The sequence below is a fragment of the Macaca mulatta genome, chromosome 12, assembly GCF_049350105.2.
Source record: "Macaca mulatta isolate MMU2019108-1 chromosome 12, T2T-MMU8v2.0, whole genome shotgun sequence".
In the NCBI taxonomy this organism is placed as follows: Eukaryota; Metazoa; Chordata; class Mammalia; order Primates; family Cercopithecidae; genus Macaca; species Macaca mulatta.
In genome coordinates this window covers 58,669,246-59,822,678 of record NC_133417.1, presented here as the reverse complement: position 1 = coordinate 59,822,678, position 1,153,433 = coordinate 58,669,246, and the positions used below count along the sequence as shown (strand labels likewise).

Below are 1,153,433 nucleotides of genomic sequence, written 5' to 3'. Positions count from 1 at the left end.
GCAATGTATATCAGTAATCTCAGACAAAATGTTGAATGAAAGAAATCAGACAAAATTATTTATTTTTGTGTTTCTGTTTATATGAAATTCAAGAATAACCAAAACAAACCTGCGGGATCAGAAGTCCAAATAACAGTTACCTTGGTGTGTATAGGGATAGTAGTGGCTGTGAGAGGAATAAGTAAGTTTTCTGGGGAGCTGAAATATTTTATACCTTGATCTGTGTGATATTTAAAAGAGTGTATCCAGATCTAAAAATTAATCAAAACATACACCTGTGATTGGTATATTGATATACATCATTGATGTGACTCATTCTTCAATAAAAAATAAAAAGTAATGTTAGAAATAAAAATCAACATAATAAGAGACAGTAGTCACATGAAATTACTATGCACTACCTTTCAAAAATACATTTGGAAAAAAGAATTGCTTCCTAGGAAGATACACCTTTTCAAAATTATATAAAGAGAATATTCTTATTAATGCAATCAATTAGTGAAAGAAATGAGGTTTAAGGATTGAAAGCTAAAAAAACAGAACAGTGATTATTCATTCTTATAACAGAAAATTCAAAAGATTCAACAAAAAAATAATGGAGATTCATGAAACATTTCAGCAGTATCTTTAGCTATAGAATCTATGTACAAAATGTGATAAAATTTCATATATTAGGAACAACAAATTAGATAATAGAATTTTTTAAATCCTATTCTATAGATCTGAGTTGGTATAACATATCTAGCAATAATCCTATCAAATGTTGCCTATTTGGAGATAATAATTTTCCCTAAATTAAGTGATATATTTAATGTAGTTCAAAAAAAAAATCTCAGCAGGGTTTTAACAATTCTTACGAAGCTATCTAAAGTAATAAGCAACCAAAATTTGTCCATCAGAGTTCAAAATGTATTTACTAATTAAAACAATGTAGTTTCAAAATAGTGTTAGTCAAATATATATATATATAGAGAGAGAGAGAGAGAGACTAGCAAAAGATGAAAAAATACTGCGAATGTGATACAAACAGACCCCTGAATATATTGAAAGGTGGTCTTGGCAGAAGAAGTGTTATGCATCAGCAAAGAAAAGATGCCTCTTCCTATAAATGATGCTAGGACAACTGGCTCTCCATATGGAGAATGATAAATTAGATGCCTACCTCTTACCATGCCTGAAATAAATTCCAGATGGATTAAATACCTATATGTGAAAATGAAAATATTGAAACATTTATAAGAAAATATATGAAAGCAACGTTACGACATCAATGCAGAGAATCTTTTTTAAAGGAGACAAATAAAATTACCCCATAGAGTTAAAAGTAAATACATAGTCTGAGAATATTTACAATGCTTATAACTAATACAATTCTGGCAGCCATTCTCCTTCTAGAAATACTTGCAACATCTACACAACAAGAACTGTAACAGACGTTGGGTGTAGAATTGTTTGAAATAGTAAAAAAAGTGAAATTTAGAAAAAACACTCATGCATATGTACACATATGCATATACATGCACATTTATATATATGTATACATAGATATTCTTCAAGTATATAGGAGATATATACACATTTATACATTCATATAGATAGATATACATAACATATATAACTAGGTATATGTGTATATATGTGTGTGTGCATATATCTCATTTCGTTTCAGATCATGAGTATTATAAAAGTAATATATAACATATAATATATAATATACATCAAATATTACATATGAATTATTATGCGTGTATATATTATATTGTTATATGAATAGATATATGTGTGTGGATAGCTATATAGACAATAAATACATAGATATATTACCACAAATTTATCTATCTTGCTAGCTAGCTAGCTAACTATATTTGTTGTAAAACCATAAAATCAATGTTATATGAATTAAGTAATCTGATTTTTACAATACTCATGATCTGAAGTAATAGTGAATACATAATAAAAGGATGAAGGAACTGTGGAGAGAAAAAAAGTAGATTTCAAATGTGTGTATAGCATTCTACTTACACGAAAGTGAAAAATTTGCTTCAAATTTTTCATGAAAAACTTGAAGCAAAATTATGTATTAATATTTTATAAGACTTAGGCCAGGCACGGTGGCTCATGCCTGTAATCACAACACTTTAGGAGGCCGAGGCGGGTGGATCACAAGGTCAGGAGTTTGATACCAGTCTGATCAACATGGTGAAACCCCGTCTCTACTAAAAAAATACAAACATTAGCTGGGCGTGGTGGCGTGCACCTTTAGTCCCAGCTACTCGGGAGGCTGAGGCAGGAGAATCGCTTGAATCCAGGAGGCAGAGGTTGCAGTGAGCTGAGATCATGCCACTGCACTCCAGCCTGGGCAATTGAATGAGACTGTCTCACAAAAAATATTGGTAAGACTTGGTGGAACATACATAGATTCAGTTATATTTTATCTGTATTTTATGATCATCATGATGATTAATTTCCAAAGTATCAATATGAAAACACTTTGAGATGCATGTTGCATATTATAATTAAGGACTCTTACCTATTAAATTTGACAGTTTTCCCAGCAACTTTATTTGGAAGGACTAAAAATTACATATAAAATATTATTTCTATTCTCAATCTACACTGCATTATTATAAATAATAAATAGTATGGCATGAAGTATAGATACTATAAGAGAGAAGCAACAGACATATTTAAAAGCAATTTATTTGTAACAGAATTAGAGATATCCAATGGACCTCAAAAATCAGAGAATCTGAATAGAACAAGCAAGTGCACTCCAAGAAAAAAAATAAAATTAAAAAAACGAGGTAAGTCATCAAAGTGGATATTGCTAGGATCTATTGTAGGGCAAATTAGGAGCTTGATCTAAATGGAGAAGATTCCATATTCGGGGACAAAGTGAGCGGTAACAAGGAATTTCAAAGACAGTATTAGATTATTATATACCTTGAAAGCTTGTCAGAGACATTAGTAGTTGAGAGATATACATGTTTCCTACATGAAGCAAATTTAACCTTTATAATTAGATTTAATTTCATTGGTCCCACAGTGTAGGTATGCTGTGCTATCTCCTAGGGAGGGTGAATTCTGGTATTAACTCATTCTCCAGCTGTTTCATCTCTAGATGTTGGCTGGTCCAGAATATGGGTGATGACTCTACCCTTTAATGGTATAAATCCTGCCTAACTTTTCACTTCCCAAACCTCTCCAAAATAAATTTAGTCTGTATCTCAATGGAAGTGTAATAAATTTCCTGAGTAAAGGAGCTGGAGATTATTCCCAAACAATAGAACGTGAATTAGTTGGGGAAGTGAGATTACAGAGTACACTTTATTCTCTTGGTCTTTCCTTTATTCCTGGGCTTTTGTGAGCTTCTATCTGATATAAACACTCTCAAGGCCTTCACTAATCCCCTCACTCTTTTCCCTTTTTTCTGTATTGCATTAGAAATGAATATGTTCCTTTTTATATATAACTTTTACCTATACTTTCTGAAAAAAAAATCTAGATATTTTGTCTCTGAAGCCAGATCACCTGGGCTGGAATACAAGTTCTGTTGCTTACTAGCCGTACAACCTCAGGCAACTTATTATATTCTTCAATTGTCAGTTTGCTCGTTGTAATAAAATAGGGTTTTTTCTGAACATTAAGTAAACTAAGACCACCTGTAACCCAATTATAAACTGGCCTAGCACATAGTAAGTGCCCAGAATAGTTAACTGCTGTTTCACATCATTTCTTGTAACTTCTGACTGATATCCTCTGGGGAATACCCTGTAGGGCAGGGTTTTCTAACGCCTGGGCCACGGACCAGTACTGGAATGAGGCTGCACAGCAGAAGGTGAGCAGCAGGCCCGTGAGAGAGCAAAGCTTCATCTGTATTTACAGCTGCTCCCTATCGCCGGCATTACTACCTGAGCATCGCCTCCTGTCGGATCAGGAGCAGCATTAGATTCTCAAAGGAGGGTGAACCCTATTGGCAACTGCTGATGCCCCGTCTGGGACCATCTAGTTACAGGAAAACAAGCTCAGGGATCCCACTGATTCTACATTATAGTGAGTTGTATAATTATTTTATTATATATTGCAATGTAATAATAATAGAAATAAAGTGCACAATAAATATAATGCACTTGAATCATCCCAAAACCATCTCCCCAAAACCTACCCCAGTATGTGGTAAAATTGTCTTCCATCAAACTGGTCCCTGGTGCCAAAAAGTTTGGGGACTGCTGTTCTAGGGAATATATTCAGTTTATGTGCTGCTCCAGTGGTAGATTCCACTCTTCTCTAGAAGTGAATATTGCAATTAACCAAGTTCTCTGGCCTTATAATTGGTTTAAGGATGGGCATATGGTACAATTAGGGGCAATGAAACAAAGGATTTTGGGGCAGGTGGGCGGGGGGGGGGTGGTGCTAGAAGCGACGCAGGTGATTATTTTTTACTATTATGAGTTTGTAACAACATAAATTGAAAGCTATTGGTATTTTATGATAACAAGGTTAAAACTAAGGCCACATTTGATTACATGTTACATATTTTTGTAGCTGTATTTTTTGTCACTTGCAACATGTATTGTAAATTATATACCTGGCTTAATAAGCTAAGAAGATAGCTGCAGTCCTATACTTAGATAATAAAATCTTTTCTCCTTTACATTTAAAGGAACTGTTTGGGGAAGAAATTGAGTAGATGTCTCCATCTTAACCCTTCATATATCTTATTCATCAAAAGTAGTACTAATGAAAATAAATGTTCATGGAAATTTACATGCTCTTGCTCAATCCTTGTTAGTGATAACAAGTAGGGCTTTTTGCTAAAGAGTATTCTAGGTCCATCAAAGAATAAATCTAACTCTAAACAAGAAATGCATCATTTTGCACCAGTGATTGATATATTACACATCATTCTTTTTTTTATATTTATTTATTATTATTATACTTTAAGTTGTAGGGTACATGTGCATAACGTGCAGGTTTGTTACATATGTATACTTGTGCCATGTTGCTGTGCTGCACCCATCAACTCGTCATTTACATCAGGTATAACTCCCAATGCAATCCCTCCCCCCTCCCCCCTCCCCATGATAGGCCCCGGTGTGTGATGTTCCCCTTCCTGAGTCCAAGTGATCTCATTGTTCAGTTCCCACCTATGAGTGAGAACATGCGGTGTTTGGTTTTCTGTTCTTGTGATAGTTTGCTAAGAATGATGGTTTCCAGCTGCATCCATGTCCCTACAAAGGACACAAACTCATCCTTTTTGATGGCTGCATAATATTCCATGGTGTATATGTGCTACATTTTCTTAATCCAATCTGTCACTGATGGACATTTGGGTTGATTCCAAGTCTTTGCTATTGTGAATAGTGCTGCAATAAACATACGTGTGCATGTGTCTTTATAGCAGCATAATTTATAATCCTTTGGGTATATACCCAGTAATGGGATGGCTGGGTCATATGGTACATCTAGTTCTAGATCCTTGAGGAATCGCCATACTGTTTTCCATAATGGTTGAACTAGTTTACAATCCCACCAACAGTGTAAAAGTGTTCCTATTTCTCCACATCCTCTCCAGCACCTGTTGTTTCCTGACTTTTTAATGATCGCCATTCTAACTGGTGTGAGATGGCATCTCATTGTGGTTTTGATTTGCATTTCTCTGATGGCCAGTGATGATGAGCATTTTTTCATGTGTCTGTTGGCTGTATGAATGTCTTCTTTTGAGAAATGTCTGTTCATATCCTTTGCCCACTTTTTGATGGGGTTGTTTGTTTTTTTCTTGTAAATTTGTTTGAGTTCTTTGTAGGTTCTGGATATTAGCCCTTTGTCAGATGAGTAGATTGCAAAAATTTTCTCCCATTCTGTAGGTTGCCTGTTCACTCTGATGGTAGTTTCTTTTGCTGTGCAGAAGCTCTTTAGTTTAATGAGATCCCATTTGTCAATTTTGGCTTTTGCTGCCGTTGCTTTTGGTGTTTTAGACATGAAGTCTTTGCCCATGCCTATGTTCTGAATGGTACTACCTAGGTTTTCCTCTAGGATTTTTATGGTATTAGGTCTAACATTTAAGTCTCTAATCCATCTTGAATTAATTTTCGTATAAGCAGTAAGGAAAGGATCCAGTTTCAGCTTTCTACTTATGGCTAGCCAATTTTCCCAGCACCATTTATTAAATAGGGACTCCTTTCCCCATTTCTTGTTTCTCTCAGGTTTGTCAAAGATCAGATGGCTGTAGATGTGTGGTATTATTTCTGAGGACTCTGTTCTGTTCCATTGGTCTATATCTCTGTTTTGGTACCAGTACCATGCTGTTTTGGTTACTGTAGCCTTGTAGTATAGTTTGAAGTCAGGTAGCGTGATGCCTCCAGCTTTGTTCTTTTGACTTAGGATTGTCTTGGAGATGCGGGCTCTTTTTTGGTTCCATATGAACTTTAAAGCAGTTTTTTCCAATTCTGTGAAGAAACTCATTGGTAGCTTGATGGGGATGGCATTGAATCTATAAATTACCTTGGGCAGTATGGCCATTTTCACGATATTGATTCTTCCTATCCATGAGCATGGTATGTTCTTCCATTTGTTTGTGTCCTCTTTTATTTCACTGAGCAGTGGTTTGTAGTTCTCCTTGAAGAGGTCCTTTACATCCCTTGTAAGTTGGATTCCTAGGTATTTTATTCTCTTTGAAGCAATTGTGAATGGAAGTTCATTCCTGATTTGGCTCTCTGTTTGTCTGTTACTGGTGTATAAGAATGCTTGTGATTTTTACACATTAATTTTGTATCCTGAGACTTTGCTGAAGTTGCTTATCAGCTTAAGGAGATTTTGGGCTGAGACAATGGGGTTTTCTAAATATACAATCATGTCATCTGCAAACAGGAACAGTTTGACTTCTTCTTTTCCTAACTGAATACCCTTGATTTCTTTCTCTTGCCTAATTGCCCTAGCCAGAACTTCCAACACTATGTTGAATAGGAGTGGTGAGAGAGGGCATCCCTGTCTTGTGCCAGTTTTCAAAGGGAATTTTTCCAGTTTTTGCCCATTCAGTATGATATTGGCTGTGGGTTTGTCATAAATAGCTCTTATTATTTTGAGGTACGTTCCATCAATACCGAATTTATTGAGCGTTTTTAGCATGAAGGGCTGTTGAATTTTGTCAACAGCCTTTTCTGCATCTATTGAGATAATCATGTGGTTCTTGTCTTTGGTTCTGTTTATATGCTGGATTATGTTTATTGATTTGCGAATGTTGAACCAGCCTTGCATCCCAGGGATGAAGCCCACTTGATCATGGTGGATAAGCTTTTTGATGTGTTGCTGAATCCGGTTTGCCAGTATTTTATTGAGGATTTTTGCATCGATGTTCATCAGGGATATTGGTCTAAAATTCTCTTTTTTTGTTGTGTCTCTGCCAGGCTTTGGTGTCAGGATGATGTTGGCCTCATAAAATGAGTTAGGGAGGATTCCCTCTTTTTCTATTGATTGGAATAGTTTCAGAAGGAATGGTACCAATTCCTCCTTGTATCTCTGGTAGAATTCAGCTGTGAATCCATCTGGTCCTGGACTTTTTTTGGTTGGTAGGCTATTAATTGTTGCCTCAATTTCAGAGCCTGCTATTGGTCTATTCAGGGATTCAACTTCTTCCTGGTTTAGTCATGGAAGAGTGTAAGTGTCCAGGAAATTATCCATTTCTTCTAGATTTTCCAGTTTATTTGCGTAGAGGTGTTTATAGTATTCTCTGATGGTAGTTTGTATTTCTGTGGGGTCGGTGGTGATATCCCCTTTATCATTTTTAATTGCGTCGATTTGATTCTTCTCTCTTTTCTTCTTTATTAGTCTTGCTAGTGGTCTGTCAATTTTGTTGATCTTTTCAAAAAACCAACTCCTGGATTCATTGATTTTTTGGAGAGTTTTTTGTGTCTCTATCTCCTTCAGTTCTGCTCTGATCTTAGTTATTTCTAGCCTTCTGCTAACTTCTGAATGTGTTTGCTCTTACTTCTCTAGTTCTTTTAATTGCGATGTTAGAGTGTCAATTTTAGATCTTTCCAGCTTTCTCTTGTGGGCATTTAGTGCTATAAATTTCCCTCTACACACTGCTTTAAATGTGTCCCAGAGATTCTGTTATGTTGTATCTTTGTTCTCATTGGTTTCAAAGAACATCTTTATTTCTGCCTTCATTTCGTTATGTACCCAGTAGTCATTCAGGAGCAGGTTGTTCAGTTTCCATGTAGTTGAGCGGTTTTGATTGAGTTTCTTAGTCCTGAAGTTCTAGTTCTAGTTTGATTGCACTGTGGTCTGAGAGACAGTTTGTTATAATTTCTGTTCTTGTACATTTGCTGAGGAGTGCTTAACTTCCAATTACGTGGTCGATTTTGGAGTAAGTACGATGTGGTGCTGAGAAGAATGTATATTCTGTTGATTTGGGGTGGAGAGTTCTATAGATGTCTATTAGGTCTGCTTGCTGCAGAGATGAGTTCAATTCCTGGATATCCTTGTTAACTTTCTGTCTCGTTGATCTGTCTAATGTTGACAGTGGAGTGTTGAAGTCTCCCATTATTATTGTATGGGAGTCTAAGTCTCTTTGTAAGTCTCTAAGGACTTGCTTGATGAATCTGGGTGCTCCTGTATTGGGTGCATATATATTTAGGATAGTTAGCTCTTCCTGTTGAATTGATCCCTTAACCATTATGTAATGGCCTTCTTTGTCTCTTTTGATCTTTGATGGTTTAAAGTCTGTTTTATCAGAGACTAGTATTGCAACCTCCCCTTTTTTTTGTTCTCCATTTGCTTGGTAAATCTTCCTCCATCCCTTTATTTTGAGCCTATGTATGTCTCTGCGTGTGAGATGGGTCTCCTGAATACAGCAGACTGATGGGTCTTGACTCTTTATCCAGTTTGCCAGTCTGTGTCTTTTAATTGGAGCATTTAGTCCATTTACATTTAAGGTTAAGATTGTTATGTGTGAACTTGATCCTGCCATTATGATATTAACTGGTTATTTTGCTCGTTAGTTGATGCAGTTTCTTCCTAGCCTTGATGGTCTTTACATTTTGGCATGTTTTTGTAATGGCTGGTACCGGTTGTTCCTTTCCATGTTGAGTGCTTCCTTCAGGGTCTCTTGTAAGGCAGGTCTAGTGGTGACAAAATCTCTAAGCATTTGCTTATCTGTAAAGGATTTTATTTCTCCTTCACTTATGAAACTTAGTTTGGCTGGATATGAAATTCTGGGTTTAAAATTCTTTTCTTTAAGAATGTTGAATATTGGCCCCCACTCTCTTCTGGCTTGTAGAGTTTCTGCCGAGAGATCTGCTGTTAGTCTGATGGGCTTCCCTTTGTGGGTAACCCAACCTTTCTCTCTGGCTGCCCTTAAGATTTTTTCCTTCATTTCAACTTTGGTGAATCTGGCAATTATGTGTCTTGGAGTTGCTCTTCTCGAGGAGTATCTTTGTGGCGTTCTCTGTATTTCCTGGAAAAATATGGAATGCTTCACGAATTTGCGTGTCATCGACGCGCAGGGGCCATGCTAATCTTCTCTGTATCGTTCCAATTTTAGTATATGTGCTGCCGAAGCGAGCACGTATTACACAGCATTCTTATTTAAGACTGTAAACAAGATTTTATATCCCATTGTAGTTAATGAGAGAAACAATGATACTTTTATATGAGGTATTTTTTTACCATAGCCATGAATAACAAAGCACTGAGATATTATTTAATCTTTAAGTTTCATTTTAGAAAATAACGGAAACGGAACTATTTTTAGTACCAGGAACCAGGAGGCAAAGAAATGTCTGTGGTAAATCCATCCAAATGATGAGAATCAATACATTCTGCAATATCTGATTGAACAAATCAATACTTGCAGAAAAGAGATTCAAAAGGGAGGTGATCTTAAATATGCATCTGGCTACTCCTTGATGAACAGATTGCCTTCCTTAATGCTTAAAGTTTAGAAACATTAAAAAAAAAACCACTTCTAATAGCACTTAAAAGATTAATTTTCATGCAACTCACTTCAGATTTTCAAAAAAAATTAAAAATCATTACTTTTTTGCTTTATCATCTCCTCAGCATGTTTCAGATGTCCTTTCAAAGAGAAATATTGTGATTTTGTTTTTAATTTTGGCATATGTAGTAGAGAAAGTATGAAGAGTTGAAGAGTCCCATTCATCTTCCTTTTTTAATTACAACAGTTCATTCTTATTTACTTATGCAACCGAATCTGAATTTCAATATAATTTTTAGGTACAGTGAACCTCAATCTTGCAGATAAATATAAAATGATGAAATAATTTTAAGTTAAATTTGATTTTAGAATGAATACCTACCAATTTCTGAAATAATCATTTTGTTCTTTATTTAAATTTTGTGGTAGGAGACATTAGAATGCCTTTTGCTTCTTGTGTTGCACAAACTGAAAAGGCAGTCTAAATTTAGAAAGCATTACACAATTAATTTCAGGAGTCCTAATAATGAAATGTAAATAATGATTTTATTTTATTTTATTTTATTTTTTACTTTAAGTTCTGGGATACATGTGCAGGACATGCAGGTTTGTTACATAGGTATACATGAGCCATGGTGGTTTGCTGCACCCATCAACCCGTCATCCAGGTTTTAAGACCCACATTCATTAGGTATTTGTCCTAATGCTCTTCTTCCCCTTGCCCCCAAAATAATGATTTTAATTAACAAAAATATGTAGTGTCACCATCCCCAAAGCATTCATTACACTGTTGATAGTCCATGAAATAACATGAATCCTTGACGATAATTAAATGTATAATTATAATGACATCTTTTATATTGTGAGTTCCCAAATGAGAGGAAATATAATATCTACTTTTATAGTTATTCTGCAGTCTGAAGTAAAAATGGCAATTGGCCATAATCATAAATAAACAAAGAAGGCTATACAAAATATATATCACAGGTGATCAGAAACACCTTTCCTAATTTAAAAGAACTATGGTTATTTTAATTTAATGTACTATTTTAAAAGTGTACTGTTCATTGACTATTGCCAAATGAATGTGATAGTGAGGCCATATCACAAGCAAACTGTATTTCCAACTCTCCGAAAGTTATATCTTGCACTTTGTAGTCAATCTCTTCCCAACCCTCTGGAAATCACTAATCTGATTTCTGCCTCTATAGTTTTGTCTTTTACAGAATGTCACATAAATGCTGTAATAAAACACATAGCCTTATAAATCTGGTCTCTGCCTCTTAGCAAAAGGCTTTAGTGGTTCATGCATATTGTTATATCAGTAGTTCATTTCCTTTGAAACTGAGAATTATTTCATTGTTTAGAGGTACTACAGTTTATTTTGCCATTTACATGTTGATGGACATTTGAGTTGTTTCTAGTTTGGGAAGATTACGAATAAAATAGTCATATTATTTGTGTACAGGTCTTTATGTAGACATATCTTTTCATTTTTCTTCAGTAAATACCTACAGGTGAAATTGTTGGTTCCTATGCTCGGTGTATAATTATCTTCCTTAAAAAAGTTGAACTGTTTTTCAAAGTGCTGTACCATACAGCATTCCCAAAACAAGGTAAGAGAGATGCATTGCTCTGCACCATCACCAGGATTTGGAATTGCCAGTATTTCTAAATTTAAGCATCGTAGCAGGTGTATAGAGGTATCTCATTCTGTTTAATTTGCATTTCCTTTCTAATGATGCTTAGCATCTTTTCATGAGTTTATTTGCTATCTACACATGCTCTTTTGTTCACATCTTTAGCCCTATAATTTAATGGGGTGTTTTTCTTCTTATTGAGTTGTAAGGGTCTTCCTGTAGTCTGGTTTACATGTCCTTTATCAGACACATGTTTTGCAAGTATTTTCTCTCAATATATGGCTTATGTTTTTTTATAGTGCCTTTCAAAGAGTAGATGTTTAGTTTTGATGAAGTTTAATTTATTAGTTTCTCTCTTTATGTTTTTGGGCTTTTTGTTGTTCTAATAAACATTTGCCTAACTCAAGGTGCAATAATTTTTCTTTTATGTCTTTACTAAAATTGTTTCACTTTTGTTTCATTGTAGGTCTATTTCATTCAAATAAATTTTGTATATAGTGTGAATTAAGAGTAAAGATTCATTTTTATATGAATTTCAATTATTGCAGACATTTTTGTTCAAAAGAAAATCCTTTCCATTTTGAATTACTTTGGCATAGTTTCAAAAATTCATAAATTGATATGTGGGTTTACTTCTGGACTCTGTATCCTTTTATTGATGTTTTTGTCCTTTTTCCTCCAAAACAATACTGCCTTGAATTTTCTCAGCTTTTATTTTCCTGAAAATGTCTTCATGTATAGGAAATCTTAAAATCCAATAGTCCATGTCCTACAGTTTCTTTCTTTTTTTCCAGAAGATTTTTGATTTTTCTCCATATAAATTGTATAATTAAGTGGTCAATTTCTACCAAAAAAAAAAAAACTGGGATTTTGGTTGGGATTATGTTGATTCCATAGATTACTGTGAAGAGAACTTGATATCTTAACATATTTTTTTCTTCTAATCCCCAAATATGGTATAGGTCTGCATTTACTTAGGTTTTTAAACAATATCTCTTCATAATGTTTGTAGTTTTTAATCTAGAAATTCCTAAATCTTTCATATTTTATGCTATTATAAGAGATACAATTTAATTTCAATTTTTAATTTCTCATTCTATACTTCCAATAGTCTAATTTCTTCCTTTCCAAGTATGATGTCCCCAAGTAGATGGTGGGTGAGAGATGGAACTCCATGCACAAAAGGAGGGGCTTTAGCTAAGGAAGGTCATAGAAAATTTATTTATTAAAAACAGAATTAAAAAGAATACATGAAGCCCGTAATCATGGGCAATAATCTCTTAAAAATTCACTTTAACAATAAACTCAAGATGGAAAGTATTAGTTTACATGTTGGTCTTAGTTGACAAAAATGGTTCAGCAGTGGATAGTGGATAAAGGGCATTATTCACCTATGGTTCCTACACATAATTACATATTATGCATTTCTAAAAAAGAATAAGAAATATCTCAATATATTGCTGCGAAAGAATAAGAAATATCTCAATATATTGCTGCGAAATGATCTTGTGTATATGTTATCAAATAAACAATCAAGAAGGGAAAAAGTTTGCATATTGTGCTATGATTTTCTCCTTAAAAGTAGAGAGTAAACATAAGCCTTCATATTTGCTTATATTTTTTAGAAAATGAAAACAAAAACCAAATCTCTATTCAATAATCCTCTGTTGGGAAACAAAAGGATTAAGATTAAGGGGACAGTGACAGAAGCTAAATTTCCCTAAATATAGTTTGTCTTGAAGATTTACTTTTTAATTATGTAATAATATTTTACATAATAACAAAATACCTAAAAGCAACCTCTAAAGAGTCTCAAGTAAAAAAAAAAAATCTACATACTCTGTTAGATGCATAATTAGCAACACACAGAAACTATTTGAAGTGAATTTAAAATGCAATAATGTATCTTTCCTGTATGTCTCTAGTAGGATATATCTCAAGGAAAAACAATATTGAAAAAATTTAAAATTGTTTCAGTAATTACATTGTTGGTAGACTATTTTTGACATAGAAGAAAAGATGAACTGAATAAGATACGTGATATTAAGTAAAAGTCCTATATCCTTAACATGAATTCAAATAGTGTAAATTATTAATAATTTTTTCCTAAAATACATATGTATGCATATGCATTTGTACATGTACATGCAAACATATACACAGATCTCTAGCTCTGGGTACATGCAAAAATACACAGATTTCCAGCTCTATCCAACTGAGATGACTTAGAACCAAAGACCAATCTCATGGAATGAAGATCTCTAGGTCTAAACTTACAGATTCAAACTATATATGGAAACGAACAGAAAACATGCATGTTTTCCATTAAAACAAACCACAATCAATGAGTCCATGTCGGGGGAAAGAAACAAAGAATGTGATCCTGAAAAATCTTGGTATACCAGGTTGTAAGGAAGCTTCAAAGATTACTGAAAACACATGTGGTAGCCTACATCCAAAATCGCCACCATTGACCCTCATCTTCTGGTATTTATCAGGGTGTGTAGTCACCTCTAGGATAAAGTGTGGAGACCTATGTAACCAATAAAATATTTGGAATTAACTGTGTGTGTGTCCTATGACCAAGTCATTAGAGTCATTGCTACTTGTGCTTTGCTCTACTGAAATGGCTTACTCTGGGGAAAGCCATCTGCGATGTCATCAGAACATTAAAACAGCCTCTGGAGAGGCCCGTGTGTGGGGAAGAGAGGCCTCCTGGTAACGTGAAGCACAAGCTTGCCAACCGTGTGAGTGAAACAACTCGGAAGAGCATCCTCAATTTCTTTCAAGCCTTGAGATGACTGTTTCTCAGACAGACATCTTTAAAACTTCATTAGAGACCTTGACACAAGCTAATGAGCAATACTTAGTCATGAAGGGAAATGATATTTTCTTTAACTCACCGCTTCTGTCTGAAACCTGTTTATATAACTTCATAAAACTTCAGTTTCCAGGAAGATGGACTGGAAGTACTTCTCCCTACTTTTTCTACTGAGTAAAAACCATGGACATGATATATTAAACAGAAGAAGGCTGTGAAGGATAAAGAGAAGAAGGTATATATTAAAGATAACTTGGGATCTAAAGAATAACACAGTGGTGACCTTACTTGGATTACTTGTTTGTTCGTTTGTTTGTTTTTTGGAGACACAATTTTGCTCTTGTTTCCCAGGCTGGAGTGCAGTGCCTCCTGGGTTCCAGCAATTCTCCTGCCTCAGCCTCCCTAGTAGCTGGGATTATAGATGCCACACCCGGCTAATTTTTGTATTTTTAATAGAGATGTTGTTTCACCATGTCGGCCAGGCCAGGCTCGAGCTCCTGACCTTAAGTGATTCACCTGCTGGGATTACAGATGTGTACCACCACACCTAGCCAATTTTTGTGTTTTTAATAGAGACGAGGTTTCACCACGTCAGCCAGGCCAGGCTCGAACTCCTGACGTTAAGTGATTCACCTGCCTCAGCCTCCCAAAGTGCTAAAATTACAGGTGTGAACTACCACTCCTGGCCCTTACTTGGTTTTGATATTGTTTCTTATGTATCAGACATGGAAATGACAAAGTTGGCAACATGGAGATGTCAATGAGTAAAGGAAAAACAAACAAAAAGCCCACAAAACCCTTCTCTCTCCAGACAAAATAACAGAAAAAGAGTGGCCTCACAAGACAGAAAACTTTTAGGCAATAACTGCATAACTGCTCCACTCTTCATAGCTTCAAAAAACAACGACAAAAAATCAAGTTAAAGCCTTTGATTTCTCAGATGTAGCAAATAATTTTTTGACAAATAATCTATAATTTATATTATTCTTTATTTTGGATTAATATAGATACCTTAGTGAATTGATTCTATAGAATTCATTTAGATAATCCTAGAAAACAAATTAACATGTAAGTTGTCTCTATTTCATTATGTTTTAAAAAATAATTTCAGGGACTAGAGAACGTCATGTGGCACATGAAGTCGTAAGTAAGGTCATCCAGCATAGAAATTAAATACTGACTCCACCCACCCTTTCCCAGCATATGACATTAACAAGCTATTACCTGTCTGATCTTCCTTTTCCATATCTCTCACACACACACACACACACACACACACACACACACGCCTGCATTTGCACATACACATATACAGAATAAACTAGCCTGATGATATACTGTGGCTTGCTTTTCTCATTCAATAATACATAAGGAAAATAACTATAATCTCATGGAGCTATAATTAATTCATTTTAAAGTCTATTTTTGACTTATTAAAATTTATAAATAAATGGAAAAAAGTCTATCAAATGCTCTTTCTCTCAAAACAGTGAGTTCATCCCCAAGTAATCAGCAAAAGCAATCAATAAATCAATAAAATCATAACTTTTATAAACCTAAAATTATTTTATAAAAGTAAACATTTAAATCCCTAAAATGACTGCAGATTTGTGTCTTAAGAGATCTCACCATACTTTTTGGTTTAGCAACCAAAAGTTAAAGTTGTTCATTGTTTTGTATTCTTTCATGAGTTTGTTCAGTTAGCTGTAGCCACAAGAGCAGGCATAGGAGAGGCTCAGGAAAACAAAACTTTTTAATATTCACAGGTCCTAGAGGCACCAAATGCCACCTGAGTTCACATGGGAAAGACACCGTGGTGGTCAGGAGGCAGAAGACAGGAGCAGGGAAGAGTTAGGCCACTGCCTTTATTGAGGTTCCCAAAGGAAAGGTAAGGCAGATGGATTGAACCATTGATGATTGTCTAGTTTGCATAATTACAAAAGGAGTTGGGCTACCAGAGTAATCTGTAGTTCCCTGGTACCTGGCCCTGGGATAATTAAGGCAGAGGCATATTGCCTTCTGGGTTTATGAACCAGACGGAGAAGATAAAGCTCCTGATCGGTTGGTTTCCATATCAAAGACATGAGCCCTTTATTATCTTTAAGAATTAACTAGCCCAAAGAGGAGCAGTCACGACCCAGCTAGAAAAGATTTTTAAGATGTCAAAACATCGTAACGTAAAGAAAATATTGAAGTATTTTAATACATTGGTTATTATTTAGTTTACTTGTAGAAGGTAATTATGATTTATCTTGCACAGATGCATTGATTTAGAGATCAAATTACCTGCAACTATATTGTGAGGACTGACATTTGGAAGACTCATTTTGCTTTTCTATTTTTGATTAATTGACATAATGAGGTGAGGCAATAATTTTTTCTCTTGCTAAACAAAGATGGTAAATATTCTTTCTGCAATTACAATTTTACTACAACATCATCACAGACCAGAGGCACTGTCAGGCAATGCATAGGGTGTCATGGAGAGATTCCTCTCCACTCTATCTATTATTAATAGCTCAGTAGGCAAAACATAAATTAACTTCTGTGACCTAAATGGAAAAGGATTACAGATTACATTAAACAGCTAGAATAATACAGAAGGCCATGCTAAAATACCAAGCATTAGAATGATGCCAGGAAAAAACAAAGAAGATATAGAAAAAAAGAAAAAAACACATCATATTGTCAGAGTCAAATCATAATTAACACATGGGTTTGTACAAGATTGTTTAAAATATGGTCTTCTTATGAGTAGAGAATAAATATTTCTGATCCCTCTCTCATAGCAGTAACATATTATTAAGAGGGCAATACAGATATTCACACTAGTAACAAAAGACCATTAGGTTTCTATATCTGCATGTATATCTCTTAAAACTCCTGATATCGAACTGCTGGATTTTTGCACAGGGCACGTCAGAATGTGTCATGTGTGGGGATACTGGAGAGTAAACTGCGTTACTGCAGATGTTTTTTATCTGGAATCACTTGTTCCAGATCCCAGCTTGGCCTTTTGTCTTTCCCCTCAAAGGAGGAAAAAATGCTAACAGTATTATCTTTGCCTCTGAGAACAGATAAGATATGTCATTCATTTTATTCATTTGTTATTTATCCCTTGAGTTTCTTGCCAATATATGTAGTGCTGAGACCCTAATTGTGGTAACATCTTATCCTTTAAAAACAACTAGACTCAAAACAATTATAGGCTTGAGATAATAAGAGAGACAAGAGAAGGAGAAATGTAGAAGAATACATGCGGTGGAAGTGAGGTGAGGTTAATTGAAATGTAAGAAATGGAGTGACATAAAATGCAAGAAATGGAAAGATTGAAAAAATAAAACCATTAAAACCCCCCAAAATGTAAGGTTTACTCTTGAGGAAATATTTTCCAGAACTTTGTGGCTATTGATTTGTCTTCTTGACTCAATAAAACTGAGCTATCACTTGAAATCTATTCTGACTCAAAACTCTTGTTCCATAAATGTTAAGATCTATAGGTTTATTACACAATAATTACACAATAAGATTAGGATGTATCTTAATCGTTTTCTTTGCTCACACATTACACAGATACACGTACACACAGAAGAAAAGAAAAGGATAATTTTTAATAAAATTATGTTACCATTTTAAAATATATATTTGTGTGATAATTGTTAATTTAGATGATTTCCTAGAAAAAAATACATCTAATAAAAGACAAATTTGCAAAACAAAAGAATGTGAGGCTAATAATGCTGTTTAATCACACAAAATTTACATGTCATCTTTGTCATTTATCACAAGCAATATAGTAAAATGCTCTAATAGTTTTTCTGTTTTATTCTCAGTTTTGCGTATGCAACTTAACATGCTTTTTTTAAGGCTGTATTTTCATTTCTGACTGAGTGTGCATTTATTTCCTTTTATTGAAATTGTGGGCCGGGCACGGTGGCTCAAGCCTGTAATCCCAGCACTTTGGGAGGCCGAGGCGGGTGGATCACGAGGTCAGGAGATCGAGACTATCCTGGCTAACACGGTGAAACCCCGTCTCTACTAAAAATACAAAAAAAAAAAAAAAACTAGCCGGGCGTGGTGGCGGGCGCCTGTAGTCTCAGCTACTCGGGAGGCTGAGGCGGGAGAATGGCATGAACCCGGGAGGCGGAGCTTGCAGTGAGCCGAGATCACGCCACTGCACTCCAGCCTGGGAGACACAGCGAGACTCCGTCTCAAAAAAAAAAAAAAAAAAAAAAAAAAGAAATTGTGGTACACCATATGATTTTTCCTCATTTTGTTGGTTAATTGAGAGAAACTTTTCATTCACACAATACACTGCATAGTGTTCACTGCTAAAAATAAATGCTTTTTTTTTTCCAGGGTATAGTCTCAAACATGAAATTGCAAAACCTACGTGTATACTTGATTTTATCTTATTATTAATTCATTATTCTTTTTTAATAATAATTTACTTGATTCTTAGCGTTCTTTTAATTTGCATTTCTTCCAATACTAGTAAGATTGTGTAACTTCAATGTGATGAACACATACACTATACTTATACATATACATATACATTATGTATACATATACATGTGATGCTATTACCTGTATGCTTCGTGTAAAATCATTTGCTCACTTTGACGTCAATCTAATGTTAAATCTATAATTATCCAGACAGTCTGATAGTGGCATAAGAATATACGTGTAGATCAACAGAATAGATTTAATGATCTAAAATAAACTTTTATGTTTGTGGTACATTGATTTTTCAGAAATGTGCCAGGGCAATTCAATGGGAGGAAAATTGACTTATCAACAAATGGTACTGGGGCAATGAAATGTTGATATTTAGAGCTTTCTCTTTGACTCACACAATATACAAAAAATTAGCTTAACTGAATGATAGCTCTCACTGTAAGAGCTAAACCTGTAAAATTTCTATAAGAAAATATACAAGAAAATGTTCATGATTTTAAGTTCTGGATTTCTAAGATATGACACTAAAACTGTGATCCATAGACAAAATCAATGATAAATTTCACTTTATCAAAATTTAAAAATTTTGTTTCAAAAGACACCATTAAAAAAGTGAAAAGCAAGAGTCACATACTAAGGGAAAATATTGCCATTCAGATATGAAAATAATATGTTTTAAACGTATATTTTTAAAATATCCTTAGCCCATTATAAATGAGAAAAGGTAGTTCTGGTTCAAGATGGCTGACTAGATGTAGCTAGTGGGCACCTTTTCCATGGAGAGAAACAGAAATAACAAGTAAATATTCACACTTCAGACAGATTATCTAAGAAAGAACAAAGGATTTCATCAGAAAAGTGACAGGAATTATGGAAAGAAGATGAGAGTGAAGCCAGGCAGCCTGCTGGGCTGTTATCAACATGGAGCTGGGAGAGGCGCCCTCACTTGTGGAAGGGATGAGTAGGGAACTACTGAGACTCCACACTTTCTCTGAAGTCTTTTACAGTCCTAACTACCGGAGAGCCTCTCAACCACCCAACCCGAGAACTGCAGAGTAACACAGAGAGTTGCCTACAAATTGCACAGAGACATTGCTCAAAATCACATAGAATCATACATGCATTTGAGTCCTGAGCAGCTGATGACCAGTGCCACTCTGAAAGCCCAGACCCTAGAGACCTGAGCTTTGCTCTGGGACTGCCAACACCACTTGTGCCATGGCTTCCACCAAGTAAGGGATGGATCGTGGAGACTGGGCAGCTATGTTTGCCCCAGCAATGGATACAGCCACAGCTGCTACAAGATTGAGGAGAGTGTGAACTATGCACCCCATGGTTGCCTGCCTCCACTGGCTCCCTCTGTGTGGGCCTGCCATATTCAGTGGTGGGCCCTCAGTGCAGCCACCCTGCCGCCTCCTGAGCATTTCAACTGCAGCTCAGCATGATTCTGAGAGCCCAAACGCTAGAAGCTTGTGTTCTGCCCTGTGGTTGGCACTACTGCCTCAGCAGCTGCCACGGCAGCCAAGCCATGGAGGGAGTATGGAGACTGGGAACCTTCATGTGCCCCAACAATGAATACCATTGCTGCCACTGCAGGATGGAAGCATGAGTGGGCCACATGCCTGACAGGTGCTAGCCTCCACTGCTCCTGCTGAGAGGGGCCTGCCTTCCCTCCCAACATCTCCATGGCATAGCTACTCCGCTCTTGCCTGAACCTTTCAGCAGCAGCCTGATACCATTCTGACAGCCCAGTCCCCAGTGGCCTGCATTCCACGATGGGGCTGTCACTGCCACTGGTAGCAGGCCAGGGAGAGTACATGGAGACTGAGGGCCTTCAGGCATACCAGGGACAGTTGTTGTTGCTTCTGCTCCTTCAGGACAAAAGCATGAGCAGTCTGTGCATCCCTCCACTACCTGCCTCCACTGCTCCCTCTGAGAGGGGCCTGCCTACCCTGTTGGCAGGCCCACAGTGCAGCCACCCTGCCACTGCCTGAGTGTTCTGCCTGCATGCCCTAAAAACCTGACCACCTCTCCCTATCACTACCAGCACGTGAACTTGGAGACCTAAGGGCAAATCTCCTGGTCAAGTCCCAGCCCAGTTCTTCCAAGACCTGTGCATGCAGAGGGCTGTCTAGGGGCTTGAGGACTACAGATTTGCCTCGCCTGGTCCACCATGTCTAGCACCTGATCATTCTTCCCAGGGTCTGAGGTCAAGCTGACCCAACCAGCTGAAACCACCACAGCTGACACCTACCAGCATGCACTAAAAGGCATAGCCCTTTCCCCTTTCTACAAAAAACGGCATCACAGCATTGTTCCTGTATCAGGGAACAGGTGAGCCCCAAAGCTGTCTGTATTTGCTGAGGGAAGATGTTTCACCTTAAAGTCAGTTCCATGGAGAACTGTGGGACAGGTGTTTTCCATGGCTCTTGTCTACATTGTGACCTTGAAATAGAGGACAGTCACTGAACTGAGAGTCACAAGCCCTGGGACATGTGATAGAGAACTGGATCATGTTCCTGCCTGCCAAGGATATGAAGCTGGTGCTGTCCCCTTCCCTACTGTGGAGACTTCAGTACAGTGGAGACCTCAGTACACAGAATACAGTGAGCACTGCTTATATGCCTAGTACATTACTACTATAACCATCACATAAGAAACCCCCAACACAAAGTCTGTCTATAACCAAGGAACTCATACAGAGCTTTAATCCCATGAATGCACATAGAATTAAATCCAAACACAACAAACATTACAGTCACATCCTCAAGGCAGGAAAAAAAAGATTCCATCTAAATAATCTAAATGAAAGTAAATTCAAAAATGAAAGTAACAGCTTCTTCAGAGGAGAAGGAACCAGCATAAGAACTCTGGCAATATGATTAAATAGAGCATTAGGAAATCCTCAAAGAATAAAACCAACTCTTTAGAAATGAAAATTCTGAAGCAATATGTAAAGAATTCAAAATATGGGCTTTAAAGAAGGCCAATGAGATTGAAATGAAAACTGAAACCTCACACAAAGAAATCAGAAAATCAATTCAGGATTGAAAGAGAAGATAATTACTTTTTAAAAAGAAAACTTTTGGATATAAAAAAAAATTGCAGGATTGTAAAATACAATTGAAATCTTTAATGATAGGTTAGACCAAGCAGAAGAAAAACAATGTCAGAATTGGAAGACAGATTTTTTTGAATTAGCTCAGTCAGACAAAAATAAAGAAAAATGATTTTTTTAAATAAATAAAGCTTTTGAGAAATATGGGATTATATGATGTGCTCAAACCTACAAACTGTAGCTACTCTGGAGGGAAAAGAATAAAAAGTAAAAAGCACGGAAAGCCTATTTGAGAGAATAATTCAGGATAAGTTCTCTGGTCTTGTTAGAAATCTGGAAATCCAAATGCAAGAAGCTCAGAAAACTCCTGGGAGATACAGGGCAAAAAGAGCTTCACCAAAGCATATAGTCGTCAGGCTCTCCGAAGTTAGCATGAGGGAAACATTTCTGAAAGTGGCAAGAGAAAGACATCTAATCATTTAAAAAAAAAAAAAAAAATCACATCAGACTAACAGTGGACCTCTCAGCAGAAATTGTAAAATCCAGAAGATATTGAGATCCTATCTTCAGTCTTATTAAAGAAAAAAAAAAATGCAATCCAAGAATTTTGCATCCTACTAAATAAAGTTTCATAAACAAAGGAAAAATAATGTCTTTCCCAGATAAGCAAACACTGCAGGAATTGTTCACCATTGGACTGGCCCTAAAAAAGTGCTCAAAAGAGTTCCAAATATGGAAATGGAAAACAATACTCATCATCATAAAAACACATGGAAGCATAAAACTTTCACTTATAAAGCAATTACACAATTGAGATAGCAAAGCAACTAGGTAATAATTAACAATATGACTGGAACAAAATCTCTTACATCATTTATTAACATTGAATGTAAATGGACTAAATGCTCCACTGAAAATATGTAGGCTGTTGGAATGAGATAAAAAATCATGATCCAATCATATGCTGCATGGAAGAAATCCAACTAACTGGCAACGACATTTATATACTGAAAGGAAAAGGAGTGCAAAGAGATATGCCATGAAAATTGGAAACAGAAATGATCAGGAGTGGCTACATTTACATGAAAGAAAACAGATTTTATAGCAAATATAGTTAAAAAATGAAGAATGTCATTATATAAGGATAAAGGAATCAATTCAACAAGAAAATATAATAATTATAAATATATATGCACTCTATAGTGGAGCACCCAAATTTATACAACAATAGTACTTGATATGGTTTGAATGTGTTACCACCCAAATCTCATCTTGAATTGTAGTTGCCGTAATCCCCATGTGTTGTGGGTGGCTAGTTACCCCCATGCTGCTGTTCTTGTGATACTGAGAGACTTTTCAAGATATCTACTGGTTTGATACAGGGCTTTTCCCCTTTTGCTAGGCACTTCTCCTTCCTGCCACCATGTGAATAAGGACATGCTTGTTTCCCTTCCTACCATGATTGAAAGATTCCCACAGCCTCCCCAGCCATGCTGAAAAGTGAGTCAATTTTATTTATAAATTACCCAGTCTCAGGTATATCCTTATAGTAGCATGAGAATGGACTAATAGAGTAAATTGGTACCAGGAGTGGGTGCTGGTATAAGGATACCCAAAAATGTTGAAGCGACTTTGGAACTGGGTAACAGGCAGAGACTGGAACAGTTTGTAGGGCTCAGAAGAAGACAGAAAATGTGGGAAAGTTTGAAACTTCCTAGAGACTTGTTGAATGGCTTTCACCAAAATGTTGATAGTGATAAAGACAATGAACTCCAGGCTGAGGTGGTCTCAGATGAAGATGAGAAACTTAATGGGAACTGAAGTAATGGTCACTCTTGCTGGGCAAAGATTCTGAAAGCATTTTGCCTCTGCCCTAGAGATCTGTGAAATTTTACTTGAGAGAGATGATTTAGGGTATCTGGTGGAAGAAATTTGTAAGCAACAAAGTGTTCAACAGGAAGCACAGCATTAAGACTTGGAAAATTTGCATCCAGATGATGTGATAGAAAAGAAAACCCCATTTTGTGGGTAGAAATGCAAGTCTGCTGCAGAAATTTGCGTCAGTAATGAGTAGCCAAATGTTAATCACCAAAACAATGGAAAAAATGTATCCATGGCATGTTAGAGACCTTCATAGCCCCTCCCATCACAGGCCTGGAGGCCTAGGAGGAAAAAAATGGTTTCATGGGCTGAGCCCAGGGCTCCCCTGCTCTATGCAGCCTAAGGACATGATGCCCTGCATCCCAGCTGCTTCAACTCCAGCCACGGCTAAAAGGAGCCAACTTATAGCTCAGGCCATTGCTTCAGAAGATGCAATCCCCAAGGCTTGGTGGTTTATACATGGTTTTGGACCTGGGGGTACAGAGAAGTCAAGAACTGAGGTTTGGGAACCTCTGCCCAGATTACAGAGGATGGATGGAAACACCTGGATGTTCAGTTTGCTGCATGTGCAGAGACATTATAGAGAACCTCTGCTAGGGCAGTAAGGAAGGGAAATGTAGGGTTGAGCCCCCACACAGAGTCCCTACTGGGGCGTTGTCTGGTCAAGTTGTGAGAAGACGGCCAGCATCATCCAGAACCCAGAATGGTAGATCCACCGATGGCTTGCACTGTGCACCTGGAAAAGTGGCAGACAGTCAACATCAGTCCATGAAAGCAGCCAGGAAGGGTGCTATACCCTGCAAAGCCATAGAGATGGAGTTGCCCAAGGTCATGGGAGCCTACCTCTTGTATCAGCAGCCCTGGATGTGAGACATGGAATCAAAGGAGATCATTTTGGAACTTTAAAGTTTAATGACTGCCCTATGGGATTTTGGCCTTACATGGGGCCTGTAGCCCTTTTGTTTTGGCCAATTTCTCCCACTTGGAATGAATGTATTTGCCCAGTGGTTGTACCTCCATTGTATCTAGGAAGTCACCAACTTACTGTTGATTTTACAGGCTTATAGGTGGAATGGACTTGCCTTGTCTCAGATGAGACTTTGGACTGTGGACTATTGAGTTAATGCTGGAATGAGTTAAGACTTTGGAGGACTGTTGGAAGAACATGATTGTTGCATTAGTTCTCACTCTGCTAATAAAGACATACACAAGACTGGGTAATTTATAAAGGAAAGAGGTTTAATGAACTCATATTCTACATGGCAGTGAAGGCTTCACAATCATGGTGGAAGACAAAGAAAAAGCAAAGCGATATCTTACATGGTGGCAGGCAAGAGAGAAGTGAGAACCAAGCGAAAGGGGAAACCCCTTATAAAATCATCAGATCTCATGAGACTTATTCACTACCACAAGAACAGTAGGGGGAAACCACCCCCATGATTCAATTACCTCCCACTGGGTCCCACAACACATAGGAATTATGGGAACTACTATTCAAGATGAAATTTGGGTGGGGACACAGCCAAATCATATCAATTATGTTTTGAAATGTGAGTACTTGAGATTTGGGAGGGACCAGGGGTAGAATAGTACGGTTTGTCTCTGTCTCCACCCAAATATCTTCTTGAATCATAGATTCCATAATCCCCACATATTGTAGAAGGGAATTGAATAACAATGAGTTTTCCTCATGCTATTCTTATGATAGTAAGTTCTCACAAGATCTGATGGCTTTATAAGGAGCTTCCACCTCCGCTTGGCCCTCATTCTTCTCCTTCCTGTCACCTTGTGAAGTAGGATGTATTTGCTTCCCCTTCTGCCATGATTGTAATTTCCTCACAGCCATGCTGAACTATGAGCCAATTAAACCTCTTTCCTTTATAAATTACCCAGTCTTGGGTATGTCCCTATAGCAGCATGGGAATGAACTAATACAGTACTAGACCTAAGAAATGAGATAGATAGCAATAAAATTATAATGGGGAGGGGGTCTTCAGCACCCCACTGACAACATGGGACAGATCATCAAGGCAGAATTTTAGCAAAGAATGTCTAGACTTAAATTGAACTGAAGACCAAATGAATGTAACAAACATTTACAAAACATTCTATTCAACAACTGCAGAATATACACTCTTCTCTTCTGTGCATGGAGCATTCTCAAAATTAGATAATATACTAGGCCACAAAGCAAGTCTCAATAAATTTTTTAAAATCAAAATTATATTAAGTATTTTTTAAACCACAGCAAAATGACGGTAGAAATCAATACCTAAAGGAGCTCATGGAAATTAAACAACCCATTCCTAAATATTTGTTGGGTAAAAATGAAATAAAGGTGGAAATTATAACAATTTTTAAACAAATGGAAATAGAGACAAATCATACAAAAACCTCTTGGATACAGCAAAAGCAAGGTGAAGAAGAAAGTTCATAATGTTAAATGCCTGCATCAAAAAGATAGAATGAGCTCAAATTAACAATCTAACACTGCACCTCAAGGAACTAGAAAAAAACAGCAAACCACACTCAAAGATAGTAGAAGAAAGGAAATAACAAAGATCAGAGCAGAACTAAATTAAATAGAGATCAAAATAATATAAAGCATTAATAAAAGAAAAAGTTATTTGAAAAGATAATAAAGTTGATAGACTGGTAGCTAGATTAACCAAGAAAAAAAGAAGATTCAAATTAGCACAATCAGAAATGATAAAGGTCACAGTACACCTGATACCACAGAAATATGAAGATCATTGGAGACTGTCATAAGCATCTCTATGTGCACACACTAGAAAACCTAGAGGGAATAGATGCATTCCTGAAAATGTACTATCTCTTAAGATTAAACCAGGATAAAATAGAAATTCTGAACAGACTAATAATGAGTAGTGAAATTGAATCAGTAATTTAAAAAATATTCTAAGAAGAAGAAGCCCACCACCAGATAAATTTATAGCTGAATTCCACCAGACATACAAGGAAGAACTGATACAAATCCTACTGAAACTCTTCCAAAATATCAAGGAAGAGGGAATCCTTTTTAATTCATTCTGTGAAGCCAGCATAAGCCTAATACCAAAATCAGGCAAGGACACCACACACACAAAAATAGAATGCTAGAAGCCGAGAACCCTAATGGATATAGATACAAAAATCCTCAACAAAATACTAACAAACCAAATCCAACAGCATGTCAAAAAATAATACACAATGATCAAGTGGATTTTATTCCAGGGATTCAAGTATAGCTCAACATATGCAATCAGTAATGTGCAAATCACATATGCACATTAACAGAATTAAGAACCTGAACCATATGATAGTCTCAATAGAACAGAAAATGCATTCAATAAAATCAAGCATACCTTTATGATAAAAACCCTGGACAAACTAGGCATGGAAGAAACATGCCTCAAAATAATAAAAGGCATATATGACAAATCCACACCCAACATCATGTGAAACTAAAATAAGTTGAAAGCATTCCCCCTAATAACTTTAGCTGGACAAGGATGTCCACCATCACCTCTCCTATTCAACATAGTACTAGAGGCTTTAGCCACGGCAACCAGGCAAAAGAAAGAGTAAAATGCATTCAAATTGGAAAACAGAAAGTCAAATTACATCTGTTCACAGATGATATGATCTTATATCTAGAAACCCCTATAGCCTCCTCCAAAGATTCCTGGATTTCATAAATGTCTTTAGTAATGTTTCAGTATACAAAATTAATGCACAAAAATCAGTAGCATTTCTATACACCAACAATGATCAAGCCGAGAACCAAATCAAGAACTCATTGCCATTTACAAAAAAAAGGACAATATGTAGAAACATATTTAATCAAGGAGATGAAAGATGTCTAGGAGCAAAACTACTGAACACTGAAAAAAAAATAATGGATGACACAAACATATGGAAAATCATCCCTTGTTCACAGATTGGAAGAATCAACACTGTAAAAATGGCCATACTGCCCAAAGTAAGCTACAGTGTCAACACAATTCCTATCAAATTTCCAATGTCATTTTTCACAGAATTAGAAAAAAAATTCTAAAACTCATATGAAGCCAAAAAAACAAAACAAAACACAACAAAACAAAAACCACTCGAATAGTCAAAGAAATCCCACTGGAAAATAATAATAATAATAATAAAGCTGGAGGCATCTCATTATCTGACTTCAAATTATACTTCAAGGCTATAGTAACCAAAACAACATGGTATAGAAATAGACACATAGATTAATGAAATAGACACATAGATTAATGAAATAGAATAGAGAACCCAGAAATAAAGTCACTGATCTTTGACAAAGTTAACAAACAGTATACCAGGACACCCTATTGAATAAGTGGTGCTGGGAATATTGGAAATTAATATGCACAAGAATGAAACTGCACCCCTATCTCTCATCATATACAAAAATTAACTCAAGATGGATTAAGGACTTGAATATAATAAGGGACCTGAAACTGTAAGAATCTTAAAAGAAAACCTAGGAAAAACTTATTAGGACATGAGCCTAGGTAAATAATTTATGACTAAGCATGCAAAAGGACATACAGCAAAAACAAAAATAGAAAAATGGGCCTTAACTAGACCAAAAAGCTGGTGCATGGCAAAAGAAATAACAGAATAGACAACTTACAAAATGGGAGAAAATATTTGCAAACAATTTATCCAACAAAGGGCTAGTATTCAGCATCTAAAAGGAACTCAAACAACTCAACAAGAAAAATCAAATAAACCCACTGAAAAGTGGACAAAGGATATGGACAGACATTTTTTCAATAGAAGACATACAAGTCACCAACAAATATGTGAAAAGATACTCAACATTGCTAATCATCAGAGAAATGCCAGTGAAAACCAAAATGAGATAGGATTTTATACCAGTCAGAATGGCCATTATTTAAACATGAACAAACAACAGATGTTGGCAAGGATGTGGAGAAAAGGGAACACTTAGACACTGTTCGTAGAAATGTAAATTAGTACAATCTCTCTGGTAAACAGTACGAATATCTCCTAAAGAACTAAAAATAGAACTACCATTTAATCCAGCAGTCCCACTTCTGGGTATCTACCAAAAGAAAATAAATCATTATATCAAAGAGACACCTGCACTCACATGTTTATTGCAGCACTATTCAAAATAACAAAGTCATGGAATCATCCTATGTGTCCATCAATAGATGATTGGATTAAACATGTAGCCTATAGGGTTTCTTGCAGCAACGTGGTGATACTAGAGGTCATTACCTAAGTGACATGATTCAAAAACAGAAAGCTAAAAACCACATGTTCTCACTTATAAGTGGGAACCAAACAATGAGTACCCATAGACAGTGGAGACTTCAAAGTACAGGAGGATGGGTGGGGTGTGAGGGATGAAATGGTACCTATTGAGGACAATGTACACAATTCAGCTGGTGGGTACACTAAAAGCTGAGACTGCCACTATGTAATATATCCATGTAAGAAAACTGCATTTGTACCCCCCAAATCTATAAAAATAAAATTAAAATAAATAAATAAAATTTTAATGTGAAAAGATACTAGAATTGACATTTCTTCAAATAAAACATATGATTGGTCACTAAATATATGAAAAGATGTTCCAAATCATTATTTACAGGGGAAATGCACATTAAACAACAATAAGATACCATTTTACATCTTCTACAATGGCAATAATCAAACAAACAATAATAAAAGTGATGAGGATGTGGAGCAATCGGAACCCTCATACCTTTCTGGTGTGAATGTCAAATGGTGAAACCAGTTTGAAAAGCTGTTTGATAATTCTCAAAATTTTAAGCATAAATTTACAATGAAACCAGTCAACCCACTTCTAATCCTTTGTCCAAAAGAGGGGAAAACACAGAACCACAAAATGATTTGTATGAGAATGTTTAAAAATGCATTATTCACAATAGCCAAAAATTGGATACAACCAAAATGCCCATCAACAGATTAATGAATAGACACAATGTGATATATCTGTAAGAATATACAATCATTAATATACTATTAATCAATAAAAAGGAAGAAACTACCGATGCATCATGCTACACTGTGGATCATCTTTAAAATGTTATACTAAGTGAAATAAACCAGATATGGAATACCATATATTTTATGCTTACACCAATATAAAATGTCCAAAAAAGGCAAATCTATAGAGACAAAAAGATTTCTAGTGGACTGCAGCCGGGGACAGGAAAAAGTAGTGACTATGAAAGGACATCAATAATCTTCTGGGGGTAATGGAAATGTTCTAAAATTGGATTAGCTGATTGTTGCACCACTTTGCATATTTATTAAAAGTCATTGAACTGAAAATTTTAATTGGGTAAATATTATGTTTATAAATTATACCTCAACAAGACTTTTAAAAATGCATTTTATGTGTAACACAGAAACACAAAATGTGTTGTGTGATGTCATGACCTTGGGATTGTTTCATAATTATGGTTATGCATGACTTAAATAAATTATGCATGACTTATCTGTACTTTCAAGGTTTATACATGAATATTACTTTACTCTCCAACAAATCCATACCTACTAATCCTTTGTTTTCTATCTACATTTGCTGTTTTTTGCTTAAGACTTTGTTTCCATTCAAAAAAGTCTATTTTGGTTGCCTGCTAAGTTGGATGAGGAGGTGAGAAGAGAGGTTGAGAATCGCAAGATAGTCACTAGTTATTTCACTGAGGACTGTGCTTCTCCAGGAAGGAATTTAAATGAATATATTAATTTGTCTATAAAGAATTTTAATTGACAGAGTTACTCTACTATTGGACATTAGTTTTATTTGTCCTTTAATACTTTATGTATCTGATAATATATCATTACAGTAATTAGTTAAAATGACAGAGAAAGGGAAATTATGATTCCTGGAAATTATTTCAAAAGGTCCGCTTATATACCTGGAAAACACCACATAAAATATATTCATGTTTCTGTAAGGCATTTGACAGAGCTTCTTATAATACCCTTTGGTTCATTTAGAGAGATGTATCCTCTCAATAGATTTATTATTATATATTTGGTGACACAGATTTTTGCCTAGAAAAATCAGACAAAGTTCTAATGAAATGTGCTAGGAAAAAGGAAGTAGATAGAAAAATCGATTTAGATCTATGCATATACTAAATAGTTATCAGAAGTACAGATGATTCTCCATTGTTGGCAGTATTAGCTATAGTTCCCTTTTTTCTGCTTTTTTTGTGGGGAGGCAGGGTCTGGTTATCTTACTTATCCTGTAAGTATCCTATAACATACACATGTTAGTTATCTGTAAACTCCTTGGCGATAGAAATAATATTTACTAATTTCCTAAACACAAAGATCTAAAATATTTGAATCTTGGTGAAGTTGTTTCTTGTGATAGGAGGTTTTTGCTCTCTAGTGTGTACTCTGGCAATAGTGTAAACACATCCCTTAGCTCATTTAGCCACTAGTAAAATCTTCCCTTTAGGAGGGTGAGAAAGAATTTGAGCTCTTGCACATGGTGCTTTTAGGCACAGATATTTGGACATTATATCAGATTTTTAAAAGAATTATTTTAGGTTTGTCAAATATTAACACACACACATGCACATACACAGGTAAATATAATGTTTTTAGAAATACCAAGAGGTCTACCCATGTGTTTCCTTTATTGTCATTACTTTAAGTGAAGACCTTGTAGTTGCCAAATTCTACCATTACAAATGAAATGTGTTAAGTAAAGTACATATTTATTTGGTATTTTGGCAACCACTCTCTTTATTACTAGGTAGTATATTTATTCAACAGGGGTCATAGTTTCAAAGTTATCAAAATAAACAACCAAGTTAGAGAGACATTAGCTTAAAGCATGAATTCAAAGTGACATTACTTTTATTGTGTCTGCAACTGAAATATGCTCATAAACACAGTCTGTTTCTAAGTTACGACAAAGATTGTGAAGATTTTATCTTGAGCCAAGATAAGGGACAGTTAAAACTAAACTCAAGACTTTTTCCTGCTGCCACCCCCAATCATAAAGGCATCAATTTCTGAGGAAAGCAGGGAAAGTTTATTTTATTAAGTTGAAATATCGTTATTAGCCCTAAAACAATTAAAATGTGGACTATGAGGGATAATTTTAAAACAATAAACAGAGAACAGCAAATATTTTTCCCAATATATAATCTTGTTCTAACTTTTGAATTGGTTCAAAAAGATATACTATATTTCTGGAATAAGAAGTATGATATTAAAGCTGACCATGTCTCAAACCACATAGATTTTAAACATATAATTAATTAAATCATATGTGTGTGTGCGTGTGTGCATATATTCAAACATATATATACACACACATATCTCACTAATATTGGAAGCGTTAGTCTTATTCATCTATTCCTTATTACATCCTCCAATCTTTCAACCATATACATCTGCTTTAGACAACTGAAAAAAATACATTTGTACTATTTACTTACATAACTGAGATACCTGTGTCATGTTTCATCTAAAATGTATTGCACAATTTGTTATTATTCTCATTGTCTATTGCATGAACTTCCCACACTTGATAGTCCAGTTACATTAGACAACTTTGTTTCCTTTTCACATATCTTGCCCTTTACCTTGCCCATATGTCTTTTTACACTATTCATGTAACCAAGAGTGATTTTATCCCTACATACCACTGTGCAAATCTCACTCAACATTTTCATCAATTCTGTTGATGCCCTCTATTCAAACATCACCAGGGATATATCTGTAGTTGAAGAAGTTTGGTTTATTATTCATTGCAGAAAGGGAGAATGTAAATCATGGAAAATGGTGAGATAGCTCAGAGAGTATTGAAAGAACTGATATCAAGATTTAGCTTTAATGAGATCCCATTTGTCAATTTTGGCTTTTGCTGCCGTTGCTTTTGATGTTTTAGACATGAAGTCTTTGCCCATGCCTATGTCCTGAATGGTACTACCTAGGTTTTCCTCTAGGATTTTTATGGTATTAGGTCTAACATTTAAGTCTCTAATCCATCTTGAATTAATTTTCGTATAAGGGATTGTAAACTAGTTCAACCATTATGGAAAACAGTATGGCGATTCCTCAAGGATCTAGAACTAGATGTACCATATGACCCAGCCATCCCATTACTGGGTATATACCCAAAGGATTATAAATTATGCTGCTATAAAGACACATGCACACGTATGTTTATTGCAGCACTATTCACAATAGCAAAGACTTGGAATCAACCCAAAGGTCCATCAGTGACAGATTGGATTAAGAAAATGTGGCACATATACACCATGGAATACTATGCAGCCATCAAAAAGGATGAGTTTGCGTCCTTTGTAGGGACATGGATGCAGCTGGAAACCATCATTCTTAGCAAACTATCACAAGAACAGAAAACCAAATACCGCATGTTCTCACTCGTAGGTGGGAACTGAACAATGAGATCACTTGGACTCAGGAAGGGGAACATCACACACCGGGGCCTATCATGGGGAGGGGGGAGGGGGGAGGGATTGCATTGGGAGATATACCTGATGTAAATGATGAGTTGATGGGTGCAGCACAGCAACATGGCACAAGTATACATATGTAACAAACCTGCACGTTATGCACATGTACCCTACAACTTAAAGTATAATAATAATAAATTAATTAATTAATTAAAAAAAAAAGATTTAGCTTTGTGTTAGCTAATCTGAGAGAGGGTTCAAAGAATAAAGGTTTTCCAATTTTTACACCTTGCATTCATTTCTTCCAACTTAAACTGTACTCACTAGTCCCTGGAGAATTCTGTTGACTAGAAGTGATCATATGAGGTAATCTTCTTTTGTTCCCTAACTCAGAGGAAATGTTTTCATCATTTCATGAACTATAATAGATTTTGAAGTTTTGGTAGTTACTCTTTACTGGGTTATTGATGTCCTTTTTCATACTGCTTGGCATGGGTTTTCATCAGTAATGAATGTGAATCTTAACAAATGCATTTTAAATTAATTGGATCATAAAATTGGTAAATGATTTGGTTTGCAATAATTTCAAAAAGTATTATTATAATTAGCTCATAATTTTGCATGTTCTATCTCACCTTTATCCAGCATTTTTCTTTAAAAACTGTGTTAAATTTATCCAGCAAGTTAAGGTGTTTCCTTCCTTTTCTGCATTGTTAAATAATATGGTAGTATTGGAATTTTTATTCACAAATACCTGGTGAATCTTCTGAGTGACAAGAATTTTTTTGAATACTCATTGATTGTTAAGGATAGAATCAGGAATTTAAAATCAGAGATGAGACAATAATACTGGATATCAGTACTTGTATTCATAATCTCATTCAAGGTCCTAGTTTAAGAAAAGTATTAAAATAAATAAGATATATAAGGAATGGAAAGTAAATAAGGAATGGAAATTAAAACTTTTATCAAATAAGTTGATTTTGTAGTTAGAAAATATACATTTCATAAGGATTGGAAATAAAAAAATCACTATCCAAAAATATATGGCTATCTACATACAAAATCCAAGAAACTCAGAATTTTAGATACACATCAGAGCGTTCCTATTCATGAATAATAATTTTGAAGAAAGTGCTTTTTTTTAAATATCACTCACAAAAGCAGTGACATCTAAAAGTATCAATATATTTACTTAATAAATTATGTGTAAACATGAAAGGGAAATCATGAATATTTATTAAAAGACATCAAATAAGACTTGGATAAATGGAAAGTTAAATACTACTCTCTGTTAATGTAGAGAGTCGGTATTGTAAATTCTTCTCAGTTATACCAAAATATAATGCAATTTCAATCAAAATTCCATGAGAGCTTTTCATGGAATTTAAAAATCTGATTATAGAAGGTGAAAATTAAAGGGCTTAAATACAAATAAAATTTTGAAAAACAAATCAGGTAGAGTCTTCCCTTATCAGGCATTTTGGTTTTATAAATTTAAAATTCCATTTTTCTCTCATGTTTTCCTTAAATCCTATTCCCATAAATGTGCATGCCTGTTTCTGTGATTTCTGTTTTGTTTCATTGTTACCTCATACTGTTTTGTTTGTGATAGTCTTATAATAAACCTTAATTTTGCTAAAGTTTCAGCTTTAAAAGTAAATTTGTCACTATTAAGACTGTCTCAGCTATTACTGGCACTGTGTATTGCCTAAGAAATGTTAGCAAGAGTTTTTCAACTTAAAAATAAATGATGGGATTCTGAGTGGTCTGTATTGGTTACATAAATTTGAGAGAGTTGACATCTCTACAATGTTGAGTCTTCAAATACAAAAATATAGCATATAGCTCCATTTATTTGAGTCTTCTGGAATGTTAATAATGTTTTGTAGTTTTCCCTATGCAAGTCTTGCCCTGGTTTTGTTAGTTTACTTTTCCCATGTACTTTATTTTCTTGATGGTGTTATAAATGACACTTCTTTTGCAGAGTATTTCTTGGTGATGCAGACCTTTTCGTTTGATTATTGTGTGTAGTTCCTGAATCCAGTAATTTTGCAAAGTAATCATTAAATCTTAAAGTAGATGTGTGAAATTGTATTTTCTATATATACAAGCATTTTGTCTTTGAATAATCACAAATTTAGATGTTTTCCCAAATTTTCTTTTTTGTTTATTCACCAGGGCATACTGTAAATAGGAGTGGGAATAGGAAGGGATAGCTGTCGGTGTTTCATTCTTTTTTTTTTTTTTTTTTCTTTTCTTTTGAGATGGAGTCTCGCTCTGTTGCCAGGTTGGAGTGCAGTGGCACAGTCTCGGCTCACTGTAACCTCCACCTCCTGGGTTCAAGCACTCTCCTGCCTCAGCCTCCCGAGTAGCTGGGATTACAGGCGTGAGCCACCGCACCCAGCCCAGTGTTTCATTCTTAAGTTTTGTATTCTGCTGTAAAATTTTTGTGGTAATATTAAATCACTTAAAGGATTTTTATTTAATCCCTGTGATAGTAAAAGTTCATAGTTTTTGTTTTTGTTTTTTTTTTAAATAAACTGCTGGTGATTTTATCCAAAATTATTTTCTACACCTATCACTTTTCTAATTTAATCCTGTTGATGTGGTGAATTATACGAGTAACTTTTATATTCCTAAACTAACCATGCATGTGTGTGATAAATCCAACTTGCAAGTGATGTATTATTATTCTTTTTAAATGTTTTTGAATAAGGTTTAATAATAACCATTTTCAAGGACTTCTCTCTTTTCATGAGTAAAATTGGACTATAGTGTTTGATCCACGGAAAGTACTATTCAGGTTTTGATGTGAAGATTATGCTGGTCTCATAAATTAATTTGGAGAAAATGCCTCTTTCTCTATTCTCTGAAAGTGTTTAACATTTGAATAATTTATTTTATGACTGCTGATTGAATTTACTAAAGAAACTCTCCATGTAGTTTTCTTTGCCATAGGATTTTATTTACTGATTCAATTTCTATAATGATTGTAGAACTCTTCACAATTTCTTTGTATTTCTACATCCATTTCATCTAAATTCTCAAAGGCATCATTGTAATATCCAATTCTTATATTTTTATTAACTGCAGCATCTGTAATGATAATTACTTTTTTATTCCTGAAGTTTTTCTTCTTGATCAGTCTTGACAGAGGTTTATCAAACTTTTACGTATGTTATCTCTGTTTTTTAATTTGTTTTCTAATTCATGAATTCTTGTTATTATCTCTATTATTCTATTACTCATCTTTCCTCTGGTTTTATTTTGCTATCCTTTAACTTCTTAAGAGAGATTCTTAGCCCATTAATTTTAATTTTTTCTAATATTTTCATGCATTTAAAGCATAAAATTCTCTTTGCTTTAACTGGATTCTACAAATTTTGATCACTAGTTTTATGTTAAAATTGATTTAAGTATTAACGAATTCCCATTATCATTTATTCTTTGAACCATGTACTACTTAGAGTACTTTGTTAATTTTTAAATATGTGGATTTTGTTTTCTAGTTAGCTTTGTCCTGTTGATTAACAGCTAAATTGTGCTATGGCTAGATAGCAGATTCTATGACTTTAAATCTGTAATTAATGGACACATGCTTCATGGTCCATGTATCATCAATGTTTATGAATGTTCCAGGTGTACTTAAAGTCATGAATGTCATGCTTTTATGGGTAGCATAATGCTCTATTTAAATATCCATAAATTTGTAATGAATCTTATTTTTCTAATATCCTTAATAATTTTTATTCAATTTTTTAATTACTAAAAGAGAATTATTAAAATATTTTGTCATCATTGTGAATTTATCAATATCTTATTTTAGTTTATTCTTTTATATCTCTTATGTTTATGGTTTTAGGTCATTTCACTTGAAAATTGTTGTATCTTCTTGTGATGAATGTCTTTCATAGACTTTGGTAAAGTTTTCGACTTAAAGTCTGTTTTGCCTGTTTTTAATGTATCTATCTCAGGTTTATTTGAAGTTGCATTCTTATTGTATATCTATCAGCATCCTTTACTTGTGTCTCTTAAAAAATAGAGGCAAATTCTTCCTACCGTCCAATCATTCAATAGAATTGGTGGGCAAATTCTATCACTTTTTTACAGTGTGCAATCTTACCCACAATGGAATCTGGATACCTGCCAAGCCATTTCTGAGTTATGGAAGTATATGAGTTATTTATATGGAAGTATAAAAAGTATAAAATGTTTAAATTGCCCTTTGTAGCATGGTGACTCATGCCTGTAATCCCAGAACTTTGGGAGACTGAGGCAGGCGGATCACAAAGTCAGCAGATCAAGACCATCCTGGCTAACACGGTGAAACCCCGTCTCTACTAAAAATAGAAAAAAAAAAAAATTAACCAGGCGTGGTGGTGGTCGCCTGTAGTCCCAGCTACTCGGGAGGCTGAGGCAGGAGAATGACGTGAACCCAGAAGTCAGAGCTTGCAGTGAGCCCAGATTACGCCACTGCACTCCAGCCTGGGCGACAGAGTGAGACACCATGTCGAAAAAAAAAAAAATGCCCTTTGTAATAAAATGTAATACATTGTTCATCAAAGCTATTTCTAATGCCTATTTATAGGATCTAATTCATCAGTTTTACAATTCTTGTTCTCTCTTTGCCATGAAATTCCATAACACTTTTATTTGCATTGTATGAAATGTTTATTTGCAAGAAAAATATACTTAGTTAACCTAAGAAAGAAAAATGACAGTCAAAAAATAATGTATGTTGAAATACTTTTAAATCCAAGTTTCTTTTGTTTTAACTTCTTTTAAATTTTTCTTTCTTTATTTATTTTACTTTAAGTTCTGGGATACATGTGCAGAACGTGCAGGTTTGTTACATAGGTATACATGTCCCATGGTGGTTTGCTGCACCCGTTAACCAGTGGTCTAGGTTTTAAGTCCGGCATGCGTTAGGTATTGTCCTGATGCTCTCCCAACCTTTGTCCCCAACCTCCCAATAGGCCCCGGTTTGTGATATTCCCCTCCCTGTGTCCATGTGTTCCCATTGTTCAACTCCCACTTATGAGTAAGAACATGTGGTGTTTGGTTTCTGCTCTTGTGTTAGTTTGCTGAGAATGATGGTTTCCAGCTTCATCCATGTCCTTGCGAAGGACATGAACTCATTCGTTTTTATGGCTGCATAGTATTTCATGGTGTATATGTGGCCACATTTTCTTTATCCAGTCTATCTTTGATGGGCATTTGGGTTGGCTCCAAGTCTTTTATATTGTAAATAGTGTTTTACCTTCTACAAATCACATCTCTTTCAAAAATTTATCATATTCTAGTTCTGTAATTTAATCAATACCCCTTGCACTGACTGCCAACTGTGCTAATTCTGTAAGTTATGTTGTCTTTCCTCTCATTTAGTTGGTTTGTAACCTCATCCAATTTATAGGCAATTTTGATTTGGTTTCTAAATCACATTCTGATATATATAAAACTAAAATTATTTTAAAAACCAAAATTACAAATTAGTGTAAACATTAATACAAGATAAAAAGTCTTTATTTTGATTACTTCATAATTTAAAATAATGTAAACAAAATTATTATTGGTCTATAACAGCATATTTTCATTAGTTTCATAGTCATAGCTGTTTCTAATACTATGTCACTGGTTTTCTTCTGAAGTGTTTCCAATTTGGCCTTATTTTTTGAAACCTTTGTGTACTCTTATTCAAAGTTGTGAAATAATTTTAATAGTTGACCCATTAAAATATTGATAAAATACTCTCCTCTCCAAGGGTATGACTCCAAGTGTATAACTAATAAAAAATGATCAAAATATTCTAAATGAAGTTATCTTGAATGCAATTTACAATTTCATTATGTCCAAACTAAACATAACAACTTCCTAATCTCATGGTAATTATGCAGAATTCTGACTTCTTAACAATATTGCTATTATAATATATTTAGAAAAAAGCCTGAAGAACTCCCTTTGAGAATCAAATTAAAGCCAGTGAAATGGCTAAAAACTGTCCATGTGATTCAAATTTAAATAATGCCAACTACCAATATAAGCACTTTAAAAGAGAATTAATGACAGAGGGAATCACATTTTTAGGTTTTCATCAGATCTCTTTCCCTATCTGTTGTACACACTGTGATGTGTGCACATGCAATATTTTCTCAGTGATGGACTTGTTGTCTTGTCTGTTGGAAGTGCTGTGGACAGATGCCTTCAGCTGTCAGCCTATTCAAGGGCTGCCTCAGTTCCAGAGTATCTCAAGCTTCTTTCTCTTTGCAGAGAGCTGCATCCAATGATTGATCAATGAGGGCACAATGAGGCCTGGCATCTCAGGGGCATTTTAGTTCCAGAGCTTCCTGTACAGTCAGCAGAGCTGTTGTGGGACCTGCATTACATCTTGAATTCTGTTCAGTGTTGCTTCCTCCCACTCCCCTCCATAGACTTGGATGCCCATGTCACTTTGTAATAAACATCTCACATTGAACGCTTTCCCAAAAATCCAACCTGTGATACTATTGATGTTTACATTAGCCATGGTAAAAAAAAGTGGAAGTGTGTTTTGTGCAAAACAGGGTAAGCTCAAGTTTAAATTATACAGAAAAACTGTATGAAAAGTAGGAGAATCTACCATCTACACACTCAGACATATTTACACAAGAAGATGTAAATATGCGGATGCAAGAAAAAGTCAACAGAGTAATGGGTAAAGATTATAAACTAAATATTCACAGAAAAGGATAAAGGGAACTTAAATATTAAAATGTGCCTAATCCATGTTCTAATGAAATAAATTCAATGTAAAATACACTGCATGTATACGTCATCTGCAAGTCTGACAAATGTAACATAAAATTGATAAACAACTTTGTAAAGAAGGGTTTGGCACAATAGGCTGGTTGATAACGTTGAAGGTAAGAATGCAAACGAGTACCAATTCTAGGTGGTGAAATAAGCATTTTCTATCAAAACTGAAAATTTGTGGATTGTTCTTGATCCAGCAATTCCACTGGATCAAGCAATTCCACTGGATTAAAAAAAATTTAATATTTAAGGCCTCTTTATCCTTTTCTGTGAATATTTAGTTTATAATCTTTACCCATTATTCTATTGACCTTTTCTTGCATGTGCAAATTTACATCTTCTTGTGTAAATATGTCTGAGTGTGTAGATGGTAGATTCTCCTACTTTTCTTAGAGTTTTTCTGTATAATTTAAACTTGAGTTTACCCTGTTTTGCACAAAACACATTTCTACTTTTTTTTATATTGTAGACATATTCCAAGACACATTAAGTGAATAAAAGAAAAGGTGAGACCATTGAACATATATTTGTAGTATGCTACAATGTGTGAGAGGAAACAAATGTTTTAAAACTATATATATACACACATATAGTTATATACAACTACGCAAACACCCAATATGAGTGTGTGTGTGCCTATAATTTTCTATGAATTCTATGTCTAGAACTGTACAAGATGTCTCTGAAATATTCTGTGATATATATTTATAACTACATAGAATATTTCTAGGTATATACATAAGGTGCAGGCAATAGTGAAGTGGCTCAGTGGGAAAAGTATAGGATATACACTTTTCACCATACAGACTATTGCAAATTCTGAAATTTATACTGCAAGCATATATTTGAAAAGTAACATTAAGAGCTAAACCTATTAAGACTCGAAGTTCTTGTCCAATATGTCATAGCAATTACATTTATGTTGTCAGCTGGAGATGGACAAATGATGTGCCTTTAAATCCAATATGAAATTGTAAGTGCGTATATTTTCTGGAATTTCTTTTAACAATTTTAGGTACTATGACAACCATTATAAATTAACATTAATGATCTCTGCCAACAGCTAAGAATTCTTTTTCATTTTATTTATATTATCCATCACTCTTCCACCATCTCAGTTATTAAAATGGGCATTTCTATTTCTGAAAAATAACATTTCTTTTCTACAGTAGAAGAAAACTTTAGCTGTCATTTTCTAAAATTTCTTCCCCAACTATAGATTTCAATCTACCTGTGATTGACTAATAGTATTATTTCAAGAAGTACACATGAGATGTTATTGATGTGATTACTTGAGTTGCCACCAGGCAGTCTCTGATTATTCACTACTTACTCTTGTTTTTGATTAAACTCATTACCTGTATATTACTGTGTTAATATTAACTATGCACTAGAAAGGAAAATATTTCTGATTCATTTAATTAGTTTCTTAGGGTGCCATGGGTATACGATATTTTTTTTCTTTCATTAACTGTTGAAGCGAATTTCAAGGCAAGGATAAGATTCTGTTACTTAGGATCAGTCATAATGAAGTATGTAATACCACCTTCAAAAACCTGGGCTCAGAATACAGCACATTGGTGAAAATCAGAAAAAGGAGCTCCCTCTGGAAAGAAAGTGGAGAGAGAAATCCCCTCTCTGAGTGAGCAATTAGACAAAATGGGCCCCATCTGGTAAGTATCATACTTTTTAGTTTTGCCAGTGTGCAGAGGTTGGATATCAGCCCTTCAGGCAAAGCACAAACCACCCAACAATGTACGGAAAGGCTGCTTTCGCCAGCCTAAGGAGGAGACAAATTCCAGGTACAGTTTAGAACCAACAGTCCACTTAATATCAGCTAAAGTAAGTTACCTTAAAGGAAACTAACTCCTTGCTCTACCTCCACTGGAAGTGACCAGTTTATCAGAAACCATTTAAGAGAAGAGGAAAAGAAGAAATGTTTGTTCCATTAGATTAGGAACAAATTTTAATTATTTAATTTTAAATTTTAATTTAATATAATTAAGGAAGTAACCTTTTCATCTGGGTTACATCAGCTTATTTTAGTTTTAATCCCCCAAATAAATGAAACCTTGAGCTTTTCCTGACCTCTCCTTCAAGAATAACATTTTTTTTTTTTTATCTAGGCTTTGGAGTTTTGATTTTTGAAAAATCTATAAGCGGCCTGGAAAATATGAAAATCACATAGAGAAATTGTAGTTTTCCATCAATGACAGGTTTCCACCAATAACCTTGCTATTCTTGTGGGTGTTTGTTTTGTTTTTGTTTTTGTTTTTGTTTTTGTTTTTGTTTTGTTGTTGTTGTCATTTTTGTTTTGTTTTGTTTTTTTGCTTTAAATACCTGAGCTTCTTTTTTTTTTTCTTTTTTTTTTCTTTTTTGTTAAGCCAGTACTCCTGGTTTCCCTTGTAAGATTTTTTTTTGCCAGTAGACTTTGCTTCTTTTCTAAATGCTTTTACATCAGAATCCTATTTGACAGTTTTCATTTAAAATATGCTTTTGGTGGGTGTGCTAGGTTTACAAAATGAACATGGAAACTTTGATTTGTCATGCGTTATGTTAAACTTACAAAGGCAATTTCATTTTATTTTGGCAGGAATTCCCATGAGCTATCTCCAAAAATATTCAGAATACAACTACTTGTTACTAAATGAATAGCCATCTTCCTAGTTCCTTTCTCAGCATCTCTTCTGTGGCTTATTGCCAAAAGCCACGTAAAGGGTCTCCCTGAGTTGTTCGTGCTCCTTATCATTTGCTTGCAATACAGCAGCTAGTGTATTGTGCTAAACACAAGCCAGTGTGATTCTATTAAATATATATCAAATCAACAAAACTCCTTTGCTCAAAAATTCTCTTAACAGCTTCTCACTCCATGGCAGTGATTAAAATGGTTCATACAACTTCATACACCTTCCATTTACCAAGTCCTCCAATTACCTCACTTACTTAATCTGACCTTTCTCAATTATCCCAAGAGAAATTGTCATTGCTGCTTTGAAATCAAATAACTAAGCACATTTCTGCCTTGAGAGAGTTCCCACTTTTGGGAATTTTCCCTTCCAAGAGAGCTCTGGAACCTTCTATTGATCTTCATTCAAATGCCATTATCTCAGTAAAAACTTCCGATTTCCCTACTCTAGCATCACTTGTCTCTCTTCCTACATTTTTCAGCATAGTGTTTATCACTTTCTACATATGATATATCTTACCTATTTGTTTTGTATGTTGCTTATCTTCCAACACTATAACATTTTCTCTAAGAGAAAATGTTTATGTTTATTTTGGGTGTTTTTATCTTCTCTTATATATTTATACATTCATTCCAGTCATTAAGCATGTACTTCCCTGCATTTGAAGATCATTAGTCTAGCTACAGAACATGCCTGTGTCAATATATTCATTCTCAACATAAGGGTAATAATTGTATGTATCCCATTAAATGCCTATGAAGATAAAAAAAAATGCACATAAAAGAATTGGCATTAGACTTCCAATTTCAAAATGGCAGCATAGAAGCAAGCTGGCTTTGCTCTCCTCCTCAAAAAAACCCCACACAAATATATAGAACAGATTATTACCAGGAGTATTCCAGAACTGAAGTATGAGGAAGAGCCAGTTTCTAAGACCACAGAGAAGTGAAAAAACTCCAAGCAGATAGAAAACAAATCTGACTTCTATATGAGTGATGCCCCTCCTCCAATCTGTGTATCCCTAAGCATGTGGAAATTTCCCCTAACTCATAGTTTCTACACTGGAAAATGTAAGATTGAGATGGACAACAAGCTTCCCCGCTATTTTGGAATCTCTGGCCAGAGACCAGTATTTGCCTCAATCCACAGGAAATGTTGGGAGTTCCTGAAGGAAGAAATATTCCTGAGGACAGTCGGTGATAAAGAGCAGGAAGCAGGACTAACATAACTAGCCCGAGAAACTCTGTTCTGTAACTTGGCAAAAAGGTCTATAACTTTAGTCACTCTAAATTAGAGTGGCTGTTAGGCAGCGCCACTGTAAGAGATTTGTTTCACAGATTCCCTGGGCATGAACCCCCTAGCCAGCCTTCCCACACTACTGAGATTATCTTTGGGACCTTTCTCATTTGGAAAAAGCAACGCTATGATTGTTTACTAGAAACAAGGCAAATCTGGACTTAAGACATCATCTAGTACTGAAAAGTAGTGATGTAGCAGATTAAAAAGAGAAAAAAAAGAATATCAACAGGTAAATTACAGAGAATCTCTAAGTAAACATACCCAATATAAATAAACACAAGCCATACAAAGAAGACTGAAATAAATCTAAGTATACTTAAATAAAATGGACAACAGATCAAAGGCTATAAAAAGAAATAAAGATAGTCACTATATAATGATAAAGAGGTCAATTCAATAAGAGGATATAACAATAATAAATCTCCATGCACCAAACACCAAAGCCCCCAAGTTTATAAAGCAAACATTAATAGGTCTAAAGGGAAAGTTAGACTTAAATACCACAGTAGTAAGGATCATTAATTCTCAATAATGGACACCTACTCTCAACAACTGATAGATCATCTAGACAGAAAATCAACAAAGAAAGATCAGAGTTAAACTACGCAATTGACAGAATGAACCTAACTGATATTAACAGAGTGTTTCACCCAACTGCTACAGAATCCATATGATTTTCATCAGTACTTATAACTTGCTGTAGTAGAGACCATATCTTAGACCACAAAACAAGTCTCAACAAATTAAAAATGGTAGAAATCGTATCAAATATCTTTTCTGACCACAATGGAATAAAACTAAAAATCAACCGCAAGAGGAATCTCAGAAATGACAAAAATACATGGAAATTAAACAACATGACTCTGAATGATCAATGGATAAATAAAAAATTTAAGAAAAAAATGTAAACAGTTTTGTGAAACAAATGAAAATGGAAACAGAACATAGCAAAATCTATGGTACAGAGCAAAAGCTTTATTAAGAGGAGGTATATAGCAGTACACATCTACATTAAAAAGTTGAAAGACTTCAAGTAAACAACTAGGCAATACCCCTCAAAAGACTAGAGAAGCAAAAACAAACCAAGCCTGAATTAGTAGAAAGAAGAAATTATAAAGTTTAGAGCAATAATAAATGAAATTAAGATTAAAATAACACAGGTTAGTAAAACAAAAACTTACTTTTATAAAAAGATAAAGATAAAATCAACAAACTTTTATCTAGATTAAGAAAAAAGAGAGAAGACTCAAATTAAAATTAGAAATGAAAAGGGAAATGTAAAAACTGAGATGACAGAAATATAATGAATTATTAAAAACTATTATGAACAACTATACTCTAAAAAATTGGAAAAATTAGAAGAAGTTGATAAATTCCTGGACACATACAATCTACCAAAATTGAAACATGAGGAAATAGAAAACTTTGGTAAACCGATAACAGATAAGAAGTTTGAAGCTATATTAAAAAGTCTCCTATCAAATAAAAGCCCAGGACCTGAGAGCTTCACTGCTGAATTCTACTAAACATTTAAAAAAAATAATTAATGTCCATTCTACTAAAACTCCTCAAAACAAATGCAAAGGATAAAATACTTCCAAACTCATTTTACAACCCAGCATTACACTGCTATCAAAACCAGACTAGAACACAACAAAAAAGAAAACTATAGGACAGTATCACTGATGAACTTAGATGCAAATATGTTCAACAAAATACTAGCAAATCATTCAACAACACGTTAAAATGATTATTCATCATGATCAAATAGGATTTATCCCCAGAATGCAAGGATAGTTCAACATATGCAAAATAATAAACACAATATATCATATTATCATAACCAATACCAAGAATCATATGATCATTTCAATAGATACTCTGAAAAGCATGTGATAAAATTCAACAATACTTTATGATAATAACTCTCAAAACAATGGGTATAAAAGGAGCATAACTCAAAATAATCACAGCCAATACCATAGGGCATACGGAAAAATGGATAGCTTTTCCTCTAAGATCTGGAACTAGACAAGGATGACCGCTTTCAACACTTTTATTCAACATAATACTGAATGTCCTGGCCAGAGCAATTAAGCAAGAAAAATAAATAAATGACATCCAGATCAGAAAGGGAGTATTCAAATTAGCATTGTTTGCATATGACATGATCTTATACTTAGGAAAACCTAAAGACTCTATGTAAAATCTGTTAAAACAGATAGATTCTGTAAAATCACAAGATACAAAATCAACATACAAAAATAAGTAGTGACACTCCTCAGCTCTGAAAGCTGGGAGAGAACTCAGAAATCAAGAAAACAATCGCAAACAAAGGTTAGAGGGAGAAACCAAGATGGGCAACTAGATGCAGCCAGAAGGAACATCTCCCACCAAAAGACTGAACATTTGGAAGACTGGCATACTCCAAGCAGATCTTCAGAGTAAAGGCATTTACAGTATATGGAGGGAGGATGCTGGTACTGGGCTGATGGGGGACAAAGCTGGGATTGCTGAACAGCACTACCAAGCATGGGGACATGTTCCTGGACCTAGCAACTCCTAGGGAAAGGGTAAATTGAAAAGCTGAGGAATGGCCCACTGTTGCCATGGACCTCCAGAATCCAGACAGCAGGACACCCCAACGCATCCAAGGACACTTGAGTTAGGATGGAGAGCTGCTTAGAAAGGTAGTAGGGATAGACCTCTGGCCTGTGCAGAGCCCTTATGGTTTTGTGTGGGTATGTCTGTAGTGAAAGCACAACCAGGGAATAGCTATCCCTCAAGGCTGTCCATACTCCTCTAGGAGACTTTAACCTTTAGGTGACTGTCAGACCTGGATGAAGCAGCATAGTTTTACCCTTTAGCCAGGGTCACACGGTTCTGAGGGCCATCTGTCTGCTTGCCTCTCCTTGGGCTGCAACCTGACCATGTCTGCTTGCAATACAGCCTTAGATGCCCAAACAGGGTGTCTCCTCAGGGTCCTCATCAGAGCTCCTTCACTGGTAGACCATGCCAGACTACAAAAGAACTCCAGCAGATTGGCTCCCACTGACAGGCAACAGCCAACCCACAACCCCTCACCTCAGAGCCTTCCCACAATGCTTTCTCAGCACAACTCGTCAATGACCAACCTCCTACCACTTTGTTGACACGTGTGTACAGGTGGAACTCACCTCCCACCACTTACCCACTGGACCACATGTGAACACATAGCACCTGTGCAACTTCTGCCAGTGTGAGTGCACCCCACCATGCCACCTCATTGCTGACACACAGGCACCTGGTTTTTTGCCTTTGCCAGTGTGAATACATGCATGGATGCCAAAAAACCCAGTCCTCCTACACTGCCACCACAGCTGCTGCAAACCAATGTACAGAAGTGGGCAACCCCATGCCACCACTGCTGCTGTTGTGTGAATGCAAGCATGGACACAGTGGCCACACCCTCACCAGTGCCCTGTCTCCACTGCTGCTGATGTAAACACATACAGATATGCAGCAGCCTGACTCCTGCTAGTACTGCATCCCAGCCAGCACATGTACACCCCACTGTGCTACTGCAGCTGCTGGTATGAGTGAATAAGCACGGTTCCCACTGCCACCATCCCAATGAAGTGCTTTGGACAGCACTATTCATCCTGATATTGTGGATGGCAGACCAAGAACACTTAGGCCCCTCCAGCATAGCAGGTTTCTAAGTTCTAGGGGCCAGAGAACAAAGCTGGGGGCCCTGTACAGACACCCAGAGTAAGAGTACCTAGGTCAGGAGGTTGAGCTGAGTGTTGGCCCCTAAAAACTTCCAGAAATGAAGCCAGGTGTCTGAACTCACCTTATGTCACAATCAAACATGCAGCATATCAGGGCATAAAATAAGATAACAGAAAAAAAAAACTCATCTAAAGGACAGCAACTTCAAAGACTTAAGGAACATCAGCCCACACAGATGAGAAAGAATGAATGCAAGAACTCTGGCAACTCAGAAAGCCAGAGCGTTGACTTTCCTCCTATGATCCCACTACTTCCCCAGCAATGGTTCTTAAAAAGGCTGACATGTCACAAATGACAGAAATAGATCTCAGAATATGGACAGGAATGAAGATCATAGAGATTAAGGAGAAATTCAAAATCCAATTCAAGGAATCAAAGGAATACAATAATACAATACAAGAGCTGAAAGATGAAATGACCATTTTAAGAAAGAAGCCAGTTGATCTGATAAGAGCTAGATAAATAAAAAAAACCTCACTTCAATAATTTCATTATATAATTGCAAGTGTTAATGGAAGAATTGACCAAACTGAGGAAAAAATTTCAGATCTCAAAGACCAGTTCTCTAAAATAACTTAGGCAGATGAAAATTAAAAGAATACAGAAGAATGAACAAAATCATGAAAACATATTTGAGGATATTGTCCATGAAAATTTCCCAACCTTGCTAGAGAGGTCAATATTCAAATGCAAGAAATGCAGAGAATCCCTGTGATATACTATAAAGATAACCATCCCCAAGACATATAGTCATCAGATTCTCCAAGGTCAAAATGAAAGGAAAAAATGTTAAAGGTCCCTAGAGGAAAGGGGTCAGTCACCTACAAAGGGCACACCATCAGGCTGTGGACCTCTCAGCAGAAATGCTACACATGCCAGAAGAGATTGGGGACCTATATTCAGTATTCTTAAAGAAATTACAACCAAGAATTTCGTATTTAGCCAAACTAAGCTTCATAAGTGAAGGAGAAATAAGATCCATTTCAATCAAACAAATGCTAAGAAAATTCATTACCACCAGACCTGCCTTACAAAAGGTCCTTAAGGTAGTGCTAAATATGGAATTGAAAGACTGTTTCCAGCCATCACAAGAGCATAGTTGAATACATAGACCATTAACACTATAAAGCAACTATAAAATCAAGTCTGCATAATAATCAGCTAACAACATGATGGTAGGATAAAATATGCACATATCAATATTAAACATGAATGTACATGAGCTAAATGACCCAATTAAAAGCCACAGAGCAGCACGGTGGCTCAAGCCTGCAATCCCAGCACTTTGGGAGGCCGAGACGGGCGGATCACGAGGTCAGGAGATCGAGACCATCCTGGCTAATATGGTGAAACCCCGTCTCTACTAAAAATACAAAAAACTAGCCGGGCGAGGTGGTGGGCGCCTGTAGTCCCAGCTACTCGGGAGGCTGAGGCAGGAGAATGGCGTAAACCCGGGAGGCGGAGCTTGCAGTGAGCTGAGATCCGGCCACTGCACTCCAGCCTGGGCGACAAAGCGAGACTCCGTCTCAAAAAAAAAAAAAAAAAAAAAAAAAAGAAGCAAGAACCAACTGTATGCTGTCTACAAGAGACCCATCTCACTTGCAATGACACCCACAGGCTCAAAGTAAAGGAATGGAGAAAAATCTACCAAGCAACTGAAAAACAGAGAAAAGCAGGGGTTGCTGTTCTCATTTCAGACAAAACAGACTTTAAACCAACAATGATAAAAAAAAAAAAAGACAAATAAGGGATTACATAATGATAAAAAGTTCAATGTAATAAGAAGTCTTAATTATCCTAAATATATATGCACTCAACACTGGAGCACCCAGATTCATAAAACAAGTTCTTAGATAACCACACAATAATAGTGAGAGACTTCAATATCCCACTGAAAGTATAAGACAGATCATTGAGGCAGAATACTAACAAATATATTTGAGCCCTGAACCTGACACTTAACTAAATAGACTTAATAGACAACTACAGAACTCTCCAACCAAAATTCAGAAATAACAGAATATCCATTCCTCTCATCTGCATATGGCATATATTCTATAATTGACCACACAATTGACCACAAAGCAATTCTCAGCAAATTAAAAAAAAAAAAATTGAAATTGTGGCAACCTCACCCTTAGACCACATTTTGATAAAAACAGAAATCAATACTAAAAAGATCCCTCAAAACCATGCAATTACATAGAAATTAAAACTTCTTCCTAAATGACTTTTCAGTAATCATTGAAATTAAGGCAAAATCAAGAAATTATTTGAAACATACATAATGATAAGAAACATACAACATACTAGAATCTCTGAGACATGGCTAAAGCAGTGTTAAGAGGAAAGTTTACAGTGCCAAATGCACATAACAAAAAGTTATAAAGACCCCAAAGTAATAGCCTAACATCAAACTGAAAGGAATTAGAAAAGAAAAATAAGGCAACCCCAAAGCTAGCACATGATGAGAAATAAATAAGTCAAAAGCAGAATTGAACTGAAGGAAATTGAGACATGAAAAACCATACAAAAGATCAATGGATCCAGAAATTAATTTCTGAAAGAATAAATAAGATTGATAGACCACTAGCTAGACTAATAATGGAAAAAAAAGAGAAGATCCAACTCTAGACAGATTAAAAACTTAGATGTATATCCTACAATTACAAAGCCCAGAAGGTAAGCTAGGAAATACCATTCTGGACATAGGCCCTGGCAATGATTTTATGTTGAAGACTCTGAAAGCCATTGCAACAAATATAAATATTGATAAATGGCACCTAATTAAAGTAAAGAGCATCTGCACAGCAAAATAAACTCTCAATGGAGTAAAAAGACAACTTACAGAATGGGAGAAAATACTTCCAAATTATGCACCTGACAAAGGTCTAATATCTAGAATGTATAAGAAACTTTAACCTACAAGCAAAAAACAAACAACCCCATTAAAAAGTGGGCAAAGAACATGAACAGACAGTGTCTAAAGAAGACATAGATGTGGCCAACAAGCATATGAAAAGATGTTCACCAGCAATAATCATTAGAGAAATGCAAATCAAAACTACAATGAGATAACGTCTCACACCAGTCAGATGGCTATTGTAAAAATGTCAAAAAATAACAGATGTTGGTGAGGTTATGGAGAAAAAGAAATGCTTATACACTGTTGGTGGATGTGTAAATTAGTTCAGTCATTGTGGAAAGCAGTTTGGTGATTTCTCAAATAACTTAAAACAGAACTACCAATTGAGCAAGCAATCCCATTATTGGGTATATACCGAACAGAATATAAATCATTCTACCATGAAGATGCATGCACATGTATGTTCATCACAGCCCTATTCAGATTAGCAAAGACATGGACTCAATGTCGTGCCCATCAATGGCGGACTTGATAAAGAAAATGAGATACATATATACCATAGTATACTACACAGCCATAATAAAGAAAAGTTCATGTCCTTTGCAGCTACATTGATGCAGTTGGAGGCCATGGTCCTAATGAAACTGACACAGGAACAGGAAAACCAAATGCCACATATTCTTTCTTGTAAGTGAGAGTTAAACATTGAGTATGCGTGGGCATAAAGAAAGAACAACAGACACCAGAGCCTACTTGAAGGTGGAGGGTGAAAAGAGGGTGAGGATTGAAAAACTACCTATCAGGTACTACGCTTTTTACCTGGGTAATGAAATAATCCGTACACCAAACTTCTATGACAGACAATTTACCTATATAACTGCACATGTCACCCTGAACCTGAAATAAGTTTTTTTCAAAAGGGAGAAGAAAGAGTATAAAGAGAAGGAAAGGGAAAAGAAAACAGAGAGAGAGAAAGAGAAACTGGAAAAAGAATCCAGTTAAGAATTTGGAGGAAAAGAAATGTAGTTGTGGCATAAAGAATGCAGAATGCTGAAAATCTCAGGAGGAGGACTTGGTGATAGCCTTTTCTGACTAAAGTAAGAGAAAGGTGTGACATGGAATACTACACAGCCATAACGAAGAATGAGATCATGTCCTTAGCTGCGTCTTGGATGAAGCTGGAGGTCATCATTCTAAGCAAAGTAATGCAGTAACAGAAAATCAAATACTGCATGTTCTCACTTATAAGAGGGAGCTAAACAGGAAGTATACATGAATATAATGAAGGGAAAAACAGACACTGTGGCTTACTTCAGAGTGGTGGGTGGGATGAAGGTAAGTAACTACTGATAGGGCACTATGTTTATTACCTGGATGACAAAATCATATGTACACCACTCCTTCATGACACACAATTTGCCTATAGAAAAAAACCTGCACATGTACCCTTGAACCTAAGATAAAACTTTTTAAAAAATCAGTAACATTTCTACATGTCAACAGAGAACAACCTAAAAAACAATTTTAAAAAGATAATCCCATTTACAATCATTACAAAAAATAAAAATTATGTAAGAATCAATCTATCAAATAAGTGAAAGATCTATACAAGAAAAACTATAAAACACTGAGAAAGAAATTAAAGAGGACACAAGAAAATGGAATGATACTTCATTCTTATAAATTGGAGAAATAAAATAGTTAAAATGACAATACTCCCCAAAGCAACTTGCAGATTCAATGCAATCTCTATCAAAATGCCAATGACATTCTTCACAAAAATAGAAAAACAAAATCCTACAATTTATATGGAACTACAAAAGATCTCAAATAACCAAAGCAAGTCTGAACAAAGGTAGAGTTTTTACTCTGTTTGACTTCAAAATATACTACAAAGCTATAGTAACCAAGTCAGCATGGTATTGGCATAAAAATCAGACACATAGACCAATGGAATAGAAATGAGAATCCAGATACAAGTCCTTGCATTCACAGCCAAGTAGTTTTCCACAAAGGCACCAAGAACACTCTTAAGGAAATGAACAATCTCTTCAATAGGCTGTGCTGGGAAATCTGGATAAGCGTATGCAGAGGAATGAAACTAGACCGTATCTGTCACCATATACAAAAATCAATTCAAAATTTATTAAAAACTTACATCCAATACTTCAAACATTGAAACTACCAGAAGGAAACCCTGGGGCAAAGCTCTAGGACATTGGTCTGAGCAGGAATATTTCTTATATAAAACCTCAAAAGTACAGGCAATCAAAGCAAAAATTGAGAAATGGGATTACATCAATCTAAGAAGGATCTGCACAGCAAAGGAAACAATTGACAAAGTGCAGAGTCAACACACAGAATGGGATAATACATTTGCAAAACTCTTCATCTGACAAGGGATTAATAACTGGAATATATAAGGAGCTCAAACAACTCAATAGCAGAAAAATAAATAATCTGCTTTAAAATTGGCAGTAGTTCTGAATAGACATTTCACAAAAGAAAATATACAAATGGCCAATAAGCATATTAAAAATGCTGAACATTGCTAATGATGAGAGTAATGCAAATCAAATGCACAATGAGATATCATCTCATGAGAGTCAAAATGGCTTTTATCAAAAAGATATTCATGGATGCTAGTGAGGATGTAGAGAAAGGAAAACCCTAGTAAGCTATTGATGGGAATGTAAATAAGTACAACCACTATGGAGTATAGTATAGAGGATTCTCAAAAAATTAAAATAGAACCACCTTATGATTCAGTAATTTCACTACTGAATATATATTCAAAAGAAAGGAAATCAACATATCAAAGAGATATCGACACTCCTATATTTATTGCAGCACTAATGACAATAGCCAAAATGTGGAATCAACCTAAGTGCCCCTCAGTGGATAAACGGATATAGATAAAGTGATGTATATACCCAAAAGAATATTATGCAGCCATATAAAGAAGGAAATTCTGTCATTTGCAGCAGTATGGATAAAACTGGAAGCCATTAAGTGATATAAGCCAAGCACAGGAAGACAAATATCACATATGCTTGCTCATATGTGGGCTTCTTAGAAACACAAAAACAAAAACAAAACAAAAACCTTCTGCTTATTCAAATCTGAAAGAGTTTGGGCAACTAAAAGCTGATTAACTAAAGAAGACTCATACTTCCAGAAGTTTATTAGTATTTGCCTTCCAATCTACAACTACCATGGCAGTACATTTCAATTCTAGAATTTCATCTCCTCTATCTTGCTACTTCACTTTATCATAAATCTCCTCTTTGTATACTGTCAAATCAAAACATCATCTTTTGAAGCAAAGAATTCATCTTTCATCTGTTTCGTGACTCAAGCTGTGAAGTCCAAAACATGCAGGTAAACATTTGATCTTCCCAAGGCTTTAATTCTCAAAAGCAATTGCAGCCTCTAACCTCTATTACTAAATCATTTCACTCTTAATATAACTTCTGTTTAAATGTTTTCCATTTCAGTTGAGTAACAAACCACTTTCCCTTCCGTATTATTGGAATTTTACTTATATATCTCCACTCATTCTTGTTGTCATCTTCAATATTATGCTTTTACTCTTCTTGCTGCATTGCCTAAAACATAATTCCCTAGAGAAATGGATACAATTGTACCAGCAAATTAGTAACACTATTTTTGCTTCATCAAAAAGCTTTAAGAATGCCAATGTCAAAATGTCTAAGTAGTTTATTGTGCAATCAGCTTTATCTAAAGATCTTACTGATTTTGAGATGCACTATGAAAAACATTATCTTCTGTAAGAATTTTTGAATTGAACATTGCTAATTTAAAATTTAAACATCCAATTTTAAAACTGATCTCAGAAGGTGAAATATTTTTAAACAATTACTGTATACCCAACATGTATTATGCATACACACAAAAAATGTTATCTTTTTTTTACCCTCCCAAAATGAAGGCCACCATCAAAGACTGTTCTGCTTTTTTAATTAAACCTAGTGAAATAAACATTTCTCTTATTTGTACTTTTAAGTGTACTTTGACTTTACCACAAGGACATATATTTATAGAATAATTCAGTTTCAAACATGCTTACTGATTGAAAACAATTTTTGAATCCAGTAATTGAATGAATTTGTATGCATAGGCTTAAATTCACACTGGATTTACTTCTGTAAAAAAAAGATTTTAAGGAAAAATACAAAGCCTAAATTACTAAAGGGAAAAATTGTTGATAAATCATTTCCCTTTAAAAAGACATTATATGATCTAAATCCATAGAAAACACCAAAAACAATCAAAACATTGGATGGAAATCACATTGTGCTTTTGGAAACAGGTTAATATTTAGTCCATGAACATGTTCAGAAATTGCCATCTTGTTATTGGTTATGTTCATGGGAAATGCAATATCATAACATTTCTTGATGAATTTTATAAGTTGTTACCTAAATAAGTATGTTGAAATTTTCAAAATATAGTTTGTGAGGTTTTATTGTGGTAATAGCCAGGGTGGGTGATTGTTAGGTTTTATGTACCATAAGGACACTAGAGGATGATGCTACATAAGCCTGGTTATTTCAGTAACCAGTTTCTGACAGAATCTGAGGACATCTATGGTTTCCGTCAAGGTGTCCTTAGTGAAAACTGCATGTGAAAAATAAATTTGAAAAAAAAATTCTCTTTTACCCATTATGCATGCAAGATAAATCCACATCATTATCTACAAGCTAGATCCTTTATTTTCATTTATTACATTTAATTTTATGAATTTATCATGATTTATTTTTCCTTTCTACCGCTAAAAAACATATGGATCTTTACATTATGTGCAATGCTATTGTGAATACTCTTTCATGTGTATCCTGGTATAAATGTGACTGAGCTTCTCTAGTGTATAATCTCAATATCCATGGGGTATTAGTTTCAGGGCCCCTGCAGACCCCCAAATCTGCAGATGCTCAGGTCCCTTAGATAAGATGAAATGGTATTTGCATATAAACGATGCAAATCCCTCCATATACTTTAAATTATCTCTAGATTACTTATACTACCTAATACAATGTGAATAGTCGATATATTGTAGTGGTTTTATTATTTTAAAAACATTTTTATTGTTTTCCTGTTTTTTCATATTTAAAAAAAATAATGTTCCTTATTTCACTTTATTTGTAAAGTGAGCCCAAATTTCTCAGCCAAATTAAAACAAAATATAAGGCCTTATATGTCACAAATTTCTGTTTAGTTTAGATTTGGGCATACTCTTATTAAGAGCATTTTAAAATTATATTTAAAATAACTTTGCTTAAATTTGACAGTTTTTTTTTTTTTTTTTTTTTTTTTTTTTTTTTTTTTTTTTGAGACAGAGTCTCGCTCTGCCGCTGGGGCTGGAGTGCAGTGGCCGGATCTCAGCTCACTGCAAGCTCTGCCTCCCGGGTTTACGCCATTCTCCTGCCTCAGCCTCCCGAGTAGCTGGGACTACAGGGGCCTGCCACCTCGCCCGGCTAGTTTTTTGTATTTTTAGTAGAGACGGGGTTTCACTGTGTTAGCCAGGATTGTCTCGATCTCCTGACCTCGTGATCCGCCCGTCTCAGCCTCCCAAAGTGCTGGGATTACAGGCTTGAGCCACCGCGCCCGGCAATTTGACAGTTTTATTGTAATTTAAAAGCTATCTCAGAATCCTTTGTGGATGAGGATCTAAAAAGCAGAGAAAGAAGTAAAATAAATAATGAATAAATATACAAGTAAATAGAGTAGGTACATATTTGTAATTGATATTGGAAAAGGAAAATAGGATAAATAGAAAATTCTCTCACCTGCTTACCGCTACGCAGATTTTTCATAAAAGTTCTCACTTCACATCATGGGTAAGATCTGACTCATAGGTTTGTATCTTTCCTTTGAGTAATTTTAGAAAGTTTGAAACTTATATAGGACTAAATAAAAACGTAATTGATAAGTTACAGGAGGTTTGTGTGGAGTCCTCCATATTTGATATTTTGTAAGATGGAGAAAGTAGCAGAAGACATATTCTGGCAATTGCCTGTTCACCTAGAATCTTGGGAATTTATCTATATATTCAGATTGTTAAATTCAATTTAAAAGTATCAGTCTCCAGACCAGAGAGAAAAAATCTCTCATATGATTCCCACTTCCTGGGATTAATGCCCTTATATAATCCTCTCCTCTTGAGTGTGAGCAAGACCTATGGCTTGCTTAAATGAAATGAATGTGCCAAAGGCAATGGGATTTAGATTACTTGTATGTGATACATAAAACTATAGCAACAGTCCTACTGGGGTCCCTCTCTCTCTCCCTTGCTAACTTTGAAGAAGCACATTGCCATGAATCCTACAGCTATAAGAAAAGAAATTGTTCTTACTTACTCTGATTATATTACTTCTGAGCAATAGGATTATAATAGTGCATCACTTAATTATTATTCAGGAATAAGTAGATTCATATATTTTTCATACAAAGTTGGGAGATCAAAGGAGTGACTTTAATTAGACTTTATCAGGAAAATAGCACTCGGCAACTATGTTGCATATTTTATATTAAGAGCTACCATTGTGTTGGATGTGAAAGGAATGCAGATTAAGAGTTCACTGGATTCCTATCTAAAATTTTCTGGGGGATGGTTGTAACAGTAATTACACACCCATTTTCAGCTGAGAAATTTGTTTCCTTGTGCCGTAATTAAAGAGAAGATCCTGATGTAATTCAGTAGGAAATATTAATATATTCTTACCAGCATGGGACTTCTCACTGGAAAATGGCTAAGAAAAACAAAAAGCTTTCTATGGTTTGGTGATTACGGTGTCATCTGCTTATGGAAAATAGTCATTGACAAACTATCAAGCTACAGCATGAAGGAAACTGTTTGAAACATCCCGATTGTTCTACATGGAGGCCTGGTGCTGACTAATGGCATTGAGTTTTCTCCATTATAATTAGTTCTCTCCTCAAGACCCAGCTGAAATTTTCCATGACCTAAGTGGCTCATTCATTAATAAATACAGAAGTAGTTCTCTTGATGTGCTAAAAATTATCTGAGTATTTTGTCTGTTTTCCATATTATACTAATTACACATCTATTTTGAAATCATTTACACATGTGCATGTAAGCATCTAAAATAATAAATGTAGTCTCTCTCCTAACAAAGATAGCATAATTTTCCCATTTCAAATTCTCTGAGAATGTGTACAATTATATGTACACCAAAATATATTAGGTCATTTGTTACTATAAAACTATAATCTAGTTATTTTTATGCATTGAATAGGCATGGATTCTAACACTAATTAAAGCAAGTTACTTGGTTTAGTGATCTGGCAATTTACATATTTTTTCACAAAACTGATTTGAGGTGGAGTTTGGCTGACTTGTTTTTCCTCTTGCCAGACTTCTCAGTGTTGCATCCCTTTTGATTTTTGCCCAGTCAGCTGCTAGTAATCATTCTGGGTACTCAGATAAATCCAGGAATGAATTTCTTCCAAGTGAGCACTCTCTTGAGAAGTTGTTCTGAGAGATATTTGAAAATAAACCTGTGTTAGAAAGCTCAAAAACATCTGCCATATTTGTGTAATTTTCCATTTGTTACATTGTAAGACTAAGTGGAAGCTGGGATATGTTTAACTCAACCAACCTCTTCAGAGGATGTATTGCATTTTTGTCCTTCAAGCCAGATATTGATTAGGGTAGTCAATTTCTGTTGATATTTCAAAATGATCTTTGATTTTAGGGACACCAACATAAATGCCAATGATTGGCTGTGCTTTCATTTCTCTTTTTCTAGATTTGGGAATTAGCTGTAAATTAAAAGTGTAAAGCAGCAGCTCTGATTTGTAGTTCATCAGAGTTCATACAAGTTCCGGGAAGGTAAATGCAGAATGCTTATGTATGAATATCAGTTCACATGTTGTCTATATTGATCAGTCACTTTCCTGAACTCCTCTGTTGAAGGGGAGGTTTAATGTATGAACATTTATTATATCCTAATAATCAATTATTTATTTTAATGCAAATAATTATTGAAAAAATGCCCTATGTTGGATATATTTTAAATTCTAGTGATTTAACAGATGACTGTTACTAAATTTCAAATAATGGAATATCTGTAATATTACCTGAGATGGCTCTAGACTATGTACCACCACTGGGCATTTATTTTCTTTTTAAAAATTTCATCTAGGAATTATTCATCTGAAAAACATACCTAATACAAAATCACCTCTTGGTTAGCAAGCATCTCCATATCAATGTTGTTGTATTTCTCATACTTGCTTTTTCACAGTCTGGATTTTACTGCCTTTATTTAAACAAACTTCATACTCTTAAATGCAACAAGAGGAAAAAAAGAGAGAAAATAAGCTTTTTTTTTTTTTTTTTTTTTTTTTTTGACAGAGTTTTGCTCTTGTTGCCCAGGCTGGAGTGCAATGGTATGATGTTGGTTCACTGCAACTTCCACCCCCAGGTTCAAGAGATTCTCTTGCCTCAGCCTCCCGAGTAGCTGGGATTACAGGCACGCGCCAACACGTCTAGCTAATTTTTGTATATTTAGTAGAGGTGGGGTTTTACCACATTGGCCAGGCTGGTCTCAAACTCTTGACCTCAGGTGATCCATCCACTCCGGCCTCCCAAAGTGTTAGCATTACAGGAGTGAGCCAACGTGCCCACGTCAAGAAAATAAACTTTCAAAACAGCTTCCTTTTGGGAATGGTTCAGATGGAGGGCTTGATTGCAAGGCTTGAGGAAAGAGACATTGTTGTGAGTGTCTAATGAGAACTAAAAAGTACTAAAATGTTTGGTTGACCTTTGGGCAATTGTTGGCTTTCTCCTTTTCAGATAAGGGGAACCACACATGTGATCCCCACGCTTTTCTAAATCTCATCTGACAAGAGTGAAATATTACATTCAGTAACAGCATCTGTATTATCTTCCGCATTTAAAATCATTTTTGCTTTTTCCCTTATCTTCATTGTGTATTTTATATTATTCATCTTTTCATGTAACATTTTTAAGCTTCATAAATTATTTTTCTGAAAAATGTGAACGATAAAGTTTAATGAAAAATACATTGGTTACAATAAAATAAAAAATTATAGAGTTAATTTATCTTTAATACATGTTGGAGGAGTAAATTTTCTAAAATGCATATCTGGTCCTACCATCCCTTTAACATCTTAAGTTGCTTTCAGCATAAAAATCTAACTATTTTCTGTAGGTTATAGTTCACATTATCAATGTGCCTGCTTGTTTCTCTATGTATGTCCCATATTGATCCTCTTCTCACACCCCATATTCTAGTCTTCTTAAACTTGTATTTGCAAAACATAATATTCTTTCCAAATTCTATACAGGCTTCTTTCTTTACTTTTCCTCCTTTTCATTGTCTATGTAATTTATTCAAATCTTCTAAAACACAATTCCAATATTCTTTACTATAAAATACTCTTCAAGATCTTCCCACCTTTTTTAGCCTCACCCAATTCCACATCATGCATGAGTTAAATCACCTTCTTCAGTTTTCCCATAACATGCTGTGTAGTTATGTTTCAAAACATTTGCTGTATTTTAATTGTCAGTCATTTTGAATAAGTTTATAACGTTTTCCCTTTATTATTTTCTATAACCCTGGTGCATACAATAACACCTACAACATGACACGAAATTGGTCAAACAAGTGATTGTTGACTTAATACTTTTAAGTTCATGGGTCTCTGTGAAACTTTGAAACTCCTGTACGTGAATACTAACAAAGTTCATGTAAATCGGCAAGAGATGGGGCAGATTCTATACATGGCACAAACTGCTTCCATAATTCTCAAGTAAGAGCTTCCCCCATAAAAATCCATGCTTAACAATTTCAAAAATTATCATAAAGTATTGGGGAAAAAAATTACAAATAAATACATAAAAAGTGACTAATCTCTTTTTGGCTCAGGATAATAGAATATTGGTTTGAATAGTGCTCATTCACAGCTTTTCTTCTATTCCAACATTTTAATTCTCATCTGAAGAGGAAATGACCCTCTTCAAGGCTAAGTATGATGCATACTTAGCATACAAAAGTAAAAAATTTCCAAAGCAATTTTTTCCTATGACTTAGCCATCAATAAGAATTTTATCAATTAACAAGCCTCAGTTTTCTGATTAGTGTTTATTTTTTAATCACTACATATTTCTAACATAGTGTAGGTATCACTTTTCTAAATATCTTCCACTTAATATCTTCTTTAAGAGTTGAACATCAACTCTGTAATGGCTGGCATTCTATACAAGATTCTTATATTTAATTAAAAAATCTATAGTTAGATGAGAGATTTTATTCACATGTCCAAATCTAGATATTTTTAAAAAGTTGTAGGTAACATGAAATATGAATCTCAGTATGAAAAGTATTGGAATATAATTTCACACTACAAATGTTATATATACGGAAAGCAAGAGCCAGTGAAGTGAAACTTGCAGAGTATTACAAAAATATGGGACTATAATATAATTGTTTTATTCTTTGCCCACTTTTCCCCTCAATATAGCTTGCTTTATGAAACTAAGAAATCACTTAAGCTGTGAGGTGGATGGGAGATAAAAGTTGGTAACAAAAAGAATAATTATTTAGGAATTTTTACTAAGAAAGAAAGCCATAAATCTCATCAGACTTCGCAGCCCTCTGTATGACAATGGGATACTAGTAGAGGATATGTTTTCGTCTTTCATTTACAAAATTAAACCTGCATCTAAATGGTATTTTCTGACTTGTTCTTCTCACTGAGTCAGTCACTGAAACTTAAAAATTTATCAAAGTGTCCACTATCATGGGCTCATCCAAAGTCGCTTTATACACTTCATTGATCACCTGGTTAAAATACATCGGAATTCATTTCTAAAATTAATTTCTAGGCCCCAAGTTTTTATACATTTTACGTGTCTGTGTGGCACAGTAATATTTTTCTCCCAATAAACACTGATACCAGCTCTCAAGTTGATCTACTGAAACTTAAATCTAACCTTGACATTGTTTTAAGACTATAGGGTAGGGTAGCGAACCAAAAGAAAGTGGACTTGAGATACATTCTTAGATTCAGAATACTGAAGTTATAGATGTTAATTTTAATCCATTTTGTTTTGTTTTGTTTTATCTTCCACAAAGAAGTATAAAATAAAATAAAACCTGGCCAGACATTTGTTCACAGACTGTGACAGAAATAGATTTTTAAGAGAATAATTAAGCAATGTATGGGTAAATATATTTCTTCACAAGGAAAGATGTCATTAATAGCAATAAGTGCCTTCTCTTGTTTTAAAATGTTCATAAATATACTTAGATTTGGGAAAGAACATACTTTAAAAAATTATTCTTATATTCTCTTTTTATAAATGGGAAGAAGAAAGAAATGTTAGTGAGGTAGGCAGAATAATGACCCCCAAAGAAGTTTATATCTTGGTATCTGGAACCTGTGAATATATGACTTTACTTTGCAAAGGGCACTGGAAGATGTGATTAGGCCAAGGAACTTCAGATTATGAGATGGTGAGATTATCCTGGATTACATACCCCAGTGTAATTGCAATGTTTCCCACGGTTGTTAGAATAATGTAGAACAGAGTCACAGCTAGATGTGTCTATAGAAAAAAGGCAAAGAGGGAGGTCATTTTGCTGGCTTTGAGGATGGGGGAAAGGGCAAACCAAATAATGTGGATGGGCTCTAGAAATTGGAAAAGACATGGAAATGACTTCTCTTCTAGAGCTTCCAGAAGAAACTCAGCCCTGGTAAGACATTGACTTTCGCCCAGTGACAGCAATGTCAGACTTCTAGCTTCAGAACTGTGAGACAGGACATTTGTGTTATTTAAGCTGCTAAATTTGTGATAATTTATCACAACAGTGATACTATAGTCTAATTAAATACATTAAGTTTGTTCATTAAGACTCAAAATAACTTAAATATAAGCATTTATTTATTTATTTATTTCTGAAATTACTAAAACAATAGTTGGGGGATATTAAAGTATAGTAGAGCAAAGAGGTGAGAAAGGAAATGATAGCAAGAAACTCACTGAAAGCCCATTTAAGGAGCAGATTCCCTTCTAATCAACTCAACTTGTTGATTGCTTCTCTCATATCCTGGCAGAAAACTGAAGGTTTATTTCTGGATGGGGGCATAATTGTATATAGAATCAGAAGCCTAAACAGTCTTGAGAATGAGGATACTGTTCTGAAAGTAGGATAGTCATACTTGAACTCACTCTTCCCTGTAAACACTGGTGGCCAGATACAGACCCTTCAGAGACTGCAAGAGGAGATTGAAAGTCTTACCTGGGCACAGTTACTGACCTTAAATAACAAGCTGAAGGATATACTAAGCTCAGGTAAATAGCTCAACCACATCACACATCAGTGAAGATCAGTTTGATTTATTCCATACATTTGAACAGAACTTCATTGATCATTGCAATTGCTCCATTTTTAAGTATGAGAAAAGACCTAATAATCATCAGATATATGAGAAAACAATCTAATATGAAATATAGACCCCCAAATCATACATATAAAAAGAAATCAGAAATAGGTACAACGCAGAGAGAAAGAAAACATTTAAAACATGCTATCTTTAATAATTTGAGACAGCTAAAATTAGCATTCATGAAACAACAAACAGACTCAAAAAAGGAAACATTTATAGAACAGGAAAAAGTACTTGAAAATTAAAACTAGTATAGCAGAAATGAAAATCTGGAAGATAAATGACCTAAAGTGAAATAAATGGACAGAAATAAAAATCATGAAGGATAAAGTCAAGAAAGTCCCCAATAAAGTACAGAAAAAAATGCAAAAAGACAAAAGAGGAAATATGAAGGTATTAGAGAATCATTCCAGGAGCTCCAACAGTCAAACAATAAAAATTTCAGAAAGAAAGAATAGAGGAAAATGGAGAGGACCATGAGGATACAGATTGCAAAGGCCCAGCAAAAGGGATTAAGTGGGCCCATACGTAGGTAGATCATTTGAAAATTTTAGAACACTGAGGAAGAGTAGAATATCTTAACAGCTTTAAGGAGAAAAATTAGTTTCATACAAAAGATTAAAATTCAAAACAGTATTAGACATCTCAATAGCAACACTGGAAACTAGAAAAAAGAGAACAATGTCACTGAAATTCAGAAGAAAAAATAATTTCTACAGGAGGCCAAACAATTAATTACAAGGTAAAGATTTATTTAAATATATTCAAGCCTTCTAAAAGCTAATCACTATTTGTTTCTCAGAAACCCCTGGAAAATGTGTTTTATCAAAATAAATTTTATCAAAACAAAACAAAGGGTAAAGACAGAAAGAAAAAAACATGTTCCATGAAACAAGGTTTCTACACCAAGACAAAGGGAATGGACTCTCCAGGATGATGACAAAGGAAGATCCCAAGAAAACACCTGTACAGCAGTCAAAAGAATTTTCCTTCGTAGAGCAGGTCAGGATGTCTTGGTGGAGGCTTCTTCAAGAAGATGAAACTGGTAGGTTATCTAATGAGTCTGACAAATTAACAGGAAATCATTTACATAATTGGGAAAGATTCTATGGCTGTATTAATGATATATACATAAATGAACACAGAACAAAGAAGTCAGTTATCAACTCTAGGAGGAAGAAGCTGCAAAGGGTGAGAAAAATCAAAATACATGGGGCTCGATTGTGACAGCACTTAATGAGGACATTGATAATTAAACCATTAAAATATAACTGTTGGAAATCTAACCATACTAGAGTGGATGCTGAAGACATATAGTGGGTAGCAAGGGTTAAAATAGAACTAAATCATTTACCACAGTGGAAGGCAAACAAATAATACCCCTAAATGGAAAACCAAAATAAACAATAAAAGAATGATTAGAATCTGCATGTAAATAACAATGGAGTCATTTAAAAGGGTTGAAAGTCTTTGTCTCTGGAGAGAGAGTGAGGAGAGAGTAGGTAGAGAGTGGGGGCTGTTTTTATTGTAACAAACCTTGTAAAAATTTCATGACTTTTTATATGTATGTGTGACTTTCATCTATCTATCTATCTGTCTATCCACACATATGAAACAACGTCTTTAAAATTCAGCAGTTTCTTCCATGTATGTATGTGAGAGAGAGAGAGAGAGAGAGAGTAAATTCAAGAGAATTAGACATGGAGATAGGTTCTAATTTGGGTACTAAGATTTTAACACCTATAATGGGAAAGGTGCAACTTCGACACCTGTTAAACAGGAAACTAGAACTGAAGACCCTGAATAAGTCTAGGGCTCTGTAAAACCTTATCAGGAACCAAACTTTCCACCTAAGGCCCAGTGACAAGGAAGCTTGTCTGTGCACGGGGCTATGGAGACAGCAGAAGGCATTCTGGGAGAAGCTGAAACCTCAAACCTAAGCATCATGCAATTATGGATATTTTATCCATGATATCCCATGTGAAGAAATTTTTGTTACCTGGCTCCTGATAAATGAAATCCTAGTGAAACTGAAGAATATGAAAATATCTTGCTTCCTGAAAACACATCAATTAGACATATAATATATTTTTAATCAACAAGAATGTCCAGAAATAAAAAATGTAAAAAAAAAGAAAAAAGACATTTAAGATGATCAAGAACTGCGGCTTTCTTATCACAGATGCTTGCCTAAATAACTGTTAAAATATATACTTAATTAAGAAAAAAGGAAGAATGAAGGGGTAGGATGCAAGAAGCTATGGTGAATGATCAGTAAATATATAGGCAATTATAAAGATGCATTGACTTAAAAATAACAGTTTTTTGTTACAACATTAAAAACAAGTGTAATACTATGCAAAAATAGCAGAGAAAACAGGAGACGATGTGGCTGAATTTAATATGCTGTAAGATCCTTGCGTTGTTTGAAAGGAAGGTGGAGATGTTAATTAGCTTTGGTTTCATTAGTTGCTGTACGCAAGCTTAAATTTTGAACGTTACTAAAATAATAGACATGGAACTTTTTTTAAAAAAGGCAATGAAAAAAATACAAAATCCAAGAGAAGAAAAAATAAAAACAAATTTATCAGTAGCTATGTGTCTATGAATATTTATATTAAATATATATTTATATAGCGTGTTATATATAACATATTTTATAGAAACATATTTATATAACAAATATATTTTATGTATTTATATAAAACATTTGTATAGAAATATATTCAAGTAAAATATCAGATTGTTATAGTATGTATTACATATAAATTTATGTATATGCAGTATACATATACACACCAGCACAGGAAATATACAGTCATTTCTAAGTAGTGATGGCTTCCGACGAGGAAGAGAAATGGAGTAGCGTAGAGTTTGGAAGAGACAAAGTGACTGTTTTAGGTTTCCTTCTTTTTCTTTTTATTCTTTCTTTTCTTTTGAGACAAGGTCTCACTGTGTCACCCAGGCTGGAGTGCAGTGTCGTAGTTCATAACTCAATACAACCCCGAAATCCTGGGCTCAAGAGATCCTCCCACCTCAGTCTCCCTATTAGCTAAGATTATAGGCACATGCCACTATGCCCAGCTAATTTTTTTTAAACTTATTTTTAGTAGAGATGAGGTCTCACTGTTGCCCAGGCTGGTCTTGAACCCCTGGGCTCAAACAATCCTCCTGCCTTGGCCTCCCAAAGTGCTGATACGATAGGTGGGACACTATGTCCGGCCTGTTTTAGATTTCTATGACACTTTATTTATTTAATAAGTAGGAGGTAAATACAGCAAAATGTTACTGTATCATTTTTTAAAAAAACCTCTGGGTCTGAAGTACCTGGGTTTGAAGAAACTTTCTGCTTATTTGAGGTATTTTTTCAAGTATCCAGTGAACTCTTGATTTTTTAGCTTGTCTTTTTCATTTTACCTCTTTGCAACTTAGGTATGTCTTTGTGCAACACTTCAAGTGTCTACTTTCCTCCACATTTTCTTCATTCTTATTTGTCCTTGCTTTCTACCTACTTTTTTCCCCCCTCTAACCAACACACAATTCTGACCACAACTACTCCTTACACTGCTATCATTTTCCATCCACCACTTCTCCAAATGACAGCTAGGAAAAAAGCAAACTCCACTGTAAAAGGCATTCTGTTAGGTTAGAAGCCATTGCACACAGTCATTGAATATTTATGTTCATGCATCCAAATTTTCTGGAATATGCAGTTGTTTAAAAAAGGGATTCTCTCTATTCTTTATCTTCCCAGGGAGCAGAGACTATACCTCATGTTTGTGTATTTAATTAAAAAGCCCGCTAAACAGCCTCTCTGAGAATAAGTTTCTTCAAGTGTAAAATAGGGATGATTTTTACCATGCAGAGTTGTTTCTTAATATTTAAATAATGTGTACAAGTCACCATGTATGTGATTGATACATTCAGAACTGGGAAAGGTTAAATAGAAGTATGGATTTGATTCTTAGTAAACAAGGAGGATATAGTAGGTCCTACTGTATTTGTTCTCTATAGCATCCATTGGTCAGAAAAAGCCCAGATAGTCTGAAAGAGCTATAATTTCAAAAAATCTTTACAAGTGGATTAAAAAATCCCAGAGAAATCACAGTGAAACTGAAGAATATCTAAGTCAAAGAGAATGTGCAAACATCCTCCTCTCTGAAAACACAGCATTCAGACATATAATAGACTTTTAAGCAACAAGAAAGTCCAGAAGAAAATTGTAAACCCAACAACAAAATGTATTGTGAGGAACAACTCTAACAATTCTACTAAATGATAAAAGACCATCTGCATGGAACGCTACCAGGTCAGAAGCTGCAGCAACTTAGCTTTTCTAAATTAATTCTCTGAGGTGCCTGGGAGTTGGGTACATAACACATCACAAAACTCATCTAATCCAAGATTAAGAACACATTTTTCTATGAAACACAGGTGAAGCAACTGAATGCTTTATTAAAAGATGATTAGATATTTAAACAAAATTGAAAAACTATGCATTTTACTTACTGCTTTACTTACTGTAGCTTTTAAAACACTGGTTCAGCAAGGGGTAGGATAACCATGAAGCTTCCTCCAAGAAACATAGGTCCTGAGTATCTGCATTATTAAGCTGACGTTTGGTACTGCTGAAGCATCTTACCAATAAGCAGCCAAAATAAAAGGAATTATCAAGGAATGACTTGTGATGGATTTAATGATTGTCTTTCAGGAATTAAGAGTTTTATGATAAACAAATGGAGTCAAGAAATGTGAATAATTAAGTGGTCAAGAGTGCAAAAAGGATGAGTACACTAAAAATTAAACCCAATCATGTTTCAAAAGTTTAATACCATTTTTTATAAAATTGAACTTGCAGTATTGAATACATGAGTTTATATTTTTGAACCTAAATGACCTTTTACACTTAAATAATTATAGATTGCATGCCAGAAAATGGAATTAGGTTGATGCTAATTTAAATATGTACAATGTAATTCAAACATAAATTCTGAAGAATGTAAGAACTAATAGCATGTACGCCAGCTTTCCCATGACCCAGCCTTCCTCCAGTAGAAATACTGTACTATGAGCCATTTTGTCCAGACAAAAAGGCTCTTCTCATAATATTTTTAGCCATATATAGATAAATTTAAAATAGCATAAGAAGAATCTTTCAGAAATAATTGATGGTAAAATATCCTTATTTTTCATTTTGTATATATTTACAAAAGTGTATTTACCTATTTCTGAAAAGAAGAAACATTTAAAATGAAGATAAGCATTATCAAAATAATTGTTTCTTTTATTTACACCATTTTGATAAATAGAATGAAATATCTTACTATAACAGGACCTATATCATGAAAATGCTACAAAAAAGGTCTAGTTTCCACTTGTTATGTAGAGTTATTCAGTTCAATGATCACATTAGGTTTTCCTTTCCAATAGTCATGACATTGGTGGTTTGAAAACGATCTTGGCTTAAATTGACTTTTACTTTCTTTAATGTGAGCTCTTACAACTTCCAGAAATGGAAATAGCAGAGGTTAGGTTTTTATTCATTCAACAAAATGCATAACTTTTCATTACTGAAAGGCATGTCACGAACATATTGAACAAGTGTTACATGAAATAACTTTGGTAAGAACTACTTCAGGCTGAAATATATGAAGCTGAGATGATTTTGCTTAGAATGATGTATCAAAAAATCAGCAAAAGGAGAAGAAAAGCAATTCTTTATTTTTATCCAAATATATCAGACTTCATAATTTAGTTTCAACAAAAACTTCACCATATATCATCCAAACCAAGACATTGTAAGAGTGAAAGGGAGTGCTACCAATAATTACACAGGTACAACAGGTATAAACTGGAATCTTCCTGGGTAAACTGGGACCTACGATCAACCTAGAAATAAGGGTTAAACTGCAATTACATGCAGAAATCATACCTTTCCCACGCATGTGTGGAAAAGATAAAAAAAAAACACCATTCACTCAGATAAGGTAATTTCAACAACAGTAGCTCTTTCTCATCAGATAGATTTCTGTTCACATATTATCCCTGTCCTAAGCCAGTGACATTTTTCTAAAATAATCAATTTTTACCCCACACAGTTACTTTGCATTATGTTACCCTGTTTTTATTCTTTTTTTTTTTAGATGTTGAGATGGAGTCTTGCTCTGTCACCCAGGCTGGAGTACAGTGGCAGAATCTCGGCTCACTGCAACCTCTGCCTCCCAGGTTCAAGCGATTCTCTTGCCTCAGCTTCCCCAGTAACTGGGATTACAGGTGCCTGCCACCATGCCCAGTTAATTTTTGCATTTTTAGTACAGACGGGATTTCACCATGTTGTCCAGGCTGGTCTTGAACTCCTGACCTCAGGTGATGCCCCAACCTCGGCCTCCCAAAGTACTGGGATTACAGGCGTGAACCACTGCGTCAGGCCTGTTTTCTTCTCTTAACTGATACTTTGTCTGAAGTGGTCTTATTTGTTGTTTGTCTCCTCCCCACTCTCCTTCTGGTATACAGTGTTCATGGTGAGCAACAGCCTCCTCTGACTTAGCTATGTCCAAATCCCCAGGAACTAAAAATGCCTACGACATAGAAGGCATGCAAAAATTTTGTTGAAAGTGTGAATACACTTGGAGAGTTTGTTTTTGGCTCTGTCTTCTCGTTGGTACCAAAGACAAATTAAAATGACTCTCCAAAGTAAATTATGGCTCTATTTAGTTTTAAGTTCTTGGACTAAATGATCTATGCACTTTTTTCCCACTGCTGATCAATATACCATGCCCTGTGTACCCCTTTCTCTCTCTCTCACTATTTTGTTTCCTACATCCACAAAATAAGAAAGCTTGGTTATCAATGGGTATAGGGCAGTTCGCTCCATTCACAGTGGATGCACACTCAAGATAGATCATTTTGCCAGTAAGAATTCCCTGGTATATGTTTGCACCTACAGAATTTGGTTGATACAGAGGTAGCCAGAAGGTATTATTATAGTCAGTGATTTAAGTGATGTATTAATTTGCCAATAATAAAATTATCACAAAATTGTTAAAAAATAGGAAATAATGAGAGCCCAAACTAGCAATTAATGACTTACATATTAATGAGAACTTTTTAAAATTTGGGGCAGACTTAAATTATAAATACTTAAGTTTTATAGGAAAACCCATGATATTCTGTTAAGGAACACTTTTACATTTTCATAAAAGTCTCTGCATTCCAAATTTTTATTTTGAAAATGTTCTATTGATCACTAGTTTTGATTCCTGCTTATAAGTCATAAATATCAGACTTCAGGATTAGAAAAAACAGTACTGTTAAAATTATTTGGGTAGACCAGGGATCCAAGACACCAATAAAATCAGTGTTCACCAAAAAACTGTGTGTAAGATATCTTCAATTTATCTAATTTTAATTTCTCTCTGGTCTGTGCAAAAACTTCCTCCTGAACTATAAGTGACAAGCATGGGATAGGTTCCCCAGGTGAGGAAAAAGTCTATCCTGTTACAACAAATGCCATAAACAAGAAAACAGAGTTAAAAAGAGACTCAAATAGACATACATATTTTAAGCATAAATATTTATCATCTGTTTCATTGCATTGTCATGTCTTCTTAAAATGATTGGTCTTTAAAATGGACAAAATTTCCAGAAAAGGAATGAAAATGTTTCCAATTTACTCAGTTTGAAAACAGGGACCATTAATTGTATAACTTCACACAGATTCTGATATATTCAATATAACCTGGCTACTGTCTAAAACATGATTCAGTGTTTGTTCAGAGCTCATCTTTGTATTAGATCATATACAAAATAGATTTCCAGATTTTAATTAGTCTAGGAAAGGAATGATTCTCAAATTAATCAATAATTATTTCTCCCCAGTACTAGCAACTTTTAAAAATCATAAGAAATGTTCGGTGCTATACTGAGTACTGGTATGCTCTAAAGTTTACAATTTAAACATGTAATGGTTATATTTTTGCAGGGCCATAGATAGCACAAACTTGTGTGATTCTCTCATATAAAATACAATTGAAAGCCTCCCAGGACCTTAAACAGCAGAAAACATTAAATCAGATTTTAAAATGACAAAAATTTAAGGCTAAAATATTTGGTATTAATAATTAATGCCAGTAGCCTTCCTACTCTAATAAAGTAAACATGCACAAGAACTACAACTTTGAACAAAACATCACAATTTTATCAGATATATATGTATGTATGTATGTATGTGTATGTATGTGTATATATATATATGTATATGTGTGTATACATACACACACACACAGACATATATTTAGTTTTATCGCCCTGAAAACTATTCACTCATGTTTGGCTTAATATATATGTTAGAAATGTCGGGGAGAGTATTTCCCCTTTAAATATATATATATATATTTTTTTTCCAGAATATACAATATAAATATGCCATATATAAATCATGCCATAAAACTAAATGCAAAATTTGCACATTATTGCATGCTTGATGTGATAATACATGCCCGTTAATAACTTCCTTATGATGTCCTCCCTCCGTAACTGTTGCTTTCTGCACATTAGCAATACTTGGGAAAGGAAGGGTTCTCAAATATGCTTGTAGAACTGGGAGGAAAATATACTTTCAGATTCCTTAGGGAGAATTACCTCATCGCCAAATATTGGACTATTACTAAATCAAACATTAAATAATGCCTAAGGGAGTGCTTTGTTATGTGAAGCGATCAGAGTTCATTTTTCTTAATTTGGCTGGAAGGTTCCCTTCCATCCTAGCTGCTCCTCCAGCCATCTTTTGAAGCTTTGGTGGCAAATCAGCCACAGACTGGCTCATGGGATCAGATAACATCTTGGTGGTTTTAGATACCAGTTTTTCTTCTGAGTTGCCCGGAACTGAACTTATTCGTTGAAGTTTCATGGGCAAGTCTCCCAAGCTGTAGGCTTTTTCTGAAGTTGTAGAACTCATCCTCAAGAGTTTTTTGGGAAAGTCTTCTCTTCCAGTAATTTTCTGTAGCTTAGATGGTAGTTTTGTAGTAATATCATCTAGTCCATCTAAGCATTCCACAGAATTATGTCTTTCTTTGCTGTTAGTTATGGCTGGTGCTATTAAAGGGGATGACATGAGAAGCATTTCCTCCTGCTCTTTCACACTGTAAGGTGGGGTGGGGACTTCAAATGTTGCATGGAACTGGGAGTAATCAACTTTAAAGAATCCCTCTTCTAAGGAAATTACAGGAAAAAAACGGTGACCCCAAAGAACTTCATCTTCAGTATATGATGTTCGAGCTTGACAAGTCATCCCTACAAGAAAAGAGAAAATTCTTGATAAATTATACATAGTGGAAGCACATGTAAAGCTGGTTTGGCCTAAATAATTCATTTCACTTTCTTATCTAGGTTTTGGACTGTTTATCTGAAGCCTGAATAATAGAATAGATTAAAAGTTGTATTCTACGTTAATAGCTTTGATACACAGAAGGACGATGCGTCATTACATAAATATTAACCACAAACCAAAAGCAGAAGTAGCATAGAATAATTTCAGAACATACGTGTCCCTATAAGGAGATAAGTGGAAAAATTATGTAACAATTTTTCATCATTTAAGAAACAGTGTCATAAATAAAGCAAATCTAACATTGAATCTAAACTTTAATACTGTGTAAACTTAGAAAATATATTTAACTGAGTATCACTTTATTCTTCTGCAGAGTAAAGCACTGTCAACAACACCTGTCTCACAATGTTGATGTGACCATGAAATAACACATACAGAAATGTAAAATTTGTCATATAATATCTACAATAGGTGACTCCATTAATGAGAGCTTACCTTTTTCTCTTTACCTAGCAAAGGCTTGCTATGGGGCGGGGGGGAGGGGCGGGGGGCAGGAGGACAAAAGGTAACTCTCCCAAGTATTTGCTAAACCAATAAAAGGTAGTAATATTTACATGCTAGAAAAAGAAAAGCCATTATGGTGGTTCCATTCTTTTGCATCTGTAAGGCCAGAATAAACTTTTGCTCAAGTTTCAGAAATCCATATGCTAAAATCAGTGATCTGGGCCATGTGATGTATCAAGTTGCACTCTTGCTCTAGGAATACTGGACCCGGATGCTGGCTATCAGATGTAAATTTTTTCAGTTTATCAATTATGTTCCTTGAATATCATTTGCCTCATGGTATTCTAATTTACTCAATTTTGTTCTCTTCATAAATCATTTATTTCGATTGTGTTACAATCAAATCAGTCAACTTGTGAATATTCATTTTGTGAAGACTGGAAGTACAGGAATATATTAAAAACATGTATCAAATTTCTGTCTCATGTTAGTCAAAAGACATGATTTTCTGTAAGTAGTAAAATTCACCAATTTCTCTACTTTAATAGAAGTCTATCAGACTTCTATTAAATGCTATTAAAATGTAAGATAATGATGAATTTTAAAAATCATCCCTTCAATAATTAAGTGTAATTTAAATAAATGATGATAGTTTTTCTTCATTCATTTCAATTCTCCCCCATCCATTATAAGTAATTTCTATTGTTTTTGAGCCTGGCATAGTTTGGAGGAAGGGATGTCTGTCTTTTTTCTAACTGACTAGCAATCACACATACAATACATAAAGATAATTAGGATATAATGCGTAATTAAGAAGCCACATTTGAATCCTTCCAAAATCTTGCCTTATGAAAATTGTTGGATATTACCAAAGAATTAGTTACCACTATATACTATTTTTTTATGACAGTTTTAAAATAAACTCATGTAGAAAATTAGTATCTATCATGTGACTAGCACTGTGTTAGGTGCTCTCTCTCTTCTTCCCTCTTTTTTTTTTTTTTTTCCATTCTAATCCTTAGTATGGTCCTGTTAAGAAGATATTCTTGTATGTATTTTAAAAACAAGGAATTTAGTGCTCAGAGAGGTTAAGTCTCTTGACCTTTCTTGAGCACAGATCTAATAAGCTATAGAGAAAAAATGTATCATCCTATTTATGTGTGTGTGTGTGTGTGTGTTTAATTGTCATTGTTATTTTACTTTGCTGCAATGTCTCTAATATTTTAGTTAGGAATGCAGTTATCACTTAAACTCTGTAATGGTGCAAATCTGACCATGATCAAATATCCGTGTTTATAATCAATTTTATGTGAGGAATAGCCCCAGAAACATTTATATATAAGACAATAAAATGAGTTTTAAAATATTAAGTGTAAACACACACATAGCAGCATTCCGTATTTTCTAATAACTTTCTGGCCTCTAAGTATTTCATAAGAAAAATCATAGATTATCACTTAATCAGGAAAAATAAACGTATTTCCTGATATATCTACTTGGTTTTATTTTGAGAAATTTAAAGATAAAGAAAAGTATCTAGAATAAAGAATAAATATCTGATGTTATTGTTAAGAAATAATAAAACAAATAATGTGGAAGTGCCTTATATTTTCTCCCTAAAAGCAACCACTGTCATTTTAAGTCTTTCCCATCCACGACATTAATTTAAATTTGAGAAAAAAGACTATATTTTTACTAAGTGATAATCCTGCCGTACAATCTTTTTTATTTTTATGTTTTCAAGATGAGGTCTCTGTCGCCCAGGCTGCAGTGCAATGGCACGATCTCAGTTCATTGCAGCCTCGACCTCCCTGGGATCAGGTGATCCTCCCACCTCGGCCTCCCAAGTAGCTGTATTTTTTTGTAGAGACAGGGTTTTGCCATGTTACTCAGGCTCATTTTGAACCCAGCCATTTTTTTAATTTTAAAAACTTCTTTCATTGAAAATTGATGTCAGGCAGAATTATCCTAAGTGAGGTCACATACTTAATATCATTCAGTGTCTTAAAATGTAAGGAAAGTTTGTAAGTTTGTCCTTTGATTAATATAAATACATATTAACATCAAGTTAAAGTAAATTCAGGTTATGAAGTCTGTTCAATTATTTCTAACAATCACAAAGTAAATTTTGAAATAAATTTGATGATATCGCCATCTTAGCCCATTTCATTTTGGTGGTCTTTTTTTTTTTTTACATTGGGAAAATAATATTAAATAAGAAATCAAAATTTTGCCCCTGCTTTTACCATGACAATTGGGAAAATAAAGTCTTATAAAATGTTAACACTGGGAAAACAGGCCATCAATTATTAAGTTACTTAAAGTGCTACGACATCTACAGTGGAAACGTGTGTTCAAATGTTTGTTGGCATTAAAATACTTGTAATCATTGTTACTGAAATGCCAATGCATGATTTCGACTGAAAAGGAAGGTGGAGAATCTATTTTACTATATAAAATTAACTTTACTTATTTTCCCAGCAAACTCACATACATGAGGCAACATCTGAAACATAATTAAAAAGTTTATGAATTTGGCTGTCAATGTCACTATTAAATAGCTTGTGAAAATTACCTAAAGCTCTCTCGCCCTGTTTTCTCGTTTATAAATTAGGCATAACAACATATCTTCTCTTAGAAACCTACTGAGAGTTTGAAAGTAAAAGACATAGAACCTTGCTTGCTGTGTAGGCAATGCCCATTAATGACTAGTGTTTTTATTGTTCTATACTAGTCACTTGCATTTCCTGTTCTTCCTGAAAATTAGTAAGGTGACTTAATATGTGTGAGAAATTTTTACATTTTTGTAATTTATCCCATATGAGTAATATAGAAAATTAAGAATTAAGTTTAAAAGTCACTGGCTATGATATAACATTCTTTTTTTTTTTTTTCAGATGGGATCTTGTCCTGCCACCCAGGCTGGAGTGCAGTGGTGGGATCACAGCTCACTGTAGCCTCAAACTCCTGGGCTCAAGCAATCTTCTTGCCTGTTGCTCCCAAGTAGCTGGTATTACAGGCATGAGCCACCAAGTCTGGCTAATTTTAAATTTTTTGTAGTGATGGGGTCTCACAAAAGGCTGCTCTCAAATTCCTGGCATCAAGTGATCCTCTCAGTTCAGCCTCCCAAATCCTAGGCTGCTCTCAAATTCCTGGCCTCAAGTGATCCTCCCACCTGAGCCTCCCAAAGTGCTGGAATTACAGGTATAAGCCATTATGCCCGGCCAGTAATTTGCTTTTAAAATTGTCAGACAATTAAACATTCAAAAATATTTAAAAATATAGAAAAAAGTTATATTACTCATATTTCCAGCTTTTAGGGTTTCTCAACATTTTCCACCTAACTATCCCTAATAGCAGAGGAGACTAAGTATGGACATATGGGGTGTATTAAAAGGCTTGCAGCAAGCAGAATGGCTAAAATCAATGTTAATACTATGTTAAACATGCCAAGAACATTTGCCAGCACCTTAACCTTTGTTTGTTTTTCTACTGTTCCTGTCCTACTTTCATTAGATGTAGGTACCCAAATAGCAGACATTTCCAATTCACAATCATAGTTTTAAAACCTGGTTTCATCTCAGGTTTTATGAATTTGCAATCAATACATGGATAAGGATATGGAAGATTTATAAATTGGATAACAGAAAAATGTCTATGTTTGCCAATCTGCATCTCAGACAATGAACTAAGATAAATATAATTGAGAGAGTACTTCTTTTTGCAAAAGTTATCCCAAAATGGTGATGAAAAAATAAAATGCAAATTTCAACTGAGAAGATTTAAAGTAGATATCATTATGGTTTCTAAGAACATGCATGTATCATTTCATTCTTCCTTCTAGAATTAGAATGCTTTATATTTCTTATTCTAATTAAAGTTATTTTAAAATAATCCATGCTTAGATTCATAACTGGAAATGCCATTTGAATTAAAATAAATGCAAGTGACTACTATTATTCAAAGGGTACTATGCGATTGCACCTCTTAGCCAGCAACACAACTGTTTGCATGTTTTAACCAGATTCCAGACTTGAACAAATGTGGTGAAAATCAACACGAGCTCATCTCTGTGGAAACTGGCAAAGCAACAGATGCTGCTACTGGAAATAGCTGGAACTTTTGAATCCTTAGATAAAAAAAAATTTGTATAAAGAAAAAAAAGATTTATTCTGTGCATTGCATTGCAATATTCACAGATTTAAAAGGGTATATATTACTGTTTAGTGTAATTTATTCCAGTATCAGCATGTCCATTTAAAATGGTAGAAGCAACATAGTCTAACCTCTTTATTTTTGACATTTTCCTTTCCTGACTCTGCCTTTAAACTGAACTAAGTTCATCCTTTTAACTGAATTAAACATTCATTCAAAGAACAGATCTGTGGAAGGTTTTAAAGTGAAAATGACAAACTGAGTTGTTATTTGACAAGTCCTTAATTAAACTTTCAGGATATCTCTAACTCAGTTATTTTCCATTGTTTCTCCTAGCTGGAGATGGTGGATGTGTCACTCACACAAAAGGGGCACAATATGGTTAAAAACAATATAACTACAGGCCAATAGGGAATGTCTGAATGCTGTGACACAGAAAGTATCACACAATCAATAACTTCTGCACATGGAGGCTTTATCTAAACCTTACCCAATATAGATGTGTTTGGGGGAGGTTGGGGGAGAGAAGAAAGGGAAAGAGGAAAGACGGATAGAAGGATAGAGAGAATCAGAGCCAGAGAGAGAAAGAGAGAGGAGAGAGAGCAAAAGAGCATTCTCCTGTAATGGTGGCTGTGGCTGTGTTTTGTCACACATACGTTAAACAAAAGCAGAAAAAAAAAGAGCAAATCCCCTTCAGTTAAGCCATGTGGTAATACTGCCTCTATAGGATTATATGTCAAGTATCTCTCTAAACACTATTTACAAGTTGTCTTTAATCCTCACAACTCCTCGAGGAAGAGACTGTTATCCCCCTTCCTGTTTTCTAGAGGTGGAAACTGAGTCACAGAGGGATACAAGATAGTAGGATCCCATAAAGTTGAAGCAGCTGGAAATTGAACATAAGAAATCAGGCTTGAGGATTCATGCTCTTAATCCTGTCTCTCTATCAAGTAGTACTGTGTAGGCAAAAGAAGAAACAAAAGAGAGTTTAGCACTAGTAATATAATTAATGAATATTCAAATTAAAGTGTCAACTTTTGGGTACAAGAGCATCAAGTCTGTGATTTTGTGGTCAAGGGGACCAGATTTGACACAATAAAAATAAAAGCAAGTGATGAAAGAAATGAACCTTTCTTCAGGGATGAACACCAGAGGCACTCTGCACAACTCCCTGGAGTAAGTACTGTGGTGTCAGACAACCATGGGGCCGCGTCCCACCTCTAGCACCTATGCTGTTTAACTTGGGACAGTGCTTTGCCTCTCTGAACCCCTGTTTTCCTAATCTTGATAATAATAATAATAATAGTACTTGTATTCTAGGATAATTGGAATAATTTTATGAGATATTGTATGCAATGTGTTTAGCAAATGTCTTAATAAATATTAGTGATATTTATTGTAGCTGCCATTACATGTGGAAAAAGTATGGGAAACCAATTGATGAGTGAATTTTTAAGAATTAAAATAATGAATGAATCATCTTCCTACTGGATGGGAAAAATAAATATTTGCTCATGTGACTGTTGGTTAAAATTGCTAATTATAAACATAAAAATCATAGTGGTGATAATAATTACATGTTGAGTAACAATGTACCAAGTAGTGTGCTATATATAGGTTTTATATATTTCATCTCACTATCTCATAAAGGCAAAACTATAAACAAGATTTTATTATTTTCATATTTCCAGGAGAAGGATAGAGCTTGAAATTTCAAGTAACAGAGAGTAAACAGCAGAGCTAAGTCCAGAACTCATACTGATTCCCAAACCTAAGCTCTTAACAAATAACTTTACTATCTAATGACTTCCTTAGTGAAAGCATATTAAACCGAAACATAGAATTAAACATTAATATTATTTGTACAAATATATACAGGTGGTATATGTGTATGTGTATATACATATATTTGAGTTATTAGTTATTAAGTAAATTGTACACTGTTCGTTTCTAGTGTGGGATCCAGATTTCTTAATTACTTTCCTGAATAAACAAAACCTTTTGGTATCACTATAAGGATCTGAAGCAAAGAGATTCTATAGGACAATGCTAGCTGATATTCTGGTATCCACAGTAAGCAGGTCATATCAGCCCTAGAGGCCAGTTGCAGAGAGGGTAAAGCATCGGTTTTAATGCCAGATGCACCTAACATCAAACACTGAATCCCAGCTCCACCAGTAATTAATACGTGACCTTAAAAAAACTAATACATCTCTTTAAGCTTTAGTTTCATTATCTGTAAATTAAGGCCCACCCTAATTTCACATGAAGATTGTGAGAATTAAATGAAATTAAGTGACATATGTGAACTACATGCACAATAAATATTGATAATTTTTTCCCAGAAGAATCCTTAAATACAGGCTATATGACTACAGCTTTAATTTACACAGGCACATACACAGAAGAAAAAAACCTGAAAATTTAACCAAATAACATATTAGTTTTTTTCCCTGAATCTATTCTATTATTTTCTTCAAATTGGCAGTTGTTTCAATAAATGAATCAGCTAATAGCTTAGCATGCAGAGCATGTTGTATATCACCAAGTAACTTCTTAGTCCACTCTACATATTGCCCTGAGGATTACTAAATGAGGACTATAGCTGTTTCTTCTCTAAGGTACTTCCAAAATTTCACCCATCTCCCAAGATACATTAACTATAACACTAACTTGGCATTCTCTGCATGTTCTCTATTGCGTTGTACTGAGCTGAACCCAAATGCAAAGTATAAACTTTCTGAAGAAGCTTATGATGTTTTTATTTTTAAATCTTGTTTATAAAACACAAAGACACTGCATACAATACAGTTCAACAATATAAGGTTACTGGCAACAGGCTCTTTTGAGATATAGGTTGCAAAGTCATTAAGAATACATAAATTGCTTCTAGAAACTGCAGTTTTCAAAAAGATGGAATCTCTTTATCTCCACATATTCTGCTCAAAATAGACTTTTAGTGAGGAGTAGAAGGTTCTGGCATGCATTCAACTCAATATCATCCTCTATTATTTACAAGCACTTGGTCTTACAACGTGTTCTCAGACATCAGTTTGCCACTACTGTTCAAGCTAGGTCAAAGAATTTTAAAAAACTAAAAATACAAAAGAAGAAAAGCCCAGTTATATTTGTCAGAAAATAAAGCTTCAGTAAGAATTTTATAAACAAATATTTCAAATACAATACTTAAGGTTTCTAAATTCTCAGAACAAGAGAAAAAACAGATTTTTAGCAATGATTAACAGAACACAACGTTAGATGTTCTAAAAGGAAGATAAGTGCAGATGCTAAAGGTTCACGGTCAGGTAGAAAACATGACAGAAACTTCACAATCGTATTGCTGAAAATAGATTTAGGAGAGACAGGGAAATATTAAGCAAAAAAACATGGGCTTTGAATATAAACTTGAGATTGTTCCTGTTTGGATATCTCACTGTTAGTAAGACCTTGGGCATGTTATAATTATCCGAACCTTGTATAAAATATGGGTAGTAGTACCATATAAAATATATAATGTATATGGTTATTGTGACTACAAATGATATAACCTAATTATGGGCCTACTATATTAGCTGGTAAATAATAAAGGTTCAATCATTGATCACTATTATCAGTCATGATTATTAAGTTTCCAATTAATTAAAAGATTAGTTCAGATATATTTTAAATAATTCTTTAGTGATCATCTAATTTCTCAGAAACAGATCAATGCATAGAATAATTTTCACTAAGTTAATTTCTGGCAATTTGATACAGACTATGTTGTCTATATTTCTGGAATACGAGGAAGTGTATATAATGAACTGAGTAAAACAAACATGAGGAACTGAGCCCAATTTACTATCACTGTCAACCTGGTCTTCTCTGAACAAATTTGACTTAACTTTGTAGTAACTAACTTTGTAGTAACTACTTTCTTCAAAATATAATTGATTTATCTGCTGTGTTGACAAAGCACTACCTTTAACTCTCTACTCTTACTTCAATTAGAAGCATTGCAGAATTTGCCAAATTCACTTTCTTTCTTTTTTTTTTTTTTTCTGAGACAGAGTCTCACTGTGACGCCCAGGCTGGAGTGCAGTGGCACCATATTGGCTCACTGCAACCTCCACCTCCCAGGTTCAAGTGATTCTCCTGCCTCAGCCTCCTGAGTAGCTAGGACTACAGGCACATGCCACCATGCCCAGCTAATTTTTGTGTTTTCAGTAGAGAAGGGGTTTCACCATACTGACCAGGCTGGTCTTGAACTTCTGCTCTCAAGTGATCCACCCGCCTCAGCCTCCCAAAGTGTTGAGATTACAGGCGTGAGCCACCGCACACAGCCCAAATTCACTTTCAACTGATTATTATTACTTAATAATAATCGAACCGTGGAACAGTGGAAATGTCCCAGTCTCCTCACACCTTTTTCTGCTTTCTCCTTATGATATTTATTAAAGCATGTTTCTTTGCATTGTTAATTATAGAATAAAAGCAATAGCTACCTAAATAAATTCATGCTATTGTTTTCCCCAGTAAGATACAATTTTTAGCTTTCAAAATATCTTTGCTATCTAACTACAATATAATATAACTATTGTTGAAAGATACTCCATAAGACTGACATCAGAAAAGATATTTTTCAGGCCCAGTGTGGTGGCTCACACCTGTAATCCCAGCACTTTGGGAGGCCAAAGTGGGTGGATCACTTGAGTTCAGGAGTTCGAGACCAGCCTAAACAACATGTTAAAACCCCATTTCTACTAAAAATATAAAAATCAGCCAAGCGTGGTGGCATGTGTCTCTAATCCCAGCTACTTGGGAGGCTGAGGCATCAGAATCGCTTGAACCCAAGAGACAGAGGTTGCAGTGAGCTGAGATTAAGCCACTGCACTCCAACCTGGCAGACCTAGCAGACTCTGTCTCAAAAAATACATTTTTTTTCCAAAAGAAAAATAGAATAAATTTCTGGCTTAAGGCATTCCAAAATGGCCGAATAGGAACAGCTCTGGTCTACAGCTCCCAATGTGATCGACGCAGAAGATGGGTGATTTCTTCATTTCCAACTGAGGTACCTGGTTCATGTCATTGGGACTGCGTGGATAGTGGGTCCAGCCCACGGAGGGTGAGTTGAAGCAGGACAGGATGTCGCCTCACCCAGGAAACGCAAGGAGTTGGGGGATTTCACTTTCCTAGCTGTGGGAAGCTGTGACAGACTACCTGGAAGTGCCCAAATACTGCACTTTTCCAAAGCTCTTAGCAACCAGCAGACAAGGTGATTCTCTCCTGTGCCTGGCTTGGTGGGTCCCACGCCCACAGAGCCTTGCTCACTGCTAGCACAGCGGTCTGAGATCAATCTGCGAGGCGGCAGCCTGGCTCGGGGAAGGGCATCTGCCATTGCTGAGACTTGAGTAGATAAACAAAGGGGCTGGGAAGCTTGAACTGGGCAGAGCCCACCACAGCTCAACAAGGCCTACTGCCTCTAGACTCCACCTCTGTGGGCAGGGCATAGCTGAACAAAAGCCAGCAGACAACTTCTGCAGACTTAAACATCCCTGTTTGACAGCTCTGAAGACAGCAGTGGTTCTCTCAGCACGGCGTTTGAGCTATGAGAATGGACAGACTGCCTCCTCAAGTGGCTCCCTGAACCCTGTGTAGCCTGACTGGGAGACACCTCCCAGTAGGGGCTGAGAGCCACCTCACAGAGGCGGCTACCCCTCTGGGACAAAGCTTCCAGAGGAAGAATCAGGCAGCAATATTTACTGTTCTGCAATATTTGCTTTTCTGCAGCCTCTGCTGGTGATACCCACGCAAACAGGGTCTGGAGTGGAACTCCAGCAATCTCCAACAGACCTGCAGCTGAGGGGCCTGACTGACAGAAGGAAAACTAACAAACAGAAAGGAATAGCATCATCATCAACAAAAAGGTCATCTACACCAAAACCCCATCTGTAGCTCACCAACATCAAAGACCAAAGGTAGATAAAACCACAAACATGGGGAGAAACCATAGCAGAAAAGCTGAAACTTCTAAAAATCAGAGGGCCTCTTCTCCTCCAAAGGATTGCAGCTCCTCACCAGCAATGGAACAAAGCTGGAGGGAAAATGACTTTGACAAGTTGACAGAAGTAGGCTTCAGAAGGTCGGTAATAACAAACTTCTCTGAGCTAAACGGGGATGTTCGAACCCAATGCAAAGAAGCTAAAAACCTTGAAAAAAGATTAGACAAATGGGTAACTAGAAAAAAAACAGTGTAGAGGAGACCTTAAAAGACCTGATGGAGCTGAAAACCATGGCATGAGAACTTCATGACACATGCACAAGCTTCAGTAGCTGATTTGATCAAGTGGAAGAAAGGGTATCAGTGATTGAAGATCAAAATAATGAAATAAAATGTGAAGATAAGGTTAGAGAAAAAAGAATAAAAAGAAACTAACAAAGCCTCCAACAAATATGGGACTATGTGAAAAGACCAAATCTACATTTGATTGGTGTACCTGAAAGTGATGGGGAGCATGGAACCAAGTTGGAAAACACTCTTCAGGATATTACCCAGGAGAACTTCCCCAACCTAGCAAGGCAGGCCAACATTCAAATTCAGGAAATACAGAGATCACCACAAAGATACTCCTTGAGAAGAACAACACCAAGACACATAATTGTCAGATTCACCAAGGTTGAAACAAAGGAAAAAATGTTAAAGGCAGCCAGAGAAAAAGGTCGAGTTACCCACAAAGGGAAGCCCATCAGACTAATGGTGGATCTCTCAGCAGAAACTCTACAAGTCAGAAAAGTGTGGGGGCCAATATTCAACATTCTTAAAGAAAAGAATTTTAAACCCAGAATTTCATATCCAGCCAAACTAAGCTTCATAAGTGAAGGAGAAATAAAATCCTTTACAGACAAGCAAATGCTGAGAGATTTTGTCACCACCAGGCCTGCCCTACAAGAGTTCCTGAAGGAAGCACTAACATGGAAAGAAATAACCAGTACAAATCACTGCAAAAACTGGCCAAATTGTAAAGATCGTTGATGCTATGAAGAAACTGCATCAATTAATGGGCAAAATAACCAGTGAACATCATAATGACAGGATCATACTCACACATAACAATATTAACCTTAAATGTAAATGGACTACCTGCCCCAGCTAAAAGACACAGACTGGCAAATTGGAGAGAGTCAAGACCCATCAGTGTGCTGTATTCAGGAGACCCATCTCATGTGTAAAGACGCACATAGGCTCAAAATAAAGGGATGGAGGAAGATCCACCAAGCAAATGGAAAGAAAAAAAAAAAAAAAGCAAGGGTTGCAATCCTAGTCTCTGATAAAATAGACTTCAAACCAACAAAGATCAAAAGAAACAAAGAAGGTCATTATATAATGGTAAAGGGATCAATTCAAGAAGAAGAGCTAACTATCCAAAATATATATGCATCCAATACAGGAGCACCCAGATTCATAAAGCAAGTCCTTAGAGACCTACAAAGAGACTTAGATTCCCACACAATAATAATGGGAGACTTTAACACTCCACTGTCAATATTAGACATATCAACGAGACAGAAGGCTAACAAGGATATCCAGGACCTGAACTCAGCTCTGCAACAAGCAGACCTAAAGACATCTACAGAACTCTCCACCCCAAATCAACAGAATATACATTCTTCTCAGCACCACCTCACATTTATTCTAAAATTGACCACATAATTGGAAGTAAAGCACTCCTCAGCAAATGTGAAAGAATAGAAATCACAACAAATTGTCTCTCAGACCACAGTGCAATCAAATTAGAACTCAGGATTAATAAACTCCCTCAAAACTGCACAACTACATGGAAACTGAACAACCTGCTCCTGAATGACTACTGGGTAAATAACGAAATGAAGGCAGAAATAAAGATGTTCTTTGAAACCAATGAGAACAAAGACAAAATGTACCAGAATCTCTGGGACACATTTAATGCAATGTGTACCCAGGGCCTCTCGTGGGGTGAGGGGAGGGGGGAGGGATAGCATTAGGAGATATACCTAATGTAAATGACGATTTAATGGGTGCAGCACACCAACATGGCACATGTATACATATGTAACAAAACTGCACGTTGTGCACATGTACCCTAGAACTTAAAGTATAATTAAAAATAAATAAATAAATATAAATAAAGCAATGTGTAGAGGGAAATTTATACCACTAAATGCCCACAAGAGAAAGCTGGAAAGATCTAAGATCGACACCCTAACATCAGAATTAAAAGAACTAGAGAAGCAAGAGCAAACACATTCAAAAGCTAGCAGAAGGCAAGAAATAACTAAGATAAGAGCAGAACTGAAAGAGATAGAGACACAAAAAACCCTTCAAAAAATCAATGAATCCAGGAGCCGCTTTTTTGAAAGATCAACAGAATTGATAGACAGCTAGCAAGACTAATAAAGAAGAAAAGAGAGAAGAATCAAATAGACGCAATAAAAAATGATAAAGGGGATATAACCATCGATCCCATAGAAATAAAACTACCACCAGAGAATACTATAAACACCTCTACGCAAATAAACTAGAAAATCTAGAAGAAACAGATAAATTCCTGGACACATACACCCTCCCAAGAGTAAACCAGGAAGAAGTTGAATCTCTCAATAGACCAATAACAGGCTCTGAAATTGAGGCAATAGCTAATAGCGTACCAACTAAAAAAAGTCCTGGACCAGATGGATTCACAGCCGAATTCTACCAAAGGTACAAAGAGGAGCTGATACCATTCCTTCTGTAACTATTCCAATCAACAGAAAAAGAGGGAATCCTCCCTAACTCATTTTATAAGGCCAACATCATATTGATATGAAAGCCTGGCAGAGACACAACAAAAAAAGAGAATTTTAGACTAATATCCCTGGTGAACATCGATGCTAAAATCCTCAAGAAAATACGGTAAACCAAATCCAGCAGCACATCAAAAAGCTTATCCACCTCAATCAAGTCAGTTTCATCCCTGGGATGCAAGGCTAGTTCAACATTATGCAAATCAATCAGTATAATCCATTACACAAACAGAACCAATGACAAAAACCAAATGATTATCGCAATAGATGCAGAAAAGGCCTTTGACAAATTCAACAGCCTTCATGCTAAAAACTCCAATAAACTAGGTATTGATGGAACGTATCTCGAAATAATAAGAGCTATTTATGAAAAACCCACAGCCAATATCATACTGTACAAGCAAAAAATGGAAGCATTTCCTTTGAAAACTGGCACAAGACAAGGATACCCTCTCTCACCACTCCTATTCAACATAATGTTGGAAGTTCTGGCCAGGGTAATCAGGCAAGAGAAAGAAATAAAGGGTGTTCAATTAGTAAATGAAGAAATCAAATTGTCCCTGTTTGCAGATGACATGATTGCATATTTAGAAAACCCCATCGTGTCAGCCAAAAATCTCCTTAAGCTGATAAGCAACTTCAGCAAAGTCTCAGGATACAAAATCAATGTGCAAAAATCACAAACTCACAGCCAATATCATACTAAGTGGGCAAAAGCTGGAAGCATTCCCTTTGAAAACCAGCACCAGACAAGGATGTCCTTTCTCACCACTCCTATTCAGTATAGTGTTGGAAGTTCTGGCCAGGGCAATCAGGCAAGAGAAAAAAATAAAGGGTATTCAATTAGGAAAAGAGGAAGTCAAATTGTCCCTCTTTGCACATGACATGATTGTATATTTAGAAATCCCATCGTCTCAGCCCAAAATCTCCTTAAGCTGATAAGCAACTTCAGCAAAGTCTCAGGATACAAAATCAATGTGCAAAAATCACAAGCATTCCTATACACCAGTAACAGACAAACAGCCAAAACATGAGTGTACTCCCATTCACAATTGCTTCAAAGAGAATAAAATACCTAGGAATCCAACTTACAAGGGATGTGAAGGACCTCTTCAAGGAGAACTACAAACCACTGCTCAACGAAATAAAAGAGGACACAAACAAATGAAAGAATATTCCATGCTCATGGATTGGAGAATCAATATCATGAAAATGGCCACACTACCCAAAGTAATTTATAGCTTCAATACCATCCCCATCAAACTACCAATGACTTTCTTAACAGAATTGGAAAACAAAACAAAACAAACAAAGAAACAAAAAACTAATTTAAGTTCATATGGAACCAAAAAAGAGCCCGCATTGCCAAGACAATCCTAAGCCAAAAGAACAAAGCTGGATGCATCATGCTAGCTGACTTCAAACTCTACTACAAGGCTACAGTAACCAAAACAGCATGGTACTGGTAGTGAAACAGAGATATAGACCAATGGAATAGAACACAGCCCTCAGAAATAACACATCTACAACCATCTGATCTTTGACAAACCTGACAAAAACAAGAAATGGGGAAAGGATTCCCTGTTTAATAAATGGTGCTGGGAAAACTGGCTAGCCATATGTAGAAAGCTGAAACTGGATCCCTTCCTTACACCCTATACAAAAATTAATTCAAGATGGATTAAAGACTTAAATGTTAGACCTAAAACCATAAAAACTCTGGAAGAAAACCTAAGCAATACCATTCAGGACACAGGTATGGGCAAGGACTTAATGACTAAAACACCAAAAGCAATGGCAACAAAAGCAAAAATAGACAAATGGGATCTAATTAAACTAAAGAGATTCTGCCTGGCAAAAGAAACTAGCATCAGAGTGAACAGGGAACCTACAGAATGGGAGGAAATTTTTGCAATCTATCCATCTGGCAAAGGGCTAATATCCAGAATCTACAAAGAACTCAAAGAAATTTACAAGAAAAAAAGCAAACAACTCCATCAAAAAGTGGGCAAAGGATATGAACAGACAATTCTCAAAAGAAGACATTTGTATGGCCAACAAACATATGAAAAAATGCTCATCATCACTGGTCATTAGACAAATGCAAATCAAAACCACAATGAGATACCATCTCATGCCAGTTAGAATGGTGATCATTAAAAAGTCAGGAAACAACAGATGCTGGAGAGGATGTGGAGAAATAAGAACGCTTTTACACTGTTGGTGGGAGTCTAAATTAGTTCAACCATTGTGGAAGACAGTGTGGCAATTCCTCAAGGATCTAGAACTAGAATTACTATTTGACCCAGCAATCCCATTACTGGGTATCTACCTAAAGGATTACAAATCATGCTACTATAAAGACACATGCACACATATGTTTATTACAGCACTATTCACAATAGCAAAGACTTGGAATCAACCCAAATGTCCATCAATGACAGACTGGATTAAGAAAATGTGGCATATATACTATGCAGCCATAAAAAGGATGAGTTCATATCCTTTGCAGGGCCATAGATGAAGTCGGAAACCATCATTCCCAGCAAACTATCTCATGGACAGAAAACCAAACACTGCATGTTCTCACTCATAGGTGGAAATTGAACAATGAGACCACTTGGACATAGGGCGGGGAACATCACCCACTGAGGTCTAACAGGGTATGGGGGGCTGGGGGAGAGTTAGCATTCGCAGAAATACCTAATGTAAATGATGAGTTGATGGGTGCAGCAAACCAACATGGCACTTGTATACCAATATATCAAACCTGCACGTTGTGCATATGTACCCTAGAACTTAAATTATAATAATTAATTAATTAATTAATTAAAAATTTCTAGCTTAAAAAAATGGAACATTCAGGCAATGCTGGAATTTAATTATTTTGGAAAACATTATCCCTAGCATAGGGAAGAAAATCTTTTGAAATATTGTATAAAGCAATGACATATGTGTCAACTTTTTCTAAATCTTACATGCAAAGTACAATAATCAAGTGCTTAGATTAATCTCTGTTTTCAACGATTACTAAAGCTTTCTTTACAGTGAAAAGAAAGAAAAGAAAGAAAGCTTTCTTTACAGCTATGCTTTACAATGTTACATTTACATAAAATAAACAATAAAATTTAAGTAGGAAATAAAAAAAAATAAAAATAAACCCCAAATGTTCTAGCATGTCTTTCTAGTTCCTTCAAAATCTAGTTCTAACTTACCACTACAGTTTTCACTCTCAAAAATCTTTAAAAACAATAACCACACACCTAGTAAAAAAAAAGAAAAAAAAAAAAAAAAAAAACGTGCCGGATCCTAAGTGTCTCTTTGCGTATTATCATATAATTCTCCTCACTACCCTAGGAAGTAGGTACGGTTCTTTGTCTCACATGACTGATAAAGATACTGACGTATAGGGAGGTAAAGCCACTTGTCCAGAATCACAGGACAAGAGATGGTTGTAGTGAAAATACACACTCAGTCTCTCAATTCTAGAGCCAGCCTTTCTCACCTCCACGCTATTCTGTTATTTTGTTTTCATAAATTATTGACTTTTCCGCTAGATAGAAACACTATTTCCTATTCATATTACTTGGTTGATGCTGTTTCAACTGCCTGGCATGTCCTTTTTTTTTTTTTTTTTTTTTTTAAGAATTCTAAACATCACAAAGATTTTATTTCTTCCTAAATTAATCCATAAACTTAACCCAATAAAAGTATTATTTATTTATACATTCGCATGTCCTCTTCCATCTGTCCATCTGTTGACATAACTCCTCACATTCAAGGCTGACCAAATGCTCTTAATTTTATGAAGTCATTCCTGATTTCTCCATTTTAATTTGTCTTTTGAATGTGTCATATTGTCACACACACAAACATACATTCATATACACACACTCATCTCACACCTGCTACGTACTGTAAACGTCTCAATGACATACATACTTGAGTTCAATCAGTAATAATATTTAACATTTATTTATTTATTAAAATTTCCTTTCTGCCAGGCTTTCTAGATGCTAAATTACAAGATGCTATGGCAATAAAGTGAAGAATAAACTCTCTCAAATTCCATTTTTAAACCTATTCTTGAAAGACAAGTAGCAGTTTACCATATAGTCTATATCCACAATGTGAGAAAACTACGTTCTGGAGTGGATGAGAAAAGAGCACATGCAAAGGCATCACCAGTCAACATATAATTCCTATTTATAATCCACTGCAGTACAGATACATTTCAGATTACACTAAGCTTCTTAAACGAGCTCTTATATACATTATTCATCCCCTTACCCAGCATTGTGCCAGGTATGAGATGATTAATTCATTCCACAGGAGAGACAGCAGAAGGAATGGAGAAAGAGGAAGAATGGGAAGGTTGAAAATGTTAGCAGAGGTGAAGTCAACTTTCTGAATAATACAGATCTTCCATTCCCATTACTATACCAATCCACTTCACCACCACTCCAGAGGGTCACAAATACAAATAAAAGGAATATAATTATTATTGAAATAGATATATGCAACATTTCAATCTGGATTATTTCCTGTGCTTTTACGACAATGATATGTTAATCAATTCAACTCATGAACTCAAAAATAGACTTTGAAACATCCATACAAAGAGCTTCTTATATTGATTAGTGAGGGGGAAAGAATGTCAACATAAATTATATATAATCGTTGTTTAAATCATGAATGACTTTTACACAAAAAAGTAAGATACACTTGCTGACAAATCAAATTCAGTAATAACCAGATGTGTTTTTTTCTTTCACCTTTATGAAATTATACACAGATAGATCCATATCTAGTTACATTTACTAAAGAAGTTGGCTTTATCGTCATTCAATCATTAAACCATAGAATAATTACAGGAATTGGACATTTTGATACACTTAAATACTTGACCTCTATGGAATCTAAAGTTTTGGTGAAATTTCTATCCCTAGTGCAATTATAATTGATCACCTTTAAAATACACTGTATCTATTTTTACCTGACAATTTTAAAATTGTTTTACCCCAATTCATGAGTCTTACCCTTTACATAGGCTGCCACATCTTTTTAAATCACAAACTATGGCTATTTTTTAACATCTCCTTTGGCAGAAATTCAAATACATTTTGTTTGCTTGCAGGCTTAAAACAGGGCCTGAATAAATAATTGCAATTCAGCAGTTGTTCTGGTTCTATGCTTTGCAGTAAAAGGTCAGAGAATTTTGCTTCTAATTTTGTTTTTGTGCTATTTATAGAACCTAAGTGAAAAATAAATTCCCTATAATTTTATGAAAACATTTTGGAATGCTTTTTATTTTGGTTGCGAAAATGCATCACACTGATAATCACAAATATATATTTTAGTCACATGTATTTTAAAAGAAAAAATAAATGATTGCTTTGACCATGTATATACAAGTCTGATAAAGGAATTTAATTTTCTGCCATCATATAAATAGGCATTTAAAGTCAAATTATTAAAAGTTTCCTAAACTACATGGTTTCTCATTTCCTTAGATGTAATTTATTTCAATTAAGAAAAAAAAAAAGAAAATCACTTTTAAAAAGTCAAAGATATAAAAATGCTGAGACAAATAACATATGAGATGCAAACAGTGACTTCCTTAAAATTGACATTTTCAGAAAAGAAATGATAATTTAGCTCTGTAAGTTTAATGCTGAAATGTAGCTCAACTCCAAGGCAGGCTAGATTTTCTCCTATATATATATATATATATATATATTTGAGATGCAATCTTGCTCTGTCACCTAGGCTGGGGTGCAGTGGCGTGATCTTGGCTCACTGCAACCTCCGCCTCCTGGGTTCAAGCTATTCTCCTTCCTCAGCCTCCTGAGTAGCTGGGACTACAGGCGCATGCCACCACGCCAGGTTAACTTTTGTATTTTTAGTAAAGACAGGGTTTCGCCATGTTGGCCAGGCTGGTCTCAAACTCCTGACCTCAGGTGACCCACCTGCCTCAGCCTCCCAAAATGCTGGGCTGGATTTTAAACTAAAAGATAATCTGTCTATAAGCATTCTGTCAAAATAAAGAGACAAGGTCTAGATGTAAAATTCTCTAATAGTCTGGTGACCTTTCAGAAAATTTTTTTCATATGTGAAGAATGTTTTGACATTTACGAACATAATTATCCATATTATATGAATGATGTTAAGACATAAAATATATTAAACTGCCTAATATTCAAAAGCTTGTTAATATTACAAAATGACATAGCTAACGTCTAAACAAGGAGGGGAAAGAGAAAGGAGGAAGGCTGGGTAAATTAATCCACCTGGGATTTTGGAAATCGAGCTCTTTGGCCATATACTCACTTAGGAATCATTAGGTAGTAATAATAATTGGTGAAGAAAAAGTTTACGTTGTGACCAAACTTATCCATAGGTATGAATTATTATGTCATTCAGAAAATGCCTACCTTCATATGTAATCTGCAAATTTTTAACATCCTTTTAGCTAGTGATATTTACCCTTAAATATATTACTTTTTGAACAGTAAACAAAAAAAACAAAAAGTAGAAAATAATTTATTGTCATGAAGTTATTTTAAGTAACATTTTAAGCTGCCTATAAGCATTTCAAAAATTAACAAGGTAATAATCCAATTAACCTGAAAAATATATAAACTGTATATGATTAAATCCTTTCTTACATATATTGACAAAAGCATCCAAAATTTTTCTGAGCCTACTTAATGAAGTAATGACTGATTCATGTCTTATTTAACAAAAGTTTCAGAGAAATAAAATGACAGAAATTTTCCTGTACTTAGTTTATGAATCAAGAATAACAGAAATACTTTAAGCCAAATCAAAAGGAAGAATATCAGAGGTATTGATGTTAAAAAAGAAAAAAGAAGAAGAGAAGCTGGTTGGTGGGGTGAGGAGGAGTGAGCAACATTTGGTTCTAATTATTATAATTGATTAAAATAATTCATAAAGCTATAATTAAAGGTATTTTAAACTTTTAAAATTTACTATTAAGGATGGAATGAGAAGTTGTTATTAAGTATGTTATTATGATGTAGATAACTCATAAAAATGGCATCATTTAAAATTTACTGCATATATATTATATGCTAGGTTCTATGGTAAAAGATTTAAATGATTTATTTTCAAATCCTTGTAATATAATTAATATTTTATTTGTCAGATGAAAAATCTATACCTGAATAAATATGGGCAAAAGACCTTAACAGAGACTTCATCAAAGAAGATATACAGATGGCAAGTAAGTGTATGAAAAGATATTCAACATCATATGTCATCAGAAATTGCAAATTAAATTGCAATGAGATACCATTACATGGCTATCAAAATGGCTAAAATCCAAACCACTGACAATACCGAATGCTGGTAAGGTTATGGAATCACAAGAACTCTCATTCATTGCTCATGGGAATGCAAAATGGCACAGTCACTCCGGAAGACAGTTTGCCAGTTTATTACAAAACTAAACATATTTTTTACCATATGACCCAACAGTTGTACTCCCTGATATTTACCCAGTTGAACTGGACAGTTATGTCCATGCAAAAATCTTCACAATTGCCCAAACTTGGAAGCCATCGAGATGCCTTCAGTAGGAGATAGACTGTGGTACATCCATACAGCAGAATATTATTTAGTAATAAAAAGAAATGCACTATTAAGCCACAAAAAGACATGAAGAAACCTTAAATGTATATTATGATTTGAAAGAAGTCATCTGAAAAGGCTACATCCTGTATTATTTCAACTATATAACATTCTAGAAAATGTAACTATGGAGAGAGTAAAAAGATCAGTGATTGCTAGGGGTTTAGGGAGAGGGAGGGATGAATAGATAGAACACCAGAGATTTTTAGGGCAGTGGAATTATTGTTTGATACACAGTGGTGGTTATACATCATTATACCTTTGTTAAAACTCAGAATATACAACACAAAGCATGAACCTTGATGTAAACTATGAACTTGGCTGAATAATGATGTGTCAGTATGGTTCATTGATTGTAACAGATGTACCACAATGTGCTGCAAACTGATGGTGTGAGAAGCTGGAGTAGAGACTGGGCTGGGGGGAACATGCATGGAAACTCCCTGTACTACTTGCTTAATTTTGCTGAGAGTCTGAAGATGCTCTAAAAATAAAGTCTATTAATTGGAAAATTTTTAAGTTTAAAAAATTTAAATAACAAAAACAGAAAAACCTTGTACTTAAGAGAAGTTACATAACTTGCTTAAGGCCTCACAGCTGGTAAGTGGTGAAGCCACATTATTTCTATACTTTAAGTTAACTATTCCACAAAGGTTGTATGATTATATGCTACATTTCAACCATTTCACTATGCCATAAAGGACCTATGTACCATGATGCATATAATGAAATGAAATAAAAATTATTGACATAAAGATTTACCACCAAATCTGCTTACTTGTTTAACAATTCCTAAATTTTCATTATAATAATTCCTAGAACCATACTTAAAGGAATTTTAAAAATTTAAAAACAATACCTTTAAGGGTGGAATGAGAAGTCACATAGTCAAACCCTATTTTTGTTGTGCTGAAATTTGTGTATTCTAAATACCCTGCTCACCACATTTGGCAACATTTTCCCTAGTGACCTAACTAAATAGGCAAATCTGTTTTGTCATACCTATTGCATATCTCCACACAACTCCCCAAAACAAATGAAAGCAAGAAACATGTTGATTTTCTGTGCCTTATAAGCCAATTTAAGAAGCCTCAGTCTAATGTTAAAGTTTTCGTGAACAAAGATAAAATTATTTAATCATTCTTCAAAATGTAAAGCATCTCCATTTAAAGCCATCACTATTGCTTATACACTCTATAAGCTCCATTTCCTCTGATGTTAATAACTCCAAGTTATGTATCGGCTGCTATCATACTCATTCATATCTGCTTCTTCCCTCAAGCAATACATATTATTTTCTTAATTTTCCTTTAGACATCAATTAGTTAAGTACATAAAATATCTAATAAATGGTGGAAGAAGCAGAGCTTACTATAAAGTATTATCACATAGGATCCAAGTTTAGGACTATAATGAGAATATGCTATAATCTTAAAAGAGAAATGTTCCCATCACCATCAAACAAAGAGAAAAATGCATAGACTATGTTTCAAGATAACTAAACATTCAAAACTTCAATTGGCCAGAGGTGGATTTAACATACTTGTGAAGATTAAGCTTCAGGGACTCACTAGCACAAGTCCTTTCCATTTTCATACATTTGATTTCATACTTTTTTTTTTTTTTATTAAATTGAAACCCACTCCTACGGTTTGGATACTTGAACTCTTCAAATATCTTCCTGAAATTTGACCCATAATGTTGGAGATGGGGCCTGGTGGGAGGTGTCTGAGGTATGGGGGCAGATCGCTCATGAATGTCTTGGTGCTATTCTCCAGGTGGTAAGTTCTCACTCTATTAATTCCAAAGATAGCTGGTAAAAAGAGCCTGGCACCTCCTTCTCTCTCTCTCTCTCTCTCTCTCTCTCTCTCTCTCTTGCTTCCTTTGTCACCACATGATCTCTGTGGTTTCTGCACACACTGGTTCCCCTTCACCTTCTGCCATGACTGGAAGCAGCCTGAGTCCTCACCAGAAGCAAATGCTTCTTGTACAACCTGCAGAACTATGAGCCAAATAAACTTCTTTTCTTTACAACGTACCCAGCCTTGGGTATTCTTTTACAGTAACACAAATGGACTAAGATACATCCCCACCTAGATGTGCTCCTGCAAAGTGCTACAACATGTAATCAAAGCAATGTTCCCTGACCTAGACTGCATGTACAGTTAAAAATATTTGCCAGTACCTTGGTGGTATTGTTGCATAAATTTTCTGTTCTTAATATTTATGAATACTGAGAGCAGAATACCCATTCTGCACACCTTTTATAGACATTGCCTATTTTCCCTCAATTACACATCTTATCCGTACCTATAGCCCATTGGACACTGTCCTTACACCTGGTATCATCTCCCCGACCTCATGCTAAAGCTAGTCCTGACAATAGTCTTTGACAGACCTGGCAATTATCCTGACTTTAAAACTGTTCCTCACAATTGCCCTTCTTCTCGTTCAAGGGCTACTCAATAAATATTGACTATTATTAGCACCATAATTATTAATATTTCAAGATTTTATCTTATGAAATGGGGTCTTATACAAAACTATTTTTAGAGTAAAATAGATTTTTCCATTTCTTTTGAATGATGACAAACCTCCATCAGATAGGGAGTATTTGGTGTTGTATATTGAAGGGAAATTGCACTTATCACCTGAAAAAAATGTTATTCCATTCAGTGAGGGGTAACTGTTGTGCTTTATCAAAGGCTGTGACACAGTCTTATGAGACTGTGTTTTGCAGAGATCACTTTGACTGCCCATTAGAGAAAATATCTGATGAGGTCAAGACTGAAGCAAGTAAACCAACTGGGATGGTTTTACTGAAGCTGCAGTAAAAGACAATGGCCAAACAAGTGACCACAGAGATAGATCAAAAAGATATTTAGGAGGCAAATTTAGCAGGACTTGACAACTAATTGGATTTAGCAAGTGAGGAAGGCTGGCTACGAACAATTTCTTATTGCTGCAGTGATGAAGATGGACATACTCTGAAATTTTACTTGTACTTCTTGTAAGAAAGAAAAGATAAAAATAGTAAATTAAATCACGCCCTTTCATTTTCTGAACTTTTTGATCAAATTTGTCTGACAGTTTTGTAGAGTCATGCCTGCCAACAGTCTTAGCAGCCAGTAGAATGAGAAAAATAATCATTCTCATCTAATCATGTGCCATTAAACTAAGAACAATTACTTCCAACTAAGCGGTCTCTCCATTCTGCCAAGTTCAAAGGAAATGTTATGACCAAAGTGTCACCTCAAGTCTCAAGTTTCTATATCTGGCATTGATTTCATTAATTATAGCCTCTTTATTTTACTCCTGATCTGCTGACAGAGCACTGGCTGGGTCTCAGCCAACTAATCAGATTAAATACATTAAGTTTGAAACACAAGATGTGCATCTTAATGCAACTGTTTTTTCCAAGGCTCTTTTCTGGACAAACAGGTATAATAATCTTATAGTGTTTTGGTGACGTTAAAATACAGTTTTAATAAAAGCCATTAACTTTCTTATAATCAACAGGAATCTGCTGGAATATAGCCATAATTCAATGCTACATTTTCAGGAATATGAGAACAAAACAGGCAAAGAAAATGTACTTTATTCAGATCTGATGAAATAAAAATTACGTCTTTTGTAAGTGAATAACCTTATCGCCTGAATAGTGCAATTTAAAAATCCAGACTAATTTGAGTTGAAGAAGCCTGCGGAAACATAATTTAAAACACTAGCTTATATCAAAGAGGGAAACTGAGGTACAGAGGAGGAATTACCTGTACATATCCTAGCCTTATCTATTTTCACTTTTTATAACATAATTCAAGGTTTTCTAGATGAACTTCTGTACAGGTTTACTTACATTCTGAGTTACCTCTTATTTTAACTACAGGTTGCTACTAGTATATGTGAAGGAAACAGCCATCTGTGTCCTTCTCTACTATCGTTTATAAATAATATTTAGGACTTTTCAAAAGAAGACATATCTGTCACCAACAAGTATATAAAAAATGCTCAAGATACTAATCATTAGAAAAATATAAATAAAAACCACAATAAGATATCATCTCACATCAATCAGAATGGCTATTATTAATTGATAATAACAATGTTATTATTAATATTTCCTATTGATTAATAAATGTCAAAAATAGAGGCTAGTGAGGTTGCAGAGCAAAGGGAACACTTATACACTGAAAAGCAGCGTGGCAATTCCTCGAAAAACTTAAAATAATTACCATATGACCTAGCCATCCCTTTACTGGGTATATACCCAAAAGACTATAAATCACTCAACCATAATGACATATGCACACATATGATCATTGCAGCATTATTCACAACAGCAAAGAAATGGAATCAACCTAAATGCTAATCACTGGTTGACTGGATTTTAAAAGTGTGATACATATACATCATGGAATACTATAGAGCCATAAAAAAGAACAAGATCATGTTCTTTGCAGCAATATGGATGGAGCTGGAGGGCATTAACCTAAGCAAACTAATGCAGGAACAGAAAACTAAATATTGCATGGTTTCACTTATATATGGGAGTGAAACACTGAGTACACATGAAAAATAAAGAAGGAAACAATAGTCATCAGGGCCTACTTGAGTGAGGGTAGCGGCTTGGAGGAGGGTGAGAATTGAAAAACCACCTATCGGGTACTACGCTCATTATCTGGGTGACAAAATAATCTGTACACCAAACCCCTGTGACAAGCTAATTGCCTATATAACAAACCTGGGCATGCACCCCTAAACCTACAATGTCGGTTATAAATAAATAAATAATATTTGAGTTTCAGTCCCTTAGTATACCCATTCTGAAGTCCCTTCAGATATTTCAACCTCTACCAGGGCACAGAAGAAAGTAACACAATCAAGATGGTACAGCAGATATAGTCATTATTAAGTGTTTATTAAGTTTTTTAACTTCAGACATAAACATTATCTAAAATCAGATATATATCATAAGAGCACATACCTGGCATAATATATTTTTTATTTAGTTAATTGGTTAAATAAGTTTTATTTTTTCCACTGTATTTTGTTCGAAAAACAAAATTAATCAAACTAAATATTTTACCCCTAAATCTCCCTATTTAGCAATATAGAGCAAATGTTATTTATTTTGAAAAGATACAAGACTTTACATACCCAAAGGCATGGAGAGAAGAGATAATTAGTTTATAAGCAATTTCTCACCTCTGCCAAAGGGAATAGCATTCAAGGGGCAGTTTGGGAACTGAGGAGATGCCCAAACTTGTGCTTCACATTGGACTAGAATAGCCCTGTTTGGTCTGAGCTAAGAGTCTAGTTATTGTTCTTATTGCCGGGTAATGTTGACATCTCTCAAACTCAAAGTCATGAAATACACTGATTATTTCAAATCTCGACCAGTCTTGACAAAGCACCACCCAAAAATTCCAACACTTATGCCCCATTCAGTAAACTGATGATCCTGATCATACTGATGCTTCTAACTCAACTTTCCCCACTCCCAGAACATGGGAACTTCCACGCTTCCCTTCCCTGATGGCCTTTGCATGTGGGAGGTGGGGAGGACTGCGATCACTGGGAGCCCCAGTAGGATATCTAAAGCTTTTAATATCTGTTTAAAATACTTGGATAGCTTTTACAAAGTTCAGGTTCATGTGGTTTTCATATGATGGCTCTCACCAGTGAAATCTACCCATGTAGTAACGTAAAAACCGTGCCTTATAATTTTTAAATGTTGACAATAATAGGTAAGTAGTAGTAATTCTTCAGAACTGAGTCATTACAGTATAAATGTTTGTCTTCTAAGACTTAGTTTTAGCGTAACTACAATGAGGATATCAACTTTGCCAGCCATTTAATGTGAAAAGAATTCATACGAAGATAATGAAGTATAGAAATCAAAAATTATGTTCTTTTGCCTAACACAAGAATAAATATCTGACAGTATCTGTTTATATTTTCTAAAATCTAAGTTAGTTACAGAAAATATATTGTTCTTTCCAGAATTTGATCATTAGAATTGTTAAGCTATATTGAAGAACAAAATTGCTTATAATGCTTATAAGGTATTCTATGACTAGGATGTGTTTATATTTATTAATGTCTATTAAGATGCACTTGATTACAGTATATTACACTGGATATGGCTAATATAGTAAAAGCCTGGTTAAGAATAAAACCTTAAATGCACATGCCAAAAAACTAATAATTTCTTGAACATTTATAGAAAGCACCTATATAAGACTATATTCAATTTGTTTACACCTTCCTCTCCTCCTGAGTCTTCCAAATGTCACTAGACTGAGAGGCTTCCAGAGGCTTAGAGCCTGTTGTAAATTGTGTTTCAAGCAGGAGTCATTACTGGAAAGGGTCCCTGTCTCTTCATACTTGCCAAGCAGAAACAGTCTCATTAACATAAAGCAGGATATTAAGCAGAACATCTGTTATATTGATTTAGGAAAAATATCACCTTTGAAAGGCCTTAGGGGAAATTTCTGGGTTAGAGCACTAAATCACAGGGCAATGATAGATTTTATCAACATACAAGTGAAAAAGAATGAGAGGTTCTTTTGAAAATCTTTTTGAATAAAATAGAAAAATACCCCAAAGATTAATGAAGCCAAGAAATTAAAAAGCTAAAGAAAAGCCTATGCCTAGAATATTTTGCCTTTAGGAGTCAGATTTTCTCAGCAAATCAAAAAAGATATAAGCCAATTAAAAGATACGCTTATTTTGAACTATCAGAATGGAAAAAATTCAAGCAAAATAAAAACAGACTTATTAAGCTGGGAGAAGGATACGATTCGGCAAAAGGTTGTTCATCCCCGAGAACAGGATATACCACTCAGAAAAGGAAACAAGGATCTTGGAGGCTCAGCTAAACAGAGACACACACACTCTGACCTGCTCTGAAAAAGGAAACTGTCCAAGATGCCCAGAGGTCCCCAAATCACACATGCTGTTTTGAACAAGAAATACAAAATATACAAACTTATTAAGTCCAAAATTCTGATAAATGAAGTGTACCTGCTTTAAATTAAAATGAAATTGCAGAAAATATCTCCCCACTCCTGACATGCACACACATTCACACATGTGCACCAACAGGTTCATTAATAAAAATAAAATGTCTGATCTAAACATGCATAACAAAATTGGTGCTCTCTGAATTCACTGTGGAGCATTTTGTAACAGGGAGTCTTGCTAACACTCATCATATATCATGGTGGGACAACCCCAATCCTCGAGGTGCTCCTGTCAAAGAGAAACAACAGTCCAAAAGTATCAGCATGTATTTATTTCTAGCTCCATATAAAACGAGGTTTAACTTTATGTCTGCAAAGCTTATGTTATTGACAATTTTTAGTAAATTATGTATGTGAAAATAGTAATGGCTTTTCCAACATTAAGTTAAATTTTCAAAACTTCATTAACCAACACCGCAAATGACTAGCGTCTTCAAGAAATTCCATTTTATACAAGAGGAAAATATAAGGATCTGAAATTCTTTCAACAGTTTGTAAGTATTTGAAAATTTCTAGATGCCAAAGTTAACATTTCAGAATGAAAAGCTGTTGTTAGCCAAACTGCTATGTATTCTGAACCACTCTTTATAAATATTTTCACATATCCCATTGGGCAGACTATTTCTTATTCATCTGTGCCCCTTCTAATGATTAGTCTAGTACATAGCTGGTCCTCAATAAACAACTCATGAATCTTGAAACCAAATGACAAAGGATGCCATAGGTAAGTTAGTCAGAGCCTCAATCAATTTCTATTATTCTTCCCTCTAAGTTAAATATGGGAAATATTTACGCTATAAGACCAATAAATGGGAGGGAAGTATTAGCAAAGATTTGTTTCAATAGAACAAATTGTGAGTTTATGTTAGGTAATTCTACCACTGACTATTAACATTTCTATCACAGCCCTGTATGGGTGGAATGTGATTGCATAATTAAGCTTGTTTGTAACAGGTTATTAATTTAAAAAAAAAAACAACAGGTGCAGTGGCTCATGACTGTAATTCTAGCACTTTGGGAAGCCGGGGTGAGAGGATCACTGAAGCCCCATAGTTTGAGACCAGCGTGGGGAACACAGCGAGACCTCATTCTCTACAAAAAATCAAAAAAATTAGCTGGGTGTGGTGGCGTATGCCTGTGGTCCCAGATATTTGGAAGACTGAGGCGGGAATATCACTTTAAGTCGGGGTGGTCAAGGTTGCAATAAGCTGTAATCATGCCGTTGCACTCCAGTCTGGGCAACAGAGCAAGACCCTGTCTCAAAAAATAATAAATAAATAAATAAATAGATAGATTCATGAGTTCTTGGGGCCCCTGAACCTTCATTACTATGACTAGATCTTTGAAATTGCTACTTGCTACTCAACATTTCTCCTAATATTTCAGTTACATCATTAACATTCACTCATACATTAGTTATTGAACATTGTACTAGGCACTGAAGATAAATTGGTAAGCAAAAGAGGTTAGATTCCCACTCTTATGGACCTAAGAAACAAACAATGAATAGATTTTTAAATACAACATTTTGGCAAAGTTTGAGAATTCCATCCCAGGCACTTTTGGAACACAAAGCTGGGCATTCACCCTTAGCATGAGGTCAAGAAGAGTGAGAAGACTTCCCAAGGTAGGAAAAACACAGAAGGATGACAGGGAAGGGTAAGTTGAGAGGAAGACTATTCCAGGCCAAGAGATCTGCCTACCAGCATGCTCAAAAGGGAAGTCAGAAAGTACCTTCAATGTATTAAAGAAAACAAGTTATAAACAAGGCATAGACTATTCAAAAGGAAGGGGAGAGACATCAAGTAAACAAGCAGTGACCGGGTCACAGAGAACCATGAAACCATAGTAAGCAGATTGAACTTTATCTTAAGAGAAATACTCAAAACAGATGGCACAGAACTGCAACACCAAATCATCCACATACTATTTTCCCATAGAGGATTCGCACATGCTTCACTGCATTACTTTTGAGAAGACCCCACTGCAGTCATTAGTGCACGGCAGTTGTTTTGGTCTGCACCCCTGCAAGGTAAGTTATTAATGTGGTTTTTATATAAGCCATCTTCCAGTTACACAACTATTCATCCGGTTTCTGAAACGTTCTTTTCTTGTGGCTGGATTCAGCTTCCTGATTTCCATACATGACAATGGTTTGTATTACATAATTTAAAAATAAACACTGTTTTCCTATTTTTAAAATACATTTATATTTTTTCTCAACACAAGAAATACCATTGCAAATAAGAGGTATATCTTAAGCTTCTTATAGATTATTCACTAGTTTTATTTCAGTGTTAGAACCTCGAAAAATTCTTGACTTTAAAATCACTTTTAAAACACAAATTTGGTGCAGTGAAATTTACATAGTCTGTCATATTTTAGGCACTCAAACCATTGTTAAAATGAAAAGTTGATATTTAATATTTAAGGAGACTGGTGTGAATATATCAAGAATAAATATTAATAAAAATAATATGACAGTAATATATTCTTAAGTATAGGGCAATTTTTTATTTTTATTTTTCTTGAGATGAGATCTCACTCTGTCATTCAGACTGGAGTGCAGTGGCACCATCGCAGCTCACTGCACCTAGGACCTTCCAGGCTCAAGTGATCTTTCCCGCCTCAGCAAACCAAGTAGCTGGGACTACAGGTGTTTGCCACCACGCCCAGCTGATTTTTGTATTTTTTGTAGAGATGTGGTTTCACCATGTTGCTTAGGCTGGTCTCCAACTCCTGAGCTCAAGCGATTCATCCACCTTGGCCTTCCAAAGTGCTAGGATTACAGGTGTGAGCCATACTACAACAGGCCTAAGAATAGGGTAATTTAAAGCCAAATATAATTTTCTCAATTTCTCATTCCAAAGGGAACAAACAAAACTCTATACACCAATAAGTTTTAATTCAAGGAAGTTGTAGCTCTTCATTCATTAATTTATTTATTCAACAATTATATGATGAGTACTTCCTTTATGCTAAACACTAAAATGTCATAAGATCAAAGATGAATAAATTACACAAAACCCCTGACTCCATGGACATCACAGTCTTCTATAGGGAGGCCGAGGCAGGCAGATCACGAGGTCAGGAGATCGAGATCATCCTGGGAAACATGGTGAAACCCCATTTCTACTGAAAATACAAAAAAATTAGCCGGGTGTGGTGGCGGGCGCCTGTAGTCCCAGCTTCTCGGCAGGCTGAGGCAGGAGAATGGCGTGAACCCAGGAGGTGGCGGAGCTTGTAGTGAGTGGAGATCACGCCACTGCACTCCAGCCTGGGCGACAGAGTGAGACTCCGTCTCAAAAAAAAAAAAAAAAAGAAGACAAAAATATAAATATAAACACCTTACAAAAAAGAAATATAAATAAACTAAGATGTATGTGTATAAATATTGTGATAACAGGAAACAAACTAATTTATATTGGGCTACGATTGGGGGACACCACTTAGGAGGCAATATATGAAGTGAGTTTGTAATGCAGATATACATTATATTGAAAAGGGCAATAAAAAACAAGGAATTGATATATTCAAGAGTCAATGAAGGCAGTAAGATCAGAGAAGGAGTTTACATTTGAGAGATGTAGGCATTAGGATCTATGTTCTTACCATGTGGTAGATGTTCTAAATATCTGCTGGTTGAAGAGATAAAAGACTGAATAAATAAAACCATTATTATTGCTGGACTTTAGTCATTGACTTGATGTAAAAAAAAAAATAATGTCGTAAGTTTCTATGGTACTGCAAATCTCTTTACTTTATCCTGGCCTCTTTCTCTCTCTCTCTCTCTCTCTCTCTGTTTTCCATCTCCTTCTGCCCTTTTAATTCTCTATCAAAACATTAGCTGTTCTTTATTTTATCACTGCTTTTTGTCCTTTTGATTATTATTTATATAATTCCATTAATTGTGCAGTAATAAAGGATTAAAAGTCAACTCAATATTGCATATGCATGATTGTATGTACCATACTTTTTATTAGTACCATATCAATATTATTTTGCAATGTAAATTATTAGAAACATCTGTTCAGGTTCCCAGTAGTCAAGCAATGTACTTCAAACATGTACTTCATAAAAATAATATCTTTCATGTTATAAAAATATCAGATTTGAATATATTAATATGCATAAGAAACATATTAATGTTAAATATTAATTACATATGATTAATACATAGTAATTATATACTTGTATTATTGGTTTCATATAATATCCAGTGCCAAATTTAACAAATATTACACTATTACTTAGTCAAGCTAAAAGCATTTAGAATTATGGTACCACAAACTGTGTCTACTATATCAGATTATTTTATTCAACTATTTTTGATATACTGTGAATTCAACTGCTGGTACTTTTAGAAAATATATTTTATTTTAATAATTTGAGCAATTTGAAGATATATATTTAAAAGTATATTAGCATATTAATTAATGTTTCATTTACTTGGAGGAACGAAAACTTTACTCCTGTAATCAAATAGGTATGTTTACTCCCATTCAAACATAGTATTCATTAGCACAGCAAAATGTTCAGAAACTGCTACATAAAGTGTCAACTACATTAACTAAACTGGTTAGTTCATCTTGTCAATCTTGTTCATCTTGTCAATGAAGAAATGACAAGAGGAAAGAAAACTATTTTATTTGTAAAAATGAATGGATAGATTTTCATGGATCCAATTCTAGCATTTGCCACAGTACTATTCCATTTGGTCAATTAGAGAAACTGAACAGACCATTTGTAAATGTCATCCTAGGTCAGTTAGAGCTGCAGAAATGCCTTAGTGGTTCAAGATAATTATGAGGCATACAGATCAAAAATATAAAATATAATGAATTTTAGTACTGTAGATTTAGTACTGTAGTTTCAATCTCACATATTAAGAAAATTTACATGATCACATACATTTGACTTATTCCACTTCAGATATTTGCAAACCTGCTCATGTTCATTTGTAAACATCTGCAAATATATTACAAAACTATTTACTGGAGTCAGAAAAATGTTACACTGCTGCCTTGTTTCTGACGGTTTTGTGGAGAACATCATCATTAAGTTTGGCAAGTGTAATACTGTATAGGTAGTGAACAGTAACATTGTCATATGTTAAGTCCAGAAATAAGAGAGTAGAATGATTGCACTCTTTGGTGTAGTTCTGTTGTCAATAGATGCACATTTTTTAAAAAAAATCACGTATTTAGGCTGGGTGCGGTGGTTCACCCCTGTAATCCCAGCATTTTGGGAGTCCGAGGTGAATGGATCACCTGAGGTCAGGAGTTCGAGACCAGACAGGCTCACATAGTGAAACCTGGTCTCTACTAAAAATACAAAAAATAGCCGGGTGTGGTGGCACACGCCTGTAGACCCAGCTACGTGGGAGGCTGACACAGGAAAATGCTTGAACCAGGGAGGCAAAGTTGCAGCGAGCTCAGATCATACCACTAAACTCTAGCCTGGATAACAGAGCGACACTCCATCTCAAAAAAAAAAAAAAAAAAAAAAAATCACATATTCTCTTGTTCTTTTTTGGAAAAGTCACTGCTAGCATATCTGCTCAGTCACTGTAAGCTTTTGAGGTAGGCTGTTCTTTAAATTAGAAAGCCATCCCAAGGAAGGTACAAAATACACTAATGAAATCTTGTTGCAATTACTGTGCAGAAACTGATTTGTAGATAGCTTGGCTTTGAAGGGATACAGGGAAAATATTTTCAAAACAAAATTTCCTTCCTTAAACTTTGTAGTAGATTGTTTTCTAACAGTCAGTTGCCTAGTAATCTGCTCATGAAAATAATGCACTTTCAAGAAATAGTGTCTATGTCTTGACTCTCACATCCAGGCTATGATCTCCTAATACCATTTTCACTTTCTTTCACAAAGAGAGAAATTTGGGCTTTTGGAAGGATCGGCTCATTCCAGATCTGGGGCAAAAAAAAGCACAAGATGAGACTGACAACTTGTGCTGACAAACAAGAAAACTGCCAATGTCTAATGAAATTGTGTGCAAAGGGCATGAGGGCCAGCTTGACTGGGCTAGTACTGATAAGAGACAAGGAATTTGAGCACGGAAAAGAATAACAAGCATAATTAAGAGAAACATTGAATGTATAATATCCAGGAGCTCATAATGATACCTAAAAACATAGATGTGATAGAGACAAATTACTCAAACAAAATGAAAGAGAAAATCAAATCTCTTGTCGGCTGAAGGTAGTTACAGCACCAACCCTTTACTCTAAAAGTTGGTAATTAAAGGGAGAAATTAAAATTCAGGGTAACTAAATCACTTGAGTTAAGGGCAAATTTTCTTTTACAGAGAATTCTAGACAAGAAATCTTAAGAGAAACAATAAAATTAGAAAATTACCATCATTTTGCAACCTCAAATGAAATAAGTGATTCATGCAATGATTATCAATGGATACTATGAATAAACGTTCTCTGAAAAGGAATTTAGACACTGAAAGCTCTATCTGCCGGGTTGCAAACTGTTCACTAGAATAAAGTTTCTGTCTTCCAAATCCCTTTTCAGAGAACTTTTGTTCATAATACTAAAACCATCAGGAGAAAAGTTGATGGGAAAATTTACAATAGAACAACCTGGCTGCAAGCATCTGCACCCTTCAACCTCCAAACACCACTAAAATGGGACAAGCAAATGTTGTGTCTCCTGATGTGATACAATATTAAGTATACAGCATCACCTTTGAAATATTTTAGTCAAAAATGATGACACTGAATCAAATCAAATCATTTGGTCTATCTTCTAATTTTCAGGGAATACAATGGATAAAGATACATAGTGACTAACATTCTGAGAAAACAGAAAAATTCAGAATGTAGAAATCCTATCAAGTGTTTCGGTTTCTTCAATAATTTGATAACGTTGGGAGAGAAAGTGGGCTGTCTATGCAACAAGGGATCCTGGGTTGGATCCTGGAAGAAGAAGGAAAAAATAATTAATGAAAACAACTGGTGGAATTCGAATTTACCAGTAGGTTAATTAATAATATTGTGACCAATGTTAATTTCTTGGTTTTGATTATTGCACTATGGCTATGTAAGATGTTAATACTAGTAGAAGCTGAGGGAAGAGTATTATCCAATTCTGTGCTATTCTGCAATGTTTCCATAATTCTAAAATTATTTCAAATTTAAAAATCTTAATAGACAAAAACACAACAAATGCAAAGCACACAGCTTGTTTTGTTCTGAAGTTGAACATACCCACTATAAATGGATTTTTTTGCCAATCTGGAAAACTTAAATATAAATTCAGTATTATATGTTAAACTTAAGTTTGTTAGGTATAATAATGGTATTGTGGCTGGGAGTGGTGGCTCATGCCTGCAATCCTAGCACTTTGGGAGGGCAAGGTGGGTGGATTACGAGGTCAAGAGATTGAATCCATCCTGGTCAACAGGGTGAAACCCCATCTCTACTAAAAATACAAAAATTAGCTGGGCGTGGTGGTGCACACCTGTAGTCCCAGCTACTCAGGAGGCTGAGGCAGGAGAATAACTTGAACCCGGGAGGCAGAGGTTGCAGTGAGTTGAGATCACGCCACTGCACTCCATCCTGGTGACAAAACAAGACTCCATCTCTAAATAAATAAATAAATAAATAAATACAAATAAAATGTTACTGTGTTTAGAGAAGAAGATATCATTAATTTGAAAAACACAGAAGTATTTAGTGATAAAATGTCATGATTCTAAGTGTTCAACTGAAAAAGTCAACAGAAAAAGAAAATTAAGCATTGATTATTTGTCACTGATACTGAGTGAATCTGAGGATGGGTACATGGAAGTTTACTATATCATCTCCACATTTGTGTTTGTTTGCAAACCCTAACAATAAAAAGTTATTTACAAGTTTCCATTTTTAACTTTTGCTTGGCCATGAAACTAGAACAAAGTTCTGGGCCCATTTCAGCCTCTGCCCATACCTTTCATTCACTATATGCTGAGTTGCAATAGTTACCTCATGATCTTTTGTTTTTTTCTTTTCTTTTTCAAAGACATGGTCTCACTATGTCGCTCAGGCTGGTCTCGAACTCTTAGGCTCAAGCAATCCTCCCTCTGCCTTCAGAGTAGCTGGGATTATAGACACATTCTGGCCTTGCCTCATGATCTTGGCTATTGCAGGGACTGCCTGGCAGTCCCCGATGGCCTGCAGTAGAATTTCACAAGATGATTAAAAAAAAAAAAAAAACCAAAACGGCTTTTGCAGCTGCAGCTCAAGCTCTATTGGATTTCTATTATGTTTAGCTGGCTGCTGAATTCTAACAAAATGGACAAAATGTCAAAAGAATCACTTGTGTTTTGTCCACACTTAAGCTTTTCAGAAGTTTTGAAACTTCTATGCATGTAATCACAGACCAATTAAAGAAAACAGTAGTTTCTTAAATGTCTGCATACTCTTGTCATTACACATTTTTTTAAAGTTTCAAAATAAGTATAGAATGGCAGCATAGAAGTAAGGTTAAAACCAGGATTTAGAATCAGACATTTTTATTAGGTGTATGGCTTTTCTAGTCTCTCTCTAAGCTTCAGTTTCTTCATCTGACAAAAGAGAATAATACCTGTAGTTGGAATTCTGAGAAATAACTGAAATATCACATGTAAAACATTCAGGAAAATGTTTGATGCAAATAACTGCTAAGTAAAATGAAGTAATAATGATGCTATCTCTATTCTTCTGTTCTCCAGATGGAGAAGTAGATGTTTCTTTTGAACAAGAATGGTCTATGACAGGATGCAAACAACTAGTTTATGTCAAATTTAAAAATTTGTATCTAGTTTCCCTCCCTAGCCATTTCAGTGGGAAAATATTTTCTTTTTTTTTTTTTTTTTTTTTTTTTTGAGACGGAGTCTGGCTCTGTCACCCAGGCTGGAGTGCAGTGGCGCGATCTCGGCTCACTGCAAGCTCCGCCTCCCGGGTTCAGGCCATTCTCCTGCCTCAGCCTCCCGAGTAGCTGGGACTACAGGCGCCCGCCACCTCGCCCGGCTAGTTTTTTGTATTTTTTAGTAGAGACGGGGTTTCACCGTGTTAGCCAGGATGGTCTCCATCTCCTGACCTCGTGATCCGCCCGTCTCGGCCTCCCAAAGTGCTGGGATTACAGGCTTGAGCCACCGCGCCCAGCCAATATTTTCAATGTTAACTCCAATCCAAGACCCATACTTCAAATAATTTCAGAAATTGAGAAAGACTATGTTGTTCTCCATAACCTAGTGGAGTCCAAGGTTATATATGGTATGATAAAAGTATCAGGAAATAAAGTATACTTTTATCATACCATATAACCCATATATCATATATAATTTAACATATGATAAAGGGAATATTTATTCTAACTTTTCTTCCACTGAAAAGGGGGTGTAAATAGCTTTGCATGATCAAGTGTGGCTCATTATTTCATATAAGAACATGGAGAGAGAGATAAAAGCACTATTCACAATAGCAAAGACTTGGAATCAACCCAAATGTCCATCAGTGACAGATTGGATTAAGAAAATGTGGCACATATACACCATGGAATACTATGCAGCCATCAAAAAGGATGAGTTTGTGTCCTTTGTAGGGACATGGATGCAGCTGGAAACCATCATTCTTAGCAAACTATCACAAGAACAGAAAACCAAACACCGCATGTTCTCACTCATAGGTGGGAACCGAACAATGAGATCACTTGGACTCAGGAAGGGGAACATCACACACAGGGGCCTATCATGGGGAGGGGGGAGGGGGGAGGGATTGCATTGGGAGTTATACCTGATGTAAATGACGAGTTGATGGGTGCAGCACACCAACATGGCACAAGTATACATATGTAACAAACCTGCACGTTATGCACATGTACCCTACAACTTAAAGTATAATAATAATAAATAAATTTTAAAAATGATTATATCAGTTTCTACAAGACATGAAATAAGAAATTTTCTATTTGATTAATAAATATGACTTTGTTGGACATGTTTTTATTGACCATATTTTGAATCTCAATTTGGATGCGGGTTTTATACAAGGTACAGGAACTAATGGACAGTAAAACAAAGGTTAAAATACAAGAATGGAATGAATTAAAGGGGGTGAATGGGAAGGCTTAGTAATTAGGAAGCACTTCCTAACAATGAAATCTATTAGAGCAGGGAAAGTTATCCTGAGGGAATTATAGAAGTCTTATGGACCAAATCATTTCAGTTGACTAGACAAAATAATCAAAAATGGCATTAAAAGAACAGTCCCTCAAGAGAAAGAACTGGGAGATAGGTTGATTAGATAATCTAATAGAGCTGTCTCATCTTTAAATTTCCATAATCCTAAAATTCTATGAGTTTTTTAGACAGTTTGATCACTCACTAGAGAGACTTTAATTTCATTTTTCATGACACATCTAATAGGTGAACAGCAGTGATTGTGCAAACTTGGCCCAGCTTGCTCTCTGAGGCTTGGATTTCTGGCAAAAAAGCTAACTCCGGCTCTAACATAAACCTCAATGAAACCAATAATTACTAAGTAATCCCTGTGCAGAATTTCCATCAGACATGGAAGGTTCCTATCGGCACTGCTAATGTAGAATTATTGAAATTTAAATCAGAAGTGTTTATCCAACACTGTGATGAGATAAAGTGATTTGAGACTGCTTATCATGATTAAGGCTGCAGACTACAGGTTATTATTGGAATGCAAAAGAAGTATGAAATTAATGGGAAGAAAACCAAACATAGGTTCTTATTATCAGGGGGAAGAAAAAGATTGTATCTTGAATGCAATTAATGCACTCAAATGATTGTGGTATTCTTGTTTCCTCACATTAATTATTTTTATACTGAGGACTGCCATAGATGTGATATGCCTCAGGGCCAAATGACTTGCCAGGAGAAGAAAAATAAAGTCATAAACTGTTTAAAATCACTCACAGGGCTTTATCTTTAAGATATGAAACTAATATCCTGATTAATGTAAAGGCCAATAAGAAATTGCAATAAGGATAGAAGGGCTACATTTTACATCCATATTTTAGAATGTGTGTACAGAATTAATTCTTGCATGCAAGAATTAATACTTGCATGCAAACATCACCTCGGGAAAATCTGTTTTTCCTAAGGCTTACATAAACTGAAAGTTTAATGGTGAAAGTTATTTGCTATGACATCTGCTGATGTATTCAAAATTTTTCTATCCATTATTTTATGGTCCAAATTTATAAAGATAGAGCCTACCAATATATAATTATTTGCATTTATGAAACACCATATGTATAACTTTTATTACAGTCATTTGTCAGTACTTTTCTGTCTTCACCAGTTCACATGCCTTTAAAAATATTTGTGAATGTGCGTTTATTTCCAAATAGAAATGAGCTCCTTCAGCTTTGGGATTTCATTTATTCATATACTACACTGTGTGATACAGCAGGCATTCTAAAATGTATGCTGCATAAAAGGAAAAGTTAAAAACAGGTCAAAAACAAAAACCAAATGATGATGCTTTTTTTTCCTTTTTAATCAGTGACATCCAAACTGTAGTGTAGAAGCTATTTTTAAATGAGCAACTTTTTAAAGACTTTGATCAAGTCCCAACAGCAATATTCTTTTTGCATAATATTGTGTAAGGCATTTTTTACTCACATACTGCAGCTACTTTTATAAATTTTTTTAACTGATCGTGTTAAGTAATTTACTCCTTTGTATTTAAGAATATTCTGAATTTCAAATACAGTTTTCTTCATTATATCATTCACAGTTTTGTGAATCTACTACATGCGGGACAAAACAACACCCTCATGAAGTTTGCATTCTAATGAAAAGAGAGGAAAAAAGTAAGCAAGCAAACAAATAATTGGCTTGCAGGCAGTGATCAATTCTCTGAAAAATGGCGGGACACACATTTATACACTGGCTGCCAAGCAACACTTCCCTGATGAGTAGGTATGTAAATAAAGTGAGCAAAGAAAACCACGGAAATAAGTGGAAGAACTGGGTTTCAGCAAAAGGACAGTAAATGCAAAGACCCTGAGATGGATACAGGCTTGGTAAGTAAGAACAGCAGTATTCTGTCTAGTATGGCTGAAGGGCCTGCAGTGAGGCAATGAATATTAATAATTGAATCAGGGAACAAGTAAGGAATCTGCTTATGCAGGCCTCATAGATTGACAGAAAAAATATAACATACAAGGAAGACAGGAAGGGCATTTCTCTCTCAAGTCAAAATGCATGAGCACTTCATATATGCCTATGCATAAGTACACCCAAGTTCAATACTGGGTTAATTAATACATTTTCCATCTATTTAGTCATTGATTCTTTCTGGTGAACATGGGCATGTGTGATAGTCCTATAAATAAATTACAAAGGACAACACTGAAAGCTGACTACACAATCAATACTAATGTCTAATGCAGATTCAAAAGGAAGAAAGAGGAGATAAAAAAGAACTGAACAAAAGACGCAGTTCCTGCTTGCTATTACCAATTATTGATATAGATCTTTGGAATAGAATTAGCCATTGAGATTTTTTTAATTTCTGGGTATTGTCTACATCTGAATTAATAACCATGTATGTTTACCTTTTTAGGATTTAGTTAAAATTGAAACATATATTGAAGAAGCTGCGAAGACCCTCTTCCTTAAGGAGAAAAGAAAAGATACAGAAAAAAATAATTTATATACAGATATGGCTTTAAAGGAAATGTTTATATTGAAAAGAAGTCAAGCGAATTAGGCAACTCATTTGCCTGACTCCTAGGGACAGTAGCAGCTATTCCTGCACATTCAGCACACCGTATACACACAAGCCTTGCTTTTGTGCAAGTCATGATGCCTGCTTTAACCGTCTTACTTACTTACGGTTATAATCTTGTCCAGAATTGCTTTCTGGCTCTAAAAGTATTAGCTGTTAAATTTCCTATCTTATAGTAAATGCTGTTTCTACCACTTTATTCTTAGAACTTAGAACTTAATAAAGATTACAAAATGTTCCTGAGTGTCATCTTTCATGATAATGCATATAAAGTCATTGACTACAAATTTTTACCTGAAGGCCTGTGAAGGCATTTCTATGGAGATAGTTATAAAATAAAAAGACTGAAAAGTGAGTAAAAATGATTTTTGTACATTTTATGTATTGAGAGATTTCCTCCCTCAACATACTTCATTTATTTTATTGTTTCGTTTATTTATTTATTTATTTATTTATTTATTTTTTGAGACAGAGTCTCGCTCTTGTTGCCCAGGCTGGAGTGCAGAGGCGCGATCTTGGCTCACTGCAAACTCCGCCTCCCAGGTTCAAATGATTCTCCTGCCTCAGCCTCCTGAGTAGGTGGGATTACAGGATCCTGCCACCAGGCCTGGGTAATTTTGTATTTTTAGTAGAGACAAGGTTTCACCATGTTGGCCAGTCTGGTCTCGAACTCCTGACTTCAGGTGATCAGCCCACCTCAGTCTCCCAAAGTGTTAGGATTACAAGCGTGAGTCACCGCACCCAGTCAATATACTTCATTTTATACCTGATACATACGTTGAGGATTATAATATTTTTATACTTATACATTATATTAGACACTATATATGTGAAAGATTTGCTAGTAATTTATCATATTGCATGTGCCCTGGGAATAGAGCTGTCACCTTATGTCAAAAGTCACACAATTAGGTGAACAACAAAATAAATTACTCAATTTAGTTTTAAAAAGAAAATTAAACTCTTCAAAAATATGTCTTAGGCAATAATATTAACAGAACTGTTGAGGAAGCAATGACAGGGTAGGAGAGAATGTGATGAGACTAGAATTTAAGACATTGTAGGAGAAATGTAGCAGTTGACCAGTCAGTGGCAAATATGTGGACCACACAACAGGTTGATTAATACACACATTTTTAAAGGCAACAAATTGTGACTATCTGGGCACGTAAACCCAATAACATTAAAGGAATAATGCATTTATCTCTGGTTCAGTAGGAGTGTAAAGCATTGTCCTATATGAGGAAGATGCCGGTTGACATCATCAGGGCCTATAACTAAAGGTCCCTCTCACACAGTGTTAACATTGTATCCTTAGGGCAAAAAGGCTGCATTTATAAGGTCAATAACAGGAGTTATACATTTCCATCTCTAGATATGAAATTTGATTCAACTGACTGGATAGTATCAAGATAATTTATATTACATATTTTACATAGTACATATTTTGCTAAACCAGTGATAAAACATCCCAAATGACAACAAATTTGTCTTGAGAAGTGGCAAATTAGCGTATCTATCTAAACCTATGTTCTACCAGAATTCACTGAAGCAGTCAACAACATAAGAAAAAGAAAAAAAAATCTTTGGATTCTAGTAAGAGTAATTTCTGCTAAATAGAGTATAGAAAGAACCAGAGGATGGAAAGGCCACTTTGATCCAGGGCTCCATGCATGATGAAAAAGTTTGTTCGGGAAACAAGTGGAGCAGAACTCAGGGGACCATTAACAATATGATCTCGGAGAGATTACGGATGGGGGTTCTTATCAGCAGTGCTTCAAACAGAAGCTTCACAGAGCTTTCCATGATTTGCACGTGGAAAAGACCACAGTGCCGGGCAGGAAATGAAGCACAACTGCAAGCTAGTTACTAAAGAGGGCAAGTAGATTAGAAAAAAATATGTGATTGGTCCTGCTAACTACTAAGTTATGAATGAAACTCTTCAGCAATCCAACATAGTGATTAGGAGTGAGTTCCAGCTATTTACTAGCTGTGTAACCTGGGTTAATGAGTTAGCCTTACTAATATCAGTTTCTGCATTTGAAAAACAGGAATGATAGCAATACTGCCTGGATTAGTGAACACACTAAATGTAAAACATTAACATATATAAGATATATATAAGATAGTATATCATATATAAGATATAAGATATACTATATAAGATACACAGGAAGTGCTCAATAAATGTTACTTAAGATTATTTTATACAATACCCAGAATGAAGTTTTACTGCCCTTTTTCCAGCTTGATTCACAGTCAATCTGACATATGACCTAGCAAAGAAAATTATAAACTGTTTATATATTTTAACCTGGTTATAGGAGAGCCAAAATAAATCAAAGCAAACAGTTGAATAGCCTATATCAACTCTCAATATTATACTGCACCTGTATGAATGAAAAAACAGAAAGTTCCCCAGATTTAAAACAAAAAATTATTTAGTACAAAAGAAGGGGTTACTCTGGAGATCAGAACCACTGCTTTACGATGAAATCAATGTCCTACAAGAAATTCCAAGCAACTTGAGGTTTCTAATTTGTCTTCTCAACAGAATTCCGAAGATTCTACAGCTTTCACAATAGAAGAGTCATGAATTAGTAATGGTAGATGAGGAAAGCTTAAAGATTTTTTAAAGACCCTTTTAAAATTAAAAGTGTATATATATATTATAATTTTTGTCCTAACTCTTCTTTTTCACCTAAAAGTTGGATATATTCTGTGTCCCACACACCATGACAAGGCAGTTTGTCAAAATTTTCTTGATTATGTAAGCATCTGCTTGGTTCTACTGGGCTTTGGATTAAAATTGTATTAATTTTAGAGATAAATTTGAGCCAAGTTTTACCTTTATAATATTGACTCTTCTCATCCAGGACAATGGTATTCAAAGTTTTTTGTACAATAATCTCTCAGTAAGCATTTATCAAAGGAATACATAAATGTCACCCAATTATTTTTTGCAATGCTCTTAAAATGTGTCCTAAGCATTTCTTTTCAAGGTTATTCCAAGTTATTTTGTACTTCTGGTAAATGAGATCATTTTCCTCTTAAAGAATTTTGTTTAGTTGTCACTAATAGAAAAGGAGTCTGAACAGGACTTTTTTCTTTGCCCAACAATTGAAAACTGGTGAAAGACCTAGAAACACAGGAGGCTTCAAGTATTTTTTATTCTAAAGATAATCTGAAAGAACAGGAAGCAGACCCTTCATTCCAGGCTAGTATATTAAATGTGGCAGAATTAAGTAAAATACCACCCATCTCTGCTACAAACCTACAATTCTTCTTCCTCCATCCCATTTCCCTAAGATGGCTGAAAAACACAATGAAATTTGCTTCTTAGCTAGATGTTTCTGGATACCAAAGGCTTGCTAGAGCTCATGGGAGCAGCGCAAGAAGTGACAATGGTATAGCGGAGTGAGGGCTCATGAACTGATAGGGGACAAAAGGCAACAAAGCTTCCCCCTATCTAAGAAAGTGATAGAGTGGGCCGGGCAAGGTGGCTCACGCCTGTAATCCCAGCACTTTGGGAGGCCAAGGTGGGCGGATCACAAGGTCAGGAGTTCGAGACCAGCCTGGCCAATATGGTGAAACCGCATCTCTACTAAAAATACAAAAAAAAAAAAAAAAAAAAAAAAAAAAAAATTAGCCAGGCATGGTGGTGCGCATCTGTGGTCCCAGCTACTTGAGAGGCTGAGGGAGAAAATTCGCTGAAAACTGCCCCCAGAACACTTATCTTTCCTGAGGAAGTATTTCATTGGCAGAGACTCCAAGAGCATATGGAACCAGTTTTGAGCCACCACCCTCCCATCACATTTTAATATAACCTGTCATTTGACATATACCAAGTCTCCTAGCTGTCTCTGGCCATGCCTTCCAGAAGATTTAGAAGGTGTGGGGGAGGAGACAACCCCAAGCCACACCCCTACTGCCTAAGCTTCTGAAGGTGTACATCCTGATTTTCCCAGAGTTGTGCTTGGTACATATTAAGCATATACTAAACGTAATAAGCATATGAAGGTGAAGAAAGTTGTTCAGGCTTTATCCCACACACGAACAAACCTAGTCATCCTATTTTCATTCGGACAAGAGAATGCAAGATAACGTGCTTTAAAATAACGTTTAACTTGGGATAGTAAAAGGATCGTCCATGAGCACTGGCAAATAAAATATCTTTATTCTGACAAAGTTTTATATGAATCTGAGATCATTTGCCAGGAAAGAAAGTTATATGTTAGATATCAGTCTTTAGCCATTATAGTTTCTTAAATTTTAGTAGCCTGAGAAATAGCTTAGCCGCACTGAGCTCAAATAAATACTTCAATTATATTTCTAGCTAGTTAATTTTGGTTTAAATTTTGTTTTTTTAATTCATCTGTAGTTTGATTTGATTTTTTTTTTACTAGTTTTTTCAAATAGTAAGCCAACTGTTATGCCACTTAATGATTTTTTTTAAATAAAAATAGATTTGAAATGCCAGTTAAATGCCAAATTTATTTTTGGTTCTTCTACTTTGATTAACTGATCTGGCTAGTCTTATAATAGTATTATTTTAAATATTGGATCTCTTAGTTTTCAATAATTGATTCAATAATTGGCCCTTATGATACCTTATCTGGTAGGAAATGTTTTCTAAATGTGTTCTTGTTTTGCCTGTTTTTCTTATTCCTTGAATGTATCATAGAGAACCATATTGACTGGGCCACAGTCAATTGTAATTGCAATTGTAACCACAGTTACAATTACGTGGCTCATGCCTGTAATCCCAGCACTTTGGGAGGCCGAGGCAGGCAAATTCCTTGAGTCCAAGAGTTCAAGACCAGCCTGAGCAACAGGGTGAAACCCCATCTCCACAAAAAATACAAAAAATTAGTCAGGTGTGGTGGCACACAGCTGTAGTCCCAGCTACTGTAAAGGCTGAGGTGGGAGGATCACTTGAGCCCAGGAGGTCAAGGCTGCAGTAAGCTGAGATTGTGCCACTACACTCCAGCCTGGGAAACAGAGAGAGACCCTTCTAAAAAGGGAGGCAGAGAGAGAGAGAGAGAACAATATTAATCATTGTTTAAACCGTATTTAGTGCCTTGCACATATAAATGTTCCATATATGTGATACTGAACTGAACTTTGGAAAAACATGAATAAAATAAATCTGTGCATGCATGTATGTGCGTATATCCAGATAGTATATACGTGTGTGTGTGTATACATATATATATAATATTTTCTATGATGTACAATTTCATATGTAATATGTAAAATAGACAATGTTATTTCTTTATAATATTCACACACAGGTATAAAAACTTGCATAAACTAGCTATGCAACGTTGGCTTTTTGAGTATTAGGCAAAAAAAATTATTGTGGATAAGATATCACTTTGCAAAGTATGTTACTGCTCTGTATGAGTACACGACCAAGACTGCTTTAAGTTTTGGTTTCAAGTTCACAAATAAGACAATGGACCTTTCTGCCTATAATAGAAAACCGGTGAACAAAGGAAAACCTCAAGCCAAGGCTCTCTATGGTAGAAGGTCCTAAAATGGAAAAACTGACCACTCTTTGTCAATCCAATGTTACTTATTCTCTGCCTTGTCTGAGTGTTTCTGATAATTGCTTTTATAGACAATTCACTTTACTTCTCAATTTGGTAATTAACCTGATTATCTCATTTAATTAGCCAACTATCCAGCCTACTCATTTTCACAGCCTTATTGTAGGTAAGATCATTCACTCCTCTTCTCAGTCTTCTCTGTAATGAAATAAAATTCTAATCTCTCAGCATTAATGGAAAACCTCCTCTCATTGGGTTTTTACTTATCTGACTGGTAAGATCTAGAGAAAAAACCTGGTTGATTTACCAAGAGTTGCAGGTTTCTTCTCTTGCCTTTCCTCTGCTATGCAGTAAGATGCTCATTGCTGGACCGGGCTACCCAAAGCTGTCCAGGGCTGATTATATCTGAGGGAATAAGCTTGTAGGGTGGGGAGGGGTCACGAAAACTGTTACTATTCCAAGCTGATTAGCCAACTCCAGCTACCTCATTGTGGCCCACGAAACTAAACTGTGTCATGCTTTTAGCTTTCCAGACCATTTTCCATCTGACAATGATACAACTTTTGTCAGAAAGGTCACCTAGCAGTGGGCCAATAATCAAGGTATCCAATGGACATTTCATACCCCTTTTCATTCTTAAATGCTGATGTCATTAAGAGTGGGAATATAAAAATATACTGTATAAAAATATACAGAAAAAGATTCATGACCCCACCTCCTTCACCTTCTCCTGATCCATACACTTTAGTAAAGGCAATTTGGTCACAGAATATGGCAGTTTCCCCAAATGGTTAATTTTTTTTCTTGATTATCTCATGGGTAATAATCAAAATAAAATGGTTGAGGAGTTACATGAGTCTATTTTTTAAATTTGGAATGCCACCATGCATTTTTTGGTCATGATGCTACTTTTTTGCCCTTAGAAACAACCTCAAGCCAGCCTGGTAGGTACTCAGACTAGGTGGCAACCTGGACCAAAGGTGGTCTAAGGAATTAACACTTAATTCTTGTTTGGCCACCTGAATTGTCTTGTTGGGTTGTTATTGTTCTTAGGTCATAAGGATAATGATCACTAACTGAGTGCACTGATCCTGAGTCCGTGATAGAGGCCCACAGGAGGCAAAGTAGGGAGTGTAATCCACCTCAACACATTTTATTTAAATGCCCTTATCCTGTCGAGTGTGGTCGCTCACCCCTGTAATCCCAGCACTTTGAGAGGCCGAGGCAGGTGGATCACCTGAGGTCAGGAGTTCAAGACCAGCCTAGCCAACATGATTAAATGCCATCTCTACTAAAACACAAAAATTAACCAGGCATGGTGGCATGTGCCTGTAGTCTCAGCTACTTGGGAGGCTGAGGCAGGGAGAATTGCCTGAACCTGGGAGGCAGAGGTTGAAATAAACCGAGATCATTCCACTGCACTCCAGCCTGTGTGACAGAGTGAGACTGTCTCGAAAAAAAAATTGTTTTAAATGCCCTTATCCCTCTTCCATTTGACACTCCAGATGCAAGATTTGGGTGCAGGTAGATTATGATTGAGGAAAAGTTGAGTTTATGGGTACTAGAATGAGACACACGGATGTTGGGGGAGTACAGAGAGAGCACCAACTCCAACACCTGGGGAGGAAATGCCTTAGAATCCAAGAGGGATAGAGCAGGGAGAGACACTAATGATATTTTTGTCTTTCAGAGTCACCCTGGTGCCTTCCTCACAAAGAAACACATCCCAGTGTCCCACTGCATCTCTCCTAAAGGATAGCAAGCTGTTTAAATTTAAAGAACTCCTAGATTTGCCACTCTTCACCAGATGGTGGTGGCCATGACTTGATCACCAGTCTCTTAAGTTTACCAAGGAGTCAATCAGAAACATTAAGAGGCAACCCTAGCTCCTGTAGCTCCAAGGCAAAACACCTGTCACTACCTTTAGATGTCTTCTCATCTCCATCCCCATTTGTATCAGTAGATCGTCCCATGGGATAGATGAATGCCACCTGGTAGTTGGTATAGACAAATATTATAGATCAGACTGCTGTTCTCAGGTTATCCCTCCAAAGACAAAGGCCTAACTGAATTGGAGACCTTAAGGTTTACAACCTAGCCAGGAAGCCACATCAGAGGTATTGTCAACCTGTGTCCTTGACTGATGTAGGTCACACATTGGGTGAATGACTATCATAATTAACTTTTCACTCCAAGGGTACTATGTGTGTCACCAAGATTGTACTATTTTTGTGAATGCTATGCATTAATTGTCTTTCCCCCAAGCCTGCTGTAACCTGTACCCAAGGAATGGTCATAAGAGCCCTCCAAATGTTTGATGAAACACCACTAATCAATCACGTAGTCCCCCGATGAATGTGGAAATCTCTCTGGAAAAGGCCACTATTCAAGGAGCTTCCGGGGGGAAGAAATGACCGAATGTTTCTGTGCACTCTGTGGGTGGTTATTTTTATGACTGATATGATTCAATTAGAAATAGTGATAATAAATATGTCCCTGATTTTAGCTGAAATTATCAATGACACCATTATGGAAACAGAGGCATTTATGTCACCTCAACTATCTGGCAAGACTCTTATGGAGAACAGTATTGTCCTATGCATCCCTCTTTGAGACCAGAAATCTGTGCAATCTAATATACCCTAGTGTACCTGGATTTGTTCCCTTGGACAAAAGGAAAGGTCAGTGCAGAGACTTAAAGAGAAAGCTACATGTCTTTTTAAGCTATATTTTAAATTTTATAGGATTTGCTTAGCTAGCTGAATCTGGAAACCTGAGGAAGGCAGACATGGTTGAGGTGAATAGTGTAGGTCGGTGCCATCCTGCTGACTGGAGTCTGATTGATAATAGCCTTACACATGATGTGAAAATCTGAGTGCAGCTAAGAATATGTAGGGCCACAGAGTGTTTTTTTGGGGGGGAGAGGTAGTCTTCCAGTTCTCTGAGCATCCAGTATGTTATTGCTGAGCACGCCAGACTTCAAGGCTTATTTGTCTCTTGATACTTAGCAGTTTTTCTAGCTAATCGCATAAGCAACTAAATAGGTCAAGTCTACCAGCGTATGACAACCATGTAACTGCTTGCTCCCTGGTGGACAGGGAATCTGCTCGTTTGCCATTTCCCACAATGTTTGATCCTTGATCAAAAAGTTCTGGGCCCTTAGTCCTGGATTCCCCAGCTGTGAAGCAAACCCACTGCTTGTGTAACATCTACCTGGTTCCACTGCATTGCTCCATTGGTACCTGAGAGGCAAAGGAGACAGATATAACTATGCTGATGCTCATACTGCTCACTGTGTCATGAGTAATAACATCCTTTACGTCTGACCCAAGAGTCTTGTGTCTTCTGTCAGCATTCATGTAATGGAGGAAGGCTGCCTTTTCACTTGCAAGTAGAGTAAAATTAAATCTCAGAACCTTCACAATCTTGAGAGGAAATAACATACACTTTGAATGAGATAACTGTACTCTATTTAAGCATCTCACTCATTTTCAAAAAACAGATGGAATATATCTTTATAATTTGACAAAAGGCACACTACTTAGAAAGTAGCCAGACTCGGACTTGAACTAGTATATGAATGTAGAACATATTTTTGGCTATTGTCTATGCTTCCCTATATGTTCATGTAGAATATTGAAACATTAGAATATTTTACATTTTGTTTATAAAATTTCCATATCTATCTTATGTAATTCTGCTTATAACTCACTAAGTATGATTTTTTTAAATCCTATTTTCTAAATTGGAAATCACTTCATGTAAATTTGATGAGTCTCATCATTATTCTTTTTAATTTTGTGTGATATATGCACATTCTTAAACTAGAGCTTTAATTGTAATATGCCCATGCTACACATCATAATCTATCATTTGCATATAACAGTTAAAGAGAGTTGATTCAATATTTAAAATAATTTAAATATACTTCTATCATAGCCCTTTAACTAAAAAGTTCCACAAATTTAGATGCCAGGAATTTGCTAAGTAAAAATACAATCTTTTAGCTCCTTTGCTCCCAAGTGTAATTCATATGATGTGCTGACTTTAAAATTATCCCTGCACTACCATTCAATAATTAACCAGAAGGAGAGAAAGGCAAATTTAAAATCATTTCAAAATGTTATTGAAATGTTTTCTGAAGCAGAGAAAAAAATACTTCACAAGATTTCTCCTTCATTTTAGCCTGGCGTTCTTCTACTCCCTCTGAAGCTTTTGTTCCTATCAAGGCACTTACACAATTTCAGCAATCTGCCCACCCCAGGCTGAAGGCAATACTTCGTCAGCACAAGAAGAAATTATCTTGCCTCAAATTAGCCCTCCCTTTAGTCTGTTAGGTCACAATTTGTACCCCCCAAAATTTTTTTTTCTGTGATATTTCACAAGTTATTAAATTCACCTCTCTTGAACACAAACTTACAGATTGTGACTTTTCAATTCCATACCATAGTCCAATTTCTAAGTTTACTTCTTAGGAAAATTGTTCATTCTTCTTCGGATTTCATTTGTCAGTCCTTCATTGTGTTTCTTATCCTTACATTCTAAGATCTGATAATGGAAATAAATTTCTGAAACGTAATCCATTTCTAATGTGGGGGTTCTCTATAATTTTATATTGAAATATATTTCAATATAAACAACTCAAATGATGTAACAATAAAAAACTGATAATGTGTAATTCTTACTGTAGACTATTTTTGTTTAATGTTTACAAAGTTTAGGAGCATGTCAGAGGAACGATACTTCCTCCAGTTGGGAACTCAGCTTCGGGTCATACTGACTCAGATTTCAAAATCGGCACCATTACTTTTTAGTGTATGAATATGGATAAGCTCCTTAACTCTCTCTGTCTTGGAGTATCTGTCAATATAATGTAGATAATACCTACTTCACAGGATTGGATGCTATATAAACAGCACCTTGCCTAATACTTGACACTTACTTGTTACAGAATAAGTCAGAGCTCTTATTACCTGATGAGAAATTTAGCAGAAAATTCAATAGGAGTACAGTAGATGGCTTCTGCTTCATTCTTACTCACTTGACTATTTCTTCCCATTACAACAATGTGAGATATCTTCTAAAACAATAGGAAAATAAAGAAATTTTGCAAATGCAGACAGTGGAGGAAAACAGAAAAATTTGAGACCGACAAGAAAATCAAGTGACCCAGTATCAGAAACAGCTCAATCATAAATATGTTTAACTAGTTTTTCAGTAAAACTAGCACTTTTCACTGAAGTTGAAACTTTTATCATTATTTCCTTAGGGACATTTTGTACACCTGCACGCTTGGATTCAACATTTACCAACATTCATTGGGATGCCCCATGTATCATAGGTTGTGCAATTTTACATGTATTATATTTCTCCTGCCTGAAGACTACCCTTTGAAACAGATATTATTTGTATCTATTAAAGCATTGGGGGTTTTTTTTTAATCATTTTATTAGCTATGTCTTTATAATAGCCAATAACATTTAAGGACTCCAAATTTTGAAATGGCCTTCAAAATACTGAAATCATTCTTAGAAATACAAAATCTTTTTAAAAAATAAGCTTGAAAAACTTGTTAGAATGCATTAAAATACTCTAACGCAACAATTAAATTTTGTAACTTTCCTTTGCTTTTTAAAATTTTTTCCTTCAGTTCAAAAATGATACTTAAAATGTCATAATTTTCTGAATCCAGAATTTTTATTCACATACAGCCCAACCACTTACTTCACAAGTAAGTGTAATGTAACTTCACAATCATTACTTACTCTTTTTATATTAAGCTTCAATTCAAATTCAGCATTAATCTTGACTGCATTTCATTTCCATACCACAATATATTTTTATTTCTGTATGCATATTGTCAGTGAGATGTTCTAATTAACTATTTTTATTCTTATTTCAACTTCATCAGAGAAAAAAATAAATATCAACCTACCATCATGTAAATTAGAACTCAGAATTTAAATCTTAGGTTTTTGAAGTAATAATTAAAGGGAGACAATAATTTGGTTTAAGTTTAATTATACTAGATTCTTAACTCTGTGTAGGAAAGAGTGTGATTTATCATTCTTTATTCTTTTGCCATCATACTTGAAACTGCCACTAAATATTTTATAAATTAATATATTGAATCCTTATCAATTATTTTCTGTGTGTTTGTGTGTGTGAATTATTTTAATTTAAAAATAACTTTATAAAAGACAAAGGTTTGAGAATGATTTTTAAATTATTCTAATTCTTATTTTTTAAAACAGATGCTCATTTAATTCAATTCTGATTTCATGATATACCAAATTTACGTTTCATAGATTTATGAGAAAATATAGGAAATGAATACTATTTGCTAAAAAGTAGCTTTTCGGCTTCTTGAATAATACATTCTCTGAATATGAAAAATGCATTTAAAATAAATTTTAAAACACTTAATATTGATATAATCTGTAAAATTTAAGAAATCTCCAAATTTATTCCCACTGTGTCATGGAGATCATCTAAATAACCTTAAGCAACAGTAAGTTACAACTTAACATTGTTCTCAGCTATTTCCTTAATCTCTGTTCTTTTCATCATTAGTTCCAATAGTGGAATTACATTGCATCATTGGTTTCAGAGACTTTAAGATATTATTTAATTTACTGTTAGAAATTGGGTAGGTTAATTGCAAAATCTAGAATCTGTAAACTATTTTACTCAATCCATACAGGCAATTCCTCCATCTCCTCAAAAAAAAAATGTGTAGTTCATTTTAAAAGCCAACTAAAAGTCACTAAATTATCCGTATCACCTTCAGTTAGTTACCTTATAAAATGGCTGTGCTGCTATGTATCTTACTACAAAACTGATAATCAATGTATTATATGTTTCACATATCTATGAAACTATGAGATTGAATAAGATAGAATTAATTTCTTAAAGCCATGAATTACTGTGTATATGAAAGAGAACTGGGAATATAAATTATTTTATTATAGGAAAATGTAGTCATTCATATGTATCATGCAAGTGTACAGTTGATCTTTTAGTCAAAATGTCAATATACTTAAAAGATAAAATCATGATTAAAAGCATGCAACCCAGGTTTCCTTTAGTCCTTTTCTGCGGCTCACTATTTATTCAGAAACACTATGAAAATATACAGCTGTAAAAACTGGCAATGTGAAATGAACTACATGTGAGATAATACAATCAAGTCATGGCAGGGACCATAATATCAGGCAACCATAATCCTGATTAAGATCCCTAATCCAAGCCACGGGGAACCATGCTTCCTTACATGACCACACCTATGTTCCCATCTATGGAACATTACAGCACATTCTATGTCACTGTAAACAACTGGAGTGACAAGCAAGCTATAGGTAGTGCATAAGAGGAAAGTTGTTGCCTTCAAAAAAAAAAACTCCCCAAATCCTTAAAAACCTAAAAAAAATTACATAATGGGCAGCAGGTTCTTTTATCAAAGATATATAAACATATAGACATTACTCCTGACACAATTGCAGTTAGAACCAAAGAGCCAGAGCAGGAGAAAAATCCCAAAGCAGTAGTTCTACAGATGCAAACAACATTAATGGCAAGAAAATGAGATGGGGGTTAGGCTAATCACTTTTGTTGTTGTTCTGTTTTGTTTTAATTCTAGGTGTAATAAGAAAGTAGGAAGACCAGTTGCAGTGGCTCACACCTGTAATCCCAACACTTTGGGAGGCCAAGGCAGGTGAATCGCTTTAGCCCAAGAGTTCGAGAACAGCCTGGGCAACATGTCAAAACCCCGTCTCTACTAAAAATACAAAAATTAGCCAGGCGTGGTGGCAGATGCCTGTAGTCCCAACTAGTTGGGAGACTCATGTGGGAGGATAGCTTGAATCTGGAGTGTAGAGACTGCAGTGAGCCAATGTTACACCACTGAAATCCAGCCTGGGTGACAGAATGAGACCCTGTATCAGCCTGTCTCAAAAACAAAAACAAACAAACAAAAAAACAGAAGGAAGAAGGAAGGAAAGAAGGAAGGAAGAAAGGAATGAAGGAAAGAAGGAAGGAAGGAAGGAAGGAAGGAAGGAAGGAAGGAAGGAAGGAAGGAAGGAAGGAAGGAAGGAAGGAAGGAGGGGGGAAGGGGAAAGGGGAGGAAGGAAGGAAGGAAGGAAGGAAGGAAGGAAGGAAGGAAGGAAGGAAGGAAGGAAAGGAAGGAAGGGAAGGAAGGGAAGGAAAGGAAGGAAAAGAAGGAAAGGAAAGGAAGGAGGGAGGGAGGCAGGGAGGGAGGGAAGGAAGGGAAGGAAGGAAGGAAGGGAAGGAGGGAAGGAAGGGAAGGAAGGAAAGGAAAGGAAGGAAAGGAAGGAAAAGAAGGAAAGGAAGGAAAGGAAGGAGGGAGGGAGGCAGGGAGGGAGGGAAGAAAGGGAAGGAAGGAAGGGGGCCTTCCAAGCCCCTGGAAAAAATTGAGGTAGGTAGACAAAATTCCTTCCTGGTACCAGAAGCTAACAATTGATACGTGTTCTCCTTCAAAGATTGGGAAACAGAAACAATTCACTAAAACTGTGGAATTTATAAGTAATAGTAAATAAAATTAAGAATAAATATGCTAACATTCATAGAGTGCTTGCATTCACTCATTTAATCCTCCTGAAATCAGTGGTTATTTCTATTTTACAGATCAGGAAAAGGAAGACCAGAGAAATTAAGGTAAGTAGCTTTCCCTGAGTCATGGAGCTGACACAGGTCAGTCAAAGTGGGTTTTAAACTCAGGCATCTGGCTCCAGAGTACACAGGGTTAATACTACACTGTACTTGCTATATCCAAGGCTTTAAAACAGTGAGACTGTCTAATATAGATGCGAAAACAACTAAGAGATGCCTCCCCCAGGTCACGTGGGAGCCAGAGGGGCAGGAGGCTCATAGGGATAGGAAGGCCAAGGAGCTTGTTCTTTTGATGGTGATGGTACCGCCAAGAATTCTGCATTGTGTAGCCATCTTCCAGTTATACTTTTATACACTGTACTTCAAATATAATCTACACAAAAAGCAGAATCTTTCTCTAGAGGCACTATAGAACAGCACAGCAGTGACAAATATTGTTAAATGGGATTTAAAATGCATTTCTGAAAATAATTGCTTGGTGTCATCCAAAAGTGTCAAGATCAATGAAACAGGAAAATGAGCCATAAGGAAAAGACAAGCAAGGATGAACAAGATAGTATAAAGAGGTCGGCAGAAATAAGAAAAGATGCAAAATATTCTAAATACTAAGGCTCAATTAAAAGTCATCTTGAAGGCAATAAAAAGTAGAATTTAAAACACAAAATTGATGAGAGCACTGTGAAAATGAAGAAAGTCACTGGAAGAAAAACTACAAGAAATGTGATAGGTGTGGGAGAAAGAGAATGGAGTACAAATCTTTACATTCCTTCCTCCATTTCACAAATACTTAACAAGTATTTACCTAGGACTGACCAAAACCGAAACCTCTTGCCTTTAAAATCATGTCCATATTTTTACAGAATTTATAAACTGAAAGAAGCAGAACACTTGATTTCATTTTGCTTGACTTTTAATGCCTGCAGAGGAAACCAGAGCAGCCTAAACTATATTCAAAGTTATTAATAGTAAGCTTTCTAGAGCTGGAGACAAAGAGGTCACAAACCTATAAATCAAAATAAAACAATGAAGACCAGGCAAGCATCATGCAAATGGACCAATATATACATCTTGTTTTGAGCATCAAGGGTAATGAAAACATGCTATTTAGTGTAGAGTCCAGGTATTTCCACTGATAAATCCCCCAATCTTTACAAATGTTATCTTGTCTTTGGCTCTGTCCTGACCATCCTGTTTGAAATTTCAACCCACTCTCCAGCTAGATCCCACTCTGTTCGACTTTTATTTATCCTTTGCACTTAAAATCTGCTAACACACTACACAATTTCTTGTGAATTATGACTAGAATGTAAGCTTCTTGAGGGATGGGACATTTTTAATGCTGTTCAGGTATGAATTCCAAGAACAGAGGACCCTGATGCATATTAGGATATCAACAAGTGTTCGATTTATTAAGGAGTGAAGTACCTAGGAAGTTGGTGGAGAGCAGCCTGCACACACAGTAGGAAATAGCAGGCCTCAAGCACTTACACTTAAAGAACCTGAAATGTGGTTGGAATGGTAGATTGGAAGAGGGAACTGTATGCTAAGTCTGGAGACAGTTCTAGTGGCTATAGATTGAGCCTTTGCACTGTCCAAGGTAAAAGAAAAAAGGGTAGTTGCGTCCAGCATGCAGAGCCTTGGAAACATCTTGGGGTTGATTAGATCATTGTCTTCTCCATCCTCCTCCCTCCAGACCCAGTCACCCCTCCTCCTTCCTCAGAATTTTATCAGGAACTGCTTTAAAATTTTACTCTTTTGACTGGACATGGTGGCTCATGCCTGTAATCCCAGCACTTTGGGAGGCTGAGGTCATCAGGAGTTCGAGGCCAGTCTGGCCAACATGGTGAAACACCATTTCTAATAAAAATGTAAAAATTAGCCAGGCGTGGTGGCACACACCTATAATCCCAGCTACTGGGAGGCTGAGGCAGGGGAATCATTTGAACCTGGGAGGAGGAGGTTGCAGTGAGCTGAGATCGTGCCACTGCACTCCAGCCTGGACCACAAAGCAAGACTCTGTCAAAAAACAAAAAACAAAAAACAAAAACAAAAACAAAACAAAAACAAAAAACCTTACGATTTCTTTTCTTTTGACTGTGGAGTTGCTAAATTCATAGAATTACATACATAATTCTCACAGATCTACCATCTAATGTATTCATCCCTATTTCTCTCCCACTTCACACACTATATACACACACCTGACACACCACACACACTACACACCACATACACATACCACATGGCATACACACACGCACGGCATGCACATACACATCACTATATACACACCATCAGTACTATTCATAACAGCCAAGATGTGGAAACAATGTTAATTTTCTATCGATGGATAAATGGCTGAAAATAATGTGCTATAAACATACAACGAAATAGTCTGCCTTTTAAAATAAGGTAATTTTGCAATATGCAACAACATGGATGAACCTTGAGGACATTATGCTAAGGTAATATTCCCATTACAGAAGGGCAGACTACCTTTTTAAAAATATTAAATGAAGTTGCAGGGACTAACCTGGTTCACTTATCTTAATGCTCAGGTTCCAATATTCACAGACTCTATTTTTTTGTCACTGATATATCCCAATATATCCCAGGACACCAAACCATTCTATGTTAATCACTGCGACCTTCTGTATGTTTTGATAGCAAGAAATATCCCTTAATATTCTACTTTGTTTTAAGAAATATCTTGGCTATTCTTGCACAATTTGTCTTCCAGATGGACTTTAGAATAAACTTGACACGCTCTCAGAAAAAAAGCAACCTGCTGAGATTTTGATTAAGATTGCACTGAATTTCATATGTATTTGGGAAGAGTTGACGTATTTGAAGCATAGGACCTTTAGTCCAGTAATCTTTTAAGTTTAACCATATGTCTTTCGTTCGGTGTTGTAGTGGGCAGGAGTGCTGTGGCTAGAGAACAGATTGTGTGTGTGTGTGTGTGTGTGTGTGTGTGTGTGTGTGGTGTTCAAATGATGGGTGTTTGTGGTGTATGTACACTTAGAGTGTGTGTAGTGTGTATATGTGCATGGTATGTGTGGAGTGTATGTGAATGCTCTATGTGTAGTGTGTGTAAACATGTAACACTGTTTCCACATCTTGGCTCTTATGAATAGTGCTGATGGTGGTTGCCAGAGGCTGGGAGGACCAGGAAATGAAGAATTGTTCAATAAGTATAAAATTTCAATTATGCAAAATGAATATGCTTTAGAGATCTGCTGTTCAACATTGTGCCCACAGATAACAATACTGTATTCTACCCTTAAGAATTTGTTGAGAGTATATCTCATGTTAAGTACTTTTATGATAATAATACAATATAATAACAATAAGTAGAAACAATCTGAATGTTCAATCTAAAGGGAATGGTTTTATAAATCATCATATAGTCTGTAAAACATTTTATATAGGAAGAGTGTGCCCAATGTAAATTTAACTTCTAAGGAGAAGGCAAGTTACAGTAGGACATATGTACATATGTGATTTTATATGAATACATATATATAATGATTATATTTATATGTATATATAATTACACCAATATACATACATACATCTTTTAATTTTTATAAAATAATAACACTGAAAACAGCAACAATATCAAAGTTAAATGTGTTTGCTTCTATACATAACCATGGCTAAAATCATCAGATACCACACTAAACTATAGACAGCAGGGTTTGCCCTGGAAGAATTTCACTTTTTATTTTATGGAGTTCTGGTTTATTGAATATTTTAAAAAGAAGACATATTTCATATTTTACTTTTTTAATTAAATATATATTTGTGTATGTATCATAGTATCAAATAAAAGGCTTTTTCCAAAAATATATTATCTAATTTAAAGTTCATATTAACTTTTGTGAAACACAACCACACATTAATACCTCAGTTTTACAAATGAGAAAACAAGTCAAAAGATGCTCCACAACTAAAATGCTTCGGCACCAGACAAGTGACAGCTGCCCACATTTGCCAAACACCTCCCACATTAGGTGGAGCATTGTGTCTCTCAGTAAAAGCTCAATGGCATGAATAAAAGATAGACTGTTTCTAGAGACCAGCAATCTCAACATCTAATTTGAGGCTCTTTCTCCTCTCACGCCTTGTACAGGTGAGCATTTTGCTAGACATCGCTCAACAGGTATGTGCTAAAGTCTCTTGGCCAGCAGTCCTAGAATAGAATGGGCTACAATGAGTCTAGAATAAAATGGGCTGGCTCAGCCAGCTATAGCCACTGATTTTGATGCAAGTATTTTGAAAACTATTTTTTATCCTTAAGAGAATATTTTATAAAATTGAATAATATAGCTTCTTCCAATAAGCATATTCTGTGACTCTTAAGCACCCTTCCCAATTTAAATTAATAAATTGCAATAATGCTAACAAGGTACAACTAGTATTCTAGGTAACCTACTTTAAATGTTGTCAACATCAGGTCACTCAACTCTGTTATATAGCATGCTTTTTCATAATTATCACAAAAAACTTTAAAACATGATTTGAGTTCAGTGATTCAAACATTAATAAGCGACACAGACTTCTACACTGCCTTCTCAAATGCTAAATTCTTTGCCTGCATTTGGTACAAAACATGACCCAGGATCCTTAACTGAGTAATGCCCAAAAGGTATCACTTCATTGAGCAAGGTGGTCAGGTGTTTAAAAGATACAAAGCAAATAACTATGTCAATATAACAGTGAAATCATTGAGATATAATAATAAAGGAAATTGGAATACTTCACTACTGTCTGGACAACATAATTGGCAAACTGCATTTTTAATTTTGGTATGAAGAGGTATTATACGTCCACAGAAATCCACAGAAGCTTTTGAATGTCCACCCAGCTTGGCATTTCTTCTTTTCTGACTGCATCTTCTCAGTGCCACTCTTAGAATGAATCCTTCTATTGTACAAATAGACACTGCACCTCAGCAGTAGACCTCAATTCCTTTAATTCCTCAGATAACCTCACACGATTACAGAATTTAGCACTGCATCCCAACCTTTGTTAAGACAATCTTCACAGTTTGCGTTTCAGTCCATCACTCAGATTATATGCATGATAGTTAAAGAAAGGCACATGAGGAAATTTACAATCTAGTAGGGGAAAAGAAAAGAACACTAAAATTATGGCCCAGGATTCTGTGAACTATTCTACAAGGATATTCCAAAGATGCCCTTTTCTTAGAGTTTGAGTTACTGTCATTCATACTCCACTGGGGAAATCCAACTCGTCAAAATCCAATTTCCCAAGTAGAAATTCAATTCTTTCCTTATGCTGTAACGATGCTTTGGGCTCCACACTGATTTAGCAAAGGGGATAAAAGGGAAAGCACTTCACAAATAAATGCAAAAATAAAGCAGCAGGTATTCTTATATGACTCAAAAAGAGGCTTGTTTTTCCAGTGTGCATAATAAAAAAAACTCATAAATTATTTCATCTAGAAAGCTACCAAATCAACATGAAACATTAAAGACTTTAAGCCTATTAGATTGACTCTGGAACATTAAATAAAAATGCCCTTCATAAGCTAAAGACATAAAAATTCCATTAAATGTGGAAACAATGCTAACTGCAACAGATTACTGATTTAAAATCTCCAATTTTATAGAACACAGATTTTCTTCTAAAATTGTGGAAAATACGTCATAATTATGCACCAAGCCCAATTAAGGAGTAACAAGAGGGTCAGTAAACATCATAGATTTCCTTAAAGTATAAATGTAAGAAGAAAAAAATTAAAATTGAGACATTCTTGATAGAGAAATCAACATGTTTAATATTAAAAATCTAAATGTAATCTAGTAAAGAGTCATTCTTTCAATCAAAATTGTTTACTGAGGAGCACTGATTTGTGCCAAGGGATATGTGTATTGCTGTTAAACAATGTATACGTGTTTGCTAAATTAAAACATAGCATTCATATAGAAAATAAAAAGAAACTATGGCTGTTTAAAAAGCAGATTATTCAAAAAGGTGGAATTTCAATCCAGTTATTCCAAGATACTTGTAAATCTCACTAAGAGGACAGTCTTCCTTGATGAAGGTTCCTTAATGTCCTTAGTAATATTTCCCCCTTAGTATTATAGGTCTGTATCCCTCACTTCACTGTGAGCTTCCTGCTGGCTAGAATGTTGTCTTATCCTCATTTTTATGTCTAATTAAACAGTGCTTGGCATTTAGTGTTGGGTATTAGAAAAGAAAATTATTCTTTGTTAGGACGAGTAGTAGGCTTTCTTTTAAGGATGTTCAGTACCTCATCATTCACTAGTATTTACTGAATACCTACTATGTGCTCAGCATTGTGCACAAACATCTCAATATGACTAATCACTAAACTATTTTGATTGAAAATGAGAAATCAGATAATTCATTTATTCTTCAGCAATATTTTGTGCTTCACATAAATGGAAATATTCATCAAAAGTAACTATCACACTTGTTCATCAATGAGATTCATTATGACTTTGAGGGCAAGATGCCATTTGGCAAGTTAATCTTCTTTGCTGGGGAAATGAAAAGACAGAATTTTTCTGTGAGCACTCTTCTAGATATATTTATTCCTGGATCTCTTTCTCTCCTCCACTCAGTCATACTGCAACATATTGCATGCTGCTCTAACTTGGAACAAGCACCAACCTCAAAATTCAATTTGGAGAATCTTAAAAATAGACTGAACATATCATGACAAATCAAACGTTTTGAAATAACACTGTTGGCAAGGTGGTTTCTACTTAAAATTGAAAATGTTAACATTTTGCAAGAAGGTGAATTAGTTTCATTGGCAGATATTTTTAAAGAACGTTGAAAGGAAATACTGAATAAGAATAAAAGTTTTAATGTAAAATCATTTCTCTTAAAGGAAATAGAAACATCAAAGAAAAATGACAAGAAAATACATGTCACTTTTTATCTGGCAAAAACAACCTTATCTGACCAGCTTCCTAAAAATAAAGCAATTGAAATTCTTACCCAATAGCCCAAGACATAAAATTATAGAATATATTAATCTGGTTCTTTAGTTAGATTTGAAATGTCATCTCCCAATTCAGCAAAACCAAACTTTTCTCATAGATTAGCTTTGAGGAGATTCCAGACACCTCCACATTACATTGCTGAAAGTGAACACATAACAGTCCCTGAAAATAGCAAGGCATTTGCTTCAGGAAAAAAAAAAAAAAAATACCATAATGTTTGGGCTCAGAATCTACAGTACAAGTGCCTAGAGGCATTAAATCCAATTACATGTATTTAATCCATAGCCATTCCCTCTGATACAACTCACTCATTTATTCATTCAACCAGCAAATATTTAAATGCCAGGCTCCCTGTACTACTTGAAGAGCTTACAGATAAACATATTAACAGTTAGTCATTGGATCTCAGGAAAACTTAAACCTCAGTTCAGTTTATGTGTGTATCTGTGTTTATCAGAAACTTCTAGTGGCTAATACTTCGCAGAACTAAAATTTTAGAAGTGTATGTGTTTTAAACAACAGATACAGCTTTAGACAACACTTTAGAAAATTTAATTTGATAAGAAATATTTTTTAAAGAATTCAGGGCCATGTAGTCATGGTAAGCCCAAGCAATCACACTTTTCTGATACACTATTGTCCTAGAAATCATGTTTTTTAAAAAAGATGTTAAAAGGAAGATCACTCATACAGTGTGGGTTTCTTGTTTTTATCTGTTTGTATATAGGCCTGCAGTTGCTAGTTTTCACCATAAATTGATAAGCATGTTCCTAGAAGGCACAAACCTGATAGGGTTTATGCAGTAACCTTTGATTATTCAAAATGATTCACTGTCATCAGTGAATATTGTCCAGTGAGCAAAGAGAAGTCGTGAAAAGAAGATTGCAAGTATTGGATTGCCTCAAAGAGATGGAAAAAAATACAGTTAAAAACTCGCCAATATAATATAATCCTTATGACCTATGCTTCCATTTTTCATGAACTCACTTATTTCCACAAACTCTGGAAGTCTTTCACTTTCGAATGTCATGATACGAATACTTAGAAACTATACTATATTCGGAGGGAAAAAAAAATCTTAAATCAGACTGTGTCCTAAATTTATTCTGTTCCCATAAAACAAACCATGTAAAGAAGCACTTTCCAACATGCTAATTAGTACAACTCTGGCCTTTCATTTCAAATAAAACTGTTGTAGACATCTTTTTAAAGATTCATCCTAGGGATTTGTGGTAAACATTTATCTTTCTCCTACCTCCATGGTCTCCATTTATAATTACAAGACAACTTTGTTCAGAAAACAGTTTGCCAAGTGGGTTGAAGTATGGTTGACAGCATGATAAACTAAGCAAATATTTTTAGGTCGAATAGTCATTTCTTTAAAAACACCCAAATAACGAAAAGAGAAAACAATAAACAAGGACAACCATTCTGTGAGGCCACAGATATCTCTGCCTTTGGGCTTGGCGATGAAAAAGTAGAGAATGATTCTGCTGGCAAACACAATCTCATACTAGTGACTGATTGATAATCTGCATGGCTCCTAAGAGGAGTCTGTTGAAATTTTACCCTACTTCAATATGTGTGATATTGGGAGGGGACCTTGTAGCAGGACGATTCACACTGCAACAACTGTATAAGCTAACTGATTAGCTTGTGGAGCTCCATGGACTTTGACAGCAGACACAGGACTCCTGGGTAACAAAAGCAGAAATATCAGCACAGTTGTTGATCAGTTAGTGCTGATTCCCCAAGCCCTAAATTCCACAGGGCAACCCAAAGGGCTAGGTAGAGACTGTATATTCAGTAGGGTGCATCATCAGAGAGGAGCCCTGAGTTTAAGGAGCACACTACTTTTACAATACACATTAAGCAAGCCTCTGTTCTACTCATGGGGAGACCAAGCATACCTCAGGTAAACATGATGCATTCCTGGGATGCATGGCCTCAGTTTCCAGAAATGGCTGCTGCATAAACAATCCTGAGAAAAGGCACAGGTGAAGGAATAGTCAGGGCCTTGTCATTTTGGCACACCCAGGAAGACAAGTGGGAGCACAAGATGACGGCGGTGGACTGCCTTCCAGCAGATCTGAACACTGTTTTGTGTTTGGGAAGCCACGTGTACAGGACTAGAAACATAAAAGCAGCTAAAAGACAAAACACCCACTTTTACTTTGCCTCCTAAAGAAGCCACATGAGGACAGAAGCCCTGATTTGCTTTGCTGACTAATGCAATCTCTGGGCCTTATACAAGATCTCGCCTGTACTAGAGTTTTTAATATATTTTTCTTGAATGAGTAAATGAATTCTGTTTGCCAGTGTACTTGTCACATTCTATTAAGCATTCTGCTGATTAACCACACAGATCTTGTGTATTTTCTGCTTGAAGCACTAACCCTGGCTGTATTAAAATTTGTCTTGACCCTGTAGACTAACACTAAAGGCTTTCTAGTCTCTGATTTTATCCTCTGGTTCCCAAACCCTGGCTTTAAATCTCCTATCCTTTATCTATTTCAGAGCTTTTATACCGCTGCTGTCCACAGTCATGGGCTCTTACCTCCCATTTTACCCAGTTCTCATACCTATCCATCCTGGATAAGGGTTAGTGTCTAGTTTCAAAATCTGGCCTTACCATCCACTAACTGTGTGAACTCAGACAAGTTTTATAACCTCTCTTGAATGCACATTCTTCAAATAATAACAATAATAGAATCCATCTCATAAGGATTCAATGAAGTAAAGCACATGTAACCAGCTTACAGAACAGGCTGGACTCAGAAGGCTTAAGGAAAGAATAACAAACTTTACTTGTTTCTATCACTTAGTTTTAACACCTCCAAAATCAGCTTTGGCGCCATTATCTTCCTCTTTCCTGGACCAAATTTTGGGCATACGCTTTAGCACTTTAACGGCTTTCAGAAATTAATTAATAAGCAATTCTTAGGTGACGTATTTTAAGCTACTAAGACTCTAATCTTAACCAAATAAAATTTCAACACTTCCCTAGATCAGGAAAGACCAGCAAAACTCACCGGCCAACAGTGGAGTGAGGCTTCTGTCTTTCTCCAGTACTCTTTCCTGTGTTCTTCCTCACCTCCTGCAAGCCCCACCCTGTACTCACTGTACAGCTTCTGGGGCCCCATACTGGAGATAAAGGGGACAAATGTGATGATAAGAGGAAAGCCTTACTTTACTAAGATTGTTGAAATACAAATATTGGTAATCTCTTATTATTTTCTGACTTACTCAAAGATCACTCTCTCCCCTTTCTGGGGGTCTCTCCACTACCCCATTCCTTGTCAAAACAGGCAGATTCTCCCTGGCAGACCTCTCAGGACTCCCACGCAATTCCTGCTGTATATTGCATACATCTTTCTGCTAGGATCATCACATGCATTAAAAGTACATGGACTTGAAAATGCAGGCACTCTAGTAAGTGGCCTACGTTTTCTACATCCCCCTAAAATGCAAAATTTTAAACATGAAGAAGTAAACACTCTTATATCTTGTGATAACTGACACTTTATAACCTGTTTGATTTTTTGTGGGGGCGATAACTTTCTTCAAAGCATTTAACTTCACCATGGAAGTACAGTGAGAAATGAGAGACATGCAACATAGCTAAGCATTAGTGTATCTATCATTCTATCATCATATCCTCCTAGTCATTCTTTTGGGAAGCCTCAGATGAGTTCAAGGGTGTCAGGTTCAGAAAAACTATGTAAGAGAAATAACAAAAGCAAATGGAAGAGATGATTGAAGTTCATGCAACACCATTAGGAAAACATCAGAAGTGTCAGAGAGGGTACAAATTATCTTTGATGTCTGCTGCTCTGTTTCCCTAGTCATTTAGTTTCTAGAGTTGGATTACTAAAGTTATAGTTTGTTCTATAAATCACTGCATCACCTGTGATGGAAAAACAACTATTCCTTGGCTATCTTTCTAGTTCTCTGCTTTACGTTGGATCATCTGGTCAATCTGTCTTGAACACCATGCTATTTTTGGACATTTTCTGTTAAAAAGTGTTCTCTCTGTCTGTTTATCTGTCATCAGAGAGAGGTAAGATCATGCCTCCCAATGACACTGGCATTTATGAAACATGTCAGATCATTTACTTTCCTTTTTTCCTACAGGGAGTGAAACTGCCTCTTATTAAGACCTGATGGAACTTGATTTCTGTGAAATCCTCAAACATTATAAATTATTACACATCATATTCCTATTAAAGAATTCTGATAAAATTAGTGTTCATTTTATATTCCTTTATTTTGCCTCAAATTCTCTTTGTTGCAAATCCTTATTTTCCCCATTGCACCATCTTTGAACTCTCGATTATCTCTAGACCTATTTATGTTTGAATAGCTAAAGCCTTTCCTAGGCAAGTATTTCAATAACAAAGTCACATATTTTACACTGAATATCAACAAAGATTTTTAAAATTATATGACAATTTGGATTACTTGAGTGCAAATACATACGTGTGTATATAATGTGAGGACAGAGGATAAAGGGAATAAGTTTAATTACGCATATGTATTTTCTGGCTACTTTTTTACCTTGCCCAGAAGCTTATGTTTTAATAAACTAACAATATCTAACATTTGAATGGTGTTTCGCATGGCACTTTTGAATGCATTATCCCAGTAATCAGGTTTGACTTCTACACCAATCTGTTAATTATATCAAGGGCGCAATATGTTTTCTAAAGAAGGTAACTCTAGGTCCCTAGCTTCGTTTGCTCTTCTAATTCCTAATAAAGCCTTGCATAAAGCAAATTTACACAATTTAGATTATTAAATAAAACAAATATGTTTTCCTCACATAAAAGCCCCATGATATTCCAACAAACAAGGAGACAGTCAGTTTAATTTCCCCTGTGGCGACTGTCTTCTTTACTTTACTGATTACTATTAGGCCCTAGGTACATGGTAACTTCTGGTTTTGTTGGTTAAAAATCTAATATTCAAAGATCCTTGTGATTTTTCTTTTTGCAATAGTATGCAACTTGGAAAATAGCCACCGAATGTCCATATCTTCAACAAATTTAAGGTTTTGGAGTCAACATAACACAGGACAATCTATAATAGCAAAAAATAACATTCACACCAACAAATTCTCAACCACGTGGTAAAGGTTTCTCAAACTTGAAAACAAAACTTCAGAATGAGAGTCATAAACCACTCTGAATCAAGAACAGATAACACAGCTTTTTAAAAGAACTGCCATAGACACGCTGAGGCCAATTTTGAGTAACCTTTTTCTCCAGCATATCCTCATTTTTTTTTCATGCAGCATGATGCCTCACTTCTTGAAAATTATCCTTTCAAATATATTTGCTAGTAATTCTTACACCTGAGTTTTTCTTTTTAAAAAAAATAAAAAATACCTCATACTCACATACTGATACTTTCCCAACCATATTAAAATCTATGGAAATTTTAACAGCAGGAAGCATAAACATATTTTAAATCACTATGTTAAAAAGAGGAAAAATTCATGACCATGCAAAACATATGTCAATAATAAGTGTTACTGGCCCTCTCAAATTTTCCCATCAATATTTACTTAAAAGACAACTTTTGCTAGCAGACAAACAGTAATAAGTATCAAAGGAATATGAGAAAAATGATAAAACATCTGTTTAGACACAGGAAAGTTCTAACCAGTAAATTGCTTTTTCTGCAAAATACAAAAAGACCACCATTTTTTCACAATTGTAGCAATATAGCACCTTGATTAAAGTCTAGAATATCACCAGTCTATTATTCACTGGGGCCGCTGACTCTCCTCCTGAACTTAAACTCAAGCAATTCCTATCTACCAGAAAGCAGCTGAATATAATAATTTGCAATATTTTTTTCTAGTTTCTTTATTATAGCTTCTCAATATCTCCATTTTGCCAGCTGCATATTTTGGCTAGACTATACTTATGTTGATTTTATTTACCTTGTATAGCAAAAAAGAATTTAGATGTAGGATGTGTCTGCTTCTTCTCACTCTCTCTGATGGCCTTCTTTTCCGTATCTTAAATATTGCTTACCTTCTATACTCTGTCCAAGCACATCTTCCCAGCTCAGTTTTCATGCATTTTATAGAAATATCAGCTGTTCCATCTCTTAATTTTCTAGACTGAAAAAATGGGTGTGGACAGATGTCTATGTGTCTTTCTGAACACTCTTCTCTCCAAAAACCAATTGGCTTTTGACCAATTAACTAACACAAGTATATGCTGAATCATATTATAAGCAAGGGGTTAAATAATTGTCATAAAAAGTACTAGATCTCATTTAGTTTGACAGCACCAGTAAATTATATTTGGAATACTACAAATGACTGCCAAATGATATACAGGTTTTCAAATGGAAGAGATAAAAAAAAAAAAAAAAAAAAAAAAAAAAAGTTGTGTTCCAGTTAGAGGGAAAGTCATGAAAAAAATGTTTGAGTGCAAAATGACACAGGCTAGTTTCAAGGAACCTGAGCAGTACAGCATGAAGAGTGGGTAAGAGACGCCAAATTATCTACATCTAAATCCACCAATATATGGCTTTGCCATATATTAATTGCTACTTGTTGTGAGAATTGGACTCAGAAAAGTTTGAGAAAACAGAAAGAATAAGAAGAGGTAAATACATGAATCTGCATTGCTGGGAATAGCCACATTCACCCTTTGCTCCTGATGTCCTGAGGTTTCAAAGAGGCTCTTGATGATTGTTGCAGTTGTGGAGGAAGAGGGAAAAAGAGGGTTCAGTCCCTGCACAAGGCTGAGTCAATTCCTGATTGAGAGCAGCTCCATGATATGTTGAAATTCTACTAAAGGTTTTTTTCAAAAAGAGTATTAAGAAAGCACAAAAAAGAAAAAAAAGACTGAAAATTAATTTTTTCACAACAATGCTAAAAGCAAAAGCCACTAGCGAATGGTAGAGCTCAAGAAGCAATTCAAGTAAGACAAAGTTATGTCAATAATACTAAGTGTTATTGAAAATGTGAGGAGGATGAAAGAGAGTCGTAATTCCACAACAGAATATTAAATGTTGTTTTCTTTCCTTTTTCAATTTTAAAATTATCTTTTCAATATACTTTATAACTATTTTTAAATTTACACACATTTTTTCTAGTGGTCATAAAAACACTTATTGGAAGATTCCAACAAGTAAGCCAACCATTATAATTATTAACAGCCTATTCCCACTTCATACCTCAAGTTATATAGACAGCTACATTTTAGAATAACAAATTAGTATTCTCTGGCTCATATTGTAAACCTACCCACTAAATCTGCTTTCCCTGTACCAGTGGACATTATCCCCTGAGAGTCCATGTCTATTTTTGTTTGCTCTTCAATGAAAAACAATACATTTTATAATTCAATTTTGGCAACTACTATTCTAAACAAAGGGAAATGTATTTTTTCTTGATTTTTTTTTCAGTTAACTAAAAATTCATTTTGTGACAGCTTTATTTATGGTGTACAGCAATTCATGATGTAGGCAGAAAATATTTTCATTTGGCGTGTTTGGGCCGGGGGCAATAAATAATAGAGGAGTCTTAAATACATATATACATATATATCTGCATATCACTGGTACAAAATAGAAGACCGTCAAGTACTCAGAAGCAATTCGACTGACTGAAAATAATGTGGCAAGTGACATTTCATTCCTCACATAAATGGTGTCCAATAACAAATTGTTAATTTATACAGCTTTGGTGGATAGCATCATTGATACTGAAAACATTTTGTATGTCTATTGTCTAATCCTTCAGAAATGAATGAAATATTTATAAATTTGAGTACTTATTTTTCCAGAAAATGTTTGGCTTTCTATGTCCCCTTGGTTCCAAAGGGTCTACAGAAAGAAATGTTTATAATTTTCCTCCCACAGTTATCAAAGTAACGGAATAAAATGTTCGTTAGAAATACACTGAGGTAAAAAGACTAAATTCTTCTAACTGGTGGCTATTTTATCTCTAAATAAATGTAGTCAAAACCCTAATCTAAAAGCACCAGATCTGAAACTTTACAATGGCCTCAGTCTGAGTGAGCTGTGCTTCTACTACAAGCAATCCATTTCCCCAAGAGATGAAGCTCCATATTACTACAGTAGTCCTAAAAGATAGATAACCATCAATTTCATGATTAAAACATTGACACCTTAACATTAGCCAAGACATTTAGTCACAGGTCTTAAAATTCATTTACCTCAAAAGTGACAGCTTTGGGCTGAACTGTGTTTTCTCTCCAAATTCTTACGTTGAAGCCCTAACCCCTAGTATGTCAGAATGTCACTCTGTTTGGAGAAAAGGCCATTAAATAGGTAATTAAGTTTAAATGAGGCCATTAAGATGGGCTCTAATCCAATCTGACTGGTGTCCTTATGAGAAGGAGAAATTTGAATGCACAGAGACACACCAGGGATATGTGCTAAGTCCATATTTGTTGCTATAATTGAATATCACTGACTGGGTAACTTATAAAGAAAAGGAATTTATTTCTCAAATTTCTGAAGGTGGAGAAGTACAGAGCACTGTACTGGCAACTGGGGAGGGTAAGCCCATTAGCAAAAGGCATCACATGGTATGGGAGCCAATGAACCTTTTACAAGGAGCCCACTCCCCTAGTAACTAACACACTCTCTCCATAACAGCATTAATTCACCCATGAGAGTGGATCCCTTATGACCTAGTCATCTCTTAAAGGCCCCACCTCTTCATACTGTTACAATGACAAGTAAGTTTCAGCACGAGTTTTGGAAGGGACAAACACGCAAACCATAGCACATGTGCACAGAGAAAAGATCATGTGAGGACAAGGCAAGAAGATGGCCATCTGTAAGGCAGGAAGAGGGTCCTCAGAAGAAACCGAAACTACCAACGCCTTGATCTTGGACTAGGATCCTCCTAAACTGTGAGGAATCAGTTTCTGTTAAGATATCCAATCTGTGGAATTTCGTTACTGCAGCCCTAGCAAACTAACCCAATGACTTTACCACACATCTTGCTATTTACATGAAATTACACATTTTATTTAGCCATCATATATTCTCTATGAGAGAAGAGTTTATAGCATCAGCATTTGGAGTAATATTTCACTCATGTAATGCTACTATGTCTTATCTGCTCTTTGGCACATTTAGACCATAATTCAGTAAAGCCTTCTTCTCCTCACATTGCTATCGCCATCACAATATAATCTAACTTTTATTGAGCACATAGTATGTTGTAGGCTCTACTTTAAATGCTTTGCACACTAAATCATTTAATTATCACAATGATTCTGTAAGGTAGGTACCATTGCTGTGCTCACTTCAAAAATTTGGAAACAGACACAAAGAAATTAAGTAACTTGACCAAAGTTGCAGAGCCAGCTTACAAATGCAATGTAGATAGCACAACATTACTTGCGTTATTTAACCAATATGTTAAAGGGTTACCAAAACACCACTTTGACTTTTAAAAAATTAGACTGCCCAGGCTGGGCGCGGTGGCTCGCGCCTATAATCCCAGCACTTTGGGAGGCTGAGGCAGGCGGATCACAAAGTCAGGAGTTTGAGACCAGCCTGGCCAACATGGTGAAACCCTGTCTCTACTAAAAGTACAAAAATTAGCTGGGCATGGTGGTGCGTGCCTGTAATCCCAGCTACTTGGGAGGCTGAGGTAGGAGAATTGCTTGAACCAGGACCCAAGGGGCAGAGGTTGCAGTGAGCCGAGATTGTGCCACTGCACTCCTGCCTGGGGTGCAGAGCAAGACTCTATCTCAAAAAACAAACAAACAAACAAACAGACTGTTTTTCATTCTATCTCAATCGCTCTGTTAAAATAACCTGTCTTCATTACAAAAGTCATGTCCACTTTTCACTCAAGCACTTTTCTCTTTTACAAAATGCAAAGATCTTTTTAGCTCAGATAAGCTAAATCTAAATTTTGTCCAACTTTGCCATTATAACAAATAATATTTCTGTGATAAATTAGAAATTTTAAATACTAAACATGGTTTGAAAATCCTTGAGTTAACATTATCAATTCACAAAATGTACTTATGCTTGTTACAATTGTTGACATATCATTAAAGCAATACCTTCACATCTAAGTAAGTCATTTTATAAACCTCAAATTTTATCACCCAGCAAGAAATTTTAACTACTGGATTTTTATGTAAGGTTGGTAAAATAAAAGAGCACTACACTCTTCTATCATTCCTCTATGAATCAATGCTGTATTATGCCATCATTATATATGTTCAGGAAATTATTTTTGCATCTAATTCAATCAATAATAGTGGTAATCCGAATTCATTCTAAGATTGCAGCATACATAGAATTTAAACTGAGCAAATTTAAAAAAAAAATAGAATAATGGAAACAGTTGCCATTGAGTTTCTTGTAAAGAGAAGAAACACTATCTCTTGTAGTTAAGGAGGTAGGGTATAAGATCACCTGGGTTTAAATCTGACTCTAGTACTTAGCAGCTGTGCCAACTTGGAAAAATTATTTCACCTCTTTGTGCCTTAGTTTCTCTTCCATAAAATGGGAATGCTTATAATACCTACCTCATGAAGTTTTTATGAAAATTTAATAAGTTAATATTTATAAGGCACTTAAAATGTGATTTGAACATACTATCTTCTGTGTTTTTTCAAAAGTCATGTAAGTATTATAATTTTGAGACAGATCCAGGGTGTTACTAGCGGCAGGAAAATATAATAAAGAGCCTTTCCTTGCTGCATCATGTGAAAGCATAATACGATGTCTCCTTGCTTCTGTCTTGTTCCAAGCAAAACAAAGAATCCAACAAACAAAGAACAGATCTGTTAACATCACTAAAGCTCATTTTAAAAAATCTGAGTTATGTAAAATGCACTGAAGAAGCACATACAAATTTTTTAACAGCTTTGATTATTCCAATTCTATTAAAATCCTACTTGTTGTTTCAGTGTCTCCTCTGCATATTTCTTAACCCAAACATACTAAAAGTACTGTTTTTTGTTTGTTTGTTTTTTTGTTTGTTTTGTTTTGTTTTTGAGGCAGTTTCACTTTTGTCACCCAGGCTGGAGTGCAGTGACGCAATTTCGGCTCACTGCAACCTCTGCCTCCCGAATTCAAGCTATTCTCCTGCCTCAGCCTCCTGAGCAGCTGGGATTACAGGTGCCCGCCACCAAGCCTGGCTAATTTTTTTGAATTTTTAGTAAAGACAGTGTTTCCCCATGTTGGTCAGGCTGGTCTCGAACTCTTGCCCTCAGGTGGTCTGCCTGCCTTGGCCTCCCAAAGTGCTGGGACTACAGGCTTGAGGCACCACGCCTAGACTAAAAGTACTCTTTTGGGATTTAAATTCAGAGCTTTTAGCTCAAAAGGAAATATGAAGTTTTAATTTAATTTTAACCCGAGTCTTCTTTTGTACTTGTATACACCTTGGCCAACTGAAAAATTAAACCAAGTAGGGACTGGCTTCTCTGTGCTTTGATCTGAGTTGTAGAACACTGTGAGACAACCATATCTCTCTTCCAAATCTTTTCACAGAGAGAACACTTTATTATTGTCATGCATGGCACTAGACAGGCAATTGGGGACACAGATTTATTAGTAGATATTTTATCATGTCATTTTGCCTTCAATTTCTGACCTATAAAATGCATGTTGGATGTGAAAGTCTGCGTGTGAGTATGTGTGTGTGTGTGCCTGTATGTTGTAGGAATATGACTATGTAGGGTATTATTATGCTACATATCATGACAATTTTAAATGCAAGCCTGGCTTATTTTCAATAGAATATGTTGCTTACGTAAATAATTAAAGCTAACATTTAGTTAGCAACTATCATGGGTCAATCACTGTTCAAACCACCTTAAATGTATTAACTCATTTAATCCTTACAACGTCCCTGTGAAATAGGCATTATTATTATCCCCATTTATACACAGTAAAAATCCTGATGCATGGACAGATGAGAAACTTTCCCAGAATTACTTGGTTAGCAAGTAGCAGAACCAAGTTTAACCAGGTATTCTGGCTCCCTGGATCTTCCTCTGAAGCATTACAATGTTTCTTTAAACTATCTCACTCATGAAGACTTCCTAATAATCACTGAATGCACAAACATGAACATGATGAAGCTCCTACAAGTACCCCAAAACTAAACAATAATTGTATACACTTCAATATCATGGAAAAAATCATTACAAAAACAGATTTAAAAGTGCAAAGAATTATTTATCCGGTTAAATAAGAATGTTCTAAGCACTCGAAACCACTGAACTTAGAGACCAGTTCACCATTTGTTAAACCAGACTAATTAAAACACGGAACAAATGTAATTATACGCCTTAGGGCTCTATTGAGCCCCTCCTAAGAGTAAAGTAAGCATTGTTGGAGAAATTAAAAGTCACAGATATACTCCACATTTACATCATAATCTCTACATTCATTAGACATAGCTATTGCAAACAAATTATTAAATGGTTCAGGCAAATAACAATTATCTAAATATTGACTTTTTTTTCAATTTAAGATCTATTTTTAACCTGCAATATCAGTGGCCAAGAAACAAACCAATCAAAAGCCAAGATCTTGCACGCTATTAAACTCTGCTATCATTTCAGCAATTAAAATACACTTTAAGTGGTACAGATTTCAAAACATTCCTCATAGCTAATTCTTGCATCTGTACTTTGTTTCGTTGTGTGCTGCTTCTTTTTTCTTTCTGAGACTATATTTTTTTCCTCTCAGCAAAATACTAAAATTCAAAGGTAAGGCTTCCTTGGAAAAGTTATGGATAATTTCGTATTCATCTATCAGTTGCAAACTTCATGTAAATAACTGAGCACAAGATGGCAGAAAAAAACATACAGTCATAAGGCTCATTCATGGTCCAGGGTGAATTAATTTCTTGTTGTGGCTATACCACAAACTTATTTGTTATAAAAATAAGATCATTTTACATTTCTATAAATCGAAAACCTGAAACAGGTCTCACTGGGCTAAAATGAAGGTGCTGGCGGGCCTGCAATCTTTCCTGGGGATTCTAGGCTAGAATCCATTTCCTTGCCTCTCCACCTTCTAAAGGCTGCCTTTAGTCCGGCCTGCTTCCATCTTCAAAGGGCCAGTTGTCCTCACATCTCATCACTGAAGCTGACTCTCTTGCCTTTCTCATCCTCATTTATGGACCAAGTGCGATTACAGTGAAAGCGCTTTCCAAGATAATTCAGAATAATCTTCCCATTTTATAGTCAGCGAATTAGCAACTGTAATTCCTGCTGCTGCCTTAATTTCCTTTTGTCATGTAACGCAGCATATTTAGCTGTTTGGGGATAGCAAGTGAACACTTCTGGGCAGCCATTATTGTTCCCACCACAAAAGGACCATTGTTTCTTTGCTATTCAGAAATTATTTATGTCAACTTCTTTGTTCAAAAAAGAGGAAAGCTGGAGGGACATATATTTCTAAATACATGTGTATGATATACATGTATAACATTTATGTATGACATATATGTATGAAACAAAAAAATCATAAGCATAAATATCCTGTAGCCTATATCTGAGAGACCGTGTAAGCTGGAACTCAGGAGCCCCTCCCTGGCCCCCAACCCCCAACATTCCTGCTAACCCACTGCACTAATAACTAGCTTCCTCTTCTCTGTCTCCACTGCCTTGCTCTGAATCCCATTCACTTTTTGCCTGAATTCTTCCTATTGACTGTTACCAGTGGTTTCCTTTCCTAACATCCTTCATACTGATGACACAGTCATTATACATCATGTAAATCCTATCATGTCCTCTTTGCTTAAAATTGTTGCATCGTTCTCCATCACCTACAGGATAAACTTAAGTCATTTAAGAAAGCAACTGTTTCTATCCAGCAGTCATATCACCTAAAACACAAGCCTCTCTCACAATATAGGCACATAAACCTGTGCGAATGTGCATGTACACACATGCACACCTTAATCCATGTTGAAACACTTATTATAACCAGAACGTACCAGGTTGCCTCCTGCATTTGTGCCTTTTTTTCTTTACTGCAGTCCCTCCTTCATGTGTCTCAAAAACTCCTCTTCATAATCCACTTCAAATATTTCTTTATGAGTAAATTATTTCCTGACCTTTCCAAGGTATTACATTTCATTCTCTGTATTCCCATGGTACATGATATACTGTTCTATTAGAGTGTTTATTACATTACTCTTGAATGTAAGCCCTTGCTTCTCTCTCATGCACACACACACCTGTTTTTCCTCTCTTCCTTTCCTCTTCCTTTTAACAAGACAATAGTACAAACAGAGGCATGTTGTGAAGCCATAGAAAATAAAATATAATACCTTATCATAATCCTAAACTAGTAAGGCACATAAAAGATTCAAACTTGGCTGGGCACGGTGGCTCACACCTGAAATCCCAGTGCTTTGGGAGGCCAAGGCAGGCGGATCACGAGGTCAAGAGATTGAGACCATCCTGGCCAACATGGTGAAACCCTGTCTTTACTAAAAATACAAAAATTAGCCAGGCATGGTGGCGTGTGCCTCTAGTCCCAGCTACTTGGAAGGCTGAGGCAGGAGAATCCCTTGAACCCAGGAAGTGGAGGTTGCAGTGAGCCGAGATCATGCCAGTGCACCCAGCCTAGGGTATAGAGCAAGACTCTGTCTCCAAAATTATATATATAAATATATATGTTATATATACATATATATGTATATCAAGTCTAATAAACTGACCTCGTAAGTCTCCGAGGATTTGAGTCCACTAGGATGCAGGAGGAGCTCTCCTGTTAGAGAAGCCAGTATTTTGAGCAACTTTTAGGTTCCTAAGCACCATCTCATGTGGTCTCTTTTTACCAATAATTTGTTTGCACAAGGTCAACAGAAATCACTTTTGGGCTAGAGGTAAGTGACTCAAAACCAATACCATTAAACTTCTCAAATGATTCTGCATGAAATCTTGCTCTAAGCTATACAACAAGTGGTCAGTGTATTGTGTGGTTTTCCCTGTACCACACAAGAATAGAATAAATCATTTAAAAATTAGCAATAATTTTTATTTCATTTCAGAATAAGTACTGCTAAGGTTTTATTAGGTACCGACCATTTGCCAAGCACTCTCCTATGAAATTTACACATATTTAATCCTATGGCACCTCAGACGTATATTATTATCTCTATTTCACATAGGAGAATACTAAAATTTAGGGCATTGCATCAACCCTTTGGTGCTAAGGTAAAAAGTTTTAGACCCCTTCAATAACTAAGCTGATGCCCTAAACTCTTAAGTTTTTCTACATCCCCATAGACCTAAGGGAAAAAAATATTTCAGTAATTAACCACTCTTCTAACCACAGGAAAGGAGGAGAAAAAAGAACTATTCCCGATCTCAACTATAATTTTATAAGAATATTATTGTTTTCCAAAAAGAGCATATGCATATGTATAATGATTAAATACATCAATAATAATTAAATAAAAATTATCTCAGCTCCTAAACCTATTCCATCATTTACATGGTGCTCAATTGTCTTAAGGGAAATCTATCCCTATCTAATTCTGTGACAAATCTCATTATAATGTAATAGGCTAAGAGTTTGAAAGGAGCTTAATGTTTTCAGTCACTATAAACAACACTTCCTGACTGATATTGCAGAACATACTTCCCGTCCTAGGGATTTTGGTTACTAGACAGAAATTATCACATGGAAATCTGTCATTTATTCTTGAAAGAGTTTCAAGGGACAATTTGATCCGTTGTTTTGCACTAGCCTTTAAATATCTCAACTCACTACAGTAATCTTGGTAACCACATACTAATTAGAAGCTATGATTGCTAAGTCTTTGTTTTAATAAAAGAACAAAATGAGTTATTACATAACACTTTTTTCAGAATTTTTTTTTTTTTCAAAATACGAGTTTCAGTAGTGAAACTACAAATAAGCATTTGGTCATAAAAACGGAAGAAACCTTTATCATTTCAATAATCAAATTGTGTAGCTAGACCTAAGGACTCTTCAGTAAAGATTTAGAAGGCAACACAATGCTATAAAGTATTACACCTAGTATCTTTTCTTTACGATTTCTAATTATTCCTCTCCTTCGTGAAGAAGAATTAGGAGAGAAAAAATTAATAAACTAGCTAGGGAATACCCACTACTTTGGCATAGCAGGAAACACAAACTATTGATGAAGTGGTTTATTGAGCTCGTTTTTGCCATGAAAGCTCCATATTAAAGATCCATATATATGTTCATGTTTTATTTTATAATGGCTACCATAAAGCCAATCTCCCTTTTTCTCCTCAGTATGTTTTGCCAACCGAGTCTAAATTAAATTAGGACAACTGACTCAGAGAAGCTAGAGTTGAAAAATTCAGTAGGTTTATGCGAAAAATATTTTAAGCCTTTGCAAAAGCATTACTGAAGAAATACATTTCAAAAGAAAAAAAAATTAAAACACTCCCAAAGTCCTATGTATCTAAACAGGATATACCACACGGTGGGGGTGGGAGAAAAACCAGTTACTGATTCAACTAATAATAATACCCCTTCCAATATCCTATATCATGCAGACCTATAAAAAAGTATCAGTTTGCAGGCAGGAAATGAAGAAGGGGAAAAAGCGAAGTAGAAACAAAAGATAAATAAAATTTGTGACAGAAAAGGAAGATAAGTTATAAATTTCACAGGACTGTTTGTTTTTGGTTTGCTCTGGGTCAGTAATTTTCGATAGCAGACAATGCCAACCTGGCTAACCCAATAAATGTACATGGTTTTCACTGAGGATGGGAAATTTAAAAGAATATTTGCTTACGTTTGAGACACACACAAACACACCAACCACCACACACACATATATTCAAGAATAAGTCACAGAAACACTGTAGTCACAGGAAAATAATGAGGCCTATTGCAATGCAATTCAAACATTCTCAATGAAAACTGTTTGAAAAGACCCTAGTTACACAAAATGTTTTCATATATGTGCATTATGTATGGAGATATTTGCAGGCTGGATTTGCTATTTTGATCCTTTGGACAAATTTAGCTCATGTCCCAACTGCATCTTTCCAATTTAATGAGTGTGTGTGTGTGTGTGTGTGTGTGTGTGTGTGTATACGTGTGAAAACTGGTTGGAAAGACTTCTGGATAAACTAGCACAAGATTTCCTTGGAACATTAAGAAATGGAGTGTGCCTGGTATGTGTGATGTCATTTTAAAATAGAACACTAGTACATAACTCCACTCTTCTTAAGTTCCTTTTTGTTAATGTAGAGGAATTTTTTTCTATTTATTGCCAATGGATTGCTAAGAAATGTAAAAATAAAGACCAAAGATAATAACATTTCAATCATCTTGGGAACACTGCTAAATGTCTAGTACTGTCATAATCATTTAACTATGGTATTTTTTTCAACTGAGATTGTAGTTATATATCTTTTCGTCAGAGGGACTAGCATATTAATTCAATATAATCATATGAATATTTTCAAAGTACTTATGTCTCCTTACTGAATTATATTCTAGAGGTACAGTCATATAATTGAAAGAATGTTTCCTAAATTAGATATGTGACAATTTCAGGAATGATAAGAACCTGTTTTACTAAATAATGAGGTTTGAAAGTTACCATGAAATAATTGAAATCTTCAGCTTCAAATCCACTTAATTAATTAATATATGTGTCAATATATTATGTGTACATGATTTTGTGATGGCCAATAACGAACAAATGCTTTTGTTCAAGTTCCCTCCCCAGCTATTTTCTAAACCTCTTAGCAGATGGGGGTTGGGGGTAGGAAACGGAACTGTGACGCAGGAAGAGCACAAGTACTAAGAATCCCTGGCCGGGAGTGGTGGCTCACGCCTGTAATCGAAGCACTTTGGGAGGCCAAGGAGGGCAGATCACCTGAGGGCAGGAGTTCGAGACCAGCCTGCCCAACATGGGGAAACCCCGTCTCTACTAAAAATGCAAAAATTAGCCTGGCGTGGTGGCATGTGCCTGTAGTCCCAGCTACTCGGGAGGCTGAAGCAGGAGAATCACTTGAATTCAGCAGGCGGAGGTTGCAGTGAGCCGAGATCGCACCACTACACTCCAGCCTGGGCAACAAGAGTGAAATTCCATCTCAAAAAAAAAAAAAAAAAAAAAAAAATCCCCTTCTCCTGAATTCATTTTTTTAAAAAGCTTATCTGTCTGAAATATAGAAATGCTACTATGCACTGCAGAATATAATATGAAGAAAACGAGCTCAGTATTTTGGAAGGAATTTTTGTCTGCCTCATAGGTAAGTTTACTTAAACTTTTGTTACATCATCCCCTTCTCCTGGTACTTTTTATATTTTCCCAAAGTTGTCCTGGTCTAAGGTTTTGTCTTTTCATGTTTTACGCAATTACTTGTACCCAAATGCTTTTAGTGGAGAACCTCTGTAAACTCCCAAAGGACATATATTGAATTTCCTTAATCCTAAAATGAATACTGAGGTACATAGTGACATTTATAACAATAAAAATCTGTTCTAAATTCAATTAGTATATTTAAGTAAATGGTATTATTTGATCTTTTTTTTGTTTACTTATCTCATAAAATGCTTTGTAAGCTCAATCTTTTATTTTTTAGCAGTCTGTGATATTTACGAAAGTAAAATACATTAAGGAATGTACATATTAAGGAAACACCTAAAAAAATCATGCCCAATTCTGGGAAGCAAATAGCACTATGATACAGGAATCAGATACGAATAATATAGATGAGTGGTTTAGCAAAATGTCTGCTGCAAAATACTGATTCCAGAATAGTGTAATAAATTAACCAAGCATCTTTGAAATGATTTTTTTTAATTCTACCCAACTGAAAACATGTCATTTACAATTTTTTGTGATATTCACTAAATATTATGAAGAAGGCAATTCTTTCGTCTTACAACAAAGAAAACTTAGCAAAAATAGGCCAGGTGCAGTGGTTCATGCCTGTAATCCCAGCACTTTGAGAGTCTGAGGTGGACTGATCACTTGAGCCTAGGAGTTCGAGACCAGCCTGGGCAACATGGTGAAATGCCATCTCTACAAAAAATACAAAAATTAGTCAGGCATGGTGGCTTATGCCTGTGGTCCCAACTATTCTGGACACTAAAACAGGAGAATCGCTTGAGCCAAGGAGGTAGAGAAACTGCAGTGAGCCATGATTGTGCCACTGAACTCCAGTCTGGGCAACAGAGTGAGATCCTATCTCTAAAACCAAACCAAACAAAAACAACAAAAAAAGAAAAAAGTTAGCAAAAATAAAATTCATTGGGAGATGTTAACAAAAATAGGATAACTTCAACATTTGTTTATCTAAATTTTAAACATAAAAGTTCCCAGTGATTGTCACTATAAAAGCTTAAAAAATGTGACATCCTAAAGGGCTTATCATGATTTCATAAAAGTAACTTTGCAATTGCCTTTTCCCCGTTTCTAATATCTTCATAATTTTAAGAATTTTTTCCATGTATTACAGAATAGTGTTCCCACTTGATTTAACCATTTCATGAAAATATTTGTGTTTTTGTATTGCAACAGGTCTTTAAACCAATGAAAATCATTACCCCTCTAAAGGCTATAGTTTTCTTCATAAATATTAATTTAAATAATTAAATTTTAAAATAAGCCAAAAATGTTGTCAAAAATTACATCATTTTTTCTAAATGAAGATGTTAATATTTATAAATATTTTATATAGTATGTTACAGTTACCCTTCTGACCATAAATTGCTACATTAAAACACTGAAGCAATGCAAATGATGAAAAGGTAAATGAGCATAGCCTTATTTATCCAAGTGTTGTAAAACTAGTCTTGGAGATGAGATGAAATGAAGTAGAGTTTACAGGCATGGAAATTGGTTTTTATTTGAATAAACTAGTTCTATTCTATAAAATCTCCTTTAAAGAATTTGTCCTGGACCAGTGAGTTGTTTCATTTTGAGAATATATGTCATTTCTAAAATAATGTGCTAGAAGCGAATTATGATTGCCAAATGAGAGTCAGTCTACTTGGAAGTGATATTAAAGTATTACTGAATGAAATTTTAAACGTAATAAAATAGGAGAGCAATATGCATCTTTGGTAACTTAACATGTCAAAATTACATTTGTAAACCCTCTTTGCAGCTCATTGGGATGATATATATGGAAATACGAATCCCAGGGAAAGGACAGAATTGAAGAACAACATCAGGCAGTTATGAATTGGCGGTACTAAAGCTGGATAGTAAGTATAAAAATAGCTAAAGACTAATACATTTGCAACGAAAAAGTCATTCTCTGACAAAGTATTGAAGAAAGTTAACATCTCATAATGACTACACAATGTTTTTAGTAGATAAAATTTACATATTAAGACATGCTTCAAGTGTGAATATCACACATTCAATCAATTTAATAACCCTTCAAAACTTCTGAAAATGCATAAATGAAAAATGTGCAACGTAAAAAAGATAGGTCTGAATTATTAAAAGAGCCATTAAAATACAGAATACTAGTGATATCAAAGTCAGAATAAAAAGACATTAATTGAAACATGACTTCACATGACTCTGGCTTAATCGTCCTTGGCATGTGGAAGAGCAAGTGAATTTGACAGCACCATGGATCTAAATATCACCGGAAATTATTTCAAAAACAAAGTTAATCTCTGGGTCATTAAATCTCCCCCCCATACCCAATATCTTAATGTTGCCTTTAATCTACCCCAAAATTCCTATTTCAGAATCACACTTAAGCCAACCAGCTGGCAAAACAGCCCATGCTCCAAAGATACATATCATCCTTAACTACCACACACACATGCACATGCTCTTAAAATTTATATTTTGGTGCTAATCTCAACAGGTAATCAAAAAGAAAGCAATCCTATGATATGATGTGTAGGCAAATATAGTAAGTCATGCAAAAAGATGCTTACATATTAAAAGCAAAGACTAAATGCATTAAAATAATGGATATTAACAGTTAATTTCAATAGTGAAAATGTGCTATTTTTCCCCAATTACATGTGATAACTTTTCACCAAAGGTTTCTTTTTTATCCCTTGCTTAATTTAGTTCACTACTTTATATTAATGTATTCAGGGCAATTTGCAATCCCACTTTTTAGGGATTCATGGATTATAGATCTTATAGCACTAAATATTCCAATGATTTTTTTCTAGAATAAGGTATACTTAAACTTAGAAATACTATTTTAAAACAAAATTGAGTTAATAAAATTACTTTGGGGAAAAAAAATCATCACACTTGGTTAACTGCAGTTTGTATGATTGAAGCTTTCTGTGACTTTCAGACACGAGATGAGTAAAGACACTGAGGCTTGAAGTTTGCTGCAGTCATCTCTACTTAGGTTTACAGGAAATGGTCTCTGAAAACAGAAGTTTAGGGATAATATTGCAGCATGACTCCCAGACTTCAGATGACTCTTATTTTCTCAGTTAATGTTTAAACTAGATTAAATATTGTAAACATTCATTCATTATACAGTACATATTTGTTTTTAACAATTTGAGGGAAAGTAAAATGGAAAGTTAAAGGTTAAAATGACCATGTAGCATTGTACTTTCAAAAATCCTATTTCAAGAATAAAACCAACATTTAAAGTAGATTTTATAGTACTTGTGTTTCTACCATTACAAATTCCATGAAGTATTTTTAATACCCATGAAAACACATTAGGCTTTTCATATATTCCAATGTATGTAGCAAATTAAGAAATGAACTGAGATTAAAAAACAAACCCTTCGCCATAGTGAGTCTCAGCCTTTATCTCTTGTTCTCTCTCTTTTTTATAATGTACTATCCCATATGTAAGGAGTGGGAACAGGAATATGAGACCGATCCACTCAGGACAATATTCACTATATAAAATACAAAAATATCCTATCTTTTTGCAAAACAGTTAGTAAAACATTCATCACTATTTAGATTTCCGCTTAAATTCAAATTGTCATTACAAATGATTAGTTAGTGTCAATGTTGTTTTACGGCTTCACTCAAGGCCAATCAGTCATCTTTCAGTTTATGTATTTTTAGCTTCTTGACAACAGATCTTTCATTTCTGTTCCTGCATCTGTTTCTAGCACACATGAAGTTAAATGTCCTCAACCTTGGGTGGTTTCTCCAATTACAGTATTTGCAAACATAAGCAATAGGAATTCAAGCTAGCATATTACTCTAATACTTAGTAACAAGTGACCGTGGGTGTGAAGCCACCACTATTGTACTCCAGGGTATCTATTTAGTAATTTGCATAGTGCTTCAACCTTGCTGATACCAATTCCTCCCTTAAGACTAGAGAAGTACAACCCATGACCCCAATCTAAGGTATGGTCCTGCCATCTCTCAACAATGTTGTCTAGTTCCCAGAGTGTATTTGCCTCTTAAACCGTATTGAACTGTCCCTTTTCTACTGGATTCTTAAAACATTCTAGCCAAGTTGGACACAGTTGATACCAACTGTAATGGAGAACAATTGCTTGATAACTGGTCCAAAGTATACGGGGCTCTACCTTTTGGAACAGACAACCTCTCTAGTCCCATGGTTGAGTATGCCCTATTCTGCACACTCATTTTTATCCCTTTAGCTGCCCTACTTCAGTAGTTCCAAACTTTCTTCTAGATTCCTGCTCACTGAAATCAAATTAGCTTTTCACAGGATCACTCCATGCTTATAAAGCAATTCTCCAGTATTTTCATCTACTACTTTCATGCTATCAGGTTATATATTTAAATATTTGATATATTTGCAATTTAGCTTATGCAAGTGATGCATCTGAATTTATTTTCTCTTCCAGATGATTGTTCACTTGTCCCAACATCACTGATTAAAAAGCCATGTTTTACATAGTGGACGGAATCAATAGCTTTTCCCCTTCCTCTTCCAGATAAATTTCCTTTAATAAATAACCATTAAAAATTATCTTCTTGGGAGGGCACGGTGGCTCACACCTGTAAGTCCAGCACTCTAGGGGGCTGAGGCGGGTGGATCACTTGAGGTCAGGAGTTTGAGACCAGCCTGACCAACACAGTGAAACTTCCTCTCTACAAAAAATAACAAAAATTAGCCAGGCGTGGTGGTGTGTGCCTGTAATCCCGCTACTTGGGAGGCTGAGGCAGGAGAGTCACTTGAACCTGGGAGGCTGAGGTTGCAGTGAGCTGAGATTGTGCCACTGCACTCCAGCCTGGGCAACAGAGAAAGACTCCATCTCAAAAAAACAAAAGAAAAAAAATCGTCTTGAGACTTACTATGAAAATAAATTTAATATTTTTACAATCACAAATTTATCCCATAAATCAAATTCTTTTCACACCTTCAAAATGATGTCTTGAGTATTTTGTTGTAGAAAAGCTGTCATCCAGAGACTACAATAGGGAGTAACAAAACTACTTTTCTAGTGAATGAAAATTAGAGGATCTTTATGGATCTTTATGATTCCTAACCTACACTTAAGTACTTTTCAAAATCCAAAACAACAATAAAACTATGATTTAAAAAGAATCAGCAGTGGAATAAATGAAATAGACTGAGGACAACTCATTTGAATTACAAAATCATCTATCAACAGTGGAAGGAAATGATCAAGATACTACACAATAATATAACCTTAAAACACTACAGACAAGAAAGAAAGAGAAAAAGAAAAAATTGCAGCAAAAAAAAAATCCCATTTCTCAAATTTCTTCAAGCTGCCAAAAATGCTCCTCCCAGTTTCCAAGAGCTGTGATGGAACAGAATTAAGAACTAGGAAGATTTCCACCAACATGAAATCCACTCTTCTTTCTAAGAAGTCTCAGTGATACAAATTCTTCACAAATTACTTTAGTGTACAATATCTGGGATTTCAAAGAAGATTGTTCAGAGGGCAGTTAAATGCAAAGCTATGTACTAAGGAGAGGGTGTAAGGAAGCAAAGTAAAGCTCGTGATTATAAACTTTGTGGTAAATATATTTGATACTGAGAATTGCAGATTGTTGAATTGCCTCCCGATGACATACTTGTCTCCTCAGTTAAGGTGGGCAACTCATTCTGAAACTTAATCTTTCACTAGAAATACTTTTTCAGAACCAGTAATAATATAGTGCTGAAGACATAATCATCTTATTTAAAATGTCTTTTTAAAAGCTTGAATTTATTACTGAAAATTTCTTCATTAAAACTATCAATGGAGGAAAAATACCAATAAGCAAAATTTATTATTAGTTTTGTGATTCATAAAGCTTTCCTTCCACCCATTTCTGCAGTAATTCATATAACCACAGAATGTTGGGATAGTATATAAAGTCCATTAAAAAAAAGGTAAAGAATGTACTAGCAGTTAAACAGGATTTGCATTCTGTGGCACGAATGAATGAAAATTACTGAAAAAACAAAAAGTAAAGAAATTTATAGTTTAATGAAAAGTGACAGTTAAGACTTATTCCAAACAAATTCTTCTAAGAGCCTTATCTAGTACAGTCAAGATATTAATAGCCTATGAGTAGCTTAGTAACCCTCTGGCAGATACAGTGATAAAGTCTACTCAGCATAACAGTTTAGTTTCGGCATTACCAGATAGATGGTCCCTATAAAAATAAAAATTAGGCCGGGCACAGTGACTCACGCTTGTAACCCCAGCACTTTGGGTGGCCGAGGTAGGCGGCTCGCAAAGTCAGGAGTTTGAGACCAGCCTGTCCGATATGGTGAATCCCCGACTCTACTAAAAATACAAAAATCAGGCAGGCATGGTGGCACACACCTGTAATCCCACGTACTCGAGAGGCCGACGCAGAAGAATCGCTTGAACCCAGTGGTGGAGTTTTCAGTGAGCCAAGATCACACCACTGTACTCCAGCCTGGGTGACAGAATGAGATTCCGTCTTAAAAATATATAAAATAAAAATAAGTAAATAAATAAATAATATATAAATAACAATGGATCATTTTTATTAAAATTTCTTTCTACTTTGGGTAACCTGGAAAAGTCTCTAAAATCAACACCAGTTTCTTTGAATACTGAGCTTTAGCATCACAGCAGAAGAAAACCTGAACCTATATCTTTCCTAAGTTTCTTGCCATATATTCTACAGATCACAATGATATATAATGGCATAAATATATTACACTCAGACCTGTTAAAATATATTATTGCTTAATAAGGAAATGCAAAATAGTGTCTATAAAAAGAAAGTGGTTAGAATGAAAATGGTTAAACTGGTTAATGCAGAGATTCCAAATTTTCTCACTTCATCACCCCCTTATCATTTTTGCTAATTATGCCCCTTTGCAAAAAGGAATATCTATTGTTCTGCTTCTTAAGCAGTTAAATTCAAACAACCTACTAATTATTTATGTCCTTAGCAACTTGATGATCATTTCAAAAACTAGTACACATCAATAGAAAAATAGCATTTCATTTCATTCTTTAGTAACGACAGTTACTTACTAATGGCATGTGTGCACCTGTTTGGTGCCACACCATTTCTGGAATCTTAGAATCAGACTAAACATCACCACCCTCATTTTCTGTTCCACATTGATTTTTCTTCTAGTATTTGCTTTTTCATCACAGCAACTGTCAAAAATACAGCTTTGCAAAGATATGACATCGTAAGAAGTAATGTAATGTGCTATAGTGTTGAAGCTGTGAACTAACTAGAGCTACTAGTTTCCAGGATGTATGTAAATGTTATTGCATTTTCCTTGAAGATTAAAATATTCCACAGTCTCCCAAGAGTTCACTGCAGTGCTGTGCTCCCCAGTTAAAGAACCACTAGGCTAAATATTAATATAATCACAATAACAAAATTCACTGTTAGGATTCTGATCACTGCAAATATTCGCTAGTTTCAAAAATACTAGTTTTACATAGTAGGAATAAAGAGAACCAAAATCAAAGATCATTAAGTTCACAAATGCATATTGAGTGCCAACTATGTGCAAGGCAGTATGCTAGGCACTAGAAATACAGTAGGGAACCAGGCAGAACAAGTCACTTCCTTTTGGGATTTACATTCTAGCAAGAGAAATTAAAGCAAAATATGTATATAAATATTCATTCTGTAGTTGATACTGGTAATAAGTGTCACAAAGGAGACTTTGATAGACGAATAGGATAGAATGACTTGAGAATAAATAAAGGTTGAAAAGACCCAAGTTATTTCAGGGAATAAAAGAAGGCTTCCTTAATAAGCAAATAAGATTTGCAGTAAGCTCTAAAGCAGTAGTTCTCAGTCAAAGGCGAGTTTGCTCCCCCCGGGACATGTGGCAAATTTCTTTTGGTTGCTACAACTGGGGCGGTGGAGAATGCTACAGGTACTATGGTGGGTAGAGGCTAGGGATGCTGCTAAGCACCTAAAATGCATAGCACTGCCCTCATGCCCCTTTCCCCCGACATACTACCTGACCCTAAATGTCAATCGCGTCCACCTTGAGAAATAATCTTCTTAAGTGTAAAAGTTTTTAAATAGCCAAAAGAGTGTATGTGGGTGTATGTTTGGGGGGTGGAGAGCATCAATGGGCATTTCCGCTAGAGCAAACAACATGTGCAAAGACTCTGAAATGCAAAAAGCATGGTGCATTCAAGGATCCAAGAGAGGGCTGGTGTTAATGAAGGATAACAAGCTTGTCCAACCCATGGCCCTGTATGCAGCCCGTGACGGCTTTGGATGAGGCCCAACACAAATTTATAAACTTTCTTAAAACATGATGAGATTTATGCCCAGACCTTTTTTTAAATTAGATTATCAGCTATCGTTAGTGCTAGTGCATTTTACATGTGGCCCAAAACAATTATTCTTCCAATGTGGCCCAGGGAAGCCAAAAGATTGGACACCACCGGCTGTAGAAAGTTGCAGTAATTCTCAACATTCACTCAAGAAAGTTAGAAGAACATGTAATCAAAAAAGTGAGTCTGCCTGAATATTCCTTAGAGCAGAAGGAAGATTAATGGCTATTATTTTAATTATTCATGCCAGTGCCAGGCTGTATATAGTATTCGACATTTTCTTCTACGAAATGTGATACAGGATGGAAGGCAAGTTGTCTATACAAAAACCCACACAGTCATTAAGTGGCCATACCATGGATGTGCTGGCAACTAAGCAGCCAGGAGATTCTGAAGGCTGATCAAGCCTAACCTGATCAAACCAAAGCAACCAAAGGGTAAAAGAGAGGAGAGCATTCTAAAAATATAATCAGAGCTATTTTCACCCCTTAGCTTTCCTTTTCAATAAATACTTTCATTACTCTTAACAATATTCATGTTAGCCTAGAATATAACTGAGATAGTGCTAGCACTTTTCATGCTTAAACAATTCAATGATGTAGTAAGCTGACAACTAACATTGATATCACACTTGAGAACAGAGAGACTATCTCGGTTTGAATAATTCTGGATATTTCAAGGGTGATACACATAATCAGCAACATCCTAATTTATAGACCATCAGACAATATCTATGATAAGCAACAACGACTCTTTAAAAATCGTTCCCCATATTAGCACTTGAACAGAGAGAAAGAGAAGGGATGTAGTATTTGTTAAAGACCTAGTTTGTATATGCCACATTTAAAGCCAAATCTTTTCACTTGTTTGTATTTAACCTCTCAAATATCTCCATTTTACGAAAAAGAAAACTAAGTCTATACAAGGAAAAGTCACTTGCCCAGCTCTGGCAGCTAGAAGCTAGAAGCTGGAAGCTAGAAGGTAGAGCTGCGGTTTGATTATCAGCATCTCTCGCTATGCAAGTTCGTACCATATCATACTTCCCTTCTGTAAAGGGGAAAACCTAACTTTCCTCTACTCTGCAAGTGATTCTTCTTCTGCATTCTAGCTCCTTGGTGTTCTAACAGCTGCTGGGAAGACCCTGAAGTGAGCACCTACATCCAAATCTTTCTCTCATGAAGAAAGCCTATCACATCTTGTGCCCTGGGGTCAATGGTGAATAGAGGGACGGTGACATGGATCAGCACTATCTCACATCCTCCAGGTCACCAAAAGTAATGCAGATAAAAGAAGCAGCTGAAAAGAACAAGCAGTCATGTCAGTAAGAAATGCTAGTATTCCAAGCAGCGTAGGCCTGTGCAGAAACACCTTAAAAGGATGAAAACCATAGCCCCACCTAGAGAAAATCCAATGGGGAAGAAAAAGATTCCGTTTATGTCTTCTAGACAGCACATTAGCTTCTAAGCCTTATTAGGTAGACACAGACAAGTGACTAGATTCATTCTGTTAGCAGCATATAAAACAAACTTAAAAGGTGCACTCTAAGATATTTATGCTTTTAATAAAGTTCTCACAAAATTGTCAGAAATGTGAATCCCAAAGTTACAGATATAATGGAATGGGTATTGTCATTATATTATTTCCCTTTATCATCACAACAGTTCTGCAATTGTCATGTTACAGATGAAGAAACTTAGGCTTGGAGAAATTAAATTTCGAATCTGAGAAGATAATTCATGGTAAAATGAAATTTTCTCTGCACTGTCCATGACACCACTTACAAGGCATTGTATCCACCCCTCCCGGCCCCCTTTTTATTTCTCTAGGCCATGTAGTTTAAAGTTTCCCAGCCCTCTAACCATTGAGGCTATTTACATTTTTAAGTCAATAGCCAGTGTAATGTAATGGCAACAGTTAAAAGAGTCTCACATCCATTGTCATTACCAATTTGCCTTCCTCTTTCCAATACTGCTTCCTTTATGTGGGTCCCAGGGAGTGGAGTTCCTCTTATCATATTATGTTGTATATAATTTGAGAATTAGTTAAAAGATTTTATTTACTTCTCCCAACAACCCCTTGAGATAGAATATACTGGCTGGGCGCGATGGCTCACGCTCGTAATCCCAGCACTTTGGGAGGCCGAGGAGGGCGGATCACGAGGTCAGGAGATCGAGATCATCCTGGCTAACACGGTGAAACCCCGTCTCTATTAAAAAACAGAAACAACTATTAAAAAACAGAAAAAATTAGCCGGGCGTTGTGGCGGGCGCCTGTAGTCCCAGCTACTCAGGTGGCTGAGGCAGGAGAATGGCTTGAACCCGGGAGGCGGAGCTTGCAGTGAGCCAAGATCGCGCCACTGCACTCCAGCCTGGGCGACATAGTGAAACTCCGTCTCAAAAAAAAAAAAAAAAAAGGAAAAAAAAAAGTTATTATAACCCTATTTTACAAAAAGAAACCAAGTTCCCAAGAGGGGATTTGGCTTTGCTGGGAACACTTTTGTAAAGAAATGACTATCAGATCTTAAAAAATCTAGTCTAGAACTTCCTTATTACAACTGGCTACCTCCCTTATATTCAGCCAGCCTTAAATCCTAGCCCACTCTCCAGGGGCCTGTGCATAAATCATGAAAGTCTAACTGCTAAGACTGAACCTTCTCTGAATGCCTCTCTACTTCTAGATTAATGTCACTAAACGAACATTTGTTATTTGACACATAATATTAAAGGCGCTTTATTATTATTATTACATTGAATCCGATCAGAGTCTTGCAAAACAATTTCATGACAAAGTATATTTGTTTCCTATTATTGCTGTGAAAAAATTGCCACAAACTTAATGGCTTAAATCAACACACATTAATTACCTTACTATCTGGAGATCAGAAGTATAACACAAAGGCATTGAGAGGGCTGTGTTCCTGCTGGAGGCTCCAAGGGAGAGTTCATTCCTTGTCTATTCCAGGCTCTAGAGGTTACCCACATTCCTTGACTACTGGCTGCATCAATCTATTCTCCACTTGCATCATTATATCCTCTTCTCAGACTTTTTTTTATAAGGACTCTGTGACGTCACTGGGTACACCTGGATAATCTAGGTATGATACTTAACATAACCTCATGATATTTAACATAACCACATCTGCAAAGTCTCTTTTGCCATGTAAGGTAAAATATTCACAAGTTCTGAGGATTACGACCTGGATATCTTTAAGGAGTCATTTTTCTGCCTACTACAAAAGGTAAATTTTAAAAAGCAAACACCCTAACTAATTACATTTTACATAATTCTCATAGGCTCTGATATAGCCATTTCCAGAAGTTAAAAAAGGGATTCACATTTAATGGCAAAAATTAAATTATTCCCTTTAAAGTACAAAATGGAATAAAGTCAAAAAATCCTATCTATTTCATTTGATATGTATGTGTGTCCTAGAAAGCATAATAAAATCAGATGTAATTAAAAGACATATTAGGATGTAGAGACCCAATATTATCAAGTTCATAGTTCTCCTAAATAAATCTAAAAGTGCAATTAAATTCTAATCAGCATCACAGTAAGCCTTTTTCTAGAGCTTGATAGAGCTGATCCTAAAATTATAAAAGAGATCAAATGACAAAAAATAATGATGGGGGCATATGCCCACAAGATATCATGTCTTATTTTACAATTGCAATAATTAAATTAGTAGGAATTGATATAGGGATAGATATACATATCTCTGAGGAAGTTAATACCTAAAAACAGATGGCAATATAATCAGAAACTTGTGAAGGTAGAAGTGGCACTACAGTTTGATGGAGAAAATACGCTGTTTCTTCTGTTAAAGTCAACTATCCATATAAAAAAAAAAAAAAAAAAAAAAGGTTGAAGTTAAATCATTACCTCATATAATACTGATAAATGAATTCTGAAAGGATTACAGACCAAAAGTAAAAAGCTAGCCTGGGCAACATAGTGAGATCCTGTCTCTACAAAAAAAAAATTTTTAAATAGCCAGGATGTTGGCATGAGCCTGTAAGCCTAGCTACTTGGGAGGCTGAAGTGAGAGGATTAGTTCAGACCAGAAGGTTGAGGCTACACCAGACCACGATTATAATACTACAATCCAGGCTGGGTGGCAGAATGAGATTCTGCCAATAAAGAGAGAGAGAGAGAAAGATTCTGTCGAGAGAGAGAGAGAGAAGTGAAAAGCAAAACTTCACAACATTTGGAAAAATTGAATTCACTCAAAGTAATTAAGATCCCTTAAAATAAAAGAACTAATTTTTAAAGGAAGAGACAATAAATTTAATAATATGCTGAAGGCTGCTATGCAACAAAAACTCCTACATAAATATTTAAAGCCCAAAACTTAGAGAAAACAGTCATAACACACATATCTCATAAAAGGTTATGTTAGAAAAATAATGACTATCTCATGTAAGTCAGTAAATAATAGATAATTCAGAAGGTAATCAAATGAGTAATAATTATATGAAAAAAAGGTTAAACTCTACTAGGATCAGGAAAATGTAAATTAAAACAATGACAGTGTAACATTTCACAGTAACCCAGCTGGCCCAAAATTTTAAAGATTTAATAACATCAAGTGCTGGTTAGTATGTCTTAGTTATAGAGTTCATGAATAGCTGGTAAGAGCGTAACTGGAGTAATCACTTTGCAGAGCAATTTGGCACTGTGTTACAGTATTTAGAAAATCTGTTGATGTATATTCCCTACCAATCAGTACTTCTTTAAATAGTTCTGTAGGCTTGTAAAACCCTGTCTTATCTAAAGAAACATCTAAAATGATATGGATTTCAGTGGCGCTGGTTAATATGTAAAATTAGAAACAAATGATCCATCAATGAAATACTGATTATTGAACACTCTTTCATAGCATGCAAGACTATCCAGCGGTTCAAATACATGAACAAAATTTTATTTTTTGAAAAGTACAATGAAGTTAAAGAAACAAACTGCAAATGATACAATTTACCTACATTTTAAAAGTAGAACAATATTTGTTTTCATGAGCTTATATAAATATGATTAAAATAAAAATCAATACATGGATTTGAATTTCCTTGGGAGAAGTAAGAAGCAGAGAGAAAAAGGTGCTTTGGCCTTAGTGATTATGTATACAGATATGTGTCTATATATAATATATCTATAGACAGATTTTTTTTAAAAGAAAAAAATATTTCAAGAAATACAAAACAAATATTTCAAAATATAAACAATTATTATATCTGGAGGCTATATACACAAGGATTTATTCTTACCTATATGTTTGAAATATATTGTACAAATAAAATTAAGTTGAATTTAACACCAATATGAAGGTCCTTTAGGTATATTGCAAAAAACAAACAAAAAAACCTAGCTCAAATGGTAAAAAAGAAGACTTCTAAAACCATTATCAATATAAAAAAAAATCCTTCTGGTGCATTAGAGACTCATTCTCAGTCCAAACACAAGATCAAAGTATTATATTAGTTCCACTATACAAAAAAAATAAGAACAAAATTCAGTGTCCCAGCACTAGGAGCTGTGGCAGTGTTCAATTCTACACAATCCTGTGCTTTCATAGCCATGAGACTTGCTCTGTGTTGGCTACAGATATGAACATTCTAAATGGGCATTTAATAGAAGGATTATAAGTACCATCTGTTTCTGAGTCAGCATAAACAGAGAATTTCCACCAACCATTTTATTTTTTTGCTTATGAAACTTGTTTTTCTGTTTTTAAAGGCCTCTAGGGCAAATCCAAGACTCCAATCAACAGCATGAGAAGCAAACTTGAAATAACTAAACATAATGCCCTGAAGAAAAAGCTTAAAAAAGAGCTGTCAAGACAAATACTTTAGAACGCCCTTTTCCTTAAAGCTGGGTTCTCAACTGGTTCAACTGTCCTCTTTCATATTCAGTTTAATGTTTAATCCAACATGGAGATCAGCATTTGATTCAAGTCACAATTTTTTCAAGTCAACAAAAGAAGCTTTCTCCCTTAACACATGTCATCTGATTTGCAAGACTACAGTTTCTCCAGAGACATCTAGTATTAGAACACAACTGTATTTTACTGGGTATTCATGGGGTTTCCCATCTGTGGATTCAACCAGCTAGAGACTGAAAACACTCAGAAACAAAATGGATAGTCATGTCTGTACTGAACATGTAAGGACATTTTTTCTAGTCATTGTTTTCTAAACAATATAATATAACAGCTATTTATATAGCATTTACATTGTGTTATGTATTATAAGTGGTCTAGAGATGAATTTAAAGTATACAGGAGGATGTGCACAGGTTATATGCAAATACTATGTAATTTTATATCAGAAACTTCAGCACCCACATATTTGGTACCTGAGGTAGGTCCTCATACCAATCCCTTACAGATACCAAGGAACAACTGTACTATGTTGCATGTTTGTCTTTAATTTTTATTCAATTTCATTTAATGTACCACTTCTCTAGAAGTCAACACCAAGTATAAATTCTAAACAATGCTACTGATCAAGTGCCATAGTAGCCATAAGAAAAACAATCCTTACTCTGAAATTCTGAGATTCCCCACCAAAAGCCCTGCAAATGCACTCAGCTTAAACGTAGGAAACAAGTGTCAAGACGTTCTCTATTGTTAAGAAATTTTAAAAGGCCTGAAATAAAGGAACCTTATCTATCTAGCAGAAATAATGTTCAATAAATTTGAAATGCTGAGTACTTCTCAAATACTAAGCATATAATTTTTTAAATGCCATCTGCTATGATGTGAATATTCATGTCCTCCCAAAATTCTATATTAAAACATAATACTCAATTTGATAGTATTAAGAGGTAGGGTCTTTGAGAAGTGATTAAGCCATGAGGGCTCCACTCTCATGAATGGGATTAGTGCCCTTATAAAAGAGGTTCCAGGGAGCTCCCTTGCTTCTTTCCACCATGTGAGGACATAGCAACAATGCAACATTGCTGAAGTAGAGAGAGAGTCCTCGTCAGATATCAAATCTGTTGGTGTTTTGATCTTGGATTTCCCAGCCTCTAGAACTGTGAGAAATAAATTTCTATTATTTATAAATCACAAAGCCTGAAGCATTTTGTTATAGCAGCCTGAACAGTTTAAGATACCATAAAAATCAGAGACTGAAAACAAATTTACAAAATAAAGTGAAGTATTACATCTACATCCTTTTTTTCTAATTTTTACTACATAATAAGATCCCATGTGGAGAAAAAACAACAAAATATGCACATATATAGAATGGGGAGATATGGAGAGAAATTTTCAGCGAGGGGAAAAGGGCACAGAATTAATTTAGTTGAGTAAAAATTGTATTTTATGCTCCTGTTCCTCCTTTTGATACTCTAGAAACACTATTTCTGATAAGGGAACAGCTTGAGCCAGCGTTTGCAATACTAAACTTTCTTCCCAAAAATATTTACCTCACTTATTTTACTGCTCTGCTGCTCACAAATAGAAAACCAGCAGCTTTCCTTAGTTGCTCATCTTGAAAAAAGCCACCCCACCTGCCCAAAACACAAAACAAGGACGGAAACGGCATTCTGTTGAATTCAAATGTCTTGACTTATACTCTTGATTTATAATATTTTATCTACTCATATATGTCCTGTTCCACTTTGAAAAATCCATATTGCTGTGAAAAAAATATATATATAATACTTCGACATTTAAAAATACTTTTTAAATTCATTTTTAATTTATTTCTAATGAATTGTGAAATTATCCTATTTTATACATTTGTCCTGGAAGAATATAGGAGTTTACAGACGAGTTCAATTTTTCCAAGATTATATAGTTTCCAGGAGTATATTTCAGTCAAAATCCTCTCACACATCTTATACTCTTTCTACAGTACAAATGTCTTAGGTGTCAAATTTGTAAATTTGCTTTTGTCCTAAATATTAAATTAAACTGAAAACAAAGGACTTTGCTCTATTATATGATGCAACACTTTTATTTTATTTTATTTTATTTTATTTTAATTTATTTTATTATTATTATTATTATTTATTATACTTTAAGTTCTGGGGTACATGTGCAGGACGTGCAGGTTTGTTACATAGGTATACATGTGCCATGGTGGTTTGCTGCACCCATCAACCCGTCATCTACATTAGGTATTTCTCCTAATGCTATCCAGAAAACCAAACACCCCAAGTACTCACTAATAAGTGGGAGTTGAACAATGAGAACACATGGACACAGGGAGGGAAGCATCACACATCAGGGCCTGTCAGGGGGTGGGGGTCTAGGGGAGGGATAGCATTAGGGATAACATTAGGACACAACACTTTTAATGAAAATGGCATTATGAAAATATTACTCACAGCACCAGTTATATAAAATCTAATATTATATATCTATTTGATATTCACTAAATTACCAAACATGAGTCACAATTAGGCTGGAGGATATCAGAGCATAAGTATATAATACAGTGCTGTTTTGAAAAATAAAATACCAACTGTAAAGTATTTTAGCTAGAACCTTCCTATAAGAAATAATGTATATGACAATTGCTACTATCGTTATCATTATTATTTATCTAGATAGGTAATGGTTAACTCTAGTTGATACTGGTATCAAGTTCTGTAGTTTATTCAAAATGAAGACTGTAAGAAAGATCGATCAAATATCAATAATAAAAAGTACGTAATAAGTATGCTGCTTACATAAAGATATAAACCCGTCTGGATATCTAGGAGGCACAATATAAAGATGCTGAAGACTGAAATAAAAAAGGTCTGCCCCAGAGTGACATCTTTAGGGGTAGATGATGTGCAGGAAAAATGGCATATTTAAAATGTAACAGAAATTGTTTTAACATCTTCGAGACAGTTGTATCTCTATTAACTATCCCTATTTCACATATGAAAAAGCTCAAGGAAACTTTTATTAATTAACTTAATATCACAAAGCTAGTACAAGACAGAACCAAATCTAAATTGCCCACCCTATCACACTAGCCTTTAGATGGAATTATTTGTTACATTTTCTACATTCCTTTTGTATAACTTCATTTCTAAGCAAACTTAAAAAGCAATAAAGAACATATTAGTTTGCATTCAATTTCAAGCAAAGAAGAAAAACAGATTTGTAATAACAATGTGAATAAGAACCTTAGTACAAAATATTTATGCCTTCATAGATTTTATGAACATAAAATGCTGACCATGGTCAGAAATAATCTAGTATGCTGGAATAAAAAGCAAAATTACTTGAATTTGAGTACCTCCTATGGCTACATTTATTTACAGGTATAAATTAACCTTTTTTGTGGCATAGATTCCTTAGACAGAATAATGTTTGTAAATGCCTAATATCAGATTTTATAAAACATTAAAATATTTGAAAATTTAGCAACAAAACTCTAAAGACACATGACAAAACTTATGCAAATGAAAACCAGAGAATACTCATATTTTGAATTTAATTTAAAAACTCATTAATGTAAGCTTACATCTCAAAACAAACATGGTAAATCAATCTCAAGAAGTAGAATAAAGAACAAAAGAATGGTAATTAGAATAAATTAGTGGCAAATATGCCAGACATACAATGGAGAAATTCAAAATTTTATGCTCTGAAAAACTTTAAAAATGTGGAAAAATCTCTAGCAATACTGATGGGAAGAAAAAGGTAAAAAATACACATTTCCAATTATAGGATAGTAATAAAAAGAGACGTATCACTACAGATCTTGAAAATATTATAAAAATAATACAAAGGTATCACAAACAACTTTACATCAATAAATTTGACAACTTAGAATAAATAGACAAATTCCTTAAAAATATAACTGACCAAAACCAACACAAGAAAAAGTAGAAAATCTTAATAGTGTTATATCTGATTTAAAAATTAAATTTGCAATTAAAACTTGCTACATTAAAAATTCCAACCACAGATAACTTCACAAGCAAATTTTATCAAATATTTAAAGCAGAAATAATATCAATCTTATGCATTCTTAAAAATAGAGAAAAGTTTTACCAACTAGTTTTATAAGGCCTGTATAACCTCATGACAAACTTCACAAGGACATTATATATAACTTTCACTGAAAAAATCCTGTAAGCTTGTATCTCAAAAATAGACATGTAAGCCCTAAGTAAAATAGTTCCAACTCAAATTCACCAAGATATAAAAAGGATATTATACCATGTATTGAAGTATCATTAAAGAAATGTTTACACCCAGGTGCGGTGGCTCACGGCTGTAACCTCAGCACTTTGGGAGGCCAAGGCAGGTGGATTGCCTGAGGTCAGGAGTTTGAGACCAGCCTGGCCAACATAGTGAAACCCCATCTCTACTAAAAATACAAAAAATTAGCTGGGGGTGGTGGCACGTGCCTGGAATCCCAGCTACTCGGGAGGCTGAGGCAGGAGAATCGCTTGAACCCAGGAGGCAGAGGTTGGTTGCAGTGAGCTGAGATCGTGCCATTTCACTCCAGCCTGGGCACCAAGAGAGAAACTCCGTTTCAAAAAAAAAAAAAAGAAAGAAAGAAAGAAATGTTCACACAAGGTTTATTGAAAGAGTGCTAAGTTAATATTCAAACATCAATGTTGTTTATCACATTAATGTCATAAAAAGACCATTCAGTAGATTGAGAAATAGTATTTGATAATGGTTAGTATTTATTCATGATACAAAATGGGAATAGAAGAGAACTTTGTAAATCTTGGCAACTGTCCTATAAAATCCAAAACTATTCTAAAGTAAAAAGGTTATTAAAAACAGTGGTGGGAAAATTGACAAAAATCAAGTAAGATTCGTAGTAAAAAATTATGGAGTCAATGCTAGTTTTCTGTTTTTGATAATTGTACTATGGTTCTAAAAGACTAAAATTAAAAGTGAGGTTAAGTGTAAGTGGGAACTCTGCTAATTACGTAACTTTTCTGTAGAATTATTTCAAAATAATATGTTTTCTAAAAAAAGGATAAGACAAATTTCATGAATAAATGAACAAATCTATGTATTATACAACAGAAGTAAATGTATAATTTTTAAATGTCTTCTGAATGACGTTTAAAATCTATCACTTATAAATGCCACAGAGTCAGCCCTTCCCAACACCTGCAGTACCTTCTAGAAGTCTTTTCCATCTCCATTCTTTCAGAGTTGTCAAATACATAATATTTTTAAATGTAATTTTAAAACCATGATTAAAAACAATTCATGTAGTTATAAGAAATCAAAATATTCAGGATCCGAAATCATAACATAAAACACAGTAAGTGTGAGAAAAGGTAGTTCCACTGAAAATTAAAACTTGAGTGAAGGACTGGGATTTATACTTCAGTGCTAAAATCTGGGGAAAAAAAACTCCACAATTAATATGATTTCTTACAATCTTGAATGTGCATAAAGGCAACAATAAATAAAGAAATAACAAAAGAAATACAGACATTTTTCCTAACGTTAGTAGCAACAAAATTTTAATAAGCCAACATGCCATGCAATTTCTAAATGGCTTTTAGTCAATCAGAATGTTTCTATTAATAAACATTACTATCATCCATTTCTGTGGGAGTATAATTGGTATAACCTGTATTGAAAGCAACAGGGGATTGTCATATCACTGGTCTTTTACTTTATAATTATAGTTTTAGCAATCCATTACAATGAAATATTTTAATCACTGAAAAAGTCTTGCTACAAAAACAATGGTCATTGCATTAAACATCATTAGAGAAAAATTCTTATCCAATAAGAGAGAATTAGAGTCTTCATCTGAGGTCAATAATGCTAACCAAATAGAATTGCTGTCTTAGAACAATAACTGATACCTAAAGATTGATCAACATATTTTTATTAACAGTGTTACATACTGATTGGTTATATATTTTTAATGTTTTAGACATAATTGTTTTGTTATTGTTTCTCTTCATGATTTTTTTTATGAAACAGAAATTTTAATCTGCATCAAGTCACATCATGAATAGCTTCCTTTACTTACAGTGTTCTATATGTTTATATAGTTTAACAGAGTTTCAAGCTAACTAACACTTTGTCATACTGGCACAATTATTGTCCCCAATTTACAGTTGGGGATATCAAGGATAAAGAAGTATGAAGACTCACATAGAATCTTACAAATAGTAAATATTTGAGAAATTTTTGGACCTGACAAATAATATGCACTTGAAAATTTACAAATAGTAAACAGTCAGGAAAACTTAGTGATTAGCTATTACTGGGATCATCATAGAAAGTTTCATAATATTTCCAATTTTTATACTTAATAATGTACCATATAAATAATTTTTAGTAAATTAATAGCTTATAAGTTTTGTTTTAACCAAAAACATATATCTCACAATTTCATCGTTTTTTAAATCCTTCTTTAAAGTTCCATACTTTTCATTTTGTCTATCTTTCACATTCTTTCTTCGATATATTCATCTGTATTTTGTAGTTTATGTGGTAGTTTATGTTGTTATTATGAATGGATTTGTTTTTTTCCATCACATTTCCTGGTTGACTATTGCTATTGCAAAGGAAAACTACTATATTTTTGTTGTATTACTTTTATTATGACAATAGCACTTTCTAAAGAAAAACAATCTCAATTTGAATACACCAAAATGTTTACATGTTCAAGAATATATTTTTCAGCACTTAAGAAAACATCAAGCTATTTTATTTGTATGGAAATGTATAAGATGAAATTACTTTATAATGAAAATAAACAAAGTTACATTGCCTTTAATGAGTAAAAAGTAATTTTAATTGGTGTTACGGTGTGAATTGTGTCCTTCCAAAATTCATGTGTTATACCCTAACCCCCAATTCCTCAGAATGTGACTGTATTGGCAAAGGAGTATTTAAAGAGGTGGTACATCAGTTAAAATGAAGTAATTAAGGTGCCCTAATCCAATATGACTGTTGTCTTTATAAAAAGAGAAGATTAGGTCACACACAAACACATAAGGAAAAGTATGTGAAGACACTTGGAGAAGATTCCATTGATAAGCCAAGTAGAGGGCTCAGAAGAAACCAGCCCTACTGATACCTTGATCTTGGGCTTCAAGCCTCCAGAACTGTGAAAAAACAAATTTCTATTGCTTAAGCCACCTTGTTCGGTACTTTATTAAGACAGCCCTAAGAAACTACTATAATAGAAATAAACAAAACCTTTTTTTTAAAGGATATAATTATTTAATTGTATTACATATTATGAGAGACTGCTTTAACCTTTCAACCTTTTAGGTGAAATGTAATAAATACACAGAAAGGCACACATAATAAAAATGGATAGGTGAATGGATGCAGATCGTGTAGGACATATTCTTTGTCTATAAAGCAACTAAACTAGATATTAATAATAAAGCTTAATTTTAAATGTCACATATTTGGAAAATTATGAAATAAAGTACTAAATATCCTGGTTCAAAAATGAAAAAAAAATTAGAAATTATTTTGATATGTAATGAAATACTATACTATTCAAATTTATGAGATATAGCTAAAGCTTTCCTTAGAGAGAAATTTGCATCTTAGAAGAAAGTGTACAGCATATATTAAAAACATAGGCCAAAAGTCAATAAGCTAAACTTCCATTTCAAAAAATAGAAAAATATCAGTAAAATAATTTATGATTTTAAATGTTTTTATTTCCATAGGTTTTTGGGGGAATAGGTGGTATTTGGTTACATGAGTAAGTTCTTTAGTGGTAATCTGTGAGATTTTGGTGCACCCATCACTCGAGAAGTGTACACTGAACCTGATTTGTAGTCTTTTATCCCTCACCCCCAAGTTATTATTATAAAGCAATATAGACAACGAAGGGTTTTGCTATTACAATGATAATATGCAAAACTCAGTTTTTCCAAATCGCAAATATAAATTTTCAGTTTTTCTGGAGAAAAATAATTATCTACCACCATGGAAAAAAGTGAAATATACTTATTTTTGACTAGAAAATATAAATAATGAGAATTTTCACTGTTATTTGAGGCTCCAAACCTACCCCTTTGTTCATTTTGATCTATAGAAGGAAGAGTTGCAATGAAAACAAAATAGCAAAAGCTGCTGGTCAATCACAAATCCACAAGGACATATCCAAGCCATAGATTAAATTAGTTCCGCATGGTGAAAAAATTGTAGGAAAGGCACAAGCAGCTATGATAATAAATCAATAATGTAAGGTTTTTATTGTTGTTGCTTATGTATTTTTCTATTTGTTTATGCTAGCCGGATAGCAATAAAATTATGCTGTTCAGAAGCTATCTCATAAATAACATAATTTCAAGATAAGAATTTATAAAAGTTACAGAAATAGAATTCTTATCAGTTTTGGAATAAGTTACCATTGCATTAGGGAGCAACGTAACTTTATAAATGTTTAAAAGTTCCATAATTTACATATATAAGTTGCATCTAAAATTTCTTCAGTACAGATATTTTAATTTTATTAGCAACAATTAGTAGCATAATACTATTAAAATTAGCGAAGTTTATGACTTAACACTATAGATACTGAAACTAAAATGAAGTCTTTGTCAATTAATCACTTAATTAATTATAGCAGTGTAATATAATTGTGTACAAATAAAACATAAGGAAGCTCTTATTTCATTTATATGTTGCATATAATATTCATATAATCTATTCTTTAATGCTGTTCAATAGGAGAAATATGAGAAAAAATATAACTTCTGGAAATGCAACACCTTAATAAGAAGATATACTTGCTTTATTCCTATTCGCTAGGCTTTCTTCCACAAGACATTTACAATAAACTACTATTTTAGGCATGATTTTCAGTTTTGAGTCCATATAAAGGTAAATAAATAAGCATTTATTTCAGTGGTTATGGTCACTAATCAGCTAGTTTGGAGACAGGGAGATTGTTATGGATTATTTAGGTGGATCCACTCTAATTACATGAGTCCCTATACATAGCGGAAGAGACAGAAAGGATGTCAGAGAGCCAAGACATGAGGAAAGCTTGACTTCCATTGCTGTCTTCAAAGATGGAGGAAAGGGGCCAAGAAAAAAGAGAAAAAAAAAGAAAAGAAATTACATATATGCACTCACTACCACTCCCTCAGTAATAATCTGTTCCCACTTTACAGATAAGGGAAAATGAGTGTGAGGAAATTTATGTTACTTTGGCAAGGTCATAAAACTATGTGACCAAACCAGCAGCCAAACACATCTTAAAACAAAGGAAAGCACAAAACACATGATCTTGCAGTACAACCCTCTGACATGGGCTACATATTCACAGAGTTCAAAATTTCAAGTTATATCTATGGAAAATTATCACAATTAGATGCAAGAAAAAAAAATTTTGCTTATTTTCCCACAACATGCTTGACAGAGAACTAGATTACCATCCTAAGGACTGGCAAACTGATTACTTGCATGAACCATAACGAAGCAGATCTGTTAAAACTGTTGAGCATATCCTACTTTTCCATGGACATGTAGATGAGCCTGCTATAAAGGCACATATCCCAGAAAGTTTAATTAATTTTGAGGGGGGTCTCTTGGTATCATCGAAATTCATTTGAAAGGTCTCTTACTTGTTAGTGAATCTATTATTTAGTGTTCAGTGGCTAATTTCTAAATGATAATTTATAACTAATGGCTTCTACAAGAACAGCTTGACTTCTGCATGGGCTCAGTTCACTCCACCACTGCCCATTCCAAACAAAAACAAAAGTAATGATTCTCGGTACACAGCACATCTGGTAACTTTTAAAAATTAAATGGGAATAATATCTGTTGATGTTGGAGAATAAAAATATTGGTAGTTCTCCATTGTGATAAGTCAGGTCAGCTGAAACTTGCAAAGTGCCTTGCAAGCCACTTCATTTTTCACTGTAAAGCGAGGAAAAGTCACGTAGCTGACAGATAACTGTTAATATGTCCATTTCCATGGTACATTTACCAAATGTCTAATCTCCAAAGATTCGACAGGTGAAACGATTTGTGTTTTCTAGTATGTTGATCTGTCTTCTCACTGACAGCTGTACTTAAAAGAAACATTTGAATTTTATCACTGTTTCTTGAGGGTGTAAGTAATTACTTATTCTATTTTCCTAATACAACTCAATGAAGACAAGCATAGGTTTCTATGCTATTGACAGTAATCTGTCAATTGATGTACGACTGATAGTGTTCAATTCACTCATATTTATTTTAAACTATATATCTTACAACTGGATGAGTTTGGTTCCAAGGCACAGGACAAAGGGCACTGGGCATCCCAGAAATGTCATGTAGAATTGCTTCCTCACTTGCTCTCACTAGACGACATCACACTCCATAACAATTTGAAAGGAAAACCTAGTTTTTAACAGAAACTCCACACATAATTTTCTACTTTTCGTTTCTTAAAGGGAACAAGGAAGGAGCACTATCAAATCTTCAAAATGCCAATGTATTTTTATTTTTTTGCAAGTTTTACTTGAAAGGCCACTATATCCCTAGCACATGAAAGAGAAAAGGAAATAAATCAAGTGATTTTAAGTTAATTTTAATATGAAAGTCACAGTATATTTTTTATTAAAAAAAGTATTATTTAATAAGTGTATTTAGGTATGAATTTGATCCATGAATGTCATTCAAGTGAAAGAAAAGTCATTTCATAACTTTTCAAAAAATCAAAAATAATCTAATACGGTTTATTTCTTCTTGTCACATAGGGTTGACAGAAAATTTTAAATCAGTCATGTATTGTATTTTGGGATGGGAGATGGAGGCAGGGACCCTCAACAATCTCTAGGGTTCTAGGATTTTATTAGATTCCCAAAGAGGCATTCTCCATCCAGAAAACTCGAAGAAGAACATTGGGTTTGGTAAGAACTGGTCAGGATGCTTCCTGACCAAGACCATGTACTTGACCAACAATTGACTCTTTTTCTGCCTTGGCCACTGGAATCTTCCACCTTATTTCCCCAAACCAAGGTCCCTGGTATTCAGCTCCCAGGAGCCATACATCAGACATCAAACATCAGGCCTTTATCTGGGGTTCTGTAAGTTTTAGGCTAAAAGTTTTTCCACTTCCAAGACCCACAACTCTAATTTCATTTCTCTTGGGAAATTAACTCCACGCAGGGCTATTTGTCTTTTTCAAATTAAAGCAATAACCTCTCCTTTCTCTATTCTGGAATAGGAATGAAATCACAAAGCTGTTTACTTATAATGGAGACAGGCGTAAGATAAGGAGAGGTCAGACTTGTGAAAACATTAAGGCTATTCCCCAACCCTGCCTACCTGGAAATGGGGAGAATACAAATTGGTACCACTCTTCCCTAATGGTTCCATAGCAACAAAAAATCCTGGGCACTGGTTTTTTTTCTTAAAAATATACCTTGTTATATAAGTTTTATAAATATATACATAAGCAAAAAGATTAAAAATGAAGTAGAATGTTAATTAAACCTTTTCAAATTCCCCCTCAAAAACCCTTTAATCTTATCTCTTACAACTCTTCTACTTTACAAATAATTCTATAAGAACTAGGGACCACAGCCCTAATCATACTGACATATGAGTAAAAGGACTAATTGTTAATAGCTCAAAGGGTGTATGTTTTATGACAAGTACAACACTGATTTCCTTAGAGAGGCAAATTATAAACTATTACCTATAGTCACTAAGTAAAAAATGGAAATAATTCACTTCTTACTCAGTAACCATAAAATACAACTCTCAAGTGCTTTATACAATAAAAATATACTGTAAGTTTGAGATGTGCTACCTGTTGTACAAAAGTAATGGGACTTCTCTGTTCTTTCAACAGCAACAGTAGAAAGCAGTTTTCCTGTTTGAAGTTCTTACTGTCATTTTACAAGAGGCAGACTAGATGTTACCGGTAAGATTCAAGCAACTTGCTATTATTGCTAATTTAGATAATAACATTGTCCATATTATTATGATGTAATGACTTAGGGAATATATTTCACAAATCATTTTCCAGGAAGTTATAGAAAGAAAACCTCCAAGTGGAAGAGTTTGGTGCCTGTTAATTTCCTATGTAGTTTTTAAACGACTTTATGAATTGTCTTGTGCTCTCTGTGTTTCCTTTTCCAAATAAATTTCAAAATTGAAATATCTTGAAATATTTGAAAACATACATATATATATATATATATCTGTGTGTACACACACACACATACAGTTGGCCCTCCATATACAGAGGTTCTGCACACATGGATTCAACCAACCGCAGATACAAAATATTAGTAAAAATAATAGTACGGTAATAAAAAGAATATAAATAAAAATCAATATAGCATAACATCTATTTACATAGCATTTATTTTATACTAGGTATTATAAGTAATCTAGAGATTATTTAAAGCATATAGGAGGATGTACATAGGTTATACAGTTCACCCTTAAACAATGTGGGGGCTAGGGCTGCCAACTTACCATGCAGGCACAAGTTTACACACAACTTTTGACTTTCCAAAACATAACCACTCTACTATTTACTGGAAACCTTATCAATAACTTCAACAATCAATTAACAAATATTTTAATGTTATATGTTTACATATTGAATTCTTATAGTAAAGTAATCTGGAGAAAGGAAAACATTATTAAAAACCCATCACGAGGAAGAGAAAATCTATTTACTATTCATTAAGTAGAAGTGAGTCATCATAAAGGTGTTCATTCTTGTCATGTACAAGTTGAATAAGCTGAGAAAGAAGAGGAAGAGGAGGAGTTGGTCTTGATGTCTTAGGGGTAGCTACCTGGGGAACAGTAGTGTGGCATTTCTACACCTCCCAGACAGGGAATGGAGACCTAGCAGGAGGCCAGTACCCACCTCTGCCTAGCAGTAAGAAAGCTATGACATCAATGACGGCTGAGTGGGAATCTGAACTTCTACCTACAACTGGCAGTTATGATGTGGTACTTCACCTTCCTCTGCTCAAGTAGTATGAAAGGAAGCCAGCTGAACCAGAAAATTTAGATAAGGTTAAGTTTCAATTAATGTCCTGGTTTCAACTGAAAATCTCTAGTTATTCCAAGAACCATGAAGATAAATGTTAAAGACAACCAATAGATGGCCAAATGAAGATGGCAAAGGTGTGAGACTTCTCTAGAAAAAAGTTTTAAAGCAGACATTCTAAAAATGCTTTAATGAGCAATTGTAATCACACTTGAAAACAATGACAAAATACTGCCAGCAAAGAAATGCAAAATATAAAAATGAACCAAATGAAAATTTTAGAACTGAAAAACACAATAACTGAAATTTAAATTACCAAGACAAAGAAGTATATTAAATAATGAGTCAATCCATCAAGAAGATATAGCAGTCCTAAATGTATACACACTAACGTCAGAGATTTTTAAAAGTGTGAAATAAAATATAATAAAAATGAAAGAAGAAATATACTGATTGGCAGCAAGAGTTAAAAACTTTGCACCTGTCTTTCCACAATTGATAGAACAATTACACAAAAACCTAGTAAGGATATAGAAGAACTCTAGACACCATAAACCAATAGGATCTAATTGATAAAAAACATTCCACCAATTAACATCAAATACATATTTCTTTTAAGTACCAACAGAGCATGTATCAAGATAGAGTCTATACTGCACCATAGAACAAGCCTTAGCAAATGTAAGAGTTAAATGAGGCAGAGTGTGTTCCCTGAACACAATGGAATCAAACTAGAAACCAGTGACAGAAAGATTACAAAAAAAATTTCCAAACAGAAACCAAGCAACATATTTCTAAATAGTCTGTGGGTCAAGGAAGAAATCTCAAGGAAAATAAAACATAGATTAAACTGCATTAAAATGAAAACACAACATATCTAAATTAGAGCAACACAGTTAAAGCAGTGCTGAGACAGAAACTTATAGCACTATATAAATCCAAAGCAAGCAGATGGAAAGAAATAATAAAGACAAGAGCAAAATCAATAAAATTAAAAACAGAATAACAACTCAAAAATCAATGTGACATGTACCTGGTTGTTGGAAATGATCCATAAAATTGATAAACCTTTAGCAAAGAAAGAGAGAAGATGCAAATTACCAATATCAGCAATGAAACAGAGAATATCACTATAGACAATGCAGACATCTAAAGGTTAACAGAGAATATAATATACAACTCTACATATGTAAGTTTGACAACCTAGAAGAACTAATTCTCTAAAAAAATGAACTACCAAAATATGATATGAAATAGAACATTTGAATAGTCACATAGCCATAAAGAAATTGAATTCCTAATTAAAAATGCCCAAATAAAAACTTCAGGCTAATTTCACTGTAGAATTTTATAAAAGATTTAAAGAAGAATTAACACTAGTTATAAACAATACCTTCCAAAAAACAAGTCTATTCAGTTCATTTTTTGAAGCTAGTATTACCCTGATACCAAAAGCAGACACAATCAGCATAAAAAAGAAAACTACACATCAATATCACTCACGAATTTAAGCTATAAAAATTTCTAACAAATTTAGGCAAATAGCATTCAGCAACATATAAAAAGAATTATACATCATAACCAAGTAGGGTTTATTATTCGAGGTTTGCAAAGCTGATTCAATATTCAAAATCAGTCCATTTAATCTGCAATATTAACTAACTGAAGAGAAATATCACAAAATCATATCAGCTGATAGAGCTAGTACAATAGCACTAACACTTAACAAAATTCAATACTCATTCATAATAAAAACACATAGAAAATAGGAGTAGTCAGGCACTTTCTCAACTTTGTAAAGAATGTCTACAGAAATCAGATATCTTTTATTTAATATTAAAAGATTGAAAGCTACTTTTTAAGATAGAGAATAAGGCAAGAATGTCCACACCTATCACTCTTACTCAACATAGTTCTGGAAGTTCAAGACTCTACATTATGGGAGGAAAAAACAAAACAACAACAAAAAAACAGAAAATGTGTTCACATTGAAATGAGAAAAATAAAACTGCTTTTTCGGAGATGACATGATTTTCTTTGTGAAAAAAAATTAGCAACCTTTAAATACAAAACCTCTTGGAACAATACGTAAGATCAGCAAGTTTACAAATATAAGATAAACAGAAAAAAATCAGTTTTATTTCTATACACTTGCAATGAATGAGCATATAGACACTAAAACAAAAAAATACATCGTGTATAACTACTCAAAAGAATACACTTAAGAGTAAATCTGACAAAATGTATATAATTACAAAACATGACTGAAATAATAAAGAAAATATAAATAAACAGAAATACATCCCATCTTCATAGACTGGAACACAATATTGTTAGGATGTCAATACTACTCAAAACTATTGATAGATTCTATGCAATCCCTATCAAGACCTCAATGACATTTTTTGAAGAAACAGAAAAACCCACCTTAAAATTCATTTGGAATTTCAAGAGACCCCAAATAGCCAAAACAATTGATGGAAGATTCATACTTCCTGATTTTAAAATTCACTATAAAGCTACAGTAATAAAAAATAAAAACAGTGTGGTATGGGTATATACAGATATATAGACCAATGGAATACAATAAAGAGCCCAGAAGTAAACTCTCATGTACATGGTCAAATAATTTTTGACAAAGATATCAAGACCATTTAATGAGGGAAAGGACAGAATTTGCTACAAATGGTGCTAAGAAAACCTAATATCCACACGCAAAAGAATGAAGTTGGAATTTTACATATCATCACACACAAAAATTAATCAAAATGAATCAAAGACCTAAATGTAAGAGTTAAAACCATAAAACTCCTAGAAGAAAACACAAGGCAAAAGCTTACAACATTGACCATTGATTTTTTTTGGCTATGATACAAAAGGTAAAGATAACAAAACAAAATAAAAAACAAATTGGACTTAATGAAAACTTAATTTTTTTTGCTTCAAAAGACACTATCAATAAAGTAAAAAGGCCACCCACGACATTTGCAAATCATATATCTGATAAAGAATTGACATCTGATGTATAGAGAGAATTCCTAAAACTCAACTACTATAAAACAAACAACCCAATTCAAAAATGAGCAAAGAACTTGAATAGACATTTTTCCAAAGAAAATAAACAAATGGCCAATAAGCATGAAACAATGTTCAATATCAGTCATCATTAGTGAACTCCAAATCAAAACAATAATCACATACCACCACAGATCAATTAGGATGACTAGTATCAAAACAGAAAATAACAAGTGTTGGTGAACATGTAGAGGAATTTTAACCCTTGTGCACTGTTGGTGGGAATATAAAAGGGCATAGCTGCTGTAAAGGACTATGGTGGTTCCTCCAAAAATTTAAAATAAAATTACCATATGACCTGGCAATTTTACTTCTGAGTATATACCCAAAAAACCTGAAAGCAGGGTCTTAAAAGAGATATTTGTACACCCATGTTCACTACAGCAGATTCACATTAGCTAAAATATGCAAGCAATGCAAGTACCTATCAACAGATAAGCAAAATGTGGTATATACATACAATGGAATATTACTCAGCCTTAAAATGAAAGACAATTCTGACCATGCTACAACATGATTAAATCTTAAGGACATTATGGTAAGCAAAATAAATCAATTATAAAAAGACAAATATTATATGATTCCATTTAGATGAGGTACTTAGAGAAGTTAAAATAATAGGGACAGAAAGTCAAATGGTGGTTTCCAGGGACTGAGCATGTCTGGGAGAATGAGGAGTTATTGTTTAACAGGTACAGAGCTTCAGTTTTAAGAGGAAAAGAATTATGGAGAGGGATGATAGTGACGATTGCATGACATTATGAATGTGTTTAATACTACAGAATTGTATATTTTAAATAGTTAAGATGTAAACTTTATGTGTATTTTACTACAAAAAAAATACAGAATTTGTATGCTGAAAACTACAAAATTCATCAAAATGTCTTAAGCTACATCAATAATTGTATGTATTCTTTTCTGTTTCCCAGGATTGTTACAGACTCATTTCTTTGCACATATATTTCTCTGTCATTTCAAATAAATTTGGATAATGAGGGGAACTAAACTCACATGTTTAATCTGCCATCATAAACCTCAAGTCAGTCCTCTAAATTCTGTTTTCAGCTATGATTTTCCATATAATTATTGTAAATTCATTTTACTTAGATTTTCATCTGATTTTACCTACTTCCATAAGCAGATGATTTGACTGAAGAAATGACCACATCCCAATAACAATAAAACACTTTGATGCTGATAATTTTTAACACAATTGATTCTCTGTCAATCATTTTAAGGAAGACCAAAACAAAAAGCCTAAATGGAAAAAAAATTCGTTAACATGCAACTCTATAAAATGACGTATCAAAGTTAACGAAAACATATTTTTGTTTATAAGGTAGTTAGAATTAAACTCATCAGGGAAATGTGGGTCAAAAGAGGGCTTATAGTTTATCCTGGAGATAAGCAGTTATCAGAATGTGGTCTGTGGTCAGAATGCAAGGGTTCATATCTCAGATGCACCATTAACTAGCCGTGTGGCTTTGAAGAAGTTACTTAATCTTTCCTACAATCAGATTCATCCAATGTAAAATGTAATAATAGTTTATACCTCATAAAGTAATGTGAGGCTTAATAATCTATAAAAACACTTAAGATAAAGACCAGCATCTGACAATTTCTCAATAAATATTTCCTAAGATTATTAAAACCTGTGTTTCTCAGAAACCATACATGGAGTGGTTCCCAGAAACTCAGACTGAATATTCTCTCAACATTAATTACAGTTACAAGATTCTATAGAAACCTATATTGTGCTGGATGAAATATTCAGCTATTTGGTGCCCAGTACAAACACTCAAGGAAGGTGACTAAAGTGCTTTGTACTGGTCTTATTTGCAATTTGCATTATTTTCTATCTGACAAGTCAGATGCAGATCTAGAACTGGTAGATTCTGACAATCCAAAACTTGTGGTTTTGATTTCATCTCATGTACCACATTAAAATGATTTTGTACTGATTTTCTATGCAAGAATTGTCATTTTTTGATTATATAAAACTTTCACCAAAAAATATAGAAAGGAGATTAAAAAGAGAGTCAGTGCTAAAACAGACTCTTTAAAAGCAAAAGCCTACCATCTGTAGCAGGAGGACTTTATAAAACCCAGGGGTGTCTTCTTACCCAACTGTCAACACCAGGAAACATGCCAAGGGGACAGATGCTAAAACTGGAAAGTCTCATCTAGGGCGTGACATCAGAGTCCTATAATTTCTCTCGAAAAAGGCAACAGTCACCACAATGGCAACGAGGTATTATTGAAAAAACAAAACGCCCTCCTTAATGAAGAATGGCTTCCATTAAATAGTTACACTACTAAAATTCTAGTAACAAAAATGAATATACTGGTCTGTGGGATTGGAAGTAAAATCTGTACTCTATTGAACAAGTTTCTAAGAGACCAACAGGTACTTTTTTTAATCACTGGCAACAACAGGAAACATAAAATCAATCAGGGAAATAATAACAGAAGCCATTACTAAAAATAGTTTCCAATCCCAATGCAGAGTTAAAAACAATAAGGAAATATATCCGTCTTTTTTAACAATACACTGACAACTATGTGATAATAAAAATTGGTAACTCAAAGGTAACATCCAGCATTAAAAATGAAAAATAATCTATAATTACTACTATTATCTGGGGAGTTTATGTTTGCTTTATCTCATTTTACTCTAAGGCTAATAGATTAAGAGATTTTCTTCTCATCAGTCAGTCCTTTCCATTTCTGTACCCCACTGCTTCTCATTTCTATTTACAGAGAGGAAAACTCATATATGTCCCTATAGGATACAATGCCATATTCGTTGCTGAACACATATGAAAATGCTGAGTTACTTGCCAAATAGTGAAATAAAGGCAGAAAAGACACATTTGTCAAAACACATTTGGTGGGCTGTATCTTGAAGTATTAACCCGAGTACTCTTCTGTATACATTTTGTGCACACTTCTCATTCCGTAATCTGAAGGGAACTCCAGTTTGTGAGCTAATTTTCTTTTCCCCTACCCATATTAAAGCAATGACTCAAAGAAGCCTCAAGCCTCTGGGCATAGAAGAAGTATTTGAAAGACAGATGTATGCTTGAGTCGTTTTGTTCCAAAAGCCAAGATAGGATTAAGGTTGGGAGTCTCTGGGGAGTAGGAAATTATAGCTACATGAAAACGAAGGTGAAGAAGGATGGATGGTCCTTCCCCAAGTGGTAATAAGGAAGCCAAATGACAGAAGAAAGATAGAGAAAAAGAGAGTAATCAACTATTGTGTGAGAGCACCAACTCATCAGTCATGGAAAATTCAAGTGGACGCTTATTCTAAGAATCTTAAATAGAGACTGGGAAGTTGAACTCTTTATGTGGGAATGAGGACATGAAAGAAAAAATATCTTGCGCTCTGTCCAACGTGAAATTTTGGACACAGTTGAAAATTTTCTCAGAAGCTGGTACAGTGGTTATCGTATAAAAATAACATTTAGTTCTCTGTAGTAATTTAAGATCTCTTTTTGCATAGGAAATAGTATAATAGGTTAATACTCCCGCATGCTATAGATTTTATAAACTCCCTTATACTAAAAAGTATAAAAACAGCACCTGAGGTTCTACCTACTCCCACAAAAGTAACTTTAGAAGATAATAAGTCTGAAAGTTATTTTTTCTTAATTATACAATTTATGATTTCTGCTTTCTAGTTTTTTAAATAAGTACTACACTAACAACAATAAAGTAATTTAAAGTAAGAACTTTGGGTGGGTTTCTAAGATATTTACTAATGTAGTCCCCATTTCCATGTTCTTCACTTCATCTGGTACTATTTTTCTCCGCCTCCTGAAGGACTTCTTTTAACAATTTTTCATGATGTGGAGCTTTCGGTGATTATTTCCATTTAGTATGTATGAAAAAAAATTGCTTAATTGCACCTTCGTTTTTTGAAAGATAGTCCTTGCTGTTTACAGCAGTCTAGCTTGGTTTCTTTTCCCCTTTTCAGTATTTTACAGATATTTTTCACTGTCTTCTGGCTTGCATTCATTTTGAGGATTATCTGCTGTCATCCTCTATTCTATACATACGTGTCTTTTTGTTTCTCCAGTTACATTTAAGATTGTCTACACTAATTTAATTTTTAATTCTTTTTTTGTAGTACATAGTTTTTAATTTTTGTGGCTACATAGTAGGTGTACATATTTATGGGGTACATGAGATGTTTTGATATAGGATTCGATGTGAAATAAGCACATCATAGAGAATGGGTTATCTATCCCCTTAAGCATTTATTCTTTGAGTTACAAACAATTCAGTTACAGGCATTGCATTATTTTAAAATGTGCAATTAAGTTATTATTGACTACAGACATCCTATTGTGCTACCAAATAATAAGTGTTATTCAGTCTTTAATTACTTTTTTGTACTCATTAATAATCCTCATCTCCCCACCCCCACACCCCCACCTCCCTTCCCAGCCTCTGGTAACCCTCCTTCTGCTCTCTATCTCCATGAGTTCAATCGTTTTGATTATTAGATCCCACAAGTAAGTGAGAACATGCAATGTTTGTCTTTCTGTGCCTGGCTTGTTTTACTTAACACAATGATCTCCATTTCCATCCATGTTGTTGCAAATGACTGGATCTCCTTCTATGTTTGTTGCAGCACTGTTTATACTAGCAAAGATTTGGAAGAAACCTAAGTGTCCATCAACAGATGAATGGACAAAGAAAACGTGGTACATATACAATGGAGTACTATCATTAATTTTAATGAATTTAATTATGGTATGTCTTAGTGTAGTTTTCTTTGTTTTAACTCCTTGAGATTTATTGAGCTTCTTGAATACATATGTACATAGAGTTTTAGTTTTCATTAAATTTGGAAAATTTGTGGCTACTGTTTCTTCAACTATTTCGTCTCCCTACTCTTCACCTTTAAGAGAACCCCCACCTGACTGATGCTCTTTAAAAAAAAAAATTCTGTGTTTCATTTTGAATAGTCTTCATTACCATGTCTTCAAAATCACCAGTCTTTTCTTCTGCAATGTTTAATTTACCATTAATTCCATACAGTTTGTTTTTCATCTCCAACATTATAGTTTTCATGTCTAGAAGCTTGGTTGGAGTATTTTTAATATTTCTATGTATCTCTACTGGTTCAGTCCTTCCTCGAGCTTTATGTACATAAGGAATACAGTTTTAATAACTGTCTTAATGTCCTTGATTGATTTTTCTCCTCTTTGTGGATCATATTTTCCTGCTTCTTTGAATGCCTGGTTACTTTTAATTGGATGCCAGAAATTGTGAAATTTACTTTATTGGATGACAGAAACTGTGAACTTTACATTGTTAGGTACTAAATATTTTTGTATTTCCATAAATATTTTTGAGGTTTTTTCTGAGCAAATTTATTTGTAAATAGTTTCACCTTTTCAAATCTTGCTTTTAAACCTTTTTAAGCAGATCCAGAACAAACTTCAATCTAGAGACAATTTTGCCCCAATATTGAAACAAAACCTGCCTGCATATTCTACACAATGTCACAAAATTATGAGGTTTTCTTCTCTGTCTGGGTGAACAAGAACTTTCCCTGGCCTTGCCTGATTTCCAGCACATGACCTCTACTCACTTTGAGTGGTTCCTTCTCAGCCTCAGGTAGTGTCCTCTTTCATGGACATGAGCTCATCAGTCCCCAGGTGAAGACTACAGATCTTTGCAGATGTCCAAAGTTATTTCTCTGTTGTAGCTCTCCCCTCTCTGATGTTTTGTCTATAAACTCTAGCCACTACGATGACCTCTCCGGATTCCAACTTCTCCTCAATTCAAGGACACCTCTATGCTTCACATGGGTTCCCCTCTCTGCACCCACAATCTGGAAAAAGGATAAGCAGTAAGCTGGGGCAGTTTTAGGTCTTACCTCATTTGTTTCTTGTCTCTCAGGAATCACGGACTTCCTTGTCTGACATCCAATTGTCCTGAAAATTGGTGTTTAATATATTTTGCTCAGTTGTTTCAGGTAGAAGAGTATACCTTGTCCCTGTTACTCCATCTTTGAAAGTATGGAATTTTGGATTTGCTTTTCTTTCATATATATCCTTTTAAAGATAAGAGTCTGTTCTTTTGTTCTTTTCTCCCCACACTTGTTGCTCTTTACAAGTTCTGTTGCTTCATTGCATATACACATTGTAAAACCCTCTGAGTTGGTAAGAGTAAGTTAACTCAGGGTCTCCACAGGCAGAATCCAATGTCAGGTTTGTTTTTGTTTTTGTTGTTGTTTTAGAGTAAGTCAAATCAGGGGGCCACAAGCAGAATCCAGTGTCAGGTTTGTTTTTATTTTTTATTTTTTTATTATTATTATTATTTTATGAACTAGTTACTCCTGTCACTCTCTTCCACTATAAAAGGGCAAGATCCAATGGCAAACAGGTACACACTTTTGTCGCCTTGAGTGTCTCTTAGTTTTAAAATAGGCTGAGGTTCTAAGTATTAAAATGACCCACAATAAGAGCTGCAATAATTAAGATTATGACTTGTTATACCAACCGACATATGACAAACTTAGAAAAACTATATATCATTTACAATGACAAGAGAGGAAAGAGGAGCACAGGAAACAGAAACTCCAAGAATAATTCAGGAGACATTGCAAGGTTCCAAAAAGTAAAGCCACAAAAAATTTTACGCACTGTCCTCGGACTTAAATAGAGACACAGTAGTCTCTCCCTAGTAGTAGAAATTATAACTTAAAACTCAAAATGGGACTTATTACAGATTTTAATGTATCAATTAAGAAAGATAGAGATAATTTTTTAAATCCAAGCCATAACAATTTGCTATGAAACAGTGAAAGGCATGTCACTCCAAGATTACTCAGTTTTCTTTTGCTTTGAAAACTATAGGGCAGGCGAAGTGAAAGATTTCCAAACAATGTATTTCTTCAAAAATGTGGAATATTCTGCAGAAAATAAATATTAAAATAGTAATTAAATGAAGTCATCTAAGATAACTTATAAAGGACAAACTACATTTCAGAACAATTGTTAATGCCTGTATGTATGTCTAGTTCCATTTTTAAATTGAACATCTGGAATTCTTAATAACCAAAAACGTTTTGTACTAACATCAAAAAGTCAAGAAAATTAAATTAACTACTTCCCAGAAGAAAACAAAATAATACAGACTTTTATTAAGTGTATTTCTAACGTTTCTCTTCATGTTTGGAGAAAAGCTGCCACATAATTAAAACAATTCTTACCCTATAAAACTGTCTTCCAATCTCAGGTGGTTTAAGTGAACAGGAATACAGAATAAGAAACAGGCCCGTGGCTGGGCGAGGTGGCTCACGGCCTGTAATCCCAGCACTTCGGGAGGCCGAGGTGGGCGGATCACGAGGTCAGCAGATGGAGACGGTCCTGGCTAACAGTACGGTGAAACTCCGTCTCCACTAAAAATACAAAAAATTAGCCGTGCGTGGCGGCGGGCGCCTGTGGTCCCAGCTACTCAGGAGGCTGAGACAAGAGAATGGCGCGAACCCAGGAGGCGGAGCTTGCAGTGAGCCGAGATCGCGCCACTGCGCTCCAGCCTGGGTGACAGAGCTAGATTCCGTCAAAAAAAAAAAAAAAAAAAAAAAAAAAAAAAAAACCAGAAAGAAAGAAAGAGAGAGAGAAAGAAAGAGGCCCACAAGGGGAGTGAAAAGTTAGCTAGCTAAAGCCATGACTATTACTTGACTAAACATAAGTGGAACTTGTTTACTGAACAGCCTGAAGTTAATGTGGGGCTGGGGGGGAAGTCTCCCTTTTTCTCTATTTTCTGCCGTTCATTTCATTCTGTTGAGTCCTCATTCTTAAATACTCTGACAACATCTCAGCCTTTCAGGTAACTTCCTGGTATAAAAGAGTACCTTTACCGATAACTACAACTCACTGTTATTACTAAGTAGTTCAAAACTCTCTAAAATCAAACCTCACTCTCAATTTTTTTCACTCGCTATCAATAGGGATGTATAGTCTGACCTTTCACTCTCTCCATCTCCTCCCTCACCCTCTTTCCTTCTTCTCTTTCTTACAAAATTGGACAGGACAGTAGGCATGGTAATTAATAGTACAGGGGTGACACACAAGCACCTCTCGATTCTATCTTGTGGAGCACACGCTGGTGGTCTTGCTCTCCATTCTAGCAATCAACAGATGCTGGGTTTTTTTATAGGACACATATAGGGTTGTTGTTGTTTGTTTTGATTTGTTCTGAGGTGCCTCACACTTAATTATGGTTGATACTTTACTAATTCACTATTTGTAGAGGATGAAGGAGAGGGTGGGCTGTAATTCTAATGACTTCTTTCTCAGATTCTAACCACGGAAAATCATCCTAGATTTTCTTAAGGTTAGGAGGTGCTCCCCTCCAGCAAGTAGCCCTTTTTGGCAAATTCTTCTTAGGACAGGTATTTCCAGCTATTTCCTCCAGAATGCAGTTCGCTTATAGCAAACTAAGGCATCCTTGCCATTTAAAATGCTAGACGCATTATCTGCTTTCAGTCTTGCAGAATTCTGTCTTCTAGGGTATCTTCAGCACATTTTCATGCAAGTGGGGTGCAAATATTTGTTTCTGTTAGAAGTATATTCATTTTGAAATTAAGGATATTTAAACTTCAGCATCCCTTCCATAAGACTCTTCCAAATCCCTGATGAAGGACTTAGAAATATGTTGATATTGTGAAAGTTTGTAAAATTTGCAAACGTAATATAGAGTTCTTTATATTGTATAAGTTTCAGGACTCACAAATCTTGGATGCTTCTGACAGTCTCTATTCACTTAGGCACACGAAACCCCAACAGCATCAAACACGTGTCAGGTCTCCTAGGAACTCTCACTAGGATTTGTCCTCTTCAATCTTCTATGGGATAAGAATGATGAAATGCCCCAGGACGACAAACTCCCCAATAGGCTGACACATTCTGCATTAATAATTCTTGTCAACATACTTCCACAAATCAAGGCTGGCAATGGGGGTGAATAGTCACTGAAGCAGTTTTTCAATCATTTTTGACAGTCCTACATGAATGTAGCTAGGCACTTTTTACCCAGTAATTTCAGCTTTGGGGCTTCAACCTTTCAATTTAAGACAGCAAGGAATTTTTCATAGAAATGTCTATTATATAAGCATTCATTCACCTGAGACAATGCAAGGGGATATCACTGACTCAGGCTTCCTCCTTCATCCAAAGAGGGCCTCAACTTAAAACTAATGAAAATATGCAGGAAGATAAATTTATTTTATATTTTATTTTATTTTCCTAGGAAAACTTGTTTTTGTTTTTCAAGGCAAAATAGAAACAAAGCACAACATTCACTGTTTATTATAAATGTTCATTGTATCTCAATGAAAAGGAAAACACTGCAAGTTAATTTTGCAGGAGGTAGGACTCTAAGATTTTTAAATTTAAATGTATAATTAATATAGAGCAAGTTAATTTAAAAAAGCATTCACTTGAGAATTAGGTTTAAGGGTAGATAGTTCAAATACAGACACTAAAAAATTAATTTTGTAATAATAGAAGTAAAACAGAATCTGCCAGTGATAGAATCTGTTTCAACACCCAATATGGGTTCTTACCATAAGTAAAATGACCGGTTTATCTCTAAGTTTGTAAAAAGGAAAGTAGATTTTATAAAACAAAATATGTACATACAAATAGGTTAACCAAAAATCAACACTAACTTTTTATTAGTTTGCTTTTTCCAGTGTTGTTCTGGGCAGACTTGGCTTCTGTTTCCTAGAAATGCACTAAACATGTGATTTATTTTCCACTTTTAAAATAAATCACTGATAAATGCTAAATGTGCTTTTGTACTTTCCATCCTTGATTAATCCCTGGTACTTCCAAGTGATCTGTAAATAATGCATGATTTTGAATGATCTCTTGCCAGACTGTTTACAGCAGGCCAAAAGCTACACATTGGATTTTGATAGGCAGTTAACAAAACAGTGCAAAGAAAACAGAAATGAGCAGCTAATGAGCTACTTGGAATGGCAGCTCATGGAGAGGATGTGAGTAAACAAAAGGTATATTTTAACATGTGTTAGTCTCTTCCCTGGCACAATGTAATGAATACACTATTGCTATACTAGCACTACTTATCAGTAGAACATGATGATAATTTTTTATCACACAAAACTTCAAACCGAGTGGTAATACAATGAAAAAAACTGATTGAAGTCACAAGTCTTTTGAATCTTGTTCCAAAACATGAGCCTGTAACATGTTTTTGTTTGTCTGTTTCTCAAGAATCCATTAAAGTCTGCAATTGTCTTTCATTTATCCAAACACCAATGGGTAGGAAAAGTATTCACTGTCATGAAGTAAAGGAAGGAATGAAAAACAGAACCCATAAATGCTATTCTAATTAGGAAACAGTGACAAATTCCCGTAGCAACCAATTTGTCCTGGGATAAATAAGACATTTAGAAATAAAAAATGCACACGTATGCAAGGGGCAAAACTCACTTCTTACAAAACTCTAAAAATTGCATTTCATAAGGAGATCAAAATTAATAAAATGTATTTCTAGTACTTTTTAACTTAATAGGCAGTACCTTGACTTTTTATCACGCCGATCAAAGTTTAAATTGAGACTTTGACTTATAAGAGGCAAGTTAATCTCTGACATTTCCTCATTTACAAACATGGGGAAATAATGCCTAACTCATGGAGATAGTGTGAGTTAAAAAAAAAAGGTGTATTTTAACATGTTTACTGTCTTCCCTGGCACATTGTAATGAATACACTACTGCTGTACTAGCATTACATATCAGTAGAACATGATGATAATTTTTTACCAAAGACCCACTGAAATGAATTATTTTCATTTGATAGGAAAATGTTTTATCTAAGAATGCATGGGCTTACCCTGGAATCCCCTCCACTTAAAAGAAAAAAAAAAGTGAATCAGATTGTTTTATTTGAAAAAGTACTGAATACGGCCGGGCGCGGTGGCTCAAGCCTGTAATTCCAGCACTTTGGGAGGCCAAGACAGGCGGATCACAAGGTCAGGAGATCGAGACCATCCTGGCTAACACGGTGAAACCCCGTCTCTACTAAAAAATACAAAAACCTAGCTGGGCGAGGTGGCGGGCGTCTGTAGTCCCAGCTACTCGGGAGGCTGAGGCAAGAGAATGGCGTGAACCCGGGAGGCGGAGCTTGCAGTGAGCTGAGATCCGGCCACTGCACTCCAGTCTGGGCGACAAAGCGAGACTCTGTCTCAACAAAAAAAAAAAAAAAAAAAGAAAAAGTACTGAATACAAAAACTGTCTCTCTGTTTTTTCCAGAGCAAGACCTGTTCACCTATCACTATTTGAAAAGGCAATTTCATATGACAACAAATATATAAGACAGCAATGCATAGATACCATCCTTACATTTATAAACAAAAAGCACTAGTTTATATATATTATATATATATATATTTAAAAGATACCAAAAGAAGTCATTTGCCTTACTCAGAGCAACTCAAATATGTATATGACACATACATTTCAGAAAAAGTATTTTCCTTTAATTAACTAGATAAATTATCTTATTCACAAAACAGATAAATTCACAAAACAGATAAATTTTACACTTTGTACTTAGGTACAAAGTGTAAAAATGATATGAAATTAAAGCTACTAATTCTAACATAAAATTTTCATCATATAAATTTGAGTTTTCAAAATTGTTCGGGATTTTGCTAATCCAAAAGAATCTATTTGAATAGCTTCATGATATGGCAAATCCACCTCTTATTTTTGATAGGCAGAATTTCAGAGTTCTCACACCCTGTCTCACATAGAAGGGCAGGTAATGTTACTCAAATCATACCATACTGTGTCACTCCTTCAAGCCTTTGCTCTTAGTGCTGGCTAAAATTCTATTCATCGTTTTAAAATTCTAGTGAGATGACATTTCATCTGAATAGGCTACCTTGACCTCAAACTCTCAGAGGCATTTAATCATATTCTTATCTAAATGATCCTTCTGTACTCCACATCCTTCTATTATAAGAATCATAACACAGAGTCTAAATGAATTATATTCTTACCTCTTTTTAGAAAAAAATATGCTAAATTACTTTTTAAATGTGATTTCAATTTTTGGTAGGTTTATTTCACCATACTTCAAATAGGGAATAATTATAGGTTAGTGCAGAGTGTGATTTGACAATGTATCGTAGATGAAGAACCATCTAGTAGAAGGGCATTTTTAATCTATGATGAGATTCAAACTAGAATGTGTTGAAAAGAATGGAAGAAAAGAGCTTCTCATCTGAGCACAGTTAAGGTTACAATAAAATTTGTTGTTTCTGTAATATTTTATGAGGTTTAATGTTTATATCTGCAAAATTAATTGGTAGTTTAAAAAAAAGTTGATGCAGCTTTTCTTTATTTACACCTTAGCCTTATTTCATATTTAAAAAGCAATACAGGTTAACACCAAATCACTAAAACTAATAATTTTAATACTCTTTACCACTATTTTTCCTACTTAAGTTAGCTTTTATGGGAAAAATATTAAATATCTTCATTGTCTTACTTGGACTTTTAAATTATTAAGCTTGAGAAATTTTATATAAAATAATACCTTTTCATTTTATTGCTTTATTAACATAACTTTTAAAACTTGGCTGAGCAAGGATTTCCTTTTTTTCTCGGATTATCCATTCTTTCATCTCATTATTTCTTACTAAGAGAATCTTTTAATTTAATCAAAAAATATGTACAACTAAAACTACTCCATTTTTTAACTCTTCCGGTTGGGGTCAATGGGTAGGAGGAGGTTGTTCTGATCAATGCAATGGAGAGATAATTTCCTAGGCAATGTCCTTTTCTGAATAAAATGGCAGAGTCTCTCCCGGAGAAAGCCCTGTTGGTCCTTAGTTACATCATTTCAGAGTTATAAGCAGAAAGCAGGGGCAACTGTTTTCTGCTTATAATTCTGAAATGATGCCTAGAGATGCAGCAGCCATCTCAATGAACCCAACTAGGAAAAGTAAGCGTTAAAGACGGTAAAGGAGGGTAAGAGAAGCCTGGGCCTTTATATGAAGTCTTCGAGCAGATGGACCAGCCTGACTGCCTGCTGCTGAACATCTCCTTACAGATGAAAAATAAGCACTCAGCTATTTAAGTCATGGTTGGTTGGGTTTTCTACTATTTGCAATCAAATGAATTTCTAACTCATGCAATATTATTTAGAAGAAAATCTACTGCAAGTATAAACCCAGATTTCTGATATAAAGTTATTCTGATTTAAAATTATTTCATTGCAGTTTGCTTTCTAATAAAACATTATTCTTATTCACTCTGTTTTTAAAAATTGATTTATGTAGTCTGTATTGCTTTATATATAGCATCTTAGTCCCCAGTCTCTGCTTCTCATTGATGACGAGAAGTCATGGTAATTAACTTTTGTTATCAAACATTATAAGCCAATATTCTGCTTCATTGCAGATGGTTCATATAATGATTAAGCTACTGAAAAACACTTTCAAAAATGCTATGTAACAAGAACAACAACAACAAAAAGGCCTAAATCAACTAGGAGTTAAACTTACAGTTGTTGATAAAATAAAATCTACAAGGGGTATTGAGAACACTGACTACTATATTTAGGTTCATAGTCTAAGTCAAAGGAACTTAATTAAATGACTGTGGCTCAATCAGTTAAAAGTTTCTCCTCTTATCACTTTATGACATTTTATTGCATTTAAAAATTAAAGGATTAGTTAAACTCTTCTATGATGATCTGGCTGGCAAAGCTAATTGTACAACATATAAATTTTGGAAGTGATCCTCCCAAAATGGCATACAGAAACCCGATTTGCAGTTTGTTCAAGTCACCCTAAATGTGCACTTGTCAACTAAAAAAATTCTGAAACTGAAGAAGACTTCATTTCTGGCACTCACTAAAAAGGTTTTCTTGTAAATATGTTGTAATTTCAAACAATTTCCATTCTTGATTAATGATTTTAGAGAATTTATTTAAGAAATTGGTATATATTACAGATGTTAAAACATTATTAGTCTTCAAAACTGAGTTTAACTTAGAACCCTATGATATTAATGATTTTGATGGCAAAAATGATCATTGCTAATATTTACTGGATGGCCTGGAGTACTAGATAATGTGCTAAGCCCACTAACATGTTTTAATATTGTTAACACCTTAATATTGTTAATTTAATCCTTCCCTTTCCCACTAAAAAAATAAGACTGGTATAATTTCTACCTTCATTTTACGTATGAAGATACCAAGGCCAGGGGAAGTTATTCAACTGACCCAGAATCCCACAAATACTACATGGCATATAGAAACTAAAACTAGGCAATCTGACTCCAGTCTAGACCAAAATTCACCACAGGTGCTAAATCTTCAAACTACTATAGCCCAATCACCTGACATATTTTTAAATTGGCAAGTTTTAAATATCACGTGCTACTTTTTTTTTTTTTTTTTTGAGGCAGAGTCTCACTCCCTCAGGCTGGAGTGCAGTGGCGCGATCTCGGCTCACTACGAGCTCCATCTCCGGATTCATTCCATTCTCCTGCCTCAGCCTCCCGAGTAGCTGGAACTACAGGTGCCCACCACCACGCCAGGCTAATTTTTTTGTATTTTTAGTAAAGACGGGGTTTCACCGTGTTAGCCAGGATGGTCTCAATCTCCTGACCTCGTGATCCGCCCCTCTCGGTCTCCCAAAGTGCTGGGATTACAGGGGTGAGCCACCGCGCCCGGCCTACATTCTTCTACAGGAAATTCAGACAACTCTGTGGATATTGAATTTTTTAACTAAAGGTGGCAAATTTGTTCCAGTGTTTCCAGGAAACAACCACGTAAATTCCCAAAAAGTGAGACCAAGCCTGTGGTATATTTATAGGGAAAAGGTTTATTGTAACTTCACAAAACTTTGAGAAGATATGCTATTTTAGATATCCCCTTTCCAAACTGACATCAATAAAAAGTAGTGCTGACATTTGTATGGCTGCCCAGCATCAGAGCACTAGAGCAAAGTATTGGAAAAATACATAAAGACAAGCATCCAACAAGCAAGTAGATAAAATTAAGACACAAGTTCATTTCTGTAAATAATAAACAATGCCAAGAGTATCAGCAATTTTACTGGCTATAACCACACTATCATTAAGAGTAATGAGATCTAAATGAATAACCAAGAATGTATCTATACTAATACGTATGCAATATGACATAGGATACTAAGGAAATTTTGATATAATCAAAAAAAGAGCTAATGAAATGGAATTGAGTGAAATACTAATAAGAATAATGGGAAAATAATATTTAAGTTATTTTCATTAATCAAAATCATTGTTTTTCACATTATGGAACTTGATAATTTTATAAAATATTTCACTTTATTTAGCAAATTCCAGGATAATATATTATCCATATACTCTAAATAAAAAAAATATTATATATTATAAATTATATGTTATAAACAAAAATAATTATAGTCAAGATGATTATGTGACTTTGGCAACAATAACATGACCAGTAAAGGACAGAACTGGATTCTAACCCAGCATTTTTTCTACTACGACAGCTGACCTCGTAGGTATTAGACTATCCTAAACGCCTTAAAAAGTTAACATCATGTACAACCGCCACACCCTAGAAATTTTCAATCTAAGCAAATTTTTAACGTGAGAAATCATATTGAACATATGATATTCTGTAAACACTAAAAGAAACAGTTTTAAAATAAATTGAATTCATGCCCTCCCTTCTTTCCTTCCTTCCCTCTTTCCTCTCTTTTCTTTCTTTCTCTCTCTCTTTCTTTTTGGACGGAGTTTTGCTATCCTTGCCCAGGTTGGAGTGCAATGGCGCAATCTCGGCTCACCAGAAACCTCGGCCTCCTGGGTTCATGCAATTCCCCTGCCTCAGCCTCCTGAGTAGCTGGGATTACAGGCATGCACCACCACGCCCAGTTAATTTTGTATTTTCTTTTTCTTTTTTTTTTTTTGTAGAGACGGGGTTTCTCCATATTGGTCAGGTTGGCCTCAAACTCCTGACCTCAGGTGATCCTCCCGCCTTGGCTTTCCAAAGTGCTGGGATTACAGGCGTGAGCCGCGGTGCCCAGCCATTTATGCTCTTTTCATAAATTAATATAATTTTCAGGTCACTGTAAGATCTGTCTAGATTACAACAAGTTGATAAAAATGGGAAATTAAGAGTATTGTTAAGATCTAGTAAAATAGAGGTTTTAAATTTTTTTTTTATTTCTATACGTTTTTGAACAGTGCTGCTTGGTTACATGGATAAGTTCTTTAGTGATGATTTCTGGGATTTTGGAACACCCATCACCTTAGCAGTGTACATTGTAACCAATGTGTAGTCTTTTATCCCTCAGTCCCCTCCCACCCTTTCCCTGAGTCCCCAAAGTCCACTGATCATTCTTATGCCATTGCGTCCTCATAACTTAGCTCCCACTGAGTAAAAACATAGGATATTTGGTTTTCTACTCCTGAGTTTGAATCACTTAGAATAATGGTTTCCAATTCCATCCTGGTTGCTGCAAATGCCATTATTTTATTCCTTTTTTTCACTGAGTAGTATTCCATGGTGTGTATATATACATTTTCTTTATCCACTCTTTGATTGATGGTCATTTGGGCTGGTTCTATATTTTTGTGACTGTGAATTGTGCTGCTATAAACATGCATGTGCAAATATCTTTTTCATATAATGACTTCATTTCCTCTGAGTAGATATCCAGTAATGAGATTGCTGGATCAAATAGTAGATCTACTTTTAGTTCTTTAAGGAATCTCCATACTGTTTTCCATAGTGGTTGTACTAGTTTACATTCCCACCAGCAGTGTAAAAGTGTTCCTTTTTCACCACATCCACACCAACATCTATTTTTTTTGATTTTTTGATTATGGCCATTCTTTCAGGAGTAAGGTAGTACTGCTTTGTGGTTTTGATTTGCATTTCCTTAATCATTAGTTATGTTGAGCATTTTTTAATGTGTTTGTTGACCACTTGCATGTCTTCTTTTGAGAATTGTTTATTCATGTCCTCAGACCACTTTTTGATGGGATGGTTTCTTTTTTTCTTCCTAAAACAAGAAACTTGTTTAAGTTTCTTGTAAATTCTGGATATTAGTCCTTTGCCATATGCATAGTTTGCAAAAATTTTCTCCCACTCTGTGACTTGTCTGTTTACTCCACTGATTATTTCTTTTGCTGTGCAGAAGTTTTTTAGTTTAAGTCCCATCTATTTATCTTTGTTTTTGTTGCATTTGCTTTTGGGATAGTGGTCATGAAATCTTTTCCTAAGCCAATGTCTAGAAGGTTTTTTCTAATGTTATCTTCTAGAATTTTTATGGTTTTAGGTCTTAAAGTCCTTGATCCATCCTGAGTTGATTTTTATATAAGGTGAAAGATGAGGATCAAGTTTCATTCTTCTACATGTGGCTTGCCAATTATCCCAGCACCATTTGTTGAATAGAATGTCCTTTCCCCAATTTATGTTTTTGTTTGCTTTGTCAAAGATCAATTGGCTGTATTTGGCTTTATTTCTGGGTTCTCTATTCTGTTCCATTGGTCTATGTGCCTGTTTTTATACCAGTACCAGGTTGTTTTGGCGACTATAACCTGATAGTAAGTATAGTTTGAAGTTGGGTAATGTGACACCTCCAGATTTGTTCTTTTTGCTTAGTCTTGCTTTGGTTATGTGGGCTCTTTTCTGGTTTCATATGAATTTTAGAATTTTTTTTTTCTAGAAGAACTAATAAAATAAAGTCTGATACAGGAAAATTACCAAGTATTTCTAAGAAAGAAACACTGGGAGTAGAACAATGAAAGTTTATGGTTTTAAATAATTAAAGGGGATGGGGAAATGAAAAATGGAAGACAAAATGACACACTGAGCTAGAAAACGTTTCTCAGGATAAATCTGACAGTTATGTGGAGAAGCTATTATTACTACTATATTATTACTACTATTTTCCGGGAACAAAAAAAAAAAAAAGCAAACTTACAAAGAAAAGATATCTTCCCAAAACATCTGGGTAGTTGATGAAGAATGGTGAGATATAAAACATAGAAAGTAGTAGAGGGCATGTCTATAGAAGAGAAGTTTGAAGAAAAAAAAAACAGAACATAACCATCTATTGTTTGACTAGAGAATGACAAGGTTGGAATGTGATCAAAACCAGTAACAATTAGAAAGATATTATTTTCAAACAAACAATAGACTATAGATGATATGATACCAATAAAGTTATATTTCTTGAAGGAGATATTTGAATGTCTAAGAAAATTATTTTTGAAACATGTACCATTAAGGAGCAGAAGAATCTCCCAAGGGAAACACTAAAAGCCCAGGTGAGTCATTAAAATCTCTTCAGAGTAAAGTATTTCTTCATGTCTCAGGTCTGCCTCAAAGGTGTGCGTATATATATATATATATGTATATTTATGTGTGTATATATATATCTTGTATATATACACACATATATAATAAAACATAACATTTTTCTATTTATAAATAATTAAAATAAACATTACATGTATGATAGTAGTATAGAGTTTACTTACACCCATTCCAGTAAGTTTTATTCTCTCAGGCAGTTAAAAAATCTTCATTTTCCCATTGGACATGAGATTACATTGGAGAATGGCAAAGCTAAAGCTAAAAGGCAATAAACCATTCCTATAGTACATAATTGCTGGCACAGTTCCAGGACTTGAAATGTGTAGGGAAGGCATTCTTCAACAGGTTATGCTCTACTCTCACTTTTGCTCGCTCACTGCATGGGCAGGAAATGTTTAATAACTTAGGCTGACCTTGGCGACACATCAAAAGAAAATTCTCGAGCTGTAGGAGAAGTGCACTTATCTATACCTTTCTCTCCCTGAATCAGTTTAAATGCATTTTGTTAAAAAAAAAAAAATAGGGCAGAATTTATCTATAGTCAGCACTTACTGAACTAAGCTATTCTAATAATAGCATAAATAAAATAATAATAACCATGATTATATTTTAATGGTCCTTGATTAACCTTAAGTGTGTGCATCAGAAGCCAGAAGGCATACACAGACACACACCCACAACAACACTGTGTAATCTCAGATCTTCTTGGTGTTTATTAATGGGACATTGTCACCATAAGACTAATTTCTGTAACTATAACATTCATCATTTTATCTTCACACAAAGCATAAATCTAATTTAACACATATCAAGTTTCTGATATTTTATTTTTTCTTCACAGTCATTCTTTTCTTTGTCAAAGAATTCTGAAAGACAAACGGTGCATGATTCAACAGTGCTCTCTAGAATTTAATTTTAAATTATGAAATACAAATGTATAATTGGGTGATTCAAATGCTTTCACAGATTTCCTGTTAAAAAGCTTTTTAGAAATCTAATTATAATTTGGAATTATAATTTAAGCTATAAATTGTAATTTATTTTTCATATCACTCTGAAGGATTTTTAAAAGACTATGTTTTGAACACAAACTAATTCTAGGTAGCTAAATACTCTCCTAAAAATAAACTTTTGTAATTTTTTTACTTGTAAAAATAATAATTTGGACAATTTATTTTTACTGAAATACTGAGCATATTTAATCTAGTTTTTAAATGTACTTATCCCATTAATGTAAAGCATTTTTTACAAAGCTAAATGAATTCAAACTAGATTCACTTATCCTCTCACAAAAGGGACAAAATGAACACAGAACATAATAAAATGAGAAAGACAATCTTATGTATACTATTGTTACTTATTTTACATATTATTACCCAAAGGCCTTCAATACAAATGTGATCCCAGCGATCTCCTGCTCAAAAATCTGTGATAGCTTCTTTTTTTGTTTGTTTGTTTTTTGCCTCATAAAGTGAAGGTCTGGCTCTCTCAGCTATCCACAACCTACTCCCAATACATTTCTAGTTTACACCTTACTGTTTAATCTTATTCCTCTTCATATATCTCACCCTGCAGTCCAAACCTGAATTTAGAAACTCTTCCATTATATATTTCCTGCTTTTATTTTATCTTTTTATTTTTGAGACAGTATCTCATTCTGTTGCCCAGGATGGAGTGCAGTGGCACCATCACAGCTCACTGCAGCCTTGACTTCCCAGACTCATGCAATGCTCTCATCTCAGTCGCCTCTGTAGCTGGGATCACAGGCACATGCCACCACACCCAGCTATTATTTTTGTAATTTTTGCAGATAAAGGGTCTTCTTCTATTGCCCAGGTTGGTCTTGAATTCCTGGGCTCAAGTAATCGAACTGCCTCAGCCTCCCACAGTGCTGCGAGGAAAGGCATGAGTCACCACGCTCAGCCCATGTCCTGCATTTTCATACCCTAAAACCTGCACTGTTTTACCATCTTAAATGTCTTCCTCTCCATCTTCAAGCATGAAACTTTATCAAGGGAAAAGTTAAATGTTACATACTTTGAGTTTTCAAGTCTTCCCCTATACCCCAGCCAAAAATGGATGCTTCTTGAAACTTCCTCTAGCAATAAATGAATAAATGATCATCTCTCAACTCAATTTCTGCCGTAGTACCCCAATTGTTCTACCCACCTCCAGTTTTGTCCTATTTTACACTGTCTCCAAGGTCAGCCAGTGTGGTTTTTTTCTAAAGCGCAATTGTGATTATGTCATTTTCCTGCTTAAAAACCATCTGTGGCTCCCCCATTGCTGTTTACAATTAAGTGCCCATACGTGACTTAGAAGTGCTATGTTTTCCAGCCTTTACTCTTCCACTAACATCTCCTGAAACACACTTAGCTCACACACACTCTACCTCTAACCATATGAATATCATTCAGTAATTTGAACAGCAAGTTTTTCTCTTCTCTTACACTTGAGGTCTCCGAACTTTCTTCACTCTTCTGATAATCTTCTTTTTCCCCTTCTTTGCCAAATCTCACTCATTCTTCCTCAGCCTAAGTTGTGATCTCATCCATCCCCTAGTAGCATGGTACATTTCCCAATTTACACTACTCATCACTGCCTGTGTACATGTTTTTGTCTCTCACTGGCTTATGAATTACACTGGCTGAGACCCCCGGACTTTCTTATTCAACATTGTGTACTCAGTGTCTGGCACAGTGCTTGATACGTAGTTTGTTTATGCACAGTTACAGACAATATGGCTGTCATAATAGCTACAACTTTTAGTGTATTTGCTGCAAAAAAAAAAAATTCTTTGCAATTTTGTTCAAGAGAAGGCCTACCTATAAACAAAAATCTATTGACTTGCCGTCCTCTCTAGTTAGCTAGGTAACTATCGGATCTGATCTGAAACTTAGACCCTAGAAATAGAAAAGATTATTGACAAATATTAACAAAATATAGTCTTTATGTCATTATAAATTATTTTAAAGTGGGCACGCAAGACATGCATTTAAATAACTGAAACATTATTGGTAATGGGAAGAACGCTGGAATAAGAATCAAAGCACGAAAACATATTCCAGATCATTCCACCAATGGACTCTGAGAAGACAGACAAGTTGTTTCATCTCAATAATCATAGTTTCCATTTCTGTAAAATGGAGAGTTTTAACTAGATTATCATTAAGATGCATTTTATCTTTATAAAAATTTTATCATTCCAATTCTACTATTTAACTTGATGACAGCTAAGATTTAAAAAATCATAAATGTGCCTTTTTTCCAACTCTCATCGTTTTCTGGTTCCAATAATATTTTGGCTTCCACTATAAAAAAATAAAGAAATATACTTTCCAAAGCTGAACATGTCATGTTAGATTTTACGAAGCATATCCAAGCCAGAGAAGACATATCAAGCAGGTATGATTAAATGATCAATTCAAATAAGAAACAATATTTTAAATGTACTACTGGTCTAGTAGGACTTGGAACCTAGGAGAGCTCTCTGTTACATCTCTTCATTTAGTAACATTTTAGATATATTTAGCAGACAAGACAAATTCAGCTTGTTAGACTGAATTCCAACAATATGCAATTAATTAAAACTGAATTAAAACCAATAGATCAGTGTGCCTCACAGCATGGGACATAGAAAGTTCAAGACCAAAGCCTACCCTCAAGTTTAGAAAACTTGCTTTAAACATTTAAAAGACCTGACCTTTTGCATAAATGATTATTGTAAAGCACTACTGTTCTACAATCTACAGGCTATAAGACATTAAAAATCTTAACTGAATGAATAGAATAAATCACATGAGTTTAACAAAGCTTTGCACAGAATGCAGAAAAATTAAAATGGAGGGTAATGAAGCATATTTTTTAAAAGGCCACTGGGAAAAATGTATAGCAAAGCAAAAATAGAAAAAAAAATCTAGATAACACATGCTAAAACATTTTTAGAGCCGATAATGCTAATCTGAATAAATACACACACACACAAAGAGGCTACATCATTTTCCCTCTACATTCTCTAAGTAGTGCTGCCAAATACAGAAGGATTGAAGCCATTTCTGGGGAACTGCTGAATCAGGAGCATGAGTCAGAAAGTAAACCCTTAGTGAAGAAAAAGTACTAAAATAGTGCTGAAAGCTCATACACATACACGTACGTTCAGTTCATAAGGTCCAAACCTTCTCTAGTCATTAAAGCACTATGCACTCATCCCTTCCTACACTTATCCTCTCATATTCATGTGTGTTTGGGAGAAAATTTTGTTTCCAAGGAACCAGATTTTACCTGTATCTAAATGGTAAGGTATAGCACAGAGTTGGTACTACATGTGAATAAGATGGCTCTGAAATATGAACAGGACATTTTCCAACTTAAATGACAAGGAATCTGAAATGGAAATAGAGTAAAATAAAATTAAGGGCTTAAATTATATTAAAAATTAATTTAGAGTCATATGGAAAATTTGCTTGACAGTAATTTAAGGGAGACTAAGATGTTCTTTCTTCAAAAGGCTTTAAGATCTAATCATCCCTCTAAAATGGTCTAGACATAGCTATTCTCTGAGGTGGGCAGCAGGAATGGATCGGAACTAGAGCTACTCTTAGGCTTATGAGTATATTTTTGACATAAAAGGCTAAACAAATACACCCCATATGTAATCACCACAGTTAATAATATGCTCCAAGGGTAAGTCACCCCTGGACAACAAAGGATTGATGGTCTTCCTTCCTTCCCTCCCTAGCCTGTCCCAAGAGGATATTTTCTCAATATTCTGATGGTACTCTGCTTCCACCATTAATAAATATTAGGATGTTCCAGTTTATAAAATAACGTCATATTATTTTATCTAATTGAACATGTATTTTCAACAATAATAATAACAAGAGCAGCTATGGTTTTCCACTGGAATTTGAGTGCTAAGGTCACTGCTATGAATCGAGTAGGTCAAATAATCTCAGCTCTTTCTCAGACAGAGCCTGGGGCATAGAAATAACAAAGTTAAAACGAATCAAATTGAGGCAATGTCACAGTAGGCCTAGAATGTTTATTTGTCAAGAGAGACTCACTCTATCTGGACCTCAGACCTTATCAACTCATTATCATTACCTCTTAAAAGCCTATTTATATTTAATCATTGTTAATTCTGGAAATTTTTCCCCAGAAAAGGAAGCCCTCAAATAGTTTAGTTTTAATGACTAACAGCCAGGGTTAGCCTCCGTGTAAAACTATGAAAATTGTCATTTTGAACTTTGCTGTAAGCATAATGATATTCTCTCCCATGAAACAGTAAATAATCGCACATGGTGTTCTGGTTTCATGAATGTGTAGCAGTTTCAAGGATCAGAATTCTCTCCATCAGTGAGTGGCACTAACATCCTTGTATGGCATTTATATTACATCTTCACACCATGTTCCACAATAAATATCACATCTTGTTCTTGGTTATGATAATGAATAGTCATGCATTTTAATTCATACTCTTGATTTTCACTGTTTTCTACCCACATTAATTTTCATTTGGCTACATTGATCGGCACAGTCAGAATTAACAACAAAGATTCACCTCCGAAGACTTCAGAAATTTAAAGGGCTATGTTCTCTTCGAGTTTTACCACATGTCAATGGTTTAGGTTAAGTCAAGCTATTGCAGTTGAGTAGTTAATTCAATAAATCCTAGTGGCTTTCCTAGTTGCTAGATGGAGGAGTCCTACACTTTAGTGCTCTTACTAAGAATCATCTGTGTGTTTTTTTAAAAATGCACATTTCCTGGACCACAAACCTCAGACATTTTAACACTGTAAAATCTAGGTGAGGGCCCGCAAGTCAGCATTTTAATAAGAATCCCATGAGATTACGATACAGGGAGTCCCAAGACCTCATCTTGAAAAACTCTGGAAATGAATTACTGTAAATTGTGCAGTTCCTTGTCACTGCACGATGACACATCTTAACCAAAACTGCTTGTCCCCCAACTACAATTTTCCTGTGCTTACATTTAAAAATTAACTAGGTTATCCATAAGGCGTGCTGACTTCCTTTATCCATATAAGTCCTGATCATGACAAATGTAGTGTCAGCCCTATTTCAACCCACTTCACATTAGTATGGTAATTCACACATACCAATCTCCCACATAGCAAATGAAAAATGTCCACCCTAAGATGTTAAAGGCTGTATTAATGAAATTTTCTATAAAACACTGCAATGAAAACCATACAGAAAATAACATATGTGCAAATATCCTTTCCATGTATTTTTGTGATTTCAGCCTTGACAAAAGTAAAGTCAGGAAATGGTGGAATATACCAATCCTAAGTGCAAAAAGACATTTCACTATCAATAGAGTAAACTGCCCAATTAAATTGAGGCAGGCAGTTAGGAAGGCTGAATTAACATTCTCAGACTGCTGAGTAAGGTGGCCATCACAGTTTGCACCGGACTTTCTTGGTTTTAGCACTGAGTTTCACATGTTCTGGAAAACCTTTCAGCCTCAGGCAAACTAAGACAGTTGTCACCTTACTTTATGCTTCAATATTTAAGTATTTTTTTTTAAGTCTGCAGAAAATTTCTACAATTACCTATCAAAATAAAATAATAAAGTAGGATTTTATTTAGGAACTCCTCATAAAAAGTTGCTTTAGATTGAAAAGGAATCTGTGGTCCCAAAAAGTTTGAGTTTTGACCTATGAATTACTTATAAGATATGTCTTAAAGAGAAATAAATTCACAATTAAGAAGCAATGAATAACAAATTAATAACAATGGAAATTACCAGGAGGAGCCTAATTCGAGATGTCCAATCTATACAAATACATGTGTCATTTGTTTTTCCTGATAAGGTAGCAAGTCTTCTAAAACACCAGGAATTAATTTAAAAGGAATCAGCAATCTGGGCAGAAACAGGGAAACTAGAGAGGTAAACACGACACCCCTGACTTAGATTATGGCTATAACAGGAGTGCGGCGCTCTCAGGTTAATGACCCAGAAACTGCAATTAGGAAGGATAAAGAACATTTCCAATGGTCAGTAGAGTCCTACATCACTTACCATAACACTAGGTAGTTTGCTGATCACTGTCTTTTGACAGATCACTAAAAAGTAATGATTAATTACAATTAATAAAGCTAAATATTGTCCAATCATTCAGAGAGGAAAATTACAGGTACACCTCAATTATTCACAAATGGAGCTTCTACTTTATGATATATTCATTAGAAAATTCCTAGCTGTTTTTCACTAATAAGGAAAAGAGTCAATGGCTTGATAGTGCTGTTTTATTTATCATTCTCAATTTATCATTTTTATTTATCTAGGTGTCTTGGCTTTTTAAGTAGCCTACAGAACTTCGGGAGGAAGAATCCTGGGGCCATTTTTCCCTAATCACAAGTAACATCTTGGAAACCAAGGGCTTTTTTTTTTTGTTATTTTAAACAGTCCCAGGTTGTCTGAGCCAGAAAATTTCATGAAGGACCCAATTACCTCTGGTCAAGCCTATTGTAACAGCTTAATAACTGGGCTATCTCCAGTCTCAGCCACACTCAATCCATCCTCCACCTGGAGCCAGAGGCATCTTTCTAGCACACCAATATGATCATAGCATTCTCTTGCTTAAACTCCTTCAAGAGCTTTATGGCCTGTAGAATTAGGTCCAAACTGTTATCCAGGGCTAATTCTAGGCCCATCTCCAGTCAGTTCCCCTAGACTTGTTCTACACTCTCATTATACCAAATTATTTATGACGCCCCTAATAAAATGAATCGTAAGTGCCTGCACTTGTCTCTGGCCAGAAGGCTTAGCTCCCTGTACTCGCCTGTTGAGCTTCTGCTTCACTTTCAGGTTTCAGTTCACACCATGTTCTCAGGAGAGACTTCTCAGACCTCCGTTGGAAGAAATCCATTAGGGACCACTCCTCTAAGTCCCTGCTGTAGCCTAATTTATTCATTTCAGTACACAGTGCTACTACTTGATTTCATTCAGTTCCTTTCTCCCTCTGGACTTCGGACTTTCTCCTTAATCAATCTTATACTATCTTGAACCTAAAATAACATGGGTCACCAACAAACACTTATTGATTAATTTCCTGTAAGAAAAAATTCCACAAGAGTAAGCTTATAAGAGGAAGGCAACTCTATTAAAATCAGTTAAAAATAAAAACAAACAGATCAAGTGTGTTTACTAGGTTCTACCACTTTCCAGGATCTATGGCATATAAAATAGCCATAAACAAGGTCCATAACCAATATCAGAAGTTTATAGTTTATTCAGAGATGTAGCAAAACACTTGAGATAAATATAATATAATTATACACATATACATTAGGAAAACATTTTGATAAAAGTATTCAGACTATTAGAAATATGATTTTGTCTAGTAATGTGCTAATTATACGAGCAATGTATGCATAAGAAGAGTTGCAAGCAAATGACCGATATTAACTGACAATTTGCAAAATAAAATTCATAGCCAATAGAGAGACACAACAATTTCAATCTCACTATTATTAATAATCAAAGAGAAAAAATATTGAAAAAATAAAATAATTATGTCCATTATTAGCAAGGGTATGAGGAAATGGGCACTTGGTAGCAACCCTGAAATATGTATTATGAACCAGCAGATATATGTGGGCCTTTACCCAGAAATTCTACCTGCAGAGAATTTATCTAAAATGGTAAAGTTGGTGACAAGTACATTTAAACTAGGGCCTATAAATATATTTAACCTTATTAAAAATGAAATGCCTCAAGATCCAAAACTAGGAGATAAATAATAAAAAATTGAGATAGATATATAAACTAGCATACAGTAAAGTCATTAAAACTAATGGTGTAGATCAGTAACTTGACATGAAACAGATTAATAATAGATTAAACAATAAAGCCAGTTATAACATGGCACATGTAGCAGAAGTATATCTGAATATAAACCCTGGAAGGTTACTCACAAATGTGTTGACAGTGCAATAGATAAAATTAAGAGTAAAGTCTTTATATTTTGCATATTTGTACATTTTTTCTATAATAAGAATGCATTTAATAGCACTTGCATAGCAAAAGTTGTGTTTTAATAAGGTATTAAATAAAAACTATGGATTAAAGTTGCCCAGGGAAGATTCAACAAATATGTCACTCTTGTGCTATATGAGAAAAGATAGAAATCCTATCCTAGGCAGTGAAAAATGACATGATCACAAATATGGGAGGCAAGAATGAGCATCAGTGTATGAGCAGTACCATAGGAAGGGCAGCCTAATTTTCTCAATAAGAAATGTGTGTGTTTTGATGGAGCAGTCATTAGGGGCTTTGAGCACAAGTATATCAGGAGAGTAGTGCTGTACACAAATTTACCAGGCAGTAGTGTGCTATCTGTATGCAAACAGAGATCCTCCAGGTACTAAATCCATTTCTGAGACAACTACTGCGATTTAGAAGTACCATGATGTGGGCTTAAAAAGGAACAGTTGAATTGAGAGTTATTACTAACAGGGAGTAGCAGCCAGGTACCCTCCCCGCTTGGAGCATTTGTAATTGCTGATACTTCTACCTGGAAAGTTCTACTCTGAGTTATTAGTGTTTGCTTTGCTCAAAATACTGAGTTTCAGCTCAACTATCACCTGTTTACTCAGCCTTCTCTGACCTCCCTACATTCCCAATCCCTCTTGCCTCGCTGCATTTTTTTCCCAAAGCACTTATCATTTTCTAACATTCTAGATGATGCACTTCATTCTGTTTATTGTCTGTATCCCACATAACGTAAGTATCCATACAGGACAGGGATTTTGTTTTGCAAACTGTGTCTCCTGAAGTCTAGAATTGTTTAGCCTACAATACCTGCTCAATAAGCATTTGCTGGATAAACAAATTAATTAAATATAATAAAAAACAGGAGGCTGGGATAAAATAGCTACCATTAATAGATGCAGATTTTCTGAATGAGGATATAATTTGAGGGTATGTCGATGACTTGGTATTTGAACAAGGTGACTTTGAATTAAAATACTGACATTCAAGTGGGAAAAAATGGCCTAGAAATTAAATAACAAATAGAAGATCACAGCTGGGGGGAAGTTTCATAGTTGGAGATAAAAGAAATGATGGGCTTATGGGCACTTTGTGAATTCACTAAAACGAAGGAAATATCTAGACTAGAAAGGAAAAACTAAAAAATATTTACAGGAGAGAGGAGGAGTAAGAAGAGGCAGGGATGTAGGATACATGGAACAAATGAAAAATATAAAGAGAAAGAAAAAAGAGAGAAAGCAGGGAAAATGTAGTGTGTCTGAATTTCAGAAAGAACCTTAAATGTATAAAGGGACAAATAAATAACAGGGTTTTATTTTTTCCAGTATGAAAGAACTGAAAATATTTCAGAGCAAACAGAAAGGAGTCAATGGGATTTTAGATGTCAGGGATGCTAAGAACTGGAGCTGGAGTCATAGGTGGTGGAAAGCAATGCATAAGAAACATTTGTAGCTATAAAAGACATAGTTTTGGAAAAGAATAGACACTTTTCTCCAGACACCAGGAAAGAGAAAGAGAAGCTAACTATGGGAAAAGAATAGAGATAAAGAAATGTATAAAAATTGAAGTGTCACATTCTTTTTAATAGACTAGGTGGAGAGATGACATGCCAAGGCAGGGATGGGACAGCTGGGACTGGGAATGTAGAAAGAGAGAAAAGGTCTAAAATAGATCCCATGGGGAGCAGGCCTGAGAGTACAGAAAAGACAATTAAAAAGACTGCCAAATAGCAGCAGAAACCAGATTGAAGTTTGAAAGCATGGAGTTCTAATGAGCCAAATCTGCAATGCTTTGTTTGCCGCTAGCAGTGCTCTCTCTCCTGGGAGAAGTTGCAAAGAGAGCAAGAGCGAGAGGTAACCTGTTTTGAAATTTGCTAGATGAGCAAAGATGTAAAGCTTAGTAATGAAGAGGCAAAGCTTAAGAGTGAAAATCCAACTCATCTGAAGCAAGGAGGGCAACAAACCTGTGTCTGATCAATGAGGAGCACTTCGAAAAAAGTGGGGAAAGTAACATTTGAGTCCTAGGCTGAAACCTGAAACTTTCAAGGAAATTAGAAAGCTAATTTCTCACTCCCCTCCCCCTACCACTCCTGCTGAGACCACAACAATGGGAATGAGCGAAAACTAAATGAAATGAGAAGATTATTACCACCAGCGCAGTGCTGTGAATGGAGAAATTGGGTAGGGGTGCTAGGGTAGGAGGGTAAAAGAGGGAATACAATTAATACAAAAGTGGTAGCTGTCTAAAATTTTGTGCATTTTTGAGACATCAGAGTGTCTCAGAATGCATTTCCAAGACATTCAGAATGACTAATTTTTAAATTAACTACATGCAACCCACTATGGGTAAAAAGTGGATTTTTTGTTGTTATATACACTTTGAGATTAGTAAATTATTACTCTTTCATATAAATACAGGCTCTGCTTTTTAATGAAATCCTAACACTTCCTATTGGTGCAATAAAACCATCTAGAATGCAGATATGGCCCTTCCTCCTCTCTGACTTCTCACCCCACTCTCCACATGGCTCACTCTGCTACAACCACCTCCACCTTTTTTTTAGTTCCCAGAATAAATCAAGCTCATTCCCAGCTCAGGGCCCTTGCACCAGCTGTTCCACAGCGTCTGCCACGCTCTTCCCCCAGACTGGCCCAGAAGGGCCTTCTGGATAGTCAGGTCTCAGCTTAAGTGTCCCCTCTTCAGACCTTCCCTGACTATTAGCTTAAAGCAGCCTACAGGAACCCTTTATCCCTATCCCATCACCTTGGTTTTGTTGTTTGTTTATTTTTAGACACAGGGTCTCTCTGTGTCGCCCAGGCTCAAGCGATCCTTCCACTTCACCTCCTGAGTATGGTTCCCCACTCCCCAGCAGCACAATGTTATCTGATATTTCCCTTATTTATCTGGGTGTGTACTGTGCCACCTCCTTAGAATATAACCCCCCTGAGGAAAGAAATTCTGTCTGTCCAGGTCACCGCTACATCTCTAGCATCTCACACACTTTCAAGCGCACAACACACATTCAATACATACTTATCTAATACATGAGTGACTGAATGATGAAAAGCTGTTTTTTAATGCTAAATATGATAGAAAGTTACATCAACTAACTTCATTCACAAAGTAGTGAAAAGTTTATTCACAAGATAGTAAGAAGTAAAAACAGTATCCTTGTTCCCTGAAACAATCCCATAAGATCATATTTCTCTTGTTCTAGGCAATACATATTATGAGAAGGTAAAGTTGATTATGAATGAAAGGATAAAGGAAGAAACATCCTTAAAGATGAACCTAAATAAATCTCAGTAAAATTTTAAATGATCAAATGGACATAAAAATGTCTTTGTTATTTTTACCAGGCTCAGGGAGGTCTGGAAATATAGAGAGATTTTATAGAGTTTGAACAGTGTGGGATTTAATTAGTTAGGGCATGCACACAAACAAAATGTCAGATAAATTTTCCACAAAATAAATTCTATAAATTATGAGTAACGTTTTTCTTATTTGTCTTGCTATATTAGATCTAGAAAACAGGCATAATGAAGAGGTTAAGAGGAAGTGGACTTTAAGCTCTTCTCCATAAAAGGCAATCTCTAAATAAGAAATTCAGTCTCCAGCCAAGTTTTCACATTTTCTGTGGAAAGTATTATCTTCCAGCTTATTATTTTTTTAAGGCAGGAGGGAGGAAGTGGTAAAATAACATTTATAATTCTGATAAACAATTTATGTTATAAAACTCTTTATAATCTCATATAGGATATTATGTACTAACCATGATCCTCTGAAAAATAGGTAAAATTTACAAACAACCTGCTTCAGTATTCCCTTAAGATGCCATGTAAGAGCCAAATATCAAAAGAATGAATAAGGATACCACAGACATATCCAAATTGAGAGACATTCCACAAAATGCTTGGCCCAATTTTTCAAGTATATTAAGGTTAAGAAACACAAAATAATGTTGAAGAACGATTTCATCTTTAGACTGTGATTTCATAGAAAAATGCATTCACGCCTAACAAATATATACAGTATTTAGGGAAAAACATAAATGAATGAATGGGTAGCTAGATAGATAAGTAGATAGATCTAATAAAACATGTTTAAGGCTATCAAGTGAAACAAAAATGCATTAATGTCAGTGATGAGAATAGTAATAAGCAATTGGTAAACTATAAGCAGATGTATGAAAGAAAGAACCATATGCCATAAGAAATAAACCAATAAAAATGGCAACATCTGTTTTTAAGCCCTAATACATTACTACTTTAATAAATGAGATGAATCAAAATGGAAATGTAAAGATTTCTTGGACTAAGAGCCTTTATAAATTGGTTATACTTTTTACCAATATATGGTATTTTAAAAAATATTATGATATTCAATTATAAGTTGAAAAAACGGGTGGGAGCTTTAAATCATAAAATAGTATGCAGAAATAAAATTTCATATATAGATTAATACATTAAATCTTTTTTCACTGCCCTTAAAATCGTAATAATAGTGCTTCAGTAACTAATAATAGTGCTTCAGTTTAAAATACTACAAGCAGCTTTGAGGTGGTTATTATATCATCCTCACTTTGAAGAGGAGGAAAAGAAGCTTTAAGAGAGTAGATATGTTGCGCAAATTTCAGATAGGTGTTATGTGACAGACATGCTAAAATTACAATGACTTGCCTCCCTCTGTTCCTTGGACAATACTGACTGTTACGTAATCAAGGATCTTCCACCTTGGTATAAAGCTTGAATTTATCTATAGTATTGCCAGTGCTAATTTCAATATTGCTATAGCTTATACATAATCATTAGCATTACATAATTCAGATGGTACTAGTAGAAAACAATTAAAAGCTAAAATATTTCTTGTCTTCTCAGTACTTGTAGAAAGTGTAGAACTCAAAATACACACACACACACACACATATACATATACATACAATCATATGGATACTACATTATTAATCGCAAACATCCAGTAGGTTCCAGACTAACTAAGAAATGTTTAGGCCCCAAATAATATGCTCATAACTATTGTTTATTTCCTTTGTCAACTTAACTGTCCTCAGACAATAGCAAATGGTATTGGTATTTGGGGCAGACCAATGTAATATTGCATGCTAAGGAAAAACATATAGCACATAGCTATACAGGAGCAGAAAAAGAATACAAATCTCTTTTTGAAATGAAATTTTGGTCAAGGTTCAGCTGGGGAAATCCGCTGACCCACTTCGAAATAAAATGCTGCTTTAGCACACACAGCATACACAGATACACACACAGGGAATTTTCCACTGAGGTTGCACATAGCGGATATCAAAGCTCTATCAATGACACCCCAAATCACCATCCCCAAGGCCAGAATATGCATGCTGATTTCAGGCTGCTCACTAATTACCCTACATTTTTTGAGCCTTAAATCTTTAAAGAAAAATCATGATGATAAGAAAGCCAAGTTTGTAATTATAATAGAACATCATAATCATTTACAAGAAGTCAACTCACTTTTTTTTTTACAGTGAGTGTTCCTGAGTTAATATTATGTATGTAACCATCAACACAGTACATTTTAATTTTCAAAACGGTATCAATTTAATGTTACAAATAAATAAAAGGCAAATCATTACTTTCACTATTGTAAACTCTGAGTCATTTCGCCCAATTCATGACAAGTATTGTGCATATCATATAATGTCATTATGGTATAAAGAAACTTTATGGCATATCTGTTTTTACTCACCAGTTGTTTCCACAATGCCTTCTAGGATGACGACAATCTCGAACTGTTCAGTTTGCATGCTTCGCTGGGATAGGTCATAAAAGGGGCTTTTGGCATCGATCACGTGGCAAATTGTGAGGGGGGACACAAGAAAAAGTTGATCTGCCCCTGTACTAAAACCTACATCCAGTTCAAGTTGGTCAAGGGGAAGGAACTCACCCTCAGGTGTCTGCCGAGACTAGACAAGCACACAGAAAAAGAGAAGAAATCACCACTTGTACTGAAAATTTCAAGGCAGCCCAACAGTAATTTACATCATTGCCAACATTCTGCACTATCAATCATCTGCAACAAAATCCAAACAAATCATTATGCAACTATGTTCTAGCAAATGGGCCGAAATCCCACATAGCTCATGGGGAACATACATGCATTATTTATAATACACAACTTGCTATAATTACCATTCCCTAACTCATGAGCTTTGGAGAAATGCCTGGTCCAACAATGGTTGTTAGCACAAACTGTGGAACTGAGTGTGCATGTGCTGCTGCTTGACAGCAATCACTGCAGGATAACTCATTGCATGCCAGATATTTTTTTTTCTCGACAAAGCAAATAAGTAAGTAGGCAATTTTATGGAGTGTGTTAAAGCTGACAAAGATTGACCATCATTTAGAGAGAGATTTATTGATTACTGAAAATCAAAACACAACAATTTATTTTTCAGACTTTCGAAAAGTAACAAACATATAAAATGGAACAGAAGAGTGAAGATGTTCTCATATTAAGCTCTGTTATGTACACAAGAGCTTACATAATAAAAATAAATGGCAGATGTTGTTAGCTAATGGTTTTCAAACTCCTAATAATAAACTACATTATAAATATTTGCTTCTCTGTCATTCCATGAGTTTTAAAACACAGTGAAAAAACTGCACTAAATTGAACTTTCTTTAATCAAAATGCAATTTCGAAAAGCTATACCAGAGAAACATAATTTAATAAAATGTTTCTAAGGTAGTGACATTCAGTTTCAGTATAAATCACTCTGATTAAGTAAATTGGGTTCATGCTAGGACTCTATGAGAAAATTTAATATGACTATTAAAAATTAGCAAACTATGAGAGTAAAATTACTCATCTTCATTTTCTCTTTGTTTTCCATATCTGTCACATAAAATAATCATGCACAAGCAAACATATGCATTTAATTTATGTAATTATGGGGTGAAATAAAGGCTAGGTAGTTAGGAATTAAATACAGAAAAAATGGGGGGAAGGTGGAGCATGCTGCTGGTCAAATGGGACTTGGATGAATCCAATATATTTTAACAGATTCCATGTAAAACAAATTTAATAACAAAACAATCTATAAGACTGGTCTGCCCAATGAAATTATAGTTTGAAGACAAAATTCTTACTCTCAGAGTTCCAAAAAAAAAAATGCATTGACTTTTTATGTGGAGTAAGTGAGTCTGAAAACACTGAGAAATGTGGCTTAGCAACATGTCCTTTGTGGCAAAACAGAACGAAGGGTTCCAAATTGGTGGTGCTTTATTATGGCAGCAATGGTTACAAAGAGTTTCAACAGGAGAATTAGTCAACTGGAGAGGCTACTTTGTAGTTAGAAATATTCAGGGATACTATTTGTGTAGACAAAATCCTAATGAAAGGAAGACTATTTTTCTTCTGTAACTTGTGTGTAGCTGAAAAAAGAAGACTATGAAAAAAACGATTACTGACAAACAAATAAAAGAGCCCATTGAAAAATCTGACGCTGCAAAAATTAAGACAGCAGCTCTAGCAACCAATGTTGGAGAAAACTAGGCGTGTCCAAGACATCCTGAAAATGCTCCCAAAAGAGCTTTTTTGAGTCACCTGTTTTTCTAAATCTATTCTCAAATTAGTAAAATATAAATGAGACCAACATCTTTCCAACTACATGGCTGTATAACAAGTATTGATTAATATAACAAAATAAATGCCAAACACAAAACAAAATTAAAGCAGCAAAAACAAAAACCTTGTGTCATTTTTCTCTCACCTACTAAGAAACAGGTGCTATATAAACACAAGGTGGTATTCTGATGTGTATAATTAATTTGGGTCTTTTTGCTGATCATTCTAAGTTCTGCTTTTCCTGAACTACATGGCATTGTTGACAATAATAATTCTTTTAGAAACTAAATCTCCCATTTATTCTAAAGTTAATTTTCCCCAAAGAAGATATATTTTCCCAAGTATTATATATGTACACAAATACTAAAATCTGTCTTCCTTTTTCATACATTTGTTATTTATACCTGTGCCTCATTCTAAAAGGCTTTAGAGTAAGCTATTAAATTTTGTATTCCCTAATCACTTAACAACCCATGGATATAAGTGGCCTAGAAACAGGCAGGCTATCAGGAGGATGACAACTTGGAATAAGAAATACTTTATTTTTACCAAAGTAAAAATGTTCACTCGGACATAAGTAATTTTGGCTTAAATATGCATAGATCTGTTCCATTCAGACTTAATATACCTTCTGATTTTAAATATTTGCTCTATACACTCAAAATTACACCTGTACTCAAAATTACCCTATCCCCACCCTCCCACCGCAAATACTTTATATCCTATCCAGGTCTTCCTATTATATGACACTTTGGGAAACATGCTTTCAATGTTTATATATTTTTCAGATAAGTGAAATTCTTTACATATGTATTGAATTATTTACATATGTATCCAGTGGATACTATATGACTTAACCTTTCTTAAAATGACAAAGATGCTACACATATTCACAATTTTATTGCCCAGTTCCTTCTTCCTTTATATTAGGTCACCAAATATTTCAACTATTAATACGTTCACTTCCCTGATTTTCTTTCTTCCTTGACTTTGTAGTACACTGAGGAGCTTCTTAATCCCTGAAATTCCATAGACTTTGGCTCAGGTCAAAAGTGAAGGGTGTGGTTATAATGTGGCAGGTGCCTGGAATACTATAGTTGTTTGAAGTCTGAGCTTCTGACTACAGCCAAGTTATCTTAGCAGGATTTAGTCACATGCTTTTGATGCTCTCAAAACCTACACATGCTTACCAAATACATTTTCAGAAGCACATACATTCTGCTTTAGGCTTCTAAATAATTCTAAGATTATTTAGGCTTCTAAATAATCTAGGCTGCCCTAATTCTGGTGCAATTCTGGGGATTTGCAGGAGGAGAAAAAAAAAAAAAAAGCCTGTGTCTTAGTTTTATTTTATTTATTTATTTATTTATTTATTTATTTATTTATTTATTTTTTGAGATGGAGTCTCACTCTGTCGCCCAGGTTTGAGTGCAGTGGCCGGATCTCAGCTCACTGCAAGCTGCGCCTCCCGGGTTTACGCCATTCTCCTGCCTCAGCCTCCCGAGTAGCTGGGACTACAGGCGCCCGCCACCTCGCCCGGCTAGTTTTTTGTATTTTTAAGTAGAGACGGGGTTTCACCGTGTTAGCCAGGATGGTCTCCATCTCCTGACCTTGTGATCTGCCCGTCTCGGCCTCCCAAAGTGCTGGGATTACAGGCTTGAGCCACCACGCCCGGCCTGTGTCTTAGTTTTAAATCTCAACTTGTATAAGAGGAGTGAGAGAGTGTTTGAATGTTTGTTCAAGGAACTGTGATAAACACATGTATATGAAAGTGAAAGAAAAAATAAAGGTGAGTTATGTATGTGTCTTTATAAAATCAATTTTCTTCTGTAACTTGAGTATATAATAAATTGGCACCACTGATATTCCATCAGTTTCATATTATTTAGCGATTAACTACCATATTTCACTCAAAAATATTTGATAATAAGCAGAATATTTTGAGATAAAAACCAATTTAACCTTTCTTCATTGTGTCATATTAAGCATTACAAGAAACCTTCCATTGATAGAGCAATTTGTTGATGATGCAGTTATCTCCTTTAGCTCAATAAACTTTCTAACTCCCAAGGAAACATAGAACCGGGATCATTTTCTAGATACAAATGTATAAATTGATATGGTCTAGATCAACAATAATTTAAATTATTTTCAAATTCAAAGTGATTGCTAAAATTTAAGATTTATGCAGTAAATTATTTAAATTTCTAAAAAGGTTGATTACTAAGTTTAACTTTTAGTTTATAAGAAAATTATTTAGAATCCCAAGAACTGTGGAATAAATAAGGAAGAAAGAAGTTTAAAGAAAGTGAATAAAAATTATTAATTCTTAAAAATTTAGAAGATAATTTGAAAAAACTATGGCTTGAGAATGACTTCCATACAACTTCTCCTTTCAATTTTATAGAATCTTGGGAAGGAAATAAAGGTCCTTCCACCATTTTAGTATATCTTGTTGACTGCATTACAAAAAATTCTGGGAGTTATAAAAGTTGAAGAAATCTAGAGCTTAAAATTTATTTAAATAAATTAATTGTTTAAATTAACTGTCCAAAAAGTTATGTGAACATTAAGCATTTTTCAATAATTCTGTAAAATTTTGGTTGTGGCAATAATTTTGAAGTTACTTGTAATATATATATCATTTAATAATAATATTTCAATTCTTCACATTTTTATTATATGTAAATACCTTATGTGTAGAATTTAAGTGTTGTGCCACATTTTATAGTCATTTATACTAATTTCAAAGAAGCAATTCAAGTCAAAGGCCTTTGAACTTCCTTAGAGCCCCAAAAGAGGCCTACAAGATAATCAACTACAATTCTCACTATAGGTGGAAAAAGAACCAAAAGTCACAGGTGCCTAGAAGGGATCATCATTGTCATGTACTTTGCAGATAAACAGTCTTCATATTACAGAGGGCAACTGTTAAGTGCTTATTCAAAGACAGACAGACACTCACATACATATACATACATGATTCTAGAATACACATTTAGCACTGCCCTGGCACAAGCAGATCCACATTTGGCCCCTCCCTTCTGGTGGATATGTGGCCAAGTGTCCACATTCATTTGACAAGGCCACATTTCACCAATGCCATTCGTATCTTTGCTCCCTTTCTCTCTCCCATCTCTCTAATGTGTAACTATGTTCTTTCCTACCTTGGAGTGAGGCTTAAGGAATTCTGAATAGCACATTAAATCACTACTGCCCTACACTATAGATTTATCTCTATCATATTCTAAAGTTTGATCCATGCCTCACCACATTTCACAAGTCCTTGCTGGAAAAGGGCCCACAGGGCCAGTGGTCTGGGAAGGCAAGCAAAGGAGGCTAAGACAGAGAAAGCAGGCCATTCTTGCCTACCACCTCCCCACAATTTTATCTGTAATTTCACTTATCCTCTTTATACCTGTAATATGTATTTATGTGTGTGTGTGCGTGTATGTGTGCATGCTGAATATATGCTGCAGTCATAAAAAAAAATTACATGGAATGAGGTCAGAGTAATATCTGGAAACTAACGTTGGGAAATGGCCCAAATGCAGGTACCAGGATCAGGGACAAAAGCACCTTGTGACACAAAGCAGTTAGGGCAATGGCTTTGGTGCCCAGACCAAAATTTAAGTAGTCAGGTGGAGGGGAATGCAGACCTAGAATTTTATTGGCATTGTCTACAATTACATTGTACATTTATTTGGACTCCTTAAGCTTGAAATTACATGAATAGTAGGTGGAAAACTATGACCCAATGTCAAGTCCAAAATAAGGATTTTTAATGCTGAGTCAGTTAACCCACAAAAATGTGTTCAATTTTATGAAAAGAACATTTCTTATATAATGCAATGTAATTTATCTTATAATAGATTATGTGAGACTTTCATACCATTCAAATGAAAGAGCAGCTTTCTAATTCTTTGAGGGCCTTTGTGGCATTTATTATAACTGAGGACAGGCTTTGTAACCCTACCGCACATTTCCTCCTACTCGCCAAACACCTTCCAATCTATCAAGTGCTTTTTCCTGCTTCTCTTTATCATTTGTCTTACCTACTGCTGTTTATTTGTGGGTCTTTATGCCCCTAATTTCTGTTCACTTTTTATTCCCTGAGCACAAGCCACCCTTTACTTTTCAGGAATCATATTAAAAATAAAAAACCAAACCAAACAAAATGTATTACTACTATTTCAAAAAGAATAATAATTATATTTTTAGAAGCCAAGTTCTACACTTATTAAAAGAATTAGTATACTTGTGTCAGAGAAAGAAAAACTGGACTAAATAGGAACTGTGCTAATTTTAAGGATAAAATGAATCTACCTGAACAACTCACCAACCAATATGGGACCTAGCTCCTGAGCATTCTGAGGTACTCAGCTTTAGACCTCTTGAGTATTTTTACTAATGGCTTAGATGATATTCAGAAGAACAGGGCTTTTACAAATATAGCTATTCATTTGTGGATTTTATTTTTGGAAAGGGAGGTAAATAATTGTCTCATGATTAAAAATAAAGTTCAAATTGGCCATGGTCAATTGAAGAGTCAGTTATAAAATTAAGATCATACTGAGTCAAAAACATAATCACATTTCATTGCAAGATATAAAATGAAAGCAAACCTATAAATATATGAGAAAACTGCAGGAATCCTGTGATTCAGGAATCGTGGTTAGATTAGCAAAATGTTAGGACATATGAGGAGGATAAAGAGCTTAATGGTTTTTCAGACCACCATATTTTATTTGCATCTGCACTTGATAATAGTCATATGGAGAAACAAGACAATATCCAATTTGGAATATATATATAAATATATACATATATATATGTGGAGGATAAAAGAAGGTGAGCACAAAAATAACGTATGTGATGTTAGAAGAGGAAAGGAATGTACTCTATTACCTTTTGACAAGTGAAAGTTAAGGACTGCATAGCTGACCTCTTAGGAAAGAAAGAGGATGCCTATTGGCAATAAATAGAACTACAAGGAAGTAACATTATGCTTGCAGAAAATTAATCCTTATCTTTTTGTTTCAAAATATGAATGCAATCATAGTTTATTTTATGTTTATATAAAAAATGTGTGCTGACTGGATGAATATAACCATATACATGATGGCACTGAGATAATAAATTTGTAATTTATTGAACAGTGTATCAAAGAATAGTAATTAATTCTTGCCCTAACAAGTTGTATGCCTAGGTCTATTAACCATTATTGTTAGATTGGTAGAAAGGAGTAAGTAAGACTTCCAAATCCTTTAAACCCAGCACTAAACTATAGGGTTCAACATTACAACTACTGGTCTCAACTCCTTAATCCAGGCATTTTAATAAAAACTTTCAATTGGATGACATAGTAACTTACCACAGCCATGATACTAGCTAGTCCCTATTTTCTGGGTAAAGCCAAAAAAGAAAAGACAGCTAAAATAAATGGAAAATTCAAGTAAAAATTCAGTATGGGGAGGAGAGGAAGAAAGAATATTCATCTTAAAAGAGCTGTCTATAGCTATATTTATAGTTCAATCACAGATTTTAATGAGGAACTTCACACTATAGCCTTTGATTTTTATTTAATCTACTTTCTTTTTTTATGAGTAGAAAAAGGACTGACCCCTCCAGGCATAAAGTTGAAAGATCTATATTTGACTACTGAAAGAAATTTTAGTGTTTGTAAGGCTGGACGACAGGAATAGAGGTGAGATAAAATGTGCTTTCAAATAAGTGAAATGCATAATTAAAAATTAGGCAAAGAAGTTTTACAAAAAAACTTCCATCAAAAGTTAGGCATTTGAAAACTATTATGCATGAGAAATTTCATAACAGAAAGCATTAGAAAGCCATGCCCATGTTCTTATTGTCTCCCCAAGAATCAAAAAGTGCTTTCTAATTATTAAATAGAACTGCTGCATTTATCTAAAGAAGCTTTTATTTAGCAAATAAGAAAACAGCAATAGAAAAATTAGTAAATTAAATTAGGTAATAGGAAAAGCATACATGCACTATCGTTACTAGCATTAAATATTATACTGGATTTTGTTGCCTTAAAAATTCTACACATTCTGCATTAAAGACACATAAATTTTGCATTTAAATTGTTAAATAGAAGTTTAAAGGGGGAACTGTGTGTACATTTAATAATAATAATGCATAAAACTGATAGGGACATATTATTACTTCAAGATTTTGGTATAGTTTCTCTTTAAAAATAGAGTTGACTGTTTTAGGTCACTTAATCTCAGTCCCTAAGAGAAAATGAGAACAACTTGTTAAAGGCAAATCTCCCCTCTAATTTTGCTGAATGTTATTATTTCCCCAATAAAACATGACTCCTTTTTAATGAAGTCTGAGGAATAACAAGAGCTACAATAATTCATTTAAATTACCATGGCTACAGGAAATATTAACTTTGAACAAATTACACTAACTGGCTAGTTGAAAAGTTACCCACGGATCAACTCTTTCTCTTTACAAAAAACAGGGGAGAATTTCACCATCATTGTGTTTAGATATAAATTGATGCCACAGGTAAATCGTGTTTACATCTAGCACTGACATCTTCCTAACGAATCGAAAGTAAAAGACTTTATAAGAATAATATATGTATTATTTTAATTAGATGTTTTTATCACCTTGTGTTAATATAGCACCTTGCTCCAAATTTGTCGACAGTATAAATCTTTCATCTTTTTAATTAGCATACTCTTTATGGTATATGTGGTACATTCCTTAGGCAGAAAAATTATAATCCGTACTCTGCACCAGTGTAGAGACTGGGTGCCTCAGAATCATCGTACCTTTGTATCAAGAAAAGAAACAAAAACTAACATATGGGTTAACTCTAATTATGACTGGCTTTGCTGAAATAAAATGTCATAAAATCTATAAACATCAATAATATTTTGTCTAGAGAAGACATCTGTAATAAATAACCTTATATGTTTAAAAAACTAGAGAATGACTATAAATAACCTTTAATGTCTAATTTTCAATTTCCATTACATCAATTAATATGGTAAACTACTCTTCAGCAAGTTTCAAAGTGATTCATAAACATGGATTGCTTGAACAGAAACCTTGCCACTATAGTAACAAAGTATTTCTATCTGTCTAGTAGGCCTAACCTAAAGAAACAGGTGCTATATTGTGGTCTATGCAAAGATACAGACATATACAGTTACCATTGTAATAACATATCTACAACACAACTGCTCAGCTTGATCTGACAAACTGCTTGGTTCAAACAGTGGTCAATAACAATACACTAAGTTAAATTTTGTATGCAGTTCATTGAAATTAATTATATATGAATATGATCTACCCAAATTATTTATTCATAGTTACCTTAACGAACACTTACATCAGAACCAGGTTGATAATTTTCCATCATGGTATACAAAATTTAGTTTATTTACTGTATGTAGCACAGTAAATATGTATATGATATGAAGTGACAGGACAAGTGAACTGCTTTAATTTAAACACTTTACTGAGCAACTTGGTCAAGGATAATTATGTTAACATCTTGTAAATGAATAATGAAAATGACACAAGAGCAAAACTTTTTAAAAGCACATTGGATCCCTTTTAACTACAACATTAAGTTGGGGCTGTGTAAAACAGTATGTACTTGTAGAGTGGAAATTGAAATCTCAAAGGCAAAATCTCAAATATTGATCAGATTTTCATTTTATTAATACTAAATTCAGAATCTGGCTTCAGTTCTCTACACAACCTCAGATAAATATTTTTCATTGTATGAACTATTTATTTAAGGCCATCTTTTTCAATTTATGAACATTTGAAAACTACTAAGACAAATCCCCCTAGGGAAAAAAATGAATTGTAAATTACACAGAGACAAACAACTGGGCTTTAAGTCTCCCTTCCCATACTCTAATTGGATGAGTGTTTAAGAAGGACTTCTCTGGTTTGTGGTGGTGCCCTCTAACGACTAGACGGACCTTGCTTTAATAATCACTCCATGTGCAATTTGTTTTAGCATTTACACCGTTGATGGTAGGAAGCAATCTTCTTTAATGGATACTGAAAGCTTCAAGTGAAATCTGTAATTGACAAAGGCTTCATAGAAACAGGCAATTAAGAACAAAATTAACAAGAGGCCCTACAGGAAAAGCACTCAAGCTTTCAAATAATACTTCTCTAAGAAAATATTTGGTAAAAATAAAAATTTAAAAGAACCAAGTGTAGTTTCTTCCACTTTATTATCTGCTTCCTGTATCTGTTAAAAAGATGGCCATAGAGTTAAAGTCATTGGGTCTAGAGGAGTAATCCGCCTCCAATATTATTAGGTGGAAAATAAATAAATAAATAAATAAATAAATAAATAAATAAAAAAAGCCCATCGTGAAAGTTGAGGCAAGTTCAGCACCTAATTCTTCAAAATAACAGCTGTTAGTTGAGTTCTAGTACCTCACATTGAATGAGGTAGTGTGTCGACAACAAATAAAATCGCTCTGGAGAGCGAAACAACAGAGACAGGAAGGGGAACAGGGCACTAATTGCCCTCATGGCTCCAGGAGCCAACACCAGTCCTCAAGTGTTACTAGTCCAGTAAGTGATACAAGCACATCCGAAATGACGAATATAAACAAGAGCACGAGAGTGAGTGGAAAAGGAACAGAACCGTCAACCGCATTCTTTGCCCAGTCCTCCAACCCCCAACCTCACAAAAGGAAGTTTACCTGTGGCGATAGGTAGAACCAGGGGAGGGGGCCCGGGCTGGTTCTCAGACGAGTTACTCCCCGGGTTTGGGGGACGCAGGTCTCCCGGTGGGGAAGGGGCGGGGAGCACTTACTTTGAGCAGCTTGCAGCGGATCTGCGCGGAGACCATGTGGCTGTTGCGCAGGTTGCCCACCCGGAACATAAGCGTGAGTTTTCCGTCCCTCATGGAGATCACCGCGTGCTCGCTGAACATGAGGGTCTCGGCGCGCTTCTTAGGCTGGGACATCTTGATGAACATGCAGCCGATGAGGAAGGCGTCCACGATGGAGCCCAGGATGGACTGGAAGAGGAAGAGGATGATGCCCTCGGGGCACTTGTCTGTGATGTATCGGTAGCCATAGCCGATGGTGGCCTCGGTCTCAATGAAGAAGAGGAAGGCAGAAGGGAAGTTATAGACATTGGCCACGCAAGGCGTGTAGTTACCGACGTGGGCTTTGTTCAGGTCGCCCCGAGTGTAGGCGATCACCCACCACATGGATGCCATGAAGAGCCAGGCCACGGTGTAGGTGAGAATGAAGATGAAGAGGTTCCAGCGCCACTTGAGGTCCACCAGCGTGGTGAAGAGGTCCGAGAGGTAGCGGCTCGTCTCGCTGCCCAGGTTGCCGTGCTGTACATTGCACCGGCCGTTCTTGTCCACGAACCGCTGCCGCTTCTTCTTGGGCACAAGCTGCTGCTGAGGGTCCTGGCCTGGACCCTGGGGCTGCAAGCCCGAGCCGCTGGACGATGTGGTCACTACCTGGTAATCGTCCCCAAATTTCCTTCGGAGTGCAGACATAATACGAAGGGGCGAGCCAGATTCAAACGCAAAGCGAAGGCGCAGGAGCTGGGCGCTGCAAACTAGCACCAATAAAGAGGTGGGGGCGGGGGAGGAAAGGGGGCGAAGCGAGCGCTCCTGGGTGGGGGGCGCACCCGGCAGGTAGCTGCGGTCTCTGCCCCCTGCAGAAGACGCCTCTCCTTCTCCCCTAGGACGGAGGTTTTCTTGCCAAGGTGAGTCTTAAAAAAGTGTTCTCCCGCACTCAAGGCAGGAGGGATGCAAGGACCAGGAACCCAAGCGCAATTGTGCCTCCAAGCTTCCCGAGGCTCCTCTTTTCTTTCTCCACCACCGGCATCCCGGGTCACCTCTTGACTCCCCACGGCCCTCCTGATTATCCTGCAGTACCCCCAAACTGGCTGCTTAAAATAAATGAGTTGACCAGCGAGCCCCAACCCACCTGCCAACTCGCTGGCTGACTAAGAAGCTGCCTTTACCTGCCTGGACCAGACCCTCCCCCCCCTCCCCGCCGCTCCCCAATCTCCCGCCCCCTGGGACCGCTCCCCGCACCCCCGGCGCACCTGTCTCCTATCTTTTAGCCAAAATCCCGCCCAAAGGCATGTCTGCCGGGTACTGGTGCAACGCCCCCTACCCGCGCCCTCCGGGCTCAGATTCCCGGGTTCCGGACTCCAGAGACCTGTCCGCCTGGCGTCCCCCGACCGCCGAGTTTCCGCGGGCGCCACCGGGGCCCTCCGGCGGACCCTCAAGGGCCCGCAGGCCGCCCCCGCGCTCAGCTGAGACACGGCAGTGCGCGAAGCCTGGGCACTCACCCAGCGGGAGAGGGCAGGAGGCGGCGCAGCGGGCGGTAGCGGCAGCCTGGCCTCGCACTCTGCGCTCACGGCTGTTTTCCTCGTTCCCACTTTTCCTGGTGTACCACGATGGGCGCCAATGCAGGTCCCCCAAGCTCCGCACCTCCCTGAGGGCACCGCGCTGTCCCTGCCAGAAAGATCCTTGGCGCACACACCACAGAATGACTCGAGCGGGGGCTCGTGGGTTCCTTGGCGCTGTGCCCTCCTTCCAGGCGACAGCGGTGCTGCTGGACGGGGTTCGAGCCTTGGACTGCCGGTCAGACTTTCAGGTTAAACAGTAGCGCCGCTCTAGCTTTTCCTCTGCCTCTTCCTTCTTCTGTCCCCCACTCCTTTTCAGCGCCTCGGTGGCCCCGGGTGGAAGATGCGAGGCGCAAGCTGGGGCAGCAGGAATGTGGTGTGTGTGGTGGTGCGTGTGATCAGCTGCAGAGCCGCGCTAGCCCCGCCTGTCCCTGCCTTCCCCCGCTGCTCCACCAGCCTGAATTGCACCTCCGAGCCTCAGTTGAGCCTGCAGTGTCTGGCAGCTCAGGAAAAGCGAGCCCCTCCAATGAGAAGCGGCTCTAAATCTGCTCCCAAACGCCCGCCAACTCTCCTTTCTCGCCCCCTGCATCAGTCAGAAAGCCCCCAGCAAAAAGCAAATGCTGCTCTCTGAAAGAAGAGAAGTACAATATGTCTCTATAACTGGGCACTCGTTTAAACGGATGCCTGGATTTGGGGTTGCATCATAAACAGAGATCCCAACTGGCTCTGAGGTAGGCATATTCAGAACTCAAAGTTGCAGGAAGCAGGAGGGGCCTTAGGATGAGAACAGAAAGGAGAGAGACACTAATAGAAATCCTTTCTGGAAATGACTCTATTAGAAAGGCTCAGAATATCTAGAGTTAATGTGTGCCTGTAATTGAAGGAAGAAGGCTGGATTTTAATGGCCTCAGCCTGGCAGTTAACTTAATGGAGGGGCAAAGTGCAGAAATAGCTAATAGAGTGCCCATGAGTAAATACCAGCTTGTTTACCACATTTCACGTTTGCTTTAAAATGCCATGGTATCTTATGGCATATTTCAGTCAGCCCAGATACATGAAGTTGATTTTGTTGGAAATTCATCAAATCATGGCATTATAAAAGCAAAAGGCTGCTACAAGTTTCCCATGGAAAGGAAAATAAGTACATAATTTACTCTATGCATTCTCTGCCAATAGGTACTCCTCTCTACCTCTCTACTTATAAACCAACTGCAGGAAAGTGCGTGTCAGGTTGTCAGCCATAAGCAGGGGACTCTTTCACTGTTATTTGGTTAAAACATCTATCCTCAGTTACAGATGCTTCTCCTGCCAGTTCGCTGATAAAAGGTCAGTAACTCTCTGTTTGTTCTCTTAAGATTACATAAGAAGGGAAAGTGACACTGTGGGAAGTGGAAACTTCTCTGGTCCTAGAATCATAAGACCTGATTTGAGTCGCATCTGTGCCATTTACAAGCTGTGTGACCTTGAGCAAGTAGCTGAACAACTTTGAGACCTAATTTTCTCCCCTGGAAAATTGGGAGTTTGAACATTTTCCTAGTGTTGGTATGAAAAAAGAGAGTAAATGTGTTTTTTTATTTCTGCTATGAAGAATGTTGTATAGTGGACTATAAAGTTGCAACGAGGCCAAGAAGAGATTACAAATGAGCTTTATGCTGTGAACTAACACCTATATTCTCATCTCATCTCTGACTACTCTCTCCCAAGCTCATTATGCCCTTGGCAGCCTGGCTTCTTTCAATTCCTGATACACACCAGAGCATAGCTCCAGCCCTGGACCTTTGCACTAGATCTGTTCCCTCTACCTGGAAAGTTCTTGCTCTGCCGCTCCATGTTGCTCACTCCTTCACTCATTCAACTCTCAATCTAAATGCATCCTTCTCAGGGAAGCCTTCCCTAGCATCTCAGGTATTCCCATCACATCAACCTTATCTATCTTCCTCATCACGCTCTTTTTTACAGCTACTGTTTTCTTCATTTGTTTGTTGTCTTTCTCTTCCACCATTATCAGTTGTAGAATGTAAGCTATACAAGAGGAAGGACCTTGTCTGTCTTGTTCTCTGCTATGTCTCCAACACCTAGAAGCATATCACATACTAGGTCCACAATAAATATGTATTAGATCAATAACGTGCCAATCTATATCACTGGGAACTACATGCATTGAAACTCTCTGAGTAATATGGAACTAAATAAAAGTAATCATTAAATCAGATCACTTATATGACAATATAAAAAACATGTAAGTTTTTGTTTAAAAAGAGTAATACTTCCTATGCTCATTAGCTTTAGAAATGATAATCAGTTTCCAAGTCTTTTTTATTGTTATTGCTGCAATATCTCTCATAATTTCCCCTCTCTTTAAAAAAATGTCATTACCCTTCTTCAAATTCTCATTTCAAGTTAGGCCCAACTTGAATAACTTTCTTGCCTTTATTCAGTTTTCCTCTCCTTCAAACTGCCCGGGATAGTAGTACTAGATCTCTCGCCTTAAACCATATGTTTAGCATTGCCATAGAAAATAAAAGTTCTCCAGTTATTTCATCTGGAAGATTTTAAAACATTCCCACTTTTTGAAAAACACTTTTTCATGAAAAACCTTTGCCATTTTCTAGCAACCAAATTTGTAAACAAATAAGTTTATACTTCAGGAGACATGGTCTGGTCTAATCCTCTCATTTTACAAGTGAGGAAATTGGGGATAGAAAGGCAAAATAACTTGTTCAATGTCACAGAGTTGATTAAGTGGAAACTGAGATTTGACCACAGAACAATATGACTGTAGAACCTGGATGCGCTGCCATCCCTTACCAGGTAGTGGCAGAGTAAGAAAGGGACTTAGGATTCCTGATTCATAGCGAAGGTCTTCTTCCTTTATAGGCCTAGCTTCTCATGCAGGTGAAATCTAAGATCCTCCAACATATGGCATAATCTAGCTTTCCAAATTATCTCCTGTCTTCCTTTTAATGGGCACTTTGCCCTAGCCAACTTTCACTGTTAGGTATTTCTCAAACGTGCCGTATATTATCTTCATTTGCTCGCTTTTTTTCTCATCACTTAGAATATCTTTTTTCTACACCTGCAAAGTCCAAATAATAGGCACTAGTATGTAAGGAAAGGGAAGGATTTCTTCATGTTTTATTTCAATTGCTATTGCTGTCATAAAGTTTTTCCTTATACTCTCACTAAGAGTAATGCATCCCTCCTCTGAACTCTCATTTCCCTAGATTTGCAATGTGGCATTTTTCACATTCTAACTTGTATTTCAGCTTAGAATTTACCAAGATTCCCTCTGAGCACCCTGAGCATCGACTTCTTAATAATTTGGTACCATCCATTATTCCATGATCCAAACTGACCTTGTGCATGATAAACACTTGATAGAGTTTTAGAGAGAACCAAAATTTATTAAGAGCCTTCTTTAATGTGCCAGGTAATGTGCTTAGAACTTTACAGGTTAGTGTTTATATTATATAGATAGAAAGGCAGTGAAGCAGGAATTCCAAAACACATCTGCTTATTGTCAAGATTTCTATTCTTTTAATGACACAGTCCTGCCAGGGAAATTAAATATTTTTAAGGATGCCGTTGTGTCACACTTTAAATGTGACTGAGGCTTTGACCTATTTGTGACATTGAGTCCAACTCCTTGAAAATGTTCACAGATGAACCAAACTCATCCTTTCCTGTGAGGGCAGCTGCTTCCAGGATGAGGTTCTGGAGGGCAGCCAGCCCCGTGGTGCAGAGGCCAGGCGGATGTGTGGGGAATGGATGATAGAAGGCCTCCTAATCAGGTGCTGTCTGATGAACTGAAGTGAAACACTGCAAGCAGAATGGGTCAAAGGAGAGAGAGGCATACAACTTCAGGCCAAGTCACAAAGCTAGGAATGATCTGGAAAATGTAACTGCAGAATACAAAATCATCTGGAGTCTAACATTTAAAGATAGGGTGGTAGATTACGAGAAAACTACCATACAGTTCATGAGGGTGGGGGGGATCAAAGCTATATTTAACAACCTCGGCTAGGAGCAAGCTACATATTTATTCTGCCTGGAAAGTACTTCTGGCAATGTCTTATTTGCTGTGTCCAAAATTAGTAATATCATGAATAACTATAACTTCAAAAATGAATATGATTCTGTGTTTTATACTAAAAAGGCATGACTTTGTACATGCACTTATCCTATTATGTAACTGAATGGTGTGGGGAAAAGAGTGTATCTAATATGAAAGAAAAAACCTCTGCCCCTGAGAAGTCCAAATTCTAAAAATGACTTAATCGGCCAACTGTGACAAAAGCAAGGCTTTGAACATCTCAGTATCCCTGGAGTCTGTCTTCTCGTCATTCACTTATTGCCACTGTGACATACCACGTGACAGTCTGCATGGCCAGAAATATTAATTACTCTCTGGGAAGATGATATTATACTTAATACTCCTTTACTCCTAATCCTACCATTCTCCAAAAGTACAATGAAGAGATGGGCAGGCCTGGGGATCTAATGCTTTCATACTTCAAAAGGTGACACATTCCCATTGCCACCATAAGTTTTGCTATATCTGGGAAGAGGTCACTCTTTGAAATTCTATATGCAATTTTGGGAAATAGAATGGTGTTCCTTTTTTTTACCCTCCTAAAAAAGAATGCTGAAGTTATTTTCTCTCTTGCCAAAAAGAGAAGAAAAAAACGAGAAGGAGAAATCAGTTTGAGATTTGATTGCGCAGACGTGAGAACAGAGGCATTGCCATACCATGGCAGATGACTCATCCAGCCTTTAATCTTGGCTCCAAACCCTGGCCTCTGCCTGAGGATTCAGAGAAAGGCAATATGCCATTCTAACTTGTAGACCATTTATTTAGCAAGGTTTTCCTGACTTAAACCCTCTCTTTACTGCAAAGCTGTACGTTGGAGTATTCTGATTTATGAAAGAATAAGGACTTTTAAAGTCTTCAAGAGCTCGACATCTGTTTAAAAAGAAATAACTTTTATCAGACCTAAAGTTTTTCTGGCAGGGCTTCACAGAAAAATAACAATTTCCTATTCTCATCTATGTACATGGAAGTTATACCGAGGACGTCTCCCCTGAGAACACCAATGAAGTTGCAAATGTCAAAACGTGTAAGAATTTTGCCTAATTCAGTACAATAAACACTTAATGTGCACAAACTATGTATCTAGCACTATGCCAAGGTTTGTGCAGATCAGAAAGGAAGAAATTATGCCACAAAATATATTATGACAACATGTATTTTTTCAAAATAATAATGAAAATAATAATCAATACAATGTGGTAAGTACCTAAAGGAAGAGGACTGCTTTATTTGCAGTCAGAGGAACTAGTAAGTCCCTTCAGGAAATATGGCTCTGTCTAATGGGAGTTTTCCAAACCTATCAAACTGGGATCACTTACATTTGGTTCAGCATTAAATTCTCTCTGCTCAGACTACTTAATTTTAGAACTCTGAAAATGGATTTTTAATGACAACATTTTTAAGAGGTAAGATTTTTACACAATTAGAATAAAATAAGAAATAATTTGTAACCACATTATAGAACCTTTCAAATATGTATTAAAATTCTAGGAGAAAAATACAAACAGTAGATTTTAGAGGTGGTAAAATTTTCACTCTAATTTTCTGTGTATATATATACAGAAAAGATTGAAATTATTTTTTAATAATTGGAAAACAGTAATACAACTTTTAAACAATGTTTAAAAATATTAAGGCAGATAATAATGTCAACACAGCTTATCTGGGAAGCAGATGCTGAGAGAAAGCTAAGAGGGGAAATTTCTCAGGGTTCAATGCCTAAGAAAGATAAAAGGGGAAAAAAGAAAATGAAGCAGAGACAGCCTTCAACTCTGATGCAGACACCCGTGAAGGGAAAGATGGAGAGGTGTAGGAAGAATTGAGTAGAGAGGGACTCAGACTATGATGTAAATCAGATGTAAGTCAGATAAAGTCTTGGCTAACTCAATCGGGGGCTCCCGAGCCCAGCTTGCCCGTTAGAAGAGTACCACATTGGGAAAAGATGGCCTGGTCCTAATGGCCCACCGAGTTGTCAGTGTCTGGGAGCTGCCCTTGTCAGTCCTTGTCTTCAGCTGAATGCTGCTTCAGATCTGGAAGGGTGCTGTAGCTGGAGGCCGTGAGCTAACTGCATGGCCTCCAGCTGAAGGGCAAGCTCTTCTTGAAGGAAGATCCAGTGGCATATCTCCATGGCTGCCAGACAGAGTAGAGAAATGGAACTTACGGGTATCTCTTCAGAAGTTTTGTTACGAATATCCAGAAATGTTTCTATAATCTAATCAGCTGATTATGAATGTATGCATTAGATTTTAGTTTCGGTGCAATCACATGAATTCCATTTTGTGGAGTGAAGGGTGACAGAGGTATAGGGCATAACCCATAGCCATCCATGCTCATCTTTGTTTTGATTATAATTGGCTAGAAGATATACATGTATCTATGTAACTTCCTCTAGCATCCTCCAGTACGGAGGCGGAGAAGGGAGAAACAGAATAGTTGGACAATAGGATGTACGGGGAATAAGGGAGAAGCCAGAAAGGCAGGAAAGACCCTCAGTGACAAAGGGGTAGGGAACAGAACTCAAACATTTAATGGCAGGTAATACAGGTTAGAGTGGTAAACAGAATGGTGAATATAAAGGGAGAATGGTGAAATGAATTTTCTGAAATTAAATTGCTGTGTTTATAATTTTTAGCCATGCATTAGAATCACCTCAGGACTCCACTCCCAATCAATTATACATCTGGGGGAGGACCAAGGTATCAGTATTTTTCAGAAGCTCCATTGGTGATTCTGACAACACAGCTAGGATTAAGAAACTGATCAATGGGAACGGCATGCCTGTTAGCAGAGGAGCTTCCCTGGGAAATGTCACACACAGAAACACCATCAATCTTCCTTCCTCACTCCTGAGAGCCCTCATTCTTTGGCAGCAGGAACAGCTGAAATTAGTAAACCCTGGTTCCCTGCTCTCTCACAGATCACAAGAGTCCAATGTGTGGATATAAACTTGCATTCATGGGAGGATCTTCCCCTCAGTGGAAAAACAACTGGGAAAAGCAGGACACACTGTACAGTGACTGCAGTTTCATCCAGTGCCACCACCCATGCAGGCATAAATAACGAACATGGATGGGGGAGTCTGGAGCCACTGAATTGTAAAGACCATAAATGTTTAAACTTTTTCTGTTAGTAATATTTCTGCTTTCTGTGTATGTGTGTGTAGAAGTTCTGTCTTTATAATTCCCACCACTACGCATCATACTTCCCAGGAGGAAGGAAGAACACAAAAATTAAAATTCTCACAAAGGCTACCATTAAGCTGGAGGAAGACCACATCACTGTGTGTCCACAAAGATACAGAGCCAAGCCGGGTTCAGCCATGCTGGTCATCTGCTCTATATAATATGATTATTTAGATCTCTAGATAGTGGGTAAAAAACAACTACAGAAAAAAAAAATGCTAGAAACTAGAATGTCATTTTTTACACACTCATTTGTAGAATTCCTCCCAGTTTTTACTCAAGGGAACTTTAAAATATTTTCATTTGAGGAAAGAACTGTTTTGAGTTTACCCTATAAAATGGCCACTAAAACTCATCCACTTTCATGATTACCCAGCCATTCTCAAATCATCTTCATGATTTTCCTGGAAATAACAGAAGAGGCCCTGGGGATGATTTTATTGGTAGAGTGGGAATGTATTAAAATTCTCTACTTCCTTGTTACATGGTCTTTCCTCCACCCTACAAGATGCGTGCTTGTAACTCAAATTTCCATTTGAGTAATTAACAATTATTATTTAAAACTAACCTGAAAATAAAAATTGTATTCAATTCATTCATAGGGAGCATCTACCTATTTATTATTACCACATGTGATGTGTGTCACATCACATAGGTGATGTGACTCTAGAAATATCTTGGCATTCAAATAGCCAATTAAAATATAAAATGTAATGATTTTCAAAAGCTACTCTTTTTCCTTCTCTCATCTCTATCTACTAATTGGAAAATCTATTTGCCAAAGATGATTGACAGAATTTTGAAAATACACAAATTTCTCTATTAAAGAGGGTGAATGGATGTTAGCACTGTATCAGACACATAATATTAAGGAGATACCTATTGTTTAACATTAACATTCTGTGTAGTTAATGTTACAAACAGACATCAAAAAGTGAATAAAACATATCATGAAATTACCAAATAATGAATTAACTTCCTGGATACAAGGAAGGTTCTGTTAGCAAGTTCTTTTTAATAAAAGCAAAGAATGGGGATGTAACAATTAGAGAAATGTGGAAGAAAACATAAGGAAGTTGGGAGAGGGAGGTCAAATCTCACTTTCAGTTATCAGTAAAGTGCACATTCTTTTTTGCATTCTGTGAGGCTGGAGGTGCTGCTGATAAAATGTCCTCACATATTCTGTCAATGTCAGGATGCAAACATCACTAAATAAACCCTCGTGTCAAAATGTCACCTAGTGATTATTTATGCTTCTTGACAACACCAATAAATGACAAGGCTGCCTCTATGTCTGTGAAAGGTTGCATACCAATTGTTATAGGTAACATAGATGAAGTACAAAGTAGTTATCAGAATTCATTTAAACTGTGCTATTAAATTAGATATGTCTGCAATAGCCATCACAGTAAATACTACTGTGATTCTCCTGAAGGAATATTGCCTAAACAATTTAATGCAGGACATTTCCTAATTACCATGCATTTCTGAATCTCTGCTACCATGTAGATACTCACACTGAAAGAGAAGTGTCATTTCTTTTTCTTCTTTAATTTGTCATTGTTTCCCAGTGTTCTTGCTTCTGGGATTGAATTTGGAGTCTACATTTTTTAAGGGTACTGCAATTATTAACGTAGTCTGGGATGATAATGTCTCAGCAAAATGTACAGAACGTGAATAAGATAGTTAACACCTTAGTTGTTCTAATTCTATATTTCTTCCTGTTCCAAATCTACTAATGAGTAATAAGAGATGTAGCACTAATCAATGGAACAAAAGCATGCATTTTGAAAATACTCTATCAACTCCATCAGTAAAATTTGTAAGGTAATTATAAATTTGTTATCAGACATTTTAAATTGTTAAGGTATAATTAATTAAAAGGTATTATTTTATTTGGGATAACCTTCCACTCTGTTAATCATACTAAAACACTTGATGCTCAAAACACAATTCAAAGTCATCTTAATCAGTGTGAACTTCAAGATCTTCTTAAAAATGACCTCTGATACTACCCTGAGATTATTGGAGTGTAAATCCTTGCTTTGTACTTTCTGGCTGTGTGTACTTGGGCAAATGACTAACTTTGCTGTTCTTATATTTTCTCACTGTTAAAATGAAATAGAAATAGCACCTGCCTCTGTGAGGTAGTTTGATAAAAGGATTAAATGAGAAAATCTACATAAAGCATAGTGCCTAAGATCTGTCACACAGTATTTTCAAGATACGTGAAAACACATTCTAAAATTATCATTTCTTGAAAATAAAATCCACATGGAGAACTTCTAATTTGCTAATAAGCCTACAGATGATTTTGTAGCTATAGAAATAAAGTGAAATTAAAGCAATAACTAAGTTCAAAAGAGTTCTGTGTCCTCCCTTCTTTATAACATTCCAGATTTATAAACTGCAAACTATGTTTTCTCAGCTCAACTCAACAGAAATAAGAATGTGCTTGCTTTTTCTCTTTACGTTTTCCTATTTTCCTGTTACTTTTTAAATGTTAGCTGTATCTGAAATTCCACTACTCTGATTTACTATCTCTGGTTTAATAGATACATCAATTCATTCTTATTCATGATATTTTTGCATATTAATGAAAGGGAAAATCCATTTATGACCATATTCCACAACTTAGGAAATCCTTTCCTTTATATAAAGAAGTGGCTTAGCAACCCAACAAAACTGTCACCCCCTCCAACTCTCAACAACTACAAAACTACTACAAGAAGCAAAATAAAACAAAACTTTCCTTAAGTTTTTCCTGTAATGAAATGGTGAAAGACTTGTTCACCAGAACACTTAAGAAGTGAGCCTGGCCAGGCGTGGTGACTCACGCCTGTAATCCCAGCACTTTGGGAGGGCAAGGTGGGCAGATCACCTGAGGGCAGGAGATTGAGACCAGCTGGCCAACATGATGAAACCCCGTCTCTACTATAAAGTACAAAAGTTAGTTGTGGTGGTGGCCACCTGTAATCCCAGCTACTCAGGAGGCTGAGGCAGGAGAATCGCTTGAACCGGGAGGCAGAGGTTGCAGTGAGCTGAGATCACGCCATTGCACTCCAGCCTGGGCAACAGAGTAAAACTCTGTCTCAAAAAAAAAAAAAAAAATGAAGTGAACCTGTCAGACTCTGGGACATTTGACAGCGGATAGAACTGTCTCAGGGGGAGACCTGAAGAACTGCCTTTTACTTCTGAGAGAAAGAAGGATAAGAGGAAGAGAGGAAGAGTTGGAAGAGGTGTCAGCACTAGGAGTGGAGGCCTGTCGCTCTGGTAGGTGACTCTCTCTCATGATAGTTTTCAATATTCACAAAGCTAAACTGTCTCATGATTTTTCTGAAGCCAATGAATTACCTAGACTTCACATTCACCCTGATATGAGGCAAAGCTAAGGCAGTATTTATAGGTACAACAGCTTAAAGATAAGGAGTCACAGGAGGAAATAAACCCTAAAAACTCAAATACCTCTCTTTGAGGGTTTTAGATTGGGTTAGGCCGTAGGTTCAAGTCGAGTTGCAATAGTTCTCTAAGAGACAAGGGGATTCCCAGATGACTCTTGCTTTATAAATTGATTTCAGGGTTTTGTTTGTTGGTTGCTGGTTGTTTGGTTGATTCATTTAGAAATATTTTCCTCACCAAGCCAGAGACCAGACACTGTACCACATCAACTTTTTCACCGTTAACCTTTCACTGTGCTCTATGTAGGTTACAAAATAACACAATAGGAAAAACATTTTGAAATTAAGAGATAAAGGTGACCAGGCTATTAAAATAACTATGCAGATAACAATCTAGCAACACACAGTATTTCAAATAATGACTTTAGAAACTAAGACCACCAAAGATAATAATGCACATTCAAATTGGCGCTATTTAGAGGCAAAATAGCTGTACTATAAAAAGTGTCACGTTACTTCAATTCTACATGCCTTTCAAACAGTATGAAAAACTGTAACTATAGTGTATGCCTCAGCAAAGCAAAGACTGTAGCAGTGATAAATATATTCAATCTCCTGAGAAAAATCTTTACACACATATTTTAGGGCGAGAGAATTTAATTTTCAAAAGTGTATTAGTCCGTTTCACACTGCTATAAGGAACTACCAGAGACTGAGGAATTTATTTAAAAAGTGAGGTTTAACTGACTCATAGTTCTATATGGCTGGGGAAGCCTCAGGAAACTTAACAATTCTGGTGAAAGCAGAAGCAAGCACTTTCTTCACAAGGGGGCAGGAGAGAAAGAGAAACTGCAGGGGAAACTGCCACATGTAAATTATCAGATACCATGAGAACTCCCTCACTATCATGAGATCAGCATGGGGGAAACTGCCCCTATGATCCAATCAACTCCCACCAGTTCCATCCCTCTACATGTGAGGATTACAATTTGAGATGAGATTTGGGTGGAGACACAGAGCCAAACCGTATCAAAAGGCAAGGACACTTAAAAGTAATGTTAGTTTTATGCAACTGTTAACAATGAAAGTTTAGGGAGAAGACAAATTTTACCCTGAAAGTATGTTCTTCTGAATTGCCTGATATTCACCATCTATTTGCAAAAAGTTAGGATTGACTACACTAATACCAGTTACAGCTAATAGCTATCAATGTTGAATAACTTATCACTCTGACCACTTTTTAGCACTGATTCGAGATTGGGAAATAATAAAATTCTTGGAACTTTTCCTTATAAAGGAAGCTCATGAGGGAGAAAAAATAAAACAGATAGAAGCAGAGCTACTGTTGTTGAAGCTGGGGCACAAAACACCACCAACTTGGACCCTTTCTCCTTTCTCATGGTGGCCCCAAGGGAAAGCTAAAGAAACTAAAGGGTTCTGAGGGACAGAGTTCATCCTTTGTCATTTTCTGGAATTCGGTAGATGGAATGGAAGTGGGATTGGGTTGAGGGAGAGATGCCAACTTCATCCCAAACTCTGCTCACTTACGGGATTCTCTTAAATTTGGATGAATGATGAGGCAGACTGCAAAAGTGAATTCCTTGAGGGACTTGAAAATCTCATGAAAGACCTAACTTATCCCCTTGAAGGGAAGAGAGAATAAAGCAGAGAAGCTAGTACCAAAGTCTAATCACACAGGGAAGCGCCTCGTGTTACTTATTTTTTGTTACTTGTAGTTTGAAATATCTGTCATCTAGGCAGTAATGGTCTAATATGATACATGAGTCTTGCAAATGTGCAGATGTTGGAAGGATTGGTGGGATTCTAAATAAAAAGGGAAATGTTTCATTAAGATTTCTGTAAAAAAAAAAAAAAAAAAAAAAAGACAAAGGTTGAGCATAAGCAGCATGTGTTGGTTCCCCTGTGGAAAAGTATAGCAGTGCAGAGGAAAGGGTTGTTTACAAAAAAAAAAAAAAAAAAAACCTGGGTGTCTGAGCATTTGGAATACCCAAAATATGCCTAGCCCAGCTGCTATGTGATGGAATGCACTTGATTTCAGTTTCAAAATGGTAAGAGTGGGAGCGGGGATATTATCACATCTGGAGCATGTGATGCCCAGTAAAGGTAGCTCCACACTTAATTCCTCAGGCAGGACCCAAGAGAAGCCAGAGAACTGGAAGCATACAGAGGTTTCTTCTCTGTGTGGTATATTCCCTTCCCTTAGTGGGCAGAACAGGAAAAAAGTGAAAAAAAGGTTATGTTACTGGACCAGACATCAACTTATATATTAACAATAATGTGTGACCACCAGAAGATTAAAAAAAAAAGTGATGGGCAGTGGAAGTTACATTAACTAAAAAATAAAATGTTGGGATCAAGTGGCAATGAAAAGGAGCTTAGTAATATAGAACGGAATTGCATAACTTTTACTATCTTAAATTTCGAGAAAAGAAATGTTTACATTCCTCCTCTACTCATTGTCACATCCTATCATTGCCCCTTTTGAAATTTTTCAGTCACTTCACATTTTGCTAAGTAGAGAGCCATGATCCACTGCAGTTCACACGTAGCGGGTGCCCTTCCCTCCCAGTTGCCTAACAAGAGAGTGAATGTGTAGATTTCCCCTTCTCTTTGGTAGGGAAAAAAAACCTGGCACAATGTTACAGGCAAATAAAGATGAGAAATTACTGTAGAATCACTGAGGGCAGCTCTGGTTAGATGGATAATACATCTTTAAATCACTGGGAGTTGCTCTCCTTAGTAATGGCTAAGAGGCCATAGCCTTGGTTTGTTAAAGGTTGCGGCCCCACGTGGATGACAGATGGGACACTAGGAGCTTGGTGTTCTGGGTTCATAAGGTGGCAGAGAGCTGGCTTCTGCCCTGACCTTGTGTTCATGGGACTAGATTTGTCTTCGTCGAGAGGGAGCCACATATATAATAAGACAATCTTACTCATCAGAGCTGGAACTTTGGGCAGAGAAAACTGTGTCCCAGATGTGTACCAGATGCAACCGTCAGGTGCTGGTTCAAGCAGTGCTTCCCTTTGAGCCACCTAATTCTCCCTGAGTGGCTGCAATGTGCCCTTCTGCTAGTATGCACCAGAGCCTGCATCTAGGTCCCTCATATTCATAAAGTGGCAGAGAATTAAAAGGACTTGAACCTTACAGGCATTAGCCTCTTTGTTGGAAGATTTTCCATTTTGAAAATATTTTGAGTAGGTGGTTTTTTTGTTTGTTTGTTTGTTTGTTTGTTTGAGTACTGTAGAGTTCCCTAATGTTACCTTCCAATTGCAGGTGGGACATGCTAGCTGCCTGTGACTCCTCCCTTGGCTTCTTGCCTTTGCCAGTACAACTCCTGCTCTCCATTCAAGAGAATCCTTGGGGTCCTTTATGAAAAGTCTCAGAGCCAGCTGCATCCCCCAAAATGCTTTGCCCAAACAAGCATAGCTTGTTCCACATGAAAGCCCGTTTCCCAGGCTTCCTCAGTACTCCACTCAGGCATAGCCCTTCCTCTTTACACTTTGCAAGTGTGATGCAAGTCCTTGTTTCAGTGGTCTTCAAGCTCCAGTGGACCCATATTAACAGCTCCAGAGTATTATCTTGAATTTTTTTCCATTTGGCTTTCTCTTCTTCTTCCTCCCATGGGCAGTTGAGAGGAGGTCATATCATATTCTGTCAACTCTTTACAAAGCAATTCTCCCTACAGAATTTTTAATCTCAGATAATTCTTTGTTTTCTTATATTCAGCTGGAAATGGCTAATGGAACAATGTTGACTGAGCCAATTTCACAATCTCTGAATATGTCTTAAAGACTTCTAGCACCTAATTTTAGAAGTGTAGGGACTTTGTCACATTGTTCATGACTTTTGAGGTCCATGTTGAATGAAACGCAGATATAATGATAATATTACCCATTAATCACTTTATATATTTATCACATTATATTCATATAATCATTATATTGGTCACATATTGTCTTAGCCCACTTTGTGTTGCTATAATAGAATAGCACAGATTTGTCAATTTATAAACAATAGAAGTTTATTTGGCTAAGAAATCCAAGACCATGGCATCAGCACTTGGTGAGGGCCTACATGCTTCATCTCCCATAGCAGATGGTGGATGGGTAAGAGAGGTCAACAAACCCACTCTTCTGATAACTAACCCACTCCTGAGATAACATTAATCCATTAGTGAGGGCAGAGCATATTAACAGATTAATGACTCAATCACCTCCTGTTGGATCTACCTCCCAACACTGTCGCATCAGGGATTAAGTTTCCAACACATAAACTTTGGATGACACATTGAAACCATGGCACATATATTGATCACGTTAATAAATGATCAGCATGATAACACAATATGATGGGATGATAACACAATATGATGGGATGAAGTAAGAACATTTGGAAAATAGTGATAGCTCAGAACACCATACCCTAAATTATGGCATTTTAGAATACTGTTTTAAACTGAAAAAAATAAGCAAACCACAGAAGCAGGAAGGTGTCTCTCCAGGCCCTCTGAAGTGGGTCACAGAAACTAGAATTCTTCTACCCTGACCAAGCCATAAAACCTAAAAAGGTCACTGTCTGACTTCTTCCATCTCTTATCCCCTGAAGACCCTCATATGACAGATGTCCTACTCCATACCCAAGGGGAAGGAATGGCACACAGAGATGCAGAAAAAGCCTGAAGAAGCCAGGCGCGGTGGCTCACACCTGTAATCCCAGCACGTTGGAAGGCCGAGACAAGTAGATCACGAGGTCAGGAGATCGAGACCATCCTGGCTAACACAGTGAAACCCTGTCTCTATTAAATATACAAAAAATTATCCAGGCATGTTGGCAGCTGCCTGTAGTCCCAGCTACTCAGGAATCTGAGGGAGGAGAATGGTGTGAACCAGAGAGCAGAGCTTGCAGTGAGCAGAGATCGTGCCACTGCACTCCAGCCTGGGTGACAGAGTGAGACTCCATCTCAAAAAAAAAAAAAAAAAAAAGTCTGAACAAACAGATCCTGCTGAGTACTCCCAGTTTATTATCATTAAACCATACCCCTTTTTGTGTAATCCTATTTCTTCATAACTATCCATGTCCCATGACTTTCATCAAACTTAACATACAAATACATGTATTTCCCTGAGTCTTTGAGTCTTTATTTCCAAATGTTCTTGTGTCACATAAAACTTTTAATAAATCAATGTATATGCGTTTCTCTTTACTATGACTTTTTCAGTTTTACTTTCAGGCATACCCAGAGACACTAAGTGGATTGAGGAAACCTTTCTCCCCCTTTCTATTCTGTAGACAGAAATGATCTGTATGATATTAAAATGTGTTATGTAACAAAAATAAGCTAACTAAGGAAATGTCAGCTGAACAGATTACACACCCAGAAACCCACCTAATAACCTATTATGGTATAAACAAATTACAAACTAGTGAGAAAAGAACAGGTTCATAATAAATACTGATGCTGTTGCTATTGATGAGTAATGTTAGGTTTGGATCCATGGAATGCAGGTCCTAAGGCAAAGACTTATACAATACCCCTTTATTAAAGAGCATAATCCAAGACAGTAAGAGTGAAGGGAAGGGGAATGAGGCAAAGAAAGAGAAAAACCAATAGAGGGAGCAAGAATGAATGACTGAGTTCACTGACTGCTCCACCTTGGAAGACCACTTTCTAAGAGGCTATAAAAGCAACTGCTTCTCACCACACTCCACCTGGGGTCAGAAAGCAGAAGAATTAATCTTTAGGCCCACTGTCTGTCATGGATTAGTCAACAGTGTGCCCCAAGGAGATTAATCAATCCAAACCCCTACCTCTGCCAAACACATTGTTACACAAAGAGAAATGGTGACCTCTCACTTCTCTACATCAATAGGGAAGCCTTAGAGTAGGAGGCAGGAGTCCTGTATTGGGAAGTTGGCCATAGGCTACCCCCAGTGGGTCCTGACAGTAGTCACTGGGACCAAAACAAGTAAAACACGTGCAACAGAACAGTTGAGGCAGAACCATTGTAAAGTGATGCCTGTCTGAGACAGATAAATTGAATTTGGATTGGAGTAGGGCATTAACTTAAAAGTATATGTGACATTATATTCAGAATAAATGCCAATAGTTAAATATTTACATTTAGAAAAATGAAACTATTAAAAAGGGTGCATTGTTTAATTGCACCTTTGCAATTTGCAATTGGTAAATTGATGCATGTTTAATATCTCCAAAGAAGAGCTTCTAAGGACACCAGCAACAGAAGAGACTCCAAAAGAAAATGAGAAGGGAAATACAATCTCTGTGCTTCACTAAGTGATGCTTAGATGTACTTCTTGAAAGTTTTTTTTTTTTTTTCACTATCATCCAGAATACTATTTCTCTCCTTGTTCCTCTTGTATGTTTTTGAATTGCTTTATCTTGGTCTCCTTCAAGGACTCCCCCTCAGTAGTTTGTACTATACATGTTAGTCCTAACCAGATCCCTGTCTTGTTTCTGTTTCTCCCTCACTCTGTATGCTCTCTTAATGTTCTTGATGCCACACTCCAGAATTAATTATCTATAGGCTAAAGAGCTCCAAATCAATTTTGCCAATTTTGATCTTTTTTGAGTTCCATATCAATATTTCTATCTCTAACTGGATATGCCCATCTTTTTTCATTACAGGAATATCAAACTCTGTGAATTCGAAACTGAAATCAATACTTCCTTTTCTAGGATATATCATTGTCCCTTCCTTCCTGTCTTGCAAAGTATTGGAATTAACATCCATGTAGAAATATAAGGTAGAAATTTTAGAGTAATATCTTTGACACCCCTTTCTTCCTACCTTCCTTCCCCATATTCAACAAGTCAATTTCTCTTGTCAGTTCTTTCTCGGAATGTCTCTAAAATCTGGCCTGTCTTCAATTCCACTGCAAATGCCTTAGTTCAGAAACTCAGGATCACTTATCTGAAATATTGCAATAGCTTTCCATCTGTTCTTTCTCACACCAGGCCCTCCCAACTACAGTCTCTCCACCAGATTCCTGCCAAATTATCTTCCCGAAAGCATTTTTAATTGATCTTGCCCCTTTCCTGCTTTGAAACCTCTTCTTGATTCCATTCCTCATCGCAAGACTTTAGTTTTTGAAACAACACTTTTCTTTAACCTCATGTTTACCTAAAAGACAAATACATAACCTCAAACCCTTATACCACACTGTTTGGGCTTCTCTTAAACATCTAGGTCATAGTTTCACAATTTATCCATGTATGTGTCCAAAAATTCCAAACTGTGGGTTCTCTCACAGTAGAAACTCTATGTTATTCACAGTTTTATGTCTCAGAGTGTAATACATTGTCTAGAGCTGTGTGGGAGTTCAAAAAAGGCTATTGTTGAATGAATTAATCATTAAAGACAGGATCTGTTAAATCAGCATTTTCCAAAATATATGCAACAAGTATGTTAAATAATGTAGTATAAAATTGTGGCTTTATAGACAAACAACTCTCAGGCATTTTTGAAAAATAAATAAAACATATTTTAAACTGGAGTACTTCCCAAAATCATTAATATTCTTTAATGCATATTATGACTCTTTAAAAAAGCAATGTAGCATAAAATATGAAATAAACTTTTTGACTACTGAATGAGTTTTTGAAATGAGTAGTGCTCTAACAAAATGACTTTGGAAATGCTTTTATAAACAAATACACAAATTCACTGTATGAAGGTAATGAAGACAGCTTCCTCTCATGTATATCTTTATTCTTCAGGATAATATATCATATGACCCAAGTATACAATTTTATTCTAATTAAGTTTCGGATATTATGCAAGGGAAGTGAAAGCAGCTTAGGCAAGGTTATTTTTCCAATAGCATTCCAAGCAAACATTATGGATGATGCCCTATTCCACACAACAACAACAATAATAAATTAAATAAATAGTCATGTAATATTGCTTTTGGATTATATTCTCACTTTTGATGAAAATGTACATTTAAGTCCTTGAGAACCCAGGGCAATGCTGACAACAGAAAGCAGATAAATGGATTGTGACTCTGTACATAGTAAAGCAAACATTCCAAGGAAATAATTATATCTATGATTTTTTTTCTTTCAGAACAAATACAAACTATTCTCAACTTTTCCTAGGTGGAAAATGATTTGTTGTCCTCATTAAAAGAGGGAAGTCCTGATTCCATCAATCTGTGTTGGTTGTACAAATGCCTTGATATGCATTCACAGATAACAGTCTATTTAAAGGCTACATGGAGGAAAGAGGACAAACTGGCTATGATTGTTAATTTTATGTGTCACCTTGCCTGGGCCACAGTGTTCAGATATTTGGTCAGATATTTTTTGGATGTTTCTATGAGGATGTTTTGAACTAAATTTACACTTAAATTTCTGAACTTTGAGCAAAGAACATTGACCTTCATAACGTGAATGGGCTTCATCCAATCAGCTGAAGTCCCGAATAGAACAAAAGGCTGACCTCTCATGAGCAAGAGGAGATTCTTTAGCAGGCTGCCTTTAGACTTTATCTGCAACATTGGCTCTTCTTGGCTTGCCAGTGGACTGACTTTGGAACTAAATTGCAACTCTTTCCCGAGGCTCCTCCATCAGATTTTGGACTCACCAAGCCTCCACAATCATGTGAGTCCATTTCTTCAAGTAAATCTCAGTCTATCTATCCAAGCCCCCTCCTTCGCATCCCCAGCTCCTGCCCTTCTGATCTGTCTCTGTCTACATACACACACACACACACACACACACACACACACACACACACACACGGGAAACCATGGCAGTAATTGCATAATCACTCTAGTCCAAACATTTCCCAAGCTGGCTTATGGAATTTCTATCGATTCATTTGCAAGCACTATATAATATTCTGGGAACTCCTATCCCATTTATTCCTCCGCCTGTCCACTCTAACCTGGATGTCTGGTTAAGCCAATCAGATTCTTTCTCCAGAACACTACAAATAAAGCTGAGGAAGTGATGTCAGTCTTCCTTGGGGCATGTGGAATACCCTAAAAGAATTCCAGATGTTTATAATATGAAGCCAGGGTTGAGAACCCAAGATACAGGACCTTATGTGCTGAGGACCCATGATACAGGACCATCGATTTTAACCTTATTTCAAGATCAGTGGTTTTTTTGTTTGTTTTGTTTTGTTTTTAATCCTAAGAGCTATAGGAAATCACTAAAAGCTACTAAATTTTAAGTGTTCTTACCAGGGTTGAGTTTTTTAAAATGCATATCATGGCGGCTGGGAGAGAATGAATTGAGTGAAGGGGACAGGTGTGGATATAAGAAGATTTAGTGACTTAGATCAGAAAAGTAGCAGTAAGAAATGAAAAGCTGGTAGATTTGAGGTACATTAGGAGCTGGAACTGACAGGAAATTATCAATTGATTGTCCGGGTGTAGGCATTAGAAAGAATGAAAGGTCAGACTTCACTCCTAGGTGTCGAAAGCAACAGATGATGGCAACAAGATGCTGGCACTTACTAAACAGGAAACAGTGAAGAGGATCAAGTTTTGACTCCATTTTTGGCATTTGAGCTTGATGTGCAAGAAATTTTATATGTATGTCTAGAATACAAATATAAATTTGGCAGTAAGCATTAAAGTGATAAACTCAGTAATCTCTTCTTTGATAACACTTATGCTGGTTGCAAGGACTGTGAATTATTACAGAGATGAGATAAGGGCTGAATGCAGAAGTAAATATAAGATGTTGCAGTGGGAAAAGATTTGTGTGTGTGTTTACTTACTCAAAGTACAGGTAAGATGTGCCTCTTTTAACTACACTTAAAATGATAATCCTACTCTCTTTTCTGTCTCCATAACAGAATATCACAAACTGGGTAATTTGTAAAGAAAATAAGTTTATTTAGCTCACAGATCTGGATGCTAGGAAGTCCAAGACCATGATGCCAGCATCTGGTGAGGGCCTTCTTGCTGTGTCATAACATGGCAGAGGGCATCACATGGTGAGAGGGCAAGTACATGCCAGCTTTCTCTCTTTTTGAAAAGCTGCCAGTCCCATCATGGGGGCACCACCCTGATGACCTTATCTAATTCTAATTGCGTTCCAAAGGTCTCACTTCCAAATACCATCAACATGTGAACTGAGGGGTTAAGTTTCTAACACATGAAATTTGCAGGACACATTCAAAGCATAGCGGTAGTGAATTGCCTGGTCTGAAAAGGAGAAACGAAAAAGAGATGACTAACATTTAGAAACAATCTTTCAAACAGTTTTTTTTTTTAATGTTCTTTTTTTTTTTTTTTTGCCAGAATTTAAGGGAGGCCACAATTAATAAGCACTTGCTAGTAATACTTAAAGTCAATAATAATCTGGCTCTAATCATTTTGATAAAAGTTTATTTGATTAAGCTATTAATAGATCACCATAGGCTGTTATGATTTATTCTTGATGCACCACAGAAATATGTCTAAATGTTGTGTGACCTATCAAAAGGACTGATTTTCCTGACTCGAGGGTTTTAACTTCTGTGGTAAATCTGAAAACAGTGAGTATGCCATCAGGAAATTTTGGGTGTCTGGAAAGCAGTGGTCACCAATCGTTTTCCAGAAATTATCAACAGTGCCTCTCCGAGAATTGTTGAGTTTCCCAACAAAATCAACATTCTCTTATGGCTAGGCGGATCTCAGGTATGGACCCTGTAATCACTCATCTATGAGTTTGATAGGGCTGCGAATACAGATAAACAATTGGTGGATGGCAACCAAAGACATGGTGACTTTCTTTCAGCAAATGCATTCTCCCAAAAGGTAAAATAAAGTTATTGATATAGGAGCAACAGATGAGAAACAAAACAAAAAATTGTTATGACTGTAAAAGGAATAATTTATAATGGAAAAGTTTATCTGTTCTTACAGGTCAAAAAGCTAATATGTTTGAGAACCATCTATTTAAAGAACAGCAAGTTTGGACCAACAATAAAGACCAACGGTGAAAGCAGGCAGCCCCAGAATAACTAGAAAACGCCAAAAGGAGGACCTCCTACTCACAAATATCAAACCATTTGACAGCAACTTTCAACACTAGGTTTGCATTTTTAAAATAACTTTTCTTTAGGCTCATCCATAACAACTCAAGGATTTCCTACAGAAGGACCTAACCAGGGCTGTCATTCAGCCACGACTCACAGGTTAGTGACATCAGCTGGCAATCCAACTTTCAGCTTTGCTGGGGACATTTTAATCGCCAGAAGTTCACAAAATATCTGTTGTTAAATATTTTGAATATCTCTCCTAAGCCTACCTAAATCCTGGAGAAATAGGTATACCTTATCAAAAAGATATTGTTAATCCAAAGTGATACATGGTATAAAAAGTATTCACATTTGGCTTTGAAGTGTATTTTTGTGCTAACATTTGAATGTGTGTCTGATGTTCTGAGAAATTACTTCAAAGAGATTAATGAAGCCATACAGTGAAGACCTGACTCAGGAAAGCTGGGAAATTGTCCAGCTTTTTCTTCATTCTGTTTCCCTGCCGAACTCCTCTTTGACACCCACTCTCTGACACCAACAAGGTATAGCTAAAATATCTTTTAGAATAATATCAATCCTTCCTTATAGAATGGAAGATGGCAGTTTGAACACTGCAGACTTTTTTTTTTGTTACAGCAGACAATGCAGAATTTAAAAATGCATCTATAATCTATCTTTGTTGATTGTATCTTTATTACGCACTTTCCTTTCATCCTTTTGAAAGAGGCTCTGGTTTTATTTAGAGATCCTAGTGCTTTCAGGAAAACTGGGTTCCATCTCAGCTTCAGGTGTGGAAAATGTGACCTGGGCATCCTCCAAGCTTCAAGTGTGGGAAATGTGACCTTGACACAGTACATCCCATTTCCTTCATCATAGTCATTGGGTTCAGACCTGAATATTCATCCTAAGCTTGTATAATAACAGTAAATCCCAGAATTATTGAAGGATTGCAGCTAAGCTCTCTTTCTTTGGATGATGTCATATATAGATATGAAGCTTAGGCCTGCTGTAGACATTTTAATATAGTTATTGTGAAGATAAACCAATGTAAAAGATGCACAGGCTGAGAAATACAGAGCTGGATCTCTCATGATACTGTAAACCTCTCCATGAAATCATGCCTGAGCCCTTCCCCATCCATTAACACATGCACTTAACCAAATATTTTTTTCATTTTTTAAGTCAATTAAAGTTGAGTTTTCTGTTATTTGCAATTTATGGCCTCCTAATTGAAACAGTAAGTCAACAAACAGGTAATTAAACTGATTAGGAACTGTCAATTATGTGAAAATATAAATGCTTCCAATTAATATGAAAGAAAATTTCACCATAGATAATGACAAGTTGATAGACACATTTGCCTCTCTCTGTGTTGTGTCTTTCTCTGTCTCTCTCTCAGCATTTACATGCAGGCACACACACATATCACCAATCTATGTTGCCTGCTATATTTTAATTCAGCTGAGCTGTATATTTTCAAAAATTAAATGATAAAAAAAATAATCTCTATGTTATGAGCTAAAGTCCACTTGATCCTGGAAGAGTAGCTTGTGAGAAGGTCAATGTATATCAAATATCAGAATGTTCGGCTCCAAAAGTTCCAGTAGCTTAAGCTTCTGTGCTTTAATCAGATGTAGATTGTATCTTTTTGTACAAAGAAGTAAATAAATTTTGACTAGAAGAAGAATAACCAGAAATGGTACTGGCAATAAATGAAAATAAGAAATCAAATACTATGAATTAGACTTTTTATCCAATCCTCGTATTGACAAGACATCATTGTCAATATTTTGAAGTATTCAGAAGAGTCTAATGTACTTTATTATTACACAATAATAATTTTCTTATGTATGGTAGAACTGAAGCAAAAAAAAGAAGTCAATAGTCAGCAAAATTAACGTAAAAATAATGCTTTATCACCTTTTAGAATATGGTGATGAATATAAATATATAATAAGCGTCTTGTATAAAATTTTGCTACAGCAGTTTTTTTAACCTATGATTCAGGGGTTGCACAAAAACAAATTTACTAGATAAAATCTTGTCAATATTATTGGGTATCTGTATAGAAGTAATTAAAAATTAATAAAGAGAATTTCACAATCAAAGGTCATGTTGCTGTTGTTCAAGCCCTTATAGCTAGGTAATTGCTTTCTCTAAGAAAAAATCTTGGCAATGCATCATTAGCCTTTCCCTGTAGTCAGAACAACTGCAGCGAGGCTGTTCTTGAAAGTGCTCAGTGACACATCCTGCCAGGGCAATGGCTTGTGTCGGCACTCTGCTTTCTGCTGCAGAGATGTATAGGACCAACCGACAGGCACATCATTAGCAATAACTGGGAAACAGGAATTACGACACAATGGAAAGATAAATGCATTCCACCCAAAGCAACCTGAGAGAAAGGTAGAAAGAAGAAGCTTAGTGATGGAATAGGTGGTTTGGGTGGCTTCAGTTACAAACATATAAGGTTGAGTTAGCAACTGAAATTGTCTTCAACAGAATCTGAGAGATATCAAGGGAAGTCCCTCACTAGCAAATCAACAGTTGATACTCGTACAAAAGAGTTCTGAAGAGAGAAGCTATATTTACTCTACAATGAGGCAAAAGAAAAAATGCTCTCACTTGTAGAGTCTTAATTTTTTTAATTCAAAAGAAAAGGCATTTATGATACCATAGGATATTATGTAATATCAATGTTATACTGATAATCAAAGAAATTGTTTAATATGATGGACTTTTTTAAAGTACCTGGAAACAATGTGATGCACCTGCCTTCGATTACTGCCTTCTCACTGTGTCCTCACATGACCTGTTCTCTGTGCATGTGCACATGTCCCTGGTATCTCTTCATCTTCTTAAAAGGATGCCAGTCATATTGGATTGGGATGTAGCCTCGCATTCACCTCATTTAATCTTAATTACCTCTCTGAAGGTACAAATACAGTCACATTCTAAGGTACTGAGGGTTAGGGCTTCACCATATGAATTTTTAGGAGACACAATTCAGTTTATAATAATAGCTATTCTAATGCAGTACATAAACTACAACTTTGAAGAGAAGTTATTTATTTTAGTTTGATGAAATCAAAGCAAATAACTTATAAAGCAGCACCACATGGCCAGGATAATATGTGTACTACAGAAACTAAGCACGATACTTTTGAATTTCAAGACCAAAATGTTAGATGAAGGCTGTTAAAATATTTTTATCAGGTAAAAACTACTTAAAATAACATCCAAATAAATTTATCAGAGTTAGGACTAGGGGAAAAAATCTGTTGTAAACTACCAAATGACGACCATATCTAGTGGAGGAAACAAAATTATCTATTTCTAAATAAAACTAAACATTTTTACTTCTTAGCAACTAGTTGGTAATTAGAAATAGGTGAATATTACATACAAATTTAAATTTATAATAAACTAAAAACCTAAAGTATGGAATTGGGAGCTTTTACTAGCTCATGAAGGAAAAGGCATGTCTCGTCTTCTGCATCGTCACTACTCCAAAATAAATGATGCAATGAGAACTGTCTACATGAGGAGAAGCATAAACATTGACCACTATGTTAGTTTGAAAGGATTTTTCTTTATCATATTTGTATATCTACAGTAACAGGTATTGAAGTTTTGAATTCTCTACAATATACAGAATTTATTTTTGCTGTTGTTCATATTCCTAAGAAAAATACGAACATAAGACCAGACAAGGCTAGTCTACTTATATAAGGCCGCATTTTTAATCCTTTTCAAGAATCATCTTCTTGTAAATATAAGACTATGGAAAGAAGTGACTTTAGAACCCAAATGTTGTTGGTCACAAATTTTGAAGTGTCCAGGTCAAGTTTCTCTATTTATTAAATTGGATAGAAATAGTATTTACTATTTTTATGAAGATTAAACAAGTTACTGTAAAGATTAAGTAAGATAATGCCTGTTAAGTACTTAACACCCACAACAGGATTGTTAAAAAGGGCTTCTACTCCTTCAGTTCCTTCTCGTTTTCATTTTTATCTAAAAACTAGAGAGAGGTAATATTTCAAGTTTTGAAAACAAAAAATGTAGAAATCATATCTAAGTGCAAAATTACTATTATTGCCATTTTCATGATTATTTTCATTGTGTGCTTTTCTTTTTTATTATAATATATACATTTACATTGTACAACATGATGTTTTCATATGCATATTCATAATAAAACTACTACAAGTAAACAACTTAACGTATTAATTACCTTGCATTGCTACCACTGTGTGTGGTCGGGTGGAGGGATAGGGAAGTACACCTCAAATCTACTCACTTAGTAAATTTTAAATATAAAATACAACATTTTAACTATAATCTTCCCACTCTACATTAGGTCTCTAGACTTACCTATTCTACATAATTGCAAGTTTGTACCATTAGACTGACATCTCCCCATTTCTTGCCCCTCTTTCTCCCTTGCAACCATTAGTCTACTCTCTGTTTATATGTACTCAACTTCTTTTTTAAGATTCACACATAAGTGAGATCAAGCAATATTTTTCTTTCTGTGACTTATTTCACATAGCATAATATCCTCCAAGTTCATCCATATTGTTCCAAATGGCAATATATACTTTTTTAAAGCTGAATAATAGTCCATTACACACACACACACAATATTTTCTGCATTCATTGATAGACATTTGTTTCTATATCTTGGCTATTGTAAATAATGCTGCAATGAACATGGCAGCTCAGATATCTCAGATATTTCTTTTGGGTACATACTCAGAAGAGGAATTGCTAGATCATATAGTAGTTTGATCTATTGTACTTTTTTGAAAAACCAACATATTGCCTTTTCTTTCTGTAAGAGCTGTCTCAATGTTTCCTGCAGGTTACAAAGTTTGTCTCTGGTGCAAAATCCATCAGAGAACCAGAAATACCATGTTTTTAAAAACTTCATCTACTTTTCAGGTGTACTATATTATTTTCCTGAACTTTCACATTCTATAATTCATCAGTTGATTTCAAAAATTGATCTGTCTTCTTTAAAATAAAAATATACTTGAAAGAGTAGGTTTTTACAACCTAAATGTTGATCAATGATAGACTGGATTAAGAAAATGTGGCACATATACACCATGGAAAACTATGCAGCCATGAAGAAAGGATGAATTCATGTCCTTTGAAGGGACATGGATGAAGCTGGAAACATCATTCTCAGCAAACTATCGCAAGGACAGAAAACCGAACAACACATGTTCTCACTCATAGGTGGGAACTGAACAATGAGAACACTTGGACACAGGACGGGAACATCACACACCGGGGCCTGTCAGTGGGTGGGGAGCTGGGGGAGGGATAGCACTAGGAGAAATATCTAATGTAAATGACGAGTCGATGGGTGCAGCAAAACAACATGGCACATGTATACCTATGTATCAAACCTGCATGTTCTGCACATGTACCCTAGAACTTAAAGTATCATTTAAAAAAAATAAAATAAATTTTTAAAAAAAGAAAGAGTAGGTTTTAAACCCTTTTCAGTGGTAGCACAATGCCTTCTCAAAAACAAGCACTAATAACATTTGAAAATACAAAACAAGTAAAAACTGAGCTACTGTGGTTGAAGCAGAGTCTGGAAACCAAGAGTTTAGAGCACAAAAGTAAAATGGCAATTTAGAAAATCATTAGCTTAGAGACTGTCAAGATTTCCAGTGAATAAGTTTAGTAATTCATTTTACACAGATGCCATAATAATGTTGAGTGCAACCAAATTAGAAAGGCAACAGAAAATGAGGTGTCTTTGAAATTGAGGCTACTCCTGACTGGCCTGAGTCTTTTCTTCTGAGGATGCTCCTGTCTGTGCCCAGCTACAGTTATAGGATGTAGGCAAACAGAACTTATTTACTTTCCCACTGACTGCTCTGTTTTTCCTAGAAACATTTCATTGGTGTTTCCAGTCACTCACCAAACCATGTAGTTGTCCATCTTCAAAGAGTTCACTGTCACACAGACTTATTTAGGATTATAGAATATTATAATTTACACAAATAAGTGTTTCAAATAGGCCTAGTGGTTTTAAATGCTTAGGTGGTACTGTGGCACTTACACTAAGAAATTAACAGCCAACACTTCATTGATTGATCTGGAAATTATCTACTCAATTATAAGTCATGTAGCCATTTCCAGATGTTTGTTCATTAGTTATTGCTTATTCAGAAGATTGGCTATATTGGTCCTCATATATTTTTAGGTTTATTAGAGTGTGAACGAACATATACTGTAATTACAAGATGCAGATGAGCAACCATCTGCAGACAGTTCTCCTCTCAAGGACTTTTAGATCAAACTGAGTCATATTCCACTGATGAGTTTCCCCTGGATTAAAGCTTTACAGCACTGTAAATGACAATAATTATGGTGCTGAAAATATAATGTTTTTTTGGACTGGAAACTTCCTTTTCTGTCCTTTCATGCTTTTAAAATAACTTCTAAAATAAACAACTTCTTGTATGATATGTTAATAAGTCCTTTAGGTCAACATTTTTGTGAGGTTGTAAATGGACTATTATTGATAAAGGAACAATTTATTTTTAGGTCACAGTTTGGGCTCCAGAAACTGTAACTTAAATATTTGACAATAATTTTCAAAGATATATCTTCATCCATTAGTCATCTCACCATATTTCTTCCTTTTTAGTGCAAAGATTCATCCTATCTCAACTATGGTGTGTTTTTGTTTGATTTGTATTTTAGGAAAATATTTATTGGAAATGTCTACAGTGGAGAAGTTCTCTGGAGTTTCTCCAGGTATTTCTGCCATAAACTAACATTGCAAACAGAATATTCAAATTGTATTAGCAAATTTTTCTCATGCAAAGTTGATTTGCAGAGATTGTTGGAAATAGGGATATTTTTCTCACTGTGGTTTTTCCTTTGTCTTATGGATTGCACAGTGAGCGAACTATTATTTTAATATTATGAAGCAAAATAATACAGCTTTGTATGGTCTCTCTGAGAACAACAGATTTAGTTTTGGATTATAAAAATATTAATAGGCTTTGGCAAGTAAATTCAGAGACTTTTAAAACTAGTATATCCAGTTTGAAAGATTTTCTCCCATTTTTAATGTTACATTACTCAACACATATTTCCTAAATGTCTAAAATAGGCAGAGCTCTATTGTATATTTGCTAGTTCCTGAATAAAGTAATAGAACATTTTTAATGTTGTACTTACTAACTAGTAGGAGTTGATAGACATAAAACTAGCCAACTGTAGTTGTAAGCAGAATTAAATTGGTGCTAAAACATAGACTCGAGCAACATCCTGGAAGGAGAAAAATGAATGGAGAAAATGAACTCGAGCTGGTATTTTTCAGCCTCTGTTCTGTGAAGAGACTTCTTCTCATTTCCTGGCTTAGGTCTTTATGCATTTATATGTTCTTTTCTATCATGTTTATGGATTTAATATAGGGAGTAGAAGGCTGCAATGTAGACTCTATCTTAAAATCAGAAAGCCAAACAAATGAAAAGCTCCTCACCATGCCCATGGAAATTCAGATTAAAACAAGAATGTTACAGCAAACAAAGAAAAAAAAAAGGTTGACAAGTTTGATGAAGGTGTAAAGAAACTGGTACTCTAAATACTGCTGGTGAGAGTATAAATTTGGGGTGGTAAAATTGGCGATATGTATCGTAATTGAAATAATCATATCCTATTTTACAGCAATTCACCTTCTGCATATTTACCTTGGCTAAACAGACATAATGTGCACAGAAAACAATGTATAAGGGTGTTTAGTTCAGGCTTTTCTGAAAGAGCAAATAATAGAATCACCTTTCCCCACTGAGTGTCGATCAGCATGTGAAAAACTAACTTCTCCAAGAATGAGGTAGATCTCATGTAAACACAAAATAAATTATTATGTGAAACAGTTTACCCTGATAAAGGAAGACATCATTAGAGACAGTGGTAAAATTGGATTTTAGCTAATATCTGACATTTAACATATTATAAAAGTATAATACACACATACAAAATGGCATGCCATAGTGTCCTGCTTGATGGCCTTTTTTAAACTGAATACATCTATGAAATACTGATACCCTATGAAACACTGATACCAGAGAAGTCTGTCTCATGTCCCATTCCAGTCATTAAATGTCCCTCAACAGTAACTTCTACGTGGTTTTCTAACAGCATAAATAAATGTGTCTGATTTGTATTTCAGTTAAATAGAATCATACAAAAAGTTCTTTTTTGTGTCTGCTTTCTTTTGCTCAACATTATGTTTCTAACATTTATCTGCAAGGACATATGTAGTTGCATTTTATTCATCTCTTTGCTGAATAGACATTTATTCCATGTGTGAATCTGCCACATGTATTTATTCATACAATTAACACTTGCATAGGTCTCAGTTTGAGATGATCGCATACAGCATTGGTATGAACACTTTAGGATTCATCTTCTGTTAACATAATGCATGCATTTAAGGAGAGAGCATATACCAAGGTGTGCAATGGCTGGGTCACAGTGTGTACATGTTTAGCTTTAGCACACCTTCTCAAATATTTGTCCAACCAATTAGTATTTCAATCAATTGTGTATAAAAGTTCTGGTTGCTCTACATCCTCACCAACATGTTTTCAGACTTTTCATTCTATTCATTCAGGTGGGTGTGCAGTTGTATCCTATTACCATTTCAATTTCCATTTCCTTGATAAGCGATAGTTGAATAGCTATTAAAAAGCATTTTTAATAGGCTTATTTGTATTGGAAAATACTCTTTTATGAACTCTCTGTTAGGATCTTCTGTTCATTTTTCTCTTGTGTGTCCCTTATTTTTGTTATTGGTTTTAAAGAGCTGTCTATATATTCTGGTTTTGTGCCCTTTATCAGAAATGGCAAATATGTGCTACTCTGAGGGTTACAAATTCACTCTTGTGATTTTTGATGACAGAAGTCCTTAATTTTAATATAGTACAATTTATCGATTTTTTTTCTTTTATAGTTAGTGATTTGTAGCCTCTATTTAATAAGTTTGCCTATTCTAAGGTCACAAAGATGATTTACTATGTTTTCCTTTGTATCATCTTTATTGTTTCATATTTTATGTTTAGATCTGTAATCCATCTAGAATTAAATTGTGTATGTGGTGCGAGGAAGCAGTCAAGACTCATTTTTTTCCAGATAAATATCCAATTGATTAAGCACATCAAGAACACTGCATTGTTATAAATCAAACAATTGCACGTGAAGGTATTTTCTTAGTCCATTCAAGTTGCTATAACAAAAATATTATAAGTGGATGGCTTATAAATAAAACAAAGTTATTGCTAACAATTCTGGAGGCTAGGAAATCGAAGATCAAGTCCACAGCAGATTTGGTGTCTGGTGAGGGCCCTCTTTCCCATAGTCTGACATCCTTTTACTATAGTCTCACATGAAAGGAGCAAACAAGCTCCTTAAGGTCTTTTTCATGAGGGCACCAATATCATTCATGAGGGTTCTGCCCTCACTTTCTGAAGGCCCCACCTCTTAATAATGTTGCATTGGAGATTAGGTTTTTTCACATAAATTCGAAGGGACACAAACATCCAGACAATAGCAAGTATCTCTAGATTCTATTTTGTTCTGTTGGCTATTTGCCCCCTCCCAAACTTGTACCAAAACCAAATTGTCTTAATTACTATAGCTGTGTTTATGTTGAATTCCATCGAAACCTATTTTCTGTGACTATCAAGATGATCATATGGTTTTTCTGGTTTTTTTCTTAATAACGTGAAATTCATTGATTGATTCTTGAATGTTAAACCAACCTTGAATTCCCAGAATATAAGATACCTAGTCATGACACAGTTTCCTTTTATAAGTATTCCTTGATTGGATTAGATAAAATGTTTAAATTAAATCTATTAATTTAAATTTATTTCCTAGTTAGGAAATTAATCTATAATTTTCATTTTTTTAACATTTTTGCCAAATTTTGAATAAAAGTTATGCTGGACTAATTAAAAAAGATAGTGTCCCAAATTTTCCTTTTCTCTGGAATATTAAAATTTTTGTTATTTCTTCCCTGAAAGTTTGGAATATATCATTGGTGAAGCCAGACTTTTGGTTTCTTTCATTAAAATTTTCTTAAATAATTGATTCAATTTCCTTAATAAATACAAAATTCTTCAGACTTGTTTATCTACTTCGGATGTTTGTATTGTTTTTAGAAACCTGTCTTTTTTATACATATTTTCAAATTCATCAATATAAAGATGTTATTAATGCTTTCTTATTTACTTTTTGAAGTCTCTAAAATTTGTAGTAAATCTTTTTCAATTCTAGATATTGGTGATTTGTGTATTTTTATCTTTTTTTAAAAAATTCAGACTTGCTAGGGTCTATTTATTTTTTTCAAATAATTGACTGTTAATTTTTTCAATAAGAAATTTATTTTCTGTTTTATTGAATTCTGAACTTATTTGCATTATTTCTTTTCTACTGCTTTGCCTAAATTGGATGTATAATTGTTTTACAACCTTCATAAAAGAAGTGTCATTTTTTCCTTTCTAAGAGATGCATTCAAGCCTATACACTTCTGTGTAATGCTTCTTTAGCTGGACCTCACATGATTGATGTCTTGTGTCTTCATTAACTTTCAGTTCAAAATATTTTATAATTTTTGTTTTGATTTTGTATTCAATCAGCAGATTATTTAACAGTATACTGTTTAATATCCTGGTAGTTTTGATTTTCTAACTTCTCTTTTTGTTATTTATTTCTAGATTAAGTTCACTGTGGTAAAGAGAACATACTTAGTACATTAGGAGTGTGATTTAGTTATTTTGGATTGGACCCTTTATGATTATGCATTATCTCTGTGTATACCTAGTAATGCCTCTTGACTGAAAGGCTATTTTATCTGATATTAGAGTACAAATTCCAATTTTCTTTTGGTTAATGTCTAGGTTATATATTTATTTCAACCATTTGTTTTCAAATATTTTTGTCCTATTTTTAAAGTGTGGCTTTTGTAAACAACATATATTTGAGTTTTATTTTCTTACCCAGTTTGACAATCTTAATCTTTGACTTAGAGTACTTAGTCTACTTACATTTAATATACTATCTAATATATTTTAGATTTTACCTACCATCTTAGCATCTAATTTTAATTTGGTCCACGTAGGTTATGTCCTTTTCCTCTCCTTAATTGTTTTATGTGGATAAATCATTTTTTATTATTCCATTTTTAGTTTCTATTAATTTTTTAGTTATAGATTGTTATATACTAGGTTTTATGTATATATTATTTATATATTATACACTTTGATTTGAATATATATTTGATTTAATTTCAAATTTCAAATGTTAATATTAATCACAATTGCCTGGAGAGCTTCTTATATAACAGAGCTTTACTAAGCCTCATCCTCAGAATTTTTTATTCAGTAGTTCTGGGATGAGGTCAAGAATATGCATTTCTATTATATTTTCAGTTTATGCTGATGCTGCTGGTCTGGGGACTATGAGTACCACTACCCTAGACATTACAGAATGCAACCTTATTGTGCTACAGTGTATTAGTCAGAGTTCTCCAGAGAAACAGGACCCATAGTGGATATAGATATAGATATAAATACATAAAAGGGAATTTGTTATGAAACTGCTCACACAATAATGGAAACTGAGAAGTCTCACAATATGCCATCCGTAAACTGGAGAAACTGGGAAGCCAGTAGCATCACTCGGCTCTCAAGTCTGAAGGCCTGAGAACTAGGTGAAACTCTCAGTCCAAGGCAAAAGGGCTGAGAAACTGGAATTCTGATATCCAAAGGTGGGAAAGGATATGTGTCCTAGCTCCAGAAAAGAAAGTGCAAATTTACCTTCCCTCTTTTTTTTTTTTTTTCTACCTAAGCCCAATCTGTTGGATGATGTACATCCACACTAGGTGAGGGCAGATCTTCCTTACTCAGTTCATTGATTCAAATAGCAATCTCTTCTGGAAACATCCTCATAGACATGCCAACAAATAATGCCTTACCAGCTATCTGGATACCTCTTAGCCCTATCAAGTCACCTTGTAAAGTTAATCATTACTTACTGTCTCATACAAAACACTGCTTTAGTATTTATCATTAGAAACTTAGACTCTTTTAACTTTACATTATTCTACTATCTGTATTATTATTACTATGCAGTTTCTTTCTGGATATATTTTAAATTTTAGAAAATATTAAAAATAATTCATTTATATTTATCTACACATTTACCCTTTCTGTTGTTCTTAATTTCATTTGAAATTTCTGAACAGGATTTTTTTTCTTTAAAGAATTCCTCTTAGAATTCCTTTTTATTCAGGAATCTGGCATTTTTCTCGGTTTTTCTCTTTTTTTAAAAAAAAGCTTTATTTTATATTTATTTTTGAAGCGTATTTTTTTTACCAAGTATTGAAATCTAAGTTGATTTTTAAGCCTTTTAAAGATACCATTTCATTTTCTTCAGGATTCCAGTGTTTTCCTTGAGTGCCAGCTGTCTGTTTTATTATTGCTCTTTAAGATCATGTGTCTTCTCTGGCTGGTTCTGAGATTTTCTCTTTGTCTTTGATTTTTAGCAATTTTACTATGATGTAACGGGGTGTGGTTTTCTTTGTGTTTATTCTACTTGGGGTTCATTAAGATTATTCAATCTGTGGGTATACATAATTTAACATTTGAGGAAAATTCTTAGTCATTTACATTTCCAATATTGCTTCTGCCTCATTTCCTCTCTGCTCTCCTTCCAAGAATCCAGTTTTACATATAAAGTCTTTGAACAGATCCCAAATGTCTTATACTGTGATATTTCTTTTCGTTTTTTTCCCTCTTTGCTTCAGTTGGACAATAGTTACTTAATTGTCTTCCAGTCTATTAATTCTGTCTATTGCTGTATCCAATCTGCACTTAAACATGTATATCAAGTTACTAACTTTACTAACATTATTTTTCTAGAATGCATATTTGGTTATTTTTATAAATTTAACATATCTAGTAAAATTGTCCATTCTTTTATTCATTTTGTGTAACTTTTCCCCCTTTACTTTTATATAATAAACACAGTGATTTTAATATTCATTTCCATTTTCACCAGTATCAGGGTCATCCATGATTTTACTTCATTTATCTTTATTTTTATGTTGATGATTTTTGTATTTTTATACATGTATATGAGATATATACATATGATATATTTATATATATGATATAATTCCAGAAAACAAGATATTTCTTTGCTCAGTTGAGCAGATAAGATTGATCAGCTCAATCATATTAGCAGTTGAGATGAGAAGGGGCTGTGCCATGTTATTCTTGTGATATCATTCCGGAAAGGAAGGTATTTATTTGCTCTGTTAAGTAGATAAGATTGATCAGCTCAATATTAGTAGTTGAGCTGAGGAGGGGCTGTGCTACATTATAGTAAGGTTCTGTCTACCCTAATTTCCTTCAGTTCCTAGGGTGCAGCTCTTCTGAGCTTTCTCCAGTCCTGAAAGACCATGGGAAATCTATGCACTTCAGATGCCCTTCCCAGGTATGTGAACTTCTGAGTCCAGCCCTTCTACCTCCAGCCCCATGGAAGTTATCTGACAAACATTTTGAGTGAGTCTCATCATGGACTTAGACCAACTTATTTTCCCCAGAAGAATTTTTCCTAAATACCATGGAACTACAAGATAATTGCCTTTGTCATTCAGAAGCATTCAGGCTAACTTCCCAACTTCTCTTGAAGCCTCGTGACAAAGCAAGCATTCAGTGCTTAAAATCAACCATGCATTTCGGGCATTTGTGGCCCATCAAGATCAAATTGTTCACTTCAGTCTTATCCAACACTACACACTTTTCTGTTTTCTCTTGTTCTCAGTAAAGGCCCTTGACCTAAGTATGTAATCTCTAGTATTCTCAAAGGCAAAGTACCAGGCAATCATCAGTTCACCTCAGAAAAGTTCTCTCACTATCTAGCATTTTTGTTGATATAGTCTGCATTGATTTCACAGCTCTCTGATTTTTTTTTAAATATGGGATTTTTTGTATAATTTTTTTTAACAGGATGTAGAGTGAACATTTCTTTGATACAACACACTACATCCTACTAGAAAACAGAGATCCTGTGTGTAATATTTTAAGCTTACAAAGGATATTATTCTATGATTATTATCTTGCAATTAGAAGTAAATACAAAATTCTGTCTTAGGATATATCACAAAGAGTGTGCAAGAAGAAATGACATCTGAGCTATCCTTTAAAACGTATGTAGGTTTTACAAACCCTGGAAAAAGTTAAAGCGTTATTGGAAGCTACATTTAATCGTGTGAACCAAGTCACTGAAGTATGAAAGTTGATGTGATAAGAGATAACCGATGTGATGAGAGAATACTGTAATAAGAGATAATTTAGGTTTATATTTATCTCAAATTATGTTAATTTTGAGGAAGATGTTTTCATTCACCTACATAATTCTTTAAAGGTACAAGGTTTGTTAACATATTGCCAAACACTTTGGAAATCAAGTAAATACTTAGAAATATATTGAGTTCTTATAATCATTTTTGGATCTATTTTTTTAGGTAGCATGAGATCCATTTTTTCAAAAGAGTTCTTTTTACAAACGTGTAGTATGTATTGTTGCAATATGAGGACTTATTTAACACTTTTAAATCAATAAGATTTATTTATACATAACAATTAGACTTTTGAAATAGATGATATTCTGAAATGAATATTTTACTTTCATTTTATATACTGAGTCTAAAATACATTTTTATAATGTATTTTAAATCGTTTATGTACAAATTTTCACCTTCACATTTTTATTTAAGTTTTACATGACATTCTATTGGTGGTTATTCTTAGTTGGAAGGTCATCTGAGAGAGCCACGAATCCTATCTGTTACAAAATAAGAACTTTCCCACAAATGCCCTGAAAAATGTTACCCAACCAGCAAATAATTCATTGTTTCACCTACAATATTTTGGATCTTACCAAAATATAATACGAAGACCTATTTGTTCTATATTAGCAACTTTTATTGCATACGAGATCCTGACAACTTTGCTACTTCCTTTCACTCCTCTATAAAAGTAAAATCATTTATTCATAGTTACAAGGATAATTGAGGGAGGGAAAGAAATTCAAAAAGCATAAAATGTGATAAGTATAAATAAAATAATTCACCACTCAGAAATGTATATTTCTCCATGCAATATCCTTTCTAAATCAATTGGGTAAAATCAAAATTGATCTCAATGGTCAACACAAAAGTTATTTGATTGTGAACTTCGAGCAATTGAAACTACGATTGCAATGAAAATAAAGCCCCATGTGTCAAATGTGGAAGAGGTTGATAATCAAAATCTACCTAGTATATATTTTGCAAAAATGCTCTGGGATTATATGTAAATGACTCTTCTGCCAGGTAAGTAATCCATGCTTCAATAGTAAATACAGAAAATAAATAGGTAGCTAGAATAAAACACAAAAACTCTTTCAGAGTTCAAATCATTTAGTCTAATTCGTTATCACTTCAAACATCATCTAATGTAATGGCCTGGGCTCCTGTGTGAACGTAGTCCTCCCAAATTTTCTTTCAATTCTATGAATACACACTTCACTCTATGGAACTTTTGCAGCCATCTCTCAAATCAAATCCAATTCTGCCTAGTATTTTGAAACCCCATCATTTTACAGCTACCTACCCTGAATTGTTGGTCTGTCACCACGTTCCAGTTTATCCTCTTTCGGGAAGCTAGAATTAAGAGATATTGCTGGGTTGTGCATATGATCATTTTTAGGTGATGTGTGTGAAATGGAAGAGAAAGGTGGTGAGTTGCTGAGGTTGCGGAAGGCAAAAAAATTGCTGTGAATGTCAGACAGTGAGATGTGAGGAAAATATTGAGTTTTCATTCCCCAGTGGTGGTTACATAGAGTTGCCAGAAGCAAATGCAGTGGCATCAGAAACACTATCATAGATAAGAGTTTAAGAGATCAAAAGTAGAAAGCTGTTCCTAGGGTAAAGAATGAGACACAGAGTCTTAGGTTCAGCATTCAGTTAGACACAGGAATAGAGAAAAGGATGATAAGAAATAGAAGTAAAGCAATGAGACTACAGTAATAAAAAGATCTGCAATCCCCAGAGCTAGTTTTTAGTGGGAGTGGCACCATGTTGTATAATTGTGATTTCCATGTGTGGGATTAGAGTGCATTGTCAATGTAGTGAAGATGAGTGTACAGCAGTAAAACTCTCCCTCTCCTGGTTCCTCCTCATTACAAAAGCACTTAAAGACAATAAGGCTAAATGCACATGAGTATCTGATTAACAAGATCAGATATCTAAACCCCATCCCCACAATTGCTAATGACAGATCCCTAATGTTTGCTTGACATACCTTTCCTTCTATTCACAACAGCCAAAATATGAAATCATCAACAAATGATCAACAGATGATTGGATAAAGAAAATATGTTATATATACACAATTGAATACTATTCAGACATGAAAAAGAAACAAAATCTTATGTGTAACAGCATGGATGAATCTGGAAGACATTATGTTAAGTGAAACAAGCCAGGCCCAGGAAGACAAATATCACATAATTTCACTTTTATGTGGAATCTGAAAAAAAATTGGTCTCATAGAAGTAGAGATCAGGATGGTGGTTATCAGAGTCTGACAATTACAGGGAAGGCAGGGTGAGGAAATAGTAGTCAAAGGATATATAATTACTGTTAGATGAAAGGAATAAATTAAAGAGATTTATTGTACAGCATGGTGGCTATAGTAATGATGATATATTGTATTCTTTAGGAATGCAAAGAGAGTAGATGTTAAACTTTCTCATCACAAGAATAACTGTGAGAGTTAATACATTTATTAATTAGCTAGATTTAACCATTCCACTATGTATATAGACTTCAACATAATGCTGCACATGATAAATACATACAATTTTATCTGTCAACTTAAAACATAAAATAAAGAAAAGAATGGTGGTGGGCACCTGTAATCCCAGCTACTTGGGAGGCTGAGGCAGGAGAATCACTTGAACCTGGGAGGTGGAGGTTGCAGTGGGCCGAGATCGCGTCACTGTACTCCAGCCTGTGAGAGTACAGGGTGAGAGAAGGAGAATCCATCTCATAAGAAAGAAAGAAAGAAAAGAAAGAAAGAAAGAAGGAAGGAAGGAAGGAAGGAAGGAAGGAAGGAAGGAAGGAAGGAAGGAAGGAAGGAAGGAAGGAAGGAAGGAAAGAAAGAAAGAAAGAAAGAAAGAAAGAAAGAAAGAAAGAAAGAAAGAAAGAAAGAAAGAAAGAAAGAAAGAAAGAAAACAGAAAAACTTTTTTTCCGCCAGTTAGAGCTTTGAGACTCAAGGCACCAGTAAAATTTCTGATGCATCATTACACTGTAAAGAGAATTTTAAACCATCTCGTATCCTCTTTCATTGGTTGGTGAGCTCCTTGAAAGGTTACCCCACAAATCAGAATCTGACTTCTGCTCTTTGACTTGTTTCACTCTATTGGTAAATCTGAGATTTATTCAAGCCAGTAACTTCTTTTCTTTCCTTTTTTTCTACTGTTGCCCATTTTGGAAATTTTTTAGTGATATTCACATTAATATTCATGAGAAGGTGCACAAAATTTGAAATTCAGATCAAATATATGTGTAGCATTATAGCAGAGCTAGTAAGCATTTATGTGAAAAGGAGGATTTTTACAACTAAAATGAAGACATTGAATATTTCAGAAGTTATATTCTCATTTTTTATAGTTTTTGTCCCATCTTACCAAAGATATCCAAAAGATCACTCATTTGTAAAACTCATGACATTGATATTTATTTTTCTCTTAAATTCATTAGTAGTCATATTTGCATTCTCATGATGGACACAATCTATTGAATATAGTAGGAGCCCATTAAATATTTTTTAATCTAATGAGCAACAAATGAATGCATATACAAATTGGATCCACTCAAAACAAGAATATACATTTACTAACATTCTAAATTAACTGGTTAATTCATCCAGGATGACTCTAACTGCAATGACATATAATTGCATCTGCTTTAATATCTGTGTTTTATCCTCTAATAAATGTTATAGCTATATTTTTGACCAAGGCCACCTTGTTAATCTCATTTTAAATTTAATACTAAGCATTTCTAATGAGGGATTCTATACAGTCCTATAAATAATTTTATTTGGAAAACTAGCGGTCTGGTAAAACCTTAATTCTGGGAAGGCCGAGAAGCAAAGCCTTAGGACCTACAAAATCTCAGAATAAAGTACAAAAGTGCCAAACACTTGGAGTCTTCTCGAATGACCCAGAAATAAGGTGGACTAATGAACAGTTGTTCTCATTTTTCCCTTCTCATCTTTTTTCTATCCTGGGAACTGGAACAAAATGGTGTCAGCTAGAGTAGAGGGCAGATAAAACACTATTTACCCAAGTTTACATTTGAATGGTTAAGTGCATAGGCTCGGGAATGGGAGAGAAATTTGGAGATGTAAATCTGCAAGTACTAAAAAATCTGGAGCAATACGGTTAATCTTTCTAAGTTTTCATTGTCTTCGCTGAAAATCAGAACAACAGTAGTACCTATCTTATGATTCTTCTATTAAATAAGACGATACATGTAAGGTATGTATCATCTCAATGTATTTTGGCCTAAAGCATGTGTTAGCTATTAAAATTATGTGGCAAGCATTTACCAGGTTGTCTTTTTCCTTTTGTGATACCACTGTTCAGCTAGTACCCTTTTAATGTTAACTTTAGGTATAGTAAATGGTTTTATTTCACTTGTCTGTAAAATAGGAAAATGGCTCTCTCTACCTATGGTGGTTCAATTCTCTATAGATAAATGATAGATAGGATTTCTTTATTAAAAGTTTAATATTTAAAATGTGATTTAAGGCCGGGTGTGGTGGCTCATGCTTGTAATCCTACCACTTTGGGAGGCCGAGGCAGGCGGATTACCTGAGCTCAGGAGTTTGAGACCAGCCTGGGCAACATGGCGAAACCCCATCTCTACTAAAATACAAAATATCAGCCAGGCATGGTGGCGTGTGCCTGTAGTCCCAGCTACTCAGCAGGCTGAGGCATGAGAATTACTTGAACCCCAGAGGCAGAGGTTGCGGTGAGCCGAGATCGTGCCACTGCACTCCGGCCTGGGAGACAAAGCAAGACTCTGTCTCAAAAAATAAAATTACACAAAATGTGATTTGAAATCCACAAGTAAAATGTGATTATTTTATTTTTACTCCCGTAGACAAAGAGGATCAGGTACCAAGAAAAAATGTATGTGTGTCACTGCTGTTTAAGCATTGTCTTCGACCACTCTTTTTAGCTGCAGTTCTTGACATTCAAGAAAATAGGGTTCACTCCACTCTTAAATCTCAAAATAATGTTCTCTTCCCTGAATATTAAGAAAGGGTGAGGGAACAATAGTGGGCTGCTAGAGTATAATTTTACAAGTCCGAAGCAATATGAAATTCTTTATGTCTATTAGAACTGTAATATTGTGTGCTCTATCAGAATATACTAAATTCCATTCATTGATGGATGAGATCCTGAGGCTCAATACCTCTGAAATAAGCTATACTAAAACTTACATTTGGATTATAGAGGCATTTTAGGATATTACCCAACCAAGTAAAAAACTGAATTGCTTATCCATGTCTACAAGAACAGGATATTTGCTGAGAATGCATATTCAGAAAAAATAGTTCTTAAAGGAAGAAAGATAAACATTAAAATTATCCCTAAGGCACACTTGTTGTTTTGCATTTCACAGTTTGCTAATGAAGGTAAAAGAAAGAATCCTTTTTAAGTGTTATCCAGTTTTATTTCAGGGCTCTTGGATCTGTTGACCTATATGTCCTTCATTGTCAAACATTACGCCCATGTCATATTATGGCAGAGGCAACAAAATTCAGAACTATATAAAAAAAGAGAACAATTGAACAAAATTATTACCAATCAATCCACAATATCTCCAAGCACTTATCTTTTTGCATGTACAGAAGTGTGTATGGTCATACAAATTGAAAGTTAAAATGTCAGCCATAATAAACACAAATTTGCTTATAATACTTCCTGTAAATACTTTAAACAACTTCTGAAGAAGTTTTACATATTCTCTACAGATCCTTACCAAAACTAACAGAGTTTAGTACCATCTGGTACCTTATCCAAATCCAAGTTATGAGGTCAAGAAAACTCTGTATTTCTGTGTGTGTGTGTGTGTGTGTGTGTGTGTGTGTGTGTGTGAGAGAGAGAGAGAGAGAGAGAGAGAGAGAGAGAGAGAGAGAGAGAGAGAGGAGAGAGAGAGGGGCCTATATTTGTAAGGGTAAGTAGTGGTAATGCAGAAATATCTAGATTCTTCAAACAGGGATGGAGGACAGGGGATGTTCCGAGAATCTCTTAATGTTCTTACCCTTTTGTTCTATACTAATAACCCTAAGCCTTCTTTGCATTCATTTTCTCATCTATTAATTATGTGGTCAGTATATAACCATCCCATTCAATTAACGGTATTATTGCAATAATGAGTGTTTATTCTATGTACAAAGAAATTTTGCATCCATATAACACATTAAATATTATGTCATATTATAATTGTTTAGAAGAGTGTCAGACAGATTCAGGATGTACAGTTTCCAAAGGCTTTACATCAGGAATGTCTTAATAGGAACCCTGGTTTTGGACATACTGATTTGATTATCTGGTATCTTATTGTAGCAGGAGCATAGCTGAGAGGGAAATGTCACAACTCTAGAGCTAGGACTTACGTGTATTAACACTGAAGCTCCAAATTCATTATACAATTTTACACAAATTGTATAGTACTTTAGCTTAAGTTTCTTTGTTTGATAATGGATATGATAATTTTCATTCATATCATTAAATGTGTTTATAAAAAATACCTAGCTTACCAGAAAGCAGATGCTTAAAAAATATTGGTTATATCCAGTGGTCTATTGAATAGAACATTACTTGCTTTATAAAAACACATAAAAATCTCTTTCTTGGTTAATTTAATAACTCTCATTTCAACCTATACATAAGAGAGTAAATTAGGAGGAAAAAAATGCTTAGAAAAAAAACAAAAACTTCCCACCTGATGATTCTTGCATGAGACTGACGGTGCTGACCTTTCATTTTGTCACATCAAGGGTGAAATAAATTAACTGTTACAGAATGTAGTTTTAGAATTGCATCTTTTCTCTACTCTGTTTTGTCTTTATATGTTCAAGGAAGGAAAAAAAAAATCCTCAATCTCTAAATATGACTTAAGGATCATAGAATCTTGGCAAGAAGTAAAATTACCATGCTGCAGGAGTACCATTTTTACTCCATTTATTTAACTGTAAATTTTAAAAACTGTAAAAATGGGTAACTAAATAAAATGTCCTCTTTCTAAAATAACAAATACACTAACCTCCAGCTAAACACTGTATTTGTAAAATAGGCATGTTCAGTTCAGGTAGTGTTATACTTTTAGTACATTCCAAAATAAAAATCAGGTTAAAGATAAACTGCCAAATATTTAGGAGAACTACTTCAGATTCCATTTCTGACCATTTTTGGCAGTTTAGTAATCTTTGGAACCACTGTGTATAACAGTGTTTGCAAAAGCAAACCTACCAGGAAGATAACTATGATTAGTAAGCTGTATTTTCTATTATTCAGAGCTCTCCAAAAATTCTCCTGCTGGGCTGACATTTGCAAGGTTAGTGAAACAAAAAGCATTTCTCCTTTCAGAAGTTCAAAAAATTAAACATAAATTTTACAGATCCAAAAGAGAAGATAAAAACCTCATTTTCTATAAATTGGAAGCTTGTAACACTCCCTAATATGCACATCATATGTAGTTAATGACAGAAAGTGCTTTCAAGATATTTCAACTGCAAACTTGTTTAGTTTTGAATTTACATTTAAATTTTAAAACAAAAATGTATTTATTAATAACATTCATTGAAATAATTTATTTACATAATATGATGAAGCACATTAAAATTAGAATCCTAAGATGTATAAAAGGTAGTCATAACATTGTGTGTAAATACTAGATTATTTCCTCATGGTTGAAGTTACGAATAAAACAGACATGCACATCCATAGACACATTGTTTGATTAGGCTTGTTTCAAATCCCCTATGGTAAGAGTGAAGGGATATTTTTCTCAGAACACGTTAGAATTACTGGTACAGCTTCAGAAGGCAGAACTGGAATCAATCGATGCCCATAACTGGGAGAGAGATTTAAGTTCGGCAGGAGACATTTTCTAACCATTAGAACTCTCTGACCTAGGATGAGTAACTTGGAAGCATTCACCAGGAGATTGAAATATCTTCCAAGGATGGTCGACAGAGGATTAGTGCAGTAACACTAATCTAGAGTTCTCCTAAGGGGAATTTCACTGCACATTTTCACTGAACAAACTGAAAATGAAGTTGGGCTTAATTTATTGGTAGGTGAAGAAGATTTGTTTAAAAGCAAGGAGAGACTATGACTTTTTACAATTAAGACAATAATGTATAAAATATTATAATTAGGAAAACTCCACGGTAATAAAACTGTGCTGATGATTGCAAATAGCCATATGGTTTTTTACCTGCTAACATGTTTTATATAGTTGCATTAAGTATACTACATTGTAATTTTTCCCAGTTATTATAACAATTTTGTGAATTTTTATCTGTTCTATACAAAAGTGTGTGATAATATAATGATTATAAAAAATTACAAACATGAAGATGGTGATGAGGATCAATTATATCAGTTGAGTGCTCCTTATATGCCAGGCACTGTTGGAAACATTTTGCAGTGTTTGTCTTATTTAATCCTTACAACCCATTTGAAGATGGGCTTATCTAGGCGGAAACATAAAATATTTGTTCCAGTATAGTCCTATTATGTGACGTAACCAGGCCTTTATACCAGGTAGATTCTCCATGCTGTTATCTGAGAATTTCCTAAATAATGAAAGCTTGCTATAGAGACCTAGCAGAAGCGACTAACCACTAGAATATGAGGGGTGGAGAGGGAGATTTCTGATGTCAAATGTTATTTAAATAGTACTTTTCCGTATCTTCATAGAAATAAGAATGTAGGCATTTTTGTATAACCCTACTTTCTAATAAACAGAATTAAAAGATGATAATCTAGATTTTATTTTGTTTTAAGAATCTTCACCTTGATGTGCAAGAATTATTAATCTAGTATTCCACCCTAGGAATACCCCTGGAGCCAAGGTGTCAGAGAGCCCAGATAGACCTAGAACATTTTCCAGGGTGGAAGGAATAGCACTGTGTGTCATAACATTTCAAACTTTCACAAGAATAAGGCAAGATTCTTCACTGCGAACTACAAGAGTTGATACCCATGATGGCACAAGGTGAAATGAAGGGCTCTTTATTTGCCTCCAGACAGTGACAATTATAGGTTGGTATTTTTTATTATTATGGCAGTGGAAAGGGACTAAACTAGGACAAAGGTTTTCAAATGTTACTGTGAAAGAATTGTTTAGAACTTAAAGAAAACTCTGCACCTAATCCAATGTAGCTAGGTGACTTTGTGGAGGTAATATCTGCAGTTTTTCTTTGTCCTCAATATGATAACTGGTAATCCCAAGGACTGAAATTACAAAAGAGGATTGTTTCTAATTAGTTGGTTTGTTTACAGAGTACGGGGGAAAAAAGGGAAATTTGTTTGCAGGCCTTCAGAAGTATTTTTATTTTACTTAAGTGTATTTATTATTTTCCCGATGCATTTACACTATTCATACCCTAGAATAATGCCCCAAGATTTCATTAATTTGCTCCCACAGAAACAAAAATTTGTCTAGAAAGCTTTCTATCTGAGGCAAGATTTCCTCCAGTTTCAAGACTTCGCTTTTCTTTGCTGTCTTTGTTTCTGAGCATTTTTTGACCTAGACTTAAATCCACAACTCTAAATTTAATTCCAAGTTCCTGGCTTCTGGACAAGTCTCTTGACTTGCTCTGAACACACCCTCCTTTGGATTCCTGCCTTTCTTTGAGGGGAAACGGTGAGACTAGAAATGGTCATGAAGGTAGTGAGTGTACATAAAAACCAGGTCACTGAGTTCTGAGACCATAGAGTACTTACAGATTTGGGAAATAAGAAAGAACTAGCAAAACAGACCATTAAAGGTCAAGAAAGGATTCCAGAAGTAATAAACTAGAAGGAGAAGGGATATTGGTCTGAGGTTGAAATGCAATTCTTAGTAATGACAATATCTAGGTAAGATACAATCATAAAAGTGATCAGTGGATTCACGGTGGAGGACACGATCACTGGCAAAAACAAGGGCAAGTGTCTGAGCGGCCAGTATATTGGAAAAATAATATATATTAATTTTGCAGTACAAGAATTATTGACAGTGAGCCAAGAAATCTTCAAGGACTGAGAGATCCTGACCACAGATGACTACAGGGGAGTAGAGGGGTTCCAATTTCAATAATGAAAGATGGGGGAATATGGAGTAACTCTCTCACTGAGAAGAGTTATAACTGCTCAAAATATTTAAAAACAACAACAACAAAACTTCTTAAAAAGCGTTAGAGAGCTACAAAGACAGTGAAGAATTATGAGCCAAGACCACCAGAGGTAGGAAGAAAACCAAGAGGTAACCCGGAACTTGGGATTGCTTTCCTCAAAGAGATACCATCAATAATTGAAAAAAAGAAAAAAAAATCCTAAGAGGATGAGTAAGGACTTATAATACTCCCAAGAGTATTTGGAAGTATAAGTATTTGTAACCTTAGTCGTAGGTTATAAATTTAAAATTAAATTCTACTAAGGATTGGAGGAGGTACTGAAAAACTTCCCAGGCTTTGGATAGGAGATTTCCAAGTCTCCTATCAGAACTATATTGGCTCTCACAGAGACAGATGCTTAGCTTTAAATTATCTCAATTCCTGATCTGATTAAAATTATCTTGGATTGCAAGTTCCTGTAGACCAGATGTCAGGACACTACAGATTTGTCTACAGGTAGATTCTGGCCTTCTACCTATCTTTAAAAATTATGTATGCAGTGGCTTACGCCTGTAATCCCAGCACTTTGGGAGGCTGAGGCGAGTGGATTAGCCAAGGTCAGTTCAGGATGAGCCCAACCAACATGGTGAAACCCCATCTCTACTAAAAAATACAAAAGTTAGCCAGGCGTAGTGGCAGGCACCTGTAATTCCAGCTACTTGGGAGGTTGAGACAGGAGAATTGCTTGAACCCAGGAGGCAGAGGTTACAGTGAGCTGAGATCAGGCCATTGCACTCTAGCCTGGGCAACAAGAGCAAAACTCTGTCTCAAAAAAAAAAATAAATAATAAAATAAATAAATAATGTTTCACTGGATAACAGCCATATTCATTTTTTTTTTTTTTTTTTTTTTTTTTTTGCATTGTCTATGGCTGTGTTCTTGGTACAGTTGTAGAATTGACCACACGGCCTTCAAAGACTAAAATACTTACAACCTGGGCCTACACTGGAAAAGGTTTGGCAGTATCTGCTTTAGACAAGTTTCCTTGCCAGCAAATAACTTAGATCATCTTTAAAGGAAGGTAACATCATTCACAACCTCAGTTTTTTTTTCTTATATTTTTAAATATATAATGTCTAACTCTCAATCAAAATTAACAAAGTACAAAGGAAGAGGAAGCAAAGTTATATAGGTTTCTCTCAGAACCAGATCCTGAGAAAGTGCATCAAGCACAAATATTTTTGAGAGCACCTACCTGTTCCTAGAAAACTTTTTTAGAGTACTGAAAAGGTAAGAAAGAGGGAAAAAAGAAAACTCATGGCAGATGCATTACTGAAACAATTCCCTTTAAGGATAACTGGAGTTCAATCTCTCTGGGAAACTTAAGGAGATATTTTAAAACATGTCACAGAGTCATCCCAACCAAGGGATGAGAAAGCTGTTGTATTTGTCCATCAACTTCCCAACAATCATTGGATGAGAGCTACTTCTACAGGCATTCCCTCTTCAACATTTGCAGCTTGCACTGTGTATAAGCCAAGCATACTCCAACTGGCAAAACAAAGGTGAAAAGCCTGGAGGAAGAGATGTTTGAAGAGTGCTTAGATATTTAGAGATAAATACCTAGGGGATATGGGCAGAGTATTGATAGCACCTGCCACACAAGAAAGACATATAATGGAGTTACCATAACTTTACTTAATATGCTCAAGGAAATAAAATATAAGATTTAGATGTCTGGAAGAAGCTGGGTCATAAAACATAACCAAATGCGAAGTGCATAACCAAAAAAACCACATTAACTGAAATTAAGATCTCAAAAACACTGATTTAACAGTGAACTCCAATGGCTGTAAAGAGATTTATTGAACTAAAATATAGAGCAGAAGAAAATACTCATAATGATGCACAAAGTGACAAAAGGATGAAGAATACCAAAATAATAATAATAAAGTATGAGAGTAAGTGAAAATGTCTAACATAAGTGCAACTGAGGTCCCAGAAAGGAGATAAAACACAATGCTGGAGAAATAGATGAAGTGATAATGCCGAATAATTTTCTCAAACTGGTGAAAAACATGAAACCACAGACTTAAGAAGCAATATAACCACAAGCACAATAAATAAAAATAAAATCACATTAACAGCATAGCAAAATAACTGAACATAAACGCCAAGGGGAAAATCTTAAAAAGAATTGTATGTAAAAAGAGACACTAACTTCAAAGGGGCAACCACAAAAGTGACAGCTGAGTTGTCAGCAGATAAAATGGAAGCTAGAATAGTATAGACTTATCTTCAAAGCACTGAAAGGAAAGAACTTGCAACCTAGAAACTGGTACTCAGAGAATGTAGTTTTCAAAAATGAAAATAAGTTCTGCTCATTGATATGATGGGATAACAGAGCTAGACATAAACAAAAAACTGGGAAAAATACATAAACAACTATTTTAAAACACCAAGCAACACACAGCACAGAACTGTGATCCTTGCAGGAAGAGACACAAATGTAATGAACCTTCTATTTGTTTCAGTTTTCGACCTGGTGGCAATTTCTGCAATGCAGAATAGTCTAGGGGAACCAAAACAGAACTAGGCAATCTTGACGTTTTGCAGAGACAGAGGTTGGAGCACTAGAGGTGGTTAAAATTTGCAGGGTAGTGTACTAGAAAGGAGGTAGCTAGTCAGACACAGAGCTCCAGAAATCTACATTTGGATTTATATTTGTTTTCTATTCTACATAATGAATTACCACAAATATAGTGGCTTACAACTATGCACATTTATTACCTCACAGGCTTTTAAAGTAGGAAATGCAGGCCCTGCTTCATGGTGTCACCAGGCTGCGATCAGGGACTACTGGGGCTGTGGCCTCATCCAAAGCTCAACTGGGGAAAGATATGCTTCAAGTGGGTCTCAGGGTGTTGGCAGAATTTATTTCCTTGTGGCCATAGAACTGAGGACCCTGGCCTCTTACAGGATGTTGGCTAGAAGTTACTCTCAGGCCCTAGAAGCCACCCATAGTTCCCTTCCTGATGGCTCTCTGGATAAGGAGTTCTCCAAAACAGTTGTTGCCTTCTTTAAGAGCAGTAGGAGAATGAGTCTCTTCTCTAGCCTGCTAAGAAAAAGTCTTATGTAGCATAAATATTTGTGGATTTGACATCTCATCACCTTTGCCATATTTTATTGGCTAGAATCCAGTCATAAGTCCTGCCCAAGCTCAAGGACAGGGGATAATAAGGGCTTAACACCAAGAAACAGAGATCATCAGGACCACAGAGTATTCTGTAGTTCATGGATGAATATTAATCTTCTCACATATAGAGTGAAAGCCTACAAGCCTGAGTAGAAAAGAACTTCAAGAGAAAGAAAAATAATGTAAGTCAAATAATTTCAAGCTCTCACATAAGGTTAAGAGTCATTCGAGTTTCCACCAATCAGAGTGAAGAGATCTTGTTGGACACATGGGACATCCAGTAAAGATTTGATTAGGGTCATTCCTTGGGACTTAAACAAGTCTTAGAGTAAAGGCTACTCTAGAGTCCACTAAAACTCTTAAAAACAAGGGTTGAAAGCATGACATCCATAACAAAGAATCTGACCATAAAGGCCAGGTATGTGTGACTGGACTCAGATCTTTCCAGGGCCTCTGCCTGCCCAGCTTTTTAAAGTTTACTTGAGCAATAATGGTGACATATTGATTTTTGCCTCAATGCATTTACTTCATTTTATATAATTAACAAACATTAATTACTGTGAGCTCCTGGAAATTGGTACTTAGTATGAAAAGCACACTATTGGGATGAGTGTGCCATCTTAGGAGTAATATGAGCAACAAGGCTCAAGAAACCACTTAATAAATGTAAGTGATTCTGCCAAGCATGAAGAAAATGAATTGTTTCTGAGCTCCATCTCAAAGATGTGAATTAAAAAAGCAGTTACTGTTATAAAATTATCTTTCCTCTACTACAGCCAATTTTCCATGTTCTTTTACCTTCCTTTTCTATTCCTTGTTCCCCATCTCAAACACAAAATTTTATCAGATATTTCTTTAAAGTAAAAGCTTAAAATGAAAGTTGAACAAGTAGAAAAAAGAAACTGGGAAAAATACGTAATGAGACATCATCAGTTGGCAGTGCAATATTAAAGCCATAGTGAAATTCTCTACATGTAAAAATTCAATAATCATTATAACAGGAAATGTTCAGAACTGAAATATGTACATGACATGATTCCTTGAGTAGATTACCTCTGACATAACTAAATGTATATCTTTATGTATTTCAAAACAAAGAACAAACTTTAGAGTTTGTTCATTAAACACCTTTGATGCATATTCCCTTTGACACAGCAATGCCATATCTAGAAAATTACAAACATCTTTATATTCACATGTGTGAAATGACATAATGCAATAACACTGATGAATTGTTTATGATAATAAAATATTGGAAATAATCTCAACTGGGTGAATAACTTACGTGCATTTATTAGTAGAACACAAAGCAGCAGTGAAACAAAGTAAATTAGGAAACAATATAGTAATTTTAGGAGACTTCCACACAACAACCCAGTGTGTTATTATTATTTCCATTACACTGGGGAAATAAACACTGAGGCGTATAGAGACTATGCAACATTTCCAGACAGGTTATACCACTGGTAACAGTTGGAATGGAACTTTAGCCTAGGCAGTCTTTGAAAATACCTTTGCCACCTAGGATGAACATACATGCCAGTTTGTCTGTAGTAACTGTTAATAGTACTTCAATTCATGATCAGATGTGTCCTGGTATACATGATAATTTTGGGTAACCTTATATACAGCATATACTTGGAATCTCTTCCTAGGAGAGGAGAAATGACAGAAAAAGAAATTCTGCAAGTATGAAGTATTGGCTTTTATTTCAGTAGTTGTAATTGTTCTCATTACTATCTTTCTACCATACTAAAATGATATTTTCATTTTCCACCATAGCACTTCAATAACCATTCATTTATTCTAATCTTCCAGATAACATTTTAGATTTTCCAAGTTCTCCAAGGTTGGTGGCTTTGGTTTATAATAATTACCTCACGTGTGTTTAAAATCAATCTCTAAATATTAATGTGTCTCCTCCCTTCTGTTCTCTAATAGTTATAGTGAATTTCATATCTTGGAAAAGAAACCTTTAAAATTTTGCATCTTGCACAGAGCATGAAGCAAAGCTAAACGCATTCATTTGGCTTTTAGAGACTATTCTGACTTTATAGTTGTTTTCTTTTAACATAAGAATTATGATTTTTTTTTCTTTTTTTTTTTTTTGAGAAGGAGTCTTGCTCTGTCGCCCAGGCCGGAGTGCAGTGGCGCAATCTCAGCTCACTGCAAGCTCCGCCTCCCGGATCATGCCATTCTCCTGCCTCAGCCTCCCGAGTAGCTGAAACTACAGGCGCCTGCCACCACGCCTGGCTAATTTTTGTATTTTTAGTAGAGACGGGGTTTCATCGTGTTAGCCAGGATGGTCTCCATCTCCTGACCTCGTGATCCGCCCACCTCGGCCTCCCAAAGTGCTGGGATTACAGGCGTGAGCCACTGCACCCAGCCGCATTATGACCTTTTTAAAGTATCTTATGTTTCTGTATTATAATATTGAACAGAAATCAATAATATAACTACATGCTTATTATCACATGAATGGAAACATTTGCTAAATAATTTTAAGACTTCCAAACGTGAGATATTGGAGTTCAAAGACTAAATCTGGTTGGTTTAAGGAAAACATCAAATAAAAAGTAAAGCATATATAAAAATTAGAGATTACATTGTAAAGTTGAAGCTGAGTCAAAGGCATCTTCTCTTATGGTTTTGATACAACAATCTGTGTGTTTATCTACTCTATCAAAACTCCGATGTAAAAATATAGTACATCATTTAGTTCCATGAAATTAGGAATTCTGAGGGGTCGCCATTATTCAAGTCTTCCTTATAAATTATGATAAAGTGTACATACTTTTTTTGTATTTTAATAACAAATTTGATTCTCCTAGTCATCTTTGTATTGCTAACTTCTAACTATTTTTCATCGACATTATGTCTGTGGGTGACAAACTAATGATCTGTTACATAAAATGATGCACTGTTTTTCTTGCTACTCTTACAATTCACTTTTGCAATGCATTTTTGGATTAGGACTGCTTACTGAGAAAGGTCATTTTCAAGACTTCCTAGGTACATCAACATATGACAAAAAGTGCTAATTTCTCATAGCATCTCAAAAATTATCACTTTTTACCGTTTCACAATTTCCTTTATTCTTGCTATATGTAACATATTTACAATTAGAATAAACTAATTTATTTTATTACCTACCTTCAATATTCAAGAAATTACTCACTTTGTCTGCCAAATCAGAAAGATAAACATTTGTTCAATATCTTCTCACAGTGGTCAAGAAATATAACAATTTTCACTTTTATTCTACTGTAATAAGACATAATCACCTCTAATTATGATGAGTAATACAACTGAAAATAAAAATGTGTATGTACAATCGCATGCAGTAAGTACTTACAGAGTTGCCACTTGGATCCTGAGATAGCAAACCACAAGACTTTATGAGAGGGATAAATTAATAACACTAATGTTCTTCCACGTCTTTCTCAAAGCTTTAAAGAAGGTAAAAAACACACAGAGTGGATTCTATTATAGTATAAAAGGCAATGTGTAATAAAAGGGATATGGGAAGAATTAGGCCACAAAAATTGATGTGTGCCTGTGAAATGAAGAACAAATACTGAACATGTATAACAATACCTGTGTTAGTTCTTTTCAAATTGTTTGTTGCTACATGCTCACATATGACCAACGTACTGAGTAATACATGTTTTGAAGTGTTTGATTCTTTTTGAACCATCCTGTATATAAGGTGGACTAGGGAGAAGAAAATTATTAAAAAGAGTAGTTTCAGACATTTACCTGGCTTAAAAGACAAAACATAAATCAAGGACAATCAATAGTATGAACAATGTCCCTATTAGATATGAACATAATTTCTCTAAAATGTTTCACAAATATTGGCTTCCTAACAGCCTCAGAATCACAGAAGAGCTGAAGTTATTGCAATCAGAGTTCCTGTCAAGCCAGAGGCAACACAGATTCATCTGTAACCAAGTTAGTGACATAAATTCAGATTTGCAGATTGGAAATACTAAAGTGGTTTGGAAAATGTATCTTTTTCTTTATAGATGGCATCTAGAGTTTTTAACTTGCTTTTTTTTTTTTAACATTTGCTAGCTGCTAGATATGAATAGTCATGATTCTTCAATAGTATTAGGTAGGGTGAATTTTGTGTTAGCTCTAAAAATTGCATAATTACTCCGTTTTCAACTACATAAAGTAAAATTAACTAATAGATTGAGTTCAAGTAATATATGAATTTCTTCTCAGTTATTTTTATATATTTCCTGCCTTTGATTTAAAAATCAATTCAATTCTGTACAAAACAAATAAAATATTAAGCCACTAGTATATGCCAAATAATATGTATTCTGTAAAATCAGTGATATAGACACATTTTTGAATCATAGAACTCTGTGAAAATCTGTTTATGGTTACAGAGGCAGTGGGGTTGACAATGACATGTGCTTTCTCTTAGCATTCATCTATGATGCAGAGTAGTTTATTTGTTGTCAGATATCTCAGGTACAGAGAAGAGCCTAGGCTTAGCCTTAGAATTGCCCACTGAGATAATAGGGGTACTTAGAAGGGGCCTGAGGGGTAATGAATATTCAATATAGCAGGTGAGCTGTTTGGTAGCCTCCATTCGCTATTCAGACCGGGGGCAAATTGAAATACACTTATGCACCCATAACTATCTTTCTGTTAATGATGGATCACATATGCAGTGGTACTATATGATTATAATATTGTATTTTTACTGTACATTTTCTGTGTTTAGATACATAAATACTTCCCATTATGTTACAATTGCCTACATAGTACAGTAACGTACTGTACAGATCTGTGGCTTAGGAGCAAGATACTTTACCTAGGTATGTAGTAGGCTACACCATCTTTGTTTGTGTAAGTACACTTTATGGTGTTCACACAACAACGAAATCACCTAAAGACACATTTCTCAGAATGTATCTCTGTTGCTAAGCAACACATGACTGTGGTAGGAATCAGGATTCAAGTTCCTAGGGAGAGGGCCAGAAGAAGTCTAGTTCTTAAAGGAGTTTGAGGAACAATAGAAGTTTTTGAAACAGAATCTCAAAATAAAGTCTGAACCATGGACTAGAGGATATAGAAAAATTCAGGCTGGGAACATGAAGGAGGGGCAAGGATGCCAGAGGAGCCTATCTTGGCCCCTCCTTCATGTTCCCAGCCTAAATTTGCAACTCAGGTAACAGTGGAGGACTCAGTGGATAGCATTAGCATATTAAGTTACAAGTCAGAATTACACCAAAAAAAAAAAAAAAAAAAAAAATCCTTACTATGGAATTGAGAAAGGGCTCATCTTACTTGAAGTAAGGGAGTTAAGAGGCTGAGAAAAAGTTAGTGTGTTAAAAGGTTTGATTTGGGAACTGGCATGGTTTTGAACCTGTTGGTGAGGTTATCAGTAAACTGTATAGGGGAGGATAGAGGCTGGTGACTGGCAATTATTCAGTGTTGGTGCAACTGGTGACTGACTGCATTATCAAAACTCATCTTCCCTACATCTTTGCAATCATACATACATATTTATGTTCTTTACACCTAAGTTCTCTCCAAGTCCTTGAGTCAATCCAAACTCAGACTGGAACTTCCATCCCTCAGCAGGCGGGTTTGACATTACTGTTATCAACTACTGACCTCAAATATGGGATTAAACCCTGGAAATCTCTCTGCAGGTCACACAGTGTCCTTCTCTTAACCTCAGTCATGTTGGCTGCTACTCCTTTTGTCAGCTGGGGTTCTGTCAAAACCATCTTAAACTTCAACCCATTTGTTGGGGTACCCAATAACTCACAGTTTTTAAACCCGTTTCATTGGTGGTGAATGGTGGTGGAACACGATGACAGGAGTGTCAGAGATAAGAACAGACCCTAATTCTTTGATCTGGACTGAGTTCGAATCTTGATTTTATCATATGCTGGCAATACGGTCCTATGCAAAGTTGAGTATCTGTTGCATCGTAGTGTTAAAAGGATTAACTATGATAACCCATGTAAAGAACTTTGCAAAATATCTAGGATTGAGACAGCACTTAATAAATGTGAAATATTATCTACAAATAGTGCTTGAAGTCTTGCGCTCAGAAAACCAATGTGGTGTCATGATGGTATTGTCCCACATACAGTCCTATTTCCTTTCTGCCCTAAACATTTTTTAATCCCTTAAAAAATTCCTAATGTTTTATATGAGTGCACACCAACACGACTGCATTTTAGTAACTGTTGGTAAGCATAAAGTGCACATTCTACTCTTTACAATACCAGTATGGTAGAGACTGTTGTTTGCTTATCTAAAAACCATTGCTTTTATTACTCCTTTCTAATATAATCAACATTTTATACAGGAATCTACCCCTCCCAGTTCGTCCTATGTGACTCAAGAAAAGTTTACATCATTTTCACCTCTACTGTACATTATTTTCAGTAGATCCTAATTATTCCCAGTTATGTTAATCCTATACCACCTGTCAGTGAGCTGAAATGGCCTTTCCCTAGTGATTGTTATTTGACCAAGGATGACTGGATTGTTTAATTGTTCTTATCCATCTGAAGGGAAGATTTTATTTTTACGGCTATGGGAGTGTTTCTGTATCTCTCTCTTCTCATGCATACAATCCCAATTGCTTCTAGCAGCCATTTTTTACTGATAAGGGAAGCCAGGCTGGGAAAGAGTTTAAAGTTGAAAAATCATTGTGACAAAAATTGGGAAGTTTAGATAGGGACTCTCTCCCATTATAGATAATTCCTCTCATGATTAAGCCAGGTTAAATTAGGATTTTTGTTCATTGGATACAAAAGCACCTCAATTAAGAAAACCATTCTCTGCATTTCTTCCTAATCATATGATTAGATCAGATCATTCTGTTCACAGTCATTATTTTGTTCTTGACCTAAGTACCTCCTTGGTTGATGTGATATAGTCTCCCCGACTCTAATGACCCTCTTTGTGTTGACATATCCATGTCAGACGTCACTACTGAGCACCGAATTCTTATTTGTCTTTTCTACTTCCGAAAATATTTGTCTTTTCTACTTCCGAAAATATTTCTGAATTTCCTCTCTGCCTTGTATTACATAACTCTATATGCCAAGATCTTTGTCATCAATCACATGGAGTGTGGCAATCACCTGTTATTTGAACACGCAACCGTGATTTTTTTCCCTTCTATCTTTCAGTCACAATCGCCACAGTGATCTTTCTAAATCAAAATGTTATTCACTCTTTTTGCCTACAGGATAATCATACTGCTCAGTATGTCTTCCACAGCTCTTCATAACCAGAACCTGTTCCACCTGTCTAAGCTGATTTTCTTCTACTACTATTCTTTCGCACGTTTCTAGATTCTGACCACTTTGAATATCTCACTGTTGTCACAAGCATGCCATGTTTCCTCTTGACTCCATGCAGTTATATATGTTTCTTCCTCTGCTTTAGTTGTCCTGGAAAACAGTTCCATTCTTTTGCCTAGAAAACAATTATTTATTTTCAATACCTAGCTCAGTAGCTTCTCTGAAAACCTCTCCACAGCAACAACTTCACCTCCCAGGCAGAATTCATCTCTCCTTGTATTGCATTCGAATCACGTCGTTCCGTATCATACTATTATTTAGGTTTGTGATTCTAGATCTGTTCTTATCATGAATGCTCTGAAAAAGACAGAATGTATTATTCACCCATGAATCTCTCACACCAGTTAACACAATAGTGTTTTAATAAAAGTTTGTGAAAGAAAGGAGTTACAGAATCTCTCAAGGCACTATCCAGAGGGAGACCCACACTTTCTCAGGAAAGACTCAGATTTTGTATTGATTTTAGTTTGTGGACTACACTGGTACTTTATCATCACTCTATAACACCTGGCAATCCTACTTCACCCTCCAGGTTATCCTCAAGGACAAATAACTTGGAAACTTCTCTTCCAGCCAAAACCTCAAAAAGTACATAGCTATCTCCTAGATCTAAAGGAAAAAATAAAGATAATCACGAACTCATTTCTAAAAAACAAACTATCACATCCTAAGGCTGTTAGAGGTGAAAATAAGTCAGCATATCTATGAAATGCAATGAGGGTTGAAATAAAATCAATAAAAATATAAATGGATAAAATGCCTTTTCTGTCTCTCTGCTACAGCTGTATTGGGATATCTTTTTCCCAGAATCAAATTATTTTACAATAATGGGGACTGTTTGCCAGAGCAGAGTAGAGAAGGCAGAGCCAAACTTATCTTGACCCAAACACAGATAACCTCTCAGGAGTCTTCATAAAGAACAGTTACCATATGTGCTATAACACTTTGTGGGACACAGTGATATTCTGCTTCCAAGCTTCCTAACAGAGATGATGGTTTGCAGCCAAATATTACTTGCTGTACTTCTAAGTAGCTCTGCAATGGTGCTAAATTCTTTTGAAGTGTTGCTTTGCCCTTTCTTGCATGAAGGTCTTGGCACAAGGATCAGGAGCCTTTTTATGGTTTATGAGAATATCATTTGTGAGTTCCATGTAGGCCTGGCACATTTATGAAAATGATGAAATTAGCCTGATGGAAATGAAACCCAAATTGTTATCACGAGACAGTTCTGAATAAAACACACGTTCCCTCATGAATTTATGTTAGAATACAGCTGTAAAACTCCATAGCCTATATGAGGCATATTTATATATCGTAGCTAAATTCTAAACACTTTTAGTAAGAAAAATAATTCGGAAAATCTAGACTAGATTCTTTCTGCAATCATAATAATAGTAATGGTAATAATAACTTATTAAATGCTTCCTATGTGTCCAGTAATGTATTATTTTAAGCACTTTGAATGTTTAATGTTTGAATGTTAAATTTCATAAGAATCTTCAGAAATAAAACACTGCTACTATAGATATTTTAGAGAAAGGGAATTATGGAATATGTAAACAACTCATCCAAGGACACGCAGATATTGTGTGACAGAACTAGTAATAGAATCAAATCCGGCTTCACAGCCTACAGATTTGACCACTATGCAAATTGCCTCTTCTTTACTATTATCCAAGGAGAACTGTTGACATTCTGAAAAAGGTGAAAAAATTCATTGTCCATTGCTGAAGTCAACACATGGTCTCCAATTATGAAATGTATTTTAGCCTTTACTCATACCATTTGCACTTGCGCATAACCATCTTAAATATTCAGAAACTATCTACATGTAAATTATATTTACCTAATTTCTATTAATTTAACATGATCTGATCATTGAATTGTATATTTGAAATGAATTTTAAAAATACACAAGAGCAAAGACCTGAATGTCTAAAACAGTGAAACTTTGCACTTCCTAAAAAAGATACATGAGTAAGTTATCAAAGGTTATTTTGAAGTCCAACATAAATCCAACTTAATCAGTAAGTCATGGTCAGGTCGACAATATTTCATGATACAAATGAAACTGCAAGGAGTAGTTCCCAGAGAAGGCAGAAGTAGGTTATACAGTCACCACACAAGGGAGCCTGGAAGAGATTTATATGTGATTGAATGATCTAATTAAAAGTATAATTAATGTTTTTTAATGATCAGTTTGCCCCGATTTATATGAGCAATGAAGAGGTTACTCTGAGGAGTAAGCAGAATATTTCATCGTAGGGGGTATGAATTAAAACACTATGCTTTCACTGCTAGAATATCTCCGTATCAAGTGAAGGAATCCTTGCCAACTCACCATGAGAGGGAATGCTATCCAGTTTTCAACTTCCTACAGGAGCTGAGAAGTAAAATATGTTCAGAAGGCAGAATGAAATCAACCTCTTAGCAACAAAATTAATCTTTCGTTGGCAAATAAAAATCACATATCCTCATCCAATCTCAAAAGCTAAATAGTAAAAATCCCAGGAACTTAAGATAGAAAACATTCCATTAAAGTTTGAAAATCCCATTTATCAGTAAAAACAAGTTCAGAAATCCAACGCTTAATGCTTTCATAATTTATCAAGTCCAACTTCCACCTTCAGTTAACATATTAGGTACGGAAAACCTCTTTATGTGAGTCATGCTACAGAAGAGACTGAAACATTCATACAATAGAAAGCTTGATACAAAAGAAGAGAGGCTAGAAATGGAATCTCCTCACCAACACTGCAAGCAAGAGGAGAAAGCACTGTACTACAGAAACTTAAGTAGGTCCAAAAATTATGGGAAATACAGACACATTTTAGAACTGTTTAATATGCTATAATCTCTCCCCTTTGATTTGGCTAAACCACCAAAGGAGGCAATCTGGACTTTTTCAGAAGAAAAGAAAAGGAAAAGAAACACACACACACACACACACACACACACAGAGAAACTATGTGTGTGTGTGTGTAAATATATATGCATATATATATGTAATATGCCTATATATTAATATATGCTATTAGGCATACATAAGTATATATATTTATATAATACATGCAGGTAATCTGGACATTTTCAGAAGAAAAGGAAAAGAAATACGTACATTTTATATATATATATATTTGTGGCATATATAATAGGCATATATATATTATGTGTGTATTTCTTTACCTTTTTATACATAAGACATATAGTAATATGTATAAAATATAGTATATAGTACTATATACTTATATATACTACATAAGTCATATGTATATACTTATATGTATATGCCATATATATTATGTGTATTTCTTTTCCTTTTTATACATATTACTTAAATTGTAATCTGTATTACTTATATTGTAATATGTATAAAAGATAGTATATAGTACTATATACTTAAATATACTATACAAGTAATATGTATACATTTTACATATGGGCGCACAGTCCACACAGTTTTAACTGCTATTTTAAAAGTCATATAAAGAATGCCAAATTGTTCACTAAGGCTTTCAGGTTTTGTAGTACCCATCACCATAAATATGAGATTCAAGGTGAAATTGGCTTTGTATGCTGTGATAGCTCATGAGGCAGGAGCCAAATGTGATGTGGCAAATCTGTGCCTCAATATTTTACAGATTGGCATATTTTGTTACCTATTTTTTCAAGAGTATTGTTCACCTACGGTCTTTATATGAACGTTGTAACACACTACCTACTCTGTGGTTGAGAGAGCCTTGGAATCAGAAATTATGGACATAAGCTCTGCTTTGCCACGTTCTATCATTTACCAACAGGGTATTTTTACTTTTAAATGGGGAAAATAGAACAAAAACAGCATGTTTGTGATGATAGTTAAGTGAGATTGCATGTGTGAAATCAACTTGTAAACTACAAAACGCTATGCAAAGAAATAAGAATAAAACTACTTTTTGGTTACCATTTGTCAGTTGTAACTTATAAGACATCACTACTTGGGTCTAAAACATGGCTTTTTAACAATGAATTTATAATCAGAAAAGACGAATTACCTGTATATATGGTGTATTTTTGTACAGAAATGTTGGACTCCCTAGTTAATATGGTAGCAAGATTTTCCAGTTTTGATACTTGTCCTCTACACTTCCTTTAAAATGCCTGTGAATATATCCAAAAAGCCAAAACCAAATAGTAGCACTGGAATGAAAGATAAAATTAAAACCTTGTAACAACAGGCAGAAGGAAGTTCACTAACTTTATTGTTGATAATGTATTGAGAAGCAGAGGCTTGAGTTATGTATCAAGTATCCCATCTTTGGGAAACAAAAAAACAACAATAACAAAAAAATCACACCCCAGAGGTTCTCAGAGTGTGCACCTAGAATCACAGGACCACCAGCAGCACCATCTCCTGGGAACTTGTTAGAAATGCAAATTCACCAGCCCACTTCAAAACCTCTGAATTAGAAACTATTGGTGGGGCCCAGCCACCTGGGGTGGGTAGTGGTCTAACAAGTGCTCCAGGTGGTCCTTATGCCTGCAAACATTTGAGAATCACTATCACAGACAAACTAACAGAAGATGGGAAAAATATTTTGATTGCTGCCCACCTTACGAAAAAACTTCAAAAGCAAACTTTTCAGTGGTCCCAAGCAGATAAGTATTATTATTCACACTTTCAGGTGAGAAAATTAAGAAATTTGACCCAACCCAGCACAATTAGGAAGAGTCAGAGGTCATGTTTTAGTTATTTGACCTTGAAGACCATCTCTTTCTTAACCATGTTTTTATAATGTTTCCTTAGTGTTGTAGCTAGTAGTTTCAAAAGTACTTACATGAAGTAAATAGGAAAAAAAAAAAGGGAGATTTCTGCATGATGCTCTCAAAACCATTGTAAAGCACATAGTCTAGGTAATGGTAAGATGAAAACAAAATTAAATGGGATCAGGGAGACCAAAAGAAAGGGTGATAAAGTAAGGGTATAGGAAATCCCAAAAGACAGTGACAGAATTAAATTTACCTTAATAAGGGTAGAATAAAAGTACACAAACTGTTCCGGAGAGAAAACAGAAAAGAATAGAAAAGTAAAGGACATGTTAAAACTATGACAGAGAAGATAGAAGATACAGAATTCTGAGATTTAAGACCTAAACAAGAACGACACTTGCTTGCAAGTAAGAAATCTAAAAACAGAAAGAGAAGCAACAATATGTGACATGCTATGGAAAAAAATGTATACAAATCAAGAGGAATCACAGAATTCCACACAAAACTAATGATAAAAGACCAATCTACAGCTGGACATACAATGATAATTTTATATGGTTCTAATTTCAAAACTCCACAAAGTATTCAGGTTCAAGACACATGTTACAATGAAAGGAAATGAAGATCACAAAATGGGAAGAGAACCTATTTATTCAGAGCGTCCTATATCAAAAGAGCCAGCCTTTGCCAGAGACTCAAAACAAAGGCAGTCAGGGAAGTGAGAATACAAAAAGGTTTTTGTTTTTATATTTGGATATCTTTTCAGTTTTTCATTTTATTATTTTAAGTTTTACATTTCACTCAATCTCACTATAAATTTCCAATTGATAGAATATTATGCTGCCTCTTTTCATTGTTTCAAACAATGTAAAAAACCATAAGAAATTATTAATGTTACACTATTAGATGAAAATAAGTAAAACACAAAGATATTATGTAGCTTTAATCTGTGTAAAGTTTTGTAAAGATAGATATATGTATACATATAATCTTTGATGATTAAAATTAATGTATTTTCATAAAGTATATATTCACATATTATTTATAATATATACACATTAAAATGCATACATAAATTTGATCCATTAAAACATATATATCTTGTTATATTAAAGTATATATATCAATCAGTATAACACTATGAGGATCAAAAATATAAAAATTCAATTTATGGAATTCATATTCATAAATATACAAAATAAACAGCTTAAATGATAACTAAAATAAAATGAGGTATAGTTTTTAGTTTGCAATTGATAATATGAACACATTGTGAGATAAGCATTCTCTCAAATGTTGGTATAATCATAAACCAGAATATTTCTGGAAAGCAATTTGCCAAATAACACAGACTTTTAAAAAATGATCATATACCTTATTCTACAAATATACCTAGAAAATAATCAGAAATTTGTGCATAAATATGTTTATGAAAATATGCATTGAAGTTTTGTTTGTAAAAGCAAAGTTGGAAGCAATCTAAATAGAATTTCCAGTTGATGGAATATTATGCTACCACTTATTCAATTGTAAACAACTATGAGATCATGAGGAATTGCTGACCTTATTACTCAGTTAGGTGAAAATAAATAGGATATTAAGTCATAAATATAGTACAGTGTAGACTGGAAAAAGAGGGAGAGAGAGCAAGAAACACATATACACAAAGAATTGTAACTGCTCTGTTGTATGCTTTTCCAAATTTCCCAATTTCATTTGATAAAATCAGTTTCAAAATAGAAAAAAAAATGCCAATAGCAGTTTAAATACATATTTATATGGAAATAATATCACATATGGAGAAAATAGAATAGAAATGCAAAAAATGATAACATATTCTTTGAAGCTATAGAATTATGTTTTTTCCTAAGAGGGAAAGTGTTTTTAATTTGAATTTGAATGTTTTTCAATCCAATGAGAGACATTCCTACTTTTGAAAACAAATTCTGGAAACAGCTTTCAAAATTAATATGATTAATACCCTTAATCACTATTCTCTCACAAACCAAAATAGCTAATGCATTTGATTTTTTGAAGCTGAATATTTCATGTTTAACTTACCCTTTTTTATTTGATGATGGTTTATTTATACCTGACTTTTATTATTAGTAATTTAATCAAGAGATTCATCTCTAGATAGAGTTATATGAAACTCAGATTTAAATGTTGATGGGAGGAGATGTAGACAACATTTCAGGATTAATCTCCAGACATTTCAGAAATAATTTTAAACCATACTTGCTCCAAGAAAAGCAATGACACATATTTTTATCCTTACCCAAGCTTTTACTTTTGCCAGAAATTTCCCTTCTGAAACTCTGTCTTCTTTTGTGCAGTGTACTATGAAATCCCTCCAGAAATTGTCATCTGTTCAACTACTTAATAAGAATGAAAGTGTAGAATAAGGCTAATTATAAACTGAAATAAAAAGAAATGCCGCTTAAATGAATGAAGACATCTTGAGTATAAAATGTAACATTAGAGATACTCACAAAGTGAAAATAAGTGACATTAGATCTGTCCACATTGAGAAAACCTGAAGAACTATTTGTCAAGACTTTCAGTAAAATATCTGATATTAAATGTTTAAAAAAATTATGGACATTTAAATATGTGGTTTTGCTTTTCTGATATTGTTACTGGTAATTTTAGAATGTCTCCTTGGATATTTTCCCTCAAAATAGAATTCCTTGACCTGGAAGAGAAAAGTGAAATATTATAAATTACCTTTATTATTTTTCAGGACTACGTAGGTCATTCTATTTAGGAAAAAAAAAAAACTACTAAAATTTATTTTTCATATATTCCAAATTTTGAAAAGTCATAATAAAAGAATCAGAGAAAATATACATAGGTTTTCAAAATTTGCTCTTTTCTTCATTGTATACCCAAGATACTCAAGTTTTTAAATCAATATAACATTTTTCAGGACATCTGCCCTTCCATCCATATACAAACCCCTTCATTTATCCATCCACATATTCTAATATTAAGTGTGTGCTTTCTGCCATATATTATGCTAGCTTTTGGGTGTACTGGTGGAGCTGAGATGAGATGTGGTATAATCTCACTAGGCCATCCTGAGCACGTGGCACTTCCTGATTGTCTTTGTGTAGAAGGAATAACTCCTTTGTCTTTCCAGAATAAATTTGTGTGCTGACAACAAGACTCTGCTGCTGATTTGAACAGTCTTTTGACGATTTGACCATGACAGGTGGGTGGGAATTGTTGAAAAGGTCTAGAGGATTACAAATGTACATTTTGTCCACTTAATTATCATACCTAAGTTAAAGACCCTTACTATGGTATTCGCGTTGTCAATTGCAACATTGTTTCTGTTTTTATCCTTAGCTTTCCCTTCATAATAAGAGATTTTTTCACATAAAATAATTAAGCAGAAGAACCCACTGATGCTGTTACAAGAAGGAAAACAAACACATATTGATTAGTGGTGAAAGTATAAAATTGCACTACCTTTCAAATGGGCAGTTTCAGAAAACAAATAAAATGCTTACTTAGAAGTATCCTTTGACCCAGTGATGAAAACCACTTCTAAAAATGTATCCTAAGATTGTCTTCTCAAACTTGACTTTCCTGTGTATCTACAAGACAGTGAGATGGCATACTAAAATATATTCAAATTATCAGCATCTTGATTTGATATAGGAGAATTCATTTCTTTTCTTGACATCAAAAAAGTAGCATTCCTATAAGCATAGATTGACAAATGTGGAACTTTCATATTAGTGAACCTGCAAAATGCAGTCAATATGAATTGGGCTAATGGCTAGTCTCCACTTCTTTGTGCAATTACTCTAGACTGTGTGATTTCTTGGTGAGTACTAAGAATTTACTAAAATTCATATTTTTATATGTCCTTGTCATTTATAATCTTTCTCTGTGTCCTGATTCACCTCCCCCTGGCCCCGCCACCAAAGAATCATATATTCAAGTAAACCAATTCAACCCCTTGTGAATGTTGCAAATTTTTACAGTTTTTACTTTTTGATTTTATTTTCTTAGAGACAGGGTCTAGCTCTGTTGTCTGTGCTGGAGTGCAGTGGCGTTGATAGGTCATGGCAGCCTAGAACTCCTAGACTCAAGTAATCCTCAGACCTCAGCTCCTGAGTAGCTGAGACTTCAGATGTGCACCACCACACCTGACCTTTTTTTGTTGTTGTTAGATATGGTCTTGCCATGTTGCCCTTGGCTGTTCTTTATCTCCTCACTGCATCCCACCTTGGCCTTCCAAAGTGCTGGTATTACAGGCCTGAGCCACTGCACCCAGCCTAGTTACACTTTATCTTTGAGTACTTATTAACGGCAAATATTAAAACATGTGAGGTTAGCAATTTTAATATCGATATTTATATCCATTTTAAAAGTATGATTTAATCGAGAAAGTAGATTTGTGGTTAAAAATAAAAATTGGATATATAACTGAAAACTCTGATGGAAAAGATCGGTAGGAAAATGCAGTACATAAAATCATAAATCTTGCTCATCATTGTCTTGACCCGAGGCTTCTGGATAATGAACTTGACACTAAAGAACTGTGGAGTGATAGTTTTTATCCAAACCTTTATGTATCAGAATCCACCTCCTAATTTTTCATCAAATATATGTTGCATCAAAGTTTTGTTTTTTAATTGTGCTCAATAGAAATAAACACAATGAAAAAATATGCTTTTTCTTTGGTGTAAAAAGTCTTGAATTTTTTTTAAAGTAATATTTAATTAAATGGAGAAAACTTTTAAGAATAATTTATACTAGGAAGCTATATGCTGATGTAATGTGAAAGAATGTTCTGATAAAAATGTTAAATTATCTGTTGTATAGATTTTTATGAAAGAAAGAAAAGAACATTTAAAAAAAAGAGAGAAAACATCTACTTAAGATCAATAAGCATTTCTCCAACCTTAATAATAAATTGTAGTATTGAATTAACTTATTTCATAAATTTAAAAGTTTTTTTGTTGAAATTGTGTATGTTAAAAGTGGCAAATGGGTGGCTGTTTTTACTACACATGACAAAACACAATGAAAGCAAATTTGATTTATAAGTGATAAATCTTGCTGATGGATATCATGAATTATTAGTGAATTTTGGTTTATTTGCATAGGAAAAAAAAAGAGAGAAGACTTTGGATTTTGAAATAGACTGAGAAGTAGATCAGATATTCTTTTAATCCACCACAATACCCAAGTGTCTTCACATCCAACCAAGATGAGACCTATCAATGTTCTCAAAGAGTAAACCGAAAAGACCGTACTTTGTCCTTCAGCAGCAACCTGCCATTTCCCTTCATGAATTATTATAAAAGAATAAAGTAATGAAAATATTATTGTTATTTGTACATACACATACATATGAGTTTAGTTTCTTGAAATATCATGACACAAAGAAGAATACAAAAGTTAGCAGGATGTTGGATTTTATAGGACATGTAATTTGGTTCTGTTTTCAAAAATTTATAGACTCAATGCAATAATATCTTACTAATTACACGGTGAAGCCACAGGCAATCATTAGTATTTTTTGTAAACAGTTTCAAATGTATTGTTAGAACACACAGATTATAAATTGTATTTCAAATTTATCTGCTTTTATTTAAAGAAAATATTACATATGTATGCACATATAACATGCATATAATGTAAATATAATATAGGTATATTATGTATGTGTGTATAAAATCCTCCATTATTATAAGAGCCACTTTAGGTGTGGCTGGCATTCTTCTATTCTCTTCTGCTTTAGGGATACACCAAGTAAACGACTTGTAGAACACTCTCCTTGGAAATGATCAAGGTAGTACACAAATACATAGTTTTCTGAATGGTTATGTAATTGTTTTAATAAAAAAATCAAAACACAAAGCAAACAAAACAGGTAAAAAATAGTAAGAGTATTCAATTCCTATGATTAACTTCTATACAGTTTACAAAAATCAATGCAGATTTTTGTGAGAACATGTACATATTGACAATTTATTGAATTTGCAGGTGAATACAACAGGTTATAAATGGTATGTACTGTATAATTCAATTTTATAAAGCTCTCTTTTACAGGGATGGATGAGTGTATCCTATGTTGAGACGTGTCATCTATAATGCAGTACACATTACCAGCTTACCAATAGGTGGTTCTTCTCTACTTCTACAGTGGACTTAATAGTTAATGCCTGACGGTGAATGAAATGGACACAATTCCCTCTTCGGAGAGCTTCTCATCTAATGGAAGTAATATGTTTATGAATTATAAAATATTTAGTACTTTGACGAGTTCTGGCAGATTAAGATATTATATGAAACAAGCAGAGTGTATAACAGCATCTTGCTCTAATACAGAGTCTCAATAGTCTCTCCTAGCTAAGTGTTTCTGGGGTGGACAGCAGAAAATAAGCAGAAGTTGAGTAGTAAAAGTAGAATGGGATGAGCTAATGTGATGCTGACAGAGAAGAGAATACCAAAAGACTCGAGACATATGAAAATATTGCATGTTTGAAGAACTGAAAGACATCCAATATGGAAAAATGAAGAAAAAAAGATGACTAAATGTACCAAGATAGAAGTGGAGAAACAGACAGGAGTAGGAATACATTAATTAGGGTCTAGCACGACCAGTTAACATAGCTGTTTTTTTATTCCCAATGCAGTGTTTCAAGCAGAAAATGACATGAGCGATTGGAATTGTAAAGGATATCTCTGAGTACCATTTAAGAGGAGATTGGAAGAGAGTAACAGATTCAAGGAGACCCCCTTAGGAGGCTACTGCAATTTTCCAAGCAATATATGATTATGGATTGGAACATTATGGAGAAATGGATATAGACCATAGGTAAGACATTGAGGAATAAACTCAAACAAGAGTCAATAACATATTAAAGATGAGAAAGAGAGGACAGTTTCAAGAAATACTCTTTTCCTGACTGATGAGACACTGTGAATGGTGGGGATAATCAGTGAAAGAACGAGTAATGGAAGAGCATCGAGAGTCATACTGAAAGGTAATCACAAGTTTAAGATGAATTTATACTCAGAATATGGCAATTAAAGCCCAGAAGCTGTTGTGCAAAAACAATTCAATTGAACCCCTCACTTTGCAGGTAAGGAGGTGAGGGCCAGAGATGATACAAGTATGGCTTTTTAAGCATTATATAAAATGTGAATACATATGTACATATATTGCAAAAACCTAGTATATTACCAAATTGTCCACTTTAGAATGAATATGTACCTATAATCTGTTATTCTGAAATATTTGAAAATTCATGATCAAAGAAACAATTTATGATGTTTATATAATTTCCTAGAAAAAAATGTGTAATGGGAAAACAAACATCACAACCCCAAATTTAATAATTATTGAAAAATGGATGAAGGAGAAAAAAATATATAAATTACAGAATTATAAAGCTCATTTTCCCACTAGCTATCTATTGCCAGCACATAGGACAATACTGCTTAGATGGCCAACACATCAAGAATATTCCAATGGAAGATATTTTTGAACAGCAAGCACTAAATTTATATTCTCTGAAATCAAAATTGAAGCCAGGCATGGTGGCTCAGGCCTACAATTCCAGCATTTTGACAGACGAAGGTTAGAGGACTATTTGAGGCCAGGAGCTCGAGACCAGCCTGCGCAACATAGTGAGGCCCCATCTCTACAAAAATTTTAAAATATTAGCCAGGTATGGTAGTGCCTGCCTGTAGTCCCAGTTACCTGGGGGACTGAGGTGGGAGGATCACCTGAACCTGGGAGCTGGGATCGCACCACAGCACTCCCAGCTGGGTGATAGACCAAGACTCTGTCTCAAAAAGATAAATTTAAAATTAAAACTGAACAATTAAGATAGCAATTGTATAATTCTGATATTGATAAAGTTTGAAGGGAAATGGCTTACTCTATAATTTAAATGGTTAGTTGAAATTAGAACATCAACACAAAGTTTATTTTTTAATATATATTGAGATATTTTAAAGCTTTTTGTTATATTAAACTGAAAAGAATTGAAAAACTAAAGTTTCTAATATAAATATATACTAAAGCAAAACCTTAGTTTTCACAATAAGCTTGATACTTTGGAGGTTAAATCTTCTGTACCAAATATGTCAGGTAGGGGAATGGCCTTACTCCTTAGAATTCATGAAGTATTCCTTGAAGTGCCAGACCACCTCAACACATTTCAGTACTGGCAGGGATCTATTATACAAGTGTCAGTAAAGACAAATTATTTAGGATAGTCATTCAATCAGTCCAAAAATGTAGAACAAATATTAAGATGAACTGAATTAACTTCCATATTTATATGAATTTTCTCTCATATATATATGAATGTTCTGTCTACATATTTATATATAATATATAAATATATATTATACATGTAAATATTTATTAAAAATATGTATATTATATATTATATTCACATATATGAATTTTCTCATATATATGAATTTTCTGTCTACATATTTATATATAATATATAAATATATTATAAATATATATATGTAAATAAATATGTATTATAAATAGGTATATATTATATATTATATTCATTTATATGAATTTTATATATATATATATTAGAAAAAAAGTCTCATTCTGCTCACTCTGTCACCGAGGCTGGAGTGCAGTGGTATAATCACAGCTCATTTCGGCCTAAATCTCTCCAGGCTCAGGTGATCTTCCTACCTCAGCCTCTCAAGTAGCAGGGACTACAGGCATGTGTCACCACACCCAGCTAATTTTGTATTTTGGGGGGTTTTGCCAAGAGACGGGGTTTTGCCATGTTTCCCATGCTGGTCTCAAACTCTTGGGCTCAAGCTTCCCTTCTGCCTTTGCCTCCCAAAGTGCTGGGATTATGCTTTACAAGCATAAGTCACCATGCCTGTGTCCCCTATGTAGCAGTGTATTTGATGCCACTGCTACATGGGGGACACACTGTATTGCACATTGTTAATTCCAGTGGACATAATACAATGGTTATGATTCTTTAAAATTATGTATATGGCCGAGGGGGGCGGAGCAAGATGGCCGAATAGGAACAGCTCCAGTCTCCAACTCCCAGCGCGAGCGACACAGAAGACCGGTGATTTCTGCATTTTCAACTGAGGTACTGGGTTCATCTCACTGGGGAGTGCCGGACGATCAGTGCTGGTCAGCTGCTGCAGCCCGACCAGCGAGAGGTGAAGCAGGGCGAGGCATTGCCTCACCTGGGAAGTGCAAGGGGGAAGGGAATCCCTTTTCCTAGCCAGGGGAACTGAGACACACAACACCTGGAAAATCGGGTAAACCCACCCCAATACTGCGCTTTAAGCAAACAGGCACACCAGGAGATCATATCCCACACCTGGCCGGGAGGGTCCCACACCCACGGAGCCTCCCTCACTGCTAGCACAGCAGTCTGTGATCTACCGGCAAGGCAGCAGCCAGGCTGGGGGAGAGGCGCCCGCCATTGCTGAGGCTTAAGTAGGTAAACAAAGCTGCTGGGAAGCTCAAATTGGGTGGAGCTCACAGCAGCTCAAGGAAACCTGCCTGTCTCTGTAGACTCCACCTCTGGGGACAGGGCACAGTAAACAATAACAAACGTAGCAGAAACCTCTGCAAATGCAAACGACTCTGTCTGACAGCTTTGAAGAGAGCAGTGGATCTCCCAACACGGAGGTTGAGATCTGAGAAGGGACAGACTCCCTGCTCAAGTGGGTCCCTGACCCCTGAGTAGCCTAACTGGGAGACATCCCACACTAGGGGCAGTCTGACACCCCACACCTCACAGGGTGGAGTACACCCCTGAGAGGAAGCTTCCAAAGCAAGAATCAGACAGGTACACTCGCTGTTCAGAAATATTCTGTCTTCTGCAGCCTCTGCTGCTGATACCCAGGCAAACAGGGTCTGGAGTGGACCTCAAGCAATCTCCAACAGACCTACAGCTGAGGGTCCTGACTGTTAGAAGGAAAACTATCAAACAGGAAGGACACCTACACCAAAACCCCATTAGTACATCACTATCATCAAAGACCAGAGGCAGATAAAACCACAAAGATGGGGAAAAAGCAGGGCAGAAAAGCTGGAAATTCAAAAAATAAGAGCGCATCTCCCCCGGCAAAGGAGCGCAGCTCATCGCCAGCAACGGATCAAAGCTGGACGGAGAATGACTTTGACGAGATGAGAGAAGGCTTCAGTCCATCAAATTTCTCAGAGCTAAAGGAGGAATTACGTACCCAGCGCAAAGAAACTAAAAATCTTGAAAAAAAAGTGGAAGAATTGATGGCTAGAGTAATTAATGCAGAGAAGGTCATAAACGAAATGAAAGAGATGAAAACCATGACACAAGAAATACGTGACAAATGCACAAGCTTCAGTAACCGACTTGATCAACTGGAAGAAAGAGTATCAGCGATTGAGGATCAAATGAATGAAATGAAGCAAGAAGAGAAACCAAAAGAAAAAAGAAGAAAAAGAAATGAACAAAGCCTGCAAGAAGTATGGGATTATGTAAAAAGACCAAATCTACGTCTGATTGGGGTGCCTGAAAGTGAGGGGGAAAATGGAACCAAGTTGGAAAACACTCTGCAGGATATCATCCAGGAGAACTTCCCCAACCTAGTAGGGCAGGCCAACATTCAAATCCAGGAAATACAGAGAACGCCACCAAGATACTCCTCGAGAAGAGCAACTCCAAGACACATAATTGCCAGATTCACCAAAGTTGAAATGAAGGAAAAAATCTTAAGGGCAGCCAGAGAGAAAGGTCGGGTTACCCACAAAGGGAAGCCCATCAGACTAACAGCAGATCTCTCGGCAGAAACTCTCCAAGCCAGAAGAGAGTGGGGGCCAATATTCAACATTCTTAAAGAAAAGAATTTTAAACCCAGAATTTCATATCCAGCCAAACTAAGTTTCATAAGTGAAGGAGAAATACAATCCTTTACAGATAAGCAAATGCTTAGAGATTTTGTCACCACTAGGCCTGCCTTACAAGAGACCCTGAAGGAAGCACTAAACATGGAAAGGAACAACCGGTACCAGCCATTGCAAAAACATGCCAAAATGTAAAGACCATCGAGGCTAGGAAGAAACTGCATCAACTAACGAGCAAAATAACCAGTTAATATCATAATGGCAGGATCAAGTTCACACATAACAATCTTAACCTTAAATGTAAATGGACTAAATGCTCCAATTAAAAGACACAGACTGGCAAACTGGATAAAGAGTCAAGACCCATCAGTCTGCTGTATTCAGGAGACCCATCTCACACGCAGAGACATACATAGGCTCAAAATAAAGGGACGGAGGAAGATTTACCAAGCAAATGGAGAACAAAAAAAAGGGGAGGTTGCAATACTAGTCTCTGATAAAACAGACTTTAAACCATCAAAGATCAAAAGAGACAAAGAAGGCCATTACATAATGGTTAAGGGATCAATTCAACAGGAAGAGCTAACTATCCTAAATATATATGCACCCAATACAGGAGCACCCAGATTCATCAAGCAAGTCCTTAGAGACTTACAAAGAGACTTAGACTCCCATACAATAATAATGGGAGACTTCAACACTCCACTGTCAACATTAGACAGATCAACGAGACAGAAAGTTAACAAGGATATCCAGGAATTGAACTCATCTCTGCAGCAAGCAGACCTAATAGACATCTATAGAACTCTCCACCCCAAATCAACAGAATATACATTCTTCTCACCACCACATCGTACTTACTCCAAAATTGACCATGTAATTGGAAGGAAAGCACTCCTCAGCAAATGTACAAGAACAGAAATTATAACAAACTGTCTCTCAAACCACAGTGCAATCAAACTAGAACTCAGGACTAAGAAACTCAATCAAAACCGCTCAACTACATGGAAACTGAACAACCACTCCTGAATGACTACTGGGTACATAACGAAATGAAGGCAGAAATAAAGATGTTCTTTGAAACCAATGAGAACAAAGATACAACATACCAGAATCTCTGGGACACATTTAAAGCAGTGTGTAGAGGGAAATTTATACCACTAAATGCCCAAAAGAGAAAGCAGGAAAGATCTAAAATTGACACTCTAACATCGCAATTAAAAGAACTAGAGAAACAAGAGCAAACACATTCGAAAGCTAGCAGAAGGCAAGAAATAACTAAGATCAGAGCAGAACTGAAGGACATAGAGACACAAAAAACCCTCCAAAAAATCCATGAATCCAGGAGTTGGTTTTTTGAAAAGATCAACAAAATTGACAGACCGTTAGCAAGACTAATAAAGAAGAAAAGAGAGAAGAATCAAATCGACGCAATTAAAAATGATAAAGGGGTTATCACCACTGACCCCACAGAAATACAAACTACCATCAGAGAATACTATAAACACCTCTACGCAAATAAACTGGAAAATCTAGAAGAAATGGATAATTTCCTGGACACTTACACTCTTCCAAGACTAAACCAGGAAGAAGTTGAATCCCTGAATAGACCAATAGCAGGCTCGGAAATTGAGGCAATAATTAATAGCCTACCAACCAAAAAAAGTCCAGGACCAGATGGATTCACAGCTGAATTCTACCAGAGGTACAAGGAGGAGTTGGTACCATTCCTTCTGAAACTATTCCAATCAATAGAAAAAGAGGGAATCCTTCCTAACTCATTTTATGAGGCCAACATCATCCTGATACCAAAGCCTGGCAGAGACACAACAAAAAAAGAGAATTTTAGACCAATATCCCTGATGAACATCGATGCAAAAATCCTCAATAAAATACTGGCAAACCGGATTCAGCAACACATCAAAAAGCTTATCCACCATGATCAAGTGGGCTTCATCCCTGGGATGCAAGGCTGGTTCAACATTCGCAAATCAATAAACATAATCCAGCATATAAACAGAACCAAAGACAAGAACCACATGATTCTCTCAATAGATGCAGAAAAGGCTTTTGACAAAATTCAACAGCCCTTCATGCTAAAAACACTCAATAAATTCGGTATTGATGGAACGTATCTCAAAATAATAAGAGCTATCTATGACAAACCCACAGCCAATATCATACTGAATGGGCAAAAACTGGAAACATTCCCTTTGAAAACTGGCACAAGACAGGGATGCCCTCTCTCACCACTCCTATTCAACATAGTGTTGGAAGTTCTGGCTAGGGCAATTAGGCAAGAGAAAGAAATCAAGGGTATTCAGTTAGGAAAAGAAGAAGTCAAATTGTCCCTGTTTGCAGATGACATGATTGTATATTTAGAAAACCCCATTGTCTCAGCCCAAAATCTCCTTAAGCTGATAAGCAACTTCAGCAAAGTCTCAGGATACAAAATTAATGTGCAAAAATCACAAGCATTCTTATACACCAGTAACAGACAAACAGAGAGCCAAATCAGGAATGAACTTCCATTCACAATTGCTTCAAAGAGAATAAAATACCTAGGAATCCAACTTACAAGGGATGTAAAGGACCTCTTCAAGGAGAACTACAAACCACTGCTCAGTGAAATCAAAGAGGACACAAACAAATGGAAGAACATACTATGCTCATGGATAGGAAGAATCAATATCGTGAAAATGGCCATACTGCCCAAGGTAATTTATAGATTCAATGCCATCCCCATCAAGCTACCAATGAGTTTCTTCACAGAATTGGAAAAAACTGCTTTAAAGTTCATATGGAACCAAAAAAGAGCCCACATCTCCAAGAAAATCCTAAGTCAAAAGAACAAAGCTGGAGGCATCACGCTACCTGACTTCAAGCTATACTACAAGGCTACAGTAACCAAAACAGCATGGTACTGGTACCAAAACAGAGATATAGACCAATGGAACAGAACAGAGTCCTCAGAAATAATACCACACATCTACAGCCATCTGATCTTTGACAAACCTGAGAGAAACAAGAAATGGGGAAAGGATTCCCTATTTAATAAATGGTGCTGGGAAAATTGGCTAGCCGTAAGTAGGAAGCTGAAACTGGATCCTTTCCTTACTCCTTATACGAAAATTAATTCAAGATGGATTAGAGACTTAAATGTTAGACCTAATACCATAAAAATCCTAGAGGAAAACCTAGGTAGTACCATTCAGGACATAGGCATGGGCAAAGACTTCATGTCTAAAACACCAAAAGCAACGGCAGCAAAAGCCAAAATTGACAAATGGGATCTCATTAAACTAAAGAGCTTCTGCACAGCAAAAGAAACTACCATCAGAGTGAACAGGCAACCTACACAATGGGAGAAAATTTTTGCAATCTACTCATCTGACAAAGGGCTAATATCCAGAACCTACAAAGAACTCAAACAAATTTACAAGAAAAAAACAAACAACCCCATCAAAAAGTGGGCAAAGGATATGAACAGACATTTCTCAAAAGAAGACATTCATACAGCCAACAGACACATGAAAAAATGCTCATCATCACTGGCCATCAGAGAAATGCAAATCAAAACCACAATGAGATACCATCTCACATCAGTTAGAATGGCGATCATTAAAAAGTCAGGAAACAACAGGTGCTGGAGAGGATGTGGAGAAATAGGAACACTTTTACACTGTTGGTGGGATTGTAAACTAGTTCAACCATTATGGAAAACAGTATGGCGATTCCTCAAGGATCTAGAACTAGATGTACCATATGACCCAGCCATCCCATTACTGGGTATATACCCAAAGGATTATAAATTATGCTGCTATAAAGACACATGCACATGTATGTTTATTGCGGCACTATTCACAATAGCAAAGACTTGGAATCAACCCAAATGTCCATCAGTGACAGATTGGATTAAGAAAATGTGGCACATATACACCATGGAATACTATGCAGCCATAAAAAAGGATGAGTTTGTGTCTTTGTAGGGACATGGATGCAGCTGGAAACCATCATTCTCAGCAAACTATCACAAGAACAGAAAACCAAACACTGCATGTTCTCACTCATAGGTGGGAACTGATCAATGAGATCACTTGGACTCAGGAAGGGGAACATCACACACAGGGGCCTATCATGGGGAGGGGGGAGGGGGGAGGGATTGCATTGGGAGTTATACCTGATGTAAATGACGAGTTGATGGGTGCAGCACACCAACATGGCACAAGTATACATATGTAACAAACCTGCACATTATGCACATGTACCCTACAACTTAAAGTATAATAATAATAAATAAATTTAAAAATATATATATATATATATAAAGGTAGAAAAACTACTGTGCTAATAAATATAAATATGCATATACATGCAAAAATAATGTTTCTTGGGCTATATATTAAATACTTGGGTACTAGAAAAAAAAAATTATGTATATAGCGGGGCGTGGTGGCTCACACCTGTAATCCCAGCACTTTGGGAGGCCGAGGCAGGCGGATCACGAGGTCAGGAGATGGAGACCATCCTGGCTAACACGGTGAAACCCCGTCTCCAAGAAAAATACAAAAAATTAGCCAGGCGTGGTGATGGATGCCTGTAGTCCCAGCTACTCGGGAGGCTGAGGCAGGAGAATGGCGTGAACCTGGGAGGTAAAGCTTGCAATGAGCCTAGGTGCTGCCACTGCTCTCCAGCCTGGGCGACAGAGCAAGACTCTGTCTCAAAAAAAAATAAAATTATGTATATATAGTATCTGTATTACCTTCATTAAGGCACACAACAAATCATTTACCAGGTGCCTTTAATGTGCCAGATCCTGTGCTAGGGTATGTTAAAAATGAGAAAGCTATAACTTCTCTTCTCAGGAATTCTCAGTCTAGTGCACCTAAAAGTTATGAGACTCTAAAGACACAGGCTTGAAAAATGTAGACTATGAGGGTAAAACAGAGCCATGAAGAAGAAACCATAAGAAAGATGCACTTTAAAACTTTCCCACCAAAAGCAATATGTAAATTCCTTAGTAAGCTCTACAATTCTCTGAATGAGGAGTGTGTGTTTGTATGTTTGCATGTGCCATAAACACCACTGGTGGAAGAACAAGAGAATTCCAGTTCATAAGTAGAAGCTGTGGAAATGAAGGAAAAGGAAAAACTACAGAAACTACAGAAGGCTAGACTTCACTTTCCATATTCCTATTTCTTGATACCCACCTGAGAGTCACGGTCAGAAATCACAGCTGTTCCATAACACTCTGAGGGCATGATGGTCTGTTACATGACAGATTCATCTAAGAGAGGATCCAGTACACATTCTATACATGGAAGTTTTGCTTCACAAAGAGTAATTCAGAAGAGGAAAAGAAAAATTATGAGCAAATATTTATTGAAAACTAAAGAAAATAGAGAGACATTTATTATATAGCACATATTGAGAAATACACTTGAGGATAATTGTACCAGATGCCGACTTGCAGTATGCTCTAGGGTAAAAAGGAAAAAAAAAATGAAAATCGTTCTCCAAATCCAAGGTAAAAGTGAACACAAAGAGTAATAACACTAATAATATTTGTAAATAATGAACTCAATTACAGAATATTTTTACACTCAGAGTCCTGGTGCTCTAACATTTTTAGATATAAATTTGGTTAAATTTCTTTCTATTTTAAAAATGATGCCTTCTATAATCTACCTTAATATATAGTAATAGAACAGCTCAAAAGCTTCCTCACAGAAGGTTGCCACAGCAACAACCCTTGGATATACATGCACAAAAATTTTGAGGGGAAAAATACAGGTAAAATTCAATGGACTATGAAATAAAACAGTTGATTTTCAAGGGAGGAATAAGGAGTCAGAAGGAGATGGAGAAAGAGGAAAGGATCAGATTGCAGCATGGATAAACTATTTTAGCATTGGTCATTTCTGGTTCCATACAGCTGTGGATACACCTCCAAAAAATCTAACACAGAGGAATGATACTCCTGAAAGATAGGCAGGGATAATGGACACAATGATGATTTTTGAGGTAAGAGCAGGGGAAAAATTGCATCCCAAGGGTTGGCCCATATCCAAACAGAGCTAAAATAAGATGGATACACACAAAAAAAGGAAGCTCAATCTACATTTATTCCTAGTTGCCCTTGATGCCAAGTATTCATATGTCTTTGCCAACATTTTAATGTTTTGTACACTCCAGAAAATTTGACTTGAAGAAAGCTCTGCATTGAGTTTAGTTATTTCACCCTCTTTTTGAACCCTTTGGTCCTAGTGAAAGAAGATTTTTGTGGCACAATCAAGCCATATTAAATGTGTAAACGAGGCAGTACTTGACTTAAATACTATTACTTCCTGCTGCTTCTGGTGACCTCTCCTGCCCTCATATTTCTACTCTCTGGTGCCTAGTATCAGTGGATGCACACTGGGCAGCCTCCAAAATTCAAGACCTATCATTTTATCTCCTCCCTAGAATTTTCTACCTGTGTAATTTTCCGTGTTTCATTATCTGCCCTGGATTTCACATTAGCCTGTTTCTTTTCCTGAGGGTCATGATAAATAACTTTAATCAATCGAACAAGAAGGGCTAACATTTACTGAGATACTATTGATGATTCATGCTAAGCCCTTTTATGGTATTTAATACTTATAACTGTACTGTGATGGTGATGTTATTATCCCCACTTTTAAGGTAAAGAGTGGAGTGTGAGTGTTCAAGGTATTATATCACTTGAATAAAGTCACACAGTTAATACGCGAAAGTCAGGAATCGAGTCCACAGCATGACCAAAGTTTAATTTGCTAGTCTTCATACTCACTGCTTCCTACTGACTAACCCATTTGAAGATTTTCATCAGTTGTAATTCCCAAGGGTGACTTTCCCTTCTTCTGAACAATATTTTCTTTTTTTCAGAGGAATCTTCAGTGCATCAGTAGAACTGATTATAAAGCAGATGTTGATTGAGATGTGTTTGACTCAGTCTCTCAAATTTCACTGTGTATGTGACTGTCCTTTCATTTTCACTAGCATTTTTGAGTCTCTGCTCTCAGCTTATGTCAAGGATACCTGTCACTGAAATCCAAGCATCTGTCTGTCTCATAGAATCCAGTGCTCAGGTCTGTGTGTGGCTGAAGCTTTTCTGGGTGACACACTGCTCCCTCTGCTGGACTGTGGAGGACAAAGACAAAAAGCATCTTCAAATCCCAAAGTTTTACATGGTGCCTAATTTACTTTATAATTACGGAAAAATTAAGAGAGGCAGTGATCAAAAAAAATATTCAAGGGTATTTTGGCCCCAGATAGCTGAGAAGTAATAAGGGCTTCCAATGAGGTCTCTGCCTAGCACAAATATGTCTTCTGTGACTAGGTTTTATTTTTATGTAGCAGGCACAGCGAATGTATGTTTTCAACATCAACAGCAGAAGCTTGCAATTGTCATTGTGATCTGTTTTGCAGATAAAGCTGGCATTACTAGCCTAAACTTCTGCTATTTGTGAACCATTCCTGGCATGTAGACTGCACGTGCTTTAATCTCCTGGGAATGTTTTTACAATCTAGAAAAATATTAACATGAAAGAATATGTACTGACATGATAAAGCAATTTATAGCAAAGATAATCTAAGTTTACTACAATATAGACAAGATACTGAATAACATGTAGTGCAAAAATATGGCAAGAGTAGTAGCTGAGTTATTTAAAACCTTAAAACACAGTTTAGCTCACATGAATTCAAGTAACATGGCAAGATTCATGATTTGTTAATTTTATTCATTTATTCATTCAACAAACACTTATAATGCTCTATGTGATAGTCTCAGAGCTGGGTGTAGAAAACATTTTTGTTTTTTTTACATATCCCTGAAAGCAAACCCTGACACTGAGATTTGTTTGCAAGTTATTTCCTTGGGAAGTGATCCAGGGAAGCACCTGGGTAGGGGAAGTGGAAAGCAAAGAGAAACAGGGAAAAGATAACAACTGATGAAAGGTACATTATTAAGCATTACTGTGGGTCAACTAGAATTGAATCAGACTGATGAATTCTGGTAGCCAATATAGAGCACGTTCATCCTAGTTATCCTGCCTGAGGAGCAAGACGGCTGGAATATTTATATACCAACTTTTAGAAGTCATCATTTGAGAGCGGAACCTGGGTTGGGGAAGGGAAGGATTAATTATCTAGGATCTCCACATGCAGTGCGTGTCAGTAGAGTGAGGTACTTGGGGTGCTAGAGCAAGCCCAAGCAAAGAACGTCCAGTTTAGTCATTCAAATGGAAGGCCCAGCGGATATAAGGAGGCCATCTGCACACCTGCTAGAGAAGACCAAAGTGGTTAGGACATAATAACTGACCTTGAAGAGCTCACAGTCTCTTAAGAGATAGAAGTCAGGAACATAGGAGATTGACCTGAGTTGACCTAGTTTGACCTGAAGAAAGAGAAGTACCCTACACCATTTGTGATTAAAGGCAAGGAAAGAGAGATAGTTGAGAATCAGATAAGTTTATAGTTAGAAGTGTAAGCAATTGATGAACTAAAGAACACAGGCCTGATCTACTAAGGAAGTAGGACCTAGGTAATCACTGAGGGTCATGGAGAGAGTATAGTGAGAGATGCTCCAAGAATGGGAAAGGGAGAAAATCAAAGACAATTAAAAACAAATCAAATGTAATGACAGATAAAGGAATGTAGAAAAGCTATTTGTAAAACTTTTATTAAACACAATTTTGGGATTCTCTTGAATCATTACCATTACAAATTTTATATGACTAAAAGTTACTTTAAAAAAAAAGTATAAATGAATTATAAAGTGAAAATTATTTTTGAAGCAATGTAATTTTTTTAAGGAATGACAAAATATAAATATCCAAAGGGATACCCATCTCCTCTTGCCCATGGCTATATATAGAATAAAACCACTTATCCTACTTATACTAGCTCCATGGCATCACAATCACTGTACTGCTATGTCCTTGTCACCAAACACCTTCATCATAGCAATGTGATTTACAGTCCTCAGGGAATCTACAACATAAATGTATCTGCATTAGAGCATCATGAAGCAGTTTATTTCCCAAAACTACACACCTAAGAGTGGGACCCAGATTCGGTAAGACCCTGTTTGCCACTTTAAGCTTATCAATTGATCATATCCTCAGAATAATCCCAAAAGGTAAAACCCATTTCATGGACGCTAAGTAAACTTGCTAGTAAGAGAATGGGTCAGGATTCAAACATAGGTCTGTCTGAATTAGACTATACTACTATCAAAATACTTTATTATGACTTTTACTTTCTGCCTGAACAGATAATGGTATGAAAGAAAGGGAAGGGAAGGAAAGGGAAGGGAGGGGAAGGGAGGGGAGGGGAGGGGAAGGGAGGGGAGGGGAGGGGAGGGGAGGAGAGGAGAGGGAAGGGAGGAAAAGAAAGGAAAGGAAAGGAAAGAAAAGAAAAGAAGGAAGGAAGGGAGGAAGGAAGGAAGGGAGGAAGGGAGGAAGGGAGGAAGGGAGAAAGGGAGAAAGGGAGAAAGTGAAAGGACACAAAGATACAAAAATGCGTACCGTCCCTTCCCCCCCCCGCCGATGTTGCCAAACTCTTTGTTCTGCTTTCTAATCTCTGCACGTACCAGAGGTTTCGTAAGTTCTGTAAGTACATGTTTTTCTTTCTGAGGCCAGGTCACAAGGAATGTTTAAGTAAGATAGCCAGGTCACAAGGTGTGTTTAAGCAAGATAGCCATAAACTGGTCGTGCAACCTGATGCAATATAATTAACTGCCTTTGTGTAAAACTGCTCTTCCGCCTCAAGGGTTGTACTGAAATATCAGAAATGGCGGGAACCAATCATAGTTTGCCAAATCGCTTTGTTCAAACTCCAGCCAATCATACCTCTAATTTGTATAATGATTCTATGCCTACTTTCCTTAGACTATATAACATTGTTCGGAGCTCAGTGGGGGAGCTCTCCTGCCCGTCTCGTTTCACGAGCAAGTGAGAGCTCCAGGTTCGAACCTGTAGTAAAGATCCTTGCTGCTTAGCTTTGACTCTGGACTCTGGTGGTCTTCTTCGGGGAATAAACGGTCTGGGCATAACAAAAGGAAGAGAGAGAGATGTGGTGTTGTGAGAGTTAAGCTTTTGTGTCAGTTTGGATGAGCTAAGAGATGCCCACATAACTGGTAAAACATTATTTCTGGGTGTGTCTAAGAGGGTGTTCTGGAAGAGATTAGCATTTGAATCAGTGGACTGAGTGAAGAAGATCTGCCCTCACCAATGGGCACCATTCAACCTACTGAGGGCCTGAAAAGAATAAAAAGGCAGAGAAAGGGCAAAGTTGCTCTCTCTGCTTAAACTGAGACATTCATCTTCTCCTGCCCTCAGACATCAGTGCTCTTGGTTCTTGGGCCTTCAGACTCCAGCTCCCTGCTTCTCAGGATTTTGGCCTTTAAAACTGGGAGTACATCATCAGCTCCACTGCTTCTCAGGCCTCAGGTTTTAACTAGAACTACATCACCAGCTTTCCTGAGCCTCCAGCTTGCAGAAAATTGTGGGACTTCTCAGCCTCCGTAATCTTTCATGAGCCAGTTCCTCCTAATACGTCTCTTTCTTTATATCTTTTTGTATATATATGTTACGGGTTCTGTTTCTCTGGAGAACTCTAATACACACATGTATTAATACATATTCAATGGATGACTGATGACTAAAAATATGAAAAGCCTCACTATGGCAGTTCTAGCACAGACCATTAATTGTGTCACATCACTATTCTTATCATGCAATGTGATATTTCACTCTTAGGTGCCTGTAAAGAATAGTTTATAAGTCTCTACAGGGCTTTTTTTTTTTTTTTTTTTTTGCCATGTCATAGGGAATTATTAAACTCGTACATGTCTATTTTCTACGGAAATAGAGACTAAGTCAGCCAGGTAGATGACTCCAATAGCAAGGCTGAGGCACATGAGGAGGGGGGTAACAACAACTAAAAGCAAAAAGATGAATGCAAACAAAAGCACATATTAGCATTAAATGGTCTCAGCAAAGTAATCATATAACTAATAGAGTGAAAGCATCTCTCCTCTGCAGTTTGGGTGAAAAGGAATGTTAGCTAGTAGACGTCTCCAATTTGCGCATCTGCAAATCAGTGTATGAATGAAACAGTACATAGTCATGTACCCTGAGATAACAAGTATAAGTATAGCCACTGACAGAACATCTCATCACAAGAAAGTGTTGGTGACTAAAGGTAAATGGTTACTATTTTCCAAGGTCAGAGGATTTCTTTCATCCTTTCACTGATGGTAATAACAGTTTCACAGGTCATGGATCATACAAAGAAGCATAACTTAAAACACGTGCTGTCCTTGTTTGTAAATTATTTTTTTTAAAGTAAAATGGTCATAACAACAGTATTGTGCGTAATGAATGTTTCTTTTTCATTGAAAACAGTTAAAATTCTAAAACTCAAGAACCCCGAATCTCACACCATAAGCTAATTCTCTTATTTTAGAAAATATAATGAAAACATTCTAGAAAACATAATGAGTAAACCTCTGTATCTTTCCAGCAAAATTTATCATTTTCACAAATTATCCTTGCCTCCCTTTATACCAACGAGGACTTTGGTAATTTTTGTTACTGGTTTATCAGAGGACTGAGCAAAATTTCTGCCAGTCTGATTAACATGGTTATGATTAAAACATATTCTTTAATTGTGGATTCCTGGATGTCTAATCTTGTCACTTGCTATTTGTCAAGCTAACATAAAGGGAAATCAAACATGTACTATACAATCTAATTTTCTTCTGGAATTCTGAGTAAATGTATATGGCCAAAACTGACTAAGATGCCTATAGGTAGAGTAGGTGATAATTAGAAAGATTGGAAAAAAAAAAAAAAAAAACCACTAAGAGAACTAAGAGGAAAAAAAAAGTAAAACAAAGAACTAGTAAAAATACTGAAGTCTTTCTGGTAACCATCTTAATGGTGTGATAATTTTATTATAAGATTGTTTTAACGTCTATATCTCCTAAATAAAATTTTAATCAATAGAACTATGTGAAGATTTCAATATTGTTTTATTACCTGAGAGTTACAAATTATAGATTCATTTTCAGAAAGGACAAGACAAAATTAAATGAACAGATCATGATAGAATTTCTAATCATTCACTAGCTAATGTCCAATTTAAGTTCTTCATGTTCTTATCAAATAGCCGTTTTTAGAGTATTAGTACTAAATGTCAAACAATATCAGTATAACACCAGCTTCAAAAATTGTATATTTACCACATACCATCATTACTATTCTATGTAATTATAATGTAATTATAATTATAATGGAAATGCAACACTCATTCTTCTACTGCTTCTCTGAGCCATGTATAAATCCTTCTAATAAATCAAGTTGTACTTATCAGCCAGAGTTTGTTTCTTGGACCTACAACTGTGAATCCTAACGTACATATCTGGCCAATTCCTTTGTTTCAGGTCACCCAGATAGCAAGTAGAAGAAAAAGAAATTGAGTGAGTCTATCTTTCCTTATATGAACTCTTGTACCCTTTTCACTAAGGCATTCTGCTTCCCCAAGAAAATATTACCCAACCCCTCCTTCACATTCAAACTCTTGCTCTTTGAACTCTTACTATCCCAAACCCCAGAACTGAATAGTTTTAGTTATATCCATTTCTATTCAAATTGTTTATCTAAATATTCATTATTCACACTAAAGACAACATCGATTTGGATAGACAGGGATATATGATGGAGAACAGACCTGTTCTACAACATTACCCAGATTAGGTAGCAAATGGATAGTTACCCAATAGATTTTCCACATAGGGAGCAAATTTTGATATTAAGACTTAGACAGCAACTGTAGAATAAAAGACATGTAAAAAATTGAGTGAGAGAACAGGGCAATATCCTCCCAAATAGCTTTTATTCCATCAAAATGTATACTATATTCTCTAATAAAATAAACATTATAAGTAACTGACCCCATCATAAGTTTCCCTAATATAATTTCTAAATCATTATGGAAAACTGCCTAAAAATCTGCAACCTATGATAAGATTCCTCTGCACCATAATTACAAGTTTGTGCTTTAGGAGTTGTTTCCACATAAGAAGAGGAAGCATTCCATGTTAATGCTTTTATTAAAAAGTCCATTTCCAGTTGATTAAGATAAAAATAAAATAATCAACTTTTATTATCAATAATATTATCAATATAATATTATTATATTGATAATCAAGATCATTTGACCTGGAAGGGGTCACAGTGATCATTTAGTTCAAGATTCATATATTTCCATATATTTATAAATGTGGAAGCAGATGACGAGGCTGAGAAAAGCCTTGTATAAGTTCATAGAGCTTGTTAGGGGCATCTTCTGACTCTATGGTAAAGATTTCTTCTATTACACTATACATATGGTTAATTAAAAAATATACAACTCTATTCTGTTTTTGGTAATTGTAATGGTTACTTCTCAGGTTTCATTTATTTAATTTTATAAAACTTTATAATTCATAATCATGTTTTGACTCTCTGTGCCAGCGGTCCCCAACCTTTTTGGCATCAGGAACTGGTTTTGTGGAAGACAATTTCTCCACAATGGTCAGAGTGGGCAGGGGAGATGGTTTTGGGATGAAACTGTTCCATCCCATGTCATCAGGCATTAGGTAGATTCTCATAAGGTGCATGCAACTTAGATTCTTCACATGCGCAGTTCACAGTGGAGTTTGTGATCCTCCTAGAATCGAATGCCACCGCTGGTCTGACAGGAGGTGGAGTTCAGGCAGTAACATTATCTTGCCTGCTCACCTCACCTCCTGCTGTGCAGCCCAGTTGCTAACAGGCCACACACCAGTACCAGTAGGCCCAGGGTTTGGGGATCCTTACTGTGTACTATACCATCCTATTATAAATAGTCATGGTTTCGGACAGTTAGTGCTTTTGAGAGACCTATTTCCCTGAACAAGGTCAGGTTACAAAAAGATAGCATGGGCACCTAGAGTGATGGAGCAAATGACCCTGATGTAAGAAGCAAGGCAGAAACCAAGTAAAATAGAAAAATACTCCAAGCAAAAAGAAAATACATTAAGGTTTAACTGTAAAAGAGAATAAAGTGGATTTCTATTTGACAGGGAGAGGAAATGCTCCATGGGAAACATTAAAAAAGAAATGATTCATGGCACTTCACTTTAGTCTTTATACATAAAAGATGTCGTTCGTGTTCAGATAAGTGGAGAAGGCTACACCGTGGGTAGGAGGGCAGGACGTCATTCTGAAATAGTGAAGAATAAAATGGCATAGATACATTCTTTATACCTGCAGGAATTACATTTTAATAATTTAAATTATTTGTGAGACCCTATCAAGTTAACATCAATTACTTTTGGTATTCAGAGAAGAAAGACAGATGTGAAATGCAGAAAAACTAAGGTAGATAAAAGGATGAAAGAAATGAAAACTTTAACTTTTCTCTTCTGCCATCAAAACCCTTTTAAATAAAGTTTTCTTCTTGTTTTAAATGCTCAGGACACTGAAGACATGCTTTCTGTTGAATTTCAGGAAATATATAGATTGCAAAACTAAAACATTTATTACACTAGCGTGGGATTTCATTAGAATTTCTTTGTGGCCCCACACATATACAGAGCTGGTAAGTCCCAATTGTTTTAATGCTATATTCCTGCATGAAGAGATGACATTTGCAATAATCACTAGAATATTCTTTTTTTTTACTGTTATCACTATACCACAACTTTTCACTCATAGAAAGTAATCAGATCATTCTTGGGTAACTGGAGATCAAAAATTAATTGTTTGTAAAATATTTACTCCATGGCTTCTGGGAGATGTGAAGAGGATGATCACTCCATAATTTAAAATTTTCACCTCTCTGACTACTTGGAATTTCAACACTTTGGTTCCTCCAAAAATGGAAGCTAGCTAGTGTCTGAAACAATACTCATCATTTTCATGGTCTTCTAATCCGTAGCTTCTGCCCCAGGTCCTAAGAACTTCTTGGAGCAGCGCCTCACAATGTCAGTGCCCTCTAATGTGTATTATTTCAATGGGATAGTACAGAAATGGAGGTGGGAAAGTGCTGCTTTTGAGATGTGATATAATCAGTGCATGGCCAAATGTCAAATAGGCAGCAAACTAGAAAATGCTGCTTCAAACAGTGTCCTCTTTTGAATAATCTTTAGAACCTTCAGATCTTTGTAAAAATACATTTCTATTGCTTGAGAAATGAATTTTTTTTAACCCATTACTTCCAGTGAATACAAAGATAGAGCTTAGCTTCTTATATGAATCAGAAATGCTTCTGAGTCTAGAAGACAGTTACACTTTGGTCAAAATAGATGACTTTGAAACAGAAAGCTACTAATCGGAAGAAAATACTTAAAGTTCTCCTAGGGAGTTTCTGAGCAGCCACAGACAGCACGTATGGACCAGATTCCTAATAGCATGATGGATGGCACTGGAAGGGCAGTTGAACAAGGACCAATATTGAAATTTGCCAATGCCCGGTTCAAATTCCTGAGACTGTGTCGCAATAGGTAAGAACTCTGATGACTTTTTTTTTTCCTCTGTCTTCTCCAAATGAGTGACCAATTAATGCTGAAAGCTCCAAGGTTGGGACAGGTATTCAGGGAGCACTATCTACCCAGAGATCAAGGTATGTAATTGACAAATCATAAAATATTCCAAAAGAAACATCCTTCAGGAATACTGTAGTGATGAATACTATTAGTTGCCTATTTAGAAAATCATATTCCATGCTCCTCCATCTTTTCACATAAAACCCTGATTTTGCTCAGGTATTAAATGGTCATGCATTTCAGAGAAGGATGAGTCTAAGGCAATCATAGTGGTTTCATTATTCTTGCCATCACATTTGATTGGCTTAGATAGAGCAAGTGTTGTATAAATGGCCAATGAGATGTGAGAGGAAGTCTAGACAACACCATCTAGTAAAGTTTTCAAACCCTTGTAAAGGGACACAACATAAGAATTATTCATTTTTCTGTGATATCTTAAAAAGTGATATCACAGAAAAGGTGATATCTTTTTATCAGAACAGGTGATATCTTTTTAAGGTACCTGTGATACCATGAAAACATAACCTAGTGTGACAAACATAGCAGTGCAAGATGACGGAAGGAAACTATTTCTTTGCTTTATATTTAGTTTTTCAATTAACCAACCTGGTAGTTGCACTATTCTTTTTATATATAACATAAAAATCTCTCATTAAAAATTAGTTGTATTGACTCTTTTGTTATTTGTAACTGAATATATCTTAACTTTATGTAATAGGCAATTTATATCACTGATATGATATTACAACTCTATATCATCTTTAGTTAGATAATTAATGTGGATGGAAGAAAATTAAATTCATGAGAAGATGTGAATCAGCCATAAGTGAAAAATATGGCTGCTTTATAAAGGAGGACTGAAAACAATATGTGACTTTATTACCTGTTAGGAGCAATGGCTCAACCAAAATCAATTCATCTATGAAAAATACAACAAACATTAAACACACTGGCAAAACTAGTAGGCAGGAGATATTTGCAACTTAAAACACAAAGCATATTGCACCTTACTTGAAGAGAGCCACATTCATTATTCAAATACCAAACACCAACGATGGGGGAAGAAAAAAAAGAAACTGGAAGTTAGGATGATTACGAGGAGATTTAGGTGAAGTTCTAGCCTAACAAGTGACTATAATCCTTGGAATACCTGAGCCACGTCATAGATTAGTAGGTTGCCAGCATCCGCATCCAGTAAGTAGTCTATGCCTGAAGCTTGATAAATTTCATTAACGTCACTTATTCTTGCAGATAAACCTGATTCACATATGAACCCTATCATTTCTACACCAACATCATTCTTTAATTCATCTCTCTTCCCTATTTGATTCTGAAAGGACACAAAGATAGATGTGTACCCGCCCCCCACCCGCTACACCCTTGTTCTGCTCTCTAATCTTTGCACGTACCAGAGGCTTCGTAAGTTCTGTAAGTACATGTTTCTCTTTCTGAGGCCAGGTCACAAGGAATGTTTAAGTAAGATAGCCAGGTCACAAGGTGTGTTTAAGCAAGATAGCCATAAACTGGTCGTGCAACCTGATGCAATATAATTAACTGCCTTTGTGTAAAACTGCTCTTCCGCCTCAAGGGTTGTACTGAAATATCAGAAATGGCGGGAACCAATCATAGTTTGCCAAATCGCTTTGTTCAAACTCCAGCCAATCATACCTCCAATTTGTATAATGATTCTATGCCTACTTTCCTTAGACTATATAACATTGTTCGGAGCTCAGTAGGGGAGCTCTCCTGCCCGTCTCGTTTCACGAGCAAGTGAGAGCTCCAGGTTCGAACCTGTAATAAAGATCCTTGCTGCTTAGCTTTGACTCTGGACTCTGGTGGTCTTCTTCGGGGAATAAACGGTCTGGGCATAACAAATGGGGGCTCGTCCGGGATTTCCCCCAAGCCCACCAGACCCCCAAGTCAACGGATCTTAATCTGTAGGTAAGCCGGCTTTGTCACTGTCTCTGTCTTTGTCTCTGTCTGTCTCCCTGAAATTTCGCGAAATCCGTAATCTGTAATCTGTATTGGTCTGTTCTGTAAGTGGCACGGTCTTGGCGGACGCGCTAGAAGACAGCCACTCGGGACTGGTGGGAGACGTTCCCCAGTGCCCATCTGGGGGCCTCCATCCTTGGTTGCCCCGTCTGACTCAGGTCGGAAGTCCGACACGCGCTCGCGAATGCTCATCGTTATTACTGTCTGTCCATTATTGTTAAGTGTTAAGTGTAAGCCCAAAACGAAACATAAAACCTTTTCTTCCCCCTCCAGGACCGGACCTGTCGGATACTCCCCTCTGCTTCACACTCATTTTCGTCCCCCCTTCTCTTTGTAGGAGCAGTCCAAAGATGGGCAACAACCAGAGCACGCCGCTCTCACTCCTTGTTACCAATTTTAAGGATGTGAAGGCTCGGGGGCGTAACTTAAGCGTAGAACTAAAGAAGGGAAAGCTAGTTACTTTCTGCCGTTCGGAGTGGCCCTCTTTCGGCGTAGGGTGGCCCTCTGAAGGAACTTTCTGTCTCTCTATTATTACTAAGGTAAAAACTAAGATTTTCCTGCCAGGGCAGTCAGGACATCCTGATCAAATTCCTTATATTCTAGTGTGGCAGGATCTTGTGGAAAACCCACCACCCTGGATAACTCCATTCATCCTTGAGCCCTGCAAAGTCCTAGTAACGCGACCTACAAGACAAAAGACTCCCTCTGCTCCCTCGGCCCCTGTGCTGCCGGACAGCCAGGACCCCCTAACGTTAGAACCCACATTTCCCCCACCATATCAGCACCTTATCCCGCAGGACCTAGTCCCCCAGGGTGGTGCTTCCGTAGAGGGAAACCGAGAAGCGGAAGCAGCCGAGAGTGAAAGTAACCTGGGGGGGCCGGCCGGCCGAACACGAGGCCGCGTACAGCGGGACCAAGCTTCCCGACTCCCTGACTCCACTGTAGCCCTGCCTCTCAGAGAAATAGGATCGCTCGATGATACCGGGCTCTCCCGTCTCATGTATTGGCCTTTTTCCACCAGTGATTTATACAATTGGAAGTCCCAAAATGCTCGGTTCTCAGATAATCCCAAAGATCTAACCTCGTTGTTAGACAGTGTCATGTTTACTCACCAGCCGACCTGGGATGACTGTCAACAGCTCCTCCGAATCCTGTTCACAACGGAGGAGCGGGAAAGAATCCAAGTTGAGGCCAGAAAACTGGTTCCAGGAGATGACGGCCAGCCAACTGCAAATCCTGACCTCATTAATGCGGCTTTCCCTTTGACCCGGCCCAGATGGGACTACAACACGGCAGAAGGTAGGGGACGACTGCTCATTTATCGCCAGACTCTAATGGCGGGTCTCCGGGCTGCAGCTCGCAAGCCCACCAATTTGGCTAAAGTATATTCTGTGTTACAAGGTAAGACAGAAAGCCCCGCTGTGTATTTAGAGAGATTAATGGAAGCCTTCAGACAGTTTACCCCTATGGACCCGGAAGCACCGGAAAATCAGGCAGCGGTAGTAATGTCCTTTGTAAACCAGGCAACACCAGATATTAAAAGAAAACTCCAGAAATTAGAAGGTTTAGAGGGAAAGCAGATTCAGGACCTCCTTCAGATGGCCCAGCGAGTTTATAATAATAGGGATACTCCAGAAGAAAAACAGTTCAAGGCAACCAAAGAAATGACCAAAGTCTTAGTAGCAGCTTTCCCCCAGGCAGGAAATGGCCAAAACAGAAAGCAGAAAAAGCAAGGCCCTAGGCAAGGATTAGAAAAAGATCAGTGTGCTTATTGCAAGGAACGTGGCCACTGGATTAAAGACTGCCCAAAGAAACGGAGACCAGCTAACCCTACCTCCGTACTCGTTACCCAGGACTCTGACTAGGGAGGACGGGGTTCGGACCCCCTCCCCGAACCCAGGGTAACTTTGCAAGTGGAGGGGTCCCCAGTTCGCTTCTTGGTCGATACTGGGGCGGAACGCTCAGTCCTAACCAAACCAATTGGAAAAATGTCTAAGAAAACATCCTGGGTGCACGGGGCCACAGGCATCAAAAAATACCCCTGGACAACCCAGAGGACTGTAGACTTAGGAACGGGAAAAGTCTCCCATTCCTTCCTAGTCATCCCAGAGAGCCCCTGCCCTCTACTAGGGAGGGACTTGCTGACAAAGATGGGGGCCCAAATCCACTTTGAGCCAGAAGGGCCCAAGATAACTGATTCCCAAAACAGGCCAATATCTATCCTGACTGTCACCTTAGAAGATGAGTACCGACTCCATCAAGAGCAAAAGCCCCCCGATCAGGGAATTGACTCTTGGCTCCAGCGTTTCCCTGAAGCGTGGGCAGAAACTGGGGGCTTGGGGCTAGCTAAACATCGACCTGCCATATTTGTGGAAGTTAAGCCAGGGACGGACCCCGTTCGGGTTCGGCAATATCCTATGCCCCTGGAGGCAAGAGAAGGAATTACGCCCCATATCCGCCGACTCCTAGACCAGGGAGTCCTACGGGCTTGCCACTCATCCTGGAATACTCCACTGTTACCTGTTCGTAAACCCAACAGTACGGACTACAGGCCAGTACAGGATTTAAGAGAAGTTAATAAAAGGGTCATGGACATACATCCCACTGTGCCCAATCCATACACCCTTCTGAGTGCCTTACATCCCAAAAAACAGTGGTATACCGTTCTTGATCTAAAAGACGCTTTCTTCAGCCTTCCTCTGGCTCCCAAAAGTCAAGAACTCTTTGCATTTCAATGGACGGATCCTGAGAGGGGCATCAACGGTCAGCTAACATGGACCAGACTGCCACAAGGGTTCAAGAACTCGCCAACTCTGTTCGATGAAGCCCTTCATGAAGATCTGGGTGAGTACCGGCGGCAACACCCTGAAATAACTCTTTTGCAATATGTTGATGATCTCTTAATAGCGGCCAGGTCCCCGGAAACTTGTGTTCGAGGGACTGAGGACCTCCTGAAGACTCTGGGGGAGCTAGGCTACCGAGCCTCAGCAACAAAGGCTCAGATCTGCAAGTCGGAGGTAACTTATCTGGGGTACCTATTAAAAGGGGGGCAACGCTGGCTAACCAAAGCCCGAAAGGAAACAGTCCTACGCATCCCTAGACCCCAGTCAACACGGCAAGTGAGAGAATTCCTGGGGTCGGCAGGGTTCTGTAGGTTATGGATACCCGGATTTGCTGAGTTAGCCAAGCCCCTATACCAGGCAACAAAGGAACGGCAGCCCTTCAATTGGACGGAAGAGGCTGAGCTGGCCTTTCAGCAAATCAAAACTGCCTTGTTATCAGCCCCCGCGCTGGGGCTCCCTGATGTCTCCAAACCCTTCCACTTATACGTGGATGAAAGTAAGGGTGTTGCAAAAGCCGTGTTAACACAGTACCTAGGCCCCTGGCAGAGGCCAGTTGCCTATTTGTCAAAAAAATTAGATTCAGTGGCTGCTGGCTGGCCACCCTGCCTCCGGATAATCGCGGCGACCGCCCTAATGGTCCGAGACGCTGATAAACTTATCATGGGGCAAGAGTTGCGCGTTATAACCCCGCATGCCATTGAAGGCGTCCTCCGGCAGCCGCCGGACCGATGGATGAGTAACGCCCGGCTCACCCACTATCAAGGACTGCTGTTAAACCCCCTCAGAATAACTTTTCTGCCCCCAACCTCTTTAAACCCTGCTTCACTGCTGCCAAATCCAGACTTGGACGCCCCGTCCCATGAGTGCACTGAGATACTGGCTCAGGTGCATGGGGTGCGGGAGGACCTGCAAGATCGTCCGCTCCCCGACACAGAACTCACCTGGTTCACTGATGGCAGCAGCTATGTCCACCAAGGCCAGCGGTATGCAGGAGCGGCTGTAACGTCAGAGACTGAGGTAATCTGGGCGGAACCCTTGCCTCCAGGGACATCGGCCCAAAGAGCCGAACTGATAGCCCTTACACAGGCCCTCACCCTAGGGGCAGAGAAAAAACTAACAGTATACACGGATAGCCGCTATGCTTTCGCTACTGCGCACATACATGGGGCCATCTACAGAGAAAGGGGACTATTAACAGCCGAAGGCAAAGAAATAAAAAACAAGCAAGAGATCCTAGCTCTATTAACTGCTTTGTGGAAACCAAAGAAATTGGCTATTGTACATTGCCCTGGGCATCAGAAACCAACTACGCCAATTGCTCGAGGCAACTTCTTAGCCGACCAAACCGCAAGGAGCATAGCAAAAGCTCCCAGTCAGCTCCTCGCGCTCCAGCTCCCCGATCCTGGCCCGCGAAATTTGCCATGTTTTCCCGACTATACCGAACAGGATCGCGAATGGATGAACACGCTTCCACTAAAACAGGTTAAAAATGGGTGGTGGACTGATATAAATGACCAAACCATCCTACCAGAAAAATTAGGACGGCAGGTGTTGGAACACATCCACCGGACAACCCACCTGGGTGCCCGGCGAATGATGGACTTAATCAGGCACGCCAAGTTTAGAATCAGGCGCATAGCTGAACTGGCCAGCGATGTCACAACAAATTGCAAAGCCTGCCAACTAAACAACGCTTGCCCCCAAACCCAGACCACCACAGGAATTAGGTGTAGAGGAACTAGGCCTGGTATCTATTGGGAAATAGACTTTACTGAGATAAAGCCTGGAAAATATGGGTATCAGTACTTACTTGTCTTTGTAGATACTTTTTCAGGATGGACAGAAGCGTTCCCAACTAAGAGAGAAACTGCTCAGGTTGTAGCAAAGAAAATTTTGGAAGAAATCCTCCCCAGGTATGGCTTTCCCGTCCAAATAGGGTCAGACAATGGACCAGCCTTCGTTGGTAAGGTAAGTCAGGATTTGGCTTCCATTCTGGGGGCAAATTGGAAATTACATTGTGCTTATAGGCCCCAAAGCTCAGGACAGGTAGAAAGGATGAATCGGACTCTGAAGGAGACCTTAACTAAATTGACCATGGAGACTGGCGCTAATTGGGTAGTACTTCTCCCCTACGCTCTGTTCCGGGCCCGAAATACCCCTTACAGACTAGGCCTCACACCATATGAAATCATGTATGGCAGACCCCCACCCCTGGTCCCCAGTCTAAAAGATGACTTACTCAAACCTGAAACTGAAAATGTCTCTGAGCTCCTGTTCTCCTTACAAGCCTTACAGAAAATTCACCAGGAAATTTGGCCCAGACTACGAGAACTGTACGAGGCAGGACCTCCGCCGACGCCTCATCCGTTCCAGCCGGGAGACTGGGTCCTAGTCAAGCGCCACCGGCAAGAAACTCTTCAACCCAGGTGGAAAGGACCACTGCAAGTACTCCTGACTACTCCCACCGCTCTCAAAGTAGAAGGCATCGCTTCGTGGATCCACTACACACACGTCAAACCAGTGGACCCAACATCCGACCTTCTCGAGCCGTCTGGAGCACCGGTTACATGGACTGTAGACAAAGCTAAGAACAATCCCTTAAAGCTAACCCTGCGCCGTCATCCCCATAGCCGTAACCATGTCTAGCTTACCTATGCTTTTATGCCTTATGCATCTGACTCTCCTCACTGCTGCGCCGTCTAATCCCTATGTCTGGAGGTTCTGGCTCTATGAAAACAAAACTCACCCCGGGGAAACCCCCCAAGCGGGTAAACTGCTAGCTAGCACAGACTGCCCCCCCTCAGGGTGTAATACTATAGTTTACCTCAATTTCACTAGGTTCCAGATTGCCCAACCAGCAACACCCATGATCTGTTTTGAATATGATCAAACTGAATATAATTGTAAAAATTATTGGTGGCACCAGAGTGCAGGTTGCCCATATAGCTACTGTAAGACGCACTCTGTCCGATACTGGAGAGAACGACAAGGGTGGTATTTTTACAAAACTGAGTCTCCCGTCACTTACACTTGGATAATTAGAGACCCATGGGACTCTCGGTGGACAACCCCACAACATGGGGGAGTATATTACTCATCAACTAGTACCTGGCCCAGTAGCCATTTATATCTGTGGAGAAGTCTAGTCCAGATTCAACCCTTAATCCACACACAAATCCACAGGCAAGAAACCAAGTTATCACAAGACTTGCAGCCCTTCTCCTGGCTAACTCTATTACGGGAAGGGCTAGCATTCGCCAACCTCACTGGTTTAGGCGACCTGTCCTCTTGCTTTATGTGTGCAACCCTAGGAAGACCACCATTAACAGCTGTTCCTCTATCCTCCCCTCCCACAAACTATACAGGTTTTAACTCATCGATAGTCACGATACCCGATGTAGCCCTGTACCGTGACCCATACCAAGAGAAATACCCCTATTGTTATTCGGCATTTAGCAACAGCCTCTGCAACCAATCGGCTACATACCCTAATAGTCCCATATATGCTCCCCCTGGTGTGTTCTTCTGGTGTAATATGACTCTGTTAAAAACTCTGTCCAAAAGCATCTCTGACGGACAGTTGTGTATCCCTGTTACCCTAGTTCCCCGACTGACACTGCTAACCCCGGCAGAGTTCATAGGCTGGGCAGGGACCGCCCCAACTAAAACTGCGCGACATAGACGAGCAGTTTTTCTACCACTAATTGCCGGAATATCCTTAACCACCTCTGTCGTCGCAGCGGGGTTAGCAGGAGGGGCCCTACAACACTCCATGATAGAAAACGACAAGCTGTTACAACAATTCTCTGTTGCTATGGAAGACTCCGCCTATTCCCTAGCCTCCCTTCAGCGGCAGCTCACCTCCCTAGCACAGGTCACCCTTCAAAACCGCAGAGCCTTAGACTTACTCACGGCTGAGAAAGGAGGTACCTGTATGTTCCTCAAAGAAGAATGCTGTTTCTATATAAATGAGTCAGGGTTAGTTGAGGAAAGAGTCCAACGCCTACACGAACTAAGCTTAGAAATGAAAAAGCAACAATTCACTACAGCCGCTAACAATTGGTGGAGCTCTTCAATGTTTTCCCTTCTGGCACCCCTTTTAGGCCCCCTAATGTCTTTACTACTTCTATTCACTATAGGCCCCTGTGTGGTAAATAAAATTTTACAATTTGTCAGAGAAAGGTTTGATACCATCCAACTAATGGTCCTCCGTAGCCATCACCAGCCTCTCCTGCACCCAGAAAGTGAGGCTATATTATAAGACTCTGGAAATCCAAGATTGGACATCCAGTTACTTATGAGAAGGGAGAAATGAAAGGACACAAAGATAGATGTGTACCCGCCCCCCACCCGCTACACCCTTGTTCTGCTCTCTAATCTTTGCACGTACCAGAGGCTTCGTAAGTTCTGTAAGTACATGTTTCTCTTTCTGAGGCCAGGTCACAAGGAATGTTTAAGTAAGATAGCCAGGTCACAAGGTGTGTTTAAGCAAGATAGCCATAAACTGGTCGTGCAACCTGATGCAATATAATTAACTGCCTTTGTGTAAAACTGCTCTTCCGCCTCAAGGGTTGTACTGAAATATCAGAAATGGCGGGAACCAATCATAGTTTGCCAAATCGCTTTGTTCAAACTCCAGCCAATCATACCTCCAATTTGTATAATGATTCTATGCCTACTTTCCTTAGACTATATAACATTGTTCGGAGCTCAGTAGGGGAGCTCTCCTGCCCGTCTCGTTTCACGAGCAAGTGAGAGCTCCAGGTTCGAACCTGTAATAAAGATCCTTGCTGCTTAGCTTTGACTCTGGACTCTGGTGGTCTTCTTCGGGGAATAAACGGTCTGGGCATAACAATTCCATCTCTCGTTGTCCAGCCCCTTAGCTGATCTAACCTAGATCACTTCAAAGACTTCTAACAGGTTTTCCTGCTGCTAGTTTCTTGCCCTTTTGCTCCTTCAATCCATTCTTTACACTCTTCCTTAGCAATTTGGTGGTCACCCTGATGCTCAAAAATTATTTGCTGACTCTCCATTAAAGGCCTGAAAAATTAATGCTCATATGCCTTACCATGGGTACAAACAATAAATTGTTTCATTTTATTTGCTACCACTGCCAGTGACATAAAAATCTTCACTTTTTCTGATGAAGTCATATGCTTTTCCATTTATTTAAAAATCATATATGATCATACTTACATGCTCTAATTCATGCTACTTTTCCTTGTAATTTAGAGAAAATTTTATATTCATATTTTCTCTTCCTAAAACCACTTTAGATGTCTTTAGGTCTCACTCAAACACAACTCTATACAATCTTCCCTAACTTCCCCAAGACAGAAGTGTTCTCTCTCTTCTGTCTGTCTTATTTTGCAATGTGTTCACACTATGGTATAGCTCTTACTGCAGAGTACACTCTGCAATATTTTTGGTTGTGAATGAGGCTGTGAGCTCTTTGAAACAAATACCCATAGATTCCCAATTTGTTGGCTGGAATTGGTGGTGGAATAAGAGGAAAGTTTGCTAGAGACAATGAATCAACTAACTGGTCCCTATGCCACTGGGTGAAAGCTTCTCTCTGTTCTGGCATGAAAGGCTAGAGAGAAATGAAAAGGGTATCTTAGTAAAGCCCAGAGATAAGGAACACTCTTGGAGGTTTCTGACTGAAACTTCTTTTTCTTACCTCTAGTATGAAAGATTGTACAAAGAATCATACTAACACAGCACATTGTCTTTTAAACTGAAACAGTGCTAGGATAGATTAACATAGTTAAATCTACACCTTACCAGAGTTAGTCCACTTTCCATTTAGTTTAATTAGAGCTCGCTTTCCATTTGGTCTTTTAAAGTATAAATCAGATCCCATATTTCCTATGATAAAAATCCTTATTATAATATTATTAGAAAAGAAAATAAACAAAAATTCCCTTCCTTCCTTCTAAGGCCTATAAGGTCTTTTTCCATCTGGCCACTACTGTCTACGTCTATCTCTTACCTTGTACCAGTCTCAGAAGTTCAGTTCTTGTAGTTTCCTCTATCTGAAGACATCTTACATCAGACATTTGCTTGGCTGGCTTATTTTCCTATTCATGACGCAGCTGAAATGCATTCTTCTTAAAATGGCCTTGCCAGGTTATCCTGGCTAATGTCATCCAGGATTTTTTTAAATATCTAAAGTTATTTTAATTATTAATTTGTATACATGATTATAACATATATAAGCACATAAAGATATAAACATACTTGTTTATATGAGCATATAAACAAGTGTGGATTTCCCTGATTAGAGTATAAATCCCTTGAGAGCAAATTGATTTTGCTTTCTTGTTTACCGTGACATCCCAAACACAGAACATAGGATGTAGCTGGAGCTCAAAAAATCTTTGTCAGATCAATTGAAAGGATGAATGAATAAATGATATACTCCAAAATGTTTTTGGAAAATGTTTAGAAGGAATGGACCTCGGCATTCTAATGCAAGTGGAAATTAGAGCACTTCATACATCAGCCTTTCCAAGCAACCTCCTGAATTAGAAACCTGATTCAGGGAAACTTAGATATGAAGGGTATATATGTTGAATAGTTTTTCCTTGATAGAATTAAGTATACTGCTTTAGGATCTTTAAAAATATTGTGTATTTGATTCCAGCATGTAATCACAAGATATTTGAGTGTAAGATAATTAAAATTTTTCAAGAAATATCTTTTTTTTTGTTTCTTAGCTGCAATAGTTATCTTTAAAGTAAATGATATGCATACTTTGTCTTAAAAGACTTATTTGAGGTTTTTAACTTGGAAATAATATAAGTAGAATATAAAAACATTAAACTTTTCAATGTTTTCACAGATAACAGGAACCACATTTAATTTGGAATGAGTCCTTTTTTCTTAAAAATAAAGCTGAAATCATATAATTATTATTCTACTTACCTTCTAAACTACTATCTTTTTGCCTTTTTTTCATTCTTTCAGTTGTTATCACAAATCTCCTTTAGGCCAGATGCGGGTGGCTCACACCTATAATCCCAGCACTTTGGGAGGTCAAGGGGGGCAGATCACAAGATGAAGAGATCCAGACCATCCTGGCTAACATGGTGAAAGCCCGCCTCTACTAAAAATACAAAAAATTAGCCGAGCGTGGTGGCCTGTGCCAGTAGTCCCAACTACTCGGGAGGCTGAGGCAGGAGAATAGTGTGAACCCAGGAGGCGGAGCTTGCAGTGAGCCTAGATCACGCTACTGCACTCCAGCCTGGGCGGCAGAGCAAGACTAGATCTCAAAAAAAAAAAAAAAAAATCTCCTTTATCTAGTGAGCTCCCAGGTACACTTGATTTGAGCAGTAACCAGCTTTTCAAATTATATTTTTACTGGAAGGAAAAATTTCTGCCAGGGAGTTATGTAAGCAAAGAGTCAAAGGCATTACTTCCCAAGCCCTTCAATTCCTACAACAGTTTTATGTGGCTTATTACGACATGCAGAATTGTAACAGGTAGAATAGATCCCAGATATTACTGAAAAACATAATTGCCTCATATCAGAGCTAAAAGGTTGCTTTTTTGTTTAAAAAAGAACATGGTTTCCATATAGGTAGATTTAAAATTACTATGCTCTCACTATTGAAACATGTTGACTTAGAGGACAGAAGGATATAATTGGACTGCTAAATTATTGAATATGTAAAGGCTCTCATTACCGTGTTTTGTTTAAAACATATACCTAAGTACTCAAAGTTTGATTTTCTTAAAAAAGGAAAATAGTCATGATTTTAGGTAATTGAGATAACACAATATACAGCTGTAATTTGTGGCAGGAGTCAAGAGGCTACTTGAAGACACAGTGTCAAGACCTGGTCATAAATATGAACCCAAGAATACAAAAGCGAGATGCTAAAGAATTAAATATTTATGGGCAGGCACGGTAGCTCATCCCTGTAATCCCAGCACTTTAAGAGGTCAAGGCAGGTGGATCACACACAAATATTCTGTGTCTAAAGTGTGAAAGCCCAAAGTTACTTCTTTATTATTTCACTTTCTTAAGGTCAGGAGTTCAAAACCAGCCTGGCTAACATGGCAAAACTCCATCTTTACTAAAAATACAAAAATTAGCTGGGTGTGGTGATAGACGCCTGTAATCTCAGTTACTTAGGAGGCTGAGGCAGGAGAATGGCTTGAACCCGGTGGGCAGAGGTTGCAGTGAGCCAAGATTGCAACATTGCACTCCAGCCTGGGTGACAAGAGTGAAACTCCATCCAAGAAAAAAAGAATATTTAATAGCCTGGCCACTGAAGCCAAGAAATTTTTCGATTTATTTTTCAATGAGTTATTTGAATATATCAAGTGCATATTTTGACATCATGTTGCTGAAGGACCTGATAATTAATACCTATGGTAACACAAGCATTTCTGGGTTAGGGGCAGCGGTGTTAAAATGGCCTCACAGAGCAGGAATTGGCTGCCCCTTCAATGATACTTGACCATGTCTACTCAAAAAAGTAGTATAAGATGCAAATCTCTTGGAAAAGATAGAGAAATGTATTACTCATAAATTTAAAATTTTTTTAAAAATGTAAAGGAAGCTAATATTCCTGAAGTAGCTAAAGAAGGGGGAAAGAATAAAAAACACAAGTTATCAAACTTTTATTTCATTAACTCTGAAAAACAATATAATGAAATAATTTGATTAATTTTATTTTCAAACAGTATGTATTGGAAAGAATAAAAAATTGTTAAAAATAACTACTGAAGTTTTTCAATGCAGTAAAAATCAAATATGAAGTTGAAATTCAACATAGTTTTGTAGCCTAGAAAATAAAGAAAGAAAGACATATATTGTAAAGTCACTTCCCTTTTTACATTTATATCAGCTACTGCTTTCTAGTTTCCCTAGAGCTGTCAGTGGAAACATTTTTGGGAACAGAGTTGCTCCTGTTTTTAATGATTTATACGAACAAGTGGTAGCGCAGTGAAGCTCTTAATGATAGCTCCTTATTTATGTATCCTGGGCATATAGAAGAATTGGGCAGCATGGATCTTATACCTATTCATCGGAATGTGGAGTGAGTTGATCATATGGGGAAATCTGACAGGACTTCAAGACTGTGCAGCAGAAAAGAAGAAATATATTAGTTGAAAAATACCAAAATGCTCTAAAAGTATTATTGTGGTAAAAAAAAAAAAATGGCATACACTATCAAAAGATTTTGAAAAGGCACACATTTACTGTCTTCTGAAAATAGCAACATTCAATTTCAAAGAGTCTTAGGATGTTCACAACATGAGAAAAATAAAAACAAGCCCAATATATTTTACAGCTTAGTGTTTCAAACCCCACTTCTGGGGGCCTAAACACTGGTGATGGCATTTGTTGCTTAAAGCATTCTGAGCATATATTAGAAACAATTTCTGGCTAAATTAAATGTAAAATTGTAATACTTGGTACAACTTGTCAAGCACTGCCATGTATCTATTTATATTGATATGAATGTTATGGTTACAAACATATATTTAATAAAAACAATTCATTAAACTGTTTTGTAAATTTAAAATACAAGTTATTTTTTATTATTTGATTATTTTATGATTCCCACCATTTTAGGTACTAGCAACCTGATATAACTAATTGCCAGTAGTTTTCTTTTACCTTTTATATCGGGTTTCAGGAATTAATGCTTAATACATGTTTATTAATGAATAAAGAGTCTATAGGCAAATAACTGAATACCCAAATCTTCATCGTTTTGCCATAGAAATAATAGCCTCAGGTATTCTCTAAGAATTTTCTAGCAAAGTCTAATAGGTTTTTTAAGATAGATCTTAATATACTTTTTCACAAGTCAAGGGTTCACTTTTTTAATTGCTTTTGTTATTTTGTTATTTTTGAAACAAATATTATGTTTCTACAGTTTGAAAGCCCAAGGTTATTTCTTCATTATTTCACTTGCTTAGGAGGCAATCGGTTACAGAAAATCAGTCTTCTCCCTTAGCGTGGTCTTATCTGATATACCTCAGCCTACTGAATTTTAAAACTTCAATCTGCTCTCAAAGGAAATTATACAATTGAAATGTACTTCAATTTAAGCTAGCTTAGTTAAATATTAGATTGCCAGTCAATAGGGAAATAGTGTAGACATCCATGGATAAGTTATCATTTGCTGCTTTAGGAAAGATTCCAAATCACCATTTCATACATACTAACAAGTGTTATATTGACATCTACACAATAAAATAAATATATAGATTTCTGTCAGGCTTTTGCATTTGGAAGACTTACTTTGCTATACTTGATATTGGTATAGCATTTGCATTTTACTAAATTCTTGATATATTCTGGTGCTGTCTCTTTTTGCTAATAACTATATAACTTATTTAATCTTCTGGGGCTTAATTTAAAATCTCTGCAAGCAGATGTTGGATTGAAGGAGACAATTAGTCTGCTGAAAAAATGGAAATGTACTTTCAAGTAGGTTGACACCAGTTTTACTAGAAATATCATGGTTAGTTATGATAAGGCAGGATGCAAGTCTGAGGGCAACTTAAGGCCCTATGTTAGAGAGAAGAATAAATGGGGGAAAAGAAAAGTGAATGCATTACCTGAATTTGCTTGAAAACCTGCACCAACTCTGACAGCTGTAATATGAATTGATGCAGAGTGCAGAAAAAATAACTTAATAGGCATATGCAGACTATTTTCTACTCTCATCAATAGTCTGATACTACCAAAACAAGAGCTCTCCCTTTTGCTCCTTGGTCAGTTTTTTTTTTTTTTTCTTAATTAAAAACACTGTGACACTTATCCTTGTATAATTGAAGTAGCTCTTTCTCTTCTCCCATCTTTTTTAATGCTCACATAACTCAGAAGGTACACTCTGCAGAAATATAAATCCCACCTTTCTGCTGATAGGTTTATTTTTTACTACATAGAATGTCATGACTACTTTTTAGGTATTTTATTTGCTTTGAAATATTTCCATTTAAAATGTGAAGTGCTAAGCTGAGAAATGGTAAAGCAAATAGCATAAAGGAAATATTTCTGTCTTTTTTACACAGGTAGAGTTCAATATTGAGTTTTGCCTCCTAAATTCTGCCAATATCATTTCTGCCCCAAGCCATGCCTACAGTTATACAAAAAAACAGGATGGGGAAAATATTTTCCATTTAGCTATTTTTGAATTGAGAATTAAGCTAAGCAGCACAAATAATCCACAGGAAATTCTCAAACAGACATCCTCAGGCACAGGGCTGGTGAATGACAGGGTTCCCCAGGCTCTAGCACAACATGAAGAGACATACGTGGCTCAACCACAGCTGGACTCACTAGAGGGGGATCTCATGCCCTGCTGCCTCTTATGTTTAGAAACACATGTTTACAAAGAGTTGGATTTGGCAGCGCGGACCCAATCAAGTTGGAAAACCTTGAGCTTTATGATCAATAGTTGGGCCTTACTAATATGAGAAACCTGCTATTCTAGAACCCTACTCATCCGGGAAATTTGGGTGTCAGAAGTGTTCCTCCTGGCTTGGCCACCTGACAGGAACTACTTGGGTCATGCAGCCCACAGATAGGTTTGTTTCTCTGTGGTTACACAATTGTGAGAATTCCTCGGGTGGTAAATAACTTCACAAAGAAACAAGTAGGCCTTAGTCAGTGTTCCCATAAATATTTGCTCTTCTCTCACTGCAAGAAAATTTCAGGGAAGAAGAGCCTAAGAATGATCAAGAGAGAAGTTCTTTCCCTCCAGGAAATATTGCTGGGTAGAAGACATTAAGTAAGGAGGCTGGCATGGTCCCAAGTAAAAGAGCCCATTGTAATTTATATCTCTGAATTTCTCTTACAGGTAACTCTAGAAGATCATCTATTGTATAATAGGAAAACTAGTGTTTAATTCACATGGCTATTATGGAGATTTCATAAATGTGGTATATAAAGTACCTGCTTCAAATCTTGGTAAATACTATCAGTTAAATATGTATAAGTTTTTCTCTCCCCTGTACATATTCAAAGCACTCTCTGCATCTTGACTTACATCTCCAAATCTAAATTTTATCTAAATAAGGCTATGGGTTTAGGAGAGCAAATGAATCTCTATGGCCCTCCTTCAAATTATCCATTTATCCAGAATTAAATCTTTGGGTTAGTATCTAAACCATACCATATCTCATAGCCACCTTTGAAAGAATGCCTTGCATTCGCCGGGTGCGGTGGCTCATGCCTATAATCCCAGCACTTTGGGAGGCTGAGGCAGGCAGATCACGGGGTCAGGAAATCAAGACCATCCTAGTTAACACAGTGAAACCCTGCCTCTACTAAAAATACAAAAAATTAGCCAGGCGTGGTGGTGGGCACCTGTAGTCCCAGCTACTCAGGAGGCTGAGGCAGGAGAATGGCGTGAACCCAGATGGCAGAGGTTGCAGTGAGCCAAGATCTTGCCACTGCACTCCAGCCTGGGCGACAGAGTGAGACTTCGTCTCAGAAAAAAAAAAAAAAAAAAGAAAGAATATTTTACATTTAATATCCAGTAGATATTGGATAAATATCCTGTATATTATCAGAAAAGGTGTTATTTTACTTAAGAGAGCAGACACTACTTAGACCTAAGTGACAATCTAGGATCTTTTATTCTCAGCTTAGCAATTTGCTAAGCAATTTTTATGACCTTAAGGATTTCAAAAAGCTTAAATTATTAAAACTATACTCTGTGACCCTTTCACCAATGAAATAAAAATAATTATAAGTGGGCTTTCCTTTTATTTTATACAATCTCAATGATGCTAAAGAGAGACATGACAACTGCTGTCTGATTGTTTCTAGGTCTCAGAAAACATGTAGAGATTCCTTCCACATAATTCACTTAAAAGGGCAGCAAAGCCAATTACTACTCAAAACACAACAACAAAAATCACCATAATTTAGATCTTTAGAAGTATTCCATTGAAGAAAGATTTATTATAGTGGCCTTTGAAGAAATAATGCAAATCACCACATTCATATTTAAATATAGGAAATGAAATTAAACACATTTATAATTCTAGAATGTTCTTATTCTTTGTCATGAATTAAATGGGGTATTTAATAAGTACTTAGTGTTGGAAACAATGTTTTGACCTTTCAAAATAAAGCATACATTTAATTTCCTGAACATCATACATAATTTCTAAGTACAATTATGAACAAAATTATGTTTCTGGGGACCGTATCCTGGAAAGGAAGAACTGTATTACTCCTCAAATAATGTTCTTTTTGAAGTCACCATGACCCAGGTACTAGCAACACACCTTTTATCATATTAAGTAGATTTTTACTGAAAAAATGTTTTGATTTCCAAGCATGGCCACACGGATAAAAATGCCTTAGAGATAATGTAATGCCAAACCCAACCAAGTTCTGTATTTCTTTTGAAAAAAGATCGGTCCTAGCTGTAATTCTATAGCAGCAAGTTGTGGTGGTGTCCTGTCCTCCACAGTCCTTGGACTCATTCTTTTCCACAATTAGGACACAAGCAGCACAAATTATTCCTAAGATATCAAGGGGAAAAAAACTGAACACAGACCTTCACTTTTATGTTCCCTTTCTCAAAACCTCTCTAAATCTCATCTCATACCCTATTCATTGATGATAATTTATCTGGTAAACCAAGCTACTGTGTCAATGAATATTATTTAGTTACCAGCTAATCATCCCATTTTCATATGATATTTCCAGAAATTCTACCTCATATTATTTGCTATCCCTCAAATTATTTTAACTAGTGGTATATCAATAATATAAGATATTGTGTCTGAGCTGACTGACTTCCCATTAAACATGGTCACCTAAAGTGCCTGGTGAGTTCACTGTAGTCAAATTTGTAGCTGAAATAATGGATATTTCTCTGATTTTCCTTAGGGAGCTGGTTTGCTGCTTAGCTATATAAGCTGAGAGTAGAAAAACAAATGATCCAATGCCTACTGTGGCTCAGGGTTCCATACCAGAAAAAAAAAAAAAAAAAAAAAAAAAAAAAAAATCAAGCATAGACAAATTCAAACAAAACAAAACTTCATGGGAAATTTTACAGTCATTCTTAAAATGCTCTTCATTTGACCTCTAAAACTACTGCTATTCTTGTTCTTCAACAATTATTTTAAGCATTAGGTAGAATATATAAGTCTAAGGGAGATTCTGGCTTCAAGATATTAAGCAATAGTATTTACAGTGGAAAGAATTCTAAAATACATTTCCAATAAGGAAGACATAATAGAAAAGGATTTTAATGTTAAGATTTTACTATTTACCCTTATATACTAATGATATACATACACAAGTGTGTTTAACAATTTTTAGGATCTATACTCTCCTGAAAGTATGTTTGTGCATATATTCTGTTATATATGTTAAATAAGACAATACTAGTAATTGCATTAGCTACACACCTTCAAATTTCCACAGCTTAGTATTATTAAAGTTTATTACTTGCTCATTTTAGAGTCCACTTAGAGACAAGGTATGTGACATGCTCTGTTGGTAAATCAGGAACTCAGATGGCTGGAGGCTTTGCCGTCTTTTTTTTATTTTTATTTTTATTTTTTTTTCTTTGGAGACGGAGTCTCGCTCTGTCGCCCAGGCTGGAGTGCAGTGGGCCGGATCTCAGCTCACTGCAAGCTCCGCCTCCCGGGTTGACGCCATTCTCCTGCCTCAGCCTCCCGAGTAGCTGGGACTACAGGCGCCCGCCACCTCGCCCGGCTAAGCTTTGCCGTCTTAAACACATCTTAAACACATCTCCCCATCCGCCAATGTCAACCTGGGCATTGACATCCAAGCAGCCCACGGAGAAAGAGCAAGCCTGAGGATTGTATGGGAGATCAGGCTTGGCAGTCACATACATAATATCCATGAACATTTTATTGGCATAACCTCGTAACAACCCTCTCAATAGAGGTAGGCTGGGAAATACAGTCTAAGAAGAAAAGAAAGAACAGGAAAATAGTTCTGGTAAATAGCTAGCCAGTGTCATTTGTAGCCTCTTAATTCCATTAATACCCTATTAATTTACATTATAATTTCAATGTATGTTTCTTTAAAAATGTTTGCACCCAAGGCATAATTTTTAAACCCATGTAAGAAACCAAAGAATATCCTTCTAAAATTATGTATACCTTCAGATTAATAAATTTCTTATAAATCAATTCATACAATTAAAAAATGTTAAATACTGTGAGAAATCATGGTTAACAATAAGATCAGTATTTGCTATAAGCAGTGTTCATGTAAAAGAGAGCTCACAAGGGAATAAAAGATGTAACATATGATGTTGGCTCCAGGATAAATCAACTGGGAACCTTTGTACTTGCTGAGTGTCCATCCCCACAGTGGTCACAAGGCTCACACCTGTAACTACCCAGCAACTTCAGAGGTTCACCCTTGGGCATTTGGTGCCACTTCTCTGGGAGTTGTCTTAGGGTTACACAGCCAAGGGTATATTCAATGACAGAGTAGTCAGAATTACAAAAGTCCTTGCCTACAGGAGGCATAACCTGCATTGCAATGTGAGCATCAAAGTTTCTGGATGAATCAGATGGAAGCTAGACGTCCCCTGACACCTTGCTCTTGTACTGCTATTTCCCAATCCTCTCTAGTTCCCCTCACTTCCTTGCCGATTTTGCCTAAGATCACCCTTAATAGATACCTTTCATGCACACAAATTCTCACTTCAGTCTGTTTCTAAGGGAACCTGACTCAACAAATAACATAAATCATTTAAAAAATATTTTTTAAGTCTCTGGCATCTGTAGACATATTTAGTACAGGTAGTGAAGCTGCAGAGATTCTGCACTTATGTTCTAGAAAATATGTCTGCATCATATCTTTACAAATCAGTCTTTTCTTGTTTTGCAACTTTGCTGAGAGCCTTTGGTTTCCTTTATACTCATCAGGAGCACATACAAAAAAGCTAGGAATAAATATAAATGAAAAGAATAAAGTTAGACAACCAAGATCCAAGGAAGAAAGTTGACCTCAGCAAGTTGGTGAATAGAAAAGACGATGATGCAAGTTTACCAGCAGGAACTATTTCAAGTTAACATTGAATCAGTAAGTGCATGTGTAACTGGAGTCAGATATATTTAATGTTCTAAAACAAATTGTGCATGTTCTGAACAAGTCTGACCTCCCCAAGGCTAGCCTGCTTTAAGAGAATTTTGTTTTCAAAACAGATGTAATTATTGAGAAATTTAAATGTACCTTCTAAATCCATGCAATTATTAGAGACAAAAATGTGTAGGTGCTAAAGCTTGTGAAATTAATATATGAATGTTATGCATTCAAAACAAATATCTCAGTAGGTAGAGCAAAAAAAAACACAATCTTGAATAAGAATAGTTTTATCACGCTTGAATATTGAGATCTATTATAAAGCTCTAGTAAATAAGACACTATGATGGAGAAATCGATCAATAAGATAAAATGGGGTTCATATACTAGATTATGCCCCCCAACCATTCTGTCCACATTTTAATTCCTGAGATTAATACCATATATGTCAAAAGTGACTCTGGAGATGTGATTATGGCACAAACCTTCAAAGAGATTAATAATGGAAAGATATTCTCAAAATAAGAGTAGAAGGTTTAAAAATCTAGAGAAACAAGAATAGAATAGGCATTGAAAATGTACCATTTAGAGCCGAGCATGGTGGCTCACGCCTGTAATCCCAGCAGTTTGGGAGGCCGAAGGGGGTGAATAACCTGAGTTCAGGAGTTCAAGACCAGCCTGACCAACATGGCAAAACCCTGTCTCTATTAAAAATACAAAAATTAGCTCGTTGTGGTGGTGCATGCCTGTAGTCCCACCTACTCGGGAGGCTGAGGCAGGAGAATGGCTTGAATCTGGGAGGCGGAGGTTGCAACGAGTCGAGATTGCACCACTGCACTCTAGCCTGGGTGACAGAGTGAGACTCCATCTCAAAAAGATAAAAATAAAAGCAATAAAAGAAAATGTACCATTTAGATGTTAGAAATGTTATACATTTCTACCTTAAATTAGCAAAAGACAAAACAATCTCCATGAATATTTTGAAATGAAGAAATTTCAAACTTCTGTCATGAGTTTTAGATTGAAAGAAAGAGTATAGCACAAAGAGAATACTTGAAAAGGTAATGAGTGATCATTTTACAGATCTGAGAATATTAATGTACAAATTGAAATGATTCAACAAAAGCCGCCTAGCGGAAACATATTTATATTTAGGGCATAATTATAAAAGTAAATAAAATAATGTACAATAGGAAATAAAATATGAAAACTATTGATCAGAAAAGCCAGATTACTTAGAAGGGAAAAACCTCGTAGTTAATAGCCTACATCCCAGAAAAAAAAACCTCAAATGCCGAGGAAAAATAAATCTGAACTGAAATTTTATGTCAAGCTAAACTAACATCAAGAATAAGGCTACCATAAAGATATTTTCAGACAATTAAGAGCTGCAAGCACTTAGTAACCCAGACATTTGTTGAGAAAATATTAAACAATATACTTTAGCAGATCAATATTGGTGAAACAGAGTGGTGAACTTGAGCTTTGATGCTGATGAGCTCCAGGGCCAATGCATGACAGAAGCCAAAGTCCAAGGCCTGCCTAAGAAAGGGTCCGATTGAGCCCCCCAGTCATCCAGGTAGCAACCTTAAAAAACACCTCCTATATTCTTTTGCATAGGCAACACAAAAGTATAATCAGTTACATAAGGATACAGAAAACCATGAATAAGTGGGGATTAATCCACTTCATTCAGGTTGTTGGCAGAATTCCGTTCCTGGCAGGTTTATGATTGAGGTTTTTTGCTAGCTAACAGCACAAGCTGCTCTCAGCTTATTGAGGTCATTTTCATTTCTTGCCACATGGGGCCTCTCCATCTTAAAGCTAGCAATAGCATATTAAATCATTTTGGTATTAGGAATCTACCTTCCCTTTCTACCACTAGCCAGCAAAAATTCTCAGTTTTAAAGCGTTTACCTCGTTGGGTCAGGTTCACCCAGATCATCTCATCACCTGAAAGTCAATTGACTTGGGATTTGCATTATATCTGCAAAATCTCTTCACAGTAATGCCTAGATTAGTGTTTGATTGAATAACCAATGGTAGAGAATGTTGAGAGCTCTGGGAATGATGTTAAAATATTCAAAGATATTTGTAACATCTGAGAAGAGTAATATATATTAACTACTGTGAGAAAATATTAAGTTAAACATATATGTTTTAACTTCTACAATAAAAACAAAAATAAAAGGAGATACTATTTGTACAAGCAGCAGAAGAAAAAACATAAAACTCAATATAAAAGAAACATTTTGAATGAAGACAAGCACAGCTACAGGGACAAATAGGGAACATACAATAAGATGGGTAACTCAAATGGAAATAGGTCATTAATGCCACCCATCTCAAAGACAAGAATGAATGGACTAGCTAAAAAAGCACAGAATGATATATTTAATTTAAAAACAAAATTACATGTCCTTTGTGAGAAATATATATGAAACATTTTCATGCAGAGAAGTTTAATGTGAAGAAATAGAAAATAACATTCGAAGACTGCTCAAATTAAAGCTCTTTTAGTTATATTAGTAAAAAAGAGAAATAGGTTTGAACCCAAAAAGCATAATTAGAGTTTAGAATGATACTACTAATTAAAAAAACTTTCAGCTCACCAAAGAGATATAACATTGCTAAATGTATATAAATGTAATAAAATAGTTTCAAAATCAGTGGAGCAGTTTACAGTAATATAAGTCTAAAGAAATGTTACCCATAAATTTATGTTATATACAAAGCTATATAAATTATACAAAGTCTATAAGGCTACAGTCATATAAAGCTTAAAAACAAATCCACAAAACTACTGAATAAACACATAACACACAACCACAAATCTGTGAATACCCAAATGCTACCCATAGAAAGAGTAAACAGATTTGTATATTGATGTGGTAGAATATGTACCACATGGTTTGGTTTTTTTTTTTTTTTTTTTTTTGAGACAGACTATCACTCTGTCACCCAGGCTGAAGTGCAGTGCGGCAATTTCAGCTCACTGCAAACTCCACCTTCTAGGTTCAAGCTATTTTCCTGCCCCAGCTTCCCTAGTAGCTGGGATTATAGGCATGCACCACCATGCCTGGCTAATTTTTGTATTTTCAGTAGAGACAGCATTTCACCATGTTGGCCAGGCTATTCTCAAACTCCTAACCTCAAGTGATCAGTCCCCATCGGCCTCCCAAAGTGCTGGGATTATAGGAGTGAACCACATGTTCTTTATTCAATCCACCATTGATGGGCACCTAGGTTGATTCCATGTCTTTGTTGTCATAAATATTGTGGCAATGAACCTATGCCTGCAAGTGTCATTTTGGTATAATAGTCTATTTTCCCTTGGTATATATCCAGTGATGGCATTGCTGGGTCTCATGGTAGCTCTGTTTTAAGTTCTTTGAAAAATCTCCAAAATGCTTTCCAAGTGGCTAAGCTATTTTACATTTCTACCAACAGTGTATAAGCATTCCCTTTTCTCTGCAGCCTTGCCAGCATCTGTTTTTTTTTTTTTTGACTTTTTATGACAGGCAAATATATATATATATATATATTAATAAAGCATTCCTCTCAAGAGTTAAAGGAGAAGAAAAATCCCAGCACACAAATCCTAAAAGAAACTAGAAGGAAGGACATAATAAAAATGAAAGTAGAAAATAATGAAATGGAAACAAACATATAATGAAGAATCCACAAAGCTAAAAGTTGATTTTTTTGACTTTATAAATAAGATTCACACCCCTGTGGTGAAACAAGGGGCCAGTTGCAGTGCTTCACTCCTGTAATCCAAGTACCTTGAGAGGCCAAGGCAGGCAGATCACTTGAGATCAGGAGTTTGAGACCGACCATCCTGTCCAAGACAGTGAAACCCCATTTCTAGTAAAAATACAAAAATTAGCCAGGCGTGGTGGCATGAGCCTATAATCCCAGCTACTCCAGAGGTTAATGCAGGAGAATCACTTGAGCCCAAGAGGTGGAGGGTGCAGTGAGCTGAGATCACACTGTTGCATTCCGGCCTGGGCCACAGAGTGAGACTCCATCTCAACAAAAAAAAAAAGAGAGAGAGGAAAGGACAGCAAGGGGAAAAAAAGGGAAACATTATAAAACTATTTCAGAAAGAAAATGGGTACATTACTATGGATTACATATATAGAGTATGTTTATACATATTTATATATACATATGTACATATTATATAGTACAGATTATATATGGATTACAAACATATCAAAATATGATTTAAATGAACATTATACCAAGAAATTTGAAAATGTATATGAGTGAAATGGACAAATTTCCAGAAATCTCCAACTTATAAAAACTGACTTAAAGACAAATAGAAATCTTGAAGAAATCAAGGATTTACAGAACAATAGCTAGTCACTATTCTAGTCATTGCCCACAAGTATTCTGCGTAGTAACAGTGAGAGGTTTGTTTTTTGTTTTTTGTTTATTTTTGGTTAAATGTGATTCATATCAGTCTGTTTTGACAATTCAATCTTTTGTGTAAACATGGTTTTATTTCTTCTAGAATAAAATACTAGATTTAAATGTCACCGAGGTGGATGGATCAAAAGGTCAGGAGATTGAGGCCATCCTGGCCAACATGCTGAAACCCCGTCTCTACTAAAAATACAAAAATTAGCCGGCATGGTGGCGTACGCCTGTAGTCCCAGCTACTCAGGAGGCTGAGGCAGGAGAATCGCTTGAACCTGGGAGCTGGAGGTTGCAGTGTGTCAAAAGCACACCACTGCACACCAACCTGGAGGACAGAGCAAGACTCCATCTCAAAAAAAAAAAAAAAAAAAAAAGTCACCAAATATTAACAATAGCTTTTGAAGGGGATGGGTGCTTTACTTATAATATTTAGTGCTGTAATTTCTACAATAACATTTTAAAATAATATCTTATGAGACATTAAGTAATCTCATTAACACACTCAAAACACTCCATTTTTATTTTAAACACATTGAAAATTTATTTAGAAGAACTAATACTGCATAAAATTATTTAGCAACTTGTGTAATGTTTAGCGACTTGCAATTGCAAGAACTTTCAGTACAGCAAATTGTGATGAATAAATCTCAAAACCTGAAAGTAAAAGTGTATTACAGAAACATTTATTCAGAGCTGGTGTTTCCAAAATGTAAAGTGGTTTTCAAGGAAAAATCAGGGACACATTTAGAAAGCCACTGTCACATGTAATCATTATGCAGTGTCAACTGGTCTTTAGTGTTATAACATTAGTCAAGCACCAAGGCTAGAGAATCATTTGTTTTATAAATGTCTCAATTTATAAGGCCAGGAGCTATTCTGGGGATTAAAAAAAAAAAATCATTTAATGTACTGAAAGCCAGCCTTCTTCTCACTCTTCTTATATAAATGTTGTTTCATCATTTATACCCAGGAATTTGGTAAGGAAGTCTTTTTTTAAAATTTTTAAAAATTTTAAGGGAGGTTTATTGAGATATGATATATACAGTAAAATTCCCCCTTTTAAAGTATACAGTTAGATTGGTTTTGACACACAGACAGTTAGGTAACCACACCAGAATCAAGACAAAGAACTTCTCCATTACCTCAAAATTTCCCTTAGGCCACTGTGCAGTCAATCTCCTTCCCCCATCCCAGCCTCTGGCAACTACTGATTTAATTTGTCTCATTATTTTGCCTTTTCTAGAATACCACATAAATGGAATCACACAGTATCTACCCTTTTGTGTTATTCCTCTTGTTTCAAAGAAAATCTCTCTTTATGCAAAAATACATGTACATACAAAGATTTAAGTATAAAAATAAGGTCAATTTTGAATTTGCCATTTTAATTAATAACACCTTTATTTTTTTGTGTCTAATAAATGTAAGCACTATATTTTGTTCAACCAACATAGATTTTTATTTCTCTGTTTCTTGAGCAACAAGTTAAATTGCAATATTATACAATGCTTCAAACACAATCCTAGACATCCTTCATATATACACATCATAATGACAATCGCACAACTTAAATTATCTTTTATTTAACAAAGTTAGTATATCACAATTGAATTTTTTTCCGAAAACCACAAACTTGGATTTTTGGAGAATTCCAATGCTATTCTCATCCCCCTTCAGAAATTGCCTATCTAGAAAGAAACTTATCTAGAAAGAAAATTCTTCATTATAGAAATATACAATGTTAAGCATAAAACTGTCAAGTAAAATTATGACTTCACAGCTTTAAAAGAAATAGGCTACATATGAAAAAAAGTTCTTAAAGAGGATTGAAAATATTGGGAAGGTAAGTCGCCCTTGTTCAATTGTTTGTTTGTATAAACTGTCATAAGCTTTTTGGAGGGAAAGTTAGCAATATCTGTGAAATTCTGTATATACATTTCTTTGTCCCAGAAAGATTAGGAATATATTCTATACAAATAGTCAATTGTGCACAATAATACAAGTGTGCTCCTTGTCACATTGTTTCCAGTAGTAAAAATACAGAGATAGCTTAAAAGTTTATTAATAGGGAAATGGCATTAAATCATGTGAAATACCTAAGGTCATTCAATTTTTTAAAAAAGGTAAATAACTTTGCACAGGAAGAAAAAGATAGCTTAAATACACAGTTATACTTTCAAAAACCCTCTTTACCTTTTATTACCATATGTCTTTGGGAAACAGATTACTCACACACTGGAAGGACAAGGAGAATACAACACCACAGGAAGAAAGTGCAAACAAAAGAGCAGAGAAAGGCATCAAGTTTTCAGTTTATATGTTGTCTCTGCTCTTAAAGAAACTAATTCTTACAAAGTATCTTTTATTTTTAAACTATTTTCTAAGAGAGAAATGAGTCATTTAGGAAAGTTACTGTGTCCTGGTGAGTTGCCTGATTTTACCATTCCCTATGAAGTATACTAGAGATTAATCTCACTGCATTCTACAATCTGCTACCCCTTACATTCACAATTGCTCTCATCATAGTTGTCTTATCAATGTCCTAATGGTTTCACTACAGCTAAACACAATAATAATTGACTTGTTAATGCAAACTGAAGAGTTGAGGTGAAATCTACTTTATGTGAGCTTATCAAAATGCCATTTTAAAAAATGAAATAATATATATTATGGATCATTTTTATAGTATCTGAATAAAAGGATTTATATTAATCTCAATTTGAAATTCATTCCTATAATACATTTTTATTCAAACAATAAATGTATTTTGGTTCAAATAATGTCCAAAGTCATTTTTCCCCATGAGCTGGTTATGACACATGAGAGTGTACTTCCCCAAGTTTCTTTCTTACTGCAAAGAAGTAGCTGTACAACAGTTGCAATGAACACAAAATCAACAAGACTAGAATGAGAAATTTAGTTTAAAATATCTGTTTCTGGCTGGGCACTGTGGCTCACGACTGTACTCCCAGGACTTTGGGAGGCCAAGGTGGGTGGACTACCTGAGGTCGGGGAAGACCAGCCTGATCAACATGGAGAAACCCCATCTCTACTAAAAACACAACATTAGCTAGGTGTGCTGGCGCATGCGTGTAACCCAGCTTCTCAAGAGGCTGAGGCAGGAGAGTTGCTTGAACCCGGTAGGCAGAGGTTGTGGTGAGCCAAGATTGTGCCATTGCACTCCCGCCTGGGCAACAAGAGGGAAACTCTGTCTAAAAAAAAAAAAAAAAATGTCTGTATCTTAGGCTCCACAATTTAAATATAAACAATGCCGTCTCTCCTATTCACAAGTACCTCTTTTGACAATTTCAACTCTGTTGAATATCTAAACCCTCAATCAGGTTAAATAATTCAATGTTCCTTAAATCACTCATACAATCCATCTTAAATGATGCATGATTAGTCATTGTTACAATGAAAAGGGGGAGTTGTAAATATTTATAAATTATAGTCAAGGTGTGATCACTCTGATGAAATTCATTTTTCCACAAAAAGTGATGAAATAGTCATCTCCATGCTGACAGCCTCTTTCGGATATAACACAATAACAAATAAATATTAAACTATCAAGATCCTAATGTATTCATCTGTGAGCTTAAATTGTTGCCCATAGTACAAGACACTTGTATGTGAAAACCTGCATTTTAAGGTGTTTTTTGGTTTTCTAAAAAAACCTTTTCTTTTTATGATATTACTGAATTCTCATAAAACTCTCTTAAATACATTATATAATCTTTAGAGATGAGGAACCTAAACTTTGGATAGAACAAGGAGCTTATATGTACAAGACACTATAGTACAGATTAATAAATTACGGACATAGTAATGTAAGACATTAGACAACAGATTAAAATATGAACAGAAATTAATAACAGAATAATGAAAATTCACAGATTTGTTTAGTGTTGTAACAAATATGAGTCACTTCAGGCTTCCCAGAATTCAAACACACCTTTCCCACGTTGGAGAAATATGAGAAGTTAAGTAGATAAGGTGTAACTGCACAGTGGGTTTATTTTGCCCACTGCCCATATAGAGGCATTTATCAAGACAAGAAAATTGCAACAGAGAAAGAGTTTAATTCACGCACAGTAGGCTGAATGAGAGACCTTATTATTACTCAAATCAGACTCCCACAAAAATCAGACGCTAGAGGATTCAAGAATAATTTGGCGGGCAAGGGAATATCTGTGTCTGATTGGTTGGCAGTGCAATCATAGGGTTGTGGAAAACGGTCTGCATGTGCACTGAATCAGCCTCTGGGTGGGGTGACAGGATTTGCCGGTGGTCTGGGTGGAGCCATTGGTCATCAGAAATGCAAAATCCTGAAAAGACATCTCAAAAGGCCAATCTTAAGTTCTACAATAGTGGTATTATCTGCAGGAGTAATTAGGGAAGTTGCAAGTCTGACAACTTCTGGAATAATGGCTGGTAATCCTTTATGTCTACACCTTAGCAGACAGAATTCAGGATCCTCTCATCCTCCTAACTTGGGAGACCTTTCATTAGCTTTTCAGAGGTGGTTTAGTTTTGGGGAAGGGCTATTATTTAACCTATAAACTAAATTTCTCCCAAAGCTAGCTTGGCCCAAGCCTAGTAATGACTAAGGGCAGTTTGGAGGCTATAGGTAAGATAGGGGCTGGGTTAGATCAGGTATATTCCACTGTCATCCTTTTCTCATGCCTATAATTTGTGCAAAGGTGGTTTCAAAGGTTTTCTTATTTCTAAATAGAATTGCTTCCTCACTAACTTACTGGATGCTAGGCAATTTTCTTTTTCATATCGGTGTGCTCAACATCTAGCAGAAGACTTGGCTCATAGTGAGACAGGAATAATACAGGGTGATCGCCAGAGAATAGAAAATTCTAGGCAGCAGTTTCACATGACTAGCAAAAGGAAACTGTTGAAATAGATTCATAAGCTAGGGGCCTATAAGATCCTGAAAAACAAGATATGGGCCAAGCTGGCTAACACCCACTGGACCCAACATGGTGTTGCATTTGACCTAGGTTTCATCTAGGACCTCATTACACAGTCATTTTTATGCTAAATTACCACACTCACCAGCATCATAACAGTTCTGGAAACATCTATAGTTGATGTAAAAATGGGTGGCATCACAATTCCAAAAAATCTTTACCTTTTTCTAAGAATCTTCATCAATATTCCACCCCTGGGTTGAAGAAACCCATAAAGGTAGGAAGTCCCGAACCCCCTTGTATGAGACTCTCTCTGAGTATACCCTGACTCCCTTTTCTTGAGAGTGTACTTTTCACTTTGCAATAAATCTTCATAGTTTCACTATTTTTTGACTCAGCCTGGAATTTGTTCACATAATTGTGTCAAGACCCTGAACACTAACTGGGGTTGAGGTCCCACTGGCATTTGGGGACCTCTCTAAGCCCACCAATATCAACAGTAAGCACTCAAGCATGATTGTTTAATTTAAATTTGATTAATTGCTTCTCAATGTGATCCATCAAGACATTACTTATAATCTCAGAATAGGAGCTTACCAAACATCATTTTAACAGTCTATATAGTGGCTATTTGTTAGTGAGGAAGTTGTTTAAAGGCAAGTATATTTAATGTGTAAGACTTAGCTTTTTTATGTAACTGTCTATTTCTTAATTAATATGTTATTATTAAGGTACTATTTTTCCTCTATTGGGAACACATTATTTGAGGAATCCAGAGTGACTGTCAGAATATGTTACTTAGAGATGTAACAGAAATCCATTTAATTTGTAAATGAAACTAGAAAAAATTCAGAGTCACACATGTGAATTTTTTTTTCCATTTTATAAGCATATATGGCCCTTTCCCTGTCACAACCTTCCTATGTTCAAATGCCAGTGAAACATCGAAGCACCGTACGATGACTTCCTGAATTGAAAATCAAAATGGTTTTGCAAAGCCAGAAAGACTTAGCTTTATTTTTCTTTTGTAAACTTGCAGTAAGTATTCCATGGCACACTCAGGGAGATCAATATATCTTCAGCTTTGTTTTATACAGCTGTGCAGGCGCAATGGTGAGTGAAATCTCATCTGGGTTCTTAATTGAATATTCTCCTAGAGATGCACCAAAACAGATCAAAATGACTTGCTTTTAATTTCCTGAGGGGACAGCTTGCTGGCATGGCCAATGCTGAATTTCTATCTTGCCTCTTTCTCTTCTTTTTGAGTTTCTCCCTTTGAGCAACACTGTAATAGCTGCTGGCTATGCAATTAGGCATCTCTGCTTCCCCTTCAATCTTTTTCTCCTTGTTAAGCTAGTAGGAAAATGTTAAGCCCTTAGGCACCTGCATCTATTAATAGGAAAAGAAGATTAACTGTCGCTGTCGCATAGATTCATGATTAGTACACTGTTGACAGAGTTCTCTTTTATTTCCTCCTTTTTGGCAACAAGAAAGCCATGGGCATCATTGCAACATCATAAAGTAACTCTGCAGTAGGGTCTCTAATCTCCTTCTGATGGGAGATTGTTGGCCCTCAATCCTGAATTGTTCATTTATGGAATTAAGACAAAGGGAACAAGTAAACTTAGTCCAAGATTCTCACGTAACAGATAAAGAAATAGAGGTCACGTGATCTTGCATGGGGCATGAAGATAATTCATGACAAAACAGAAACAAGTAGAGTGTCAAGGTCGCCTGCTACTTCTAACTCATCATACTGAAATCGTTAAATTCCCTAGTATTTCAGAACCAGAAATTAAACTTTGTATATATCAAATACTCAAATTATTCTTTCTGGGATAAAAGAAAAAAATTCAGAACAGAATTGCCTGAATAGAATTACCAAAAAAAGGGTTAGCTGTAAAGAAAAGGCAATGAATTGTTCGTGGTACAAGCCACTCCAAAAGATTTGCTTAGTTAGAAAATGTTAGGCCGGGCGCGGTGCCTCAGGCCTGTAATCCCAGCACTTTGGGAGGCTGAGGCGGGTGGATCACGAGGTTGGGAGATCAAGACCATCCTAGCTAACACGGTGAAACCCCGTCTCTACTAAAAATACAAAAAATTAGCCAGGCGAGGTGGCGGGCACCCGTAGTCCCAGCTGCTGGGGAGGCTGAGGCAGGAGAATGGCGTGAACCCGGGAGGCAGAGCTTGCAGTGAGCTGAGATCGCGCAACTGCACTCCAGCCTGGGTGATCTTAGAGCGAGACTCTGTCTCAAAAAAACAAACAAACAAACAAAAAAAAAAACAAAAAAAAAGAAAATGTTTTCTTCAAAGCATCTGGGAATTCTCAGTGCATATCATTCATTTGGGTCTAGTTTTTATTTTTCTACAAAAAGGCTATTTTAAAACATAATTAGGTAAGCTGAAATTTATCAAACACAGAGAGGTCATATGTAGCATAATTAAGTGATCCTCAAAGCATGATGCCTGGACCAGCAGCCACAGGTTCACCTTGAAAATTTATGGAAATGCAAATTATCCAGCCCTACTGAATTTGAAATTCTTGGGAAGGCAGATACCTGTGTTTTAACAAGTTCTCCTGGTGATTTTGATGTATGCTACAGTTTCAGAACAATTGGCAGAGTCATTAAGAAAACTGTCTCTTAAGTCACTGAGTTTGAATCCAAGCCTGCTACTTAGGTGTGTGACTATAAGCACATCACTTAATTTTTCTATTCTTCAGTTTCTTCTTTTGTAAAACGTAGGCTACATTTTCATAGTGTTTTCTCCCATCCAAGTACTAACCAGCCCCAATTATGGTTAGCTTCCAAAGTCAGAGGAGATCAAGCACATTCAGGGTAGTATGGCTGTATACGTACTTCATAATGTTGTTATGAAGATTTAGCGAGTTGATATACATAAAGTGCTTAAGGGAGGAGACCACCCCTAATATTGCCTTACGCCCAATTTCTGCCTCCAAAGAAAGAAGCAGCAAAAACTAAAAGGCAGAAATGAAATCCACAGGCAGACAGCCCGGTGCTCACCCTGGGCCTGGTAGTTTGATCGACCCCTGACCTAACTGGTTCTGTTATCTATAGATTACAGACATTGTATGGAAATGCACTGTGAAAATCCCTACCTTGTTTTGTTCGGATCTAATTACCAGTGCATGCAGCCCCCAGTCATGTACCCCCTGCTTGCTAAATCAGTCACGACCCTCTCACATGCACCCCCTTAGAGTTGTGAGCCCTTAAAAGGGACAGGAATTGCTCACTGGGGGAGCTCGGCTCTTGAGACAGGAGACTTGCCGACGCCCCCGGCCGAATAAACCCCTTCCTTCTTTAACTTGGTGTCTGAGGAGTTTTGTCTGCCACTCATCCTGCTACACTCAGAATGGGGCTTGGCATATCATAAGATTTATGTGTATGATCACTCTTACTATTACTATTAACATTGTCACATGACAACTAATCTACCAGTTTAGCTAATTGGAATTTAGCTTCAAAAATGGCCTTGAGCAACAAGACTGCTAGAAATAATGGGTTAAAAAAATTATTTGAAAAAGGTTCCCATGAGGCAGATAAACTTGAGTTGAAGGACACACTGTAATACCTGAGAATTAAGGCTACTCGTGGACTTAGGGATCTCTGCACATAACAGTTGATATATTTGCCACAAAAATGCAGTAGAAAACAAGTTTCATTGCAGCACATTTTTCCGTGAGCTGTTTAAGGATATGCATCCATTCTGTGGATAAGGGGCTTTGTTTTCCACACATGCACCAATAATCTAATTATTTCCATTTTTCTTTGCAAGAACCAATGGTTCACCTGTCCCTGGCCTACAGTCACTTCACAGGAATCAGTAAAGGAATCTGTAAAAGAAGGAAATATTGAGAAAGCCTTTGATTAAAAAACAAAGGATTGAAGCTTGTCATCTTTTACTCTTTCTTCTTCTTTGACCAAGGATTCTCAAACTTGAATATATATACAACTCACTTGGGGATCTTATTCAAATGCAAATTTTGATTTACTGGGTTTCCAGTAAGGCTAGTAATTCTACACGTCTAACAAGCTTCCAAGAGATGCTGATACTGGTAGCTCAACCACCACATGCTGTAGCAAGGATTTATATCACAGCTGATTATTAACAAATCCTGTTGAGTCTTTCTTCATGAACTTTTCGACATTTCTTCCGTAGCCATCCTGGTTCAGACACTTAACCATGCTTCCGTTCTTCAATCGTCCTCACTTTAATTCGCCTGTCCTACCACTGCCAAAGTCATTTTTTCCAAGCAGTGTTTTGATCACATTTCTCCTGTGTTCAAAAACTTTCAGTAGATCCACTGCCTAAGATTCATGTACTGAGCATCAACCACATGTTGGGAGCTCTGTTATATCCTGGGAATATAAAAATAAATAAAATATTGGCTCTTTGAAAACCTCAAAGAACTAAATAATTTTAAAACAATAAAAAAGGCAATAATACATACATACCATGAAATACTGCAAAAGCATCAAGAAAGGAGTTTAGGAATTGCTTACATAGGCAACATATTACTTTTACAGGATGAGTGAGGACCTTTGAAAACTAAACCCAGTGAAAATGGCAAGGAAGATCATGGAAGAAAAGTGATCAGCATGAGCAAAGGAATAAAGTCAGTGGTGGGCTGCTAAATGTCTAACAATGGGCTCTGGGGAAGGAATGTGCACAGTTGACTCTTGCAAGCAGGTAAGAGCAGACTGCAGCATATCACTGAGTAGAGATATGTAATAATGTGGAAAGGTGAGCAGGTAGTAGTTTGGTGCAATAGAATATGGAGTATAAATTCAGTTGTCATTATTTAAGATTTTTAAATAATATAAACATTCTAGACCATTCAAAAAGCCTTGTGATTTTTCTTTCCCGCAGTCACCTTAGAAAAGTAGGGATACTAGGTCCTCAGCCATGCTAACTGGACAAAATATATAAACAATAGTGTGATTGAAGTTCACTTTTATTGGAACAACCATTGCTACCAAAGCTGGGATTGTTGTCCTTTCAGCTGGCTCAGTTGGACTCAAAAAAGCAAGCATACTAGGGTCAGTTAGTCCATAATAGTTGAATCAGCTCTGGGGCTAGACAGATGTTCCTCTACTTAGAAGTGTGATCTTTGGAAAAGATTTAAGTCAGTTTGCACTGCTATAAAAAAGAATACCATAGACTAGGTAGCTTAAATATTTATTCCTTAAAGATCTGGAAGCTGGAAATGCAAGATCCAGCGTCTGGTAATGGCCTTCTTCCTGCTTTGCAGATGGCTGTCTTCTTTTATCCTCACATGGACCAAAAAACAAACAAACAAACAAACAAAAAAATCATCTCTCTCATGTCTCCTCTTAAGAGAGTGCTAATCCCATTCACAAGATCCTAACACATTATAGGTTAGGATTTCAGCATATAAATTTTAGGTGGGGGTTTGGGGGAACATTCAGTCCATAACAATATTTAACAACATTGTACTTACTATTTGTCATTGAAAAAGTGGGGACAGTAATTGTACCTTATCTTTCAGAGTTTCTGAAAAGATTAAATCAAATATAATAGGACTAAAGTCCAGCTTAAGTGACAGGGATATATAGGGTTCTCAGTAAATATTAGTGTGATAGTTGATTGTTTTGGCTACTTGACTAGGCCACAAGGTGCCTGGATATTTGATTAAATATTATTCTGGGTATGTCTATGAGGGTGTGTCTGGGTGAGATTAACATTTGAATCAGTAGGCTAAGTAAAGCAAATTGGCTCCCTCAATGTGGATGTGCCTCACCCAATCTGTTGAAGGCCTGAAAAGGCCAAAAGACTAAGGGAGAATTTGCAGTCTTTGAGCTGAGAAATCAGTTTTCTCTGACCTTCAGACTCAGACTCAGAGTCAGACTAGAACTTACAACATCAGCTCTCTTGTTTACTAGGCCTTTGGACTGTGACTGGAACTATACCATTGGTTTTTCCAGGTTTTCAGCTTATTGGAGCTGGAATCACATGAATCAATTTCTTATTGTAAATCTCTTTCTATAATATATGTATATACACCGACACCACACGCCGCTTCTCCTACAACACGTTTCTTATTGATTCTGTTTCTTATTGTTCTGTTTCCCTGGAAAACCCTGATTTATATAATTAGCTATTATTGTTATCAGAAAGACAGCTCAGAGGAACCAAGATTCCAAATCATCTGTTCACAAAGTTGGTGGTCAGAGTGAATGCTGTAGAAAGTCAGGCTAGAACCCTAAGAGTCTTCAGTGATTATGATTAAGAATTCTCATTTTCCACAACCTTTTATGCCAGCTTGGCCCCACATTTGGGATGGATGCCCATGAAGCTTAAAGGATTCATGCTTTGTTACCTTAGACCACAATGGATATTCAGAACTCTTTGGTGTCCATGTTGGTTATTTAACCCATGTTTCTATGGTACTAATAGTGTGGCATTTGATTGCTAATAGGTGGACAAGATGAGTTTCCCTGAATGCCCCGAATGTTCTGCAAAGTGTAATATGGTCACTGAACAGGTGGAGAACTTCTGTGTACAGAATCAACATTCTATTTCTCAAGCTTCTCATAGTTGAAGCCACTTATATTATATACATGAACCCTGATGACTTGAGCATAAGTTTTCTGCTACAGAAAATAGCTTTCATTACCCCCCCAAAATTTTACATGTCCTTCAATGTCCAGCTTTAAACCAATTTCTCCATAAAGCCTTCTCTATTTATATAAGGTTTTGAAGTGACCACTGGTTCTTCTTAATTCCCAGAGGATTATATGGCTAGACATTCAATGGGAGTTTATCACGTCTCATTATTTTAAAATGGTTTTATGAAGTTTTTAGAATATAAAAAGCAAAGATATTTTTGACATTTTTAAGTAATCTGCAAGCCCGCCATATGCTAGTTAGTATTTTACAAGCATTGCAATCATGTTAGCCAATTAATAAGCACTTACTTATTGATGAAGATGATGATTATGGGGGTCAGCAATGGGATGAGGTCTTGCCTTTAGAGACCATAGGCAAATAGGAGATTGTCAGGCTTCTGAGCTCAAGCTAAGCCATCATATCCCCTGTGACCTGCATGTACACATCCAGATGGCCAGTTCCTGCCTTAACTGATGACATTCCACCACAAAATAAGTGAAAATGGCTTGTTCCTGCCTTAACTGATGATATTACCTTGTGAAATTCCTTCTCCTGGCTCCTCCTGGCTCAAAAGCTTCCCCGCTGAGCACCTTGTGACCCCCACTCCTGCCCAACAGAGAACAACCCCTTTTGACTGTAATTTTCCTTTACCTACCCAAATCCTGTAAAACAGCCCCACTCCTATCTCCCTTTGCTGACTCTCTTTTCGGATTCAGCCCACCTGCACCCAGGTGAAATAAACAGCCTTGTTACTCACACAAAGCCTGTTTGGTGGTCTCTTCACACGGACATGAGTGAACTTTTGGTGTCGTGACTCAGATCAGGGGACCTCTCTTGGGAGATCAATCCCCTGTCCTCCCGCTCTTTGCTCTGTGAGAAAGATCCACCTACGACCTCTGGTCCTCAGACTAACCAGCCCAAGGAACATCTCACCAATTTTAAATCGGGTAAATGGCCTCTCTTTACTCTCTTCTCCACAACCTCTCTCACTATCCTTCAACCTCTTTCTCCTTTCAATCTTGGTGCCACGCTTCAATCTCTCCCTTCTCTTAATTTCAGTTCCTTTCCTTTTCTGGTAGAGACAAAGGAGACGTGTTTCATCCCTGGACCCAAAACTCCAGCGCCGGTCACGGACTCAGGAAGACAGTCTTCCCTTGGTGTTTAATCATGTGGGGATGCCTGCCTGATTATTCACCCACACTTCAATTGGTGATCAGCACCGGGACGCCTGCCTTGGTCATTCACCCACATTCCCCTATCGGCAAGTCAATTGCAGGGATGCCTGCTTTGGCTGCTCAACCACACTGCAGCCCAGGGCTGCTCACCCAACCCCTTCTCTCTGTGTCTCTACCCTCTCTTCTCTCCACTTTCCTGAGGGGCAAGCACCCCCCACCCTTCCCTACTTTCCTGGAGGGCAAAGAACCCCCACCCCTTCTCTCCATGTCTCTACCCTTCTCTTTAAACTTGCCTCCTTCACTGTGGGCAACCTTCCACCCTCCATTCCTCCTTCTTCTCCCTTAGCTTGTGTTCTCAAGAACTTAAAACCTCTTCAACTCTCGCCTGACCTAAAATCTAAGCATCTTATTTTCTTCTGCTACACCACTTGACCCCAATACAAACTTGACAGTGGTTCCAAATAGCCAGAAAATGGCACTTTCGATTTTTCCATCCTACAAGATCTAGATAATTCTTGTCGTAAAATGGGCAAACGGTCTGAGGTGTCTGACGTCCAGGCATTCTTTTATACATCAGTCCCTCCCTAGTCTCTGTTCCCAATGCAACTCGTCCCAAATCTTCCTTCTTTCCCTCCTGCCTGTCCCCCTCAGTCCCAACCCCAAGCCTCGCTGAGTCTTTCTAATCTTCCTTTTCTGCAGACCCATCTGACTTCTCACCTCCCCAGGCTACTCCTTGCCAGGCTGAGCTAGGTCTCAATTCTTCCTCAGCCTCCGCTCCCCCGCCCTATAATCCTTTTATCACCTCCCCTCCTCACACCTGGTCCAGCTTACAGTTTCATTCCGTGACTAGCCCTCCCCCACCTGCCCAGTAACTTCCCTTAAAAAGGTGGCTGGAGCTAAAGGCATTGTCAAAGTTAATGTTCCTTTTCCTTTATCCCAAATCAGATAGCATTTAGGCTCTTTTTCATCAAATATAAAAACCCAGCCCATGGCTCGTTTGGCAGCAACCCTGAGACACTTTACAGCCCTAGACCCTAAAAAGTCAAAAAGGCTATCTTATTCTCAATATACATTTTATTACCCAATCCATTCCTGACATTAAATAAAGCTCCAAAAATTAAATTCCGGCCCTCAAACCCCACAACAGGACTTAATTAACCTTGCCTTCAAGGTGTACAATAATAGAGTAGAGGCAGCCAAGTAGCAATGTGTTTCTGAGTTGCAATTCCTTGCCTCCACTGTGAGACAAACCCCAGCCACATCTCCAGCACACAAGAACTTCAAACGCCTGAACCGCAGCTGCCAGGAGTTCCTCCAGGACCCCCTCCCCCAGGAGATTGCTACAAGTGCTGGAAATCTGGCCACTGGGCCAAGGAATGCCCACAGCCTGGGATTCCACCTAAGCCATGTCCCATCTGTGCGGGACCCCACTGAAAATCGGACTGTTCAACTCACCTGGCAGCCACTCCCAGAGCCCCTGGAACTCTGGGCCAAGGCTCTCTGATTGCCTTCTTCCCAGATCTTCTCGGCTTAGCGGCTGAAGACTGACACTGCCTGATCACCTTGGAACCCTCCTGGACCATCACGGATGCTCTGGATAACTCTCACAGTGGAAGGTAAGTTCGTCCCTTTCTTAATCGATATGGAGGCTACCAACTCCACATTACCTTCTTTTCAAGGGCCTGTTTCCCTTGCCTCCATAACTATTGTGGGTATTGATGGCCAGGCTTCTAAACCTCTTAAAACTCCCCAACTCTGGTGCCAACTTGGACAATATTCTTTTATATACTCCTTTTTAGTTATCCCCACCTGCCCAATTCCCTTATTAGACTGAGACATTTTAATGAAATTATCTGCTTCCCTGATTATTCCTGGACTACAGCCACATCTCACTGCCCCCCTTCTTCCCAACCCAAAGCCTCCTTCATGTCTTCCTCTAGTATCCCCTCACCTTAACCCACAAGTATGGAACACCTCTACTACCTCCTTGGTAACCAATAATGCACCCCTTACTATCCCATTAAAACTTAATCATCCTTACTCTGCTCAATGCCAGTATCCCATTCCACAGCATGCTTTAAAAGGATTAAAGCCTATTATCACTCGCCTGTTACAGCATGGCCTTTTAAAGCCTATAAACTCCCCTGACAATTCCCCCATTTTACCTGTCCTAAAACCAGACAAGCCTTACTGGATAGTTCAGGATCTGCACCTTATCAACCAAATTGTTTTGCCTATCCACCCCATGATGTCAAACCCATATACTCTCCTATCCTCAATACCTCCCTCCACAACCCATTATTCTGTTCTGGATCTCAAATATGCTTTCCTTAGTATTCCTTTGCACCCTTCATCCTGGCTTCTCTTCGCTTTTACTTGGACTGACCCTGACACCCATTAGGCTCAGCAAATTACCTGGGCTGTACTGCCACAAGGCTTCACAGACAGTCCCCATTACTTCCGTCAAGCCAAAATTTCTTCCTCATCTGTTACCTATCTCGGCATAATTCGTGTTCTCCCTGCTGATTGTGTCTGGCTAATCTCCCAAATCCCAATCCTTCTACAAAACAACAACTCCTTTCCTTCCTAGGCATGGTTAGTGTGGTCAGAATTCTTACACAAGAGCCAGGACTGCACCCTGTAGCCTTTCTGTCCAAACAACTTGACCTTACTGTTTTAGCCTAGGCCTCATGTCTGTGTGCAGCGGCTGCTGCTGCTTTAATAGTTTTAGAGGCCCTCAAAATCACAAACTATGCTCAACTCACTCTCTACAGTTCTCATAACTTCCAAAATCTATTTTCTTCCTCACACCTGATGCTTATGCTTTCTGTCCCCCCTCCACTACCTCTTGGCAAGCCTTAACTCGAGCCCTTACTCTTACAAAAGGACTAAGCATCAATATTTACACTGACTCTAACTATGCCTTCCATATCCTGCATCACCATGCTGTTATATGGGCAGAAAGAGGTTTCCTCACTACACAAGTGTCCTCCATCATTAATGCCTCTTTATTAAAAACACTTCTCAAAGTCACTTTACTTCCAAAGGAAGCTGGAGTCATTCACTGCAAGGGCCATCAAAAGGCATCAGATCCCATCACTCAGGGCAACACTTATGCTGATAAGGTAGCTAAAAAAGCAGTCATCAAAAGGCATCAGATCCCATCACTCAGGGCAACACTTACGCTGATAAGGTAGCTAAAAAAGCAGTCATCAAAAGGCATCAGATCCCATCACTCAGGACAATGCTTATGCTGATAAGTTAGCTAAAAAAGCAGCTAGCATTCCAACTTCTATCCCTCATGGCAGTTTTTCTCCTTCTCATTTGGCCACTCCTACCTACTCCCCCACTAAAACTTCCATCTATCAATTTCTTCCCACACAAGGCAAATGGTTCTTGGGCCAAGGAAAATATCTCCTTCCAGCCTCACAGGCCCATTCTATTCTGTCATCATTTCATAACCTCTTCCATGTAGGTTACAAGGCGATAGCCCATCTCTTAGAACCTCTCATTTCCTTTCCATCATGGCAATCTATCCTCAAGGAAATCATTTCTCAGTGTTCTATCTGCTATTCTACTATTCCTCAGGAATTGTTCAGGCCCCCTCCCTTCCCTACACATTAAGCTTGGGGATTTGCCCCTGCCCAGGTCTGGCAAATCGACTTTACTACATGCCTTGAGTCAGGAAACTAAAATACCTCTTGGTCTGGGTAGATACTTTGACTGGATGGGCAGAGGCCTTTCCCACAGGGTCTGAGAAGGCCACCACGGTCATTTCTTGCCTTCTGTCAGACATAATTCCTCCGTTTAGCCTTCCCACCTCTATACAGTCTAGTAACGGACCGGCCTTTACTAGTCAAATCACCCAAGCAGTTTCTCAGGCTCTTGGTATTCAGTGAAACCTTCATACCCCTTACAGTCGGTCCTCAATCTTCAGGAAAGGTAGAACAGACTAATGGTCTTTTAAAAACACACCTCACGAAACTCAGCCACCAACTTTAAAAGGACTCGACAATACTTTTACCACTTGCCCTTCTCAGAATTCAGGTCTGTTCTTGGAATGCTACAGGGTACAGTCCATTTAAGCTCCTGTATAGACACTCCTTTTTATTAGACCCCAGTCTGATTCCAGACACCAGACCAACTTGGACTGTGCCCCAAAATCTTGTCATCCCTACTATCTTCTGTCTAGTCATACTCCTATCCACCATTCGCAACTACTCATAAATGCCCTGCCTTTGTTTACACTGCTGGTTTACACTGTTTCTCCAAGCCATCACAGCTGATATCTCCTGGTGCTATCCCCAAACTGCTACTCTTAACTCTTTTTTTTTTTTTCTGTTTTGAGATGGGGTCTCGCTCTGTCATCCAGGCTGGAGTGCAGTGGTGCAATCTCTGCTCACTTCAAGCTCTGCCTCCCGGGTTCATGCCATTCTCCCTCCTCAGCCTCCTGAACAGCTGGGACTACAGGCACCCACCACCACTCCCGGCCAATTTTTTTGTATTTTTAGTAGAGATGGGATTTCACCGTGTCAGCCAGGATGGTCTCGATCTCCTGACCTCGTGATTCGCCTGCCTTGGCCTCCCAAAGTGCTGGGATTACAGGCGTGAGACACTGCGCCTGGCCCCGCCACTCTCAACTCTTAAAGTAAATAAATAATCTTTGCTGGCAGGGCTATGTTGAACCTCCTCAGGCACTCTCTAATTAGATGTCCTGGGTCCTCCCAATTCTTAGTCCTTTAATACCTGTTTTTCTCCTGCTCTTATTCTGTTTAGTTTTTCAATTCATATCATACAAAACCGTATCCAGACTATCACCAATAATTCTATACAACAAATGTTTCTTCTAACAATGCTATAATATCACCCCTTACCACAAAATCTTCCTTCAGCTTAATCTCTCCCACTCTAGGTTACCACACTGCCCCTAATCCTGCTCAAAGCAGCCCTGAGAAACATCGCCCATTATCTCTCCATACCATCCGCACCAAAATTTTCACCCCCCCAACACTTTACCACTATTTTATTTTTCTTATTAATATAAGAAAGGAATGTCAGGTCTCTGAACCCAAGGCTAAGTCATCATATCCCCCGTGACCTGCATGTACACATCCAGATGGCCAGTTCCTGCCTTAACTGATGACATTACCTTGTGAAATTCCTTCTCCTGGCTCATCCTGGCTCAAAAGCTTCCCCGCTGAGCACCTTGTGACCCCCACCCCTACCCGCCAGAGAACAACCCCCTTTGACTGTAATTTTCCTTTACCTACCCAAATCCTATAAAACGGCCCTACTCCTATCTCCCTTCGCAGACTTTCTTTTCGGACTCAGCCCACCTGCACCCAGGTGAAATAAACAGCCGTGTTGCTCACACAAAGCCTGTTTGGTAGTCTCTTCACACGGACACAAGTGAAAGAGATGTCCTTTATGGAAGTAACAATCAAGGCTGTGGAAGTCCAGAAATGCACATAATTAATCTAGAGGAAAGCCATTTCTGGATAATGACTTGATAAATATTTTCAAATACTGAACAACCCTCGTGGGAAACTGGGATTAGATTATTATCTGTGACAAAATATTTTGCTCTCTATTTTTGTCATTACTTCCACTAAGCCTGAAAGCATTATGGTATTTTGGTTATATGGGCAATTTTGGAAAGAGAAAGAAGACAGTACATGTGGGAATCAAGTCTATGGGAACTGACTCGCTATCTAACCATGCCCAAGGCTCCATAACTTGCACTTTACCTTGCTGATATCAGAAGACTAACAAATTAGGACTGACTTAGAAACGAGGCAGTGCTGAATCTAGCGCTCGGCCTCAGTGCCTGTGACTGAACACAGCTAGAAAAGGCAAGGCCTAATATGAAAGAAATGGATATAAAGAAACATTCTGGTCTATTATTTTTTTAAAAGTGGTTTTTCCCTTTTAAGAAAGGTTTCTTGCTTTTTGAAAACGGGTGTGAAATTTTATAACAGATTTTCTAATAAAACAAGATAAGCTTTCAGTAGAAAACAAATACCAACAGGGTTTCCTAAAGTGTTCACCTCCTCTCTACCCAAAAGTGATAAACAAAGAAGCATAGCACCTTGAAGGTAGAGAACCTCTGAGCATGGACCAAAGTTGATAGACAATTTACTAGCAAGCAAAGGCATAATCTGCGATAAAGACTTACAAGTGAGGAAAGAGAGAGACCCTCTCATATTGTTTAATATTGTTTTATACTCAGTACCTGTTTTATGAAAAAAAAAAAATTCACTGAAGTAAAACCAAAGACAGGCAGCCTGGCGCCAAGCCCGGAACCAGGCCTGGGTCTGTCTGGCCTAAACCCAGTAGTTAAAAATCAACCCATGACTTAGACACCGATGTTCCTGACATTGTATAGAAGGACATTGTGCAACTCCCTGCCCTGTTCTGTTTCTCTCTACCAGTGCATGAGACCCTCACGTATTCCCTAGATTGCTTACTCAATCACAACCCTTTCATGTGAAATCTTTAGTGTTGTGAGCCCTTAAAAGGGACAGAAATTATGCACTCGGGGAGCTCAGATTTTAAGGCAGTAGCTTGCCGATCCTCCCAGCTGAAAAAAGCCCTTCCTTCTACAACTCGGTGTCTGACAGGTTTTGTCTGTGGCTCGTACTGCTACACAAGCACAACACTGAAAAATATTGAGGTTAATATCTGATACCTTTGATATATTTTCTAAAATAAACTTTCCTTTTAGAAAAGTTTTAGATTTACAGAAAAATTACTATAATTCAGAATTCCAATTTCCAGTTTCCCTATTATTAACATCTAGAACTTTAGTATATATGTGTATTACAATTAAAGAACAAATATTGATATTTTATTACTAACTAAAGCCCTTATGTTATTCGGATTTTCCCAATTTTTCCCTGCTCTCCTTTGTCAGCTCCAGGATTCCATCCAAGATGCCGCAAGACATTAGTCATCATGTCTCTTTAGACTCCTTTAGGCTGTGATGGTTTCTCAGACTTCCCATGTTTTTTATGATCTTGAAACATTTGAAGAATACTAACCGGCTACTTTGATATATTGCTAGATAAATGTTCTGATATTTTATCGAGGATTTTTACATCCATATTTATCAGATGTAAATATTGTCTTTCCTTTTCTCAGAATATCTCTATTAGGTTTTAGTATTAGGATAATGTTGGCCTTATAGAATGAATATGGATATGTTCCCCCTACTTCTAACTTCTGGAAGAGATTTGGAGAATTGGTGTTATTTAATCCTTAAGTGTATGGTAGAAACCACCAGTGAAACCATATGGGCCTGTTGCTTCCAGTTTTGAAAAGTTATTAATTTTTGACTCAATTTAACAGATATGGGTCTATTCAGATTATTTATTTCTTGATTCATATATGTTATACTTTTAGTAAATGTTCCATAGTGCTTGAATATACTGTTCTGTTATTTTCATTCTTCCCTTTGCATTTCAGTTGGGAGAGTTTCTATTGGCATATCTTCAAGTTCACTGACTTTTTTTCCTTGTTCATGTCCAGGCTATTGATAAACCTGTCAAATACATTCTTCATTTCTATTACAGTATTTTTTAAATTTCTAGCATTTCCTTTTGATTCTTAGTTTCCATCATCTCTCTTCTCACATGACCCATGTGTTCTTGCATGTTGTTCACTCTTTCCATTAAAGCCCTTACCATATACATCATAATTTAAATTCACTGTTTGATAATTCCACATTTGTTTCCTATTCAAGTCTGTTTCTGATGTTTGCTTTTCTCTCCAGACTATTTTCCTTACCTTTAAGAATGGCTTGTAATTATTGGTTGAAAGCTGGATATAATAAACTGGGTAATTGGACTGAGATAAATAAGTATTCAGCATGAGGTTCTCATGTTAATCTGACAAAGAGACAGCCTATGGTTAATGTTTTCTGTAGCTGTCGGTGCCAATAACAAGAGATTTCAAATACCTGTAATGTCCTTGTTCTTATCTTCCCTATTGTTTCTGGGCTTTCCTTGGAAGTCTTGCTCAAATAGAGTATGTGGGTAAAGTACTTTCAATTGTAATCCACTGTTTTTATACTGAAGGCCTCTTGGTATAGCAGTAAGGTATGGGAGTGGGGAAGCATGCTATAATCTTAAATTTGACTCTTTCAATGGGCTTATCCCCCTTGGTTATGACCTTTACAAGTGTTTTTCAGCTTTGTCTTCTCCCCTTCCCCTTCTCTCTCCCATTTTGGGGAGACAAGAAGGCTAAAGGGCACTGGAGTTGGAGAAATTCCCTTCTGCAGCAATGGATAAGGCTCTGGGGTAAGGTCTTTTTCCCTGGCAAGTAGAACTGTTACTGAGAATGCTTTGGTCTGTTTCAAATGGTTACTTTTCCACTCCACCTGCCAGGGCCACTGTGGGATTCTCTGTTCCTCTCCAGGAGAAGCCAATGTGGCTGCTTCGTCAGGTGCCCCCAGCAGTTTGTCCCCGTCAGTCTAGTCCACTCTCAGCCTCTAGGAGTCTAGTATCCTGTTTAAGTGTGTTACCAGTTCATGGCTTGTTTTAAAATATACAGTATTAATTTTTTAAATGAGGTACAGTAACATATCAGGAGATGATTGCCACTGACAAGACAGTTACAGTTCCCAAGAAGAGAGGGTGTGTCATGCCATAGGGGCCACATGAAGAAGAATCAGGGTCAGTCAAGGGGTAGCGGGAGAGGGGAAAACTATTGGCAAAAGACTTATTGTGATTTTTCTGTGGAAAGGAACAGGAAACACAGAGCAAGCAGTTTTAAGATTGGCTAGTTTGAATAATTTCAGCAAACTCTGAACATAAAGGCTGTTCTTTGCTGTCTGGTATCCAGGCCTGTGGCAAAGAGGGCAGGAGGATAGTCATTCTGTGTAAGAGACTTCAATTAAAGGGAGTGGTTGGGGCGTGGGCTCTGGATTGGTTGTTTTGTGTTTAAAAAGTGCAGTCACACGTGAGTTGTTAACTGTCTCTAGGAATTGATGAACCCTGAGAGTGGCAGTCCCTCCGTGGCCAGCAAGGCCCCAGATGTCAAAGAATCAGAATACAGACAATAAAAACACATGGGTCCAGAGCAAGCCAACCTCAGCTGTGACTCTTCACCTGTCTTTCCAGATTTCAGGGCGGCGATTTTCCCTGTGACCACAGTCCCCTGACAGGTCCAGTAAAAGATATTATTTTCAGTTTGTTCAGGTTTTTCTTATTATTAGGAAGGGCGTGATGACTTCTAAGCTTGTTACATGTCAGAGGTAAATCCAGAAGGCTCCAATCAATTTTTAATTGTTCTGTTGATTTTAGTTCTATGCCAAACCTAAAATATTTGCAGTAGCTTCCAGATTCTAAGGAATTACCCTGAGAAAATTATTCTAATGAACATTTTTGCTGAGCCTAAGACTGGGATGGCAGGTGGTTTATTCCTCTGGTACCATGTGCTTTTATTTTAAGATTTAAGATAAATCTTATGTTTACTTTTTTAAGGAAACTGCCAGGAAATTATTTTCCCTAATAAATTAGTTATTTAAACATTATTTAGGGCAGCTAAGAAAGAAATGACCCCATACTACAGTAACTTCTTCTGTTGTTGTATGTGACCAAAAGCACTAGACTAGGTATTTGAGATGCAGATTTGCATACTGATCATTAATTACCAGCTGGATCTCTTTAAAAGTAGTTCACACCCAAATTTCTCAGCATGTGATTTTGAATAATCATAGTTGCCTATCTAATTTTCCGGGTAGTTAGGACTGTGAAAGGGCATGGAAACTTAATTTTGCCAAACACTACAGAAATGTAGAAAGCAAACATTAATAACTCCCATGTACATCCACCCAAGTGTGGTCAATTAAAAGAAGCAGAGAGCTTCTACTACTGGCTGAAAGAAACCTCATTCGCAGACCACATTCATGTTAAGAATGAGTAAATTGAGAGGCCAAACAGAACAGAACACAGAGAGAAAGGGGACACTGGTTTTATATTCTTGACTCTCTTGCCTTCAGCTGGACAACAAAGCCTAGATGACCCTGGTGAGAAAAATAAGTGGTGCATAAGCAAGTGTAAGATGACCAATAAGGCTCATCAAAATAAGCAACCGAGTGCCCAGTTTCTCAGAAAAGTTAACTAAATAAGGAGATTTAATTGTCTCTATGACAGCATACTCTTGTTGGTGGCTAATAAAGTCAAGTGGGGAATCCTAGCACATATTACCATGTCTGTTGGCCAGACCAATAGACAACTTATGTTCCTGGCTTGACAATATGTCTTTTCCTTCAGCAGTAAATCCAACCAAAAAGACAAACTATAGGCAGAAAATGCTCATAGACTACATTTTGGTAATAACACTGGGTAGATAACTTGATTGACCAATAAACATTTAGCGTTGGAAAGGAATGAGGAAGGCACCCGGCATTTCTTGAGCACCTGCAATGTACCTAGCTCAGTAGAAGTGGATGCATGTTAGAGGGAAGTAGATGGCAAGGAAAGCTAACTTGGATTTGGATCCTTGATCACACATGCTGTGTGAATTCAGGCTATGAGTTTACTCTCTCAGTACGTTGTTTTTCCTCCTCATGTGTAGACTGGGGATAATAAATGCAGTTTGCCTTAAAGGATTTTGGAAAGTTGGTAAATCTAAAACACATGTCACTATCCCAGTGCAGAGATGCCAGCTATTTTTTATTTGCATATATTATTTCAGACCATCCTTTTTGGAGCTCTATCAATTAGATATATTCCACTCCAATTTTATTAAAAAAAAAAGAAAGAAAGAAAGAAAGAAAAGTTAAGAAATGTGTTCAAATGAGAAATATGGCAGAATTTGGTGAGGGTTTTTCTGGCTCCTGTATCTGGGCTTTTTTGCTCTATTCTGGAATTTTGGAATGGCATTACTAATATAAAATATTATTTATATATTTTATGTTCTATAACATGTATTAACATAATGTAAATGACATATATGTTCCTGTACTTTTAATTTTCTCTTTAATTTAAAATATTAGCTTTACTTATGTCTTCCTTAAAGCCAAAAGTTTTGACCTTTAAGTGAAGTAGTAACCTCTCTCAATTACATTTCTTTCTTTGTGAAAAAAAATTCAGGCTACAGTGAGAAAGGGTAAAAAGTTCAACAATTACCAATTTGGTTTATGTGTTCCGACCTTATATGGATCATTGTATTGTATGAATCAAACGGTGAATCGTTGAAACAAATTGCAAACAGATAGCAAATTAATAAAATACCCATCTGCATTGCAAATAATATTTGGATTAGTTTGTGAAAAATTGATATTGTTTCAATAAATTATAATTATTAATATTCATTTTTTGATCACTTTGTATTATTTTTTGCATCGCAAAATTATAACTAGATCTGAATATCAATCAATTTTCAAATACAAGGAAAATGTAGATCAGGAAATTAAATTCACTAAAGAAATAGCCTATATACTAAATTTTAGGGAAAAACAGTATTCAAAAAATATCATTATACCTGGGGCTATAAGCTTAACTTTTAGAAAGAAACTGATTTAAAAAAAAAAGAAAGAAAGAAAGAAAGAAAGAAACTGATTTTTTAAAAGGATGTAATTTCAAAAAATTGAAAAAAAATTGTTTGCTTTCATTTTGAAATTTGACTGCAAATTGAGTATAATCATATGAATTTTATTTAATTCCAATAACATGCTCAAAAAAAAGTAAATGAATAGTACATGGAATGTTGTCATATTTTGAATATATAAATTAAAATTTTTTATGTAGAGTTATTAAGCAATTTTCTCAGATGCTTAATGTTTAACAGAGCAATACTAATTTTCTTTTTCTTGCCTTGATTAATTAATACTACTTTTATAGAATGTTTAAAAGATTCTTGTTTAAACTTTAATGAAGCCAGTTAGTTCCCAAATGAGAGTAATATGATATCAGTTGTTGAAAGATAGGTAGAATGACTATTTCAGTAAAGCAAGCTATTTCTCATACATGGGCACTAACAATAGTAGAAAAACTACTACTACCTCTAAGGGTGGGATGAAAGACAGCTTAATGTGTGAGAAGATTTTGAAGACAATGACTAAGATGAAAAGAATAATATACATTGTAAATTTACCTGCTTTGTATGATATGTGATAAATAAGATAAAATAAGAGCAATAATAAATGAGCTTATTTTGGTTTGCTTTCTAGAAAACAATTTCTAGTAATTTTCAATGTTTCAAATTAAAAAAAGCAAAGAACTGAACAGTTCATATAGTACATATTCCATATTAAAAAAGAAATTATATAAAGAATATAATAATTATAAGTATACAAAATATAGGCATACTTGTCCATTTTTGCACACACACACACACACACACACACACACACACACACACACACTGGAAGTATACACCAGAAGCTAAAATAGACAACTACAGAGGGCAGGAGGAAGTGTGTGGTAAAGATAAGAAAGGAAAAGAGACTTTCCTAAATACAAGATTTTATATAATTTTGACACACATGTATGTCTTATGTACTCAAAAATATAAAGTTATATGAGAAACCAAATGCTAAAACTAAGAATAATGAATGGAAATAAACAATCCTAGCTACTTATCAACTTGGACACATTAATACAGAGGTGTAATCTCAGAAACATTATTTCTTTTTTTTTTTTTTTTTTTGAGACGGAGCACCCACCACCTCGGCTGGCTAGTTTTTTGTATTTTTTAGTAGAGACGGGGTTTCACCGTGTTAGCCAGGATGATCTCGATCTCCTGACCTCGTGATCCGCCCATCTCAGCCTCCCAAAGTGCTGGGATTACAGGCTTGAGCCACCGCGCCCGGCCTCAGAAACATTATTTCAAGAGACTTTTAAATACTGTAGTCTGTATATTCTTGGTGACACATATGTTAAGGACTTAAAAAACAGAAAAAAAAAGAAAGAAAAGAAAATCCAGCAAAGAAGTCTTTAATCTAACTCAATAGGTATAATCCTAATAATATTATTACCATGGTAACTTTGAAACTATTCCAAATATACTACCTGTGTAAGATAAAGAAAACAAATAATTATGTTAATATATTAATTATATTAGTAACCAAGGTTTTCAGTGCAATAAAAAATAATGCAGGCTGGGCATGGTGGCTCATGCCTGTAATCAGAGCATTTTGGGAGGCTGAGGTGGGCGGATCACTTGAGGTCAGGAGTTCGAAACCAGCCTGGCCAACATGGTGAAACCCCGCCTCAACTAAAAATACAAAAATTAGTTGGGTATGGTGGCACATGCCTGTAATCCCACCTACTCAGGAGGCTGAAGCACAAGAATCACTTAAACCTAGGAGGCGGAGGTTGCAGTGAGCCAAGATTGCACCACTGTACTCCAGCCTGGGTGTCAGAGCAAGACTCCATCTCAAAAAAAAAAAAAAAAGATACAAATATAAAATCAACAAAATTAAGTAAAAAATATCAATATGATCACAAGGTGTTGATTTAAATTTTTTTCTAGCTCTGGTCTCTGAATGTAAAAATTGAAGTTATCTCAATAGCAATGAGCACTCCTTGTACATAAATCTTGGGTTTTTGTTTGTTTGTTTTTTGTTTTTTGACGGAGTCTCGCTCTGCTGCCCAGGCTGGAGTGCAGTGGCGTGATTTCGACTCACTGCAAGCTCTGTGTCCCAGGTTCACACCAGTCTCCTGCCTCAGCCTCCCAAGTAGCTGGGAATATAGGCGCCCGCCACCATGCCCAGCTAATTTTTTTGTATTTTTAGTAGAGACAGGATTTCACCGTGTTAGCTAGGATAAAATCTTGGTTTTAAATATTATTCTTAACTAAAACAAATCAGAGCTTCCTGGAGAAATTAGTAGTATTCCATGTAAGTGGGGAAAAAAATACCTTAATTGTAGGACATCTTGTTATAGCCAGAAAACAAGGAAGAGTTCAAAGACTGCTGATACTATATCAAATGGACCCAGGATCCAGATGGAATTATTACTGGAATTGTCACTGGCCAATGTAGGTACAATATAAATATCAAATAAATAGCATCTACAATTGATATTTATACACTCGATCCTTAAAAACTCATAATGAAAGTCAGAAAGAAAGAGGAAAAAATTCATATGCCATTAATGAAATTGATTATTACAGGACCTCCTTACACTGAAATTGAAAATTAAAGATACAAAATCAACTATTTAGTCTGCATTTTCATAAGACTTTGCAGTTCACCACAGCAGCTGACGATCAAACTCTATCAGGTAACAATGTCAGCTAAAATGAAGGGGGAAAATGACAGAATTAGAAAAATCACAATTTTGTAACACCCAGTGAAATAACTGATTCATACAAAGATCATTAATGAACGCTAAAACCATTAGGTGAAAGGTTGAGTGAAAGTGGATATTTGCAGAATATTATCCAGCAGATTATGTTCTAAATGCAAAAAAAAAAATAATAATAATAATCTGGCTATCACTATCATAGCCAAGTGATCAAATCTGTTACCACTAATAGTGGGGTGACCTAACATTGTCTGCTATCTGATATGATATAATATGAAATATACAGTATGAGCTATGAAATATTCTTGCAAAAAATATATTTAAAAAATCAAGCTTTCAATTCTAACTTACGATGCCTGTGTAATATAATTATGAGATATAAGCTAAATGAAACCATGTACAAACAATCACATGATTCCAATAATATTATCACTGCAAGATAATTTACCTGTTCTCTTAAAAAATTATGGTCATGAAAAAAAAAAGTGAGAGCCATTCTAGAATGATAGAAATGGAAGCAAAATCATGACCAAATTAAATGCATGAAACTTAAAAGATTTATTGAAAAAAATTAATAAAATTTTTTTGTGCAATGGGGAAAATTTGAATATAAACTGTGATTTAAATTATATTATAATCAATTAAGATTATCTTATGTGACATAATGATATATGATTGTATAAGAGCAAGTTCTTATTTTAGGAGTGGCAAAATGTAATTTTAGAAATTAAGTGTGAAGTTTGCAACTTGCTTTGAAATGTTTCAGAAAAAAATATAGATATAAATAAAGCAAACGTGGCAAACTTAAAAATTGGATGTATGGGTGTTCATTACACTATTGTTTTAGTGTAAATAAATGTTTTTGAATATTAATATTAAAATATTTAGAACAAACTGAAAAAATAAATTATGAATAAAGCTTTCATTTTGAGTAATGGATAATTTTAAAAAACTTTTTATGTGTTACCTATCACTGTTCCTTTTAGTGCTTGAAATGCCCTGATTTGAGCTAATGAGAATCCCTTTGCATAGCATGAGTTAAACTCAGCTGATTTGGATTAATCATGGGCTTTGCTCCAGAAAAGCCTAGAATATAATAATCCCTTGGCCAATCTGTGAATTACATTAACTACAGATAAGTGATGCCTTTTAACTACAGGTCTGCAGGACATACCTGTCTGTCAGCATAATTCGGCAATGATAATTGGACTCATGTTTTGCACATGGTTTTAGTAGAGACCCAGGGGTTTTGATGGTTAAGGGTGATTATAGAATTGGAATGTACGTATAAGACTTACTTAATATAAGAGATTATTCTCACAAGCAGAACTGGGTTTCCTGCTACCAAGCTGCTTCTCAAGCATGCCACTCATGATCCAAAGTTGAAGATTTGTCTTGATTTGTCAGTGCTTCCTCCGCGATCCAGTGGTGGAAAAACAAAGAAGCCTAACCCTGAGATCTCCATATCCCTTTTCAATCCACATCCTTCCCCTGCAGTCGTTGTACTGCCTCCTTTGCCTATAAAAGCTAGTCCATGAGTGAAACCACTGGAGTCCTGGGAGTCTTTTCAGGATCCAACACTTAAAGCAATTAACGTGTAGTTAAACTTACTTCTATATCCTTTTGATTTACTCCTTTATTCTTTGAGCATTTCCTTGCTTTTTGGCATAAGTTATCCACGTATCTCTGTACCTTTCCTTCCCTAGATCTGGAATCAACTGTTTCTTGAAGGAGTTCTAATTGCTTTCAATGGAATATTACGTTTAAAAAACAAGATTGGGGCCCTAGGGATGCTTTACTGTTTCTAGGCCCTGTCAGTGACAAAACTAGAATATATGTTTTTAAAAATAGAATAATGAGTTTACATCAGTATTTCCAATTCCCTTTCAAACATCAAAATGATTTTTCTGAATTTTGTTGATTTTATATTAGCATATAAGTATAAACATACGTTAGCACAATGATATATTAGTGTACTAGTATATTAATATGCATTTTCTCTTTCTCTGAAAACATTGTTTCCAAAATATCACAACATAATTTCTGCAATTTGCCTACAATATATGAATTAAATGGTTTAACTCTATGATATCAGTCATATTAAAAATAAGATGCTATCTGAGGTTTAAGATTTCTTTCTTGTTTATGTCTTCAGGATATATTCCTCTAAGAATGTACAGAGTGCAGTCTTGAAATTTTTTCTCTGTGTGGTTATGTTACAAATGTGGTGTATTAGGCCATTCTTGCACTGCTATAAAGAAATACCTGAGACTGAGGTTTAATTGACTTATGGTTCTGCAGGCTATATTGGAAGCATAGCAGCATCTGCTTCTGGGAAGTGCTCAGGAAGCTTACAATCACCGCAGAAGGCAAGCTGGGAGCAAGCACATCACATAGAGAAAGCAGGAGCAAGAGAGAGAGTGCTGGGGGAGGTGCCACATACTTATAAATGATCAGATCTCACAAGAACTCACTATCACAAAGACAGCAAGCACCAAGCCATGAGGGTCCCCTCCATGATCCAAACACTTCCTGCAAGGCCCCCGGCCTCCAGCATAGGGAATTACCATTTAACACTAGATTTGGCAGGGACAAATATCCTAACTATATCACATGGTAAATAGGCTATTCACTTATTCACAATTCTGAAACCTCAAAAGCTCTACATCCAAAAGTTTGCTATTTTGTTATTTATAAATTTGAGATCAAAACTAGTGATTTGCTTCCTCTTATATTCAATAGTATGGGGTTTGATTTGTTTTCTTTTTAAACCAAGTTTATTATTTAACTGAAAAAACATTTAAGTGGTTGTAGTCAAAGCTATATTTAATAGTCTATAAAAAGAAGTATTGCATCCATTGCTATTCCACTTTGCCTACCTCCTCCCATGCCATAGACAGGTGTTCCTTTTTGAAACTAAGTGAATTATGTGGGTCTATAGATTTCATTGTTTCCTTTTCTTCTGTTATCCAAAAGGAAGTAGGGTGCATATATTATTCTACACTTTTCTTTCTCTCCCAGCAATATGTCTCAAAGATCTCACACATTCAATATATAAGATCTTTCTTCATAATTCTCATGGCTGCATTTAATCACAGTTAGAAAGCTTTTATCCACTCTCAGTCTATAAAATAATGCATTTTTGAAGTAATTGTTTGGCTTGATTATTACAAGTGGAATTTCTGACTTATTTGGGTTTTATTCTAGTGTGTGGTATGAGGTATGTGTGTAGTCTGAAGTAAGGATCCAATTTTCCAATTTTTTTTCCAATGGCCATCAAATTCCTCACTCCATTTATGTAAAAGTATGACTTTTCCCTAGTGATTTGAAATTCACATCATATCATACATGATATATTATATAATAAGCTTCCATCTCTACTTGTTTGTATTGCTTTAGATTGTTTTAAAATAATTTTCCTTTTCTATTTACCACAGTCTGATTTCTCATTGTTTTTCTTTTCGGAACTAAGTACCCCTTTGAAATTTGTGTATATTATTTCAATTTGTATTTTTATATTTTAATGCACTTATATGTATAAATTATTTTGTCTGATTTTAAGATTATATATAAATGTTAAACTGTGATAAGTATCTTTATCTTTATGTGACTTGCTTTCTTTCATCTAAACTATGGTTTTAGGCTCTATCAAAGTGGGTATATATGATCAACTTCATTTATTTTTAACTCATGTTTAGAAGGTCCAAAATCACTTATTCACAATTCTGAAACCTCAAAAGTTCTAAATCCAAAAGTTTGCTATTTTGTTGTATGTTTGTAAATTTGATATCAAAACTAATTTTTTAACAAAACTCCTGAATTACATTGATGTAATTTATTACCTTTATCAATAGTTATATATTTTACTATATATTAATGAGCTTGATTATAGAGAGCTATTCCAGATTCTGCTTGAGGTCTCAGGGAATATTTAATACATGCATTTAATCACTTTTCTACAATGAAAAATTTCTGAATTTGAAGACACTTCTAACCCCAAGGGTAGATTGAAAAAAATAGCCGCAATAATTTGCAACTTCTCATATGAGAAGGTAGTGTGTATTTATCTACAACTTGAGTCTGGATTGGCTATTTGATTGCTTTGGCCAGTAGCATGTTAGTGATGGATCACAAGCAGAAGCTTGAAAGGTGTCCCCATATTGGATCTTGATTAGTAGCTGTTCATAGAAATCCTGTGACTACCACCATGACAAAAAGCCTGGGCTTGCCTGATTGCTGATCAGAGACACATGGACTCTGCTATTCCCTCTCCAGAGCCAGCAGCCTGCCAACTTCCAGACTTGTGAATAAGGCCACATACCGGCAGCTGCCTGCAGATGCATGGTTGAGCCCAGTCACAACCAAAAAGAACTTTTCAGGTGAACCCAGTTTAAATTGCCTACCCACAGAAACATGAATTAAATAAATAGGCATTGTTTTCAATGATTAAATTTTAATCATTGCTGTATTATTATGTAGCAAAAGCTAATACAGATAAGAATCAGATCCATATATGACTATGTAGGTATTTATTTCCTTATTGATGGATATTAAGCCGTGTCCAATTTGCCACCTCTAAACAATGCAATGAGCATTACTCCTTTGAGTACATGAATAAGAACTTCTCTGAAGTATATTCTTAGAAAGAAAACTGAGAAGTTCTAAAAAAATTTCAATTTCACTATATATACTTATATTGGTTCCCATAATTTCATTACATTAGCACCAATAATGTATAAAATTTCTATTTCTTCAAACTTTCCAATTTTAACCTGTTTTTTTTCCTACTTATGAGTCCTTGAAAATGAATATTTCAACAGTGTTTTAATTTTCATTTCTCTGATTACTGGTAAATTGGAATATATTTTTATACACTTTCACTTTATGAACTTACACATTTTCTTTTCTCTGAAATGTTAGCATGAAGAGTCCATGTTTCTATTTGTAGAAGGTGTTTTACATATATGTTACATATTTACTTAAATATATTAAAAATAACTTTTGTTAGTCTCATGGTTCTCAACCTTGGTAATATTAAAACAATAGATTAATTTAAGAAACATTAAAAGCTATCAATGCTCAACGCTGTTGATCTCACATAATAATCACAATCTTTTCATATTTCTTGCACAGGCCATTACTGCCCTGTTTTCTGTAAATTTCCTCTTGGGTTTGGACACTGCCACCAAAATGTTGCTTTTGAGCTCCCTTTTACCACCCACCTCCATCTTCTTTTAAGCTTGGAGTAAGTCTAAAACATTGGCCAAGATTACTGATATATGTTTTTTTCTACTTTTGGTTTATGTAAGTGTTTAACTTGTTGTATTATGGATTTTTGTTTAGACCACTAATCCTTTTTATTATTTATATGCTTTACATTTCACTGTTTTTTTTTTTTTTTTTTTTTTTCTGATGTTTTATGGAGAGAGACTAAAATAACTGCAGGATGCTATGTTGACTGGGTCCTCTTCATTGTTAAACACAACAACTACCTAGATAATTAAAATCAGTAATGATTTTCAACCCTTATTTATTATTCAGTCATTGAAGTAATAAATACCTTTTTTCCTATTTATTGTGTACTCTACTAGCCACTAGTTGTAGGATGATAAAATCACCATCTTGCCTGCCAACTCCCACCAAAAAAAGAAAAGAAAAGAAAACCAAAGAACAAAATGCCTGCGGTGTAGCTCACAATCTGGTGGGAGAGACAGCTATCAAATAATTTCATAAAATGTAAAATTACAACTTCAGTAAATATTAAGAAGTGATCATCATTGAAGCTATAATAATATAACATTTAGATAGTTGAACTGGCATCTTATGTTAGGTAAATGTTTTCTGAGTTATTGGTAGTTGACCTGAGATAAAAAATTGCATAGTGCAAGGAGTTAGTCAGCAAGATTTCAATTTAAAAGATACCCCAGGATCACTCCCTCCTACAAAAATACAATTAGAAACTATTCAAATATAAGACTACCATGGGAATTCACTGGAATTTGGAGAGAAGTGAAGAAACCCCTGGGCCCACAGAATCAAGAGAAGCCATGAGGAGTAAGAGAAATGGTTATTTTAGACTGTGTCACCCTTCCTCAAAACTGGCATAATTCCACTCAGATTTTCCTAGACTGATAGTTTCTAAGCAAGAGGAGAGAATTAGAGGTGAATTTTTAATCTCCCCTCTGTTCTCGGAATATTCACAGGAAGCCTACTTCAGTCCTATTCCATTTGAACCATTGAAAGTGTCAGGAGGGCTGAACCAAGTGGGGTGAATTGGGGACAAAGAGTAGGGTGCTGAGCTAAGTGACTGGCACAAAGATGTTGATGGCTACTTGCACTCTAATCAATGGAGATACAACTCTTTGAAGAGATTGGCCAGTGCTATAGCACTCCAGGGTCACAATCCATCCCCCCCCCCAAAAAAAAGAATTTAAAAAAGTGAAGGGCTACGAGAATTATGGGACATTGTCAAGAAAATTAACCTCTGCATAATAGTAATTTTCACAGAAGATTAGAGCAAAAATGGCCTAGAAACATACTTAAGGAAATAGTGCAGAACATTTCCCAAATGTAGAGAAATACAGCAGCATACAAGTACAGAAAGCTCCTAGGTCATCTATCAAATTCAACTCAAAGAATAATTCTCCAAGACACATCATAATCAAAGTAGCAAAATTTGAAGACAAAGAATAAATACTCAAAAGGGCAAGAGAAAAGAAACATGGTATTCAACAGAGCACCAATATGGCTTTCAGTAGATTTCTTACCAGACAATTTGCTGACCAGGAGAGAGTGGATTGCTATATTTAAAGGGCTGAAGGAAAATAACTGCCAACAAAGAATAGTCTGCCCAAAAAAACCAATCCTTCAAATATGAAGGAGAGCTAAAAACTTTCGCAGAAAAACAAAAGCTGAGGGAACTCATCAGCACCAACACTGTCTTACAAGCAATGCTAATGTGAGTTCGTCATTCTGAAAGAAATGAACACTGAAGTGTAACAAGAAAATAGCTGAAGGTATTAAACCCACTGGTAAAAGAAAGAAAACAGATAACTTTGTAAAACTCTAATATTGTAATTGGGGTAAGTAAATAACTTGTATCTTAAATATAAAGGCTAAAATACAAAATTATTAAAAGCAATAATAACTACATTGGTTAAAAAAAAGAGGCAATATAAAAATGTAAATAAAAACATCACAAAGGCAAAAGGTGGGGATAAACTAGTGTGAAAGCATAGAATTTGTGTTACTTTTCTTTGCAATCAAAGTTAAGTCATTTTCAGTTTAAAATAACTTGTTCTAACCATGTACTTTTTTGTAACCATATAACCATGAGGCAAAAACCTATAATAGATACAAAAATAATGGCATGTAATCAAAACATACTACTACAGAAAATTACTTAACTGCAAAGGAATATAGTAAAAGGAAAAAAGAAGAAAGGATCCCCAAAGCAACCAGAAAACAAGTAACACAATGGCAGTAGTAAATCCTTACCTATCAAAAATAACTTTGGATATAAATGAAATAAATAATTCAATTAAAAGATATATGAAGGCTGAAAGGATTTCTTTAAAAAGCAAGGCCCAAGTATATGCTTTCTTCAAGAAACTCGCGTCACCTATAAAGACCCATACAGATTGAAAGTGAAGAGATGGAAAAAGATAGCCATGTAAATGAAAAACAAAATGACAGAAGTAGTTATACTTATAACAGATAAAATAGACTTTAATTCAAGAATAAAAAAGGAAAAATAAGGCCATTATATAATAACAGATCAATACAGCAAAAGAATGTAACAATTGCAAATACACACACACAAACACACACACACACACCCGTAACATCAATACACCCAAATACATAAAACAAATATCAATAGACCTAAAGGGATAAATTGACTGCAGTATAATAGAAGGGAACTTCAAAACCCCATTTTCAGCATTTTCAGCAATGGACAGATCATTTACAAAGAAAATCAACAACAAAACATTGGACTCTATACAACTATACTCTATAACAAATGGACCTAACAGACGTTTATAGAACATTCCATCCAATAGCTGCAGAACAAACATTTTTCTCCATGTTACAATGAAACCTTTCCAGGAATAGACCATATGTTTGTCTTCAAAACATGTCTTAACGAATTTTGAAAAAACAAAATAATATCATGTATTTTTCTGACAACAATGAAATAAAACTGGAAATCAATAAAAAAAATGTTGGAAATTTTATGAATTCATAGGTATTAAATAACTTGTTCCTGAACAACAAATGAGTTAATAAAGACATTTAAAATATTTTTAAAAATTTCTTGAGACAAGAGAACATGCACACAAAAGCTACTGAAACCGATACAGAAAACAAAACAAAACAAAACAAAACAAAAAAACAGTTATAAAAGGGAAGTTTACAGCAATAAATGCCTATATTAAAAATTAGAAAGACTTCTAACAAAAAGCCTAACAATGCACCTCAAGAAACTAGAAAAGCAAGAACAAACCAAACCCAATATTAGTAGAAGGAAACAATAAAGATCAGAGCAGAAATGAATAAAAATAAGGCAAAAAAATACAAAAGATCAACAAAACAAAAAGTTGTTTTCTTAAAAAGAGATAAAATCAACAAAATATTAGATAGACTCAGAGAAAAGAGAGAAGACCCAAATAAATAAAATTAGAAATATAAAAAGATATATTACAATGAAACAACAGATATATAAAGATCATTAGATATTATTATAAACAACTATACACCCACAAATTAGAAAAACCTAGAAGAAATGAATAAATTCCTGAATACATAGAACCTATCAAATTTGAACCACAAATAGAAAACCTGAACAGACCAATAATTATAAGTTTGAAGAAGTTATAAAAAGTCTCCCATCAAAGAAAAGCCTAGGAAAGGCCCAGATAATTTTACTAATTAATTCTACTTAACATTTAAAGAATAACTAATACCAAATCTACTCTAACTATTTCAAAGTTTGAAGAGAAGGGACTACTTTGAAATTCTTTCTATGATGCCAGCATTACTCTGAAACAAAAACTAGACAAGGATGAATTTAAAAAAAAAAGAAAACTACAAATATCCCTGAAGAACATAAAAGCAAACTTTCTCAGCAATATATTAGCAAACAAAATTCAACACAACATTAAAAATATCATTCATCATGATCAAGTGGGATCATCCCAGGAATACAAGGATGGTACAACATATGCCATCAATAAGCATGAAATATCACATTATCAGAATCAGATGAAAAATCATATAATTTTATTTCAACATATGCTAAGAAAGCATTCAATACAGTTTAACATCCCTTCATGATAAAAACTCTCAACAAACTTGGCATAGAAAGAACGTACCTCAAAATAATAAGGCCATATGTGATGAACTCACAGTAATGCACTAAATGAGAAGAAATTAAAATTATTTCCTTTAAATTCTTGAACAAGAGAAGTTTGCACACTTTCACCATTTTTATTCAACACAGTACTGGAAGGCCTACCCAGAGAAAATAGGCAAGCAATGGAAATAAAGGGCATCCAAATCGCAAAGGAAGTCAGATTATTCTTATTCATAGATGTCATGAGCCTATATTTAGAAAAATCTAAAGATGGCAACAAAAACCTGTTAAAACTGATAAATGAATTCAGTACATTTGCGGGATACAAAGTCAACATAAAAAAGCCAGTAGCATATCTATACACCAACAACAAACAATCTGCAAAATGAATCAAGAAAGCAATCTCATTTACAATAGGTACGAAAAATGCCTAGGAATATATTCAACTAAAAATGTAAAGATCTCTACAATGAAAACTATAGAACACTGATGAAGAATTGAAAAAGACATGAAACAATTGAAAGATATCCTATGCTCATGGATTGGAAGAATTAATATTTTTTAAATGTTCACACTATCCAAAGCAATCTGCAAACTCAATGCAATCTCTGTCAAAAGACCAATAACATTATTCATAGATATAGAAAAAAACAAACAGAAAATTCATATAGAAACACAAAAGACCCAGAATAGCCAAAGCAATCCTGAGAAAAATGAACAAAGCTGGAGGTATCACATTTTAGCTTCAAAATACACTACAAAGCTATAGTAACCAGAACAGTATGATACTGTTATAAAAGCAGATGTATAAACCAATGGAACAGAATAGAGTCTCCAGAACTAAATCCATGTATTTATTGCCAATTCATTTTCAACAAAGATGCAAACAGCATACACTGGAAAAAATGGCAGTCTAATCCATAAATGGTGCTGGGAAACCTGACTATCCATATGCAGAAGAATGAAACTAGACCCATATTTCTCAAAATATACCAAAAAAAATCACATCAAAATGAATTAAAGACTTAAATGTAAGACTTGAAGCTATGAAACTACTAGATGAAAACTTTGGAGAAATGCTTAAGGACACGGTTCTGGTCAAAGATTTTTTTCAGTAAGACCTTGAAAGCACAGACAATAAAAGTAAATATATACAAATAACACTGCATCAAGATAAAATGCTTTTGCACAGGAGGGAGGAAGGGAGGCAGGCAGGCAGGCAGGTAAGAATGAGGAACAACCTAGAGCATGTAGGGAATGGGAGAAAATATTTGCAAACTATCCATTGCAAGGCATTAGTAACCAGAATATACAAGAAACTCAACTCAATTCCAAACAAAACAAAACAAAAAAACCCAAATAATCTGATTTTAAAATGGGCAAATGATCTGAATTGACATTTCTCAAAAGAAGACATACAGATGACCAAGAGGAACATTTGACAATGCTCAACATCACTAATCATCACGGAAATGCAAATCAAAATCTGTGACATATCTTCTCACCCCAGTTAAAATGGTATCACAAAGAAAGAAAATAACAGTTGGTGATGGGGATGCAGACAAGGTGAACACTCACACCATTGGTGGGAATGTAAATTCATACTGTCACTATATAGAACAATATGGAGTTACTCAAAGAACTAGAAATGTACCTACCATATGATCTAGCAATCACATTGCTGGGTATGTATTCCAAAGAAAGACAATGAGTATTTGAAAAGATGTCTGCATTGTTATGTTTCTTGCAGTACTATTCACAATAACCAAAATATGAAATCAACCTAAGTGTCCACCAGTGAATAAATGGACAAAGAAAATATGGTACATATACATAACGGAATGTTATTCCACCATAAGAAAAGAAATGAAATTCTGCCATTTGCAGCAACATGGATGGAACTAGAGCACATTGTGTTAAGTGAAATAAACCGAGCACAGAAAGACAAATTTTGCATGCTCTCACTCATATGTGAGAGCTAAAAAGGCTGACCTCATGCAGGTGGAAAGTAGAATGAAGGTTAACAGAGGCTGAGAAAAGTAAGGGGGGACAGGGAGATAAATAGAGGTTGGTTAATTGACCCAAAAATACAGTTAGATAGAAGAAATACACTCTAGGGTTCAATAGCACAGTAGGGTGACTATACTTAACATTAATTTACTGTATATTTCAAGATAGCTAGGAGAAGATTTGGAATGCTCCTAACACAAAGAAATGATAAACGTTTGAGGTGATAGATAATCCAATTACCCTGATTCATTACACATTGTATGTATATATCTATATCAAATTGCACAAAACAGCTAAGTTTCCCTTTTTTTTTTGCTATCTTTAAAAGATGGTGTGGTACTGTGAAAAGGAACATACTATTGAAATAATCAAAGAATTATCCAATATTAAATAATTGACTTCCTATTACATCACCAATGATGTAGATAATCAGTTATCTTTGATTTAATAACTTTAGCAGAATCTAAACATCTCATAATATATTCTTTCCTGATCACAAAGCAATTATATAACAGACATGAATCTTAATTTTCAAGAGAATCCCAGGTATAATGCTCCAATAGGTATATCATTCCATCTGAAAGTACTTGTGACCTATGCTTTTGAAGAAGTGCTAGCTACCTCTGACCTTGACCTACCTTTTTCATCTAAAACTATCTCCTGCATTTTTATCGAATACGAATAATAGTTTTTTGTATTATTATACTTTAAGTTCTGGGATACCTGTGCAGAACTTGCAGGTTTGTTACATAGGTATACACGTGCCATGGTGATTTGCTGCATCCACCAACCTCTCATCTACATTAGGTATTTCTCCTAATGCTATCCCTCCCATAGACCCCAATGCCCTGACAGGCCCCAGGTTTTCCCCTCCCTGTGTCCAGAAGCAAGATCAAACAAATTCAGAAGCTAGCCAAAAATGAGAAATAACTAAGATCAGAGCAGAACTGAAGGAGACAAAGACATGAAAAATCCCTTCAAAAAAATCAATGAATCCAGGAGCTAGTTTTTGAAAAGATTAACAAAATAGATGGACCACTAGCCAGACTAATAAAGAAGAAAACAGAGAAGAATCAAATAAACACAATAAAAAATGGTAAAGGGGATATCACCACTGATCCCACAGAAATACAAACTACCATCAGAGAGTACTATAAACACCTGTATGCAAATAAACTAGAAAATCTAGAAGAAATGGACAAATTCCTGAACACATACACCCTCACAAGACTAAACCAGGAAGAAGTTGAATCCCTGAATAGACAAATAACAAGTTCTGAAATTGAGGCAGTAATTAATAGCCTTTCAACCAAAAAGAGCCCAGGACCAGACGGATTTACAGACGAACTCTACCAGAGGTACAAAGAGGAGCAGGTACCAGACTTATCTTATCTTATCTTATCTTATCTTATCTTATCTTATCCTATTTTATTTTATTTATTTTACTTGAGATGGAGTTTCATTCTTGTTGCCCAGACTGGAGTGCAATGGCGTGATCTCAGCTAACTGCAACTTCTGCCTCCCAGGTTCAAGCGATTCTCCTGCCTCAGCCTCCCAAGTAGCTGGGATTACAGGCATGCATCACCACACCTGGCTAATTTTGTATTTTTAGTAGAGATGGGGTTTCTCCATGTTGGTCAGGCAGGTCTCCAACTCCTGACCTCAGGTGATCCATCTGCCTTGGCCTCCCAGAATGCTGGGATTACAGGCATGAGCCACTGTGCCTGGCGGTATGATAGATTTTTTGATAAGGCCTTTCAAATGCTCTTAGTACCAAATAAGCACTTTGTTATTGAGACTCAATAATTGGGAAAAATTGTTTGAATGTTTAAAATTTTCTAGTACAACTCCTTAATGAAGATTCTCTTATAAATACATAATTAGAGATGCAGCCCATTTGAAAAAAATGTATTAAATTATATAAAAGTTAAAATAAGAAAAAATAATGATAATTTAATAGCAGACAGTAGAGATGATATCACTTTTCTACAATAATATGTGGAATACAAAACAAGTGGTAATTATCATTGGGCTACTTTTTTGTTGCAGTTACTTAGTTCATCTATCAATAAGCGCAAAACTAAATAAGCACTTTGTATTGAGACTCAATAATTGGGAAAATATTGTTTGAATGTTTAAAATTTCCTAGTACAACTCCTTAATGAAGATTCTCTTATAAATAATTAGAGATGCAGCCTATTTGAAAAAGTATATTAAATTATATCAAAGTTACAATAAGAAAAAATAATGATAATTTAATATCTGACAGTAGAGATGATATCACTTTTCTACAATAATATTTGGAATCCAAAACAAGTGGTAATTATCATTGGGTTACTTTTTTGTTGCAGTTACTTAGTTCATCTATCAATAAGAGCAAAACACAAGGTTTTTCAAATCTCACACACAGAAAATTCTGTGACTATTATTCTGGCAGAAGAGGAATATTCATTCCCCCAAATTATGCAAAATGTAGACTACTCAATCATATGAATACATCTGTCTTTTATAGTTAAAACAAATCATTTGTAAGAAATGTTAGGAGAGTATAACATTCACATTTATCATGCAGATGCTGGCAACTTGCCAATATCCTATAAACATAACTACAAATAAACTAATTTGGGGGCAAGTTTCCTTATTTGCACCAGAAGCTGGAAGAATTGGAGAGTTAACTTGATGCTGTATTGAAAAGAAAAACTAAGAAAATAAATACACTGGAAAGCAATAGAGAACATATGAGAAAATTAGAATTATAAAGGCAATTCAGTAGTCAAAAATTATAGACTTTGGTCTTTAAAGTGCAAGAGTGCAAGTGCACTTAGTGCTTGATTATACCCAGAAAATTCCAATCAGTCATTGTTTTCTCTTGTATACCCAGTCAACAGTGAGTATAACTTCAACTACATCCACACTTTTAGACAATAACAATTTCTTTTCACCTATATATGCATAATTATGTAACTTTCATAAAAACTTTAATGTCAATAAACTTCATGATTTCTTAATATAATAATCTTTTAATTTTCCTTCTTATTCCTCCATTGCACAAATGAGGAATTTTGATTCATTCAGCATTTTGAGATGTTCCAAAGCAGTAGGACAATTAATATTCAGATGAGCAATATAAAAAGTCCTCTATTCCATGGAAAATATTCTGTCTTTGCAGTCATTCAGATCACATTCTCAAGCAAGAATGTCTTTATTTGTAATGGATTATTTCTTTCGTTTGGTCTTTGTTTTGCTCTTTTATAGGTTGGAGAAAATGAAATTAGTCATACTCTAAAATGATGTTTTTGAATTATGGTGAAAACTGAGAAGGCCTGAGTGCTTACCTACCTACCAAAATATTTGTTTTGCATAGATGTTCTAACATAATACAAAAAGATCTATACCTCATGTTAATTTGCCATTCATAATCATGCATAACATAATGGAAGTATAGAAAAATCAACTTGACTCCATTAAAATACAACCTTATGTGTTATTATATTAAACCAGATTTACTTCTCTAGCAACAGTTGCATAATTATTTATACTGTCATACATGATTATAGTAACCAGATAGCAGAGTTTGCCTGTTATTATTTACCCCTTTTTACTCAAAATATTCTGGTTAGGAAAATTCTTTCAAAAACTCTCAAATTTCTGACAAAACAATGAATGATTCTGCTGGGGGATGCTTCAGTCAGAGATTTGGCAAGAATCTCATTGGACTATAAACTATAAATATCACAGGAGCACTTAGCTCTTCATGTCAAGGGACTAGCAGGTAGAAAAGTCATCATTCTGAAATGATGATGGGAGCTTGAAAAAACATGGTTCACACTCAAGTGAACCACTTTAGGTGCCACTTTTTACTCCCTTAGCCAAATTACTCCACTGCTCAATCATGTTTGCTTTCCTTACTTTCCACAGATATTTCCCCCAAGAGCTCTGCATCACAAATTTCCTATTAGCTAAAAAGCAAATGAGGCAAAAGAAACAATCAACTGTGAAAAATGGAGGAGAATTTACAGTGTATCGTCAACTCTTTATGATTCAAAGTAAGTTTATACATTGCTTTTATTCTACATACATGCTGTATATAATTGTTTAGTATCTTCGTTTTCATTTCTTTTATATTTTTGTATATCAGAGACAGGAAAGTTAAACATCCTTTCCCCAAAATCTGTTATTGCTAAAGTTCTGTATATTGTTTAATTTTCCTTAATGGTGGGAAAACCAAATGGGAGGCCTGTCTTCCAGTGAAGAGGTCATTTTCCAGAGACTGTGCCTGCTGTTGAGCACGGCTCAAGACATCTCAAGCCAAACCGAAAGAGCTCTGCAAGTTCACTTGTTCATGACTAGAGTAGAGGTAACCTAGGTAACCTATTAACAGGTGCTTCTTACTGCCTGTGCCTCATGTAGCCCAGAAAAACAACTGTGAATGGATTAAGATAGCACCCTTAATTATGAGCTGTTATAATACTGTAAGACTTGGGTTTTTCATATTTCAATCTTTAGAGTTATTTTTAACAGAGTTATTTGCATTTATTTTTTTCAATTTAAAAATTGAGTCTTATAAAACATCAATAAAAGAGTTTGTTTTGTTTTTCAAATTGCATCCAGAAAATGAAAGGCTGATATTTTTTTTTTCTCATTGCCTGAATAAGCAAAGGGAGCCACCACAATTGGTTTGATCCATATAAAGCAATCCAAGACATCTTTAGAACATAAATTCCCAATCCCTGTGCCAAGTTCTCATCACCAAACTCTACAAAAATTTCCAGCAGACTTGTTATATGAAATTTTAAGAGCTTAAATTAACTAGTTTCTATTTTATGTGTAAGATATGCTATTTAGAGGACTAGCACACACTTTATATATACATATAACTTAGGTTTTAAAATATATATTTCTTGAAGAGCTTCTGTGACACATCCGACTATTTAAAAATAGCTCTTATAACATTATTTCTTCTGCTAGGAGTCATTTGCTCAGTAGGATAATTCTAACACTTTAGGTTGAAGTATATGGTTCTTTGGGTAATGTGTATGATATTATAGTTCTGCACATATTTTAACAAACACTATACATTTGAAACAGATCTGTATATATGGAGTACATATTTTGGGAAAATGATATACAGTTTCAAATAATAAGCTTTCCAGTTATAAAAATCTATGAATTTCATCACCTTTATGCCATCTAACTCACATAAATCTCCATACTGTAATTCCTCAATTTAACCCCTTGTACAGAAATCTTCCCTACCTCACTCCACACTCATCCCTGACCTTCTTTTGGCTTCTGGTATAATCTGAAAATAACAAAAACAAAGCAAGTTTATACAAATTTTGGGTAAAGATAAAACTCCTTAGAATTAATGGAGTTTTTGAAAGCAAATAAAGTGATTTCTGAAGCTCCACATGGAATGCACTTTAATACAAGTTTATATCAACTACAAAAATATCATTGCTGAGATGAATATTGATCTTGAGTCATATATTCTTGGTAAATAGTTTGGCAAGAAGATTTTCCTTTTTATAGCTAATTTTAGGATGGTGTTTTTAAAGTCCCATTTTTTGAAAATTTTACATGCCAAAGTGAAACATAGTTTTCTAGCAAAGCCATGCAAGCTGTAGACAAGAATGTGATAACTTACTAGGGCTGTCCCAAACCAACTTGTTATATAATAATAAAAAAAAAGGCATAAGAAAAGCCTATATATAGGGAGTTAGAAATTCCAATTATTATAATTCCTGCTGCGGCTTGAATATGCACTCCAAATTTCATATGTGGGAAACTTAACCCCCATTATAATGACGTTAAAAGGTGGGGCCTTTGGGAGATAATTAGAGTTAGATAAAGTCATCAAGGTGGAGCTCCCATAATGGGACTGATGGCTTTATAAGTAAAGGAAGAGAAATCTGAAGTGGCAGGCTCCTGTCTTCTCATCCTGCGATGCCTCTTATCACGTTATGGCAGAGCACAAGGCCCTTACCAGAAGCCTACCAGATGTGGCTTCCTGATCTTGGATTTTCCAGCCCCTAGAACTATAAGAAAAAAATACTCTTTTCTTATAAATTACCCTATCTCAGGTATTCTGTTATAGCAACAGAAAACAGACTAAGACATCTCCTAAAACTAACAGCTATCTGCAGCAAGTTCTGTTTGAGAGTAATTCTCAAGGCCTTAACAACACTGTATGTCATTATTCAGATTTCACATCTGTTTTATATAACTCCTAAGTCTTCAAATGCCTTTTTTATCTTGTGTTATATCAGTCCAGGCTGGGGAAAAGAAACCACTCTAGGTATTTCCAACAAAAAAATAGTTAATAGAAGAATTGACTATAAAAATGTTAGGAGGTTTAGAGAGTGAAATAGAAAGTAGTATTACCTACAGCTCTTTTTTGTGGCTTCCTTGCCATCAGACTGGCTTCCTAGCAGGCAGCTGTGAGCCCACACCATGATACTGCAGGAGCGTGAAGTCCAGTCTCCCAGAGATGCTGCTGGCTTTCCCCACTGTTGGAGCAAATGGCTACCTCCGGTATCCTGCTATGCAGAAACAATATGGCCTACACTTTTTATAAAGTTTCAGTCTAAAACAAATGCCTTGTTTTGGCAGAATCTAACCAGCAAACAGTTCACAAGGGAGTCCAAGAAATATAATTTAAAATTCTAACCACTTATAACACAGGAGAGTATGAGATTAAAGTCAGATAAATATTTGGCACATTTCTTTATGCAGTATTTCTAAAGTGATACTGTGCAATTATGTTTTTGGGTTTATTTTGGTATATGTATATATATCTGAGACATGGTCTCACTCTGTCACCCTGGCTGGAATGCGTTATTGCAAATCTCAGCTCACTGCAACCTCCGCCTCCCGGGTTCAAGCAATTATCCTGCCTCAGCCTCCCAAGTAGCTGGGATTACAGGCACCCACCACTATCTGGATAATTTTTGTATTTTTAGTAGAGAGGGGGTTTCACCATGCTGACCAGTCTTGAACTCCTGACCTCAGGTGATCCACCCGCCTTGGCCTCCCAAAGTGCTCGGGATATAGGTGTGAGCCACTGGGCCCAGCCTGGAAAAAATATTAAGATATGTAGGCATGTTATATAACATGAGAAGTGCGTGCTACACTAGTATGGTTATCAGAAGCAGCATTCTGAGAAGAGTAGGATTAGATTGTTGTTGATGAACCCCCAGGCCCTTTCACCAGCTTGTATTTTATACTGGAATAATTTTACATATATAAAACAGCAAATGATGCCATGAGCAAATATAGGTCCAGTAATAAGCGTTCGACTGATCCTTAAATATCTCATCACTATTTGGTTTGAGGTTGCCACAGGCACAAATAGGACCTGTAATACAAACTATTAATGGTACTTCCATTAAGGTCTTATATTAAAAATAGCTTTTTGATCCCTGCTTGTGCTTTATACTGTAGTAGTTTCTAAAACAGTAAACACTTGTGTATGATGAAATGGCCACTAGATTCATGAATTTCCAAATAAACTACTTCAAATAATATTTACATATTTGGGTAGACAACTTGTGTATGCGCAAAAGTATGTACGTGTGTATATAAATATTAATATGTTGTAAGGATGTTTACACATACATATGTGTGTGTCTGTCTACACATACCCAAATACTTAGGTATATTAAAGTCAAAGTAGTCAAGGTTACAATGCTAAAAGAACAATACCTCAGAGAGAATATTGTTCAAAGAGAAATCTACTGTATATGCACTTTTCCCTACTTTACTGAATTGGCTAGGACATTTAGACTTTTTCTAGACTCACTAATTTACTTTAGAGAAAATGATCCTAACATTGTGACTCTAAATATAATATTTCTCATATATTTCAGTCTATTGAGTTAGGATATGATTTTCTTTTTTTGACTTGCTAGGTTATATCAAATATATTTTTATCTTTTATTGATATATTTTTTGTGTGTACTTTATTAATATAATTAAGTTTACCATATTAACTAGTGCTAAATCTCCTTGCATTTTCTAGAATAACTACATAGGTATGTTGTACTTGTCCTCTAGTCCTCTGCTAGATTGCATAAGCAATTGTGTATTTGGAATATTTGTAATTATTTTGAATTAATTTGGGATATTATATTTCTAACATTCTTGTTTTACTGTGAGGAGTCAAGGATATTACACTGATTGATAGAGCATGTTGAGAAACCTTATTTTCTTTGTTTCAGAAAAAAAAATATATACATAGAAACCATGTTACTTGATGTTGCCCGGGTCTAGCAACTCTAAGGGTAAAACTAGGGATGGTGTGTTAGATTTGGCTACCATTTATGTTTTGTTTGAAACTAGCAGAGAATTCAAGTTTTATGTTGTTTTACTAATCAAGTTTGGACATATTCATTTTATGAGATTTAGTGAATCATTCAAAAAATAACAAATTTTAATGTAATTTTATAAGATATTTAAATTATCCACATATGTGGTTCTAACCCTCCTCTAACACTTAATATAGTTTCCTAACATCTGTTGCCTCATGCTAGGGACTGAATTGTGTCCCTTCCTCACCAAAAAATTCACATGTTGAAGTTTCAACCCCTAGTACTTAATAGTATAACTATATTTGCATATTGTCACTTTAAAGAAGCAATTAAGTTAAAATGAGTATATTAGTCCATTCTCACACTGCTATAAAGAACTACTTGAGACTGGGTAATTTATGAAGAAAAGAGGTTTAATTGACTCACAGTCCTGACTTACAATCACGGTAGAAGGCAAAGGGGAAACAAGCATGTCTTACATGGCAGCGCAGGAGAGAGAGTGAAAGGGGAAGTGCCAAACACTTTTAAACCATCAGATCTTGTGAGAACTCATTCACTATCATGAGAACAGCAAGGGGGAAGTCCCACCCCATGATTCAATCACCTCTCACCAGGTCCCTCCTCCAACACATGGGGATTACAATTTGACATGAGATTTGGGAGGGGACACAGAGCCAAACCATATCAATGAGGCCATTCAAGTGGGCCATAATCCAATCTGACTGGAATCCTTGTGTAAAGAGAAGATTCGTATATATAGGAAGAGACACCAGGAATATGGGCACACAGAGAAGAGGCCATGTGAGGATGCAGTGAGAAGACAGCCATTTGCAAAGCAAGAAGAGGAGCCTCAGGAGAAACCAAAACTAGTAACACACTGATCTTGGAACTTCCAGCCTCCAGAACTGTGAGAAAACAAATTTCTATTGTTTAAACCACCCACTCTGTGATATTCTCTTATGGTAGTCCTAGCAAGCTAATATACCTGTATTGATCAGACATACCAAAGCCTTGTTATTTTATTGTTCCTTTCCCTAAAACCAACTTTTAGTTTTATTTATAAAATCTATTTTTACATTTTTAATCTTTCGTTTTTTTGTTGTTTCTTGTATTTTAAATTTTATTTAATCTACCTTAGCTTCTCAAATTGAACGTTTTTAAAAAAAACTCATATTTTCAAAAACATGTACAAGGCTCATTCCTTCAGTTGATGTATGCAGTCAGTATTTTCCATTTATTTCTGAAATCTGTAATTTCAGTGGAAATTGTTTTTACCTTTAGAGTTAACTTATAAGGGGCTTAGTTGGATAGAGATAGATTTTGTTTGTTTCATTTCTCATTATCTTTTTGAGATAATTTCTAGAGTATTACATTGCTTACTAAAACACGTTTTATATTATTTCTAAGGAAATACTTTTCTTGTAGATAAAAACATGGCTTATTTTGAAATGTTCTATGAGTGCTTTATTCATTCACTCATTCATTCAGAAAACTTTTGTTGAGCAGTTTTTTTTTTTGTGCCAAGCTCTGGGAAAGAAAGGGAATAGCACCATGAACATAAAACAAGGTCACAGTGATACAGCTCACATTTTGGTTATAGAAGACAAACTGTTTGCAGTAAAATAAGTAAGCAGTAAAATAAAATAATCTCAATTCATAACAAGCACTTAAAAAACAAACAAGAACTGAGCTAGAGAATAACAAAGAGGAGGCTACTCTAAGTAGGGTAGTCATGGAAGTCTTCCCCCAAAATATGACACTAACTGAGATGTTGAATTACAGAAGAGCTAATCAGAATAGTGTTGGTTGTATATGAGGGAAAACAGAGCCTCACAGGAAGCCCAAAGCCAGTGGCCTTTTCCCCATGTGGGAAAGTGAGGCTTACCACAAGGAAACCTTTCTTCCAGTATTGGGGGTAGCTTATCTTTCACTCTAGGTATGACAACTTGCTTTCCGGTGGCCTAAGTAATCTGTGGCTCTCACTGTTCTTCCACTTTGGCCTCAGTGCCAACTCTGCAAGTCTCCTTGGTAACAACACCCTGGTTATTGGGAGAATTATATGCACAAATTTAATTGGAGGACGACAACAAATATTGAAGTTCTTCCACTTGTTCTACCCCTTTGGTCAGCCTACAGCACCTCTGATGATGTTCTACCAGGGAAATGCAGCTTTTTAGGAGATTTCCATTTTCATTTTTATGAGGTAGCAGATTTCTCAGTTCTCTTGGGTTTCTCTCTCAAGTTGATAGCATCTGCTTTGTAACTTTCTGAATTCCCATCTATTCTAGCTTGCTGATGGCACCTTTCCAGCTTGCTGGTGCTATTTTTAATTTATTCTCAAATCACATTTTTTCCTGTACTCTCAGTGGGATTTGGGAAAGGAATAGAAATAAATCCTTGGGATCAGTCAACTTTGTTTATACTAGAAGTCCTAGAATTTATTTCCAAAGCTAAAACTTATCTAAAAACGTTTTTTCTTTTTTTACAATTTACAAGCAATTGTGAATCTGTTAGTATGTAAGTTTATAAAAACCTTTGTGAATACACATGACCTTCTTTCACAAATTGATACTTCTTTCTTTCTTTCCATTTTCCCTGATTTTTCTCTCTTTCTCCATGATATTATTTTTCTCTTCAGTTCTGAAGAGGTAATTCAGTTAATTAATAAATAATTGAATGAATAATGCAGGATTACTTGATACTTCATATAAAGCATATAAACAAAAAGTAAGCAACATTTATTGTACCCCTACCAAATCGAGGCCACACACACACACACACACACACAATTTAGTCTTATAATAGCTTCAAATATACTGATTCACCTTAAGATCCCAAAGTGAGCAGCCAATATTGAGACTGTGTTTAATGATTCAAAATACTTACTCTCAATCCCCAACAAAATCCAAAATCCATGGCAAATGAAAATGAATGATTTTGGATGAAATTATCAGTGTTAAATAATGGGTCTGCGAACTCCAAAATACTTAGACTTGGAAAGACTACATTATATTCAGTAAGAATCAAAGAGGTAGGAGAATTAATATTTCCAGAATGGTATTTCTAACTAAACAAGGGTAGTTGTCACTTACTTCAATGAATATCACCCCACAACCCCATTCCCATACCATGGCAGCTTATGAGCAAACACAATGGCTCAAGCATTTGTTGCTATGAGAACATTGATTACATTTATTTGTTTTCTATTTCAAGCTACAGATTTCTCACTTCAGTACTTTAAATAGTCACAAAAGAATAATAGTCTCGTTCATCACTCGTTTTTTCCTTGGCATGCTATAAAAAAGCATTTGGTCAAAGTAATATTTTATAAGCTTGTTAAATTGCTTAATTTTTAGCAATAAATTTTGCCCAAAATATGAAATGTTGCCAAGGCAACATAGTCTCCTGAACCAAAGTAACTGGAATGTGCTGAAAGGGTAAAAATAAAAATAATAAAATTAGTACAGGAAAACAAAACTGACCTCCTTCCTTGATTTACATTTCTAAAATACATTTGATCCAATAAGATTATTATTAAAATAGCACTAGGGAATTTCTAAACCTGATTTCCAAAATATCCTACGTGAATAAGTGATACACAAGTTAGGCAGGCATTTTGATAAAGGCAGTATCTTCTCAATACCTGCTTTCTCCTACCTAACTGCTGCTCTAAAGCACCGAATCAATCCAGAGAAACTATATAAACCAGAAAGCATTGTCAGAATGAGATAGAAATAGAGGAATTTCTAAAAAATAAGCAGCACATACAAATGGATTCTCTATTTCTCTTTCTCTGTCACACACATGTACACACACACACACACACACGTGAGCTTCTTCCCAAGAATTTCCAATGAATTTTGACACCAAGATTCAATAAAGGGAGAAGAATTATAACAATAATCCTAGGAAACTGTAAAATGAACCCTGACAGGAATTCATTCCACTATTTCTAATTTGTATAGATTAGAGCATTGAAAGAATAAATAATAAACATATTCATATGTATATAATTTACATATAGTGCGTTTTGGTCCATTTTCATACTGCTATGAAGAAATACGCAAGACAGGGTAATTTATAAAGAAAAAAGAGATTTAGCCAGGTGCAGTGGCTTACGCCTGTAACCCCAGCACTTTGGTAGGCCAAGGCAGGCAGACCACATGAGATTGGGAGTTCAAGACCAGCCTGACCAACATGGAAAAACCCTGTCTCTACTAAAAATATGAAATTAGCCAGGTGTGGTTGCACATGCCTGTAATCCCAGCTACTCAGGAGGCTGAGACAGGAGAATCACTTGAACCTAGGAGGTGGAGGTTGCGGTGAGTCTAGGTTGTGCCATTGTACTCTAGCCTGAGCAACAAGAGCAAAAACTCCATCTCAAAAACAAAAAAAAAAAAAAAAAAAAAAAGGAAAGAAAAAGAAAAGAAAAAAGAGGTTTAATGAACTTGCAGTTCCACATGGCTGGGGAGGCCTCACAATCATAGCAGAAGGTGAAGGAAGAGCAAAGGTACCATGTCTTACAAGGCAGCAAGGAAGAGAGCATGTGCAGGGGAACTGCCCTTTATAAAACCATCAGATTTCATGAGACATTCACTGTCAAGAGAACAGCATGGGAAAAACCCACTCCCATGATTCAATTACCTCCCACCAGGTCCCTCTCATGACATGTGGGGATTATGGGAGCTACAATTCAAGATGAGATTTGGGTGACGAGACAGCAGAACCATATCATTCCACCCCTGGCCCCTTCCAAATCTCATGTCCTCACATTTCAAAACCAATTATGCCTTCCCAACAGTCCCCCAAAGTCTTAACTCATTTCAGCATTAACTCAAAAGTCCAGAGTCCAAGGTCTCATCTGAGACAAGGCAAGTCCCTTCCACCTATGATCATGTAAAATCAAAAGCAAGTTAGTTAATTCCTATATGCAATGGGGGTACAGGAAATGGGTAAATACACCCATTCCAAATTAGAGAAATTGGCCAAAACAAAGGAGCTACCAGTCCCATGTAAGTCTGAAATCTAATAGGACAGTCATCAAAACTTACAATTACAAATGATCTGCTTTCAATCCATGTCTTATATCCAGGTCACGCTGATGAAAGAGGTGGGCTCCCATGGCCTTAGGTAGGTCTGCCCCTGTGGCTTTGCACATTGCCTATTGCACATTGCCTTTTCACATTGCCTACCTTCCAGCTGCTTTTACACATTGAGTGCCTGCAGCTTTTCCAGGTGCATGGTGCAAGGTGTTGGTGGATCTACCATTCTGGGGTCTGGAGGATGGTGGCCTTCTTCTCACAGCTCTACTAGGCAGTTCCCCTGTGTGGACTGTGTGTGGGGGCTCTGACCCCACTTTTCACTTCTGCACTGCCCTAGTAGTGGTTCTCCATGAGGGCTTTGCCCCTGCAGTGAAATTCTGTCTGGACATCTATGTATTTCCATACATCCTCTGAAATCTAGGTAAAGGTTCCCCAAACTCAATTCTTGATTTCTGTATACCCATAGGCTCAACACCATGTGGAAGCTGCTAAGGCTTGGGGCTGGCACCCTCTGAAGTCATGGCCTGAGCTATACCTTGACAACTTTTAGCCATGGCTGAAGTGGCTAGGACACAGGGCACTGAGTCCCTAGGCTGCACACAGCAGGGGGTACTTAGGTCCAGCCCATGAAACCATTTTTTCCTCCTAGGCCTCCAGGTCTGTGATGGTAGGAGCTGTTGTGAAGGTCTCTGACATGCCCTGGAGACATTTCCCCCCATTGTCTTGGTGATTAACATTCAGAGCCTCATTACTTATATACATTTATGCAGCCAGCTGTCAGGCTACACATTTTTCAAACTTTTATACTGTCTTTCCTCTGGAATGTTTTGTCACTTAGAAATTTTTTCCACTATATACCCTAAGTCATCTCTCTCAGGTTCAAAGTTCCACAGATCTCTGTGGCAGCAGCAGAATGTCACCAGTCTCTTTGCATAGCAAGAGTGATCTTTACTCCAGTTGCTACAAGTTCCTCATCTCCATCTGAGACCACCTGAGCCTAGACTTTTTGGTCAAAACCATTCAAACAAGCCTCTAGGAAGCTCCAAACTTTCCCACATCTTCCTGCCTTCTTCTGAGCCCTGTAAACTGTTCTAACCTCTCTCTGTTACCCAATTCCAAAGTTGCTTCCACATTTTCAGATATCTTAATAGCAGTACCTTACTCTACTAGTACCAATTTACTGTTTTAGTCCATTTTCATACTGCTGTGAAGAAATACCCAAGACTGGTTTTATACAGAAAAAAGTTTAATGGACTCAGTTCCACACGTCTGGGGAGGCCTCACAATCATGGAGGAAGGTGAAGGAGTTGCAAAGGTACATGTTACATGGTGGCAGGCAAGAGAGTGCGTGCAGTGGAACTGCCCTTTATAAAACCATCATATCTGGTGAGACTTATTTACTATCACAAGAATAGCACAGGAAAAACCTTTCACTGGGTCCCTCCCATGACACATGCGGATTATGGGAGCTACAGTTCAAAAAGAGATTTAGGTGGGGTCACAGCCAAACCATATCACAATGAAATGCACAGATCTTAAGAATTTCAATGAGTTTTGATACATGTAATTTCTCATGCAACCTATTAATCCATCAAAATCAGGAAAATTTCCATCACCCCAGTAAGTTTCCTTATGTTCCCTTTCAAATACTGCCACTCATTAACAACCACTGCTCTGACTTCTATTTGCTGGTTCTTCATCATTGTAGAAACAGTATCCTGGCAATGGATTCTCTAATACGGGACTTTTACTCAACTCAGCATTATGTTTTTGAGATTTATCCGTGTTATTTTTGTGTCAGCAGTACATTCTTGCTTACTATTGTCATATTGTCATATCAATAACATTTTGTTTTTACATTCTTCTGTTGATGGACAGGTGGGATGCTTTGAGTTTTATTGGTAGTTGTCTTTGTACATGGTTAAGGATTTTCTGCCTACAAAATTATGTCATTTGTGAGATTAGGCTATTTTACTTCATCCTATCTGTATATTAAATTGTGTTTATTTATCTTGTCCCCTACACTGTTAGTATGACCGGTACAAAATTAATAGAAATAGAACAGACAATCGTGTCCTTCTCTCTGTCTGAGGATGACATTTAATATTTCATCATTAAATACAATATTAGCTATAAGATTTTGGTAAATGTTCTTTAGCAGGTTTTCTTCTATCCAGATTTTGCTGAGGCATTTTATGTATTTTTTTAGAAAGCTTATTTTTGCTTCTAAGTAAACGACCATATGAACTTTCTCCTTTAATCTGTAAATACATGAACTATATTAATTTTTCTATATTAAACCCTGCATGGCTATTGTGAATGCAATTTTATCAGGTGTACTATCTTTTTTACACATTGTCAGACAATTTGATATTTTAAAATTTTTATGTCTATATTCACGAAAGATATTAGTCTTATTTTTCTTCTTGGGATATTTTTGATTTGTTTTGGTATCAGAGCTGTAGCGGTTTCCTAATATGAATTAGGCAGTATTCTTTTGGCCTCTTTTGTCTGAGTTTGTGTAGGAATGATATTTTCTCCTTCCTTAAATATTTTTAAAGGTTCATTAATGAAGTCAAATATGCCAAGGATTTTATTTGTAGAAAGTTTAATTATAAATTTAGTTTTTGTTTTTTTGAGGCAGAGTTTTGCTCTTGTTGCCTAGGGTGGAGTGCCATGGCATGATCTCGGCTCACTGCAATCTCCGCCTTCTGGTTTCAAGCGATTCTCCTGCCTCAGTCTCCCAACTAGCTGGTATTACAGGTGTCTGCTACAACACCTGGCTAAGGCTAATTTTTGTAGTTTTAGTAGAGATGGAGTTTCACCATGTTGGCCAGACTGGTCTCGAACTCCTAACTTCGTGATCTGCTGGCCTCGACCTCCCAAAGTGCTGGGATTATGGGCATGAGCCACCACGCCTGGCCTATAAATTCAATTTCTAAATATAAATATATATATATAACTATTACATTTTAAAGTTTTATTTATTAAATTCTTATAATTTCTGTTATTCAAAGAAAATCATTTAAGTTATAAAGTTGTTTATATCTTCTCATTCATAATTTATGTTGCTAAATTTTTCTTTTTATCTTATAACTCTCATTAAACTTTTATCATGTTTAGAAGTCTTTCAAAGAATTACATGATTTCTTTGATTTAGTCTATTGTTTCTACTTCATTGATTTATGTTCTGATTTTTATCATTTCCTTTTAAAATTAATTTTGTTTACTTTGCTCTTCTTTTGAGATTCTCAAGGTGGAAGCACAGTGCATTAGTTTTAAGCATTTTATCTTTTAAGCATTTCAAACTTAAATGTCACTCTAAGGACTGCTTTGCCTATATCTCACATATTTTTTATGTTGTGTTCTCATTTTTTTAATCACAAAATATTTTTTCACATTTACCTCATAATTTTTCTTCAGTCCATGGATCATTTAGTAGCTCATTTTCAAATCTCCATGTTTCAAAATCTCTAGAATTGTACAAGTATCTTCTTGTTATTGATTTCTAATTTAATTCTACTCTGGCTCAGCATTTGGTCAATCTTGGTGAATGAGCCACACATAGTATTTTTGTTGGGTGTAGTGATCTAAAAATGTCAATTAGGGCAAGTTTGTTAGAAAAAAGTTAATTGATAGTATTGTTCAAGTCACATAGATCTACATGTTTTGGATCTACCTTTTCTATTTGAAAATGGAGATTGCATTGGGAGTTATACCTGATGTAAATGACGAGTTGATGGGTGCAGCACACCAACATGGCACAAGTATACATATGTAACAAACCTGCACGTTATGCACATGTACCCTACAACTTAAAGTATAATAATAATAAATAAATTTAAAAAAAAAGAAAGAGAGAATTATACTATTAAAAAAAATAAAATAAAAAATAAAATAAAAAGAAAATGGAGTACATTTCTGATATTAATATAAATCTGTAGATATTTCACTTCTGTTCTGACATAATTTTCTTCATGAATTGGAAAGCTTTGTTATTGGTTTCATACCCATTTAATATTTATATTTTCTCAATTAGTTGACTCTTTTCACTGTGATAGAACCCTTTACTTGGCATTCCTCTTGAAGTCTTCTTTGATATTGGCAGTCACAACAGTTTTCTTAATACTTTCCATTAGTTTACTTTCAACCTGTATATGTTTTTTGTGTTTTGCATGTGTTTTTTGTAGAACACAAATAGGTGGTTCTTGTTTTTTATAAATCCAATATGAAAAGCTTTTCCTTTAAGTATTCAGTCTCGTTACATTTAATTTAAGTATTGATGAGTTTGGATATAATTTCAGCATTTTAGCATTTTATTTCTATTTGTCGCAACTGCTTTTTTTCCTCTGTTTCCATGCCCCTGCCATTGTATGGAAAGAAAATATTTTTAATGATCCATTTTATCTCCTCTAATAACATTTTAGCCATACCTTTTTGTATTTTTTGGTGTTTATTTAGAACATGGCTCTGTAACTTCCCACAGTCTACATTCGAAAATTATTCTATTACTTCACAAATAATGTAACAATGTAGAAATGGTGTTACATGTCCAATTAGCATTCCCCCACTTTATTTTATATATTTTAATTCTATACCTCCTCTCAAATACATTACTCAAATACATTACAGTACTTGTTATTACTTTAAAATAAATGTCTTTTGTGAGATTAATATGTGTATATAAAATAGAATAAAAGCTGTCTGGATAACGTATGTACTATTTTTAGTAATCTTTGTTCAGGTAGAACTTGGTTTCCATCTATCATTCCCCTTTATCCTGAAAAACTTCCTTAAGTACTTTGTATAGAACAACTCTGCTTTTGATAATTTTTTTCAACTATTATCTGAAACAACTTTATTATTCATTTGTGAATAATATTTTTATTGAACATAGAATTCTAGTATAACAGGATTTTTTTTCCTCCAGTATTTGAAAGGTGTTCCATTCCAATCTGGCCCCAAACTTTTCTTATGGGAAGTCAGCATCATTTCTATAGCTGTTCCCTTACGTGCAATATGTCCTGTTTATTTCCTGTAGCTGCGTTAAAGATTTCCTCTTTGATTTGGAATGGAATTGAAGCAACTAGGTATGTTTTCCTAGCATTTATCATGATTGGGATTCATTAAGCTTTTTGACATTCTTTACCAAATTTAGGAAATTTTAGACCACTGTTTCTTCAAATATTTTTCTGCACCATTCTCTTTTCCTCCTGCGATTTAAATCATATGTATGTTATTAGTAAATTGCTCCTTATTACCCCTCATGTCTTTTAAGATTTGTTTTTCCTTTTTCTCTCCATTCCTCAGGTAGAATAAAGTATAATAATCTGTTTCTAAGTTTGCCAACTCTTTTTTCTATCTCCAATATCTAGTTCATTTAATTTTTCATCACAGTTAATGTACTTTTCAGTGATAAAATTTTCATTTGATTAATAATTTCTATTTCTCTCCTGACATTTCCCAATCCTCATGTTCACTTATGAAGACAATCCTTGCCTGCAATTTCTTATTTTCCAATTAGAATTCTGAGTCACAGTGGCTGTTTTTCTACCCATTGTTTTTCCCCTTGAATATTATGGGTCACATAACCTTGTTCCTGGCATGTTTAGTAATTTTCTCCTTGCTGTATCCTAATTATGGTGGATGACACATTGTACAGGCTATATTACATTATTGTCATCTGAAATGTATAAATTCTGCTCTATTAAATTATGTACAGACCACGTTGAAATTTTGGAGACTTGATTTTATATTTTATTAATGCTTGTCTATTTCAGTTTAGCCCTTAGTCCAAGGTAAATCCCTTTGTTCTGTTACATAGTGTTTACTATTAACTTGTGACTTTTAAGTTTTCATTGCAAAACCAAGACATTTACACACAGTCTCTAACTTGGCTGAAGTCATATTCTGAACTCTATGTCCCTTTAATTATGCAAAATGGGAAATATATGCCTAAGGTTTTTTTAATCCTCAAGCTACTGCTTTCTGTTGAGCTCCCTGGAATGGTGCCTATATATGTATACTTAGGGGTCAGGCAAAGAGTGATTTTTTTTTTAAATCATTTCTAAATCTCCCTTCTTGGAGACTACAGAGTGCTGTAGGGTAAAAGCCATATAAATGTAAAAGATCTCACTAAGTGCTTTGCCCATCTTTGAAGGAACCAACTCCTGTAGTTTCTATCTGTTTTTACGTTGTTCAGTGTCCTCAAAAAGTTACATACTCATACAGAGTTTATGCTCTTTTTGTGTGGGAGAATTAGTCCAACGTAAGCTTCTCTGTGTTGCTGGGACTAGAATTTTAATATAATCAGCTTTCACTTGAAAAGAAGTCCATACGATTCCACTCTTAACACCAAACAAGTGCTTTTAAGTATTTTAGTATAAGAAAAACAACTTGCTTGATAAAATATATCACATAGAAACTTATGGCAGCATGCATTTAAATGGTAAAATATAAGAAACATTTTCATTAAAGAGTGCTTTGTAAAATATAACAATAGCTAACATAGTCATTTAGTGAGTTATTTGGATAGAGGACCAGCTAACAAAAATATTAAATTTTCTGTTATGTGAACAGATATAACACCTTAGAAAATATTATTATTATTATTAATATTATTATTTTTGAAACAGAGTCCTCCTCTGTCACCCAGGCTGGAGTGCAGTGGCACGATCTTGGCTCACTGCAGCCTCTGCTTCCTGAGTTGAAGCAACTCTCTAGTCTCAACCTCTCAGGTAGCTGGAATTATAGGCGTGAACCATAAACCACCATGCCCCACTAAAAACAAACCTAAAAAGGGGAAGTGTAAGTAGAGGCATTAACTTTTTTTTTTTTTTCCTCCTAGATAGGCAATATATTTTTGAAAGAGAGAGAGTATCTGTCATTGATAAAGGTATGAAGAAATTAGCATATTTATATATAATCAATAGCAACAGCACTGTGAACTGTGACATACTTTGGATGGCAGTTGAGTCATTTATAATTTTAACTTGTAAATATTTTTTTTTTTTCTGAGACTGAGTCTCACACTCTGTAGCCCAAGCTGGAGTGCAGTGACACGATCTCGGCTCACTGCAACTTATAAATATTTCTATAAAATATGAGATTTCTTATGATCAAGCAATTCCTGTATCAATACATATTCTGGGGATGAGAACACTCAGAACACTGATTTATCAGGGCAATAAGTTAGAAAGTACCTAACTCTTCATTAATAGGCACTTCTTACATAAATTACAGCAAAACATACCATACACTTTTTATTTTAATAAGGTATAGCTTTAAACATAGAAATTATTTCACGATATATTAGATGAATAAAAATATATTTGATCCCTATGATCAAATATAAATATTTTTGAGGCCTATTTTTTGTATAAACATTGATTTAAGCACAACACAGCTATAAATATTCTTTTTTTTTTTTTTTTTTTTTTTTTTTTTTGAGACAGAGTCTCGCTCTGTTGCCCAGGCTGGACTGCAGTGGCATGATCTAGGCTCAGTGCAAACTCCGCCTCCTAGGTTCACGCCATTCTCCTGCCTCAGCCTCCCTAGTAGCTGGGACTAAAGGTGCCAGCCACCACGCCTGGCAAATTTTTTTTGTATATTTAGTAGAGATGGGGTTTCACCATGTTAACCAGGATGGTCTCCATCTCCTGACCTCGTGATCCACCTGCCTCGGTCTCCCAAAATGCTGGGACGCCTGGCCTAAATATTCATATTCTTATAATTGCATAAAAATAGATCTGTTAATGGTGCTACTTCTGGGAGACAACTGAGAATAAAAAGAGAGTAAATAACTTTTCAAACCAGTAGAAACTATCACTGAAATAAAATATAAAGAAGCAAAAGAGGGAAGTGCTCATTGCAAAGCTTGCTCTTCTTGGTAAATTGTATGCTCTGAGTGGCTATGTCATACAAAATTGACTTTTTGATATGTGCTCATTTTTCTGGGTAACTTGGTACTTTAGTTTGTCTTCCGTTGCTTATAACAGAATATCTGAAACCATAATTTGTAACAAAAAGGAATTTACTTAATACAGTTACAGAGGTTGAGAAATCCAAATGTTCTGTAGTATGTAGTCCTATGTAAACCTACCCTCAAAGTCCAAATAAATATAATAAACCCACCCCCAAAGTCCAAATAAATAAGTCCAAGGAAGCTGAGAGGCTGAAAAAAGAAGCTGACAAATCTAGTTTCTTAAAAAGAAACATTTAATAGGAATTTATGAACAGAAGTCATGCTTGTGTCTTGGGCAGCAGAGAGAGATGGTGGATCCCCATGCCATTATGCCCCCAGACCCAGGGCTTATCTACCACAGGGAAAGGGTGACTCCGAAGGGACGTATAGGACAACTGAAGTATGATAACATCAAATGTTGTTTGATCTGAGGGCAAGGTTTATGGTACATATGTGCTCTCACAGAAGGAGCAATACACAAACTGGAAATCTTACAGGTCTTCCTGAAACAGGGGTTAATCAGAAACAAACACGGCAGGTTAGCATGCAAAGCGGAGCTGCTTTAGTGTTAATACCAAGGTTGAGGATTTACATCTGGTGAGTGCCTTCTTGCTGTTGTGGACTCTGCAGAGTCCCAAGGTGAGGCAGGTCGTCACATGGCAAAGGGGCTGAGTGTGCTAACTCAGGTCTCTCTTCTTCTTCTTCTACTTCTTCTAAAGCCATCAGTCCCACTCCCATGATAAACCATTAGTTTATGAATCCATAAATGGCTTAATGCATTCATGAAGGTAGAGTCCTCATGACCCAATTACCTCTTAAAGGCTTCACCTCTCAATACTGCTACATTAAGGATTAAATGTCCACATGAGTTTTGGAGGGGACAAATATTCAAACCATAGCACTTGGGCACTTCTGTGTGAAATATCTGAATATGCATTTGGGGAATAACCACATAAACCAATTAAAGTACCTGATGGAGGCTGAATTTATCCAGGTTAATTTAGGAAAAAGGATAGCACCTGCTTTTAACGTACTGTTTACTTAAAAATAGAGACTTTAAAAGAGAGCATTTGCCCTGGATTCATCTTCTAATAAAATATGAAATTTAGAAACTTTATCTCATTCTATTAAATCTTAAGCATTGTCAAATGTCCACAGTCCTTTCCCTGCTGAAGAGAACTGGTTACTATAACAACCGCTGCAGCAGTATAACTAACTACATACACAAAAACAAAACCTGCCTTAAACTGTTGAATGTTTTTGTGTTCACAGCATAATCAGGTAATTTACAGTAATATAAGGAAATTGACAGTAATATAAGGAAGAAAATGACAGGAACTTGAAAATAGAATATTAATCCAGGAAGCAAGTTTAAACAAAATAAGGACAGAGGAAATTGACTACACAGCTAGGGTAGCTCCCACCTTCTGCTTCTGGCTACCTAGCTCTCTTGGCTGGGGGATAGCAAGATGCTCCCATTTTCAGAGAAGCAATGTCTCAACCTCATTTCCCAGCTAATATTAGGGCCATGGATGATGTGAGGAGAGAGAACTATTGATGCCAGAAACAAAGCAATGAAGTATTTATATCCAGAAATAGACTCTGATTTCATAACAGACTACTGGGAAAGGTAAGAGTGACTGAATAAAAGAAGTACGAATTTTGAAGCTTCTATTTGTATTTACCGTAAAACAGAAATAACATTTCTTCTGTTTTCCTTATTATTGTGAGGGTAAGATTATAAAATCTTCTTAGAATGTGATTTAAGAGCTATTAAGCTTTATAAACTATAAATAACATTATCAATAAAATTTAAGTGACCAAATATCCACAATTTACTAATAAACTGCTTTTTGTCATAAGATTTTTAACACTGACCTTTCTCCTTTGAATAACAAAAATGTTTATATTAAATCTGATAACCAAACAATATCCTTTTAATTCCCTTTAAATAAATGCTGTGAATTAAAAAAATGAAAATATATTAAAAGGCATATGCACATATAGATGAATATAGTGAATTTTGAATAAATGAGTGTGACTCTGAGAAGGTACAAAATATATTCTTAAGAAATAATCCTTATTTAAACTCTTCTTAGTATATGTATATTTGTAGTCAATCAGCAACCTATTATTCTTCAGAATTTATCTACATTTAAAATGTCAACTTCTTCTTGCTGCTATGTATATTTCCCACTACCTAACAGCGTAGTGACCTAAAATGGTTTTACTCAATTAAGTGGACCTATTTTAGTAGCTGTGAAAGAGTAAGTATAAAAATGACAATCTCCCATTTTAGCTCAGCTTTTCTAAAACTAACATGCAGTCAAAATAACCTGTTTTAAAGAGAAACAAAAGCTTGTGTGACCATCTTCTCTTGACAGAGTTCATGTACACCATATTTTAAACTATAACAGTATTTGTATTTTGCTAAGTAATAAACCTCTAAAAATAGAGACTTATAAAGACAAATTGTTGGTGAACTTTAAATACAGAGCTGAAGGTATTCCTGTAAACACTTACCAGACTTTAAAAAAAATTCTAGATGATTGTTTGGTTTGTTAAAATAGAGAAGAAAACAATTATACAATATGATAGAAAGGGTGTGAGTGTGTAGGTTTAGGAGTAGTGTTGGTTTTGTTTGATCAAGTGATATCAATGATTAGTTTTATGAATCACCTATAATGTTAACAAAGTTAGAATCTATAGAAAACTAGCAGAAGGATCAGGCAAGGTGGCTCACACCTGTAATCCCAGCACTTTGGGAGGCCAAGGCGGGTGGATCATGAGGTCAGGAGATGGAGATCATCCTGGCTAACATGGTGAAACCCCATCTCTACTAAAAATACAAAAAGAAATTAGCCAGGCATGGTGGTGGGTGCCTGTAGTCCCAGCTACTCAGGAGGCTGGGACAGGAGAATGGTGTGAACCCGGGAGGCAGAGGTTGCAGTGAACCAAGATCGCGCCACACTGATGCACTCCAGCCTCAGCAACAAAGCGAGACTCTGTCTCAAAAAAAGAGAAGAAAGCTAGCAGAGGATAATGACAATATTGTGTTTCTAGACTTTAGATTTAATGTAGCCTTATCTTAACAATATTTAAGAAAATGTTCTACATAAACAATTTTTAAATTATCTTATAAAGATTTGTTTTATTTTTCCTACTGAAAATAATTCGGTCAGGAATTTTCTTGTTCATAATTTTTCTGTTGTTGTAGTTTATTTACATATTTTCTAAGGGGGTTTCCAATCTACATTTTTTATTTCTGCTTTCACTGTAAAATGAATGGAGAGATAAATCTTACTAAACTTAGAGAAATTGTGATTTTTAGCTAATTAATAAGATTCGGGCCAATGCCAGTTGAAAACATGGCACAACTTCAGACAGCAGTTTTAAGAAAATTTGATCAGAAGATAAAATACGTATGCAAAAGCACTAACTACTTTATCAATTTAGCATTATTCATTGAAAAGTCAAACTTTTAGCCTGGCATACAAAGTGCTCTACCATTCATCACTGCCTCTCTCTTTATGTGTATTACTCCTTATTTCTCTACTCAATCACTCCAGCAGCCAAATCTCCCTGGTCCCTACAAGCTCCTCTGCTTCTACTTAATTCTGGCTAGGAATATTCTTCCTTTTTCATTCTTTTTATTCACAATTGACCACCCCTTCTTTTTTTTTTTTTTTTTTTTTTTTTTTTTTTTTTTTTTTTGAGACGGAGTCTCACGCTGTTGCCCAGGCTGGAGTGCAGTGACCACCCCTTCTAAGTCTAGCTCAAGTCCCTTCTTCATGAAGCTTGCCTGTTCACATATCTCTCCTTCAATCTGAATCTTAACACATATAGGGAAGTTTAATATTTTCCCTTGAAGTTTCAATAATCTGAGTCTGTAAAACAAACTCATAATAGACTGATTACCAGGAAAAAAGGGCATACAAGAGTTATTGTATGCACAAGATCCATATAAAATATAAAAACCCCAAAAAAGGCAAGATGCCACTTTTGTATCATCTTGAGGTTACAGAAAGAATAGAGGATTGATTGGATCATGGCAAAGACAGTGAAGGGGAAAGACCTGCAGAAAAGGCACTTTTTATACAGATAATGCTACCAGTGGAGGGTATCCAGGTTCCTGGGGTCTTGATCAAAGAACTGGACAAAACATGCAAGGAAAGAATGAAGCAACAAAAGCAGAGATTTATTGAAAATGCAAGTACACTCCACAGAGTGAGAGTGGGATGAGTGGGCTCAAGAGCCCAGTTACATTGTTATCTGGGGTTTAAATACCCTCTAGAGGTTTCCATTGGTTACTTGGTATACACCTTATGTAATGAAGAGTCTAAAGTGAAGTTACAAAGTTATTTGCTTGGTGTACACCCTATGTAAATGAAGAAGATGAAGTTACAAAGTCTTTTACTCAGTGTATGCCCTATGTAAATGAAGAGAATGTTTTCTGTCATAGCTGATGTGTTTCTATTTGACTTAGTTCTAGGAAATCCTTAGATTCCCTGGCTCCAGGCCCTATTCTCCTCGCTAAATAAGGTACAGATGCAATCTCACAGGTAGCAGCTCTCAGAAGGAATAGATGGTAGCCAGTGGTAAATGTTTCTGTCAGACCTTTAAAGGTTTCTAGGTACGGACAAGTGGGCCTTCAGAGAAAGTCTGTTTGCATCTGTTGTTTACTATTTCTTCTACAGATGTAAATCTCCCTTCAAAAGACAGCTTTTTAGCTATTCTTGTAGTTCTAGCTCGTCTGAATAGGCATCTTGAAATATGTCAAAAAAAAAAATATGTTTTGGGATGAAATAGTTTCAGTTTCCCTCATACAGCCAATGTCCAGTGTTCAGTTGGCACATGGTTCCACCTCCTGAGTAGTTTTTGTCACTTTTAGGAATATCCCCCCTTTTCAATTGCATTGTTATATACTATGGTGATACAGGGAAGAGTAGGGTCTAATTAACTTTTGCAATTCCACAAGAATTGCAGATTTTTTGCACACAACAATTATAGCCATAGGAACCAGCTACATTTATGAACCAGATATTATATTTACTGTGAAGGGAAGATGTAGAACGGAGTGTGAATCCAATTTCCACCATGTATTAGTTTTGAAGCTTTCATCAAGTTAGTCAATATATTGAAGCCTTCACAAATGTGTTCTCATTTATCTTCAACATAATCTAGCACAACAAGTTCTATTCCTAGCTCAATTTTACAATGGAAACAAGTGAAGACTAGACAGTTTTACCTAATGTCAAAAAACAAAATTGCAACAAACTTAGAGATCTAATTGGTTTTTATTTGCAATTCTAGAATTGGGCAGCATTTTATTCTACAAAATAGAATGAGTGCTCCACTGGTCACGGTAGAACAGTTGGTTTTTGTAAGATGGGAACACGGAAGCAGAATAATAGAACAAATTGGATTGGTTAACATCAGTTTACTTCAGGTTACTTTTCTTGTAAGGGTTAGAGCCGAGATAATTTCCTTATTATGATAACTCAGGTTGACTGTGCCTTTTCTAATTGGTTGCTTTGAATCTCCTGTTTTTAGGATAAACCAGCCTGTTCAGGGATTTAGCAGCTTTCTTAAAGTTTCAGTTTGATTACGTAGCATTTTGCACAAGTAAACGCTATTTAGTTTTGTCTGGTCTGCTGGGGCCTGGTGCAGGAGCTCAGCTGAAAACAATGGCCCCCCAAGTAAAACGTTTCACACTAAGGATAGTGGATGGTAAATAAAGGATCCAGGATTTCCCTAAGAACACAAGCCCTGGTATTAGTCAGAGAGAAGTGTAAACTTGCCCCCAAAAGACTGTTGAGTGTATGAGTGCCTGGCCTTATACTTGCAGGCAAAACAAATTTCAGGGTTATTTGGAGGCTCACAGTAGTGGGACCTTCATAATTACAGTAAAAATCAGGCACCTTAGCTCAAAGAAATTTTTAACACTAACAGAGGAAACTGTTAAAGGACTACTTCCTACTTGATCTACTGACAGCAAAGCTGAAAGCATACCTGCCCTCCCTTACACTGATGAACTAGGTATTATTGGTTAAATATGTTATTGGTTAAATTCACTCTCAAGGTCTCCCAAATAAGTAAGGACATAACTTTGCTGAGCAGATTTGACAGTCAGCTAGCCATGTTACAAGGAGCATTTGTCTTCAACTAGAATTGGGCATTAGAAGTTGAATTTGGTTTCCAATTAACCATTCAAAATTAAGACAAAGTATAAAGAAGGTACAAGGAAAATTTTCATACACTCTTGCTTTATAATAGGTTTGACCTTTTTAAGGTTGAATTTTTTGACAGGCTATGCCACAGAAAATCTGGAAGAAATAAAACTGGAGAGTTCTAAAAATATGAAATACAAACATTGTTGATTTAAAAAAGCTTAAGCCTTAATTCAGCTAAGATGACCTAAATACAAACAAATGCCTCTTAATTATCAGGCCAGCCTGCCTAAGCTATGCAAATAGGTAGTTTCTATCCACTACCTCTTATTCTCCTCACCAATTTCACTCCTCAAGGCAAAATTTCTGGTCTGTTTTGTCATAACTTTTCAGCAAGTGTTAAGTTGAGAGTCATTTATTACTTTCCTCCAGGGCAAAGCCAGCACTCTCTTCTAAGTGCTTATACATGTTGATGTCTTATTTGCACAGAAGTGGCCAGCCGGTGTGTTACATAGGCCAGCCAAAAACTAAGACCTGCTTTAAATCCTAGCTTTGCTGGTAACCAGTGGAATGGTCTTGCCTAAATCAGTCATTCTTAATCTCAGTTTTCTAATTTGTGAAATAAAAGTCTTATACTAGACCACAGCCAAGCATTTAACTCTTTAATTTTATACCATAAATCTACCTATCGTGCATAGCTTCCATAATAGCACTCTCCTTCTTATCTTCTTTTCCTTTCTAGCATTAATTTATTATTCATTACTGGCTATTAGCAACTATCATCCCTGAGGTAATTTTTAAGTCTTTATTTTTGCACTATTTTTACTCCCATTCTTTTTCCTTCTACATTCACTAATTCACAGGATTTCAATGGTCAATTATTAGAGACTGAAAACTAAATTTCCAGTTTCCTGTTTCATAACCATGAGGCCATATAATTTTGCTAGGTCATTTATATTAGCAATAAAGATCACAGACTCTTCCCATAAAGCATTATCTGATCCTCCAAGTTCTTACATTGACTCTCGGAGTCAATTTAGACTCTTTCAACCCTTTTCCAGTCAATTTGCAGCTAAGTCTTATTATTCTGTCTACAAACTTTCCTTGTGAGATTTGAAACCACTTTTATCAACAACTCAACTATTAGGACTGAGAACTGAGGCCACCTATGTCAACAAGACTTAGCTGTTTGTTCAAGGAAATACTCGCCCAAGAACGTAAGACTATATATAACCCAGCAGACAACTTTATAGTTAGTTTCAGTAAGAAATTGTTTCATAGTGATATTTTTTTTTCCAAGTTCAAGCAATTCTGCCTCAGCCTCACAAGTAGCTGAGAATACAGGTGCGTGCCACCATGCCCAGCTAATTTTTGTATTTTTAGTAGAGACGGGGTTTTGCCATATAGAGCAACCTGGTCTCGAAACCCTGACCTCAAGTGATCCGCCTGCCTTGGCCTCCCAAAGTACTGAGATTACAGGCGTGAACCATCACACCCAACCAGATATGAGATTTTAATATCCAGTAAGAACATACTAATGTATATGACTGTTATGACTGTCAGCCTTCTCTCTCTACTCTTCACGTGGTTGCTAGACTAGAATAATTTCTTTTTTTTTTTTTTTTTTTTTTTTGAGTTTGGCCATGTACACAACTTTAGAATCCAGTAGGAATTTTTTAAACTGAAGAGTCAAATTACTAATACATACAGTTAAAGCCCTTCTCATCAACCATCCTACCTTAACTGTTAGGTGACTGATTTTAAGCTACTTTTCTCATTATTTTCTTACCTGTATGAGAATCTTTTCCCATAGGAACTTAATTTACAGCATTTAATAATCAACCTCTAACTTTCTGCTTTTACCAGGGGGTCTGACTATCTATGAACACTAATCCATACTCAACATATTCTTTGCGTCTTGCCTCAATGGTCCTCATTTTTCAAGAAAGCTTCTAGCCATAATAATTCGTCAACTAATTTAAATCACTCTTTCCATCAGAGTCTTCCCAGAGTTTCTTTTATTATTTATTTGTTCTTACTTTAAGGTATTTTGTGAAAATGTCTTTCAGGTTTTAATGTTTGTTCCCTCTCTATGGCAGAGTGAGTTGCCCTCATCAAACATTCCATCTTTAGCCTCACACATCCCCTGCCTCTTTGCAGTTGGATAGACCCATGTGAATAGTTTTGGCTGGAAAATAAGTGAAATGTGTCACTTCTGAGCAAAAGTATAGAAGAGTGGGAGCTCAACTCATAAGTTGTCTCTACCACTATAAGGCTTCCTGTGCCAGATGGCACAGCTCCAAGATGGTAGAGCCTCTATTGGCGTGGGCACCCAAGTGATGCTATACAGCAAATCTTCAAAGTGGCCTACACTGGACACATAGTGAGAGGAAAAGCAAACCTTTATGTGTTAAGGTGCTGAGATGATCAATAATAGAGTCTTCAAAGTTAGTCAAGAGACTTTTGGTACGGGATTACTTATTCAGTTGATTTTATAGTTTTCACCTCAGTATACAGTGTAGTCTCTATAGAAGCATTGTGGTCAATAAATACTTTTGTCTATATTGTTTTGTATTTATTTTTCCCTAAACATAATTGTCCCTAGAATTTTATTGCAATAGAAACAAAAATCAATGATAATGCTCTACAACTCTTCCTTATATCATTCTAAATGTTGCATTTCAGCTATTTTAAAAATCATTTATAAAGTTTTTAAAGAAGATAGTTATCTGGGTGTATCTGTCAGGGATTAATCAGAGAAGCTGAGCTCTGAAGAGTTATGAGATAAGGGATTTGTTTTAGAAATTAGGCCTTACACAATTGGAGGAGGCAGTGGATAAGGACAGTATTGAAAGAGAATAGAAGAATCAGAGAAGACACCCATCAGTCAATGTAAGAAGTAAGCAAGTGCAGGCACTGAGGTGGAACTACAAAGGGTGAGCTGGTGGAGAAGTTCTTAAGAAACTGTTGACTCTAGGGGTCTTCAACCAGGTGTCTAGTGAGGGACTTGGGGCCACTCTTGGTTAGAAAGATCAGCAGTTGTGTAGGAGCTGAACGTGGAGTGGAAGAGAGTGAGGACAGCAGGAATCTTGCCATTCATGAGTCTGTCTTGTCACCACAGCTAATAATAGAGATCTTCGGAGAGTAAAGATTACTACTTCATTTCCACCTTCCAAACTTCATGCAATTTCCCCATTTCGCTAACAAAACCAAAACCATACAAAGGAGAGGATTTGATAAGCAGAAGGGGTCTGGGTCTGTCAAATGAGAGAAGTTTAAGTGAGAGTAGTCAGCCGGAAAGGAAAGAGTAGTAAGTTAGAGACTACCACAAATTCTGTACTGCTTCTCCATCAATGAGTGGAGACTATCTCCTCTTCCGCTGAATCTGAATTGGCTTTGAAATGTGCTTTGGTTTTCAGCAGGAGTGAAGTTTTGCCTGTTCACCTTTTTTCTGCACCAAACATAACATTGTCTTTTCCTGCACTTAACATAATATTCAACAGAACTACTACAAAGATACTGCAAATTATATACAGCAGAATATACTTAATAAAATCAAAGTGAATTAAGGATTGAAAAAAAAAAAACATGATAATCATCTGATAAAACCAGGACATACATTTGCATATTCTTTCATTAATTGTATTATTCTTTTTTGTCTCCTCTTTTTACCTATATTTATTAGATTCCTTTTCATGAAAAGCAATTTTAGACTGAAGCTGACTGCAAATGTTTTTAAGAAAAATTTAGAACAATAACTATGGATAACAAAAGCTTATATATTTACTATAATCTATCATTGGATAATATTTTACATACAATTTACCAAATAATTTAATCATTTAATATCTCTCTACAAGATGAGAGACATTTTGTGAGGTTTCTCAGAAACCCAGCTGGAAAATCTAAACATTAATTTTAGACCCAAAAGACTTAATTTAGGATATTAATCCTGGAGAAAGCTGCCAAAAATCTCAAAAGGTGTAAAACACTTAATCAAAACAGAATCACAGGTCATCGTAAAATAATAGCTATTTATTTAACTAGAGCAATAATCAAAAGACACAAAAACCTCAACCTTTAAAAGCTCAGTTATCCTAAATAATCAAAAAATCTAAATAAGACAACACAGGAATTATCTTGATAAAATGTAAAATCTTTGTTTTTTATGCCAGTATCAAAAAGGTCAAGAAAAACTTCCTGTATGGTGATTACGGCTCCTTAAGTGAAGCCCATTTGGATAACCTGGAAGTCAAGACTGATGAAAAGGATACTTGAATTTAATTAGACATAGAAAGACCAGGTTCAGGGTTACAAGTACACATTATATTTTAAAGGAATGTAAACAAGAAAACTGGTACCTTGAAATGGGAAATATATGGCTCTTAGTAACAGCTCGGGAAGTTTCCTGGTTACATTGACCAATTTAGACACACCAAGCAAAGCCAGGTGCACAGATCAAGTTACATGTGAAGAAAACATTGCTTTTCTAGACCTTCAAAATAAACATTTCAGCATCAGGCCATGACAGCAAAGTTAGAACCAGAGGGAAAAAAACTACAGGAATTGACAAAAATGTTGAAAGAAAGAGTTATCATCCCAGTCAAGCAAACAAACAAAAGAATGTATTTTTTTTTTTTTTTTTTTTTTGAGAGGGATTCTCGCCCTGTCACCCAGGCTGGAGTGCAGTGGCGCGATCTCGGCTCACTGCAAGCTCCGCCTCCTGGGTTCACGCCATTCTCCTGCCTCAGCCTCCTGAGTAGCTGGGACTACAGGCGCCCGCCACCGCGCCCGGCTAATTTTTTGTATTTTTAGTAGAGACGGGGTTTCACTGTGGTCTCGATCTCCTGACCTTGTGATCCGCCCGCCTCGGCCTCCCAAAGTGCTGGGATTACAGGCTTGAGCCACCGCACCCGGCCAAGAATGTATCTTTTTAAGAGGAGAAAGAACAGAAGGCAATGATGTATGCCTACAAATCACATGCAGTAAGGTACAGCAAAAATTAAACTTCTGAGATATGTATCTGAAGTTTCAAAAAGCAACAGATTACAAAATTTAAAGATGTAATTTTTTATTTTTAATTAAAATTTAATTTTATTAAAAGTCAATCAATTTAAGAAAACCTTGTTGTTCTAACATAAGGGACCAAAATTTTTAGTTTTGTATTAGTGTATTTTTAATATTAATGTTCAATCTTTTTAGGAGGAAGGGGAAGAGCAAGATGGCAGAATAGCAGGCTCCACTGAATGTCCCTCCCACAAGGACACCAATTTAACAATTATCTACACACTGAAAAACCACCTTTATAAGAACCAAAAATCAAGTGAACACTCACAGTACCTGGTTTTAACTTCATGTCACTGAAGGAGACCCTGAGAGATAGGAAAACCAGTCTCAAATCACTGATGTGACCCCCTCCTCCATCCCCTTGCAGCTGCAGGGTGGTGCAGGGAACATTTCTGTGCACTGAGGACAGGGAGAGCGCAGCAGTTGTGAGACACTGAACATAGTGCTGCTCTGTTATAGCAGAAAACAAAACCAGACCAAACTCTGCTGATGTCCAGCCACAAAGAGAACATTTCAGCTAGCCTTAGTCAGAGGGGAATCCCTGATCCCAGCATCTGAACTGGAGTTCCCACAGCTTCACCACCATGGGCTAAAGTGCTCTTGGGCTCTAAATAAACTTGAAAGATAGTCTAGGCCACAAGGGCTGCAAATTCTAGGTAACTCCTAGCGCTGACCTGAGCCCAGAGGGAGTGGACTAGAGGACTTACTGAGATATCAGCTGTGGCAGGTGAGGGAGGGCTGGCCTTACCTTTCCCCTAAACCCAAGCTGCACAGCTTGTGGTTCCAAAAGAGACCCCTTCCTTCTGTTCAAGGAGAGGAGAAAGAAGAGTGGGGAGGACTTGGTCTTGCATGTTGGATACCTGCTCAGCCACAGCAGGAGAGGGCATTGGTCAGAGCTGTGAGGCCCACTTTCCAGGCTCTACCTCCTGGACAACAAGTCCAGACATACCTTGGGCCAGAAGGGAAACCACTGCCTAGAAGGGAAGGACCCAGTCCTCACAGGATTAATTGCCTGCAAACTGAAGAGCCCTTAGGTCCCGAATAACCCGATGTGATACCCAAGTACTACATCAAATGCATTGGGTGAGACTGAGATTTGCCCGCTTCAGGTGAGACTAAGCACATTCCCAGCTGTGGTGGATACAGGACAATACTCCTTCAGCTTGAGAAAAGCAGAAGGAAAAGTAAAGGGACTTTGTATTGTTCCTTAGATACTAGCTTGGCCCCTAAGGTGCAGCTAAGATACCAGCTTGAGGCCAAGAGCGGTAGAGCACCAAGCAGGCTTTTGGGGTCCCCAGTTCCAGGACTTGGCTCTTGAACAGCATTTCTGGACCTTCCTTGGGCTACAGGAGAGCCCCCTTCCCTAAAGGATGAGTCCTAGGCTAGGCACCATTCACCACAAGCTGACTGATGAGTTGAGTCCTTGGGCCTTAAAAGGAGCATCAGCCGTAGTCTGGCAGTACTCCCCTTGGGCCTGTGGTGGGGGTGGCCACGGGGTAAAGCTTCTTTGCCTTTGAAAAGGGGAGGTAAGAGTGGGAAGGACTAGGCCTTGTGGTTTGAGTGCCAGCCCAGCTACAGTAAAATACAACACCACGTAGACTTTTAAGGATTTTGACTCTAGGCTCTGGCTCCCAGACAGCACCTCTGGACCCACTCTGGGGCCAGGGAGAACTTGTCTCCCTGAAAGGAAGGCCTGGCTGGTTTTGCCATCTGCAGACTCTAGAGCTTCAGAGCCCTGAGGGAACATAGGCAGTAGCTAGGGAGTGGTTACAGTAGACCTTAGGTGAGACCCAGTGCAGCCCTAGTGCTGGTGGCCACAGGATTGCTTCTGCCACTCCAACCCCAGGTCCAGGTGGCACAGAACAGAGGGAGAGAGACTTCGTTTTGGAGAAAGCAAGGGAAGAAAACCAGAATCTCTACCTGGTAATCCAGAGAATACTTCGGGATCTTGTCCAAGACCATCAAGGCAGTACCTCTATGAGTCTGTAAAAATACAGCATTATTGGATTTAGGGTGCCCCACTAAAGCAGATACAACTTATATCACAACACCCAAGTCCTTTTGAATATCTGAAAAGCCTTCCCAAGAAGGACGGGTACAAAACAGGTCCAGACTGTGAAAACTGCAATAAACAACCTAACTCTTCAATGCTGAGACACAGAAGAAAATCTACAAGTATCCAGACCATCCAGGAAAACATGACATCATCAAATGAACTAAGTAAGGCATCAGGGACCAATCCCAGAGAAACAGTGACATGTCACCTTGCAGGAAGAGAATTCAAAATAGTTGTTTTGAGGAAACTCAAAGAAATTCAAGATAACACAGGGAAGGAATTCAGAATTCTATCAGATAAATTTTACAAAGAGGTTGAAATATTTAAAAGAATCAAGCAGAAACTCTGGAGCTGAAAAATACAGTTGGCATACTGAAGAATGCATCAGTCTTTTAATAGCAGAATTGACCAAGCAGAATAAAGAATTAGTGACCTTGAAGAAAGGCTATTTGAAAATATATAGAGCAGGAAAAAAAAAAAAAGAATAAAAAACTATGAAGCTTGCCTATAAGGTCTAGAAAATAGCCCCCAAATGACCAATCTAAGAGTTATTGCCCTTAAAGAGGTGGTAGAAAAAGAAATAGGGGTAGAAAGTTTATTCAAAGGGAAAATAATACAAAACTTTCCAAACCCAGAGAAAGATATCAACAAGTGTAAGAAGGTTATGGAACACCAAGCAGATCTAACCCAAAGAAGACTACCTCAAGGGATTTAATATTCAAACTCCCAGAGGTCAAGGATAAATAAATAATTCTAAAAGCAGCAAGAGAAAAGAAACAAATAATATACCATGAAACTTCAATATATCTGGCAGCAGACTTTTCAGTGGAAACCTTACAGACCAAGAGAGAGTTGTGTGACATAATTAAAATGCTGAAAGAGTCTGTAATCCCCGCACTTTGGGAGACCAAGGCGGTTGGGTCACCTGAACTCTGCAATTAGAGACCGGCCTGGGTAACATGGTGAAACCTCGTCTCTACAAAAAATACAAAAATTAGCTGGGTGTGGTGGCAAACACCTGTAGTCCCAGCTACTCGGGAGGCAGAGGCAGGAGAATTGCTTGAGCTCTTGAGGTAGTGGTTGCAGAGAGCCATGATTGCATCACTGCACTCTAGCCTGGGCAACAGGAGTGAAATCCTGTCTCCAAAAATAAAATAAAATAAAGTGCTGAAGAAAAAAATTTTTTTACCCTAGAATAGTATACCTGGTGAAAATGTCCTTCAAACATAAAGATGAAATAGAGACTTTCTCATATAAACAAAACCTGAGGCATTTCCTCAACACCAGACCTGCCCTGCAAGAAAAGGATGTTAATGAGCAATAAGAAATCATCCCAAAGTACAAAACTTATTGGTGATAGTAAGTACACAGAAAATTACAATGCTGTAACTGTGTTGTATGAACTACGAAGACTAAATGATGAACCAATAAAAAATCACAACTACAACAGCTTTTCAAGACAGACAGTAACATAAGATAAACACACACAACAAAAATTTAAAAAGCAGGGAGATGAAATTAAGGCATGGCGCTTTCATTAGTTTTTGTTTCCTTGTTTATGTAAAAAGTCTTATTATCAGCTTAAACGTACAGACTATAAGATAGTATTTGCAAGCATCATCTTATACTCAAAACACAAACAATACATGAACAAAAATAAAAAACAAGAAACTAAATCATATCACCAGAGAAAATCACCTTCACTAAAAGGAAGACAGAAAAAAAAGAAACAAGGAAGACAACAAAACAACCAGAAAACAAATTTTAAAATGGCTCGGAGTAAGCCCCTGCTTATTATCAATAATAACATTGAATATAAGTGAACTAAACTCTGCATTAAAAAGACAGAGTGGCTGAATGAATTTTTTAAAAGACACAATGATCTGTTATCGCAAGAAACACACTTCACCTATGAAGACACACACAGACTGAAAATAAAGGGACGGAAAAAATACTCTATGCCAATGGAAATCAAAAAAAGAAGTAGCTATACTTGTATCAGACAAAATAGATTTCAAGACCAAAACTATAAGAAGAGAAAAAAGGTCACTATATAATAATAAAGGGGTCAGTTCAGTAAGAGGATATAATAATTTTAAATAACTATGCATCCAACACTGGAGCACCCAGGTATATAAAGCAAATATTATTAGAGCTAAAGAGATAGACCTCAATGTAAAAATAGTTGGAGACGTCAATAGCCAATATTCACCATTGGTCTTCTAGATAGAAAATCAACAAAGAAACATCAGATTTAATCTGTACCATAGACCAAATGAACCTAATAGATATTTACAGAACAGTTCATCTAACAGCTGCAGAATATACATTCTTTTCCTCGGCACACAGATCATTCTCAAGCATAGACCATATGTTAAGTCACAAAACAAGTTTTAAAACATTCAAAAAAATTAAAATGATATCAAGCATCTTCTCTGACCACGATAGAATAAAACTAGAAATTAATAACAAGAGGAATTGAGGAAAGTATACAAATGTATGAAAATTAAATATATGCTCCTAAATGACCAGTGGATCAATGAAGTAATTAAGATGGAAATTGAAAATTTTCTTGAAACAAATGACATGACAATGGAAATATAACATATCAAAACCTATTGGGATACAGCAAAGGCAGTACTAAGAGAGATGTTTACAACTAAAAGTTCCTATGTCAAAAAAGAAAAAAAAACTGCAAATAAACAACCTAACAATGCATTTTAAAGAACTAGAAAAGCAAGAGCAAACTAAACCCAAATTAGTAGAAGAAAAGAAATAATAAAGATCAGAGCAGAAATAAATGAAATTGAAATGAAGAAAACAACACAAGAGATCAATTAAACACAAGGCTGATTTTTAAAAGTCAAACAAAATTGGCAAACCTTTAGCCAGGCTAAGAAAAAAAGCAAGACAATCCAAATAAAATTAGAGATGAAAAAACAGACATTACAACTGATAAACTGCAGAAATTCAAAGAATTATTAGTGGCTACTATGAGCAACTATATGCCAATAAATTGAAAAATCTAGAAGAAATGGAGAAGTTCCTAGGCATATATAATCTACCAAGATTGAACTGTGAAGAAATCCAAAATCTGAACAGACTAATAATAAGTAATGAAATCAAAGCTGTAATTAAAACTCTCTCAGTAAAGACAAGTCCAAGGCCTGGTGGCTTCACTGCTGAATTCTACCAAACATTTAAAGAAGACCTAATACCAAACCTACTCAAACTATTCTGAAAAGTAGAGGAGGAGGGAGTATTATTCTGGTACCAAAATTAAAGACACACCAAAAAAAAAAAAAAAAAAAAAATAGGCTAATATCTCTGACAAATAACGATGAAAAAACTCCTCAACAAAACAGCAAATTGAATTCAATAATACATTAAAAAGATCATTCATAACAACCAAGTGGGGTTTATCCCAGGCATGCAAAAAAGGTTCAGCATATGCAATTCAATTAACATGATACATCATATTAACAGAATGAAGGACAAAAACCATATGATTATTTCAATTGATGCTGAAAAAGCATTTGACCAAATTCAACATCCCTTCCTGATTAAAACCTTCAAAAAACTGAGTATAGAAGGAATATACCTCAACACATTAAAAGCCATATATGAAAGACCCACAGCTAGTATCATACCAAATGGGGGAAAAAACTGAAAGCCTTTCTTCTAAGATCAGGAACGTGCCAAGGATGTCCACTTTCACCACTGTTAATGAACATAGTACTAGAAGTCCTAGCTAGAGCAACCAGACAAGAGAAAGAAATGAAGAGCATCCAAACTGACTGGAAAGGAAGAAGTCAAATTATCCTTGTTGGCAGATGATACGATCTTATATATGCAAAAACTGAAAGACTCCACCAAAAGCCTATCAGATAAAGAAAATCAGTAAAGTTGCAAAATACAAGATCAACGTACAAAAACCAGTAGCATTTCTATATGCCAAAACTGAAAAATCTAAAAAAGAAATAAAAAATAAACCTGTTTACAACAGCCACAGTTGAAGTTAATAACCTAGGAATTATTTTAACCAAAGAAGTGAAAGATGATTGTAATAAAAACTATAAAACACTGACAAAAGAAATTGAATAGGATACAAAAAATTGGAAAGATATTTCATGTTCATAGATTGGAAAACCAATATTGTTAAAATGTCCATATTACCGAAAACAATTCACAGATTCAATGGAACCCCTATCAAAATGGCAATGACATTGTTCATAGAAATAGAAAAAAAAATCCTAAAATGTATACGAAGCCACAAAAAACTCAGCATAACCAAAGCAATCCTAAACAAAAAAAAAAAACAAAATTGAAGGAATCACATTATCTGACTTCAAATTATACTCCAGGTCTATATTAACTATATCATGCAGCATGATACTGGCATAAAAAGAGACACATAGACCAATGGAACAGAATAGATAATCCAGAAACAAATCCACACACGTACAATGAACTCATTTTTGACAAAGGTGCCAAGAACATACACTAGGGAAAAGAGTTTCTTCAATAAATGTTGCTGGGAAAACTGGATATCCATTTGCAAAAGAATAAAACTACCTCTCACCATATACAAAAATCAAATCAAAATGCATAAAATACTTAAATCTATGACCTCAAACTATGAAACTACTAAAAGAAAACATTGAGGAAACTCTCTAGGACATTGGTCTGGGCCAAAATGTCTTCAGTAATACATCACAACCACAGGCATCCAAAGCAAAAATAGACACATGAAATCACATCAAGGTAAAAAGCTTCTGCATAGCAAAGGAAATCGCCAACAAAGTGAAACGAAAACTCACAGAATGAGAGAAAATACGTGCAAACTACCCATTGTGATAAGGATTAACCACCAGAATATATAAAGGGCTCAAACAACTCTGTAGGAAAAAATCTAATAATCTGATTTAAAAATGGGCTAAAGATTTGAATAGACATTTCTCAAAAGAAGACATACAAAAGGCAAACAGGCATATGAAAAAATGCTCAACATCACTGACCATCAGATAAATCAAATCTACAATGAGATATCATATCACCCTAGCTAAAATGACTTATATTTAAAAGACAGGTAATATCTAATGCTGGCGAGGATGTTGAGAAAAGGGAACCATGGTACAGTGTTAGTAGAAATGTAAATTACTACAACCACCATCAAGAACAATTTGGAGGTTCCTCACAAAACCTAAAAATGGAACTATCATATGATCCAGCAATTCCACTGCGGGTACATACCCAAAAGAAAAGAAATCTGTGTTTCAAAGAGATATCTGCACTCCCATGTTTGTGGCAGCACTGTTCATAACAGCCAAGTGTCCATCAACAGATGAATGACTTAAAAACTGGTATTTATACACAATGGAGTACTATTCAATAATAAAAAAGAATGAGGTCCTGTCATTTACAATAACATGAATGGAACTAGAGATCATTATGTTAAGTGAAATAAGCTAGGCACAGAAAGACAAACATCCCATGTTCTCACTTATTTGGGGGACCAAAAAATCAAAACAATTGAACTTATGGAAATAGAGAGTAGAAGAATGGTTATCAGAGGCTGGGAGGGCTAGTTGGGGTGAGAACGGATAGGTGGAGATGGTTAACAGGTCCAAAAACAAAATATTAGAAAGAATGAATAAGACCTAATATTTGACAGCACAACAGGGACTACAGTCAATAATAATTTATTGCATGTTTTAACATAACTAAAACAGTATAATTTGTTTGTAACACAAATGATAAATACATAGGTGATGGATACCCCATTTTTCATGATGTGATTATTATGTATGGCATGCACATAACCAAATATCTCATGTACCTGATAAATATGTATACCTACTATGTACCCACCAAAATTAAAACTGAAAAAAATCATTAAAGAATGAAAAGAGAGAATATTGGGATATTGGTTTTCCAATCTATGAATTTAACAATTAGGAGGTCACATGAAACTTTCAAGATTTAAAATTCTTAGAATGAGAAATTCCATTTCAAGGAGTATGTAACCGACTAACCACAGTAAAATCTCTTAAAAAAGGATTTTGGAATTCAACATAAGCAGCTTTTTCATTTTCCAGTTTCCTTATAATTTCTGGCTGGTGGGAAATGGACAAATCTTTAAATTTCCCAGTTAGAATTCTGGGCCACTTTTGAAAAAGAAAGGATTATTTAAACCAGGCAAATGAGCCCATTGAAATGCTATGAAAATAATGACAATATCATTTGAGTGCTATCATTTGTCAGAAAATGCTTTCCATATACCATCTCATTTAATCTCTCCCAAAAGATGTGGAGCAGGCACTATATTAACCTCATTTTGCAGATGAGGGCTATGACTTACAAGGGTTAAATGAAATTACTCAGATTTACGCAACTGGGATTAGGCGATCCAAGTTTCAAACCCAGGCAAAATTCTGGCGTCTGTATCCTTATATTTATAATTTAATGTTTTAAAAATGTATTGCTTAGTTTTTTGAAAAAAGTTTTATAGTCATATGGTTCAAATTGCAAATGTTAGCAATCAATGTTAGCAGATTTTTTGCAATTTATATTATTTTATTTTTTTTACTTTAAGTTCTGGGATACATGTGCAGAACTTGCAGGTTTGTTACATAGGTACACATGTGCCATAGTGGTTCACTGCACCTATCAACCCGTCATCTAGGTTTTAAGCCCTGCATGCATTAGGTATTCATCCTAATAATGTTAGCAGATTCTTATGTGTCCTAAAAGAAAAAAAAATGCATAAATAAGCAAATATGTATATCTATGGGCATATATAATCTCTCCTTTCTAAATACAAAATATCATATAATATATGTTCCTCTATAACTTGTTGTTTTTATAACTATTTTTCACTATAAGCTTAGGAAAAAACTTTCTTTTATGGCTACCTACTCTTCCATAATATGGATGTATCATAATTTGTTAGCCGGTCTACTATTGATGGGCATTTAGGTTATTAGTTGGAAATCAATAGATTATTAATTTAGAAAAAATTTAGATTATTCCCAATCATTTGGGATCATAACCAACGCTCTAATAACCTTGTACTTACCCCATCCTGCATTTGTCTCAAACCCTGTTGATTTATTCATTCTCCATACTATCTCTCTCAGGGACACAAATAATCATTCTTGGCAATTGTAACTTTCAGATAATTTTTTTTAAAAACAAAAGAGCATTTTGAAACACATCAATTTCTCACTATGGTATTTTCCATTAGGCAAAGTCGTCTAAACCTGAATGTTCAGCTCAGAACGATTCTTAAACTGACAAAATGAATAGGGTCTGATGTTAGAAAGAAGGGTGAACAGGATGTGAGGATAATTAAAGTGGCAATCAAGAACAGCCTTCAAGAGCCTTTATTTTGTAACGAAGCTCTTGATGTTTTAGAACGACTGCAGCATTACTCTTTAGAAACTAACATCCCACAGCCGGGCATGGTGGCTCATGTCTGTAATCCCAGCACTTTGGGAGGCCGAGGCAGGCAGATCACCTGAGGTCAGGAGCTTGCGACCAGCCTGGCTAACATGGTGAAACTTCATTTCTACTAAAAATACAAAAAATTAGCCAGGCGTGGAGGCGCGCGCCTATAATCCCAGTTACTCGGGAGGCTGAGGCAGGAGAATCACTTGAGCCCAGAAGCTGGCAGGTGCAGTGAGCCGAGATCACGCCATTGCACTCCAGCTTGGGCAATAAGAGCAGAACTCTGTCTCAAAAAAAGAAAAAAAAGAAACATCCCACAAACGTATAGACCAGCTCATGTTTTGCCAGCTAATTCTCTCACTAAACATTTGTCTGATGCCTAGTCATAGTTGAGAGCTCAGGAAGCTACTGGTTGTGTGTGTGTGTGTGTGTTTCCCTCACCCACTTTACTTATTTGGAGAGACAACTCATCAACCAAACAACTTTAGCAAATTCATTTTATTTCAAGCTTTTTGAAGGATACTTGTTTTACAAATCCACAGTGATATTATAAATGGTACTGTTCTTGTTATTAACAAGGTCTATAGAAATTTTAATGCTTCTATGAAGATATTAACCGTACCTGTTATGCTCTGAACATTTGCTCCTCCTGATTCCTTTTTTCTGATTATGCATATTCTATTCCAACGCAATCTTATCTCACTTCATTAAAAAGAATAAGCATTATTAAAACTCTTTAAGGGCAGGTCAATAATGTGAAACCTTCATATATTAGAAGTCAGAGGCCTAGAAGATATTCAATAAATGTTATCGCTGTAATGATGATAAAATGACATTTACCCAAAGATAAGTGGGAATTAAGACACAGGAGCCTTTAGCCTCAGATTTCTTATCTTCTTTTAATTCCTGATGCTTATGAGTTGAGCAGTCTAAATTCTTTACTCAAACCACCAGTAAGAAAGAGTTCATTTTTGTATATTTTGGCTTAGAGATCTTCATGACATACAAATGACATAACAAAAATATCTGTCAGACAGATCCATTTGCATCTAGCTATTGAATTCAATTGAATGATTATGAAGACATTGAGTGAGTGAAGCTATAATCAAAGGAATAAAAGCAGAAGCTATTTCTAAAGTGTAGGTGAACATAGAAAATGTATGTTGTTTTATGCAAGAAAGCAGTATTATTCAGCTATAAATTAATCAAATCTTGATTATGGGTCGACTTTGTGCCAGCTATCTCTGTCTAATAGAAGACACATATGTAAACAATACTATAGGTATTATAATAATAATAAAATAATTAACTGGAATGGCCAATAGGTTTAATTTCATCTGCGAAACTTCATAGGTTGATGGTAGCTCCTAGAGCATGATTTAGAAGGATTTGAAAAGGAGTCTGCAAAATGATCAACTGGTGATGACTGCCATATGTCTGGGATGGAAAGGGTCAGTCTGCATGTTGTCTATTCGCTGTCTCTGCTGTGTGGTGCAGAACAGGTGCACAATAAGGAGGCAGAGGTTTTCAAAGGATCATTGACATTTCTGAAGACCCTTGAAATTGGACCTATATATGAAGAAGGTGGGTGGTAATGAGCAGTCAAAGTAGAGGGGAAAGTATGAAGAAAGGCACAGATCATAAAGTAACCTAAGTGTTGTGGTCAGTGCTTCCTATAAGTGTGAAGTTGGTTGGGAAGGAAGCAGGGTGGGTGCCAGGCTAGAGAGCTCCACAGGCATTAATCTGAGGAGCTGGTACATAATCCCTTTGTTCTGGAAATCTGTATCGGAATTACCTAAGGTGCTTGTTAACGCAACCAAATTAAAGTATCTGGATGCGGGGTTAAGAGTCTGCATTTTTAACTAAGAATATGCATTTTTATCAAACTCTCCAGGTGATTCTTAAGCATAGTAAACATTGAGAGCCCATAGTCAAAGACTGTTATATAGCAGGAAGAGAAAACTTTTCAGGAAGTTTTCATGCTGAGAGTTAACTCATGCTGTTTATAAATATTTCTACTCTAGAAGTGGGTCAAGCTGGTGTTCATGTTAGTACCCACATCCAAAGCCTCCCAGAATCCCCTTCACAGGCCAAGCTGCTATAGCATTTCTAGCTCATTAATTTTAGTCAGGAAGGACCTTTAGCTTAGTGTGCTAATTATTACACTAGAATTTAATTGTAATTGAAAATATATACTCGGCCGGGCGCGGTGGCTCAAGCCTGTAATCCCAGCACTTTGGGAGGCCGAGACGGGCGGATCACGAGGTCAGGAGATCGAGACCATCCTGGCTAATATGGTGAAACCCCGTCTCTACTAAAAATACAAAAAACTAGCCGGGCGAGGTGGTGGGCGCCTGTAGTCCCAGCTACTCGGGAGGCTGAGGCAGGAGAATGGCGTAAACCCGGGAGGCGGAGCTTGCAGTGAGCTGAGATCCGGCCACTGCACTCCAGCCTGGGCAACAAAGCGAGACTCCGTCTCAAAAAAAAAAAAAAAAAAAAAAGAAAATATATACTCAATTTAATTTGAGCGTTTTTCAGTAAATTGGATCAAAGGGAGATATTTCATCCTAGAGTCAGAAACATGTTTTCAGTTGTGAAGATAAAAAGATTTAGCAAGAGAATAACACACCCTTATTGTCATGATGGTCTAGATTACAGTTAGGTGTGCAAGAATTACCTACTCATAGCTGCAGACTTTTCCTAGTTCACTATAGAAAACAAAAAATGCTACTGCTATTTAATGGAACCCCTTACTTTACTAAATGAATCCTTCCTATAGTTAAGTAGATGACAACTAATTAGGATCAGTTCCCTGTTTACATATATATACACATTAGTGTTATTTTTTTAAATACAGTGTTGTAAAAGAGACCGGAGAGAGGAAACAAAATCCTGAAATTTGGGATTATTCTATTAATATTATTGTAATTTTATTGTATATATTATAGAAAATGTTTATTCATTTCAGAGCATTTAATCAACATGGGTTTATTCATTAACTCATTTCTTCAAATAATTATTTCTTGCTAGGTACTAAGGACAATATTTATTGCTAGGTATTGAGGCAAGAAACAAACATATTTCCTGCCCTCATGGTGCTTCCTATCTAGCAGAGGTAATAGCTATTATAGTAATCAACAGTCAACCAAATATCAGTCTAGTTTCTTTTTTTTTTTAATTTATTTATTATTATTATACTTTAAGTTGTAGGGTACATGTGCATAACGTGCAGGTTTGTTACATATGTATACTTGTGCCTTGTTTGTGTGCTGCACCCATCAACTCGTCATTTACATCAGGTATAACTCCCAATGCAATCCCTCCCCCCTTCCCCCTCCCCATGATAGGCCCCGGTGTGTGATGTTCCCCTTCCTGAGTCCAAGTGATCTCATTGTTCAGTTCCCACCTATGAGTGAGAACATGCGGTGTTTGGTTTTCTGTTCTTGTGATAGTTTGCTAAGAATGATGGTTTCCAGCTGCATCCATGTCCCTACAAAGGACACAAACTGATCCTTTTTTATGGCTGCATAGTATTCCATGGTGTATATGTGCCACATTTTCTTAATCCAATCTGTCACTGATGGACATTTGGGTTGATTCCAAGTCTTTGCTATTGTGAATACTGCCGCAATAAACATACGTGTGCATGTGTCTTTATAGCAGCATAATTTGTAATCCTTTGGGTATATACCCAGTAATGGGATGGCTGGGTCATATGGTACATCTAGTTCTAGATCCTTGAGGAATCGCCATACTGTTTTCCATAATGGTTGAACTAGTTTACAATCCCACCAACAGTGTAAAAGTGTTCCTATTTCTCCACATCCTCTCCAGCACCTGTTGTTTCCTGACTTTTTAATGATCGCCATTCTAACTGGTGTGAGATGGTATCTCATTGTGGTTTTGATTTGCATTTCTCTGATGGCCAGTGATGATGAGCATTTTTTCATGTGACTGTTGGCTGTATGAATGTCTTCTTTTGAGAAATGTCTGTTCATATCCTTTGCCCACTTTTTGATGGGGTTGTTTGTTTTTTTCTTGTAAATTTGTTTGAGTTCTTTGTAGGTTCTGGATATTAGCCCTTTGTCAGATGAGTAGATTGCAAAAATTTTCTCCCATTCTGTAGGTTGCCTGTTCACTCTGATGGTAGTTTCTTTTGCTGTGCAGAAGCTCTTTAGTTTAATGAGATCCCATTTGTCAATTTTGGCTTTTGCTGCCGTTGCTTTTGGTGTTTTAGACATGAAGTCTTTGCCCATGCCTATGTCCTGAATGGTACTACCTAGGTTTTCCTCTAGGATTTTTATGGTATTAGGTCTAACATTTAAGTCTCTAATCCATCTTGAATTAATTTTCGTATAAGGAGGAAGGAAAGGATCCAGTTTCAGCTTTCTACTTACGGCTAGCCAATTTTCCCAGCACCATTTATTAAATAGGGAATCCTTTCCCCATTTCTTGTTTCTCTCAGGTTTGTCAAAGATCAGATGGCTGTAGATGTGTGCTATTATTTCTGAGGACTCTGTTCTGTTCCATTGGTCTATATCTCTGTTTTGGTACCAGTACCATGCTGTTTTGGTTACTGTAGCCTTGTAGTATAGTTGGAAGTCAGGTAGCATGATGCCTCCAGCTTTGTTCTTTTGACTTAGGATTGTCTTGGAGATGCGGGCTCTTTTTTGGTTCCATATGAACTTTAAAGCAGTTTTTTCCAATTCTGTGAAGAAACTCGTTGGTAGCTTGATGGGGATGGCATTGAATCTATAAATTACCTTGGGCAGTATGGCCATTTTCACGATATTGATTCTTCCTATCCATGAGCATGGTATGTTCTTCCATTTGTTTGTGTCCTCTTTGATTTCACTGAGCAGTGGTTTGTAGTTCTCCTTGAAGAGGTCCTTTACATCCCTTGTAAGTTGGATTCCTAGGTATTTGATTCTCTTTGAAGCAATTGTGAATGGAAGTTCATTCCTGATTTGGCTCTCTGTTTGTCTGTTACTGGTGTATAAGAGTGCTTGTGATTTTTGCACATTAATTTTGTATCCTGAGACTTTGCTGAAGTTGCTTATCAGCTTAAGGAGATTTTGGGCTGAGACAATGGGGTTTTCTAAATATACAATCATGTCATCTGCAAACAGGGACAATTTGACTTGTTCTTTTCCTAACTGAATACCCTTGATTTCTTTCTCTTGCCTAATTGCCCTAGCCAGAACTTCCAACACTATGTTGAATAGGAGTGGTGAGAGAGGGCATCCCTGTCTTGTGCCAGTTTTCAAAGGGAATTTTTCCAGTTTTTGCCCATTCAGTATGATATTGGCTGTGGGTTTGTCATAAATAGCTCTTATTATTTTGAGGTACGTTCCATCAATACCGAATTTATTGAGCGTTTTTAGCATGAAGGGCTGTTGAATTTTGTCAAAAGCCTTTTCTGCATCTATTGAGATAATCATGTGGTTCTTGTCTTTGGTTCTGTTTATATGCTGGATTATGTTTATTGATTTGCGAATGTTGAACCAGCCTTGCATCCCAGGGATGAAGCCCACTTGATCATGGTGGATAAGCTTTTTGATGTGTTGCTGAATCCGGTTTGCCAGTATTTTATTGAGGATTTTTGCATCGATGTTCATCAGTGATATTGGTCTAAAATTCTCTTTTTTTGTTGTGTCTCTGCCAGGCTTTGGTATCAGGATGATGTTGGCCTCATAAAATGAGTTAGGGAGGATACCCTCTTTTTCTATTGATTGGAATAGTTTCAGAAGGAATGGTACCAACTCCTCCTTGTACCTCTGGTAGAATTCAGCTGTGAATCCATCTGGTCCTGGACTTTTTTTGGTTGGTAAGCTATTAATTATTGCCTCAATTTCAGAGCCTGCTATTGGTCTATTCAGGGATTCAACTTCTTCCTGGTTTAGTCTTGGAAGAGTGTAAGTGTCCAGGAAATTATCTATTTCTTCTAGATTTTCCAGTTTATTTGCGTAGAGGTGTTTATAGTATTCTCTGATGGTAGTTTGTATTTCTGTGGGGTCGGTGGTGATATCCCCTTTATCATTTTTAATTGCGTCGATTTGATTCTTCTCTCTTTTCTTCTTTATTAGTCTTGCTAGTGGTCTGTCAATTTTGTTGATCTTTTCAAAAAACCAACTCCTGGATTCATTGATTTTTTGGAGGGTTTTTTGTGTTTCTATCTCCTTCAGTTCTGCTCTGATCTTAGTTATTTCTTGCCTTCTGCTAGCTTTCGAATGTGTTTGCTCTTGCTTCTCTAGTTCTTTTAATTGCGATGTTAGAGTGTCAATTTTAGATCTTTCCTGCTTTCTCTTGTGGGCATCTAGTGCTATAAATTTCCCTCTACATACTGCTTTAAATGTGTCCCAGAGATTATGGTATGTTGTATCTTTGTTCTCATTGGTTTCAAAGAACATCTTTATTTCTGCCTTCATTTCGTTATGTACCCAGTAGTCATTCAGGAGCAGGTTGTTCAGTTTCCATGTAGTTAAGTGGTTTTGATTGAGTTTCTTAGTCCTGAGTTCTAGTTTGATTGCACTGTGGTCTGAGAGACAGTTTGTTATAATTTCTGTTCTTGTACATTTGCTGAGGAGTGCTTTACTTCCAATTACGTGGTCAATTTTGGAGTAAGTACGATGTGGTGGTGAGAAGAATGTATATTCTGTTGATTTGGGGTGGGTGGAGAGTTCTATAGATGTCTATTAGGTCTGCTTGCTGCAGAGATGAGTTCAATTCCTGGATATCCTTGTTAACTTTCTGTCTCGTTGATCTGTCTAATGTTGACAGTGGAGTGTTGAAGTCTCCCATTATTATTGTATGGGAGCCTAAGTCTCTTTGTAAGTCTCTAAGGACTTGCTTGATGAATCTGGGTGCTCCTGTATTGGGTGCATATATATTTAGGATAGTTAGCTCTTCCTGTTGAATTGATCCCTTTACTATTATGTAATGGCCTTCTTTGTCTCTTTTGATCTTTGATGGTTTAAAGTCTGTTTTATCAGAGACTAGTATTGCAATCCCCACTTTTTTTTGTTCTCCATTTGCTTGGTAAATCTTCCTCCATCCCTTTATTTTGAGCCTATGTATGTCTCTGCGTGTGAGATGGGTCTCCTGAATACAGCAGACTGATGGGTCTTGACTCTTTATCCAGTTTGCCAGTCTGTGTCTTTTAATTGGAGCATTTAGTCCATTTACATTTAAGGTTAAGATTGTTATGTGTGAACTTGATCCTGCCATTATGATATTAACTGGTTATTTTGCTCGTTAGTTGATGCAGTTTCTTCCTAGCCTCGATGGTCTTTACATTTTGGCATGTTTTTGCAATGGCTGGTACCGGTTGTTCCTTTCCATGTTTAGTGCTTCCTTCAGGGTCTCTTGTAAGGCAGGCCTAGTGGTGATAAAATCTCTAAGCATTTGCTTATCTGTAAAGGATTTTATTTCTCCTTCACTTATGAAACTTAGTTTGGCTGGATATGAAATTCTGGGTTTAAAATTCTTTTCTTTAAGAATGTTGAATATTGGCCCCCACTCTCTTCTGGCTTGGAGAGTTTCTGCCTAGAGATCTGCTGTTAGTCTGATGGGCTTCCCTTTGTGGGTAAACCGACCTTTCTCTCTGGCTGCCCTTAAGATTTTTTCCTTCATTTCAACTTTGGTGAATCTGGCAATTATGTGTCTTGGAGTTGCTCTTCTTGAGGAGTATCTTGGTGGCGTTCTCTGTATTTCCTGGATTTGAATGTTGGCCTGCCCTACTAGGTTGGGGAAGTTCTCCTGGATGATATCCTGCAGAGTGTTTTCCAACTTGGTTCCATTTTCCCCCTCACTTTCAGGCACCCCAATCAGACGTAGATTTGGTCTTTTTAAATAATCCCATACTTCTTGCAGGCTTTGTTCATTTCTTTTTCTTCTTTTTTCTTTTAGTTTCTCTTCTCGCTTCATTTCATTCATTTGATCCTCAATCGCTGATACTCTTTCTTCCAGTTGATCGAGTCGGTTACTGAAGCTTGTGCATTTGTCACGTATTTCTCGTGTCATGGTTTTCATCTCTTTCATTTCGTTTATGACCTTCTCTGCATTAATTACTCTAGCCATCAATTCTTCCACTTTTTTTTCAAGATTTTTAGTTTCTTTGCGCTGGGTACGTAATTCCTCCTTTAGCTCTGAGAAATTTGATGGACTGAAGCCTTCTTCTCTCATCTCATCAAAGTCATTCTCCGTCCAGCTTTGATCCGTTGCTGGCGATGAGCTGCGCTCCTTTGCCGGGGGAGATGCGCTCTTATTTTTTGAATTTCCAGCTTTTCTGCCCTGCCTTTTCCCCATCTTTGTGGTTTTATCTGCCTCTGGTCTTTGATGATGGTGATGTACTGATGGGGTTTTGGTGTAGGTGTCCTTCCTGTTTGATAGTTTTCCTTCTAACAGTCAGGACCCTCAGATGTAGGTCTGTTGGAGATTGCTTGAGGTCCACTCCAGACCCTGTTTGCCTGAGTATCAGCAGCAGAGGCTGCAGAAGACAGAATATTTCTGAACAGTGAGTGTACATGTCTGATTCTTGCTTTGGAAGCTTCCTCTCAGGGGTGGACTCCACCCTGTGAGGTGTGGGGTGTCAGACTGCCCCTAGTGGGGGATGTCTCCCAGTTAGGCTACTCAGGGGTCAGGGACCCACTTGAGCAGGGAGTCTGTCCCTTCTCAGATCTCAACCTCCGTGTTGGGAGATCCACTGCTCTCTTCAAAGCTGTCAGACAGAGTCGTTTGCGTCTGCAGAGCTTTCTGCTGCATTTGTTATTGTTTATTGTGCCCTGTCCCCAGAGGTGTAGTCTACAGAGACAGGCAGGTTTCCTTGAGCTGCTGTGAGCTCCACCCAGTTCGAGCTTCCCAGCAGCTTTGTTTATCTACTTAAGCCTCAGCAATGGCGGGCGCCCCTCCCCCAGCCTCGCTGCTGCCTTGCCGGTAGATCACAGACTGCTGTGCTAGCAATGAGGGAGGCTCCGTGGGTGTGGGACCCTCCCGGCCAGGTGTGGGATATGATCTCCTGGTGTGCCTGTTTGCTTAAAGCGCAGTATTGGGGTGGGAGTTACCCGATTTTCCAGGTGTTGTGTGTCTCAGTTCCCCTGGCTAGGAAAAGGGATTCCCTTCCCCCTTGCACTTCCCAGGTGAGGCAATGCCTCGCCCTGCTTCAGCTCTGGCTGGTCGGGCTGCAGCAGCTGACCAGCACCGATCGTCCGGCACTCCCCAGTGAGATGAACCCAGTACCTCAGTTGAAAATGCAGAAATCACCGGTCTTCTGTGTCACTCGCGCTGGGAGTTGGAGACTGGAGCTGTTCCTATTCAGCCATCTTGCTCTGCCCCTATCAGTCTAGTTTCAATGGTCATAGGTGCTTTGAAGCAAGTCACATAACTCCATAAGAATATCAAGCAGGAGAAACCCCATGTTTTGAGAGTAACAGAAATTCCCTGGAGAGGGACATTTGGTTTTGAGTTGTGAATTAAGAGAAGGTAATTAAGAATTTGGGAGGTAGGAGTGGATTCTAGCTAAAGGAAACTTTATATTTGCAGACTAGGAGGATGACAAGTTTAGGAAATAGAAAATGTACATGGGGGTGAGGGAGACTTGAACAAGTGTACGAATTGAAGATGAAGAGTTTTGTAGGGGCTAGGCAATGCAAAGTCTTGTAGCCATATAAAGTCTTTAGGTATTTTATTCAAATACATAATAAGATCAGTTAACATTTACTAAGTATATTCTATATGCCAGGTTCTGTGTGATTATTTTACAAGAATGATGAGGAAATGCTGTGGTGTTGCCCAGAACCCTGGTTTTAGGACTGAGCACCATTGCCCTAGGTGCTGGGAGTGTTGCTCACTGATGGGAAGCCTGGTACCTCCCCATGAATTTCCCTTGACCAAAACAGTCAAGGGAAATTATGCCTGTCCTAAATTACAACACTGTCTAAAGCAACCCTCATTCAATAACTGGATTTTGCTTGTGTAAATATCCCATCATTCCCCTTTGCTGCCCCCAACTGCTCTTCTATGGTGAAGTGAAAACATCAGGAAAATTATGATATATTGTTATATAAAATCTCTCATTGAATGAGCTCATCATACTCATTTTAGCCATTGAACTGAGTAAACATAATTAGAAAAATATAGACTATATAACATATACACATGCGTACTGATTTCCCTCCTCATAAAATGGAAATAGTATAATATCAATAAGATCATTAGTTTTTTTAGTATAATTTGTCAAGTCTGTTGAAAGCAGCAAGCAGATTTGTGAAGACGGTTTCACTGATCAGTAACAATTCATAAACTACCAAATGTAAAAGTGTTTCTATATTCATATCTACATCACTTGACACTATTTAAGTTTCCCTCCTCCTTTAAGTTCTCTATTCTCTTGCCTTAATGACAGTCTATCTTCTGGTTGATCTGCAACTCTTCTGACCATGCCTTTTCTTTCTCTTTCAAGGACCCTTCTTCATGTGCCCACCCTTGAAAATTTACAAAGTCATACAATTCAAGACTCAGATCTTGTCCTGTTACTCTTCTCATTCTAAGTATTCTCATAATTTCACATATGTGTATGATTTACCTACTACAAAAATGATCATTTTCAAATTTCATTTAATCATAAACTTATTCTCCAGATTTAAAATTTGCATCTTCAGATGTCTGCTGTATAGTTCCAACTGGAAATAAAATTAAAAAGCAAAAACAAAAACCATAAACTGAAATCTTAGTTTTTCTTCCAATGTCATTTCTTCCTCTATCTTCTGTATCTCAAATATAGCTAAATTGATTTATGTCCTGTGAATTTTTTCTCCCAAATATTCCTGAAATCAGTTCACTATCTTAGATTCCAGCCTCCACTTGGCAGAAGTGAGTTTTCTGTCTCTATCTCTCACACTTTTGCTTCTGAACTCAAATTCATTTTCATTTTACTGCCAGAAGGATCCATGGAAAATGCAAATTCAATGTGTCATTCCTCAGCTAAAAACCCTCCAATACCTTCTTATTTTCTACAAATAAATGCCCAAATCCTTAGCCTGTTATGCATATTTTTGAAGGTAGGACCTCTTATTACCTTTCTAATATTAGATCTTATCTTCACTTAAATGGCTCATGGTGCACTTTGTATGGTATTTAGTGGTGCTCAAAAAGTGTTCCAAAATGAATGAATGAATGAATGCTAGAAATGTGTTGTAATATATTATTCATGACTAGACAGATCTATCAACACAAAGGGAGGTTGTGAAGTAAAGTACCTACATTGTCAATAGCTAAGCAGTAGTGGTGGTTAATAAAAATGACTGATACAGCAATTGAAACACATGTACTGAACCAATGAGATAATTTTTGTGTACTCTGATTTATATATGTCCACTCTAGGACAGATACATGAAAACAAAGGAACCTCAGAAACAATTAGGCAAAATCCTTTGAAAAGCACATATACCATAACATTGTATGTATTTTGGTAGTCCTAATCTGATTTGAATTACAGACCACTCTTATGGCAATTAAATGAATGTTAAAACCACTTTTAGAAAAATAATGTGTATATAAACTTACATTTATAAATTTATATATAATATTTCAGTATTTTACTGAGTTTAGCTTAAAAATTTCTGCTATAATCAATCTCTAATTTCCTTTGTGCTTGGTTAAGTGGGTTTTAAAGTTACATCAAGAAAAATTTTGACAATATTATATATTCTATTAGAGTAGATGATATAGCCAAAAAGTAAAATTATTGGTTTAAGAATAGTAATAGATCATTTAAAAATTAGTTTTTGATGCAAGGTACCAAATATTTCCTTTATTAAATTAAATATGTGTCTGTATGCTTATAGTTCTGGAGACGTATGTGCTGAACTAGATGATGTTTGAACATAGACCTACAACTGCTGAAACAAATGTAAAAGCCAAAAGAGGGAGTATCCACATTTAATCTAAAATAATCCAGATGGTTGAGTGAGCCATTTGTGCTTTAATTTTTAAAATATATTTTTCTGGACATTAAATTTTATTTTTTATTTTTGCATTTTGGAATTGAGAATACACATAGGCACAAATATAACAATGCTTTGGCATTACTCAAAGTATTTAATTAGTTTAAAGATGAATATTGTCTTTCAGTTTTTCAGCCCTGCAGGCAAAGCTTACATTATTTAAGGAAAAGAGAATGAAGAGCTGAGCAGTAAGTGGGTGATTCAGAGCTGTTATAAATACCTCTCCTGGAGTATTCAAACACTTATCCTTCATCAAGCTCAGGATTTAGAGTCAGAATTATATGGACAATTTCCCCATCTTGCCACTTTGCCATCTGTCCTAAAGTAATCATTATTTTTCTACAACAATTACGTTGTGGAATCTTCATTAAGGAACAAACTACTACTTGGAACAATTAGGCTGGCATTGAGGCTGTTGGCCCAGCAAAGCACACTATTCACAAATCCCACATGCTCCACATATGTTAGTCCTATTGCAGACAAAACTAGGAGTCTGTAATTTTACCCTGATTTGAGAGCTTAGAATAAAAAACTAGTAAATCAGGTAAATCAAGTCAAATATCAATTTTTAGATAAGGAGCAGAAGTCAAGATCTTTTGAAGCCTTCTTAATTGCAGGAGGTAATAGGACAATTGATACTTTCGCTTTATTGATGTGTTCATTGACCACAGTTCTGTTTAAAACTTCCCATTTGATTCTTATTTTTTTTTGCTTCATACCCTGTAGTCAGCAATTACAGATATCTGTTGAAATGGCTTACAACCACTGAAATGGATGAGAGGTTTTGTGTGCTTGACCATCTATTAATGTTATGCCCTACTAACCTGCCCTAAGAATTGAAATAATTTGAAATAACATGTGTACTAGGTAAAAATATCAAACAGATTAGTGTTCTATGTACTCCTTTGTTCAACGGCATGCATTCAATACCCTCAGAAGCATATATGATCATTATGAAGAGACCTTGAAAGAAAGAAATGTTTAAGCAATTGAGAGATAGTTATTCTTATGTGTTATACAATAATAGATGGAACCAAAATAGATTTCATTAAGCTATTGATTTAATTTCTGGAGTATTATTTATTTCTCTCTTTTTTTTTTTTTTTTTTTTTTTTTTTTGCCTCTTTGGCAGTGAGTAAAAAACACAACAAAGTGCATTTTCTATACCTAAAATTTCCTATGAATTCTTTCTTAAAAGACTTAAAATACTTAATCACAAAGTTTTGTATTCTTCATGGCTGGCAGAAACATCTGGGATATTTTTGGCAGACTGAAAAATAGAGAATACCAGGTCAGTATCAAAGCAGTGGCAAGTTGGCAGATATCACATTTGCACCTTTTTATCATCTATAAATTCCTTTCTATTTATATAAAAAGGCAAAGTGTTCTACTAAAGCAAATGTAGTATTTTAACAGAGGGTATCAGATATTAGGAAGAAAGCTTTCCACCACATATTAGTGGAAAAAAAAAAAAAATGGAATCGCCTATCTTTCAAAGAAAAGTATTTGGAATCCTTGTGTACTGCTGGTGAGAATGTAAAATGGTGCAGCTTTTTTTGAAATCAGTATAGTAGTTCCTCAAGAAATTATAAACAGAATTTATTATGTAACGCAAAAATTCTACTTCTGGCTGTATCTTCAAAAGTGCTGAAACCAGGAACTGCATCCAGGTTCACAGCAGCAGCATTCAAAATAGCCAAAAGGTGGCAACCCAAGTGTTCATCAATGGATGAATGGACAAAGAAATACGGTATATACATACAATGAAATATGATTCAGACTTTAAAAGGAAGAACATTCTGACACATACTAACAAGGATAAATCTTTAAGACAGGATACAAAATACCTAAATAAACTTTCTTAATAGAGAAAGACATTGCCATTAAAAAGTTTAAATTTAGAGAAACTTTAAAAAATATAAGTGAATGTGCTATATACATAAAGGAAATTGTCTGGAAAATAAAAAGCAAAATGTTGATGGTAGCTATTAATATTTGTTCTTTTTAATTACATATTTTCAGTTTTGTCCATAGTGTACATTGCATAATAAACAGTTAAGAAAGGAGGAGGTGGAGGAAGAGAAGGAAAAGACATTGTAGCTTTTTCTTTTTCTACTACAAGATGCTAATATCTTGATAAACAGATTGTTTTAAGATGACATCTGACTTAGGAATTTTATGATCTCATTTCCCAACTCAAAGAGTCTCTTTTATGAAAATATTGCCCTCTATTGGAGTTAATGATGAGCTTTAGTATCATCTGCTGATTTAATTAATGTAAGTTTACCTTCTCTTTTGGGTGATTAATGTGAGAAATGTTAAATGTGAGGTCTCACACGGATTTCTGTAGCACTCCACATGATAGCTCCCCTTCATTCATCAAAAATGATTACACATTAACTTTTCTTTATCCCTCAGCTAGCTTTTAATCCATAGCTCTGTTTCAAAGGAGTATTGACAGGACTCCTTTGAAAGATAATGAGACTGTTTAACATCTTTGTATCTACTGTACAATCCCTCTTAAAAATGCATTATGTAGATGTCATACAAATACAAACACCACAGCCCTGTTGAATCTTTTTATGTTGTGTTTCTTATTCAGACATTAGGCCAGTCAATAGACCCTTGTTGTGAGTATAGTTCTCTCTTGATAGGAAAGTCAGAATTCCAAGGGCGTTCTGAGGAGTGTAATGTAGACAAAACCAGGAAGTGGACATCGCTCTGCTGCTTTAACTTCCCCAGGATGCCAGGCCCTGAACAGAATTACCCGTGAGGAGGACTGATGCTGAACATTACAGAAAATCACAGTATCTACTAAACTGGCTTTGTTGAGTACAGCAATACATTGTGGATTAAAACTTAATTTTTAGAATCTGGACTGAGCAATACATAGTGGATTTAAACTTAATTTTTAGAATCTGCTTGTAATCACAAGGTTTTTGAGAATAAAGCTGTAATAAACAACTTGATTCATGCTTTTAATTCCTTGTATTTCTTAGTTTTTCACTAGTGTAGGCAAGTAGGTTATTTCTGGTGTGAAAATAATCAATTCTATTATATTCAGTATTTTTAAACCAAAGAATGATTTTATATTCCAAACACTTCTTTTTAAACCCCGACATTATATAGTAGTTGTTACTGTCTTTAAAAACAGATACAACCAGAAAGTGTTTACCTTTTTAATTCCCACTGTTCATACTGTACTCACATTTTTCAGGGTTCCCTCTGTGCTGATGTCTAGGATGAAAATCCATCTCCAACACCCTTTCCTTTCCTAATGCTGCTCCTTGTTCTTTTAAGAGATCCCCATGTACAGACAGGAAGGACATTGTCATTTTGCCACACAGGCCCCGCTAGTCCTCCACCTAGCCATCTCTTTGTGTTCTGTATCTTTGCCTCTTTTTTCAGTTTCCAATGGGAACATAACTTTTCTGTATCCCATTCTTTCAGTGTCATGCTTCATTAAAAACTAGCTAATCTGATGAAGTCCAATGCTAATTGGTTCATGAGATTCCATTGTAAAATGTCATCTAGCTATGGTAAAACCTCATGTTGCCCTTAGGAACAATGAATTAACTTAAGGAATGTCTATTGCATATGAGATTTTAGACACTATTTTCAGGCTTAAGGGAGGATTTTTATTTATTTATTTATTTATTTTTTATTAAAGTCAGTGGGTTGAGTGTCTGTTAAGTCTTTTCTTCTCAGTGTGTGGACCTCAGAGCAACATCAGCATGTTTTGGAAGCTTGTTAGAGATACAGACTCTCAGGTCCCTTCCTAGACCTAGCAAACAATAATCTGCACTTTAAAAACATTCCCAGGTATTTATGTGCACACTAAAATTTTATAATTGCACTTTTAAAATTTTTACCAATATGACGGCTGAAAAGTTTTATCTGATTGATATTTTTTTATTTAGGTAGCTAGTAGCAAAATTAAATGTTTTCATATAATTATTAACCATTTATATTTTAATGTCTATAATTAACTATTTTTCCCTGTTTTCCATTTAAATGTTCATATTATTTGTAGGATTCATTGTGTATTGAGTATTCTTTTCCCTAAAATATGTTACATTCTCTTTCTTACTCGTTTTTTTTTTTTTTTTTGAGACCGAGTCACGCTGTCACCCAGGCTGGAGTGCAGTGGCTCAGTCTCAGCTCACTGCAAGCTCCAACTCCCAGGTTCAGGCCATTCTCCTGCCTCAGCCTCCCGAGTAGCCGAGACTACAGGCGCCCGCCACCACGCCCAGATAATGTTTTTGTATTTTTAGTAGAGACGGGGTTTCACCGTGTTAGCCAAGATGGTCTCAATCTCCTGACCTCGTGATCCGCCCTCCTCGGCCTCCCAAAGTGCTGGGATTACAGGTTTGAGCCACCGCGCCCGGCTTCTTACTCATTTGTTAACAGTATATATCTTATAAAAATACTTTAAATTTCAGAAAATATTAATCTGTAAATATTTTCTGTTCTCTTAAAACCCAAGGTACAGACTGGGCGCAGTGGCTCACACCTATAAGTCCAGCACTTTGGGAGGCTGAGGCAGGCGGATCATGAGGTCATGTGTCAGGAGATCAAGACCATCCTGGCTAACACGGTGAAACCCCGTCTCTACTAAAAATACGAAAAAATTAGCCGGGCATGGTGGCGGGCACCTGTAGTCTCAGCTACTAGGGAGGCTGAGGCAGGAGAATAGTGTGAACCTGGGAGGCACCGCTTGCAGTGAGCCGAGATCCTGCCACTGCACTCCACCCTGGGCAACAGAGCAAGACTCTGTCAAAACAAAACAAAACAAAACAAAACCCAAGGTACCATATGCTGTGATTCATTTCATTTCTGAAAAATATCACATATGCATTTGTAAGCCAAAAATTACAGGCCAATGGCTTCATATAATTTCTGATCATTCTGAATGTAGGTAGAAAAGTTTTTATTTATTGAAACCTGTCCATTCCTCACTAATTAGGTCATATTAATAATGATAACTTTCTAATTTTTTTGTTGGAAGTTATTTTGAAGTGAACATCTTTTCATAATTTCATTTAGGCCTTAGAAACTACAAAGTAAAGAAGTAATTGCATTGTGTTCACAGATCTCTAATCTGGAGTACACACTTTCGTTGTTCTGCTCTTTGAACTCTACAATGTGATAAATCTCTACTTAAAAGTTATTATTTCAAATAAACTCTCAGATTCAGGAAGATTCCATGTAGCTCTCGTGAGAAGAAAAGTAAATCTATGTCAGGCAAATCAGCTAAATCAACCACGATTATTAGTTGAGTGACAGATATTTTTGTCCAAGTGTCTTGCCTATTCATAAAGAGAACAAATCCAAATACAAGCTCAGAGAATCTTGAAATATTTGCATTCAAAGAAACCTCAGTTGTTATCTATTCCTAAAATCCCTTGCTAGAAATCATTATTTCAATTACGTAAATTTAGACAACTCTATCAGAAATGTAGTTTCTAGAAATAGAAATCAGAAATGGGAAAGTGTTCCAAGAAGTAGAAGTTTCTGTTTATAATTAGGGCAGGTTTGTAAAAACAAAATTGCAATAGCTTTAGAAACAGAATATTTCCCTAGTGTTTTTAGTGCAGAGAAGAGGCCCTAGGGGCCCCTACAGGGCCATCTGTACTAGAACAAGTCAATTTCAGACAAAAAATAACAGCAGAAATAATCCCCATTACAAATGTACTTAAGACTAGTCAGCTACCTTACTGCTACCCCACTCTCAAACGACCACCAAATTACCCTGTTGATCAAGCAAAGCAAAGTTTATTAAAGTTTTTTCAGAAAGGATGAACAACATCTTGATAATCTCAATAGTACCTCAGAAAGAGAGGGCAAATAAAGATTTTTATAGAGTTTTGGGTTTGATCTCAGTGGTTCAAGTTAAGTTTATTAAACTTTTGCTGGACAAAAGTTTATTAAACTTGTTTACTCAGGTGAGGAAATTATTTGTCTGGAAAAACTGATTTTCAGGAATTTTCTAAAGTCATTAGTTTATATCATCATTTTCCTGCATAAAAGAGAAATTCAAAAGAATTTTTTCTGTATAAAAAAGAAACCCAACATTTCTTTCTCCTCAAATAAATGCTGGAGTCAAACTGACAGAGATGGTTTTATTCCACATTAAGCTCTGTGGATGCAGTTGGTCTCAATTCCAAAATTTCTGAGGAGATTATCTGGGAGACAAGTCTTTCTGCCTTCCAACTTCCTTGCCAATCCACACATTGTAGTCATCCTAATCCTCAACAAGATTCTTTTAAATTGCTATAGTATACTTTCAGGGACCTACTGGCTCCTCAAAATACTTTGCCATATGCTTGAAGATATATCCACATTTCTGATTAGAAATGAAAGGTTTAAAAGACAAGTGATTGGTTGAGCTAAAGCATTGGCTGAAACTCCTTGAAATGAAAAAAATGACCAGACTATTGATTAACAAGTTTAAAAAGATGAAATAAATGCTTTCCCAGTTTTGAAAGGAGGAGGAGCCACAAAGAGAACACAAGGACTTTAACATCTAAAATGTGGAGGAGATGAGGAAGTGGACTTCAAAGGAGAAGCAGAAGATAGAGGTAGAACAAACAAAAACCATAGGATGGAGTGTTTGGGTCTAGCTAATGCAGACAACTTCAATTCTGTATAATGGGGAAATGTGAAAGATGAAATTGGTATATGAATAATTTAACCATTTAAAAACAAATCTGCAATTTTTTAATTTTTTTGAAGCATTTGAAATTAAGTCGGTTTTTACCTAACTGTTCATTGGCCAAGTCAAGCCAAATACTATACAACCCCACATTTGTAGGATGTGGGGACCAAGAGTGCTCCATATTTGATCCAAGTCTAGATCCAGATATAAAATAATTACCGTCATATGTAACATGTTTTATAATTCCCTCCTTGTCTTTGTTTATAGAAGACATTAAAACATTAAGACAAAAAGACATTAAAACACTGCCTGTAGTGAAATAAAAGCGATTAGATGTTAGTACCACATAATTTAATTTGTGGAAAGTAACACACAAATATGCTGTTTAGGTGTCATTTTTCCAGCATGTTTTATCCTCCTAGCATTAGTTATCTGACAAGAGGTGGCCTCCTAAGAATACAGAAAGACTGTTTCTTAGTAAGTAACTGTAAACATTTCTTCCTTGACTAGTGATGAAAGTAAACAATTAAGTCACAGCTTTCACATTAGCAGATTTGAAGAATAGCAGTCCAAACTTATCTATTTATTTATATAAAGTGATCTTAAATACTGTTTCTATTATCTATTTATTTTATATAACATGATCTTAAATACTGTTTCTATGATGTATAATCAAGGCAGGATAACTCATTATGTTTTAAAGTATTTACAAATAATGTTAAACACAACCATTTGTTTATTGAGTTTATTAAATATTATGTATATACACCAATGATTGTGAGATATTGGATGTTGTATTAGTTTGTTTTCAGGCCGCTGATAAAGTCATACCCAAGACTGGGAAGAAAATGAGGTTTAACTGGACTTATAGTTCCACATGGCTGGGGAGGCCTCAGAATTATGGTGGGAGGTGAAAGGCACTTCTTACATGGTGGAAGCAAGAGAAGATGAGGAAGAAGCAAAAGCTGAAACCCCTGATAAATCCATCAGATCTCCTGAGATTTATTCACTATCAAGAGAATAACACAGGAAAGACCTGCCCCATGATTCAATTACCTGCCCCTGGGTCCCTCCCACAATAAGTGGGATTTCTGGGAGGTAGAATTCAAGTTGAGATTTGGGTGGGGACACAGCCAAACCATATCAGATGTAAGTCATTTCTTTCAATCACAGGTATATCTCTCTGATGTATTAAATTTATATGGAAACTTTCTGATCATAGCACATAAAAGGGATAAGATGAATATTTTAAAATAATGATTATTGTTGATGATGTTGACATCAATCCCATTAGCTCCTGCTTTTATTTATTGAGTTTGGTTCTTATTTTTGAGACAAATCCCACTCTGTCACCCAGGGTGCAGTGCAATGGTACAACTGCAGCTCACTACAGCCTCAACCTCCTGGGATCAAGTGATCCTCCCACCTCAGCCTCCTTAGTAGCTAGGACTTACAGGTGTGCACCACCACGATTGCCTAATTTAAAAAAAATTTGTTTTTTGTATAGATGGATTCCCATTGTGTCACCCAGGCTGCTCTTGGACTCCTGGGCTCAAGCCCAGGATCCTCCCACGTCGGCCTCCCAAAGTGCTGAGATTACAGGTACCTGGCTAGTTTATGCTTTTAAAGTAGTAATTACGAGGGTAAGCAAAACTATCTTTGTAATTTTAAATGTTATGAAAAAGGCTCCACTACCCAGAATTAGTCTGAAAATTAAAACAATGGCTTAATTCTCCATCTTTTCCCATAATCATTATTTTCCTTTCACTTTATATTTTTGAGTCAAAAAATTGCATACTCAATAGTCTTTATATAATATTCTGTCTTATAAATTATTAGAGTATGCAAAGAGATGATTTTTTGGCTTTGCTACCAACACATATAAACTACATTAGCACAAATTTGCAACAGATAATTTATTGCATTTTTCTGCTTCATTCTTTAATCAAATGTTAGTCTTTTAAAAAGGAGGTACTGTTTGTGATTTCTGGCTAAGGTAAATTTAGAACAGATATGCCGAAGAACCGTTACATTCTTTGTGCTTTTTTAAAAAAATTTTATTTTAGATTCAGGGGTACATGTGCAAGTTTGTTACATGGATATATTGCATAATGGTGAGATTTGGGCTTGTAATGAACCCATCGCCCAAATAGTGTGCATAGTACTCAACAAGTAGTTTTTCAATCCTTGCCTCCCTCTCTTCCCCCTTTTAGAGTTCCCCGTGTCTATTGTTCCCAGCTTGACGTCCTTGTGTACCCAAGGTTTAGCTCCCACTTATAAGTGAGAATATGCTGTATTTGGTTTGTTGTTTCTGCATTAATTCACTTAGGATAATGACCTAGTTCCATTCATGTTGCTACAACGGCCATGACTTTACTCTTCTTTATGACTGCATAGTATTCCATGGTGTACATGTATCACATTTTCTTTATCCATCCCATCATTAGTGGGCACCTAGGTTGATTCCATGTCTTTGCTATTGTGAACAGCGCTGCAATAAACATATGAGTGCAGGTGTCTTTTTGGTAGATATACAGTAATGGGTCAAATGGTAGCTCTACTTTTAGTTCTTCAAACTGCTTTCCATAGAAGCTGAATAAATTTGCATTGCTACTGACAGTATATAAGTATTTCCTGTTCTCCACAACCTCGCCAACATCTGTTATTTTTTGACTTTTTAATTATAGCTATTATGACTGGTGTGAGTTGGTATCTCATTGTGGTTTTGATTTGCATGTCTCTGGAACCAAAAAAAGAGCCTGAATTGCCAAAGCAATCCCAAGTGAAAAGAACAATGTGGGAGGCATTGCATTACCTGAATTCAAACTATGGTACAGGCTTCAGTAACCAAAACAGCATGGTTCGGGTACAAAAACAGACACATAGACGAAAGAAACAGAATAGAGAAGCCAAAAATAAAGCTGCACACTACAACCAACTGATCTTCGACAAAGCTGACAAAAATAAACTATCCAGAATCAATAAGGAACTTAAAAAAGTCAACAAGAACAAACACATGACCCTATTAAAATGTGGGCAATGGATGTGAACAGACACTTCTCAAAAGAAGACAACCAAACAGCCAATAAACATATGAACCCTCACTTTGTAAAGCAATAGTTAAAACTAGCCCTCTTCCCACCCTCCAGCTGCAGAAAGGAAGGCTCAGAGTCATCAGGGATGAAAATGTCTGGGGAAATTGCTTTGTGAAGATTGTCAAAGGGTTATTTCTTTCCTCCTGCCTTTCTGCTCAGAGAAAGGAATTATTATTGTCTTCCTCAATTAAGTTGGGTGGTGTTCAAAAAAGAACCCCTAAGAGAACTTGGTATGTATTTCTTGAAGTTGGGTGGCCACAACAACTGATACCTGACTCATATGTACACAATTTTTAAAGGTTAAATTCTGGTGGGAGTTGCCACTGTAATGAAAAGAAGCAATATATCTGTAATAGAAACATGTCAGCCTTCTACCTGGGAGGGCAGAGGTGACTGTTTTCCAAAAGTCAGCTGTGCTAACTGCAGAAGTGAGCTAGAATTGAATTACCTAGCTCATGCTAACATGGAAGACCTGACTGGATGGTTAGGTCAACCCAACAGAAAAAGCCTTCCTGCATGAAGTCTGGAGCTGAGGAAGAAGCTATAAACAGCCAGTTGGATGAATGTGTCACTGAAAACAGGAAAGGCTGCTATTGGAGGTAAAGTGTAGAAATGGGAGTACATCTTCTAACAAACTACAAAATCACCACATGAGAAAGGTAGCATTTGAGCACTCACAAATAGAGAACTCCAAACACAAATTTAAAGAACACCAGACAAATAAAAATTGGCTAACCTTCCACTTCCAACTGTTGTGGTAAGAGACAGAGAACTCCCTAGTAGCAAAGAACACAGAGAGAAATAAATAGTGAGGCAACCTTTTATGGCCTTTCCCATGCAGGGTTCTGATCTCAACAAGCCTAGGTGTTTGGGGAGGGACTGGAGGAGGACCAAGCCTTCAATCAAATGAGAGAATGGAGTTTGTATACTGATGTGGTTAATGTTTTAACACCTGGAAAAATGAGACTATTTGTTAATTATTGAGAAAGTCTAGAAAACCTAAGGCATCTGAGAGATCCAGAAAATAGGAAAAGGATTTGACCAAGCTTTTAAGAAGAGTAATGGGGAAAAAAATAACAAATTCATTTTCTGTTGGGTCCAGACTGTGTCCTTTTCATTTGGTAAATTGGTTATACAATTTTAGCTGCTCATGTTTGTATGGCATTTCATAGCTTATGGAATAATTTTCTATAATTATCAAATGTGACCATCACCAAAAACTTGCCTATACCAGAGCAGACATCATGGATTTCTTCTTTGAGGTGAGAAAACTAAGGCTAAAAAAATGTGAACTTTCCTACCCAATGCTGGATAACTACCACCAACAAGGCAAGACTTCTCGTTAGCATTCTTTCCTCTGCTCTTTGCTCTCAAATGGAACTTGCCAGGGATAAGTAGATTAGAGAGTCACCCATTCATTCGTTCATAACTACCAACTACCCCATTTCTCTATCCTTGTTGTGGTGGTGGTCATTTAAGTTTCAGGCTAAATATACCTCTGCTAACTCAACTATTCTACTCCTAAGTAGAAACTTAGGCGGATAATCTTACTGCCCACATACAACTAGTGAAAATCTCCTGATTCTTTTTGTTGTTGTTAAACTGCTTTACCAATGTCTAATTTACACAGAATAAACCACACAAACTTAAATGCACAATTTGATACATTTTGAAATACGTATCTAAGAAATCATCACCACAATAAAGATAATTAACATCCATCAAATTCTCCTGACCAATCCCATCTTCCTATACCTTCTAACCTTCTTCCCAGACAAGGACTAATCTACTTTTTGTTACTGTTGATTAATTTGCGTATTCTAGCATTTTGTAAAAATAGAATCATATAGTATATTCTCTTTCTTTTCTTGGCTTCTAATACATGGCATGATTTGGGGCCAATTCATTCACAATGTTGTGTGTATCAATAGTGTGTTTGTGTTTGTGGGTTAGTACTATTGTAGCTTTTGCTTATCTGTTCTTGTGTTGGAGGTCATTGGGTTGTTTCAGGCTATTACAAATAAAGCTTCTATAAATATTTTTTGGAAAGTCTGTGGGTGAATACCCTCTTTGATAAATATCTAGGAGTGGAATGGCTGGATAATATAGTAGTTGTATATTTATTTATTTATTTATTTTTAAGAAACTGTCAACCTGTTTTCCAAAGTGGTTGTACCATCTCATATTCCTATCAGCAGCTTACTAGAGTTCCATTTTCTCCATATCCTTGCTAATATTTGATATGGTCAGTCTTTTTTATTTCAATTATCCCAATAAGCTTTTCAGGATAATACAGAGTGACTTTTAACATGAATTTGTCTAGTAACAAATGAAATTAGATTTTCCAATCCAAATATCTTCTTTAGTTAAAAGTATGTTTAAGTTTTTTTGCTTATTTTTATTAGCCCTTTCGTTTTCGTATTTGTGAGTTTGAACATTCTTAATATTCTGGATGTAATTCATGTTTTATAATTTGCAAATATTTTCTTCTAATCTGTTGCATGTTTCTTGATTCTCTTAATAGTGTTTCTGAGAGCAGAAGATTTTAGTTTGGATGAAGTACAATTCATCATTTTTTCTTTAGTAAATTATACTTTCAGTGTCATAGCTAAGAAATCTTTGCCTAGCCCAGATCACAAATCATTCTCCTTTGCTTATTCCTAGAAATTTAAGTTTTAGACTTCACTTTTTAAACTAAATTTTTGCAAATGATGTGAGCTGCGCTTTTTATCCTCTTTTTGCATATAGAGCTACAATTGTTGCTGCACCATTTGTTAAAAAGAATATTCTTTCTCCAAATTGCCTTTGAAACAAATATCAGTTGTCCAAATACATATGAATTTATTTCTAGATTTTCTATTCTGTTTTATTAATCTACTTGTCAGCTTTGACATCATACTCATGATTTCTATCATTTTAGAATAAGTCTTGAAATTAGATAGGGTCAGTCCTCCAACTTTGTCATTCTTTTTAAAAAACATTATAAAATTTATAAAAATTTTAGAATCCACTTGTCAATTTCTACAGAAAAGTCTGCTTGAATTTTAACTGAAATTGCTTTGAATCTGCAGATCTATTTGAGGAGAACTGACACCTTAAGAATACTGAGTCATTGGACTCAATGCAAAGACCATTTATTTGGGTCTTACAAAATTTATCCTAGCAAATTTCTGTAGTTTTTCGTGTACAGAGCTGGGACATTAGTTAGATTTGTCCGTCTCTGGCTGAGACCACATAAACAAATTTTCTGAGACACAAGAACTTCATTTCATAGAGAGGAAGGGAACACACTTAACCCCTCATACGAACAGTTGTGAATTAAATGAAGCAATGAAATCTCCTGTGGTTCATGTTGATATGGTTGCTAAGGGTAGGAATGATGGGTAGTAGTAGGATCATGGTTGGAGTGAGCTGTCTTAAGAAGGACTTAGGGTGAGACTAACATTCTCAGAGAGAATGAAGTCTAAGAATCTGCTAAGTTTTTTGTAGTGAAATTTAAAACTTTATTTTTAGACTTACCTAAAATGGCTACTTCCTTGCCCTTAACAAAGTCATAATGATATATTATTTATTTCAGTATCACAGAGCTCAACTGATTAGATGAAATAACTTCTTTACTCTGATGCTAATTAACATAAGGTCAGGTTCTGTTTAATATTAGCAAAATTCCCTGTCTGGCAACCCTTAAAAACGGAACAGTCAATAATTTGTAGAGGATGGTATAGGCACTGAACTCCCTAGAGTCAAAAAGCTGCATGACTTTAGAACTTCCTGTGAGACCTTAGGGCTCTATGTGCAACTAGATAATAATGTTAAATAAAAATTCACATGACTTTAACAAAGAAGACCATTTGAGTTCACACACTTCGTGCATTTCTTTCCCTCTTGCACAATCCTGAATCATTTTAGACTGTGAGGGAAATATTGGTATTAAAATGCCTTGCAGCTATGTTAACTCCCTTGAGTGGCAGTTGACAGTTCTGAAAGGCTGTGGCCTTGTAGGCTGATGAGGTTTCTACCCATCCTGAATTCCAAACAGAGATTTATTTTTAACTTCACTATCAGTGCACATGACTGTCCTTGCAGGGAAAATGAGCCAAAATGACATGATTCTATTGCTGAGGGAAAAGGGATTGAGGTGCAGTCTTAGTTTCACGTGATCCTTGATAGTGGATAGCTTTTCAAAAAGAATGGTAACAAAAAAAAAATAAACAGTGATTTTAGTGAACTATTCAGGCATACCAGATGTTTACTACTGAGAAAATGAAAAGTTAAAGGGATTATTTTAGATTAATTCTACCTAATTCTAGATTATTCAACCCACACCTGCTAATTCAAATGCTGATGTTTTATGGTGATAGTGCAAAGACCAATTTAAGGAGATTCCATGTCACACATTTCACAGAAGACATGTTCAATCCTACCAACATATTTATCTCCATGAGAACTTTATTCAACTCACATATCATTCAGCTCCTCATCAATCACTAAGCTGTCAAACTCAAACTTCAATTCACTTGATTCAACACTTACTGGGCAAATAGCATGTGCAAAGATTAAGTTGGAACTGGAGGAGACTCCAAGATAAATTGCACATAGTCTTCATTCTCCAGAGAGCCACAGTCCAATAGGGAAGAGAAACACACATTCACAATTTTAAAACATGGAAACTCTAGTAAGTATTCCTATTATTAAGCTGTAGAAGGAGAGATGAATTCTGGCTATGTGCAGAAACAAAGAACAAGCACTCTCTTTTCCATTATTGATGACTTCTGCCACCGCTTTATAAATCTCAGCTTTTGCTCATTATGTTATGACACATTATCAAGTAGAACGCTTTCAGTTGCAAGCACAATAATAATTAACACTGGCTTAAATGAGAGAAAGAAATCTCACACACACAAAAGATAATCTGGAAGTAAGTGGTTCTAATTGTTGTACAGAACATCATGATATCATTAAGAATCCAGACTCTAAGTCTCCACTCTGTTGGAGAACTTGACTTTTAATCATTTATTATAGCTTGTTACCTCCTGGTTGCAAGATGCCTGCCTCAAGCATTAAGTGCTATACAACCCATCCAAAGTAAGAAGAAAGGGGCAAGATTTCTCAGTATTTCTTTATATCCAGGGAAAATATTCTGCCCAGTAGGTCCCCAGAATACTTCTCTTACATCTTATTTGTCAGTACCAGGCCACGTTTACTTATAAATGAGCATTTAGCAAATGGGAAAACATTCACTTTACCTGTCTTTGGCCAATCATTATACATTTTCTGAAGCTGTGGAGGTTCATGCTTTCCCTGAGAGCATTACTGCTCAAACGAAACTGAGAATCTATAAATTAAAGGAGTTTATAGAAGGGAGACAGTTGACAACCAACAGTGTCTGTGCGAACATTCACATTCATGTAACTAAGTACTTAGATTATGCAATCACCCAAACTGAAATAACTACAAGGTTGAGCTCAGAAACCAATACTCCAAAATATGGTGCTTTAACTCACTGAACTGAAAAAGCCTCAAAGTCTGTCTGATCTTCTCTTTTCCTGTCTCCCATTTATCTCCTAAAGCACAGAATGAAGCTGTTCTCTGAAGTTCCCTTATATGATTAAAGTCTGGGCCTACCACAGAAGAAAACAATTAACCCTGGTACCTTCTCTGAGTTTTCATTAACTGAACTCATATCCCTGAAAGAAAGACTGAAGTCTGTCAACACACAGGCTTGTCACAAACCATTGCCTGCTCTGTGGGCCCAACAGACTTTGTCCTAAGCCATTGAATGTTCTTCAAACCCACTGGATTCCCCTAAAAATCACTTACTACCTTCCCTAAAATCATCCATACTTCCCCATCTTCCTTTAATCTAAGAAGAAGGGTGCATTAATCATCTGTACCCCTTTTTGTGATGGAGCAATTACTCTGTGATTTCTCCCCCTGCACATTAATAAATTTGCATGCCATTTCTCCTATTAATCTGCCCTTTGTCAGTTGATTTTCAGAGGCCTTCAGAGGGCAAAGATAAAACTTCCCCTTTGCCCCTACAAACCTTCACTACATCTAAAAATACATCTAAAATAATCCTAGCCAATAAGCCAATCATGGGGCCAAAGACCATCATGGCCCAGTTAGGGGACAGGTATTAGAGTATAATGTTACGGGACAGGCATATAGATATATGATGCTCAGTCCATATTCCAATTGCCTGACTAGCTTTTCAAAATATTGATGCCCAGGTTACTAGAGATTCTAATTTTCAGATTTAATTGGTCCACGGTAAGACCTGGAATTTATGTTTGTTTGTTTTGTTTTTTGGCAGGTTTGTTCATTTTACATTTCCTAGGCAATTTTTTTAACGTAATTGACCCAAAAAGCCTAAGCTTGACTACATTAAACAGGTTTTGTCTTGACGATAGGCGGCCAAACTCTTTTCTTGAGCATTTGCTTTAGAATACTTACAAATGTAAATTTTTCTCTGTGCCTTTGAAATGTATGTAAATCTTTTGCTAGTTTTATAATTCAGAAAATGTCATCCTCAAGAATCTGGGAACCATCTCTTTGAAATCTGAACATAGGAGGAGATAGAATCTCAGACATTTTGGGAGAGTAGCAGCATATCTTCATGGAATAGTCACCAATTAGCAAACACAGAGGGCCTAATCACAGAGCAAACATTTGCAAACTCAGTTATAACTCAATGTGTTCAATATATCCCATTGATCAACATCTTCCCTGAGGTCCTCCAGTACTTTTTCCCTAGCTCAGAGTTCAGCGCTAAACACTTAAAAACCCTCCTACCCTTTGCCTCAGCAGAATTGGGTATGGATACGTGATCTATACTCTCTGCCCTATATCAGGCAATAGTATTGGAATAAAATCAATGTTTGCTCATTCTGTCCAGTGTGATTTTTTTTTATCATAATCACAATTAAGAATTTCCAAATATCTCTAGAGGACCTACTGTCAGTCTACTTAACCTCAACAGACCTTCATCTTCCCCTCTGTTAATAGACCTTCCTTATGAATTGGGCATGAGGACTCATTGAGATAGGCACACTTCCTGACCTAAGATGGTGGGCACCCAGTAGTTGCTTGTTTCTTTCTTCCCCCGAGGGACAATATGTGCACAGATAAAGGTTAAACAACCTGACTTCAAGAAGCTTCATTTTATTTATTATAGGTCTACAGTGTTACAGTGGTCTATGTGTTAATACAATCATCCAGAAAATAATTTCACTTCATGTGGACTGCTCTAACTAATCTCGAGACATCAATTATGTTTTAAGAGTACAGAGTAGATGAAGCACGGAAACCAAGGATTGATTTACATTTTCAGGACAATGAGAAGAGGTGATTGTAATCTGGGTTTCATCTCTCAAGTCAACAAAAGAATGTTCATGTATGCTTATCATCTTTTTCATCACATCTCTCTAACCCAGCAGTCCCCTACTTTTTTGGCACCAAGGAATGGTTTCAAGGAAGACAATTTTTCCATGTTCATGGGTAGGGGGAGATGGTTTCAGGATTAAACTGTTCCACCTCAGAACCTCAGACATTAGTTAGATTCTCATAAAGAGCCACAACCTAGATACCTCACATTCATGGTTCACAATAGGATTTGCACTCCAGTGAGAATCTAATGCCACTGTTGATCTGACAGAAGGTGGAGTTCAGGCAGTAATGCTCGCTCACCTGCTGCTCACCTCCTGCTGTGTGGCCTGGCTCCTAACAGGCCACGGTCCAGACTGGTACTGTGGGGGGACACCCTGCTCTAACTTACGTTTCTCTACGTCTGAATATAGAATTGAATTCTTTCTGTGGACTTCTTCCTCTACTCCACTACACCTGCGGCCCACCTTATTACTGGTTCTGGACTCTTATTTACTCTTCTTCTTAGTACTTAATTTTAAATGCATGTTTTTTGCATCCTCACATTTGAGCTTCATACTAACCCTGTGAGGAAGGCAGGCCACATAAACCTCTTTCATAACTACACTGGAAAAGAAATGCTTTTCATTATCCAGGTAGATGGTAATTGGAGGAAACAAGACAAAATTCCCCTCATTTAAATCTAAGTTCAGTATATTTTCTATGTGACCATGTGACATATTTTAGGATATATAGTATATAATATAAAATATAAAAGTATATAAATATACTTTTATATGTTCAATTTTCATTAAAATATTAAAGTATAGATATCTGAGTTCTTTCACTGAACTCAATAGTAAGAAAATAAAAAACTCAATTTACAAATAGGCAAAGAATCTAAATAGATATACTCAAGAAAAGACACACAAATGGCCAACAGGTATATGAAATGTTCAACTAGTCATCAGAAAGATGCAAATTAAAGTCACAATCACATATCACTTCAAACCTCTTAGAATGGCTGTCATCAAAAAGACGAAAAATAGCAAGTGTTGGCAAATAGATAAAGAATACCCTTGTGCACTGTTGGTAGGAATGTAAATTAGTACAACCATTATGGACAACAGTATGGAAACTCCTCAAAATATTAAGAATAGGACAATCACATGATACAGCAATTCCACGATTGGGTACATACCCCAAAGAAAGAAAGAAATTATTATATGAAAGAGATATTTGCACTCCTGTGCTCCTTGCTTCGTAAGAACCAAGATATGGAAACAACATAAGTGTCAGTCACTGGATGAGTAGATAAAGAAAATGTGATCTATACACAATGGAATACTATTCAGCCTTTAGAAAGAAGAAAATCCTGTCATTTGTGACAACATACATGAACCTGGAGGACATTATATTAAGAGAAATAAGACAGGCACAAAAAGACAAATGCTGCATGATCTCACATGAGGAATCTAAAGAAGGTGAACTTGAAGTAGAGAGTAGAATAATGGTAAAGGAGGCTAGGGGTGGTGAAAGGGAAATGTTAATCAAAGGATACAAGATTTCAGTTAGATTGAAGAAATAAATTGGAGGAGTCTATCATACGACATTGTGACTGTAGTTAAGAACAATATATTCATGGAAATTGGGAGAGTAAATTTTAAATGCTCTCACCACAGAAAATGTTAAGTGTGTGAGATAATGTATATGTAAATGAACTCTATTTAGCCATGTCAAAATATATACATGTTTCAAATAAAAACATGTACATGATAAATATATACAACTTTGTCAGTCATGAAATAAAATATTTTAGCTCCTATGGCTTATTCACTTCTCTTCTTTAACTGCCTGACTGAATTCCTGAATGTTCTTAGTACTGTTTTTTGCCTATTAACTGAATTTACACTTTTTAAATATCACTGAAGAAAACTCTTAATTAGACTAAGTTATTGCTGGACTCTGCCAATTCTGGTCCACCTGCTCAGCTGAAAGGTTTCCAATATTCAACACTGTGGCGGCTTGCCTCCTATATAACAAAGCCTACCTGGGGTTTTTTTTCTTCTTACTTGTCTCTTTGTTTTAAAGCTTGACTCCAAATTTGGACATGTTATAATCTGTGATAGAGGCATATAAGGACTGGATAAATTTAATTGCCATAGAAAAGCTTTCCTGGCTGATTAAAAAAAAAAAAAAAAATAGGGTGATTAATATAGTGAATATAGTGATGGACTTGCCACAGTCCTGTCCAAACCATCTTTTTCATGGCCAAGCCCAAAAATGAGAGAGGAAATTTGCCTTCTGATGGAAATCGAAGTCTCCATCATGGACCTCCAGCCATTAAAGGACACAAATGATTTACTCCTCAAGGGAATCTGAGTAAAAGCAATTCCACTGACAGAAAATCTTAAGAGGTGGCGTAAAGGAAATTTAATATTTAACGAAATACATTTTTTTACTGCGTGAAAAACACTAAACCCCCCCCCAAAGAAAATTAGGCTTAAAATAAAAAGTTATTAGTAATTAAGAATTGATAAAGATAACCAGATGCTTATTTCCTTAAATTTTGCTCAAATTTACTTTCCTTTGCCCTGGTGCTTTTATATTTTAAAAAAAATTGTGATGCTAGGTTTCAAAATATAACATTTTACTGGATCCCACCCCTCATAACTAACACCTATCTTATTCCCTTTACTGAATGACCTCAGTGTTGCACAATCAGGTGAAATGACGAGATCCTAGTTTGGAAGGAGACTGTGTGACTCAAGTTTTGATTCTGTATGTGTCACTTCCTAGAAGAAATGAGCAAATGACTTTTCTCAATAACACCATTTTCACTTATTCTTCTATGTGAAATACATTTAGGCTAGCAAATGTTTCAAATGGAAATGTCTCCTGGCACCGTCTACCTTTCTTTATTGCTTACCGTGAATTATTAACATCAGATTCACACCTAGCTTGCTAAGGACTGAAGAGAAGGTTTCACTTTTAAAGGTTAAAAAATAATATGCAGCTACGTGGACAGCCAGAAAGATGCAGGGAACAATGTTTAAACACTGGGCACTAAGACAGTCCCAATTTTAACAAGGAAGAAAAACAACAGCAGGAGGAAAGGGAGTGACAGGTAAAATTAGTCTATTTTTAGGGTACTCCTGAAAATTCTTGCTACAGGCACTGTTGTCTAAGGTAAGACATTAAAATTAGTTTTAAATAAGTCAATTGCTTAAGTGCCAGTTTTCTGTATTTATATCCCATTCACTCCGTCTTTGTAGCAGAAAGGAGGAGGGGTAAAAGGGAAACAACTGACAAGACACTAGCATGCATGAGCCTTCCTTTTTTAGTCAGTGTAGGACAGTATATCTAGCATATGTGTTCAATAGAATTGGGTGCCTATAGGTAGGAATACGGGCCAAATCTGCAGGAATGATTCCCTGGAGACTGTGAAAGTTCATGTCCCAGATAGGAATGTATGTCAAGAAGTTGGAGTAAACATCTACCTAGTCCTGCATGGAAATCAACACTGTTCCAGCACTTTGACTACTGGTACAGAGAGAGTGAGGGAAGGTGCATGGGGAGGGCGAGGTGGGGAGGGCAGCCCTTGGCATGGTAGTGACATTCTCATTTAGGTCACCACAACAGTGAAATTTCTCCAACAGGAAAAAATGATCCAAGAGGGAGTCAGAGCAGAATGGGAAGAAGCTACATTGGTACAGAAGCCAGCAGACATAGTTGAAGGTACACAAGAGGTATCACTTTGGTAATGGCCTAGAAACAACCGGGGAGTTCCCAGTTGTGCCCTGGAACTTCTGAGGGTCTGTCAAGTCAGCAGATTCTGGGATAAAACAGTAATTAAATTACCAAAATAAACCAGCAAAAACAAAGATAGTTAAGAGCTCACATTTCATAGGCAGTGCATAGACCATTGATTTTCTTCTAGTACTACTATTTCTCAGATATCTATGCCTGGTTGAGTCATCAAGATGTTCTCCATGGAACTGTGGGCAGAGTATATTAGGTTGTAATAGGACTGCACTTACACATAAAACTCATGAGGCAACTTCCAGTATCACATAAGTTTTTAACCATGACCAAAAGACTGGTAGCTAATCACCAGTCTGTCACTTGAATTTATTGGTTTATCCATTCATTGAGTACCACTATAAACACAAACTCAGTGACATCCTGTACCCAAAATAAAAGGTCTGTTTTTAGAGGAAAGGGCTGAAAAATTTCAGTAATGAGAAGTTTCCTGAAGACTAAAACATAGAACCAATACTATTTCCATATAAACTTTTATCTCAAAATGAACGTGGGTAAATTATTGATGATGAACCCAGGAGTTATGTCTCCATCAAATCCAAAGCAAGTGTTCATTCATCAAATATTTGCTGGGTGTCTACTTGGTGCCCAGCACTATAATGGACCGGGGAAATATTTGTGAGCCAAGGAACACAGTTAATGCTCTGACAGAAATGATAGTTTAATGGGTAGTTGGACAGTAATGAAATAACCACAGTAACAAATGCCAATTACTAGTGAAGAAAAGTGCCCTGAAAGAAAAGGATCCTAGTTCGTTCATTGATGGAGAGGGGCACTTAGAGCAAGTTACCCGACCTTGACTGGGGACCAAGCACGAAATCCCTAAGAGGCGACAGGAAGAGAGAGAGGTCTGAAATATTAAGTGAGTTAACCAGGTAAGATTAACGCAACGTTAACTTAAGCCAAAGTGACTAAATAACACATTAGAATCCCCGTAATTTGAAAATAAAAATCCATGGCAAGAGAGGCAGCTCAGCCTTCAGCCAGTTTGATCTTTACAATCACATAAAATGTGCAAGACCACAGTCACAAGGATAGGGAGAAGTAAAATGTTTTTAAAGTGGCAGATACAATCTTACAAATTTTGCTTACAGTCCAATCTTTTATATTAAATGCACGTTTTCCCCCTGTTGTGAAGTCTGTTGGGTTTAGAGTCTCAGCCGGATACTCAATGCATACAGCACTAGTCTGGCTCATATACCTGCAGTGCCCCAAAGATCGCGAGCCCCATTATTTATCATCTGTGTTGCCATTACGTGTATTGACAGATAATTCCTCATAAGTATGTAGTGCAATTTGAAGTATTCTTAGCCTCAAAATTTCATGTGTATTTAAAGAGTCAACTGTCAAGAAGTAGAAAGAGCAACGTAAAAATTAATAAAAAGATACAGACTTGACCTTGGGGATTTAACATACATGAGGCTTTTGTCTTCACCAGTTATTAAGTTTCTGTGACCCTGAGAAGTCACTTATTCATAGTTTACTAAACATTACTATCAAATATAACAAGAGGGGGTTGTTATTTAGCCCTTCTTCCAGGTTTTTTTTTTTTTTTTTTTTAAAGACAAGGTTTCACTAGCCGTCCAGGTGATAGTGATAAAAACCAGGGCCAAGTTCCCTGCTGTTTCCCATTTTAGGGTTAATAGGAAGTTTTATTTTCCCCTCTAGTATTGTGATTTATCTTGAAAAAAAGTTTTCAGTTCACTGTAGCATCTATTTCCTGGGCTCAAGTGATCCTCCCACCTCAGCCTCCTGAGTAACTGGGACTACAGGCACACGCCACCACCCCTGGCTAATTTTTGTATTTTTTGTAGAGACAGAGTTTTGCAGTGTTGCCCAGGCAGGTCTCAGTCTCCTGGGTTCAAGTGATCCACCGGCCTCAGTCTCCCAAAGTGTTGAGATTTCAGGTGTGAGCCACTGCACATGGCCTTCCTCTAGCTTTTAAGGGTAGAACAACACAACCTTAAATGCACCAATGCAAGAAAACCTTATTTGCTCTGTTCTAATTTTATAGTTTTTGAAAAATAATATAGTACTTCCTTCTTGGTTTCATGAACTCTTATTCCCCAACCATATCAGAAAGTGAAGCTACTATTTATTTTGTACCAATTTGAGGAAAAAATAAGATCATAGGTATAATTATAAACAATTTGAGTTCTACGAGAATGTAATAATCATTTTGAGCACTCATGTTCCAGACTTTATTATTAGTAAACATGAATTATCTAATTTAACCTTCAAAACAATTATATGAAGCAGGTATTATTACTATCTCCACTTTACAGAGGAAAACACTGAGGCCTGAAGAGACTAAATAACTTCTCAAGGTGGTATAGTTAGTAAGAGTCAGAATGGGATTTTCATCTTGAGTGTGTGCTCTGAATTTCCTCCTACCTATGCACGAAGCATGTAACTCTTTACCCATGGTTGCACTTTGAAAAGGGTGATTAAGCATGCTGAATTGGAAGGTAAATTCTTAGTGTACTCTTTTTCTCTATTTATAAACTCAAATATTTGCAGCAGCAAACTTCCCAGGTATCATTCTTTAATGCCCTCCCCCCGCTAGGAGTCATGAAGTACTTCAGGTAACAAGTCAGCCCACCCGCTTTCTAGGTTATTCCTCCAGCCCCACCATCTTGTATAGAATCTCCAAGCAGATATTCACTTCTTGTTTAGACCCAGACATGTTTCACTTTCTTTCCGAAAATTCAATATAGCATCCTGCAGGGACGAATAAATTCATAAACCAGAAAGAAATTAGTAGTGCCATCGTTAGCAGCACTTTGTGAGAAAACCATAGAGAATTTCTAGGGAGGCATAAAAATATCCCAAAGTCCACACCCCCTTTCCTACTTTTTAAACAAACTTCCTCAAGGGCATTTGAAACCATAGTTTCAGCTTGCTATGAGACATATTAATAAACTTGAGAATGTTCTGAGAGTGAGAATGCATTTTCTTTTTAGTTTTGTCTTTCAAAGACTGCATTTCATGCTCTTGTGTAACTTTGGAAATAACAAAACTTGCTTTCTGTGTCTGAAAATTCAAACCCAAAATTGTTTAAATGATAGAGCATGTGTTAGTCTGTTATCAGGCTAGTAAAAACATACTAGAGACTGAGTAATTTATAAAGGAAAAGAGGTTTAATTGACTTACAGTTCCACATGGCTGGGGAGGCCTCACAATTATGGCAGAAGGTGAATGAGGAAGGAGCAAAGTCCTATTTTACATGGCAGCAGGCAAGAGCGCTTCTGCGGGGAACTCCCCTTTATAAAACCGTCAGCTCTTGTGAGACTTATTCTCTATCACGAGAACAGCATGGGAAAGACCCATCCCCATGATTCAATTACCTCTCACTGGGTCTCTCCCACAACACGTGGGAATTATGGAAGCTACAATTTAAGATGAGATTTGGGTGGGAACATAGCCAAACCATATCAGTGCGTAAGAAGATAATTTTTTAATTTGACCTTAAATAGTTCATTCCTTGGTAGCTAAAGTATGCAGATTCCATAATGACAAAATAAGACTCTGAACACCAAAACCTTTCAGGTGATATGAAACTAGAGCTGAAAGTAACCATTTAGCTAATTTAGGCAAAACTGGGAGGAGGAGGAGTATTCCGATAGTACTAGCTCAGTAACACAAACAAGTGAAAAGTATTTCGAAAACCAATTTGTAAAATGTGTTTCTCATCCTCATTCACAAACTTCTTAGGTGAGCCTATTATGTGCCTAGATGCTGCTAATATATGGCACAGTCCTTGAATTTTCTCCGTACTCAGATATCTACAAAGGTATTGGTGCTTAGTATGGGTTTTCAGAGTGGAATAACAAAGAATGTGCATCTGGCTTGTCAGTTCATTTTCTCGCTATTTATGTTACTTCAAACAAGGTAATTAACCTGTCTGAGCCTCATCTGCCCATCTGTAATATAAGGGCAAATAGCACCCACTTTCAGTGTTGTTATCAAGCATTAAAAAAGGTAATGTACATTATACAGGAGAGAAACCCTCTTGCCTCCTTGTATTTCTTTGTATTCTCTGCAGTCCTTAAGCACAATAACTTTCTATTTTGTCCCTGAGATCATCAGATCATCAACTGTCATTTCTTTTTTTTTTTTTTTTGAAACACAGTCTTACTCTGTTGCCCAGGTTGGAGTGCAGTGGCGTGATCCCGCTCACTACAACTTCCACCTCCCCAGCTGCTGGGACTACAGGCGTGACCCACCATGCCCGGCTAATTTTTGTATTTTCAGTAGAGACGGGGTTTCACTATATTGGCCAGGCTGGTCTCGAACTCCTGACCTCGTGATCCACCTGCCTCCGCCTCCCAAAGCGATGGGATTACAGGTGTGAGCCACGGCGCCCAGCCCTCAACTGTCATTGCTAATAACTCACGCTAGTGTTGTTCTCAGAGCAATAATTTCATCACTGGCACAGTTCCTATTTATATAACATGAAAACCAGCATCACCAACCAATAATTATAATTTATAAGGTTCACAGACATAATTTTATGATTTTACGACCTTCTATCCAAGGTGCTGTGCAAAGCAGTTAATTTAAGAGTGTTTCATCATTGAAATCTCTTCTGAATTCACTGGTCTGTGGATAACTTTGAAGGACTCAGCTCACCTGCGGTTGCCCCATAGAGGCCTAACCTGATCAGTTCACTAAGGGCCTTGATTTTAACTAGCTCTAGCTGCACTTTGATAGGATACTTCTGAACTATTGGACCAAAAGGGATTCATCCATTCATTAAACAAATATTTGTGAAGCGCCTGCCATGTACAGGAGCTGTGTTAAATATGAAAACCCTGTGCATGACACAGACTGTTAGAATTTTTTTTTGTATTAATGCCCAATTGCCATTCAGTACGAATCAAATCACAGCAAATGAATCCAATTCTATATCCTTAAGGGTGGTTTCTTTTATAAAGATTAAATTAACAATGGATCAATCCCAAAGGACTAAAAGAAAGAGAAAATTTGAAGTTCCTCCACTTTTTGGGAGCTGAGATTTAAAGCAGTAGGCAGAGACTGGAGGTGATAATCACTCTTTTCACTGCTGCATTCTGGAAGCAGAGACATATTTGAATATGAGTCACCCTCCTCAGCAAGCTTTAAAGGATAATTACATGTGTTGTCCTAGAATAGAACAAAGAGAATTAATGCGGCAGTTTTTTTCTACCTAAGTCTAATGTGCTAGTATGAACGTGTACACATACCTTTTTAGAAAACAGTTCAGAAGTTCTCAATCAACTTTATACGGAGACTACATGAACATGAACATGTTTACTTCCAATTTGATGAAGGAAAAGTACACTGGGTTAGAGGAATAAGATAAATGAAAATCAGTGCCAAGTTCCCTGCTTTGCCCATTTTAGGGTTAATAGGAAGTTTCATTTCCCCCTCTTGTGATTTATCTTGGGAGAAAAAAGTTTTAAAATCACATTTCATGCTGTATGTTCTAGAAGGTCATACTGTCTGTTAATCATGTTGTCATTCCTTAACAAATGCTGTAGAAACCTCTTATATGCTGTATAGCGGAGGTTTAAAAAATTTTTCTTGACCTTTTCATTGTTAGTTCAGGGAAGAGTAAGAAATAAAAATGGGTAAAATGTCCTTTTGAGAGCTAAAGAAAGAGACATTCTTTTTCTACTTACTAACTGTCCCAGTGAAATCTCTCTAAAGATTATACCTTCAGAAAGAGTTTCTGTCTTCCTTCTACTCTAATCAATATTGAAGAATGGAGATGTCCAACATTCACTGTTTTGTAGCACTCAGTGTTACTCGGAAATTATTCTTCATAATTCAGCTTCTAGAGATGACCTTGTTTTCCTTTTTATTCACATTACCATCTCTTCTACTTCCACTTTACAAAAATTATCTCAATATAACATAAATAGGTAAAATTATCTTGGATTTTTAATTGTCACTGAATCTTCGTTATACCCTCTGTCTTCCGTATATCTCTCTTCCTCCCCATTGTATCTCCATGACTGATATGTCATATGTAAAACAGGTACTATTTGCTGAATAGACTGATGAATTTCATTTCTACAGGAATCACCCCCAAGACAAAGGAACTAAAAATCCTATCAGCGACATTTACTTCTTATGAATTATGTTAAAATACATGCTGCATGTAGTTGAAATTATTAACCCAAATAAAACAATAGAAAATGTACTGTGAGTACAATATTTAATGATAGAATTGGCATAATTTTTAGATCTGGCTTGGAATAATTGCCAAGAGTACTGGCTTTAGAATCACCGGGTTTGAGTTGAAGTTCTGACTCAATCATTAATTACCTAGGTGATTTGTGTAATTCAATTAAAATTTTATATGCTTTTCTTTTATCATGTATGCTAAGTGCTTCCTAGAGTTTAGCAGTTTAAATAAGATTATCTATGTAAAGGGCTTTGGAACAGCATCTGATCCATAGGAAGCTATTATCTACATTATGTCTTGCCCATCTGATGTTCTTATTTGCATAGAGGAATTAGTGTTTGCTGTGAATACTGACAAAGCAGGTCCAACCTAAATTAATCGGCTCAAATAGCCCTGTATCACCTTGGATCTAAGTGCCCCTGCCTCAGTCCTTTTTCAACTCTTGCATTTCCCATGAGTTTAGAAATGGCATAAAGAGTAAATATATAGAGAAGGAACAAATGCAAATTTAAGAGGAGAGGAATGGCTACTGCTCTACCTAATTTGGAAAGCCAGATTTACACGCCCTGAGAGATGTTAATAGACTCACCTTCTCTCAACCTTACTGTTTTTCTGTTTTCCTTATTTAAGGGGTTCCAGTCCCTATATTGAGACTAATTGCTTTGAACAAATAAATTCCCTTCTCTGGACCTCCTGTAAGAGGGTAGATGAAATTAGCTCAGTGGTTCATTTCAGCTCTAAAGTTGCTTTTATGTCTTCCCTCTCACACTTTCCTCAGAATAGAATACTTTGACACAATTTTTAACAGGGTTAAATTTATTAAGTCAAACTTTTGGCTTTTTAAAAAAAAAAATTTCAAGCTAGCACAGTAAATATTTTATGTTAATTTATAAGCAGTAAATAGCACCAACTTACTTGCTCATAAGTAAATATACTTCACAAATGGAAACAAAATCATTCTTTTAATCATCTGCATCATCTTTACTGATTTCATTAGAATTCAAAAGCATTGCTTGAAGGGAATTTTACATTAAACGATATTGCTGTTTACTGGCGGGGGCGGGTAGGGGGTATGAGATGTTTAAAGTCAACATAGGGTGAATGTTAGCCGCACCTTTGTGAGGACTTTGTGACCTCAAGCGGTCTTCCCACCTCAGCCTTCCAAAATGTTGGGAGTACAGGCAGAAGCCACCATGCCCAGCCATCTTCTGCATTTTAGTCACTCTTTTTTAATTGTTAGAAATCTCCCTTGGCAGGAATGAAGTTATATTATTGGAAATATGTAAAATGCTTTAGGATAGGAGTTTAGAACCATATATTCTAACCATTTCATTACTGATTATACTGAACTCTTAGTTTCAGGTATGTGAGCATCTGCAGAAAATGAAGGCTGTCTTGAAAATGACATATACATAAAGGCTTATTGTGTTTTCAGCTATGAATTAGAAAGGAAGTGTCTCAGCATTTCCAGGCGTCTCATTATTTTCTTAGCTTCAAGAAGATTCCAAGTGACCTTTAGAAACATTTTGAAAAATATTCCTTGATGCAAACTTTAGAGAAAAAAAATAATGCTCTGAGCAATCAGACACAGCATGCTACTGTTTGCCAGCCATTAATATACCCTACGGATCCACAGCAGGAAGCAGAAACCTGCAGGATGTATTTTCCAAACATTTGCAGGGTGAAAACTGCCCCACCCCTGTGGGTATACTGTATTTGTGCAGCTGCCTTGGAAAACATTCCCTGATGTGGCTCTAGTGAATAGTGCTTCACTTTTTCAGCATTTATTTCTTTTAACTGTTAGTTGCTTAACCTTTTGGAGCTGTACTATGCACTCTGATGGCTAAGTTTTCCCACACTAGTTTATTCATTCATTAATTCCCCACCCGTTAAGTACAATGTTTTCAGGTTGGTTAGAGAACAAAAAGAGCAATTAGCAAGGCACGAATCCTGTACTTAAAAATAAATCATTAGGATACAGTCTCTTTTTAGAAAAATGGGTTTGCAGTTGGCTCTGTTAAGAGGTTTGATCTGGTCTCCCATTACCTGTCACATATAAAGTGGAAACTCAGAATTTTAGGAAGAGTTTCCCAAACTCAATCAATCTTGAAATCGTTATAGAATATTCCTACTATTCTAAGCTTGTAACCACCTGAAAGGTTATTCCTGCCTCTGCATATAGAAAGACCGTGGCACTGTAGTAGAGAAAGAGTTTAATAGACGAGGATGGCCATGCCATATGTGAGAGAAGGAGTTTGTACTCAAATCATCACCTTCGAAGCTCCCCGGTTAGCGGTTTTTCAAGGGCAGTTTGGAGGGAAGGGTGCCAGTGGCCAGGTAACAAGTGCTTGCTGCTGATGTGTTGGGGCAGAGGTGAAATCATAGGGGGTTGAAGCTGTTCTCTTGCAGGTGGAATTGCTTCTAGGTGGGGCCACAGGAGCAGGGGTTTGTGGGGGTGTTGTGGGTCCAGGTGGAGCCATGGGAGTCAGACATACAAAAAACCTGAACAGATATCTCAAAAGGCCAGTCTACAACAGTGGTGTTATTCGCAGGAGTAATTGAGGAAGTTGCATATTTTATAACCTCTGAAATAATAGCTGACCTTAGCAGGACTAAGGCTCCTCTCCTCCCCTCAGCCTGATGGCCTCCTATTGGCTTTACAAAAGTGGCTGAGTTGTGGGCAAAGTCTATTATCATTTAAATTGTAAACTAAATGTCTGCCAAAGTTGGCTTGGCCCAATAGCCCAGGAACAATTAAGGAAAAGGCAAGATGGGAGTTGGGTTAGCTTAGTTTACTGTTACAATTTTCTCACAGATAAGCCTTTTGCAAAGGCAGTTTCAAGCTCATGAAATAAAATGTACTCATTAAGAAGACACAGATCCTCAGAAATTAATTGCTAAAAGAAATTACCAAAAAAGGGGAAATAGTAAAAATCTGATTTTTTTTGCTGAAACAAAAAACAAAATTAACTATAGTGTTATACCTGAAAAATAAGTAGTGTTTACAAGTAAGCTTTTAAAAGATTTTTGGAAAGCAAGATAAAGCAAAAGTCTTCCATTTTATAGTTTGTTATAAAATATGAATTTTAGAAACAATATCTTGAACTAGAAGAATGTTTTGCCCTCCTTTAAAGTAACTGTACATTGGACACATATTAGAAATATTATTGCTGAGTTCTATTCTCATTGCAAGCGCAACATCCTCCTTATTCCAAACTTGTGCTATAGAGTAACATACTTACCATTTTTTGTGATATGATAATAAAGAAAGAGAAATAGGGAACCATGCAATTTTCAGGTTTTCAAAAAGCTTTTAATTAGAAAGCTCCTAAAAGAGTTATTTCTTCAGCAATAATTTTGCTTCGATTTTCTAAGAAACTGAAATATACCATTGTGTGTGTGTGTGTGTGTGTTTTGTTGTTGTTGTTGTTGTTGTTGTTGTTTTACAAATGTGCAGCTTTTTATTATGGAAATTTGCAAATATATGTAGAAGTAGAGAGACTAATCAAATAAACTCCCATGTGCCCCTAACCGAGTTTTAATAATGATCAACTTTCTGTCCTAAATGTTTTATCAATCCTCAAAAAACATTATGTTTTTCTGGAGCATTTTAAACCAAATCCTAGACATCACATAGCTTTCCCTATAAATACTTCACGTAATATATATTACAGATAAGGGAATTTTATATATATTATGACAATATAATTAAGAAAAATTTTATAGCAATATCTGATACATCTTTTTACAGTTGCTTTATTAAGACTGTGGTCCAAACAAGGTCTACCCACATATTGTATGTGGCTGATATGTTTCTTACATCACTTTTAATGGTATAATTTTTCATTCTTATTCTCTCTCATTCGTACACTCTCTCCCATTTGTATGTTTACAAAAGTGGGCCATTTGTCCTGTAAAAATTTCAACACATTCTGGATTGGATAGGTTATGTCCCTTCGGTATTGTTTAACATGTTTCTCTCTTTTATTGTATTTCTGAATTTTCTGTAAATAGGTAACTAATGAACATCCAATTAAGCATCTCACTGCATTTACAAAGAGATACATTGTATCGGATTGTTTGACTTTAGAATTGTAAAGATTCATCAATAGTAACAGTAATAGAAATCTTTAATGTCATTCGACCCTTACAGAGTTTCAAATATTCACCTAAGGGATTTAGCATTTCAAATATTCACCTAAAGGATTTAGCATTTGTTGATGTAACTGTCTAGTTACTTAAAAAAAAAAAAAAAAAAAAAAAAAGAGAATTAATTGACTCACAGTTCCACTGGCTTAATAGGAAGCATGACTGGAGGCCTCAGGAAACTTAACAATCACAGCGGATGGTGAAGTGGGAGCATGCACATCTTCACAATGGCAAAGCAGGAGAGAGAAAGAGAGAGAAGGAGGAAGTGCCAAACTATTAAATGATCAGATCTCGTGAGAACTCATTCACTGTCATGAGAACAACAAAGGGAAAATCTGCCCCCGTGATTCGATCACTTCTTACCAGTCACCTCCCCTGACATGTGGGGATCACGATTTGACATGAGATTTGGGCAGGGACTCAAATCCAAACTATATCATTCTACCTCAGGCCCCTCGAAAATCTCATGTCCTCCTCACATTTCAAAACCAATCATGCCTTCCCAACAGTCCCCCAAAGTCTTAACTCATTCTAGCATTAACTCAAAAGTCCAAGTCCCAAGGCTTATCTGAGACAAGGTAAGTCCCTCTGCCTATGAGGCTGTAAAATCAAAAACAAGTTAGTTACTTAGAAGTAACGAACTAAGTTATTTAAAAGTAACTAACTTGGGGGAACAGGCATTAAATAAATGCTCCCATTCCAAAAGGGAGAAATTAGCCAAAACAAAGGGTCTACAGGCTCTATGGAAGTACAAAACCAGGCAGGGCAGCCATTAAATCTTAAAGCTGCAAAATCTAATTTGACTCCAAGTCTCACATCCAGGCCATGCTGACATAAGGGGCAGACTCTCAAGTTCTTAGGCAGGTGCAAGCTGTCAGTAGATCTACCCTTCTGGGGTTTGGAGGATGGTGACCCTCTTCTCACAGCTCCACCAGGCGGCGTCCCAGTGAGGACTCTGTGGACTCTGTGTGTGGGCTCCAATCCCACATTTGCCTTCTGCATTTCCCTATTAGAGGTTCTCCATGAGGGCTCCGCCCATGCAGCAGAGGAAATGCCTGGGCTTACGGGCATTTCCATACATCCTCTGAAATCTAGCCAGAGGTTCCCAAAACTCAATTCTTGCTTTCTGCTAACCTGAAGCTCCAATACCACATGGAAGCTGCCAAGGGTTGGGGCTTGCACTCTCTGAAGCCATGGTCTGAGCTGTATCTTTGTCCCTTTTAGCCATGGCTAGAGCTGAAGTAGCTGGGATTCAGGTGCCATGTCCTGAGGCTGCACAGAGCAGAGGGCCCTGGGACCTAGTAGCAAAACCACTTTTATTCTCCTAGTGCTCTAGGCTTGTAATGGGTGAAAATCTCTGAAATACCCTGGAGATATTTTCCCCATGGTTTTGGCTACTGACATTCCGCTGCTCATTACTTATGCAAGTTTCTGCAGCTGGATTGAATTTCTACCTAGAAAATTGGTTTTTCTTTTCTACCACATAGCTGGGCTGCAAATTTTCCAAAGTTTTATATTCTGCTTCCCTTTTAAACATAAGTTCCGTTTCACATTATCTCTTTGTTCATACATACAAGCATACGATTTTACAAACAACCAGGTCACTTCTTGAATGCTTTGATGCTTAGAAATGTCTTTTGCCAGATACCCTAAATCATTTCTCTCAAGTTCAAACTTCCACTGATCTCTAGGGCAGGGGCAAAATGCTGCCAGTCTCTTTGCTAAAGCGTAGAGGGAGTGATCTTTACTCCAATTCCCAATAAGTTCCTCATCTCCATCTGAGACCACCTCAGCCTGGACTTCACTGTCCATCTCACTATCAGCAATTTGGTCATTCAACAAGTCTCTAGAAAGTTCCAAACTGTCACTCATCTTTCTGTCTTCTTCTGAGCCCTCCAAACTGTTCCAATCACTGCCCATTACCCAGTTCCAAAGTTGCTTTCACATTTTCAGGTATCTTTACAGCAGTGCCCCACTCCCAGTACCAATTTTCTGTATTAGTCTCTTCTCACACTGCTATTAAGAACTATCCGAGACTGGATAATTTAGAAAGAAAAGAGGTTTAATTGACTCACAGTTCCACATGACTGGGGAGGCCTCAGGAAACTTATATAATCACGGCAGAAGATGAAGGTGAAGCAAGGCACATTTCGCCATGGTAGAGCAGGTGAGAGAGAGAAATAGCAAAGGGGAAAGTGCCACACTTTTAAACCATTAGATCTCATTAGAACTCACTGTTGCTAGAACAGCAAGGGGAGATCCGCCCCCATGATCCAATCACCTCCTGCTGGTCCCCTCCACAGACATATGGGGATTACAATTAAACATGAAATTTGGGTGGGGACACAAATCCAAACTATATCAATTAGATATTGCAAAAAAGTGACCTTCTAGTTTTATCTAGTTTTATCATTCTCCTGCATTTACTTGCTTTGAATCTTACATAAAGATCTTTTCTTCATCAACTGTTTGGTGATTCTGAAAGTCAATTGAAGAAAAGCTAAATAAATGCTTGGTTCTTTCTCTCTCTCTTTTTTTCTTTTTTTGATTTTTTAAAATAATTAGTTTGTGCCTTAGTAAACCCCTAAGGAGACCTATAATTTGTGTTCTGTTTTGTTGTCTGTTTTATTTTCTTTGTGTTTTAGGTACCCACAGACGTTAACATAGTTGACAGTTTCAGTCCATGGCAGTCATCATTACCGGTGATTCTCAGGCTTTCCCATATTTGGCCAGTGATTTGTTGTGCCCCCCTTTTTTAGATGGATTTGTTGCTTTCAAATACAATAGGATATTTCATCTTGTGCATTTTCTACTCCAGACTCTGGATTAGCCATTTGTCCAAGGAGTCCTGGTTCTTTACACTGAAAAGTTGCATTTAGAGATGACAGTCTGGGCAAGAAGACTGCTCCTTGCTTCTAGGACTTGTTAAACTAAGTTTAGCCTAAATCTGCCTCCTTATGTATGTTAAGTTCTGCCTAAAAGTTTCTCTGTACATTGTAAACTATAACAGGTGGAGGTGTAAACAGACCATAACCTACACTTGTGCAAATAACCAAGTTATGGTTAATCAAAGGCAGCCAACTGTTTGAACCATGTTCAAATAAGGCCAACACCAAGCTGTAACCAATCCAGCTGTTTCTCTACCTCACTTCCATTTTCTGTACGTCACTTTCCTTTTCTTTCCATAAATCTTTTTTCATCACGTGGCTGTGCTGGGGAGTCAGAGCCTGTTTTGGCTCAGGAGGCTGCCCAATTTGTGAATTGTCCATGCTCAATTAAACTCCTTTAATTTTAATTCAGTTGAAGTTTTTCTTTTGTCAGATGGTGTCAGAAGTGGAATCCAAAGAAGAGCTTCTAACAACCCCCAGGAGCACTGAGTGTGCTTCCCACCTGGCCCATTGTGCCCATTGCTCTCTTGGAGCTGCTGGGGATCGTAGTAAGTTCTCTCTCAGATTCTGAAGCTCCACAGATTTGTGTTTTGAGTCCTCCGAGTTTCTTTGAGCAAATTTCTGATTCAAACTGGGTTTGGGAGTCCTAACAGAAACTGGAGTGGGTCTAGGATTGGATTGGATCCAGTAATTAACTGGCTTGGATCCAACTAGAGGCCTCTTACATCTGACTGGGTCAGAAAAAAAACTGGTAATAAATGCCAATATTGCAGGGGGTATACAATTTGGCTTTTGGGAATTCATGGGGATTTTTGTGTCCCATTCCTTTTTTTCCACTTTTCTTGTGTGCTTAGATAGGAAAAAAAATCACTGACTGAGGTGATCCAGGAAACCTGAGAGCAAAACCAATATTTGAGGTAAAAATGAGGTCCTTAATTTCTGATGAACTAAGCAGCAAACTCTTACAGAACTGGTGAAATCTTACTAAAGATAACTTACAGTGGAATGTACCAAATGAACAACACTGCACAGATATGCATTGAAAAATGAGGGCTCCCAAATTAGTCTTATCTAGGGATACCTATTGATACACAGAAACATCTAAGAAAATTTCAGTATTTTTATTTAAAGACTTTACAGAAGGCAAATAAAAAGCATAAATGACAAATTGATTAAAAACATCAAATCTGCTAACCTTTTAGCTTAGTTATGATCCTGATTCAAAGGATATATACTGCAGCACCAATTGGCTGACTTTGAATAAGTAATGGGGTACATTTTACCTGGGTAAAGGATGAGATTGGGTTAGATGCCCTCCCCTCAGAAAAGTACCTCTTGGTTAAAAATTGATTTGGTACTATGGGATGTTAACTGCATTCTCTTTGGATTAATCTGCCTTGCACTCTTTGCTGATGGTTGTCGGTGACAGGATTAGGTATGTATAGGATCATAGGACATGAGGAATTTTTTCTCCGCAAAGGGAGAAACTTGAGAGCTAATGGGACTCCTGGAAAAGATCCCTTTGCAACTGACAAGCGGCCGCCTGAACTTTTGATTCCATGTTGCTGCAAAGGGTGGGTCTTTCTCTGGCTTCCCTGAGCTCTTTCTCTTTCCCAGCCTGCTGCAGGCCTTGCTTTTCTCACTTCCCTTTCCTCTGTGCAAAGTAGTTGTAGGACTAGTAAAAATTACTATCTCTTACAACGTTTAATTAATGAGAAAAAGGATTTGTGAGGCTAGTCTGAAGCTGTAGCAAATCTGGTGTACTATATGCTATGAACTGGTCTTTCTACATCCTTCTGTCATAAAAAGGTGTACCATAAGGTGGAATGTAGGCCCGGGCTCCCTAAGCTGGCTGTTCAAGACAGCTCAGCAAGCTGGTCAGTAACAAAACAAACAAACAAAACTGGATGAGGTTTCCATCTTGTTTTGTTTTATGTCTGTGGGAGCTTGACCTTGTAATCACATGATGGTATTTTCTCTTGGTCTCTCATATCTAGGAAATAGGAATTTGGGGGCTCATACCATAGTTAGTTCTAAAAATTATATAGATCAGTTAAAAGCCACTGCAAGCTCAAAATTGACTGCTCTATGCTCCTTCTGGGAAGGACAATGGAAACCACCCCATGCTACAGCTCAGCAGCCAAGGCTCTGCCATTTTACAAAGACAGTCCAGGTTCAGTCTTGGCTTCGGGTGTAAGTGCTTTCTGGGTGATATCTGTGTGACTTTTTCCATTTCTCAATACTGTTCCCCTCCATATACAATTTCTGGCTTCCTTTCTTGAGTTTTCCTTTCTCGGAGCATCTGGGAAGTTATCTTTGGTAAAGTTCAAAAGCCAGAAACATTGGCCATTTGGCCTGGCTAAAGTTGGATAATAAGAGATTTAAAATATTTTTTAAAGAGTGTTATGGTTAAAAGCCAGCTTAATTGAAAGTGAAATTTCAAGCTTTAACAGCCTGGATTTCTTGGGAAAAACAGAGGAAATGCCACAGAGCCTGTTTTGGGAAAAATCTGTTTTCCTTGTGAAACCCCAGGAATTGAAAGCAGACAGATCCCTCTCCAAATCTAAGGCAAATATACATTTAGAGATGACAAATGGCAGTTATGGGGAAATGCTCAGTTCTTTGCGTGTTTGGATCAGAGAAGCATCCTCTTGGTCACCTAGAAAATATGGAAATGTCTCCATCCCTCACTGTGATAAGACTTCCGTGGGGATGGGTTAATCACAAAATGGGCTGATCAGCTTTGAGTTGCTTTGCAATGAAATGCAGGGTAAAATCATTGCACTGTTTTGTTCCGTAGTGTTTCTCTTTTGGGGATCCAGGATCTTGTATAAAAATGCTACCCTGAATTTCAGGGGTACTATTTTGCTTTACAGCTTTACCTGCTTATTAGGACCTAGAAACTGCATGTTTTCCTAGCCCTGTTCCTCTGAAGACTCTACTCTGAAGCCAGTAGCTGGATTAAGAAATTTAAAAACTGACCAATAAAAAATCTTACAACTATCGGATCTCCTTTTATCTTTCTGTGTATTCATATGTGTTATGTGTATAAAGTTTAGATATGAAAGAGCTCTTATTAATTGGCTTGAAAATAATAAGCACTTACATATATTATCAGAAAAATAAAAACCCTAATGCCTTTTAGTTCATATGACTTTAGTAAGCTTTGAGAAATAGAGTTTTAAAGATTATTGGTAAAATAAAGACACTTGGTCTAAATTAGGCAGGTCAGATATTAGGTTTACCAAATGCCTTAAGGTAATAAACTGCTTCTTTGACTTTTGAAAATTTTTCAACTTAACTGCTTTGGAGCTATTCAATTCTAGGTAAGGCTTAGAAACATGTAGAGTTAGTCAAACCCCTTGGTTTTGCTGGAAAGAGTCAGACTTTATCTGCACTTCTGTCTGGTATCTTAGGCTCCACACCTAATAGATAATTAAAACCAGTTACTAGGTTTTTCACCAAAAATAAAAATTGCTAAGAATTAACATTGTAACATATAATTGAGATCACTGAAAAAAACAGTTTTACATGCCAGGTGTGTGAGGAAAGCAAAATGTGCTTTTAGTAAAAGACTGACTGTAAGGCATGGGAATGTACATTTTTGCCTAGTTTAGATGGCTAAAGGATTGTTTTAAATTAGGATAAAGCTGGAGCTTTAAGCAAGTTGAGGAAGATTAAAAAAAAAATCTTGTAAAAAAATTCTGTGTGTGAACATATTGGCTAAATTTAAAGGGTATTATTAAGTTTTTCCAGGAATTGAACATTGGAGTAACAGCATAACAGGGTTTTTTTTCAAGCACTGATCTGCTTTTAAACAAAGATTTTTGTAAAGGTTTATGAGAATCTCACTTTATGGCCAAACTGATTAATATTAAATTGATTTGTCTATAAGGTTTTACTATTAGAAAATCCATACAATTTTGGAACATATATTAATATCATTCACTAAAATGTAACCTGAAGAAGATTAAGCATTATTTTTTATTTTTATATTTATTTTATATTTATTTTATATTACATGCTTCCCATGTAACTTAACATGTCAAATAATCCAGTTCACCTCTCTTTTGGATACTTCAGGGGCCCTCTGTATTGTACCAAAGTTAGAGGTCAGAAAAGACCATTCTAAAGTTGAAATTTGATTTTGGGAAGCCTATCAAATATGTTAAAGATTTAAAACACTTGACATTATAAAATAGAATTCCAGGTCACAGTAAGTCATTCCTTTAGCCAAAATGATAACTCGAAAGTTTTACACAGGCAAAAACGCTCATTGGTAGAGGGAAGACTTAGCTTTCCAAATAATCTATCTCTTGTCTTTTCCTTTTTTTTCCTGAGTTTATTCAAAAGGCAAACAAAAATCTTTCATTTTCCTTTAATATTACATGAAAATCCTGATCAAGAGAGAAAGCCAAATTTCACCTTTGCATAAGTTTATATATGTGCATTATATAGTTTCAAAATAAAATTATTTACATTTTAATTAAAATAAAAACAGATCTAATTTTTCTTTTTTAGAGTTTAGAATATGTACTTCCACATTTTTTTTTAATATCCCAAACTGAGGAATATGTACTTCCACCTTTTGAGTCAAAACATTGTGTTTTTTAAGGTCATTTGAAAGAACAGTTCTATGTCTGTTTATTTAATCAATTTTACATATTTTATTTATTTATTTGTTTGTTTGTTTTTTGAGACAGAGCGTCACTCTTGTTGCCCAAGCTGGAGTGCAATGGCACAATCATGGGTCACTGCAACCTCCACCCCCGGGTTCAAGCGATTCTCCTGCCTCAGCCTCCCGAGTAGCTGGGATTACAGGCATGCGCCACCACACCTGGCTAATTTTGTATTTTTAGTAGAGACAGGGTTTCTCCATGTTGGTCAGGCTGGTCTTGAACTCCCAACCTCAGGTGATCCGCCCACCTCGGCTTCCCAAAGTGCTAGGATTACATGCATAAGCCACCACGGCTGGCAAATTTTACATATTTTATACACTATAGAAACTCCTTATATATTAATTTATACTATATTCTTTGAATATGCTATATATGTGGGTATATGTACATGTGTTTATATATATATTTACACATATACAGACTTTTTAATATACTGTTTCATTGTAACAGAATACTTTGATTTTTGTTTGCTTTTAATTTGGGTTATTAATTCATGAAGCATATTTACGTGATTCGAAAGTCAAAACTATGAACTAAAATACTTCCAGAGTTTCAAAGTTTGTATTCTCTGTTTCTTATTATTCTCTTTCTACTGAGTAACTATTTTCACTAATTTTTAGATTGTCTTTCACTTTTTCTTTTAAAAACAGCATACAATAGAAACTCTTCTTGAATCTATTAGAATTTGATCAGAGAAGCAGAACCACTACAATTAACATTAAGAATTTATTATTGGAACACCCCTTACACAATTGAGAGAGCCTGTTAAGCTATGTGAGCTTGCTACCCTTAGAACTGGAGCTGGACTTGAAGTCTCTAAAACTAGGAAGGAATGAAGAGGGCAGGACCAAAATGGAACGTGTGAAGATAAACTTGGCATCCATATCTGTCTCTCATTTGAACTGGCAGTAGTATCTCAGCACCTCCAAGCCTCCAACTTTGATGATGTGGGTAACTTGCAAAAGAACTGGAACAAATTGCCAAAACATTAGCCCCTGACATGAGCAGCTTTCAGAAAAGCTGAAGGAGGAGATCCAAGGGCAGTTTGAGAAGCTGCCAACCAAGCTGCTGCACTATGCAGATCCACCACAATGTCATAAACGGTGTGAGCTGCAACAGTGTGTGACCCCACACAGGTCTGAGTGTAATCCTGGCAGCTGATTCCTGTTAGACTTTAAATTCCATGAAAATTTCACTTGTGGCAAATCTTAACTTAGAACTGAACATGGAAGAGAATACTGAGAAACTTAGTTCCAACTAACCTGACACTTTACAAAGCCACTACAATCTATCTTTTGTGAGGTCGTCGTCCAATATATATCCCTCTTTTAATTATACTTAACTCCCAAATAAATACAATGGCAAAATAATGAATCTGCCTAATAGGATTCAACCATACTTTGTATAGCCAAAACTCACTCCCCTTTCCCAAAAGAGGATTCAGAGTCTTTTTAGCCATCTTTGGCTGATGTTTATTCCTCTTCTTATTGAACCATGCTTTCTCAAATGCTAAGATACAATGCTTGTTAGTATGAACACACGTTAGATGGTAGAGGTACGGGAGAGAGAATGAAAAAAAATTGATTTACATATGTATAAGTCAGAAAGAAAATGAGTTACACATGTGTATACACACATATAGGTATTTATATTCATATCAAAATAAGGAAGAAATATTAATGATTATCACTTCTTTTCTACAACTTAAAAAATTGTCATAGCTAATACTTATCATAACCATCTTCCAGTATACCTTTTATATCCCCTATGACCTGGGTAAGCACCTTGATGGGTGATGCTTCCTTGCTTGGTAGAGTGACCTAAATCTTTATTTTGGAGGTATAGTCATTAGAATTGCTGCCTCTATTGAGTCATTATAGTTTCTACTGACTTCAATGACTGGACACGGGAGTTCGAAGAAATACCCTATGGAATATCCTGAATTCAGGAATACTCTTCCTTATCCCTAATGTGTAGCAGTAACCCAATTTTTCATTGATATTCAGGATCAATCAATCCAGCAAATACAATAAATCTCATTTTTGCCTGTCACTTTCTATTTGATGATTTATTACTGTATGTCCTAGAATACACATTTCTCCTTTTCTAATCTAAGACTTCTGTACCAGCAGAAGCTAGTGTTACAGACAGCGGAAGCAACTACACATCTGTGGGGTTATAGGGAGATTAGCCACTCTCATTTCCACTCCTTGATTCTCAGACTCATAAGTCCTAAATATGGGAGAAACAGTACTCATAGTCACTTATTCAGAGTCTATACTGCATCCTGAAGACTATACACCCCACCCACAAGGTGTGGCCAACCAACTGGCTCCATAACTGAGTCTTCAAAAGACTAATCCACCCTTCCCACAGGCCAGATACATCAGGGTAAAAAGGAACATGGTAAGACCAATGAATCCCATAAACATGAACCCATTGAAACATTTTCTACAAAGTGAGTTTCTTTGTCAGAAGTGATGCTGTGTGAAACATTGTGAAGGAGAATAAAGCATGTTGTAAATGCAAGGATGGTGATATTGGAAGAAGAATTGTGAAAAAGCAATTCCATGTACAGAATTAGTGTCTATTCTAGTGAAAATAAAGTGCACTCTTTGCATGATGAATGTAGTGTAAAGTAATTGACATGGTGGCTGGCAGAAACTAAATCACTGTTTATAACCTAGTCTTGGAAGTAGCATTTATCACTATTGTTTATTTGAGACAGTCAGAAAGTCTCCCATGTTTCAGAGAGAGGGGACATATACTCCACTTATTGAAGGGGAAGTAACTGGGTTCTGAATAACATGTTGAATGTTGGATGAAAAAAATGTTACACAACTCCTGGAAAATGTAATCTGTCATTCTGCGACTTAATGTTTTTATCTAGTAATATGTCTTGGAGATTACTACAGAGTCATATAATCACACATCTTTCTCATTATTTTTATAGCTGAATAATATTCTATTGTGGGATTATATCATAGCTCAATCAGCCTGCTCCTTGATGAAGGTCATTTGAATTATTCTTTTTTTTTTTTTTTTTGAGACAGAGTCTCGCTCTGTCGCCCAGGCTGGAGTGCAGTGGCGCGATCTCGGCTCACTGCAAGCTCCGCCTCCCGGGTTCACGCCATTCTCCTGCCTCAGCCTCCCGAGTAGCTGGGACTACAGGCGCCCACAACCACGCCCGGCTAATTTTTTGTATTTTTAGTAGAGACGGGGTTTCACCGTGGTCTCGATCTCTTGACCTTGTGATCCGCCCGCCTCGGCCTCCCAAAGTGCTGGGATTACAGGCGTGAGCCACCGCGCCCGGCCATTTGAATTATTCTACAAAGCAATTTTGCTTTACAAAATTATTTGTTTTACAAATAATGCTGTAATAAGTAGACTTGTTTATAAATTGTTCCTTTTTATTTTTTGTATCTTCAGGGTAAAAATATGCATTTTTAAATATTCTATTTTTGCTTTTGTGATTCAGATACAGTTTAAATAATGAAATATTACATTCTTTCCTTGAGATGAGCCCCTTTTCTTCAGAGATTCTTGGATGAATGCATGCGAAATGTAAATTAACATACAATAAGAATCAAACATCTCACATATATTTCAAAATTAAAATACACATTACACAACAAAGAAGCAATCATTAAATAGACAACTGTATTAGAATGTTCATTCTGCAGTATTGTGTGGTGTGTACCCTGATGAGAGCAAATTAATCCTTCTAGCCGCTCAAGCAAATGTATAAAAAAAAGAAAGTCTTGAAAAACACCATTGATTTGTTAGATGCCAGCATGAAATTTTTATGATTATGTGGGATGCTGCTGAAAACAGTGATCCACACTTTTCAGGTCTATTTAAAAACAGAATTGAATTTTGATCCAACTGAGTCTCCGGGGATCTCCTATAACTCACACTCTCACTTCCTAGGTGAGAATGAGGTTTTTCCTATGATTCAAGTTAAAAACTGATTCAGTCTGTCTAATCTAGGTTCACATGGGCCAATTCTGTTAAAAATATCATTTATATAAGATAATTCAGCTAACTAAAACTTATGATTTTTCCTTGCTTTTTTTTACACTCCTAGTCACCCCATGGTGTTGTCATGTAAGAAGTTTACAATACTTTACAAGTAGAGAATTCTTAAGTTGATATGAAAATAAGCTGAATATAAAATTTTGGAGCGATTGAAAATTCAAACATTACTAGGGAAAAAGAAATGGCTATTGAGAAAAGATAGAGTCTTAGAGGATAAGACACTGTAGGAGTCCAAACTGTAAAGGATCAGTGTGCATGAAAGAAAGACATATTCTTCTAGGTGCAAGATAGTTAAGACAGAGTGGTTACTAAACCTAATGTTGTTCCTACCCAAATTTGACTCTCCATCACTCTTGTTGCATCAGAGATTTCTGCTAAAAGATAAATACAGGGCCGGGGGCAGTGGTTCACACCTGTAATCCCCGCACTTTGGAAGGCCAAGGCGGGCAGATAGTGAGATCAGGAGATCCAGACCATCCTGACTAACACGGTGAAACCCCGTCTCTACTAACAATACAAAAAAATTAGCCGGGCGTGGTGGTGGGCACCTGTAGTCCCAGCTACTCGGGAGACTGAGGTGGGAGAATGGCGTGAATCCGGGAGGCGGGGCTTGCAGTGAGCTGAGATTGCGCCACTGCACTCCAGCCTGGGTGACAGGGCGAGAATCCCTCTCAAAAAAAAAAAAAAAAAAGAAATAAAGAAAAAGAAAAGATAAATACAGATGAATTTAAAATGGTGAGACCATTCTATGTGGATTTTACCTTCTCAGTCTCCCCTGTTTAGAATTATTTTCTCGCTCTCTCTCCTTACGTGGTCCCCAGGTTTTGTTCTTAGCTTTCTAAGTTTCTCACTCTATATCGGTGTTTTGAAAGATATCTTGACTTCTACTTATAGTAAGAAATCTATCTTGTATTATGATCCAGAGCACACAGCTATATAACTAAATGAAAGTTTTAAAAAACAATATTTTCCCGTTACATTCAATATACATTGATATTTTATCTGCTGTTCAACTCTAAGTACTGTGTTCTATGTCATTGAAAAAACACAAATACTGCCCTTTACCTTGTAGGTTAATAGTCTCTCTCATTTTACACAATGGTTTAAAGCCCCTATTGAACATGAGTAATTTTCAAGTCTAAAACTCATGCTAGATCTCATTCTTGAAGTATAGATGAGCATGTACATTATTTATTAGTTATTTCTCTCTGGATGTCTTATATATGTCACAAATCCAACCAACCTAGGATTAAAATCTTTACCTCCTCTGTTGTCCAGCTTGATGAATAGAACCAACATCCACCTAGTCACTGAAAATAAGAACTTGGGAGTTGTGCTACAGGAAGGACAACAAAGGCATCGTAATGTGTTTTGATTACAAGTAATGGAAATCTCAGCTCAAACTGCTTTAAACAATATGGATATTTATTGGTGTACCACAGTTGGCTTAGTCCTAGCTTATCCTTTTTTTTTCTCCCAGCTTACTCTTAAGAGCAAGAAACTTTATTTCCCAGAAGCCTCTGGAAAAGCTCTCTTAGCATCTCATTGGTCTGAATGGCATCACATGCCCACTTCTAAACCAACCTCTTTGTTTGTGGAAGTGACAGGGGCTGATGGGCTTAGGCCCAAGCTCTTGGACAATCCCTCTGCAAAGAAGATGAGTGATATTTTATGAATATCCATTGAATTTGCCCTAGATGATCCCTTTTCCTAAAGAACGTAAAATATAAAAGTGGCTGGCTGAAAAGAAACTGGAGATTTGGAAGGAAGAGAAAATTATGAAATGGTACCTAGTTATGCAGCCACAATGCCATTTTCACATGATAAGTGTGTTCCTTCTCCCTCCTCATGCCATGGCAACTGTGGTTAATTCATCACTTTCCTAATATGTACTCACATAGCCATAAAATGAGTCTGAACTGAGCACTCCAAGCAGGCACTTTGAATTCATCAGTTATCATTCTGTGTTGAAATCTATTTAGTATTCCTACCCTAGATTCTTCTTTCTAGTTCATCCTCATCACCTATTAAGCTGCACAGTTCCATCTCTGTCTGACATAACCCAAAAATCATTCCTAAAGCCACAGCTCTATTTCAAGGTCTCATTCTTTCTAACCTAAACTATTATGAAAGTCTCAAGCCCTCAAACCTGTGCTTCCTTCTGATTTTAAAGAGCAATTTCCAACATCCTAATATAACTATATCACCAGCATGCTTCTAATTCTTCAATGACACTCCATTTCCTATGGAAAAAAGTCCCAGGCCCTTATCTGGCATACAAAGCTGTCCCCGACAGCTTATTTCTTGCTTATTTCTTATTTCTGTCTACCTCCATGTGAGCCAGTTTATGGTATAGCAAACTTCATACAGTTCCTTAACCACATCATCATGATTCATAACTTTATGCCTTGCATCTCTTGCTTCTTCTGCTCAGAAAGTTCTCCCTCCTTGTTTACTAACTTCTGACACATCTTAGTGTTCACTACAATATGTGTTCTTCGCTGCAGCAGGTTAATAAACCTAATTTTGGTTGACTATGGGTATGTTTCTGGTAGTCTCTGGGCACTGTTCTTTATCAGTGTAGAGCAATGCTTCATGTGACAGCACACATGGATAATTAGAATATGGTTTATAAGGCATGCTGGGCAAAGTAGGATGCTGCTTGGACACCACCTGTCAGCAGGTGGTGTCACCTGTCTTCCAAAGATTGAAGGATATCAACATCTCAGCATAACTAACACAATATTTGGTTTGAGAGGTTCTAGTAAGGGATTTAGGGCGCATGATGACAAAGTGGAAAGAGAAAAGTATTTTTGTCAAGAAACCAATATACAACTGGGTAGGTGTTCCGTTCTATTCTACTCACCAATCCCTTGTTCTCTATTAATGTATTTCTTGGATCCAACAAATGGCTTTCTCCTAGAATGAGGAGTGAAAAGGACAGCTTTCTTCATCTTAACACTTTCCCAGAGAAGCTTCTCCACTGCAAAATATTATAGTGTTTCTTATTTTGACATGACTTGCCCATCTATTAGTAGACTCTTGTCCATGTGGGAGTTGAAACTGCATAGGTGAGAGTTAGGTGGAGTGGGAAGAAAGACATTTAAAAATAATATCATCTCCCTCTTATGTCTCTTTATAGGGAATTCTTATTGCAGATCATTAGTATTTCTATCAAGGGGGTGGGCAGTAGGGGAGAGTATTACGAAGAAAAATAAACTCTGAATATAATGCAATATTTATGATTTTAGAAGAAAAGGGAGTGTGGTGTGAGAAGGCTCGAAATGTATCAAGTGTAGAAACATGAATAAGAATAGCGCAAAGTGAAGATGCTGAAAGTTACTCCAAGAATCCCTTTAGACTCCTATTTTTGTGGGTCAACCTTAAAGGAAGGCATAAGCCCCAAATGTTATGAGTTGAATTGTGTCCCCAAAAATGTGTATTGAGGTTCTAACCTCCAGTACCTCAGGAGGTAACATTATTTGGAAAGAAGGAAAGAAGGTCTTTATAGGAGTAATCAAGTTAAAATGAAGTCATTAGTGTGGACTCTAATCCACTATGATTGATATCCTCATAAAAGGGGTAATTTGGATGCACAGACGGACAGACACAGAGGGAAGATGATGTGATGACATCACAGAGAGGAGACGGCCACATGACTAGAATGATACATTCACACAAGTCAAGGAATGCCAAGAACTGCCGGCAAATGCCAAAAGCTAAAAGAGGCATAGGATTCTCCCCTAGAATCATCAGGGAGAGCCTAGCCCTGTTGACACTTTGATTTCAGACATCTAGCCTCTAGAACTGTGAGAGCATTAACTTCTGTTGTTGTAAGCCTCCTTGTTTTTATTACTCTGTTACAGCAACCCTAGGAAATTAATACACAGAGAAAGCATCATGAAGGCAGCTTGAAAGTGAACAGTAGCCTTGGAAAACAGCAGGGTTGGACCACCTCCATTAGAAAATCTTCACAGCAAGCACCACTGTTCTTCTTCATGCCTTCTGCTCTGCCTTTAGCAAATAACAACAGCTCCTTGAAGCCTTACTCTCAGAAGTCAGGGGTTTAGCTGAAAACAGAATTCAGTTATCTAACTCTGAGCTCTATGCCTCTGCCATGAAACCTAGGGGAGTTTAGCAGGATATTTTTAGCTTGCTTCCAAGCCAGTAAGATGCCTATTTATCATGTTTTAAATAAGAATACTCCACATACACACATACAGGCACACACACACACATACAACCACACGTATACACAATAATGGATGAGTGATTTTGAAAGGTTTTCCTTTAAAAGGAGTTAAGAATGTTTTATAGCTGATAACTTCTTTAATTGATTTTAGGCCTACATTTTATTACTATTAGCAATCTTGATTTAAATATTTACTAGAAACATCAGCCACAAAAACACTAGCTGATTGCTTTTTTGTATCTGAGGGATTATCTTTGAGATAATAATGCCACTCCTTCTTGAAGGCATTCTACCAAATGATATTACACTATTCCAATGTTGCATATAGTCCATTATACTAAATAAAATTACAGTTAAGTTAATATATTTTCAAATGGCACATCAAGATAGGCACAGGTGTTGATGTCGATGTTTGTTTCTAATGTCATTATTTTACCATCTTAACTCATAAGTTCCCAAAAAAGTAGGGTCTCAGTCTATTCAAATCATGCATAGAAAATGTAGCTTTAGTCTCTGGAATATAGGTACTTACAAGTAATTTTGATTATGATGAATATATTCAATGAATTTTAATCAAATGCAAAGTAATTAACTTTTTCTTTTCAAATATAGGTCCCATTATCCCTCTGATTCAATCATATCCTTTGTCAGTCATTGCTAAAATGCATTTCTAGCTTTGTCCTGCCTCTACAAAGACTTTTTTCACATGCTACCATTTGAAAACTTATTTTATGAGAGTTAGAAATATATCGGCTTTCTTGGCCAAGGCAATCCTTTAACAGACAGGTAAGGCCTCTAGGGGGAATAATAGTGCATAATCACTGTACCATAGATGCTATTTAATAAGCACACTTTCACACTTCAACACATTACACTTGAAAAGTAACTTATATAATCTGTATTTTTTTTCCTGTATTAAAACTTAAAAAATAACCCCAATTGAGAAGGACTGTATCACTAGGCCTATTTATTTTTCTACTATAATAAAGTATTAAAAATTAAGGCCCCTCACTTCCAAAAAAGCCACAGCCAGTTAGCTTAAACTCTAGGTATATTAGTGGTGTGTAAAGATTTCACTTGAGCATATAAGGTCTGCTAGACATATTCTTTTACCGTGGCGTGTTGGAAATAACACTGACATCAGGAAATTAATTTCCATTGAGCATCCCCTTGACTCATGCACAATTAGACTCTCTGCATAGATTACAATTGTACAAGACATCTATGATGACCTTTTTATTATTTACATTTTTCAAGCGATGAAACCTGTTCAACTAGCTTAAATAATTGATTACCCAGTACACTTTCATCTGTGTGTGCTTAAACCCAACCTTGAACCAGTTTAAGCAAGGGAGGAGTTTTTTGAAAAACTAAACAAAAGAAAGGATGAGGGCAGAACTGCACTGCATTTAGTTCTAGGGACCTAAACTTTAATTCTCTCTCTCTTTTTTTCTTTCAATTTCTCTTTGTGAGTAGGAAACCTCACATGCTTGAGTTTGGGACATAGTCTTTTTTCTTTAATTCACCATGAGAGGAAATGGGAAGATTATCCTCCAGTTCCAAATAAAACACTTATAAAGCAGAAAAAAACAGAAATCTAATTAGCCCCCTTCTATCACAGGTCCATCTCTGGAGCAATCACTAGAGTCAGAGGGGCAAAGGGGTCCATGATTGGCTTATTCCTGATCATGCATTCCCAGAAGGAAGGAGGTGGGGACGGGTGCAATGGTTAGCACATGAAAACCACAGCTTTCAAGAACTTTCTCATTGCTAGAATTGTCAGTTGGATCCTGATTCATCCATTTCAAGCCTGCCCTTTCTAATACACCTTGTTATTGTAAAACATATTTGCTATGAATGTGGAGGTTTTAGGTTACCATTGAATTAAACCACACTTTGAAGGAATATTACAGACATTCTCTTTTGACTGTCAGACTTGAACCTAGAAGAGAGACTTCTTACTTTGGAAGAATAAATAGTGGATGTAATAGGCAGGAAGTCACAAAATGAGTCAACATCATAACAAATGTATGTGCCTTTCTATCTGTCTACCCATCTGATCTCCACCTTAATATCCAAGCAGCAATCTGATTACAGAGCACCAGTCAGAAATGAGATTTATCTAATTGCTGTTGGCCCAAGAGCTTTAATTTGAAAAAGATTTGTTTCAAACCATATTCTCTAATCACAAAACATAGCATGTAAGCATAAGGATACAGGTTAATATATCCTGCTTGGTTTCAATGCACTCAGATTAGCTGATGATCATCCTTTATAAGCTATGCATGTTATTTTAGTCAGGATAACATTTCTTCACTGAGATTTATGGTAATTTCATTTTTTAAAAAAGATCTCACTTTTCTATTTATTTCCCATTAAACCCAATTCCTTTTGCCTCAGATCTTGACAAATTCCCAGATAATGCCAAAAGTACATCACCTTCCTAAACATGCATCTGGTTGGCATATAGGTGGAGAGAGATGTTGGCACCGAGGAGGGAAAATGGGGTTGAAATATTCTGCCTGAGTAGGGAATGAAGAAAGCTCTTTTGCCTGACTGGCTCCCTTATTCTATTTGAAGATTACAATGTGATTAGTTGATTTGAATTTAACTGTTAAAATGCAAATAGATTGTTGTCTTCATCTTTCTTTAATTCTTACATGTTGACGTTAGATAACTAATCACATAATAACCAATATTTGACGTTTAATCATAATGCACATCACAACAACCACAACAAATCCTCATATCCTGCATTGTCATCACTAACTTGCATGGAAATTGTTTCTATACTGAGCTTTGTGGCAATATTCAGATTATTAAAAATTAAGAATTTCTTTCCTTATAAAAGAATGTACCTGGGTGATGAAATAATCTGTACAACAAAGCCCATGACACAAGTTTACCTATGTAACAAACCTGCACAAGTACCCCTGAACTTTAAATGTAAGTTAAAATACATAAATAAATACAAATTAAAAAGAGAATCCAGAGTTTTACTTGAACCCAATAAGAGTTTTGAAAGCATGAACTTTACCTAAGATGTACTATTCATCTGTTGGCAAATGTTTCTGACTTAGCGATTTTCTCTATAAATAGGTTAAACATTAAAAAAAAAAAAAAGAAAATATGCTAATAAAGCATTATGTGAAAAATAAATAGTTCTAATTTTGAGTCCTTGAGAATAATTAAGGATAAAAATATCAACTAGTTCAATGCCATGGGCAACTTCAGCTCTTAAAGTCAAAAGTAAGTTACGTCATGACTCATGTATTGGCACATGTACATTAATTTGAGTTCTGCTGCTACTTGCATCTTTTGAAAAACAAAGCAGCGATAAGTCAAACAGCATTGGAAATCCTTTCAAAATGTTTTTCTATAAAGCACAGCTTTAAGGATCAACATGGCTTATCATAAACAAAGTTTTGGATGTCAGTATGGTAGCTACTGAAGAACGGTTAAAACTGTTTGCATTCTGGGCTTACTTCTGTAAATCTAAGGTGCTACTTTTCAGAAAAGCTGATTTCAAGAGCTTCTTACATAAATATCTGAAGTTCCAAAATGTATCTGCTATAGGGTTCTGTCTCCTCCACTGACTCGCAGGCCTAGAGGGACAAAACACAGGGTGTTTAGTCTGCTTATGATGCAAAACAGAAGCCAATTTCTATACATGATGGGAAAATAAGGGAAAAGAAAAAAAAATGCCTGGACATTTCTTATTCATTAAAAGCAGTTTTTGTGTCAGTTATCCTTCTACATGGAAGAATTACAATGAACATAGAAGACTGAAGTAAACTTATGTAGCTAACATTTGGTGCAAGAGGCACTTTACCTGAATCATTGCTAACCCTCAAAAAAGCCCTTCAAGGTGGGCCTGAGGTGGGCACTGGCATTGATATGGACAAGTACAACTGTCAGCTTAGATGGTATGTGGCCCATGTGAGATGACAACCTTAGTTACCTAGCTTCAAAATCCATACTCTTCCTACTGTACTCTAACCACAGGATAAAAAGGTCAGATTCTATTTCAAGGTAAATAAAACTGACCTGAGCAGTTACCTTAGCAAACGTGGCTCTTCTCCTACTTGATTGTTACTGAAAGAAATCTCTGTTAGATCTAAGCAGCTCTCTTCAGAGCCTGGTCCTGCAGTGCAGTTAAAAAGAACCTGTACTCCCACCTCTTGCCAATCGTGATAGGATAGTTAGCACCTCATGGATCTGTCCATAGTATATGAACGATAAGAGAATGTCATATTTAGTGTACAGCTAACACCACCTAAGATTTTGACAAACATCAGAGAGAGAAATCCATCTCCCCACCTATCACCAGAGACTTGGGCACATAAATGGTGACCCTAATAAAAGACACAGGAGGGAGAATGTAATTTTCAGTCTTTTATTTTAACTTGGAATCTATAAATTTATACTATACATTTCCTTTATATGTATCCTTAGGAATGTCTAAGTACATAGTTTTCAGAAATAAGCCTTAGAAAGATATTACAATAAATTTGTACAAATAGTCTACCGCAACTTTTTTTGTCTTTATGATCACATCTCCAGCTGCCTTGTCATGCTAACATTCCATTATTCTATCCCCCAAAACCATGCTTCTGTTAGAGAAAAAAATGCTCATCTGGGTGATACCAAATATAATTAGCCTAATAGTTGCATGATTATGGAATTGTCTCAAGTTCCAAATGCATCCATCCCCTTAAAAATTAATAGCCTTGCAATGAAGATAAATGACATAATCCTATTAGTAAGAGGACATTAAAAAGTGTAGTGGAGGGGCCGGGTGCGGTGGCTCAAGCCTGTAATCCCAGCACTTTGGGAGGCTGAGACGGGCGGATCACGAGGTCAGGAGATCGAGACCATCCTGGCTAACACGGTGAAACCCCGTCTCTACTTAAAAAAAAAAATACAAAAAACTAGCCGGGCGAGGTGGTGGGCGCCTGTAGTCCCCGCTACTCGGGAGGCTGAGGCAGGAGAATGGTGGGAACCCAGGGGGCGGAGCTTGCAGTGAGCTGAGTTCCGGCCACTGCACTCCAGCCTGGGCGATAGAGCCAGACTCCGTCTCAAAAAAAAAAAAAAAAAAAAAAAAAAAAAAAAAAAGTGTAAGTAGTGAAGGTTAAACTGTATCAATATAAAGAAGAACAAGAAAAATGTTAAAGTTCTCTCTCTGCCTCCAACCCTTTTCCCACCAACTCCCAAGTCCCTTGCATGGAATACAATGCACCAATAGAATGGAAGGATGGAAATTCATGTGATACTCAACAGATGTGTATTGGGTGCCTAGAATGTGCCAGGTATTATTTTAGATACTTGCATTATATAACAATGAAATCCAGATTCCTGTTTTGCGGTACCTTTTATTAAAGGGGCGAGGGTGCTTGGTAGGGGTGAGGAGTAGAGAGAAAGAGGCACTGAACAACTAAACATTAAAAATGATAAGCAAATTAGGCTACAGTATGACAAAGAGCAGATAGGGGATCTCATGGAGAATTTAGTTGTGATCAAAGCTAATGAGTTCCCATGTAGATATCTAAGAACAAGTATTCCGGTAGAGGCCCTAAACCAAGGACATGCCTGGCTTGTTCAGATCCACAGCAAGGACAGAGTGCTTGGGATGAAGCGAATAAGGGGGAACATTGTGTGGTAGGAAGTCAGAGAGTTAATAGGGGCCAGATCAGCATGCAGTGTGTTTGGCTCTTATAAGGACATAGCCTTTTACTTTATGCAAAACAGGAAGGCACTGGATGATTTTGAGCAGAAGAGAGACATATCTGGGTTACATTTTATAGCATTATTCTGGCTCTCTTTTAAACTATTTTTTTAAATATAAATTTAAGGCTCTCTTTGAGACTAGACTATGGAGGAGGCAAGTGTGCAAGCAACTGGGAAACCAGTCAGGAGACTCCGGCTATAGGTTGGTTGGTGGTTCAGACCAGGATGGGAATAGTTGAGGTGTAAAGTAGTGGTCAGATTCAGCAAACACTGTCAAGGTGGGATCAAGGAGATTTTCTAATAGAGAGAGAGATTTCAAGGATACCAAGATTATTGGCCTGAGCAACTGGCAAAATGGAGTTGCCATCAACTGAGATGGAAAATCTCTGGGTTGAACAGATTTGTAGGAGAAGGCAAAAAGGTCAGTTTTGGACACACCAAGTTTCAGATGTCAATGCAAATTGAGAAGGCCAAGGACTGCACCTCGAGGCACTCCAATATTAAGACATGGAAGAAAGAAGGGAAAGCTTAGCCAAGGAAATGGGAAATCATTGGCCAATGAGATGGAAGGAAAACCAAAAAAATGAAGAAAGTATATCCAAAGGAGGAGTTGGTGAGCTGTCCGGAGCTGCACGCCCCGGCCATAGCGAATAATAATTAAGGATTAAACGCCTGAGCTGTGTTCATTTCCACCCCACACCTTCTCCCTATCTTTGCCTTTTTTCCCCTGTACTAATACCTCATTAAAGATGGTGCTCTTCCTGCTTCTTCGTCACTCACTTTTCCCGCGCCCGGGAAAATTGTTACTTAATAGCGCAAGCGCAACATGATGTCCCACCGGAGAAACCGAAACTAACCTGGCCACGCCCTCGGCAATGAGATCATTTCCGCCTTAGCCCAACCCCTTCCCTTCCAAGTGTATATAAGGCAGTGCATTACCGCCATTAAACGAGACTTGATCAGAGCACTGTCTTGACTCCATTTCTCGTTTCTCTTGTTCCCCAAATTCCCACCCCCTCCTCCAGGGCCTGCTCTGACTATCCCGCGGGCCGGGATAGTGAGCTGCTGAGTCAAATGTTTCTAAATCCACTAATGGAAGCTAGAGTTTCAAAAAGCTAAGTATGTGGGGAGAAATGGATCCTCCACCCATTTGAAGTGCTTTTATATATGCAACTTAACTTCATGTCATTGTTTAAAAGTCAAAACGTTTCACAGGTACATAGAGAAAGGAAGCTGCAGACTCGGGGCTGAGAGCACAGGTCCCGTTAGTCTTAAGGAGGCGTATGTTAAATTCTGACCTTGATTGTTTAGACAATGTTGATCTCACAGCCTCCACCTTATATGTATTATCATGTAGTAGATAGAGTGCTTGCTGCACCAAGTTCATGTGTTTTGTATTGCAGAGAAAACTGTAAAATCTGTTTTAGATGTTTGCATGTTTACCTAGGTTTTGGCTTCAAAAAATTGGTGAAGAGACTTCTGTCAAAAGAATTTTGGTAGGCTACCTACCAACTCTTTCCTACAGTGGAAGCAGAGATTGGTGATTAATATCCTCTGTCTTGCGGGGGGAAAAATATCATTATATCGGAAAATGAGTGAGTCGGCAGAAAGTCTACCTGATAGTCTCCTTGGCTGAGGAGGAAGAGGAAAGCACAGTTCTGAGCATAAGAGCTCACATGCTGTTTCTACCAGGTGCTGGTGAAAAGCGAGACAGGGTAAGTTATGGATCTATCAAAACCTGAAGTGGGTGGGGCTCTTTTATTAGGTTATACTTGAGAACCTGGTTACTGCTGGAAATGTATGCTGTGCGTGGACAAGAGTAACCGAAAAGAGAGTAACAGAGTTGGGTATCTGGAGTCACACTTGGTTTCCAGAAAGCCAAGAAGGGACATTTTTGTGTGTAAGACACAAAATCTAGAAATGTCCTTTACACTTGCTGACAGTTATAAGTTGTGGAAAACTAACAAGGCGTTCATGTTTGCAAATCAATGGACTTCTGAACAGGAAATTTCAGATGAGTCTCTTCAGAATAAAATTATGAAAACAGATATTAGAATCTTCTCTCTTCCCTTCCCTCTCCACCCCTCCCCTTCCCTCTCTTTTCCTTTCCTTCTTTTCTTCTCTATTCTTGCTTCTCTCTTCCTTCCCTTCCTTCCTTTCTCCACCTTAGAAAATTAAATGCTCTTTTTGATTATCTTGGTGGTTAAGACTGAAGAGCTGATCCTGGGGAGTCACTGTGCTGTGGAGTGGGCCGCTTCTCTCCATCTTCCTCTCACCCTGGCAGACTGTCTTTTAAGATTTCAGTCTTAGAATCTGGGTGTTGGGTATGGCCTATATTCTGAAAAATAGTTTTTATCATTGATATGAGACTTTTACATTTTTCTATTATTAGTCTTTTTTTTTTTTTTTTTGAGACGGAGTCTTGCTCTGTCACCCAGGCTGGAGTGCAGTGGCCGGATCTCAGCTCACTGCAAGCTCCGCCTCCCGGGTTTACGCCGTTCTCCTGCCTCAGCCTCCCGAGTAGCTGGGACTACAGGCGCCCACCACCTCGCCCGGCTAGTTTTTTTTTTGTATTTTTTAGTAGAGACGGGGTTTCACCGTGTTAGCCGGGATCGTCTCTCGATCTCCTGGCCTCGTGATCCGCCCATCTCGGCCTCCCAAAGTGCTGGGATTACAGGCTTGAGCCACCGCGCCCGGCCTATTATTAGTCATTTTTATAAAACAGAAAGAAAAAATCCACCTCAAATCATTTCAGAATCAAAAATAAATACTTTTAAATCATGCATATTTTTGTGTTTCTATTTTATATATTTTGGTAACAAAATTATGCTGGGAACACAACATTTTCTTGGTGCTAGGAGATAATCATAGGCACTTAATCATTTATTTAAATAATCTACAAACATGGAAGTTAAGCATAAAATACTGATGTTTATCTATTTGAAATGTTACCCATTTATTTTCAAAAAAGGCAATATATACCAAAGGAAAACTAAATTGGCATATTTTAATTCTACAAAAATGTATAAATATTTAAATTTACAGCAAAAGAACAATTATATCATCTAGTAATGCTTACAGTATTTAAAATGTGTCATTATGCACAATCTACTTTTATAAATGTTAAAGCACTAGGTGCCAAGCATATATCTAAAACATTTTTGAAATTACTCCTTTCTAGCTGTGGCTATACTGACCAAAACAACAACAACAACAACAACAACAAAAGCTGAAATAGAAAAACACACACACACACACACACACACACACAAGAAACAAAAAAACACATGTAATCATTCTTTTTCCCCCTTGTGCTATTTTTAGCTGAAATTTCAGTACAACTGGAACCAAGCAGTGGCTTACTTTCATTTTCACACCAATTGAATGCATGATGAAAATCTCATTGTAAAAAAGTGTTATAGCCTTAATCATCTAATTTTCCATTCTCATTCTAACTCTTTAAAAACAGAATATTGAGTGATTTGTTCTCCCCAGCTAAAAAAAAAAAAAAACAAAATAACTTTATATAACGTAACACAAGTATCGCAGAAGTGGTCTTTATCTTAAAGGATCCTTAAGAAAAGAGCTGCCCTGAATTCACTAGTATTTCAGAGGGATTTTTCTTTTAAAACACATACAATGAAAAGTGTCTTTAGAATTTATTGACCAATATCAAAGAAACTGGGCTACAAATATACACAAATTATTTAAAACACATTGCTGGTGCTCATTCAACACTGTAAATTCATACACAGCTGATACTTAGTAGCAGTTCGAACATGGTGTAGTCACAACAGATGTGTCCATGTGCTGTACATAAGAGGGGCTGATTTCACCTATTCCATATTTTGACATATTGGGGAAAATGGGCAGAGGTGGAATCCTGAAACACAAACTGCCTTAAGATCTAATTGAATTTTTGCTGCCCAACTGAATTGGAAATTTATTCAAGATTTGCAGCAGATATCAGCTATGCAGGATGACAGCTATGGATGGTGACACATCCATGACAAATCTGAATTTCTAAAATTCTTCAATTTGTGAAATCAGTACACTTTATAACTTAAGAATGCATACATGTTTTGCCTCCTCTGAGACTAGATTTAGCATCTGTAAGTGAGATGCAAGTAAAATGGTTGTGAGCAGATACAATCATCATTTCTTAAGTGGTAAAACCATGTGTGGGGGAGACAGTATTTTGAGGTTTACTGAACCAATTCAGAATATGTTCCTAACCTCCCACCAAATTTTTTAAAAGGTAAAAACAGTTCTGTTTTAGTGTAGTTATTTTTTCTCTCTCTGTACACTTTTTTCCCTTTTATTTATTAGACTGTTTCTAAGCACCGTGGCAAAATCAAATTTATAGATTGTGTTTACTAGAGTTTACAGAGCTCCACTGGGAAGCCTAGAAATCTCTGCTGATTTCGCTGCAGTCTTTGAAGCTCCATGTCATAGAACCTCCCCAGTCTTCACAGTAATAGATGGTCTAATTCTCTGTGCAAGCTGTGGGCCAAACCTTACTTTTAACTTGAAGATAATTAGAAGGAAAAATGAAAGTGAGTATGTTCCATTAGTTACTACTGAAGACGCTTTGCTTCCCTGAAACCCAGTTTGCCAAATAATGATTGGATGTTCCTGTAATCATGCTGTTTCTTAGTAGTTTATTTCTGCTGTAGGTCTTAGTGCTTGTATTATTTTAAAGAACTAATTTTATTTAAATAAGTAGTAAGAATTTAAATATTTCTAAAGAATCAATGTACTAGTCAGAAACTTTTTTTTTTTTTTTTGAGACAGAGTCTTGAGGCTGAAGTGCAGTGGTGTGATCCTGGCTCACTGCAGCCTCTGCCTCCCAGGTTCAAGCAATTCTCCACATCAGCCTCCCGAGTAGTTGGGATTACAGGCGTGTGCCACCACATCCAGCTAATTTTTGTATTTTTAGTAGAGACAGAGTTTCGTCATGTTGGCCAGGCTGGTCTCCAACTTCTGAACTCAAGTGATCCGCCCACCTCAGCCTCCCAAAGTGCTGGGATTACAGGTGTAAGCCACCGTGCCTGGCCCCATAACATGTCTAATGAAGATATTTTTCTCATTATTGTTCCATTTCTGTAATTTTTTGAGTGACAGTATTAGTTTACATTAACAATAAGGGGTCCAAGCAACACAACTTATAGATATATGATCTTTAGAAAAGTTATATTACGTATCTGGGTTTCAGTCTTTTTATCTATAAACAGAGAAACTAAGACAACGTCATCTGTAAAGTCCTTTAAAAATCTCTAATTGTGTTTATTCCATTGACTGCACTTAGAAGATAAATTTAGTAATAATTCTTATGAAATCAAGAAAATACATACTTTTTAAGACAATGATATCTCTTTAAAAGTCAAAATCGTATACCTTCAGGTGGCGATTGGACACAAAAAATAAAAATTAAAACTATTTTTAGCTTAATGAAGCAACTTATGTAATATAGCAGCATTTTAATAAAATATCATATTTCATTTCCATAAGGCAGGATATTTTATCCAGAAAATAATATATAGTCCACAGTTTAATGTGAAGAATATTATGAAGAAAATTATAACTTGAAGACAAAGTTATTGGAAATCCTGTCTAAATATATTAGCCTTTATTTTAAATTTTAAAATACAAAAAAAGTATGATACAGTAACACTTAGCAACTTTAACACACATTTTTCAGTTCATTAATTCAAGAAATATTTAAAGAATATATATGCCAGAAATACCAAATGAACAAAACTGACAAAGCCCCTGCCTTCATGGGACTTACCTTCTAGGGCATGTGATGGGCATGTTTGGGGCTGGGGAGGGGGAAGTGCAGACAGAAATAAAGAAGCAAACTTTTAGATTGTCAGGTACAGGGGATAGGGAGGGCAGATGGGAGAAGGGTTTGTCTTACTGATAAGATAATATTTGAACTGAGACCACTAAGGGGTGCTCTCTGGGGCAGAGGGAACAAAACACTAAAGCGGGAACTTTCTTGGGAGCCATAGTGGGGTAAGTAAGAGGCAGAATAATAAGAGATAAGAGATGGCGTTAGAAAAAGGTGGAATTGTATCTGTGTGTGTGTGCATGTGTATGTATGTGTGGTGAGTGGTGTGGATGTGTAGAGGGGTAACACTCAGGAAGGACCTTGAAGGCCACTGGAGGGAGAAGTCATTGGAAGATTGTGAGCAGGGAAGTGACACAATCAAATTCATGGTTAACAGAATCACTATGGCTGGTGTATTGAGAAAAGATTGTTCAAGACAAGGACTAGGAAATTAGGGAACTAAATAATAAGCATATTGTGATTAAAAAGGTTAGAGGTAGTGACACCTAGTGGATGTGGCGGCAAGTACTTCTTTTCTAGTTACATTTCAAAGGTAGCATCAAGGGAATTTGCTGTTGGATTAGATGAAAGTTGAAACAGAAATAGAGGAGTCAAAAGCAACTTTCAGTTTTTGACCTGAGCATCTGGAAGGTTGAAGTTGCATTAACTGAGATGGAGAAGACCACAGAAGAGATTGGTTTGAAATATGTCAGTCTAGCTCCATAAATAAGGGATCTATAAGACAAGTGCATTATGAATCCAATCATGGTTTTAACTTTTTGTACTGAAGACAATAAACATTTTTGAAAACAAATTATATGTTAGTCATTGCTTTCTAGTGTTGGGTGTTTTATATTTTATGCCACTTTTTGTTAGATACTGTAATGGCATGCGTTCAAGCCATCTGAAGATTCTTGAAAAATTCTTTTCTAGCATGAAACTCATGTAGTTTTAGTTTCTCACCATGACCATAATGAACTTTCACATATTTAAAATGCTGCTAAAATGTTTCAAGTTCAGCTTTGATGGGGTAGCTCTATTTATAAAAATTTGCCATTGACCATTTTCTATGTAACATGCATTTTGACTGACAAATCAATAAGTGGAACATATGGTATACATGAGTCCTTGAGAGTTGAAGCTTTTTCAACTTAAGTAATAATGCTGTGCAGGGTCTTTTTACCTTAGTCAGGAGAAAAGGAAATGAGGGGAGAAGAGGAGTGTAAAAATGAAAGATGGGAATTTTACATGAGGCCTCAATGGACTTGAGAGGCTGCTAATAATTTAAGGCAATGGTTCACTGCCTCTTGTGAGTCATAGCCTTCTTTCCAAGTTTGCTGTAAGCGACATACTCCCACCTCAGAAAAACATGCCCGGATACTCAACATTTTGCTTACAATTTTAGGAAAGTCACGGATTCCCGGAGAGCTCATGGTGAGGGGTGTCTATATTTAAAGAGCAAACCTGAAATGCTCCAGGTTGCAGATTCTTCCCTACAGTTGTACCAATAAAAAGTCAAAAGAGGAAGGAATACCAGTTGCAAAAATCATTTAAGATTTTACTGACAATCAGAAAGTGCCCTCATTTTCATTATAAAGCAGTGTATGTGCAAGTCAGAGACAGAGAGAGTTTGTATGCAGTCAGAATGATTAATCCTTTCTATAAGAGCTTTTTAAGTAAAGATGAGGACCACAGAGGTGGAATCTTCTGCTCCAGAAAACACTTCTTCCATTTTTCCTCTCGAATTTCTCTTAGCTGCTGAGTGCATTTATAATGAATAACATACATATATAGGGTAACTCTATGAGCATTTTAAATGCTGTCAAATACAAAAACTTATTAGCAAAATTCTGATTTTTTTTTTCCTTTTCATGGCCTCTGTTAATGTATTTTGAGCATAAAGGGTTTTAAGATGAGAAAAGAAAATGTGAATCTAGCCTAATTATAACTATGTTCCTCGGGCCATAATATATGGCAAACAATATATAGCAGTTTAATTACAATAAAAGCTTAATGAATGTGTGTTGAGTTTATTCCCCTGGTGATAAAATTTTTAGATATTGGAGCATAGCACTGAAAGGTATGCTTTAACATAGAAAATGAAAATGACAGTGGTGACCTAACTAAAATCTTTAAGTGCAATAGAGTTAAAAATTAAGTCTAAAATTCTCCCTTTCACCTACAATTCTGTACAGCATCAGTGGCATGCCACTGTCTATAGAGTGAAGAGAAAAGGGATGGTAGAGTTTGTGGAGACCAAGATTTTGGTTAAGAATTGAGTTTCCAACATAAACTCTGGAAGCAAGATTGTTTAGCTTCAGCCTGTGTTAGGAATAATTGCAACCCACTTTGAGTTCTCTCACAATGATTGAAGCACTGCGGATTAGACTCGTCTTGTTCCCCTCAATGCTTCACGGATTTCTTTTTTTTATGTCCTTTAAATTGAATTTAAAAATTTTCCTTCTCTTTTTTGGATTCACATTGGTTTAAATGTGATGCTTCTGTAAAGGCTCTATGAATTCAATATCCAATGTAATGTTTTTCTTTGTCCAAAACTTGGAATATTTTGTAGGATGAATTCACCATTCAGAAATAATTTAATATGTGGCCCTGTTGTAGACATAGAATTCAAACATGTTTCCATGAAGGATCGGTAAAATGGGTGAGTTTATAAAGCAACTGATAATATTTCATAATGAAGATGATTTTATAAGGCATTTACATTATCTCTTTCAATCACCATGACAACCAAAAATAAAATAACCTCCAATTAACCCTATGACATGAGTGCAATAAAGATTTTTCTTAAAGCAAACTGTTTGTTTTACAAGTTGTTCTGTTGTTTAATAATAATTTGCTATTATTTATATTTTTATGTGCTTTTATCAGATACAAATTTTAGTAGGGAAATAAGCAAACATTTCTAGAAACGATTTAGAAACAATTGTGTTTTAGAATACTAAAAGGATTTTTAAAACTTTCAATTCAGCAAAGTCAATATTTTCCCCCAATTGAAATAATGGAAAAACAAAAGCGTAGACACTTTCATGGCTTGGAGGACATGGTCTTCATGTGCCCAAGGTCATGTTCCTTAGGAGCCACTGTTGGGATCTGCTTCCACTACAGTCCTGCATTGTAGGCACCATTTTGTCTTCTTCAGAAGGTTCATCGAGACATTGGTTACTGTTAACATGTCGCAACGTGAGTCTCTGTAAAAGATAACCAATAATCAGTGCAGCTTATTTCATCTTTAGCTTCACTAGCACATCAGATGAAATCTGTTCTCTAAAAAATCCTTTATGATTTTTTTAGTATAATACACTGTGATAGGTTTGTAAAAGGAACTGTGCACAGGTGTCCCTGGATTAATTATTATACAACTTTGACTGTTATGAAGTCATCATTGTCTAATATACCTTTATTTGCAGATGGTTAAAGCAACTGGCTGACATTTATCAAGCGTTGCCAAGAATTCAGGCTCCTTTGCAAAAAGCCCATTTGTGAGCTCTGAGTTCAGTTGAGGACTGCAAATATTAACAAGCTTTTGTAAAAGCTTAGTTTTCTTAGGCATGTGTTATTCAGTAACCATTTGGTAAACATGCAAATAGATGGCACAGCTGTGACCCAAATGAACAAAACTGCTAGAGATGTTCCCATTTCAAAATACTAAACAAGCTATAGTATCTGTGACTGTAAGACATTCATTGTAGAAAGTGATTATCGGAGCAAAAATTAATCTGTCTTACTTGATAAAATCTTTACAATAGTTTGGTCTGTATTTTTAAGAATCTTAAAAATATAACAAATAAAAACGGGCATGATGATCATATATTTTTAAACATATTTATATTTTGGTTTATTCATAAATTCCAATAATTGTATGTTAACCAGTCATTATATATCTTCTCTTTGGCATCTTTACGTACATTGGAAATCACATTTTTGGACTTTTCAGATATACATTTTAAATCAACATGATTTATACATACTAATTATATATATTTCTGCTATTTCATGGGCAATACCTAGGACCATATTATATGGAAACCTCTCCAACCAGAAGCGAAGTATTTGAATGTATGAGAGATAATTTGCAAATATATCTTGAAAATAGCACTCTACTTTTTTTTTTTTTTGCAAATTACCAAAATTAAAGGTAAACAAAATGTTTTTTTTTTTTGCCTCTTGATACTACATTGAAAATGGGATGAAAGTAAACATAAGAGGTGGGCAATAAAAATGGTAGAGAAATAGCAGCCAGACGATTGTAATTTGTTTAGATTAGGACTGAAAACATCGTGGCCTGCACTGTTGTAAGAAACGATGGAAGGGAGAATAGGTTTGTGGTAGAGGAGGCCTAAGAAACAGCAAGCAGGAAATTAAAAGAGCAAGGCAATTAGATGCAAAGGAGATTTCAAGATTGAGACCTTTGTTGTTGCTCTTTCAAAACATGGAATCAAGTTATTTACACTAAAAAACAAAGAAAGGAATAAATGGCCAAAGATAGGCAAGAAGATGGCTGATTTACACTTATGATGCCAGAAATTCAACCAGTAGCCAGCTTGAAAAAATAAAGATACATAACGAAAACAATATATATTTTTTCTAAACAGTTCTAGTTAAAAATCAACAAAATGGCTTAATTTTTGTTACGTATCTGTGGTCCTTTGTGTATAAATTCTCTTTCAAAAATATAACTTACCATTGCATACTTCTATTAGATCCCTTTTTTAAAAAAGTACGATTTTTCAAATATCACATATGTTATTGCCCATTAAGCTACCCCAGAAAGCACTGCCAGTGTCTTATTGCAGTCGATCACATATCATTGTAGTTGAATGCTTTGATCAATTATCAGTTACCTTAGTTCAAAATATAGCACAGACTTGAGATTTTTCTTTAAGGATCATGTGAATAGATGTTGTCAACTGCACAAATAATAATTTTAAAAACAATAGTTTTTATTATTCTTTCTAAACAATACATGATTTATTTGAAGGAATTCACTAGTAGTGAAAACCCACTGCTGCAGAGACAAAGAAACAACTAAACACTTCTTTATAGTGCAGTGCAGTAGAAAACCAGACCTTTTAGGCTCAGGTAAATTCCTGTCCCTTATTTACTAGCTGTGAACACTCAGGCATGCTTTGAATTATTCTGAGGAATCATGTTCTTTGTCAGAAAATACTTAGAGTTAAACATGCTTACAAATATCCTTTTTCCCTTTTTTTAAAAAAATTTGACCTTCAGTCAACTAACTGGAATCCCCTGGCAACCTCAAAAGGGTAAAAATGTTAACTACGTTTCTAGCCTACATTGTTTATGGTAAAAATGAACTCTGATTGATAAACTGCATCTGCAACTGATAAATTGCATATATATACTAACAGAAAAGCAAACTGGGCTTTTCTAAGTGCAGACTTCTAATTCTTTATGTTTTATTCGGTTTCTGGAAGCTAGGCCTATGGAGTTGTTACAAGGAGAGATCATCTTCTGTGAGGCCAGTAAGCCAGGATGGTTTTGACATCTGCCTGATGTGGATCTCATCTCCTTGCAACAGACTGTCACCTGTGGAGAAGGCTATAAGAACTGCTAAGGGAACTGCCGCAATTTCTCCTATGGAGAGAAGCACTCTGTGGTCTCTGCTCTAGCACTCTATAGTAGACTTGTGAGAATAAAAAGTTAGTCAAACCTAAACCTCCTCTTTTGGCACTGCATATATCAGGTTTGATTGCTTTGAAAGCAACTAAGATAATACACAAAAATTGCTTTGTATACAAGTTTTCTTTGTGCAAAAGACGTAGACTTTTCCAGCTTTACCAACTCTTACATTTGGAATGTCTTTGACTGGAATATAGTTCTAATTAAAATAGTACCCCATGTGTTGTCCCCTCTCCATAATTTCATTCCCAGCCTTGTTACAAGACTTCTGAGCTCAATTGTTTCCTCCACTAACAATATTTAAGTGGTTCATCTGAACCAGAAAAATGCCCCAATCTTCCTGTGTTCTCATTGTAAGGTAAGGGACAAAGTAAAATCCTTTATTTTTTGGATAATAAACCCCTTAAAACTAAAAGGTAGGACATGTTCTTATTTGCACTCTTTAGAGGAATTCCCTATCAGTTGACCTGAATAATGATTCATTTTATTGCTTACTGAAAAGATAGTCACAAATCATACAAGTGAGAGATAAAAGATACAACTTAAAAAAAGTATTATTTCACTTAGGCAACCATAAAGAAATGCTTAGAAATAATTTTCTTTATAAAGGTATTGAAAAATCACATCTTAGTCTTTAATAATGCGCTTGCTTAGTGTTTTAATTAAAATAATAAGATACTTTAGAAAGGATATGCCATATTTGCATTTAACCAAAGTATCTGAATAAAAAGAAACAAAAATAAATGATTTTGTTGTTTTAGAAACAATCTTTTTTTGACCCTGTTAGTTTTTTAATTGATATTTTTCAGATCTGATGATGCAGAACCTGTTGTCATATAAACACGGCTATAGTTCGCCTCAAAGAGAGTTAATATGTCATAATACAGTTCATCAAAGATATTTATGCATATATATGTTTAAAATAAAGAAAAAATCAAAAACATACCTACTCATTAAGGATAGACTAAACACAACTTAATATATGCAGTCCCCAAATTAATGAGTAACTAAGAAGTAAAAGACAGAGAGTTAACTCCATGGAGAAAAGGTACATAAAAATTTTTCTTAACCACATTTTAAAGGAGTTTCCAGATTTCAATAACTGAACATAACAAAAATACTAAAATTAATAAAATCTGCAACACAAACCTCCAAAAATCATTAGAGAATGTAATCAGTAGAATTCCCAAAAATATTTCTAAAAATTTCCATTCTTGTATAGTTTCTTAGTAGCCATTTTTGCAAAGTGCTATCATTACAGGTTTCCACTGTAGGATGCTGGGAGCCATCAGCTACTTTGTTCACTGAGAGACAAGACTGGGTGATTATATGAAGAAGAGTGTGGGTCTGTTTGACAAAGAAAATAATGAATAATGACGAAATCAAGTACAAAGACAGTAATAAATCAATCATCCTAGGCAACATGCAATTTCTACTGGATAAAGATGGAAGGCACATGTCACAATAATTGCATCCATGGAGCTGTGAGCCACATTTTTTTAGATGGCTTTAATATCAACCCTATAAGGAAGGCGTAAATGAAGATAAGACTGAGACTATGGAGAAGGGCTTAAGATTAAATGATGAAATATTTTTGGCAAAAGGTTATTTTTAGATATAAAAGATTATATTCTCAGCCTTCATCCTAGTAATACAATGCTTTTTAGTACCAGATGAGTTATTTGCGAGTAGATATTCAAAATAGTTGATTAGTCCAACTATGGCCCTTGGCCTCCTCATTCTTACACTCTAAAATTAAATAATATCAGGGACAAATTTGGAGGATAATTTAGCTTTAAGGCTTTACTTTGAACAGTATGGTACTCAAATTGCTCCCACTTGTGTTTTTACAGGGCTAACCTGGTTGTGTTCCACATGTACATTGCCACCTTCGTTAGATGTCAATTAGAAAGGCAGGTAATGAAGGGAGGAAAAAGAAAAAGATCAACTCTTAATCTAATTCTCCAAACAGTTTCAATTAATTAATTTATCTGTCCGTTTCTTGCTCTCCATCTATTTCCTCTAAAGGAACATAAGCTCCAGGAAAGTCACAGACTATGGCCACCTACATCTTGAAGCTCAGTGCCTGCCCATGGGATACACTAAGTAAGTCTGGTGATTCAAATGCTTAGTACAAGACCAGTGCAGACAATAAATTCTGTTAAAATTAAGCTACTTCTCTCAGTCAGCTTAATGTACACAAATTATTGGATTATTGTTTTCAAGGATTTATCTTCTATAGTAAAATAGTATATAATTTGTAAAGAAAGAAAAAATAACATTTTATTCATAGTATTGTTAACTACATAGTTAACATAGTATGTTAACTATGTAGTTGATATTAAAACTGTAACTATAAATAATATTGTTAACTATATAGCTTGATTTTTTTTAAGAAGACTAGTTTATATTTTTGTTTCTTTTTTTAACCAAACATGAATTTTTCCATCATACTGTTTAAAACTGCTAGGCTAGATCATCCTCACTTCTTCTTGAAGTGAACTTTTCTTGGAAAATGCCATTTTAACATCAAAGATATTAGTGTAAATGATGTTAATTTCATTTGTAATATAAAAATTAATTTTTATGACATAAAACAAAACAAAAATGATTTTGCTTACCCTCTGGAAACATAACCCCAGGGCATAAATACAACATAGAATTTTCATTTAAAAACATACCTCCCAAAAGTGTTTATCAAATGAATGGCCATGAAAAAATAGTCAAAGAACTTTAATTCCAGGTACTTATAAAAAGCCATAGCCCAGAAGAAAACTTACAAATCTTGTCCTTCTTGAGACAAAAATTATTTTTCATTTAAAAACACACAAAATTATTTAGTGTCTTCATTTGCTTGAAAACAAAGCATAGTTCATTTATTTCTGAGTATACTGTTTGAAATGATAACAATTATTAATATTGTGTGTATCTTCTAATAATTTTATGAATTTATACAATTGAGGTCATATAATCAAATATTCCTTTATTCATGTTGTGAGCATTTTTTTCTATCATTAAAATAATCTAAAATAATCTAAAAACATACTATTAAGAAACAAACTATTTCTCTGAAATGAATTTGCCAAAATCCATTTAACTTTTATTTGCAGGGAATATCTTTCCAATTTGGAGCTATTGCAAATAACAAAAATATATTGTATTTCAGAGATATTTGATCAATATGTTGATGTTCAGAGATATTTGCCATTATTTGTAATACATACAGATATAACTAAGGGTTGATATGTATGTATAATAAATAATGGCAAATATCTCTGAACATCAATGTCTATATCTGTCATTATTTCTTTGGAAATGATTCTTAGAAGTGAAATTGCAAGGTCAAATACATGAACACTTTAACACATATTAGCAAAGTTCTTTAAAATATATCTATAACAGTAATTTGTAATAACAGCAGCAGCAGCTAACACTTCTTGTGCTTGCTATATGTCGGGATACTATATGGGTATCACTGCATCTTCACCAATATTACAAGTTGCTGCTAAAAACATTTCTTGCTGTATTGATAGGATAAACAAGAAACAAATACAATAACACATAAAATGATTTTTATGTATATATGTTTTTTAAAAACTTTTTTTCCATTTTCTTTGGCTATGTTTCTACTATGCTGTTTATTCAAGTCCTTGCACATTTCTATATGTGGCATACTATTTTCCCTTCAAAAAGTACAGTAACTAAGGGTTGATATGCTCTTTATTAGGCATATCAAGCCTTAGTTATATCTGTTTTTGTTGCACATGGCTAATTAGTCTACTTTTGTTTTCTTTTAGAGAAATGGTCTCACTATATTGCCCAGGCTGGCCTCAAACTCCTGGACTCCAGCAATCCTCCCATCTCAGCTTGCCAAGTAGCTGGTACTACAGGCCCATGCCACCGCATCCAGCTATATTAACTCAATTTTGAAGACAATGTGACATCCAGGCTGACATGCAACTTACTGCCAAATATATTTTCCTATAGCATATTTAAAATATTGACTAGAAAATAGGATCTAAACCCTAAGCTAGTATTGAGTTTTGTTTATAATATGGCATTACTTTATTGTTCTCCTCTAGAGTGTAAAGCCTTGGTATTTCCTGCGATGTACAATATTTCAATCATAACATAAAAATACATAAGAAAAACATTAATGATTCCTGCCTTTATATATATTTGCTTGTTTGACTAACATAAAATGTGGCATGGAGCATCTAAATTTACCCTTCCAAATATATAATTCCTACTTAAAGCCAACTGGAATCAGGCTAAACAATTTTGTAAAATTAGGCCATACCTTGGCATTAAAAGTACTAATGTAAAAAATAGTATTTTAATGAACTGACTGCATAGTTAATTTAAGAGCCAATCGCACAGGTCTCAGTTTAAAAGTTGGTATACTAAAAGATTAAAATAAAACCCACTCAATTATGTTATTACATATAATAATATACAAAATAAGTATAAATTTGGACTACTATAGATATTTAATTTAATAGCAAAGATAATAGGATTTCTTCTGTTAAGCATAGAATAACAATTAAAAATTAATATAACAAAGTTATTACTCAAAACATTAATTATGATCTCCAGACAAGGTAATCTATGCATTCAGTCAAATAGAAATATTATAAAATAGGAAGTGTAATCATTTAACACATAGGAACTACAAATGTGACACTAATCTATTGAAATTCCTACTCACTACTTCTAATAAGAAATCACAGCTATGGGTCAATAGGAATATGGAAAGGTGATACCTGTGTAATGCACACAGCCTTCAAAAGGTAAATTAAGCCATTGTTTTTCTTAGGAATGCTACACAGGGGAATGGTTGGGATGCACTTAAAGATCACTTACCTTGAAATTATAATCCCATTTACCTGCTCTCTAATAAAGGTAAATAAAAGATGGTAGTGTAATTCAAGTCTAAATATTAATCTAACACATTTTACCTATGGAAAAGCATTCCTTATATTGTGACTCTGGAAATTATTTGATACAGATGTACATAGAATTCACAACAAGTATTTTCTAAGTCCACTTGCTCAGTCCCATGAAAAATAAGAGTTATTTTTAGCATCATATTTTTCTCCCTTTTTTTCTTTGTTGCATAGTGTTTGTTGAACGTAAGTGTTCTGATCTAAAATTAGATTCTCACACTGTATGTAGCTGCCTAGTTATTCAAAAAGAAATGTAATTATATGCATATATCATAGGAAAATATTCTAAATTGATTGGAACACAATTGTAATGTTCAAACAGAATATAAGAACACCTGAATAAAACAGAATGAATGGATGACAGAACTTTATAAAAATAATTCTTAAAATGTTTCAGTGAGATGAATTTTTTTCTTTTCATTTAATGCTGGCAATAGACATTTCATGGCATAGAAGGGTTTGTGAAATTTATTCAAGCTTCTAGACCACATAGGTATCCTACAATTTTGCTAATGATGCCCAGGATGCCCTCAATTCAAACAGGTTAGGCCATATATAAGATGACAATGAACTAAATTCATGGTTATTTACGAACTATTTAGTTAGGGGTGTGAGAAACTACATTTGAAATCAAAGTTGACCAAAGAAGTGCATTTATTACTAACATGTGTTTAGTTTCATTCAATTACAAGGATAAGCAATTACGAGTATGTATAGCTGAAGCTTGTAAGCAATTAGAGCAAAATGACAAAGTAGTTTTATGACTGCTTATTTAGCTAAATAGACCATATTTATTGTAGAACATCTTTCTCACTATTAAAAAAATGAGAAATTTTATGTCGATAAAATTTGGTATAACAAATAACTGATAGCATTTAGGTATTCCATTTGAAATACTGTATATTAAGCTTATTATATCATAACCATTGAAAGAACCGAATTATTTCTAGTTTTTTGATAACATTGAGAGGCAACGTAGTGTAGTAGAAAAATTGCTGGATTTACTGTAAGAATCTGGCTGTGCAAACTTAAATGAGGCATTTACCCTATGCTTCATTTTACTAATGTGAAAAATAGAATATCTGTCTTATAAGACTATTGTAAGAATTGCACGAGAAAACAGATAAATATGTGATGAACTTTATTCCTTCTCTTTTCCCCCACTCACCTAAGAAGTAAACAAAACCAAAGTAGCTGGATAGATTCCAGGTTTTGACGCTTTATGACACTGTTTCCATTTTTCTCTGGATATTCCAACAATCCTGCTCCTATTTATGACTTTCTTTTCTAAGATTGAAAGGACTATGGGAGATAAGGTGATGGAATATTTCTGCTGTTCACATGGTGAGATTCACAATTATACTGATAGCTAGCTTGCTTGGAATACTTTATTAGGACCTGAATTCTAGATCTGCTGCTAGCGGCGTAATCTTTGTGCTTTAGTTTCCTCCTGATAAAGGCTTAAAGGAGAGAACTTTAAGGTACGTTTCAGTTCTGTAATTCTGTGAACTCCGACAATTTTTATTCTGCCTTGAACCTGCACCACCTCAGAGATTTTTCAAAGAAAACTTTTGTCCTTGCTAGCAAAAGATAAAGAATTGAGTTAAAGTAGTAAGCAGCACGCATTTTCTTTCCACAGGTTGGAATATGAGAAGAATAGAACCACTGAGCAATTATTCCTCCTTCTCATCTCAACACTTCTTATCCTTTTGCTCCCTTTCCCTCTCTTTGCTCCCCTCTGGAGGCCCTGCCATTTTCCAAATTGTATCCATGCCTTTTCCTAAATGTGTAATATTCTTTAATCAGTGTATAAAAAGACTATGGAAGATACATAGATATTTGACCCTGTCCTTTTCAAATGTAAATGTATATATGAATGATTGGAGATTTTGTTAAAATACAGATTTGGATTCAGTATGTTTAGCATGCGTTCGGATCCTGCATTTCTGTTTTTGTTTTTTTTTTTTGTTTTTGTTTTTTGAGACGGAGTCTCGCTCTGTCCCCCAGGCTGGAGCGTAGTGGCCGGATCTGAGCTCACTGCAAGCTCCGCCTCCTGGGTTTACGCCATTCTCCTGCCTCAGCCTCCCGAGTAGCTGGGACTACAGGCGCCCGCCACCGCGCCCGGCTAATTTTTTGTATTTTTAGTAGAGACGGGGTTTCACCGTGGTCTCGATCTCCTGACCTTGTGATCCTCCCGCCTCGGCCTCCCAAAGTGCTGGGATTACAGGCGTGAGCGGATCCTGCATTTCTAACAAGTTCCCAGGTGATGCTACTACTCCTGGAATCACCCTGTGGGTAGCAAGGGGTGGAACCCTTCTGTGACCTAAATGTAAAACTTAAAAGCATAGTAATAAATGTTATATTTCAATTTTGTTAAAAAAAATCCTTTTTAACACCTTCTCAAAAATAAAATCACCTTTCAAAGCTGAAATTTCCAGAAAGGCAATGTATTATTCCTACAATTGCTCTATTCTCATGTCATTTATTAGATTATGATCCATTCATTTTTTAATTTAGCAAAGTGGTGTCATTAGACAATGTAAATATCACTAGTTAATTTTGAAAACATAAACGTATATGAGAATTTAATTAAGCTATATAATTCAGATGATCAAATTATTTAAAATAAAAATTTCTCAATATTTATGGCATTTTATAAGCTTTTCTGTGTGTGTGTTCCAAAGTCAAAGTAAACATGACACAAAATGTTATAGTGCTCTGAAATACTACAACAGATAACTACTAGTCATCCAAAAGAGTAAATTTATAGAAATCATTTATTTATCTTAGGTGAAGCTACCTATTTTTTTCACTTTTTACTTAAAATTCCTTAGTATTCAATAGCATTGCTACTAGCTGACAGAAAATGTAAACAAAAATATACACGTAATTGCTAACAGTAGTTATTTGAGAAATGAAAGAATTTGAGTTATGATATTGCTCACTCAAGAGTTATGGAAAAGTTTAAAGATTACAAGTGGTATTCTAAAATTCCACACTGCTTCATTTTATAAAAATGCATATGATCATTCCCCTTTCTTAATAAATATATTCTAGATTTTCTTATCTTTAGCATAAGCTCAGTAGAGTCCCAGGTTCCTGGTAGAAACTAAACAGTAACAACAACAAGAACAAGTTTTATTTAAAAATAAGTATCACTTATAGGATTTCTACTGTATCTGTACATTTTACTGCATTTTTCCTCATAGAAGAGATAGAGTACTGATGAAGGATTTACCTATATGTATTTTGTAAAGGCACTGTTTTCTGTAGGCTTAATATCAAGGATGGCACCAATAAATAATAGTTGAAGAGAAAAAAAGATTGGTGGTCAGACAAGGTGAGTAAGATATAGCGAAGGCAACAGCATCTTAATAGAACACGTTGGTACAACATAGGAAGAATTCTCAGTGTTTGTCCTCAATTATGGCTCAGAAGATGATTTTGTGTCCTACGATCCTGGTAACATTGTATAAGTTTTAGACCCCAAATTAACCCTACATAACCAGTTTCAAATCCTATAAGAATTCAGTAAGTTTTTCTAATATTCAACTTAAGAAACTACAGAATCATGCAAATATTAAAATGACATTCAAAAAGGTTTTTAAAGGTCTTGTTAAAATATCAACAATGCCAAAAAACTCTGTAGATTGTTTTTTAAAATGTTATTCTTGTAGAAAATTTTAGGCTTGCATGGAATACTGCATCTGTGAAACCCATTTACCTCTATAGTAGTATTTATCTTCTAAGCAGAATGAACTTTAGTTTTCCTTTTAAATAAATCACCTACCACTTAATAATGTGGGAAATGTAACACAGAAGACCAATTCATTTTGTTAATCATAAAAGAAAACCGAAAGAAATGAAGCTGTTTTCGAGAGTAAGTTTCTTTATGCAAAGGAAAATATTTCTTTTTTATTAGCTCCATCTGATGGTTGATCTGGTTTTTACACACTGCCTGGAGATAAATTTCCAACAGTAATTTTGTTGTTTTCTCTCCCTCTCCTCTGTCAGAAAGGTGTGCTATATTGAGAAGAGGCAACTCAGCTTTTTAGGTGACTAATTAGTTTACTGAATTCTGTGAAATACTTATAATTGTAAACAGTAAAGAAATCTTGTTAATCTTGTCAGATATTGTTCCTTCCAGTTGAGGAACATAAATGTCAGTGATTAGTGGTATAAAATTTAAAATTTGAAAATATGTACATATTGTCAATATTATCCTGTATACACATCTTCATACAAACCTCTCAGATAGGCTTAGCTTACCCCTTGCCTAATTTATGTTTGGCATGTACATGGAGATACAAGTTGTCATGCACAAAACTGATTTTATTGTCCTCATTCATATTTTATATTAATGGACCAATTTGGCAAAACCTGTTTATATGATATGCCATCCTAATGTTACCGATATGAACCTGCATGCTTAAAATCTAATTCTGCCAATGTAGATAAAAACCAGCTTAAGATTTAAATATTGAATGTTGAAATATATAACTGAGCTCAAGCATCAAATAATAAGTAAATTAAGGAAAATACTATACCTCAGCATCATATTCCCATAACTGATTTCCTCTCATATGGTGGCATTTTAACATGATTACAGGTCCATTGAGTCTAGAAACATCCAAGCACAAGTCATCGGTTCGAATTTCTTTGTCAGCAGTGTAAGAAAATACCTGAAAATATAAAATTCAGCTAATAAAATAATATGTACATTTTAAAATGTTACAATAGAGCAGATCTATCCATGGAAGCTTTCATATCAGATAAACTTGTATTTTCAAATGATTGCTGGTATGTTATCTTGAGACAGCTAATTCATCTCTTTGAGTCTTTTTTCTCAACTGTAAAATAGGGACAAAGTCATCTGTTTTATGATGTTTTGGTGAGACCTCAGTTTAACAAAATAAACTTTAAAATACCCACTATTTGCTGGCACTGTATTTCTTGCATGATACTTGCACTATAAAGCTCACAATAGGTTAAAGAAAATATAGTTTGCAAACTGCATGGAGCTTAATGAAGGGCAGTCCCTGTTCCTACCATCTTATGACCAGTTCTCCAATTCTACAATGTCATTTTTTCATATAGAAGTTTAAATCTTTCTTCTGATAACATAAGTACATTGTGTAAATTTTATTAAATATTGTCAGTGAGCTTCTGAAGGTTGTAGAAGTATCTTCTCTAGAGATCTCATTAAAGGTAGGCTCTACACTTATCTCTTTAATATGGTTTGCCTAGGCTTAACTACATCAATTCTTCTGAAAATATCCAAGAAATGTCATGGTGGATTATGGACTCTTTGTTAGATAATTCAATTGAACTATAATAATCTTTATTATTTTGTTCCTGGTGTGAATAATTTATTTACAACATTGATTATTAAAGTTTCATGAGTTTTTATTATTATTTTTTTATTTTTAGATGAAGTCTTGCTCTGTCATCAGGCTGGAGTGCAGTGGTGCAATTTCGGCTTACTGCAACTCTGCCTCCCGGGTTAAAGCGATTCTCCTGCCTCAGCCTCCTGAGTAGTTGGGATTACAGGCATATGCCACCATGCCAGACTAATGTTTTGTATTTTAGCAGAGATGGGGTTTCACTATGTTGGCCAGGATGGTCTCAATCTCCTGACCTCATGATCCTCCTGCCTCGGCCTCCCAAAGTGCTGGGATTACAGGTGTGAGCCACCGTGCCCAGCCTCATGGGGGTTATTAAGCACATAATTATAGAATGTGTTTTCTTCTTTTAGCTACGATAAGCATTGTTCAGTATTCTGTGGGTTTTTCTTTCTCCTTGCTATGTCAACAGAAAAGATAACGAGAAAGGTCATGTCAGGGTCTTTTTGTTTCTCAAAGATATCTGATGAAATTGGAGGAAGTCAGCTTTACAAATAATATAAACTCTGGAGCTCCATAAGCTGAACGAGTTAGTCTTGGCAGAGTTGCCTCTGCAGCACTGCTTCTCAGGACTTCTATGAAAATCACAAGAAGCGGTGAGAGCAAGTGGAAAAATCAATGATGGAACACAAATACCCTCTTCTGTCAACCGCTTAAAAGGAAATTATTGGGGACTGGTTCGGTGACTCATGCCTGTAATCCCAACACTTTGGGAGGCTAAGGCAAGAGGATTGCTTGAGGCCAGTAGTTTAAGATCAGCCAGGGAAACATATAGAGATCTCATCTCTACAAACAATAATTAAAAGAAAATTATCCAAGCATGGTGGTACATGCCTGTTGTCCCCACTACTTGGGAGGCTGAAGTGGGAGAGGCTGAGGTTGGCAGATTACTTGAGCCATGATCACACCACTGCATTCAGTCTGGGTGCAGAGCAAGACCCAGTCTCAAAACAACAACAACAGTGGCAACAACAATAACAACAACAACAAAAAAAACCCAGAAAAATTTTCACAAAGGTTATACATTTACTTAATATACAATTTTGAGAAATGTGAAGTACATTTAATTGAATTATGCAAAATATATCACAGACTTAATATATTCAATTCACAAATATATTTTCTAGCTTCATTACTTTTTCATGCTCATATGTTTTTATGAAGAACATCTGGTCACCTAAGAAGAATAACATAAAAACCCATCAAACAGAAATATTCATATCCTCCCCAAAGAGTATTATTTTAAACACAATTACAAACTTATTTAATTACACAAGTGAGAATCTTAAGCTGAGATGATAGGATTATTTCAATACTCAAAGATAGCCTTCTACATTAAAATTGCTTCCTTTTAAAGTGACAAATGCCAGTGTAAAAGGAAACCTCATAACGTCCATTTCAGCCTTAATTTTCTAATGGCTCAGGCCATTTCTATACAGTATATTCTTCTCGAGTCTCTTAAGATAGTTTGGAAACAGTACCTGTTGAAAGTTTTAGAGAGCAGTCTACCACATCCCTTGATCCTCAATTTCTAATTTAGATTCAGTTTGTGGTCATTAGAGCTATCTTAAGTAATTTACATTTAAGAAAGATATATTTGTAGAATAGTTTATGTACTTATATGTGTATATAAATTATATGTCTGTTAAATTATTTTGTGGCCTTTGTACTTGAAAAAAATTAACGGATGTTAAAATATTTGGCTCACAAGCAATTTTTGTTAAAAACAATCTGTTGATAATGCTTCCTTGTTTTTCTTGGATTAATGTAAAATCAGGATTAATTTGTTTTTGTACCTGAGAAATAATCTCATTTTTATGCTTGTTTCTAGGATGTTTTTTACTCTTTATAATAACAAAAATCAGTGCATGTCAGTATATACATATCATTCTTGAAACCTAATCTGGAAATTATTAGGTTTGAACTCAATTATTTATCATTTATATCTATTAGTTTTTGAACCCATAATTGTCATTATTAAATTTTTTCATATCTACTACTGTAAAAGGTTCATGAAATTCACCTTGGGTATACTGAAAACACTATATGTGAAATACTTTGTAGAGATTCTGGCACACAGACAAAATTCAGTAGCTGATATTTAGAGTTATTATTCCCAGTCTTGGAGTTAATCCCAAATTGAGGATTTCTATCCAACACTACCAAGAAATTTTAGTATAAGGGTCCAGCAATGTTTGCTCTTGACTGTCTGAGCTGAGCCCTTGGCTGCTGTACAAGTCCCGAGGGAGAGTTTATAATACCTGATGACAGATATTTCTGATAATTTAAGCATTGTATTCTGACCCTCTAGATTAACTACTTATGAGTTCCTTTATGACTTTGGGGACAATCTCCAAATCTCATGCTGGATTTTCTAGGAGCAGCTATTCCCTACAGCTGTTGCCTGTTTTTCCGTCTCACTACTCCACAGACACTCTCAGTTGGTATGTGTAAGGCCCAGCCTGTCCTTGCTGTGGTTGAAACCTTTATGCCTATGTGAGTTAAAATATTTCAAACCTGAACACCAATGAAGCACTTTACTTTAAACTATCAGGTATGTTGATAACTACACTATACAAGATTGATTCATTCATTAGTAAAATCTCATTGTACATTCTCTTAAAATAATGGAAACTATTCTTCTTCCTTTTCTGATTATCACTCAAATTGCTTTATCATCGGTTACCAATACTTAGTAAAGCAGAACCGAGTTACATGAACCATAGATTTAGCATATGTTTCCATTTGCTCCAGTGCCAGCCTGACTTTAATGGCAATTAATTTGTTCAAAGTCTGCTCACTTTAATTAAGCTAAGGTGACTAGAAGCAGGGAAAAACAATCAATCTCTGTGGCTTTCCTTCCATTATAAAAGAGGAAACAGGGAGGAAGTTAACATTAATTGAACACTACCTTTTTTTAAAAATAATGTGTTCTATGCTTCATATATATTAAATAAATTTGCTCTATTCTTTCATTGTGCAACTGCATTTATATTTCTATGAATGTATACCAACTGACAGTATTGCAAAATGTAACAAATAGAGCTCTTTACATGAATCCTATGGATTTAGTAATTTATAGTGCTTTTAAAATTCTGTTTCACACTTAATGTTCATGTTGTCTAATCTGTAAAATTATGAGCTATCTAGTATCACATATATTCTTATGTAATCCTTCAGTCAAGCTAGGTCTGCAAACAACCACTAAAATGACCATTTTTTAAGTCAACTCTTTTAATCTCAGCTATCTTATAAGATGATGATAATGATACAGGTAATAATGTCTATGCTCCAGTTTATGGACCTTGTTGATTATTATGCCTTTCAAAACTAATTACTCACTGTAATAACTCAGTTTTTATTGTTTACTGTTGTATTAGTTCACTACGACTGCCATAACAAAGTACTATGGACTGGGTGGCCTAAGCAACAGAAATTTATTTCCTGACAGGTTTGGAGGCTGGACGTCCAAGATCAGGATCTTAGCAGAGTTGGTTTCTGCTGAGGCCACTCTCTTTGGCTTGTAAGAGGGATCTTCTCCGTGTGTCTTCACACGGTCTTCCTTCTCTGTTTGCATGTGTCCTAATCTCTTTTTATAAAAATACCAGTTACATTGAATTAGGGCACCCTAATGATGCCATTTTAACTTTACCTCTTTAAAGACTCATCTCTAATATGGTTACATTCTAAGGAACTGGGGGTTAAGACTTCAACATATGAATTTCTAGAACACAATTCAGGCCATGCCACCACTAACCCTTTACAATGTATTGGAGTAGATAACATATCTTTCCTTATTCCTAAGTGAAAAATATGGTGTGCATTATTTATTTATTTTTGGCTAACCTGCTTAGGTCACCTTGGGATTCAATTCTGAAATTAGAATATACTGTTTAGTATTACTAATCAAAACTCTAAATGTAATGCAATATCAAATAATTCCCCCTTCTCCACATTGAGCTTAATTTATGTTGGCAGCCTGCAGAGGCAAAGGCTTTTTCTGTTTTACGTCTTAAGCTTTTTTTTTTCCCCTCACTGTTCTTGCCCACTCCCAAATTCACCCAGTCTGCTAATCAGTTTTTTTTTTAAATTTTTTTATTCTTCCAGAGTGGCAAAGCTATAAGAGAGGTCTTACTTGAACCGTTGTGTATAACTCCTTCCTGTTCTCTGGCCTGCCAGAGATTTAAAGCTCCCTGTTCTGAGACCATTTGGATTTTCTTAGAGATTCCCATCGCTGAGCACCTCTTAACTGAAGTGCAAAGAAAGAGGACAATGCATATTTTACAAGTGAGCCACTTTTTGTGAAAACTCTGGGAGACAGGCTAACACTAGGCAGTGCAGTCAGTTCCCTGTATTCAGTTGTCACAAGCCAGCCTTATCGTGTGTGAGTCAGCTCACAGCCTGCCATATACCAGAAGCATATAGCAAGCTCTCCAACTGGCATCCTACATAATTTGCAGGTCCCAGTGCAAAATGAAAATGCAGAACTTATTTTTATAAAATTATCAAGAATTCCAAGATTGTAGAGCTCTGATTGCATGGGCTGCACACTCAAGAACTTCCCTGCTTTGAATCCTCTTCTTACTGGAAGCTAGAATCCCAGCCCATCTTCTCTAGAGGCAGGGCAACTATTCTCTCCAGGCAAAATCTTACAATCTTCTCCATATTCTGATACCTTCCATTATGGGTTGAACTGTGGCTCCCCAGATGATAGATTGAAGTCCTAACCACCAGTACCGCAAAATGTGTACACTTACGGAGATAGTCCTTATGATGAAGTCATCCTGGAGTAAGATGGGCCCTTAATCTAAAAGGACTGGTGTCCTTATAAGAGAATAGAGACAGAGAAAAGATAGCCATGTGATGATGGAATTAGAGACTGGAATGATGCATCTACAAGCCATGGGACACCAAGGATTGTTGGCAAACACTGGAAGCTAGAAGTGGAAAAAGATGATTCTCCCTTAGGTTTCAGAAGGAGTATGGCACTTCTGACAACTTGATTTCAGACTTCTAGCCTCCGGAACTATAAGACAATAAATTTCTATGGTTTTAAGAAACCTAGTTTGCAATAATTTTATACAAAAGCTCCAGCAAACTAACATACATCCTTTTCCTCTTCATGCTAGTTGAAGTGTCTAATGTCACAGAATCAGATTTCTAAAGTGTCTTTTCAAATTTTGCACAGGAAAATCTGATTTTAGATTGCCATTGCGAATTTTGCATAGGGAAGTCTGATTTTACATTTCACATTTATTGTATCTTGGTATCTGGGCTGAAATTTTAACATCCAGTTATACTTTCCACCAGCATAAAATCAACCATTTTCAAAATACTTTTCTATTATAGCTATATCTTCATAAAGGTGTTTTATAATGTGACTAGGTGATTTTCCTGATTTTATGTGTACTTTATTGGGGTCATAATGATTTCTGCCTCTGAATTTATCTTGTAATCAAATGAGTACTATCTATAATGGATGATGCTATATATAAAGCCAATTCAAATCTCAAATCCTTTTAATCTCAATATTTTTCTTTCCATAGATGATGTTTTAGTTCACTCTCACACTGCTATAAGGACATACCCAAAACTGGGTAATTTATGAAGGAAAGAGGTTTAATGGATTCACAGTTCCACATGGCTGGGGAGGCTCACAATTGTGGTGGAAGGTGGAGGAGGAGCAAAGGCACATCTTATAAGGTGGCAGGCAAGACAGCGTGTGCAGGGAAACTGCCCTTTGTAAAACCATCACATCTCGTGAGACTTATTCACTATCATGAGAACAGCATGGGAAAAACCTGCCCCCATGATTCAATTATCTCCCACCAGGTCCCTCCCATGACATGTGGGGATTATGGGAGCTACAATTCAAGATGAGATTTTGGTGGAGACACAGCCAAATCATATCAGATGGTAAGCATTCTTTATTTTTCACCTACATGTATGGTTTGTTCTGGATTTTTCTTTTTAGGGAGAATGTCCAAAGATATTTTAAGATTCTTCAAATACCTAAAACAACATCTAAATAATTTCAAGGACTTCCGTGAGAAGGATCTAAAATATTCTGTTAAATTAATTTAACATAATGAAAGACTAGGTGTCCACATTTTTTTTTACCAATTGTATTATGTTTAAAATCCTAATGTATATATAGTTACTTCTTTTAAAATACTCTTTTTTCATGACCCTTTAGAAAAACTACAAACAAAAGTTTGCTCAAATCTCTAGCGTGAGCCTGTGCTAATGAAACCTCGTTCCAGCAGTACAAGTTACAAAGCAAGAATGGAAGGCATTGCTGTATTATTGGGACCTGAATCTTGTCTCTTTCTGCAAAGGGCTCAGGAATTAAACACCCTCTACTTGCTCTATCTTGCCACAGGGTTTCTTTCTTTCCTTTTTTTATCCATAGATGAAGGGGGTGTGAGTGTGTATGTATGTACATGCGTATACACAGGCATACTTCAGAGATTCTGTGGGTTCAGTTTCAGATCACTACAATAAAACAAGTATCATATTTAAAGCAAGACACATGTTTTTGTTTCCCTGTGCCCATGAGTTATGTTTACACTATACAGTAGCATATTAAGTGTGCAGTAGTATTGTGTCTCAAAAAACAATGTATATTACTTAATTAAAAATACTTTATTGCTAAAAATGCTAACAATCATCCTAGCCTTCGGTGAGTGGTAATCTTTCTGCTGATGGAGAGTCTTGCCTCAATGCTGATGGCTGCAGGTTGACCAGAGTGGTGACTGATGAAATTTAAGTGGATGTAGTAATTTTAAAAAATAAGACAACAATGAAGTTTATCACATAAATAAACTTTTCCTTTCACTAAAGATTTTTCTGTAGCATGTGATGCTATTTGATAGCATTTTACCCACAGTAGAACTTCTTTTAAAATTTTAATTAATCCTCTCAAAACCTGCTACTGCTTTATCAACTTGAGTTTATGTAATATTCTAAATACTTTGTTGTCATTTCAACAGTGTTCACGGCATCTTCAATAGGAGATTATATCTCAAGAAACCACTTTCCTTGATCATTAATAAGAAGCAATGCTCATTCATTACAGTTTTAGCATGAGAGTGCAGCAATTCAGTCACATCTTCAGGCTCCACTCCTAATTCTAGTTCTCCTGCTACTTCTACCCTATCTGCAATTATTTCCTCCACGGATGTCTTGAACCCCTCAAAGTCATCTAAGAGGGTTGGGATTAGCTTTTTCCAAACTCCTGTTATAGTTGATATATTGACCTCCTCCCATGAATCACAAATGTTATTTACGGTATCTAGAATTGTGAATACTTTCCATAAAGTTTTCAATTTACTTTGCCCAGATCTATTACAGGAATCACTATGGCAGTTAGAGTCTTAGAAAATGTATTTCTTAAATAGTAAGACTTGAAAGTTGAACTTACTCCTTGATCTATGGTCTGCAGAATGAATATTGTGTTAGCAGACATTAAAACATTAATCTCCTTGTACATCTCCATCAGAGCTCTTGAGTGACCGAGTAAATTATCAATGAAGAGTAATATTTTAAAAGGAATCTTTTTTTTTCCCCTGAGAAATAGGTCTCAACAGTGAGCTTAAAATATTTAGTACACCATGTTGTAAACAGATGTGCTGTAATCCAGGCCTTGTCGTTCCATTTACAGAGCACAGGCAGAGTAGATTCAGTGTAATTGTTAAGGGCCCTAGGATATGGGGAATGGTAAATGAACATTGGTTTTGACTGACAGTCACTCACTATATTTTTCCTAACAAGAGAATCAGCCTGTCTTTTGAAGCTTTGAAACCAGGCATTGACTTCGCTTTTCTAGCTATGGAAGTCCCAGATGGCATCTTCTTCCAATTGAGTGCTGTTTTGTCTACGTTGAAAATCTGTTGTTTACTGTATTCACATTTATCAATGATCTCAGCTGGATCTTCTGGATAACTTGCTGCAGCTTCTCCCTCAGCAATTGCTACTTCACTTTGCACTTTTAAGTTATAGAGAGAACTTCTTTCCTTAAAACTCATAAACCAACCTCTGCTAGCTTCCAACTTTTCTTCTGCAGCTTTCTCACCCGTCATAGAATTAGAGTTAGGGCCCTGCTGTGGTGAAGCTTTGGCGTAAAGGCATTTCATAGCTTGTTTGATCTTCTATCCAAACCACTAATACTGTCTCTATATAAGGAATAAGGCTGTCTGCTCTCTTTTCATTTATGTGTTTACTAGAGTAACATTTTCAATTTCCTTCAAGAATTTTTCATTTGCCTTCACTATTTTGCCAGCTGCTTGGTGCAAGAAGCCTACTTTTTGGCCTATGTCGGCTTTTGACATACCTTCTCACTAAGCTTAATCTTTTATAGCTTTTGATTTTAAGTGAGAAACATGTGACTTTTCCTTTCACTTGAACACACAGATGCCATTGTAGGGTTATTAACCAGCCTAATTTCAATATTGTTGTGTTTTAGGAACAGGAAGGCCTGAGGAGCAAGAGAGAGGGAATGGCCAGTCTGTGGAGCAGTCAGGATACACACAACATTCATCAGTTAAGTTTGCTGTTGTTACATGGGTACGATTTGCAGTACCCCAAAACAATTACAATAGTCACATAAAAAATCACTGATCATAATCATAACAGATAAAATAATGATGAAAAAGTTTAACATATTGGGAGAATTACCAAAGTATGACCCAAGACATCAAGTGAGCACATGCTGTTGGAAAAATGAGGCCAATAGACATGCTCCGTGTAGGGTTGCCACAAACATCCCATTTGTTAAAAAGTGCAATATCTGTGAAGCACAATGAAGCATAGAGTAATAAAACAATGTATTCCTAGATACAAATACATGTATTCATTTTTGTTTTATTTTTTATTAAGGTATAGTTCACAAATGAATAAATATTTGAATTCAAAATGTCTACATGTATATTTGGTGCAGCTTTATCATACAGGTTTTGATTTTCCTGCATTTAGTTTTAAATTATAAAATACTTTTGTTTGAGTTCCTCAGGATAATATTTACTATAAAAGCTCACAGTTTGATACATATCCAATTATGCCAACGGCTTCGCTTTCTAAATGAAACTGAAGCCAAAGAAGTTACAGGATTCACCCAGTATGTCCAAGCCGCTTAATGACAGAGGTCTCTCTGAACCTGAAGATCTGCTATTTGCCACTACTTGTCCACGTGCTTCAACTTCTCTTTACACACCCATTATTTAGTCATTTTGGTCCTTTGCATCCTATGGGAGATCTCTTTAGGTATTTGGAACATGCTCAATTTGAAAAGTATGTCAAAAAAAAATCCAGAAATATAACTTATAAGAAAATAAACTTGTCATAATGATTTTCTCTCTCATCTGTAAAAATAACCCAAGAAAATTTGTATTGAAATCAAAGGGAAAACTGTTTAGCAACAAAAATTATACCTTTAGCAATGCAAATTATTTTTTTAAAATATTATCTTCCTCCACATGTCACATCATCCTGAAGTCAGCGTGGAGAATTCATAGATGGAATTGAATTCACCAGTGGAGCTGCCAAGTTTATTCCCAGACAGCACCTTTTCCTATGCATGAATTGATTTCAGGTTTCATCTATAGGCTGTTAGCTCAGTGGTTTGTGCAGAGGAGGGTCAGGAGGAGTAAGTAGCATCTAGCTGTATACTCTTAACTTACGCTTACACATCTAGATATCACTTACTTTTTATAGCTTTAATGCTCTAAAATTCTATGACTAAAAACAGGATGTGGGTATGCACCTTATGTTCACTATTCTCATCCTGTCTTCAATATCATCTGTAAAGCGTTAACTCTTTCTGCTTTCACCTCAATATAATAATGTGATGCTTTTTTGATTTGCACTCAGCAAGCCATCTCATTCTTCCATCCCTGACCAGGTATGTGCTGATCACATCACTAGGACGATCCTTCCCACTCCACTTTGCCAAGCAAAAGACTAGTCTCCTTAAAGTCTTCATACATTCTTCACTTTCTTCATTTAGCACTCTCTTAGCATTTTTACCCAGATGGCTTATCTGCCATTGTACTGCAGATACCATATCTGTATATATTTGGAATTGGATAATACTGGAAAAATGAGCTCTGGAAGATTACACAAACCTAAGTTTGAGAGCTATGACTCAGGACCAGAGTTACTGGGAGTCTCTGTCAAAATGTTGGATTCCTCATCTGAGAAAAGAGATAAATATATGCCTCCTCTTTCATGGGCTATTTTACAGATTGAATAATGCAAATTCCTGTAAGCTCTAAACAAAACATTTGCCTCAAGTAATATCTAAATATTAGTGATTTTCTGTGCAATATTCATGCATAATATCTACATTTGATTATATTCTATCTCATCTTTTCCTATCAGTTTTTAGGTTCTTTTAAAAAAAATCTCGTGGATTCAATAACAATGCTAAGGATATATTTTGAATCCCTGTGCAAACTGTTCTACTAGGAGAGTAGTGTCCAATAATTACTAACTGAATCGAAATGAAAACAATTTGTCTTTGAAATTCCCTAGTCTTTATGGGAAACAGAGCAAGAGTGCAAGATAATACAATAAGCAATATGCAGTAATATAATAACAAAATGTGACTGACATTTCTCTTTTCTACTTCATTGTTAAATCTTCCCATTTTAAACATTACCGATGTTAAATTGTATCTATTTTTTTAATACTTGACTCTGCCCTGAAGGGTTTTAAAGGAAGTCTACAATTTGGGAAATCTAATTTATAAATATTATGCTGCAGATACTCATATTTTACTATTGCAGTATTGAAGAATATAAATTGCAAATTTAAGCTGAGTTGGGAATCCCTTCCAAAATATATCCCACGAATTATGCTTGAATGTACAGAGGTTGCTTTTTTTGTGACTGATGTATAATCTGCAGATGATCCAAGGTTTCTGTCCCCTGGTATACATGCCCTATATAACTTCCTTAAGCGCAGGACAGACTGTGGTCATGACAGGACGGTCATTTCGAGATCACATTACATTATATTACAAAGATATTAGATACAACCTTGGGTTAGCACTGAACAGAGGGAATCTCCAGCTGGCCTGATGATGAAAACTGCCATGATTTAGAGAGAGCTACATGGCACATAACTGAGGGCAGTCTCTAGCTGCTGGCAGAGAGCAACCCTGGCAGAGAACCAGACAACAAACAAAGATAGGAAGTCATTCTTACAGCTGCAAGGAACTGAATTTTGCCAGGAACCAGGGAGGTTGGAAGAGGAATCCCCTGGGGCTCAACTGAGATCACAGCTCTGGCCAACACCTGAATTTCAGCTGTGTGAGGCCCTGAGCAGACAACCCAGCCACACTGTGCCTGAATTCCTCTTACAAACTGTGAAACAATAATTTTGTGTTGTTTTAAGCCACTAAATTTGTAGCAATTTGTTATGAAACAATAGAAAACTAATATGGGACCATCAGGAAAAAGGAAACATGCAAAAACTAGAATAGTTCTCACCATGTGAAACACCATTTTCTACGATGCATCTCCATCATTCTATTTCTCAGCTATTCAATCATCTATTTATTCAACATATTTTTCTGTGTGTTGAATGTGTCTGGTTTATCCAAATTACACATGACCTTCATGAACTGCTGAATTCAATACACATACATCTAACCCAGTGCTATCATTTCTGTAAGAATTTCTCCCACTATTCCAACCTCATTTGAACTCCGTTCTTTTCATAATGGTCTTCTAGCAACTTATCTTTCTCTTGATGGTATATTCGTCTATGTTTTTTCAACTGTATCATTCCTTAAATATTTATTCTATGAAGAACTGACTCTTGAACATATATTTCAAGGGAAGAATGTTGACTCCTAAATGAGATATTCTTCTTTTCAATGGGTAACATACATACATACATAGTTTTCCTTTATGCCTGTCTCATTAGTTGGTACCATTGTGCAGCAACATATCTGGTCTTTGAGGTTCTTACTGATCTAAGCCTGTGAATGTAAAATAGACATAACAACAATAATATATATCATTCACATGATACCTATATAAACTATTATATTAATTTTAGTGTTCGGTTTAATAGCTGAAAAATAATAAAAGACTTTTTGCTCTCCCATCTGAATGTCTTTTACAGGTGTTTTTGTAACATTTCATATAATTTTAAAAGTTTTCACTTATATATTTAGACACTTCCTAAAACTCTGGTATATACTATACCAGATATATTCAAGCATGTAATTAGATAAAATTGTTACATATATAAAAAGACTAGAAAGCCAAATTATAATGTCCTAAATGATATAATGATATACTTATGTATCGTTTTCAACTCTCTATCTGTAAAGGGAAAGTACTCTTTACCAGACACAATATTCAAAATTTACCTTGCAGTTATTACCACAATGCTTGCATTGGGTGCAAATAATATCAAAGTTTTCTAGATAGTTTCAAGTTTAAAGAAATCTTATTTACTTACAGCATTCAGTATTGCTGCAAACTAAGAGCAGGATCTATTTAGTTTGGGTTCCCCCAAATGCAGACACTGAGACAGTAATTCAAGTGCAAGTAGTTTATTAGGAATATGATCTCAGAAAAGACAAGTGTGGTGGTAGGGAAGAGAAAAAGGCTAATACATGGTAAATTTTCTAATTGTTTACACTATGGATAACTAGAGCTTAATTCTGTTGGGGATCCCTGGCAACCAGTGTAGAATAAGCATGTCAGAATTAGTCCCTCAAAGAGAGACAGGGCTGAGATATTTATACATCATCTGCCCTCACCTTTTGCTTGAGGTGAGCTTCCAGGGAGCAGAATTTAACGTGAGTGATGGGCAAAGCAGCCTTTGGAGTGCAAACCTCCAGACAGAGGGTCAGAGGTGCTAGCCTTTTGATGTTGGGCTGGAAGCAAGGGGAGAAAGAACATTTTGGGAGCAACTGTTGTGTGTTAGGAAAGACAGCTGCCATTTAAAATACACTGTATATTAAATATTATATAGCACATACAGTATTATTCCTCTTTTGAAAATTAGGATTATGAAGTTTGCAAAGGTTAAAGAAGCTCTACAAAGTCACTCCGTTTGCAAGTGGGAGAGCCAGTCTTGGAACCATGGTCTGTCAGGCTCCAAGTCCCATGTTCTTTCCACACACTTAGCATTTCACTTCTTGGTGATCTTTTATAAATTCCAGTGTTTATTCAGATTTCATTAGGTTTTTCCATCATGTTCCCCTGCAAATTCAATCCACGCTCCTTTTTTTCCAAGATCCCATCCCACAATACATTTTTAGTCATCATATCCCCTCAGCCTACTCTGATAGATGCTCAGACTTTTATGTTTTTGATGATGCTTTTGAGAAATACTTATCAGGCACTTTATAGAATATCTCTCAGTTTGAATTTTTCTAATGTTTATCTCATGGTTGGATTAGGGGTCTAGGGCTGGGGGTGGAAGACCACAAGGGTACAGTGCCACTCTCGTCACATCGTATCAAGGGTGTATGGTATCACTATGACTCACATTATAGAATCTTGATTACATACTCAAGGTAGTATTTGCCAATAATTCTCCATTGTAAAGTTGCCACTATCCTCTTCCACATTGTAATCTTTGGAAGAAAGTCAACACATGCCAGGGGAGGGGGAAGGTTATGTTGTACTTGTTGTACTTCCTGGAGCGGGCATGAGCTACAAAAATTATATGAAATTCTTCTATACAAGGGATCCTAGAGATCAATTTTAACTTGTCTCTAAAAGCTTAAGTCAGAAATTGGGGGCCATGTCCTTATGTTAGATTTATATGTAATACCACATTAGGATTCCTACATTTAAAAAATAAGTGCAGCTTGGAGAGGAAGTGGAGAAATAGGAACGCTTTTACTGTTGGTGGGAGTGTACACTAGCTCAATAATTGTGGAAGACAGTGTGGCGATTCCTCAAGGTTCTAGAACTAGAAATACCATTTGACCCAGCCATCCCATTGCTGGGTATATACCCAAAGGATTATAAATCATGCTACTATAAAGACACATGCACACGTATGTTTATTGTGGCACTATTCACAATAGCAAAGACTTGGAACCAACCCAAATGTCCATCAATGATAGATCAGATTAAGAAAATGTGGCACATACATACCATGGAATACAATGCAGCCATAAAAAAAGGATGAGTTCATGGCCTTTGCAGGGACATGGATGAAGCTGGAAACCATCATTCTCAGCAAACTATCGCAAGGACAGAAAACCGAACACCACATGTTCTCACTCATAGGTGGGAATTGAACAATGAGAACACCTGGACACAGGGCAGGGAACATCACACACTGGGGCCTGTTGTGGGGTGGGGAGCTGGGGGAGGGATAGCATTAGGAGAAATACCTAATGTAAATGACGAGTTAATGGGTGCAGCACACCAACATGGCACATGTATACCTATGTAACAAACCTGTACATTGTGCACATGTACCCTAGAACTTAAAGTATAACAATAAAAAATAAGCCCAGCTCATGCGTCACTTGGTTTACTCACTGAACGAAGAAAAAAAAATCAGGTCTCTTTGTTAGGTGGATTGGAACATGACAATTTCTGCCACCCAGAAGTGGCACTTGCTCTCATGAATGTGTAAACCATGAATTGGACACTGGCCACAGTGAGCTATCAAGACTGCTTTGACCATTCCTTGGTGTTATGATCTTAAAATGCATGTTTGAATTTTTTGGTTAAAAGAAAATCAAATTTTGCATATTACAGTCATAAACACATATTTTACTTTTTTAAATTAAATGAATATTCCAAATCTTTTTAGAGAGTTAGAACTAGAGAGTTGGAGTAGAAATATGTTTATCTGGTAGGTTTTCATTAGAAGACCAAGATTTTCTATTAGAAATTGGAATGGACACTAGGCTGTTTCCATGGTTACCTACTGAAGCCTTTTTCCTTTAATGGAAAGGTATCATTTCTGTATACACCACATGCAGCTTCATGCTTTGTATTGGATCAAATCCTTTGATAGCAGAATAAAAGAAATGAATTGAAAAAGGTTCTACAGTCTGCCCCTGCTTGCTGTGAAATTATACTTCAATACTAAATAACGTGAATAAAAAGTCCTTTTCATATTTGGCTGAATTCACTGTGTCATTTTTAATAACAAAACTGAATGTCCAAGTATTTTCATGATGCTTATTACACACTATCCTTTGACAACCTTTGTAGTCTGAAAGCTCATCGCTTTTGTCCCCTCAAGTTGAAATTCCCTTGCTTGACATTTACTGTCTATTGTAATCTTAGCTCCTCTACTTATAAAACTTAATTTTCCACTGTCCCACTCCAGACTTTCAATTCCATTAGTCGCAGTGTCCTTGCTGTTCTTACTCACCCTCTGCTCTCTGTGCATGCAAAGTGCTTTGTGGAGTCTTTTAGACCCATTCCATTCCTGTCCTTATCAGACCTTTTTTTGAATGCCTCCTGTAGAGCATTATGAATGCTTGGTGTATTGCTAATGATTCTTTTGTATTCCCTATGAGATCGAGTATATGGTTTTTGTGCCTATTTATATTAAATCTTGTGTCCAAGTGGATTTAACCAGGGATATCTATCTCTCTATAACAAGTATATATATATATTTTATATGTGTAATTATATATGATGTAAGTAATTAAAAAGAAAAAACCCATCTCATACTAATACATGCTTCAAATTAGTGTAGTGCAATAAAATCCTAGAAAACATATATAAAAATTTCTTGTGCAAAGAAAAATATATTAGACATATTTCAGTATAAAGATAGCTTTTAATGGTAAGAATAGATTCGGAATATAAAAGTTAGAAATAATTTTTCATCATTTATATAGAAAAACGACAATCTCATCTCTCAGATCCAATTCCTTTTTACTTGACATGAGTATATAATTAGGGCAAGTAAAATATATAATAGAAGATACTTTGCTGACATAGTATGACCACTATGTCTATATTCATAGCAAGGCAAAATATATATGGGATAGTTAACTTTAAATGACATATCTAAAACATTTTGTTTTAGCCATATTGATGTGTAGCTTACATTTGATTAGTCTCCTCACATTGGGCTGCTTTCAATAGTATTTTATATTTGATGACTCCTTTTAAAAACTGGTAAGTTTTAAGCAAGGAATCCTTTAAAAATCTTATGCAGAATATAAAAGGTATTTTGTGCTATACAATATTATATCAAATATTTTCATTTCACTTGCATATTTTTTCACGTTTTCTTTTTCTAAACTTAATGTTTTTCTTGCTGAGATAAAGTATTAGCATTGCCTAGTCAAATATTCGAACATGAATTTCTTGTCTAGTTTTATGTCATCTTGGCTTTATTGTGCTATCTTTTCATTTCTGAAAAAAATCAGTTTTCATATTTAAAAAGCAAAAAACTGGGAATACGCTTGCCTAATTTCTTCCAAAACTGTCATCATAACTAGGATGGAATTGCAAATGCATTAAGATGAAGACAATCACAGGTACAGCAAAGCAACTAATCGTAAGTATGGATCTGCTTGCCTTCTCAAGAATATAAAAGTGGGCTAGGCAACACTGTTAATTTAGAAATCATAGACATTATTTACCTTACCTAGAAAATAATAAACTAACTGTTACTACACAGATTAAGCCAAGATAAAGTTATATTATCTATTATAAAACGCTTAAAATGGTTATAGTGAAAATAATTATGTCCTCAATGAAAAATAGGCATCCAGCTAGTCGAAGGGTGATGGGGAATAGGAGAGTATTTCAAAAGACCTTAATATTCTTCACATAGACTCATGCATTCAAATCATTTAATTAAAAAATATTAAATATGATAAAATGTTGGCCAGAAGGTTACTTGAACAAGAATACATTTCACAGTAATGAGTAAGGTTATAGCCTCAAGTCAAAAGGAATTAGGCATAAAACAGGAGAAAAATATTTGAAGACAAGGTAGAGAAAAGAATGAGGGTCAGATTAAAAGAGCACACAGGAGTAATAAGTTCTGCTGGGAATAAATATCTAGTTTAATGGAGACAAGTCCATCTTGGTAACGTTAGCAGAGAGCTTGTAGTCCATCTGTAAATAACAGGAGCTGTAGAGGAGATAGATTGGTGGGTAATGGGTACTAAGTGGATGCTGTTAGTAGCAAAACATTTTCCTTTTAGTAAATTTTTCAGGTAACAGCTTTCCATTTTCAGTAAGAAAAGCTGTCTTGACGGTTGAGGTACGCCTTTGTGTCTATGTGTATGTGTCTGTGTACGTATTGGGGTTTTACTAAACCAGGGTAGTAAACTTTCTGCTTTATACACTTTCTGTGATATTTCACTTTAAGGGCAGTTTTTCCAAATATTCTTAGAATCCCATTCATAAAACTGATACACATTTATGTACATTAAAAAAAGAATATCATTTTAACGTTTAAGCCTTATAGAAATGTAATATTAATCTCAGTTATGCATTGGAGGATTGTGATATACTTTAACCAATTAATCAACAGAATAAATTTTTTTGTCCTACTATTTGCACTGACATACATTGTTAGTTTCTAGGATGCCTTCTTAGACACTGTCTTCTCCAATTTGGTCTGGTGTCCTTCCCTTGTTGGTGCCATAGTCCCTTTTCTGTGTACTGCTTTTTCTTATCAAGAATCATAGTAGACATCCTTATGATTTTAACACCAGGAATATCTGAACTTTTATGAAGCTGTTTTTTAATGTTATTGACACAAGGAATCATATAATCAACTCTGTACTCATAGCTAGAAAGCAAAGAACCAAAGTTGTGACTTACTTAAATGAATGTAGAATTCCATGAAATTGATTTTAAATACTTTATGAAAATGGAAAAGGTGTTTTCTAGATTGACTTGAATTGACAATTTTTCTAAGACTTTTGAAAAAATGTCTTACATGGTAGGTGTTAACAATCAATAGGTAGAAACATAAAATTAGACTGTACAATACTTAAAAGATAAATCTGAAAAACAGCCAATACTAGTTTTCAATTTTTAGGAGACCTTAAGAAAAAAAAAATCTTACGATTTTTGAGTAACTCTTGTCAGGGAAAGAAAAGGGTCAAACGTGACATATTTAACGTTTCTACACCAGAAAATACTGTGGCCAGGCAACACCTGGCAGGATCAGATCACAAATTCCTACAAGTTTTTATCAACTCCAAGTTTTCACAGATGTTCCTCTAATATAAATGTAATTTTCTTGACTCAGGAAAATGTTATTTGTTGATTTTTTGCTCAATTATTGGATAAAACAATTTTAACACTCCTATGCAGGACTTATTAACTAATAACAGAAGGAGCCATTATCATTTAATATTTTAAGGATTTCATTTTAGTTATTTTATATTTTTATTAATATAGGATTTATAATTCATTGACAATGTTATTTACAATTACTATGATGGTAGAGAATACAAAAATTTGAGTTAAAACAGAATCTCTAAAAACAAAAATTCTACAATTAAAACTTTCTGAAGAATCAGTACTATATAATTTAGGTCCATTCTTTCTAGCTATCACATCATTTTTAGAAGTATCAGGATGAAATCATGTATGTTTCCAACTTTGAGGAAGGTTTAGTATCTTAGACTCTTTTGTCCAAATAAGTGGGCTAGTTATGAACTCTGAGCTATAACTGTTTCTAGAATTTTCTTTGTGAGCCCTTAATTTCCTGTGGCTGATAAAACAAATTACCACAAACTTGGCAGCTTAAACAAGAATTTATTCTCTCACATTTCAGGAGGCCAGAAGTCCAAAATCAGCTTTACTGGGTGGGAATCAGGTATCAGCAGGACCTCTTTCCCTCCAGAGGATCTGGGGGAAAAATCCAGTCCTGGCTTCTTCCAGGTTCTTGTGACTGCAACCATTCCTTGGCTTATTGGCCACATTACTCCAAGTTCTGCCATTATGGTCACATGATCTTTTCTTCTGCTTTCTTCTCCCTCTGCTTCTCTTTTATAAGGATACATGTGGTAGCATGGCTATCCAGATAACACAAGATTACCTCCATATCTCAAGATCTTTAACAAAATGTCAACAAAATCTTTTTTGCCATGTAAGGCACAGGCTCCAGGGGTTAGAACATGGATATCTTTTGATATTCATTTTCAGTTACCACAGCCCCAAATCCACACATTTCTATAGGAACAATTTCATCCTCCAGGAAGATGATTTTACTTTATGTAGTCAATTTTGAAGCTACTTTTGTGATAACAGTAGGCTCTTGGGTAACTTTAAACATTTTTATAACAATTATTTACTTTTAATAAGTAAATTTAGTAAGTGTTTATTCCTGTAGGGGGATTTTTTTTTTTTAAGAATAAAAACAAATTCTTGCATCCAAAACAAGATTACAATTTATTTTTGCAGATAGGATAATGAAACATACATAATTGAATGACAACATAAGGATTAAAGAATATTGAGAAATAATATATAAGTTAAAAACACGAGAAAAAATTCTGCAGTGTAAGTTCAAAGGAAATATAAATGTATATTGAAAAGCAGAAAAAATACAGCACTATATAGAGATGGTGGTTTTTGAAGTGCTACTAGATCTACTAGATTGATAGCATTTACATAGTTATAAAAGTGGCCAGGCGGGGTGGCTCACACCTGTAAACCCAGCACTTTGGGATGCCAAGGTGGGTGGATCACCCGAGGTCAGGAGTTCGAGACCATCCTGGCCAACATGGTGAAACTCTGTCTGCACTAAAAATACAAAAATTAGCTGGGCATGGTTGTAGGTACCTGTAATCCCAGCTACTCTGTGGGCTGAGGCCGGAGAATCACTTGAACCCGGGAGGTGGAGGTTGCAGTGAGCCGAAATTGTGCCACTGCACTCTAGCCTGGGCAACAGAGCAAGACCCTGCCTCAAAAAAATAAAAATAAAAATAATAATAAAGCATGGAAAGGTCATGGCAAACTGGTTTAAGAAAAGGCAAAGCTATAAGAAAAACAATGACTAACAATAACAATTTTTTACAAATCTGGTCAGGGTCAATAAAGTTGATGGAGTAGAGCAGAAAGGGGTCAAAGTTGTGTAAACAATGCCAATTTTATCCTGTAATAACTAGGAACTCTTTCAGTGTTTTTTTGGTGCTTGTATGTTTTGCTAGTTGGGAGTCTGGGAGTGATAATTTAGGAGTCATCACTTAATTATTTAAGGAAGGTGGAATGAAGATAGGGACAGGCTGGAGTTTGGGGAAACTACACTGAAAATCATTGTAGTAATTCAAGTCTGGGGCAATCAAGGCTCAAATTTAGAAAGTTGAGTTATTAATGGAGGAAAAGAAGAAATAGATTTTAAAAAGACTAGTAGAATGAATTCCCAGGGCTTAGGGTCCAGTTTGTAGCGAGCATGGGGTGATGAAAGATGAGAGAGAAAAATGTAAAAGATGAAAGAAAGAGATTAGAGGACAAAAGGCTTGGGATAAAAGATAAGGTAATTATAGACACACTGAGTTTGAAACAATGGCTGCAAACCCAGGAAATGGTACAACTTTGACACCTTCTTAAAGATAAACTTGAGGGGATTAATTTTCTAGAAAAATGAAATGTGAAGAATCAAGACTGAACATAGTAGCAAGGAGATAAAAGAGTCACTGACATGTATCCTAAGGCTTTGTTGACACCTGACTGATCCAGTGATTGCAGAGCCTATTGGATTTACTTGAAAGGAAACTTCAAACTTCATTGTTTGAAGAACTTGAGGGTAAAGAGATAACTCATGATCCCCTAAAAAAAACTTGCCAAAGTGAATGATTGACTGAAATTATCATTTGTTGTGGTCTAAATTCTTGGGTCCCCCCTCCCAAATTCATGCATTGAAATCTAGTCCCCAGTGTGACAGTCTTAGAAGTCTGGCCCCTTAGAAGGTGATCAAGTCACGAAGTCTCTGCCCTGAGGAATGAGACTAGTGTCCTCGTGAAAGAAACCCCAGAGATCTAGCTCTTCTCTTTCACCATGTGAGCAGGCAACAAGAAGCCTCAATGAACTTTGCCTTCATCAGACACCAAATCTGCTGGTGTCTTGATCTTAGACTTCTCAGCCTCCAGAACTGTGTACAATAAAATTCTGTTGTTCTTAAAACACTCAGTTTATTGTATGTTTATTAGAGCAACCCAGACAGACTAAGACACCATTCCATCCCAAGTATAGTATAATCTCCTGACAGGAGGACAAAGCCAGCAAAGACCAGAGAAGTTCTCCCAGTCAAGCATCAATGATAATGAAAGGCTCTTGTAATAATTCCTGTTTCTATAGAAGTTGTGGTGACTCTGCTTTCTTCTAGCTTGCATGTATCCAACTCATTTAAACATTTAATGAATGGTAGATTTTCCTTTTTTCCTCATAGGCCATTCTACTTAACTTGCAAATTTATTTTGTGAAATCCCTGGTAAGTTTTAATTCCACTGTGCAAGCTACTAAAAAGGGACCAAATTAGTATTGAAATGGCTTCTAAGTAATTACAGTACGTATAAAAATGCAAACTTTAAAATGAATACATATCTGTTGAATGAATGTATTCATTACAGTCTGTGACTACATTAGAACACATTACTAAAATAATTAAGCTTTCTCTAGGAGAGTATCTGTAATGAGACAAAGTATTTGTTTACTCTCTAAATTTTTAATACACCTGTCATAAGATTAGATTCAATTTAAGTAATCAGATGTTAGAGGAGGAGGAGACATTTGTATAAAAGTGTAGTAACACCTAATGATCTCTTCTTTAATCTTGGCAGAAAATAGCATTTTAATAAATGGCTAGCATAAGCTTCCTTAAAGGCTTGCTACCTTGAAAAATAGCTCTGAATCATTTACTGCAATAAATTATATGGAATGTTTCCATGTGCTTTCTTGCTCTCTCCAAATGAGTGGCTCTAGGGAGAAAAAGAAACATTATAAATGCATTCACTAGGTTGTGAATATTTTTCCATTACTTTACATTTTTTTGCCTTTAAAAGGGAAAGGTACAATGTGTATGGGGCTATTTTTATTCATTTTTAATTAAAGATGTGCTGCTATTCAAAGGAAAACAGCATTGGATTTTTAAATTTTTATAGTGATTAATTTCAAAGTAAAGTGTTTATTTTATAAATATTACATTAATTGAATTTTTACCTAATTATAAATATATTTTATGTATCAGAGTTTTTTTTTTTTTTTTTCTAGAGATGGAGTTTTGCTGCATTTCCCAGGCTGGACTCAAACTCCTATGTACAAGAGATCTTCCTGCCCTAGCCTTCTAAATAGATGGTACTACAGATGCATGCCACCATGCCCAGCTATTTTATGTAAATTTTAAATAAAAATTAGTGTCAGTTTGAGTAGATATAACATATTCCTAATAAGACTGTAATCCAGTTATCAATTTTGGTATTTATGCCTTTATGATGATATAAATGTTGTTTCAAAGCACTTTAAAAATGAATGGCATTTCTACACCAAAAAGAGCAAGTATTAAGACAAACATTGTTTGCAGTATATAAACTGCTTAAAAGTCTGTATATAAAAACAAACTGTAAACAAAAAGAAAAATGTTTGCAACATGCATGACAAGGGTAATAGTATTTAACAAAGTACTCTTACACAAGAAAGAACCCCTTCAACCCTCAATGGAAACATAAGCAACAGTATCACTAGAAAATTTGCAATAACAATTTTTGAAATGCTTAAATGCCAGTTTTTCAAATCATTAAATGCATTGATAATGCTAGAAATGTGGTTGAAACAAGTTAAAATGTTTCTCCCATATTAAAACGGCAAAGATAAAAAACAAAAACAATAATACACAGGGTTGGCCACTGTGATTATAATCCTGGAAAGTGTCGTTGGAAATCAATGTAAATACAGTGACTATAAACCTGGTGTGGAATCAGACTTAGGTTCACACTGGCTTTACCATTTCAGTCATGATACTAATCACTCAAGATTTCCATTAAATTCATAAGTAAAATCAAGATAATTACACGATCTACTTCAAAGATCATTGTGAGACTCAAAGAGGGTAATTTGTATTAAATGTTTATCAGAGTCCTTTTTATTTTAGCTATTGGTCTTATTAATTTGCTGAAATCTTTAAGAAAAATTTGTCACTATACCTTAAAAGCCTTCTAATTTTGCATAACCTTTGATTGAGCAAATGTACTTCTAGACATATTTCTAAAGAAGTAAATAGTAGTGATCACCAGATTTTAGCTACAAGGAAATTTGATGGACCTAGTTTATAATAATGAACATTTACAAATATTGTATGTTAAATAAAACAATGAATAAATTAATTATATTTTATCCATTAAAATGTGTCCTGTTTAAGTTAAGGAGTTGCTAGTGAATAGCTAGCAAAAGAGAAGCCAAATTATTGGGTTTTCTTTTTTTTTTTTTAATTTTTTATTATTATACTTTAAGTTCTAGGGTACATGTGCATAACGTGCAGGTTTGTTACATATGTATCCTTGTGCCATGTTGCTGTGCTGCACCCATCAACTCGTCAGCACCCATCAACTCGTCATTTACATCAGGTATAACTCCCAATGCAATCCCTCCCCACTCCCCCCTCCCCATGATAGGTCCCGGTGTGTGATGTTCCCCTTCCCAAGTCCAAGTGATCTCATTGTTCAGTTCCCACCTATGAGTGAGAACATGCGGTGTTTGGTTTTCTGTTCTTGTGACAGTTTGCTAAGAATGATGGTTTCCAGCTGCATCCATGTCCCTACAAAGGACACAAACTCATCCTTTTTTATGGCTGCATAGTATTCCATGGTGTATATGTGCCACATTTTCTTAATCCAGTCTGTCACTGATAGACATTTGGGTTGATTCTAAGTCTTTGCTATTGTGAATAGTGCCGCAATAAACATACGTGTGCATGTGTCTTTATAGCAGCAACAGTGAGTGTGTCTTAAGTTTTTTAGTGGAGCAGAGTGTAGCCAACAGCTCAATTTCAGAGAACAGTGTAAATGAACTGCTAGGATAAGAAAACACTGAAGGCATGCAAGGAATGGGAAATTATAAGACATATGTCTAGAGCACAGGAGACTGATGGGACATCAAGGTAGATCAGACTGGAAAGCCAGATGGCGATACAATTATGAGGGGTTTGTATACCATAGGAAAGAATTTGTCTTTTATTCTTTGGACAGTGGAAAGCTGCTGAAAATTTAATGAGATGTTAAACTAAGGTAGCATGAATTATGAGTCATGAAAATAAGGTTTTAAATCCATATGGGTAAAAGTAGATCTAGGCTAGAACAAAGGCAGAGATCCTGGTTATAAAAGGACTAAGATGTAGGGACATTTTTCCATAGAAATGTTGAGAATTGTTGACTAATCGGACTTCAGAAGTAAGTTTCTATGTTAGGTTTCCATTTTGGATGACTGTGTGAAAGGGAAGGAAATGAGTTCAGTTTGGAAACAGGTGGGTTTGAGATGTCCACAGACATTAACAATAATTAACTGGCTGTAGATTCTAGAGCTCAGGAGAGAGGTTGGGGCTGTATATGTAAATCTGAGTCATTAACATTGTAGGGGACACAGAAGTGCTTCCAAGAATCCATGTCATCTTTCAGAAGTACAGAGAAGACAATCTCCTAACTTCTATACTTTATTTCAGTAAAGTGTAAGTTCCTTCACTTGTAAAAGTTTATATTCAAGTTAATCAAATCTTCTTATTCTTTTCAAAGTGGTAATGATCATCATGAACTTCCTTGACAATGCAATCAGTGCAAGAATAGATATAAATGGAGTGCTGAATTTTGTTATTCTTTGAGTAAGACAGTTTTTATTTATAAGGCTTTAAAAAGAACACTTCAAAATGGTCATGTTGAATTTAATAATAATTCTCCAGTTGTTACCTTTTGCAGTATTCCTGCTACAAAAACTTTCATTGACTCCATTTAGATTTTGCTGGAAATCTGAGTGTTTAAGAAAATTATTTCTAACAACTACTGAAAAGTAAGTTTCCTCCTGATGTCTGCAAGGCCTTAAAAAACCCCCAAACTATCAAAACTCCTGTGCAAGGAGAAATGGTTAAGGTATAATTGTCCACAAACAAAAAAAAAAATACCTTTTTTAAGAAGAGTAACTAAGTTAAAAAAGGATTTTCACATTTGTTGTGATTTTTGTGTAAAAGCAAGAGAGAGAAGCTTGAGTAATTTTTATGGGTTGGGGGCTACTTATAAAACATCCAAAACCAAATAACCATAAAAATAAATGCTGCTTCCATGGTAACATAAAAGAACAGCAAAAAAACCAGGGAGGGTAGTTCTCAGAATAAAATTCTAAAATCTATTTTTTATTAAAGTGAGAAAGACAAAAAGTGAAACAGGTTCCTAGTATTAATTATCTTAGAAATACTGAATTCTATCAGAGCAGAATTCACAATAATTGAGTTTTATGTGATGGTTAAATTTTTCCATAATATATATTTGTTAGAGTTACAGGAGAGGTTGTTCATTGTTTTGAGATCAACAATACCAAATGAAGTGTTGTGCTTTTATCTTGCGTTTAACATTAGCCACCAAATGAACATTTTTTAACTTCAGAAATAAGAGAATTAACAACATCAATAGAAATAATAAGGGGCTAATTAATGGCAATGGACCAATACATATTGCATGTCTAGTATGTGCCATGTTTAGTGTTAATTTTTTTATGAATTTTCCTAGTCTTAGAAAAAATTTGAGTGAAGTATTTTGTTCATTTTATGGACAATCAATATCAAAACTCAAAAATGTTATGTAATTTGCCATAAGTTACCCAATTAATCAGAGTGGGGTAATGCAACACAACAATGTTCTTCCAGTCTCAATAGTTTAAATTTCTCCATTCTTATTTAATTATGAAGGAAATACATGTACTACTGTATGCAGAAAATGTGGGGTAAAAAGGAAAATTTCTTTTCCAACTCAGTCTTCTTTCCAGATATCCACTCATCAGATACGATGTATATTCCAGATAGATTTTTATAGATTTATAATAGATTACATAGCATCCATATAAATATATAGATACCATATATAGAAAAATGTTCACATACTTTTTCATAAATGAGATTCTTGAAAATAAGTTGTCTGGATTGTTTTTCCCTTTTGAAGTTCTAATGACATACATGCAGACCTCCCTCAGTCACTTTGATAGTATATAACTTTCTATACTATGTGTATACCATGCTTTATTTAACCATTCCCCTCTTGGTAAATACTGAATTGTTTCCACTGTTTGTGTTATAACAAAAAGGGCTCCAAAAACATTTGTATGTGTGTGTGTGTATGTGCAATTAAGTATGTAGATGGAAAAATAATGGTTTTAATTTTTATCTTGTCATTAAATTGATCTTGTAGAGCACATTAGAATAAAACTAGGGATAGATTTTATGCTTATTATTATTTGATCACTTTCTTTATGAATCCCTGAGCTGTTCTTATATACTTTTAGTTACTATGAAAATAACAGCTCATTATTTCTTGGCAATGTCTACAAAGTTCTAAGGTACAAATCTACTGTTCTGACCATACAGTCTTTCATCTATTTACTTGCCCAGTATTCGTTAGGTGCCTACCATGTCCCAAGACTGTAGCAAGTCCTGGGTATGAAAACAGGAATAAGACCTAGGACTGCCAACAAGAAATTTGCAGTAGAGTGGGATAGCTTATTTCTGGGTATTTGAAAATGTGTAGATGAATAAAGTAATTTTTAACATGGCACTGTAATGATTCTATGTAGATAATTCACCTGGGGTATCTTTCTCATTTTCATAAGCAATAGAATGAGAGAAATTTCATAAGTAGTGTGTCTTTAAATTCTGTATGACATTATGGAGCAGATAATTAGTTGATTTTTTTTGCCATAAGTTATTGAAACAGATTATGGCTGACATTTCTAAATGTCCCCCCAATATCTTGGTAAATGAACTGTGAGAAGCAGTTAATTGTGAGTGTGAGGTGTTTTGTTGTATTAGGGATGTCCAAGTAACACATTTCTACCCAAAGAGAGATACATTGACATGTGTTGAGCCTCTAGGAAGGCTTTTGCTTTTCCTAAAAGATAAACAGACATGGCTATTGCAGTTCTTCCCTGACTTTGATATTCCTGCCTTGAATGTGGAAATGATGCCTGGAATTTCAGCAGTCCTCTTCTGACCAGCTGATGATAAAAGTTAACTATAAACACCAAAGAATGGAAAGATATAAAGTTTTGGGTTTCTTTATGAAATCATTGAGGTCCTAAACAAATGTTAGAATTCTTATTACGTGAGAAAATTAAACCCTCACACATTTAGTCCTCTTATAGTTAAGCATTTTGTTGTTTCCAGCTGAATTCATCCAGACTCCGTTGGTTTTTGGCAGTAGAGGCCCGTCACATTCATTATGAATCAGTGAAACAATAAACAGAATCATTTCTGAATGCTTTGTTACTAGTCTGCCTATGTTGTTTCTATCCTCTTCCTCCATAAGGTCAATTTCCCATGCTGTAATTTAGAAATTTTGTTTAAATATTTTCTTTCTCAAATTGACAGTTTGGAACACTAATTAGGATTTTTTAAATTAAGAATTTTTAAGAGGGAAACTTCCTTTTAATGTTCTCCATTGGATAACACAGACCATGTTTGAAGTATGGTGCCAAAACTCAAGAGTTCATTTTCTTTCTTATAGTACAAGAATCAACAAGTATTTTTGTAATAAATCTTGACATTTATAAATCTTGACACAAATATAACCATAATTGTGCTAGACAGGATAACTTTTGCAACCTCGGTTCACACTAACTCAGAAATTCTACCTCTGGACAAAAATCTTGAGGTTGCCCTAAACTTCTGTAGATAACTTGTTTACAGAGGATCAGCTACCTCAAACTCTGCTTTGTTGGTATAGTTCCCAGGAACTCCAAATTCTACCTCTCAAAGTGGCCATGGCAGTAAAATAGCTCTGGCCTGAAGACTCACAGTCCTATAGCATCCATGTGGCCCACCTTGCAAAGCTATTTTCCAGTGCTTAAGGAGAGCACAAGAACTCTTGTCACACACAAGAAAAGCTGTCCAAGAGTTTTAGTCAGCCTTTAACATCGAACTATGCACTTAAACATTTCATTAAACTTCAAAAGCTCTTAAAAATCATAATATACATAAAAATTTGAAAAGAAATAGAGAACAATAACCATTGGGAAAGCATCACAGATGTGGAGGAATTCTTTTATATATTCAGTTAATAGAATAAAATGTACTCCTCATTTGCTCATACATGATGAAATGAGATTGTCTAAAATATTTGGATATCTTCATTAACTGTAGGCACACTGAAAGTGTTGCTCTTTTTATTTATTTTTTCAGAGCTCTTTTAAGATCCTTGGGACAACTAAATAGACAAATTAGTTATAGATTTGAATGCACATTTATTTACTAAGTTCAGTTTATAGTTATTAACATGTGAGCCATGGTCTCCACTGATAGTTTTAACATTATTTTTCCTCTAAAATATGAAGCTGATAAAAAGGGAGAGTTTACCTGATTTCCTCCCATACCATGACAGTTGAATATACCCACTTTTTCATTTTCCTTGCGGCCCATGTTGTCTAAACACTGATTGGTTTCAACATTTCTTATCTAAAGGAAACACACAAAAAGGGGGGGGGTAAAACATAAATCAAACAGTTATTTAAGTCATCAAATCCTTCTTATGTTACTATTGTTAACTGAATAATACAACTTCATAAGAAAATTTCTCCAAGAAAAACATACTGCTTATATATTTTTCTTTTTCTGTGTCCATTCTTAACCTGTATACATTTCTAAACTCTTCCTGAAGTTTTTGAACAGAATTGGCATTGGCATCTAATCAAGAGACATTCCCTGTTTATAGCATAGTATCATAGAAGAAGGAAGCAGCTACATATTATGAATTAGGAGTTCTTCCCCAAATCCTCTAAAATTAGGACACAGTTTTCATATTCCACTCAAATAACCATTGACTATTCTTGAACTCCTATACTATTGCATGGAAGGAAATAAAAACAAATTGGCTAAATATTAAAATTTATGTTCTTTTAGATTGCTTCATTACTGTATGTTCTAGTCTGTGTATTAATAAAGATTACATTGTTTATATCTGTGACTAAAACAATATTCATGCATCTTCTTTCATGCCTAATGCCAAACTTATTGAGAAGTGCTTAACCCTAAGGAAAGCTATTACAAGGCTAAACAATGATTTCACATTACAAATTCCTCAAAAGCAAGATTAAATTGTTGACTGCAGACATAAAGTTCTTGGTTTACATTAAAATATGGCATTAGTCCCATAATTAACATAAAGTTAATACATATTTGTGCCAAATGTAATTACAAAACCATTAATTGACTTTAAAGATACTAATCTGACTGAATCAAGAACAAATGCAGAAAAGAAAAAAAACCTTCTAATAAATGGGATACTTCAGATTTTTACTTAGTCTCAACCCCAAATATGTATTTATGCCTGTCCACTCTGCTTTTGAAAAGTTTGTATCACTGAGCCGTAGACATGCATATTTTACTGTTCACTTGGGAGAATTATTGGATACGTCTATTTAGTTATCTATGCTTTGAGTACATGTTTCCTCACATTGGCAAATGAATAAGATGGGAAACTTATTACATAAACATACAGAGGATGAATTTGGTTTACACAATTCACTTTTTCTGTGGTGCAGAACCTCATGGCCAAGTACTAGTACCTGGAGTTGGGGAAAGTGGTATAACTTGCATTAAGGCCCCCATCAGTAACTGAGAATAGTATAGATCAGAATTCCCACTTGGTAAACGTTTCAAGTGCTGTTTCAAGGGGCTGAAATTTAAAGCAGAGTTATATGTGCTTTCATAAAAAAAAATCTGAGCAGCAATCCATTAAAAAGACAAAACACACACTGAATATTACAAGGAAAGGGCACGGGCTTCCAGAAGCAAAACCTGTATCAGTTCATATAGGGCTGAAATACATTCTCAATCTGATTTCAGGTGGTTCAGGCACTGGAAGGGATTGAACCTATAAGCAAAAGACCTTTTAGGAGCTGCAGCTGGAGAGGATTAAGGAAGGTAACAATTGATAAATTGTCGTATGATGTAGTAAATAGGTCGGTGTAGGTTGCACATAGTCTGATCAAATTACATAAGTTGAATTATTTTTAAATCCTTTACATCAGATTTTCTTAACTTTTCATAAAAGGAAGATTTCTTGAAAATAGTAAGATTATACATTATTGCTATTTAGCTTCCTAAAAGAGTATAGAACAGTATAATGCCATAATATGTAGAGAAATAAACATGTCACAAAATGACTAATTGATTTTTAGACGTAAGGTATGCAATCTGATTAGAAGACTCTCTGCTAGGTGCATGGTACTTGCATAGACACTAATTAATAATTATAGGGGTTACAGCTTGAATTGTTTGTAAGGCTTTTCCTCTTTGCTGGAAAACAGAAAATTCAAAGCCATATTCAGCCTAGTACATCCCCTGACAGTGATATTGGAAAGGGACTTCTTGGAGATGCACGCCATCTTACTCTTTGACAAATTAAGAAGGATATTTAAGAATGACCCCAAAATATTTTGCCTTCAGTAACAACCTATTATTGATCTATTTTCTACAAAAGATAACACTTTATGTTTTAGTATGTAACAACTCTTGTGAATTCATTTATTCAATTGAGAAGTAGTATCAGGAAAATGTATACCTCACACCAGGTACTACCTGAGGTGCTGAGGATACAGAAAGCAACAAAATAAACACAGTCTCTTCCTTCATAAAGCTTATGTTTTAGAAGGGAAGAGAGCAACAAATAAATAGATTTGTAATATGTCAGAAAATCAAGAAGTCCTGTGAAGAAATATAAAGAATAGTAAGGGTAGATAAAGCGAAGGAGATAGTACTGTTTTAGAAAGAAAAGGTCAATTTGAACAAATACACTTGAAAAGATGCATAATGAAGAGGAGAGCAACCATATTTTCATCTATGGAAGGACATTTTGAGCAGGGGAACAGCAAATGGATGCTCCCTGTAAGCTGGACAACACTGAGTGAAATAATGGACTAGCATTGTGCCAGCACTGCAGTGAGCAAGGGGCAGGTTAGAGAGGTATTCCAGACTAAGTAATAGTAAGGAATCATGAGATTTTTAGCATAGGCATGGTATAATAGCTTATTGTGGCTGTTGTGCAGAGAGCAGATTAGAGGGAGGAAAGATTGGAAGCAGAGAAACAAGGAAGAAGGCCACTGTAGTCATGCCAGCAAGAGAGGATGGTTGATTAAGAGACCAACAACGCGGGTGGAAGGCCCAATTTCAGATATATTTTGAAGGTACAGCCATTGCAACTTTTCACTGAATTGAATGTGAGTTATGACACAAATAAAGACATCAAGAAATATGTCAAGCTTTGGGCCTGAACAAGTGGGCAAATGCTATTTCTATTTACCAGGAATGACAGTCTTGAGTTCTTGCATGTTGATAATTATATCTGTGGCTGCTATACTTAAAAATCACTTTGATAGGTCTAAAATCCATGGCTCACCAAACTTGAATACCTTTTCAATGTTACTCCATTTACTTCCAGAGTAAAGGATTCCTTTGAAAACTGATTACAATCTGGGTTTTTCCCCCATTAATTCTTACAAGTATCTATTTCCCTGGAAATCAAACTGATTTTTTTATCTTTCAAGTTTGGGAGATTTACTAAAATATATCTTGACATTACTCATTAAGGATCACTCTCGCAGGGATGTAGTGCTCCTTTTCACAATATCATTTCAATTTTATTTTCAGGAAAGTTTCCCGGAATTATAGTTATTATTTTATTTTTCGAGACAGAGTCTCACTCTGTCGCCCAGGCTAGAGTGCAGTGGTGGCAATTCTTCTGCCTCAGCTTCCCAGGTAGCTGTGATTACAGGTGCCCACCATCACACCTGGCCAATTTTCATTTTTTATTTTTATTTTTAGAAGAGATGGAGTTACACCATATTGGTCAGGCTGGTCTCAAACTCCTGACCTCAGGTAATCCACCAGCCTCATCTCCCAAAGTGCTGGGATTACAGGTGTGAGCCACTGCAGCTGGCCTATAGTTATTAATGTTCATTTTATTTCATTGGTTTTTCTGTTTAGGAAATCCTATTATTTTGGGTCTTGTTGCTTATCTTCTATGTGTGTCACTTTCAATTGAACAATTTAGTTTCCAATTTTTATTTTTTTTAGTGGCTCCTTTTTCTTTTCTAAAATTCGTATCGCATACTCTCTTGGTATTATTCACTCATGTGTTCTTACAAGTTTGATGTTCATTTCTGAAATGATTTAGTCTTTGATTTCTAATTCTTTCCTGCATTCTAGTCCCTCATTTCAGTTTTTCTAAATTTGATTTATGTTGTTCTTTTCTATATTCTATCATTTAGAGCATTTATTTTAGCATCTTTTGAAATATTAGATTACATTTTTCCTCTGTCTTATAAGCATAAAGCATTGGTGTGCTTGCATTGTTTGCAGAGATACTACTCTACTTCTATCTTTTTCTTACATCAGTCATGCTCTTCTAGTTCCTCTTCCTGTTTTTCTCCCTTCTTTCCTTTTCTGCATAAGATCAATTTTCCTAGTCTTTTATGGGGAAAGGGTTGATCAAAAGACCATTTCTAATTTCACAAATATAGAACACCTTTTCCTGTATTTTTTGAAGTGTTGAAAAAATTACCCTTCTATTTCTTGAGACCTCCTGACCCCATTTACCTCATCCATTGTAATCTGAACCATTCATTTCCTTTTCCTCACACTCTAGTTGGGCTTTATTCTCTGAAGTGCCTTCTGAGAAGGAGCTTCGGCTAGTGAGTTTCAAGAATTCACAGACTGCACACTGTTTCGACCCTTCAGATATTAGAGAGGAGTTTTTTTGCTCACCTGCAAGGTACTTCTCCCATTTTCAGCTACTATTATCCAATTGGCCTGAAACAATTTCTCATGAGTATCTCTTAGAAAATTGGGTGTTATCCTGACCTCATTTCCATCAGATACCTCATTGCTTTCCTCTGTTGTCTCCTGCAAAAATTGTAGTATCATCTGGGTCATGACAATGTCAGCTCATATTTGAGAATTTGTGAGAACACTTTGCCACCTAATTTTGTTGTCAAAATTGTTCATCATTTTTTTAAGTTTTGCTGTCCTAGTTGTTCTTTTCCGTTTTAATGGGAAAATTCAGAGATTCACACACTATGTCATTGCTACCACCAATTTTTCCAGAATTCCAGAATAGACTTCTCTTGGGGACTGCATGAAAAGAAGCCTATCCTATTTCTGGCACATTCTAACTACTCCACATTCAATGTGGTTTTGTAGTTTGTGGATGTGTAATATTACTTGTCCTTCAGAATGCAGCAGGTGCTAAGTGGATAAAAAATAGGAACTGAAGTCAAGTCTGGCTGGATGTAGAATCTGGGAGAATAGCAATATACAGGAGTCAATGGTTTAGGAAACCTGCCACGGGGAGAAAAGAGAGACAACCACTACCACATCCACTATGATGATAATAATAATAATAATAATATAAATTAGAAACTATTTGAATTGTATGTGCCAACCTATTACTCCCATTTTACAAACAAAAATATTAAGATACAGAGAGGTTAACTAATTTGCCAAAACAAGGAATGTAAAGGTATTCTATTGAGTCTGGGAATTTCCAGTCCTGACTTCCAGACAGGCAGGCAGTGTTTTTTAGAAAGGAGGCCTGGAAGGAGCAAGGGAGGACTCAGTTCTGCTTGAACAGCGCTAACTAGAGGTTATCTAGACAACTGGTGAAGACATATGAAACAAGATACACAAAGGCAGCCTGGAATTAGGCCTGGGGGACCAGGTCAAAAAGCCTAAAAACAAAATATTCTTTATGCTTAGTGCCAGCCTGACGAGCTGAGGTCAGGCAAATAATTTCTGTCTACGTCCAGCGTAACCTGAGAGATTAGCAGTGTGGAGGACAGAGTGTCAGGAAATCAGGATATCAACTGCCATCTTAAACAAATAAGAGGGACATATTACCTGGTATAGAGACAATATCTGAAAGGTTTTTCTTTGTTTTTCCTTTTTTGAGACGGAGTCTAGCTCTATCACCCAGGCTGGAGTGCAGTAGTGTGATCTCGGCTCACTGCAACCTCCAACTCCCAGGTTCAAGTGATTTTTCATGCCTCAGCCTCTCAAGTAGCTGGGACTACAGGCATGGAATTACACTACAACTGGCTAAGTTTTGTATTTATGGTAGAGCTGGGGTTTTACCATGCTGGCCAAGCTGTCTAAACTCCTGACCTCAAGTGATCCGCCTGCCTCGGCCTCCCAAAGCACTGGGTTACAGGCGTAAGCTACCATGCCCAGCCTAAAATCTGAAAGGTTTTTATCACTACTAGGCCTATAACATTCAGATTTTTTTAAAGCCATGCACAACTACAGGGCAGATAGAAGCACATAGATTGTTCTCAAGTGAGCGAGCCCAACCCTGTAGGCATCTGCTGTATTGTCTTCAAAATACAAAAATGGTCACTGGTGTTTTCTAACGATCTCAGCAAGCAATTCTTAATGTATATCTCAATACTAGCATATGGGAGAGTTGAAACTATGCATCTCATCTTTTGAGATGTAAAGGATAATCAAATTTAAGATGATCATGTATAATTTTAAAATCAGAACTTTTCTAAGAACACCTTGAGACCTCAAATATATACTCACAAAGAATGTTGTTCAAGGGAAGAAGTGAAATTTCAGAAAAGATGCAATTCTGTCGCTGGTACCATATTACCTGACAGTAACAATGGCTTGGTAATGTCATTAATCCTGAGAAAAATCCAAGCAACCAACAACTAAAGAACTTTATTAAAAATTCTTCACAAAGTCTGTTCTAGAACTTGAATCAAAATAGTAGAGTACACTGGTAGCTCTAAGATCTGGTAAACTCTTTTGACTCATTCTTTATGTTATGGTAGAGCTTTGAATGTATGGCACAAGGCCAAGATAGTTTTAACTTTAATTGGCTGTCTGCTTTGAGATTTCTGTGTTTACACATAATCTTTTGTTGCTTGAAAACAATTCTTAGTGACATAAACTTGAGGGCATTTTTCCCACTTGTGTTTTGATATTTGAAATCAGCCAGACTTTCTAAATGTTTCTGTGCATTGCAGCATCATTGGTAATGTTCTCACCACTTATATAATTTGTTCATTAGCTTTTGCTCCCTCTGCTGGAATGTAAAAGCAAGTAGCAATGAGAACTCCATTTCTAAAAGAGAGATACATACTCCCCACGCCCCCGCCACCAATCTTTGCATTTTTAAAAACTCTTTTAAATCCATTCTAAAGACTGTCAAACTAGCATTATTTTACTTTAATTACCCCAACATATGCTTATTCTTCAATTGCACGTTGTTACTTTTTATCATTATTTTACAAATGTTAACCTCATTTGTTTTCTCTTTTCTTTGTAAATATGGAAATAAGCACAGTTGCAGTGAATTCCACAGCTTAATGTTAATATTTCCATAATATGATTGCTCTTGTGGATATGCATTTAAAGTATATTTTCTATTTAGTCTAATTGTGAATAAATCAGAAAGATGAGAACAAAATCTGTATATTGAAACAATTCAAGTTGACTTCACTTATGCAGACCTGGATTTAGAAGGTCCTTGACTAATGACTGAGATTTAAAAATTATTATTATCTGATACCTGAAATCCCTTTCCCCCAAAAGTAAAGAACATAGAAAAATAAACAATTTAATTTATTAGGTTGGTAACAAAAACAGCGACAACCAAAATCCTGAGAGAATTCAGTAAATGACAAACTGGCATATGGTTTGTTGTAGCTGTTTGTGCCAATACACATTTAAGTAATAAAATTAGAATGAATTTTAGTTTATTAGAAATATGAAGTTAAAAAAATACAGTATTTTCAGGTAGTAAAAATAGCACGCTTTGTTCACAGGTGAGTTACCTAGCCCAACATACTTTAAGGTAGCCATCCAATAAAGGGTGACATATTCTCCCTATACATACACATATTCAGAAATCCTGGGATAAAAATTAGCTACTGAGTCCCCAAGAATTTTGGAAATAAAATGAACAGAAAAATGTCCACATTTATGTAAGTCACCTAAAATAAAGCTTTCTTGCTGGTCATCCTATTAAAAGGCCAAGAAGACTGTGAATCTATAAATAGATCTGATTACCAACAGAAAGGGTAAACTTTTAAGCGTTTTAGCTTCTGCATTTGGCAGTAACTGATTTTACCCTTAATCTCTGCAGCCTAGCAGCTTCATGGATGTCTATTTTTCATTACTTAAATTTGCCCTTCAGCAATATTTAAGGAATACAATAACAATATATGCAAGAACTTTAACTACTTACTATGGCTAAAGGATACAAGAGGAAAAAGAAATCCTGAGGTCAAGTACACAATACAAAATGCATACACTAATGTCAAAACATCTTCAAAGCAACATGCAAATGCAAATTTTAAGCACCAAGAGTTGTCACTTGGCTCCTGAAATCCTCATCTCCTTCATTTGCCCTCAGATTGTGTTCAATTTTAGTTCACAATGTATTTTTTTTTTCAGAAAGCCTGTCATAACCCAAAAATTTGGGCTGAGACATTCTATTTTAGAATGCCATTTCTTTCAGTCTTACACTTACATTTACAAGATCAGAACCCAGCCTGTTAAATCTACATAAGCTTCAGGGCTAGTTAAGAGAGAATTTAATGCTGCAAAGAGCTCAACTTCCTTATTCCATTATGATCTGCTTACTGAGTCTAAAAGACACATGCTTCATTAACTTACTTAAAGGTTTTAGTTCAAAGCAATTGCACAGCTTTTAACTCCCCATTGGAAACTGCATGTAATTCGTGGGCTGGATAAAGCAATATTTCAATTACTTGAGTAAGATGCAACATAAAATAAATTAAGATACAGATATCTGATATCAATAACTATTGACTTTGGTGATGGTATATAATGGAGAAACTGAATACCATATTTGCCTCTATATATTCCAACACAGCAAGGAAAATTATAAAAAGAAATTGACAAGGAAACATTTATATTCACCAATACACAGCAATATTAAATAGACTTTGAGAAACATTGAAGTGAAAAATATATGAATTGTTAAAGCCACACAATTTCATTTCAAATTCAGTGAGAAGTACAAATGAATATACTGCAAAGAAATATTGTTCTTGTTTTGATGACAAGTAGCTTGAACACTTGATATTGCTTTGGGACTCTAATTATTTAAGAGAAAGTGCCTTATACATAAGGAAAAATATCTTTTTACATTCTTCCAATAAAGGTTAATAACAGGCAGTAAGAAGGAAAAAGCTTTAGTAAATGACTGTTGTTCATTAACAGTTCAACTCTAACTCATTATCAAAATGTCCATCTTAAATTATGCATACATGGCCACGCAAAATTGAATTAGGAGGTAGTGCTTGGTGAATTTGTCCTTCTGTTTCCATGGAAACAGATGCTGGATTGCATTTCTTTAAGGCTAGTTTTAAAGTGGAAAACTACAGTACATTAATACTTCAGAAAGCACAGAACTTACTGTATCTTTTAAATGTATCAGGTTTTTTAAACAGCCGTTACAGCATATCATGTAACTCATGCAGGGCATCTTTTACTTCTACTGAATTTCTTTACCTGTTTGATTCTCTCTTGCCCTACCCACCTCCGCATCCCTATTTTGGTAGAAAGGCTTAAGAGTAAAGGTCTTTCCTTATTTGACATTGCATTGTCAACATATAACAAAAGGTTTAGTTTGATATGGTCTGAATGCATTTATCCAAAATTCATGTTGAAATCTAATCCCCATTGTAGTGGTATTAAGAGGCGGGGCCAAGAGGAATGGTGGCCCAAGAGATAACATGTCTAACTATGAATCATAAGATTCAAGAGGTGGAGCCTTTTGGGAAGTGTTTAAGTCATGGGGGCTTCATCCTTATGAATAGAATTAGTGCCCTTATAAAAGAGGTTGAAGCGAGCTGTCTTGCCCCTTGTCCATGTGATGATATATCATTTGCCTCTTTTTCCATATGAGGACTTAGTGACAATGTGCCATCCTGGAAGCAGCCAGCCTTTCCCAGACTAAATTGGCTGCACCTTGATCTTGGACTTCCTAATCTCCAGAACTGTGAGAAATTTAAATTATTTATAAATTACCCAATCTAAGGCATTTTGGTATAGCAGCCCTAAGGGACCAAGACATAGCTCAAGTTCTCTTTTTATTTATATTAAATAGAGATGGGTTCTCACTATGTTACCCAGCTGGTCTTGAACTCCTGGGCTCAAGTCATACTACTGCCTCAGCCACCTGACTAGCTGGGACCACAGGCACATGCCAACATACTCAGCTTCATGCTCTTATTTAATAAAAAACATTTTGAATTATTAAAATATAATAAAATCATCTATGTCTTCTTCTAGTTATAAGAAAAAGTGAGCCTTAGTGTTGGACTAGCATGTAATTTTTCCTAACTTCAATAGTTAACTAGCTGTGTGACCTATAGGCCAAGCACATAAACTTTCTGTGTGTCAGTTTCCTTATTAATCCTGCAATAATAAAACCTAAGTCATGAAAGTTGTTCTAATTTTTATGTAATTCATCTAAAGCACCTAGAATAACTGTTGGCATAGGAAATCTATAAATGGTAGCTATAATAATTATAAGTGTAACTACTGGTGTGCTACTTTTCTTGCTAGGCATTGGGTTATATGTTTTATGTCTTCAGTCATCACTATAACCCACTATTACTCTCTTTATTCTGTTGACAGAGGTAGTAGAGAGGATACTTAACATCACTCAAAATGAAAGCTGTAAGGCTAGGATTTGAACCCTCCTATTCTTGGCTTCAGGGGCTGGAATGTTTTCAATACACCATACTGCCTCTTTTAGATACTACGAAAGGCTCAATTCCTCTCTTTAAAATCTTATCATAAAGTATTTCTACAGATTAAAATATGGTCACCTGATCCATTGTAGAAGATAACTAATTGTAAATTAGTACTTTGTACAAAGGAATTTGCCCACACTGTATTTTATTTTTACAATTTAGAAAGTGAATTAGATTCCCTTGATGTAGTGCAGGACAGCATAAAATTGGATTTTTAACTTGGAAGTAAACATCTAGTTCTGTTACACAGCCCTGAGTTTTTCTCAAGAGTCACCTTGGTGGCCCCAGAGAATTTCCAAAAGTCTTCTTTGCTCATTTCTGTCCTGTTACAGCCCTTGGTCATTCCTCCTTTTAGAAAAAGAAATCGATGTTTACTAATGATTTGGGTCCATTGACGACAGTGAAAGAAACATTTTATAATAAGAATATAAAACTTCCTTTCTTCTGAGGATACAGTCAGGTTCATCAATGTTCAAACAAATTTTCAATAAAGTGATAAGGATATTACATATTTATCAGAGATCTTCAGTGGTTTATAATAACTAACATGCAAGGACTGTTCTATTTTAAAAAGCACTGTCATATGTTTTCTGCATTAAATATAAATCCCTGTGAGATCAGTGCCAACATGAGGATGTTACATATTTGAAAATGATAGCAACAATACCCCTTGTCCAATTAAAAAAAAAAAAATACTTTGAGGCACAGGACTAAGTGACTAGTCTAAAGTCATACACTTAGAAAGTGGTAACATCAATGTTATTACACATGAAATTTTTCACTACATTATTCAGATTAAAGTTAAATATATGTAAATCAAGCTCTATAGAGAGATATTTACATGGCTAATAAGGAAGTGGAGACTTGGACAATAGGGCATGAAGATGGCACATAAATCAGTCATTAAAAACGATTCAGCTAGGGCTCCAGTCACCTCAAATACATTTTTTCTTTACTTTTTTCTAGTTAATTGTAGGTAAGGTATGTTTAAAAAGTTAGAGAGCATTAAGGCAGATGACCCAAAAAAGTATTAGATTGAGCCATATAAATTTTCAGTTAGTCTACCATTATGACCTACAACAATGGAATTTTAAATCTAAGAACATGCTTACTTGATAATTATTTCCGAAGTGCATTATTTATTGCTTTTCTTTTTTTAGATGGAATCTCGCTGTCGCCCAGGCTGGAGTGCAGTGGCGCGCTCTCAGCTCACTGCAAGCTCCGCCTCCCGAGTTCACACCATTCTCCTGCCTCAGCCTCTTGACTAGCTGGGACTACATGCACCTGCCACCACGCCCGGCTAATTTTTTTTTTGTATTTTTAGTAGATACGGGGTTTCACCGTGTTATCCAGGATGGTCTCGATCTCCTGACCTCGTGATCCGCCTATCTTGGCCTCCCAACGTGCTGGGATTACAGGCAAGAGCCACTGCGCCCCACCTATTTATTGCTCTTGAAATGCTTTAATCACAACCAATATTAAAGTAGCTTTGATTCCTATTAAGTGGAAAATATCCATATGGAGGATATAATTCATAAAGGAAATATAATTCTTATTTTGATCAGTTGAGATATATATATGATATATAGAAATATATATAATCAATCTATGAGATGAATGCAGTATTATATATATATCTGTATGTATGAATATATTACAAATATATTATACATACATTATATACATGTTTGTATAGTTATAATGAAGTCACTTTTGTATTTTGAGATAAAATAGATATGTAGAAAAGAATGGTGTAGATCAATGGTTCTCAGAGTGTCTAAAAAGTCAATACCACTTTTGTTATAGTACCAAGATATTACTTTCAGTTTTCACTTTCACATTCTCCTGAGTGTACAAGAGTTTTCTAGAGGCTATTGTAATAGACTGCCATGTACTGCAGTAGATTGAATACTGAAGCACATATGACAATCCAGCTATCTTCTATTAAGACAGACACTAATGCAATTTACAAAAATATAATCAATGGTAGTCTCTTATAATTACTTGATTTTCTTGGAAAAAAATATTTACTTTTCAAAAATATGTTATTTACATTAACATGTAATTGCTTATTACATAATGTTTAGTAAAAAATGGGTTTTAAAGTTCTCAATTTTAATTTAAATACAGTAAATATTAATCATAGTTGTAAACCCACATGAACAAAAGGTGTTTGGAGTACACAGTAAATTTTAAGAGTGTAAATGACCAAAAGTTTTAGTACTGTTGGAACAAAAAAATTTTTTTTGTTCAATCTTAAAATTTCTGCTCATTTTTATGATTCCTTACGATGAAGACTTTATGGTCCTTGAAATATGAGAAGTTATTTAAAATAGATCTAATTAAAAATCCCTTACAGCATTTTCATAACATAAAAAATACTGAGCTCCTTAGAAATTGCTCCATTTGCAAAATATATTTATAACTTAACCAAAATAAATAATTCATACCTCACCAAGTGAGTAATAACGTCTTGGGATCTGGGAGTCCGGATAGATGTTTTCTAGGTACCAAGAAAAGGGCTTACACTTCAGATTTTCTCTTAGTGTTTTTCTGACTGACACATCTCCATAATCCACTTTGACAACACCTGGAATTTTTCAGAGAAACACAAATCAGTTTGTGCTATTTTTGTTTTAGTACTGTTTTACTCCATTTACTTTGCTCTCAGTTTTTTTCTTTATATTTCCAGCAAATTCAATTGCATATGCAGCTGCTACTACACTGGATTGTTACTACCATAGAATTAGTACATTAAATAGATATAAATAACACTTCTCCCATTGGTTATGACTTTTCAAATGCAAATATTTATCACCAAGTACTTGTACTACTTAGATTGAATAATTAACTAAATGTAAATTGGTATTTAGTATCTCATAAAGCTTAACTGAACTGTGTAATATGTCTGTTTTTCCTTAATAAAAAATTCTAGTAGCTCTAATGTTTTTGTTAATATTCATACTTTCCCTAGAGTCACTTACTCACCACCTGTAGGTTTTATGAGAAATTTATATAAAATATTCACATAATAGACTGCACATGTATTCTTTTTCTTGAACTTCTATCTAGTTACCTTAAACTTATGTTTTTATTGATTTATTGAGTTATTCTAAGCTACCCCAGTCCTTGAAAAGTTAGTAAGCATGTAAGTGTAAAGAAACTAACAAACAAATGAACAGGAATATATTCACATGTATATATGAAAAATGATTAATTTTATTTCACATAATAGAATATTTGACATTTAAATGAATATTTCCACTGAAAATCATAAAAGAATGTTTTCTAGTTGAGAAATAATAATGCTACTAGTTTTTTATATAAAAACATATGACAACTTGATTTGCTCCTTATATTAAAACTGGCATTTGATTGAAATAACTAATAACTGTGACAATACAGCAATTATTTCTTAGATTATTCTGAAAATATTTCAATGTTTAACTCTTTTCTTTAAGGCCACTATGCAACATGCTGGCACAAAATGGCCTAGTATTTAGGATATTCTATCCCAACCAAGTAACAAAGCCAATCAGTTGTTCTGTAAAACAGGACCAAGTGTTTAGACAATCTAAATGTCTGTAACTAATGCCATTACCAAGACACTATTTTCCAAAGCAGCAACGCTCTCAAAACTCATCACTCACTAGTTCCAACCCCCTTGTCTTTTCAGAATTTTTGTGTTTTCAAAATTAAATGCCATAGTATTATTAGAAAGCATTCTGATCCTGAAGCAGCCAAACCATTTCCTTCCAAGAGAAAATATTGATTTTCCTAGCTGGTGTTTGGATAGAAAACAAGGTCTTTGGGGTTTTTAAACAGATAAATATTTGCTTTCAAAATAATTCTATTCAGAACTTCCAATCAGGAATGCAACCTTCAAAATAAGAGGCTCAAAACAATTTAGTATTTACAAAGTAAATCACCAGAAGAATTTCTCATTATGTTAAGTATTATTGCAGTTGAAATAATTGAATACATAGTCCTCAAAATCACATAAAGACATGTCATTGTGCCCGGTGGGGAGGTGAAACACTGTATCTTCAGAGGACTTAATTTAACAGTCAATTTTACTGTTCTGTCTTCATTTTTGAGGTGGGTGGATTTAATTGAGGTGGCTTATTTAATATCAACATCCTCCCTTTTTCATCATGTTAAGATTTGGTAGTTCTGGCTCTGTAATATCTTCCTAGAAGGGTTTCTTTGTGCATGTGTTTTCCAATAAAACTTTATTTATGGACAATGAAATATGAATTTCACATAATTTTCACGTAATGACATATTACTCTTTTGACTTCTCCCCAACTACTTAAAATTAGATCTTGGGTATTTAAAAAAGGAACAGCGAGCTGGTTTTGGCACATGGGACATAGTAGCCAACCCCTGCTCTAAAAGATAAAGTCCTAGAAGGTTTTTATGAGCAGTTATCTGATTGAAATGAAAATTTAAAGTTTCATTTGCATACCATTTTACATAAGGTCAGAGAAAACACTAATTGTCCACTTTGGATTTGGCAAAAAGTGGCTAGTGGAGAATTATAGAGATTATTGAATAAAGCAAAGGCCTTCTTATCCTGTCACCTCTAAGCCACCCCTTGGCATTTCCACTGCAACTTGCTTTTGTTCTAATCCTAGATAATTATGCTAAATTACCTTTAGAAATCCACAAAGAAATACTGTGGGCTATCTTAACATTTTGGTGAGGATGGCTTTTTCTCTCTGCATCCATATTTTTCTTCTTAGAAGTGAGACATATTAAGAGACAACAGTCCTCACAAACACCCTATGTACTCCCCCATATTTCTCAGGTTGCTGCAGTTAGGCAGGGACATCTAACTGCTCCTGGCCAATACACTGTGAGAGAAAGGGGTTATGTCACTTCTGATTTTAAAGATAGGAAAGGAAGTATGAGAGCTTTCTTTTCCTTTACCACAGGGACTGAGGAGGATTTGTATCCCAGTGGGTGCGCAGCTACAAGATGGAGAGACTTTTCTTGTACTGTATGATTTAGTGACTGTAGAGCCTGAATTAGATTATTTAGATCTATGGTTTGATACATAATCTTACCTGTTCCCCAAACTCTTATCTCCAATTCAAACCTCTTCAAAGTAGGTTACCTAATTGTTTACCCAACAATTTTATTGGGATCTATACTAGGCATCTCAAATTTGACAAGTCAAAAATTTGATTCTCCAACTTGCTCCATCTCCAAGGTTCTTCATTTTGGTATCTAGCACAAATATCCACTGATTTTCTCAAGGAAAAATAAATAATTTTCTTTCTCTCACACATATACATTTTTAACTCATAGGAATTCTTGTTGGCTCTCCTTCACAATATAGCCTCAGCCACTCTACTGTTACCATCCTGGTCCTAACTTCTCCCATCTCTTGCTTACACTAGCATTGCAGTAGTCTCCTAACTAGCTTGGAAACATTTTACATTCCTCTACCTATATTTTATTCATTATTGCCTGTTCCTTAGTCAATATATTTAAAATACAAATCAAATCATGTTACTCCCCTGCTCAAAAGTGTACCGTGATTTTCCATAATACTAAGAATAATTGAATGTCTCTTAACCATTGCCTGAAGATCCTTCAGAAAATAGCTCTTGACTAGCTTTTTGAATTCATTTATACTCACTTTGAAACCAGCCCAATTGTCCCACAGAAGTGATGTTTATGTTTTTTTTTTTTTAATAAACATGAAAGAATGGCCCTCCTGGTCTTGAAACTTGAGTAAATTACAATTGTCTTATCTAAGTTCCTTTCTCAGGAAACCAACCAGATAATATAAGGGAACTGAAACTTACCAGATGACCACGTCTGGACAGGGAGACACCAGACCCCCTCACCTGTCATGATTGCCTAACCACCTGTTTCTTGTTGATCAATTTATCTTCCTTACCCCTCCCTAATTCCTGGTTTCTCATACATGGTTATATTTCTTCCCTGCTATATCAACCCCTAATTTTAGTCGGTTGAGGAGATGAATTTGAGACTGATTTCCCATCTCCTTGGCTGCAGCAACCTATTAAAGCCTTCTTCCATTTCAATACTGATTGTCTTGGTGATTGGCTTCTGGTGCAGCAAGCAGCAGGACGTAGACAGAACCCCTGTGTTTCAGTAACATCTTCATTCTAGCCCCCTTTTTCATTCTTTACATTTCTTCAAACATTCCAAGTTCATAATTCATCATAATTCAACAATTCAAGGCTTTATACTTCTCTTTTTTCTGTCTGTGATGGTGTTACCCTGCAACTTTCATGAGTTGTCCTTCACTTGGTCCAAGTCTTTGCTCAAATTTTACTTCTTCAGGTTTATTCTGACCTTACTATCAAAATTGATCCCTTTCTCTCATCTTCCTGGGTCTTTATCCCTCTATCATGCTTAATTTTTTTCCATGGCACTTATTATCTGATATCATATTATAGATCACTTTGCTCATTGCCTTCTCAACAAAAACTTTGGACGAGTTATCTCCTTTTTTGAAAGATAAGGTATCCTACCTGATAATATCTTACAAGATATTGTGACTACTAAATAAATAATGCCTGGAAAATGCTTAGTACGATGACTGGAATATAATAACTACTTAATACACACTATATATTGCATTGGATAGCTGTTGTTTTGCATGCCTGACATCCATTCTGTCCTCTGGTAAACACACTTGAATTTTCTCTGGGAAACCACTCCCACTTCACTTCCAGCTTGGGTGGGGCTGGTTTCATTGCCTTCCCCACTCTTCCAGTTCCATCTGTGGGCACAGACTAAGGCACATCACCAGAAAATCTAGTTAAAATGCAAACTGATTCTGTTGGCCTTGAGTGAGGGCCTTAGGGCCCATATTTCTAACAAGCTCCAAGGGATCCTGCTTTTGCTCAGTCCAGATTTTGATTAGCACCCAAAATAACTAGAGCATTCTATTTCTCAACTTTACACATAACCCAGATAACAATGACTGACTCAGGAATGGGCAAATAAACCAGTCAGCCTAATAAAAGCATACCCTTGAGAATATACTAGGACTATTAGAAAGTTGAAACTATTTCCTGTGGAACTGGGTAGCTGTATAGATGAGTTAAGCCTGGAGTTTTTGGGACTACCATACAACAAAGGCCCATGAAAGTGACACCAATATAGAAGATAAATCCACATATGGAAAGATATAAAGTGTGAGAGTAAAACAGAAGACTGACTAAAGATAGAAAGCATAGGCCAAGTCAAGATTAGTAACAGATACTTATTCTGGTCAAGCTCTGTACAAGGGACTTTTCTAGGCACTTGGGATATATCTGTGAACAAAACAAAATTATCTTCCTCCATGGAGTTTATATCCTACTAGAGAAAGACCTAAATAAACAGTAAATACATTAGAAGCTGATACATGCTGTGGCAAAAATTTATAAGTTTTTAAGGCAAGTCTTTCAATGGGACTTGCAAAAGTCATGTAAAGGCTTTGACAATGAAGTAAAGATTCATAATGAGTACCAACAAAAGAGTATTTTAATTAACTCCAGATTTGCAGGTTTCATTAATAGCTAAATGATAAAATTTATGGGTTGCTATATTTTTTTTAATAAGCTGTTTTTTCATGGAATCCAGCTAAATGCCCATCAATGATAGACTGGATAAAGAAAATGTGATATATATACACCATGGAATACTATGCAGCCGTAAAAAAGAATGAGATCATGTCCTTTGCAAGAACACGGATGGAGCTGAAAGCCATTATCCTTGGCAAATTAATACAAGAACAGAAAACCACGTACCACGTGCTTTCACTTATAAGTGGGAGCTAACTCATGAGACCATGTGGACACATAGAGGGGAACAATACACACTGCAGTCTATTGGAGGATGGAGGGTGGGAGGAGAGAGAGGATCAGGAAAAATAACTAATGAGTACTAGGGTTAATACCTGGGTGATAAAATAATCTGTACAACAAACCTCCTTGACACAAATTTACTCATGTAACAAATCTGTACATGTACCCCTGAAAAGTAAAAAAAAAGAAGCTTTTATTCATAAGTCTATTGCACTCTAGTATTAAATTCACTCTTTAGAGAAATCATGTTTTAAATTTTAAATAGATATTAGATGGAAGATCATAATGAAACTGGCCCAATTGTCACATAGAACTGATATTTATGTATTTTTATATAAACATAGAAATTCACTCTCTCAGTCTTAAAACGAGAAAATTGTATTTGTCTTATCTGAGTTCTTTTCTTAGGAAACCAACTATCAGGCCACCCAGACATTTTCAAAGAACTGAAACTTACCAGATTACTGCATATGGACAGTGAGACACCAGACCCCCTCACCCATCATGTTGCCTAAACCAACCAACTGCTTCCTGTTGACTAGCTCCTCTTTAATACCCCTCACTAATTCCTGTTTTCCCTACACATAATTACATTTTTTTGCTGCTATATAAATCTCTAATTTTAGTCACTTGAGAATATGGATTTGAGACTGCTCTCCCATCTTCTTGGTTGCAGCACCCAATTAAAACCTTCTTTCCTGGCAATACTCATTGTCTCAGGATTGGATTTCTGTGAGGCAAGCCTTAGACCAAACTCCTGGCATTTCAATGACAATAATTATTTGAGTAAAATTCTTCCCCTAGTAGATGCCTAGTAAGTCTAATAGTTCTGTCTCTCTAAAATCAAAGTACCTAAAGAATACTCTAATTGCATGCTAAAGCTTACAATTTCATGTACAAGAATACATATTGCAGTGTAACTTAAAGGGGAAATTTTTCTTCAATAAATAATGCTTAAGTGAGCACGGTGGCTCATGTCTGTACTCCCAGTACTTTGGGAGGCTGAGGTGGGCAGATCACTTGAGGCCAGTAGTTCAAGACCAGCGTAGCCAAGATGGTGAAACCCTATCTGTGCTAAAAACACCAAAAAGTTAGCTGGCCATGGTGGTGGGTGCCTGTAATCCCAGCTATTTGGGAGGCTGAGGCAGGAGAATTGCTTGAACCCAGGAGGTGGAGGTTTCAGTGAGCCGAGATGGCACTACTGTACTCCAGCCTGGGTGACAGAGCAAGACCACATCTCAAAAAACCACACCCCCAAAACAAAAACAAAACAAAACAAAAAGAACACTTAAGTAAATCAAAGTTATATCTGGTTGACAAAATACAACTCTTGTATTAAAATAATTATGTCTGTATAAGAATATGGAAAAATGTTAATAAGCCAAATATATGTTTATTACACAGAATAATTAAAATATATGAAATAATAAAAAAATTGAGATAAAGCCCCTTTTTTCCTTTAACAGTCAAAACAATGCAGTTGAATATAAATTCTGTTATGTATGTCATATTAATGATATATATTCACATTACAGGAGCAGACCAGTATATACAGTTTAAGCTAATAATTTATTTTTTTGTGATATTTTCTAAATTCCAAATAGAAAGTGAACTTTGTTATTTACTCTAAATAATGGTAATTAGGAACTTCATGAATAAGAATCTGCATTTTTCTCCTTTTTAAAATAATAATAATATAATAAGCCATTGTTAATACAGCTAGCAATTATTGTATTCTATTGCATCTAAATACCAAATCATAAATGATATTGGGAAAGCTGGAGATCCACATGCAAAAGAAGAAATTAGATCTTATTCTTATCTTACACCAAACATAAAAAATCAAATCAAAATGTATTAAAATTTTAAATTTTAAGATCTGAAACTGTAAAAATACTAAAAGAAAACACATGGAAAATAGTCCATATTTGTCTGAACAAAAATTGTTTCGATTTGACCATAAAAGCACAGGCAACAAAAGCAAAAATGGACAAGTGTGATGGCTTCAAATAAAAAGCTTCTGCACAGCAAAGGAAACAATTAACAAAGTGAAGAGAAAGCCTACTAAATGGAAGAAAATATTTGTAAGCCATGGATCTGATAAGGGATTAAAATCTAAAATATATGAGGAACTCAAACAACTCAAAAACAAGAGAACACCTGATTAAAAATGGGCAAAGGTTGTGAACAAACATGCGTCAAAAGAAGACATTCAAATGGCCCATAAACACGTGAAAAAAAATGCTTATATCATTAATCATTAGGAAAGTGCAAATTAAAACCACAATAAGGTATCGCCTCATACCTGTTAGAGTGACTTTTATCAAAAATATAAAACATACGTGTTGGAGAAGATGTGGAGAAATGGGAATTCTTAGATATTGTTTAGGAAATATAAATTAGTACATCCATTATAAAAATGGTATGGAGCTTCCTTGTAAAACTAAAAATAGAACTACCACATGATGCTATAATTCCTCTTCTGGGTTTATATAAAGGAAATGAAATCAATATGTCAAAGGGATATCTGCAGTCACTTGTTCACTGCAGCATTATTCACAATAGCCAAGAAATGGAATCAACCTAAATATATATCAACAGATGAATAAAGAGAATGTTGTATTCTACACAATGAAGCACTATTTAGCCTTAAAAAGGAAGAAAATTTCATCATTTTGACAACATGAATGAAGCTGGCGGACATTATGCTAAGTGAAATAAACCAGGCACAGAGAAACAAATACCACATGACCTCACTTATGTGTAGAATCTAATACAGTTGTACTCACAGAAGTAAAGAATAGAATTATGCTTACCAGAGGCTACAGGCATGAGGAGGGAGGAATGGGGAGTTGTTAATCAAAGAGTACAAAATTTCAGATAGACAGGAGAAATAGGTTTTGGGATCTATTGCTCATCAGGTGACTATAGTCAACAATGATGCATTGTGTATTTTAAAATAAGTAGGACATTAAATTTCTAATGTCTTATCACTAAAAATAATAGGTAAACAAGGTTATGGATATGTTAATTAGCTTGATTTATTTATTCCATACTGTTTGGGTCTGTATGTGTAATCTCAAAAAATCACATTGTGCCTTATGATTTCTGCTAAAACTTCTCAATTAAAAATATGAGTAAGTCTGTAAGTACATAAATAAATACTGTATTGTTTCAGAGGTTTAGGAGATTTCTTGGAATTATCGTTGCTGTTTTTAAATTTAAAACTATTCCCTTAATCTACCTTTTTATCTATTCCCTATGTGCATACAAATTACCCTAGCTCATAACTTCTCATTAGAATGTCAGTGGACATAACTACATTAACTGGCTGATGGCCCATTCCAGCTAATAATACATAGTGATCTTCTGTTGAATTTATCATTTACTATTATTACTGCAATTTTATTTTAATGGAATAAAAATGAGATAATGAATTTTACAAAATCATAGCTTCTGCACAGAGCTGTCGCACAGGAAGAGGATTATCAGACAACTTTCAATTTATTTAACCCTAATATCCACAGTCAAAAGTTAGAGCAGGTCTTGAGACTGAGTTTTCTAGGCAATTACCTCAAACTTCAGTTCGATTTGACAATAAAGATCTCGTATTCAAATGCTTGGTCCAAGATCAATGAGAACATGGGAAACAAAAGTGAATATTTGCAGTAGCCTTTTAAAATAAAGAACAATTTGATATCCATTGAGGCAAACATAGACTGAACAGTTTGTAGGCTATCAAAATTCTATCTAGAATTAACTTAGTCTAATATATAGCTGTATATTTGAGCATTATTTTGACCTCTATCAAGTCTAAATGAGGATTTGGAATTACGATATTGGTGTTCATTTAAAACTGGCCCAATTGTCCCAGAGAACTGATGCTTATCATTTCTTCTGAATAAGTATAAAAATTGACCCTCCCAGTCTTGAAACTTGAGAAAGTTATATTTGTCTTATCTGAGTCCTTTCTCAGAAAACCAACCATCAGGCCACCCAGATACTTACCAGATCACCACATGTGGACAATGAGATGACAGACAACTGATCCATCATGATTGCCTTACTTACCACCTGTTTCCTTTGGATCAACTCCTCTTTACCCCTCCCTCATTCTGTTTTCCCACACATGGTTACATTTTTTTCGCCTGCTATATAAATCCCTGATTTTAGTCAGTTGAAGAGATGAATTTGAGACTATCTCCCATCTCTCCTCAGCTGCATCACTGATTTCAAGTCTTCTTCCCTGGCAATACTAATTGTCTTGGTGATTGAATTTCTGTGCAGCAAGCAGCAGGACCTAAGACTGAATTTCTGGTATCTTGGTAAGACACTGAGAGTCAGTACAAAAAAATAGTGACACCAAACTTGTTACTGTACCAGCATTTTGTGCTATGCTGAGGACTTTGACTATCTTATCACACATGTTGTTGCTATTGTTTGCATTTTGTCTTTATTAGAAATCTCAAGAGTAATTTCTTTTGTGGACTCAGAAGCAGGAAAAGCTGTGTTTGTCCTTAGCAACTGACTCGCTATATCTGACAAACATTGCTAACTTTATAATTGATGAGGTATCCCTGTATATTCTTCCCATGTATCATAAGAATTTAGAATGTAGAAAGCCACATTGAATCATTATTGAAAGAGGACAATCATCTATCCATCCATGGAGTAGTATGGTTTATTTAGGCACCAGAAGTATTTGAACAACAGATAAAGTGTTACTTAAGGGACTTCGTGTTCCAGACTACACAGTAAGCACTTTTGGATACACATTCTCATTAAGTCGATATAGCATTTCTATCTGTTTTATTGTTTCTTGTTTGAAGGAGGAAAGAATTAAGACTTTGAATGGTTAAATAACTTTATTAAGTATACTTAAGAAAATAGCAGAAGTAGGATCAGATGTTGTTCACTTTTATCTAATATCAAAATCCATGCTCTTGTTCACTCTACTATAATGAAGTCATTAAACTGGAGAAAGTTTGAAAAACCTATAAAGAGAAATGTTTTCCCAGGTACAGAACATGGTAATTATCATCCCTTGAATGAAAGGACTCATGTGGCAAATTCTCCCTGATCTGACATCAGTGTGATTGATCCAAGATCCCAAACTTGAATTCATAGAAATAAAAAATCAATAATGATATACAATGAGTTACTTTATTGATTTGACAATTAAATACAAGCCAGAAGATTTCAGTGTGCAATTGACTGACAAACCAAAATATTTCCTAAAGTGCTTTACAAATTGTGTCCCATCCATCACTAGTACTGCAGGAAGCTAGTTAGATATAACTGTTTCTTCAGTTATATGCCACATACTATCTTATTTGAACCTTTCTGAAATAGTGCTATGTTTTATAATCAATGATATCTTACCATTGCTGTTGGTGAGAAAGCAACTTTATTGTAGTTGTCACTGCTTTAGCATGTGCAAATATGTTTTCCCATCTCTAAAATCAGTAGCCAATTGCAGTTTCAGTAGATAATTATGGCCATTTAAATTAGGGGACATTTTAATGCATCCTAATTGTTGTTTGAAAAAGCTTCCTTTGATCCCTTCTGGTAAAATTTTAAAAATACCAAGATAAAATTCCTAAATGGTTTCAGGAACTTGAAAGAATATCCCAGGCATAATAATGAAAGATGATTTTAAGAAAGCCTGGATTGTCAATCATCTTGAAGGCACTGAGAATGACAGTGGGTAGGAAACACATGAACATCAGTTAATTTGCATTGAAAAATGATTCAAAAGAGTTAACCTGCAAATATAAAGCTGCTTGATCAATTCATTTGCTTATATTTTTATTTTTATATATATACCTGAATGACGTATGATTTAAAAGCTGGTTTTGAATTAGTTAGGTCTAAATGAGTTCCTTTAATAGGGACAAAATAATTCTAGGTAAAAGGAAGTTTTGCATCATAGTTTAACAATTTTTTCTTAGAGATATATAATGATGATCTTTCAATTGATGGCAGCCTAAATTAAATGAAATATATTTATTCTTTAATCATTTCTGATCTGCTTATATTTTAATGGAAAGAATGAGTAAAACAAAATTAAATAGGTGTCTTTAAACAGGACTTAGAACTTTTACTATGGTAAAGTGCATTATGAATAACCAAAGCATTTTCCAGACTTATTTTCCCCTTTCCAGAATTTGAGACAACAGTGCTCCATTGAAAACATATTGAGAAATGCACTATTGTTATATTTCCTATATTTAGCCAAAAATATTAGTCACTAGCAAATTATAAACTGATCCCATTAGGGAACAATCTTTTTGAACAAAACATAATTCCTTCCATGTACTTTTCAAATTCTTCCATTTATAAGTTTTAATCACAAAGTTTTAATTAAACCAAGGCAATGGTAGCAAACACATATTTGTTGATATGTGTATTTACATTCCGTTCCTAGAACAGTATCTGATGCCAATAGACATTCTCTAAATATTAGCTAAACTACTATTTGCAGAGCTGTCATGTGCCCTCTCTTCTGTCTTATTCTCGCTGTCTCTCACATACATGTATGTTTTAGAAATATATATATATATTTGCTTTTATATCTTAGAATTACTACTTATACTTATTAAAAAGTGATTTGGACTTCTTTAGATATACATTTTATATTACTTTTGTAATATATAGATATAGCTATATCGATAGCAATAAATTTATGAAAAATCGGCTTCAAAGTATTAGTTGGTCTCATTAATAAAAGAATATCATAAAAGTAATTTTTAATATTTATTAAAGTGCATTGGTCTAGTCTGTATTTAGTCAGCATTCTGTTTTGCAAAGCAGTAAGAAAATCTAATTATGTTTTAAAATTATGAGTTAGTAAAAAAAAAACAGTGTGACCCAGGAAGACTACCGTGAATTGTTGGTACAATTTAGTAACTCAAGGAGCATCTGAGATTATATTATGGAACATGTTAACTCAAACCAAGGAAATAATAACTACAAAATAGTCAATTGTTGACTATCTAGACAGACTGTAAACATAGGGCATACAATTTTTTTTTCAGCAGGGAATGTTCTTTATAATATGTATAGATTTCTATTTATACAGCGGTGCTAATAATAGCACCTTTTTCTGAGTGCTACTATGATTATGAAATGAGTTAACATATAAAACACTCAAACAGTGCATCATGCATAGTAAATGCTCACTAAATGTTACCCATTATGTCTATTGTTTTCTTGTGGATATGTACCTCAAGGCGCACATCATCTCCTAACAGAAGAGTAGGCTAGCTATTTTCTGGGATTGTGTACTTCTGTTGTATATCAGATGAATGAAGTGGGAAATCAACTGCTTGCTCTGGCTCAGATGCCTTTTCAATAAGAAGCATACCATACATCACCTCCAACGTGTCTCACAATTGCACTCCTATAGGTATCACTTAAGGTCTTGGCCCAAGGATTTTTCTAACCCCAAAGTACTAATAAACACGACACTTACGCACCACATCTCTCTGCACTTGCCATTTCTATCTACATTTGTGCACCAGGGTGATTTTGACACATACGCCACACAGTAACAAAGAAAAAAATACAAATTCCATAACCATAGTCTCTCAGTTAAGACACACTACTAAGAACAGTAGAAATTGATATTAAAAAAAAAAAAAACTGTTTTAAGAGAACATGTTAATTTGTGGATTCAAAAGAACAGTTGTAAAAATTATTCATGGCCGCAATTGTGAATCAATTTTCCCCTTCTGTCCTAAACTACTATAAATGAGTAAGCTGGAAAAGGCTACAGGAGGATCATTAGTCACCCCTTGGACAGTGTGCACTGTTAACTGTGGAACAATGTATGAGCAAAATTTCAATAACCGTGAGTTTGACATATGACTTCGGAGAATGGTAGAGTAACATACTGCTTCTGGGTTTCCCATGCAGTATCTATCCTCTAGCACTGCTCACGTCAAAGAATTGATACTGAAAACAATGCAAAGTTATTTATTGCATACATAAGTTACACTTCAAAAACTGAACTTAACACTGCTTGGTATGAGAACTTCTCAGTAATCACTAAATAAGGGTAACATTCAGTCATGATGAAAGCAGGCCAAGCATGTCAGCTGTACTATTGTGATGCTAAAATATTCTTCTACATAATAGTCTAGTTCTCTATTACATAGAGAATTCTAACATGCCTCTCTTCTTTTTTAGAGCTTTATATTTGTCTCAAGATATCATTGGTCTAGGACTATGCTACCATTTAATTTAACAAACCCTCTGTGTCCATAGAGGGGATTGGGCAGCTGAAGGGGAAGGCAGGATGCCAACATCTTGAAAGGAAACAACATGTGTGTGATGTAGTTTGTTTTCTGGTGAGGTTTTCATTTGTCTAGGGGGAAAGGAAAACATTTTGAATTATATCATAGCTGTGGCATTCAAATGCACAAACTCTGAAGAGCATCAGGAGTGTTTCTTAAAATATATGTAATTTACAAATGTTGATTTCAGCTTTTCACATTACTTCTCTTATCCTCTAACTTTGCCTGTTGCAAACTGTTTGGGCATACCTCAAAATCACTGGTCAAAAGATGAAGGCAGTAGCTGCCAAAAGATTCTGGGGGAAAAATTTCAATACAGTAAAACTTTATTAACAACAGTATAAAATCAAAAAATTGCATCAAAATTCTAACCATTTGCATTAGAAAATGACCTTTCACACATGAATAACCTGAGACTTGGAAATATGATCGGACTTGGGTGAAACAAAAAAGCTAATAAGTGAAAGAGTCCACATTGGAACCTAGGTTTTCTGACTTCCAGGTTAGTGTCCTTAACATCTGTTCCTTCACTCGTGTTTTGTCGTGCACCTTGTGTTACACACTGTCCTAGGTGATGGGGATATAATTTTCCACAAAACCTCTATACAGTTTCTTTCCTCATCAGCTTAATTGGGATGTAAGAAAATAGCTAACACAAAAATTAACAAATGTGAGATTACAAGTGTATTTGATTGATGTATAGAGAATAAATGCAAAGAATAGGCAACTGATTCACTGGTGGTCAGGAAGGGGTGGTCAGGGAAGACTTCTCTGAGGAAAGTGATCTTTGAGCTGAGACATAAAGGTAGGGGAGATGAGATAGAGAAGAGTGGGTGGGCATTACAGGAAGTGCCTCCTGGTTTAATTGTTTGGGAATATATTGATAAAAAGTGGGTTTTATTTGGCTGTTTCCAAGGACTGTTTACTTGTTTGGTTGGTTCTGCATTATTTTCTGTAGCAAGCAGACTCTAAAAAGGCTTACTATTAACCCTACTTCCTGATATTCATGTCTAGGTGTGACCCCTTGCTATTGCATGTTGGTAGAACCTATGACTTGCTTCTAATCCAGAAAATAGGACAAAAATGATGAGGTGTCACTTTGATGATTACATTACATCTTGTTAGCAGGAACTCTATTTACTCTCTGCATTTCTGGCATTGGTGAAGCCAACTGCCATGTTGTAGGCTAGCTTATGGAAAGGGCCACATAAGAAAATGCTGGCAAACAGACAAGAAACTAAAGGTTTCAGCCTGACAATCTTCAAGGAACTAAATTCTGGCATGTAAAATTGGAAGCGGACTCTTCCCCAGTTGAGCCACGAGATGAGATTGCAGCCCCTGTCAACACATTAATTGCAGGCATGTAACAGACCCTGAAGCAGAGGCCACAGCTAGGCCATCCATGGACTCTTGAGAAATAATAAATATGTCTGGATTTCAGCCACTAAGTTTGTGGCAATTTAGTACACATATTTGTAGATACTGATAGATAATATGTTGCCCCTTTGTGTCTTCAGATTTCATCTGGAATGTCTTTCGATGCTGATAGCATTAAGTCCTTTTTCATCTTATGAAAATCTCAAAGAAAATGAAGAGAAAAATTCTGGAAGTACGACTATAAAGTTGTTTAGATCATCATTTAATTTCTTTATACATCAAAAATATTTTAAGAGTTGAACTTTTGGAAATATTAACACATAACTATTTAAGGCTACATAAAAAAATGATATGCTATCACCTTTTACCAAAATGTCATCCTAGAGTCTAAAAAGCATTAGGCTGAAAAACCATGAAGCAATGGAGACTTAGATTATTCATTTCATTCATGTGAATGATCCCTCTGAGTATGAATTTCAGGTACATCATATGCTAGCTATATGACCCCTTAATAAGTTGCTTTACTCTTGAAGGGTAAAACAGATATAATTAATACTTCATGGGATTATTATGAGGAAATAAATAGAATGATGTATACAAAGTATTTGGCACAGTGACAGTTAAAAGAATGTTAACTCTTGTGTCCAAAAACTAATACCTTTTGTTCAGTTATATAAACTTTACAGTAAAATATTTCATAATCTAATAACAGGTTACTGTCTTATTTATTCCACTTTTTGAATTTTTAGATATAAATAGAAATATGTAAGTTTAATTTTATTCCTTCTGCTAGATTAAAAAAATTTGAAAGCAATTTTTAGTGATTTTAGTCATGGATTAAGATATTTGCTACTTCACATAACAGTCATTAAGTATTTTATTAATATTTTCATGGGGTTCAGTAATCTTAATTCCTTTAATCTTTTTAAATGTAATACTTAATTTTGCATTTTTTTTCCTGCCCAGGATTCAGTATTTACTGAGTTAAGAGTTACTCTGCAGGGCAGTGTTGCAGAATTCATCGTAAATTTTAACAGCATTAAAATTGTACAGTTACTACATAGTATATAGATTTCTGTTTGACAGTAAACCAATGTAGAGTTTCAATATTTAAGAACACAGACATTATAGGACTACTCATTAATTATTAAAACATCAGTATGTTTTTACATTTTAAGTAGTTTCTAGACAATTTACTGTTAAAGTTTGTTTATTTTAAATACGTAACATGAAAATCAAACAGCCTTCTAAGGAATTGAATAGGTAGGAGACTATTAGACAATGTTAACGGACCAAAAATAATCACTTCGAAATTATTTGCACTTAAGCATTATCTTAATTTTCACTCACAGCTTCATAACCATGATCTCTACTACTAAAGACAGTTTGTAGTAAGATTAAGAAAATGTTAAGAACATTTGAAAAAACCTGGTTTATGAAATCTAGTTTAAGCCTCTAAAAAAAATTAGAGAAAGCTACATAGCATTTTGCAAGGTGTGTTTATTTTATTAAGACATATTGTTAGTCCTTAGTCAATATGACATGTCTTTATCATATGAAAATACAAAATTTTTAACCGTTTCACTAAGATGAGCGAATGACATAACATTTAGGGTTTTTTTTTTTTAAATATCATAGTTAATGTAGTTTTGTTTTCTGCTTTAAAAGGGCTAGGCATCATTTATTAAGCACACATTAAGTATTTCTAGACACATATTCTATATCCTCCGAAATTACTGCCGTTATTATGGTTTCATTTTACGTAGCGTAACAGGAAATTTCCTTGAGACTAGGCCTGAAACATTTTAAAGTCACAGTTTATCAAATTTTAAATAAAAAGAGTCTTGACAATCCAAGCCAAAGTAGAGGCATCATGACAAAATGGTACAGATCAATTGTTCATTCAGGGAAAATTATATATTATTTTATATGTTTATATTATTTCCATTGACACATTGTAATTGTTTATATTATTTTTAAAATAATGTTTATATTATTTAATATATGTTTATATTATTTCCATTGACACATTGTAATTGTAAATACTTATGACATACTATTTGATGTTTTGATACTATATATGTGGTATAATGATCAAATCAGGGTTAATCTCACTCATATGTGGAATTTAAAAAAAAAGATTTAATATAATAGAAGCAGAGCTGAAGAGTCGATACCAGAGGATCAGGAGGGAGGAATGTGAGAGGTTAGTCAATGGGTACAAAGAAAAATTATCTGTGATTTAAACATTCATATTTGATACTCACTTTTGTAAGACAGCAAATTGTTGCAACCAATCTGTGGTCTGCATTGTTAAACATAGGCAGAATAAAATGCAATTGTGTACATGTGTAAACTGTATTAAATTAGTTGCCTACAACAGAGAAGATGGATAATGGTTTTGAAATATATTTCCTAGAGCTCAAGCATTTCATAATAGCAGGAGGTGTGGAAATAAGTCATTCTCTCTAACTTAAAATATTAGTTACATACTTCCTTATTGTCTCAAGGGAAGGCACAAGGCTGCACATCTCAAATCATTCCTAAGATAGTCAGCCAAGGAGTCTCAGTAACATTTGTGATACATGATCAATTCTTAATCTGAATATTGAGCAAGTATAGCAGAACAACCTCCTTCTGCGATCCCAGTGAACCTTTTGAATGTGGGTTGAACTTAAATGTGGTGTGTAAGTGTGGGTCTCCCTTATAGAGAATTGGCATTTTCTGTGTTCGTTCTCCAGACAGGGAACTTAAGGTAAAATAGTCTGTGGGTCTGAAATTTGAGTAGCATATATGAGGTTGGGGGCCCTCCATAAGGACAGGGGTCATATAAATGTAGTCACAAGGAAGAAGGCCAATCCAGCCAAAAAGGAATGCACTCCAAAACGGTGGCATGTCTTTAGAGATTGAGCTTTGATTTCCTCTAGGTCACAGCATATGATCAAAGCACTAACCCCTTTCTGTGAAGCCTTCTCTGACTACCCTATCTAAAATGACTTTGCTTCTTCACCCAGTTGCTGTTCATGATCTATTAATTTCCTCAGCTACAATCATAATCTATCTTATTTATTGTCTGTCTTCATACTAGAAGTTAAGTACAATGAAGAAAAAATATTTTGTCTGTTTCATGTACTTCTAGATCCCTAGGACTACAGGAATGCCTGGGATATATTAGATAATAAATGATGAATGAATGAACTATTATTTTTAAGTCAGATTAACTAACCACACCTATGTAACTTTTCATTTTTATTTCCTTTGTGCTCTCCCCTAGGCTTTAGTAAAGTCTTATTTAAATAATTTGAGGTGACTGTATGGACTAAAGCCTATGAGTGGTTCTTCCTTTATTGTTACATTGAGAAGTTCTGGGCTTGGTTTAGCTAGAGGAACAAATGCAAAGAAAAGGCTAATTCCTCCCTCCCTCCCTCCCTCCCTCCCTCCCTCCCTCCTAGCCTGCCTGCCTTCTTTCCATCCTCTCTTACCCTTCTTTCTTCTGTAAACACCAAGAAATTTTCAGTTGTAAAAATGAAATAAACATTTCCATTGTCAATCAGCATGGGCCATAAATATGTGAAAAAGGTTGGTCACAAAAAAGACAATAAACAGAACCCAGACAACCCAAAGAGAAGATACCACTGAGTGAAAATATTTAGGTCCTTATCAAAGAGGAATTATCATATTATCTTCTGTAATTTAATATTTGTTGTATATACTTACCAAGCTAATATATATTTAAATATGAACAATTTACATTGCCTATTATTCTCAGCACATCATTTCACTGTTTTCAAAAGTACTATTTTAGATAATCCTGCAGGTAGAATTATAAAGATATATCTGAGCTAGGTAGATCCTAACATTATATTATATTCCAGGTCCTAGTGCTAAGAATATTCAAAATAAGTTCTATAGTAACCCTAACAAAAATCTGCTTTAGCAAGACAATCTTTTCTAGGTGTGGGATTATATATTTACTAATTTATAAAGGAAGGAATAAAGCTGGAGAGAATGCATCTGCAAATCCTTAGATATTTTATAGTTTAGGGGGCAAGTCTTAAGATTTTTCTGCTTTATTTCTTCAACCTAACTTTATGGAAACATGGAAAACCCACGAATATTACTGTCCTAGATATTGAGTTTGAATTAAAAAGAATTCTCATTTTTAAATTTTGTCCTTTTTGCCATAATATTATCATAGTTATAAGTTGACACTATTAACATGTAATTTGCTTGTTTTCTTTGGTATAAAAGGTAGTATAATTTTGATATTTTGACTTTTATATAAATTTAAGAGATTTCACTAGGACTCAGACACTAAAATATTGTACTCTGTGTACTTTTAAAATTTTTATTAACTAAATTTGTTTTAAATAAAAGCATTAAATTCTTACATTCTTTTAAAAATCTATCTGCTGGAAAAAAAGATTTTTTTATGTGCTGACTTGAAAAAACATTATAGGAAAGAAATACATGATTTAGCTCGAATATATCCCATCTACAAAATATGCCCAGGAAGAGACCCGTGTTCTTATCTGACTACCTAATGCAACATATTAGCAAAAATATATGTCATTAAATAGAATTAACTGAACTCAAAATAGGGGGACTCTAATGAAGATGAGATTTGTGGCCGGGCGCGGTGGCTCACGCCTGGATTCCCAGCACTTTAGGAGGCCGAGGCAGGCGGATCATGAGGTCAGGAGATGGAGACCACCCTGGCTAACACAGTAAACCCCGTCTCTACTAAAAATACAAAAAAATTAGCCGGGCATGGTGGCGGGTGCCTGTACTCCCAGCTACTCGGGAGGCTGAGGCAGGAGAATGGCGTGAACCCGGGAGGCAGAGCTTGCAGTGAGCCGAGATCGCGCCACTGCGGTCCAGCCTGGGCGACAGAGCGAGACTCCGTCTCAAAAAAAAAAAAAAGAAAAAGAAAAAAGAAAAAAAAAAAAGATGAGATTTGCTCATTAAAAGTATTACAATTTTTACAAAAGAAAAAAAGTGAGGTGACTGAAACACCCCATTCTGTTTCAACCATCTTCATATTCCAGTTAAAGCTGTGTTTATTATGGATTTTCTTAACAAATAGAATGTCTTTGTTGGATATTTAACCGCTCCATGAAATTGTTTCCAAATGAAAAGAAGGGCAAATTATATATTCCTTTTGACTCCCTTTTGTGATATAATGTTGGCTTTGTATTTTGTAAAAGCTGAATGTATTCAGTAACAACTAAATTCTTCCAATAAAATGTATTTTAAAAGAATTACAAAACATCTAAATGAACATATCAGGTTATGCGGTTATGCATTGCCGGCACAAAAGGAAATCTGATGTGGATTCTCATAGTCTTTATTACTCAAAGCATCCAGTAGATGGAAGCCTTCACCTTTTAAAACTTAAAGCTGCTTCAAAACCATGCATGCAGTCGGATTTGCTATTCCCTCGGTGGAAAAAACAAGTCGCTCTCCTAAGAGTATATCAGAAAGACCACAATTTGCGTGATTTGTAAGTGCTTTGAAAATTGCATTATTAAATTCAAGTTGTTTTGACCCCCACGAGGTGAATGAGAATGGGAGGAATAAATTCATTCCTGAAGCTAGTCTCTTGGTGGCTGCATGGGTTTGTTTGTCTTCCTGCATTAGTGTCCACGTCCTTGTTGCCCTTTTTCAGTGATAAATTTCCCAGGCTAGTGGTTACATCTCTATCCGTCCATTATTGTTCCTTGGAAGCAAGTGCCCAATGAGCAGAGAAGGACATTCTAAATTAGATCCTCCTGGAATGAGCAAAGGAAAGTAGCCCAGGGTTTTTCCGGAGGGTGATGCTAAAGTGTAGACTGACTGTGTTTCCTCCTTGTTCCTATGTATAGCTCTATCTTTTTATATTGAGCCCGTCCTCTCTGTCTTCTTACCAGTCTTAAGAATTTTTTCTGGCCGGGCACGGTGGCTCACACCTGCAATTCCAGCACTTTGGGAGGCCGAGGCCGGCAGATCACGAGGTCAGGAGATCAAGATCATCGTGGCTAACATGGTGAAACCCCATCTCTACTAAAAATACAAAAAATTAGCCGGGCGTGGTGGCGGGCACCTGTAGTCCCAGCTACTTGGGAGGCTGAGGCAGGAGAATGGCCTGAACCCGGGAACCGGAGCTTGCAGTGAGCTGAGATCCCGCCACCGCACTCCAGCCGTGGCGACAGAGCAAGACTCCTTCTCAAAAAAACAAAACAAAACAAAACAAAAACAACAACAAAAAATTATTTCTGTGAACAACTATAGATTGTATTTACATTTCCCTGTCCAGGAAATGAATGACTGTATTCTAAATAACTGATGAGACTTAATCATTGCGGTTAATTAAATCACTATTTATGTGATTGGTTATTTAGCTTGTTGTCTTTTTGAAAGATATTTAAAACAAGGGTAGTTAAAAAAAATAAAAATCTGGGCTCATAGCATTTCAAAGTACATTATAAGCTGGTTTTGTCAGTTCAAACCTCAATACGGAATCAACACTTCATCAGGGAAGCCACACTTCTCTTTAACTGCAAAAGGGGCAGTTGAATGATGTTTGCATGTGTTTACAAGTCGTAACTAATGAAACAATGTGCAATGACAACCTCTGCTGGTATAGCTAGAGTACCTGAAATCAACTTTACATACTTGCCATTGAATTGCATCATAATTAGGTAGGTAATGGTTCTCCCATCCTTTTTTTCCTTATTCAATTCTGAAGTTTATAGTTCAGCTTTAATTTAGAGCCTTATCTCTGGTAATGGCTTCTAACTCTTCCAACAGCTCATCGGTTTTCCTTGTACTAAACAAGAGCCATCAGCTCACGTTTCATTGAAAACTCATTTAACTGTCTCCCCATATGCTTTTAAGGACTAAAAGGCAATAATGCTCAATTAAGATTTGAAAAACAACTACCACAACTTCTCCAGATTAATAATATATAAGCATTCCTTCTTCAACAAAGGGAGAGCTAGATAAAATATCTGAATGATGTTTACCAAATATTAGAAATTCACCCTATATCTCAATGGTTTTCAGCAATACAGATAATAAAATCATATTACCAATTTGCAAAATGGAGCTTTCAGTCTCCCAGTCACATCAATTCTATACTGCACAAGAGTGAAGAAGGAAGGAAGTCGGGAAAGGAAGAAGGCTAGGAGTAAAGACAGTACTTCGTGTTATAGTTGGTGAACTGTTTCAGTTGACAAGTCTGAAGGAGGCACTCACAAAAGGCTTTGAGGAATTGTAGCAAATTTTGAACACAACTTTACCCTCACATCTTGAGACCAAAAAATGGCACTCAGAAGTATGAAATCTTAAATGAAATAAAGCAAAACAAAAAAACCCCACAGAGCTCTGAGTATCTTTGTAATTGTTCACACTCTGTAAGAATCCTTAAAAGTCCTTAAAACAGTACTCCTGCCACACCTGTAAGCGGCTATTACAAGTCCAAGGGAAGACTTGTGCCCAATATGGGAAAATGTTTGTTGTTACTATTCTGCAGTCAAAACCTGTTTCATGTCTTTTGACTTAATGATGATATAAGTAAAGGCAATATAAAAAAGCAGTGGAAACATGGGATGCTGTTTTATTTTAAAAGCAGGTCTGATTTTTATACAAGATCTTTTGAGGGCAAAAAGTCCAGTGATGAAGTTACCTGTTCTATCCCTTACTGTCTATATGGTCTTCAACAAATAATACATCTTTTTGGACATCATTTTTCTTAGCAGATTGAAGGTCTGAACTAGACAATCAGCTCTCAAATTTTTGAATTTAAAATTATCTTCAAGGATGATCAAGATATGGATGATCAAGACATGGACAGACAGAATCAAAAATGAAGGGAACAGAAAATCCTGGTGCCATTATGATTCAAGCCTCAATTTAAATGGTGAGTACATATATATAGTACAACCTCAGTTTTGTTATAATATTTCTTATACTTAATTTGGTTACTAGCACAACTAAACTCAATGTATTTTTTCTTTTTTAATAGTGTTTCCTCACACTGTACCAGATGTCTTAATCTCAGCATCTGGAATAAATAAGTGTTGAAGGTTTACCATAAAATGTATGAAAACTGAGGAAATATTTTTGCACATGATTCATTTTTTATATGTTTCCATTACTCTAATTGATTTTGACCTTAAAATACTTATTAAAATATTTTGACTTTTTAAAACCAAAATATAATTTCAGTTATCTTAGCTCCTAGGAACAGGGTTCTTTAAAAAGGAAAGTGTTCTAAAAATTATTCTGACAGAGTATTAATGATTAAATAAAAAATAGAGATTATCTTTTAACTTATTTTAAAATTATCATATTGAAAAAGGAAAAAAGTAAATGGAGTTTATACAATTTTCATGATTTAAGTTTATCTGTAAAAGGAATGATTTTTTTTTTCAAACAGAGCAACGTATGCACATTTTGAAAACTCAAATATGCTGAAAGGGAAAAATAAAAAGTAATAATCACAATTTCACTACCCAAAAATAAGCATACATAACATTATCTTTTTGGATATTTATTTTGTATGTATTTTTCAGCTAGCTGAAAACATACTATATTTTGTGTGTTTATATTTTACTTCACTTCCTAAGAAATTTCTTAATAAAATAAACATGTAAATATTTCAGTGGCTGTATCATAATCTATCTAATAGAAGTTTCATGATTTAGTTGATCGGTCCGCTATCATTGTTAGATTTATCCCTGTGCAAGTGTTATTACAAATGACATTGGGATGAATGCATTTGTACACAGATATCTGAATGCAAACTTATTTCTTAACAGGGCTCCAGGGACGAGAAATCTATTTTCTATTGCCTCTAGTTGTTAAGAAAAATTTGCAGCCGCAGCAATCAATCAGTACATCAGGGGGATTAGAGGATTCTTCCATATGCTGAGGTCTTGACTTCTTTGGATTACCAACCTTAGCAAATTCTATTCCTCTCTTGAACTAGACAAATTTCAAAATAGTGTGACAATAAAATCTCACTCAATTTGGTGGATTTTGGAGGTTGACTTAAACCACTTTTTTTCTTTACAAATTCAGGTAACTTCTTTACAATTTGAAAAAAAGACTAATTTTTTATAAAGCCATTAAGCTTTAGAATTTCAAAGCTTTCTGTACTATTCACTGAAAAGTAACATTTATTTCCCATTCTTGATGACAGCATCTCTTCTTCTCTAATACATTGTAATAACTCATTGAGTACCAGTTTAGGCAATGAATTTTCATTTTACTTATGTATTTGTCTATGTCAGGTATAAGTGGTTAAACTTGTGTTCTTTAACATTGGAAAGTTCTGTATTAAATAGATTTATATTCTTATTGTTCATTCTTATTTAACTAAAGGATAGGTGAGTATTTTTATGTGCATGTTGACTTACCTCCTGATCATAATGACTCCAAAAGACTAATGTTTCTATGGGAAATTAAGATTTAATTAAAGCACTAAAAAAAAAAAAAAAAAAAAAAAAAAAAAAAAAAAAAAAGCTTAAGGCCTTGTTTTCTACCTTTCCCTACTCAGAATCAGAATATAGGTGCAAACCAGGCAAGATGAGTTCTTTCAGTGGTGAAAATGAACGTGCCTACCCCTGTTACCATCAGATATGATTTTTAAAATTATGCAGAGTTTCTGTCCCCTGTGCCCTCCTCAAGGGATTTCCTTTTGCTATCGTTTCCTCTTAATCCTGAATCATCAGTTTCTCTCCCTCTATATAGGATTTTCCTCAAGAATTTATAACATCCTCTTGTTTTTCCTATGAGAAATACAGTCAAAACTACAGTAATAACATATACTTTTCTTGCCACATTGTCACCTCTCTGCTTTCTGTCACATACACTCAAAAACTTCTAGAAACTTTTGTCTATAATAGTGATTCTTAATGTTGGCAGCAATATTATAATTACCTGGAAATTCACTAACAATACTGCAGCTTCAAAAATACTTTCAAGCTCATCCCTCTACTTCTGGTATGGGATCAGGCATTGAAAATTCTCTAAAGTTCCACGGGTGGAACTAGGGTTAAGGTACACTAGCCTATGTTGTCATTTTTCATTTCCACACTTCCTATTCTGCCTTCAATCTACACTCAGGTGGCTTCCATAAACACCACTCCAATGAAACTCCTCTAAGCAAAGTTACCAATGGCTTCCATGTAACCTGATCTCGTAGTCACTTTGTCTTATCTTACCTTCTCGCAACATTTCACACAGGTGCCTATTTCCTTCTTGTCAGCTTATCTTTTCTTGGCTTCCATAACACCACATTCTTCTGGTTTTCTATTTTTATAGCCATCTTTGGTTCTCTTTCTTGGTGCCTCCTCTTATGTTGGCCTTCTAAATGGTGTGCCCTGAGTGAGACTCAATTTTGAGACTGTTTTAATGGAAACTTTCTCCCTAGGGCATCTCATTTAGTCCAATGGATTTAAATAGTAGCTATAACTTTCAAATTGTTATATGGACTTAAATATGATCTATAACTCTTAAGTTGTTAACACTAAGCCTGACTTAACTCAAGATTTATAAGTCTGCCTATTTTACACCTACACTTGAAAATCTAGAAGGACACCTCAACAAATCTAAAAACAAAACTCTGGATTTAGCTCAACCCAACCCCAAAATGTTCTTCCTTCAATCTTCTCCATTTTAGCAAATGGCACCTCTAACCACCCGGTAGCTCATAACTAAAACTTAGAAGACTTTGTGCTTCTATTTATTTCAACATTCCCTTCCATTAACTCTATTCACAAACCCTGTTGACTCTATGTCATATCCTAGCCCATTTCACTTATGCCATCTCTCCTACTGCTGTCCTCACCCAAGTTATTTTTTGACTGTGAAACAGTCTTAACTGGTTTTCCTGTTTATGCTTCTTCCTCTTTACATCTAACATTCCACATAGCCACCATGGTAATTATTTTGAAAAATGCAAATCAGATTTCGTTAATGTTTTAAACCTGTTCAATGATTTTTGAATCTCTTAGGATAAAAATCAAACTCCTTAGACTAGTCTAGAAGACCTTCAAAATCTGTTCCCACACTACTTTTCTACCAATATATAAATCACCGCTCGGTAATTATGCCTTATTAGCTTCAATGAGACTGATTTGTATCCCCCACTAAATTTCGTATGTTGAAACACTAACCCTCAATATGACTATATTTGAAACTACAGCTTTTCAGAGGAAAATTAAAAAATGAAATCTCAGGGTGGGGCTCGAATCCAATAGGATTCATGGCCATATCGTTTCTAAAATGCATTATATATGTTAAGACTTTTAATAGTATGAATCAGGTGAGAATTATGAGATGAAAGGCAAGGTGATCTTTCAAGAGATTGGGCAGGAATTTAAATATCTAACTCTTTCTCCCTCTCTACACACACATTGTAAAGAATTCATGTGAGCACACAGCGAGAAGCCTACCAACCAAGAGAAGATGCTTTGGAATGAAAGCTCATTGACACCTTGATCTTGGTCTTCTCAGCCTCCTACACTTTGAGGAATAAATTTATGTTGTTTAAGTTACCTAGTCTATGGTATTTTGTTATAGCAGCCTGCTATGATTTGAATATCTGCCTCCCTCTAAACCTCATGTTGAAAACTTAACCAGATAAATCAATTGCCTGTGCACCATCCAATAACAAGGCAATGGCATAAATAGAATTGAGAGATGACATACCTGACCGGTGAGCTATGGCTCCCCATCTCTTCATGAGGTCAATTCCACCCACCTCCCTACCTGTGCTCAATTCCTCTGAAGTTAAAACCCTTTACGTTTTACTCTACAAACAATGAAGGTAATATTAGGGAGACATTTGACTAGATATTCTCCATTAAAAAAGGCCTTCATGCCACAGAAGTGGCACCTGTGGTTCTTTGGGAAAGACAGGCCTGCATGTGGTCAGTCACAACCCCAGAGAGGGATTTGCTACTCAGTGTTGGCAAGGGTTTCTATGCTGTGGTCAGCTTTGCCTGAGCCATACTGGCCTTTGTACTGCCTCATCTCGCATGAGAAATTCAGTTAGAATATCAGAATAAAGGAAAAGGAAAAATATGTAGGTTTCTATGAAAAAGTAATTCCTGATAGCAAATCTGTGAAACTGCCTTTTTGTCATCAGAGCCAGAGTTTTTTTTTTCTTTTAACATATTTTATCCAACTTATCATTGAATTATGTTTTAATCGAAGTGAATTCACTGGAGCTATATAAAAATGTTTATTCTAAAAAAAAATACTCACATTTCAATGTCCGTTGTTGGGCCCAAACCCAAACTTTTCTAGTTTCATTAATTCATTGTTTTGGTTTTCAACTACTATATATTTTTATTAAACTATAGCTCTGAAAATATTGTGAGGATCTCTATTATCATAAATCATTGTACTTTATCTTGAACATTTTTTTTCTCACAGTATTTCCATTTCCCATGATAAATGTTTTAATCCTTAACTGCTTTTGTTCTATAAATTATTCTGCTTTGGAGAATTTTTTATCTATGCTTGTCATTTAAAAATATGTTTATAGATCATATCCACACTTCCTGCACTTTATCAATAGAGAAATTGGCAAGGTCATAAAAACAGTCTTTTTTTACATTATGATAAGAATTAATAGCTTCTAGATCTTTTTAGAGTCAGGCTCTGCCAAAAGATTTTATTCTTATTTGCAATAGGAACTGTGAAAATGTGGAATTTTCTAAAATATCAGAATGAGAAGGCCAATTCTATTGTGATTTTATACTCTTGAAATGGTAAGTAATGAAATGGTATATAAGATTAGAGAAACAATGCTTCTTGGGCTTCAGAATGTAAAATTGTGCTCTCTCACAATTTGCTGGAAATGCCAGCTAGGATTTTCAGGTATGTTTTATGACTTCCCAGGCAGGGACGTACATAACCTGTTCTATGTAACTAATGGCTAACAAAATTTTGCTTTCTACTGCCTGGCCTACTTCTGGACCATTTGCTCACATCATCCTTTTCATTTTTTAATCATTCATTTTTCTTTTTCATTTCTAGGAACTGAATCTAGAAAGGGGATTGATAGTTATCCATTTTTCCACATAGATAAGGGCTCTTAATATCTTGAACTCCCTTGTTTCCTGGTAGTTATTTTTAGAATGATCTTATGTTCGATCACTTATGTTTTATCTCTTCATTTATGGTTTACATCTCAGCTGTTTTATAACCAGAAACTCTCTACACTGTATAAAGTGAATTCTATTTTTACCCTGTTATATAATTTCAATTTTTTTTAAAAAAGGAGTTTATTTAACTAAAATAAAAACATAAAAAAGTAGCAACAATGAAACCTGTTCATTTCAGTGTTCAACTTGGTCTGAGGCAGAGTATTCTATGGTATTTCTTCCTTTACATCATTCATAATCCAGTCTGATCAGTCCCTATATGCTGACCTTAAATGTTTGACAGTTTGTTGGAGTCCCTGTACCTTAAGTGACATCTGGAATTGACTTATTTGCAATCACCTGATTAAAACTTGGACTTGCTTTTTTGTGTAACTATACTTTCCTCCTTCCCTCTTCTCTGGTGATCACTTTCCACACAGTAATCATTGCTGGACTCCAATTCTGTTTCTGTCCATCATACAGAGGAATTCTTCTCATACTGCACCAATTCTTGCTCACTTGACAGATAACCTTAGCTCTCACCCAAGAATTTTCACTTGATTAACACTGCTCAGAAGTTGTGACATGTATAACACATGTTAGAAATTAACGCTCACTTGGAGAAGATTTGAATTTGCTTTAACGGTTTAACTCATTGTACTTGATATCTCAGTCTAAAAGAGAGATGTTAGTTGGGTTACTCAATCTTGTTACGAGGTTCTGGTCGTTTCTGTCACATTCTTCTCTAGATATGACTTATGTCTGAGGTTGTGCTATATATGCAAGGCATGGTGCTCATGATTAAAGATAATCATATATATAGCGAGCGACATACATCCTTAATTTATAATATACATATATGCAATACACATATACATTATATTTTCTAAACTATATATTTTAGACAAAGATACAGAACTTTGAAAACTCTTTAAAAGATAGGAACCTTTTAAATGTAAATATCTGAATATCAGATTATGACTTTCTGCATCTGGGACATTTTTTAGGGGTAAGGAAGAAAAGAGTAACTTTGGCTGTGATATGATACTAAATCTTTCCTAATGGCTTTGGAATAAATCAATGTTAAATGATGTATGTGCACACAATCAGAAAAAAAAATTAATGTATTATTAATTAAAATTATAGAACGCATCAACAGGCTTTAGTTCTCATCAATGATATTTAGTTCTTAAGTACTCTAGTGGAAAGGATGAAAGTCTTTGATGATTGTCAATAGCATTGACTTCACACTAATGGCCAGAGGTCTAGGTCTCTTCACTAGGCTGATATTGGTTCAGGTTTCTGTAGAGGAAAATACTTATTACTCTTCACAATGAAGACATCATTCAGATAATTTGACTGCTAAGGGAGATATCCTTTTACAGAGATAGTTCCTCTTATGCAGTAAGTAAGACTTGTTTAGTCAGTTAATCAATCTAATTACATTTACCGAGTATCTAACAGGAAAGAATGCAGACAATGGAACCCTAAGTCGATGACTGTTTCTACTTTCTCTGAATAAAGCTGAAGAAACATTTCCTTACTTTAGTGAAGTCTCCATTCATCTATACGATGATCCTGTCACAGAAGTCCACCCTATTTTATGAAATAGATATAGTTTCCAAGTTGAATCTTAATTTTAGTGGGAAAACTTACCCTTTAAAACAATTTTGGGATGAATCATAGTAATGCACAGATGGAATTGTGGGAACATTTTATAATAAAAATGGCACATTCTAGCATAAGGTCAAAGTTTTTCATTCTCCTTTTAAAATATTGGCAATTTATAAATACAGCACAAATGTATTTTTCCTTTTGTCTTTGATGGTGGTTAGCTGTATTTCTCTGGTTTAAATTGAAGGGTATGCTTGGGAATTAGTTGTATGAAAATCATTTATATCCAACAATTGATTGTGACCTGCTTAGGAAAAAACTTATCTATTGTTAGAAACCCAGAGACTAAAGTAGCAACATACTTGGTAAAGGTGTTCAGTGACTAGGATAAGTGGATAAATAAAGCTTCTATGAAGCTAATGATTTTACTAATTTGAAAAGAAAAAAGCAGAATGGGAAGATCACCCCAACTAGGTGGGATTCTAATTTTCATGTGAAAATTGAACAATGTTGAACTAGTTCGTCTAGTAGTGGCTAAACTGGCACTTATTTTTTGCAAAAAATATAAGAATGCAAATGTACATAAAAAGTGAAGGATAACTGCCTGGTAAGGTGGCTCATGCCTGTAATCCCAGCACTTTGGAAGGCTGCGGCAGGCGTATCACTTGGGGTCAGGAGTTCAAGACCAGCCTACCCAACATGGCGAAACCCTATCTCTGCTAAATATACAAAAATTAGCTAGGTATGGTCGTGGGAACTTGTAATTCCAACTACTTGGGAGGTTGATGCAAGAAATCGCTTCAACCCAGGAGGTAGAGGTTGTGGTGAGCTGAGATCCGTGCCATTGCATTCCAGCCTGGGTGAGAGGGCGAGACTCCATCTCAAAACAAAACAACAACAACAACAAAAACAACAACGAAAGTGAAGGGTAACAATACTCAACAGCCTTAGAAGAAAACAGATTAAAAGTTTATTTCTAAAATGCTGTGTTAGAAAATAGCATTTTAAGAAAGGTCTGATTTCATTTTCACTGATATTCTTAGAAAGCAGCCTAAGGATATTAATTTGCTATACTTTCTAACTGCCCATCACACTATTCTCAGTCTTCATAGAATTCACTGGAGTCGAGATATTCTCCCTTGAACTTGTAAAGCCAGTCTTCCATAATCATCAAATTTTGATGATTTCCTACAGGATAAGTGATATTACACAATATGTTAATGCTTTATACAGTTAGGTTAAATATATTCTTGCTAACAAAAGGTTGCGCTATTACACTCCCAAAAGTGAGATTAATTTAAGATTAAGTTTCTATTTTACCTCCATGAGAAAAATAGAAATAACCTTTCTATAACTATAAGAGTTGTAAATTATTTCCTTGTCTCAATACCATATATAGCTTGCCTACAAATAGAAATTACGATTTCATTTAAATTCTATAAGGATAATACAACAGTATCTTATCTCTGGTCAATATAATATACTTCTCATTTTATTCCATTCAATATATAACCTGTGTGATTTTTAGCTCATTCAATTTTTAATTCAAGGATGATGGATTTTTTTTTTTTTTTGAGACGGAGTCTCGCTCTGTCGCCCAGGCTGGAGTGCAGTGGCGCAATCTCGGCTCACTGCAAGCTCCGCCTCCCGGGTTCACGCCATTCTCCTGCCTCAGCCTCCCGAGTAGCTGGGACTACAGGCGCCCGCCACTGCGCCCGGCTAATTTTTTCTATTTTTAGTAGAGACGGAGTTTCACCATGGTCTCGATCTCCTGACCTTGTGATCCGCCCGCCTCGGCCTCCCAAAGTGCTGGGATTACAGGCGTGAGCCACCGCGCCCGGCCGGATGATGGATTTTTAATGTTAACACCAAAAGATAATTATTGAAAAGTATATGATGGAGACTTATACTTTTTAGACCCCCTAGATAGTTTCATCTCATGGTTATACAGGAATTGAGACGTCTATGCCTACCCACTGAGCAGTTCTCAAATATGATTCTTTTGTAGATGGGATAAAGCACTTGGGTGATACTTTCAGATGAATAAAGACAATGACTTAAAAACACAATTGCATAAACATGATGTGGAAGGCATAGGTCTGGGGAGTCAATTCAACACTTCCATTTAACTCCAGTCTTTATCTTTTATATTTATTCCAAAAGAGCTTCACATAAAAACTCCCTACAGAAAAAGAATTTGCCCACATTTACATTTCAGCGTATAGACATAACCATTTCATTTCATCACACTGCTTTTTGCTTTTTTTCATATTTTGGAGTGTAGTTTAATTTTCTTTCATCACCATAATGGGTCAGAGTGTGCAGAATAGTGATTGCAGCAAAACTGCATTTTTAAGAAAAGGTCATACAATTAGCTGATGGATTGATGGAGGTAACTATGACAGGCAGAATCCTCACTGGTCCACTGCAGAAATCCACAGAATAAATAATCAGAACATTTGCTGCTCCCCGGCCTCCACCCCCCACACACAAAAAGTTAAAACAAATGCTATAGACATAATTCAGAATACTGTTCTGAAAAGGCTGGCGGTAAGTCAAGGCTTGGGAACATCTAAGCCATACTGGGAAGGCAAGGAGGATGAAAGAGGAGTGATTCAAACTGGGGTGAGCTGGTTGGACAGGCATACATCTGGCTTACCAAGCCTATTGAGTTTTTAAGTCAACAAAGGTAATATAGTGTGAGAAAAAGTTAGAAAAACAAACAATGGATTCTGAAAATAACAAATCCCAGAGATCAGTAAAATCAGGTGAGAAAAAAAGTTTTGAATGCACTTAAGCTTAGAAAATATTTCTGGGTTAAAGTAAATGAGAAAGCAAAACAGTAGTGGACAATGAAACTTTAAAAGCTGTGTAAGGAATTTGTTAACTCAAAAATAAACTGACAACTTCATTTGTGATTTAAGTCTGTTATAATGAAAACTCACGTAATGACTTTAATAATTTAAAGGGTGTGAAAGGTTGACCTACACTAATTATTGAGCCATATAGTATCCTCAGTCATGAAAATGAAAGTGGGGAGAAATAATTTCTTCCTTAATGCAATAGCTAGTTGACCACTTGTAGGCAATATTTTAGAGGTGATTCATGCATTGCTAAGTATAGCAGTTACCCAAAACTTAGTGCATAAAACAATGACCAGTTTTTTTTTTTTTAGCTCACAATTCTGTAATTCAACAATTTGGCTGGGCTTAGCTGGGCTTTATTTTTTCTTCTTGTGTATCAAGTTTCCTCTTGCACTTGGCAAGAGCTTTTGGGTTGGTGGGGGTTGGCTAATTTAAAATGACTTTGACTAGAAAGACTGGGATGAATGAGACCTCTCTACACATGGTCTTTCACCCACCAATAGGTTAAATTGGCTTGCTCATATGGTGAACATTCTCCGAGAAAGAGAGAAGAAAAGATGAAAGGAGAGGGGGTGGGGGAGAGAGAGAGATGAAATATAAAAATCTTCAGTCTGAGGATCAAAACTTACTCTATTTTATTCTATGTCGTGTATGTCAGAAAAGCAAGTAATAAGACTAGTCCAGACTTAAGAAGCAAGAAACTAGATAGATTCACTTCTTGATGTGGGGTGGGGTGGGGGCGGGGATAAAATTTGTGATCATTTTTTGCACTCTGAAAATATGTATTAGAATAGAAACTTCCAAGGACCATTCCAATTCTTGATGCCTATTCTTTTGTGAAAATAGGGTGCCACCAGTTCCTGAGGACACTCAGTTCTTTATCTATCTTAATTGCCTACTTCACTCTTCGTTTCTTTACTCCTGTATGTCTGAAGTGATAGCTTAGTTAGTGCTGACTCCATGGGCCTGGGCTTAGTAGTAGCAGGATCTCTTACCAAGAACTGTGGGCAAACTAAATCAAGTATAGCAGTCAAGGGCCAGTTAACCTTGAGAGATGAATCATATTAGTTTTCCAAAATAAATAAGGCTTGGAAAGAGTGCCAGAAGCTAAACTATGCAGTCTTAGGAAAGCCAGAACTAAAATTCAAGCATGAGGAATCACTGGCCAAGGCTGAGGTGAATAATGTTGATTTAAAAAGCTGAGTCATGCTTATTAGAATACAGGCCTGGTTTTTGACATTCAAAGGCCAAGAAATTAAGTGGATATGATTCTTTTACTAATCAGTATAGAATCACACAATAGTAATAGGCAGCATCTGTTAAGTACTCACTATGTGACAGAAATGGGCTAAGCGCTTTACACTAAATCTAAAAGCAATCCTATGAGATAGACACTATTTTTAGTTTTATATAACAGGGATTTGAGGATTAGAGAGTACACTGTATTACAGCAAAATGATAGTTTATACAACCGGCAATCAGGAGAGCTAGGATTTCAATCCAGGACAGTCTGATTCCAAATATTCTGCTTTGAATCACAAAGTCATAAGATCACTCCACAAGTTTTGGCTGAAAGAATTATAGACCATCTAGTTACATTTTAGAAAAGTTATAACTTAGCCAATGTTATGTACTTAGACAGTATCAGAATTGGAACTAGAGACTAATTTAGGTTACACATATACCAATCTTGAAGGAAATGTTTATGCTATATATGCATATAAACCATATATGGATACATTATACAAATTAGACTATAATATGCCCCTATGCTTTGTAATACCAGCAGTGTTGATCACATTCTGCTCAATAAAATCTTTATAAACATAACTTAAATATCAGACAAAAACAAATAAGGTGCTCTTTTGGGTGCTTAGTCTGAAAAATATGTAGGGAAATTAGGCTGTCTATGCAGGATCACTTTTCTTCCCCACCACTCACTCCATGCTCCAATTGTTTTACATAACCCATCTTTCCAAATTGTGCTTTGAATTTTTTTTGTTTTCAAATTTCCTAGGTTTTTAACCAACTCCATCTTCACTTCACTTCCCCATGCTTCTAAAGTATGATTTATCTTTATAATCCCAAGTCGAATGCTTCAACCCTTCTTGGCTGGATTAATCTCATCCTTCCTTCTCTGAATTCTTGTATAGGATTTATATTGCCTGAGAGCTATCATGGTGCCACATCAAACTGAGTTCCTTGAAAGCAGGAGCTCTGCTTTCTATTTCTTTAAATGTCTAGTACATAGTCTACTACTTGGTACAAAATATGTGCTCAATAAAGATATACTGAATAGTCACATTTATGACTATAGACTTATGAGACATCCATCCACACATAGGTATACTGTTGCAAATTTGTGTCACTCTAAAAACAGGCACAAGCTATCTGAGGAATAATTCCAGTGGAAAAACAAAAGCATACTCTTATTTGGGGATGTTTTTCACTTTTCTGCGAAAGCAGCACCCTATATTGGGATAAAACAGTCTGTGGTACTTCCTCCGACACCTTTCTCTCCCCCATGGTTTTTCCGAAACTCCAAGATCTTTTTAAGAAGTTGGACAAAGAATTGCCTATTCCCTTAATATTTCAGGAACATGAATGGTTGGACTATTCTTTTTAAAGGAATTAACAAAGACTGAAAATACTGACAGGGGAATATAAATGGATTATAGTTTTCTTTACATTGTAAGCAACAGCAGTAAGCAAGGATATAAATGTTAATGATATTTCTTTAAGAAAAGCTATCTGGTCGGGCGCGGTTGCTCACGCCTGTAATCCCAGCACTTTGGGAGACCAAGACAGGCGGATCACGAGGTCAGGAGATGGAGACCATCCTGGCTAACACAGTGAAACTCCATCTCTACTGAAAATACAAAAACAAACAAACAAAAAACTAGCCATGCGTGGCGGCGGGCGCCTGTAGTCCCAGCTACTCGGGAGGCTGAGGCAGGAGAATGGCGTGAACCCGGGAGGCGGAGCTTGCAGTGAGCCGAGATTGCGCCACTGCACTCCAGCCTGGACAACAGAGTGAGACTCCGCCTCAAAAACAAAGAAAGGCTATCCATCAGCACTGTTGCATTGTGAGCAGTGCAGTGATTAAACCACTATAACATATGTATATGTGTATATTTACAAACAATCAAGGAAGAAAAGCAGTCAGTGTAATACTGTATAACTCGAAAGAACATGATTTTTTTTTTTTTTTTTTAGAAAAAAAAGAAAAGTCTATTGTCAAACATTTTTTCTAGGACATTTGCTAAAATGCCTTAACTCCATTTTCTTAGACATAATATTGTCTTTGCTCATTAAGTCATGTTGCTTTGGGAATGCTTATTTTTGAGATCAAACGCTGCATTTTCAGTCAGTCTACCTTAACAGATTGCCTTAGACAGGATTCTATTACATTAAGTTAAAGAAAATAGCCATTCTAACTTATAATTCGTTTTACTGAGGAGCAGCAATCTAATTCACATCGATTTCGAGTAAACCTTTACATACCCATCTGCTCCATTTCAAGCAAGGCTTGTACGAATCAATGCATCTCCAGCATCAACATGCACTAATCAATGGGTAAGGAAAATCATTTACTGCTTGGTAATTGTGTTTATATTCAAGGAAAATATAATAAAATATACAAGGCCATTTTGGAGGAAGAACGAGTGGCCTATGGATCACAAGCAGATTGTCTTACATTGTATCAGATGATCTGAGAAATTTTACCAGGAAGGTAAGAGATGACCATAAGTCTAACCTTTGCCTCATTTTACCTCTTAAGTAAGGTAGTTGTCCACATTTTCATGATCTTTCAATTCTAGGAAGCCTCCAGTTGGTGAATAGTAGTTCCAGGAACCATGGCTGCACGCAGCAATCCTCCCTGCTGGATTATGATCAGCTCCAGTGCTGATCTGGTCTCTGCCCACCTGCTCACTCTTGGCTCTGAACCTTCACTTTAATTTTCTCTTGTCATTGGAACTTGGAGTATATATTTGGTTTCCTAGTGTTTGAATTTCAGTTTTCCCTAGTGGATACCTGGGACTTGTCCTGCTGGTGCTCTATTTTCAAGACTACCTTGAATAGGACATCCGGTCTAGTTCCAACCTCATTTACACTCCTACCTCTGATGCCACTAGATTCCTGCTTTAACTCCACTATGAAGGGCACGGGAAGGAAAGTCAAAACACAGGAATACACATAGAAGTAAATGAAATACCTTGTAGTTCTGATTCACCAAGCTTTATTAAGACAGCCCTACAAACAGCAGGACAGATAAGACTAGGTTCCTGCCTCCCAGCATAACTGAACAGATGGGCTGCGATGAAATTGCCCATCAAAATTTGTTTTGTCCTATTTTATTACAGTTATTCAGACAAGGAATGCAGATTGAAATAAAGAATGGCTGAAAACAGGTTCTGTTTTTAGTGAATTTCAGTGAGTGAACAAATTCACAGTACTATGAATGCAAGTCACACATTTCTTCCATTGTAGTTTCTCATAAACTAAAAGAGCTAGAGATTGTATGTGGCAAGTATCTGAGTATTTAAGTTAGGTGCGTAAACATTGGAATGATGCAAAGAAAAAGGGCAAGCATTTTGGCTGAAAGATCACGTGCATTTGTAAATAAATTAGAAAATAAGGATATAATTTGAAAAACAGTAAGACTTATTGTTTGTAATCCTGAAAAAAAAAAAAAAAGCAAAAAAGCAAATAAAACCCATAAGGTTCAATTATGATTTTCCTTTGTAGTATTGTAAAGACCTCCCATTTTAGGAGTAAGTTATTAAATTGCATAAAAACTTCAAATTAAGTGATTTTGAGTCTAGATAGTGCTTTAACATATACGGAATTGTAAAATTTTATATGAAAGTGAATATATTATATAAATGCATTTAAAGTTGGTTTAGACTGATACATGATTTTTGTTCATTGATGTTTAGCCAGAGCATTTAGTATTTGTAACCAACTCTGAGTTCGCATAGTGAAGAGTGGAAAAAACAGATTTCTGGAAATACAAAAATTCACCTAAAATGTATCACCTTATAAAAAATGATAACACTTTCTAAGATATGTGGTTTGCTAAAAGATATTTAAGAGAAATGAAATATCAAAGATAACTGGATCACACTTCCATGGTCAGAGAACTTGCTGTTGGAAAAGTGGCTTTGTTTCAATGTATGTATATATAGCGCATATAATTTGTGTAAGAGCAAAGCAAACCAGATGAGAATTTCAAGAAGTCAAGTGTTCCATAAGCAATGCATAAAAATATTCACATTCTTTAGAAGTATTATAGTTTGGAAGGGCATAGTCCACTCAAAGTTCAGATATATAAAAATTGTGCTGAGATAAGTTAGAAACTCAGTATAGAAGAGCAAAAAAGATAATTTGCTGAGTTTAAATAAAGGAGAAAAATTTTTAAATGTGGAGTTTTATTTGATTTAGTCATTTAATTAGTAGGCTATTTTCTAAGGCCCATTTGAACATAATAGCGGCAAACCATCATTATCCTCCATGAAGCATACACTGAAAGACCGATGTTACCTACTTCTGCCATCACTCCAGCTGAATGTCAAATGTGACTGATACTGGGGTATTAATGAGTATCATGACTATCCCAGTGAATGACCAGTCATCCCTTGACCCATATATCCTTCACTAAATGAAGCTTTGTTTCAGGTGACAACATGGAGAATCAGAGTATTTGAGTAGCTTGCCTAATGTCATAGGAAAGATACAAGTCAGGTATTTTTGTAGTTGTCATCCACTATGCACAATGCCTCCTGATTACTACCTGCTAGCGACTAAACTCAGCTAGCTAAATATTTGCACGCCTTTTTACATGCCTTAAATGTCAGCAGCACCCCACTTCTTACACTGTGCATGTAGTCGAATGAGAAAGCTCAAATAGAACAGGGAACCCAGGCCAAACATCAAACTCTAATAAGAGAAGACAACTCACATGAAATATGAAAATTAAAGGTTAATACTCATCAGTAATGCAAAATATATTTTTGTTACAAAATATAACAGTAATGCAGGTTAGAATACATATTGCCCCAAATAAGTCATCCAAGAGTGCTACAAAGAATTTTTGACTCTCCTAGAAACTTAAGAGCTAAAAGAGATCTTAGAGATTATTTGAATGATTCTATGTCTTTAATGTACAGATGAAGCAACTGACTTGACCTTGGAAATGTATGTCTCCAAAACTATATTGCAAGGAAGAGGTACAAAAGCAATTACAAGACAGATCTTCTAATTCATGTAATACTAAATATAATGTTCTTTTTGATACACTAAGTTCCCACAGTTTTATTTCATTTCAATCAATCTTCAGGTTAATAAAAACAGGTATTATCAAATATCTATATTTATATAGATCATATAAGACAACCAAAAACTTTTCCTAAACAGATACCTATGGTACCTAGTCTAGTGGAAGACATAACTACAGGTAGTACATGGTTATGAATTTATGTGTTAACAGCAAAGTATTTATTTAATGTGTTTTTGAAAAATATGCATCAACATATAGTTTCATAGTTTAAGGCTCAGTTAAAAGTGTAAGAAGATTGAAAATCAATTTAAAGAAACAAATATGGATTACAATATGGCAAAGGTAATAAAAAGGTAAGTAAATTAATGGCAGAGGTTTGGGAAAAACTGACCTAAAGTAGAATATATTGGACATATAAAATTGAGGACAGGTAGTTATTTACAAAAAGATGCCTCAGTGATGAAGTTTCCTAAGTAGAATAATTTAGTGTAAATGATCAAATACCTCATGTACGATATGAAATGAGTATTCACGTAGAATACTCTGACATCCACCCTGGACAATTTTCAAAACAATTTCTCATGTATTGCTTTATTGCTATATTGATTTCAAGAACTGATTAAAAAGCACTTTTTTCATATGTCTAGATTTCTCATAACTAAAATCCAATCTGAGCAAACTGAACACTAGCAATTCTCAAAATCTTAAATGAAAACACACAATTTTAGAGTCTGAGTTTAGGAAATTGGAATAATCCACCAGAGACACATTTCTTCAACAGTTTTTTAAAAAGAGTTCTAAGGAAAACCTACTTAGCAGTTAGATTTAAATTTACTTGATTAATAGGAAAAAACGAATGGGCAAATCTGTAGATAACTTTGTCAAAAAATAAAGCAAACAGATTTTAAGCCACTTCTGAGAAGTTTATCTCACCAATAGTAATAGAATAGTGATCAAAGAGAAATCATTTGAAATTGTGTTTAGTAAAGGCTTAGTAATATCAGACCTAAATTAAATCAAATTGAGGTGTTTGAAGCCATTTTAATATCAAAAAGAACCTGATGACAAATTTTGTTCTCAATAAGAACACATGGCAATTAAAGATACTGGCAGGAAGAAAGTCAGAAGGCACAGACTGAGATTCCTGTCACTAAGAAAATTTTAAATCCTCTTCTTGGTACAGTGGTAGCAAGACAAAAACATGACCTCACAGTCCATCAGAACACAGTGTCCAAAGTTCTAGAACATTATTATTGAGTGGATAATTTTGCCTAAATGGGTGTTGGAAAAGTACTCATTTTATGCAGCCTCTAAAAACTGTCTTGTGGATGCTGTGAGAAATACTACATTTATAAAGAAACTCTGGGGTTATCAGTTACACATATTAGCAGTAATGATAATGAATGACTTACTTTGCCCAGCTCTACAATAAGCTTTTATTATATCATATACGCACATATATATATACACACACATACATATATGATATTTTAAAAGGTGGATTGCACTGTAATATTTGAAATACATTCTGGGGTATCATTCAGCAAAATCTGAAATATATCTCTTATGTTTATATTCAAACAATGCCAACTAGAGTTGCAGTTCATCTCACATGGCTTAAGATAAATTACCTTTGCCTAAAGAGAAAAGATAATTGACATTACATAAAATAGTCGGGATTTACTGTCAATCTACATGAATGATGAAGTTTCAAGGTATTTGCAGCCTTTGTCAATAGTACCAATAAATGAATCCTAAATACCTATTAGGTACCTACAATTAGACATGTCTTACCTAAAAATCTTGGAACCCCTCCCCCACGACCGTCAGTTTTTAATTAAGGTAGACACGGTATTTTCTTCCAGGAACAATAGTATAAATAACCAACTAAGCCAAAAAATTAAGTCCATGATCAACTAGTAATTACTGTATTTCAAGGGTTGTCAGAATACAGAGATGAATAAAAAATAGTCCAAATACATACGAACATTTTGAGAATCAGCATTATAATAAAGAATGATCAGTTTGCTTACATTTATGTAACCAGAAGTCTCTTGTATCCATTCCCATGCAGAAATCATGGTACCTTCACAACCTTTGGGAATTCTTACATACTTTATTACTTTAAATTATGTTTAAATAATTGAATTGCATTTTATTAGGAATTTGAGAGATTTTTATCTTCTAGGAAAATATCTGAAATACATGTTATTTTAAGTTGGTCAATTCATTAATGACAAAATGGATCAAAAATAATGATAAAATAAATATTAAAGACAAAATGGATAAACTATGGTATATTTGTACAATGGCATGCTACTATGGAATAGAGAGAAAAAGACTACTGAAACATACAGTGTCACAGGTAAGTCTCAAAAAAATTGGTGAGTAGAACAGGCCTTACAATATAGAGTACCTACTGTATGATTCTATTTGCATGAAGTTCTAGACCAGGCAAAACTAATCAATGGTGCAAAAGCATCAGAGTTATTTCCCTTGAGAAGGCGAAATTATCAGTTAAAGGGCATGGGGAAATGTTCAGGAGTGATGGTAAGATATTGTATTCTGAACAGGGTGTTTATACAATTGTATACATTTGTCAGAACTCAGCAAATATTTGCTTAAGATTTATATGTTTCATTGTATATAAATTTCACTTGAAGAAACTTCTATAGAAATGTTAACTCTAGTTGGTGCTGTAGATATTTAAGTATTAAATATATTGAAGTATATTGATGTCTACAATTTGCTTTGAAATCTATATATAATATTAATAGCAGAATATAGGTGCTTGGGTATACAGTTGTTCACTGTGAAGTTCAGTCAACTGCTGTTTGAAAATTTTCAAGAAAAGTTTGAGGAAAATGCACTGTTGTATACACAGATAGGATAGCAGAAAGGTAACATCACTGTTAGGATGTTTCGAAAAATATTTAAGAGATCCTCAAAAATCTGAAAATCATTTAGGGCGTTTCATCTCAATATGGAGAATATATGGACAGTTGGTTTGATACAGATTACAAACTTCTGTTTTCCTCAAACATCACACTTAACGACCAGGTTTTGGGAATTATTTGAATTCTGTAATGACATCCTAAAAGGAAGGTTAAAGGCACCCAATGTTTTTCGTAAATTAAAGCATGAACACTATTTTTGTGGTACTTTTCCATGCATCTTTGATCACAACTTCAGTGAAAATGTGTTTGTACAAAAACTACTTTTCTTTCATGTTAAAAGTGAGCTTTGAACTTAATTAAAATAGAATCATAATTTCTTGCATTTAGGAAGAAAACCTTTTGAGACTCTCAATAATATTTAAGAAGTTCTAGGAAGTATTATCAGAGTCAATAAAAATACTTTAAAACTTCTTTTTTTGTTGTTTTTTTTTGAGACAGGGTTTCACTCTGTTCCCCAGGCTGGAGTACAGTGGCACGATCTTGGCCAACTGCAACCTCCGCATCCCAGGTTCAAGCGATTCTCCTGCCTCAGCTTCCCCAGTAGCTGGGACTACAAGTGCCTGCCACTACACCTGACTAATTTTTGTATTTTTAGTAGAGATGGAGTTTTGCCATGTTGGCCAGACTTGATTCGAATTCCTGACCTCAGGTGATCCACCCACCTCGGTCTCCCAAAGTGCTGGGATTACAGGCATGAGCCACTGCACCCAGTCAAAACTTTTAAATAAAGTGCCCCAGGCACAAGATCTCATTGATGTATTTGTCACTTTATCTATTTTGAGAAAATTAAAGTCCTAAGTGACATGAAATCTCAGAGGAAATAACCACAGAGTTGAATAGACACAACTGATGTTTGGGAATCCTTACTTTCAGGTTCCTATTTTTATCAGTATAGTAGATATACAAGTATTTTACATAATAAAAGTACAATACATATATACTACCCATTAAGTAGTCCCTGATTCATTGGTTCTTTTAATTTATGTAACAAGTCGTAAGATTTATTAAGCAGCTACTATGTGTCAGGCCTTGTACTAAGGATATATAGGTTACTTCAGTACAAAGTTCTATATGTTTTCACAAAATGTTACCAGTCCTCATATTGAAAGAGCAACTGAATAAGTATTAATGGAAATAAGACTATATAAGAAGATCTGAGAAGCTTTTGAGCACGACCAGGAATTTAACTTTAGAGTTCTAGAAGAGAAGTAACAAGCTGAACTGGGTCCATGCTGTGCCAGTTGAAATCAAGACACCATTAGTTCCTTGGAATCCTGTGCTTTGTGCCAGAAGAAAACATAAGATGCCTTTCCTCATTTTAGTGTGGCAAATACAATATCAGAATGAAATGTGACACTTATATGTACCTGTGCTGATGCACTTCATGAACTAAAACTATTTAAGAACTCATATCTTGCACATTCAAGGAAGGATTAGAGTGAATCCTAAGAAATTGTTTTTGTAGGTCAAAGATATCCAAATATCAGCCATGTCATGTGGTTTAACCAAATATTTTTAAAAGGCAAGTCTCCATTATCTCATGTGACCTTTCACAGTTCTTCAACAGAATTACTGCAAAAATTAAATGAGACGGCACATCCAAAAGTACTTGGTCAGGTATGAATGTGTACAGGCTACACAACCTGAGCTTGGGAAGAGGGAAAACGTGGCTGGGTGTGGGCGCAAAGCTGCTGTGTATTATTCTAATAGCAGTTGAGTGGGGTCTAAAGCTTAAGGTCATTTGTAAGTCCAAAATCAGTCCACAAAAGACAAGGTAAAAATTAAATGGATTATGATTCAATTCCAACTGAATCTAATTTCTGACTGGGAAGGGTTATGGCAGGCAATGGTAGAAATCCAGACAAGTAGAAAGTTAGTGTCAGAGAAAACAGTGGGAAATTCCACGTATAGAAACACTGGCATTCAAGTAGAACCACCCCGACACGAAGAAACAGTACAGAGAATTGCTGTGAGAAACTAAGGTTACAAATTATAATAATTTAAAATCACGAAGTATGATGTCTGGCAGATAAACAGACACATCGACCAATGGAATAGAAGAGAACCTAGAAATAAATCCAGACATTTATGATCAGCTAATTTTCAACAAGGGCACCAAAAGAACACAATGGGGAAAATTCGATAAACGGTGCTTGGAAAAGTGAGTTTCCACATTCAAAAAAAAAAAAAAAAAAAAGTGAGGTTGAACCATCATTTTATACCACCCACAAAGAATAACTCAAAATGAACAAAGGACCTAGATGTAAGATCTGAAACCATGAAAGTCTTAGAAGGGAACGTAGAGGAAAAACTCTGAGATGGCCATGGCAATGATATTTTAGATATCACACCAAAAGCTCAGCCAGAACAGCAAAAAATAAAGCTGGACTACATCAAACTAAAAGGCATCTGTTTGGCAAAGGAAATAACAAAATTAAAAGGCAACCTGTGGAGTGGGAAAAATATTTGCAATCCACATATCTGATAAGGGATTGATATCCAAAATCTAAAACCCTCACAACTCAATAGCAGAGAAACAACCCAATTAAAAATGTGCAAAAGACCTGAACAGAAATTTCTCCAAAGAAGACATAAAAATGCCAACGGGTATATGACAATGTATGTTCAATCATCAAGGATATGCAAATGAAAACCACTATAAAATATCACCTCACACTCATTAGTATGGCTATTATCAACGAGACAAGTGATAGCATAAGGTGGTGAGGGTAGAGAGAAAAGAAAACCCTTATACGCTGTTGGTGAAAATGTAGATTGGTATAGCTATTACAGAAGTCAGTATGATGGTTCCTAAATATGTTAAAAATAGATTACCATATGACCCAGCAACCTATCTTCTTGATATATACCTGAAGGAGATGAAATCACCACCTTATAAAGTAATCTGCATTCCCATGTTCACTGCAGCATTGTTCACAATAGCCAAGATATGGAAACAACTAAAGTCAACTGGATAAAGGAGATGTGGTGTGTATATATACATCTTACACAATGGAATATTATTCAGCAATAATAAAGGATATCCTGCCATCCGCCACAACATGGATGTACACGGAGGGCGTTGTGCTAAGTGAAATAAGCCAGACACTGAAAGAAAAAATATTGTATGATCTCAATTACATGTGAAATTAAAATAAAAAGGTCAAACATACAGAAAAAAAACCTGGGGTTACCAGGGTCCAGGGTAGAGGAGAGAAAATGAGGAGATACCATTCAAAGAATATAAAGTAGCAGATGTGTAGGATGAACAAGTCTAGAGATGTAATGTACAACATGAGGATTATTAATAAATTTGTATTGTATTAGGGATCTTTCTTAAATACCTAGATTTTAGCTGCTTTTGTCACACCACACACAGGTAACTATGTGAGGTGATGGATATGTTAGTTTGCTTCACTGTAATAACCATTTTACTATCTATATGTATTCCATAACATCATGTGTAAACCTCAGATATACCCAATTTATTTTTTTAAGTGAATATAATGTTTTTAAAGTTATAACAAGACAGGTTCCTTGAGTGCTAACTATACAGGAGTTCCATGAATATAGAGATTCTCTATATTCAATATTTAATTTAAATTGACAAAAAGCCTAATGAGGTATATATTTTAATATCCATTATACAGATGATAAACTGAGGCTCAAAGAGATCAAATCACTTGATAAAAGCTGTACAACAGTAAATGGCTGAGTTGATGTTTGCATTCAGGTCATTGTAGTATAAAGCTCATAACCTTCCTATGACTTTCTTCAAAGAACTACTGAGTCACTAGAGAAAAAAGGCCAGTGCTCCATTTCTGAGTAACTGTCAAAGTTAGACTCCAGCTTCCAGCAAACCACAGCAACAAGTTTGGAGGATACTAACAGTAAGCCTAACTTCATGCTGCCAAAAGTAGATGCTCTCAGACACTGCACCGGACCTGCCAAATTCCACAAAACCCAAGGAGAGGCTAAATTTCAGTAGTCAGAGCTGAAAGACAGTAAGTGAGGCCACTAACTAGGTACCCTAAGTGGGAGGCACATCGAAAGTACTTACCCTAGGAGGTACACTGAAGAAACTTATGTAGTGTGGGAAACATTTCTCATAATATTGACCACACTGTAAGAGGAATGTGGTGTTGGCAAGGTTATGAGCCATGGAGCCTGACTAACTTGCATTCAATTCAAGCTCACTCTGTACAACTGCTTCTTCCATGGGTGACTTTGAAAAGCTATTTCACCTCTGAGCCTCAAATTTCTCCTTTGTAATCTGGGAGTAATGAAAGTACCTACCTCATGGGTTATGAGCCTTACATGCGATAATGCACGAACAGCACCTAGAACTATGTCTGACTAACAATATTAGTAAGCATTCAATAAATAGCTATGGACTTTACTTTTCTGAAGTAAAAGTAAATACCTGTTTTATCTACCTTAGACTCAAAGACAAGTTTGGAAGAAACCAGTCTTGGCATAATCTTATAAACTGTCCCAGAACAGAAACAGGTAGTGCAGGGCTGTGGGAGGTCAACTGCAGAGGCATGTCCATGGTTCAGCTTTATTATTAGTGTATAGGTGAGGCCGGTTCATATAAAGAAATGGGATTGAGGCAGGTGCAGCAATACTGGGTATTTCTATTTCCTTGGACTTCAGCTTATTAAAGAGATACTAAATTTTTGGTAGTGTATTATCAACATTGCAACCAAATACAATTGTGTAAGTACACTAAAAGAATATATGAACTAGTTAGTATTATTATCAAATGACACTGAAAAAGTATGAATGAAAAATTTTCCTCATGAAACTAAAATGTAGCAAAACTTCACATGAAATTAGACTTCCTAAAAGATGGCACATCTAGTAGTTTGTTTCAAAGAAAAATGAACCCTATGAAGTTTTTATAACCTATGTTTGATTACTATGCTTTATTTCTTCATTTTTATATGCATATATAAAACTACTTGTTTTATTGATGAAAGTGTTTAGAACCTATACTTTTCCTTGTGATAGATACACAGATCAATATGGTCTTATACAAAATTTATTGTGTACAAGTGACAGAGTGATCTCATAAAATAGAGCTCTGGTCTTTACTGCATTTTTTTTTCAATTCAGTTCTTGAAACTCACAAATGGAAACATCTACAAGATGCAAGAAGAATATGGTAAAGTTAATTCATATTTCCAAATGAGAAATTCAGCTTTACTCACTCAGATCCTTCAACATAATAAAATCAAGCTTTAAGACACCATTTTCAAAAGATATTCCATGGTCTCACCGTCAAAGCTTTGACTGAATAAGAGCCAAAGTGATGTCATTCCTTGTTGTTGCAAGTCCTTCAGGGCCTCCTGATGTGCTTCATGATGCGGACTAGAGCCCTTACATGGCACACGTGAACCTTCATGGGCCTGTAAGTTTCCTGTCTCTGCAGCTGCAAATCCTGTGTCCCCAACTACCCTGGCACCAGCTCTACTGCATTTCCCATATCTACCTTAATCTTCATCAATATCAAACTATTTACTTTTCTCTGATAAAACAGGCATTTTAAAACACACATTTTCTCTGCTCTAAATATTCTTCTCAAAGTAGAACTGCTAGTTTCTACTTATCACTGAAGACATACTTCAAGTGTGAAGTTCTCTGGAAAGTTTTTGCCTGGTCCCCACTGCCTTCCACTGCTGCTACACAATGCTAATTGCCCTCTGTTCACCCATTTGTCTCCTAGCTAGAATATGAGCATATGAGGGCTACTGTACCTTCCCCCGCCACACATTCCTGAAACTAGCATATTCATTTGCACATAGTAGGGAGTATATTAGTCAGAGTTCTCTAGAGGGACAGGACTAATAGGATAGATGTATACAGGAAAGTGAGTTAATTAAGGAGTATTGACTGACACAGTCACAAGGTGAAGTTCCACAATAGGCTGTCTGTAAGCTGAGGATCAACTAAGCTAGTCTAAGTCCCACAACCTCAAAAGTAGGGAAGCTGACCGTGCAGCCTTCAATTTGTGGCTGAAGGCCTGAGAGCCCCTGGCAAACCACTGGTGTAAGTCCAAGAATACAAAAGCTGAAGAATTTGGGAGTCCAACGTTGGAGGGCAGGAAGCATCCAGCACAGGAGGAAGATGAAGGCCAGAAGAGTCAGCCAGTCTAGTCCTTCCATGTTCTTCTGCCTGCTTTATTCTAGCTGTGCTGGCAGCTGATTGAAATGGTGCTCACTCAGATTGAGGGTGGGTCTGCCTCTCCCAGTTCACTGACTCAAATGTTAATCTCCTTTGGCAACACCCTCACAGACATAACCAGGAACAATACTTTGCATCCTTCAATCGATCAAGTTGACACTCAATATTAACCATCACAGGGAGTTAATGGATATTTGTTGAATGCACAAATGAATAAATTAGTCATACTTACTCTTCTCACTCTGAACTAACATTTTATTTTTGATAAAAATTGCTTCTGGTTTTTTCTTTTGTCCTTGAATTCCATAGACTTTAGGTTATCAAAACCCTGCCTTGCTCTTAGCAACTTAGAATTGATGTCTATTTTTGAACTGCACAGTCTAATGGCCAGATTCCTGATACTTCCACTGGACTCCTCCAATATGGTCCTACTTCTGCTTTCCATCCAGCATTGCCAAGCTCGGCAAACATGTGCAAACCAGTGAGTTACTTAACACTGGACCCAATTTACATTGCCTGTGGGCCTGGATGGCACTTATTTATCAGTGTCCAGAGATTTAGGTTATTAAGCCTGTTTACTGGCTTGGACATCATCCCAGCATCTGATTCTGGATATGCCCATCTCCTCCCTTCCTGGCTTCTCTCTCTGCGCCTGTGTCAACCTAGGGTTTGGATTTACCTCCATTTCTAGGGCCTTTCCCAATTTGAATGATATAGTAAATTGCCATGCTCACCCACATACTAAAAGATGACTTGTGGCAGCTTTAATGTTTGACCTAACAGCAATGTTGTTGGTGAATAATTTGATTTTATGCAATAGAACATTCTGACTTTTCCAGTTTCTAAAGAATATATTTATGATTCAAGACTTATAGCTTTGGTCAGGGAGGAGAAAAACCTAGAAATTAGTTTCTTTCATTAAAAAAGTGTTTTAAACTCTTTTAGGTGATACTTAGATGATCCTTGCAATATTCTTGTAAGCCAGTTAAAACAGTTGTATTTTATCCACATTTCGTGGATAGGAAAATGTAACAGGGTAAATCTAATGACATATCCCATCAATTATGGGTCTAATTATTGATGATGATGACAATCAAATGTAGATCCTTAGGTTCTTGCTTTCTACTTCTCTCCTTGGATTATACGTGCCTGTTTACTGACAATTGCTCATGTGGACATTTGTGGAGACATTCTTGGTACTCTCTAAAATTACATTTGATTAATACAGCACACATGAGTTGTGACAATCTTTTAAATGTTGTGGTAATTTTAAATAATTTGGTATTTAAGGTATTTTAGTGAACCTGCAACTAATGTTATCTTGAAATTTCAGTATTCATTTCTAAAAAGCTAGTGAGAAATGCAGAAAGGCACAATTATCTGAAAGAATTTACTAGTCTTTTCATTTCCATGACCCTTTAAAAAGTTCTGGAAAGTCTGTTTGATTCTGACTATGCGCTTTCATCCTGAATGTTCACCTCTGAATAACGTGCAAACTCCGGAGCTCTAGATATTCAAGTGAATTTCTAGGACCTTGTAGAATCACAGTGACAAAGAGGGCTTTGTGAAGGTTTTCCTACCATCTAGTATAAAATGACATTGAGACTTCCTCAAATAGATTCCCCTGCTGGGACACACCTTTGGGAAGCAAGTCATAGCACATTAGAGACGGGCCAGGCCCAAACATAAAATAGATGCTGTGGCTTTGTTATGAATATGACAGACTTCAGGGTCAGTGCTCCTGTCAGGAGGCAATGAACACGGTTTTCAAAGGAGTTGTAGGACATGCCAGGAAACCTAAGATTGTGTGGGTGTTTCTTCCCTTTTCACTCTAATCTCTGACTAATAGAAAGTATACTTAAAACCAGCAAACCAACCAACCAACCAACCAACCAACCAACCAACCAATCAAGCACACTTTAACACAGAGAAACTAGTAAGCACTATTAACACTATTCAAATGGAAGTGATTATATAACAAGTGCCTAATTTAACAAATATGCTAAAGAAGCTGTTTGGGTAGCCATTCATTTGGGTAGGTCCTTTCCACTTTCAAATGACTGGGAAGTCATTTGCAGTATGATACAGTACACAGTAGTTTGAGGCAGGATTGTACAGTGGTTAAGGGCCAGGAGTTAGAACCAAGACCAAGGTTATAAGCCTCTCTCCAATGCTTGATAATTCTGTGACCTTGGGCCTCTGTTTCCTAATCTTTAACACAGGGATATAACACAATGCTATAGAATTATAGTCAATCTCAAATAAGATAAAGCATGATAGGTTTTAAGCAGGAACTGCTTCTTAAAGTTTGATAATTAGTGGTTATTACAGAATCATTATTATTAGTATGAATGTATTTGATTTTTTAAAAACACTTTTCATAAGGTAAGTGGCTTTCCAAATATCACAGTCCAGGGAAGAGCATACTGACTTTGAGCCAACTGAACCTGGATAGGGAAGCCAGATCCACTAATTTCTAGCAGTATGATCTTAGGACATTACTTAGCCCCCATAGCCTCAGTATCTTACCATGTAAATAAGAATACTACCTACTTCTGAGAGTTGTGCTGAACATGAAAGAAGGTCACACATACCACATGCCTACAGCACTATGTGGCTAGTCCCTTTTGCCTTCACTGAAAATCTATGATTATAAACTTTGTCCATAATTTCAAGTTGGGCAGAATTGAAAAGACCAAACATTTTCCTTCTATGACTTTGTCTGACAATTTGAGCTCTTAATCGTATTTGCTCCAATATTATGAGCAAAGACAGTTGAGAAAAAACAAAATCTATAGGTGACATATTGATATGGAGAGACCAAATCTGACAATTGGTCAAATTACTGGAGATCAGATAATTTACAAAATAAAAAAATTAGAGAGAAACATAATTGCAGATTTAAGTACATGAAAATTTAAAAATTAGATCCTCAAATTATGTTAAAAACTTTAAAAAGGCATTGGGAATAAAATATTGTAACAAGCATGAAAGATCAATTGGTATCATCATCTTTTATACAGTATGTGCTCCCATGAATTGATAATCAATATACTAAGGTCCTGACAAATAAATGGGCAATAGCAAGGATATAGAGTGTATAGAAGAGGAAATACAACTACTGAACAAAGCAAAATCTCTAGAACTTATTAATCCAAGCATAGAAATTAAATTATAATAGCATTAATTACTTATTATTTTAACAATTAATAATAATTATTGCTGGTGATGATACCCAATGAAATGCTAACTTGCTAGCATTGTATTTTCCCTAACTTTCAAATTTTCTGCATAAGGTTACATTATTTTTAACTGGAATTGCTACTTAAAATAATTAGATATTAGATTAACAGCTTTGAAGTAGCTGACAAAAATTTTCATACCAGGATGGGAACACATGAAACCCATGGTTGGTTACTGTGCACAACAATTATGTATCAGATCTATTTTGATAATATTTCTAGAAGATGTAATTTGCATGGCTATTTGACCAGGGTCTAGGAGAGAATCTAGGTGGCATTAGGCAGTAAATACATGCAGTATCATATTTAAAAGCAGATTGTAAATATAGTGTTCTATGTGAATATAGGCTATTATTAGTGATATGTATTAGTCTGTTCTCATGCTGCTAATAAAGACATACCTGTGACTGGGTAATTTATAAAGGAAAGACATTTAATGGACTCACATTTCCACATGGCTGGGGAGGCCTCACAATCATGGAGGAAGGCAAAAGGCACACCTTACATGGTGGCAGACAAGGGAAAATAAGAGCCAAGCAAAAGAGGAAACTCCTTATAAAATCATCAGATCTCATGAGACTTATTCAACTATCGTAAGAACCATGCCCATGATTGAATTATTTCCCACTGGCTCCCTCCCACAACATGGGGAAATTATGGGAGCTACAATTCAAGATGAGATTTGGGTAGGGACACAGCCAAACTATATAAGGAAATAACTTTAGAAATGGGAAGAAGGGTCAGTCTGTGAGAAAGGACAGATGGTTGACAGAGTAATTATACTTGTTGACATTTTCCTAGCATTTTATTTATTTAGTTTTTGGAAAGCATTTATTTCTCTTATTTAAAATAAACACATAAATATATATCTTACTTAATTCCTTCAATAATTCTATAAAACACATATATATATATAATTTCCCTTTTACAGATGAGAATATTAAGACTGACCGAGGTTAAATCATTTCCCTAAATTCAGATGGCCAGTAAAGACTTGAGCTAGGCTTGAACCTGAGTCTCAGGACTAATGGTTCTATACTTTGTATGATGCTGGACTGTAGGAAAAAATATATGAGCTTTAATTATAGAGGATAGAGTGTTACTATAGGCTAAAATGGAAATTTTGAATAGAGGTTTAGGATAATTTGGATGGGGTAGAGAGAGGAAAAATAATATCTACAAATGTTTTCTTTAGTTTTTATTCTCTTGAGAATTCAAGTGTAGCTAGTAACTACTATATAGAACAGTGTAAATTTATAGAACATTTTCATTATCACAGAATGTTCTCTTGAGCAACAACTTTCCTAGATTATGGCTGCTTTTTCTAAGGAGGAAATCTTAACCTGGGGAACATAGAAAACAGCTGAACCATTTGGTGAGCTTGAATCCTTTTGTGAGGTTATTCTTGATCTCAGGGACCATCTGTCTTTTGCTCCAGGTGTTTCAGGATTATTACGAACTTTCCAGCTACCAAGAGGTCAAGAAAGAACAGTAGTGGCAAGAATGAATCACTCATTAATCAGCGGTGTCTTTAGGAGTGAAACACCTGTTTATCTAAGGTCTTTTTGAAAGCCTTATTTCAGGAGATATACAAAAGTTGCTAAGAATTTCTGCCCTTGTTGTCTCAATTCTCCATATAGTGTATCCTAAGGCATTTCTAATTAGAGATAAAGTTGTAAAGCATGTGGAGTTTGTTTAGCAACAGCCACATATTCTGAGTTTCTTGTATTTTTGCTACTATTTTTAGCCACACAGTGCTTGGAGTCCTAAAGTGTCCTCCAGTGGTCACAGGTCCCATCAACAATTTTCAGTTAACTCTTCTAAAAGCTCATAATTAATCTTTCCTTCTCTCTCCCTCCATCTCGAATTCAAAATCTACCTTTCTCAAATTATATTCTCTCTAGCAAATTGCACTAATTCTTATCTGTGCAATTTGTGATTAATAGTGGTGGCATAATGAGATGTTCTAGAAATAAGAGAATTTAGATTTTCTGTTTGTGGGGGTGGTAGTATTGCAAGATTGTATCATCTAAAGGGAATAAAAACTAGAATAAGACCCAGGTCTGGTTGTTTCTCCACAATTTCTTAATTATGTATCCACAGGCATTATTTTTATTTTTATTTATTTTTATTTTTTTAAATTTTTTTTATTTTTTATTTTTTATTATTATTATACTTTAAGTTCTAGGGTACATGTGCATAACGTGCAGGTTTGTTACATATGTATACTTGTGCCATGTTGCTGTGCTGCACCCATCAACTCGTCAGCACCCAACTACTCGTCATTTACATCAGGTATAACTCCCAATGCAATCCCTCCCCCCTCCCCCCTCCCCATAATAGGCCCCGGTGTGTGATGTCCCCCTTCCTGAGTCCAAGTGATCTCATTGTTCAGTTCCCACCTATGAGTGAGAACATGCGGTGTTTGGTTTTCTGTTCTTGTGATAGTTTGCTAAGAATGATGGTTTCCAGCTGCATCCATGTCCCTACAAAGGACACAAACTCATCCTTTTTTATGGCTGCATAGTATTCCATGGTGTATATGTGCCACATTTTCTTAATCCAGTCTGTCACTGATGGACATTTGGGTTGATTCCAAGTCTTTGCTATGGTGAATAGTGCCGCAATGAACATACGTGTGCATGTGTCTTTATAGCAGCATGATTTATAATCCTTTGGGTATATACCCAGTAATGGGATGGCTGGGTCATATGGTACATCTAGTTCTAGATCCTTGAGGAATCGCCATACTGTTTTCCATAATGGTTGAACTAGTTTACAATCCCACCAACAGTGTAAAAGTGTTCCTATTTCTCCACATCCTCTCCAGCACCTGTTGTTTCCTGACTTTTGAATGATTGCCATTCTAACTGGTGTGAGATGGTATCTCATTGATCCACAGGCATTATTAAACCACCTTGAGCCGGAATCTTCATAGGAAAAATTAATACAACACTTACATCACAGGGTTTTTGGCAAAGATTAAATGGAATAATGGATTTAGATGTAAATCCATTTCAACAATTTTTCCCCATGATGTCAAGGTAATATCTTCACCAGTTTTATTTTATTCCTTTGTGAAGGCATTGATGTCAGCTCAGGGCTGTTTTCTGCAGAAAAATTCTGATGTCCTTTACACTGTCAGACTGTTATTTGTTAGTCGGAAGATAAAAGGATGACAGAACAACATCATAATGGTTTGCTGGAAGTCTTTGTCAGGCCAGTCAACAAGCAAGAACTCCTACTTGTTAACTATGGAGTATCAATTTTCTTTAAATTTTGTAAATTCCCACTATGTGATTATGCAATTTGCAAACAGTCTTTTGTGTTTAAAAAGCAGAAAATTTTAGATCTGAGCTTAATGACACTACCTAGTAAGGAATTTGTAAAGATCATAGAGACAGAATATATAAAATCCTTCTTAGAAACATATTCTGTCAAGTAATGGGTCATAAGACTCACAAGGAGAGAGAAAACAGTGTTTTGAGCTGTATTCATATTTCCAAGCCACTAAGGTGCCACTCGCTGAAATATTCTATCTATAAATAGATAGAAGTGACAGAATCACATATCCTCTCAAAATGCAAAATGTTCTTCTCAGGGGTTCAATTAGTCACAGTAAAAACAGAGCAGCTATCTTCCCAAGCTTGAATAGCTCATAAAGTTTTTTTAAAAAAATATTTTCATAATGTATTACCTCATTTCATGCAACCAAAATCCCTGGAAGGACTCCTGTCCTTTTCTGATTATGTCAGTAATTAGGGATGAACTTGACTCACTGTACATATCAATGTTATAGCCATGATTTGAGATCACATATTCAAGAAGATCTGGGATCTTCAAGATCTCAACATAGGTAAGTTTCATTCAAGTCAAAAAACTGTGCAACAAAAGGCATGCTGGGCAGGGTTATGCCTGTAGTTTACTGACTGACTTGATGTAAGTTTCAAACATTAGTAATGAATACTCAAATATACTCTTTAAAAAAATAAAAGCTCTAGCACTCTATTGTATAACAGTAGGCTTATGAGATCACAGCTTAATTGTATCTATTGCATAATGAAGTTGCTTGCTTGCCAGTTTGAAAATTTCTTAATGTGTCATTCACCGTTTTATCTCCAGTAACAACCACTTTCTTAAAATAAGTTTATGAATGAGCAAATCTATGTATTTACTAAGTCGTTCCCCTTCCCTCAACAGATAGCTCCAATCTCTTGAGGCAGGTAACAATTCCTTAACATTTTCTTTTTAAAACTAATTTCACTGAGTTTTCAAATCTAAATCTCAGAATATCCTCCAAGTCTCTGGTATCTTCCTTGAGACCTGGCTGGAAAGAGAGTTGATGCCCCACATGTTTAGCTCTACGGGGCAGGGCAGGGTTTGTGGTAAAGTAAAAGAGATCCCAGACGTAAAACCCAGATCCACCCAAGTTTGTATTCTCATAATGTATTTGCTCTCTGTGATCCTTGACTTCTTTGTCTCTAAAATGTGCATGGCAAATTCATACTAAATATAATGCTTGCAATGTACTTGGTAAACAGATGTTCAAATATGGTCCTAAGAACAGTGAGCTAATCTCAGGCAAATGAAGCAGTTAGCTCCATAAGAAAAAATGCTTTAAATATTTTAAAACTTAAATACCCTAAGAAATCTCACACGTGTACACACACACATACACATACACTCTTAATTATATAATATACTTTACTGTATATATAGATACAACTGTACAAAATTGCATAAACCAGTGGTTGGCAAATTTGTCTGTGAAGGACCAGAGAGTAAATAGCCTTTGTGAGATATACAGACTCTGTTGTACCTATTCAACTTTGCTGTTGTAGAGCTGAGACAGTCATACATAACACAGAAACAAATAAGCATGTGTGTTGTAATTAAAGGTTTATGAACACAAATCTGAATTTGATAGAATTTTGATATATTTCGTTTGATTTTAAAAAGTCATTTAGAAATGTACAATGTAAAAAGTTCTTAGGTCATAGGCCATAAAACAAAACAAACAAAAACAGACAGCAGCCTGGATTTGTTCCATGGCCATAGTTAACCTCTGGTAAAAACCAAGCCACATATACTGAAATTTAGAGGTAATTTAAGGAGTTTAATGTTTACAGTTTGTCTTATGTGCTGACTTAAGAACTCAATCACCTTTTGAGAGGTGAATTAACTCTTTTATTGTTAGTATCTTTGAATTACCTGAGTACTCAACCCTTATTAGATCATTTTTTCCTACCTCCATTCTCTTGGTGAGCTCATCTATTGTGCCCTGACCTTAAAATTATCTAAACATTGATGGATCCCAAATGTATATCTCCAGCCTGAATTTTTTCCTAAACCCTGGACTCCATTTGAATGAAGATGTTGAGTTTTTATTATACAATTACATCTCAAACTGAACATATCCAAAACTAAACTCAATCTTCTTCCTAAACCAGTCTCTTCCCCAAATCTTTCTATCCCAATCTTCCTTCTATTTGTTCAGGCTCAGAACTTTGAGTCATATTTATATGTTTTGTCTTATAGCACATATCCATTCCACCTGCAAACACTCTTGGCTCTATCTTTGGGAAATATATCTCAAATACAATCATTTCATGACATCTGTTACTATTATCATAATCTCTCACCTAGATTATTGCAATAAGCTACCAACTGCTCTTGATGTTATACCCTCAGCTATTTACAGTCTATTTTCCATAGAAGATTCAGAGTGATTTCTTACAAGTTAGATCATGTCATTCCTTTGTCCAGAACTGGAAATAATTTTCTCAGAAAAATATGCCCGAGTACTTGCTGTGTCCTACAAAGCCCTATATCAGTGGCCTATGTGCTTCTTTTCCTATCCTCCTTTCTCAACTTGTCTGACCTCATGTTCCACAACTTCTTACTTTGCTGCAGCCACAAGAGTCTCCTTGATATTTTTCAGGCATGACAGTCCCACCTATGTCTGGAATACACTATCTTTTTTTGTAACACAGTTTTCTGTTTAACCATCATTTTCCCAATGAGGCATTCCCTGATTATAGATCTTTAAACACTGCATTCCACACCTCCATCTCAGCAGCTTCATTTTTCTCCATCACATTGTCATCACTTAATTTATATTGCACATTTAAGCTATTTAAATCATTGCCACTAGAATGTAAACTCTATACAAGAGCAGAATTTTTTTTTTTTTTTTTTTTTTTACCTGTTTCACTGTGGCTCTCTCTAGTAACAAAGAAAGGTACCTGGCATAGTAAGAATTTAAAATACATTTGCTGGATAAGTGAACATCTTTTGGTACTGGCATTGTGGGTGATCTTTATTTTTTTCCTTTGTATATGCCTGTATATTTTATTAGAAAGGGAAAAAAAAGCTAGTGCAGACTTTAAAATCAAGATACAGATATGTTACTTTATATGTGTGTCTTCTTGGGTCAGTTCTAAAGTCTATGACTTGAAATTTTTATCTCTATAATGAAAATATCTATGTATTATATATGAATATATGCATAAATGTACACATATACATGCACATACTACACACACATACATGCGCACACACACACACAAAGAACAAAGATATCTATGACTGCCTAACTTACCTATTATTGGAAGGATAAAATCTGATAAATGTGTTAAGGATATTTGGTAAACTATTAGTTGTTCAATGTTAGATCATTACCAAGGGAGGATACTATATATTTTTACACTAATCATTTTAGGCTAAGCAATAACTCAATTATATTTACATATTTATTTTTGTCCCATGGACTTTGTAATGTGAATTTAATGTGGGACTAGTTCTCAATCTAAATTTAGGATAATGGTATGATTTTTCTTCAGCTATGGAAGAAAAGGAAGAAGAGACTTGAAAAAACTCCTTTTTACCATCAGCAGCAATATATTACATCAGGGAACAAGGAATAATAAAGAAATGAATCAAAAAACCATTTTATTAAATTGAAGTCACCATCAAGAAAACTCAGTGTGAAGTGACATTAAGAGCCAAACAATTTTCCTGCATTGCATTTGGAGAATATATGTATGTTTTATCATTGAGAAGGGACAGGCACAGTGGCATGCACCTGTAGTTCCCAGCTACACGAAAGGCTGAAGTGGGATGATCATTTGAGCTCAGGAGTTCTAGTCCTTCTGCGTAACATAGTGAGACCTTGTCTCTGAAAGGTAAATAGGTAAATAAATGAAGAGGGATGAGAAAAGAGGATTAAGGAAGATGCAAGTAGAACATAAAGAATGAGGGAAACTTATTTTAACCAAGTTAGAGAGTTGGAGCAATAGAGATCTGCACAGCCAATGGAAATACTATGCCTAGCTGTCTTAAGAAATATCAGAGTCTATTATTTGAAAGCCATACACAACATTCTGATTCTTTCCATGTTTACCATTTTGAAGACAGAATTAGAATAGACACTTTTGAAAATCAGTTTTTATAATATGACCGAATACACCTGCAAAATACCTCTGTGGTAAAAAACATAAAATATATATTTACAAAACATGCATTGCAGCTGAGAGTATATTTCACCTGCTGATAAACCTCTAGTAGTTTGAACATAAAATCCTTTCCAGCCATTCACTGCAAAATAAGTCATCAATTTGAGAAAATCTGGCATATACAGAGAGAAAAAGCTCAGGTACCAAAACTGATCAAAATAAAATTTTTACTACTAAAAGCAGTTCAAATGATTCCTTGGAAATCAGAATTTAAATCAATAATTGAAAAAACCTAATCATTTAATATCCATTGTCACTAAAGTAGATACCTATTTCTGTGTGTGAACTCAACACAAGTCAGTATTAAAACTTTGTAAAACTTCACAGCAAATGCTATTCCTTATATTCATTTAATTATTTCCAATCAAACATACTTCTATAAGAAGAACTATATTTTAAAATTCCTGCAGTTTCCTTCCAAATAATGAATATATTTCAAACACCACATTTGCCCAACACAGTTCTTATTAACAGAGGGTGGTAAGTACTAAAGTACATCATAGGGTTCTTAATTCTAGCCTGAAGTACACCCATTATTTTTTTGAGTCACTGAAAGAAAAATTTGTTACTTATCCAAGTTCCTCCAAATTAGAAACAACCAATGATACAACAGTATTATTACAGTTAAGACTAAGGGAAACCTGAAAGTGGAGAAACCATCCTATATAGAAGACAGAAAATGATAGATATACCAACTGCATATTAGTTACTCTTGATTTTGAAACATTTTAATAGAAACTGAGAAATCCACACCAGTATAATGTATTTGAAAATGAAATTCAGAGTGTCAGTTAAATAAAAGGAGGATGTGGGTCTGATTTTGCCCATGATTGAATGCCTGGTATGTAGTAGATTCTTGGTAAACATTTGCCTAATGAGTTAATAAACAATTTTTACAGCCGTATTATCTTTGGTCTAATTTCTTTTCTGCAAAGTGCATTATGCACCTCTGCTCAGTATTTAAAAATATCATATTTAAAACCAATTTGCATTAACCATGTCTTTCTATTTTCTATGTTCTGATACTTTGAGGTATAAGGCCCTGCAGACCCTTGGTAGCCAATTCCTAAATATAGTAGAAAACTCATGAGGGAGCCTGCCTTTCAAATGCAAACCAAGCATGACAGAGCTCACACCTTAACTACCTTTTCTATAGGGCTCTCAAATTCTGGGCCATTATCCACCAGACCTAAATTTCCCAGGGCCTGGTACCAGACAACTAGGAACTGTCCTTATGCCTACAGAAATTATTCAAACTATTGATCTTAAACCTGGTTATTGCTCATCTCTTCTCATGGAAACCATAATAGGGGCTCTTGCCCACATTTTACCACCTCCCTCTGCCTCCTGACTGACCCTGGGGCTGCTCCATGTGGCCCTGCACAGTGTGCCATTCCTCCCATTTCCAGGAATCTGTGAGTACAGTAAAACTCCTCCTTCAAGACAGTAATTTCCAGGTCTGCCTGTCTGGCCATCCCTAATTGAAACAAATCCTAGGTAGCCTTAAAACATAATTCCTCAGTGAAAATGTTTCTATTCATAATGCTGGCAATGAAACAACTCCACATATGGGAAAAAGGATGGAAAAAAAAGACTTTTCACCTATAAAGTTGACTAAAATTTTAAATTGGTTATTCTGTATATAATTTGGTACAAACTCTCTGTAGAACACTTTGGTAATACTTAAACCAATATTGCTGCAATTAACACAGCTTCTAATTAAAAAAAAAAAAACTAGCTAAAATGCCTCATGGAATAGTGTGCTGTTAAAAATATATTATGTGAAAGTTGATCATGCAAACTGGATTATTTTTATCATACTCAACTAAATCAGAGTCTAGAGGCCAGGGGGACAGGGCACTCAGGGCACACAGCATTGCTCTAGCAAAGAAATTCTCTGCAAGTCTGGCTGCTGAAACTGCCTGTTATAACCTGAGACCAGTTCTATCTATAACTACTGAGATAACTTGCTACAAGTCTAGGACTAATTTTGCTTGCTCTTGTCACCCACCAATTAAGCTTGCCAGTTCCCCTAAAGCTTTACTAATACAAATGAGCTTTCTCTCGGATCACCACCAACATTCTCTTTTATAATACCCCCAATTTTCTCTTGTTCTTCAGACCACCTGGTCTCTACGTATGCCTCAAATTACAATTCTTTCTTCCCAAAAAGAATGTTAAATTTAGATTTGTGTTTACATTTTTATTTTGACTTGGGCAATTAATATATACTATATATGTTATATATGGCCTATGGAAAATGTAAAATACATTGCTCAAAAATATTTAAAAATTATAATTCCATATTTATAACAAAATGTACATTTAAATATTAATACAACAAAAGCTGAAATGCTAGGCACTAAAATGTTAATCATCACTATGTGTTATGCTTATGGGTTTAAAATATTTTATTTTAAATTTTAAAACATTTCAAAAATGGAGAAACTAAACTATATACCCAAGATCTAGATGTAACAAAGTCAATCATTTGAACATATTAACTTCAGAATTTTCTATATTTTTAAAAAATAAAACATTTGAAATATAGCTAAAAGCTTCACTTAATCATTTTCCTTCCTCATAATTTACCAATAAAGCAATTATCAATCATATGCACTTTTTAGAAAGGTTTCTACAGTGAACATATATTACTCTGTAATCAGTAAGACTACATTTTAAGTTTACCTGGTGTGGTATTCCAATGTCTCTTCATATTGAACTAACATTAGCCTGAATCACTATATTCCATTTTAGAAATTATTAACTAGGCATTTCAATTTAAACCTTGCCCTTAATTTGGAATGCCTGTTATGTGGGGCCTGGCACTCTACCAGAGACTGCCAGGCATATCAGGCATATTTTAACAGGCGTACATGTATATTTTTTGTAGAGAAATAATTTAACAATTTAAAAATTATATTAATAATTGGAGATAGTATATTTGAAAAGTTACTATGATTATAATAATTTCTGCTTAGATGTTATTCAGAAAATTGAACCAGAAAAAAGTCTAATATTCCAGACAAAATAGGATTCTTATCTCAGTGGTTTACGCAGTTGAGTACCAAAAGGACCTTGTAGTCAAGAAGTACCACTGCAGAGTGCTAAGTTAACTAGAAGGAATTTCACTGTAGATTTCCCTAATAATAAGTGTTAGGACATTAAAACTTTAAACAACCACAACCAAATTCCAAGTTAAAATTACTATTACTACAAAGAGCTTTTACTAAGAAAATAAATTTGATCATTGTGAAACTAATTCTATAATTACAGTAAAAAAGACTTGTGGTTTTATTATTTGCTTAAAGGACATTTTCCAGGATTTCTGAATTCAAAATTAAATTCTAAAAGCATTATTTAAATAGAACCATACTTTAAATAAAATGCTTTGCCAACACAGTAACTTTGCATTTCTTTCCGTGCTTAATAGGAGATTCTAAATGAAATGAGTCCTATTGATTTGAAATTTAAATTGGCCCCTGTGGTCTCATGAATGAGCTGGAAGCCAAGAATATCTCTGACGTGAATGCAGTAATCTTCACTGATGGGCATGGTTTCTAATTGTCTGGATTGGGAAAGCCCTGTGGTGTTCCTGATGATCACTAAGTAGGTTAGGCTAGGACCACTTTCAAAAGACCAGTCTGTGGCTCTGGTCTTCATAAACTGTATTGATTATTTAAAATATCTCTACCATTAACCATTTGGATTGCCCCACATAATCTGTTCTTTTATTTCCAAACAAAGCAAGGAGCTTATTTAATCAACTAGACTTGTAGGTGTGCTAGGAAGTTTTATATGTGGATGACACTGGATTCTTTCTCTAATCCACAATTCATGTGGATTCAGTCTTTTGGTATTCTGTATTTGTCACTAATCCTGATAGATATATGCATTTTTATATATTAATTCCTTAAAGATTTCTAACGAAGTACCAAGTAAATACCTAATGTGTAAACACTAAAAAAAAAACTCATAAATTTAGACATAGTGGAAATATAAGAGATAAAGTTGCCAAATCAAGAGGAAACTTGCTTCTTCTGGTTATATTTGTTACTTATTCCAGCAGTTTAACTTCTAGTGATTTACATATTAAGAATGGGCAAACATTTACTTTAAAAATATTCATTGTTGGCCGGGCGCGGTGGCTCAAGCCTGTAATCCCAGCACTTTGGGAGGCTGAGACAGGCGGATCACGAGGTCAGGAGATCGAGACCATCCTGGCTAACACGGTGAAACCCCGTCTCTACTAAAAAATACAAAAAACTAGCCGGGCGAGGTGGAGGGTGCCTATAGTCCCAGCTACTCGGGAGGCTGAGGCAGGAGAATGGCGTAAACCCGGGAGGCGGAGCTTGCAGTGAGCTGAGATCTGGCCACTGCACTCCAGCCTGGGCGACAGAGCGAGACTCCGTCTCAAAAAAAAAAAAAAAAAAATTCATTGTTTTGCTGTTTATAACAGATTTACATAACTGAGAATCTAGTAATGAGGGTTTGGATAAATAATTTTGATTAATCCATATATTATGTATTATAATTAATGAAGCATAAATATAACTTCTAACAAAAAATGTTCAACGTATATAAGTTGTTTTTTCCTCTACCTAGAGGAACAACAAAGGGCCATTACAGAGACGGGTCCCAGGAGTCTATTGTATTTAATATCCTTGGTGTTTTGGCAGTGTAAAAACTCACCTATATAACGGGAAAGTTGCTTGTGAGAGAAAAGTGGATTTTATTTTTCCAGAAAGCAGAAAATTCCCCAGCCCCTGAAAAGGGGAGAAAACACATTTGGAACAATATAAAAGAATTACAATGCCTTTGTAATAATGACATTATTTCAGATAATTGGTTAGGGCTAAGGAGTTGAAAATCCTAAGCTGGAAGAAAATTAGATAGTTCTGCTCATTTGTCAATAAATTTGAGTTATGATGAAATGTATATTAATAATGCCTTTTGCTGTCAAATCGTGACTCCATTCTTTTTTATCTTCAACAGTTGTTGAAAAAAAGATTATACCCCCACATCTTCTTTAATGCTACCACATAGAAGTAAATCAAGTCAAGTAAATGAGCAATTAGGATGCAGTTGAAAAGTAGGGTATAGAATGAAAATGTACAAGAGAACATATAGGAAGTCTTCTGAAAATACTTGTAGGAGCTCATAATAGTTTTTCTGAGTGAAGTGACTTTTATGCTGAGCAGAAGTTAGCTAGAGTAAAAGAAGACTAGTGGGGAAATGTAGTTTTTCCTGCCAGAAGGATCACAGTTTGTCCCCGCAGAGAATTAACAGTATGATGCTGTCTAGGAACCAAAAATGAGAAATTTAGTATCATTGGAAGAGTTAAGCAGCATCCTGAAATTTATCTCAAAGGGCAACTGGGTGTGAGTTAAGGAAGCAGGTGGAAAATGAATCACTCTGGCTGTTATATGGAAAAGGAATTGGAGTGGAGAGAAGATTGGAGGATGCAAGGTATATTATAATAAACCAAGCATAAAATGTTGATTGCCCAAATCTGTGTAGTGAGAATGGAGAGATATACACAAAGTCCAGGAATATTTTGGAGTTAGAAACAACAAACTGTAGTGATTGCTAGAAAGTTTGTAATTGAGAAGAATGATGGCAAGTTTTCTGATGCAAGCAAATAAGTAGTTACTGCCTTTGTCCGAAATGGGTACCCCACAAAACTCTTGATGTAGTGGAGGTTAGATGATCAGAACTAAAATCCACATCAGCTATTCAACATTGCTCTCTCCATCATATTTACAGCTTAAAATTTCTGTAGTATTGATAATACTTTCAGTTCCAATTTAGTTTAAAGGTTGTCTATTGATTTCATAGACAAAGGAGTTATCTTGGTGGATGCTATGTGAATTTATAATGAACTTACAGGGTGTCTAATGCTATTGCATCCTATAGTTTTTCATAAGGCAGGTAGAAAGAAATTATCAATGTAATAGTAAAACGTGAGTTCAAAACTTTTTTGAGACTAGCCTAAGGAATCATATCTCTCACATTATTTGAATGAACAAAGTATTTTATTTCTCTGTTATGGCAAAGAAAATCTTATGGGGATCTTCTAGAATGTCAATTGTAAAGGAGATAGAATGGAACGTTTTAACATCATATAAAAGGGAAAAGAAAAAAAGTCATCCATGAGGAAACATAACAGAGTTCAAAAGGAATATAAACGACTGCCTGTGTGATTGACAACTTCAACATAATGAACTCAGCTGTCTGTGAAGCTTTGCAAGTTACTACAATTGTAGAAATAGGCCAGTTTGATATAATCTTCCATGATTAGTATCCAAGCAAAGGCACTGGATTATTTTCATTTGTTAAAACAAAAGCCTAGTCTCAAATGAAGCATGAGCTGCCACTTGCAGATTTAGTAGAACAACTATCATTTTCTCTTAACAGGGAGAAATAGCCATCATTGTAATTTGTCTAGGAGGAGGGATAAACTGCCAACTCCCTTTACAATAGCAGGAGCTGTGCATTTATAACTGCTGTTAGTCGTTGCCCAACTGATATTTTGAAACATTTTTCACCATTTCTTTTATAGTTAAACAGGTATAAAGAATTCATTGCTATTTCAAGTGAATTAAAAGTTAATATAAAATAGGGGAAAGACAAGTCATTGAAAATGTTTTGCACAATTGAAGATGTGCAATTTGTTTTTGCTTTCATCAATTATTTTGTTCAACAAATGGCAAATGAGAAACATTATTTCAAACCCAATAATGTAATTGAATTTCCTACCTTCAAAGAATAAAGCTTTCTAGATAAAACAGTTATACATGTTCTTTAATGCAGGACTAGAATCCCTGGCTACAGAATCGCTTTGTATAATCAATAAAATAACTGTTTTAATAATTCATATTTCTTCTATAAAATGAACACATATCTATTAGAAAATATTTATATATTTTTTACATGTATGTATACAGTTATTTATATATAGTTACAAATACAACTATAACTCCAATATCAGTGATAATCACTGAAAATTCTTGTATTTATTTTCTAACCTCTAGGTTTCCTTAGGCTCTACTGAGTCACAGGTGCAGAGCTAGGGAGGTCCTGGCAATACAGAAAGGAAAAGACGGGGCTCCTAGAAATCTTTCCTTATTTGGGGGGAAGGTAGGCTCATAAAAAAAAGGTCATTATAAAGTCATGTGACATTTGAAAACCAAGGTAACTCTACAGAAGCATTCTCCAGAAGCATTGAGAATGAAGTGATTAATTCTACTTAGGAAAAGGAGATATGATGTGTAGGGAAGCTTCCAAGAGGCATACACCTATGGGCTTTTTGTATTACTACAAAACATTCAGATAACTGAAAGCAGTGAGAATACGTATATAAGATAGATTTCTTATTCTTCATTCATTTGCTTTTATCACATAACAAAACTGATGGCTTTTCAGCATTTGCCTTTAGGATTGAGTTAAATATCATTTCATAACTTTGCTTAATTTCAACCAGTAACATTTCTCTGGGAAAGAGGAGGCACTGGTCACAGCTACTGGCAACATTGCAAACAGGGCAACCAGCTCAGATAGCCAGAAGAGAGATTCAAGTTCTGGAGAGATCTGTTGCTGGGTGAAAAACTAGAAGAGGTAGGTGTCTTACAAAGAGGCTCCTCAACTTGTTGGTTTGAGCATTCAGTGCATAGACAAATGGGTCCCATAAAGATTATTTTTTGAAATTTCATTTTAAAACCATGCAGGAGGGCTTTATAGACCACATAGCATGTCTTTTTAACAGCTTACCTGGTTAGATACTCAGTTTTTTATGTGGAGTAGCAAGGGGCAGAATTGGTTTCCATTTTACAGATAGACGTTGCTGAGGAGACTGAGATTCAAGAATTTATCAAAACTAGGGAACTCTTGTAAAAACCAAGCTTTGAACATTCTGGCCTCAAGGTCAGCATTTTATGTTTGTTATTTTTAGGCTCAGCAGAGGTAGAAAACACAATCTCTGTCTCTTATAAAACATATGTACTTAATGACAACCTCAGTTCTTTTTTCCTTCAGTTTTTCCTTTTTACTTTTTTGAGATAAAAGAAAAGGTCATAAGGGTATATAAAGATACAGAGGCTAAGTGTGTCTGGATTGCTATCCATGTGTGAGAAGCATGGTATTTTGAATGCCAGAGGTAATCGCTTCAAATATTTTCCATAAATTATTCAACCCAGTACAACAGCATTCAAGCCTGAAATAGATCACATGGAGACAGCACATTGCTATTCAAATTATTCAAACCAGTCAAATGAATTTATTCCTTAATGAAGATTGCCTTGGGCATTTGCTTCCAGAGCTCTTGTGTCTTTCACAAATAACACATTTACAGTTTTCTATTTCTGTAGCAAGAAGTGGCTATCAGCTTATTCCAAGAGCTAGATGTATGGGGTTGTGGAGAAAAAAAGTTTAAAAAACCATTTAAAATTAGTACTCACTACTCTGAGACAGATGCCCACATGTAATATATCCTAGTTAATAAACTTACATATCAAAACTACATTAAATAGTATATTAACATTACTTTGTCAAAATTAGATAGCTTTAGCTTCCTCTGAACTAACTCCCTAGAAATTTATTTTCATGAAAATTTCATGACAGGCACAGTGCCTCACACCTGTCATCCTAGCACTTTGGAAGGCTGAGGTAGAACTCATGACTAGGAGTTTGAGACCAGCCTGAGCAATATGGCAAGACCCTGTCTCTACATTAAAAAAAAAAAAAAAAAATTGTGGGCATGGTGGCATACACCTGTGTTCCCAGCTACTCGCGAGGCTAACGTGGGAGGATGGCTTGAGCCCAGGAGTTGGAGACTGCAGTGAGCTATGATAATTCTACCGCACTCCAAACAAGTCAACTTGTTACTTGCAATGAAGAGTGCTTTTGATAGAATATAGGGGAACAGTTTAAAAAAAAAAAAAAGAGAAAAGGTAGTTACTGAATAGATTTTTTTCAGTGGAGATTATTTCAGATGATAATCTTTTCAACTTGTTGCCACATATTTCCCCCTTCTCTAAAGCTTGTATTACTTTTATCTCATGTATAGCCACTGCCTTGATTAAATTTTTATTTTGCATAGCATTTTAATAAGAATATGGCATAATATTGTAAAGGGGATGTTATAAAGGGAATATTTATAATAAGCTGTAAGTTTTTTTTTGAAGTCCTCATGATGTTTATAAACATACGAAACAGTGTCCAGGCATATTAATTACTCCAGGTCTACTCCTTCTATATCTTTTGTCCTTATCACTCTTCCAGCTGAGACTAGGGAAATCATAAATTGTGAATGAAAATTAAGTTGTACTACAATTCCTTTGAATTTACATGATATCAAAGGGGATTTAAAAATAGTAGAAACTTATTAATGTGAGGAAGGGTTATGTTGTTTAAATTTAGAATATGATTCATTTTGTTATTTGAACCTGTACAGTTTCAGGTTCACGATATTGGACAGCATAATGGAACCCACTGTAAACTTGGGTTTAGAATAAACTATGAATTTTTGATCCATGGCGTAGCATGGTCTGAGTGAAATGTTAATATCCTATTAAGATCTGTTTCAGAGATTTCTGGAAGAAAGTGCTGAATGACCAAATCACTGGTCCCTGGATAATCAGAAGGAGCAGGGGAGGAGCATTATCAAGCTGGGAATCAGAGAAGCTTCTCTTAGTTAACCACAGCCTAGTCAGTTAAGAGAGAAAAGAGAAATCAGCTGTATATAAATTAGGGAGCAAGGTGATTACTATCTGTCTGTTTTACCATATTTAGCTTTGGCCAACAGGTAAAGGAACATGAGAACACATACTCGTTTCATTGCCTTTGTGGTTCTCCCCTTCCCTGGCTGTGGAAGAAGGCATTGCAAATTTGACTGGTCTCAGTTCCCAAACATTCCTTGAGAGTGTTATACTAACGAATGGATTTCCTGGACTAGACAATCAGGAATGGAGGCTTTAGTCTCTCCAGCACTTTCTGCTCCCTTGTGGTTAGAAAACATGTGCTGGTCATTCTCTATTTAAAATGCATTTTTAAAATTTACTAGCCTGGGTTCCTAGATGAGATTGTGTCTCCTTGCTTTGAGGATGGGTGCATATCATCTGCCATTTGGTGCCATATCAATAGCCATTTGGCTATTATTTTCTTGTGTGTATAGGACTTCCACTGGGAACTAACTGGCTGATGTCTTAGTCTATTTAATGTTTCCATAAAGAAATACTCGAGGCTGGGTAATTTATAAAGAAAAGAGGTTTAGCTTTTCTTGGCTTATGGTTCTGTGGGCTGTACCAGAGCATCACACCAGAATATTTCTGGTGAGGGCCTCAGGCTGTTTTCGACCACGGCAGAAGGTGAAAGGGAGCCATTCGATACAGAGATCACATGAGAGAGAGAAAGCAAGAGGCAGAGGTGTGGTGCCAGGCCCTTTTTAACAACCAGCTCTCTCAGGAACGAACAGAGTGAGAACTCACTCACACCCCTCCCCTAGGAAGGACATTCATCCATTCTTGAGGGATACACCCCCATGACCCAAACACCTCCCATTAGGCTCTACCTCCAACACTGCGATCAAATTTCAAGATGAAGTTTGAGGGGACAAACATCCCAACTATAGCAGCTTGGATATGAAGTGGGTTGCAGTATAAGAAATTCACCATGTCTTCTGTCTCCAAAATGTGAAAAACTAGATGTCCAGAGAAACCAAACTGGCAAAAGCAAAGCGCATTCAAAAACCCAAAACACTGATAACCATGTAAAAAACTGATAAATTTGACTATATTTTTTAAATAACTTTAATGAACAACATTCTAAAGAATAAAATTTCAGGCTGGGCATGGTGGCTCACGCCTGTAATCCCAGCACTTTGTGAGGATGACGTGGGTAGCTCACCTGAGGTCAGGAGTTCAAGACCAGCCTGACCAATATGGTGAAACTCTGTCTCTACTAATACAAAAATTAGCCTGGCATGGTGGCAAACACCTGTAGTCCCAACTACTTGGGAGGTTGAGGCAGGAGAATCACTTGAGCCCAGGAGGCAAAGGTTGTAGTGAGCCAAGATTGCGCCATTGCACTCTAGCCTGGGTGACAGAGCTAGACTCATCTCAACAAAAAGAAAAAAAGAATCAAATTGCAAACCACAAACTGGGTAGAAACACTTTCAACACGTATAGCCAACAAAGTACTAGTACAAAGAATGTATAAGGAATACCTTAAAGTCAGTAAGGAAAAGACAAAATACAAATAAAACATGAACAAAATTATGAGCAGTCTTTTAAGAGAGGGAGAAATATTGATAGTCTGAAAAATAATTGATGCTTAATGTCATGAACAAGATGACTGCACAGGAGCACATCAATTGCATTTACAGACAGAATTGATACAACCATTTTTAAAAAGACCATTTTCTCATTACACTTTTAAAACCTGACAATACCACTGTGGGAGAAAATATTGAAGCAAGGAGGACTTTGTGGGTAGTAATGCTGGCATAACTTTACAAAAACATTGGGCACTATCTTGTGAAATCAAACATATTCAGCAATTCCACCTGTAGGTATATGCTATGGAATGATTGATTAAAATACAGATTTTGATTCAGTAGTTGTAGGGTGGGGCATTTTTTAACAAGATCCAGGTGATGCTGATGTTGCTAGTCCCTGGACTACACACTTTCAGTACCACGCCCCAGAGAATCTCTGGTAGCTATGCACCAGAAAACATGAAAAATAATGATCACAGCAGCATCATTTACAACATAGTTTGAGACAATGCAAATATCCATAATTGGTAGCACGGAAAAATAAATTATGATACAGTAACACCGTAGAACATTACATGCCAGTGAAAATGAATCAGTGTGGATGAGTATCAAAAATATTGAGCAAAAAATAAATCTCAGTGCAATATATAAGTCCAGTTATATAAAAGATCAAAAGCAAGCAAACATATACATGACAAACTCAATAAGGAAAGAAAGCAAAAGAAAGTTTATTACAATCTTCAAGATAGCACTTAACCCTAGCAGCAGGATGATCAACATGATACAATTAAGATGCAGACAAGGTGCTTTTAAGGTACAATCAGTACCTAGTTTTTAAAACAGCATGCTGGGTACAAATTTAAACTGCATTTTATCATATGAATGTTTTTATAATAGAAAACAGAAGTGCTATGCACTATGCTTCTCTTAAAAATATAATATAAACAAATACAAGTGTATAAAATAGGAAAGTGAGGTTAACAACATATAAAGTGAAAAGCAAAATGTATGAAATTATATCTTGTATGACAATTGATAAAATTTGAAGGGAAAACTTAAAAAGCTAATTTTGAAAGGACGATTCTCCCAAGGGAATATCAAATTTACAGCTCTCTGGTATTCTAATTTGATTCAATGATTGTCTTTAAATGTACAGGAGTACATTGTTAGCAGTATATCCCTTAAACTCTTCTATAAGACTTTTGGTAGACAATACAAATCAAATATCAGTAGTATTCCTGTGTAGGAGTTTAAATTGCAGTAATGTGATATTGTTGATTAAGGTCATTTATGTAAGTTCTGGAAACCAGATAAGCGGGACAGGCTTCAGAATATATTAAAATTAAAGAGTGCTCCATCAAAATAAAAGTGCACTTCATATCCGCATAGAGTTGGGCCCAAGGATGACCAATAAGAGGTTTCGTCAGGGAAGTGAATTAGTCCCCCTCTGGCACCAAATCTGTGTTTAACTGCAAATCCCCAACTTGGATCATAGCAGACAAATTTTATCTTAGAAACAAAAACTCAGAACAGGTGTTACCAGTTAACCTCCAAGACCAGAGGGACCTCGTATTAGTCCGTTTCCATACTACTATAAGGAACTCCCCAAGACTGGGTAATTTGCAAAGGAAAGAGGTTTAGTTGACTTACAGTTCAGCATTCTGGGCATGCATCAGGAAACTTTCAATCATGGTGGAAGGCAAAGGCAGCTTTCACAAGACGACAGGAGGGAGAAATGCCATACGAAGGAGGAAGAGCCCCTTATAAAACCGTCGATCTCATGAGAACTCACTCACTATTACAGGATACAGATAGTGAGAACAGCATGGGAGAAACTACCCCCATGATTCAATTACCTCCACCTGGTCCCTTCCTTGACCTGTGGGGATTATAGGGATTACAATTCAAGATGAGATCTAGGTGGGGAGACAAAGCCTAACCATATCAGACCTTTAGAAATAATCCAGCAGAAAGCATCAAATTTGCATCCATAGGAACTCCTGATGGACAAATCAAAATGACTTAGTTGCAAAATGTGCCCTCAACACCTGAAAAATTTAACTTATTAGAAGAGAATTAGTTGATACTAATTTTTATGTGTTAGACAATGCTTTTAAAAAATGAATTTTGTTTTTGTCCTTCCCTCTTACTAGCTTCAGATAGCAGACTGTTTTGATTCTTAAGGTCAGTTCTTGTTTAAGATAATAAGACTAAGCTCGATTTTATCTTTTTAAGTATAAAAAGGGATATAGATTCTGGCTTATTAGAAGTAGAGATCAGAATTTTAGATTCCTTTTTTTTTTCCAAAGGAACTGAAAAATTGTTATGTAACAAGACAGGGCTGTTTTAGAAAATATTCATATTGATGTTGGCAGAAATTACCGGTTCTCCTAGGAGATTATATACATATATATATACACACATATATATATATATATGTAGAATTTCCAGATGTAGCAAATGAAAATATAGAATTCCCAGTTAAATTTGGATTTCACATCAACAAGTAATAATTTATTTGTATAACTATGTTCCAAGTATTGAATGTTACATGAAACATACATACATTAAAATATTATTTGTTGTTGATCTCACATTCAGATTTAAATTTTTTTTTTTTTTGCAGAAATTCCCTTCTATATAAAGTAATCATATTTTGAAGTTCAGTGATTTTAGAATTAAAGGATTCAATGTTGGAAAAACCTGTGCATTTATTACAGCGGCCAGAAGGGCAATACCAGACCGGGCCAACCAGGGCAGATAGAAAATGAGAACAAGCAATTTTTATCAGACTAGTTTTTCTCAATTGTCCACAAGAATCACCAGAGATCTTGTTAAAATGTAGATTCTGATACTGTGGGCCTGGAATGGGGCTGTAGACTGTGCCTGACTAATAAGCACAGGTGATGACAATACACACTGAATAGAAGGGGATGAGCACAGTGGTTCTCCAAATTTAGTGCACTTGTAGAATCACCTGGTAGGCTTATTAAACACAGCTTCCTGGGCCCTGCCATCGGAGTGTGGGTCTAATAAGTTCCCAGGTGGTGCTCATTTTGCTAATGTGAGAACACAGAATCAGTGAATGAGTTACCCTCACAGCTGATCTCTATATGCCTAAGCTAGTTATATACCATATTGAAAGAGTAAAATTAAAAAATGAAATATAAGCTTGATTATACATAATTAAATAAAAGTATCTAGTTTTAAAAATGAGTTACAATGCATGAGGTGATGGATGCCTCAATTACTCTTTTTTGTTTGTGACATACATTGTATGACTATGTTAAAGCATCACACATACCCCATAAATATATACAATTATTATGTATCCATAATAATTAAAATTAAAAAAAGAAAAAAGGTTAAAAGAAAAATCTAAATACCTATAATGGGGGGGCGGAATACATGATTAATATAAGTAAAAAGGACAAGTACAAATGATATAACTCAGTTCCTAGATTGTAGTACCCCAGTAGCAGTAGTAGCAAGATCTATCCCATTCCAAGGCCTCACCTCATTTACCTTAACATATTCTAGTCTATTTGAGGGCCTTAATCTGGAGGAACCCGATCTAGTTCTTTTAATGTGGAAGTGGTGGAGAATTCTGGTAACAGAGCTTAAGATGGCTTTGAATAATCATTTCACATTGAGAACAGGAGCAAAGTTTTCTGTTTGGGATGACCATGAAAACTGGTGGTATTTTCCTCTCCTGAGAGGAGGCCCTCATCATTTTTTAGGCATAGGTTTAGGTTCAGGGATAAGGATGTTCCTGCTCAAACTGGCTCCGGCTCTCTAATATGAAGATTTTCTTACTTTCTCACTGAGCCACTCACACAGGCAACTAAGATGCGCCAAGGTTTGGCCTCATGGAGATGAGATGATAGAGATTCCAGCTACAGTGAAACAGTGCCACTGCATGCAGATCTCAGGGAAGAATGAAGGCTGGGTCTCCCATGAACAAACAGAAAAGAAAACGAGGCAAACTTTTTAACAGGGTGAGACATCTTACAGATAAGGTTGTCTCTTCATTGAAAAACACATACTACTTCCGGAGCTTCTCAGGACCATCTCCAGACCACTGTGGTGAGGCAGAAGAATTTCCACCTATTATAAATAGACCCACTGGCTGGTGCCAAGCAACCACACTCCTGCCGGTAAGCATCTGGTCCTGGAGGCTCTCAGTTATAATCAGTGACCTCATCTTCTGCTCTGTGCGCCAGGACCACTCTTTCTATTTCCACTTTTCTGATTTAGAGGCAAGATTGGCCCACTGGTTTTCCGTATTTTCTCTGCAACCTACTTCCTTTGTAGCCACCTAAATTTTACCTCTTAAACCTGGAACTTGGAGACAAATGATTCCTTCTTTTCAGGAAAACCATGGACTCCTCATGTAAATCAACCTACCCTATCCCCATAGACCAAAGCTTCATAAAAGAGGTGGAGGTAGCACTTGCCAACTAATTCACAAGAAACTTCTCAAAATTAGTAATTTAAATATATCACAATATAAATATACAAAATTGCCACATGTTGTATTGGTGAATATCCTCCAGTGGACAAAGTTGAGATTTTATCTAGTAAAAAAATAATAAAACAAAATTATACCCTTTATATGTAATTTTAAAATTATTAGAAACAAGACATAGTTGAGGCTATTAAAGACAATGAAATAATAAAAAAGAACCAAAATTTTAAACAAAATAATTTAAAAACTCTAAAAATATGTTCTAAAAAAACTTCAAGAGCATAAACCAAAAGACAAAAAATCAATTTCGACAAAATCGAGGAATTCCCATTGTAACAATACAGAAGAAACTAATACAGGGTGTGGGAAAACAGTCCAGTAGGTAGAGATAGGATGGGACTAAGATTTCTAAATATTGACCTTGCTATATTGTTTTTACTTTGGCATCATGTGAATGCATTATATATCCAAAATAAGATAGGCATTTAAAACGTTTTAAAATGAATCTTGTTTAATAAAAGAAACACCATTGACAAAGTTAATTGGCACCTGGGAGATGATACTTGCTGGGATGCTACAAAACTGTCTGACAAACTTCTAAAACTCAGAAATTTTGCTCATAGAAAGAAATCCTCCTTCCCCATTCTTATGGACATATGTCCATAAGAATATGTATGTTGCTTTTACCTAGAATAGTGCCTGAACACAGAAAATTATTGATGTTATTTGTTGAAGAAACTAACGGTAACAGGAAGTTGGAGATACTCTGGGTAACTATCACTGGAAGGGTGAATAGTTAAAATGCAGTGGATTTCCATTACTGAGGACTTTGCAACACAAAGATGCACACTTAGAAACAAGGAATTAATTTTAACCACATAAAGTTGTATGATAAAGAGAAGAAAAGTAGTAAGATGTATAACTCAATGCCATTCATGCTAATCCTAAATAAATTAACCCCAAATAATACACATTTTTCAGTAAAACATTCAAACAAAATATACATGTTAAACGAAATGCAATAGTTGTCTATGATGGTGGATAAAACAAACAAGTGAGCTATTTAAGGACCAAAATGTTAATGTGCAATAAACTGAGAAGTATGATTAACTCAACCCTCTTTACTCAAAGTTCAGGGGGAAAAACCTGGTAGGTTAAAGATGGACACAAATACTTTGCTAATCCTCTCCTTTTTTATTTTTATTTTTTAAAGACCAGGCAGTGAGGTGCAGTGGCACAATTACAGCTCACCGTAGCCTCAAGCTCCTGAGCTCCAGGAATCCTCCTGCCTTAGCCTCTCAAGTATCTAGGATGACAGGCAGAAGTCATTATGCTCAGCTGCTACTCCTTCCTTTGAAACATGAGGTTTATAATCTATCTCCTTGAATCTAAGTCATTTTAGAATTTCCGAGATGAGCTCATAAGAATTCTTGTAGCTCCTGTGCAGGCCCCTTGAAACATTTGCTCTAGGGGAAGCCAGGTTCCTTGAAAGTTATCTGAGTACCCCGAGATAACTATTCTGGGTCACAGATAAACATTTCAGTTGACCATCCTAGGTCAGCCAAGTCTTCCAGCCATTACATCAAAATGCCAGACAAGTAAGTAAAGCCATCTTGGATCCTGCAGAACAGCCCATTTGCCGGCTGAATACCACTGAGGGACTTTAGTTGATGGCTTCGGGATCAGAGAAATCATCTGGTCAAGTCCAGCCTAAGCTCCTTACACACAGAATCCTGCCATATAGTAAAACGTTATTTTAAGCCACTAAGTTTTGGAGTAATTTGTTATATAGTAATAGGAAACTAGAACCAAGACAAACAACAGAACCTGACTACCACCAGTTTTAAAGACAAGGAGTCGGGGATTAAAAATACAAAGGACTAAAAGTCAAATATAAACAAAATGATGTTAATACATTTCAAAGCTGTTTCCCACTCTGAGTCAGATGCCTTCAAACCAAGGCTGCCACTGATATGTAGTTATACAGTTACATCCTTATTTAATTGTCCTTTTAGTCTCTGTGAGCAAGCCTCTTGTCTTTTCTACTTTTGGCTCTTGCCCCTAGTGCCATGTCCCAATTTAAAAGGCCAGAGGCAGAGGAAGATGTACTTCTTTAGTGAGTGCTCCTGAATCATCCCACTCATACCAGAATGATCAAGTGGGAGAAAATGGTCTTGTATTTCAAAAGGATCGGAGAAGTTAGTTATTTCATAAGAATATAGAAAGTGAAAAGTTGGAATTAGAAATAATCCTTTACAACTGCCAATTTAAATGAAAATATTTAATGCCTGTGAGTCAGTATCCCAGAATAATAATACAATAAAATACTTTTAGAAAGTAAACTCAAAACCAAAATTTCTAAATTACTTTCTTGCCTTAAGAGTCCTAGACCTTTGGTCTTAGACCCCTGTGAATTCCATAAATGGGAACCAAAGCTTCCATGAATGCCAAATTTGTGTGAATCAAGTTGTGCATATATGTATATACCTAGGAATAATTTCACAGACTTTATCAGTTTTTCAGTTTGTTATCCCTGCCCCAGGTTAAGAAACATCACCTTAAAGAAATCCAGAAATATAGGCTTATATAAATGAATTTGCCATTTTATTATGCACAATAATGTAACATATCTGTTACTTATCAATAACATTTTAAATAATGGCTTTTAAACATAATACATTATATACATATATATCTATCAAATATTTGGTCCTTAGCCAGTGCTTCCTTATTTTTCCAGATATTTTTAATATTATTATTTGCAATTCAGTAAGTCTTCAGTGTGTCTCAGATACAGTTTCAATATCTTTACATACTTTATTTCATTAATACTCACAAATGTTCTCTGTGGCAAATATTAAAATTCCTACTTTGCAGAGGTAGAAACTAGAGCATAAAGATATTAGGTAACTTGTCCAAGGTTACACTGCTAGTATTGAATTATGACTTTATTTCTGTATTAATACATGCTTGATCAAAAAAGTTAAGTTTAATTTTCTTTTTCTGTTAAAGTCTTCATTTACAGACAAAAGGATGAAAAGGAATAGCAGTTATTGGTTATATTTGAATAAACGGCATTTTTAAAAGATGGTAGAATGCAAATCGTTGGAAGCAGCTATGGAAATATAGGGATCACTTGACAAAGATTATAGGATAGGAGAAAGAAAGACAATGAGTCACATGACCAAAGCTCCACCTGCGAAAGACAGCTACTATTGTTCCAAATCTTTGTTCATCTGGGTTTAGTGTCCATCATGATGTAGCCAGGCTGACCCCTGTATTACAACACCATGGTCTCTTTTTCCTCCTGTGTCTCCACTCCTCCCTGTTCTATTTCCCTTAACTGCCTGCTGCAGATCCTTGTATCCCCTCTCATCTTTCCATTTTCCTGGGCAACTCAGCAAAGTACCCTTGTGATGCCAGTTGCTAACACATTTCCCAAGATGTTTCCTATGTATTGCCTTTCCCATCTATATTTGAAGATTTTCCAGAATGAGGTCAATAAATAAAAAATCTGAACAAGCAACTCTTATTGGAAAAGTTACTACAGGGTGAAAAGAAGATCTTTTCAATGTTACTGTCCCTAGGAGTCGGATTTGGGATAAAGTTTATTGTCAATAAGCATTTTGGATGATTAGGTTTTTTCAGAGAAAGATTTGGCTGTCAATACCAGAATAAGATGGCATCTGAAAGTAGAAAAAATAAAGAGCCTTCTTCAGCCTGTCTGGTCCATGTGTAAGGCAGGCTAGAGTGGTCCCTGAAGATGATTAAGAAGGCCTGGGAGTGTGAGAATGGAGAAGGTCAGTCATGGAGGACATCAGTGACTCTACAATAAAGCACAACTTTTATGCTATCATTCATGTACATCATGCATTGGAAATTTTTCCCACACAGCCACCACCCTTTACTACTCTTTACTGACAGCAATGGAAGAAAAAGACTTCTGTGGGCACAATGTAGCCCCTAACAAAAATAAACATTTCTGGGCAACATCCCTACTGAATACATACTCAGAAGACTGATAAGAAGCCCATCGATTAATTGCTTACTTTTTCTGTTTACTTCCATGTTAATAATACATAAGGACTCTAAACATGGGAAAGTATAATGGAAGAAAATAGAACTTAGCAAATGTAATGTCTTAGTAGGTGGTTCTTTAGCCCATTAATACGGACTTCCAAGTTTCCTTATTTTCCCTTGACAATGAAGAAATGATATTTTATTGGTAAGCCATTAACTTTAACTTCAAAAGATAAATATGTTCTGATTGTACACTTTAATCATTTGGCAGAGTAAAACCTAACCTTGGCAAATAGCTACCCTTAAAAATGTCCATTTTTAAAGAGTCAGATCCACAGTATCAACAGAAACAATAGTCTGTTATTACATAAGTTACTCAAAATTAGGACTCATGATATATGAGGGAAATATATATACACACATAATATATATAATATATAGGGATATATATATCAGCACTTAGTTTTAGTTTTTCTTTTATGTCTGCTATAACTAAAGTCAAATAAGATTACATTTTTTATGAAGTGAAAGTTTAGATTACTATATATAAAAAAGATGAAAAAATAACAACTACAAAATAAATCAAAATATGTTACTGAATGAAAAGAGTAATATTTCTAGTTCAATATAATGCTTATTGTTAATGCTCAATTTAACTGATATTTCTAGAATAAAGTATCATCAAAGCAACATTTCAGTTAAAATGGGATCACATTATTAACAATTTTTTTGTTTGTTTTTCAGACAGTCTTGCTTTGTCGCCTAGGCTGGAGTGCAGTTGTGTGATCTCGGCTCACTGCAACTTCTGCCTCCTGGGTTCAAGCAATTCTCCTGCCTCAGCCTCCCAAGTAGCTGGGATTACACGCACGTGCCACCATGCCCAGCTAATTTTTTATGTTTAGTGGAGATGGCGTTTCACCATGTTGCCCAGACTGGTCTTTTACTGATGATATCAAGTGATCCACCTACCTCGGCCTCCCAAAATGCTGGGCTTACAGGTGTAAGCCACTATCCCTGGGCTATATTAAGGATTGATCAAAAGGAATGCTAGTCATTTCTTCCAGTAACATTCATTATAGAATTATTCAGTAATTTGTATACTCATATGTTTGAATTATGTATTAGTATTCATTTTCCCTATGCTTTTAAATGAGAAACAAAAGCTCTTGTTGTTCAAATGTCCATATACATTTATTTTATGTACTTTTAACTTCTCAGGTTCCTATTCTCTTAATTTCCCCATACTTTACACAGATAAGTTGTTTGAATATAAACAATTAACATGGGTTATGTGTGGTTTCCATTGAGTTTTTATTTTTTTAATGTACCTCACTTGTACTTAAGTAAACAAAAACTGTGGTAAAAAGAAATAGCTCTATTGAGCCTTCATTTTCAACTTTACCAGTATAATGAATATTCAATTAGTCTTTACTTACCAGTTCATTGGATGATTATCATATGATATATATGTACGTGTGTGTGTGTGTGTGTGTGTAGATACTTAAAATACAGATAAAACGTAGAGGCATGTACAACCATGTTTAACCATTGGGTGATTCCATGAATAACTGAATCCACTAATCTTGGCCGTTTTCTATTTTTCAGATTATATTTTAATCTAATTTAATCTAATGATTACTTTTTTTTTTTGAGATGTAGTTTCATTCTGTCACTCAGACTGGAGTGCAATGGCGCGATCTTGGCTCACTGCAACCTCTGCCTCCTAGGTTCAAGCGATTCTCCTGCCTCAGCTTCCTAAGTAGCTGGGATTACAGGCGTATGACACCAAGCCTGGCTAATTTGTGTATTTTAGTAGAGATGGGGTTTTACTATGTTGGCCAGGTTGGTCTCGAACTCCTGCCTTCTGGTGATCCACTGGCCTGGGCCTCCCAAAGTGCTGGGATTACAGGTGTGAGCCACTGCACCCAGCCTAATCTAATAATTTCTAAATTTCTTTAAGCTACCACATCCTGTGGTTTAATCTGTGAAATTACTAATTCATCACTCCTTTCTTCTTTCTAATGGTATATCATGAACTAAATTGCATTGTAATATTCATTAAGTTTTCTAAGGTGTTTTGGAATATTTAAATTCCTGTAGAAATGTTCGTAGATACTTTGAGGTGTCACAAGCTTTAAACTTAGAAACATTAGCATTCATTTAGAACTTGAGTTTTTATTATCATAAAGCCAGGGATAATCAATCACACAAATTAATAAGAAAGTGAGAGCAAACGCATTTCCAAAAAATATTTCAAAACTCAGTGATATAATTTTATCTCCAAAGAGATAGCTTATTTTTAATTAGTTACCTCTTTTTGGGTAGTATTTTAAAGAGGGCATTTGTCTTGGGTATCAAGAAATTTATTGAGGTAGAGCAGTTATCTACAAACTGATAGTCCACAAAAGCCTAAATGACATATATATATGTGTGTGTGTATATATATGTGTGTGTATATATATTTTTTTAGACTTTGGTAGGACAAGAATCTGGATGAATAAGAGTCTATGTCCTCTTCAATGTCAGAATTATTGTTATCCTTGACAGTCCACTTAGTCCATTCTAGAGAGAGTTACCTCCAGGGTCAGTGTGCTCTATGCCTTCTAAGTAAAATGACTGTGTAATTTATTGTTCAAAAATCAGGATGCTGTGCTGAGTGAATGGAGGTGCTATATATAATTATCTCTAAATAACAAGCATAAACCAGGAGTCCCAGGGAAACAGGGATGTATAGCCACCTTCTTTCAAAGATTCCTGTCCCATGGTTGAAAAGCTTTTTATTAGAAGATTCTTATGCTGAGTCGAAATCCATTTTCTTTCCATTTTAATGCAGTCTATTAGAAAAAATATAATGTGATTTTATTCATTGATATATAAGTTTCCATGATGGTAGAATTTTAGAGTTAGAAAGTTTGAATAAGAAATCAAATCCAGCTTCTTATTCAATTCTCACTAGAACATCCCTAAAAGATTAACATCTAGCCTTTGAACATTTCTAGATATTACTAGATTTGTAGCTTACTGCACTAAAAATCAACCCGTATACAACGTTTTCTGGAAAGCTTATTGATCTAGAATTTAAAATTGTATCTATTTTCTTATCTTCTCAATCTGTACAAACGTATAAGCTCTTCTCCGTAACAGCTCCTTTTAATAAAAACACTACACCATTCTTTTTTTTTTTCCTTCCTTTTTTTTTTTTAAGAAGATATCTCACTTTGTCACCCATGCTGGAGTGCAGTGGCACAGTCTCAGCTTACTACAACCTCCACCTCACAGGTTCAAGAGATTCTCCTGCCTCAGCCTCTTGAGTAGCTGAGACTACAGGTGCATGCCACCATGCCCAGCTAATTTTTGTATTTTTAGTAGAGATGGAGTTTCACCATGTTGGACAGGCTGCTCTCAAACTCCTGACCTCAATTTATCTGCCCACCTTGATCTCCAAAAGTGCTGGGATTACAGGCATGAGCCACTGCGCCTGGTCCACCTATATTTTCAAGTCAAAGCTCCATTCCTTTCACTGTTATTTATATAACTTAGGCAAAGGCTGAATGTGTTAAATATGTCACCCAAATTTCATTTGTTGGAAAATTAATCCACAAATCTATATGCTGATTGGTGGGAGGCCTGTGGGAGTTAAATATGATTAAATAAAGTCATCAGGGTGAGACCCCCACATTGGTACTTGTGGCAAAAGAAGAAGAAAGGAGACCTGAGCTGACAAACATGTCTTTGCCCTCTGCCATGCTATGACACAGCAAGAAGGCTCTCAACAGAGGCCAACACTATGCTTTTGGACTTCCCAGAGTCTCTATAACCATGAGCTAAATAAACTTCATTTCTTTATAATTTACCCACTCTCGGGTATTGTGTTATAGCAAAAGAAAATGAACTGAGACAGCTAGTTTTATATTTAGTTATATTTGATTTTGTGTTCACTTTGAAAAATTGAAAACTTATTCAGGAACTTGGAATCTATATTCCTTAATTTGAATAAATTTTTTGTTGAAAACATAATTAAATCACGCTAAAATGACAAAATTTTCTAAATTATTAAATTGTACACAATTCCTAGTTGATCACAATTTTCAAATGTATTGTTCTGTTTTTGTTAACAACAGAGATGTTACACTAAGAATGTGCGAAGTTTATAAAAACAATTAGAAAGTTAAAATGGCATAATACAGCTCACTAATGACAATTCTGACAGAATATCTTTCAATAATAATAATAGTATCATTCTAACTTCATTTATCTTATTTTCAACCATATAAATTAGAAACATTTAACTGCTTGATTTTTTTTTTTTTTGAGATGGAATCTCACTCAGTCGCTCAGTCTGGAGTACAGTGGTGCAGTCTCAGCTCACTGCAACGCCTGCCTCCAGGGTTCAAGTGATTCTACTGCCTCAGCCTCCTGAGTAGCTGGGATTACAGGCGTGTGCCACCATGCCCAGCTAATTTTTGTATTTTTAGTAGAGATAGGGTTTCACTATGTTGGTCAGTCTGGTCTCGAACTCCTGACCTTGTGATCTGGTTTGATACATTTTATCAGTGTCCCTGTGTGCTTAGAATATAACTTAATTCAGTGTGCAAATATTATATGTAATTTACAATTCAGTTGCTGAACTGAAGTAACCAACAGTAAGTCCTTCATTATTTTGAAACTTCAGTTAAATCAATTTGTAAAATATAACAATCATTTAATTTTGGTGCATGTTTCCTGCAATTAAAACATAAACATCTTTAGGCAATTGATATACAATTAGTACCTACCACACTGAGGATGTGTTAACGAATCATGTATACGTGTGTGTATGTGTTCTTAAGTAGACCTTTCACACCAGATATTTCATAGCAAGGCAGTATCATCATGATAGCCACCAGCCTTTAGGCACCAAGAATTCCACATTAATAGTGCTTCTGATAAAATCAGGCAGAAGGCTTATTTGTTAAATAAACTCCCTATTTCAGAAATCATTTCCCCTTCTGTTTTTAAAGCCATAGCCCTGCCTTCCTGATGCATCTTTTCATCCCAGCTTGGATCCATTGTCTAGCATTCTTTCCTATTGAAGATTTACTGCAATGCTCTCAGACTCATAATCCCACTTGATAAAGATATCTAATAAATATAGAATTTTTATTTTCTAGACAATTTGTAATAATATCCCGAGGAAGAACTGCTCCTAAGGGAATGTAAATTATTAGGGTCCTGAGATAATCTGTCATTGAGAGTTCAATGTCCTGTAAGAAAGTGTGTGGTGTGTTTGTTTTTATAAGTGACTATTTTAAAGAGACAATTTAGCACATCTGAGAAGTTTATCCATCTTATATTATTATTTGGTAGAGAAAAGACTAGGTTTCTTAATTCTTTAAGCCATTCTTGGATCACTTTCCTGAGAGTTTATGTAGCTGGGTCATTCCAGATGTGAACTCAAATTATATTTAAAATAGCCAAAAAAAATGAGTATAACATAGGAATTTAGGCAAAGAAGAGTATGTTTCAACATTGGAATCCAGGCAAAGATGAGTGCTATAGTTTGGATATTTGACACTCCAAACCTTATACTGAAATTTGATCCCCAGTGTTGGAGGTAGGGGCCTAATGGGAAGTGAAGGTATATCCTTCATGAATGGCTTGGTGCCATCCTTGCAGTAATGACTGAGTTCTCGCTCTATTGGTTTCCAAAATAGTTTCCCTGAAAGCTAGCTGTTAAAAGGAAACCGGCACTTCCTATCTCCCTCACTCTTGCTTCATTTCTTTCCCTACAAGATTTCTGCACATGCTGGCTCCCCTTTACCTTCCACCCTGAGTTGAAGCAGCCTGAGCCCCTTACTAGAAACCAAGCAGATTCTGATGCCACGCTTCTTGTACAGCCTGCAGAGCTGTGAGCCAAATAAACCTTTTTTTTAAAAAAATTACTCATCCTCAGGTATTCCTTTATAGCAACACAATCAGACTAAAACAATGAGTATTATCCAAGCAAATGCAAACCACTAGAATATCTAATTTGGGGGACTTAACTGAGAGTATTAGAGATAAGAAATCTGCAATGTGTAACCACCTACGCCAATAATATTATATACATGACTGTAGCTAAGTGTCAGAGTGATCTCAATTTTGTTAAGAAATTAGAATTGAAATTTAGTGTAATTACTCATATAATTTTAAGCTATTCAATTTTAGTTTCATTAGATTTAACTAGTAAAACTGAGATACTCTGAAGAACAGGTTGCAAGATGAAAGGAGTTATAATAAAGCCTCCATGTGTACTTGAATGATATTTAATTCAGATGTAGTACTCTTACATCAAACAAAAACTCAGCCAACTACTGACCAAAAATCCATGCATTTTTTTGTAAGTGTTCTTGATCATTTGTGCCAATTTGAAAAATTTTGTAATTTCCTACCTTGACTAATTCAGCAGGTTTAGGGTAATGGAAAGTAATCATGACCCATCCAATCTAATTGGGGTAGAATTTATCATTATAAAATTTCAGACTATTGTATAGTTGCATGTACAAAAAAAATAATTAGACTACAGGTATCCATGTTTTATTTGAAGGAGAATCAGAAACAAGATATACAAACGATCATGGTATCTGAACCCTAGAAGGTAGTACTTATTCTGTGAATCAACATATACTAGGTCTGGGTGTGGTGGCTCACGCCTGTTATCCCAGCACTTTGGGAAGCCGAGGTGGGCAGATCACGAGGTCAGGAAGTCAACACCATCCTGGCCAATATGGTGAAACCCCATCTCTACTAAAAATACAAAAATTAGCTGGGCGTGGTGGTGTGTGCTGTAATCCCAGCTACTTGGGAGGCTGAGGCAGGAGAATCACTTGAACCTGGGAGGCAGAGGTTGTAGTAAGCCGAGATCACACCACTGCTCTTCAGCCTGGCGTCAGAGTGAGACTCCATCTAAACATATGTATTTATATATATAGTGTATATATATCTCTAGTGTGTATATACATACACACATATATAAATATATATAGTGTTTACAGATATCTAGTGTATATATACATATATAAACAAATATATATATCTAGTGTGTGTGTGTATATATATATACATATACACACACTAGAACTTAGGTTCTATTCACTTTAGAAATAGTTGGAAACTATCCACATTTCATTATGATAAAATTATTTTGAGAACCTAATTATTCAAAACAATTGTTGAAATGCTAATCAAAGTCAATGAGGATGCAATGGTCTACCCTTCTGCAATTCAATATTTTTGTAATATTCAACAAATAATATTTATACCATCTGCTTATTAGTTCTATTCCATGAATACAATTCAAGATATTTAGGAAGAATTACTATAATATAATCACATTAATAGATTTACTTGAAACTTTAATTTTAACTGTTAAGCTAATAATTTTATTTTTGTTCCATGTATACAAACAAACCCCCTTTTCATAAGGAAAGATATCTGATTCTGGTATTCTGTTCATGCTTATTGCCCAGAGAGACCACTGACTTCACTAAAATCAAACAAACAAGCAAAACATTAATTTCGTTCAACTCAAGCCTAAATCATTTAACAAATATTTCTGGGGCATATGAAATGTGCTATACTTAGGGGAGATTGTTTTAACAATGTATAAACCAAAAAAGCCATAAAGTCTAAGACAGACTTTACTTCAACAATTAGATTATTTTAAAATATCTTTTTGTATATCAGTTAAATTACAACACACATGTAATAACCTCAGAGAAAATCCTTGACAATGTATATAACAGGCACATAATTTATCACCAGAATACTTGAAGATCTATGAATATGTAAAAGAAAGGCAAAAATATTCAATGGTAAAATGAACAAAGTATATGAATAAAAAGGATGACTAGTTTATTTACAGAAGAAATCCCAATGTCAATAAAAACTTGCAAAATATGTTCATTGCTAGCAGCAATTGGGAGAAAAAACAGATTATCTGTGCAATTATCTATACAACTATAAATAAATATGTACATATATGTCTATACATATATATATGCAAAAACAAAAAGACTGATAATCTAGAATGCTGATAGTATACAGTAAGTGCTCAAGCATTGTTGGTGGGAGTGATAATAAAGTACTTCAAGAAGTTAAGAATTTTTGCAATATCTACCAAAAAATAAATATTCATAGAATATTCTATGAATATATGAATAATAATAATAACAGCTAATTGTTTGATACTTGCCAGACATTGTCTTAAGTGATTTATATATCTTATTTCACTTAACTCTCAAAAAACTTTATGTGGAAGGCCATATTTTTCTAATCCCCATTTTATAGTAAATAAACTAAGTCCAGAGATTAAGTAAAGAAAGATTAAGTAGAGTCAGGATTTGAATTAACTCAGGTAGTCTGCCTCCAGTGCTCTCATTCTTAGTGCTTCCACATCTCTCAGAAATATCCTCTCAGGTTCACAAAGAAGTTGTCACAGGAGGGTTTCTGTAACTTTTTTGTAGTAAGGGACAACTGAAACCTGCCTAACTGCTTGTCAATATTGGTATGATTAAATAAGTTTTGATATATCCATGCAATGTGAAACTATTTCTCTACAAAATGGAATAACAATTCTAAGCAAATAGTATGTAAAACACTGCAGGGCATAATATTAAGGTAGAAGTAAAGGAGTTACAACAGTACTGATTTTTAAATATATGAATATGTATCCATATATGTATGTAAATGCATAAGAAAAAGATTTGAAGGATACATGGTAATGGTGATTGGGACTTATATATTTCATTTGCCTCTGACATAGGTTATAAAATAGTACAAATATAATAGATTGGAGCTCAGTAAGCTCTAAAGACAAAATCAAACAAAAAACAATAAAACAGATATAGCCCCTCTATTCACATCAGTTAGTGGGGGTAAGAAATACTTGAAACATGCATAAATGCTACATTAGGGAAATTACAGGAACCACTGAAATCCCTGGGGGGAATTACATCAAACCTGATTGACAGGGGTGGATGATTATGGTACTTTTAGCAAAGGTGGCAGCATTCATTAACCACTCAAATACTCTTTTAGACATACAGAAAAACTTCACGGTAAAAGGGAGCATGTTAAGCTTGGAGACCCAATGAATGTAGTTCCACATGGCAGGTATGTGGAAGTCTTGGGAAGAAGGTGTACAAGAAAAGATTGGAAAGTTGGGCAAGGATTGGATCTCACAGGGCCTTGTTGGCCACGTTCATGACTTTTGACTTTGTGTTAAGTCATTAAAAAGTTGTTAGGAAAATAAGAAACCAGTGATAATTTGGTTTGGGAAGGTCCTCCAGCAGCGCTGTAAGGATGGGTGAGGTGTAGGCAAGCTTTGAGACAGGGAGACTGCTGTGGTTTGGATGAGGTTTGTTCCTGCCCAAATTTATGTTGAATTTGATTCCCAATGTTGCAGTGTTCAAAGGTAGGACCTAGTGGGAGGTGTTTGGGTCATGGGAGTGGATCCCTCGTGTATAGATCAATGCCATCTCTGGATGAGTTACTTCAAAAGTGGGTTGTGCCTTCTCATGTTTGCTCTCCTTGTACATACCCATTTCCCCTTCCACCTTCTGCCATGAGTTGAAGTGGCACAAGGCCCTCACCAGATGGGCTGCTTGATCTCGGACTTCCCAGTCTGCAGAATTGTGAGCCAAACTTCTTATCTTTATAAATTACCCAGCATCAGATATTCTGTTATAGCAACACAAAACAGACTAGAACAGAGCCCCATCAGGATAATCAGGAGGTTGTGTGGATGAAGGTGAGTCTGGAAATGAAGACAAATGAATGGATTTGAGAGCAATTAGAAGGTAGAAAATAAAGGAATTGGAGATTCACTTGAAGACTGTGAGTGAGAAGGAAGAATCTAGGAAAACGTAGGCAGTTCACATAAGAATCATATTAATTCTTGAAAATGTGTTTCCCATGTATTAAACATTTAATCTTATTTTTCATTTAAACTAATTACATGTGCTCACGTAGAGAGTTCACTCTTTAATGGCAAAGACAACATTTTAAAAGTGTTCATAGTCCCTCCTACTTGCCATAATGACAAACAAGTATTTAACAAGCACTTAACAAGTGAAGACAGAAGTAAGGCAGTATCCTTATTATAAAAATACAAATAAAAACCCATAAAATACCAATAAAAGGACCAATAAAAAATGTTAACCTAATGCCTTAAAGAATTAAAGAATCCAAAACTGTTTTAATTGATTGTAGCAAGGAAAAGCAGTTGATGAATATAGCTGTCATTCTTTATTTTCAATATTTAGCATTTTAGGGCATCACACAAATAATGCATTATGTGTTATTATAACATGGCACATTAAAATAATTTAGAATTTTCTCCTCATCATACCACATTTCCTCATTGGTACTATGGTTGCTGCTGCTGAAAAAGCATTTATTAAAAAATAAAAGTTCAAAACTCATAGGTACAAATGTACTTTATTTTTAGAAGAGCTGCACTCTTTTCAGATGAATTCCTGTTAATCCAACCAAAAACTAATATTCCTAGATTATTACAAAAATATTCACACTGCACATTTTGCTGGAAACAAAATGTGGTTGCGAAATCAGCCTGGAACATTTTCATGACTTACAGAAGAAATTAGGCCCCGCATTCAAAGAGCTGGTTATTAAATATTGTACTTTTCAAAAAATCAGCATGTCAAAAACACTAGTATTTCATAGAAATTTCAAGAGATGGAAATGCATATAGGCTTTAAACTTTAATAACAATGCAAAGATGCTGCTAACAAAGCCTGCCTTTGGTGAGTTGATTTTTCTTAAGCATTTTTAAAAGGTTAACGAATAGGGAGTTAACCTTCAAAGTAAGTTCAAGGAGTCTGTAATTGTGTGTTTGTGTTTAACTGGAATAACGATCAAACTACAATATTGCCAAAGAAAAAATAATCTATTTTTCCTAGTTACATATAAATACCTTTAAAGGTATGTTTTGGGATCCTTTAAATTTAATTTTAATATGTTTCTGCTCAAAACAGGAGTGTGCATCAAGTAAAGGAAGAAGAACCTGGGTGTTATATAAAACCACTGATTCTAATCACCATGCCTGTGGATATACAGCTAGAGATCTACTTTCTCCCCCAAAAGAAAATCACTATTTATAAAACAGCCGGCATATCAAATATACAGAAAGTATTATGACTATAGTTTATCTTAAAGTTCTTAAGCTTTTTACCTGTGACCAAGAGGAAAAGAAAATGTTGCTTTTTATAATGTGGTATTCTGTGAATCGCAGTTTTTGCTTACATAACTTCATTTCAAAGGATTTGCTAGGACAATCAGATTGGTTCAAGCTGAAACAGCTCAATTACTTGTAAAAACTGCCTTAGGCTTTAACAGCCTACAGGGCTTTAATAATCAATGATACTATAGTATTTGCATCCTTAAGAAGACAGCCAGAAATCAAACTAAACAAATGTAAAAAAAAAAAAAATCTATTCTTAAACACTATTTCAAAGTATGTCTATTCTTCATTTACACACTTATTTAGAAGACATAAGTAGACCCTACCAACTTGGTCAATATTACCAAATGGCTAATGAGCATAGGCCAGGACTGTTAGGATATACAGTAAATATTGTGAAAAAACTCAGATAAAAGTATTCACACATGTAGCCGTTTATACATCTCATTTTTAACTTTAAATTAATTGGGAATCACAAGAAATATAAAAACCAAGATGTACAAAAATAACCTTATTTTAGTTTGTGGGCTCTTGTATTATGTTGCTCTGTTAGACAATTTTATTGTCTGCTTTTATTGTGCCTGTTAGACTTTTGTATTAACCCTGGAGGGTAAGATTATACTACAATGTGCACCTATGATTATGGTGAAATCATAAAACCCTAAGCACATATGTAAACCAAAGGAATTTTCTTTTTCTATGGAAAACTCAGAGGAATTGAAACAGCCTTTGCAAAAATTATAACAGTGAGAAAATTATAACAGTGAAAGGGATCTGACCTACCCAACTCCGTCTTGCTTCTAACCTCCAAACTGTCCTTGTTCATTCCTGAGTGCAGGCCAAACTAATTTTGGGAGTGAATTTAGTGTAATGTTGAAAAAAAAAAAAAAAAAACCCAGCCCTTTCTGAAACAAACCACCTTCTTGCCTAGGGACTAGTCTGCCTTTGTAGGACTAACAAATTAGCCATAAGATAAAAAATTATGGTTTAGGAGTCATGAAGCCAGAGGCCACAAAATTCTGAACCTCTCCGAATTGCTCCTGGGGATTACATCACTGTTGTGATGTAAAACCTAAGATCATAGCTGCAGATATTTTGCAGACCCTGCATTTTGATGCACCAGCTGATACCACTCAGACGGGTAATCTGGCTCAACCAGTTCTGTGATCCCACTCAGGGACGGAAGACTACAATCAATACCCTATGATTTCATCTCTGACCAATCGGCACTCCCCATTTCTTGACTCTCCCCCGCCCCTACCAAATTATCCTTAAAAATCTTGATCCCTGAATTTTTAGGGAGACTGATTTGAGTAATAATGAAACTCTGATCTTTTGTACAGCCAGCTTTATGTGGCTTAAATTGTTTATCTATTGCAATTCCCCTGTCTTGATAAATCAGCTCTGTCTGGGCAATAGGCAAGGAGAACCTGCTGTGTGGTTACAGAATGATATAACACAGGAACAGAAAACCAAACACTGCATGTTCTCACTCATGAGTGGGAGGTGAACAATGAGAATACACGGACACGGGGAGGGGAACATCACACACCAGGGCCTGTTGGGGGGTTGGGGGCTAGGGGAGGGATAGCATTAGGAGAAACACCTAATGTAGATGATGGGTTGATGAGTGCAGCAAACCACCATGGCACGTGTATACCTATGTAAACCTGCACGTTCTGCACATGTATCCCAGAACTTAAAGTATAATAATAAGAATAAAAGAGATTTATGAGGAAGGCCCTTCACCTCTTTTTTAACAGTGGGTCCTTATCCAGGGCTGGATCAGAGAGGTGGGATAAAGGCTTATTTGTCACAATTCTTGTGAAGAGTTTCCCTGGTATAAACCAGACACCCATGGATCATTCAGCAAAAAGAAAGAAACAAAAGTGGCTCTCTTTTAAAAGTTATTCATTCATTCTAGTTATTCAACAATTTTTTTTTAAACAAAGTGACAGGAAAGTTGCTAGGCATTGTAAATAGTTGTCTCTGAACTACTTTGGATATAGAGACAAGTAATAAAAATTAAAACAATATGGTAAGAAGTGACGATGGTTTGCCCATGTTATCAAACTTCAGGGAATACAAAGAGAAAGAATACCCAGATAGTTCAAGACAGATAGAGCTGAAACATTCCTGAAGCCAACCAATAAAGTAGGCATGTGAGATTTTATAGAGTATATTGGAAGTAAGTTATTGTCAGAATTAGTTATAAAGGCTCAGCACTTAGACTGAAGTTTGAGATACTGCCTAAGTGAAGAATACAATTTCAGAGTGGAAGCCCACATGTAAAAAGCGGAAATCTCACAAAACATTGGAAAAATTAACAAATATATAGAGGAATTTCTAGAAAGAACAAGTATTATTTATTTCCCCATGTTAAGGAAGTTCTGGGAAGCTCAATATAAACTCATAAACTCTTTACAGTTTTTCATAAATATGTGTGTGTGTGTGTGTGTGTGTGTGTGCATGCATGTGTAGTATAGTAAAGGATGTAGTTTCTAACTGTGGATGCAAATGCATGTAGTTCCCACCCCTTCTTCCTGAACACATACACCAGATTCTCTCTTTACAAACTCACCCATTCCCCAAGGGATGAAAAATAGAAAATAAAAAATTCCAGAGCATAGCAAAGAAGTGTATGATTTTGATTTTAAATTAAAATGACCACCACTCTCTTAGCCTAAATTAACAATGGCTGAAATTGTTATCATAAAAATAATAGATTTATGACTTCCTGAATACAACCTGTTTTATTTGTTTTTGGATGATCCAAAATCCTCACAGGGCTCAAATTGTTTTAGACATCCAGCTCTAGTTTCCAGCCTGCGTCCATTCTTCCTTTTTCAGGGAGAAGCAATTCATTGTTTTATGTTTCAGGTTTGGGGTTTCCTCCCTCTGCCCACACTATTGCTGGTAGATTCTACCATTGCTTAGCTGCACTGACTGTCTCTCAGACACACGTAAGCATAAATGCCCTTTAGAAGTTCTTAGATATCTTCAACACATTCCCCAAAAGTCCTTGTTCTGCCTCCCAAACTACTTTTCTAGAGTTAAATAAATCCATTTTATAAGAACAATAACCCCAAATAATATTTACTGTAATGTAAAATCTGCACTTTCCAGGATATACAAGCAGTCCCTATTGTGCAACATAAAGTCATTAGTTCCAGATAGCAGGCATTTTTTTCCACCCTTTACATTCTATAGTCATTTCATTACAGTTTGAGAGATGGTTCCATCATTTATCTGCCTTTTTCATTCAGTGGAAAATTATACAAAAGACTAGCACAGTACTTTTCACAAATATTCATCATGGACGAATATAATACACGTGATTACAATTATTCTCAATTACTCATATTCCTGAGTGTATGTTGCATGCAATCACACATAACACACTTTTTCCCTCCATTACTCCTTTATTCATATTTGAACTTATATATTTCTACATGTAATGATTTGAATTCAAAAAGTGTCATCAAAAGAAAATGAAAAGGTTATATAAATGTCACTGCCTTGCTGTGAATATTACACGCTCTTGCTGAATTCGACTCTGAACATCTGGACTAGAGTTCTACTATAAAGAGAAATACATCTATGCATGAAATGGTGTTCCTGGTAATAGTTTTTTAACATAGAAGAGGCTTGAAAACGTGTGAAAAAGTCCTTTTCCTAATCACACACTTAAACATACAATGCCCTCATTCTTCTCTATATAGGAATGCTGGATCTTAATCAGAAACTTCATACTGCTCCTTCCGCTCCTTCTCTTCTAGGTACTTGTATATAAAAAAGTTTTGGCCGGTGCGGTGGATCAAGCCAGTAATCACAGCACTTTGGGAGGCTGAGGGGCGGAGCACTGGAGGTCAGGAGTTCGTGACCAGCCTGGTCAACATGGTGAAACGCCGTCTCTACTAAAAATACAAAAATTAGCCAGGCATGGTGGCGGCCGCCTGTAGCCCCAGCTACTGGAGAGGCTGAGGCAGGAGAATCACTCGAACCGGGAGGCGGAGCTTGCAGTGAGCTGAGATCATGCCACTGCACTCCAGCCTGGGCAACAGAGTGAGGCTCAGTCTCAAACAAAAAAGAGTTTGAATTTCCTTATGAGGACTAAACTAGGACCCTTTCCTCTCTCGTCCAAGTTCCTATCACGCCCTATAGACCATACAATCTCTTCAGATGGGTTTATTTAATCCTGTGTAATGTGGGTTAGTCGCTGATATAGGAGTTAAGACGAAATTACTTAGACAGACAGTGAGGGTACAGGAGTTCTCGGTAAGGTTTTCCTTTTTAATGAAAAGCAGCCCCCCAAAATCATTTTCTAACAAAGAGCAGTCTGTAAAATTGAACTGCAGACATAGATGCCCACAGCTGGGCCAATCATGTTCAAAACAGCCACTCCATCTTCCCTTTTCTCTTTGGCAGCCACATGTACAGTAAGGAGCAGACAAGATGGCGCCAGTGGAGTGGAAAGTCCATTTGCATAATAAGATTAGGGTTGGGTGGCCAGCCTTGCTGCACCCGGTGTAAAGGGCATACCTGATGGAACTATTCTGTGGGCCCTAGTAAATCAGCCTCCTCAAGGCTGCCTATAAAATCCCGTGCATCCGACTCTGGTGGTCTTTCCCTTTCGGAAGTCCTCTTTCTCAGAGAGAGAGGGCTGTCCTCCTTTCTCTCTCTTCTGCCTATTTAACCTCTGCTCCTAAACTCCTCCTGCGTGTCCCTGTCCTAAATTTTCTTGACATGAGGGGACAAGCCCCTAGTATTTACCCCAGACAACGTAGCCGCTTCATTGCTAATCTGATTCTGGCATAAAAACATATGACAGATAAAGAAGGAACTCCAAAGTATATTTCTTTACCATGTTTTGAAATGATCCTGCAAAGACATCTTTTGTGGGGGAAAATCTGCATCTAGAGCTTTCCCCTTCCAGTCCCTCCCAAACCTGAGGAGATTAACTGAGAGTTTAGCTACCTTTTAAAGGTTTGAATAGGAAACACTTGCCAACTATTGCCTCTAAGGTGGCCACCTATGATACTTCATCTGCATAATAAGAACCTTGGTTTCCACAACCTCCTATCTTAACCCAGTCACTCTCCCATTGATTCTAGGTCTTTAGATAATAACTTGACCAAACCAATATATCCCTCATATGCATTCACCGATGTGTCTTATGTCTCTCTAAAATGTATAACATCAACCTATAACCCAACCATCTTGGGCACATGTTCTCTGGAACTCTTGACACTGTGCCTTGGGCCAGGTTCACTCAAATTTGGTTCAGAATAAAGCTCTAAATGTTTTACAGAGTTTGACTCTTTTCATTGACACTTAAATATACCTTCAAAAATCAGAGCATGCCAATTAAAATCAAATAGGCTTTTCTAAGCCAGCTAATAGATTATATTACAGAAAGAGTATGCAGGCCTGGATTTTTGTTGTTGTCCTTATGGGTTACATAATAATGACAATAATGATGCTAATGACCATAAGGCCTATACAAAAACTGAGTCCATCTGTATCCTTATTTTTCTCCCTTTTTAAATGCTTCAGCTTTTTTTTTCTTTTTCTTTTTGTAATGTGGCTATTGCAGATATCTAGAAAACTATAAAGAATGTAATTACTAATAATCCCACCACCCAATAATAGGATTTTCTCATTTTTTCCTTTTTAATGACTTTCAATTCTTAAAATAAGTAATGTATGAATATTGAGAGAATTTAGAAAATATATAAAAATATAAGGAAAAGAATTACCCATAATCTTACCACCCACTGATAGCCTATATTTACTTCTATTTCAATACATATACTTCTCTGTAACTAAAGTATGAAAACATTTTAGTCTTATATTATTTTCCACACATATTTATTGATGAATAATTTACTATGTTCTTCAGAAATATAAATTTGAATATCTGCCTAATTTTCTATCTTGTTTCTGTATGAGGTCATTTAACCTTCCCCTACTAAGATATTTTTTAAAATATTCTTAATTTGAGTTAATAATAAATATAGATCTCTCTGTACAGCTTGCTCCATTTTTCCAACATAATACTCAGGTTGAGACAAAAAAGATAGTATTTAGGTGTTTGAAATATAGTTCTTATTTTACATCAAAATTTACTTCATAGTACAATTGTCTCATATACACTTTTCTTCAATATTATGGTAATAAACAATATTTTAACTAGTAGAATAACAGCAATAATGAAACACATGTTCAGTATGTTTCAATTTTATTTTCTCCTGTAGAGAAAGAAAAATGTCAGAATTGTGTACCTGGGGATATGATGTAGAAGAAATCTTTAAATTCATCCATCCAAACTTCTGCCAGTCTCCTGTTGTTCTTGTTGATGACATGACCAGTGCCACCAGGAAAAGTGTATGGAGTCGCCTTCCGAAAAACATGACCAACATGGGAGCAAGTAACAATCTCCAAGGAGCCTCCACATTGCCAAATCTGGGAAAAGGAACAATCATTGTAAATAATGCAATAATATTGAATGAGATGAAGCAACTGAAACTTAGGCCAAATCTTCAGATCTTACATGTTTCAAGCAAATATCTGACGCAAAATTTAGAACTAGTACACTATACTTACTTTTGGCAAAGGATGCGAATTTGGAAGATCTTGATATATTAAAATACTTGAAGCATTGGAATTATGGAGGTAAGATATAATTAATTCATATCTCTTTATTAGAATACCTAATTTCTAGTTTCTAGTAGTTAACCTAATTGCTAGTTAGTAGATTTGTTACTCAAATCTGCTATTAATGAATTTGTACATGTTGTATGCTGTTGTCAAAAACTAAATTTGATTTGGAGAAAAATCAGTTATTCTCTATCCACCTGGAATTATAAATGACCGTTAATTCTAAGCTGTTCCTATACCTTGCATCTTCAGGCTTTGGATTTATTATTAAGATGTGTTAGGACACCTTTATAGGTGCTCAGCATCTACATATCCTTCAAAACTCATCTTCACCAAGATCATTTCTTCTAGAAAGCTCTGGGGGATAGATTTAGTAATGTGTACCTTTTGTATTTTAAGCATTTTTTACTGAAGGACTGAATACAATTATTCACTTCCTTATCACTCCTTTAAAACTATAAATTCTTAGAAAATATACCATATATTTCTTAGTATCCTAGAATTCACTGTGTATTTGAGGCTAAGTATTATGTAAACTATCCATAAAATACTTATTTCTATGAAATTACATTGTATAGCCATAATGTATACTGTTTCTCTCTATATATGTGTTTACACACACAGTACTATACATACAAGTGTGCATATATATATTTCTTATATATATGCTACATGTTTTCTTGTCACAATAAATAGAAGTCATAGTTACTGCTCTACAAAATTTGGAAGACATGGTTTTATATTGTAACTAACATTGTTTTTATTTGATACATATGATTTAAGCAGAGTGACTTTTTTTGAAAGAAAAATATCTTTCTGGCCATTTCTGGCCAGGTGCGGTGGTTCACACCTGTAATCCCACCACTTTGGGAGGCTGAGGTGGGTGGATCACGTGAGGTCAGGAGTTTAAGACCAGCCTGGCCAACATGGGAAAACCCTGTCTCTACTAAAAATACAAAAATTAGCCGGATGTGGTGGCACACACCTGTAATCCCAGCTACTCAGGAGGCTAAGGCAAGAGAATCGCTTGAACTCAGGAGGCAGAGGTTGCAGTGAGCCAAGATCATGCGCCATTGCACTCCAGCCTGGGTGACAAGAACAAAATTCTATCTCAAAAAAAAAAAAAAAAAAAAAAAAAGAAAAGAAAAGAAAAAAAAAAAAAGAGAAAGAAAGAAAAAAGAAAAATATCCTTCCACCTGGCCCTTCAGACAACATTTAGCTTAGAAGAGAGCTGCTATTGGACTTGGGTAGCAGTAAGATACATTCACTTTTTTATCAGAAGATAAAAGATGATAAATAATGTCATAATAATCAATAATGGTTTGTGCATTTCATGTAAATCTCTTCTTTTTTATTTTATAATTTTAAAACAGTGCTCTTTTTTGGTTCCATATGAACTTTAAAGCAGTTTTTTCCAATTCTGTGAAGAAACTTATTGGTAGCTTGATGGGGATGGCATTGAATCTATAAATAACCTTGGGCAGTATGGCCATTTTCACGATATTGATTCTTCCTATCCATGAGCATGGTATGTTCTTCCATTTGTTTGTGTCCTCTTTTATTTCACTGAGCAGTGGTTTGTAGTTCTCCTTGAAGAGGTCCTTTACATCCCTTGTAAGTTGGATTCCTAGGTATTTTATTCTCTTTGAAGCAATTAGTGTGATGCTAGCAGAAAAATAGGTCCAACAAATACTGAAATACAGATGAATATGAGAGAAGAATAGAAACCTTCCTCGATCATTCTTAAATAATCAAAGTATTTCATTGAATGATAACTTCATCTTTCTAGCTTCATGAAATATATGAACCTTCTTGTCATTATGCATATTTTTACATTCTTCCTTCCTGTTAAAATGGAGGCAATTAATCCCTATCCTATCAAAGATAAATCAATACTTCTTTTTCAGCCCCCCATTATATGCCTTATTATATCCCTTGTACCTTTGTTAAAGATGTCACTAATTTAGTCATTCCCCTTGCTTTTCTCCTGAAATATTAATCATGTTTCTCATTACTAGATTATGCCTATCTTTGCATAATACCCTCTAAAGTCGTCTATCTTTCAAATAGCTTTAAAAATTTATAAAACACAACAAAAAGTCAATTGCTTAATATCTACATCCTAGATATCTCATTGTTTCCTTTTACCATTAAATAATATAAAATATATATTTAATCTATGTTTTATATTTTATATATAATACATTTGTATCTCTAATATGTATTTTATATTTTTGTCATGGTAAAATTATGAATTATGTAATTTTAGTGTATTAGTGATACACGTTCTTAGGAAACAACAGTGAAAGCAGAAAGACAATTAAGATTCTATTGAGTTGACAGACAAGAGATGCTGGGGATTAGGGCAAGGATGGTGGCAGTGGAAACAGAGAGAGATGGTGCCACGTTCCTAAAGAACATGTATCACTAATATGGTAAAAATATATTTTAGTGGCCAGGCGCGGTGGCTCACGCCTGTAGTCCCAGCATTTTGGGAGGCCGAGGTGGCTATGAAATCTATTTAACTAAGATCACACAAATCTCTTTCTCTCTCAGACATGATTTAGTAGAGTACTCAACATTCATTCCATGACCAGGCTTTTGTAAAAGGTGCTCCAATTTCAGAAGAAATGACACATGACTTGTTATACATGAGAAGGAATTTAAGGTCTTCTCTTTATTGTGAGGAACACAAGGTGTTTGGTAAAGAGGCTTTTCCGTCCCTTCCTATGGAATATGCATAAATGAAGAGCTTCTTTCCTCCTTCACCCAAACAAAGGAGCTAACGGAATGAAGAAGAGACTGGCATTTCTCTCCCGGCTGGATAGTTGCACAGCAAATTAGCACGCTAGCCTGGTGCTGCCTTTAGAACAGAGAAGAATGTGTTCAGAGAGCTACATGACCCTAGGAAAAGAGAGTCCGCTCCCAATCTAGTGAATTCTGAAGCTATGATTGGGGTTTATTGTACAGGTTGTTTCAGCAGAATTGATAGGTCCAGTGATGCAGTGAACCTGGAGGAAGTGGTCTTTAATAGCATCTGGACAAGACCACAGTCATTTCTGGGATCTATAGAGCATGGAACATAGAAAAGAAAGAATGAGCTATGGGACTAACAGTATGGCAGATCAGCAAGGAGGCACACTTTGAGAAAGGCAGTTGGGTGAAATAGAGACTAAGATCTCCCTCTCCAAAAAGGCCCTTGGAAAAGAGAAGAAATAAAGGTTGAAGCTGAGCACAGTTTGAAGAAAACAATAAAACTATGTATGGAAAATAATCACCTGGGTAAGGCCACCAATAGCAAGTGGAACCATATGGAGCCTACAACGGCAAGCCATCATCAAACTTACCACAAAAGACCTGCCATTTTTCTAGCCTTCCTATTTGACCCTACCCACTGGGGAAGGCAACCCACAAACCCCTGCCCTCTTTCATTCCAAGCTCCTCTTTCATCATGGGCCTAGGGAGAGAAGAGAATGTGAGCGATATGTGCCTACAAAAATCAAGGCTTTACAGTGGACATTAGAGTTTTCTCTAATGGCTGGGCATGGTTCCTCACGCCTGGACCTTGGGAGGCCCAGGTGGGCCAATCACCTGAGGTCAGGAGTTTGAAACCAGCCTAACTAACATGGTGAAACCTCGTCTCTACTAAAATTTAAAAAATACAAAAAATTAGCTGGGCATGGTGGCAGGTGCCTATAATCCCAGCTACTTGGGAGGCTGAGGGAGGAGAATCACTTGAACCCGGGAGGCAGAGGTTGCAGTGAGCCAAGGTCGCGCCACTGCACTCCAGCCTGCGTGACAGAGAGAGACTCCATTGCAAACATAAAAAATAAAATAAAATAAAAAGAATTTTCAATAACTAAAAGTTATTACAAAGCTATAAAATCAGTGCTAAATAACATTAAGGACTGAAAATGAGTATTCTTCAGAGCATAAAAGGAATAATTGGGGAAAAAACCCATTTTAAATCTGCACTCCACTAAATTCAGACTGAGCCCTGTTTAACTAGTGACTGACAGTTGTCCTCAGGACTCTCTCCATTTGCCTTTTTACAAATATGGATTAGTACTGTGGTTGTGTGAGTTAGATGCACAGGGCTCTTTATTTCCACCCTGTTGCTTCTTGGTCCTCCCCATAGCTTGTGGGTTTATTGGTTCTCTGCCAATATCAGGGCTCTGAATATAATACTCCAAAATATGTCAAGTTGGCAATTGAAAAAACTGCAGTAGCCAGGAGGCCACTCTGACCTTCTCCCACCTTTCTACCCTGAAGTATAGCCATAAAGAAATTCTCTGACTTACTCTGCCTGAAAGAAGATCATAAGACTCTAATTTTAGAGGGGTTCTGCCCCATAGCTTCAGGCCAAGAAGAATCTGAACAAACCAACCTTGCTAAGTGCCCCGCTTCCTTTAATTCCATTAGATCACACTTAATTTTTGTCCAAGCATACTGTCCATTCTTCTCAGATCCTAAGGATAAAAGTATCATTGACTTATGAAACAGATGCCTAAGGATAAAAATTCTTGGATCTTTAGGTCTTCATTTCTGAAGGCTCTCATTTGACATAAAACTTGGGTTAAATAAATTTGTCATGATATCCTTTTGTGAATCTGTCTGTCTTTTGTATAAGGGTGTCAGTTATAAACCTTGTGACAGGCAGGGAAAAGATATTGTTTTGTTTTCCCCTATATCCTGAACGTGCACACAGAACAGGAAATGAAATCTGGTTTGAAATCTTTTAAAGTAGGGTTCTAATGGTCTCACTCCTTTCCATCTTAATTGGCAAAGATAAGGATATATGAAAGTGCAGATTTTATGTTATCCTCCTGACATGTAATGACATTTTGTATGTACATATACAGGTATAATGCTGCAACGGTTGATATTTGTAAGACAAGAAAAACCTGTCTGACTTTGATTCTCACAGATAAAGGCATTTCTCAAATATATTGAGGATAGATACAAAGAAGTGGTGGCAACTGTTCCATAACTCAATGAACACTGGCTCATGTTTTGCCTGTATGCCATAGGCTACTGACTCTTGAAATAATGTGAGTGCTTCTCCCATCAGCCATCTGTGCTCACAGAATGTGCAGATAAATGCTGATATTGTATTTCCTAGGTAAAGCCTCTCCTCAAAATTTGTACAAAAATAAAAAGATTGAGGTAGAAATGCATAACACTATGCATTAATTAGGCTAATATCTACTCATAGTAATACTAAGTTAATATAAGAATAAAACATTCAATTTATGAAATATTGACCAGATAAATGCCATATATTTAGACTCCGGGGTAATGTGAAAAAAATAAATGTTAAAGCAGAAAGAACTCAAATTGAGTGGAGTCCACAATGACTACCTCAATAATTTCCTTTAGTGTACCCTCAACATTTTAAAAGGAAGTGAGAAAAGAAAGAAGGAACATTATGACCCAGTCATACCATTCAGGACATAGGCATGGGCAAGGACTTCATGTCTAAAACACCAAAAGCAATGGCAACAAAAGCCAAAATTGACAAATGGGATCTAATTAAACTAAAAAGCTTCTTCACAGCAAAAGAAACTACCATCAGAGTGAACAGGCAACCTACAGAATGGGAGAAAATTTTTGCAATCTTCTCATCAGACAAAGGGCTAATATCCAGAACCTACAAAGAACTCAAACAAATTTACAAGAAAAAAACAAACAACCCCATCAAAAAGTGGGCAAAGGATATGAATAGACATTCCTCAAAAGAAGACATTCATACAGCCAACAGACACATGAAAAAATGCTCATCATCACTGGCCATCAGAGAAATGCAAATCAAAACCACAATGAGATACCATCTCACACCAGTTAGAATGGCAATCATTCAAAAGTCAGGAAACAACATGTGCTGGAGAGGATGTGGAGAAATAGGAACACTTTTACACTGTTGGTGGGATTGTAAACTAGTTCAACCATTATGGAAAACAGTATGGCGATTCCTCAAGGATCTAGAACTAGAAGTACCATATGACCCAGCCATCCCGTTACTGGGTATATACCCAAAGGATTATAAATCATGCTGCTATAAAGACACATGCACACGTATGTTTATTGCAGCACTATTCACAATAGCAAAGACTTGGAATCAACCCAAATGTCCATCAGTGACAGACTGGATTAAGAAAATGTGGCACATATACACCATGGAATACTATGCAGCCATAAAAAAGGATGAGTTCGTGTCCTTTGTAGGGACATGGATACAGCCGGAAACCATCATTCTCAGCAAAGTATCGCAAGAACAGAAAACCAAACACCGCATGTTCTCACTCATAGGTGGGAACTGAACAATGAGATCACTTGGACTCGGGAAGGGGAACATCACACACTGGGGCCTATCACGGGGAAGGGGGAGCGGGGAGGGATTGCACTGGGAGTTATACCTGATGTAAATGACGAGTTGATGGGTGCTGATGAGTTGATGGGTGCAGCACACCAACATGGCACAAGTATACATATGTAACAAACCTGCACGTTATGCACATGTACCCTAGAAGTTAAAGTATAATAAAAACAAAAAACAAAAACTTGGGCTATGAAATAAGCAAACAGAATTTCTCTACTGGCTTTGTCACGTACTATGTATACTTGTGAAAATTATTACTTAAGTCTTTAAGGCCTTAACTTTCCCAATGGAAAGTGGGAATAATAATGACTACTTCCAAGACCCTAATAAGATTTTATGTGTAAAGGAACAAGGAACTATGTCTGGCACTTGATATGGGATGAAGTAAAATGATACTTGGATATTATTTAACTTTTATTGCCATAATTTCTCAGGGAAATCAACATCTATAGATTATTAGCTCATTCTTGCTTTTTAAAAAGAATTTTATTCAGGTCTTAAAAATGTTGTGTTTCTTTAAAATTACAACATCAGTGTCCAGGAGTTATGTACATTGTGTGGAGTCTAAAAGAATAGTCTATTAGCCTCTAATTAGAATACTGCATTTTATTCCCTGAAATTATTTTACAATGTCTGAACAAACACTATAAGCTGAATAAAACATGATATCTCATTCACATGAACAAGTGACATCTGAATTACTTTGTATCACTGAGTATATCCGATTGTTATTTTCTAGGCTTTCAACAGATTAATATTTTATATTTTATCTCTTTCAAGTAAATTTGATCATGTATACAATATAAACTATCCTATCATCCACAGGGAATTAAAACTTGTCTTTGTTCCCAGATATTTTTATAAATGTCTTATGATGGAGAAGGTTCTTAATCAAAATGTAAAATGCCCATTGCTCATTTGATAATCTACTCTATTTTCTTTCCCCTGCTAGGAGACAATTAACTAACATACTTCATCCTTTTCATGGTTTTTGGCACCTACATCAGTGACATTTTAATTAAAGTTCATAAACTTCATAAGCTCCACTTTGCAATCTCAGTTCTAGTGCTACTATTGTTTCTAATTTTACAGCTGTTGTACCAAATTCATGCAACTGCTTGTTTTTATATTAATCTTTATCTTTCCCCTAACCCATAAACATACTATGTCTGGCACAAAGTCATTCTTTTGTTGAGACGGAGTCTCGCTCTGTCACCCAGGCTGGAGTGCAGTGGCGCGATCACCGCTCACTGCAATCTCCGCCTCCCGGGTTCACGCCATTCTCCTGCCTCAGCCTCCCGAGTAGCTGGGACTACGAGTGCCCACCACCATGCACCATGCTCAGCTAATTTTTTTTGTATTTTTAGTAGAGACGGGGTTTCACTGTGGTCTCGATCACCTGACCTTGTGATCCGCCTGCCTCAGCCTCCCAAAGTGCTGGGATTACAGGCATGAGCCACTGCCCCCAGCCCAAAGTCATTCTTCAATATAGTCATAATGAAAACAAACAACAATAATATACAATGGAGACCATATAGCACAATGATTATGAGTAGAGGCTATAGCTCCTGATATTATATCCTAGCTCTGCAACTTACTAGCTGGGTGACCTCAGTTATGTCATTTTTCTATGATTTGGGTCTCAGATAATAAAATTAAACTAGAAGAATCTAGCCCAGCAATCCTAGTAAAAGAACATTGTTATGAGGATTAAGGCAACCTAATTCACATAAAGATATTTACCTTTTATTTGGCAAATGAATTGGAATGGAGTAAACAAGTGATTTATTGAGGAGTTACGGCAACAATCTAGAATAGAGATGATAATGACTTTGCCCAAGGTGATGGCAATGAAATAGGAATTTAATAACTTGACACAATTTGGGAAATTACAATTAAGAAATAATATATGAGGGTATGTCAGCAACATGGTGAAAGAGCAGGCTCTGGGCTACCCCTCATCCCACAGGCACATCTAGTATACAACTAAACATAAGTCAGTTCTCTCCAAGAGAAAGCCAAAATCCAAATGAAAGATCCCCACATGCCAGACTACTGAGAAATAGTCACATCAAAATGGATACTGAAAGCAGAAATACACTCATACACTAGCTCCACCCTGACCACAGAGACTTATAATGAGAAGAAAAATCTCAACTACCAGCTTCTTCCTGAGGGGTAAGGGGCTTGTACCACACATAAAGTGCCAACTTTTGCAGTCTCTACAGAGGGCTTGGCTCTTCAATCCCCATGCTTGATGAGCCACAGGGAGAGAGCATCAGAAGATTTATCTCAAGCATAAAAGAAAAGAAAAAAAAAGGTTTGAAACACATGAGCCCTCCTAGCAGATACAGCACTCAGGATTGGCCCAGCTTCTAAGTTCCCCCAAAGTTGGTCTCAGGCTTTCCCATCAGCTTCCTGTGGTTCTGGCCTTTTAACAAGCCAGTATCTGGGAACCTACATAGCAAATGAAGAATAAACCTTCTCCAGCTTAAACAGAAAGCAAGGCATGTCCTGTGTGTACCTTCTTCTCGGGCTTGCTCCTAAGATAAATTTCTGTAATCTCAGTCTACTCCTACAAGAGAGGTGTAAAAGTTCTGCTTGCTTTAATAGGAGAGTGGGCACTCCCCTTGCTTCCTTCCTTGCCTTGCTTTTAAGATAAATTTCTGCAATCTCTCATTAGAGAGAGACTGGGGGACCTCTTCATTCCTGATTGGAAAAGTAGGCATTCTCTGCACCTTCTTCCCTGCTTTGTTTCAGTGATAATTCTGGACTACATTCTTCCCCTGCTAGAAGGGTGTGAGACTTCCACTTGTTTGAATGGGAGCGTGGGCTCTCCCTGCATATTTTTCCCTGGTTTGCCCCAGCAGTAAATCTAGATATGCACACTCTCACTGTGAGTGGCTTCTGCATGCATTGAGTGCCCCAACTTTTATAGCCTTTACCCAAGGGACTGGCTCCTAAATCACCTAGGTATAGGAGTCGACAGAGCTCTGCACTCCTAAGTCTCCTAGACCACAGGGAACAAGAAAAGACTTTTAAACTTGAAAATGTTCAGCATCTCTCTCACTAAACTCAAAGTGAGCATTCTGATTATGAGCAGAGGCAGCTGCTTCAGACTGTCTCCTTGGTGAAGGACAGAATAAGTGGGACATAAACTTTGGCTCTCAGCTTCTCTGCAAGAAAAGAAGAAACTGGAACACACATCTAACACCCTAGCCTCTCTAGCTGAATCCCAAGAGACTGTCTTCTATTCCAGCTCTCTCAAGGCAATAGCATGACTTGGCAATCACTAATTTCTTGGGGATTTATATGCTTTGGCTGTGTCCCCACCCAAATCACATTTTGAATTGCAGCTCCCATGATTCCCATGTGTTGCGGGAGGAACCCAGTGGGAGGTAATTGAATCATGGGGTTGGGTTTTTCCCATGCTGTTCTCTTGAAAGTGAATAAGTCTCATGAGATCTGATGGTTTTATCAAGGGGAGTTCCCCTGCACAAACTCTCTTGCCTGCTGCCTTGTAAGATGTGCTTTTGCTCCTCCTTTGCCTTCTGCCATTTTGTGAGGCCTCCCAGCCATGTGGAACTGTGAGTTAATTAAACCCCTTTCCTTTATAAATTATCTAGTCTCTGGTATTTCTTTATTAGCAGCATGAGAATGGACTAATATAGTAAATTGGTACCATCACAAACCTGGCGACTTAGGACAAAAAATTTTTTTCATAGGCCAGCCTAGTTGCTTTGTGCAGTCTTGGGACTTGATACTCTGCATCCCAGCCATGGCTAAAAGGGGCCAGTATAGAGTTCAGACTGTTGCTTTAGAGTGTGTAAGCCCCAAGCTTTGGTGGCTTACACATGGTGTTGGGCTTGTGGGTGCACAGAAGTCAAGAATTGAGGTTTGGGAACCTCTGAGTAGGTTTCAGAGGATGTGTAAAATTACAATGGTGGAGCTGCGCAAGACCAAGGGAACCTACCTCTTGCATCAGCAAGACCTGGATGTGAGACATGGAGTCAAAGGGAATCATTTTGGAGCTTTAAGATTTGACTGCCCCACTGGATCTCAGACTTGCATGAAGCCTGCAGGCCTATTCATTTGGGCCATTTTCTCCTGTTTGGAACAGCTGTATTTTCTGAATGACTGTACCCCCATTGTATTTAGGAAGTATCCAACTTGTTTTTGATTTTACAGGCTCATAGGCAGAAAGGACTTGGCTTGTCTCAGATGAGACTTTGGACTGCGGACTTTTGAACTAATGTTGAAATGAGTTAAGACTTTGGGGGACTGTTGGGAAGGCATGATTGACTTTGAAATGTGAGGACATGAGATTTGGGAGGGGCCGGGGTGGAACAATATGGTTTGGCTCTGTCTCCCCACAAATATCATCTTGAATTGTAGCTCCCATGATTCCCGCATGTTGTGGGAGGAACCTGGTGGGAGGTACTTGAATCATGGGGGTGGTTACCCTCATGCTGCTGTTCTTGTGACAGTGAGTAATTCTCATGAGATCTGATGTTTTGTAAAGGGGCATTATCCTATACAAGCTCTCTTGCCTGCCTCCATGTAAGATGTCACTTTCCTCCTCCTTTGCCTTCCACCATGATTGTGAGGCCTCCCCAGTCATGTGGAACTGTGAGTCAATTAAATCTCTTTCCTTTATAAATTACCCAGTCTTGGGTATGTCTTTACTAGTAGTGTGAGAATGGAATAACACAGGGGCCAATGAAAGCAAAATGGATTAGACAAACAAAGTGTTTTCAGGCACCTAGAATCTCCAGCCATGCTAATTGGGAGGAATATCTCCAACACAAGACCAATCTAGCAAGACTGGGAGAGGTGGTTCTTTTATCTAAGGTACTGAATCCCACATAAAGTCAAGGAAAATGAAGAAATATGAAAACATATTTCAAAAAAATAATAAGATAAATCTCTAGAAGCCAACCCTGATGAAATGGAGACATAGAATTTACTCGATAGGCAGTTCAAAAGAACAGTCATAAAGATGATCACTGAGGTGTGGAGAGAAACGTGTGAACAAACTGAACTTTAAAATGGAGATAGGAAATATTAGTTAACACCAAACAGGAATTATTGAGCTGAAGAATATAATAATAACAATTCAAAAGAGGAGTTCAACAGGCAAGTAGAACAAGCAGAAGAAGGATTGATGAACTAGAAAACAGGTCATTGGAAATAATCCAATCTGGGTTGGGGCAAAAGGAAGGCATCATTAAGAATCACTGGGCTGTGGCCCAGTTGACCCTCAGGGGTAAAGACAGGGTGGGCCCTCACTGGAGCAGTTGGAGGAGCACAAAGCACGGACTGCCCCACAGGCAGGTAGGTGACGCTCCCAGAGTATGAGAGCTGGTATGTAATGTCTCACAGGTTCCAGCTTACACAGCTCAATCAGGCTATCCCTGCCGTGGCCAGTGAGTTGGGGATCAGCTCTGCTGCCTTGGAGTTGTCATCGGCAGAGATGATGGCTGCCTTTTTCTGATGCTCAGCCTTTTCCACCACAAATCTGGCCCTCTCTGCTTCCTGCTGAGCCACCTGTTTGGCTTCCACTGCTTCTGCAAACTCCTGCAAACTCCTGATGTGTGAAGGACACGTCATCCAGGATGAGCCCAAAGGTGGCTGCTTGCCCTGTAAGGTCATCACTCACCTACCTGGAGACCAGCTCTCTTTGGGTGGTCAGTTATCCTGCAACAAAGTGAGCCACCACTAACTTGAGGGTTTTGGTAGTGACGGACAGCAGCACACAGTCATTGTAGTCCTCTCCGATGCTGGTGAAGATGTGAACAAACTGGCTAGCAACAGGCCAGAAGAGGATACAAAGTGTGATGTTGACATTCTGTAAATCTTTGCTACCAGTGATGACTGGCATATCACATGGTTGAGGACAGCAGTTAAAGAAAATTGGTTTCTGTACCCATGGGATGAGAAAGTGAGTCCCTTCCCCTACCACAATGTCCTGTATGCCACAGAATCAGTCAAAGATGGCAGCTCTGTGTCCAGCATCCACACTGTACAAGGCAAAGTTCACCACGCCTCCTACAACAGCTAAGGCCAGGCCAAACTTACTAATGGACTCAAACACACTGGCAGCCATGTTTCCTTCTGCTGGACCCTCTCACACCTGCTTCCACTCTGACCATATTTTTATATTTTTTTGTTTCTACCTAGTGGTACTTTTTCCTTCAGGTTGAAGAACTCCTTTTAGTATTTCTTGTAAGGCATGTCTAACAAAATGAATAACTCAAAGCACATGATCATCTGAGTAGAAGCAGAAAAAATTTTTGACAAATTCAATATCCCTTTATGTTAAAAACTCTCAAAAACTAGGTGTACAATAAATGTACCTCAATGCAATAAAAGCCGTGTATAATAAGGTCACAGCTAACATCACACTCAACAGTGAAATGCTGAAAGCTTGTCCTGTAAGGTCAGCAACAAGAATGCTCAATCTTGCCACTTATATTCGGCATAGTACTTGAAGTCCTAGCCAGAGCATTTAGGCAAGAATAAGCTAAAGATATCATATATGAAAGAGAGAAGTGAAATTATCTCTGTTTGCTGATGATATGATCTTATATGTAGAAAACCCTAAAAGCTCCACCAAAAAAACTGTTAGAACTGATAAACAAATTTGTAGGTTACAAAATCAAAATATAAAAATCACTGGTATTTCTACACACTAATAATGAGCTATCTTAAAAAGAAATGGAAAATAACAATCCCATTTACAATAACATAAAAAATACTTAGGAGTAAATTTAGCCAAGGAGATGAAAGATGTGTTTATTGAAAATTATAAAACATTGATTAAAAAACTGAAGACATAGATAAATAAAAATATATCTCATAGTCAGATAATGTCGGTAGAATTCATACTACCTAAAGTGATCTACAGATTTCATGCAAAACCTATCAAAATTGCAATGTTATTTTCACAGGAATATAAAAGATAATCCTCAAGTTCATATGGAAGCAGAGAAGACTGAATATCTAAAGCAATTTTGAACAAAAAGAGAAAAGCTGGAGCATCACATTTCCTGATTTCAAAATATACTATAAAGCTATTATAAATCAAAAAAGCGTGGGACTGGCATAAAAACAAACACATAGACCAGTAGAACAGAATTAAAAGCCCAGAAATAAACCCAAGTATTTATAAATTGATTTTCAACAGAGGTGGCAAGAACACATAATGAGGGAAAGAGAGTGTCTTTAATATGTGACATTGGGAAAACTTGATATCCACATGCAGAATAATGAACTGTACTATTTCACACCGTACACAAACATCAACTCAAATTGCATAAAATATAAACTTAAATATAAGACTTGAAAGTGTAAAGTTACTCAAAGAAAACATGGGGAACAAACTCCACGATATTAGTCTGGGCAATGATATCTTGGCTAGGACTCCAAAAGTATAGGCAACAAAAGTAAAAAGAGACAAATTAAATTGCATCAAACTAAAAAGCTCTTCCATAACAAAGGAAGCAACAGAGTGAGGAGACAACTCATGGATTGGGACAAAATATATGCAAACCATATGTCTGATAAAGAGCTAGTATCAAAAATAAAGACTTCAAAAAACTTAATAGCAAAAATACTAATAACCCAATTTAAAAATAGGCAAATGATATGAACAGATGATTCTCAAAAAAAGATAGGAATTGCTAACATATGTGAAAAAATGTGCAACATCACTAATCATTAAAGACATGGAAATTAAAACCACATGAGGTACCACCTCACATCTATTAGAATGGCTATTATAAAAAGAAGAATGATAATAAGTGTTATATTTCACAGCAATTCTCCGAATCCTCATTCTCCACATGAGGATGTGGAGAAAAGGGAACCCTTGTACACTGTTGCGGAAATGTAAATTTGTACAGCTATTTTGGGAGATAGTTTGACGGTTCCTCAATAAGCTAAAACTGGAATTACCATATGATCCAGCAATCCCACTTCTGGGTATATAGTCAAGGGAATTGAAATTCATATAAGAAGGAGATATCTGCATTCTCATGTGGATTTCAGCATTATTCAGAATAGCCAAAATACGGATGCAACCAAAGTACCCATCAATGGCTGGATGGATAAAGAAAATACACACACACACACACACACACACACACACACATACAATGGCATGTTATACAGCTGAAAAAAGGAAGGGAATTATGTTATTTGTGATAATATGGATGGAACTGGAGCACATTATGCTAAATGAAATAAGCCAGGCACCGAAAGATAAATATTTTATAAATTTACTTACGTGAGGAATCTAGAACAGTCAATCTTATAGAAAGAGAAAGTAGATTATAGGGAATCAGGGAGAGATGGGGAAAGAGAAGATGGTTAAAGGATAAAAAATTTCAGTTAGACTGGCAGAATAAGTTTTAGTGATCTGTTGCACTGCAGGGCGACCACAGTTAATGATGATGTATTGTGTATTTCTTTTTTTTTTTTTTTCTTTTGAGACGGAGTCTTGCTCTGTCGCCCAGGCTGGAGTGCAGTGGCGCGATCTCCACTCACTGCAAGCTCCGCCTCCCGGGTTTACGCCATTCTCCTGCCTCAGCCTCCCGTGTAGCTGGGACTACAGGAGCCCGCCACCGCTCCCGGCTAATTTTTGTATTTTTTTTAGTAGAGACGGGGTGTATTCTGTATTTCAAAATTGCTTAAATAGTATAATTTTAACATCTCACCACACATATAAAAATAACTTTGGGAGGTGGTGGATATGTTAATTGACTTGATTGGCTCTTTCTATAATGTATACATAGATGTAACAATACAATGTATCTTACAAATATACACAGTTATTATGTGTTAATTACAAATAAACATAAAAATAAAATAATATATGTACTTTCCCTTACCTATTATGTCCTCCCTATTAGGCACAGCCCACATTTGTTTTCTTCCTGTAAACAGTTTTTGACTATGATAGTTTTCATTGATCTCAAGTTTTCACTGATTTATAGAACTTACTATCTATCTACCTCTATATCACCCCATTGAGTTCTCAATTCTACAGTTTGTCATCTAGACAAATGTTCATGTATATGTATGTGGATGTGAGGATGTGGGTATGTGTTTGTGTGTATATACACACACACATATATAGGTGTGTGTACGTGTGTGTATATGTATTTTGTATATATTAGCCCTATAGTCCCACTCACATTATCTCTTCAAGAAAAAGCATCACGTTTCTACATTATGGAACTGAAGTATAATTTATATATAGTAAAAAAATCAGAAATTAAAGATACCATTCTCTCAGTGTTAGCTAAGTCTAAAAAAAGTTTAGCTCGTATCAGTGCTCAATAATAATTGATCATTGATCTATTAATATTGATAAAGAAAAATCAAAAAAATTACACAAGGCACACAAAATGTATCTACCATGTAATGGAATCAGGAAAAACAGCTGTTATTTTCTCAATTTTGGTAAAGGGAAAACTTGAAGATACTGGTGACTTAATTTTCAAAATATATTGTTCCACATTCCTGTTTGCTTCAAAAATAATAAAAATCCCTGTCAGTATATCAACTCTCCACTTTCCATAATTCAAGTAGCTTGATGACAAATCCCATAAATCTTAGAATTGAAACAAAGCCTAAAAAGGCCTTCATTGAGATGCTGAAGGCACTATGATCCTTGATAAACTGGCATGCACAAACACAAAACGCATGAAAGTCATTCAAATGGAACAGGCATGAAGGTTATAGTAGGCATTTTCTCTGCATTCTTGAAATGAAACTTGCCACTTTTTCTTCATTGTCATTTTGATTGAGCGAATACCTTCTTGAGTTATTTGGTTGACACTTGACCTACTTTTAACTTCACAGTGTAATGTAGATTTACGTTACTTGGGAGTGGTGGCTAGAGTTGAAGTCTGATGTGATGATAACATCTCAAGATGAAGATTTTTCTACATCAAGTTATTGTGGCCTTTAAGTGGTTACCTGCCAGAAGCCACAGGGAGATTCCACACACCTGAGGATTCTGTCCAATACTTGATAATTTAATGTTTTTTTAAACAAAATATTTTGCATGGAAAATAAAAGAAAGCATCATATTTAAAATTGGAAAGCTGGATTCTGTTCTTGAAATAGACACAAACTGATTGTAGAATTTGGAACAAGTCATTTAATCTGGAGATTCCTTAGAAAACTCACATGCAGAAGAAGAAGGAATGAGGTTGATGATGGTTTTGTGTTTTTTTGCCATATATTTATGATTTAGATTAGTCTTTTTAAATAGGGTGCAGGGGAATGATGAGAATGATAAAAACCCTCCAAAATTTAAATAAAACTTTTCCTACTAAGGCAAGCTTATTTTACTTTAGCTGTATTAAAAGAATATAATAAGATTGTGATTTTGTGAAAAAGAGAAAGCATAAAGGAGCTGACACTATAAAACTTATTATGAGGCAATAAATTTTTTTTTTTTTTGAGATAGAGTCTCGCTCTGTTGCCCAGCCTGGAGTGAGGTGGCACGATCTCAGCTCACTACAAGCTCTGCCTCCCAGGTTCACGCCATTCTCCTGCCTCAGCCTCCCAAGTAGCTGGGACTACAGGCACCCGCCACCATGCCCCGCTAATTTTTTTTTTTTTTGTATTTTTAGTAGAGACGGGGTTTCACCGTGTTAGCCAGGATGGTCTCAATCTCCTGACCTCATGATCCACCCGCCTCAGCCTCCCAAAGTGCTGGGATTACAGGCATGAGCCACTATGCCCGGCCAATAAATGTGTTTTTCCCTCTGAAATATGGGAATTCCTCTCATTTAGAAAGCTCACAGATGTTTTAAAAACAAGAAAAAACAGAAGAACACTTTTGTTCCCTTTAGGATAATTTTTCAGGTCATAGCCATATTAGGGTAATTTGGAGATGTTAAAGTTGGCATTAAACGTAGACAATGCTGAGTTGAATCCATCCCATGTATTTATCCCACCAATGTTAGTTTGCTTCTAAAATGTCCACTTAACAAGTATATTCCCTTATCAAGTATTTTCTGCTTAATTTAGTAATGAAGTTCCTGAAAGCCCCAAATTCAAAATGGTCCTTTTCATACTTACTCATTTTCTAAAGGAATTAGCAAATTGACCTTGAAGTAGGTTTTTTTAAAGGATGTCTCTCAATCACGGTTTATCTTTTGCTTTTCCAAAGGCCTAGCAACTGACTTTTGAGGGAGCAGCAGCGGGGGCAGAGTAGGGGCATGGAAAGGGAGAGAAAAATGTAGAGTGAAAGAATGCAAAGGTATGCATATACTGAATGTAGAATTGAAGGAGAGGATGTGTTTAAGAACAAAATGTGCACGAACCAGTGTGTATGAGAGGTATGGTGAAGTGGTGTTGATCATGGATGGAGACTTTAATCTCATCTCCCACCCCTCTCAAAACCAGAAACCCATTCCTAGCAGCTAAAAACATAGTGAAGCTACCCCCAAAACACACATGCCAACATTTCATAATGTACAATCTACTGTCACTTTTTGCCTTTCAACAACTTTCTTTGCCTTGGAGTTTTCTGATTTTTAGGGTTGATCACCACACTTTATGCCTTCTGTATTTTCTGGGATCAGAAAACTTGTTACATGTCATTACTCCACAACTTATTAGGGCTGCTGATATTTCAGAAAATCCCAATTGTCCTTTAGATCAACAATACACCAGCCACATGGTTCTGATTGTATTATGGCAAATCTTCCATTCTCTGTGTAAATAAAATGTATGAATACAACAGGCAAGAAATAAAAAATGTAAAGCCATCTGTCAGATGTTAAAAATCCTGCACAATATAAGATGTTTCTGCTTAAGAAATTAATGTTTAGGTTTTCACATTATAAACAAGTATTGCTTTTTAATGAGCACAGATTGTTTCGAACAGTAACTCATGAAAAAAGGAAACAAAATATGATACAGTAACACTTTTTCATCTCTCGATAATTAACAATTTTAAGGTATAATACGTCCTGGAGGCTCTGAAAGTACTTTCAGTACATTTAAGTGATTATTAAAACAAAAGTAGAATTATTAGAATTTTTGTTTTCCTTGTTGTATAATTAAGCCTATCAATTACTCTCAACTGTGAAAAAAAATTGTATGTGGACGTTAATTTGAAAACTGAATGGAAAATGTGTGTGATTTCATAAATGATATTTGGGTCAGATACTTTGCATTTTACATTGGTCTTCTCCCATATCTGATGATATGATTGCCTTTCAGATATCAGTAACATCTGCTGCTTCTAGCCACAGAGTGGCTCATGACAGCTGCGTGACGCTGCCCTAGAATTCATGCCAAACCAGTCCCCTTTGAATATCAGTAGACCACCTGGGTACCCAGCTGCAATATATGGCATCTCCTGCTCTTTCACAGATGCCAGCAATACATAAAAAGAACTTGAGTGGAAAAGAAAACCTGGTAGCTCAGAAAAAGTTTTCCTTCAGTCTCTCCATCTGTAAATGTCCACCTCTCCTAATTGAAGTTACAGAATTTCAGTTTCAATTAAATTTCCTGTGTAATTTGTAAAGTGGTCACATGTGTCCCAAAGGCAGAGAATTGTGATAAATTTGAGGAAAGAGGAAAACTTGTCTCCTCTCTAGAATTTTTTTCTAAGATCCTGGCTGGCATATATTCAGCAAATATATATTAGTCAATTACTTTGTGCTTTGTCTAGCACAATGCTGGTCTCTGGGGCATAGAAAAATAATAATAATAATACATAGCTTTCTAGTAGCTCACAGGCCAGTCTAGTTGTGAATGTCAAAACTGGGCATATTAAGGTTAAAGTCTAGTCATCAGTTTGCATTTGACAGTGAAATAAATCAATAAATAAACAGTCTCTCATGCCTACAAGAAGGGGACTTGAGAGGTTCTCACCCCCACCATCATCATAGACAGGATGCCTTTCTCTTGGCTTTTAATCAGCTAGAGTCATTTTGTTTCTTGTCAAGAACCTAGACATTATTTTTTAAAGCTGTAAGTTTTGCTTCAAATGAGTACTTTCCCTAGGGGGCATATCTAAAATTCTAATGCTGTCAATGGAAAACTATGAGTACTTCTCAAAACTCATCTTACAGGCACTTCTTTTTTTTTTCTATATAGCGTTTGGCAAGAACCAAGTGAAACACCTAAAAATATCCATGTTAACGTCACTTTAAGTACTTATTCAAGAAACCCACAAACCTCCTAAGAAGGAAACTAATACTCTACTTTTGACAGTTTATTACTAAAAAATTAATTGGTACTAGTCATTGGAGGTTACATTACACTTTAGAAGAGTAAAGAAGTAACCCTGAAATAGCAACATTTGGCATATTACTTTGCTAACTTATCAGTCACAAACAAGGAGAGTAGAATGCAAAGTTTATTTCTCTAGATATGATGCTTAAAGTCCAGTAAAGATAATTTCCTTGGTATACTAGTATTTCAAAATGCTATTCTTGTGAAATTTAAAAGTAGCTCCATAGAGAACATCAAATGTTCATTCAAATGCTTGTTGAAGAAGCTGTGATTAATCCAAACTTTTCACCTCCTATCAAGCTCCATAAATTCCATCTTCTCTGAAAATAATCTTTTGCCTCCACTTTCCTTGAGATCAAGAAAAGCTGACCCGATTTTCTACTCATTTCTACCTTTAAATGTCTCAAATATCCTTAGTTTCTTCTTTCCATTTTAGGAAAGAAAGTCAATCCTCTTCTCTAAAGTTTACCCTTGCCCTTGGTCTCCTGAACTCATATGACGGGAGCACTAGACTTGGAGTCAAGAGATGTGAGTTTAATATTTAGCCCTGCCAATTTCTAGGCACATGACAATTTATCTGAGGCTCAGAAACTTCAACTATAGAATAGGATGATAATAAGAACTCATCCACTGTGTTCTAGTAAGGACATAATAAAAAAAACTGCACTAAGTGTTACGCAAATATTCTTTATTGCTATACCTTTTGTCCAATATCTGCAGGTACTTATCTCATCAATTATCCCTTCCTTTTTCTTTTTAGATATCACCTCGTATTTAAAAATACTTCCTTATTCATTTTTAGATATATTACCTATCTAAAATATAGAGGATATTTAAAATTTATGATAAAATGAAATGATAGAAAATACAAAATAATTACTTTGTTCATATTTAACCTTAAAGTTACTATGACTTTTGTTCTTATTTGCTGGCAAATGTCTTAAAAAGATTTTTCCCCCACTACATGTTTTCACAACTCAATTATCTTAACATTTTTTATTCCACTATCTTGAATCCATCATCTGAAACTGCTCATGAAACTTTTTATGAGCTTACATTATTCTTACTTCCTGACTTCTCTGTAGCATTTGACACTGTTGACAATCACCATAACTTTCTAAGTTTTTGTGACATTTTATTTGTTCTTCACTGACAGTTTTGACTTAGCAATCACTTTTTCTTCTTTCTCCCACCCCTAAAGTAGGTGCTACCTAAGGACATGCCTTGCTCTTTTGCTCTGCCTATTTTCTTCCTTGGCAAATTAATCAATCCTCATACACCCATTTAATTCCTTATCCTTTGTCTCAACTCTGCAACACATTTCCAGCTGCTTTAGGTACATCTTGAACTTTCCGTAACTTTATAAAATCAAGAACTTCCATTTTTTTCCCCAAATATGAAAATAAATCTTGCAGTTCCTGAGGTCTTCTCTTGTAGGGTCAGAGAAATGATCAAGGAGCAGTAGTCTTCCATCAGGTCTAATTACTATCCAAATTGACCATTACAGGATTACTGTGTGACACAGTAGGCTTAAAGTTTTGTATAGATTTTTATCTTAATTTAGGAATTCCATAAGTTATGATGTATTTCTCAAATGCAAATAGCTTTTATTGGCCAATTAATAATATAGAATATAAAGTTGGTTGACCAACTACAATATAGGATTTTAAAAAGTAAATATAGAATTTGGTTGACCAATTAAAATAGAGAAAAATATATTTTGGCAAGGATCACATATTACTAGGCTATGGGGTAAGTAAGTAAGTGGGAAAATGTTGCCAGAATTTTCATAATAGAGTAGGGCATGCAGAAATATATTATCACATGCAGGTGCATCATGGTGGCAGTAAAGAAATGCTAATAATTCCACACCAAGAATGTTTATTTCAATTTTGGCATATTTGCAGTGTAACCACATGGTTAGCTTGGCAATTATAAAATATTTTTAGAATTTATAATGCATCAAATTTGGAATTTTGCAGATGTTGTAAATATTGTTTGGCTGAATATATTTTTTAAGGGTAATTTAAAATATCTATTGAAAATCAACAACTAGCTTTTCAATTATACTTAATTTCTCAGTAGTAATTAAGTATTGGTACTTACCACTCAATTTTTGTACAGTTGGATGAAATTCTTCCCTCAACATTATCTCACACACTCAGAGTAAGTTCTACTATCTAGAATCTGTTATTGCAGAAATTGTTCAGTCTTATTTAAATAAATCTCATAATTGGTTTCCTTTTTTAACTACATTTCTGGTTGACTAGAACAACAGTGAAACGATTGGTAGTCATGTACTGAAGATAGACATCACTAAGTGTGACAATATAATCATAGCTTAAGATGTTGCACATTTATTGCAGTCGTTACCATAGAGATTTAAATTTGGCTCGTTAATAAAAAATACATAGATTTGATTTTGAATGCATTAATTTTGACAAGCAAGGTGCAGTAGGTTTCCTAACTGAACATTTACAAAAACAACAGATTTGTAATTTTGTCCTAGATGTCTTTAAGGGATCAGATATAGGTATACAAAAATAACAGGTTCAGTTTAGTGAATTTTTAATAAATACTTTATTAATTCTGCCATTTAAATCTTAGTTTTATAAGATACACATGTAATGCTTTAGTAATACTTCATTCATGTAATCTTCCATAGGGAAAACAAAAGGTAGGAAATCAGATGTCCCACTCTAAACTTGGATATGTCTCAAAGCACAAAGTAGGAGTGTATTAGTCTGTTCTCATGCTGCTAATAAAGACATACCCAAGACTGGGTAATTTATAAAGGAAAGAGGTTTAATTGACTCACAGTTCAGTAAGACTGGGAAGGCCTTAGGAAATGTACAATTGTGGTGGAAGGGGAAGCAAACACATCCTTCTTCACATGGTAGCAGCAAAAAGCATTCAGCAAAAGGGTGGAAAGCCCTTTGTAAAACCATCAGATCTTGTGAGAATCACTCACCATCATGAGAACAGCAGCACTCAACTAACCACCCCTATGATTAAATTACCTCCCACCAGATCCCTCCAACAGGTGGGGATTATGGGAACTACAATTCAAGATGAGATTTGGGTGGGGACACACCCATATCTTATCATTCCACCCCTTTCAAATCTCCTGTCATCACATTTCAAAAGCAATCATGCCTTCCCAATGAGGAGGCATCTTAACTCATTTCAGCATTAACTCAAAATCTTAACCTATTTCAGCATTAACTCAAAAGTCCACAGTCCAGCAGGGCCCGGTGGTTCATGCCTTTAATACCAGCACTTTGGGAGGCAATGGTGGGTGGATCACCTGAGGTCAGGAGTTCAAGACCAGCCTGGCCAATATGGTGAAGATGCAGATGTTGCATTTTCCATTTCTACTCAAAATACAAAAAGTAACCAGATGTGGTGGCCCACACCTGTAGTCCCAGCTACTTGGGAGGCTGAGTCCGGAGAATTGCTTGAACCCAGGAGGAGGAGGTTGTAGTGAGCTGAGATTGTGCCACTGTATGCCAACCTGTGCAACAGAGTGAGACTGTCAAAAAAAAAAAAAAAAAAAAAAAGAAAATAAAAGAAAAGAAGAGAAGAGAAAAGAAAAGGAAACAAAAGAAAACAAAGAAAAGAAAAGAAAAAGAAAAGTATCCATAGTCCACAGTCCACAGTCTTATCTGAGACAAGGCAAGTCCTTTCTGCCTATGAGCCTGTAAAATCAAAAGCAAGTTAGTTACCTCCTAGATACAATGGAGGTACAGGCATTGGGTAAATACACTCATTCCAAATGGGAGAAATTCGCCAAAACAAAGAAGCGACAGGCCCCACGCAAGTCCAAAATCCAACAGGGCAGTCATTAAACCTTAAGGTTACAAAATGATCTTCTCTGACTCCACGTCTCACATCCAGGTCAAACTGATACAAGAGGTGGGCTCCTAAGGCCTTGGGTAGCTCCATCCCTGTGGCTTTGCAGGGGACAGACCCTCTCCTGTCTGCTTTCATGGGTTGGGGTTGAATGTCTGTGACTTTTCCAAGTACACGGTGCAAGTTGTTGGTGGAGCTACCATTCTGGGGTCTAGAGGATGGTAGCCCTCTTCTCACAGATCCACTAGACAATGTCCAGGGGGTGACTCTGTGTGGGAGCTTGCACCCCACGTTTCCCTTCCACACTGCCCTAGCAAGAGGTTCAGCATGATGGCTCAGCCCCTGCAGCAAACTTCTGCCTGGACATCCAGGCATTGTCATACAACCTCTGAAATCTAGGCAGAAGTCCCCCAACCTCAATTCTTGACTTCTGTGAACCCACAGGCCTAACACCATGTGGAAGTTGCCAAGGCTTGGGGCTTTCACCCCCTAAAAAATGGCCTGAAATGTATGTTGGTTCCTTTTACCCATAGTTAGAGCATCTGGGATGGAGGGCACCAAGTCCCAAGGCTGCACACAGCAAGGGTGGCCCTGGGCTCAGCTCACTAAACTATTTTTCCTTCCTAGGCCTCCAGGCCTGTGATGGGAAGGGCTGCTGTGAAGGTCTCCAACATGACCTGGAAATCTGTTCCCCATTGTCTTGGAGGTTAATATTTGGCTCCTTGTTACTTAAGCAGATTTCTGCAACAGGCTTGAATTTCTCTATAGAAAATAGGTTTTTCTTTTCTATTGCATCAACAGGCTGCAAATTTTCCAAACTTTTATGCTCTGCTTCCTTTTAAATGCTTTGCTGCTTAGAAATTTCTTCTGCCAGATACCCTAAATTGTCTCTCTCAAATTCAAAGTTCCACAGATCTCTAGGGCACGCACAAAATGCTGCCACTCTCTTTGCATAGCAAGAGTGACCTTTACTACAGTTCCCAATAAGTTTGCCATCTCTGAGACCACCTCAGCCTGGACTTTATTGCCCATATCACTATCAGCATTTTGGTCAAAGCCATTCAACAAGTCTCTAGGAACTTCCAAACTTTCCCACATCCTCCTGTCTTCTGAGCTCTCCAAACTCTTCCAACCTCTGCATGTTACCCAGTTCCAAAGTCATTTCTACATTTTTGCATATCTTTACAGAAGTGTCACACTCCCAGTACCAATTTACTGTATTAGTCCATTCTCATGCTGCTAATAAAGACATACCCAAGACTGGGTAATTTATAAAGAAAGAGGTTTAGTTGACTCACTGTTCAGCAAGGCTTGTAAGGCTTCAGGAAACTTATAATCATGGTGGAAGGGGAAGCAAACATGACCTTCTTCACATGGTGGCAGCAAGGAGAAGTGCCAAGCAAAGAGAAGTGCCAAGAGCAGCATGCGGGTAACCACCCCCAGGACTAAATTACTTCCCACTGGATCCCTTCCATGATATGTGGGGACTACAGGAACTACAATTCAAGATGAAATTTGGGTGGGGACACAGCCAAACTATATCAAGGAGCACAGGAGCGAGAACTTTGTAAACTGAGAGTACACAGATTTCCAGGCCCTGCTTTTCTGCTTCTTTTCACAAGACTACATATACCCTTACATTTTTTAATTATAAATTCTTCCATGAATGTCGTACACCACAGCTATCTTTCCCTCCTTTGAACTTAATGCACTCTATATCTGCATGTTCAAATGATACCTAGAACTTAGTACATTATCAGGTGCTACCTGCTGTCTTACATAACCACACACTGAATGAAATCAAGAACCACACCTTGCATATTTGCCATCCACAGGGTCTATTGCAGGTTTAGGTGTGTATCTATTTATACTGATTGATAGGTAAAATGAGGGTTGATTTATAGCTAGCTGACTGATACTTAGAGGTGATCTGAAGTATAATGCAAATGTTACAAAATGCATTCAAGATAAAACACAAAATGAGAAAAAACCTCATATATTTAATCTATAGTAGACCCATTATAACAATATTTGTAAAATGATTTTATTATTATGTATTTATTATGTATTATTCAAATGTAAGGCTTCATCAAAATATAAACTCTTAAAAAACATCTCTTGTACATCTTTTGTAACTGTATTCGGTGTACATGCAACAGTGAAAGACTGGGATACAGTTTGGGGAATGCACCATTAGGTGATTTCATTATCATGTGAACATTACAAAATGTTCTTATACAAACCTAGATGGTATAGCTTACAAACTTGAAAAGCATGTGTCTGTAATGAATGCTGTGGGCAACTGTAACACAATGGTAAGTATTTGTGTATCCAAAAATATCTACATATAGAAAAGGTTTGGTAAAAATACAGTAGTATACTATGGGACCACCATTGTATATGTGTCGTTGTTGACCAAAACATCATTATGTAGTGTGTGATTTTATGTGGCAAATAGGTACACATTAATTGCATGCTGAACATCAGTCAACTTAAACATTATTCTGAGAGGATGACTTCTCTCTTAACCCTCCGAGTTCTTTAGGATATTTGTGATCCTATAGACTTGGAACAGGAGAATTGAGCTCACTTCATAGCTGCACAAGGCCTTTTGCATTTATCATTTTTTTCTATGCTGAATGTTCCCTCCTGCAAATCCTTGCATAGACAGATGCTTCCTGTCATCTTGGTATCAGCCCAAATGTCCCCTAGGAGGGTTTCTCTGACCACTCTAGGTAATGTAGTTCTCTACCCCTCACCCTCCACCTCTGTCATTCACAACATTTTATCTAATTTTATTTTCTTCTAGGCACTTGTCTTCATCTGAAATTAACAGAATAATATTTCTGCTTACTCATTTATTGTCTATGGTCTCCCCCTAGCATAAGTTCTAGGAGACCAGGGACTGAGTATGCCCAAGAACTGGCAAACATTTTAAAATTAACCAGTAAATTCCCTGGGTTAAACTTATTTGCACATTTCATTTGAATTTAATGGCAGTTGTAGCTCATTAATCAAACCCAATCTGTATAAATGTTTCTTAAGATTTTAAAGCTAATTTTTTACAAGTTATTTACTTTAACTTTCCCTTTCCATGTAAGAAAAATGAAACCCTAATTTGTAAAATAAATAGCTAAAAGTCAATTCATGGCAGCATATATTTAGATTTAAAAGAAAGTTAAACATTTCTTTATTAGAATATTTCAGGGACATTTCAAATTTAAATCAGCAGGATAATTGCCTTAATTTTCAGCACCATTTTGTTTGATTAAGCATGCTTAATGGGAGGCTCTAGTGAAATTTGGCCTTAAGGGAATATCAAACTTTTCTGTTCAATAATTCTGAGCACATTAACATTCTTCATATAGCTGTTTTTATTGCCATAAATTCAAATGGCTGAATTTAAGTCCTTTATGTCTGGGATCAGAAAGATTATAAAGAGTTTTAAGGGTAACATGCACATGGAATATCTGTTCATATGAGCAGAGAAGGGTCAGAAAGCCACAGCAATGAAGTATGTTTCTCAAAGTTGACATTTTAGACATTTGTCTCTAGTAAGAGTATTGGTTTCTTAATGTACTGAAACTCACTAAAAAGCCAGGTATTCCTGGCTTATTGCTATATACAGGGACATTCTGCTTAGCATGTTTAAAATATCCTTGTATTTGTTAAAGAACAATATTTTCAAAAATGTTTTTATCATAGTTCAGAAGTTAATTGTTTATTTTTTTGTGTGTACTTTTTTTCCATCTAATAGTATTATTCAAGAAGGCAGAAAAGCTTTCTCAATTAGATTGCTTTTCCAACAAAACTTATTTCCAATGTGTATTTCTGGATAAGCCCTATAAAATATCATTCACTTCTTTATTTATTAATGGAAATGAAAATGTATATTACTATTTTTGTATAATTTTCATTCAATTTCTTTTTCTTTTTATGCATTTAATTCCTGTCCATCTTTCGGGGTTCCATAATTTTATAATTCCCTTTACTATCCTAGTTCCAACTCATTCAGGATGCCTTGTGAGTACCATTCGGCATTTATTTTTATAGAGACATCTAATACTGTAATATTTTTATACAGAGATCATTGTTACATTATAGCTTCTACAGTAACTACCACTAGAGACTTACATTTTGGGACCTCATAACTATTGAGTTTTTACCCTCACATAGACTCACATACACATAAATTAGATAGATATAGATAGATGAATAAAATAAACAGATAGTATTCATGATTGGTTAGATAGCAGATGAGTACTTTTGCTGGTTTACCAATACAGTATATGCTTACAGTTCTCCAGAGAAACACTCATATGATGAGATTTTGTGAGGTCATAAAAGAGAATAAATGAAAGTTATTAATGCAAGAGGGCTAGGTTTATGATCCATATTTTAATTCCTCATAGATGTGGTATTCTGTTCCTCTAATGTCTTTCTTATTATTCCTGAAATAGCTAACTTCTGTCAGTTCCTTAACACTCAGTTCAAACATCATCTATCTTCTCCTAACTCTAATTAGGATTTGTCTTACCATCTTCTAAATCCTCATGAAATTGCCTAACAAAGCTCATATTTAACTTCTCCAAAATTTTTAGTTTATTTAGTTCCAAGACAGCTGTTACAAGCTGGCATAGATATTTCATTGGAAATAGTAATGGCCAATTATTCTATGGGTTGCACAGATAACAAATAGCATAACCAAAACTATCTAGACAATTTGTATCTTTATTACATTTTAATCTCTTTACCAAGTTGTATCCAAGCAAATCCATTCTCTAATAACATTATTCATAAGCAACTCTGTGAACCAAACCTGTGAAGAAATGTGATGGGTCTGAGTAGGACAAAAAGTTTGTATCATAGTTTTCATGGCCAGCCACTAATGTTAGTATCTACATCCCTGCATCTTGTGTATGTGAGTTCTATTTTTATTAAGAGGAAAGAATGCTAAGATAATTCAAATGTGAATTCACCAACAGTTAAGCTTGACTGGATTTAGGTAAGTTTTATTTAGAGAAAAACCCCAAATGACACTCTATCTTCAAGATATATTCCTTTATGAGATCAAATCACTGGAAAGCAACAAAATTGATAATTTTCTCTTAGTGTACCCAAAAAACCCACCATCCATTTAAAGGCACTAGTGGATGTTTGCTAAAACATGGTCTAAAATACCAACTATTTTCTGTCTACTGGACAATGTCTTTCAGAATCTAGTTCCTTTCATCTGAAGAAAAAAAAAAAGGTTCAGTGCAATTTTATTTGCTAACTTATTTATTTTCACTTTAGCTGTAGGAATATTTGAGTAAAGTTATTGATTATTCAATGTGACTAGTTTATCCCATTTTCCTGTTACTTTATTTCTCTTGCCCTTCATTTTCATCTTTCCTCTCAGTTGCTTTGTTTTCAATCATTTCAATGTGAATTTTTATGTTAGTAATCTCTTAGGATGATTATAGAAATAACAGAAAAGGTGTAAATAACTGGTTATGCTCTAAAAATAAATTATGGGTGGTACTGACCACCTCAAAATTATTTTCAAACAATTAGTTTAAGAAATAATTAAATGAATATAAAAGAGAACCAGAGATTAACACCAAGTTTTAGTGTATCTAAATAACTTAAAATGCTTTATGTTTCTAAAACTATAAGCATGTCTCCAAATTGAATGTTTACAAGGTAAAGCATCATATCAAACGCTAATATAAAACTCTTCTCATATTCCAGTTTTCTGAACCAAAAATGTTAATAGAGGAATGTAGTTATTCAAATTATGATGCCTTAAGCTATTATAATTTTAAGAGCAATACAAGTTTTGTTAATGTTTGCTAATGTTCTTCTAAAGTTTGATTAATGTCTAATTTACCTATTGCTCACTTACTTTTTCTAAAGGAGCATATGAAGCCAGTTATTTATAGCAGTTAATATTCAAAATAAAATTCTAACACATTTGTTTCGGATAAACAGAATTCTGTTAGGAAACATAATGAAATATTATTCGGTGACACCTACTCGCCTGTGCTTTAGAAATATGTATAATAGATATGACAGTCTTTAGTAGCACTGTCTCATTGTACCTTATCTAGAAATATTTTATTCTGTGGTTTAAATTTAAAAAGCCCTTCTTGGAATGAAAATATATGTTTAAACAATAGTTCAAAGCAAAGTGGTGGCCAGATGACAGAAAATCTAGTTGCAGGCACAGAAGTTAAAAATTTAAGCTATTTTTCAATATGTTTAAGGTTTAGCCTGCACCAAATAGGGAACAAGAAAAACATTTGCTGAACCAAATCATTAAGATTGGTTTGTATTCTTTGTGGCGACTACGCACACATGATGTCAGTTTACGATTTCATAGGATTTTTTTTTAAAAGGCTAACAAATCTCTATATTATCATTAAGAGAGTGATTTATCATATTTAAAGAAAAGCATCCCACAAAACCATCTCCATATTTCTATTATAGTTTGGTTTCTATGACGGGTCCCAAAAAAAACCAGTCAAGTTTTACACACTGACAAATAACCTACTTTCATCAGATTTGTATGATTAAGTTTACAAAAAGGCAAAGAACTCTAAAAGAAAGAAATCAGCTGGACTTTTGTCTAAAATGATTTCTTTTTTTTTTTTAATTTATTATTATTATACTTTAAGTTGTAGGGTACATGTGCATAACATGCAGGTTTGTTACATATGTATACTTGTGCCATGTTGGTGTGCTGCACCCATCACCTCGTCATTTACATCAGGTATAAATCCCAATGCAATCCCTCCACCCTCCCCCCTCCCCATGATAGGCCCCAGTGTGTGATGTTCCCCTTCCGGAGTCCAAGTGATCTCATTGTTCAGTTCCCACCTATGAGTGAGAACATGCGGTGTTTGGTTTTCTGTTCTTGTGATAGTTTGCTAAGAATGATGGTTTCCAGCTGCATCCATGTCCCTACAAAGGACACAAACTCATCCTTTTTGATGGCTGCATAGTATTCCATGGTGTATATGTGCCACATTTTCTTAATCCAATCTGTCACTGATGGACATTTGGGTTGATTCCAAGTCTTTGCTATTGTGAATAGTGCTGCAATAAACATACATGTGCATGTGTCTTTATAGCAGCATAATTTATAATCCTTTGGGTATATACCCAGTAATGGGATGGCTGGGTCATATGGTACATCTAGTTCTAGATCCTTGAGGAATCGCCATACTGTTTTCCATAATGGTTGAACTAGTTTACAATCCCACCAACAGTGTAAAAGTGTTCCTATTTCTCCACATCCTCTCCAGCACCTGTTGTTTCCTGACTTTTTAATGATTGCCATTCTAACTGGTGTGAGATAGTATCTCATTGTGGTTTTGATTTGCATTTCTCTGATGGCCAGTGATGATGAGCATTTTTTCATGTGTCTGTTGGCTGTATGAATGTCTTCTTTTGAGAAATGTCTGTTCATATCCTTTGCCCACTTTTTGATGGGGTTGTTTGTTTTTTTCTTGTAAATTTGTTTGAGTTCTTTGTAGGTTCTGGATATTAGCCCTTTGTCTGATGAGTAGATTGCAAAAATGTTCTCCCATTCTGTAGGTTGCCTGCTCACTCTGATGGTAGTTTCTTTTGCTGTGCAGAAGCTTTTTAGTTTAATGAGATCCCATTTGTCAATTTTGGCTTTTGCTGCTGTTGCTTTTGGTGTTTTAGACATGAAGTCTTTGCCCATGCCTATGTCCTGAATGGTACTACCTAGGTTTTCCTCTAGGATTTTTATGGTATTAGGTCTAACATTTAAGTCTCTAATCCATCTTGAATTAATTTTCGTATAAGGAGCAAGGAAAGGATCCAGTTTCAGCTTTCTACTTATGGCTAGCCAATTTTCCCAGCACCATTTATTAAATAGGGAATCCTTTCCCCATTTCTTGTTTCTCTCAGGTTTATCAAAGATCAGATGGCTGTAGATGTGTGGTATTATTTCTGAGGACTCTGTTCTGTTCCATTGGTCTATATCTCTGTTTTGGTACCAGTACCATGCTGTTTTGGTTACTGTAGCCTTGTAGTATAGTTTGAAGTCAGGTAGCGTGATGCCTCCAGCTTTGTTCTTTTGACTTAGGATTGTCTTGGAGATGCGGGCTCTTTTTTGGTTCCATATGAACTTTAAAGCAGTTTTTTCCAATTCTGTGAAGAAACTCATTGGTAGCTTGATGGGGATGGCATTGAATCTATAAATTACCTTGGGCAGTATGGCCATTTTCACGATATTAATTCTTCCTATCCATGAGCATGGTATGTTCTTCCATTTGTTTGTGTCCTCTTTGATTTCACTGAGCAGTGGTTTGTAGTTCTCCTTGAAGAGGTCCTTTACATCCCTTGTAAGTTGGATTCCTAGGTATTTGATTCTCTTTGAAGCAATTGTGAATGGAAGTTCATTCCTGATTTGGCTCTCTGTTTGTCTGTTACTGGTGTATAAGAATGCTTGTGATTTTTGCACATTAATTTTGTATCCTGAGACTTTGCTGAAGTTGCTTATCAGCTTAAGGAGATTTTGGGCTGAGACAATGGGGTTTTCTAAATATACAATCATGTCATCTGCAAAGAGGGACAATTTGATTTCTTCTTTTCCTAACTGAATACCCTTGATTTCTTTCTCTTGCCTGATTGCCCTAGCCAGAACTTCCAACACTATGTTGAATAGGAGTGGTGAGAGAGGGCATCCTTGTCTTGTGCCAGTTTTCAAAGGGAAGTTTTCCAGTTTTTGCCCATTCAGTATGATATTGGCTCTGGGTTTGTCATAAATAGCTCTTATTATTTTGAGGTACGTTCCATCAATACCGAATTTATTGAGCGTTTTTAGCATGAAGGGCTGTTGAATTTTGTCAAAAGCCTTTTCTGCATCTATTGAGATAATCATGTGGTTCTTGTCTTTGGTTCTGTTTATATGCTGGATTATGTTTATTGATTTGCGAATGTTGAACCAGCCTTGCATCCCAGGGATGAAGCCCACTTGATCATGGTGGATAAGCTTTTTGATGTGTTGCTGAATCCGGTTTGCCAGTATTGTATTGAGGATTTTTGCATCGATGTTCATCAGGGATATTGGTCTAAAATTCTCTTTTTTTGTTGTGTCTCTGCCAGGCTTTGGTATCAGGATGATGTTGGCCTCATAAAATGAGTTAGGGAGGATTCCCTCTTTTTCTATTGATTGGAATAGTTTCAGAAGGAATGGTACCAACTCCTCCTTGTACCTCTGGTAGAATTCAGCTGTGAATCCATCTGGTTCTGGACTTTTTTTGGTTGGTACGCTATTAATTATTGCCTCAATTTCAGAGCCTGCTATTGGTCTATTCAGGGATTCAACTACTTCCTGGTTTAGTCTTGGGAGAGTGTAAGTGTCCAGGAAATTATCCATTTCTTCTAGATTTTCCAGTTTATTTGCATAAAGGTGTTTATAGTATTCTCTGATGGTAGTTTGTATTTCTGTGGGGTCGGTGGTGATATCCCCTTTATCATTTTTAATTGCGTCTATTTGATTCTTCTCGCTTTTCTTCTTTATTAATCTTGCTAGTGGTCTGTCAATTTTGTTGATCTTTTCAAAAAACCAACTCCTGGATTCATTGATTTTTTGGAGGGTTTTTTGTGTCTCTATCTCCTTCAGTTCTGCTCTGATCTTAGTTATTTCTTGCCTTCTGCTAGCTTTCGAATGTGTTTGCTCTTGCTTCTCTAGTGCTTTTAATTGAGATGTTAGAGTGTCAATTTTAGATCTTTCCTGCTTTCTCTTGTGGGCATTTAGTGCTATAAATTTCCCTCTACACACTGCTTTAAATGTGTCCCAGAGATTCTGGTATGTTGTATCTTTGTTCTCATTGCTTTCAAAGAACATCTTTAATTCTGCCTTCATTTCGTTATGTACCCAGTAGTCATTCAGGAGCAGGTTGTTCAGTTTCCATGTAGTTGAGCGGTTTTGATTGAGTTTCTTAGTCCTGAGTTCTAGTTTGATTGCACTGTGGTCTGAGAGACAGTTTGTTATAATTTCTGTTCTTGTACATTTGCTGAGGAGTGCTTTCCTTCCAATTACGTGGTCAATTTTGGAGTAAGTACGATGTGGTGCTGAGAAGAATGTATATTCTGTTGATTTGGGGTGGAGAGCTCTATAGATGTCTATTAGGTCTGCTTGCTGCAGAGACGAGTTCAATTCCTGGATATCCTTGTTAACTTTCTGTCTCGTTGATCTGTCTAATGTTGACAGTGGAGTGTTGAAGTCTCCTGTTATTATTGTATGGGAGTCTAAGTCTCTTTGTAAGTCTCTAAGGACTTGCTTGATGAATCTGGGTGCTCCTGTATTGGGTGCATATATATTTAGGATAGTTAGCTCTTCCTGTTGAATTGATCCCTTTACCATTATGTAATGGCCTTCTTTGTCTCTTTTGATCTTTGATGGTTTAAAGTCTGTTTTATCAGAGACTAGTATTGCAACCCCCGCTTTTTTTTGTTCTCCATTTGCTTGGTAAATCTTCCTCCATCCCTTTATTTTGAGCCTATGTATGTCTCTGCGTGTGAGATGGGTCTCCTGAATACAGCAGACTGATGGGTCTTGACTCTTTATCCAGTTTGCCAGTCTGTGTCTTTTAATTGGAGCATTTAGTCCATTTACATTTAAGGTTAAGATTGTTATGTGTGAACTTGATCCTGCCATTATGATATTAACTTGGTATTTTGCTCGTTAGTTGATGCAGTTTCTTCCTAGCCTCCATGGTCTTTACATTTTGGCATGTTTTTGCAATGGCTGGTACCGGTTGTTCCTTTCCATGTTGAGTGCTTCCTTCAGGGTCTCTTGTAAGGCAGGCCTAGTGGTGACAAAATCTCTAAGCATTTGCTTATCTGTAAAGGATTTTATTTCTCCTTCACTTATGAAACTTAGTTTGGCTGGATATGAAATTCTGGGTTTAAAATTCTTTTCTTTAAGAACGTTGAATATTGGCCCCCACTCTCTTCTGGCTTGGAGAGTTTCTGCCGAGAGATCTGCTGTTAGTCTGATGGGCTTCCCTTTGTGGGTAACCCGACCTTTCTCTCTGGCTGCCCTTAAGATTTTTTCCTTCATTTCAACTTTGGTGAATCTGGCAATTATGTGTCTTGGAGTTGCTCTTCTCGAGGAGTATCTTTGTGGCGTTCTCTGTATTTCCTGGATTTGAATGTTGGCCTGCCCTACTAGGTTGGGGAAGTTCTCCTGGATGATATCCTGAAGAGTGTTTTCCAACTTGGTTCCATTTTCCCCCTCACTTTCAGGCACCCCAATCAGATGTAGATTTGGTCTTTTTACATAATCCCATACTTCTTGCAGGCTTTGTTCATTTCTTTTTCTTCTTTTTTCTTTTGGTTTCTCTTCTCGCTTCATTTCATTCATTTGATCCTCAATTGCTGATACTCTTTCTTCCAGTTGATCGAGTCGGTTCCTGAAGCTTGTGCATTTGTCACGTATTTCTCGTGTCATGGTTTTCATCTCTTTCATTTCGTTTATGACCTTCTCTGCATTAATTACTCTAGCCATCAATTCTTCCACTCTTTTTTCAAGATTTTTAGTTTCTTTGCGCTGGGTACGTAATTCCTCCTTTAACTCTGAGAAATTTGATGGACTGAAGCCTTCTTCTCTCATCTCGTCAAAGTCATTCTCCGTCCAGCTTTGATCCGTTGCTGGCGATGAGCTGCGCTCCTTTGCCGCGGGAGATGCGCTCTTATTTTTTGAATTTCCAGCTTTTCTGCCCTGCTTTTCCCCCATCTTTGTGGTTTTATCTGCCTCTGGTCTTTGATGATGGTGATGTACTGATGGGGTTTTGGTGTAGGTGTCCTTCCTGTTTGATAGTTTTCCTTCTAACAGTCAGGACCCTCAGCTGTAGGTCTGTTGGAGATTGCTTGAGGTCCACTCCAGACCCTGTTTGCCTGGGTATCAGCAGCAGAGGCTGCAGAAGATAGAATATTTCTGAACAGCGAGTGTACCTGTCTGATTCTTTCTTTGGAAGCTTCCTCTCAGGGGTGTACTCCACCCTGTGACGTGTGGGGTGTCAGACTGCCCCTAGTGGGGGATGTCTCCCAGTTAGGCTACTCAGGGGTCAGGGACCCTCTTGAGCAGGGAGTCTGTCCCTTCTCAGATCTCAACCTCCGTGTTTGGAGATCCACTGCTCTCTTCAAAGCTGTCAGGCAGAGTCGTTTGCGTCTGCAGAGCTTTCTGCTGCGTTTGTTATTGTTTACTGTGCCCTGTCCCCAGAGGTGGAGTCTACAGAGACAGGCAGGTTTCCTTGAGCTGCTGTGAGCTCCACCCAGTTCGAGCTTCCCAGTAGCTTTGTTTACCTACTTAAGCCTCAGCAATGGCGGGCGCCCCTCCCCCAGCCTTGCTGCTGCCTTGCCGGTAGATCACAGACTGCTGTGCTAGCAATGAGGGAGGCTCCGTGGGTGTGGGACCCTCCCGGCCAGGTGTGGGATATGATCTCCTGGTGTGCCTGTTTGCTTAAAGCGCAGTATTGGGGTGGGAGTTCCAGGTGTTGTGTGTCTCAGTTCCCGTGGCTAGGAAAAGGGATTCCCTTCCCCCTTGCGCTTCCCAGGTGAGGCAATGCCTCGCCCTGCTTCAGCTCTCGCTGGTCGGGCTGCAGCAGCTGACCATCACCGTTCGTCTGGCACTCCCCAGTGAGACGAACCCAGTACCTCGGTTGAAAATGCAGAAATCACCGGTCTTCTGTGTCGCTCGCGCTGGGAGTTGGAGACTGGAGTTGTTCCTATTCGGCCATCTTGCTCCGCCTATCCCAAGTGTCTCTAAAATAATTTCTAATAAATTATTATGTCTGATATTTTCACTTGTCAAAATTTGAATTGTGTGGACATTGCTTAGAAAATTCTTTACTTTCTTTTAGTACTTAAAAAAAGTATGGATACTATAAGCCCCTAAAGGTTGACAAATTTCTTTGCCTCTTTTACCATACTATTCTGTTCAATGAAACCCCTGCTTTTCATTTTTCCACTACTATGTCAGCTCTCATTTCTTTTCCACTTAATTGCTTGTACAAGTTGGAAATAAATGGATTTCGCATGGGAAGACACTTCACTTGGTTATATTTTTCAGGTAATATATACTACTGTTTTCATTGTGATTTGCAAGCAAAAGAAAACTGAGGTATTTGAAGTAAATTCCATCTTGTTAACTAAAATAATAGTTACTGACAAAAGAGCTTATTTTAAGGGTAATGATAATAAAAATTAATATTGCCATACAGTTTATAAACAGCTTTAATAAGTACTACCTCATTTAATGAATACAGTTGTCCTGAGAGGTAGACTGTTATAATCATATCAACAGGGGTATTTAAAAGTAACTGGATTATGATATATTGAGAATCTAATCTGAAGTATAGAGCTTTACTGTTAAGTAGATATTTTGAACTACATTTTTCCTTCATTTGTTTCTCCTTGGAGTCTCTCTCTCTCTCTGTGTGTTTTAATTCTTAATAGCTTTATTAAAGTATAATTAACATATAATGAACAGCATATATTTAAATTGTACCACTCAATAAGAAGTTTTGTCATATGTGAAACTTGTGAGGCTGTCACCACAATCAAGATAATGAATATACACATTACCCCTAAAAGTTTTCATGCGCCCCTTGGTAGTCTCTCCCTGCAATCCTCCCTTTGCCACCTCAATTTCATGTCCCCAGACAACTTATCTGATTTCATAGATTAGTTTGAATTTACTAAAATTTTATACAAATGAAGTCATACAGTATATAATCTTTTTGCCTGGCTTGTTTCATTCAGCATAATTATTACAAAATTCACCAAAGTTGTAGGGTGCATTAATAGTTTGCACACATTCTTTGTACGGACAAAGTATAGTTTATTCATTGACCTGTTGATGGACATTTGGATTGTTTCTGGCTTTTGTGTTACAAATAAACTTGTTATGAATATTAGCATACAACTCTTTGTATGAATATGCATTTTCCTTTCCACTGAGTAAATACTCAAGAGTGTTTAAAAAGTACTAAAACTATTTTTTGGAGTTTAGTGTAGCATTTGTACATTCTCACCAGCATTGCAGGTGCAGTTCTTCCATATCATCACCAACATGGTCCACCTTCTTAATCTTCTTAATCTTTCTTTTTTTAATAAATGTGTAGTGTAATCTCATCATTGTTTAAATTTCATTTCCCCACTAACTGCTGAGGATTTAGTGGGGATTTAACTCATTTGGTTATTGGCCATTTCTAGACCTTTCTTAGTGAAGTGTCTATTCTAGTTATTTTGGCCATTTTTTATTGAGTTGAGTGTTTTCTTATTACTGAGTTTTTAGAGTTTTTTCTAGATAAAAATCCATTATCAGATACATAATTTGCTAACTTCTTTTTTTCTGTCAGTGCTTTGACTTCTCATTCTCTTAATAGTGGCTTTGAAAAGCACAAGTGGTTTCTTTTTTTTTTTTTTTTTTTTTGAGATGAAGTCTCACTCTGTTGCCCAGGCTGGAGTGCAGTGGCGCTATCTCGGCTCACTGCAACCTCCCCGTCCCGGGTTCAAGTGATTCTCCTGCCTCCTGAGTAGCTGGGATTACAGGCACCCGCGACCATACCTGACTAATTTTTGTATTTTTAGTAGAGATGGGCTGCACCATCTGGGCCAGGCTAGTCTCAAACTTCTGACCTTAAGTGATCTGACCACCTTGGCCTTCCAAAGTGCTGGGATTACAGGCATGAGCCACCATGCCCGGCCTGAAAAGCACAAGTTTTTAAATTTTGATGATATCTAATTTATCAATCCATTCTCTTATGACTCATACTTTTGGTGTCCTATCTAATAAATATTTATCTAATCAATGGTCACACAAGTTCTTCTATGTTTTCTTTCATAATTTTATGTTTTTAAATTTTGAATTAATATTTTCATGGTATAACTTATGGATTGGAGTTGTTTTTCCCCCCACATATTCAGTTGTTCTAATAATATTTGTTGAAACTACTATTCTTTCTCTACTAAACAGCCTTTGCATATTTGTTAGAAATCAGTGGTCCATATATGTGTAAGTTTATTTCCAGATTTTCAGTTTTGTTGCTTTGTCTGTCTTCATGTCAATAACACACAGTCTTGATTATTACAGCTTTATAATAAATTCTAAATCCTATTTGTTTAATTCTTTTTTCTTTATTAATGCATGTTTAGCTATTATACATCCCTTGTATATCTATATGGATAGAATCAACTTGTCAATTTCTACCTAGCAAAATAAGTTTTATTTACTATTGCATATCATTATAGATTCAATGCAACAGTAAGTAAATACAATACACTTGATATTGCAGTGAATCTATATTGATCTGAGGGAGAATTGTCATCTTAATATCATATTGAGCCTACTAACTATTAATAAATAATAGTATTTATCCTCATTCATTTAGGTCTTCTTTAATTTCTCTCAGTAATATACAGTAGTTTTTCGCGTCGATGTCTTGCACGTCTTTTGTCAGATTTATAACATTTTCATATTTTTTACATTATTTTAGATGCTAATATCAGTTTTCTGCTGTTTGTTGCTAGTGTAAAGAAATAAAGTTGACTTTCATACATTGTTCTTATATTCTACAACCTTGATAAGAAGACTGACTTATTTGTTTTAGCAATATTTGTGTAGATTCCATTGGATTTTGTAGATAATCTTGTCTTCTGGAATTATAGTCTTAATTTTTCCTGCCTAATATGGATGGCTTAATTTATTCTTCTGACCTTATTGCTGTGCCTAAAACCTCCAGTATAATGTTAAGTAGATATAGTAAGATCCAAAATCTTTATTTATTCCTGATCTTAGAGGGAAAACATTCAATGTTTCAACATTAAGTAGGTGCAGGTTTCTTTGTTCAAGCCCTTTGTTGGGGCTTTTTTCCTTTTTTCTTCATAAATTCAGGAGTAGACTGAGTTTGTTACATACTTTTCTTGACTCTGTTCAGATGACCAATCAATTTTTTTTTTTAGTTTCTTGATATGGTGAATTACCTTGATGGATTTTTGAATGCTAAACCAACCTTGCATTTCTGCAATGAACTCTACTTAATCAGATATATTATTTATTTGACATATGGAGAAACTTGATTTGCTAATTTTATTTAGAATTTCTGCATCTCTATTTACCAGGAATATTAATTTTTAGTTTTCTATTCTTGTAACAACTTTATCAAATTTTGGTATCTGTGTAATTAATGCTGACCTCATAGAATGAATTGGGAGGTGCTACCTCCTTTCAATTTTGTGGAAGCATTTTTGTTTTTCTGTTTGTTTGCTTTGAGATAGAGTTTTGCTCTTCTTGCCTAGGCTGGAGTGCAATGGTGCACTCTTGGCTCACTGTAACCTCTTCCTCTTGGGTTCAAGCAATTCTCCTATCTCAGCCTCCCAAGTAGCTGGCATTACAGGCGCCCGCCACCACACCCAGTTAATTTTTGTATTTTTAGTAGAGACAGGGTTTCACCATGTTGGCTAAGCTATTCTCAAACTCCTGACCTCAGGTGATCTGCCTTCCTTGGTCTCACAAAGTTTTGGGATTACAGGCATGAGCCACTGAGCTTGGCCTGAACTCTTCTTATTTCTACCCGAAACATTTGGTAGAATTCACCAGTTATCTGGCCATGGAGTTTCCTTTGTAAAAAGTATTTTTAAAGTATTAAAAATTATAAATTTTTAGAATAAATTTCATTTATTTACTAGATACAGGGCTATTTGGTTTATTTTTTTCTTTCTTTGAGCTTTGATAATTTCTATCTTTTAATGAAGTTGTCCATTTTATCTAAGTTGTCAAGTTTATTGGCATAATGAGAGTGATAACGTTCCATTCCAATCCTTTTAGTCATCTGTAGAATCCATGGTGGTCATGTCACCTCTCTGATTCCCAACACTGATAATTTGTGCTATCTCTCTACTTTTCCCAAATTTGGCTAAAATATCATCTATTTTATTGATCTCAAGGAAACAAATTTTGGCTTCATTGCTTTTCCATATATGTATATATATCATATATGTATCATATATATGGAATATTATATATATTCCTTTTATATTTCATTTATTTATGCTGTTATCTTTATTATTTCCTTTTCCTTAGATATTTTGGCATTAAAACTCTTCTTAGTTTCTAAAGGTGGAAGCTAAGGTCATTGATTTTATATCTTTTTTTTTATTTAGTTTTTTTTCTTTTCTAATATAGATGTTTAGTGCTATAAATAATTCCTAAGTTTGCTTTAGTGTCACTACACATTTTGATATGCTATGTTTTCATTTTCATTACATTCCAAATAGTGGTAGTTTTACTTGTTCTTTAATCCACGGGTTTTGTTTGTTTGTTTTTGACAGAGTCTCGCTCTGTTGTCCAGGCTGCAGTGCAATGTTGTGGTCTCAGCTCACTGCAACCTCCACCTCCCAGGTTCAAATGACTCTTCTGCCTCAGTCTCCGGAGTAGCTGGCATTACAGGTGTTCACCACCATGCCCGGCTAATTTTTTTTTTTTTATTATTTTTAGTAAAGACAGGATTTCCCCATGTTGACCAGGCTGGTCTCAAACTCCTAACCTCAGGTGATCCACCTGCTCGACCTCTCAAAGTGCTGAGATTACAGGCATGAGCCACCATGTCCAGCCTATCCATGGATTTTTAAGAAGTATGTTATGTAGTTTCTCAATATTTACTCTATCCCTTACCTCATGAATCAATCTGTCTTGAGGATACAGGTACAATTGACTGTCCTGAGTCATCACTGGGCAATGAGACCTCTAATCCTTTCTGAAGGTCCTTTCCTCAGACTTGGATTGTTTCCTCACACATGTGTGACGACACAGCTGAATACTCCCACAGGAACATCTGTACATCTCTTGAATGCTCTGCCCAGAATTCCATTACTCTGTTCACCAAATTCCAGCAGGCTTGGTCTCCCCAGACACTCAGCTTCATCTCCTCAAGTCATGCAGTCTGTTAGGATCTAGCCCTTTTATCACTAAGGCCTAGAAACTTTCACAAGGCAGTAAGCTGAGGCAGTTGTGGGGCTTTCCTTGTTTGTTTCCCATCTCTCAGGGTGACCTGCTGTTCAATGTCATGAAAGTGTTATTTCATGTATCTTTGTCCATTTTTTAATTTATTCAGGTGAATGATGGGGAGAATGGTAACTCTAGTACTTGTTACTCCAAGTCTAGATGATATATACTTTTAAAAATTAACTCAACAACTGTTTCATTCCAACTGATTTATGAGTGTAGAAAAATGTTTTCCACCCTAGATTATTAGATGTCAGTAATTAACTCCAAGGATGTTGTGGAAGCATACACAAAATACAAAAAAGTATTTTGTGTGTGTGTTTTTTCTTTTCTTTTTTAAAATTTAATATATTTTTTTTTGAGCAGGGGAGCCTTAGAAATACATCTCAACTAGCACTTAGTATAATTATACTTTTATGCATATTGCATTTCTGGGTTTAAATGACTTTCTATGTACATTCTCTCTTGTGATTAACCATGATCAAAGCCGAATTATTAAAGGTAAGATTGTTTTTAGGTGATTCCCAGGAATGTTATGACTTGCCCTGAGTTGCACAGCTTATAACAATCACCACAACAGCTGCCATTTATGACACACTTTATGTGTTGAGTGGAGTACTCAGCACTATATACATAGTCTCATTTAATCTTTCCCTAAAAATATGAGGAAAGTGCTGTAATCTCTCCTGTTTTAGAGATGGACACACTAAAGCTTAGAAGATGTGCTATCTTACCTAAGCTTACACAGATGGTAAGTGCCAGAGCTGGGTGTTGAATGCAGGCTATCTGAATCCTAGTCCATACTTGTAACCATTCATGGCAGTGAGGCAGATTTCTGTTTCCTTTGCTGTCATCAAGCTCTTTTATTTATTTTTTCCCATGCTCTCAGTTGATTGGACAGTAGCAGTTTTCTTCATTTTAGAATGAGCAAAATGATCTGTACTCTTGGGAATGCTGCCCCCCATGATATTGCTTATAAAAGACAAGGACTTTTGGTGTCCTTGTTGGTTGATACCTATCCTGAAACAGGGTTATTAAATAAATATAGAGGATACTTTTTGATGGTAATTCATAGTTTCCTTGGTTCATTTTCTCACTATTTTATTTCAGTATCAATTTCTCAGTTCCTGTCTAAAATTTCAACCCCTATGTATCCTCTAAAATCTAACATTTCATATAATCTTACCTTCCTTACATATTTTTCTTTAACACTTATAATTGATATTTTAATAAATTTTACTTATTTTGTTTATTGTCTGTCTCTTTCTCTAAAATATAAGTTCCATAAGAGCACAAAGTTTTGTCTGTTCTGTTCATTACTGTATCCCCAGCACATACATAACACTGTCTAAACATAATTAATTAACACTTATGTTTAGACAGTGCTGTTAGAATTTGTTATTGCAGTGATTGTTGTGTAATGCAGTAAGGAGAAATATTTGAAACAGCTTTCAGAAGCATTAAGATCTACCTACTGTTCTCTGGTAGATATACCTGATATTCTCACTGCTATTGAATGTGTATCATCTTCCATTAGAGGCTATAGCCTATAAGAGGAAGATAAGATTATAGATGAGAGAACCATCTCAGAATTGTGGAGGAAGCTTGTATTTGCATGTTAGCTTCTTTCTTTCTCTTAATAATACCATCAGCTGTTAAGTTTGTTATGTTATGGAGAGATGAACCTTAATGAGGAGGTAAGAGTATGGTATTTAACAGCACAGTCCTTGGTGTCAGAATGCTGTGGGTCAACCCTTAGCTATTCCGCTTACTACCTAGTATAAATACTAATAGTCACTATTATTATATGCCAAGGGTCTTTCTCCTAAGGTTCCAAGAGATTTTTAAACCCTTTGAAACTGTATTTAAATCTGTCGTCTTTAAAAGGTTGGAAACATCTTTCTTAGGAAATCTACAGCTCTCATAAAATTTTCAAATGTCTTTAAGTACAATGATCAAGTGATATGTTACAAATAAATCTTTGCAATGTATTCCTTTGGTTTGGCTTAAAATCCCTTGGGGTCAGTCAGAATCTTAATATTTTGCAAGCCCTAAATATTTCTATCTTTTTTACTTAGACTAGAACCTATGTAGACCACAGCTTCAAAACCACAATAACTTCACTATTATTGTAATCACCTTTTTACAGTTGAGTTTACGTTCACCTATACTCACATGACAGAGACAAAAAAAAAACTCACACAAAAATTTATAAAGGAAATTATCACATTTTCTTGACAATAACACCTATGCATCTCTGTCACAGGAATGTAGTTCTTTGAGAGCAAAGAAGCATCATGCTTTATTCATCTTTGTAGCCTCAGCCCCTGGAAACGTATAGCTTGCTCAATGTATATTTGTTGTGTAATGATTGAGCTGGATATTAGATTCAAACACTCTGATTATAAACGCTCAACATATCCTCATTTCATCAAGTCATGAAATTAGTCTAAAGAGAGATGAGGGGTCTCAATCTTTGGCTAATGCACTATTCTAGCATTTTTCCTTATTCAATGTCTTCCTCAGCTACAGCACAAACTATTAAGCAAACATATTCATGTCACAGAGAAGAAAGTAAAACATAAATTAAGAGTCTAATAAAAAGCAAAATACATATTTTGCTTCTATTAAAGTCATATGGAAACTAAAGATAATACATTTTAAAACACTTGATATTGTTTTAAAAGTCATTGATACATATTTTATTTCTTAATAATCCCAAAAATCAATTACAGAAAACCTCCTGTGTCATTTTTGAGGGATTTGATTATTCTTATGGCCCCTAGCTGCATCCCTTCTGTACGCCTAGTATCTGCCTCACCTATCATATCCTCAAGTCTTCCTTTTTATACATTTATACCTCTGTTACATTTCCTGATCGGGTCCTCCTCATTTATCATATTATTCCACTAAATTCTTTCTGAATTCTACTCTCAATCAGTTAGATAAAGAGCCTCCCTCCAATCTGGGACATATGTGATAAAAGTAAAAGGAGTCCATTGGCAGAAAATCAAGCTTAACAGGTAGGGAGGAAAGAGGTGAATTCGAATTTTAGGAAGAAGACAAGAGAAAAAAGTAGCAAGAGGATCCTACATAGTAGCAATATTTCTGTGTTGATTTTATTTCTTACATAACCCAGCATAGCACCCAAAGAATATCGGTTAATGAATGAGTAAATTCTCTCATTATTACATCTAAGAATAGAAGCAAAATGTTTTTAAACTTTTGAACATACTGATTTTCTTTTCTTTTCTTTTTCTGTCACCTCTTACTTCTTTCACTGTGAGAACTATACCAGGTAATAATTTTGGGTTCTCAAATGTCCTCAAAATTTCCGCAAAGATTTACTGTCCATGGACCTAAAGGCAAGAAGATATTCCTGAATGTGGTGCTGAGTTTGGTTTGGCAAGTTTCATGAGAATATAAGCATATAGGCAAATGCAAAAATAATAAAATTCCATTAACTAAGGTTTGTTTCAGACATCTGGCTAAAAGGAAAGTTTACAGGCAAAATAGTAGTATAACTCGGCCATCTTACTGATTTTAAAATAATTTATCCAAGATCCACTGAATTCTACAGTACAGAAATTCAAGGTAACTCATTCTCAAATTTTAACATTTTCTTACACAACATCACACATATTTATATTATGATAATGAAAAACAAACTTTACTTTTGAAATGAGAAATTAAAAGGCATAATTTTTAAACTTCATAGATAAATATATCTAAACTCTTATAATTTTATTGTACAAATATTTTGGGCAAAATGATGGAATGTTTCGTATATTTTACACTGAAGCTGGGTGTGGTGGCTCACGCCTGTAATCCCAACACTTTGAGAGCCAGAGGGGGGTGGATTGCTTGAGCCCAGGAATTTGAGACCACGCTGGGCAACATGGCAAAACCCTGTCTCTACAAAAAGTAGAAAAAAAAAAAAGAAAGAAAGAAAGAAAGAAAAACTAGCCAGGAGTAGTGTTGTGCACCTGTAGTCCCAGCCAGGGTGGCTGAGGTAGGGGGATCACCTGAGCCCTGGAGGTCTAGGCTGCAGTGAGTCCTGATTGCACCACTGTACCACTCCTGCCTGGGTGATGGAGACTCTGTCTCATAAAACAAAAACAACAACAACAACAAAAAACACACACAAATAGTTTACACTGAATTTTAGGTAGAAAAAAAAGCAGTGATTTGAAAAAACAAAACCACTATGTTAGTGCTTATCAATTTCTTAGCATGAAAGCAAACTTATGTCTTCATTTTTTATTTTTTGAATATAAAAAATTATTTAAAAATTATTTAAATTATTATTAAACATTTCCTAATAACACATTTATAAGGACTTACTCCTCAATTTTTATTTACTTGGAAGGCCATTTATTAAATGAATTTGCTTTATTCAAACTGATTTATCCAACAATAATGTTAGTGAAAATGGTCATACTACTTGCAGAACTATTCAAATTCCTTTGACCACAGTTCATTCTTAAAGTTTTCTGAAAACAATCTCAGGCAGTAGTTGCAAATTCAGATTACATAAATACTTCCAAGTTTCAGTTCAAAAACACAAAGTGATTTTATAGAGTAACACTTTATTAAAAAATAAAACCCTTCTTTATTTCAGCAATTGAAAGTCCTAATGTATTTTTGCTGTGAATAAAAACATTATTTTTGAAAACAAAAATTACCTATAATTTTCCATTTAACAGTAAATATTGCATGCAATAGGACTCTGTCAAATCTTCTAAATATGTATTAAGATGACCAATTGATCAGTAATTTGTATCACTTAGCAAAAATGATTTGACAGTAAATTACTGGGTCTGGTATGTGCATCCTACAGCATAGTATGTTCAGCGTCAAAAAATAAAATAAAATGCAATTACCCTAAAAGACATTTCAAGATTCTCTCCACCCCAGATATCCATTCCTGCATCGTAAGTTCCTATCTCTTCAAAGTAGTTTCTGTCAATAGAAAATAGGCCACCAGCCATAGTAGGGGTCCTAGTTGAAAAAAAAACAAAAAGAAAAGAATATCTTTTGAAAACAATGTGCGGAGTTTAATGAGACTGTAGCACATATTTTTGAGACATTCTAAATATTAAAAAATCTCAAACTAGAAACATAAAGTCAAGGTGTAAGAAGTTTTAAAATTAATAAATAGCATTTTTTTCACATTTTCTGTAAAATTCAAATTAGTTTTTGTTTTTCTTACAGGTGATCAAATAGATACATGAAAGTGACACTGGCCATGGAAGACTGGGACTTCTATATTCCCTCTGAAAATCATAGTGAAGAGAAGTTTCTGCCCTTGGCACTGTCCTTGAAGTGGTTAGCTGGTTATGAAACTACCAGTTGTGAACTTAGGTCACACAATATATGTAAACTCTAGAAACCTGTGGACATGGTTTTACCATGAAGAGATCCATAGCCTATTTAAAAATGAAAAAAAATAAATTCTATAAAATGTTTATAGAAAATAAGTATCTAGTGATGGTTACAAAAGTATTTTTTAACATAAGGGCTTTACAGCTAATTGTTTATTCTTCTCTTTACTAATTAAAATGATAGAATTAATCATGTAATTGTATGGATAAACATAAATCCCATAGGATTTATGGAATTTCTGTTATTCAGAGGTTTGAAAGGACACTTTGAAGGGATTCTACTAAAACTTTTTCCTAGGAATAAATGCCTTTTGGTTTCACGTTCTTAATTCTTCTGTAAGAGCTCAGAAGTCAGATGTGAATTTTTTAAAGGATTAGTTAATTGTTAATTTAAAAGATGAATTAAAGACAATGGTTAATGAGTGAGCTACACAAATCTTTCTATATATAAGCAGTGTATATTAAAAGTTAAAAAGAAGATTGTAGTTGTTCACAAAATAGATCCATACTGGCAATGATGACTTTTGAATGTTAGTTGTAATATAGTGGTTTGCAATCTTCAAAGCACAATAGCAGGACCTGAGGCACCTCTAAAAAAAAGATGGATATGCTTAAGTACCACCCTCCACAGATTTAGATTTAATTGGCTGGGGGTGGGGGCCTGATGGTGGTATTAATGTAAAGTTTCTATGTAATTCTAATGCACTGCCAAGGGTGAGAAACTGCTATAGAAACTGAGATTTGGAATGCTCATCTAAGTAGTCTGTGAGGCTGTTAAAAACCAAATATTTTGCTTTTGTCAAAATTATATTCTCCTCTGCCAAAGGTTATGCTCATGTTTTAATTAAACAGAATTGTTCACTGAAAAACCACCAAATAATATTGTACTTGGACATCTACCATATTGCAGAGTTCTCTATTTCTCCCAGTGCTCTCACTGTTTCATGCTCAGGTAATTAACTGTCCATCAGTTGGAGTAGCAGAGGCTTGCTTAGTCTCAGAGCTATTTTATTACTTTTCATCTTGCTGGGTTCCTATCATGAACAGTATCATTGACCTTCTGAGTTATAATGAGAAACACTAACAAAGCTAAGCAGATGGTAATTAGGAAGTAGCCATGACTCTCACCTGATGGGGGTTTTGGAACACTATGGCAATAAATATATAAGATATTACAGTGCTGGAGAGTCTATTTGATAAAATTAGGAACCAAAATTGCTGCAATTATCCTATCATAATGCAACCAAATGCTTAATATTGTTAAGTGATGCATTTTTAATGATCAGTTCAGAGTGCCTATCTACTTATCTACTTACTGATAAAGTACTGGCACATTTTAATTTAAATAACACATATTGAATTTCATCTTACAGTTGGTCATCATCCTTATATATGATAAATGTGTAAGTGGCTAAAAATAAACTATGCTTAATAGTTTATTTTTATACTATTGAAAATGACTCAAATAATTTTTACTTATGCTTGGAAATAATAAAAATAATAAGATAAAATTACAATTCTTCAAGAAACTCCTGTATTTTCTGAAGACAGATACTCCTGGACAGATTTTTGGGTTTGCAATATCAGTTAGCTCTCTCAGATAGGAGATTGTGCCTTACGATGTTTAATACCTATAGCCATAGCCAATGTTATGCAACACGTTCTGTTCTAAGTTAACTGTCCTGTAATATGCTTAATAAAATATTTACATATGCCTATGTAAACTTTAAGTGTTCAGAGCATCTAGAAAATGAAAAATCTTGATTATGGTTAAATTAGCTGAAATTATTTGCTTTTCAAGGTTGTGTCTATACAACCAAACAACCAATTTAATCAATTGAACAAGAGGGGAATAGTCAGCTCAATGACTGTGAACACTACCTACCACACATAGTAAGTAGGAAAGATGAACTGAGTTAACAGAAGTAAAGCACTTAACACAGTTCCTAACACATAATCAACAGGGTGGCTAATTCATCTTTGTTGTTGTTATTGATGTTAATCATTTAAGCAAAATCCTTGCTGTCCTTCACTTGACTTGGGCTCCTCTCTCTATATACACCCTCACTTTAGGTTTCAAAACCATTTGGAACTACCTCATATCCAAGATGTTGACTGAAATCTGCCTCAGAGCATCATTTCTTACTCTTTAACTCCTCCTGTTTTCGTAAGAAGTCATTTTATCCTTCATCAGTGATTATGGTTCCTTAGTTAATCCCTAGTCTCACATTAATAACAACTTTCAGGAATTTCTTCTTCCCTTCTCCCAACCGATTTCCAAGGCTCTGCCATGTCAGCAAAACACTAGCTTAGGAATCTTGGTTCTCTGTGCTTGCTTTTCTGCAATTTCCAATTATCTCTCTTTTTTTTTTCTTTAATTTTGGTGCTTGGGTGAATTTACCTTTCACTTCATTTACTTCTGCTATTAAGACACTGGAAAAGTAATAAGATGTGGTTAACTGGTTATAGGACAAGTCCACATTATTGATTCTCTGCTTAATTCACAAACTGCTAACAATCCTGCTATCTATGTTTATTTGTTTACCTGTCTTATTTTTAACTGAGTTTTTTTTTTTTTTTTTTTTTATGAGACAGGGTCTCACTCTGACACCCAGGCTAGAGTGAGTGGTGCAGCCTCGACTTCCCAGGCTCAGGTGATTCTCCAACCTCAGCCTCCAGAGTAGCTGGGACTACAGGCATGCACCATCACACTGAGCTATCTTTTTGTATTTTTTGTAGAGACCGGGTTTTGCCATGTTGCTCAGGCTGTTCTTGAACTCTTGGGCTCAAATGACCTGCCCACCTTGGCCTCTCAAAGTGCTGGGATTACAGGTGTTAGTCACCACACTTGGCCTGAGTCTTTTCCAAAAGTTTTGGACTCTTCTCAACAACCTGGGGATGAAGGAAATGCAGGAAATCTAAACTCTTTCAATCATGAAATCTAAACTCCTTCAATCTCTAGCTCAATGTGTTTAAAAATGTGTCTTCCTCATGGCCTCCTGTTTCCTCTTGTCTCATGGAAAAGAATACCTCCTTTCCTCTCCTTGTCGGCTAGCATTCATGCTTGTGGACTCAACAGACTCTCTCCTGACTACTCTTTCAGGCCCTTGCTCATTGACTATTAACATTTATGTTTTATGCCTTTGATTTCTAGATTGGTCCCTTGAGCTTACAAGCCTGCTGAATTAAGTTCTATCCTAAACCAAAAAACATTTTCATTCCACCTTACTACTCTTTTAAACTAGGGACATATATTTTCTATTCCCTTCACCGGTAACCTTCTTGAAAGGATAATTTCTACATACTCCCTTAACAACTTTTGACCTTCTAACTAGAAGCTAGATCTTGCGCCCACCTCTACAATAACTTCTTTCTGAAAAGTCCCCATTGATTCTGAACTCCAATAACCTGTCTTTAACTTTTTCCTCTGAAAGTATATAGTACAATTCATCAGCCTTCCTGCTTGAAATTATTTTCATTTCTAGTTCCCATTGCATTGTTCTGTAGAGGTTTCCCTTCTACTATTTTGACTGTTAATTTTGTGATTCTTATTGATACCCCCTTCCTCTCCTTTTTCCTTCCTATCAGACTTTGGACAAGCTCTTAATTTCATATCTATCAGGTGGGTCCAATATACCATCATAATATTATTTTGTGGATATATGCATTTAATAATTTCTTCTCTCATCTGAAATGTAGTCCTCCCAAGGGTCTCTCAGAGGCACTTTTCTCTTTCTGTGCTCTTTGTCTGGGTAAGATCAGATCATCCATCACATACCTTTCACTGTCACCTCTGTGGTTCACTCTTAATCTGTGTTTTCATACTTGTTTCCTCTGCATAAGTTGTGCTTTTGCAGTTACTCACTAGATGATTCCTTCAAAAAACTCCATTGACTCTGTTCAGTGTATATATCATAGACCTGAAAATTTGCTACTCATCTGCTTCTCTTTTAATGTCTTATATTTCTTTCCAGTCTCTTAGTATAAAATGAAAAATCACATTTTTTGCGCCTAATTCAATTATTTCCAAAAGACTTCTTTTTCTTCTGAAGTATTTTTGACTCATCTCTGTTATCATAGTGACTACTTTTATCTTCTATGTTTGCTAATAATGGGGTCCTCTTAGATGCTAAGATGCTTAGATGCTGAGAGGATATGGATGCCTCTAGATTCTTCTGCTTCTGAAATTTGTCCTAAAAATCATAGCCAGAATAATTTCTCTAAATCAATGCTCCTCTAAAAATGTTAACCAGATGTTCAAAAATCTATGTTAAGGAAATAAATTCCAGCTTCTTATCCTGGCATCATTAATCTAGCACTACCCAGTGAGCTCCTCCCAACCCCTTTTAACTATTTGCCTGCATGTAAACTGTTTAGCTGTTACTGGTAAATGCTTTACGTTTTTGTACCTCAGTATATTTGTTCACATCCATTGGTTACCTGGATTTTTCTTTGAAAACTCCCCTTGTACGTTCAAACTTGGTTATTCTTAGGCTAATACAAATGCTATACACTCTAGGCATCCTGCCTTCAACAACACTGCCCCTGCCCCCTGCTGCCTCAATCAAGACATATTCTTCTCCTTCCACCTTCTTCTATAAGCCCTTATCACTGTCTATCTCAAGGAACCGGCCAATTCCTATTGTATATAGTATTATATTTATTTCTATGTACATTTCACCACTTCTATAAGCATATCCAATACATTGGTTTAATAGTATTAGACTATTTAATAGTATTAGACTATTTAATAGATTCCAGGCATGGTGGCTCACGCCTGGAATCCCAGCACTTTGGGAGGCCAAGGCAGGTGGATTATGAGGTCAGGAGGTCAAGACCATCCTTGCTAACACGGTGAAACTCCATCTCTACTAAAAAATACCAAAAAAAAAAAAAAAAAATTAGCCGGGCCTGGTGGCTGATGACTGTAGTCCCGGCTACTCCGGAGGCTGAGGCAGGAGAATAGCTTGAACCCGGGAGGCAGAGATTGCAGTGAGCCGAGATTGTGCCACTGCACTCCAGCCTGGGTGACAGAGGGGGACTCTGTCTCAAAAAAAAAAAAAAAAATAATAATAATAATAAATAACATAATAATAATAGTATTAGACTATTGATGGATATTTACTGAATAAACAAACAAATGAGTAATGTATCCCTATAGCCACGGAACAATCTATTTGAAAGTTAAAATTATCTGCAATTTTATTTCTGAAATTCCAAAAATGTTCTTTGCTCGCACCTGCTAAATTGATGAGTAACAAAGATGACTTCACTAATTCCAAGATTTTCAAAGGCTCTATCATTTAATAGGAGTTTTAGGGGTTGAATTTGATAGTATTTTATTTATTTATGTATTTAGTTATACTTTGAGACTGGGTCTCACTATTATTGCCCAGAATAATCTTGAACTCTTGACCTCCAGCAATCTTCCTGTCTCAGATAGGATGACAGATACGTGCCACAGTGCCCAGTTTCTGATAGTATTTTAGAATTTAAGATATGAAGATTTGTAACTATGTAAAATAGTAAAGGTCTCAAAAAAGTATGCATTTGACATGGAAAAATGCTGGAGTTTTTCACCAGAAGTTGGCAAATCAATAGAAATTGTGACAGAATACATTTAATTATTTAGTAATGCTAAAATGTAATGTCTGTATTTTCACCAAGAAGACAATATATCCTGTATTTCATGCTAGGATAATCACCCCGGGAAGGAGACCCCAAGAGGCAGCCAAATTTAGTTGTTAGAAGTCTGGACTTCATAGCTAGATATATGTAACACTCTTGAAACAATACCAGCACAAAGCTTATAGTATACATTTTAGATACTATCTATAAAAACAGGGGAAACATCTTACCAAGATTATAAGTCGCTTCATTTTTATTGTTTTCTGGGTCCAAATAATTTTCAGATATGTAATATTTCAGAGCTCTAAAATCCCTACAGTTTTGGTCAAAAAATTTAGTTGCAATGTGTTTAAGTGACTTGTTCAAGGACCCCTAACTAATTGGTAGCATGGATAAAAAAGTCATCTTTCTTTTTCTTTCTTTCCTATCTGTCTGTCTGTCTATCTATCCATCTATCTATCTATCCATCTATCTATCTATCTATCTATCTATCTATCTATCTATCTATCAATCATCTTTCCATTTGTCCATATACCTTATACAGCAAAAGATTTGGGGTAACTAGAAAAACATTTTTCCTTGCTGGGCACGGTTGTTCACGCCTGTAATCCCAGCACTTTGAGAGGCCGAGGCGGGCGGATCACGAGGTCAGGAGATCAAGGCCATCCTGGCTTAACATGGTGAAACCCCATCTCTACTAAAAATACAAAAAATTAATCTGGCATAGTGGCGGGCGCCTGTAGTCCCAGCTACTCTGGAGGCTGAGGCAGGAGAATGGTGGGAACCCGGGAGGCGGAGTTTGCAGTGAGCCAAGGTCGCGCCACTGCACTCCATCCTGGGCGACAGAGCGAGACTCCGTCTCAAAACAACAACAACAACAACAATAATAATAACAACATAAAATAATACATTTTTCTTGATTTCAGGCTCCATGTTTATGTACCATGTTTTCCCGTGAATTTTTGGACCACCCTTCAGAAACAATTTCTCTTAAAGTTTTGAAACATCATTCCTTCTATTTTTTTCTTTTGATACATCAGGATTCTGTTTAATCTTACTTGCAAATAATCAAGGGCCTTGGAGAAAAACTCCTAAGAATGTTTGAGAGACTAAAGATGAGTTCTAGGCTATTATTTATATGTTCAAATAACACAATATCTACACTGTTAGTATTTAGATCTGTGTTAATTACATTTTCCATAGATTATAAAATTAATAAAGATAAGTAATAAAAATGAGGGTTTTTTTTTTTTTTTTTTTTTTTTTTTTTTTTTTTTTTTTTGAGACTGAGTCTGGCTCTGTCGCCCAGGCTGGAGTGCAGTGGCCGGATCTCAGCTCACTGCAAGCTCCGCCTCCCGGGTTTACGCCATTCTCCTGCCTCAGCCTCCCGAGTAGCTGGGACTACAGGCGCCCGCCACCTCGCCCGGCTAGTTTTTTGTATTTTTTAGTAGAGACGGGGTTTCACCGTGTTAGCCAGGATGGTCTCGATATCCTGACCTTGTGATCCGCCCGTCTCAGCCTCCCAAAGTGCTGGGATTACAGGCTTGAGCCACCGTGCCCGGCTGGTTTTTTTATGGGCATGAATAGCTGAAATCTTCACATACATCTATTTTTTTTTTAACTATAAAATCGAATGGCTTTATTGGGTTAACCATTTTGCAGGTTTAGGAACCCAAAGGAAATGAAATGCTAAGAGTTTCTCTCCTTTCTTGCATATTCTATGCAGTATAACCAAAATAGAAAGCAGAGGAAAGAGAAAGGAAGCAGAGGCACAAATGCTCTTCTATCAGAGTGATGAATAATTAAATGCTGAATGTAATTAAAGTTTTTACAACTAAAAATGGGAAGTTTGGTGGATACCACACACTATTACAATCATCTGAACCTATGTTTGGGTATGAAGATGTGGTTTTCTGTAGAGAAGAAACTATTACTTTAAGAGTTTATGCTGGCTTAGGCTCTGGACATGGAAGCTTACTAAAATCCTGCAGAAACAATTTGTGTTTCTGCAGGATTTTAGTGGAACACAAAATGGAACACAAATAATTTGTGTTATTTTTAAGGAATAAGAAAAATATAATGTTTTGCTTAGTATGGGCAAATGATTTGTTTTGCTGCCAAAGAACCCACTTACCAACAAGCATGGGAATCAAATACTTTAACCTGTGCCTGCTTTAATCTATATTTCCAATAAAGGAGTAGTTATTTTTTCCCCTAAGTCCTTTTTAATAATTCCTAGGACCTGATAAAACCCTAAGCTTCCACAAGGAGGTACAGTAATTGGTGCAAATTTTAATCTTTCATTTTACTTTCATTTCATGCTTACGAGGGATCAAAATAAACAATGGGGCCAGCTGGGATCAGATGTCGTAAAATATTTTGGTTAACGTGATAAAATTATTCAGTATATAAATGTAATATTTAACTTACCACTCTATTACCCTAGTTTTCTTATCCCAACATGTTGCTAAGAAAGTCTTGCAAATTATCCCCTAAGCTATTAGAAAGTAATACAATACAAAAGTACTCTTCTTTTTCATAGAATATAGATTCAAACATTTTTATTTGAGGAGAGAATTTTTTACTTCTCTCAATCAACATACATTAGATTTTAACAGGGGTAAGCAAGAGCATTACTAGTTGAGCATTCCAAAGTTAGTTCTTTCTTTCAGTCTTTGTTCTGCTCACAATGTTGACCTTTCCCTGTGCTGTTGTTTTCATATCTTTCATTTTATAGAAGTGTTTTAAAGGCTTTTGTGGTATCTATTTCTGTTTCTTTCCTCCAATTCAAACATATATTATGGTTGGATTGAGAAAAGTGTAATACAATCTGGTAAAAATTAAGAAGTAAATTGTTACTATTAAACATAAGAAACTTCGTCTTATATTTGTATAAGATTTTGAAGAGTAACATTTGTGTTTTTAATTTATTATACTTACTAGTGAAATTATAAATTGATTCAGTGATAATATTTTTGGGAAGGAATTAAATTGGCAGAAGGCATCAGGAATATTAAAATAAATTTCATGTTCAAATGCATAATTCTAAAGCAATCACTTTGTATGCAAAAACTAGGTGAAGAAGAAATAATTGATACAAAAATTAAAGTGCAAACAAAGTCTTGATGAACTTTAGTGAACAAAAAAAAATAGGGAAACATCTTAAGTAATTGAAACATTAGCAGCCATTAAAACCTATGTGGGGAAAAATTAATGGCATAGAAAAATATTGATGATATATTAACTTCTACATTGTAGAAAAATTGAATAGAAAAGCCTTCGAAGAAAATACAACCAAATTCAAAAAGAGGTGGCTCATTGGTGTTCTGCTTCTTTATCCTTTTAGGTACTTTATCCTTTTAGGTACTTGTCACATTTATTTTGCAATATCTATATGTTACATTATCAGATATGAATTTCTTAATTGGAGGAGCTTGAAATAAAACCAGATCCTCGAAGGCTAGCTTCGATGCTTCTTCTATGATCACACTAGAATGATAGAGGAGATAATATATGTGAACATTCCATGAGTTTTTCACAATTATAATCAGAGATACTAATGATGTTACTTGATTTATTTGATCTTCATAAACTCCTAATTCTAATTGAGTGAAAAATAAATGCATGAAATAAAGTGAATGCTAATAAAAAGGAATATAAGATTAGGTATACTAGGTCTGAAATAAAAACCAATAATATTTACATTTGATTTATTACTATATCAGAATTAAAAGAACATCTAAAACTCTTTTGTTTTACTTTAGAAGTATACTCAATATGGCACTTGAAGTAAAAATGAAGGCAGTCATATTAAAAATATTAATGATGATTAAATGTAAAAAAGTCCATAAGGTAAGATGTGAAGGGTAAAAAAAGTTAAATTCACTTGGAAATTACTAATAGGTTTTTAATTTTAAAAATCTATTTTAATCAGTGTGAAATTAAAGTGGAAATGAATATCTTTATAATTATTTGAGGTTCACTTACAGGGCATAATTAAGAGACTAAAGCAATCAATAAGACTTAAGCCAGGCTCATTTCTAGAGGTCCACACCACTTTAGTTGTAGACATAATTATTCCTGTACATCCACACTTGGACCATTTACACTAGACTCTTTCCCTCATCCAGCATACCTGTGGCCAGTGCCAGACAGTGAGGAACTTGACAGCATAGGTTGCCTTATCCATGTTTGTATGTGAGGAACTTAGCACAGTGCCTAACAGTTTGTATGCATGGAATACAAATAGAACAGTTTGTATGTTTGTTTTTGTATGGAATCAAACTTATTTCAATAGCCTAAACCAAATCACCTCCCATTTGCATGTGTTAGGAAAAAATGTATAACTCATCCCCAAATTAATTAAATGATCTAGAGTATTATTTGCATCATCAGGTAACTTTGCTACTAGTTGCCTATTCCATTAGGTAATGTATATGCATAGTTATACAGGGGTGATATGCTTGATGAGTTTCAAACTCAGCCATTTCCCAGGCAGTAGCCTCTAAGACCAGCGTCAAAACTTTAAAAGATTATAGCCAAATAAAGATAATTATATAAAGTGGATTTGTTGCAATAAATATATTTTCCCTCTTTCCTCAAGACACAGGTGCAGATAAATATTTCTTCAATTTCAAGAATGATAACAAATACCAAATGACCCTCAGCCTCAGAGTCAGGAACATAATTAGAAGAAGTTGTGGAGACTGGGATAAGTTTTCATGCCATTTCTACATGGGCAGTTTCTACTAAACTCCACCTGATGGTGCCAGGTTAAGAATCCTGGTCCATTGTAGTAAGACCTTCTGACTTATTAGTAGATGGAAATACAGATTTTTATTTAAAATATCTCATTTTTAAAGTGTTGGTAATTTTTGAAAATGTAAAACACTATGTATGTCAAATAAAACACTTCTATAGAGAATATTTGGCACAAAAGCTCCTAGTTTATGACCTCCAGTTTAAAAGGTACTATTTGTTGCACACATAATTGAAATATTCTTGAAAAGTCATATAATTTGATTATTAAATGTCAAGGAAAGTTTACTGATTAAAGAAAACGATATATTCACAATTATGTATATTATTCCATGGTTATAATATGAACATTAACAAGTATTTGACAAACTCCATTTATTATGACAATGAAAATACCAAAGCCCAGAAGTTGGCAATAGAAAAATAAGAATCACCATGTTAAGCTTTACTTTAGATGTAGTATAACTGATTTAGGTCACAAGTTCAACCTGGCTTTCAACATAAGCAGTTGCATGATTGTATTTCTAAATGATGACTAGCCAATTATGGTGACTACAAAGTTCTGTTATAACTGACATTTTAAATAAAGCATTCCACTAAGAAAACTAAAATTTCAGCTTCATTTTCATCACTTTAGCTATTCAGAATTCTGTTAATCAAGTAGGAAAAAAATTATCTTCAACATCTAGAATGATTTATCTGTTTGTATGACTGTGAGAAAAATGATCACAGCTTCAAGCAATAGATTACAAGTAGAAGGAACGTTCACATTACAGCTATGCTGATGAAAATTACCTGCAGGCTGTTACAACCGAGCCCACGAATTAATTAACCTTTTGCCACAAAAATCTAGAAACTTCAGCAAAGACTGAGGTTGCTCTGTTTCCCTCGCTTCAGCTTCCTCAGTGTGTTAGAAAATAAAATGATGTGCAGTTACTGAAGCAAACAAAATGTACTGAGATTTTACCAGTTCTCAAGCTACTGTAATACAACCACATAAATTATGGTTAAAATATAGCAAGTTAGATGATTCATCTTTTGTTTTAGTTAATGAAAGATGAGTAATAATGATTGATTTCTACATAGATCTTTATTTTATGAATGAAATCAGTAATTTCTTACTATGAATGTTGGCTACCTCTTACTTATCTTCTGTTTGACTCTGTGAGAACATAAATAAAGCATGTCTTTTGCCAATGTGTTTTTTTAAATGAGTATAAACATGCCTTCTTATAAACAGCATTTTCAAATGAATAAAAACATTATCTATATGTAAGTGTATTGGTCAAGCATTCTGATAGTTCTCACATGGGATCTAAAGTTTAAATATCAGCTAACACTAAATGAAAACAATTTGGGAAAACAGAATATCTAATAAATGATGGTAACATGAGCCACTATATTTTCCCAGTTTGTTAAAGGTTAAGTATCAATAAGACTTGGTGAATTTGAAGATTATATAAGACTTAAGACTATTAGGTTACATTTTAAGTATTGACATGATAACTTACATGACTTTATGCAAATGTTAGAAGTCACATTTTATTTTTCTCTTTGATATAATAGATCTCCTTTAGAAGTTAACATCTCTAATATTTAATTGTTCAGTAACAAATAACTTTAGCCACTCTCCTCCATTAGCCAATTTTTAGAGTTTAATTTCAATTAATTCATTATATAATTAAGTAGGTGACAATAGATAACTCATCCCTTCAGTAGGTTACCAGACATTCTTGTTCAGATCATGGATTTTATATACAGTAAGTCTTCACTTAATGCTATTGTGACTTTAAGTGAAATGACAAATAAAAGGTCCTCAAGTAACATCCTTTAGTTCAATGTCCCTCCATTATAAAATTGATGACAGTGTTTTTTGTTATTTTGTTTAAAGTAGCAGTTTCCAAGAGCCCATTTACAATGCTAAGTGAGGACTTAAAGTGTATGGTTTTAGAATGTTAGGGTATTTTTCTCATGTTCCAAAGGAAGGATGATTTGCCAAATTCATCTTTAAAGAATTAAACTAGTGAATACTTCCCCAAGTATTTTTCAGGAAATCAATTTTTAGTTTCAGGTAAGAGGTTCACAATGTGTTTAAGTATGAAGATGATACTTTTGTGTTAATAAAGTGGGTAATGCTTATACAGACAATTCAAGATGTATATGATATTTTTTTATTACAAGTAAGCTCATATTTCACTAATCAATATTTCAACTTAAGTAGTATTTGAAGTAATTTGGGGCAATAAACCCTTTGAAATTTTGAATACATTAAAATTTTCCAAATGGACCTATGGAATCTATAAGGAAGATAGCCGTTTAAACGTGATATATTTAGAATATTTAGCAAAACATTTTTGGCTATTTCAGTTTTGAGAACATTTCTATTATAAGCCATACACTTTAAGGTAAGACATACATTTACTTGAAGTGTCAAGGCTAGCACATTTCTGTCACACAGAAAATTCACAGTAAATATATTTTGAATATAAGAATACATAAACCTTCAAAAGATATTTAGCATTTTTGCCAATACTTAAGTTTGCTTATACTAATTTAAATTAGATTTAATATTGTCATTGATCCTTATATGATTATGTAAAGGGTCATAATGTATATGTATATTGAATAATAAGGATACGATTAAATAATTCAACATTAGAACAGAAATTTATAATATTCCTTAATTTTTATGGGAATATACATAATCTTCAAGAGAGATGATATACATACCTGACAGGTAATGTTCTGTCTCCTTTCCTCCTGTCCATTTCTCTTTGGGGAACAGGATACCAGCGGAAATTCAGTTTCCAGTTAAAACCCCCATAAGTCATGTCTGACCCAGCCATATATTCAAAAGTATCATCACTAATCACATCAATGATAGGGCAGACAACCGTTTTCCTGCAGAAAAATTAAAACCAATTTATAGACACATGATAATTAAAATGTTACATTATCTTCTCCAAACTCATTACAGTTGATATGATGAAATGTAATTATTTTGTTACTTTAATATGCCTTAGCTTCATTTTATCCTATTAGTCCATGGAATTATTTCCTTTGAATATATATTCCTTACAGTTTACTTTATGCTATCATTTGAAATCTAATCAAATACACTAATTGACCTTCAAGTCTATTTCCAAATGCATTCTAAGTACTAACTTAGCAAGATGAGCAGGGTCTATTTTTCATCAAACCTCCACCCACAGCATGATTAGTAGAGCTGCTTTGAGATTAGGTATCATTTTAGCTATAACCCATTGAAAAGCAATAGCATTCAGGGAGGGAAGAAGGGATGATGGCAAATTAGATCTGGTAGTTTGCATTTCAAGTAGGGTACGTTAGTTTAGAGAGTTCTGAGGACATCTTCATGGAGAAAACACCTACTAGGAAAAACAAACAAAAATCAACAAACAGCAACAATAAAAATCATAATCTGTCAGTATAAGTAAATGTTTCCTATGAAAAATGATAGGGTCATGACAATTTCTGAGTAAAATGTCCTCAAATTGAGAGTTTACATTTATAATCTAGACGATAGCTTAAGATAGGGAAAGATACGCAACTTCAATCTCTGGTGTTTTATCCTTTTTTTTTTTTTTCTTTTTGAGACAGAAAAAAAACGTGAGCCACCGCACCTGGCCTATCCCATTTTTCTTAAAGTAAGAGCCAAAAGGTTGGTGTTCTTAATGGTAACTTTCTATGCTAGAAAATTTCATTTGGGAAAATCATTAGGTACACTTTTAATCCATGTTGTGCCTTCTCTAATTCTTGATCTAACCCCTGTTCATTTATTTTATTATGGGATCAAACTTCTGTGATTTCCACAAGTAAACATTCAGGCCTAATCAAATCGTACTGGTTGTAGCTAATTCTGAAGACCAGAGTTGGTTTTTCATATTTGGTAGAAGGTAAATATACAAATAGGCTTCTGAATCATCTCCAGATATGAAAAGCACACAAATGTCCATTATTTACTTGTTTTGTAACACCAGTTTCACCAATACTCATTTTCAATTAAGGTCTTATATTCCACAAAATTGACCAGAGCTTCAACTTATCTGCAATCAACAAGACTCCTGTACCCTTGGGAAAGCTTCTTGGTGACTCTGGACCCCAGAAAAATCAATATTTTTCTCACTTCCTTTATTAGATTTAATGATTTAACTTGTGAGGAGAAGAAATTAGGTCTAAAAACCTTGAACAGACTATCTATTTAGGGTAGTTTTCAAATTTATAATCAGGACAAGATAATAGGGTTCATCATATGCAAATACAGTGTAATTATGTTGTTAGATCAAACAAAAAATAGCCTATGCATGACCATATTGAAATATTAAAAGCGCATTGAGTTGAATATGAAACACGTGTGTAAAAATAAACAGCATAATATACCAAAATTTGCCAGGAAATTCATTTTTAAGTTCATTTTACTTTGCCAGTCTTATTGTCCTGTGGGTACTGCACAATACACAGAGTGGAAAAATGTTATTAGCCATGTACAACACTCTATGGACTAAAAGGTTCCTACCGTTTTCTTCAACTGTTGTGCTTCATTTTACTGACAGCTTCCATCCATCTTCCTGGCAAGTACCAAATCCTGCTGTTTAAGTGATGTGGCTGGACTAGCTCAGACTAAGTAGTTCCTATCTGGAGTGTCTAATTAAAAATGTCAATTCTAGAAGGACTTTTCTACTATAGATGAAATGACTATGCAAGTAAGGTGTTATGTAATGTTTTGTTATTGTATCAGATAGCATTCAATGTTAGTTATCTTCATTAGGTATTTAGAAATTATACTCTCTTATCACCAGTGTTTATAAATAATTGCAAAAAGAACGCTTGTACTTCATCAACAACAGAAGGAACTGCAGGTATGTATAAGGATTCTTAATTTCTATAAGTGCTATTTATTCAATTTTCCAGATTTCAAAATGTGTATGTATAAGGTGACAATATTGTTGAAATAATTAAACATATTCTTATAGCTGTGCTCTTACGTTTCCTTTTTTTAATTATAATTATTTTCAGTGCTGTGTGTGTGCATGTATGTGTGTGCATTTTTAAGACATTCCAGGTGAATTTGAACTAGACTGACTAAGGGTGCTCATGTAGTTTAGAGAACACTGGCAGAGAACTGGAAAGAGCTGAATTGTTCCCAGCACTTCCAATGACTGGAGCAAGTTAGATGTAGCTCCTTAGTTCCTCCCCATTATGAGTTATAGATAAGAATATCTACAGTACTTACCTCACAGGGTAGTTGTGAGAACACGAAAAGGTGCTTTGAAAATGTGCTTTATAACACAATTATACTATTTTAGATTATATTTAATTCCTTCACCTAAAAAGTAATTTAACATGTTTTTTATAACTTGAATTGTTTCACTATTTCTTAGTCAACTATCTATGTCCAGCATGAATACAGCAGTCTTATTTATCAAGCAAGTGGGAAAACCTGCTTTTAAGAAAAGCTATAAAATAAGCCTTCTAAAAATAGGAACTTGGAAGACAAATTCTGATGGACATCTGGAACTGTCCTAAGAGGTTCAGTCATAACCCAGGCAGACATAACACATAAATTCTTACCTGTCTTCCTTTATTCTTGCCAGCAAAGGCTCCAGCCATCCTAACGTGCATTCACAGTGTGCATCAAGAAAAGTTATGACCTGCCCTTTTGAAGCGGCTGCTCCTCGAAGACGGGCACGTATTAACCCAGAGCGTTCTTCCATCCTAATAATTTTTACTGGCACTTCTAAATTTTTCACGTAATTCTCTAATGTCAACTTGAGAAAATCTGTAACATGTAAAAGAATTTATAAGAAACATTTTTGAAACTGTTTTAAGAAACAGCAGAGATACTACCAAGATGGAAATTCAACACACAGAAATGGTGGCCAACTCCTATCAGTATTTTTTGCCTTAGATATAAAATAATAGAGATTTCATTAGTTAATTAATGTCATGTATCCATAAAATCACATGAATGCTCAATAATATAATCAATTGAGTTGGAAAAAAAGATATATTATTGAAAGTCATTTTGGCTGAATTTTTAGGTTAGTAAGAACCATATAGAATCATGAGAGAAAGTGAAAGAATTAGTTATTTGCTTCTAGAGTTGGCATTAATGAGGTTATTGATGAGAATTTGATAGGCTATGGCAGGGCTAGTAAAATTATAATGCAAATATAGATAATTGCCTAGTTATCTTTTTGGCCATAATAAAGCTTTCTAATACAAACAAACAAACAAACAAAACAAACAAACAAAAAAACAGCTTGTACCTCTTTCACTGGCATCATCTACCAAGATGACCTCAGAGAGTAGATAGTGTGGGGAACGATTTATCACACTGTAAACAGTTCTAAGGAGAGTGCTCCAAGCTTCATTATGAAACACAATGACTACACTTGTGTTTGGAAGTTCATCAGGGTAGACTTTTGTCTTACATCTGAAAAAGAGGAAAGAAGAGGGATCTTAATAAATGCATTTTTAATCCTGATTATTATAAAAAGAAATATCCATAATAACACAACTTCAAACTTGAAAGCCCCTTACTAAGGAAATGTTTTATGAATATCTAAAATCATTTCCCTTTTATAAGTGCTATGAGTAATCAGTTGGCATTCTGAAAATTAAATATGCATAATTACTAATATTTTTATTTTAACTCCTGCAGAGAACAAAGCAGCATGATTTCTACAAGTCTAAGAAAAACTTAAGAAATATAAAATAACATTCTGAAACTTTTGATAAAAGACCTGGTACAACAGGTACAAAGGAGTTCATTTAGTAAATATAATTTTATTCTTTGTTAATAAAAATGTATAACTCAAGAAGTCATAGGAACACAAACAGACACGGGCCCAAAGGATTTTGAAGTATGTAAAACAGATTTTTCTGTTCTAAATCTAGTCATGTATGCTTTTAATTCCGTTTGAGGATGCTATAAACAATATCTACTTCCAAGGAAAGATTTAGGTTTCCTTTAGATTCAGAATCTACTAAATGCATCTTGGCCTCTAAAATTTCCTTATGTTTTGGAGATCAGGAAAGGGAATGGACTACCAGCACTTCTCAAATTTTAATGTGCACAGTCATTGATATGGAAGTGCTGGGAAGGTAAGAGCTTGTTCCCTTTAAATGACATGGAAGCGGGGAAGGGAAGTGCTGGGTAGAGGAAGGCGTGGTCCCTGGCTAGGGCTCCACCCCGACAGACCCTGGGTGAGGATGGCATTTCCTGCCCAAATGTTGCATTTCCCAAGACCACCCTGGCCTGCCATCCTGTGCCTATAACCAGCCCCCAACGCCCTCCATTTCAGCATCACCTGGAGATTCATTCAAATGCAGATTCTAATTCACTGGGTCTTGGGTGAAGTTTCTGCATTTCTGAAAAGCTCTGAGATGATTTAGAGGCTGCTGGTCCCTGGTGCACACTGATTAGTAAGGGGCTACACCATAATTATTACTAGTTTTAGAACTTAATATTTTGAAAAATGTTTTTGACACCCCCAGACTCTAGAAGGCAGACACACAAGCTGCTGGACGTCCAGAGGAGCAGATCTGCCCAAGAAGACACAGACAGCTGGATGAAACAGACAGCTGGATGAAACATTCAGCTGGATGTGGAGAGGAGCACGTCAGCGGAGGAACGCACCGGCAGCTGGACATAGAGAGGGATGCACCGACAGGCATCGGCAAGTCAGCAGGCCATTGACCAGTGGGGGCAGGCAGAATTTGGCTGGGGCAGTCAGAGGAGACAGCACAGGACGCTGAGCTGCCTAACTCCAGGGGAAAACCTCATTCCATCCCCTTTCTGGCCTCCCCCATCTGCTGAGAGCTACCCTTCACTCAATAAAACCTTGCACTCATTCTCCAAGTGTGATCCGACTCTTCCGGTACACCAAGGCAAGAACCCCGGATACAGAAAGTCCTCTGTTCTTGTGACAAGGTAGAGGGTCTAATTGAGCTGGTTAACACGAGTTGCCTATAGACGGCAAAATTAAAAGAGCACACGGTAGCACGCTCCCACTGGGGTGGAGCTGTAAACATCCACCCCTAAACACTGCTGTGGGGTCGGAGCCCCACAACCTGCCCAGTCCGCCCATATGCTGCCCTAGAGATTTGAGCAGAGGGGCACTGAAGAAGCAAGCCACAGCCCCATCACACGCCCTGTGAGGGGGACAAGGCAACTTTTCCCATTTCAGCATCACCTGGAGATTCATTCAAATGCAGATTCTAATTCACTAGGTCTTGGGTGAAGTTTCTGCATTTCTGAAAAGCTCCGAGATGATTTAGAGGCTGCTGGTCCCTGGTGCACACTGATTAGTAAGGGGCTACACCATAATTATTACTAGTTTTAGAACTTAATATTTTGGAAAATGTTTTTGACTTTGCTTATAAATCCAGAGAAGTCCAGATTTTTCTTTTAAAGTAATCAGTCAAGGTACACTTGGATCAATGATATGTGTGGTGCTGTAGGTGGTGAGGCCAAATTTAACAGGCAGGTGTTTGTTGTTCCCATCACCTTGTCAACATTCAGGCATTTCTGTCATGTCATTTTAAATCAATGTGATTACAGATTATAAAAAAAAAAAATGTCAAAAGGTTTCTGGAGCAGTAACAGAAGTGTATTCACCTGAGGTTATTTTTCATGTAAAATATTCTGAAGAGCTAGATAATTAACACAATAATATAAACTGAATCAGATACCTCTTGCTACTTATGACTGGCTTAATGCATGACACAACACAGCATTGTTGAAATTAGTTTCCTTCACAAGGGAGTGAAAAAAAATACAATAAAATGTGGAAGATGAAGGCATATAATAAATACTTGATTGTGTGCCAGTTAAGATCTTCATTCTCTTTCAAAACCATCTAACAGATCACCTAGTCAATAAAGTCTTCTGTAATATAGCCAGCTAAAAATGTCCATTTACCTCAATTACAACATTTTCCAGCATACATTTACTTGAAAAAGATTTATTAAGCATCTAGAATATAAAAGATACTGTGCATATAGGAAAATAAACATGTAAGGCATGGGAAAAGTAGTTGGATTTATTGTCATCTCTTTCTCTTCTGGAGGCAAGATTCAAAAGGTTTCCACGAACTTCATCATTTGACTTGTATCTCCAAGTAGCTCATCACGAAATAAACTTAGAAAGTCATCTTGGTAAATGAGAGGGTTTTCTCTACCATTTTCTTCAAATTTCCATTCTTCTGCCTCATTAAAAAACCTAATCACTTTCAGTATGCAAAGTCAAGAGTAAGGTAAAGATCATCATCCTTCTCGAAGAAGTATAGCTGGAAAAACAGGCTGAAAGCAGTCTAACAGCCAACAGCCAGTGGCTTCACTCAAGGATTACAGTCAATAAAGTCTACTCAGCATCATTTTTTAAAAAAGATTTTTTCAATCAACATTTTTTGTATGTTACACTAAATGCCAACAATTAAATAAATGATTAAAAATGTCAAACTAAAAGCAGATATTTCGATCCAGCATCTTAAAGTATTTTTATCAAGCTTTACTTTGTGATTAAAAAAATTCACTCACAGGCCGGGTGCGGTAGGTCCCGCTTGTAATCCCAGCACTTTGGGAGGCCGAGACGGGCGGATCAAGAGGTCAGGAGATTGAGACCATCTTGGCTAACACGGTGAAACCTTGTCTCTACTAAAAATACAAAAAAAAAAAAAAATATTAGCCGGGCCCGGTGGCAGGCGCCTGTAGTCCCAGCTACTCGGGAGGCTGACGCAGGAGAATGGCGTGAACCCAGCAGAAGGAGTTTGCAGTGAGCCGAGATCACACCACTGTACTCCAGCCTGGGCAATACAGTGAGACTCCGTCTCAAAAAAAAAAAGAAAAAAAAAAATCCACTCACAAATGAATACAAAGTTAGTATTAGTATTCATTTTATGTGTCAAAGTTATAGTGAATTAGTTTGCTGTTAATGCAGCTATCATGTTTACTTATGGCAAACTTCCACTGTCATTATTTAATGTAGCATAAAAATAAAATAGGGCTAATATTTTAATTAATTCCTCCTCTTCTTCCTATGTAAACAGTCATTCATCAAAGGGTAAAAAGATTCAGTTATGAGGGATGAATAAGTTCTGGAGATCTAATGCACAGCATGGTGACTATAATTAATAATACTGTATTGTATACTGTAGTTGAAATATACTAAGAGAATTGTTCTTAAGAGTTCTCACCACATCAAAAAAAAAAATCATAAAGATGTGAGGTGATAGACATGTTAATTTGATCATTTCGCAATGTTTAGGTGTATCAAAACATCAAGTTGTATACTTTAAGTATACATAACTTTTAGTTGTCAAATATACCTCAATAAAGTTGAATAAAGTCATTCAGCAAAGACCCCTTCTGTGCTATTAATCTAAAGTGATACAAATTAGTTATTTTCTACATCAGTTTATCCAGTTATCCTAAATGCATAGATTTATGTAAGCAAGAGTTATGATCTTCATTACTTCTGAGGAATCTGTGGTGCAATGAACTGGTATCATTGTCTGTATTTTACCAAAGTTAATGTTCCATCTATGGGAAGATATACTATGATTTTATCTACTGTTAGGAAAGAAAAAAATGTGGTCAAATTATAGCACAATGCTCTCTTATCACTAGAATCTATTTCATACTTAAATAGAGCTTACAGAAAAAGTTTTTAAATGAATTTGGACATAGATTTCTACCAATATTGTCATGCTTGACTTATGAATCAGCCACATCATTTTCCTGTGGATTTGAAGTTTCTTCCATGTATTTAAACTTTCTCCGGCTTTAAATAGTATTGCTTATCATATGAGGGGCAACCATTTAGTATATAACTCAAGAAGTCTAAAACAGTATCAACCTCTTGTGGATATCTACCTTGGTACTATAAAGTCCTGCTTTTTAAAGTTTAAGGTGCAAATGAATTATGTGGGGATCTTGTTAAAATGCAGATTCTGATTCAGTAGATCTGGTATGAACTCAGGATTCTACATTTATAACACCATCCTTGGTGGTGCCAACACTCCTGGTCCTTGGTTGACATGATAAGAAAAAAGCCATATAAATCAGTCAGCTGTTGATCAGCAGGCAAATGTAGGATTGTAATGATGCCTCCAGTAACAAATCTTTGTTTAATCATATGAAATTTAATTCTTGATGTTCTTTTGTATCTTGTTCTTTTCAGACAATAACTTTTGGTTCTAATAGTGAACCATAATGTAATCTTTTTGAAAACATAGTGAATGACAATTAAACTCAATACACACAGTACAAAGAGTACACATAATTTAGTTGAAACAACGACTATATGAACAGCTATGACCATGTTTGTAAAACTCATGCTAATTTCAGACACTTAAAATGAAAAAACTGCACATCTTAGCACATGTGAATACAATAATTTCTTTTGTTAGATAAGAAAATGCATTTAAAGTTCTGTGTAGTTAAAAAACCTTTAAAATAAACTATATTATATGTTACACTATATATTATAAATATCTAATGTTATAATATTTTATATTATATATATGTATATATATATATATAAAGCTGGCAGAGTTTTTAACTCACTGATATTTCCAGAAACAATTCAAAACAAATAAGAACAACAACATAAACAAGGAACAAATGATGGAAGTGGGGATAGGTACTTCAAATAGAACAAATTGATAGAACTTGGCTAATAATCTATTCTCCCTGATACAAGACAATTTGTTCTTTGTGATATTAGAAGGATAATTTCACCACTTTTCATCTCAGTTTTTATATCTTTTGCATAATAAGATTAAGGTAGGCAAGCGCAAAGGTCTTATCTGAAATGGATAGTAGGCATTGTTTGGTATACACTGCAGAGTAAAGCTCATAATCTCCACATGGTGGAACTGGAAAGGACTTTCAAAGTTGGCTAATTCAAAGTTTCATTTCACAGAATACAAGTCTCAAGCTGCATACTTCTTTCAGTACTATAATAAAGTAATAATAATGTAACAAAAATAATTTAGTAATACTAATGATTTCTGCCTGAAATTCTTTTATATGCTATATCAAAAGTTTTAAATGACATTAATTGTAAAAAAATTAACTGGAAAAATTAGGAACAAATAAAGCATATTAAAATGTGCCAAAATCTTGCATTCAAATGTATATATCATTATATCAGATAGGGAAATATCGATTTCCCTAGGATCACTTCATTAAAACTGAGCATAGAATGTCAGCTTTAATTGAAATTATGTATATTTAGACCAAATAACTCTTTTAGCAACATGTCTTATGAAGTTATTATTTGTTTTCTTTTACATAAACATCTAAATGGGATTAGCAAAAATTGACATTATTGTGGTGCACAATGTATATGTAATTAACTTTGAGAGTAAAAGTGGCAGATGGCAATAGCAATTTTCATCAATTTGAAAGGAATACTTGTTGTCCAAATCAAGAACCTGAAATCTGGTATTCCAGTGAAATCATAAGCTTTATCATGGCAACAGTGAACACTATACTGACATGTTGAATTTGTAATACTTGCAAGGAAGTGAAAGTGTATTTTTTTAAGTTCTATGATAATATATCTGTGGTTCTTAATCTTGGCTGGACATTGGAATTATCTCATGAGCTCAAAAAACTATAGGTGTGAGAGTTTCTATCACAGAGATTATGATTAAAGTGTCTGAATGTGTCTACAGGTGAAGATATTTTTTAAAAATCTTTGGAAATTCAAATGTGTGGCCAAAGTTGAGAATGGTTACTCAAGTACTTTACCGTAAGGATAGACTTTTTGAAATATGTAAAACCTTTAGGCTTACGTCAACATTTTAAAATATGATGCATGAGGTTAACGTCTCTCTTTGTGTTTCTATCGTATAAAAGTAAGATTACTTTTATGTCATATAAAAGCAAGAAGACATTATTTACTGTCATGAAAGCAGGGAAAGTCATAAAGTCTTCTCCACTTCTTTTACAATCTCTTCTGTCATCTGGATGTACACTAATGCTGTTCTAATGGTCTATTAGCTGTTGATTTATAAATATATAAAAATAAATCCAGCTGATCTACTTTGGAGATAATATGGAGGCAGAATCATGTTTCCAATGTCTGTAACATAGCAATACAGTGAAACAGTATTCCTATTTATCACTTTTTCCCTAGGCTATGCACACATTATGGAAACATAAACTGTTACAATTTGATTTTATCCTTCCAAAACAGTATTGATGTTTTCAGATAAGCTACAGAAAACAACATGCCACATCAGAGAAATAAAAATTGACTGTAAGATGAGAATGTGAAATCACAAAGGATCCATGATTACACAGTGATTTAGTTAGACACAGTCCATTCAGGACTCCAGACAAAGGCTGTCAACACTGGAGTTTGCATGACTTGTTGGATTGCTGCTCATTGAGTCAGTGGTTGCCTTTTACTACCTCAGTCAATGATGATTAATAACAGTGATTAAAATAAGTACTTGCAACACAAGTCCTCTATATATTTTTAAGAGCTAAGAGGATTGCAGAATTCTGTGTGGTTTCTGTGTTTCCCAATCATTAACATTCATATTCACAGAGAGAAATTTCATCATTCTCCCATGCATCCATGCAAAGAAAACTTGCGCAACCAAAAAGTGGTTCTTTCATAATAATTGAGCAGCTTGGGGCCTGAAGTAAAATAAAGCACTAAATTTTGCATGGGTTACTATGTGTTGGTTTATATTTAGAATGTGTTAAATCTTCCAAAAGTAAGTTCCTGTGTCATAATTACTTGAGTAATTCAAATTTTTAAAACAATCAGATTGGTATTCTTCTGCTACAAACATCTTTATTTTAAAATCCAGGGAGATGCTGTACTCATCTTTAGTGTATTTGCTATCTGATCAATTCTTTGCTTCTTCTGTTTTCTTCTAATTATTGGTGGGGATGGAGTGAGAGGGTCATTGGGAAGGATGTACTTCCAATGCTCCCATACTTCCTGGCTTCTATTGGAAATATGTCATAGGAATCTCAGGTGGGACATAGCAGTGCTGGACAAAATAGGAACAGGAAGCCAAGGAATTTCTCTACTCTTCCCTAATCCCATATTAGAATATACAGCCCCCTTCCCTGGCCTTGTACCTTGTATATGCCTAATCTTTTACTTTTTTATACTCTTTCACAATAAATCTGTTGAATCCAGTAGACTAGGGGATTCTTAAAAAGTAGAACAGAAGGAAGGTTCACCTTATTTATCTCTGCCTCTCCAGAATCTAGCATTCTGCATGTTACAAAAATATTGTTAATAAGTGGTCGAATGGATGAAAGTTTCACAATAAGGAGTCATATTGTATGAATTATCAGATCAACTCCCCAGTCATATCTCTGCATTATTACAAGATGAAATAGAGGTGTAGAAATACCTTTTTAAAAAACTTTTTTTTCATATCTTCAATTGATTTTGTTTCTCTATAACCAGAAATGAGCAAAAGATAGAGAAGGGAAAGGGAAAGATTAGATGAAAATGAGTTTGCTAGTCATCCAATTATAACACATTCCTCTCAAACCTCAGTAACATAATTACTATTTGGACATATTGGAGAAAGATCTGTGTCTGGAAAACCTGTAGTTGCCTCCCCATTCTGCCATTTAAAATCTGTGACTAAACTTTCTAAGCTTCAGTTTTGTCATCACCTAAATTAGAGTAAAACTGCTCTGATATCTACATTGCAGAAGTTTGGAGGAGAACATATGAAATTATAATGAAATGATATGAATGGAATTTATTATTATAATATTCTTATAGTATGAAGCACTGTACAGAATATTATAGATAAGGTCTCTAAAATTATTTGGGTCAGCCATGCTGCTGGTAGGACTCTGATCATTGCCATGGTTCTAGTATCTTGTATTTTATCTTTAATTTCTGTGGTCAAACTTTCATTTTATACTCATTATTTCCCAATAAATTTCAGTAATAGATCTGGTGACTAGACCATCTAGGCTCGAGGGAAGCTTTATCTGTTTGTCTAGTGTAGCAGTATGGAGTTAGGGTCCTGCCTCTTTCCCTTTCAGCTCTTTTAAATCATGTGTAGCTCCTAATCCTAAATTTATCTGGCCTGCTGGTAGCTCTTCCTGCTTACTTACCTTAATCTCTGCTTACTTACCTTGATCTCTGTTTAATATTTTCAGCTGGAAGAACCCAGAGGATCATGTTTTGCCTGCTTGCTGAGATCTCTGTTTCTTGCCTGCTCCTGACCATCCATGAGCTATCTGCCATATTGCTCCCCTCCTACTAAGCACAACTGGGACTGTCCTCGACCACTTTCTCCACTCTATTGGTCTGTCTAGTTGCCAAATTTTGCATCTTGCCAGAGTTAGGCTAGGTCTCCCATCTATCAAGCCCTGATTTAAGAAACATCATAATACAAGAGGCAGTTATAAATGGCTAATATTTATGGATATGTTAATTATATAGCAGGCATTGTGCTATGTGTTTTATATGGATCGTGTCATTTGTTCCTGAGAACGGAGACTTCCAGCAACCACACAGATTACCTATCAGAACTATGATAAGGCTTAAAAATAATAAATAACTTCATTTCATGCATCAAGAACTACTAGGAAATAAATTTATTCAAACAATAAACTGTTCAAACAGCCCCATTCTCAGAAGGGTAAGTTCCTCACATGGGTAAACAGCCTGTTTCCTAGGACAATTATATATTGCCTAACTAGACAAGCTGGTTGCTTATCAATTAACCTCCAGAACCTCCTTATTATGTCTACCCATCCCAAACTATTATATTATGTACTTTACCCAATACATTAAAAGACTTCCTTAAACTGCTTCAGTCCAGATTCCTAATGTCTACAAATACCCACCTTGGCCTCTCCTTTCTATGACTACTAAGACGTCTGTTAAGGTGGTGATCAGGAAATAAACTCAGTTTTCTTCTTCATCAGGTTATTCTGGTGGTCTTTTGTGGGGTTCACAGAAAAGATAATCCTTATAATATTCCTTAAGAACCAACTGTACTTTTTTTCTTTTCTTTTCTTTTTCTTTTTTTTTTTTTTTTGAGACGGGGTCACTCTGTCATCCAGGCTGCAGTGCAGTGGCATGATATTGGTTCACTGCCACCTCCGCCTCCTGGGCTCAAGCATCCTTCCATCTCAGCCACCTAAGTAGCTGGAACTACAGGCACACGCCACCACTCTTGACTTATTTTTGTATTTTTTGGTAGAGACAAAATCTGACCGTGTTGCCCAGGCTTGTCTCAAACTCCTGAGTTCAAGCAATCTGCCCACCTTGGCTTCCCAAAATACTAGTATCACAGGCCACTGCACCAAACCTAATTATACTATTACTCCCACTTGATAAATAAAGAATCTGATGTTCCAATCAGTTAAGTAACTTGCTTCTATGTAGCGGAGCTGGGTTTCAAACCCATGCAGTCTGATTTAAAATGTTCTTTCCTGATGGGATAAAGTTTTTTACTAGTTCAGATAGTGTTTCTGATAACAATGGTAGTTATATCACCGTCCTAAGCCACATGGTAAATAAAGATGGTACGTTATTTTTGTCGCAGTATACGTTAATGGAAATAAATAGGACTTAGATATAAAGAAGTCTACAGTGATTATTAGAGTGATGATGATTTTAAAGTCTAAAGCAGTAACTGTCCCTCAAGGCTTGGTGCCTTAAAGCATGAAGGTTAACAAATGGGAATAAACTTATGGACACCATGAGAGAAGCAGAACAGAGTAGAACATTGACAATTAGGATCAATACTATTAACTTCAGAGACTGTAAATGTGCTATTTACTAGTTGTACTTTCATATCACAAAATATATTTAATAAGCGGTTGAATGAATGAAAGCTTCACAGTGAGGCAGGCATTGCATGAATTATTAGATCAACTCACCAATCACATTTCAGCATTGTTATAATTGGAATGTTATCTGAGATGGTCCAGGGCAGCATAGGCCTAGAGTTAGACTGGGCTTCTCTCTCTCTCTTTTTTCTTTCTTTTTTTCTTTTCTTTCTTTCTTTCTTTTTCTTTCTTTCTTTCTTTCTTTCTTTCTTTCTTTCTTTCTCTCTTTCTTTCTTTCAGCACTCTGTGCTTCAGTTTCTTTGGTTGTAAAATTGGAATAATAATATTAACTACCTCGCAGAGTTGTGAGACAGGAGGCAGTAAATGTAAAGTAGGCCAGTGCCTAGAATATAGTGTAACATATATGTAAATGTATTACATGGTGCTTTTTTATTGTATATAGCCATAATTTTCTTATTTGAGTTTTTACAAATCAATAGAAAAATAAAACCAAACAAAATTGGTTAGATATTAGGTTAGTGCAAAAGTTATCATGGTTTTTGCCATTACTTTCAATGATAAAATTTCATTTTATCTTCCACTGCACCTTGTGGTTTTTACTAAAATTGTAGAAATAGAACTTCAAAAGGAATAGTCACCCCTTATAGACTTGTTTTGAAAAGTATTTTGGTGCTAATTGAAGTTCTTTAAAATAATAAAACTTTTTTATCATTTTTGAATAAATTAAGTGCCTCACCACAGTAGTAATGAAAGAGCAACCCAAAAACAAAACAAAACAAAACAAAATCCATTTATAAGAGCAACATCATCAATAGAAACATGCCGTCTTCTAAGGTGAGTGTTTTGAAGAGGCCCCCATGTCTTTAAATCATAAGCACAGATAGGTTATTTCAGAAAGTAAACATATTATTATTTTAACAACTAGCACTGGCAACCCACTTATGAAAGAAACTGCCTTTGACAGGAATAATTTCTTTTAGGGAGGTATGTATTGCCAGGAAACCGAGGAAATAGCTGCTTTGAATGAGATAAGGGGTATATTTGCTTCATTCCAGGAGGGTAGGGGCTTAAGGTGGGGAAAACTAAAGAAAGGAGTAAAAAGAGACTCTGATGAGGAAAGGAGCAAGTCAAATGATATGAAGCTAAAAAGGCCAGTGAGCTCCTCAGTGCTGGTGTGATAGCTGGAGGAAATTGAAAAATGAGTGTGTCTAAAGTTCAGGTTTCACTATAATTTTGCAATACAAGCCCATTTCCTCTCTTATTGTCTACTAAATTTAGCCTATTAATACATGCATCATATCAGTAATGTCATGGCAATGTCATTAATTTGAGAAAAAAGCCAAATTTAGTATCTGGATTGAACTGTGAGGAGCAGAGAAAGCAGTAACAAAAGCAGTCACAAAACACTTAAGTCTACCAGGGAATTGAATAAATCTTGCACGGCTCTCTGAACATCCATAGATAATTCTTCTGGGGTTTAGTGGACCTCATCTGGATTTTAACAGAGGGTACACTAGGCTGATATCTAAGTTATTTTTAAAAATAAAATGTCATGAATATAATTTCTATTAAATAAACAACAATCATATATTACCACTGGAGTTATTTCCATAATGTCAATAATTTTAAAACAGCCTGTTTATCTAGGACATAAAAATGAAGGAGATAACTTACAGTATTGTGCAAGCAAGTTTTATATTCTTTCTATTGTGAAGAACTCTCTCAAATTTTGGAAATAAATGACAATAAAAGTAAAAGAACACCATTCAAGTAAATGTTGTGGCCTTTGTTGTTTTGGAACATGAATTTATGGGATTGTTCCCTTTATGTAACCTCTGAATATAATTCTTTCATGCTATTGGAAGTAGTTAACAATTAGTTGCCTAGAATAAATAAGTTTATTGCCTGTGATAATTATAATTAAAATGACTTTGCAACAAACTTCCTCCTGCAATTCATAAGTTAAATTTTTACTTTTGTTAGTAAAAATAACACTGGATTTTGTTGTCAGCAGGTCTGGACTCTGGTCTAGGCTTTGTTTCTGCTCTCATTTATGGTCTTATCCCAGTCAACTGACCACCCAGGTGCTCATGATTTTTACCTCTCTGAGACAATGAAACCACTATCCACCCAGGTTAAAAGCCAGAAACTTTGATGTTGACATTACAATGATGATGTTGACATCATGAATCAACAAATCCTTAAATTATTGCATGGAGTCAGTACAGTGCATCTGTGGAGTATTCTTGATCCAAAAATATATTCTCCTCATGGCAGACAAAAATGCAAATCTAAAACTTCCACTCCTTTATTCAAATGTTTTTGATGACTCTTCTTTCCTAATGATAAAGTCTAAAGGCTCCACAGGATCTGCATCAGCTTCACCTCATGTTATCTTTTCCTTTCATTATTGCCTTTAACTCTTCAGCAATGTTGAACATATCAATGCTTCTTCAGGGAACAAAGCCCTCTCATGCTTTTAACTCTTTCTAGCTGTAGAATGCCTTCTATATGCAATGCTTTCTTTCATGCAGAACTCACATATATTACCCAAGATAGGCCTCAAGTCATACTTCCTCTCAGAAATCCTAATTTTCTCCAGTGGCATTCAACTATTCCCTCTCCTCATCTCCCAGTATATTTTGTAAATTTATTCACCTTTCCTTCTTATATAAATAGGATATTGGCCAATTAAACCCACTGAGAGGATGAAGTCATTCTGAAGTGTGTAGAAAATTCCTGATCATAGCGTAACTACTGTTTTCAGTGCAAAATCTGAACGATTCTCTGAAAATATCTGTTTCCTCTTAGTATGTTTCTAATGAGACTTTTCACCCATAGAAATTTTAAAATTATGTATATACACATACACACACACACACACTCAGCAAGAGTTTGAGAATTTGTATATACTAAACATATGTTGGCTATGGGCCACACAATCTTGAAGAAAGATGTAGTTATTGATAATGAAACTCGAATTGTCAAGTGAAGCTCTGTATTCAGAGTAAATTAGGATGAGATATGACTGGAAGGAAGAGAGATGTGTCTGGTATTTACACATCATTAGATTCAGAACTGATATTGCGTCCTTAGTGCCAAGAAAAATACTAGGTTAAGAACAGCCCAATGTTGGCAAAGGACAAGAGCCTTGCCTGTGGTATACAGCAATGAGCACAATGAAGGGATACTATCAGATAAATTGATGGTATTTGTAGAGTTTGGTAGCAGGTAGTGAAACTGACCCAATAGTCCCATAAACTGTTCTATTTGATAAACATAGAAATTGACCTTTCTGATCTTAAAGCTTGAAACTTATATTTGTTTTATTTGAGTTCCTTCCTCAGGAAAGGATCTTCAGGCCTCTCAAAAAAAAAAGAAAAAAAAAAAAAAAAAAAAAAAAAGCATCAAAGAACTGAAACACACCAGATCACCACATCCTGAAAATGAAATTCCAGACCCCTCATTCATCATGCTTGTTTCCTTGCCCCTTCCTAGTTCTTGTTTCCTCACACATTGTTATATTTCTTCCCAGCTATATAAACCCCGAGTTTTAGTCAGTTAGAGAGATAGATTTGAGACTGAGCTCCTTGGTGGCAACACCCGATTAAAGCCTTCTTCCTTGGCAATATTCATCTTTTCAGTCATTGGCTTTCTGCATGGTGAGCAGCAGGTCCTACAGCAAACCTCTAGTGTTTCAGTAACAATAGCAGGGACCACATCCAGGGGACGATTTCAGGAATAGATCACAGTCCCAGAGAAAATAATTCCTTCATGGAGAAACAGGGCTTCTGATTTGGTTGCAGCAAGATATTCATACAAAAGTGTATGACACAGAATCAGTTCATGGATCACAGTACAACATGCGAACTAGAGCTCAGGACCAAAGTAGTAACCTAAAGAGATAGGGTCAATTAAGGTGTAAAAAGGGCTTGTTAACCCTTTCCCGTTTAGGAAAAAAAAAGTGCAGATCTCTGCCAGTGCTCACTTAATTTTACATAAACACGCTCTTTGAGGCTGAGGCAAATCTGACTGATTTTCAACATGAAAATGAAATATAAAAACTGTTCTTGGAGTTATTTCTAAACAGAACTAACATCAGAATCATCTGAATCATAAGAATCATCTATTTCAGAAAAATTGGATTCATCAAATGAATCTTCAGCCAACAAACTGTTTGAGAACAATGTTAACATCATACATACGAATGCTATGTTTTCTAGGATTTGACATTTACAGTGATTGAGAATTACTATATTTTGTAAATGGAAATACCACTACTAAAAACAGAATGCAATAAATAGAATGATGTCTATTGTTCCCAAAGTCAATATACTAGAGCCATGCAAATATAATAATAAAAGTGAGATATTTCGTGGCAAAGTTATCTCAGGGTAAATGCTACAGCCACAAGTGCCACTGGTGAGTATTGTAGAGGCAATTGGGAAATGGGTTAAGCTAGAATGAAGGCCACAACCAGCCTATTTTTGTGTGATTAGAAAAATGTGCCCCAGGTAGCCAGTGCAGTCCTGCTTCCACAAACCTAAAAGCAAATGAAGCCTTTGTATCCAAAAAAGGCACCCTTTTCTCAGTGAGACAGCCCCTCCCCACATCATCAGCAGAGTGCACCCACTCATTTCTTCAGCTGGTGTCTTTGTGCAGTACACACACTGGATCACTCTGCATGGATGTACTGAGCCTAGGAGTCCTTAAATCACCCTGACTACGAGAAGTGATATGTTCTGTTGCCAGAGGAACAGTTGCATCTTTAGATGAAGTGGAGCAGAAAGTCAGGCAGATAATTGCACTTTATTTGAGCAGGGTCAATGGGGAGAGTCTCTCTGCACACAGTAAAGAAAATGTGGGCTTTGTGAGAATTTATTTTTTCTTTTGGCTAAGATACTTTTTCCATTTATTTCTATCTTTTTTTTTTAACTATATAGTACTATATACTAATGCCAATAAATATAAAATCAATATAAATGGTGTTTAATAATACTCTGAAATTGAACATCATGAATTTCTGACACTAAAGAAATGTTTTAAGGAACAACTATATTTTATTCTTGTGGCATAGAAACTTAAATACTAATTGTTATATTTACAAAAATGTTTTAAATCCATCAATAAGAACAATTAATATTGGTTTTGTGTGTAAAACAAGTTAAAAAAATTAAAGCAGAGAAATCATGTTGTTTTACCTACTAAAATAAAATTTTAAAAATATTAAATAGTAATTGCAAGGTTTAATTGCTGCTAAATTAAGTATCAATTAAAAACTATATGCATCATAAATTTATCTTCTTGCATATTTCTCCATGAACCATTTTAAAGAATAAACATATTATTTTTTCTGTTTGTATTTTATTCTCATTAAGTACAATCATTGTTATAAATGACAATTATAGGCACATCATTTTGGGAGGAAGGGAGATTTGTCATTACATTCAGGGAAGCATTTTTTGACAAGAATGCAACAGAAGTAATATTGTGTACTTAGTGCATCAGAGAAGTTGACAGAGAATGTTGATTTGTGCCATTACTAATGTTAACTTTGATCACTTAAGGGGAGAATTTGCTAATTTTTCAATTTTTATCAAAATTTCACTCACTAGTTATATCATTATTGGAGCTCAGAAAATGATACACCAAAATAAAGGCTTCGTAAGAAAAGTTTTTCTCTGACCTTCTCCTGCCCTCCTGTCTCTGTCCACTCATTCTCCCCCAAGGCTAGCCAGAATCCCTCTTTTCCAAGGTGGGTCATAATAAACAGAACCCTGTTCCCCAAAGCCAGTCACAAAACCTAAAAATATTACTCTAACTCACCACCCTCTAACTTTCTGTGTAAAAATTGTCCATCAAGAAAATATTTGACCTACCTTGTTTAACTACAGGTCATAAGATTCCCATTCTGGAGAGGGTTGTGTCCCACACCCATAAGGAAGGACTGCTGCACAGAGAGGTAAAAATCTAGACAGACAGCCCTTGTTGGGTTTCCCCACTCAGTGTATTAGCATTGTATCATACCCTTTTCTGTCCAGTAATATTCTACACAGCTGTTCATACTTTGTTGAATCTAAGCATAAAAATGGACAATTTCCCCCATATCTTTGGGGTTTTATCCTGAAGGCTTCCATGTCACGTAAAACTGTGATACAATGAAACTGTATGACTTTTTTTTTTTCATATTAATCTGCCTTTGTCAGTGATTTCCAGCAAACCATCAAGAGGACGAATAAGTTTTTCTCTTGTACCTACATCATCTATTGATAACTATTTCCTTTAACAGATATCTTGTGCATGTATTTTTTCACATACTTGGAGCTATATCTTGAGGGTAAATTCCTAGAAGTTGAATTGCTGAATCAAAGGTAAATGCATATACAGTTTTATTAGGTATTGCCAAATCTCTCACTATAAGGTTTGTTGCAGTTTACTTTCACATCGTCAATGTGTGAACAGTTTTGGTTTTCCCATAGACTTGCAAGCAGAATGTGCTATCATACATTTAAGTTTCTAGCAGACTGCTGGTGAATAAAGGTCAACTCAGTATAGTTTTAACTTGCATTTTTAAAAATTAAGAATGAAGTCTAACATCTTTGAATATGTGAAACGTCAATTTTCTCTCAGTCTCTCTGTCTCTATCTATCTGTCTATCTATCTATCTATCTATCTATCTATCTATCTATCTATCTATCTATCTCTCCATGTGTATTGTGAATGTCTTTTCTAGTCTTTCATTCATTATTGTGGTGGACGGTTTTTGTTTATTTGCTTGTCTTGCTTTTAACACTATCAATTTTTTAGACATCTTTATAGTGATATTAGCACTTTAGCTGTGATATATCTGGAAATATTTTCCATCAGTTTGATGTTTGTCCTTTCATTTAACTTATTGCTTTGCTACGTAAAATGTTGTATGTATCAATATTTTCTTCCGTTGCATATGCATTATCACCACAGACAGAGAGCATTTCCCTCCACCGACATTAAGAGGAATTTAGCTAGTTTTTTCAAAAACATTAGAATGCTGATTTATATGGAGCTTAGTCTTTTCTTCTGATGTGAGATTTGTGTCAAATTATACCTTTTATCAAGTGACAAACCAGTTGTTTCAGCATCAATTATTAGTGATAGGAGAGTGATTTGTCATTTTTAATCATATATTAAACCTCAATTTATTTTTGTATGTATCTGTATATTTTCTATTTCATTCATTTTGTCTGTCTATCCATGCTCCACTATTACATTGTTTTAAATATAAAACTTTATACTATGTTTTAATATCCAGCAAGACTAGTTCTCCCTTGTAGCTTTTTTCTTTGCTTTCCTAGCTATTTTAGCATATTTTTTCTTGTGAGCCCCTTTATTCATTCTGATTCATCAAATGTTTTATGCCTATCAGAGTATAGGCACACTCCTCCCTAATATTGCCATGTGCTTTATTAACTAGAGTTTGATTTCTGTTTCAGTATTTTTAAGTAAAATTTATATACCATGAAATGCACATAGCTTAAATGTGTATTTCCTAAGTTTTGATAAATGCATACACTTGTGTAACCTAAAGTCCTATTAAAATGTGAAGAATTATCATAGCTACATTTCTTCACAAGAAATTTTCTGTCCTACAGATCAACCACTTATTTGCTTTTTATCACCACATAATTATTTTGCCATGATATCACAAGGTATATACACTTTTATATAGGGCTTTTATAGTTTTCTCTATTTCTGTCTACACACATATACCATACAAATAAATAAATGATGAATAAATAAATAATGTAAATTTCTCTTTTTTCCTAAAATTATGAAGAATGACCTTATGACTGAGCATTTCTGAAGTGTAATGAATAACTAAAGTCAAAGCAATCTTCATATATCAACTCCTCCCTTCCCATCATGAACACCTCATAAATGCCCTGGGCTTCAATTGTAATTGCTAAATGTAATATAAAATATCATGCCTCACTGACTGCAAGCAATATCAAAATGTTAAATATAGCTATCCTTAATTTCAATGTAATGCTAGTTAAGAGCAGCTATTACCATTGAAGAATGAAAATCCCGGGTGATAAATACTTTTGCCTGTGATAAGATAATTTCCAAATGATTTATTAAAAATAAAATGATAAATTTATTCAAGACCAGCCTGACCAACATGGAGAAACGCTGTCTCTACTGAAAATAGAAAATTAGCCAGGCATGATGGCATATGTCTGTAATCCCTGCTACTTGGGAGGCTGAGGCAGGACAATCGCTTGAACCCAGGAGGCAGATGTTGCAGTGAGCCAAGATCCTGCCATTGCACTGTAGCCTGGGCAACAAAAGCGAAACTCTGTCTCAAAAAAAAAAAAAAAAAAAAAAAAAGAAAAGAAAAGAAAAGAAAAAAAAAGAAATAAAAATCAACAAAATGGATCAGCTTTCCATCTACAATAACATAGTGAAAAGAAATAGTGAACTTAATCACTCCCAAATAGATACAGTATCTATCCAGAAGCCCTTATATGTTACTGCTATCTCTTACATTTAGCTGTATGAAACATGGCATGTGTTTATTTAATTGTATTATTAAATAATTTCACATCTGTATTCTATGAAAAGGGCTGAAAAACAAATTGAATATCAAAATAATAGATTTCTCCTTTAAAATCATATTGAAGTTTTAAGATCACTTGATTACATACCTAAAGGTGGACCCTTTTATAGTTTTATATGCTAAAGAAATCCCAGATTCTTTCTTCAAATAATTTAAACAAGAGCTATATTTTTGGCTTAATAAACAGAAGTTACATGTTTAAATCAAGTATTCCTCTCTTGCTACAAGTAAACTCTGAACTAGAGCTGGCATTTTTTTTCTTAATTTAGTCTTCTTTATGATTTATTTAAACAGCATTTCTTACACTGTCCTTAAATCTTTTTGAAATAAAGCAGAATTTTAAAGGAATGTTTGTCTCTCTTTTGTTGACACCAATCACACCTACCACTTCAATGATGCTTCTCTTTCTAATCCAACTTACTCCATGAACTCATTCATAAATCCTCAACCAGTCCATGATTGAGGAGGCAACATATGGGGAAAGTGCATCACAAACAGGGAAAATAATGGGACAAAAGTATTGTAAATAGCTGGAGGCTGTGCTTTGACCAGAAATCAAGTCTTTGAATTCTCTAAACACGGACCTTTCCTCTTCAGGGTGTCTAGGAGCTACTGCAGGGGAAATGTACTCATAAAATGCAAAGATTCTACATAGTTCACCTTTTATGAAACAAATAACAGATTAAAAACAAAAGGAATAGGCCAGGTCAAAATGCATTCTGTGTTTTATCAACAATAATTTTAGGGATTAAAATAATATAAGGTACTTTGTTTTATTTTTTTGTAAGGTCTATTCAGTTTTCTTATAAAAGCCTCTTTATCTTTCATGATATTGGCTGATCAGAATATAATTTCATTGAAAATAAAAAGTACTCATGAGGAAAAGTAGGGAAACATTTCAAAGATCTGCCTCATTGGCTAATAATCTGTATTATTAATTGTGGAAGATACTATAACTTTCTTTTAGGAATTTAAATTTCATCTAGATTATTTGATTTCAGCAAGATTTCTTACATAGGATTTGTAGACAAAATACCCAATGCTTTCTTTTCTAAGGAGAGTATGATCAACCTGTAAATTGTGCAAAAAGAGCAGGCAGAAATGGAACAAAGGTATGTAGAGAATAAATGGTGAGAAAAAAAGATTTTTAAAAAGGTGCATTTTCTGAAATGCTAGAAAAATGCACCCACATATAGCATTTTAAGTTTTTCCTAATATAACAAATAGAGCTGGAATTCAAGCAACTATAAAAGAAATGAAAACTATTTTGGAGAAATGTTGGGGTGGTTTCACCATTTCTCTCTGAGAATTTTAGTGGTGTGGTGTCTTGGGAAAAAGGAAAGCCCCACTTCAAACATTAATAAACGGTAAACAAATGAATTTTCATAATAAGATAAACAAGTAATGTTTTCTTTGGGGAAAAGAACAAACTTCATTTTACTGTCAATTTCTGTGCTCTAAAAGAGAATTTCCATGTCAGAAGGAAGGTTTCAACAGTAATGAATAGGGTTAGTATCTGAACTCTAACTCCTTTTTCCATATCCTGCAGAAGGGAATGAGTTGTCATTGGAATCTGTTACTAGAAACCTCAAATAGAATTGCCTTTCATTCTCTAAGGAGAACCTACTGCACTTGTGATTGTCAAATTATTACAAATTCAAGGTCACTGCTCTCTCAGATCTCAAATGTTACTCTATAATTATAGATTCTAATTTTAGGGAACAAAATCAACCTCAAGCCAACAGTCAAAAGAAATACCTACCTACAAAACAAAACAATGTAATTAGTTGAATTACTAAGCAAAGAGTTATTCAAATAAGAATTCTAATAAAAATAGATGCTGGCTTTGAACACGGTGGTGGGGATCATTCACTTTAAAAAATTATTATTGTCTAATACAATATACATGATACAACAATGAAAAGTAAACATTACTATTTCTATTAATTATTTGTATGATAAGGAAAGCAGGCTCTCATTTTTCATTTTTCTGTTTGCATCAACAAGTACTGTAACAGCCTTTATTCAAGAAGGCTAAGTTAATTGACTGACAATACTAATTTGTGCATTTTATTACTAGAATATTCTGGCAGGTGGAAAGAATTGGTTAATATACTGGTAAGTGGTAAAAACCTATTAGATGCTTTTGGAGTCCAGAGAAAATGATTCCTTTATCTTTCTAAGCTCCAGTGTACTATGTGCTTAAAATGTGAGTGAACAAATTAATATAATTCAATTTGGTCTGTCTATAAAATGTCATTATTTCTTTGTGCTCATCTAAAACAAAAAGGTGATAGTTTGGAGAATCAGGACAAGTATTTGGGCCAGAAACTAAAGCACAAGTGTCTTATTTAAACTTTACAAACTTCTGCAATCTTTCATTAATTAAATGTGATAAACAATGGGCCTTCTTAGCACAATGTCTTTAAAAACTAGGATTTAATAAGTATCACCTACTCCCTTGATTGTTATAAGATGATTCACTGTTGACTACTTATATTACAACTTGCTTTATTACTGGCATTGCAAAATAATAGAACTCATCATAAAAAAAAATTGTACAAGATCAAGATTTTAACAGCTTCTATCCCAAGCTCATAATGTAAATATTTAAGTTAAAATAAGTTTTCTTTTCTTCAGAAATATGTGTATGCATATGTGCACATGTATTTTTAAGATCTGAAGTGAAAAAGAACAGAAAGTCAGGAAATTAATTTAAGAGCTTAAGATCTAGTAGAAAATGACTTTAGAATTGCTGAGAATGAATATACTGAAAAGTAAGCGATTAGTTTACCCACTGTAATCTGGTGCCTGTTTTCCAAAATCATTATTGGTGCTCCTCTCCCAAGTGTCACAGAGGGCCTCCATGTTGGGAAATCCAGCAGGCCTTTCAGTCTTTCTCTTACAGAGTAATAAATTGGAAATGAGTGAGTAAAGACAATCAGTGAAGAGCTACTTCTATAATTTTGGCTCTTAAGAAAAGGTGAGGAATAGTACAACATCTGGAGGAGGATTGGAGGTAAACGGAGGGCATATTTCTTGTATGTAAGTTTGTTTGCCTCTTTAGATGGCTGAAACAATGGGAGAATGTTCACAGGCCGAGTCGGGAGTGAAGGAGGGTTTGGAGACTGAGGAAATGTAGTTACTGTTACATCTCTGTCAATGACTGATTCTAGGATATATAGGAAATCATCTGTTCAAAGTCTTTGAGGAAACAGTAAATGCAACACTGATTGAATGTTAATGCTCAGGCTGACTGCTAAGAAACTGATGAAAGTCAGACCATTCTCTGGGTTCATTTATCTGCATATTTGTCCTTTTATTGACTAGCTGTTTTGTCAAATTTCTATTATTATTTCCTGAAATCTGATATCAATCCAAAGCTAATGTGATATATTGGTCTCCTGGAAACTGAAATGTCCTCATGATCTCATAAGTGCAGACTTGTTGGATATCTTGTAGAAGATAATTCTGATCTTTTCCTGTCATTTAAGCCTCCTAGACCCCTACTGCTTACCTAGATCTTATTCCGGACAACTTTTTAGATTGTCAACTAAGTTCAGAGGTGATTAAGTGCATATAAATTCTGTTCACACACCCTCTTTTGAAAATACATCTTAAAATATTTTCTGTGGGGACAGCATATTTTTCATTTTACTTTCCACTTTATATACTTCTATGCAGTTTTAATTTATTTTCTTTTTATAACTATGAGCATGCATTACTCATGAAAAAAGAAAATTATTTTAATCTTAACATTGCATAATTCTCATATCACTGGAATGCTAATTCCTCAGTGAAGATTTTTTCCTTTTTTGATAAATATTTCCAAAGCTTTGTATACATAAGGGGATCAACAACATCAGCATGGTCTACAAAACTCATGAGGCTAACAAGTGCCAGAAGATGTACATCATATCATTTGATGTCATTGAAAACAAAAAGTATGTAAATTAGAATAGAACATATGATACATAAAGTTAAAACATAAACTTTAAAAAAATGTTGTTGATAACCTTTCTTTCCACTAATTTACACAATTTTATTTTCCCTTCAAACACATTAGGCAGGTTTCTAAATGAATGGCCAGATGTAGTCTCCTCCAGAAATAGTACTTTGTTCATTCATATGTTTCAAAATAAGAAGTTAAATGTGAATTATATACTGAGTAATGATAATTTCATTGCTGGAATCTGGAGTTTACATTTTATTTGTTATTTGTCATGTTCTTCAGGAATCCTCTTTGTAAGAGGTAAGGCAAATGATAAGGTACATTTTTAAAATCTCCAATAATTGAGAATATAAAAGTCTTTTTGTAAGAAGCAACTTGAATAGTTTAATAAAAAGAGAAATGAAGCGAGTGAGGTGGCTCAGCCTGTTATCTTAGTGCTTTTGGAAGCTGAGTGGAAGGATTACTTGAAATCAAAGGTTCGACACAAGCCTGGGCAACACAGCAAGATCCTACCTCTAAAAATATATATATATAAAATAGCGAGATGTGGTGGTCCATGCCTCCAGTCCTAGTTACTTGGGAGGCTGTGCCCAGGATTTTGAGGCAGCAATGAGCTATAATCATGCCACTGCACTTGGGCCTGGGTAACAGAGAAAGACCCTGTCTCAAAAAAAAAAAAAAAAAAAAAAAAGAAAGAGAGAGAGAAAGAAATGAAAGTAAATGAAAAGTGTTTGCCTTTTAAAATAATTTTAAAGAAGGGAAATTGAATCATTTTAATATTTTTTCTTAATTATTATATGCAGACAGATGGACATGAATATAAATCCATGTAAAGTGGTTATTTTGAAAGTTCTAACTTGTCTTAAATTAAGAACAAAGAAAAGTAAACTTATAATGTTTTAGACCATCTTGGTTTAATCTCATTTTAATAAAAAGATGGGCAATATCTGAAGCATTTTTCGAGTGGAAGCCATGTACATTTCAAATTCATAATTTGTTATAATTGATAAAAAATTAATAAGAAATTTGCTTCGTATTGAGAAAATGGGATCTATAAAACAACTACATCTTCACCAACTTCTTAAATTTTGTTAAATAAAAATACTCAAAACCAATCAAATTTTATATGTAGAGAATGGTGGATATAGACGCATGTAAGGAAAATGGCTTTCTTTTTTTTTTTTTGAGACGGAGTCTTGCTCTGTCGCTCGGGCTGGAGTGCAGTGGCCGGATCTCAGCTCACTGCAAGCTCCGCCTCCCAGGTTCACGCCATTCTCCTGCCTCAGCCTCCCGAGTAGCTGGGACTACAGGCGCCCGCCACCTCGCCCGGCTAGTTTTTTGTATTTTTTAGTAGAGACGGGGTTTCACCGTGTTAGTCAGGATGGTCTCGATCTCCTGACCTCGTGATCCGCCCGTCTCAGCCTCCCAAAGTGCTGGGATTACAGGCTTGAGCCACCGCGCCCGGCAGAAAAATGGCTTTCTAGTGTTTCATTATGCATTATAAATAGGCTTATAGTTTGTAAGGACAAAGACCCTTCAGTCACACTCTCAGCTGTAAAGTTCATGATAATACACTCTGAATTTAGTCTTAAATGTCAAATCTTCCTGGGGAGTTTTCAAACCTAAATAAAGCATTAATATTTTAGACATCACTACATGTAAGACAGTGTTATACAGGAAGCTCAAAAGGGTATGTGTGTATATATCATAAATAAAATAATATGTAAGAAAGATGCCTAAATTCACTGTAATGTAAGTTAACAAATGGTAAAGAAAATATCAAATGTAAAATAATTAATTTGTTTTATATTTCTAAAATATAATCAATTTTTTCATATAAATATTTAAAAATTTATTCTAACTACAAAATGTATAAGAGTTTGTTTTCCCCAAAACTTTAGACTCTGATGCCTAAGGTTAAATGAGCAAGGCTTCTGTAGCAGAGCAAAATATTCTAACATGCTCCCACTGAAAAGGCACTGTAAATTTATTATTTTAGCCTTTTAAAGATTGTTATTCATTTACTCCTCCAAGCATTCATTAGGTAAACATTTATTAATAGACCAAATGATCTGGTAAGAGCTAGAGATTCAGAAAAAAATTCTTCCCTTTATGGAAGTTTAAATGAAAGAAAGAGAAATAAATTCTATGGGGTCTCATAAAGGAATGTACTAAGAGCTACCGGATACGAAGAAGAGTTTTAAACATAAAACCTGACGAGTAAAGGAAAGCAAATAGTTACTATCTATTAATAGGTGGGAAAAGAAAGACATTTCAGGCAGAGCAAATAAATATAAGAATACTTAGAAGCATGAGTGGACAAATTTGGTGGAGGGAGAGTGCCAAGAGACAAAGTTGGAAAGGTAGGTCAAAGGTTAGATCATGAAGGTATCTGTCAGGTCACAGTGAGGCACTGTGTTTATCCCAAGGGCTCTATTATGCTTTAATAAAGCAGAGGGATTTGATAACCAGGTTTCTGTGTTAGAAATATAGGGACATGGATGCAGCTGGAAACCATCATTCTTAGCAAACTATCACAAGAACAGAAAACCAAACACCGCATGTTCTCACTCATAGGTGGGAACTGAACAATGAGATCATTTGGACTCCGGAAGGGGAACATCACACACTGGGGCCTATCATGGGGAGGCGGGAGGGTGGAGGGATTGCATTGGGAGTTATACCTGATGTAAATGACGAGTTGATGGGTGCTGATGAGTTGATGGGTGCAGCACAGCAACATGGCACAAGTATACATATGTAACAAACCTGCACGTTATGCACATGTACCCTAGAACTTAAAGTATAATAATAATAAAAAATTTAAAAAAAAAGAAATATTTATCTGGTGGCAGTAAAAATTAGATTGGAAGGTCCATATATAGAAGTGGTATATTAAAAATTTTGGCTACATATGACAGAGATTCAGTTCAAATTAGTTCAGGCACAAAAGGGGAAATTATTGGCGCATATAACTTCCAAAGTCAGTGGAGAGTGAGAGCTCTGCACACAGCTGGATCCATGTGTGCAAACAATGGTGCCAAGTGCCTGTCTTCTCATCTAGGTTTGATTTTCTTCTATGTTGACTTTTCTCTTCACATGTGGTTGCAGAATTAACCACCAGAAACTTTTGGCTTGTATATGCTACACGGCTCAGCAATAGCTCTGAAAAATACTGTTTTCCCCAACAGCCCAAATCAAAGTTTGAGTGAGTGCTGTCATAGATCATCTTATTCATGTCATCTGTGAATCCAGCATTGTGCTAGGGAAACAGACTGCTCTTAAGGGTACAGCCAGCACAAGTCCACTCCAATTACACACACTGATAATAGGTGTATTAGTCTGTTCTCACACTGCTATAAATAACTGCCTGAGACTGGTAATTTATAAAGGCAAGAAGAGGCTTAATTTACTCAGTTCCACAGGGCTGAGGAGGTCTTGGGAAACTTACAATTAAGGCAGAAAGAGAAGTAAACATGTCCTTCTTCACACATGGCGGCAGGAAGAAGTGCCGAGTGAAGGAGGAAGCCCCTTATAAAACCATCAGATCTCATGAGAACTCACTCACTATCATGAGAACTCACTCACTATCATGAGAGCATCAGAGGAAAAACCACCTCCATGATTCAATTATCTCCACCTGATCCCACCCTTGACACATGGGGATTATTACAATCAAGGTGAGATTTGGATGGGGACCCAGAGCCAAACCATATCAATAGGGAAAGGCTGATTCCCCTAATTATGAACTTGAATGATGTTGTTTAAATAAGATGGGAATGAGAATGAGAGGCAAATACAACAATAGCACAACAAGCAAAGGTGGATCACTAGGTAGAATGTTTTAATATACCATGTAATAAATGAGGGTGGAAACTAAGGAGATGGAAAATCCATTTGGATTCAACACAAGTTTAGAACAAAGAGGAAGACTGGACAGCATTTGATGAAGGATTGGTTATTGGTTGTAAGAAAGAGGAAAGGATTGACTATTGGTGCTTTGTGTTAGTGAGTAGACAATGGTAGAGTTAGTCACTAAGAAAGGATCTTACAGTGAATTCACAAGTGAAATTTATAAATTCTTATCAATTATGATAATTTATCATTATTCATTACATCATTGGTGAGTTTATAATGACATTAGTGGAATATTCTAGTAAGCAGGTGGACCTCAGAAACAGATCTGGAAAAGTGGATGTTAAAATAGTTTAAATGAGAATATAATGAAAAGTTTGTGTAGTTAAGAGGAAGAATACTCCCCGTCTCTACTAAAAAATGCAAAAAACTAGCCGGGCGAGGTGGCGGGCACCTGTAGTCCCAACTACTCGGGAGGCTGAGGCAGGAGAATGGCGTAAACCCAGGAGGCGGAACTTGCAGTGAGCTGAGATCGTGCCACTGCACTCCAGCCTGGGTGACAGAGCGAGACTCCGTCTCAAAAAAAAAAAAAAAAAAAAAAAAAAGGGAGGAAGAATACTGAGGAGCAGAACAGATGAATAGAAGTACATGAGAATGATTATTGCTCTAACTCTTCTCAGATAATTATAAATAAACTCTAACCTGATAATTGATTTTAGGTAAATATAAAATTAACAATAATGAATAAATATGTATTGGTCTCATCTATCCTGTTATTGAAGCATCATCTACCCTGCTATAAAAACATGATTTCCCACTTCCTTCTTTCAGAAAAATGGCTTCCCAGATTTAGTTTCAGTCACCATCTCCTCTTGTGATATACACATCCAAAATCTTATTGTCTGCCTGTGTCTATTCCGTTTTTTTTTTTTTTCACTTTCTAAGCAGAATTCTCTTCTTTCTCTCTTACACATTCCTCATACCCATCCAGTCCTTTCTATTTTCTGATCTGCTATCTTCCAGATATGTTATATTAATTTGGAACTGACTTCATAAATATGGTTTATAAATTCATATATACAATCTGCTTTCCATTAGTCTGTCTGCAACATTTGCTTTCAAATTCAAAGTAATTTGACCACCTTAACTTCAATATAAAGAAAACTGGGCTGGGCAGAGTGGCTCACACTTGTAGTCCCAGCAATTTGGGAGGCTGGGGCGAGCATACTGCTTGAGCCCAGGAGTTCAAGACCAGCCTGGGTAACATGGCAAAACCCCGTCTCTACAAAAGATACAAAAATTAGTGGAGCGTTGTGGCATGCACTAGTAGTCCAGCCACTGAGGCTGAATTTGGGGGTGGAGGTTGCAGTGAGCTGAGCTTGTGCCACTACACTCCAGCCTGGGTGACAGAGCCAGAGCCTTCTCAAAATCAAATGGATAAACAAAAACCTGACTTCCTTTTCTGCTAAGTTAATACTTCATCTTTTTGGCAAATACAGCCACTCTTCCTCTTTAAGTCGAATTCTAAAAGTGACCTTCAAATACTAACTCAGTCCTTTGATTTCAACATCCCAAATGAATGTTACATTTTCTGTATATTTTAAGGCCACATAACACTTTGAGATCTATCCTACTCTATTTCTACCATTGTGATTAATAAAATGTGTGTATCAAAGTGAAAAAAAATGCACAAGTCTGAAAAATAAATTTATTAAAGGGATTATATTACCTTCACTGGCAACGTCCTTTTATTCCACCAGATTATTTCCCTAGGCATTTAAACTTGCTTTAGTATCCATTGTCTTAGAAGGAGAAGAAGGATGGGGGGAAGAAGGAGGGGAACAGGGAGAGGAAGGAGAAAGGAAAGTGGGAGGAGAAGAGGTGAGGAAGAGGGATAGGAGGAGGAGAAAGAAAAGGAGAAAAAGAATAGGAAGAAAAAGGAGCAAGAGGAAGAGAGAGAAAGAAAGGAAGAATGTACATTTAAATAGCCTGGGCTGGGCGCTGTCGCTCACACTTGTAATCCCAGCACTTTGGGAGGCTGAGGCGTGTGGATCATCTGAGGTCAGGAGTTCAAGACCAGCCTGACCAACACAATGAGACCCGTCTCTACTGAAAATACAAAAATTAGCCGGGCATGGTGGTGAGCACCTGTAGTCTCAGCTACTCGGGGGCTGAGGTAGGAGAATCGTTTGAACTCAGGGGGCAGAGGCTGAAGTAAGCCGAGATTTTGCCATTGCAGTTCAGCATGGGCAACAGAGCAAGACTTCATCACAAAAACAAAACAAAACAAAACAAAACAAAAGAAAGAAAAAAAAATCCTGACTGAATTTCTTCAAAACGCTACCCCCCACCCCCTGCACCTCCACCACAAAACATTTTGTACAGATTCAGAACAAAGATTCTTGAAAAGTTGCCTACATTTGCTATCTCCACTTCTTAACTTCTCATTGTCTTTCCAACACAATTCAATCTGGCTTCTCAACTTAATATGCTAGTAAAGTTTCTTTGGAGAGTATCACCAAAGACGCAATTTTCCAAACTCAAGTGACAATAGTCTTAGTTTTTTATTTGGTACATATCTCACAGATTGCCACTCCTTTCTCACAGCCTTCTTGACCTACCCTTTCTCTGTGGGAAATGACCTACCCTCATTTCTTAGTTTACTTCTTTGTTTTGTATTTCTTGACCCATGTGCTAAACCTCTTCAAGGCTAATACTGAATTATCTTTTCTACTTTCATACTAACTTCTTGGGATATCTTATCTAGGACCATAGCTTTAAATGCCATTTCCAGTCATGCACCGCATAACAATGTTTCCATCAAGGACAAACTGTATATAGGATAGTGGTCTCATAGGATTTTAATACCGTATTTTTACTGTACATTTTTCTTTCTTTCTTTTTTTTTTTTGAGATGGAGTTTCACTCTTGGTGTCCAGGCTGGAGTGCATTGGCGCAATCTTGGCTCACTGCAACCTCTGCCTCCCGGGTTCAAGCGATTATCCTGCCTCAGCCTCCCGAGTAGCTGAGATTACAGGCATGCACCACCATGCCTGGCTAATTTTTTGTATTTTTAGTAGAGACAGGTTTTTCCATGTTGGTCAGGCTGGTATCGAATTCCCGATCTCAGGTGATCTTACCGCCTCAGCCTTCCAAAGTGCTAGTGAGAGATGACAACGTACTAGCAGCTCTCACTCGCTCTTGGCGCCTCCTCGGCCTCGGTGTCCCCTCTGGCCGCGCTGGAGGAGCCTTTCAGCCCATCGCTGTGTGGGGCCCCTCTCTGGGGCTCCCAGGGCAGGAGCCGGCTCCCTCTGCTCGGGGTGAGGTGTGGAGGGAGAGGTGCAGGCAGAGCCGGTGCTGCGCGAGGCGCTCGCGGCAGGTGCGGGTTCAGGGTGGGCGCGGGCTCTGTCGCCTGCACTCAGCGCGGCAGAAGGAGCCTGCTGGGCTTGATGGGAGGCTGGGTCCCGTGCGTGGACCGCAGTTCCCACTTTGCGGGGTCGTTGGCCAGGATGGCAGGTGTCCCTCTCTTCTTCACTTCCCCTCTTTTTCTCTTGGTTGTCTCGGACGAGCTCCCTCTGGGCTGCCAGAGTGCCCAGGCTAGATGCCACAAAGTCCAGAGGGGAGTGCCAGTCAGAGGTGAAGCTGGCTGGGCTTCTAGGATGGGTGGAGACTGGGAGAACTTTTGTGTGTAGTTAAAGGATTGTGAACGCACCAATCAGCACTCTGTGTCTAGCTAAAGCTTTGTAAACACACCAATCAGCACTGTCAAAACGGACCAATCAGCTCTCTGTAAAACAGACCAATCAGCTGTCTGTAAAGTGGGCCAATCAGCAGGATGTGGGTGGGGTCAGAAACAGAATAAAAGCCAGCTACCCCAGCCAGCAGCGGCAATGGGCTCTGATAGCCTTGCAGGCTGTGGAAGTTTTGTTCTTTTGCTCTTTGCAATAAATCTTGCTGCTGGTTACTCTTTGGGTCTGTGCCACCCTGATGAGGTCTAACACTCACCACGAAGGTTTGCAGCTTCACTCCTGAAGCCAGCAAGACCATGAACCCACTGGGAGGGACAAACAACTCCAGATGGGAAGAAAGAACAACTCCGGATGCTCCACCTTTATGAACGGTAACACTCACCACGAAGGTCTGCAGCTTCACTCCTGAGGCCAGTGAGACAACATACCACCTTTAAGAGCTGTAACACTCATGGAGGTCTGTAGTTTCATTCTTGAAGTCAGCAAGACCAAGAACCCACCAATTCCGGACACACTGGGATTACCGGAGTGAGCCACTAAGCCAGGCCTACTGTACCTTTTTCTATGTGTAGATATATTTAGATACACAAATAGTCACCACTGTGTTACAGTTGCCTACAGTAGTCACTACAGTAACATGCTGTACAGATCTGTAGCCTAGGAGCAATAGGCTATATACTATATAGCCTAGATGTGTAATAGGCTGTATGGTAAGTACACTCTCTGATGTTTGCATGACAAAATAACCTAAAGACACATTTCCCACTGTTAAGCAATGCATGAGTGTAGATATTGAAAACACACATTTCTATATAAAGCCCTAGTCTCTACTCAATCAATTAGATATATCCACTTCAATGTCTCACAGGCATCTCAAAGTTCACATAGCCGAAATTGAACTACCAATCCTGCCTGTCTTCGTGTTTTCAACATCTCTAACAATAATACATACATTCATTAAATTATTTAAGCTAGACAACTAAGAGTCATTTCTAACATTGCTTCCACCTCCCAACTATCAAATCTACTCCCTAAATATATCTTGATTCCATCTTTTATTCATCATTACTATACTTTCTTAGCTAAAACCACTATAATTCTCTTATCAGAACTAGAAAAGTCATCTCCTAAACGGTTTATCTGCCACCATATTTGCCAGTTCCATTTCGTTTTTCCTAAACCCTTCAAAATGGTATTTTAAAAATAAAATTATGATCATATCAATCTCCAGTGTAGGACCATTAAGTGTCCCCCATAATATTGAAATGAAAGACAGCTCTTAAATAGGACCCTGCAGATTTTGTGATTTTGTGTAATATGGACCATGCCTTTCTATCAAACCACATTGTCTGACATTCTCCCAATAATTTATATGAGTAGGCACATTGGCTTCATTTAGTTCCTTAACTGTGTCAGGATCTTTCTGGCTTCAAGGCATATTTTTCTCATTGACTGGAATTTTATGCTCCATTCTCATCTGACTAGCTGCTAGTCATTCTATTGACATCAGGTTAACTTCTCCAAAACGTCATAAGCATATAATATCCCAAATATATATTCCTCACATAGGTGGGCCCCTGCACAAATTACTGTTTCTCACAATGCCCTGTCTCTTCTTCCATTCCACTTATCATAAATTATAATTACAGCTCCATCTATGGCTTAATGGTTTACTGTCAATCTTATTCTAAACTGTAGGCCTCACTGGAACAGAGACCCTTCTAGATCAATCATATCATATTCCAAGCACCTAGTAAGTTGCTGGGCACATACATTCAATAAATAAATAAATGCATAAATGTCATAGTTTAAAATGCACTGTACACTTTATCACCAAATGTATTTGGCATCTCCCAATAACTAAAAATTCATAAAATATGGGGAAACACACAAAAAAGAGAAACAAGACTAGGAAATACTATTACTAAGATAGCTTCTTCGGGGGGCGGAGCAAGATGGCCGAATAGGAGCAGCTCCAGTCTCCAACTCCCAGCGCGAGCCACACAGAAGACCCGTGATTTCTGCATTTTCAACTGAGGTACTGGGTTCATCTCACTGGGGAGTGCCGGACGATCGGTGCTGGTCAGCTGCTGCAGCCCGACCAGCGAGAGCTGAAGCAGGGCGAGGCATTGCCTCACCTGGGAAGCGCAAGGGGGAAGGGAATCCCTTTTCATAGCCAGGGGAACTGAGACACACAACACCTGGAAAATCGGGTAACTCCCACCCCAATACTGCGCTTTAAGCAAACAGGCACACCAGGAGATCATATCCCACACCTGGCCGGGAGGGTCCCACACCCACGGAGCCTCCCTCATTGCTAGGGCAGCAGTCTGTGATCTACCGGCAAGGCAGCAGCGAGGCTGGGGGAGGGGCGCCCGCCATTGCTGAGGCTTAAGTAGGTAAGCAAAGCTGCTGGGAAGCTCGAACTGGGTGGAGCTCACAGCAGCTCAAGGAAACCTGCCTGTCTCTGTAGACTCCACCTCTGGGGACAGGGCACAGTAAACTAAACAAACGCAGCAGACACCTCTGCAGACGCAAACGACTCTGTCTGACAGCTTTGAAGAGAGCAGTGGATCTCCCAACACAGAGGTTGAGATCTGAGAAGGGACAGACTCCCTGCTCAAGTGGGTCCCTGACCCCTGAATAGCCTAACTGGGAGACATCCCCCACTAGGGGCAGTCTGACACCCCACACCTCACAGGGAGGAGTACACCCCTGAGAGGAAGCTTCCAAAGCAAGAATCAGACAGGTACACTCGCTGTTCAGAAATATTCTATCTTCTGCAGCCTCTGCTGCTGATATCCAGGCAAACAGGGTCTGGAGTGGACCTCAAGCAATCTCCAACAGACCTACAGCTGAGGGTCCTGACTGTTAGAAGGAAAACTATCAAACAGGAAGGACACCTACACCAAAACCCCATCAGTACATCAACATCATCAAAGACCAGAGGCAGATAAAACCACAAAGATGGGGAAAAGGCAGGGCAGAAAAGCTGGAAATTCAAAAAATAAGAGCGCATCTCCCCCGGCAAAGGAGCGCAGCTCATCACCAGCAACGGATCAAAGCTGGACGGAGAATGACTTTGACGAGATGAGAGAAGAAGGCTTCAGTCCATCAAATTTCTCAGAGCTAAAGTAGGAATTACGTACCCAGCGCAAAGAAACTAAAAATCTTGAAAAAAAAGTGGAAGAATTGATGGCTAGAGTAATTAATGCAGAGAAGGTCCTAAACTAAATGAAAGAGATGAAAACCATGACACGAGAAATACGTGACAAATGCATAAGCTTCAGTAACCGACTCGATCAACTGGGAGAAAGAGTATTAGCGATTGAGGATCAAATGAATGAAATGAAGCGAGAAGAGAAACCAAAAGAAAAAAGAAGAAAAAGAAATGAACAAAGCCTGCAAGAAGTATGGGATTATGTAAAAAGACCAAATCTACGTCTGATTGGGGTGCCTGAAAGTGAGGGGGAAAATGGAACCAAGTTGGAAAACACTCTTCAGGATATCATCCAGGAGAACTTCCCCAACCTAGTAGGGCAGGCCAACATTCAAATCCAGGAAATACAGAGAACGCCACAAAGATAAAAGGTCGGGTTACCCACAAAGGGAAGCCCATCAGACTAACAGCAGATCTCTCAGCAGAAACTCTCCAAGCCAGAAGAGAGTGGGGGCCAATATTCAACATTCTTAAAGAAAAGAATTTTAAACCCAGAATTTCATATCCAGCCAAACTAAGTTTCATAAGTGAAGGAGAAATAAAATCCTTTACAGATAAGCAAATGCTTAGAGATTTTGTCACCACTAGGCCTGCCTTACAAGAGACCCTGAAGGAAGCACTAAACATGGAAAGGAACAACCGGTACCAGCCATTGCAAAAACATGCCAAAATGTAAAGACCATTGAGGCTAGGAAGAAACTGCATCAACTAACGAGCAAAATAACCAGTTAATATCATAATGGCAGGATCAAGTTCACACATAACAATCTTAACCTTAAATGTAAATGGACTAAATGCTCCAATTAAAAGACACAGACTGGCAAACTGGATAAAGAGTCAAGACCCATCAGTCTGCTGTATTCAGGAGACCCATCTCACACAGAGACATACATAGGCTCAAAATAAAGGGATGGAGGAAGATTTACCAAGCAAATGGAGAACAAAAAAAAGCAGGGGTTGCAATACTAGTCTCTGATAAAACAGACTTTAAACCATCAAAGATCAAAAGAGACAAAGAAGGCCATTACATAATGGTAAAGGGATCAATTCAACAGGAAGAGCTAACTATCCTAAATATATATGCACCCAATACAGGAGCACCCAGATTCATCAAGCAAGTCCTTAGAGACTTACAAAGAGACTTAGACTCCCATACAATAATAACGGGAGACTTCAACACTCCACTGTCAACATTAGACAGATCAACGAGACAGAAAGTTAACAAGGATATCCAGGAATTGAACTCATCTCTGCAGCAAGCAGACCTAATAGACATCTATAGAACTCTCCACCCCAAATCAACAGAATATACATTCTTCTCAGCACCACATCATACTTACTCCAAAATTGACCACGTAATTGGAAGTAAAGCACTCCTCAGCAAATGTACAAGAACAGAAATTATAACAAACTGTCTCTCAGACCACAGTGCAATCAAACTAGATCTCAGGACTAAGAAACTCAATCAAAACCACTCAACTACATGGAAACTGAACAACCTGCTCCTGAATGACTACTGGGTACATAACGAAATGAAGGCAGAAATAAAGATGTTCTTTGAAACCAATGAGAACAAAGATACAACATACCAGAATCTCTGGGACACATTTAAAGCAGTGTGTAGAGGGAAATTTATAGCACTAAATGCTCACAAGAGAAAGCAGGAAACATCTAAAATTGACACTCTAACATCGCAATTAAAAGAACTAGAGAAGCAAGAGCAAACACATTCGAAAGCTAGCAGAAGGCAAGAAACAACTAAGATCAGAGCAGAACTGAAGGAGATAGAGACACAAAAAACCCTCCAAAAAAAATCAATGAATCCAGGAGTTGGTTTTTTGAAAAGATCAACAAAATTGACAGACCACTAGCCAGACTAATAAAGAAGAAAAGAGAGAAGAATCAAATAGACGCAATTAAAAATGATAAAGGGGATATCACCACCGACCCCACAGAAATACAAACTACCATCAGAGAATACTATAAACACCTCTACGCAAATAAACTGGAAAATCTAGAAGAAATGGATAATTTCCTGGACACTTACACTCTTCCAAGACTAAACCAGGAAGAAGTTGAATCCCTGAATAGACCAATAGCAGGCTCTGAAATTGAGGCAACAATTAATAGCCTACCAACCAAAAAAAGTCCAGGACCAGATGGATTCACAGCTGAATTCTACCAGAGGTACAAGGAGGAGTTGGTACCATTCCTTCTGAAACTATTCCAATCAATAGAAAAAGAGGGAATCCTCCCTAACTCATTTTATGAGGCCAACATCATCCTGACACCAAAGCCTGGCAGAGACACAACAAAAAAAGAGAATTTTAGACCAATAGCCCTGATGAACATCGATGCAAAAATCCTCAATAAAATACTGGCAAACCGGATTCAGCAACACATCAAAAAGCTTATCCACCATGATCAAGTGGGCTTCATCCCTGGGATGCAAGGCTGGTTCAACATTCGCAAATCAATAAACATAATCCAGCATATAAACAGAACCAAAGACAAGAACCACATGATTATCTCAATTGATGCAGAAAAGGCTTTTGACAAAATTCAACAGCCCTTTATGCTAAAAACGCTCAATAAATTCGGTATTGATGGAACGTACCTCAAAATAATAAGAGCTATTTATGACAAACCCACAGCCAATATCATACTGAATGGGCAAAAACTGGAAAAATTCCCTTTGAAAACTGGCACAAGACAGGGATGCCCTCTCTCACCACTCCTATTCAACATAGTGTTGGAAGTTCTGGCTAGGGCAATCAGACAAGAGAAAGAAATCAAGGGTATTCAGTTAGGAAAAGAAGAAATCAAATTGTCCCTGTTTGCAGATGACATGATTGTATATTTAGAAAACCCCATTGTCTCAGCCCAAAATCTCCTTAAGCTGATAAGCAACTTCAGCAAAGTCTCAGGATACAAAATTAATGTGCAAAAATCACAAGCATTCTTATACACCAGTAACAGACAAACAGAGAGCCAAATCAGGAATGAACTTCCATTCACAATTGCTTCAAAGAGAATCAAATACCTAGGAATCCAACTTACAAGGGATGTAAAGGACCTCTTCAAGGAGAACTACAAACCACTGCTCAGTGAAATCAAAGAGGACACAAACAAATGGAAGAACATACCATGCTCATGGATAGGAAGAATCAATATCGTGAAAATGGCCATACTGCCCAAGGTAATTTATAGATTCAATGCCATCCCCATCAAGCTACCAATGAGTTTCTTCACAGAATTGGAAAAAACTGCTTTAAAGTTCATATGGAACGAAAGAAGAGCCCGCATCTCCAAGACAATCCTAAGTCAAAAGAACAAAGCTGGAGGCATCACGCTACCTGACTTCAAACTATACTACAAGGCTACAGTAACCAAAACAGCATGGTACTGGTACCAAAACAGAGATATAGACCAATGGAACAGAACAGAGTCCTCAGAAATAATACCACACATCTACAGCCATCTGATTTTTGACAAACCTGAGAGAAACAAGAAATGGGGAAAGGATTCCCTATTTAATAAATGGTGCTGGGAAAATTGGCTAGCCATAAGTAGAAAGCTGAAACTGAATCCTTTCCTTACTCCTTATACGAAAATTAATTCAAGATGGATTAGAGACTTAAATGTTAGACCTAATACCATAAAAATCCTAGAGGAAAACCTAGGTAGTACCATTCAGGACATAGGCATGGGCAAAGACTTCATGTCTAAAACACCAAAAGCAACGGCAGCAAAAGCCAAAATTGACAAATGGGATCTCATTAAACTAAAGAGCTTCTGCACAGCAAAAGAAACTACCATCAGAGTGAACAGGCAACCTACAGAATGGGAGAACATTTTTGCAATCTACTCATCTGACAAAGGGCTAATATCCAGAACCTACAAAGAACTCAAACAAATTTACAAGAAAAAAACAAACAACCCCATCAAAAAGTGGGCAAAGGATATGAACAGACATTTCTCAAAAGAAGACATTCATACAGCCAACAGACACATGAAAAAATGCTCATCATCACTGGCCATCAGAGAAATGCAAATCAAAACCACAATGAGATACCATCTCACACCAGTTAGAATGGCGATCATTAAAAAGTCAGGAAACAACAGGTGCTGGAGAGGATGTGGAGAAATAGGAACACTTTTACACTGTTGGTGGGATTGTAAACTAGTTCAACCATTATGGAAAACAGTACGGCGATTCCTCAAGGATCTAGAACTAGATGTACCATATGACCCAGCCATCCCATTACTGGGTATATACCCAAAGGATTATAAATTATGCTGCTATAAAGACACATGCACACGTATGTTTATTGCAGCACTATTCACAATAGCAAAGACTTGGAATCAACCCAAATGTCCATCAGTGACAGACTGGATTAAGAAAATGTGGCACATATACACCATGGAATACTATGCAGCCATAAAAAAGGATGAGTTTGAGTCCTTTGTAGGGACTTGGATGCAGCTGGAATCCATCATTCTTAGCAAACTATCACAACAACAGAAAACCAAACACCGCATGTTCTCACTCATAGGTGGGAACTGAACAATGAGATCACTCGGACTCAGGAAGGGGAACATCACACACTGGGGCCTATCATGGGGAGGGGGGAGGGGGGAGGGATTGCATTGGGAGTTATACCTGATGTAAATGACGAGTTGATGGGTGCAGCACAGCAACATGGCACAAGTATACATATGTAACAAACCTGCACGTTATGCACATGTACCCTACAAGTTAAAGTATAATAATAATAAATAAATTAAAAAAAATAAATAAAATAAAAAAAAGAGAGCTTCTTGGCCAGGCAAGGTGGTTCATGCCTGTAATCCCAGCACTTTGGGAGGCCAAGGCGGGAGGATCACTTGAGTCCAGGAGTTCGAGACCAGCTTAGACAGCCTGGTGAAACTCCGTCTCTACTAAATATACAAAAATTAGCCAGGTGTGGTGGCACACGCTTGTAATCCCAGTTACTCAGGAGGTTGCGGCACCAGAATTGCTCGAACCAGGGAGGTGGATCCTGCAGTGAGTTCACGCCACCGCACTACAGCCTGGGTGACAGAGTAAGATTCTGTATCCCTCCCCCCCCAAAAAAAGATAGCTTTTTAAGCTTCTACTCAGCAAAGAAAATGATAGAGTGAAGAGACAATCTGTGAATCAGAAGAAAATATCTACAAATCATACATCTGACAAGTCACTAATATCCAAAATACATAAGAAACTCAAACAACCCAGTAGCAAATAAACAACCTGATTAAAAAAGGAGCAAAGGAATTTAATAGACATTTCTCAAAGAAGACATACTAATGGCCAACACCTATATAAAAATATGCTCAATATCACCCAACATTAGGGAAATGTAAATTAAAGCCACAATAAAATATCACCTCACATGTGTCAGAATGGCTACTATGAAAAAAATGAATGATAACAAGTTTTACTAGGATGGTAGAGAAAAGGGAACACAACATTGCTGTCCCTACAGTATTGGTGGGAATGTACATTAATACAGCCATTATGAGAAACTGTATAAATGTTTCTCAAAAGCTACATATAGAACTACCATATAATCCAGTAATCCCACTTCTGGGTATATATCCAAAATATTTGAAATTAGCATGCTGAAGATATATCTGTATTCCCTTATTCACTGCCTCACTATTCACAACAGTTAACATACAGGATCAACCAAAGTGTCCATTAATAGATAAGTGGATAAGGAAAATGTGGTATAAATGTACAGTTGAATACTATTCAGACTTAAAAAATAAATAAATTCTGTCATTTGTGACAACAGGAATGAAACTGGAGGACATTATGCTAGTGAAATTAGCAAGGCACAGAAAGACAAATACCACATGATCTTGCTTATGAGTGGAATCTAAAACATTCAAACTCAGAGAGAACAGTGGTTTCCAGAGGCTGAGAGGTGGTGGAAAAGGGGAGATGTTGGACAAATGCTACAAAGTTGCAATTAGACAGGAGGGATAGTTTTTGTGAGATCTGTTGCAGAGCATGGTGACTACAGTTAAATAGCATATATTTTTAAAATGCTAGGAGAGTAAATTTAAATTTCAAATGTTCTTAACGCAAAAATGACAAGTATTTTAGGTGATTTATATGTTAATTAGATTTATTTAATTATTCCACAGAGGTACATATATCAAAAATCACAATTTACTTCACAAAAATATACATGATAATTTGTCAATTAACAATTTAAAAAGGGAACATGAAATAATCCCTCTGAGATAATGTTCAAATAATATAGTAGGCATGTGGGACAATTCTTAAAAGGCTGGATGTTTTCTAAAACTTTTAATGAAAAAAATAGCAGAGTCGAAGAGATGAAATAGCATCAGCATTATGTAAATGAAAGGAGGAGACATCAAGTGGTAAAGCAGTAAAACATGTTATAGCTTTAGAAGATACAAAGCTTTAGCAGGAGATAGTGAAAACTGAATTCAATTCAGTAAAGTGAATCCTAATTTACAGATTCAGTCAGAAGTTACTAACCTAAGGTCCATCCTTTGGGCCCTATTCCCTGAAATTTTATGAAAAAAGTTTGTATTTATTTGCATGCAAGCATTTTGCTTGGAAGAAAAAATCCTTAGCTTTCATTACATTCTCCGCTGAGATTTGTGACCTAAAAATAGGTCAACAACTACCACCATCACCAAACCCCCCTGTATCCTCAGATTTAATTAAATTTGCTTTTAAGACGGATTTGGATATTCTCATTTTTTCTAGTTGGAAACATCATTTGATCTCATTTATTGGAACTCTTTCTCTTCTTTCCCCTGAATTTTAACAAACACTTTTTTAAAAAGAAAATTATAATTCTTCCTGTTTTTGTTGTTATAACCAAAAACATTGAAGATGAGTCTTTGATCTGGAATTAGGACAGTATAGAAGGGATGTCTATAATGTTTATAAAGCCATACAGAAATTGTAAAGGGGAAATACAGACCTACTTATTAAATCCTTAAATACTATGATTGTAGGTATCTCTTGCAGCAGGACAGAGACAAAGTTAATTGAAATAAAAAGAATTTCTACTTATTTGTGCCTTAATGAAGGTAATATAGACATGGATCTTATTATAAAAATAGTCCACAGGATTAAAATATATATAGTTTTAGAGATTGGGTAGCTGAAGTATGATAACTGATTTAAAAAATATGATACTCATGGGCATTTGAGGTAATAAAAGTATATGATCCTTATCTAATGTTAGACCAGCACTGTTCTAGGCATAAAAGTTCAATTAGCTACACACACACACACACACACACACACATGCACACAAACGTGATTAAAATAAGACAAGGCAGTGCTTCAGATATCAGACTCCAGGGTCAAACAGATCTCTGTTGAATTTTGTGATTCTGCCACTGCATGACTCCAGGAAAGAACCTGAGCTCCAGATCATTATGACAATTACATGTGAAAAAACAGATTCTCAGTAACTATTACCTAATATTAGATTTCACACATTACATTACATATTTGCAGCAATATGTATGAAGTGATTTGATACTTATTTTAATGTAAAATATATTTATTTGTATACAGATTAGTTTTCTGACTCTAAATTCTGCTTTTCTCATAATGACTAGTTCAATTAGTTTCTGACTCTAAATTCTGATTTTCTCATAATAACTCAAAAAACCAGGAACTATGTCTGTTCTATAACAATATGTTATGCTTACTAAATAATATCATTAGTGTCGGACAAAAAGTGAGAACAAGTTAACTACTTAAATCATAACCAATTAAGTGATATGCGATTTTTCTTGCTCTTTTTACAGCTTTTTCTAGAATAACCTTTTGGTTAATTTTGTTTTTACCAACTACATGATAGATTTCCTCTTTGATCTAACTTGAACTGATGAAAAATTGCAACATCCTTATTAGTTGCGTAAAACAAATCCCCTAGGCATTCATTATTGGAATAGAAAACAGCCAAATTAACAGTACAGAATTACAGGAAGTAAATCAGGATAATGCTGAAGGGGGTACATTGAAAAGTCCTATTCCAAAGCCACATATGTTGCCTTTGTCCTATCTGACATCATCTAATACTTACTATGATCTCTGAGGGAACTTGCAATGAATATATGAAAAATGACTCCTCAGGAGACAGTTAGTATGTAAGCTAATTGAATGATCAAGGTTTAGACCAGGGTAGAGGAATCAGTAGTTCCAGTTAGAGACTTCTGGTGTCAAGCTTGCTTTTTGAATTTTTTCCTTCTTAATTCTACTCAGTTCTTCCCTGTCCCTCTTTCCTGGGATTCTAAATATAATTAATCACCTGATCTTTATTTACTATATACACATTACTGAGCGCTTAACAGTGTGGTAATAACAAATTACTATTAATATTGATAATTACAATAATTATATTAAGTGATATAACTAACATTTAATGACCACTGATTATTTGCCAGGAGCATATATTAACTCAGTCCTCCTACAATGTAAGTAATGAGTCATTCTCATTTTTCTGATGAGGAAAACAAGCCACAGATAATAAGGCAAGATCTCTGCCTTACAGAACAAGCAGTCTTGTCGGGTAATTTATAATAAACAGATTCATAATAAAATCGGGTATGGAAATGATACATAATTCAACAGATTATTAATGGGAGAGCAACAAAAGGAGTCAGCAACGGAAAGTGGAGAAGAGCAGGTTATGGAGATGAGAATGAGGAAGACAAGACTGGTGTTGCTAGAACATGTAGTAGGAGGTAGGGGAGGCATCAAACAAGACACGATATTGGAGGTAGCCAGATTTCAATTGCACAGGGGCATGTATACCCTAGCTACGGATCTAGACTTTATCTCTGTATTTAATGGGGTCATAGTTAGTGATTAATAAAGGCTCTCACTTAGGAAAGTGATAGTTTTAAATTATAAATATTTAATCATCTCTCTGGTAGCAGTGTGGAACATGGATTTAATGCAGACAATACAGGAGAGAAGGATAACAGGAGATTGTTGAAATTATCATGGTAAAAAGTAGTAAAGCTCTAGAACAGGGTATGATATCAGAGATGAAAAAGATGATCAAATTTGATATATAAATCCTGATTGCTGATTTGCATGGTGAAATGCATGATGAAATGACCATGTTCTTGTACTTAGACTTATTCCTTAACCTCTCAAATCCCCTAAATCCCCTTCCTGTTTTTTCTTGTTTTCTTTCTTTCTCTCTTTTTTTTTTTTTTTTTTTTTGGAGACTCCCTGTGTCACCCAGGCTGGAGTGTAGTGGCACAATCTTGGCTTACTGCAAGCTCCGCCTCCTGGGTTCAAGCAATTCTCCTGCCTCAGCCTCCTGAGCAGCTGGGATTACAGGCACCCACTACCACACCCGGCTAATGTTTTTGTACTTTTAGTAGAGATGGGGTTTCACTATGTTGGTCAGGCTGGTCTCCAACTCCTGCCTTCAGCTGATCCACCTGCCCTGGCCTCTAGGATTACAGGTGTGAGCCACCGTGCCCAGCCCCCCTTCCTCTTGTACCCCTAGATAACTGTGATTCCAAACCTAGACTGTTTACTAGGTAAATATTTGTAAGTAAGCAGTTTATTGAAAACCACAACTTTCAACTAAAAATTAAAGTGTCTTTGTCTCTCTCTCTATAGATAGATAGATAGATAAATAGATGGATATATGATTTCAAAAACAAAATTTTTCCTACAGAAATAAAAGGAAAATCATAATTGTTTCAAAACATGTATGTCAGAGCCTGTAAATAAAATACAATGCAAAATAAAACATTTAAATAAAGCTGAATGAAGTCAAATAAAGAAAACCAGAGAATTTTTTTTTCCTGATACTAAAGTTGGACCTATTCCAAAATTAAAAATAAATTATCTTTTGGAATCCAGTGGGAGGCAGTTGAATTATAGGGAGGGTCTTTCCTATGCTGTTCTCGTGATAGTGAATGAGTCTCATGAGATCTGACAGTTTTAAAAACGGGAGTTTCCCTGCATGAGCTCTCTGTTTGCCTGCCATCATCTCCATAAGATGTGACTTGCTTCTGCTTGCTTTCCTCCTTGATTGTGAGACCTCCCCAGTCATATGGAAATGTAAGTCCAACAAACCTTTCTTTTGTCAGTTGTCAAGTCTTGGGTATGTCTTTATCAGTAGCATGAAAATGAACTAACACAGTGTCTATGTGACAACATACCCAAATTATTAACATTTCAATATATAATTCATGTTAAGTTATTGCCTAGCTAATTTACATTCTTTTTTTCTGCTAAGTGTATATATTTTATACTTACAGCACACTTTGGCTTGGACTAGAAACATTTCAAGTGCTCAGTACCCTCAAATAACTAGTGGTTACTAGTTACACAGGTGTGTGCTCTACACCTGTGTTCTCTAACACAAGTGTAGAAGACACAAATAAAAAACTTTTTAAGATGAAGATAATGCTTCTTTCGGTAAAAGTATGTGAATACCATTACTTTAGCCACTCTCTTAATAGTACTTTTATTATGGTACAGTGGATAAATAAATACAGTTATTTTATCCACTGCCTTAATAAGTAATAAAGGTATTTACCATGTTTAAAGCCCAGTGTCAAGGGAACACTTAGATGAATGGGAAAGGATCCTATTCACATGATGATTATGAATTAGTAGAAGATATCTTTCATATATTCATCTACCCATCCACCCATTCATCCACTCATTCAATTTACACATATGGGACATATGCTGAGCACACTATGTTAGTCGTCAGGGCTAGCATAGCATATAAATAATTACCATATGCTGTATTAAACACTAAGACAGTTAGTGAAAACAACTAACTGCCAATGAAGAAGGGAGAACTGACACTTGATGTGAACTTCAAAAGGAATAATGTACTAGTAGTGGCAAAGGCATGGATCACAACATAACATGATATGTCTGAGACTACTCAAGTTTTATGTGGTTAGATAGTAGAGTACGAAGGGAAGAGGGAGAAAACAAAGCTAAAAATACAGATGGGGAATAAACTATAAAAAGCCTTTAGACATTGCTCAGGACTTTTGACTTTATCTTATGGATTTGGAGAATGGTAAGAAGTCCATCACCTTATTGGTTTAGAAATTTAACTCTGGCAACTCTGTGGAAGATGGAATGTGGCGAGATTCAACTGGGAAAAGGAGAATTGTTAGAATAATTGTGAGTCTTAAAAAATATTAAGGTCCTCTCATAATTCAGGAACTTTTAAATTGCAAAAATGAAAATCAGTAATTCAAGTTATTGTGCCTTGAAATGTATTACTTTATTTATTCAGTTAATATTTATTGCATACTTACAATATACAAGGGACTTCTCTAGAGTTAGAAATATAGTAATAAGACAGACACATCTTATATTTTAGAGTGAAAAACTTGGATTAAATCACTATACAATTAAAAAATAAGTTCTATGAAACAATTAAATAGGGTAATATATTGAGAGAGGGAATAGAATGGTGGCACTACAGTTAGGCTGATCAGTGAAAGACTATCTGAGATGGCTGATGTTTGAACTTGCACTTTATTAATGAGGAGGCAGTCTGGGATAAAATGTGTCAGAGGAAGGAGGGCAATGGTCCAGAGTGAATGAGTCCCAATGTCCAAAGAACAGAATTATGGCCTGTGTGTTCGGATCAAAATGGGCTTGTGGGAATGTGATACTAGAGGTATAGTAAGAGGTGAGCAGAAGTCAGAGATTGATGGCATAGTAGGTAAGGTAAAGATCTTGCATCTTATTTAAAGCAATTTGAATCTATTGGAGAATCACTATTGAAGGAGTGACCCTATCCCACTTAGTTTTTATATAGTCTCCTCTTGCTACTGCATAAATAATGGATTGTAGGTAGACAACAGCAGAAACACAGGCAATGGCAGTGATTTGTTACAGGAAAGGAAGAGAAGTGAATTAATTCAGGCTACATTATAGAGCTGGATGAATAGGGCTTTCATGTAGCGGAAATTGAAAGGTGTGGTATAAATCAAAGAAAAGAGTCAAGAAAGACTCCTGGAATTTTCTCCAAAGCACCAGGTGGAAGAAGTCGTTATTTACTGACACAGGGAAGACCGGAGGTGCAATGGATGAATGCGGGGTTCCCTGGAAATCAGGAGTTAGGGAGAGCCTCCAGACTTTTGGTCTGAATGACTTTGAAAGGAATTACATGACTAGGAAGAGGTTTTATAGTGAAAAAATCTGCCATTAAAAATCTATCTATCTATCTATCTATCTATCTATCTATCTATCTATCTATCTATCTATCTATCGAGAGAGAGACAGAGAGAGAGAGAGAAAGAGAGAGAGAGAAAATGCGACATGAGACAGTTCATAGAAAAGACAATTCTGTTACAACTGTGGATGCCAATTCTGATAGCTTGACAGTAAGTCTTTCAACATTGATAAATTGAGAGCTTCCTATTGCAGAATATTAATAAGTTATTAACCATCCAGATGTTAAACATGAAAAGAGAACTGGAATTGAATAAGAGGAATACAAAACACTGACATTTATTCTCCCATAATTTTCTGCCAGGGTTGCTCAAGGCGAAAATGGCTAACTAGTTATGAGTGCTCATAATGAATTTCATTAATTGGTATCTCCCTCCTCCCCGTGCCTCACACTGGGTTACAATAAGTTTTACATTCTGGGATATTTCTGCTTGGGGGCCAGTTATAGCCCCCGAAAACACGAGTACAGACCGGAACTTTAAAAAGTATATTTTCATTAGCAGGTGTATAAAATCTAGATTAACGGCTTCCAGGCCCCATTTCATAAAATGACTGAATCAGATTTGCCTAAATTACATATTAAAAATCTTTATTATATTTTCCTAGCCCAGGCCTATTGCAGCGAAACATCCAATGTTAGGCTCAGAATTCTGTGTTATTAATTTCTCTGAGATAACTTGATGCACAGTTACCTTGGAATCACCGATGGTAGTCATTTTGGATAATTGTTACATACGTTGAAATGCTGAAGTATATGGTTTTAGCCTGTTTGGAATATCAAAAGAGACTGGACCTAAACATAAACAAAGCTTCTTAATATTTTTTAATAGAATGCCATGGTGGCAAAAGATGGGCGAAGCTGTGAGGAGATTAATAAATATATGTTTATAAAATCTTCATAGTGAAGAAAGCTTGGATCTTGGTGTTGGCCATCAGGTAACAAGTAAAACCTCCTAAATTTTCTCCAGTCTTCAAATGTATTATTTTCCTACATTGTTTTAAGTTACCCTGGCTCCCTGGCCCACAGCTAAAGAAAGAGGATACTGAGAATCACAATCATAATTTGTAAAGTGTCTACTTAAGAATATGTGCCTTAAAAATTGCTACCTCCATTCATGTTTCTACTAATCCAAAAGTAGAAGTGTGCTCTCAAAGACTCTAAGTGCAGCAGCATTCCCTGAAAAACAGAACTTCATCAGGGAACATACAGTACTTACTATATGTAATTAAAATACATATATAATTCAAAATCTAGATCAAATATTACCTTACAGGGGTTTTCCTGACTACCCCAATCTAGCCCCTTCCCATGAAAGCAAAAGTTTTTATCTTTTCCACAATAGATGCTCTATTAACATCTTATATATTATTCTTCTATAATATAGTTATTTTTCTCCCGTGCTAGACAGAGCAACCTTGCCTGCAGCCAGGCACAAAGTAGGTGTTTCACGAAAGTATTTCGGATTGAATTAAATCTAAGGGTAAGTAGTATAAATGCCAGAAAGTCACTTTGATCAATGTGTCTTAGTTGTAAAAATGTGATTGTCAAGGGACAAATTATAAATAGCAATAATAAAATTAGGTGACTCTCGCTGAGTCTTTAGGTGTCAAGAAGAATCAAAGATGGTGCTCTGTCAATAATAGTCACTCTAATGGAACAAGGACTTAGGTGAAGGGCAAGCACTACCAGACACACATCAATCTTTTGGGACATACTTGCTCAACTAGATGCCTATTTTGTAAGCAAATAATTCCCAAATACACATGCTTATGGCAAAAACATTTAAAATTAACTCTTACCATTATCAAAACAAAATGAAGATAAAGGAAGCCGTTGAAAAGAGGAGATAACCAAGGATACTTTTTTAAAAATGTGATCTAAAGAACAACATTTTATGGTCCTTGGTTTTGGTAGCCTCTGTATATTTAAACTGCAAAATTATCTAAACCTGTTTGAAATAGTTATCTAAGGGACCCAATCCCATGACACTTTAAATAAAGTAAGAAGGTGATGCTATGCATGTGTGTTATTGTTACTAATGTCTTCTTGCCATGATTGCTAATAGGTATAAGACAGTCTTCAATGCCATGCTTCACAAAGCAGGTAACAGATGCGTTGGTCTCAGAGTTCCTCCCTAAATTGAATTTCTGTCAAGAAAGCAACAGCAACAAATCAAACAAAGCTTCTATGACATGCCAGGATTTCAAAGTGTAACTAGACAGAATTATTCTCCCATGCTGTCATCAATACACGTTCATGCAAGACTTTCTATTGTCTTTATTAACTACCAACAGTATAATTTCATCACTGTGCACTCATACAGATTACATTATTAATACACATGACAACTCTTTGTAGGCTGACCACAATCTCTTCAGTTAGCTAGCTGAACTTGATAATAGCTCTTACAAATGAATACAAAGAATATTATATATACCACCTGATGTGACTACCCACACACATATACATATAAAGAGACTTCAAATGTATGAACTGATACTATTCCCAAAGTATTTTCTTAAAATTCATTTAATTGTTGTAAAATAGAATTGCATTTCCTTGGAAAAACAAAATTATATAAGATATACATTTTCTAGGCTAGCTTCCAAAACCTCTTTAGTTCAAAATAAATCTTAATAGATGAACTGTCTCATCATGTATGTTAGTCAAGTTTTACAGCTTAATCTCTGCCATAGTCAGAATGTGTCCTCTCCAAAATTCCGGTATTAAAATTTAATGGCCAATGTGATAGTAGCAAGAGGTGAGGCGTGTAAGAAGTAATCAGGTATGAGGGCTCCTCCCTTGTGAATGGGATTAAGGCTCTGGTAAAAGAGACTTCACAAAATACTTGGCCCTCTTGCCCTTCTACCCCCTGCCATGTGAGGACACAGCATTCCTTTCTTCCAGATAATGCAGTAACAAGCTGCCATCTTGGAAGTGGAGACCAGGATATTCACAAGACATTGAACCTGCCAGTGCCTTGGTCTTTGACTTCCCAAGTTCCAAATGTGAGAAATAAATTTCTGTTATTTATAAATTAGTCTATGATATTTTGTTACAGCTTTACAAACAGACTAAGACAATTTTCATGGGAAATTCATTAAAAGTAATGTAGTAGCATTTCTTCTATTCCTCTTGCCATACTCTTACCAGACCACAGTTCATACCTTTGGTGGGATATTCCCCTTAACTCACCACCCTATCTCCATAGTTAATGCAGTAATTCTATTGACATTCTTTTCTTATCTCAAAAGAGATAAGAAAAAGTATGCATTACATAAGTTAAATGATAATCATACCTAGAGGATTGACTTGAATATGCAAAGACAAAATCTAATTCTATGTTCACTACCCAATATATCTTCATGACCCCTAGAATAAAATCTTACAGGGATAACAATTTGTAGAAACTTTAATGCCTTAATATTTAAGAATTAATCCCCTCATCCCTCACAAAAAAATAAATAAATTACTAGTGGAAGTTATTTTACTTATGTTGAAGATATGATTTCTGAGGAGTCTATGTGGAATGTGCAACTATGAATATCTCTGGAATTCTTGCTTGGTAATTACAAAATCAAGGATATAATGCATCTCTGAATAATTTATTATGCTTTCAATCCAAGCCTTGATTATTACAAGTCTTAGAAAATTCAAGAAAGAGTTCAGATAAAAGATTACTTACCCTAGGGTCAAAAAATTCTGTATTTGGTATCCAAAAGAGACACATTCCAAAATTAGATTTTTAGAAAATTGCAGATTCCCTGCACTCTAATAGTATTACAATCTCCAGTTTTATGTCCCTAATCAAATTTTATGACATAATTATAAGACTGATGATTTTTTTTACTAATAGAGAAATTCTAATACATACATAAGCAATAATTACTCCACTGAGACATATCTTGATTAGTTTCCACTGTCGAACAACTATAAAACCCTTGTTAATTACCTTGTTTTGGAAGTAAATTGCATGAATATAAAAAATTAAATTAACACAACCATTTTTGGTGAGGTATTAAAAAAGGAAAATTTTAGGCCGGGCGCGGTGGCTCAAGCCTGTAATCCCAGCACTTTGGGAGGCTGAGACGGGCGGATCACAAGGTCAGGAGATCGAGACCATCCTGGCTAACCCAGAAAACCCCGTCTCTACTAAAAACACAAAAAATTAGCCGGGCGAGGTGGCGGCGCCTGTGGTCCCAGCTACTCGGGAGGCTGAGGCAGGAGAATGGCGGGAACCCGGGAGGCGGAGCTTGCAGTGAGCTGAGATCTGGCCACTGCACTCCAGCCTGGGCGACAGAGCGAGACTCCGTTGTCCAACCAAATTTTCTGTTCCAGGACAGTAGTTACTTCCATAAGGGGAAGAAACTTATTTTAACTATTGAAAACATAATCATTATGAATGTACCTAATGACCCTGAATTGTACACATAAAATGACCAAAATAGTACATTTTATGTTGTGTATATATACTATAAAACAGTAAAAAAAGTCACCAAGCAAAAACAAAACAAAACAAAACAAAAAAACGACAAAGAAAAAGAAAATAAAAGATTTAAAACGTGAAGTACAATTAAACCTCCTGGTCACTTATTCTGATGGCCCCATTTCACTGTCTCAATAGTTATTCACCGTTCTGAATTAAATGTGTTTTTTCTATGCATTGTTTCTACTTTGAATACATATGCATGTACTCCTAAACAACATGTAAAATCATTTTACCTTTTTAATTTCTTAAAAAGGTGATTTCTTAAAAATGTAATTTAATTTATTTTACATGTATATATCTGCTGCTGTTTTTTCTTCAATGTTATGTCTGGGAATATCTATTGATTTGCATCCTTGCCAACACTTGCTATTTTTCACTGTTTTAATTTGTGCAAATCTGATGAATATAAAATTGGGTTTCATTACGGTTTTTAGTTGCATTTCTTTGATTACAATGAAGTTAAGCTTCTTTTCATATATTTTTTTGACAATTTGTGTTTCTGTTATCTAGATACTTTTATACTAGATGAGTGTCTTTTAAGAATTACTTACTAGACTTTGTATGTTCTAGATTAATCTGTCATCAGTTATATATGCTACACATATCTTCTGCTTATTCGTCGCTAGTTTTTTTGGTTTGTTTTTGGTTTTTGTTTTGTTTTGTTTTCTGTTTTTGTTTTTTACTGGATGCTGTCCAATGAATAGATGTCCTTAATTTTAAATTAATTTAAAATATCAGTCTTTTTCTTCAGAGCTTATGTTCTCTTCTGAGTTCTTTAAAAGTTTTTCTTTTTTATCCTGAAATGATAAAACATTCTCCTAAATATATTAATAATCATTTTAGTGTTCTACTTTTTAGTTTGAAGTCTTTAATCATCTAGAATTGATTCTGTGTATCAAGTGAGGTAGATGTACTCGTTTATTTTCTTCTAATAGACCCTTTTGGAATAGGGAAAGTCAACTTCATCAGTTCAGTTGATTGAAAAGTCCATTCTTTACCACCTGGAATGCAATGCGTGGTCATTGCCCTAGGCTTCTTTGGGCTTTTTTGTTTGGAGAAACATATTATCTACAAATAATGAATGTTTCTGGTCCTTATCCACCTTTCTTTTATATATTTTACTGTCATTCATGTCTTTGGCCTAAAGAAAATGTCTAACAGACATTTTTTTTTTTTTTTTTTTGAGATGGAGTTTTGCTCTTGTTGCCCAGGTGGGAGTGCAATAATGCGTTCTCGGCTCACCGCAACCTCTGCCTGACATTTTTAAAAAATCAAATAACTTGAGGATGTTGGGGGAATTTATCCTGAGAAGATATTGGAGATTATTTTAAAATACATAAAAGTTATAAAAGACATATTTGAACATCGAAAAGGCTTTCATGTGTACACATAATTTCTATATGGCACTTAGGGAATGAGATAGCAATCAGATGATTCATCTCTTGAGAGTAAGAAAGCATATAATAATAGTAAAATCCAATCAAGATTAGAACCCATGATGTTTAAGCATTGGATATATGACCACCTAGCAAAGATATTGCCAAAGGACAGTCAACAAAGAGGTCATGAAATGATAATTTTAGTAGAACCTAATTCTTGGAAATATGAATTCAAAGAGCAACCAAAGAGCTTTGGATTGTGAAAGTCCACATCTATAATTACATTGTGACTATTGAACTATGGTTGAACATATAATTATCACAAAGTTTATACAACTGAAAATAAACTCACTTAACAGTGACTGGTAGTAGATTCCTATTAGAATCACCTACATATTCAAATACATGTTAATGATCACGTTGATTGAATCAAAGCCTTTACACAGGAATTAAATTTTGTTACAGTTTGTTTTTTATTTCTATCTTTATGCTGCCTCTGAATCTGTGATTACCTAATTATTTCACTTTTCTGTGTCTTTGGTATGACTAACACCAGTGGATTAATTAAAAAATTAAAGAAAACAAATAAAAGAACTTCTATAAAGACTTATAATTCAAGCATGAACTCTTCTGTTTCTCTCTTAGAATATCATTTAGAACTCTTTATGTTGTATGTAGCCAAAAATCACAGATGATACAGCCTTAAGCATAAAAAGGAATTAAAAAGCTCAGAGTTCTCTGACTGTGGTTTGACTGAATTCTCACACGTGATTCATGAGACTTTTTTTTTTTTTTTTTGAGTATCAGATCATTTCTAAGACTGGCTTTTCTCTTTTTATCAGAAATAGCTGCAACAGTTCTAGGCTTTACAATCTTGTATTTCAATGTCCAAAAGTAAAGGGGTAACACTGTCTTCATAGGTCTCAGTGGAAAGACAAGCTTTGTACCCAGAAGACATCACAAATATTTGCAATGTCACATTGGTTTGAACTGACTCACAGGCCCAGGCCTCATGCAATTAAGGTGAACAAAAGACCGGACTTCACAGTTTCTGTTTCTAGCTTGGGTGGGTCAATATCATCCTAATCATAGATCTATGAATAGGAGCAGTACAGTTCTGTAGAGTGGAGTTAGGGTTCCGGTACCATGAGCAGGGGTTGGGGCACCAGAATAGAAGCTCCCCAGTGGCAAAATCACTTCACTGCAAGTGCTTGGCTGTGCAGGGTGTTTGGAAAATATCACTATCTAATGGTTTGAAACCTGAGACCGAGGAGTTCATTTAAGCCCCAGAGCTGAGATTCTTTTTTTTTTTTTTCAAAATTTAAAGAGGCTCATCTGTAATTACCAAAAAGAAGCTGTGAGCTCCTATATGTGTGGAAGGCCTTGACACTAAAATTAGAAAGACCAAAGTGTTGAAAATCTGAAGAAGTATAAGGAGCAAAGACAATCAGGATAATATGATTAAAGTTGAATTTAGGGTGATATATTTCATCTGAACAATGTGAAATGAGCAGCAGCCTTTGAAACTTGTGAGATTTATGGCTTCTTAGGAATTCTCTGTTTCACCTGGTTGAGTCATTTATTGATGTGAATTGTTTAATCACGTCTAAAGGAAAGAGCCCTGAAGGAAAGATGGCTGCATTTCTCCCATGGTACATTTTTAAAAGAAAATGAAAAACTGTTTTTAATAGCACTGTAACTGGAAATGCTAAGAAAAGCAAATTTAATGAAGAAGGTAGAGTAGTGGCCAAAACCTGCAGCTCAGGACAAAAGTCAGGAGAGAGAAAGAAATGCCCAGAAGAAGAGTATTTACATTTACCCAAAATAGTCGTCTTTAAGAGGATGTATTTATTCTAAAGTGGGACGGACTGAAGAGCTGCAGTTGCGGGAGGTAGCAGTACAGAGCAGTGGTTAAGAATACTGCTCTCTTGAGAACACATGGACACAGGGAGAGGAACATCACACATCAGGACCTGTCGGGGAGTGGAGGGCAAGGGGAGGGAGAGCATTACGACAAATACCTAATGCACGCAGGGCTTAAAACCCAGATGATGGGTTCATGGGTGCAGCAAACCACCATGGCATATGTATACCTATGTAACAAACCTGTACATTCCGCACATGAATGCCAGAACTTAAAGTAAAAAAAAATATATATGGCTCTGGAGTCCAGGCTGAAATCCTGGCTATACCATTTATAAACTTTGCAGCTTTAGGCAAGTTGCTTAATCTCTCTGACTTCAGCCTCCTTAGAGGTAAAATGATGATATTAACTAGTTCCTAGTTAATGGCATTATTGAGATAAAATCATGTAAAGCCCCTAAAACAGTTTATAATTCCCAAAGGGCCTTTAATAAATCTTAGCTAATAACAATATTGGGGCAAACCTGAAAAAATTGACCCTGACTATAGTGCAACTGTGCTCTAAAGGTGCAGTGGAAATATTGAGGAAAACAAAGATACAACAAAATTCAGATCTACCATCTGTTCATGTAAACTCAACCTTTCACCAACAATTCCCCAGGAAATGACTGTTCACTCTAAGCCTGAACTAAAATCTAGATTTCCCTTTCTGTCTACACTGTATTTTCATAGTTAAACTTCAACCCGGTGGGCTCTTCTTCCCAACCTCCACTTTTTAAAAATGGCATGTAAATGACATAGGAAAAGAATTGGTCTCAACCTCTCATTTGAGATCTCTACATAAATAATGACATTGAATAATGGTCTAGAGTCAGTAAAGCACAGAATAGTCACTGTTAGTATATGATTAACTTGTAATTAATAAAAACTGGACACCAATTAGAATGATAATATCTTCTTGCAGCAGCAAGACTTAAACTTTGCTGCAATATCAGAATCATCTTTGGAACTTTAAAAGAAAAAAAAAAACATATGATGAGACTTACCTCTTGACGTTCTAATTCAGTAAGTTTAGGCTGCGACACAAGTAGCTTGATTTTTAAAATTTTCATTGGGTGATTCTGCTGTGCAGTCTAGAGCCACTGCTGTAAAAATACACTTATCTTATGATGGTAAGCAACTATTGGTTGCTTACCATTTGCCAGGTCCTATTCAACTTGGTTTACAGGAATTAACACATCTTGCCCTCAAGTCATGTAATCTTCATAGTAATCTTCCAAAATAGGCTGCTATTATTATTCCCATTTTACAGACTAGGAAATTGAGGTTACCGAGGCTAGGTAATTTTCCCAAAACAGTATAGATAGTCAGAGGTGGAGCTGGTATTAAAACCCAAGAAGCTTGCTGACACTTATTACCTATAAACATTGAAAGCAAAGTAAACTTTTGACAGTCACTCTTAAGCAACAAGAGAAGGTAAATTAGATGAGTTATTATTGCTGTGGTACAAGGGTGGCACTGAATCAAGAGTTTCTTGGGACATGGTGGTGGGTTTCATCAGCCCCTGTCAGGACAAGGGCTGTCACTGATCAGGCCAGGAATCTGGAGGGAATCAGGCTGCTGGAGAAAAGTTATAGAGAAAGAAAAACCTTCAGCATTCAAGTGATGTTTAGTTATGGTCATGGTTCTTCACGAAACAAAACTGCAGACTGGTCAGTTCTGAGGGAGGTCATCTACTGTTCCCCAAGGAGAGATGACCTAATTCTGGAGATGCAACTGAACAACACAACTTGGATGCCTCCAAACCTGAGTCCATGAGTTCTATTTAATAAGAATGAAAAACAAAGCAGCTAGAGATATCAGTATCATTTGAGAGAAAGTTGAAGTGAATCATAAGAATAAACACATATAATATTTGTGCATACAACAGATATATATTATTTATGGAATATTTTCAAATAAAATTATCTGTTGTAATTGTTCAGAAAGAGCCAGAGGGATTTGCACTCTTATCCTGAGCAGAAGCAAAACATATGCATGTGTATAGTTCCTTGCTAAGAAACACATGACTGTGTTGATCTGACATGCAAACACACACTAATAGTTTAGTCAAAATGTTTTAATTTACGTGACATTTACTCTTACTATTCTAATTATTTTTTAATAGCTTTTTACTCAAGAAATGGAACTTATAGCTAATTTAAAGAACTCAACAAACCTCAACTGTCAATGTTGTGAATGAGAATTGTTAGTGTAGATTTTTAAGTCATGTGCTTCTGAAATATTGAAACTAGCTCTTGACAGCAAAGAGATTTTAACATCTTTTTCAAGCTACATATAAGCCTTAATTAAGTAAATCACAAGATAACAACCTTAAAACTTTTAGATTTTTACTTTGAAAACATTTGTCCTTCAAGATCAGTCTTTAAATAACTTAAATAATATTTCTAAAAATTTCATGTATGTGACTAAAACAAACAAATTACTAGAAACATCTATAAAAATGGACCTAATTGCTGGCTAACAAAGATAAAAAACAAATTTTATAAAGATAAATCTGAAGTTTTATACCATGTTTGTTTGCATACACAAACGGACAAGTTAATTTATTTTGTAATGCTGTTAAGTGTGTGTGTGTATGTATATATATAAAATATAAGAGTGTGTGTGTATGTGTGTGTATATAAAGTGTATGCTATATAATTGGCCCCAGGCAGATTAAAAGTTTTTAAAAAATAATGCTATATTGTTTGTTATTCAATCCATGTGAATGTAAATATAACCAAAATAAACCTGGCGACTTCGTGGCCCATGTAGGTGATACAGGGGTGGGGCAGGAAAGTGCTGGGAGGAGAAGGGCAGGTCCTTGGGTACCCGCAGACCTAGGTGAGGACAGGCACTCCTGGCTCCACACGCAAATGTTGGATTTCCCAAGACCACCCTGGCCTGTCACACCCCCATTCTGTGCCTATAAAAATCCCGAGACCCTAGAGGGCAGGCACACAAGCGGCTGGACATGGAGAGGAACACACTGATGGAAGAAGATAAGTGGTTGGACGTACAGAGAAACGCACTGGCCTAAGGGCACACTCACAAGCACCTTCAAGCCATCGACTGTCGAAACGATGCACAGTTTGGCTGGGGCGCTTGGAGGAGATCCCGGCTGCTGAGCAGCCCGATTCCAGGGGAAAACCACCTTTCCCACTTCATCTCCCTTCTGGCTTCCCTCATCTGCTGAGAGCTACCTCCACGCAATAAAACCTTGCACTCATTCTCCAAGTCCACATGTGATCCGATTCTTCTGGCACACCAAGGCAAGAACCTCTGGGATACAGAAAGTCCTCTGTCCTTGCTATAAGGCAGGCGGTGTCTAACTGAGCTGATAAACACAAGCTGCCTGCCGATGGCTAAACTAAAAGGGCACACGGTAACACACGCCCACCGGGGCCTCAGGAGCTGTAACATTCACCCCTAGACACTGCCGTGGGTCGGAGCCCCACAACTTGTCCATCTGCCTGCTCTCCCAAGGGGTTTTGAGTGGGGGAGCTCTGAAGAAGCAAGCCACACCCCACTGCACGCCCTATGAGGGGGATAAGGGAACTTTTCCCGTTTCATAGGTATCACGTTATATTCAGAAAACCATCAGTTAAACATCTTTCCAAGTTGAAAAGTGGTTTAAACTTTACCAAAAACTATGGGGTGGATTATTGAGGTCGATTACATTCATACTGCACAACAAAATGTTACCCCTCTGAATTTCTCTTCCTAAAGTTGATGTTTTCAGTCTCTCCTATCACTCCGTTAAATCTCATCCAAAAATGACAATTTTCTTGCTTCCAACTGCAGCTTTCCAAGATCTTTTCTTAATCCATTACTCTGCTCAGGAAAAGATAAGTCAGTGAGCCAAAAATTTAAGTGGGGTGTGTGTGTGTCGCACGCACATATGTGTGAGTGTGAGAGAGAATATTTGTGACTTTTCCCATTGCATAAAAAAAGAAAACCTATTTTTTAGATAGCCTTATCATATTGAAAATACCTCATTAAAGCAGCTAGCCTTGTCTGTTCTTCTCAATCATTTCACATACTCCACTGTTTGCCACTTAAAGGCTCTGAAAATCCTTGAGTTCAGAGAGAATATTTTATGATGTTAAGGATGGTAGATCTGCACTGTCCAATATGATAGAAGATATGTGGCTATTGAGCATTTGAAATATGACTATTTCAAACTGAGATGTCCATTAAGTATAAAATACACATCAGATTTCAAAGATTTAGTATGAATAAAAGAATATAAAGTATCTCATCAGACATGTTTTTTGTTCAGTGTTGAAAGCAATCATGTTTTTGATATATTGGGTAAATTAAACATATATTAATAAAATTAGGTTCACCTGTTTTCTTTTTTTGAAGTGATTACTAGGAAAAAATACAATTACATATGAAACTAAAATTTCTGGCTCAAGTGTACTCCTGGACAGGTTTGCACTATTTGAATTTTCATACTTCAGAGGTTGCAATTTTAAACAACCGCACTTATGGTGTTTGATTAGGTTAATGAGGAAAACCAAATTGTTTTTCATTGTTTCCCACAGAGCAGATGGTCACAGACAAAGCTGAGTTGGACTCTGCCTTCTCTGTAATTCTTAAACCCAGTAGAATTTTTGTTAAAAGAAACTTGTTTAAACTGAATGTCAATTAAAGAAATACACTTTTCAAGTACACCTGACCTAAAATAAAAGTTCAAAAAATACACTTTTCATCTGTGCTATAATCATACTTCGTTCTTTTTAACCCAGCATGTTAATTACATAGTGCTACGATTCTAAGAAGAGCTACATACCTATTTTCATCTTTTAGCTGTTCACAGAGACATATTTTCCTCAGTGGAGCATACAGAAAAACTTAACTCTGATCCTAGCAACAATTGGTTGGGTCAACAGCTGTAATCACAGTAGACATCAAGTTTTTGAGGCTTGACTTGCCAGGCAAAGGGGATTGCTCTACATGAATAGGTAATTTCATGCTTGAATAACCCTGCAGTACTAAATCAGAAAATTGAGTTACAGTCCTCTCACATCATGGATCCTGCTGCAAGCAAACCTGCCTCTAAGGAGCGTTTGAGGGAATTTCATTGAGAACAAGACACCGAAAAAAAACCACACACAAGAAGGATACCAAATACGGTGTCTTTTATGACCTGACATTTTAGCTTTACAAAAAGTTTTAAATTCAGGATTTTATATGGTTTTAACAACCAACTGTATTTTACATATCAAAGCTGATAATAGAACAATTTAAGTAGCACTGTTATAGGTTTAAAATGTGAATTTTTTCCATTTTTTTCTATGAGGTGAGGCTATTTTTACTAATGTAGATCAAATAGCTTTACTTATTACTAATTCATTCTTATCCTACCCCACCATAGTAGGAGTGGATGGCGGAATAAAATGTGGTGACATATTTATTGAGATGGAAGCTGACAACACTGTTACGTTTACCATTTCAAATCATTCTTTTTTTTTCTATATTAACTTCTAATTTTTATCTGTCTTAGCTTCAACTGCCATAATAAAATACCATAGAATACAGAAATTTATTTTCTCACAGTTCTGGAAATCCAAGATCAGGTTGCCAACATGGCTGGTCAGGTGAGGACTCTCTTCCTTGTTGCTGCATGCTCACATTCCTTTTTTTTTTTTTTTGGTGTGCACGTGAGAAGAGAGAAAGTGAACAACCACTGTGGTGCCTCTTCTCATAAGGCCATTAACCCCATCAGACCAAGGTCCTGCCCTAGTAACCTAATTACTTTTCAAAGGTTCCATCTCCAAATACATTGACATTGGCAGTTAGGGCTTCCACATATGAATTTTGGGGACATAAACATTCAGTCCATAACATTATCCAACTTTTAAATTTTATATGTCCTATTTATAATTAAAAGCTTCTCCATTCCATCTCTATATGCTAGTCTGAATGGTCAGAGTACAACTATGTGAATAAGAACAGCTTTTTAATTATCTTAGTTCCAAATGTTTTCCTTAAATCACCTAATTCAAAATTTTTAATTGTTTTAGATTGGATTATTAAGCCTTTTTATGTTAGGAAACTGAGGCATAGTAAATTTAAATAATTGACTCAAGACTATTACAGTTATTAGGTTGTTGCAAAAGTGATTGCAGTTTTTGCCATTAAAAGTAATGGCAATCATTTTTGTACCAACCTGATAGTAAGCAGTCAAACTACAGTCTTAAAAATATTATCTAGAGAGACGTGCAGAAAAAATGAAACACTGTATTTTGAGTATGAGATATGCTTTGAACTTTAAGAATGAAATAGCATATACTTTTCCCCATGATAATTTTTATTTCCAAAATAACATTAAAGTTAAAAAAAAGTCACATCCTACTCCATTTGTTATATACAAGGACAAATGAAATATTCAGCAATCTAATTTAAAAATGGTCTGCTGTTCATCAAATATTCTTTGCTGCTAGGAGATTAATATGCTTATCTTTTTTGTTTTAACGCTAATAAATACTAATTAATTTACATGCAAAGCTTCTGCTGGGCTCACAATCATAGCATCTTTTTTGTGTTTTGTTTTCCCCAGCTGGCAGTTGGCCTAGTAATGGATTTCATTTTTATTCAACATGGATACATCTTGTAACTGTAATTTATAATAACTTAATTGACCTGATTTTTAAAATCTTGTAACAATGAATCTCTACAGTGCAAACTTTTATTTTGTCTGCCTAGTAGCCATCCCTTCTTCAGCTACAATAACCACTCTTTATTTGGGGATTGTTGACATCTTGTACTCAGTCCATATAGTTCAAGTAGGGACTGCCCTTACTTTGACCTCTTTATCATTATTCCGTGTGCCACAGAGAATTCATCTGACCAAAGGCAAATGAGTTCCGTTCCTGACATTTGGACATCTGTTCAGATGAGTCATGTTACCAGAGATGGAAATCTTGGAGGTCATATTTCCACCATTTGGGGAAAGTTGCACTGCTGTGAGAAAAGAATGAAGCTAATATAGACACAAAAACAGAGAGAGAGAGAGAGAGAGAGAGAATGCCTGATGCCCAGCTACATCACTACTCTTTTCTTGGGTTACTTTTTCTGTGAAATCACCAAGGGAATTCTTCTCATCAACACTAATATAAAAGAATAATCTCCATTACATATCTCTTCTTGATGAACTAGTAGGGTTTGTATTTCTGTTACTTATGATCAAAAATACCCTAATAAAATGTCACAGAAACAACAAAAACCTATTTTAATTATAACATTTAAAAATGCCATTTTAATATCTTTTATGTATGCAGTAAATTAATTGCCTTTCTTTTCCCCATCCTTAGTTTTTATTTTCTGTTATCTCGGGTAGTTGTTTCTGTCTACACCCAGTTTTGAGCTCACATGTCTCTCTAACTTCCTAGAATGCCTATAAGTTTAATGAGTTATGTAGTGTAATAAGGATAAGTAATAAAACAATTACTTAAGCTTACATGTTAATAAATGTACTATTGAGCCGACTAGCCCAAATCTGCATATTCAAAAGAAGGAAATGTTCGAAACCATCATGAGGTGAACAGTGATATATTAACATGCTTGTTCTGGCTGATGCCCCTCAGAGTGGATTCCACCTGAGATTTCCAAACATGTTTAGAAGTTGTGTGTGTGTGTGTGTGTGTGTGTGTGTGTGTGTGTGTTTCCTATCTCTTTCTTACTCATTCACTTAGCTATTCCAAGAAGTTTCTGCAGAATATTTAAACAAAATAGTTTCCAAAATTATACTAGACATAATTTTAAAAGTGCATTTATGTGTTTAAAATATTTTAAATTTAATTTAAAATACAGTGAAATCAGATATGTTTGACAAAAAGCACCAGGTTGAAGAGCTTTATCAGATTTTGATTAAGCAATATGAACTGGTAATCCAGAATTCACTTTTCTTCATGTAACCATGATAGTTTTCTATAGAGCAATAAACTCACCAATTCAGACTGAGTCTACAAGAGTGATAAAACTAAAAATGTTGTAAGACTACTTTGATAGTATTTTATTTTCATAATAAACTTTTTTTTTTAATTTTTGGTTCTGTTATTTTATCCTGCTTCTTATTTCTACTCAGACTTAATGGCATCTGATGAGAAAGATACTTGCTCAATCCAGAGTTTGTTACCATATATAAACTTGAAGCAATGATGGAATGCTTCTTTGACATCTGGCTTCCTATATGATTTGCTTTAAGTGTGAAGGCAGAGTATAATCACAATTAATGCAACAAATTCTTCTAAATTAGTCATTTTGTGCACTCAGGGTCAAAGTCATGGGCTTGACCTGTAAGTCTACTAGGATTGTGAGAAAACAATTTTACTTTAGCTCAACAATATAGGCATATGGTTTCAAGTAGAACCAAGCAAATAAGTGTTGATGGATTATTGTAGAGTTTCTCAACTAGTTTCAAAGCAAAACTAAGATATTTGCCTTTGTCACAGAGTTGACATTTGTACTGATGATGTAAAATCAATGGTGGGTAAGTTGCTGGCCTCTTAGAGAAATCCAGTTGGCAGCAAACTGTACTAGTGATCATTACATTCTTCACCACCCAGTAAAAATAACGTGAGCAGCAACAACACATAACTTTTGAAAATTCTGTGAGATGAAATGGAGATCATGCCCAAAGAACTTCTGCTACATATATAATTATAATGGTTGCCTCAAATAAGCAATCATGAGATTGTTTGAATTGCAAGCTAATATATCTGTTTTGTTCATCTAATGACATTGTTACCGGAAAGGATGGATGACAGACAAACTGTCATTTAACAATTGGGAATTTGCCTAATATTTTCTTCAAAATTAATAAAATAATGCTGCTATTCATGTAAATGGCTGACAGTCGATTTTTAAAAATAATAAAAATTTAAGATTTTAAACAAAAATTACAATTTTAGAATACTTATATCATTTACCTTGAGCTTGACAGCATTACAATGTGTAAAAACAAATTATCTGATGAGATTGGTGATGCTATTAGCCAATGTAATTTTACGACCTAAATCTACCAAGTAGTATAATATGAAATATGCTATATTTGGAAGACTGTAATAGTTAAGTAAAAAATATTTTCCAAATGAATAGTAAATAATGCTAGAAAGTTTAGCATAAGTGAAAATATCCACTTAAACTACAAGCTAGGCAATACATTTTAATATGGCAGAGTATAGAAAGTACCTTGATATGGAGTCAGATTCTTCATTGTAGGTAATCATGTAGAAACTATAACTTATAGATTACTAAACAAAATCAGGAAAACAATAAGTGAACAACATGATAATTTCAACAAGGAGATAAAAATTATATAAAAAATAGAGATTCTGAAGCTAAAAAATATAATGTCTGAACTGAAAAAGTCAATGAATAACTTTAACAGCAGATTTAATCAAATATAAGAAACAGAGAACACAAAGACAGATAATTTAAAATTATCCAGTCAAAGAAACAAAAAGTAAAAACCATAAAAAAGTGAAGAAAACCTATAGGGCTTATGGTACACTACCAAGTGAATTAATATGTATACTATGAAAATCTCTGAAGGGGTAGAGAAAGAGAAAGGTGTAGAAAACTTATTTAAATAATGACAGAAAACGTTTCAAATACAAATAGGGAAATGAACATACAGTTTGATAAGGACCAAAGAATTCCAATTAGTTGAGAATAAAGACATCTTCACTGAAACATATGATAATCAAATTGTCAAAAGTCAAGGACAAAGAGAGAATTTTAGAAAGCAGTAATAGAAAAGCAATTTATCACAAACAAAGGAAACTTCATAAAATTATCTGTAAATTTTTCAGCAAACACTCTGCATGTCAGGTGAAAGTGGAATGACATATTCAAAGTGCTTAAATAAAATAACTGCCCACTAGGAAAATGATAACCACTAAAGCTGTCAAATCAAAAGATAATGATTTTCTTCAACAAACAAAATCTAAGGGAGTTTATCATCACTGGACCTGCCTTACCAGAAATGCTAAAGAAAGTTCTTCAAGTTAAAATGAAAAGATACTAATTGGCAACATGAAATCATATGCAGGCATAAAACTCACTGGCAAAGGTAAGTATATCATCAAATTAAGAAAATTCTAATACTGTAATGGTAGTATATAAATCACTTTTAATTCTAATATAAAAGTTAAGATAAAAATATTACAAATAACTAGAGCTGCCATAACTTTATAAATGATATACTATATGAAAAAATGTAAATTGTGATGTCAATAACATAAAATTCAGAGAGTGTTTAATTTTTATATATGATTGAAATTAAGTTGTTATCACCTTAAAATAGAATGTCATAACTATAGGATATTTTATGTAAGCCTCATGGTACTATACTACAGATGTTTGTCCCCTCCAAAACTCATGTTAAAATTTGATCCTCTACATTGGAGGTGGGGCTTAATCCAAAAGGGAGATGTTTGAGTTATGGGAGCAAATCACCGATGAATGGTTTGGCACTCTCCTTGCAGATAAGTGAGTTCTTGCTCTATTAGCTCTGGTAAGAGCTCATTGTTAAAAAGGGCCTGGCACTTCTACTCCCTACTCTTGTTTTCTCTCTTGCCACACATCTTATATAGCCTGCATAATCATAAACCAAATAAATCTCTTTTCTTTAAAAATTACTATACCTCAGGTATTCTTAGCAACAATGAACAGACTAAGACACATGGTAATCACAAAGAAGAAACTGTAAATGATACAGGATAGGAAACAAAGTATATCACCATGAAAATAAAAAAAATCACGAAGGAAGACAACAAGATAGGAAAAAATAACAAAGGAATTAAAGAACAGAAAAGCAATTAACATGATAATAATAAATCCTTCTCAATCAATAATTATTTCAAGTATAAAGAAATTAAATTATTCAGTCAAAACACAGAGAGTCACTGAATGGATTAAAAACCGTATCCAGGAGACTTGCTTTACTCTTAAGGACACACAAAGGTTGAAAGGAAAGGGTAAAACAGCATATTCTATGAGTTACAAAAAGTGAGAAGAGGCAGGTATATGTACATAAAAAATAGATTATAGGTCAAAACCTGTCACAACTGAGATAAAGAAGTTTATTCCATAATAATCTATGGATAAATTAATATACTATATTTTACTCACATATTATTATAAATTTATAAGTTCAAATATATTACAAATTTATAAATTCAAATAATATATGGGTTAATTCATGATAAGGTTATAACAAGTGAGAATCTCTTGAGCCTTGGACTTTGAGGGCAGCCTTGGCAACACAGCAAGACCCTGCATTTATTAAAAAATGCAGAGGCTGTAACAATTAATGTCTATATTAAGAATAAAGAAAAATTTCAAATAAACTTTTCATTTCAAAGAACTAGAAAAAGAATACTAATTCCAAAATTAGCAGAAGAAAAAACATAATAAAGATAATAGCAGAAATAAACAAAATAGATTAGAAAAACAATCAAAAGAAAAATGAAACTAAGAATTGTTTTCTTTTTGAAAAGAGAATCAAAATTGACAAGTTTTTAAAATTTGTTTGTTTGTTTGAGACAGGGTCTCACACTGTTGCCAAGGCTGGAGTGCAGTGGCATGATCATGGCTCACTGCAGCCTTTATTTCCTGGGCTCAAGTGATTCTCCTGCCTCAGTCCCTCAAGTATCTGGGATTAGAGGCATGCACTACCATACCAAGCTAATGTTTTTATTTTTTTGTAGAGGTGGGGTTTTGCTATGTTGCCCAGGTTTGCCTTGCACTTCTACGCTCAAGCAATCAACTGACTCAAACTTCCAAAGTGCTGGGATTACAGGCGTGAGCCACCATGCTCAGTCTGCAAGCTTTTAGATAGACTAAACAAGAGAAAAAGAGTGAGCACTCAAATAAATACAATTATAAATGAAAGAGAATATATTACAACAGATAGCACACAAGTAAAAAGGATCATAAGAAACTACTATGACCAATTATACTCAAACAAATTGGATAACCTAACAAAGAGATAAATTTCTATAAACATACAATTCACAAAGACTGAACCAGGGAGAAATAGAAAATCTCAACATACTAATTACAACTAAAAACATTGATTTGGTATTTGTTCCCAACAAATAAAAGTCTAGGAGCTAATGGCTTAACTGATGAATTCAAACAAATATTTAAAGAAGATTCAATGCCAATGCTTCTCAATCTCTTCCAAAAAATTAAATAGGGGGAACAATTATAAACTCACTCCACAAGACCAGCATTATTCTGATACCAAACCAAAACAATGATACTACAGGAAAAGAAAATTACAGACCAATATTGCTAATAAATATGAAAGCAAATATTCTGAACAAAATGCTAGCAAACTGGATTCAACAGCATATTAAGAAGATCAGACACAATGATCAAGTGGGATTTGTCCCTGAGAAACAAATGGCCCAGACCGGTATTGTTATCTTAAGCTCAGTTGTTACTCTGGCTTTGGGCCTTCCAAAGTGCTGTGATTAGTCATAAGCTACTGTGCCAGGCCTACTCTTATTTTAAAAAGGGGTCAACACCAATATCAACAAATATATTTTCATATGTTATATAAATATAATAAATATATTATTCTATATTATATAAATATTAGATACCATATAATAAATACATATATATTTTTTGGCTTTATTTTCTTATAAAACAAATATAATTAGTTATAACCTACATAAACAGTGTTTGATTTCCTCAATAATTTTTAAGATGAATGTTTGAGAACTCCTGGCTTATTATTCCACATGGATGGGGGAAAGAAAGATCCTTAATGACCACAAAATAGAACCAATATTATTGTATGGCTCAGACATATCTGATCATGATATTTAGAATACACTGACAACTTTCAAATATTTAGAAGTACTTCTACCAAATTCACACACAAAAAAACAGCAATGTGTGCTTTTCAGTTTGTGCAACTGGAAATGCATTGAAGAAATGAAACACTGTTTTCTTGTAAGTTTAGTAGTCAAATGATTAACATATCTTTGGGAGTCGGACACCCTGGGCTTGAAACGCTATTTCTCAATGTACTAGCACTGCTGGGTTGGGCCATTTGTTTAACCTCTATAAGTGTTTGTTTCCGTAGAAGCAAAGGGAGCTAGAAATAGTACAAGCTCAGTGGGTTATAAATTAAATAGTCAACGCATATATGAGAATTAGCATGGTGTTTGATATTTGGTAAGAATTCCGTAAATATCTGTGAGTATTTCAATTATGTTATCACCATTAATCTTATTAGACTCTCATATTAAAAGATCTTACAAGGGAAGAGAGATAAATGATTACCAATAACATAAAAAAAGAGGGAGAAAATCTAAAAATGTTGTTAAGGAATACATTAATTAGTGGACTTTGACATTTGTAATATTAGCTTAAATACTAAAGAACTGATCAAAATGGTGAAATATTATGTTAATTATTTATTTGTAATTTATTTTTAAAGTATGAAAAAATATTTTGAGCAACCTCTAAGAGATATGTAAAGGTAACCTGCAGTCATCCTGGATTAATAAGAACATTAATTGCTTCTATTTTTACTTATGAAATCCAGTAAATATTTACTGTGAACAGAAAAAGGATGTATTTTATAGTTAAAACTTAGAAGGCTATACATATATATAATATTGTAAAAATTTATCAAACTTGTTTCTCAAAAAGCAAAATGGCATTGCTTCATTTCAACTTATAAATTATTGGGGAAAATACTACTCACTTTAAATCAAGTAATAAAACCTAAAATTGTTATTTACCAATTACTTGCCAGAGAGAAAAAAATGTTAATGTAAATATAAGAAATGCTATAAGTATTAAATAAATGCCTTATTGGTAGCAAAGCTGAGAAGTGTTTTCTCTTCAAGGACAAAGTATTTCTTTTAAGTGATGCATTTTTATTTTGTTAATTTCCTTGTAAATTCTTATCCTAGTGCTAAAATATATTCCCCGAAGTGTTACTGATAATCAACACTTTACTGTCAATATGGACTACAAATCATAAAAATGACTAAATATACAACAATAAAGGATTGATTAAATTCAAAGCAATATAGTCATCCCTTGATATCAGTGGGAAATTGATTCTAGGAATGTAGTGGATACCAAAATCTGCACATATTCAAGTCCATCGGTTGGCTCTGTGAAAACCATGGATATATGAAAAAGTCAGGAAACAACAGGTGCTGGAGAGGATGTGGAGAAATAGGAACACTTTTACACTGTTGGTGGGATTGTAAACTAGTTCAACCATTATGGAAAACAGTATGGCGATTCCTCAAGGATCTAGAACTAGATGTACCATATGACCCAGCCATCCCATTACTGGGTATATACCCAAAGGATTATAAATTATGCTGCTATAAAGACACATGCACACGAATGTTTACTGCAGCACTACTCACAATAGCAAAGACTTGGAATCAACCCAAATGTCCATCAGTGACAGACTGGATTAAGAAAATGTGGCACATATACACCATGGAATACTATGCAGCCATAAAAAAGGATGAGTTTGTGTCCTTTGTAGGGACATGGATGCAGCTGGAAACCATCATTCTTAGCAAACGATCACAAGAACAGAAAACCAAACACCGCATGTTCTCACTCATAGGTGGGAACTGAACAATGAGATCACTTGGACTCAGGAAGGGGAACATCACACACAGGGGCCTATCATGGGGAGGGGGGAGGGGGGAGGGATTGCATTGGGAGTTATACCTGATGTAAATGACGAGTTGATGGGTGCAGCACAGCAACATGGCACAAGTATACATATGTAACAAACCCGCACGTTATGCACATGTACCCTACAACATTTTTTATTATAATAGACATGCAGCTAGAAAAACGTGATAATATTCTATTGTAGTCATCAATAAAAAATGAGACATAGCAGAAACAAAAATCCCATATATGCAATTGATTTGAATTTTCATAAAGCTTCAGTCTTTTTTCCCAATGAGAAATGTAAAAAGTCAATTAACCAAATGTCAAGATTCCTGTATATCCTTACATAGAAGAAAGGAAATAAAGGTTATATCTTTAAGTAAACCTAATAAACTCAAACACTCCAAAACTCATCTTACTTAAAAACCTTCTTTGACTGGAAAGGATTATTTTAGACAAGTTAATGTTCACTTTTCAAAGGTCGTGTATCTATTTCATTAAATGCTTTCCAACTTGCTCATGGAACTGTTATGTTAGCTTAAAAAGTCCTCAGATTTATCTCCCTGAATTTCTTATTTAATATCACCCTCTACAACCCAGAGTTCACTTGTTTCTTAGAGTCTTTGACTATATAGATCAGTATCTGCTTTTTATGTGGTTTCATAGATGTAGCACCCTGGAGTAGAGCTGCTCACCCCAGCTAAAACTATAATTGCATCTGCCCTAGTCACATTCCCTTAACAGGAATACCAGTATTTGATTAAGCATTTGCAAACACTCTGAGGTACTGTCTAGCTAAATCTACTTAGACCATCCAGCCAATCAGTGAAGGGGTTAGAGACTGCATAATTTTAATGTATCTTAAATTATCTTTGCAAACATAACAAATCAAGAAAATCATAAATTTCAAACTCATCACAATTAAATTATCTATATCTAATTTAAGTTCAAAGAACATTGATTTCCTTTCTTTTGGATATATACCCAGTGGTAAACTTGCTGGATCATATGCTGGTTTTCCTTTTAGTTTTTTGATGAACCTCCATACTATCATCCACAGTGGCTGTACTAATTTACATTTTCACCAACAGTGTATGAGCATTCCCTTTTCTCCACATCTGTGTCAGCTTCCAGCTTCTATTATTGCTTGTCTTTTGATAAAGGCAATTTTAACTGGAGTGAGATAATGTCTCATTATAGTTTTGCTTCACATTTCTCTGATGATTAGTGATGTTGAACATTTTTTCATATACCTGAGGGCCTTTTGTATGTCTTCTTTAGAGAAATGTCTATTCAGACCCTTTGTCAGATAATTTTTTTTTGTTATTGAGTTGTTTGAGCTCCTTATATATTCTGGTTATTAATTCCTTGTCAGATGAATTGTTTGCTAACAGTTTTTCCCATTCTGTGGGTTGTCATTTCAATTTGTTGATTGTTGTATTTGCTGTGCAGAAGTTTTTTAGCTTTGTTATCTCATTTGTGTATTTTTCTTTGGTTACTCGAGCTTCCAAAGTCTTACACAGAAAATACCGTCCAGACCAATATCCTGGATCATTTCTCAAATGCTTTATTTAGTACTTTCATTGTTTCAGGTCTTAGATTTAAGTCTTTAATCCATTTTGATTTGATTCTTGTGTATAGTGAGAAGTCGGGGTCTAGTTTCATTCTTCTGCAGACAGTTATCCAGTTTCCCCAGCACCATTTATCAAAAAGACTGTTCATTCCCCAATGTATGTTCTCAACACCTTTGTTGCAAATAAGTTGGCTGTAAATACATGGATTTATATCTGGGTCCTCTATTCTGTTCAATTTGTCCATATGTCTGTTTTAATGCCAATAGCATGCTGATTTGGTTACTATAGTTTTGCAGTAACTTGGAAGTCAAATAATGTGATGCCTATAGTTTTACTCATGTTCTTTTTTGCTTATGATTGCTTTGTCTATTTGGGGTCTTTGTAGTTCTATATACATTTTAGGATTTTTTTCCATGAATAATGCCATTGGTATTTCGATAGGGATTGCAGTGAATCTATAAATTGCTTTGGGTAGTGTTGTTATTTTAACAATATTAATTCTTCCAATCCACGAGAATAGGGTATCTATCAATTTTTTTATGTACTCTTCAATTTCTTTCATCAATATTGTATAATTTTTTCTTGTATAGATCTCTGTATGCCCATGTTTATTGCTGAACTATTCACAATAGCCAAAATACAGAATCAATGTAAGTGCCCATCAACAGATAAATGGATGAAGAAAATGTGCTCTGTATGTATGCACACACACACACACACATACACACACACACTAGAATATTATTCAGCCATATAAAGGAATGAAATCCTATCATTTGCAGCAACGTGAATGGAACTTGACGTCATTATGTTAAATGAAATAGGCCAATAACAAAAAGATAAATACCATGTGTTCTCACTCATAAGTAGGAGCTAAAAATGTGGATGTCATGAAGACAGAGAAAAGATTGGTGGTTACCAGAGGCCAGAAAGGGTTAGTGAGGAGGGAGGATAAAGAAAAGTTGATTAATGGGTACAAAAAGCAGTATGATTGAAGGAATAACACCCAGTGTTAGATATACAAGTAGGGTAACAATAGTTTAAAATAATTTATAGTAGATTTCAAAATAGCTAGTAGAGAACTATTTGAAAGTGTATAGCACAAAGAAAAGACAAATATATAAGGTGATGGATTGACCTTTACAAATTATATGAATGTATTAAATTATCACATGTACTCCCAAACTATGTACATCTATTATGCATCTGTAAAAAATAAAAATAAATTTTAAAGTAACATTTTTATCAGACATGGTCATTTGAAATTCACCCTCAAAAATATTTATTTGGCAAAAATAATTAGAAACTCAGTTTTTCAGGAATCCAGATTCATATTTGAGGCTCAAACTGAAGGTCAAGTAAAAGTAAAACTTCATTATTGGCTTAGCATTGTGTGTGTGTGTGTGTGTGTGTGTGTGTGAGAGAGAGAGAGAGAGAAAGATTTAATTTTTGCATTGAGCACAGATATGTTTACTGAACAAAACACAATTGGGATGGTAAGTGATGGCAAATAATTAATAATAATAAGCTCATAACAGAGTTATCACAACCTATAATTTACCGCCATTTCCAAAATGGATTACATCATTAGTGACTCACAGCAGGCTGGAAGTACAAAACTCTCAAGTGGAAATAGCCTTGAAATAGCTGATAAAACAAGTTGTGAAGCTGAGAAACAGTTTAGCACTTATGGATTCATACTTCACTGTGCCTGTCTTAATAACACATCCAGGAGCTCCTATTTCAGAGTGTTCCAAAGTAGACAAAGCATTCACTTTAGAGCTAAGAAAACTATGTTCATATCCTGCCTGTCTCTTCCAGTTATTAACTGTATTATTCAGGCAAGTCAACCAACCTCTTGGGATTTCATATTTCCCATCTGCAAAATGGGACTAATACCTGAATTGACAACTCATGCATTGTCTTGATTTTCAAGTGAGGTGTAATATATGAAAGCATTTTTAGAAATTGAAAACACACAAATTTACAGTATGCTTTTGTACATACTGTCATTCAAGCCATGAGAAAATGTTGCTGGTGGAGTAGGTAGAAGGCAAGTGGAATTGAGAACAAGTTTCTAGAATAGTAGGTGGTATTAATCCCCTCCCATCCTTCCCCATAAATGAGAATTTTATTATTTGACAAGGAGAGTTTGAGGATGGAAGGCTCTCTGCTTTGAGGAGTTTGGAAGACTCCTTCCAAGCCCTCTATGTAGTTGTTTGGTCTCAAAAATATTCCTAACCTCAGTCACTTTCTTCAGCCAGGAGAGGGAAATTAACATCGCGGAGTGTCTGAGAAGTCCGGGAAGATACTATGGGCTTTAAAGATGCTCTTTTGATAATTTACAACCGAATAATTGAGAGACCCAAGGCTGAGAAAGTTTAAGCAAATTACCCAAAAACAACTATAAGATTTTGGGTTTGACCCAAGACTTCCGCATTGAAAGCTTCTCCAGTAAACTACACAAGTTGTTCCAGAGCGTTCATTTGTTTAAAACTCCGTCATTTCTTTCTTTTTATTATCGGAATTGGAAATTTTCATGTTGGAATTCTACTGTAGGGACATTTAATATTTACTCATTTGGGGGCAATATAAAATGCCATCACAAGGAAAATAAAATAATACTTAGGTGCTATTCCAATAATTTAGCAGGTATATTTTTGCATATTTTATCTTATTTAATTCCCATGACAGGCTTAAAAGGTATTATTATGATTATTCCCAGGTTTCAGATGGCAGTGAAAGTTTGTGACATCTGGCACTATGCTTGCTATTCTGCTTCTCTTGTAGAAGCAATCGTGTTAGGATAATAATGTAATTTATTGCTCAAACTGGGCTCTTTAGGGAGTAAAAGAGCAGTTTTTATAGTTATTCCAGGCAGCAGGTGTAGACCTGAGTAAATCATATATATGGTCACTGTAAACAAACTACGTAGTAGTCCAGCATCAAATCTCCTACCTCTCCCTTATCGAATACAGTTTTGGTGGGTGTGATGGTTAATTTTATGTGTCAACTTGACTGAATTAAGGTAAACTCAAATAGCTGGAAAAGCATTCTTTCTGGGCATATCTGTGAGGGTGTTTCTGGAAGAAATTAGCATTTGACTCAGTGGACTGAGTAAGGAAGATCCGCCCTCATCCAATGTGGGCAGGCACCATCCAATTGGCTAAGGTCCCAGATAGAACAGGAAGGCAGGAAAAAGGCAAATGATCTTTCTTTTCTGCAGCTGGAAACACTGACTAAAACGGTAGGCCTATCAATTAAAAGTATACACTTTCTATGATGAAGGACTAGTTCCATGACTCAACTAAGCTGACAATAAGAAAATAATACTTTTAGAATTTGAGCTTTAGTCTGCCTGAAATTCAGGTGAAGTTCCTTCCTTGCAGCACTGTGCTTCTGCTCCCTAGAACTCTGGATGTAACTGGGTTCTCTTACTCTCTCTCTCTCTCTAAGAGAGAATATGAATATGGTGGGTGCTATGATGCTATGATGTGCTGACTAGATCCTCATCCACCAATAAGTAACTTATTACCAAACTTACCGGGGTGCTGCCGGGGAACAGCTCCAGTTATCAGTCCAGCTTTGAAAACTGCCTAAATTGAAGAGAGCTGCCTTTCTCAAAGCCTTGCCCCCTTTTGAAGGCAGCCTGTATTCAATGATAATGGATTCAGGGCATAGTGATCTGACTCACTAGTGCCAATATGGGACAGTTTTGAAGGGTGTTGTGTCCCATTCTCAAAACCCTCTATAGGGCTGGAAGAAGATTCCATTCAGACTTTATTGTAACTCAAGTCAAGTCAGTGGTATGCTGCTGCTGGCTAATACCTGCTCACAAGAGCTGGTTGTGTTCACATAATTCTTCTGTACTTTACATCCAGTGATATGAAGTTGATAGCTTAAAATCAGCCATACTGAGACTACATATATCTCAGAGCCTGCTTCCCAAATGTGATGGCTAATTTTACGTATCAATTTGAGTAGGCTAAAATACTCAGATATTTGTTGCTATAGTGTGGATATGGTTTGACCCCTCCCCTCCAAAACTTATGTTGAGATTTGATTTCCAGTGTTGGAGGTAGGCCTAATGGGAGATGTTTGGGTCATGGGGGTGGATCCCTCATTATTAATGTCCCCTGTGGTGTTAGCGGGGAGTGAGTTGTTGCAGTATCAGTTCCTAAGAGAACAGGTTGTTAAAAGGAGCCTAGCACCTCCCTCCTTTCTCTCTCTCTGTCTTTTCTCTCTCTCTGTCTTTTCTCTCATGATGTGATCTCTGCACAAACTGGCTCCCCTCCCCCTTGCACACTGAGTAGAGGTAGCCTGAGGCCCTCTCCAGATGCATATGCTGGCACCATGCTTTTTGTATGGACTACAGTACCATGAGCCAATAAATCTCTTTTCTTCCTCTTTTTTTTTTTTTTTTAGACAGAGTCTCGCACTGACACCCAGGCTGGAGTGTAGTGGTTCGATCTCAGCTCACTGTAACCTCTGCCTCCTGGGTTCAGGTGATTCTCCTGCCTTATCCTCCTGAGTATCTGGGATTACAGGTGCCTGCCACTATGCTTGGCTATTTCTTTCTTTCTTTCTTTTTTTTTTTTTTAGTAGAGATGAGGTTTCACTTTGTTGGCCAGGCTGGTCTCCAGCTCCTGACCTTGAGATCTGCCTGCCTCAGCCTCCCAAAGGCTGGGATTACAGGTGTGAGCCACTACACCTGGCCAAATCTCTTTCCTTACAAATTACCTAGTCTCAAGTTTTCCTTTGTAGCAACACTAATGGGTCAAAAACATTTGGTCAAACATTATTTTAGATGTTTCTATAGTGGTATTTTTTAGATGAAATTAGGTTGATTACCAGACTTTGAGTAAAGCAGATTACTTTCTATAATGTGGGTTCATCTCATCCAATAAGTTGAAGGCTTTAATAGATAAAGACTAACCTCTTCTGAAGAAGAGGGAATTCTGCTGGTAGGCTGCCTTCGAATTTAATGTGCAGCATCATGTCTTCCCTGGGTCTCCAGTCTGCCAATATACCCTGCAGATTCTGCAGTTGTCAGCCTCTACAATCATGGGAACCAATTCCTTAAAATCTCTCTCTGACATGCCGCTCTGCACTACCTTGCCACTGGACCACTTCATATTGGCTAGGCTCCATACCACACCCTGCCTGGGTCAGATACTGCATGGACAACACACCCACCCCACTTAGATTCCAGATCCTCAGGCCAAACTGCTTTTTTTTCATGCACTGAGGCCCTCCCCACCTGACTTGGCTTTGGCACTCCAACTTCGCTGGGTGAAAGTACCTTTCCCATGTGAAAGTACCCTTTACTCTGGTCAGGCTCTTACATTGCATTTGAAAAGTCCTCCTACAAGAATGCCTTCTTTACCCTGCTCAGGTTCTGACATGCCATGCCAGGGTACCATCCATAGGATTGCCGGTACCAATCTGCAGAGGTTCTAACCCTCCAAGCAAGGCTGCTTTTCTACTAGGACTCTATTCTCAACCTGCTTGGGCCCTGATGCCCATGTGGTTGCCCTATTTATACCCACATATGTGGTCACACATGGATGCCTTTCTCTCCCTACATTAAGTCCTGTCTCTCTACTCACATTGACCATTGCCCTCCCTCTGTGTTCTCTGTGTTCAGTGCCACCTAAGGGCTTTGGGCTGAAGTGGTAGCAAAAAAGGGGAATGGAAAAGAAAGGAATAAAAGAAAGGCTTTTGCTTAATTTTACATGCAAAGGAGATGTTTGCTGTTAGATAGCAAACACCCCCAAAAGCTCGTTCAAAGAAGAGGGTGCCTTTTTTTAGCCTTTCAAATATTTGAGTATCTGAAAGTTGCTTAATCAGCAAAGCTCACTTACTAATAGAATTCCTCTATCAACCCTAGAAGAATACAATTTTAAAAGTGCTACTTGTGCCTATTGGAGAAACAGATCAATTGACCACGTTATGTTTTCTAATATACCAGGGTTTTTTTGTGTACTTTTCACTTTTCCTCAAATACAAGCTAAATTCTGCAATGGCAGGGAATATGCCTTACATTTGCAATCACAGGGATCTGGCACAATTCCTGGAACCTGATAGACCCAAGAATATTTATTTATTTATTTATTTATTTATATTATTATACTTTAAGTTCTAGGGTACAAGTGCACAACGTGCAGGTTTGTTACATATGTATACATGTGCCATGTTGGTGTGCTGCACCCATCAACTCGTCATCTACGTTAGGTATATCGCTATCCCTCCCTCCTCCCCCACCCCACAACAGGCCCCAGTGTGTGATGCTCCCCATCTTGTGTCCAAGTGTTCTCATTGTTCAATTCCCACCTATGAGTGAGAACATGCGGTGTTTGGTTTTCTGTCTTTGTGACAGTTTGCCGAGAATGATGGTTTCCAGCTGCATCCATGTCCCTACAAAGGACATGAACTCATCCTCTTTTATGGCTGCATAGTATTCCATGGTGTATATGTGCCACATTTTCTTAATCCAGTTTATCATTGATGGGCATTTGGGTTGGTTCCAAGTATTTGCTATTGTGAATAGTGCCATAATAAACATACGTGTGCATGTGTCTTTATAGCAGCATGATTTATAATCCTTTGGGTATACACCCAGTAATGGGATGGCTGGGTCAAATGGTATTTCTAGTTCTAGATCCTTGAGGAATCGCCACACTGTTTTCTATTATGGTTGAACTAGTTTACAATCCCACCAACAGTGTAAATTTCTCCACATCCTCTCCAGCACCTGTTGTTTCCTGACTTTTTAATGATCACCATTCTAACTGGTGTGAGATGGTATCTCATTGTGGTTTTGATTTATTGAGATGGAGTCTCACTTCGTTGCCCAGACTGGAGTGCAGTGGCGTGATCTCGGCTCACTGCAATCTCCGCCTCCTGTGTTCAAACAATTCTCCTGCCTTAGCCTCCTGAGTAGCTGGGATTACAGGCACACACCACCACGCCCAGCTAATTTTTGTGTTTTCAGTAGAGACGGGGTTTCACCATGTTGGTCAGGCTGGTCTCAAACTCCCAACCTCAGGTGATCCACCCACCTCGGCCTCCCAAAGTGCTAAGATTACAGGCGTTAAACACAGTGCCCAGCCAACAATATTTATTTAATGACTGAATTGAGTTCCTCTAGACATGTCTTTTGGAACAAATAAAAAGTTATTTTGTTTAGACATGTGAGACCTTAAGAAAAATTGACCAGTGTACCAGATACAGATCATGACATCCAAACTTCTTACACAGAGCTTTAAATAAACACCTTGTGCCCAAAGATGCCAAGCAAGAAGTGACTCTGTTCAATATGCTCTTGAATTCGTGATCAATCGAAAATCTTTTCCACCTGTGGAGTCTGACCCAGTGATATCCTTTCTACTGAGTTCAGCTAATAGCTTTCTCTTCGTGTAATTTTCTTCTCAGCTTGGAGTTTAGATCTTGGTCTAATTTCACTTTCTCCAACTCAAAACCACAATCAGTGCCCTTTGGTAACCCTTCTTTTAGACTTCCTCTTCTTCTAATAGAAAGATCCAGAATATCCTTTAAATTCTTTCACTATGAGGAATCAGAATGTTATGTTGCATCTATTCCTATTAAATTGCAAGAATTCTAAGTATTAATGAAAACCAATTTTAATATAAACACAAATAATAAAATGTTAATAAACATTCAAGCACATCTTAAGATGATTTAATTCCCAAATCAGTGGTTCATCCTTTCTAAAGCTAATTTTATTTGTATTTTGATAATATAATGAGGCTGTAAGTGTAAGCATGTACATATGTCTCAGTTAATTACCAATCTCTGAAAATGGTGATAATTACCTAATGTGTGAAGAAAACAAGAAAAATTTTAAAAAAGAAACTTTAGCCGGGCGCGGTGGCTCACGCCTGTAATCCCAGCACTTTGGGAGGCCGAGACAGGCGGATCACCAGGTCAGGAGATCGAGACCATCCTGGCTAACACGGTGAAACCCCATCTCTACTAAAATATATATATATATATATATAAAACTAGCCAGGCGTGGTGGCGGTCTCCTGTAGTCCCCGCTACTGGGGAGGCTGAGGCAGGAGAATGGCGTAAACCCGGGAGGCGGAGCTTGCAGTGAGCCGAGATTGCGCCACTGCACTCCAGCCTGGGTGACAGAGCGAGACTCCATCTCAAAAAAAAAAAAAAAAAAAAGAAAGAAACTTTAAACGGAAAGGACTTTCCTCAAAGGAAAACAAACAGGATGGTTCCTTCAAATTATTGATTAATTTTGTCTTAAAAGACAGTGAAGCAGGTAAAAGTTCCCCATGCAAAAATATCAATCTTCTAATTGACATCTGTTAGATTATATTATTCTATTCTTTAGAGAAATATTTTGTTGATTTTTCTCTCACATTAATACTCACTTAAAAATGAGAAAGTAGCATCTTACTATTTTCCTGTGATTTTCTCCTTTGAAATGTTTTTGAAATGCTCTTGGAACAGTAGACACATTTTGCATTTTGTGTTAGAGTTTCACTTGGATTTCAGTTTTTCAGTGTGTTTATTAATGTATATAAAGATATCGTTATTCAGTAGAGACTATTTTTCAGATACTTTGCTAGATATTAGAATTGTATTAAAGGGGGAAAAAAGAAAACAAACAGACCCAACTGCTGTCATCCTTAAACTTAAGACTTATTATAAACCATAAGAGTGTTTTTTAGTTTTTATAAACATGGTTGATTTTTTGATTTTCTGAATTCTAAATTTGTATAGATTGTGCATGTGTGTGTCCTCAAATTCAAATATCCATTCTATAATCAAGTTCTAAATTTAAATTGCTAGTATTTGAGGCCGCCACATCACGTGCTTTCTTATGTTCCTTACAAAGAACTTTTCAATATTAAAACTAAATAAACTTTTTGAGTAGATAATTGAAAAAACCTTTTGACTTAACAATTCTCTGTTTAGTCAACAGAGTTTGTTCTCCTGAATCTCACATCCTATATATGTTGTTTCTCTGGATACCAAGTGTAGATTTTGTGTGTGTTGTAATAAATCTATCATATCTTTCCTTGAAGGACAAGTACATCATGCTTCTATTACCTCTTGTTAAAAAATATGTCTAGTTGTTGAAATCATATAAATATTTTAAGAATTTAAGCTATAACTCCAAATTTCAAATATAATTAATGTTACACAGAAATAGAATGCTATAGATGATCTGTGTATATTTCACTTATATTTAAGCCACCAATTGCCCAAAGATCACCTTTGGGGTGATCATCTGCATGGTAATTTACCCCATTACCAGTTTTGCCTGGTAAGATTGTGAATTTCTAGATTCACCCCTTTTTTATCCGTGTTCAATTCTGAACTATTTTTTCCTGTCTCATTATGTTGAGACATTAGAATAATTCTATGTAATGCCTACACTATGCCTACATTGATGCCTACTAAAATGTTTTATAAATACTTCAGCATCTGTGATTCAGTATGATCTAAAGCTTTGCACTATTTGGCATGCCAAATGGTTCAGTAATCTTAATTAGGAAGAGTTTATACCTTAAGAAATCTTCATTTTAAGATGAAATCCTACAGCTAGAAGAAACCTTGCATGATATCAAAGTCAATACTATTATTTTATAAATAAAAAAATTAAGACCTATAAAATATAGAGTGAGAACTAAGGAAAATAGCTTATGACAGAGAAGCCATTTTCAGAAATGTTATCCTGAATTCTTGTCCTTTTTTTTTTTTTAAACCCAGTTTACAACAGATATTTCTATGTGCCCCTACTTAAACTCCACCATTTCTACTAACTTCCCATTGTTATTTACTTATTCCTTAGGTTGTTCATCTATATTCACTATCCCTGTCCTATAACAGCTTTGGGGTTGTTACTGTACAGATATGATTCTGATTATGCTAAAGAATATGAAGGGACACACAGCCAGCCTCGCTACTGTATGCCAAATAGCCAAATAGAAAACTGCTCCAATCAGCACAGCTGCCACAGTCTGGGTGTCAAATGGACAACAGCAGTGAGATGAATAACAGAACACCGTACTAAAGAATGTGGATTGAGACAGTCACTTTTTCGTAAGTGACTTCGGAAAACTCAGCTCACTATTATGGACTTCCACTACCTCATCTACACAAAAAGAAGGTGTAAAATACATTTTTTTTTTTTTTTTTTTTTTTTTTTTTGAGACGGAGTCTTGCTCTGCCGCCCAGGCTGGGGTGCAGTGGCCGGATCTCAGCTCACTGCAAGCTCCGCCTCCCAGGTTTACGCCATTCTCCTGCCTCAGCCTCCCGAGTAGCTGGGACTACAGGCGCCCGCCACCTCGCCCGGCTACTTTTTTGTATTTTTTAGTAGAGACGGGGTTTCACCGTGTTAGCCAGGATGGTCTCGATCTCCTGACCTCGTGATCCGCCCGTCTCGGCCTCCCAAAGTGCTGGGATTACAGGCTTGAGCCACCGCGCCCGGCCAATACATTTATATTTTTAAAAGTCCCACCAACTAACACTCTAGTTAGTACCGTTTTATAATGGTAAAACTGACAATAATATTCTTAATTCTGCCAACAAATATTTTTGGTTGCTATTTTTAAGTACAGTGAGAATGAAAATCTTACGGTATTTAACTCTGTTTCTATCTAACATTGTTCTTTATAAGACACAAATATTCAATGCATATAAGAAAACAAACTAATATACTTCTTTAGAAAGACCCTATCTCTGTTTACCCCCTATTTCATTCAAAATGAATATGAAGACATGGTGTTGTGTTCCCAGCCAAGTTCTTCTAGACTACATCTACCATACTCAGGCTATGACTGAAACTTGTGTATCTCATGTACATCTCATGTCTTTCAGCATTCTGTTTTCTGGGCTGCAATCTTGTGACACCATCTATTAAGCACAGAGTTGAAGCAATTACTTTGATTAAAATCACTCACAGCTGAATAGGCTCTCAGATTATCAAAACTGTTTATGAAAGGCACTCGATGACTTTTAAAAAATTATTATGTTATTTAAGAATTCTACATGACACAAAAATTTAACAGTTAAATAGCTATTTCCCCACATATACAAATTGGTGGTTCTTTTATCAACAACAATTTCTTTTCTTACCACATTCCAGTGTAATGACATTTTGTTTCTCATTCTAGTGGTTGTTTGTTGTTTGTTCGTTTCTGATATAGAGTATTTATGTTAGAATGTAAAATCACAACGTAATTTTTCAAAAGAAAAAAATACACTTGATTGGCCAGGTGCGATGGCTCACATCTGTAATCCCAGTACTTTGGGAGGCGGAGGCAGGCGGATCATGAGGTCAGGAGATCAAGACCATCCTGGCAAACACGGTGAAACCCAGTCTCTACTAAAAATACAAAAAAAAAAAAGTTAGCCGGGCGTAGTGGCAGGTGCCTATAGTCCCAGCTACTCGGGAGGCTGAGGCAGGAGAATGGCGTGAACCTGGGAGGCGGAGCTTGCAGTGAGCTGAGATCTTACCACTGCACTCCAGCCTGGGCAACAGAGCAAGACTGTCTCAAAAAAAAAAAAAAAAAAATACACTTGATTTTCTTATGTTGCTCAGCCTTATCTTTTCCTATAAACTAACCCTCTTGTTTATAAAAGGTTATAACAAAAACATTTAAAAATGATTTTCCAAGTGTTATTTGTTGTCTCATCCTTTAAATAATTAAAGTTAGTAAACATTTAAAGGTCTGATTTCATCCTTAATTCCCTGTGTTCTTGAGATAGAATTGTCTAATTTTTCCTTACTCGCCGATGCTACTCTCATCATTATTTATCCACCACCCTCTGGGTTTCTTTATTTGAAGTCCACACCATCTGTCTCAGCCACCCACTTAATCATTCCTGTTGTTCTCTCCTGTCCCCACTCCTACCACAATGCATACCAATTCTGAACTCCCTAAAATGATACCAGTGTGGGACTCACATTTATTTATTTTTTCTACTCTAGACTGCTTCAATCATCTTGATGCAACTGGCATGAACTTTCAGATCTCTTAAATGAAGAAATATCCATTCTAGCAGAATATTCATTAATAATATAGAACACATTTATTAGACAATGGGAATATAGTTGTTGAACCAAGAACACTCCAGCATTTCACAGATTTACGTTCACATTTATGGTCTTAGTATCCTGGCCATTTCCTCCTCATTGCATGCATATTTCAGTGTCTTTTACCCTCTCAAGAAATTCAAGTAGGCAACAGAAGAAAGAGTACAACTTTGGAGTCAGAGAGATTTGTTCAATTCCTGACTGTAAGGCTTGTATACTATGTGATAACAGATAAATGTGGTAAGTATCGAGATAAGAAAATTTCATTTTCTTGGAATTTTAGCAAGTATGAAAAGTGAGGCTAGTCAGTAATAAGTTATCCCCAAATTCTAAAAGAAGCTATTGGTAAGATAGCGGTACTGATATTGTAACAGTGAATCTATCATATATCTCTAATTTCTATGGGAGAAGATAAGAAATTTGAAGAAGAGTTCAATGAAGCAAGGGAATTTAAAGGTGTTGGGTACACGGTGGCATTTCCTACGTCTAGGGAAGGGAAGTAGTGTGCTTCTTATCTCTTGAGCCAAGTGACAGGAATCTTAAAATATCTATTTTCAGAGGTTGTAGCTGCTTTTAAGAGATCAGCATCTCACTCTTGCAAAAATATTTAATGGTCATAAAATTATAATCTGAAATAATGCTTTAGGTTATGACAGAATGTAATGGGATAGTAACATGACTTGGTTTCTTTAATGTTTGGAGACATGTAAGGCAGGAATCATCTTGAAAGAGATTGTAAGGGCTGAGTGGGGAAAATAAGTCAGTGGTTGAAGAAGTACCTCTGCAAATTTGGATGTGGTAAGGAGTCATGAATTCCTACAGGGAAGTGGATATGGTAAGAATTATTGCACTCAAGTCTCTCCTCTATAGGGCTGTCTGATGAGGTAAGACAGCCTCAGAAGCAAGTTCTTGCACGGTGTTCTGTCTGAAGCAGGAACTGAGAGAGAGTGAAAGAAATTAGGTGGGAGTCATTGGTCTGCTGGAAATTTTACAGTAAAGTAGTCTCCAAAATGCTTCTCACAAAAAATGAAAATATAAATGCATGCAGCATTGGAGAGTATGAAGGCCAACCAGTATTAGCTAAAAACTAGGCTGCACCATAGTATCTAAAAATGAGACTTTTAAAATAGCTGGGTGAAAAACCTCAGATAAATCAAATAAAGCCTGGGAAGAGAAGTCTGGCAGCAAATTTAGAGGAAATTACAAGAGAAATCATTTCCAGTAGTTCAGCCCAAATAAAAATCTCTCTCCTCAGTTCCCTTAATTATAAAATGGGAATAATGAAATTTACTTTTTAAGCATAATTTAAGGATTGAAGAGGAAGATTTAAGGTAGAAGACTTAGCACCTAGGGCACTCGGTAGTTGCTCAATAAATGGAAGCTATAAAAAGGACTTCCAACTTTAATTGTAACAATTTGTTAGTCTTCTTTTAGCTATCAATAAATTCCGACTATGCCAATTACACTCTGATTTTTTATAGTGCACACTGTAGTAATCCTCAACATTAGACTATTTTCAATTTCTCTTTTTTTCTTATTCTGCTCCAGGCTAAACTGTCCTGCTGAGAAAAAAAAATTAGATTAAAAAAACACTAACTCATCTCAATACAGATTTACACCTGTTTCATCATCTTAGTATGTCTCTAAAAACCTATTATCTTTTGATTACAAAATCAAAGTCAAATTTTTCTGCCTGTCACATCTTCTGTGTGCAATCAGAATATATATCATCATTTATTAATTTATAAATTCACCCAACAAATACTTATTGAATGCCCACCATACAGATCAAAGTCCCCTAGAAAGACCTCTGCAATTGGTTGGGCACAGTGTCTCATGCCTGTAATTCCAACACTTTGGGAGGCCGAGGTGGGTGGATCACTTAAGATTAGGAGTTCGAGACCAGCCTGGACGACCTGGTGAAACCTCGTCTCTACTAAAAATACAAAACTTAGCCTGGCATGGTGGCACGTGCCTGTAATCCCAGGCACTGCAAGGTTGAGGCAGGAGAATTTCTTGAACCTGGGAGGAGGAGGTTGCTGTGAGTCAAGATTGTGCCATTGCATTCCAGCCTGGGCAACAGAGTGAGACTGTCTCAAAAATAAATAAATAAATAAATAAATAATAAAAAGAAAAACCACTGCAATCAATAAGCTTATGTTTAGTGAGAAAAGAAATATGTTTTATTTCCTTATTCATAATAAAGAAGTAAAACATTCATTATATTAGGTAGTCAGTACTACAAAGCAGAAAAATATAGCAGAATAAGGGAGTAGAAAGTGTCACAGGTTGGAGTAATTTTATATAATACGACCAAAGAAGAATTTAGAGAGATGGCAAATGGGTTAACCCATTTATGCCCACTGTTCCATTATTGGAATGCTAAGCATGTTGGAGTTATTTATATCCTACTGCTCAAGGTCATTCCCAAGGTCTGATTTTTCAAATTCAAAAAAATTGCAACTTCAGGCATAATTAAAGAGATTGAAGGTAAGGGAGCAAACCATGTGGATATTCAGGAGAAACCGCCAGGCAGAAAGAATAGGAAGTAAAAAGGTCCTAAAGTAGAATTGTTGTTAGTATGGTTCACCTGTGCCTTGGAGTGAGCAAAATAAGCACAAAACTGATTTACAATTTAACAGGACTTTATATTTTAATTGGCTCACTCTGTTATGTTGATCAGAGATGGAAGGGTGCTAAAGAAAATTTAAAATAACAACAAATAAAAACCAAACCAAAACAAACAAAAACACTTAGTAGATTGCAACAATGATTCAGGTAAAAATAGCAGCAGCTTAGACTAAAATATTAACAGTAGCAGGGAAGATGATGATAAGCGTTAATATTTTTAATGAGATGATGAGTCAGATATTGATAGTAAGAGAAAGAGATGGTGCAATGAGACTTCCTGGTTTGGCCTGAGCAAGTGAAATAATGGAGTTTCTGTTTTCTAAGAGGATTAACTTCCTGAAAAGATGAGGCTTTGTGGGGACTATCTGGTGCTGAGTTTTGGACATCTTAAGATTTAGATGAGTGTTGGATAGTCAAGGGAAGATATCCAGAATACTATTAGATGTTCAATTCTGGATATCAGGGGAGACGTCTGGGCTGCAGATTAAAATGATATTGAACATTGACACACTACATGAAATTACCATGGGAATGATTGCCTACAGAAAATTGGCCAGTTCATTACTCTTAGGCCTTACCCTTAGGACATATCTACGCTTGGATTTAGGGTGAAAAGGCATCAGCAAATAACAAAGGGAAGGGATCGCCAGAAAAGTAGGAGAAAATTATATTCCAGTGTAGTGACTTAAAAGCCAGGTGAAAAATTTATTTCAAAAAGGAGATCATAATCAACTGTGTCAAATTATGCTGACAAGTCAAGAAACATGAGAACTGAGAACTGACTGTTAAATATAGCACCATAGGAACCATTAGTGACCTCGGCAACAGCAATTTTGTTGTATTGTGGGGATAAAAGTCAACTGCAGGGAATTCAAAACAAAATGGTGGTAGGGGGATGGCTCAAGAGAGTGACAGCCAACTCTTTCAATAACTTTTTGGGGCCGGGCGCGGTGGCTCAAGCCTGTAATCCCAGCACTTTGGGAGGCCGAGACGGGCGGATCACGAGGTCAGGAGATCGAGGCTAACTGACCTAGTCATCCTGGCTAACACGGTGAAACCCCGTCTCTACTAAAAATACAAAAAACTAGCCGGGCGAGGTGGCGGGCGCCTGTAGTCCCAGCTACTCGGGAGGCTGAGGCAGGAGAATGGTCTAAACCCGGGAGGCGGAGCTTGCAGTGAGCTGAGATCCGGCCACTGCACCCCAGCCTGGGCGACAGAGCAAGACTCTGTCTCAAAAAAAAAAAAAAAAAAAAAAAAAAACTTTTTGGAATAAGAAAAGAAAAATGAAGAAATCCATGATAAGCATTCGCTAGAGAAGTATTTTGTTTATACATTTGTTTTTAAGGGACATGTTTGCATAAACATGCATAAACAGTATGTTTGCATTCTGGTAAGAATAACCCAAGAGAGAAAACTGACTAAAGAAGTAAGCAGGATTCTGTAGTCCTAGTTATGTGGGAGGCTGAGGTAGGAGTATTGCTTGAGTCCAGGAGTTTAAATCCAGCCTGGGCAACATAGTGAGACACCATCTCTTAAAAAAAAAGGAGGTATAATTGTGTGAACAGTGCATTTGAGCTTAAGTAGTTAAGAGGTAAGAGGAAAGAACACCTAGAGGATGGGCTGGTTGTAATTGGAAACATGGACAATGTATTCATAGTAATAGTGGAGAAGGCTGAGTTAAGGGGTACAAATCCAAGTAACTGGGTAGATGGGTAGATGCCATGGTGAGACTAGGGGGAGTTTTCTTTGCATCTATTTTTCTCAGTGAAACAGAAGGTAAGATAATGAGAATGAGGACTGAGAGGAAGTATTGTTGGTGTGAGGGAGGGGAGTGATGAATTTATAAAATAATAATTTACAAAGTGGAAAAAAGGATAGACAAGGGAAATATCGTATGACTGACAGACAGCATTAAAGCCTGCCTGAGAGTAGTGATTTAAGTATTTAAGTTAAGAAAACTCAGCATGACTGTATGAACCATCTCCCAAATAAACTCATTATTATATTAGATCAGTCTCTTCAACACACTATTTAATCATTCTATTCTGTGCATGAGGAGATGGAATAACAGAGGGACTTTTGTCTTTCAACTTGGAACTTTTGTGTTCTCCCTTATATCTATATAAGTTCCAGCCTTTATTCAAGAACTAACCAATGCCTCATCTTTTCCATGAAGTTCCTAGTAATGTAACTCTCTATCTTGTCTTTTCCCCTTTTATATTCTTTAGTGTTCTCTAATGGTTGAGAGAAAATACTGAGAATTAGACAGCCTTACTTCAAATGTCAGCTGCATGACCCTGAGGAAGTTCCTTAACCTTTCTGAGTATGTTTCCTAATCTATAAACAAATACATTAAAGCATATGATATACTTCATTGGGCTTTGATTGAAAATTCCATGTCATAATTCAGCTCAACCACTTAACATATAGCTGATACATACTAAAAGTTCAATAAATATTGATATTTAGCTACATTTACTATTATCACACAATTTATTAATTAATATGTTTAAACTGTGTCATGGGGGAGAATATATCTTCCTAATCATTATGCTATGTAAGCTTATCAAGGATAGGAACTATGTGCTACACCTGCTTTTAAATTTTTCATAAAATATAGCTTAGAAATGAGACACTGGATGAATATAAAATGTGAATTTTACTTAAGAATTTATATTGTGGACAGCAGTGGTTCTCCTAGCACGGAGGTTGAGATCTGAGAATGGACAGACTACCTGCTTAAGTGGGTCCCTGATCCCTGAGTAGCCTAGTTGGGAGACATCCCCCACTAGGTGCAGACCAACACATCACACCTCACACGACTGGGTACACCCTGAGACGAAACTTGCAGAGCAAGATACAGACAGCAACACTCACTGTTCAGCAATATTCTATCTTCTGCAGCCTCCGCTGCTGATACCCAGGCAAACAGGGTCTGGAGTGGACTTCAAGCAAACTCCAACAGACCCGCAGCTGAGGGTCCTGACAGTTAGAAGGAAAACTAACAAACAGAAAGGACACCCACACCAAAACCCCATCAGTACATCACCATCATCAAAGACCAAAAGCAGATAAAACCACAAAGATGGGGAAAAAGCAGTGCAGAAAGGCACGAAATTAAAAAAATCAGAGGGCATCTCCCCCTCCAAAGGAACACAGCTCATCGCCAGTAATGGATCAAAGCTGGACAGAGAATGACGATTTGACGACTTGAGAGAAGAAGGCTTCAGTCGATCAAACTTCTCAGAGCTAAAGGAGGAACTATGTAACCAGCGCAAGGAAACTAAAAACCTTGAAAAAATAATGGATGAATGGATAACTAGAATAATCAGTACAGAGAAGACCTTAAAAGAACTGATTGAGATGAAAACCATGACATGAGAACTACGTGACCAATGCACAAGCTTCAGTAACCGACTCGATCAAATGGAGAAAGATTATCAGTGATTGAAGATCAAATGAATGAAATGAAACGAGAAGAGGAATGTAAAGAAAAAAGAGTAAAAATAAATGAACAAAGCCTCCAAGAAATATGGGATTATGTGAAAAGACCAAATCTACGTCTGATTGGTGTGCCTGAAAGTGACGGGGAAAATGGAACCAAGTTGGAAAACACTCTGCAGGATATCATCCAGGAGAACTTCCCCAACCTAGTAATGCAAGCCAACATTCAAATTCAGGAAATACAGAGAATGCCACAAAGATATTCCTCAAGAAGAGCAACTCCAAGACACATAATTGTCAGGTTCACCAAAGTTGAAATGAAAGAATAAATGTTAAAGGCAGCCAGAGAGAAAGGCCAGGTTACCCACAAAGGGAAGCCCATCACACTAACAGCAGATCTCTCAGCAGATACTCTACAAGCCAGAAGAGAGTGGGGGCCAATATTCAACATTCTTAAAGAAAAGAGTTTTCAACTCAGAATTTCATATCTAGTCAAACTAAGTTTCATAAGTGAAGGAGAAATAAAATCCTTTACAGACAAGTAAATGCTTAGAGATTTTGTCACCACCAGGCCTGCCCTACAAGAGATCCTGAAGGAAGCACTAAACATGGAAAGGAACAACAGGTACCAGCCACTGCAAAAACATGCCAAAATGTAAAGTCCATCTATGGTAGGAAGAAACTGCATCAACTAACGAGCAAAATAACCAGCTAATATCATAATGACAGGATCAAGTTCACACATAACAATATTAACCTTAAATATAAATGGATTAAGTGGTCCAATTAAAAGACACAGACTGGAAAATTGGATAAAGAGTCAAGACCCATCAGGTTGCTGTATTCAGGAGACCCATCTCACATGCAGAGACACACATAGTCTCAAAATAAAGGGATGGAGGAAGATCTACCAAGCAAATGGAAAAGAAAAAAAAAGCAGGGGTTGCAATCCTCGTCTCTGATAAAACAGACTTTAAACCAACAAAGATCAAAAGAGACAAAGAAGGCCATTACATAATGTTTAATAAAGGGATTAATTCATTACGAAGAGCTAACTATCCTAAATACATATGCACCCAATACAGAAGAACCCAGATTCATAAAGCAAGTCCTTAGAGACTTACAAAGAGACTAAGAATCCCATACAATAACAATGGGAGACTTCAACACCCCACTGTCAACATTAGACAGATCAATGAGACAGAAAGTTAACAAGGATATCCAGGAATTGAACTCAACTCTGCACCAAGCGGACCTAATAGACATCTACAGAACTCTCCACCCCAAACCAACAGAATATACATTCTTCTCAGCACCACATCACACTTATTCCAAAATTGACCACATAGTTGGAAGTAAAGCACTCCTCAGCAAATATAAAAGAATAGAAATTATAACCAACTGTCTCTCAGACCACAGTGTAATCAAACTAGAACTCAGGATAGAGAATCTCACTCAAAACTGCTCAACTACATGGAAACTGAACAACCTGCTCCTGAATGACTACTGGGTACATAACGAAATGAAAGCAGAAATAAAGATGTTCTTTGGAACTAATGACAAAAAAGACACAACATACCAGAATTTCTGGGACACATTTAAAGCAGTGTGTACAGGGAAATTTATAGCACTAAATATAGCCCACAAGAGAAAGCCGGAAAGATCTAAAATGGAGACCCTAACATCACAATTAAAAGAACTAGAGAAGCAAGAGCAAACACATTCGAAAGCTAGCAGAAGGCAAGAAATAACTAAGATAAGAGCAGAACTGAAGGAGATAGAGACACAAAAAAACCCTCCAAAAAAATCAATGAATCCAGGAGCTGGTTTTTTGAAAAGATCAACAAAATTGATAGACTGCTAGCAAGACTAATAATGAAGAAAAGAGAGAAGAATCAAATAGATGCAATAAAAATGATAAAGGGGATATCACCACCAACCCAACAGAAAAACAAACTACCATCAGAAAATACTATAAATACCTCTATGCAAGTAAACTAGAAAACCTCGAAGAAATGGATAATTTCCTGGACACTTACACTCTCCCAAGACTAAACCAGGAAGAAGTTGAATCCCTGAATAGACCAATAGCAGGCTCTGAAATTGGGGCAATAATTAATAGCCTACCAACAAAAAAAAAGTCCAGAACCAGACGGATTCACAGCTGAATTCTACTATAGGTACGAGGAGGAGCTGGTACCATTCCTTCTGAAACTATTTCAATCAATAGAAAAAGAGGAAATCCTCCCTAACCCATTTTATGAGGCCAACATCATCCTGATACCAAAGCCTGGCAGAGACACAACAAAACAGGAGAATTTTAGACCAATATCCCTGATGAACATCGATGCAAAACTCCTCAATAAAATATTGAAAAACCGAATCCAGCAGCACATCAAAAAACTAATCCACCATGATCAAGTGGGCTTCATCCCTTGGGATGCAAGGCTGGTTCAACATATGCAAATCAATAAACGTAATCCAGCATATAAGCAGAACCAAAGACAAAAACCACAGGATTATCTCAATAGATGCAGGAAAGGCCTTTGACAAAATTCAACAGCGTTTCATGCTAAAAACTCTCAATAAATTCGGTATTGATGGAACATATCTCAAAATAATAAGAGCTATTTATGACAAACCCACAGCCAATATCATACTGAATAGGCAAAAACTGGAAGCATTCCCCTTGAAAACTGGCACAAGACAGGGATGCCCACTCTCACCACTCCTATTCAACATAGTGTTGGAAGTTCTGGCTAGGGCAATCAGGCAACAGAAAGAAATCAAGGGTATTCAGTTAGGAAAAGAAGAAGTCAAATTGTCCCTGTTTGCAGATGACATGATTGTATATTTAGATAACCCCATTGTCTCAGCCCAAAATCTCCTTAAGCTGATAAGCAACTTCAGCAAAGTCTCAGGATACAAAATTAATGTGCAAAAATCACAAGCATTCTTATACACCAGTAACAGACAAACAGAGAGCCAAATCATGAATGAACTCCCATTCACAATAGCTTCAAAGAGAATAAAATACCTAGGAATCCAACTTACAAGGGATGTAAAGGACCTTTTCACGGAGACCTACAAACCACTGCTCAGTGAAATAAAACAGGACAGAAACAAATGGAAACACATACATGCTCATGGATAGGAAGAATCAATATCGTGAAAATGGCCATACTGCCCAAGGTTATTTATAGATTCAATGACATCCCCACTAAGCTACCAATGACATTCTTCACAGAATTGGAAAAAACTGCTTTAAAGTTCATATGGAACCAAAAAAGACCCCACACTGCCAAGACAATCCTAAGCCAAAAGAACAGAGCTGGAGGCATCATGCTACCTGACTTCAAACTATATTACAAGGCTACAGTAACCAAAACAGCATGGTACTGGTACCAAAACAGAGATCTAGACCAATGAAACAGAACAGAGGCCTCAGAAATAATATCACACATCTACAATCATCTGATCTTTGACAAACCTGACAAAAACAAGAAATGGGGACAGGATTCCCTATTTAATAAATGGAGCTGGGAAAAGTGACTAGCCATAAGTAGACAGCTGAAACTGGATCCTTTCCTTACTCCTTATACGAAAATTAATTCTAGATGAATTAGAGATATAAATGTTAGACCTCACACCATAAAAACCCTACAGGAAAACCTAGGTAATACCATTGAGGACATAGGCATGGGCAAGGACTTCATGTCTAAAACATCAAAAGCAAACGCAACAAAAGCCAAAATTGACAAATGGGATCTAATTAAACTAAAGAGCTTCTGCATAGCAAAAGAAACTACCATCAGAGTGAACAGGCAACCTACAGAATGGGAGAACATTTTTGCAATCTCCTCATCTGACAAAGGGCTAATATCCAGAACCTACAAAGAACTCAAACAAATTTACAAGAAAAAAACAAGCAACCCCATCAAAAAGTGGGCAAAGGATACAACCAGACACTTCCCAAAAGAAGACATTCATACAGCCAACAGACACATGAAAAAATGCTCATCATCACTGGCCATCAGAGAAATGCAAATCAAAACCACAATGAGATACCATCTCACACCAGTTAGAATGGCAATCATTAAAAAGTCAGGAAACAGGCTAGGCGCGGTGGCTCAAGCCTGTAATCCCAGCACTTTGGGAGGCCGAGACGGGTGGATCACGAGGTCAGGAGATCGAGACCATCCTGGCTAACCCGGTGAAACCCCGTCTCTACTAAAACAAAAAACTAGAAGGGCGAGATGGTGGGCACCTCTAGTCCCAGCTACTCGGGAGGCTGATACAGGAGAATGGTGTAAACCCGGGAGGCAGAGCTTGCAGTGAGCTGAGATCCAGCCACTGCACTCCAGCCTGGGTCACAGAGCGAGACTCTGTCTCAAAAAAAAAAAAAAAAGTCAGGAAACAATAGGTGCTGGAGAGGTTGTGGAGAAATAGGAACACTTTTACACTGTTGGTGGGACTGTAAACTAGTTCAACCATTTTGGAAAACAGTATGGCGATTCCTCAAGGATCTAGAACTAAAAATACCATATGATCCAGCCATCCCATTACTGGGTATATACCCAAAGGATTATAAGTCACGCTGTTATAAAGACACATGCACACGTATGTTTATTGCGGCACTATTTACAATAGCAAAGATTTGGAATCAACCCAAATGTCGATCAGTGACAGACTGGATTAAGAAAATGTGGCACATATACACTGTTGAATACTATGCAGCCATAAAAAAGATGAGCTCGTGTCCTTTGTAGGGACATGGATGCAGCTGGAAACCATCATTCTTAGCAAACTATCACAAGAACAGAAAACCAAACACTGCATGTTCTCACTCATAGGTGGAAAGTGAACAATAAGATCACTTAGACACAGGAAGGAGAACACACACCGGGGCCTATTGTGGAGAGGGGACAGCGGGGAGGGATAGCATTAGGAGATATACCTAATGTAAATGGTGAGTTAATGGGTGCAGAACACCAACATGGCACCTGTATACATATGTAACAAACCTGCACGTTGTGCACATGTACCCTAGAACTTAAAGTATAATAATAAAAATAAAAAATAAAATAAAAAAAAATCATCAAATTTGCAGGACATTTCTTAAGGGATTGTAAAAGTTTCATACAGAATTATAGGTTACATACGTGCATTAAACTTGTAAACAGCAATATTTCATTTCTTATGAAGATCTAATAATGTTCTTTACAAAGAACTAAAGAATCTGTGCAACTAAAGATGATAAATATTAATATTACATTTTGGGATGCTGTATTTTCTTATTATATCAGGACAATTTTTGAAGATTTAGTTTAAAAATAAAAAAGAATTTATATTGTGGAATTCAATACCATTTTATATAGTGTGATAATAAAACAATCACATTATATTTGATCTTTCCATTTCTATTTGAAGATAGAACACTATCTTAGAAAATTAACTATCTGGTCAAATATAACCAGAAAGTCTCCTATGACATTTTAGGGAAAATGTCTCTGTATCTATATTATAACTCACAAATAAAAAGACATAAAAAATAATAGAAAGTGCTTTATGTTAAGGAAAAAGCAAAATAAGACACTATAAATGCAATACATAAATATATGTAGAATATATATGTATTATGCAATACATAAACATATGTAGAAAATATATTTGTACCTATATAGTTTTATCCTAAAAGTATAACCATTACTTATGTTCCATTTATTTCAAGTTGGACTTGGAATGTAACAAAATGCAACTTATTTTTGGCCTTGTTTTCAATATTCTTAATGAACAAAATTACATAGCAACATTAAATATTAAAATTCAAAGTCCAAATATAAATTTTCTAATTTAAACAGCAATTACCATACAGAAAGTATACTGGCTTATGTGGGGAGACTTCGCAAGCTGATGAGAATATTAATTATAATATATAACGAGAATTTTTAGACAGATGCTAACATCTTTCATGTCAACAAAACTATGTCTTACTATCATGAATTAATTTAACTATAAAATCACATTCTTCCTCAGAAAAATATTAGTGTAAGCTGGCATTAGAACAATTTACCCTTCCCATAAGAAACTGGTATGTGCACAGAAAACATCGGGGGCAAAAAATATTGAGAGGTAATTTAATACAAAGTCAAATATTCCTTCCACATAGGATTTTTCTAGCAATAACAGAAATATCTGCTTTCTTAAGTTGAATCGATCTGCAAATGTTTACTAAAAAAAAATCTTTGCTTTATAAATTAGATTTTTTTCCATGAGATGAGTAAAAAAAATACACTTTTTTTTTTTTTTTTTTTTTTTTTTGAGACGGAGTCTTGCTCTGTCGCCCAGGCTGGAATGCAGTGGCCGGATCTCAGCTCACTGCAAGCTCTGCCTCCCAGGTTCACGCCATTCTCCTGCCTCAGCCTCCCGAGTAGCTGGGACTAAAGGCGCCCGCCACCTCGCCCGGCTAGTTTTTTGTATTTTTTTAGTAGAGACGGGGTTTCACCAGGTTAGCCAGGATGGTCTCCATCTCCTGACCTTGTGATCCGCCCGTCTCGGCCTCCCAAAGTGCTGGGATTACAGGCTTGAGCCACCGCGCCTGGCCAAAAATACACATTTTAACCATAAAGACTGACTTTCAAATGGCTGATTTTAAAAATTATATTTTGAACAATTACTGTAATAATATACAGATAAAGGCAGCACTGATTTCATAAAGGTGAAATAGAAACAAGGACATTAATTGAATTTCTGATCTCTGGTACACATCTTTTATTTTTAAGTTGAGAATTACCATAGCTTTCATATGCTGGTAAAAATCTTGCCTCTAAAGATAACAATAATAGTTTCCATAATATTTTGATTTATCTAATGTTCTTATATGTGAATGTGAAGTAAATTCTACTATCCATATTAAAAGTGGCATTTATGTGACTCTTTGTATATGTATGTTTATACACACACACACACACACACATACACAAACATAAACAATCAGCAACACCACAAATCTCCTAGTCACCAAATTTGAAACATTAAAGTCATATTTTGACTTCCCTTGTATCTAGTAAGTCACCAATTCTGGAAAATCACTAGAAAATATACTTAGGATAATTTTTACTAACGGTTCCTATCTCTCTTTCCTATAAATGCACATACACAAATACTTACACATACAAATAAAGTTGAAAATTCAACCACATTCCCATCCCTCCTGAAGCTATCTTAAATTTGATGTGTTTTCTTTCTCTTCATTTTAATTAATTACTACAAATTGCTTTATGTTTCTAAGGCCGTTATCCTAGACAAGTTCCTCATCTAATCAGATCTATGTGACTATAATAGCCAATAGGGAATCTTACTAAATTCAGGCTTCTCTTATCTATAATACCTTTTATATACTACTGCAAGAATAACTCTTCCTAAATATCATTTCCATCACACCATGTTTTTTTTTTTAATTTATTTATTATTATTATACTTTAAGTTGTAGGGTACATGTGCATAACGTGCAGGTTTGTTACATATGTATACTTGTGCCATGTTGGTGTGCTGCACCCATCACCTCGTCATTTACATCAGGTATAAATCCCAATGCAATCCCTCCCCCCTCCCCCCTCCCCATGATAGGCCCCGGTGTGTGATGTTCCCCTTTCTGAGTCCAAGTGATCTCATTGTTCAGTTCCCACATGAAAAAATGCTCATCATCACTGGCCATCAGAGAAATGCAAATCAAAACCACAATGAGATACCATCTCACACCAGTTAGAATGGCAATCATTCAAAAGTCAGGAAACAACAGGTGCTGGAGAGGATGTGGAGAAATAGGAACACTTTTACACTGTTGGTGGGATTGTAAACTAGTTCAACCATTATGGAAAACAGTATGGCGATTCCTCAAGGATCTAGAACTAGATGTACCATATGACCCAGCCATCCCATTACTGGGTATATACCCAAAGGATTATAAATTATGCTGCTATAAAGACACATGCACACTTATGTTTATTGCGGCACTATTCACAATAGCAAAGACTTGGAATCAACCCAAATGTCCATCAGTGACAGATTGAATTAAGAAAATGTGGCACATATACACCATGGAATACTATGCAGCCATAAAAAAGGATGAGTTTGTGTCCTTTGTAGGGACATGGATGCAGCTGGAAACCATCATTCTTAGCAAACTATCACACCATGTTTTTGTTCTAAAACCTCCTTGTTGCCTACCATCACATGTCTAAATAAAATTGTTTTTAAGACTCTTCATCATCCTCTGCAGGCCAGTGAGCTTGGATGAATAGTTAACAACTTTCTAATTGTTTTCTCTTCTCACAAGACCTCACATACCTTCTGTCTAAACTGTATCATCATTTTCTATTCCTTGGTTATCCAAACCTTCTGCATTTTAAAAATTACCTTTTCTGTATTAAAGTTTCTTATTTTTTTGGAAAAAATCTGTCTGATTTAATTGCTGTGAACTCTAATTTTTACTGAGGTTTAAATAATTGAGTATGTCTGCCTTAAGCCACATAGAACAAAAATATAGGGAACAAAATGAAATACTAGAAATCTGAGAACACAATAACAACCATGATAGTGGATAATATTTTAAAAACCCTTTCAGGCCTACATAACTCAAGTAGGAAAAACATAAGCAAAAACATGATTACCATGTAGATTTAGAAAATGAAAAATAGATTTTCTGCTTTCTCAATTAGAATTTGCAAAAACAAACAAACTAACAGGTATTTGGTAAACGTGAATATATAAATTATTAAGAGTATAAATAAGATGATAGCCAGGCTCCATATCTGTTTACCTATGATCCATGTTCCTAACAAACAGTTTCATTGGCCCTCCTCTACTCAGAACTGGCTTTCTTGTCTATACTATCCTTTCTGCTGTCTCATTTCTGTAAGCCTGGTTCTACACAAATTCATCTTACAAAGCTTGGTTCCAAATACACCTTTCCTGTAAAACTGTCCTTCATCACACCTTGATACAACGGCACTTCTAAATTCACACTGCTACATACTAGGAGATATAATTATATATTTGAATGATATATATATATCATTTGGATTTATGTATATCATTTTAAAAATACATATTATATATAATATATTATATATATCATTCAAATATATATATGTATATATATGTATTCCATTCTCTAATGTAAAACCGTATCTCTTAATTTTCATGGGTACACAATTAGGTCCTGATAAATGCTGAAAATATCAACCTCAGAAAGTCAGAACATAGAATGGTGGTTGCTAGGGGCTGGGGAAATGTGGAGTTGCTGTTTAACGGCTATAGAATTTCAGTTTTACAAAATAAAAATAATGCTAAAGATCCATTGCACAACAATGTAAATTCACTTATAGGGAACAGAAAAACCTTTCCTCTACCTTCTTAGGTTCTATAACTGGGGCTTGTGAATTAAACTAACAAAAAAAAAAAAAAAAAAAAAAAACACAGATTAACAGGAAAAAAAGGCATACACATTTTATTTGATTATAATCATTTGATTTTCACATGAACAGAGACCTTCATAGAAAAGAAGTGAAGACCCAAACAAGTAGTTAAACTCAGTAGGTTTATATGGCATTTTAAAAAAGGGTGATGAATCATGGAGAAGTGGCAAGACAAAGGAAAAGGTTTTGGGGCTTCTAGGGGGGGAAACTCTGTAATGTAGTAGGGAAACTAATGATAATAAAGGTTATTTAGTGAAATTTGATTATGCTGGCTTATCTTGGCAGCATTTCTATCTCTGCTAATAAAGGTTGCTCTTCTTCTCCTGGTATGAGAGTGGGGGATACTTTTATAAGTCAAATGTATGCCCTACTTTAGGTAGATGGGGAAGAGCAGAGAGGTTTCCTATGCCTGCTTTTCCTTAATTGCCTTCAGCTCAAAAGAATCTTTATGATAAATTGGCATATTTTAGGGTAGCATATTCTGATGCCCTTTATACTTAACACTACTTAACTATGTGCTTTAAAATAGTTAAAATGGTAAATTTTATGTTATGCATATAGTACCACATTTTTTTAGAAGTTGAAGGTAGTAGTGTCAGAAAATTAAATTACATAAGGAAACCATGGAGGGGTAGTTCAAGTGTCAATAAAGGTTATGTGGCATGTTTTCTGCATATGATGTACTTAAATGTGTCCCTGAGAACATGCCTAGACATGTGTTACTCTACTTTATTTGAAAGAAAACTTACAGTGTAACAGTATTATTATCCCCCAAATGATAATAATACTTATATCCACATGCCTCAAGTGTGTGTATATATGTGTGTGTATGTGTATGTATAGGTGTGTACATGTGTGTATGTATATGTGTGTGTGTGTATATATATATATACATACCTTGTGCATATGTAAACATGCAGGCATTCTAACATACCAGTTTTAATCTGGATAGTGAAATTAATTCTACACATGAGCACATTACATAAATCAAATTATTAAAGAAATTATTATTATCTTCACAGGGAAGACTTTTACCAGCATATAAATGTTGCAATAATTCTCAAATTAAAAAGAAAAGATGTAGAACAGAGATTGGAAATCCAATTAATATTCTCATTTTATATTTCTCTTTTGTGCAATCAATGCTACATTTATCATATTTTAATTTATGGGAAAGGCAAACCTTATAAATGAACATGTACTCATGAGATTGAGCACAGAAAAAATATATACTATATCTTATTCCTACTTTATGTAATAAATAAATTCTTTGTCCTTTGAGAGCAACTTATTCAAAATTCGTATGCTACAGCTCCTCTTCCACTAATAATGTAAGGCTGCTAGAGTCTTTTCCTCTTTATCGATTTGAAAGTGTGCATACCTAAGAAGCAGTTATTTGGCCTACGATATAAAAAGCTAAAATAAAATTTCTATTTTCTCAATTTTTTTCCTGATGAAAAATATTTAAATGCTAGCTGCATTATAACCTTCAAAAAACTCAATACCAGCCCTTGAAGTGTTATTAAATGACTGAATTCAAGTAATGCTAAATAACTTTAGGTTAAAAACCAAACAAAATGACATCCATTTATTTACTTTCTGACAACAGAAGTATTTAAATCCTGCTCTTATGAAATCCAAAATATATAAATTTACAAATATTAGCCCCACAGTTGATGAGAAACATGCTAACAAATTTCTAATGCTGAGCCATTAGTTAATAGTCATTTTTCTCAACATTCTGAATCAGATAGACTATTAAGACATTCACTTTTAAAAATTTTATTTGTGGGGGAATGGACAAAGGAGAGAGAGGGCTGGTTAGAGCTGTCTAAAATTTTATTTATACATATAAATAAAATTTATATGTAAATTTATATGTAAAGTTTTAGTCTCTATGTATATATAAATATAATTTATATTATATATTATATATTATATATATAATACACATATGTATGCAATCCTAATTTTTTGATATAAGATGCTAGTTACAAAAAAATTATGTTACTTTTATATTTTAAGTACAATAAAGGGCAGATGCCTCTTTATGAAATGTTTTACCTTCTTGAAGGCCTTTCATTTCTGGGATTCTTATGTAGTCTCTCTCTCTCTCTCCCTCTCTATGTGTGTGTATATATATATTATATGTATTATATAAGATTACATACAAATGTGTTGCATGTATTAAAAAATTAAATACTTTAAGTAATTTTTTATAAATATTTAAACATTCCTAGGGATAGATATTACAGAACAGAACTTCAGTCTGTCCTAATGGTTATTCACAACTGCCTCCAAAAAAACCTATTTTTACCTAGTCTGTTCCTGTGTAAACATAGGATATATGCTTAGATTTATTCCCTGAATACATTTTCCAGTATTTGCAAATTGATATTAACATCAAACATAACATTAAACTTTTTGGACAATTTTCTGAATTTAGCCAAAATAGTTTAAAGGTATAACGCAGTAAAATATGATTAAATATTTGAATGAATTCACAGTTTGGATGACTCAGACACTTTCTAAGTATCAACTCAAGTTTTCCACTAAAATAAATTCAGCTTCTTCTTAAATTAATTATTTTAGAATCCTATTCTTTTTACATCTTTATATAATTTATATCAGTCATCACTTGTGCTAGCTTAATATATCTATATCTTTTTAGGATATAATTATCCAAAAACTGAAGTGTAACTGACATACAACCAAATTATAAAAACATTTTCTAGATCAAATGAGTATTAACATTTCTACATCTTTTAAATAACAGTTTGGCTATGTGACTCATGGTAAGTTTTTCAACATTAGTTGTTCCCAGGCAGTCCCACAATTGAGTCATTCAAGATGACTTGCAAATGTCCTTGGTAAACCTCATACACTGTGACTTGTCTAGGAATTTTTCATGGTATTTCTGTTTTCTTACTTACAACATACACTGTAGTTTTATATAAAAATAAAATGAAAAAAAATTTCATTAATATTATTTCAGAAACTGTAAAATATGAGAATCCAAGCAATAGTAACCAGAGTAAATACAGGATTTTATGTACTTTTCATGCTAAGCAACTTGACTTATTCATTTATAATGTTGGATCTCTCTACAGTTTATGACTTACTCATAAACTTAGTATGGTAAGGGATCCTTCTTTTTTTTTTTTTTAGACTAAGATAACAAACTAGAGCTAAGATATTCTCTCTTTTTTTTTTTTTCTCTGTCACCCAGGCTGGAGTGCAGTGGCACAATCATGGCTCACCACAACCTCTGCCTCCTGGGTTCAAGTGATTCTCCTGCTTCAGCCACCCGAGTAGCTGGGATTACAGGCATGGGCCACCACACCTGGGTAATTTTTGTATTTGTAGTAGAGACGGGGTTTCACATGGTGGCCAGGTTGGTCTCAAACCCGTGACCTCAGGTGATCTGCCTGCCTCAGCCTCCCAAAGTGCTGGAATTACAGGCATGAGCCACTGTGCCTGGCAGAGATTCTTAAAAGAAAAAAATATCACTGGCTATGAATATTTGAAACACTAGCTCAATGGAGTTTTTTTGTTTGTTTTGTTTTTTTGAATTCATGCTTCTGATTTATTTGTATTCTGACGATTGAAAGTCAAGAATTTTTTAAAACTTGAAATAGTGTTTACCTAGTTTTCTGGAATATGTAAGTATCATATCCACTCATTTTATCACACTACAGCAGAGGTCCCTGGGGCTAAGGACCAGTACTGGTCCTGGCCTGTTATAGGAACCCAGCCACACAGCAGGAGGTGAGCTGCCTGAGAGCAAGCATTATCACCTGAACGCAGTCTCCTGTCAGATCAGCCACTGCATTAGATTTTCATAGGAGCACAAACCCTATTGTGAACTACACATGCAAGGGATCTAGGCTGTGTGCTCCTTATGAGAATCTAATGCCTGATGAACTGAGTTAGAACAGTTTCATCCTGAAATCACTCCCAACCCCCAACCCGCCACCTCCAAATCTGTAGAAAAATTGTCTTCCACAAAACTGGTCCCCAGTACCAAAAGGTTGGGGACCACTGCACTAAAGCATACTACAGCATATAAAACAAAGTAATAAACGCAACGTTAAAACACTATAAACTTAGCATCCAAAATGCTCAAAATTGCTTTGAAGACTATGCTTATTGTACATATTTTTTGTATATGCTTATTGTATATACTTTTAAATGTATATACAAACAAATATATATACATGTACAGGACTACATGTAAAACTATTTTTACATAGTAATTTGCAATGCACAAATTTAATATTAAATGTTGAACTATTTTCCAGGGGCCAAAAATGTCCACAATATGTAATTACTTGTGCTTTTGTTGAGAGAGACATTTCAAAAGTATACAATTGTCGTGACAAAGCAGTTACTAAGCTACCAAATAAACCTCTGACAATTACGAGCCCTGGAATCTCAACAAGATTTTCTTTTTTTTTTTTTTCTGAGACAGAGTTTTGCTCTTGTTGCCCAGGCTGGAGTGCAATGGCAAAATCTCGGCCCACTGCAGCCTCTGCCTCTCAGGTTCAAGCGATTCTCCTGCCTCAGCCTCCCAAGTAGCTGGGATTACAGGCGTGCACCACCACACTCAGCTAATTTTGTATTTTTAGTAGAGATAGGGTTTCACCATATTGGTCAGGTTGGTCTTGAACTCCTGACCTCAAGTGATCCGCCTGCCTTGGCCTCCCAAAGTGCTAGGATTACAGGCATGAGCCACCTAGCCCAGCCAAGGTTTTCATATTATATGAAGTAATTCAGAAAGAAAACATTAAGAGTTAGATGGATTAGAGACTTAAATGTTAGACCTAATACCATAAAAATCCTAGAGGAAAACCTAGGTAGTACCATTCAGGACATAGGCATGGGCAAAGACTTCATGTCTAAAACACCAAAAGCAACAGCAGCAAAAGCCAAAATTGACAAATGGGATCTCATTAAACTAAAGCGCTTCTGCACAGCAAAAGAAACTACCATCAGAGTGAACAGGCAACCTACAGAATGGGAGAACATTTTTGCAATCTACTCATCTGACAAAGGGCTAATATCCAGAACCTACAAAGAACTCAAACAAATTTACAAGAAAAAAAACAAACAACCCCATCAAAAAGTGGGCAAAGGATATGAACAGACATTTCTCAAAAGAAGACATTCATACAGCCAAAAGACACATGAAAAAATGCTCATCATCACTGGCCATCAGAGAAATGCAAATCAAAACCACAATGAGATACCATCTCACACCAGTTAGAATGGCGATCATTCAAAAGTCAGGAAACAACAGGTGCTGGAGAGGATGTGGAGAAATAGGAACACTTTTACACTGTTGGTGGGATTGTAAACTAGTTCAACCATTATGGAAAACAGTATAGCGATTCCTCAAGGATCTAGAACTAGATGTACCATATGACCCAGCCATCCCATTACTGGGTATATACCCAAAGGATTATAAATTATGCTGCTATAAAGACACATGCACACGTATGTTTATTGTGGCACTATTCACAATAGCAAAGACTTGGAATCAACCCAAATGTCCATCAGTGACAGATTGGATTAAGAAAATGTGGCACATATACACCATGGAATACTATGCAGCCATCAAAAAGGATGAGTTTGTGTCCTTTGTAGGGACATGGATGCAGCTGGAAACCATCATTCTTAGCAAACTATCACAAGAACAGAAAACCAAACACCGTATGTTCTCACTCATAGGTGGGAACTGAACAATGAGATCACTTGGACTCAGGAAGGGGAACATCACACACCGGGGCCTATCATGGGGAGGGGGGAGGGGGGAGGGATTGCATTGGGATTTATACCTGATGTAAATGACGAGGTGATGGGTGCAGCACACCAACATGGCACAAGTATACATATGTAACAAACCTGCACGTTATGCACATGTACCCTACAACTTAAAGTATAATAATAATAAATAAATTTAAAAAAAAAGAGTTAGTAAATATGATGCTAATATTATGACACAGTACTGTAATGTAGCCCATTAGAGGTGGCAATTTTTATTTGCATTAATTATGTTCTGTTGCATGTAGAGAAAAATCATTAAGTGCTCTAAAGAACAATTTATATTTACATGGAAGTGTGTCCTGGAGTATATTTGTAAACTTGGAGATTTTCTAAAATCTCAAGACACATCTTTTATTAATGCCAAGAGTTTGCTTTACAAGGACTATATACTAGAATTACAATTCTGCCACTAAATTTCATTTTATTACATCTGTTTAAAATATGTTCAACTATCTAGAGCATAGCTTACAGTTAATCACATAAAAATTAAATTTTTCAACATCATTTTTCATGTAACATTATTTTCCAAGTGCATATTTCTTCCATCGCTGATAATCAAGCATTCTAATTATAAACAGCATATAAATTGCTGGAAACCATAATAAACCACTTTTACAGGGTCAAAGAGTCATATAGACAATTAGCTATCTTTATGTTGGAATAACAATGCAGGTATACTTTTTATAAGCAAAGTATATGGACCTTTTTATGCAGTAAGGCAAATACAGCCATGCATTGCACAATGACAGATCATATATATGATGATGGTCTCATAAGATTATAATGAATCAGAAAGATTCCTAATGCCTAATGATGTTTTGATGATACTGACCCTGAATAGATCTAGGCTAATGTGTGTGTTTGTGTCTTCGTTTTTAACAGAAAAAAATAAAAATTACATTAAAAACAGAAAAAAAAACTAATAGAATAAGGATATAAAGAAAATACTTTATACAGCTGTACAATATGCTTGTGTTTTAAGCTAAGTATTAATACTAAATAGTTTAAAAGTGAAAAAAATTAAAGACTTTATGAAATAACATCACAGTAATGTAAGGTTAATTCATTACTGAAGAAAGAAATTTCAAAAATAAATTTAGTATAACCTAAGTGTATAGTGTTTATAAAGTCTACAGTAGGGTACAGTAATGCCCTAAGCCTTCACACTCACTACACACTCACTGACTCACCCAGAGCAACTTTCAGTCCTGCAAGCTCCATTCATGCTACATGACCTATACAAGTATACAAATTTTTATGCGTTGCATCATGTTTTTACTATACCTTTTCTATGTTTAGATACAAAAATACTTAACATAATGTTACATTTATCTACAGTGTTCAATACAGTAATATGCTGTATAGAGTTACAGCCTAGAAACAATAGGCTATATTATACAACCTAGAAGTGTAGTAGTCTATACCATATAGGTTTGTGTAAATACACCTATGATGCTTATGCAATGACAAAATTGCCTAATGACAGATTTTCTGGGACATTTCTGCAGTGTTAAGCAATATACAACTGTAATCTATTAAAGAGCATATTTGCTCTACATCTGGTAGATAAAGAAAGCAAAACAAAATGGCAACAACGAAAAACATCTCACAAATAAAAACCTGTTTGGTCTGAGTATTTTGCAGTGTCTTTGCAAGTAACATATTTTGCTTTGCCAGAGAAGAAAATAGCTCATCTTTTTCAGCATATGCATGCACAATAAATTCCTGCTATGTGATAGGTACTCAGAACCACACATTTCTAGAATTGATATAATCTGAGTTAGTGGAAATTCTGAGATTCTGAAATATGGTGATTATGAATATAAAAGAGTATACAACAAATGTAAAACTTACCCTTCTAATCTTACATCTGGCAGACTTCTATTAAGGGCAATCAAATCACTGGCCATCAGGTTAAACTGATTGATTTTAAACAGCTCTTTCATTTTCTCTTGGTCATCTTTAGGAATTAACACAGCTTTTCCCATTTCTCCTGGCCCTTCTTGGTTTCTTGAAATAACAGCTGTAAGAGATACAGACATACATACAAACACACAGATAATGAACTGAATAAATAAACTTGTGTGTCTTAGATTCTGAAGCATATTATTTACATACAGGTTTTATAATATAATGATCAAGATTTTACTGCTTATAAACCACACACTATGCTAAAGAAAAACATCAATTCTGTATATTGTCTTCCAAGTTTAGGTAAATTATATGATGACTAAACATTAAGACAATAATTCTAAACAGTACAAAATACCAAATGTTAAAACTTCTGTCATATATTTAATACACTTATTAGAGAAAAATGAAGTTGAACACTAGGCAGACAAAATAATGTAAAATAAGAGAACTTTAAAGAATATTAAGATTAATTTCTTTTCACGTCCAATTAAATGTTTTGATATCTCACATATCTACTGCCATTACATCTTTATAAAGGCAAACAAAACTGATAAGGCTTAATCCCATAAATAATTTAATTCCTTTGTCAAAACATTTTGAATTGTGTCAAAAGAAGCTTCATAGTGGTGACACAAAACTTCAAATGTCAAGTTGAATTTGGATACTGTGTGCTCTATAATTGAAACTTCACAGTAATATTCTGGGATGAATATTCATTAAGAGAATGCAGGATTTGATATATAGGCTAATTTTCTCGCCACTTCTCCCAAGTTATCACTACACTGAAGTCCCTTCTAGATCTAAAGTATATGTTTCAAAGTGTGTGTGGGTGTGTGTGTTGTCTACACATACCTGTATGCATGCTAATATATAGTAATAAGACAAAGTTCCAGTTGGCCCAAATGTATCCTGAACTTCCTCTTCACAGTGATATTAAATTAGGTTAAAGTGAAAGGAATGTGGTTCTGGTCTTGACTCTTCCAATGTTTTGCTATATTATAGTTTCTGACACATTAATCTTACTGAGTTTAATTTCCATATAAATTAAAAGGCACATATTTAGGCACAGCATACCTTGAAATACTGAAAAAAAAAAAAGACTATAATGCGTATGAAAATAATTTTTAAGTTAGAACATTTCATTAAAAATATAAATTCTAAAATAATGTATGAATAGGGTAAAATCTAGGATAGAACACACCCAGCAAATGTTCCTCTGAGCCGACCATCACAAAACATCAAAGCTGGTATTATTAGTATGAATACACAGTTGACCATCCCATTGATGACTTTGTAATGGCATCAGTCAAACTATATAAGAGAATAGGCATCTCTAAGGACCTTTAGATATGAGTTAAAAAAAGGTGATTGGCCTTGAAATCCTCTCACATATATAAAAATAGTTAGAACAGGAAACATTGTATATAGAAAAAAATATGTATTCAATTTCAAACTATTTAAAAAGTAGTCATCAAAATAAAGTTTACAAAGATTATCATTCACTTTAAAAAGCAAAAACAGAAATAATGGCAGAAATGTTATGAGAAGGTATATTTTTCTAAATTTAAGAAATAAAATCCCAATAAAAATAATTTTCTTTGGGTGTCAGTACATGTAATATCCCTGAACTCAGATGACGTTATTGAATTTGGCTTTGGATGAATCTGTGATGTTGGTGAGACAATGACATTAAGGTATCTTTCGTTTCTAAGATTAAAAAAAAAGTTTAGTCTACAGAAAGTATTAAATGAATTTATATGTGGCTCCTTTGGGAGTCTTTCTGATTCTGAAATAAGAACATAATCAGGTCACATGGGTGCTCATATTAACCATAAATAATCAGTTTAGGGTTTTTTTTTTTTTTTTAACATATTTTGTACGGTAACTTTAATTCCATAAAAAAGAGATAACTTTTCCCTGGTATAAAAAACATCCTGATTTTTAACATTTTGAAAATTTGTGATTCTTTTGAATGGTTAAATCATTTGAGGTACATTTTTAAAAATAATTTTTAGAAATTAAGAAAGCAATTCCCCGTTTACAGTTGTTTACAATACATTTGTAGGGGAACAAAACCTTCTTTATCCTCTTACATTCTGTGGTGATCTAAGAATTAAACTGGCATAATACAGATTAATAGAAGAAGAGCATAAAATTGTATTTTTATGTGTACACAGGAGTCTTCAGAAGGAAAATGAAAGTCAAAGAACCTTTTAAGCCCCAGAGATTATATACCATTTTAAACAAAGAATAATAAATTGGCAGTAAGTGGTAATACAAAGGAGATTTAGGTAGGGAACTAGGGGCAGTAAATTGTGGGTTAGTAACTAGGAAATAAATAGGGAAAACTATGAGGAGATTAGGGTTATTTTAGTAAGCTTGTTTGCATAGGTCCATTCCAGTGTTGACTCCTAACTTCTGGTGATGAGAACAATTTTTGCTTTCTAATACGGTGGGAAGGGGTGGGGGGGATCTGCATCATGGGAGACTTTATGACCTTCTTTTAGGTAGAAAGGGGGAGATCAGAAACAGCTTCCTGCATGTGCTCTTTCTTAAGAACGAGCCTGCAGCTTAAAATAACCCATATGCCAAAGTGGCATATTTGGGGGTACATGTTCTGATCCCTTTCACCCTCTGTAAACTGGTAAAAAGACATGCTGCAGAGAAAGTTACCATAATCAACACAATGCTTCCAAGACTAGGAAGCAGATAGGATTAAAATTTCACTCTGTGGAAAAGACATGGGCTCAATTCTAACATCTTAAGGTATGAAGGTCAATTGAAAGCACACAGATGTATTTGATATTTGCAATATATTCAAAGGCATGACCATTTTATTTTCACATTATGTAAGTTATAGTTTTGTCAGTGGTAGCAGGAGTAATTGTGCCATGTTTTGGTATCATAATCAATAAAATTAAAATGGTCATAAACAGTGTTCATATACCTAGGACTACTTGAAACAACATGTAGTCATTCTCCTAATTATTCTCAGTTTCTTAGTGGAGAATAGGTAACAACTTAAAGAATATCAGGTTAAGTGTCTTCTCCCCAGAGTTAAATACATTTTTCTGTATCAGCTTCTAATGAATATATATTTGACATTTTAAAAATGTGTGTGTGTGTTTCCTGTGTATAAGCAGACCTACTGGTTTTTTTCACTTTGCTCAAGCAAAAAGAATGCTAAGTAATTATAGTGGGGAGCCAGCCTTTTACTTCTTCTAGCTTTTACCTGGAGGAAGGCATCTTACCAGAAGAAAACACTTTTCTAATTCTTCAAATAGCATAAATAACAAATGGGACAGAATAAGCAGTAGGGTTTTGTGACTTATCGCTGATCTTAAGCACTTTTAAAGAGCAATTTCTATCCATTTTCCTCACCTGTTGATTTGCTCTACAAAGCACACACACAAAGAAACTCATGTACTCACAAAATACCATGCTTCCTCATAGTCAGAGAAAAAAAAAAAACTTGCCATTTAAATATGTGTGCTACTTATCTACTCTAACAGGCAAATGTAATGTAGAAGGCAAGTAAATATACATTGTGGTTTTTTTATTGTTGATTTGAATATGGATGAAATGTTCAAATACCAAAGCTGGTGTAGACTGCAAAGAGAGATTAATATATTATGCTATGATATTTTCTTCCTAATTATATAGTGAAATTATTTTAAAAAATAATTAATTTGACTCAAAATGACATTATAAAGCTGGTAGAATTATGATAAAACCAGAATCATTTTATATCTTTCATTTTCTTTAACACAGAACCCACTTTAAAACTTTAATTTACATTTATTTTAATCTTAGAATTACCAATGATAAAGACGATCATATTATAAACAAACCAACTGATAAATCTACCAAAAAGAACACTATTTATCAATTGCATTATTTGCTTATGTATATTACATTATGAACATTTTCTTATTTGCAGAATTAGCCCTTTATTAATGAGCAGTGTCTCTTTGAAAAAAGAGAAATGAACTAGTTTATATCTAGGAAAAAGCTTGAAGCAAAAACAAACAACAAAAAACATTTCAAGTTGATTGATTTTAAAGTAATGATTTTATTCTGTTAGAGAACACAGTAATATGTGATGAATAATGGTACAAGCATAACATTGAATCAAAATCTAAATAATATCCCATATGCCTTGCTTGTCAAAAAAAATCTTTCAAATTGTATTTCTATTCTCAGATCTACTCAGTTGTTAATTTCTGTATATTTTCCTTTAAAATCTTTCTTTTCATTGGCATTGCAGATCTTTCACTTTCATTACTTCCAATTTTACAATTGTAATAAATTGGAAACGCTGATTTTTATTCCTTCTCATATTTGAATATTCACACTCTGCTACCAATAAATCAATTTCCCTAAAACAATGCTTTTGGTCTTGTCAATCAATCATCTGTTTATAGAGGACGCAGAAGATAAAACCACACTGGTTTTTCCACCACCCCTCCACCACAAAAAACACTTTACTCTCCACTCACCATTCCCCAGATCATACTCTTTTGCCAGTCCAAAGGCTCTAGTTTATTGAGGATAATCATTTGCATAATTGCTTTCTTCGTTGTTTTAAAAGAGATGGGGATTTCTGTATGTCACCTAGACTGAAGTGTAGTTTCACAATCTCAGCTCACTGCAACCTTGAACTTCTGGGCTCAAGGGATCCTCCCTCCTTAGCCTCCTTCAGTAGCTGACACTACAAGAATCCACCATCACACGTGGCTCAGGGTTAATTCTTAATAAAATAAGGGGATTCAGTATACACTTGCTTTGGCCCATTTCTCTTAGAAACAAAAATAGACTTTACATATCAATATGACAGTTAACCTATAAATTAAACAACTAAATTTATTCTATTTAATGTATGACAAGTAGCAATTCATTTAGTATCCCTTTGAAAATAAACTATATACAATTTTTATAAATCTGACACATCTGACAATAAGATTTGTTTTTCCTTTTTATATAGAAAGTTGTAAATAGCAAGCCCTGGCTGCATCAAGTCTAGCATATATTAGTTACTCCTTCTCAGAAGGGTGTCATCTATTAGATAATCAATAAGGTAGCACTTTACATCAGTTAGCTAAGAGAGATTATCCACAGAAACAAGAGAACACTGATCACCAACTTTTTTTTTTTTTACTCAAAATATATTATTTTTATGATAAAAATAATGCGTGCTCATTTAATGAAGGTAGGCAGGAAGGCAGGCAGGCAGGCAGGAAGAAAGCAAAGGAGGAAACCACTATAGAAAAACAGTGAAAAATAAATTAAACTACTGCTTGAATGAACAGTTAGCAATAATCTGTATATAAACATACATATGTATTTAAAATAGGACCATTCATACGTGCTGAATTTTATAATTTTATTCAACATTATTGTACATGCCAATTTGTTGTTTGTTTTTTGAGATGGAGTCTCCCTCTGTTACCCAGGCTGGAGAGCAGTGGCGCGATCTCAGTTTGCTGCAACCTCCACCTCCTGGGTTCAAGCAATTCTTGTGCCTCAGCCTCTTGAGTAGCTGGAATTACAGGTGCCTGCCACCATGCCCAGCTAATTTTTGTATTTTTAGTAGACACTGGGTTTTGCCATGTTGGCCAGGCTGGTCTCGAACTCGTGACCTCATGTGATCTTCCCGCCTCGGTCTCCCAGAGTGCCAGGATTACAGGTATGAGCCACCACGTGCAGGCTATACACGCTAATTTTTTTTTTTTTTTTTTTTTTTTTTTTTTTTGAGACGGAGTCTCGCTCTGTCACCCAGGCTGGAGTGCGGTGGCCGGATCTCAGCTCACTCATGCTAATTTTTATCATTTAAAAAACATTTGTGGAAACATTTCCAAATACCTGAATCCATACTTATTTTCTAATGGCTGCAAAATATTCCAAAGTTTGAATATACCATGATTTATGTAATCAATGCTTTTTCTTTGAATATTTATGTTGTTTTCAATCACCTCTATTATAAACAGCAATGCAATTAATATTCTTCCTTATGTATACATCTTTGTAAAATTGCCTGAAAATACCTTTTGAAAAAGTGGTGGAAATTTAATGGGTGAATTGAAAATTAAACATGCTGTATTAGAATTATTCCTTTTCTCATCTCTTGGACTTTCTGTATATTTCTTTTGCCAGAAAGTTCCTTCAACCGCTGCTCACTCAAATAATCCCTGTTCATCTCTGAAGACCAATTTCAACTTTCAGATAAGATAACTCTCTCTTTTATAATTTTATTGCTCTTTTACATTATTCCATTATACTTTTCATAATGTTGCAATGCCATTTTTTGCATGTTATCACAGAGATTCTAACTATTGAACTAATGCAGTTGTTGTTCCTCCTGGACACATAGCTATGCAACATTTTCCAGCCTGCCCCACAGTTAGGTGTGGTCCTTAACCGAGAATAGAAATGATATGTGCCAATTCAAGGCCAGGCTCATAAAAACTTCCCATGTGTGGTTCTCCATGTACTTTCCCCTGCTGTAGCAACTTCGGAAGCCATGTGCGGAAAACAGCAGTCGACACTACCAGCAGTAACCTAGATGTCTGAATCACTGCTTGGAAGACAGCCACTTGCTCATGAAAAATATCAATTGCAAAATTTACATGAGAAAACAAAACAAAACAACAATATATATTTTGCTAAAATATTAGAATTTTGGGTCTATTTGTTATACTTGTCAGTGTTATTTTTATTAATGTAATGATTTCATTCCCCCATTAGTCTGTGAAGCTCACCAAAGCATTGTGCATCAATTTTGGCTCATCCCAGTACTTGGCACTGTTCATTCAATCAGTGAATAATTTTTTTAAAGTAGAAGGCAATTTTTAGACAATCTAGTTCTATTATCAAAAGACTGATGAAAAAGCAATTAGAATAGAGGTTTTTAATGTGGGTTTTCCCCATCTCAGATATATATAAAATGGTCTGTTATGTTATTGAAAAAAAGTTACATGAATTGAGTTGAGATTACCATATGTATAGACATTACAAATAAATTGATATGTGTTAATACAAGCTCAAAAATCTTTAATCGCAGCAACTCACAATGAAAATGTGTGGAGACTATGGTCTTAATGGGTTTAATTAGATCACAAATTAGATTATAAGCAGAGAGTTAATAAATCACCATTTAAATTTAAAAAGTCCATGATTAACTTATTTCAATGCCCCAATAGTAACTTTTAATAAAAACAATATTTTGTATAACTACTATAAAGGAGTCTCAACAATACCTCAACACAAACTGGGGCTTATTAAATATTGTCAGCTATTTGCTGTACAATCATTGACTACTTATTCTGCCTTTCTTGCTCACAATCTCTTCCTAAATAAGATATTTAAATAATTTCACCATTTAGTTTAGATGGAAGGTTATATGTCAAAGCCAATAGGCACTACAGTAGATGCCCACATCATACCTTCCCATACTATTCTATACAAGCAAATGAATCATAGCTTGTAACTTATGACTCAGAAATTCCTTTTAAAAATATATTCTAAAACATATATAGATCTGTCCAAAGATTTACCTGCATACATGATTTTTTTTTTTTTTTTTTTTTTTGTAGACAGTCTTGCTCTGTCACCCAGGCTGGAGTGCAATGGCATGATCTTGCTCACTGCAATCTCCACCTCCCTGGTTCAAGCAATTCTCCTGCCTCAGCCTCCCAAGTAGCTGGGATTATTATTATTATTTTTTTGTATTTTTAGTACAGACGGGGTTTCATCATGCTGGCCAGCTTGGTCTTGAACTCCTGACCTCAGGTGACCCACCCGCCTCAGCCTCCTAAAGTGCTGGGATTACAGGCGTGAGCTACTGCACCTGGGTCTGCATACATGATTAAAGTAGCTTGTGTGTGCATGTGTGTTTGCGCATGGATCCCATTATAAATGTATATATCATCACCCCCACAAATATATACAGTACTGTATAAATTGTGTTGCATTCATATAAGAAAACTATGCAGTGATTAAAATGATGCATAGAAGAATGTTTAATGATGTGGAAGATGTTCATGTTATACTAAGTAAAAAAAAAAAGGATTATAAAACAATGTTATAAAATAAGCCTATTTTTGGAAAAACAAAAGTTAAATGAAGAATATGCATATATCAACAATGAAGATTAGCAGTGGTTCATTTAATTAAAGGGTCTTTTACATCTTTCTTATGCATTATCTATATTTTCTAAATCAGTACATTACCTACTATGATGGTTAATATTGAGTGTCGACTTGATTTGTTTGGATGAAGAATGCAAATTATTGGTCCTGGGTGTGTCTGTGAGGGTGTGGCCAAAGGAGATTAACTTTTGAATCAGTGGACTGGGAGAGGCAGACCCACCCTCAATCTGTGTGGGCACCATTTAACCAGCTGTCAGTGTGGTTAGGTAAAAGTAGGCAGAGAAATGTGGAAGGACTATACTGGCTGAGTCTTCTAGCTTTCATCTTTCTCCTGTACTGGATGCTTCCTGCCCCGGAACATGGTACTCCAAGCTCTTCAGCTTTTGGACTCTTGGACTTATATCAGTGGTTTGCAAGAGGCTCTTGGGCCTTTGGCCACAGACTGAAGGCTGCACTGTTGGCTTCCCTACTTTTGAGGTTTTGGGACTCGGACTGGCTTCCTTGCTCCTCAGCTTGCAGAGAGCCTATTGTGGGACTTCGCCTTCTGATTATGTGAGTCAATATTCCTTAATAAACTCCCTTTTATATACGCATCTATCCTATTAATGCTGTCCCTCTAAAGAACCCTGACTAATGCACCCACGAGGGTAATTTTAGCTACAAATTAATGAAAAATCTGGCTTCAGTGAAAATGAATATAACCTGGCTTTTATAGTGACAGGTACAAAGTGGAATCAGTAGATGTTGGGGTATGAAAAATAAAGGATCAGAGTTCTATGGAAAGACAGTTTCTTAATGGACATATGATGAGAAATGGGGAGAGGAGTACTCATAAAGAAATACGATTTGTTCTAGGATGTAAGTTTCTCACAGGAAATTCATTACAATTTACAGATAAGGAAAATATTTAGTAGCTGAGCAAAAAAAAAGTAGCAAGTTCCTTGTTTCCTTTTTAGGAAAAAGCACACTCGTATATTATTATAAAAATTTTTACCACTCCTTTCACAATCATCTTTACGATATAGTCTACTAATACACATTAAGCTCATACTCTTCTTACATACAGTAAGAGGTTGTTTGGCACATGCTACAATCACAAATGTTTCCTGGAAACCATTGACCCAACTTTTAAAGTGTTCACTAAGGTAATAAAATTATGCTGAAATATGAAATTATTTTCTTATGCATTAAGAATAAGCTTCCTCAATAAAAATATTTAAAAGGCCCTTATCTTGCAACGGCTCGAGTAACAGCCTTAGTTTCAGCTTTATACAGGAAATATCCTTACCTTCCCCATTCTTCCCATTTTGCCAAAAAAAATTTTTTTGAAATAACCATGAATTTTTTGGAAACAAAAGCACCAATCTGGCAGCCGGATGTTTTGAGAAGCCCTTTGGAAGAGGACATCTCAAGTAAAACAAGGGCCATTTAAAAGAAGCTGTTTACATAATCCAATATTCATTATGAGTTCTTCCGCAGATAGAAAATAGTCAGCTTTGAGCAGCATACAGCATATCATCATGTTTGAAAAATATACTCACGGCCGGGCGCGGTGGCTCAAGCCTGTAATCCCAGCACTTTGGGAGGCCGAGACGGGCGGATCAAGAGGTCACAAGATCAAGACCATCCTAGCTAACATGGTGAAACCCAGTCTCTACTAAAAAAATACAAAAAACTAGCGGGGCGAGGTGGCGGGCGCCTGTAGTTCCAGCTACTCCGGAGGCTGAGGCAGGAGAATGGCGTGAACCCGGGAGGCGGAGCTTGCAGTGAGCTGAGATCTGGCCACTGCACTCCAGCCTGGGCGACAGAGCAAGACTCCGTCTCAAAAAAAAAAAAAAAAAGAAAAAAAAAGAGAAAAATATACTCACTTTTGTCATAAAGAAAAGAGTACTGCATTCATTGCCGATACATCTAGTTAGGAAGTGGACATATATTTTTAAAATAATTTCTCGATGTAACATTTATATATTATAAACCTTCATACAATATCTAACAAAGCTCCAAACATTAATTTAGTCACAGAAAACATGAGGCAAGTATTAGCAGGCTCTAACAAGTCCTTTTGGGAAGTAAATATATCTATATAGCTCTTTCACAAAAGTTTGCAATTACGAATTATCAATAAAATAATACTGGACTAAGTGTGAACAGAAAAATGGATCACCTCAAATACTCTCAAGTATTTTAAGTTATAAAATTAAATTTACTGCTGGACTGTGAAACTTTGTTGAGGGCAGTTGTGCTGAATGCTATTTAGTTGGATCCACAGGCCTGACGGTACCATCTCCAGCTCTGTGCTCTGGGTTGCTGACCTCCATGTCCATACCAGCCAGGGTCCCTTTCCCTTTGACTCCTGGTTGGTAAGGCAATGACGGAGTATTAGGGGACAGAAGATGAATCAGGTCAAGGCGTTTATTTCCATAGTTCTTCTCTATGGGGTTGCTGAGGTTGGCTCTCTCAACCACAACTATAATTTCATAGGGAGTACCTTATGACCAGTTAATAAAGGAAGAAATTGCAAGCTTAGATTAAATAAGAATTCACCGATAGGCTAGCAACTGCTAGCAGCTGCTTCTTTATAACCCTACTCATGCATGATCCTGCAAGTCAGTGAGTGAAAGGAAATCCTTCCATCAGGCAGAAATTCAGAGGCGAAATTTGAGCACTGTGTGAAGGGAGAGAGATGGCTTGAGGTAGGGACCTGAACTAACCCGTGAGCAGCAGCTAACAGGTTGGCCAGCTGGTAAGAGAACTGCAAACAACATAATTGGAAAATTGATGATCAGGAGATCACATGCAGGAGTACATTAACAATCCTCTCACAACAGTCCCTGTGTTTGTTAATCAATTAAAAATGTTGGAGTATGAATTTGTAATAAATTATGTTTGTTGGGAATTAACATAGGTATCACTTTAAATCAAAAATAGAAAATTAAAAGTAAGGTAAAATATAAAAATAAATATAAAGATGATATATCTTTACATATTATATATAATATATAAGGATATAAAAAAAATAATGTTTCATTTTTTCCACTTCAATGAAGCATCTTCCCCAGTTCCTGGGTTACAAACCCCGTACTTTGAAAATTGCTATAGGTAAAGTGATGATAACATGCACTTTTACATGTCTCAAGACATTTCACTGTTAGATTGCATTGATGGTATATATAGGTATTATTTTATTTTAGTACTCACCTATTCATGCTGGGCATGGGGTTGACTTTCTTATTGATTACTATTACTGGCACAATATCAAGAAGAAGAAAAAATTACTGGATGACATTTCTGAGGGCCAAAATAGGGATAAAGTTCAAATGACCAGCAGGCTTTGCTTTCTTTCCTGATAATAACATTGTCAGTTTTCACAGAATATGGTTTGCTAAGGTACTGTATCTATGTGTGTACTCTGGTATGTGTGGTAATTGGGATGGCAAGGATACAAAAACTATAAAAGGTAGTTTAGGATGGTGAGGCACATATAGTAGAATCCTAAAAGTACAATTTGATTGTTTAATTTTATATGTTAATCAGAATCTATTGCTCGAGGTAAGGTGAAAATATCACTGATCTCCATGATGCTAAAAAAAATAAATAAATAAAAATAAGGCTAATAAATGTAAGATTTGCATTTCTGAATGACTAGATGTAATTCTGCGAGGAAGCCCACATATTTCACCAGTAAATTCAGAAATATGAAATTATATCAATTATTCAATTTAGCTGTCAAATAATGGGCCTAAATGTCTCATGACCTAAATGATTACTTGATTTTTAAATCAGATATTTTTCAGATGCCCTAGCAGCAATTTCAGGTTATCAAAATAAACTGATGTATGTATGCTGCAAGAGGCACTGTAATTTGAATTGGAGCATTTTGATAATTTCTTTCATGGAGAAAATTTCTAGTGGAAAAAAAAGTTCAATGTTCTACCAAAACTAACAGTTAACGTCAGTGATCACATATCTAATCACTACCTGCCTCCTACCATCACCCCTTATGTTTATGTTTTGGGCATTCCAACATTTTATTGACCATCTGTATAAACCAGTTGCTGATCTTTGTATTTACTCACAGTCATTATAAATCTTGCTGTTCATGATTAATTTATACTGGGTTTTGTGTTTTTCATTGCCTCTGGACATTTTCTGTTAGTTAACACGAATAAAAAGAACCAGGATACTAATAATACACTATAAAAAGGAAAACCTACTTTAACAATCAAAATAATTAAATTGAATGTGCTAAGTAAATAATGCAAGCATGCCATTAAAAATTAAGAAATTGGTCATATACTATTCCTGACCCTTTTTCAAGTATTTAAATATTCTAGGAACTAAAAAATTCAAAACAGTAAGTCAACACTTATTTAATAAGTATTTACTGAGTATGCCAAAGAAATATTCTAGTTCCAAAACTTAAATGCTGTTATAAACATCAACACAAGGCTAAATTACCAGTAGGTACACTTTAAATGAACATGCTCTTTCTTACAAGTCATCAGACCTATATAGAAAATTGTCAAACATACCCTGGCCTTTATCATGTAAGCATTGCTTTAATAAAATAATTTTGGTTACATCATAAGGTCAAGGGCATATTGTGCATGCTTACTTATATAGAAAAGTTAAGATTACATTACAGAATAGTAAACCAATATGAAGTAACACAGAGCTCTAAGGATAAGTAATAAACTTCCCCTATTTATAGTTTCCGTTTAAAATCCTTAAAATTTTACCTGATTATATATAACAAACATATAATATATTTATGTATATACATATATGCATGCATATGTATGCAGAAATATATGCAAATCTAAAAGTTTGTGTGTGTATATGTGTATATATATCCATATACATATATGCATATATACACACGTATCCATATCCACACACACGTTGTTTATATATGGACATATATATATATATGACTATATATATCCATATCCACACACACCTAAACTTCTTCCTATATTTTTAGAAGTTCTAAAATATCTTTATTGATACTCCTTTTTTTGTTTTATAATATTTGATATTTCCTCTTCACGTCTTCACAACTACTTATGGAAGTACTTAATTTTCCTTACATAAACACTGCTAGTTTAAATCCTGTGCTACTTTAAACAAAATCAATGTGGTTTTAATTTACTTCTGAAGATTCTGCAATAATGTTTGACTTTCAAGATAACTATGAACCTTCTAAGGAATGTTTAGTGTGAATTTATTCAAGCAAGAAAAAAAGTAATTTACTATGGCACAGTAGTCTTTCAATGTCTAGAAATCAGTTAAGATCTCTACAGAAATACGTATCAGTGGTCACTTTTTAAAACAGCTTTAATATTTCTTTATATTATGGGTTAATACTACCTATTAGGTACCATTGTAATTTATGCTTAGTGGCTCTTTATTCATGCTACTGGGGAGGGTAAACTCTAATATATATCATTATATTGTTATATTTTCAGTTATTTAATATTTCCTCCTTGCATCACTAAACTAATTTGATTTTTAAAACAATTTTATAGTCCAGATAGGTAAAAATAGTAATTAAAAATTATCTTTTAAAGTGCAGCTGAGTATTCTTTTAGAAATCACCTTTAAGATTGCTTATTGATCAAATTTGGGTTCTTACTCCATTGCAGCATTATAAAAACATTATCATTATCCCTCAGATATTGTTTTTTTGCCTCATATCTCTATTTCTTCACTCTGGCCTCTTTTTCCCCATATACTGTGGTATTTCATGCACTCCCATATGGGAGACCCCCAAGTGAATAAAAACATCAACCTGAATTGGTATATGCATTGCATGTCAAGCCCACATTACCTAGCATTCTTCAAAAACCACATACAAGCAAATCTTATAGTACTAGAAAATCATAAAATCTCAAGATTGCGGATTTATCAGTCATTAATTTCTTTCTTTCTTTCTCTCTCTCTCTTTTTTTTTTTTTTTGAGACGGAGTCTCCCTCTATGCCGAGGCTGGAGAGCAGTGGCGCGATCTGGGCTCACTACAAGCTCCGCCTCCTGGATTCACGCGATTTTCCTGCTGCAGCCTCCCGAGTAGCTGGGACTACAGGCGCCCACCACCACGCCTGGCTAATTTTTGTAATTTTAGTAAAGACGGGGTTTCACCGTGTTAGCCAGGATGGTCTCGATCTCCTGACCTCGTGATCCGCCCGCCTCGGCCTCCCAAAGTGCTGGGATTACAGGCGTGAGCAACCGCGCCCAGCCCATTAATTTATTTCTTTTGCCCAAATATGTTTTAAACATAGAATTGTTTGGCACCAGTATTTTTTTTTTTCTTTTCTTTTCTTTTTTTTTTTTTTTTTAACCCTAGCTGTCCTTTAGTTACAAAATAAAGTTGAGTTTACCTTGCAATTCAATCCTGCAAATTCATCTCCATGATTTTAGTAATCATTTATGATAATTCAAAAAGTAAAATTATGTGGTCTTGGGAAAAAGTAGATTGATGAAAGAACAGGGAAGGGAGAGTGATGCAGTAAATTGCCTTTGTGTCTTGAGTAACCTTACCCAACTAAACAGAACCACATGATAGTAGCAACTTAGTATAGTTTTGGCTGTTAACAGACCTCATGTGCTCCCTCCGGAATGGATATTCACCCACTGTAAAACACTCATGAATCCCCAGGCTGAGGAATTACAGAAGGTAGATTGTATCCCTTGTAAGAAAGAAACTGAGGTCGTTAAATGAAGGCATTCTACTCTTATAAAATGATTTTTTCCTGGGACTTCAAAGCAAGCTATGAGTGGGGGTCCAAAGCAGAGTTATAAAATTTAGTTTTCCTGTAGTTATTTACCAACCTCCATTCTTACTGGTCATCTTTTAGTGATTCAAATTACAAAAAGGAAACGGAAGATGAAACCAAACTTCGTCAAATTTAACAGTTAATTCATTAAGATTGATAAAAAATCTTTTTCCTTAGAGTTTTTCCATCCCTTCCTAATTTTTCCTATCTAATGAGAATGACTTATTGTCACCTTCTCTTTGCTCTGTCAGATTCCAATGACTTATCAAGCCACTTTTTTGCATTTTTGTACATGCAGATTATCTAATTCATAATTTCCTTTTAAGTTTGCAGTATCCTTTCAGTAAGTAGTTCCAAGTTCTATTTTTATGTAAATTACACATTTTATTATAACTGTTCAGATATAACTGAACATTTAGTTTTGGGAAACAGTAATTCAATTCAATTGAACAAGTATTTGTTGACTATCTATTTGTCTGCCTGTATTTGGGATACTTGGAGTATGCTTGTAAGAAAACTGACAAAACCTTTACCTTTATTTCTTGCATCTTAGCCTAAATATTAACATATTACATAGTTCTACTTCATCTACCAAAAGTTTTCATTTTCTTCTCTGATATACTTTCTCTCTAGTACCACTAGAAAATTTCAATAGCCAATTGCATTACTATCCAACATATATAATAATGAAAAAGGTAACACTTACGCTGTGCTCATGTGCTAGACACCGTTCTAAAATGTTCCATATATTAACTCATTTAAGCTGCATAACAAGTCTATGGGATGGGCATTATTTATAATCATCTCAATGTGATAAAAGAGAAAGCCCCTCGAACTCAGTCATCTTCCAAGCTTTCCCAGTTACTAAGTTACATTCTAATGAAACCCAGGCAGCTTACCCTCAGAGTTTGTGTTATTAATATTTACCACTAAATGTTCAAAATCTCTCCAGAAAGGCTTATGTAGTATTTCTTTTGATGTGGTTACCTTCATTATTTGTTCTACAGCAACCTAAAACTCAATTCAGAATCTCATCTAATCAAAACTATGGTATACATTTAAAATTAATTTAAGGGTATCACATTTCATAGAAGAATTTTCAGAGCACAATATATTCTTAATGAATTTAACTTAACCTCATGGTCATTGGTTTAAAACATCTCTCTTTAATACCGAACTGATTATTTTTCATATTAAATCAAAGAATCCATATCTATTAAAAATAATTAAATTTTCCCTACAAGTGAGAGGTATATAATATTACAACAATAGTGTATATATTTTACTACTTTTTAATTCCATGACTTTCCTTGGTTGGAATAGAAAACCAGTGGTCTAGGTATCAAAAAATCAAAATATTTCATTAAATGAAAACAAGTCATTTTTTAATAACTGTATAATTATTACTGTAGGAAATGAAGTCCATTAAATACTGGCTTTATTTGCAGTATTACTTGTTGTACACAGATCTATAACAAAATATAAAAGAGCAAACATTACTACATTAGAGTAAGTCAATTTAATATAAAATAGAAAATATACTCAATTCAAATTCAGAATCCATTGTTCAAAGACTGTCAACATATTCCTTCTGGCTAGAAAGCTAAGGACATGTATCTCTCTTTTTAATTTCTTTTTTTTTTTTAAATCACATCTGTATAATAGATATACAACTTCCTTATCATCCATGGAAACCAGATTGGTCTCATCTGGATGATTAAATCCCTTTTAAGATAAAATGATGTAGCTTCTACTTATGTGCACCTTGAAGCAATATAGGGGAAAATATAGAACCCAGATGTGTCACTAATTTAATGCTTATTCTTGGCCCTCTTAGTTAAGAAACATTTTTTCAAACTACCTTTATTTAAAGTGTTATTAAAATGCAATAAAATAAAACATATTTATTTTTTGAGTTCAATGAGTTTAGAAAAATGTATATACCCATGTAAACACTGCTCCAATTAAAATGTAGAAAATATGCATTGTACTCTAAAGGACTCCTTGTGCTCCTTCTGTGTGAAGCCCATGTAAATTCTCAGACCTCCTGATATATGACTTTTGTCACTATAAGTTGTATTTTTTTATTCTAGCATTTGTACAAATAGAATTATATGGCCTTTTTTTGCCTGATTCCCTTCCCTCAGCATAATGTTTTTTGTGATTCATCTGTATTTTGAGTGTATCAGTAGTCATTTTCTGGATTAAATGGTAGTACATTTCTTAACTTTCTAAGAAATGACAAACTCTTCTCTAAGTCACTTTTTCACTAGAAATGTGTCAGAGTTCCAGCTGCTCCATACATCTTTTACAGGGCAAGATATTATCATTCATTCTAATTTTAGCCATGTTATTGAGTGTGTAGTTATATTCCCTTGTGCCTTTTTAAAAGGGTCTAATATATATTTAATAATTTTCTATTGATTTTATAAATAGGAAATATTTAGACAAATAATTGGAGTGTCTATATTTGTCATCTTGATCCCCATCCTGCAAATATTTGAGGGTCACCCTAGACTGAACCACAGTAGTAGCATCAACAGGGAAACATTACTTGAACAGCCTTAGATATAACTTTATAGAAATACACGCTATGTCCACATGAACAAAAAATACTTTCTCAATGCTGACATCATGGTAGCATACCTATGCATCTCTGTGTTTCACTTCACCATAGTCCCGTTCCCAAGTTCCTTGATCTCAGAAGTTTCTATAAATTACAAAATTTCTTATAGACAAGTCTGCTAGAAAAAATTCCTTCAGAAGCACTAAACATGGAAATGAACAACTGGTAACAGTCATTGCAAAAACATGCCAAAATGTAAAGTCCATCGATGCTAGGAAGAAACTGCATCAACTAATGAGCAAAATAACCAGCTAATATCACAATGACAGGATCAAGTTCACACATAACAATATTAACCTTAAAAGGACTAAATGGTCCAATTAAAAGACACAGACTGGAAAATTGGATAGAGTCAAGACCCATCAGTTTGCTGTATTCAGGAGACCCATCTCACATGCAGAGACATACATACTCTCAAAATGAAGGGATGGAGGAAGATCTACCAAGCAAATGGAGAACAAACAAAAAGCAGGGGTTGCAATAGTAGTCTCTGATAAAAGAGACTTTAAACCATCAAAGATCAAAAGAGACAAAGAAGGCCATTACATAATGTTTAGTAAAGGCATCAATTCATCAGGAAGAGCTAACTATCCTAAATATATATGCACCCAATACAGGAGCACCCAGATTCATCAAGCAAGTCCTTAGAGACTTACAAAGAGACTTAGACTATCACACAATAATAATGGGAGACTTTAACACCACACTGTCAACATTAGACAAATCAACAAGACAGAAAGTTAACAAGGATATCCAAGAATTGAACTCAACTCTGCACCAAGCAGACCTAAAAGACATCTATAGAACTCTCCACCCCAAATCAACAGAATATACATTCTTCTCAGCACCACATCACACTTATTCCAAAATTGACCACATAGTTGGAAGTAAAGCACTCCTCAGCAAATGTACAAGAACAGAAATTATAACAAACTGTCTCTCAGACCACAGTGCAATCAAACTAGATCTCAGGACTAAGAAACTCAATCAAAACCGCTCAACTACATGGAAACTGAACAATCTGCTCCTGAATGACTACTGCGTAAATAACGAAATGAAAGCAGAAATAAAGATGTTCTTTGAAACCAATGAGACAAAAGATACAACATACCAGAATCTCTGGGACACATTTAAAGCAGTGGGTAGAGGGAAATTTATAGCACTAAATGCCCACAAGAGAAAGCAGGAAAGATCTAAAATTGACTCCCTAGCGTCAAAATTAAAAGAACTAGAAAAGAAAGAGCAAACACATTCAAAAGCTAGCAGAAGGCAACAAATAACTAAGATCAGAGCAGAACTGAAGGAGATAGAGACACAAAAAGCCCTCCAAAAAATCAATGAATCCAGGAGCTGGTTTTCTGAAAAGATCAACAAAATTGATAGGCCACTAGCAAGACTAATAAAGAAGAAAAGAGAGAAGAATCATATAGACTCAATGAAAAATGATAGAGGGGATATCACTACCGACCCCACAGAAATACAAACTACCATCAGAGAATACTATAAACACCTCTACGCAAATAAACTAGAAAATCTAGAAGAAATGGATAATTTCCTGGACACTTACACTCTCCCAAGACTAAACCAGGAAGAAGTTGAATCCCTGAATAGACCAATAGCAGGCTCTGAAATTGAGGCAATAATTAATAGCCTACCAACCAAAAAAAGTCCAGGACCAGATGGATTCACAGCTGAATTCTACCAGAGGTACAAGGAGGAGTTGGTACCATTCCTTCTGAAACTATTTCAATGAATAGAAAAAGAGGGAATCCTCCCTAACCCATTTTATGAGGCCAACATCATCCTGATACCAAAGCCTGTCAGAAACACAACAAAACAGGAGAATTTTAGACCAATATCCCTGATGATCATCGATGCAAAAATCCTCAATAAAATATTGAAAAACCGATTACAGCAGCACATCAAAAAACTTATCCATCATGATCAAGTGGGCTTCATCCCTGGGATGCAAGGCTGGTTCAACATATGAAAATCAATAAACATAATCCAGCATATAAACAGAACCAAAGACAAAAAACACATGATTATCTCAATAGATGCAGCAAAGGACTTTGACAAAATTCAACAGCCCTTCATGCTAAAAACTCTCAATAAATTCGGTATTGATGGAACATATCTCAAAATAATAAGAGCTATTTATGACAAACCCACAGCCAATATCATACTGAATGGGCAAAAACTGGAAGCATTCCCCTTGAAAACTGGCACAAGACAGGGATGCCCATTCTCACCACTCCTATTCAACATAGTGTTGGAAGTTCTGGCTAGGGCAATTAGGCAAGAGAAAGAAATCAAGGGTATTCAGTTAGGAAAACAAGAAGTCAAATTGTCCCTGTTTGCAGATGACATGATTGTATATTTAGAAAACCCCATCATCTCAGCCCAAAATCTCCTTAAGCTGATAAGCAACTTCAGCAAAGTCTCAGGATACAAAATTAATGTGCAAAAATCACAAGCATTCTTATACACCAGTAACAGACAAACAGAGAGCCAAATCAGGAATGAACTTCCATTCACAATTGCTTCAAAGAGAATAAAATACCTAGGAATCCAACTTACAAGGGATGTAAAGCACCTCTTCAAGAACTACAAACCACTGCTCAGTGAAATAAAAGAGGACACAAACAAATGGAAGAATATACCATGCTCATGGATAGGAAGAATCAATATTGTGAAAATGGTCATAATGCCCAAGGTAATTTATAGATTCAATGCCATCCCCACTAAGCTACTAATGACTTGCTTCACAGAATTGGAAAAAACTGCTTTAAAGTTCATATGGAACCAAAAAGGATCCCACATTGCCAAGACAATCCTAAGCCAAAAGAACAAAGCTGGAGGCATCACGCTACCTGACTTCAAACTATACTACAAGGCTACAGTAACCAAAACAGCATGGTATGGGTACCAAAACAGAGATATAGACCAATGGAACAGAACAGAGGCCTCAGAAATAATACCACACATCTACAACCATCTGATCTTTGACAAACCTGACAAAAACAAGAAATGGGGACAGGATTCCCTATTTAATAAGTGGTGCTGGGAAAATTGGCTAGCCATAAGTAGAAGGCTGAAACTAGATCCTTTCCTTACTCCTTATATGAAAATTAATTCACGATGGATTAGAGACTTAAATGTTAGACCTAAAACCATAAAAACCCACAGGAAAACCTAGGTAATACCATTGAGGACATAGGCATGGGCAAGGACTTCATGTCTAAAACACCAAAAGCAATGGCAACAAAAGCTAAAATTGACAAATGGGATCTAATTAAACTAAAGAGCTTCTTCACAGCAAAAGAAACTACCATCAGAGTGAACAGGCAACCTACAGAATGGGAGACAATTCTTGCAATCTACTCATCTGACAAAGGGCTAATATCCAGAACCTACAAAGAACTCAAACAAATTACAAGAAAAAAACAAACAACCCCATCAAAAAGTGGGAAAAGGATATGAACAGACACTTCTCAAAAGAAGACATTCATACAGCCAACAGACACATGAAAAAATGCTCATCACCACTTGCCATCAGAGAAATGCCAATCAAAACCACAATGAGATACCATCTCACACCAGTTTGAATGGCAATCATTAAAAAGTCAGGAAACAATAGGTGCTGGAGAGGATGTGGAGAAATAGGAACACTTTTACGCTGTTGGTGGGATTGTAAACTAGTTCAACCATTTTGCAAAACAGTATGGCGATTCCTCAAGGATCTAGAACTAAAAATACCATATGATCCAGCCATCCCATTACTGGGTATATACCCAAAGGATTATAAATCATGCTGCTATAAAGAAACATGCACACGTATGTTTACTGCGGCACTATTTACAATAGCAAAGACTTGGAATCAACCCAAATGTCCATCCGTGACAGACTGGATTAAGAAAATGTGGCACATACACACCGTTGAATACTATGCAGCCATAAAAAAGATGAGTTTGTGTCCTTTGTAGGGACATGGATGCAGCTGGAAACCACCATTCTCAGCAAACTATCACAAGAACAGAAAATCAAACACCGTATGTTCTCACTCATAGGTGGGAACTGAACAATGAGATCACTTGGATTCGGGAAGGGGAACATCATACACCGGGGCCTATCATGGGGAGGGGGTGGGGGGAGGTATTGCATTAGGAGATATACCTAACGTAAATGAAGAGTTAATGGGTGCAGCACACCAACATGGCACCTGTATACATATGTAACAAACCTGCACGCTGTGCACATGTACCCTAGAACTTAAAGTATATAAAAAAAAAAAAAATTGTAATGGGTGAAAAAAAAAACTTCCTTCAGCTTTTTGTTTAAAACTGTTTATTACTTCTTCATTTTGAAAGATAATTTTATTAGATATACAATTATTCATTTTTCCTTCTATACTTCAATAATCCATTGTATTATCTTCTTGTTCACATAGTTACCATTGAGAAAGTTGCTGTATTTCTTATCCATGTACAGGTAAGATTACCTTTTCATTTACCCCCCACCCCTGGATGCCTTAAAGATTTTCAATTTGCCTTTAGTTTTCTGCAGTTTGAATATGAAGTGACTAAATGTACATTTTTAGTATTTATCCTGTTAGTGTTTCTTGCACTACTTAGATTTGTAGTTTCAGAAAATCATTATTTCTACTGATGTTATAAACATCAAAAGGACAATAAAGAAATAGTATGAACAAGGCCATATCTATCAAGTTTATAACTTAGTTACAATGAAAAGAACTTCTTGAAATACACGAACTATCAAAGCCCACACAAGGATAAATACATAACCTGAATAATCCTATACCTAGTTTAGAAGTTGAATCAATAATTATACTTTGAACAAAGAAAGCACCAGGCCCATGTAGTTTCATAGGTGAATTCTACCAAATATTTAAGAAAAAAGAATACCAATTCCCCACAATTCTTCCAGAAAGTAGAAGTAGAGGAAATACTTCCTAAAATATTTTATGATGCCATCATTACCTTAATACCAAACCAGAAAAAAATAGTACAAAAAGAAAAATTATGGACCAATACCTCTTATGAATATAGACACAGAAATCCTCGACAAAATGGTACTAAAACAGTGATCTAAACCAATTTGAATAAAAATTGAAGCTATTTTTTAACCTAAATAGATTACTTACATTTATTTACAATAAAAAGATTATTTCAATCTATCCATAACAAAAATAAATAAATAAGCATATAGCACACATTTAATCTAGGTATGTATGGCTGATTCAATATTTGAAACATCAACGAAATCCACCAAATAAGCAGGCCAAAAAAATTCGCATATACATATATCAACTAATGCATAAAATTTCAAAATCCAACAGCAATTCACCACAAAATCTTTCAGACAATAGAAATCAAGAATTACTATTGTAGAAATTCCTTGACTTAATAAAAATGTTTACAAAAACCTAAACCAACAAAATGAACATTAAAAGACTAGAAGGTTTCCTCCAAAAGATTGGAAAGAAGGGAAGAAATTCCTCTCCTACAACTTCTAGTCAACATTGTGCTGGATCTCAGATCAATAAGGCAAGAAAAAGAAAGACCAGTTTAATGGATTGGAAAGAAAGAAAGAAAATTGTCATTACTTGCACATGACATATTGCCTATGAAGAAAATCACAATGTGTCTACAATAGAAAAAAAAAATTCCGGAAACCAATAAATGACTATACCAAAGTCATAAGATACAAGGTTAATACACAAAGCTCAAAATATGGCAATAAACATTTAGGAAATGTACTCTTAATATTTAACAATTAAATTTACAATAGCACCAAAAATTAAACATTTAGGTGTAAATCTTACATAATATGTACAAAACGTGTATGTAGTAAACTACAAAATGCAGATAAAACAAGTGAAACATCCAAGTAAGTTGAGAAATACTGTGTTTTCATGGATTAGAAGAAAATACTGTTGAATAAATTATTCCCAACTTGATCTATAAATTCAACACAATTCCAATCAAAATGTCAGTGCACTATTGTATATACATTACTGCTGATACAAAATATTAATAAAGAGTGACATCAGCAAGATGGCAAAATAGAACGTCTCAAGTTCCACTTCCCCACCCACAACAGAAGTTCAACTAGCAACTTTCCACAGACCAAAACAAACTTCTGAAAATTTCAATACTTGGAAACATGTCTGAAACATCCATCTGTTCCATAGAACAGAATTAAATCTGAATTAGAAGGTAAGAAGAATGGTCTTAGTTCAACTGAGCCATTTTATTCCCTTCCCTAAGTTGGCACAATACCAGACAGGCAGGATTTTCCTGACCCATAGTTTCTACAAAGGAAGAAGAAAATGACAGGTAGTCATCCAGCTTCCCTAGAATTCCAAGATATTTCCCAGGAAGTCCACGCTAAATTCATCTCATGGAGAACACTAGGGAAAACAGAACGGCAAGAATACAGAGACTCAGACAGAAACAAAGAAAGGAGGTACAGGTCATAGTGACTAGTACATGAATCTTGGTGGTTGCTCTCTTTTCCTGCAGTTGTGGCACCAGATTAGAGTTATAAGTCAACATCTCAGCCCACTTAATAAACTGACCTAGTTGCCTTCATAAGTATGGTGGGAAGTTTAACTTACCTTGGGTCCCTAGGCAGCTAGTGCCCATGCCCTTGAATTGACCAACACAGGAAGACTCCCACATCTGTACATTTTTTTAAAAAGCACAAAGGCTAAACTGATTTGACCTGGGAAGTTATGCAGTAGCTCCACTCAGCACAAAAGCCCACCCAATGACCTTGCCTAGCTAGGGAGACTTCCACCTCCATACATTCCAGAGAAATAAAGGGGATACACTGGTTTGACCTGGAAAGTCAAACAGCCACTCAATTTAGCCAACAGCTCACCCCATGGCTTCAACCTAACAGGAAAACCATTCTCAGTCTTCCAGTTCTAATGAGCATAGACTCTGGTCCTATTTGTCCCCCCATGTAGCAGCGGCACCTAACTCAAAGCCCAGCCTGCAGTCCTGCCCAACTGCAGGTAGCAAAGAGCAGAATTGCCCAGCCAGAGAATATAACCTGTGAGCAGCCTGGCCAAAGGACATGCAGTACCAAGACAGAAGCTATGCCTGATAGTAGAGCCCAACCAGAAGCTCCACCTGACATCACAGCAAAAGTAGCAGCCAAGCCAACTGGAAAACTGACAGGAAGCTCTACCAGCCCAGGGTTATTACCAGATTGCCCTTCCAGAATCACAGGCTATATTAAATAGTTAAGATTTATCCCTGACAGAAAAAAAAAACAAAAAACAAAAACACCTACAAACAAAGGAGAGATGAGAGATGTCTCCTCAAACATACAGGCAACAATGCAAGGAAACAAGAATTATGAGGAATTAGGGAGTCATAACATCTCCAAATGTACAATCAAGCTACAATAATAAATCCAAAAGAAATAAATATCAATGAAATGACTGGAAAAGAAGTCAAAATAATGCTCATTTAAAAAGCTCAGTAAAGTACAAGAATATATGGATAAAAACTGTAATAAAGTTTGGAAAACAATACACAAAAATAATTAGTTTGACAAAGAAATAGAATCAATAAAAAAGAATCAGATAGAAATCCTAGAGATAAAAAATATACCTGAACTGAAAAACTCAACAGAAAGCTCAAACAGTGGAATAGATCAAACAAATGAAAGGATCAGTAAGTGGAAAACAGACAATTTGAAATAATACAGTCAGAGGAGCAAAAAGACAAAAGAATAAAAAAGAATAAAGAAAGCCCATTAAAAATTTAGACACCTTCAATAGTACAAGTCTTTGCATAATGAGTTGCAGGAGGAGAAGAAAGGGAAGAGCAGCCAGAAACCATATTTAGAGAAATAATGGTTGAAAACTTCCCTAATCTAAGGACAGATGTAAACTCCCAGGTAGAAGAAGCACAGAGCTCAATCAAAGTCAACCCAGAGAGGACTACAACAAGATGCATAATAATCAAACTGTCAAAAACAAAGAAACTATTCTGAGAGTAGCAAGAAACAAGACAAACATTTCAGACAAATGAATGACAAAAGAACTATCAACATATATCTTAGAAGAAACCCTACAGGCCAGGAGAAGTTTGGATAATATATTCAAAGTGCTGAAGAAAAAAGAAAACTGCTAATGAGGAATACTTTATCCAGTAAAACTGTCTTTTTAGAGTCATGAGGAAATAAGAACTTTTGTAGGCAAAAGAAAGCTAAGGGAGTTTAACACCACTAGACCTGCCTTACAGGAATCTTAATGGGAGTTAGTAATATTTAAATTGCAACAATAACATACAAAAGCACAAAACCTAATGGTATAACTAAAACAGCATTTTCAGAGTACTCTAGGATTTTACTGATGTGTGTGTAAGGTGTGTAATGCAATTTTATTCCTAGTATGGGGATTAAAATTCAAAACAACCACTATAGCAAAAATAAATTATCAAGGGATACATAATTAAAATGTTATCAATTCTGGCATGAAAAACATAAACTGTGAAGGGAGGAGTAGCAGTCCAGAGTTGTTGTTTAAAATAAAATTTAAGTTGTTATCAGACTGAAATAGAATGCAGTAAGTACAGGATGTTCTAGAAAAACAACATGGTAATAAAAAAGCAAAAATCTTTAGTAGAGCACAAACAACAACAACAAAAAAAACCAGAATGAATTCAAACCATGAATCCCTGCATTCAAAGCAGGAATTACACACATGATTTAAAGCATGAACTACTACAGAAAACCATCAAACCACAAAGACAGCAAGAGAGAAAGAAAAAAAATCCTCCAAAATAATCAGAAAACAAAATGACAGTAGTAAGTCCTTATTCATCAATAATTACCTAAAGTGTAAATTTATTACATTCTTCAACAAAAAGAAATAGAGTTACTGAATGTATTAAGAAAATACCTACTTGCTACTAAAAAGAGATTGACTTTATTATTAAGGGCACACATAACTGAAAGTGAAGGAATATAAAAAGATATTCCACACAAATGAAACTCAAAAGAGAGACAGAATAGTTATACTTAAAAAAAAAAATGACTTTAAGTCAAAAACTGTAAAAACAAACAAAAAGACAAAGAAGGACATAATATAATAAGAGGTCAATTCATCAAAAAGTTAAATATATATGCACCCAAAATTGGAAAAGCTAAATATATATACAACAAACGTTAAAAGAGCTGAAGAGAGAGATAAATCACAATCAAATAACAATCTGCGACTTCAGTACCCTACTTTCAATACCCTACTTACAAACAGAAAATTAATAAGGGAGTAATTGTCTCAAAAAACACTGTAGACAAAATGGATCTAACAGACATGTATAGAATCTTCCAACCAACAGATAACAACAGAATACAAATTATTTTAAAGACAACAGGGAACATTCTCCAAAATAAATAATACATCATGAAATAAAACAAGCCTCAGCAAATTTCAGAAGATTAAATGAAGACATTATAGTTTCAGGTCTTAGATTGAAGTCCTTGATCCATTTTGAGTTGATTTCAAATAAGCTGACAGACAAGGATCTAGTTTCTTTCTCTTACATGTGGCTTGCTTTGATCCCAGCACCATTTTTTGAAAAGGGAGTCCTTTCCCCACTTTATGATTTTGTTTGCTTTGTCGAGGATCAGTTGGCTGTAAATATTTGGGTTTATTTCTGGGTTCTCTATTCTGTTCCATTGGTCAATGTGCCTATTTACGATGGAATACTACTCAGCCATAAAAGGGAACAAATTAAAGGCATTTGCAGCAACCTAAAAGAATCTGGAGACTATTATTCTAAGTGAAGTAACTCAGGAATGGAAAACCAAACATCATACGTTCTCACTCATATGTTGGAGGTAAGCTATGAAGGTGGAAAGGCATAAGAATGATACAATGAACTTTGGAGATGCAGGGTAAAGGGTGAGAGGAGGGTGAGGCATAAAGACTACAAATTGGGTTCAGCGTATACTGCTCCAGAGATGGGTGCACCAAAATCTCATGAATCACCACTAAATAACTTACTCATGTAACCAAATACCACCTTGTGGTGATTAAGGTTGACTGAGTGTCAAGTTGATTGGATTGAAGGATGCAAAGTATTGATCCTGGGTGTGACTGTGAGGGTGCTGCCAAAGGAGATTAACATTTGAGTCAGTGGGCTGGGAAAGGCGAACCAAACTTAATCTCGGTGGGCACCATCTAATCAGTTGCCAGTGTGGCTAGAATATAAAGCAGGCAGAAAAATGTGAAAAGAATAAACCGGCCTAGCCTCCCAGCTTACATTTTTCTCCCGTGCTGGATGCTTCCTTCCCTTGAACATTGGACTCCAAGTTCTTCAGTTTTGGGACTTGGATAGGCTCTCATTGCTCCTCAGCTTGCAGCTGGCCTATTGTGGGACATTGTGATTGTGTGAGTGAATACTTAATAAACTCCCCTTTATATCTATCTATCTTATTAGTTCTTTTCCTCTAGAGAACACTGACTAATACAGATTTTGGTACCAGGAGTGGTTCTAGAGAAACAGAATATTAAGGATGGCATTCTTTCATTGGCTTGGGGGTTTCTGGAGTTGACTGCTTAATATGAATTAAACCCAAAAATGCTAAGGACTCTACTTCTAATAGTATGGAGAACACTGATAGTTTTGGTGTAAACTGTTTAGAGAGTTATACAAACTAAATGCATCTGACAGTCCTGATTCACTGCTCATGAGAGGCAAGGAGTTTAGTGACTCTAAACAATGAAGCTGGTTGGTTGCCCCTAGTTCAGTGGACAAAGTGATGAAAGAAAATTATGAACTCAGGGATTCCAGCTCCCTGTTTCAGAAGCAGATACTAAATCTCAAATCTGCTTAGATTGCCCTGAGTGAGAGTCTTACCTCCTATAGAGAAAGAGCTGAAATTGTGGAAAACAGGACACAAGCTCTTATCATGTGAGTGGCTGACCTGCAGCGAAAGATGCATGCACAGTCTCACCAGGTGTCTACTGTTAAAGTGAGGGCATTGATTGGAAAATGGAACCCTAAAACTTGGAATGAGGACGTGTGGGAGGACGCTGATGAAGCTGGGAACACTGAGTTTATAAACATGATGAACATTTTTTTTGCCAGAAGAAACAGCTTCCCCATCCCTAGTAGTGGCAACATCCCCTCCCAGACCCATGCTGTCATCAGTCTTTCTACCTTTGTCTAAAGAGATAAACCCTGTTCTGCCCAAGGCAACAGTGATGGCCTCCCCTGAGGCAGTTGCCAGACAAGATACTGTTGATTCTCTTCACAAGTCAACCTTATTACCCCTCTTTGCCTCTAGACCTGTAACTAGACTAGAGTCCCAGGGGGCTCCTAGAGGTGAGGTTCAGATTGTGACCCATGAAGAGATATGCTACACTTGAAAACAACTGCTTGAGTTTTCTAATATATATAAGCAGAAATCTGGAGAAAAAGCATGGGAATGAATATTAAGGGTATGGGATAATGGTGGATGGAACATCGAGTTGGATCAGGCTGAATTCATTTATTTGGGCCCACTAAGTAAGGACTCTGCATTTAATGTTGCAGATTGGGGAGTTAAAAAAAAATTCTAATAGGCCGGGCATGGTGGCTTACACCTGTAATCCCAGCACTTTGGGAGGCTGAGATGGGCAGATCACCTGAGGTCAGGAGTTCAAGACCAGACTAACCAACATGGCAAAATGCCATCTCTACTAAAAATACAAAAAGTAGCTATGTGTCATGGCAGATGCCTGTAATCCCATCTACTCAGGAGGCTGAGGCAGGAGAATCACTTAAAGCTGGGAGGTGGAAGTTGCAGTAAGCTGAGATTGTGCCACTGGACTCTAGCCTGGGCGACAGAGTGAGACTCTATCTCAAAAATAAAATAAAATAAATAAAATAAAATAAAAATCCTAATAGTTTATTTGCTTAGTTAGCTAAAATATAGATTAAAAGATATCCCACACTGAGTGAGCTGGAAATGCTTGATCTCCCTTGGTTTAATGTAGAGGAAGGGTTCCCAAGACTTAGGGAGATTGGGATGATGAAGTGGCATAGTCACTTTAGATGTACTCATCCCAGCTGGGAGTGTCTAGAAGACATACCCTTGACCAATGTCTTGTGAAATAAGTTTGTGAGGGCAGCACCTGCATCTTTAAAAAGACCTGTAATTGCTCTTCTCTCTATGTCAGACCTAACAGTCGGAACCACAGTCACTCAATTACAAAATTTAAATACAATGGGAATAATTGGATCCCAGGCAGCAGAAGCCAAGTGGTGGCACTCAACCATCAAAATCAAGGTGAGCATAGCTACTGTAACAAACAGCAGAGGCAAAGCAGCAATTAAAATACTCCGACTTGTGTAGAGTTCGGGCATTGGCTAATTAATTACAGTGTTCCTAGAAGTAAAATTAATAAGAAGCCTGAATTCCTACTTAATTTATATAAGCAGAAAATTTCTAGGTCAAATGGACAAAAGACCAATTTGAATTATAAAAACAGAATCATGGCTCCTCAATCAATTTCCAGACTTGATCCAGTTTACAGACCCAGAACCCCTTGAATGAAGGGGAGGCCGGGTCCCCTTGAGGAAGGACCCCACTACACTACTGACAATTTTTACTGTTAATATTTTTCCCATTCTTCCCCAAGGAGATCTCTGGTGAAAGAGAAATGATCAGGCATTTCAGGGACTACTGGACACTGGCTCTGAGCTGATGTTGATTCCAGAGGACCCAAAACGTCATTGTGGGCCTCCATTTAAAGTAGAAACTTGGGGAGATCAGGTAATTAATGGAGTTTTAGCTCAGGTCTGACTTGCAGTGGGTCCAGTGGGTCCCTGAGCTCATCCTGTGGTCATTTCTCCAGTGCCAGAATGCATAATTGGCATGGACATATTTAGCAGCTGGCAGAAACCCCACATTGGCCCCCTAACTGGTAGAGTGAGGGATATTACGATGGGAAAGGCCAAATGGAAGCTATTAGAGCTGCCTCTACCTAGAAAAATAGTAAATAAAATATATATATATATATATTGCATCTCTGGAGGGACTGCAGAGATTAGAGCCACCATCAATGACTTGAAAGATGCAGGGGTGGTGATTCCCACCACATCCCCGTTCAACTCTCCCATTTGGCCTGTGCAGAAGACAGATGGATCTTGGAGAGTGACAGTGGATTACTGTAAGCTTAGACAAGTAGTGACTCCAATTGCAGCTGCTGTACCAGAAGTGGTTTTATTGTTTGAACAAATTAACACATCTCCTGGTACCTGGTATGCAGCCATTGACTTGGCAAATGCCTTTTTCTCCATTCCTGTCCATAAGGCCCACCAGAAGCAATTGGCCTTCAGCCGGCAAGGCCAGCAATGTCCTACTTTTACTGTCCTACTTCAGGTGTATATCAACTCTCTGGCTTCGTGTCGTAATCCTATTTAGAGAGACCATGATCACTTCACTTCTGCAAGATATCACACTTGTCCATTATGTTGATGACATTATGCTGATTGGATCCAGTGGGCAAGAAGTAGCAAACACACTAGACTTATTGGTGAGACATTTGAGTGCCAGAGGATGGGAAATAAATCCAACTGAATTTCAGGAACCTTCTACCTAAGTAATTTCTAGCGGTCCAGTGGTGTGGGGCCCCTTGAGATACTCCTCCTAAGGTGAAAGATAAGTTGCTGCATTTGACCCCTCCTACAAGCAAGAAAGAGGCACAATGCCCAGTGAGTCTATTTGTACTTTAGAGGCAACACATTTGTTACTTGGCTTTGTTACTCTGGACCACTTATCAAGTGACCTGAAAGGCTGCCAGTTTGGAGTGAAATCCATGCAGGAGAAGGCTCTGCAACAGGTCCAGGATGCTGTGCAAGCTGCTCTGCCACTTGGGCCATACCATCCGCAGATCCTGTGGCGCTTGAGGTATCAGTGGCAGATAGGGATGCTTAATGGAGCCTTTGGCAGGCCTCCATAGGTGGATCAGAGCAGAGTCCTCTAGGATTTTAGAGCAAGGCCATGACATCTTCTGCAGATAACTATTCTCCTTTTGAGAGACAGCTCTAGGCCTATTACTGGGCTTTGGTGGAAATTGAATGTTTGCCTACGGGTCCTCAAGGCACCATGCCATCTGAACTGCCTATCATGAACTGGGTGCTTTCTGACCCATGTAGCCATAAAGTGGGTTGTGTGCAGCAGCATTCTATCATTAAATAAAAGTGGTATATATGTGATCGGGCTCAAGCAGGTCCTGAAGGCACAAGTAAGTTACATGAGGAGGTGGCTCAAATGCCCACGGTCTGTACTCTGGCCCCTCTGCCTTCTCTCCCCAAGCCTGCACCAATGGCCTTATGGGAAGTTGCCTATGATCAGCTGACAGAGGAAGAGAAAACTAGGACCTGCTTCACAGATGATTCTGCATGATATTCAGGCACCACCTGAAAGTGGACAGCTGCAGCACTATAGCCTCTTTCTACAACATCCTGGAAGGACAGTGGTGAAGGGAAATCTTCCCAGTGGGCAGAACATTAAGCAGTGCACCTGATTATACATTTTGCATGGAAAGAGAAATGGCCAGATGTATGATTATAAACTGAATCATGGGCTGTCATTAATTGTTTGGCTGGGTGGTCAAGGACACGGAAGAAGCATGATTGGAAAACTGGTGACAAAGAAATTTGGGGAAGAGGTATGTGGATGGACCTCTCTGAGTGATCAAAAACTGTTAAGATATTTGTATGCCATGTGAGTGCTCACCAGTGGGTGACTTCAGCAGAGGAGGATTTTAAAAATCAAGTGAATAGGATGACACATTCTGTGGACACCACTCAGCCTCTTTCCCCAGCCACTCCTGTCATTGCCCAATGGGCCCATGAACAAAGTGGCCATGGTGGCAGGTACTGAGGTCATGCATGGGCTCAGCAACATGGACTTCCACTCACCAAGGCTGACCTAGCTACAGCGACTGCTGAGTGCCTAATTTGTCAGCAGCAGAGACCAAAACTGAGATTTCCATATGGCACCATTACTCGGGGTGATCAGCCAGCTACCTGGTGGTGGGTTGATTATATTGGACCTCTTCTGTCATGGAAAGGGCAGAGGTTTGTCCTCACTGGAATAGATACTTACTCCAGATATGGGTTTGCCTATTCTACATGCAATGCTTCTGCCAAGACTATCATGCCTGGACACATGGAATGCCTTATCCACCATTATGGTATTCCACCCAGCATTGCCTCTGACCAAGGCACTCACTTTATTGCTAAAGAAGTGTGGCTGCGGGCTCATGCTCAAGGAATTCACTGGTCTTACCATGTTTCCCATCATCCTGAAGCACCTAGATTTATAGAACAGTGGAATGGCCTTTTGAAGTCATAATTACAATGCCAACTAGGTGACAATACTTTTCAGGGCTGGGGCAAAGTTCTCCAGAAGGCTGTGTATGCTCTGAATCAGCATCCAATATGTAGTGCTCTTTCTCCCATACCTGGGATTCACGGGTCCAGAAATCAAGGGATGGAAGTGGAAGTGGCACCACTGACCATCACCCCTAGTGATCTACTAGCAAAATCTTTGCTTCCTGTTCCTGTGACCTTACGTTCTGCTGGACTAGAGGTCTTAGTTCCAGAGGGAGGAATGCTGCCACCAGGAAACACAATGATTCCATTAAACTGGAAGTTAACATTGGCACCTGAACACTTTGGGCTCCTCCTACCTTTGGGTCAACAGGCTAAGAAGGGAATTACAATGTTGGCTGGGGTGATTGACCCAAACTATCAAGATGAAATCCGTTTACTACTCCACAACAGAGGTAAGGAAGAATATGCATGGTATACAGGAGATCCATCCGGGTGTCTCTTAGTATTACCATGCCCTGTGATTAAGGCCAATGGGAAACTACAACAGCCCAATCCAGGCAGGACTACAAATGTCCCAAACCCTTCAAGAATGAAAGTTTCGGTCACTCCACTAGGAAAAAAAAAAAAAAAAAACATGACCTGCTGAGGTACTTGCTGAAGGCAAACGGAATACAGAATGGGTAGTAGAAGGAGGTAGTCATCAAAACCAACTACAAACACATGACCAGCTGCAGAAACAAGGACTGTAATTGTCATGAATATTTCCTCCTTCTTTTGTTAAAAAACATGTTTGTGTATACTCGTACTTGGAAAATATTTTCATTTTATTTCTTTCTCCTTTATCATGTGACGTAAGATTTATTGACTTCATATCGGCATTTAAGTATTGCTAACTTTCTGTAAGTATTTGGGTTCAGGATTGATGCGTTTCTGGATGTACAAGGTAGTATGTTAGGAGTAATTATGACCTTACTATTTTCTTTATTTGAAGATTATGTATAACCTCAGGAGACGTGTATGAGTTCACCTTGACAGGGGGTAGACTTGTGATGGTTAATACTGAGTGCCTACTTGATTGGATTGAAGGATGCAAAGTATTGATCCTGGGTGTGTCTGTAAGGGTGTTGCCAAAGGAGAGTAACATTTGAGTCAGTGGACTGGGAGAGGTAGACCCACCCTTAATCAGCGTGAGCAGTATCTGATTAGCTGCCAGCTAGAATATAAAACTGGCAGAAAAATGTGAAAAGACTAGACTGGCCTAGCCTCCCAGTCTACACCTTTCTCCTGTGCTGGATGCTTTCTGCCCTTGAACATCAGACTCCTAGTTCTTCAGTTTTGAGACTCAGACTGGCTCTCCTTCTTCCTCAGCTTGCAGACAGCCTATTGTGGGACCTTGTGACCACATGAGTTAATACGTAAGAAACTTCTCCCTCTCTCTATAGATATAGATATAGATATACATATACATATAGATATTTAGATACATATCTCCTATTAGTTCTGTTCCTCTAGAGAACCCTCACTAATCCACACCTGCTCCCCCAGTTCTTTGGAAATAAAAACTAAAACAACAACAATAACAAAAAGACAAAATCATGAAGACATACAAAATACAAACATATCAATAACAAATGAGATTGAATCAGTTCACCCATCAAAGAAAACTCCAGGACCTGATGCCCTCACTGTTGAATTCTACCAAACATTTAAAGAAGAAATAATGTCAATCTTTCTCAAATTCTTCCAAAAACTGAAAAGAAAGTAATACATCCAAACTCTTTTTAAGAGGCAAGAATTGTCTGTTACCAAAGCCAGAACAAGGACAAAATAGACACACATGTGCACAAATTACAGGCTAATATATTTGAAGAATATAGATGCAAAAATGTCATCAAAATAAATGTAAATCAAATCAACAATACACTAAAAGGATCATCCACCAAGATTATGTGAAATTTATCCATGGGATGCAAAGATGGTTCAGCTCACACAAATCAACAGATATGTTATATCAAATGAACAGAATAAAGAACAAAAACCATATGATTATTTAATTAAATGTAGAAAAAGCATTTGACAAAATTCAACAAGCTTTCATCACCAAAACCTCACTAAATTAGGTATAGAAGAAATGCATTTCAACACAACAATGAAGCCCATATATAAGAAGCTCACAACTAACATTTATATTCAAAGATGAATAATTGAAATCCTTCCTCTAAGATCTGGAACAAGACAATAATAATCACTGTTACCATTTCTATTAAATAAAGTACTCTAAACCTTTGCCAGAGCAATAAAATAAGAGAAAAAAAAGTTATCTAGATAGAAAAGGAAGAAGTAAAATTGTTGATGTTTGCTGATGACATGATCTTATGTATAGGAAATGACCACCAAAAACATTGTTAAAAATAGTATGTAAATACTGTAAAGCTACAGGATACAAATTCAACAGGCAAAAATCGGTAGCATTTCTAGACACTAAGAACAAACTATCTAAAAAAGAAATCAAGAAACAATTAAGGAGATAAAAAATCAGTATACTGAAACTTAAAATACTTTGGTGAAAGATATTGATGACACAAATATATGAAAACATATTCCATGTTCAGGAATTGGAAGAGTTAATATTATTAAAATGCACATACTACCCAAAGTGATCTAAACACTTAACACAATCTCTATCAAAATTCTAATATCATATTTCATATAAATACAATTCCTAAATTACATAGGAAACCAATAAAACGCTCAAATAACCAAGGTAATCATGAGTTAAAAAAAGAAAGCTGAATTTATTACACTACCTAATTAAAAACTATTGTATACCACAGAACTATGATAATTAAAACACCGGAAATGAACCCACACATGTATGATTTATTGCCTTTCAACAAACATGCCAAGAATACTCAATGGAAAGAAAATGTTTCTTCAATAAATGGTGTTGGAAAAGCTGAATATCCACATTCAGAGAAATGAAATTGGATCCTTACCTCATACTGTAAACAAAACTCAACAAAACTCATACCCCAAAATGGATAGAAAATTTAAATGTAAGACCAGAAATTGTTCAACTACAAGAAGAAAAAAACAAAACAAAACAAAACAAAAAACAAACATGAGGGGAAAACTACATGAGGAAGAGCTGGCCAATTATTTTTCTTGGATTTGATTCCAAAATCACAGGCAACCAAATAAAAATAGACAAATAGGATTACATCACATTACAAAGCTACTGAACAGTATAGAAAACAATTAACAGTGTGAAAATCACACTGTTAATTTGTGCAAGGCATATATCTGAGAAGAATTCAATATCTAAAATATGTAAGAAATTGAAACAACTCAATAGCAAAAAAACAAAAAAAAATTAAAAATGGGCAAGAAAGTTGAATTGACATCTCACACACACAAAAAAGAAATACAAATAGCAAACAGAAATATAAAAAATGCTCAATATCACTAATCATGAAAAATGCAAATTAAAACCACAATAAGATATTATCTCACACCTTTCAGAACTGGCAACTACCAAAAAGTTAAAAAATAACAAAGGGAACTCTTACATGCTCTTGGTGGTAATGTAAATTATTACAGTTATTATGGAAAGCTTTACAGAGATTCCTCCACAAAAAAAATAGAATTACAAATGATTAAGCAATCCCACTTCTGAGTATTTATCCAAAAGATGTGAATTTGTCAAAGGAATGTCGGCACCCCCATGTATGTTGCAGCACTATTAACAATAGACAAGTCATGGAATCAACCCAAGTGTACATCAACACACAAATGAATAAAGAAATGTGGTATATATACACAATGACAAAATATTCATGCTTAAAAGGAAATAAATTTTGTTATTTTTGACTACATAAAATTGGAGAACATTATGCTAAGTAAAATAAGCCAGGCATAGATGTACAATCACTACATGTTCTCTCTAACATATGGAATCTATAGAAATAAAACTCATAGAGGCAGAGAACATAATGCTTTTATAGAAAAAAAACCAAAAAAACAAAAAAACATTGGAGCATGGAGGGAATTGGAGTTGATGGTCAAAGGGTAGAAAATCTCAGATGAACAGAAGGAATATGTGGGTTTTTAAAAAATATCTATTGCACCTCATGATAAATATGGTTAATTATAGAATATTACATATTTGGAAATTCATGAGAGAGTTCCTTCCTTCCTTCCTTCCTTCCTTCCTTCCTTCCTTCCTTCCTTCCTTCCTTCCTTCCTTCCTTCCTTCCTTCCTTCCTTTCTTCCTTTCTTTCTTTCTTTCTTTCTGATGTTGTCTCACTCTGTTGCCACACTGGAGTGGAGTGGCATGATCTCGGCTCACCGCAACCTCCACCTCCTGGGTTCAAGCGATTCTCCTGCCTCAGCCTGCCGAGTAGCTGGAACAACATGCGTGTGCCTGCCTCAGCCTCCCATAGTGCTGAGATCACAGGCGTGAGCCACTGCGCCTAGCTATTTCAATTTTTTACCACAACAAATGTATTTCAGTTAACAGATATTAGCCTTAATCTATTTTATGTTGTTATAAAGAAATACCTAAAGATGAGTAATTTACGAAGAAAACAGTTTTATTAGGTTCATGATTCTGTAGGCTGCACAAGATACATGGTGTTGGCATCTGCTCAGCCTATGGTGATGCCTTAGGCTGCTTCCACGCGCAGGCGAAGGTAAAGGGGAGTAGACATGTGCAGAAGTCACATGGTAAAAGAAGAATCAAGAGATGGAAAAGTGCCAGGTTTTTTTTTAACAACCAGCTCTCCTGGGAACTAATAGAGTGAGAACTCACTCACTCCCTAAGGGAAGATGTTAATCTATTCATGAAGGATCTGCATCCTTGACCAAAACACCTTCCATTTGTCCCCACCTAAAACACTGGGGGATCAAATTTCAACATGAGGTTTGAAAGGGATCTCCAAACCACATGTTAACTAGCTTGACTTATGTATCCCATTGAACTAATGAAGCATAACATCACATTGTACTCTGTACATATATACAATTATAAATTGTCAATTTATAGTAAAACTTCTAGAAATTTAAACATGATTACATAGAAAGGCCCACAAAAAGGGACACAATATTAAAGGAAGTAAAACGTAAGACTCACACTACCTGACTTCAAGAGTTACTATAAATCTTTAATAATCAATACACTGTGGTATTAGGCAGAAGAGACACATAGGTTAAAGAAAGAAATATAGAATGCCAAATATACTCATGTAAATATATTCAACAGATTTTTTACAAAGAAGTCATATGAATTCAATGGAAAAAAAGATAGTCATTTCACAAATGGTGCTACAGAACTTGAACATACATATGCAAAAGAAAATAAACCTAGATAAAGATCTGACATGTTTTACCAAATGAATTCAAAATGTATCACAAACTTAAATATAAAAATGCAAAACTAAAAATTTTCTCAAAAAATAAGGTAAAATCGTCATGATGTTTCGTTTGATCATGAGTTTGTGAATATACCAACAAAAGCATGATCCATGAAATAAGAAGTAAGTTGCACTTTATCACAATTAAAAACTTTTGCGCTACAAAAATACCATATGCTAAAAGAATAAAAAGACAGGCCACTGACAGTGAGGACATAACTGCAAAACCTATATCTGACAAAGGACATCTACCCAAAATATATAATGAATGATCAAATTAGCATTGAAATGGGAGAATGAGAGCTGAGTGAGTGGCAGAGACTAACAGAAGTCTCTTTAGTTTCTCTCAGTTTGTCATTTTTTTGCTTCCTTGATTTACCAATTATATAAGAGTGCCACAGCTAATTTTCAGAAATACACTATGCAGTTGTCTGCTATGGTAGGTACTAGTCAAACTATTTTAATTTAAATTAATTGAAATAAAATAAAAATTTAGTCTCTTCACTGCATATTTCAAGTACTCAATATTCACATGGGGCTAGTGGCTACTGTATTGGAAAATACAAGTGTTAGAACATTTCTATCAATGCAAAATATTCTAAGGGATAGCACTGTCTTGATTCTCTAATGTGGTCCAAACAAACTTCTGTTTTCTTGTCAAAGTTTATTATAAGTACAGTCATGCACCACTTAACAATGAGGATGCATTCTGAGAAATGTGTCATTAGGCAATTTTATCATTCTAGGAACATCATAGAGTGTACTTACATAAATCTAGATGGGATAGACTACTACACATCATGGCTGTATAGTATAACCTGTCGCAACTAGGCTACCAGCCTGTATTTTACTACAATCATGTTACTTTACTGAACACTGTAGGATATTGTAATAAATGGTATTTATGTACATAAACATATATAATCATAATAAAAGTTTCAGAAAAACTAAGGTATTATAATCTAATGGGACCAGTGTCATATATGCAGACCATTCTTGACTGAAATGTCCTTATGTGGTACATGACTGTTTTCAAAAATAAAGCTTTTTGAATTCAAAATTGCTAGCTACAGACACCAGATACAAACTCTCCTCAGAAAAATGTCAAGATCATAGGTGAACAATCATGGCCCTACTGGAAAGCTGGGGGCAGAGTGCCAAAATCAGTTGGAACACCCACAAGAAGCATCTGTGGTGCAGAAAAGGAAGGCAGCAAGAATATGGCAGAGACTGATCCCCAAGGAACATGGAGTGCCTCAAAAAGGGTAGGTGGAAGCGATTCTTTGGCCCCCTCACCCTGCAACAGCTTGCTGAGTACCAAATTGTCAGAGAATCCCTCTGCCCTCTCAAGTCTGGGCAACACTGTGGCAGTTTGAGAACTTCTTGGGGGCAGAGCACCAGATGGCCTGCTTGCACACATGTGGTTACACACTACACAAGCCTGAACCGAGGCAGTGGGTGCCATACTGGTTGTGCACCCATTCTGGGCCACTGCTTTGACCAGGGAATCTTGGCCTTTGTGTTACTGCATCACTAAATCTCCCACAAACACACCCTAGAACACGCTCTGACTTTGGCAAACACAGGGACCAGTAGGTCCTGGAGAGCTGTGGGATCCCTGAAGATCTAGTGCATGATATGTGCCACCCCTATGGAAAATGAGAGGGCAAGCTGCCAAAGCACCTCCTAACACAGAGGAAACACAGATGCAGTCCAGGTCTTCGAAAGAGGGGAGCGTTGTTTTGTCCCAGAGGATAGGCAGCACTGGCTGCCTGGAAAAGGAGGTGAAGGAGGGTCACCCCCTCTTCCCCTGTCCATGCTATGGATGTAGCCAAGTTTCTTCCCTCTGGAGGCTGGCATGACTGCACTTGAAAACAATCTTCCCAGTGCTATTCACAATAGCTGCACATTCACTGAAAGTGTGTCCACTGCCTGTGCTCACACGGAGGGCAAGGTTCACCTCTCCCTCTCTATACAGAGCAGAAGTGTCCTTGCATCAGAGGGCAGACCAGCTGCAAATCTATCTGTTTTGGACTGCCTGAAGAGGTTCTTCCCCTGGCCATTTTAGTGCTGCCAGATGCGTTCCCCACCACACCCTCCCCGCCATCCCCTACCCATGGAACTCAGTTGCATAATGTCCTGAAGATAAAGGACAGGGTCTCTGTGAATGGAAGATGGCAAGCCCTTATACAGGAGCATGATAGAGAAGTGGATCATGTGTCTGTCTGCTCCCAAGCTGGTGTAGTCTCCTCCCCTACCCAGACTCCAGCACATCTCACCATGAACTTCCGACACTACTCCCATCAGGGGTCAGGCAGGTGCTTTTATTCATCACTGGGTTATCCAAGGGTGAGACAGCTCTTAATCTTTATTGCCAACAACTGGACTGGAGACTAAATGGGAACATAAAATAAAAAAAACCTCATGACAGAAGGGAATCGTGCTAGAGTATGAAAGAAGCTTTGTGAGACATCCACACTCTCATCCCCACAGCAGGCGAGTAGGTTCATACACCAAATACATTGCCACAACAACCAGAATTTGAGAAAACCACCGCACCAAGGAACCCAAACAGAACATTGGCTCTCTGAAAGTTCCTAGAAACAACGACAAATGCTCATCTATAATATACCCTACAGTGATAGCCACAGGGGAGAAAAGAATAATAAATTTAAAAGTCCTATCAAATCAATACCAATTTCAAATATAGGTGATTGCTTCTTCAGATGAAATAGAGTCAGTCCAAGGAACTCCAGCAGTACAAAAAGGCAGTGTTTCAATATCTCCAAGAATGATGCAAGCTGTATAGCAATGGATCCCAACCAAAATATAAATTCTGAAATGACAGATAAAGAATTGACAACATGGATTATAAGAAACCTCAAGACATCCAAGAAAAAGTTGAAAACCAACACAAACTAATCAATAAATAATTTTGTGACATACAGGATGAGACAGATATATTTTAAAAAACAGAATTTTTGTAAGTGAAAAATTCACTATAGGAATTTCAAAATACAGTTCAAAGCTTTCCCAATAGATTAGAAAAAGAAGAAGAAAGAATGTATGAACTTGAAGACCAGTCTTTTGAAATGACCTGGTCATACAAAAATAGAGAAAAAAAATATTTTTAATGAACAAAACCTTGGAGGATTATGTAATGTGATCAAACCTATGACTTACAGGCATTCCTGAGGGATAATAAGAAAAAGAAATTTGAAAAATATATTTGAAGGAATAATGAAAAAAATACTTGATCTTGCTAGAGATACAGACATCAAATACAAGAAAGACAGAGAACACCTGGAAAATACCATAAAAAAGAAACATCAACAAGGCAATAATCAGAAATGGAAAACCAAAGCAAACACCAGTACCTATTATTATATTAGATAAAACAGACTTTAGGCCAACAACAGTACAAAAATACTAAACTGGTATTATAAAATAATAAAGCATTCAAAACAACAAACTTTAACTACCTTAGATACATATGCACTCTACACCCAAGCACTCAGATTCATAAAGCAAATATTACTAAACTTGAGAAGAGAGACAGCAAGACAGTATTAGGGGGAGATTTCAACACTTCATTAATCTCATTAGATTTTTTTTTTTTGTTAAATCAATATTTAGTCTTTTTTAATTTTAAGTTTTTGGGGGAACACGTGATGTTTGGTTACGATGTCTGGATAAGTTCTTTAGTGGTGATTTCTGAGATTTTGGTGTACCCATCACCAGGCAGTGGACGCTGCACCCAATGTGTAGTATTTTATCCCTCACCCCACTCCCACCCTTTTCCCCAAGTCTCCAGAGTCCATTATATCATTCTTATGCCTTTGTGTCCTCATGTTTAGTGCACTGGTTTTCTTGAATGCTAATTATGCTAGAGTGAAGTTGTCATGTAGACAGACTCAGGACCTCTGGTTAGCCAGGGTGTTACAGGAAGTTGAATTAGCTGTTGTTTTCTCCTTCTTTGGAGCAGGGTTGTTCTCTTCTGAGTTGCTGTAATGGATTGAGTGGTACTTTCAAGAAAGCACTAGTTGTAGTTGTAGAAGGGGGATATCCAGATAGATTACTACAGAGAGACAGATAATCAACAAAGAAATTCTGGATTCAAACTGCACTTTAGACCAAAAGGAACTAATTAATGGACATTTATAAAGCATTCTACCCCAAAACTGCAGAATAAACATTTTTGTCATGTATGTAACAGTTTTCAAAATTGACCATATAACTAGCAATAAAGTCTCGATAAATTTTTAAAAATCAAAATAATATCAAGTACCTTACTGAAGCAGGGTGGACTAAATGAGAAATCAATAGCAAGTGGAACTCTTAAAATTCAAAAAAAATACATAGAACCTAAACAACTTGCTCCTGAATTACTTTTGGGTGAACAAGGAAATTAAGGTAGATATCAAAACATCTTTTGAAATGAGTAAAAATAGAGAAACAACATATCAAAACCTCTGGGATACAGCAAAAGCAATACTAATAATTTACAGCATTAAATGTCTACATATAAAAGAAAGACATCAAATTAATAATTTAATGTCACATCTCAAGAAAATAGAAAACAAGAAAAAACCAAAACCAAGCTAAGAGAAGACAAGGAGTACCAAACATCAGATCAAAACTAAGTAAGAATGAGAATAAAGAAATGATACTAAGATCAATGAAATTGAAAGTTAATTTTTTGAAAGGATAAGCAAAATGAATGGACTACAAGCTAGATTAAAGATAAAAGAGACAAAATTCAAATAAGCCCAATCAAAAATGACAAAAAACACAGTACAGTTGATAGCACAGAAATGCAAAACATCATGAAAGACTACTACGAACGTTTCCATGTGCACAAACTAGAAAATTTAAAGAGATAGATACTTTCTTACAAACATACAACCTTCCTAGATAGAATGCAGAAGGAATAGAAACCTTAAAAAGACCAATAATGAGCATTATAATTGAACTTGTAATAAAATTATTACAACCAAAAAGAAATGGTACCAATCTTACAGAAAAAATTACAAAAAAATTGAGGAAGAGACATTCCTTCCTAACTCAGTCTGCAAATCAGTATCACCATGATGAATCAGGGAAGAATACAACAACAACAACAAAAAATCCCTGATAAAAACAGATGCAAAAATCCTCACCAAAATACTAGCAAACCGAATTTAACAACACATGGAAAAGATAATTCATCCTGATCAATTTGCTTATACTGCATGATGCAAGGGTGGTTCAGCATACATAAATCAATGAATGTGATTCACCACATAAATAAAATTAAAAACAAAAACAATACCACCACCTTAATACATATAAAAAAATCACTTGATGAACTCCAACATACTTTCATAAATAAAAATCCTCAACAAACTAGGCATTGTAAGAAAATACCTCAAAATATTAGCAGCCATGTATCACAAACCCACAGCCAATATCAGACTGAATGGGGAAAGGTTGAAAACTTTTCCCCCTAAGAACTGGAAAGAGACAAAGAGGCCCACTTTCACCTCTCCTATTCAACATAGTACTGGAAGTCCTAACCAGAGCAATCAGGTAAGAGAAAGAAATAAAAGGCATTCACACTGGGAAACGGCAAGTGAAATTATCTCTCTTCACTTACGACATGAACTTATACCTAGAAACCCAAAAGACTCCTCCAAAAGAATCCTAGACTACATAAACGACTACAGTAAAGTTTCAGGGTACAAAATCAACATACAAAAATCAGCAGCATTTCTGTACACTAATAACATTCAAGCTACCAACCAAATTCAAAACTCAATCTCATTTACAATAACTGACAATAAAATAAAATAAAATAAAACAAAGTACTCAGGAATATATTTAACCAAGGAAGTGAATAGTCTCTACAAGGAGAATAATCTCTACTGCTGAAAGAAATCATAGATGATACAAATAAACGGATAAACATCCCATCCCCAAAGATTTCAAGAATCAATATTAAAATGATCACACTGCCCAAAGAAATCTACAGATTCAATTAAATTCATATCCAGTTACCAATGGCATTTTTCACAGAAGTCGGGAAAACAATGCTAAAGTTCATATGGAACCAAAAAAGTGGTAGCAATAAAGTAGCCAAATAGCCAAAGAAATTGTAAGAAAAAAGAAAAAGCTAGAGGCATATCATTCCTTAAGTTAAAATTATACTTCAAGGCTATAGTTACCAAAACTGCATGGTATTGGTACAAAAAGAGACACAGAGATCAACTAAACAGAATATAGAACCCAGAAATAAAGCCACATAACTACAGTCAACTGCTCTTCAACGAAGTCAACAACAATAAACAAAGGGGCAAAAACTCCCTTGTCAATTAATGGTGCTGGAAATTTTTTTGAAGGTCTCACTGTGTTGCCCAGGCTGGAGTGCAGTGGAAAACACAGCTCACTGCAGCCTCAACCCACCAGGCTCAAGTGATTCTCTAGCCTCAGCTCCCCTTGTAGCTGGGACCACAGGCATGAACCATCATGCTTGGCTAATTTCTTAAAATTTTTTGTAGAGAGGGGGTTTCACTGTGTTTCCCAAGCTGGTCTTCAACTTTTGGGCTCAAGCAATCCTCTTGCTTTGGCTTCCCAAAGTGCTGGTATTACAGGTATGAGCCTCCGTGCCTGACCGGTCCTGGGAAAATTGGCTAGCCATATGCAGAAGAATAAAAGTTGACCCCTGTTTCTCACCATATAGAAAAATTAACCAAGGTGGATTAAGGGCTTAATGGTAAGACCTGAAACTAAAAATCTTAGAAGAAAGCCTAGGAAAAACTCTTCTGGGTGTTGGACTAGGTAAATAATTTATGATGAAGACCTTGATAGCACAAGCAACAAAAGCAGAAATAGACAGATGGCACTTAAGTAAACTAAAATGCTTCTGCACAGCAAAAGAAATAATCAACAGAGTAAACTGACAATCTACAGAATAGGAGAAAATATTTGCAAATTATGCCTCTGACTAAACAGTAATATCCAGAATTTACAAGGAACTAAAACGACACAACAAGAAAAAACAAGTAATACCATTAACGAATAGGGAAAGAACACAAACCAACATTTCTCAAAGTAAGACATGCAAGCAGCCAAGAAACATGAGAAAATGCTCAACATCACTAATTGTTAGACAAATGCAAATGAAAATCACAATGAAATACATATTATACCAGTCAGAACAGCTATTATTAAAAAATCAAAAAACAACAGATGTGGGTATGAATGCAGAGAAAATGGGACGTTTTTCATTGTAGGTGGGAATGTGAATTAGCATAACCTCTATGGGAAACAGTATGCAGATTTCTCAAAGAACTAAAAAGAGAACTTCCATTTGACTCAGAAATTCCACTACTGTGTATCTACCCAAAGGAAAAAAAAAAATCATTATATAAATAATGACACCTGCACTCATTTGTTTATCACAGTGCTACTCACAACACCAAAGTCATGGAATCAATCTGTCCTTCAAGGGATTACTGAATGAAGAAAATGTGGTATATATATCCCATGGAACACTACACAGCCATAAAAAAGAAAATCATGTCCTTTGCAGCAACATGAATGGAAATGAAAGTCATTATCCTAAGTGGCATATCTCAAACACAAAATCAAATACCACATGATCTCAGTTATAAGTGAAGCTAAACAATGGGTACACACAGATATAAAGACAGAAATAATAGGTACTGAAAAGTCCAGAGGAGGAGAGCATGGAGGAGAATAAGGGTTGAAAAATTACCTATTGAGTACAATGCTCACTATTGTAGATGGGTACACTAGAAGCTCAAATCTCACCATTAAATAATATATCCATGTAATGAACATGCACATGGACCCCCGAATATAAAACAATGCTAAAAATAAGTAAACAAAACCATCTTAATTACAAAATAAGAGGGCTTAAACAAGTTATAGAAGTTGAATAAAGTCAATTTAAAAGGTGAGAAAAGAGTATGAATAAAAAAAGTAATCCATTCAAAAGGTTTTATAATAGAAGGAGGAGGGAGATAATCAGGGGAAAAAACATATCTTAGTTTACATGCCATATCTTGAAGAGATGTTAACCTCATAACCACGTGCCAAATCTGAATCCTCACTCAGCTGGTAACACCATCATATGGTAATGGCATGTCAGTGCAGTTCACAATATTTAATAATGCTTGACCACATTCCAGATACATTAAGGTTCAAATTTAAAGCTGCTGACAAAAAGGACAAGCAGAGAAACACACACTGAGTCCTAGAGCACTATTGCCTCCTAGGAAGGGTACTCAAGGGAGACTCCAGAGTTTGGTCACATCTCCACTCTGCCACTGACTAGCTGTGACTCCCTCTGAGCACCAGATTTCTCAGCTTTAAAAATGCAGGATTAAATTAGTTGCTTTCCTTAGGTTACCTTCCTATTTTTAAATTACATATGGTAAAGAAATTGCTAATGAAAAAACTGAGGGAGATGAAAAAATTTACTGGGGTTATTGCTCTTTCTTATGATGTAAAATGAAAATATTTGTTTTGTCTTTCACATTCTAGTAATGGATTTTTCTTAAGGAGAAGTGAAAAGTTATTTTTCAGAAAACATTTTGTTAAACTCCTTATATATATATTTTTTTCTGAGCCAAGGTCGAGTTTCAAAGGAGCTTTCAGAGTCTAATGGTTATTGGATCATGTATATTCAATAAAAATGATGAGTACTACATTATCGGATGAAGTGTCATAATTAAATCATTACTCAAGTTTTAAGTTGCAAAATATTTCTGGAGAGATGTTTTAACAATTTTGTTTGTTTTAATAAACAGTGTTTATTATCTTTATGTTAGGTTTATCAAGATAAATACAAAATAGGCCTCATCTTAATTGCAACTTATTTTAACATATTTCTTTTAAGCAGGATCTGTTGCTGAACAGAAAATTAACTTTTCTTCCCACCTATTGGTGTAGCACATCATTAACCTGATATTTGGCATAATTCTAGAGGTTTTGGATTATTGTGGGTTTTATTCATGTGTTCATCTTACCCACTAGATTATGAATTAAGTGAGGACAGAGACGTTCCTGGTCTTTGTTTCTCCATTAAAACCTAGGCTAATGCTTTGAACATAGTAAGCACTCAATAACACTTCATTGAAACAATAGTCTAGCATTAATTTGAAGGAAAAAATTGTATACATTTATGGCAAATCCTCTATAAAAATAAAGACTTCTTAAAATTGGCAATAAATTCAGAATGTGATGTTATGTCTTTTAAGGCTTTAAAATATTTACTTACTTATTTTCTTATTCACTTAATAGTTTATTTTAGATATAGAATTTTTATTTTATATTTTAGATATATTTTAGATATAGAATATTTCTTCCCAAAGGACAAAAATACCCTATGTGATATTGGCTAAAATCTGCCTGATTCTCTGACTCAATTAACAGGGTAATTTTGCCCTCTTAATAAGCTATATCTTCCAACTTAGTCTTTATCATTAATAAAAGTCACATTTTATTAAGACCTTTTCAGATATTTTAATTTTTTAGAACCTGTACAGGGAAGAAGTGTGCTATTTATTGGTGCTCTTCATAGTCATTACTACCAAGGATTTGATAACTATGCTACTAATGTTGAATTTGTCCTGGAGCCAACAAGAAGTTATTAATAGTATCTGGACTACATGGTGAAAGGATGGCATTTTATAACTAATCAGTAATAGCAAGGGAAATGGTTGTTTATGATAGAAATCAAAAAAGCAAGAACATCAGTTGAGAAGATTCTGTAAGAGATGATAAATTTATCTATGTATGCAAGTCTCTGAGTCTTTGTGTATACAAGAAATGAGAAGGCTTTGAGAATCATTTTAGTGTTGAGAAATATTTTTGTCATTTTTAACTGAGCATGAGATTCCTGTAAGCCATCTCAATGTCATGGTGGTTGGAAAGGTGGAATGCCTCTTATGAACCTCTTCTGGCTTGTAGGAAGACTATTTGTCTCTTTTCCCCACACTACCAATTATGCCAGCTGGGTATGTCCCAGAGCCAGAAGCCAGAAGAGGAGTGGATATGTACCTAATACCTAATACCAAATATCAGTAACAGAGTTGGTGATTGGGATGAAGAAACACTTGCCAGGACTTGAGATTTTACTTTATTTGAATGTGTTAGGTACATTCCACTGGAAGACTTCAAATTCAATTTCAATTTGTTTGTGTAAAAATATGCATCAAACTAAAAGTGATATATTAAGAATAAATATAAATATTCTTCCTTATTATACATACATATACTTTGGCATTATATAGAATACCTGTTGTCAGAGTTGAAAGAAACTTCAAATTGCTATTTTGTCTAGCACTTTGCTAATAAGATGACAAGACCATATTTTATAGGTGTGGTATCAAGAGATTACTTTAATCTATGTATTTTGTGGTTTACAGGAGCTGATGAGCACACTTTGAAAATGACAATATTGAACTTACAGAAGTTCATTATCAATACTGAAATCTTTAACATAGGACAAAATCAAAACCAGTGTATTCAAGATTTAAATATTAAAGCCAGCATATTTTATAATATGTGAGTTATTTAATGCCCTAAAATTCATCCAGATAAAACTATGCAATTCTCAGTTAACCTAGAAGTAATCCATGTTATTTATTAAGTTTAATAACTAGTATATTTGGAAGTAAAGACTGAATAAAGATAGAAGTACATTCTACTCACATATTAAGAAAAAAACTATTGTTTCCTTTTTCTCTTCTGTAGGGAAACCATAGGCATTAAGCATAATAAAAAAAGAGTTAAGAATAAGAATGAATTGGGGGTGATGTATGAACATTAGCTTGTTATTGGCAATTTTAAAATAGGGGTTCTTGACCTTTCTTTGTTCTATAGATCCCTTGGGCATTCCAGTGAAAATATGTAGGGTTGCAAAAAACACCCAATCACATTGAACTATAGCTATAAAAAACATTTTTTAAACACAAATTTGTGATACAGTAATACAAATTATTCTATGTAAATATCTCCTGTAGCATCATCTAGTAGCAGATCTAATAATTCTAGTTATTTTAAAGTAGGGATGAGACTGAATGATGCTCAGAGCTATCAAATCACCTGGACAATGAACTAACACCTGAAGGAATTACACAGAAGCTATGTGTCAGGACACCATTTAACTGGTTGTATGTGAACAATACATGCCAGATTTATTAAGCCATGGATATTTGCAGTAGGAATTCTTCCTTTGAAAACATTTCTAACATTAGTCAATTATGTATCAAGTAGAGCTGATGAAGACATTCATCTTCCATATGTAAGTATTTTCTCTATTAAAAAAAGAGTTCAGTTTTTTAAACTGGACCTGGATTCAATACAAAAATATAGGTATTGGGAACTTAATCAATAGAAGGCATTATATGGTGACAAAAATAATAATATACATTATATTATGTTCAAAAATTAATTTATTCATGTTTTCTCCTTAATCGAATACCTGATTTAGGACTTTATGAAGTAGGTTGCATAAGATTAAGAAATCTGAAAGTGGAAATACTCAAGATGAAGGTAAGCAAGGTAACTAACTGGGAGATGAGTAGTTCATATTCAAACAAAGAGAATGTGCGAAATGAATAATATCTGCCTTCAAAAATAAAGTTAGTCTGCCAATTAAATATTATGTGTAAGTACTCAGTGCTAAATTAAATATAAAAATTTGTTTGGAAGGAGACAAAAATAGGAAAAGAGAAGGATTGATTAATTAGAATATTGAATATACATCAATTAAATGGTAAGTCTTAATTTTTTATTTGGACAAATACTTTTTTCTCACCAAAATATGTATTTAGAATTCATCTGAATTGTCCAGTTTAAGGCAAGGACTACTTCTGGCAAATAATTTTTATTTATTTTATATCCTATTGTGTTATAAAATGACTGCCTTAGTAACTATAAGAGTTTGGAGTAATAAAGGATAGGTGAGAATATATGTTGAATCTGTATAGCATTGCACCAAAGCTTACAGCTGAGCAAGCAACCTGAGAGGTGAACAGGACATGACCCAAATATTTCCTTTCATGATCTGCACCTATTGCTGTACTCATTGGACAGGAACTACATTTTGCTACCCTGGAAACTGCCTGGTGGCCTAGTTTTATAGGACCTAGTCCAGTTGGCTTTAATGGGCTGCTCAACTACACTAAGTATTAAACATAAGAAATGGGCCTGGGAAAAACAGTGATCAAAACTTATCTGCATAAACCATGTTTTAAAAGTACTTTATAAACTCTGAGACAACTATGCAATATCTTGTGAAAATTAAATGCAAAACTCTAAACAATGACAGTCTCCACAGACAGGAAACAGGAACCAAAACCATCATACCAAAAGATCTTACTTGTATGAGAAGTCAGTAGGGAACTGCCTATTACATGACAGCTTTTATCGAGTTTAACAAGCAGATTGATGAGGGATGAGGAGGAGGGAGAATATAATTAGAGCAAGTATATTCAAACCTGGTTTTGAGTTATGTTCTTTAATATACTAGTTGTACACTGAATTATATGAACATTAGACAAGAGTGTTCACTGCATTACTACCAATTTTCTCATTTGCAAAATTAGAAAAATAACTATCCTGTGAAGCATCTGGGATTTCCATAAGAGTCCAGTGGAAAAAAAAAAGAAATAATGTGTGGCAAAATGCTTTAAACATTTTAGATCATTTAATTAATAGTTTAACTTATTATTTTTCGTTTAGTTTTTTTTTTTTTTTTTTATCTTTAATGTGGCAACTGTTGCAGGAAGTTTCCCCTAAACTCTCAGTTTGAACTGTTTTCCTGCTTTGTGGTGTCACAGCGTGCTGGGCACTCACCAAACACACATCACAACTATGCTCGATTCATTTTTGTGAAGGTAGAGTGTAGTGCAGGTACATTAGAGATGCTACATGAATATTGTTGAACTGTACTTAGCTCAAATTGAAAATTGAAAAAAATGCTTATGAGCATTAATTACTCTTTACTCCAAAAATTAATCATATATTTGAATTTCTTTAAACATTTAGCAATCATTGGCATTTCCATTACAGATATTACAAAAAATAATCATAGAAGAAGAAAGTAAAAGAGAATCCCCTATAATTAAATAATTTATAAAAAGATAGTTTAAAATGAATATTCACCATTTACTACATATTTCCCATCTCATTTTCTTTACTCATGTTATTTTATTTCTCCTACAATTGAGATTTTATTGAGACATAAGTAGGGCTACATTATTTTCATTTAATGGTACATGGAATCTTTTGAGTATTTCACTTTAAGTACTTAAATTTATATTTTAATTTTTTTTTTTCTACTTAGTGCTTTAAAAGTAGACGTGCGTTTTACATTTATTTTTTGAACAAGCACTGGGATGCAATCCAGCTTCTTCCTTGGGCATGGCACAGAATCTAGAGTCATTTTTCTCTGTATGAAATCCTTTAAAGCAAAGAATTACCCTCAGCTGCCTTCACCCCACAATATTCCCTGTAGTCATACTTCATGCCTCTGACTTCACAAGAACATTCAATATATTTTTCCTATTGCAAATAACGTGCTCCTTCACCTGATCTCACATCGGTTACCACTGTTCATGTTGATGATGGTGTAAATGTTTCTCTGAAAATGTAAATTTCTCTTAGGCTTGATACTGTTAACTAGCCCCTAAGTACATTCCTGGGTACCCTTAAAGCCACTTCTTATTCTAGCAAGAATAATTGCACATTTTTAAGTATTTGGTTATGGCAGTGCGATGCCAACAGTGACAGTTTCCAGTTAATTAAGTTAATTGGGGAAGATATTTTCAGCATTAAAGGAGCTATAGCCTACATGGAGTACACATTTCAAATTGCGTAGCTGCTTTTAAATTCCAAAAGATCCATATTATAACAGGCATTTTGCATATCTCATTTAGTCTAGCAAAATACCTTCAAAAATGACAGAGCCATTTAATGCATACAAAGTGTCAAACATTTGCCTCAGATTTTCTTCTTAATGATTTTAAATAGTTCTCATTTTAAAATAACATTAGCTTTAAAGATAGCAATGTACAGTAATTCCTATCAATATACATAAGATCTATCAAATAACTGCAGTTAACTTGGCTGGGATTTCATAATTTTTCACAAGAGGACTCATAGGTTTGAGCAGCTGGAACTTGCATTATCAAAAACATCAACTTGAAATCGTCTGAACAAGCATACACAACTAAATTACAGCTTTTTTTTTTTTTTTTCCCCAGACATGAAGCATGAAATGCCTTTGCTGGCAGCAAGATTCTCTGTACTTAGCTTGAAGTAACAGAGTTGCCAGACGGGGCTTTTGCCTATCTAAATTTTTGTAATAAACTCTCAGGGTACAATAAAATATCTGATTAGTTTAAAGCAGTTCTGTAATTTAAATGCTCTATTTAGTTTTTGACTATAGAGCCTACCTTAACTAGTCATTTGGTTCATTTCATCAAAGTCGTTAGTTAATATCTCTTATCTCAATGAATAGTTAAAATTACCTCAGTATAGTGGAAAAAATAAAAGGCCTTTCAGTTTAACCATTATATGTTATCTTCTAATAGAAACGACTAATTCTGAGTAAGTAGTTTACTGACATTTTTATAAATGAATTAAATAAGCAATTTAATACAATAATCCCCTATTACAGAAGACACTTAAAATGATATAAACAATTTGATAAATACCTTCATTTCTAGTATTTAGAACTATCAAAGGCATACATTTAAGAATGAAATATATTCAGAAAGTATGATGTATGCTATAAAAATAATAAAAGGTAACAACTCATCCTTTTAATTTAGTATATTTCATAATGGTTAATACAAATTATTTATATTGGTAAGGTTTTCTTTATCTTGTGAAAATTATTTTGAGTCTTGAGTTTTTAGCCATTACAATCAATATCCTTTCTAAATGGACCATGTTTTACACACATAATAAACATGCCCTTTGCCTTCATTCAAGTCAGTAATAAGAACAGAACATTAAAAATTAAATATAAATCAAATTTCCTTATATGGCTATAAAATTACATAAATTTATACATATTAAAAATAAAATTTCATAACATAACATCATCCAGCTTATACTGCATTGTCTCTACTCCCAAATGGAGATCTTCTCAAAAAGAATATTGGAAGAGCCTTCATCAAAGATCTGAGCACTAGACTTCAAATACAGCCCTAGTAGTAAAATACACAGAGTCCGTTACTGCATATTATCACAATAGTATAACCCGTTTATGCAGTTTAAGATAATTTAAGCCATTTTTATAGCTACAGCAAACAGTTGGGTCTTCCTGAGTTTTTTTTCATCCTTGTAAATAATATTGATAATAATTTGTCTGGCTTATCAAATTAAGAACCCTAAATCCTCATGCAGAAGAGTCCAATGTGAAAATTTTGTGATTGCTTTTTATATCCAAAAATATTGCCCAATACTGTAGATTCATTTTTTAAAATGTTGTATTTTAGATTTTTAGTATTTAAAATCACACAAATATATAAATATTTCTGTTAGATAATTGTGATATACATGTTTGTGTGACAAGGGAAAAATTTAGGGGCAGTAAGTAGGATAAACACAAAATATCCTAATAGAAGAAAGTTATTTTTATAATGGTAAAGGAAATTTGAGTTGAATATCTGAAGCGATTTCCTGACTCTGAACAATAAATGAATTATGGAACAGGTTCCTGAGACTGTGGTAGAAGCTCAATCACAGAGGTTATTTTAAAATAGACTGAGAAAAGTGCTGAAGATACATTTTGTAGGATAGAAAACCTAGGTTTTCAAAAGAATGGAATGGGTAAATCAAGTTTGACATTTCTTTTGTGCTGATATTTTGGACTTACATTTACAAAATAAATTTTAAATTGTTAAAAATAACTTCTATTAGAATAATGTTTAAAATCTATATATTTTCTTAATATGATAAAATAAAAAGCAGATCAAATTATATATGCATTTCATAAAATAGAAATTAAGCTGACAATACAAGTTTAAATAAGGAACCATAGAATTATGTAGATTTTCACCTATTCCCAGAAAATAACATATCAATAAAGTTATTTCACTGTCTTTTCAAAACTTAAATATCCCCATATTTTTATTTCTTTAAAGGAGCATTCCACACTAAAGTTACCACCCAGTGTTTATCTTGTTATGCATAGATATCTTTCACAATGATACTATGTACTCACATCATTTTGTATTTTACACAAGTGATAATATTGTTTACACTTTTCCAGTTTCAATTTGTGCTTCTTGCAAGGAACATTCATGACAAAATCATCTTTCTGCTCTTAGTATCTGGCCCAGTTATTGACACATAAATATATGTATTCATTGAAACATGATACAATAAATGATGTTCATAATGTAGGCAGCAAAGAGATGGTTTCTAGAATGATGGTAGAATCTAGAATCTGTGGTCTTTCTCCACAGCAAAACAACCAAAAGTGGTGAAGGTTATACTAAAAAAAAAAAAAAAAAAAAAAAAAAAAAAAAAAAAAAAAAAAAGGTAATCTCTGGAAATTGTCCTAAGAGCAGACAGTAAAGGAAGAAACATTTATTTTAGAAACTCTGCTAAATCTTAGTAAGAGCAGCAAGAGTCTGTGGAATTTGAGCCACAAACACCCACAGCTCACCCACAGCTGAGCATGAGAGAAGCTCCACTCCAGATGGGTGCAGCCAAGAACATAGGGCTCCCTAACCATCCATTCCTAGTCAAGAGGGGTGGTATCTCCTCTTCAAGGGCAGAGCACCAGTGCTTCCCAGCCCCCGTTCCCAAATCTCTGTTTCAGAATCTTTTCCAGGCAGCAACGGCTGAGAGGTCTAGGCTTTTTTCCTTTGTCTGACCCTCACTTCTATGGTAAAAGCTCCACTCCAGGTATGGCAAGCCAAGAAAACGAATGGGCAGGCCCTGATCACCCTGCCTCTACTCACTCACAGGGCAAAAGTTTCATGCTGTAAGAGGAAAGTTTCAAGCTATAAAAGGAAGACGAGATGCTATGACTGCACCCAGTACCCTGCTTGTAAAGCCAGAGTATCACTCTGAGAGAAGTAGACCACTGTCCAAAAGTCAACCACAGAGCAGGGAGACACAGGCATTTTGCCAGTGGACTAGGCAGGCCATAAGAACAGAGCTCCAAAGCTCTCCTCAAACGAACTCATTTGTTTGGAACAAAGTCTGGGGAAGGTTAAACTTGAAGGCACTCTGAATAATAATAGAGATTTTGGAAGTGAGATTAAGAGAGGATAGTAGCTCATGAGAGTATCAAGCTAAACTGTAGGCCAGCTATTCATTCACCATAGAGAATCAGGTAAAGAGAAAGTCAAGACGAGCCCTCCTGTGTTCACAAAAAATCTCAGAGGTGATTCATCCCTAAAACTATCTGCAAAGGAGCCTAAAATTAATTAGATCAGACTCTGGATAAATTGATGCCCCAGGACAATTTTAAACACAATAATGCAATCAGCTGGCAACTGGTATCAAGAACAAAAACATAGCCCTGATACTTTAGTGCAAAAATGTTTTTCAAATGGTCCTGATGTTTCCTTTTAAAATAAGCATTGACTGGACGCAGTGGCTTACACCTGTAATCCCAGCATTTTGGGAGGCCGAGGTGGGCGAATCGCCCGAGGTCAGGAGTTCGAGACCAGCCTGGCCAACATGGGGAAACACCATCTCTACTAAAAATACAAAACATTAGCTGGGTGTGGTGGCGGGCATCTGTAATCCCAACTACTTGGGAGGCTGAAGTGGAAGAATCACTTGAACCTGGGAGGCGGAGGTTGCAGTGAGCCAAGATTGTGCCATTACACTCCAGCCTGGGCAACAAGAGCGAAACTCCGTCTCTACATAAATAAATAAATAAGCACTGTTACCTCTACTTTTTAACTGTACATAGAAATGATTAGCTGGATATATAGCACTTTTCTAGAAAGCATGTACGAATATTTTTTAAAATACAGAATATGGAGAGTTAGAGTAGGATTAATGAACAAAAGGAAATCACATCTGAATCTAGTTAAAGTACAGGATAGTTTTTTTCTTCATATCGATTCATGCTAAAGATAAAACAAGAGAAAAGAACATTGGAATGTAACAGAAGAAATGAAGGCCTTAGTTTTCCAAAATCAATTAGAGATTCAAGGCTACTGAAAAGAATTACAGTGTATGAGACACAGCCTGTAGCCACTTCTTTATTAACACATTTTCAGTTATGGTAAAAGTGTTCACACTGTATTATAGCGGTCTGTTTAGAAATATTTAATTAGTATCTACTTCATTCACAAAGGGTATCATGCAATTTGCAGAAACACATAACAAATTATATTATTTAAAAAAAGCATTATTGGAAGGTGAGACACAGTAACATAAAGTCAGGAATTGCTACAAAAATACATTTGTATTCTGGCTTTCATAATTGTGTTAAACCTCATAGCTTTTTTTTGACAAAGAGAGAAATATGAATAGTTGTGAGCTTCCCATTTATATTCCAAGAAAATAGTATTGTTGCTCTGAAATTACACTATTCTGGCACTGAGGTCTAAAAGAAACATCTTCCATGTGTCAGGAAGATGAACCACATATATAATGATACCATTGCTTGAATGTATCGAGTTCAAAAATTATTGATTTTATACCGTTTTTCTCAATTATTTTAGGGGACACATGAGCAGATATAGTTGAAGTCTACTGATCAAGCTAACATAATTGTGCTTTATAATAATAAAACCTTTCAATTATTTACTGATAGGAAGTGGTGGTGGTAGACAAATTGATAGCATAGACTTAGTCAAGTAAGTGTATAATGGACTATGATGTCAAATCATAGCTAATTAAAATAAAATGAATTTGGAGAAACTGCAAGATGGATTTGTAATTGTCAAAGTTAAAAACGTTTCAGTATAATCAAGATATAATAAGTGCTATGAATTCTACATACATATCTTCAGTTACTGTGCAACATATTTTGAGACTCAATGTACCAGTGACTTGAAAAAAATAAGTACCATACTGTTTACCTAAGGTCTTATTGATTTCGTATCTGCTCAAGTAATCTATAGAAGAGTCTGAAAAATTGGTCTAGGAGCCTGTTCTTTCTTTTTCCTGAAAGAAAATGAAACACAAGTTTTCAGAAGAACAAAAATATGCTATATGTAACATTGCTGGAAATGCCTTTCTTCTTTTGAGAAACAGTTAAGGTTTCTCGTTAGTGTAAAATCTGAGCATATGAACAATTCACAACTCCTTTCGGAAGATAGAAATTTATCTTTTACCTTTTCCTACCAAAAATCTGAATTCACACTTGCAAACATTTCATACAATAGCTGAATCATCTCATAAAAAGCAAATGATGACAACAGTGCATGTGGTGAACTAAATTTCATGTATTTCATCACAAGTTATATTTGTCTGTTCCATCTAGAAAGTTATATATAATGGTATGTTTATTAATTCACTTCATCTTTAACTAACATGTTACTTTATTAGGGCATCAATCTGTCTGGATCCTATCTTGTGTGTATGTGTGTGTGTGTGTGTTTGTGTGTGTGTGTGTATGTATGTGTGTGTGTGTGTGTGTATATATATATATATATGCTTACATATAACTTAAAAATATCAATTGATATGCTTTGCTTTAGTAAATATCATTTAGTTACCAAGTTGTAATTTGTAATTGGTTTTCTAAAAGTTAACCTATGATTTAAAGTATCACCAAAATGAAATCAAAGATAAATCCTCTTATAGACAGAAATTTACATTTACTGGAAGAAAAATAAGTCAGTGCCCTATATAAAAATGCATATAATCAAAAATTTATGCAGATGAATATACAGAACCCTGCAAAAGTTTATAAAATCATAATTACCCATACATATATCTTAAGATTTATATAAAAAGATTTATATAAAATATATTTATATTTACATATATGATATTATATATGTATAATATATAAATATATATACATATATATTTATAAATATATGTATATATATTTATATATGTATATAAAATATTTACATATATTTACATATCATATCTTTATATATTATACAAATATAATATATAATTATATATTATATATTATATATAATACATTATATAACTATATATTATATATAATATATAATTACATATTATATATTATATTATACAAATACAAATAATATATATTATAAATATATAATATGTTATTATATATTATAAATATATATTATATGTTATAAATATATAATATATGAATATATAATATGTAAATATATTTATATATTATACAAATATAATTAATGATATATAAAGATAATTATGTGATATATATAATTGATATATAATATGTGTAATATAAAATTATATATTTTAATTTCATGGGCAGGCAAATGTGGGGAAGGAGGACTACCATGACTCAGTAGGAATATAAATATAGATCAGTTGTGTAGACTTGGGTTATCTGGCATATTCATTATAGAAAATCTTTCATAGAACATGCACAAGACCAATAACTAAGCATGACCTTGAAATTACTTGAAAGCAATTAAATTGCCTTACTGAGCAAGAAAAAAGTAAACAGTGAAAGAGAATACAGCAATTTCATTCTTAAGAAATTAGAGGCAAATGTTCAAACTTGTTAATCATGATAAGTTACTCAAAATATAAAAAGATTCTTAAACAATTTCAAATACAATGTCACTAAGGATTGGTCTGTGTTGGGTAATTAAAAAATAACTTTCAGAAAGAAGAAGGAAATCTTTATATAATATTTAAAGATATACACAATATATAAAGATATAAAGTTATTCTTAGGCAGCACTGTTAGCATGTTATCTGGGCACTAACAAGCTTCCCTGTTATTTTAACTAAGACACAATATCTGTATTATAGTTGGCATGAAAGATGGATTTGTTTTAATATGAGTTTTTCAGCATTTGTAATAGAGACAAGTGAAAGCATTAGTATTGTCATAAGCAGTTTTACAGTATAAAATCTCTCTCCAAGTAGACTTAAATAATTTAGGGATTACATTATACTCTACTTAAAATCAATTTCCTAAAATTTAGTAGGTTTACCTTAGAGTTGTAATACTGTTTCATGGCTCACAATTGAGTTTTAAAGGGTCCTTTCATACTTGAGATATATCAATCTAATTTTTATAATTCAGGTCAAACTGGTATAGTAGAAACTATATAAACAAATAATCTTGTTAACCAGTTTGGTAATAAATTTCCCATCATTAATTTATAATTAGAAAACTGTAGAGAGAATGGCCAGAAAAACAAATGTAAGAAACTTAATAAAAAATTATTTTGTAAAGTTCTTTAACCTTTTACAATAAAAAGTGACATTTAGAGTTGAAATAATACATCTGGACCATTACTGTTTGGGACTCTAAAAGTAGCAACTCAGTGGTAGTGTTTAAGCTGCATCTCTTCTCCAGTAACAATTGAGAAGTACATTTATTTTAGTATTCCAGAGGTAGCCTATGTAGATATGGAGCCCAAGACATGAGCTCTTTCAGTCCTTGGGTTGCAGATATGATCATTCTCTTTTTCTATCAATGAAAACAGCAAGTTTGAATAATTCTTCATGACAGTTGATACTCATTTTCTAGGATTCCCCAACAGTGGCAAACTACTCTTATTACTAAAGTCTGTCATTATCACCCAATTCACAAACCATTACTTTCCTCAAAACTTCATTTTCTTCACTTCAGCAGGAACTAAAATAGAACTGCTACTACTGCCATATAAAAGGAAAGGTCAGGCAGGGACGTGGTTATCTGGTGAGAAGACACAAAGACTTCATTTAATTATCACTGGTGCAAGTCATAAAAAAGTTAGTTGCTACAAAGAAAATAAACTACCTAGGAATACACCTTACAAGGGATGTGAAGGACCTCTTCAAGAACTGCAAACCACTGTTCAAGGAAATAAGAGAGGACCCAAATAAATGAAAAAACATTCGATGCTCATGGATAGGAAGAATCAATAGCATGAAAATGAATATACTGCCCAAAGTAATTTATAGATTCAATGCCATCCCCATCAAGCCACAATTGTCTTTCTTCACACAATTAGAAAAAACTACTTTAAATTTCATATGACACCAAAAAGAGCCCAGATAGCCAAGACGATCCTAAGCAAAAAGAACAAAGCTGGAGGCACCATGCTACCTGACTTCAAACTCTACTACAAACCTACAGTTACCAAAACAGCATGGTACTGGTACCAAAACAGATATATAGACCAGTGGAACAGACAAGAGGCCTCAGAAATAACGCCACACATCTACAACCATCTGCTCTTTGACAAACCTGACAAAAACAAGCAATGGAAAAAGGACTCCCTATTTAATAAATGGTGTTGGGAAAACTGGCTAGCCATATGCAGAAAACTGAAACCGGACCCCTTCCTTACACCTTATACAAAAATTAACTCAGGATGGATTAAAGACTTAAACGCAAGACCTAAAACCACAAAAACCCTAGAAGAAAACCTAAGCAATACCATTCATGGCATGGGCATGGGCAAAGACTTCATGACTAAAACACTAAAAGCAATGTAACAAAAGCCACAATCAGCAAATGGGATCTAATTAAACTAAAGAGCTTCTGCACAGCAAAAGAAACTGTCATCAGAGTGAACAGGCAACCTCCAGAACGGGAGAAAATTTTTGCAATCTATCCATCTAACAAAGGGCTAGTGTCCAGAATCTACATAGAACTTAAACAAATTTTCAAGAAAAAGAAAATCCATCAAAAAGTGGGCAAAGAATATGAACAGAAAAAAGGTGAGTCTGAAGCAGAGGTAGCCATGGAAAATGGAAGGAAGATGTCTTTCTCATCTTTCTCGTTCTGATTCAAAACCACTTCTTCAAGAAAGTCTGCTCTTTCTCCAACTCAGAAAGCTTAACAAAAATAGTACTTATTTATTAGATGAAATATTTGTCATTTGTTCCTTTCAGTGAAGAAACAGTTACATTTCATAATATTCATCACAATAGAGTTGCACATAAAGTATGCCCAAAACACAAGCATTCCTGCTAACTCAGAAAGTAGGAGCACTAAGGAATTTTAGACACCTTTATGTGCAACAACCTTAATCAACAGAATCAATAATCCAATTAATTTTCAATATTTATGAACTAAAAATTAAGAGATTTTTATTGTCATACAGAATTCTCAACTGCTCTGGCACATAAGACAGAGGAAAATCCCTACTGTGAAGACAACACCACCAAGTCAAATCTCAACTCCATTGTATCTTTGTTTTCTGACTCTAGGTAAGATAAATTACTTCAGTTTCATTTGGTTTAAGATGAAAACAAAGTTCATATAGATTATATTGTTTTAAAAAACAAAGGGGATAATTCATTTAAAAACACACATCAAAAAACCATTGATAAAGTTATCTTTATATTTACACTGTAACCTTTGGCTATAGGGTTATGTATCTAGGGGATCTATTTGGATAGGGAATAATAAATTGGTTTCTAGATTTTAAACAGAAGCTAGGAACTAGTAAACTATGCTATTTTAGAAAAAATTTGTCATATTCACAAGATATTTGAAGAATCTATTGGTTGTATGGATAGGAAATTGCTTGAATTAGAGCCTAGAGACTATGAAAACCCAAGGCTCAAGCACTGTTTTATTGTGGTTTGACCACAAATGTCCATTAAAGATTGAGGCTACTTCAAGCTGTTAAACATTATACACATTATCAAAGCATAAATAAGATTAATCAATGGTCATTTGACAACGGTCTACCTTCAAAGCAAACTACATTTGGATCTCTTGTAGCATTCATGGATATAGGAATTTCCTCAGTAGTATGGGGGAATGTATTGTGCTATGGCATAAATGGGTATAATTTAGGTGGGAATACCAGTAGAAACTATTTTCAGGGTATGTTCACAGTATTTATGTCCTGAGTTTTGGGTAAGAGCATCTGTAGAATTGATAATGCTTGATCCATCATGGCTCAGTTTTCTACTGTCACTCCCTTATAGCAAGGACTAAAATTGAATTCTTCATACTGTCACATTGAGGGAAATGATGAGTGAGGAGTGATGTGATTGTTTGTTAAGAGGACACAAGGGGAGTGATGCAAGTTATTACAAGAAGTTAAGCTCTAAACAGTAGTAGCTTTGGAATGGCAACAGAAGGTAGAAGGCTAAGAGAATACCTGATTCTCTCTCAAGAAGATGGCTCACATGTCAATATTGTGGTATTTTAAATATGGAAAGAGTTTAAAAGAAAAATACAAGTGAAAAAGTTAAGGGAAGGGTACTAGGGTGGAGATTAGTCCAGAAATGAACCAGAGATTTACATAGAGTATGGTCTACAAGCTTCATGACTTCTCTGTGGAGTTTATGCTAAAATCATTTGGATTACAGGACTTCTAAGGAAAATTCAGGCACTAAGTACATAAAACTCAGTTTATATGTGAGGAGTACTAAGGAATTTTGGATTCATAGCAACCACCAAATATAATAGCAAGTTTCAATGTGACTACACAATATGGGGACTTCTACTACAGGCCATGAAAAACACAAAAAACAAAACTTTCTTTAAAACTAAACATTTCCTGTCCTCCCTCCTAGAAGCTAGATGGATAACATGTTTAAGAATCCTGAATACAAGTCTTTGAGTTCCACCCAAGGAACCACAATATTTACTAGCACTGATATGATGATGGCATACTTTAGCTAGCATAGGGTTACAATTCATGAAGAAAAATCACTGACATAATTGTGCATTGATAATACTATTTGAATAGTCAAAGGATTAGGGAGAAAGTGGATATGCAGGTGCCTCCAGAGTATGAAAAGGTGCATTGAACTCTGAATGTATACTGGAATTTGGCCACTGCTAGTATGTCAGAAGAATCTAAGGAGGGTGGCAATGTAGAAATCAAGTTTACACTCTTCAACTTGTCACCTTGTTTGAGAGAAATAATGTTTTTAAAGATCTCTAATGGAAAAATTCTAAAACTTATTTCCACTGAATGTTGGGTCTAGAATTTAATCATATTTACAGAGTAATTTCCTGCCCAAGTGCATTTCAAGTTTTTCTTATTGCTACTTGACTTTCTACTCCCTTTATTTACTTCATTAAATGTTAAAGAAAACACTTAAACTCTTTGGCCCTGAACGTAATACTTAATCCTTCCTCTTTCTTCTCTTTCCTTTTACTTCTCCCTCTCCTTCTTCTTTTTTTTTTTCTTTTTGTATTTTTTTTATTATACTTTATGTTCTAATCCTTGCCTTAAATTGGACAATTCAGATGAATTATAAATACATATTTTGGTGAGAAAAAAGTATTTGTCCAAATAAAATTTAAGATTTATCATTTAATTGATGTATAATCAATATTCTAATTAATCAATCCTTCTCTTTTTCTGTTTTTGTCTCCTTCCAAACAAATTTTTATATTTAATTTAGCGCTGAGTAGTTACACATAATATTTAATTGGCAGACTAACTTTATGTATTTATTTTTTATTATACTTTAAGTTCTAGGGTACATGTGCACAACGTGCAGGTTTGTTACATATGTATACTTGTGCCATGTTAGTGTGCTGCACCCATTAACTTGTCATTTACATTAGGTATATCTCCTAATGCTATCCCTCCCCTCTGTCCCCTCCCCACAATAGGCCCCAGTGTGTGATATTCCCCTTCCTGTGTCCAAGTGATCTCATTGTTCAATTCCCACCTATGAGTGAGAACATGTGGTGTTTGGTTTTCTGTTCTTGTGATAGTTTGCTGAGAATGATGGTTTGCTGAGAATGATGTAGGGACATGCTGCATCCATGTCCCTACAAAGGACATGAACTCATCCTTTTTTATGGCTGCATAGTATTCCATGGTGTATATGTGCCACATTTTCTTAATCCAGTCTGTCACTGATGGACATTTGGGTTGGTTCCAAGTCTTTGCTATTGTGAATAGTGCTGCAATAAACATACGTGTGCATGTGTCTTTATAGCAGCATGATTTATAATCCTTTGGGTATATACCCAGTAATGGGATGGCTGGGTCAAATGGTATTCCTAGTTCTAGATCCTTGAGGAATCACCACACTGTCTTCCACAATGGATGAACTAGTTTACAGTCCCAGGCAAAGGATATGAACAGACACTTCTCAAAAGAAGACATTTATGTAGCCAACAGACACATGTAAAAATGCTCATCATCACTAGCCATCAGAGAAATGCAAATCAAAACCCTCTCCTCCTCCTTTTTCCATAGCTTCATTTGATCAACAGTAGGGAGAATGGGAAAAGAGTAGCTGTACTCCAGCTCATGGCCAGTGAATTTTTAGCAGAATGAATAAAGGATACAACTAAAGCAGCAAAATTGCCTAAATAAAGGTTTCCACGGTACACATTCCTCCCAGCAGCCTTTGTTGAAATAACACATGCACATATCTTCAACTCTATCAACAAAAATGTTGGGTTTTTAAAAATCTGAATCTCCTTTAAAATTAAACAAAAAACCCTTTAGAAAACAAAGGGGTAGAAGAAGTTCAACATATTAAATCACATTATACCCAAATATATTCAACTTCAAAAATGCATTCCCAAAAACTATATAAAAGTTTTATTCTCTTGAGAATAAAATGTAATGTAAATTTTCCTTAATATTCCTTCTCAAATGGAGGGTCAAAGTAATTTAATTTTACTTTGCTTTAATTTTCTATGTTCAATGATGATTATTAATAAGAAAAGTAGTAGTCATCATAATGCCTTACATTTGCAAATTACTTAAAAGTTTTTTTTTTTTTTTTTTTTTTTTTTTTGTATTTCAAAAATATCCTTTGTATCATGGAAGAAAGCCTGAGGTGAGCATGCATGCAACTTCTTAATCACACTCTGTATGCTCATCTCTGCAGTGTAAGGAGGGCACCATGCATGTGGGTGACTCACCATGAGGGAAGAATGAAGGGAAAGGGGTACAAGATGAAAGAAGGCCAGTATGTAAAATTTGAGGTCAAGGTTAAACAGGTCACTTGACCTCCAAGGTGCCTGTGTGAGTCTCTTCCAAGTGTACCTTCCTTTGTTTCCTGTTATAAAGCTTTTAAATAAACTTCCATCCTGCTCTGAAATAAAAAAAAATATATGTTTATCAATTATCTAAATTAGAAAAAGGAAGCATTCAATTAAGAGACTACTTGCATAATATATCCTGTCTAGAATGAAAGGCCAGATTTTTTTCCAGTTCACAAATATTTATCTTCATATTGTTTTGTGTACCCCATAAGAATTTCCTTTTCTAAAAGCTTTTTAATGATATCCCATACCATTTGTAAATTTTATCTCACTAATTACAAATTCATCAATAAACATTCTTGTTATCATGTATTTCTTTATATCCATAAATCTCTTGATGATTATCTGTACATAGGACGATTTTCTTCTATATCCCTCCTTATACCAGTAGAGTTGCCAACAAACGATTCCCAGGTTTGAATATGTGAACATATTCCTCAGAGCTACAGTTATGTGTTGTAATCACTATAGTCACCTAGCAAGGAAATTATCTTGAAATAATCATTGCTAAATGTGCCATGTGCCAGCATATTCTAAGTGTTTTGTAACCATTAACTCACTTCACCACTCCAAAGATGAGTAGCATTATTTTCTTCATGTTACACTTGAATTGAAGTCATTGAGGCACAGAGAAATTGAGTAAATTTCTTGAAGCCACATAGCAATGCTGGGATTTAAACACAAGTAATCTGGCTCTAGAAGCTGCCTGTCAACTTCCACACTTACTGCCATTCTGTGTGAACACAAACATATGTTCAGTAATTTATTCTCTATCATTTATTGAGTTCTTACATATATATTTTAGAAAGATAGAAAAAAGGAAATTATGACCCCCATCCTCAAAGTTCATACATATTTGATATGTAAAGCAAACAGGAAAATATAAGTACATTTAAATAACCATAGGCAAAACTCTTGTTTTCTCAATGAAGATGTCAGCAACCATGGTCTGTCAACTTTGAAATTATTCAGAGATAAAGAAAGATGAAGGAAGAACCTTCTTCCAACCTAAATTCACTCTAATTGGATTCTTGTAGTAGCTTACATATTTACTCTATCTATCTACCTATCTATCTATCTATCTATCTATCTATCTATCTATCTATCTATCTATCTCTATCATCTGTCATTACAATCTGAGAGAAATCCTTTATCAAGAAGAAAATATGTGCATATACAATAAGAAAATAATTTTAATTTTATTTTTCCTATGGCATAAATTCAATGTATTAAGTATAATTTCTACTAGTAATACAAATGGCAATATCATACCTGTGGTAAATGAACTACATAGAAAAGTAATGTGTGGAGAATTTAAATGAAATAATGAGCTATGGTATTTAGTAAATCTGATGGTAGTCAATAAGTTAAAATATACTCCTCCAAAGAAGCAACTTTTACTGGTAAATTTAAACTTTAATTTATTTCACTTTGTTTAATAACTGTTTTCTGATTATAATTAGAAAACTGCAGAGTATTTGGAAAATATCCATAGTTTTGAAAAGCAAACATTACTCATTTTTCTACAACACAGTTTACAACTGCTGCTAATCTGATACATGTTTATATTTCCTTCCGTTTTTAAAAATTGTGACCATTCTCTGTTTAACAATTTTGCAGACTGCTATTTTCATTCAAGATTGAATAATAAAAATTTCCTAAGATATATTATTTGAAAGCATGATTTAAAAACAATGCTGTGTAACCTTCCCCCATGTCGACAGACATAATTCACTTAATCTTTCACTATTGCCTCTAGTTTTTCAACACTAAAAATAATTCTAGAAGATAAATATTGCATTAAAATCTGTATTTCCAAAGCATAAATTCCTTGATGTCAATGACTAGGAACATGTATAAATTCTTGTTTGTTTTTTATTTTAAACTACTTTCCAGAAAATGTGTTTCTATTTAAATTCTCATCAGTCATATAAAAGAATGCTCATTTGACCATTCCCTTACAACCATTCAATATTATATTTTAAAATCTTTGCCATTTTGATAGATGAAAATGTCATCCTATTTTATTTTCCACCCTTTAACTCACAAATAAGGTCACAAATGATATGGAATATGTTTTTGTGTCTTTATTATCTTGTATGTCTCTTGGGAATTACCTGATTATATTCAGATATCATGATCACTTCTCTATGGGGAATTTACATTTCACTTTTTTAAGTTTTCCAATTTCAAAGATTAGATATAAACTAAAGGAAATCCTGTAGAGAAAAGTTCTTCCCAGGCAATTAATGAGTCTGGTAAACCTATAAAAGCTTGCAAAATGAAACTCCCCTAAAAGTTCCTAGTATACAAACAAGCAATGTTAAAATTACAGAGATTTTATAGTTTGTATACTCAGCTGCATTTATAAATTCCTCCGCTAATCACACAAAACAATAGGCATATAAGCTCAAGTCTAGAAGTCTTGCTTCTTTTCATTGTTATACTAATAAGTTCCTAGGGTGTTTTATTATTTATGCTGCTTTATTCAAACTTTACAACTATTATTTGGCCTTCTTTAGAAATATTTGTTACTTCAAATGGTAGTTTAAAAGTGCAAAAATAGAGCAGATTTTAGAGACCATCTTGGGAAATGCTGCAAACATTAATAAGTTTCACTTACAGAATATAGCAAAGGAGCAAAACCAAGTCAGAAATTTAGTGTGCATTGGAGGGTATTATGTAACGTATTTTGCAGTGAAGCCTCTATAATAAGTGTTTCCTTGCTTGATACTCCTTAAACGAGCTTGCCAAAACCCTTAATTACTACACAATAGTATAATGTTTTATATAATTTGCCTCAAGATTTACCTCACATCTTGGTTTAATTGGGACAATCCCAGGTTAAAACTTGTTAATATATTCCACCAAGTTTAGCATTTATCCAAGGAAAAGGGTCCAACTTTGGACAATAATTTCCAGGGTTGTCATATTTATAAAATACTATGAGGTGCTAGGTAACTTTTTCTGTATAAATTTAACTTCTATCATTGGAACAGAGCACAATATTTGAAACCAGAGTGCTTGGACTTGCATCCCAGCTGCACCATTTATTAAATCTCTCAGTATGGGCAAGTTATTCAAACTCTCTGCATCTCAGTTTTCTCATCTACAAAATGTGGAAAATAATAAGATCTAGTGTTACAGATTATATCTTTGTTCTCAAATGTTTGCCACCCTGTTTGTAGAAGAATAATACTTTCTGTTGCTCACTGATACCATGAGTCTGTGATTTCTGATCCTCCTCCATATGGAGGAACTAAAAATCATAATCCCATTAAGGTGTGTTTATTTGAATTCTTTTGGTCAAAGCAATGTGCACTAAAATGATGGGAACCACTTACACACAGAAATGTTAAGGGTCATCTTGCGGTTAACCCTCCCCCTTTTCCATTTGCCATAAGATTTTTAAAATTCCAATAGGGATGAAATTTTCAGATTGGGTACTATAATGAAGAAGAGGGAGAACAGAGCTTCTGTTGGCCCACAGTAAATATGTAACGTGAGCAATAACAAAATCTTGTTGTTGTATGCCTCTGAGATTTGAGTGTTGCTCGTTATATCAGCATATCTTCACCTAATCTGACCAGTACATTATTTCAAAGGGTTGTTTTCAGAATTAAATGTGTCAATATATATGTATATATATGTAATGTGTATATATATACATGTGTGTACATATATATATATAAAACACTTAGAGCAATGACTGACACATACCATTTTAATAGTGAATAACTTTTAAAAAGCAAATAGCCTATGATCATATGAAACAATGTAAAGTTAGTGATATTAGAGATAAAAAAAAGAAACATTAAAACAAAAGTATTTACCCCAGTAGTGAACTGATAATAAATGTCAAATTAGATTAATATTAACAGCACCAATATTTCTGCAGTACAATCTAGAGGTACATTTTAATAATTCTAGTTTTAATAATTTTGTAAAGGAAGTAATTATGGATATATTCAAAATTATAATTGAATAGTGTATATTGCTACATGATTTACAATAACAAAATGTTGAAAATATATTTGATCAACAATAACAGGAATTAGTTAAATAACTTATGGTATAGCCAGGCAGTTAAATTCTACTTAGTAACTACAATTGTTATAGAGGAATATTTAATGATACTTTTTTATATGCATTAATTTTACAATGAAAAAGTAATATAAAAACCAACTATACTTGGTTTCATGTAAGGTATGGATGTAGCTTGAAACCTAAAGAAGAAAAGAAAGGAATCTTTGATATTACAAAGTGGTACAATAGAAATAGCAAGAACTGTGTTGTTAACTCTTATTTTAGGTTGAGAGGTACATGTGAAGGTTTCTAATATAGGTAAATTGCATGTCACATGGGTTCAGTACCGATTATTTTGTCACTCAAGTAATAAGCGTAGTACCTAAAAGTTGGTTTTTTGATCCTTTCACGTCTCATTTCATCCATGAAGAGAGATATCTTGTCTTCCTCTCTTCCTATTTGTTTCCATTTTATTTCTTTCTCTTGCCTGATTGTTCTGGCTAGGATCTCCAGTACTATGTTGAATAGAAGTGGCGAGAGTGAGCATACTTGTTTCGCTCCAGTTCTCAAGGGGAATGTTTTCAGTTTTTTCCCATTCAGTATGATATTGGCCATGGGTTTGTCATAGATGGCTCTTACTATTTGAGGTATGTTCTTTCAATGGCTAGTATGTTGAGGGTTTTTAATATGAAGTGATGTTGAATTTTATCAAAAGCCTTTTCTGCATCTATTATGTGGTAAATTACATTTATTGATTTGCGTATATTGAACCAACCTTACATCCTAGGGATAAAGCCAACTTAATCAAGGTGGATTAGCTTTTTGATGTGCTGCTGGATTCAATTTGCCAGTATTTCACTGAGGATTTTTACATATATGTTCCTCAAGGATATTGGCCTGAAGCTTTCTGTTTTTGTTGTATCTTTACCAGATTTTGGTATCAAGAGAATGCTGGCCTCATAGAATGAATTAGTTAGGGAGGTGTCCCTTATCTTATTCTCAAATCTCTCCTTCTGTGTTCAATAAAATTACCAAAATTCAGTGAGCTATGTTCTTGAAATCTACAAAATTATGGTAACAGCATCTACCTCAACAAGTTGTGTGAAAAGAAAACAAAATTATGTTTGTAAAAACCTAATTGTCCTCAATAAATTTTACCATTTTAATTCACACTTGAAAATGAGTCCTTGTATCATGTTATACCAGTCAACTGGCTCTCCAAATCTCAAGCAAGTTCTGAGATCTTCCTTTCGATTATCCTTTTTAACTACCATTTCACTTTTAAGCATAACTTATTTAAGATAATAATGAAATTTATACAATTGAGATATTTTCAATATGTTGTATAACAGCTCTCAAAATTTTTCAACTTAGGACACTTTTACCCTCTTAAAAATGATTAAGGCCTATAAGAGCATTTATTTGGGCTACATCTATAAACATTTTATTGTATTAAATTTAACAGTAAAACTTAAAAATATTTCTGAATTTTGAATGTAAAAATAATAAACCTAAAACATAAATATACATAAAATATATAAGTATCAAACACTTTTATCTAAAAACTAGTAAGGAAAATGGCATTTTGTTCCTTAAAAAAATTAATATCTGCCTTATTAGAAACTAGCCGGATTCTCAAATCTGCCTTTGAATTCAATTTGCTATAGTATGTTGTTTTTGTTATGTTATTTTGTTTCACACATATATTCAGTTAGAAATTGGAATAGTATTCTGGCAGATTTTTCAGATAATTGATATATTCTGCTTTGATACTACATCAAAACTCAGCAAGTAATAGTTCCTTACAGTTTACTCACAATGTAAAACTAAAAACCCTAACAATAAATATTTCATACTCTAATAGGTTAAATCTGTTGATATATCTTGCATTTTGAATGAATTTTTAAATGTCTTCATGATTTTGTAACATTCTGCATTAGTCATTTGGAAAATACTGGTTATTTGGGCTATGCAGATTTTGCAAATTTTGACACATTTCAAATGCAATATGAAAATACATTTGTTTATAACTTTTCTCAGAAAAATCTTTATTGGAAAACTATCAGGGTCACAGTGAACATGGATACAAGTTTTCTCAAATTCAAATTGTCACTTGAAAGTTTGACTTACCATTGGCAATAGTTACTTGTTTTATTTGAATGACTCACTTCCTATATTTTCACAGAAAATGTCTGCAAAATACCCGTTTTAACATCCATAGATTCTCTTTCAGTTAAATTACCCATAGTAATTCTTTCAGTTAAAAATGACGTTCTACAAAAATCTAGCTACTTTATCTTGCAACTCAAACAATCACACAAGTGCTTTTACTCTAGACATTCATCACATGTCAGGATGAAGCCAGTATTGTTCACAGTTACTTTCCATTCCATTATAAATGATGTGTAGTCACTGTCTTTCTTCAAATGAAGGCATCAGAAATTTTAACCACTAGTTCCTGTCTCAATCAGTGCACATGTCAACAAAGTGAACAAGACAAAATCATCAAACTATTATTATTTTTAAAAAGTTTTCACCTATTAGACCTTCAGAAAGGGTTTAAAGGATACCCAGAGAACCAGGGACCACAATTTGAGAATCACTGACATAGACCATATTAATATCCTGAAGTCATGAAAATGTTTGCATATCCCTACCTTCCTGAGGTAGGTAGAAATTATTACACTTTGTTTTATTATTTTAGAAGAAATTTCTCCTGTTTTCATTTAATTCTTTGTGTTCCTTACAATCAGTGAACTATTTTCCAATAGCAAATTTGGTAGCAGATCGCAGTACCATCAGTCAATTTTATCTAATTCTTGTAGTTGCAGCCCTACCACCAGTTGCTATAAGGAGTAGATAGATAGGTACCATCAGTACTCTATTACATATAATCACGCAGCAATGTCCTAGGGTTTTTTTCCAAAACATTTTGTAATCTTTTGGGTGACACATTGTAAAGGAAAGAGCATGAAACAGGGAGGTATTAGTATGGACTCTGGAAAACCAGTAATAGTTATGACCTATAGGGTTAGACTGATGTTTTGAGTCAAATCTTAAATACACTATAATGAAAAGAGAGTAAGTTGCAATTAGCTCCAGTCTCTTTGATCATAAAAAAACAAACTATAAGCTAAACCTAAATGTGTTCCATCATAAACATAATTGTACAGAATTCGGAATTCTTTTTAAAATGTTTTTCATAGCCTCCTATCTGCAGAATAGGTCTCACCTGCAAGTTTATCATGTTCATGCTATCCCCCTTTGAAACATGTGGGCCATGTAGCACTAGTCCAGAAGGATTTAGCATAGCATCTTTAAAATCCTGAATAACATGAGCATAAATTGCTTTGGCTATCAGCATCAAAATAATGCTATTCTCCACACTTGCCTGTCATTTCATGAATCCACAGATTTAGCCACTTTTCCATGTTTTCCACAGTTTTATCATGTAGTCTAGATGTTAGTTTTGCACTTTACAAAGCAACTTCATATACAGCTCAGCAAATTTCCCCTTCCTTTTTCTGGATATTTGTGGTGTTGATTCATTAACATTGAACTCACAGCCAAAAGCACTGTAACTCATGCTAAACAAAGCTTGTCCAACACTCATATTTTCTCATTGTAAGGCACATCATAGCCTTCCTGTGCTTCTTGTCTATTTCAGCATAAACATCACTTCAGCACTGGTTGGGACCATCTTAAAAGTAAAATCACCAAGAAAAAGGACAAAAATTCAAAGCTCTTGGCATTAACTAGACTGCAAAAGGGACACTTGTTTATAACATGAGAACTGAAACAAGAAGGCAGAGTGCTGTTTTGCCTTGTTCTCACATGACTGGAATATGTGGTTTGAACAATTCACATTTTTCAATGTTCTGCACATGTCCATGAATTACAGCAAAGACACCATGAGTATTGACTTGGGGATTATCAACATATTTCATAGTGAGTAGTTAAATTCACAAATATGAAATCCATGAATAATGAGGACTAACTGTGCTAACATATTATTTAAAGTTCAAACATCTTTAGAATTATAAAAATACAATCCACAACAGAAAGATGAAATTGCAGGTATGTTTTTTCTGTCTGCAGTAAGAGCATTCACTTACAAATTTCCTACATTTAAGGTCATGTGACCCTATGTTAGGATTAAGGATATTGAAGTAGTTGTTACACATGCTGTAACATAAAGACCCAGAAATTCTGGAAAATTTTAATTCTGAGCTCTTTATCTAAATGGCATCAACCCCCAATATCAGTCTCATAAAAATAAATAGATGTCAGTTATGCTAGTTTTCAGGATTGAATAAAATATTGGCAAAGAAGCCATGATGCTTGAATTAATAAAGGGAAAGCACCAACTTGCAAGAAATAAGTCATGAATCAGAAAAGATTTTTGAAATTTGCAGCACTATTCACAATAGCGAAGACTTGGAATCAACCCAAATGTCCATCAGTGACAGATTGGATTAAGAAAATGTGGCACATATACACCATGGAATACTTTGCAGCCATAAAAAAGGATGAGTTTGAGTCCTTTGTAGGGACTTGGATGCAGCTGGAATCCATCATTCTTAGCAAACTATCACAAGAACAGAAAACCAAACACCGCATGTTCTCACTCATAGGTGGGAACTGAACAATGAGATCACTCGGACTCAGGAAGGGGAACATCACACACCGGGGCCTATCATGGGGAGGGGGGAGGGGGGAGGGGGGAGGGATTGCATTGGGAGTTATACCTGATGTAATGACGAGTTGATGGGTGCAGCACAGCAACATGGCACAAGTATACATATGTAACAAACCTGCACGTTATGCACATGTACCCTATAACTTAAAGTATAATAATAATAAATTAATTTAAAAAAAAGAAACTTTCAATATTATTTTGAAAATTCATTTTTAGCAAATTAGTATGGCCTGATAGATTAGTTCCAGAAGTTTTAGAAAAAACAATCAAATATAGAAATACAATTTATAGGAAAACCTTATTGTTATCCATTTTAAATCATCCGTAAGTATTTTATTGTGTCCTTATATATAGCTAAATGATCCAACTTTTCTTTTCTTCTTTTTTTTTTTTTTTTTTAAATAGGGTCTCATTCTGTCAACCAGGCTGGAGTGCAGCGGTGCAATCTCGGCTCACTGCAACCTCCATCTCCTGGTTCCAGTAATTCTCTTGCCTCAGCCTCCCAAGGAGCTGGGATTACAGGCGCCCACCACCACACCCAGGTAATTTTGTATTTTCAGTAGAGATGGGGTTTCACCATGTTGTGCAGGCTGGTCTTGAACTCCTGACCTCAAGTGATCTGCCTGCCTCGGCCTCCTAAAGTGCTGGGATTGAAGGGTGTGAGCCACCGCACCTGGCCCAATTTTTCTTTTCAAAAATTTGAATCTCTATCTATCACAATATAAAAGAGGAGAAGATAGTAGATCATTTTATTATTTTTCTTTTTGGAAAATTTTAACATATTTTATTTATTTTTTCATGTGCCCTTCTGTTCTTCACTAAAAGACACTAGTTCTATAATATTTCATCCACATGTGTTTCTTCTATATCTGCTTTTTACACTAATTTAGATTAAAACTTCTTGAGTTAACTATTTAGAATGGTATTATCAATACATGGAACCGTATGACAGTATGATATGTTAATACTGATATGTGGAACTATAGAAATTTGAAACTATAGAAATTTTAGAGATCACTTTGTATAATGCAGTTTCTCATGTTTAGTAACAAGGAAGCAACATGAAATACCACTTTTCCATTTCTTTTTTTTCCCTGGCCCCTTCAACAGCAAATAGAGAACTCTACTTTGTGATAGGCTCAATAAATGAGTAACTATGAATTCCTAGACTGGAGGTCAGTTGTAAATCCCCTTAAATTTAAATCTAAATTTAAATTTAAATTTTTAAATCTAAAATTAAATCTAAATTTAAATTTAGATTTAAATGGGTGCAGATCAGCACCCATTTATATTTCTTCAGTCCTCAAAAAGAAAACTTGCAGGATCCTAAACTCTGGATCAGTCTTATTGCTGTTATTAGTAGTGCATTCTTTAAATTTAATTTTTCTTTATTTTAGCAGTGCATTCTAATAAAACTTTCTCAGTAATGAAGTTTATGTTGTCACTGATTCATCAACTATTTATCCAATATCCATCATGTGCCTTGAAATGTGCTAGTTACTTGGGAACAAACATGAATGATACCATAGACATGTATTTTGTAAATTTCAAGTTAATTTGTATGTATGGAAGGAATAAATTACTATTTTCATGTAAACATTATCCTTTCCTCAATGTATAGGTGTTGGTCTATTCTATACTCTAGTTTATCCCACCTCTTGATGTGATCCTTGTGCCAATCCCATAGTCATTTAACTATTCTAATTTTATAATGAATCCTAATAACTGGTAATACGTGTTCTTCTTCTTAAACATTATTCCAGCTATGTTATGTCTTTTGAATTTCATATAAATATTAAAATTATTTAATGTCCACCAAAAGAAAAGAAACATGCTTACAGATTAGAATCATAATAAATTTATAGATGATCTCCATTTATTTCTCTGTTCATTAAATTCTCTAAGCAGTATTTTAATATTTTCAAAATAGAGGTCTCAAACATCTATTAAACTCTCTCTTGTGTTTCATGATTTTATGCTATTATAAATAGCATTTTTAAGGGTTCATTTTTGCAATCGTTTGTAGATAGTCCCTAACAGTACAGTTATTTTTTTTTACTATTGACTTTGTATCTATGGTTGAACATTCCGGAACTCTTCTCTTCTTTCTGTATACTATGTGCTTCCATTTACAAATATTTTCCTTCAAGCCAAAGAACTTTCTTCGTATTTCTTGTAATGATGATTGCTATACATGCATTCAGTTTTGTCTAAATAATAATTATTTTTGAAGAATATTTTTATCCATTATAGAATTCTACATTGACTTTTTTTTTTCCTTTCAGCCCTCTAAAGACATAATTTCATTGTTTTTTCTTTTTGCTTTTTTAAAATTTTTTTATTTTTTTAATTATACTTTAAGTTCCAGGGTACATGTGCATAACGTGCAAGTTTGTTACATATGTATACTTGTGCCATGTTGGTAATTTTTTGTAAGTATTTAGTAGGAGTATATCTTTATGGGGCACATGAACTATTTTGATATAGGCACACAATGCATAATAATCACAACAGCGTAAATGGGGTATCCAGTACCTCAAGCATTTATCTTTTCTTTGTATCACAAACAAACCAATTATACTAAATAACTAAATACTGAATACTAAATAACTAAAAGTTATTTTAAAATGTACAATAAATTATTGTTGACTGTAGTCACCCTGTTTTGTTATCAAATACTAGAGATTATTCATTCTATCTAACTATATTTTTGTACTCATTAATCATCCCCACTTCCCACCAGCCCCACTACCCTTCCCAGCTGCTGGTAATCATCATTCCACTCTCTCTATAATTTCCATTGTTGTAATTTCTAGCTAAGTAAGAATATGGGAAGCTTTTCTTTCATTGCCTGGCTTATTTCACTTAACATAATGATCTCCAGTTCATTTGCATAATAACCTCATTTGCAAATGAAAGGATTTCACTCCTTTTTATGGATGAATATTACTCCATTGTGTATATATACCACATTTTCTTTATCCATTCATCTGTTTGTGAGCACTTAGGTTGCTTCCAAACCCTGGCTGTTGTGAATAGTGCTGCAATAAACATGGGAGTGTGTCTATATCTTAGACATACTGATTTCCTTTCTTCTGGGTATATACCTAGAAGTGGGATTGTAGGATCATATGGCAGATCCATTTTCAGTATTTTGAAGAATCTTCAAAGTGCTTTCCACAGTGCTGGTAATAATTTACATTCTGACCAACAGGGTATGAGGGCTGTCTTTTGTCCTCATCCTCACCAGAATTTACTATTGCCTTTTAGATAAAAGTAATTTTAACTGAGATGACATCTCATTGCTATTGTGATTTGTATTTCTCTGATGATCAATGATTGTGCACTTTTTCATGTACTTGTTTGCCATTTGTATGTTTTCTTTTCAGAAACATTAATTCAGATCTTTGGCCCATTTGTTAATTGGATTATTAGATTTCTTCCAATGTAGTTGTTTGTGTTCCTTATATACTTTGGTTTATAATCCCTTGTCAGTTGAATAGTTTGGAAATACTTCCTCCCATTCTGTGGATTGTCTCACCACTTTGTTGATTATTTTCTTTGCTGTACAGAAGATTTTAACTTGACACATCCCACGTGTCCATTTTTGCTTTGGTTGCATGTGCTTGTGGTATATCACTCAAGAAATCTTAGCTCAGACCAACATCCTGGAGAGTTTCCCTAAATTTTTCTTTCAGTAATTTCATAGTTTCAAGTCTTAGCTTTAAATCTTTAATCCATTTTGAGTTGATTTTTGTATATGGTGAGACATAATGCAGATTAAGTTCAACATCTCTTTGTCTCTCCTTAGCTCTAATAATACTTCCTTTATATATCTGGCTGTGCCAGTGTTGGTTGCATGCATGTTTACAAATGTTATATCCTCTGGCTGATGACCTGTTTATCATTAAATAATAGCCTTCTTTGTCTCTTCTTATAGTTTCGTTTGAAATCTACTTTGTCTGATATAAGTATAGCTACTCCTGCTCTTTTTTAGTTATACTTTGCATGGAATATCATTTTTTATGTTTATTTTCAGTCTATGTGTCTTTATAGGAGAAGTGTGTTTCCTGTAGGCAACAGATTGTTGGGTCATTTTTTAAAATCCATTCAGCCATTCTATGCCTTTTGATTGGAGAGTTTAGTCCATTTATATTTAATGTTATTATTGATAAGTAGGATGTAATCCCACCATTTTGCTATTTCTTTTACAGTGGTTTTGTGGTCTTCTTTCTTCCATCCTTCCTTATTAGTGAAGATGATTTTCTCTGGTGGTATGTTTAATTTCTTGTTTACTTTTTATGTATCTGTTGCATGTTTATACATTTGAGGTTACCATTAGGCTTGCAAGTAATATCTTACAACCCACTTGACACTGCTTACATTAACAAAAACAAGCAAACAAACAAACAGGAAAAGCAATAACTAATAAAAACACTGTACTTTAACTTTGTCTCCCACCTTTTTAACTTTTTATTATCTTTATATCTTATTATACTGGCTATGTCTTGAAAAGTTGTTGTTATTACTTTTGACTGATTTATTTTTTATTTTTCTACTTAAGATATGCATTGTTGATACACCACAATTAAAGTGTTATCACAGTCTGTGTTTTTCTGTGTGCTTACTATTACCAGTGAGTTTTATATCTTCAGATGATTTTTTCTTGATCATTAACATCCTTTTCTTTCATATTAAATAACTCCCTTTAGCATTTGTTGTAGGACTGGTGTTGATGAAATTCCTCAACTTTTGTTTGTATTGAAAAATGTTTATTTCTCCTTCATGTTTGAATAATATTTTTTACTGGATATACTATTCTAGAGTAAAATGCTTTTTCCTTCAGCACTTTAAATATACCATTTCATTCTCTCCTGGCCTGTAAGGTTTCCACTGAATAGTCAGCTGCCAGACTTGGAACTCCATTGTATGTTATTTGTTTATTTTCTCTTGTTGCATTTAGGATCCTTTCTTTATCTTTCAACTTTGGGACTTTGATTATTAAATGTCTTGAGGTAGTCTTTTTGGGGCTAACTCTGCTTGGTGTTCTACAACATTTTTGTACTTGAATATTGATATCTTTTTCCATGTTTTGGAAGTTCTCTGTTATTATACCTTTAAAAACTCTTTCTACTTCTTTCTCTCTACCTTATCTTTAAAGCCAATAACTCTTAGATTTTCCCTTCTGAGGCTATTTTCTAGATCCTGTAGGTGTGCTTCAATCTTTTTATTCTTCTTTTTTTTTTTTTTTTTTTTTGTCTCCTGTGATTGTGTATTTTCAAATAGCCTGCCTTCAAGCTAATTGTTTCTGCTGTTTGATCAATTCTATTAAGAGACGCTGATGAATTCTTCAGCATATCAATTACATTATTCAACTCCAGATTTTCTACTTGATTCTTTTTAATTATTTCAATCTCCTTGTTAAATTTATCTCATAGGATTTTAAATCCTTTCTCTTTGTTATCTTGAATTGTGTTGTGTTTCCTCAAAAAAGCTCTTTTAAATTCTCTGTCTGAAAAATCACATATCTCTATCTCTCTGGGATTGGTCACTGGTGACTTACTTAGTTCATCTCAGGAGGTCATGTTTTCCTGGATGGTCTTGATTCTTGTGGATATTTGTCAGTGTCTGTGCATGAAAGAATCCAGAATTAATTGTAGCCTTCACAGTCTGGGCTAGTTCATACCTGTCCTTCTAGGGAAGACTTCCTATGATTTTGAATGGACTTGTGTGTTATGATCTGAGTTTTGGTCACAGCAGCCATATCTGCATTATGGAGACCTCAAACCAGGAATGCTATGGCTCTTGTGGACTCACAGAGGTACCACCTTGGTGATACTGCATAAGATCCATAAGAAGTCTCTGGATTACCAGGCAGAGATGCTTGTTCTCTTCCATTACTTTCTACCAAGCAAATGGAATCTCTCTCTGTGCTAAGCTGCCTGGAGCTGGGTGAGGGGTGGCACAGGCACCCCTGCGGGTACTGCCACTGGCAATGTATTGGGTCAGACTTGAAGTCAGCACAGCACTGGATCTCAGTCAAGCTCCACTATAACAACTATCTGGTTGCCACCTATGTTTGCTCAAGGTCCAAAGGATCTACAATCAGCAGACAGCAAAGCCAGCCAGGCTTGTGCCTGGTGAGTTCCCCAGGCCCTGAGTAGGTTCAGAAATGCCATCCAGAAACCAGGGTCTGGAGTCAGATATCATAGAAATCTACCTGGCGCTGTATTCTACTGCAGCTGAGCTGGCACCCACACCACAAGACAAATCCTTCCACTCTTCCCTGTCCTTTCAACAAGCAAAGTAGTCTCTCCCTGTTGTCCCCACTGACACAGACCCACAAGGAGTAGTGCCAGGCTACCACCGATGTTCACTGAAAGCCCAAGGTATCTTCAGTCAGCTTGTGTTGAATGCCAGGCTTAGGACTCACCCTTCAGGGCACTGGGCTCCCCTCTGGCTCAAGGCAGGTCCAGAAATGCCATCCAAGAGCCAAAGCCTAGAAGTGAGGACTACAAGATCCTGATTGGTGTTCTACCCCACTGTGGCTGAACTGGTACCTAAGATGCAAGACAAAGTCCCCTTAACTCTTCACTCTGCATTTCTCAAGCAGAAGGAATCTTTCCTCATAGTCACCACTGCTGGGAATTGCTGGATCACAGCTGAAGCCAACATGTAGCAGTCTTACCCAAGGCCTACTGGGTGTATTACCTGGCTACTACTGCTGATTTTCAGGGTCCCACAGTTCTTTGGTCAGCAAGTGATGGATCCTACCACGATTGGGTCCTTCCTTTATAGGCAGTGGGTAATCTTCTGGCCCATGGTGTGTCTAGAAATGCCATCGGGTGCTAGGGTCTAGAATGGGACCCTCATGACTCTGCCCAGTGCTGTAGCCTACTCTGGCTGAGCTGGTATCCAAGTTGCAAGACAAAGCACTCTTTACTCTTCCCTCTCCTCTCTTAAGTGGAAGAAAGAAGTCTCTTTCAGAGCTGTGAGCTGTGCTGCCTGGAGTTATGAAAGGAGTGGTGCAAGCACTCCCAAGGTCACCCTGGCTAGTGTCTCATTAGATCACATGCTCCCCAATTCCACTTGCTCTCAGCCCAGCACAGCACTAGAACTTGCCTAGGAATTGCAGTTATTGTTGCCCAGACTGCTTTTCATGCTTATTTAGGAATCAAGAGCACCTTAGACCACAGTAGTGAGGTTTGCCAAACCCAAGTTCCAACCACTGGGATGGACGATTCTCCTCTGTCTAGGGCTGGTGTACATGCTCCTTCCATCAGCGTCGGCTAAGTTCTGCAAGTTTTTGCTTTCTGTTGTGACGGGAAAGTGCTGGGTTCTAATCCAATGTCCTATAATCACTGGGCTCCCTCTCCTGCAAGCACCCAGATTCTCCCTGCCACTGGGCTGCTGCCAGCAGATGGGGGTAGAGTGGTGTTCACAATTCAAGACTTTCTTTCCTACCCTCTTCTGTGCCTCATTCAATGATATGAAGTTAAAATGAAGTACTATAATGGCTTACCTGACTTGTGGTTCTTATGAAGGTGCTGCTTTTTTGTGCAGGTAGTTGTTAAATTTGGTGTCGCTGCAGGAAGGAAAATCAGTGGATGCATCTGTGCAGCCAAGTTGCTCTGCTTCCCATAAAAGTTGTTATTTTTCATATTTTATTGCAAAAAAATCTCTTGCTTTTGAAACTAGACCTCTCATTTAATATTCATCATTTATGAGCACAAAATTGTATGATTATTTAAACAAAATAGCTTTAAATTAATTTTTCATTGCTCTAGTTCAAAATACAGATAAGTGTCAACCTCTGGTGTTGGACAATAATGATGGGGCCATTGATTCTGAATCTCCTTCACACCCTTCCAAATAAATTATAAAATCAATAATAGCAAAATAATCCAAGCATAACCCAGGACTTCAATTTAACTAGGAGACCAAGAAAAATATGACCTTTACAAAAAGGAAGAAGAAACTTCCAGCAGAATTTCTACCAAGTCACCTAGTATTATAAATCTGTAGGTATGGAAGTTGTGAAAGAGAAGGCACAAGAGATGTCATAAAAATGTGAGGACAGTAGAGGTTATCAATGAAATATAGACCAAATCAGTCCCTAAAAGACAAACTGCAGCATTAAATACTAAAATACTAAACATGGGTCAGCATTTGTTTGGTTATAGCAATGGCTATGCAGAAGAGCCTTGATGGTATGCAGGATCAAAGTGGCCGCCTTCTAAGACCACTGCTTCCTTAAGAGAATGTGATATATATATGGGATTGAAATGAGGCAGTGAAGAAAAATAAGGAAATACATATTTGCTGCAGAAACAAAAAGGGTGACAAAAACACATCAACTCTTTCATCTCCCCAACACCCTTCTTTAAAAAAGCATAAGAAAAAAGAAAACAGCAACAATAATAAAAAATAATACTCTTGAATTAGGAATCCTGTTCATAATATAAATAATGCTAGAAAAAGCAGATCACATTGATGCTAAATGACTGTTAAAATTATGACTAAAACAATTTCTCCTAATGAAAACTATCCTAAAAACAAACATAAAGCTAAAAAAAGGAAAAAAAAAATTCCATGTTGAATTAAATATCCTGAAACATTTGAGGTCATTAAAAACACTTTGAATTGGAAGTATCAAAACTAACACTAGAAATGTTAAGATGGTTTGGCTCTGTGTCCCCATTCAAATCTCATGTCCAATTGTAATTCTGTTGGGGGACAAACCGGGTAGGAGGTGATTAGATCATGGGAGCAGATTTTCCCCTTGCTGTTCTCATGATACTGAGTGAGCTCTCATGAGATCTGGTTGTTTCAAAGTGTGTAGCACTTCCCACTTCGTTCTCTCTCTCTGTTTCCTGCAGGGTAAGAGGTGTTTGCTTCCCCTTTGCCTTCCACATTATTTTAAGTTTCTAGAGGTCTCCCAGACATGCTTCCTGTAGAGCCTGCAGAACTGTGAGTCAATTTAACTTCTTTTCTTCATAAATTACCCCGTCTCGGGTAGTTCTTTTTAGCGGAGTGAGAACAGACTAACACAAATGATCAAATAGTTAGAAAACATAAGAGAATGTAATGGACTTCAGAAAGAAATAGAAGAAAAAGAATAACTCATATCAGAAATAAAAATAAAAGGAAAATATTACCAAGGGAAAATAGAATCAAATAAAATTTTATTACAACTATAATGAAATACATTCCCAAAATAAAAGAAGACTGGATTCCACCCATAGGAATGACACACCATTTCTATTGACTCAGAACACTAAACTCTGGCATATGTCTGGCAAAACTATTAGAGTTTGAAGATACCTTCCTCAGCACTGTTAGGCAAAGAGAGAAAATATCTTATAAATGCAAAATAATTTGAATTTCATCAAACTTCTCTGAAAAACAACATACAAAGCAAGGTACAAGTAGGGTGATATTTTTAAGAAAGTTAAAAAAATGAAAGTATGAGCCAAAGATACATTCAGTCAAACTGTCTTTCATGTATCAAGTCTATAAAAAGCAGAATATACAAAGGCCCAGGGATATTGTACACATATACTCTTAGTGAGGAACTTACTAGAGCATGAGCTTCATCCAACCAAGGGAAGAGTGAAAAAACTTTAAAAAAGGACTGATGGTGAGCATTCCATGTTTATTTTTAGAATTAAAGCTAAAACAGAGGAAGAATGATGACTAAAAAATAATATGCATAAAATTATAATTTCTGACAAAAGATTGAAGAGTCCAGCTCTGACCCAAAATCCTGTGGAGATCTTTCAGGCCTAACTACAGGCAATTACAAAGGCTTTTACCTGGCAGGTCACATGGCGGAAAGCTACCATCCCCACACTAGACTTGGTATTTATAGCCAACGCATTGCAATTACTGAGCTGCAGTCAGGGACTCAGCCCAATGCCTCAACTGACAGTGTTTTTATAATAGAATAATAACATAAAATATATTACTAAGATAAAAAGAGACACAAAGCATATAATAAAGTATATGGAGTAAAATGCTAACAATAGGTGAATCTGGTTAAAAGGGATATGGATATTCTTTGTAATATTCTTATTCTGCCATTTTTTTGTAAGTTTGAAAATATTTTCTAATAAAAACTTCACATATATATAAGCTAAGAAGACTACTTAGGAGCACAATTGGGGTGTTGGCTCATAACGCTTGATATATTTGTTGATCTTGATGTAAATCAATTTTCCCTTTACAAATTATAAGTTCATGTCGGCTAGATATTTCTGTGTGTCTCTCCAAATCTACTCTTCGGGTCTCTACAGTTTGCTGTGTCCCCCTGGAGGCTGACCTGTAGGAACTATATTAATTGGGTTCCCTTTCCTAAGGTACTTTCTTGTGTTTAGCCAATGAGAAATGCAAGCAGAATCAGCATGTGTGAGCCACATTAGGTCAAGCTCTGTTCCAGGATTTGTTCCTCTACCCAAGTTTACTGCTTCTTTTCAATGGTCTTCTAATACAGATACAGCTACATTTAAAGGTGTAACTGGCCTGGTGCGGTGGCTCACGTCTGTGGTCCTAGCACTTTGCTCCCAAAGTGCTAGGGGATCACTTGAGCTCAGAAGTTCGAGACCAGCCTGAGCAACATGGTGAAACTCTGTCTCTATTAAAAATACAAAAATTAGCCAGGCATAGTGGCATGTGCCCATAGTCCCAGCTACTCAGGTGGCTGACGCAGGGGAAGCGTTTGAATCTGGGAGGTGGAGGTTGCAATGAGCTGAGATCATGCCACTGCACTTCAGCCTGGGAGACAGAGCAAAACTCTATCCTAAAAAAAAAAAAAAAAAAAAAAAAAATTAAAATTAAAAATAAAGATATAACTCTCCCTCCAGGTACCTGAAAAACCAAGACAGCAATCTTGGTCTTGTTAGCCTACTCGCTATCTTAGTCAGCTCACACTGTTATAATAAAGTAGCATAGCCTGGGTGGCTTAAACAACAGACATTTATTTTCCAAAGTTCTGGAGGCTGGAAAATCCAGGATCAAGGAGCTAGCGATTCAATTCCTAGTGGCAGCCCTCTTCCTGGTTTGCAAATGTTCACTCATATAGGTGGAGGGCAGCAGGGGAGCTCTGTTTTTTCTTCCTCTTGTTATAAGAACACTAATCCCACTATAGGGTCCCTCCCTTTATTATTTCATCTAAAAGTAATGATATTCCAAAACCCCCATCTCGAAATACCATCACAATAGGGATTAGGATTTCAACATATGAATTTTGGAGGACACAAAAATTCAGTCCCTACCAGCTCCCTAAGCTTCACCATCCCTTGCTGACTTTTCTTAACCTGGCCCACACCTTGGTGAATATTACCTTTATTAAAACTTCTTTAGTTACTCTTTTTGAGTGTGTTATCTCTTTCCCGCAGGCATCTTGTCTGGTACATAATGCTAATAAGAAGGAAAACACTATGAAAAATGTAATGTATTTAAATACTGGAAATATTTTTAAAACTATATGTTACAAAAATCCAACTATTAGTAGAACTGCTTTGTGAATAAGCATGAAAAATTAATCATTTTGAAATACCTCCATGGGCTGTTTCGCAGATGAAAAATGGATGAAACTAATTTAATTGTGTGAAGATACCATCACACATTTTCTCAAAAGATTTTTGTAGAGTAGCTTAACATAATGGTGCATATACAAGTTGGTAGGAATTAAATATTTATATATAGATACAGGAAGCATAGCCTTAAAAACAAAATGAAGTCCATGCTATTTCTGATCAAGCCTTTATATTATAAATTATTATCACTTGAATTTTATCACTCTCCTTGCAGCCATGGTCAAGACCTTAACGTTCATTCAAGAGAAATGAAGATTAAAATAGCTAAAAGCAACTTAAATACCATAACATGGCTATTTTCCCTAATTATTTTTATCTTCCCTTCATTTTTCTCAAAATATTCTGTTCATATTCTACAACCAAAGCCACCTGAATTCTACCAGTGATTAACAACAGCAGGTTAGGCGAACAGAGACAAATATTTCCCTTCATTCAGTTTGCGGTAACTGCAGTTTTTCAGTTGCTTAGGCTCCAAATCCCGGAGTCATCTTTTTTTTTTTTTTTTTTTTTTTTTTTTTTTTTTTTTTTTTTTTTTTTGAGACAGAGTCTCGCTCTGTCGCCCAGGCTGGAGTGCAGTGGTCGGATCTCCGCTCACTGCAAGCTCCGCCTCCCGGGTTTACGCCATTCTCCTGCCTCAGCCTCCCGTGTAGCTGGGACTGCAGGCGCCCGCCACCTCGCCCGGCTAGTTTTTTTTTTGTATTTTTTAGTAGAGACGGGATTTCACCGTGTTAGCCAGGATGGTCTTGATCCCGGAGTCATCTTTGATTCCTATATTTGTCTCATACCTCAAATCTTAACCATCAGTAAAAACACTTGGTTCTGATTTCAAAATACAGAATTTAACAACTTATCACCTCTACTGTTGCACCCTAGTCAGTACCACCATCTTCTTTTGCCTGGATTACTATAATAGCCTTTTAATTGGTATTGCTTCTGCCTGGCCCCCTCCTAACATCTATTCATAACACAGTGGTCAGAGAAATCCCTTCACTATGTTACCCTTCTCCTTAAAACCCTACAATGGTTCCTCTCTTCACCCAAAGTAAAACCTAAAATCTATAATAGCTTAAAAGGCCCTGAGGTATCTCACTCCTATTAGATTTCTAAAATTATTGCCTACTAATTTCTAATATCCCTCTCCTCCAGCCAAACTGGCCTCTTGCAACTCTTCAAACACAGCCGACATGATGCCACCTTAGGGCCAGGACCCTGGCTGGTCTCACTGCCTAGAATGTGTACTTCCCAAATATCCACAGGACAAACTTCATGTGTTTGCTCAAATGTCACATTTTCAATTAGGCCTACTCAGACCTCCTACTTAATGTTGTAAGATGCCCTTTATCCCACCACTTCCTATTCCCTATCTCTTTTCCACTTTTCCTGTGTTCCACAAGTCATTGCCTTATAATATTCTACCGTATTACACTTTATGTTAATAATGAAATTGTTATATTAACCTTATTTATGTATTCACTTATTGTTTACGACTGTTTTAATCAGCTCAGGTTGTTATAACAAAATACCACAGACTTGGTGGCTTTTACAACAGAAATTTGTTTTGCCACAGATCTGGAGTCTGGAAGTTAGAGATCAGAATGGCAGTATGATTGGGTTCTGGTAAGAGCTCTCTTCCTGGCTTGCAGAAAGCCAGCTTCTGATGTCCTCACATGGTTGAAAAAGAAAGAGTATGAGCTCTCTGGTGCCTCTTCTTATAAGCACACTACTCCTATTAGATCAAGACCCCACACTTATCATCTCATTTAACCTTAATTATCTTCATAAAGGTCCTATCTCCAAATACTATAACATTGGGGGCAGAAGCCTATATAGAATTTTGGAAGGTCATAAACATTCAGTCCACAACAGTATATTCCTGGGACTCAAGTGCAATAACTAGCACTATGCAGCTGTTCAATAAATATTTGTTGAATAAATTGATAAATAAATATATTTAACAAAAATGTATTGAGTGTCACCAGAATTGTTGCATATTCTAAAAGTACTTTTCCTTCCCTAATAAACATTTAGTGTGTAGATTATCCATAAAGTCTAAATGATATTGAAATCATAACATGATACAATTATATAGGCAAAAACAAAACAATTTCTAATTTCTGAGTAAATCTTAGTCAAATATGTCTATACAAATATTTCACATGTGCAAAAATGTAAGGAATTCCTTTGCCATTGCTGCCTTTTGTTGCGGCTCTCCACCCTCACCTCAGCTGCAGAGCTGGACTATGTGATTCTACTTCTCTTTGCTCTGCCATTGCATTTAATACAGTCAATTGGGTTATTTCATAATGTGTCTCTATTCCACAATCGATTATGAAATTTTCCAGGGCAACGGCTATTATATTCACCTTAGTTTCCCCAGCACTTAAAGTCAGTACTACATAAATATTTAATGCATAAAAAGTAGGAAAAAAAAGGGAATAAGACAGTGCCTTGAATCTCACAGTACATTTTGTTTTTGCTTCTTTGAATGGTTATACTTATATTTCCAATCTAAAATTGTTTTAAAATAAAAGGTTTAGGGCTGGGCGCGGTGGCTCATGCCTATAAGCCCAGCACTTTGGGAGGCCGAGGTGGGCAGATAACAAGGTCAGGAGATCGACATCATCCTGGCTAACATGGTGAAACCACATCTCTACTAAAAATACAGAAAATTAGCCAGGTGCAGTGTCACATGCCTGTAGTCCCAGCTACTCAGGAAGCTGAGGCAGGAGAATCGCTTGAACCCAAGAGGCGGAGGTTGCAGTGAGCCAAGATCGCGCCACTGCACTCCAGCCTGGGTGACAGAGCAAGACTCCATCTCAAAATATAAAATAAAATAAAATAAAATAAAAATAAAAAGTTTAAAAAAGAATTGTTTCCTTCCTGCCTTATTCTTAATGTTTTCTTTAGTTGTAGGTAGTAAGAGAAATGAAAAACATAAGTAGAAATTCTTGAGTCAAAGAAACTCAACCTAAAATTAAAATAAATTTATATTATTCTTCAATTTTTCTAATATTAAATATTTTATTACAAGTAGGTAATTGACTGTTTCCAAAATGTCCATAAATATGTAAATGTTTGTATTGTTTTGGCACCCTATCACCCATGGAACACCATGATACATATAAACTCTAACAAATTGGAGTTACTAACATACTCAGGGAACCTAGGTCATGATGTTTTTATCAAAGACACATTTCACTGACTAAAATTTAAGCAGTTGTTACCAATATCAGCTATAAATTTGAGGTCAAACTCCCATTCATTTAATGATGGCTCTACTGTCAATAACTTTAAGTACAGTAAAAAGACTGAAAATTAATTCAGGTCAAAGAATCAAAAACTCAAGGGTTTCCAAAGTACTATAAAAAGTACTTCATCTGTGAGTCTGAAGTTATCAGGGCATTTAAATTGATCAGCTAATGTATTAACTACATCCTAGGATAGGCTGATCAATATTGCGCTTTAGATTAAAAATATAAGGATGCTACCAAAGTATTTCTATGATGAATATGATAAGCCTAGATGTCTAATATTACTTAAATTATTATAGCCAAATAAAATGCATTGTCGACTTAAGATTTTAAAAAAGTAAATGGAGGGCAGATTTGGAGAATAGACTTACATTGACTTTTGGTTGAAATGCTTTCCAATTATCTTTTATCCAGAAAAAAAATAACTTACCAAGTTTCTTTTTTCCTTTTTTTCTTTTTAAATGGGAATATAAAAATTGCACAGCTCTAAGCAATAAAACTAAATCAGATGAAAACATTTTTTTACCTAAGCTTTTATCTTTATGAGAGATCAGTAATTCTGACATGAAGAAAAGCTTGTCAGAGAATTATAACTAAAAAGATAAAACTTCTTATTGGTTTACTTAACAATAAAATTTAGATTTCATTTAACCTCCTTTGCTTGAGAGAATAGCGAAATCTTGACCCAGGAGACAGTTATACTCTGTGCTAAAATTGCAGAGTGACATTTAGATCATACCCTACTGCCTTTGCTCTGGTTAAGCCACAAGCCTCTAAAAGCCATACTTAAAAATGCAGTATTCCTAATGAGAATGAATCTAAATCTGTGGCAAGAAAACCATATAATTTAAGAAGAAGATGTTTTTGAATATGGATACTAGCTTGCCTTTGAAATTTATCTGTACTAGCTTCTTATATTTTTAAGAGTGAACCTCCTTGGTTTTACTCAGACTCTTTTATTTACCTAGAACAGCATCTATTCTCTATCCACACGGCTTTCTCCCCTAAAATTATAGCTGTAGGATACTTTCTCCAATTAGTCACTCCCATTCTTATAGCTGAAATTCAATACAATCTTATAATTACCTGCTTACCTCTAACAGTTTTAATGATTATATATTTATTTTGTCTCTGTAAAAGTGTAAATGTTGTAGGAGAAGGAATATGTTTAAATTTCTGTGAACACTGTGATTACATTATAAATACTAGGTGACATACTCTCATAAGAAGACATTGCATTTACTTCAATCTGTACTCAATTGTAATTTATGAGCAATGCTGATTCAATTAAGAAGAAAAAAAAAAGAACTACATATTGGAAAACATGGCTGAAGGTGAAGGAACCCTGACATGGAGAAACCCATCAAAGATATTATTCTATCTTCTCATAGACAGAACTGCTGCATCAAACTGATAGCTGTATCTACATAGGTAACACAGCAAAATAACAATGATAGGACAACAATTCCTATTTATGAGGGAAATAATATGAATAAATAATTATGTAGGATTTATCGAACAAGAAAGCCTAGATTCTTGATCAAATCTCCAATTAACTTTGCGTAAAGAGAATAATTTGTCATACATATGCAAAAAGTTACAATGGAAATTCTTTCATCTAAAAAAAAGTCCCATTATCTTATTTTACCAACATAATTAGACATTGAACAAGTTGTGTAGCCCACTGACATCATACAGAACATTTAAAGACTGTTTTAAGGTGAGTTCATAATTCATAATTTCTTATTTTACTATGACTATAACCTTTATTTCATAAAGCTTCCTGTGAAGAAACTTATACCAATAATTTTGTTAACTTGATTGATCCTGTTTCCCTCCTACAAAGGTGTTGCTCTTTTGGCCACCAGAATGAATTCCTTAAGGGATGTTATGAACCAAAATTATGAAGTACCATCCCTCCTGTTTGCATAGAAGAAGGAGTCATTAAAAAAGGAGGATATTCAATTTTGTACATATTTATACAGAAAAATATAATTTGGTGAGACTGTGCATATACTTGCACACACAATTTATACCTTAATTTTTTTTTAAATGAAAATAAGCATTTTCCTATTTAACATAGATTTCTTAAGTAAAGGCAAAATATTTCATGAGTAAAACTCCTACATACTAAAATACATATTCACTTGGCAGTAACTTCTATGGCAGAATTTATGTTCCTTTTATCAGATTTATCTTTCTTTCTCATCTGAAGAATAGCAGAAGAAAAGAATGTCAATTCACAACATAAAAATAAAAATGAATTATTTGAAATTCACAATCTGCTTGTTCAGAAAGTAGTCTGGAAAAAGTGAAGAGAAAGGTAGCATACAAAACATTCTGCAGGGAAAAAAACTACAAACAAGGCAATCAAGAGAAAGAAGTGAACCTGTATCATAAAAATGAAACAATCATATATGAAAAACTTCCCATCAGCATAATGTAGACTCAAAAGATAAAATATTAACAGTAAATGTGTTTGTAAAAAAAAAATGTGTTATTCTGTGCGATAATGTTTTGTATTTATATGCAGAAGGTAAAAGCAAAAAAGAAAATATTGTGAGTATAAAATACAGGCAAAATGAATAAATTAGATTTCCTCAGGCAAAAAGTGATAAAAGGAGAAAGAGAAGTATCAAGAACCTGGTGTTTATTTGTAGATAAAATAATAGGAAAATCTATCTATTCTGTTAAAAGTGTTTAACCACCACGTAAAACACAGAACAGATGCACGTCAAAGGAAAAGAAAAATCAACATAAAAGGTGCATTTTACAATTAAGAAGATTGAGTCACCCTGCAAAAGATGCTCAGTCCTGGCCTTTCACCCATCGCCAGCCTAGATTCTATAAGTTTCTCTAAATTTTGCTTCTTTAAAATCTAAGCAACAAAGCCATTCCAAAGTGGATTTGGAAGGTAGATGCTAGCAACATACCTAGATATTGCTAACCAACGATGTTTTTAAAAATACTCTATATATTTCATCATAGGAGCTTAAGGCACTATTGCTTAGTCTTCTGTTTTTCAATATAAAGCAAATACAATTTCTTTCCAATTTTTGTATATGGGAAATCAAAGAAACTAATAAAGCAGGCTGAACTGATTTAATGTAAAATCCAGGCCAGAAAAGTTTTAGGTCATAGAAGGTTAAAAGTCATTTAATAAATTTATGATTTTTAAAGGAGAGGGCAAGGAGGAAAAGGGAAAAGAAAAACAAAAGTTAAGTGAAGGGAAATAATAATAGGAAAAGGATGAAAGGAGGCTTTATTGAGGTCTAGCTATCACCACGTATCATATTAAATTCTTTTGCATATGATGTTAATGTGAAGAATTGATTTTGATGTCAAATTTACTCAACCAGTTCACAGAAATCCAGTTTTGGAACTCAAGATTCTTCCTCCAAGTTCAGTGTTCTTTCTCATTATAATATTACAAATCAAAAGTTGTTTGTCAGATATCTTTAAGAACTAAGTTCTACTGGATTTATATCAAATTACATCAGCTGTGGGAAGTTTTTTAAGATATCCAGAGAGAAAAGTGACAACTAAAAAACAGTCATTTCTGGCCAGGCGAGGTGGCTCACGCCTGTGAGCCCTGCACTTTGGGAGGCCGAGGAGGGCGGATGAGGAGGTCAGGAAATCAAGACCCTCCTGGCTAACATGGTGAAACCCCGTCTCTACTAAAAATAAAAACAAAAAATTAGCCAGGTGTGGTGGTGGACGCCTGTAGTCCCAGCTACATGGGAGGCTGAGGCAGGAGAATGGCGTGAACCCGGGAGGCAGAGCTTGCAGTGAGCTGAGATTGCGCCACTCCACTCCACTCCAGCCTGGGCGACAGAGTGAGACTTCGTGTCAAACAAAAACAAACAAACAAAAATTCAATTCAGTAGTAAAGTGAACAAAGAAGTGTCCATTCAGTCAACAACCATATATTGAACACCAACACAACACACCAACATGTACTGTACGCCAACACACTTGAGGGTCCTATGCTGAGCACTGTTGAAGAAAGAAGAGTTAATATACTCTCCTCTCTCTTACACTCACTCACCTCAAGGAGTTGAAAAAGGATACATTTAGTATCTGTGATTCAATGAAAAACGAACAAAATTAGTAAAAGAAACAGAAAATTCTAAGAGAGTTTGAGAAGAAAAAAATCTAAATGAGGTGATAAGAAAAACTGTAGGAAGAGAGTACACTCGAACTGGTGATTCATACATGGAGATAATGGGGTCATCTGCAGGTGCAAGAAAAATAGTCTCATTGGACTAAAACACAGAATGTATCGAGATAAGTTGTGTAAGATGACCTCAGGAAAGTACACTGAAGACAGATAATATAGTACCTTGGTTATGATATTTTTTTCTTTCACAAATATTTCCTGATTACCTACTGTAGGACAGGCACAATAGCAAGCACTGATGATATTAGCCACAAGCACAACCGCAAAGTGTCTGCTCTCACGGAGGTTAGTCTGAAGGATTAGGAATTTGGATTTTATTCAAGAGGTAATGATCATTAGTAAAGATTTTCAAGCAGTCAGTTTGAGTTTGGGGAGCTGAAAATGTTTACATGAGCAGCGGAGTATGAATATAACCACAGGAACAAGTAAAAAAAAAAAAATTCACCACTTTTTCTTGCACCCTATGTTTGATTTTGCTAACAAGTTTGCACGCTGAGAAATACAGTCTTTTACAAAGGAATATCATTTCTGAATATACATTGGAAAGCTCAGAGTTAGGATAAGACAGTACACTGAATGAAATATCTTGCTAAATAGGAGAATCACATTGTTTACTTTGAGAGAACATATAGCTGACATGCTGAAGTGAATTTACACATGTTCACCTAGAAAGGAAAGTATCTATAGATCATGTCATTGCTCCATTTAATCATAGTTCTACCAACGAGAATTTATACTCGGTTTAGAAGGAAAAACCTAAATAAATGAGATAATTTAACTTGATTCTAACCCTGGTTAATAATTAATTGTTAAATGGCTTAAAATCCAAGAAGGAGAAAGATAATTATTACCACTTGCTTCTTCCAGTAATTGAGATTTAAACAGGGGTGAAATTTAACAAGTTATACTCTACAGTGCAGGATATTCTGAACGTTTGATGTCTCCTTGGCATTATCTTCTGATTTCCACTAAGACAACCACTGATCCAAGAGATGATAAGATGGATATTATTACTGAGAGTTACAACTACCGCTGGCTCTCATCCGAGCACTATCTCTCCGTCTGACACAATGCTCCCAAAATTTCCAAGAAGACTTTCTATTTCAGAGTTTATATTGTCCTAAGTCCTGGGAGGGGGAGGTCAAGTATTGTGTATATGCTATAAAACAGACATAAACTACTCAGCTTTGGTTCGTGAAACAAACAGCATTTGGTTAATTTCTTTTAATCTTTTAAGCAATATATTTATGTATTTTCTAGTGTAAGACCACATACAGTATGCCTGAAGTGAAGGCTGATTGATTTTGAAGATGATGAGTGTGTAGAAAAAGGTAACAAAATATTTGGCATTACACTATTTCACTATATTTATTTTATAAATAAAAATACAGATATGCATATGCTAAGACAGGGCAAAAACACTCTGAGTACTCTACAACATCTGACACTTGAAATATGTTAAAATATGTATTTATATTTTAATATTATTTCCCCCCTTAAGTTGGCTACTGTTTTTCAGCATCAGAAGAAGAGATCCTCAAAGCCTTCTTAAAAGAAAAAAAAAAATTGAAGAGTGGTATTTAATCATTCTCCAAAACTCTTGGCTGTCTTTATCAAGTTATCAAGGACTTTCCCAGAGGAAATTACACATCATAATAAGAAACCTCAAGTTCATTTTCTCAACAACAAAAGTGATAAAGTTTATTCCACAGACACTGCGATGTAGCATGAGACCACAGGGTCTGGGGTCAGAGGGGCTAGAACAAAGAACTATTTCCACTTTATTGCTTCACGTACTCAGCCACATTTTTCCCATGCACAGTCTCGCTTTCCTCACCGCCAAAATGTGATGATGTTAGAAGGTACATCCACATCACCCCACTATTACGAAATTTTAAAAAGTCATGTATGAAAAAAATTATTCAAAACTTCATTACTATTATGCTTTAAAATCCATTGTTTCTCTTTCTCTCTATTCTAAATTTCAATGTTGACTGTATAAAACAATCAGGACAAAGAGAAAGAAAGTATAAATGACACAAATATTGAATCTAATTTTAAATGGTGTATTTAAAATAACTTATTAATACAAAAATTAGCCCAATTAATAGTATAATAAACATTTAATACAATTGAGAAAGGAAGATATGTTTAGCTATATTCTGATTTTGGAAAGACTTGCTGGTATTGGTCAAACAGAAAAAGCATCCAACAAAATAAAAATAAAATAAGTAATTTTTAAAATTCTCACACTGACAAAAACTGTAAGACATGGCATTCAAATTGTCAACAAAAGAAAACGATTTCTTAGAGACTACATAATCAATAACAGACAACCCATTCTTTTCCAGCTTCTCACCTTGCCAAAAAAGGGTTATAGAAAACCTGCCCTTAGCATGAAAACATGATGTGGTAACTCTTAAGTATGTGGAAAATCCCATTAGGCTATTAAATTACTATAATTGTATTTTTTAGTGGAGAAAGATGGCTAGATATCATTTATTATATGTGGTATATTCCCTGAATTCTGGATCTGTTTGCTTCCTACAATTCTTGACTTTCACACTGTAGTGAGATATATATAAATATAATACAGTATATATAATATATATACTGTAGTGATATTATATATTCATATATACATTAATATATTTATATTAAATAATATAGAAATATACAGAAATATATAATAAATATATAAATATATATCATAATATATAACATTATATATATTTTTGTTTTATATTATATATTTCAAATATAAATATATTTATATATTTAATAATGTTACTTTATTAAATAATACATATATTATTTAACATGTAAATATATAATTATATATAAATATATATTATATATCACTACAGTGTTAAACATATATTTATACATTTATATATTAAGTATATAATATATTATATATGATACTTACATATTATATATAATCTATTATACTTATAGATTTTGTATAATATATAACATATAAAAGATATATAATATATAATATAAATATAATATATAACATATATATCAGATATAGAATCATAAATATAAATATGATATATAATATATAAATATATATTTATAATATATAATATTATATTTAATAATATATATTATAATAAAATATTTTTATAAAAATTTCTATATTAAAAATTTTTTATTTTTTAAAAAAATATTTTATATAACATATATTATATTATTATATAATAAATATAATATATACATATTTTTCAAATATGAATATATTTATATATATTATATATAAATATATGTAAATATTTATATATTAATAAATGTTTAAAATATATTTATATATTAATAAATATTTGAAATATATTATATATTTCATATTACAGTGATATATACCATTATATCCACATATTCATATATCTATATATCATACAGTGATATATATTCTTTAAATTACATATATCCATATATACATACGCACACATATTAAGTATAAAACAGTATTTATTGTAAAATAAAATAAATACTAATTATTTAAGTATTTAAATACTTTAGGGTAAGTATTAAGAGAATTCCAGAGACTGACAAAACGTACTTTAAGCATATTCCACAGTGTATCAGATGAGGTACTGCAACTTCCAGGCAGCAAGAGAGTAATGGATGGCAACTGACAGGCGTTAATCATTTTGATGTACTACAAAGGGATGACAGAGACAAGATGTCATTATACTTTGGAATTTATGTAAACATATTTTTAAAAAAACTTCCTACTGAGTTCTTGAACCACAGTAAGTTCCATGTAATACCTTAATTTATAAAGATAATATACATCCACATGTACTTGACAGTGATGTGTCTTATTTCTCTAGGAAATACCTCTATGGTACTTTAAAAATTATCTATATAGTTAATCTTTCTGTATCTTTAATCATGAAATATGACATCACACCTTCATGAATATTTAAATTTCTCCCTCCTACTCCCAATTCAACTTTAGACAAATCTCTACAGCACCATGAGAAATATAAGTAAGTACTTACAATTCCATTTCTGATAACATCTGAGTTATCTCCAATAAGCTGCAGGTATAATTTATTTCAGCTACTAGATGTTTTAATGAAAACATATTTGATCAGTTTTTAAGTCAATTGTGTTTTTCATGGCTATGCATTCTATTTTAGAGAATTAGACATATTGAGATATTCTGGCCTTATGACACAGTGAGAGAAATTATGAGTTACACTGTAGATGACCTCTTTGAACAATATTTTTACAGAAAAGCTGTCTTACAAAATCCCAAGACCATCAGTCAAAATAAATGGAGCATCAGGTATAGCTCATGTAAGAAGCAGATTTTAGCTATATCTTCCCAAACAGTATTTTATTCGTTAGTAAAATTTTTTTAGGGATTTTCAACTGGGGGTAGTTTTGCCCCCAGAGTACATTTGGCAAAGTCTGGTGATACGGTTTTGTTCAGAGTCCCCACCAAGTCTTATACAGAATTGTAATCCCCAGTGATAGAGTTGGGCGACCCCTATCCCATGGGAGGTGATTGGATCATGGAGGTCCAATGGCTTAACACCATCCCTTAGTGCTGTTCTTGTGACAGTGAGTTATTGTGAGATCTGGTTTTTTAAAATTGTGTAGCAACTCTCCAATCTCTCTCTTCCTGCTGCTCTAGCCATGTGAAGTGTTTACTCCCCCTTCGCCTTCTGCCATGATTAAAACTTTCCTGAGGTCTCCCTAGAAGTAGAAGCTACTGTGCTCCCTGTACAGCCTGCTGAATCATGAGCCAATTAAAACTCTTTTCCTTTTTTTTTTTTTTTGTTTATTTTTATTTTTATTATACTTTAAGCTCTAGGGTACATGTGCACAACGTACAGGTTTGTTACATATGTATACATGTGCCATGTTGGTGTGCTGCACCCATTAACTCATTATTTGCATTAGATATATCTCCTAATGATATCCCTCCCCACCCAACCCCACAACAGGTCCCAGTGTGTGATGTTCCCCTTCCTGTGTCCAAGTGTTCTCACTGTTCAGTTCCCACCTATGAGCGAGAACATGCGGTATTTTGTTTTCTGTCCCTGCGACAGTTTGCTCAGAATGATGGTTTCCAGCTTCATCCATGTCCCTACAAAGGACATGAATTCATCCTTTTTTACGGCCGCATAGTATTCCATGGTGTATATGTGCCACATTTTCTTAATCCAGTCTATCATTGATGGACATTTGGGTTGATTCCAAGTCTTTGCTATTGTGAATAGTGTCACAATAAACATATGTGTGCGTGTGTCTTTATAGCAGCATGATTTATAATCCTTTGGTTATATACCCAGTAATGGGATGGCTGGGTCAAATGGTATTTCTAGTTCTAGATCCTTGAGGAATCATCACACTGTCTTCCACAATGGTTGAACTAGTTTACAGTCCCACCAACAGTGTAAAAGTGTTCCTATTTCTCCACATCCTCTCCAGTACCTGTTGTTTCCTGACTTTTTAACGATTGCCATTCTAACCAGTGTGACAGGAGACCCATCTCACATGCAGAGACACAAATAGGCTCAAAATAAAGAGATGGAGGAAGATTTACCAAGCAAATGGAAAACAAAAAAAGCAGGGGTTGTAATCCTAGTCTCTGATAAAACAGACTTTAAACCAACAAAGATTAAAAGAGACAAGGCCATTACATAATGGTAAAGGGATCAATTCAACAAGAAGAGCTAATTATCCTAAATATATATGCACCCAATACAGGAGCACCCAAATTCATAAAGCAAGTTGTTAGAGACCTACAAACAGACTTAGACTCCCACACAGTAACAATGGGAGACTCTAGCACTCCACTGTCAACATTAGACATATCAACGAGACAGAAAGTTAACAAGGATATCCAGGACTTGAACTCATCTCTGCACCAGGCAGACCTAATAGACATCTACAGAACTCTCCACCCCAAATCAACAGAATATACATTCTTCTCTGCACCACACCGCACTTATTCCCAAATTGACCACATAGTTGGGAGCAAAGCACTCCTCAGCAAATGTAAAGGAACAGAAATTATAACAAACTGTCTCTCAGACCACAGTGCCATTAAACTAGAACTCAGGATTAAGAAATTCAATCAAAACCGCTCAACTACACAGAAACTGAACAACCTGTTCCTGAATGACTACTGCGTACATAATGAAATGAAGGCAGAAATAAAGATGTTCTTTGAAACCAATGAGAACAAAGATACAACATACCAGAATCTCTGGGATACATTTAAAGCAGTGTGTAGAGGAAATTTATAGCACTAAATGCCAACAAGAGAAAGCAGGAAAGATCTAAAATGGACACCCTAACATCACAATTAAAAGAACCAGGGAAGCAAGAGCAAACACATTCAAAAACTAGCAGAAGACAAGAAACAACTAAGATCAGAGCAGAACTGAAGGAGATAGAGACACAAAAAACCCTTCAAAAAATCAATGAATCCAGGAGCTGCTTTTTTGAAAACATCAACAAAATTGATAGATCACTAGCAAGACTAACAAAGAAGAAAAGAGAGAAGAATCAAATAGACACAATAAAAAATGATAAAGGGGATATCACCACCGATCCCACAGAAATACAAACTACCATCAGAGAATACTATAAACACCTCTACGCAAATAAACTAGAAAACCTAGAAGAAATGGGTAATTTCCTGGACACTTACATTCTCCCAAAACTAAACCAGGAAGAAGTTGAATCCCTGAATAGACCAATATCAGGCTCTGAAATTGAGGCAATAATTAATAGCCTAGCAACCAAATAAAGTCCAGGACCAGACAGATTCACAGCCGAATTCTACTAGAGGTACACAGAGGAGCTGATACCATTTTTTTTTTGCCTTTTTATTTTATTATTTTTTTAAATTTATTTATTATTATTATACTTTAAGTTGTAGGGTACATGTGCATAACGTGCAGGTTTGTTACATATGTATATTTGTGCCATGTTGGTGTGCTGCACCCATCAATTCGTCATTTACATCAGGTATAACTCCCAATGAAATCCCTCCCCCCTCCCCCCTCCCCATGATAGGCCCCGGTGTGTGATGTTCCCCTTCCTGAGTCCAAGTGATCTCATTGTTCAGTTCCCACCTATGAGTGAGAACATGCGGTGTTTGGTTTTCTGTTCTTGTGATAGTTTGCTGAGAATGATGGTTTCCAGCTGCATCCATGTCCCTACAAAGGACACAAACTCATCCTTTTTGATGGCTGCATAGTATTCCATGGTGTATATGTGCCACATTTTCTTAATCCAGTCTGTCACTGATGGACATTTGGGTTGATTCCAAGTCTTTGCTATTGTGAATAGTGCTGCAATAAACATACGTGTGCATGTGTCTTTATAGCAGCATAATTTATAATCCTTTGGGTATATACCCAGTAATGGGATGGCTGGGTCATATGGTACATCTAGTTCTAGATCCTTGAGGAATCATCACACTGTCTTCCACAATGGTTGAACTAGTTTACAGTCCCACCAACAGTGTAAAAGTGTTCCTATTTCTCCACATCCTCTCCAGCACCTGTTGTTTCCTGACTTTTTAATGATCGCCATTCTAACTGGTGTGAGATGGTATCTCATTGTGGTTTTGATTTGCATTTCTCTGATGGCCAGTGATGATGAGCATTTTTTCATGTGTCTGTTGGCTGTATGAATGTCTTCTTTTGAGAAATGTCTGTTCATATCCTTTACAGAACAGAGTCCTCAGAAATAATACCACACATCTACAGCCATCTGATCTTTGACAAACCTGAGAGAAACAAGAAATGGGGAAAGGATTCCCTATTTAATAAATGGTGCTGGGAAAATTGGCTAGCCATAAGTAGAAAGCTGAAACTGGATCCTTTCCTTACTCCTTATACGAAAATTAATTCAAGATGGATTAGAGACTTAAATGTTAGACCTAATACCATAAAAATCCTAGAGGAAAACCTAGGTAGTACCATTCAGGACATAGGCATGGGCAAAGACTTCATGTCTAAAACACCAAAAGCAACGGCAGCAAAAGCCAAAATTGACAAATGGGATCTCATTAAACTAAAGAGCTTCTGCACAGCAAAAGAAACTACCATCAGAGTGAACAGGCAACCTACAGAATGGGAGAACATTTTTGCAATCTACTCATCTGACAAAGGGCTAATATCCAGAACCTACAAAGAACTCAAACAAATTTACAAGAAAAAAACAAACAACCCCATCAAAAAGTGGGCAAAGGAGATACCATTCCTTCTGAAACTACTCTAGTCAACAGAAAAAGTGGGAATCCTCCCTAACTCATTTTATGAGGCCACCATCATCTGATACCAAAGCCTGGCAGAGACACAACAACAACAACAAATATCTCTTTTCTTTATAAATTACCCAGTCTCCAGCATTTCTTTATAGTAATGTGAAAAATGGATGAATACATCTGCAGACACCTTCAGTTGTCACAACTTGGGTGGGGAGGCAGTGTGCTACTGGTGTCTGGTAGGTAGACTTTATAGATGCTGTTAAACTCTTCAGATGCTAAACATGCTACATACACAGGAGAACACTCACAACAAAGAATTACCCAGCCCCAAATGTCAATAGAGCCAAAGGTGAGAAACCTGCTTTAATATCACAATAAAGTTCCAGTAGTAACAATATTAGCCCAAGATGATGTTCAGACCAGCAAGCAATAGAATTCAGAAAAATAGTAATAGCCCAGATTTAGGGAGGATTTACCATGAACCAGGTGCTGTTGTATTTATTAACTTACTCAATCTTCATCGCAGTACTATGAGTTGAACACAACTATTATTACTCTTGTTCTACAGATGAGGAAAATGAGGCTGTAATTTAATTAATTATCTCACTCATTGTTACCCAGCTTCCAAGAGGCTGAGCCAGGATTTAAACCATAGCATATTAACTCAAGACCATATACTCTTAACTACATCACTATATTATATTCATGTTGATTAAAGAAGCCTGTTTCTGATAAAAGGTTTTAAAAAGCATCATACTTAAGATCTACAGAAACCCCTAATGATCAGTGTCTTTTGGAAAATTTCATTCTTAAAGATCATCGAATGTTCAAGCACACAGCAGATGTCACTAAATCATTATTTATTCATTTATTGAGATTTTCATTCCAGCTTTAGCAAATGTATTCAAAATTTCTAGAAAAATGAAAAGTGCATCTAAGTGAAACAGATCACACTAACAAGAAAATAAGAATAGAAAGCACTTAGCTTTGGTATAATATTATAAGTGTAAAAGCAAGTTAGGATAAGAGAAAGGCTCATCAGATCATCAGAGGTCTCACATTTTCAGCACAGAAAAGTTTTGTGCTACTAAAAATTCACTCAAGGAAAATAAAAACTTACTCACCAGAGAGTACTGTATATTAAGTTTTCTATGACAGAAAAATAAAAAACAGACTAAGTGGCCTAAATGACAGAAATACATTTTGTCACAGTTTTGGAAACTAGAAGGTCAAGATACAGGTGTCAGCAGGTTTGGTTTCTTCTCAGGCCTCTCTCCTTGGCTTGCAGAAGGCCACCTTCTTCCTGTAGCGTAGATGGCTTTTAATCTTCCTTTTCTTCTTTCTTTCCTCCACAGTGCCTTTTCCTCTTATAAGAACACCAGTTGCATTGAATTAGGGCCCCACCCTGTTGGGCTCACAGTAAAGCAGTCACATCTTTAAAGACTTATATCCAAATATGGTTACATTCTAAGGTACTATGCTTTGGGGCTTCATGATATGAATTTTGGAGAATCACAATTTAGACCACAACATATAGGAAGGACAATTCTGCACAAGACATGGGGCTTAAAGTGCCCAGAACTTTTTCCTGGAGAACTGAAAGAGCAGTTTGTTAGGTATTAGACAAAAGATATGTAAGATAGCTACTTAATAAATAGCACCATGTCTTTGCAACATGGCACCACAAGTGGTGAACCCTAAAGGAAAACGGCCCACCAGACCCAACTTGAAATTTGTTTGTATCTACAAATGTTTATCAGGGTCCTTTTCAATTTTAATTTTTTAAAGTCTGTCATCTAGGCTGTCCTCAGTGGCATGATCAGGGCTCACTGAAGCCTCAAACTCTTTGGCTAAATCAATCCTCCTGCTTCAGCCTCCAAAGTAGCTAGGACTACAGGCATGTACGACCATGCCCATCTTCTCTTTTTTTTTTTTTTTTTTAAATTCTTGGTAGAGATGGGGTCTCACTATTTTGCCCAGGCTGCTCTCCAACTCCTGGTCTCAAGTGCTCCACCTGCCTCATCCTCCCAAAACACTGGGATTACAGGCATGAACCACGACATCCAGCTCAGGGTCTTATTCATAGTCCTGCAATGTTCTCTCCACTAGATCAGAAAAACAAACAAACAAACAAACAAGCCAACAAAAAAACTGTATTGAACAGGAAGAAAAGACTTACTAGATAGAGAAATAAAAGACTTTAATGGCAATAATGCCATGATAGTAAAAATGTGCTGAATCGTTTTCTTTGTGAGTGAGAGTAAGTACAATCTGGATTTCCTCTGCTTTAAGTTAGGTTTCTGGTTTGCTGGTTTGTTATTGCTTGGTTTAGTGAGTAGAGGAAGCATTTGTTTGTTTTTCCTTAAACTCACGGGAGCATCAGAACTGCTACATTGAATTAAGGAAGTTATTTTTCTAGAATTTAGAGGCTGGTTCTCCCTGCCTAGAAAAATGCAGCATTATAACTACAGGACATGCTTTTCTTCCATCTACTCCTGAAGCAAAAACACTTGCGTTCAGAGCTGTCAGCCTCCTCAGCAGGGCAGCAGAAACAAAGAGAAAAGAAACAAATGGAAAGATGACTAAAGCAAGGGTCACAAAGGAGTATCTTCTTCACAGCTAACTGGAAACAAGGTAAGATCCGAGATACAAGCAATAAAGAGCATTTTGTGTCAGTAAATCACGAATACAATTATTGATCTAATTTGAGCCTACATTTCCATGTTGCTCTTATTCTTTGTCTCTTATATCACAGCTATCATGTATGTCTCCTATGTCTTCCAACCACAGTAATCAAAATTCACATAATTTGACTGAAATAAAGTCCTGTCCTTCAATGTCTACCCAATTATTCATCCTTAAGCAGTTCGTTCATTGTGTAATTTCATCTTCCTTTTCTGAAAGTTGCTTCAATTAAAAAGTGTAGCACCTCTTATTCTGTTACTTCCATCTATAAATTTGCCTCACCTTACTGATCCATGATTCATCCTTATCACACATTACTCCAGCACATGCTGAGTTCAGTGATACCTGTCTTCTCCTTATTCCATGGACATGTCACCATGCAGCTCAGAAGCCCTCTCTGTTTCCCTAGTACTGACCGCAACATACCTCATCCTCCTAGGCCCAGCTAAAATCTAATCCATTACGATGCTATGGCTTCCAACTGGGTAACACTAAGGCTGGGCCTGACTATCTACCCTCTAGATATCTCATCCTGTGTATCTCGATTACCTTGGATTAAATGCAAATAACAATTAATTCATTATCTCTTCTAAAAAATAAAAATTAAAAAAAGAAAAACTTTGTTGGCCCAGGGTTCCCCTTAGGTGTTCAATTAGCTAAGACAGACATAAGAATGATATTTCATTCTCCTTCCCCTTCATTCTACCTCCAATAAATCATTACATCCTATTGAATTGACTAAATACCTCTAAAATCTAGTTTCTCTCCTCACTTCCCTTTTCCTTTATATTCATCATCTCCCTCCAAGCCCTCTGTAATCATGTCCTAGCTCCCTTCTGTGTCACTCAGTACTTTTTCAATGTGCCAGACTACAACTCCATAGTGAGACGACCAGGCCTATCCTGATCTAGTTCCTTTAGTAGTGGTCAGCCTCTACCATAGCTACATCTCCAAGCTAACATCATCTTGCTACATGACTGACACTGAATGATCCACACTTCCACACAGGGAGTGCCTCCATCTGAAATGCTCTTTCTTCCCTTATCCATCAGATAATTGTCAAGGTATCTTTTTAATCGAGGTCTCTGCTCTTGAGCTTTATCTTTCCATAAAATTTATATCTTTGTTAATTTCCCACATGTCATTAGTTCTTACTTCTATGGCTTGGGCGTCAGGCCTTTGATTATTGGCAGCTCTCCCATTCACTTCACTTGTTTATTAATATTCATCATTTTCTTTTCTCAAAATTCAATTCAAACCTGATCCTCTACAAAGCCTTCTATACTTAGCTAAGCCCAGAACTTCTTTTATTTTTCTTTTTTTTGAGACAGAGTCTAACTCTGTCACCCAGGTTGGAGTGCAGTGGCACCAACTCTGCTCACTGCAACCTCCACCTTCTGGGTTCAAGTGATATTCTGCCTCAGCCTTGTGAGTAGCTGGGACTACAGGCACATGCCATCACCACCACGCCTGGCTAATTTTTGTATTTTTTATAGAGACTGGGTTTCACCTCCCTCTACCCACCTGGGCCTCTTAACGTGCTGGGGTTATAAGCATAAGCCTAGATCTTACTCAGCTATTCCCTTTTATATTTGTGTAGGTCATATGTTTGTTATGGTGCTTTTCAAATGTATGTTTTAAGTATCAGCTGATTTTTTGAAAATAGTCCTAGACCTTGTGTCTCTTCCTATGCGAGTCACATTCAATGAATATTTTGACTTAATTATACATTTTGTATTTAATGTGACCTATTCTTTACTGATTATACTGTAGACGTGTTTTTAATTCACTCTGATGAATATTTATTTCTTTCTCTAAGTCCTATATGTATAAAAACAAGTGATTAGCAAATAACTGTTAGATTTTTAAAGAGACCTTATTTATATTTGCAATACACGTTTTTATGTATGTATGTATATATGTATGTATAACATCCTTATAGTAGTGTTGACAAAAGAGATTTTGAAAATGTTGATATTTCAAAGTAACCCAGTTACATCAGAGGACAAAGACTATATGTATCACTAACTTTTTTTTTACTCTTTTCCTTTGTTTACACTGTTTCTCCTGTATACATTTTGCTTTCTGATATCAACTATTAATACAGACCAGCACAGTGTAAGTCAGCACAGTGACTTAAAAGTTCTTTGTCCAGCATTTCAGCCATATCTCTCCCACTCTACCAAGTGCCCACCCATTACAGTTAATCCATACTGGTTTTCTTTCACTTTCTTAAAAGACTCCTGCTGCCATCACCACAGGGCCTTTGCACATGATGTTCTCAATGCTTTTGCTTGGTTAATTCAAACAGTTCAAATTTCAGCTCAAATGAAACTTCCTTGAAAGGCTTCTAATTTCCCATATTAGGGAGATACCTTATTCTTTAACATAGTCATACGCCACCCTTCACTATTTCTCCATAGCACTTACAATTGTTTGAAATTATAAAGCTGATCAATGTCTTCCCACCAGACTAAGATTAACAAAGTACTCCCAGGGGCAAACAGTATGTCTCTGGAACACAGTAGAAACAAATATCATTTAAATAAAATCTCCTTATCTATACTTCCATAGCACAAGAATTTGTAAGTTTCCTTTCATTCATTTATTCAATAAATATTTAATGAAAACCATATATATATAGGCATAATGATTAGGACTAGAGTAAAGAACTGAACAACATAGTATCTGCAGCCATAAGACTGATATTTTATTTGAGGGGAGACAGAAAAATAATAAACAAATAAGAAAGAAAATGTAGATAGTGTTGTGCACTTTAAAAAAGATTATGATATTGCCTGGAAGGCTGCTTTAAAGTGGGTGATCAGGAAAGTCCTCTGAAGAGGTGATATTTAAGCTGTAATCAACAAATAAAACCAAATTTATAATGTTATAACATATTATCTTATAGTAAAAGAGCCTGCTAGTATTTTTGTTGTTGTTGTTGTTGTTGTTTCCCACTGACTATAAGGTATTTCTTTGAAAGTAGGGAGTAAATCCTCAGTACAGTATTTAAAATTATGAGCAGCACATAATGAGGTACTCAGTACATATTTCTAAGGAGATTGGAAAAAAATAAAAAACTATAATTACTGGGGTAATGTCATCGTTCCCATTTTATGCACAAGGTATCAGACTCAGATAAGTTAAGTGAAAATGGATATCCAGGGTTCCTCTAGTGTTCTTTCCAGCCATCAAAATCTTGATGTTGCTCTTTATACTAAGTATGCAATCTCTATGACTTGATAAAGACATAGATATTGTATAAAAAGAACATCACTTGTGATTTTTGTAAATCAATTATAAAACATTTCGGTTATAAATATTAGGTGAGATTCCATTCAATAAATATACTAAACACCTAAATTAATTATAGTTAATTTACTAAGCATCTAAATAAATTTACTAAGCACCAAGTTTACTAAAAATAATATCTCGGTTCAATCTTATTTTTGGTTGGTGTAACAGATTGCACAGAAACGAAGAAGAAAGAGCAGTAAAATATATACTTGTATATGATATCAACACTGTCTTCAACATCATGGCAATTTTGAAAGGCATTAGAAGTTCCCATATTTGAAGAAAGTAAATACAAATTACATTTCATATCATTAAAGAAAATTTCTATAGTATCTATATAAATTGTCTGTTTAAACACGTATATTTTTAACAGAATGCCCTACGCTGAAGGAACTCTGAACTTCTCACATGTCAATAGGTTTCAAAGCCAGCTAGATAATTTATGTAAATTAATTGATGACACACCTATTTTCTTGCATGTAAATGTAACAGTGTGTTTACATCGGTTTTGCTTGATTCTGTCTTAATATTTGTCCAGGAAAAAACCTCACAGAACATCTTCTAATATAAAAGAGTGAAGTTTAAAAGGAATCAAAAATTGCATATTTCTACCCTATATCTCAAACTATCAAGAGATTTTCTGTCTCTAAAAGATAAAGAGAAGATAAAGGCCAGATTTCTCAGAATCAAAGATTGGAAGTAATAACATAGTTATTGTGGAATACAAGAAAAATAATATAGTCTAAAAACTTCAATGAGTTCTTCATTTAAGATAGGTGGAGTAATTTCTGTAACAAAACACATTTAAACATAAAAGAACCTATATTTCCTATGAGTCTTCAAGGCACTGAAATCTATAACACAAAGATTTTTACCAAAGAACAATATAATCCCTGAATTTCATATTTACTTATTCATCTGAAATGTGTGGTTTAGCTAATAATTGTTTCCTTTAATGAACAGTCAGACCAAATCAATATAATCCCATGCCTTAACTGCAGTACTAAACTTTTTATAAGTGTTTGCTATGTTTTTCTACTGAGGTTTCATAGCAACACTTCGTACAAAAACAGATGTTCTCTTTAAAAGTACCACATGGTATTAAATAGAGGATTCGAGCATCTAAGGAATAATAATGAATAGGTCTGAGCCATAAATCAGAAAAATAATATTAATATTTTGATGCAAAATAAAAGTATTTTTACCTTTGCCAACTTTTTTCTATATCTTGCTGATGGTATCATTTTCACAGTTCAGTAATTACCTTAAGAGTAAAATATTTTCAACTAACCATTCTGACATAGAAAAGGCAGAAAAATATCTTCTTCCCAAATATGCAATATTATTAAAGTAACTTTAAAATAATAGTGAATATTGTCTAATCCCTATGTGTAAGGACAACACTCAAAACATTTTGTAGGTATTAGCTATTCATTCTCATAACAAGTCCAAGAAGTATTAGCGCTATTTGCTTACTTTACATATGAGGACAGTGAAACCCAAAGGATAAAAACCTATCCATAATCATACAGCTTATTTGTTGAGGGGCAAAAAATTGAACCAAGACAATATGATTTCAAAGCCTCTACCATTATCAATTAATTTATACTACCTCCAAATGAAAACATTTCATAATTACAATGTATTCTACTCAGTGCACCAAAACTTCAATGCCTAAGATACATCAGAAAGATGCCTTAGATTTGAACAAATTTGGTTTGGACTTTAAAGAACTACACAATGACCTTCCCAATTGAGCATTTTCACATTTTACTTAGGTAATCCTGGACTTTTAGTTCACCCCACCCTTCAAAATACACATGTGCATGTATGTGTGTAGCTTTCTTCTGCATTGGACAATAACTCACTGGAGACAGGAATCATGTCTCACATGACACTGTACATTCAACATTTAGTAAGTGTCTGACAGGCATGTAGTAGGTATTGAATAATTATTTAATAAAAAAATACATGAAATGAGTTAACAGTAAATATGTCATTCAGTAAAGTGAACTTAAAAAACATACTTTGTAAACATAAGAGGCCAGAGCAGGCTACAGGTAACAGTACAAAATTATACCTGAATAATTATAGACACTATTTTTCTCTTTTATTTTTAGTTGACACATAATAATTGTACATATTTATGGAGCATAGAATATTCCTGTATATGTATACAATGTGTAATGATCAAATTACTGTAATTAGCATATCTATCACCTCAAACATTTCTCATTTCCTTTGTAGGAAGCATTTAAAATCCTCTCTTCTGGGATTTTTAACATATACAATAAATTATTGTTGGGTATATTCTCCCCACAGTGCTACAGAACACTAGAACTTATTCCTCCCATCTAGTTTTAATTCCTCATCCATTAAGTAACTTCTCCCTATCCTCTCTTCCCCACTTCTAGCAACCGTAATTCTACTCTCTATTTCTATAAACTCATTTTTTTGCTTCCACTTGAGTGAGAACACGTAGTATTTATCTTTTTGTGCCTGATTTATTTAACTTAACATAAGGTCTTCCAGATTCACCCATGTAGCTGCGGATGACCTTCTTTTAATGGCTGAACAATATTCCATTATTATTCAGGTCATATTAACGGATGACCTTCTTTTAATTTCCTTCTTTTAATGGCTGAAGAATATTCCATTGTGTATACATACCACATTTTTCTTGATCCATTTATCTGTTGAGGAGTACTTAGGTTGATTCTATGTCTTGACTATTGTGAAAAGTGCTGCAATAACCATGGAGGTAAAGACAACTCTTTGATCTACTGATTTCTTTTTCATTTGGATAAATATCCATTAGTGGAATTACTGGATCATGTGATAGTTCTATTATTTTTTTTTGAGGAACTTCCATACTGTTTTCCATAATGGTTGTACTAATTGATGTTCCCAAGAATGGAGTATAAAACTTCATTTTTCTCTGCATCCTCGTCAGCCTTTGTTATTATTTATCTTTTTGATAACAGCTATTCTAACTGAGGTTAGGTGATATCTCATTGTGGTTTTGATTCGCATTTTCTGGATGATGCGTGATTTTGAACGTTTATTCATATACCTATTGGCCATCTGTATATCTTCTATTGAGAAATGTCTACTCTGATTTTCTGTCCATTTTTAATAGAATCATTTGTTTTGGAGAATATTGAGTTGTTTGAGTTCCTTATATATTCTGGATATTAGTCCCTCCTTGGATTAATAATTTGCAAATATTTTCTCCTATTCTGCAGGTTGTGCCTTGATTCAGTTGTTTCCTTTGCTGTGCAGAAGGGTTTTAGCTTTATAATGTCCTTTTTGTTTTGATGCCTATGCTTTCATAGTCCTACCCATAAAATATTTGCCTGGACTCATGTCTTGAAGCATTACTCCTATGTTTTCTTCCAGTGATTTTATACTTTTAGGCCTTATATTTAAATATATAATACATTTTGAGTTGATATTTGTATTTGACAAGTGGCAGGAGTCTACTTACATTGTCCTGCATATAGATATCTAGTTTTCCTAGCTTTTATTGAAAAAAGAGTCTATTCCCCAACACATATTGTTGGCACCTTTCTTGTAATTCAGTTGGCTATAAATACATGAATTTATTTCTGGGTTTTCTATTCTGTTCTATTGGTCTATGTGTCTGTTTTTATACCAATATCATGCTGCTTGGTTACTTATCCCTTTGTCATATATTTTGAATTCAGGTAATGTGATATCTCTGACTTTGTTATTTTTGCTTGGTATTGGCCATTCAAAGTGTTTTGTGGTTCAATTCAAATGTTAATGGTTTTTCTAATTCTGTGAAGAATGTCATTGATAATTTATTTTTTATTTTTCTTATTTATTTATTTGTTTGAGACGGAGTCTCGCTCTGTCCCCCAGGTTGGACTGCAGTGGCACGATCTCGGCTCACTGCAAGCTCCGTCTCCCAGGTTCACACCATTCTCCTGCCTCAGCCTCCTGAGTAGCTGGGACTACAGGCACCCACCACCACGCCAGGCTAATTTTTTGTATTTTCAGTAGAGACGTGGTTTCACCACATTAGTCAGAATGGCCTCGATCTCCTGACATCGTGATCCACCTGCCTTGGCCTCCCAAAGTGCTGGGATTACAGGTGTGAGCCACCGCACCCGGCCTGTCACTGATATTTTAATAGGGATTGCACTGAACCTGAGATTGCTTTGGGTAGTATGGTCATTGTAACGATATTAATTCTTTCAATCCATGAGCATGGGTTGTCTTACTATTTTTTCTTTCTTTTCTTATTATCGGGCTGGAGTGAGGTGGCACAATCATGGCTCACTGAAGCCTCAACCTCCCAGGTTCAAGCAATCCTCCAACCTCAGTGGCTGAGACTACAGGTGCATGACACCAGGCCTGACTAATTTTTTTTTTTTTTAATTATACTTTAAGTTCTAGGGTACATGTGGATAATGTGCAGGTATGTTACATATGTATACCTGTGCCATGTTGGCGTGCTGCACCCATCAACTCGTCAGCACCCATCAACTTGTCATTTACATCAGGTATAACTCCCAAAGCAATCCCTACCCCCTCCCCCCTCCCCGTGATAGGCCCCGGTGTGTGATGTTCCCCTTCCCGAGTCCAGGTGATCTCATTGTTCAGTTCCCACCTATGACTGAGAACATGCGGTGTTTGGTTTTCTGTTCTTGCGATAGTATGCTGAGAATGATGGTTTCCAGCTGCATCCATGTCCCTACAAAGGACACAAACTCATCCTTTTTTATGGCTGCATAGTATTCCATGGTGTATATGTGCCACATTTTCTTAATCCAGTCTGTCACTGATGGACATTTGGGTTGATTCCAAGTCTTTGCTATTGTGAATAGTTAATTTTTTAAAATTTTTGTAGAGTTGGGGCTTTGCTATGTTGTGTGGTCTTGAACACCTGAGCTTAAGCAATCTTCCTGCTTCAGCTTCCCAAAGTGCTGAGGTAACAGGCATGAGCCACTGTGCCTAGCCATCTTACAATATTTTTATGTCCTCTTTCACCAGCATTTTATAGATTTAACTGTAGAGATCTTTCACCTCTATGGTTAAATGTATTCCTAGGTATGTAATTTTTTGCTATGGCTATTATAAAAAAGATTACTTTCTTGACTTCTTTTCCAGCTAATTCATTGTTGATGTATATGAATGATAATGATTTTTTTGTTGGGAACAGGTCCCCAAATCTGGCCATAAACTGGCCCTAAAACTGGCCATAAACAAAATCTCTGCAGCACTGTGACATGCTCGTGATGGCCATAATGTCCATGCTGGAAGGTTGTGGGTTTACCAGAATAAGGGCAAGGAACACCTGGCCCGCCCAGGGCAGAAAACCGCTTAAAGGTGTTCTTAAACCACAAACAATAGCATAAGTGATCTGTGCCTAAGGACATGCTCCTGCTGCAGATAACTAGCCAAACCTACCCTTTTATTTAGGCCTATCCTTTTGTTTCCCATAAGGAATACTTTTAGTTAATCTACAGTCTATAGAAACAATGCTTATCACTGGTTTGCTGTCAATAAATAATGTGGGTAAATCTCTGTTTCTAGGCTGTCAGCTCTGAAGGCTGTGAGACCCCTGATTTCCCACTCCACCCGCTATATTTCTGTGTGTGTGTCTTTAATTCCTCTAGCACTGCTGGGTTAGGGTCTCCAAAACCAAGCTGGTCTCGGCAATTTTTATATGTTGATTTTGTATCCTACAACTTTACTGAATTCGTGTATCAGTTCCAAGAGTTTCTTGGTTGAGTCTTTATGTTTTTCTGTATCTAATATCATGTCATGCTCAAAAATGGACAATTTGACTTCCTCTTTCCCAATTTGGATACCTTTATTTCTTTCTGTGGCCTAATTGCTCTGACTAGGACTTCCAGTGCTACGTTGAATAAGAACAGTGAATAAGAACCAAACAGAAAACTGTCTAGCTCCAGTTTTTAGAGGGAATGCTTTCAACTTTTCCTGTTCAGTATTGGAAACCCATGTTAGCTATGGGTCTGTTACATAGAGCCTTTATTACAAACACACCATTTAACTTTTGAAATGCCATAACACCTATATTACCATGGGCAATAAGAAAGTAAGTCTTATAAGAGACCCAGCCAAGGCAATATATTTAAGAAGTGGCAGAACCACCACACACACTCATATTTTCTGACCCTTAAAGTTGGGTGATTTTCTATTGCACACACTCCACAAGAAGAACAGGTTATACCTTAATTCAAAACCATTATGTTGAAGATTGCAGTAAAAAAAAAAAAAAAAAAAAAAAAAGGCACATAAAATCAACTTTAATTCCTTTTAAAATAACTTCCCTACCATACTTTTTTTAAACCATAAAAGGTTAAGAAAATGGTTGTTTCTGGTTCCAAAGCACACACTAATCATTGTTTATTAGGCACTTTTATTGTTGTATTCTAGAGGAAGGATTTTCAGATTTTACTGCATATTAGGATCTTTTGGGGAGATTATTTTAAAATCCTGATATCCAATGTACATATAATAAATTTTTAATCAGAACTTCTGGGGTGGAACAAAGGTATCAATATATCTTTAAAATTCCACAAGTGTTTCCAGTGGGCAGCCACGCTTGTAGACAGGCCATCCTCAGTTTTCTTACACTCTTACAGGGTTTTGTTCCTTACCATTGGATGAAAGGGCAGATATTTGTTAGGTTGTACAGGTCAAAGTAACAACGCATGATGGTGTTACGTAAAGAAAAAACATTTTAGTTAAAAAATAAAAGTATGTTAAAAAAAGGTGTGCATACATAAACATGTACACACAGGTACACACACATTCACATTCATATAAACATACATGTCAATAAGAATACAGCTTAAAATGGGATATTTTCTTACCATTAATAGTGTGTATCATAGGACTCAATGATAATTCAAGGCTGATTTACAGTTTAGAAATGGAGTCAGATACATAAAACGCTTTTGGTGAAACAATTATTCTCTCAGAAGCTTTGTTTTGTCATCATTCTATAAATTTTGCATAAGTTAAACAGCATTTACTATGATGGTATCTGCAATGCAGAATTTGTGGTTTACATTATAGGCAATTAGAATATATCAGGTATATCATGGGATCAATGTTGCTATTTTCAGAACAGATAAATTTAAACAAAGCAGATATAATGTGAAATACTCTCTTTATGATTTAAGAAGTCATCTAGGGAAATCACTGTTGCTAGAACAGTATTTCTTAACTTGGACACTAATTGCTGGCAAACTGTATCAATAAATGAAACAAAAATTTAATTTGTCTTAATAAATGATTCTTCAGAATATACACATTTATATATACCATGGGGAAAAATAACCAATCAGCTCTTATTAGAAACAAGTTAAAAATACTAAAGTAATGAAATCATCAGAAAAGCAGTACATAATAGAAAGCCAGGTTTATAAGTATATCTTTTTTGTTGCCTACTATATTAGCCATGGAAATATCTTCATCTCAAAGATTATTTATTCTTTATTCCTCTCTCTCCTATTACTGAGTGTTCAATTCATATTCATAATATAACAATGCTACAACCCCAAAATTCATGTTTATTCTAGATTTTCCTAAAGTGTATCTTAGAAAAATGGTTTTGTAATATTTAGTTATGATGTATTATTATTCCACAGGTATTCAATAAATAATTCATAAAATATTAATCAGAGGTCTACTATGTTCCAAACATTGGTCCAGGCATTAATAAATAACACAGTGATGAAAATATTTCTGCCCTTGCTAATCTAACATACTCTTTAAATGTATTTGAAAATCAAGTAATAGTTAAAACTACTCTACTTTGAAATAATTTTCCACTTAAAAAATGACTAATTAATCATACATTATTCATTGTAGATAGCATGCTAGACATTTGCTATATACTCCCATTTGTAGTTCTGTGACGGAAAAACAACTTGCAGTGACATGAACCAGTGTGGAGAAAATATAACTTACTTCCGGGGTTAAAGTTCTATAGTATACTAAATTCCACCATCCATTTGATTTCTAATAAATACACCACATAAAAATAATTAAGCTACAGGTTATTTGGATTCATTTATATGGCAAATAATATTTTAATCTAAAATGCTTACTAATAAAAGCATTACACAAACATACAAACACACATACTGTAAGAGACGAGCAATAAGAAATCCAAGTGTGTATGTATGTGTGTATATATACTCCACATTTACTTTATCCAATCATCCACTGATAACACTTAGTCGGCTCCATATCTTTACTATTCTGAATAGTGCTGTGATAAATATACAAGTGAATATACCCAGTACTGGATTGCTGTAGCAAATGATAGTTCTATTTTTTAGTTCTCTGAGACGGCATTGTACTTTTTTCCATAAAGGTTGTATTAATTTACATTCCCACTAAGTGTGTATAAGTATTCCACTTCCTCCTTATCTTTGCTAACTTCTGTTCTTTTTTGACTTTTTAATAATAGCCATTCTGACTGGTGTAAGATGATTCCTCACGACGGTTTTAACTTGTAGTTATCTGTGATTAGCGGTGTTGAGCATTTTTTCAATGGACTACTATTCAGCCATAAAAAGACTGAAATCACATCTTTTGTATCAACACAGATGAACTAGAAGCCAACATCTGAAGTGAAATAACTCAGAAACAGGAAGACAAATGCCACATTTTCTCACTTATAAGTCCAAACTAAGCATGTGTACATTATTAAATGGACACAGAGTGTGGATAATGGACAGTGGAAAAGCTCAAAAGGATGGGAGGATGAGAGCGTAGTGAGGGATGAGAAATTACTTAATGAGTACAATGTACACTATTCAAGTGATGGTTATACTAAAAGCTCAGACTTTACCATTATGCAATATATCCACGTAACAAAATTGCTCTTGCATGCCTTAAATTTGTACAAATAATAAAAAAAGAAAACCAAGTGAAACCAAAACTGCACCTACTGAATCTAATTTTATTCAAAATATTTTATTTACAAGATATTTTCCAATATATCATACAAATGGAAACATGTAACGTGTGTGTGTGTGTGTGTGTGTGTGTATCAATAGTTCATTCAGTTTTTAGGGTTGAGTGTCCATTATAAGGTTATACCACCGTTTGTTTACGAATTCACTGGTTGAACGCATCTTAATTGCTTCCAATTTCTGGTGATTATAAATAAAGCTACTAAAATATTTATGTACAAGATTTTGTGTGAACCTAAGTTTACATTTCTCTTGAGTATATACCTTGTAGTGTGACGGCTGAGTCATAAAGCAAGTTCAACTTCATAAGAAACTACCAAGCTGTTTCCCAAAGTGTCATGACAGCCATTTGCATTCTCACCAGCAATGTCTGAGGGCTCCAGTCACTCCAGATTCTCCCCAGCACTCATTCCTTTCAGGTGTTTTTGTTTTGTTTTGTTTTTTAACGGAATCTTGCACTGTTGCCAGGGCTGGAGTGCAGTGGTGTGATCTCGGCTCACTGCAACCTCCAATCCCTGGGTTCAAGCGATTATCTTGCCTCAGCCTCCCGAGTAGCTGGGATTACAGGCGCCCGCCACCATGCCCGGCTAATTTTTTGTATTTTTAGTAGAGATGGGGGTTTCACTATGTTTGTCAGGCTGGTCTCGAACTCCTGACCTCATGATCCACCCGCCTCAGCATCCAAAAGTGCTGGAATTACAGGCGTAAGCCACCGCGCCCGGCCTCTTTCAGTTTTTTTAAAGTTATAATAATAGGTGTGTAGTGGTATCTCATTTTGTTTTATATTTCCATTTCCTAACAAGTAACGAGGTTAAGCATATTTTCATGTGCTTATTTGCCATCCATATGTCTTTTATGGTGAAGTACCTGTTAATCTTTTACTCATTTGTTTTCATTAGATAGTTTTTACTATTATTGAGTTGTATGAGTTCTTTATATATTCTGAATATAAATCCTTTGTCAATTAATTGACTTGTAAATAAATACGTTCTCCCAGTCTACGGTTTCTTTTTTCATTGTCTTAATGTTTTCTCAAGACCAAAAATTTATATTGTTAAAGTTAAATATATTTATAATTTCTTTTATGTATGATGACTTTGGTATCATATCTAAGATTTTTTTTTTTTTTTTTTTTTGAAACGGAGTCTCACTCTGTCGCCCAGGCTGGAGTGCAGTGGCGCCTTTTCAGCTCACTGCAAGCCCCGCCTCCCGAGTTCACGCCATTCCCCTGCCTCAGCCTCCCGAGGAGCTGCGACTACAGGCGCCCGGCACCTCCTCTGTCTGATTTTTTGTATTTTCAGTAGAGACGGGGTTTCACCATGTTAACCAGGATGGTCTCGATTTCCTGACCTCGTAGTCTGCCTGCCTCGGCCTCCCAAAGTGCTGGGATTACAGGCGTGAGCCACTGCACCCGGTCGACTTTGGTATCATATCTGAGAATTTGTTGAACTCCAAGTCACAAATATTGCATTTCTTCAAAAGTTTTACATTTTGTTTTACATTCAGACTTATAATACAATTGAATTAAATTTTATATAAGGTGTGAAACATGGGTCTATGTTCATTTTTTAGATATAGACGTCCAATTGCTTTCTGCACAATTTATTGAAAATACCTTTCTCCATTGAATTTTCTGCACCTTTTTAAGAAAATTAATTAATAATAATGGTATAGGTTTGTTCTGCGACTGTATATTTCCCACCAATATCTATTTACATGCAATAATGGTTTCTATGTAGAAAATCCCCAACAATCTATAAAACAAATCCTGAAACTAATAGATTTTAGTAAGGTTGCACGCCACAAGGACAATGTAAAAAAAAAAAGGAACTATAATATGCTATATGTTCACCACCTCGTTCCTGATCTTAGTGGAAATGCACTGAGTCTTTCACTAATAAATATGATGCCAGTTATTTCCATAATAAGTGTCTTATTTAAGGTTAACTAATTATCTTCCTATTTTTAGTGTTTTCAGAAGTTTACCAGGAATAGATTTTGAATTTTGTCAAAGGCCTTTTCTGCATTTATGAGATCATCACATGAATTTTCTTCTTTATTCTCTTAATACAATTAATTACACTGTTTGATTTTCTAATGTTAAATCAATTTTGGATATTCTGGAGATATACAATTTTCTCATAATATAATATCTTTTTAATATATTACTAGATGATTTTTTTCATAAAATTTTATTGAACATTCTTGTATCTATATTCATGAGAAGTATTGGTGTGTTGGCTGGCAATTTCTTTTCTTGGTGATGTCTGTGTCTGGTTTCAGTATTAGATAAATTGAAAGTGCTTCTTCTCCTTTCTGGAAGTGACTGGGTAGAATTTATATTATTTTTTTCTTAACAGGCTAATAGACTTCACTAGTAATCTATCTGAGCCTAGAGGTGTCTTCATTAAATGACTTTTAAATACAAACAGGACTACTCGCATAACCTATATTTTTAGGGAAAGTTAGTGTTTTATATCTTTCAAAAATAGGTTTATTATATTTTAATGCCTTTTTTTTTCAAATATCAGCTTTTAATTTCATTCATTCTCTTGATTAGTCTGTTTCCAATTTATTTGGTTGCTGTGTCTATATTTACTAGTTTTTCCTCCTGCTTGCCCTGGGTTTAATTTGCACTTACTTTTATAGTATCTTAGGATGGTAGATTAGATCATGAATTTGAGTTTTTTTCTGTTCTAATACTATATAAGCATCAAATTGAAGAGTTGCTTTAGCTGCATTGTTGCTTAGACTGTTATATAAATATAAATTAGGTCAAATTGGTTGATTGAGTTTATTGTGTTGCTCAGGTCTTCTTTATACTTACTCATTTTCTATTTGGTTGTTTTATTAATTAGTGAGAAAGGACTGTTACAGCCTTCCAATATAATTATGGATTTATCTATTTATCCTTTCAAGTCTATTCATTTTTGCCTTATATATTTTGAATCTATGTTGTTAAGTACATATATATCTAAACACTCTTTTGGGACTGAAGATGTCTTGTTGGAAAATTGACTTCTTTGTCATTATTTAATGTTCATCTTTAACCTTGTTAATATATTTAATTTGAGCTCTAAAGATATTAATATAGCAATTCCAGTTTTTTTGGTTGATGTTTTCATAATCTCTCTTTCTCTATTCTTTTACTTTTCTATACATATCCATACACATAAAGTGGGTTTCTTGTACACACTATATATTTGGATCTTGCTTTTATTACCTAATCTGTCATTCAGTTTTTAAATGAATGTGTTTAGACTATTTTCATTTAATGTAATTATTAACATTGTTAAATTAAAAATCTACCATCTTTCTGTCTGTTCTCTACTTGTTCCATATGTTGTTTATTTTTTCCTCTTCTCTTTTTTTGATTAAATATATTTTATGATACCATATTACCTCTGGTATTAACTTACAATACATAATTTTTCAAAAAGTGTCTAATGCTTACCCTAGTTTAAGTTATATATCTTTAGTCAACTCCCAAATGTTATATTGTTTAATATGTATTATAAGAATGTTGTAACACTACATCCCAATACTTCTCCTACACAACATTTATAGTATTTTGTCATATATTTTATTTTTACATGTAAGATAAATAAATATCACATTGCTATTATTTTTTAATAAGTGGTCAGTTATCTTCTAGAGCAACTAAAAATATGAGAAACATGTGTTATTTTTACCTTCATTCATTTTATTTTCAGCGCCCTTCACTTCTTTCTGTATAGCTATACTAGACTGTTTTCACACTGCTGTAAAGAACAAAGTGAGACTGGATAATTTATGAAGAAAAGAGGTTTAATTGACTCACAGTTCCACAGGCTTAACAAGAAACATGACTGGGAGGCCTCAGGAAACTTATAATCATGGCATAAGGTGAAGGGGAAGCAAGGTACAGCTTCCCACAGCACAGCAGGAGAGAGGGCAAGTGAAGGTGGGAGTGCTACAAACTTTTAAAAGCCAGATCTCATGAGATCTCACTCACTATCACGGGAACAGCAAGGGGTAAATCTGCCCCCATGATCCAATAACTTCCCACCAGGTCCCTTCCCTGACATGTGGGAATTACAATTTGATGTGAGATTTCAGTGGGGACACAGAACCAAACCATATCAATAACCAAGTTTAACTCTGCTATTACATTCCATATCCCTAAAGAACCTCCTTTAATATTTCTTATATAGAAGCTCTGCTGATAATAAATTCTCCCCATTTTTATATGTCAAACAACATCTTCATTTCTCCTTCATCATGATAACTTTCAGTGGTTATAAAATTCTGGGTTGAGAGTAGCTATCTTCCATCAGTTTCAAGATGTCATCCTTTTGTCTTCTGACTTGTCTTGTTTCTGATAACAAGTCCACTGTACATAATATGTCTTTTTCTTCGGATGTCTTCCAAATTCTCTTTTTATCTTCAGTTTTTAGCAATTTGAGTATGGTTTCCTTTTTATATATGTGTTTATGTGTGTACTGTTCTCTGAGCTTCTTCAATCTGTTTTGGTGTCTCTCATTGATTTTTTTCTCATTAAATCCTTATTAATTTCTTTATCATTAATTTCAGAGAATTATTTGCCATTATTTCCTCAAATATTTCTTTGGGCTTGTTCTCTTTTTCTCCATCTGGGATTACAAGTACACATATTTAAGATTACTTCCCAGAAGATTGCAAATACACTATTGTACCTCAGCTCTCAATTTACCTGTTTTCAAGTACAATAATTCTTTCCTCAGGTGTACCAAGCATATTGATGAGCCCATCAAATGCATTCTTCACTTTTGTTGCTATGTTTTTCAGTTCTAGTATTTCCATTTGACTCTTATGGTTTCCAGTTGCCTGCTAAAATTACCTATGTGATGTGCATATTGTTCACTTTTCCCATTTGAGTCTTTAAAATATTAATGACAGTAATTAAAAGTTTTCTGATAGTTTTATTATGTAAGTCATATCTTTGGTTTTGTTAAATTCTTTTTGTTTTGGCAGTGTGCCCATTTTTTGTTGCCACTGTACACATCTTGTACATTTTGTTTAAAACTAAATATCTTGTGTAGGATATTAAAGAATGAGTAAATAGTGTTTATGTCTTTAAATGAGAATGACTGTCCTTCTGCTAGGTCTGGGGTTTGAATCATTCTACTCAGGAGTTAAGGTAGGTTTGGGATTTGTTGTTACCAAGGTTACCTGGCATCACAGGCTGCAAATTCCTCTAGTATTCTCTCGTGTTTAGGATGGGTAATACATGGACAGCCATTTCTTTTCTCAGTATCTGCTCCACTCTCAACTTTAGGTCTTCCTTTTACACTCTGTTTCAGAGAACCGCTGTCCTACACTTAGCAGTTTAAGGCTTTTCTTCTGTAGGGGGAAGGGGAGAAGGATCCAGGTTCTTCTGTAGGGGGAAGGGGAGAAGGATCCAGGTGATGATTCCTGCCTTTCTCAGAGTGATTCCTGTACTTCTTATGCTATGCCTGTATCAGAAGAGATGCTTTCAGAGGACTCTAGACAGTATTTTTTTTTTTTTTGAGTATACATTGAAGTCTATGGAGAAAAGCCTGCAGTGCAAATTCCCCTCATAACTGCAGTCAATACGGTTGCTATATTATCTTTCTAGTGCACAACTGGATTTATCAATTTGATTTAAAAATTCAGCTAAATTCTTACTGCCATCTGGAGATATCTGCTCCAGGAAAACAAGTGCTTGTGTCTCCTCCTAAGTTTCAGGTTAGTTGGTTGCCCTATGACCTTAGTTCTCTGATGAGTCCAAGAAAAGTTGTGAATCTGCAAACTCTCTAGTTTTTTTGCTTGCTGTTCTACAGCTGGAAGTGATGCTCCTTCCCATTTTTTTAAATCCCCAAACAGGAGTTGGAAGTAAGTCTAAGTCTCCTGTTTAGTTATTAATTCATATGTTGTATCATATATTTCCTTATGAAAACACAATTATGCCCCACAAAATGCAGCAGAATGAAAAGCCTTGATTAAAATATAAACAACTTCTAATAAAAATATGAGCCAAGTTAAACAATTTAAAAATTTATATACTTCTGCAAGACCCCAATTCCATAATGAACTGGCCAAAATAATCACAGAAAAATTATTATTTATTAGAATTCATTGAATATTTTTGAGATTTTGGAAGATGAGAAGGACAAATACATTGCCTTTTTAAAAAGTGCATCTTTTAAGTAGAAAGAAGAGGATGGCACAATAATCCCCCAAGTGGAATATTTATCTAAAATTTTATGCTTGGTGAAATACTGAAGCAAATAACAAAAGAAAAAATCGACTTGCAAGCTATAATGAAATTACAAGCTATTGGGAAAAAATAATATTCATGGCCTTGTGAAGAATAAATTTATCAGGATAAGCAAATTTGTTTTCTTAGCAATATAGCAAAGGCAAAATAATAAGCCATAATGTACTATGAGCTTATACAGGTTATGATTTTGCCCTCAAGGAAATAACTTTAAAAATAAAAGGAATATTGTTTAGGACAGTGTCAACATTTCCTTTAGTTCATATCACCATCAGTATGCTAAATGCCCTCACCTGCTAGTAGGTTCAGCATTACCAAAAAGTTTACCATCCTCCTTTGGCAACAGTGCTCTACAGTTGCAGCTCTAACTATGTGAACATCAAGGCTTGTTTTTGAAAGCAAAAGCCAAAATTGCATATTTTACTTAGGCAATGTTTACCAAAAAAGCAAGTATATAATATTCACTTTATTTAAAAATATTCTTGATGTGCAATATGTAATAATATATGAGAAACATTTTTACAACAAATATTGTTTAACTTGTATTTTTACAATTCAAAATAATGCTACATTTAAGCCCTAGGTAACGTCTTTGTCGTTAAGCTGTTCTGTGAAAATACCTGGAGATGTATTCCCAGTTCCTATTTATTTATCCCCCATGATATTTATAGATATTATACAATTTATTTTGTAAATCTTTTCCTAACATTCTTTTCTTAACTCTAGGAATGAGTTTAATATCTTTCCTTCTGAAAATAACTTTTTAATTTATTTTTTATTTCTCCTAGGAAAGGTCATGCTTAAACAGTTCTAAGCTTATTTCTTTTGGATTATATATCTCACATGTCATTCAAATAACTCCAAATAGAGACCCATTATGGATTAGTGTCTGAAGTGTGACTCATCTATGACATATTTTCATTGATTAGGTATATGTTGTCCATTTGGCAGTTTGCCCGATGGGATCAGGGATCATTTTTAAAATATGATCAAACATTAAAAATATCAATCTACTGACTATGGAAAAGCAGACACAAAGCAATGTTTCTATATTGTTAAGTAGTTGACATTGTTCACTACAAGCAATGTAACACAGAACAGTGGTAAACAAGACAGATGGAATAGCTTAAAAGAAACTAGGAACAAGGAAGAGGTGAGGAATGAGTGAATATCCCCAAAACCATATGCTGTCAAGAACAAAAGACTGGGATCTGACTTGTTTAGATAGGTAAAATAGTTGCTCACTAATTTTCTTTGACTTCTACATATCATTTGATGCTGTTGAATCTTCCACTCTAGATAAAATTATCTGCTTCCTTACATGCAGAGGCATCCTGCTTCCTGCTTGTCCTCCAACTCCCTGACCCTACCTTTTCAGTCTTTTTTGCTATCTTCTCTTCTCCCGAGAACAACATAAATGCTTCAGTTCTGGACCCTTTTCCATTCTTTCTCCGGATGCTTGATTGGGTGTGCCTATCCAAACTCATGATGAGGCATACCCAACTATACTTCCAATTTCTAGGTGTCACTAACTTCTAGATTTATGTCTAGCTGTTACGAACTGAAATATCCCTACTCTCCCAAATTCATTCATAGGCTGAAGCTCTAAACATTCTAAATGTATTTGGAGCTAGGGTTTGCAGGAGATAATTAAGGTTAAATGAGGTCATAAGAGTGGGGCCCTAATACAATAGGACTGTTACATCATAAGAAGAGAAAGGTAGAATGATAACTTACACTCTCTCCTGCATGTGAGAACACAGAGAGAAAGTGGCCACTGCAAGTCAGGAAAAAGACTGACCAGAACCTGCCCATGCTGGCACTCTAATCTCAGACTTCCAGATCCTAAAATTGAGAAAATAAATTTCTATTGTTTATACCACTCAGTCTGTGATACTCTGTGACAGCAGCACTAGCTGACAACTAGTCCCCTCTACCTGGATGATCAATAGGGAACACAAGCCAAACACACCTAAATCCATACTTTCTACTGAACTTGTCCCTCCTCTTATATTCTATACCTCATAAAATAATAGCAAGCCAGAAGATTGAGAGCAATTTGAGTTTGTCCTTACCCTTCACCTTCTGACAGCCAACTAGTTGTCAAATATCATAAACTGTCTTCTCAATATAGCCATAACAATCTCTCTCCTCTAGTAGTGTAATATTAGATCTCATCTCCTATGTGGACTATTTCAGTAGATTTCTCACTTCAAGTAACTTTCCCACTTCAAGTTTTATGCCTGAGAAATCAATCTTCTACTGTCACATAATCATTTAAAAATGCAAATCTACTACATTCTTACTCCCCTTCCCGCCACCAACATGCATATTTGAAATGTTCAGTGATATCCATTCCTTATATAATGGCAAGTAAACCTTCACTCCCCTTCTTTCCCCTCCCTCCCCATGATCTGAGTCCTGCCTGCCTTTCTAATTTATCTCCTGCTACTTCAAATCTATCCTCCTCTCATTTATTCATATATTGAGACTCAGTTCAAGACCCAGTTTCCCCCTAGGAAGTAGTTGCTTACCCCCTTTCCCTCAAAGAATTGAGTGCCCTGAATTGAATGAAGGCATTGCTTACTAGTCTTTCTCACTGTAAAGCTACAATCCCTTCAAGACGCACATCTTCCTGGTTAGTTGTGTCAAAATGTTTGGTACAGAGTGAGTACTTAATAAAGATTTGTTGACTAAATGAAGAAATAAAAAATCATAGCACTAATGAAGCTATAATTAACACTGTGTAAATTAAAAATCCAGAATGATTATAAATACAATAATGGTTAATTAAGTAGGATAATACTGAATAAAAGCCATGTCTTTGAAACTTCATTTTGCTCAATAAAAATAACATAATGTAAAACTGTACATACTGTCGATTAGTGTCCAGAAAGAATGAATGTGTTGTGTGTGTGTGTATGTACTGGCATGCACAGAAGATTATAAGAAAATGTATTAAAACATTAGTGAAAGCTACTTCCAGATGGTGAGATCAGAGGTAAATTTTATTTATTTTTTGTTAAATATGTGCATTTTTCTTGTGGTTATTTATTTATTTATTTATTTATTTTTGGTGGAGTCTTACTCTGGCCAGGCTGGAATGCAGTGGCGCAATCTTGGCTCACTGCAACCTCCGCCTCCCAGGTTCAAGCGATCCTCCTGCCTTAGCCTCCTGAGTAGCTGGGACTACAGGCACGCATCACCACACCAAGCTAATTTTTTGCATTTTTAGTAGAGACAGGGTTTCACCATGTTGGCCAGAATGGTCTCGATCTCTTGACCTCGTGATTCGCCTGCCTTGGCCTCCCAAAGTGCTGGGATTACAGGTGTGAGCCACTGCGCCCGGTCATGTGTGCATTTTTGAAATACGCTAAAGAAATTATTATTTCTATAGCGAAACAAGATATTAAATGGCTTTAAATGTTCAAAAATCAAAACAATCCATTTGATTTTTAAATTATGATATTAGTAAAGCTTTGATTTAATTTATATCTTGGTTAAGGTTCTTCGGGTTGAACGAGTGAGGCAAAATAAATAAACAATATGGGTGGACCTCAAGGAAACCAAGAGCAGAGAGTGAAGTCAAGATTCTGGCACCAGCATCAAGGAATAAAAAGAGGCATGAAGCCTCAGCTTCTTTCTATTTCTCTGAAGACACCTAATCTCTTGATTCTGCTCTTCATACATCTCTTTCCTATAGTCAATCTCTCTCTCATTTATTTTTCTTCCTTCCTACTCCCCGTTATTTCTCTCTCTTCCCTCCCTTCATCTCTCCTGTTCCTTTCTTCTCCTCTTTTCAGGCTTCCCTCTTCCTCTCTTTCCTCTCTCCTCGTCTTGTCTCTCTACTCCTCCTCCTCCTCCTCTCTCATCCTTTCTATCATCCTCCATCTCACCCTTCCTCATTCCCTGTCCCTCTCCCTCATTCTCTCTTTCTCCCTCATCCCCTTGCCCTCTTCATCATTCTCTCTCCCTCATCGTCTCACCCTTTCCATCATTCTCTCTCCCTCTCCCTCAGCCCCTCACCCTCTTCATCATTCTCTCTCCCTCTCTCTTATCCCCTCACCCTTTTCTTCATTCTGTCTCCCTCTCCCCCATCCTCTTATCTTCTCGCTGGTTTGGCATTCTCTGTTTCTCTTCCTATACACACAAGCTAAACAAGGTTGAACTCTCTCATCTTGAGTTTACACTAACTTAATTCAAATGACTGCAGAGACTGATATCTGTGAGACCCAATTCCAAATTCTGAGAGAATCTAATTGGCCCAGCTTAGACAAGGTGTGGACAATCACTATGTCCAGGTAGCTGGAGGAAGTGGCTACTTTAATTGCATTTTGCAAAAGTGGTTCCTTCTCCTATGGTTTGGAGTGGCAGTTTACAGGATGGAATAAACCCTGACAATAAGTAGCAATTGGAATAGTAACAAAATAAATGGAAATGTAAAAAATGTTTCCATTCATATATTTACTTAGTATATGAGATTGCAGTTGGGAATGTACTGAGATTTCTGAAAAGATTTCTGAAAAGATGGTTTCTCTTGCTATTGCCTTTGAATTCCTAAATACAAAAAGAGCTAGGAATCACATCTGACAAGCTTACTTCATTCTACTGTGATGAAGATTATAGTGAATTAAAGGTAAATCGATTATAAAGCCACAAACTTTTGGAGGCATAAAAGTAAGCAAAAGATAGTAACAAAAAGTAATCAGTGGACATGTCAACAGGGAACTATTTCCACCTAAACTGAAAATATAAATAGAACCTAAAGACAATACATGTCACAACTAAAACTCATTTCAGATCTTTAGAAGGTGGCTATAATACCTAAAATCCTCCATACGAATAACAAAAATAAACTCCACAATGTGCATATTAACTTGTAGTGATAAGCCATAAATAGGATGTTTCAAAAATAGTAATAATTGTTCTTTATTTAGAAAGAAAAAGTGTTATATTTCAGATATGAACTGGGTTTACTCATTTGGCAGAGAAATATGAATAACTTTATAGTCAATAATAAGTTGCAAATTAATTTGTGAGTGTTTTTAAGCAAGAACATTCATTACATTCTTCCCAAATTCTTGAGAAAATATGTAAATTTCTGAATGTTGCACTTATGAATAACACCCTAGTAATCTATAAAGAACAAAATTTTAAATAAGTACTAAAGTGGTGCACTTATCATGTAATTTTCAAAGAGTATTCTTCATTTTACATTTTAATATCATATTAACCAATTATTTAGAAAGAGTGGATTTTGACAGTTTTTTCAAATAATGAGTACATTATAGCTCCAAAGTTAGTACTGCCCATTCCAACTCATGTGAGGATGTTAAGAGTTATATGTGGATACGATTTTATTTTATAACAAATATAATGCCAGTATTATCTATTATTATATTTCATATCATTTACAATTTTAAAATATCTTCATGAAGTTCATATTAGTCAGATTAAAGAGAATGAACAATTCTCATTGCATAGATGAAAAAATGAAGTCTGAATTTCTCATCTAGTGCCCTTTCTGGGATACAGCTCCCTGTGGATACTCTGTTATTTGTTCTTCCCAAGATTGTGGGTGCCTCATTGGTCTTCTTTTGTCTATGTGTTAATCTTCTAGAGGGAAAAAAGATTGCTTTCTGCCCACATACTGTACTTCTCTATATCTCTTGTACTTTCTTACCCAACCCCTCAGAAAATTCTCAACTTCTCATTAATTCCACGTTCTTTATTTCTTAAGCCCACAGCAATAACAATAAAAATCACTTGACTGATCACTCTTTCTTTTCAACAATGATCATTTACATCACACCTTTTAACATTCAATTATTGATATATTTCATTAAAAATAAAAATTATTGTTCAGTTTTCTAGTTGTTTTATATAAATCCTCAAGTCATCCTGTTGGTTTGATTTGTTGATTCAACAATCTAGGCCAGGCACAGTGGCTCATGCCTGTAATCCCAGCACTTTCGGAGGCCGAGACAGGTGGATCATGAGGTCAGTAGTTCGAGACCAGCCTGGCCAATATGGTGAGACCCCGTCTCTACTAAAAAATACAAAAGTTAGCCAGGCATGGTGGTGCCTGACTGTAGTCCCACCTACTCGGGAGGCTGAGGCAGGAGAATCACGTGAACCTGGGAGGCGGAAGTTGCAGTGAGCCAAGATCGCACGACTGCACTCCAGCCTGGGTGACAGAGCCAGACTCTGCCAAAATAAATAAATAAATAAAAATCTAGCACCCTATAAATCTTTCAAATAGAGATTAGAGGCTACTGAGGGGGTAACCATCAAGACTTACGTTTCAAACATAATCTTTAAAAATCACCCCTATGTTTATGAATGAAGAATTCAAAATTCTAATTTTATACTCCACAAAGTCACTGAACCTCTATTTTGATTACTTTGTGTCATGTCTCAATTAAAAAAGTTTGGATGGAGGCATCTAAAATGATACAGAATGTATTAAACTTAAGTTAGACATAAATATTAAATACTTCTCTCTATTATCAATCAAGGGGTCATGTTTCCAAAATATTGCTTGCTAGTCTGTCAGATATTTGTCCAAAGTGAAATACATGTGATTGTGCATCATTAATCTATTGAGACAAAGAATAAGCTTATTTGCTACCATCTGTGCTGGTAACTGCTCAACACAAGTAGATACTGATTAATTACATTTTGTCTGGCACCTCTGAGTTTGTACCTAAAACATTTATATTTTCACAATACCTTTCAAGTGATTACAGTCATGTGTTCTTAGTGATGTAAAATATTAGGATAAATATAATTTTAAAATTTAAAGAAAGAACATAGATTTTCTTTTTAGGCAGGAGAGTACAAAATCATGACATTAACAAGATAAATATTGGGGGGTGAAAACTAATTGCAATTAGGAACATTCAAAATATGTGACAGTAAAATGCATCCTGTAGACATTATCATCTGTTTTACATTTAAGTTTTTGCTCATTTCTTCCAAATATAGTATAATTAATGCAGGAGAAGGCAATGTAGTGAGTAACATAAATTTTCAAGTGGACAAAAAATGGTTTAAAAACTCAGAATAAAATGGGAAAAGTTGTCTACTAATAGCTGCGTTTTCTCCCAGGAGAATGTTGGAAAGCCACAGAGATTCCTGAGAGGAATAGGAATCAGTGACATCAACAAATATCAGTGGACCAGACACATCTTTTTGATATAGTGGCAGAATCCCACCTATTGATTGGATGTACCTACATCAGCAAAGAGATTTTCTAAGTTCAACAATGATGTCATGCTTTAGGACTTATCAAGGACCAGGAAGTAACTAATTTAATTTTTTATTGTTAAATTTATAACAAATATTGGTATTTTTTTCAAATACAACTTAAAATAAAATCACTAAATCAGATTTATTCTGATGGCAATAATTCATATTTTAAGTTGCTAACCAAAACAAAGTAAAATAAGAATGGAAGCACTTCAAACTCTGGTATCAGAAAAGAAGTACTATATCTTTTTATTTTCCTTTTTTAACTTGTGCCCACACATAGAAGGCATTGTTTCTTCCATTAAATATTTATCTAGCTATAGAAAATTGATACATATTTTTCAGAAGATAATATGCATGTTTTGTTTTATTTTTCTATTCAATGTATATGTCAATAAGGGAAATTGTATATTTTCTCTATGGTTACATTTTGAGTGAGGGAGATAAAGAGAATTATCAGAAAGACAAAAAGTAGTTAAAAAAAGAAAAAGAGGAAAGAGCCAAGATGGCTGACCTGACACAGCCAGGCTAAACATCTCTCACAGAGAGATTCAGGCATTGGGAATACTAGCACACTTCAAGCCGACCTCCAAAGGGAAGGCATTAAGCGTGGATGGAAGGAGGACGAAGATACTGGACTGAAGCGAGAGGAATCTGGAAATCCTGCATGGGGCTGTTGAGCCCTGGGACCCACTCCTGGCCCCCAGTGAATATTGGGTAAGGGGTGAGTTTAACAGGTGAGGAGTGGCCCATCCTTGCCACAGACCCCCATAATCCTAGTTGCAGGAGACCTCAGGACCCCCCAGGAACAACTTGATCTGGCAGCAAGAGCTGCTTTGAGAGATGCCAGTGCCAGGACTCCAACCTGGGCACAGCTTAGAAGGTTTGTCGGGGGAATGGCTGCAGTGGAGCATGGCCCGGGATGTCTATCCCCCAAGGCTCATCAAGCTCCTATAATTTAGACTTTTGCATTTGGGTGACAGTCGTATTGGGAGCAGGGCGGTCCTGCCCATGTTTCAGAGCCATTTCTATCTGAGCAGCCTCTCCTGCTGCCGGCTTCTCCTGGAGCCCCAGCGTGATCGCTCCCGCTTGCAATGCAGCATCAAATGCCCAACCAGGGTACTTCCCAGATGCCTTCATGACAAAGTCCTCACTGGCAGTCCATGTCTAACCATAAGAGAAGTCCAGCAGACTGGACTCTGTCTACAAAACCAGCCCACCCACAACCTCTTCTCACTTGCAGCCTCCCCTCACTGCTTTGCCAGTGTGTGCGCAAGGGCCGAACGACCTCGCCAACCCTCTTCCTATCAGGCATGTGAGTGTGCACCCCACTGCCCCACCGCTGCTGTCATGAGCACACTCTGCTGCCTTGCCCACCCCTGCCAGCCCTCGCTGAGGTGTGGGCAGCCCACCGCACAGCGGTGGGTGCGACTGCGTGCACAGATTCCAGAACCTCGCGTCCACCAGCAGCCCACCCCTGCTGTGCAGGTTCTACTCTGGTGCAAGTGAGCGCAGTGTACACCGGCGCGCCCACCCCCGCTGTGCAGGTTCTACTCTGGTGCAAGTGAGCGCAGTGTACACCGGCGCGCCCACCCCCGCTGTGCAGGTTCTACTCTGGTGCAAGTGAGCGCAGTGTACACCGGCGCGCCCACCCCTGTCAGCACCTCACCCCCACTAGTGCACCACCCCACTGACGCAAAAGCACTCCACTGCAAGGCCACAGTGACTGGCAAGCACAAGTGAGCGCTGATACCACTGCCAGCGCCGCTATGGAGCGCTTCAGCTAGCATTCCCCTTAAAGTTTTGGGGCTAGCTTATTAGGAACACTTCAGCACCTCTAGCGGTCAGGGTCATAACCTCAAGGGGCCAGAAGATACAGCTGGGGGCTTCCTGGCCCCCTGGAATCTTCCATAATCAAAGCCAGTCGACTAAAGGCACCCTATACCACAATCAAACACTAAAGGGCTTCAAAGAAGATAAAAGCAAAAGGCTTCATTCAAAGGACAGCGGCTTCAAAGATTAAAGGAACATCAGCCCAGAAAGATGAGAAACAAACAGCATAAAAAGTCTGGTAACACAAAAAGCCAGTGTCTTCTTACCTCCAAATGCCCATACTAGATCCCCAGCAATGGTTCTGCACCAGGCTGAAATGACAGACATAAAATACAGAATATACATAGGAATGAAGGTCATCAAGATCCTGGAGAAAGTCAAAACCCAAGCCAAAGAATCCAGGAAATACAATAAAAAGATACAGGAGCTGAATGAAGAAATGGCTGTTTTAAGATAGATACAAATGAATCTGATAGAGTTGAAAAACAATACAAATACTTCCATAATACAATCACAAAGTATAAACAGCAGAACAGACCAAGCTGAGGAAACAATCTCAGAGTTCAAAGACTAGTTCTCCAAACTAACTCAATCAGACATATAAACAAATAAAAAAGAACGAACAAAACCTCAGAGAAATATGAGATTATGTGAAGAGACCAAATCTGTAACATATTGACATGGCAGAAAGAGAGAGAGAGAGAGAGAGAGAGAGAGAGAGAAACAGAGAGCAAGCAACCTGGAAAACATATTTAAGGATACAGTCCACAAAAATTTCTCTCATGTCACTAGATGGGCCAATATTCATATTCAAAAAATACAGAGAACTCCTGCAACATACCATGCAAGACAACCATCCCCAAGACACATACTTATCGGATTTTCCAGGTTCGTAATGAAATAAAAAATAAAGACAGCTAGAGAGAAGGGGCAGGTCACCTACAAAGGAAACCCCATCAGGCTAACAATGAAACTTTCAGCAGAAACCCTTCAAACCAGAAAAGATGGGGGGCCATCAGCATTCTTAAAGAAAAGAAATTCCAACCAAAAATTTCAGATCCAGCCACACTAAGCCTCATAAGTGAGGGAAAAATAAAATTCTTTTCAGACAAGCAAGTACTAAGAGAATTCAGTAGCACCAGATCTGCCTTACATGAGGTCCTTAAGAAAGTCCTAAATAGGGAAATAAAACACCGTTACTGGCTACCACAAAAACACAACTAAGTACATAGTCCACTCACTCCATAAAGCACTTACACAATCCAGTCTGCATAATACTAAGCTAACAACATGATGACAGAATCAAATACCCACTTACCAACATTAATCTTGAATGCAAACTGGGTAAATGCCCCAATTAAAAGGCATAAAGTAGCAAGTTGGACAAAAAATAAACACCCAACTATACAGTACTGTCTTAAAGAGACCTATCTCACAGGCAAGGAGACCTAGAGGCTCAAAGTAAAGAAATGAAGAAAAATCTACCACGTAAATGTAAAATTAAAAAATACCAGAAGTTGCTGTTCTAATTTAAGACAAAACAAACATTAAACCAAGAATGATCAAAAAGACAAGTAAGCACATTACATAATTACATATAGTTCAATTCAACAAGAAGACCTAACTATCTTAAATATATATGCACCCAACACAGGAGTAGACAGATTCATAAAACAAGTTTTTAGAGACCTACAAAAGACTTAGATAACCACACAATAACAGTCAGATACTTCAACACCCTACTGCCAATATCAGACAGATCATCAAGGGAGAAAACTAACAAAAATATCCAGGAACTGAACTCAACGCTTGACCAAATGCACCTAACAGATATCTATAGAACTCTTCTAAAACTCTTCCAAAACAACAGAATATACATTCTTATCATCCACACATGAAATATACTGTAAAATCAAACACATAATCAGCCATGAAACAATCCTCAGCAAATTCCAAAAAACTGAAATAATACCAACCACACTCTCAGACCACAGTGCAATAAAAATAGCTATGAAGATCGCTCAAAACCATACAATTACATGAAAATTAAACAACCTGTTCCTAAATGACATTTGAGTAAACAATGAAATTAAGGCAGCAATCAAGAATTTTTTTGAAAACAGTGAGAACAAATAGACAACATACCAGAATCTCTGGTTCACAGCTAAGACAGCACTAAGAGGAAAGTTTACAGCACTAATCACTACATCAAAAAGTTAGAAAGATCTCAAATTAACTACCTAACCTAACAGCTCGAGGAACTGGAAAAACAACAGCAAACCAACCCAAAAACTAGCAGAAGAAAAGAAATTTTAAAAAATCAGATCTGAACTGAATGAAATTGAGAAAAAAAGACAAAAGATCACATAATGAAAAGTTTGTTTTTGCGGAATAAATAAGATTACTAGACTACTAGCTATATTAATAAAGAAAAAAATAGAGAAGATCCAAATAAACACAATCAGAAATGAGATGGGGGACATTATCACTGACACCACAGAAATACACACACACACACACACACACACACACAAACCCTCAGAGACTATTATGAATACTTTTATAGATGCAAACTAAAAAAGATAAAATATATAATATTCCATTGAAAAATATATTCTCAAGATTGAACCAGGAAGAAATTGAAACCCTGAAGAGATCAGTAATAAATATCAAAAATAAATGAATAGTATAAAGCCTAACACACAGAAAAAGTCCTGGACCAGACTGATTCACAGCTGAATTCTACCAGATGTATGATCCAGAGCTGGTACCATTCCTACAGAAATTGTTCCAAAAAACTGAGGAGAAGGAATTCTAACCTAATTCATTCCAAGAGGCTATCATCATCTTGATACCAAATGCCGGAAGAGACACAACAAAAAGAGAAGACTTCAGGCCAATAACCTTGATGAACAAAGACACAAAAGTCCTCAATAAAATACTAGTAAACCAAATAGCAGCATATCAGAAAGCTAATCCACCCTGATCAAGTGGGCTTTACAGTGTATTTGTTTGCTTAGCATTGTGTAAAGATTCATTCTCTTAGCAATCAATAACATATATTTGAAACATAACTGTGCTAAAATTAGGTTTCTCACCAATAGAAAAGTTTATTACCCTACCACTTCAAAGATCGGAGGTAACAGAGTAATGGCAGATCAATTTTTGTGACACTGGTGACATAAGAGATGAGTACTGATCTATGGTACAACTGAGATACTAGCTGTCAATCAAAATGCTGAGAGATCAACCTACCATATGTAGTAAGAAAGACTGACTCATATTCATTTTAAGTTCCATGTTCTGTCAGAAGTGAACCTCTCCTTCAATGTACTAAATTTAGCACTGGCTAGACACGGTGACTCACACCTGCAATCCCAGCACTTTGGGAGGCCAAGGCAGGCAGATCACGAGGTCAAGAGAATGAGACCATCCTGGCCAACGTGGTGAAACTCTGTCTCTACTAAAAATACAAAAATTAGCTGGGCGTGGTACTGTGTGCCTGCAGCCCAGCTACTTGGGAGGCTGAGGCAGGAGGATCCCTTGAACCCAGGAGGTGGAAGTTGCAGTGAGCTGAGATCACGCCACTACACTCCAGCCTGAAGGCAGAGCAAGCCTCTGTCTCAAAAAAAGAAAAAAATATATAAAGGGAATTAAACACTTTATTTGGATATTCTATAGCAAAGTAATAACAATTAGTAATAATTCTATGGAGAAAAATTAAATGTATTAGAATTAGTCTATAATTCATTAAAGAGCTAATGAAAGTTATTAGTATTAGTCCTTTAATTAGAAAAATTAAAGGTATGTATTAGTCTCTTTTTTCATTGCTATAAAAATTATCTGAGACTGGGTAATTTATAAAGAAAAGTTTAACTGGTTCAGGGTTCTACAGGTTGTACAGGAAGTATAGTGACTTCTACTTCTGGGGAGGCCTCAGGAAACTTACAATAATGGTGGAAGATGAAGAGGAAGCAGGCACATCTTACATGGTCACAGAAGGAGGAAGAGGAGGGGGAAGGTACTACACACTTTTAAACAACCAGATCTCACAATTCTCCCACTCACTATCATGAGAAAAGCATCGAGAGATATTGCTAAACCATTCATGAGAAACCTCCCTTATGATCCAATCACCTCCCACCAGGCCCAATCTCCAACATTGGGGATTACAATGGAACATGAGATTTGGGTAAGGACACAGATACAAACCACATCAGTATGCAACAAGACTTTGTATTCAACAATAATTAAAAGAAAATTAAGAGGAGTGATGTCAGGAAGACATTAGGATAGAAGATCCCTCAGCATTACTCCCCTTAACAAAAGTACAACTAGAAACTATTCAAAGCCAAGAATGCCACCTTGAGTTCACAAGAACTTGGAAAAGAAGCACAAAAATACTCTGAGCCACAGAAATGACAGAAGCCACAGCTGGTAAACACCCACCTCTCCCAAGCAGGCATAACACTACTCTCAGAGATTTTTCTTAGACTCACGGTTTCTTGGGAAAAAATAAAGGTGGATGTTTAATCTCCTCACCAGTCTGGGAATCTTCATGGGGGCCCACACTGATTTCATTCCACAGGAAGCAATGGGAGGGCCAACAGGGCTCAATGATGTGGGGTAAACTGGAAATAAGACTGGGGACACTGACTGCAGTGACAAGCATGAAAATCTTGGTATCTGCTCTGTTTTCCCATCAGTTGGGAAGCCATACTGAGAATGCTGCCTGGTGTCTTGGTGCTAAAGGGAGCCTAGTATATATGAAGGCCCAAAATCCTGGCTGGGTTCCTCTCAAAGCCTAAGTGTGTCAAGCAATCCCCTAACCTGCAAAACCTGAAAGGTTACCAGTTAAATTCTGATGTGTGCTTAAGTTTTCTTCAGACTGCAATAAGTCATCCTCAGCATGGGAAATAGTGGAAAGGCAGTGAGTAAGTTCTGGTGCCATATTTTAGTTCTGATGCTCACTATAAGGCCTCCCTAGAACTCAAAGCAACAAACGGTCCCATGATTAAATTCTGGTAACAATTGGTGAAAGTCTAAAGCCACCAAAGAACAACTGCAATAGATGGAAGAGGTGGCTATTTCAGCAAATGCACAGGAATGAATATAAAGACACAAGGGAAAATCAGGGAAACATGACTTCACCAAAAGAAATCAACAAAGCTGCAGTAATGGAGCCAGAAGAATTAAAGATATATAACATATCTAACAAAGAATTCAGAATAATGCTCAAAAAATGCAGAGAATCACAGGAAAATATGTATGGAAAATTAAGAAAAACTGCCTAGGAATAAAAAGAGAAATTTGACAAAAACAATAAAAATAGAAATTTTATATTATAGAATATAATAAATGTATAAATGTATAGAATACAATAAATACAATATTATAGAATACAATAAATACAAAAAACCTCACCAGAAATCTTCAACAGCAGACTTGATCAAAAGAGAAAAGAATCAGTGAGCTTGAAGACAGAACATACAAATTTATCCAATGAGAAGAGGAAAAGAAAGACCAAGAAAGAGTGAAGAAGGCCTACGAGCATTATGAAACACCATAAAGGGAATAAACCTTTTTATTACTGAAGGAGACAAAAGAGAAAACAGCCTAAAAGATTATTTAAGAAAATAATGGCTGAAAACTTTCCAAATAAGGAGAATAACAACAACATACAGGTATAGGAAGCTCAGAAGTCAACAATTAAATTCAATCCAAAGAGAAATTCACCAAGGTACATCATAATTAAATTATTAAAAATTGAAGACAAAGAAAGAATATTAAAAGCAGCAAGAGAAAAGAAGTATACCAAATACAATAGAGCCCCAATAAAGCTTCCAGCAGATTTCTCAGCAGAAACCCTACCTTCCAAGAGAGAATGGGATAATATTTTAGAAGTGCTAGAACAAAACTCAAAAAAACAAACAACCTTTCAACAAACAATATTATACCCAGAAAAATTATCCTTCAAACATGAAGGGGAGATATTTTACCAGAAAAACAAAAGCTAAGGAAATACATCATTAAAAGATAAGTCTTTCAATAAATGCTAAAAGGAGTCCTTCCATTTGAAAGGAAAAAATTCTAACATGTATCAAAAAAAATCTGAAAGCATAAAACTCTGTGGTAAAAGTATACAAAATAAGAATACACCAATACTGTAATTGTGGCCTGTAAACCACTAATACCATTAGTATGAAGACTAAAACAAAAAAAGGTATTATAATAACTACAATAATTAAGAGATATGTAATATAAAATTATGTAAATTGAAACATCAAAAAGTAAGAGTGGGGTATGGTGTTTGAACTGTACAGTGTGTTTCAGTTTCTTCTCTTTGCAATTAAAGTTAAGAAGGTATGAGTTTAAAATGACCTGTTATAACTATATGATTTTTTGTAAGCTTCATGATAACCACAAAACAAACACTTATAATAGATGCATTAAAAATAACATAGAATCAAGATGTGCTAATAGAGATAATCATTTAACCAAAAAGATAGTAAGAATCAAAAAAAGAACAACAGAAAATGAGTAAAAATATGTTAGTAATAAACCCTTACCTGTCAACAATAACCTTGAATGTGGATAAATTAAATTGTCCAATTAAAAGATAGAGTGACTATATAACTTTTTTTTAAAGGTGCAGATAAATGATGCCTGCAAGAAATCTACTTCACCTTTAAAGATGCATAAAGATAGAAAGTGAAGTGACACAAAAAGATATTCTGCACAAACTGAAACTTAAAAAAAGAGTGTGAGTCGCTACATGTGTTTCAGTTAAAATTTAAGACAGGAATGACAACAATATCAAACTTAAGCCATTATATAATAATAAAGGCATCCATATAGCGAGAAAATATAACAATTGTAAACATGTATGCACCCTACACCAGAGCACCCAAATATATACAGCAAATATATAGAGACCTAAAGGGAGAGATTGGATGCAACATAATAATAGTAGATGTCAACTCCCCATTTTTAGCAATGCAAAGATCATTCAGGTAGAAAATCAATAAAGAAACATTGGAGTTAAACTGTGCTGTTTTCCAAATTGACTTAACAGACATTTACAGAATATTCCATCCATCAGCTATGAAATACACGCGCTTCTTAACAGCACATGGAACATTCTCCAGTACAGACCATATTTTAGGTCACAGAACAAGTCTTAGCAATTTTTTTAAAAAACGAAACTCATATCAATTATATTTTCTCACCACAATAGAGTAAAACTAGGATTAAATGACAAAAGGAATGTTAGAAACTCTAATATATAGACGTTCAACAACATGAATGAATCAATGAAGAATTATTTTTAATGTAAAAATTCTTTGAGACAAATGAAAATGGAAACACAACATACCAAAACCTATGAGATACAGCAAAAATAGTTCTAAGAGAAAATTTTAGAACAATATAATCCTACATCAAAAAGAAGAAAGGTTTCAAATAAACAACCTAATGTTATAGCTGAAGAAAAAGGAAAAAGAACATAGTAAGCCCAAAATTAGTAGAAGGGAAGAAATAACAAATATCAGAGCAGAAATAAATGGGATAGAAATTAAAAAGTAAAAGAGACTGATGAACGGTGTTATTTTTTGAAAATATGAACAGATACAATTTTAGCTAGACTAAAAAATAAAGAGTAAAAACTCAACTAAATAAAAATCAGAGATGAAAAAGAAGGTACTATAACCAATATACAGAATTATGAGATAATTATAAACAACTATATACCAACAAATTGGAAAATTTAGAAGAAATGGATAAATTCCTGGATACATACAACCTTTCTCTTGCCTAACTGCTACCAAGATCAAATCATGAAGTGATGGAAGACCTGAGCCAATTAATAACAAATAACAAGATTGGGGCAGTCTGAAAGACTCTACTATCAAAGAAAAGCCCAGGACCTAATGGCTTCAGTGTTGAATTCTAACAAACATTAAAAAAAAAAAAAGAACTAATACTAATTCTTCTCAAACTCATGCAAAAACTTTAAAAGGAGGGAATATTTTCAAACTCATTCTACAAGGTCATCATTACCCTGATATCAAAACCAGACAAGAATACAACAACAAAACAAACTACAGGTCAGTATCACTAACAAATATAAATGCAAAAATCCTCAACAAAAGGCTGGCAAACCAGAATCAACAATGTATTACAAAGAACATACTCCATGATCAAGTGGGATTCATCCCAGGGATGAAAGGATGGTTCAACGTACACAAAGCAATAAACATTATAAATCACATTAACAAAATCAAGGCAAAAGAATCACAGACATGTTATGATACATTCAGAAAAGCAAACAGCAAAATTCAACATCCCCTCATAATAAAAATTCCCAATGAATTAGACATAGAAATATCATATCTCAAAACAGTAAGGGCTTTATATGATAAACCCAGAGCTAATAACATACTGAATAGGGAAAAGTTTATAGTTTTTCCTCTAAGATCTGGAACAGGACAAAGGTGCCCACTTTCACCACTTTTGGTTAACATACTATTGGGAGTCCTAGCCACAGCAATTTGGCCAGAGAAAGAAATAAATGGCATTCAAATTGGAGGAAAAAAAAAAAAAAGAAGTTCATATGGTTGTAGATGCATTGTGTTATTTCTGAGGCCTCTGTTCTGTTCCATTAGTCTATATATTTGTTTTTGTACCAGTGCCATGCTGTTTTGCTTACTGTAAACTTGTAGGATAGTTTGAAGTCAAGGAGGATGATGCCTCAAGTTTTGTTCTTTTTGCTTAAGAGTATCTTGCCTATGTGGGTTCTTTTTTGGTTCTGTATGAAATTTAAAGCAGTTTTTTTTCTAATTCTGTGAAGAAAATCAATGGTAGCTTGATGGGGATAGTATTGATTCTATAAATTACTTTGGGCAGTTTGGCCATTTTCACAATATTGATTCTTCCTATCCATGAACATGGAATGATTTTCCATTTGTTTGTATTAAAGATTCCCTATTTAATAAATGGTATTGAGAAAACTGGCTAGTCACATGCAGAAACTGAAACTGGACCCTTTCCTTACAACTTACAAAAAATTAACTCAAGATGGATTACAGACTTAAACATAAGACCTAAAACCATAAAAACCCTAGAAGAAACCCTAGGCAATACCATTCAGGACATAGGTATGGGCAAAGACTTCACGACTAAACACCAAAAGCAATGGCAACAAAAGCCAAAATTGACAAATGGGATCTAATTAAACTAAAGAGCTTCCACACAGCAAAAGAAACTATCAACAGAGTGAACAGGCAACATACAGAATGGGTGAAAATTTTTGCAATCTATCCATCTGATAACGGGCTAATCTCCAGAATCTATTAAGAACTTAAACAAATTTACAAGAATAAAACAACCCCATCAAAAAAGTGGGCGAAGGATATGAACAGACATTTCTCAAAAGAAGACATTTATGCTGCCAACAAACATATGAAAAAAAGCTCATCATCACTGGTATTAGAGAAATGTAAATCAAAACCACAATAAGATACCATCTCATGGCAGTTAGAATGGCGATCATTAAAGTTCAGGAAACAACAGATGCTGGAGACGATATGGAGATACAGGAACACTTTTACAATGTTGGTGGGAGTGTAAATTACTTCAACATTGTGAACGACAGTGTGGTGATTCCTCAAGGATCTGGAACCAAAACTACTATTTGACCCAGAGATCCCATTACTGCATATATACCCAAAGGATTATAAATCATTCTACTATAAAGACACATGCACACATATGTTTACTGAGACACTGTTCACAATAGCAAAGACTTGGAACCAACCCAAATGCCCATCAATGATAGACCTGATAAAGAAAATGTGGCACGTATATACCATGGAATACTATGCAGATATAAAAAAGGTTGGGTTCATGTCCTTTGCAGGGACATGGATGAAGGTGGAAACCATCATTCTCAGCAAACTAACACAAGAAAAAAAAAAAAACAAACACCACATCTTCTCACAAATAAGTGGGAGCTGAATAATGAGAACACATGGACACAGGGAGGGGAACATCACACACCAGGGTCTGTCGGGGGGTCGGGGGCTAGGGAAGGGATAGCATTTGGAGAAACACCTAATGTAGATGATGGGTTGATGGGTGAACAACCCACCATGGGACGTGTATACCTACATTACAAACCTGCACATTCTGCATATGTATCCCAGAACTTAAAAGTACAGTTAAAAATTTTTTTTTAAAAAGGAAGTTAAATTGTCCCTATTTGCAGGTGACATAACCATATGTACAGAAAATACTAACAATACCACCACAAATCTGTTAGAACTAATAAGTGAATTCAGTAAAGTTTCAGGGTATAAAATAAACACAAAAAAATCCAGAAGCTTTTCTAAGGCAATAGCAAACTATGTAAAAAAGAAATCAAGAAAGTAACCCCATTTATAATAGCCAAAAATATCCCCCTAAGAATAAAGTCAATCAAGGGGGCAAAAGACCGCTACAATAAAAACTATAAAACAGTAATGAAAAAATGCTAATGAAAAAATGAAGCAGACACAAATAAAAAGATATTACAAATTCACAGATTGGAAGACTTAATATTATTAAAATGTCCATATTATTCAAGGTGATATACAATTTCAATGCAATCTTTATCAAAATATCAATGTCATTCATTCAAAAAATAGAAAAAGCAATCCCATATTTGTATGAAACCACAAAAGACCCGAATAGTCAAAGCAATCTTGAGCAAAAAGCAAAGGTAGAGGTATCCAATTACCTGATTTCAAAATATACTACAAACCCACAGTAACCAAAACAGCATGGTACTGACATAAAAACAGACACAAAGACCAACAGAACAGAATAGAGAGCCCAGAAACAAATCCATGCATCTCAGTCTTTTTACAAAGGTGCTGAGAACACACATTAGAGAAAGGACAGGCTATTCAATCAAAGAAAATTGGTCCCAGGAAAACTAAATATCCACACACAGAAGAATTAAATTGGAGCCCTATCTCACATAAACAAAAATGAACTCAAAATGGATTAAAGACTCAAATATAAGACCTGTAACTACAAAACTATTACAAAAAAGCATACGGGAAACACTTCACAAAACTGATTCAAGAAGAATTTTTCAGATAGATCTTGAAAAGCACAGGCAATAAAAGAAAAATGGGCAGATGAAATTATGTAAAACTAAGAAACTTCTGCAAAGCAAAGGAAACAGTCAACATACTGAAATTACAACCTACATGATGAGAGACAATATTTGCAAACTATGCATCTGACAAGGGGTTAACATCCAGAATATATAAAGAACTCACACAATTCAAAAGCAAAAAAAAAAAAATTCCTATCCAAAAATAGGCAAAGGGCATGAATAGACATTTATCAAAAGAAGACGTGCAAATGACCAGTAGATACAGGATAAAAATGCTTAACACTCATCAAGGGAAATGCAAATCAAAACCATAATAAGATATCACCTTATCCTAGTTAGAATAGCTATTATCAAAAATACAAAAAAGAACAAATGTTGGCAAGGGTGTGGAAAAAGAAGAACTCTTATACACTGTTAGAATATAAAATAGTACAGCCATTACAGAAAAATAGTATAGAAGTTCCTCAAAAAATTAAACATGGAAGTACTGTATGATTCAGCAATTTCACCACTGGGTATTTATCCAAAGAAAATGAAATCAGTATGAAGAGATAACTGCATTCTCATGTTTATCGCAGCGCTGGTCACAATAGTCAAGAGATGGAAGCAATTTAAGCATCCATCAACCAATGAATGGATAAAGAAAATGTGGTATATTTACACACTGGAATGCTATTTGGCTATTAAAACCAGAAGGAAATCCTGTCATTTGTGGCAACACAGATAAATCTAGAGGATATAATGTCAAGTGAAATAAGCCAGGTACAGAAGGGCAAATACTGCACGATTTCACTCATAGACGAAATTTCTAAAAGTTGATCTCATAGAAGTGGATAGTTGAACAGTGTTTAGGAAGAGGCTGAGGAGGAAAGGGAGAAGGTGGGGATGGTAGGGTAGAGGTTGGTTTATCAAAGTTATAGTTAGATAGGAAGAATAAGTTCTGATGTTCTATTACATAATAGGGTAACTTTAGCTAATAGCAATGTATTGCATATTTCAAAGTAGCTAGAAAAAAAATCTTGAAAGTTACCAGCACAGAGAAATGATCAAGGACTGAGGGACAGACATTGAGGGATAGATCAAAACTACACTGATTTGATCATCATGCAATGTATACACGTACTGAAACAACACACTGTACCCTATAAACATGTAAAATTATATGCCAAATATAAACAAAAAATTTTAAAAAGAAAATTTAAATGATAGTTATGAAATAACTGAAAATATCTTTTTTTTATTATTATTATACTTTGAGTTCTAGGGTACATGTGCATAACATGCAGGTTTGTTACATATGTATACTTGTGCCATGTTGGTGTGCTGCACCCATCAACTCGTCAGCACCCATCAACTCGTCATTTACATCAGGTATAACTCCCAATGTAATCCCTCCCCGGTCCCCCCTCCCCATGATAGGCTGCGGTGTGTGATGTTCCCCTTCCCAAGTCCAAGTGATCTCATTGTTCAGTTCCCACCTATGAGTGAGAACATGCGGTGTTTGGTTTTCCGTTCTTGCGATAGTTTGCTAAGTTGCCCCTAAGCTCCCGAGAGCAATGACAATGTCTTATACTTATTAATTTACATACGACCCTTCTTTGGTTCCAAAATGAACAGGTGGTGGTATTTATTTTTATGTATAACACAGCACTGAGTCTAGAAAATTAAATATAAAATAAATGTTTTAATTAAAATGAACAGAGTTTAATTTTCTTTATTAAATAAGCAAATCAAAGGCGTTGATTTTATGCATTTTAAACAAGTTATCAAAATGTGGGTTTTATATTAAATACAAAAAGAAGCTGAAAACATGGAAAGTATTTAATATAGATATGCAAAGGTTTATAACTAAACTATTTTAGAGTTGATCAACAATTTCTGTATATGCAAATAATTTGTGTCTATACTAATATAAGAATATTCATGACAATATTTTTTATCTTATTTAGAAATATATATCACCATTTTATTAAAGATTTAAGCTTTCTTAGATGATTTCATATTTTATAATACAACTAAAAAAGCAATTAAGTGTTCTGTTGAATATACAAGAGTTAATTCAAAAGAAAAACAATCTAAGTAGTTGAAGCATGATCACGGTTGCACAGGGGGCTTACATACATTTTTTGAAATGTAAAAGAATAAAAGTCATTACCACCAAAATTTGGAATCCTTTTGCAAATCATCTGTCATTAGAATTTATCTTTTTTTTTTTGAAACGGAGTCTCGCTCTGTCACCCAGGCTGGAGAGCAGTGGCGTGATCTCGGCTCACCGTAAGCTTTGCCTCCTGAGTTCACACCATTCTCCTGCCTCAGCCCCCCGAGTAGCTGAGACTACAGGCACCCACCACCACGCCCGGCTAATTTTTTTGTATTTTTAGTAGAGATGGGGTTTCACTATGTTAGCCAGGATGGTCTCGATCTCCTGACCTTGTGATCTGCCCGCCTCGGCCTCCCAAAGCGCTGGGATTACAGGCATGAGCCACCATGCCTGGCCAAATTTATCATATTAATAATGCTTTCTACTATGAATGTTGGAAGAAATCATTTTTTAATTCAGTATACTATTCTAAATACTACTACTACTTTATTTCGCTTTATTCAATGAATTTACAGTCACTTTATTTTTACACATCTATTCAGAATGAACTGGATTTTTAATTTATAGTAAATATCTACAGTTGTCAAACATAGCACATAAAAACTTAATATATACAATAGTTGTAAATGATTGGTGTTTATCTTGATAATTTTCTGTGATTTATAAGTTGACTTCACATACTTGGTAAAAATATAAAATATATTATTCCTAAATATATCATCTTCTGAATTTTTTAATATTCTTTCATAAAGAACAGCTTGAACTAACCTTTCCTAATCAAATAAATGCTTCCCTGGAGTCTATCACATCTAACTTCACAGTATATTTTATATTAAAGTAAACATTTGTAGGATTTTTAAGTTTTAATGATGAAAGAAAATTGGGTATTAGATGTAAGATGTGCAAATAAAATGAATATTAGTTTACTTCTATAAGCATCAAGAAAAATAATTTGCCTAATAGGCATGGGTGATGAGGCAGCACTTAATAGCAGATCGACTTTTTCACTGTTAGCGCTGCCATTAGTTTTCTGCTTTTTTGTTCCACTTTATTTTCTAAATTTTTTTTAAAAGTATCATTATGGTATTGTTTTCACAGACTAAAGTTATAACCCATGGCAAAATATTACAAATGAAATTTGTTGTTTAGAAATTACTAGAAGGGGATACACTTACTCCCAAATGACTTACCATTACTAGGGAATCAGCTTCATGAATCTAGATGCCCAGAAGCAAGTTATGCAATCAGATCATTCAGTGTTCAGGTTGAACTTTGTCCATACATGTATTTTTCAATGAATTATATGTAAAATGAAATATTTAGCATTAAATCACTGGGTCCTGTTCCATTTTAGGTCCAGATATGTTTTCCATAAACTTGAGTATATTCATAAATGCATTATAAATAGCATTAAACATTCCTAACATTCATTTTTATTTTATTTTCATCAAAGCACAATTTGTATCTGAACTTCTCCCTTAGAAATTAGTTAAATTAACAAGTGTATATAATCTTAGCATACTAATTATTAACATGCACATGATATATTAAAACACACTGAACTATTAATTACCATTGCATTTCTTATTATTTTACTTCACAATACTGAAATATTTAAATCAAAACAATGGTTGCTATTTTTCTAGTGATTTGAAGAACTTATGGATTGAAAACATAACAGAAAAACATAACAATGATAAGCCACTCTATTGTAAAACCCTAGGACAAAATTATCAGGTATTATTATTTCCCCGAAAGGTTTATTCCACCTTTAAACAATTATCAGATTAATGTCTCCTTTTCATGATCCACTCTGCCATGATTTCAGAACACATTGTTGATACCAGCAGCAGCCTTCCACATTATTTATTTCTCTCTTTGGCATTAAGTACAAGCTTGTCCTTAGTAAAATAGGAGTGATCATCAGATGATGATGACCTTCAACACCCTGATCCAAAACAACAGCCCAGTAACATTGGTAATATTATTTCCCCCTTTTAAGTATAAATAGATGTTAAAAAAAAAAACTAAACAATTTCTTCACGATGACACAACCAGGAATGGCAGATATGAGAATTAAATATAGTCAAGCCTATCCCCTTAAACCATTTCATACTATTGTCTCTGTTTAACAAAATATAATATAATTACTTGCTTGGATGTCTATATTTACCAGTAGTTAATAAGGCCCTCACCACCATCCCTACACTAAGTTCATTCTTTTCTTGTGAAGTGGCCAAAGAGTGTTCTAATGATGGTTCATTATATATTTTTAAGAATCAAGGCCGAATCCCTAAAGAAGACATGTTGTATATCCTCCTGCCCATACACTCCTCCCTCACTGGGACCTCTGGACAGTGTTTACTGTTTTCTCCTCCAAATCTTGCTTCCATCCTCCAGCACAGCCTCACCTCTCATAACCTATCTGACTCAGACCAAATTTCCGGACTCCTGGTCTCTCACTCCAGCTGTCTATTCAGATTTACCTTTAGGCCCCTGCATCCTCAATCCTTCGATTTGACCAGGTGTCAGCTCATTCTCACGTTTTTTGCTCCATCACAATCTAGCCCTGCCCAGCCGGTGCTTTACTGGGATGTGTTAAACAGCATTCCTAACATTATGAGTGAATTATTCTGTTCTTCTCCAAGTTAGGCTTCGATTTCTTTGAAATTTATGCAATGCTGTGTTCTGGTGGAGAAGGTTTTGCTGAGTGAAACGCTAAGGGTGGTTTTGTATAAAGTTGCCCAGCTTCTCTTTGCTCTACTTCCCAAAGGTCAGTTAAACATATGTCCCCAGAGATTCAGAAGTTACCACGTGCGAGTTTCATCAGAACCATGGGCACCCATCCCAAATGAAAGTCAATTTGCTAGCTTCAGTTGTTTTCCCCTTCCTAGAGAGTACTTAAGCTTTAGGCTAATAGCTAATTTTGTGTTTCAATCTGCTCCTCAAATGTTGAAACAACAGCTATCGCCATTTGTACACCAATTTTCTAAAATATTCATCTCAACTAGTTCACATTTGCAGAAGAAAGTTTTTAGTTTTGCTTTGTAAGCTGTATGGCTAGGGAAATGCATATTAAACTATTCATTTAGACTTGTTGCTAACACTGCTTTGGGATATTTATCATTCCATTTTCTCAAGCATACCCTTTTGTTTTATTTTCAAAGTCACAGAGCCCCACTCTATGTAATGAATGTTATGCCAGACCCTGAAACACATTCTCAAAATATGATTTAAAGAGCCTAATTCCCTTGTAACAAGGATTTCTAAACTTTATCATTCTTCAATGACTTATTTTCATTTCTGCATTAAATGTGGAAAGACTTTATTCTAAAAAACTGAAAGTGCATATTCGTTACTCACTTATTTATTACAGGTAGACCTTATACCACAGAGACACGATGTTAACGTTGGCATTCCACATAATTAAGTGTGGGAAAGTCTTCTAAATACAAATAATAACACAAAGAACACACCGTTGGCAAATGTATCTTCTCTGTTGCTCTTCTGCAACAACTTGTCACCTTTCTTACATCTTTTTCTCTTCCTTGTCATTTTTAAAATGATAGCTGCCTGACTCAGAATGCCAACCCTACCATTTACTAATTGTCTGATTTTGAGCAGGTTATTTAATTTCTTCAGGTCTTAATTTTTCACATCTGATGAACAGAAACGAAAAAAACCACCAACCTATAGAGAGATTAAATGAAAAAATACTAATACTATATAGAACTATTATTCATAAGCTGCCTCCAATAAATGCTACTTATGTTACTCTATGACTCCTCTGGGACAAGAAAAATTACTTTGATATGTTGTTCTATTTCAACCAGCATATTGTCATATATTGTTGATCCTTTTAGTTTTGTTTTATCTCTGAAAGTAAATATCACCCATTTCATATTGGAGTTAATTCCATTGTCTTCTGACAAATTTATTTACCTCTGGACTTTTCTATACCAAAAACACCATGCATTCTGAGATCATATCAACATGCCTTAAAACATCATTTCAATCAAAATATTTTACTTCCTAGCATTTCCAACTAACTCCCTGACATATGAGAGCAGGAAAAGGAATGTGCGTATTTGACTGCTATAGTATTTTGTAGTGTGCATAAATATGGCAAATGCTCAACAGTTATCTGTGATATTCACTTTCTCCCTGGAAGGGCCCTGTACCTTGCTACACCCATATACCTTTCCTTACATAATCCACCTTGCCAAGAGTACTCTTTCACATCTTTGCAGATTTCTAAATTCTGCACTATTCTTCACTTAATCTCCAGGATTCCTTGCACACAAACCCAAAAGAGGAAAATTGTATTGGCTGGCTTTTATCACCGTATTTAGACCACATCTGTATCATGACTGGTGCTTTAAAGGAGGGAATATAGATAATTAATCAGACTAAGAACTCTCCACTCTCTCTTAATTTTTGGCCATAAAGGATGTGGCCTTTTCAAGCAGTAGAGGGATATGATTTTAGATTTAGGTTTATACTTAAGAGTTTGAAACATATACAATGCAGATCTATGATTGCATGTTGATTCTAGATTATAAAGGCAAAAAAAAATAAGAAGTTAATGCATGTTTAACAAGATTAAATGTAGCTGCATAAAGTATTGCTTTACTCGGTTTTATATCATTATGTATTAATTCTTTAGAAATGCCCTTAAAAAGTCTGACTAGGAGAGGATACAGGCATTCTTAAGGCCTTGGAAAAAATGTTGTAACAATAATATGTAACTTTACTCCTTAATTGCACCTCTATCTATTATTACAAGCACGTGGCATGGCCAAGATTAACAATATTTAACATAAATTACCCCACTTTTAAGGTTCAATTTAAATTCAACATGATGAACCTCAATGAGAGAAGGAATTCTCCATTTTTACTACCATCTCTGGCATTTCAATTTATTTCCTGAGTGATGCAAAAAATCATACTTTAGTCACCTGAACTTAATATAAATAAATACACCAAAGACTTAAAAATATGTCACTTTTATTGCATATTTAGGTCCTCATCATCCTCACACATACACATATATATATAAAAAGGTCACCTTCTACCCCCAAATGTATACAATTATTTGTCAAAACAATATTAATTTAAACATAGTTTTTAAAACATCCTGTTCTATGGTGCTCTTCTCCCCCGAATACTTATGGGATTAATCCTAACTGTAGGAATAGTTTTAGGCCTTTTAATATTATAACTGTTTTTATTTGATCAATACTGTTAATACTGTTGCAAATAATGCAATAATTTTGGTCAGAAACCTAAATAAATGATTTCATAGCATCATTGTCTGCCAAGATGCTTGAAGTCAATTATCTCCCAACTCAGGGTGAGTTATCATCCTATTTAGTGCCATGCCCAGGAATTTAACAGGAAAACTATCTTCCTTTTTTTGTCTATGTGGTCAAGTCTCTGAGGTCAATTGTCAGCACCTAATTTTGTAGTATAACTCCTCCAAAGATACCTTACACTAATATAATCCCTAGCTTCTTGCTCTTTCATGAGTTAATATGCCCAAATTCACTACAATAAACATAAGATTAGGCTTTACTATGGGAACATTTGACATGTGTATACATATTTAATTTCTCCCATTGAAGTGTGAGATCATTCAATACAATGATTGAGTCTAATAATATTTATCTACGTTGTGTCTAAAGAGGTACCTTCTTGCTTAACAGTTGTCTTGTTTCCAAGATAGAGGCAGTAAAAAGGCCCCTCTCCCTTAAGCCCAGACTAGAATTTAACCACCTAGATGAATTATGAGCCTCTCAAATCCAAAAGACGACAATGAACTTGAGTTTCACAAGAACCCTCTTTTTACTCCCAGCCAATTCTTCCTACAGACTTGCCCGATTTTATTTAAATGAAATCAGCATTTATACATTTGCTTAGACCAGAGACCTGGCTCTCATCCTGATTCTTCCTACTCCTTTATCCTTTAGATCCAATCTAATACCAAGACATATTATTGTGTGTATAAATGGATATCAACTCTAGGCATTTGAATTCCCTGCTCCTAAGTTCAAACCACCTTCCTCTCTCCTCTTGGGACTACTGTGATACACTATTTACTGGCTCTTATGCTTCTCTTATTTCCCTCTAAACTAACTGCCAAACAACACCCAGCAGGAAAATTTCTAAAATGTGTATCTGATTATATTATTTCTTCTCATTCCCTTCCTCTGTTGTTAATATTTTTCAGTGGCTTCCCACTGTACTTCAGATGAAATACAAGTTTTACTAGGATGTAGAAGACCCTGCACGAGCAGCCTTTTGCCCAGCTTTTCATAGTTCTCTCTTATAATTCTCCCCTTCATCCACTTTGTTACACCCAATATGACTCATTTCCTTAGGCATTCTGAGCTCTTTCAGAGGCTTTCAACAAACAAAGGCTGTTTTGCTAGTTAAAGCAGGAGTACAGAAAAGAGTCTTCTACTGTGACATGAAAATCTTGTCACAGTGATTGGGATAATCTTGGGCTAAAAGGATTTGAGGGCAGGGGATTAAAAAATAACTACTCAAAGCAACTTCACAATTGTGAAGTCCATAAATTCGTATTGAGAAACTGCTGCCCAAATCATAACTCCAGGTACTGATTTTCAAAAGCGTAACGATCACATCCCAGTATCAATATTGTGGATGTGTATTATATGACCAAGTATACTGTTGTAGTCCTAGCACTTACTGATTACTGTGTGATATCTGATTTACCCAGAAACGTCTCATTTGGAACAATACCTGTCTTTCTCTTTTGTTTTAAATGAGGGATATATATTTTTGAGTATGACACATTTTTCCTCTGATTTGTAAGTCTAAATTTTAAAAGAAAATGTTGCATTTTCTGTGTGAGATTCTTTCAGAATAAACCATCTCCATGTTAATGCATGTAGCATTTAATGGTTTGAAGCCAGCTTTTTAGTATATAAAGTAAATATGAGGTAATGATTTGAAAAGGAAGTAAAGTCACAGAGTTACAGTCTTTTTACTGCCACAGTCAGATAGTCTCATGCCCGATATTTCCGTACCTCATCACTGGTAATACTATCTAGCAATTTCACGTTTCTTGTAGATATGCTTATAAATCTGGCCAAGGGACAGTTTCAGAACTACCACAAAAGGACAAAAGTGCTCTGACCTGAACAACTCTGCTGAGATCACGTAACAACTTACACCAAGGAAACTAAATACAGCCAAAGATTTCCAATAAAAATGCAACACTGCAAACTATCATCAAATTCAGCTTCCTACTGAATAGCATTTTAATAAATAATGAAACAGGAAAATTCATCAGGCAAATAGGCCTGGAACTCCTCTGGGAGACCTTCAGTCAGGACTTGTTTTCATGTGATGTCAAGCAGTGGTCGGGGTCAGCTCTTCATTTCCATAGTTGGCCAAGATACGTAAGAGGCAAGCCCATTAATGTGTTAAGCTGAAGGAGTCCACTAAAACTGTCATAATGTGTTTTTCTTCCCTTGAATTTATTTATTTATTTATTTATTTTTGTATTTTGCCTTTCAGTATTAGGTAACTATTAAGTCAGGTACTGAGTTTGGTGCTGAAAATAGAACAAATGATATGAAAATCTATTCTCTCTAGTCACTCACAGTCCTATGAAAAGGAATCCATATGTAAATTATCAAAGTAGAATGGAAAGCTTGATGTACAAGAGGAATACAACTGAACAGGTAGGAAATTCTTGACACAACTCAACTAACAATAGAAAAGGTATGTTCTATGTATTACAGTGAGGAGAGGAGTCTGGGCACGATGCACCCAAATGGACTTCAAGAGAAATGGACATTTAAATTTTGGAGGGAAGAGGAATTAAGTAAGATGTAACGGTCTTTTACTTAGGAACGTGATGTGCTTAGCTGAGAATTACAAATAATAGGCCTATTTAGTTTTTCTAAGAATTGGCATTTAATAAGTCATAAATGCTAACTGATAATAAAAATAATAGTTAGTACTTACAGAAAGTTTACTTTTTACTTTCAAGTGTTACATATAAATAGTTGTAGTTGATCTTACAACACACATGGAACTATTTTCCCATTTTTCAGATAAAAGATTACAAGGCACTGAATAATTAAGGAAGTTCCTCAAATGAAAACATCAGTAACAGGATTTGACCCCCCAGTCATTTGAAAAATTATGCATATTTTATCATAGAACTCCTTGTAGAGATGAAAAATACAACAGAAGTAAAGAACTGGATAGAATTCACAGCAGATTTGATACCGCAGAAGGTAAGATCAGTGAACCTGGTAGTGTTGAAAACTATCCAAAATGAAAAAAATAGAGGAAATATAAAACAAATAGTAAAGAGAAGCATCAGGAATATGTAGAACAATAAGCTATAGTTACTAAAAATAGATCAGTAAATTCCTGGACTTGGGGTGAGAGGAGGGCATCATGTTGCTTATACAACTGTATATGCTTGTCAAAACACATCATAATGCACACTTAAAATTGGTGAATATGATTGTTTGTAAATTACACTTCAATACAATTGATTAAAGGAAAAAATAACCAAATGGATAACTCACAATTTGGCTTAAAAGATGGTTGATACAACATAAAAATAAAAAATTTATATAATTCCAATAATATTTAAATAATATTAAAAGTAATAGAAATCTGTTCTCTCCAAATTTCACTGTTAGGATGTATTTGAATGTTAACTTCTCTGGATACCTTTAGTATACCACAGTCTTCTGGAGCTAGTATCCTTTACTATATAGCCCCTAAATATACTTTCAAATACCAGGACAAAATTGCACACATAATGATTGTGTTGAAGATGTTAACTATTGCCAATAATCTAGTCAATTATAAAAATAATTTAAGCTTGCAATAAACTCAACCTATGATTTTTTCATTTCAAATTCCAAATAAATGTTAAAACACAAGAACTCAAAAAGAGATTATATTATTGTAAAACCTCTATGATGACAATATAGCTTAAGAATTGGGTATTTCATTAAACTTCTAAAGTTGTAGCTTCTATAAATAAAAAAAGCACTGAATGGATTTCACATAAGAAGAATTTTATTATAGAAAAAGACTTTAAAATTAAAGATGACAGGTATAATCAAGTATGATAGATCTTTCCTTAAGCTAACGAGCAAAATTTATTGCAGTTCTGTGATATCATTAAACATTTACCTGTCTTGTTCTCACATTATCTTTGGTTTCTTTTAGGAAGAAGCATAGTATTTTCTCTAGAAGGAACAAGGTAAGTGACACCTTTATTGAAAATGCCAGTATGGCACAATACGAAGGGCACAGACTGAAATATGTTCATTCCATTTAGACCAATACACATTGCCACATGTTAAACAGCATGTTTATGTAATGAGATAGAATGCCAAGGACATAAAGGGTTGCGATGAAATAAATTACACTCAAATTCTTTCTCACTACTTTATTATGCAAATGGAATCTCATTTTAGTTTTTCATTTTTGGAAATTAGAGTCTGAGAGAATATTTAAAGCTTAAATCTTTCATTACTGCAAACAAAAAACCATCCATTTAACATTTCAGTATATGTCACAGATTCACTTTATCAGATAACTCCAACCAACCCAAAAATTGAAGGAAGAAAAGAGGTGGAAGAGAATTAAATTACATTATTTTAAATGCATAATCTAAGTTGTAGTTTCTAATACTTAAAGAGTTTATAAGTAAATATCAATATTAATTATCATTTATCACAACTTCTAGGTAGAAACTACTGAGATATGTTTTTTAAAATAAAAAAATTGAACCAATTGATGATAATATTTTCATACCATAAGTAATTATATTTTTCTAAGCTACTATAAGAGTCTGCATCAGAGTTCTTTGAAAATTCTATCTCAGCCCAGAATTTGTAAAGATTAAAATAACATTTATATTTACTTAAAAAGAAAAATTCAGCAAACATTGAAGAAACTATAGCAAATTCTGCTACTTGCTATTCACACCAAATTTCACTCTCTATGTAAGAGAGAATTAGTTTATAAACAGAATAGACTTATTTCGGTATTGCTTTTTAGTTTTCTGATAGATTAACTTTATAAAATTGTTATTACTGTCTAATTTGTCTCCAGATAGAAATGGTTCTTGTTTCAATACATTAAGAAAATTCAGTCCTTTTGTGTTTTTCTCTTCAAATTCTAACAAAAATTCTCAGCACCTGGTAACTTAAATATTCTCAGCACAATGGCAGAGAAAATACCAAAACTTCTTATTTCATATTCTTTTTTTCCCCCAGACATATTAAATATGTCTGTCATTTGGGATTGTTTTTGTATAAAATATGTCCATCAATGACAGACTGGCTTAAGAAAATGTGGCACATATACACCATGGAATACTGTGCAGCCATAAAAAAGGATGGGTTCATGGCCTTTGTAGGAACATGGATGAAGCTGGAAACCATCATTCTCAGCAAACTATCGCAAGGACAGAAAACCAAACACCACATGTTCTCACTCATAGGTGGGAATTGAACAATGAGAACACTTGGGTACAGGAAGGGGAACATCATACACCGGGGCCTGTCGTGGGGTGGAGGGAGGTGGGAGGGATTGCATTAGGAGATATACCTAATGCAAATGACGAGTTAATGGGTGCAGCACACCAACATGGCACATGTATAGATATGTAACAAACTTTCACGTTGTGCACATGTACCCTAGAACTTAAAGTATAATAAACAACAAAAAAAATGTCCTTTGATAATTTATAAATCTTTTGAAAAATAAAAATAAAGTATCATGTTTACTTAAGATTATTGAACATGTATCCAAACATGTTAGAAGTTAAGTTAGAAGTTAAAGCTTCATCATGGCACTTGTTAAAGGAAATAGAGTGGATCTTAGAATAGACCCTATATTACCTGTTAAAGATAGTCAAACTCACCTATAAAACGATGTAGCTATCTATGCTGACAGATGCTATGCAGAAACTAATCTGTCTCTGTCACTAATTTTCCTTACCTACACTGACTTCAACATACAAACTTGGTGATAGATGACTACTACAACTTACAACAAAATTTGCAGTTTTCAGCAACCTAGTCACAGATTTGTAAAGTGACATAGCATAATACTGGTATTACAGTAGAAAATGCTTTGTATACATTTATAACCTCTACATTTTGAAATTCTTTTCACTCTTCCACTGAAAATAGATCAATATTTAAATAAATTTAGCATTATTTACCTACTAAGATAAGCCAAGTACATTTCCATCCTTGCAAATGGATCATAAAGTTTTATTCCACAGTATAACTTCTTCGGAGCCTGTCACTTTGATTCCTAGCGTTTCACTTAACTAAAATGATAAATGTTGGCACTCTGTTTGTTCTTGTGGATTGCAGTGAAATATGAGAGAAAAAAATATTAATTTCTCCTAACACACATTTGTTACAATTAAGTGTCAGTTTGAAAGACCATCAGAAAGCTGAAATTACACCTTTCAGTTTCTGTAGCAGAAGGGCATTCTGTGTGTGGTAATTATTTGCCCCTCATAGCAAGAAAAAGGACAAGACTACTCACTAATGCTACAACTGACATTATAGTAATAGACATGATAATATATATAGTAAATAAATAATAATAACGGAGAAAAAATAACTAGCAAAAAATATACATATCAGGCTATTCTAAGTCAGGGAGAGGACTGTTGGATATAGACAACAGATCTGTATACCATGAGCTAGAAAAAATTGTGAAAGCCAAAGGAGATAACCTGGTTCAATGAATTGCTGAACTCAGGTGACAAGGCAAAATTCAAAGTGTTAAACTGTGAATATAAGCAACTTTTGCCTTATTATTTTTAAAAGTTATATTTCTAAAATATGACAAGGATGAACATAATTTTGCATGAGACTAGCTGCAATCTAGTATTTAGTCTTCAAAGAAATAATTTTGGAGATAATTATGATAGTTTCCTTTCATGGCTTCATTCTCAAATAATTAGAGCATGAACTGAGACATCTCACTATTTAATAATGTACCAGAGGGTTTCCAGTCGTGAATAAAGAGATTTTAAAATTTTTTAAATGAATAAAACATCATTCGATATTGCAACTTATATAAAAGTAAAGCTCCTTTAGTTGAAAAGGAAGAGCCTGGCTTCCTATACACAGATACCTCCTCAATATACAAGGTATTCTGCAGCCACCTTGATGATACCATATGGCTTTAACAAACAAAGCTTGCAAACCAGTGCATGACTAAATTATTTGGAAGCCTACTTCTATTTCATACTCAGATTTCAATAAACATGGGAAGACAAATTTAATAGGTTTATATGAGTAGAGAAGTTTTTCCATTCATCTGTCTTAAAATAAGAATTTTCAATTTTTAAAGTTGTCCCTTAGTTCTCTAAGATTCAGAAATATGTATCCAATTGCCTACTCAAAACTCTTACATGAATCTCTAAAGGGAACATCAAGTGCAACCTATCCAAGACTACACTCATTTTCTTAGCAAAGATCATTATCACCCACATGACACCTCATAAAGAATTTCCAAAGATCCCTAAACTATGCCTATTACTCCTCCTAAACCTTTCTTTCTTGATTCAGTCTACTCTTCCTATTCCCCATCTCTTTTTCACTAACCTTATTCAGGGTACCATTATGTACATTTCCAAGCTACTCTAATACCTCCTAACAGGTCTTCCTTCCCACCCACTTTTCATCTTCTCCAACATATTTTTTCACATAGCAATTAGTAATCCTTTTTAGTGCATATCTGACCTTAGTGTTTAAGGTTCCCTGTTTATAATCATTCGATGGTGCTCCACTGCTTTTAGAATTAAAAACAAAACTCTTAATATTGTCTACAATGATTTGATCATGTCACTAGCCTCCTTGGTCCACCTATGCTCCAGCAGTATTAGCATTCTCCCTGTCTCTGAAATACTGTTAATTCCTCCTTGTCTAGGGCCTTCACAAAGGAGATCATATTCATGCTGTCATATATATCACAATTGTAATTCAACATGCAATTCTGTGTTTAACATTTATGTTTAATATTAGCTGAACTCTCTGGATTACTCTCATATCACAGCACATAACTTAATGTATCGCACTGAATAGAGCTCCATCAGCCTCTATCCATTGAATTAGTAAATAATAATCTGGAATATGAGGAAGAATATAATCTACCTTTCATTTGGTTCTCATAGACTTTTGACAAGGCTTAAACATTTTAATCTTTTTTGGTCTCAGCAAAAAGCATACATATCAGCCTCATGTAGATGTTGAATCTGCCCTTCTCTACTCTTTATCAGCTTCCTTAGATCTGTAATGAGGTTGAAGAATGTTTATAATCATACTTACAAATGTTTTATTTGTGCATATGATGTTATATACAAAGATTCTACTAGAGAATAATTATGATTTGCATGTGTATTTTAAAAGCTATTAGAATAAAGAGCTCAACTCTTCAACGTCCTTTTATGCAACCAGGCATATCAATATCTATTGAAATTGATGAGCATTGCAGAAAAGGAGGATGGTAGAAAAGGAATATGTATTCAGGTCACTAAGTTTGCCAAAGAACATAATCTCAGATCCTTAACTCCATCAAGCATCAGTGAATCTATTTTTAATTCATTCCTGGATATTTAGTTGTAAGTGCCTCTAGTTCACTTACAGATATTGATCTGTTCAAAAGCAAGGAAGCCTTTATTACCACATTAATTTTTGATCCTCTGCTCCTCAGCAACCCAGCATATTATTTAAATAAGTGTGGCTACCTGAATCACTAAGATTTATGAAAAATACCCATCCTCAAAGTACAAAACTATTGATTCGGGGTAATTCATTATAAGCAAATGTAAATTAAATAGTTTAAGAAATTCTGTGTGAGCTTTCCTCGGATAGCTAAAATAAAAGTAACCTAGATTTAAAATAATCAAATAATAATGATAACTATTATTATTAACCTTTCAGAGTATTTCTTATATATTAAGAACCATGGAAAATTTTCTGTAGATGTAACATAATTTAATCCTAATAACAAACCTATGATGCAAGGAGCATATTACTGTATTATTATTATCTTTCCTTATTATTTATTTTTTTAAGAAACAGAGTCTAGCTCAGCTGCCCTGTCACCCAGGCTGGAGTGCAGTGGTGCAATGAGAGCTCACTGCAGCCTCAAACTCCTGGGCTCACAGGATCCTCCTACCCCAGCCTCCCAAGTAGCTGGGACTGCCTATGTGAGCCACCACACCCAGCTCAGTTTAATAGATAAAGAAACAAGGTATTTTATTAGTCCATTTTCATGCTGCCAATAAAGAGATACCCGAAACTGGGAAGAGAAAGAGGGTTAATTGGACTTACAGTTCCACATGGCTAGGGAAGCCACAGAATCATAGCAGGAGGTAAAAGGCACTTCTTACATGGTGGTGGCAAGAGAAAAATGAGAGAGAAGCAAAAGAGGAAACCCCTGATAAACCCATCAGATCTCATGAGGCTTATTCACTATCACAAGAATAGCATGGGAAAGACCAGCCCCCATGATTCAATTACCTCCCCGGGGTCCCTCCCACAACACATGGGAATTCAAGGAGATACAATTCAAGTTGAGATTTGGGTGGGGACATAGTCAAACCATATCAGACATAGAAAACTATGATACTTGACAAAGGTCACACAAAACAAAGAGGAAAGCAAGAATTCATACCCAGGCTTGCAAGTAGAGATGATGATTCAAGTATACCCTATTGAGTTTCAGTCATAATGAAAATGTAGGAAACCTCTTCAATTTTCTGTTCTTATGCTACTATCTTAGTCATGCAGGAAGTAGAAAGAAAGTTTCTGACCCTGAGGACCTGCAATCCCAGCACGAAAGCTGTAGTTTAGGGAGTAAATAGACAATATTCTATCTTCTTATCTCTGAGAAATTTACTCTGCATTAAATTCAGTACCTCATTTGTAATGTTTGGGAAAGCATGACTATAATTAATGAAACAATGTTTTTGGAAAAGCTATTAAATCTATTTTTCTAGGTGATAGCTGAGGCATGTACAGCATCCCCAAAGAGGAAGATAATCTACAAATAGCTGTAATTGAAGGCACTTTTTGTTTTTAATGGAGTAACTCCCAGGATTAAAAGATCACGTATTTCTCTAGCATATTCAAGGAAGACTTCAATAAGTAGTGGATATGAGTATGGTCTTGAGAAAAAGTTAGAATTTCAAAAATTAAAAAGTTAATGAAAAGGGCATTTTGGACCTTCTAAAATTTGAATGGTCATATGAATAACTCAGATATTGTTAATATACAGATTCTAATTAAGTGGGTTTGAGTGGGACTTGAGATTTTGCATTTCTCTAAAATGCTCTGAGATAATGATGATGATGCTGGTTTCAGAACCACACGTTGAATAGTGATATGGTTTGGCTGTGTCCCCACCCAAATCTCATCTTGAATTATAGTTCCCATAATCCCCACAGGTTGTGGGAGGGACTAGGTGAGGGTAATTGAATCATGGTGGTGGTTTCCCCCATCCTGTTCTTATAATAGTGAGTTAGTGATTTCACAGGATCTGATGGTTTTATATAGGGCTTCCCCCTTTGCTGAGCACTCTCCCTTCCTGCTGCCATGTGAAGAAGGATGTGTTTGCTTCCCTTTCTGCCTTAAGTTTCCTGAGGTTTCCCCAGCATTGCAGAACTGTGAGTCAATTAAACCTCTTTCCTTTATAAATTGTTCAGTCTCAGGTATGTCTTTATTAGCAGCATGAAAACATACTAATACAACTAGCATGGTAATGCTAGACATATAAAATAACATGAGCAAGTATTAGGCATAAAAGAATCATCTATGCTTTGAATAAGTCAGTAGCACTCTTTCCTTGAGAGGCAATTGATGGAAAGGTTTATTTAAGTCAAATTATAAAGGGTTTTGAATGACAACTTACTACATCTAGATTTTATTTCAAGCACAAAAGTTGCTTTCATTGCTTTCTCAAAGGAAAATATTCCCTCATTGACAAGAGCAATGTTAAAAATAACTTAAAGATAAAGTGATTTATCAGTTCAATTATGACTAGTATGCCCTCTATTATTAGAGGAGGTATAGTGCAAGTGCTTAAAAAAATCTGTAGATGGAATTATTTCAATTATTGTTTCCTAACTAAGCTCAAATCTATTTTAAATACATACCCATATCAATAATTTTTCATATGTTTCCACATTAATTTTTTGCCAATTGTTATAAAAATATGCAAATTTTCTAAAAATATGAAATGTGTTGTGGGAATTAATCACTTAGTAATATGGAATTAAATATATTTACTATGTTACTTATTATAAGTAACCCAACATAATAGATTGACAAAAAATTCTGTTACTACAAGAAAAGCTAAATGAACGGCTTTTGTTTTCCAAAATGAGCTATTACCTCAACCATTTATTATTGTTTCCAAATGTTTTATTCACTCAACCCATGATTCCAATATAGCTTGTTCTTTAGAGCAGAATTATTTTACTACTTTAACTGAAATAAAACAAATGTTATTCTGATAAACTAATATGTAATTGGGTTGGAAGAAAATTTAGTTTAGGAACAGAAGACATTCAAATTGTAGTATAAGGCTTGAGATTTGTGAATTTTGAAGGACTGCTTTATAAAGATAAAATTGATTGAAAATGATTCATGATTAAAATGGGTACTAAACGTTAAACTTCAATATCTTTATGGTAGATAAGATTCAGTTGAGGAACTATAGAAACCATATTTAGTTACATTATAAAACAGATTGATTAATTAATTGATTGATCATTGAGTACCCATTATGTTCCAGCCAATGCTAATCTAAGCACTCAGGGTAAAATGGCTAATGAGATACACAAATTTTCACTTTTATAGAACATACCTTTTAAAGGTTGTAAACACAATAACACATACATATGTAAGACAAAATCAAAATATATAACAAGAGTTGTGATAAAATAAGGAAGATAGAGAATAATTTTGAAGTGGCAGTGTCAGCTGGAATGGTCAGGTGAGGTATGTTGGGATGTGATATTTATTTATTTTTCTTTTTTCCTCCAGCTTTATTGAAGTATAAATGACAGAGAAAATCACATATATTTAGGAGGTGCAATGTGATGTTTTAATATAGGTATACATTGTGAAATCATTAAGACAATTTAACTAATTAACATATTCATCACTTTACAGTTACCATTTTTGTGTGTGTGTGGTGCTGTGAGAACATTTAAGACCTACTCTCTTAGCAAATTTCAAGTATGCAACACAATTTTCTGAACTGTAGCCACTAAGCTATACATCATCTCCCAAACTTGGTTTCTTTGGCCAACATCCCTCCATTGACTCCTGTAATGATGAGAGAGAAGCAGCCAAATTAAGAGGAATTGTTTTTTTTTTTTCAGTTTCATCCATGGTAGAGTGAATAGGTGATTAATTAACAAATATGTGTTGAAGTGTTAAATGAATGCCTCTGTGGAAAAGCGTTTTGAGGCAAGTGGTGAAGAGAATGGTAGGTGATAAGGTTAGAGAGAGAGGCATGTGCCAGACCACCTAAGTCAGTAGTTCTCAGGTCAGGTTGCATATTAGAATCAACTGAGAAATTTGACAAAGCACCAATATAAAAGGAGCAGGGGTGGATGGTATATAAGAAAAAGCACATTTTCAAATCCTCCAGGTAAATGTGACATGTACCCATTGTTAGGAACGAATGACCACATACTTGAAGGTACGATAAGAAGGCCAAGAGATGCCACCATAGGGTTAATAATGAGGGTTAAAAACATTAATGTCAAAATTCATTTCCTTGAATTAAGAGTAAAAGCTTTGCTGAAATTCTTTTTCATTTTTTCCTACCTCATTTGCTTACCCAGACAAACATAAAGAAAACAAAAAAGACAGTCATAGGCAAATCAAGGAATGGTTATAAAATAATTTCCATTATTTTTTATGGTGATATCCATATAATACACTAACCAAGATTCTGAAAGTTTCCCACTTACCACTTAAGAAAAAAACAATTTAGATTTCCTTCCTCTAGACTATTTTACATCACAAAGACATAGGAAGACCAGACTGTCAAAACTAACTTTCTTTTCCTTACACGACTCCAATCTCCTAGGATCTACTGACAGAACAAATAATAGGAAGCTCGAATTAGTCTATCTCTAAAAATCTTAATTCTTCTGGTAACCATGACTTCTGGAAATCAAGGCAGGAAGAATATCTCATTTATGCTAAGACTGATTTCCATCCTTCCCCTTCTCCAGAACTCTTCCTCCATTCCTAATACCCCTATACCCACTTATTTTTTTTCATAGCATTTACCACTTTTTAGCCTACTCTATAGGTTATTTATTTGTTATATTTATTATCTCCTCCACTAGCATGCAAGCTCCAAAATAATTTTGTCTACTTTCTTTATTGATTCATCCAAATACCTAAGAAGTGACTAGCACATAAAAAACACTCAATAGCTATTTACTGAAGGAAGGAATAAAAATCCATGTGGTCATTATTCTTATTTTCAAGATGAAAAAGCTGAGGCTCACAATAGCAAATGAATTTAACAAGGTCACACCTTCAGGGAATGACAGACTGATTAAAATACAAATCTGTCTCATACAAAAGTGCATTTGTTAACCACTATACAGTAAATATTTAGGAAAGTATTTGAAGCTAAGACTATGTCTAGCCAGACCATAGACAGTTTCTGGTGCCAAAGGAAGGAGTTATGACTTAGAGCTGCCATTAGTTGGAAATTATTGAAGGACACTGAGCAAGCAAGCAACAGCCACAAAATAGTGTTTCAGGAAGATTTATCTGCCATCAGTGTGGAGAAAAGATTGGTAAGGGAAGAACATCAAGACAGCAAGAAGGTTCAAAGAAAAAAGCACAATGTCAAGATAATTTCAGGAACTAGTCCAAAGTAAAAGTCTATAAATCATTGGTAACATCAAATTGTTCTTCAGCTTGAGATGTGGACCTATTACAAATGATCATTCAGGAAATATTTATTGAGGGTATGCAATGTTTATAGCCATCATCAACAGACTCTATCAGACACTGCATGTCAATTGGTAAGACAAGATCATCTGTATATGGTCATGTTCACCTCATTCCACGAGGTACGCATGTGAATAACATAAAAAACTTACTTAAATATCTTCAAAGAACATATAAAAAGTAAAAGGAGGAAAGAGTGTCCAAACTACATCAAAGTTTATTCATTCATGTTGGTTCTGTACCTGCTATATGAAAGACACTTTGTTAGATGCTTTCCTTAAATCACAGATCAATCATAGGTTCTGAACTCAAACTGCCTTTGGTAAGGCAAAAAAAGCACATAAATAGCTGAAAATAATAATATTATAATGGGAGACGTTTAGATAAGGTACTATATGAGTTGGGTTACTGTATGAAATGTGTTACTGTAAATTTGGCATTGCAGAAACCTTCAGTGAGTAGCTAGTAATTGAGTTATAAAATATATTCCACCAAAGTACATCAAAATAGTGTATCAATGGATTTGTGGTAATGCTTGGTAAACATTAGTAACTCTTAATGATATCTGGTACAGCAGATAGGATGATGTTGATACATTTCAGAAAAAGATATAAAATTAACAAGACCAAAAGCAGGGTTGTAAATTATAGAGGTATTTTCACAATCACTGTAATTTTTAAATAGAGCTCTAGGTCAGAATCCTCAAAGCTCTCAGTAGTTTTAGCTTGGCCTCTACTACTTGTCTAACTTTGATAATTGATGTACTTTCCTCGGATTTCCATTTCCTTGTTAGGAAAAAAAAGGGGCTATGAACGACTAACCCCTCTTTACATAGAAGAGTTAAATATTTTATCAATTAATAAATTGTATTTACATGAGATTTTATTTGAAAATGTATTCTATGTCATTGAGAATTTTCAGAAGTTTGAAAATAGCTTAGATGAATTCTAAGACTGTGACCAGTTCTAAAACTCAATGACTACCTTTATATCATTCTTTTCATTTATTCTTTGTCACATGAGTACTAACTCTAAAGTGTTACATAATACAAATTCTATCAATGAGGCCACTTCATAGGTTATCCTGAATTATCTAAATTAGCAAGCTCTACTTCATTAAAGGAAGGAATTCCTTGACATATATGTCATAATATAGGCATATAACTCCATGTTAGGTGCAGGAAGTATCTGCATCATAAGCTAAAGCAATAAATGTCCTTATATTAACATTAATACACTATTTTATATTAGGTACAGCAAGTACCTAATATAGAATTATATGCCCATATTATGACATCATCCCCAATTCATTTGTAGCATTTTTGTCGTGAGAAGTAATCACTGCAAATTATGAAATATAACCAGCAGCCTACATATAAGTTGATAAATGTTATATATTCTCAATATGTAGTTATTGTTTTTCTAATAAGGGGACTTCCATAAAAATGCATTACATTTTTATAGAACTATATATTGTTTATCCTAATATTAAAGTTAAAAAGACGGAGAAGGATATTTGTGGTAGCATCTTGAACCAGGAATCAAGACTTCTTAATATCACATCAATATCCTGACTGAATCACTTTGTGATTTGGGACAAGCCATGTTTTCACTCTTCCTGTATTTTTATGACTGTGGAACATTTGAAAAATTGTTATTAGTTGCTATATTTGTTTCCTAGGGCTGCCATAACAAATAACCATAAACTTGGTGGCAAAAAACAACAGAAACATATTCTCTCACACAGTTCCGGAGGCTAGAAGTGCAAAATCAGGAAGTCAGCAGGGCCGCACTCCCTCCAAAGGCAGTAGGAGAAACTCCTTCCTTGTCTCATTCATCTTCTCTGATGAACCCAAGCATTCCTTGGTATGTGACAACATAACTATACTCTCTGCCTTCATTTGACATAAATTTCTCCCTTCTATGTATTTCTTTGCATTCTCTCCTTTATGAGGACACTGGTCACTGGATTTAGGGCCTACTCTAATTGTGTACGATCTCATCTCAATCCTTGACTAATTACATCTGCGAAGACATTATTTCCAAATAATGCTACATTCTGAGAGTCCATGTAACATGATTTTTTTTCTGGGACACTATTCAACCCATTATAATGGTTATGATATATTTTATCAATTTGTATAAAATATGAAAAGATTTACAAGTTATAAGAATGCATGCATTTTTATCAGTACTATAAAACTGTATCATAAAAGCAAATTTTGTGATGTTTTCAGTTGTTGGAAAACATATATTTGAAAACCTCATGCTTTCTTTATAAATTTTGTATGTTTATATACTGTTTAATTGTATATAGATTTCAAGTTAAAGTCTTGAAATGAGTCTCTCTAGTGGTAAATTATTATTGGAACAAAAGTTGAATTATTGCTCTGCTGATTCTTCTATCATGACAGCATTAAGTAAATATTCACTCAGTATTCCTTCCCTCATTCACACATCTGATGTGTCAGGCACTTCTAGATACTGGGGATACAGCAGTAAAACAGAGTTACAGGATTGTTAGCGTGGCCATGTGGGCTATATTTTTATTTTACAAGACTTATTTCTTCTAAAGTCAAAGTCTACTGTGACATTTGAGATAATGCCTGAAAAAGGTGAGGTAGAAAATTAAGACATGAAGTAAACTAGGGAAAGAACATTACACACAGAAGAGTTAGCAAGACAAAGGTCCTGAGGAAGAAAGATACCTGCCATATTACAAGAATAGCAAGAAAGCCAATGTGACTGGAACAGAATGAATAAGGGGAGAATACCAAGACCTAAAGTCAATGTGACTCCAGTGCTCAAGGCACAGAACTTGAGGAAGCCATCATAAGAACTTTTGTTTCTACTCTGAGTACTGGGGAGCTAGCAGAAAGGTTGGAGCAGAGGAATGGCATGATCTGACTTAAGTTTGAATTCTAAATATACTTTAAAGAAAGTTTGCATATAATAATGCAAACAGGATGTGCTAATGTGAAATGGGAGAGAAAAGGAAAAGTTGAGAATATCTGAAAATTGGAATTGAAGCAGCTGGAGTGATGAAACTGCTAAAAATCAACATAGAAAAGATGACAAAGAGAGAAGCTTTTGATGAAAGATGAGAAATTCAGTTTTGGATATGGTAAGTTTAGATGTTTCTTAGAATCCAAAAAGATATATCAAGTAAGCCTTAGTCACAAGTGTCTAATGGCCATGGAAAGTTTGAAGTGATAAATTTATGATAAGGAATATAAATGAACAATATATTCAAAGAGATCACTAAAGGAATAAGTACAGAAAAACAACAGGTAAATCTAATTCTGCTTCTTGGCCTATCTCAACTTTAGGAGGTAAAATGAAGACAGGGAACCTGCAAAGGATATTGTGAAGGAGTCGTCAGTGAGGCAGAAAACCAGGAGGGTGTGACAGCCTCTAAGACAAGTAACAAAAGCAATACAAGGAGGAAGGGATGATGAACTGTTTCAGATGTTATTGATAGTCAAGTAAAATAAAGATTGAGAATCACTGGACTTAGCAATATGAAAACAATAAGTGGTCTTAATAAAAGCATTTCTGGTGAAGTCATGGTGAAAAAGAAGCTGATTGTAGTATCTTCATGAAAGAAACAATGAACTGAATTCAGAGACCATGAGTACAGAAAATTTTGTCAAGATGATTCTCTCTGAACTTCTCCATAGTGATGTTTGAAAACTAAGTGGTATAGCATGTGTGCTTTGAATTCATGGCATGGTACGTAGTAAACACCTAATAAGTGGTAGCTCTAATAATGGTGAATATGTTTATAATGCACATAAACCTTCAAATTCAACAAGAGTGCCAATTTCCTTAAGAACAATCTCTCACCTTCAGTAATCTATCTTTTCAGATCCAGCTCACATCTTGAATAATAAATAGTAAGTAGGATTGGGCATGCCCCAAATAAGTAAAATAATGATGAAATAAATTATAACACACAGATTAAAGAAGAAAAGGAAAACACATGGAACCATACTATGTGGCAGAAAATAATTATAGTTATGAATGAGGAACTAGTAAAGAAAGATTTTTAAATTTTTATCACCCCTTGGAAAATCCAGAGGAAAATGTTTAAGCAAATTATGATAGGTGGAATAATGTACAGTCAGTAAAACTGTGATTTAAGAAAGATTTAATACTGTAAGAAAATGTCCAAAATATAAATTCAGACAATAAAACTGGAATGTAAAAATGAAATAAAGCAAGATCTCTAGTATAAATATAAAAAATAAACCAAGATTATAATTTAACAATCTATATATATATTGGGCTTATAAGTTCTATATTCTTCTTCTATTTTTCTACATTGAAAAAAAAATGTTTAAATAGAGATCATGTGTTATTGTAACCTAAAAGCAGAATAAGTCTTCTAAAAAGGAAATCACATATTTTATTTAGGTAATTTTTAATTTAAAAAAAATTTAAGTTTTTCTAATTAAAGGAATTAGATTTGTTTTTAAACTATTAACTTCAGGTAAATTATGGGGTTTGTATACTAATAATTTTCTCTAGAGGCCTTTGTGATGCCTAATGCATTTTTTTAGTTTACCTCTTTAATTCTCAGAAAATGGAGGAAGTGAGATTATATCTGGATTAGACTTTGAAGTATACAGACCCTGGCATATATAGAAAGATTTTCTACAAGTTAATTTTAACATTACAAAGAAGTAATGAGAGCAAAGACAATCCAATATATGTTACAAGTGAATCATTATCAAAAAATTAAAATACATCCTCATTATTACTCTAAATCAAAATATATACAGATCAAATTATTCAATGTGAAAAAAACTGAACACAGAAAAACTCAAAGAATTTGTGATTATAAACTAACTTAGCTCACAAATGTGTTTAAACGAAATTGTAAATATTGTGGTAAGATATGTATACACCTATACTGATGATGAGATAAGAAGATCAATATCCTTGTTTTTAAACTATTAAAACAAATTATTGTTTTAAACTATTACAAACAAGGCTATTTAAAGCAGTGAAAGTTTCTATCAAGAGAATTAAGAGAATATTCATGTCTTTAAAAATTTAATCCAATACCAATAATCCAGTCTAAGAATATAATCAGAAACTACTTTTCAGAGGAAGGTGGAACAAAATGACCAAAATAACCCTCTAGAGATTGTTGCCCACAGGAACATCAAATTCAACAACTATCTATGCAAGGAAGCACATTCATAAAAATCAGATAAGCAGGTAAGGACCACATACCTGAGTTCAGGGTAGTAACAAAGAGGCATTGAGGCGATAGGAAGAACAGTTTTGCATTGCCTACAACACCCCTCTTCTAACCCCAGGAGGCATAGCCTGGAGAAAGAATCCGGGTGCTTGGAGAAGGGACAGCGAAGAAAGTGTGGGACTTTGCATTGAAGGTCAGGGCCACTCTGTCACAGTAAAGCACAACACAGGGAAAAATTCTGCTGGTGCTCACAGAGGGAGCACTTAGACCACCACTGGGACTGAGAGGTATCCTCTGCCCCAGTGGGAGGAAACTAAATTCTAGTCAGCTCTATCAGTGACTGACTAAAATGGTCTAGGGCTCCAAATAACTTTGAGTGGCATACAGACCACAGTAACTGCAGTCCTTGGTCCAACTCTGGTGCTAGGCTGGTCTCAGAGGTAGTGGACTTGGGGTACGGCCCAGAGCAACACCAGCTGTGGTGGCCAAGTGAGTGCCTGTGTCATATCCGTCCTAATAGTAGGCAGTGCAGCACTGGGAGAGACTCTTTCGGCTTGGATCAGGAGGGGAGATAGTACAGAGGACTTTGTCTTGCAACGTGGATACCGGCTCACTCACAGCAAAGCAAAGCATCAGGAAGATTTCTGAAGTGCCCAATTCCAGACCTTTGCTCCTAAAGGGCATTTCTAGACCCATCAGGGGCCAGAAGGGAATCCACTGCACCGACAGGTTGGACCGAGTCTCAGCAGGAATCACCATCTGCTGCCTAAAGTGGCCTTGGGCCTTGACAAAAATATCCGTGGCAGAGAGACAGGAGTAGATGTGTTCCATGGGTGAGCACCACTAGTGTCCTGCTCTGGAAGGCAGGGGTTTCAGGTGTGACTCCTCATGATACCAGCTGTGATAGCCATGGGAGTACCCACATCACCCCTCCCTCAACTCCAGGCAGTACCACATGGAGAAAATCTCCTTTTGCTTGGGGGAAAAGACAGGGGAGAAAACAAGAGGCTTTTCCTGGGAACACAGGGAATACTCTGTCTTCCCCAAATCCACCAAGACGGTGTATGTAATTAAGTGAAGAGCCACAATGTTCCTGGGCTTGTGGGGGCCACCTACCGCTAAAACAGCTGCAGGGACAACAAGTTTAAGTAAAAACACTCGATCCCCTTTGAATTCCTGGAAAGCCTTCTAAAGAAGGATGAGCACAAATATGCTCAGACTGATAAATACCTAACTATTCAATGCCCAGATATCAACAAACATCTACAAGCATCAAGGACATTAGGAAAACATAGCCTCACCAAATTAACTAAATAAGGCACCAGTGACCAATCCTTGAGTGGCAAAGATACGTGACCTGTCAGATAGAAAATTCAAACTACCTGTCTTTAGGAAATTCAATAAATTTCAAGATAACACAGAGAAGGAATTCAGAATCCTCTCTTCTCAGAGAAATTTAACAAAGTGATTGAAATAATTTTTTTAAATCAAGCAAAAATTCTAGAGATGAAGAATTCAAGTGACAAACTGAAAAATGCCTCGGAGTCTCTCAAAAGCAGAATTGATCAAGCAGAATAAAGAATTAGTAAACCTGAAGATAGACTGTATGAAAATACACAGTCAGGGGTGAAAAAAAAAGAATGAAGTAATCCCACCAGATCTAGACAATAGCCTCAAAAGGGATAATCTAAGAGTTATTGATTAAAGAGGATACAGAGAAAGGGATCAAGGTAGAAAGTTTATTCAAAGAAATGACAACAGAGACCTTCCCAAACCTGGAAAAAACGTGAATAACCAGGTAGAAGAACATCAAAGAACACCAAGAAGATTCAAAACAAATAAGATTACCTTAAAGCATAAAACATTTAAATTCTCAAAGGTCAAGGATAAAAAGAATCCCAATAACAGCAACAAAAAAAGCAAATAGCATATTAAGAAACTCTGATACATCTAGGAGCAGACTTCTCACTATAAACCGTATAAGCCAGGAAGGAATGGGATGACATATTCAACATGCTAAAGTAAAAAAAAAAAAAAAAATCCAACCTAGAATATCGAGTATTGTTTCCAGAAAAGTTAGGAGAAATGAAGACTTTCCCAGACAAACAAAAGCTGAGGAATTTCAACATCAACATTTCTTACAAGACATGTGGCTGGGCACGGTGGCTCATGCCTGTAATCCCAACACTTTGGGAGGCTAAGTTGGGCGGATCACGAGGTCAGGAGATGGAGACCATCCTGGCTAACATGGTGAAACCCTGTCTCTACTAAAAATACAAAAAAAAAAAATTAGCGGGGCATGGTGGTGGGCACCTGTAGTCCCAACTACTCAGGAGGTTGAGGCAGGAGAATGGAGTGAACCCAGGAGGCGGAGCTTGCAATGAGTCAAGATCACGCCACTGCACTCCAGCCTGGGTGACTGAGCAAGACTCCGTGTCAGGAAAAAAAAAAAAAAAATTAAAATAAGTTCTTCAATCTGAAACAAAAGAACACTAATGGGCAATACAATATGATACGAAGATATAAAACTCACTGGCAAAAGTAAGTTCACAAAAAAATATAGAATACCCTGAAACTGTAACTTCAGACTGTGAACCACTCATATATGTAGTAGGAAAACTAAAAACCAACCTATCAAAAATAGTAACAACAACAATTTGTTATGAGATCGATAATATAAAATATATAAGTAGAGATAACAGAAGTCTTAAAGTTGGGGGGATGGAATGAAAGTGTAGCGTTTTTTAGTTTTCTTTTTGCTTATTTTTTCCTTTTCATTGTGACCAAAGTTGTCATTGCTTTACAATCATTGATTATAAGATATTATCTATAAGTCTTATGGTAACTACAAAGCATCACATAAAATAGATACACAAAAAACAAATAGCAAGAAAAAAAATCTTTCTACCAAATAAAATTACATATACATAAAAAAAAATTAAGAAGAAAAGAAAGGATTTATGAAACAACCAAAAACCAAGACCCTCCTTTTCTATACATATAATCACAAATGGTAGAATTTCTCATTTGTCCCTTCGCAGATTCTCCTCTGACAGGAGGAGAGTCTGTTAAATAAAACAAGCCAGGCACAGAAAAACAAGTATTAAATTTTCTCACTCACATTTGGGAGTTTAAAAAAAATTGATTCCATGAAGATAGAGAGTAGAATGATGGTTATCAGAAGCTGGAAAGGGTAATGTGGTAGGGGTAGAAAAGAATAATTGGTTAATGAATACAAAAATACACTTTTGATAGAAGGAGTAGTGTTTGATAGCACAATAGGACAACTATACTTAGCAATAATTTATTATAAATTTAAAATTAACTAGAAAAGAAGAATTGGGATGGTCCTAACACAAAGAAATCATAAATGCTTGAGGTGATACATATCTCCATTACCCTGATTTCATCACTACACGTTGTATACTTGTATCAAAATATCACATGTACCTCATAAACATGTAAAACTGTTATGTATCCATAAAAATAGTGAAACATACTTTCCATTACATAAAAAATGAGTCACATTTTCAAAGATAACTTCATAAAAATATTTATAACAACATCATTTAGTGGCAAAAAGTTTGGTGCAATCTACATGAAAATTCATGACAAATAGTTATGAATACTACCATACAGACATATGATAAAATATTATATGACCATTAAAACTATATTTTAAAGAATACCTTACAAAAGAAAAAATGCCCATAATATATTAATTTAAAAACTAAATTTCATTTTACTGTGAGGGCAATATCTAGGTGGAATTCAAATTTAATTTCCTCCTTTATTTTTATTTATATTTTAATTTTTGTTACAATGAATATTTATTAATTTTATTAGGAAAAATAAATAGTACTATTTTTTAAAGAAATTCAACAAAATATATTTTTCATTATCCTTCAATGAAATATCTAAAGAAGATTCAGTCTGTAACAATTACATATTTTTCAAGTTATCTAATGAATTTTATGTCATTGCATATAATGCATAATGAATTTTTAAAAATAAACCTCAGTATTCATAACTAAATTATCCATATTAGCAATAGAAAAACGTATAAGAGAGTACTGAGAAATATATGAAAATGCTGTTCCTTTTTTTGCTTTGAGACAGAGTCTTGGTCTATAGCCCAGGCAGGAGTGCAGTGGCATGATCTTGGCTCACTGCAACCTCCACTTCCCAGGTTCAAGTGATTACTGTGCCTCAGGCTCCCAAGTATCTGGGATTACAGGCACGCGCCACCATGGCTGGCTAATTTTTGTATTTTTTGTAGAGATGGGTTTTGCCATGTTGTCCAGGCTGCTCTCAAACTCCTGAGCTCAAGCAATCCCCTTGCTTTGGCCTCCCAAAGTGCCAGGATTACAGGCGTGAGTCACTGGGACCCAGCAAAAAATGCTTTTCTTATTTCTAAAACTCATGCCTTTCTTATCTTCAAGGGATGTATATTTTTGAATGAATGGAGGGTTTCTTTTGGGAAAAAAAAGGAACTTTGACTCTCCTCACCCTCTACACCAAAATTAAATCAAATCTTAAAATCTAAAACCATAAATCTTCCAGGAAGAATTTTCATGGCCTTGGCATAGGAAAACATTTCTTAGCTAGAACAATAAAGCATAAAAATACATTAGATTTCATCAGAGTTAAAAATGTCTGCTCTTTCATAGACCCTATTTAGAAAAGTAAAAAGGCAAGCCACAGGCAATCCAGTTTAAAAAATGAACAAAAGATTGAACAGATAGTTAATAAAACAAGTCTGGCCAAACACACACACACACACACACACACACACACACACCCCCCACACACACAGAGAAACAGAGAGAGAGAGAGACAGAAAGAGAGAAATTGATGCTCAGTATCAATAGTTATCAGGAAATCCAAGTTAAAGTCACAATGAGATACCATAATGAACTCAGTAAAATGGCTAAAATTTAAAATTCTGGCTATGATGTGTTGGCAAGGATGTTAAGTAACTAGATATTTCCTACATTGCCGATGGGAATAGAAAATAGTCTAACAACTTGGGAAAACAGACTGGCAGTATCTCACAAAATTAAACATACACTTGGCATATGACTCAGCACTTCTATCCTTTGGTATTTTCCCAAGAGTTGTGAAAACATATGTCCACACAAAGACTTGTGTATGAATGTAGCAGCTTTATTCATAATAATGAAAAGATGGAAACGACCTAAATGTCCACCAGCCAGCGCAAAAATAAAGATAATTGTACTCCATCCATATGGTATGGTCTAAATGTTTCCCCAAAATTCATATGTTGGAAACTTGACCTCCAGTATGGAGGTATAGGGAGGTGAAGACTTAGGTGTTTACGTAGAGAGACCTCTGTCCTAATTAATAGAATTAATGCCACTACTAAAAGGATTTATTGTGGCACATAAAGACAACAATGCTCCTCCTCTTTGGGGAACAAAGCAACAAAGCACCAACTTGGAACCAGAGAACAATCCTGCTTGCACCTTGATCTTGGCTTTCTAAGCCTCCAAAAGTATAAGAAATAAATTTCTATTCTTTAATAATTACCCAGTCCCACGTGTTCTGTTATAGCAGCATGCAACAAAGAAACCATACCACAGAATATTTTTATGCAATAGAACCACTGATACACCCAATAATATGATCAATCTCAAAACACTTATGCTGAGTAGTACAATTCAATTTTTCAGATTTGCTAGAATAGACAAAAGTAATCAATAATCACAAAAACCAGATCAGTGGTTACCAGGCCTCGAGTGGAGGAATGGGTTGCCTAGAGGTATGAGGGACATCGTGCAGGGGGAGTCATGATTGTGAGATTAAAACTGGGATGCATTTGTCCAAACTCATCAAACTGTAAAAGTAAAATGGAGCTTTTTATAATATACCGTAATAAAGTTGATTTTGGAAATAAGTTCTTTATTCCCAAAGCTATACTTACATGGAGTTTTACTTATTGGCTAATAAACCATGAGTTCTGCCCTACAATGTAATCACCTTACTCTCAGTAGTTTTCCTTTTAGATTGAATTTTTCACTCTTAAAACTTTCCATTATTACTTTATTATTTGCTATTGTCTCCATTTATTAGCTGCTTTTTACACATAAGTCAAATATACCACCTATCTCCATCTTTTTCCAAGTTCCTCAATCTTATTTCCATGAGTGCTCCTGCTGAGTCCTCTACGTACTGATTCATTCCACATACTCCACATGATACATCTATTCCATCTAGAACTCACTTTACTCTCTTGACTTACTGACTCCTACAATGTCAATATGCAGTGATCTTATGAAAACCTCTGTATATCATGGAGACAGTGAAAGTATATACAATGTAACATAAGGCAGGTTCTGAAGGAAAAAATATCGTCTCCAGGCTATAAATTTGCCCAATTTGGGCTACAAATCAAATTATATGCACCAAGAAGAGACACAAGAAAATATTCTATGTTTGGGTTGTGTGTAAGGTAAACAATTTTTTAAGCCTATTTGAAGTTACATCAAGTTTCTTAATTATATACATAAACTGGCTACTCTATGATCATGAAAACAGAGTACCAAACTTATCATGCATTCCTTATTCAATCAGCAGTTGTTAAGTGAGCACCCACTATAAGCCAGGCACTGTTTTAGGTGATGAAGATAGAAGTGGACAAAATTTTATTATAGTCAGTTGTCTCTGTACAACATAGCCCTTTAATTAAAATAATTTCTACTGAATAGAGATAAAATTTGTCCATTCTCATTTTATTGGTGGACAATTTGGTAAACAGTTTTGCTACCCACTCTCTAATCAATCAATTCAAGTATTTGTGGAATTGAAAATTTGATCTTCAAGCTTGTAAATTTTGTTTTCTATAGCTTTTATTTCCATTTGTTCAAGATTATCTATTAATTTTTGAAAGCATTTTGCTAAATACTCAACTACGAAGTTGGGTCTGCTAATTTTTTCATTGTAATTCTTTTTTTCCTAATTTTATATAAAGGCTGTTGTATATACATGTCTATAATTGTTCTGTCCTCTTGACAGACTGTTACCTTTATTATTATGTAGTACCTCCCTTCACACTAATACATTTGCCTTATATAAACATGAATGAAAATATCTGCCTGATATTTACATTGCCGTATTAACTTATTAAGTATTTGCATAGAATATGTTGTTCAATATCACACAAAAAAAAACAATATTAGACATTGCCTTCAATGGACAGATAGCATCCTATAGATTTTTTGGTCTTAATTTCATATAGTCTCTCTCTCCTAATAGCACAGCACTGATGTGTTGACATTGCATTCACTTAATTCTGAATTCCTTTCTTCCCTGCTAAACATGAAAACAAGAATATGTATTCTTTCTCTTACTATCTCTAGGCTCCGTCACAATCAGTATTCAAGTAACATTTCTTGGATAAGTTGTCTCACCTTATACTACATGAGTAAAGATTTTTGAGTAGTTAATTTTTTATACTTTATTGAGGTATAATTGATATACAAAAATAAACATATTGATGTATACATTTTGCTGAATTTGGACTTGAGGAGTTACCTTTAAAAATAATATCTAAACTCAATTTTACAGAATGAAAATCTTTATTTCTCTCACCAATTAATTTGTAAAGTAAAAATTTTAAATGACAGTATTCCATTTAGTTATCAATTTGAGTGGTTTTAATTAATGAAATAAACTTCAGTATGAATTTTTATTTAAATAAATACTAAAATGTTTTAGTGCTATTGTATTATAAACATCAGCAAATAATCAATCTGAGATAGGAGGTAAGACTCAACTACAGAGGCAGGCCTTGGACACCAGACCAGATTGAGGACTAGCTAAAACAAGCCGGGGAAAAAGCAGCTTTCACTCAGACATTCCCACCACTACCAATGTCAATTTACCATTGACATGGTGATACCCTCAGAGTTGCTGACCCTTTCCATGGCAATGACCCAATGATTACTACCCCTTCCCTGAATAAACTGCCCCTTAATCTCTTAATCTGCATGCAATTAAAAATGGGTATAAATGTGACTGTAAAACTGCCCTGACTGCTACTCTCTGCCTATGGGATGGGCCTGCTCTGCAGGAGCAGTCACAGAACTGCAACACCACCAGAGCTGTAACACTGCCTGTTCAATAAAGCTGTTTCCTTCTACCTCTGGCTTGCCCTTGAATTCTTTCCTGGGCAAAGTCAAGAATCCTCTTGGATTAAGCTCAACTTTGGGGCTTTCCTGCCCTGCATCAGCTTGGCACCCAACATGGGGCAACGACAGAAGATGGTAATGGGTAACTAATGAGGCAGCAGTCAGCAATCAGCGAAGCAGCAATTGGCAGGATTAAGGGAACAGTGATCAGCAGAGCCAGTGGTGGCAAAAAGTCATCAGAAAACTGAGGATCGGAGAGGCAGGAAAACAGAGTTGTAACGCTTGAGCTCTGTCACCACCAAAGGCTCTTTCCAGAGCCATTATTTTCCCTGGCAGGCAGTGGAGCTGATCAGATGAACAAGCAGCCATAGTGTGCTGCCTCATGTGACACCTGCCTCTCTGACCAGAAACTCAGTGGGTTACTGGCCATGCAGGCCCCTCCCACTGTGGCAGTTGAGCCCACTGGTGAGATGGCTGTGATGCTGTCTGCTTTGTGTGGGCCGAAATCTCTGACAGGCAGCCCTGTCAGTTACCTGCCTGTACAGGCCTCTCCCACCTCAGCAGCCAAGCCCATTGGTGGGGGGCAGCCATAGTGCCCTCTGGCTTCTGTGGAGCCTGCCTCTCTGACTAGTAATGGGCAGGTTACCATACTGGTGCAGGCCTCTCCACCTGAGGCAGCCCTGCAGAACTCCCCCAAGCTGTGGTATCCTAGAGAGCTCTTCATCAAGTCCCACAGTCTGTGCCATTTCTGCTGAATGGGTGGTATCCCCTCTGCCCTTCCTTTCATAGTATTTGGTAAAGCTAGGGAATAAAAGCCTTTGGCTAAACTGTCAGTTCCTCACAGTTTTGGTGCCTTGAAACACATCCTTGCCACCCCTTCTCCAAGTCCTTTGTCTTCTAACTCCATTTATTATTATTATTTTTTTTTTATTTTTATTTTTATTATACTTTAAGTTCTAGGGTACATGTGCATAACATGCAGGTTTGTTACATATGTATACTTGTGCCATGTTGCTGTGCTGCACCCATCAAATCATCAGTCATTTACATCAGGTATAACTCTCAATGCCATCCCTCCTCCTCCCCCCTCCCTATAATAGGCCCCAGTGTGTGATGTTCCCCTTCCCGAGTCCAAGTGATCTCATTGTTCAGTTCCCACCTATGAGTGAGAACATGCAGTGTTTGGTTTTCTGTTCCTGCGATAGTTTGCTGAGAATGATGGTTTCCAGCTGCATCCATGTCCCTACAAAGGACATAAACTCATCCTTTTTTATTGCTCCACCATTTGTTTTATTTTCTTCTATCAATGATTTATGCCTTAAAATGTGTGTTTCATGTGCAGTCTTAAATTTGCTTTAAACTTTCTGTTAATTTTGAGTGGACAATTAAGGCAGGATACTTGGTTGTTAGAGGTTCCCTGTTGTGTTGACTGTGGGATGCCAGAGTCACACTGTTCTGTGACCCCAGCTTGGTCTTGGGTTCACCGTTGGCTGCCCCCTGGCTGTCCCAAGGTTTTCAGCATTTGGTGAGGGGACCCTCGTTGGCTGACACTCAGTAACTCTGGGTTTTCAGCATTAGTATTTTTGGCCACCCCCGAGATGCTCTGGGATTTTCAGCACTGACATTCTCTCTAGTATGGTTGGTTATAGCCCCTCCTCCTAAGGGAATATTGGTCTTACCTTTTTCTGCCCTAGAGTTAGAAGTATTATTTTCCTAACAGCCAGCTGCAAGTCCCTTCCTGTGTGCTGTCTAAAAGTGAATTGCTCAAGCCTCTCTTGGTCAAAGGAACTGGGAGTTCCTAGGCCCCTGGCCTGATGGACAGCCACTTACAGCAGTAGACAAGAAGCTATCCAGATATTTTTGTTTTTGGTGTCTCCACTATTGGGTAGAATCTCCTGCAATTCAGGGCCTCTGAGGTCTCCCCTTGGGCAATGTTGTTTATCTTTTCCTTTCTCTCTTCCACAGCCATTTGTTTATCCTCCCTTTCTGTGTAACCCTCTCTCTAGAATTTAAGTTCAACATCCCACTGCCTTTTTGTAGCTTGTAATCTAATTTGTAACACCTACCTATGAAAAGTGGGAATGTAAAAGGGAAAAAGCAACTCGGCATTTACTAAACTTAGGCTAACCAAAACCCTCTGTAGAGATCCTTACTAGACATGGGTACAACAGCAAGCATCCCAGAGGACCCACCACTGGGGTATCTTTTAGGCCAATGGAGCAAATTCAAATTCGGCTAAAAGAAGAAGAAACTCATTTAGTATGGCAATAGTATTTGCGTTCAACGCAAATTGACAAGCCAACACATTTGACCTAAACATGGTTCTATATGTTATAATGATACTTTACAATTAGACTTCTTTCCTAAAACAGAAAGAAAATGGGAAGAGGTCCCTTATGTATAGGCTGTTACGGACCTTTACTGGCTCATGTTACTTCCAGGCACCAGAAATCCATGCCTAAAGGATCCCCTCCCAGCTGCTTCCCCTAGGAAGCCTACTCCTTCCCCAGGGTCTCCTCAGTCCACCAACTCTGAGTGGGTTGGGGGGTACCACCAGTTCTCTAATGAAGGACTGTACCCCTAGGACATCAGGCACACCTCATCCTTATCCAACTAGCCTCAGCCTATACCCCTTGCTGCCCTAGAAAGTAAGCCCAACCAGTACCACCAGGAGTCAGCCGCATACCAGCTCCTAAAATCAAATCTGTGTCCATTGCAGGAGGTACCTAATAGAAGTGAGGGAATACTTAGAATACAAGTGCCATTTTCTATGTCTAATTTGACTTTATATGAGGAGAAAGGTGGAAAGTTTGCGGAAAATCCAGAAAAGTGTATAGAGGAGTTTGTTAAGTTGACCATGTTCTTTGATTTAACTCATCATGACTTACAAATAGTGTTACCTACTTGCTCTGCAGTGGGAAAAAAGTAAAGGAAAAAGTATACGGTTAAGTCAGTCAATTATGACACAGTTAGAGAACTATCTCAGGGCAATAGGAAAAAAAAAAAAAGAAATAGCCAAAAAGTACAATTGTTAACGGTTGCCTAAGTCCCCTGCCCCCTAAGGGTTACCTATCATGAGAAAATGTTATGAAATTGGCATCTGGGATCAGATGCCCAGACAAGAGTCCCTAACTTGCCAGCTCCTGGGCCAGAATCAATGTACCTACTATAAGCAAGAGGGCCCTTGGCAATAAGCATGTCCTAACTGTCCCTGGTAAGAGACAGAAAAAAAAGCCCTCCATCAATTCTAGAGCTAACCTTCTTCCACTAGCCCCAACAAACTGCCTTGTTCAAGTAAGTTTACTGGGAGTCTTGGACCATTGTCCCTGCAGATGGCTTCCCACAGTGGCAGACAAGCAGCTGCCTGAACATTTTTCTTCAGTGACTCCACTGCTGGCTGCGCTCTTTGGTAGCTCAGGGTCTCCCCTCGAGCAGTGCTGTTCGCTACCTCCCTTTCTTATTTGATGCTATTGGATCCCCTTCCCTGCCTCTTCCTGTTTTCATACCTATTGGGGCAAACAAAATTTGGCCAAGTAGATGGTCCCAATTTTGTAAATAATTTGAATCCAGTTGTCTTGTGTAGGTAACTTTATCTAGTGTGTTTGTTTAGGCATATAAACATGTATTGTGATATGCGTTTTGTCTAGCATGCTATCAAACTGGTTTATAAATAATCTTCATAAATAAGACTAGTCAAAATTTATTAGTTTGAAAATAATGTTATGTCTTCTGAAATTTGACATTAAGATTTTTACCTTAGTAAATAACTGATGTTAATAGGCTTTGAAATGGTTAAAGTGGCTTTAAATGGTGACCAGAGTTGCATAACAACTTGGTTCTTGGAGATAGTCTACATAAAACTGTTAAAAGTGAAGAATGGAATAGATGCTTAAATAGTGAGTTTATTATGTGGTTTAAAGTCTTAAAATGATAGAATAATTCTTATCTGTAGAATGCCAGTGTCTGGTGGGCAGTTTAGGATTTCTTCCTTGCTAGTTTACATAAAATGTGCCAAAGAAATGTATTCTTCATTGGGAAAAATAATTTTGTCTAATTTGGTAGTTATTAAAAAGGAGGTTCAAAATATGAGGGAACCTGCGAGTAAAAAAGAGAGATGTAAAGAACATCATGAATAGAGGATTTATTATTATTTTGCAAGGAAGGATATAAAGAAAGAGTAATTTTGTAAGAGAAGGGATCTTGTATAGTAAATTCTTACCCTAGAGTAAAATGACTGGTTATTTAAGAAATAGGCAGCATAGAACAAGTCAGAACATTCTAGCATGTTATAGATGATCTGCATAAGTTTTGAAAAGTTTGTAAAGGAGAATATACGGATGTATTAAAATGAAATTGTGTATAACAGGCTTTTTAGAAAATAGTCTCTATATCTGAACCAAATTTTCTTAAGGTATTAATTTGCTAAATTACCAGAAACTTTTATTTTCAATCCTGTGATCTACTTCTTTTGAGAGCTTCTCAGATTCGTGTAGCACTCTCCATTGGCTTTTCTGTCAGCTCCTTTGAGTTTTTCTCCTCTGATTATGACTGCTGTGGTGGCCTAATGCTAAAGTGCTTTATCTTAGAGGTCTGTGGGAACAGTGTTTTCTCCCAACATAGCTTAATTCTATGCTATTGGTGTTCTTCAACATGTAACCTCATTTTGGCTTTTAGTTTTTGCTTAGAAGTGTTTTGAGATTGTCAGGTGCTTGCCCAGCTCCATTCCCTTCGGCCTATGGATTTTGGGTTTTGTTTTGTATCCCACCTTTTTTTTTCAGGGTGTGCTGAAGGCAGTGTCAATGGCCAAGCTGTTATTTTGTCCTGTACCAATGCTAGGGTAGTACACTGCCAGCTTCAGGTCCATCGTGTTCCTTGGTAGGGCCCCCAGAGCCAGAGGACTTCAAGTCAGGGGAATTGTAGTCAGCTGGATGTTCTCAGCCAGATGAGAGTGGAGGTGGGCAAGCACTCCTTGGCAGTCACAGAGCTGTAACCCCACCAGAGCTGTAACACTGTTCAATAAAACTGTTTTCTTCCACCTCTGGCTTGCCCTTGAATTCTTTCCTGGGCAAAACTGAGAACCTTTACAGGCTAAGACCCACTCTGGGGCTTGCCAGTCCTGCATCAAATCCACACTTTTTTAAGAGAAACCATCAATGATCCCTGTTCCTAAAGAACAAGGTTAAGATTCCTTTCCCCAGTATTCATTCCTGTAAAATCTTTCTCCTGATGTTCAACCTAAAATCTAGAAACTCTTTTATGACTGATTCTGCTCCTATCAACGAATTCTCTGATTTCTTATATCCATATTTTGGGAAAGTCCACCTGCTTCTCCTGATACTTCACTTCCTTCTGCTATCTCTTCCCTCCCAATTTTCACATGTCCATAAAACTCATATATTTCAAGGCCTCTTAACTCTTATGCAAGTTTATGTGGTGTTTCTCTTAGAGCAGGTACCACTTTCTGTTTTGTAATGTATTATTTATGAACGCATCATACCTCTAGTACATCTACTGAATGAATGTATGGTATCAAATATTTTTATTAAGCTTTGGGGAAAAATTGGTGTTCCACTACTGCTTTCAATTTTTAACTTTTTTTTTCTGAGACTTGTTAGGTTGACCCCACAATTCACTGCTGAGAAAAACTGCAGTCTAAATTAATCAGTGTGCTCTAGAGACTCAATAAATGCAAAATTGCTAGTCTAAAATAAGGCTAGGTGAGCCTGGCAAAGGTACTTTTCACTTTTCTATTAAATAAGATGTTTTTTTACCCAAAGTCAGTGGCCATCTCTTTCTACGTCCTCCAGAAATACTCCTGTTTGTATAAATACTTCATACATAGTATATAAATGTTATGATTACTTTGGCTAAAAGGAGTCTAGGCATGCCTGGGTCAGGGGCACAACACAGTCAGTCTACTGTTTCAACATATGGGCTCAAAATCTGACAGATCAGCTGTGGGTCCTTTCTTCTTTCTTACTAGAGGTTTGTAACCTTGGAGAATTTAAATAACCTTTCCATAGCCCAGTTTCTCATTTGTAAATGGGTATAATAATAGTACCTCCTTTTAATGCTGCTTTTAAAGTTACTCAAAATAATGCTTGTAAAGTACCTAGCACAGTAAACCTAATAATTTTTTGCTATTTATTATAATAAATTATTATAATAACTATCATATTTATTAAAATAATTATGATATTGATTAAAATTAATTGTCCTTCCTGACTTGACTATGCCCGTGTAGAAGAGCAGAAGGGTCAGAGTGAATTGTGGATAAGAGCATGAAAGAGCAAAGCAGGGGCCGGGCGCGGTGGCTCAAGCCTGTAATCCCAGCACTTTGGGAGGCCGAGACGGGCGGATCACAAGGTCAGGAGATCGAGACCATCCTGGCTAACACGGTGAAACCCCGTCTCTACTGAAAAATACAAAAACCTAGCCGGGCGAGGTGGCGGGCGTCTGTAGTCCCAGCTACTCGGGAGGCTGAGGCAGGAGAATGGCGTGAACCCGGGAGGCGGAGCTTGCAGTGAGCTGAGATCCGGCCACTGCACTCCAGTCTGGGCGACAAAGCGAGACTCTGTCTCAACAAAAAAAAAAAAAAAAAAAAAAAAAAAAAAAAAAAAAAAAAAAAAAAAAAGAAAGAGCAAAGCAAATATCAGAGGTCAAAATTTTATAAGGCCTATTAATTTTTAGAAACTGTATATAGAACTGATTGAAAATTATCCAGGACATATATGCCCTTAATCCAAATCAATTGTGTTGGTATATTCCACTGTTTTATAATTATAAATATTATAATCTGAACATTCCAGTGGTCATTATAATTTATTAAGGGCAATTCCAATATTGACAATGCATTTTAATCAATCATACCCTGTACCTATCTTGCAAAAGATGAAGCCATATATTTTAAAACTTTGCTGTTAGTTTTATTGCTTTAATTCACCAGTGTTTAGTTTTCCCCTATGTAAACACAGGAATTCTCCCCCAAAGCACCAAAGATTAATCAGACAAAATCAACAAACATTTGCTGTTCAATAAATGAGTGTATGGCTATAAGGAGGAGATAATTTAAAAAGCTAAAAAAGAAAAGGCTGACACAACAGCCTTTTGCCAAACATGTAAGAGAGCAAGGCCATATGTCTCCCTGGATTTATGAGAATAAACCTTAGTCTCCCTGGCAGCACCAAGAAAAATGTAGAGGTTTTGAACTGAAATCATTGGTCAGCAATTCCACTCATTTTCTTGATTTCCCCCAATTCAGAGCAGCATTGGGGAGGTCTGAGGGACAAAAGTGAATAAAAGCAACTTAAAATGCCAGAGAAGGTGATAACTGTCTTACTAATTATCTGCAAGCAGAATGATCACTAGTAAATATTTTCCTGGCTGAGATTTACACATCCTACAGGCGAGGGAGACCTGGAGGGTGTAGAGTGTCTCTGAGAGTAAAGACAAAACATGGAGTTTTCAGAATGTGTATCTCCACACTGGTATCCAAATGAAAACACAGTGCTTCAATTCCAATGCAAACTGGTATTTACTGATGACAGATCATTTTGTGAACTTATACTATAATAACCAAAGCTCGTTCCATTGGTTGTAAAAGTTCTGGCAGATCTCTTTACCCTCTCTTTGTCTCAGTTCCTCACATGTAAAATAATAATAATAATAATAATGCCAACTTTACAGATTTTTTGTGAGAATTTACTAACGTAGCACTTTAATTTAGAACAGTTAATACTTAAAATTATTATTGTGTTATTATTATTGACTAATGTATGTATCTTTTTTCTATAGAATCAGAAATTCTTGCTTTGCTATTTTTCCCTTTTTTCAAGTAAATTTCATTTCATTTCCTATGCATATGTCATATGTTTAAAGTTCAGAATAGGACAAAGAAAGGTAGCTTTGCTTCCCTTCTAGAATATCATGTGATAGTTAATATTGAGTGTCAACTTGATTGGATTGAAGGATGCAAGTATCTGTGAGGTGTATCTGTGAGAGTGTGGTCAAAGGAGATTAACATTTGAGTCAGTAGACTGGGAGAGGCAGACCCACCCTCAATCTGAGTAGGTACAATCTAATCAGCTGCCAGCGTGGTTAGGATAAAAGCAGGCAGAGGAACAAGGAAGGACTAGATGGGCTAAGTCTTCTGGCCTTCATCTTTCTTCTGTGCTGGATGATCCCTGCCCTCAAACATTGAACTCCAAGTTCTTCAGCTTTTGGACTCTTGGACTTACACCAGTGGTTTGCCAGAGGCTGTTAGATCTTCAACCACAGATTGAAGGCCGCACTGTCGACCTTCCAACTTTTGAGGTTCGGGGAATCAGACTGGCTTCCTTGCTCCTCAGCTTGCAGACAGCCTGTTGTAGGACTTCACCTTGTGACTGTATCAGTAAATACTCCTTAAGAAAATCCCCTTCATATATACATCTATCCTATTAGTTCTGTCCCTCTAGATAACTCTAATAGATATCATAACATCATATCCCTTTTGCCCTCTGTGATGATAAGAAACCTCTGGAGTTTCTAAGCAGATCCTTTCCCATTTTGTATTCTCTGTATGACCATTTCTCATCTCAAACTAAATACTATCTACAGACAAACCAAAAGCTAGATAATAAAATAGCTGGTTTTCTATAGGCTTATTTTCTTAAAACTAGAAACATATAATCATTCACTTCAGACTGGCATGATTTTAAAAATCATGACTCATATTCATTTCATATTACCACTGAGGCCCAGAGAGACTAACCTACTTGCCTGAGAATATAGGCCATGAGTGGGAAGCCAGGACAAGGATCCACTATGCATGGATCCTTGCAAACCTACCTTGCATAATGTCCATGTAAACCTACCACACGTCCTCAAATTTCCACAAAGAGTTTGCAGGTACACTGTGGCATCACCCAGCTTTTTAAACACCTATTCTCTCAAATACCTATTCTAACTTTGCCAAACTGAGAGTAGCAGCACTTAGTATTCCATACCATTTAGGAGTCAGAAATATTTTTACTGCACTTTAATTCCAGGTGGCATCAGAGTGGCATGAAAGGGTTAATATCATCCCCTAACAAGTACTTATGTTACCCAAGAGCAATCCTTTAAAAAACAGAAAAACAAATAGTGTTCATGGGTCTGTATTTAATATTGGAATCGGTCTACATGTTCCCATAAAGTCCCTGAAATCATTTATTTTTTACAGCATCGTTCAATAATTGATGTGTAAAATGATAATACTGACTTTGTAACAAAGATTCCATTATAGCCCATAAACTTCACTTTTAAAAAAGGAGATGAGAATGTAATCCATTTTAGAAAAATGTCCATTAAAGTGACTGTTTTTTCAAGTTTGATATTTAGAGTGTAATAATGTAGCCAACTTCCTACTGAACAGTTCCTTTCAGAGCAACATGTCCAAAATAAACTCAATGTCCACCCTCAAATCATCTCCTACATCCTTCCTTCTCTCAGGAAATTAGATCAAACAAATTCCTGCAAAAATCCAGAGACTTGACCTTGACACTCCCCTCTCCTACACCTGCCAGAATCAAGCACGCAATCTTAATCTCATATATGAAATGCCTCTTGGTATTACCTACTCCTCTCACACCTCACTGTGCACTATTTGGCTCTAAGCAGACATCCTTTCCTACACAGAATACATGGAATAATGCCACAGACTCCTACCCAGACCTCCTGGAAAGAATAGCTCTTCTCTATTCCATTTTCTACATTGTATCCACAGCAATCCCTCTGTGACACAACTCGTATCCTGTTTGCTTTGATTTTTAAGTCCATTCAGTGGCTTCCCACTTTTAATCCATTCAGTGTATCTTACTCATTCATTTAGTTATCCATATAATGAAAAAGACACATCAAACCCATATCCAAATCAAATCTAGGACTGTAATAATACCCTACATTCAGTCAAAATATTCACCCCCATCTAATACCCCAATCTCCCACACACATGACAGACAACATCCTAATTCCCATATTCATAACTAGCATTGTTTGGCTTTTGAAAAGTTTTGTTGTAGTTTTCTATATTCTTAAATTCTACATTTTTAAAATTTTAGTTATTTTTAGTGTTTTAAGCAGTATTATACTGTATATAATTGAAGGATATAACTTTTTTCTTTTTTTATAATTTTATTTTAGATTTGGGGTATATGTGCAAGTTTGTTACATGGATATACTGTGTGATGCTCAGGTTTGGGGTACAAATTATCCCGTCATACAGGCTGTGAACACAGTACCCAATAGGTAGTTTTTGTACATAATTAACTATCATATGTTGAAGATTCAATCGTGTTGATGGAAGTCAAAATGAACTGCATTCGTTTTAACTACTAAACTACTATATAAGATTTCCTTGTATTGATATACCAACATTTATTCATCAATTTTTCCATTAATAGATCTATGGGTTATTTTCAGGCTTTATTTTTATGAATTGTAGTGCTATGGATATTTTGTTTATGTGAAATAGATTATCTTGGGTATATGACTTTAAGTGCTGAGTTACATATGAATGTTCAGATTTCAGAGATAATGCCCAACTGTTCTCTGAAGTTATTATAAAAATGGAGAGACACATCACCTTTAGCAATTGGTATTATCAGCCATTTATAGTGTTTGCCAACTGACTAAATACAAGTGATATATCACTGTAGCCTTGATCTGCATTTTTCCAAGTAAAGCTCATGTTAATTATTTCTTCACAAATTTATTTGCTACATGTGTTTCATTTTCTATGAAGTGTCACTTCAGTTCTGTTGCCTACTTTTTCTATTGGATTATTTGGGTTTTTCTTATTAGTTATAGAAAATTTTTATATATACTTGATATATATAACAATCGAGTTACTTATATGTACTTAATAATTTGTCAATTGCATTTTCTTTATATATATTCTACGATTTTTAACTTCTCTTTTTACCTTCTTTAAGGTACATTTGAATGAACTAACTTTCTCAAGTTTAACATAGTCAAATTTCTCAATATTTTGTGGTAATTTTTTTATGTTTTAAGAATTTTTTTATTCCAAGGTCTTATAGATGTCTAAATATTTTTCTGCTAAAGTTTTAGCTTTGTTTTTGACATTTAAGTCCTAAATCCAAACTTCATGACATGAGTTAGGCATCCAATTTCATCTCTTTCCACATGGATTGCCATTTTATTCTCGGTTCCATTTATTGAACAGCCTCTCTTTTCCCCATTGATCTGCAGTGCCTCTCCTGTCATATACAGAATGTTCCAAACATATGTACATATGTGGTTCGCCATCAGAGGGCTAATTCTCTTCCTTTGGACAATTTGTCTCCCCCTGTGCTTCTCTGTTCCAATTATATAGCGTTAATTACTCTAAATTTTAAGAGTTGTTACTTGTCACATCCCCACTCTGTATTTTTCCCCTTTAGAAGTATCCTGGGCTTTCTGGAATCTTTATCATTCCATTAGAATTTTAGTATTTTTTTGCTTTTTACTAGTTATTTCCTACTCTTATGCTGTAAACCTAAATTTTAATGTTACAGCCTTTGTGAAGGTTCATTTTTTTTTCACTTTTTTGAGATGAAGTCTCACTATATTGCCCAGCCTGTACTCAAACTCCTGAACTCAAGCAATCCTCCCACCTCAGCTTTCTGAGTACCTGGGATTACAGGCACACACCACCATGCCTGGCTTGGGAAATGTTATCCAATACTCTAGATCCAGCGTCCTTTTCTTCCCGATCCCAATATCAATTATGTTTTGTAATCATTTCTAACTTATTTTACCTTTTTAGTTGAATATATATTCAGTCATTCGTTGCATAATGATGGGGAAGTGTTCTGAGAAGAGCATCACTAGATGATGTCATCATTGTGCAAACATCATAGAATGTACTTACACAAGACTAAATAGTACAGCCTACAGCACACTTAGGCTGTATGGTATAGCCTATTGCTCCCAGGCTACAAACACGTTTAACATGTTACTACGTTCAATACTATCAGAAATTATAACACGATTGTAAGTATTTGTGTATCTAAACATATCCAAACATAGAAAAGGTACAGTAAAATGTTATAATTTGTTTAACTTTTATTTTAAGTTCAGTTTGTTCCATCAGTAAACATGTGTCATGTGGGTTTGTTGTACACATTTGTTCATCACCCAGGTTTTAGGCCTAATACTCATTACTCATTAGTTATTTTTCCTGATCTTCTCTCTCCTCCTGCCCTCAACCCTAGTGTATGTTGTTCCTGTCTACATGTCCATGTGTCCTTATTGTTTAGCTCCCACTTATAAATGAGAGCATGAGCTATTTGGTTTTCTGTTCCTGCATTAGTTTGCTAAGGCTAATTGCCTCCAGCTCCATCCATGTCCCTGCAAAGGACATGATCTCATTCTTTTTTATGGCTACATAGTATTCCATGGTATATATGTACCACATTTTCTTTATCTAGCCTATCATTGATGGGCATTTAGGTTGATTCCATGTCTTTGCTAATATGAATAGTGTTGCAATGAACATATGCATGAATGTCTCTTTATAATAGAACAATTTTTATTCCTTAGGGTATTATACACTAATGGGATTGCTGGGTTGAATAGTAGTTCTGTCTTTAGGTCTCTGATGAATCAATCACCACACTGTCTTCCACAATGGCTGAACTAATTTACACTCCCACCAACAGGAAATAAGTGTTCCTTTTTATGCACAACCTTGCCAGCATATGTTGTTTTTTGACTTTTTAATAGTAGCCATTCTGATTGGCATGAGATGGAATCTCATTGTGGTTCTGATTTGCAATTATCTAATAATCAGTGATGTTGAGCTTTTTTCTAGTCCCATTAAATTGCCATTAACATTCTTCACAGAAAGAGAAAAGACTATTTTAAAATTCATATGAAGCCAAAAAAAAAAAGCCCAAAAGCCAAAGCAATCCTAAGCAAAAAGAACAAAGCTAGAGGCATCATGCTATTCGACACCAAACTATACTACAGGGCTACAGTAACCAAAACAGCATGGTACTGGTACAAAAACAGACATATAGACCGATGGAACAGAATACAGAACCCAGAAATAAGACTGCACACCTACAATTATCTTATATTTGACAAACCTGACCAAAATAGGCAATTGGGAAAGGATTCCCTATTCAATAAATGGTGCTGGGAGAACTGGCTAGCCATATGCAGAATATGGAAACTGGACACCTTCCTTACGTTATATAGAAAATTAACTCAAGATGGATTAAAGACTTGAATATAGTAAAACCCAAAACTATAATAACCCTGGAAGACAACCTAGGCAATACCATTCAGGACATGGACACAGACAAAGATTTCATGATGAAGACACCAAAAGCAATTGCAACAAAAGCAAAAATTGACAAATGTGATCTAATTAAACTAAAAAGCTTCTGCACAGCAAAAGAAACTAACAACAGAGTAAACAGACAACCTACAGAATGGGAGAAAATTTTTGCACTCTATGCATCTGACAAAGGTCTAATATCCTGCATCTATAAGGAACTTAAAACAAATTTACAAGAAAAAAAAAACACTAAAAAGTGGGCAAAAGACATGAACAGACACTCCTCAAAAGAAGATACACATGTGGCCAAAAATCATGTGAAAAAAACTAACTCAATGTCGGTGATCATTACTAAAATATTATGGGATCACCATCATATATGTAGTCAGTTGTTGACCAAAAAATCATTATATGTCACATGATTACACACACACACACACACACACACACAGTCACAAAAATACATATAGAAAGAGAAAAATGTTTACTATATATTTGACTTTAAGCTCCATGACAGGTGGGAGCCTTGTTCCCTTATGTCCCAAATGTCAGGGACCTCAGTTATATCCCCAGGATTTGCATACAGTAAGAACTTAATAAATAATTAATTAATTGATGAATAAAGGAATGAATGAAAATATCTCAAAAATTAACTAATAGTGTATGCTAATATTGGGTCCTTATGAATTGTTTAAAATTTAGACATATAAGTGATATCAGAAACTGTCTACTCCAAAACCTTTGCTTTAATAATGGACATGCACAGGTTCAGAAGGATCTTTTTATAAGTAAAAAAGCCTGTTTTTAGCAGACCTAAAACACGAAAAATTCAGTTAGGTACATTTTGCATAGCATCATCTGCTTACAAATAAAATATTTTGAAAACAAGATACAAATTCCTAAAGTAAAATTCTGAAATAAGTGACAATTGAAAATGAAATTAAAACCCTTAAGTCTATTTTCCATTTATTCAAGACAAATAGTATTAATATAAAACTTGAAAGTAGTACAATGTACTGAATGTTTGTGTCTCTGCAAAATTCATATACTGAAATCCTAACCTCAAAGTGATATTAGGAGATAGGGCCTTTGGGGGGTGATTAAGTCATGAAGGTGGAACCTTCACGAATGCAATTAGTGCCCTTACAAAATATGCCCCAGAGAGATTTCTCAACTATTCTGCCTAGTGAGGTTAGTGAGAAGACAGCTGTTTATAAGGAACAGGCCCTTATCAGAAATTGCATCTGCTAGCACCTTCATCTTGGAATCCCCAGTCTACAAAATTGTAAGAAATAAATATCTGCTCTTTGTTAGCCACCAAGTCTATATTTTTTTAACAACCTGAATTAAGTAAAACAACAAGTCTTATAAACAAAGAGAACAACAGTTTAATTACAATTTAAGTACAAGGAAAAGTTATTTTTGCCTTGCATTGTTAAATTTCACATTTTGAGATTTAAGACTTAAGGAGCATTAAGGACATAAATCAGCAAAACTGTACCTTTTTGTTACTTGTAGAAAAGCCTATCAAAGTTTTGCTGAATCAGATTGTAACATTTTTGTGTGTGTGTGACCAACCTAGATGGTTTCCTTCAACAAATGACAGAGTGATCATTCCAAACTGATGTAATCCATCAAAAACACTTTTCTGCATTCAGCCAAGCAGCAACTCAACTGATTTTGACAAAGAAGATGAAAAGGCTGATTAATTCTGGGATTTTAACTAAAGATCAGCAAATCATTCCCCCTGTTCATTTGTCAAAAACACGGACTTACAATGTTCCCCTCTCAGAATAACTGTAGTATAAAGGCATAAAAAATGCATGTAAACTACCTAAATGGGTCTAGCATCAGTCACTCCCAAAATTTTTTTAATTATTTATATTGGTCAAAATCTAAAATGAAAGCTCCATTTTAAAAGACAAGGAAGCGATTCAGGATTTCCCTAAATGAACAAGAGTATTTTTGTAATCTAAAGCAAACTTAACATATCTAAAATACTCTTTGAACAAAAATTAAATTTTGGAAAAGCTCTTCTGTTTCCCTAAACTTCATATAACCTGAGAGTGTTAATGAAATTCTGCTTATTAAAATATTTTGTTCAATAAATATCTCAAAAATATCTATAACATTAAAAGCAGATCACATTCATTAAATAAATGTAAATCTCAACTTGATAATTTAGATTCACTTTTCCAAAAGGTACAAACATTTCATCAAACTTCAATTGAAGCTTGCTTTTTGTCATATTTATGCATAAAACTTTTGCCAAACAGAGAATATGTTCGTTCAATGAGAACAAAACTAATTTTGAGTACTCTTACATATTTTAGAAGTATTGAATTTTCTAGGAATACTTCAGAAACATATTTATAGATCTTGAAGTCAACAAAAAAGAAAGCATAGAGAAAATCGTTTGGAATAACTTCACAGAAAACAAATTTCTGTGGCTTTACTTGATAAATAACCATTCATACAAATTATTATGTTTACATTCATATTTAGTCTTTGAAACTAGTCCCTCAAGAGGAAAATACTGAATTAAAGTAATTTTATAGTATACTTGAAATTATCTTTTTCACTTAACATACAGCCTACAATCTGGTAAATCTGCATACCACCATGTGTTTTGTTTTAAAAACTGGTTGTTTTATTTCAACTGTTTTGGAAGTCTTTAGTGGTGTCATTCATGCACAGTTCGTTTGCTAAAATTGCCACCTGTCTCACTTTAGTGGTTTTTCCGTTTTATGTTATGTGCTTGGTCTTTAAAGGCTTTTGGCTTCTAGGAGCCTAGATTTAAAATTCTGCCCAGTTTGAATGTTCACTAAACTGTTCTTTTCATACAGTCATAGAACACCAGAATTTATTAGGTTCAACACTATCTTAGAGGTTAGCTAACTGTTCTTATTTCTTCCAAGAAGACACCTAAGACCAAGAAAAGTAAAGTAACTTCCCCATGGTTAAACATGCATTAATAGTGCTGCCAAAATGCTCTTCTAACTCAGTAAGGCAAAACTCTTCTGATTCTGAAGTTTCTTATTTTGTCAAGGCATCTCTATAAAAATATTTGCTTCATAAGCACTTACCCCTCAATGCAGGCAGCAGAGATCTCTCCTTCTTATCATCACATTTGTTACATTCACTGAAGTACAGCAGTAAGAAGACATCAACAAGAACCCACATCAATGAAGTGGCTAGAACCACCTTGCAGTAAACAAATCTCCTCATGTCTTTCCTTGATTTCTAGTTAACACACAGATTGAAGACAAATGCTACTGTGATAAATCCAAGCCACACAGGTGAACTCCAAGATAAAAGCAGCATACATTCCACTGTATTAAAAAAAAAAGAAGAAAATTTCATTAATTGTACACATAGATTTTTGGATAAAGAACATATAACATGAAATGTAGGACTTACTTAGTGCTCTCAAATATATCAGCACTCAAGCCTTCGAATCCAAAATTAAAAGCCTAAATAAATGAAAGTTGCTAGCAAGCTAGTTGGCTAACATTTTAATACCTAATACTAGATCTGCCACTACTCTGCTAGGCCCTTGACAAACTATTTGATTCCTTTAAGTTGTATTGTAATGACCTTAAAGTCATATCATGATATTCTTTATAGCACCAGGTTGTCAAACAGTGCAATTCTGAGTTTACTCTAATTCAGTACTTCTGACGAGCCAATAATACTGAAATAGAAATCATCCTAGGATATATTATATTATAGCATCTAAGATCTGGCCTTTTTAGACAGACACGTCTAGGTCCATACACCTCCTAGGAATAGAAGACTTTCTAAGCCACAGTTTCCTCACATGTATAATGTGGATAGAAATGCCAAACCTAAACCTCATTTGTTATGAGGATTACGTAGAATCATACTTATAAAGCATCTTGCAGAACAGATAATTATCAAAACATAAAACAGAGCTGGGCATGGTGGCTCACACCTGTAATCCCAGCACTTTGGGAGATCGAGGCAGGTGGATCACCTGAGGTCAGGAGTTTGAGACCAGTCTGGCCAACATGGTAAAACCATGTCTGTACTAAAAATACAAAAATTAGCCAGGCATGGTGGCACATGCCTGTATTCCCAGCTACTTGGGAGGCTGAGGTAGGAGAATCACTTGAACCTGGGAGGTGGAGGTTGCAGTGAGCCGAGACTGCACCACTGCACTCCAGTCTGGGTGACAAGAGCGAAACTCTGTCTCAAAAAAAATAATACATACATACATAAAAATAAAATGAAATAAACATATAAAATAACAAAAATTGTTCTCATATTCTTAAGTAGAGCAATTACAAGACATGATTAATAATTACATAGCCTCCAAAATCCCAGCTGATCTGCATAGAAAGTATCTACAATAAATGTGTATTTAGAATAGATAGCATGCATCCAATTTATCAGAGGAAAAACATATTAATATAAATGATTTAAAATGATCAGTGCAAGAATTCTAACGGCTATAACAAAGATAGACACATAATTATTAAGAGACATTTTCCAAGGTAAGTGTAGAATGAATACCTTACACATATTTGTTTTATTTATACTACATTGAGCATTTTATTTATACTACTACATTTGTTTAACTACCTGGTTAACCAACTTTTATCTATAAAGTAAGTAAATCAGACAAAACATAATCTGATACCATTTGTTACATTTCAAATAATATCAAGTAAAATATAAACTTATTGATGTGAATAAGATAAGTGATGAAGTTTTGACAGAGCTATTTGGGGTGAACAGTATTAAATACAAAGACACTTGAAATATTTCATAAACGTGTGTCTCAGAATAAAAACATCAAAGTATAATTTTTTTTTTTTTTTTTTTTTTGAGACGGAGTCTCGCTCTGTCGCCCAGCCCAGGCTGGAGTGCAGTGGCGCGATCTCGGCTCACTGCAAGCTCCGCCTCCCGGGTTCACGCCATTCTCCTGCCTCAGCCTCCCGAGTAGCTGGGACTACAGGCGCCCACAACCGCGCCCGGCTAATTTTTTGTATTTTTAGTAGAGACGGGGTTTCACCGTGGTCTCGATCTCCTGACCTTGTGATCCGCCCGCCTCGGCCTCCCAAAGTGCTGGGATTACAGGCGTGAGCCACCGCGCCCGGCCCAAAGTATAATTTGATGAGCACAAGCTCTTTAAATTAACAGCAGCTGACAGCACCATAAAGCAACAGAAATTCTGTCGCCTGTTATAACCAACCTAAACTAGCAACAAATTCAAAATTCACATAAAGTGCCAGTTACAAAATAATTATTGTAACAGATTTTATTTTAGTAACTAGAAAAAAATTACATTTACATTTATTCAGAATATATATATATACACACATATAAAATGGAGAGATATATGTAAATCCAAAGAATACATGACATTTGGGTGTTTTTTTCTTAGAAAAAGTAACATGTTATTATCTACTTTGTTTCATTTCCACTTTAATTTTCTATAAAAATGATAGCTAAATATTGGAAATCAGCCTCTAAACCTGATAATAAAGGAATTATTGTCCCATACTTATTTCCTGTTACTGTGTACATTCTTTTCTAAATTTGAGATATGAAACAATTCAAGCTATCAAATTTCCTGTATTCAGTCTTAAGATAGGGTAGATCCTTTCAGTTTATCGTAGAAAATAATTCCATGGAGAAGTACATATAACATTGATGGTCACTACACAGCCATCCCCAAGTTTATAAGGAGTACCTTATACATAAATGATCCTGGAAGATGTAAACAGCACCATGCCTGGCTCTGTCATCAAATAAAGAGATGACCTTAGATAGGTATCTTGCTTTTCAGTGCTTCATTTGTTTTTAACATATTTCCTGTCCCATCAATCTCACAAAATATTTTGAAGCTTAAGCAAGATAAAGAATTTAAAATATTGTTTAAGAAAAGATGAAGAATATTATTATAATATAAAATCTGAAATCACTCAGTATTAATTAAATATTAAAATGTCTAAGCTAAGTCATTTCCTAATAAGAGCCTAACAGCTGAGGTTATTGAGAATTTAATTTAAACTTTAGTTATGATAAAAAGTCAAAATTACATATTATTGCCACTTCAAGTAGTATTCAAATTATCCTGATTTCATAGCCTGGTAGCACTATATATTAAGACATTAGCACTGAAAGAATTCTAACTATACCATTTCATGGGAAAAACTAAGTTGCTGTTTAAACTTCTTATCTAATTACGAAACAGACTCTCCTTATTTTTTTAAGTTTTTAAATTTTATCTACATCTTGAAAACACCTAAGCCTTGAAAACAGGCTAAACTTTATCATTCACAGAGATCTAATCCCCTGGCATTTATAAAATAATAATCTTGTATATTGTATTTCAATATTCCTCTTAAGAGAAGAAAACTGAGCAGAAAAATGGTACTTTAAACACAGAATACTAATCAACATAAGCACAGTTGGTGGCCCAGGTTTATTTAAGAGAATCAGCATCTGCATTATGTTTCTATTCCAGGAAACCCCTACTTATTTGCAAATACTGTTCTGTTTCTCAAACAGTCAGAAAATCCAAGTTCTTCAATATCCCTGGCTTGCCAAGCCAATGTAGTGCATGAGCAACTTGTCTCAACTACAGCCTTTTCTATCCAATACTATTACCCTTTTCCTAATTGTTTCAAAAACATTAAGTAATGGTATCAGCAAGATTGTCTATATTATAGTATTTTTAGTTGAAAATGTGTACCATATTTCCTATCTTTATTAAAAATTGATTTTAAGGCTGGGCACAGTGGCTCATGCCTGTAATCCCAGAACTCTGGGAAGCCGAGACGGGCAGATCATCTGAGGTCAGAAGTTGGAGACCAGCCTGGCCAACATACTGAAACCCTGTCTCTACTAAAAATACAAAAATTAGCCGGGCATGGTGGTGTGTGCCTGTAATCCCATCTACTCAGCAGGCTGAAGAAGCAGAATGGCTTGAACCTAGGAGGCAGAGGCTGCAATGAACAGAGATCGCACCACTGTACTCCAGCCTGGGCAACAAGAGAGAAGCTCCATCTCAAAAAAAAAAAAAAAAAAAAATTGATTTTAAATATAAGAAATAAATCTAGATAAAGTTTAGGGCTTTGTCACTATGTTGTTAAAAAGAAAAAAGTTTTTGTTTTTGCTTTGGTTTGTTATTTGTTGTTCTTTTTTAATTAGGAAGTTATTACTCAGGGAATCTACTTGCTATTAGACATATTTTTATCTATAGTCATAAACTTTCTTTTGTAGAAAATTGTGTAATGGGAGCAAATTTTTTCAGTCTATTTTATGAGGCTATCCTTGAGGCTGCCAAGGGATCCTGGAAACTAGTATAAGGCTGCTGGTAATCCTTCCAGAAGTTTCAGGCACTCAGCATACTTTAAATGTTTTAAATAGGCAGGAGCTTCTGTGAGCTAATGACCAAATAATTTTGCAGAGTTTGGTTTATAGGCTGATAAATGTAGTGAGTAAGCCCTGAAAAAACACCATAAATTAGCTTCAGGTCTGACTGATAGGGAAACAGATCTTTGCATGAATAAAGATAAAAAATTGGCCGGGCACAGTGGCTCACACCTATAATCCCAGCAATTTGGGAGGCCGATGCACGTAGATCACCTAAAAGTAAGGAGTTCGAAACCAGCCTGATCAACATGGCGAAACCCTGTCTCTATTAAAAATGTAAAAATTAGCTGGGCATGGTGGTGGACTCCTGTAATCCCAACTACTCAGGAGGCAGAGGCAGGAGAATCACCTGAACCTGCGGGGAGGAGGCTGCAGGGAGCCAAGAGTGTGCCATTGCACCCCAGCCTGGGCAACAGAGCAAGACTCTGTCAAAACAGACAAACAAACAAACAAAAAAGACAAAAACTTAAGTTAAACCCAGGAAATCCACTCACAGCCTAAACCAAAGTGTCCACTGTAATAATCACATCACACTAAAGGTTAAACTAAGAGACAAAGAAGCCAACAAATATAGTGCTAAATAAATGCTTTTTACTGAAAGATGGTAGAAGAGAAGAAATAAACAAAACTGAAGAAAAACAACAAAAAAGTCCTCATTTGCATATCAACTAAGGAAAGGGAGAATATTGATAACATAAAGTTCAATTCTTAGGAGGGAACCTAACATAGGCTGTAAAAGAAAACGTTTCAGAGTTACTTTGTCATGATTTGAGTCTGGGTTCCAACACTCACTAATTGTGCAGCTTGATTCAAGTTCCTTAAATGTTTAAGGCCTTGGTTTTCCTATTCACAGAATGTGAATAATAGTAGTTACCTTGTAAGACTAGGATGAGTACAGGGATGTAACATGTAACCTCTTATAACTGTGCCTGGCACATAAGAACTCATTATACATTAGTTATTATTACTAGTAGTAACACTTACATTGTTTTCATCAGAAACATCAGTGAAAGAGCCAGAGAAAATAATGAGGATTCTCCCTGCCCACCCTTGAGGAAACATTGCATGCTCAGTGTGTAGGCGTTCAGGGGATTGGAGAACAAGAGCACCACGTAGCAGAACTATTTTAGATGTAGTTTCTAACGTGGTATGAGTTACACAAGGTTTTACAATAGCAAAAACCAAACGAACTGTGCACTTAAAATCAATGCATTTCACTCTGTGTAAATTGTACCTCCCTTTTAAAGGTAAATAGGTACCATATGATTCCCTGATATCATCAACTTTTGAATTAAATAAATTGTAGTCATAAGTTCACCAGATAGGAGAGCTTCTACTTAATGCCTTTCTGATCTCATTTCCTACCATGTTCACATCAGTCACTTACGTCTCCTGGCTGTTCCTTAAATATGCCAATTACTAGCTTGCCTCAGCGCATGTGTGATTGTGCTTTCTCTGCCCAGTTGTAGGTTCATGGCTCCCTGCTCTTGTTTCCTTCAGATCTTCCTTCCTTCCTGCTCAAATGTCACATCACCAAGAGCTTTCCTATCAGCCTATATAAAACAGCACACACACCTTACTCACTCTCTATCTTCTCACCCCACTTAACTTTCCTTCTTAGCAATTATCACCCCCAATTTACTGAAAAATGGTGGGTTTTTTGTTTCTTATTTGTCCCCCTTTCTTAAGTGGTAAGCTATATGAGAACAGGATTACACTTCTCTTACATACACCCTCTCTAACTCCAATATATTTACATTTTAAAACTACAGCATTTGTTGTTATGGGCTGAATTGCCCTTGCCTGCCACATTCCAAAAATTCATGGGTTCAAGTCCTAACCCCTAGTATCTTAGAATGGAACCATATTTGGAAATAGGGGATTTAAAAAGGTAATTAGACGAAATAAGGTGAGATGGGTGGACCCTAATCTAATCTGACTGATACCCTTCAAGGAGGAGATTAGGACACAGGAAAACCATGTGAAGACACAGAGAGAAGGCAACCATTTGTCAATCACAAAAAGAGGCCTCAGAATAAAATCAACACTGCTGACATCTTGATTTTGGACTTCTAGCCTCCAGAACTGTGAGAGAAAATACATTTTTATTGTTTAAGGCACCCAGTCTGTGGTATTAATTATAGCAATCCCAGCAAAGGAAAACACTGGCTAGTTAAACCCACTTTCCTGTACTCCACTTCTACATGCAAACAGGTGAACATGGCTGGCACGAAACTCCCAAATTATTCCACTTCTTCTCATTTTAAATCTATGCCCACATTGCAGTGGAGTCCAAATCAATCTCCATCTTTCAGACAACAATTTTGCAGTTTATTTGACTTCCTTATACTGTCATCTCCACACTTTCTTTTTCTCATGGCTGATCACTATGCATCTACATTTAACAGAGAACATATAAACAATCAGGAGAGAATTTTGCATACTACCATGTTAAATGTATCGCTTGCTTGTTTCTATTACCCCCATACCAAATTTGGCAAGTCCAGCTGTTACCATGGTGAACTGTCCCTTTAAGTCCCCTGCCCTCACATATTCAAGGATTTGACTTTTCTGTGTTAGTTTATCTTTTCTAACAAGTCATTATTACCAACATGCAAAGATGTTATATTCATAATAATCTTTGAATAAAGTAATTTCACCACACATCTCTCTTCAGGTACCCCTACATCCATCTATTCACGCGTAATGTAAAACTTTTGAAAATAATTATGTATGTCTATATATCCCTATCCTCCCATTCTCTCTTAAACTTCACAGGCTTTAGGTCCTGCCACTATGTGGAAATCTTATGCGACAAGGTCAGGGTCATATCCAATGATCAATTCTTAATCATTATCTTACACAAATCCTCAGCAGCATTTGGTACAGGTTGGCCAAAAACCGTGTACTCCTTTCTAGCAACTTGTTTCTTTCACATTTTATATTTGATTGTGCAGCAAATTCTGTTGGCTCCACTTTCAGATTTGTGCCACTTTTCACCAATTCCACCACTCCAACTATAGACCAAGCAGCCGCCAGGATTCTGAAATGCTGACTTAGATTGTTTTAAAAAAAGTTTTATTGAGATATAATTCATATATCTGATAATTCACTCATTGTATTATTCAAAGTATACAATGCAATATAGTCACACAGTTGTATGTCTATCACCACAATTAATTTTAGAGCATTTCCTTTTCTCAAAAAGTAAACCACTCCCCTTTGCTAGAACCCTAAATCCTACCATCATCCATAGACATAGGTAATCACTAATCTGATTCATTGTCTATGAATTTTCCTATTTTGAATGTTTCATATAAATTGAATCATACAATATGTTGCCTTCATGACTGTCTTCTCTCACTTAGCACAATGTTTTCAATGTTCATTCACATTGTAGCATATACGAGTACTTCATTTCTTTTTATTGCCAAATAATATTCCATTATACAGCTATATATATTTTATTTATCCATTCATCAGTGGATGCACATTTATGTTATTTCTACTTTTGACTATTATGAAAAATTTAAGCTGTGAACATTTACATACAAATTTTCTGTAGACATGTTTTCATTGTTCTTGGGTATATACCTAGGTGTAGAATTGCTTGATAATCTGCTATGCCTTAGCATCTTAAATGTACCCCCATTATAATCTATTCTTCACACAAAAGGCAGGTGGTTCCTGTTAAAACTTAAATTTAATGGCTGGGCGCATTTGCTCACACCTGTAATCCCAGCACTTTAGGAGGCCGAGGTGGGCAGATCACAAGGTCAGGAGATCGAGACCATCCTGGCTAACACAGTGAAACCCCGTCTCTACTGAAAATGCAAAAAATTAGCCAGGCCTGGTGGCGCATGCTTGTAGTCCCAGCTACTCAGGAGGCTGAGGCAGGAGAATCGCTTGAACGTGCAGGTTGCACATTGTAGGTGCAGGTTGCAGTGAGCCGAGATCATGCCACTGCACTCCAGCCTGGGTGACAGAGTAAGACTCTGTCTCAAAAAATAATAATAATAATTTAATTTAATTAGTTATCTTCCCTGTTCTGCTCATTATTGATCAACAGCTTCTATCACATTTAAAATAAATTTTAAATCCTATCCTTGGCCTGAAACACAAGTATTAGTCAACACTAAGAAGGGATGGCAGGAATAAGAATATTTATGGCTCTCTTTGATAAAGGTGCCTACATCACCACCCTACCTGGTTTCAGGTTACAGGGCTGCTGTTTCAGGCCAATCAGTCACTTCCAGCCATACCACTATGGCCCATGAAACTAAACTGGGTCATATTTGCTGGTTTCCAGACCCATCTACAGTCTGGCAATGTTGTGCCGTTTGTTGCAAAGGCCACCTAATAATATAATGATAGTCAAGGTATTAGATTTTCCAAACTCAATACTCAAGTCTATTACATAAAATGGTATAGTATTTTTATATAACCTATGCACATATTCCTGTAGTCCTTAAGTCATTTCTAGATTATTCATAACACCTAATACAATGTAAGTGCTACGTAAATAGTTGTTATGCTAAATTGTTTTTATCTGTGATTTTATTGTTGTGTTTCTACTTTTACTGTGTTCTTTTGCAAATATATTCAATCCAAGGTTACTTGAATCTGTGAATGCAGAAACTGCAAACACAGATGGCTAACATTACTGCTAACTGAATCCCTCTACCATGGCCTATGTGGGCAAACATGGGAGGTATAATGGGTCTCTATATATTTTGTAAAAATGTCTCTGTTCCGCTTGCATTTAACACTTTCATATGAAAGCTCTGGGTTAGATTAATAGAGGACTGGAGAGAAGAAAAGCAAAGTTATACTGAAATAGGGCACACAAAATTTCATGGCTGTAGAGAAAGCAATAATTCTGACATCTGGGGAAGAAATGGCTTGTACACCAAGAGCTGTGGGGAAGAGGATGGGTTAATTAACGCTGTGTTTGTCACCTAGCTCCAGAATCAGAGCCTGGCAAAATAATCATATGGCCTGCCTGAGTGAAGTAGCATCTGTGGCTGACAATCCAGCCTGCTGTTCCATTTGTCATCTCTTCCAAGTGCTATGAAACAGAAAAACTCATGTGGGCATGGTCAGTCCTAAACTGCTCTGCTGTGCCTGATGCCATAAATGGCTGCTCCCAAAAAGATACCCTTCCTCCCACCTAAACAAACACAAGAACTTGCATAACATTTTTTCTATCTGGCTGATAGAAATTCACTTGCTTCTCCTGATATCTGAGCACTTTGGCTTATGCCATGTATACAATCCAGGCTACAACTCTTCAGTGACATGGCACATGCTTAATCAGACCAACGTAATGATGATCCAAATAAAGTTTAATAAAAAATCCTGATTGGACAGACTTGTATCCCTTTGGGCTATATGTTTGTACATGGGCAGAGTGAGCCATGGACTCTCTCTCCATGGAAATTCAGATTCTATTAAATCATCTATTGCAACGGTGAACAAAGATAAGCAGTTATATGTAAACTCCCTTGTATCAGTTGTGCTGGATAATACATTGTTCTTAGACTACTACAGTTTGGCTTCATAGAATAAAACCTATTGATATCCTCTTAGATTTATTTACGGTGACTGAGTACAGGACCATGGGGAAACATGAGTAAAGTCAAAACTCCAGGTTGGCCTAATCCTGTTGTTAGAAGTTCTGTTCATAATAGCCTTATGTAAATACTGTATGAGGAAAAACTAAGTGAATCTGACCCCAGCCACTGTCACATTATTTAGGGTGTTCAATGGAGTGCCATACTCACATGAAAATTCACAAGAAGCCAACATTATGGAAGATCAAGAGTGGATATCATTGAGAGACATTCCTCCACTCTCATAAATTCCTAATACTTCTTGCTGGGGATGCCAACAATGCAAGGCCCCAAACACTCCAGGCCACTTTTCATAATTGTGTTTGAAGTAAGGAATACTGAAAAAGGAGGTGAGAAAAAATGGCTACTGTTTGTCCCATCTGGGACAAACACAGGAAGCAAGTGGAACTCACACAAATACATATTGTACTTCTATAGTCATACCATCTTCATAGAATGGATATCCCTATACGCAAGCATGTGTGAAAAGACCAATATGTGACAAACTGCATTGATAGGTGACATCTGATGGCTCATGTACTTCCTGTGCCATGAGTAAAAAATGTCCTTTGCTCTAATACAGAAGTCTATTCTGCCAAAATCCATGAAATAATAACAAGCTAACTTTTAGCTTTTATGTGAGGTGAAATCAAATTCCAGACCCTTCACAGACCTGAAATCATCACACACAGAAAAAGCAGGAAATATGTATGTGTGTCTGTGTAAATTTTCATATTTCCAGAAAATTTCTAGAAAGACACACTCACTAAACTTGGTAATCTCTGAACAACAGAATTCGCAGTCTTCTGTAAGCTTGAATTTTTACTATAAGCATATATTACTTTAAGAATAAAACAACCCCCTTAATTACAAAAACTAAAATATTCCTTTCATTTATCCTACAGATACAATTTAGTGCCCACATAAGTGCCAACACCGTGCTAAGGCACTAAAGATAAATTCAGAAAAATCCTCTGAGATACTATAAAAGACGACCATCCCCAAGACATGCAGTCATCAGATTCTTCAAGGTCAACACACACAAAAAAATGTTAAAGGCAACTAGAGAGGAGGGGCAGGTCACCTACAAATGGAACACCATCAGGTTAATAATGGACCTTTCAGTAGAAACCTTATAAGCCAGAAGAGATTGTGGGACCTATATTCAGCATTCTTAAAGAAAAGAAAGTCCAACTAAGAATTTCCTATCCAGCCAAATGAAGCTTCATAAGAGAAAGAAAAATAAAATCCTTTTCAGACAAGCTCATGGAATTTGTCATCACCAGACCCACCTTACAAGAGGTCTTTAAGGGAGTGCTAAACATGAAAATGAAAGACCATTACTCGACACACACACACACACACACACACACACACACACACACACAAACCCACTTAAATAAATAGCCCACTGACACTATAAAATACCTACCATGATCAAATTTACATAAAAACAAGCTACTATAACAACATGATGACAAGATCAAATCTACACATATCAGTACTTACCTTAAACATAAAGAGGCTAAACATTCCCACTTAACAGGATAAACATCCCACTTAACAGGCACAAAGTGAAGATTTGGATAAAGAAGCAAGACTCAATCATATGCTGACTTCAGGAGACTCATCTCACATGCAATGATACCCATAGGCTCAAAGTAAAGGTAAGGACAATAATCTACCAAGCAAATGGAAAGCCAAAAAAATATTGAGCTGCTATTCTAATTTCAGACAAAACAGACTTTAAAGCAACAAAGATCAAAAAAGACAAAAGAAGGACATTATATTTGCTACCAACACTGGGACACAGAAATTCTCTTCTTAGGAACCTACAAAGAGACTTAGATAACCACACAATAACAATGGGAGACTTCAACATGCAACCAACAGTATTAGACAGATCATTTAGGCAGAAAACTAACGAAGAAATTCAGGACCTGAACTCAACATTTGACCAAATGTACCTAACAGACATATACAGAACTCTTCACCCCTTAAAAACAGAAGATATATCCTTTTCATCTGCACATGGCAAATACTCTAAAATCAATCACATGTTCAACCATAAAGCAATTATAAACAAATTTTTTAAAAGCTGAAATCACACCAGCCACACTCTCAAAACACAGAGCAATAAAAATAGACATCAATTGGGCCAGGCACAGTGGCTCATGCCTGTAATCCCAGCATTTTGGCAAGCCAGCGTGGGAGGATCACCTGAGGTCAGGAGTTTGAGACCAGCCTGGCCAACATGGTGAAACCCCATCTCTACTAAAAATACAAAAATTAGTCAGGCATGGTGGCAGGACCCTGTAATCTCAGCTACTGGGAAGGCTGAGGCAGAAGAATCACTTGAACCCAGGAAGCAGAGGTTGCAGCGAGCCAAGATTGTGCCATTGCACTTGAGGCTGGGTGACAAGAGCCAGACTCCGTCTCAAAAAAAGAAAAAAAAAAAAGAAGATCTGTCAAAAGCAGTTACATGGAAATTAACCTGCTCTTGAATGACTTTTGGGCAAACAATGAAATTGAGGTAGAAATCAAGAAATTCTTTGAAACTACGAAAAACAAAGATGTAACATGCCAGAATCTCTGGGACACAGCTAAAGCAGTATTAAGAAGAAAGTTTATAGCACACATGAAAAAGTTTAAAAGATCTCAAATTAACAACATAACATCACTCCTAAAGGAATGAGTAAAACAAGGGCAAACTGACTTCAAAGCAAGCAGAAGGAAGGAAATAAACAGAAACAGAGCTAAACTAAACTAAATTTAGATGTGAAAAACCATAGAAAAGATCAATGAAGCCAAAAGTTGGTTCTTTGAAAAAATAAATAAGATTAATAAACCACTAATTAGAATAATAAAAAGGGATAGAAAATTAAACACAATCATAAGTGACAAAGGAGACATTGTCACTGAATGCACAGAAATACAAAAAACCCTCAGACACTATTGTAAACACCTCTATTAACACAAACTAGAAAACAGAAAAAATGGATAAATTCCCGGGTGAGTTCCAAAATTGAATAAGTAATAAAAAACCTACCAACCAAATAAAGCCCTGGATAAGAGGGACTAACAGTCGAATTCTACCAGACCCATAAAGAACTGGTGCCAATCTTACTGAATCTCTTCCCAAAAATTGAAGAGGAAGAAATCCTCCCTAACTTACTCTGTGAGGCCAGTATCATTATCATACCAAAACCTAAAAACAAACACAATGAAAGGAGAAAACATCAGGTCAATATCCATGATGACCATAGATGTAAAAATCTTCATAGAGGTAAAAGCAACATACTAACAAACTGAATCCAGCAGCACATCGAAAAGTTAATGCACTGTGATCAAGTAGGTTTTATCCCTAGGATGCAAGGTTGGTTCAATATACGTGAATCAATAAATGTGCTTCAACACATAAACAGAACAAAAAATAAAAACCACATGATCATCTTGATAGACACAAAAAAGGCTTTCAATAAAATTCAATATGCCTTCATGTTAAAAACCTTCAACAAACTAGGCATGAAATGAATGCACCTTAAAATAAGAGCCACCTATGACAAAACCACAGCCAACATCACGCTGAATAGGCAAAAGTTGGAAACGTTCTCCTTAAGTTCTAGAAGAAGACAAGGAAGCCCACTCTCACTACTCATATTCAGCATCATACTGGGAGTCCTAGTGAGAATAATCAAGTAAGAGAGAGAAATAAACTATCCAAATAGAAAGAGAGGAAATAAAACTATCTCTGTTTGTGGACAATAGGATTTTATACTAGAAAACCCTACAGTCTCTGCTAAAAGGCTACTAGGTCTGATGAACAACTTCAGCAAAGCTTCAGCATATAAAATCAATGTACAAAAATCAGTAGCACTTTTATACACCGATAATGTCAGAGCTGAGATCTAAATCAAAGAGGCAATCCCATTCACGACACACACACACACACACACACACACACACACACACACACACACACTTAGGAATACAGCAATACAGCTACCCAGGGCAATGAAATATCTCTACATTGAGAATTACAAAACACTGCTGAAAGAAATCAGAGATGATACAATGGTTAAACAGTCTATGCTCATGAATATGGAAGAATCAATACTGATAAAATGGCCATACTGCCCAAAGCCATTTACAGATTCAATACCAATCCCATCAAACCACCAAGGACATTCATCACAGAATTAGAAAAAAAAACCTATTCTAAAGTTCATGTGGAACCAAATAAGAGCCCAGATAGCCAAAGCAATACTAAGCAAGAAAAACAAAGCCAGAGGAATCACACTACCTGACTTCAAACTATACCACAAGACTATAGTAACCAAAACAGCGTGGTACTTACTGGTACGAAAACAGACATAGACCAGTGGAACAGAAGAAAGAACCCAGGAATAAAGCCATACACTTACAGTCATCTGATCTTCAACAACGTCAAAAAAAACTAGCAATGAGGAATGGACTTCCTATTCAATAAATGATGCTGAGATAACTGTCTAGGCATATGCAGAAAATTGAAATTCCTCTCACCATATGTAAAAGTCAACTCAAGATAGACTATAGACTTAAATGCAAAACCTAAAACTATAAAAACTCTGGAAGATAACCTAGGAAATACTACTCTGGACATAGGTCCTGGCAAAGATTTCATGATGAAGATGCCAAAAGCAATTGCAACAAAAACAAAAATTGCCAAGTGGGGCTTAATTAAAGAGCCTCTGCAAAGCAGACAACAAACAGACAACCTTCACAACCCTCAGAAATGAAGAATATATCTACAAACTACACATCCATCAGAAGTCTAATATTCAGAATCTATAAGGAACTTAAATAAACAAGCAAAAAACAAACCCCATTAAAAAGTGGACAAAGGACATGAACAGATACTTCTCAAAAGAAGGCACGCATGTGACCCACAAACATAAGAAAAAATGATAAACATCACTAATAATTAGAGAAATGCAAATCAAAACCACAATGAGATACCACCTTACACCAGTCAGAATGGCGATTAACAATTCAAAAATAACAGATGCTGGTGAAGTTGCAGAGAAAAGGGAACGTTTATACACTGCTAATGAGAATGTAAATTAGTTCTGCCAATGGGGAAAACATTTTGAAGATTTCTCAAGGAGTTTAAAACAGAACTACCATTTGACATAGCAATTTCATTAGTAGGTATATACCCAAAGGAATATAAATCATTTTACTATTAAGATATATATATATATGTGTATGTCCATTGCAGCACTACTCACAATAGCAATGACATGGAATCAACCTAGATGCCCATCACTGGTAGACTAAATAAATAAAATGTGCTACATATACACCATGGAATATTATACAGCCACAAAAAAATGAAACCGTGTCTTTTACAGCAACATGGATGGAGCTGGAGACCATTGTCCTAAGAGAATTAACACTGGAACAGAAAAACCAAATACAGCATGTTGTCACTTATAAGTGTAAGCTAAATATTGAGTACACATAGACATAAAGGAGAAAAAATAGACACAAGGGCCTACTTGAAGGTGGAGGGTATGAGGAGGTTAAGAACTGAAAAACTACCTTTTGGGTACTATTCTCATTACCTGGGTGATGAAATAATCTGCACACCAAACCTCCACAACATGTAATTTACCCATGTAACAAACCTCCACCTGCCCCCGTAAACCTAAAATAAATGTTGGAAAGAAAAATAAAATAAAATGCAGATTTCAATAGAGTAGGTCTGGGATAAGCCCAGAGATAGCACATGTCTAACAACCTGGGGTGATACCAGTGCTGTGGCCCACTCGACCACACCATATCTGATAGGCAGGTTCTGTGATGTATTTTCAACTTTTCTCTTGAATTAAGTAAAAAGAAATATGAGAATGAAATAAAACAGACAACAAGACAGTATTCCTGCCTTCTGTCTTAGGATCCAGGAGGGGAGATAGACAAGAGCAGTGGATTAGGGATAAGAAAATGATGTATGAAACATATGGAGTAATTCCAATATGTAAAACTCTTAACAGATAGTTTTTATATATAACTACTAATGTTGAGAGAATGAAGTGACAAACAATACTTGGCCATAGAGTGAGTGAAATAAGGGTGGAGCTAAATTTACAGAGAATGTTTAGAAAGCAGTAACATTTTTATAAGGCAGATGCCTTGCATATCAAGGCAATTTGTTGCACAGAGCTCCCTTCAGCCATGCTTGAATTTAGGGATATTCACTCTATGAAGATGCTATGGCTGTCAAAACCTAAAATATATGATAGTGGGGCTTTAAAAGGAATAGATAATTATTAAAATATAATGAAATTAAGAAGTCCTCATAAAGAAAGATTTTAAAAAGGAATATATGAGCCTCAAAAACATAATGAAATTAAGTGATTTTTAAAATCCTATTCATCAACCTAAAAATTTCTCGTGGTTCATTTGATATAGCATTTAATGACTGCTCAGTATTCATCTTATAACATGGCAAACCAATGGTTCAAGCTTGTTCATTAATAGTCACCAAGAGGGGAAGGGAAAAATTCAGAATGTTCAAGTAGATATAAAACTAGAGATTTAAAACAACACTAGAGCATTTAGACGGTTCCCAGTAGACATCTGTCAGCTAGCTGGCTATCTTCTGCCATAAATCTCCTGATTAAAAAGAAAATAAACGTTTCCACTGAGACATCAAACCATTAGAAAATCTAAACCTCAGCTTCCTAGTTGGCCTTAAGGCTTCTGAATTCTTCATGACAAAATATGTAAGGAATGTATTACAAGTGTTCTTTCTTTGAAATGTGTAGAATAATGTGGTTATTTCTTATGTAGTCTTCTATTTCAAAACAGGGACATTTATTTATAGAAAATAATGAGGAATAATATTATGTTATCTTGTAAAATTATGTCGGAGTCATTCCGACTAGTCTGGTTGACAATTAATGGGGGATAGAAAGTGAAATAAAGTCAAACAAAAGCACAGAACCCTAGACACAAAAGAACCCCTAGTAGCACAAAGGAGAGATGAAGAAGGGGCTTTACAGGGTACTCTAGAGGCATACTAAAATTGCAAAAATGTAAACAAAGTTATATTTGTCTGCTCCTATATTTTAATGATTGATTTTTTATTACACCTTATCCATGGAACAAATGCACTCTTTTCTTAAACTAGATAATAAAGTATTAATAGGTGAAATACTCATTTTCTCCTTCTGGGGAAAAAAACAAAACAACTCATTAAAGCTTATATGAACGTACTTCATAATTTGATTAGCAGCTTTGGTTTTTTTCCTGCAAACTTCCTGGTAAAGTTATTAATCATAAGTTAAGTGCCTTAAAAGACAGGCAATTAGAGGAAAGAAGTAAATAATTACATAAAGAACTAAATATTCCAAATATTGAATACTCACCAATTAATTAACAGTAAAGTAAAAGTATCAAGTCCCCATGGACTTAAAATTCATATTCTTATTAGCAAAGCAAACTTGTCATATAACATTGCTAAAGATGATAATTTGTTAATCAATATAAAGCAACTAATATAATGGAGTGTATAATCCATTAATAGAAAACACAGAGAAGCTATAAAATAAGAAAATCTACCACAAATATAGGAGAAAGGGAAAAATGTAATGCAAGATGTAACAGGTAAGCAGAGATTACCACTATGTGTACAAGCACATGAAAATCCAACCTGTAAACAAAGCAACATTTCGCTATCATCTCGCAAAACTTCTAATTAATTTAATTAATAATTGTGCATATTAAGGACTATAAATTAAAATTAAACACTATTTGTAACAAAATTATATTTTAGCAAAGACGGGATAAATGGGTCCTTTCTTTCTTTGCAGATGGAAATATAAATTGGTAAAAACATTTTTGGAAAGAAATAGCATTAATTAAAAATAAGATTTTTGACCTATTTTCTTAAAAATATCATATACTTCGAACTAGTAATTTCTCCACTGGACACTCTTTTAAATACCCCATATTGAGAAAAGGCTTACCTTAAGGTAAGAGATATTATGACACTATTTTTTAAAATTACAATGTCTACTTACATATGCACTATGATTGTAACTGGTTTTTAACTTATTCATATACAAGCACTGGAAAAAACATGCGCAAATGTGGGAATTTTCATTGTGTTTCTCTAATTAGCTTTGTGATTTTTATATAGTAACTAGAAATAGTATCTATTATCTGAATAATGGGGAAGATATGTGTTTTAATTTAAAGTAATAAGAAAATCACCAATAAATAGTGATACAGACTAAATTTCTGACTCATCTGCTATTTGTGTCGATGTGTATGTGAGCACATGGCACGCACACAGTCATGAAAACCATGCAAACATAGACCAATAGACCCAAAGAACTGTCAAGGGTTATTCATAAAATGAAATAAATGAGAAAAAAAAGGAAGACAGAATTCCCCATTAAAACGAAGCCTGATTTAAGTAATCTGCTTCCAAAATTCTAACTTTTACTAGTCTCTAGTATTACAGACTCCAGAAAGATAAAAGTTTGCCTCAAATGTGAAATTATTTTAAAACTTCACATTCTTTTGAAGAAAATGGCTAACTTTTCAAACCTGGACTCGTAACCAAAATTCAGGAACTATCTCTTTCTAGTTGTATATGTGGATTTTGTTTCAAACAAATACAACCTTAAATCCATCAGGACCATATTTAAAAGTGATTATTGAAAGTGGAAAAGAGTACTCACTTCTAACTATTCTCACCATTGCAGCCTGTATTTCCCTCAAATCCAGTTAAATCTTTAGAAAAGAAAAAACACCAATAAATTGTATATTCATCTCATGTAAATAAACTTTAATGTATTGAAATCATACATACTTGAACCCCAGAACATTATTTTTTTAATATGATTTGGATTAAAATCACATGCAACTTGAGGTATCTGAAACCCTTAGTGATTTTTGCTTTAGAAAAGCAATGTCTCCTATCAATGGTGTACAACAATTTGAAAAAAATCATGATTGACAGGCAAGAGAAAGAAATAAAGGTATTAGAATAGGAAAAGAGGAAGTCAAACTATCTTCATTCACAGGTAACATGATCCTATATCTAGAAAACTCCATCATCTCAGCCCAAAAGCTTCTTAATCTGATAAGCAACTTTAGCAAAGTTTCAGGATACAAAATCAATGTGCAAAAATTGCTAGCATTCCTATACACCAACAACAGGCATACAACCTAATCACGAATGAACTTCCATTCACAACTGCCACAAAAAGAATAAAATACTTAGAAATACAACCAACAAGGGAAATGAAGGACCTCTTCAAGGAGAACTATAAAGCACTGCTAAAATAAATCAGAGATGACACAAACAAATGGAAAAGCATTCCATGCTCACAGATAGAAAGAATCAATATCGTGAAAATGGTCATCCTGCCTAGAGCAATTTATAGATTCAATGCTATTTTCATTAAACTACCATTGACATTCCTCACAGAATTAGAAAAAAGAATTTTAAAATTCATATGGAACCAAAAAAGTGCCCGAATAGCCAAGACAATCCTAAGCAAAAAAAAAAAAAAAGCTAGAGGCTTCACACTACCTGATGCCAAACTATACTACACAGCTAAAGTAACCAAAACAGCATGGTACTGATACAAGAACAGACACCAGAAATAAGACTGCACACATACAACTATCCGATCTTTGACAAACCTGACAAAAACGAACAATGGGGAAAGCATTCCCTATTTAATAAATAGTGCTGGGAGAACTGGCTAGTCATATGCAGAAAATTGAAACTGGATCTTACACCATATATAAAAATCAACTCAAGATGGATTGAAGATTTGAATACAAACCCAAAACTATAAAACCCCTAGGAGAAAACCCATGCAATACCATTCAGGAAATAGGCACAGGCCAAGATTCCATGACAAAGATGCCAAAGCAATTGCAACAAAAGCAAAAATTGACAAATGGGATCTAATTAAACTAAAGAGCTTCTGCACAAAAAAATAAATTATCAACAAAATAAACAGACAACCTACAGAATGGGAGAAAATTTTTGTAATCTAGCCATCTGACAAAAGCCTAATATCTAACCTCTATAAGGAACTTAAGCAAATTTACAAGCCAAAAACAACATCATCAAAAAGTGCACAAAGGACATGAACAGACATTTTCTTTTTTTTTTTCTTTTTTTTTTCTATTATACTTTAAGTTCTAGGGTACATGTGCACAACGTGCAGGTTTGTTACATATGTATACTTGTGCCATGTTGCTGTGCTGCACCCATCAACTCGTCAGCACCCATCAACTCATCATTTACATCAGGTATAACTCTCAATGTCATCCCTCCCTCTCCCCCCTCCCCATAATAGGCCCCAGGGTGTGATGTTCCCCTTCCAGAATCTAAGTGATCTCATTGTTCAATTCCCACCTATGAGTGAGAACATGCGGTGTTTGGTTTTCTGTTCTTGTGATAGTTTGCTGAGAATGATGGTTTCCAGCTGCATCCATGTCCCTACAAAGGACACAAACTCATCCTTTTTTATGGCTGCATAGTATTCCATGGTGTATATATGCCATATTTTCTTAATCCAGTCTGTCACTGATAGACATTTGGGGTGATTTCAAGTCTTTACTATTGCGAATAGTGCCACAATAAACATACATGTGCCTGTGTCTTAATAGCAGCATGATTTATAATCCTTTGGGTATATACCCAGTAATGAGATGACTGGGTCATATGGTATTTCTAGTTCTAGATCCTTAAGGAATCGCCATACTGTTTTCCACAATGGTTGAACCAGTTTACAATCCCACTAACAGTGTAAAAGTGTTCCTATTTCTCCACATCCTCTCCAGCACCTGTTGTTTCCTGACTTTTTAATGATTGTCATTCTAACTGGTGTAAGATGGTATCACATTGTGGTTTTGATTTGCATTTCTCTGATGGCCAGTGATGATGAGCATTTTTTCATGTATCTGTTGGCTGTGTGCTTGTCTTCTTTTGAGAACTGTCCGTTCATATCCTTTGCCCACTTTTGGATGGGGTTGTTTTTTGTAAATTTGTTTGAGTTCTTTATAGGTTCTGGATATTAGCCCTTTGTCAGATGAGTAGATTGCAAACATTTTCTCCCATTCTGTAGGTTGCCTGTTCACTCTGATGGTAGTTTCTTTTGCTGTCCAGAAGCTCTTTAGTTTAATTAGATCCCATTTGTCAATTTTGGCTTTTGTTGCCTTTGCTTTTGGTGTTTTAGACATGAAGTCCTTGCCCATGCCTACGTCGTGAATGCTATTACCTAGGTTTTCGTCTAGGGTTTTTATGGTATTAGGTCTAACATTTAAGTCTCTAATCCATCTAGCATTAATTTTTGTACAAGGAGTAAGGAAAGGATCTAGTTTCAGCTTTCTACTTATGGCTAGCCAGTTTTCCCAGCACCATTTATTAAATAGGGAATCCTTTCCCCATTTCTTGTTTTTCTCAGGTTTGTCAAAGATCAGATGGCTGTAGATGTGTGGTATTATTTCTGAGGGATCTGTTCTGTTTCATTGGTCTATATCTCTGTTTTGGTACCAGTACCATGCTGTTTTGGTTACTGTAGCCTTGTAGTATAGTTTGAAGTCAGGTAGCATGATGCCTCCAGCTTTGTTTTTTGACTTAGGATTGTCTTGGCAAAGCGGGCTCTTTTTTGGTTCCATATGAACTTTAAAGCAGTTTTTTCCAATTCTGTGAAGAAATTCATTGGCAGCTTGATGGGGATGGCATTGAATCTATAAATTACCTTGGACAGTATGGCCATTTTCACGATATTGATTCTTCCTATCCATGAGCATGGTATGTTCTTCCATTTGTTTGTGTCCTCTTTTATTTCACTGAGCAGTGGTTTGTAGTTCTCCTTGAAGAGGTCCTTTACATCCCTTGTAAGTTGGATTCCTAGGTATTTTATTCTCTTTGAAGCAATTGTGAATGGAAGTTCATTCATGATTTGGCTCTCTGTTTGTCTGTTACTGGTGTATAAGAATGCTTGTGATTTTGCATATTAATTTTGTCTCCTGAGACTTTGCTGATGTTGCTTACCGGCTTAAGGAGATTTTGGGCTGAGAGGATGGGGTTATCTAAATATACAATCATGTCATCTGCAAACAGGGACACTTTGACTTCTTCTTTTCCTAAGTGAATACCCTTTATTTCTTTCTCTTGCCTGATTGCCCTAGCCAGAACTTCCAACATTATGTTGAATAGAAGTGGTGAGAGAGGGCATCGCTATCTTGGGCCACTTTTCAAAGGGAATGCTTCCAGTTTTTGCCCATTCAGTATGATATTTGCTGTGGGTTTGTCATAAATAGCTCTTATTATTTTGAGATACGTTCCATCAATACCTACTTTACTGAGAGTTCTTAGCATGGAGGGCTATTGAATTTTGTCAAAGGCCTTTGCTGCATCTATTGAGATAATCATGTGGTTTTTGTTTTGGTTCTGTTTATATGCTGGATTACATTTATTGATTTGTGTATGTTGAACCAGCCTTGCATCCCAGGGATGAAGCCTACTTGATCATGCTGGATAAGCTTTTTGATGTGCTGCTAGATTCGGTTTGCCAGTATTTTACTGAGGATTTTTGCATCGATGTTGATCAGGGATATTGGTCTAAAATTCTCTTTTTTTGTTGTGTCTCTGCCAGGCTTTGGTATCAGGATGATGTTGGCCTCATAAAATGAGTTAGGGAGGGTTCCGTCTTTTTCTATTGATTGGGATAGTTTCAGAAGGAATGGTACCAGCTCCTCCTTGTACCTCCGGTAGAATTCGGCTGTGAATCCATCCGGTCCTGGACTTCTTTTGGTTGGTAGGCTATTAATTTTTGACTCAATTTCAGAGCCTGATAATGGTCTATTCAGGGATTCAACTTCTTCCTGGTTTAGTCTTGGGAGAGTGTAAGTGTCCAGGAAATTATCCACTTCTCCTAGTTTTTCTAGTTTATTTGCATAGAGGTGTTTATAGTATTCTCTGATGGTAGTTTGTATTTCTGTGGGGTTGGTGGTGATATCCCCTTTATCATTTTTTATTGCGTCTGTTTGATTCTTCTCTCTTTTCTTCTTTATTAGTCTTGCTAGCAGTCTATCAATTTTGTTGATCTTTTCAAAGAACCAGCTCCTGGATTCATTGATTTTTGGAGGGCTTTTTGTTTCTCTATCTCCTTCAGTTCTGCTCTGATCTTAGTTATTTCTTGCCTTCTGCTGGCTTTTGAATGTGTTTGCCCTTGCTTCTCCAGTTCTTTTAACTGTGATGTTAGGGTGTCAGTTTTAGATCTTTCCTGCTTTCTCTTGTGGGCATTTAGTGCTATAAATTTCCCTCTACACACTGCTTTAAATGTGTCCCAGAGATTCTGGTATGTTGTATCTTCGTTCTCATTGGTTTCAAAGAACATCTTTATTTCTACCTTCATTTCGTTATGTACTCAGTAGTCATTCAGGAGCAGGTTGTTCAGTTTCCATGTAGTTGAGCAGTTTTCATTGAGTTTCTTAGTCCTGAGTTCTAGTTTGATTGCACTGTGGTCTGAGAGACAGTTTGTTATAATTTCTGTTCTTTTACATTTGCTGAGGAGTGCTTTACTTCCAATTATGTGGTCAATTTTGGAATAAGTGTGATGTGGTGCTGAGAAGAATGTATCTGTTGATTGGAGGTGGAGAGTTCTGTAGATGTCTATCAGGTCCGCTTGGTGCAGAGTTGAGTTTAATTCCCGGATATCCTTGTTAACTTTCCGTCTCGTTGATCTGTCTAATGTTGACAGTAGGGTGTTGAAGTCTCCCATTGTTATTGTATGGGAGTCTAAGTCTCTTTATAAGTCTCTAAGGACTTGCTTTATGAATCTAGGTGCTCCTGTATTGGGCGCATATATGTTTAGGATAGTTAACTCTTCCTGTTGAATTGATCACTTTACCATTATGTAATGGCCTTGTCTCTTTTGATCTTTGCTGGTTTAAAGTCTGTTTTATCAGAGACTAGGATTGCAACCCCTGCTTTTTTTTGTTCTCCATTTGCTTGGTAGATCTTCCTCCATCCCTTTATTTTGAGCCTATGTGTGTCTCTGCATGTGAGATGGGTCTCCTGGATACAGCAAACTGATGGGTCTTGACTCTTTATCCAATTTGCCAGTCTGTGTCTTTCAATTGGACCATTTAGTCCATTTACATTTAAGGTTAATATTGATATGTGTGAATTTGATCCTGTCATTGTGATATTAACTGGTTATTTTTCTCGTTAGTTGATGCAGTTTCTTCCTAGCATTGATGGTCTTTACATTTTGGCATGTTTTTGCAATGGCTGGTACCGGTTGTTCCTTTCCATGTTTAGTGCTTCCTTCGGGGACTCTTGTAGGGCAGGCCTGGTGGTGACAAAATCTCTAAGCATTTGTTTGTCTGTAAAGGATTTTATTTCTCCTTCACTTATGAAACTTACTTTGGCTGGATATGAAATTCTGGGTTTAAAATTCTTTTCTTTAAGAATGTTGAATATTGGCCCCCACTCTCTTTTGCCTTGTAGAGTTTCTGCCGAGAGATCTGCTGTTAGTCTGATGGGCTTCCCTTTGTGGGTAACCCGACCTTTCTCTCTGACTGCCCTTAACAGTTTTTCCTTCATTTCAACTTTGGTGAATCTGACAATTATGTGTCTTGGAGTTGCTCTTCTCGAGGAGCATCTTTGTGGCGTTCTTTGTGTTTCCTGAATTTGAATGTTGGCCTGCCTTACTAGGTTGGGGAAGTTCTCTTGGATGATATTCTGAAGAGTGTTTTCCAACTTGGTTCCATTTTCCCCCTCACTTTCAGGCACACCAATCAGACATAGATTTGGTCTTTTCACATAATCCCATATTTCTTGGAGGCTTTGTTCATTTCTTTTTCCTTTTTTTTTTTTCTCTAGACTTCTCTTCTCGTTTCATTTCATTCATTTGATCTTCAATCATTGATACTCTTTCTTCCAGTTGATCAAGTCAGTTACTGAAGCTTGTGCATTTGTCACGTATCTCTCGTGTCATGGTTTTTATCTCTGTCCGGTCGTTTATGGCCTTCTCTGCATTGATTATTCTAGTTATCCATTCTTCCATTCTTTTTTCAAGATTTTTAGTTTCTTTGCACTGGATATGTAGTTTCTCCTTTAGGTCTGAGAAGTTTGATCGACTGAAGCCTTAACTCATCGAAGTCATTCTCTGTCCAGCTTTGATCCGTTGCTGGCGATGAGCTGCATTCCTTTCGGGTGGGAGATGTGCTCTGATTTTTTGAATTTCCAGCTTTTCTGTCCTGGTTTTTCCCCATCTTTGTGGTTTTATCTGCCTTTGGTCTTTGATGCTGGTGACTTACTGATGGGGTTTTGGTGTGGGTGTCCTTTCTGTTTGTTAGTTTTCCTTCTAACAGTCAGGACCCTCAGCTGTAGGTCTGTTGGAGATTGCTTGAGGTCCACTCCAGACCCTGTTTACCTGGGTATCAGCAGAAGAGGCTACAGAAGATAGAATATTGCTGAAAAAATATGGAACGCCTCACAAATTTGCGTGTCATCCTTGCGCAGGGGCCATGCTAATCTTCTCTGTATCGTTCCAATTTGAGTATATGTGCTGCCGAAGTGAGCATGACATTTTCAAAAGAAAACATACACGTGGTCAACAAACATGAAAAAAAGCTCAACATCATTGATCATTAAAGAAATGCAAATCAAAAACACAATGAGATACCATCTCCCACCAATAAGAATGGCCATTATTAAAAAGTAAAATAACAACAGATGCTGACGAGGTGTGGAGAAAAAGGATCACTTATACACTTGGCGAGAATGTAAATTAGTTCAACCATTGTGGAAGACAGTGTGGCAATTCCTCTAAGACCTAGAGGGCAGAAATGCCATTTGGTCCAGCAATCTCATTATAGGGTATATACCCAAAGGAATATAAACTGTTCTATTATAAATATACATACAGACATATGTTCATTGCAGAACAACATGGAATCAATCTAAATGTCCATCAACAATAGACTGGATAAAGAAAATGTGGTATATATACACCATAGAATATTATGCAGCCATAAAAAAGAATGAGATCATGTCCTGTGCAGGAATATGGATGGAGCTGGAGGCCATTATCTTTAGCAAACTAATGCAGAACAGAAAACCAAATACCATGTGTTCTCATTTATAAGTGGGAGCTGAAGGATGAGAACACATAGACACATGGTGGCAAACAAAACACACCAGGGCCTATCTGAGGCTAGGGTTTGGGAAGAGGGAGTGCATCAGGAAGAACAGCTAATGGATGCTGGGCTTATTACATAGGTGATGGGGTGATCTGTGCAGCAAACCACCATGGAACACATTTACCTATGTAACAAACCTGTACATCCTGCACATGTGCCCCTGAATTTAAAAATGAAAGTTGGAAGTTTTAAAAAATCATGATTGAGATTTAACAAAAAATCAGATTCCAAAATCAAATCAACATGAAGAAAATACTTTCCCTGTTAAAAGTGAGCAAGGTAGAGTATGATTTTATTCAAAAGCCAAAAAAGTACTTAACAAATATAGTAGTAGTATATAACTGATGTAATCGGTTCTATTATAATTTGCTATTAATCCAGCAGAACAGCAATCAACATTTTATTTTCCTTTTCACTTCACATTTCTGGCAAAGATATGTACAAAAGCAGCAGTCTGAATTAATGAAGGCTATTAACTCATTCTTAATTTTTTTTTTCTGTTTTTAAATGTCTAATCTAAAAATGGTATTTCAGGCCAGGCCTGGTGGCTCACGCCTGTAATTCCAGCACTTTGGGAGGCCGATGTGGGAGGATCACCTGAGGGCAGGAGTTTGAGACCAGCCTGTTGAGACCAGCCTGGTGAACACAGTGAAACCCCGTCTCTATTAAAAATACAAAAATTAGCCGAGCATAGTGGCAGGCGCCTGTAATCCCAGCTACTCAGGAGGCTGAGGCAGGAGAATTACGGAGGTTGCAGTGAGCCCAGATCATGCCACTGCACACCAGCCTGGGCGACAGAGGGAGACTCTGTCTCAAAAACTAAAAAAATTAAAATAAAAATGCTACTTCAAATGACCTTATTACTTTGATATAATTATTAAATAATATATCTCTGAGTCTCTAAAATATTCATTGCCATATATCACTTCATGGCAGTCATTGCTAATTAAAGTGATTTCTGAAAACAGTTTTTCTTTACACATTATCCACCAGAAGTTAGCTGTGCAGAACATGGTAGTGGACTGGGAGAGGGTGGAAAGTAAGGGTTGGGGGAGGAATGATTATCACCTACCTAAGTTTACCTCAACTATAAAGTTTCCTTTCTTAAAATGAGTCTTTATAATTGGTATGATAGCAGGGGGAAGTAATTAGTTATTAACAGACAGCTTTTCTAATTATAGTTTATTTTTGAGACAAGGGTAAAATTCTAAAAGGAAACAGTCCATACATTTTCTGTAAAGATTATATATTTTTATAACTTAAATGGGAAAGGTATAAAGCTTCAAGATCAAAAGATATGTTTATTCCAAGGAAAAGCTTCCACTATTTATGTGGCTGAATGATTATGATATTTTCTTTTGATTTTGAAAAGCATAGTAAATACATTCTAACAACTGACTGACATCAGAACAAATCAGTAGGTGTACTCCAGTTCAAAGTCTCTTATCTGTTAATTTCTGTGAAATGAAACAGTGTTCAAACTGAAAAGAAAATATTCGTATGATTCCCCTTCCTGCAAAAAACCATAATCAGTACAAAAATTCTCTGATTTCCCACATCCATTCAGCTCCACTCCAGCAGAATAGCAATCAACTTTTATTTTCCTTTTTGCTTCACATTTCTGGCAAAGATATGTACAAAGACAGCAATCTAAATTAATAAAGCTCATTAACCCGATACATGGATTTTTTTCTATATGTATTTTTAAAATTATAGATGTATTTTAACATATTTAAATTATGTTTATCCTTATGATATTTCTAATATCCCTTTTTATTCATCTTATTTCCTGTCCATAGTCTTTTTTCAATTATAAATATCATCTGATCTGGGTTTTTTATTTCAGTTTTTAATTGGCTCTGCAGGATATATTTGTTAGTTGTTTGTCCATTGTTTCTGCCATCTTTTTCAAATTTACTGTATTTTCTTCCTCTACTATAGAGAAAACATTGTATCTCTTGGCCATCTCAATATTTCCTCATAATTTTCACTTGCATTCTATCTCCCTTACTCTTACATGAACTCTTAAGGCATTCTTTTTTTATTATTATTATAACTTCTATGTTAGGTTCAGGGGTACATGTGCAGGTTTGTTATACAGGTAAACTGCTTGTCACAGGGGACTGGTGTACAGATTATTTCATAACCCAAGAATAAACACAGTACCCAATAGGTATTTTTCTGATCCTCTCCCTCCTCCAAGACTCCACTCTCAAGTAGGTCTTGGTGCCTGTTGTTCCCCTTTTTGTGTCCACGTGTTCTTGTTTAGCTCCCACTTACAAGTGAGAACATGCAGTATTTGGTTTCCTGTTCCTGTGTTATTTTACTTACTATAGAAGCCTCCAGCTCCATCCATGTTATTGATAAGGATATGATCTTCTTCTTTATGACTGTACAGTATTTCATAGTGTATATGTTTCATATTTTATTTATTCAGTCTACCATTGATGGGAATTTAGGTTGATTTCATGTCTGCTATTGTGAATGGTGCTGCAATGAATATATACGCCCATGTGTCTTTATGGTACAGTGATTTATATTCTTTTGGATATATACTCAAAAATGGGATTGCTGGGGTGAATGCTAATTCTGTTTCAAGTTATTTGAGAAATCATTACTGTTTTCCACAATGGTTGAACTAATTTACATGCTCATCAGCAATGTATGTGTGTTCCCTTTTCTCCACAACCTTCCAGCATCTGTTATTTTTTGACTTTTTAATAATAGTCATTCTGACTGTTGTAAGATGGGATCTCATTGTGGTTTTGATCTGCATTTCTCTAATGATCAGTGATGTTGAGCATGTTTTCATATTCTTGTTGGTCACATATATATCTTCTTTTGAAAATTGTCAGTTCATGTCCTTTGCCCACTTTTTAATGGGTTGTTTTTTACTTATAAATTTAAGTTCCTTAAAGATTCTGGATATTCTACCTTTGTTCGATGCATGGTTGGCAAATATTTTCTCATATTCTATAGATGGTCTGTTTGTTCTGTTAATAGTTTCCTTTGCGGCCGGGCGCGGTGGCTCAAGCCTGTAATCCCAGCACTTTGGGAGGCCGAGACGGGCGGATCACGAGGTCAGGAGATCGAGACCATCCTGGCTAACACAGTGAAACCCCGTCTCTACTAAAAAATACAAAAAACTAGCCGGGCGAGGTGGCGGGCGCCTGTAGTCCCAGCTACTCGGGAGGCTGAGACAGGAGAATGGCGTAGACCCGGGAGGCGGAGCTTGCAGTGAGCTGAGATCCGGCCACTGCACTCCAGCCTGGGCAACAGAGCGAGACTCCGTCTCCAAAAAAAAAAAAAAAAAAGTTTGCTTTGCAGAAGTTCTTTAGTTTAATTAGGTCCCATTTGTCAATTTTCACCTTTGTTGCAGTGGCTCTGTGATCTTTGTCATAAAATCTTTGCCAGTTTCTGCGTCCAGCATGGTATTTCCTAGTTTGTCTTCCAGGGTTTTTATAGTTTTGGGGTTTATATTAGAGTCTTTCATCCATCTTGAGTTGATATTTTTATGTAGTATAAAGAAAGGGTCCAGTTTTAATCTTCTGAATATAGCTAGCCAGTTGTGCCAGCACCATTTATTGAATAGATTCTTTCCCCATTGCTTGTTTTTGTGAGCTTTGTGGAAGATCAGATGGTTGTAGGTGAAGTGCCTCATTTCTGGGTTGTCTATTCTGTTCCACTGGTCGATGTGTTGGTCTTTGTACTAGTACCATCCTGTTTTGATTACTGTAGCCTCTGAAGGCATATTCTAAGTTATTTTTTCAAGACAACTTAAACTTTAATTGTAATTGATGACACCTAAGTCATGTGCACCTACTGAGAATCCGAAGAGGCCTACTAGTAGCAAAAACATTAGAACATGAATGTCTGTATCAAAGAACAAGGAATATAGAAGGTACTATTTTTTCTAAAAATTCATATATATATATATTTAGTTATATATAATATACATAACATATAATATATATAACTGTATAATATATATAATGGGGCATTAGACAACTTTGATTCAAGTCCATCCCCTATAAACATTCAGTTTGAAGATACTGAAGAGGTTAATTTGCCCAGTTAACTCCAGTTGTTCCCATGTTTATAAAACAGTAATAAGAATTATATTTACTTATAGAATTATGGTAAAGATTATATATATGAAGTGAGAATCAGAGGAACTGGCACAATGTAATTAATCAGTACATGTTAGCCATTACTATTATTGTAATCAGTATTAGGATGAGCAAAATAATTTGTAATCAATATTAGGATGAGCAACTTGGAAAAAGAAAATCCTTTAAGATTCATTCAAATATTAAGCTATTTATTTATTTCCCAAATAATTTTTGAGTACATAATATGCTCCCAACCCTAGCCCAAATTAGGTGCTTGAGACACCTTACCTCACAGTTTATAATCTAGAAGTTCTACATAAAATCAAAGGCCTGCTCAAGATTAAAGTTTCTGGGGTCTGCATCATTGTTAAGAATATTAATTTTATTATTTTCATTTTGTTGTTTATATATATATCAATATCACATATTTTAATCAAGTTTATAATGGAAAAATAGTGGTATTCACAAATTTGCTGGTAGATGTTAATACTTTTTGAATCTCCTATGGGATACAGAAGCAGAGCTGCCTAGAAGGCAAGTGAGTATAGGGACTGACTATCAGAAGAGGTAAAGATGAGGGAGTCAGCAAGTCAATAGAAATGGAAGTCATGGAAATTGAAAAAATTTGTTCAATGAGAATCTAAGTATGAGAGAAAACGAGGGTGCCATAAAGAATCTTGTAGAATATGTATTTTAAGAAAGATAAGCACACATATGAGATTAGGCAATGCTATCAAGGGAGGAGAAAAACAAGTGCAAATAATATAGATTTCATCAAAAAGTAATATTCTGAAATAGAAGGAATGATCAATAGTACAAAATTGTGCTAAGAGAGCAAAGAAGTATATTCTATATGCAATATAAGTCACGCAACTAACTTTGGTGACCTTGGAACAGCTTCAGACAAGCAGACAAGGAAAGCCGCGGTGTGTTGAGGTGTGAATAAATGTGACACCGAATATTGACAAATCTTGGAGACATTTAGCTATGAATAGAGGTAATAGTTACAGTGTAGCTAAAAATGGACTTAAAATAAGGTGAAGATTTATGCATAAATGCATTTTTGGTTTTAAGGGGAAAGATATTTTGACGTTTAATGCCAAGAGGAAGGAATCAGGAGAAAGGGATAAGGTTGAACAAGCAAAATGAAAATATTCATTTGAACTGGCGCCCTTAGAACATGCACAGATAGCTGTAGGATCCAGAGCATTGATGAAGGAATTGGTTTATAGAGGAAGAGGCATCAATAGAAGGGGATAATAAAAGGATTTATGGACACTGGTAAGTTAGTAGGAATCTCAAAAGTTTCTGTCTCACGGATGCTATTTTCTCTTTACATGATCTGTTAAGAAGGAAGGGAGAAGAATCGTGGTGGGTTAGAGCATACGGGAGTAGCAGAGGTTGGATATGAAAATGAAACTGTGGGAAATGGAAGATACCTCTCTAGAAAACCACATTAAGAGTTGCTTTTCAGAGTCAAGGGCTTACTTGACTTTGTCATCCCAAATTCTCACCCTGTTTGATTGGTGTATATTATCTCCATTGATGTTCACCCAGAGAGAATTAGGAGCCTCTCCTTTTCCATTCCTTTTAGCCTCCAAGGATTTCAGTTCAAGTGGTAGATATTTTTACTTCGTATTCCCAATTTTTCAAACACAGTATTTCAATTTAAAAATCAGATTAATTATGTTAAACATGGTTGAATCAAACATAATCCTGAATTAATAAAATCTCAATGAACTCCTAGTTAGCATGTTTTGAGTATGCTAAAAATGCTTTTTAACGTCCTTCTCTCCAAAAAAGTAATGATGATACATCTTGCCAAACCTTTGCACTCACACATGTGTACATGCAGGAAAAAAACACAGTGAAGGAACTAGAAATCCAAGTAATTTTGCTGTAAGTTAGCTGCATTTTACCAGAAAAAAAAAACTGTTTGTGGTCATGATTAACACAGATAACTGCCTAATTGACATTCTATCTCTTTGTTTTCTCTCTCACTCTCTCTCTCCTTCTTTCCTCCCTCTCTATCAGTTGAACCCTTTTGTTTCCAAGATACCTTTTAGTTTGACTCTAAGGCTGCTCAATTGGGTGTCTCTCATACTGACTAAGGTTGCCTGGCAACATGACTGATAGAATACTCAACAAGCCTGTGCGGTAGCTCTATTTTTTGGCTTACAGGTGGGAGATTTGGATAGAATTTTAAGAGATTTTTCACACTGCAATTCTGTTTCGTTTCAGTGGATGTGCAATTAAGTTTATTACTTATAACATTATTGTTATAGTTTACTGCACTTCTCAGTATTATTTAGAGATTTTGGTTTTGTCATAATTATTAATACTTCTAGAATATTTTTGAAGTTTGAATTATCCCTCAAAATACTACATACCTTTTTCAAATTATATTATCATAAAGTCAAAATAAAAAAAAATAATAAAAACCAGAAGGTTATTGAAGGGAAAGAGATGTAAAGGGAAGTTATTGGAGGTGAGAAATATTCTATATGTTCTTGATCTAGATAGCAGTAATTCAGGCATATAACTATGTAAAAACTCATCAATCAATATATTTAATATTAGTGTACTATACACATCTTAATACATAAATGATATATTTCAAGATATTCTAAAGATGATGGCAATATGAATAAATATATACACACAGACACAAACAGAGACTAGGATATTTCTTTTGGCAAAAGAATCTGTCTTGGGCAAAAAAAAAATGCACAGAATTATGGTGTTTTAAAGCTGTAAATAAGTAGTAGAGGTCATCTCATCAACCAACTGATTTGTCAGCTGAATAAACTGAGGCCCAGAGGCATATAATTTATTTCATAAGTTTCATAACCTACCAATGGCAAAGGTTAAAGAGAAACCTTTAAATTCTTATCTATTTCTTAGTTTAACATTATATAAAGTGCTCCTATCATAAACCTTAACTTTGAGCAATCTTTCAGTTTAGTTCAAAGTATAGAAATTATACATCAAAGAACAGAAATTGAGACTCAATCCCATCTAAAAGGTAAAGCTCTACTCAAGAGAAACAAGTTTAGTTGCTTTTGTACTCCATCAACCTTTATTAGTCATTTATAGTCACCGTCCTCTCTTAAATAACTGAATTTATGCTAATATAAGATAGGTAAACTAGACATACCATTTCCCAGCCTCCCAAGTAACTGAGATTACAGGCACATACCACCACACCTGGCTAGTTTTTGTATTTTTAGTAGAGATGGTGTTTCACTGTGTTGGCCAGACTGGTCTCGAACTCCTGACTTCATGGACATCATTCTTAATAGTAAAATGATGGAAAGTGTTCTCTTTGATTCGTGAATAAGAGCAGAATGTTCATTCTTCCTATGTTCATTCAGCATTGTTCTGGACACTCTAGTCAAGTCAATAAGACACATAAAATACAATAAAGCTATAAGATTTTGAAAGTGTTAAGTAATACTATCTTTCTTCACAGACAACATGGATATTTACATGGAAAATTCAAAATAATCCACCGTAAAAATACTAGAATTAATGAGTTTACAATCTACTATATGCAAGGTCGATATTTAAACATGTATTTTTATACAAGGAACTAAGAGAAAATAATTTTTAAGATATATCTTGCCTGCCCCAAAATGGCCAACTAGACACAGCTAGGAGGCACATCTCCCTCCAAGGAACCAGAACATCAGAAAGACTGGAGTTCTCTGAGCATATCTTCAGAGGCAAGGTATTGAGAACAGATGGAGGGAAGACACAGATGCTATACTGAAGGGAGAAGAGACTGGGCACCCTGCATAGGACTACTGTTCACCAGGATTTATTCCTGGCCCCAAAGAACCCCTGCAGAAACTAGGAGTTGATCACACAAGGAGGAAGCTGCTCTCATCACAGTCCTCTGGAATCCCAGCAGTAGGAAACCCCTCAACCACCATGGACCCTTCAGTTGGCAGGAAGAGTAACTTAGAAAAGTGTTAGGGGCAGAACTCCAGCCAGTGCAGAGCCCAGAGGATTTGGCGTTGGAGTGTCTGTAGTGGAGCATGGTCAGGGATGCCCATTTACCTGGGCTCAACTTGTTTCCATAGGAGACTTTAGCCTTAGGGGAACTGTCCAACCTGAACTCTGAAGGGTTGTTTTGCCCATAAGACAGGACATGTGTGCACAGACAAACCTTCCTTTCCCTTCCCTGCCACCACATGTGTGTGCATGCACCCTGCTGTGCCACTGTTGTTGGTGTGGGTGCATGCTGCCCCCAACCCCACCTGTCACATTGCCATTGCATCAGAGCATCAGCAGGCATGAAACCCGCCTACCCTGCCACCACCAGCACCCACCCCTTGCACTGACACTGCTGCCAAAGTGAAACTAGGCAGGGAAAACAGACAGCTTGCCCACAACCTAGGCAGCCGCAACCACCAGTGTGAACATGCATAGAGGGCATGCACAGTCCTGAGCCCACCAGCACCCCCACTACCATGCTAACACCAACACTGGCATAAACACATGGACAGTTGCCAGTGGAGGACCCCTGTCTCCCTGAGTAACACTGCCATCACCATTGCTGCAAACACCTGCTGGCTACCCAGCACCCACTACCACCCTGCCACAGCTGACAAGTGTGCACTTGGCCATGCTGCCACTGCCACAGCTGCTAGCACATGCAAATGAGTATAGATTCCACTGCCACTGCCCTACAAAGAGCTTTGGCTGGCACCATGCATACAAGTATTATGACCAGAAGTCCAGGAGCATTTCAGCCTATCCTTCACAACAGGTTCCTAACCATGAGGGGCCAGAAAACAAAGCCAGCGCTCAATAAGAGTCGCTCAGAATTAGAAAAACACAGTCCAGGAGTCCTGAGCTAAGCCTTGACTCTCTAAAATCTTCCAGAAATGAATCCAATTGACTGAATACACCTTATACCACAATCAAACCTCCAAGGTCATTAAACAGGATAAAAGAAAAAAAATCTAAATGATAGGAAATTCAAATATTGAAGGAACAGCGGACCCAAAAAAATGAGAAAGAACCAGCACAAGAACTCTGACAACTCGAAAAAGCAAGAGTGTCTTCTTTTCTCCAAATGACCATGCTAGTTCTCCAAGAAGGGTTGTTAACTGAGCTCAGATGGCTGAAATGACAGAAATAGAATTCAGAATAAGGGTAAGAATGAAGATTTTCAAGATTCATGAAAACACTGAAACCCAATCTAAGGAAACTAAGAATCATAATAAAATGATACAGAATCTGACAGACAAAATAGCCAGTATAGAAAAGCAAGAAGCTGACCTTATAGAGCTGAAAAAAAAAAAAAACTACAAGAATTTCATAATGCAATAGCAAGTCAAAGCAACAGATTAGACCAAGCTGAGTAAAGAATTTCAGAGTCTGAATACTGACTTTCTGAAATAATACAGTCAGACAAGAATAAAGAAAACAGAATAAAAAGGAACAAACCAAACCTCAGAGAAATATGGGATTATATAAAGAGACCAAATCTATGACTTCTTGACATCCCTGAAAGAGATAAGGAGAATGGAAGCAACTTGGAAAGCATGATACAGGTTATCATCCATAAGAATTTCCCCTATTTGGGAGGCCGAGGCGGATGGATCACGAGGTCAGGAGATCGAGACTATCCTGGCTAATATGGTGAAACCCTATCTCTACTAAAAATACAAAAAACTAGCCGGGCGTGGTGGCGGGCGCCTGTAGTCTCAGCTACTTGGGAGGGTGAGGCGGGAGAATGGCGTGAACCCGGGAGGCGGAGCTTGCAGTGAGCCGAGATCACGCCACTGCACTCCAGCCTGGGAGACACAGCGAGACTCCATCTCAAAAAAAAAAAGAATTTCCCCTATCTAGACAAGGAGGCCAACATTCAAATTCAGGAAATGCAGAGAACCCCCACAAAATACTTCACAAGACCAATCCCAAGACACATAATCAGCATATTCTCCAAGGCTGAAATGAAAGAAAAAATGATAAAGGCAGCGAGAGACAAAGGACAGGTCACCACAAAGGGAAGCCCATCAGACTAACAGCCAACTTCTCAGAAAGAACCCTACAAGCAAGAAGAGATTGAGGGTCTATATACAACATTCTTACAAAAAGATAAATTCTGACCAAGAATTTCATATACAAACAAACTAAGCTTCATAAGCAAAGGAGAAATAAGATGCTTTCAGACAGGCAAATGCTAAGGGAAATCATTACTACAAAACGTGCATATAAGAGCTCCTGAAAAAAGCACTGAATATAAAAAGGAAAGACTGTTACCAGCCACTACAAAAATACATTTAAGTACACAGACCAGTGGCACTAAAAAGTAACCATAAAAACAAATCTGCATAATAACTGGCTAACAACACAGTGACAGGATCAAATTCACATATATCAATGCTAATATTAAATGTAAGAAGGCTAAATGCTCCAATTAAAAGGCACAGAGTGTCAAGGTGAATAAAGAAGAAACACTCAGTGGTATGCTGTCTCCAAGAGACCTATCACACATACAATGACACTCACAGGCTCAAACTTAAGGAAGGGGAAAATGTCTATCAAGCAAATGGAAAACATAAAAAACACAAGGGTTACAATCCCAATTTTAGGCAAAACAGACTTTAAACCAACAAAGATCAAAAAAGACAAAAAAGGGCAATAAATGCAATTCATTACCAAAACAGAAGTAAAGTCAAAGGATTCAGGTCAACAAGACCTGACTCTTCTAAACATGTATACACCCAACTCAGAAGCACACAGATTCACAAAGCAAGTTATTAGTGACCTTCAAGGAAACTTCGACTTCCATATGATAATAGTGAGAAATTTTAACATTCCACTGACAGTATTGGACAGATCATCAAGGCAGAAAGTCAGCAAAGACATTTAGGACTTGAATTCAAAAAGACCAAATGGACCTGATAGATATCCATAGGACTCTCCATCCAAAAACAACAGAATATACATTCTCCTCATTACCACATGGCACATACACTAAAATCACCCACACAATATGACATATAACGATCAGCAAATGCAAAAGAACTGAAATCATAGCAACTACTCTCTCAGACAACAGCACAATAAAAAGAGAATTCAAGATAATCACTCAAAGTTATACAATTATATGGAAGTTAACCTGCCTCAGAATGATTTTGGGGTAAATATTGAAATTAAGACAGAAATCAGGAAGTTCTTTGAAACTGATGAGAACAAAGCTACAACATATTAGAATCTCTGGGACACAGATAAGGCAGTGTTAAGAGGCAAATTTGAAGCACAAAATGCCCACATCAAAAACTTAGAAGGATCTCAAATTAATAACCTAGAATCACAAATAAAAGAACTGGAGAAACAAGAAGAAATCAACTCCAAAGCTAGCAGAAGACCAGAAATAACCATAATCAACGCTGAACTGAAAGATTGACATAAAAAAAACCATTCAAAAGATCAGTGAATCCAGAAGTTGGCATTTTTAAAAAATTAAAAAGATGGATAGAAACTAGCTAGATTAATAAACAGAAAAAGACAGAAGATAAACACAATCAGAAATGACAAAGGCAATAACCACTAACCCCACAGAAACATACATATATAACCATCAGAGACTACTATGAAGACCTCTATTCACACAACTCAAAAATCAACATGAAATAGATAGATACCTGATCACATATACCCACCCAAGACTAAACCAGGAAGAAACTGAATCCATGAACAGACCAATAATGATTTCTGAAATTGAATCAGTAATAAATAGTCTACCAACCAAGAAAAAAGCCCAGCTAGGACCAGATGGATTCATAGGCAATGTCCACCAGACACACAAATAAGAGCTAGTACCATTCTTACTGCAATTATTTCCAAAAAAAATGAGGAACAGGGACTCCTCCCCAACTCACTCTATGAGGCCAGCATCATCCTGATACCAAAACCTTGCAGTGACACAACCAAAAAAGACTTCAGGCCAATATTCTTGATGAAGATGGATTTAAAAATCCTCAACGAAATACCAGCAAACCAAATCCAGCAGTGTCATCAAAAAGCTAATACACCATGATCAAGTAGGCTTTATTCCTGGAAAGCAAGGTCGGTTCAACATATGCAAATCAATAAATGCAATTCATTACAAAAACAGAAGTAAAGTCAAAACCACATGTTTATCTCAATAGAAGCTGAAAAGATGTTTGACAAAATTCAGCATCCCTTCATGTTAAAAACTCTCAACAAGCTACATATTGAAGGAACATACGTCAAAATAGTAAAAGCTATCCATGACAAAACCACAGCAAACATCATAATAAATGAGCAAAAGCAAAAGCATTACCCTTGAAAAGCCACACAAGACAAGGATGCCCCCTCTCACCACTCCTATTAAACCTAGTATTGAAAGTCCTGGCCACAGACATCCAGCAAGAAAAAGAAATAAAGCATATATATATAGAAAGACAGGGAGTCAAACTATTCCTGTTTGCAGATGACATGTTTCTGTATCTAGAAAAAGCCACAATCTCAGCTTGAAAGCTCCTTAAACTGATAAACTTCAGCAAAGTTTCAAGATAAAGAGTCAATATACAAAAATTACTAGCAAAATCTGTAGAAACTAGCAAAAAATGTACAAAAATCACATTTTAAAAAATCCTATATGGCAGTGAGAGCCAAGCTGAGAACCAAGTCAGGAACACAATCCCATTCAAAACTGCCACAAAATGAATAAAATACCTAGGAATACAGTTAACCAGGGAGATGAAAGATCTCTACAATGAGAATCACAAAACATGCTCAAAGCAATCAGAGATGACACAAACAAATAGAAAAACATTCCATGCTCATGGATCTCATGGATAGGAGAAATCAATATTGTTAAAATGGCCATACTGCCCAAAGCAATTTGTAGATTCAATGCTATCCCTATTGAACTATAAATAACATTATTCACAGAACTAGAAAAATCTATTTTAAAATTCATATGGAACCAAAAAAAAGCCCGTATATCCAAGGCAATTCTAAGCAAAAAGAACAAAGTTGGATGCATTATGTTACCAACTTCAAACTATACTACAGAGCTACAATAGACAAAATGGCATGGTACTGGTACAAAGGCAGATATATAGGCCAGTGGAATAGAATAGAGAGCCCAGAATTAAGGCGGCACACCTACAACCATCTGGTCTTCCACAAAGTCAACAAAACGAAGCAATGAGGAATGGACTCCCTATTCAATGGGAGTGTGCTTGGATAACTGGCTAGCCATATGCAGAAGACTGAAACTGGACTCTTTCCTTATACCACATAGAAAAATCAACTCAAGATGGATTAAACACTTAAATGTAAAACTCAAAACTATAAAAACCCTGGAAGACAATCTAGAAAGTACCATTCTGGATGTAGAACCTGTTAAAGGTTTCATGACAAAAACACCAAAAGCAATTGCAACAAAAGCAAAAACTGACAAATGGGATATAACTCAACTAAAGAGCTTCTGTGCAGCAAAAGAAACTATCAACAGAGTAAACAGACAACCTATAGAATGGGAAAAATATATGCAAACTATACATCTGACAAAGCTCCAATATTCAGCATCTATAAGGAACTTAAACAAATTACAATGAAAAAGCAAACAACCCCATTAAACAATGGGCAGAGGACTTGAACCAACACTTTTCATATATGTGGCCAGCAATCACATGAAAAAGCTCACCATCACTGATCATTAGAGAAATAGAAACCAAAACCACCATGAGATACCATCTTATACCAGTCAGAATGGCTATTGTGAAAAAGTCAAATAATCACAGATACGGGCAAGGTTGTGGAGAAAGGGAATGCTTATACACTGCTGGTGGGAGTGTAAATTAGTTCAACTATTGTGGAAAGCAATGTCATGATTCCTCAAAGAATTAAAAACAGAATTACCATTTAATCCAGCAATCCTATTACTGGGTATATACATAAAGGAATATAAACTATCCTACCATAAAGACACATGCACATGTATGTTAATTGCAGCACTATTCACAATGACAAAGATATGGAATCAACCTAAATGCCCATCAATGGTAGAATGGATAAAGAAAATATGGCACATATACACTATGGAAAACTATGCAGCCACACACACACAAAAACAAGATCATATCCTTTGCAGTAACATGGATGGAGCAGGAGGCCATCATCCTTAGCAAACCAAGACAGGAATAGAAAACAAATACCACATGTTCTCATTTATAAGTGGAGGCTAAATGATTAGAACACATGGACACAAAGAAGGGAACAAGAGACACTGAAGTCTACTTTAGGGTAGAGGGTGGCAGGAGGTAGAGGAACAGGAAAAAATAACCATTGGGTACTAGGCTTAGTATACGAGGGACAAAATAATCTGTACAACAAACCCCCATGACACAAGTTTACCTACATAAAAAACCTGCTCATGTACCCCTAAACCTAAAATAAAAGTTTAAGAAGTGTATATAATATGTATGTGTTATTATGTATGTAATTATATGTATATATGATACATATGTATACAATTATATGTGTATATATAATCTTAATATTAAACTGCATTAAACTTCTAGGCACAAATTAACCAAAATACATAAGACCTCTAAACAAAAAACCATACATGTGATTGAGAAAAATCAAAAGATCAAAATAAATAAAGTACAGTAGTCCCCCTTACTTATGGTTTTGCCTTCCATGGTTCCAGTTACTCATCATCAACTGTGGTCCAAAAATATTAAATGGAAAATTCCAGAAATAAACAATTTATAATTTTAAATGGTGTGCTGTTCTGTGTAGCTTGATGAAATTTCCCACCACTCTGCTCTGTTCCTCCTAGGACTTTAATCATTCCTTTGTCCAGCAACCTCACGCTACATTCACAACCCACCCTATAGTCACTTAGTAGCCATCTTGGTTATCGAATTGATTGCCAAAGTATCACAGTGCTTGTGTTCAAGTCTCCCTTATATTACTTAATAATTGACCCAAATTACAAGAATAATAATGTTGACAATTTGAATATGCCAAAGAGAAGCCATAAAGTGTTTCCTTTAAGAAAAGAATAAAGAGAAAAAGTTGTTTGCTCAGGTTGCTAAGCTCTCTGGTAAGAATGCTTCTTCTATCCTTGAAATTGTGAAGAAAGAACAAGAGATTTATGTTACTTTTGCTGTTGCACCTCACACTATGAAAGTTATGACCAAAATCATTCACAAGACTTCATCTCATCATGTAGGCATTGTATCATCTCACATTATCACAAGAAGCAGGTTAAGTACAGTACAATAACATACTTTGAGAGACAAAGAGACTATATTCACATAACTTTTATTACAGTATATTGTTACAATTGTTCTATTTTATTATTAGTTGTTCTTAATCTCATCCTGTGCCTAAGTTTAAATTAAACTTTATCATAAGTATGTATGTGTAGAAAAAAACATAGTCTATATAAGGTTTGGTACTATTTGCAGTTTCAGGCATCAACTGGGGATCTTGGAATGTGTCCCCAGTTAATAAGGAGGAAATGCAGTATATATTATGTTCATAAATGAAATAAGTTAATATTGTAATTATGCCAGTTCTTTAACAATTTACTTAACAATAGATTGAATGCAATTATAACTAAAATCTAAACAATTGTTTTTGTTAACTTGACAAAGTAATTGTTTTTGTTAACTTGACAAAGTAATTCAAAGTAAAATTTACATGAAAGAAGGCAAAGTCAAGAGGCCTTTGAATAACATGTGGTAGAAAAACTCGTTTTAATAGATACTAAGAATATTTAAAAAGTAGCCGTAGTTAAAATAGTGTTATAAGTGATAAGAAGAGACTAATAAACCAATTAAATAGAATAGTTGGCTCCTAAAAGACCCAGACACATATAGAAATTTAATTTGTAGTAAATATGACATTAAAGAACCGTGGGCAAAGGAGAGAATTGTCCAGTATGATTCTATAACAACTGGATATCTAGAATTTGACTTCTACCTCACATCACTCACAAAAACCAAAGACAAGTGGAAAGATATAAACATAAAGAGGTGACATAATGATTAAAATTAAAATTAGGAACATCAGAGAAACCTCATTAAGAAACTGAAAAAGCAAATCATAGAAAGGGAGAAGACCTTTGCAGCATATTTAACTGGTGGGAGGCTCTTAATCCAGTGTACCTAACTTGTGAATATTAACAATTTTAAAAATCAACACAATAGAAAAATACACATATGAAGAGGAAATTTATAGACAATAATATGCACATGGCTATTAAGCCACATGACACAATCATATTATTCAACAAGACAATGTAAACCAAACTCTCACCAGAATGGCTACAATTAAAAGAACTGATTATACCAATCTTTGGTAAAGATGAAACAATGGAAACTCTTATACACTAAGGAATGAAGTGAAATTATATATTTACTTTGGAATACCATCTGGCAGTATCTACTAAAGTTAAAAGATTGCATGCAATATGACTAAGAAATTCCATTGGTAAGTATATATTCAAGAGAAATATATGTATATATTTGGCTAAAAACATTTAAAAGAATGTTTATGGCAGCATTATTTATAATGGCTCAAACCTAGAAACAGCATGAATGTCCATCAACAACACAATGAATAAATATTCTGTAGTACTTCTATATGATGGAATACGATATAGGAATGAAAATTAATGAACCACATAAAAACATTAAGGAAACTTACAAACATACATTCAGAAAAGGACACCATGCACAGAAGAATGTGTGTAATATAAATATTATGTACATTAACTTAAAAATCAGGCTAAACCAATATTTTGCATATAAGGATACATTATTTAATGTTAAAACTATGATGAAAAGCAAGGAAGTAATTCCCACAAATATCAGGAATAATGTTATCCATGGGAAACTGATAGAAAGGAAGTAATGGCTGGCAGGCAGAAAAAGTAGGATTGGAGATGCAGCAATTGTTCTATTTCTTCACCTGTGTGATGGTTACATGGGTCTTTGCTTGTGAAAATCACTGTTCTGTCTCCTTAATGAGTAAAAATTCAAAGCAAAAAGCTTAAAACAGCAGTAATTATGTAATGAAATTAAAAAACAGAAAACTGTTACCTGAGATAAATTTTAATAAACATAACTTTTATTTAAAACTTACTGGTACCAAGAGCCATTGTAGGTGCTTTATCTCATTTGAGCTTTACAATATCCAGAAGACACAGTATTACTAATATCACATTTTGAAGGTACAGAGGCTGAGGCACAGAGAGCTTAAATAATTGACACAAAGCCACACAGCAAATGGGCCTTACTTGGAATATGAATCAATGAAGCAGAATGGTCCTGGAGCCCATGGTCTTAAGCAGTACATTATTCTACTTCTCCAGTATATTAGATTGATACAAAAGTAATTGTGGTTTTACAAAGTAATGGCAAAAATGCCATTACTTTTGCATCAACCTAACAGAAAAAAAGATACTCCATATGCTGAGAGTTATGTTTTTCTCTTGTCAAAATTAGTTTTGCAAGATAGGTAAACAAAGTCTAAAATAGTGGTCTTTTATGGACCCAAGATATGAAATCTTTTACTTATCACCCTATCCTTGTTTCATTTTTAAGTTCTGCTAAGGAAGGAAGACAAATCTGATTAAGACGACATATTTATTATCATAACTTACAACTGAATAATGTAATAAATACTGTTCCTATTGCCCAAGACACAAGTGAATGCATACAAGAGATTCATCACTAACCATAAGGGACATTTCTCCCTAAAGGTCAAGATTTTTCTGCATACCCAAAAACCTACCTAAAGAAAGGGTAAACTCTGAAAAAAAAAAATATATATATATATGTTTCTCTGATTATTGGCAACATCATTTTCCAGCTCAGTCAACTTGGAAGCTTCAGTTATTTTTTTAGAGAAATGATGGTACAGTGGTAAACTGCAATGACTCTGGAGCTTGACTAAATGGCCCCAAATGTCAGGCATGGTATGTTTTACTTTTGTGACCTGGGACCATTTGCTTAAATGATGCCTCTCTCAGTTTCCTCTTGCACAAATGGGGATGACATTAGTCATTAACATTTAAAACAACCCTGGCACTCAGTAAATCCTGCACAAGCATTAAGTATAACCATTACTCCCTGAACCTATTTACTTCCAAATAAATCTCACATGCTCCAAACCCTGCCAGTCCCTCCCCACTGCTATGACTTTAGGTCTTGCCCTCATCCCTTCATTCTTATCCCTCTGTAAATGCTTAAAAATTGATCTTTTTGCAACAAGTCTTCCAACTGCCATCCACTTTGAAGATATTACCAGAATAACATTTAAAAATACCTTTCTGTTCACAGGATTAGCCCTCATGGAATATTAGCTCTCTATTTTTAATTACATACCAATTAAATTCAAATTTCTTGAAGGGCTATCAGTATTTCCCACAACCTGGTACCAGCCTTATTTTCCAGTTACCTGTTTTTAGTCCAACATAAGAAACGTATTCTTGTGCCAAACTAATTAATTTGTCATTCATTGAGTGTGAAGTATGCCTCTTTACTTCTAAATGTTAGTATGCCATTTTCTTGACTATTCTGTTAACATTCTCCATCTGCATCAAGATCTAGCCCAAATTCAATTTCCATAAAACCTTGGACCAATATGGTTCAGAATTATATCTCCTTTCTGAGGTCTACTATAATGGCTTCTTTTTTCACACATCTGTGCATTTTATTGTTTCTCAAATTATTTAAAATGGCTTTTAAATTGTATTAGTTTATACCATTCTCATGAGGTAACTTACCACAGCCTCTGCTTTATTTATATGAGGGAATAGCTTATTTCCTCAAACCAATGACAAAGTTTCCTTGAGAGTTGTTTTTGTCTTTCTCTCCTACTTGCTCTAGTCCTTACTAACACAGTACCTCTCAATTTAGGAGCATGAACTATTAATTGAACCAAATGAAATAAAATTACTAAACAAAATCACTAGCTTTGTCTTCCAGAGGTCAAATCTAGAAATGGAGACTTCATCCCTTCATTCTCACCCCTCTGTAAATCCTTCAATCTCAAAACCAAAAGTAGTGTGGGAGCATGAACGATCTGATCCATTCAATTTTAGAGCAATAGCCTTTTAAATACCAGGAATTCCGAAAATGTCCCCATATAAAATGTCGCTGATGGTTTGTTTCAAGAAATAAAGTGTACAGGGTTAGGACCAATGGGTGGCTAACATGAATGAATTTGAAGATCACCAGAGTCCAAACGGGAAAGCATGAATGTGGCCAGTGTTATGTAAAGGATAGTACTATGAATATTACACATCTGAAGATAATAAGGAGGGAAAAGAATGGTAAGTCAAGCTCAACCTTTCATTCCAATCTTTTCTTCACTGCAGAAAGCAACTAAAAAGGACCACAAGAAAAGGGTGTGGTCAGCCACTGCTAATTCTGAAAAGTATAATAGAAGAGTAAGATATTGTCTCTGCCATTGGGGAGGAGTTGTTATATATTTTTAAGTTTTCTCTAATCAAATAGCATTTTGTTCAAGGCAACTCATTTTGGGTTGCTGATTGGTTCTACTGACACTTAATATAAGGCAATTGTTATTTTTTTAATTTGAATTCAGTCATAAAATACTCATTTACTCTGATGAGTAGTGTTGGCCAGAGCACTTCATCAGGGCAGAGGCATATTTCTCTACAACAATTTCCAGCCTGACAGCCAAACAAGAACACAATGCCACTCACAATAGCCCCCAAAAGAATAAAATACCTAGGAATACAGCTAACCAAGGAGGAGAAAGTTCTATACAAAACACTGGTCAAAGAAGTTAGACATGACACAAATAGAAAAACATCCCATGCTCATGGACAGGATGAATCAAGGTTGATAAAATGGCCACAATGTCCAAAGCAAATTACAGATTCAATACTATTGCTATCAAACTACAAATGATATCATTCATATAATTAGGAAAAACTATTTTATAATTCATAAACCAAAAAAGAGCCAAAATAGACAAGGCAATCCTAAGCATAAAGAAAAAACTAGAGGTATCACATTACCTGTCTTCAAACTATACCACAGGGTTGTAGTAACCAAAACAGCAAGGCACTCATACAAAAAGAGACACACAGAACAATGGAACAGAATAAAGACCCCAGAGATAATGCTGCACACATACAACCATCTGATCTTTAACAACGCTGACAAAAAATATCAAAGACTGTAAATGGAAATGGGTTCTTTTATGACTGCCAAATTAATCAAGCATGACTGCAACTGAGTAGAACAATAAAAATATTACTTACTGTATGTTGCACTTGGCAATTTCAAAATGATTTGCAAACATACATCCTCAAAATGCTTCTACAAAAATGCATCTGTGGAGGAAGAAAAACATCCGAAAGAGTAAACAATTTGTCAAGGTCACAGAAAAACTAACACAGACCAACACACACTTAAACACAATACACTGTAACATACTAAAATAGGTTTTGCAAAATGTAGACTATACATCTAGCAAAGTATAATGGGCTGATGAACAGAAATATTCCCAACTACATGCAAATATTCCAAAACATCAATTAAGGAGGACACTTTGAAGAAAGAGGTAAGAGAAGTCTGCATACTAGCTTCATAATTATATGCAAGAAACACAGTTGGCAGAACGGCATAAAAGTAATTCAAAAATATGAGATGTTCAAATATACTTGGAGAGTTGAGGTGATTATTCAAATATTTCAAGTTTTTAAAAGGTACTATTATCTGATATATGAGGATCACTGAGTTAGAAAAGAATTTTGCTTGATTTATCCAGAGAGTTGCACCAATTCACTTTGTAATTGCATTCCAATTCTAATTGAAAACCATGCACTGAGAAAAATGCAGGCATGCGACCTGCATACCTCACAAAAATACACAAACAGATCCATTCTCTGTGTTTCAGAATATCAATGTGATTATAAGGAGAAAGTGATTTAATCAAGCATTATTAATTAATTTGTTCGTTTTAGAGTAGGGTTTTGAAAGAGCATATTGATTATGAATCTCAAAATATTTCAACTTAAATGGGTTTTATGCTACTGAGTAAATACAGTGTTATAAAAGAACTGTTCAGAGAAATATAATAAAATACAACCTAATGAAAATTATCAGCCTGGCCAACATGGTGAAACCCTGTCTTTAATAAAAATATAAAAATTAGCCAGGCATGGTAGTGAGTGCCTGTAGCCCCAGCTACTCAGGAGGCTAAGGCAGGACCATCGCTTGAACCCAGGAGGCGGAAGTTGCAGTGAGCTGAGATCATGCCACTGCACCCCAGTCTGGGAGACAGAATGAGACTCCATCTCAAAAAAAAAAAATAAAAAATATATATATATATATAAATAAATAAATATATATATATCCCTTTAAAAACACAGTGTGTTCTTTCAGACAGCTCACACTATAAACAATACAAATAAAAATTCCCTTAAGTACCAAACATCTTTAAAGGAATATTAGTTCTCAGCAACAAACAGAATTTCTGCTCAGAGAGATCTGCGTCTTGATGGTACTAAGCAGAACTAGCAGTTTAATAATACAGAAGTTGTGCTTTTGTGTTCACCAAAACCAACTGTAACCAAATCAACAATTCAACATTCAGAATAAGCATTTTGAATAGAAAATCTAATTTATCTTCCTCTAGTATGTTAAAGACACTGGGAATGCACAGGTCTCTACCTGGCCCATGAATAAATGATTTTACTAGTGTTTTACACAAAACCTCTCAAACAAAGAAAACTGGATGTAATTAGCAAGTTTATAGTTAAATGGAAAAAGTAAATCAAGAAATGTCCAAGAAATTTTGTATTTTCTAAGTTTAAAACTTAAAACATAATAAAAGATATATATATTCTTCTTCACATATAATTCAGTAGAACTATAAAGTTATAACAATTAGCAAATCTCTATATTTCTTCATACTTTAGCATATTCATCCTCATAGACAAGAATACTGAGATGAACTCTAATTACATGACTTGCTCAATCTGACACAGCCAATAGGAGGTAAGCCTGGGCTCAAAACCAGCTTTTCTGACCTGGGTTTCTTCTTACTACAATATCTGCTAATTTCTAGGTTGCATCCAGAGCAGAGATTGAAAACTGGGGGTGTGAAAACCAAATCTGGCTTACTGATACATTTCGTTTGTCCCACACCATGGTTTTTAAAATATTACACAATATTCAAAAGCAGAAGGTTTCTCATAAAAAAATCCTCATATCTAGCTTTTTTGAAAAAGTGAAAATTTGTATAAGGCTGGACTCAGGCACGGAACAGAAAAATGGTTGCCCCTCTTAGATAGCACGAGTTTTCATATTCATCTACTTCCCACTTTTACAAACCATCTTTCACTCTGACAATTTTAAATACTGGAGTGTTTTGTTCCAGATCCAAGCTCTCCTTTATTAAGAATTGCCATCTTTTTTTTTCTTTTTTTTTTGTTTTTGCTGTGAAACTGGAGGAAGGATTTACCTTTATTAGTCTCAAAAAAACGTATTTTGTCAATTGAAATAACCACTTAAAATACTACATTTCACTGGATTCCTATAACCAGGTGCTATTGATTCGTTATCTTATTTTAATCTATATACATGTTTTAAAATTTTGTGGGTTTGAATATATTTTATTTTTAAATATATATTTGATAATTGTCATAGCTAAGGGAAATTATTACAAACATAATTGATTAGTACATCATCAAGTGAAAGTGACCTCAAAGAATAATTTTACATTTACCATGGACGTGTATGTCTTCCAGTGAGTTATTTCCTGGATTGATAGGTATACTAGGTAATAAAATAATTATGATACATTAAACACTTCAATTTAGTTGGATAAACTGGATTAACAGAACACTAACAGCTAAAGGTAAAGCTATGCAATCCACAAATTTTGCTTAAATAATGGCATATTGCATTGTCTTCAAATATCAATACATTTTGCAGAATGCATAAAAATATGGACTGGCATTCTGAGGAACTCAGGTAGTAAGAGCCACCTAAATCTCAAACTGTTCACATGTCGTAAAAAATACATACACTTAACCAAAACAAATTAAAACACACGAATCCAAATCCTTCAGCACAACTGGAAGCTGGAGAATAATAAACATGTCAGATTATACGTAAATAGAAAATTAGACACCAATTCTAATGCAGCTATCCTTAAGCTGCCCCTATATACAGAGATATATGGGGTCCAGAAAAACTGTGAGAAAGAAGGTAAAGGAAACCAGAATTCCTAAGAGTGACATGAAAATCATTCACAGAAAATCCACTCAAACTATGAAAATTCTGAAAACCTATTCTGGCATATTAAAATATGGACACAGAGAAAAGACAAAAATGCATAAATTTTGAAGTGACATTTTTTTTTGGAAGAAAAGCAAGTAAGGCATTTATAAAATGATGGGGATATGTCAAAAGGACACAGGTCCTAGCTTTAAGAGGCTGTTACTGGTTTAATCGGAGACAATTGGGAAATAAAAATAAATAATTATTGTAATGGATTAAAATTTATTACAGAAAATATAATAAAGTATGAAATTAAGAAGGGAAAACTCTTTCTTCGAGTGTAATGTCACCTAAAAAGTACAGACAGACTGATGGAGTTAGAAAACCACCATAATATTTTAGGTACCTGATTCAGTAAAGAAAACATTAGTGGATCAGCACCAGTGCATAAAAGTGTGATGATAAACAGGTATTTCCAGTCAAAAAGTATCTTCCCACAAATTTCTTATTAATTCCAATGGAGAAAATAGTAACTAGTTGTGGAGAAACTTGGCAGAGACCACCTTAACAAATTGATCAAAGACAATATCATCAATTATCAGACAAATACAACATGTCTCCAAGTATGATGCACTTGAGAAAAACACAACATCACTTTTGTGGTATGCCTGTCAAAAATGCAAAACCAGAATTAACCGTTAGGAAACATTCAGTAAAGCCAAATTGAGAATACTGCACTCCGTATCTGATCTACTCTTCAAATGTCCAAGTAATTAGACTAAGGAGATGTTCCAGATAAAAGGACTTTTAAAGATAAGACCAAAAAATACACCTGGAATCCTAGACACATACTGTGAGTTACACAATACAACTACTATTGTGTCAATATTGAATATCTTTAAAAATTACACTCTAGTTATAGAAGACAATGTCCTTATTCTTAGGAAATGTACCCTTAAACACTTCAGCTAAGGAAGCATGATGTCTGTAACTTATTCTCAAATGATTCAGAAAAAAATGTGGTGTGTGTGTGTGGTGTGTGCATGCACACACAGGAATATAGAGAGAAAACACACACAGAAATGAAGCAAACGAGGCAAAATTGTAAACAACTGTTGAATCTGGACAAAAGGTATTCTTAAATACAATTCTTGTACATTTTCTGTACATTTGAAACTATGTCAAAATTTAAAATTATGCAACAAGGTAAAAATAAATAAAAATAAAATGTTTTATTTTAATCTAGACATTTATATTTGGGAATCACAGAATAATAGTCAAACATACATCAAGGAAGTCTTTTTCAGAAGGGAACAACAGAAACTGGGCCCTACTTGAGGCTGAAAGGTGGGAAGAAGGTGAGGATCAAAAAACTACCTATTGGGTACTATGCTTATTACCTGGTGACAAAATAATCTGTACACCAAACCCCTGTGACACAAAATTAGCCTATATAACAAATCTGCACATATACACTTGAAGCTAAAATAAGAGTTAAAAATAAATAACTAATAACTAAATAAATAAATCAGAAAAATATTTAAAGGTTAAAAAAATTCAAAATCATCAATGTTTTTGTATAATTAGTAAGAAATCCAGAGTGATAGCTTACATACTATATATCATATAGTGTTTATGTATATACAATTTACATCTTTATATATATTTAATATTTATATATTTAGATTAAATGAAAGCTATTTATTCATAACTTATATACTGATATATACCCATTAAATATATAAAATACAGGAGAATGAGAAAAAATGTAAAATCTACTTTAGAGTTTTAAAATAAACCACACAAACAACATTATATTATAGTCAGCAAATTAAGCAATATAAAGTTAAATAATGAAACGATAATCAAAAAATAAGTGAAAGTAGTCAGGACTTAAAGAAAAAAGACAAAAGGTTATCAGTCTTTAAAGATTACCAGTGTAAATGGTTTTTTCTTATACAATTAGTTTTCTAAATCAAAAGTTGCAAGTTTTTTTAATTTAAGAAAAAAATATTAAAATATAAAATCATCCTTAATTCCAGAAACAACTATCCTGCTCTTACTTGAAGACTATTATTTAAAGAATTATATAAACTATTTTACGATTATATTCTCTTTTTACTTAATTAATTGTGAATTTCTCTGTGTGACAATATCATCATTTTTTCATCACACTGCAAGATCACTTCACTGATTAATATCCTATTGCTATGGCATGAAATCATTTATTTATTTTCTGATAAATTATCATCAAATATTTGTGACAAAAAGAAGACACTGTGAAGGTCCTTGGGCATGTATCTTCTGTCACAGCATGATTGTTTCCTTAGGATAAAATGCTGAGAACTGGGATTTCTGGGTCAAGTAGCATGAGACTGTTAAAACTTGTTAAACCGTATTTTATTAAACTGATAGACCCAACTTTCCTATTTGACCAACTCCCAAATCAGTTTATATTTTACAATTACTGTGAAATATAGTTGCAGTCATGACACAGTGTTTGTTGCCTGCTGATGCCCCAATTTGACCCTAGTTCTGCATATTGTCATGTGTTCATTTGAGTTGTATGCACTCTAGGTATTCTACATATGGAGTTTAATTACCTTTTAAAATGTCTTCTAAAAGATTACACAAAAAGGTAATACCGAAATGAAAAAATTGTTTATATGGAAAGGCATGGAAACAAAGCAACTTTAGTAAAATAATTATTCGTTTTGTTGAACTAATAAAAGAAAAATGCCCACGAATAGAGGAAGATGTGTTATAATCTTGAAACTCAGAACATAGAAAAAAAATGGCCATTCCAGGTTAAGGGATATAATTAAGGCAGGAAACACTACAGATCCCCCTGAACAACACAAACAACTATTCCAGGTCTCATCTCTATTTTACAGCAACAATATTTCAAAACGCCTCAGCAACACTAGATATTACCATTTTTAATGGTATTTTAATCATTAATGGTAATTTAATGCCATTTTAATCAATGGTTCTCATAGATGACCAACTTATTTTAGTCCCTCTTTTTTAATTACCATATTCACTTTAGATTCCTGCAAATTCACACAGATTTAGCAATTTTCCTAGTCTGCAGATTCCATATTTTGTATTATTAAATTATAGAGATTATTACAAATATCATTCAGTATAAGTCTCCAACAAACACTTTTAGAGTCTTGCTTTGTTTGCCCTACCAGGTCACTGATTCAGCGACAAGTAACAGGCTATGCCTCCCTTTACACAAGACTATATATTCTTTGCTGGTTGATCAGAACATCATGTCAGACAAAAACTAAACCTTACCGAAGTAAAGATACATGAACTTTTTGTCCTCTCATATTTAAGTTCTGTTATTGTGTCAGAGAAGATTACATTAACTCTGAGTGATTTACTTCTCTCAAACATGTTGGCTGTTACCCCATTTTTTCCGCTCTTTGAAGTGTATGGAAATCAATCATCACTTTGTCTTATTATTTTCATACATATCAAAGCAAACTGATTAATCTATAACTTCTAAAGTCATCTCTAGTACGTCCTCCCTCTTCTTCTCTCTCCCTGTCACCCCCATCTCTCTCTCTAATTTGACCTTCAAGACCACTAACTCCCTTGCACATTTTCTTATTGTAAATACTACTTGATAATGACCTCATGATATTTTCGATCATAGACATCACAAATCAAGATCCCCTGATTTATACACAACCAATATTTAAACATAACCTCTCTGTAGTCCATCAGCCAATTTCTATCCCTGCATAATTCTATATGCAGTCTCTACATCATGGTTAGATGCCATGTTGTTGCATTTCCTAACTGAACACTGTATCATCCATTCCTCTTTTTTATTCATCCAGTTGGGGAGATGCCAGAGACGTGTGGGTTCTCAAGTGGGGTCTCCAGAGATTCAAGTGGCTTCTCTGTCAATTCTTTGTTCCCTTTGTTTTATTTCACTTTTTTTCACTGATTGTTAAAAGAAGTAGCCAAATGATTGTTCCAAGCGGTCAACAGCCTACGTGAAGAGTGTTCAATGACAGCTCCTTCACCACTGGCCCCTCTCTACCTGAAGAAACAGGAGAAAATATTGGTTCTTCCCCCTTTTGGGATGAAAAATGGAACATCTGTGCTTTATTCACTGTACTCCATTCCCAGGAAACAGACATTAAAGCGTGGCATATTTTATACCCTTTGCTTCATTATTTCCTAGTTTCTGAAGAAATGTGGCCTTTTCCTTTGCATATCCTTACTTTTTGACCCATTCTACTTCCATCAAGTTATTCTAAGACATAATTAGATATACAGGCAAAATTTCATGTTCAAAGTACTTAATCAGTGTCATTTATATTGGTATAATTTTAAATCCATAAAAGCAACAATTAGGGATCAACTAAGTAAATTATGGCTTGTCCATATGATGAAATGCCATATAGTCATAAAAATAATGTCCCAAATAATATTTACTTATATGCAGAAATCTAATCTTCAAAACAGTATCAATAATTTCTAAAATAATATGGAGAATAAAGTTGTTTTGTAAATAATTACATAATTTACATATATGTAAATATGTGCCTATATATGTATATAAATTGGGTATAACAACTCGCTATACAGTGAAATGTTAACGTTATTATGTCTAAATGGTGTAAAAATGTAAGTAATTGTCATATTTTTAGTGCTTTTTCTAATTTTCAAATCTTCGACAAAAAATACATATCATGTTATAATCCAAAAAAATACTAGTTTAAAAGCTGAAAGTGAACAAAAGCAACAAAGTGCATAAGTAAGAACCAATTACACAGCTATAAACTATGCAGAACTTCAACATTAAAAGAGCTGGAAAATAGTACAAAGTTGCAGCTAAGTAAGAAACAAAATCAATTTTCCAAAAGTTAAGAAAACATGATTTTTTGACAAATGTGGTTGAACCTGAAAGGTGCCTTGTCCGTGTCTAATCTCTCCTTTCTTAGCTGCTGTTGGCACATTTATGCTTTTTGACCTTTGCCTGTTCAAAATGTAGTTACAATGATTGGAACTCTGACAGCTCTTTTGAGTGCAAGAATCCTAGAATGAATGCAAGAATCCAAAATCTCTGGTAACATTACAAAGGTCATCTTAGTAGACTACCAACGTCAAGACTTCATATTTTGTGAGGGAAAAATAAAGTACCAATTTCTTTAGGCCACTCTGGATACACACTGAGCACAATTCCTAAATGATACATATTATCTAAAAATTTGCACATAAGATTAAAGAAAAATTTTTTGTCATGGGTTTAATAAGTATTTGGCTAGCATATATTACTAAATATTAGGGTTCACATGTCAAATCATATTTAAAATGAAGACAGAGGACAGAAACGGAAAGAATTAACAGTTGGAAAATTAGGATACATTAAAACTGACCCAGACAAAGAAATTTATATTTCATAAAAAGAAATGTTTATTTTTAATAATGTGAAAAATTATTTTTAAAATTATAAGAAACAGCTTTAACAGTACCGGAGAGTTTACACTACACTGTAAAAATAAATTTCTAGAAATTAAAAATTACTTAAATATTAATTTTGTCTTTTTGTGTTTTAAGTGAAGACATTTTTGAACATCTTTAAACCTAACTTTAAGTCTGGGGCCTTTAAAACAAAGATCCAACTAGAAGTGTGCAATAAATATGGGATGGAAGAAATTTTTTTTTTAGCGTACTCTTGGACCCATGATTTTGATAAATTTGTAGTGATTATCATTGTAAGAGATTATGTTAATATTTTTATATCCTCATTATATTCCAGAAAAAGATACAAGGCATGTCACAAAGATTCATTCAATAGAGCATCATTAAATTCATAGCCTTTCATCGTACTGCATCAATATTTAACAATTTTTCAAGACATTTATTGAATGAATGGTTATATTATGGACTTTGGTAGGTCTCAGAGGAACAATGAGAAACATGATGTCTCCATTGTGAAAAAGCTTATCATCTAAAATGGTAGACATGTGAGGGCACCACTATGATAACAGGTTGAAATAGGAAGAAGGTTCTATGGGAACAGAGAAAATAGAATAAATTTGCCTTGGGGATTTGGAGAAATCCTTTAAAAAGGATTTGCTCATGTGAGCTGATCTCTGAAATGAGCAGCTAGGTAATTCAAGGCTGCAAAGCAATGTGAGCAAAGAAACAATCATGGACTTCTATGATAAGTCCAGGTAACAGAGAAACAATTCAGTGAATCCTGAAAATAGATTAAGAGGGGGTAAAAAATGAGATGCAAGGCCAAAAAGGTCATTTGAAATAGATCTCTAGGAAGGACCTTAATGATATGCTAAAGAATTTGAAATTTAACTTGTAGAGCTTTTGAAGGTTTTTAACACCCAGGAGTTACATGCTCATTCAGAGAGATCCTTCTATTGACAATGTAGAGTATTTAACAAACCACATGATGAAGCGTAGTTTTATTTTAGAGAAACATGTTAATCTTGGGTTTAGATTAAGCACAACCTTGACTGAGGGCTGGCAGGAGTGACAGGATCAGCCCGTGAGATCCTTTTCAATCTTAAACCCTGTGACTTACGTCTCCGTCAAAGGAAACAAGTTCCAGGCAAATTCTTATAAATGACAGAAGTGGCAGAACTCTGAAGCCACTTGGGTGAAAATCATAAAGGCGTTGTGATTTCAAATACCAAATGAGTTTGACAACAAGCATATAAAGTGCACAATCCCTTACTAGCTAACAACGGAATTTGAGAAGAAAAAAAAAAAGTCACATGGAAGACATTCTTATAGCAAGTGAAAAGGCAGTTTCAACTATCCTACTGGGAAAGCCAGATAAAAATTTGACTGACCTAAATCCTTTTTAGCCTGCATCATTTCGCAAAGTAGCCTCTACTGCTCTGGAAGACCCAAGGGACCTATCTGTGCATATGCAATCTAATTAAATGCATGTAGTTAAATGCATGTAGTAAGGACTTAATTGTGTAGAGCATTTTGCTAGGTACAGCACAAAAAGAAGGAATCCTGTTAGACTGCCTTCCTGGATTTTCTAATCCACAAACAGCAAATAGATGTAGATATACACCTAGTTTACGTAGAAGAAAGAATGTGTTCAAGTATAGGAACAGGCAAAATTATATGTACCAACAATGAATACTTCATGAGCATCAATCAATAAGTGGAACAACACCTTGATTAGCTCTATTTCAAGGGGAACCACAGTTAAGGGTCAGAGAATAAATGCCAGTGACCAGATCTCACTCCTGAGACCTACTGGAAGGGTAAAGAAAAGCTCTGCTCTATTCAGGTTTGACAGCTCTAAACGGCAAGGTCGACTCAAGCAGTCTGAGGCACAGCATGTCACAGGAGCGATGCGCTGAAGAAAGAAGAAACAAACCAGCCACCGCACAGCATGAATCTGGGGATACAAGCTCCTTTCCTTTCCTTTTGTTTTCTCTTCTGTTTTTGTTGCTGTTGTTTTTGTGCCATTCTAACAAGAGCATTTAGCCTTAGAGAGGAAGACCCAGATATAGGTGTCAGCTAAAAGGCAGGAACTCATACAATTTCTACTAAATAGAAGGTGTGAATCTGGATTGAGGAAGCAACACGTGAAAAAGTTTTAAGTTGGGATGCAGTGTGAATTTTATCCCTCAGACCAAGTACATGGTGTATGAGATCAGAATTCTTAAGTCCCCTGAGTGATTGGTTTGATGGCAATCAGCCAAGTATATCATGAGATCAGAACTGTCGATACTAACAGAACTCCCTGACCTTGAACCCCTGCACAGTGGTAAATGAATCAATGAGGCACATATTTTCCCATAAAACACAGCCGCAAATAACATAATATGAACACATTTACTAAAAAACACAGAACAGGAAAACTAAAAATTCTACAAAATAACAACATGTAATTTATACATTTGTAATTCATGATTCATACATTTGGAACATTGTTCATATAGACAGATGATTTTTACATTTGTTTAAGGGACAAAGAGGCCCTTTCGTGATAGAATAGCCTTATGAAAACATGTAGCTCTATTTTGCAGATGTTACTCGTTCCTGATTAAGAAAAGAAATAACAGAAGCAGGAATAAGGGAACAATTCTCTTGATAGTATGAGACTTCAGTAGGGCAGATGCTTCACAGGAAGCGAGCAGAAGTGCAGACAAAACTAAATTTTGGCTAGTCAACCCCCAGGGTTTTAGAATTGCAATTCAATAATTGCATGCCATGAGCATGAACCCACTGCTGAAAACCCACTGGTAAGTATGTATCAATAAGTTGGAAGTGCCTGATCTTGCATTTACATAGTGCCTTAAATTACGTAGATCTCAAAATCACTGGCCCAATTTATTGATTGATTATGTATACTGACTGCTTAAGCAGGAATCCTTTCATGCACCAATGAAGTACGGTCATTTCTATATCAAAATGTAGCAGCATTTTATTGGCCCACAATTTTATATACCACCCAGTTACTGTGAGATGTAAGCCTCTGGCCAAATAAAAGCGCATCGGTATTTAGTGAATTATAATAAATTGACAAGTGCATATAATACAACATGATTAAAATCACGTAATAAAATTTTTCCATGGCAAGTAATAAATACATATGAGATTTTATAAAAAGCAAACAGACAGAAAGTAACTCCCACTACATGTGGGAGTTTTAGAGTGTGTTAGTGTGGGGTGAGGAAGGATAAAAGGGTGTCAGGAAGGCTTTGAGGTTGGTTAAAAACTCAAAACTACTTAGTAGAACCTAACAAGAAAGTTGTACTGAATGTTAAGGTTTGGGATAAGGAGCGTTTTTTTAAAAAAATCCATCTGGCAAAATTTAATTTGATCTAATATAAGGTCAAAATAAACTCCAGAGTTAATGAAGTAAGTAACTGAAAGTCAAAAATGAATCTGAATTATAAAATAAGATCAGTAATTTATACTTAGCTTTAGTGGTATCCAAGGCCAAGATCTTGGAGGACCACACTTAAAAACTGCCAGGAAACTTACAAAAATGAAAAATCAACTTTCCATAGGAGTGCTTTGGAGAAAAGCACACACACAGGTAGTTTGCATCAGCTCTGCCCTATGCTAGGAAACAGTATATCTTTGATTTCATGCTCATGAAAAATATATTGCAAAATTAATCATATTGCTAAATATTTTATAACTATGGAAAATATCTTTTGTGACTTACTAATTTCCAAGGTGCTTGGTGTTGAATAAAATGAAGACTGGTCTGAAAGTGAAACTACAGGATTAATTATCAATTGACTATCACTCTATAAATAAAATAATTATAATTGGTGTAATATATTGGCAGATAGATGCAACAATACAAGAAAATGAATCAATTGTCTGTCTGTGGCTACATGTAACCTTGGCTGAAAATGCTTAACCTCATGCATGGTCCCCAGAATTGGCAGGAGTTAGTACTTGATTCTAAAAATATTTTATGTAGAAATTGCTTACACAGTTATTGAAGCTTGTAACAAAATTTTGTTTTTAATTACTTTTAAAATGTATTCAAGTGGCACACAAAACTTCAAGATGGAATAAAACAGGAGCACTAAGGAAATACAAACTGAGGACCCAACATTATTTTAGGCAGCACTAGAAAATTGCTTGAATCACATGGGACAAGTTATAATAAGTTTTAAAAATAATTTATTTACTTGCAATATGAAACAGTTTTTAAACACAGATAAACACAATACTATTTAATAACCTATAATGTCCTCATATAATAAACTCACAAAACATAATGTAATTTATTCCTGTACCAGCATTTTTTAAAATAACTATTTTATCTTACTGAGTATGTTTTTGGAGCTGAGGAAGTTGTAGGTTACATTTAAAAATTAGTCTTTGTACATTTCAACATTCTGCAAATGATTTGGAAATAAATCAAAAACAGTATGATGCATCATTAGATTCCTACCAGCAGTTTATTAATTTATGTATAATTATCATTTGTACAAATTATTATGAAGGAAATGACAAACTACCAGTGCTCAAAACATATTCTCCTTACTTGATAAGAAAAGAGAACCGTAATTCAAATATTTCTAAATGGGAAATCAATTACAATTTGTTATTTCAAATTATGCTTTCTTCCACATTAAAAAAGTAGAAAATCTCCAAATAAGCATGTATAAAAATAATTAAGAACTAGATATCATATACTGAAAATAAAATCTGTGTCTTTAAAGCATAAGAAGTATACAATGTTTCATCTTTTTCATTCAGAAATGAAGGGTGGGATGGCAATGTTTTAAAATGTTCTCTATTTTCCATACTTAACACACACAAAAAGCATTGATCTTTCAATTTCTCTAAGGCTCTTCCACAAGAAAAACAACATAGTCAAAGCAGATCAAATAACTAAGGGGGAAATGCAAGATGGCTGTCACTTAACGCAGAACACCTAACAAAACTCAACAGAGATATTGAAAATTCCCGAATAGAAAATGCTTACCATCCTTGTTCTCAGCTAGATACACTTTTTTTGCAAAGTGGTTTGTCATTGTTTAGCATTGTGTATAATGTGTATAATATTATAATATTTATCATGAAATGAATGCACCTTTGCCTTCACGCATTTACCTTCCCTTCTCTCTTAAATAAGATTTCTCAGCATTTCACTAACACAGTTTTACTGTTTCTACTTCACTTGGCTTCAGTCCTATCTTTAACTCCTATTTATTTATTGGCACTCGGGGCCCAATTTTGCAGTAACTCCTTACAGTAACTCTTCCAGGTCTGAGATTTTATTTCAAAAATCGGTTAAGCAGGCCAGATTTACTAGGCACCTGTCACACTAGATACCAAGAGAAGACCATTGAAGAGGAGATACACAAAAAACAGCTCACACTTATTGAGCACCTGCTAAGTGCCAAGCACAACAATCAGTACATTATATGTATTGTCACCTCAACCCTCATGTCATTACAATTATAAGGTGGATGAGAATATCTAGCTCATAGTGCTATGAGAATTAAATGAGTTAATATTATGTAAAGCACTTAAAAGAGACCTTCTTGCCCAGTAAGAGACCTGGGTTGTATTCTTGTTAGCTACTATGACTATTATCTCCATTTTAAAGATGAGGTAACTAAGTTCCATGCAGGCTATGTAACTGTCTTCTGTCATACTTCTAGTAATCAGATATAAGAATTTTTAAACTACATTTATGTGATTCCCGGCACCACAAAATTAAACTTGTGTCTTTAACACTTAATTGTGTTTTACTGTCTCCTCCTAACTTGAATCTCTGTATTTATCTTATTTTAGAATGAAGAGGAAGTTAATATGCTAAAAGGTCCTAAATAATTGCCAAGAACTTCAACTTTAATATGTAACTTAATGGACCCCAGATTCATCAACCACATGAAATAACAGGACAAAAGAGCTCTAACTGCCCACAAGTTACTGTCCTTAAATCAAGATCACCCAGAAAATGGTAAAATGAGGTGACCAAGAGAGACTGTAATCACAAACTGTCAACAGAAACCGGATATTCACAGCTTTAAAGAGTGCCTCATTGTTAATTTGTTTTTGTTTTTGTTTTTTCCTCAGTTCAGAATCCCCTATCCTTTCATACTATAAAAGACTAGGTTTTACCATATAATTATTTTTTTCCTCAGTTTTCCACAATACCTTTTTGTGATATACGTATCCTACACTATGGGGGGAAACTGGGAACCTTCCTCATTTCTCTCTCTCTCTCTCTCTCTCTCTCTCTCTCTCTCTCTCTCTCTGTCTCTCCATTTCTGTCTATAGAAAGCTAACTATGATTATTTTTTAGTTAGCTGATTCATGTTCATAGTTAAGAATGCTAAAGCATGAACATGTTACACAGCAACAACCAGCAGGTTAGTAAATTTTTTGTGGGAACTACCCATATGCTCACATTAATTATGAATAGCTAGTATCTTTACAGCAACTATTCTGATCAGCTACAAAATTAGTGTTAGCCCAACGATACTAAGGAGTGAACATTTCGAGAGCAGCTGCTGATCTAAGATGGCAATATCTTCACATCTGTGAACGTTGAAATGGCCATCCTTCATTTACCAATTTTTCTGTAAATCTGCAGGCACATCAGGTAATCACAGTAACTGGTACAATGCAACAACAGAGAGAACTGTAAAATTTACTGCCTCTATCTGGAATCCAATACTAAATGTTGCTTCAAATTATTCCTCAGTGCTTTGAAAGTGTTTAGGAAAACAGAGGTGAAATGGTGATACGATCTTTTAAAGAATCATCTTCTAACGTACATATTTACATCAGCAAAAAAATAAATAAATAAGCCATAGGAAAACAAGGCCTTAAAAAATGAAAAAAGTTCTATTAAAACAATTATATTTAGGTTCCGTGTATACACATTCATAAAACTAAAGATGTATTATTCTGATTTGATTGGTAAAGTCAGTTAGACACAAAGTAAAGAATCAAACTTAAAGGACACAGGACAGAGACTGAAGACCATTGTTAAGAAGGCAATGAACACCTTTACTCTAATAAAGACCCAGAGCAAGTAAGAGCTCTGTATCAGTCTCAGGATTTATACCTAGAAAAATTCTAATTCACTTTATTCTCAATAAAATGATAGACCTATCTTCACAAAATAAACAGACTACAAAGTGGTACTGGGTATTTTTAAATACCAGTTGCTTTATTTTTATTTATTTTCTTTTTCTTGAGACAAAGTTTTGCTCTTGTTGCCAGGCTGGAGTGCAATGGCACAATCTCGGCTCACTGTAACCTCCACCTCCTGGGTTCAAGAGATTCTCCTCCTTTGGCCTCCCGAGTAGCTGGGACTACAAGCGTGTGCCACAACGCTCAGCTATTTTGTTGTTTTTTTAGGGTTTTTTTTGTTTGTTTGTTTGTTTGTTTTTTTGTATTTTTAGTAGAGATGGGATTTCACCATGTTGGCCAGGCTGGTCTTGAACTCCTGACCTCAGATGATCCACCCGCCTCAGCCTCCCAAAGTCCTGGGATTACATGCCCAGCACCAGTTGCTTTAAAGATGAGGAAGCTGACATTCAGAGAACTTAAATGACATGTTATAGACTTTTATTAATGGCTTTATCAGGACTAAATCCAACGTTCCCCTCAGTCCCATAATGTAGTACTATAGGGAATTATTGCTATGACGTTCAGTGACAGAAGTACCAAGAATTTATATTTCTTTATATAGTAAAGCCCCTCAACCCCAACCAGTTGCTCTCCCCAGAGGAACTCACTTTTAATTGCTTATTAGCTCTACAATAGAACCTTTAAATCCCAATATCTTTATGGATCATGATGACTCCACAGAGAGTGGCTGGAATATGTGGAAATCTGGGAAGTACACACTCATCGAAGCATAATTGCATTTTTTTCTCAAAAAAATTAAAGCATACTTTGACCAAGCAGACTCAGAGTAGTTTAGCCATTATCTAAGTCACTTCACATCATATTCAGAACTTCTCTGTATCCTTCCTCCTAATGTATTCGTTATTCCTCGTGTTGGTTATCTTTGTAACTTTAAGGACTGTATCAGTGCTATTTCTTATATTAACTATAGACATTATCTCTTGACTCCTATTTTGTTATATGCTACTCTTCCAATCCCTAACATTTCCTTCAACTCTCTCCAGTCCCCATATCTAATTCCTAACCTCAACCACCTGTATGTTTATCGTGATATTGTCAGTCTTGATAATATTTGCATTTTGTTCTATCACCAAAATTATCTTCTACATTTTAAGTAAGATTGACTGAAAATCAATCAAAAGATGAAAGTCAGTAAATACCATGTATATTTAATTTAAAAATATTATTCATTTTGGAGCCAACTAAAGTCCTATGGTTATTTTGCTTTTTTGCATATTCTTTTGTTTTTCCTGACATTTCTACTTTTTTCTTTGTACATTTTTTGTCTTTCTAAATACTCCTTAAACATTAAATATTCTATAATTTCCCCTTTTTGTCCCAAATCCTCCCACCAACCAAAGCCTCCATTTCCTTATACTAATCCTACACCAGGTTGAAACAACACAATTTGTTCACCTTCTTGGACTACTTCACATAGCTATTATGCCATGTCTTTCTCTTTTTCTTAACTATAGTTTGCTGGGGTTCAACCTCAAGTAACTTTTCAAGAAAGGTTATATTTAAGGAAGATAACCTTTGTCTTTTTATGTCTTAACATGTCTTAATTCTACCCTGACACTGGATATTTTGACTGGGTATGGTATGCTGAGTTGTAAATCATCTTTCCTCAGAAATTTGATAATTATCCTCAATTCCTTAATGCTTGCTCGAACTGTATTTTTTGCTTTCTTACTAGACTTTCAATTAGTAGGAAGTCATGCTTCATGGAGATTCACTATGACTCATATTTTCCATCTTGTTTCATTTTTGTTAGAATTGACAGATTTTTCTCTATTTAAAATTACAAATTTTCCCTTAAAATATTTGAAAATATTCAATTTCCAAGAGTTTTTCCTGCTCATTTAGTGTTCCTTTTCTATATCATCCACTTGTTTTATGAATGCAATATTTTCCTGGATCTTTTCAAGAATTATATATATATTATATATGTGTATTTTATATATATTATATAACATTTGTCTCTTTTATGGTCCTCTAATTGTGTGTTTCTTGCAAAGTCATCTTGTTATCGGTTTCTTTAACTTGGTCTCTTTTTTTTTTCATGTTGCAGACATTTTAACATTTTTGTTCTTACGTTATTTCTTAAATGTCTGTGATCCTTGATTGCTGTTTTATGTATTTAGAAATGAAGGAATACCAGCCTGGGCAGCATAGCAAGATTCCCCATTTCTACAAAAATATAAAAGTTAGCTGGGTGTGGTGAGACATTTCTGTAGCCCTACTTACTTTGGAGGCTGAGGCAGGAGGATTGCTTTAGCCCAGGAGTTTGAGGTTACATGTAGTGAGCTATGATCATGCCACTGTATTCCAGCCTGGGCAAGAGACTCTGGCTCAAGAAAAAAAAAAAAAAAAAAAAGTAAAGAATATAAAGGAATAGAAAATGCAGATCTCTGTGAACCTGAGTGGGTCTTGTTGACTAGAAGACTTTGCTTTAGGGCAACCAAAAAGCTGACCCATCAGGCTTAAAGGCTGTAAGTGCCAAAATAAAGGGGGCATTGTTTTTCTAAGACCCATCCTTAGTTGCCCTTGCTGTCCCTTGGCAGTTAGTATATGTTAAGAGTGGATAGTTAGGTGAGCGAGTAAGAAAAACTTACTATAGAGATGTTTACACAGAAAGTAGAGTTATGAATACAAGGCTATTTCATCTATACATGTTTGATAAATTATTTTGTTTTAGCCCCAGACTCTCATTTCTGTTCTCTACTTTTTTCAACATTATTGAACCTCATGAAGCCTTTGGGGCCTTAATATGGGCAGAGTGAATCTCCTCAACTTCAAGCCACCAACCCACTTCCCCCGCTCCGCTGACCTCCCACTACATTCTAGGCAGTTTCCTTTGCCTTGCTTTATTCTCTACAATTTGTAACAGCTTTATAACTTTTAATCCCTCAGTTTAATGCTTGAATTAATGAGTTTTCAGAAGGTAGTTTAGATAAAAATAGTTCTTATTCCTTCCTCTTAAAATGGATACTCATCTATTGAAAACTAAGAAGCTATACTTTAAAACGTCTAAAATGAAAAAAACCCAAGAGCCAACAAAATTATTACACTGTGGCCTATCACCATAATCACGACAGTAATAATGTTCTTCAGAATGATTCAAATAAGGATCTCTGTTGAGATAGATGTGAATTGCCCATCTGCACAGACCTTAAGGTACACAGGGTAAAATTGATGCTACTGATTTCATATTCTAAATGCCTTATATTCTGTTCTGCTTGTGGGAAATGAGAAAACTGATGAACATTTGCAAAAAAAAGATTAATTGAAGTTCAAAATTATTTGAGATAGTTGTAAATATTTTACATTTGTGGAAGTTAGTTTTCCTTACAAAAGGAATGGAAATGATGTATATGTTATCCCACTTGAATTATAATTTTATACAGATAATAAGAATTTGTGCATTGTAGAAGCAAAAATGGGCCTATTGTTGTCTGCAACAGCAAATGATGTGTCTCATAACTAGCAATTCAATGTGTTAATTCAGCTGTGCCATCCAATTACCTACAATTCATCTCAACTTTAGTGTACAACAATAAAAGTATTTTAAAAATCTTTGACAAAATGTCTGCTCCAGGTCATGAAAATAGGGGAAATACTATCCATAAGTCTGACAGTGGGTACCACAGAATATAAATTGTTAAAAATATTTATCACAGTCTATCAATATCACAATGATTTTTGACGTGAAGTCAGTAATCTAGCATTAATAATGAAACATATATTGTTTTATTTTTTAAAAGTCTGACCAAGTAATGTGAGAATCGTGCGGCAACTGAAATTGGCATCCCCTCAAATAACACGGCATTCCTTTGGAGCTATGGCCTGCCACCTGTCAACTGACCACAGGGCCCAAACACACAAATCTAAAAGTAGACAAAAGTAATGAGATGCAAATTTAGCATCCCCATCCTCCTGTTAAATGACCTAGATGCAAGAGCTATAGTATCACTCACCTTTTCAGAAACTAAATGATGAAATGAACAGACTTTTTTTATTTCCTTTTTTGTTGTTTTTTTGTTTTGTTTTGTTTTGTTTTACTAGAATCAAGGACATCAATACATAGTTCAGTTTGGCTATATGAAGATTTAACAAGTCATAAAAGAAAGACAACTTAAAGTGAAAAGCACCATGAAGAAGAATGGAAAGAAGAACAAAGAAAAAGATATGAGGCAAAGAAAAAGAACACTGAAAAATAATAAACACAGTATTTACCTTAAGAAAAAAATAAAAAGATATGCTTAAAATCTATAACATATGAATAAAATCTGCACCATATTCAGTGACAGACTGTTTCTAATATTTTTCAGGACAAGTGATATATAATCCTATTTGAGACTGAATGATCAAGAGAATCAAAGAAATATAAGCCTCAGGAATCCTGGTGAAATTTGCTACAAGGAAAAGAGAAAAGATGATATTGAGTCTTGAAAGTAAAATAGTTAGTAAACCCATAAACCCTTAACTCATTTACAGAATTGGAAATCGCATTGTTTCTAAATGCCGATTTTTAACTCTTTTTTAAACCACACAAGTGGAATGACTCATTATTGGGGGTTTAGAATTCAAATACTTTACATAATTTAATCAAACATCAGTCTAAAATAAAATTTATTTTAAAAAACACTAAAGAAAAGCCATATTACAAGATTATTTTAGTGCATTAAACAAAAATATTAAATAACAGAAAAGGAGAAAATGTACTTTCTTAAAGATTAATACATTGGTTTTCACAAGTGATTATAAATTACAAATACTCCATTTTATACAAAGCTTACAAAATTATTGAGAAAAAATCCATAAATTTAGGTAGAATTTCCCCAATCCCGCCATAAACATGAGTATTTCCTAATGTAATTTAAAGATCTTATGAGGAGCATTATAGGGAAATAAAATGTTTCTTATTCAGTATAGTTACAGATGTAAATCTTAGTTATGTATTGAAGTATATACGGTTATTTTGTTATGGGTTGAAACAAACAACCCATAACAAATTTTGTTTTGGAAAACAAAATTTCTTTTCTAAATCTTTTAATATTCTTGTCTGCAACACTATGTAGTAGTGATTATTAATACTGGTTTGGTCTATGTCTAATTAGAGGCCAAGTCAATGATGACACTACCTGAGGAAAACCACTCTGATTTTTCCATGTTTATTATCCCATTCATAATTATATTTATCTCTTCATCTGGTGCCACAACTTCTAAAATATAAACTTTTAAAAACATTTCCAACTCTAGAAATATCAGCTTTTCTTCCTTCACTTTCAAAGGCAAAACTTACTCAAATAGGGAAAAGACACAGAAATCTGTATTCTATTTTCAATTCTGCTACTTCAAGTTTTGTGACTTAAAGCACGGCTGGGATCAGTGGCTCATGCCTGTAATCCCAGCACATTGGGAGGCTGAGGCAGGAGGATTACTTGAGGCCAGGAGTTTAAGACCAGCCTAGGCAACATAGTGAGGCTCTGTCTCTACCAAAAAAATAAAAAATAATAATTATCCAGACATGGCAGCACAATCCTGTAGTCCTAGTTACTTGGGAGGCTGCACCAAGGGGTTCAAGGCTGCAGTGAGCTATAATTTTGCCACTGCACTCCAGCATGGGTGACAGAGAGAGACTCTGTCTCAAAACACACATACACACACACACACACACAAACACACACACGTAGGTAGTTTTAATTATTTCATCAAAATTAGCATCATCCTTGCCCTTCCACTGATCTTCTTACACTGGCCAACTTACTTAACCTTTCTGTGCCTCACTTTCCTTGTCTCTAAAATAAGGATACTAATAAAATCAACTTTTGAAGGTCTTTATGATTAAATGAATCAGTATCTGCAAAGCACTTAGAACAGCTCTGGAGCATAGTAATTGCCATGTTTTGTTAAATAAATCTGTTAAGTGATATACTACAAGCAGATTAGTTGCTTGAAATGTCACTGCACCTCAGTATCACATAGGAAAATGTGTATAAAGATAGATTCTGTGGATCCATCCCAGTTAAATGAGACTCTGTATCAGTGGGACCTGAACACCTGTAACTAAAATGAATAAATAAGCTCAAGGTAATTTGGATTTACAAACTGCTTTGGTAGATATGAAATTAATGTCTTAGGTCAATTTAGCCACATTTCACACACTCCACCAGTATTCTTTTCCTCTTTGATGGCCCAAATAGAAACTATCTAAAACAACCTGGGATATAAAACCAACCGCCAGTTTTACAAAAGCACTAAGCAAACTTGCTTTGCTTTCGCCAAGGCAAAGTAAAAATGGAGCAAACTGATCCCTACAGGTTGGGATGTGTTTTTTGGAGGAAGGATGGAGAAATTAGTTCTGACAAGCTCTTTTTGTCATTGCCCAATATTCATTTCCAATCCCAGGACACACAGTGGCACCATCTTAGTGTCAGTAAACGGTGGTTAACTACCAAGAAGGAACAAGTCATCCCTAGGAACAAGTCATCCCATTAGGAAAATGAGTACAATGTGGAAAAATGTACAGGGAGCTTAATTTATCCTCTTTAAATAACTTTTATTTTGAGATTCAGTTCTTCCATGTTATTTGGTGTTAAAATGTCCACTCTTATAAAATTGTGATGATAGAAGTAGACTTTTTAAATCATTCTTACTGTACAAAAGAAAATAATCACATAAAGTTTACCATTTGATTTTTTTAAATTATTAGTCAGTGAAAATGTTAGACTGAGAACTATTAGATTATTGGCTTCAAGGCAGAATAAACTAGTGTCATCCTTGACTCTCACACATATGAGCTATGTGATTCTGAGAAGGTAAGGCCTCATTTATACAATGGGAACAGTAACATACTATTACTCATATTGTTGTTACAAAGATAAGACATGTTAAGACCTGCCAGATATTTACTTACCACAGTACAAGTACAAAGTAAACAGCCAATAAATTTTAGCCACTTTACCATTTTACAACCCAATACACCATCTTAACTTCTTCATAAATAAATTGGAATGGATATACCTTTACATATATTTCATTCCATTTTTCTTTCTTTAAACTAATGGTTGTATTTCATTGGGGTCTTGATAATCATATAAATCTCACCCTCTCTATCTGAAACTAATTACATAATAATAATAATCTCAAGAGGAAATTAAGCCAGTTATTATGCTTCTAAGCTACATAATCCTCCTCATATGTCAAAATCCACTTTATTAACCAAAAAGAGGTGCTTTGCTTGTAATATCAAGGCAATTAATATAAGACAAGACACTAAGTTGACATTTACTACTATCTTCAAGATGTTATTTCGATGATTTTTGATTGTGCTATGCTTTTAAATTCTTCTTTCTGTTTACAGTGGCTACTCACCACATGCATTATGTTCACCAACGTGTCAACAAGCAGATTAATCACACTCTCCCGAAACTGTTGTATAAGAGCTTAAATAAGATTTAAGTGACAATTCAATGTAGCGGGATATATGAAACAGAGTCCCAATTAATTTCTCTTCATGTTAAAACCTTAACATGATATATCTTGGACAGCCCCCATCTGTCTTAACAAAGACCACATCTTTAAAAAATATGAAAGAAATCTAAGTATTTATTATGGACATTGTATTTAATTTTCTCACATAGTCTACAAGACGATAACAAATATATTCATATCTGTGATAACAATAGTCATTCTTCTCCCTACATCCCTCTCAAACTATCTCGAGAGGATTAACCATTAACCTGGAACAATTTTTAATAACTGATATTTTTAATTGCATTTGAGTTCATTTCTGAAGGGCAGGTAATTATGGTAGTGTAGACATTAAGAGAGAGCCTGACAGTTCATGAGGACTCTAATTACATGGACATTGAATGAAGTTGAGCCCTTAAAGGAAAAGCATGTCTCCCAACTTTAACTTACAATTTAAATTTTAGATCCCATCAATCTCTGTAGTGACAACTTTTAAAAATTAAGAATGTCATTTAAATGTATAAGTCTAAAGACATACTAAAAACAGCTTGAAAAGCTCATAGCTAAAAATGAATTTAGGGACATGAGAGCACACAGTAATCAGAATCACACAGATGTCTTTAGCCACCTGTAATCATTTCTTGGTAATCAAGCTAAGACCAATTAAATGTATTATAACAGATATACTACACTGAAAACACAGACCAGGTCTAAATATGAAATTAAGAAGAAACAAATGTCAAGTGATTAAAGTCTGTTCGGTTTATACTGCTCCTCCTAAAGACTAGAGAAAATTGTTTATAATGCCTCAGACGGACGACTATTACTGAATTAAATGTATTCATTTTCATAAATTTCCTTGAGAAGCTAAATTTCACAATGAAAAACCAGACTTTTCAAACACAGGTATGCATATATTTGAATGGCAGAAGTCCTTCAACAATGTGCCTTCAGATAGAAATTGTAAACAGAAGTCTAATCTGATAAAATAATAAATGGTTTATCAAAGCAGACAGTGCCAGATCTTTAAACGTGATTTATGTTTCCAAACATATGCTTTAGCCACTGTGTGTGTGGGGGGGGGGGGTGCTGTTAGAAATGTCATTAAATAGGTTGTCAAAATAAATATGAGTATATATATGTAGGTCTTGATTTGATGTTTCACATGTGTTTATTTTGATGACAAGAGCAGACGGAAGGATTTAGAACCAAAGCCCAGTTTAAATCCTTTGATAATTAGGCATATGGTCATTCAGACTTCAAAGCAGTGATCCTGTTAGATCCCGTTAGATTTAAGATGTCTACATGTTCCTACCGATAGGGACACAAATACAAGAAGGTGATGTACTAAGAGTCGCTGTCAAGTATGTGTTGTTTGTTACAAGAGGTTTCTCTTGAGAATATCATGTCTAATAAGGCAAATTAGTTAAAGGTCATAACTATATGAAGTGTCCATTTTTAAAAGGACAATGAACACCTAACAGAGATATGCAGCATCATAATTTATTTTACACAGTAAGACAATTCTATTAATATTTCATTCCCAATCATTTTCTCAACTGTTATTATTCACAAACACCAGGATTCTCTTCATCTGCCCATTCAGAAAGAATAAAAATACCCATTTGTTACTTCTTATCTCACCCCTTTCCTAAAATCCCAAAGTTTTTATAAGCTGTACAAGCTCTAGCTCTACTACATGAAAATGTTCCTGTTACAACTACTATTTCTAGAAACCAAGTTGGCATGATAAAAACATATTTCACTCTGACATAACCGTTCAAGCTGAAATGACTGCCCATTACGTGAAAAAGTTAAACGCATTAAGTTAAACCTGTAAAACAAATAGAAGGTATCTCAAACAGTATCAGATTTTCCACCTTCACTACGTCTTTACTATTTTTAAATATAAAAATTGGGTAGAGTATCAGGTGATTTGTAAATAATATTTTTAAAGGAAAATTGCTTTGAACATGCTCCTGCACTATACTCATGGTAAATTACCAACTATTTTAAGAGGTGACTAGCATATCATCAAAAAAGTAGTATTGCTGCCCATGAATTCCTATTATTACTTTGAATTAGGAGGCATTATGTTTCCAGGTACTTTAGGAAATTCTCATATTCATGCAGTATCACACATCTCATATATATATACATATATATATATATATATATATATATATATATATATATATGAAGCAGTAGGGGAATCCATAAACTATTTAGGGTAAGTGATCCAGCTTACAGATCAATATAGCCCCCAAGTATTTTAAGCTGATATATCTGTTCTTCATATTAAAAGAGAGAACTTTTCACTTGTTAGAAACCACATGAAAGTATTCACCCAAAAATGATGTCATGTCCCAATTTACTTTCAGGTAAGGAGGTTGGGAGATGCCACATTTCAGGGTCTCTAAACTCATTTCTTCAATCTGCGATGACTGTGTTAAAGAACACCAGCCAAGTTGTAAACTTGCAAAAAGGGGCAAATTCAAGCAATAACATGAACTACAAAGAAACAGAAGACTCCTGTTTCAATATCCCTTCTACTAGTTCTCAATTACCATTCATACAAAATCTAAATGAAACCTCCCAAAAAAGGAGTGAGGACGTGGAATTCAACTGTCGGCTCCTTAACACAGCTGGTAACTTGGAAGCCTATGATTCACTGCATGCTAATCAATCAACCAACAAGTTTTTATTAAGCACTTACTAGTTTCCCCACACTGTCCTAAGGACTACATATCTGAGACAGCCTCCATTCTCACATTCCCACTTGGGACTTTCTGAACTAGAATTAATCTATACCAACAGCACCCTATAATTCCTTTGGAAAAGCTTTCTATTCTTCCTCTCCAAAGCGGATCTGAGATATAGTGCCGCTACTTAAGCAAGTAGCTGAAGCCCTGGAATGGGATAAGCATCACAGAAATGGTGAAATAAAAGCATTTATTTAAACTAGCAGGAGCAGCCAGGAAAATTCTCCATGGAACTGAAGGTGGATAGTGGCTAAAGGAAAGACGTGAAATCCTGGTTTGTAGCAAACAGTGCAGAGAAATGCACCTTTTTAATGTTCAAAGTCTGCCTTAGGCTATGCAAATTCTCCAAATCTATCCAATTCCTAAATCAAACGAACAGGGTTTCAATATGAAGGTTCTTACTCTGCAGGAGACGGCGGGGGGGGGGGGGACATAGAGATCGCGAGAGGGGGGTGGGGGGGAAAGAAAGGTTAGTAATGTAATGCAAAAGTCATTCATTGAGGAAAAGGAAAGGATGTGGGTAATACAAGGAGAATGATCCCGGAAGATGAGAGGTCCAAAAGTAAATAACCAATAGGTTGACCTTACTTTTCAGTATTCTTGAACCAGCAGGTTTCTTTAACACTAGAGGGCATGAACGCGAATGAGACAGAGAGAGAGACAGGGAGACAGCGAAAGAGAGACACAGAAAGAGAGAGAGAGAGAAAAAGAGAGAGAGAGAGAGAGAGAGAGATTGAGGAAAGGCAGCTTTCACATAAAGCTGAAAATACTCAAGGAAACCAGAAATTTCAAGGGGGCTTTGGTAGCCAAGTTCCTTTAGCCTTGCGAATAAAACCTCTATGTTGTTATGCTGTTTCAGGGAAGGCTGACCACGATCTCTCCAAGGAAACCGCTTTCCTAAGCACTGAATACATAGTAGTTTAAGGCAGGCATACCTCAGTCCCCAAAAGCTCCTCTCCTCTGCTAGCAACACCTTTGCCTGAAGAAAGCTCCCACCCTTTCAAGCATCTATGTTTGCCTGTCCACTGTTCGTTCTCCTGCAGCTGGCTATAAAGGTTGGGGAGGTAGACTCTGCTCCTGGAAATTCAACTAACCACAGTCCAAGAATCGGGTATGCGGGCGGGGCTTGCGCAGCATTCGCTGTCCAGAGTAGCAGCCTCAGTGCGCTCAGGTTCGCGGCAGCGCAGCGCCCTCAGACCCGGCGAGGGGAGCCTACCGCGGCACCCTCCACTCTACGCCTTGCGCCCCTCATTCAGGTCCACAATAGCCCAGACAAGGTCAGGCCGTCTCCTCCGCGTCCCCGCTGACCCCAAACAGGAAAGTCTCTGCACCTGGAGATGCCCATTAGATGGGCCAGGGCTTGCTCCCCTAACCAAGACGCTTCAGGATCAGGGAGCTCGTGCTCGGGAAGACGGGGCAGGGAGATGACAGAGGGAGACAGAGATAAGCTGCCAGAAGCAGACACAGAAAGAGAACAAATGCTGCAAGACGGAGAGACAAGCGGAAAGACATTAACAGGGACACAGACATCCCAAGAAAGGGGGAAATATAGAATAAGATGGGGGGAAAAAAAAAAAAACCAGATACATGGCCGGAGAGTGTGGACTGAGGGGACCAAGGCTCAGAAAGAGAAACAGAGGCAGAGACACACATGGTGAGAATGAGAGGCAGGAGGACTCTGAAAAAGCGAGGCAAAGGGGGCAGGATAGGAAGGCAACCGTCGAGGAAGACACCCAAGACCCAGGGAGCGCCTGGTGCCGGGTCGAGAAACGCCTGAAACGCAGCCGGGGCTGCCTGCAGCTGGTGCGAGAAAGTTGCCTGGGCTTGGAGGCCGAGTCACAGCCGCCGCGGAGCGTCACCAGAACGCAGAGGAGGCCAGAGCCCCCCCCCCAACTCAGTGGGGTAGCCGGAAAAGCAGAGCAGAAGGTGGGCGGCGGCAGAAAGTTCCGCGCCACGAGGTCCTCCCGCAACACCTGCAGCCGAGGGCAAGCGCACTCGGAGCTCCCGGGAGGCCGCCTCGCCAGGTCCGCCCGCGCCCCTGCCTTTGCCCTGGGACCGGCCCGGGGCGCTCGGCGCCGCGCCCTGGCACTTGACGCCTGGACTTTGCGGTACCTAGCCCCAGGACTCCGGCAGCCCAGAGGGAGCTCCTCCCAGACAATCAAGAGGAAAAGAGAGGAAGCGAGAAAGAGACGGAGACCTGCTATCGTGGCCAACGATCCCGCGAAGAGGGAACGGCGGTCCACGCACGGGATTCAGCCTCCGATCAAGCCCAGCAGGCGCCGGCCAGCCGCGCCGAGTGCGGGGCTCGCCAAGCCCGCGCTCACCTGGAACCCGCGCCGGCCCGCGAGCGCCGCGCTCAGTCCCGGCTCCCGCTCGCGCCTCTCTCTTCACACTTCCCCGTGAGCAGAGGGAGCCGGCTCCGGCCTCGGCCAGCCCCAGAGAGGGGCCCTCATAGCGCAGCGGCGGGCTGAAAGGCTCCTCGAGCGCGGCCAGAGCGGACGCCGAGGCCGAGGAGGCGCCGAGAGCGAGCGAGAGCTTCTAGCACGTTGTCACCTCAGCAGAGCCGCCGCCGCCTCCGCCTGGTCACTTCGCCCCGGCCCCCGCCCCCCTCCCACCCCAGCCCGCCGCCTCCCGGTCCCTCCTCCTCGCGTGGTCCCTCCCCCTCTCGTAGCCCCAGCCTGGAGGCCTCTCACTGGGCTAGTATCATTTACGTAACCAGCACCCCCAGCCTCCTCCCTCCCTGCTCCCGCTCCTCCCCGGGCTGGGGCGGTGCGCACCGAGCGCGCTCCAGCTGCTCCTGGAGCTGGCGCTTCTGCGATGTGCACAAGTCCCGCGATACTTGGCAGGCACTGCCCCCAAGAGCAACCGTGGGGTCAACTCCTCTCTCCGGAGGGCGCCTGGCGACCCCTGGCCGCCTGGGGCCCCACAACGTCTAAGCCGGCCTGCGTGCACTGCGTTCGCCCAAAGCATCAGGAAGCCTCTTAGAGGGGAGCTGGAGGATCAGAGATTGCCCTCGGGGAAAGCGCCGGCAACCCCACCCTTGCCGTCGGCTCTCCAGCGGAGAGATGCTGCGGGGTACTTGAGGCTTCGGCGCCCTCCGCAGAAAGGACGGAGGTTGGCCCCTTGTTGGTTACAGAATCTACACCCTGGCAGGATCCTAGTGTTCTGGTTGGCGGTGGCTACTGCCACCGAACGCACTGTAAGAGTACTGGGACCACAGCGCTTCCTTGTAGCTCTCAAATTTTTATGAAGCGGTAAAGAAAAAAGTGGGGCTTTGAATTCCTTTCTCAGGCAGTTAGGTATGGTATTAAACACACACCCACTCCGAGGTACCTGGACGTTTGCATGTGTAAGTTAATGTGTAGTACCAGTACCCCCATGGTACTGAGTTTAAATACATGTGAAGATTTTGGAACAGTGCCTGGCAGAAGGCAGAGACCTAAGACACAGGCATTATCAGCATCTGAAAGACTTGGGACCTGTCCCCCACTGCCATGGGAGAGGAGCTTTTCTAGGAAATTGGGATTGCCGAGTTCAAGTGCCTGCTTGGCATTTTATTCGCTGTGGCTCTTGGCTAGTTTTGGCCCTTCGGGTGTCAGTTTTCTTGTTTGTAAGAACGGCTGACAGGGGTCCTTTCTTCTCACAGTGTCACTTCACATGTCTTATAGGATGTTTTTGGCAGAATTGGGGGAGGATATAACGGCTACATAAAAATATTAAGAGCCACGTTTGACAAACATATGATACTATTAATCATAATCTAGTATGTCAGTGGCATTCTTGATGATACTCATGAAAGGCAATTTCCAGAGATATTATCTTTATATCTTTTCATGAGTCAATTATCATTTAAATTTCTATGTTAATAACTGTATTAATGTCTCCTCCTACATTGTCCATCCTGCCCTAATGTCAATTATGGAGCATTTACCAGAGATGCTTCTGTGCATGTGTGAGTACACAGGGTCCCACTCATAACACTCTGGAATTTCTCTCTACTGCTCCCTCTAGTGAATTACAGTCCTAACATCAGGTCACTTACCTCTACATGGTATACTGAGAAAAACTGTGGAGCAGGTAAAAGATTGAGGTTCTAATGCTGATACAGCTACTTACTAGTCATATGTTTTTTGAAGACAAATAAGCCCCCATTCTTACGTTTTTCATCTCTTAAAAAAAGGCGGCCGGGCACGGTGGCTCATGCCTGTAATCCCAGCACTTTGGGAGGCCGAGGCGGGTGAATCACGAGGTCAGGAGATCGAGACCATCCTCGATGGTGTCAGGCTAACACGGTGAAACCCGTCTCTACTAAAAATACAAAAAAATTAGCCGGGCGTGGTGGCGGGCGCCTGTAGTCCCAGCTACTCAGGAGGCTGAGGCAGGAGAATGGCGTGAACCCGGGAGGCGGAGCTTGCAGTGAGCCAAGATCGCGCCACTGCACTCCAGCCTGGGCGACAGAGCGAGGCTCCGCCAAAAAAAAAAAAAAAGGCCCAATTCCATCTTGCAATCTTTGTGATAATATTTAACTTAGGCAAGAATCATAAACTTGGTAGAAGTTATTTGGGTAATTGGATATTTACATAGTCCCAAGTATCACCCTAGAAAGTATTGGCTTTTGGTGCATAACACACCATTCCAAAACTTATTAGCCCCAACCAATAAACATCTATAATTTCTCAAAGCTCTGTGGGTTGTCAGGTTGGTGTCTTCCCTGGCTAGCTCAGTTTGGTTTAGAGACCTAGGATGGCCTCACTCATTGTCTGATGTGACATACTTATTAGTCTTGAGAGTGTGGGACTCAGCTGCAATGTTTTGTCTTTTGTTTCATCTAGGCCATCATCCTTCAATAGGCTAGCAGTAGTCGCAGTTGCAGGGCTCCAAAAAGCAACAAGGAAGTGCAAGCTCCAATGTGGAGCACTCTGAGAATCTGTGAACGTACATTTGCCATGGAAGTTACATGACCCAAACATAGATAATATAGTCCATGTCTTAATGGGAGAAACTATAATGCCATATTTCAAGGAGAATGCATACACAAATAAAAATAACTTGAGGCCATTTTTATAATATACTATAGATCCTTAATTACAAGGGAATAATAAATTGCATGTAGTGAATAAATCTGGTAAACATCACCTTAACCAACTGACCAAGGTTAAAGTCACCAATAATGGGCCAAGTGATATCATGAGCCTCATGATATGATGTACTGAGAAGTACATAACATTATCTATTTAGGATTCCAGACAAAAAAAAATGCATACTTGAATGTAATCATGAGAAAGCAAAGACAGGCTCAAATTAAAGAAAATTCTACAAAATATCTTGCCTATACTTTTCAAAAATGTCACTGTGATGAAAGTCAAAGAAAAGCTGAGGAAGTATTCCAGACTAATGGAGATTTAAAAACCATGACTACTAAATGCAATGTGTAATCCAGAATTGGATAGCAAACTGGGAATAATATCTATTAATATAAAGAACATTATTGAGATAATCTAATTCAAAATATTAATAAAAACTATAACATCTGAACTGTAGGACTTTTATTTATAATAAAATTAGTTTTATATCAATATTAAATGTCCTAATTTAATTGTACTGTGATCATACATAAGAAAGCCCTTGATCTTTAAAAAGAATAATAAAATATTTTGAAATAAAAAGAACATAGAGGTTGTAAGGTCCAGAAATACCTATAGAGAGAATGATGAAGCAAATGTGGCAACCTTTTATAACACTATTGGTAAATTTTGGTGAAGGGTGTATGTTAATTCTTCGTAGTAATTTTGCAATATTTCTTGAAGTTTCAATACTTTTCCAAAAATCAAGCAGTTATAATTACTTACCTCACAGGAATAATAACCATAACAATTTATCTGAATGAGTGTTGAAAGTTATTAAAAAGTCATATTTTTTCAAATAGAAAGTTAGAAATTTCTCTTTAATCAAAGTGGAGCTATTGCAAGTATTTGCTTAGATAAATGGAAGACCAATACTGTACAATTCTTGGCTATAAGGTCAATATAATGGCTACCAGGCCAATAATGTCTATTGGCCAATTTAAGGCCAAAGGGACTTAGCTACAGAGTATACTAAAGACAGGGATATGAGTTTAGCAGCTACAATTGTCTATTATGTGATTAACCAAGGCCCTCATTCTAAAGGAAAATAAAGGGTGAGATAGTTTTATCTTGCTGAAATTAAATTACCAGGTTTTGGCAAATTATTAGGAATGATGGATAAAGGAAAATGTATTATATAACTTGAAGAGATTGAGATTGGATGAGTAGGATGATGAAGATGTCATTATTAAGGGAAACTGAAAGCAGTATCTTTAATTTCTAAAATGAAATCTAGTAATATTTTCTTCTAATTATTTCTTCTAATTATAACATTTCATTGATTTTAAGAAATTGTCTAAAATCTGTAACATGCCCTATAAGAACCTTTATACTCTGGGGCTCTGCTTACCTCCTTTGTACTTACAGTGAGCTAAGCACTGCAGTAGGTATTGAAGACAAAGAGAAAAGTAAAGACAGCCTGCACAAAACTTAGGGTTCAGTCATTCATCCCGTGAATATACATTGAGCGCTTACAGAATGACAGTTATTTACTAGGCAGTGGGAATACAGCAGTGAGCTAAGGCTAAGGTTCACTGCTATATTCCCAGTGCCTACCAGAGAGTAGAAGAAAATGCCTAGCACTGTCTAGCAGTGAGAAAAAAGATATAGATCCCGCCTTCATGAATATTACATTTTGCTGAGGTATGTCCTAACCTAAAGGTCTGCAGACCCTGGACCACAGACCTATACTGGTCCATGGCCTGTTAGGAACTGGGCCTCACAGCAGGAGGTGAGGGGCGGGTAAGCCAGTGAAGCTTCATCTGTATTTATAGCCACTCCTCCTTACTCCTCACATTACTGCCTGAGCTCCATCTCCTGTAAGATCAGCAGCAGCATTAGATTCTCTTAGGAGTGTGAACCCTGTTGTGAACTGCGCATGTGAGGGACCTAGGTTGTGCTCCTTATAAGAATCCAATGCCTGATGATCTGTCACTATCTCCCATCACCCACAGATGGGACCATCTAGTTGCAGGAAAACAAGCTGAGGGCGAGGACTCCCACTGATTCTACATTATGGTGAGTTAGATAATTATTTCATAATATATTTCAATGTAATAATAATAGAAATAAAGTACCCAATAAATGTAATGTGCTTAAATCATCCTGAAACCATCCTCTCTCCCAGTCTGTGGAAAATGTCTTCCACAAAACTGGTCCCTGGGGCCAAAAAGGTTGGGGAGTGCTGTCCTAACCAAATAAACAGGTAGGTGTGTATTTATGTCAGGTGCTAATAAATTCTAGATGAAAATTGAAACAGGCTAAGAGTTGAGCTTTTCAACTCATGTACCACAAATAGTTTATAGATATGCCATAATATATTGATCACTACACCCATCAGCAGTAGCCAACTAGTGTAGCTTCAAGTTGCTAGGGCCCATAATTAGATAGCCTTGGTCATAAGAAATTTGATAAGGGCTTCTTAGAGAATGGCCTGCATGTTCAGTTCAAAGTATAGCCCATTGTGGGTGGGAAAGCAAGGAGGTTGGGCAGGAACTGCTAGTGGGTATAGCTCCAGCTAATAACCCAAAGATTTAGCAACATAAAGATTAAGTAATTCTATTTCATATATAGTTGATTTGTTATTTTAGTGGTAGCCATGTCAGCTGCAGATTGACTGTTCTTATAATGCATGATGGCATTCTTCATATTCAAGCTTTATCATTATGTTGAATAGATATTATAAAATCCATGTATAGCCACAAAAAATATGAATCAATTAATGAAAGAAAAGTAGAGATGATATATTTTAAATAAGATTTTAACTGATGTAAATATTTGGTCATAGACGCAAATGTTTACAATCTTTCTCACCTATACTTGTGCAAACAAATTTTCTCATCATTTATGATGATAAACTATTATGCAATCATTTAAAATGTCACAATCAGTAAATAATATAGCTACTTCAAGCATAAAATCTTTTGTTAAACTGTTTAGTTTATGAAAGCAAGATCTCATTAAAAGTTTTAAAGTTTTATTTGGAAGTCTTAGGATTCAATATATCTTCTTATTACTATAGATTTGTAATAATTTCATAATGTGAAGAAAGTATAGTTTTAAGCTAGACCTTATACTAATACACTCAAATTTGCTCTAGTTTATCTTATGATCCATAAAGCCTTATATCATTTGTCATTTGCACCAAACACAGTGGCAAATTTGCATTTTTCCATAACGGTGATTTGTATATATTTTCTCCACTATACAGTAGGATATATGAGAGCAAAAAAAAATAGGCTTATTTGTTTATATGGGGAGGTGGTTGTTGTAACTTTATTCAAAGCACAGTGCCTTTCGTACAGTAAACTCTTGTTGAATAGATAAATGAATCCAACCATTTATTCATGAACAGTTAAATCTTTCCTTTAAGACTTTCTGTTTTTGATCTTTCCTTTCCCCCAACAGACCTTTTCTCTCCATATTTTGAATTCTTGATTGGGCAGTAATCACTCCTGTCAAAGAATTAGTAAAAAACAACTAGTTTTCAGCCCACAATGATATATCAGTACTGCGGAGAGCAACAAATCACTGCCAACAAAATTTGTGGTAATGCCACCCTGACTATGTATGCTATTTAGCATTTTTGACAGAGAAAAGTAACTACATAGAAAGTAGGACAACATGGAAAATACTTATGTATAATAAGTCCAGAATTCATAAACAGAGATAAGTAAGTAGGCAGAAATCGGGACAATGTGGAAAAGTATTGGCATTCAGTTATGGCAATGTGGATTTGCTGCTTTGTAACTTCCATGTAGTTCTGCAAATCAGAAGGCAAATATGAAGTAAAATGTTAAGTGCCATCAGCAATCAATGTAAGAAGCAATTACACATACACAATCTCTCAAGATTTTTTCACTTACATATACCATATGGTCATACCTCTTTTTGAATGTGAATCCTTGGAAGGCAGAGACTGTATCATTGCTTCACAGGACCGAGTACAATATCTGGCACATAGTACATGGTTATTATTTCATTAAATATATACATTAAATTGCATAATTATGTCAAGCACATTTCGATTGCTTATTAAAGCTTACGAATAATTCATTAGAATGACAAAACTGTTTTCATGTTTAAGAATCTAATACTTCTCTATTTAAATTTTAAACATGAATGTTTATAAACAATAGCTCAATAGATAATACATTTTATTGGTTTTCATTTGGACTTTATTTTAAAGCTATACTTAAAATATCTCCCTATTATATGAAGGACTTTCTAGTGTGTTTTAATTAGTTGTTTGAGGCTTTACTCATAATTCCAGCATACTAACTGTAACAACCACATCTTTTATCCAACAGATAGCTTATATCTGACTCATTCTAACTTCCTAAGACAATAATTTTACATTTGTGCATTGATGACTTATAGAGTTCGAGTGAGTCAGATATGGGGAACAAAGAAAAGTATGAAAGCCTCTTTTTAAATTTAAATATTTAAAAGGATTCCAAGAATCATATTGGATTTTCATCATAAACCTCATTTTGCTTCACCTATCTCATTCAAAGTAATTATTTATACGTAACATAATGTACTAAACAAAACTTATGTGTACCAGACAAGAACATTTTAAGTAGACAAACTAATACATTATTCAATTTTAACAGAGAAGAGGAAGTAGAAGGTATTAAGTGGAGTGTCACAAATTTTGGTCCTGCATCCCATCTAAATATCTGGTTAGGATATGGATAAAAAGGAGAACATATGTTTCACTTTAAATTCACCTATGTGGCCAAATTGATGTGAAGAGGCAATTTTCTCAATATTAAATGAAAAAGGAATGACTCATCCAGCAGGAAAAGTTGACTACCATTAACTATGAAGAATTTTGTGAAACTTAGCTAAATAAATAAAAGGATATTCTTTATTTTAAAATATTAGAAGTTCATATTATAGTACAGATTAAATATAAGAATATAACATATTAGAATTTTTCATTAGCCTAGAATGCATGAGTTCATTAATTCAGATGTATGTAGTAATTATCTGATGATATGTATATGAAAAGGAACCATACAAATATATGTATGCTATAAAATACATCATATGTATAATTCTTTGGAAAATATAAAGCATTTTACAAATGTAAGGTGTAGTAAAATAAGAACAGTATTAAAATTTAACATAAAAAAGGAAAAATTATAAAATATTTAAATGCTATGCCTCATTTATTAGTGTTAGGAAAGAAATATTAGGGTGGAATATGTAGCACTATTTTGAAGTACTATTGCCTTGAAATAGTCATCAGTATAATCCAAAAGCAATGAAATCTATTAGCCATAAAGAACATAGTATTATTCTCTCCATGAAGAATTCTATAAACATGGGAATTCACCCTTCACAATTTATAGTATAGGATATTAAGAGTTACTCAAATTTATAAAGAAATAGAACTGAAAACATTTAAGTGTATTTTTGCTCCAGGATATATGAAACAGTTCTGCAAGATTTTTTTCCAGGCCTTTAGTTATATCAACTTGAATGACACCTTTGTGCTGCTTCTCTGAACAAAAGGTTATTATATAAGCATGTGTGTAAGTGTGTGTGAATCTTTAAATTGTAGTACAATTTATTTTTAAGAAGCAAATATCCAGAGCTATCTTTTTAAGTGTGTAATTGCTATAAGATTATTGAATTTGAAAAGTTCGCTTTTATAATCACCTCTCATAAAACATACAATAGGACTAAATACGTCATGTGACACATATGTTATTATATTATCTTTTGGGGTTAGAGTGGTTAAAAGTAAAATTTGAAAATAGTACTTCCTCCCCACCAATCTGCAAACCATGTGAGCCACCATTTGCTAAATTTTAAAAATTGATATAAGATCTAGTGTCATGGTCTCTAGGCATCCATTAAAGAAAGGAGGCTGGGTACAGTGGCTCACACCTGTAATCCCAGTGCTTTGGGATGTTGAGGCGGGCAGATCACCTGAGGTCTGGAGTTCGTGACCAGCCTGGCCAACATGGCGAAACCCCATCTCTACAAAATCACAAAAATTAGCCGGGCCTGGTGGCAGGCACCTGTAATCCCAGCAACTCAGGAAGCTGAGGCAGGAGAATCGCTTGAACCTGGAAGGCAGAGATTGCAGTGAGCCAAGATCGTATGATTGCACTCCAGCCGGGGCAACAAGAGCGAAACTCCATATCAAAAAAAAAAAAAAAGGAAAGCATGGAAAAAGGTAAACTGTATTAGAATCAGCTTTAAAAAAGCGGATCTTCTGCTTTTATTTTCATCACAAAGCATAGAAAACAGTAAATGAACAATTATTCTAATTTTCATTCACCAGTCTACACAAAGTTGTCATTTTATTGTCTAAATACCACATTCCTTCTCAGGTCAAGGGTCCACAAACTAACTGTAGACTTTAAAACAGATGTGGAGTAAATATCCAGTTCTGCCATTTCACAGCTATTTGACATTGGGTATGTACCCCTCTGAGAAGTAGTTACTTTGTTGGTAAAATAAGTATACACTGCATATAATAATAGATGTTTTGAGAATTAAATGATGCAGTATATGGAGGTTCCCTAGTATATTACCTTGCTTAGACTAGGTACTCAGTAAATGGTAGCTATTTCTAAGTCCTTGCATTTTTAAAAGGCACTGCTGTCATTTCTAAAATATAAAAGAGGCTTAAGTTGGATCCAGGAAGGTTTCATGCTCCTTGCTGTGGGGAAAATTTAGGAATAGCAGTCCAGGTGATCAAAACTCTTTGGATACATATCACTGCTCTCACTGCTTTATGCCTCCTCAAATCCTTAAACTCAGTAATGATCCTAACTTAAAATCAGAATAAACATTGGTACTATGAGAGCTCCTTCTCCTGCTCCTAGACCTAATTACTACTCCTATCATTCGCATTTGTCCTCTGTGTGAGTATCATACACACGATCATGCATCAGCACACATATGCACACAGATTCTCACTTAAAAATGTAAGCCCCAGAGATTTTTGTCACATTGGTCATGGAAATATCCCTAATAGAATGGAGTACCTACCACATAATGGAGTCCAATAAATAGCATGGATCATCAAATAGTTCTATATTTTTGTCTCCTAAATAACCACTTCAATATCAGAAGAAACTGACTTTTTTCAAGCAGTATCTTCATTATCAAGATTTTTAATGATTTTATAGTTAGGAAGTGAATGCTCCTCTCTGTGGAGAAGACCGTCTTCCCAACAACTACCTGCTGAATCCTCCATGAGTTTTGCATATAGTAAAAGAGGATAGAAGTCAACTGATTTGGTCCTAAATAGTAAAAGAGGATAGAAGTCAACTAATTTGGTCCTAAATAGTCAAGCAACTATATCCCCTATCCCTCGATTGTTCTGAACTTTGCTTAGCTCACTAGGGCAAGTACAAAGATGTCCTAAAGTGCCTAATATATGAAAGAGAAGGAAAAGAAGGAACAGGAATAGAACCATGATCTCTCCGTCAGGACTCAAAGCACTTTGATAATAACTTCAACAGTTTGAAAATTCAGAATTCTTCTTTACAAAGCATTATTTTATCATAATATTTTGCCTTTTGGCAACCCAATTTCCAGAGTTTCAAAACAAAGTACAAAACGTCTGAATAAATTCATGTGTTTGAAAGTAACTCACTTTCAAACACATGAATACATGAAAGTAATTTACTTTCAAATTATCTTACTTTATTGAGAAGTAGATTATATAGGACTTCTTTATTCAATTTTAAACAAATCTACCTTTTAATGATTGACATTTTTGTTATTAGTACCAGTGAAAAGAGGAACCAATTTTATACATGTAAATTATGAATCTCACTTGTGATATACCTTCCTATAAAGTTATTTGGGTAGGATTCTCAGCCAATTATTGTGACTATTAATGCTGAATATATGATAGTATTTACTACAAGTCTTTGTAAAGTCTTCCATTAAAAAGTATAGAAGTGATGACTTCTAGATTTTTAAGTAAATATATACTCTTTACATCAAAATTTAGGTGGATATTTCAATTACATCTAGAAAGTTGTCTCCAATTTGTATTTCATAGCCACCATCTGTGGTTCAGGGTGAATATATGTTTCTGCTTTTTTCCTCCTAATGTTAAAGAAAAGTTGGACAATATAATACTTCTCTATTTATTTTTCTTATTTTTCTTATTTGTTTCCTATTTGTCTTTTCTACTAAGGGATATATTTATCAAACAATTTGTTATATTTTAAGACTCAGGACAGAAAAATGAAAGCCAGCACCAAAAGGTATGAAGTAAGTAAGGAGAGAAATCAAGCCAGACCCTGGTTTGAGACTCATTTGTTTATGAAGAAAAGGCTTAGCACAAAGACCAGTCAAAAGGCTTAGGAACAGAATTCTAGTAACATAATTGATTCCAGTTAAAAATCTGTAGATACAGATTGTGTATATGAGTATCTTCGCGTGTTAGAAAACAAAATTAATCCAACATCAGAAAATTAAGATATTTATTTTTAAAATAAACTACATATTTGGTTTCTCTTAAAATTAGATCTAGAAAAATTGAACCTACTTTGCCAAATGCAAAAGAAGCTAACCGGACCCAGGGGCTGTCATTTCTCACATGGATTATTCTATAGTAGTACACCCTCTTCCCAGGGAAGAAGTTCCAAGACCTCCAATGGGTGCATGAAACTGCAGGTAGTACTTAACCCTATGCCATATAAAAACCCATGACCTTGACCAGACATGTGGCTCATGCCTGTAATCCCAGCACTTTGGGAGGCCGAGGTGGGCAAATCACCTGAGGCCAGGAGTTCGAGACCAGCCTGGCCAACATGGCGAAATCCCATCTCTACTAAAAAATACAAAAATTAGTTGGGCATGGTGGCCGGCACCTGTAATCCCAGCTACTAGGGAGGCTGAGGCAGGAGAATTGCTTGAATCCAGGAGGTGGAGGTTGCAGTGAGCCGAGATAACACCACAGCACTCCAGCCTGGGCATCAAAGCGAGACTCTGTCTCAAATAATAATAATAAATAAATAAATAACCTATAAACTAGGTTTTTTTCTATACATGCATACCAATGATAAAGTTTAATTTATAAATTAAGAACATTAAGTGATTAACAACAGAAACTGATAAATAGAACACTTATGACAATACACTGAAATAAAAGTTATATAAATATGATCTCTGTCTTTTAGAATGGTCTTGTTTTACTGTACTCACCTACTTTTGGACTGCAGTGAACCAGAGGTAACTGAAAGCATGTGCAACAGAAACCAAAAATAAGAGGGGACTACTGTAATCACCTTCTGTTTCTCTCCCTGCCCTCCTTGAATCTATTCTTAAACCCAAGTTAGATCTTATTACCACTCTGTTTAAAACCGTGAACATCTCCACATTTCAGTCTGAGTAAATACCAGAGTCCTATCAGTGGCCTATCTCTGACCCTTTCTTACTCTGCTTCAATCACACAGGCCTCCATGCTAGTTATCAAATCATTGGGGCTTACTTGTGCCTTACGGCCTTTGCATTTTCTGTCACCTCTTCCTGTGACACATTTATCCCACATAGTTGCTCTTCATTCAAGACCTGACTTAAATGTCATCTTCTCAGTAAAACCTAACCACTTAACTTAATATCACCTAATTTATACCTTGATATGCCTATCTCTCCTTCCTAGTTGATTTTCCTCCATGGTTATTACCTCCTGTAGATTTTACTTATATATCCTATTTATTCTCTGTGTTCCCCCCTATTACAGAGACAGTTTTATATTAACATAATAGATCTTCATATATTATACTTCTTACTACATCCCCTGCTCTAAGACTCATACCTGGCACATAAGTCTTACTCTGAAAATTGGTCTCAATGAATAAGTTATGGGCATGATTATTTTCCCCATTTGGCTAATGAGGAAACTGGAAGCAAGAGTTATATAGTTTGCTGAGGATCATATACCTAAAAAAATTAAAATCCTATAGTTAAATGCTGGCAGTCTAACACCAGTTCTCAATCTTTTAATCACCAAGTTTCAAATATATCAAGAAGAGGTATGTGATTTTCAAGAAAAAAATTAAAAAATATATATGTATGGAAGTGCAGAATATTCCTATGCGAATAAATACGCAAAGATGTTTCTATAACTCATCTGACCTCTGTAAAAACAAAAGATCATGACCTTTGATCTAAATGGTTAAAGCAGAGATTAAATCAATGATTTTTTACAAGTGCTTTGGCCCTGTTGCTTCTCTTACAGCTGCCTACTTGGTTGTGCTGCCCCCTTTTCCCTGGATTTGGGTTAGATGATGAGATACAGATTTTTTTTTGAAATTACAGTGACTTTCATTATTTCTTTCCTTAAAACATGAATTAACTTATGTCTTGAACTAGAACATAAATAGAGAAAAGTTCACAAATCACATGTGCATAAATCCTTGTATCAGTGGTACGCTGGTAAATATATAACAACCAGCTCCTCCACTGGAAAAGAAAAACACACCGCATTGAAAAAAATCAATTTTCACAGTGTGAATACTCCCAATATGGCTAATTTCAAGTTACCAAGTTGACATCGATCAGCCTGCAAAATTTGAAAACAACAATCCTTACACATTGATGCAAGCTGGCTATAGCATATCACTAAAAACCAAGTCCCACCATAAAATTCCCTTCACAGTTTCCCAAAGGTAACAGTATCCCAGTTCTAACACCTATTTTGAACTTAATATAAAGGAATTATTCAGTCCTTTGCATATACTTGTTTTTTGCTCAGTTCTGTGTTCATGAGCTATATCCATATGTTGCAGTAGTTCATTTGCAGTGCAGTATACTATCCCATACAGTACTGTAATTTATAGATCCACATTAGAGTTGACAATCATTTGGATTGTTTCTAGTATTGGTTATTATCAATGACATTGTTATAAAAATTCTTATGCTTGTCCTTAGTTTAACACATGTACTCATTTATGTGGTGTAGATTCCGAGGAAAAGAACTGCCCAATCAAAGGATAAATTAATGTTATTAGAAACTGTCAACAATTGTTCAAAAGTAATTGCATAAATGTTTACTATTGTTCAGAGTGTATGGAAATTCTAGTATCTCCATATCTTCACCTAGACAAGAAATTTTGTCTTTTCAGATTTTATGCATTCAGTTCTGATTTACCTAATTTTGATTTCAATTTGCATCTTCCTGATGACTGGTGAGATTGAGCATATTTTCACATGCTTATTGAAACATTTGGATAGTCTCTTTTGTGAAATGGTCTATTCAAATCTTAGATCCATGTTTTAATATTGGTTGTTTGCAGTTTTTTATATATTCTGAATACTAGATCTTTATTGATGACGTGTGTTAAAAATATCTTCCACTCTGGGCCTTGTATTTTAATGTTCTTAATGGAAATCCTTAATGAACAGAAGTTTACCACTTTAAAACAACTGTCTATCTATTTACCTACCTGCCTACCAATCTATCCGTATTTCTATCTACCTACATATCACAGCTTTATTGAGATACAATTTATAACACTTACAACTCACCCATTTAAAATGTATAGCAAAATAGTTTTTAATATATTCACTGAGCTGTGTAACAATCACCATAACTATGTCTAGAACATTTCATCACCCCCAAATAAATTCCATATTCATCTGTAATCCCTCCCTATATCCTCCATGCCTCACAAGGCTTAGACAACAACAAATATTTTTTCTGTCTCTACATATTTGCCTATTCTGCACTTTTCATATAAATGGAATCATAACACTATGCGGTCATTTGTGAGGTTTCTTTAATATAATGTTTTCAAGGTTCATCCATGTTGCACTATGCATCAGCACTTATTCCATTTATAGATGAAAAATATTTAATCAGATAAATATACCACATTTTATTCATTCATTCAACATTTAGGTTATTTCCACTGTTTTGGTTATTATGAAAAATGCTGCTATGAATATTCACATATAAGTATTTGTGTGGACATATGTCTTCATTTTTCTTGGGTATCTGCCTAGGAGTGAAATTGCTGGGTTAACTTCATTTAACATTTTGAGGAATTGCCAGACTCATTTCCAAAGCAGCTGTGTCATTTTACAGTCCCACCAGCCATGTATGAGGTTTACAATTTGTCTACATCCTGGACAATACTTATTATGATGTCCTTTTGATTATAGCAATCCTAATGGGTGAAAAGTGGTGCCTCATTGTGGCTTTGATGTGCATTTCTCTGATGACTAATGTTAAGCATTTGAGCATTTTTCCATGTGCTTATTGACATTTGTAATGTTCTTTGGAGAAATGCCTGGCCAGGTATTTTGCCCATTTTTGTTGTTGTTTTGTTTTTTACTTTGCCCGTTTTTAATCAGATTACTTTTCATTATTGAGTTATAAAAGTTCTCAATTCTTTGTTTTATGTTTAATGCAGTAGGTGTCCTTTTAAAGAATATTTCCCCTACCTATAGGTTATAAATATGTTCTCCCATGTTAAATTTCTAGAAAGATTACTTATTTACCTTTGACACTTGAATCTGTAATAATTTGCAATTAATTTTTGTGTATGGTGTGTGTTAAGATTAACTTTTTCCACATGAATATTTAATTAATTCAGCAGCATCATTAGGAAACTATTCTATTTCTTACTGTTCCACATTTCCAACTTTGTCATAAATCTAGTATGTATATACACATAGGCTTGTTTATGGAATCTATAACATTTATATACATGTAGGCTTGTTTATATATATGGCTCATTTATGGAATTTACATCATTTCAAGATCAATTTTCTATGCTTGCTGCAATATCACATTGTCAAAATTAATGTAGAATGATAATGTTTTTGTTTCTGTAATGGAAGTTGTTCCTTTCTCTTCCTCTCCAAAATTGAACTGACTATTTTGGCCCTTTGCATTTATGTATACATTTTAGAAACAGTGTGTCAGTTTCCACCACAAAATTTGCTTGATTTTATTTATATTGAAACCATAAATTAATTTGTGGAGAGTTGATATATCAAGTTAAAAGAGTTAACTTTTTAACTTAACATAGTATACATTTCCATTTATTATGTTTCCTTGCCTTATTTTAATTATATTTGAAGTTGTCTTTGAAAAGGTGTCGTATTTTTTTTTGTTGTTACATTCTGATAAATTTTGGGGAGTTTTTTGCTCTTGTTGCCCAAGCTGGATGGCAATGGTGCAATCTCAGCTCACTGCAACCTCCAACTCCTGGGTTCAAGCGATTCTTCTGCCTCAGCCTCCCAACTAGCTGGGATTACAGGTGTGCACCCCCATGCCTGGCTAATTTTTTGTATTTTTAGTAGAAACGGGGTTTCACCATGTTAGCCAGGCTGGTCTCGAACTCCTAACCTCAGGTAATCCACCCACCTCCGCCTCCCAAAGTGCTGGGATTACAGGCATGAGCCACTGCACCCGGCCTAATTTTTAAATAATATAAATTATACTTTTTATATATAATATCTTAATTATTTCTGATTTACAGAAAGATTTGCTTTTTATATATGAATTTTTGTATCTGGTAACATTGTGTCTAGCAACATGTCTCTAATAGTTTATCCATGGTTACTTTGGGTTTTTTAGGTTCTCAGTTTTGTTATTAGCAATAATGACAATTATATTTCCTTACAATGCTTACATTTTACAGTTACATTGAGGTATAATTAACATACTATGGACTTCACGGATTTAAAGTATATAACCTGATGAATCTGGCATATGTATATACCTATGGGCTGACGGATGGTAAATTCTGTGGGGTGATGGATGGATATGTTCATTACTCCAATCCATCAGCCCACAAAATTTCCTCATGTGTTTTCATCATTCCTCTCTTATACCCTTTTTCTAACCCTATTTACATTCCTAGGAAACCATTATTCTGCTTCCTGTCACTAGAACTGTATGTTCTAGAGTTTTATATAATTGAATCACACAGTGTATATTATATTTATATAATTGTATAACTATATTATGCAATTGTATAGTTTGTAACTGTACAATTTGTAACTACATTGTATAATATACAATTATACAATATTATGCAATTGTATAATTATATTTATATAATTGAATCACACAGTGTATATTACTTTTGTCCAACCTATTGTACTCAGCATAATTTTTTTGAGATTCACTCATGTTGTTGCATGTATCTATGTATCTATCCTATGCATGTTCGTTTCTTTTAATTTCTTAGAGATATTCCATCATCTCTATTTCTAGCTAGCTAGCTATCTAATCCATATATTTAGCTATATAATTTATATGGCAATTTATTTATTCACATGTTGCTGGATACTTGAGTTGTTTCCAGTTTTTGACTATTATAAATAAGGGTGCTGTTAACACTTGTGTACAAGTGTAGTGGTTAATATTGAGTGTTGACTTGATTAGACTGAAGGATACAAACTATTGTTTCTGGGTGTGTCTGTGAGGGTGTTGCCAAAGGAGATTAGCGTTTGAGTCAGTGAATTGGGAGACACAGACCCACCCCCAGTCTAGTGGGCACAATCTAATCAGCTGTCAGCATGTCTAGAATAAAGCAGGCAGAAGAACATGGAAGGACTAGACTGCCTGAGTCTTTTGGCCTCCATCTTTCTTCTGTGCTAGATGTTTCCTGCCCTCAAAGATCAGACTCCAAGTTCTTCAGCTTTTGAACTCTTGGACCTACACCAGTGGTTTGCCAGGGGCTCTCAAGCCTTCAGCCACAGACTGAAGGCAGCATTGCTGGCTTCCCCACTTTTGAGGTGTTGGCACTCAAACTGACTTCCTTTCTCCTCAGCTTAGAGATGGCCTATTGTGGGCCTTTACCTTGTGATCCTGTGAGTCAATACTCCGTAATAAACTCCCTTTCATTTATACATCTATCCTATCAGTCCTGTCCCTCAAGAGAACCCAAATACAACAAGTGTTTGTATGGATATATACTTTCACTTCTCTTGACTAAATACCTAGCAGTTAAATAGCTAGGTTATATGGCTGTTATATGTTTAAAGCTTTAAGAAACTACCACATTGTTTTCTTCAGTAGTTATACCACTTACATTTTGTATTATGCTGTTGTTGTATGGAGTGTTTGATAAATTTTAACCCACCCTGCTTGATAGTGTTATTTAAGTCTTTTATACGCTTACTGATTTTCCATATGTTCTATCAGTTATTGAGAGAGCATTATTGAAATATACAACTATATGTAAATTTGTCTATTTCTCATTTAGTTCTATATATTTTTGCTTTATATATTTTGAATCTCTGTTATTAAATACATAAACATTTTAGGATTATGTCCTATAGATTAATTAACCTCATGATATCACTTACTATTCTTGAAAATATCATTAACTAAGAATTGTTACTTATTATCTTTGAAAATATCATTTACTAGGTAATCCACTTTATCTAATCCTGATATAGGCAATGTAGCCTTCTTTTGATTGGCATATATTTAAAGTGGTTTCTTGTAGGCAGTATACAGTTGTTGGGTTTCGTGATATTTTTAAATCCAATCTGGCAATCTCTGCCTTTAATTATTCAGACCATTTACATTTAATGTAATTACAGATATGGGTTGAAATGTACTATCTTTTTTGTTTACTATTTGTCAAGTCTATTATGGTTTTTTTTTTTACTTCTATTTCTGTCTACTTTCAATTTCCATAGTTTTATGCCTCCATTTTTTCTCATTTTTTGGATTATTAGCTGTAACGTTCTGTTATTTTGGCAAATGATTTAAGGTTAATAGCATACATCATTAACTTATCATGTCTCACCTTCAAGTAATATTATACCAATTCACATATGGTATACAGCTTACAAAAGTATACTTAATTTCCCCCACCCAGATTTTGTGCTAGTCTTGTCATACATTTTGTTTCCTCAATGCTGTTAACTAAACAATACATTTTTGTTCCTTTAAACAGTCTATTATCTTAAGAGTTTTTTTAACTGAGAAAATGATCTTCAATATTTACCTATGTATTTATAAATTCTGGTGCTATTCATTCTTTTGTATAGATGTAATTTCTTTCTGTTCTTCTTCTTCTTTCTTTGAGACAGGGTCGTGCTCTGTCAAGGAGGCTAAATTGCAGGGGTGCAATCAGATCTCACTATAGCTTCAAACTCCTGACCTCAAGCAATCCTCCTGCCTCAGCCTCCCAAGTAGCTGGGATTACAGGTGCATGCCATCACACCAAGTTACTTTTTTTTTTCTTGGAAACATGAGGTCTCACTGTGTTTTCCAGGATGGCCTAGGAACTCCTGGCCTCAAGTGATCCTTCAACCTTAGCCTCCCAAAACATAGGTATTACAGGTAAATGCAAAATTCTATTTGATATCATTTTCCTTCTACCTAAAAGACTTTCAATACCATTTTCTGTAGTGAAGGTCTTCTGGTAACTAATTGTTTTAGCTTTTCTGTGTCTCTAAAAATTCTTATTTTGCCTACTTTTTTAAAAGGCATTTTCCTTGTAGAATTCAAGAATGACTGTTTTAAGTATTTTTAATATATTGCTTCACTTTCTTATGACTTGAATTGTTGCTGACAAGAATTGTGTTGAAAGTTTGATCTTTGTCCTTCTTTGTAATATGGCCTCTTTTTCTAGATACATTTGAGATTTTTCTATCACTTAAACAATTTGATTATGATAAGTTATGGTATACTTTTCTTCTCTCTTGTGTTTGAGGTTTTTGAGATTCTTAAACTATGGGCTCATAGTTTTCATCAAATTTGGTTAATCTTTCATCATTTCTTCAACATTTTCTTTGTCATCTTATTTCTCTGGAGGTGACAGAGAAAAAAAGGGTGTTGGAACTATCACTCTTATTCAGTTTCTAATTACAACAAGGCTACTTGAAGATGTCTCACATATCCTAATGCTCTTTTCAGTTTTCCTACCCTTTTACCGCTCTGTATCATTACTTTTAGTTTCTGTTACTATTCTTCATCTTAACTAATCTTTTCTTCTACATTGTCTGCAGCTAATCTCATCCAGTGCCTTTCTCATCCCAGAACTTTTAGCTTCCGTCTCTAGATGGGATGTCTATTATATATTCTATGTGTTTATTAAGCATGCTGAATCTTTACCATCTTAAATATTTAGAATATAGTTCTAAAAATTGTTTCAGTGTCCATGTTTAGTAACTATCATTCACGTCTTTTCTATACTTGTTTTAACTGATCGATTGTTCAACACATTTAAATTATATTTTTCTGATTCTTTCTTGGTAATTTTTTATTGATTGGCAGACATTGTTAATTCTACCTTTTGAGTTCTGAAAACTTCTTGTGTTTTTATAAATTGCCTTGGGCTATATTCTGAGGGACAGTTAATTTGTTTGGAAATAGTTTGATCTTTTTGAGAGCTGCTTGTAGGCTTCAATAGGCAGGAACAAATCAGTCTTTATTCTAGGGTTTTCTCTTTGCTACTGAGATGAAACCACCATTCTGATTATTCTATCCAGTGTTTACTGGTAGGAACAGGAACTATTATTGGACTGGTGTGAGTGCCAAGTGTTGTTCTCTCTGTTTCTTTTTAGTGGTTCTTATCCCAGCATCAGATAGTTTCTTAGCCACATATGCTCATATGTAACTCGCCTGAATACTTAAAGGAACCCATTGCAGATTTCTGACGATTTTTTTGCAGATCTCTACTGTCCACATCTCTGCTTTTCAAACTGTACCACCATGCCCTCCCTGGACTTCTTCTTCTGTCCCCTCTATTCAGGGAGACTGCTGGGTTCTACTGCAGAGAGAACTCCTGGTTCAATCCCCTCAACTCAGGGAGACACCTAGGTTATCCCTCCCTATATTCTCATGGCCACAAACTGGGGCAATTGCAGGAATTATCTTGTTTGTTTCCCCTTTTTCAGAATCATTGTATTCCATTGACCAATAATCATTATCTGAAAATTGTTCTTTCATACACTTTTTAGAAAAATAATTTTAATTCTTTTTATTCTGTTTTGCTGTGTCATTGCTGCTCCTTGCTAGGCAAGAATACAATATTGAAGTCCGTTCATTATCGAGTATTAGAGGTACAAAAGCAGACATTATAGTCTTATTTCTATTCTCTAAGGAAAAACTATATATTTCACTAGTAAGTATGTTTTTTGGTAGGATTTTATCTTTCAGTTTAAGATAGTTTCTTCTATTCCTAGTTTTATCATTAAAATGCTTTAACTTTTCTCAAATGTGTTTTTTGCATGTATTGAAATGATAATGTGGTTTTTACTCTCTTATTATTAGTTTTGTAAGTTACATTGTTGAGTATTAAAACTTCCTTACATTTCTGAGATAAATCCAACTTAGTCTTAATGTAGTATCCTTCCATATTTTATTAATTTGGATTGTTAATTCTATTTAAATGCTTTTGCAGCTAGATTAATGAGAGAGGGTGATCTGTAATTTTATTTTTATTTTTTGTAAAGTCCTTGTCATTTTTTGGGATCAAAATATCACTGTATTATAAAATAATTCTCTATTCTCTGGAAGAGTTTTAAATGTTAGTGCAATTTACTTTATACATACATTATAGAATTCACCAGTAAAACCATCTGGATTTATAATTTGTGGAAAGGGTTTCAATATTGAATCAAATATAGATTAAATTACTTAATTAGCTATAAATGCTTCATATAGCCTATTTTGTCTTATCTCCATATTAAGATTTTTTAAAAGTTTGTATATTTTTATAAATTTTCATATCAATAGCATACATTTTTTCATGATTTTTCATATTATCTTTCTATTACCTGAAGATCTGTAGTGATATTCACCTTTTCTAAAATTTCTGATTTGAGAAATTTGTATTTCTTTTAATTTCTTGACAGACAACTTTACTACAGTAATTAGTATTTTCAAAGATGCAACTTTTGATATTGTTGGTTTTCTCTATTTTGTGTTTACCTCTGAGTCATTCTTTACTACTCATGTTTATTATTTTCTGCTTTGTACTTCTTTGCATTTAATTTACTTTTATTTTTATGACTTCTTGAGACAGAATCTTAGAGACTGATTTTCAGCCTAACACTACCAAGTGAACACCTTTGAAGCCTTGTGTAAATTCCCTTGTACCCCTTTTGCCATGCTATGTGCTCAATTCCCAGTTTCTGTGTTCTTTGCTACTAACAGTGTGCAACTTCACACTTCTTCAGAGTATTACCCACAGGGCACTAAAACTGCCTCACCAATATGAAAATCTGTAAGTGCTTGGAACCTTAAATCTCCCCAGTATGGCACACAGATTCCCCCAAATACTTGTTTTCCAGTGTCTTTGGCCCATCCTCCAGCTTCTGACTTGTAGTTGAGGCTTTTTCAGAGAGTTGTCTTGGGAATACTTGAATGGCCTTGATAATTTGGAGAGAGCTCGAAGTGCCTGAACATTTCCATCTCCTTGGAACAGACCATAATCAATTACTGACTGATTCAGAGTTCCATAAGCCAGCTCTCTTGCCTCAAGATGGAACTCAAATTGAGATGCAGTTTTAGTTCTAGAGCTCTCCATGGGATCAAATTTTAGCTGAACCTTTCGGTAAAATTCCATATTTTTTGTACTTTCACACTTCACCAACTGTTATCTCCAATATTTTAGTTCTTTCTTCCTGAAGCATTTCTCAATACATTGTTGAATTAAGGAGTGCTTCTGGAAGAAACCAACTTAGAACATTCTACATGTTTTCCTCTAAGCACTGCTCTAGCTGGGTAACATTATTTTGACATACGTCTTATTTTTATTACCACTTAACTCAAAATATTTTCTAATTTCCATTATAATTACATTTATTTTTTACCCCTGGGTTATTTAGATGTGTGTTATTTAATTTCCAAATATCTAGGAATTTTCATGTTGTCTCTTTGCAATTGATTCCAAACTTATTCCCAATTTTGATTAGATAATTAACTCTATATGCATTTTTTCTGGTTTTGTTTTAGAATTTGCTGAGACATTGCAATATGTTATATTTCCTCTTTTTTAGCTTAGGGTGAAATATTATGGTGTGTGTGTGTGTGTGTGTGTGTGTGTGTGTGTGCATGAGCACGTATATTTGTCAAACATGTTATTCCAATCTCTATATTCTGAATGACCTTTTTGTCTCTTACATGAGTTACTGAAAGATTTGTATTCAGAATCCTTTATTACTGCCTGTAGTTTTATCTACTTACTCAAAACTCATAATTCTTTTTATATAATTTGAAGAGAAGGTAATATTAGATGAATTAAAATTATAATTGTTATATAATATATCCTTATAAACAGACCCCTTTGTAATTGTGAAAGGTGTTCTTTGTCATGAGTAATGTTGTTTATCCTAGAAATCTGCTTTTTTCTTTATTAATGTGACTTCACTAGCTTTTTCCATTAGTTTTTATAGGGAATACATTTTTCCATCCTTTTACTTCCAACTTTTAGGTGTCCTTATATTTAAGATATGTCTCTTATAAACAGCTTAAATTATATTTTATTTGTATGTTCATTCTAGAAATATTTATTGCAGAAAAAATATGTTTTAATTGGGACACCTCTTCAGGTTATCTGATTCTAGCCTTTTTCCTTTAGGCTATGTTGTAACTGTAAATTTATAGACATGCAAATTATGCCCCGCTTGGTTTGGTGCAGATGCAATTGTCTTCCTTCATACCCTGTAGGAAAAATTTTTGCCTCTATCTACATATTCATTTCATTATTCCTGGATTATAAATGAGTCTGTTTTTTGGATTTTCTTTTGAACTAATTTGTAACATATGTCAAGTTCACTCATGAGTTAAACGGTTTAACAAGTGTATATTTTCATATCTTTATGAGAGTCACAAATCTGCTTGCTCTGAATATTATCTTTTAATGTGATCTTTAAATTATATTAGTTAGAGCATTTACATTTAAATGTGATTTCTGCTTAAGTTTAAATCTAACATCTTACAAATGTTTCCTAATTCCTCCAACTTGTTTGCCTTTTCTTTTAATTGAACCAACAATATTTATCATTATTTTTAACCTTCATTGGCTTAAAAATGTGCTCAGTATTTCTTGAATACCTATACACATTCAATATACATTCTACTTTTGTCTCTTTCCTGAAAATGGCAGTGGCAGTATTTTTGGAAACTTTTCTCCCTTTACTTTCTTCCTTGTGTATATTACAGTCCTCTATTTAAATTCTACATATATTTAAGCACCAGAAACAATTAGTATTAATGTTTTAAGTAGTATTAATGTTTTAAGTAGTATTAATGTTTTAAGTAATATTAATGTTTTAAGAAAAATTCACTTTGATTTTCCATATATTTATCCTTTCCGTGTATTCAAATTTATTTTTGTATTCTTATGTGTTCATAAGGAATCATTTTGCTTCTGCCTAACTACTTTCTTTGGTACTTCTTTTTACTGTTTACTGCTTATTTGCTAATAGAAAAGTATCAAATTGTTGTTATCCTGGAAAATACTTCACATTACTTTGACTTTACTTTTGTTGGACATAAAATTCTAGGTTAGTAGTTTCTCTCAGAACTTTAAAGATGTCATTTCACTATCTTAGTTTTTCCTTCATGTCTGTTGAGAAACCAGCTCTTGCTCTTATTGTTTATTATTTTTTTGAAAATAATACACATTTTTCCTGTTTACTTTTACAATTTGTGTTTGGTATATACTTTTGTAATATACAAAAGTATGGTACTTTACATTTACCCTGCTTCATTTTTGAAGAAATTCATAAATTTGTGGTTTGACATCTATTGTCACTTTTGGAAAATATGTATCACCATATCTTCAAATATTGCTTCTGCTCATTTTCTTTCTTCTCCTTCTGGGAACCCCTAAAATACTAAAGTTTTATCTTTCTTCATGTCTCTTGATATAGTTTAAATATCTGTTCCGATCCAAATCTCATGTTAAAATATAATCACCAGGTGGGGCCTGGTGAGAGGTGTTTGGATCATGGGGATAAATCCCTCATGAATGGCTTGGGCCATCCCCTTGGTGATAAGTGAGCTCTCACTCTGAGTTCAGTCACATAAGATCAGGTGATTTAAAAGAGTGTGGCACCTTCCCCCATTCCTTATTTCTTTCTCTCTCTCTCTCTCTCTCTCTCTCTCTCTCTCTCTTGCTCGCTCCTGCTTTTACCATGTGATGTGCCTGCTCCCCTTCACTTTCCACCATGATTGTAAGCTTTCTGAGGCCTCCCTAGAAGCTGAGCAGATATCAGCAGCATGCTTCCTGTAAAGCTTGCAGAACCATGAGCCAATTAATCCCCTATTCATCATAAATTACCCTTCTCAGGTATTTCTTTATGTATTTCTTTATAGCAATGCAAGAATGACTTAATACACAAAAATGGTACTGGGAGGGGTTCCCTGCTACAAAGATGCCTGAAAATATGGAAGTGACTTTGAAACTCGGTAACATGCCGAAGTTGAAAGACTTTGGAGGGCTTGGAAGAAGACAGGAAGATGAGGAAAAGTTTGGAATTTCTTAGAGACTGGTTAAATGACTGTGACCAAAATGCTGATAATAATATGGTCAGTAAAATCCAGGCTGACAAGATCTCAGATAGAAATGAGGAACTTACTGGGAACTGGAGCAAATGTCACATATGTTATGCCTTAGCAAAGGGTTGGCTGCACTGTGTTCATGCCTAGAGATATTTAAAAGTTTGCAGTTGATAGTGATGACCAAGGGTACCTGGTGGAAAATATTTCTAAGCAGCAAAGCATTCAGGATGTGGCTGGCTGCTTCTAACAGCCTAAGCTCAGATGTGGGAGGAAAGAAATGACATAAGGCTAGAATTTGTGTTTAAACAGGAAGCAGAGAGGAAGGTTTGGAAAAGTTGCAGCCTAGCCATGAACAAAAAAAGGAAAAGCTTTTTCAGAAGAATACAAGCAGGCTATAAAACAACCACTTGATAGAGATATTTATACAACTAAAAAGGAACCAAGTACTCTTATCCAAGAATATGGGAAAAGGCTTTGAAGGCCTTTCAGAGACCTTCACTGTAGCCCCTTCCATTACAGGCCCAAAGGCCTAGGTGGGGAAGAATGATTTTGTTGCCCTGGCCCAGGGCACTGCTACCCTTTGCAGCCTCAGGACAATGCTCTCCATATTCTGGCTGCTCTGGCTCCAGCCTTGGCTTAAAGGGGTCTATGTACAGCTCGAACTGCCACTTCAGCTTCAGAGGGTGCAAGCTGTAAGCCTTAGCAGCTTCCATGTGGTGTTAAGTCTGCAGGTACACAGAACACAAAAGTGAAGGAACAGCCTCTGCCTAGATTTTACAGGATGTATGAGAAAGTCTGGGTGTCCAGGCAGAAGCATGCTGCAGGGGAGAAGCCCCCACAGAGACACTCTACAAGGGCAATGTGGAGGGGATATGTGGGATTGGAGCCCCCACAAAGAGTCCCCGGTGGAGCACTGCCTAGTGGAGCTGTATGAAGGGGACTGCTACCCTCCAGACACTAGAATGGTAGATCCAAAGGGAGGTTGCACTTGTTCCTGGAAAAGCTGTAGGCACTAAACAACCTGTGAGGGCAACCACAGGTTACAGGGGGCCCCTGCAAAGCCACAGGGGTACAGCTGCCCAAGGCCTTGGGAGCCCTCACTTTTCACTGGTCTGCTCTGGATGTGGGACATGGAGCCGAAGCAAATTATTTAGGAGCTTTAAGATTTAATGATTGCCCTTCTAGGTCAGCCATAAAACTTGCATGGGGCCTGTAGCCCTTTTCTTTTGGCCAATTTCTTACTTTTGGAATGGGATGTTTACCCAATGCCTATACCACATTGTATCTTGGAAGTTTGTATCTTGCATCTGATTTTGCAGGCTTATAGGTGGAAGAAACTTGCCTTTTTACACATGTTACACATGAAACCTTGGATTTTATGTTTTTGAGTTAATGCGGGACTAAGTTAAGACTTTGGGTGACTTTTGGGAAGGCACGATTGTATTTTGCAGTGTGAGAAGGACATGAGATTTGTGGGGAGGGGCAGGGGTAGAATGATGTCATTTGGATATTTGTCTCTGTATAAATCTCATGTTGAGATGTAATCACCAGTGTTAGAGGTGTAGCCTGGTGGGAGGTGTTTGGATCACGGTGGCAGATCCCTCATGAATGGCTTGGGCCATCCCTTTGGTGATAAGTGAACTCCCTCTCTGAGTTCACACAGCATCTGGTCATTTAAAAGTGTGTGGCACTCCCCACCTCTCTTGCTCTTACATTTCTGATGTGACAAACTTGCTCCTTCTTCACCTTCTGCCATTATTATAAGCTTCCTCAGGCCTTTCTAGAAGCCCAGCAGATGTCAGCACCATGTTTCCTGTAAAGCCTGCAGACCCATGAGCCAATTATACCTCTTTTCATTATAAATTACCCAGTCTCAGGTATTTCTTTGTAGCAATGCAAAAATAGCCTAATATGTCTCTTAAGCTTTTTAAAAATGTATTTTCTGTCTTTTTTAATCCCCTATGCTTCATTAAGGATTTTTCTATAATATATTTTTCCAGTTTGCAAATCTTCTCTTTCACTATATTTAATTTGCTGCTAAACACATGTATTAAATTCTTCATTTAATCTGAAACTATTACCTTTTTCTCCAGTTCTAGAATGTCAAGTATACTATTTTATATGGGCCATTTTCTTGATAAAACTGGAATCTTGTCAGATATGCTTCAATCTTGTCATATTTGTTCTAAGACATATTAATATTAAGGTTCATATGTGGTCATTACAGCATCTGGATTACCTGTTGGTCTGGTGTAGGGGGGTGTATGTGTGTGTGAGTGTGTGTGTGTGTGTGTATGTGTGTTATACTTTTGTAATTTGCCCCATTGTCAGCATGCTTTAGTTTTTATTTTTGCATTCTAGCTCTTGTGTTTTTTTTAAAAATGAAGGATAAACTGAGATTCTGGATAGTTTAATTTTTCTTCAGAAAAAAAACCCATTTTTACTGTTTAGCAGGCAGTGTGTGTAGAAACAGATGACCTTCATTTAGTTTAGGACTGAGTTGGTTGGAAGTTGTTTTTCAGTCTTTTGTAAGAGACTGTGTGTTTCTAGTTCACCCTTACTCTTAGGTGATGGCACTTCTAGGTTCTTAAATGTACATCTTGAGAATCTTCCAGGACCTCTGCTCTTTGATACTCCCTAATCACCAATATTTTTCTCACCAGCCTGTGGGGCTGTCAAAATTTCTACTCAGTTTCTTATTTATCAAGTGCCTCTCTTTTGTTCCATGTTTTAGCCTCTCAACTCTGAGTGACATTAGTTGGCAAATAATTTTGAAAAGAAAGGGATAAAGAATGTTGGGTTCTTTTCAGTATACTTCCTTTTCATCATATTCTGGCTCTCTTGGTAGTTCTCTGATGCTGTAGGAGAGATTATACCTGCCACCCACCCCCCACCCCGCCACCCCCAGTTTTATACTTTTTTTCGGTAGCAGAATTGTTCCACAATACACTATTTTACCATTATGGGAAACAGGATCTCTCCCAACCCTCCACCATGCTCCCCAACACCCACTGTACTTTTTTTTGTATAGGAAAGGACACCCATAAAATTTTAGCACTAGCCTCATTTGTCTTCCTTTTGACCAACAAGCTTGAACTCTAACCCTGAGAACTGCTAACAGTGCAAATTAGAAATGTAAACATTATCTTTTGTGCACTTTGCTTTGAGTGTTGACTTGTACTTTTGGATACCAAAAATATATTGTTATAAACAGACTACTTAATAATGAAGGATCTTATAATAATTACATACTTTCAGATGTTATACATTAAACTTGAGATCTAACCATAATACAGATGCTAGTGTGATTTTTCTCAAAACATAGGCACATTTTGTATAATAAAAACTATGAGAGTAGGGGAAGAGCACAAATATTATGCTGTATATTTCAGGAAGTACTTCAGTTTTGGGATAAGATGGATATGTGCTCAAGTCCTGGTTTGACCACTTGCTATCTGACAAGAATGTAGTATCTTTCCCCCTCAATTTTCTTTTCTGTTAAATCATAATATTTATATATTATGATGATTGTGTATGTTTTAATGAAATGTGTATATAAAATATTTAACTCGAAGTCAACTTTACCCAAAGTGCTTAGTCAATATTAGCCACCCATTCATATCCTTTATGAATAATTTCCTCAGTGAAGTAAAAGTTTCTAAAAATAAATTCAAATTATGCTGGAATGTTTGGCTCTAAAATTATAAAGGAATAGATTCAGTTGAATAGCTACATAGTTTTAAAGGTGGTAATTTTTTTACAAATAAAACATGATGAATTTCTATAGAGGAATAATATGAAGTTCAAAAGAATTCCTCTATAGAAAGAAAAATATTAAATAACTAAAGTTCTTTTTGAAGAGCATCTAAAAATTAAGAGTAATTGAAAGTAAATATTTAAATTGTTATGAGACTAAAATATTTTCCATTAAGTAATATTAAACCTTGCCAATTTTGACAAGACTGATTCTAATATTTTTTTCAGAGAATCAGGGGGGTTTAGAACCGTAAGAGATCTTATTTAAAATCTTAGAATTCTTACATCTGGAATACTTGAGTAACATTCCAAGGTTACGTACCAAAAAAAAAAAAAAAAAAAAAAAGCCTGAGAAACACCTGATTAGAATATGTGCTGAATATCTTCAATTTATGTCTTCAATTGCACTTGCCATACTTTTACATCCTACGCTGTGCTCAAAAAGATTTCTGGTTGGGTTTATCCAATGAGCAACATTAGCAGGAGATTAGAGGCAAGTTAGGGCATATAGTCCCCCTCTTGCCTCCCTCCAGGGTCATTCTAGCTTATTCTCTTTTTTTACTTTAGGTTGTATTTTCTGCCAGGCAATTCTCACCACATAGCTTTTAAAGATGCTTTTATAAGCATCAGGGTATTTTCCACTATCCTTTGTGGTTTACTTATGCCCTGCCTTTTATAATGCATTTCTTAAATTACCCGATTGCATGTGCCATCTTTTTTTCTGCCAGGACCCTGAGGCACACAAAAACCGTATCTTTACTATGGGAAAAATTAAAGGAGCTCAGAATTTTGTGGTTTATTAGTCAACATTTTCTGCTTCTCAATATGATAAATATATTGTTGCTGCCCAGAAGGTTATTGCTTTATTATGTAGATTACAACAGAATGACCTGTTTCTCAAGTATGTTCATAAAGTCTATCATGCTTGCCATCATGTCATATATTAACATTTTGTCTCTTAAAATGTAGTTTTAAATGTAAAAGCAAATTATATAAATGAATATTTTAAGATTATAGGAGTATAACACCAAATATTTTCAAAACCCAGAGGAAAACAGTGTAACAAAACCTGTTCAATGACATGCTATTGCCAATGAATTTTACGTTGAACTATGTATTCGTTTGTTCATTTTTCTATTTGTAAACAAACTTCTTCAATGCATTGGAGCAACATTACATAGAAAAATGTGGGTTAATAAACAAGCAATAACTACAATGTGCCAACCACATTCATTGGCAGTAAGAAAAATAAGTATAGTTCCTTACTAGGAGGACCTTTCTAGATCTCCTATCCTATTACCTTTTGAAAAAAATGTTCTAAGTCAGGTTCGCCCCATCACTAAGTTATCCTCTGCTGGCTCTGTAAACAGCCAGTTTTTCATGATTTTGGCAGTACACTTACTAGCTTAAAAAATAGTGTTTATTTACTCCCAGTTTTGAAGTCCTGAGTCTTTTAGATAATAAATACACAATGTCTCCTTAGTGATTTAGAATAGAAAGATCATCTAACATGGGCCAACATTTTCCTGTCTCTAATTGTGCCAATGATTAAAAAAATACAAATATATGTTTCAAAACAGATCAGAAAAATTCAGCACCTATTAAAGTTGCAAATTATGAATAATGTATTAAATATATGGATTTCCAGTTCAGAAATATTGTGAAAAAGCTTACATAATTCACAATTAATACCTTTTGGAATATATATAATATTAACATTACCTTATATAATATACAATATTAACAGAAGGAAGGATAAAAATTATAATCATCTCAATAGAGAGAGGTAAAGCATTTGACAAAATTCAATGTCTTTTCATCATTAAAAATCCTCAATGGATTAGGTATAGAAGAAATGTTCTTCAACATATAAAAGCCATGTATTACAAGCCCACAATTAACATCATACTCAACAGTGAAAACCTGAATACTTTTCCTCTAAAATCAGGAACAAAACATGGATGTCCATTCTCACAATTTCTAATCAATATAGAACTAGAAGTTCTAGCCAAAGCAATTAAGCAAGAAAAAAATGTAAAAGGCATCTAAGTTTGAAACGAAGATGAAAACTCTCTGCTCATGGCATGATTTTTATATATACAAAACTCTAAACATTACACGCACAAAAAATTGTTAGAACTAACAAATTCAGTGAAGTTGCAGAACACAAAATCAACATACAAAACAGTTGCATTTATATACACTACAAAAACTATCCAAAAGATAATAAAATAATTCAATTTATATCAAAATGAATAAAATATTTATGAATAAATTTAACCAAAAAGATGAAAGATCTATACACAGAAACTTAGAAAAAAAATAAAAAATTGAAGACGACACAAATGGAATGATATCTTCTGTTAATAGATTAGAATAATTAGTATTGTTAAAATGTCCGTATTACCTAAAGTTGTCTAAAGATTCAATTCAATCTCTATCAAAACTTCAAAGACATTTTTCACAGAAATAGAAAAAAAAATCCTAAAATTTGTGTGGAAGCACAGGAGTTCCTGAATAGATCCCTGAATAGACAGAAGACCAAAACAATCTCAAGCAAAAAGAACAAAACTGGATGCATCATACTACCTGATTTTAAAGTATTTTATAAAGCTATATCAAAACACCATGGAACTGGCATTAAAACAGACTTTTGCACCAATAAAGTAGAATTGAGAGCTCAAAATAAAATAAAAACTCATACAAATTCAACTAATCTTCAATGAAGGCATCAAAAATACACAACAGGGAAAGGGCTATCCCTTCAAATAAAGGGGCTGGGAAAACTGGATATATCCAAAAAAGAATAAAATTGGACCCTTATCTTCCACCACATACAAAAACTACTCAAAATGAATTAAAGATTTAAATATAGGATTTGGGCCGGGCGCGGTGGCTCAAGCCTGTAATCCCAGCACTTTGGGAGGCCGAGACGGGCGGATCACGAGGTCAGGAGATCGAGACCATCCTGGCTAACACGGTGAAACCCCGTCTCTACTAAAAAAAAAATACAAAAAACTAGCCGGGCGAGGTGGCGGGCACCTGTAGTCCCAGCTACTCGGGAGGCTGAGGCAGGAGAATGGCGTAAACCCAGGAGGCGGAGGTTGCAGTGAGCTGAGATCCGGCCACTGCACTCCAGCCTGGGCGACAGAGCGAGACTCCGTCTCAAAAAAATAATAATAAATAAATAAATATAGGATTTGAAACCATAAAAATCCTAGAAGAAATATAGGGAGAAAGCTACATGACATTGGTCTAGGAAATGCTTTTTCAGATATCACACCAAAAGCACAAGCAACAAAGCAAAAATAAACAAGTGGGACTACATCAAACTAAAACGTTTCTGCAGAGGAAAGGGAAAAAATCAACAAAATGAAAAGGCCACCTATAGAATGGAACAAAATATTTGCAAACCTTATATCTGACAGTGTTTAACATTCGAAATACATAATGAACTCATACAACACAGTAGCAAAATGGTTAAAAATGGACAAAGGACCTGAATAGAGATTTATCCAAAGAAGATATACAAATGTCCAACAGATATATGAAAAGGTGTCAACTAATTATCAAAGAATTACAAATCAAAACGATGAGATATCACCTCACACTTGTTGGAATGGTTATTATTAAAAAGTCAAATGATAGTAAGTGTTGGTGAGGACTGGAGAAAAGGGAACACTTGTACATTATTGAAACTAGTATATAAATTGGTATAGCCATTATGGAAAAAAAGTATGGAGATTTCTTAAAACACTAAAATTATCGCTACCATATGATCCAGCAAACCTATTTCTGGGAATATATGCAAAGAAAGAAAAATTAGTATCTGGAAGAGATTTCTGCATTCCCATGTGCATTGCAGCATTATTCCCAATAGCCAAGATGTAGAATCAACCTCAATAGCATCTATCATCTCATACAATTACATTTTTTTGTGGTTAGAATACTTAAAATCTATTTTTAGCAAATTTCAAGTACACAATACATTATTAACTATTGTCATCATGCTACACATATGATCTTCAGAATATATTCATCTTATAACAGAAAATTTGTACTGTATGATAGAAATTCTCTTATTTCCTCTCCTGTCCCAGAACCTGGCAACCATTGTTCTATTCTGTTTCTATGAGTTCAGCATTTTTAGATTCCATGTATTTAAGTGAGATTATGCAGTATTTACCTTTCTGTTTTTGGCTTGTTCCACTTAGCATAATGTTTCCTAGATATAGGTATATCAAAATATCAGGTTGTACATTTTAAATATATACAATAAAAATATTTTCTCCTTGTCTTATCACATCAATAAATTGTCCCATGTGTTATTTCACCTTCATTGCATTCAGATGTCAAAGACATAGCTATATTGCCTCTTTTCCATATATATTTAAGTAATTTGCCAATTTGGGATTGACAGTCTAGGATTAAAGACTCCTAAAATTATTTTATCTTAACCATAGATCAGGGGACAAGATAAATTCATATTAGCTTCATAACATACAGCACATTAAGGCAAACTCAATGCTTTTGATAGGTTCATTATTCCCCCCAAAATGGCACAGCTAAAATGGACATATTACTTAGAGAAGAGTAATCTGATATTCAATCTTAGAGTGGCCAAATCACTCAAGTCATACGGAGCAAGTGAACTCATTACCCATCAAAATATAAGAGTTAATCTGCTGTTTTCCATAAATCCAAAATTTGTTATTGAAATATATATTTAAAGTAATATGACATTAAGTGATAGCACTAAAATAATCATGTAAATATATGTGATAAACAGATAAAATTCACTCTTTATATTATGAAGCATAGACAAATTGGGTTTTATCAAAGTATTTCTATTGTTTTAAAAGTAAGTTTTAAATTTATTAATTTCAATTTAAAGGAATTTTTTTAAAGCAAAACCCTCAAGATTCCAGTTTCCCAGAAACTATAACATTAAAACCGTTTCATCATAGAACCAAAACCCTTTTCATTAAATTTGTATTTTTTAAATTACTGCATTCTTTATTCTAATTATTTTTATTACTCAAACTATCACTGGTACCAAATATTGAATCAGATGCTTTGAATGATAGGTAACAAATATTTTAATCTTAAATGAATTAATAAGAAATTACATTGTTGGACATAAATAATTCTTATGTTTTGCAATTGTATCTATCTTGCATGTGAGTTTTCTTGGGACACAACATGTAAGATTAACCACCATGACCTTGTATTCACTATCTAAAGCAACCAGATATACGCTATAATGTTATATGCTTGGTTCGGGTTCTTTTAATTATCAAAAAAAAAAAAAAAATCCATCCAAGTCAGCTCAGGATAAGAAGTTCTGTTGTAAGGTAACAGGAGGAAAAAGTCTAGAACTAGAATGAAAAAGTACCATGAAAGGAGGCAACTCCAAGGACCAGACTCTCTTCTCTTCTTTTTCACAGACTTAATTACCTCCTCTTGAGTTTCTATTTTTCTTTGCACGTCTTTTCTGCTCTTCTCTGAACTGATTTTCTGCCAATTGACTTAATTCTGCTTACTCATACTTTATGGTAGTTCAAATATTTAAGTTGAAAATATGTTTATCCCCATTGAAAAGCAAATATTTACAAGGCAGGGACTAGGTTCTAGGTACAGAGAGCTTCATCTTACCATGGCTCCAACTCCACCCCGTTTTTTGTCAGTTCCTTTCCTCTTATTATGCTTGTTATATAAGCCTATTATATGCCTCATTATCTTTCCAAATTCAAGTTCCCCAAAAAGAAAATCAATGTGTACTATAGAAGTTGTAAATAGTGGCTCAATAGTCATTTTAAACTTTCAGATATGTTTTAAGCATACATACTGTTGCCCCCCATCCACTAAAGTTTTAAAAAACTGAATTAACTCCCAATATTTATAAATTGGTAACTTTTACCAAAAAATCCTAATTTTTGCCATCCCTTGAAAGAAACAAGAGCTGGCAACACTTGGCGTTTTGTTCATGCTAACAATTACTTGGCGCTGATTAGCTACCGTCCCCTGGACAAAGCCTGTGCTGTCCAGGTTGCCACCACTCCCAACTCTGTCCTACAATAAGGCTGAGATTCTTTGGCTTTTATCTTTGTCTTTATGCCCTGGCATATTTTAGAGGAGAGCTTCTAAGCAGAAGAAAGTGAACTACTGTTTAATCTGGCCTCCTTCAGTCTTTTATATTATCTGCCTGGCCTCTGGCAACTTTCCAGTTTGCATATCTTCCAGTCTCATTTTAGCATGGTGACCAGCCTGTGGTAGGGCTTCCCTAAATTAAGCACATTCTCTGGGTCCTGTGAGTGAGAGGGCTTTAGAACAGAAAATATATCTGCCTAACTACAAACAGCTACAAGTGGTCCAAATTTCCTTACAAGGGGGTGAGGACAGGCAGGCCAGTATATTAACTTTTTCAATTTAATATGATAAAAACAAAATTGAGTATGCCTAAATCACACAAAAAAAACAAGATTTAATTTTTTATCAGTAACAATTGCTAAGAAATCATACCACTCTTTTCAGAGTGATAACTCTGAAGACTGAAAGGTATGGCTGTCCAATATTATACTAAGAAAGGAATCAAAAAGGAATAGAAAGCTTAGTGGCATAGGATCCCCAAGCTACCACCATATTTTGAGACCTGCCAAAATATAAATCTCCCCAAATGGTTCTACCTGGAGAGTTGATTTTACAATTTCTGTTTCCAGTCTTCTAAAACAGGGGTTGGCAATATTCAATCTATGACCCAAATCTGGCCTGCTGCTTGTTTCATATAAAGTAGTTTTCCTTTATCTATGAAAAATTCATTTCAAGATGCCTAGTGGATGCCTAAGAACATTGGTAGTACTGAACCGTATGTACATCATGTTTTTCCCAATACATACATGCTTGTGATAATGTTTCAGTTAAATTTGATACACTAAGAGATGTATCAACAATTACTAATAATAAAATAGAACAAAACATTATACTGTAAGATTTCTTCACAATTTCACAGATAGAAGATTTGTTCTTACTATAGATCTTAGCAACCTCAGCATACAATTTTTGTTCTTATTAAGTCTAGAACTTTCATGTTTCTGATTTTTAAAAAGTACATTATAACTTCTACTTATCGTATCAGAATTGTCACCATCACTATGCTTGCACTTTGGCGACATTATTAAGTAAAGTAAGAATTACGTGAATTCAAACACTGCAATACCAGGATAGGTGATCTGATAACCAAAAGAGCTACTAAATGACAAGGTGGCAGCGAGCATAGTCAGCATGGAGATGCTGGAGAAATAATTCACATCCTGAACAAGATGGAGAGGGACAATGTAAGATTTCATCAGGCTACTCAGAATGGTGGGCAACCTAAAACTCATGAATTGTTTATTTCTGGAATTTCCCTTTTAATATTTTCAGACCAAGCTTGACCACGGGCAATTGAAGCCATGGAAAGCAAAACAGAGGATAAAAGGGGACTACTATATAAAGCCTTGTTGGGACACATCCATGCCTATTTGTTTAGTATTACCTGTGGCTGCTTTTGTATTAAAAAGTCAGAATTGCATAGCTGTGACAGAGACTGACCAGCTTTAGAGCCTAAAATATTTACTGACACTTTACAGAAAAAGTTTGTCTATCCCTTTTCTAAAGAAAAACATAACTAGGTACCCAAAATACATCACAAAATGGCCCTTGTAGCAGAAGTGCTCCTTCTACCTGATCTAAAATCTCCTGCTGCAGCTTTAATTTAATTATTCCATTTTGACCTTGGTTGAAATGAAGTACTACAAAACAATATCATTAATAATATTTATTTATTCATATTGAAATCTGTTAGCAAACAATCAACTCTGCCATTTTGTAACTAAAACTACTAACTTTTATTTTATGTTGGTCACACTCCCAGGATTAGCACTAGAGTCAAAATAAAGATCTTTTACAACTGCATACCTAATTCTCTGAACAACTTAAATCCCATAATAACTCCATTTATTTTTGAACTTGTTTTGATTATGGCAAAATTGACCTATCAAGACTCTCATACTAAAATAATGAAATTTTATTTTATGCCTTCACAGATCATCACCCATAACATATGTAATTCCCTATGAATAGCATTTCTTTTGGAAATAATTTTTATTTTTAGCAATGTCTGCTGTGATCTTCCCTGTCCTTTGTTAGTCTCCACTATGCCTTCTTCATTTTTTCCCAGTGAAAGTCAATTGTGATACAGTCAGATTATTCAGCCATTGATGGAACAGGTAGGCTTCATTTATGCTATTAGCATAAGCTTTTAACATAGTTAAAAACATCTCCAGTGATTATGCTCCCAAATATACAGCTCTCTTCTTTCATTAAACTTCCGAAAAAATTAATTACTTAAAATCAACATGTAAATTAAAAGTTTTCCTTTATTCCAGCAACGACCTGTTTGAAGATACATGACAAAGCTAGCCCATACACACAAACAAAACATAAAGTACCTCATAATTAACTAGAAATATGTCACATGAATATAGAACCAGAACTATAAATTTCTGTTAACAGAGTTCAAAGAAGACAATAAATCAAGAGATATGCTGTACTTCCAGTTATTAGTGAAAGTCCACTCAGAAAAGCAAATGAACCCAATCAGGACGTAGAAGTAGGAAACTGACAACTGGGTGACTCAAAAGAGAACTATAGAATCACAGAGATAGCAACAACGGAAGCAATTAACACTGCTAAGGCTTAGGAAACTGAGGGAAGACGCTGGATTTATTGTTGATTTGAAGTCGAGGAGGGCCTCCCACAGAGTGAAGAGAGAGCATTGGCAATGGTGCTGGGTTTCTGGGTGCCGAGGCGTGATGAGGCTGATTCTGTGAGGGTTGGGAAATCGGCAAAATGGATACAGTGGCTGCTACAGGAAGGAATTGCTGCTACCAAAGGGAACAAGCATTCTAGGAAGATATGGGAACAGAAGAACACATCTCCCACAGGAAGCCGATAAGAAGCAGCAAGCCCCATGATCCTGTCCTTGCTGCCTCCTTCTAGCGCTCCTTACTGGCAGACTCAGACAGAGACACTATTAAAGGAAATGTAGTTTTCAGAGCAGGGCACGGAAGAGCGGAATTGGGGCTGAGAGACAGCAGCATAGCATATTAAACGGTACAACAAATGTCCACTTTTCCTAAGTATGTTAATAGATATAAGTGGATTGGGGTGATAGAATAATGATAACTTAAGTTGAACTGAAATTTGAAGGAAAAAAGAGGCAAAGTTTGTCAACAAGTATAGTAACAGTAGTTTTATATTAAGGACATGAAAATGCATGAGAAACGATACTCCAAACCATAACAGGATTGTACTGTAAATTAATTAAATTATTGAAACAGACTATCATGTCTTTAAATTGTAAAATAATTTTCAACCAATGCTGCTAGAAATTTGAGACATTCTTTTCTTATGTGTAACACTTCAAACCAATTTTATTTTCAGTGAATTAAGATTTCAAGTGTGTAAAAGGAAGACAATAAAATACAAAAAAAATTAATAATGGTTATTATTTACTGGATTCAGCATGAGGAAAGAATATGAAAACACATATAAAGAGAAACATTAAAGGAAGAGTTACATTGATTAGATATAATGTATAATTCTGAAAGCAACGTTATTAAAGCAAAAATGAAAGGGATAATGATACCTAGGAACAAGTTTTGCAAATTTGTGCGAATAGAGATAACAGTTCTTGGCAGCCAAAAAAATAATAAATGAATACAAATGCAAATCTTTCTCCTTAGAAAAATGAGCAAAAGATTGGAGCAAACAGTAAAAGAGAAAGTTAAAGATAAAGAACATATAAAAATTAAGCCTCTTTAGCAATTAGAGAGATATCAATAAAATAAAAATTCATCCTTTTTGGTATGAAATTGACAAAGGCAATACTACTTAATATTGGCAATATTAAGGGCATTCCCATGCTCAGCTGACAGTAGTAAGTGTGCACAGCTTGTTTAGTAGACAAAATAGCAATATATGTCCTAAACCCTTAAAAATTTTTGAGAATTAAAGAATTTCCCCATTTCTAGGAATCTAACCTAAGAAAATGAACAAAGGTACAGTCAAAGTCTTGAGGATGTGAAATTCAATGTCTTTATAATAATAAAGAAAATTGTCAATTTATTACATATCTAACAATAAGAAAGTTATGGAGAGCCATGTGATGAAATATTATGTAGGTTTTGAAAAGCATGTTCTAAAAATGTACATCTGATAAACTTGGAAACTTTTCAAAACATGCAAATTTTAAAAAGCAAAATACAAAATAATGTTTCTCGTATGAGTCTAGGTAATATATAAAAATAATAATCATTTCAGAATAGTGAATGATTGTTTTACTTCTAAAAATACTTTTAAAATTTTCCATTCATAAAGTGAAACACTAAGATATACAATTTGTAGTGCACATCTGTTTAAAGGACATACATACTCAGAACTTGAAAGTCATTCTCAGAGCAAATAGATCTCTCCGCTTTTCCCCAAAAACAAAATGTAAAGACTGAGACTTCCGTAGCAATAACAAATAAAGGAATTAAGTCTCTTCTAAATATCAGCTTCTAGTTCTGTTCAATTCAACATGCAAGCATTTTACAGCAAATAGAATTTGCCAAATAGAAATTTTGAAACTTAATTTTTTAGGTTAAATAATCAGTTAAATGCCATTTATAGGTTAATTATTCTAAACTATATTTTCTGACCTCCTTCCTGAGCTCCAGATACACACAATTAACTGTCTACTTGGCATCTAACCATGGAAGTCAGATATGGTTTGACTGTGTTCCCACCCAAATCTCATCTTGAATTGTAACTCCCACAATTCTCATGTGTCATGAGAAGAACCCAGTGGGAAGTAATTGAATCATGGGGGCAGGTCTTTTCGGTGCTGTTCTTGTCATAGTGAATAAGTCTCATGAGACCATGAGACGTGATCATTTTAAAAATGAAAGCTTCCCTGCACAAGCTCTCTATCTCTTTGCCAGCTGCCATCTATGTAAGATGAGACTTACTCCTTCTTGCCTTCTGCCATGATTGTGAGGCCTCCCCAGCCATGTGGAACTGTAAGTCCATTAAACCTCTTTCTTTTGTAAATGGCCCAGTCTTGGGTATGTCTTTATCTGCAGAGTGAAAAAAGACTAATACAGTAAATTGGTACCAGTAGAGTGGGGTGCTGCTGAAAAGATACCCTAAAATGTGGAAGTGACTTTTGAATTGGGTAACAGGCAGAGACTGGAACAGTTTAGAGGGCTCAGAAAAACACAGGAAAATGTGGGAAACTTTGGAACTCCCTAGATACTTGTTGAATGGCTTGGACCAAAATGTTGATAATGATATGGACAATGAATTCCAGGCTGAGGTTGTCTCAGACGGAGATGAGGAACTTGCTGGGAACTGGAGAAAGGTGACTCTTGTTATGTTTTTGCAAAGAGACTGGTGGCATTTTGGCCCTGCCCAAGAGATCTGTGGAACTTCAAACTTGAAAGGGATGATTTAGGGTATCTGGTGGAAGAAATTTCTAAGCAGCAAAGCATTCAAGAGATGACTTGGGTACTGTTAAAGGCATTCAGTTTTATAATGAAGCAGAGCATAAAAATTCAGAAAATTTGAGGCCTGAAAATACAATAGAATAGAAAATTCCATTATCTGAGGAGAAATTCAAGCCCAGCTGCAGAAATTTGCATAAGTAACGAGGAGCCCAATATTGATCCCCAAACAATGGGGAAAATATCTCCAGGGCATATCAGAGCTCTTCATAGCAGCCGCTTCCTTCACACGCCTGGAGGCCTAGGAGGAAAACATAGTTTTGCTGACCAGGTTCAAGGTCTCCATGCTGTGTGTGGTCTAGGGACTTAGTACCCTGTGTCCCAGACACTCCAGCCATGGCTATAAGGGACCAAGGTACAGCTTGGGCCCTGGCTTCAGAGGGTGCAAGCCCCAAGCCTTGGCAGCTTTCACATTGTATTGAGCCTGTGGATGCATGGAAGCCAAGATTTGAGCTTTGGGAACCTACACCTGGATTTCAGAGGATGTATGGAAACTCCTGTATGCCCAGGCAGAAGTTTGCTGCAGGGTAGGGCTCTCATGGAGAACCTTTGCTAGGGCAGTGCCGAAGGGAAATGTGGGGTTGAAACCCCAACACAGAGTCCCTACTGGGGCACAGTGGGGCTGTGAGAAGAAGCCCATCGCCATTCTCCAGACCCCAGAATGGTAGATCCACTGAGAGCTTGCACTGCGTGCCTGGAAAAGCTGCAGACACTCAATGCCAGCCCATGAAGGCAGCTGGGAAGGAGGCTGTACCCTGCAAAATGACAGGGGTGGGGCTTCCCAAGACTGTGGGAACCTGCCTCTTGCATCAGTGTGACCTGGATGTGAGACATGGAGTCAGAGGAGATTCTTTTGGAGATTTAAGATTTGACTGCCCTTTTGGATTTCAGACTTGCACTGGGCCTGTAGCCCCCTTGTTTTGGTCAATTTCTCCCATTTGGAAAAGATGTATTTACCCAGTGCCTGTATACCCATTGTATCTAGAAAATAACTAACTTGATTTTGATTTTACAGGCTCATAGGTGAAAGGGACTTGCTTTGTCTCAGATTAGACTTTGGACTTTGGACCTTTGATTTAATGCTGAAATGAGTTAAGACTTTGGAGGACTCCTGGGAAGGAATGATTGGTTTTGAAATGTGAGGACATGAGATTTGGGAGGAACTGGGGCAGAATGATATCGTTTGGCTGTGTTCCCACCCAAATCTTTTATTTTATTTTATTTTATTTTATTTTATTTATTTATTTTTTTTTTTTGAGATGGAGTCTCACTCTGTCACCCAGGCTGGAGTGCCATGGCATGATCTCCTCTCACTGTAAGCTCTGCCTCCCGGGTTCACGCCATTCTCCCACTTCAGCGTCACGAGTAGCTGGGACTACAGGCGCCTGCCACCATGCCCGGCTAATTTTTTGTATTTTTAATAGAGACAGGGTTTCACCATGTTAGCCAGGATGGTCTCGATCTGACCTCGTGGTCCGCCAGCCTCGGCCTCCTGAAGTGCTGGGATTACAGGCATTAGCCACTGCGCCCGACCCTCACCCAAATCTTATCTTAAACTGTAACTCCCACAATTCCCGTGTGTCATCAGAGGAACCCAGTGGGGGGGTAACTGAATCATGGCAGTGTGTCTTTCCCTTGCTGTTCTCTTGACAGTGAATAAGTCTCAGGAGATGTGATGGTTTTAAAGGCGGGAGTTCCCCTGCACAAGCTCTCTCTCTTTGCCTGCTGACATCCACATAAGATAGGACTTGCCTCTGCTTGCCTTCTGCCATGATTGTAAGGCCTCTACAATCATGTGAGACTCTAAGTCTATTAAACCTCTTTCTTTTGTTAATTGTCCAGTCTTGGGTATGTTTTTATCAGCAGTGTGAAAACAGACTAATACAAAGTCTGAGTTCACAAAATGAACATGTCAAAAAAATTTTTTTTGTCTTCCTTCTGTTTCATTCTATCTCTCTGGTACTCTGCATCAGCAACTTTCTCCTCCTTATTTTCTCTAGAACACACCTAATTACTACTGCCAAAATCTGACACTTTTCTATATCCCCAACTTTTGCATTAGTGTATTTAGTTACTACCCCATCCGATGCTTCTACCTGAGTCCAAGCCCCCTGTATCTCTCTTGAACATTTGAAAGAATTTTTCGTCTAGTTTCTCTGATTACACTCTTTCCCAGACATTCAGTTGTCATAAAATAGCTATACGGGTCATTAAAAATATCAACTAGATCATGTCATTTCCTGGTTTAAAACTCTTTAAAGTTTTCTGTCTTACTTTGGGTTTCTCCAGAGGCAGACCTTGATAAGGATTAAAGTATAAGACTTTATTTGACAGGTAATCCCAGGGAACACTTGTAGGGGAAGTAAGACAGTAAAAGGAATAAAGTCAAAAATTGTACATTACCAAGTGCTAGGGTTTGAATATTTGTCCTCTCCAAAACTCGTGTTAAAACTTAATCCACAATGAGACAGCATTGAGAGGTGAGGCACTCAAGACGTGTTAATAACTGGGTCATGAGAAGACATGATTCTGCCCTCAATAAGGGAGTAATGGGTTAATGGCTTACTGGCTTAATGGCTTACTGGGCTCTAATCATGGCAGTAGGACTGGTGGATTTATAAGAAGAGGAAGAGAGGCCTGAGAGACTATGTTCAGCCCCCTCATCATGTGATACCATGAACCACCTTGGGACTCTGCAAGGAGTCTATACCAGAAAGAAGGCCCTCACCAGATGCAAGCCCTTGACCTGGGTCCTCCCAGCCTCTAGAAGTATAAAAAATACATTTTATGTATTTGGTGGTGTTGGATAGAAACTGAGTACACTAATGAAAGAGCTGGGGATAGAGAAGGGTGTCAGAATTTGGCATGAGTAATTAGACATGTTCTAGAGAAAATGAGGAGGAGAAAGCTGCTGATGCAGAAGTACCAGGGAGCTAGGATAAATACATTATCTAATTTCAAGTATCTGCTATAAGCAACAGAAAGTAGACTAAGACACCAAACAAGCCACCACTTTGAGGAAGTGCAAATGAATTTCATACAAAATGCTAGATGCAGTGTAGAATATGTTATCTCAATCATCCCACTGGAGGAGCAAAGAAGCCAGATCTTGTTAGTTGTTTTTTAGGCTGTTCCTGCAAAGGGTTTCATTGGGGGATTATAGGATATAATGCCAGGGTTAATTCCCTGGCATTTCTGGCCTGCCCAACACTGAGGTGTAGAAGGCTTCAGTGGATACACACACACACACACACACACACACACACACACAGAGAGAGCACTCATGGAAAGAGTCACAGGTACTAGCAATTGTAAGTCATATCTGCATTCCTAAAAAAGTTAAGTGGCCAGAGACCAAGGATGAGACATTGAGAGCTAACTGACAGTATAACTTTTGCACTGTGCTAATCTATTAATAACTTACTTAATTTCAAGATAGTGGCTTGTCGTAGCCTTTGTATACACACATACAACAGGAGCCATTGCTGTAATTGATTCTAACACTGAAATTGTTACTTATAATCTCCTTCCTACCACTGTTTGTATATTCCCTTTAAAACTGGTTAGCATTTATGTTGATCTAAGAGTTATTCAACCTCAGTACTATTAACATTTTGGGTCATATAATTCTTTATTATTAGGGATGTCCTATGCATTATAGAGCATTAAGCAGCATCTTTGACCTCAACCCACTGATGTGAGTAGCATAGTTCTCATTAAGTTCTGATCGCCAAAAAACATCTTCAGATATTGCCAAATATGTAATACCCCTTCACAGCAATACCTAGATTAGTGTTTGGTTGGATACCTGGGGGAAGATGTTATATTAGTCCATTCTCACACTGCTATAAAGAACTACCTGAGACTGGGTAGTTTATAAAGAAAAGAAGAGGGTAATTTATAAAGAACTATCTGAGACTGGTATTTCCACAGGCTGTATAGAAGGCATGGCTGGGGAGGCCTCAGGAAACTCTCAATCATGGCCGAAAGTAAAGGAGAAGCAAGCACATCTTACATGACTGGAGCAGGAGGGACAGAGAGGTAGAGGAGGTTCCACACACTTTAAAACAATCAGATCTCTTGAGAAGTCTATCACGAGAACAGCACTAATGGGGGGAAATCTGCCCCCACGATCCAATCACCTCCCACCAGGCCCCACTTTCAACATTAGGAATTATAACTGAACACGAGATTTGGATAAGAATACAGATTCAAATAATATCAGATATGAAAAAACACCAGGGACTGGAAATCTTGGGGATCCATCTTAGAATTTTGCCTCCCACATCATCCCAATGTTTACTCTGTCGATCCACTAGCTTTTTCATTATATACTAGAAGACAGGAGTGGTGGATCCCATGGTCATATGCCCATTGTCACAACTCCCTGAACAAATGTGGATTCCTTGGTCCAAGGTGATATTATGCTGGATATAATTACCAAGAAGACAAGGGCATTTGTCTTTTTGGTAAAATGATTTATTTTGTTTGGGTATATACCCAGTAATGGGATTGCTGGGTAAAATGGTAGTCCTCTTTTAAGTTTTTTGAGAAATCTCCAAACTGCTTCCACAGTGATTGAACAAATTTATACTAGTTACTCACCAACCGTGTGTCTGTTACACACCAACAGTGAATAAGCCTTCCCTTTGCTCTGCAGCCTCACTAGCATCTGTTGTTTTTGGCTTTTTAATAACAGCCATTCTGACTGGTGTCAGATAATGTCTCATTGTGGTTTTGACTTACATTTTTCTGATGATTAGTGATGTGGAGCGTTCTTTTCATGTTTGTTATTCACTTGCATGCCTTCTTTTGAGAAGCGTCTTTTTATATCCTTTGCCCACTTTTTAATGGGGTTATTTAGTTTTTGTTTGTTGAATTGTTTAAGGTTCTTATTGATTCAAGATATTAAAACGTGTTGGGTGCATAGTTTGTGAAATTTTCTACAATGGTGTAGGCTGTCTGTTTACTCTGTTGATGGTTTATTTGGCTGTACAGAAGGTCTTTAGTTTAATTAGATCCCACTTGTCAATTTTTGTTTTTGTCGTAATTTCTTTTGAGGACTTAGTCATATATTTGTGGCAAATCCAATGTCCAGAATGATATTAACTAGGTATTCTCAAAAATTTTTATAGAGGTATGTCTTACATTTAAGTATTTAATCCATATTGTGTTAATTTATGTATATCGTGAAAGGTGGAGGTCTAATTTGATTGTTCTGCATATGGCTAGCCAGTTATCCCAGCATCATTTATTGAATAGGGAGTCTTTTCCCCATTATTTGTTTTTGTCAACTCTGTCAAGGATCAGATGGTTGTAAGTGTGAGGGTTTGTATCTGGGTTCACTATCCTTTTTCACTGGTTTATGTGTCTGTTTTGTACCAGTACCATGCTGTGTTGATTACTGTAGCCTTGTAGCATAGCTTGAAGTTTGGTAATCTGCTGTCTCTGGTTTTGGTCTTTTCACTTTGGATTGCTTTGGCTATTCAGGCACTTTCTGAGTTCCATATGAATTTTGGCATATTGTTTTCTATTTCTGTGAAAAATGATACTGGTAGCTTGATAGGAATAGCTTTGAATCTGTATATTGTCCTGGGCAATATGGCTATTTTAAAGATACTGATTTTTCCAATTCATGAGTTTGGAGTGGTTTTCCGTTTGTTTGTGCCATTTATGATTTCTTTCAGCAGTGTTTTATAATTATCCTTGTACAGAACTTTCACTTCCTTGGTTAGATGTATTCCTAGGTATTTTATTTTGTGTATGTGCCAATTATAAATGGGAATATGTTCTTGAATTGACTCTCAGCTTGAACATTATTGATGTATATAAATACTACTAATTTTTTCACATTTATTTTGTAATCAGAAACTTTACTGAAGTTGTTCATCAGTTCTAAGAGCCTTTTGGCAGAGTCTGTAGGGTTTTCTAGATATAGCATCATATAAACAAAGAGAGATAATTTGACTTCTTGTTTTCCTATTTGGGTGCCTTTTATTTCTTTCTATTGCCTGATTGCTTGGCTAAGACTTCCAATATGATATTGAATAGGAGTGGTGAGAGTGAGTATCCTTGTATTGTTTTAGTCCTTAAGGGGAATGCTTCCAGCTTTTGCCCATTCAGTGTTCCAGTCCTTAAGAGGAATGCTTCCAGCTTTTGTCAATTCAGTACATGTTGGCTTGAGTATGTCATATATGACTTTTATTATTTTAGGTATGTTCCTTTAATGCCTAGTTTGTTCAGGATTTTTATCATGAAGGGATTTGAGATTTTTATCAAAAGTTTTTTATATGTCTATTGAAATAATCATATGGCCTTTATTTTTAATTCTGTTTATGTGGTGAGTCATATGGATCTATTTGTATATGTTGAACTAACCCTATATCCCCAGAATAAAGCCTACTTTATTATGGTGAATTAACGTATTGGTGTGCTGCTGGATTTGGCTTGCTAGTATTTTGTTGAGCATTTTGGCATCTATGTTAATCAATATTTGCCTGTTTTCTTTTATTGTTGTGTCTTTGCCAGATTTTGATACTAGAGGGATGACAGCTTTGTAGAATGGGTTGCAGAAGAGCCTCTCCTCCTCAGTTTCTTAGAAGAGTTTCAGTAGGATTGGTACCAGCTCTTCCTTGTATATCTGATAGAATTTGTCTGTGAATCCATCTGATCCAGAGCTCTGTTTAGCTGGGTTTTTCTTTTTTCTTTTTTTTGTTACTGATTCCATTTTGGAGCTCATGCTCGTCTGTTCAGGGTTTCAATTTCTTCCTGATTCGGTCTTGAGAGGTTGTGTGTTTCCAGAAATGTATCCATTTTCTGTAGATTTTCTAGTTTGTGTGAACAGAGTTGAGTTCCTTAGCCTCTGAGGATCTTTTGTATTACTGTTGAATCAGTTGTAATGTCATCTTTGTCATTTCTGGTTGTTCTTATGTGCATTTTCTCTCTCTTTTTCATGGTTAATTTAGATTGTGGTCTGTCAGTCTTATTTAGCCTTTAAGAGAATCAGCTTTTGGTTTCATTCATCCTTTGTATGGATTTTTGGGTCACAATTCTGTTCAGCTCTGCTCTGATTTTATTTATTTCTTTTCTTCTACTAGGTCTGGGGTTAGTTTGTTCTTGTTTTACTATTTCTTCTAGGTATAATGTTAGATTCTCAATTAGACATCTTTCTAACCTCTTGATATAGGCATTTAGCATTTATAAGTTTCCTCTTAACATTGCTTTTGCTGCATCCCAGAGATTTTGGTATGCTGTGTCTCTATTTTCATTAACTTTGATGAAATTTTTGATTTCTGCCTTAATTTTTTTGCTTACCCAAAAGTCATTCAGGAGAAGTTTAATTTCCACATAATTGTGTGGTTTTGATATATCTTCTTGGTATTGATTTGTATTATTTATTCTATAGCAATCTAAAAGTATGGTTTATATGATTTTGACTTTTTTGAACTCATTGACACTTGATTTATGGCCAAGCATGTGGTTGATCTTAGAGTATTTTCCAGGTGCAGATGAGAAGAATGTATATTCTGTGGTTAATGGGTGGGGTGTTCTGTAGATATCTGAGGTCCAACTGGTAAAGTGTTGAATTTAAGTCCAGAATTTCTTGTTAGGTTTTTGCCTTGATGATCTGTCTAATGCTGTCAGTAGGGTGCTGAAGCTCCCCACTACCATTGTGTGGCTGTATGAAACTTTTCATAAGTCTAGAAGTATTTAAGAATCTGGGTGCTCCAGTGTTGGGTTCATATATATTTAGGATAGTTAAGTCTTCTGTTTGCATGATAGATCTTTCTCCAACTCTTTACTTTGATCATATGGGTGTCATTACATGTCAGATGGGTCTCTTGAAGACAGTGAATGGGTGGCTCTTGTTTTTTTATCTGACTCACTACTTTGTGCATTTTAAGTGGGATGTTAAGACTGTTTACATTCAAGGTTAATATTGATATATAAGGTTTTGATCCTTTTGTCATATTTGTAGCTGGTTGTTTTGTAGACTTAATTGTGTAGATGTTTTATAGGGTGTGTTGGCTATGTACTTAAGTGTGTTTTTGTGGTAGCAGGTATTATTATTTTGCTTTTATGTTTAGAACTCCCTTAAGAATTTCTTGTAAGGCTGGTGTAGTGGTAACATATTTTCTAAGTGTTTGCTTGCCTAGAAAGTATTCTATTTCTTCTTCACTTATGAAGCTTAGTTTGGTGGGATATAAATTTCTTTTGTGTGTGTGTGTGAATGCTGAGAATAGGGCCTTAATCTCTTCTGTTTTGTAAGGTATCTGCTGAGAAGTCTGCCGTTAGTCTAGGGGTGTTCCCTTTATATGGGATCTGATCTTTTTTCCAACTGTCCTTAAGATTTTTTCTTTGGCATTGACCTTAGTCTAGTGACTATTTGCATTAGTGATGTCCATTTTGTATATTATTAGTCAGGTGTTCTCTAAGTTTCTTGTATCTTGATGTCTATCTCTCTAACCATATTAGGGAAATTTTCTTGAATTATTCTCTCAGATATGTTTTTCAAGTTGTTTACTTTTTCCTCCTATCCCAGGGATGCCAATAATTTGTATGTTTGGCACTTTAACTAATTCCATATTTCTTGAAGACTTTGTTCATTTTTAAAAATTTTTTTTTCTTGAATATTTGTTTTTCAAAGAGACCAGCCTTCAAGCTCTGAAATTGCTTCTTCTGCTTAGTCTAGCTTTCAATTGTATTTTGAAATTTCTTAAGTGAGTTTTTCAATTCCAGTAGCTCTAGCTCTAATCAGCTTCTTTTTAAAATGTTTATCTCTTTCTTCATTTCCTGGATTGCTTCCGAAGTTTCTTTGTGTGATTTTCAACCTTTTCTTTGATCTCATTGAGCTTTCTTGCAATCCATGCTTTGAATTTTGTATCTGTCATTTCTGAGTTTCCATTTTGATTAGGATCCATTGCTGAAGAGCTAGAGTGATCCTTTGGTGGTGTTGCAACATTCAGATTCTTCATGATAACATAATTCTTATATTGGTTTCTTCCCATCTGGAGAGGAGTGTGTTGGACAGGATCTTTGGCTTTGCTTGTAAAGTCCTAGGGACTTCTGCTGGCAGGATTTATATTAGGCTGTGTGGTTAGATGGACAGGCCAGTAGATGGTGCTTGCAGGAAATAACTAGCTATGGGACAGCAGGTGGGTATGTATCTGATCTTTTTTTTCACTGTGAGGTGCTCTCTGCTGTTTCAGGTGAAGGGCTAGACAGTGTTGTACCATGTGGGTGAGGGGACAGAGCTGGGCAGAGCAAATGTCCTGATGGCAAGTGCAGGTACCAGCCCTGACAAGGGTGGCTTGGAGGAGGCCTTGGTGAAGTACACTGAAATCTCTGTGGGGAGTGGGGGAGCTGCACTGGTTCCCCTTCCATAGGCAGCAACTTGATGTTTCCCTATCACATCCTTGTTCTAGGGTTTGTAACTCCTAGTTCATATGCACATTGTAGCATATCCCTGGACCACAATGTGATTGAGAGCCATGGGAAATGACTAATTTGCAACTCTCCATGGCTGTGGTTTTAGGGCATTACCTCATCACTCAGCCTGATACAGATAGCTTTATGGTTTATCTGTTCTCAAATGTAGCAGTACTGCTGCTTCTTTAAAGGGGGGCTCCACCTTTGCATCCATATAGGTTGGTAATGGTGTGGTGATATTGGATGGTTGAGTCGGCCTGAGCTCAGGCCCTGGGAGAAATGATCAGATGCTAGCAGAGTTAGAATGGGGTAGAGAGTTTCTCAGTCCTAGCACACTATATGGCCCACTGGACAACGTGTATGTGTGCTGAAGGAGCTGGAACCAAGTCTGGCTGGTTCAAAGTTCAGGTGCTGGCTGTGATGGGGAGGGGTGGACTCGTCCTCAGGTCACTGGCTGAACTTTCAAGCATGGTTAAGTGGGATACTTAGGTAGTGGGAACCTGAGGGAATATTACAGACCGGTGGGGTTGAGTTTTCGGAAGGGCTCTGGGATGCAGGTAAAATGCTCAGATGGGGCAGGGTGGCTGTGCTGTGGGCCTTTAGCTATGCTAATAGAGACTAGTGGCTGCCAGGCATGTGACACACTTGCATTTCTCTCCCACTTCACTGTTGTGGACGCACAAAGGAGGTGCCACGCCTTGCCTGTTATCTTGGAGTTTTCTACCAGAGGAAAGCAGAGCCACGACTGACCACAGTGTTCAGGCAGGGGCAGAGTCACTATGCTGGGAGCCCAAGCCTACAAGCCCTGCCTGGTGAGGTGAAGCTGGGGCGGGGGTCACACAGTGTGCTGTCTGGGCACTTCCTGGAGGAGCACAGGGCCAGAACCGCCCCCCACTGTTCAGACAGAGGTAGGGTTGCTGCACAGGGAGCCTTGCCCGGTGAGAATCAGTGGGGTAGTCAGGGCAATCTGGCCACTCTTCAGCACTGTGGCTGTGGCCTCTACTGGGGCTACAGCAGCTGCCACCAGGCTGCTCAGGGATCCAAGGTCTGTGGGGCTCCACATAGGCTTAAGCAGAGACTCTACAAAGCCTCCAGGTGACTTTCTTTGTCGATCTGGAGTCCCTCGGGGGAAACCATGGGTCCTCCCATTCCCAAAATTGCGAAGATCCATGGTGGAAGTGTGGATATTCTGGGGTCTCTCACTCGCCTAACCTTTTCCCTGTATTAGGGAGCTTCCCCTGGTTCCATGCCAGTTCTGAGTGGGCAGCTGCCCAGCTTTATTCCTCTCCATTCTCTGTGGGTTCTGTCACTTCCTTGGTAAATCTCAGCATGATCTCTTAGATGATACACCTGAAGAGGTGGTATTTACTCAAAGTCTTTGTTGCCTTTCCATGAGAGCGATGCACATTAACTGCTTTTAGTCAGCCAGCTTGAAACTCCCCCTCCTTAATTTATTTTCATAGTTGAATAATATTCCATTTATGGTTATACCACGTTTTCCTTATTAATCAGTTGGTGTAAATTTGGGTTGCTTATACTTTTTGGGTATTATAAATAATGCTACTATGAATATTTATGTACAAAATTTTATGCGGTATTAAAGAAAATTCAATGACACTTGTTAAAGCATGTTAAGGAAGACTTTACTCAGGACCTTTGTAATAAATTTAGGGACCACTGTAACAGAGATATTTCAATGGGGGAAAAAGGTGCAGTCCAACTCCAAAAACAGTATCAGCAAGTGGGAATTTACAGCCAAGGAGCAGGAGGGGGGTCAGTGGATGGAAAATTACTAAGAGGAAACATCAGGGATAAGGGAGATTCTGGCTAAACCATCCTAACAGGATTTTTGCTGAAGACAGGTCAGGGTGATCAGACATCACCTGGGAAATGGTGGGGGATGAGAAACCCAGTCAGATATGAAAGATTATCAGTTATCAAGGGTGGAGATTTCTTGCTAAACTGATTTATCAGGGTTCTTTGCTAAAACTGAATTTTATGAGAAAGTATGCGGATAGGCCTAGAAGGTTCAAAAGCCTGACTAAAGTTTGGCCAAGCAAAGAGTCTTTGTCAGTGGGTAAACCCACCTCTGAACTTGGTCAGGTTTTTCCTCCTCTATCAGATGGTCCTGATGAACATCCCATGAAAACTCACATGTGATTACACTGAGGAAGAGTCATTGGTGCAACAGATGTCATGAAGTTCACAGCCGTTTGCTTAGGGCTGATCATAAATGTAGCACTTCTTTTATATGATGCACTGTTGCTGTTTCTGCCACACCTTATAACTTGGTGGATGAAAAATAGCTTAAAATGGGTGGCTTGGTTACATAGACATTTGATGTTCCATGATCAGTCACCGTCTCTACGGGGGCCCAATGCCATTCCAAGAGAGCTTTATAAACAGTGAACATTTCTCTTCTGCATAACCTGTGACCTTGTTTCAGAACCAAAAGAGTCTGAATTGAAACTCACATATTGGTGCTGGCCTGAGGTGTGACATATTGCCATTATTTACTATGGATAGTTTTAGAATTCTGGAATTTGCCAGGTCATACGGACCAAGCAGTAAGACTGACCTATGATCTGACCTTGCCACAAATTTGTCTCTTGCTATAGATCCTACTCAAAAGTAGCAGCCTTCTAAGTAATCTGATGTGATAGTTAATTATCAGTCCTTTCTAATCTATCTATCTAATCTATCCATCCATCCATCCTATTGGTTCTGTCTCTGTGGAGAACCCTAATACACCTGATAAATGGATCAGAAAATATTTCTTTTTTTTTTTATTATACTTTAAGTTCTAGGGTATGTGTGCACAACGTGCAGGTTTGTTACATATGTATACTTCTGCCATGTTGGTGTGCTGCACCCATCAACTCGTCATTTACATCAGGTAAAACTCCCAATGCCATCCCTCCCCCCACCCCCCTCCCCATGATAGGCCCTGGTGTGTGATGTTCTCCTTCCCGAGTCCAAGTGATTTCATTGTTCAATTCCCACCTATGAGTGAGAACATGCAGTGTTTGGTTTTCTGTTCTTGCGATAGTTTGCTGAGAATGATGGTTTCCAGCTGCATCCATGTCCCTACAAAGGACACAAACTCATACATTCTATGGCTGCATAGTATTCCATGGTGTATATGTGCCACATTTTCTTAATCCAGTCTGTTACTGATGGACATTTGGGTTGATTCCAAGTCTTTGCTATTGTGAATAGTGCCACAATGAACATACGTGTGCATGTGTCTTTATAGCAGCATGATTTATAATCCTTTGGGTATATACCCAGTAATGGGATGGCTGGGTCATATGGTACATCTAGTTCTTGATCCTTGAGGAATCACCATACTGTTTTCCATAATGGTTGAGCTAGTTTACAATCCCACCAACAGTGTAAAAGTGTTCCTATTTCTCCACATCCTCTCCAGCACCTGTTGTTTCCTGACTTTTTAATGATTGCCATTCTAACTGGTGTGAGATGGTATCTCATTGTGGTTTTGATTGGCATTTCTCTGATGGCCAGTGATGATGAGCATTTTTTCATGTGTCTGTTGGCTGTATGTATGTCTTCTATTGAGAAATATCTGTTCATATCCTTTGCCCACTTTTTGATGGGGTTGTTTTTTTCTTGTAAATTTGTTTGAGTTCTTTGTAGGTTCTGGATATTAGCCCTTTGTCAGATGAGTAGATTGCAAAAATTTTCTCCCATTCTGTAGGTTGCCTGTTCACTCTGATGGTAGTTTCTTTTGCTGTGCAGAAGCTCTTTAGTTTAATTAGATCCCATTTGTCAATTATGGCTTTTGTTGCCATTGCTTTTGGTGTTTTAGACATGAAATCCTTGCCCATACCTATGTCCTGAATGGTATTACCTAGGTTTTCTTCTAGGGTTTTTATGGTATTAGGTCTAACATTTAAGTCTAATCCATCTTGAATTAATTTTCGTATAAGGAGTAAGGAAAGGATCTAGTTTCAGCTTTCTACTTATGGCTACCCAATTTTCCCAGCACCATTTATTAAATAGGGAATCCTTTCCCCATTTCTTGTTTTTCTCAAGTTTGTCAAAGATCAGATGGCTGTAGGTATGTGGTATTATTTCTGAGGACTCTGTTCTGTTCCACTGGTCTATATCTCTGTTTTGGTACCAGTACCATGCTGTTTTGGTTACTGTCGCCTTATAGTATAGTTTGAAGTCAGGTAGCATGATGTCTCCAGCTTTGTTCTTTTGACTTAGGATTGTCTTGGCAATGCGGGCTCTTTTTTCATTCCATATGAACTTTAAAGCAGTTTTTTCCAATTCTGTGAAGAAACTCATTGGTAGCTTGATGGGGATGGCATTGAATCTATAAATTACCTTGAACAGTATGGCCATTTTCACGATATTGATTCTTCCTATCCATGAGCGTGTAATATTCTTCCATTTGTTTGTGTCCCCTTTTATTTCACTGAGCAGTGGTTTGTAGTTCTCCTTGAAGAGGTCCTTTACATCCCTTGTAAGCTGGATTCCTAGGTATTTTATTCTCTTTGAAGCAATTGTGAATGGAAGTTCATTCATGATTTGGCTCTCTGTTTGTCTGTTACTGGTGTACAAGAATGCTTGTGATTTTTGCACATTAATTTTGTATCCTGAGACTTTGCTGAAGTTGCTTATCAGCTTAAGGAGATTTTGGGCTGAGATTTTGGGGTTTTCTTAATATACAATCATGTCATCTGCAAACAGGGACAGTTTGACTTCTTTTTTTCCTAACTGAATACCCTTGATTTCTTTCTCTTGCCTGATTGCCCTAGCCAGAACTTCCAACACTATGTTGAATAGGAGTGGTGAGAGAGGGCATCCCTGTCTTGTGCCAGTTTTCAAGGGGAATGCTTCCAGTTTTTGCCCATTCAGTATGATATTGGCTGTGGGTTTGTCATAAATAGCTCTTATTATTTTGAGATACGTTCCATCAATACCTAGTTTACTGAGAGTTTTCAGCATGAAGGGCTGTTAAATTTTGTCAATGGCCTTTGCTGCATCTATTGAGATAATCATGTGTTTCTTGTCTTTGGTTCTGTTTATATGCTGGATTACGTTTATTGATTTGCATACGTTGAACCAGCCTTGCATCCCAGGGATGAAGCCCACTTGATCGTGGTGGATAAGCTTTTTGATGTGCTGCTGGATTCGGTTTGCCTGTACTTTATTGAGGATTTTTGCATCGATGTTCATCAGGGATATTGGTCTAAAATTCTCTTTTTTTTGTTGTGTCTCTGCCAGGCTTTGGTATCAGGATGATGTTGGCCTCATAAAATGAGTTAAAAAAAGAGGATTCCCTCTTTTTCTATTCATTGGAATAGTTTCAGAAGGAATGGTACCAACTCCTCCTTGTACCTCTGGTAGAATTCAGCCGTGAATCCATCTGGTCCTGGACTTTTTTTGGTTGATAGGCTATTAATTATTACCTCAATTTCAGAGCCTGCTATTGGTCTATTCAGGGATTCAACTTCTTCCTGGTTTAGTCTTGGAAGAGTGTAAGTGTCCAGGAAATTATCCATTTCTTCTAGATTTTCTAGTTTATTTGTGTAGAGATGTTTATAGTATTCTCTGATGGTAGTTTGTATTTCTGTGGGGTCAGTGGTGATATCCCCTTTATCATTTTTTATTGTGTCTATTTGATTCTTCTCTATTTTCTTCTTTATTAGTCTTGCTAGCAGTCTATCAATTTTGTTGATCTTTTCAAAAAACCAACTCCTGGATTCATTGATTTTTTGGAGGGTTTTTTGTGTCTGTATCTCCTTCAGTTCTGCTCTGATCTTAGTTATTTCTTGCCTTCTGCTAGCTTTGGAATGTGTTTGCTCTTGCTTCTCTAGTTCTTTTAATTGTGACAATTATGTGTCTTGGAGTTGCTCTTCTCGAGGAGCATCTTTGTGGCGTTCTCTGTATTTCCTGAATTTGAATGTTGGCCTGCCTTACTAGGTTGGGGAAGTTCCCCTGGATGATATCCTGAAGAGTATTTTCCAACTTGGTTCCATTTTCCCCCTCACTTTCAGGCACCCCAATCAGACGTAGATTTTGTCTTTTCACATAATCCCATACTTCTTGAAATCTTTGTTCATTTCTTTTTCCTCTTTTTTCTTTAGACTTCTCTTCTTGCTTCATTTCATTCATTTGATCCTCAATCACTGATACTCTTTCTTCCAGTTGATCAAGTCAGTTACTGAAGCTTGTGCATTTGTCACGTATTTCTCGTGTCGTGGTTTTTATCTCTGTCAGTTCGTTTATGGTCTTCTCTGCATTGATTATTCTAGTTATCCATTCTTCCGTTCTTTTTTCAAGATTTTTAGTTTCTTTGTGCTGGGTACATAATTCCTCCTTTAGCTCTGAGAATTTTGATGGACTGAAGCCTTCTTCTCTCAACTCGTCAAAAGTCATTCTCTGTCCAGCTTTGATCCGTTGCTGGTGATGAGCTGCGTTCCTTTGGAGGGGGAGATGCGCTCTTATTTTTTGAATTTCCAGCTTTTCTGCCTGCTTTTTCCCCATCTTTGTGGTTTTATCTGCCTTTGGTCTTTGATGATGGTGATGTACTGATGGGGTTTTGGTGTGGATGTCTTTCCTGTTTGTTAGTTTTCCTTCTAACATCAGGACCCTCAGCTGTAGGTCTGTAGGAGATTGCTTGAGGTCCACTCCAGACCCTGTTTGCCTGGGTATCAGCAGCAGAGGCTGCAGAAGATAGAATATTGCTGAACAGTGAGTGTACCTGTCTGATTCTTGCTTTGGAAGCTTTGTCTCAGGGGTGTACCCTGCCATGTGAGGTGTGGGGTGTCGGTCTGCACCTAGTGGGGGATGTCTCCCAGTTAGGCTACTCAGGGATCAGGGACCCACTTGAGCAGGCAGTCTGTCCGTTCTCAGATCCAACCTCCATGTTGGGAGATCCACTGCTCTCTTCAAACTGTCAGACAGGGTTGTTTGCATCTGCAGAAGCTTCTGCTGCTTTTTGTTTAGCTGTGCCCTGTCCCCAGAGGTGGAGTCTACAGAGACAAGCAGGCCTCCTTGAGCTGCTGTGGGTTCCACCCAGTTTGAGCTTCCCAGTGGCTTTGTTTACCTACTTAAGCCTCAGCAATGGCGGGCGCCCCTCCCCCAGCCTCACTGCTGCCTTGCAGTTAGATTGCAGACTGCTATGCTAGCAATGAGGGAGGCTCCGTGGGCATGGGACCCTCCTGGCCAGGTGTGGGATATAATCTCCTGGTGTGCCATTTGCTAAGACCTTTGGTAAAGCACCGTATTGGGGTGGGAGTTACCCAAATTTCCAGGTGTTGTGTGCCTCAGTTCCCCTGGCTAGGAAAAGAGATTCCCTTCCTCCTTGCACTTCCCAGGTGAGGCGATGCCTTGCCCTGCTTCAGCTCTCACTGGTTGGGCTGCAGCAGCTGACCAGCACTGATTGTCCGACACTCCCTACTGAGATTAACCCACTACCTCAGTTGAAAATGCAAAAATCACCCGTCTTCTGTGTTGCTCGTGCTGGGAGCTGAAGACTCCAGAAAATATTTCTAAATGTGGCAGCAGCAGTGCCTCCTACAGTTTTCACTGCATTCAAGCTAAAAGCTAAATATGTCCAATGGCATGAAAATTATTCCATGAACTGCCTTTCCCCACTTATTTCTTCTACTTTATCACTTACCACTTCTCATTGCTTACCATGACTTTCCTGGTCCTTCTGGAACACACAAAAGTTGATCCATCCTGAAGCCATGTCACCTTCTGCACCTCTGAGCAGAATACTCCACTCACACATCTCCTCAGACTGACTCCTGCCCAGGAGTCAGATATCTGTCCAAACATCATGACCTCAGATTCAGAGGGCTCTTCTCCCTGACTGCCTTTAAAGTAGTTCCTACCCCATTCACTTTTCCTTGCTTTTGATTACTTATTCTGATTATGTTTCTCTATAGAACTTATAACTACAATCACAGTACATATTTATTATTTACATATTTATTTTCTTCCATAAGAATGTAAACCTCACAGAACATGGAACTGACCTTTCTGACTCTCAGGTATAGACCCTCCATCAAGCATACTTGCTGAGTGAGTGAATTGAGAAACTGAAGGAATAATCACAGTTAGTCATCTTGTAGAAAGAAGAGACTGACATGTTAGCTGAATAAATATACATATCCTAGGATGTAGGTTTAAAACCTTGGGTGAGTATTAGAATGAAGAATTTCTGATGTGAAGACTTCTTAACACAAAAGAATAAACCTTGAGCACATTTTAATGAAACCAAACAGTAGAAATTGAGACATATAAGAAAACCTTTCCTCAAGATATTATGACAAGTGAGTATTTGAGACCATTTTCTAAATGATTTATTACTTTTAGAAAAAAAATGTTAAGAACGGAAAAACTCTTATTGTAAGACATGCAGTTAATGATCTTGCCTAATGACTAGACCTGCACCTCCCCTCCCCTGTTATGAAGTAGCTTACAGCTACAACCTAAAAGTATTAAAAGTTTATATGTTTGGAGAGTAAGGATACCAAAGGAATATACCTTAGGGAAATCAAAAATTGTAATTGTATCGTCTAGAAATTTTCATCTGAAGATGTGCATATTTCTTAATTTGGTAATTGAGCTGTACCTGCATGGAATAAAGTGAGTTTACATTCCCCAAATGTTCCAGGCACTTCACCCGAGTTCATACACATCAGGTTTATATGCAACCATGTGAGTATATTAACCATAGAATGAGAGATAAATGAGTGAACAGAAAGTATGAACAAAATTTAAAGATTTTGTTTCATCACAGGCTCAAAATAAGACCGCAGTGGCAACAGATTTATAGTGTCCAGAACTAGAATATAAATGACATCATCTCTCCAAGTAAACTGTGTCTGCTTTAAGATATATATTAGCCGGCCGGGCGCGGTGGCTCAAGCCTGTAATCCCAGCACTTTGGGAGGCTGAGACGGGCGGATCACAAGGTCAGGAGATCGAGACCATCCTGGCTAACACGGCGAAACCCCGTCTCTACTAAAAACACAAAAAAATTAGCCGGGCGAGGTGGCGGCGCCTGTGGTCCCAGCTACTCGGGAGGCTGAGGCAGGAGAATGGCGGGAACCCGGGAGGCGGAGCTTGCAGTGAGCTGAGATCGCGCCACTGCACTCCAGCCTGGGCGACAGAGCAAGACTCCGTCTCAAAAAAAAAAAAAAAAAAAAAAAAAAAAGATATATATTAGCCAAATGAAGTCCATCTGAAAAAGAATTGTTATGATAATAAAGGGTTTGGAAACAATGACAGAAGACAGAGATGTTTAGCAAAGAGTAGGCAATAGCTTGTCTGAGAACACTGTAGCTGTATTTAGCATTTAAATAGCTCTTACACATAGAACTAGGAAACAATAATATTTGCAGGGGGTTGAATTGTAGTTCTCTATGTAGAAAAAATTTTTGACAGTTAAAGATGTCTCAACATGACATGAAGAGCATTGTTTTCCTCCCTGCCTTGCTCTAAGATATGGAATTTTCTACCTCCAACACTTAAAAGAATGAGCAAAACTGTATTTCAGAATAATACAGCTGTATATCAAATTCAGTTAGGCCAGAGTTAGAAATCAAGATTACAGTTTATAAGGCCTGAGTTGGAAGATAGCTGAAATGGGTGGAGGGAGCATCAGAATGAAAACAATCAGGCGCATTGATTGGCAGTAGGTAAGGGAGAGGAGGCGGTGTTGTGTGATGCATTACTTTCTGGATGTGGTAGGGTATTTCCAAAGGTAGCTGCAATTGTAGCTCCCGTCCTACAGCTTTTGGCAATGAGGCTTTGTGGCTACTCTATTCAAAAAGTGGAGTGTATTTCTGTTTCATCAAGCCTTGAATCAGGGATAATCATGAATTGTTTTAACTAATAGAGTATGAAAGAAGTGATCAGTGATGAGGTGACTGTTCTGAACCTAGATTTTCAGATGCCTGCTACTTTCTTGTTCTCTCTTGGAAGCCAGCTGTCATGCTACAAGGGGTTACAGATTCTCATGCTGAAGATAGAGCCACATAGAGCTTGAAGGATAAGACACTACAGAGAAAGGGAGAGACTATATCGGGTAGCACCAAAGTGCCAGGTATAAAGCCATCTTGAATCTTTGGGTCCTATTTGGCTGAGCGAGTGATCCTATTGGCAATATGCAAACTAGAAAAACAGCCCTATTAATTCTTGCCCAAATTCCTAACCTATATAATTGCAAGAAATAATAAATTATAGTTGTTAAAAGTCATGATATGGTCTTGTGCTACATCAATAGATTTCTGAAATGCTAGCTGCTTATGATCAGTACATGTGTCATATCAGACTGAGATTTCCAGCCACTGGCAGTATTCAAGAAGAGATTCTGTAATCATTTGTGGGAAGTTGTAGAAAATAAATGAGTATAGGATAGGTCAGGTCAGGTCAGATGGCCTCTGAGGTCTTTTCTAATAATTGAATACTATAGGAGTACCTTTCCAGGTCCTCTGATTACAGAAAAAATATGAGATAAGGTATGTCTTCCTCCCATCCTCTCCATAACTCATAATGGGGAATTGGTCTGAGTGATCTGCTACTTTCTGATTCTAGAAGAGACCTATAGCTGCATAGCTACAAGACTTAGGAAAATTAACGACATTCATCAATCTGTAGTTGTTTTGATAGCCTAGCAATATTAAAAATATAATTTAAATAACTTACCAATGCAAATATTTTATATCTTAAGATTGTTTAATCATGCAAATTCAGTCCCAGGGAATCCTAAACAAGAGGATGTTGTACTTGCTCACTCTTCCCAAACCCCTACCTCCACCTCAGTAATATTAGCTTACTCATTTCTAATTGAAAAGTGTATACTTAGATTCTGAATCACTGAAAACAGATAAGAATTCAAAACTCATATACAGTCTCAGACCTAAGTGAGAAATAATAATGAAATGATGAACCCAACAAGAAATCGGATTTTTACTAAAATTGATAAGAAATGAAGCATATGGATAAAAATAAAAGATAAAGTGAAGGCGAAACCACTTTGATGATTTTTATACATTTTAATCTCTCAGCAATATCAGTGAAAAAGATAACAAAAACCTGTATGTAGAATGGTCCAGATAATTTTGTAAGGAGAAGAAACCCTGGAGGATCTTTTATAGTCAACATTCCTATGAGATATCATCATTTACATAAGATTAGAAAGGAAACAGTTTGTGTGCATAGGGAAAGCAGGATATTTATGTAGAGAGAAATCACCAGTGTGGTTCAGATAATATCAGTATTGGAAGAGCTCTGGGTATCCTTTCCCTCCACCTGAGATAAACAAAGGAAAGAGGGGAAAATATTAAAGGGAATGGAATATAAATTAGAATTTGGGAGAAATATAATCTGTAGGAATGGCCACAGCTAAATAAGCATTCTCTTCCCTCTATTGTGCTGTGGGTGAAAAATAAGTAAAGTAAGAATGGGCCGTAAAGAAAAACTAAAATTTCTACTAGTTTTGTTATTATGAATAAATGTGTAGAGAAGTATTTTTTAATAGTAAGTGAAATTCTTCTGTCCTCTAACTCTGGTATTTTAAGTATTTTAGTTTCCATTCTCTTTCCTTTGCAAGGCCTCCATATTTATCATATATTTTACATAAAGGATTAAGGAAATTAACAATAGAAACCTAGGAATGAAGGAAACAAAAACAAATTGCTTCCATAATTTTGCCTTTTCTTGCATCGTATAGATTTATGTCCATTATAGAATGTACAAAGTAAAAAACAGCAAAATACAGGTACAAGAGAAAACATGGATAAATCTTAGATGTGTTGAATAATAAAAAAGAGGTCAGCAAGACACACAAAAATGTCCATACAATATGCATGATTTTATTTACAGAAAATTTAAGAACAGGCAAAACTAATTGTTGATGACAGAAGTCACAATACAAGTTACCTCCTGGAGGAGGTTGTATGGACAAGATAGGGCACAAAACAACCTTATTGCATGCTGGAAATGTTCTATATCTTGATCTAGGTGATGGTTAAAAGAATGCAAACATATGCAAATAATTCTTAAACTGCATCAGTAAGAGTAATGTACTTTATACAGTTTGCTATATGTTTATTATATCTCAATTTAAAAAGAGATAGAGATTGAGACAACATGTAAGCTCTGAGGCAAACGTGTTAATTTTGGAGAACCCTAGTGTGAACACTTCAAAAGAAAGACTGTTGTCCCCCAGAGCAGCTGAGGCTTAGAAATCAAAAGAGGCTTGTGTGACTGACAATTGAAAGAATCATTCTGCATATATTAAGACATCACAGAGAAAACAAATAGTGGTTTCAATTGTGAGCTCTAAATAAGGAGCCACAAGGGTGGAAGCTCCAAACTGTAGGCTTTGGCTTGCAATTTCTCTACTTCTCACATGGGCAAACTCTATGTTGCAAGTCCCAACAAGAGCAGTAGTGGAGATTTATTTGTTCAACAATGCTGAGCAATTCTCCTAAGAAATTGAGGACAGTTAATACGAAAATATATGTAAAAAGTAATTACCAAGACAAATCAGAATACAAATAAGGCATATATGAAGAAAATGAAGATAAAGTCAATAAAGACAGATAATTGCTATGATTACACTTTAAATTTGATTCAGTTTCTCAGCAGCCAGTAAACAGAGGTAAAGCTAATCAGTGTTTTAATTCCCATTGTCCGAAGAGAAGACAAATGTCAGTCTCCCAAGGGAAATAAATTTGTCTGGAATTGACTTGATGTTATAATCCACACTAAGTGATACCCACTTTGTCCAACAATATGGTAGAGAGATCATTAGATTGAAATAAAAAGACCTGGATTTTGATCTCAAGAACTCATCATTCTCCAGTTAGCTAGTTCTCACCTTTCTAAACCTCAGTTTTCCTGTCTTTAAAAAAATAATGATAACAATAATAATAATAATAGCTAACACAAATACGCTTGCTATGTGCTGCGTACTGAATTAATTCAATTCTCACTACAGCCTTAGTAATAGGGGCATTGGGCTCAAAAAGGTTAAATGACTGGCCTGAAATCACAAATATAGTAAAACAATGATAATTATTCCTTTTTATTTTACCTCATGAATTGATTGTACAAATCACATGTGATGTTTTGTTAGTTTTTCTGAAAATATTCTACAATTTGAAAACTTAAATTTGACAAATAAGTGTCTTGTACCTACTTATAAGCACAGCATTTTGTTAGATAAATGAGGATCCACAAAAAGGTATATGGTATCTTCCTTGATTTAATAAAAGACGACCACTCTCTAAGGCCAATGGCCCTGACAGATCTTCATATAAATATGTCTTCGCTTTAGCCCATCCTTTCCTATACTTTTCCAAACCTTTTGCTACTATTGTTTAGAGCTCCTTTATCTCTTTATTCTTCAATTCTCTCTCCCCAGCTTTATTGTTTTCTATTTGGTATTAATTGAAAGAATGGGTACAATTGTAAAATAACAAATGTATAAGCAGCAAAATAAAGTTGATGGAACCTAAAAAAACACATTCATTCAGTGAACTTGTGATGAGAGTAAACCACAATAATTATAATAACTTTAATTAGATAAAACCTCTTAATATGTAATATAGATACCAGTAATTTAATCTGACTATGGAGAATAAGGAAAAAATAGAGACAATGATTACACACAACACTTTGAAAAAATTTTGTTTCTCTGGCGTAATTGTAGGGTATTTTCAAGTCAAAAGAATTAGCTAAAGAATTAGCTAATAAGCTAAATGTTGTCCTGGAGTGGTGGCTCACGGCTGTAATCCCAGCACTTTGGGAGGCCAAGATGGGCGGATCACGAGGTCAGGAGATCGAGACCATCCTGGCTAACACGGTTAAACCCCATCTCTACTAAAAAAAAAAAAAAAAAAAAAAGCCAGTCGTGGCGGCAGGTGCCTGTAGTCCCAGCTACTCAGGAGGCTAAGACAGGAGAATGGCGTGAACCCGGGAGGCGGAGCTTGCAGTGAGCCTAGATCGCGCCACTGCACTCCAGTCTGGGCGACAGAGTGAGACTCCGTGTCAAAAAGAAAAAAAAGAAAACAAAAAGAAAAATGTTGCAGCATATTTGTATGTTAATGTCAACAATTGTTTGGAAAGGGAGAAATTGTTGATACAGAGAAAACAGGGGTTGAGAGACAAAATCATCGCGCGAGCAAGAGAAGATGGGATCGAGTGCCTAAGGGAAGTTGATCTTTAATAAAGTGTAGAGACAAGTCATCCATTATAACAATAGAGAAAGCAAAATATAAAGGTGTAGTACATAATATTGGTTGTCTCCAAAATTGCTATTTCCTCCTTTATCTTTTCTAAAATGATTCAAATTATGTTAAGATATGCCTAGGATTAATAGAACCACTTCAATGGACTGGACCTAGCCAATCGTATTTCCTTTTTGATTATGATTGGTTTAGGGGTGGGCATATGGTTAAAATTGCTCAAAGATATATAGGTAATAGTTTGTTCAAAAGTTTGGGAAATTGTTTTGTTCTTTGATTAAAAGGAGACACATGCAAAGAGAAACTCCTACTATCTATGTTTTGATGTATCAGGACATGATGTTGGAGTTGTGGCAACTATCTTATAGCCAAGAGAATCACAGAGAAGCCACCTAGAGCCGTAATATTTTTAAGCATGGAACTAATCAATACTGAAACCACATATCTCTGTTTTTCTTTAATGTGATATTTTAAAACTCATTTTAAAACCAATTTTCATAGTGTATTTTGCTGATTGTTGGATAAAACATCCTAAATGGTTCGATGAATAATGTGTGCATATTAATGGAGGCTGATAGATTTGATGATAAAAAGACAAGAGCATTCTATTCTGGTGGCATCTGTGTTATCAGTGAAGCAAGAATAGATTTTACTGTCAGTGAAGAGAGCTTAAAGTGATTGAGAGAGAGAAAATATGAGAGTCATTTTGATGACAAAGCAAGTCAATTTACTAGGGAAGTATAAAAGGAATGCTTAGCATTACTGAGTGCCCACTAAAGATTAGTGACTATAAATTTAAGGGTAAAACAGTCAGGGTAGTTGTGCTTTTTCTCCACCCAATGTTCAGATATTCGGGTATATGCACAGAATAAGCAGAATTACGAGTTTAAGCAGGCTTGGCATTTTGCCAAGCAAGTTTTGGCAGCATTAAAGAAAGGCAGGGAGTTGAGGGCCTCTGCAAGAGAGTGGTTAAAGTGATTAATTATGGAGGCTAATATAGGTAAAGAGAAAATTAAGAAAAAAGATAAGGCAGATGACAGTGAAAAATAGGTTGGGCCAAAGCATTGGATGTTTCAATGCGGGCAAAAGAGTTGATGGAGAGAAGAAGCTAATGTGAATTTGAAAGAGAGCATGTAGTGGTCAGAGTAGGGTTCTTTTTTTTTTTTTTTTTTTTTTTTTTTTTTGAGACGGAGTCTCGCTCTGTCGCCCAGGCTGGAGTGCAGTGGCGCGATCTCAGCTCACTACAAGCTCCGCCTCCTGGGTTTATGCCATTCTCCTGCCTCAGCCTCCTGAGTAGCTGGGACTACAGGCGCCCGCCACCTCGCCCCAGAGTAGGGTTCTTATATATGAGATTTTCTGAGAAGCTAAGTACTGAAGACATCAACAAAAGAGACTGAAGTCACAAGAAATAATGACAGGAATAAAGTTAGAAAGGGAATGAGCTGGATATTAAGATAGTTAAAAACCCAGGGGAGAACCCTGGAAATTAGATGACAGCAAAAAGGAGAACTAATAGCAGATCTAGTCTGCAAGCAGGTACTTCAAAGAACCCAAGATTTGAAGAGTAGAAAGTAAAAAAGGGCTGAAAATGGTAATGAGAAATAAGAAAGACAATTATACTACCTCTAGGCTTATGGTATGAGTATGGAATGTGGTATATAAAACAGGCACCAGTTGAAAATGTCGTGGGGAAAAAATAGCTTAATTTTACTTACTTCAGTTTGCTGAACTATAGAATATTGCTAATATTGACTTTTTAGTGTAGTTTGAGCATAGAATGAAAGAATACAGAAAACCCCCAAAAGCTGCCAGTATTATAGAAGAGAAAACATAGTCACATTTCTGTAATGTATATTTTAAACTGCCTATCACAGTATTAACTACAGTGCTTTGGGCTATTGCATTGACTTTGCACTTTGTTCCATGTGCTCCTAAGTGCACATTAAAGAGCCAGTGATTACAAAGTTTGAACTGAAGCTGATAATTCAGTTGAAAGTGGTTTCAGGTTAGTAACTTAGCTAGGCATCTATCAAAAGCATATGAAAATTACTACTAATAAAATAACCGAAGGCCTTAACCCATACCTAAAACTGAATTCCTATAAATAAAGATCCAAAAAGTTATGAACTCACAGTGAACAGAAAGTCACAAAATGGACAAGGAAACAAAGTTTCATGAACAAATGAAATACAAGACAATATCCCAGGGTCTCAAGACTGTGGATATCAAAATTATCAAACACAGAATTAAAATAAATTTTATAACACATTTTTTTAAAATGTAATAAATGCTTGAAGATATGAATACAAAACAAAAAACTTAGAGGATAATCAACCTGATACTGTAAAATAACTCAGGAAAGATGATGGGATAATGTCAGGCATACACAGCAAACTTCAAAGATATTGAGCTATATTTTAAACTATATGATGGGAGTTTCCATTTTATCACTGATCATTGTATTTTTCATATTTTTATAAACATTTTATACATATAAAATATCTAATAAAACAGTTAAATAATTTTATGGCCATTCTAAGAAATATCATATAGCCATTCAAAAGGATGAGGCAAAGGTAGTTATCTAATAGAAAATGTAGCTTAGATATATTTTTCAGTGAGAAAAGGAAGTCAAAGGATAATATATATAGGCTGATTGCATTTCTATAAAAATACATAAAAACCTTATTCAAGTTTATATTCATACATTATTGCATATGTACATGTATATATATATATATGTCTATCTAATATAAAAGGTTAGAAAAATATCTGGGAGGATATACATGAGTATGTCATAAGTGATAACTTATGAGAGAAGAGGGATGGGGTTGCTAAAAGAGGAAATGAACTTTTTATTTTGTGCTGTTAATATACAGATTGGGCATGAATAATGATGATGGTAAGTACCCCTGTAACCAACACCCAGATCAAGAACATTGCCAGCCACCTCCGAAATCCTATTGCTTCCCAATCCCCATCACTTTTCCCCCTTCCCCATAAAGTAATTATGCTTTTAACTTTTATGGTAATCATTTCTTTGTTTCATTATAGTTTTTTCTTTTCACCAACGTGTACATCTTGAAACACTGTAGCTCTGGGGCACTGACTAACTTTTTAAAATTTGGTATGCTGTTAAGTTCCTTTAATCTACAGGTTCCCTTCTATTCCTTTCCCTTACAATTTATCTGTTGAAGAATCTGAATCATTTGGCCTACAGCATTAAAGAGTCTAAAGTTTACTGAATTTATACTCATGGTAAAGCTTTGTATATTCTTCTGCCTATTTTTTGTTTTTACAAGTTGACAGGTAAATCCAGGCTCTTTATCAGACTCGTGTTCAACCCCTTTGACATCATGATAATGATATTGATTTCTTTCCTAGAGACCCTCATAATGTGTGGTTGCCTTTCTTTCTGTGACATTGGCAGCTGTTAATATTCAATGCTTGAATTGATTAATTCAATGGGGATTGCAAATTAGTGATATTTCATTTACATAATTTCTTGCCTATATTTTAGTTAGAATATTATTATAAAGAGACATGCTTCTCCTCTATTATTTAGTCACCCAGTAGCATAAGATAAATGCTTTTTATTTCCCCTTATTGATCTGTTGTCAATATAGTATAGTAATAGATTTAAGTCAATTGCAATTATCCTTATTAAAGTACAAATTATTGTATCTTTAGCTAGTGAGAGCTTCTTCAAATGGTCTCCTTCTGACATAAATCTAGTAATTTTTAACATTACTCTAGCAAACTTTGATAGCTTTATTACCAATTGGTATAACAAGATGTTTTAGACTTAGCTTGGACATTTGCTGCCACAGATATATCATCAGACTTTTTTTAAGCAACCCTAGTATGTTCATGAGAAATAGTATTTTAAGACTACCTGGATGTCAGATGCTAGGGATATACATTGTTTCTGAACTGGTCATTGTTTCTAGGCTCTTTGATAGGAAAGCTAGGAATATACACACATACATATACTGTATATACACATACATACACTATATATTTTTATATATGTTTATATAGGTATAAATCAGGACACTCTTAATTCCATATTTATACTTCCATTTCAAATTTAGTACTAGAGGCTTTTCAAATTAATCACATGTATTACACTTGTATCTGCTTTCTTCTTCATAAAGAATCAGAATCCTACTTTCAAAGGACAATGAATTACAGAATTAGTAAATCTCATAAGTACTAGTTTTTCACACATTACATATACCATAGTTTTAGACTAACAATATTAATACCACCACATCAACTGAGAACTCTCAAAACTATTTTTACATATATTATTCCTATAATCCCCACCTTGCTTTTTGCTATAGTTAAACTATATCTACAGGGTCCGAGCATATTATATTCTCTCCCTCGTAACTCTGACGTAGGATTCATTCTACAAGTAACTATATAGTTAATGTTCATCACTAGTTATGTCAATGTCTCTCTAGTCATTTTGATTGTCTACTTATTCCCTTTAGTAGATTCCTCAGAAAAGGAAACAATTTACTGAGTTTTTACATGTCACAAAAAGTTTGT

General features: G+C 35.7%; 2 protein-coding genes, 2 non-coding genes and 1 pseudogene across 6 annotated transcripts; all 5 read right to left on the bottom strand.

Annotated features, from left to right (window-relative positions):
• Nucleotides 1-9,461: 9,461 nt before the first annotated feature.
• On the bottom strand, nucleotides 9,462-9,568 carry LOC114671684 (U6 spliceosomal RNA). Its single transcript, XR_003721701.1, has one exon. It is a non-coding gene; the product is annotated as a U6 spliceosomal RNA (small nuclear RNA).
• A 61,972-nt stretch (nucleotides 9,569-71,540) lies between these two features.
• KCNJ3 (potassium inwardly rectifying channel subfamily J member 3) lies at nucleotides 71,541-229,051 on the bottom strand. 2 transcript variants are annotated; one of them, NM_001261696.1, is made up of 3 exons: nucleotides 227,105-227,962; nucleotides 216,397-216,613; nucleotides 71,541-72,430 (listed from the first exon to the last, which is right to left on the bottom strand). In NM_001261696.1, exons 1-3 carry the CDS (start codon nucleotides 227,804-227,806, stop codon nucleotides 71,844-71,846), a joined length of 1,506 nt encoding a protein of 501 aa, NP_001248625.1. In that variant the 5' UTR covers nucleotides 227,807-227,962; the 3' UTR covers nucleotides 71,541-71,843. The 2 variants fall into 2 exon arrangements, with proteins under 2 accessions (NP_001248625.1, XP_014965614.1); XM_015110128.3 differs by lacking the exon at nucleotides 216,397-216,613 and having other exon boundaries at nucleotides 72,206-72,430; nucleotides 227,105-229,051.
• Nucleotides 229,052-492,581: 263,530 nt separating this feature from the next.
• Nucleotides 492,582-1,084,935, bottom strand: GALNT13 (polypeptide N-acetylgalactosaminyltransferase 13). 2 transcript variants are annotated; one of them, XM_028830721.2, is made up of 13 exons: nucleotides 1,084,464-1,084,935; nucleotides 1,056,428-1,056,499; nucleotides 1,009,841-1,010,086; nucleotides 815,990-816,158; nucleotides 710,464-710,630; nucleotides 709,766-709,973; nucleotides 706,907-707,077; nucleotides 693,290-693,407; nucleotides 646,506-646,686; nucleotides 550,386-550,525; nucleotides 537,503-537,601; nucleotides 508,130-508,264; nucleotides 492,582-496,184 (listed from the first exon to the last, which is right to left on the bottom strand). In XM_028830721.2, the coding sequence occupies exons 3-13, from the start codon at nucleotides 1,009,980-1,009,982 to the stop codon at nucleotides 496,044-496,046; spliced, it is 1,671 nt and encodes a 556-aa protein (XP_028686554.1). In that variant the 5' UTR covers nucleotides 1,009,983-1,010,086; nucleotides 1,056,428-1,056,499; nucleotides 1,084,464-1,084,935; the 3' UTR covers nucleotides 492,582-496,043. The 2 variants fall into 2 exon arrangements, with proteins under 2 accessions (XP_028686554.1, XP_077812680.1); XM_077956554.1 differs by having other exon boundaries at nucleotides 1,084,591-1,084,929.
• On the bottom strand, nucleotides 658,521-659,225 carry LOC106992585 (prohibitin 1 pseudogene; annotated as a pseudogene).
• LOC114671679 (U6 spliceosomal RNA) lies at nucleotides 1,035,282-1,035,388 on the bottom strand. Its single transcript, XR_003721696.2, has one exon. It is a non-coding gene; the product is annotated as a U6 spliceosomal RNA (small nuclear RNA).
• Nucleotides 1,084,936-1,153,433: the final 68,498 nt, after the last annotated feature.

Coding starts and splice junctions, on each gene's coding strand:
- KCNJ3 (NM_001261696.1), bottom strand. CDS start 227,806: ATGTCTGCACTCCGAAGGAAATTTGGGGACGATTACCAGGTAGTGACC. Junction 216,614..227,104: donor TCCGCTGCAAGCTGCTCAAA/GTAAGTGCTCCC, acceptor GTGCTTGTCTAG/TCTCGGCAGACACCTGAGGG. Junction 72,431..216,396: donor AGGCATTGTGGAAACAACTG/GTGAGTAAAAAC, acceptor CTTTTCTTGTAG/GGATGACTTGTCAAGCTCGA.
- GALNT13 (XM_028830721.2), bottom strand. CDS start 1,009,982: ATGAGGAGATTTGTTTACTGCAAGGTGGTTCTAGCCACTTCATTGATG. Junction 508,265..537,502: donor ATGGTATGGGAGGAAATCAG/GTAAACTCTCCC, acceptor TTATATTTTCAG/GTATTTTCTTACACTGCTGA. Junction 496,185..508,129: donor TATGGGAATATGATGCTGAG/GTATAGTATTTT, acceptor TATCTTTTACAG/AGACTCACGTTGCGACATGT.